Source organism: Geotrypetes seraphini, chromosome 5, assembly GCF_902459505.1.
Source record: "Geotrypetes seraphini chromosome 5, aGeoSer1.1, whole genome shotgun sequence".
Taxonomy (NCBI): Eukaryota; Metazoa; Chordata; class Amphibia; order Gymnophiona; family Dermophiidae; genus Geotrypetes; species Geotrypetes seraphini.
In genome coordinates this window covers 228692342-229622380 of record NC_047088.1, presented here as the reverse complement: position 1 = coordinate 229622380, position 930039 = coordinate 228692342, and the positions used below count along the sequence as shown (strand labels likewise).

General features: G+C 42.2%; 1 protein-coding gene across 1 annotated transcript; it reads left to right on the top strand.

The window, feature by feature from the left end:
- The first annotated feature begins 38039 nt into the window (after positions 1-38039).
- On the top strand, positions 38040-888761 carry ARHGAP15 (Rho GTPase activating protein 15). The gene is made up of 14 exons (XM_033947260.1): positions 38040-38198; positions 43142-43321; positions 131543-131611; positions 136804-136868; positions 152829-152916; positions 167038-167127; positions 430125-430223; positions 435967-436090; positions 507232-507357; positions 535535-535633; positions 601980-602057; positions 689638-689772; positions 827070-827175; positions 886502-888761. The coding sequence occupies exons 1-14, from the start codon at positions 38040-38042 to the stop codon at positions 886683-886685; spliced, it is 1602 nt and encodes a 533-aa protein (XP_033803151.1). The 3' UTR covers positions 886686-888761.
- Positions 888762-930039: the final 41278 nt, after the last annotated feature.

The following is a 930039-nucleotide window of genomic DNA, read 5'->3' as shown; positions in this document are numbered from 1 at the left end:
GGTGAACAGTTTTCTTTTTTTTTTTTTTTTAATCTTTATTAATTTTTCATTCAAAAAACAGTGCATTACAATATTCATATAATTAACTTCAAAAAAACACAGTCGATCAAAAAAAAAAATTACTACAAATCATTTCCCCCTCCTCCCTCCCACCCTAATTCAGGAGCAAAACAATTATATCATATAACAATTCATAAACAACATATTACATTCGGTCAATGAATATAACTATATATAATACCCCCTTTTCCCCCCACCTACCCTTCCTGGATGTGCAAATCAAATAGGAAATCAAGAGAATAATCTAGCTAATCATTATTACTAAAATTTGTAAATGAACCCCATGTTAACTTAAATATCTTATTATTACATAACATTTCTGCATTCATTTTCTCATATTTGTAACACATAAATATTCCCACCAAAAGGAAAAATTAAGTCTGTCCCAATTCTTCCAGTTTTTATTAACCATTTGCATCCCAGTCATTAAGATAAATAATCTGCTTTTATATCTATCTAATGGGGGTTTAAGTGACAGCAATGTACCACAAATTGCTACCTCATAAGACAACTGAATCGAAGACGCCAGAATCAAATTAATTTGTCCCCGTATTGATCTCCAAAAGTTGAGTATCAAAGGACAATAGAACAACATATGATCCAGTGTCCCTATTTCAAGATGACAGTGCCAGTATCTATTAGATTTTGAACTGTCTAACTTCTGTAAATGAACTGGGGGTCCAAAAATCTCTATGCAACAGAAAAAAACAAGTTTGTCTCATAGATGCTGATGCTGTACATCTCATCCTCCAAGTCCAAATCCAAGGCCATTGAGTGGCAGAAATCTGCTGCTTTATCTCAATGTTCCAAATGTCTTTTAGACAGGTGAATAGTTTTTTCATTCATTGGGGTAATTTCAATTAGAGAATGACACAGGGAAAAAATCTGTCCCCATCACTATCCCGTCACCGGACCACCGTCCCCTTCACCACCCTGTCCCCACCGTCCCCTTCACCGTCCCGTCCCCGAACTCGCCATCCCCTTCACCGCCCTGTCCCCCCCTCCGCCCCGTCCCTGCAGCATCCACCCTTCCCTCTCTCCACCTCACTGCCCTTCAGCGGCCTGAAAATCTCCCTCCCTCCCCCTTACCTTCACAGCGTAAAGAAAATTAATGGAGGGAAGGTGTACGGTCCCTTCCCTCCCTCCCTACCTCCAGCCAACTCTATCTCCCTCCCTCTTACCTTCGCGGCGCTTTAGAAAAGAAACTGATGCCGGCGACGCCTGCCTGTGCCGCCCTGCAGTTGCGTGTGTGTGGGCAGAAGCTTCTCCTCTGACAATTGTCATTTTATAAACACAAATAAAACAGAGCAAAGTTCAACAAAACCCATCTGCCCTCTCTTTCACAAATATCCCCTTCACTATTGTGAAAACTGAACAAACCAAATTACTACGGAATGCTACATAGAAGCATCAAGCTAACAGAATACTTTAGTCACACATGGCAAGAATAATGTTAGGGGAGTGTAACTAAGGCAACTGCCCCCTGGTCAGAGAGAGAGAGCCCTAAGCCAGCTGGAAGCTAAAGAAGCACAGCCTGGGCTTTGCAGACCCCAGTTATGTCTAATACCAGCTCTAGCAGGATACAATATTTCAAATCTGAAATATTCTAATCATCAACATAAGATAGTGAGCATTCTTCCTCCATCAAACTCACTGTCTTCAATGAACTCATAAAAATATTTATAAGATTCTGGGATATTGGTGACCGCTGGGGTACCTCACAAAATAGAAACATAGAAACATAGAATATGATGGCAGAAAAGGGCTATAGCCCATCAAGTCTGCCCACTCCAATGACCCACCCCCCTGACTTTACTCCCTTAGAGATCCCACGTGAATGTCCCATTTTCTCTTAAAATCTGACACGCTGCTGGCCTTAATCACCTGTAGAGGTAGACTGTTCCAATGATCGACCACCCTTTCTTTGAAGAAGTATTTCCTGGAATCACCTCGAAATTTCCCTCCTCTGATTTTCAGCGGATGCCCTCTGGTGGTCGAATGACCTATAGGACAGAAGATATCATCTTTCACCTCGATACGGCCCGTGACATATTTGAACATCTCAATCATGTCCCCCCTCTCTCTTCGTTCCTCTAGTGAGTACAGCTGCAATTTATTTAGCCTTTCTTCATACGTGAGATCCCTGAGCCCCGAGACCATCCTGGTGGCCATTCGCTGAACTGACTCAATTCGCCGCACATCTTTCCGGTAGTGTGGCCTCCAGAATTGAACACAATACTCCAAATGAGGTCTCACCATGGATCTGTACAGTGGCATTATCACTTCAGGTCTCCTGCTGACAAAACCCCTACGGATACAACCCATCATTTGCCTTTCCTTGGAGGAAGCCTTTTCCACTTGATTGGCAGCCTTCATGTCATCACTAATGATCACCCCTAAATCATGTTCCGCCGTGGTCCTAGCCAAGGTCTCACCATTTAGTGTGTAAGTTCTGCATGGATTTCCCTTACCCAGGTGCATTACTTTATTGGGGGGGAAGGGAGAACAACCACAACAGATGAACACCTCACTAGTTTGGGTTAAATCACAGGATGGTGGAAGCCTTCAGTATAATTCACTTCTAAATATGAGTGTAACCACTGTTGGCTCTCTTCATACCTCCTGGTGTATTGAGGAGTAGTGGCTCGTGGCCAGTGGGGGGTGATGTTTAAGGGACGGTAATGGAATGGATAGCAGAACATGATTGTGCAGTATTTTTTGTGGAGTTTTTCTACAAAAGTGCCTGTTTTTTGTATGATTCTGGGTAATTCTAGTTAGATACAAGCATATGTGTTAGTTAAGGCCACATCCAATGGAAGCGTACGAAAAAAGAGTGAATAAAAAATCTAAATATAAATGTAGATAAAGCCAGAAAAACACACTACAGATTAATATAAGGGAAAGAATAGTGTTCTTTTTATGTACTTTGCTGTTGGGCCAGATCATGAAGGAAACCAGAGGAATCCATTTTGGGATCTCTGTCTTTTCAGTCTTTTGGAATCCATTTTGTGTTTCCAAGTCTTTGTTCTCAGCAGCGTGGTGTTAATTAATACCAAATGTGCTTGCTTTAGACTAGTTAGTAACGTGTGTCCCAAACTAAGATATAACAGGAATTAAATATAGTTTTGAATGTATGGAAGCTTGGCCAAGCAAATATGACTGGAGTGTGTGTGTGGCTGTATATTGAACAAAAGAATAGGTTTTGAAAAGCATATTATATATATTTGCAACCTGAAGAAATCCTAAAGCAATATCTGGAAGTAATTAAGTCAGAGACTCCTGCTCTAACATAGGAAGCTCAGAGGGGGAGACCAGCCCCTACTCCTCCTCCTCCAGGCTAAGGTTTATGTGTGCAGATCCATAACCTGTCAGCTTTTTTCCTCTAAGGCTGAGAACTTTTCAGTATCTTTTGAACAAATAATTTCTCTTAATATACTTTTGTGAAAATTATGATTTATATTCAGAAACGACTATAAGCAAACAAATGTACTTTTCTGAAACTTTTGTCTTTGTCTAATTTTAAACACCTCCTTTGTGAATTGTTATTGGTTGTCAAACCTGATGATGTCACTGAGCCAAAAGTATATAATAAAGTGACCGGAGATATTAAGGTGAGTTCGTTATTAGAAGGCCAGCATTTGGCAACTATAACGATCTCCTATTAGCGCAACTGTTAAGCAATTATGCTTGATTCTTTTGATCTCATAATTGAAAAATAGAAACAATAACTCAATAAATCTTAATTAAATTTTTAAAACCTTGCGCTGGTGTCATTTTGCATGGTTTATTATTTTTCAAACCTAAGCTTTCAAGAGGCGTCGATGTCCCTTGCTCAGTATTTAAATACTGCTGCTTGACTTACTAACATTCTTTCAAAAATAAAGACTATACAACAGTAAAAGTTTCTATTTTACTTATCCTTTAATGCAGTGTCTCTAGCATACCCCGACGGGACCCGTTTCTCCCAAAAAGGGCTTTTTCAAGGGTTCATGTGCAATATTTTTGGTTCATCAAAGTGATTTTTAATTAAATATAATAGAAATAAAATGAAAGTTTAGAAGGGAAAGAATGAAACAATAGGAGGCCTGGGTTAGAAATACTAAACATAAAATTCATTAAAAAGTATTTCAACTGCAAATTTTAAATAAAAAAAAAGGGGGGTAGGAAATACACAAAGACATATAACATAATATTAAACAACTCCAGTAATTAAAGATCTAAAATAACTGTGGTAAAATTAGCCCCAAAATGCTTGCCCAAGGTAAAATGTTTTCAGGGCCATTATAAACTGCACAGGCGATATCTGTAGATCAGTGGTCTCAAACTCGTGGCCCAGGGGGCCACATGCAATTCACCAGGTACCATTTTGAGGCCCTCGGTATGTTTATCATAATCACAAAAGTAAAATAAAACTGTTTCTTGATCATATGTCTCTTTAGCTATAGATTGCAATACTATTTTTAAGACTTAGCCAAAAGGAAAGATTTATAAACTATAAAGAGTTTTATCTCATGCAAAACTGTCATTTCTTTAATAAGACATTAACTATTTTTTTGTCTGAGGCAGTGTTCCCTCTAAGCGGGCGGGTGTTGTGAGCAAACTTTTTTCACCGTGAGCCAAAAATATCGGGCGCCAGCAAGTTATGAGCCAACTCGCCCGATTCTCCTCTCGCCGCCCTGCCATCTGCCGTACGCCTCTTCCGATCGTGCGCTGTGACGAGAAACGTGTGCGCTGCGATGTAATATTTTGTGCGCCAGCACACGCCAGCGCAGCTTAGCGGGAACACTGGTGGTTTTATTTATTTCCCCAAATTTATTTTTGTTATACGCATTGAAAATATTTGATATTGCGTTTAAATCAAAATCTCAATAAACTTGAAACGAGTGCCCGTGAGATTGTGGGAGGGTTAAATACTCAAAACTTAGAAGTTTTTGCTACGCCAGCTTTCTGGTATCTTTACATACAGTGGCGTACCTAGCATATGTAACATCCGGGGCCCATCATTTTTTGGCACCCCCCCCCCATCTGTAAGAAAAACATGATTTTTAGTAACAAACCACACGTCACACATGAGTACCTAGGAAAAGGCAGCATCTTACATATTGCAGTGAGCAGTACATCAATACACCCATTGTAAAACTAAACAAGCCAGACCAGCACAGATCAATCCTACACCGTCAATCCTAACAGAAAACCATGTCTTTCGAACACACAGAACACAGAAAACACCTTCGCCTAGTAAGGAATATGTAATCACAAACTAACCCCTCCCTCTTTTACAAAACTGTAGTGTGGATTTTAGCTACGGAGGTAACAGCTCTGATGCTCATAAAATTCTGAGCATCAGAGCTGCTACCACCAAGGCTGGTGCTAAAAACGCTTCACAGTTTTGTAAAAGGGGGGATAAAATAAAAATACATAGACAAAGGTTAAATTGAACCAGCAAGAAGCTGGACTCTGCATACAATGCTTCACAGAAACAGTGACACATGTCGCCTAAAGCAATAAATAAATAGAAATTTTTTTCTACCTTTGTCTTCTGTGGTTTCTCCTTTCCTCATCTTCTTGTAACTCTCTTCCTTCCATTCACTGTCTGCCGTCTCTCTTCCCCTATATGGCATCTTCTCTCCTTCTATGCCCCTTCCAGAAACTGTATGCCTCCCCCTTCCATCTCTCCTTTCACCCCATTGGTCTGGCATCTCTCTCCTCGCCTTCCCTCTCCCACACCTCTCCTCATAGTCTGGTATCTCCCCTTCCCTGATTCTCTGGCATCTCTCTCCTTTCCTTTTCTTCCATCTTTCGTTCCCCCTCCATGCTCTCACATCTCCCCCTTCCTTTTCCCTTAGACTGGCATACCTTCCTCCTATGCTCCAAGCCCTGGCATCTCCTTTAATTCCCTCCCTCATCTTCCTTCTCCCTCCAGCTGGGTACCGCAACACTCTTCCCTGCAGCTCTGCACTTCCCCACAATTGCCATGCTTCGGTTCCTCTTCTTCCTTCCTTCCTCCCCCCCCCCCCCCGCGGGACCCTGCGGCACCATCAACTCTTACTCCCTCTAATGTCGGCCCTGCAGCTCCAGACTTCCTCGCACCTTCTCCCCTCCCCCTTTGGATCGCTATTATTTTAAATGTTATAGCCGCGGAGCTGTATCCATCAGTGGAGATGTCTAACCTCGGCCTGCCCCGGAACTCTTACTGCAGCAGCCGCCCGTCTAGGCAGGAACAGGAAGTCACTGTTGCAGTAAGAGTTCCGGGGCAGGCCGAGGTTAGACATCTCCACTGATGGATACAGCTCCGCGGCTATAACATTTAAAATAATAGCGATCCAAAGGGGGAGGGGAGAAGGTGCGAGGAAGTCTGGAGCTGCAGGGCCGACATTAGAGGGAGTAAGAGTTGATGGTGCCGCAGGGTCCCGCGGGGGGGGAGGAAGGAAGGAAGAAGAGGAACCGAAGCATGGCAATTGTGGGGAAGTGCAATCCCCCCAATGCGTCCCCTTACCTTACCTCCCCTTACCTTTGCGACGCGTGTGTGCGCTGTGAAGAGAAACTTTGCGCTGCGATGTAATATTTTGTGCGCGCGCGCAGGCCAGCGCACCTTAGCGGGAACACTGGTTCTGAGGCCCTCCAAGTACCTACAAATCCAAAATGAGGCCCTGCAAAGAATTTGGGTTTGAGACCACTGATTTAGATGAATATCTGAAGGAATATGATCCCAGTGCATTGGGGGGGTCATTACACTGAATCAAGAGTTTCTGGTGTGATCAAAATATCACTCAAGATGAGCGGGAATGACTAGGAGATGTTGTTGTGATTATCGTAATGTCCTAATAGGAGTGTAAGGTATGAGAATCATGAACAAAAGTGATGGTAATTTTGAATTAAAAAAACACCTGATGAACCATTATAAAATCTTGAAAGATAACTTCAGAGGAAAGAGTCTGGAATCCAACCATAGTTAAGCAGAATGTCAGCAAGGGCTCCACTGACCTTGAGTTACAGGACTCATCGTATGACACAAGCTATAGCATGAGTAGTTCAAACTGTTCTTGGTGTCTAGACAAATGATCTAAACAAGTATGACTCCTAGAACAATATTCACTAATGATCTCTGGCATCCTAAACAAGGTTATTCTGGTTCATTTATGTCCTTCATTGTTCTCCTTGCCCTAAGCAATCTTCTTTCTCAACAAACATACAACTGCCAAAATATTAAGTAGACCATCATTTGTTTGAATTACATGCATCTTAAATTCCTATTATATTCTATGTTTAAAAATTACATATAGGTTATGAGGAACAGAGCTATTCACCATTATTCTTAATCATTTTACAACAATGGCTAATACAAAAAGGTGCAGAAAACACCTCAAGATAAAAGAATCGCATTGATTTAGTTAGTGACACCTGTATTTTACGACTTATTAGCACACAAAGCAAGCAGTGAAAACTTACACCTTTTGCAAGTGTTATTACATTTTTACACTTTCAAAATGGCAAGTTTAAATTAACCGCATTGATTTGCAAGCACAAAAACATAGATGTGCCTACAGCACTGGCTAGGTGCCTATCTATAAAATATGTCCGTAGTGAGACCAAATGGTGGAAATCAAACTAAGTAACTCTAACACCCTATTCAAAGTTAAATGTACTATATATTGCCAGGTCTAGAAATGCCACACTTTCTAACCATTTGGCACGCCTTTGGGTAAAACAGCTTGTAACAAATTGTGTGATAATAAAAACAGATTTCCCAGCATTTTTAGGTAAATATATCTATCCACTCAACTTCAGAGAGAACTGTTATGAGGTTGTAACAGCTTCAGCAAATTCAGGAAACTGTATTACTTGACTTTGCTTTGATTTCTATAAATCTGATTTTAAATACTTAGTGGCTCCTTCATTCAAATGCAGGGTCCAATAGAATTTTTTGTTTCTAAGAAAAGTGCTCTGTTGATTCTATATCTACTGCTTGTATTATGATTGATAGATAGATAGATGAAGCACAGTTATGAAATAATAGCAAATTCTACCCATGAGGACTAATTATAAGTTCAAACTTGACAATGATAATGTACTGATAGATAGGACCCTGAAACAGTCGGTGCAATGCGCGGCGGCGGCAAAGAAAGCAAATAGAATGCTGGGCATGATAAAGAAGGGAATCACGAGTAGATTGGAGAAAGTTATAATGCCACTCTACAGAGCCATGGTCAGACCACACTTGGAATACTGCGTCCAGCATTGGTCTCCATACCTAAAGAAGGATATAAAACTGCTGGAGAGGGTGCAGAGACGAGCAACGAAGCTAGTGAAAGGTATAGAGAACCTGGATTACGAGGAACGACTTAGGAGACTGGGGTTGTTCACCCTTGGGAAGAGGAGACTGCGAGAAGATCTGATCGAGACTTTCAAAATACTGAAAGGAATCGACAAAATAGAGCAGGAAAAACAGTTTTTTACAATGTCCAATGTGACACAGACAAGAGGACACAGACTGAAGCTGAGGGGGAACAAGTCTAGGACAAATATCAGGAAGTTCTGCTTCACGCAGCGAGTGGTTGACACCTGGAATGCTCTCCTAGAGGAAGTAATTGAAGAATCCACTGTTCTAGGATTTAAGGGTAAACTAGATGCACATCTCCTTAAGAGTGGCATAGAGTGATACGGGTATGGGTAAGCTGAATGCACATCTCCCTAATGAGAAGCATATAGTGATATGGGAACCATGCCAGGCTACTCCTGGCAGGGCCTCCGCATGTGTGGATCTCCGGACTTGATGGACCTAAGGTCTGATCCGGAGATGGCAATTCTTATGTTCTTATGAATCTTTTTCAAGCAATACTTTAAAGCCAAGTTGTGTGTTTCTTTTTGTTGGGTAATAACCATACCATGAATTAACTTCACAATCAAAAAGTATGCATATAATCTACACAATGTATAGATACCTGCAGTGCCTTATATTACACAAAATAAACATACAGGTTTATACCATGAAATTCCCAACTATTTTTTCATGAAGTCCTTTTACTCATTATTAAACGTATTCATTAGGATTTATTTACCACCTTTTTGATGGAATTCATTCATGGCGATGTACAGCAATGACCTGACATTGTCTGAGATAGTACGTTCTTTGGGTTGAAAGCTGTGATTCTCAACCGGTGTGTTGGGACACATTTGTGTATCCCCCGAGAGTTGGGAGGTGTGTCACCAAAGATTTGGCGTATTGCTTTCCTTAGAAACAACTGTTCCTGCAAGCTGGCGAGACTAAGGCCCTCTTTTACTAAGGTACGCTAACCGATTGGCACGCGCTAAATGCTAACGCATGCATGTAAGTCTATGGACATGTTAGCATTTAGCGCGCGCTAATTCGATTAGCGCACCTTAGTAAAAGAGGGGGTAAGGATCTTGAAAGTCCTTCTGCTTTCCCACTACACTCAATTATAACTTCTGCTATAAGCCCCACCTAGAAATGGTGTATGTCTTCTGTCCGTTTCAGTTTGCTACATAATTTCTGAGTAGCATATTTGTGGGGTTTGCTGTTGCTTTACAGTGCCTGTCAGTGGAGGGATTCTGTGTTGTTGTTAATGAGGTGGCACAAGAGAGAGAGCGGGTTCAGGTTTGGACGTCGGATGTTGAGCTTGTATGAAGAGGGTTCACCTTTTCGGAGATGAAGAACAGGGAGCATCACATGTTCATCAAGAAGGAAAATTCTGCCCGACAATAGATGGGGGGGTGGAGGTGATTGCAAGAACAACACCTATAAGACTAGAGGGCAAGGGGTGGACTGAAAGGAACTGTGTCTGAAATCAGGGCACAGGACGAGTCATTGAACAGAGAGAGGGCAGCACTTCAGTGCCTGGAGGAGGAAAGTCAGATGCATGAGGTGACATGATGGCAACTCATTCTTTGGGGCACCCTAAGTCAGTCTGCTTTTCAAGATATCCATAATGAATATGCATGAAATATGTTTAAAAAAAGATTGGCGATAAGCATGATTCCTTAAAGGGAATGTATCCTTTATAGAATCGTGCTTAGTGCCAACTCCTGCACTTTAACTTTGGATACCAGGTTTGCACCTGCTGAAATCTGGTATAAATGCAACTTGTCCAATTGCCCCTAATATGCCCATGTCCCTCCCCCCCCCCCTTTTCAGCTGTGTTCTATGGAATTTGGGCATCAAACATTATAGAATAATATGCAGCTACTCTGTATATGCACCTGCAAATCCTAATTGCTGCCCATTAACATCAATAATTGGTTGTTAGTGACCAATTATTGGTTGTTAGCAAATTAGGTTGTGCCCGTATCTCAGGATCATGCCAAAATTTAGGTGCCCAAATCTAGGTACCGTATATAGAACCCGGGGATATGTAAGTTTAGTGCATATTTGCAGAACAGCACTTAGGTGTCATTTTGACAGTTACATGTTTATGTGCACACGTGGAGGGGCATAATCAAAACATACTTTTAAGTCCGATTTGGGATTTTAAAAAATACGTCTAGAATTATTTTTTTCCCCGAAAATCATCATCCAGACTATTGTTTGTCCAGACCGCCGCCTATTACACAGAAGGCCCCAGTGAGAAGGCCGTGAAGCAGCCTGTGAGTGCTGCTGGCCCGACGCTCTGCTGCTGGAAGGTATTTATGGTTGTGGTCGGCTGGTATCGGTTGGAAGGGAAGGATGGAGGGTCAGTGGGGGTTCGGCTGCGCGGCAGGGGCAGTGTGGGTGCTCAAGGGTTCTGCTGCCCGAGGGATGGGAGGGAGGGATGGAAGCTGGGCAAGGGTTCTGCTGCACAGGGGGCTGGGAGGGATGGAGGGGTAGAAAGATGCTGCAGAGGGAAGCCACAAGGGGTGAGAGGGGAGGAAAGATGTTGCACATGTGGGGGAAAGGAAAGAGGAAGAACTGGGAAGAAGGAGAGGAAGGGAAATAAGACTTAGGGGCTTTTTTGGGCCCCAAATGAATACAAGATACTGTCTTATTTTCGGGGAAGCACAGTATATAGCAGCAGAGTAGGGTTTTGGGTGGATTTGATAGGCGCACAATTCCAACATAAATGTAGTGGTTAAAGTGGCTTATGGGCCTGGGTCCTCCTCTCTATGGTTCACTAGCCCCCCCCCCCCCGGCTATTTAAGTCACCTATGTGCAGCTCTACTATGCTTTCCTATACCAGGTGTTGGAGATAGATATGTAATTTTTTATTCTAATCTTTGTGGAGGTGTGTGTGTGTGTGGGGGGGGGGTCAGTAAACACTGGGGGAATGTGTGTGTGTTTGTGTGGGGGGGTCTTTACTTTGTCTCTGCAGTGGTTATCTGGTCACTTTGGATGCCCTTTTGGCACTTATATCTGTTTTTACATCGTCTAACTCACAAAGTTTAAGTTTCGTCCAGTAAAACATGTCTAGTAAAACATTCCATTATCTCTGCAGGATGACTAATAATAACTTTATTCTTATATACCGCCAGCAATCTTGCGACTTCTAGGCGGTGTACAGCAAAGAATATTGCAATGTACATCTGATAGTAACAGCATTAATGATAATAACAACAGTTCTGTACTGTAGGGTCGTGAAGTACCTTGCGGTTTGCACAGGGTTGGAAGCTAGTGATTGGGGTTAACAGTTTACAAGAACAGATTTGGGGAGTGATTATGAGGGGGGTTATTGTCCTTGTTCGTTGCCTAGGTATTTTGTGAACAGGTATGTTTTCAGGTGTTTCCTGAATTCTCCATAGTTGTTTGTGTGTGTAATTAGTTTATCTAAGTCTTTGCCCCATAAGGCTGCTTGATAGGATAGAAGTTGTTGATGGTATCTCTTATATTTGCATCCTCTGGCTGGTGGGGAGACGAATTTCAGGTGTAATCTTCTCTCATGTCTGTTGGTTGGGTATGAGAAGAGGTCTGTTAAGTATTTAGGGGCTAGACCTGATAGTACTTTGAAGCATAGACATCCCAGCTTGAACTTCGTGCGTGCCTCCATTGGTAGCCAGTGCAGGAGTCGGTAGGAAGGGGTTATATGATCGGACTTCTTCAGCCCGAAAAACAGCCTGACTGCTGCATTTTGTATCAGTTGTAGTCTCTGCATTTGCTTCTGGGAAATTGCCAGGTGGGTAATGTTACAATAATCAAGGTGGCTTAATATTAGGGATTGTACCAGTATTCTGAATGCTGAAGCGTCGAAGTATGCTCTTATGGACCTAAGTTTCCAGAGAGTGAAGAACCCTTTTTTGACTAGGGAGTCCACATGGTCTTTCATAGTTAGACCTTGGTCTAGTATTACCCCCAGAACCTTCATTGTTGGTTGGATGGGGTAGTTAAGATTGTTTATGCGTAATGATTTTGTCGTGATATTTGAGAGTGGCGAGGCTATAAAGAATTTAGTTTTATCTGAATTGAGTTTCAGTTTAAATTCTGAGGTCCATTGTTCCATCAGGTTTAGTGCTTGTGTTGCTGTGGGGGTGATATCGGAGGGAGAAGTATTGAATGGGATAATGATTGTGAAGTCGTCCGCGTAGCTGAATACTTTTATACCCTGTTGGGCCAGCTGCATGCCTAGTGAGGATATATAGACGTTGAAGAGTAGTGGGGATAGAGGGGACCCCTGTGGAACGCCTGATGGGTTTCTCCATGTTTTAGAGAGGCTGCAGTTGAAGCGTACTTGATAGGTGCGGGATGTGAGGAATCCTCGGAACCAGTCAAGTACTTCACCTCCGATGCCGATTGCGTCTAGACATTGTAGCAATTTTATGTGATCCACCAGGTCAAAGGCCGAGCTTATGTCAAATTGCATGATTAAGGCATTATGTCCCTTGCTGAGTAAGTTGCGTGAGTATTCTAGGGTTGCTGCGATCACCGTCTCTGTGCTAAACAGAGGTCTGAAGCCAGACTGGGTTTCATGTAGTAGCGAGAACTGATCAAGGTAGTCCATCAATTGGGTGTGTACTAAACCTTCCATTATTTTTACGAATGGAATGGATGCTACCGGTCTATAGTTAGTTACTAATGATAGGGATTGTTTATGATTTTTTGGAATTGGGGTGATTATAATGTGACCGTTTTTCATTAGGAATTTTCCGTTTTTGAAGTTATTGGTCATATTATTCCACAGTGTTAGTTTGAAGTCTAATGGCGCTGCTTTCATAATATTGGGGGGACAGGGATCAAGGATGCAGTTTGATTTAGTATATTTGTTGTAAAGTTTTATGAAGTTGCTCCATTCTAGATCCTGAAAGGAGTTCCAGAACATATCCGCTGGTATTTCATTTGCATGTATGTTGGTTATTTGATTTCCATATGTGTTGTTTGTTGGGCAGTTGTTTCTTAGGTTCACAATTTTTGAGTTAAAGTGATGTGCTAGATCATCTGCTGTTGGAAGTTTTGTGTCGTGTTTGGATTGGATGTGGCGTGTGGTATCAAATAAATTTTTAACCAGGTTGAACAATTCGTGTGTGTTGATTCTTTTTGAGCTCGTGTCGGATGTATGTATTTTGGATGAGTAGAATGTTTTTCTTTTTTCTTTTATCAGTTGTTTGTAGTCCTTTATGTTTGATTTCCAATTATTCCGGTCTGATATTTCTCCTGTTTTATTCCAGATCCTTTCTAGTCTTCTTACCGACTGTTTCATTTTTAATAGGTCAGAGTCGAACCAGTTATTATATTTGTTTGAGTGGTTTGTTCTGTTTCGTTTAGGAGCTATTTTGTCTAGGATGGATGTGCTAGTTTTCGTCCATTGTTCCCAGAACTCATCCCCTTCGTTTATCTCCTAGCACGATTCGTAATGCGCCCAGTATTCCTCTGGGTTTATGTGTCCCCTTGTGAGATGTTCTTTTTTTATTATCTTTGGGTGAGTTTTTTCTTTTGGTTGGTTCCAGATTAGGTTGAAGTAGTAGGTGAAATGATCGGACCAGATGTCGTGGTGCCAGATACCGTCGGATATAGAAATAGTGGGATTTAGAATTTCTTTTGAGGACATGGCTACCAAGTCTAACTGATGGCCTTTTTCGTGAGTTTGTGTGGATGAAGGGAGATTGTAGTTGAGTGAGGATAGGAAGTTTTTGAAATCTTTTGTGTCAGGATTGTCCTCGTTCTCTAAGTGTAGGTTTGCGTCTCCTACTATAATATTGTAGGGCGGGGTGATTGAGTTATGTAGAATGAATTCGTAGAAGTCTTCTCTGGCCTTTGACCAACATTTTGGCGGGACATAAAATAGAATGCAGGTGAGGTATTCTTCTAGATCCTTGTTACTAATTTTGCATGCTAGTGTTTCTAATTGGTTGGTTGTATTGGAATCTACTAATTTAAGTTCAAGTTCTTCCTTGAGGATGACTGCCAATCCTCCCCCTCTTTTGTCTTCACGGTTTAACATGAGAATTTTATAGTTATTTGGTATTAGGTCGTTTAGTATTGGATCCTCTTCAGATAGTAGCCATGTTTCCGTTAGAAAGAGGCAGGCTAACTTCTTGTTGATGATCCAATCTTTGATTAGGAAAGCTTTGTTTCTTACTGATCTAGTGTTGAGGTAAGCGCATGGAACAGTGGTAGTTGGGATGGGTATGATGGGTGTAGTGATTTTGATGGGTTTTAATTCCCTTGTTCTTTTTTTGAAGGTACGGTGAGGTCTAGTGTTACTTGTGATTATTTTAATATGATTTACTCTTTCTTCCTGTAGGTTAGTTAGGAGTCTGATGGTTGTGTCCGGGTATTGAGTGGAGTGAAGTTTTGGGTGGAGTGATATAACGTTCCCAATGTTATTGCTTAATAAATATATCAGTAGGATCAGTAAAAGCTTCATGTTTGCTGGTTTTGTTGTCGCTGGGCCCTTTTCAATTGTCCTCCGGCTGGATCGGGGGGGGGGGCGGAGCAGGGCTCCCACGCCGGTCCCGATCTGTCTGGCTTGTGTCGGGTGAGGGCGCTGGGCCCTTTCAATTGTGTGTCCTCCGGCTGGATCGGGGGGGACGGAGCAGGGCTCCCACGCCGGTCCCGATCTGGCTGGCTTGTGTCGGGTGAGGGTTCTGGGCCCTTTTTTAATTGTGTGTCCTCCGGCTGGATCGGGGGGGGGGGGGGGGCGGAGCAGGGCTCCCACGCCGGTCCCGATCTGTCTGGCTTGTGTCAGGTGAGGGCGCTGGGCCCTTTTCAATTGAGTGTCCTCCGGCTGGATCGGGGGGGGGGGGGGGCGGAGCAGGGCTCCCACGCCGGTCCCGATCTGGCTGGCTTGTGTCGGGTGAGGGCGTTGGGCCCTTTCAATTGTGTGTCCTCCGGCTGGATCGGGGGGGACGGAGCAGGGCTCCCATGCCGGTCCCGATCTGGCTGGCTTGTGTCGGGTGAGGGCGCTGGGCCCTTTTTTAATTGTGTGTCCTCCAGCTGGATCGGGGGGGGGGGGCGGAGCGGGGCTCCCACGCCGGTCCCGATCTGGCTGGTTTGTGTCGGGTGAGGGCGCTGGGCCCTTTTCAATTGTGTTTCCTCCGGCTGGATCGGGGGGGGGCGGAGCAGGGCTCCCACGCCGGTCCCGATCTGGCTGGCTTGTGTCGGGTGAGGGCGTTGGGCCCTTTCAATTGTGTGTCCTCCGGCTGGATGTCTAAGTCTAGGTCGGCCCACATCCCGCTCTAACCACTCCTCCACATACGCCCCTTTCAGCTCTGGGTGCCCAGCGGCATTCAGAGGCATAAAAAGTCCCTCGACTCGTCCAGAAATTCGGTTTGATTATCAACACTTTTAGGTCATCCAAGTGCCAACTTGGGTGGATTTTTAGACATGTTTAAGTTCTGATTATGAGCCCCTTATGCTTTAAGGCTTTAAGTTGTAATTTTCCCTTAACATAACTTAAAGGGCCCTAATGCAGCTTGACTTATTTTACTGCAGTGCCATTTAAGTCACTGTAAGTTTCACAGTAATGTGATGCAAAACATGCAAATACATGTAAAGCACCTCATTACTATGTAACATTCCTATGCAAATTGCAGTGTGCACCAGGTGCATACTGAAGTCACATTATGGCCCATAAATTATTGTAAAATACAGCTGAGGTTATTTTACCGCCTAAGATCATCCATTTACAAAACCATTACCTCACGTTTCCATACCAGCAGAGCAACCCTCACCCCTCAAAGGCTTTAGACTACTCCATCTTAAGCCTCCACACCCTCAAAGGCTCCAATCCCCCTCCCCCCCATACTCTGGCTCATGTCACACCACCCCTCCGAAGGCTCCAGACTGCCCCCTGCCTGGGACCTAATCACTCACCTCCTGAAAGGCTTCAGAGCCCCCCAGAAGGTCTGACATTTAAATGATTAGTAGTCTAGGTGGTCTTCGGGGTAGAGCAATGTCCAGTCACTCCTGCATAATCTTGTGCCATCATCCAAATGGTGCCCCAAGCAGTAGTCCCCCTAAATGTTATTATTGTAAATTTTATTCATTAATTTGGCAAACTTGTGTATTCAGAGTTAAATCCAATATGTTATAGTCAATTTATCCCGAATCAAGTAATTAAGGACCTCGATGTTGCTGTCTAGCATATAACATGCACTTAGTCTTATTACGCCAAAATCGTCATTGCTTTCCTAAAATAATATTAAAATCTTATAAGCTGCATCTTTCAAATTTTAAATATAGATTTGCTCATACTTACCTTATTAAAGCTGTATAAGCATAAAGGCTAAAGGATTTCTATTCTAACATAGAGTCTACATTTACATATGTAAGTGGTATGCAAATGTGGCACCTCTCTTATAGAATTACCCCCTTAATATGCCACAGATGTTCATCTTTTATTTCCAATTTTGACTTTAAAGTTTTTGGATGCTCATAAGTAGGAAACTTCCCTGCAACAGGCTGCCAACTAGTGCTACCCGATTCACGATTCGAATCGGTTTACCGATGCACTTCGAGTGAATCGATTCAAATCGATTCAAAACAAAAAAAAATTGGCTTCCCGATTCTGCTGACCCTCCCACCTCGCCCCTTAAAGCAGGAGCAGCAGTGCTGCTCTTGCTGGCCGGCCGCTGCCGTACCTGCTTTAAAGGGCGAGGGAGGAGGGTCAGTCGGGAAGTGCTGCTGTCAGCTCCCCCCCCTGGTGTCCATTCCCCCCCCCCCGGCGTCCGGCTTCCCACCTGGCCTCCCTGCACCTTTTACCTTTGAGGAGCAGCCTGCAAACAAGATCGCGATGCTGGCAATCTTTGCACTCCTTCAAAGCTGTTTCCTCTGCTGCAATCCTACCTCTGATGTCAGAGGAGGGGTGGGGCCGCGGCAGAGGAAACATCTCCGAAGCAGTGCAAAGATCGCGAGCATCTTGTCTTGTTGCAGGCTGGTTCTTTAAGGTAAACGGTGCAGGGAAGCCAGGAGGAAGCCGAATACCAGTGAGAGGCCAGGGGGAACACACAGGCCTTCTGGGGGTGGGGGTGGGGGGGTGAACAGTCCTTCATGGTGGGGTGTGGAACAGGCCTTCAGGGGGACAGGCAGGCAGACTTTCAAGGGGGACAGGCAGGCAGGCCTTCAGGGGTGGGATGCAGGCTTTCAAGAGGGGGGGACAAGCCTTCAAGGGGGGAGACAGGCCTTCAAGGGGGGGGCAGGCCTTCAAGGGGAGGTGCAGGCCTTCAGGGGAACAGACCTTCAAAGGGGGGGACAGGCAGGCAGGCCTTCAGGGGTGGGATGCAGGCTTTCAAGAGGGGGGGACAAGCCTTCAAGGGGGGAGACAGGCCTTCAAGGGGGGGGCAGGCCTTCAAGGGGAGGTGCAGGCCTTCAGGGGAACAGACCTTCAAAGGGGGGGACAGGCAGTCAGGCAGGCCTTCAAGGGAAGGGACAGGCCATCAAGGGGGGACAGGCAAACCTTCAGGGGTGGGATGCAGACCTTTAAGGGGGGGGACAGACCTTTAAGGGGGGACAAGCCTTCAAGGGGGAAACAGGCCTTCATGGATGGTGGCACAGGCCTTTAGGGGTGGGGTGCAGGCCTTTAGGGGGGGACAGACCTTCAGGGGAGAGGGGCCCTGGTGTAGAAGTACACGGAGGGAGGGAGGGAAGGGGGGTTCAAAGAGACGTGCATATGCCGGACTTTGGGGGGAAAAATAATGGGTGTGAAAATAGAGGAGAGGGAGAGAGATGATGGACAATGGGATTTAGGGAGGGAAGGAACAGAAAGGGAGAGAAGTTGGACACAAGGGATGGTGTGGAGGGGGGATAGAGATACTGGATAGGAGGGTAGTTGGGAAAAGAAAGGGAGAGACGCTGGACCCTGGGGTGGTGGAGAAGGAGGGAGAGATGCTAGATGAAAGGGTAGTTAAGAAAAGGTGGATCTGTGGAGGGAGACAAAAAAAAGGAAAGATGCCAGACCTCCAGGGGAGGGAAGGGAAACGGAAGGGGAGAACAGAGATGGCAGATGGATGGTTAGCACGGAGAAAAAAGAAAGAAGGAGACCCTGGCAAGCAAGTTATCAGAAGACAACCAGAGCCTGGGACCAACAAGATTTGAATAATGACCAGACAACACAAGGTAGAAAAACTAATTTTATTTTCTGTTTTGTGATTACAATATGTCAGATTTGAAACGTGTATCCTCTCAGAGCTGGTGTTAGACTGCAAACATGAGCTAGGATTTAACAGAAAGAGGAAAAGCCTTTTTTATTTGTTTATTTTGTTTACATCACAGCGCCAGTGTGGTTAGGAGAAGGCAAAGGGGGTGAAGAGGCTCTAAAATAAACCCACCAGAATGTTTGAAAAAAACACCCAATTGGGCTGGAAAATCAAATTGAATTGAAAAACCAATTCAATAGGCTGAATCGAATCGAATCAAATTTTTTTTTTCCTGAATCGGGCAGCAATAGTGCCAACTGCAAAGATATTTGACGGGTCAGTGAAAACATCTCTCGGTTAAGGAAAGGCTTCCCATACCCCCAAATTAAATTCAAATGAAACAGAATATGTTTAGCAGTATAAACTTAAGCAGCATGAAGTCCTTGCTGAACTAGTTACAGTGTCTTTAAACACCTACGTAGATGGATTAAACTCATAAATTCTTGTGAGAGCAGCAGCATGGTCCATAAAGCTGAACCTCTGAAACATACAGACCTTTTGCATTTTGATTTTAGCACTTAACTATGAATATGTTTAAGAAAGAGGAAGTTGTTTCAGTATCTTTGTTCTTTCAGTTCTTTAGTTTCATCTCACCATCAGCTTTACTTCTGATGGAATTCTGCGCAACTGCACAGCGTAGAATTTGCGCAGAACTCCCCATTTGTGCAGAATTCTACATACACTGTGAAGAATTCTGCACAGACACCCAGACCTGCCATTTCCCATGTCATCTCCTGCACTCACGCTGGATGTGGGCCTTCTGCTCTCCTTCATGTTTCTGACCCTATGACCCCCTTCCCCACACAGGTTTGGCCTTTCCCACTCTCTCCAATCAACCTCCCCCCCCATGTGTAGATATTACATCTCCCTTATCCACGGGCCTCCCAAAGCAGCAGTGGAGAGAGATGCTGGATCCACGAAGGGAGGGGGGGGGCATCAGAGAGAGTGAGAAAGGCCAGATCTGTGTGGGGTGTGTGTGTGTGTGTGTGTGAGGTGGGAAAGGTCAGACCAGCAATGTGTTTGTGAGACAGAGAGAGAGGCAAGATCCATTGGGAGGGGGGGAGGGAACATGGATATTTGACCCGCAATTGGGAGTGGGGAGGGGTAGAGACAGAGTGAATCACTGACAGGATATAGAAGATGATGAAGCGAGGTAAACTGGAAACATCCACAATAGCAAAACACCTCACTTCCAAGGGTCCAGTGCAAAGAGGAGGGCCAAAAGGTCTTCAAACCCACATGCCTTGAAATGGTTGACACCCCCCTCATACAAAAAAAAAAAAAAAAGAATATAAATGATAATGAATATTTTCTCTGCATACGAGAAAAGTGTGCTTTGTGTTTGGTTTTTTTTAATGTTGTGATTACCATTATGTATTAATAAGATTATATTGTGTATAAATGAAAAATGTATGGAAGAAATTGCATTACAATTAGTACTATTATTATAGGGGAGGGGTCTTGGGCAGAGCCTGGGTAGGTATTGGGAGGAGCCTGGGTGGGTCTGGGGCAGAGCCTGGGTGGGTCTGGGGCAGAGCCTAGGTGGATCTGGGGCTTGGACAGGGGTACTTGGTTGATATTTGTTAGACTTAGGGGGTACTTGGCTTGAAGAAGTTGAGAACCACTGCGCATAGGCACCACTAAGCATGATTCTATAAGTGGCTGATTTACATCCACAGTCTCTGGTACTTTCACACCTGTAGAATTAACTTTCACTGATTGTGAGAAAGGTGTTGTTAGAGTGGCCCAGGCTGTGCTGAAATGAAGAGAACATTTACCTCTTACACCTATGATTATTCACACTACTGTCAATCTGTCAGCTTTCTATCCCACACAGATTGTCTAATTATGCGGCTTTTCTTCTTTCTGGTGGTATAGAATTTTGCCCCCACCAAAAAAAATAAAATAGGATAGTGTAACTCTTTCAACACTGCGCAGACCCCTTAGCGACCAAATTCCCCTCCGGCCCGATTCACTTACCTCTCTGCTGACCATCCTCCGATCCACGCATGCAAATGAGGGGAGGGACATTCAAAAGTTGGGAAGGCAGCGATTCACTACACAAAATTCTTGTTCCGACTGGGCTGGCTGATCAACTCTTAAAGCGACTGCTGGGGACCAGTCGCACACCTCTCTACCGACTAGTGCTGCCCAATTCACAATTCGAATCGGTTCACCGATTCAAATCAGGTGAATTAATTTGAATTGGTTTGTTTTTATTAAAAACCGGACTCACCGATTCAGCCGCAAGACGAGTTCGGGCTATTTCATGCCGCAGTCCGCCGGACTCTTCTCATCTAATGTAACTTCCGGTTTTGCGAAACCGGAAGTTATATCAGAAGAAACGAAAGGAGTGGGAGAGTCAAGCGGCGAGTGAGCGGACCTCATTTAGCAGACCTCGGCATTCGGCAGCAACAAATGCTAATTTTGGCTGGCTCTTTTCCCGCAATTTAATATCCAGTTCAGGCAGGGGGGCTGGTGAGTCTTGGGGGCTGGGGATGGAAGCTGAAATCAGCAGGGGGGCTGGTGAGTCTTGGGGGCTGGGGATGGAAGCTGAAATCGGCAGGGGGGCTGGTAAGTCTTGGGGACTGGGGATGGAAGCTGAAATCAGCAGAGGGCTGGTGAGTCTTGGGGGCTGGGGATGGAAGCTGAAATTGGCAGGGGGGCTGTGAGTCTTGGAGGCTGGGGATGGAAGCTGGGAATCGGCAGGGGGGCTGGTGAGTCTTGGGGGCTGGGGATGGAAACTGGGAATCGGCAGGGGGGCTGGTGAGTCTTGGGGACTGGAGATGGAAGCTGGGAATCGGCAGGGGGGCTGGTGAGTCTGGAGGGCTGGGGATGGAAGCCCAGAATCATTTCTGTAGGCTATCAGAAATGTGCTTAATTATCTACTCACACAGAAAAGCAGTAAAAGTCAATAGGTTCTCTGAGTGGGGACAACCTGTTTGATCTTGCACTCCTGTGATTGACCAATTGTATATCACTGTTTAATTTATCACATTGATTAATTTGAGCACACGTGAGGTGTCCTATGATGCAGGCAGAGGGTGATTAACCTGTGCCTTATAGTATAAAGCGCTGGAGAATTCTCTCCCCTCGCTTACCTCTCACGCTGAGGACACCCTGCTTCAGTATAATCATTTATATGATTTATCTTATAAACATTATTACGTGGTCTTTTCCTCAAGTGCTGAGACATCAGGTTGTTCCCACTCGGAGAACCTATTGACTTTTACTGCTTTTCTGTGTGGCTTTAACATTTTTGCTATTCATTATACCTAAACTATTATTCAATAGAAAAAATTTAGTTTGTTCAGTTAAATCCTGTCTGGACATTGAACTTCTATGAGTAAATGTTCTGCTTGATTGAACAAACTAAAGTTTTTCTACTGAATAATAGTCTAGGTACAATGAAAGTAAATAGCAAAAATGTTTTGAGTAGATAATTAAGAAAATCTTTTTCATATTGCTTGCTTATGGACTGGGAAAAAAAGACTGTTCAAGCAAATGTCTCCAAAACTGCTTTAATGGAAAAATGTAATTTTTTTTAAGTACTTTGTGAAATTTATTGTTGTACTTTGTTTAAACTTAAAAAGCTCTGTCATCAACAGTGAATTGAATCGAAAAATTGATTCAACAGGGTGAATCGAATCGAATTGAAATATTTTTCTCTGAATCGAGCAGCACTACTACCGACTCTTCTGCTCCATTGCCGCCTCTGCCCTGCTCTCTGCTGCCCCAATCTCGCTGCCTGTTTCAGGGGCTGCAGAAGCCCTGGGGCAGGGAGGAGAGCAGTGCCTGTTGGCTCCCTCACTTGCTGCATATATCTAGCAAATTAGGAGGACATTACTGCTGCCTTCCGTGCAGTGTAAGCCTGCGGGTTTAAATCGGGGCTGCACACCGCAGTGCAGCCCCGCTTTAAACCCGCGGGCTCGCACTGCATGGAAGGCGGCAGAGAGCAGGAGAGTCTTGGCGGCAAGATTGCCTCGAAGGGGGGAGCAGGAGAGCCAGCCCACGCGAAGGAAAAATAGTTTAAAAAAAAAAAGGTCGTGTCTCGAACAGGCATGCGCAGACCATTTACAGATGGTCTGCGCATGTGCGCGGATTGCACAACAGCGATCCATGCAGGCAGATGGGGGCGTTCCTCTGATTGCCCCCATCTGCATATTTTTCTTTCCTGAATTTGTCGGACCTGCCCGGATCAGGCCCGGATCGGGCCCGATCAGGCAGGTTAGTGAATCTGGGCCTTTGTTCCTTTCATCTAGTTGCCCCATAAGCCTGGAATAAACTACCTGAATCTGTCCATCACGCCCATTCCCTTACCTTGTTTAAAAGTAGACTGGAAACCCGCTTTTTTAATATAGCCTTCAGTTCATAAGCTTACTCCCCACTGCCCACTGTTCACCACCCTAGCCAGCAAATTAACTATCCCTTGCAAAATGTATCCCCCCCACTCTGGCATCCTGTTTGTATGTCTTGGTTGCTTAGATTGTAAGCTCTTTCGAGCAGGGACTGTCTCCTTCGTGATTGTACAGCGCTGTGTACATCTGGTAGCACTCTAGAAATAATTAATAGTAGTAGTAATTTTCAATTTTTTGTCTCAGAATTCCACCAGGAGTACAGCTTTTATTTTTTTTTTCCTTCTACAGTAACGTTAAAGGGAGTTAAAAAAAACAAAACACCATAGGTTTGGTTGCACAACTGCCTCCACATAACATAATATTTCTGTAAGATCAAATATGCAACTTTCTGTTTCTGTCTTTAATAAGATAAAGTGCAGTGTGTGTGGTTAACTCCCTATAAGCAGGAAGTGGTTGTATTTGCATGTCTATTTTTTTTTTTCTCCTTGCCGTTGTATGTGTACCACCAGTGTACGCTATTATACTTAAACTTAAGGGGCGGCTTGTTTTTTTGGCACAAGTAAGCCCACAGCATTCTTCTTTTCTGATGAAACACTGCATTTTGGCAGTGCTTTTAAACTGATGGTAGTGTGAAAGGATAAAGGAGACCTGTTGCTAGGTAAAACCTAGAAGCTGAGGCATGAGCTTTCAAAGTCATCAGTCTACTTCATCAGATGATAGGTAAGAGCTTACAACCAGTTTGCATATTTATGTAGCTCATTTTATGCTAATGTAGATATTGACTTTAAAAAAAAAAATAAACCTTTAATTAGGTCCAGAAACTTTTAGTACTCACTGCTTTACCTAAATCCACAGTAAAGCATGAATAGCATATGAGTAACACTGATGCTTAAACATCTGCCAAAGCAATGGGGTGTGAGAGGAATTTGATACAGCTTTCTTAAAATGCTCTACTGTACAAGCGACTTCATTTGATTACTAATTAGCCAGAACACATGCTTTAGGTTAAGCTATTCTTGATTTTAGACTTCAGATTAGAAAACGTGAAAATATAGCATGTGCTTTACAGCTTATCAGCTAAGTTTCTCTAGGGTTAAGAAGTCTACAGGGGAGTTAGTTCAATGGTGTAATTTCCCGTCAACTTCAGCCAAAAAATAAGAGGAACTACAATTTGATGGTTCAGTACAATAAGTCCAATTTCAAAATGTATTTTAGATAATTAGAAAGAAATCATATTTGAAAATAGTCTGCATTGTTGAATTAAAGTGTCTTTTTTTCCCCCTACTTTGAGTTTAGATGAAAAATGTGCGTCTGCCTATGGTGGCTTTCTCAATAGTAATTTTTCCTTAAGTACCATATGGTAACAATTCTCTAATTTATATTTTTTGAATGGCTGGAAAAAATTCCAGCATAAAATATATTTTAATAAGCACATGAAGACTTCCAATTTAATATATACAAGGAGGTACAGTATATTACAGTTATACAATAGAATGGAAAAGGGAAAAAACAGACTAATGAAAAGACAAAAAAAAGTGAAATACATTTATTGGTCATGATTGGTATATCTGTGTTAATATTCATGTATGTCACTGGGAGACCCTTTTACTAAAGTATTATATATTATGCAGTTATCACACATTTAATTCAAATATTAATGTATAGTAACTGCAAGCCTTCTATTATACGCAACTATAGATAGAGCAGAAACTACCAGTTTCTGCATGTAAGGTGATGCAGGGTTAGCTATGAATAAATATATAGTTCTAGCACACAACAGGCTTCTGGTTTTGCATCCCTTCCCTCAATACATCTTAGAGTTCCCCTCCCCCCCAATAGCACCTTATCCCTACTCCACACCACCAATGCAAAGACCAAGACCTTGTGCAATCTCAATCCAAAGGCCAGCATCCTGTGCCCCTGATGCAAAGAGCATACCTTCCTGCAATCCAATCCAAAAAAGTCATGCCCTCCAACAACTCAGCCCCAGAACATAAACCCCACCCCTTTCTAGAAAAGCCCGCCCCTATGCCAGACTTTATTCCCTGGTCTATCCTCCCCTCTACCTCTTCTTCTTCCTGGGATTTGGCTGGGGTCCTCAGGTGGCATCCATCACCCTTTATTGTTAGGGCTGGAATCTAAAATTGCACTAATGACACCTGGCTGTAGTCTCATGGTACTATCACTAGAGGTCCATATAGAAATGGGGGTATTCCTCTTTGTAACATGGGGTGTGGCATAAGGATTGGGTGCATTTGAAGGGGTTCTAAAGTGTGATAAGGGAGATCAGGGGGAGGAGAGTGCATCTGCAATTCTTGTTAGAAACAAACAACGCTATGGCCTGGTCAATGCCACAAGGATGGTCCAAACTCCCACAGCAATGGACCTTGGTACCAAGACAGTACAAATGTTTTCAGCAAAACACTGTACTGCTGGGCTGCTCTTAAGATGCCTCCTCTTAAGATGGCATTAGTGTGGCTGTGATAACAGCTAAAACATGGCACATGTTAGAGCAGTGGTCTCAAACTCATGGCCTGGGGGCCACATGCGGCCCGCCAGGTATTATTTTGAGGCCCTCGGTATGTTTATCATAATGACAAAAGTAAAACAGTTTCTTGATCATGTGTCTCTTTAGCTATAAATGACATTATTATTAAGACTTAGCCAAAAGGAAAGATTTAGAAACTATAAAGAATTTTACTTAATACAAAATTGTCATTTCTTTAATAAGATATTAACTATTTTTTCTGAGGCCCTCCAAGTACCTACAAATCCAAAATGCGGCCCTGCAAAGGGTTTGAGTTTGAGACCACTGTGTTAGAGCTTCAAATAATGATGTAGAAGTTTTTAGTATTCCAGAATATATATCTCTCATTAATAAGATGTCTGAATATACTATTAATTTGTTTCACGGCCTCAACCCCCACCACTCCACCGCCAATTAGAAACTTATAGCGGGAAGTATTACGTGGATCTTCATCATTGACCAATATTTGCTTCTTACTTTTTTTGCTGTACTAACTTAATTTAAATTTAATATAGAACTTCAAACTTTCGCTTTAAAGCTACTTATCTTTATAGCTGAAATGACCCGGGAAAGGATGACCTGACATGTTTTGCACACCCGTGCTTTTTCAAGGGTCTCCCTATAAATAGAGGAAAAGCATTCAAATATCTCATAGAACTTATCTTCCCCTCTATAATTCACATAACAAATCTTCTATATTAAAATCTTAAACTACAGCATTACCGCGGCCGCTTCTGTCGTCCGACTCCCTACTGATTTAAAGAGTACGATGGCGGCGGCATTTCTCTATACCCTTTATACAGACAAAAATTTATTTATTGGCCGATGATGAAGGCCAGCTTGAGATATCCAGGTTTTACTTCCATTGGTCAGTTATTATGTATTTGGCATCTGTGTGACTGAGGTATTCTGGAGGCCATCTAAGTGAACTCTCCAGCCTAACATGGAAGCATCTGTTTTCCAAATCTTTTGATGAGGTGGTTCTTGAAACAGGAGATCTCTGGAGAAATTGGTTGGAGACATCCACCACAGAAGTGAGTCTCTGAGTTGCGAGGTCACTGACAAACACTGGAATAGAAGACCAGATGCTTGATACCACTGGGAGGATAATGTCCACTGAGGATGCTTGAGATGAAGATGAGCAAATTGGACCACATATACTGTGGAGGCCATGTGGCCGAGGAGTCGTAACATGTGACGTGCTGTCAGGTGATGACGAGAAGAGACTTCCTGGCAGAGCTAAAGTAGTATGGTGAGTCTTTGCTAAGGGAAGAAAGCACGCTTCTGGTTTATGTCCAGAAGAGCTCCAGTAAACTCCAAAATCTGAGTGGGCTCTAGGAGGAATTTGGGATAATTGACTGCAAATCCAAGGAGTTCGAGAAGTTAATTGTTGCATTCAAAGCTTGCTGAGCCTGTTAGGGAGTAGAGGCTTTGACAAACCAGTCATACAAGTAAGGTAAAACATGAAAACTGTATGAATGAAGTATAGCTGCAACTACCACAAAGCACTTAGTAAACACTCTGGGTGCTGATGCCAGCCCAAATGGGAGCACCTTATATTGGAAGTAATGTATTCCCAAACAAAAGCAAAAAGATTTCCATACTTAATAGAAGTACATGTGTGGTGGTGGTGGGTTTCGGGGAAGCATTCAGTGGCAGGAAGGAATGGGCATCCCTCCTGCTTTTTTTTTTCTCAGGAGGAAGGGGAGAGGGGAGGGGATGATTTGGGGAGGGGTATCCCTTGGCAGGAGGGAGTGGGCAACTCTCCTGCCTTTGTTTTTCCAGAGGAAGGGAAAGGATAGGGGATGGTTCGGGGGAAGGCTCCATTGGTAGGAGGGAGTGGCCAATTTTCTCTCGGGGGAGGGGGGAATTCTCGGTGCCACATTCATTGAGGGACGTTGGGGAGGGCCATCATCGATGGTGATGGGACTTTTTCTTTTTTTTTTATGGAACATGCAAAATATTTGTGCCATTGAAAAGAAATGATGTATGAAATAGCATTCCATAAAGGGGCAATCCCTTTTAAAGTTCCTCTCTTCCCCATGCTTATAACATCTAGAAGGCCTCGGGTTGGTAGAGTAGGCCTGACCCCTAAGGGCTTTCCTTTTTCCTTCCCTTCTCCCCAAAGCGGGATATATCCAGGGGTCATGGGAGCCCTGTAAGTCCTTTCCTCTGGGGCCCTCCCCCTAGAAAGTGAATGAGGTAGGTGCCCTTTTCTCAATATTTTCCCAGGGTCTCATTTCCGTAGCTCTTTCTGCTTCCAAATAGCGTTCTGCTAGCTCAGTGGCCTCAGCTAGGGAAAAGGGACCTGCTTGGAGTCCCACATCCATGAAGGGGTTGGCAGCGGATTTAAGAATTGCTCCAGCACCACATGGTTGACCACCTCGAGAGTGGTTTGTTGCTCAGGTCTTAGCCACTGAGTGGCCCAGTCCAGCAAATTTTGAGCTACTGCTCTTAGCCGTTCTCTGCTTTGGAACCCTCAGTTTCTAAATTTCTTCGGATAACCCTCTGGAGATAGGCCTAGATGGTTTTGGATGGCTGCCTTCACTTCCTCATAGTCCAAGGTTTTGGTCTCATCCAGTGCTTTGTAGGCGACCTTCCTTCTCCTGTCGGGGTGCCAGTCAAGTGGCCCACTGGTCAATTGGCCACCAGGCTACTATCACTATTCATTCAAAACTATTCAAGTGAGCCTCAGGGTTGTCTTCTGATCTCACCCTTGTTAAGACTAATATCTTAGTCCAATTCCTTGAGTCAGATAGAATTGCTTTAAACTCTATGCTTACAGCATGACAGGGTAAAATACTGTATAAATTATAAAATACTTTACTTATGTTTATGAATTTAAAAATAACATTTCAGAAATAAAATAGAAGTGTTGTAGTTTGATAAGTGGATCATTTAAGTTTCAGTAGCTTATTGTTTGCTTGCTCCTTGAAGATCATGATGGAACTACTTTCTTTTGTGTTTGCAAAAGTCAGAAAAAATGTTTCAGGGTATTGTCACATGTAGAGTCATTTCCTGGGCATTTCCTTCTCAGTGTATTGTTGCAAATTTTGCTCTGTGCATTATACTTCCGTGTTACAGAAGCATTCAGCCATAGAACAGCGATTTTAAATGTTTTTATTTTATTTTCAGCACACTACCACTTCCTCAGAAAAATTAAGTGGCCTTTTTAGTGAGGTGTGGTAAAATCTGGACTTAGCAAATTCTAACGCAGGACTTTTCTTCATGCCCAATGTTAGGCATCTGCACTAGGGCCCAAATTCTGTAACCAGTGCCTAAAGTTAGGCACCTATTTCGGAGGTGCCAAACTAGATAGGTGCCTATCTAAATTGAATAAGCTCAATTAAGCTTTTTAATCAGCACTGATTGAAACATAGACGCCTATCAAGAAAGTGTGATTCTGTAACAAGGTGCCTCTAAAATTTTAGGCGGCCTTCAAAAAAATAGGCGCTATGCGTGTTAGGTGTGGGCGTGGCTACATGTTAGGCGCCATGTTGCAGAATCACTGCTCTTAAGCGTGCTTAAGCGCTCGTATAGGCGCCTAACTTTTAGCTGTGCCTAGAGCTGGCCTATTTAATGGGCGCCTCCAAAATAGGTGATGCTCAGCCTGATTCACTAAACAGCACCCAATTTTACTTGAATCGCACTGAACAATGCCTATATCGGCGCCTAATTTTTGGGCGCTTCTTGTAGAATTTGCCCTCCAGTGCTATTCTATAAAGGACATTCAGCTGGAGCATCCTTCATAGAATAACATCTAGGGCAGGCCTACACAACTTCGGCCCTTGCCAGGCCAGGTTTTCCCAAATGAATATGCATGAGATCAATATGCATACAATGGAAGCAGTGCAGGCAAATAGATCTTATGCAAATATACTGGGGAAATCCTGGAAGCCTAACTGGATTCGGCCCTCGAGGACCGGAGTTGTGCAGGCCTGATCTAAGGCCTGATTCTATAAAAGGTGCCTAGCAGCGTCTATATTATAGGCGCTGCTCGGCACAGTTGTCAATCAATCACTAAGCATCATTTATAAAATCCCACCTAGCAGTGCCTAGTGTGACAAACCCAAGTCTGTTTCAGGTTTTGTCTCTGACAAACCCAAGTCCGGTTTGGGTTTTGTCCCAGAGATAGGGAGAAAATACACTATACCCCTATGCAAGAGAGCTGACCAAGTAGAATCACAGATTACAGAACTAGCTGACTACTGCTGGGACAGAGAGTTGGCAACAGATGAGGTATGGCAGGGAAAAGACATGCATAAAAGCTGCACACAATTTAAACCTGTCCCTTACCCTGCCAGGAAATTATTACCTTTCCAGCAGCCTGTCCCTGTGAGAGCCAGGGCTGGAAAGGAACCTGCACTTAGCCAAATGGAACCAGTTAGTGTGTGGAAGGCCCTTCCCTCACATAGGCACAGGGGGAATGGCTCTCCACAGCTTACAACAGGGCTGTGCAGAACTGTAGGGAGGCAAGCAGAGTGGAGACCAGCAGCAGAAAACCAAGCTGGACTGTGAGAAACGGAAGCTGGCAAGAGCTTGAGAGAAAGGGAGATTTTTCTCTCTCCAGCCTAAGGAGGATAGGGAAACTGACTGCCATATGACAGATGCAGAGGAGCTAGTTTCTGCTTCTGAGAGTTGGGAGAAAAACCCAGGGGAAGCCATGGATACTCAGGAGAGTCTGGTAGGACTGGAAGTTTTTCCAATAGATATAGAAATGCAGTGAGAAATATGTGCTGTGTTTTGCCTGCAGTCTCTAAGAAGTCCTGAGAAGACAGATCTTTTCTTTTGAAGGAGATTTGTATTTCTCCCCTTTTATATTGAACTTTAAGGTTGTACCTGAGAGCTTTAATTTTGAGCCTAAAAAATGTTTGGAGATATTTCCCTGTTAGCAGCTAGGCTGAGAAAAGTACTTCTTCCCCCACAGCTGTGCATAATTGATCACAGTAAGGTCTCAGCGGGGAAACGTTCTGAGAGCCCTGTACATTCCCAGAGCCAAGGCTACCAAAGTAAAACTTCTCCACAGACTTGGCTGTGCTAAGTTTTCCTTATAAAACCTGGGCTTCTAAATGTTATGCCTACTTACAGAACAACAGTTTGTTTGGGGAAATGTTGAGCTGAAGGGAAACCATGTGGCATGCTTGCCTGCTTTTGTGCTCAGTTTTTGTTTGGAGTTTTTTTTCTTCTGTGCTTTACATGTCCATGAACTGGCAGAGTTGCTGGGGAATAAGCAGCTTATTAAATGTTCTAAACTTATATTCTTAAAACTACTTGCTCTGGTGAAGAGGACTGCGTTTCAGGATACTGAGAAAGTCCAGAAGCAGGGGAATGAATTATTATGCTTTACTTACAAAACCTGGACACTGAATTTAAGGGTTTTGTCTTTGGATGAGAAGCTTATGTTTGCCCAAAGATGAATGGTGGGTTTTGGTTTGTTTGTTTGTTTTTGAAACTGCTAAGCTGAAGCCTGCATTTTTACTTTGTGAAACCAGTAACCATAATAAAGCTAATATCTGATGCATTCTGACTTTGACTTTTCCCTTGCATGCCCTTATTAGGCTGATAATAAGCGCAGGTATGACACTAGGCATGCTTAGGCATTGCTAGGCATTCTGGAAGTAGGCGCTAGTATATTAGGCCAGGTTTTACAGAGCCTAATTTACCAATGCCTAACTCAGACGTCTAGCGATGCCTAAGCCAATATGTCAGATTTGAAATGTGTATCCTGCCAGAGCTGGTGTTAGACAGCAAATGTGAGCTAGGATTTAACAGAGAGAGAAAAGTCTTTTTTGTTTGTTTATTTTGTTTACACCACAGCACCAATGTGGTTAGGAGAAGGCATAGGGGGTGAAGAGGCTATAAAATAAACCCACCAGGATATTTGAAAAAAACACCCAATTGGGCAGGAAAATCGAATCGAAAAACCAATTCAATAGGCTGAATCAAATCGAATCAAAAATTTTTTTACTGAATCGGGCAGCACTAGAATCCACTGCCACTATTTGGATTTCTGCTAGGTACTTGTGATCTAGCTTGGCCACTGTTCGAAACAGGATACTGAGGTAGCTGGAACACCAATCTGACTCAGTATGGCACTGGCTAGTCTTATGTTTCAATTATGAACCAGATTTTAGTTTTATAAATCCTCATGACCTACGTTTGGCAGGGGAATTTCCTCTAAGTTCATATTCTATACATACATATCTCTGAGCACCATTTATTGAATAGCGTTTCATGCCAATTTTTTCAGCACCATTTACTGAATTTAGTTCTATCCATATGCATGGCAATATTATAACCATGTATGTTTTTGGTTTATAAATGTTAGCACCTCATTTATAGGCTTACCCCATAGTGTCTACTCTCCAGTTCTCGGGTCCAGAGAACAGATTGAAATGACAAGGCACACGTCACCAGAGGCCTTTCTGCAATGTTGTTTTTGAATTGCTTTTGAACTCATGTGAACAGACTCGGGTTCCAGTGATTTATTTTTTTTTTTTGTCAGTTTGTTCTAACATCAGGATTCACACTGATTTGTTTCAGTTTCTCTAAATCATTACCAGGGGTGGGCCGGAGGTGGGAGGCCTAGGAGCAGGAGGGACTGAGCAATCCTCCTGCTCCCAACTTTTTGGTGTCGGAGGTGGGCTGTGCCGTTTGGGGGGAGGGGGGGTGCCGTGCTGCTTGCAGCTTTTATTTATCCTGCTGATGGCAGGAGGGATTTTGCATCCCTCCTGCTTTTTCCTCCGGTGGGGGGGTCCGCGTTTGTGTGGGGAGAGGCACATTATTTTTGACAGGCCTGCCTGTCTTTTATGAATATTTTTTATGGGGAAGATATTTTGTGTGTGTAACACACGCAAAATATCTGTGCCATGGAAAAAGATGAATAAAAAAGACAGGCAGGCCTGTCAAAAAACCTGCAGACCTGACGGTAACTCAGTTACCGACAGGTCTGAGCAGTCGGGTTTGTCAGTAGTAAAACCTGACTCAAAATAGCCAAGCAATTGTTACTGAATCAATTGCTTGGCTATTTTGCATGGGGTTTTGCTAATTTGCATGGGAGGGTCGGGATTGGATCGCTACAGGATTTAGTGAATGGGGTTGGAGGGAAATTTGGTCGCAAAGGGCTCGCAAACTGATCGGTACTCGATCGGTTTGTTTAGTGAATTTGGGCCATAGAAAGATCTGGGCTGTGCATCTCCCTAACATCCTCTGCAGTGAAGTCCAAAATAAAGGATTTGTTTAGTTTACTTTCTCTGGCTGTGCCCTCCCTAAGTGACCCTTCTAGTCTTTGATCATCTAATGGCCTAATTGATTTCCCTGCTGATTTCTTGTGCTTAATGTACTTGAAAAGCTTCTAGCTTTTACCTCTTTAAAAAGTCTCTCCACAAATCCTCTCTTGACCTGCTTTATTAATGTTTTACATCTAATTTGCCAATGGTTATACATCATTCTGTGGTCTTCCTTAGGTCCTAGATTCACTTGACTTTAATAGCCTCTCTCATTGCACCATTTAGATGTTCTTCTTATGACCTGTTTTTTTAAACCAGTGGAAGTCATGTTTGGTATTTGGAGAGAGTTTTCCATACTTCATGTAGGGTTATAACCCTTTTAGCTGATCACTTTATTTCTGTGCAATGAGTGTATAGAGATGATAATATAGGACAGACAGATAAACAAAATAAATCCATGAAAGGTGCCCCCAATTCACCAGATTATTTTGTCCACTGTTCACTTAAGGAAGGATTAGAAAACACTGGTAGCTATCTGGTTTTCATATATTATATTACTATAAGTTCTTAAACTATTCACAGGAGAGATATTTATAATACTTTTATACACAAAAATATTTAAATAATGTAATGTGGCATGCTCAGCCCACCAACCAAAAAATGGCCCAAAAATTGGGATCTCGGCTTATATTTGGGTCAGCAGCACCCACCCGCCACCCCCTCCTGGATGTGCTGTAGACCTCTACCGGGCCTGACGTATGAACTGGTGGAACAGCAGTGGGCTGGGAGAGGAGGGATTCCTTCCATCTCTTGTCCCAGCCGACTCTATAAACTTTCACCTCCCTCCCACCTCCCCCCATGTACCTTTCAAATCCCTGGTGGTCCAGCCCTATCCAGAGCCGCCAGCTGAACGGCTGCCACTAGTTCTTGAGAGTCCCATGAGAACTCGCAGCAGTCATTCAGCTAGCGACTCTGGATGGGGCAGGAGGACAGGGATGGGGACAAACAATCTCTTGCTCACATTCTGTGAATATGGAAAAGATAGTCCTTTGACCCGGCTGAAGAACAAAATCCTCATATTGAAAGAATAAAAGTGGGAACAAGTGGGCTTAAAGAAGGACCAACCCACCAACCTCTCTACTCGAGTTTCGCATTCATGCTTCATCAGGAGGGGACATGATGAAAACATTCAAAATACTGAAGGGAATAGACTTAGTAGATAAAGACAGATTGTTCACCCTCTCCAAGGTAGGGAGAATGAGAGGACACTCTCTAAAGTTGAAAGGGGATAGATTCCGTATAAACGTAAGGAATTTCTTCTTCACCCAGAGAGTGGTAGAAAACTGGAACGCTCCTCCGGAGTCTGTTATAGGAGAAAACACTCTCCAGGGATTCAAGACAAAATTGGACAAGTTCCTGCTAAACTGGAATGTACGCAGGTGAGGTTGGACTCATTTGGAACACTGGTCTTTGACCTGGGGGCCGCCGCATGAGCGGACTGCTGGGCACGATGGACCACTGGTCTGACCCAGCAGCAGCAATTCTTATGTTCTTATGTAAAAGAATATAACAAGTGTATAAAATCACTATTCATTCATACTCACTTAAAACTCTGCCACCCACATGCTGTACACACTCTAACGCATTCAACCATAATTTTTGCTAAACTCATGTGATTTAAACAAATCTAACACCTTATTTCAGTTTAAGTTTCACAGGGACTACAAAAACACTGTCTGTTTCTTTCAGAATTACCCTCACTCTGAAGAACTTTAAACTTTCTCTACACTGGCATCACCACTCACACAGAGAGGCGATTGGACTAAATCAGGGACCCAAAGTCCCTCCTTGAGGGCCGCAATCCAGTTGAGTTTTCAGCATTTCCCCAATGAATATGCATTGAAAGAAGTGCATGCACATAGATCTCATGCATTGGGGAAATCCTGAAAACCCGACTGGATTGCGTCCCTCAAGAGGGACTTTGAGACCCCTGGACTAAATCCTTATCTGCCATGTTGCCCTCCTAGCACCACAAACACATTAAAGCTTGTCTGGGCTAGGGTTACTAGATTTCACTTTACTAGAGAATTTGCATGGAACTAGCTTAATGGAAAACAAACCAATGTGGCTAGAAGGGATGCATTTTCCAAGGAAAGGATGGTGGATGCTGGGAATGCTCTCCAGGAGGAGATGTGGGGATGAAAACAGTAATGGGGTAAATAGAAAGAGGTTATTATTCAAAATGTTTATCCTGTTAATTTGTGAAATTTCACAGCATCCAGTCAATTTAATTCTATCCATATAATATGGATTAAGTGCCATCAGTTATGCTTGGGGGCAGTCATATTCCCCCCCCCCAACATGCATTACTATTTCTTTATGTTTTAAATTTTCTTGTTTCTAACAGTGTTTTATGTTTTGAGGAAATATTTGCCTTCTTTGGAATTGTGAGAGTTATCTTTTGTATTTATATGTTATTTTTATGTAACTAATATACATTGTTAATAAGCCCCCACACTAAAGCAGACTGTGATGTTCTGTTGGGTGGACTCAAATTTATCTCCTGAGTCCTTCTAACATAGATCTTGGGACAAAGGTACACTAACCTGTATCACTCCTGATGAATTAAATACAGAATTATCATAAATTTGGAAAACATCTTCCATAGGGTTACCATATTTTCTGCCTCCAGTCCCACCTCGCTTTGCCCCAGTCCCGCCCTGTTCCACCCCTACAAAACCTCCTCTCTTCTTCTGGATGAGCTCCATCCGCGTATGGAGAGCCTGGAGCATGCGTGGATGTGTATGATGTCATCCGTGCATACTCGGAGGCCCTTCAGGTGTGACTGGACTCATTGGGACTTTCCAAAACCCAGAAAAATGGCAAGTTTTAGAAAGTCCATCTGGGATCCCGGACAGTCCTCTAAAAAGAGGACGTGTCTGGGTTTTCCCGGATACCTGGTAACCCTAATGTTCCATCACGAGGCTGTATCCATACAATTTTCACATGTTAGTGCCCATAAAGAGCAACCACCACAGGGGACTGCTGACCCACAAATTGTTGTAGATGGTGATTTTCAAGAGTGGAGAAGTAAGTCAGGTGGGTTGTCCTGGGGAACAGGGTTTAGTTTCCACTACAGCTCCTTATTGACCTGGGCAAGTCACTTTACCCTCCATTGCCCCAGGTACAAAAATAGATTGCAAGCCCAGTAGGGACGGAGAAAGCACCTGCAAAGAACATGAAAATGATTCTGGTTTTATCACAGAAGGTGGTATATCAAGTTCATGATCCTTTATGGCTAGTAGGAAAAGGGAGATATTGATGCCCCTGTATAAGACTTTGGTGAGACCTCATTTAGAATATTGTGTACAATTCTGGAGGCTGCACCTTCAAAAAGATATAAAAAGAATAGAGTTGGTCCAGAGGAAGGCTACTAAAATGGTATGTGGTCTTCATCATAAGGCGTATGGGGATAGACTTAAAGATCTCAATCTGTATACTTTGGAGGAAAGGCAGGAGAGGGGAGATATGATAGAGATGTGTAAATACCTACGTAATATAAATGTGCATGAGTCGAGTCTCTTTCATTTGAAAGGAAACTGCAATGAGAGGGCATAGGATGAAGTTAGGAGGCTCCGGAGTATTCTAAGGAAATACTTATTTTACAGAAAGGGTGGTAGAGACAGAGACTGTGTCTAAATTCAAAAGGGCCTGGGATCTCTCAGAGAGAGAAAGAGATAATGGTTACTGCGGATGGGCAGACTAGATGGGCCATTTGGCCTTTATCTGCCTTCATGTTTCTATGTTTCTTTATATACCTGTTTATTTTGTAAATTAGGACCACAGAAGTATGCTATAGCTGGTGGGTGATTAATGGAATGTACCTTCCAACACATTTCCACATTGGAAGGGGGAGGTCATAGGCGCCATGGCCTCCCTCAAAATTGGCGGTCAGATTCAGTCATGGATCTACTCCCTTCACCTGCCTCCTTCTGGCTGCTGTAATTTTAAATCTTCTGGCAGCCGCCGTGCTGCAAAATGAAGACTTCCGGGGCAGGCCTGCTCATTGACACTGCGCGGTGGCTGCCAGAAGATTTAAAATTACAGCGGCCAGGGAAGGTAGGGGGGAGTCAGGAGGTGTAGAGAGAGGTCATGCTGCAGGATCCTCCTGCGGCTAGGGAGGAGCCTTTGCCCCCCCCCCAAGAAAAAAACATTCTGCTGCCTGTGTGCAATAACTATTACAGCAACTGCATGGTAAGTAACAGTATCTGTATGCTACTTTGCATGGTAACTGCTTACCACAGTTTAACAAACAGGCTGGTGGGTTGTAGGCCTGAGGGGGTGGAAAAGGCTACTGTGGAGGCTCAGCGTGGTTCTGCTACAGGTGATGAGCAATGGAGTATGATATAACTTGCTTTCAGGATGATGTGGATTAGAGAATGACACGGTGACAAAATTCATCACCGTTCCCGTCCCCGCGGGAAACCATCTTCATGTCATTCTTTAAGGAGAGAGGGAAGAATCAGAGTATGAATGGCCACAACCACTGACCCTCAAGCTTTCCTTTGAAGAATGCTGGTGTAGAAGGACTGAGGTTGAAATAGACACTAGAAAATGACATGGGATTATTTCCCGCGGTTATCCGCGGGGACGGGGACGGTGATGAATTTTGTCACCGTGTCATTCTCTAATGTGGATGAAGATCTCATATGCCCTATTTGCATTGGGGTCCTGGAGGAGACTGTGTAGGCTCCTCGCTCTCTATCCTCCTGTTTTTACCTTATTTGTTCTTACCTCTTGATATTGTAAACCTTTCCTGCCCTTGGATTGTCATTTTGTGTCTAGTATTGTTAACTGTACAGTATATAACATTTTTCTGTTGTGTTTATGTTATTGTTTTTAAAATTATTTCCCTTTGATTTTTATCTATTGTTAACCGCTTTCATTTGACTTTTTTTTGTTAATAATAGTAGTATATCAAATAACTATAACTATAACTGTAACATCCTTTCTGTAATGCCTGCATCATGCAATGGTTCTCCCAGCAGTAGACCTGCCCTGTAGATTACAGTGTGGTGGCTGGTGCCCACTTCCGCTCGGTCCCACGTATTATGCGGAATATGCTTTCTAAGCTGCAAATCAAATGTAACAACACTGCAGTGATGCGACTGGATAATCTGATGTTTCATCTCAAGGCCCATATGTGTCTTAATGAAACAGGCTAAAAATAGGCATCTGTTTGACCTTCAAACCTAATTGACCTTTTTTTAAAAAAATTATCCTTTATATGTTGTTACTTTTTATAGTACCATGGAACCACCTAGTCCAATTGGCCTTCCAATCCAAATCCTGGATCAATGGGAAGTTTACATAGACTCTTCTACAGGACGGAAATTTTACGTCAGCTCCATTAACAGGGAAAGAACATGGAAACCACCACGATTTTTTCAGTCAACCAAAGATACAGTGGTAAGGAATTAATGTGTATCATGTTTTTTGAAGAAGTACTGCAAACTTCCTGTTCCTGCCTAACCGCAAATGCCATAGAGACAGAGAAGACTCAACTGGCCAGCCGGCTGATAGTGCTAGCGTATAAATCAAAGCACTGCTGGCAGGGTAGGTAGCAGTGCTGGAGGGGGAACCACAGGGGGGATGCCGAAAGGGTATGTAGGAGTGCTGGAAGGGGGCCACAGGGGGGAGGGAAGGAGAAGAGAGAGATCGGGCCATGGGGTGAAGGAAGGGGGGAGGGAGGAAGGAAGGAGAAAGATACTGAACCATGGTGGGGGGGGGAGACACACACACACACAAACATGGAGAGAGGGCAGGAGGGAGGGAGAGCCACCCCCAGCCATGGAAGAAGGTATGTTCAACCATGGAGGGACAGAAGGACAGAGAGAGAGAGAGAAATTCAATGAAAGAGAGAGACCCAACAAGAGAGGAAGAGAAGACAGAGATACCTCCAACAAGGAAAGCAGGGGTGCCCAATCAGGCAGGGACAGAAGGACAGAGAGAGAGAGAGAGAGAGAGAACCAATGAGAGAGAGAGAGAGAGAGACCCAACCAGAGAGGGAGAGGAGAGAGAGAGACCCATGGAGGGAGGGAGGTCTATCCAGAGAGGGAGGAATGGATAGAAAGAAAGAGATGTCCAACCAGGAAGGTAGAGGACAGACACCCCAAATAGGGAGGCAGTGAGGGAGGCTCAACCAGGAAGGGAGAGATTGATGGACAGAGAGAGAGAGAGAGAGAGAGAGAGACAGGCAGACACCAAACCAGGGGAGGTGAGACAGAGAGACCCATGAAGAGAAGGAGAGATACTCCAACCAGGGAGCGAGGTAGGCCCAACCAGGGATGGATGAATGGACAGAGAGAGATCCAACCAAGGAAGAGGAGGGGAAAGAGAGAAAGAGACTCATAGAGGAAGGGAGAGAGAGAGAGAAACATCCTAACCATGGAAGGAGGCTCAACCAAGAATGAACGGATGGGCAGACAGAAAGTGAGAGACACAAAGCAGCAAGGGAGAGGGAAACATCCAACCAGGAAGGGAGGGAGGACAGAGAGACCCAAGCATGGAAGGAGGGAGAGAGAGAAAGTGAGAGAGACCCCAACTATGTGGGAGGGAGTGGAGAACAGATGGACCTGACCATGAAGGGGGAGAGAGAGAGAAAGAAAGACCACACCATGGGAGGTAGAAAGAGGAGAGAGAGAGAGAGACCAGATTGTGGGGTGAGGGAAGGGAAGCAAGGAAGGAAGAAAGAAAGAAAGAAAGGAGAGAGATAGTGGGCAATGAGGAGGGAGGGGGAGGGAAGACAGATATCTGATTGTCGAGGGAGAGATCTAACCATAGAGAGAGACAAATAGACCTGACTGTAAAGGGAGGGAGAGAGAGAGAGAAACCCAAATGGAGATAGAGTGCGAGCAAGATAAGGGGGGGAGTAAGAGAGAGATCCAACTGTGAAGTGAGAGAGAGAGAGAGAGAGAGACAGAAGGGGGCAGATGCTGATGGAAGTGGGGTGAATGGAGAGAGACTGGGATAGGCACTGGATGGGGAGGAAAGAGGCAGACTGCTGGATGGGGATGAGAGAGAGAGAGGAGCAATTGCTGGACGTGGGGAGGAGAGGGCTCAGACATGGGATGGAAGGACAGAGGGGTAGAGAAAGAAGGCACATCCTGGATGAAATAAAGGGATAAAGAAAAAGAGCACATGCTGGATGGGGGAAGAGGATAGAGTTAGTGAGGTATTGGAGGAGGTGAGGGATAGAGGTTGCAAGCTGTAGATAGACACCATGAAAAGAGGGAAACTGAAGACTGGATAGTAAAATAGAATTTAATGTAGGTAGAACAAAATAAACTAAAGAAAGCTGAAGAAAAAGGAGGAAAGATAAGCAACATACATGAAATCCTGTCAAGATAGTTAAGAGAAAATGAAGAAAGCAGAAAACAGAGACCGGGACTACAATTTAAAAAAAACCAAAAACCATAGCAAAGGTAGAAAAAATAATTTTATTTTCCTTTTGAGATAAAAGTACCCCCTTGGCCTTTGAAAACTAATTGAAAATGTATTTAGTCCAATAAAATGGTATCATAATTTCCATTTCTGTATTATTTGTGTTTGTTTGTAATGTAGTGATTGGAATATATCAGTTTTTGATATTTACATCTGCTGTCTTTATATTTTGCAAAGTACAGGGATCTGGTCACTGTATCTGGTTGTTAATAAAAGATTATATTGTGTGTATATGAAGCATGAATGGAATAAATGATATTACAATTATTATTATTATTATTATTATGGGGGCAAAGTTTGAGGTGGAGCTTCTGCTTGCCCAGGAGCCCCAGAACCGTGGTATTGCATGTTGAACTGGCACAGAGGCACCATAACCAAAGAAGAGCCATCTCATCCCTTCTAAAGGGGAAGGAGAGTTTCCTACTAAGGCATTTACCCCAGAGTTCTTTAATCTGCTCTGGCAGGGCGTTCAGCCAAAATGTACAATTTATATCCTTGGCGCATACCTCTATGAATCCTCAGTGTGCTTCTTCTATGAGAGTGGATCTCCTCCCTGACTCTGCTTGTCAGTCGGACATGAATTCATGGGACAAAAGTTCAATCTTGATCCCCTTACTGTCTCAAAGCAAGACCTCACTGATGGGAGAGTCAGCCTCCTATGTTGAGGATTAGGATGGAGTACTGGTTGTGGACCCAGGTAGGGATCCTTCCATATGGCAGCTGTTCAAGACTTTGGTCTTAGCAGACATTATTATTGAGTCTCTTAATGAGCTCAAGATTGATCCACCTCAGCTCCAAACATTCAGTGTTCTCTTTTGAGTGAGGTCCAATCTCAGCCCACGTCCTTACCATGGCACCTACATGAAACTCCTGGTTAGAGAGTCCTGGGAGGTCCCAAAAAGCTTCCTCAAAGGGGTGAAAGCCATGACTAGACTGAATCCTCTGGATCACTAGTTCTTGCAAATGTTTGTTATGCCAAAGGTAGATGCCCTGGTGGCACAGGTGACTAAATGCACATCCATAACCAGTGAGAGAAGATATGGTCCTCAGGAGGCAGTATGAGACCCTGACCCTAGGAATTAAGGCGGCATTAGCTGCTTCTTTCATAGCAAGTATCTGTCATTCAAAGCAATGAACCCTGGACATGACATCAGCTAAACCATTACCTCAGCTCATGTTGGCAGACACACTTGGAGACCATGTTTATGACACACTTTATGATGTAATTAGAGTCATGGCGAGAGTCTCTACATATTCCATCTCCGCCCAATGCATGATATATATCAGACAATGGGCAGGCAATTCAGCCTCCAAAGCTTAGCAGTTTCCCTTTCAAGGGACAGATGCTTTTTGGCAAAAGCCTGGATGATCTTAGGGCCATTGTCCAAGATCATTGCCCCAAGTCCTTATCGGACAGCAGACCTCGAGCAGCTAAAAGCCAGAACTGGAACTCCTTTTGCCAGTATACCTCAGGAGGCTCGTCGCAGAGAACCTGTCAAGGTTCCAGAAAGAGATATTCTGGAAGCTGAAAAATCCAAAATACAGGTTCTCAGGCCACAACGGCAGCCAAGAAGCCACAATGATGCCAGGCCTCCAGCTGCCCTTCAGAAATTTGGAGGTCAGCTATTGGACTTTCTGGAGGCCTGAGAAAGCTTAATGACAGATCTTTGGGTCTTGGATATTGTCAGAGAAGGTTACAAGACAGAGTTTGCATACCCTCTGTCTGACTGGTTTGTGGATTCTCCAGCATGCCAACTTTAAACAGATTGATGGATATTCAAGCCATAGAACCAGTTCTGGAAGAACACTTTGGCTCGGGCAGATACTCAATATACTTTCTCACTACAGCCTGATCTGATTTGAAGATACTTTCTGCCAGATTGAATATTCCACTAGTGCAGTTGTTGAACACAATTAATAATGACTCACAAACACACTCATACAAATTTGAGTCATTTTCAAAATTTAGTTTTACTAAAAGCAAAGTGGATTGAATTGTAGAGCAATAAAGTTAGGATAAAACCAGTAAGAATAGCTGCAACTGAATTTGTACTTTTATTTAGTATTAAAAATACATTTATTTTCAGTTGTTCTTAAGTATTTTGAAAACCACTGCCTATTACTAACTGGGTAGTCTGTAAGGGGTGAATAGCACTGATGAATCTTAACTGTTACTACTCCTCAAGATTTCTTATACTTATTCTGTCTACTCTTTCATGGATGTACATTCTCTTCCATATCTTAGGCCCTCTTGTACTAAGGGCTCCTTTTACTAAGCTGTGATAGCGTTTTCAGCGCACGCAGAATTGCCACGCACGCTAAACCCGCGCTACGCGGTTAGAACTAACGCCAGCTCAATGCTGGCATTAGCGTCTAGCATGCGTGGCAATTTAGTGCGTGCTAAGCGTGCGCTTAAAACCACTATCGCAGCTTAGTAAAAGGAGCCCTAAGGTGCGCCAACCGATTAGCGCATACTAATCGATTTAGCGCGTGCTAAACGCTAACACGTGCATGTTAGTCTATGGACGCGTTAGAGTTTAGCGTACCTTAGTAAAAGAGGTAAACTTCCTTCTAACTCTTCTGTAGTATCACATGCAAAGTTATTGAGCTGTCCTAGTCCTAGGAATATTCAATGGGGTGTTCCACACTAATCATTTTTCTATCTAGAGTATATTACATTTGCTACTGCCTTCTGTTGTCTATCACTCAGCCTGTTTCTAATCTAGTCCACCACCAGGAGGACTATCACTAAAGCTGCCCAATTAATTTATAATGCTCTTATGCAAGACAGCATGTAGAAGACTTTGCTGAAATCAGTATAAACTATGTCTAATGCAAGACCATGGTCTATTTTAATTGCAAAGAAATTTCAGATATTGTTATTTACACTACTGATCTTTGTTTTTTAGGTTAATACGGTAAACCTGCAACCGTTATCAAAGCCCATATTATCTGTTGAGAAACAGCCTGTATCCCACCAGAGTACAGGAATAGTGCAAATGAGGATCAAGAATGCTAACTTGCAACATGACAGACGGAGTCAAAGTAAATCCATGATTCTCACCGATTCTGGGCAGGTCACTAAGCCAGTAAGTAAGATTAAAAATAGCACAAGTCATTTCTGTAATTCTAAGAAAAGATCTCAGTTTTTTATTTTTGTTACTGAAACTGAACCACGTTAGGTGAGAGTACGGGAACAAATGGATGTACTCCCTGAACCAGGACAATTATGGGCTCCTTTTGTTAAAGTGCGCTAGCGTTTTTAGTGTGCGCTGCATTGCCGCACGCGCTAACCCCATGCCACGCGCCAAGAACCAATGCCAGCTCAATGCTGGTGTTAGCTTCTAGCTAAAAACGCTAGCACACCTTAGTAAAAGGAGCTCTAAATCAGGTTACAGTTTACTGGGGAAATCGATCTAATCTGCATTATATCAAGCTCAAAAGGGGTAGATTTAAGGAGTAAGAGAAAATATTTTGTCACGGAAATGGTGCAGAATTCATGAAACAGCATTCTAGTGGAGGAGGTGGAAGCAAAAATATTTATGCAATGTTAGCAACTGTTTTGGACTCAACGCAGAGGAAAGGATATCTGGAGATAAAAACCCTAGCCCCTAGTCACCAATCACAATAATCTGACTTTTTTGTAATAGTTGAAAGACACAAATATGAAACTTGGAAAGGAGCATTTGGCAGTTACTTTATTCAATGCAATATTAATATTGTAATGTGAATCTTCAGTGTGAGGTCTTATGCAGATTGGCGAAAGCACCCAAAAGGGAGCAAGTCCTAGTGCAATAAGCCGCCCTGATTCTATCCAGGGGGTTGGCTACACACCATCATAGGAATTCACTATGTGTGTATAACATACGTGTATCAAACTGGAAACACACAGATTCTGAGGAGCATCGCTATTAACAACTTGGAGTCAGTTGATTCAAACAATTTGCTAAGGTTCCTGAGGAAGGGGCTGAGTGCTCTGAAACCAAGTCTGGTTGAACCGGATAAAAAAGTGTATTCCTTGAGAGAAGCGTCGCTATAGAACGTCGCTTTACTCAGGGCAGGATTAATTTGTCAAGGGCCCCTAGGCACACAAGTACACTGGACCCCCCTGACCCGCCCCATCCCACCATGCGCCCAGGCGGAAACAGGTAGCTGCGTCAGAGGGAAGCTTTGGGCAAGCAGCACCGCTTGCACAATTACAGTTCCCGTTGCCTTTCTTATCCGCGTTGCTTGCTTGTCTTACTTTCTGTCGATGGGGGGGGGGGGGGTGCATTGCCAATCGGAGTGGGGCCCGTGTTGCTGATCGATGCTGGAGGGGCCCTTCGCTGTTTGGAAAAAACAATGTTGATGCCCTCCTTCATCGGGCCCCCCTGACCATTTTGGGCCCTAGGCACGTGCCTACTTGGCCTATTGGTTAATCCTGCCCTGGCTTTACTGGATTAACGGCCAATGTTAACTCTCACAAAGCTAAGTTCTGCCTTCTTTTGAGTTTTCTAGTTTTTGGTAGATAAACTTTTCTTGGGGGGGAGGTTAGCACTTATTGAAAAGGACATCTTCAATTTGAATTTAAATTTAATTTTGAGTTTGATTCACCTCACATGTCTTTTTTTTTTTTAAATATATATATATATATATATATATATATATATATATATATATATATATATATATATATATACATGCATGTTATATATACTTGTGAATTCCTATGATGGTGTGTAGTCAACCCCCATGGAAAGGTTTCCTATATTGGATAGAATCGGGGCGACAGATCTTTTTCTATCATTACATGTTATGCTTATATCAAACATGTCTACAATACATCAGATAATGATTATAATCCAATGCAACTTAAAATTAAGAACATAACCAGTGCCTCCACTGGGTCAGACCTGAGGTCTATCATGCCCAGCAGTCCGCTCACACGGCGGCCCAACAGGTCCAGGACCTGTGCAGTAATCCTCTATCTATACCCCTCTATCCCCTTTTCCAGCACAAAATTGTCCAATCCTTTCTTGAACCCCAGTACCGTACTCTGCCCTATTACGCCCTCTGGAAGCGCATTCAGGTGTCCACCACACGCTGGGTAAAGAAAAATTTTCTAGCATTCGTTTTGAATCTGTCCCCTTTCAACTTTTCCGAATGCCCTCTTTCAACTTTTGGAAAATAAAATGTATACAAATTGAACAGCTTAGTGTTTGAGTTACTGGTGATTTAAGATGAGTTAAAAGACATCCAGAAGGAAGGATAGTATTCTGAATATTTTAGCAGCATGGGGCCTGAAGTCAGGCCATTTAAACTGTTTCCTCATAGAAAAGATATTAAAAATAGAGATTAACTATATGCCAGCCCTGCCCCTACCCCCATCTTTAGCCTGAGCCACTAAACCAACTGATTGATATGAGCTTCCCCCAGTTAATTTCCTTCCATAATGGTGATAATGCGCAGCTGAGGCAGCATGATGTCACAAAATTATTTATGCGACGTTAGCCACTGTTTTGGACTCCCCATCCAAAGCGGAGGAAATGGATAGCTGGGGATAGAAACCCAAGCCCCCAGTCACCCTTCACAATCATCTGAGCCACTAATTGGCTCTTCTGCAACAATATAGGGGAGATATAAAATATTCAGACTGCTAGCAGAGATATCAAACGGTCGCCCAAACTTGCTATTTGATGTGACTGACTCATTTTAATTCTGTGCTCCCACTGAAAATGCAACCTGTGTTAAGGATTTTTTTTAAAAAAAAATTTGGTTATTCAATGTTCTTTTAGTATCTTTGTTTTGTTTTTTTTCTGTTGACAAATAAGAACCTAGTATAATTGAGAGAGAGTTTGTTGTGGCATTGGATAATAGGCTCTGGAAATGCTTATTGATGAAGTACTAAATTCAGAATATTACGTCCTATATTAATAGCGCCATCTGCTCCAACCAAGTTGCGTGCGGTTTTTATCTTACTTGTATACATCAGAACTCTGGACTTGAAACTGTTTGTCGCGATTTCCTAGAAACAGCATTGGTTTATTAACAAGAAATGCACCTTTGGAAAGTTTAAAAGTTAAGTATATTTAATGATGCTTAGCATATTTTATTGGCTGCGTTTAACAAAAGGCACTAGGCTGCAGTTGTTTTTGACAAGCATGAAAACATCACAGCGTGAGACTGCAAAAGGAATTATGTAGAGAAATTACAAGTGATCCATCTCTCGATGAATTATCCACCTCAATAGCCTGCAGAACTCAGCTACCAATTAACACCTACTTTATTACATGTTGGGATGTACTTAATAACTTTCATGTGTTTATGCACTATTACCTTGACTGATGCCTCTTGTACAATTAGGCATAATTGGCATATCAATATGCAAAAGTTAAAAGGATTAACCCTCTTAAAACTAATGAGCATTTCTGTATCCAGCTGCTAAATGAGACAAAATTAGCATTTTTCACTTTTGGGCAGGATTTTATCATGCAGTTTCTCATTGTTTATATTACCGTGTTACATAACTTTAGCTTTGTGCAAATATTTTGGATGATACCATAGAAAGAGTTTTAAAAAGTTACACCGGAAACATATCATTAATATTGTGTTTGTTTTATGAGTTTGAAACTGGGAGCAGAGTGGTATCTATATCTATACAGTATTTATATATGTTTTTATTTCTGCTCTTAGGTAGGTTACTGGAAAATTGTCTTTGCATATCTTTTGATGAGTGACTATGGAGGTCAGACAGGAGAAAGAACAGGCAAACTAGGCAATGCCTAGAACACAGACATTTTAGAGGGAACGGACATGGCGGTTGTGCATAAATCAGACTTTGCCTAGGCCCTGTGCAGGAAACTCTCAGTGTTATGAGACATAGCTGCTGCATTAGCCCATATAGGGTGCGAGGTAGTATGGTCAGGTGCTCGGATCATCGCCAGCATGGGGCATTGGCAGCCCAAATCATTAGGCAGTCATTGAAAAATGGGTAGCATCATTAGCTGCTGCCATGCATTGCTTCTCTGGCCCCCACTGCCCCTCCCTGCAATGCCTTCAGGTCCCTGTTAACCTGCTAGAGCAAACTCACAGCATGAGAACATGTATGAAGCAGTATGCAGCCAACCAGATGTTGGGCCTTCAAGAACCTGGAGGCAGTGTTCACTCAGGTTTGGAGATAAGAACTTAAGAAAAGTTTCAAGGTCCATCAACCCCAGTATCTAGTCATAAGCAGCCCATGCTACCTGGCAGGATCCCAAATTATAGATCCAAATCCAATGTGTAGATCCATATTAATTAGATAAAAAGATTAATGTAATGGAGTTCACCTAACAGGACATTTATGGAGATTTAAAAATGCATTTCTATTATGATGGGGGAGGGGGGTTCTAATATGTTTGTGTGCTTAGGAACTACCAAAAGTCCTACATAAATAAATTAAAGGTTATTCCTAGCCTACTTTCCCATATGCAAAACCAGCAGATAAATACATGCTTATTTATGCATGTTACACATGCCTGCTACCTTGCTCTATAGGAAGTACATCCCCGAGCTCTGGCAGAGAATGTCATCAGCCTAGTGCTGTTTGAGCATCCCCACCTATAAAGGCATAATTGGGAGGGCAGCAGCAGCAGCTTGGGGGGATGGACACTGAGAGCAAATGTTTGGTCTTCCCATCTACTACTACTACTACTATTAATTATTTCTATAGCGCTAACAGACACACACAGCGCTGTACAGAGTCACAAAGAGTAAGAAAATATAGAAACATGATGGCAGATAAAGGCCAAGTGGCCCATTCAGTCTGCCCATCCACAGTAACCATTATCTCTTTCTGTCTCTGAGAGATCCCACGTGCCTATCCCAGTCAATCTATCCCCTAGACTGCCTCCAAAATCAGTTTCTAGCAAGACCCCTGAACCAACCACTTACGAGGTACTACCCAAAAGTTCGGGGAATGCAAACAGCGCACACAAACTGGATATAGTATGCCCTTCCGCCGCTAGAAGTGTCAAGCAATATACTGTATGAATCAGTGTGCCAACGAGTGTGCAGCTGAGTGGTCGCGTTGTTTTGTTCTGTGCAATTTTGTAAGGTTGTGTTTTAGTGACTCGACGGATTTCGATATGATGGATTTTACTGAGCAAAGAATCTGCATCAAATTTTGTTTCAAACTTTAAAAAAAACTGCTGCAGCAACCCATCATATGCTCCAGGAAGCCTTTGGAGGTAATGCCATGTGCCAAAGCAAAACCTTTGGTAGAAACACTTCAAGGACGGTTGAACATCTGTCCACGATGATGACCGTTCCAGACGACCATCAACAAACACAACATTGGAAACCATAGCAAAAGTTTATGAGACTATCCTTGCAGATTGTAGGCACACTATCCAAAGTTTGTGAGATAGTATGAAAGTCATATTGTGAGGTTTTGAAGCGGTTGAGCGAGAGCATTTGGCACAAACACCCAGACAAGTGGAAAAACAAAAGTTGGTTGCTCTACCATGACAATGCGCTCATTCACACATCACTCGTTGTTCAACAATTCCTGACTTCCATAAATGCATGGACTCATGGGACTCAAGGGGACTACTTTGAAGGAAACGATGGAAACTAGGAGTTTCGGTAAGCAATTTTTTTTTTTTTTTAACAATTGAATTACCTGAACTTTTGGGTAGCACCTTGTATCTCTGTTAACATCTCCATTTGACTAAAATAACTGTAATAAAACATACTGGGCCCGATATTCAGTGTTATTTAGCTGGCTCCTGGCCAGCTAAATAACATATAGCTGGCTATCCAGTGATATTCAGTGGGCGATAGGCAGCTATCTCCCTCTGAATATCTGGCTTAGCAGATTGGCCAGAGACTGGCAATGTCACATGACTTAGCAGGGCACTGCCAATATTCAGCTGTTCACTGGCCAGAGGAGAATATGGTGTCATGGTTAGAGCTACAGCCTCAGCACCCTGAGGTTGTGGGTTCAAACCCCGTGCTGTTCCTTGCGACCCTGGGCAAGTCACTTAATCCTCCACTGCCCCAGGTACGTTAGATATGAGGATAAATAAAAAATTAAAGGCAATTATTAATTTATGCGATAACCAGAACAGAGCTGGTGAAATGCAACATATGCACTCATACATTGTCTGTTGGATAGTTAGTCCACACACTCTGCAGTGATCGGCCTTTAGTTGTGTGGCAGAGACGAGGTCATAAATGTGGACACTCCATTTCAACATTGCACCATTAAAGAACAATGTGCAGTAGCGTGCTTTCTTTTGGCAGATGGAGTGAAACCTTAACTATTCTTTGAGTGAAAAAATATTTCCTCCTGTTTGTATTAAAAGTATTTCTGTGTGATTTCATTGTGTCTGCTAATCTTTGTACTTTTTGGAAGAGTGAAAAATCGATTCACTTTTACCCATTCAGCACTACTCAGAATGGAGAAGCAGTATAGTAGTCACAATAGGGTTACCAGGGTTACCCAGGCCCTCCCAGTTCCGCCCATCTCCCCCTGTTACACCCCAGTCCCGCCTCCAATCCCGCACCAATCCTGCCCCCTGTTGCCTGCTCTCGTCGGTTTCTAACATGGCTCGAAGCACTAAATGCTTTGACATTTGTAGAATTCCTATGAGCACTGGAGCATAAGTATAAGAATAGTCTTACTGGGTCAGACCAACGGTCCATCAAGCCCAGTAGCCCGTTGTCACGGTGGCCAATCCAGGTCACTAGTACCTGGCCAAAATCCAAGATGTAGCAATATTCCATGCTACCAATACTGGGCAAGCAGTGGCTTCCCCATGTCTTTCTAAATAACAGACTATGGACTTTCTTTTGGCAGTGGAAATTCACCATCAGATATTGACTCAGTATGGACATAGCGCCATGAATCGACAAAAGGTTTATGAGTGGGTAAAAGGTTTAAAGTGGGAAGAACAGGTGTAACTGACGAAGGTCATTCTGGTTGCCCATCAACATCACGCACACAAGAGCACATTGACAGGGCAGATACCTTGATTAGAGAAGAGCAAAGAATAACGGTGGCTGCAAGTTTGGATGTCAGCAATGGATCTGCATTTGCCATAATGCATGATGATTTGGGACACAGGAAAGTTTGTGTACAATGGATTCCCAAACAGCTTACTGATCTGCACAAGCAACAGCGTTTGGAGGTTGCGGCCCAGTTCCTGAGATGGTATGAAGAAGATCCAAGTATTCTGGAGAGAATTATCACCAGAGAGCAAAAGACAAATTGATGACGAAAAGGAAGTAGTACTTACCTGGCTTTGGAAGCTGCCAAAAAACTTCTCTGCAGGAATGCAGAAGCTGGTTGAACAATATAACAAATGTGTTTTCTTGAATGGGACTATGTGATATGTTTAATTGCTCACAGTCACTTCTATTAAAGCCGTTAAATATATTTTGCCTTTACTTTTTGATTTACCCTCATTGATTGTGGGCCTACCAGGAGAGAAAGAGGGGAAATGCTTGAAGTGCCCATATGTAAACAGCTTTGAGTATGGTTGTATAACTACAAAAAGGTCCCAATCCCATATGCTTTGAGGCCAGATAGAGCTGCCTAAAAGGATGATTAAAAGGATGATTTTGGCCATTAAAACTTAGCTGGCTATCTGTTGAATATTATCCTAGCTGGCTATGTCTCGGCCAGCCAAAATTCATTGATGGGACTAAATCGCGCGAGACAACGGCGCGCTGACAACTAAGCGCAGACAACTGAGCGCAAGGTTGACGGCGCGCCGAAGAAAAGCACTATTTTAAAGGGCTCCGACGGGGGGTGTGGGGGGGAAACCCCCCCCACTTTACTTAACAGACATTGCGCTGGCGTTGTGGGGGTTGTAACCCCCCACATTATACTTAAAACTTAACTTTTTCCCTAAAAAACAGGCAAAAAGTTTGGTTTCAAGTAAAATGAGGGGGGTTACAACCCCCCAAACCCCCCCCCAACGCCAGCGCGATGTCTGTTAAGTAAAATAGGGGGATTCCCCACCAACACCCCCCGTCGGAACCCTTTAAAATAGTGCTTTTCTTCGGTGCGCCGTCAACCTTGCGCTCAGTTGTCTGCGCACCGTTGTCTCACGCGATTTTGTCTATGAACCCAAAATTCAGTGCCAGTTGCCAGATACAGTGACAGCATTGAATTTCTGGTATTGCTGCAAACCATGGCTATCTCCTGCGGTATGAATATCAAGAGGGAGGGGGGCTGTTTCCACCCAGCACTAATGCAATGAGCTAACACTTGCCAAAAAAAACCCCCAACAACCTCATAAATCAGTAACCCTTCATCCTTCTATGAAAATTTAGTTAATTTGTGTCATAGGGCAATTCAACTAGTGATGCATTTCAGGTCAAAAGGCCTCACCTAAAAGCAGTTTAAAAATTAAAACATCTAATTTAGGAGGAATGATGGGATTTGGATTTAGGAAAAGGGATGTGGTAACCATCAAAGTGGTTTACATATCATATACAGGAACATATTTTATACTTGGGGGTGTGCAGGGTTAAATGACTTGCCCAGAGTCAAAAGGGGAATCAAACCCAGTTTTCCTGGTCCTCCTCTCCACAAATCTTAGTGTTTATTAAATTGCAAATATAATACTCTTCTTTGAGGGGGATGTTTTATGCAGGTTGTAGTCATTAGTGTGCAGTAACTGCTAGGGGCACTTAGGAAGATAGTCTGTAAATGGTGCCTATTACAGATATATTCAGTTTCAGTTTAGTGTGGTGGTTTCTCACTGCGATTTTACGCGCCACTCTGCTTGTCTTAAGCCATTTCAGGTTTTATACTCAAAGACACATACATTGTTTTGCTCATATTTTTATCATCATCCGTATCCCTGAAGAAGGCAGTCTCGCCGAAACACGGACCATGTAGTGTCCGTCATGACAATCGTACGTGTATTACTAATTTAGACTTTTATTTGTATTTTTACTGTGAAGAGCAAATAAAAATCATCTTTCAGAACATCCACATCCACAGTCTATTGTTTTCACTGTGGATCATTGGGTCTCCCTTTTTATTTTGTTTTTTTTTGTGTTACCTAACTAACCCCCTCCTTTACAATGTTATGCAAGAGTTTTTAGCACCGGCCATGGTAGTAAGAACTCTAAGGTTCACAGAAATCCTATGACCATCGGAGTTCTTACTGCTGCAGCCCGCTCTAAAAACGCCACCGTGGCTTTGTAAAGGAGGGCCTAAAACTACGATGACTGTGATAAAGGCCTATATTATAGGCGCTTAAATCCTTTAGAGAATCATGCCAAGCGATGCCTAACTTCTTCTCCCACCCTACTTTGGGGTTAGGCGCTATGTTTTGAAGAAGATAGATGGCTATCGCCCAATAATTTTTATTATATATTTTTCAATTATGAGCTTGTTGAAGCTTAAAATTGAAGCCAATTTACTAATTAACCCTATTTTACAAAACCGTGAAAGAGGTTTTTAGTGCCGGCTGGCACGCTGAATGCACTGCACTGATCCAATGCTCATAGGAACTCTATGACTGTCGGAGCAGCATAGTGCATGCAGTACACCAGCCAGTGCTAAAAATCTCTTGTGTGATTTTGTAAAAAGGGAGGGGGGGGAAGATAGGTGCCTAACTTTAGGGGCTCCTTTAACGAAGGCGTGTTAGGGCCTTAACACGCTCTTGAGCAGGTGGTAGTTTTTTTGCTAGCGCGTGCTAATCCAGCGCATGCACTAAAAACGCTAGCGCACCTTCGTAAAGGAGTCCTAGGTATCTTTTATTTAGGTGCTTATCTTTACCGCCTCTTATAGAATTTCCCCCTTAGTGACTTCTATAAAGGAGTTATTAAGTGATCTAGCATTAACTCAGCCGCTATCCTGTTAGCACGTATTACCAAGAATGTGCTAACTGGATAATGTTTCCACGTCATGCCATGCCATGCCATGCCCACGTCATGCTGTCATGCCATGCCATGCCCATGCTGCCCCTTCTCCCAGAAAAATACCTTAACTGCACACTAACATTTAATGCATCATTAGTTCTGCTTTGCGCTTCCCCTTTCTAGGCACAGTAGAACCATAAAGAGGCAGCAATCTGCACAAACTTAATCCAGAGACAAAGCAGAGCAGACCATGAAGAGAAAAGCGTTTGCTATTCAAGATGCCCAATGTATGCCATATTTTGCCTTCCAAAATACTACATCACGGGCTGAACTGTCAATTAGGATGTATAAATAAAATCATAAGCATATAAATCACTAGCAAGAAATAAAACAAATGAATAACTCATAATAAATAATATAAGAATAAGAATTTAATCTTAAAATTAATGCTAACGTATGCACAAAGGCTTACTTTTTAGGCATGAGCAATTAGGAGGCAGGGGAGGCCAAAGCTCATTGGCTGGATCCCAAGAATGACACAGGAATGGACATCAAATAATTTAAAGAAGTCATGGAAAACAGGGAAGCATGGTGAGGACTTGCCTACAGAGTATTCAAGTGTCGGACATGACCGAATGGATACTAGTAGTAGTAGTAGTTGTATTTACTACCCAGGAACAAAAATCGTGTTAGATCGTGTAATCTGGGTTAATGGGCTCTTTTCAATTGTCCACACTGTCTACTGGTAAAAGCATCTTTGGTTCTTTCTTTGAGGTTGTATGGTTGTCAGGACCTATTGTTTTCTTTTGACATTATCTGCTTTTGGAGCCCCTCAGAAGTTGCTTCTTTCAACGGTTGCCTACTGGATGGGCTGGTTTTCCCTTAAACTTTTTTGAATAATATATACTGATTGCTAAAAATTGTCAGAGTAACAATTATCTAGAATATACAGAACCACAAATTCATTAAATAAATATTCAACAATGTGTAATTGCATAATCTAAGGCCTATTTTTTCTTTGAATCAGATGCCATTAGAATGAATATATTTAAAGAAAGAATAAGTGATAAGTCCTTTTATCTGTCTTCAACGTTTTTATAGACCAAAGTTAGGTTTTCTTAGTAAAAGTGAAACATTTTGCTATCCCTTGCAACATACGGATATCACTTGTGTATGTTTCTCCAATTAATATGATAATCATTTACTATTTAATCTGTTGATATAACATACGTGTGCTTGTGTGAATGTTAGGGGCATAATCAAAATACTAAAATGTCCAAAAACCCACTTGTTGGCAATTGGACATCCTAATCACTGGGACGTCCAAGTACTGATAATCAAAACCATTTTCCTGGACATCTAGCGAGATGTATTGCCCACTATGCATCCAGATTTCAAGGGGGTATGTTATGGGCATGCATTGGGCGGGCTAGACTTGGATGTCTTCTGAGGATAATCAAGTCTTTTGCAAAATGTCCTGGATGGAAGTGGCAACTGACACCCCTCCCATCCCCATAAAATATCTGAATGAAAGAGTACATACCTGACTCTAGAACAGCAGCACCTAGTATGGGAAATCCTAATAGTGCATCACAAAGGTGTCTTAAGTAGCCAGGTGGGTGGGCTAGTGAACCACAGAGAGGAGGAGACAGACCCATAAGGCACTCTAACCACAAAATCTATGGTATTAAGTATGAGCCCACCTAAACCCTACCATACTGCCTTATAGGCGCTACCTGGAGCCATAAGGTCTATTGGGGTTGTAGACAGGTGGGTATAGTAGGTTTGGGGGGAGTTTTGGAGAACTCAGCATAAATTATAAGGGATATATGACGAGATGCATATTTGGCACTACTAAGGTGCACCACTGCTCTGTTGGCATGTCTATGTGGCCAGTCCATCACAATGCTGACCCCTCCCACATCAAAATGGTGCTGATTTCGATGTTTTTAACTTGGATGAGTTTGTGGTCAAAAATGGCGAATAACGTTAGATGTCCTGGCGGTCTAGACATTTTGGTGGCCAAGTCGTCCAAATAGGTGATTTTCAAAAAGAAAAATTATTTAAGAACTTAAGAACATAAGAATTGTCACTGTTGGGTCAGACCAGTGGTCCATCGTGCCCAGCAGTCCGCTCACGTGGCGGCCCTTGGTCAAAGACCAGCACCCTGAGACTAGCCCTACCTGCATACGTTCTGGTTCAGCAGGAACTTGTCTAACTTTGTCTTGAATCCCTGGAGGATGTTTTCCCCTACGACAGACTCCGGAAGAGCATTCAAGTTTTCTACCACTCTCTGAGTGAAGAAGAACTTCCTTACATTCATACGGAATCTATCCCCTTTCAATTTTAGGGAGTGCCCTCTCGTTTTCCCTACCTTGGAGAGGGTGTCCTTATCTACTAAGTCTATTCCCTTCAGTACCTTGAATGTTTCAATCATGTCCCCTCTCAATCTCCTCTGTTCGAGGGAGGAAAGCCCAGTTTCTCTAATCTTTCACTGTATGGAAACTCCTCCAGCCCCTTAACCATCTTAGTCACTCTTCTCTGGACCCTTTCGAGTAGTACCGTGTCCTTCTAAATGTATGGCGACCAGTGCTGGACGCATTACTCCAGGTGAGGGCGCACCATGGCCCGGTACAACGGCATGATAACCTTCTCCGATCTGTTCATGATCCCCTTCTTTATCATTCCTAGCATTCTGTTCACCCTTTTTGCCGCTGCCGCACATTGCGTGGACGACTTCATCGACTTGTCTATCATAATTCCCAAGTCTCTTTCTTTACAGCTTAGCATCTCTTTACTCACAGACATTCGCATAAGCAAACAAAATTGTAATGGAAGAAGAAAGCAAACCTCAAGCTCTGTGAATCATATAGATCCATCTCTTCTAAATGTATTACAGGTTTTTTAGCCCATTTGTCTCATCCTTTTCTCCAGATATTTTGATGGTATCATATAGTAAACTGCACACAGGATTGAAAAATCAGATCTTCTTGCAATTTTTTCCTACTAACTACTACTATTATACTGGCCAATACTCATTTTGGGGCCTCAAACCTGTTAGACCTGTTTCTGGGTATATTTGACTTACTGATTCCAAAAATGGCACCAGTTTTCTCCTAAAATTTTTTAAAATGCAAAGTCCATATTTGTCATAGGAGGACCCAACATGGGCCGTGTTTCAGCAAAACACGCTTTCCTCAGGGATCCGAGATATTAATTATGCAAACTTTGCAAATGTGGAGTAACATGAATAACTTGACCAGCCAAAATGAAAACTGCCAAAGAGGCATGAAATCTGAACGCCCTCTAATGGGCCCCTCCCCGGTGTATCTCACAATGCACTGGGAAGGGACAAGCCCGCCATTCAGATGAAGATGGGCCTGCCGGCCGGCCAGAGGCACAGCCCGTCCATCCGTCTATCAAAAAAGGTTGGAGAGGATCCGGGGGGATTTGTCCTGGTGGGGGTGGGGGGGTCCTGGGGATGGAGGGAGGTCTGGGGTGGGTGGGGTGGGCAGTCCGGCAAGGGGGGGTGTTTCCAGCAGAGAGAGAGAGAGAGAGGGAGAGACAGACGGAGACGTTCAGTATCTATTTCAATAGAGGGTATCCTATAGTAAGTATTTAGGAATATGTAATGGGGTTTCCTTAGAGAATACTATAAGTAAATATTGATAATTAGTTAACCTCCTTAAAAGATTTAGTGAAAATGTGGGCACTATTACATCTATCTATCTATCTTTATACACTGTATATGTGTGTGTATGTATATATATATATATATATATCAATAATAATAAAACGCTAGAGCGCGCATGCACTCTCGAAAATTCGTGAGTCCTGGCGCCGTGAGGTATGCTTCTGTGGCAACATTCTAACCTCACGGCGCATGCGGGGGCTGAAGGCGCGCGACTGTTCTCTCTCCCTGTCCTCGGCGCGTCACCGCCCGCCCTCACTCGCCGCTGCCTCTCACTGCGCCGTGAGGTGGCAACATTCTAATTGACACCTCACGGCACTTGCAGGGGCTGGAGACGCATGCCGCGACTGTGCTCTCTATATACCTCCCGGCTCCAGCGGACTAGGCAGCACCAGTGGCAGCAATGGTGGACAGCAGCCCCGCTCCGGCCGTTGACCCTCCACAAACCTCCCGGCTCCAGCGGCGTAGGCAGCACTATAAACACGCTGCTTCGCGCCCTTCTCTGCCGATTTCCTCTGCCGCGTCTCTGATGACATCGGAGACAGACGCGGCAGAGGAAATCGGCAGTAGAAGGCCACGAAGCAGCGTGTTTAAAATGCTGCCTATGCGGCTGGAGCCCCGAGGTTTGTCGGCGGTGGGAGGGTCAGGAGCAGGCCAGATCGAGCAGGACAATGGCAGTATAAGAATGGAGAGGGGCCGAACGGAGCAGGGAAGAGAAGATAAGAGAAGGGAAAGGAGGCTGGGGGAAAATGCTGCTACTGCTTCTGCACAGAAAAGGGGGGGGAGATAGGAGGGAAATGCTGTTGCTGCTGCATTGGGAAGTGGGATGGAAATGCTGCTGCACAGGGAAATGGGGAAAAATGACAGACAGAGACAGCGGAGGAGGGAGACAGAAAGAAAGAAAGACACAGGGGCAGGGAGAGGGACAGAAAGACAGACAAAGAAAGGGGGCCAGAGAGAGAGTCAGTGGGAGAGGGATAGGGGGCTGCTTTGGGGGGAGGGGTGTGCTTGGGGCAAACAGCTTTGCTCTGGGGGGAAGACAGAAGAGGGCCATGGAGAGACATTTGGGGGGGAGGTGGGTGCTGGAGGCAGACAGCTTTGCTCGGGGGGGAGGGGGAGACAGAAGGATACAGACAGCGGCCAAGGAGAGAGAGATAAAGAAACACAGACAGACAGACACATCTATTCTAGCACCCGTTAATGTAATGGGCTTAAAGACTAGTATATATATATATATATATATATATATATATATATATATATATATATAAGGTTCAGAGCCATCTATACATCCCTTATCATTTTTTATACTATAGTAGTTTAGCAGTGAGAGCTAAAATTGTGTTGCCAGACTCTCAGTCCCGAGTGTAGCTTTATGTATGCGTGTTTATTGAACACCAGGAATATGAAGTGTCCTGGGATCTTATTTGGATGAAAGGTGCTGTACATGTCCAAATTGTTGTTCTAGATATTATCATTACGATGCCTTTTCCATGGCTGCTGCATTAAGCATCTGGTTGCTGGCACAGAAGACTGAATGCTGTCTTTAATGAACTGTCCACAAAGGCCAATGCTCAGTTCTGTCCTTAGTCTAATCCAGTTCATTTTGGATACACAATTTAAATGTTATCCCTAGAGGGAGATGTTTGAATGTGTAATCATGGATGTATTTGGGATTTCCTTACATACTTTTAACACTGCCTAGTTTTGCTGTAGACTACATTATACAGTTCTTCTGCTGATTTTTTTTTTCCATAAATGTGTTTACAGCTAATAATTAAGTTGGCTTTAATTAAGATGGAGATGAGACCAGATGGCAGAAATCAGTTTATTGTATCACCAGTGTACCTGGTGCAGCTATATTTTAGTCAACAAACAGTTTTCTTCTTCATTGCACTTGCTGCAATATGGAATTTTCAGACTCAGGACAAAATGAAAGCTCTACTCTCAAATTTCTGTGTTGTTTATGGGTTTCCTGTGTTATTTGTGGAACAAATAATTGAATCTTTGAAACATATCTTCTCTATAGGTGATCAGAGGCGAGGAACCTAGAATTTTAACTTAATGTATGAGTGGCTTTCTTCAGTGCGTGGTGCAGTGGTTAGAGCCACAGCCTCAGCACCCTGAGGTTGTGGGTTCAAATCCCACACTGCTCCATGTGACCTTGAACAAGTCACTTAATTCCCATTGCCCCAAGTACATTAGATAGAGTGTGAGCCTGCCAGGATAGATAGGGAAAATGCTTGAGTACCTGAATGTACACCATTTAGGTCATAAGTAATATATAAATGCTAAAAATAAATAAATAGTTATAGCAGCCCTGAATATGGCAATGATCTGAATAAGAGCAGCTGTTGCTGATCATAACCTGATATTTATTAATGCAATCTAGATATTAGCCTGGGCTGAATATTAAGGTATATGTTTAAATGCCACAGCTTGATCTCCTGGTCCCAACTGTTCCCATCAGATATTTATATTTTCAGGAATATAATTGTCTTACAGTTCTGTCTAGACCAGGGGTGTCCAATGTCGGTCCTCGAGGGCCGCAATCCAGTCGGGTTTTCAGGATTTCCCCAATGAATATGCATTGAAAGCAGTGCATGCACATAGATCTCATGCATATTCATTGGGGAAATCCTGAAAACCCGACTGGATTGCGGCCCTCGAGGACCGACATTGGACACCCCTGGTCTAGACAGAAATATTTGGGCATGGGAGGGGTAGAGAAAGGGAGCAAGCCAATGCAATGTTTATGTACATCTTCCTCTAAATCTATATATAGCGCTCACCCAATTGTGTGTGCAATTTAATTACTTAATGAGCCAATTCGCATCAATAATTGGACTCTACCAATCAATTACTGGTGCTAATTGGCAATAATTGAGATTAGTGCAAGTATCTTTATAGTCGCTGTTCTATAAAGATGTGCAAGTACATTTATCTGTGCTGATCCAAAAGGGGGACATGGCAATGGGAGGGAGCGTGTTTTACTGTCATATGAACATACAAGTAATCCTTGATAATTTGATAATTTTGATCAGGGTAGATTTGATTTAAATCATGATTTAAATCACTAGTTAGAAAGACTTTGTTTATTGATTTTGTTTTCTATCCCGTTTTCCCCAGGGAGCTCAGAATGGTTACAGGTTAAACATACATAAAATACAGTTAACAGGTTACAATATGAAGCTGCAGAACAATTTTACGATACAAGGTTGTGTCCTAATTCTATACATACCTTTAATACCAATAAACATAAAATAGAGTTCAGGGAAGGGGGAAAGGGTGGGTGGGAGGTGGGTGGGATTGCATTATTATTTTACAGAAAGGAAGGTTACTGAATGTATATATGTATTCATGCTTTTATTGATTAATCAATGGGAGGGTGTATGTTGTAAGACAAATGTGCTTATCTTGTTTTGCTATATGTTCACATACTTGTTTATTGCACTGTTAAAATCAATAAAGTTTAATAAAAAAAAAATAGAATTCAGAGGTTAAAGTTTGCCATAGTTATCCTCAACAGTGTAAGTTTTTCAATACAAGTTTTTATCCTAACTAGACACACACTAGGGATCTAATACCAATATACATAATGTACAGTTACAGGTTAAGTTTGCCATAGTTACAGTGGAAGATGTTTCAATACCAGTTTTTTTTCTAACGTGATACATACTGGGATCTAGTACCAATATACATTTCTTTGTAATGCATTGGTCATGGGCAGGGGAATTAGGTGAAGAGGTATGTTTTTATTGCTTTCCTAAAGCTGAGGAGTCCTTCAAGGGATCTGATCTGCGGGGGCAGTCAGTTCCAGTGGTTCGGTATGAAGTGGGAGTAGGAATGTTGTTTGGCAGTTTGAAGTTGAAGAGCGTTTTAAGGCATATTTCATCCTGGGAGTGGAAGGACCTCTTTGGCACATACGGAGGAAGCTTTGCCATGTTGTGCAAAGATTTGAACGCTAGCATGAAGCCCTTGAAGACACAACGTTTAGCCATGGGCAGCCAGTGAGCCAATGATAGAGCCTTGGAGACAGGTTCATGGGCACGGAGGTTTTTTAGAAGTCTGATTGCAGTTCTTTATTTTTCGGAGTTGACGTATGTAGTAAAATGAGGAAGATACCACCTAAGGCAGACATGAACAACTCCGGTTCTCGAGGGATGGAAACCAATCGGGTTTTCAGGATTTCCCCAATGAATATGCATTGAAAGCAGTGCATGTAAATAGATCTCATGCATATTCATTGAGGAAATCCTGAAAACTCAATTGGATTCCGGCCCTCAAGGACCGGAGTTGCCCATGTCTGACCTAAGAGATATGGTTGGAAAGCGACAGGTTAGAGTCAAGGCTGCATGATTGGTCCTTTGCAGTTAAGGTAGTCGAGTCCCAACATAGTGGTTGCAGTGTTCTTTGTGGATCCAAAGAAGTTCCATTTTGGAGGCATTTAGTTGCAATTTGTTGCGGTCATCCAGTTTTTGATTTCCGAGAAGCATTATAGGAGTTTTGCGATCTGGGTGTCACGGTTTTCTCCTAGCAGTAGGTATAGTTGGATGTTGTCTGCAAAGGAATGAATCTGTATTTGATATTTGTGGGCTATGTCTAGGACTGGCCTAATGTAGAGATTGAATAATAGGGGGGATAGCCGAGCCCCCCTGCAGAACACCATATTTGATCAGTTTCGGTTTTGATAGCGCATCATTGAGCAGTATGCTTTGGGATCTCTTATTCAGAAAGGAGGTGAACCATCATAGCATAGTGTTTTGGATTCTGATTTCAGAGAGCCACGCAATGAGGAAACGATGGTCAATAGTGTTGAATGTTGCCTTCCTGTGTTACACTCGTTATTTGGTTTTCTTTTTATTGATTGTAGGGAGCTCAAGATAACGTGTATGTAATTTGTAAACCGTATAGCCAATATGCGGTAGAAAAATTTTGAATAAATACATTTTTCAAGTTTATTAATTATTTGAAATACCGCCTATCGAAATGTCCAGGCGGTTTACAACATAATAAAAACAGGGGAAAAAAATCAGACTGAAATACATAAACAGGAAAACATAGGGCCTCTTCTATCAAACTGCATGAGCAGTTTTTAGCGCAGAGAGCCGCTCTGAATGGCCCACGCTGTTCCTGATGCTCATAGGAACTCTAAGAGAGTCAGGAGCAGCGCGGGCCTTTCAGCGCGGCTCACCGTGCTTCAAACTGCTAGCGCAGTTTGATAAAAGAGGCCCTTAGTGATGGGAAACATAAGGGGAGATGAGGAAAAATACAATATTTAAATAAATAAATAAATAAAAAGGACCACATAAGAGGGAGAGGTAAAGATAGAGCTCTGCACTCCCTGTGGGAAAATAATTTCTTAGGATGTAAAGGCTTCTTTATACAGAAAGATTTTTAAATTTTACTTATATATTGGTAATTATGATTCTTGTCTGATTTGGTCTGGAAGCGCATTCCATAAGGTAGGAGGTACAACAGAGAAGATGGTTTTGCCTGTAGTATCATAAAATGAATTCACTAACTCAGGGTCCCGGTTTGAGTAACAACACCACCTGGGCCAGATTATCTGTGATAAAATTCCCATCTGCAACCACTGCATTACACATGGTGCAGAACGGATGAGCTACCAAATCTTGAAGGATCCTATAATATTTCGGACCTAGTCCATCAGGATCAGGCGCTTTTGTGAGGGAGTGATTTTATGGTGGTCAGTAATTCTGACGCCGTGATTGGGGTATTCAAGAAAGCTGACTAGCTAGCTTAGGTAGTTTGAGACCCCTGAAAAAGTGGATCAAATGTTCTCTGTTTAGAGGTCAGTTCCCATACAAAGTCTCAATATAGGACAAACTGTTCTGCTCTCTGGTGTTCTTGATCATATTTGTTCCCTTGCACATCTCTAAATGAAGCAATGGCTTGTCTCTTTTTAGGCGGATGCACTAGGTTAGGCAGAAGTTTTCCAGTTTGACCCCCCCCCCCCCCAGCGGTAAAGCTTATACCATTGGAAATACAAGAACCACTCTATTTGTTTATTAAGCAAGTCTTCAAGCTGACCTCTAATGGTCTTATACTCAAGCCTATCGGCTTCAAAGAATGTATGGAGGTGAGATTGCCAAATTGCATGGAGTTTTTGGGACAAGTGTAGCAATTCTCGTTCACGCTCCCTCTTTTTATCCGTAGTGTAAGCAATTATGTGGCCTCTTAGCACCACTTTCGATAAATACCAGAAAGTCACAGGCTCCACTTCAGGAGTATCCTTGGTGATCTGATAATCCATCCATTTTGCCTTTAGGAATACCCGGAAATCAGTATCATATAGATGATGGACCAACTTCCAAGAGAAACCCTGATGTTTAAGTGCAAGAGTCAAGGAAAGCCCCATGGGAGCATGATCAGAAACAGTAGCTTCGTAAATAGCAGAGTGGGCAGCTAGGGAGAATAATCGCTTATCAAGAAGTATAAAATCCAACCTGGCAATAGACATTGTGGGCATGAGAAATGTCGAACTCCTAACAATGAAACAATCAGTAAGATGATTAGAGAGAATCTGGAAAAAAACAGGAAAAATGTCAGCCGAAACATCTGGAGATCCAACATAAAACTCTACAAACAACAGATAAAAGAAAAACGTAAAACATTTTACTCGTCCAAAATCAACTCATCTAATACTGGCTCAAAAGGAGCCAATACAAAAAAACTGTTCAACATAGTTACAAATTTATTCGACACCACACGCCACACTCAACCCATGCATAATGCCAAATTACCCTCAGCAAACGAACTAGCACAATATTTTGAGTCAAAAATCAAAAACCTAAGAAACAACTACTCGACAATTCCTGCATACGAACATCAATCAATTGATATACCAAGAAATGAAATACCAGCGGATATGATCTGGAGTTCCTTCCACAACTCAGATTGGAATAACTACATCAAATTATATAACAAATACTCTAATTCATACTGTGTCTTGGACTCATATCCCCCAGCGATTATGAAAGCAGCTCCATTAGGCTTTAAATATCCCTATTTAATTATCTAACCAATAACCTATACAATGGAAATTTCCTCACCAACAATGGTCATATTATAATAACCCCAATCCCAAAAAATTGTAAAGAAACAGCAACATCAATAACCAACTATAGACCTGTAGCATCTATTCCATTTATGGTAAAAATCATGGAAGGACTGGTGTACACCCAACTAATGGAATACCTTGACCAATTCTCCCTCCTGCACGAAACTCAATCTGGTTTTAAGCCTCTATTTAGCACTGAAACAGTAATTGCGGCCATTCTGGACAATTTGCGCTACTTGTTCAGTAAGGGCCTCAATGCCCTAATCATGCAATTTGACATGAGTTTCACCTTTGACTTGGTGGACCATGGAAAACTGTTACAATGCCTAGACGCAATCGGAATCAGAGGAGAAGTACTGAACTGGTTTCGAGGTTTCCTTATATCACGCATATGCCAAGTCCGTTTTAATCAAGATCTCTCAGATACATGGAGCAATCAATCTGGCGTGCTACAAGGATCACCACTATCCCCTTTACTCTTCAATGTTTACATGTCCTCATTGGGTGCAAAACTATCTCAACTGGGGATAAAACTATTTAGCTACGCTGACGACTTCACGATAATCATCCCATTCACCAACTCTGTCTCAGAAGTCACCCCCAAAGCAACAGAAGTTTTAAATTGGATGGAGCAATGGATGACCGAATTCAGACTAAAACTAAACTCAGAGAAAACAAAATTTTTCATAGCAGCACCATACCCACTCGATACTAAAGCACCAATGTGCATCAAGAACCTTAGTTATCTAATTCAACCCACTATGAAGATATTGGGTGTAACACTGGACCAAAACCTGACCATGAAAGACCAGGTAGACTTCTTGATCAGAAAAATCTTTCACACCCTTTGGAAACTTCTGTCCATCAGAGCTTATTTCGATGCCTCATCATTTCGAATTCTAGTACAATCCCTTATTCTGAGTCAACTCTATTATTGTAACATCGCCTACTTGGCACTCCCCCAGAAGTACATGCGGCGATTGCAACTAGTTCAAAATACAGCGGTTAGACTACTTTGTGGACTAAAGAAATTTGATCATGTGACACCTTCCTATCGAATTTTACACTGGCTACCGATGGAGGCACATGTGAAATTCAAGTTTGTTTGTTTTTTGCTTCAAGGTACTCTATGACTTAGCCCCTAAATACATAACAGACCTTTTCTCTTTCTCAACCAACAGACACAAGCAAAGCTCACACCTGAACTTCGTTTCTCCATCAGTTAAAGGTTGTAAATTTAAAAGTCATCATCAATATCTTCTCGCACATCAAGCAGCATTATGGGGTAAAGACCTTGAACAATTGCTTGTGCCTACTACCTATGGAGAATTCAGGAAACGTCTGAAAACACATCTATTCCTGAAATACTTAGGAAACCAACCTATTCAATCTTAGTCCTTAACAACCGAGCGCAAGAACCACCTGTTGCTAAATCTGTACTTTGTTTATTCATTCAATCTGTAACTTTGCTTATTCACTCAACCTGAAACATTTCTAATCATTGTAAACCGCATAGAACTTCACGGTCCTGCGGTATATAAACTGTTATTATTATTATTATTATTAAGGTAAAGTTATTATCATAGGGGTGAAATGTGTACCAGATGTTCACCAACTCAAGGTGCTGAGATAAAAAGCCGACCCCTCTAGTATTATGCACTTTTGTTCTGACCCTAGGGGGCCCACAGCGGTGATATTAAAGTCACCTCCCAGTGTCAAGGAAGGGAAGTCAGAAGAGAAGAGAAAAATTTATGACAGTATACATTTGGGGCATAAATGTTACAGAGCATCAGTTTCAACCCCCATAACTCTCCCAAAACTATAATATACACCCTCCCTCCACCAGCACCACCACCACCACCGGTCTTGAAGCTATCTATGTAATTGGAATGATAACTTTTTGTGCATTAAAATTGCTACTCCCCGTTGTCCTCCACTAAATGTAGAGGAGAACACCTCCCCCACCCAGCTTTGTTTGAGTTTAGCATGCTCTATCTAGGAGAGATGAGTCTCCTGTAAATATGCAATATCTATGCCCCTTTTTATGGGAGATTTCATGCCATTCACATTCAAAGTAATTATTTTTAAATCAGCCATTCTCTAAGTGCAGCACAGAAAGGACACGACATTTACTGAATCCAAACAGCCATACCGCAGCCCCCCAGCTAGGCTCCTCAGCTGAGAGATGCATCACTATTATCCAGAGCAGAGATAATACACTATTCCTCCATACTCCAAAACTCAGCCATACACCTTCCACACAATCAAACTCACCACCCCACGCATACCTATAAAACCCTGGCCCTCCTTCCCCCACCCCTCCTCCCTCCTCTATCTCTTGTACCCCAGCCCCTGAAACCCTTACACAAAAACATCAGCCTGCCCCTAACAGAGCTCTCTCCCCTCCCCCACAGAACAATACCCTCAAAATACCCATCCAAAGTCGAAGTGCTCTAGAACAGCAGGGCCTCAATAGCTGAAATGGTCCTCTGCTAAGATGTTAGCAGGAACACAGGCCGACAGAGGTCACGAAAATATGGCCTGCTCAAAAATCTAAACAACCATTTATGCCCAAGGCTGATACCGGAAAAACAGGGCTCCCAAAAATTGTCTCAGTGTCAAGCATCAAGAGCCACGACCCTGTGCCACAAGGTGTCTTCTCTCTGAGTCTGAAAGAACACCGTGCTTAGTAAGTGATGCAGAAGAAAGATAAGTCCTCTGGCATATGCCAAGTCAGGAAAATCAGGCAGGCAATTTGTTCAAGAAAGCATACACTTCCTCTGTCGTGGATAATGTCACGGTTTTACCAGCATGCCAGACTCTCAGTTTGGCTCAGTACTTCTTCCATGTTCATTGAGATGTGTTTCAATCCTTTCACATTTCTGGTTCAGGCAGATCTCTTACATCTTCCGTAAAGACTAAAACAAATAATTCATTCATTCTATCTGCTATGGTCTCATCCTCTCTCATTGCCAGTTTTGCTCTTTGATAATCTGGCAGTTCCATAGATTCCCTCACAGGCTTTCTGCTTCTGATATACCTGAAAAAAAAGTTCTTACTAAGAGTTTTTGCCTCTGGCAACTTTCTCTTCATATTCTCTTTTAGCTTTTTTTTTGTTTTATCAGTGCTTTGCATCCAACTTGCCAATTCTTATGTTGCTTCTTATTTTCTTCATTCAGATCCATTTTGTATTCGGATGTTTTTTTTGGCTGTAATAGCCTCTATCACTTTACTTTTTAACCATACTGGCTGATGTTTCTTCTGCTTTCCACCTTTGTTAATACATAGAATATATCTGGTCTGGGCTTCCAAGATGGCGTTTTTAAACAACAGTTCAATACATGTCAAGTTATTTCTCCCAAGGTAGCAGGTTATCTGCAAAACAAGTGGCTCATGTCAAGTTTTTTGGTCTCTTCCTGACAGTTTGTGGATTTATAACATTGAGGCTGCATTTTCTTTCACATGATCAAGTTCTGAATAGATGCTGGGATGATAGTGCTGCAAGCTAAGTGTTATATGAATATTTTGAACTGTCTGGGTGGAATGTGATTTAACCTTGATATGAATTGATATAAACTTTAACAACTCATTTTGAGAATTTTTTTTGGTTTTGTTATAAATTTGAAATTGTGCCTAATTTAGGTTGTTTGCTGAGTGGAGCGTTTGGGTTCTTGATGCATAGTTTTTTTTCCCCTCTGTTTTATAGTTTTTTTCTGTTCTTATTTTTCCCAATTCTACAAAAATGTACTGATGAAAATAATTGTGTCTCATTTAGAGTGAGACAATATGAAGTCTGTTCCTTGAGCTTTGAGGCATGTATGTCATTTTAAAAAATTCAGCCCTGCTCCTTTTCATTTCATATCAAATTATGCAAATTTTTTAGTATTGTTTTTTAAACAATATCCATTCCTGATTTAAATTCCTAATCTTTTTACTGATCCTTTTAGCATCTTTTTAACAATTTTCTCCCTTTTATCATAGTTACCTTTTTAAAGATTATATGCTACTACAGTAGATTTCCTTTGTGACTTCACTCCAGATATTAGCTCAAATTTGATCATTTTATGATCACTGTTTTCCAACAGACCGAACATCATTACCTCTTGTACTATGCCCTGCAATCTGCTAAGGACTAGATCTAAAATAGCTCTCCCATTTGTTGGTTCCTGGACTTGTTGCTCCAAGAAGCAGTCAGTTATTACATCTAGGAATTTTATCTCCCTAGTACTACCTGATGTAACATTTTTCCAGTTTGTCCTTATTGCTTAAAATCTATTTTATTTTTTATTTTAGTAAACCTTTTGGGTCAGGATCACAATTCTAGCCTGGTTTTATTCATTGAATTCCAGCAGATAACAGAGTGTGGATTGGTTTGCCAATTGCACCCCCCCCCCCACCGTGATATTGACCCCCCCAAGCTGAAACCACCCAAAAATGAGTTTATCCAGAGAAACATAACCCTGCAAGGACTACTCTGGTCTGGCAGGAGTTAGATAGATTGTTATATTTTTAATGATGCCAGTATCCTTTGATAAGAGGCAATACTCAATAAAGAACCCTTTAAAACATTTATTTTTACACACAAGCTGGGACAGTGGTATAAACAGGACCCCAGGCATCTACAAAGCTATTTTCACAGCACAGAAATGAATGGTATGGGCATCCATACATAGTTAGGAACTCTATTAACACTCTTCTCTCCCAGATACTATATAGAACCAGAAAATTTCCAGCTTGAGGCTCATTTCTTATAATGATCATAAAACAGGAATGTCACTATGAGAACCACAAGCGCAGGCACATCAAAGATTGCAGTGTCTCAGTTGGACTGAACTAGTCGCATGTCAGGCTCCTCCTGAGCTCTAACATTTCCAGGGTTTTATTTCAATTCTTATCCTATCATCTACAGCAGCTGCACGACATGAACAAAGATATCTTGTATGTCTCTTGTAGTTACAGACAAGACCATTAAGCCATACCCATCTGAAAATTTCCATCACTACCTAATTTGTCAAAGAGACTCAGTTCAACAGTATTATGAACTAGAAAAAACAAGGAAGGCAACCAAGTCACATCAAGGTCTGCGTGGGGGAAGCTCACAGTGCCAAACTTGGCTCACAACTTATAAGCCAAATACAGTGTAACATGTCAAAAAGCATGTCACACTGTATAATGTTATAGGGCGCTCTCAGTGTGAACCCTCAGTGATAGGAGCACAGCTCCGACACTTCATTTCTGGGTCAAGGCGATAAGCCTCCACCCGCACACCATCATCGAGCGCCCTGTGTGTGCAAGAATCAAACCAATCAACAATCAAAGTGAGTAAATGAAACTCAACACAAACAACCTGAGCGACCCCCACACAAACCCTGCCAGCCAAACCCCCTCAAAAAGCACGCACAAAATCACAAACAAAATCAAAAACCATACCAAAAAGTGAAAAACATATCCAAAAATGAGCAATACTTATCCAAAACTGTCACACAAATGGAAAAACCGCGCCAGGAGGAACCAAGGGGGGTGGGTCATTAGAGTGGGCAGACTTGATGGGCTATGGTCCTTTTCTGCCGTCATCTTCTATGTTTCTATGTTACCTATGTTTTTTGATAGGTGCCATTAGGCACAATTCTATAAATGGCACCTTAGAGTGATTAACAATCGAAGAAAAAGCAAGTGAGATGCCTGAATCAACCAACGGTATGTTTTATTAGCGTAGAAAGTCTCTGTGTAGTTGTTTGTTTCATCAACAGAGTCTGAAAACTAAGGTCCCAACTAGGATCCCAGTTTCGGCAATATGGACAATTGCTCTCAAATCATAAACGTACAGCTCAAACAGAAAAGCAACAGTGAATCGTGTTGGTGTCTTTCAACTCCCTGTGCGCCAGAAAAAGGCAGGAAGGCAGTCTGTATTGTCAAAACTGGGATCATAGTTGGAGGCCTTAGTTTTCAGACTCTGTTGAAGAGATAAACAACTACACAGAGACTTTCTACACTAATAAAATACCGTTGGTTGATTCAGACATCTCACTTGCCTTTTTTTCGATTGTTTGTTACATTTTGAGGTAAGATCTCCTTCCCTTTCTTGTTTGGTACCTAAGCATGACTGACATGCGACTGGTAACTTTTTCTAGGTGCCTGTTGATTTAGGCACTGTATACAGAATCCAGCCCTTTAAGTTCTTGTTTTAGTCATCATATTTAAGCGCCCTGAACTATCGCCAGCAGGAGGAATGCCGGAACCCTCCTGCCGGAACCCTCCCGAAGATCACCGGCAGGAGGGATTCCCAATCCCTCCTGCCAGAACTCCCCTATAGATCGTAGCAGGCCTGCCTCATTCAGGCGGAGACCGTGATCTATTGGGGGGGGGGGGGGTGCGTTCTGGCAGGAGGGATTGGACATCCCTCCTGCCAGCGATCGTTCGGGGCGGGGGGGGGGGGGGGGCGCAGCCGCAGTGGCAGTCACTAAACTTATCTAGGCAGAGAGATTCCTTGGTGTGATAAGCTTAGCGGCCGCATCTACTTACAACCTGATTCTCTAACCAGCGTCTGTAATATGGGCGTCGGTTAGAGAATTGGGTTCACTTTAGGTGGGCTTAGGCATGATTCTGTATAGGACACCCGTCGGCTTCTGAGACCGGGCGTCCTATACAGAATCCAGGCCAAAGTGTACACGCCAGCTTCAACCCAGGCTTTCAGTCACTTTGGAAAGTTAACAGCCCTGAAAACACGGCCTAAGTAGGGTCTGGCTACTATTCATGCAGTGGATTTATATTCTATTATTTTGTCTTTTAAATTGTGATATTTTTGAATGGTTTTAGTATTAAATAAACTTTATAATTTTATACTCTTGAAAGTTCAGGCACTGGTTCCACATTTTGTTTTCAGTAGATAGATAATTTGAAATCTATTGGACAATTTAGCATATAATTTCTGCTAACAAGTTCTACTCTATCCACAAACCTAGCATTACTCACATAGCCAAATAATACATGAAAAGGCAATGGCAAACCACCCTGCTAATAGTCTGCCAAGAAACTGTCATGCAAATGATGGTCTCCATAAGTCATTTGCAACTCGGCACTGCCGTACAGGGACTAACTTTACAATTTATAAATATTCATTTTTTACCTTTTTCAAACAGCATACCTAGGAAGCGTGTATATACCCTTATTGACCAGAGATCCTAGATACCTGCTGTGAATTCTTCTGAACATTTCATTAGATGTGAAAAGTCAATATTTCAGCAGACCTTTTACTAAAGTGCATGAGCTAAATTTACTTACCCAGAGTTTTCATTATATGCAAATATATCTCATGAATATTTATGAATATCTTGAAAACCAAGCTGGGGTAGGTGTGGCTCGTGAATAGAATTGGAAACCAATAATCATGTCGGAATGTCAAATGCCACTGGGCATACTGTTAGAAATTTATTACATGAGAAATGTCAAAATGTATTCATCCATTTGATTGACTATTTACCCACTTAAATGGAGAGGTCAAAAATTTTTGGCTTTTTGTGGGTTCATTTGCCCTTTTTCCAATGTTGTTTTAGACATTGGTTTTAATAACTTTTAAAATCATTTAGGGCTCCTTTTACTAAGCTGGGATAGCGGTTTTAGTGTGCGCAGAATTGCTGCTTAGTAAAAGGAGCCCTTAGACCCTCTTTTGCTAAGCCACAGTGGAGGTTTCTACCGCGGCCCGGAGCGCTAAATGCGCCGACACTGCTCCAATGATCATAGGAATTCTATGAGCATCAGAGCAGCGTTGGAGCATTTAGCACTCCAGTCTGCAGTAGAAACCTCTACCACAGCTTAGTAAAAAGGAGAGGTTAATGTATGCAAATCAGTTGCAGGCAAATTAATTGCAGTTGAAGGTTAGGAGTTGCCTAGTGGAAGAGCTGCTGCCTCAACTTCTTGAGGTTGTGGGATCAAATCCCAGTGCTGCTCCATGTGACCCTAGGCAAGTCACTTAATTCTCTATTGCCCCAGGTACAAAATAAATACCTGTATACATATGTAAACCACTTTGAATGTGTAACCACAAAAAGGAAGTATACAAGCCCAATTCCCTTTCCCCTTAATTCATAGGTTAAATCTATTTTGCATACATTAAAATGTTTAAGGTGTGTTAACCATAGGTGTAGCTTGCCTTCTTACTTTGGGGAAAGAGTAAACAAGTGATATTGGTAGAGGGGTAAGGGATACTAATTGATCATTAACACTTCCAATAGGGTGCACTGCCCTCCCCAATGCCCTCCTCAAACTATGCCTATGGGTCGACTTCCCTATGAGGCTAAAGCAGCAAAGGATCTTCAGCTTGGAGAAGAGATGGCTCAGGGTTGATACGATAGAAGTCTATAAAATAATAAGTGGCGTGGAAAGGGTAGATATGAATTACTTTTCAGACTTTCCAAAAATACTAGGACTAGGGGACATGCAATGAAGTTACTAAGTAGTAGATTTAAAACAAAATGGAAAAAATATTTCTTCATACAATGTGTAATTAAACTCTGGAATTCATTGCCGGAGAATATGGTGAAATCAATTAGCTTAACGGGGTTTAAAAAAGGCTTGGATAATTTCCCAAAAGAGAAATCCGTAGGTCATTATTGAGATGGCTTGGGAAAATCACTGCTTGTTCTTAGGGTAAGCAGCATAAAATTTGTTTTGCTACTTGGGATCTAGCTAGGTACTTGGGACCTGGGTTGGCCACTGTTGGAAACAGGATATTGGGTTTGATGGACCTTCGGTCTGTCCCAGTATGACAATTCTTATGTTCTTATGTAACCAAGCCAAATGTCTACTAATTGACATCCATATTTTCTGGAAAACATAAGTGCCATGGTGGGGATCAGCAACATATATATATTTTTTTAGCAACAGGAACAGTATGTGGGATTAGAGAAGTGGTGAGGTTGGGGAAGGCAGCATGTGCCTAAATAGAGACAGAAAGAAAAGATGATTCAAGAAATTTATTACATATGCTCTAATTTCATCATATTACATTAAATCAATGAGAAAATACATTACACTAATATATGCAGTCAATACTGAGCCTGCAGCAGTCAGCAGTTTTAAATTGATTATCGCTGCAAGCTGAACTAAGCCTAGATGTTACATGTCAGGCCATATCTGGCTTCCGGGATTGAATATCAGAAGTTAACTGGTCACCAACTAATATTCAGACCGAGGGCCGGCACTGTAATAAGGCCAACTGAGGCAGAGGCCTCAGGTGGCACTTTGAAGAGATCGACATTACAAAGCGCTGAATTGATAAAAAAACTGAGCAGTGGAGGAAAGCAGGAGCAAGGTAACACATGCTGTATGCAATGCTTCTTCTATTCTCCAGCTGTAGTGCTCTCAGTTCACCTCCCCAGCTACCTCAGAGTACCAATCCCTTCCCCAGAGGCCTGACATCTTATCTCCCTCTCTCTCTCACAAACCCCCTCCCCAGGTTTACCTCCAATTGCTTTGCAGCAGTCACCAGGTGGCAGCAACAATTCACATTCATTGCCTGCCACCGGCCAATGTCTCCTCTCTACTGTGTTCTGCCCCTGAGGAAACAGGAAGCAATGTCAAATAAGGCAGGACGCAGTAAACAAAAGAAGTTGGCTGGCAGCAGGTGGTGAATGCTGCAAAGCAAGTGGAGGTAAATAAGGGAAAGGGATTTGAGAGAGAACGGGACAAGACGACGGACAACCTAGAGGCGAGTGGGATGGGGGGGGGAGTTTGAAAGAAAGATGCTTCCAGGGAGAGGAGGGAAAGGAAAAGTACCAGGCCATGGGAGAAAGGAGAGAGAGAGGGAAGCAAAAGCAAAGATGCTGGATCTCGGATACAGAGAAAGGAATGGGGGATGTGGAAGTTAGAATGGTGGGGGTAAAAGGAAAGAGTGGGAGACATTTTGTCCTAAGGGACAAAAGAGAGAGAAGAAAAGATGGTGGACAGCAGGAGAGGGAGAAATTCTGGACAACAGGAGGTAGGAAGGGAAATCAGAGGAGAGATGTTTGGGGCAGGGAGGCTGGATGAAAGCAAGGGAGAAATGCTAGATAGCATGAGGAAGAAAGAGAAACAAGATGGAGGGATCTATGAAGGGGGCTGGGGGAGAGAGAAGGATGGACAACAGGAGGCATGAAGATAAGCCAGATGGAAAGATGTTTGGGATAGAGAAGGTAGGCAGGGAGATTCTTGAATAACAAGAGGTAGGAAGGGAAACCAGAGGGAAGCACAAGGATGAGATGCTTAAATCATGGGATGGGGTAGGATGGAGGGAGAGATGCTATATAATGAGAGGGAAAGAGGTTGGAAATCCTGCATCTCTCCATCTCTCCCAACAGGAGGAAGAAAGGGAAGAGAGACAGACATCTTGGAAATGGGGAATATGCTGTACAATTGGAGAGAGAACAGAAAGGAGTGATATTGAACTCAAGGGAGGGAAGAGCGAGGGAAATATTGAACTATGGGGGAGGATGACAGGGAAGAGAAAGAGAGATGCTGGGCCATGGGATGTGACAGGATGAAAGAGAGATAGGACAGGTACATGTCAGGCTTTAAATGTATGAGACGGGAAGGAGACAGTAGAAATGCTGATTTATAAGAGTGGAGCAAGGAATAGGGAAATGAGATATTAAGAATGGTGGAAACCATGTAGGAAAAGCCAAAGGGGTTGTCAAAGAGATGAATGAGGGGAGAATAGTGAGTACAGAGGATAGAAATGTGGTCATGAGAAATAGGTAAAAGATAAATGGGAACAGGAGGCTGAGGAAGTGGCAAAATGGGAAATAGGAGAGCTAGGGGTGAGAGAAGGAAATGGGAGTTGTTAGGTGAAAAGTAGAAAGAAGTAGGGTGAAATTTGAGTGGACAGAGGCAAAAAAAAGGAAGGAAAGAGCTACAAAGAAAAATCAGAAACCGGATATATTGAGGGAGCAAGGCAAGCGGACAGAGGAGAATTGAAAAAGAGACAACAGCCACTGGAAACAGGTAACCATCCAGAAAACAAAGGAAGTGTTTTATTTGGAATTTATTAATTGAATTATGTTGGCTTTGGGAAGTATTCCTTGCAGATGTCTTTGATCGTATTTAGTACAAAATATAATGCCCCCTTTCAGGTTTTGTATTTCACAATGTGCCTGGTAGTGGAGAGCTTTGTGTTGCTATTGCTAATATCTCCTCTGCTCACCTCTGAGTCAGATCCAAGCATCACAGAATTCTGCCCCAAAGGATATAAACTTGAGTTAGTATGTCGAGAAAACAGAAGAGGAGGAGGTCTAGCAATCATAACAAAAAACAATCTCAACATCGACGTACTAACCAAGCACTCCACCCCTTATCTAGATCTGCTTGCCTGCCAAATATCTGACAAAACACTCAATCGAAACCTGAACTGTCTTATTTGCTACATTACACCAGGTAAATGGAACACCTCAAAACAAGAACTTGAAGAATTCATCTTCCAGAACTCACTCTCCTCCAAACACAACTTGATCCTTGGAGACTTAAATCTCCACTTAGAAGATCAATCATCCAAACAAACAACAGATATCCTCTCATACCTCAACACCCTATCCTACCAAATTCTCAACCCAGAACCCACACACGAAAAAGGTCATCAACTTGATATAGCAGCTTATTCATTTCCAAATCAAAACACACAAAACATTTACATCTCAAACGGGTCCTGGCACCCTACTCTCTGGTCAGACCATTTCAAATATTCATTCACCATCAATTGGGCTCAAAACAACAACAAACCCATCCCAAAGAAATCACACATCAAGATCAGACCGAAAATCGAACCTCTCACATTCTGGAACACAGTAGACCCCGAAATCGACCCCAACAACCCCAAAGAATTCATAAACAGTTGGCGGACCCTCAGTGAATCTACACTAAACGAACTAGCTCCAATAAAAAACAAAACCAAAATAGACAGACCATCTAACAAATGGTTCGACGACGAACTTCTACACCTAAAAAGAAAATGCAGACAAATAGAAAGGACATGGAAAAAACATAAACACAATCACACCAAAGATGAATGGAAAATCCTAATCAAACAATACAATACCAAACTGAAGGAAAAACGAAAAAACTACTACTCCAAACTCATCGGCACCAGAAAACCAGACACAAGAAAACTTTTTGACATCGTAAGAAATCTCACTGATACTAAACCTTTTCTCGCCACCCAAGGAAACCAAACTCCCACAGCCACCCAATTAGCGGATCATTTCAAACACAAAATCATCACAACCAGATCCACATTCAACAACTCAAAAATCAACATAGAAGAAATACGAATCAATCCCAAAACAGATGAAGCAATCCCAGCAAACAGGATATGGACAAACTTCCCAAAGATACAATGGTCAGACTTGGACAGGCTCTACAAAAAATACAGCAAATCCTCATGTGACTTGAACAACTGTCCCTCATACTTACTAGCAACAGCTTCCACCAAATTTAAAGCTAGCCTAACACTATGGCTTCAAACAACACTAAGTGAAGGTCATTTCCCACCGGAATTAGGAGAAATCATAATTACACCTATCATAAAAGATCCCAAAGGTCCTATAGACAATCCTGCAAACTATAGACCAATCGCTTCAATCCCACTATACATTAAAATAACAGAAGGTCTCGTCGCACAACACCTCTCCAACTACCTCGAAGACCATCACATACTACATCCATCACAATCTGGATTCAGATCCAACCATAGCACAGAAACTCTACTGGTATCTCTATTAGACATAGTCCAACAACACCTCAGCAAAGGAAACAAGCTGCTTCTCATTCAGCTCGATCTTTCCGCGGCATTCGACCTAGTTGACCATCACACACTACTCCAGATATTAGACGCAATAGGAATCTCAGGTAATGTTCACAAATGGTTCCAAAGCTTCCTCAAAACACGAACATACAAAGTCAAGTCAAAAGAGCACATATCCGACCCATGGTCAAACCCTTGTGGAGTACCACAAGGATCACCATTATCACCCATATTATTCAACCTCTTCATAGCATCCCTCGGCATAACCCTAGACGCCCTAAACACAGTATCATTCAGCTACGCGGATTATATAACTATCCTCCTCCCCTTTAACATTCAAGACCCCTTATCCACAAACCACTTGAAAATAACAATGGAAATGGTAGAAAAATGGATGTCAAGTCATAAACTAAAACTGAACTCGGAAAAAACTAAATTCCTACTACTAGAGAAGGAAAAAAAACCATCTCTCACAGAACTAGAACTAAATACAATCAAGTACCCAATGCAAAGTACACTCAAGATCCTGGGAATACAACTAGACAGAAACTGCACAATGCAGTCTCAAATCCACAAAATCATCCAAAGAGCATTCTTCACATTGCGTAACCTAAGAAAAATAAGAAAATTCTTCAACAAAGATCAATACAAGATATTAGTACAATCCCTAGTACTAAGTATTGTAGATTACTGCAACAGCCTCTACCTATCATACCCAAACTACATGATAAAACAATTACAGACTGTTCAGAACACGGCCCTCAGACTCATCTACTCCCTCGGCAAATATGACCACATCACCAACGCATACCTAGACTCACACTGGCTACCAATAAAAGCAAGATCCCAGTTCAAATTCTATTGTCTACTATACAAAGTAATACACGGAACAGCACCCAGCTATATAAACAACAGACTACACCGTAACCTCTCACACAGATTAAGGAGAACTCAGAGCCTATTCATTTACCCCCCTCTCAATGGAACACGACGAAAAAAACTATACAACAGCCTTTTATCGACACAGGCAGCAAAGATCGATACTACCATCTCCAATCTACTGATCAAATCAATAGACATTAAAGTATTCCGAAAAGAAATCAAAACTCATCTCTTCAAAAAACACTTCCCATCATAATAACTTCACAATAGTATTAGAAAATACTCTCACGACCACCACCACCACCACCACCACCATAGCAACACTTCTGAATCCTGACTGTATTATTTCTATTCATCAAAACAATCTATCACTATCTACTATTTGCTTTCAATTTCTCCTGGAAATGTCCAGACTAACAATTGTAACTTGACACACTCTTGATTCTTTGTATTGCAATGATACTGGAAATGTCCAGTCTTCTAATTTGTAATCCGCTTAGAACCGCAAGGCACAAACGGAATAGAAATCACTAATGTAATGTAATATAACATGAAAATCAGGATTTTCTTTTTGTATGGTGACTTCCATGGAGCAATGTTCCAGTTCTGATCTGCACGTTGTGGGGAGGTAGACTATAAGCTCCCATAGAACTAATTTTATTATGGTGTGTTAAACTGAGCTTTTCTTTGGCTCTTTCATTTTGCTCCTTGTTGTTTGAGCATTATGTATCTCCTTTGTGGTTTTTTTTGCAGAAAAGCAGGTTAAAGTATGTGTGGCAAGAAATAGAGAAACAAGTTTCTTTGAGCTTGGTGTGGCAAGATCTATTGTTTTGCTTTAAACATGGGCCTACATGGAGTGGTGTACAAGGCTCTGCCATCATTTACTGTGTTACTGCAAGTACTACCCATTAAAAAGCTGTTCTCATAGGCAGCTGGCTAGTCTTGCGTAATAATTGGAGCAGCCCTTGCCCCACCCCCATTGTGGATGCTCGGGAGGTAGGGAGGGGGCATCAGCCCTTCCCTCACCTCAGGCAACAGATTGCCGCCCATGTTCAGACCCTTCTCATTTAGTTCAGTGGATAATGCTAGTACTGTACAAACTTTTTACTATTCTAATTTTATCTGCTTATACAAATGTCACACTGGTTGCCCATACAATATAGATGCCTGCCGTTTTAAGATCTTATACCTGACTTTCAATTATGTCCAGTTAAAGCCAAGTATGAAATGTTAAGAGCCAATTATTAGGGCTGATTAAGCCTATTAATTAAGTTAGGCTCCTATATCAGCTCTTCATGCCAATGTATATAGACTGCAGTATATATAATTGGGCCCTCAATTTATAGAATATCAACTAGGGGTACTTATATGCATGGCTGCTAATTATTACTAATTAAAACAAATTAATACCAATTAAAGCTAATAAATGGTCACTAATGCTAATTAGCAGCTTGTGGCTTAAATTAAGTTACTCATGCAATTACCCTTATTCTGTAACTTCTGTAAAAAAAAATTTCATGGAGAGGGTGGTGGATGCCTGGAATGCCCTCCCGAGGGACGTGGTGGAAAAGAAAACGATGATGGAATTCAAAAAGGCTTGGGATAAGCACAGAGGATCTCTAATTAGAAAATAAATGGTATAAATTATATAACTAAGGCTGGTACTGGGCAGATTTGCACGATCTATGTGGTGTAGGATGGGCTGGGGAGGGCATCAATGGGAACTCCAATAACTTGGAACATGAGGACATTAGTGGCCAGACTTTACGGTAGATATCCTTCAAATAACGGGATGGTTGGATAGGCTGGATTGAGCTTGGACAGCAACTCCAGCAGTTGAAACCTAGGACAGTACGTGATGGACTGTACGGTTTATAGCTCAGAAATGTCAACGAAAAAAAATATACGTTAATATAATCATGAATTTATAAAGTGTATAACTAATGGGCAAACTGGATGGACCATTCAGGTCTTTATCTGCTGTCATTAACTATGCAATACCAATGATAGCTAATAAATGGTCACTAATGCCAATTAGTAGCTTGCAAGCTAATTACCTTACTCATGCAATTACCCATATTTTGTAACTATGAGTTCAATTTTGTACTCTGCTTGTAAAGTTGGGCATGCAACTTTCTAGAATTAGGGGGATAGAGTGTAGCTCAATGGGGCTTGAGCTGAAGTAATTTTCTGTGTTTCGTATGTTGTGTTTCCTCAGAATTTATTTATTTTTTATATCACAGCAATCTCACCATATGTGTTTGATGTCTCCTTTCTGCTTATAACCCTTTTAATAGAGATCTGGTAGTTATACTAAAATCTTGTTTAGTCTTGTTGGGTTCATATTTGTCTGGTATAAAAAGTATTGGTTGTCTAGATATATTGTGCATGTGGTTTTGAGTATACTTGCCCATATTTCTTTCCGTTGTTGGTGTCATGTGCCCATTTCCTTTCATACTCTTTTCTGTATTATTTTGCATAAGTTAGTTATCATCCCTAGAAAAGGACTTGGGGGTTTTGGTGGATAAAACAATGAAACCGGCAGCACAATGCGCAGCGGCCTCAAAAAAGGCGAACAGAATGTTGGGCATGATCAAAAAAGATATCACTACCAGAACCAAGGAAGTTATCCTCCCGCTGTACAGGGCAATGGTGCGACCGCATCTGGAGTACTGCGTCCAGTACTGGTCGCCGTACCTAAAGAAAGATATGGCGATACTCGAGAGGGTCCAGAGAAGAGCAACAAAAATGATAAAGGGCATGGAAAACCTCTCGTATGCTGAGAGGCTGGAGAAGCTGGGGCTCTTTTCCCTGGAAAAGCGGAGACTTAGAGGGGATATGATAGAAACTTATAAGATCATGAAGGGTATAGTGAAGGTAGAGAGAGACAGATTCTTCAGACTGGCGGGGGCAACAAAAACTAGAGGGCACTCAAAAAAATTGAAGGGAGATAGGTTCAGAACAAATGCTAGGAAGTTCTTCTTCACCCAGAGGGTGGTGGACACCTGGAATGCGCTTCCAGAGGGGGTGGTTGTGGAGAGTACGGTTTTGGGTTTCAAAAAGGGATTGGACGAGTTCCTGAAGGGTAAGGGAATCCAGGGGTACAATTAGAGGGTTACTATACAAGACAAAATGCTCTTGAGTAATAGATCACTACAGGTCATTGACCTGGGGGGCCGCCGCGGGAGCGGACTGCTGGGCATGATGGACCTATGGTCTGACTCGGCAGAGGCAATGCTTATGTGCTTATCCCTCTGTCTCCCTGAACATTTGAAAAGAATTACTCAAGTGTGCGTAGTGCTCTTAAATAATAATTCTTATTGCTATTTAAATGATGGTCTATCTGTGGGACAGATAATATGTGTGGGGTTTCCTTACATATTCTGCTTATCTGGTGTCTATTTATGGTGGATAAATGAGATTATTATCTCTCATCCAGCCAAATCTCTTGGGGGTCAATGTTTTCTGGACCAAAGCATTTATCTATTAATATAGATGATGGGAGAGGGGTTGGGATTTAATATACCGCCTTCTGTGGTTTACATATTATATATAAACTAGTCTTTAAGCCCATTACATTAATGGGTGCTAGAATAGATGTGCCTGTATTTCTTTCTGTCTCTCTCTCTCCTTGGGCCACTGTCTGTCTTTCTTTTGCTCTCTCTCTCCTTGGTCATTGTCTGTCTTTCTTTCTCTCTCTCTCTCCTTGGCCGCTGTCTGTCTTTCTATCTCCCTCTGTCGCTCTCTGTGTGTGTTTGTCTTTCTGTCTCTCTCTTTCTCTCCTTGGCTGCTGTCTTTGTGTCTGTGTGTCTTTCTGTCTCTTTCTTTCTCGTTGCTGCTGTCTGTCTGTCTCTCTGTCTCCTTGGCCGCTGTCTGTGTGTCTTTCTGTCTCTTTATTGTGTTAATTTACTAAAATTTAATTTCCTTTCTTGATTCCAACAATGGTGGACTAAATAGTAGATTATATATTAGTTACTTGGGGGGGGGCGGGGTCCAGTATTAGAACTTATGCCATTACAATTTACCTACATCCTTAGGATCAAGTGCTTCTGTGTGGAAACCAAGAACACCAACTAAGACACAGTACCTAAGCCCCGCCCACTCCTTCCCCATTTCATCCGTCCTGCCCACCTCAAACTGTCGTCCTCTGCCCCTCCAGCTGTTCGCTCATGGCCAGAATGACGCCTCCCCCTTAGCCTGTGGTGAGCGCCTAGCTGCCTCCTCCCAGACATGGGACGCAAGCATAACATGAGCGTCCGGAAGTAGACGCACAGCGTTGGTTGGCTCAGGGAAGGGAGAAGGCTGTGGCTGTTGTAGCGGCGGATTGTGCGTGAGTCCAGTGAGGGTCTTGGTCATTCTTGGTCTCTCCTTCTCTCTCCTCTTCCTCGATCCTTCTCATTTGCTTAGTATTAGAGATTGTCTGTGGTGTTTTTTGGTTTTTTTTTGGAGGGGGGGTCATGTTGGATGCGCCTCCTTTTCACCCCCAATCTTTAGCCTCAAGGAATTCTTGACCTTCCTCTATGTTATCACGTGTGCACGCGCCGCACGCACCACCGCCTTTAACATTCTGCCAGCCAAGGAGCTACGGATCATGGATCACGCAGGTAGGAGTGTGCATGCGCGCTTAGTGTTTTATTATTAGTGATACTTATTTTGTCACTGGCAATGGAGGGTTAAAATGACTTGCCCAGTCACAAGAAGCTGTAGTAAAAATTGAACCTTGTTCTCCTTGCTCACAGGGTACTACACTAATCATTAGGCTACTTGTCCTCTTGAAGAATTAGCAGGATTTATGTTACAGTGGTTTGCCATTTTATGCCATGGTGTGAGAATTGGTCCTATTAGGGGAGGGGGGAGTTAATCTCTGTGGGAGTTTGGTTTAAACATAATATTTACTTGGTTGAATGAATTTGGAAAACAGCCACGTGCCATGACCCCATTTAATATTCCCAGTAAAAGTGGGGAGATAAGAAATCTGAGGTTTTTTTGTAGCATTCTATTATATGGGAGATCCATAAGGGCCAATGGATTTGCCTGTCTGAAATGGGGTTGCACGTCTCCTCCTTCTTCCCAAGCTGCATTGCTAGCATCATTATCCATTGCCATGTGGTGAAGGGAAATTGACTATCTGCTGGTGCTGATGGAGGGGCTCATTCCTTGAGGGAACTGACTATCTCCTCAAAGAAAGACACCAAGCACCACATCATTTACCATTCCCAGAGAGGATATTCCAGATGGCTTGGAGCCAGAATGTGGATGACATAGGTGTCAATAGGACAAGAAGGAGGAATTGAAGATGGATTTGGTTCAATGCAGGACAAAACATCTGGATCTTTCCCTTGTGTTCAAACATCAGTATGCAAAACAAAGCTTGAAATGGATTCCAATATAATGGTGCACTAGACGCTCCATCCCTGAGAGGTTCCCAACAGCACAGCTAGCATGGTAAATGCTCCGATACCCATATGAATTGAATGGGCATTAGAGCATTTGGCATGGGGTACTAACCTTTAGGGAGCCAAAATAGTTACAAAAAGCATGGGATACTGTCTTATTTAAATAAATAAAATACAGTGCACTTCCTAATTAATCATTTTTCAGCACAGAAACAGAATATGCATTTATTATTGTGGGTGATTTTTTGATTAATTCGGGCTTACAGTGTATTCTCTGAGTTTGAACTATTACATTTTTCATCTAAATTTTTGCATAATTCTGAAGAATTCCAGGTAAGAAAAGGCTGTTAACTATTTCATGAAGGTGTAATTTTTGTATATTTTTTTTATAATCTGAATTCATTCTTTCTACAAATGTCATTCTGAGATGTGTAAATTTTTAGTAGTTGCCAAAAATGCAAAAATAAAATAATAATAAAAGTAATGTTAATTCTGCCTTGGAGAAGACATGCTGCCAGATTTATCTTTTAAAAAAAAAATTATTTCCACGCAAGCTTAAGATCAAATCTTGGGTTTTCTTTTTTAAAAGAGATAAAATAGCTCTGCAGTCGTTTCAGATAAAATAACAATAAAACCCATTAAGCTGTTACAAATTGTCATTTCAGACAAAGACAATTCCCTATATTGGTTCTGCAACCAAACCAGAGTTGCTTAGAAATTGAGCAACTAACAAATACGACCGCTCCTTTTGTAGATCAATATGTAAAAGCCATTGATCAGAAAAGTGTGCGTAGCAGTAACCCTTTGCTCATATGTGCAAGTTTTACATAATCATAAATCCAGCAGGGTTACAGATTACAATCTCTCCAAATGGGTTAACGAGCATTCATGCCATAGTATCCCTGCTGTGTACGTAGTAAATTACAATCTGTTGCTCTAAGTGCAAAGTCTACAGTATTTATGTGATCATTCTTAATCTCATAAGACAAGTAGTTGTCACTTAAGGTTTCTATTGGCTATATATGCATATTTGCTTTTGTGATAAATGGCAGTAAAGTGGCTGGTCTCTGCCGAATAAAATCTTGTCCAGATTTGTACTAATGATTAATAATACGTCTCTATGAAGCCAGATATTGAACTCAATTGAAATAAGAATCAATGGCAGAACCTACAATTAGGCGGCATATTTTCATGTTAGACATGATATAATACAGAACTACTTTGTAATTATCAGTTATTTAACTGCTCTTTCTCTTGAGCACTTAGAAGAGTGCATCATATTCAAGAAACCTTCTTTGTGATAGAGCAAAAGACAAAGCGCTCCTTTTACAATGCCCTGGGCCAGCGACGTAAATGCTCCGACACTCATAGGAATTCTATGAACGTCAGAGCATTTACCTCGCTGGCCAGCGGTAGAAACCTCTACCGCAGCATTGTAAAAGCCAGCGCAAGTTCTTTTGCTGGGTAAAATAACATTCGACTCACAGATAACATGGCTTTAATTGTTATCCCATAGTTCATCCATACAACAAAGTTGAGCTGAAGAATAAATAGAGGAATACATTGATTTAAAAGTATATATACACTTTTGATCTGGACACGAGGCAGTCTCTATAAAACCATCAATAATAGGAAGAAAAGAGTACATACAGATTCTGAATAATGGATTATTTCAACAAGAGGTTCCAGCGGTTTGGTACCACTGGGAGAGATCTGTTGGGAATATATAAAGATCACAGAGACTTTGTTGTATAAATGAAATATGTGGAACACAATGGCATAGTGAGGGGGGTGCAGTCTTCCTTGGGGTGCTGGCACCCCTCCTGCTCTCCGCCCCACCCCCTGCTGTGTATGCGCACCCCTTCCCTCGTACCTTTTTATCTTATTGAGAGCAGCCACGAAGTAGCTGCTCATGTCGGATTTGGCGCTCTATGACATCACTTCTGGGACCCGTGGCTAGGAAGTAATGCCAGAGAGCGCCGAAGCTGACGCAAGCAGCAACTTCATGGCTGCCCGCACCAAAGATAAAAAGGTACGGGGAAAAGGTGTACGCGCACATGACAGGGGGTTGGGAAGAGGGCATGAGAGGGGCGCCACCGCCCCGGACGCTCCTCACACTCAGTATGCCACTGGTGGCAGAGTGAAATTATTTTAAAAGGGTATTGTATGGATTATTTATATAAAATACTAGCTTTATGGCCTGTTACATTAACGGGTGCTAGAATATATGTGTATGTGCCTGCCTTTATTTCTTTCTCTCTCTGTCTCCTTAGCCGCTTTCTGTATTTCTGTCTTTCTTTCTTTTGGCTGTCCACCACCACCCCTTGCGTGCTCCCCCTGTCCATTCTCCCTTCCTTTTACCTCCCTTGTATCCACCACCACCCCTTCACTGCTCCCCTTATCCAGCAGCAGCAGCAGCCCTTTTCCCTCTGTTTTACCTCCCCCCTGTCCATCAGCACCTCTTCCTGCTCCCCCTGTCCAGCAGCAGGCCTCCCTTCCTTTTCCCCCCTGTCCATCAGCACCTCTTCCTGCTCCCCCTGTCCAGCAGTAGGCCTCCCTTCCTTCCCCCCCCCTGTCCATCAGCACCTCTTCCTGCTCCCCCTGTCCAGCAGTAGGCCTCCCTTCCTTCCCCCCCCCCCGGTCCATCAGCACCTCTTCCTGCTCCCCCTGTCTAGCAGTAGGCCTCCCTTCCTTCCCCCCTGTCCATCAGCACCTCTTCCTGCTCCCCCCATCCAGCAGTAGGCCTCCCTTCCTTTCCCCCTCCCTGTTCATCAGCACCTCTTCCTGCTCCCCCTGTCCAGCAGTAGGCCTCTTTTCCTTCCCCCCCACCAGATCAGAATCTCCCTATCCCCCCATCAGTCCAGTATCTCCCCTTTCTCTATACCCCCAACAGTCCAGCATCTCCCTTCTCTCTATCTCCCATCAATCCAGCATTTTCCCTCTGTCTCCTCCTGTCAGTTGCTGTTGTTTACCATCTCGTCGAGCCGCTGCCGACAGGCGAAGTCTAGCTCCGGCGCGTCGCTCGCGCACAGTAGCGGGAGCAGCGCCACCAGCAGCAGCGCCGCCATTGCCGCTTCCGGACACTGCAGGAGCCCCCGCGCATCAACCTGGCATGGGTAGGCGAGCGGCAGTTGATTGCAGAGCGCGCGAGGCCAGCTTTTCAGCCCTTCTCGAGGGGGTGGGACAGGCTGGTGAGGAGCTTCGGGGGCTGCTGCTGTTAGCCCCGGCAGAGACGGAGCAGCCGAGCTGAACTGGCGGCAGAGCCCTCGTGTGTGTCTCATCCCCTCCCCGGTGCCAGCACTGCTCTCCCTCTCAGCGGGTTGGGCTGGACCGCGGCTTCTTCACTCCGGAGCTCGGCAGTGGGGCGGTGAGCGGGTGTAGGGGGATCGGGGCCATGCTGCCAGCGGGACAGCCCCAGCCCTCTCCCTCCTCCCCTCGCGGAGCGTGCATGCGCACTCTCGCCTTGGCACATCCTGACAGAACAGGGATCAAGGAACGCGCGGTGCGAGTGCGCATACGTGCTTAGCGTTTTATTATTATAGATGTGGTTTGTTATAGAAACATAGAAAAAAGCGGCAGAAAAGGGCTATAGCCCACCAAGTCTGCCCATTCCAAGTATCCCCCCCCTGAATTCACTCCCTTAAAGATCCCACATGAGTATCCCATTTTCTCTTAAAATCCGTCACGCTGCTGGCCTTTATCACCTGGAGTGGGAGTCTGTTCCAATGATCCACTACTCTTTCGGTGAAGAAGTACTTCCTGGAGTCGCCATGAAACTTCCCTCCCCTGATTTTCAGAGGATGCCCTTTGGTGGTCGAGGGTCCCATGAGCCAGATGATATCATCTTCCGACTCGATACGTCCCGTGATGTACTTATACGTTTCAACCATGTCTCCCCGTTCTCTTCTTTCCTCAAGTGAGTACAGCCGCAATTTTTTTAGTCTTTCTTCATAAGTGAGATCCTTGAGCCCCAAGACCATCCTGGTGGCCGTTCGCTGAACCGACTCGATCCTCAGCACGTCCTTTCGGTAGTGTGGTCTCCAAAACTGAACACAGTACTCCAAGTGAGGCCTCACCATGGATCTGTATAACAGCATCATGACTTCAGGTCTCCTGCTGACGAAACCTCTGCGGATACATCCCTTCATTTGTCTTGCCCTGGAGGAAGCCTTGCCCTGGAGGAAAACTTAAAATGTAGAATAAGCCTTTCAAATTTTAGTACAATCTACTCTGGGTTTTACTAAAGGCAGTGGAAATTTCTACCATGAGCCATTTCTACCGTCAGCAATTTGTTTGACTTCTTTGAAGGAGTGAATAAACATGTGGATAAAGGAGAACTGGTTGATGTAGTTATCTAGATTTCAGAAAGCTTTTGACAAAGTTCCTCATGAGAGGCTCCTGAAAAATTAAAGAGTCATGGGATAGAAGGCAATGTTCAGTTGTGGATTAGGAATTGGCTATAGAAAGCACTGAGTAGGGTTAAATGCCATCTTTTTCAATTGAGGAGGGTAAATAGTGGAATACCACTATTTAACCTATTTATAAATGATTTGGAAATTGTAACAATGAGTATGGTGATTAAATTTGCAGATGGCACTAAACTGCTTAAAATTGTTAAAATGCATGCAGAATGTGAAAAATTGCAGGCAGACCTTAGGAGATTGGAAGACTGGGCGTTCACGTGGCAGATGAAATTTAATGTGAACAAATGCAAAGTGATGCACATTGGGAGAATAACCCCAAATCATAGTTGCCCCAGATGCCAAGGTTCACTTTGGGGGTCCGCACCCCAAAAAAAGATCAGGGTATCATTGTAGACAATATGCTGAAACCTTCTGTCTAATCTGTAGCAGCAGCCAAAAAAGCAAACAAGATGATAGAAATTATTTAAAAAAAAGGGATGGTAAACAAGACTATGAATGTTATAATGCTTCTGTATCGCTCCACTTTGAGTATTGCGTTCAAGTCTGGTCATCTAATCTAAAAAAATGATATAGCGGAACAAAAAAAGTTTCAAAAAAGAACAAAATGATACGGAATGGAATTCCTCGCATTTGAGGAAAGACCAAAGAGGTTGGGGCTCTTCAGCTTGGAAAATAATAATTATTATTATTATTATTTTATTTTTGTATACCGCCACACCACATAGTTCTAGGCGGTTCACATGTAAAATACAATTGACTTAAAAATACATTAAACACTAAAAAGAACAATTTAAAATATCAGTTTACGATTTACCAATCAAGACTGAAACGCATCAGTTTACAAATTTATCAAACAGATCAGTTTTGAGCAGCTTCCTAAAAGACATATAAGAATAAGCCTGGAATGTGAATAGTTAGTCAAAGAATCTCTTATATTGGCAATATTTTAGGGTTGGATACAAAAATAGATAGTGTTCTCGAGTGATCCTGTTAGGTTTATGTTGTTCAAAACATGAGGACTGGTAAATAGGAGCCAGACCAAACAAGGCCTTAAAACAAATACAACCGAACTTAAACAGTACTCTTGCCTCAAAAGGCAACCAATGCAACTGTTAATAATAGGGAGTAACATGGTCATGTTTTTTCAGGCCAAAAATCAAACGAACTGCTATATTCTGAATGAGTTTTAGCCTTTTTAGAAGATTTTTTTGAAATCCCAAATATATTATGTTGCAATAGTCTAAAACAGACAAAATGGAAGATTGTACCAATAGCCTAAAAAATACACTGTCAAAACAAAAGAGACAGATGAGGGGAGATATGACTTATTTATTTATTTAATTCATTCATTTTCTAGCCTGTTGTCCCCAAAGAGCTCAGGACGGGTTACAGGTTAAACATGCCTAATATACAGTTAACAGGTTACGATTTGCACTGGATTTTGCCATAATTTCAGTGCAAGTTTTCAATGCAAGTTTTTATCCTAATATTAACCTTTTCCTATCGTAATAAATTTTACGTTACGCTGGTTCCAATCGTAATTATTTTAGCAAAGTTTTGTGTTATTCACCGTTACCATTTACGGCTATTGTCAACACAATGGGCCAATAGATGGGACAAATGATAGGTAGAAGGTGTACTGTATGTCCCATGCCATGGGACGTATGATGGCAACGACATTTTTTGGAATGTCCGTCATCCGGGACACATGATAAGAAAAGGTTAATATACATAATAGTGCTGTTAAGTGAAAACTGAGCGAGTAATCTTTTCCCCATCCTATTGTTTCTTTACCTATGCCCTTTTATTTGTTTATTAATTGTATTTAATCCTTTTTTTTTTTTCCCTTTTGTGTTTGGTTGGTCAAAAGTTGTATTAACTGTCTGATCTGTTCAATGTGTTTTTCTTTTTTACCCCCATTTTATTGTTATTTGTAAATCGTATTGGATTATGATTTTGCGATCAAATCAAATTTTTAAATAAACTTGATAATACAATTTACCATAGTTATCCTTACAGTGCAAGTTTTCCAGTACAAGTTTTTTTATCCTAATTGACACATATAGACAATTTACAGCAGGGTTGTCCAACCTTTTGGCTTCACTGGGCCGCATTGGCCGAAAAAAATGTTTCTGGGGCCGCACAAACTTTCAAACGCTGCAGCAAGACACAGGAGGGAGCTGGCAAGATGGTAAACACCCGGGGGCAGCAGAGGAAAACACTGCATCGTCCTTGACCGGGGCCGCACAAAATACTTCATGGGGCCGCATGCGGCCCTCGGGCCACAGGTTGGACACCCCTGGTTTACAGATACGTTAGCTAGATTGTGAGCCCACCAGGACAGATAGGGAAAATACTTGAGTACCTGATTGTCAAACCGCTTAGATAATCTTGATAGGTGGTATATAAAAACCTAATAAACTTGAAACTTGATTACTGTATATCCCTATTTCATAAAGGGAATATATACAGTACGCATGCCTTAAATTATCACCCTTGGGATTTTTAGCTGCTCCTAGGTATGCATACATTTTTTTTTAATTGCTCATTTTTGGCAGCTTTTAGAGGAGAGATTTAAGGAGATCTTGTCCTTAATCTACCATTACTTCCCTCCCCCCTTAAATTGCATCCTCTTTATGTAATTAGGAGCATTTCATACACCTTTCCCTTTTATATTTTTATTTCCAAAATCATTTTTATTTGGCACAATGAACAAAGGAAACAGGAACTCACAACACATCCCCAAAACAAAAGAATAGATAAACAAAACAAAAGTCCTAATAGAAACATGCTTAAGCTACACAGCCAGCAATGAAAAAATAGAAGTGTGACAGTTTTGCAACAGAGTTCACAAAACAGCTAAGCATGGGCATAATCAAAAGATACGGCTAAGTCCGTTTAGGGACTTAACTAGTCACCCAAAGTCGATCATGGAAAAAGTCCATTTTTGAAAAATACGTCCTCAATTTTTTTTTTTTCAAAAAAATTGTCTTAACTGTACGTCCGGTCGTTTGATCATCCAGACCGTTAAGTCATCTATCTTTATACCCCATTTTTGTCCAAAAATTCATCCAAGTCAAAAACGCCTAGAAAAAACCTTTTGGACTCGGGAGGGGCCAGCAAAGGGAAGGAATGGACACCCAGACATGGCAACTGAGTAGTGGAGCATGCTACAGGTCACTGCTGCAAACTTCACAAAAAGGGCGCCACATAAACATCTCACCAGAACTCCCTTATAGATCATGATGAGCCCCCAATCCCCCCAAACCTACTATACCCACCTGTCTATAACCCCAATAGCCCTTATGGCTGTATGGAGCACCTATATGACAGTACAATAGGGTTTTGGGGGGTGCACATGTTACACCATGAATGCCAAGTGCTTATGTTCTGCAGACAGATATGCACGTTTTTATTCCAATTTTTACGGCATTGTGAGGGGGTCGGTGGTCACTGGGGCGGCAAGTGGGGGTCTGCATTTTGTCCCTGCAATGCTTATCTGGTCACTTTGGATACCTTCTGGGCACTTAGACCTGTTTTTGCATGGCCTAAGTCGCAACGTCCAAGTTCCATCTAGGCAATCTCATTAAACTTTTGATTATACTTGCAGTACGACTAAGTTTAGATCAGCCCAGGTCCTGCCCAAATCCCGCCCTCACTACTCCTCAGAAAATGCCCCTTTTAGCTCTGGGTCTACAGCAGCACTGAAATGGCCTAAGTTGTTTTTAGATACGTCTAAAACCCGTCTCGATTATCGGCACTTGGACGACTTGTCTTTTAGATCGTCCAAGTGCCGATTTAGGTGGGATAGTAGATGTATTTCCGTTTCAATTATGAGCCCCATAGAGTTCAGAACTTATTGACGTCTCAACCATAGCAATGCGTCTAAGACTCGATACAGGACCATGTTTTGCGATAAATAGCTTACATAAGAACATAAGAAGTTGCCTCCACTGGGTCAGACCAGAGGTCCATCGTGCCCAGCGGTCCGCTCCCGCGGCGGCCCATCAGGTCCACAACCTGTGAAGTGGTTTCTGACTATTCCTGTAACCTACCTCCGCTTCTATCTGTACCCCTCAATCCCCTTTTCGTTTAGGAACCTATCTAGACCCTCCTTGAACCCCTGTAGCGTGCTCTGGCCTATCACAGCCTCCGGGAGCGCGTTCCATGTGTCCACCACCCTCTGAGTGAAAAAGAACTTCCTAGCATTTGTTCTAAACCTGTCCTTTTTCAATTTCTCCGAGTGCCCCCTTGTACTTGTGGCTCCCCACAGCCTGAAGAATTTGTCCCTGTCTAACTTCTCTATGCCCTTCATGATTTTGAAGGTTTCTATCATGTCTCCTCTAAGTCTCCGCTTGCATCAGGGGTCATGCAATCTGTGCATACCAAGACAGCATTGGCTACATACAGTAACAGAATTTTTATGTAAAGCATAATAATCTCTCTCTCATCAAGAGAGAGAGAGAAGATGATCAAGGAAATGAAAATAAAGAAATCATTCACCATTTCTGACACCACCTCTTATTTTCTGTCTAGCTCCTGTTATTCTATCTAATATGCCTACACTCTATGCCATCTATTAAGATGTTTTAATGTGTATTGTGTTGACATTTTAAGTAGCATAGTATGCCATAATGAGTACTATTAATTGAATATTTTTACTGCTGTAATTGTCTATTGTCTAAGCCTATCTTGTTCTTGCTGTATACTTTATTGGGTGAATTTCTTCCAAAAGATGGTAAATAAATGCTAATAAATAAATAAAATTAAAACACATGCAGGAATTTAAAATGGCAGATCTGCACCTGTAAGAGTAAGGACTTGACACATTTAAGTCGCCACATTCTCTCCACTGATGTTTCAATTAAAAATGGATATTCCAACTGCGCACAGCTGCAACATAAATTTGCATTCCAACATGTAATGTAGAAAAGAATCTACAAAATCAGAGCCTTTTCTAAAATACGAATGGAACTGTATTCATTCCTGCTTAGACATGCCAAGTTGGACTTTTAACATACGTAGGGACATGCTGGAAAAGCGCCCCCCCCCCCCCCTTCCATCTGTTAGTGCATGGCTTTTGCTCTATACATAAGTTAATTTTGCAATTTCTTAACCATGATAACTAGGGTTTCTTTTTTAGTTCATCATATAATTTGGAATGTCCTTCCTTCTACAGTTAGAGTTCTCTCTCATTTACCCATTTTTCATAAAACATTGAAGACATACTTATTTCTGAAATTTATTAATGACTCTTCTTCCCCAAATAATCATTCATAAAAGATTTTTAAAAAATGGTATAAAAGTTATAGTTTGTGCTCTGCTTTTCAAAAAATGTATCCAGTTATCTTAACTCTCCCCTTGTCCTTCTCCCTCCCTTCATAAATTCCCCCTCAAATTGCTACTCTTCTTGCACTGTCTCCTCAAAGACCCAACTATGAAACCAGTCCCCCAAACTGTAATTTCCATGTAATGCCCAATTCTTTTCCGATTTCTTCTCTTCTTGTAATTTCTCCTATGTTCGCCACCCTTCTTGTAATTTTTCCTCTAAGACTTTTATGTAACCAGCCCCCTAGAGTGTAATTTTCCTGGAAATGTCCAGTTATCTTCTGATGTAATCCGCCTAGAACTGCAAGGTACAGGTGGAATAGAAGTCACTAATGTAATGTAATGTAATCTCTTGTATGTTTCATTAATATTTTGTTAACCGAGTCGAGCCCTCTTGTAGGGATGAATCGGTATATAAAATCAAAGATTAGATTAGATGTATTTATTTTAGATATTTATATACCAACTATCAGAGTTATCTATGTGGTTTACAATCAGGTACTCAAGCCTTTTCCCTATCTGTCCTGGTGGGTTGTCGCCTATTCACTAATATTATTGAAGCTACTTGTTGATATACTACAGTATCCTCATGTGAATCCATATATATGTCTTGACTTTGATACAGAAACCAGTGATACAGTGCCATTATATTCAAAGTCTAGAAAAAGGAAGGACATGTTTAGATTTCCTGAAGGCAGAATATTAGTAGAAATGAATGAATGATAATAAATTCTGCAGTTACAAGTGCTGTCTTGGGTTTTGTGTAACCCTTGTCTTTTTCTTTGCTTTATCATCTTTAGAAGGGCCAGAATTTTCTGATTCCAAATGTCTTTAGAAAGAACCATTGCTACCTGGGGCAATGGAGGATTGAATGATTTGCCCATGATCACAAGCAGCAGTGTGGGATTTGAATCCACAACCTCAGGGTGCTAAGGCTGTAGCTCTAACCACTAGGCTACTCACTAGGCTAACCACTAGGCTACTCCTTCCGTAAGGCGGAAGTCATTATGCCATTGTATAGATCCATGGTGAGGCCCCACCTGGAATACTGTGTGCAATTTTGGAAGCCACATTATCGCAAGGATGTGCTGAGACTGGAGTCGGTGCAGAGAATGGCCACCCGGATGGTCTCGGGACTCAAGGATCTTCCATATGAAGAACGGCTTGACAAATTACAGCTATACTCGCTCGAGGAGCGCAGAGAGAGGGGAGACATGATCGAGACGTTCAAGTATCTTACGGGCCGCATCGAGGCGGAGGAAGATATCTTCTTTTTCAAGGGTCCCACGACAACAAGAGGGCATCCGTGGAAAATCAGGGGCGGGAAACTGCGAGGTGACACCAGGAAATTCTTTTTCACTGAAAGAGTGGTTGATCGCTGGAATAGTCTTCCACTACAGATGATTGAGGCCAGCAGCGTGCCTGATTTTAAGGCCAAATGGGATCGGTACATGGGATCTATTCACAAGGCAAAGGTAGGGGAGGGACATTAGGGTGGGCAGACTAGATGGCCCGTGGCCCTTATCTGCCGTCTATTTCTATGTTTCTATGTTTCCTCCATTAATTTTTTTAATGAATTAAAGGATAGCTGGTTCATCCCATTTCTCATATCTTTTGCATCTACTGTGTATATAATTGGAGTCCAAAAATATTATTAAAGGGTTTGTGCCTATTAAAATTTGTTAATTACAAGGAGTGCTGGAAAGTTCAGCCCAATTAACCAACTTCTTAAATTCTGAGCGTTATTTTGTCACTGTAACTAAAAAGAGTGTTATCTTATTTCATTAAGTGCTAACGTACAGAAATGAAACTTTATGTTTTTGACATTGTTTCAGATCATTGATTGAACCATATTCATGTCATTCTCTTCTTGATGGGGCCGAGAAATTTTCAGCACCCCCTCATAATATTGAAATATGATTTAACATCTAAAGACTTTGATCTATATTGCAGTCAGAGCTAGAATAACCAATCCTAAATTTGCATGTTTTGGGGTTGTGAATTGATCCATCTGTTAAAGTCAGGCTTATACTCATATAGGGCCCCTTGTACAAAGCTGTAGTAGTGAATCTTAGCACAGAAAATGTGATGCAGTCCATAGGAACTGAATGAGCTGTGTCTCATTTGCCACATGGGAATGGCTGCCATGGCTTTTAACAGGGGCCTATAATGAAATAATGAATCAGACATTTTCTAGGTATAGAATTCATTCACACAACATAGGATTCTCAGGATTTATCAACTCACACTTGAAGATGGTACTCTACATTTCTTCTTGATTCAACTTAGAAAAGAAAGGCAATTTGAGAAAACTAAAACTGATCTAAAAATATCCAACTATGATCTTCAGAAAATCTGAAAGTGTACCCAATGAACTTAAACATGAATTTTTGGAAAATCTGAATGGGATTTTCAGATCCACTTAGAGTTTTATGAATCTGGTTCAATAGACAATTCGACAACTCTTCCAGCTTCTTTCAGGTTCTTTGAACTACTCAGCCTACTGTATATGACGGAAGAAGATGTTACATGTGCTTTCTTGCTTTTCTATTGATTATTTTTCACAAAATGATGAGGGACTCTAAAGAAGGATGAGAAGTGAAGATTGTTTTCTCTATATTACCAAAAGTGTCCCTTTCTGAGCACTCTACCAAAACCATTATTCAGAACCTTAATTCTGAGCTTGATGTACAGTAAATGGCAGTATTTAAGAATAAACTTAGAACTGAAGAGCAACTATATCCTGTTTCTATTCTAACTCTTGCAACCAGCCATTCTTTTGTCTCTTACCGCGGCTTCAGCGCGCGTGACTTTTCATCACGCGCTAACCCCCGCACTAGCCAAAAAACTACCACCTGCTCAAGAGGAGGTGGTGGCTGCTAGCGCGGCCGGCGGTTTAGCGCACACTATTATGTGCGTTAAACCACTCCCGCGGCTTCGTAAAAGGAGCCCTTAATAACAGCTTTCTCATGCACTGTGTTTCTTACAATTTAGATAAGTAAAACTTAATTTTAAAATTCACAAATAGTTCAATAAATATACAAGAAGATTCCAAGTTCCTTCAATTAGTGTGTGTGTATATATCTATATACACACACGTACACAGTATACGTGAATATATATGTATAGCGAGAGAGATATAAAGGCAAGCAAATACAATCAGCCCAACCAAGAAAAGAATGATATGGTTATGGTTCAATCAGTGATCTGAAACAATGTCAAAAACATAGAATTTTGTTTCTGCAAATTGGCACTTAAAATAAAATAACACTCCTTTCAGCTACAATGGCAAAATAACACTCAGAATTAGGACATTGGTTGTTGGTCTGAAAACTTTTCAGCTTCCTTCAGTGTGTGTGTGTGTGTATTCCTTAAATCAATATGGCTGTGTGGTAGTTCAGCTTAATTCACCTGATTTAGGGGACCACAGTGACATGCTTAAACTGGATTCTCGGGAAATTATGTATTTGTGCTAAATCTGAGACAAGTCTGTAAGCATTTCCTCCATGATATCTTAGTAAATTCCCCTCCCTAGAATGAGGAAAAAGCTAAAAATTGTGTCAAAACTTCAATTAAGCAGAAATCCACCTGGATTGAGGATTTGGATCTCAAAGTTTCTGCATAGCTGCATGGATCACTGTGAAATCTGCCATTTCAGAAACAGACACCTTTTGAAATATGAACTTACTTTGTAACATGCCAGAATCTCTCTTAAAAAAAAAATCACACATTTTCTTTTCAATTTACTGCTGATTGAATATTGCCTTATATCTAGATACAATAGAAATTTTTGTTTTTGTGGGATTTTTTTTTTTTCAAGTTAGTCCCTTTGATTACTAATTTGAAACCAAAACTCTAACCTTGTTAGCATCTGGACTTATTTCCATAATAACAACCCCTTCAGAACCTACAAAGTGATGAATAATTGACAACAAATGAAATGTTTTGATAGTTGTCGGCACAAAGCATGTTTAATGTTTTGTGTTGCTTCCTAGCTAATTATGTAGATGACACATTTGTCAGACCTTGACTGCCATTAGAAACGTGTTTCCAGAGGGGAGAAAAACAGGCTATTCATAGAGTAATTAACTAGAATGCTCAATGACCTGTGAGAGATTCAAATGGCTGCCAGTTCAGGCATTGTTTTGTTACAGAAGCAGAGGGGTAATTAAAATTCCGAATTACAGTGCTATGATGAAGCATTTATTTGTTGACAGAATACTCTTACCCTAGTTTGTTAATTCTTTTTTAAATTGCTTCTAATCCATTTCATAGCTCTAGGAGTTCTGTATTTGAATTTTTTAACAACTAATATTATGGTAAATTGTTCTTAAGTGAAGTGGTAAACACTTGGCAGTTTTAACAAGAGCACACGGTGGGTGAGACAGAAGAGTGGAAACTGTTTTCTCCCAGACCCCACAATCATGGATCCTCTTTCAAGCCTGGGGAGCTTAACATGTCTAGCGAGTCAAGGTGCTTTTAATTCTGTGCTAAGTAGGATATCTTACTAATTTTAACATCAACTAATGAAGAGAAAAAAGATAGTGCTGATAAGATCACAGTAAAATGGCAAGTGCACTTTATAAGCAAGAACAGAGAGCAAAGGCATTCCAAGATTTCAGTTGATTTGGAAACTGAGCGTGAGGGATACGACAGTCTCTTTTGATCCGCTGAAACCAAGTTTTGTATCGTTAAAGTTATAACCACTATATGTATGTGGACTAGTACAGGGGTAGGCCATTCCGGTCCTCGAGAGCCGGAGCCAGGTCAGGTTTTCAGGATATCCACAATGAATATGTATGAGATGGATTTGCATGCACTGCCTCCTTGAGATGCAAATCTATCTCATGCATATTTATTGTGGATATCCAGAAAACCTGACCTGGCTCCGGCTCTCAAGGACTGGAGTTACCTACCACTGCATTAGTACATTAATTCAATCCTGGGTTATAGAGAGATATAAAGGCAAGCAAATCCAATCATGCATTTTATAAACTTGTTATAGTCTTTGAATTGTTGACTTGCAGAAACTTCATGATCTAGTCTTTTTTAAAGTATATTTAAAGTCTGTTCTTTTAAAATTCAGCATTGAAATCACATTTCTTTTGAGAGAGAGAGAGACAGAGAGACTTTTGTACATAAACACTATTATTTTAATAGGGTTTTATAAATGGGTTCCACAGTATTTGCCAGGTTAAAATGCCTCAAATGTGTTACAAAAAAAAGTTGTATTCATAAGCAATAGTGGATAAAACAGGTACACGAAGGAGATCATTAATTCGATAAAGAGAAAGCTAAAATAAGATGTCACCCACCCCCTGTTATGAAGGCTCTAATGTAGATGCTCAAATTTTTATGTTCTTTCATTTATGAATGATGATTAACTGCATCATCTCAACTGATTCGCTCCAAGTCACTTTTCTTGTCAAGGGGATGAAATTTTTGCAACGTGTTTGAGTTCACTAGCCAACAGGTTAAATGAAAGCCTACATGAAACATTTATTTTGCCTCAAGAGAGAATACAGGGTTTTTGTTTTTAAAGCGATGACAGAATTAGCATCGAGTCTGATTCAGGGGAGGTGACAGTGGCATGGAGTGAGCTCCAATTATCCTGAAGATACTGTCAGCAGGGATTGATTTCCACTTTCTTCATTTAGGTAACTGTTACTGTAATACAACTGACCCCCCCCAAATCATGTGTACCTTGTCCTTTCTCGGCAGAGCTCAAGAGGAGATGAGCTGAAAATAGCTAGGCAATAACCTTGAACGTGCTAGAAAAGTGAGAAGTGACAATGATTTTGCAGTTCGTGTTTGAGAAAAGCCAAGCTGCAATTATGTTTAATTCCCTACAGTAGCACAAGAGGGCAGGACAGTACCATATAATACAGATGGAGTAGATATTTAGTTAGTGCTACAGAGATATAATAATATTAAACACCTCCTCTTATGGTAGTTACCCTAATGAAGAATTACTGTCAATATGATTCTCATTACTATACTTTTTTCATACTTTCAGCTGCATGACTGAGATTCCCCGTAGCATATTTGCTCACAGTGCTGCAGTTTGATGCATAGGATAGGAATATATTCCTTTTAAAAAGTTCTTTATAGCAAGTGTGAATGAATCCCTTGACAAACCTGTATGCTGTTGGGGGTTAGCAGATGGGCGCCATTATTGAGAAAAGTATTCTAGGATAGCCGGTGTCCAATAAGCGGATGAATGTATCGAGCACGTGTATGTATGTAAAAAGTGGAACGTGGCTAGGAAAAAAAATGTTTCCGATCTCCTGAAGAAGCCAGTGTGAAATGGGTCCCGTTGGGATCTGAAATTAGAAAAAATAGACAGGGACAGATTTTTCAAATTAAGGGGATCAATAAGTACAAGGGGGCACTCAGAGAAATTGAAAGGGGAGAAGTTTAGAACAAACGCTAGGAAGTTCTTTTTCACACAGAGGGTGGTGGATACATGGAATGCGCTACCGGAGGATGTGATAAACAGGAGCACGCTACAGGGGTTCAAAGAAGCTTTGGATAGGTACTTAGAAGACAAAGGGATTGAGGGGTACAGATAAGAGTAGAGGTAGATTATAGGGATGGGATTAGAGGTAAGTTACAAAATTAATCAGGGACCACTGTTCAGGCACTAGGCCTGATGGGCCGCCGCGGGAGCGGACCGCTGGGCAAGATGGATTTCTGGTCTGACTCAGTGGGGGCAACTTCTTATGTTCTTAGAGATTGAACCCGCTATCCACAGCTAAGTTTTCAGTTTCCTGTTTTTTTAAAAAAGTTAATGATTGGGGATAAAACCAGATGCACAAGCACATATTTGATATTTAATATTTATTTATGGAGGGGGTGGTTTGAACGATGATTATAATAAGTCTCATGGAGTAGATTGGCTCTATAATGAGCCTGGACTGAAAATTACGGCGGTCTCTCTACTCCTCACATACGAGTATTTGAATGATAACAACTAAATAGTTTTATGATACTGAATCAGTCAATGTATCTGCATATATTGAATGGATGAATGCATTTTTGAATTACAGTATTTCATATACCTGCTCCACATTTTTGTTTGTATTGTCTTTGTTGACTTTTTTGTGGAGTGTAATGTCTACATTGTCGTTTTTCCATTAGGAGAAACAGGTTGAGTGAGTCCTGGTTTTAAACTCTCATCTTAATAAACTAAAATTGAGATGGGGGAGAAAAATCAACACATCCTTACCTAATATGGGATGGACAGATCTAATAATGGCAAACAACACCATCAAATTAAACCTTTCATTGTATAGGTATATACATTATTGAATCAGGTTGGGTAGACTGGATGGACCATTCGGGTCTTTATCTGCCGTCATCTACTATGTTACTGGGCAAGGCATTCTCCCTGGAGTTACCTAGAAAAGTGGGGTGGGGGCAGCTGCCGCAGTCATAGATCTCTTCTCTCATTTTCTGGATAGGGATAGGCTGGAAACGGCCAACAGATAGGAAGAATGATGTGGGGGAAAGTGTCAGATATCGATTGGTGCATGAGACATGCCATGCACCAAGTTCTAGGGGTAAGGCTGGGACTTCGGCGGGTATTCGGTAAGAGAACCTGGGCTGAGGAAAGCTTTCTACCCACCTTCCTACCCTGACTAAGAAGAAGGGGAGGAATGCAGTGGCAAAAAGAAGAAAGGAGGCAAGTTGGGTTTGGACTCACAATGGTGTCTGAGTGGTTATCTCCTTAAGTTGGACTGATAGGGGTTTGGAAGAGTGAAAATTCAATGGGGGGAGGGGGAGAAGGAGACCCATTAGTGTCATGGGCCCCATGGGGAAAGGTGTTTTGTGCCACTTTGCTAGGATTGTATCATAGTCAATTAACTGGAAAACCTAATTTGGAGGTGGATAAAGGGGGAAGAATGTGGTGAGGTGGGGTTAAGATTGGTATTTGTTAATCTGAAGTGAGGCACCAAACTGCATGGTTGAGCCTTATTTGGAGGTTTGTGGGAAGGGTAGATTATGTGAATGTATATGCCTGTATGTATCTGTATGTATCTATGATGTATGAATATGAGAAGTGTCAATTACATATCCCATTTGCTATATGTTGTTAAGAAATGAAAATAAGCAGGAAAAACATGAAACTTCATGTTTTATTTTTTTCCAATAATAGTGCACATTTTTACACCTGAATCCTGGTGTAAATGCTGGGCTACATTGGGAGGGGCCTAAGATTCTGATTGGCCCAGATACCTAAGGCCCCTCTCATAGGAGGGGGCTTAGGCTCTTAGGCTAGTCAGGGCCTTAGGCCCCTCCCAGTTGATTGGTTCAGATGCCTAAGGCCTCTCCTATGAGAGGGGCCTTAGGTGCCTGGGCCAATCAGAGTTTTAGGCCCCTCTCATTGCATCCCAGGGTTTACCAGGAAAGGGATAGCCCACCATTTTGACAAGACAGACATGCCGGCAGGATGGAGTGGACATCCCTCTTGCCAATGTTCCATCAAAGGCAGTGGCATATCAGGAGTGAGTGGTGCCCGGAGTGGTGGTGCCTCTCTCCCGCCCTCTTCCTCATCCCCACTGCCATGCACATGCGCCCCTTCCGCATACCTTTTTAATCTTCGGTGCGAGCAGCCATGAACTTGCTGCTCACATCGGCTTTGGCGCTCTCTCTGACTTCACTTCCTAAGTGCGGGTCCTAGAAGTGACATCAGAGAGAGCGTCAAAGCCGACGTGAGCAGCAAGTTTGTGGCTGCTCGTGCTGAAGTAAGGCATGGGGAAAGGGAAGGGGTGGGTGCACAGCAGGGGAAGGAGTGAGAAGAGTGGGTGGAGAGCAGGAGGATGCCGGTGCCCCGAGGAAGACTGCACCAGGGGCAGACTGCACCCCCTTATTATGCCCCTGATCAAATGAACAAGGGGAGGTGTCTACTCGGAGGATAGGGATCAGTCGGTGGGTGGGTGGGGGGAGGGAAAGAGAGAGAAAAAAAATCTCCCTGCCAGTACAGCTAATAGTGACTGGGACATCCCCAGTCAGCTGATTGGCCCAGGCACCTGGCAGGATAGTTTCGGGGAGTCCCTCTGACTCAGCTGATTGGGGATTGCTCTGCCGCGATCAGCTGATGGCAGGCTGTTGACTATTATTGGGATCCCCCAGCAAAGCTAGGTGCCAGAAATGTAGGTCAGGGTTTTCTGGGCCTGCATTTCTGGTGCCCATCTTAGTGTGAATCGCGCCTACGTAGGCGCTTTATGCTACCCGACGCCACTTCTGGCATTGGCCATGACCACTTTGGAGTTCGGTGGCCTAAAGTACCTACAGAGGCGTGATTCCGGTGCCTTGCCCTGTTTTGCCATTTCTAACGGCATTCTTAATTAACTTAGGCGCCAGTTTTAAAATTTCCCCCGTTGTGCCCATTTGATGATAGATGCTGGGACAAAAAAAAAAAAAGGCGAAATGGAAATGAATGACATCATCATTCCCAGAGATGGCATGAAATCGACACGCTAAACATTTTTAAAATTTATTTATTTAATTTGTTTTCTATCCCGTTGTCCCCAAAGAGTACACAACGGGTTACAGGTTAAACATACATTAGATCAGTAACACAGTAGATGACAGCAGATAAAGACCCAAATGGTCCATCTAGTCTGCCCAACCTGATTCAATCTAAAAATTTGTTGTTGGTTTTTTTTTTCTTCTTCTTATCTATTTCTGGCCAAGAATCCAAAGCTCTGCCCGGTACTTTTCTTGGGTTCAAACTACTCCAGTCCATCTATACCCTCCCAGCCATTGAAGCCCTCCCCAGCCCATCCTCCACCAAATGCCATATACAGACACAGACCATGTAAGTCTGCGCAGTACTGGCCTTAGTTCTTCAATATTTACTATTATTCTCTGATTCTAGATCCTCTGTGTTCATCCCACAATTACAATGCAAATTTTCATCCTATTTGGCACATATTAGGTGGTTATTTTCTTGCTGTCCATCCCTATTTGCATACAGCACATAGAAATTAACTTCAAAAATATTTACAGTGCAAAGGACTACAGTAAAACCTTGGATTGCAAGTAACTTGGTTTGCAAGCAAAACATTTGATTAAATTTTAACTTGATGTACAAGCAATGTCTTGCAATACAAGTACATATAGTATACACACATCACAACTGAGCCGATGGTTCTTCTCTCTCTGACACTGCAAGAGTGTAGTGACTGTTGTATACGAGCAATACGAGTACATACAGTATACACACGTCACATCATCACAATTGAGCTGATGGTTCTTCTCTCTTGATGCTACGGGAGTTCTAATTGAGCGAGGTCTTGCAATACAAGTTCATGTAGTATTTTGTATTAAAGTTTTGGGGTTGTGGAACGAATCGTCTGAGTTTCCATTATTTCCTATGGGGAAATTCACTTTGATATAAGAGTGCTTTGGATTACAAGTATGCTTCTGGAACTAATTATGCTCGCACACCAAGGTTTTACTGTATATTCTTACAGTGACAAGATGTTAGAAGTGCTTACAATATTAAATCTATAAAATGAGTCATATAAAATGAATAGCTGTATTGCCTGCTTCAATGTGAACATCATAAAGGTTCATTGCAAACATCCAGGAACAAAGTTGCAAGTGTGCGGGCTCTTAAGCAGGATTTATTATATACTTTCATTTTATGGTAGGCTGACTGACTCGTCCAAGCTTCTTTGCTTTGCCACTCACATGGAGCCCACAGTGGGTACAGACTTTGATGTTGATTATCCCACAGCAGAATGTTTGTACAGTGAGACCTAATTCAAAGGCTGACTTGTACGCAGCTTGCTTCCCTTTCTGTTTTTCCCTTAAAAATACATAAACTCTTTGGTTAATAGACCTTGAAAGGTTGGGGGGGAAAACAGCTCCATGCAAGATGACTGGCTGAATTTCCCTCTTGATTCAGTAAACAATCCGTTAGCTGCATCGTCCATATATGCCTGATGAAAAGGCTACGACCACCTCCCCCTCCCCCCTTTTCTCCTACCAAACATCTAAATCCTCAAACATTGGTCTCAACAAACATGCTCTGGTCAAAACGCACATGCCTTCTGGCTCATAGCTCCTGAGGATTCACATGGATACACTCAGGCACACATTTTTGTACAGTTGTTTATAAGCTGAAGCGGCTAAGGGAGGTGTTTCTCAATCTACATCGACATTCTCCTTTAGGGAGTATTAGATTAGTATCTGCTCCTGAGGTATAAGCTGTTTTAAAGGTGCTTAGTTGCTGAAACCCTATGAAACCCTGTCAGAAAGGTACTTCCTTCCCTGATGTCATGAGATTCCATTCAATGTTACCATCTGTTTAATTTCTCTCCCAGGTCTGGGATGAAAGTATATTACGTGGCTTCTGAATCCCCATTTGCTTTAATGGACATGTGTGCAGTTAACAGAGAATTTCCAAAAGTAGAAACATGTTATTAAAAGGCTAATCAAACATAAAATTTGATTTTTTTTTTTTTTGTAATTATTGTTGGTTATAATAGGGCCCAAAGTATCTAGTTGCAGTGGCAGACAGCAATATCTGTGATGCATTCTTGTTTGTGGACATAAATATCTTGCGTTTCTTTTCTATAGCTCTTTGGACCCAATGCTATGTAGGCGCCTAAAAAAAATATATATATACGCCAACTAGCGAGGCGCTAAGCATGAATCTATAAACGTTAGGCTCACTGTATAGAATCATGCTTAGGACCGCTTAAGCGATGTTAGGCATTGCTAGGCAACCTAACTTTTAGACGCATCATATTTATGTCGAGGTTTTCTTGGCCTAAATGCCTGTACCTAAGTTATGCACATAATGGTGTCTAAGTCAAAAACAGGCACCTAACTTCAAAACATGCCCATGATCCGCAAGGTAGTCTATTTATTTTGTCTCGGGTGACAATCACATACCCGATAAAATTTCAGAAGCTGTCTATTTGTATGATCAACAAACCGTATAGATAATAAATCCCTGAATACAGCATAAATGGCTCTACAACTGGGTGACATACTGTAGAACTTTACAATTTATGTGCGAATTCATGTTCTTTTAAATATTATTTCCTCAAGACAACATAATTCCTACCTAAGCATGTTTTGGCAGCTTGAAATCCTAATGGCAGTACCATAAGACTACCACTGAATGGTGGGTAGAGGTGTGGGCCTTTACCCATCAGTTTGAACCCATGAAAGACCATAGTATGGTGGCGTGCACAAGTCTGGAACCACTTTTGAATTTTGTATTCTCTCAGCTTTCTGGCCTTTTATTTTAATTATTTTTTGTTGACCCAATAGATTTGTCTATATACCACATTATAAGGGATACATTTGGCTATTAGAATCAACTTTTTATTCTGCCCTGGCCTTAAATTTCTGAGTTTGTTTATGTTGTCATATTAATCATTTTCCTGCGTAGATCTCTGGCCCAAAAAGTACATACAAGTGTCATCTAGTCTTCATATTCATGTGGTTGGCCTTGAAAAAGGCCGTTTTTTTGTGTTAATGATGGTACAGTATTTGGTGAGGCACCCTCAGTTTGATGAGGTGATCATGGGTTCCAACATGATTCCAGGCTGCAAAGAGTGACTCAGTCAACTCATGTGTTGATGTTGGATGTCTCTTGAATATCTCCCAGGCCACATTGTGCCTCACAGGAGGCATTAGAGACCAAGTGCTATTGCGGATAAAAGATAATTCTACCTTAAAAGGTACCTTTATCTTCTAGGAATAACATAGAGGTCCTTTTACTAAGGTGCGCTAGCCGTTTTAGCGCACGCTAAATATTAGCGTGCACTAAACATTAACACATCCATTATAGTCTATTGACGTGCTAATATTTAGCGTGCGCTAAAACGGCTAGCACACCTTAGTTAAAGGACCCTACAGTTTGTTAGGTGAAACAAACTATTATTCATTTTCAGCCACATTTTAGACAAGTCGAAACAGGAATTTGGATATGCTTGTCAGTGTCTTCTTCTTTTTTCCATACTTCTTATGGTCTTACTCCTTTTTTGCAGTCCCCCACATCAAAATCTTTTTGTGAATAATAAAAATACTTGTACATCTCCATCATCCAACACTTCCCTAACATTTTCAAGCTCAGACTTTCTTGTTAGCAGATCGTTTTCCTCTGTTTCTGCGACTGCTGCAGCCACCCCACCTCTTGAGTTGATGGAAGCTCTGAGGATCGACTGCACCCTTCCCTCACCTAGAATTCCTCTCAGAACCACCCTGAGACCTATTCCATCTGGACAAAACATCCTTTTGCGTAACTTGCACCCCAGTTCCACTGTTCTTCTTCCCCCTCAGATAGTGCACCTCGAATGCTCCCTACCAGGTGACAACTCAACGGTCTCACCAAAATGGACTGGCTGATGCACCACCTGTTTCCCAACCACCCTAACACCCCCTCGCCCTTTTTGTAGCCTCCAAGCACCACAGAAAAGCACCTTCCTCAAGCCAAAGCACCTCAACTACAAAGACTCTGCTTATCAGGGTGATACCTCCACCGACTTCCACAACATCCAACTACACATAGTCGAGAGGCACCATGACTGCAGGGCTGTCTCACTACCCCTAAAAAGGGGGATTATTGCACACTTTCCCCATAAGGCAAGCTTTTCCCAGACACTTGATTGTAAACAAGAATAAAGGAACATCATTTAAACAAGTACATTAAAAAATTTTGTGTTTAAATCTCCAGATGGCGAAGAGCTCAAGAATGGGCTAATAAAGATTGAAAATGAAAACCATGTACTTACAAATCAAACAGCACTTCCACAAAGGAAACTGCAGCATCTGTTCTTTCAGACAAAGAGTTAAAATGGGGATGTTACCAATGCAACTCTTTTTAAAATTACTTCTGGGTCCAAGGGTTACATCTCAGTAAAAGTATGGAAGTCTCAAAAAACTTAAAAAAAAAAAAATCAGAATTATCACCAGACACTCTGCCTTGTCAGGTTCTAGTGGGATCCTTAAACACTGCAAACGTGCCTGATTCTATAAAGTGCACCAAAAATATAGGTGCTGACTAATGATTCTGTAATTTGTTGCAGAAGAGACTGAATTTGCTTCTAAAAATGTTGAATAGAAGGACATTCCCTTCAAAAATGTAAAAAAAAAGATCCAACTTCCACATTAGAGAGTGACACAGTGACAAAATTCAGCACCGTCCCTGTCCCTGTGGATAACCATGGGAAATAATCCTGTGTCATTCTTTAGTATCTAGGTCAACCTCAGTCCATCTACATCAGCATTCTTCAAGGCAAAGCTTGAGGGGCAGTGGTTGTGCCCATTCATACTCTGTTTCTTCCCTCTCTCCTTATAGAATGACATGGACATGGTTTCCCATGTTGATGGGGATGATGATGATGATGATGAATTTTATCACCATGTCATTCTCTATCCACATCTCTTGGAAACCATTCAACAATATTCTTTACACTCAGGATATAAACTCAATCAAACCAAAACTGAAATTATGCCCTTAAATTGTTCTGTTGTCAAAATGGAAATTGATCAATATAACTTTATATGGACATCAACTAAATTAAAATACCTTGGCATTCTCTTTGGTCCAACAATTGGTGAAACAATGTGGCTTAGTGAAACCAACCTTATCAAAATTGCCAAGAAGTTAAAATCCAAATTGACACCACTTTATCTATTATGATGGAGAAGACTAGATACCATAAAAATGATGATAATGCCAAAACTAAATTATACTCAGTATTTTTCCCTCCCTCTTTGATAATAATGTTTATCACAAAATTGAGAAAATATTTGCTTCATTTCTTTGGAGAAATAACCCAAAAAAGAAAATGAAGGTGTCAATTTTCCATGCTTTCACAACTATCACATTGCATACCTATCAAAAGATGGTTTCTGGAAAAAACGGGAATTTGAAAAATGAAATAAACATCTCAAATATCTGCCTTTTTCATAGCTTGGTAAAACAGAAAAAAACTGAAACCATTCTAAACAGTGTCATACAAGTCATCAACACAATAGAAAACTGGTTGACTGTCAAGTGGCTCCATACCACATCTGCTCCAATCTGGAATAACATCAATTTTAAGATCCAAACTAAAGTTATAAATTGGACAGTTTGGCAGACTAGGGGAATTTGGTCAATTCAACAACGTAGAGATAATGACTCTTGGATTCCCTTTGAAAGATTACAAATTAATTATACCTTTCCCCAAAGCCACCACTTCAAGTGGATGTAACTAATTCATTGTTTATCTTGTCACCGGCCAGGGTCCACGCTAACCTTACAGCGGCCCTCCACCAGGTGGCAGTAAAAGAAAACGAGGCACACTTCAGCAAGAAGGCTGAAATCCTACAGGATGTGTTAGTCTGAAACACTGAGCACTCCTTCTTTCAGACAACCCAGACACCATAAAAGCACAACCATATAAAAACACAAAATAGTTCAGTTTCAAAAATGAAAAGCAAAGGTTTATTGTACAAGTCTTTGCACTTAAAGTAATTGCACAGAATAAAACATTGAGAAAAAAACATAAACAATAACAGCAGTAATAACAGATGGTAATAGTTCACTCTTCAATGGAGAGAAGACTACTCAGTATCTGCCAGGATCCAAGATGGCCACCATGGTTCTGGCAGTTTGTAGCTGGGCCATGCCTAGTTTCCAGCTTGTGGTAACTTTCAGTTTTTTTTCCACAAATAAAACAAAGCAAAAATCAATAATTACTTCAGTGAATTGTTTCCACTTATTGCATAAGACTTTAGTCAATGTTCTTATCAAACCAGGTAAGTATTATAACCTTTGCAGTTTGAGAAAAATGTCTTAATTGATAGCTTTTCTTTAAAGCAACACACACAAAAAAAAAATTCAAGAAAAAAAGGCAAAACACAATATTCCAGTCCTGCTAGTGGCAGTTCTTCTGAAGCCACCACATCCAGCTTCTTAAGTCTTCCACCAGGGCAAAAGAGTTATTCCTGGCACAGCTACCAAAGAGGTGTCCAAGGTTAAAAAATGTCCCCCAAAAAGCACTCAGTTTCATAAGGGTGTTACAGCATTTAGCTTACTTATGCACAGCTTCCTATGAGGTTTCTATACAGCTTGGCTATTTTATAGAGAGAGAGAGCATGAGAGAGCAGCTTCAAGTCATAATGCACCCCATAGCAAAACTCTTCAATCCTAAACACAGACATTTAAGCCAATTCCATAACTTCTCCCAGACCTGCTTCATATGCAAGTGTGTCACCCACCTCCATAAACCCCTGATGTGTGGTCTGCTCTGGGTCAGGCAATTCTCCAGCTTCAGACACATCTACCATGTCCACATCAGGGCTTCTCTCAGGCTGGTGGCTGCTGGGAGGCAATACTCTGGGTTCTGCACTGCTCCTCCTGGGCAGTTACAAGGGTTCTGCTTCCTTTACTGCTCTGTTTGCTGCCCTCCCCTGTGTTGACTCAGGGTCAGGATTAAATAGGGGAGAGTCCTGCCTACACCTGTATGAGATATGCATGTTCTGAAACTCTCTCTGCCTCCCCCTGTGGCAAGATTGAATATTGCAGTCAGGAAAAAAACAACTTTTTTTCTGAGCAGGGGCAAAATGACCTTTCTGTTTGTTTCTGTGTGCTTTCCCTTGGCTGCACTGGACTTGCCAACGATCCAGGATATGGGAACTGAACCTAGGATAGATAGTCCTGCTTGACTGTTCATTGGGGAAACTATCCTGATGGGCTTTAAACCCCTTTAATCCTAGCTTGCCCTGATAATTCCCCTGTGGCAAGTCAGGAATGACACTAGAATTGCCATAGTCTACAACATTATGCAAAGATAAATTATCTACTTCTCCACAGTATCATTATCCTTATCAAACACCTATCTAAAATAAAAAGATCTGCATCCATATGGTACAAGATCCTTCAAACAGATAAAGTAAAAAGACCTAAAAGGACAAAGCAATAGGGAGTTTGATCTAACAATCATTTCATCTAATAAATTTTGGGAAAAAAATAGTCATCTGTGTTTAAAACTTCCAGATCATCTGCTCTGAAATAGACCCTGTATTTCGTTCTTCATAAAGCAATCTGGACACCAAACAAACTTGCTAATTTCAAAAAGAAAATGAACCAGGCTGGTCCTGTATGGAAGAAAAATAAACTTTTCTTCACTTACTGTTCCACTGCAACCAAATCCAACCTTTCTGGCAATCATTATGGAAAACTTTGAGCTCATTGTTAAAAAATAAATTAACCAATCACTTTAAACATAGCTTTGCTTGGTAGCAACAGTCTTTAGAATTCTTTAACTGAAGAATAAGACAAATTACTGAAGTCATATGTGGGATGATATTGCATCTTAAACCCCCATTGGACAGATATAAATGTTGGCTTTTCCTTATTATGACCAGGATAGCCATGTAAATGGTTACTCACAATTCGAAAAATTGGGATCGCCTTAGTTGTACTTTTTGGTGGGCAAATTTATGCTTATGTTATAAGTATGAGAAGATGAGCGCTGACATGATGGGGCATAATAAGTTATTTAAATTAGTTTGGGGTCCATTGACGACTTTTGTGGCTTTGTTATAGTTGTCTTTTATTTTTATTTTCTGTTGTTTTAGCACACACATTCAGGGGAGGGTGGGGTATCTCTTTGGTTTTATTCCCTGATTGAAAACGCTAGAGTGAGAGGGGGTTTTATCTTTTCTGTATTGTTACTGATTAATTATAATTGCTTATTATGATTATTAATTTATGTATGTATATTGTTTTGCACTTTTTGTTAGCTTTGAAAACGTAAAAAAGATTTTTTAAAAAAGAAAAGAACATATTAATTCAACTAGCAATACAAATATACTACAGCAATGGAAAGATACCTCAGTTGTCAACTATAACATGTGGTAGGGTACTGTACGTACCACAGCTAAATACAAGCCCCCCCAAAAACCTAGTAGCTATAAAGCATAAATCCATACCCACATTTGAAAAGACTTGGGGGTCCTTTTATTAAGCTGCGGTAGGGGTTTAACGCGTGTTAAACCGCCTGCCGCGCTAGCCACTAACACCTGCATTGAGCAGGCGTTAGTTGTTTAGCTGGCCACGGGGGTTAGCACGTGATGAAATGTCCGTGCTAACCCCGCTAGCATGGCATGATAAAAGGACCCCTTGGAAACCACTAATTGATGTCACTACAACACCCTTCTCATTATTCTATGAATGCATACTGCACCAAACCATAATTTTTATTATATTCATAGCACATCCATACTTTATATATGAATGCTACTTATGTATGATTATTAATGTTGCACATGTTTTTTTTCTTTTTCTTGTAATTTCTCATAATAAGCCTATAAAAATATTTTTAAAAGATCCAATACAGTATTACCCACAGTTCCTCCAGCGAAAGTCAGAATCTTCTTAGCCCTAACGATTAAGAGATTTAGGGCTAGATTCACTAACCTGCCCGATCGTGACCGATCTGGGCAGGGCCGATCGATTCTGCACACAAGAAAATTCTAATAGGGGCGATCAGAGGTACGTCCCCATCCACTGACACGGATTGCTAGGTAGCGATTCTGACGCATGTGCAGACCATCTTCTTTGCCTGTAGTCATAGTCTGCACATGTGTTTGCTGTTTTTTTGTTGTTTTTTTTACTGGCCTCGACTTACCTGCTCTCTGCTGCCCTTCCCTGCAGTGCGAGCTCATGGTTTTAACCTGCGGATTTAAAGCGGGTTAAAACCACAGGCTTGCACTGCGGGAAAGGGCAGGCGAGTCGGGGATGAGCAGGGCAAGAGAGTCAGGGCAGAGAAGAGAGAAGAGAGTAGAGAGCTGGGCGGCCAGAGCAGGAAAATTGGGGCAGAGAAGAGAGCAGGGTGGCCAGAGCTGGAGAATCAGGGCAGAGAGCAGGGTTTTAGCACAAGCGGCTGGTTCTCACCAGTTGCTAGTTTTATGATCGGCCAGCCAGTCAGTGTGCCAGAAGTTTTGTGAATCACGTCCTTCCTGCTTTGCATGCCGATTCCCCTCATTTGCAAACACGGATCGGGATCAGATCGATGCACAGATTAGTGAATCAGGTCAGAGGGAAATCGGGTCGCAAAGGGCTCACAAACCAATGGGTGCACAATCGGTTTGCTTAGTGAATCTAGCCCTCGATCAGTATAGCACTTACCCCCTCTTTTACAAAGATGCACTAAGCTTTTTAGCATGTGCTAAACATGTGTTAAATTCTAACATATGCATGTTATCCTATGGACACATTAGTGGTTAACGCACTCATTGATTTAGCGCATGCTAAATCCGTGCTAAAACGCTTAGCGCACCTTTGTAAAAGAGAGCCTTAGTGAGATTCTATAAAATGCTCCCACTATATATAGAATTGTGCATAGGTGCCAAATGCGGCATAACATTTAGACACACCCATTTAGGGCAAGGAAAATCAGACTTAAATGCCTGCACTTTAGTTGTACGTGGATCAGATTTATTCTATAATAGTGCACCTAAATTTTAGGAATGTAAACAGACAGCCTATGCTCCTCCCCTAGCCACACCCCTTTTTGAGATTTCTGCACTAGAATGTGCCTACCAAGTTGTGTGTACAATTTCTAATTATTGCCAATTAGCATCAATTCGGTGTTAATTGCCAATTACCATGCTAATTAGTCTTGTCAGTCAATTAAGTTGCATGTGTAAATACATTGTGTGAACTAATTTACGTGCACATCCTATGGCACCATATAAATGATTAGATTCACTAACCCGTTTTTCCTGGGCAATCCGTGGCCGATCCTCTCAGGCCCGACGAATTCACAACATGAAAACATTCAAATGAGGGCGCTCAGAGGAACGCCCTCATCTGCCCTACACGGATCGCTACCGTGCGATCCAGCGCATGCGCAGACCATCTGCTTTCTCTGCAGATGGTCTGTGCAAGCATTTTGTGTCTGGAGGTTTTTTTGTTTTTTTTTAATTGCTGTTTGCTTGGTTTTTTTGGATGTGCGCCAATTCTCCTGCTCTCCAGCCGACTTTCCAGCCAAGCCCTGCTCTTGCCACCCAGACTCTCCTGCTCTCTGCCGCCTTCCCTGCAGTGCAAGCCCGTGGGTTTAAAGTGGGGCTGCACTGCGGCATGCAGCCCCGGTTTAAACCCGCAGGCTCACACTGCAGGGAAGGCAGCAGAGCTAGAAGAGCTTAAAAAAAAACCCCAAGATTGAAGATCGGGGCAGAGGAGTGCAGGGCGGCAGTTGAAGATCGGGGCAGAGGAGTGCAGGGCGGCACAACTCTGAAGAGTTTATGGGCAGATCAGGGCAGCGGGAAGCAGGAGCAGACAGGAGAAGAGCATCGTGGTGGCAGGCAGGAGAGATTAGAGAGCAGGGCTTCAGAGAGTCAGAAAGACGTTTTCGACTGGTCCCCAGAAGTCGCTTCTTGGGATGATCGGCCAGCCCAGTTGGATTGAAAAATTTGGTTGATGAATTGCGTCCCTGTCTACTTTGCATGCGTTTCTCCTCATTTGCATGCACGGAATCGAAGCAGATCGCAGGAGAGGTTAGTGAATTGTGCCTGAGGGAAATCTGGTCACAAAGGGGTCGCAAAACGATCGATACACGATCAGTTTGCTTTGTGAATCTAGCCCAAAGAGTTTTGGGGTTAGGGGGTAATACAGTATAATCCCTACATAAAAGTTGTATCTGTGTAGTGGAGATTGACTATTTAAACAAAGACTCCCATAAAAGATTTCAAAAGGTTTCCCTGTCTGTTTTCCAAATACCATTTGGTCAGTTGCATATGACCATTTTTCATGGTAAGTAAATTACCTGCATGCACATTTCTGTAAATGGTAGGCTTTTTTTAAACATCATTTATGTCTGCGCCTTCCAGAAGTTTCTTACTTCAAGGCTAGAAAAAGAGCTCCAGTGTGTTTTGCATAAGATTCAATGCCTGTCAACTAAAACTTAGAAATGAAGACTGCAAAACTGTACTTAAAAGCAATGACAAATCGGTTTTATAAACCTATCAATCAATATGTCATGGAGTTTTGAAGCATCACTTTTAAACCATGGGTATGACTTCTCAGATTGTGTTTTTCCTTGGCAGAGAACTGCAGATAATCTTTGATAAGAACAAAGCCTTTATATTTATTAACCAATTGCTATATTGATTCAGTCAGCACCTCACAAGGGGTGCAAATCATAGGTTTTGCTGTGGACAAAGCAATTCTAAGAACAGCCCTGACTACATGTTAGAAGATGCAGATTATAGGTTTTAACAACTTAAAGGATCTCTTGTGTTCATCTCTCCTTCTTAAGGACTTTATTCATTTACTGCTCCTTTGTTGACTGCACCGTTATATAGTGAGAGAAAATAATGAAAAAAAATGACCAGTGATCAGGTATGGAAATGTAGGTGATGGACACAGTCCTAAAATTTCTGTAAAAGGTGCGTTAGGGCCTTAATGCGCGGAATAGCGCGCGCTAAATTGCCGTGCGCACTAGACCTTAATGCCAGCATTGATCTGGTGTTAGTTCTAGAAGCGTAGCGTGGGTTTAGCGCGCGCTAAACTGCTTCGTGCGCTGAAAACGCTAACGCACCTTAGTAAAATGAGCCCTAAGTGTAATCACCATTCATTCTAAAACTGTCTCCTTATGTGTCTTTTTTTTTTTTTTTGTAAATCTTTATTGATTTTCAAACTACAGCTGTGCCAAACAAATAATACATATACAGTGGAACCTTGGTTTACGAGCATAATTCGTTCAGAAGCATGCTCGTAAACCAAATTGCTCGTATATCAAAGCAACTTTCCCCATAGGAAGTAAGGGAAACTGCTTTGATTGTTTCCACCTCCTCTCCCCCCCCAACGAGGCTACCAGCGCTGCTCCATTCTCCCCCCCTTGAGGAATCCGACGCTGTTCCAACCCCTCCCCGCGATCCAGCTTCCCCCCCCGCGAACTGGCATCCCCTTCCCCCCGCTCGCATTGCCCCCCCTCCACCGCGATCCTACTTTCCCCCCTCCCGAGCAATCAATGACACCTTTTACCCGACTTGGCACCAGTGCCGTTGCCCGTAGATCCTCCCTCTTCTGGCGCGGCTGGGCGGTGCGTCGGAGATCCTCCTTCTTCTGGTCTGGGCTGGGCTGGACTGGCTTTGAGCATTTGCGCATGCTCAAAGCCTTCTAATCTCGCTCTCTCCGAGATTGAGAGCGAGATCAGAAGACTTTGAGCATGCGCAAATGCTCAAAGCCAGTCCAGCCCAGCCCAGAAGAAGGAGGATCTTCGACGCACTACCCAGCCCAGGCCGCGCCAGAAGAGGGAGGATCTTCGGGCACCGGCACTGGTGCCAAGTCGGGTAAAGGGTGTCATTGACTGCTCGGGGGGGTAAGTAGGATCGCGGTGGAGGGGGGCAACGCGAGCGGGGGGGATGCCGGATCGCTGGGGGGATGCCGGATCGCGGGGAGGGGGGCACTCGTACTGCGAGGCAAGCTCGGTTTACGAGGCACCAAGTTTGCGAATGTTTTGCTCGTCTTGCAAAACACTCGCAAACTGGTGCACTCGTAAACCGAGGTACCACTGTACATATAATATTACAAGAAAAGCACATTGAACTTACAGACATAAATGAGCAAGTATTTTACCCTACCCTTCCTTCCCACCTAATATTAAAGAAAAATAGATACATATATAGAATCTATTCAATAATTTCCCAATTCAAAAATTCAATGCAAAAATCCCTCCCTCCCATCCTGGATGTATATGTTTAAAGGTCTATAAAATAAAATCAGTTATCATTCCTTACAAAATTTAGTCAATGGTTCCCAAACATCCATAAATTTCTTATAATGTCCCTGTTGTATGACCATCATAAGTTCCATTTTAAAAGCATGACACAGAGATTCCCACCAGAAAGTGTAATTTAACCAATCCCAGTTCTTCCAATTCCTCAAAATAAGTTGAATGGCAACCCCTGTCATTATAAAAAGAAGTTTGCTGCTGCAGGAAGATATTTGATTTTTAGCCCTCATTAACATACCAAATAAGATGGTATCGTAAGTCAATGCCACTGGATTTTCCAATATATTATTCCTCATGTGTCTTATACTGTAGATTGACTGTAAAACAATGGATTCATACAAAGTTCTTTGAAAAATGTCATTTGGTGAACACATTCTGCAAACCTGTTGCTTTGAGACATTGGTTCTTAACCCAGTCTGCAGGACATACCCAAACAACTAGGTTTTCAGCATACCCCAAATGGTCTATAGGATCAGTTACTGGGGACCACCCAGGCTCGAAGGAAAAAACTCAGGGCAAGATTCTCAAAAGTTTAATGCTGTCGCTAAACTGTTTTCTGGTGATTTAGCCTGTTCGTAGTTTAGCGGCAGATTATCAAAAGGGATTATCTCCATCTTTAGTGAGGTTTCTAGCAGTCTCAGACACTGACATGCAAATGGGCTCTTCAATATTGAAATGAGCCCTCCGGTGGATTCTTAAAAAATGCCAAGTTATTTTCAAAAAGAGACTGGTCCAGGGGTGCCAGTCAGTGTCAGAGACTGCTAGAAAGCCCTGTGTTGTGATATAACAGGAGAGATGCCCATTCTCTCCGCTGCATCACAACACCTCTTCCCTAAAATACCGGCCACAACCCCTCCTCCCTCCGCAGCAGGATAGATGCCCACTCTCTCCTGCTGCACTAAACCCTGCTGCGACCCAACCTGACCACTCCCTTACTACGTAGTGACCCCCTCCCCTATCTCCACCGCCCCTTCCCCTTACCTCAACAGATGAGCCGGAGGGACATTGACACCCTCCTCCCAGCTACTGCTGCGTAATCTAAAGTGGGAATTCCCCTCCCCGGTGCATCTTGGGATGCACCGGGGAGGGGCCTGAAATTCTGATTGGTCCAGGTTGTTTAAGGCCTCTCCCATAGGGAAAGGTTTTAAGGCTTTGCTTGGCCCAGACACCTAAGGCCTGTAGGTAGATTTATGGGTATAACAAATTATTGCTACATAAACAAGTCACACGCATCTAGTTGCTAGGGCAATCCATAAACACCTCCACAGATTCTGTAATTTTTGCCTACTTATACGAATACAAAAACCAGAGTTTTATGAAAGACTTTTATTATTGATATAAAAATATAATTCATAAGCCAGCAGCAAATAATAACTAATTATTGTTCACAAAATATCTGAATACATATAAGAAACTCAGTACATAATTATCACACAATACTTGCTAAGTAAATGAGTAAATATAACTAATTCTTACACACTAGGTAATTCCGTATAAAAATAAGTTCTGATTATAGCAGCAATCTATTACAGTTTATCACCTAGAGTAATTAACATCTCCTCTCCTGAAACCAATAAGAGATCTATCTTGCCCCACTGAGAAGAAAATATAATTCCTTTCTCATCATCCTTCAGGCCAAGCCTACTTCAATCAGGTCAAGCCTCCTCCGATCAGGGAGATGGAATTTGTCAGTTTTCCTCGGCATAGCACGTTGTAGAATTTCTTCCGGTCAGCAAGAGTCCATTATTTACTGAAGTGAGCCGTAAAGTCTGTCAGTAACAGTTCCTTATGTGAAATAAACCAGATCTGTTTTAAAGCAGTTCTTTGTTTTCATTCTCATCCGAGAATTACGTCACAAGAGATACTTATCAGGTCTTAGTTATTAGAAGGTGCGCGCAGAGAAGCTATGCATGGGTCCGAGCTTCCTCACATCCAAGCTTAAACTAGTAATTAATTAGACACCTTCTCCTTAGTTTTTGTCTGATGACCTTCCAGGACCAATCCAGAAACAGAACTTCGATCAATAGCCTTTCTGTGTAAAGTCTCGTACCAGCCTTGCGGGAGAGGTGCCTTAGTAGATAAGAAAAGCATAGAAGCTCATACCTCCCTCCAGATTCACACGGCTGAGCATGTAGGCATAGTCAGATGTCCATGACTGGAGAAACACGTAGCTCTGGTGAACATACCTAGAATGCATCTGGCAGGCAGCAGGCAACAAAGATGAGTTCTTCTTTTTAAGAACATAAGAACATAAGAATTGCCGCTGCTGGGTCAGACCAGCGGTCCATCATGCCCAGCAGTCCGCTCACATAGCGGCCCTCTGGTCAAAGACCAGCACCCTAACCAAGACTAGCCCTACCAGCGCCTATTCTTGTTCAGCAGGAACTTGCCTAACTTTGGGCTCCTTTTATCAAGCTGCAGTAGGTGGTTAACACGCGGAATATCGTGCATTCAACCGCCTGCCGCACTAGTTGCTAATGCCTCCATTGACGAGGCGTTAGTTTTTTGGTGTGCCGTGGGAGTTAGCGCGTGATAAAATGTCCGACACGCTAACCCCTGTAGCACACCTTGATAAAAGGAGCCCCTTGTCTAACTTTGTCTTGAATCCCTGGAAGGTGTTTTCCCCTATAACAGCCTCCAGAAGAGTGTTCCAGTTTCTACCACTCTCTGGGTGAAGAAGAACTTCCTTACGTTTGTACAGAATCTATCCCCTTTTAACTTTAGAGAGTGCCCTCTCAATCTCCTCTGTTCGAGGGAGAAGAGGCCCAGTTTCTCTAATCTTTCAATGTATGGCAGCTCCTCCAACCCCTTAATTATTTTAGTCGCTCTTCTCTGGACCCTTTCGAGTAGTGCCGTGTCCTTCTTCATGTACGGCGACAAGTGCTGGACGCAGTACTCCAGGTGAGGGTGCACCATGGCCTGGTACAGCAGCATGATAACCTTCTCTTATCTGTTCGTGATCCCCCTTCTTTATCATTCCTAGCATTCTGTTTGCCCTTTTTGTCACCGCCGCATATTGCGTGGACGGCTTCATCGACTTGTCGATCAGAACTCCCATGTCCATTTCCTTGGAGGTCTCTCCAAGTACCGCCCCGTACATCCTGTATTCATGCATGAGAATTTTGTTACCGACATGCATCACTTTACACTTATCCACGTTGAACCTCATCTGCCATGTCGATACCCATTCCTCGAGCCTGATTATGTCACATTGCAGATCTTCGCAATTCCCCTGCATCTTCACTTCTCTGAATAACTTCATATCGTCCACAAATTTAATCACCTCGCTCATCGTACCTATGTCCAGATCGTTTATAAAGATGTTAAAGAGCACAGGTCAAAGCACCGAGCCCTGCGGCACCCCACTGGTGACGCTTTTCTTGCAGACCATGGTTCATGCTGGAAAGATTGTTCAGGCTTTATGACATCAGTGAGAGGCCTAACCTTCAGGTTTGAGGAAGGAACTACCTCTACAGGCCCCTCCTATGGGGTGTTTGGGCCAATCAGAGCCTTTGGACCCTTCCCGATGCATCCAGGGAGGGGCCTGAGGCTCTGATTGGCCCAGGTTGTTTAAGGCTCCTCACATAGGAATTCCCACTTTAGGCGATGCAGCAGCAGCTGGGAGGAGGGTGTCCACATCACTCCGACTCCTCTATTGAGATAAGGGGGAGAGGGTGGTGGAGACGGGGGAGGGGGGGTCACTACTAAGTGAGGGAGTGGTCGGGTCGGGTCACAGTAGGGTTTATTGCAGCAGGAGAGTGGGCATCTCTCCTGCTGCGAGGTGGCAGTTGGGTCACAGCGGGGAGTTTAATTAGTGCAGAAGGAGAGAGTGGGCATCTCTCCTACTACAGGAGGGATTGCGGCTCTCCTGCTGTTGTGGGTTATTTTATTTACACGTTTTTTCTCTGCATGTGCTCATTGCTATCACCAGTGATGGGCACATGCAAATTTAACGAATCTTCGCTGTTGTCCACCGACCTTATTTGCATGTGTGATTTTTTAAGAATGTCTCAGGTTTTTACATTTGGTATCAAAACGGCTGCATCCCACCCACACTCTGCTCCTGTCTATACTCCGTTGTAAATGCATGCATTGTACATGAAGTGGATATTGACAGAATAGCACATATATGCCATTACCGATTATGCACATATGTGTACAGATACATGTGAAAATGAGTATACTAATTGTTTACATGTGTAATATGCACATAAATGTGATCACATGGGTTATGAACATTATGCATAAACACACTCACTCTGAAGCAGATATACACAGTGGTGTAGTAAGGAGTGGCGGGGCGGCGGACCACTCCAGATGCCATCTTGGTGGGGGCACAGCACCTCTCTGCCCCTCCATGCCACTCTCATGCCGACCCTTTCCCACCCCATACCTCTTTAAAATATTCACCAGCATGAGCAACTATCCTAGCCTGCTGTAAAAGGACCACTATGTTTGCTATTTTTTAAAATTGATATTCTTTTTACATTCGATTGTAAACAACATATAAGCAACAAATTGGCAATCACCAGCTACCTACAGAGAGACAAAATACCAACGGAAGATTCAAAGGATTCCTCCCTTAATCCCATTATCTTATAACTCCTCGAGTCCTGACTCTATCAGACCCGCCCAAAGGCATAAACTATCCTTCCCCTCTCTACACGGTATTCGCTATGCAGGCAAACTGGGAAAATCCCTTCTCTTCAGAATCACAGGTCTTTGGAACGACCTTACTACCCCGCTGCGGAACCTGGGCTCCCTCCAATTATTCCGCAAGCAACTGAAAACCTGGCTTTTCACTAAAATATAATTCTATCCCCCCTTACTCTTCTCTTCTATATATAAGTTCATGTAAACCTTTTTTTCCTTCTCTTCCTATATTTTAAGTTCTTGTAAACCATGCCGAGCTCCACATCCGTGGAGATGATGCGGTATATAGACTTAAGGTTTAGTTTAGTTTAGGATTAAAAGAAAAGTTGCACAAACAAAGATGCCAATTTGCTAGAGTTGTAAGTTAGGAAGCAAGGTCCCATTTAGTATGAGAAAAGACATACTCTGATCAAATTGGCTGCAGAAGACGACACACATGCTACGTTAATTATTTTAGAAGTATACCCTTTGGCTGACAGGAAAATTAAAATTTACAGAAGCAGAATTTAACAAATCCGGACTGTCCCACTGATTTCTAAGTATTTACAAAATGGATTTTTAATGATTTCAATAATATTGCTGCTGACTAGAGATTGTTTGTCATTGAAGAAAGTACCCACAAGCTGCCTTTTGAAGAGGTTAGCTTACTCATCTTCAACTGCTGTGAATAGATGAAATATTTAGGGGTCCTTTTACTAAGGCGCGCTAACCGATTTAGCACGCGGTAAATGCTAAAGCGCCCATAGAATATAATCCACTACGAACATGCACATTTGTTCACATAAATGCATTGTCCTATAAATAACCCCCTCCTTTACAAAGCCGCGCTAGCGTTTTTAGCATTGGCCACAGCGGTAAGAACTCCAGCGCTCAAAGAATTCCTATGAGCGTCGGAGTTCTTACCACCACAGCCAGTGCTAAAAATGCTAGCGCGGCTTTATAAAGGAGGGGGTAAATCTTCATGAGTTTTTAAAAGTATCACAGAAATACTTACTGTATTTTTGTTCACATAAATACATTGACAAATAACTGTCCCCCTCTTTCACAAAGGTGCGCTATGCTTTTTAGATCACGCTAAATATTAGTGCACACGCTAAACATGCGCTAAACGCTAACATGTGCATTTTATCCTATGGACGCGTTATAACGGGAATAGCTGTTCAACTGATCACACATAATTGGAAGAACCATGACAGGATTAATTACACTTTTTTGGTGGGTAAATGTGTGTACCACATATAAGTATGAAAGAATGATGGCAGAACGTTTGGGGGACTAGTAAGTCCTTTAATGTATGGAGTCCATTGACTACTTTTGTTGCATTACAGTAAAGATCATGTTTCTTTCTTTTTCATTAGATTTCCTTACACATCCAGGGAGGGTGGGTGAGGGAGGGAAATGTACTTTGAAGAGTTAAATTATTAAATTATAATATTGCAATCACATCATATGTATTATTGTATTAATAATTAAGATGAGGATGGGAGAAAATGACTAATGTAATAATTGTATAGTTAATAGTGCACTTTATGCACTATTTATGATTTACCAATTGTTTGAACATCAATAAAGATTTAAATAAAACGCTTAGCACACCTTTTAAAAGAGGGCCTGTGTCTTCAAAAGTTTCTTAAATGTATCCCTGGGTTTACATAACCGTAACTGACCTGCCAATGAGTTCCAAATTTCCCCCCTACTATTGAAAACAGAGAATTTCCAACCCTGGTATGTATTACATGTCTCTCTTTAATCAATAACAATTTCATATCCTGAGCAGATATTAATTTCCTTCTTGGACAGTACAACTCCCAATAAATCTCAAAAACATTCAGGGGCTGTATGATATAAGACCTGAGGTACAATTGAGAGCACTTTATATTGTAATAGCTGTCACTCATTTTCTATGTAAAGTTATGAAAGTGCTGTCAATGGCGTAGTAAAGGGGGGAGGGGTTGATATGCCCTGGGTGTGGTCTTCCTCAGGGCGCTCACACTCCTCCTGCTGCACGCACGTGACCCTTCCCACCCCTTTTTATCTTTGGCCTGAGCAGCCACGAAGTAACTGCTCGCATTGGCTTCGGCGCTCTCTGATGTCACTTCCGGGACCCATGTCTAGGAAGTGACATCAGGGAGCATCGTGGCTACTTGCGCCAAAGATAAAAAAGTAATGGGGGGGAGGGAAGGGCATGCACGCGTGTGGCAGGAGGGCAGGGAAGAGGGAGGGAGAAGGGCGCCACTGACCCCGAGCGCCGGTCACCTTCCGCTACGCCACTGAGCGCTGTTATTTTCATCACAGTACATTCATAAAGATGTGCTGAATAACTAACAAATGAAATAATTTTGGGAACTTTCACCAATTCGGTGTTAGTGTTCATAGATGAATTGCTAGAGAAGAGATGTACTAAAGTCGCAAGCTGGAAATCAACATACAGTGGAGGAGGAGGAGTCTAATGGTCAGCTCACTGGGCTAAAAATCTGGAACACTGCATTTGGTTCTCGCTCTAATTTTATTTGACTCTGGGTAAGTCACTTAGGGCTCCTTTTATGAAGCTGCGTTAGCGGCTTTATCGCACGCACCTTTTTAGCACGCGCTAACCCCCGCGCTAGCCGAAAAACTACCGCCTGCTCAAGAGGAGGTGGTAGCGGCTAAGGCAAATTAGTGCGCGCTATTACACGCATTAAACCGCTAATGCAGCTTCGTAAAAGGAGCCCTTAGCCCTTCATCGCCCCAGGTATAAAAAACGTATTTTTACTGGTTCATACTTAAAACTGCGAGAGACAATCATGCGCAGGCAAAGCCAGGCCAACAATCGCGCGCAGGATATCAGCGCGCCAGATTTAAACTCAATCTGATAGCGCTCTGAGGGGGGTTGTGGGAGGGGAACCACCACACTTAACTCAGTAGTGTTGGCGCTGCTGTTGGGGGAAGGGGTGTTGTGGGGGGAGGGAACCCCCCATTATAGAGAAAACAGGCTTTTTCCCTATTTTTTAGGGAAAAAGTTCAGTTTCCTCTGTAATGTGTGTGTGTGTGTTGGGGTCCCCCACACACCCCCCCCAACTGCAGCACAACACTACTAAGTGGGGGGTTTCCCACATACACACCCTCAGAGCACCCTTGGAGCGCTTTCAAATTGAGTTTAAATCCAGCGCGCTGATGTCCTGAGCGCGATTGTGGGCCCGGCTTTGTCTGCGCACGATTGTCTCACGCAGTTTTGACGCGTCACCTTTTTTGGTTCATAGTTAAAAACGCGCAAGGCATGATTGTCTTATGCGGTTTTGACGCATCACCTTTTTACTAAGCTGCATTAAGCGTGAACGTGCACATAATACAATTTAAAATAGTTGTACCTTGGATCATAGGCGTTGGAACAGGGGAGGCCACAGGGCCATGGCCTTCCCAAAAATCGGCAGCCGACAGTTGATGCCTGCCCTACCACCCTTCCCGATGTTGTACTTTACATCTTCAGGGCAGCCGCCACACAGTGTCAACAAGCAGGCCTGCCCAAGAACCCTTCATTCTACTTCTGAGGGCAGGCCTGCTCATTTTATCTGCACTGTGGCTGCCCCAAAGATTTAAAGTTCAGTGCTGGGAGGAGGTAGGAAGTGTAGTTGGGAGCTGGCGATGGTCATGCACCAGGATTCTGCTGGGGCTAGGGCAGAACTCCTGGGTCCCCTTAAACCAAACAGAGTTCCGCTGCCCATTCCTTGGGACACGCTCACATATCTTGTGGTAACTGCCAGATTAGTACATGCTATTCTGGGTGCTAAAATCTTTTTGTCTTTTTTTTTTTTTTTGAGAGGGTATATTCGTGTTCAACACTAATCATATAGCCCATGTACATTTCTGCCCACTAGCTGGTTAATGCAGGATAACTGCATGAGTCCTTTTAGAGCATGATGTTATAAATGGTACCTAGCGATGCCTAGCATCTAGGTACTATTCAGCATGGGTGTCAATCAAACGCTAGATGTTGTTTATAGAATCACACCTAGTAATGTCTACCTCAACTTAGGCACCAGTTTTACTAAGGTGCACTAACCGATTAGCGCGCGCTAATCAAATTAGCGCACGCTAAACGCTAATGCATCCATAGACTAATATGCACGTGTTAGCGTTTAGCGCACGCTAATTCGATTAGCGCACCTTAGTACAACAGAGCTTAAGTGCCATAATATTAGGCCAGTATGTTAGGCCAGGATTTTCATGGCCTAATTTACCAGCACCTAACACAGACATCCTACCATCACCTAAGTCAGGGGTGGGGAACAAAGGCCGTAATCCAATCAGATTTTTAGGATTTTCCCAACGAATAAACATGAGATCTATTTGCATGCACTGCCTCCATTGTATGCAAATAGATCTCATGCATTTTCATTCGGGAAATCCTGAAAACCCGACTGGATTGCGGCCTTCATTCCCCCACCCCTGGCCTAAGTCATGCCACACTTATTCTCTACCCCAACCATGCTTACTTTGCAGGAAGGCACCTTGTTATAGGTGTCAGTAGGCACTGTGCTGAATATCACATGGAACTCATAATTGTTTTATTTTCATTTTATAAAATTAGCTTTTAATGGCATGGTCAATTACCACATCAATTAAGCTAATTAAACAAGTGTGAGTTCCACGTGGAACTTGGCTAGGTGTCCCTGATTTAGGTGCCAATTATAGAATTGGGGGCCTTACTGCTTACAAAATAAGTGTCAGAAAGTTCTCATGCAATAATTATTTTTAATGGCCACACACTACTAGCAACATTAATTCGAAAAAATAGAAAATTAAGCCGTTTTACTGTTGAAGTCAAAATGGTGATAGTGTGCAGAAAAAACCTGCACATGGTGCTAAATCCAGATTTTGCTGCAGCTTAATAAAAGAACCCTTTAGATTCAGAACCCAAAAGAGACAGAGAAAATACCTGTATATAATAATATAATAAATATAAGATACTTTGATTGTATGGCAGAAAGGCAGTCTATCAAATCCCTGACTCTTGTCAGTACTATTTTTTGTTTTAATGAAAAACATTAAAACATTTTATTTCTGATATTTGAAATAAATTATGTCTACCATTTAAAATTAAAATAAGAACATAAGAATAGCCTCACTGAGTCAGACCAGGAGCCCATTTTCACGGTGGCCAATCCAAGTCCCTAGAACCAGGCCATAACCCACGGAGTAGCAGCATTCCATGCAGAATCTCAAAGAATAGCAAGATTCTAGAATCCCAAATACTATCAACATTCCTTGCTACTGATCCAGGGCAAGCAGTGTCTTTTTCAATAACAGACTATGGACTTTTCCTCCAGGAAATTGTCCAAACCTTTCTCCGAACCAGCTACGCTATCCGCTCTTACCACAACCTCTGGCAATGCATTCCAGAGCATAACTATTCTTTGAGCGAAAAAAAAAATATTTCCTCCTATTGGTTTTCAAAGTGGCCGTGGCTATTTCTCCCTATGGTAGTTTGTGTGTCTACGTGCTTTGAAAATGAGCCCCTAAGTAATTTGTATAATAAAAGAAAGCTGACATTTCAAGAGGTTATCTCAAGCACAAGAGCAGATCATTCTTCTCACCCTGTATGCTAATAGAATAAAGGTATGATGCTCCTGAAAACAGCACTGCAAAATGCTGAAGATTTCACATGATGTTTGTTCACTCCCCAAAGGAGAAAATGTACTTACTGAAGCTTTCTCTGTTTGCAAAATGGTTAAAATAAGAATATTGAGAGAAAACACTGCAGGACACAATAGTGTCACCAGATGTTGCTTGACCTTATTGTAACTGTTTGCTGGTACTCTTTAAAGTGAACCAATCAGAACAATGAAGAAGATTGTAATCCTTCCTATATATTGTCGCTAGCCACTAACTACTTATTATAATCATTGCCCATGAAACTGGTCTATTGTTCTAGTGAATAATTTTTAAGGATGTGCACTTTCATTTTATTTAGTGTGTTCTGAAATGTACAGTATATACTTAAGAGGCAACTTTAGAAAGTATGGAGTGGAGAAATAGTCTGGTGGTTAGAGCAGCAGGTTCAAATCCTGCTGCTGACCTTGGGATCTTTGGCTCTCCAACGCCTCAGGCACAAAATTACGTTGCAAAACCCTCTGGGGATAGGATTGTGGATGGTGTGGATTATAAATTATTAAATAAATTAATATATCTGCAGTGTGCCATCTCAAGGGTGTCAGGTCAAAAGCGCGCCGGGACAAAGGTGCGCCCAGACAATTGAGCGCAGCGTGGGGGTGCACGCCGCACAAAATTACTGTTTTTAGGGCTCCGACAGGTGTGTGTGTGGGAGAACCCCCCCTACTTTACTTAATAGAGATCGCGCCGCGTTGTGGGGGCATTGTGGGGGGTTTGGGGGGTTGTAACCCCCCACATTTTACTGAAAACTTCACTTTTTCCCTCTTTTTAGGGAAAAAGTTAAGTTTACAGTAAAATGTGGACGGTTACAACCCCCCAAACCCCCCATAACGCCGGCGCGATCTCTATTAAGTAAACTGGGGGAGCTCCCCAACAAAAACCCCCGTCGGATCCCCTAAAAACTGTAATTTTCTTCGGAGCGCGCCTTTGTCTTTCAAGGGGTTGTCTATGAACCCATCTCGAGCTAGGCTGGGGGAACAGAAAACCAGATCCAAGAATCAAACTCAAGTCCTCCTCAGGGTTATGGATTTATAGGGGGCAGTGTCCCCAAATAGTTTTGAATACCTTCACTATACAACTGTTACTCCGCTATTAAAAAACAGTTCACTGGCTTCCAATCCAACACAGAATCTATATATATAAAATCGGAGGTATGTATGTGTGTGTGTATGTGCCGCGATCACGCAAAAACAGCTTGACCGATTTGAACGAAACTTGGTATGCAGATCCCTCACTACCTGGGATGATATGTTCTGGGGATCTCGCGGCCCACCTGCACACGTGGGCGGAGCTACAAACATAAAATCAGATTTCACCCATTCATGTCAATGGAAAAAATGTAAAAAGCTGCCATTCTCACAGTAATTCAAAAACGGCTTGACCGATTTGAACGAAACTTGGTATGTAGATCCCTCACTACCTGGGGTGATATGTTCTGGGGGTCTCACGGCCCACCTGCACACGTGGGCGGAGCTACAAACATAAAATCAGATTTCACCCATTCATGTCAATGGAAAAAAAATGTAAAAAGCTGCCATTCTCACAGTACTTCAAAAACGGCTTGACCGATTTGAACGAAACTTGGTATGCAGATCCCTCACTACCTGGGGTGATATGTTCTGGGGGTCTCGCGGCCCACAACTCTATGTTGCTTGCTCAAGGCTGGGTTCACCCAAGAATTTATATGTTCTTGCTCCAGGAGGTCAAACTAAAAATGTTGTTTATAATCACGTTTTGCATTAGTTGTATTGTATTCATTTTCTCAAATATTTCACATTATAATTTGAATATTGTACTTTTTATTAAGCTGTAAAAAAATAATTTCATTCACCACTATAAAGTATCTTTATTTGAATCCATTTACAGTGTTATTGCTATAATTAAATACCCGTGCAACGCCGGGGCATCAGCTAGTTTCCTATAAATTAGCTCTTTTAACATTCAAAATCAGACAATCAAAATGACCAGCTTTCCTGAATAGACTCCTTATTCCATATTCCACATCAAGAACCCTAAGATCAACAAATCAACATCTTCTCACAATCCCTTCTTTAAAGGTAATTAATACAAGGTGAAATTAAATATTTCCGGTCACAGCACCCCAGCAATGGAATCACTTACCTATTCAACTCTGGGAAGAAACAATATTGGAACAATTTCAAATGTCACTAAAAAGCTTCCTTTTCATTGATGATTTTGGGAATTACCCCCTCTTTTACAAAGGTGCGCTAAGCTTTTTAGTGCATGCTAAATATTAGCGCGCGCTAAGCATGTGCCAAAAGCTAACGCGTGCATAAGAACATAAGAATAGCCTTACTGGATCAGACCGATGGTCCATCAAGCCCAGTAACCCGTTCTCACAGTCCTATGGACACGTTAGCTAAATCCGCACTAAGCTTATCGCGCCTTTGTAAAAGAGGGCCTTAGCTTATTATGAAACCTCTAATTTCTTTTGCCCCACCATTAATGCTGTGATCTTGAAGAATAAGCATGGCTAGCCAACAGGGGCCTCCTCCCTTAGGGCTCCTTTTACTAAGGTGCGCTATGCTTTTTAGCGTGCGCTAAATCTACACATGTGCTAACCACGCGCTAAACGCTAATGCGTGCATCTTAGCCTATGGACACATTAGCGGTTAGTGCACGCGTAGATTTAGCGTGCGCTAAAAGCATGTTAAAATGCTTAGCGCACCTTAGTAAAACAGGGGGTAAATGTTTTTTCCTTAATTGTTCTTTTCTTTTTGAAATTGTAGTTCTTTAAAAAAAAAAAAAATCTTTATTGATTTGTAATCTAAAACAGTGTCATATAAATGAAAGAACAGTAGGTATTACATACATTACACTAATATCTGTACAGGTAACATATATATCATTCAAGATTTTCAGTTTCCCTACATATAATAGTAATAAAATATAACATAGTATAATATATAGTATAATTGAAGAATAAAGTTACCCAAATGTCTCCATCGATATTTATTCCTCCCACCCTCCAATCCCCCACCCCCATGGATGTGTAAAGGTAACTGAACAAAAGGAAAAATAGGATAAATATATTATTATAATTTCACAAATTTAGTCAATGGACTCCAAACTTTATTAAAAACACCGCTAAGTCCCCTACACTCTGCATTAATTCTTTCATATCTATACGTAGTGCATACGTTCACCCACCAAAAAGTGTAGCTTATTCTATCATAGTTCTACCCTTTTCCCCTCCCTTTCAAGTATGACGTCTTTACTTAGTCCATTGTATGTCTCTATGTGATTAATTTTAATGCACTGTACATTGCTTTGAATTTATTATAAAAGCGTTTTATCAAATTTTAATAAAACTTGAAATTTATGACAAAATATAGAGACTCTAGTGAATATCAAACACACAAACCTTTTCAATAGTTTTGAGCATATCATGACAGTAAGGCCCTCTTTTACTAAGGTGCGCTAAGCGTTTGCTAACCGCTAACACGTCCATAGGATAACACGCACACATTAGTGATTAGCGTATGATTAGCGTTTAGTGCGTGATTAGCACGCACTAATATTTATTGCGCGCTAAAAAGCATAGCGCACCTTAGTAAAAGAGGGGGGTAAGGGTCCTCACTTCTAGGTAAGGGTATGCGGAGTATGATCTCAGTCTCTCAAATGTACTGCTAATGCTCACCATAATATTTGCATGATGCCAAAGAGCGCTTCGTTCTGCAGTTCATAAGATGTAATATGTTTGGCAAGTCTAAAACTAATTCCAATATTTTTATTCCTCATTTTCTTAGAAGCCCAATATGGATTACATTAAAATAAATTGGTGATAACCAGGAAGGCCCAGTATAGTATTAAGCATTTAAACCAAATTAAGATATCTTAAATAGGTTTTCAGCACAGAGTGATTTTAACTAAAACTGTGGCTCCCAATATGATAGCAAATATTTCTGTCTCTTCCTGCCATATTTTCTTGGCTTTTGAGTGCAGCTCTTGATGGTTGACGGAGAAGCCTAATAGAGCAGCAGAGTGAGAATCAGGGAAGCCCAGTTCAAATCATACTATGGTGCTTTATGATCTCAAGCAAGTTAGCCATCCATTACCTCCTCAGATTGTAAGCCCTCTGAGGACAGCAAGATAGATACTGCACCTGAGTGTAACTCATCTTGGCCTATATCAGTGATCTCAAACTCCAACCCTTTGCAGGGCCACATTTAGGATTTGTAGGTACTTGGAGGGCCTCAGAAAAAAATAGTTAATGTCTTATTAAAGAAATGACTATTTTGCATGAGGTACAACTCTTTATAGTTCATAAATCTTTCTTTTTGGCTAATCCCCATTTTTACAAAGGTGCACTAAGCATTTTAGTGCACGCTAAACACGTGCTAATCTCTAATGCACGCATGTTATCCTATGTATGCATTAGCGGCTAGTGATTGGCCCAGGCACCTTAGGCCCCACCTGTGGGCGGGGCTTTGGGACGGCTGGGCCAATCCGGCCCCATTCTGGCGTCAGCTGGCTGCCGGACGGATGGGTTTGGCACCCGTCTGTCCGGCCAACTTTAAAAAAGGTACGAGGAAGGGGGGTGGGGGTGGGGGGGTCGGGGGGTCGGCCGGGGGGTCACGGGTCGGCTGGGGGGGACAATCGGGGGTTCTGGGGGGGTGGTCATTGGGGGAAGAGGGGTTGCATCGAGGGCAGGAGGGCCTGGGATCCCTCCTGCCCATATAGTAATGGGGGTGGGAGGTAGGGGGGTCGCTGGGGCCAGGGGGCTTGGGCTCCCTCCTGGACCAATCCAGTCGGGGGGTCGCCGGGGCCAGGAGAGCTTGGGCTCTCTCCTGGCCCACTCGAGTCGGGGGTCGCCGCGGGACAGGAGAGCCTGGGCTCTCTCCTGGCCCACTCGAGTCGTGGGTCGCCGCGGGCCAGGAGAGCTTGGGCTCTCTCCTGGCCCGATGTTAATTGCGAGAGGGGGTGATAGATCGCAGCAGGAGAGATTTCTCATCTTCCCTACCACGATGCCATCACTCCTCTACCGGAACTGCTGCGACCCGCGGCAAGAGAGATAGGGTAGAGGAGTGATGGCATCGCGGTAGGGGAGATGAGGCATCTCTCCTGCCGTGATGGTTGCGGTGGGTAGGTTGCCGGGCCGCTGAACTGATGGCGCCAGCAGCCATCAGTTCAGCGGCCCCTTTTTCGGCACTTAGACCTGGTTTGACTACATCTAAGTCAAAAAGGTCTAAGTGCCGACTAGGCAACCTGTAAATGTTTTGGTTATACCTGTTGTACGCCTAGGTGTAGGTCGGCCCACCTCCCACCCACTGCCCGCCCTTTCCCCTCCTCTAAACACACCTCTTTTCTCTCTGTGCGTCTAGAGGCAGGGGAAAGGCCTAAGCTGTTTTTAGATAGGTCTAGAAACCAGCTTTGGTTATGGGTACTTGGACAATCAGGCTTTTTGATCGTCCAAGTAGCCATTTAGGACACTTTTTAGACTTTTTTTTTTATTAACCCCTTAGTGTGTCTTTGTAAAAGAGGGCCTAAGTCTTAATAATAATATTGTAATTTATAGCTAAAGAGACGTATGATCAGGAAACCATTTTATTTTATTTTTGTGATTATGATAAACATACCGAGGGCCTCAAAATTGTACCTGGCAGGCTGCATGTGGCCCCCGGGCCGCGCATTTGAGACCACTGTGCCTACTCTTAAAGGAATTGTTTGTTTTCTTCTTTTGTTTTTTTGCATTCGTATTCCCATATTTCTGTACTGCATACATATATAAAATTTCTCAATAAATAAATAAATAAAAAAAAATTAACTTGCCTCATTTTAATACAGATTTTTTTATTGTTGTTTTATAGATTATATGTCACAGAAGGAATCATTCTCAACATGATAAGTCTGGCATTATTACCTCATTAGAGCATTTGGTAAGTATGACAATATATACAGAATGGGGGGAGGGGCAGTTTTACAACTGGACACTTCCATTTAATCACCCCAAGGATGCAAAGTGGGAGGTGATGCTATAATGGCATCCGAACACCCAAGTTCTGTTAGAGAATTCTAGCATAACCTAGTATTAATGCTTTTAACATTCACATGCTCGCTGTTACACCAGTTATAAAACGGTTGTACCTGTAGGTGCCTAAAGCCCTCTTTTACTAAGGTGCGCTAACCGATGAACGCGTTCATCGATTTAGCGTGCGCTAAATGCTAATGTGTGCATGTTAGTCTATGGACGCGTTAGCGTTTAGCGCGCACTAATCAAATTAGCGCAACTTAGTAAAAGAGGGGGGTAAATGTAGCAGTAAAGCATGTAACTTACAGTATTCTATAAGTTATGCACATAATTGGGAGCCCCGCCCATGTCCTGTGATGCTCCATCCATTTATATACCCTCTTGCATTTTATACACTATGGGGCTCATAATTGAAACTTAAAACCTACCCAAATTGGCACTTGGATGACCTAAAAAACAATTTTAATCGCTAATTTGATGTTAATGTTGTTTGTTTGTTTAGTGGTTCGTTTGTTTTTAGGGGGGGGTTCATACATATGACCTATGTTGAATTGTATTGTATTGTGATTACATATGTATGACTTTCCTTCAAATTCAATAAGAATTATTAAACATAAAAAGCAGGTCATCCAAGTGCAAATGAACCAAATTTCTGGACGTATCCAGGGATTTTTTAGGCCTCTGAATGCCACTGTGTGCCCAGAGCTAAAATGGGCATATCTGTAGGAGTGGTTAGGGTGGGATAGGGGCTAACCGATTAGCGTACGCTAATTGAATTAGTGCACGCTAATTGAATTAGCGCGCACTAAACACTAGCGCGTCCATAGACTAACATGCATATGTTAGCGTTTAGCGCGTGCTGATCGGTTAGCGCACCTTAGTAAAAGAGGGCCTTAGTCGTCCTTCAGAAATAATCGAATGTTATGACTCAGGTTTAAGTGCCAAAAAGATAGCCAAAGTGACCAGATAACCACTGCAGAGACACTCCCCCCCCCCCCCAGTGTTCACTGATCCCCTAACACCCCCACAAAGATCAAAATAAAACATACATACCTGTCTCTGGAACATCAGCAACTGCTATAGGAAAGACTAGTAGAGCTTCATACAGTTCATAGTCTAAAGCGCGCGAGGACAAAGGCGCGCCGACAACCGAGCGCGGACAACTGAGAGCAGGACTTCATCGCGCCAAAGAAAAACCCTTTAAAATACGGTTTTACGGTTTTAAAATACCCTTTAAAATAAATTTTTTCTTCGGCGCGACACCCCCCCCATCAGAGCCCTTTAAAATACAGTTTTTCTTCAGCGCGATTAAGCCCTGCGCTCAGTTCTCCGCGCTCGGTTGTCGGCACTCATTTGTCCTCGCGCGCTTTTGATCCGTCACCGCTTCATACAGGTGTCTTAAGTAACCTGAGGGTTGAGCTAGTGAACTAAAGAGAGGAAGACCCAGGCCCATAAGCCACTCTACCCACTAAATTCATGATGGAAAATGTGAGCCCACCAACCCCCCCCCACAACCGTACTCTACTGCCATATAGGTATCACCTGCAGCCATAATGACTATTGGGGTTGTATACAAGTTGGTATAGTGGGTTTGGGGGGCTCACCATAACCTATAAGGGGCTTCTGGTGAGATGTTTATGTGGCACCCCTTTTGTGAAGTTCACAACAGTGCCCTGGAAGGTGTCCAACTGCTTTGTTGCCATGTCTGGGTGGCCAGTCATCACAATACTGGCCCCTCCCATGTCCAAATTGTCTTTTTCTGGGCATTTGGGACTTAGATGAATTTTTAGTCAAAAATGTGGTATAAAGATAGACAGTCTGGATGATCAATGGTGTGGATGTCCAGTCGATTTTCGAAAAAGATTTATTTTAGACCTATTTTTCGAAAATAGACATTTTTCTACTCCCGCCTTTGGGCGTCCAGTGCCATACGACCGAATTGGACTTAGATGTTTCTTTTTATTATGCCCCGCCACCTAATTTAAGTGTGTTCTTAGACAACCCTCTTTTGAGACAATAGTGTTTAGCCATGCATAAGTTACATAAGGGTCTTTTTGCTAAGCTGCAGTAAGGATTTAACAAACACATGCCACAACTTAAAAGGGTTTACTGGGGGACGTGCTGAGGCATCCCATTGCAAAAATATTCAAATTGAAAAGTGATTGGGATACCGGAGTACACAGGTTATACTGCCTTGAGACAGCCCATAGGGGTGAAACCTGTATTCATGTCTGCTGACACAACTCCCCCCCCTCCCCCCCGCCGACATAATTTAAGATAAGTGTAACATTTTTTCAAAACAAATAGAAATAATTTTTTTTTTTTTTTTTGGGGGGGGGTGAATAAACAAGTTAAAGATTTATTGCTTTACAAAGGGGATATTTTAAGAAGTTTCAGGATGTGTGGAAACCATTAACAAAATATTGTAAGGATTAAGTAAAATTATTTCCCTTTTAATTATCAGTTCAGGATATAGGGAGGGGGGTATTTTTATTATTACATCTATATATATAAAATCGGAGGTATGTATGTGTGTATGTATGTATGTGTGTGTGTATGTGCCGCGATCACGCAAAAACGGCTTGACTGATTTGAACGAAACTTGGTATGCAGATCCCTCACTACCTGGGATGATATGTTCTGGGGGTCTCGCGGCCCACCTGCACACGTGGGCGGAGCTACAAACATAAAATCAGATTTCACCCATTCATGTCAATGGAAAAAATGTAAAAAGCTGCCATTCTCACAGTAATTCAAAAACGGCTTGACCGATTTGAACGAAACTTGGTATGCAGATCCCTCACTACCTGGGGTGATATGTTCTGGGGGTCTCGCGGCCCACCTGCACACGTGGGCGGAGCTACAAACATAAAATCAGATTTCACCCATTCATGTCAATGGAAAAAATGTAAAAAGCTGCCATTCTCACAGTAATTCAAAAACGGCTTGACCGATTTGAACGAAACTTGGTATGCAGATCCCTCACTACCTGGGGTGATATGTTCTGGGGGTCTCGCGGCCCACCTGCACACGTGGGCGGAGCTACAAACATAAAATCAAATTTCACCCATTCATGTCAATGGAAAAAATGTAAAAAGCTGCAATTCTCACAGTAATTCAAAAACGGCTTGACCGATTTGAACGAAACTTGGTATGCAGATCCCTCACTACCTGGGGTGATATGTTCTGGGGGTCTCGCGGCCCACCTGCACACGTGGGCGGAGCTACAAACAGAAAATCAGATTTCACCCATTCATGTCAATGGAAAAAATGTAAAAAACTGCCATTCTCACAGTACTTCAAAAACGGCTTGACCGATTTGAACGAAACTTGGTATGCAGATCCCTCACTACCTGGGGTGATATGTTCTGGGGGTCTCGCGGCCCACCTGCACACGTGGGCGGAGCTACAAACAGAAAATCAGATTTCACCCATTCATGTCAATGGAAAAAATGTAAAAAGCTGCCTTTCTCACTGTAATTCAAAAACGGCTTGACCAATTTGAACGAAACTTGGTATGCAGATCCCTCACTACCTGGGGTGATATGTTCTGGGGGTCTCGCGGCCCACCTGCACACGTGGGCGGAGCTACAAACAGAAAATCAGATTTCACCCATTCATGTCAATGGAAAAAATGTAAAAAGCTGCCATTCTCACAGTAATTCAAAAACGGCTTGACCGATTTGAACGAAACTTGGTATGCAGATCCCTCACTACCTGGGGTGATATGTTCTGGGGGTCTCGCGGCCCACCTGCACACGTGGGCGGAGCTACAAACAGAAAATCAGATTTCACCCATTCATGTCAATGGAAAAAATGTAAAAAGCTGCCATTCTCACAGTAATTCAAAAACGGCTTGACCGATTTGAACGAAACTTGGTATGCAGATCCCTCACTACCTGGGGTGATATGTTCTGGGGGGTCTCGTGGCCCACCTGCACACGTGGGCGGAGCAACAAACAGAAAATCAGATTTCACCCATTCATGTCAATGGAAAAAATGTAAAAAGCTGCCTTTCTCACTGTAATTCAAAAACGGCTTGACCGATTTGAACGAAACTTGGTATGCAGATCCCTCACTACCTGGGGTGATATGTTCTGGGGGGTCTCGCGGCCCACCTGCACACGTGGGCGGAGCTACAAACAGTAAATCAGATTTCACCCATTCATGTCAATGGAAAAAATGTAAAAAGCTGCCATTCTCACAGTAATTCAAAAACGGCTTGACCGATTTGAACGAAACTTGGTATGCAGATCCCTCACTACCTGGGGTGATATGTTCTGGGGGTCTCGCGGCCCACAACTCTATGTTGCTTGCTCAAGGCTGGGTTCTCCCAAGAATTTATATGTTCTTGCTCCAGGAGGTGAAACTAAAAATGTTGTTTATAATCACGTTTTGCGTTAGTTGTATTGTATTCATTTTGTCAAATATTTCACATTATAATTTGAATATTGTACTTTTTATTAAGCTGTAAAAAAATAATTTCATTCACCACTATAAAGTATCTTTATTTGAATCCATTTACAGTGTTGTTGCTATAATTAAATACCCGTGCAACGCCGGGGCATCAGCTAGTATATTATATAATAATGGAAGATATGGATGGGAAAGGGGAAGGGATAAAAATTTATATAATGTACCAATGATTGTTTATAAGTGATATATTTATTGTTACTGTGAATGAATATATTTTACAGTTAATGTAATTTTGAAAATGAATAAAGAATATTAAAAAAAGAAAAGAAAAATACTGAACTAATAAAGGAAAATGTTGCAGTCTATTCTCATTGATAGTGATTTGAGAATATCACCTCTGATTGTCCTGGAGCGAAAAAAAAATTAGAGCATAACCATTAATGGGGAAAATAGAAAAAAAATTGGCCCCGGTAGTAAAAGTAGCTTTACCATGCAGGAATGACCAACGTAAAAATGAGCTAAAGATACTTTTTACCTGAATTTGGAAAAGGGCCCTTTAAGTACTTCTTGGGAATGATGGAATGTTGAAATTATTCTAAAAATAAACTGAATTTACATCCTCTTGAACATTACTACAAGTTGAATGTTTGTGTTGTATTTCTTTTCATTGCATTTTCCTCACAGGTTGAAGAAAGGAAAGAAGGGTATCTAAATAAAACCAAAATAGCAGATGGAGGGAAAAAGATGAGGTAATGGTATATTTTATGTCGCCTGTTAACTCCATCTTGGTTAGTTTTAATATACCATGACAGGACTGAACCCTGTAAGGAGTCATTTTACTAAGCTCGGGGAGGGGTGGGGGGTGGGTTAATCATGCTTAATGCAGCTACAAATGGAGTACTGTAAGACATGCTCAAGTGTCCTATGGTAACTTCCAAATGTGCACACACTAACATAATGCAAAAACATATTTTTTGAGGGGTTTGTCATAGATGGAGAGTGGGCATTTCTGTGCTAAGAGTAAGTGCATTTTCATTAATATGCACTAACTGGTTCTTGTGGGATACGTCGCAAGCCCTTACAACTTACAAAATAGACGGTGGTAAGTGCTCATGTGGTAATTTTTTTAAATGGTTGCTTGCCAAAGGCAACATTAGTGCATAGCCATTAATATAAAAAAATATATATATTTACATACAGTCAAACCTTGGTTTGCGAGTAACGTGGTTTGCAAGTGTTTTGCAAGATAAGCAAAACACTCTAGCAAATCATGCCTTGCACACCGAGCGTTGACTCGATTTGTGAGCCCCCACCCCCGAGAACCGGCATCACCCGCCCAAATCCATACCGTGATCTGGCGCTGGCTTGCAGCACCAACCCACAGGACGTGCCGGTGCTGGAAGAGCCTGCAGCTGATCTCTGCTTGGATGTGGAACCAATCATCTGAGTTTCCCTTACTTCCTATGGAGAAACTTACTTTGATATACGAGCACTTTGGTTTAGGAGTATGCTTCTGGAATGAATTATGCTCGCAAACCAAGGTTCCACTTATAGAAAATAGGTGATTTTAAGGCTATGGTAATAATGGCTTTAATGGAAAGACCCGTGTAAGACTGCTAAGGCCTTTTTATGTCACAAATTAGTAAAATTACTCCTAAGTAGCCCCCTGCTTTACAAAGTCGTGCTAGCATTTTTACTGCCGGCCACTGTGGTAACAGCTCCAACACTCATAGAATTCCTATGAGCGTCTGAGCTGTTACCACCGTGGCTGGCACTAACAACACTAGGACGGCTTTGTAAAGGAAGGGGATAAGCAAAAATATGTTGGATATGATCTGGGGATGTGCATTTGTTGTCATGTGAAGGTAAACGCAGTAGAGCGCTATACCACGGGCCATCAAGGTAAATGCTCCAATGCTCAAAGGAATTGAATGAGAATTGGAGCATTTACCTCACTGGCCTGTAGTAAAAAGCTCTACCACACCTTATTTTTTTCAAGCACCTCTGCAATAGTGCTTATTGGGCTAGATACTTCAGAAACATTTAGAGAAGTGGAGAAGGCAGAGGCATAAGACATTTTCCCCAATCATGTTGAAGCTAATTGATAAGCTGTCACAGTAGCCTATCCCTGCCTTCCTTTTCCCAAATCCCTTGGCTGATGATGTCAGTAACTCAATAGGAAACTGAATTAAAACACCAGAAGAACATAACTTTATTCTCTCCATTCTGAAAAAAGTGACAGCAAATTACTGCTTCACAAATTTACTTTGCTGAATTACAAAAGTGATTAAAAAAAATAATAATAAAAAAATATATATATATATATATATATATATATTGGCCAGGATTTTCTGGGCCTACATTTCCAGCACCTATCTTTGTGTGAATCACCCTTACGTAGGTGCTTTAGGCCGCCTAAACCACTTCCAGCATTGGCCATGCCTACTTTGGCATTCTGTGGCCTAAAGCGTCTATGTAGGCACAATTCCAGCACAAATTTTCTTTGTGTCGGTGTGTGCCTCAAATCTCTGTTGAAAACACCGTTTGGATGGCATTTTTAATGGAGGTATGGGTGCCTATCAATGCAAAGAAAATCAGCACTGGTTAGAGAATCTGGGTCTTCCTGTCTTGGTATAGAAATGCTTTTAACAGTTTTCTGAATCTGAGATAGTGTCACAAGATCATAGTATAAGTGGTAGTTGATTCCTGTATTTTGCTAATTGATATTGGATAGATAAAGTAATTTGCCTGGTAGACTTTATATTATTGCATGCTGGGAATTATAAGTGGAAAAGATTTCTGGTGGAATATCTGTTGGAGGCCCGATGGAGTAGGTGGTCAACTCTGTTAGGTCGTCAGGGGCATTCCCTATCAGGATCTTAAAGGCAGTGATGCCTAATCTAAAGTTGTTCCATGTGATTATGGGCAGCCAATGTGATTTCATATAGGCCCTCTTTTACAAAGGTGTGCTAAGCGTTTTAGTGCGCGTTTAGCACATGCTAAATCAACATGTGCGCTAACCGCTAACGCACCCGTAGGATAACATGCATGCATTAGCGTTTAGTGTGTGATTAGCGTGCGCTAATATTTATCACGCGCTAAAAAGCCTAGCGCACCTTTGTAAAAGAGGGGGTGTCCCAATTTCCAAAGTCTGTTTATGTAGTTATTGATTTTTTTAAAGAAAATTTTCAGTTTGTATTAATTTAATTAATTTTTATTTGTGATATTTTAATTGTCATAGGATTTTATGAATTAAAACAAAAAAACCTTTTCATTTTTCTTTCCTTTTCTATTTTGGAATGGAGTTCTTTTTCTAATTGTTTTGAAATATATATTGTAAACTGCTTGGATCTTTTTTGGCTATTATGTGGTATATAAAGTTTTTAATAAACATAAACATGTGTTTTACTGCTGTACTTTGAACTAGTTGTAGTCGTGATAGCACCATTTTAGAACAAAGAACTAGTGTTACCTTACAGAATAATGCCATCATACCCAGAATTTTGTGCCGCTCTTAAAACATATTTATTTAGAGATGTTTTTTGTGTATCATTTTTTTTTTTTTCTTCGCTCCCTTTTTGTTTGTTTCCTTTTGAGTTTTGATCTGTTCTCAGTCTAGGGGCCCTAAACCCTGCTATTCAAAAAATTTATCTAGATATCAAAACTCATCCCCATGTCTATCCCCTCTCTTGTAAATATCCCTTCAAAGTCTCATTCACTCTTGTAATTTTCCTTTCAAAGTCTCAATCATATAAACCCTAAATTGTAATTTTCATGGAAATGTTCAGTTACCTTCTTTTGTAATCCGCCTGGAACTGCAAGGTACGAGAGGAATAGAAGTCACTAATGTAATGTAATACTTTCACTAGCAAGATCTTTTTTTTTTTTCTCACTGTCTGATGCTTTAAAACAGAGTTCTATCTTTTATTCTTTTTCTATTTAGTAATTTTAGATAGTTTTATTTTGAATGTAAACCACCTAGACAGCCTTGGCTCTAGGGCGATATATCAAATTTTAATAAAAAGTTGAAAAAAACTTGGAATTAGTTTAGTTGAGATAGGATTAGGGATTGCACTAAGATTCAGAAATCCTCTGTTTTCGAACTATTTTCTGATGGACCTGAGCTTTCTCATCACAATTTCTACTCCTATTATCTGTCCTCTACAGCAGTGTTTCTCACCCTGGTCCTCGAGTAACCCCTTGCCAGTCAGGTTTTCAGGATAGCCACAATGAATATGTATAAACTTGATTTGCATACATTGCCTCCATTGTATGAAAATTTCTTTCATGCATAGGGGTTACCAGATTTTACTTTTGTAAAATCCAGACCCTTGGCCCTGCCTCAGGCCTGCACAGTTCTGCCTATCTCTACCCCATTCTGCCCAAGTCATGCCCCAGCCATGCCCCCCCTCAACCTGTTCTCATGCTCAGAGCTGCGTCGGAATGGCATCTGCGCATGCGCAAGTGTGACACGATGATTTCACTGTGTTACATCCGCGCATGCGCAGATGCTCTCCCGACGTGGTCCCGAGCTAGAATCTTTTCAAAACCTGGTCAAAGTGCCGGGTTTTGAAAAGCTTTCCAGAAGCCTGGACATGTCCGAGTGAATCTAGACATCTGGTAACCCCCTGACAAGGGGATACTCTAGGACCGAGTTGAGAAACCCTGTTCTACAGTAGTGATTCCATAAGCAAGTTCACCCTCGTCTATAGTTGCCTCAATGGTGGTACTGAGAAATGATGGGTCACTCTGCATCCTCACTAATGCCATTCTTAGCCCTAGTGTTGAATTAATGGGTGAACACGTTTTTATGCTCATCACCATGCAATAAATTTGTAATATGAATTTTTTCTTTCCTTTCTATGTCTATAGTAGCTGTAACCTTGCTGAGATTTGGTCTAGGTGTCATATAACTAGATCATAAGGTGAAAGTGCTCAATAAGCCATGGTGGAAGCAATGCCTTAGAAACTGACCGCAGTTATTAATCACCAGCATTATTAAAGACTTCTCCATTCAGCAGTGTATATTAATCAACACTCACTATTCTAAGCTAAGCATGTGAAGCTGCAGCTGGAACTGTGAGGGCATTAGGGTGAGGCTGGCTGGCTGAGTTCAGTGGTCAGGTGCAAGGACTTTGCTGGCCAGCTAATGAATATTGGCTTAGTTGGCTATGACTCAGCCAGCCAAATGTAAACTGGAACTTCAATGCTGGTTGTCAGATATGGCATTGGCATTGAATTTCCAGTTTTGCCTCCTGAGGTCTAAATATTGGGCAGTTATTATATAGCTGTATATATCTACCTATTATCCTTTTAATGCATATTCTTCCACTTTAAAAAGCATTTAGTAATGTACATAAACAGTATATACTGTTTTCACCATTAAGCATTATCATATAGGTTGTTTTTCAGTTCTAAGAGATGACATAATTGTGATCAATAGTGATTTTATAGTGTGCTGCCATCTTCTGTGCATTGCATAGAATGCAGGCATCATTTCTGTGTACTGGGTAGATCACAGCATGCCTGCTTTCTAGTGGTTATTCTTTAGCATTTCAACAAGGAAAACACCCATACACTTTTCTATGTATTTTCTATCATTAATTGTATAGCATTCTATGATTTATAATGGAAATTTTCTATATAGGGAATGGAACTTAATACGCCATTTTTTTTTCTGTGTGGTTACAATCAAAACAGTTTAAATATTTTAACCCTCCCCTCCCCCTTTTACAAAGCCGAGCAGCAACTGCTTCAGTCCGACCACCGCAGGCTGCCTAGGTAATCGGCTTTTTAAAAGTGGGCCTTAGAAAGGTACTTATTCTCTACCTGAGGCAATGAAGTGTTAAGTGACTTGCCCAGAGTCACAAGGAGCTACAGTGGGAACTGAATAGTACCCCAGGGTGCTAAGGCAGCTGCTGTAACCACTTGGCCACTCCTTATTTTTCCTTTTCCTTATCTGTTTAGTTCAAATCCAATCCTTATGTTTATATACCGGGTCCTTTCCTAAGTTAGGGGCTCGACTCGGTTAACATAAAGAAGCGAGGAGATGGCAACCAAAGCTAATTTAAAGGATCTGTAATCGATATAGCAAGAGCACATTTCTAAATCCTCAGTACGGTTACTCAGGTATTGTTTGTTGAAAAAGTAATGTTTTTAAAGACTTTCTAAAAGTACAGTGGTGCCTCACACAACGAACTTAATTGGTTCCAGGAGCAAGTTTGTTATGCGAAAAGTTCGTTATGTGAAACACGTTTTCCCATAACAATACATGTTAAAAAAAATAATTCTTTCTTTAGCATAAAATATGCTAAGATGACATAAAAAAAGATAAATTTTTTGTTATTATTTTTATTTAGATACATCTAAAAACATAATTGTTTTTTAAAACACACATTTTTAAAATTTAAAGACAGACTAAGTAGAGTCTAATTTTACAGTGAGAGAGGGCAGAGTCTCAGCGGCAAAAACTGGGACTTAACTGTTCATTTTTTTTTCTAGCATCAGGGAAGCGGCGAGAGTAGCTCCGCCCCCCCAACGCATCAGCAGTAGGCGCTGGGCCCCTGCGAGCCGACGGTCCGCCACTGCACAGGGAGCCAGGCGGAGAGAGGGCAGTTAAGCGCAGTGCCTGCGCGGAAGGATGCAGCTCGGGCGACTTCGTTGTGTGAAACGAAGTTCGTTGTAGGAAGCAAGACATGAAGTTCGTTGTGCGCAGCGTTCGCTGTGCGAGGCGTTCGTTATGCGAGGCACCACTGTATATACAGTATAGAGAAAGTAGTTCTAATCTCAACAGAAAGTTCATTCCAAATTCATAAAGAATTGAAGGAGACTGAAACAAAAGGAAAAAAAAAAAAGCTCCATGAAAGATTTTGAATACTATGCTTGCACATTTAAATGGAATTCTAAAATAAACCGGAAGCCATGAAGTGCCTTCAGTAGAAGGGAGACATAGTCATATTTCCATTTTCTATGGATCAGTTTAGCTGCTGCATTAAAAAAAAAAAATTATTTATTTATACATTTATATATATACTAGTGTTTAAGCCCGTTACATTAACGGGTGCTAGTAAAGCCTCCATCCCTCACATGTCCCCTATTTTCAGCCCCAGCTCCAAACCCATTTCCTCCCCCCCCAGCCCCCTTCTCCCATCTTTTCCCTTTCAGCCCCAGCCCCCCATGAAGCAGGCGTCGTCCCCATAGCACATGCCGTCCGCGGAAGAGGAGCAGAGCGCGAGGAAGAGGGAGGGTGAGCCTTTAAGAGCCGGTTCCTGCGCATCTGCCGTGAGGTGAGCCAACCCACCGCCATCTTCCACTTCCGACGTCGTGTTCCCCCTACGCCCACGCTCCGTTACTATTCAGATGCGATCATCTCTCTGTCTCGCAGCGGGCTTGCCGGCTCTGGCCAGACAAAGTTCATTTTTTAGTTCAAAGCCGACGCTGCGTCTCCTCTCAATCTCCGGCAGAGTCGGAAGTCTTCTCCGACTCTGGTGAGGTTCGATAGAGGAGCCGCGGTGGGGGCTTTGAACAAAAAAATGAACTTTGTGTGGCCGGAGCCGGCAAGCCCGCTGCGAGACAGAGAGATGCGTGGTAAGCGCATGTGCACTCTGCCGGCCACGGAACCACAGATCAGGCAACACGGCATTAAGAGTGCGTATGCGTGCTTAGCGTTTTATTATTATAGATATATATAATCAAACACTACATTACATTGATGATTTTTATTCCGCCATTACCTTGCGGTTCAAGGAAGATTACAGAAGAGGATTTCTGGACATCTTCATAAGTGTTACAGAGTAGAGAGGGTTGCTTCAGAGGATTGAAATATTTCATACGGTGTTAGTTAGGGCTCCTTTTACAAAGCCGCACTAAGGCCTTAACGCGCAGAATAGCGCGCGCTAAATTGCCACGCGCGCTAGCAGCTACCGCCTCCTTTTGAGCAGGTGGTAGATTTTCGGCTAGCACACGCTATAGCGCGTGCTAATCCGGTGCGTGCGTTAAAAACGCTAGCGCACCTTTGTAAAAGTAGCCCTTAGTCTTCATGGATTTCTTGAATAGCACGGTTTTTATTTCTTTTCTGAAAGTTTTGTAGTCTAGGGTCACGATTAGTAGACTGAAGAGTTAGTGGTCTAGTTTTGCTGCCTGTGTGGCTAGAAGGCCATTGTACAGTTTTTTTCCGTTTGATGTCTCCGATTGGCGGGTATGTGAATGGTGTCTGAGTTCTCCTGTGTCTGGTTGTGGTAGTTTGGAATAGGCAGTTGTTCAAGTAGGCTGGGTTGTCACCATTTATGGATTATATATATAGTATAGAGCTATGCCACATTAATAATTGAAAGAAAATTTACAAGTTAGGTCAAATCAGACCAAAACCAAAACATAGGAGAGGGGACAATTCACATTAACAGAGAGAATATGTAATTCAAAGAATAAAAAAAAAAAAATACAAATCAAATACGCAGTGTTGGTTACCTCTTCAAACTATCATTAGGACCTTACTATCTGGGATCAATTGGTTTTACTTCACATTGAAGCACTAGGTATTGGTACTCCTTTTCCCTCAAGAATTTTGGTCCAATTGGATCAAACAATTACAGGGAAATCTTAACTGAAATTTTGCTCCCAGAGTTACCGCATATTGCTTTAATTCAAGAAACCTTTTCCTCCTTGTCTGAGTAGTTTTCAAAACATCTGGGAACATAGACATCTTACTTTCTAAGAAGACTACCTCTTTAAGCCTAAAAAATAGCCTCAAGAGTGCCTCCTTGTCTTGATTAAAGACAAACATCACCAGAAGAGTCGAACAACAATTTACTTCCTCTTCTGAGGTTATTAGGATTTTTGTAATATTCAACGGGCTGATCACCTCGGGTAGACCCAATGAAGAAGATTTCTTTTTTGATGTAGGCAGAAAATATATTTTTTGAAGGGGAGGCAGACCATTCTCAGGGTATTTTAATACTTCCTTCAAAAATTTATAGAATTAATCTTTCAGAGACATTGTCAGCAATTTAGGAAAGTTCAAAATCCAAAATCCAAAGGTTCAATGATTTAGTATAGTTTTCAAAATTTTCCACCTTTCTTGCAAACAATAATCTATCCTGAGTTAAGGAAGTCTGAGAGGATTGTAACCCCTGGACCCGCTGGTGTAGGTGATCAACTTTTTCCCCATGAGCCTTGATTTGCTCCTCCGTTTTATCCAATCTGTGAGCCTGAATAGTGACCTGGGGAAGGATTCCAGCACAAAGTTTATGCAAGGAGTCTAACACCAACCAAATTGATTCCAGTGTGAATTCAGCTGGTCTTACCAATGAAGGGACAGAGAAAGTCTGTCCAACACATGCTGAGAGTTTTGATGCCTTCTCTACATTAGATGGCCCAGCCGTGATTTGAAGTGAAGTCGGCATGCCCTCAAGCTCCAACGGCAACGTTGATTCCTGTACGGGTGTCCTATACAGAATTGGCCTACACCTGCCCAAAGTTAACCAGATTCTGTAACCGACGTCCATGTTTCAGACGCTGGTTACAGAATAGGGTTTAACATGCCCAACCCCCCTCCCCGGACCTCCCCCAACGGCCTCCCTGAAGATTGCCGGCAGGAGGGTGCCCATCTCTTTCTGCCGGCCCCCCTAAGATAGCCGGCAGGAAGGTGCTCAACCCTTCCTGCCGACAGAACCCGCAGGAGGGGCTTTAGGTGCCTGGACCAATCAGGCTCTAGGATTCTGTGGATTGGGCAGGGGAGGGGTGGGCCCGCCTTATTTGGATGGAGGGGTGGGCCCGCCTCATTTGGATGGAGGCGGGTCTGCTGGCCAGACGTGCAAGGAGCCGTCCGGTCCAACTTGCAGGTAAGCCCAAGGGGGGGTTCCGGGGTGAGGGGGTTCATTGGTGGTGTCTGGCAGGAGGGGTTGGGCACCCTCCTGCTGGCAATCTTAGGGGGGGCCGTTTGGAAGGGCCGGCAGGAGGGGTTGGATTCCCTACTGCCATTATCTTTGGGAGGGCCGTTGGGGGGTCCAGCTGGAGGGGTTGGGTACCCTCCTGCCGCAATCGTCGGTGGGAGGGTTCTGTCGGCAGGAAGGGTTGAGCACCTTCCTGCCAGCGATCATTGGGGGGGGTGGTTTCTGTCTGCATGAGAGGTTGGGCACCCACCTGGCGCGTTCGCTGGGAGGAGGGGAGACTTGCGGCCGAAGCCATGGCCACTATACTAATCATGGCAGGAAGATCCTTGCCGCGATTATGTATAGCAACCATGTCTACTTACCTTGTAGGCCAGCATTTTGCTAGCCTACATTTTAAGCGTCTCCCGTTCTGCTAGGGAAACGCTTAGGACCACCTAGGTTCGCATGAGGCTACCGCCTAGCCTTAGGAGGGCTTGCGGGCCTCTCTAGGCTCCCTGGAGGTGCTTTCAATATAGGTGGTCTGCCTGGGAAGCAATTTAAAAAAAAAATTTTTTAGTGCCTCCCGATTGGCTGATTAGACAGCTGTAGGACGCCTATAGCTGCCTACAATCGGAAGCACTTTGCAGAATCAGGGCCTTTGAGTCTAACTGGTCATTATCAGTGGTGCTAGTGCTGCTGAAGATAACTGGTTAGTGCTGAGCTCAAAGCCAGCTACTGAACACTTAACCAGCTAAGGAAACTGCATAGCTAGGACCACATCAAAGTCAGTTCTAGTTAAGTGCTGCATGTTACACTTTATTCTGTTATTCTAAGGATGATGATTTTTTTTTCAGTAAATAGATTATAAAATGTGGTATGATTTTATTTGTTTTTTTTCTAGTGCTTCTGAGCATTCTTCATAGTTAAGCTGAGATTGTAAGTTTTCAAGCTTTCCTACTTCCGGGTATGTAATTATAACACAAAGATGTTAATTTGGGGCAAGCAATACCTACTTATAACTTGGCTCTTTGTAATATTTAAGAACAGTAACATAGTAACATAGTAGATGACGGCAGATAAAGACCGAATGGTCCATCCAGTCTGCCCAACCTGATTCAATTTAATTTTTTTTTTTTTTTTTTTCTTCTTAGCTATTTCTGGGCAAGAATCCAAAGCTTTACCCGGTACTATGCTTGGGTTCCACCTGCCGAAATCTCTGTTAAGACTTACTCCAGCCCATCTACACCCTCCCAGCCATTGAAGCCCTCCCCTGCCCATCCTCCACCAAACGGCCATACACAGACACAGACCGTGCAAGTCTGCCCAGTAACTGGCCTAGTTCAATATTTAATATTATTTTCTGATTCTAAATCTTCTGTGTTCATCCCACGCTTCTTTGAACTCAGTCACAGTTTTACTCTCCACCACCTCTCTCGGGAGCGCATTCCAGGCATCCACCACCATCTCCGTAAAGTAGAATTTCCTAACATTGCCCCTGAATCTACCACCCCTCAACCTCAAATTATGTCCTCTGGTTTTACCATTTTCCTTTCTCTGGAAAATATTTTGTTCTACGTTAATACCCTTTAAGTATTTGAACGTCTGAATCATATCTCCCCTGTCTCTCCTTTCCTCTAGGGTATACATATTCAGGGCTTCCAGTCTCTCCTCATACGTCTTCTGGCGCAAGCCTCCTATCATTTTCGTCGCCCTCCTCTGGACCGCCTCAAGTCTTCTTACGTCTTTCGCCAGATACGGTCTCCAAAACTGAACACAATACTCCAAGTGGGGCCTCACCAATGACCTGTACAGGGGCATCAACACCTTCTTCCTTCTACTGACTACGCCTCTCTTTATACAGCCCAGAATCCTTCTGGCAGCAGCCACTGCCTTGTCACACTGTTTTTTCGCCTTTAGATCTTCGGACACTATCACCCCAAGGTCCCTCTCCCCGTCCGTGCATATCAGCTTCTCTCCTCCCAGCATATACGGTTCCTTCCTATTATTAATCCCCAAATGCATTACTCTGCATTTCTTTGCATTGAATTTTAGTTGCCAGGCATTAGACCATTCCTCTAACTTTTGCAGATCCTTTTTCATATTCTCCACTCCCTCTTCGGTGTCTACTCTGTTACAAATCTTGGTATCATCTGCAAAAAGGCACACTTTTCCTTCTAACCCTTCAGCAATGTCATTTACATACATATTGAACAGGATTGGCCCCAGCACCGAACCCTGAGGGACTCCACTAGTCACCTTTCCTTCCTTCGAGCGACTTCCATTAACCACCACCCTCTGGCATCTGTCCAACAGCCAGTTTCTGACCCAGTTCACCACTTTGGGTCCTAACTTCAGCCCTTCAAGTTTGTTCAACAGCCTCCTATGAGGAACTGTATCAAAGGCTTTGCTGAAATCCAAGTAAATTACATCTAGCATATGTCCTCGATCCAGCTCTCTGGTTACCCAATCAAAAAATTCAATCAGGTTCGTTTGGCACGATTTACCTTTTGTAAAGCCATGTTGCCTCGGATCCTGTAACCCATTTGATTCAAGGAAATACACTATCCTTTCTTTCAGCAACACTTCCATTATTTTTCCAACAACTGAAGTGAGGCTCACCGGCCTGTAGTTTCCTGCTTCATCCCTGTGACCACTTTTATGAATAGGGACCACATCCGCTCTCCTCCAATCCCCAGGAATCACTCCCGTCTCCAGAGATTTGTTGAACAAGTCTTTAATAGGACTCGCCAGAACCTCTCTGAGCTCCCTTAGTATCCTGGGATGGATCCCGTCTGGTCCCATCGCTTTGTCCACCTTCAGTTTTTCAAGTTGCTCATAAACACCCTCCTCCGTGAACGGCGCAGAATCTACTCCATTTTCTCGTGTAACTTTGCCAGACATTCTCGGTCCTTCTCCAGGATTTTCTTCTGTGAACACAGAACAGAAGTATTTGTTTAGCACATTTGCTTTCTCCTCATCACTCTCCACATATTTGTTCCCAGCATCTTTTAGCCTAGCAATTCCATTTTTTATCTTCCTCCTTTCACTAATATATCTGAAAAAATTTTATCTCCCTTTTTTACATTTTTAGCCATTTGTTCTTCCGCCTGTGCCTTCGCCAAACGTATCTCTCTCTTGGCTTCTTTCAGTTTCACCCTGTAGTCCTTTCTGCTCTCCTCTTCTTGGGTTTTTTTATATTTCATGAACGCCAACTCTTTCGCCTTTATTTTCTCAGCCACTAGGTTGGAGAACCATATCGGCTTCCTTTTTCTCTTGATTTTATTGATTTTCTTCACATAAAGGTCCGTAGCCATTTTTATCGCTCCTTTCAGCTTAGACCACTGTCTTTCCACTTCTCTTATGTCCTCCCATCCTAACAGCTCTTTCTTCAGGTACTTTCCCATTGCATTAAAGTCCGTACGTTTGAAATCTAGGACTTTAAGTATCGTGCGGCCGCTCTCCACTTTAGCCGTTATATCAAACCAAACCGTTTGATGATCGCTACTACCCAGGTGAGCACCCACTTGAACATTAGAGATACTCTCTCCATTTGTGAGGACCAGATCCAATATCGCTTTTTCCCTTGTGGGTTCCGTCACCATTTGTCTGAGCAGAGCCTCTTGAAAGGCATCCACAATCTCCCTACTTCTTTCCGATTCCGCAGACGGAACATTCCAGTCCGCATCCGGCAGGTTGAAATCTCCCAACAGCAGAACCTCCTCTTTCCTTCCAAACTTTTGGATATCCACAATCAGATCCTTATCAATTTGCTGCGATTGAGTCGGAGGTCTGTAGACTACACCCACGTAGATAAAAGTTCCATCTTCTCTTTTCAGAGCAATCCATATCGCTTCTTCCTCTCCCCAGGTCCCTTGCATTTCGGTCGCTTTGATATTGATCTTTACATAGAGAGCTACTCCTCCACCTTTATGACCATCTCTGTCCTTCCTAAAAAGATTATATCCCGGTATGTTTGCATCCCATCCATGTGATTCACTGAACCATGTCTCTGTGATAGCAACAATATCTAGATCTGCCTCTAATATCAGGGCTTGCAGATCATGAACTTTGTTGCTTAGACTGCGAGCATTTGTGGTCATCGCTTTCCAGCTATTTTTCAGCGATAATCTCCTTTTTTGTATGGATTTTTGTGTCGTTTCACTTTCCGTTGCAATACTAAGAAATGAGTTGCTGATATTGCTTATGTTGCAGCCTTTACTACTATCACATCTTTTCTTTTGCCTCTATAATTGATATGAGGTACTTAAAGCATTTAAGAATGAACTAGAATTTTATTGTTTACAGATAAATTTTATTTATAAGATTAAACAGGTAATGCAATAGTTTTTAGTTATAATTTAGGGATCTTTAAACAAAGGAAATGTGCCACAAGATAAAATATTGTTAGAGAAACAGAATAATTAATTTAAAATGGATTAAAAGTAACTCACTATGATAAAGGCCCCTGCTTTTAGTTGTAGATTAGCTGTGAGCACATGGCATCTTGGATGAAGAGGAAAGATTCCAACAGTGATCCAAAAAAGGAGAAGCTTAGGTGATGTAGGTAGTTTATGGGTATGACAAATGATTGCTATATAAACAATTCACTTATCTACAAGTTGCTAGGGAAACCATAAACTCCTTATCCCAGGATTCAGTAATTTTGCCAGTTTATACTATGAATAGAGACCAGGGCTATATGAAATATTTTATTTTAGAAATAGAAAAATATAATTCACAAGCCAGCAGTAAATAATAACTAATTATCTTTCACAATGTCTCTGTATATACATATTTCTCATTACATAATTATTACACAATAATCCCTAAGTAAATGAGCAAATACTAATTCTTACACACTAAGTAATTCCTTATAATAATAATTCCTGATTAGCAGCAATCTAATACAGTTTATTACCCAGAGTAAACAACTCCTTTCCTGAAAACCAATCAGAGATCTACCTTGCCCCACTGATAAGAAAATATAATTCCATGCTCACCATCCCTAAGGTAAAGCCTCCTCCGATCAAGGAGTTGGAAATTTTCCTTGGCGTAGCACGTGGTAGAATTTCTTCTGGTCAGAAAGAGTTCGTAATTTACTGCAGTGAGCTGTAAAGTCTGTCAGCAATAGTTCCTTAAGTGATATAAAAACCAGGTCTGGGTAAAAGTCCTATTCCTTCACTCCCTGGAAGAGAGCTAATCACAAGAGGTAACTTTTCAGGTCTTAATTATTATAGAAGGTGCAGAGAATCCAATGTTAAGATGCAATTTCCCTTACGCCTCAGCACAGAATAATAATTAATTAGGCACCTTCTCCTTTGTTCTCATCAGATGACCTCTCAGAACCAATCCATAAACGTCTCGTATGTAGTGTGTTATGAGTTCCTTGGGATGCACTATAGATAACTATTTTTAAATATCAATGAGTTGCTGCTAAAGATTAATGAAAAATGTGCACAAAAGATACACTGATTGAGTCTTTTGAATTTGGCATTAAGGACAAGTCTGTGTGGTGTTTATTATTTATTATGATTTTTAAAAATGATTTTGGTGGCATATTTATACTAATGTTATAAATGCAAGTATGGTATTATTTATTTGGTGATATTATTATTGTTAGTGCCATGTAATGAAAATATACATTTAAAAAATTGTTTTAGTATTATACCCCTGAAGCAGTCCTTCAGTAGGCAAAACATGGTTCATGTTTTAATAAAGGAATCTTGTTTTGGACCATTTCATTTGAGATCTGCTTTTTTCTGCATCATTTTGGTTCTGAACTGAGGAGCCTCTCTGCTGTTTGCTAAGCTCAAAGAATTTTACATATAACATTGCCAGCACATTACAACAGTTTTCACTTGATATATGCAGTTCTAGGGCTGTATTAACTTGAATAGTTTGCAAACTCTGTCGAACAGGGACCGTCTTATATGTATTTAGTGTACAGTGCTGTGTATGTCTATCTAGTAACTCTACCGAAATAAGAAGTAATAGTAGTAAAACTATTTGGGCAACTTCCTAGAGGAAAAGTCCATAGTCTGCTATTCTTGTCTGTTATTGAGGCATCTTGTATGACTTATGGAATTTTATATTTTGATGTATGTGTGGGTTTGGCCAGTTTTGGCATTAAATGATATTCATCGTTGATGCGACTTGTATGTTATATGTAATTTGCTTTGATATGTAAGTATATAATTTGTTATACTGTGTCTCTGAAGTGTTTTGTATAATAAATGTAAATTTTTATTTTATATGTTAATCTGTAACTCGCCCTGGATAAGGGCGGGTGAGAAATAAACAAACATGGGAGAAGCCACTGCTTGCCCTGGATCGGTAGCATGGAATGTTGCTACTGTTTGGGATTCTAGAATCTTGTTACTCTCTGGGATTCCGGAATCTTGCTATTCTTTGAGATTCTGTAAGGACTGCTGCTACTATTTGGCTTTTTACCAGGTACTAGCGACCTGGATTGGCCACCATAAAGATAGGATATTGGGCTAGATGGACCATTGGTCTGATCCAGTAAGGTTATTCTTATGCCTAAATTCCTAGTGGTAATTTTCAAAATGGAAGTATGTGCTTGCTTTCATTTTGAAAATGTGAAAATAAATAAATATCAAAACTTATAACCCTCATTATCTATAGTTCTAGGCAACTACACAACAACATACATGCATTCACTCAGTTATAAAATTACCCCGACATCCTCCTCTTGATTCAATTTGACATGATACAGTGTTCTGCCTCAAAATCATTAACCCACACTCATTTAATCTGTTTGAAAACTAATTCTGGTATATTATTCAAAGTTAATTCCATTATTTGATCTTCTCTTTTAAGGAAAAACTGGTCTAATGCCTGGATTATCCTTTCTGGTCAAAAGCTAGAATTCCATAAAGAATCCAAACAGCAAGCCCTGTCTAACTTGGTAAGCATTCAGATTTATTTTAATGTAATCTAAGAAAGGAGAGGTATTTGAGCACAAAGATTCTCTTCACCCCCCCTCCAAAAAAAAAAAAAAAAAAGGAAAATCACATTGAGTTATTTGCATTCTAGAACAGATGCAGGACAATTACTTGTTAAACCTTTAATCAGATACCGCAAAGGGGAATAATACTTCAACTTAACACGTCCTTCTTAAGAGGTGCATTTTAAGAATAATTACCAACAGAAGACAGAGTATTAATGTGAAAATATTGTAACTCTGTAAAGTGGTGTTTAATCTTTGTATAATGTGACTCCTACCATATCCAGCTAACCTCCTTGAATATTTCTTTTGATTCCATCTAATGCTGCTAATGCAATTTCTGTAGCCTGCAGTTACTACAAATTTCACTTTGTAGCTCTTTATTATGCCTTGAGGAGAAGTCGCTGGTCTTAGTCTTAAGAGAAGTGACAGTTGAGTTGCACAAATGGTAATGGCATTCATCCTCGCAGCACTAGTTACAGCGCAATTCAAGTCTAGACTTGAGAATGTCATCAGAGGGAACAAGTCAATGAGACAGTGGCACTATGGGCACCAAAGGGATGCATTTGACAGACCCCAACTGTAAAGGGTTTCCGAGGCCTGATCAAAGCTTCCATGCCTTACTGAAGTGATCAGTGGCCAGGAAAGTGCTCTCTTGAACGGGAGTCACAAATAATAATCTGTTTTTCATATGTCAGGCGATGAATTTCATTTTGATGCTCAGCATTTTGTTCACTCCTATTTTTCATCATAGAAGGTTTTTGTTTTTCTCAATGAAGAAAAATAAAAAGAAAAGAAACAACCTGTAGTTGAAATAACATTGACAAAAATGCATCCAGGAAAACAAAAAAATGGCATTTTCCCAGCTATATGAATTTATTTTGTTATACAATATTTGTGATACTGAGATTTCTAAGGGTCTCTTTTACAAAGCCACTGTAGTGTTTTTTTTCCACAGGAAATGCACAGAAGCCCATTCAGTTCCTATGGGCTTCAGCGCATTTGTCACAGGAGAATTGCTACAGCAACTTTGTAAAAGAGACCATAAGGGCCAAATTTTCCAAATGGCGTCCTCAAATTAGGCAGCAGTAGGCATCCTACTACTGTCTAAAACCAATTGGGATGCACATTTTCTTTAAAAAAAAATGCAGACAACATTCTATCTCAGACCTACGGAGGTGCATAGGGATGCCTATGCCTGGGGTGCCTAAGACTGGTATGGAACTGGCCTTAGGTATCCCTATGCACCTCCATAGAAGTGAGACCAGTGCTTTAAATGCTGTTGTTGTTAGGTCATCTTACAACAAGCTTCCGTTGTAATAAAACAATTAGCAAACACACTCAGCTACAGATTCAGTACGGCAACAGGAATTATATTGTTATCCACTAGAAGGTTAACAGAGGTCCTAAGGGGTATCAGACAGCCCTCCAAATAGCATAGTTTGGATGGGTAAATTCCTCATTTGCCCCGTGGTACCTCCCCCTCCTTACTTTTTTATAAATATTGTTTTAAGAATTTTTATTTGTATTTATATTATAACTTAGTTATTGAATTTATTCATATTAAGTGTACTTAGCTTTCAATTTAGCATTCAGCTGAAAACTGTTGGCATTCGGGGAAACAGTTTGCAGCTGAATGCTAAATTGAAAGCTAAGTACACTTAATATGAATAAATTCAATAACTAAGTTATAATATAAATACAAATAAAAATTCTTAAAACAATATTTATAAAAAAGTAAGGAGGGGGAGGTACCACGGGGCAAATGAGGAATTTACCCATCCAAACTATGCTGTTTGGAGGGCTGTCTGATACCCCTTAGGACCTCTGTTAACCTTCTAGTAGTGGATAACAATATAATTCCTGTTGCGGTACTGAATCTGTAGTTGAGTGTTGTTGTTAGGTACCATCAACTCGTGCTCGAGTCTTAGCGACTTGATGAATTGCGGATCGAAAAAGAAATTGGTTTTGTGCTGGTTTGGAAAGGTCCTCCAGCGTCATCTCCATGGTTGTTTTCAATGTGTCCAGCCATCTGATTGCTGGTCGCCCTCTTCGCCTGGTTCCTTCCATCTTCACAAACCTCTGGTGATCTCTCTCTTCTGATAGTGTAACCAAAATAAGACAGTCGTAACTTCATTATTCTGTCTTTATCTGTTTTTAAGTCCATTATTCTAATTTGTATTTTATCTGTAGCCTATGTATTAGCTCACCTTGTTGTGAACCGCCTATGATATGGCGGTATGTAAGAATAAAATTATTATTATTATAGTCGGTTTGATCTCTTCCAGAATCGATTTGTTAGTTCTCCTGGCAGTCCACGGCATGCCTAAAATCCTTCTCCAGTAACAAAGCTCAATTGAGACAATCTTCTTTCAGTTCTGTTTCCGTAGTGTCCAGCTTACGCATCCGTAACTGACCACTGAGATCATGAGTGTTTGGACAAGTCTGATCTTCGTTTGGAGTGTTACTAATCCAAGCCATGCTTATGATTCCTGGTCTACATTTCTGTTTAAGAAGGAGTGAGGAGATAGATATATCCACAGATATGTAGAAAACTGCCAGAAGTGCAAAGTGATTTAAAAAGAGTCAATAGAAAAGCTAAATATATACGTTTAAAAACAATCTATATACAGTGGTGCCTCGCATAACGGACGCCTCGCACAGCGAACGCTGCGCACAACGAACTTTATGTCTTGATCCGTACAACGAACTTTGTTTCACACAACGAAGTCGCCCGAGCTGCATCCTTCCGCGCAGGCACTGCGCTTAACTGCCCTCTCTCCGCCTGGTTCCCTCTTGCCCCCCCGACTCCCCGACACGATCGGGGCAAGAGGGAGCTCAAGCCCTCTTGCCCCCCCCGACTCCCCGACACGATCGGGGCAAGAGGGAGCTCAAGCCCTCTTGCCCCCCCGACTCCCCGACACGATCGGGGCAAGAGGGAGCTCAAGCCCTCTTGCCCCCCCGACTCCCCGACACGATCGGGGCAAAAGGGAGCTCAAGCCCTCTTGCCCCCCCGACTCCCCGACACGATCGGGGCAAAAGGGAGCCCAAGCCCTCTTGCCCCGCCGATTCCCCAACTCCCCGACAATATCGGGCCAGGAGGGAGCCCAAGTCCTCCTGGCCACGGCGACCCCCTAACCCCACCCTGCACTACATTACGGGCAGGAGGGATCCCAGGCCCTCCTGCCCTCGACGCAAACCCCCCCTCCCCCCAATGACCGCCCCCCCCAAGAACCTCCGACCGCCCCCCCAGCCGACCCGCGACCCCCCTGGCCGACCCCCACGACACCCCCAACCCCCTTCCCCGTACCTTTCTGTAGTTGGCCGGACAGACGGGAGCCAAACCCGCCTGTCCGGCAGGCAGCCATCGACGGAATGAGGCCGGATTGGCCCATCCGTCCCATAGCTCCGCCTACTGGTGGGGCCTAAGGTGCCTGGGCCAATCAGAATAGGCCCGGGAGCCTTAGGTCCCTCCTGGGGGCGGGGCCTGAGGCACATGGGCCCAACCCGACCATGTGCCTCAGGCCCTGCCCCCAGGAGGGACCTAAGGCTCCCGGGCCTATTCTGATTGGCCCAGGCGCCTTAGGCCCCACCAGTAGGCGGAGCTTTGGGACGGATGGGCCAATCCGGCCTCATTCCGTCGATGGCTGCCTGCCGGACAGGCTGGTTTGGCTCCCATCTGTCCGGCCAACTACAGAAAGGTACGGGGAAGGGGGTTGGGGGTGTCGTGGGGGTCGGCCAGGGGGGTCGCGGGTCGGCTGGGGGGGCGGTCGGAGGTTCTTGGGGGGGGGGGGCGGTCGTTGGGGGGGGGGGGGGTTTGCGTCGAGGGCAGGAGGGCCTGGGATCCCTCCTGCCCGTAATGTAGTGCAGGGTGGGGTTAGGGGGGTCGCCGTGGCCAGGAGGACTTGGGCTCCCTCCTGGCCCGATATTGTCGGGGAGTTGGGGAATCGGCGGGGCAAGAGGGCTTGGGCTCCCTTTTGCCCCGATCGTGTCGGGGAGTCGGGGGGGCAAGAGGGCTTGAGCTCCCTTTTGCCCCGATCGTGTCGGGGAGTCGGGGGGGCAAGAGGGCTTGAGCTCCCTCTTGCCCCGATCGTGTCGGGGAGTCGGGGGGGCAAGAGGGCTTGAGCTCCCTCTTGCCCCGATCGTGTCGGGGAGTCGGGGGGGGCAAGAGGGCTTGAGCTCCCTCTTGCCCCGATCGTGTCGGGGAGTCGGGGGGGCCAGAGGGCTTGAGCTCCCTCTTGCCCCGATCGTGTCGGGGGTGCCAGGGACCACACGGAGTCACCCACCGTACCACCCGATTCGGGTAAGCGCAGGTATCGGTGGGTGGCTTATTTGCGGGGGGGTGCCTTATTTTACATTTTTTTCTAAAAAGGGGGGGCTGTCTTATTTGATGGCCCTGCCTTATCATCGGGGAAACACGGTAGAAAAAAAAAAAAAAATGAACAGTTAAGTCCCAGTTTTTGCCGCTGAGACTCTGCCCTCTCACTGTAAAATTAGACTCTACTTAGTCTGTCTTTAAATTTAAAAAATGTGTGTTGTTTTAAAAAACAATTATGTTTTTAGATGTATCTAAATAAAAATAATAACCAAAAATTTATCTTTTTTTATGTCATCTTAGCATATTTTATGCTGCAGAACGAATTATTTTGTTTTACATGTATTCTTATGGGAAAACGCGTTTCACACAACGAACGTTTCACATAACAAACTTGCTCCTGGAACGGATTAAGTTCGTTGTGTGAGGCACCACTGTATATAAAATCGGAGGTATGTATGTGTGTATGTATGTGTGTGTGTGTATGTGCCGTGATCACGCAAAAACGGCTTGACCGATTTGAACGAAACTTGGTATGCAGATCCCTCACTACCTGGGGTGATATGTTTTGGGGGTCTCGCGGCCCACCTGCACACGTGGGTGGAGCTACAAACATAAAATCACATTTCAACCATTCATGTCAATGGAAAAAAAATGTAAAAAGCTGCCATTCTCACAGTAATTCAAAAACGGCTTGACCGATTTGAACGAAACTTGGTATGCAGATCCCTCTCTACCTGGGGTGATATGTTCTGGTGGTCTCGCGGCCCACCTGCACACGTGGGCGGAGCTACAAACAGAAAATCGGATTTCACCCATTCATGTCAATGGAAAAAATGTAAAACGCTGTGGGACCGATTTGAACGAAAATTGGTATGCAGATCTCTCACTACCGGGGGTGATATGTTCTGGGGGTCTCGCGGCCCACATGCACACGTGGGCGGAGCTACAAACAGAAAATCAGATTTCACCCATTCAAGTCAATGGAAAAAATGTAAAAAGCTGCCATTCTCACAGTACTTCAAAAACGGCTTGACCAATTTGAACGAAACTTGGTATGCAGATCCCTCACTACCTGGGGTGATATGTTCTAGGGGTCTCGCGGCCCACAACTCTATGTTGCTTGCTCAAGGCTGGGTTCACCCAAGAATTTATATGTTCTTGCTCCAGGAGGTGAAACTAAAAATGTTGTTTATAATCACGTTTTGCGTTAGTTGTATTGTATTCATTTTGTCAAATATTTCACATTATAATTTGAATATTGTACTTTTTATTAAGCTGTAAAAAAATAATTTCATTCACCACTATAAAGTATCTTTATTTGAATCCCTTTACAGTGTTATTGCTATAATTAAATACCCGTGCAACGCCGGGGCATCAGCTAGTCTATATATATAAAATCGGAGGTATGTATGTATGTATGTGTGTGTGTGTGTATGTGCCGCGATCACGCAAAAACGGCTTGACCGATTTGAACGAAACTTGGTTTGCAGATCCCTCACTACCTGGGGTGATATGTTCTGGGGGTCTCGCGGCCCACCTGAACACGAGGGTGGAGCTACAAACAGAAAATCAGATTTCACCCATTCATGTCAATGGAAAAAATGTAAAAAGCTGCCAATCTCACAGTAATTCAAAAACGGCTTGACCGATTTGAACGAAACTTGGTATGCAGATCCCTCACTACCTGGGGTGATATGTTCTGGGGGTCTTGCAGCCCACCTGCACACGTGGGCGGAGCTACAAACAGAAAATCACATTTCACCCATTCATGTCAATGGAAAAAATGTAAAAAGCTGCCATTCTCACTGTAATTCAAAAACGGCTTGACCGATTTGAACGAAACTTGGTATGCAGATCCCTCACTACCTGGGGTGATATGTTCTGGGGGTCTTGCAGCCCACCTGCACACGTGGGCGGAGCTACAAACATAAAATCACATTTCAACCATTCATGTCAATGGAAAAAAATGTAAAAAGCTGCCATTCTCACAGTAATTCAAAAACGGCTTGACCGATTTGAACGAAACTTGGTATGCAAATCCCTCACTACCTGGGGTGATATGTTCTGGGGGTCTCGCGGCACACCTGCACATGTGGGCGGAGCTACAAACAGAAAATCAGATTTCACCCATTCATGTCAATGGAAAAAATGTAAAAAGCTGCCATTCTCACAGTACTTCAAAAACGGCTTGACCGATTTGAACGAAACTTGGTATGCAGATCCCTCACTACCTGGGGTGATATGTTCTGGGGGTCTCGCGGCCCACCTGCACACGTGGGCGGTGCTACAAACAGAAAATCATATTTCACCCATTCATGTCAATGGAAAAAATGTAAAAAGCTGCCTTTCTCACAGTAATTCAAAAACGGCTTGACCGATGTGAACGAAACTTGGTATGCAGATCCCTCACTACCTAGGGTGATATGTTCTGGGGGTCTCGCGGCCCACAACTCTATGTTGCTTTCTCAAGGCTGGGTTCACCCAAGAATTTATATGTTTTTGCTCCAGGAGGTGAAACTAAAAATGTTGTTTATAATCACGTTTTGCGTTAGTTGTATTGTTTTCATTTTGTCAAATATTTCACATTATAATTTGAATATTGTACTTTTTATTAAGCTGTAAAAAAATAATTTCATTCACCACTATAAAGTATCTTTATTTGAATCCATTTACAGTGTTATTGCTATAATTAAATACCCGTGCAACGCCGGGGCATCAGCTAGTTAATTATAAAAGAAATTGAAATTTAAGATAAAGTGAAATTGGGGATATTACAAAGAATTTCAGGTACATATTATGGTAAATTTTCAATAGAGTCCAAACTGGGATCATATACATGCACTTTATAACCCACTCAAATCCTGCTAATTTTCAAACATAAAGCAGCTATGTAATAGTGAATATAAGAACATAAGCAATGCCTCTGCTGGGTCAGACCTGAGGTTCATCATGCCCAGTAGTCCGCTCACGCGGCAGCCCAACAGGTCCAGGACCTGTGCAGTAATCCTCTATCTATACCCCTCTATCCCCTTTTCTAGCAGGAAATTGTCCGATCCTTTCTTGAATCCCAGTACCGTACGCTGCCCTATAACGTCCTCTGGAAGCGCATTCCAGGTGTCCACCACACGTTGGGTAAAGAAAAACTTCCTAGCATTCATTTTGAATCTGTCCCCTTTCAACTTTTCCGAATGCCCTCTTGTTCTTTTATTTTTCAAAAGTTTGAAGAATCTGTCCCTCTTTACTCTCTCTATGCCCTTCATGATCTTGTAAGTCTCTATCATATCCCCTCTAAGTCTCCTCTTCTCCAGGGAAAAGAGTCCCAGTTTTCCCAATCTCTCAGCGTATGAAAGGTTTTCCAAATCTTTTATCCTCTGAACCCTCTCGAGTATCGCCATCCTTCTTAAGGTACGGCGACCAATATTGGACGCAGTACTCCAGATGCGGACGCACCATCGCCCGATACAATGGCAGGATAACTTCTTTCGTTCTGGTTGTAATACCCTTCTTGATTATGCCTAGCATTCTGTTTGCCTTCTTAGCGGCCGCTGTGCACTGTGCCGTCGGCTTCATTGTCATGTCCACCATTACCCCCAAGTCCCTTTCTTGGGTACTCTCATTCAATAACATCACTCCCATCGTATAGTTGTACCTCGGGTTTCTGTTTCCCACATGTAATACTTTACATTTCTCAACGTTGAACTTCATCTGCATCTTGATTTCTTGATAGATAGATAGATGGAGGGGCAAAACAAATATCTAAGACCGTTTGGGACTTAGGGCGCTAGTCGTCCAAAGTCGGCAGCATCCAAAGTCCATTCTCGAAAAATACATTCCAAAAAAAGTTTTTTTTGAAAATTGTCTACTTCTGCATCTAGCCTTTTGATTGTCCAGACCACTAGTACGTCTATCTTTTTTTTTTTTTTTATTTGCCTTTATTTAACATCAAAAGAAAAAATCTTTGATAAAGAAAAATAACAATAGCCAATTAGGAAATAATAACACTCATTTCATGTACAATACTATGACAGTAGACCACAATTAAGGAGAGAAAATCAAGCACTGTCAAGGGTAGTTGACTTTCAAGGAAAAAGGAAACATATCAGTATACTTACAAATACAGAGCAAATTGGTTGCATTATTACTATACAGTCTGGACGGTGATATCAATAGGCATCTGTGGGGTTACGGAAGCCGCTTTACCCATCCATGAAAAATTGTAGTTGATCAGGTTCATAAAAAACATATCTATTTGCTTGATAGGTAATACAACATTTACATGGAAAGGGCAGCTGAAAGGTAGCTCCTAAACCCAACGTAACATTAGAAATTTTTTACGACGCAATTACGCCCATTTGGAAACATTAGGAAATATAGCTATTTTTGAACCATAAAATTCAACATTCTCTGTCCTGAAGATAGTACATTTATCTTTATACCACATTTTCATCCCAAAATTTGTCTAAGTCCCAAATGCCTAGAACAAGACCTTTTGGAAGTGGGAGTGGCCAGCAAATTGATGGACTGGCCACCCAGACATGGCAACCGAGTAGTGAGACACCTTACAGGGTCTGCTGTGAACTTCACAAAAAGGGTGCCACATAAACATCTCACCACAACTCCCTTGCAGGTCATGGTGAGTCCCCCCCCCCAAAAACCTACTATACCCATCTGTCTACAACTCCAATAGCCCTTATGGCTGCAGGTTCTACCTTCAGTATATGGCAGTACAGTTGAGTTTTGGGTTTTTTTGGTGGCTCACATTTTCCATCACAAATTCTTTGGTTATAGTGGCTTATGGGCCTGGGTCCTCTTTTCTGTGACTACTCCCCAGACTACTTAAGCCACCTCTTTGCAGCACTACAAGGCTTTCCTATTCCAGGCGCTGATGTTCTGGAGACAGGTACTGTATTTACTTTTTATTCCACTTTTTATGACAGTGTGGGGCGGTCAGTGATTGCTGGGGAAGTGTGTGTGGGTCTGTACTTTGTATCTGCAGTGGTTATCTGATCACTTTGGATACCTTCCGGGCACTTAGACTTGTTTTTAGATCGCCTAAGTCACAACGTATATGTTCCATCCAGGCAGCATCGTAAAGCTTTCAATTATAGTACAAATAAGTCTAGGTCAGTCCACATCTTGCCCACTCCTTCAAAAATGCCCCTTTCAGCTCTGAGCACACAGCGGGATTCAGAAACCTAAAAAGTCTCTGGATACGTCTAAAAACCCAATTTGATTGTCGGCACTTGGATGACCTATCTTTTAGATCATCCAAGTGCCGATATGGGTGGGTTTTTAAATGTACAGTCATACCTCGGTTTGCGAGTAACGCGGTTTGCGAGTGTTTTGCAAGACGAGCAAAACATTCTCGCAAATCGTGACTCACAAACCGAATGGGATATCTATGGTGAATATTCATGAGACTTATTTGCATGCACAAACCGAGTGGAATATCTATGGTGAATATTCATGAGACTTATTTGCATGCACTGCTTCCACTGCATGCAAGATTTTCTCATACATATTCAATGTGGATATCCAGAAAACCTGATTGGCTGGGGTTCCCCCAGGACAGGTTTGGGAACTACTGCTGTATTTTCTGCATTACAAGATACTTGAAAATGATATATGCAAAAATCTCAGCAGGATAATAGGTATTTCAAGATGTTGAAGGAAGGTTAAAGACTTCCGGCCTCTTTAACAAAGCTGCGCGGCCACAGCCCCAAAGCCCTTTAAATCTCTATGGTCTTCAGGGCTGTTAGCGCAGCGCAGCCGCTAGCGCGGCTTTGTAAAAGAGGCCGTTTGTGTTAATTCTTACTTTGGGGTCCTTTTATTAAGGTGTGTTAACCGATTTAGTGCCTGCTAAATGCTAAGACATCCATTAAATTCCTACGGGCATCCTAGCATTTAGTGCCCACTAATCTTTAGTGCGTGCTAAATCGGTTAGCACACCTTAATAAAAGGACCCCAATATTTTTTATATCATACCTTTTTATCATACTCTGATGTTTTGGATTTTGTCCTCCGTTTTGCCTAGTGGTCTCAGAAGAATGATTATTTTTCCTTTTAAGGAGCTTTGGGCTCCTTTTATAAAGCCAAGGTAGCGAGGCTGCCACAGTGAATGCAGGAAAACCCATAGGGCTTCGGTGCATTTACCCTGGCTGCCTCGCTACCGTGGCTTTGTAAAGGGACCCTTTGCATATAAGAATGTTTCTGTTCATTTTACTTTAGTATGTAGACATTTGTGGTCGTATTTGTATAATGTCAATGAATATAAATTTTATAAAAATGATATTTCAGTGCATAATTTTTTCATACCCCCCAAACATGTGCCCCTGAATGCTTAATTTCTAAATGACTGCAAGTATGTGTTAATATTCTGCAGACAGAAATCTATTTATACAGATAAGAGTAATGTAGGTGCATTAGCCTCTATTTTATAGATGAATACGACACCTGTGCCTTTAAGAATTTATTACACAGTATGCGTTCCTGCTTGTACCTTGAAGTCTGAGAGTGTTCTAATGCAAAATGTTTCTGCCTAGCCTGCGTACTAAGTAACTAATATCTAATTGTACAGTTGAATCACAATAAGGTGCAGCTGTCTGGCATTGTATAAACAGCAGCAGCTGAAAAAAGTAAGGCTGAAACAGCTGGCAGCCAGTGAAAGAAAGAAAGAAAAAAAAAAAAAAAAAAAGACTGCCATCACCTTCAATGAAAATGGGGAATAAATAAAACATTTTTTTTTTAAAATGACATATCTTGACCCCTACGTGACAATGTCCTACTACTGCTACTTAACACTTCTATAATATTACTAGATGTACGCAGTACTGTACACAAGCATGTAAGAGACTCTCTGTGGTTGACAGAGCTTACGATCAATCCGAGGCAGTCAAACAGAAAACGAGACAGTGTCATTTAAAATGAGAATGATTAAAATAATATGGATATTGCACAGTAAAGTCCCCTTTTACTATGCAGCGGTAGAGGTTTCTAACGTGGCCCAGTGTGCTAAATACTTTGATGCTGTTCTGATGCTCATTTATTTATTCAATTTTCTATACCGTTCTCCCAGATGAGCTCAGAACGGTTTACACGAATTTATTCAGATACTCCAGCATTTTTCCCTGTCTGTCCCAGTGGGCTCACAATCTATCTAATGTACCTGGGGGGATTAAGTGACTTGCCCAGGGTCACAAGGAGCAGCTTGGGTTTGAACCCACGACCTCAGGGTGCCGAGGCTGTAGCGTTTAACCACTGCACCACACTCTCCCCTCGTAGGAATTCTATGTGTGTCTGAGCAGCATCGGAGCATTTAGGGCCAGATTCGGTATAGGAAGCCCAGCCTCAGCAGTTGCCTAAGCAGTTTTTGAGAATCGTGCACGAGCATCTTATTTAGAATTGCGTCTTTCCTGATGGACAGATGCTTAACCCCGCCTAACCCCACCCCTCTGATTCTCTGTCCAAGTCACAGGCGCCGGTTAGAGAATTTCCGCTGAGCTGATTGCCACAAACATGCCCCCACCTACCCTCCCTACATTCATTTTAATCCCCTCCCACCCACAAAAAAATGACACTTAGGCCTCTGGGGGTAAAATACAGCCATATGAAGGTCTGAGATGTGCCCACACCAACAACAACCTACAACCAATGAGACAAGAAAAATGAACTACGGTTGAACAGACAGCACATATATAAAATATGAGAGCAATTATATGCATAAATCCACCACATATCAGTATTCAAACAAGTGGTACAGAAGAGAGGCAAAACCGTATATGAATTTGATCAACGGAGTTAACTGGTCATCTCTTGAAGAGCTTCTTGTTCTTGCAAGAAGTGTTCTATAGCTTCCAGTTCAGTATACGTTTTTGTCCAGTTGTTATAAGTCACATGAAAGCGCGCCAGAGATAGCAGGCCATAGCACACATTCAGCTTCTTGTAGTCATGATCGAAGAGCCAGAAATTTATGTTGTTTCTCTGCTGTAGTTTGGGTGAAATTGGCCGTGATGGGGAGGGTGCAGACCCTTTATCTGTATGCCAGCTAATATTAAGTCAGGAGACAGATAGATGTCTTATGTGGGTCCCGGCTAAAAATTGGCTAGTATCTGGATATTTTCTGGTGACTAGCTCCTGGTTGGTCTTGCCCAGATATTCAATGTTAACTCCCTAGCAAGACATTGAACATCTTAGTCTTATTTAGACAGCGATAATCAGTGCTTAATAAAATGTTAACCCCTCTGGATGAATATTCGCCCTTCTTGACATTGAGCGTAAGAGGAGGGGGGATTAGCATCATGCAGAAGGGAGGGAGCCAGGGCAGGGTTAGCCAATAGGGCCCAAAATGGTCAGGGGGGCCCGATGAAGGAGGGCATCAACATTGTTTTTTCCAAACGGCAATGGACCCCTCCAGCATCGATCGGCAACACGGGCCCCCCCCCCCTGATCGGCAACGCAGCACCCCCCTCATCGACGGAAAGTAAGACAAGCAAGCAACGCGGGTAAGAAAGGCAACGGGAACTGTAATTGTGCAAGTGGTGCTGCATGTCCAAAGCTTCCCTCTGACGCAGCTTCCTGTTTCTGCCTGGGCGCATGGTGGGGTGGGGCGGGGCAGGGGGGCCTAGTGTACTTGTGTGCTTAGGGGCCATCGATGAATTAATCCTGCCCTGGAGGGAGCACCAGGAAGGCAGAGGCTGAACCTGGTGGTTAACCAAGCCCTGACCTATATTTAGACTGGTAGCCAGTTAGCTTCACAACTAAAGTTAGGACAGCCTTTTTAGCTGTCCCAACTTTAGCTGCTTAGTTAACTGGCTAGTGATCTGATAACCAGTTAAGTCCCAGTGCCTCCCAGGCTCCACCCAAGCACTGCCCCTGGACTTCCCCAGCACTAACTGGACAGTGCTGGGGCAGTCTGTGGCAATATTCATCAGCACTGTTGCAGTTACTTGGTTTCCTGGGGGTTCTGACAGGGGGAATTGGGCACTGCTCCTGCCGGGGGATGCTTGGGGGTGGGGGATGATTTGGGAGGGGTGGCAGGAGGGAGTGGGAATCCCTTCTAACGCCCAACTTCATGAGGAGGGGGTAAGTGCCCTTCCATAGCTGCTCAGCTGATTGCGGCAGTGAAATTTATTTGCCACGATCAGCGGCCGTGTCTATTTGAAATGTAGACCAGCTTTTTGTCGGCCTACAGTTCAGACGCCTATTGCAGCCCTAGAGAGTTAGGGCTGCCTAAGTTCACCCAAAGTCAATTCTGGGCAAAACCATACCCATGCCTAGCCTTGGGTGAGCTTAAGTGTCCCTACGCATCTCCCCCAACCGTGGCAGATGCCTATGGTGTAGGCGGCCTGCTTGGGTGTTGTTGTTGTTTTTTCTTTTAACATGAGTCCCGATTGGCTGGTTAGAGAGTGGTAGAATGCCTACCGCCTCCTACACTCGGAATGCCGTTTACAGAATATACCCCTTGGTTTCTAGATCTTGTACTTACTAAATCCTTTTTAACCTTGTAGACTAAATGACAGATATTCCAGTTTTTATCAAGAGATTATTTGTTCTAAGGTAAATATAACCTCTTACTAGTAACGCAGGTATAAATTTATTGAGCTTGCCAAGTGATTGCAATATTTCTGAAAGTATTTTATTGCTGTAAATTCTTACACCAGTTGCTCCCTGACCGTCACTGGTGATCTTGAGACTGTTTCTTTTTATCCAAGTGTTTGCATTTATCTACACATGAGCTGCACTTCACATTTAATTGTTATCTACAGAAATCAGGGAATAAACCAGAGTGGGTGGATTTGTGTGGAGCCAGTATTGAATGGACCAAAGAGAAATCCAGCAGAAAGAATGTCTTTCAGGTAGGGAAATATTAATTTTATATATTTATTTAACAGACTTGTATCCCACCTAAAACCTAAGAACCTAAGAATTACCACTGCTTGGTCAGACCAGTGGTCCATCATGCCCAGCAGTCCGCTCACGCGGCGGCCCCCAGGTCAAAGACCAATGCTCTAAATCAGGGGTGTCAAAGTCCCTCCTCGAGGGCCAGAATCCAGTCGGGTTTTCAGGATTTCCCCAATGAATATGCATTGAAAGCAGTGCATGCAAATAGATCTCATGCAGATTTATTGGGGAAATCCTGAAAACCCGACTGGATTCTGGCCCTCGAGGACCGACTTTCACACCTGTGCTCTAAATGAATCTAGCCTCACCTGCGTACGTTCCAGTTTAGCAGGAACTTGTCCAACTTTGTCTTGAATCCCTGGAGGGTGTTTTCCCCTATGACAGACTCCGGAAGAGCGTTCCAGTTTTCCACCACTCTCTGGGTGAAGAAGAACTTCCTTACGTTTGTACGGAATCTATCCCCTTTCAACTTTAGAGCGTGCCCTCTCGTTCTCCCTACCTTGGAGAGGGTGAACAATCTGTCTTTAACTACTAAAGGCTCCTTTTACTAAGGTGCGCTAGCATTTTTAGCACACGCAGGATTTTAGCACGTGCTAAACCTGCGCTATGCGGCTAGAACTAATGCCAGATCGATGCTGGTATTAAGGTCTAGCGTGCATGGCAATTTAGCGCACGCTATTCCGTGCGTTTAGTCCCTAACGCCCCTTTGTAAAAGGAGCCCAAAGTCTATTCCCTTCAGTATTTTGAATGTTTCGATCATGTTCCCTCTCAGTCTCCTCTTTTCAAGGGAGAAGAGGCCCAGTTTCTCCAATCTCACACTGTTACAAGATACATGCATAAAATATAATAACATATAATATTAGACAAGTCTATAATAAAGGAATATTCATCCTATATTCTTATTTCTCTAAAAACAGTTCTCTCTGTCCCTTTTTTTTTTAAGAAACTTCTACAAATGGTATTATTTTTTAAAGTTTCTTAAAGTGCTGAATATTGTTCATCTATCTCAATTGTCCAATTAAGGAAAACACTTCTACAAATAATGTTATTAAAAGTTTAAGTGCTGAATATTATTCATCACCCCAGCTACTAAAATGGCTCTTGTTCTTGTCTCAGTATCGAACACAGGAGAGAATCCCTCCTCACACCTGAGAAAGTTAAAATCACAGCGAAAGTGACCACTGGATTCTAAAAGGTTTTATTAATCTAATAAAGACTCGGCACGTCCGTGTTTCGGCCTAAACGGCCTGCATCAGGAGTCTTAACATTTATTAGGAACTTATAAGAAAGCATCTCTGTTATCTTGTGGTTTGACTAAACTCAATGTAGTGTTGCTTTTAGCAAATGTCACAAAACCAAACAAAACCAAAGAAAATGTAGATAGTTGTATCCACTGTGGAAACACTTCTAGATGCAGGTTCTGTAGGCCGAGACACGGACGTGTTAAGTCTTTATTGGATTAAAAAAAACTTATAGAATCCAGTGGTTGCCTTCGCTCTGCTTTTTACTTTCTTGTTCTTGTTTCAACATATTTCACCTGCTCAAAATTTTCCAAATACAAACATTTTTTAATGAAATTGATGAAATATTCATTGTGATATGGTGAGGATAGCATGTGTTATAAACTACAGTGGCTTTTAGAGATTCCTATTTAGTCCCATGTGAAAAAAAAAAAAAAATGATCATTTATATAAACCAATATAAATTATTGTTTTAAATGAGACATAGGCCTTTCCCAGCACCGATTTGTAATCTTTTACACCTGACCTTCCTATTCACTGCCAATTTTTGTGGCGCAGGAAGATAACCGTAGAGTTGAAGTGTCACATCCACCTGGGGTTATGGCGTAATCATTAGCCAACACCCTCCCCAAACCCTCAGTGAGAGATTCATACTAAAATCTTTAAGGGAAGGGTGAATTTCACATGCTGTAATCATAACCTGGGATGAATACCCAGGAATTTGCTCTAAAAGGAATCTTAAAGGATTTAACAAAAGCTATCAATATTTTATTACATAGCTGGCTTGGCTTTCAAATGCTCACAAAAATCATGCTTATAGCTGAATAACACGGTAATAAAGCATTGTTTCCCCCCCCCCCTTTCATTACCTACAGAATAATAAAGGAGTGCTGATTGAAACACAGCAATAATCAGTCCTGTTGATGTGTTATGTTATAAATGGAAGCAGAATTCCAAATCTGAATTAGCTGTGGCATTCAATCTGAGACCATGCATTATTGATTATGTATGGAAAATGACCATTGGAATGTTTGGGTAGAGAGGAATCTAAGAAACAGAATTGCAAAGCGCGAGCAATTCAGAATCTAAAATCCACTGTAAACCAGTAGAAGGATTATTAGTTGTATGACATATAATGATGCAGATTACATAAGCATTTGCATATTACTGCATTATGGGCAAACATTTCTGTTTTATTAATATGGTAATGTACTTTCTGACCTCGGGTTTTTTTTTATTTATTTATTTGTCTGCGGATATTAACTTCAGCTAACTGCAATTGTTGGAGAAAGCTGTGCATAAAATTTAAAGCACAAGAATTACAGTACTGGTGTCTGTGAGCGATACGCGGTGTATGTCTTCATCAGAGAAGTGCTGAATAAAATGAGATTTATGTTCACATCAGTAGCTTTAAACATTTCTGCTAAGTGCTGGTTTGCTTGTTGGTGTTTAGCCTGAAATTTAAAGCACCGAGGATTAAAAGGATTACAACATAATCTTAAATAATCCTAAGTGTCATTTACACAGAGATGATTGTAATAACTAAATAACCCCCATGTTAAAGGATGATAGAACTGTCAGCCGCTGGAATGGAAGTGACGGCTGTCATTCTGTCATATCTTTCTTCTTCAATATAGCTTAGGAGTAAACCTTCCTTACAGTCCCGGAATAGGTTATATACAATCCCTCATTCTCAGAACAATATAACTATGTCAAATCAAGTTCACAAAAATTTTTCATTTATTGCTCTCTTAATATCCACAAAGAATAATATTGTGTAGTGCAAAGAAAAGGGCTACAGTGTAGTGCTATTGTGCTTATTCCACACCCTACATCTCCACACCTGACCTCGCCCAACCCCTCTACGCATATGTCCTCTCCAGAATGGATTACTGTAACTCCCTATTTAATGGACTAACCAAAAATAATCTCAAACGCCTCCAACGTGTCCAAAATGCAGCTATCCGCCTCCTACACAACCTCAACTACCATGATCCCGTCTCCCCAGCACTCCGCGCTGAACACTGGCTCCCAATTAGCCAACGCTATGCTTTCAAGGCCCTAGCAGTAGCCCACAAGAGAGTTTATGCCACCACCCCCTCCTACATAAAATCCAAGCTTCCCATCTACACCCCCACTCGCACCCTCCGCTCAAAATCGGAAATACGCCTATGCATTCCCCCTGGAAGGTCCCTCCTCTCAGAAACTGCCCGCAAATGATCCTACAGCCACTTCATCCCACATCTCTGGAATAAACTCCCCCCCCAACTCAGGCAACAGAACTCTTTATTGACATTCCGTAAAATGGTAAAGACCCTCCTCTTCAACTAAAGATCTCCCTCAGTCTACACCCCCCTTAAACCCCACCTCTCTCTTCTCTCCCCTATTTAACTTCTCCCTAAATTTCTGTATAGTCCTCTCTTAGTCTGTACTCTGATAAATTGTCTGTACTCTGAAAAATTGTTTGTACTCTGATAAATACTGCACAATCTTGTATGTCCAAGCATCTAAACCTATTGTACATCTTATTTGTCTAATTACTTCTACTGTGTATGTTTACTTGTAGACTGTTCTGAGCTACTGGGAGAACGGGATATAAATCTAAATAAATAAATAAAAATTATTCCGTAGGGCTCCTTTTACTAAGATACATTAGCGTTTTTAGCACGCGCCAATCCCACGCTGCACAGCTAGAACTAACGCCAGCTCGATGCTGGCGTTAGCGTCTAGCATGCACGTTAATGCCCTAACGCGGCTTAGTAAAAGGAGCCCATAGCCTTACTATTCCATCCTTAAAGCATATTAACACAATGAGATCAAATATTTTTTTGCAGCGACTGCACCCTCCCTCTGGAATTTCATACCCAATTATCTACGCGAAGAATCATCTCAAAGTCATTTCAAATCAAAGTTAAAAACATTTGTATTCCATGATGCTTTCGAATCATAACTGCCCTTGTAAGGGCTAAATTACGCAGTTTTTCATAACATTAGCATTTGCATTCCCGTCACCTGCAACTGAAAGCTAATCACCATCAATCAATAATCACACAACTCAGTTTTATTGGAATAAATATTTGGCCGCAGCTTTATTATCTATCTGAATATTATCCTCACTTACAATACAATCTGTGTCCAAAAACCAACAAACCCCCATTGCATATTTCACACACCCCCAGGGAGCTATTCGGTGTTGAAACTAGCTCCCGTTAAGTCTTTAAATTTATAACATTCCCCCAAACATGGCCCACTGTGACGCAAGGCCATGCTTCCCCTCCCCCCAAACATGATCCACGGTGACACAAGGCCATGCTTCCCCTCGCAGCGGTATCGCATACGAGTGTTATATTTATTTATTTATTAACTGCTCATCTCCCAGATCCAACTGGGCCAAACCCCATTTTCCGCCCCACCCAAAGCTGCGACTACCTCCCCTCAACCCCATAAGCTCCACGAAACCCACCCAAGTCGACATATAACATGTACACCCCCCACCCCACCCCACAACACTGACACAAAACATAACCCCAGCACAAATGGGAGGGAGGGAGGGATAATCTTTTCCTGAACAGACTACTCTACTGTTCCCCTTTCCTCACAGAGTTCACTCCAGCCTGCCACAACATCCAACCAATCACGTGACTGCTCCACCCCATCCTCCCTAATCATTTTTCTTTCTTACAAGCTCTGTCTATTAACCCTTTCTTACCTCCTCTTATAAAATTGTCAATCCTTATTCTACAGACCCTTGATAACAACTCATATATTCCCCTCACCCTCTGTCCCCCCCCTCCCATTTTACCCACACCATCATTCAATAAATATTACCAGCTGGTGACATCAGCTCAGCTAATGTTATATCACACCAGATGAAATCTTTATACTTCCACCCCTCCCATTGTTTTCCCCTTACTTGTTCTCTTTTTTCAGAATATTATAGTTCTTACCTTTTTCCTTCTGTTTCCGTTTGTCCATGGTTTAAGTCTTTGCTTGTACTAACAATCCCCAATGATGTCATGTAATGTTAAGTTTTAACCTTGTTTTACAGTTGATGTATAGAAACATAGAAACATGATGGCAGATAAAGGCCAAATGGCCCATCCAGTCTGTCCATCCGCAGTATCCACTATCTCCTCCTCTCCCTATTGGCTAAGGCTTTTAACATTTGCATCTCCCCTTCCTATAGGCTAGGCTCTTTACACCTGCATTGTGAGGTCATAGAGATGCCCATCCACAGTAACCATTATCTCTTTCTCTCTCCGAGAGATCCCACGTGCCTATTCCAGGCCCTTTTGAATTCAGACATAGTCTCTGTCTCCACCACCTCTTCTGGGAGACTGTTCCTTGCATCTACCACCCTTAGATTACTCCGGAGTCCTTCACCTCTTAACTTCATCCTATGCCTTCTCATTGCAGTGTTTCCTTTCAAATGAAAGAGACTCAACTCATGCGCATTTATATCTCCCCCCCCCTCCCGCCTTTCCTCCAAAGTGTACAGATGGCATACATTTTTATTATTATTCTACGCCGCTTAGAAGTTTGATTTAGACGATATAAGAAATTTTAAATAAACTTGAAACAGCACCATTTCCAATCATCATACTAGTTCAAATCTCATCCATAGTAACAGAACAATGCCAAAGCATAAGAGAAGGGAAAAAAAGAGCAGTTATCTGTTTTGAGAGCACTTATGTGTTTCGAAGACCACACCAACACCCAGGTCAAAAAATGCTTTCATACCCTCTGGAAACTTCGCACCATCAAACATTACTTTGACTTCCCCTCCTTCAAACTGCTGGTTCAATCCCTAATCCTAAGCACACTGGATTACTGTAATATAATTTATATAGGCTCCTACAAGAAAACCATCCAGCGACTGAGACTTATCCAAAACACTGCAGTCCGCCTAATCTTTGGCCTCAAAAAGTCAGACCACATCACCCCTTATTATAGAAAACTACACTGGCTGCCAATAGAAGCGAGAGTCATCTTCAAATTCGCCTGTCTCTGCTTTAAAACCTTAACTGGCTTATCACCGATTTATCTGTCTCACCACTTCGTGTTCCCCGAAACCACAAGCACACGTAATACCAACCTGTTTACCTACCCTTCCCCAAAGGGATGCACCTACAAAAGATTCTTCAACAGAACTCTCTCATACCAAGCTGGCAGATGGACAAACTGCCTGACCACCCTTATTTCATCTGCCCCATGTTACTTATCCTTCAGGAAATCTCTCAAATCTTTCCTCTACGACAAATTTCTTGAACCTCCCCCATCACCAAATAACTAAAGACTACCTCTTTAGTTGGCCTCTCGCACTGCCTCACCACTACATACTTAACTCTGCTGTATATGTACTGTCCCCTGTATGATAAACCTACTCTGTTTCTTTACTGTATAAAATACCTATACTGAATATGTACAGTTCGCATTGTATCATCGCTGTAAATGTACAGTCTCTTACTCTGTAAACCGCTCTGAACTGTTTGTGGTACTGCGGTATATAAAAAAATAAAGTTATTATTATTATTATTAATATATGCAGATTTATGCCATGACGGATAATCTGGTAATCCTAATGTGGGGTAATTTTTAGCTGTTGCTCTGTGCTTATGCACTGAATTTGAGAGGGAACTCTCTGGTCCATGGACCGTGGATGAAGACCATTTCCATGAGGACAGGGGTACATAGAAGAAGGAACTATAGCAGACATTGTTCCCTTTCAAATATGAAGCAAAACAAGGAAACTGCGGAGCTGATGTTCATGATTTATTATGTCAGCACAAAGATGCAGATATATATGCAATTAACAGAATCCCACTTTAGCTTGGAAAGTGCAGACTCGACATGGGCCGTGTTTCAACTTAATCGTCTTCCTCAGGGGTCAGTCCTGCTGCAGTACTCCTTCAAACACTTCCTGAAAATTGTCTGAGGAAGATTTTTCAATACAAGTTTTTATCCTAATGTGACACGTACCGAAGATCCAGTAGTAATATATATTTCTTTGTAATTCATCGGTCGTGGGCATGGGAGTTAGTTGAAGAGGTATGTTTTAATTACTTTCCTAAAGTTCAGGAGTCCTTCAAGGGATCTGATCTGCAGGGGCAGTTGATTCCAGTGGCTTGTTATGAAGTGGGAGTAAGAATGTCGTTTGGTGGTTTGCAGTTTAAGGGCAAGACCGGGGGGGGGGGGCGTTTTAAGGCGTATTTCATCCTAGTAGTGAAGGGACTTGTTTGGTATGTACTGAGGAAGCTTGGTCATCATATAGCCTGGTGCCATGTTGTACAAGAATTTCAATGCTAGTATCAGGTCCTTGGAGTGTTTGGTACAGGCAGCCTATCAGTGGAAGTCGTCTAAGTGGTTTACATTCTGTACTCAAACATTTTTTCTCTAGCTGTCCTGGCAGGCTCACAATCTATCTAACATACCTGAGGCGATGGAGGATTGAGTGACTTGCCCAGGGTCACAAGGAGTAGCCAGCTCAAAGATAAGAGTTGGATGATTCAACAAAGATATCTCAGACATTTTTGTATGAAAGATGTGTAAAGCTCTCAAGTACCACAGCAAGTATTGAGTGAAAACTTGTGTTTCCTGGTGGATTGTCTAAAGCATACATATAAACTTTCGTGGCACGAGTTGCCAATTTAAGTGAAAAAGCATTTATGCTGGTTGAACTGTTGTTGAAATCTTTGAAGTTTTGAGCGCCAAAGGAGAGGTTTTTGTGCTGGTGACTGAGACAGGGAGTGTGGAGAATTTCTCTGTGTACCTCTCGTTAATATTCTGAGGCTTTTCCTTCCCTCTGGTTTGGCTCGTTTACTGTCCACATTTTGGCAATGATGTAGGATTGAGTTGAAGGGAAAGTGTCAGAAGTTGATTTGCCTAGTAGTTGCTGCTCTAGTGAGCAGTGTGTTTTGGTGTTTAGTAGGCCTTACTATCCCATTGTGGTGATTTTGCTTGCATTTACTACAGTAACACAAATTTTCATCAAACACATGCAAGTAAATTCTTTTGGCAGTGACATTCATACCCATATATGGGGCTAGATTCAGTAAATGATGGCCAAATTTAGAAACCCCACCAAAAAAACATACTCAGCACTATTCTATTAATGGTGATCCAAGTTGGGCACCATTTATTAAAACGGGCATAGTGCCAAGATCCATGCCCAAAATTACACCAGGTAAATTACACCAATTGAAACCTGGTATAAATTAGGTACAATCCCACATTGGGAAGAATAACCTGAATCACAGTTACCGGATGCTTGGGTCCATCTTGGGGATTAGCGCCCAAGAAAAGGATCTGGGTGTCATCGTAGTCAATACGATAAAATCTTCTGCCCAATGTGTGGCGATGGCCAAAAAAGCAAATAGAATGCTAGGAATTATTTAAAAAAGGGATAGTTAATAACATTAAGAATGTTATAATGCCCCTGTATCACTCCATGGTGCGACCTCATCTGGAGTATTGTGTTCAATTCTGGTCTCCTTATCTCAAGAAAGATATAGTGGTGCTATAAAAGGTTCAAAGAAACGCAACCAAGATGGTAAAGGAATTGGAACTCCTCTCATATGAGGAAAGACTAAAACAGTTAGGGCTCTTCAGCTTGGAAAAGAGATGGCTGAGGGGAGATATGATTGAAGTCTACAAAATCCTGAGTAGAGTAGAACGGGTACAAGTGGATCAATTTTTCACTCCGTCAAAAATTACAAAGACTAGGAGATACTCAATGAAGTTACAGGAAAATACTTTTAAAACCAATTGGAGGAAAATTTTTTTTCACTCAGAGAATAGTTAACCTCTGGAACGCGTTGCCAGAGGATGTGGTAAAAGCGGATAGCGTAGCTGGTTTTAAGAAAGGCTTGGACAAGTTCCTGGAGGAAAAGTCCATAGTCTGTTATTGAGGAAGACATGGGGGAAGCCACTGCTTGCCCTGTTATCGGTAGCATGGAATATTGCTACACCTTGGGTTTTCGCCAGGTACTAGTGACCTGGATTGGCTACCTTGAAAACGGGCTACTGGGCTTGATGGACCTTTGGTCTGACCCAGTATGGCTATTCTTATGTTCTTTAGTGAATGCCTCCGACCTTCCTGTGCCCCTCCAATGACCATACCCTCTTTTCAGTTGCACTCTAAAAAATTTGCATATGCACGTTCATAGATTAGTGTCTAGCAAGATGCACAGGCAAATCCAAATTGCTGCCAGTTACTAATTGATTGATAGCACTCAGTTATTGCTACTAAGGAGGGGAATTCATCATTGAACGCTACCACATCAGTGCGTGCTAAATGCTATATAATGTAGATAGTGCGCTATAATGCTCTATTTTATTATTTTAATTTTACTATTCCTTAAATAGTTTCAAACATCTACTAAAATCGTTTCTGAAGTATTTAAATGTGATGTGCTGAGTACACTTTCATCACGGCCATAGCCGAAGATAATAAGACCATGATTTAAAGGGAACCGTCATGGCACATACATGTTCCCTAATTAGCCATAAGATCTTTTAAAAATGCTTTAAGGGATCGAACGCATGTAGCCACCATGATTCCTGGACTTATCTGATTCAGCCAATGTCACTGTTAAGTCCCCAAACGATGTTCAAATCAGGTTCCGCATTCAGCATGGCCGAGTTCCAGTGGAAACCGTGCTCGTGCTATGTAATCCAGTAAAATAAAAATAATATAGGGCATTATAGTGAGTTATCTATGATATGAATGTCAGATATTGTGCTGTTTCCCATCAGTAGTAATAGGATTATAATGGTCATCTTTAGTACTTAGTGTACACGAACGCAGTTAGGACCATACAGTACTCCCCCGAAATGCGGTTTTTCAACTGTCAAAAGGCAGGGGAGGCAGGAGAGGGCAGCTGGGGAGGCAGAAGAGGGTAGCTGGAGCGCGGCAGGTGAAGAAAATCACCCACGGTCTGCTCTGCCCGCCTCTTCCTGTAGTAATGTCGGGCTATACCAATCAGGAGCTGCTTTGACACGCAGCTCCTGATTGGTGTAGCCCGATGTTACTACAGGAAGAGGTGGGCGGAGCAGACCGCGAATGAGCGAGTCTGTGATTCGCAAACCACGAATTTGCGAGGGAACACTGTATTCTATAAACAGCATTTTAACTTAGGTGCTAGTAGGTGTCCTACCAGTGCCTGTTAAGTGAAAAATGCCATTTAAAATATTTTTTAAAATGATTTTCCAGGCACCTACTAGTCCCTAAAATAATGTCACCAGAATCACACTTCCAGAGGCACTTACCAGCACCTAACGCTAGAAGTGGCATTAGTCGCCAGTAGGTACCTCCAGAGGCGTGATTCATGTCAAAGGTGGGCACTGGAAATGTAGACCTTGAAAACCCTGGCCAAAGGCGCGATTCTCTAAACCAGTGTCTCTCAAACTGTGTGCCATGGCATAGTGGTGTGCCCCAAAGAGATTCTGGGTGTGTCACGGCAGATTCCAGAATTTTATTTTATTTTTAAAAATTCCCTTCATAAGTATACACTACAATAGATAACATGTATGTCACTTATGCAAGAGTATGTCAGTGTTATAAGCATCTGTGTGTGTAAGGATACAACTGCCCAGGCAAACATCATACTTTGCCTGATGTGATTGTAATTCATTCATTCATTTTTTTTTATACTGTTCTCCCAAGGGAGCAAAGAACAGTTTAATTTATTCATGTTTTCCTGTCTGTCCTAGTGGGCTTACAATCTATATAATATACCTGGAACAATGGGAGGGGGGGGGGTTTAAGTGACTTGCCCAGGGTCATGAAGAACAGCATGGGTTTGAACCTATAATCTCAGAGTGCTGAGGCTGTAGAGGAACCACTGAACCACACTTGAACAATAAAACAATCAAGGTTTTGTTACCATTTGGATCTTCTTATCTTTGCAAACTTGGATTTTCAGCTCTGACAGAAATTAAATCGAAAAAAAAGAGAACAACTGCAGATGTATTTTCTTGTTGACTATCAAGCCGCGCTTTGAGTTAATTTGCACTCAAAAACAAGCACATCCATTGCATTGATAGCAATTCTATTCTGTACTTTAGTTTCACCGTTGTTACAATTACCCATACATAGCTTAAAGAACTTTACACTCTCAAATTTAATTTTTTGTTGGTTTGCAATTTTATAATTTCAATTATAGTGTGCCATGGAAAAACATTTGCTCCATTTAGTGTGCCGGAGCTAAAAAAGGTTGAGAGACACTGCTCTAAACAGTGCCATCCCGTGATTGGCACGCATTCGGCGGCCACTTTTAAGGCAACTACCGACAACAGCACTGTTTAGAGACCCTGGACTTTAGTGTCCGTTGATGAATTCCCCCCCTAATTGGCCTGTTACTTAAATTGCACACACAAATTATGTGTGTGCCCAAAACTGCATGCACAATTTTGAGCATCATTTATAGAATTTGGTGGTGTGTGTGTGTGTGTGGGGGGGGGGGGGGAATGGATGGAAAATATACTCCAAAAATGCTGTTAAAATTTATATTTGGAAAGATTTTGCACTGGCTAATAAGTTTTAGAAATGAAAATCTTTCTTCTTGCTGACCTTGTTGTGGTTAGGAAGTTGATGTTTTAACATGATACAATGAAACCTATGGATTAACCTAATGAAGCATATAGGATGACAATTATCCAGCATGCTCTCTTGATATGATCATATTCTTCTAGTGTGTATATATGCATATGTAATCATAAGATATACATAGCATATTCCTTTCAAGAAGTTACATAAAGAGCTTTGCTTTTCTCGGATGTTATTTTTCCTAAAGGAAACTCTTCAGCCACAGGCATTTTTTGTTGGTATAAAAATACAGCATAACCTCACGTTAATGCTTAATGTGCATGTAATTTTATCAAGGTGAACAGTAATGAAAAGTATAAGGGCTGAAATGAGAAAACGGTTACAGGAAAATAATGGTCAGGTATTGAGGATATAACAGAGTTGTATTATTTTTAACAGCAGCTTAATCAACTGTACTGCAAACACATTTTCTTTCTTCCATTTATTTTCAGAAAAATTCAGGCTATAGTTATTTATTATTCAAGTAAGAATTATTGCATAATATTGATATGAAATGTACATGTATTTTATTGAATTGCTACATGGCTCATAAAACACATTGCTGCCATCTGGTGGCAGCTCGTATTGTTTCAACATAGATTTTAAGCTTGACTGTATAGTAACAACATAATTACGTATTTTCAACAGAATTTAGTTTCCTGCTCATGTTGATGATCCACTGAAAAAAATGCCCCAAAGCATCAATTCAGTTTTAGATGGCTAGCTTTGGATTTGTTTTCATTTTATATATATATATATATATATATATATATACTGATCACATTCTGTACTGTGATGCCTTCTATTGAACCAGCATAAAAATAATCAAATTATGAAGCCAAATGTACTAAGTTTTTATAACACCTTTTGCACATAAATGCAGTATTTAGCACACTAACCACAGCTCATACTGGTGGCGTTCAAATGATGTGGATCGTAAAGTGTGTGAAATAACATTTTTGGGGTTAACATATCTGCAAAGTAGACTTTATGTTGCTCTTTTTCACTGTACTACTACTTCTTATCATTTCCATAGTGCTATTAGATGTGCACAGTACTGTTCACAAACAGGTAAAAGGCAGTTCCTGCTCAATAGAGCTTATGGTCTATTCAAAACAGGGTTTTTAGTTAAAACCAGCCTAAAAAAAGAACCAGAGATAGAGCATCATTTAATTTGCATTGTTTCACATCTAATTTTTATATGTTAACATCAAATAAGTACTCTGCATTTGCCAACAGCACTTTTAGAAGTATGTCAGTCCTCCCAGACTCTGAGCATGGTACTGACTGTTGATGCAGAGATTTTGCAGTTACTGTGCATCAGTTTTACTTATTAAATCATTTTTCTCAGGGACAATGTCTCCAAATATGCTTATATGGAGATGCCATGTTATGGAATTGCCCCTTAACTTACAAAGTCACGCCAGCGGCTGCCACATGGCAAAAGCCCTAAAGTCCTTTAAATCTCTATGGATTTTGGGCAGTTACCACAGCAGTAGCCGCTAGCGCAGCTTTGTAAAGGGAGGTGGGGTTAATACACTTAGGACCAAATTTTCTAAAGTAGGGATCTCAAAGTCCCTCCTTGAGGGCCGCAATCCAGTCGGGTTTTCAGGATTTCCCCAATGAATATGCATTGAAAGCAGTGCATGCACATAGATATCATGCATATTCATTGGGGAAATCCTGAAAACCCGACTGGATTGCGGCCCTCAAGGAGGGACTTTGAGACCCCCTGCCAAAGGGTGCCTAACTTAATAGCTTCAGTATCTAAAATAAGAAAAATTGGGCGATAGACGTAGGGTTACCAGATTTTACTTTTGGAAAATCCGGACCCCTGGACCCGCCCAATTCCACCCAATCCTGCCCCATTATGCCCCAGTCCCGCCCCCGACCCTGCCCCAGCCACGCCGCCGCTCTGCCTGCTCTCGTCATGCAGGAGAGCGGATGCCCTCCTGCCCAACGCAATTTTGAGGAAGTTTTTCAAAACCCGGACAAAGTGCTGGGTTTTGAAAAGCTGTCTGGACCCCCCAGACATGTCCTCGAAAAGGAGTACATGTCCGGGGAAATCCAGATGTCTGGTAACCCTAGTTAGGTGCCTACCTTTTTCGGTAAAAGGTAGGTGCCTATCGCATGCTGCTTAGTGGTGTCTAACATTTAAGTGAGCGTTTTTAGGGACGGAGTGCATCTTAGACGCTTCTAAGCATGATTCTCCAAAAACTTAGGAGCATGAAATGTAGGCCTTTAAAACCCTAGCCTAAATTTCTAGCGCTTAAATTTTTATATAGGCGCCAGTAGGCACGATTCTGTAAACAGTGCCTAAGCATAAAGCCAATTTTAAAAAAGTTGTGGGTGTATTCCAAAGTTAGGCATCGCTAGACATCCTTGATTAGGAAACCTATCATGCCCGGTCCGGGCGTCCTATACAGAATTGGGCCTACACCCGCCCAAAGTTAAACCGATTCTGTAACCGACGTCCATGTTGCAGACGCCAGTTACAGAATTGGGTTTAACATGCCCAGACCCCCTCCCCGGTTCCTATCCATTGGCCCCCCCGAACATCGCTGGCAGGAGGATGCCCAACTCCTCCTGCCGGACCCCCCAATGCCCCCCCTAACATCGCTGGAACAACCCTTCCTGCCAACAGAACCCGCCCCGACGATCGTGGCAGGAGGGTACCCAACCCCTCCTGCTGACTCCCCAACGTCCCTCCCGACAATCAAGGCAGGAGGGTACCCAATCCCTCCTGCTGACCCCCCCAACGACTCCCCCTAAGATCACCGGCAGAAGGGTGCCCAACCCCTCCTGCCGGACCCCCCCCCCAATGTACCTCCCCTATAGCAGGAGGGGCCTTAGGCGCCTGGACCAATCAAGCCCTAGGATCCTGTGGGTTGGGCAGGGGAGGGGAGGGGTGGGCCCGCTCCATTTGGATGGAGGTGGGCCTGGTGGCCAGACATGCAAGGAGCCATCCGGTCCAATTTGAAAAGTAAGACTAAGGGGGGTTCCGGGGTGGGGGGGTTCATTGGGGGAGGGTCTGGCAGGAGGGGTTGAGCACCCTCATGATCTTAGGGGGAGCCGTTGGAGGGTCTGGCAGGAGGGGTTGGGCACCCTCCTGCCAGCGATCTTAGGGGGGAAAGTTGGGGGGCCAGCAAGAGGGGTTGCGTAGACTCCTGCCGCGATTGTCGGGAAGGCCGTTGGGGGGGTCAGCAGGAGGGGTTGGGCACCCTCCTGCCGCGATCGCTGGGGGGAGGGGAGACTTGCAGCCGTAGCAACAGCCCCTATACTAATCACGGCAGGGAGATCCTTGCCGCGATTAGGTACAGCGGCCGCGTCTATTTACCATGCTAGCTTACATTGTAAGCGTCTCCCGTTTTGCTAGGGAGACGCATAGGGCCAACTAGGTTTGCTTAGGGCTACCGCCTAGCCTTAGGCAAGCTTAGGCAGGCTTGCGGGCGCCTTCAATATAGGCGGCCTGCCTGGGGAGCATTTTTTTTTTTTTTTTAGAAAAAGTGCCTCCCGATTGGCTGATTAGACAACTGTAGGATGCCTACACCTGCCTACAATCGGGAGCACTTTGCAGAATCAGGGCTTCAATGCCTACATTCCTTACTATATATATAAAATTACACTTTTGAAGGTGAAATGTAGTGTTGAATTTTTAAAAGAAGCATTTATTCCCTAAACAAGAAGCAAGTATCTTTGTATGCACCAAATTATTATGCTGATTCAACATGATACAGCCTTTGTTGATGACTTTACATTTCAATGAATCTAATCTGGTTCGTGAGGAGCAGTAAGTTTTATTTAGAATTTAATTACGCATTGTATATCATCTGAAATAATTTTATGGCCATATTACCTGCATGAGATTCTATTCTGGCTCATTTACTTCTTGCTTGTTTACCCAGTTCAACAAGAAAATCTTGTAAAAGGATACACAAAACAAAGCGGAGGCAATGAACAAAATCCAACACTGGCAGGGGAGATTTAGATCAGAGGTAGCAAGCATTCCTTTCATAGACACAAAATGTAGGCAACCCCTTATAACAGTTAGGGAAAGAGAATGGGGACTTGTATATTGCCTTTTTGTTGCTTTAGCACTTCAAAGCTGACATTCAAAGTGGTGGACGCTGGAGGATTAAGTTATTTGCCCAGGGTCACAGGAAGCAGCACTGGGATTTGATCTTCCAGTCTCTGGGTACATAGGCAGCAGCTCAACCAGTGAGCCACAGCCCTTGTGAACTTCTTCAAAATGAAGGTGCCAAAAATCTGTTGAAGGTTTGCTGAATACATTTTATTGATCTATTGAATATATTTCTAATCCGCTTAATAAACTAAGCGGCTCACGATATCACCTTCATAATATCGTTGGGCAAAACTCCATTTATCAGACTTTACAAAACCACACTTAAAATTCTAACCCTGCTACAAAGAAATTAGAATTCTACACTAACATTTCTTCTATATCAGGTTCCACCATCTCACTTCTAAGCATAGATTATTAATATCAATTAAATGCCTGAACAAAGAAGTATGTTTTAAGCAATTTCCTGAACTGTAAAACATTTTCACAGAATCATATGCCCACTCCCTCCTGCCATAAACCGTGAAACAATCCTCGGCAGGAAGGATGCCCACTCCCTCCTGCCGGCACCCCCCTCCCCAACATCCCCAGTAGGAGAGATGTGCAGTCCCTCCTGCCGGCACCTCTTGAAAACCTGACCCCCCAAAGCCCACCTGCACCCCCTAACTTTAAAAGCAAGGCCGGCCAGAGGGACGCCTACTCCCTCAGGCCAGGAGGCCTGCCTCTTTAGAATGGCGGACCTTCCCCTTCCTGGTGCATCATGGGATGCACAGGGGAGGAGCCTATGACCCTGATTAGACCAGGTGCCTATGGCCCCTCCCATAGGAGGGGCTTTAGGCACTTGGGCCAACCAGAGTCTTAGGCCTCCTTCCCAATGAATGCTGAGATTCACTGGGAGTGGCCTAAGACTTCGATTGGCCAGATCCCTAAGTGGGATGGGGGGTTCGGGGGAGTCATGAGTTTGGAGGGTGCCGGCAGGAGGGAGTAAGAATCCCTCCTGCAACTGACATTGTGTGGGGAAGTTCAGGGAGGGATTCCTTTGCTGCAGCAACACAATTCTCTAAACAGTATCTGTGACATGGACACCGGTTAGAGAATTGGGGTGGTTAGTCAGGATTAGGCATCTGTCCATTAGGACAGAAGTGATTCTATACAGGACTCCTGTGTGTGATTCTCAAAAGCCACTTAGGCAGCAGCTAAAACCGGGCATCCTACATAGAATCATGCCCTTGGTGCCTAGGATGGAGATGCCCAGCATAACCTTCAGTGGTGGTGGGTTTCTTATAAGCATTTTCCACCCTCCCCATACCTTTTCTAGTTGTTATTGGCAGCAAGCAGTGTGACCTCCTGACTGCTCATGCTGACCGAGACTGCCTTCAGACATCACTTCCTGGTCCCGCAAACAGGATGTAACATCAGAGTAATGGGAAGAAGATCCAGCTTGCTGCCGGTGACAACTGAAAGAAGTACAGGTGGTGAGACAGCCCACCCATGCTGAGGGGAGGAGAAATGCCGGCACCTTTAACAAAAGTGGTGCCGGAATGCTCTACCACCTCCCTTATTACGATATACAATTATCTTCTCTCATCCTCTTAGAAGCTTCTTACTATAGGTACTTGCATTGACTATATATACAGCTGGGAGGTGTTACCTCGTGCTCCCTACAGTCCAGACATGAGTCCACCAGATTTCGACCTTTTTCCAAAGTTGAAACAACCTATGCGTGGACATTGTTTTGCATCTCTGGAAGAGCTTTCTTCCACTGGTACCCGAGCCATTCGGCAATAGAACAAAAACAGTGTCTTGGATGGAATAATGAAGCTTCTCGGACATTGGGACTCAGTCATTGCAAAGCAGGTTTAGGAAAGGATGCAAAAAAAATCGAACAAAGAACCCGGTATGGATAACAAATGAAGTGAAGAAGGCGATAGGTGACAAGAAGAAATCTTTCCAAAAATGGAAAAAGGACCAAACCGAGGAAAACCGGAAGGAACATAAAACATACCAGAAAAACTGTCACCGAGTGATTAGGAAAGCAAAAAGAGAATACGAAGAGAGGCTGGCTGGGGAAGCAAAAAACTTCAAAACGTTCTTCAGATACGTTAAAGGGAGGCAACCGGCGAGGGAGGAAGTAGGACCGTTGGATGATGGAGACAGAAAGGGAGTGGTAAAGGAGGAAAAAGAGGTAGCTGACAGGTTGAACAAATTCTTCTCGTCGGTCTTCACAAGCGAGGACACATCCTATATACCAGAACCCGAAAAGACCATAAGTGGAGATCGAGAAGAAGAAAAACTGGCGCAAATAGAGATAAGCCATGAGGATGTCCTCCAGCAGATAGATAGACTGAAAAGCGACAAATCGCCGGGCCCGGATGGAATCCACCCAAGGGTTCTAAAAGAGCTAAGAAACGAAATAGCGGAAACACTCCGACAAATTTTTGACCTATCCTTGAAAACGGGGCAGATCCCAGAGGACTGGAAAATAGCTAACGTCACACCTATTTTTAAAAAGGGATCAAGGGGTGACCCCGGGAACTACAGGCCGGTGAGCTTGACTTCAGTTCCGGGCAAGATGATGGAAGCACTGATAAAGGACAGCATCTGTGAGCACATGGAAACAAACGGACAACTGAAAGAGAGCCAACATGGCTTCTGCAGGGGAAGGTCGTGCCAAACAAACTTACTGCACTTCTTTGAAGGTATAAACAGCGAGTTGGACAAAGGGGAACCCATAGACATCATTTACCTCGACTTCCAGAAAGCCTTTGACAAGGTGCCCCATGAGCGACTACTTAGGAAACTGCAAAACCACGGGGTGGAAGGAGATATATACAGATGGATTAAACACTGGTTGGCAGGCAGAAAACAAAGGGTTGGGGTGAAGGGACAATACTCAGGCTGGCGGAGTGTCACGAGCGGTGTTCCACAGGGGTCAGTGCTCGGACCGCTGCTGTTCAATGTGTTTATAAATGACCTGGAAACGGGGACGAAGTGTGAGGTTATAAAATTTGCAGATGACACCAAACTCTGCAGCAGGGTTAGGACCGCGGAGGAATGCGAAGACCTACAAAGAGACCTAAACAAACTGGAAGAGTGGGCAAACAAATGGCAAATGCGATTTAATACAGAGAAATGCAAGGTCATGCATATAGGGAAAAAGAACCCGATGTTCAGCTACAAAATGGGGGGATCGGTGCTAGGGGAAAGCAACCTTGAAAAGGACTTGGGTGTGCTAGTGGATACAACAATGAAATCAACGGCACAATGTGCAGCAGCCTCAAAGAAAGCAAATAGAATGTTGGGTATTATTAAGAAGGGTATCACAACCAGGACGAAGGAAGTCATCATGCCGCTGTATCGAGCGATGGTGCGCCCGCACGTGGAGTACTGTGTCCAATATTGGTCACCGTACCTCAAGAAGGACATGGCGATGCTTGAGAGGGTCCAGAGAAGAGCGACGAAAATGATAAAAGGCATGGAAAACCTTTCATATGCAGATAGGTTAGAAAGGCTGGGGCTCTTCTCCCTGGAAAAGCGGAGACTCAGAGGAGACATGATAGTGACTTTCAAGATCATGAGAGGTATCGAGAAGGTAGACAGAGAAAGATTCTTCAGACTAATGGGGCCCACAATTACAAGGGGGCACTCGGAGAAGCTGAAAGGGGACAGGTTTAGAACCAATGCTAGGAAGTTCTTTTTCACTCAGAGGGTAGTGGACACATGGAACACACTGCCGGAGGCTGTGATAGGACAGAGTACACTCCAGGGTTTTAAAGAAGGATTAGATAAATTCCTGAAAGATAGGGGGATTGAGGGATACAGATAGAGGTAGAGATGGGATATAGAGAGAGTTTAGATAGAGACCAAGGGGATTTAAGGGTTCCGACAATGATCATCGTACAGGTCATGGGCCTGATGGGCCACCGCGGGTGCGGACTGCTGGGCGCGATGGACCTCTGGTCTGACTCAGCAGAGGCAACTTCTTATGTTCTTATGTTCTTATGATTGTAAATAAATGCTTGAAAAAAAAATATGAATAGTAGCAAAACCCAAAATGGATGTGAGATGAAGAACTATGAAAAAAACAAAACTCCCAAACCCCAAGAAGTAGAACTGGACAAGGGGAAGAGACAAGTCAAAGAATGATTACACTGCTGTAATTAAGACAGCCCAATAATATGGTTTCAAGAGATTGGGAGAGCCCTCAGTCACACAGCCTTCTTCCGGGAGCTCCCAGAAGTGATGGCTGTCACTGGCTTACACCCAGAAGGGTGTTAACTGTTAAACATTCCCGGGCTCTCTCCGTGCAATTTTTGTGATAAATGTGCACACAAATAGTGCTGAAAGTGCAAAAAATAAATCAAAAACACACTCTATAATTCAATAAAATTGTCTCTATCTCTTATCCAGGGGGCCAAAGCACAAGGTTCAAATGTCCAGATCCAACTAAGCAAAAACCAACTGGAAGTACTTAGCTTCTCCGTGGATGATACAGCCAGCAAGTAACAAATTCATCCAACGGGACTCCGTTTCGGGGGTGAACACCCCCTTCTTCAGAAACAGCTGGGCTGCACTGTAACCCCCAGATCATCAGGCACAGCAATTTGGCAAAGCAGAAAATGGTGCTTGTCCGGAATGAATGCCTCCAATTTAAACTGCAGACACAAGAAACGTCACTCAGTTGACATATCACATGACTGTACGAACCACGGGGAAGAAAGAAACACACCTCCCCGCACAGGCTCCGAGTAAAGAATCTAGTCATTAGAACAACAACAGGGATGGGGACCCCTGCTGGTGGAAAAGAATAATGACAGTTAAAAAGTATGCTGCCATTCAATATATTCATTGTGTCCAGTAGGAACTAAAGCCTGGAGTTCAAAGATCCAGTATTGTTCCATCTGCTGCAACAATGATAACTTATCCCCCTGATAATCCTCATATATCTGTTCAATCAGAAACCAGCGTAAATCCTGAAAAGAGTGACCTAATTGGGTACAGTGAGGCACAAGAGGAGAACTCATAGATTGAGTGTTGATCTGAGAGCGATGCTCAATGAGGTGTGTTTTTATGGTTCCTTGGGTACGTCCCACGTATAACATATGATTTGCATGTCATGGCTGATTTGAAAGTATATGTTTTGTGGGTCGTTGAATGTTTCCACATTGTTCCCTCAATGGTGATTTTGCAAATGTCACAAGTGTCGCTGCATTTTAAATGTTGCCCTTCACGATTAGAATTCCTGCGGTCCGAGATATACCTAGAGTGAACTACATAATCTGCTATATTCTTGGCATGGGAATACGCGATGCAAGGAAAATCTTGAAAACTGGGATGAAGCTGGAGAATATGCCAATGCTTCCTGATGCTCTGGGCTACAGCAGCAGCATGATCTGAGAATGATAGCACACAGATGGTTTTAGCATCCTCTTGAGATGGAACATTGGAGAGCAAGAGAGTCCTGTTGGCATAAAGGCATTATATTAAAGGCATTATATTATATTATATATATATATATAAAGGCATTATATTATATTATAGGCATTGTGAAGAACCCGGTGTGGATAACCTCGCTCTTTAAACTGTGTATATAACTTCCGGGCTTGAGTACGGAACTCATTGAGATCCGTGCACAGTCTACGGACACGTAAGAACTGACTTATGGGCAATGATTGTTTAAGCTTGGTAGGATGACAGCTAGTGTAGCTTAAATAATTATTGACCTCAACAGATTTTCTGTAGACAGTGGTAGTTAAGATATGGTCTGATTTTTGAACCCACACATCCCAAAAAAATAAGCATGTAAATTAAAAAAAAAAGTGCATTATTTATGAAATGACCTTCAAATTAAAAGAGGGATGGTTAACAAGACTAAGAATGTCATAATGTCCCTGTATCGCTCCATGGTGCAACCTCATTTGGAGTATTGCGTTCAATTCTGATCTCCTTATCTCAAGAAAGATATAGTGGCGCTAGAAAAGGTTCAAAGAAGAGCGACCAAGATGGTAAAGGAGATGGAACTCCTCTCGTATGAGGAAAGACTAAAAATCTTAATAATCAATATAGTTTAGAGTTCTTATGTTTTCAGGCGGACTTCTTGGGACACCAGGCTGCACAGTGGTACAAATTAATATCTGGATTCATGAATAAAAAATCAAAGACAGGTCTTAGAGACATTTGGAGCATTGGGATTAAGCATCAAATTTCTTCTTCTCAATGGCCAAGTATTTGGTCTTGGAGGATTAGATGTACAATGTCTACATCTATGAGACAAACATGGTTCTTCCTGTTGCATAGAACATTCTGGACCCCTGTTCATTTAAAAAAACTAGATAGCTCTAAGTCTGATAGATGTTGGCATTGTCATCTTGAAGCAAGGACTTTAGATCATTTATTATTCTATTGTCCATTTATTATGGAATTTTGGAAATCAATTTGGAGTCAAATAAATTGTTTATTAGAAAATCATGTGGCATTATCCTATGATACAATATTATTTGGCATGGCAATGAGGGCTAAGAGTCAAATATCCTCTACAAATAATAAATTATTGCTAATTTTGACAGGAGTTGCCATACAACAAATAACACTTAATTGGAAAAGTTGGAATAGACTGAACTTTAGTTTTTGGTGGAATTCAGTATGCCATATTTATAAAATGGAAAGAACATTAGCCATTCAAAAAGGGAACTTTAATAAATTTCAGGATGTGTGGAGGCCATTATCAGACTATTGCAAAGAATGAATATATATTTTTCTTCCCTGATTAGTACAAATGAAAATTGGGTGGGGGGAGGGGGAGGGGGAATATATTATTGGAAAATAAAAAAGTTTTTATGAAATATAAAAGGATGGGAGGGTAGGGGATAAATTTAATTTGATAAGATTAATTGTAGAATTTCAAGTGATATATCTATGTCAAAATGTTAGTACCAATGTTGATGTACTTGATGTAAGTTATAAACTGAATAAAGAATTTAAAAAAAAAAAAAGATGTCTGCCATTTTTCAGGAACACCTTCCTCACTGATCAAACTTTCAGTCTGCTGAGACTTTAGTGCTGCCTCCTATGGTCCATAGTTCCTAGAGGGCAGATTCAAGCAGTGTTTGTGGCCTGCCCTCTCTCCTGAGGCATAGACTGGCTATGGAATTCAGCTTCTCCTGCTATTGTTATCGCACTCTGTCATCACTGGCAACTCATGGCTCTTATTTGTACATATGGCCGGGCTGTCACTACTGTCTAACTAGATCAGTGGTTCCCAACCCTGTCCTGGGAGACCCCCAGCCAGTCGTGTTTTCAAGATATCCCTAATGAATATGCATGACAGAGATTTGCATACCTGTCACTTCTATTATATGCAAATCTCTCTCATGCATATTCATTAGGGATATCTTGAAAACACGACTGGCTGGGAGTCCCCCAGGACAGGGTTGGAAACCACTGAACTAGATGTTCTGGTGCTAATGAAGCATGTTAATTGCAGAACACTAGTTATACAAGAGGAAGGGTGGAAGGGGTGGAATAAAAAGCAGAAAGTAACACTCTGCTGGTATTTTCTTGACCTCCCTTTACTGCCTCCAGTTTATGGCCTTTCACTCTTTCTATCTCTATATCTGTCTGTTCAAGAAAGCATGGGACAGGCATATGGGATTTCTTAGGGAAAGGAGGAGATAGTGGATGCTGTGGATGGGCAGACTGGATGGGCCATTTGGCCTTTATCTGCCATCATATATCTATGTTTCTATAAAGCTCTATGATCTCACAATACAAGTGTTAAGAGCCTTAGCTTATAACAATAATGCTCAATGACCTCATGATGCAGGTGTAAAGAGCCTTAGCCTATAGGGTGAGGAGGAGATAGCAGATGCTGTGGATGGGCAGACTGGATGGGCCATTTGGCCTTTATCTGCCATCATTTACCTATCTATCTACTTGAATATCAGCACAAAATTTACTGAAAAATTGAAAGGAAGTTTAGTTGCTCTCAGAATCAAAAAGGGCAATGAACTTTCTGTTTTATTTCTCCCCCCTAGTAATGTTCCTTCCTTTGGACGTCTGCAAGGTATTTCATCCTCCTCCCACTCCTGTTTTGTAACCTTCACCCTGTTCCAATACTCCCCTCCTACTCATTTTGTGACAGGCTGAATTACCCACATGTCTGTCATGGCCACCATTTTTAAAGCTCAAAGATAGTTTTGAATGTTTTTTTTTTATATATATATACTATTGAAAAGTCTGTATATTTTTCTCACTTCTCTGATTTTGATTTTTCACTTTTTTTTAGAAACTTAAATTATGATTGTGTGGGGGTTTTATTTCAGCTTTACTGTGCATGACAACACAGTCGTGATGGAAAGATAATAGTGCCCAAGGAGATTTCATTTTATGAATTTCTGCACAGCTACATTTTACATGTCCGAATGTATTCTTTGGATTTCTAGTCGCGGGTCATTTCGTTGCACTTCCTGGACTCCCTAAGAGATATTTTCTGTCATTAAAAAATTTAGGCTTAATAGATCATATAACGGCATAATAAACAAATCATTTTCTGTGCTTGCAGAAGAGAGCTTTCATACCTCGCATTTATTTTTGCCTACTTGATTGCATGCTTTCTCCCATAAAAAATGTAAATACAGTTAAATTTAATAAAACTTTCTTTACGATAAAAAATAATACCTATACCATCTTATTATTATATGCAGGAAAATGAAATTATTGAATGATATTTATGTTACCTGTATAGATAATAGTGGAATATGTGGAATATCTTTTGTTCTTTCATTTGTATGACAGTTTTTGATTAAAAATCAATAAAGAATTTTTAAAAAAGGAGGCCCGTTGCCGATCTTAAGTGTCATCGTGGGGGTGGGGGGAGGGGGGAGTAGCAGATCTTGTTGCCAAAATTGGAAAAATCTGAAAGGTGAGGAAGGGAGAAAGATGGGCCTGTGGTGGATGGAGAGATTGAGAGAAGGGGGCAGATGATGAAAGTGGGGAGAAAGGGGAGAGAAAAGAGGGCAGATGATGGAAGTAGGGAGAAGGGGCAGATGATGGAAGTGGGGAGAGAGAAGAGAGCAGATGATGGGGGGAAAAGGATTGAGTTAGGGAAATACTGGAAGGGGTGAGGGAAAGAGGTGGCGAGCTGTAGGTAGACAGTAAAAAAGGAACTTGATGAGAGGGTAGTAAGAATGTAATCTAGATGGATGCAGAAAATAAATTGAAAAGGAAAATGAGGGAAGAAAGGGATTGCAGAAGAGAGTTGTGGGAGAGTGTAGGAGAGGAGAGAGATGCCAGACCAATGGGGGTGAAAGGAGAGATGGAAGGGGGAGGTATACAGTTTCTGGAAAGGGCATAGAAGGAGAGAAGATGCCATATAGGGAGGGGCAGAGAGACAGTAGACAGTGGATGGAAGGAAGAGAGTAAAAAGAAGATAAGGAAAGCAGAAAAAGAGAAGACAAAGATAGAACAAATATTTTCTATTTATTTATTGCTTTAGGAGACGTGTGTCACTGTTTCTGTGGTGTTGCATTTTATGCAGAGTCCAGCTTCTTACTGGTTCAGTTTAACCTTTGTCTATGTATTTCTATTTTATCCCCCCTTTTACAAAACTGTGGAGCGTTTTTTAGCGCCAGCCGTGGATGCTCAGAATTTTATGAGCATCAGAGCTTTTACCACAGTGGCTAAAATCCACACTACAGTTTTGTAAAAGGGGGAGGGGTTAGTTTGTGATGACATATTCCATACTAGGCGAAGGTGTTTTCTGTGTTCTGTGTGTTTGAAAGACATGGTTTTCTGTTACGATTGACTGTGTAGGATTGATCTGTACTAATCTGGCTTGTTTAGTTTTACAATATGTAAGATGCTGCCTTTTCCTAGGTACTCATGTGTGACGTGTGGCTTGTTACTAAAAATCATGTTTTTCGTACAGATGGGGTGGGGGGGAGGTGGTCAAAAAATGATGGGCCCCGGGTGTCACATATGCTAGGTACGCCACTGCTGCTTTGTTTCCCCTCATTTCTCCTCATTTCCCCTCATTTGTATGCACGGATTGGAATCGGATCGGCCACGAGGTTAGTGAATCAGGTCAGGGTTGTAAAGGGGTCGCAAACCGATCGTTACACGATCGGTAAGCTTTGTGAATCTAGCCCTTAGTACATCTTTTTTTTTTTTTTTAGGTCTATTTACAATGAACATCTGAGCTCACACTTGTTTTTACATCTTTGTGTGTTCAATGCTGAAAATCAGGTAGAAATGTGGCCCTAGAGTCTCTCAAGAATAGTATAGTTGAAAACTTAAATTTCATATGAGGGATAAGGACTTGTATATGACCATATTCAAAGTGGTTTATATACAGGTACTTCAAGCATTTTCCCTGTCTGTCCCAGTGGGCTCACAGGCTATCTAATGTACCTGGAGCAGTGGAGGATTAAGTGGGTCACAGGGAGCAGTGAGGGATTTGAACCCACAACCTCAGGGTGCTGAGGCTGCAGCTCTAACCACTGTACCACACTCTATCTTGTTTGTCTTTTGAGACATTAAATAGTATTTTAATATGATTTGAAAATGCTAGTCCAATTCCAATTATTTTTTTTTAAAAGGTGTTATGTTTCTTACATTGTTGCACTCAAGAGTTAATAAGTACGTCAGTTCCATATAGAATCTATACAACCTCTTTAATGAATCAAAGTGCAAACATGTACTCATTTGGCATGAAGACCATAAATGAGTACTGTATTGCTCAGTAAGTAGTCAATGGCAACTTTCTTTCATAATAATAAGAAAAACCTTGCGTATTACCTATTAAATATTCTATTATAAAAGTTCCTATGAACTTCACATTAAAAACTATTTTACATTTACCCCCTAATTCTATAAAAATCACTAAAAACTGCACAGGCAATATTGGTCATGCACTGAAATTGCATGCACATTTTAATTGAACAAGCTAATTAGCACTTTAACAAGCAGTTATTGGTTTTAATTAGAATCAGTTAAGGGTTGCCTGCATACTGTAAATGTAGGTGCAAGTCAAAAAAGGGAGCACAGAAATGAGCCAAGGACTGGGTGGATCATGGGTGTTCCTTTAAATTATGTGTGTACGTACAGAATTAGGGTCTCTACCACTAAATTTAGACAAGGGCGTTTGCACCACGTTTTTGTTGGTGCAAATGGCCATATCTAATTTTTTTTGTGTTTCCTGAGTATTGGGGTTTTTTTTTGGACAAGTTATCATTCAACCCAAAGTGAATTGGTTCAACTACCATGCATGAAGCAAGATTATGAGAGCAAGAAGCAGGAAGTGAGTTAGCCCATGTTGGGCTTTTATGGCTGAGAGTACCTTGATAATGTTATCAGACTTGACTTATGTGAGAGTGGCATAAATATGCACATTCAAGGGACACTCATCTGAAATGACCAGGTCCCAATTTGTATTAGCCTCGTTCTGCTGTTCTCACTACAGATGCATCCAGGGACACCTCTTTAGAAAGAAATCACACACACACACAAACACACATGCAAATATGCCAAGGGATATCTCCTTTATTCAGAGTACTGTAACATATATATAGCATTTCACATGGGTCAGTTTTTTTAGCATATAACTTTAGGAAAGACCATATATGGTAACAGGATACATAAAAGCAACTAGAAAAAGGTAGCAAACATAAGGGGGGGAAGTACCGTATTTTCACGCATATAACGCGCGCGTTATACGCGTTTTTACCTACCGCGCATACCCCTCGCGCGTTATATGCGTGAGCGCGGTATACAAAAGTTTTAAAACATAGTTCCCACCCCGCCCGACGCCCGATTCACCCCCCCAGCAGGACCGCTCGCACCCCCACCCCGAACGACCGCTCGCACGCGCTCCCACCCGCACCCGCATCCACGATCGGAGCAAGAGGGAGCCCAAGCCCTCTTGCCCGGCCGACTCCCCGACGTCCGATACATCCCCCCCCCGGCAGGACCACTCGCACCCCCACCCCGAAGGACCGCCGACTTCCCGACAATATCGGGCCAGAAGGGAGCCCAAACCCTCCTGGCCACGGCGACCCCCTAACCCCCCCCAACGACCGCCCCCCCCAAGAACCTCCGACCGCCCCCCAGCCGACCCGCGATCCCCCTGGCGACCCCCACGACCTCCCCACCCCCTTCCCCGTACCTTTGGTAGTTGGCCGGACAGACGGGAGCCAAACCCGCCTGTCCGGCAGGCAGCCAACGAAGGAATGAGGCCGGATTGGCCCATCCATCCTAAAGCTCCGCCTACTGGTGGGGCCTAAGGCGTGTGGGCCAATCAGAATAGGCCCTGGAGCCTTAGGTCCCACCTGGGGGCGCGGCCTGAGGCACATGGGCCCAACCCGACCATGTGCCTCAGGCTGCGCCCCCAGGTGGGACCTAAGGCTCCAGGGCCTATTCTGATTGGCCCACGCGCCTTAGGCCCCACCAGTAGGCGGAGCTTTAGGATGGATGGGCCAATCCGGCCTCATTCCTTCGTTGGCTGCCTGCCGGACAGGCGGGTTTGGCTCCCGTCTGTCCGGCCAACTACCAAAGGTACGGGGAAGGGGGGTGGGGGGGTCGTGGGGGTCGCCAGGGGGGTCGCGGGTCGGCTGGGGGGGCGGTCGGAGGTTCTTGGGGGGGGGCGGTCGTTGGGGGGGAGGGGGGTTTGCGTCAAGGGCAGGAGGGCCTGGGATCCCTCCTGCCCGTAATGTAGTGCGGGGTGGGGTTAGGGGGTCGCCGTGGCCAGGAGGATTTGGGCTCCCTCCTGGCCCGATATTGTTGGGGAGTCGGCGGTCCTTCGGGGGGGAGGGATGTATCGGACGTCGGGGGGGGGCATCAGGCTTTCAGGATGGGGACAGACCTTCAAGGGGGGACAGTGCACGGAAGTCAGGGGGAGAGTCGGGACAGCGCACGGAAAGTCAGGGCGGGCGAAAGGAGCGTCGGGCAGCATGCGCGGTATACCCGTGAGCGCGGTATACCAAAGTTTTTGTACATATCATCGTGATTTCTGCGCGCTATACCCGTGTGCGCGTTTTATACGGGTGCGCGTTATTTGCGTGAAAATACGGTAACTATGGCATATAATACTGTCTTGTCTAAGGTCTAGCAATGTTTCTTTTTTAACAAATGTTTCTTATCAAAACAAGTCAACTACAGAACAAAATGGGGACACAGAGCTCAGAACACAAAAAGAAAAGACCCTGTGGTTTCTTGGCAAAATGATAACTGTTTCAGCAGTTCCTTTTACACAAGCAGGAATAGAAAAACTTACAAAGAATATATGTGCCCCTTCATCATCTTATACATATAAAACTGCCTTGCTGTGCACTACTGACTCAATTTATAAATAGCTGTGAGACATTAAACATTATAACACACAGTCACATGTGATGAGGTACTGAATGATTACAAAGAAATATTAGCCATGTTGAATGACACCACCGTTTTCACCAGCTTCACTGCGATGCAGCTATATCCCTTCCCTGACTCAGCACCCTATTACAAAACTATCTTCCAAGGATCCCCCTCATTCCCTTGTTACCCCTTTTATGCATTTCCATTGACAATCCTATGCCATCATTTTGCTTCAGCTGGGAGGAAAAGACAGCCTATTTATGCCACATCCGCCTCTTGACCTGCCAATTTCCCCAGAAGTTCAAAAAACCAAGAAGCAATTTTATTTGCAGTTTATGTTTTATTTATACTCTGCTTTTTTTGTGCTGGTACCGTTGCTGTAGAATTCGCTCCCATTAGAACTCCACTCTGAGGTATTTTGAGCACTTCTTAAAGCTCATCTGTTTTCACAGGCATTTGGCCTGGATGGCTGGGGTTCATGTCTCACGATCTGATGATGGAGTTTAAAATATTTTATTTATTTATTTTGAAAATTTCTATAAAATTTACAGCTAAACGATTAACAAAATGTACATACATAGTTTTAAAAACATAATAAAATAAACATATAAACAAGCCTTAAAATTCATAGCTAAAAAATACTAACATAACTTTGCATAAAAACAGAGCTTAAGAGACATGGGTAAAAATGAATAGCATATCATGGATACAGATTAATAGCGTATCTGTAGATCATAAACAGTTTATCACGTTTACCATAAAAAAAGATATGCCTAAAAGAAAGCATCAACAAATAACTGTGTTTTAAGTAATTTTCTAAACATACCCCTCTCACAACAGTTCCATATCTGCCCTACCAGGGAGTTCCAAATCTTAACTCCTGCAGAACATAAGGGCTTTTTACCTGTATTGACTAACCTTGGTTTCACAGTCGTCTTCAGTAAGGCCAAGTTCTCAGAATGCAAAGATCTTTTTGGAATATAACTAGATATGATGTATTTCCTTTCAGACTGCAAATTTTGTAAACCACTTTGCTGTACACTTGAAGGGCATTCTATAAGAAATGTAATAAACATAAACATGTACTCATATACTGTATTTTTTTAGCATTAAATTTTAGCTACCAAATTCTAGACCAGTGGTTCTTAACCCTGTCCTAGGGGACCCCCAGCCAGTCAGGGTTTCAAAATATCCCTAATGAATATGCATGAGAGAGATTTACATATAATATGCATATATGTCATGCATATTCATTAGGGATATCTTGAAAAGCCGACTGGCTGGGGGTCCCCTAGGACAGGGTTGAGAATCACTGTTCTAGACCATTCTTCAAGCTTCCTAGATCCTTCCTCATGTTATCTACACCATCAGGAAAGTATACCCTATTGCAGAACCTGATATCATTTGTAAAGAGGCAAAATTGGAAAGATCCTGAAAGGAGCGGAGACGGAAGAGACCACAGTAATTATCCATATACCAACATACCGGAACCTGAGCAATTCTTCAATGGAAATCAAGCAGAAAAATTAATATCCATAGAAGTGAGCCTTTAAGATGTACGCAGGCAGATAGAAAAACTAAAAACTGACAAATCCCCGGGTCCGGACGGAATCCATCCAAAGGTTCTGAAGGAATTAAAGGAGGAGATAGCGGAACTACTGCAGCAAATTTGCAATCTATCCCTGAAAACAGGCATGATCCCAGAGGACTGGAAGATAGCCAATGTTACGCCCATCTTTAAAAAGGGATCAAGAGGTGACCCGGGAAACTATAGACCGGTGAGTCTGACCTTGGTTCCGGGGAAAATGGCAGAAGCAGTGGCGTACCTAGGGTATGTGGCACCCGGGGCCCATCATTTTTTGACCCCCCCCCCATGTAAAAAAATATTTTTTGTAATGACCATGAAACGGAATAAATGGTCAGAATAGAAACAGGCAGTGAAAATTTTCTTATATTCCAAACATAACATAACATAAATTATGTCTGAATTGTCATGACATCAGAAGTACATATGGAGTAGTTGCAGGTGATGCTTGGGACAGTTCTGATTGTGTTAGTTCGGTTTTATGTGTTTTTTGAATAGAAGGGTTTTTATTTCTTTTTGAAGGTTTTGCAGTATGTGGTCGATGTCAATTGGTTGTAGGGTTGGGGGTCGAGTGTTGCAGCTCGAATGGCTAGGAGGTTGTCGAACAGTTTTTTTCTTTTGACGTTTTTGGTTGGAGGGTGTGTGAATGGTGCGTGAGTTCTCCTATGTCTGTTTGAAGTGGATTGAATTATTTAGCTGAAGAAATTAGTTACCCCCTCATCCCACACACATTAATTCTCTTCCATTTTTGTTCCCATTATAAAAAACACTGATAAGTTCCCAGAAAAAAAATACATTAAAATAAGAAGTGAAAACAAAGGCCCCTACAGATGAGAACATAACATAAGAATAGCCTAACTGGGTCGGACCAATGGTCCATCATGCCCAGTAGCCCATTCTCATGGTAGCCAATCCAGGACACTAATACCTGGTCAAAACCCAAAGAGTAGCAACATTCCATGCTACCGATCCAGGGCAAGCAGACACTTCCCCCATGTCTTAATAACAGATTATGGACTTTTCCTCCAGGAATTTGTCCAAATCTTTCTTAAAACCAGCTACACTTTCTGCTTTTACCATAACTTCTGGCCACTTCATTTTTAAGTTTAGATCTTTCCTTTCAAACAGAGACCTTGCTAGATGTTAAATACAGCACAAGGTAACTTCACATGGACTTAGCTGTGCAGGAAATGTGAATCTCCTCACACACCCACCATATAGTGCAAAAATGTGAAAAGATCTGTTTTTTTCTTTCGATCACTACATAGCCTAATGCCACACAAGCAGCGCTGTTACAAACATATTCTGTAGGTCAATGCTAAGGATAACAAAGTTTCCTTCCTTGGACCAGAAGGAGATAAACCACTGGAATAGATCCCAAAACAACACCCAAAGACCTACTCAGTGTGTGAACCAGTTGAGTGGAGTGGACTAACTGGGGGGTGGAAATGGGCCCGGAGTTTGCTCAGCAGAATTTCCCAGACCACCTCTTCCTCTCAACACATTGACACGCTGCCACCATCACCACTAGGAACACCTCACTGGGTAGGCCAGCTATGCTATAAACTTTATAAAACACATTATTATATTTTCTTATAAAGCACATATTTTAACTGAACTCTCTGACATCCTCAGCTTTCCATTCACAAAAATAGAAGGAAGAAAAGTTCCCATTTCCTGCTGTCTCATGTCCCCGGCCTATACAATATTTTTTTTCTGCAGACCCTTCAAAAGTCTGACCAAATCCTCGTTTCACTTGCATTATAAAGTACTGAGGATGCCATCTCTCCCCAATCCCAGGTCCTAAAGTCTAAGATAGTAGCGCAAACTAATGCTGCCAGATTCAGGAAAAAAAATTTCGATTCGATTCAGCCTATTGAATTGGTTTTTCAATTCGATTTTCCTGCCCAGTTGGGTGATTTTTTTCAAAACTCCTGGTGGGTTTTATAGCTTTTTCACCCCCTTTGGCTTCTCCTAACCACACTGGCGCTGTAGTGTAAATAAAATAAAGAAACAAAAAGGACTTTTCCTCTCTCTGTTAAATCCTAGCTCACGTTTGCAGTCCAACACCAGGATACACATTTCAAATCTGACATATTATAATCACAAAACAGAAAATAAAATTAATTTTTCTACCTTTTGTTGTCTGGTTATATTTCAAATCTTGTTGGTCCAAGGCTCTGGTTTTCTTCTGATAACTTGCTTGCCAGGGTCTCCTTCTTTCTGCATGCTAACCATCCATCTGCCAACTCTGTCCTCCCTTTCCATTTCCCTTCCCTTCCCAGGAAGTCTGGTATCTTTCCTTTTTTTCATCTCCCTCCACAGATCCACCTTTTCTTAACTACCCTTTCATTCAGCATCTCTCCCTCCTTCCCCACCACCCCAGAGTCCACATCTCTCCCTTTCTTTTCCTAATTACCCTCCTATCCAGTATCTCTATCCCTCCTCCACACCATCCCTTGTGTCCAATTTCTCTCCCTTTCTGTTCCTTCCCTCCCTAAATCCCATGGTCCATCATCTCTCTCCCTCTCCTCTATTTTCAGACCCAATATTTCTTCCCCCCCCCAAAGTTTGGCATATGCACTCTCTTTGAATACCCCCTTCCCTCCGTGTACTTCTAAACCATGGTCCCCCCCAAAGGCCTGTCCCCCCCTTGTAGGCCTGTCCCCCCCCTTGAAGGCCTGTCCCCCCCCTTGAAGGCCTGCACCCCCTTGAAGGTCTGCACCCCCCACCGAAGGCCTGCACCCCCCGAAGGCCTGTCCCCCCCTCGAAGGCCTGTCCCACCCCCTTGTAGGCCTGTCCCCCCCTTGTAGGCCTGTCCCCCCCTTGAAGGCCTGCCTGCCTTTCCCCCCTTGAAGGCCTGTCCCCTCCTTGAAGGCCTGAACCCCCTTAAAGGTCTGCACCCCCCCAAAGGCCTACACCCCCCCGAAGGCCTGTCCCACCCCCTTGTAGGCCTGTCCCACCCCCTTGTAGGCCTGTCCCCCCCTTGAAGGCCTGCCTGCCTCCCTTGAAGGCCTGCCTGCCCCCCCTTGAAGGCCTGTCCCTCCCCCTTGAAGGCTGCACCCCTTGAAGGTCTGCACCCCCCCGAAGGCCTGTACCCCCCCCTTGAAAGCCTGCCTGCCTGCCCGCCCGCCCCACCCTGAAGGCCTGATGCCCCGACCCACCCCGAAGGACCGCTCGCCCCCCTGGCCTCCCCGCACCTCCTATGAAGCAGCTGCAGCAGGATCGCGAAGTCAGCGATCCCTGCACTGCTTAGGCGCTGCTTCCTGCGCCGCGGTCCCACCCCTCCTCTGATGTCAGAGGAGGAGCGGGACCGTGGCGCAAGAAGCAGCGCCCAAGCAGCTCAGGGAACGCTGATGTCGCGATCCTGCTGCGGGCTGCTTCACAGGTGGAGCAGGAAGGTCAGTGGGGCGAGCTGTCCTTCGGGGGTGGGAGGGATTGAACGGCAAGGCCGGGAGCACCCCCTCAGGGCTGGCACCCAGGGCGCACTGCCCCCCACGCCCCCCCTTGGTACGCCACTGGGCAAAAGCACTCATAAAAGAAAACATCGATGAATATTTTGAAAGAAATGAACTTCTGATAACCAGCCAACATGATTTCTTCAAGGGGAGATCGTGCCTAAAGAACTTATTGCACTTCGAAGGAATTAACAAACGGATGGACAAAGGAGACCCCATAGACATCATATATCTAGATTTCCAAAAAGCCTTTGATAAGGTGCCCCATGAACGCCTTCTCTGGAAACTGAAGAAATATGAGGTGGAAGGAGACATACATAGATGGATCAGAAACTGGTTGGCGGGTAGGAAACAGAGGGAAGGAGTGAAGGGCCACTACTCGTACTGGAGGAGGGTCACGAGTGGGGTCCCGCAGGGCTCGGTGCTCAGGCCGTTGCTATTTAATATATTCATAAATGATCTAGAAACAGGGACAAAGTGTGAGATAATAAAATTTGCGGACGACACCAAACTATTTAGTGGAGCTCGGACTAAAGAGGACTGCAAAGAATTGCAAAGGGACTTGAACAAACTAGGGGAATTGGTGACGAGATGGCAGATGAAGTTCAACGTTGAGAAATGTAAAGTATTACATGTGGGAAACAGAAACCCGAGGTACAACTATACGATGGGAGTGATGTTATTAAATGAGAGTACCCAAGAAAGGGACTTGGGGGTAATGGTAGACATGACAATGAAGCCGACGGCACAGTGCGCAGCGGCTGCTAAGAAGGCAAACAGAATGCTAGGCATAATCAAGAAGGGTATTACAACCAGAACGAAAGAAGTTATCCTGCCATTGTATCGGGCGATGGTGCGTCCGCATCTGGAGTACTGCGTCCAGTATTGGTCGCCGTACCTTAAGAAGGACATGGCATTACTCGAGAGGGTTCAAAGGAGAGCAACACGTCTGATAAAGGGGATGGAAAACCTTTCAAACGCTGAAAGATTGGAGAAACTGGTTCTCTTTTCCCTGGAGAAGAGGAGACTTAGAGGGGATATGATAGAGACTTACAAGATCATGAAGGGCATAGAGAGAGTAGAGAGGGACAGATTCTTCAAACTTTTGAATAATAAAAGAACAAGAGGGCATTCAGAAAAGTTGAAAGGGGACAAATTCAAAACGAATGCTAGGAAGTTCTTCTTTACCCAAGGTGTGGTGGACACCTGGAATGAGATTCCAGAGGGCATAATAGGGCAGAGTACGGTACTGGGGTTCAAGAAAGAATTGGACAATTTCCTGCTGGAAAAGGGGATAGAGGGATATAGATAGAGGACTACTGCACAGGTCCTGGACCTGTTGGGCCGCCGCATGAGCGGACTGCTGGGCACGATGGACCTCAGGTCTGACCCAGCAGAGGCATTGCTTATGTTCTTATGTTTTACCAGACAGCACTGTTACCTCTAAGCCAGTGGTCCCAAACTTGCGGCCCGGGTGCCACATGCAGCCTGCCAGGTACTATTTTGAGGCCCTTGGTATGTTTATCATAATCACAAAAGGAAAATAAAAGTTTCTTGATCATATGTCTCTTTAGCTATAAATTACAATATTATTATTAAGACTTAGGGCTCCTTTTACGAAGTCGCATTAGCGGTTTTAGGGCATGCAGCTTTTTTGCGTGCGCTAAACCCATGCTACGCAGCTAGAACTAATGCCAGCTCAATGCTAGCGTTAGCATCTAGCGCGGTCGGCAGTTTAGCGCATGCTATTACACGCGTTAAACCGCTAATGTGGCTTCGTAAAAGGAGCCCTTAGCCAAAAGGAAAGATTTAAAAGCTATAAAGAGTTTTACCTCATGCAAAATTGTCATTTCTTTAATAAGACATTAACTATTTTTTTTATTTTTTTTTTTGCGGCTCTCCAAGTACCTACAAATCAAAATGTGGCCCTGCAAAGGGTTTGAGTTTGAGACCACTGATCTAAGCTAAATGGGTATCCTCCAACTGCATTGCAACCAGTAAAGGGAGGAGGGAGGGGGGGTGTGGGAATTTCAATCCCTATGGATAGGCAGATTCCTTGGGATCATTCAGAACTTGCCTGTCAATCACTATTGAAAATGTGATAGTGAAACAGCACCCCTCAGTGGCAGGACTGTAGATGAAGGACTCCTGCTCAGCTTGATTTTTACTTTACTTTATTTATTTATTCAGTTTTCTATACTGTTCTCCTAGGGGAGCTCAGAACAGTTTTATATGAATTTATTCAGATACTCAAGCATTTTTCCCTGCCTGTCCCAGTGGGTTCACAATCAATGGGGGGATTAAGTGACTTGCCTAGGGTCACAAGGAACAGTTTGGGTTTGAACCCACAACCTCAGGGTGTTGAGGCTATAGCTTTAACCACTGTGCCACACTCTACCCCTTGATGATCTGCAGTTGTGTGAGTGACTAGGAGAGTGAGCGACTGGGAGAGTCCTCATGGACAGTGGCTAAGGGACCGGAAGAGTGGAATGGAGAAGTCTGAGTATCTGGAGCAAGTCCTCAGAGCGTGCATCCGGAAAAAGATGACTGAGGGACTAGGAGAGGTCTCAGGGCTTGAGTCTGGAAAAAGATGACTAAGCGACTGAGTGGGTCTGGAAGAAGGAGTAGCCAGAGTGCCCCTTGCAATCCAGGGAGGGGGGTGGGGGCTCAAGCTTGACGACCAGCGGAGAGATCAGTGAAGAGTGTCCAGGATCCATGGGGACTCAAAAGGTCGGGGATCACAGGACCAGCGGTGGCCCCACAAGCAGCTAGAAGAGCTGGAGGAGTCTGATGTCTGAGGCTGTTGGTGACTGGTGGGTCACTATCAGAGGGACCGGCGGAACTGGTGGCGACCAGCAGAGAGACCGGTAAATAATATTGGAAGGTGCCAGAAGATCCAACAGTTAGCAGTCTGTAGACCCTGAGAACATTGGCCAAAGGTGACCGATGGAGGAACTGGCAGGGCCGGTGGCGACCGGCAGAGAGACTGGTAAATGCTTGAAGACCAGGACTTGCCCGAAGACCCGGAGGGCCAATGAGGGTTAGGGGTGACCTGAAGATGACCAGGAAGGGCCCGGAAGTTTCTGGTCACATGTATTAACAGAGTGTGTGAATGAAATGTGTATTGTGTTTGTTGTTTTAACCTTACCTGATGACAGAGAATGAAGAACAGAAGTGCCTAGGTATAGAGGAGTGACGGGTAATGACTGCTTTGTCCGATCACAGTGGCATTTTGTTGGCATACAGTATAAGCACAAAAATCCTTTCTAGAATAAAAAAAAAACCCCAACAACATTATATATACACTTCATTTAAATGTATGGAACATTGAAGACATAAAAAGGATCGGAGTTTACCAAGAGTTATTCATTGATGCAAGAGTAAATCTGAAAGATCGTCCCTCTTTTTGAGAACAAGAGTACTGAAAGAGTGAAATCACAAAAATGCCAAAAGACAAGTCAGAGTGTGCAAAGTTGTTTTCAAAGACTATCCCGTAGATTCTATTTATGGTGCCCAGAGTTGCACATCCAACTTTGGGCAAGCTTCTGAGATGTGCAAGCAAATAAATTGGCTAATGAGCTCTGAACCATCAATAATCGATGGTCAACCATTTGTTGATGTTAATCGGCACTCATTAAAATTTGCATGCACATCTGAATATGCGCTATTCTACATATGTCACGATGCCTCACTACCATGGTGCACATCTTAAAGGGGGTTATAGCTATGGGTACATAAGGGCATTCCAAAATGTTGCATGTGGAATAACAGAATACTACCTAATTGCCCATAACTTGTGCTCCAGCATTTAAACCATATTTCAGCAGGTGTAAATCTGGCACCCAATAAGTTAGGTGTGAAATTCATGCCAATCACCATTCTGTCTATGTCTCTCCCTGGCCCCTTGTCTGTCTTTCTTTCTTTCTCACTCCTTGGCTGCTGTCTGTCTGTCTCTCTGGCCCCCTATCTGTTTGTCATTCTTTCTGTCTGTCTCTCTCCCTGGCCCCCTGCCTATCTCTCTCTGGTCTCCCAAGCAAACCAAGATTGCTGCCTGCCCCCCAGCACACCCCTTTCCCCAAAGCAGCCCCTTTTCCCTCTCCCCCCTCCACTTTTTATTTCTGTCTCTCTGTCTCTCTCCCTGGCCCCCTGCCTATCTCTCTCTGGCCCCCTCCCAAGCAAACCAAGATTGCTGCCTGCCTCCCAGCACACCCCTCCCCCCAAAGCAGCCCTTTTACCTCTCCCCTCCACTTCCCTGTTAAGCAGTAGCAGCCGGACGCCTCGCAGCACCTCGAAGGACACCCTCCTGCCATTGCTCTCACCGCCGCAAGCCACTGCACGTGCCGTAAGCCACTGCGCGCCGCAAATGGAATACAGCACGGAAGCACAAATCACGGTGGCAGGGATCATGCCGTTTAAACTGCGCATGCGCGGGTAAGGGTTTTATTATAGAGGATAATTTGGAATTCATATTCCATAAATATATGACTGGGGAAAGGGTATTGGGTTAAAGACCATCGAGAAATGTTATGATTGGATAATATTCCGTATGTGACTGAGTTCAAAGAAGCGTGGGATCTAGAATCTGTGTCTGTGTCTGGTTGTTTGGTGGAGGATGGGCTGGGGAGGGCTTCAGTGGCTGGGAGGGTGTAGATGGGCTGGAGTAGGTTTTTTTTAATTTTATTAATTTGAAAATTATCACAAGTAATACACTTGTTAAAGAAATACAGATAGGTAATAACAACATAACAAACAAAATTATAAATGCGGCATTTGAATTATCATCCTTCTTAGACCTCAAAATCAAGAAAAAGGAGGAGGGATCCAATACATTCCATGGAGAGAAATAAAATAAAAAAAACTTTTATCAGAAAGCTGACCACGTTAAACAACCCCACTTATCATAAATCCAACAGATCATATACATTACTTATCTTTAGAGATCTTTTTAAGGTCTAGAAAGTCTCTCAATTGTGATGGTAAAAAGAAAGTGTACTTAATCCCCAAATATCGAATCAAACATTTACAAGGGTATGCCAAAAGAAAGGAAGCCCCCAAACTTTTAGACTCATCGCGCATAGAAAGGAATTCTTTTCTGCGGTCCTGTGTTATCTTAGATACATCAGGATAAATCCAAATTCTTTGTCCTGAAAATTCTTGATTTAAATTCCGAAAGTAAAGTTTCATTATAAGATTTAGGTCTTGTTCAAACACCAAGGAGATTAAAAGCGTTCCCCTTCCCTTAACATCTGAAAGAGATTCCTCCAACATTGCAGTCAAATTTTTCTCTTCCACCACCTAATTTCCTCCTTCATCAGCCTTAGTCATAGCAGTAGGAATATAATAAATTTTATTTATAGGAGGAATAGATTGTTGAGGAATTTTAAGAATTTCAATCATATATTTTTTAAAGTAGTCAAGAGGATTTAATGTCAGTGATTTTGGAAAATTTAGTATTCGTAAATTTAGTCTCCTATTAAAATTCTCAAATTGTTCCAATTTAGTATGCACATATGTCTTATCTTTAACCAACGTTGATGTTATTGCCTTTAAGTCTTTAACTTCAGATTTAACACAGGTTATTTGTTCAGCAGAGTCATGTTTAGTTTGTTGAATTATTTTAGATAAATTATCCACTTTCTCTGAGAGATTATGTACCTCTAATGTTGATCCTGAAAGCTTGCTGTCGAGGCTTTGCAAGGCCTGCCAAATGGATCCAAGATGGCTGCACGCTAGGTCTGGCATCTCTTACCTCTCCCGAGGGGCCGGTTAACTCCTTGATATTCTTCATATATCTGAATCCCTTACGGAGCCTTTGTGTCCTGATGCCGCATACTAAAAGGAAGGGGGTTCTGAGAACGGCTTCCTCCCAGCTCAGAACCTCTACGTCGGTACAACAACAAACCCTGGAGAGGTTTCTGAGCCAGCTTACAACCTCGGAACCGAGAGAAGAGGGCCCTGATGCAAGCTTGGACGATGGAGCATCCAGCTTCTTAGGGCATGGAATTTCACTGTCCCCTCCGGTATCCAGCACACCGCCGTGTCCAACGTCAACGCGGGTTGCCCCGACAGAGAGTCCAGGGGCGGAAGTCACGGATCTGGATTTGAGTTTGGAGGAAGGAGTGCCCGTGGGAAGGACAGCTTAGCAACTGACTTTGGTAGCCTCAGCGAGTTCATCGCTGCTTCAGACTCCCCCGGTGGTAACTCTAGAGACCATTGGGCTGGAGTAGGTTTAACGGAGATTTTGGCAGTTGGAACCCAAGCACAGTACCGGGTAGAGCTTTGGATTCTTGCCCAGAAATAGCTAAGAAAAAAAATTAAAAAATTTAAATTGAATCAGGTTGGGTAGACTGGATGGACCATTCGGGTCTTTATCTGCTGTCATCTACTATGTTACTATGTAATTAGTTATAAAGACCCATCTAAGTATAAAACCGAAGTGTGAACTGATCCCATCTTCCTATATATAACAAAATCCAAAACTGAACTACTGAGGATAACATCTCATTTTGTAATAAAAATACTTCACCCAAGAGTCAAAGATAGTTACACAAAATACACCACTACATTGAACTGAAAGTGCTACCATCACTATGAGAGACACAAATCAGCCGGCATTCTCCATCTGATGTCCTGACACTCCATATCACACGCTGCACCTTCTTTTTCTGTCCACTAACAAACCTAAATTAGGGCAACAGAAGCTAAATGAGTGTAATTATATTTTGGCACGCTCCACTGCTCCTAAAATGGCATTATCCAGATTTTCTAGGTGAGCCAAACAAAACAGTAAAATGGATTGCATTGAATTCATGTTACTGGAAGTTTGCTGTGGCTGCAGTGGAAGATAGACTTGGCAGACGACAGTGGTATAATCGCTCGCATTGCTGTAAATTGATTTTAATTTTTTTTTTTTTTTTTTGCAAGTATAATTCAACACATAAAATATACACCTTTTCTCTGCTTCCATTTTGTTATGGCCATTTGTAAGTACTTCAACAAAAACAGAAGGACATTTAAGATAATGCAATGCACTTTTGAACTGCATTAATGTTAACAAGTTCATGGCAAATGATCAGGTATATTATTTCTAAACGGTTCACATTTCATTTCAACAAGCAAGCAGTTTAAAAATTTAGTGTCTGGCTCATTAAGGTTTTGTTCCGTGTTTTTGTGTGTCTGACAACAAGCTCATTGAATTAGACCCTTAGGGGGAACTTCTATAAGAGGTGCCTAAAGATAGGTGTGAAATAAATAGGCACCTAAAGTTAGGTGCCTGTCATACCCCCTCCCCCCCCCCCCTTTTTTTTTTTTTTTTTTTACTAAATCATGGTAGAGGTTTTTACCATGAGCCAGAGAACTAAATGATCTGACACTCATAAGAATTCTATGAGCTTCAAAGCAGCATCGGAGCATTTAGGCCTAGATTCAGTAAGCTTACCGATCTCGTCCTGATCACTTTGCCACCCCGTCCCGATTCACTAACCTTCCTCCCCAATCCGATCCGCACCCGATCCGATCCGCGCATGCAAATGAGGGGAAATGGCATGCAAAAGTAGGAAGGCAGCGATTCACTGAACAAATTCAGGAACACCGACCGGGCTGGCCGATCAAAAAAGAAGTGACTGCCGAGGACCAGTCGCTCACGTCCTTTCCGACTATCCTGCTCTCTGCCGCCTTGAAATCCCAGCCCTGCAGCCCTGAAATAAAACATCTCCCTTGTGCAAAAAATCCTGTTTTCTGCTCTCTGCCGCCCTGCTCTCTGCCGCCCTTCGAGTGAGTGTGGTGCAGTGGTTAAAGCTACAGCCTCAGCGTTTATGCCAGCTTTTGGCAGAGGTAAGCGCTCATTCCCAAAGTTAGGTGTGAGATTCATGCTCAGCACTGCCCAAAAGACAGATATCACCGCCACTGTTGGCGACCTAACAGATTCTGAAGTGTCAAATCTTTAAAAAAACAGCTGAACCCCCTTAAGAAGCTGAACTCTGAGCTGGGAACCTATTTTGTTACAGGCTTCAGTCATATATACCCCTGAGAAAGGCTGTTCAAGCTGAAACACGGACTGTGTTGGGGTCCAGTACAAAAAGGATTAAAGGACTCTCTGTTAGACTTGCTATATATTTTTGTATATGTTATATATATTTTAGCCATTTATATATTTTCAATACATTGGTGTCCCTCTCCCACTCCTATTTTGTTTATATTACTATACATGTGGGGTGTTGTTGTTTTTTTCTTTTTGTTGTGGGATGCCAGTTTTGTTTGGGGTGCCAGTTACTGAATCTACCCCATATTGCAGGGGTAGGGAACTCCGGTCCTCGAGAGCCGTATTCCAGTCGGGTTTTCAGGATTTCCCCAACGAATATGCATGCGATCTATTTGCATGCACTGCTTTCAATTCATATTCATTGGGGAAATCCTGAAAACCCGACTGGAATACGGCTCTCGAGGACCGGAGTTCCCTACCCCTGCCATATTGCATACAGTGGCAATTTTAGTACGGAAACACACACCTGCCTAGAGATGTCAAAATCAGAGCATCCACACTCAGACCCTCTTCTAAAATGCTACATCGCTGCATGGACATCCCAACAGCGGTTTCCAAATTTATTGGATACTTGATATACTGTCTATCAGGGTTATCTAAACGGTTTACGATAAAATCACTAATAAAAACATAAAAATGAAACTCTATTAAAGATATAGGGATTTCACAGACTAACAGTTTCTAGCGCAGGGAGCCGCGTTGAATGGCCCGCGCAGCTCCCGATGCTCATAGAGTTCCTATGAGCAATCAGGAGCAGCATGAGCCATTCAGCAAACTGCTATTGCAGTTTCGTAGCAGGTTTAACTAACATGCGGTGTGGAACCTGCCTCTTCCTAGTGATTGAAAGCATAATATTGAAGTGCTCATCCCACTGGAGCAATGCAATTGGAGGACTCCCACTCAACTTAAAGGGAACAGTGCCCCACAGGTTTAAAGCCCTCACAAAAAGCCACGCTCCCTGTGGTGGAGAAGGTTCTAACTAACAAAGGATTTGGGCTGTGTACAGGTGGCCTGTCTATTGGCAGAGGGTTGGGCTCTGTGCAGGTGAGGGGGATTTGGGCAGTGTATGGTGTGCAGGGGCGTGGGGGTGGAGATGGGGTTGACTGGCAGGGAACAGGTGATGTCAGAGGGGATCTAATGTGTGGTGGAATGGATAGGGATAAGTCTGCAGGACGCCCATATGACAGAATTTAGTCATGCCTGGGAGCAAGTCTCAATTCTGATGTCCAAACACAAAAGAACTGTGGAAAATACAACGTTCTTGACTTTCCTTTTATTTCTTGCAAAGATCTTCAAACAATGTTAAAAACTTGTCCACTTTGATTACATTGAAATGCGACAAGGGCCGTGTTTTGGCAAACGAAGCCTTCCTCAAGGGTCCAAGAAGGAAGTGTTGATGAAATATGCAAATGTGGAACTAATGGTTCGAATCTTGAGATAACGATGCAAAGTTTAAAGCCAAAACACACTGATATACACAGTTAAGAACACTGTATTTTCCACTGTTCTTTTGTTCTTGAATTGCTCCTTTACCTGTGGAAAATTGGGTCTTCTTTGTTCTGTTTTCTCAATTTGGATGTCTAAATTTTCCGCTGCAGAAGTAGATTCCCTATATGAAATAGGGAATGCACATCTGTATTGTCATCCAGCTTAGACCACTATTTTTCTTCACCCTCCCTATACCACCTTGCCATCTGGATGTACTTGGCCTCCTAACGTCTGAATGACCCCCCAGTTTAAAATAGTTTTTAAATCTCTGGGTTTCTCCAGATGTTTAAATGCTGCCATTTAGACTTTGAGAAAGCTTCTAAAAGAAGAGCCATCCTTATTCTAAACATACTGGTTACTAAGTTTTCCAGACAGGCTAAAGGGCTTATAAAATCTTCATTTTCAACGTTGCAGACTTGGAGAGAGATTTATCTGTTATATGTAGCTGCTCCTTTAAAAATGTTTCCAGGCATACAAGGTCACATCTCTATGTATGTCTCAAAGGAACAGCTATCAACCATACCCATTGCATCTATCTCCAGTGTCACAAAAGGGCAAACTCTTTAAAGGCCCAACTCAAAACTGAAAAATAGTGGAAGTTATTAAAGTTGCCATTCCAGCAGAAAAAAAAAAAGAAAAAGAAAAGAAAGCCTGCTTCCTTTGTACTCAGGGGAATATCCATTTTGCCCAGTAGCAAGACTCCCAACCTCAGCTACATTCAAAGCTCTCTGAAATGTCTTTAAGCTAATTAGTTTGCTACATAAGTCTTAGGAAGGAGGGGGTGGCGGGCACATTCTATTGCAAATCGTTGAGACGTTTTTCCTCTACCTTGAACAAAATAGCTTTAAGCTTCTCACCACTGACAGTAAGGTTCAGTGATCTGTCAGCATTCACCCCTGATAAAGACAGTGAGAAAAAACTGTTGACTCTGGAGAGCTTGGTAAAGAACCAAGCAGTATGTTTGGAAAAGAACATTTTTATATGTTTTCTTGTGACAGCACTAGTTCAACAGAAAATAGTTGGAGCGTGATACAGGAGGAAAGAAAAAAAAAGAGACAGAAGTAGTAAGTTAGGCTAGCATGACATGATGGATCTGGTCTATGACAAACAGAATTGAAAAAGGTCTTCCTTGGGGACCAACTAAACCAGGTTTGCTGAAATGTATTTCTTGATTTCTTACCGTGCAACACTGCTTTTTGGTTTAGATTGACTAGGCTTGAGAATATTGTTAAAACTGTACAAATCAAAATCCATGTAGCTTAAAAATGAAAGATGTAAAAGGTTTAGCAGGCTGATACTTTGAAAGGCATTTTGTATTCCCTCATGTTAGGCTCAAATTTTATACTTTGTATGTTTCATACATTTCAAATCTTTTTGAAATGGAACATGCATCATGTGGTTTAGGAAGTTTAATATGCTGCCTTCAACAGTGGTATTGCATTATTTATCAGCAGTATGATATAATATGGGAACTGCTTTCTGCAGACTGGAGAGAACAGCATGAATGCTTTTGCTGAGAACCAAGCTGGCAATATAGTCAATAATGTGTCTTCCAGTTTTAAATGTAACAGAATTAAAATGTCTGACTTCAGTTTAATGGTTACAACACAGCAAAATAACGTAATTATTAAGCTCTTTGAGGGCTATTGCATTAACATGAAAAGACTAAATTGAGTTGGCAACAGATATTCAGCAACAACTGTGTTTGCCTTATAACGTGAACGAAGATAGCTCGACCTATGGACCAGGTGAGGCACTAGCCCAGGGCGCCGGTGATAATGGCGTCAAAATGCCCTTCGAATATCTCTTCCTCTCTGTTCTCTCCCCGCTGTGAGTGAGGAAGGAGAGATGCTGGAATGGAATTCGGGATTTTGCTGCCCTTTATCACCAGCAATGGAGAGAGGGAGACTAGAGATAGAGGGTGAGATTCTGGATCACTGGGTGGGGGAGGGGGGGAAATGCTGATGCAAAAGTTGGCTCAGGGTGTCACAATCCCCTCAGCCAGCCCTGAATGTGAAAGGCATCTTTTCATCGACCACTTTAAATAATAAACATTCAGGGGGAAGTAGCAATAAGGAGGAAATAATGGCCAAACCCTATTTGGAAAAGAGGAAAATTCACAAATGCAAAATACTGTATATGATAAATAAAACACCGACAATAGAAGTATAATGTATATACATAAATGAATATATGTTATGGTATAAATATGTAGAATAAATGTAGATATAGGGTAAATATAGTAATCTAAAAGACATATATAGGATAAAGATGTGTAAATACTGTACAAACTAGTGTATCTTAACACCACTATAAAAGCCCTTAAATGGTAGTTCATGTACTGTAACACCATTACTGAAGCTCATATATCGCAACTTCGTAACTGAAGCTAATGTAAACCACACTTATAGAAGCTTTCAATAATTATATCATATATCCATTAAGGGTAGTTGTATAAGCAACTTGATCATGCAAAAGAACATTTTACACACTGAGGTAGGTGCTTATAAACTTCATGGACCAAGCTAGTGGTCCTATACTTGGGACATTACATTACATTACATTACATTAGGGATTTCTATTCCACCTGTGCCTTGCGGTTCTAGGCGGATTACAAAATAGAAGATATCTGGGCATTTCCAGGAGAATTACAATACAGGAGAAGAGTAAGTTACAGGAATAGTAAAGAATTATGATACTTCAATACCACAGAAGATATTACATATCAACTGAATTAAGTTACATCGGGTGAAGAATAAAAGAATTACAATACATTCTAGATCACAGAAGGTATTACATTAACTGAATTGAGTTTCTTCAGATGGAGAGTAGCATCGTATAACTGTAAGAGAGGTGTATTTATAATGTTGATGAGTGTATGATGTTGGTTTCTTTATGTTAATGAAATGGACTGTAGAGTGTTTAGATTAGGTTGGACAAAGAGATTCTATATGAGGGTGTTCCCAGGAGTTGATTGAGAACTCATTAGATGGTGGTTAGAGTGATGGGAGATATTTTTTGAACAGTAGTGTTTTTATTTCTTTTCGGAACTCTTTTATGTCTGTTGTTTTGGTTAGTATTTTTGAGATGTCAGAGTCAATTTTAGCTGCCTGTGTCCCCAGAAGGTTGTCGTAAAGTTTCTTACGTCGAGTACCGTTGAGAGGTGGGTAGGTGAAAAGGTTTTGTGTTCTCCTTCTTCTGGGTGAGAGGTAGAAGTGAAAACGGTTGTTTAGGTAACTGGGTGCCGTGCCGTGGGTTACTTTGAATAGGAGACAGTAGAGTTTGAATTGTGTAAGTCAGGTTTTCAGGATGCCCACAATGAGTATGCATGAGATAAATTTGTATGCACTACCTGCATTGTATGCAAATCTATCTCATGCATATTCATTGTAGATATTCTGAAAACCTGAGTGGCTGAGTGTGACCGAAGGCTGGGTAGAGAACTCCTGACCTAAACAAAGGTATGGAAGGGGGGCCGGACCAGCAGTTATAATCTAAATTCCAAGGAGGAATTAGCTGCATAAAGTAGTAGCTACAATCCTACAGATCTTACTGGGTAAAATATGGACCATGCATAAAAGTGGGTGCTTAGAAAATATAGCCCCCCCCTCCTTTTATCAAGCCGTATTAGGGTTTTTTTTATTGCTGGCCACTGTGGTAAAAGATCCGATGCTCATAGGAATTCTATGAGCATTTGAACTTTTACCGCAGCGGCCAGCGATAAAAAACCCCATAACTCGGCTTGATAAAAGGAGGCCATAGCCTGCACATTTATAAGAAATACTCATAGGCATTCCTGGAGGTAGAGTATGGGTACAAAGGGAGCGGGACCAGCAATTATGCATGTATTCCATAATTACCTATATGTTAAGGCCCAAATTCTAGAAATGGTGCCTCTAATTAGGCACCATCGGATGCCCTAAAGGCACTGGTTTTAATTGTATTAATTACTTTTAGTTAATGTGATAATTGATGATGTTTAAAAGCAAAAAGATGTTATAAAAAGATTTCTTTAAATTGAGTATATTCAGTTCATTCATATATAGCACACAATACTCCAATATAGCATTATCCTATTTCTCAGATCTCATTGATGTGCCTCAATAGTGTTAAAACTTCCTTCCCATTAAAGAGTTTTACATCAAATCTGATTCACTTGTATTTTCATTGTATTTCTTGGGTATACCATCGATCATACTGAAAATTTCATCTTTAAATACTTTTTCACTAGAGTGCAAATAACTTAGGCCCTGTTTTACTAAGGTGCGCTAACTGATTAGCATGTGTTAATCACTATGCATGCATTAGCGCACAGTTCTTCAACCGCCGGTCCGCGGACTGGTGCCGGTCCGCAGAAAATTTCTGCCGGTCCGCGCAGGGCCAGCGAGATCAAGTCAGCAGTTAAATTTCCTGCCGACTGCGGTTCCTCCTGACTAATGTTCCTCCCAGCCTCAGGCGATTAAGACAGGCTGCCGGCGTTGGGGCCTTCCCTCTCTGAGTCTCGCTTGTTCGGAAACAGGAAGTTGAAACAAAATAGGCGACTCAGAGAGTGAAGGTCCCGATGTCGGCAGCCTGTCTTGATCGCCGCCCCTGCCGAGTTGCTGAAGAGGGCCGCGGAGAGAGCTGCAGATTCAGGTGCAGGTGGAGGGAGATGGTCAGCGTGTGCGAGCAAGATCCTGGGGAGCCTTCACAGTGGCTGTCTCCCCTCCCACCAGCTCTCCTATTTGCCAGGGCAGTGATTTACCGGAAACTTCCTGCAGGTAAGTACTGAGAGCTGCTGGAAGGGGAGACAGCCACTGTAGGAGGCAGGGATGCTGCTGGATAAAGGGAGAGCTGTTACTGGACTTGGAGAGAGTTAGAAGGAGAGATGCTGCTGGGAGGGGAGGAGGGATAGGGATGGGAAGAGAAGAGAGTTAATGGATAGAGGGAGGAGGGAAGGGAGAAGAAGGAGAGATGCTGCTGGATGGGGAGGAGGGAAAGGGATGGGAAGAGAGTTAATGTTGGATAGAGGGAAGAGGGAAGGGAGAAGAAGGACAGATGCTGCTGGGAGGGGAGGAGGGAAAGGGATGGGAAGAGAGTTAATGTTGGATAGAGGGAGGAGGGAAGGGAGAAGGAAAAAAAGGAAGGAGGGAAGTGAGAAAGAAAAAAGGAAGGAAACAGCTGGCAGGAAGATTACAGGAGGGGAAGGGGGTCAGGGTGGAATGGAGATATCAGATGAGGGAAAGGGGAGAGAGAGGAATGAGAAAGTAGAGAGACATTGATACTGGAAAGGGGGTCAGCAGAGAAATGATAGAGGGATAAAGATGCTAGATCTGGTGTAGGAGAGATAAAAATGAAGAAGGCAGTGAAGCTGGAATGAATGTTGTAAAAAGGAGAGGAGGAACAGGCTGGATGGACAGGGAAGAGGGGCATAGAAATAAGTCAGATACATATGGAAGGGGGAGAGGGCAGACATTGGATGGAATGGGCAGATGCTGGAAGGAAAAGAGTGAAAAGAAGATGAAAGCAGAAACCAGAGACAACAAAAGGTAGAAAAAAATAATTTTATTTCTATTTTGTTATTAGAATATATCAGATTTGAAATATATATCCTGCTAGAGACATAACTGGGGACTGCAGTATTCTGTTAGCATGATATTTCTATGTAGCATTCTATAATAACTTGGCTTGTTCAGTTTTTTTGATAGTAGAGGGGATATATGTGAAGGGGAGGGGAGACAGAATATTGTTTCTTTTTATACTTTAATAAAATACGTTCAATATAAAATCATAATTGCGGCTTGTACAGATGGGATCAGATAGTTTGCGGGGACCGAGCTCGCGGAGATGGGGCGTAAACGGGGTTTTAAAATTTTAGTCCTAGTAGTTTGCCGGTCCACAAAATAATTCTTTTATTTCTGCCGGTCCACGGGTGTAAAAAGGTTGAAGAACACTGCATTAGCGTTTAGCACACGCTAATTCGATTAGCGCGCGCTAATTGGTTACATAGAAACATAGAAACATAGAAAGATGATGGCAGAAAAGGGCTATAGCCCATCAAGTCTGCCCACTCTACTGACCCACCCCTAATGAGTCTAAATGCTAGTGACTCGACCTTCATAGGGATCACACGTAAATGTCCCACCTTAGTAAAACAGGGGGTTAGCTTTTGTGCTCCAAGTCAGTCAGAGGGTTCATTCTACCATGTCACATGTTTCGCTCCCGCTGTCATAAAACATAAGATTTGCCGCTGCTGGGTCAGACCAGTGGTCCATCGTGCCCAGTAGTCCGCTCAAGCGGCAGCCCTTTAGGTCAAAGACCAGTGCCCTACTAGAATCTAGCCTTACCTGCGAATGTTCTGGTCATCTAACCTTTTATTGAATCCCTGAAGGGTGCTTTCTCCTTTAACAGCCTCTGGAAGAGCGTTCCAGATTTCTGTCGCTCTCTGTACAGAATCTATCCCCATTTAACTTTAGAGAGTGTTGCTAAGTTAGTGTTATGCTTATTTTGAAAAATCCAGCAAATTGACAGGAAGGGTTTTTTTGCATTGTTCTACATCTATATTTGGCTTTACCTTTTAACATTCAACTTTCTTCCATTTTTCTGCTTCCTCCTCAAATCTATCTACATTTCCATGTCTTTCCTTTCCAGTTATCCATGTGCACTATCTCCTTCCTCTCTCTGCCCTTCCCCACCATCTGTGTGTGCCATCTCTTCATTCCTTCTCCCCTATTCCCATCTAGCCATAAACAGCATTTCTTCCATCATTCTTCCCTTCCCACCCCTCTCATCTCTGTGCACCATCTCCTCCCTCTCTCTCCTCCTCCACTCCATCCCCTTTTCCCCTCTTCTATGGTCTGACATCTTCCCCCTTTCCTCCTCCTATGGTCTGTGATCTTTATCTTCTCCTTCCATCTGTGTGGCCATCTCTTTCCCCTTTTTGGTCTGGCATCTTTCTGTCTTTCCCTTCCCCTCCCCCTGCCTTAGTCTAATCCCTCCTTCCTTCTTTCTTTCCATGTTCTGACATCTATCCCTTCTTCCTTCCTCTCTTCCCTTCTGACATCTCTCTCCTTGCCTTCCCCCCTTTCTTCCCCTGGAGATCTGGCATCTTTCCTTCCCTTTGTTCCCCATCCCCATGGTCCAGCATCTCTCTTATCCTTCCCTTCTTATCCTTCCCATACAATTCCCCTTCAGGATCCAGTGCTTGCTCACCTTCCCAGCATGCTTGCTGTAATTCTTCAGCCTGCCAGCAGCGCGAGTAAAGCAAACACGCTGCCCCCGGTGACCCAGCTTTCTCTCTGTCTCAAGGTAAGTTGCCCCCTGAAGTAAAAAAGACATTACTCAGCTATACATTCTTGAAAAATAACTATACCAAAGCTTCCATAAGTTTTTAGATACCTTATTCACAAGCCACAGCCATTCTTCAGCATAATTTCATTGTTTCAAGATGGCGGTGGCGATTCTCTAAAGGATTTTAAACCGACACTTCAAAAACAACTGAACTACTCTCAACCAATCACAAAGCTCATTTAGTCCAAACGGGACCACTGAATTAAATTTTAAAAAATCTAATTCTGCTCCTTATAATTAATCAGCTTTTTATAATTACCACCCTCCCACCCCTCTGTTACGTGGTCAATTATTCTGCATTTCAAATCCACAATGCTTGAATATATCGTCATTATTCTTGACCTATGCTCATTAAGTCTAAGACAAATTGGTTGACTACAACATCCTACATATACATCTTATTACATATATCACATTTATACTGCTCTATGAAGTATCCACTCTCACTGTGATCTCCTTCTTCATTTGAGGATCCATCCAGATTGGTTCTGTCTTGGTATTAGAGCACCACTGACAATTGCCATTTAAGATCTTGCATGGCACTCTTCCTCCTTTAATTCCTCTATCTTGGAATGCTGCGAGACTTGATATTACCAGATCTATCTAAAAGCTTAAACTATCTTTCCCCTCGTTAAACGGCGTTATCTATATTGGAAAATTAGGGACATCTCTTTACTTTAAAATTACTGAGCTTTGGAATAATTTTCCTGTCCAGCTGCGGAATTTGGGCTCTTTCCAATTATTTCAAAAACATCTGAAAACTTGGTTATTTTCAAAAATGTAAATTTTGCTCCTCTCTTTATAACCACTAATTCTAAAATTTCTTGTAAACCGTGCCGAGCTCTATCTTTATAGAAAAGATGCGGTATATATAACTTAAGGTTTAGTTTAATTTAGTTTAATTGCCATAAATAGTATGGGAGTAAGCTTGATCTGTCCCAATCTTTTTTTACATATCACTGAATAGCAAAATATCCCCCCATTGTTCAAAACATGGATACAGTTGTAAAATCTTCCAATGAGTTCTCATAATTTCTACTAGATGATAAGCCCAGTTCAAATATGGTAAAATGCAAACAAGCTCTGTTTCAGATTTTTGTTGTTCACTCAATAACAACTCCCTCTGTGCAGCTGCAGCTGCCCTAAGGACTGACTCCATCCTCCATATCTTTTTGATGATATGGTTTCTAGAATTATACACAATACTCTAAATCCGATGTCACTAGAGACATGCATAAGCACTATTGCCTCTTTTTCTCCACAGGCCATACTTGGCTATGGACCCAAACATCCTTTTTGCTTTTGCTGTCACCTTTCCTACTTGTTTGGCCATCTTAAGGTTATTTGATATGATATCTTCTAAGTCCTACTCTTTTTCATGTGCAGACTTACTTCACCCCATAACGTGCCTCTTCCTTGGGTTTTGCAGCCAAAATGTACTGTATAACCTTGCATTATTTTGAATTGTATCATAATGACCAAATTTCAGATGATTCTTCAAGGATGACGTTTCCAACTGCTGTGAGTTGTCAGCCGGTGTGCCCCAAGGGTATGCACTTTCAGCTGAACTCTTTAACTTACAATATACCTGCAGCCATTGTGTGAATTATTGCAGGGCCTTAAAGTCTCTTATTGACTTTATACTGATGATATCCAGCTTTTGCTCCCTGTTGAGGGTAATCTAGGAGAGGCAATGGGCCGGTTAAAGGTGGTAATGGCGGAAGTGAAAAATTGGATGGATCCACATCTGCCACTTCTGATTCTAAAGAAGCATTAAAAAAAGGTCAGAGAGCAGATATTTAAGAAGTTCCCTCTATTGCTTCAGCTGGTGTTGTTTCTCAAATATTTGGGAGTCGCACTTGATCAGCAATTGTCTCTTACAGTTAGAAGTTGCTTCTATTTCTTTCATCTCATTCTGTAGTTCACTTGATGACTTTTCATGTGTGACCTTACTTTGTTCTCCTCTTCTGTCTCATCTGGACTACTGCAATATAGTTTTCCCTGATCTTCCCAAGGTATCTTTGAAGTTCCTCCTAACAGTGCAAAATGTTGCCATACAGCTACTTGCAAAGGCAAACCGAATGGACCATGTTTCCCCTCTTTTGGCATACCATCACTGATTACTTCAGGGGTAGGCAATTCCGGTCCTCAAGAGCCAGAGCCATGTCAGGTTTTCAGGATATCCACAATAAATATGCATGAGATAGATTTGCATCTCAAGGAGACAGTGCATACAAATCCATCTCATACATATTCATTGTGGATATCCTGAAAACCTGACCTGGCTCCGGCTCTCGAGAACCGGAATTGCCTACCCCTGGGTTACCTGATTCTCTTCATGTCCAATTTAAACTCCTTACTCTAACACATAAGTTTCTTGCCACTGGTGACCCTTTCTGTCTTTCAGCTCTTATCTCTCCCTATGTTCCTTCCAGATCACTTTTTTGTTCTTTTTCTTTGTTGTTTCTGTTTTCTCTTCCTCCACATCATCCCTCTCACCTGGAAAAAAAAAAAAACACATCACTTAGCTTTCTTCTGGGCCATACCTGCCCCTTGGAATGCTCTCCCACTTGATATTTGTCTGAGAAATCTCACCTAAGGTTCCATACTTCACATAAAGTTTGCCTGTTTATGAAAGCTTTTCCATTCCTTCAGTCTGCTTGATTAGTTCCTGGGGTCTGCCCAACTGCCAGAATGAATGGTCTGTTGGGTTTTTTTTCTCTCTGTCCTTTACCATACCATACTATACTATACATTTTCTTATATACCACAAGTTTCAACAAGGATTCAATGTGGTTTACAATAAGATTTTAATCAGTGATCATGAACTATGATATGTAAAATATGGGTGAGTATCTGTGCCTTTGAATTATTGGTTCGGAGAGAAGAAATGGGTCTTCACATTTTCCTAAAATTGTAATACGCATTCAGTTGATGCAGGGACCTTGGAACATGAAAGTGGATTCAAGTAATTTCTTTCGAAGTGCATGCTGATGCAATGGGGAGGTCATTGTAAAGTATTGTGTCAAATCTCCAGTTTGTAACAATGATGTCTGAGACTAGGCCTTTGGAATTATCCCTGTAAATGGCTTTATGGACCAAGCACACAATTTTGTATTGATTCCTTTTCCTTATGGGCAGCCAGTGTATGTCTCTTAAGAGCGGGGTAGCTCTTTCAAATTTGTTCCTCCTGGCTGCTATATTTTGGAGCAGTTGTAATCTCCTGTATTCTTTGCTGGTGATACCAAAGTATAAGGAATTGCAGTAGTCTAAGTACAGGAGCAAGACCGCTTGCACAATTGTCCTGAAGTTGGCCTGACTCAGAACAGATCTGATCACTCTCAATTGCCTTACTCTGAAGAAGAATTTCCTAACCAGGGAATTCATCTGGTCAGCAAATGTACGATCTGAGTCTAAAATAATGCCTAACACCTTTGCTGCGTTTTTCTCCAGTTACCAGCACCATGAACTTTAGTTCTTTTTCTTTTTCTGTTTCTAAACTTTTTCTGTATTTATAAAGTATTTACCGCTCTGATTTGTTTTGAAGAGTGGTGTATCAAGCCTCAATAAACTAAACTAAACTAATTGGGTGATATCTAGATTGAATTTCTTCTAGGACAGCTGTTTTTGACACTGGAAAATATTTTTTTCAGCCACCTGTTTCTTTTCATTGTCTAAATGTCCAAACTTTTGAGCGCCACACCAAATGAAGCGATACGACAAAGCTGCTGTATGCTGTTCATAGGGATATACTTGCCTATGTATTTTCATATTTGCTAAAGTATTTCAACTACACAACCCTATGTGGATTGCATGAAGCAGCTGCTTAGTTCTGAACCTTGGATCCTCATAGTATTCCATCCTGTCCGTCTTAGTTGTCATAATACTTTTTTTTTTTTTGCATTGCAGGAAGAAAGGAGTTAAAATCAATCCTTCCTTCTCAAACAGCTGAACTTCCAAGGATATTTTAGAAAGAGTAAATCTGGCACAGCAAAATTTAGTTGTGGCCCCAGATCATAGATTCCTGACCACTCGAACATGCAAATCATTAAAGGCTGTGAGGTGCCCATCTCTTAGACTGGATCGAATGATTAAATTATGAACAATTTAGTAAATCTGAGAGGCTGGAATGACAGCAAAGCAATGTTTTAACGAGTGTGACTCCTGCAGTTCCACGTTTCTTTATAAATAATATGAAAGAGAACCAAAGAGTAAATATTGTGCAAAACAGGGAGACCAGTGACCACCCCATAAATGTTATGGCGCACAGTACTGCACATTTGCTACAGAAGACACTCAATGAACTATATTAAATGATGTGACACAGCCTGATGCTCCATTACTGTGACAGTGAAAATGAGTCCTTTTAAAAAGCATTGCAAAAAGATGTTAAATGGGAACGGCTTCCTTTGCAACACACAGTATATTTTGTTCATAATATTATTTGTCTCCTGTGACCTCTCCGGGGTGGAGGATATTGCAACCATTAAACTATCTTTAAACCACTGGGGACACTGCAACAAATCACAATGAATATTTTCAATGCGATTAGAATTATACACAAATATTTAAAGGGTGCCTGCAAATGAGCAAAGATTTATGCAGAATGTTTAGCTATAAAGAAGCGTGGACTATTTACATGAATTATCTTGAGCGGTGGTGATAAGCAGGGCTTCGACTATTATATTTATTGACAGAATTAGTGATATTAATATTGGGAAAGTTGATCAGTGCTGGGTGAAGATAAATCACATCGTAATACTGTCAGTATCATCTTGCAGAGACAAAATAATTGAAATTAGTTTTATGTACACTATTACAAAGTTGTTTTGGTAAGCAGCATTTTTTTTCTAAGAGCAAAATGCTACACAGTTATATTGCAAGAAACAATGCTTTATTAGTTTGTTTCAAGCATGGAAGCTTCCATTTTTGCAAGAAAGATGTTGTACTTTGAGAATCAGCTTTCCGTCAATGCAAAATAATTGTATTCTATTGGTGTGCTATCATGAAGATTAGAGATCATTTCCTCCAGAATCATGTTCTTGCTTTCTCAGCACTGTTTCAATTCAAAGGAATTTGAATGAAGTGCATCTCATTATGTACAGAAGTAGATGGAGCCTGAATAATTTTTATATTTATTTTCCGCAGATGACGATTACTTTTCCTATTGTGGCTAAATTTTCTAAACTAAATTGATTTAATCTTACTTTTTTAGAGACGAGCATAAAAATTTGTTTTTGTAAAAGCAATGCATCAGAATATATTGTAATATATACAATACCCTATTAACATTGCTATTTATGTAAATCGCGAAGCTGGCTTTTGTTTGATTTAATTTGCCTGCTTCATTTGCATTCTGACAAGTTCTTTTCTTGACTTTTTTTATTTATTTATTTACAAAAGTCAATTTAAACTTTAATGCATTGTATATTTTAAACCTACAAACAGTATTTTAGGCAGTTACTAGCCACTTTTTTGAAGCATGTACAGTCAAACCTCGGTTTGCGAGTGTTTTGCAAGATGAGCAAAACATTCTCGCAAAACTTGTCTTGCAAACCGAGTGTTGACTCGATTTGTGAGCACCCACCCCAAGAACTGGCATCGCTCCCCCCTCTCGCAAAGGCCCCCCCTCTCAAATCGGCACCCCCCCCTGTGAACTGGCACCCCCTGCCCGACCAACTTTAACTCACCCCCCGTCTGGCACCGGCACGCAGCCCACAGGTCGTGCCGGTGCCGCTTGAAGATCTCAGCAAGAGGGAGAATTAGAAGGGCTTGAGCATGCACAGATGCATGCTCAAAGCTGGCAGAGGCAGGAAGATCTTCAAGTGGCACCGGCTAGGGACAGAGTTTGACGTATTGATTCAGGCAGTCTGTTTCAGGCATATGGTACAGCAAGAGAGAAGGAACGTAGTCTGGAGTTGGCAGTAGAGGAGAAGGGTACAGATAAGAGAAACTTGCCTAATGAGCAGAGTTCCTGGGGAGATGTAAGTATAGGGAGGGATGAGAAGTGAGTTATTGAGGAGCTGCAGAGTGAATGCACTTGTATGTCAATAAAAGAAGTTTGAACTAGAGCTGTCCAATTCAGGGAAAAAAAATATATTTCATCCAATTTAATAGAATTTGATTTACTTTCTATGATATAGCTTTAAAATTAGTTGGCAGGCTTATTTTGCATCCTCTTCACTCACCCTTGCCCTCTCCAACTCCTTGCCGGCACTGCCCCCTCATACTATATGGCCAGCACCTCTATTCCCTTCTCTCCACCCCCCCACCCCCCCACATACACACCATGTGGTCAGCACCCTCTCTCTTTCTTCCCTTCCCACCAGCTCCAGCCTCAGGTAGTCAAATCACACCCCCCAGGGCCAATATCCTCTCTCCCTTCCCTCCAACTTCCAGTTCCTCCCCTCCCCCCCCGGGTCCATCGGTGGCAGCAGAGGAGAAAAGCAGTAACTTCTGTGGGTTCAATAGCCGCAGTGGTGAGGCAGTGTACCCTGTGGGTCTGACAGCAGTGACAGAGGAAGCAGCACAGTGCAGAACAGCACCCAATTCCACTTCCTTCTCAGCCTTCTTAGTCCTCACCACCTATCCTCACAGGCCTGCTCTTGGGCTTTCCCTCTGCCAGAGTCCTCCTTTTCATGAAACAGGAAGCTACATTAAAAGGAAGAACTCCAGCAGAGGGAAAGCTCACGAGCAGGTCTGAATCAGTGAGTCCAATTTTATTTTCGAAACAAATCAATTAAAATAGATTCAGCCAAACTGTATGTTGACATGGATAGAGAGCCAATGAAGTGTCTTTAGGAGAGGGGTGATGTGAGCATATCAACTCTGGTGGAATATAAGTCATGCAGCAGAATTTTGAACAGATGGGAGAGGGAGATGGTTACATGAAAGATCTGTGAGAAGCAACTTGCGGTAGTCTAGGCGAGAGGTGATAAGGGTGTGGATAAAGGTTTTGGTAGTGTGATTAGAGTAGAAGCAGGGCAGGATTAACCAATAGGCCCAGTAGCCACATGCCTAGGGTCCGAAATGGTCAAGGGGGTCCGATGAAGGAGGGCACCAACATTGTTTTTTCCAAACAGCGATGGCCCCTCCAGCATTGATCGGCAATGCAGCCCCCCCCTTCCGATCGGCAACACGGGACCATCCGATCGGCAACGCGGCCCCTCCCCCCCATCGATGGAAAGTAAGACAAGCAAACAACGCGGGTAAGAAAGGCAACGGGAACTGTAATTTTGCAAGTGGTGCTGCTTACCCAAAGCTTCCCTCTGATGCAGTTTCCTGTTTCCGCCAGGGCGCATGATGGGGTGGGGCGGGGCAGTGGGCCCAGTGTACTTGTGTGCCTAGGGGTCCTTGACAAATTAATCCTGCCCTGAGCAGAAGGGTCAGATTTTGGTGTTATTATAAAGAAAGAAATGACAGGCTGTTTTTTGGATTTGTGCCAAGAAAGAGAGAGAGTAATCAAAGATAACTCCAAGGTTGTGAGCTGATGAGACAGAGGATGAGAGTGCTCTCAACTAAGATAGAGAGTGGGAGTAAAGGAGAGGTAGGTTAGGCGGAAGAATATGTAGCTCATTCTTGGCCATGTTCATTTTTAAGCGTTGGTGGGACATCCCGGCAGCAATGTCAGACAGGCAGACTGAGACTCAGGTCCAGCTTCCTGTAGATATTTCTGGTGTAGAGAGGTAGATCTGGGAGTCGTCAGCATAAGGGTGGTATTGAAAACCATGAGAGGAGATGAGAGAACAAGAAGAGAATGAGTACAGATGGAGAAAAGAAGATAGCAGTGGAGGAGGATCTGGACTTGGACTGAAGAATCTCCTGAATCTGCTTGTGCTTTTTTTTTTTTTTTTTTGGGCTTTGATGTCAGTTCAAACCTACAGAAAAAACCCTTTCCATTGCAAATGCAAGCAGTGTCTCACTTCCGGTTCACCACACAATTGTTTCCCACGTACACACCTTTATAGGACCCCCAGGGACCCCTGTATCCCTAGTGGACTAGGTCCTTTAAGGCTCTTATGTGGATGATTTACTTTTATGTGGATGGAATTATTTTATGTGGATGATTTTAGTGTACCTTTGGAACTTTGATACTTTCAAATAAAGTCCATTTGGGAACATCGTCACTCCACAGAGTTTTTTTGGTTTTCTCTGGATTTTCTTCTTTGTGGATATTTTGGGGTCAATTCCTTTTGTATTTTGCTTGTTGCAGTTCAAACCTACAGCAAGAATGCAAAAAAATTATTGGCCCATGATTCAATTACTAATTTAAATAAAAGCATTTACAAGGGGAACAAACATAAAAAAACAACAAAAAACTAGAAATCATTCATTCCTGGTAGAAAAAAAATGGCATCATAACTATGAGAAAGTGAAATGAAATGCTGGGCAGAAATATGTACAAGCTGAAGAAATGAAATCACATCCTCCATGTAATCCCATATCATGCCCTTATTGACTTATCAGTGCCATGTATCAGTGAGGACAGACACCTTCAAAAGACATAAGTGGCTACTCTTTTAGACACTTTTTCACAATAAAAGTAATTGCAGCTTTTGTGGCCCTTATGCCTGTCTGTCCACCTGTAGTGATGTCTTTTGTGCACGATATATAACATGCCTATGGAGTTCCCACATCCTATAACCTAAGAAAAAGACCTGTGTCGGCACAGGCCACTCTGTCAGAAGAACAGGGGGAAGAAGATAGTGCAGGAGAAGTGATATAGTATAAGGAAGTGATATAGTGCAGCGGTGGCCAAAAAAGCAAACGGCATGTTAGGAATTATTTAAAAAGGGATGGTTAACAAGACTAAGAATGTTATAATGCCCCTGTATCGCTCCATAGTGCAACCTCATCTGGAGTATTGCGTTCAATTCTGGTCTCCTTATCTCAAGAAAGATATAGCGGCACTAGAAAAGGTTCAAAGAAGAGCAACCAAGATGATAAAGGGGATGGAACTCCTTTTGTATGAGGAAAGACTAAAAAGGTTAGGGCTCTTCAGCTTGGAAAAGAGACGGCTGAGGGGAGATATGACTGAAGTCTACAAAATCCTAAGTGGAGTAGAATGGGTACAAGTGGATCAATTTTTACTCTGACAAAAATTGCAAAGTCTAGGGGATGTGCAATGAAGTTACAAGAAAATACTTTTAAAACCAATAGGAGGAAAAAATATTCCACTCAGAGAATAGTTAAGCTCTGGAATGCATTGCCAGAGGTTGTGGTAAGAGCGGATAGCGTAGCTGGTTTTAAGAAAGATTTGGACAATTTCCTGGAGGAAAAATCCATAGTCTGTTATTGAGAAAGACATGGGGGAAGCCACTATGTGCCCTGGATCGGTAGCATCGAATGTTGCTATTCCTTGGGCTTTGACCAGGTACTGGGGACCTGGAATGGCCACTGTGGGAAAGGGCTACTGGGCTTGATGGACCATTAGTCTGACCCAGTAAGGCTATTTGTATGTTAACAAAAAAGAACAGAAAGGGAGGGCTGAGTTAGGGAAGGTGTCATAAAAATGACTTGGAGTAATTGAAGGCAGAGTATGAAAGCACATAATTTAGGAAGGAAAGAATACCTTAGATATCCTGCTCAGTCAACTATCCTTGAAACAGTGATAATAAAAACAAAACACCTAGAAATTTTAAAAAAATGTCCAACCTAGTCTATGTGCCTAAGGCCCCGCTCACAGGAGGCCCAATCAGGCCATAAGGCCCACAATTCTGTAGATGGCGGGCCTGCCGGACGGATGTGCTTGGGACCTGTCCGTCCTCCCAATGAAGTTGAGGTAAGAGGGGTGTCGGAGATGGGGGGGTCGCCAGGTGGTAGGGGGGGTCACGGGGTTCAGAGGGGCTGATCTTGGGTTCTGGGGGTGATCGTGGGGGGGTGGTGCATCAAGGGAGGGAGGGCCTAGGATCCCTCCTGCCCGTATCTTAGTGGGGGTTGGGTTAGAAGATTTCAGCGGGGCAGGAGGGGTTGGGCTCCCTCCTGCCCGCATCGGTTTGGTGTGTGTGTGTGTGTGTGTGGGGGGGGTGATGGATTGTGGCAGGGGAGATGACCCATCTCTCCTACCGGATTGTTCCTGGGGGGGGGGGGGGGATTTTGTAGCTGATGTTGTTTTTGACAGACACCGGTTACAGAATCCAGCTTTTAGGCGGAGGACTGGCTCCTCCTTCGCCTAAAAGGTCTGGTTTTGGGTGTTTGGGACTTAGGCTTTTTTGTGGTTTATTATATGTTGTTATTGTAGAAGCAGTGGTAGTCTGGGCGTTTAAACAGCTGAACATAGAGCAGGCCATTAAAAAAACCCCAAAAACTCCTTTTGGAGGTTTGTTTGTTTTTTTTTTGATAATGGACATTTTCCCTGCTTCTACTTTCAGCGTTTAGGCCAGGGGTGTCCAATGTCGGTCCTCGAGGGCCGCAATCCAGTCGGGTTTTCAGGATTTCCCCAATGAATATGCATTGAAAGCAGTGCATGCAAATAGATCTCATGCATATTCATTGGGGAAATCCTGAAAACCCGACTGGATTGCGGCCCTCGAGGACCGACATTGGACACCCCTGGTTTAGGCCAAAAAGGGACTTAGATGTTTATTTGTTTTTTTTATTATTTCCCTCCACGGTATTAGTTTATAGATATGATTTCTGATTATTGTTTGTGTGTCTGTTTTATTATGTTTTTACAAAATTATGTATGTAAAATATGTAAACCGTTTAATTTTAAAAGGTATAGAAAATTTATAAATAAATACTGTACTGTGGCTTATGTATGAAAGCAGAATAGTTTGAGCGATCCTCCTAAAGGTCAAACAGCATTTTACTATCTGTATAAGTCATGATCCTAATAAAAAAAAATTAGAAGGAACATTCTAGGGAAACATACTTATATTAAAGATGTACTGTAAAATGAGATAGGATGACATGATGGGAAATTTGGGGCTTTATATTTGAATTATATTTCTATTATTGTTTGTTGGTCATTGCTTAGGTTTGGAAAGGCAATTGATAAATGAAGCCACTGGAATGAATTTAGATATATATATTTAAATTCATTTCAGTGGCTTTGGGCCTTTTCTATCAAACTGTGCTAGCAGTTTATAGTGCGGTGATCTCTGCTGAATGGCCTGCGCTGCTCCCAACGCTCATATGAGCACCAGGAGCAGCGCAGGCCATTCAGCACTGCTCTCTGTGCTAAAAACTGCTAGCGCAGTTTGATAGAAGAGGCCCTACACGTCTTTTAAATAAATGTGAATGTTTTAGGCCCCCTTTTATCAAGCCGCATTAGGATTTTTTTTATCGGCCGCTGCGGTAAAAGCTCCGATGCTCATAGAAGTTATTTTGAGCAGCACTAACCAGTTAAATGGCGCTGAAAATTAGTGGTTAGCCCTGAGCAGATGATTTAACCTGCTGGGAAACATTTCTGGCCAGTTAAATCATTTTTTTTTTTTTTTTTTTAAATTCTTTATTTAACTTTTATATATATACACAATACCATTATATATTGAAACAAGACCTTGTCACTTTACAAACTTAAAGAAAACAGGAAATATTTGGATCAAATGATCCCATAAGGAAATTGAAATACTCAGTCTCAAATAATAAAGTCCATATAATGGAGAGACAATTCACATTATCAGAAAGATTGATTAATACAAAGAAAAGGGAAAAATTAATATCAGCAGGGTTACATCTTCAAAATTACTTCATGGGACCTTACTTCTCACCAGACACATTAGACATAGTTATTCCCTTTTTGCTTCAAGAAAAAATTACAATTGAGAGGGCTCAAAAAAGATATAGGAATTTTGATCCAATTGGATTTTACACTTACAAGGATATGTTAACTGAAATGTTGTCGCCAAAGAAATTACAAAATGTTTCATCTCAAGAAACCTTTTCCGCCTGGTTTGAGGTTTTTTTTTTGAGTTGTCTGGAAATATACTGATCTTACTATCCAGAAAGATCACCTCTTTCAGCTTAAAATAAAGCCTTAGAAGTGCCTCTTTGTCTTGCTGAAAGACAAATGTCACCACAAGAGTTGAACAACAAAGGACTTAATTTCTGAGGTTTCCAAGATTTCAGTTAAATTCAAAGGACTAAGTAGTTCAGGAGAAACCATTGGGACAGAAGCCTTCTGTTTAGGTATTGGCAAAAAGTATATCTTGTGACGAGGAGGAAGCCCAGTCTCTGGATATTTAAATATTTATTTCTAGAACTTATAAAATAAGTCTTTTGGAGCCATTGTCAGCACTCTAGGAAAATTGAGAATTCTAAGATTCATCATTTCAGCGTAATTTTCAAAGTTTTCCACTTTCTTAGCTAACAACAGTTTATTCTTTAAGATAACTGTTTGAGAAGATTGTATACCTTGAACTTGTTGATCTGACTGACCTTTTTCTCCATGAGCTTTCATTTCCTCCTGAAGTTTATTCAAATTTTGTGCTTGAATATTTACCAGAGGAAGGGCTCCTGCACATATTTTATATAAAGACTCTAGGGTAATTTCAGCCGGTCTTACCAAAGGAAGAACAGAAATCTTCTGAGCTTCACTTGCTGAAGGTTCCTCAGCCTGCTCTATGAACGCTGTCCCCATCGCGATGCTCGGGGGTTTTGGCAAGCCCACCAGCTCCGCTGGCGATGTTACTTCCCGTCCCTGCGGAGCCGCCACTATTCCCCCAGTCTCGCGGCTGTAGAGGAGGCACAGGTCCCGCGGGACTATGCGATGTTTCGCTCCCGAGTGCCGAGATCTCCCTCTGACTCGGCACTGCCGGTTTGCCCCGTGGTGAAGATGTCAGGAACCCTGTAATACCTTCCTGTCTCATCAAAGCAGAGCCAGGTTGCCGGGCTGACGCAGCCACTCCGCCTCATCTTTTTGGCATTGTCGTAGGTAAGTTAAAGCCCCCAAACAGGTAGGAAAATCTTATCGGCAAGGGAGAGTAATATCAGCATCCTCACTGCCCCAGTTCCATATTGTCCCCAGCTAAATCACTTTAAATATCAACTCCAGTTATTAGACAGAAAAAAAAGTATGTAGGTAAGCATGAGCACAGCCATGTAAAATAAGAAACATAAATTCAACATACTTAACATAAGAACATAAGAAAAGCCTTACTCGGTTAGACCAATGGTCAATCTAGCTCAGTACCCCATCTTCACAGTGGTCAATCCAGGTCACTAGTACCTGGCAAAAAAACAAATAGTAATTTAAAAAAACTGAACATAAAAGGAAAATGTCATAGCACAATCTAAGTAACACGAATCCAGATCTACTACACATATGAATTCTTTTACAAAGGTGCAAGAGAATGTGGCCGCAGCGTGTACTTGCACAGGGCTCTCCATTGTGTTATGGCCATTTGTTCACGCAGCTGGAAAATGGCTGATTTCTGGCCTTAATATATTCTAGAAGCAATCCAAATTCATATTTAACAATTGCCTCAAATGTAACTTTGTACAATAAAGTTTGAAATATAGAGGTAGAAAGTTGCCTTTAAGTACAGAAGTTATTTTTGCCGTAACGTATGTCACGATTTTTAAAAACACAAGGCCTTTAAACTTTTTTTTAATAGTTTATGTTCTTGCCAATCTCGGCACAGTTTTTCAAAGTAAAATATTTGGCAGTGAAGACATATTAACAGATGGAACAAGAAATTAACACGTTTTTGCTTTGCTAATTCACAGTTCTTTTAATACGCTAATTCTAAATCACCTGTTCCTGCTCTGACAGCTACGGACACCTGTTTGGGGTAATATTCCACAGCTAATTATTACATGAGAAATTCTCCCTGCAACAAAAGGATATCTGTTTAAAACTGTCAGAGTTAAAAAAAAATAGTAATGACATATATGTACTAAAATTAGCTTGCAGTTGTGTTTCAAATATATTTTAACCTTGCCTAAACAAATAGGGGCTCATAATCAAAACAAAAAAAAAGTCTAAAAAGTGGCCTAAATGGGTACTTGGACGATCAAAAATCCTGATCGTCCAAGTATCCATAACCAAAGCTGGTTTTAGATGTATCTAAAACCAGCTTAGGCCTTTCCCCTGCCTCTAAATGCATAGAGCTAAAAGAAGCATTTTTAGAGGTGGGGAAAGGACGGGAGGGGGCGGGAGGTGGGCCGACCTAGACATAGCTGTACAGCAGGTATAATCATAGATTTAGACAAGTTGCCTAGTCGGCACTTATACGTTTTGATTTAGACCAAGTCAAAACAGGTATAAGTGCCGAAAAAGGGACCGCTGAGCTGATAAGCGGTTGCCTCGATCAGCTCAGCGGCCCCAGCTCAGCGGCCCCCTTCCACAACAATCATGGCAGAAGAGATGGCTCATCTCTCCTGCCGTGATTGCGATCTACCACCTCCCCGAACCGCGCCACTTCGTCTAAACCGCTTAGAAGTCACAAGATTGTGGCGGCATACATTCTTTACTGCATATAGCACTGCATACACTGCATCCTTCACTGCATACAGCACTGCATACATCCTAGAGAATGATACGGGAACATAGTAACAGTATATGATGTCAGATAAAGTCCCGAATGGTCCATCCAGTCTGCCCAACCTGATTCAATTTAAATTTTTTTAAATTTTTTTTTCTTCTTAGCTATTTCTGAGCAAGAATCCAAAGCTCTACCCGGTACTGTGTTTGGGCTCCAACTGCCAAAATCTCTGTCAAAACCTACTCCAGCCCATCTACATCCTCCCAGCCATTGAAGCCCTCCCCAGCCCATCCTCCCCCAAACAGCCATATACAGACACAGACCGTGCAAGTCTGCCCAGTACTGGCCTTAGTTCAAAATGTAATATTATTTTCTGATTCTAGATCCTCTGTGTTCATCCCACGCTTCTTTGAACTCCGCCACTGTTTTCCTCTCCACCACCTCTCTCGGTAGCACATTCCAGGCATCCACTACCCTCTCCGTAAAGTAGAATTTCCTAACATTGCTCTTGAACCTACAACCCTTCAACCTCAAATTATGTCCTCTAGTTTTACCATTTTCCTTTCTATGGAAAAGATTTTGTTCTACGTTAATACCCTTCAAGTATTTGAATGTCTGAATCATATCTCACCTGTCCCTCCTTTCCTCTAGGGTATACATATTCAGGGCTTCCAGTCTCTCCTCATATGTCTTCTGGCTAAAGCCTCCTATCATTTTCATTGCCCTCCTCTAGACTGCTTCAAGTCTTCTTACGTTCTTCACGAGATATGGTCTCGAAAACTGAACACAATACTCCAAAAGGGGCCTCACCAATGACCTGTACAGGGGCATCAACACCTTCTTCCTTCTACTGGCTATGCCTCTTTTTATACAGCCCAGCATAATTTTCCCATCCCGTCCCTGCAAACTTTGTCCTCATCTGCATAAGCTTCAAACACTTTAAAAAAAAAATTATTTATTTAGTAAATTTCAAAAAGAAAATACAAAGGTATACACCTGATTTAGAAGGCAGTTACATCAATTAATTTCAAGAGGAAATAATCTTAAAGGCAATTATACTTTTCAATGTTTGCCTGAGACCAAAATAAGGGAGCAAGATGTTAGAAAAAATAAAAAGAAATCAGAAGAGATATTCTTTTCATAAAAAAGAAATACTAATAGGCAAAAGAAGGTATTGCTGATAATTCACTTATAGCAAGTAGTTATCAAACCATTATGAACTATCCTAAAGGAGAGAGCATAGCAATTGAAACTGGTGCAATTCCAGCTTCTACAAAATTTTTCAAATGTGATGGTTCTAGAAAAACATAGGTATGACTGATATTTAACGATACATTTGCATGGAAATTGTAGGAAATAAGTTGCTCCCAAAGATAATACTTGCTGACGAAGAACCAAAAAAGCCTTACTTCTGCTCTGTGTTACCTTGGATAAATCAGGAAAAACCAACACATTTAAACCACAGAACTTAACATCCTTATGCCAGAAATACAGTCTTAGGATCCAATTTCTATCGGGTTATAATGCAAAGGTCGCTCTCATTGTTAACCTAGCAGTTAAGATCACTGACAGAGGTTTGTTGTTTTTTTAAAAAAAATCTTTATTCATTTTTAAACTTATAATAAGTGTGATAACATATCCATACAAATAACCATAAATATATCACTTAATAATCAACAATGATACATATAATATTAACTTATCTCCCCACCCTTATCTATCATATAATCAATACTTATACAACATGTAACAATAAAAATACCCTCCCTCCCACCCCATAATTGAACTTGTAAATTTAAGGGAAACAAGATTTTTCTAATCATTACAATACTTTGTTAATGGCTCCCAAATATCAAGAAAACCCATCAGGTCTAAACTAGGTGTCTCGTTCTCCTTTTCAAACTTTTCTTTATCCGACCCACCAGAGGAGTCTGCAGAGTTTCCTCAAAACACTTTTTAACCATGTTAATTGGTGAAGAAAGAGGAGTTTTAGGAAAGTTCACTAATCTTAGATTTAATCTTCTGTTGAAGTTTTCAATTGTTTCCAATTTTTGATGTACCCACAGTTTATCTTTGACCAGTTCTTGTTGGCAATCTAAGATTTTTTCCTGATCTTTTTCTACTTTTTGAAGACTCCTGGAGTGATTATCCAGTTGCTCTTGATGTTTCCCAACCTGATTTTGGAGGAGAAGTAACCCCTCAGCAATTTTGTCCAAACGTTGATACACTGATTGATTGTTCCATTTTCCAAATAGCTTTACAGACCTCTCCCAGGAAGACAGTGTCGCTATCACACTTCTGCGATGCTTTGACTAAATTCTCTGACCTTATATCGGCTATTGTTTCCGTCCCAGACAAATGCCCAAAATCCATCCTCTCTTCTCCTCTCCTAGGGACACTTAGTGTACTCAGAGCACACAACGGCGATAGAAGCCCGCTAAAACCCAGAGCAACTTCCTGCATTCCGGCATCAGCGCTTCGTGGTGCCTCATTCAACGTTGCCGGATGTACTGGTCTCAGAGGGGTATCACGTTGTTCGTGGCTCAGCATGGTGTCCAAAAACGCCGGAGCGTCGTCTCCTCCTGCCGCTACAGAGTCACCTGAGTTTACTACCTCAGCTGCAGACACCAAGAAGTCCCATAAGGTTTGGGCAAAGGCTTTTCCCCGGATGGGTAAGTCTGCGCTTTTATCTGACCCTTATTTTGCCCATCTTCCACGAAGCGCAATTCGTTTCTGACCTCCTCGCCGCCATCTTGGCTTCAAACACTTTAAAATCATAAGTGTTTAAGGCTTGTGCAGTTAATGCAGAGCTTACAGGAATGGGGCAGGGACAGCAACAAAACTCACGGGGACGGGATGGGGAAAAATTTGCCCCTTGTGTCATACCTTCAGCGCTATAGAAGTGTTAACTCATGGTAGCGTCTCCAGCCCTGGCTTCCCTGAGAATGTAAGGTCTGAGCCAGTAAATGAAACCAGGCCCTAAGCAGACTGGTCATAATTGTTACTACTGAACTAGAAAGCTGGCAAAGATGTTCCGTTTCTAACATTAAATAGATTTGCTGTTTTGGATGGTATTTATTATTCAAAATAACTTGACAACATAAAATTGGTAAAAGGCTCTGTCATTATAGCAGAGAGATTCAGAAATTTTGCTCATCACTTTAATTTTGAGCAGTCCTGGGAAAACATTTGAACTGCTCAAATAAAAACTAGGTCACTTTCTGCTTTCAACATTTGTTGCTGAACATCACTCAGAGAGCACTTATAACTACTGAATATGTCAGCATGGTAAAGTGCCTTGACTAAACATATATTTCATGCTACGCAAGCTAGTGAAACAATGACTTCAATGGTGCCAGTTTTATGAGCCAAATTTATTTCTAAATATCTGTAGGTATTCAGCTTCTTCCCCCCCCCTCCCCATGATTTACTTTTATGTACAATTTTTTTTACACATCTTAGAATCTTTCAGAAACAAAGGCTGTATTTTCATTTTTTTCTGACTGAAAACTCATCAGGAATTTTTTTTTAAAAAAAACAACAACACTTAACATAAATAGTACCTAGAATCAAACCTTCTAAATGCAGACATTTTTAGGGGCTTTTTCAAAACACCCAAAACATACCCCCCCCCCCCTCCCCAAGAAAATGCATCTAAATTGGCACCTGGACGCTTTTCACTGCAAAACGTCCAAGTGTCGATTTTCAAAACAAAGATTTTAGACATTTTGCAAGACGTTTGCTCTTCAGGATGTCCAACTTAGAAAGGATCACGTTAGAAGCGTATTTTTGATGGGATGTGGGCTGACTTAAACTTGGATGTCTTGCGGCGATAATAATCAAACCTATGGCAAGATGTCCTGGACAGAAAGACGTTCTGAGCTGTTTTAGAAGATTCTAAGTGCCAAAAAGGTACCCAAATTGACCAGATGATCACTGGATGTATGAACGTATGATTCCCCCCAAAATTTCACCAATGATCACTGGCTCCCTCCCACCCCCAAAATATCTGAATGAAACAGTACATACCTACTACTACTACTACTATTAAATATTTCTATAGTGCTATCAGATGCATGCAACGCTGCACAGAGTCACAAAGAGTAAGACAACAGTCCCTGCTCAAAAGAGCTTACAATCTAAACAGGCAAAACAGACAAACAGGATGTCATGGATACAGTTATGGGGAACGGTTAATCAGCTGGCTGGGTTGGAGGACAGAGGAGTAGTGTTAAGGATTGAAAACTATATGAAAAAGGTGGGTTTTCAGTCTGCTTTTAAACAAGGGAAGAGGCTTTATGGACAAACTCAGGTAATTTATTCCAGGCATAGAGCGCAGCTAGATGAAAGGAACAAAGTCTGGAATTGGCAGAGGAGGAGAAGGGTAACGCTAAGAGTGAGAGAACTGGAATGCTCTTCCGGAATCTGTTAAAGGGGAAAACACTTTCCAGGGATTCAAGACAAAGTTGGACATGTTCCTGCACTGGTCTTTGACCTGGGGGCCACCGTGTGAGCAGACTGCTTGGCGCGAAGGACCACTAGTCTGACCCAGCAGCGGCAATTCTTATGTTCTTATTGAGGGGCAGCAGAATGAACACACTTGTAGGTCAGCAATAAGATTTTGAACTGGTATGCAATGGCAGATAATACTTGCTGAAGAGAAGAGATTTAAGGAGAGGGGTGACATGAGCGTAGTGAGGTTGTTAGAAGATGAGACGCGCAGCAGAGCTTAGCACAGACTGCAAGGGGGAGAGGCAACACTGCGGGATACCAGTTAGGAGTAGATTGCAGTAATCTAAACGTGAGGTTACCTGTGCCTAGAACAGCAGCACCTGGTATGGGAAAGCCTAATAGAACTCCACCCTGTTCAAATTCTCCTTAATGACCTACAAGTTTATTCGCTCAGCTGTTCAGTATCATTTCTTCCCTGGGCACTTCGCTCATTGAATAAGTCTCTCTTACCTGTACCCTTCTCCTCTACAGGCAAATCCATACTCCATGCCTTCTACTTTGCTGCGCCATAGGCCTGGAACAAACTGCCTGATTTGGTATATCAGGCTCTGTCTCTGTCAGTATTCAAATCCAGATTCAAAGCCCACTTTGAAGATGCTTTCGATTCCAAACTCCAACCCACCTGTTAAGAACCAATATCTGTCTTATCATTCTGTCTGTAATTCCCCCACTTGAGCACTGTGTACAGATGCACCTTCTTGTCCAGTTTGTCTGTCTTGACTAGATTGTAAGCCCTTTTGAGTAAGGACTGTCTCTTCTATGTTTTGATGTACAGTGCTGCCTATGTCTAGTAGCGATATAGAAATTATAAGTAGTAGTAGTAAGATGTTGTCCCCTGTACAGGAGACTGACCTCTAGCTTTGGTTGGTAGTGTGTTGTTATGCGTATTTTAAATATCAAAGCAGGACAAGCTAGGCTATAATTTATTAATCCTATTAGTGCAGGTTCTTAAAGTTAAAGGAAAATGGCCTTTCTACACATATAGGCCTAGATTCACTAACCCCACCGATCCTACCCGATCTGTGGCAGGCCGACTGATTTTCAACACATCCTCATGCAAATGGGGGCGATCAGAGGCACGCCGCCCCCCCCCCAACCACACGGATCGCTACAGAGCGATCCAGACACATGCACAGACCATCTTCTTTGCCTGTAGATGGTCTGCGCATGCTTACAGAGCTGGAAACATTTTATTTTTTTTTTACGGCGGAATAGAAATCACTAATGTAATGTAGTTTTACTTTGCGAGCCCGTGGTTTTAACCCTCTTTAAACTCATGGGTTAAAACCATAGGCTCGCACTGTGGGGAAGGGCGAGTAGGAGAGTCGGGCAGAGACCAGGGCAGCAGTGAGGAGGAGAGTCGGGGCAGAGATCAGGGCGGCAGAGAGCAGGGCAGTTGGAAAGGATGTGAGCGACTGGTCCCCATCAGTCGCTTCTTTGTTGATCAGCCAGCCCAGTCGGCATTCCTGATTTTGGTTAGTGAATCGCTGCATTCCTACTTTGCATGTCATTTCCCCTCATTTGCATGCGCAGATCGGATCAGAGGATGATCGGCACAGAGGTTAGTGAATCGGGTCGGTACATGATCACAAACATGATCGGTGGGCTTAGTGAATCTAGCCCATAGAAAGCAGAATCAAAGTCCACAAGAATAAAACACGGATATAGAAGGAAAATTGGTCCACGCCAAGAGTTCCAAAAGTAAGATGAGCTATAAAGCAGTTTGAAGACAATGCATGATAATTAACAGAAATGCTCACAGTAACAAATATCCAGTGTTGAAAGGCCTGATTCATTAAACTTCTATTCTCTATGGACAAAGAATGGCAGAGCATTCTCCCTCTATCACTATGCTCAACATTCCTCCCCCTTGCATCCCCTTCAATCTGCCCTTTCCACCGTCATATCCAACATTTCTCCCTCTCATCCTTCTATTTCCCATGCATCTCTACTTCACTCCTCTCTCTCTCTCTGCCTAATTTTTTCTTCCTTTCCCCATGTGCACCATCTCTCACTCACACACTAATGTCCATCAATTCTCCCTTTCTATTCCCTCCCTCCTATGTCCCAAGTTAGTGCCTCATGTGTCGAGTTTGTGTCCCCTCCCCCTCTCTTCTCCCAAAGCTGACCTGTCCACTGAAGCTGCTGACCTGTCCCCCGCTGAAGCCAAAGCCATCACCCCCCGCTGATGGGGATGCACCACCCCCCACCCTCGAAGCTGACCCTGCCACCAAGCTGGAACTGACACACTTTATCACCCCCCAACAGCAACTCCATGCAGGGACGGGCCATGATGGCATGTGCAACGACTCACATGCTGCACGCGGCTGACAAACAAGCCTTCCCCCCGACATCAATTCTGATGTCAGAGAGAAGGTTCCGGGCCAGCTAAGCCATGATTGGCTGGCCCAGAACCTTCCCTCTGACATCAAAATTGACATTGGAGGAAGGTATGTGGGCCGGCCACATGCAGCGTGTGAGTCACTGCACGTGCTGTGACCTGTCCCTGCGCGGAACTGCTGCTGGGGGGCGATGGAACATGTCAGCTCCAGCTTGGTGCCAGCTCCGGCCAGGCCGCATACTCCCAACAGGCTGTCCGCGTACCCCCAAGGGTACACTGCATAGGCCACTCTTCCACTCCAGTGCATTTCTTAGGTAAGTAATACTTATTATATTGTATTTTAAAAATGTGGAACATTAAATGATCCTGTTGAAACTGTGAATTTTAATAGTGTTTTCCTTTGAGCCATTTTTTTTAATGTACTTTTTGTCTAAGAATAAAATGTACATTCATATAATTAAAGCCATTCTATTATGATTTTCTGCTTATACAATTAATGCAAACAATTTGGGGTTATCTATTTTTCTATTTCTAATGTACACGTAGAGTATAAAACCTTTCCTGGTGTGCTGTTTTATAAACAGTTGAACATGTAAGTATCTGAACACTTAGGCTGTCCCCTTAAAACAAACTGTCACCCATTTTTCTTCACACATTTGAAATCCAACTTATCAACCCTAACAAGTGTAGTTATCAAAAGTATTCTGTTGCCTTTGTACTTTTCCTTTTGCAAGTAAATTACACTTTTAGGATTTATTAAGACAAGAAACAATTTTTGAATAGCAGGTCAAAACTCTCTATGGAAAAATTCTCATTACTTTCTAGCCCGAAGCAGTATTTAGCACGGCAACTTATCCATCTTTTTCCTTTATATATATATATTTCTATATTTCCAGAATCTCGTTTTTGTGCCTAATGCTATCTAACACTAGAGCAGTTTGTTCAAGCAACAATCTTGTACTTGCTCCTAGCTGGTGATATACAAACCCTGATCAATTATTGCTATGTAAGCCCCGAAGTAACACAGCCATTACTGCAGGAGGCAGATAAAAATGGATCGCTTTTCAGCCTCGCCATATTTAGTTTCGAGCTTCAGAAACCAAATCAAGAACTTTGTTATTTGCTGAATGCCCTACCATTCCCTGTGTTGTTTTAAATTTGAAATACAGAGACAACTCTATGGGCTGCTTTTACTAAGGAATAGAGTGCGCCACATTGCCGCGCGCGCTAGACCGTAACATCAGCATCGAGCTGGCATTAGTTCTAGAAGCGTAGCGCACGGTAATTTCCTGGGTGCGCTAAAAATGCTAGCACACCTTAGGAAAAGAAGCCCTATGTACAAGTGCTGTAGGTTGAGTTTCAAAGTTAGAACAATGTTTTTGTGAGACAGAAGTCTGTGTTAAATTAAAACTGATCTGGCTTCCTGTCGCACATCGCATAATGTACAAATTAAATGTGCTTACCTTTAAATCTCTGATATTTAAAACCCCAGCTGTCATTTACAAATCATTGATTCCTTATTCTTCATCCAGATTACTGAGGTCTAATGACCAACATTTATTAATCATCCCCTCCCTTAAATTATTAATACACGACGACATTTCATCTTTTCCGTTACAGCTCCTCAAACATGGAATTCTCTTCCAATTTACTTAAGAGAGGAAAAAAACTTGGAGAAATTTAAGAGCCAACTCAAAAGTTCTTTTTAAAGATGTATTTAATGACTAAAAGAATTGTCTAGGAGTTTCATTTTATCTTCATATCTTTTGAGATTCTTTGTTCTTTCCCTTCCTATTGTTTTTAACCTTAATTGTCTTTTTTTTTCTAATAATTTCTTTTCCCAATCTTTCCTCATGTTTTGTTATGTTTATAAAATTAGTCTTTATTATGTTTTGTAAGATTTAGTTTTTTGTTAGTTATGTTTGTCCCCCCAATTTTGTAATTTTATTGATTTATTCATCGCTTAGAATTTGGAATAAGCGATTAATCAAATTTTATAATAAACTTGAAACTTGATCTTTGTATAAGCCACAATTCACGTGTGTATGTTTTGAAGTTTAAGATGTCACCAATGAAAGGAGCATAATGCTCACTATGATATTATTAGGTGCAATTTCGCATAACACTATATATATATATATATATATATATATTTAATTAATTAAACAACAAAAAAATAACAAATTAGAAGCAAAGAACAATTTTGAATAAAAGGCATCAGCAAATCACACTTGAACCTTTTTCTGTCTCATCCCTTTATTCACAAAGGAATGAAAAAGATGATAATAATTTAAAAAAAAATCCTTTCTTGTTTAATTATATAGAGCATATCTGATACATTTGCCAATGTAAGATCACAAGTATTCATCTTCTAATGGTGCTGTTTCTGCACCTGCAGAGAAGATGTGGGGTTTGGGGGTTTAAATTTCTGTGCTGGGCTTTAAGGACTAAATGATAGTGAAGATGACTGGAATTTTTCCAGCTCTTCCCATACGTACTGTGCAGAGAAACCCAAAATTAATAGTTATACTACAGAACTAATAATGTTTGACATTTTTTATTTTTATTGTAGTGCATATGGTATAAATTGAACTGAGAAAGTATCTCATGAATCTTGGGAAAAACTTTACCAAAAAAAGAAGCACAACTGCTGGAAACTAGAGTCCAGGGATGGTGATTGAAAATTGCTGAATCAGTCATTTTCTCTCTAGTGTTTGAATATAGTAAGATACAATATTTTGAAGTGCCAATGAACACGCTTTAAAAAAAAAAAATGCCTCGATTACATAAGATCCTTAGGGGATTATTTGCTTGGAGGTTCAAGCAATAAAAGCTATTTAACTGCAGTGTACACAGGACCATGCTGAGCTGGAATTGCACCCTGTGCAACACTTCCTTCCCCTGGGCAACCCTTCTTCACTCGCTATGCTGTTGCCGAGGGGAGATAATGAACGGGAAGATATTTTGGCACCTTCGCCTTCCTTGTACCCTGTGCAGCTGCAAATGACATCAGATAAAGACCTGAACAATCCATCCAGTCTGCTCATTATACATTCATTGTTAAATTGCCTTTTTTTCTTTAATATTTCTGGGCAACGGGTCAGATAAGACCGCCCTATGCTGTCTTTAGGTTCCCACTGCTGGATTTGTCATTGAAGCCCACTCCAGCCTATCCTAACCATCCTGCCACTGGAGCTTCTATGAAAGCCCTCCGCAGCTCATCCCAAACCTAATCACCATATATGGGACTGTGCAGGATTGCCCAGAACCAGCCTTAGTCTGTTTTATCCCGTTCATTTTTTAATTAGAGATCCTGAGTGTTCATCCCACCACCTCCCTCAGGAGGGCATTCCAAGCATCCACCACCTTCCCCCATGACAAAAAAAATAATTTCCTAACATTATTCCTAAGTTTTCCACTCTGCAACCTTAATGCGCGCCCTTTAGTTTTACCATTTTCCTTTCTCTGGAAAAGATTTGTTTCTATATTAATATCTCTCAAGTATTTAAACGTCTGTATAATATCTCCCTTGTCCCTCCTCTCCTCTGGAGTATACATATTCAGGTCTCCCAAACTCATCTTGTATGTCTTTTGGCTAACGGGCTTCTTCATTGATAATGCATAGCATACATTAATACATACTACAGTAACCGCTTCGAATCCGCGGTTTCAGTACCCGTGGATTCGATAATTTGCGACTCACAGCAGCCATTTTGAATACAGCTCTACACGGGGCAGGAGCGTAGGACGATTGATCTTGGCCCATGTCGCAGCTAGACCACCATGTCTGGGGAAGGTCTGGGACACAGGAGGGAGGCAGGGGTGGGTCAGAGCCGGCCCTAAAAATTATCCACAATTTTTCAATATTTGCGGGCTGGCTCTGCCCCTAACCTCCGCAAATATTGAGGGTCTGCTATACTATATTCCTCACCATTAGTAAATATATCCTTTAATAATGTGGGCCTATTTGCTAACTTGGGTTAATGTGGTAATTTTATTTTACTACTGAGTATCTCCTATGGTACTACTAGACATATGCAGCTCTGTACATAAAAATATAGGGGACAGTCTCTACTCAAAGATCTTGGATCTATTCAAAATGGACTAGAGTGACAAAAAAAAAAAAAAAATCAACCAACAAAAAACATGCTAAATACATTAATGTGTGTGAATACTCTGAACTTGAGGTTTTTTAAAAATTCAAATTAGAAGCTGTAAGTATACAACTTAGCATGATAATACAAATATAATTGTGTTAATTAGATTAGTGGATTGTTAATAAATAGGTCACAATGTGATCTGCAATAATAACATCTATTAAAATATATTAACATTTTAACTCACATTAGTAAGTGAGAATTTAATGTGAGATTCTTTATATTAGACTTATGACGAACGCAGAGGAACAGCGCTTCTAATAGTTTATCTGCTAAGTTAATGTTGTGTTGCCTTGAAGAAGTAGCGTTTGTTGGCTACGAACTGATCAAGGACCATCCCTTACAAGAGGTAGACAACATTAAAATATTAGGCGTCATCTTTGACCATAAACTCTCTTTTCATGACCATGTCAGCAATGTCATTAAGTCATCTTTCTTTAGGCTTCGACAAATCCGTTCTGTTTCTCAATTCCTTAACAATAATTCTCTTAATATTCTTATCCACTCTCTCATTATCTCAAAGATTGATTACTGTAATGCACTTTTTAAAGGCATAGCTCAAAAAGAAATCAAACGTTTACAGATCATACAAAATACAGATCATACAAAATACTTTGATTAAGCTCATCTTTAAAGCCAAAAAATTCGATCATGTTACTCCTCTCCTTAAGGAAGCCCATTGGCTTCCTGTTGCCCACAGAATCATATATAAACTTAGTTTGCTCACTTTCAAATCTCTTTCTTTTAAAACTCCGGCTTTTATTTATAAATTATTAATCCCTTACACAACGAATAGAACACTAAGATCTACAGAACAACAATTATTAACAATCCCATCTCTTAAAATCATAAATACAAGACGCCAATTTATTTTTTCTGTTACTGCACCCCAAACCTGGAATTCTTTACCCTACCACTTGAGACAAGAAATCAATTTAGAAAAATTTAAAAGTAACCTAAAAACTTTTTTATTTAATGATGCCTTCATAAATCAACAATAATTTCATTATAAAATAATTCCAAGACTCTGACTTATCCCTCCCTCACGTACCTTCCCTAAATGTTTTCCCCATCTGTACATTATATTGTAACTTCTAGCCCTTCTCTTTCCTATGTGTGTCTAGTATTGTTAAATTTGTCATCAGTTTAGTCAACATTCTTTAATGTATTAATTTTTTATATTGTAATTTTATTATGTACATCGCTTTGAATTTAGATAAAGCGATTAATCAAACCTAAATAAACTTGAAACTTGAAACTTGATCGTATGCTTTCCACACATAGCAATATTGCACTCAAATTAAATGAGTTTTCACAATTTTCTATATATTAAACACACAATTAACTACTTTGCAGCGAAAGTTTTTTTTTTTGTGCCCATGATGTGTGGTTGTTGGAGTGTTTTTTTTTCCCCTCACCATTGTTACTGAGGCTTTTTCTTTCTCTTGTGAGCTGTGACTGTACTGAAATGTTCTTTGGTATTATTAATGGGAGCTAGTAAATTTGTGGACTGAGACTGAACAAAAACTATCCCCCTCTTTTACGAAACTGCGATAGCAGTTTTTAGTGCAGAGAGCCGCGCTGAATGGCCCGCGCTGCTCCCGACGCTCATTGAGTTCCTATGAGCGTCAGGAGCAGCGTGGGCCATTCAGCGTGGCTCCTCACGCTAGAAACTGCTATCGCAGTTTTGTAGAAGAGGGGGTATGACATATTTAGCAATGTTTGTAATATCTGCTGGTTTTAAACGAAAGACACAAATAAATAACTGTTGTGGTGTAGTTCTGTAAAGCTGGTCAAAAATAAATATGGGCCATTAGAAAGGCATCATTTATAGCTTGCTCGGTGACATCTATGAATTTAAAGCTGTCAGTAATAAATGTAATACGTGAGGGCAAATAAGACATAAGTAGAAATATTGGTAAATTAAAATGATTTTATATTTCCTGGGAAAAAATACATATCACGTGGGAGATGTGAGTGAGCTCTCAACGATCATGGAAGCTTGTTCCCGAGTCTCCTCAGTGTCAAAGATGAATTTATAATTTTTATTAGTGCGAACCTGTAAACAGTATGAGATGTTTGAATGACCCCCTCTATACTGGAAACTGAAAGCACATTTCTGAACCAATCTGTGAAAGGTATTTGGGCAACATGCACGTCAGAAAGATAGAGATCGAGCTGTGCCAGACAGAACAGTCATTCTGCAGCAGGTCGTTGGTGAAATAAGACAGCTAGGAATAGCATAGGGATTGATTCCGAAAATCACAGGGAGAAAATACGGAGGGTGTGGTGGCAAGATCATGACTGTGGTTCGGCAACTGTTTGGAGAGGCAAGCTGATGTGAGAGAGCAAGGTAAGAGTGGGTTCTGAAAAGAAAAAGCGTAACAGGATATAATTGCAAAGCCTGTTTGAGAAACCTGGTGTCACTGAAAGACGGCAGATGAAGGAGTGGGAACAAGAAACTCAGGCTCAATAGAATATGCAGGCAGGAATGTGGAGGAGTTACTCAAACAGAATTAATAGGAGTAATAAAAACTGTGGCTTGACCTTACCCCCCTACTATCACTTCCTCAGGTGAAATACTGCAGTCAGTATTGCCTGTAGGAATCGGGAAGGGTTTATGAAAATATTTGCTAGAGTTCTCTGAGAGTTCATATCTTTAACTTAGAAAGCATGAGATTTGATTGAAAAATCTGAAAACCAAATAGACTCATATGACATGCTCTCTATTCAAACACATTAAAGTTGGCAGGTAACCTACATTTCTTGTTGATGTTAAGGGGCAGTTACTAAGATGTGGTAAAAGTTGTTTAATTACACCTTAGTTTACTACAGGAGCCACCCTAGTACTCATACATGGAGGGAGGGAGCGCAGGCAAGAACCTTCGCACCCATGATGCAGTATCCCAAGCACTAGTGTCAGCCCACTGGCTACCCATAGCCAAACGCATCTTCAAAGGCTTAGTACTTGCGTTCAAGTCCTTACACAACATGGCGCCCTGCTACATATCTGCCAAACTTCCACCTTACATCCAGAACAGGCCACTCTGCTCCCAGGAGGAAATACATCTACAATTGCCCCCAGGTCGGAGCCTCCAACTAGAAAGTGCCAGACGAAGGACCTACTCTCATTTCTAACCAAAGTACTGGAATCAACCACCTCCAAATATCAAATCTCTCAAAGGGCTTTTGAGCTTTAGAAAAGCAATAAAAAACTACCTCTTCACCTAATTCTTCAGCCTAAGCAATCATACTGTCTGTAACTCCCAAACTAATGTATTCCTCACATATGTTGAACTCGGCGCTCTCTGTGCATGCTTCATGTGTCTGTTAATCCAGGAAAACTAAATTAGACGAATATCACTGTAGCCCATATTGCCTTAGACTTCTGTGTCTCGTTTGTTTAATTATCATGAATCATGTATATTACCTCGTAACCAATTCTGAGCTCCCTGGGGAGAATGGGATAGAAATTGAATTAAATAAATAAATACAAAAATATTGGGCTTCTGCCATAATCATGCCATATTGGCATATTACACCAAGAGGGACACAGGGCAATTTGCCCTGCCTTTCTTAGTAAGACTCAGGCCCTCAGTTTTCTTTGGCAGTTCTGCAAGGAATGAGGAATTCAATCAAAGGGAATTTATTTACTTATTTATGTACAATTTGATGTAACACTCATCTAAGAAACCTTCTCTCAGAAGCTTAAATCTGTGATGCAGTGTATAAGAAACTGCTGGTTCCCTTTAAGCACATTCCCTGAGAGATCAGCTTTAAGAGGCCTAGATCTAGAGGGTTCAACATGGAGGATATAGTTCACCCAATGAAGAGAAATCTCTAGAGGAAGGACAAGCTGGGGAGAGTGGGGTTGCAGAGCAGGAAAGAATGGATGGGCTGGGGAGGGCATCAATGGGAACTCTAGTAATCTGAAACATGAGGACGTTACTGGCCAGACTTTATGGTAGATAACCTGCAAACAAGATGGTTGGATAGGCTGGAGCGAGCATGGACGGCAACCTCAGCATTTGGAACCTAAGACAATACCAGGTGGACTTTACAGTCTATGACCCTGAAATATCAAAGAAGAGACAAGTTAATTTAATTATGTGTTTGTAATGGGTATAACTAATGGGCAGACTGTTCAGGTCTTTATCTCCCGCCATTTACTATGTTTATTTGATGTCTCCATAACCTGTATGCGTAAAGGAGCAGAAGGCTAGCCCAGATAGGAAAAGTTCTCATTTTTACATGGTGCAATTCTTGAGCTGTATGGCCTGGCAGGATTCAGGTCTTTCCTTCTTTGTTCAGTATTGAACTCTAAGTTGATACTCCTGTACACCCTGTGACTCTGTGGCCTAGCAGAAGCCAGGATCTTTTGATGGATAAAACAGTATTGAACAATGAATTATGCTTACGAGTTGTTCCATACTTTTTAGTTTCAATGATATGAAATGAAACAAAGGCCCCCTTTTATTTATTTATTTATTTTTAATTCTTTATTCATTTTCAAACTTACAATAAATATGATAATATATCCAAACAAATTAACCATAAATATATCACTTAATAATCAACAATGGTACATAGGATATTCTCTTATCTCCCACCCTACCCACCCTTACCTATCATATAATCAATACCTTATACAACATGTAACAATAAAAATACCCCCCCCTCACAATTGAACTTGTAGATTTAAGGGAAAAAATATTTTTAAATCAAATTATTACTTATAATGACTGGGGTTGCCATTCAACAAATTACATATAATTGGAAAAATTGGAGTAGATTAAATTATAATTTTTGGTGGAATTCCTTATGTCATATTTATAAAATGGAGAGACTTATTGCAATACAACGGGAATGTTTCAGGGAATTTCAAGATATTTGGGAGCCATTAACAAAGTATTGTACTGATTAGGCCCCCTTTTATTAAACCGCGATAGCGTTTTTTAGCGCTGGGAGCCGTGCTGAATGCCCCGCGCTGCTCCCAACACTCAGAGTTCATATGAGCAGCGCACAGCATTCAGCATGGCTCCCGGCACTAAAAAACTAGCAGAACACACAAACTTACTGGTACAAAAATGCTTTTTTATATTGTGGAAATTAAGAACCATAAAAAAAATATTTTGATCCTTTATCGTTCAGATTATTGGTGCAGGCATTAGTTTTATCTATTTTAGACTATTGTAACATCATCTATTTAGGAGCACCCAAAAAATTCTAAGGAAATTAAGGATAATTCAGAATACAGCTGTTAGATTGATTTTTGGTTTAAAAAAGAATGACCATATTAGTCCATATTATCGTTTACTTCATTGGCTGCCTTTGGAGGCAAGAGTATTATTCAAATTTTCCTGTATCTGCTTTAAACTGATATCGGGATTATCTCCAGCTTACCTTTTTCCTCATTTTGTGTTGCATAGACCATCAAGAGAAACTAGAAACTTCTACTTATTTGCTTATCCAAAATTTAGAAATCACTAATGTAATGTAATATAAGACCTTCTTAGATAGGACCCTAGCATTTCAAGCTGGTAGGCAACAATCTTGTTTAGGTAAATGTATTCAGCAAGCTATGTTATCCTATTGCAGTTTTTGGAAATTAATTAAGACCACTTTGTTCGATAAGTTTATTACTTAATGAGAGTTTCATTATTGAAATTCTATTTTACAAATATTTGTATTTTTTTACTGTATTATTGTATTTCACTGATTGTCCAGCTCTTTTTAGTGTAAACCACCTAGAATTTTTGGTTATGGTGGTATAAAATAATAAAGTTATTATTATTATTAAGTTATTATTATTATTTGCGCGGTTTAGTAAAAGGGGGCCAAAAAGTGTCACGAAAAGTGTGGAATAACTTGTAAGTTTCGTGGCTCCATATCATTTTCTTCTTGATTGGGCTGAGAACTTTTTAATGACCCCTCATACATTGGATCTCTAAGGGATGGATAGGCAGACTAGATAGGCCATATGGCCTTTTCTGCCTTTTTTCTATGTTTCTGTGACACAAAGCTGTTCTTCTTTATATAAGATTTGAGAACACAAATTAAACTTTTTGGGAGTAGATGATGGTAGGATACATAAGCAGAAGGTTAGCAAAGGTGGGGGCTGTGGTTAAAAAGTAAAGGTTGTTTTCAAGTATGTAGGTGGTGTATATCTGTGCAAATGTGTGCATGGATGAGTAGATAGGTAGGGTATACGTATATCTATGAGTGGGTATGTAACTGAACAGGTAATATGACTGGGTGGAGTGGGTGAGCCAGTGCCTTCATCTTTCCTTCTTTCCCATCGTATTCTTCCCTTTCTACTCTCTCTCATATCCCCTTTTCAGGAATTTTCTTCCTTTCTCTCTCACCTCATGACCTTTTAGGGAAAGGAACCCTTCTAGAACTTTAGAGTTGGTAGAACTGTGGAGAACATTGGGGCCATTCAGACTAACTCTTTCAGTCGTCAGGAAACCTGGAAAACTCAATGCCAGGCCCTATCTAATGACTGGCATTGAATTTCTGGTCTATTGTTAGCTAATAAAAATATAGCCAGTTAGCACCAACATCGGCTGGCCAGCTAAGTTATAGCAGCCAAAGATAGAACTGCTATTTATGTGGGTCTATCTGGCCGCTCAGGTCAGCCATTATTTGGGCTTGTTGATAAGCAATAATATTCAGCAGCTATCTCAAGCATAATATTAATGCTTAGCCGGCTGAGTGCTATTTAACTGGCCAAGAGCTGCTCCTGGCTGGTTAAATACCACTGAATATTGGATGAATTCTATCTATAGTATGTGTGTGTGCGTGGGGAGGGGAGGGGGAGTTATCAGCTTTGGCTTATTGTACCACAGGTCATGCTGTTTTATGCAATGAAACCCTTTGCTAAAACAGAAAGACTTGTGGTAAAATAACCCAACTTAATTGAAGCCCACATTGATAACTCCCCACTTCACAACTATTAGGCTATTCCTCTATTAAGCTTAGAATCTTTTTCTTTGTGAGTGAGGCAAGCATTGAGCATTCAAGTTAAATCTATATCACATCTTTTAATCTATGTTTATAGGTGAGGTAAGAGAGAGAGTAAATTGAGTTGGCCAAGGTCATAAGAAGCATTCATAGACTTTGAACGCTGGCTTTTCTGATATATAGCACACCTCTCTAACCACTGGTCCCCTAATTTTAATTCATTCACGTGAGGAAATTATGCAGATTATTCACATACATGTGAACCAATTATCTATTTATATAGGGTTTATATCCATGGTTAAAAATGGCTCCAGAAAAATGAGGATGGATTAAGACATCTGGTTTTACTTCCATTGCTTTCAGTGGAAGTGAAACCCAGATGTCTCAATCTGTCCTCCTCACTTCCATTCCTTGCAATGGAAGTAAAACCCAGATATCTTAATCCGTCCTCAAGATGTACCCTTGAGTGAGAGTTCACTCCTGGTGACAACACAGTGAGGGACTGTCCCACATTGTTTTCTTGGCATGATGCAGGAGAGGGTAAGTGTCTTGCCCAAGGACCTAAAGAGTTTGTACCTTGGTCTTCGGTTCTCAGCCTGCTGCTTCGAGTAAATATATTCTTCCCACTGCTTCCACCTGAATTCAACGGCAGGAAGAATGTGTGTTCTCTGGTCTAATATTAGGAAGAAGCGCTGTTTTGTTTCTACTGTTCCTTTCCCCCAGTTTCCCCTAAGCAAACCTTTCCAATGCAGAACTCCTTATGATCATACTAGATGAGCAGCTAATGCTTAAAGAAATATTTTTATTAAGGATAACGGAATTTTCTAACTGAATAAAAAGGTTTTTCTAATGTTCTGGTTTATCGTACTAGCTTTTAACTTAAAAGATACATCACAAACAAATTCTTATCAGATCCCAATATAGAAAAGGTGTTGAAATATGAAAGAAAAACTTAAATGACCTAGTTCTATCGTTAAACTTGAACAAGCATTCCAACGAGTAAAAAGAATGGATGAAGGAAGCAACAGAATTGGCAAAGGAAGATAAAAAAACTCTTCATAGAACTGGATCATCAGGAAAGAAACAAGTTACAAATGCATAAGTACAGCAGGAAATACGTGGAGGGGCATAATAAAAAAAAACCATCTAAGTCCCTTTTTGGCCTAAGGCCTTAAACATTGAAAGCAGAAGCAGGGAAAGTGTCCATAACCAAAACAAACGTCCTTGTTTTGATAATGGCCTGCCTCTACATTCAGCTGTTTAAACGCCCAGACCACCACTACATGCCTAAGGTTTTGGTTATATCTGCTGCACGCCTAGGTGTAGGTCGGCCCACCTCCCGCCCACCGCCCGCCCTTTCCCCTCCTCTAAACACGCCTCTTTTGTCTCTGTGCATTTAGTGGCAGGGGAAAGGCATAAGCTGGTTTTAGATACGTCTAAAAAACAGCTTTGGTTATGGGTACTTGGATGATCAGGCTTTTTCATCGTCCAAGTAGCCATTTAGGACACGTTTAAGACGTTTGTGTTTTTTTTAAATTATGAACCCCATAGTGTTACTCAAGGAGCCATTCATGGATCAAAATCAGACACATGCATGGTTAAGGAGAGGTAAATTGAAACCTAAGGATGAGCGATTGATTGTTGCAACCCAGGACAACTGATTACGAGCACAATGGTTTTACAGCAAGCACAGAAAATCTGGGCTCAAAAGACATCTGTAGATTCTGTATGAAAAGAGCTAGAAACAGTTACTCGTCTAGTGACTGGCTGCAAAGTGCTGATGGCAGAAAAATGTTATACCGGAAAGCACAACAAGGTAGCACGTCACATTCATTGGAAACTCTGTACTCAAAGCATTACAACATCAGTGTGCCGGAAAAGCACTGAGATCCCAGTTTTTCTGTAAGCTCCTTCTCAGAATGTGTTCTTCTGTTACCCGCTGTGATCAATGTTTATTTAATTTGTGCGACAAGTTCTAAAAACCAACAATTTTTGGTTCCAGTAGTAGCAAAGCATGTCTATGAATAGCAAAAAAAAAAAATCTTTCTATACATATTGTAATTGATTTCATTTAGTACAAGGGTAGGGAACGCCGGTCCTCAAGAGCCGTATTCCAGTTGGGTTTTTAGGATTTCCCCAATGAATATGCATGAGATCTATTTGCTTGCACTGCTTTCAATGCATATTCATTGGGGAAATCCTGAAAACCTGACTGGATTATGGCTCTCGAGGACCGGAGTTCCCTACCCCTGATTTAGTATAACCTCACTTTTACAAAACCGTAGAACATTTCTAAGCTCCTGCCGCAGTGGTAACAGCTCTGATGCTCATACGAATTCTAAGAGTGTCAGAGCTGTTACCGCCCTTATTAGTATCTAAAAACAGTGCTACGGTTTTGTAAAGGGGGGGAAGGAGAGGCCTCAATTTTTTATAGTTTACTTTTGTTTGAAAGTCAGGTCCAGTAAGTATTTTTTTGAGAGATCATGTACGTAACGACCATGTAAAATGTATGAGTGATTGCTCGCATGCTCCGCTTAGAGGGAATATAAGTTATGATCCCAATAACAGTGAGAAACTTTGCTGAGGCCATTTCCTATAAAGTTTAGGGGGTATTTTTATAAGACTTCCTAAATGTAAGGTTATGCATTTGGACAGCAAAAACCTGAGGGACGCGTGTTAGCATTTAGCGCGTTAGCATTTAGCGCACCCGAAATCGGCTAGCATGCCTTAGTAAAAGACCCCCATAGTAACATAATTTTGTAAATGAAGCCAAAATTTTGGCAAAGGTAAGCACCTAGATTGTGCCTGCAAGCGCCTAACAATTGCATTAATCGGCTTTAATTGCTGTGGTAATTGAACACATCATATAAAATTGATTAAAAATACATTTTTTAAAAAGTCCGTTTATATTTATATTTTGGAAGTCAATCTGGGGACAAATAAATCAAGTTTTGGATTCAAATGTTCCACTATCATATGAGGCTATAATTTGTGGAACAATTTTACATGTAAAACACACTCTAGATAAATATAAGAGTCGTCTATTTATGATCATGACAGGTGTAGCCATGCAATTGATCACGAGTAAATGGAAGAACCATGACAGAACAAGTTATACTTTTTGGTGGGTGAACGTGTGCACCACTTACAGATATGAAAGAATTAATGCAGAGTGTAGGGGACTTAGTGATGTATTTAATAAAGTTTGGAGCCCATTGACTAAATTTGTGAAATTATAATAATGTATTTATCTTTCCTTTTGTTCATGTACCTTTACACATCCATGGGGGGTGGGGGGTTGGAGGGAGGGGAATAAATATTGATGGGGACATTTGGGTAACTTTATTCTTTATTTATACTATATATTTTGTTATATTATGTTATTATTATATGTAGGATAACTAAAAATCTTGAATGATATATATGTTACCTGTACAGATATTAATGTAATTTATGTAATACCTACTGTTTGTTCATTTGTATGACACTGTTTTAGATTAAAAATCAATAAAGATTAAACAAAAAAAGTAGACATCAGAACCACGCCTACAGCATAGATCAAAATAGACGTGTTTAGTGGTGTACATGACCTTAGGCATCACTAGGCACCGCTAGGCACGATTATCCTATTATAGTAGTAATAGTATCCATAAAATTTAGGCACCAGAAACCCCTTTAAAACCCTGGCCTGTATTATCTGCATCTAAGTTTTTTCTTTGGCACCAGTAGCCACAATTTTGTAAATGGCGCTTAAGTGTGATTGACAGACGCCCAGTGCGTCTTTCTAGATGCCGGCTGATTTAGGCGCCGATTTACAGAATCCGGGCCTAAGGGTCTCTTTTACAAAGCCGTGCTAGCGGCTGCCCTCCACTAACGGCCCCGAAGCCGCGGCTTTGCAGAAGAGGCAGTAAATGTAATTTCTTAATTGTTCATGCCTAAAAAGTATAGCAAATGTCTGTTATTTCCATAAACCTTTGCTTTTGTGACCAGAGAGTCAAATTTTGCAATTTACCTATTTAAAATGTGAAAATGACAAATTTTAATCTTTTCATTTTTGTAAAGTCATAAAAAGCAACATACGAATCACAATTAACATTATTAAATATTAATATTGACGTTATATAAAGATGACGACAGAAGATTTAGAAGTGAGTAGTTTTTCGAGATTTGGGATCATATTCTAAGTCACTTCCATGAATCGACTCCCATCATATTCTCATTATATTGTTCATGGTAGCAGCATTTGAAGTCCAGTATATCCTGGTGGAAGTGCTCACCTTGCTCCTCTGAGTGCGCTCCCATGTTCTCCTTGAATGTCTCAAAATGAGCATCAACGACATGGAATTTGAGAGACACTTTACAGCCTATTTTACCGGATTTTCAGCTAACTTCATGTAGTTTTCTGATTTGTGATTGCCCAGGAAGTGGGAAAGGGACTTATAGACTGCCTTTTTGTAGTTATACAATCGCACTCAAAGCGGCTTTACATATAGGTACTTCCAAGCATTTTCCCTACCTGTCCTGGTGGACTCACAAATCTACTGTGACAAAGCTATTCCAACTGCTTTCTCTTTCCCAGCTAGTTTCTTGGCAAATTCCTTGCACTCTAGGATCTTCTTTATCTGTGGTCTGACGAAGACACCAGCTTTGACCTTTGCCTCAGAAAGATTAGGGACGATATCTTGCTGGTACATAAAGACTGCCGATTCCTTATCTAGAGCTCTGACAAATAGTTTCATTAGGCCCAATGTGATGTGTAATGGTGGCATCAGCACCTTCCAGGGGTCTACCAGTGGTTCCCATTTGACGTTGTTTCTCCCCATAGAGAACTCGGTTCACTGTGGCCAGTCTCATCTTTGGTAGTGCAGCTGTACCTGCAATTCACTCTCCGGATGCTAGGGGACCATATTTAAAAGCAAATGCCTGAGCGCGAGCTGAAAGTGAAAGCTGGGTTTTTAATAGACGGTCCAAGAACACAATGGGAAGTATTGGTAGCAATGGATGTAACCACGGATATGAAAAATAGCACATCAATAAACACATGAATAATGAGAATAGACTGTACCTCAGTTCTAAAAAATGTTGTAAGTTGCCTTGAGCATTATTTGGAAAGGCAGGTTAAAGTCCAATGGCCCAAAATTCAGCTGCACTGATGAGCATGTAAAATATTTTGACACAGCTGTCTGGAGAGGTGCAGGGCCTTAATTTATAAGCAAAAAGGGGAATTGGAATTGAGGAGTCAGAAGAGAGGGCAGGCAGGCCAGGGAAGGCACAACAGGAAAAAAAGGACTGAATTAGGGATTAGAGCAGGGGTCTCAAAGTCCCTCCTCGAGGGCCGCAATCCAGTTGGGTTTTCAGGATTTCCCCAATGAATATGCATGAGATCTATGTGCATGCACTGCTTCAATGCATATTCATTGGGGAAATCCTGAAAACCCGACTGGATTGCGGCCCTCAAGGAGGGACTTTGAGATCCCTGGATTAGAGTGACTGCTCCAAGCTCACTGCATCTCCTCCTTGCTCCCTACAGGCTCCTGCCTCTCTGGAGTCTGAAAAGAAGTGATGGAACTGTATTCCAGACTGTTCCTCCAGAAATCAAGTCCTGGATAGGTGACTGTATGTGGAGAGCACTCTTCGCTGCTGCCATACAAACTTTGAAGCACAATAGAAAATATTCAGCCCGTGGCGGTCAGCAGTTTTTGAGCCACTGGCTACCGCAGGCTGACTCTGACCTGGATATTCATGCCTTGCTGTGCTCAAGAACTAGCATTAAATATTCTGTGAATGCCAGCTAATTCAGTACCAGCACCTGCATAACTAACTGGACAAAGATCTGCCTTTTGTGTGGTTCTGTCTGGTTAGCTATGTGAATACCAACATTTCGCAAAACAAAATCTTTTTCAGAGAAAGGAACATGGTCAGACCAGAGGACATAATTTAAGGCTGAGGGGTGGGAGACTCAGGCTAACATACATAATACACAGTTTACAGGTTGCAGTTTTCCATGGTTACAGTACAAGGTTTTTCAATACAAGTTTTTGTCCTAACATGACACAAACTATGGATCTAAAACGAACATACATAATATACAGTTTACAGGTTAATTTTTCAGTTACAATGCAAGATTTTTCAATACAAGTTTTTATCCTAATCCACATACCAAGGATCTATAACCGATATACATTTCTTTGTAATTTATCAGTTGTGGGTGGTGGATTTAGGTGAAGAGGTATGTTTTTATTGCTTTCCTAAAGTTGAGTCCTTCAATGGATCTAATCTGTGAGAGGGGGAAGAAAGCATCATTGATGAAGAGAGGTCAGGGCAGCCGGTAATAAGCAGAACCGATGAAAACATTGCAAAAATGATGTCGAATTGTGCATCAAAATTGTCGGCTGACAGTGAGAAGTATAACAGATGTTTTTCTGAGGGGAGAGAAAACGTCATTGATGAAGAGAGGTCAGGGCAGCCAGTAATGAGCAGAACCGATGAAAACATTGCAAAAATGTTGTTGAATTGTGCGTCAAAATTGTCGGCTGATGGTGAGAAGTATAACAGATGTTTTTCTGAGGGGAGAGAAAGCGTCATTGATGAAGAGAGCTCAGGGCGGCCGGTAATGAGCAAAACCGATGAAAACATTGCAAAAATGTTGTTGAATTGTGCGTCAAAATTGTCGGCTGATGGTGAGAAGTTGCAGACCAAGTAAACATCGATAGAGAAACGGGAAAATCTTAACTGAAAATCTTGGCATGAGAAAGGTGTGTGCAAAAATGGTCCCTCTTGGCTCTTCCATCACGACAATGCACCAGCTCTCATAGTACTGTTTGTGAGGGAGTTTCTAGCCAGTCAACAAATAACTGTATTGGAACATCCTCCCTACTCATCTGATCTGGCCCACCAATTACTTTTTTCTTTACCCAAAGATAAAGGAAATATTGAAAGGAAGACATTTTGATGAGATTCAGGACATCAAGGGTAATACGACTACAGTTCTGATGGCCTGTCCAGAAAAAAAGAGTTCCAAAATTGATTTGAAGGGTGGACTAGGCGCTGGCATCAGTGCAGAGCTTCCCAAGGGGAGAACTTCAAAGGTGACCATAGTGATATTCAGCAATGAGATATGTAGCACTTTTTCTAGGATGAGTTCATGAACTTAATTGTCCGTCCTAGATGCATGGCAGCATTTACGCCGGTTTCAACGGGCATTATTGCTGCTTACAAAGTTAGCCTTGTGATCCATGCAGAATATTACTTTAGCATGGATCTTCCTGACGCTTAACTTACAGAATCGCTCCTATACATACATATAGCAATTAAATGTCAGCCCCAGCAGTTCGATTAATGCAGTTGCTGCCACCACTGAAACGTGGCCCAATGTTACTATCTATATGTAATGTCTGCATCTTTGCGATACCATAAGCCTCCCATATACTTGGTTCCCCAACCAATTTTGGTGGCTCACCCCACCAAAATGAGAATAGCCTTGTTTGCAATTTTTAGCTGTAACATTATGTTATATAATATTTTTATTGTTGCTGCTTTGAAAGGTCAGTCAGTACAGACTATAATTCTGAAGGCTATAGAAGATCAAAAAATGTTAATTGTGAAAATCTGCCTTAAAAGCTTGTGAATGTAGACGCTTCAATATTTGTACAAATCCAGTACAGACCTTACACATATTTTCTCAGTTCGTTTCAGATCTGGGGTATTCTGGAATTATATTCATGGTTTAATGCAACATTCAAATTCTGTCGTTCACAAAGAATCAAGCCAAAAGGATGAATTCATAGAAGGAGAAAAGTTTGAAATCAAAGAACAACTGAGCATATGAGAAATGGTGCATATTGTTTATATAGACCACAGGGAGAATATTACAGGCTTGCTGTGATCTCTACAATTTGCCTCCAGGCAAGCCAAGCTTTGAGACACTCAGTTAGCCTTTTTGGTGTGTTCATTGCAAAAAAAAAAAAACCAAAAAAACAAAAAACGATGCACCCAAATCAATGGGTTCTTTTGGACCTTTTATTGATGTTTTATCAAGAACGTACTCATCTCATGTCCTCACCTCCGGCGAAGTGCTCCAGAAGGGTTAAGTGACCAATAATCAATTATTATTGAGAAGCAATCAATTGCTAATCTCCATAATTGTGCACATCTAAACACTATGGAGAAGAAAGAGAAACAAAGCTGCACTCCAAGCATTGCCTTGTTAGCAGTAATTTGTTAACACAGGCTCTAAAAAAAGCAACCGCAGCTGGTACCACAAATGTGTTTCCAGTATTCAGGCCATCAACGTGATTCGCCGCTAAATGTATAGAATCAGCTTCTTGCTAAAAACTACAATTACAGGTGATATACAGATTGAAATCACAGGGCTGGTTTGTCGAGGAAAATTGTCCTAATGATGGGTTTTCGGATGGGGAATGCAGCTCTTTTCTTTCTGTGTGACGGGTAGTTTAGGCAGCTGCACCTGCCTCAGTGCTGTATTCTGCCGCACTTAATGATATCTGATGATATCATTAGGCAAAGTGTTCATAAACAGATGTTGAGCCAGTGCCTAAATGCTGTCAGATGAGCGGTTGCTGGCCTGAAACAGTATTATTTATATAGAACATTTACGTTTGTTATGTTAATAACCCCACTATTAGCTCTCTGGATGTTGCGATAGGAATGTAAATGCAGTTAATATGAATAACAGCCTCTTTGTGCTGCAGTTGAGTGTAACTTTTAGGCTTTTACGGAGAAACAAAGATTCCCCCCCCCCCCCCGCCAAATCCTTTTGACTTCCTGATTTTTTTTTTTTATTTTTTTTTTTGGGCATCATTCAAATTTTTTGATCAGCACATAAACTGTAATATTCTCTAGGACAGAAGTTTCAGGCAGAAGTTTCCCTTAACACATTCGCAACCGCTGACATTTTCTGTGTGCAACTTGACACTTCATCTCAGATTGTGTGAACCAGACATCGCTTTATCGCTGCTTGGAACTTTCAAGTGCTCCGCTGACAAATAGTTCCGTTGGCGGCCGCCGTGCCAGAGAAGATACGTCTCCCCGGGTGAGGTGCATTCTGATACTGGGAGAGATAAGTAGTCTTGTGTCTCAATGGATCTTGACACTTCGGGAGCCGAGGCTCAGAATATCACAAAGGTGACAGGATTTGTAGAGGCTAGATAAGGGAAACTAGATAACTCAATATCCTTTGAAGGCACTGTCTTCAGACTCGTCTCTCCCATTCCATTTTATTTTATTTATTCAATTTTCTATACCGTTCTCCCAGGGGAGCTCAGAACGGTTTACATGCATTTATTCAGGTATTCAAGCAGTTTTCCCTCTCTGTCCCGGCGGGCTCACAATCTATCTAACGTACCTGGGGCAATGGGGGGAATTGAGTGACTTGCCCAGGGTCACAAGGAGCAGCGTGGGTTTGAACCCACAACCTCAGGGTGCTGAGGTCGGAGCTTTAACCACTGCGCCACACTCTCTCCCTGCAGGGGAACGCCGCCGACCTGTCTATTGTCCCGACTGCGCGTCTAGGTTATGATATTTCACCTAACTTACAAAACCGTAGCGCAATTTTTTGTGCCGGCCATGGCGGTAACAGCTCCGACTCTCATAGAATTCCTATGAGCGATATCTAAATTGCTGAATATCATTTCTCCATAATTAATAAGTGCATTCATGCTGCTAAGTATGTGCTGGTTATTGCTATTGTTACTTACTGGTAGTTCTTATCAATACTGCCATCATTTCTGTACCTGATTACTGTTAACAAACTTTATTTACTGTGATTAGTGTTGTATGTAAATTTGTTTTGGTTTGTTTATACTCGTAAAGATGATAAAAAATTTACTGAACTTAAAAATAATTCCTATGAGCGTCAGAGCTGTTACCTTCGCGGACAGCGCTATGGTTTTGTAAAAAAAAAAAAAAAAAAGGGGGGGGGGAGGGGGTCAGTTAATCTGGGATTTATAGGTCTGTAATGTTTTTTTGCGAGGCTACGTAAGCCAACAGTTGCTTAGAACAGAATAATTTGCAAACGGTTAAACTGGATAGCTAAATATCACCTTTCACTAAAGTAACAAACGAATTGAGAATGTACTTGCTGAGATGAGAATTTTTTCAATCTATGTTGGGAAGTCTGAATCCCTTTTTCAGCATTTCTTGTGGAAAGGGCTTGTCAGTTTTAGTGAACTGACAAAGCAGCTGAGTAGGTATGGCAAAACTGGTCAAACAAGACAAAGGCCTAGATTCACTAAACTCACCGTTATTGGGCAATCTGTGGCCGAGTCTTGCCGAGTGATAGATTCACAACAGCTTCAGCATGCAAATGATGTGATCGGATGAACGCCCTACAGCGATTCCACGGATCACTGTAGAGCGATTGAGACGCATGCGCAGATCATCCTTCTTGGTTGTAGATGCGATTTGCACATGCGCTAGCTCTTAGCACAAGCGAGGTCAAAGGGGGAGCAGTGGATGCAGTTTAGCTGGCCCTACGAGTGGACATTAATAAGGAATCATTTAAATTTGGCCTAGGTGCAGCAACATTATATGGAACAGAACACGCTTGCAGCCAGATTGTGGAACAGAACACGCGTTAAAACCGCGGGTTAAAACCACGGGCTCACACTGCACTGTGCTTCTTGCAGAATAAATGGGGCAGAAAGCAGGAGAGTCGGCAGAGACAAACTGGGATTTCAGGGCGGCAGAGAGCAGGGGAGTCTGCAGGGACTGGGATTTCAGGGCGGCAGAGAGCAGGAGAGCCGGCATGGACAGTAAGCGACTGGTCCTCAGCAGTCGTTTCATTTTGGATCAGCAAGCCCAATCGGTGCTCCTTCTTCTGTTTAGTAAATCGCTGCCTTCCTACTTGTGCATGCCGTTTCCCCTCATATGCATGGGCGGATCGGATTGGGTGGGAGATTGAATGGCCATAAGGTTAATGAATCTGATCGGGGAACGCTCGCAAACTGGTCGGGACAAGATTGGTGAGCTTAGTGAATCTAGCCCAAAGTCACTTAGTAGTACTGACAGAGACAGCATAGGTTTCAGGAGTGCCCTGGGCCAAATTGTATCAATTTATTTATGTAGACCCAGAAATTAGGAACGGTCTCAATGTGTCAGGCTTAACGTCTTTGCAAACATCAAGGTGCTTGGATGCAGCCTGGAGTAAGTTATCCGTCATCTACTGGGAGCATTTTGTAAATTGATCAATAGAGCCACTACAGAGAGGAAGTTGTCTTGAAACAGTCCGTATAGGACGAAACATGAATTTGTGTCAGCACCCCCCTCCCCCCACCGATGCATCTTCTCCGATAAGTGCTCTAAAAATTATAAATAAGCTTTAAAAATTTTTAAAAATAATAATCATTATGAATCACTAAAAAATATTCACAAGTTAAGTTTTGAAATAACTTGGACTGATGAAGAATTGAAGTTCATGCACTAAGGCCCTCTTTTACTAAGGTGCGCTAACCGATTAGCGCGTGCTAATCGCTAATGTGTGCATGCTAGTCAATGGATGCATTAGCATTTAGCGCGCGTGCTAATTGGTTAGCGCACCTTAGTAAAAGAGGGGGTAAGTTGTGCTGAGCAGTATAATTTCAGTATACTTCTGACGGTCCAGAGCCAGAAAAGTTTGATTTAGATGGTAGTGATATGCACACGTGATTTAGCTGATCTTTTGGGAACAGCCATTATTCAGTTCCTCATGTTCTGTGGTACAGTGGTTAGAGAGAGAACTTCAGCACCCTGAGGTTGTGGGTTCAAATCCCATGCTGCTCCTTGTGACCCTGTGCAAGGCACAAAATCCTCCATTACCCCCAGGTACATTAGATAGACTGTGAGCCCAACGGGACAGACAAGGAAAATGCTTGAAGTATCTATATATAAACCACTTTGAGTGTAGCTGTAAAACTACAAAAAGACAGTATACAAGTCCTAATCCCCCAAAAGTCCCAATATCTAGATCTACAGCTTCAAGTTGTATTGGTAAGTTTTGATTAGTGATGTATGGCACTTGGGGCAGCTTGGCTATCAGACAGCTCTGGGCCCCCTCTTAGCTGCAGCAATATGAAGGGGGGGAGAGGTAAAAGAATGGAGTTTATTGAATGGAGTTTATTGAAGATCTCCAAACGGATCTAACGCAGCTGGAAAAGTGGGCCGAAAAATGGCAAATGAGCTTCAACATAGGGAAATGCAAGGTCATGCACATGGGGAAAAAGAACCCGATGTTCACATACAAAATGGGGGGAACACCACTAGGGGTCAGCAACCTGGAGAGAGACCTGGGAGTGATGGTAGACGCAACACTGAAGGCATCGGCGCAGTGCGCCACGGCCTCAAGGAAAGCATACAGAATGTTGGGTATCATTAAGAAGGGTATCACGACCAGGACGAGGGAAGTCATCATGCCGCTGTATCGTGCAATGGTGCGGCCGCATCTGGAGTACTGTGTCCAGTACTGGTCGCCGTACCTCAAGAAGGACATGGCAGTACTTGAGGGAGTACAGAGAAGAGCAACTAAACTGATAAAGGGAATGGAAAATCTCCCATATACCGACAGATTGAAGCAGTTGGGACTTTTCTCCCTGGAAAAGCGGAGACTTAGAGGAGACATGATAGAAACCTTCAAGATCCTGAAGGGCATAGAAAAAGTAGACAGGGACAGATTTCTCAAATTGTGGGGCACCACAAGTACAAGGGGGCACTCGGAGAAATTGAAAGGGGACAGGTTTAGAACAAACGCTAGGAAGTTCTTTTTCACTCAGAGGGTGGTGGATACATGGAACGCGCTTCCAGAGGCTGTTGTAGACAAGAAAACATTAAATGGTTTCAAAGAAGGTTTGGATAGATTCCTAGAAGAAAAAGGGATTGAAGGGTATAGATAGGTACAGACCACTACTCAGGCAATGGGCCTGATGGGCCGCCGCGGGAGCGGACCGCTGGGCAGGATGGACCTATGGTCTGCCTCAGCGGAGGCAACTTCTTATGTTCTTATGTTAGTAGCATGTTCCTTTCACAGGTGAGGAGAAATGAACATGCAAAAAGTCTCTGTTCTTAAGAGTTCTCCCTGTGGCCAGCTCCTGCAGGGCCACAAAATGCACTAGTCTGTCTCTCAAAAAGAGAGCATAAACAGCTTGTCTCTGCCTGCAGTCTGCGAGTTAAAATTCTGTCCTTCAATGTTTAAAATACTCAGTCTTAGCCCTAAAGCACAAAGTTATGTTTTCCTGCAGAATTCCAAGGTAAACGTGGCCTAACTTAGTGGAACTTCTGCAGCATCCGGGGAGGAGCCTAAGGTTCTGATTGGGCCACATACATAAGGCCCCACCCATAGGAGGGGCCTTAAACAACCTGGCTAATCAGAGCTTTAAGCCCCTCCCCAGTGTATCCCAGGATGCACCAGGGAGGGGAAGGCCTGTCATTTTAAAGAGGCGGGCCAGCTAGCCAGAGAAAGTAGGCATCCCTCCAGACAGCCATATGAAAATAAGGTAAGGAGGGGTCGTTGGAGGCATGGGAAGGGGGTTGTGTGGAAGCGGGAGAGCATGGGCAACTCTCCTACTGCCGAGAAGAGTTGGGGGTGTTGGTTGAGAAGGAGAGATTGGGCTTCTCTCCTGCTGAGTGGGGGTGGGGGTGGAGTGTCTTTTGGGCGGGAGAAATTGGTCATCTCTCCCACTGCTGAGGGGAGTTGGGAGGGGGGTGTTGGTTGGTGGCAGGAGACATTGGGCAGTTGCCGGGGGGGGGGGAGTCGGTTGGCAGTGGGAGAGACAGCATCTCTCCCACTGCTGGTAGTGTGTGTCAGTTGGCGGAAGGAGAGACAGTATCTCTCCCACTACCAAAGGGGGCTATAATCCACAGTCAAAACACACGTCATAAGATGCACTTTTACAGTGCTGTCACTATACCGGCACCCCCGGACCCGTCATTAATTTTTGTCTCCTAAAGCTGACATTGCTCTTGAAGAGTGTCTCGGCAATTTTTAAGAATCCACCGGAGTGCTCATTTCAGTGTTGAAGAAATGCGTATGAGACTGTGATAATCTAGAAAACTTGCTGAAGACTGAGATAATCCGTTTTGATAATCTGCTGCTAAAATGCATGTAGGCTAAGAAATAATTTTTTAAATAGCATTGAAAAATGAGAACCCAAAAAATTATCACTGTGGCCCATATTCTATAAAGAGTGCCGTTCTTTTAGGCGCCAGTAGGCGCCCTACTGGTGCCTAAGCTATGTGAAAAATGTAGTTTAAACAACATTTTAAACAGATTTTCAAGGCGCCTACTGGAGCCTAAAAATCAGCACCGGAATCGTGCCTCCAGAAAGGCCAATCAGTGCCTCATGCCACTGTAGTTATGGCTAATGTCGGACAGGGCGTTAGACACCAGTAAGCACCTCTGGAGGTACGCTTCACGTGAAAGGTAGGTGCTGAATATGTAGGTCTTGAAAACCCTAGCCTACATTTCTGGAGTCTACCTTTGCCAGAGGTGTGATTCTCTAAATGGCGCCATTGCATGATTGACAAACAATCGGTGACTGCTTTTAAGGTGACCGCCAAACATGGCGACCTTTAGTGAATCCAAGCCTGTGGGCCAGATTCTATATATAGAGCCCCAAAAATTGGCGCTGACTAGATGATTCTATAAAAAGCACACAAAGCTTATAGCATCAGTGTGTTTCATAAGTTTTAAGCACACCCATTTAGGCCAAGTAAAACCAGGTCTAAATACCTGCACCTAAGTTGTGTACAGATTGGATGTATGCTCTATCAGCACATTTAACTTTTAGGAATGCCCACGATCCACCCATGTCCCTCGTATGGCCACGTCCCCTTTTTAGATTCACACACAAGAACTTATCACTTTATAGAATGTGCCTACCAAGGGCTAGATTCACAAAGCAAACCAATCTTGTACCGATCGGTTTGCGACCCCTTTACGACCATATTTCCCTCCGGCCTGATTCACTAACCTCTCCTACGATCCGCTTCCAATCCGTGCATGCAAATTAGGGGAAACAGCATGCAAAGTATGCAGGGTCGCGATTCACTACACAGAAGAAGGAAGACCGATTGGGCTTGACGATCAGAAGTGAAGCGACTGCTGAGGACCAGCCGCTTCACTTCTTACCGGCTCTATTGCCCTTTAAATTTAAACAATTTGTATTGATGACATCATAGAAAACAGCAAAAGAACCACAGTCAACATAATACAAAACTCATCATCCATTTTTCCCCCATTCAACCCCCCACCCCCTTCCCAGAGAAAACGAAACAAAAGGCAATGGACCAAAGCAAACCAAGTCTCCGGCTATAACCAGGAAATACCCCAAAGACACCCTAAAAACAAACAAGAAAAAGTATTGTATAACATATTCCCGGTCAACTAGGTAGTAGCAGTGAAAACCGACACAATTGGGTTAGCTACTGCAGCTTAACCCTCGCCCCGCCCTCTCAACCAGAGGAAAATAAAAGGAAAATAGATTCCAAGACCCAGGGCATGGCCTAAGGCACACTTGTGTCGGAGGAGGCCTGGAGCAGGAGGGACTGAGCACCCCTCCTGCTCCCAATGATTTTAAAAGGTACGGGGAGGGAGGTAGGCAGGCTTCGGTCAGCCTAGCTTGAGGTACAGGGAGGGAGGTGGGCTGGGGGGTTTCAGATGGCAGGAGGGAGTTGGCATCCCTCCTGCCTTTTGTGGGGCATCGGTACGGGGGGGGGGGATACATTTTTTAGGGGTTTGGGGAGGGAGGACGCACTTTGGGTGGGGGGACTTTTTTTTTTTTTTAAACTGAGCAGTTATTTTGTGTGTGTAATACACGTAAAATATCTGCCCGATTAAAAAAAAAAAATTACAAGCCGGCAGAAGCCCTGACAGCAGTGACAGGAGGCTGCTTCTCCTGTCACTACTGTCAGGGTCTGCGCATGTGTCGGGATTGCTCTCTAGCGATCCATGCGATGAGTGGTGGTGGTGGGGGGGGGCATGTCAATGATCGATCCCATTTGCATGCTGGCCTTTTGTGAATTTGTCGGCCTGAATGCAATCGGGAACGAATCGGACATGGAACTGGGGGTTAGTGAATCTAGCCCCAAATGTTGTGCATATCTTTTTAGTAGAAGCAATTAGCATCAATTATGAGCTGTTAATTGCCAATTATCAGTGCTGATTGGCTTGTTAATTCAATTGTGCAAATTGGCTGTGCCAATTTACTTGCATAGCTATATATAGTATTTGGGGGTAAGTGCTATTCTGTAAAGGGCACACACCCGTTACAGAGTCATATACAGTGCCAGTTCCCACACTGATCTTTGGGCACTTGACTTATATCTGCTGAAACCTGGCATAAATACTGGTGCCCAAGTTAAGTGCACTGAGGCAGTATTCTATAACTATGTATACATCTTTTTGGAATGCCCCTGATATGCCCATGGCCACGTCTCTTTTGAATTATGTGCCAATAGGGTTAGGCATCTTGCCTTATAGAATAGCATGCAACCAGATGCACGTAGATATTTTAATGAGTTCCAATTACCATCCATAATTGGCATTAGCATCCAATTCTTGGTATTTAAGGGCTCGTTTTTCAATTAATATGTGCACAAATCTGGGCACCATACATAGAATCGGGGTGGGGGTGGGATGGTGGGGGAGAGCAAGGGTCTTTTCTAAGATCACAAAGAACATGGGCAGGATATTAATCCTGGCTTACCTTGTTATCAGCGCACTGCTCTAAACACTAGTATAGTCTTACACTCTAGTGCTGAAATTGATGCACTTTGAGATATAGATATAGGGCTCCTTCTACGAAGCTGCGTTAGCGGTTTAACGCACGTAATAGCGTGTGCTAATTTGTCAGCCTTGCTAGCCGCTAACATCTCTTCTTGAGCAGGCAGTAGTTTTTCAGCTAGCACAGGGGTTAGCACGCGCTAAAAAGGTACGTGCAATAAAGCCACTAACGCGGCTTCGTAAAAGGAGCCCATAGTTTTACATAAGAAAAATGAATTAAACTTTACTTTTCATTGTAAACCAGGAAGATGGTGTCTATTATTCTCCGGCATGTCTGTGTCTGTTTGGACACTTTCATCTTGCTAAAGTTACATTGAAGTACTTAACTTTTAGAATGTATAGATTATGACATACATTGGTTGCTGCTGACATCTGAAGATACTATGAAGGGATGAGATGCATGGTGGAGAAGAAAATTAAGAAGAGGATAAACACTATAAGAATGCTGGAGCAAGCTTGGTCTCTTTTTAAGAATACGGTCACCGAGGCGCAAAATCTATATATACCACGTATCAACAAGTGATCAAAGAGGAAAAATAATAAAGAACCAGCGTGGCTCACTGTAGAGGTTAAGGAAGCGATCAAGGACAAAAAAACTTCATTTAAGGAATGGAAAAGATCCAAAACGGATGAAAACTGGAATAAGCACAAACAACACCAATGCAGGTGCCATAAGGCAGTAAAAGTGGCAAAAAGAGACTATGAGGAAAAAATAGCCAAGGAGGCGAAAAACTTCAAGCCGTTCTTTCAATATATTAAAGGAAAACGACCTGCGAAGGAAGCGGTGAGACCAAAGATGACCAAGGAATAAAGGGAGCGCTAAAGGAGGACAAAGAAATCGCCGATAGACTGAACACATTTTTTGCATCTGTATTTACCAAAGAGGATATACACAGCATACCAGAACCATCAGGCTATATGCTGGAAGAGAAAAAGGGAAACTGACAGGGTTGACGGTCAGTCTAGAAGAGGTATGCAGGCAGATTGATAGGCTTAAGAGCGATAAATCCCCGAGACCGAATGGCATCCATCCGAGGGTCATCAAGGAACTGAAAGGGACCATAGCTGAACTACTTCAACTAATAGCCAATCTGTTGATCAAAACAGGAAAGATTCCGGAGGACTGGAAGGTGGCGAATGTTACACTGATCTTTAAAAAAGGTCCGAGGGGAGATCCGAGAAACTACAGATCAGTGAGTCTACGGTACCAGGAAAGATGATAGAGGCGCTGATAAAGAACTGCATTATTGATCACCTTGACGGACACGGTCTGATTAGAACCAGCCAGCACGGTTTCAGCAAAGGCAGATCTTGTTTGACAAACTTGCTGCACTTCTTCCAGGGAGTAAACAGGCAGATAGATAAGGGTGACCCAGTCGACACTGTATATCTGGACTTTCAGAAGGCATTCAACAAGGTTCCGCATGAACAACTTCTTTGGAAAATTGCGAGCCATGGAATCGAGGGAGAAATACTCACATGGATTAAAAACTGACTGGAGCATAGGAAACAGAGAGTGGGGGTAAATGGGCAATACTCGGACTGGAAGAGCATCACCAGTGGGGTGCTGCAGGGCTCTATGCTTGGACCAGTACTCTTCAACATCTTTATAAATGATCTGGACATAGATACGACGAGCGAGGTGATTAAATTTGCGGACGACACGAAGTTATTCAGAGTAGTGAAGACGCAGGGGGATTGCAAAGATCTACTACGTGACATAACCAGGCTCGAGGAATGGGCATCAACATGGCAGATGAGATTCAACGTGGATAAGTATAAAGTGATGCATGTCAGTAACAAAAATCTCAGGCAAGAGTACAGGATGTCTGGGGTGGTACTTGGAGAGACCTCCCAGGAAAGGGACTTGGGAGTTCTGATCGACAAGTCGATGAAGCCGTCTACGCAATGTGCAGCGGCGGCGAAAAGGGCAAACAGAATGCTAGGAATGATAAAGAAGGGGATCCCAAACAGATCAGAGAAGGTTATCATGCTGCTGTACTGGACCATGGTGCGCCCTCACCTGGAGTACTGCATACAGCATTGGTCGCTGTACATGAAGAAGGACACGGTACTACTCGAAAGGGTCCATAGAAGAGCGACTAAGATGGTAAAGGGATTGGAGGAGCTGCCGTACAGCAACAGATTAGAAAAACTGGGCCTCTTCTCCCTCAAATAGAGGAGATTGAGAGGGGACATGATCGAAACCTTCAAGATACTGAAGGGGATAGACTTAGTAGATAAGGACAGGTTGTTCACCCTCTCCAAGGTAGGGAGAACGAGAGGGCACTCTTTAAAGCTGAAAGGGGATAGATTCCGTACAAACATAAGGAAGTTCTTCTTCACTCAGAGAGTGGTGGAAAACTGGAACGTTCTTCCGGAGTCTGTCATAGGGAAAAACACCCTCCAGGGATTCAAGACAAAGTTAGACAAGTTCCTACTGAACAAGGACGTACGCTGGTAGGGCTAGTCTCAGTTAGGGCACTGGTCTTTGACCAAAAGGGCCGCCGCATGAGTCGACTGCTAGGCATGATGGACCACTGGTCTGACCCAGCAGCGGCATCTCTTATGATTGTATGGACAAAGACAACCAATTATAGCATTACTAGGTTTTTACGCAAGTCATGCCATTTCACACATACTTTATCCCCTGCAGTCACACACAGTCCAGAGTGGAACAGGCTTTGGACTCTCAAGCACACTTTAACATTTTTAAAAGCATGTAAGCACCTATCTAGAACAATGTGTGGAATCTAAAGAGCAGGTGTAGCTATGCGTATGTATTTTTGGTGAAATAACTTTCAAAGGAGAAATAGGTGTATGGTTTCCCTTTGAAAATTTGTGTACGTAATGCACATATTAGCTGAACAAGTTTGGTGGCCTGTTAAAAAAATAATTGCCCTCATCCAAAAGATAACCGTTTAAGATAAAGAGAAAAGCAATAGCAGACCTGGGAACTGATTCTAGTAATATTTCCTTTTCCGTTTTCATTATTTTCCTGGTACTTTGCATTATCTTTGGCAGCAAAGAGGTCACGCTTTATAGTAGATTTAATTTCCACGGGTGTTCCAGGGGCTTTGTTATGATAGCACTGTGTGAGCTGTGGACTGTAATAATATTTTCTAGCCAGTTGCATTTTGCACCTCATAATTAATTCATATAGACTAACGGTGGTAAATTGCATATATCATCAAAATGTGCTCTGTTTAAAAAAAAAAAAAAAATCTGCTCAGCTTATATCTGCGCTGCAAAAGTACTATTAGCAAACTTCTATAAATTTGTTTTAAAAATAAACTAAATTGTTACTATAGAACATTGGATAGCAAACCAATAATTCTTTATTCTAAGAATGGTTTAAACTTTTATATTCTGCCTCTATCTGAAGTGGATCACAATGAAGCATCCAAAGTAAAAAAAAAAATCATAAACACCCACAAAAGTATATCACAATTATATAACCTCCCCACCTTAACGAAGGACCCACCACCACCACAACACATACTCAACCTTTCAGTTTTGATTCTGGTTCAGGTGGATATGGTTTAAGATTTTTTTTCTGGGTTTACACATTGGAAAAAAGCAAGCAAACCAAACAACAACAAAAAAAACACAAGAAAGCTTCTCCATCCCAAATTCTGACCAGTCGATATTCAGTCTACAGCGGTCAGCAGTTTAAAAGCTGAAGAAGCTGTGGGCTGGATTAGGCTGGATGATACGCTAAATCGATTAACACGCCTTAATAAAAGGACCCCTATATGAGGTATTAGAAAGGTTAATACCACGTCACCATGAACAATGTGATGATGTCAAAATCACCCAAAAATAACCAACCTTAGCAATGCCAAAAATACAAAAAGAATGCAGTCAGCCAGGCTGTCCACAATACACCAGCCACCAAATCATGAAAATAAATAATGAAAAACCCAAAAACAATCCTCAAAAAATTATCTTTTCATTTATTTTCTTTTTATACTAGGGTGGGTTTTTTTTCTGAACAATTAATATTCACTCTAATTTGGATCTGCATGCAGATCTGTCTGTGTGCAATTCTACGAGTATAAAGATCCAGTCTCAACTTTGTCTGCATTTAACACAAAAGGGGGTGTAGATATGGGAAGGGCATGAGCAGATCATTCCCCCCAAATTACACATAGGCCCTCTTTTACAAAGGCGCGCTAAGCATTTTAGCGTGGATTTGGCGCATGCTAAATCAATGCGTGCGCTAACTGCTAACATGCACACGTTAGCGTATAGCGTGCACTAAAAAGCTTAGCGCACCTTTGTATAAGAGGGGGTTAGTGTTATACTATAGAATATGGTGTCTGTGTATCCATGTTGCAAATCAGGTTTAAGATCAGGCTTCAGTTGGTGTACATCCTCTTGCCCACAGCTGGGCCCTAGAACATATGCTAAACACTATACTATAAAGAACGCTCAGCTCAGAGCTCCCCATACTTCCTGAGTGGGAATACTTCCTGAGGCAAATGAGATGTCGGATATTCAGCCAAACAGTTACGTTATTGTACAAATCATAAGTCATATACTATGAGCAAAGTCAATATCCTAAAATCCATCTTAGATATAAAGTCTCATGAAGAGATGCAAAACCTGTGATGTACCTTATATACTCGAATATAAACCGAGATTGTTGGTCTCAGTTTATATTCGAGCCACCTCCTCACCACCGGCACAGCTGTCTTCCTTATATTCACCGCTAAGCTCCTGCATGCAGGCCAGCCCCACCCCCCACCCCGCTATCCTCAACACGCACAGCCAGCTGACATCTGTACACCTACTGGTGTTGCTACCATCGATACGCTGACCCTCAAGAACCACTCCTAATGCTGCCGCAGATATGATCACTGACCTTCATCCACAGGACTGGCCATCCCCCGGAGCTGCTAACCCATCTCGCCCCACCCCCTAGAACTGTTGACCTCCATGCTCCCCCCCGAGCCTCTCCCCCACTCCACCCCACCCACCAGAATCGCCGACCTCCATGTATGGAGCCACCGACCACCACGCACGCCACCCCCCCCCCAGAGCCGTCGACATCCACACACAGATCGCCAGCGATTCACTCCACCCTGAGCCAGTGTGGGGCCCCGAGCATCTGCTCATGCCTAAGGCCTGGCCGCTCGCACCCTCGCCGAGAATCTCAGAGGGGGGTGGGAGCTGGAAGACGCTGAACATGCAGAGACACTCAAGGCTCCCACTAGCCCAGCACAGAGCGGATCACCAACGGTCTGTGCATGGATGCCAACGGCTCCGGGGGGCGAGCACAGCGGTCAGTGGCTCCATGCATGGATGTCAGCGACTTCGGTGGGTGGGCAGGGTAAGCAGCTGTTCAGGGTCTACTGGCTCTGAGATTCTCGGAGAAGGTGGGAGCTGCCAGGCCTTAGGCATGTGCAGATGCTGGGCCCCGCACTCGATCAGCATACGGAGTTGTCATCTGCCCTGAAAGGTAAAGCTGTTAAGTTTATTAGGTGATGCTTTTTGAAATACCACCTATTTTAATTTCTAAGTGGTTTATTGCAATGCACTTACTGGTAACATAGGGGGAGTGTAATATCTTTGAATTATCAGTAATTACTGTATATTTTTATTTTGAGCATGATAAAATTTACAAGTCTTTAAGGTATGGTATTCTTCCTTCTTCTTTTCCCTGTGTGGTCACACTGTATATGCTAACTTTTGGGGGGTGTTCATGGGGTATTTTTGGTTCCTGATATGTGTTTGGTTTTGTTTTTAAGGGCGAGGGTCTATTGCCATAATTTTTATTGCAAAATGTTTACTGTAATGTGAGTATTAATCTTTTTTACAGGAATTTTGTATAGAAAAAAATATTTTGAAAAAATATGGTCACTTTTGTTGATGTGTCATGATAGGTCACCTAAAATTACTATCTATAGCAGGCTAATATTTCTTTGGACTTAGATTTTGTTTTACAGAAGCACCCATGAACGACGTGGTTATATGTTACTAGTTATTCCTGTTTTTGTTGTTCTTAAGTATATTAACCTTGTAAACACTCCTTTGTAACATATCTGTCATAATGGCCAATATCTTTTTATTTGTTTAAACTGATGTTATTGTGTCTAGTCTTGGTAGACCAGGATCACCCAAGTTTCTAATCTCGGTTTATATTCGAGTCAACCATTTTTTATTTTTTTTTCCCCTCCCTTTTGGGGGAAAAATGGGTTCTCGACTTATATTCGGATCAACTTATATTTGAGTATATATGGTAAGTGTAGGCTAAGTCTAGGAATGCCTAGAATGTCCCAACTATGATCCCAATTTTGACATCTGTAGATGCCTTCATCAGGGGATGAATGGACACTGCCATAGATGAAACTAGACACAACCCGGCAGGCAATGTGCATGAACGTTCTAAACGCGGAACAGCGTCTTTGGAGGTAAATGCGCGACAAAAAAACTAAAAATTACTTCTGTGCAATTTCTGAGGCAAAATTCTTCTTACTCCCTCCTGTTTGCATGGGAATATTTCCTGGCACCTATTTTTCTGTGCCGTCTACTGAATCTGGCTTATAGGGCCTGATTCTAGAAATGGTGTCTAACTTGAAGGTGCCAGTCTGCATGGTTATTAATCAACCTCTAGGCATCCTTTATTGAATCACACCTAGCAGTGCCTAGGTGGACTTAGGCATTGCCAGGTGTCACTGAGGTAGGTGCTGGTACATTAGGTCAGGTTTTATGTATTTATTTAAGAAAATTTTACATAAAAAATCATCAAAGTAAACTTTCAGTGGCTTACAGAACATTTATGTCTCAGCATTCATGTCCATATGCATGACATACGGAAGGGAGATCAATGAAGTCTTCACCCCGAATTCTGTAAATTACACCATTGTTGGCGGCTGCCTTAAAAATGGCCACCGATCATGTGTCAATCACGCAAAAATGCCATTTATATAATTGCGTTTTCAGGAAAAGGTAGGCACTGGAAATGTAGTCGTTAACTCCTGCAATTGCTGGAGAACAATTTGCCCAATATTCCTGCTTAACAATGAACAATTAAAAATTGGTTTGCATCTGACAGGATGAAAAATATCCTTCATACCATGTTTCACTAAAGGAAACCCAACTTTTTTCTTCAAACTACGAAGAATAGAACCCACTCAGAGAAGAAGCATTTGCAATCAAAAACTGGTCCCAATTTCTCTTTATAATGATTTTTTTTTTAAATCAAAATGACATGGATGGCTCCCATAGTGAACTTTTCTTAATTGCCAATGACATTCCCGCTATTTCTTTGAAATTATGCTACACACTTCACTATATTAAGTTTTGAAGTCTTTCTACTACTAGTATTGCATTGTGAAATACCTCTCTTATATGCCCCCCGTCATTACTTTTTGACTGAGCAAGGTACTATTCTCGCCACCCTCTCCAGGATTCCCTTCTGACTCTGTTGGAGTTGCCATGTGGGATTACCAAATTTTTCATTACTTGTATGCTATCTAACTACCCTATTTGTCTACTTATGTTATCGTACACTGGCAGCTACCATATCTGTTTTATATGTTATGCTCTATTTTACTATAAATCTCAATAAAAATATTTGAAATGGAAAAAGACATGGATCCAGAGCCTGGCATACATTAGTGATATAAGAAAAAGTGCCCCTAAAAATAGCTTTGAAGTAAAACACCATACAATTTTGCAGCAGCTAAAGGCCAGCCTTACTTTTATGTGTGGCAGCAAGAGCTCAGTATTATGGATCCATGTGCAACTCATCTTATTGACTATAAGAAATCTACCCTTGATGTGATAATCAGCACGTGATACAATTACTTCTCATTGACTGTATTGTAACTGAAATATGGCCATGTTAGGGCACACAACTTTTTATATAGTCCAGTTTGACCAAGCATTGAATTTAAATAAAGCACTTTTTGTGTGGCTCCTGTGGTTCCAGTATCCCTCTCTGACTCATCACTGCTCCTTTCTTCGTTTTTTCCATCATCAGTTGCCAGAACAGTTCTCCCTGTAGAGAATCCAGAATGTCCCAATCAGCATATGGCAAAATAAATCTACCTGTCAATAGCAATTTCTTATTCACATCAGTATTGCAAATGTCTTTAATTAAATGTCTATGAGATCAGTTTATTAAAATGTGCTAAGCAGTTAGGGCGGGTTTTAACTCTATGTGCTAAAACAGACACCCCTAATTCTAGAAAGTCATTGGCCCAAATTTCCAGCTGGCATGCAAGTTTGCACTCACAACTTAAACAATAAAATCAGTTGTACATGTAATTTAATAGCTTAATTAGATGCTAATTAGCTTTAACAATCAATTATTGGCTATAATTATTGGCACTAATTTGCAATTATATGTATGAGCTGCTCTTAGTTGGTAGTTTGTAAGTTACACACTCAAATTTCAGAATGCACAACTGCAAGACCTGACAGGGGCATGGAAGGATTGGAGGCATGCCAAACAGTGATGTGCACAGGATATGAAAAGCCAGCATTCATGCTTCTGCATTTACACCAGTCTTTGAGCTGACATAAATGTTCATACAGCACTGTGAATGTCTAGTAGCGCTATAGAAATGATTAGTAGTAATACTTAAAGGTAGGTGCATAAAAGTAGACTTATACTAGAACAGGCAGTCCCCGAGTTACAGACACCCAACTTAAGTACGACTCGTACTTAAGAACGCAGTTGTGGTTTCATTTGATTTCACTGAGCAGTGGCATAGTTTCCTACACTTCTCCTGTAGCAGATTCAGAAATGATGCTTGACCATATTAAGAACAGTGTGTGGTTGTGCATGCTGTACCTTAGAGGGAACACTATGTCCTTTTTGTCAGCTGGGAGCAGATGTAAGCAGCAAAAACTTAAAATCTGAATTACATACAAATCTGACTTAAGAACAGCTTTAAAAATGTAACTTGTTCTTAACCTGGGGACTGCCTGTATAGGAATAATCAAGCAATTGTGACATTACTGATGAAGTTGGCTCATAGGCATTGGCAGAATGAGGCATTATGACATCACGATATGAGTTCTGGAATGTTGCTTCTCTTTGGGCTTCTGCCAGGCACTTGTGACCTGGGTTAGTCACTGTTAGAAACAGGATACTGGGCTTGTCCCTAAGTCCCTAAGTTATAGACACCTGACTTAAGTACGACTCGCAGTTAGGAACGCAGTTGCAGCTGCATTTATTTCACTGAGCAGTATCTCCTGTAGCAGATTCAGGAATGATGCATGGCCACATTAAGAACAGTATGTGGTTGTGAGTGACCTTAGAGGGAATGCTTGTAGGGACAGTTGGACCTTTTGTCAGCTGGGAGGAGAGGTAAGCAGCAAGAATCTTAAAATCTAAGTTCTGAGTTGCATACAAATCCCACTTAGGAACAGCTTTAAAAACGTAACTCGTTGTTAACCCGGGGACTACCTGTATTTAATAATGGTAGTTGTACATGCAACTGCTATTATAGTATTCATGCTTAGCGTGCCTAACTTTAGATGATATGTTTTATGTTACAAAAATCTCATGCTAAGGGCTGGGGACTGTCCAGTGTACATACATAATGCAGGAATAATACCAAAACAAAAGATATAGCCCCCTCCCACTCCCACATCCCCTGGATATGTGGGTGAAAAATAACGGAAAATAAAGATAAAGATAAAGGACAACTATAGCAAATCTACAAAAGACATCAATGGACTCCAAACTAATTTGAATATCTTATTATGCCCCAGCATGTCAGCTTTCATTCTGACAAACAAAAAATGAAATGAAGGGAAAAAGGGTTAGGATACCGAGTCAAGCAGTTTGTTCCAGGCATATGGTGCAGCAAGGTAGAAAGGACAGAGTCTGGAGTTGGCCATAGAGGAGATTGGTACAGATAAGAGAGACTTACCTGATGAATGGAATTCCTGGGGAGGAGTAAAGGGAGAGAAGAGAGATACTGAGGAGCTGCAGAGTGAATAAAGTTGTAGGTCAGCAAGAGGAGTTTGAATTGTATGTAGAAATGGACAGGGAGCCAATGAAGTGACTTGAGGAGAGGGGTTGTATGGGTACAGTGGCATTGACAGAATATGAGGTGTGCAGCAGCGTTCTGGACAGACTGAAGGGGATAGACATGGTTTAGGGGAAGGCCCGTGAGAAGCAGGTTGCAGTAGTTTAGATGAGAGGTGATGAGGGTTTTAGCAGTATGATCAGAAAGGAAGGGTTGAATTTTGGCGATGTTATAGAGAAAGTAACGACAAGTTTTGGTTATCTGTTGGATTTGTGAAGAGAAGGAGACGGATGAGTCACAAATCACCCTGAGGTTGCAAGCCGACAGGACAAGGAGGATGAGGGCATTGTCTACAGAAATAGAGAATGGGGGAAGAGGAGAGGTGGGTTTAGGAGGAAAGAGAAAAAGCTTAGTTTAATTATATATGGCAGTGAGACATCCATGTAGCAATGTCAGATAGGCAGGCTGAGAATCAGGCCCGAATGTCTGAAGAGATTTCAGGTGTAGAGAGGCAGATATATTACCGTATTTTCACGTAGATAACGCGCACCCATGTAAAACGCGCACACAGGTATAGCACGCGAAAAACACAAATTTATGTACAGAAATTTTTATATACCGCGCTCACCCGTATACCGCGCATGCTGCCCTACTCTCCTTTCGCCCGCCCCGACTCTCCTTTGGAGACCCCGACTCTCTTTTCGCCCGCCCCGACTCTCCTTTCCCCCTTGAAGTCCTGTCCCTACCCTGAAAGCCTGATGCCCCCCCGACATCCGATTCACCCCCCCCGCAGGACCGCTCGCACCCCCACTCCGAAGGACCACTCGCACGCACCCGCACCCCCACCCTGAAGGACCGCTCGCACCCCCACCCCGAAGGATCGCTCGCACTCCCACCCCGAAGGATCGCTCGCACCCTCACAGCCTCCCCCCCACCCCCATGGAGAAGCTGTCTACCTTGTTTCCGGATGCCAGCGAGCCCAGCTGTTTCCTCTGCCGGCAGTCCCGTCCCTTCTCTGAGCCCTGCTGTGCTGCTTTTTTTCCGGCGGTCACGCCCTTTCTCTGACGTCAGAGAAAGGGCGGGACCACCTGAAGAGGAAGCAGCGCAGCACAGGGCTCTGAGAAGGAGTAGGACTGCCGGCAGAGGAAGCAGCTGGGCTGGCATCCGGAAACAAGGTAGACAGCTTCTCCATGGGGGAGGAGGGAGGCTGTGGGGTTGCGAGCGGTCCTTCGGGGTGGGAGTGCGAGCGCTCCTTCCGGGTGATTAATCGGGCGTCGGGGGGGGGAAACTATGTAAAAAAATTTTGTACAACGCGCTCACGTGTATAACGCGCAAGGGTATGCGCGGTTTATAAAAACCACGTATAACGCGCGCGTTATATGCGAGAAAATACGGTAGTTGTCATCATACAAGGATACTGAAAGCCATGGGAGGAGATTAGAGCACCAAGGGAAGAAGTATAGATGAAAAATAAAAGCAGTCACAGGACAGAGCCCTGAGGTACACCAACTGATAACAGAATGGTGTCTGAGGAGGATCTACCAGAGTATACACTAAAATACCCTTAAATACCATTTCCGGCACAGGGATCTCCCTTAAATCTTCCTTGGTTAAAATCAAAGCAACAAATTCATGTTGTTGTCTCTGCTATGGCCTTGGCTTCCCTGAGTGCTCCTTATACTCCTTGATGATCTAACAGTCCAATTGACTCTTTCACAGACCTTCTGCTTCTAATGTATCAGAAAAAGGTGATTGCTATGAGTTTTTGTTTCTACAGCAAGAACATTTTTTAGCCTTCTGTATCAATACCTTGAATCTAACTTGCCAGGGCATAAGCTACTTCCTGTTTCTCCAATAGTCAATGGGCATGATGAATCTTGACAAGCTCTTCATAATGTCTCAGATCTTGGTATCAGGCAGACAGCATACCTCCTTGGACAACATGCCTAATCAGCAGATGACTCCTTTCTGAAATGTACAGAGGTGTCAATCAACCGCCACTATCCTCTGCTTATTAATGATCATGCAGCTTTAGAGTTTTGAGCTCAAGTTATAACCACATATCATTCTCAGCATATCTGGCTTTCCTATATGATAGTAAGAGTGTCCTTAGCTCTCGATTGTATATTTCCTATATGATTGACATGGTGGTGACTTGACAACCAGCATTTAACTATGGGCGACTGGGGCCTGAACAGAGTGGCAGGGTGGCTCTTGCCACTTTGTTGGGCAGATTGGATGGATCATGAGGTATTTTTTGCCATTATTTGCTCTGTTACTGTATTACAGTTCATCATGTTCCTTGGACTTTTTTGCCTCGTCCACTTGCAGTGATGCATACCAGTTCTTTAGCTCAAAGGGAGATGATTTGGGGGTTTTACTTCCATAAGCTCTTGTGACCTGAATTCAGTTGTTGTTTTTGTAGACATTTTCATCTTCCCCCTCTACTGGTAATCATAGATACCTCAAGAACTATTTCATCAATATACTTTTTTGTAAAGGTTGCTGCTCAGCTTCATCACCTTCTTTTGTTCATTTCCTTCACTTTGTTCTTGAAAGATTCAACCTGCAGGTATCAATACCTTTCATGGTTCCCCTTTTCACCATTTACCTTATGTACACATCTTTGTAATTATTTAATTCCTCCACTATCACATGCACTTTCATTCATTGTTCTTTTATCATTTTGTCCTCCACTGATCCTTACACATTCACTCCATCACCACTTACCTACACCATATTTTTTGTACCCACATGGTATTATTTTAATGATCTAATATATATATATATTTTAACAGGACCTCTGAGGAAGACATGTTGATTGAAACATGGACTGTGTTGGGTCTCATATTTTGTAAAAAGTGGTTCATTTGTAAGCAACAATCTTTTTGTTCAAAGTAAACTTTGCCTGTATCCTGTACATCTAACACACTGAACCATTCTCTAGCTCTGGATCAGACTGGGCTTTTGGAGAGAGGCAGAAGTAGGAGGGTGACAGATATAACATGATATTTCCCAGCCATACTTCTGATGAGGAGATTTAATACATATTTAAAAAATTTTCCGAGTGAAAGACTTATCAAAGACCCTATCTTTTCATCATATGTCCTTTCATCATTTTATTGATTCCTTGTGTGTAGACATGCTTGTTTTGCTTATCTGTTTGTTTGTTTGTTTGTTTTGGGGGGTGTTAATCAGTTTCTTACCCCTTTAGACTATAACATACCTTACCAGAGGCAGCCAAAATGAATGCCTGGTTTGGTAAAATCATACCAGGAGCCTCATCCTATTACTTTTTAAGAAAATTATTAAAGATACAACTATTCAATAAATTTGTAACTTAAGCTTATGCTTTTTATTATTCTTTTATGTACTGTTTACATTTTCTATGAAACTTATGTATTTCTTATGAATTGTTTATTTGCTGAATGTTGAGCATTATTTGTTGTGAACCGCCTTGAACCATTCGTGGTCTGACGGTATATAAAAATAAATTATTATTATTATTGTTACTCTAATCTAATCTAATATAGGAATTTTTATTCCACTTAACCAAAATTAGGCTCAAGACAGATAGCAATGCAAAGAAAAATATGTTACAATCTCTTAGAAAACATAACAAATATTGAAAATATAAGGCCCCAATGAGCCCATTGTATCAATATATTAATAAATATTATTTGAACAAATAGGCTTTCAAAGATCATGTACAATCATACTAACAGTCAGTTCCTCTGAGAGTACATAGTAACCTGTTTCATAACTCAAGGCCTCTATCTAAAATCGATCATAATCTGTCACCTTTGTAAGAAAAGGTAGATTGGCTAAATATTTTTATTTAGAGCAATTAGATGGTTCTAAATTAGTACCTTTCAAAAGAGAAGTCAATAAAATTTGTCCCATTTGAGGTAGAAAATTATCTTCCATCAATAACTGATTTACTATATTAGTGTTCTAATTTAAAAAAAATAGATGTGGACAAGGATTCTAGCAGACAGGTAGCTCTGGACAAATTTCTAACCAATTTTAATATTGTTTTCTCTGTTAATTCAGTAAAGATATTCCAAATACAGCCTGCTGGAAACTCCTGCTCTCTTTAGAACACAAACCTGGTTGATTGCTTTTAACTCATTCAAGGTTTTAAATTCCTTAGATAAATTATTCTGAATTTGGTGATTTTATACTGACCATTAAGAGGCAAAGTCTTCTTGGGTGAGTTCTAAATTTAAAGATTGATGCTGGCTTTTACTAAACAGTGGTAGAGCTTCTTGCCACGTGCCAGCGAGATAAATGCTCCAACACTCATAGGTATTGAAAGAGCATTGGAACACTTACCTAACCAGCCCATGGTAAAAAGCTATACCGCAGTTTAGTAAAAGGAGCCCTGAGGTAATGGAGATGTCAGATTCTGAATAGTCTTAAATAATTATTTTGAGGAATTCCCACTTTTAGTGATTTTGGTAGAGAAAAATTTCCTTTTATGCCTAAATTGACTTTTTATAGAAATGAATCTGATGTAAAGAAACAAAAATGAGAATAAAATACAAAAAAAAATTTCCATATTTACATGCAAACACAAGGGTGATGAGATGGAGGAACTGAAAAAATACCTCAATGAACCTGGAAGATGTACTAAGTCAAGTTAAAGTGTGATAACCACCTGGAACAGATGGTATACATACTAGGGTACTGAAAGAACTAAAACATGAAATTGCTGATCTACTGTCACTCAAATCATCTACGAGATACCTGAAGAATGGAGCATGGGCAATGCTATGTCAATTTTTATAAAGAGTTCCAGGGGAGATCTGGGAAATTACAGACTGGTAAGTCTGACTTCAGTGTCGGGCAAAACAGCGGAAACAATTGGAAGACTGGGCGTGAAAATGTCAGATGAAATTTAATGTGGACAATTATAAAGTGATGCACATTGAGAAGGATAACCCAAATCATAGTTTCCATATGATAAAGTCCACTTTAGGGGTCAGCACCCAAGAAAAATATCTGGGTGTCATAAGAACATAAGAACATAAGCAGTGCCTCTGCCGGGTCAGACCACAGGTCCATCCCGCCCAGCAGTCCGCCCCCGCGGCGGCCCAACAGGTCATGAGTGCCACTGTTCCCTCTAAGCTGAGCAGGTGTCCTCCAGCTGCATTGCTACCACTAGGGGGTGGAATATTTTCAGTCGCTAAGGACAGGTATGTTCCCTGGAGTCCTGCAGAACTTGCCTGTCCCTCACAATTGAAAAATGTGACAGTGAAACAGCACCCTCTATTGGTGAGACTGTGGGTGGAGGACTCCTGCTCAGCTTAATCACTAGAAGGGGCCCCCTTTTGCCCCCTAGGTTTGTCATCGAAGTCCTATCTTCCCATCAAAGTCCTAACCCTCCGGCCTTGCACCTGCACAACCTGGTGAGCTGTCTATATTTATGCATCACCCCAGCACCTCCCTCAGTACCCCACGATCCCCTTTTCCCTCAGGAATCCGTCCAATCCCTGTTTGAATCCATGTACTGTACTCTGCTGGATCACTTCCTCCGGGAGTGCATTCCATGTGTCCACAACCCTTTGGGTGAAGAAAAACTTCCTTGCATTTGATTTGAACCTATCCCCCTTCAGTTTCTCTGAGTGCCCCCTCGTACCTGTCGTCCCTTTTAGTCTGAAGAACCTGTCCCTGTCCACCCTCTCTATGCCCCTAAGTATTTTGAAGGTCTCTATCATATCCCCCCTGAGCCTCCTCTTTTCCAGAGAGAAGAGCCCCAGTTTATCCAGCCTCTCGGCATATGGGCAGTTTTCCAGCCCTCTTACCAGTTTCGTTGCCCTCCTTTGGACTCTCTCAAGAATTGCCTTGTCCTTCTTGAGGTGCGGTGACCAATATTGAACGCAGTATTCCAGATGTGGGCGCACCATCGCTCGATACAGCGGCATGATGACTTCCCGCGTCCTGGTTGTTATGCCCCTCTTGATGATGCCCAGCATCCTGTTGGCTTTCTTCGAGGCTGTTGCACACTGTGCGGATGGTTTCATGGATGGATCCACTAGCACACCCAAGTCTCTCTCAAGTCCGGTGTCTCCCAGCAATCCCCCCCCCCATTTTATACTCGAACAACGGGTTCTTTTTCCCTATGTGCATGACCTTGCATTTATCTACGTTAAAGCGCATTTGCCATTTGTTTGCCCAGTCCTCCAGCTTATCAAGGTCCCTTTGCAGTTCCTCACACTCCTCCCTGGTCCTAACTCTGGCGCAGAGTTTGGTATCGTCTGCAAATTTTATAACCTCACACTTTGCCTCCGTTTCCAGGTCATTGTAGACAGTATGTTGAAACCTTCTGCCCAATATGTGGTGGTGGCCAAAAAGCAAACAAGATGCTAAGAATTAATAGAAAAGGGATGGTAAGCAAGGCTAAGAATGTTTTAATGCCTCTGTATCGCTCCATGATGTGACCTCACCTTAAGTATTGCATCAAATTCTAATTGCCTTATCTCAAAAAAGATATAGTGGAACTAGAAAAGAAGAGTGACCAGGATGATAAAGGGGAAAGACTAGAGGTTAGGGCTCTTCAGCTTGGAAAAGAGATGGCTGGAAGGAGATATGATTGAAGTCTACAAAATCCTTAGTGGTATAGAATGGGTACAAGTGGATCAATTTATTACTGAATCAAAAATTACAAAGACTAGGAAACATTCAATGAATTTACAGAGAAATACAATTAAAACCAATAGGAGGAAATATTTTTTTCACTCAGAGAATAGTTAAGATCTGGCCAAAGAATGTAGTAAGAGTGGTTAGCATAGCTGGGTTTAAAAAAAGGATTGGGCAAGAAAAAGGAGGAAAAACCCATGGTCTGCTATTGAGACAGACATGGGAGAAGCCACTACTTGCCTGGGATTGGTAGCATGGAATGTTACTACTATTTGGGTTTTTGCCAGGTACTTGTGACCTGGATTGGCCACCATGAAGATAGGAAGTGAGTGGTAGCAGGGGTGGGGAGGGAAGGAAATAATCCTCAACAATGCATACAAATCGCCATTCTACTGTGGTAACAGTTGACCTGGTTGTGTAGAAGTTGTTAAAACACTCTAATTTGTTTGCTAATTGCTCAGCACACTTCTGTATTTATTTATTTAATAGACATTTTATTTAAGCAGGTACAGTGGTACCTTGGATTACGAGCATAATCCGTTCCAGGAGTATGCTCGTAATCCAAAATGCTTGTTTATCAAAGCGAGTTTCCCCATAGGAAATAATGGAAACTCGCTTTGATGCGTTCCCCCCCCCCCGAGAACCGTCATTGCTCCCCTCGAAGCCCCCCCTGCCATCAGGCACCCCCCCTGCGATCCGGCACCCCCCCCTGCCTCGATCCGACACCCCCCCGCCACGATTGGGCACCCCCCCACCACGATACGACCCCCCCGCCACGATCCGACATCCCCTCCGACACAATTGGGCACCCCCCCGCCGCTTCTTACCCTCATCTGGGCACTCTTGAAAATCGGCTTCCTCCTCTGCTGGGCCTTGAGCATCTGAGCATGCTCAAGGCCTGCGAGTTCACGTGGTACAACTGGATCAATTTTTCACTCTGTCAAAGACTAGGGGACACTCAATGAAGTTACAGAGAAATATTTTTAAAACCAATAGGAAGAACTATTTTTTACTCAGAAAATAGTTAAGCTCTGGAACGCACTGCCGAGGTTGTGATAAGAGTGGATAGCGTAGCTGGTTTTAAGAAGGGTTTGGACAATTTCCTGGAGGAAAAGTCCATAGTCTGTTATTGAGAAAGACATGAGGCAAGTTATTGCTTGCCCTGGATCAGTAGCATAGAATGTTGCTACTCTTTGGATTTTGGCTAGGTACTAGTTACCTGGATTGGCCACCTTGAGAATGGGCTACTGGGCTTGATGGACCATTGGTCTGACCCAGTAAGGCTATTCTTATGTTATCAAAACTAGTACCTGAGAAGATAAAGAAAACGAGATTAGCTTTCATAAACTACAAAAGATCTAAGAAAGTGGAAGACAGATGAAAATATCTGGAAAAGTTAACAGAGGCTGGTCGAGTAGTCAGGAAAACAATTTTCAGAGAATTGTGTTTGTGAGGAACTAGTTTAACTAAAAGTGGGCAAAGTGATGGGGGCTGGAAAGTGTACATCCAAGAGTACTGAAAGAACTTAGGGAAGTTCTGGCGGTTCTACTGGCTAACCTTTTCAATGCTTCTCTAGAGACAGGAGTGTTATCAGAAGACTGGAGAAGGGCAGGTGTGGTTCCTCTCCACAAAAGTAGAAGTAAGGAATAAGTAGGGAACTACAGGCCGACTTTTAAAACAGAGAATAGTAATGTTTCTAGAATTCAGTGGATTATAGCACCCGAGGCAACATGGATTCACTAGAGGCAGGTCTTATTAGACAAATCTGATCAATTTCTTTGACTGGGTGACCAGTGAATTGGATAAAAGGAGTGTGCTAGATATGGTGTATTTAAATTTTAGATAAGCCTTTGACAGTGCTCCACACAGGCATCTAATAAATAAACTGAATGCTCTCGGTATGGGCCCCAAAGTGACGGACTGGGTCAGGAGCTGGTTGAATGGAAAGTGACAGAGGGTAATGGTCAATGGCGAACTCTCTGAAGAAAGAGATGTTACTACTGGTATGCCTCAAGATTCGATTCTTGGGCCTGTTCTTTATAATCATTTTTGTAAGCGATATTGCTGAAGGGCTGTCAGGTTAGATTTTCCTCTTTGCAAATGATACCATAATCTGCAAAAGAGTAGATACCCCTGATGGTATCATAGGCATCAGAACAGGGGATGACACAGGAGCTATAGCCTCCCCAAAAATTGGCAATCTAAAATATGGCTTTCCCAACACCGCCAACTACCACTTCCTCAACACTGTAATTTAAAATCTTCGGTCAGCCATAGCGCAACGAAGCAAGCCTCCCACTGTTGGCTTGCTCTGGAAGTGTTCTTTCTGCAGCATCCTGCCTATGTGGGAAGAGGAAGTGCTGCAGAAAGAACACTTCTGGGTCAGGTCAACAGTGGGAGGCTTGCTTCATTGTGCCGCCAACTGCCCAAAGATTTTAAATTATAGCAGCAAGGAGGTGGTAGGTAGGAGAGTCGGGGACTGGGGAGAGGTCATACCACAGGATCCATCTGAAAGGGGAGGGGAGCTGTGGTTGGCAATTAATAATAATAATAATAATAATAATAATAATAATTTTCTTTTTTTATATACCGCCATACCCGGCGAGTTCTAGGCGGTTTACATCAATTAAAAAAGGATCTACGTTTTCAAGCAGATTTACAAACAAATAAAACAATTCAGTAACAAGTAAAACCGAAATTGACAGAGGATGGAGGGAGGTTGTTGAAGACGGGGAAGAGAGGAGCTGTAAAGGGGGGGAGATCAGGGGGGGGAGAGGAAAATGTGAGCGGGTGGGGCCGCTAGGGGTCTTGTTTGCTGAAAAGGTAAGTTTTGAGAGATTTTCTGAAGTCGAAGTAGGAGGGGGCCTCGAGTATCATTTGGGCCAGCCATGTGTTGAGCTTGGCTGCTTGGTAGGTGAAGGTTTTTTCTATGAATCTTTTATAAGTACATAAGAACATAAGAAGTTGCCTCCACTGGGTCAGACCGAGGTCCATCTCGCCCAGCAGTCCGCTCCCGCGGCGGCCCATCAGGTCTGCGACCTGTGAAGTGGTTTCTGACCACTTCTATAACTTACCTCAAGTTCTATCTGTATCCCTCTATCCCCTTATCCTCCAGGAACCTATCCAAACCCTCCTTGAACCCCTGTACAGAGTTCTGGCCAATCACATTTTTCGGAAGCACGTTCCATGTGTCCACCACCCTCTGGGTAAAAAAGAACTTCCTAGCATTTGTTCTAAACCTGTCCCCTTTCAATTTCTCCGAGTGACCCCTAGTACTTGTGGCTCCCCACAGTTTGAAGAATCTGTCCTTATTCACTTTCTCTATGCCCTTAAGGATTTTGAAGGTTTCTATCATGTCCCCTCTAAGTCTTCTCTTCTCCAGGGAGAACAGTCCCAGCATTTTTAACCTGTCAGCGTATGAAAAATTTTCCATACCTTTTATCAGTTTAGTCGCCCTCCTCTGCACTCCCTCGAATATCGCCATGTCCTTCTTGAGGTACGGCGACCAGTATTGAACACAGTACTCCAGGTGCGGGCGCACCATTGCGCGATACAGCGGCATGATGACTTCCTTCGTCCGGGTTGTGATACCCTTTTTGATGATGCCCAGCATTCTGTTTGCTTTCTTTGAGGCTGTCGCACATTGCGCCGATGGTTTCAGTGATGTGTCGACCATCACCCCCAGGTCCCTTTCCAGGTTACTCACCCCTAGCAGTGTTCCCCCCATTTTGTAGCTGAACATTGGGTTCTTTTTCCCTACATGCATGACCTTGCATTTCTCTACGTTAAAACTCATTTGCCACTTTTTTGCCCAGTCTTCCAGTCTTGTTAGGTCCCTTTGCAGGTCTTCACAGTCTTCCGTGTTTCTAACCCTGCTGCAGAGTTTGGTGTCATCAGCAAATTTGATAACCTCACATTTTGTCCCTGCCTCCAGATCGTTAATAAATATGTTGAACAGTAGAGGTCCCAGCACTGACCCCTGTGGAACTCCGCTCGTGACCCATTACCAGTCTGAGTATTGGCCTTTTACTCCAACCCTCTGTTTCCTGCCTGCCAATCAGTGTTTGATCCATCGGTAGATATCCCCTTGCACTCCGTGGTTCCACAGCTTTTTAAGTAGCCGTTCGTGAGGTACCTTGTCGAAGGCTTTTTGGAAGTCAAGGTAAATGATGTCTATGGATTCCCCTTTATCCATCTGGCTGTTTATTCCCTCAAAGAAGTACAGCAAGTTCGTGAGGCACGACCTTCCCTTGCAGAAGCCATGCTGGCTCGCCTTCAGTTGTCCATTGTTTTCTATGTGTTCGCAGATTGTGTCCTTAACCATCACTTCCATCATCTTCCCTGGAACCGAGGTCAAGCTCACAGGCCTGGAGTTTCCCGGGTCTCCCCTTGATACCTTCTTAAAGATGGGCGTGACATTTGCTATTTTCCAGTCCTCTGGGATCTCCCCTGTTTTTAGGGAGAGGTTACATATTTGGCAAAGTGAGACTGCTATTTCGTTTCTCAGTTCTTTTAGTACCCTTGGGTGGATGCCGTCTGGGCCTGGTGATTTGTCGCTCTTTAGTCTGTCTATCTGTCTGAGGATATCCTCTTTGCTTACCTCTAGTTGTACCAGCCTTTCATCGTGTTCTCCGTTTATAATCACCTCGGGTTCCGGAATATTGGATGTATCCTCTCTGGTGAAGACTGACGAGAAGAATTTGTTTAACCTGTCAGCTATCTCTTTTTCCTCCTTTATCGCTCCCTTCTTGTCTCCGTCGTCCAGTGGTCCCACTTCCTCTCTGGCTGGTTGTTTCCCTTTCACATACCTGAAGAAGGGTTTGAAGTTTCTTGCTTCTCCTGCCAGTCTTTCCTCATATTCTCTCTTTGCTTTCCTAACCTCTCGATGACATTCTTTCTGGTGTCTTTTGTGCTCTTCCTGGTTTTCCTTTGTTGGTTCCTTTTTCCATTTCTTGAAGGATGATTTCTTGTCGCTTATCGCCTTTTTAACTGCAGTTGTTATCCATGCTGGGTTTTTAGTTCGATTATTTTTGCACCCTTTCCTAAACCTTGGGAAACCTTGGCACAGGTCTTGTGCCTCGAGCACTGTGCCTTTAAGCAGTGTCCAGGCTTCCTTTATGGTCTTCACCTTCCCTGAGCTGTTGCTGAGCTTTTTTCCCACCATTTTCCTCATGTCCTTGTAGTTTCCTTTTCTGAAGTTGAGTGCTGTCGTTGTGGTTCTTTTCACCTTTGATGTTCCCATGTTTAATTTGTACTGGATCATGTTGTGATCGCTGTTCCCTAATGGTGCTAGCACCACCACTTCCTTTGCGGGTCCCTCTAGCCCGTTGAGGATTAGGTCTAGAGTGGCATCCCCTCGCGTTGGTTCCGTGACCAGCTGCTCCATGAAACAGTCCCTTATCGCCTCTAGGAATTTAGTTTCTCTCATGCAATTTGAGTGTCCAATGTCCCAGTCTATTATAGTGATGGAGTTTTAGCGAGGGGAAGGCGAACAGTTGAGTTCTACGGGATTTCTTGTTTATGTGATAGAGGTTAAAGTGGGGGTTGATGTAGCTTGGAGTAGCACCATTAACCGATTTGTAGCAGAAGCATGCAAATTTGAAAAGGACTCTTGAATCGAATGGCAGCCAGTGTAGTTGGTGGTAGAAGGGGGTGACATGTTCCCATTTCTTTAGGCCGAAGATGAGACGCATGGCGGTGTTTTGGATTATTTTTAATCTCCTGGTGGTTTTCTTCGTGGCGTTTAGGTAAATGATGTTGCAGTAGTCAAGAGTGCTGAGGATGGAAGATTGAACCAGTAGGCGGAAAGTGGAGTCGTCAAAGTATTTTATTATTGTGCGTAGTTTCCATAGTACGGAGAAGCTTTTCTTGACCAAGTGTTCAGTGTGGTTTTATAAGGATAAATTTTTGTCCAGAGTGACTCCCAGAATTTTTAGGGTGGGTTCAAGAGGGAAAGTAATTCCTTTCAATTGAATAGTAGTGTTTTTGATTTTGTCATTGGGGGTGGCTAGGAAGAATTTTGTTTTGTCGGGATTAAGTTTCAGTCTGAACGAGAGCATCCAAAGTTCAATCTGGTTAAGAATATGTGTGATGTGGTTAAGTAGTTCTTGTGAGAAATTGGTTAGAGGGATGGCAATTGTGATATCATCTGCATATATAAAGAATTTGAGCTTGAGGTTGTGTAGGAGGTTACCTAGGGAGGCCAGGTAGATATTAAACAGGGTGGGTGACAGGGGGGAGCCCTAGGGACCCCACAGGTGTTGTCCCAGCTGTATGAGAAAGCATTGTTTTTGAAAAACTTGTAGGATCTATTTCTTAGGAACCCCTGGAACCAGTTGAAGACCTGATCAGAAATGCCAATGTGAGCCAGGCATTCTAGGAGAATGGTGTGATCGACCAGGTCAAAGGCACTACTGAGGTCCAGTTGTATTATCAGGGCACTTGAGCCTTGGCTGAAGAGTGTGTGGAGGTGGTCAAGAAGGGAGGCTATGATGGTTTCGGTGCTGTGATCTGCGCGGAAACCTGATTGACTGTCACTTAGGATGTTGAATTTTTCTAGATATGCTGCAAGTTCCGCCTTTACCAACCCTTCTGCTATTTTAGTAAATAAGGGAATGCTTGCGATCGGTCTGTAGTTGGATGGGGATTCCGGTGGTTCTTTCACATTTTTTATGATTGGGGTAATCATGATATGACCTTGCTCAGACGGGAAGTTTCCTGTGGATAGAAGGGAGGTAACCCATTAGGGAAGAACAGATGCTGCATGGGCTAGAATGAGGGATGGGAAAGCAAGAAGGACAGATATTGCATGGGCTTGGGTGTTGGGAATAAGGGAAGGATAGATGCAGCACAGGCTAGGTTTGGAGGGAAAGAGAGATGCATGAGTGGGGTGGTGGGGAGGGATGCAAAGAGATGCCGTTGGTGAGTGAGGGAAGAGAAATAGAGAATTGTTGGATATAGGTGTGTGGAGTGGGAGGGAAAGAGAGATGGTATACATGGAGAAAGGAAGAAAGAAGGAAAATTGTTGGACTTGATAGTGGTGGGAGGAGGGAGAACATAAGAACATAAGCCTTACTTGGTCAGACCAATAGTCCATCAAGCCCAGTAGCCCGTTCTCACGGTGGCCAATCCAGGTCACTAGTACCTGGCCCAAAACCAAGGTGTAGCAATATTCCATGCTACCAATACAGGGCAAGCAGTGGCTTCCCCCATGCCTTTCTTAATAACAGACCATGGACTTTTCCTCCAGGAACTTGTCCAAACCTTTCTTAAAACCAGCTACGCTATCCGCCCTTACCACATCTTCTGGCAATGCATTCCAGAGGATAACTTTTCTCTGAGTGAAAAAAAATGTCCTCCTATTGGTTTTAAGAGTATTTCCTTGTAACTTCATTGAGTGTCCCCTAGTCTTTGACGGAGTGAAAAATCGACCCGTGCTACTCCACTCAGGATTTTGTAGACTTCAATCATATCTTCCTTCAGCCGTCTCTTTTCCAAGCTGAAGAGCCCTAACTGTTTTAGTCTGTCCTCATACGAGAGGAGTTCCATCCCCTTTACCATCTTGGTCGCTCTTCTTTGAACCTTTTCTAGCGCTACTATATCTTTCTTGAAATAAAGAGACCAGAATTGAACGCAATACTCCAAATGAGGTCGCACCAAGGAGTGATACAGGGGCATTATGACATTCTCAGTCTTGTTAACCATCCCTTTTTTAATAATTCACAGCATCCTGTTTGCTTTTTTTGGCCGACGCCACCACACATTGGGTGGAAGGTTTCATTGTATTGTCTACAATGATACCCTGATCCTTTTCTTGGGTGCTAACCCCCAAGATGGACCCTAACATACAGTAATTGTGATTCAGGTTATTTTTCCCAATGTGCATCACTTTGCATTTGTCCACATTAAATTTCATCTGCCACTTGGACACCCAGTCTTCCAATTTCCTAAGGTCTGCCTTCAATTTTTCACAATCCACATTTGTTTTAACAACTTTGAACAGTTTAGTGTCATCTGCAAATTTTATCACTTCATTTGTCGTTACAATTTCCAGATCATTTATAAATACGTTAAATAGCACCAGTCCTAGTACAGACCCCCTGCGGCACTCCACTGTTTACTTTCCTCCATTGAGAAAAATGACCATTTAACTCTACCCTCAGTTTTATATCCGATAACCAATTCCTAATCCACAATGTTACACTGGGAGAGAGGAGAGATGACTCAAAGAAGAGAGAAATATCAGATTCTGGGGAAGGGGGAGATGTTAAATTACGGAGAAGGGTGATGGAAGGAGGGAAGAGAGAGATGTCTTACAACTGGAATGGGAATGAGAGAGAGATATTCCAGACCATGGAATGGAAGGGAAGAAGGGTAGAGAAATATGCCAGACTGCATGAAGGAGAGGAGAGAGATGCCAGACCTCAGAAATGAGAGGAGAGAATGGAAAAATGTTAGACCATGGGAAGAAGGAGGAAAAGAGAGAGAGATGCCAGACCATGGGAGAGGAGAGAAATTCCAGGCTATGGGAAGGAGAGGAGAAAGATGCCAGACCATAGGAGGGGGAAAGAGAGAAGACAAGAGATGTCTGACCATGGGAGAGAGAAGGATGGAGGGGAAGGGGAAAGAGAGGGAGGAGATGGTGCACGGCAATGGATATAGCAGGGAAGAGATAAGAAGAAATGCTTCTTATGGATAGATGGGAATAGGGAAGAAGAAAGAGGGAGGAGATGGTACACATGGATAGTTGGGAAGGGAAGACATGGATAAATACATAGATTTTGAGAAGAAAGCAAAAAATGGAAGAAAGTTGAATGCTAAAAGTTAATGCTAAAGATGGATGTAGGACAGAAAGTGAAGAGGGAAAGAAAAACTGCAAATGGATAAGAAGGCCCTGGATACACAGTGTTCTGCATGTGTGACCAAGGCCAGGTGTTCTGGAATGAATGTTGAGAAGCATACAGTGTGCTTTGTGTAGTTTAATTATGTGGTTAACCATTATGTGTTAATACGATTATATTGTGTGTATATATGAAAAATGAATGGAAAAATGGTATTACAATTAGTACTATTATGGGGGCGGGGTTCAGGGGCAGAGTTTTTACCCCCACTCCCACCCCAAACAAAAAAAATCATTCCACTGTCTATGGTGTAAATAAAATGAGGAAGGACCTAGCAAAACTTGAAGAATGGTCTAAAATTTGGCAGCTAAAATTTAATACTAAAAAATGCAAGGTCGTGCATTTGAACTGCAAAAACCCAAGGGAACAGTACAGTTTAGGGGGTGACGAACTTTGCTGCACAAAAGATGAGTGGGTTGAAAAGGCAACGGTGAAAGCTAGAAGAATGTTAGGGTGCATAGGAAGAGGTTTGTCCAGTAGGATAAAAGAGGCATTGATGCCCCTGTATAGAACTCTGGAGATCTCATTTAGAATATGTAGAAATCTAGAGACCGCACCTTCAGAAAGATATAAACAGGATGGAGTTGGTTCAGAGGAAGTCTACTAAAATGGTTGGTGGTCTTCATCATAAGGCGTATAAGGACAGACTTAATAATCTCAATATGTATACTTTGGAAGAAAGGCAAGAGTAATCTAAGGAAATTCTTTTTTACTGAAAGGGTGGTAGATGCATGGAATACTCACCCGGTAGAGGTGGTGGAGACAAAGGCTGTGTCTGAATTCAAGGCACATGGGATCTCTTAGGGCAGAGCCCATGGTGTAATAAAATTTGACCCACCAGACAATTTCAAATTTGCACTTAAACTGGTCCTCCGGTACAAGCACCGCATCAGCTTTAGGTTCACATGGCTTCCCGGTCTCACATTAAAACAGGTCAGTCATACCGATCCTAGCAGGCTGCCGTAGCCTCAACAGTATGTTCCCTCTGCAGTGGTCCCTTACGTCAGAGGAGGGGCGGGACCCATGGCAGAGGGAACGTGCTATAGAGACTGACGGCAGGGTGCTAGGATCGCTCCAGCTGTCCGGTGATCCTCTGCAGTTGCTTTAATGTGAGAGTGGGAATCCGGGATAGAGGGAGGTAAGGAAAAGAGGGCCAAATCTCAGGCCAAAAGGAAAGATGCCAGACCTTCGGGGGAGGGGAGGGAAGGGAAACAGAAGGGAAGAAGAAAGAAGGAGACCCTGGCAAGTGAGTTATCAGAAGACAACCAGAGCCTGGGACCACAACATGATTTGAATAATGACCAGACAACAAAATATAGAAAAAAATATATATTTTTTGTTTTGTGATTACAATATGTCAGATTTGATATGTGTATCCTGCCAGAGCTGGTGTTAGACAGCAGGCGTGAACTAGGACCTAAAAGAGAGAGGAAAATATTTTTTTATTTATTTTGTTTACATCACGGAGCCGGCATGGGGTTGGTGAGGTTTTCACTAAGATTAAGGGGTCCTTTTATTAAGGTGCACATTTAGCGCACGCTAAATCGGTTAGCGTACCTTAATAAAAGGACCCCTAAGTATCTTAATAAAAAAATTTGGCCTGTAACTTAGCCTATGTTTTAGATTTCAGCTCCTTATGTGATTGAGTTTGACACCCCTGTCTTAGGGACAGGAGGAGATAGTGGATTCTGCGGATAGGCAGACTGATAGGTCATTTGGACTTTTATCTGCCATCATGTTTCTATGTTTATTACAAAACAGAGTGTAGCCAGTGCCCAGTGGCTGTGAGTGAGACCAGGGTTACACAGACATATAACAAAAATGGTTCATAGACAACCCCGCGAAAGACAAAGGCGCGCGCCGACAACTGAGCGCAAGACGGAGGCGCGCGCCGCAGAAAATTACAGTTTTTAGGGGCTCCGATGGGGGGTTTTGTTGGGGAGCCCCCCCAGTTTACTTAATAGACATCGCGCCGGCGTTGTGGGGGGGTTTGGGGGGTTGTAACCCTCCACATTTTACTGTAAACTTAACTTTTTCCCTAAAAACAGGGAAAAAGTGAAGTTTTCAGTAAAATGTGGGAGGTTACAACCCTCCACACCCCCCACAACGCCCCCACAACGCGGCACAATCTCTATTAAGTAAAGTGGGGGGGTTCTCCCCCACGCCCCCCCGTCGTAGCCGTAAAAACTGTAATTTTCTGCTGCGTGCGGCTCTGTGCTGCGCTCAATTGTCTGCGCGCGCCTTTGTCCCAGCGCGTTTTTGACCTGACACCAACAAAAACATTATGTAGTGAATCCTTGCCCTTCAAAGAAATTTGTTTCTTAAATGTTTTCTTAAATTCAGCAACAATGAATGAAAAATGCAAAGTGCCTGGCAACTCGTTCCATATAAAGGCCCCTAGAAGAAAGGATGGGATTAATGGGGAAACTCCTCTAGAAGTGGAAAATATAGGTGTGGTGTTCCTAAAATGAAGACTTCTACTAATAAAAACAGCAGTGATTCCATCTAGGCCGTAACCTTGAGTGAGATTAAAAATTGGCCATATTGAAAAAAATGCTAACCTCTAAATTAAATAAAGACAACGCAGGAGAAAATTATATTTCATTATTTAACATAATCCATTGTATGAACTTTACAAATGAACAAGAAGCAGTTTACTGTTGAAGGAAGATGGTGAATGAGGGTTAAAAGTGAATATGACTTTGACGTGAATAGGATTTTGGGGGTAATTACATGCATCCTTTTGTTTAATGCTGCTTGATAAATTTTTTATTACAAAAAAATCTGCCAGATTTTCCTATGTCTACAGAAATGTAGAATTTCCTTCTGTCAGGCAATTACAAGTGAGTAACAGCTCCAAGACTTGATCATGTGTTTTGTAAAGAAATAAAAGGTTTGGAACCTGAGAATTTTGATACTAACCAATTATTTTTTTAATGCAAGATGTTAAAAGTAAAAGCACATAATTAATTTGACAAATATTTGACATGGTATTCCTCTGCACAGGTGTTTCTAGTATGAAATTAGTGATGTGGCTCCTTAATCCCAATTCTGAAAACATGACTGGGTTGGAGCCAAAGCATCAAGTATGTCTCCTTCCACCTGGGCAAAGCTTGCCTGTCTCATTGCCTGGCTGCTCTGCTCAGACAACACACAAGAGCCTTGATTTAACTTTCTCTGCTACATTTAAATAGTTTCCAAATTCATTTTTGAGATTAGGAAAACAGGTCACTTGTGCAGATTCTAATTATTTTTAAGTGAATTACATGGATACATGGTAAAATATTTCATTTTCACATACCAGACATAAATTAGAAATTTGATTTTTTTTATTTTTTTTTTTACTTGATGCACAAAGATGATAAGAAGTGCTACATTAGTTGAGACCCTGAGACTTTACAGCAGGGGTATTCAACCTGCGGCCCCGTGAAGTATTTTGTATGGCCCCAGTCGAGGGCGATGCAGTGTTTTCCTCTTCTGCCCCCAGGTGTTTACCGTCTTGCAGGCTCCCTCCTCTGTCTTGCTGCAGCGTTTGCGCGGCCCCAGAAACATTTTTTTCGGCCAATGCGGCCCAGGGAAGCCTAAAGGTTGGACACTCCTGCTTTACAGTATGTGCCCCAAATCCAAAATGCAGTTGTCTCCAGTGAGAAAACACCAAGGAAATAAATGCACTGACTCAATAGGAACACGTGCCTAGTTAGAACAATAAAGACAGTTATGGGACATATGAGAACAAGCATGAACTGCTTTCCTGATGCCAGGCAAAGCAAACAGTAAAATGTGCCTTCAGTGCTTTTTAGCAATCCTAAAATGTTACTGAAGGCACTAGTTTAATGAGATCTCCTTCGCTGCAAAATTAAAGATGGATTTCTTTTTCCTACTAAGCACAGTATTCAATAACAAAATATTAAATGATAAACACAGATTGGTAAAAATCAGATGGGCCATTTTAAGAAATGCATTTAGCTCATCATGGTATGTAGCACCTTATTTAAATTAGGAGGTGTTAATTCGTAGCTTGAATAATATATTAATATAATATGTAAAGTGAATGGCATTGTTAATCACAGTCGCGCCTGGAACGACTTTGCTTCTGTGCGCTGAATGTTAATTTTGCAAAACATTAATTTCAAAGATTTTGCAGCAGTGCTTTTGTAATTAAATATTAATGTCACATGTTATTGCAGTAGCATGTTTATGAAAGCCGGCAACACTTCAAGTCAACTCATTTGGTTTTATATTTATTCGTGTACATCTGCAATCCCTTCCATTTTTCAGCTTGAAAGTGAGGGCCATTTTAAATAGTCAGTATGTGAACATTTGTCATTCTAAGTGTTTTCTTTTCTTTCTTTCTTTCTTTTTTTCAAACATCCAACTTTAATATTAGGTCTTTAATGGCTAGATTTTTTTTTTTAAATAACTAGAACATTTTATTTTACTTCTCAAAGGTACAGAAATGATCTCCCTTAAGTTTTAAGCATTCTGGAAATTGAAAAGAATGAATGAAGGAACCATTCTAATACAAGAACAAGATAAGAATGTTTGAATCATCATTTTCATTATGCTTTTCAGTGACACTGTGAATTTATAGTTTCAAGGAGCAGTTTAACTGTAAAAAGTAATGTTTTGATAAACTTGGACATTAGTCTCTAGTTATGTCATATGCAACAGAGTACACATATACCAGTAGACCCAATTGCTATTTTGAGAATTAATTTATTTATACCACTTCTAAACCACTTAAACCTAAGTGGTTTACAAAAATACATACAATATACAGCAGGTTTAAACAGATCCTATACATTTATTACAATATTATTCCATAAATAAAAGCTTCTGTAAACAAAGTAGTTTTCAAAACCCTTTTAAATTTTAAAATATCAGAAAGTGATCTCAGTGGTCCAGTCAATTTGTTCCATAAAACTACCGTACTCCTGCTCCTGAAATCACAGTTGCTCTTATATTTTCATAATGCGTATGTACAATCTCATCCATTGACAGTCGCATCTTCCCTTCAGTCCTTAATGCTCTGGGGGTTGGTACAGCGACAACACTTGTGTCAAATACCAAGGGACCCTGCAATGGATAACCTTGAAAATCAACACAAGAACTTTGTAAATAACAGAAGATTTAAAAGATAACCAGTGAAGTTCCTTCAGCCATGGTGTTTCATGCTCAAATTTATCCCCCCACCTCCACCCCCCACACACATCCAGAATGCTGCAGCACGTGTGATATATGTATGTGTTGGGGGGGGGGATAAAATTGAGCATGAAATACCATGGCTGAAGGAACTTCACTGGTTATCTACTGGTTATCATATTATTTACAAAGTCTTGTGTTGATTTTCACAGCTATCCATTGTAGGGTATACATTGTTGATTTTCAAGGTTACCCACTTGCAACACTTTACAAAATGAAGCCAACATTTTAAAGTAGAGAGCATTGCAATAATCCGGTTTTTAATAATTACAGTCTGTACTGTACTACCAAACGAAAATCCCATAGTGACAACATTGGTTTAAATTTACTCAATGAGCGCATTTGAAAAAAATGCTGCCTTAATCACCACCATTACTCGATCTCTCATATTTAGGGCTCCTTTTACAAAAACGTGCTAGGGCCTTAACGCGCGGAATAGCGTGCACTAAAATGTTGCGCGCGCTAGCCGCTACCGCCTCCTTTTAAGCAGGCGGTAGATTTTTGGCTAATGCGTGCTATAGCGTGCGCTAATCCGGTGCGTGCGTTAAAACCTGTAGCGTACCTTTGTAAAAGGAGCCCTTAGTGTTGAATCTAACCAGCCTCCCAAAAATCTTCAACTGCCTACATATTACAAATTTCATGCCATTTGCAACAACACTGAGGCCATGAGGGGTCTTCTTTCCTGCCAACTAGCATCACATCTGTCTTAGTCAAATTCAAAACCAACCTGTGATCCACCATCTAATCATCCACCGCTTTGAGACTCTCAGATAGTTGGTTTTTTTTTTTTGAATGCAACAATTTTATTTTAAATAACCCAAACATTCTTAAGTGAAAGAAATTAAAAAAAAATGCAAAGTAGAGGTTTGTGCAAGACCGTTATAGCTATTATGAAAATGGTACAATGGTCCCATCACTACAAACATTGGATATTGTAGAAGTGTTGTTGGCAAGGCCATGTTGTTCTCCAATCTTCCTTTGGGAAAAAGAATTGAATATCATCAGCATAGACTCTATAACTGACATTCAATTTCTGAAAGATAGAATCTAACGATACCAAATAAAGGTTAAAAAGTAAAGCTTCAGTCATTCAAGATTGCAACTACTAGTCTTCTTATAGAAGTACTGCAGGACAAATCCAAACAAAAAAAAAACCAAAACAATTAACACCCCCCCAAAAAAACAAAGAAACAAAAAAACGCCCTGTTAGAAAGAAACAGTCCACACATCCATAGTTCAACCGCCAGCCAGAAGTTTTTAGGCGGTTCTAAATATTTTAGTCCCTATTCAGCAAGCTGCAAAGATCCCCTTTTATTAAGCCACATTAGGGATTTTAATTGCGGGTCACTGTGGTAAATGCTCCAACGCTCAAAGAATTCCAATGAGCATCAGGGCTTTTATCGCAGCGACCCATGATAAAAACCCTAATGCAGCTTGATAAAAGGGGGGCTTAATGCAGGAATCATTATGTGCTAATAAACTTTTTCAGTCGTAAAAGACCATAAACTTAGGTCATGCTGACTTGTTTTTATACAGTAGGAGTGCTCAGGTAGATGTTTACTTTGAGCATAGATGAACATTTTTATGGATTTGCTTTTCTTTTTTTTTTCTGAGTACATGATTTATGTACTAACATGTAGGCTTCCTCCTGAGTAGGCTTAAATGCTCATACCCAAAGTTTAGGCATTGTTCCTGCAGGATCTGTGCTAGTATTATGCAAGTCTGTGAAGGTGTAAATGGTATAGCGGCAGGTGTCCCTAAGAACACCTCCTCACTGATGCCAGTCAAGCCACCTTTTGGCAGGTTATGCTAGCCTGTCATATCGGATACTGAGTTGGCAGGATGGGGCTCAGGCTAGGAGGTGGTTAAATGCCCTGGAGCAGAATAGATCAGGGAGGCCTCAAGGAAAGAGGTCTCCAGGAGCAAGACCTAATAACAGTGGTTTTGGGAAGATGGATCAGGAGAGAATGAATCCTCCTGGCTGGACTGTAATATCATTGGGAAGCAAGGAGTGGCCTTATTTCCAAGGTTTGTACCTGGGGGTAAAGAAGAAATAGAGAAGAAATAGAAGACTGAAAAGATAAGGGTTCATTTCTTTATTTGTGAAGACTCAAATCTTGGTGTCCTAACTTGAGCCAGGCCCAGACTCGTATATGAGTGACTTAAACTAGAAGCCTGACAAGACAGAACTGCTGAAGAGAGGAGAAACAATTGTTAATGTGATTGTTGCCATATTAAGTCAAAGTCTTTGTCAGAAATAGACTGCCATTTGTTTTTTTCTGTTCAGCAATAAAGTTTCCTTTTGATTTACACTGTCCCTGACTGTTTCTGTGGGGCTTCCATTGTGTCCATTGGCTAAATTCCTGGGTCTCGAATAGGTAACACACGGACCCTCATCAAGAACCGGATGCATGGACAGAACATGCCAATGATGGAGGATACAGTTTGCCACTTGAGAGGCCTTATCGGAATAAGAAAGGACACGCACATGTTTTTCAAACGGGGGCGCTGTTGAGGGAGTAATAACAAGGCAGGATTAGCATAAAGCGCTCTACAATATGCTTGCTGTATAGTCCATTCAGGGTAAGATCTTGCCCTGAAACGTTGAATTAAATTTTTAGCTTGTTTCTTATATTCTTGATCAGTAGAGCAGATCCGTCTTATCCAGGCAACTGTCATATGCCAGGTAAGTATTTTTGTCCGTAGGTTTATGGAATACTGTGGTGATGAACTGTTGTTCCATTTTAGTAACTTTCACATCTAAAAATGTGACTTCCTTCAAACTGCATTTCACAGTACATTTCAAATTGTTATCCATACTGTTTAACCAAGTAAGGAAATTTACTAATTCAAGATGAGTGCCTGTCCAAACACAAAATACCCAGCTACTCACCTTTTTATACCAATCAGAACTATATAAGATGGTGAGGGTCCTTGTGTTACCTATTCGAGACCTAGGAATTTAGCCAACCATCTCACCTCAGTGAAGGCTTTGGGTGACATACGTGGGTTTCATGGTCCTGAGGTCCATAGAGCATGTGGGACCTGTGTGGCATGTGAGTTATCCCTTCAATGCAACATTTTCAGACACCCTCATACTGGGAAAATTTACAAACTTAAGGGCTGCACCGCATGTAAATCTATGGGGGTGGTGTATGTTATTCTTTGCCCTTGCCCTCTTATGTATGTGGGATGTACCATGCATCAGATACGCACTATACTGTCTGAACACAAGAATAGGCTTTCCCACGAGGTGATCATTGCCCCTATGGTCACTCACTGTATGGAGAAAGGCTCTGAGATGGATGGTACTTGAACAAATTCCTGAAACATATGTGGGTGACAGAAGATCTTACCTTCACTTACGTGAACAGTACTGGATTATAGAAATGGACACCGTTAGCCCTACTGAATTGAATGACACCATTGAATGGAGTGCGCTGTTGTAATTGCCTGTGATTGTGTATATGTTTTCGATAAAGTTTTTTGAAGATGACACGTTTTTCAGCTGTTTTAAATTGCTTTGCGTCTCTGCCATTCTTGTCTCACTGTCCTACAAACCTGCGGCAGGCCTCCTCAAGGAATGTTTCTTCTTGCCTAAGCTCCTGAAGAAGGAGTTTGACCTGAAACTGGACCAGTTGAGCTTCCAACTTGGCAGTTTGCCTTGTTTGAAAACTGCGATATTATTCTGAGAGTTTGAGAATGTCGGATATGAACTGTACTAGCAGCCATTGCAGATAAGTTTTTTTACTTCCACTGGTTAGCACTGCATTTGTATTAAGTCTATTGCTTTCTTATTTATTGCACTTGCACTTTAATATTCAATATAATTTGTGCACACGGTGGGGCCTGTGATGGTGCACAGCATGGCTTGAGAAAGAGCCCTGCTTTTAAGTGGTACGCCAGAAGCACTGGTATCGGTGCACCATAGCTTTTACTATAGCACTGAAGCCTCACCTTTACATATTTATATATTGATAGTTAGATCCTCCCTATATTGGGCTGGGACTTGTTCCTGTGCAGTGCTGCCTACCTTTCTCAGTTTATAACTGGGGATTTTTGTTTCTTTACTGTTTTGATATTCCCCTTTGGATTTTTGATATTATGGAGCATTCTTATGGTCATAGTAGCAAGCTATATTATTTCTTAAAAAATACAACCAGCACATGAAAATAGCCTTGTGAACCCCTGATGCCCCCCTCCCTCCCCCCCCCAAAAAAAAAGAGTTCCTCACCTCACAGAGCATTCCCCAGCAACTACCTTCCTTAAAATGCTTTGCCCCAGCATATAACCCACAGGAAGCTTATCGAGCCTGGGTAGACCCTCTCACTAAGGCCCACACCCTCCAGTAGGTCCTCCATAGACCTAGCCTAATAGTTCCCTGATGTCCACTATGTTAGGGGAAGAAGCACTTCCTTGTTGCTTCTGCATTTTACCAAAGCCAACCCTTTTTGCTAGTCTTATTCTACTACCACTAAGGGTTAAGCTGCCATATAAGGGCCTTTATATGGCATCTTGACCACTGGCAATAGTATTAAGAAGGGGATCATGAACAGTTTGGAGAAGGTTATCATTGCCGCTGTACTGGACCATGGTATACCCTCACCTGGAATACTTCATCCAGCAATGGTCACTGCACATGAAGAAAGGCATGGTACTACTCAAAAGGGTCCAGAGAAGAGTGACAAAAATGGTAAAGGGGCTGGAGGAGTTGCCGTACAGTGAGAGATTAGAGAAACTGGGCCTCTTCTCCCTTGAAAAGAGGAGACTGAGAGGGGACATGATAGAAACATTCAAGATACTGAAGGGAATAGACTTAGTAGATAAAGACAGGTTGTTCCCCCTCTCCAAGGTAGGGAGAATAAGGGGGCACTATCTAAAGTTAAAAGGGGACAGATTCTGTACAAACGTAAGGAAGTTCTTTTTCACCTAGAGAATGGTAGAAAACTGGAACGTTCTTCCGGAGGCTGTTATAGGGGAAAACACCCTCCAGGGATTCAAGACAAAGTTAGACAAGTTCCTGCTGAACCGGAACGTATGCAAGTAGGGCTTGTCTGAAGGCACTGGTCTTCGACCTGGGGGCCGACGCGTGAGTGGACTTCTGGGCATGATGGACCACTAGTCTGACCCAGCAGTGACAACTTCTTATGTTCTTAAACACTTATGACTTTAAAGTGTTTGAGGCTTGCGCAGATGAGAACAGAGCTTGAGGGAATGGGGCAGGGACAGGAAAAGAACTTGCTGAGAGGGGACGAGAAAATGAGTTACCGCAGGGATAGGGAAAAATTTGTCCCCGTGTCATGCTCTAATAGAGGGGACATGAGACTTCAGGTCAGTCTTTTGCATTCTTTCTATAATGATTCTACTTATTGGGCCATTGTTGTATTATAGAATCACCACAGTTACATTCATTCTGAGAGTCCAATGGAGTTTTCTCTTAAGTGAATTTGAGTTCCGAGAGAGAAACAAGATGGTGACAGGAGCGGACGCCTAGAAGGAGGCTCCTTCTTTTTCGGCCCGCTGGTGTTTGTTAACAGCATTTCTCTTACCTAAGCCATGGGTAAGAGGAAAGGAGCCCTTCGTGGTAACCCTCCGGCGGTGATAGCGGCACCGCATCAGGTGCAGACCACAATTGAGGAAGCATTTGCGCGATGGGGTGAATCGGCAGCGTCTATTTTAGGGGCAAGCCTGAATTCGTCGGGTGAACTCAGCCTACAGACTCGGGCATTGTTAAACCCAGAGCAAAGGCAGCCACCACCGCAACCCGGAAGCAGTTCAATGCTGGGAGTGTCTGAGGAATCGATGTCCTGGGAGGAGATTTCGAACCTCAGTGAAGGAGGGTCATTAGCTCCAATACCATCAGGAGCTGTAGAGGGTGGAGAACAACAGCTACCCCACACTGCAGCAGAGGTGAGAGGAGCTTCAGGTGGAACTAACATCATATTTGGGGTGCTGGAGAAGCCGGAAAAAAATAGATATGGAGACTTTATGGCAGGCCATTTCAGTTATGGACACAAACCTCAAATTGTCTTTTTAAAAACGGATTATGGGACTATACATTCTAAAGTGGAGCAACAAGGTATGGCCCTTAAAAATATGAGTGAAAAGATAGAAAAATAGGAGATAAAATTTGTGAAAAGAAAACTTTGGCTTGGAATTAATAAAGGAAAGAACATTTATTGCCAGGAAAATGGAAAGTTTTGAAAACCAATTAAGGAAAAACAATCTGAGACTCCTCAATTTTCCTAAATGTCCCTTAATTTCACCAACGGAGATGGCAAGGAAGTACTTTAAAGAAATTTTGCTTATTCCTACGGAAAGTTTTCCACCTATAGTCAGAGCTAATTATTTTCAAATAAAGAAACCTGTGGAAATGTCTACTCCAAATGAGATTCAAGAGCCAAAGAAAGAGGATGTTAATTACCAATTTTATGGAAAACTCTTTAGAGGTCATAACGGAAAGAAAAACCTTGTTAATAACTCTTGCTTTGGAAAGTGATAGAGAATATGTATTACATCTGTATTTTCATCATATAAATGATCAGTTTTTAGGTTCTAATGTGCAAATTTTTCCAGACATGTCCTTAAGATCTCAGAGGCGTAGGAAGGAGTTCTTGGCATTGAGGCCATAAGTCCTAGCCATGGGAGCTAATTTTTTTGTTGAAATTTCCTGTAAAATGCTTTGTTTCCCATCAGAATAAGAGTTATCTATTTTTTGAACCTAAACAACTGTTAGGATTTATAGAATCAAAAGAGCAGGTAGTGTCCGTAGCTGATAATGTATAACTGGCCTAATTCAATATTTAATCTTATTTTCTGATTCTAGATCCTTTGTGTTCATCCCACGCTTCTTTGAACTCAATCACAGTTTTACTCTCCACCACCTCTCTCGGGAGCGCATTCCAGGCATCTACTACCCTCTCCGTAAAGTAGAATTTCCTAACATTGCCCCTGAATCTACCACCCCTCAACCTCAAATTATGTCCTCTGGTTTTACCATTTTCCTTTCTCTGGAAAAGATTTTGTTCTACGTTAATACTCTTCAAGTATTTGAACGTCTGAATCACTCATAATCTCTCTCTATATATGGTAGACTAAATAGGTTGAATTAAAGGAATAACCTAAATCACTGAGTTAAGTGGAATTGAGTTTATAAATTTTCTGTTAATAATGTTTGTAAATCTGTATACAAGTATTTGAATTGCTTGTTTCAGTTGATAAACTGAATAAATAGAATTTGAGTTCCATCTAAAACAGGGGTCTCAAAGTCCCTCCTCGAGGGCCGCAATCCAGTCGGGTTTTCAGGATTTCCCCAATGAATATGCATCGAAAGCAATGCATGCACATAGATCTCATGCACATTCATTGGGGAAATCCTGAAAACCCGACTGGATTGCGGCCCTCGAGGAGGGACTTTGAGACCCCTGATCTAAAACATGAATGCGTGCAATACTCATTTGACGAGGAGTACTCTACTGATCTTCACTAAAAACTAAACTAAACCTTAGGTTTGTATACCGTGCCATCTCCGCAAGCATAGAGCTCGGCACGGTTTACAGAATTAGGATAGAAAGGAACTCCAGAGAAAGAAGGGTAACAGGAAAGGAATTAAGAGGGTAGAGAGGGGTCAAGGTACCAGAGAGCGGGAGGTGTTAGATTTTTGAAAAGAGCCGAGTTTTCAGGTGTTTGCGGAAGAGTTGGAGGGAGTTTGAATTTCTGAGCGGGGAGGTGAGGTTGTTCCAGAGTTCTGTGATTCTAAAGGGGAGAGATGTTCCTAGTATTCCTAGTATAAAAAGATATATCTACCTTGAAATTAGTAATCCTTAGTAAACTGAGTGCAAAGATTAAGATTCAGAAATGAAATGAAAGCCAGAAATGTATTTATTTGTAAAGAATCCTTGCACGACAAAATAGTTTAACAGTGAAAATTATGAATAATAAAGAAGTTATCTAGCACAGAAGCTCTTCTATTGTGTTTGCTTATGGCCAGAGTTAATGGTTAAAAATTATATCTGCACCTGATGTCGCATGTTAATGGCTAATACCATTTGACAGTGATAAAATTAAAGGATGAAGCAAAGATACAAACTATATTTTACAGGCATGATGGGTCTCCAACAATGCCATTTAAATATTATTTGTCACTATTTAAAATGAACCTTTCCCCTTTAAGCTATGCCATTATGCTCATTTGTACTGTCACCGGTGACAGGCTATATGACTCACACACAAAAATGGTCATTAGGTGCTACATCTTCATCTTATGTTAAAAAAAAAAAAAAAAAGAGAGAGAGAGAGATAATGCATTCCGATGCCTCTAAAAGCCTGTAATTATTTTCTTCCGAAGAGAAAGTGTTGCTTGGAAGGTAATTTAATAACCTTTTGCATGTACCTGGGGAATGCTTCTCAAGGGAACCAAGGTGCCGACATGCCATTCAGCCATCAAAACATGACCTTTAGCGATTGCTGGGAGAGAAGTTAGCACGGAATGTTGTACACAAAAGTAACACTCATTCTGCCTTCTAATATATGCAAATTTTAGGCAGTGAGGTTTAGATGATTCAGGAAACAAAAGATAGGTGACATTTTATTGCATAGCTCAAGCGAGTGTGCTATTATACTTCCCAAAATCCTTCATATGGGTCCGTGGCTGGTTGAACGCCTCTGTCTCGTGTCGTGATTCAAACAAAACATTGGGCTCCCTCCCGACATTGTTTATACGTATTCAGATTTCTCCTTTTATTTTTCTGCGAAACGTAAGTCACTGAAAAAAATCTCTGTTGGTCAAGTTTTACTTTGCATTTTTTTCATGTGAGCATATATTTATTTTAAAAATTGCTTACCCGCTTACACCTAAGTGTCTTACAAAGTACAATCGTAAAAATATCCCTCCTCACCCCCCGATTCTAGAAACAGCGCTCATAACTACACATCCAATTTGAACGTGCAATTTAATTGCATAATGAGGCCAATCAACACCAACAATTGTTTGCCCACCATTCGGATTTGCACGTGCATCTTGCTTACTCTATTCTATAAAACTTGCACACTAATTTCATAAGGTGTTGGAGAAAAGGGGCATGGGCGGGTCAGGGGCATTCGCTAAAGATGCATGCAGAATTATAGAATTTGGGGGGTCCCCTGCCTAATTTACCTACCAAGATTTACACTATGTAAATCCTCTTACCCAAACAGCGGTGTAGCAAGTGTAGGAGGTGCCCTTGGTGGTGGTTGCACCTCTCATGCTCTCCTCTCTGCCCCTACTCCTTCATTGCCCCCCATGAAACACTCACACCTTCCCCGCCATTCCTTTTTAAATCTTTGCCAGCATGAGCAGCTTCTCTGTCCCACTGCTCGTGCTGCTGTTGGCTTTCCCTCCAACATTACTTCTTGGCCCCATAACCAGGAAGTGATTTCAGACGGGAGCCAGGCCGGTGCGAGCAGCAGGCCGGAGGAAGTTGCTCATGCTAGCTAAGATTTACCTCCTCTTTACTACTACTACTACTAACTTTATTTTTATATACCGCCATACCACAAACAGTATTGCGGTATAGCGGCTAGCCATTTTAGCACTTGCTACTTATTAGCGCGCAGTAAATGCTAACGTGCCCATATCAAGTTTCAAGTTTATTAAGTATTTGATTAATCGCTTACTCAAATATCTAAGCGATGAACAAATCATTCAATTTACAGATAATACAGGGGTGATAAAAGACAGATGGACACTAAACAAAACATTAAATTAACGACTAACAGAATAAACAAAAAAGGAAAACAAAGGAAAAGGCAGGGTAATGAAATACAATAATAATGTTAGAAAGAAGGACGATTATGGTAAAAAACAATAAGAGGGAAATAAAAGAAGTAGCCTTATTAAAATAAGCAAAAATAGGCTGGAACTCCTAAATATCATAAGCGTCTTTGAAAAGAAAGCTCAAGTTTACTTTTAAATTTATCTAAGTTCTTTTCTTCTCTGAGATAAATAGGGAGGGAGTTGCTGTAACAGAGAAGATAAAGTGCTGCCATGTATTAATAACTTTAAGTGAGGGCGTAACTAATAAATGTTGGTCAATAGATCTCAGTGATCTGATTGGGGTATAAGGGATCAATAACTTGTAGATGAAAGCTGGGGTTTTATATAACAGGGATTTGAAAGTAAGTAGATTTAGTTTATATTGAATTCGATGCGCTACTGGAAGCCAGTGTGCTCTCTTAAGAAGAGGAGTGACGTGATCAAATTTCCTTGCTTTCATTATGAATTTAATTGAGGTATTTTGAATGATCTGCAAACGTCTAATTTCTTTTTGAGCTATTCCCATAAGTAAAGCGTTACAATAATCAATTTTCAAAATAACCAGGGAATGAATTAGTATATTAAGATACTTTGGGCAAAGAAATTTGGATAGTGAACGAATCTGGCGAAGTCTGTAAAAGGAAGATTTAACAATATTACTAATATGATTATGATAAGTCACCCAGAAATGCCACTCAGTCAATGCACCTACACCACTTAATCTCACCAGATGCTACTTGGTGCACATGTTTTATTGTCATGTCTATATTGTAAATTATTGTCATGTCTATATTGTAATTTATATAAATTATGTCATCTCTGTCCTGTCTCGATTATTATGGATGTGTTTTGTAACCCGCTCTGGGCTCCTTTGGGAGGAAGGGCTAAAAAATTAAATAAATAAATAAATTAGCATGTAGCGTACACTAACTTGTTTAGTGCGCCGTAGTAAAAGGACCCCTTAAAGAGGTATGGGTGGAAGGAAGGGCACAAGTGTGGCATGGGGGGATAGAGAGGTGCCACTGCCCCTACCAAGACAGTGCCCAGGGCAGCCTGCCACCCTTCTCCCTCACTCCGCCACTGTGCCCATTGTTGGGCGTGAATTGTGGGTGCTACATGTTATTCTATAAATGGCACCCAGCTCGGCATGCTATTTATAGAATAACGCTCGGCTCTAATTGTTTTTTTCGGCATCCAAATGTGAGCACCATTTCCTGAATCTAGTCCACTGTTACTGATCTTATCACCTTTCTCAAACTGTGGCATTTCAAGAAAGTTACTGGTGAAAACTGCCTAGTTACGATGTTAAAATATTGGTTGCCATATATCAGTATTGGCTTTTTATATGTCCAATATGTTAACATTTGCAGACTGCACACAATCAGGACCGTTGCATCTAATGCCAAGTTCCAGAAACCTCAGGTGCTGACACTAAAAGAGTATCTGATTCTACCTTGGTTAAAAACAGTACATTTTAAACTATACCCCTGACACGCCATCCATCAATTTATTAGTACACTGGTGCAGTAAGGCACAGAACAGGCTATATCAATTTGTTCATTTTTTTTTTCCTTTCTGTAAAACGTCTTTAATCCTCAGCTCCGTTCCCTCAACTGGTCTGTATTAAACATTTATGCAGTGCTTTTTTTCATCGCCACACCTGAAAATGGATTACTTAAAATGGCTGTAAATAATTCATATCTGCAAATAAGATTCCATTACAGAACAATGTTGTTCCTAAATAAACTGCATGCTATTGTAGAATGCACAATTTCACATGATTTTATTTTTCTGTACAGTATTTAGGCAGGCAACAGTTTAAGGTCCCCTTTTACAAAGCCACGTGGCCAAGTGCTGCGCGGCAATTGCGCTGATGCCCATTCAATCCTGTCAGCTTCCCTCTATGCTCATTCTTTTTACAAAGCCTAACAACCCTTGTAGAATTAAAAATAGAGAGAGTAACCACAAAGGGGCTGTTCATATAACGGAAAATAATAATTCTTTTATAGAATACTAGTATTAAAGCCCGTTACTTTAATGGGTTCTAGAATAGATCTGTCTGTCTGTCTTTCTTTCTGTCTCTCTCCTTGGCCGCTATCTGTCTGTCTATCTTTTTTTCTGTCTCTCTCTCTCTTTTTTCTGTCTCTCTCTCTCCTTGGCCGCTGTCTGTCTGTCTGTCTTTTTTTCTGTCTCTATCTCTCCTCGGCTGTTGTCTGTCTGTCTTTATTTCTGTCTCTCTCCTTGACCGCTATCTATCTGTCTGTCTTTTTTCTGTCTCTCTCTCTCCTTGGCTGCTGTCTTTCTGTCTTTCTTTATTTCTGTCTCTCTCCTTGGCCGCTATCTATCTGTCTGTCTTTTTTTCTGTCTCTCTCTCTCCTTGGCCGCTGTCTGTTTCTCCTGCCCCTTCTCCCACCTACCTGTCTTTCTGTGTGTGTGTCTTTATTTCTGTCTGTCTATCTCCTTGTCCCCTGCCTGTCTTTTTATCATGCCCCTTCTCCCACCTACTTGTCTTTCTGTGTGTGTGTCTTTATTTCTGTCAGTCTATCTCCGTGCCAGATACCTGTCTTTTTATCAGGGCCCTTCTCCCATGTATCTCTTTTTTTTGTTTAGAGTACAAAGGGCAACCGGCGCACAGAAACCGCTGCAGGCTCAGCTGTAGGAAGTATAGTAGGAAAGCGCTGAAAACTGCCACCCGCGCACACGCTGAAAACTGCCACCCGTGCACGCGCCGCTACTACCTCTCTGCCTACTCTGCCACGGAGCTATGGATCATGGAGGCAGTGATCACGAAGGTAGAAGTGAGCATGTGCGCGTAAGGTTTTATTATTATTGATTAGTGAAACAAGTCAATATCTGCACATATAAGTGATGATATTTTTGGCATGGTGATATTGGTAGATTTCTAATGTTAACTTGAACATGGGAATGGTTTATAAGGACACTTAAATTAAGGAAACGGACACTTAATGAGGTGTTTTTGGAGGTACATAGGATTGAATTGATAATTGATGGTCGTGACCTGTAATGGCTATGTGCCATTACCAGGTCTCCATACCTATTCAACTAGGTTCATAGACAAAATCGCGCGACACAACGGCGCGCAGACAACTGAGCGCAAGGTTGATGGTGCGCCGAAGAAAAGCACTAAGGCAGCTCTGATCTCCTTACTGGTTCAACTGATCACAGCGGGGGAATCCGCGATCAGCTGAGCCGGCATGACTCCCTGAAGCTGCAGTTTCGAGGAGTCCTGCCGGCTCAGCTGATCGGAGATTCCCCTGCTACGATCAGCTGAACCAGAAATCTGTGCACTATTTTCAGAATCTCCCAGCAAAGATAGGCGTCGGAAATGTAGGCCAGGGTTTTCCACCTATGAAGGTGCTTTAGGCTGCCTAACGCCATTTCCAGCATTGGCCACACCTACTTTGGCATTCGGCGGCCTAAAGCACCTATGTAGGTGCAATTCCAGTGCCTTTTATATAGACGCTGGTAGGTGCTTTATTTTTACCATTTTTTGCCATTTTAAATGGCATTTCTCAATTAACTTCACCTACCAGTGCCTAAGTTTCAGTGCCATTTGTCAAATTTCCCTCCAAATGATTTACATGTCAGTCTAATGTACTAAGTTTCTAAAGAAGGATATTAGTTAAAACCAGAAAATAACCGAAATGTTAAAGTAGAAACAATTTTAAGACCAACATGCACAAGTATTTATGATCTAGAGCAGTGTTCTTCAACCGCCGGTCCGTGGACTAGTGCCGGTCTGCAGGGCCGGCACCTCCATCGGGCCCAAGACAGTGTTCTGCAGCCACTGGTCCATGGTGCGATCAACGTGGCGTTTTCAGGCCGACTCCCTGAGTGCTGCAGTGCACAAGGCCATGGAAAAAGGCTCCTACGCGCGTCCTGCGCCTGAACCGGAAACCTTCTCTCTGACATCGCAACATCAGTAGGAAGGCTTCCAGATGAGGTGCGGGATGTGCGTGAGGAGCCGCTGCCCACAGCTTTGTGCAATGCAGCACTCAGGGAGCTGGCCCGAAGTCGCAGTGTTGATCGCACCGTAGACCGGCCAGACGATAACAACGGGGGACAAGCCAGAAGGCAAGGCACATGAAGGGAGAGAGACAACAACTGTAGTGGAAATGCTTTTATTTTTTTTATTTAGTGATTTTACATTTGCCCTAATTGTCTGTCCTAACTGTCTGTTCAGGAAGAAATGCATTTGTTTGTTTTTTTTCTAGGGTTGTACTGCTTGGAAAATCTTGCATCTTAGGGTTTGTTTGTAAATATTAGTACTTTTAGTTTTTGTTCCTGCATTCGCATGGGGTTATCTGTTTTCTGGTAGGAATGAATGTTTAAACGCATACAGTGTGCTTTGTGTATTTTAATTTTGTGGTTAACCATTATGTGTTGTTAATACGATTATATTGTGTGTGAGTGTATATATGAAAAATGGTGTTACAATTAGTACTATTATGGGGGCGTGGTCTGGGCGGAGATTGGGTAGAAATGGGCGGGGTCTGGCCCATGACTTAGCCCAGTGTTCTTCAACTGCCGGTCCGCAAAATAATTATTTTATTTCCGCCGGTCCACAAGTGTCAAAAGGTTGAAGAACACTGATCTAGAGAAGCATTTAAATTCTGTTAATGGCATCTAAAAAGATCAGCACCTATAATATTGCCATCTATCTCTTGTCAATCACACTAAGGCACTAAGTATGGAAATGCGCCTAGATTAAAACAAAGAAGCTTGTAATGTAGGCCAGGATTTTAAAGGCCTATATTTCAGGTGCTTAATTCATTTACCCCTCCCCTCTCCCTTTACAAAACTACTAAAGGGTTTTTTAGCGCCAGCTGGGGTGCTGAATGCTCTGCGCTGCTCCCGACACTCATAGAGTTCCTATGAGCATCTGGAGCAGCGCAGAGCATTCAGCGTGCCAGCCTGTGCTAAAAATAGCTTCCGCAGTTTTGCAAAAGGGGGTGGGGGGGTTAGGAATCGTGACTAGCTGTGCCTAAGTCCTTCTCCACCCCTAAACATACCTACTTTGGAGGTAGGCACTACTAGGCACCATGTGATAGGCACCTATATTTTGTAGAATCACACCTGATAGGTGCCTATCACCCAATTATTATTTTTTTCCAATTATGAGATTGTTAAAACTCAGAAGCCAATTTACTAATTAAGGGTTCCTTTTACAAAGCTGCGGTAGAGGGCCCCGGGCCAGTGAGGTAAATGCTCTGATGCTCATAGGAATTCTACGAGTGGCGGAGATTTATCTCGCCAGCTCGTGGTAGAAACCTCTACCTCAACTTTGTAAAAGCCAGATAACCTATTTATTTAGGTGCTTATCTTTAGACACCTGTTATAGAATTTCCCCCTTTTAGATTAAGTTGGATATAGTTCACGGTATTAATAATAGATTAATGCACAGAAACACGAGAAGACTCATAGGATAATGATTTTAAAAAGAATAATTTAAAAATATGAATTAAAAAAGCAGAATCAGAACAGAGCCAGCACAACCAGGGAAAAACATGCTGTGAAAAAAAAGTCTGTTAGATCTTGAAATAAGAGATCAGCTAAATAATGCATAGTTTTATTTCCTAGAATTTGCATAAACCTTTAAGAGAGTATTTATTTCTGTAAACTTAACTTGATGTATTAAGTGAGAGGCATGTGAAAATGGCATTCATTTTGTTTTCATTGTGGTGTTTAGGAAAAAAATATTCTGTTGCATATGGACTACTTAGACCTAATCATAGGACTCCATGTGATCTGCCTCTCGAGCCAGGTTGGAAAAGGTTGAATTGAGCCTAGTGTCCTGGTCTTGCTGCAGGCTACACAGGTTGGCCCAGACTCTGCTGGGGAGCAGATGGTGAGCCAATGCTTGTAGTCACACTTACCTTCCTTGCTAAATCCATAATCCCTCACTGGACACACAGCCAAGGCAGGCTTTGGAGGCAGAAAGGAGGTTACAATCTGGACTCGGGGACTGACTGCCAGAACTGAGAAAACAGCTCAGAAATTTCAGATGCTTAACAAGTTAGCTGTCTTGTCTCTGAGCCAAAGCAACATTTTTAAAAGTAATTAAGACATGATTGAAAATGTGCCTGGTATCTAAATAAAAAAAAAAAAACGTATTCAAAAATAATCACAACCAATAAGTAAAAGCTATATTTAATACACTGGTGTACCTAGATATCTATTTCACTTACATCTCTATGAGCTGTGATTTCAATACAATGTGAAAAAAATAAACAGTTCCCTTCCTTGAAGGTTAAAAAAGAAAATGACTTATGTCATAGAATATAAAAGAACTAATATATAATATGTTTGTCACAGTAAAAGTAATTACAATATGGTAATTGATATATGAGTGGAAACCCTGCATATTTTATGCTATAACTATAGCAGTGCATACAAATTCTGTTCATAATAAACCCAGCTACAAAAACACAATTTGGAAAAAACTACAGAGAAGGTACCTAAATCTTGATTAATAATACTGTAGCATACCATGCACAATAATGGTAGCTCAGACTGTTTATTTATTTATTACATAGTGTGGCTGAGATTTTTTAAAAAATAGAGATAATCAGCCTACAGAGATGTGCATTAACAAAGTTTATCACACAGTCCATATAGCTCATAAGCCATTAGAATCCTTCTGCCTTCTCACCCAGTAAAGGTATTGCATTCCTGGTAGCATATAATATATCAGTGTTATTATAGAATAGCATGCTTTTGTGTACCATGCTACATAGCCTTAGGCCCTGTTTTACTAAGGTGTACTAACCAATTAGCACACACTAATCAATTTAGCGCATGCTAAATGCTAAAGCGTGCATGTTAGTTTATAGACACGTTAGCGTTTAGCGTACGCTAATTCGATTAGCGTGCGCTAATCGGTTAGTTCACCTTAGTAAAACAGGGGGTTAGTGTGTGTTTCTTTAAATTCAGTAAGCCTCTTTTTTTTCCGTATAGTTCATGAGTGCATATAGTAGCTTTCATTGTTACTGCATCCATTCATCTGTTTCTACTACATTTCTTTGACGGGGTGAATAAACGTGGATAAAGGTGAGCCAGTCAAAATTGTATATTTGAATTTTCAAAGTTCCTTATGAAAGACTTCTGTGGAAATTAGAAAGTCATGGGATAGGAGGTAATGTCCTACTATGGGTTAAGAACTGGTTACAAGACAGAAAACAGAAAGTAAGATTAAAGGGTTAATATTCTCAGTGGAGAAGGGTAAATAGTGGGGTTCTCACAAATGTGAGCTGCAAACAATCTAGATGGATGAAATAGCAGCGTGTAACGTCTTGCCAAAATGGGGAAAAGCCTCAGAACCCCGTTAGGGAAAGACCCTTCTCTAACTAGAGACGGTAAATTACGCCATTGGCACAAAAACCTCCTTAACTGGTGTTACAGCTGCTATTCCCACTTAATTAGTTATAAGTCCTGTTAGTGCTGTTAGTTCTAATCACAGTAAAATAACTGATACTAGATATTAACTGTTAGCAAAAGTGTTAGAGCAGTTAGCTATTCACAGCAGGCAAATAGGCAGTCAATATTTTGAAAAGAACTTATCTTTGGTTGGGGGGGTGGACTCCTGGATATCCGCCCCAACCAATGGTGGCCAGAGCGTTTTGCCTCATGGCTGCTTCAGGGATAGGGGGGGGGGGTTTAAACCTGGAACAGAAACCTCCAGTCGGTCACTTGCACCACTTAACAGAAGCCCCAAAACATTGCCCCGAGTTCAAATGCTGAGATTTATCACTCACACCCCAATCGGCACAGACGTGCTCAACGGGACCACACAGAGGCGGCTGTCTGGTGCCTGACTTGTGCTTAATAGGACCCGCCCACTAATGACATCACAGATCCCATTCAGCATGAGAAACTGCAGTTACTCAGGGCAGTGTTTTGTGGGGTTTGTTTTGTGGTGCAAGTGGCCGTCTGGAAGTTTCCGTCCCAGGTTTAGCTACATTGGTATTACAGTCTAGAAAAAAGCTTTCTGGAGTACTCTCTTTTCTTTTACTGTTCCTTTTTGTTGTGTGAGTGTTTGTTCTCTTCTGTCCCTGCTGCTTGCTACTTCCTTATATTCTTGTTATATGTTTTTCCCTGTATCCACTCCTAATGTGCCGCGTTTGTCTAGTGTCGACTAGTGTTGTGGTGTCCTGTGTTGGTTGGTGTTCCTAAACTTAGGATAGCAGTTTGAGTGTGTCCTGCTGTTGTTACGTATATATATGCACTTGTTTGGTTATTTGTTGGCTTCCTTACCTTGATTGCCCCTCCTTGGTGTCCTTGGGTGTGGTGACTGCCCTTCTTGAGGCCCTTTGCAAAGGTGAGCGCCTTTGCCGCTCGCCTTCGCTGAACGCTGTTGGCTCCTTCCCTTTTAAGAGGGAGCTCGGATGATGACTCCTCTGATGCGGTGGGGGTGGGCGGAGCTTACTCTTGCTGCTGCCCCCTGGATCTCGCTCTGCTTCTCTCATTCTGTCTCTCTCTGCTCCTTTCTCCCTACTGCTGGCTCTCTTTCTCTCTCTCTATCTGCTCCCTGCTGTTTCTCTCTTGTGCTGGCTCCTGCCTTAGTCGGCCGTTGGCTCCTCCCCTTTTAAGGGTAGCTCGGATGATGACTCCTCCGATGTGGTGGGGGTGGGCGAAGCTTACTCTCGCCACTGCCCCCTAGATCTCTCTCTGCTTCTCCTCTCTGTCTGTCTCTCTCTGCTCCTTTCTCCCTACTGCTGGCTCTTTCTCTCTCTCTCTATCTGCTCCCTGCTGTTTCTCTCTTGTGCTGGCTCCCGATAAAGACAAGGTATCTGTGACCTATCCTGAACAAATTCCTTATCAGAGATTAATTTCAAATTAAACCAATTGGTTGTGCTTCCTAAATCTCAGAGGCTTACACATTTTTTTTATTCATCCAGTCTCTTCCAAGCTCCTCAGATTTGGGGGTGGGAAATTATCATTTTCAGTACAATGTGCTGTTTTTTGACCTGGATCATCTTCCAAAGTTTTTCACCAAGTGCCTGATAGTGGTGGCAGCAGCTCTGTGCAGCCATGATATCCAGGTATTCCCATACTTGGACGACTCGCTCATCAACAATTCACATCTCAGGAGGTTCTTGTAGCGACCCAACGTATTATTTGGTTTTGCGCACTTTTTCAACTTCAAGCAGTGAGTGATGTGCCAACAGTCAAGTTTCAATCAAGTGAGCGCAGAAGGAGAGAGGTGTTTTTTATTTTCTTTTTTTAATTGTTGTTTGTTGTTTTCGTTGTAACATGTGTAGTATGATAAGGCTACAATTTGTTATTTGTTATTATTTGGATGTTATATTGTACTCTGCATAGAATGGCAGGATATGTGGAATATACATTTTAAAAATAAATAAATAAATAAGCGGGAATAGCAGCTGTAACACCAGTTAAGGAGGGTTTTGTTCCAATGGCGTAATTTACCATCTCTAGTTAGAGAAGGGTCTTTCCCTAACGGGGTTCTGAGGCTTTTCCCCATTTTGGCAAGATGTTACACGTTGCTATTTCATCCATCTAGATTGTTTGCAGCTCACATTTGGTAGTATTAGAATTCTAGCTGCATTGGGTTTTTTTGTATAATTAAATAGTGCTGCTTTTTAACATATTTATCAATTCCCCCATGGACCACTATAAATGCCAACTTTTCCTTATTATGATCGGGATAGACATGCAAATGATTACTCACAATTGGAAGAATTGGGATCACCTTAGTTTTCCTTTTTGGTGGCCGAGCTTATGATAAATATGATATAAATATGAGAAAATGAATGCTGATATACTGGGGCATAATAAGATATTCAAATTAGTTTGGGGTTCATTGACATCTTTTGTAGATTTGCTATAGTTGTCCTTTATCTTTATCTTTATCTTTATTTTACGTTGTTTTTCACCCACACATCCAGGGGGGATGGGAGAGGGAGGGGGTATATTTTTTTGTTTTGGTATTATTTCTGATGGTAATGATGGATAGGGGAGGGAATTTTTATCTTTTATATAGATACTGATTGATTATAAGTGCTTGGTTGATTATCATTATTTGTATATAAATTATATTGCACTTTTTGTTGGCATTAAAAACTAATAAAGTTAAAAAAAAAACCCAAACATTTATCAATGATCTAAAAATGGGAATAATTAGTGAGATAATTAAATTGCTGATGACACAAAGTTGTTCAAACTTATTAAATCGTAAGAGGACTGTGAAAAATTGCAAGACCTTGTGAGATTGGGAGTCTGGGCATCAAAATGGCAGATGACATTTAGGCTGTCTTTTACTAAAGTGCGCTAACCGATTGGCGCGCACTAATCGATTTAGCGTGCGCTAAATGCTAATGCGTGCATGTTAGTCTATGGATATGTTAGCGTTTAGCGCATGCAAATCGATTAGCACACCTTAGTAAAAGAGGGGGTTAATGTGGCCACGTGCAAGTTGATGCATGTGGGAAAGAGAAACTATAGCTACGTGATGCAGGTTCTCCATAGGAGTTACTGCCCAGGAAAAGAATCTAGGTGTCATCGTTGAGGATACGTTGATACCTGCAGCTCAGTATCCAGTGGCAGCTAAGAAAGCAAATAGAATGTTAGGAATTATTAGGGAAGGAATGGAAAACAAAGATGAAAATGTTATAACGCCCTTGTATCACGCCATGGAGCAGTCACACCTCAAATACTGTGTGCAATTATGGTTACCACATCTCAAAAAAGATATATACTGAGAAGGGTGACAAAAATAATAAAAAGGCTGGGACAACTTCTCTATGACAAAAGGTTAAAATGACTAGGGTCCTTCAGCTAGGAGAAGAGACAGCTGAGGGAAGCTATGATAGAGGTCTATAAAATGCTGAGTGGAGTGGAAAGGGTAGATGTGAATCACTTGTTCACTCTTTCCAAAAACAGTAGGACTAGGGGGCATGCGTTGAAGCTACCAAGTAGTAGATGTAAAATAAACTGGAGAAAATATTTCTTTACTCGGCATGTGATCAAACTCTGAAATTTGTTGCCAGAGAATGTGGTGAAAGTAGTTAGCTTAAAAGGGTTTAAAATTTAAAAAAGGTTTGAATAATTTCCTAAAAGAAAAGTCCATAAGTCATTAAGATGGACTTGGGAAAATCCAATGCTGATTCCTAGGATAAGCGACATAAAATGTGTTTTGCTCTTTGGGATCTTGCCAGGTACTTGCGACCTGGGTTGGCCACTGTTGGAAACAGGATATTGGGCTTGATGGCCCTTCAGTCTGTACCAGTATAGCAACTCTTACATTATGTTATGCTCTTACGGCCTTCTTCATGGATTGATTTGACTGAAATTTGATAGACAAGTTTCTTTCTGGAGTGCTAATTCTCCTGCCAAATTACAATCTTCAGAGATGACAGTATAAAATTCAACATTAAAGCTGATGAATTGTTATGTACCTCAGAGGGAGGGAAAATAAATTACTCTTGCAGAGTCTTGTCAGACACTTTCATGTAGTAGCCTTGTTGGATAACATCTATACCAAATTTTAGTAACTGAATGAGAGGACTACAAAAAAGAATATGTTATGCTGAGTTATTTGTTGCACATTATAAAAAGGTGCTCCCCTTAGACTTAACATTCAAACTTATGTTGGTTTTAGTGATAGCACAAACACTTCAAAGATTATATTTTTGGTTCAGCTACAGTATAGGCCATGGATCTTTAACAGTAGGAAATAGATCAAAGAAGGTAGTGAAAATGTTTAAAATGACTAATTACTATTAGATACACCCTTGAAGATAAAGAGGAGGTAAGGTTTATACCCTGGGATAGGAGTAAATCTCATGCCTGTCATATGGGGTGCCTCAAGGTTCCGTTTTTGGGCCTATTCTTTTTAACATTTTTGTAAGCAATATTGCTGAAGGGCTGTCTGTAAGATTTTCCACTTTGCAGATGACACCAAAATCTGCAATAGAGTAGAGACACCTGATGGTGTAGATAATATGAAGAAGGAGCTAGTGAAGCTTGACAAATGGTCTGAAATTTAACAGTTAATATTTAATGCTATGAAATGCAAGGTCATACATTTGGGATGCAAAATCTTGAGGGAATGATACAGTTTAGGGGGTAAAGAACTTTTGTGTATGAAAGAGGAGCGAGACTTGGGGGTGATAGTATGTGATGATCTTAAGGTGGCCAAACAGGTTGAAAACAAAATGGTGAAAACTAGAGAGATGCTTGGGTGCATAGGGAAAGGAATGGTATTGAATAGGAAAAAGGAGGTATTGTTGCTCCTGTATAATACTGTAAAATTTTGGACACCACATTTTCAAAAGGATGGAGTTGATCCAGAGGAAAGCTACTAAAATGGGTGGTGGTCGGACAGGTTCAAAGATTTTAGCATTTATGCGTTGGAGGAAAGGTTGGGAAGGGGAAGATATGATAGATATGTTTAAATCAAAAAATTCCCAAAAAATGTCACTTGCCACCAGTGGGCTACCACTCTAAGATCCAGAGGATTACTTGGACTGAGCCCCGATGTCTAAGCTGACCTCAGGCCTATAGATTATCTAAGCCTATAGAAGAAGAGGAGACCCTTAGGGCAATTAAGTTACTACCACTAGGTAAAGAACCAGGCTTAGTTGGCTTCACAAATAAATTTTATAAATGCTTTAAGGGAGTGGTAGCAAAACCATTAATGGAGATGTTTAATATCATATGAGAAAGGGAAGAGCTGCCACACTCATGGCAAAGACCCCACAATGTAGCTCCTACTGCCCATTCACTTTTGGAGATGGATTATTAAATATTTACTGGGATATTAGCCCAACAATTGCAACAATATATGGATCAGTTGGTACAGGATGATCAAGCTGGGTTTATTCAAGGTAGGCAGACCTTTGATAACATAAGAAGGCTCTACACGTCATCTACTCAGCGAAAGCTCATAAAATTCCAGTATTAATCCTAGGGATTGAAGTGGAAAAGGCCTTTGACAGGGTTTTAAGGCCTTATCTCTTTAAAACATTGGAAAAATTGGGCAAAAGTCATATATACTAAATCTTTAGCAATCCTCCAAATGAATTGAGCTTACTGTGAGACCTTTTAACTGGCCCATGGGAACCCATCAGGGCTATACATTCTCCCCACTCTTTTTCACTTTGGATATGGAGCCATTCACTCGGGTTGTGTGGGGGAAAGCGGACATTCAGGGTATTCCTATAGATAGAATAACACAAAAAACAGTTCTGTTTTCTGATTATTTACTTTTCACAGTGGGCCAACCCTGGGACCCACTTATGGGGGGGGGGAGCATGGTGGCAGCTCTTACAGACTATGGTAAGGTATATGGATTTCAGGTTAATATGGCAAAATAAGAGATACTGAATCTTACAATACAGCAAAAGGAGAAAGAGTGGATAAAGGAGCATTACCCATTTTTGATGGACACCAAGAACTTTAAAGTATCTAGATATATAACTTACAATAGATATTATAGAAATAATTATGTACCCTTTTTTGCTAATGTGCTGTCACTTTCATACTTTTCTGAACCATCCTTTTTATTCCATTGGAAATGACTTTTTTTTTTTTTGCAATTTATGCAATGTATTTATTCATTTGAAATTTTTTTAATTACCTAATACATTTGTTGCAATAGAAGGCCTTCTATTGGAAAATGAAAAAAAAAAAATAAAGTGAGGTATCCTTGGTTAACATTTTAGTTATTTAAAAGAGCTTGTTGAAGATTATTTCTGTTTCACTAGGGCCTTTACATATAACAGAGATAAAGAGACTATATCTGACACCATCAGGCATATTATATTAAAATTTATGAACAACTTCATCAAAAACCACTTTCCCTCTTCTGCATAGAGACAGATTTGTTCTGACATAAACGTTACATGGCTGGTTGCAGCCTCAGATTAATGCGAGGACCCTGGCGATTCCTTTTAGACTTTATTTTATGAAATAATACCTGTCAGCTGCTGCCTGATCCCAGAAAAGGGGGCAGGTTTTCCAGGTCATCCTGCCATCTGTCAGCTAAAGCTCATCTGTCCCTCCATATTACCACCTGATCTGTGCTAACAGGCCTCACAGGGAGGCCTGCTTCATTGGCCCAGTGGGAGACAGCAAGAGAGACTGTGTAAGGACATCACCTGTGATTCTGAGATTTAATTATCACTGAAGTGATGAAGATGTGTACACAGACTGAAATGCTTTAGAATAAATTCATGACTGCAGATTCTTCTCTTTCTCCTCCCTTCCCACCCCCCACCCCTTTTTAATTCTGGCTACCTAAGGTTTTCAAATATCTACTTTTGTTTGCTTTTGCTAAAAAAAAGCAAAACATATTTAAACATAGAAGTTTATTGATTAATGCTGGTTTCTACTAAACTGCAGTAGTGGTTTCTACTGTGGGCCGGCATGGGAAATGCTCTGATGCTCATAGAATTCCTGTGAGCATCAGCGCATTTAAAACTACTGATATTTATTATTTTTATAGCGCTACCTTATCGGTCTGTGGTAGAGTTGAGTGAGACGTAGGCTAGCTTAGACCTAGTCGTACAGCATATATAACCGAAAGTTATACAGCCCAGGATCGACAGAACTTGGACGTTGTGACTTAGACCATGTAAAACATGGTCTAAGTCACAAAAACCCACCTAAACTCACCAGATAAGCACTGAAAACACATAACACAGAGCCCCACAAACTACCCCGGTAATCACCCCCCCCCCACTCCCATAAAATATTTATTCACAACTTTAAATTTCAGCCTCCAGACCATCATTACCTGGCCGCCTGGCATAGGAAAGCCTAGTCGTCCAGCACAGAGGCAGCTTAAGTCGTCTTGGGGGTGGGTTAGGGACCCATAGAGAGGAGGACCCATGCCCATAAGCCCCTGTAATCACTGCATTGATACTTAAACATGTGCACTCCCCTATACACCCCCAAAATCCTTTTTGACTGGCATATAAGTGGCTCCTGCAGCCATAAGGGCTATTGGGGTGGTCGATAAGTGGGTCTAGGGGATTCTGGAGGTGGTTTGGGGGGCTCACCGTCACCTATAAGGGAGCTGTAGTGAGGAGAAACCATGGCACCCTTTTTGTGAAGTTCACAGCAGTGCCCTTTAAGGTATCCCACTATTTAGGTGGCATGTCTGGGTGTGCAGTCCATAACTTTGCAGACCCCTCCCACATCCAACAGGGCTTGTTCTAGGCGTTTTGGACTTGGATGGAAAGTTGGATGGAAATGTGTTATAAAGATAGACGATTTAGCGGCTTGGACGATCAGATCAGCAGGACGTATAATTAGACGATTTTCAAAAGTAAAAAAAAATTGGACGTCTCTTTCGAAAATGTGTCTTAGGCTCTTTTTAACTTTGGACGACTTGCGAGATGGACGTAAACGGACTTAGACGTCCCTTTCGATTATGCCCCTACATGCATCCAGGATTATTTTACTCTTACTGAATCAATATATTGTTACAAGTGTTATTACAGGTCTAGGGCTAGGGCATCTTACTTCAAAGCTGCTTAGCAGTATGTGGTATTAATTCGCTCCTGTAGAAAAATGGAGCTGATAATCACTAAACTGAGGACAGAATTTAATACTAGAACTGCAGATTTCCGCATAGATTATCCACTAAAGCCTAGTTTCTTGGGACAAATCAGGATGATTAACTGTAGTGAAATATGTTAAGGTTGTTCATTCACGATTGTGTGATGATGTTATTAGGTGCAAAAATGAAGATGAAACATATAGGCTCCTATCCTGGAAAAGATCTTTTGTCCTGTGGCGACAAGCCACGTGACATTCTAGAAATAAAGAGCAGTATTTCTTATTTTAAGCAGCACGTCCTCAGTTTCCAAGTAAATGATTCAGCGATTAAAAAGTAACAGCGTACATAACAACTGACAAAAGATCTGTGGGTCAATATTTTAAATTCTGCTGTTAACATTTGAAATGCCAAATTATTCAGCAAACAAAAGAGTACTCCCACTGGTCTGCAGTAATAAGGTGCAACCAAAAGGAGAAGAAAAAACTGTGGAATTGATGTTCCCGATGCAGTAATTTATTGTAGCACACAAAGGGCTCCTTTTACAAAGCCGCGCTAGGGCCTTAACATGCGGAATAGCGTGCACTAAATTGCCGCGTGCGCTAGCCGCTACCGCCTCCTTTTGAGCAGGCGCTAGATTTTTGGCTAGCGCGCGCAATAGCTTGCACTAATCCAGTGCATGTGCTAAAACCGCTAGCGCGGCTTCGTAAAAGGAGCCCAAAGTTGCAGATGTTGATGCAATCAACAATATCCACATTAGCTTGGAAAATACAGGCCCGACAAGGGCCATGCTTCAACTTGATCGTCTTCCTCAGGGGTCCTAAGATTTAACATAAATCTTTGTTGAGTACCGTATTTTCACGCATATAACGCGCGCGTTATACATGGTTTTTACAAACCGCGCATAACCTTGCACGTTATACGTTTGAGCGCGTTGCACAAAATTTTTTTTACATAGTTTCCCCCCCCCCCGATGCCCGATTCATCACCCGGAAGGAGCGCTCGCACTCCCACCCCGAAGGACCGCTCGCACCCCCATCCGAAGGACCGCTCGCACCCCCACAGCCTCCCCCCCCCATGGAGAAGCTGTCTACCTTGTTTCCGGATGCCAGCCCAGCTGCTTCCTCTGCCGGCGGTCCTGCCTTTTCTCAGAGCCCTGTGCTGCGCTGCTTCCTCTTCCGGCGGTCCCACCCTTTCTCTGACGTCAGAGAAAGGGCGGGACCGCCAGAAGAGGAAGCAGTGCAGCAGGGCTCAGAGAAGGGGCGTGACTGCCGGCAGAGGAAACAGCTGGGCTCGCTGGCATCCGGAAACAAGGTAGACAGCTTTTCCATGGGGGAGGGGGGGAGGCTGTGGGGGTGTGAGCGGTCCTTCGGGTGGGGGTGCGAGCGATCCTTTGGGGTGAGAGTGTGAGCGCTCCTTCGGGGTGGGGGTGTGAGTGGTCCTTCAGGGTGGGGGTGCGGGTGTGTGCGAGCGGTCCTTCAGGGTGGGGGTGCGAGCGGTCCTGCGGGGGGGGGGGGTGAATCGGACGTCAGGGGGGCATCAGGCTTTCAGGGTAGGGACAGGACTTCAATGGGGAAAGGAGAGTCGGGGCGGGTGAAAAGAGAGTCGGGGTCTCCAGAGGAGAGTTGGGGCGGGCGAAAGGAGAGTCGGGCAGCATGCGCGATATACGGGTGTGCGCGGTATATACAAATTTTTGTACATAAATTTGTGTTTTCCGCGCGCTATACCCATGTGCGTGTTTTACACGGGTGCGCGTTATCTACGTGAAAATACGGTAAGTTTTTGTGAAAAGGAATGTTTTGAATAAGATGAGTGAATGTGGATGAGAGCCAATACAGTGAGTGTGACAAGTGATATGGAGAGGATTAACAGTGATGAATGCAAAATGTGCAAGGGAAAGCACGAGCATGTTAAAATCCAATGAGGTGGCCTGAATGTGTGTGAGCAGTGGGAAAGAACCAACCAAAAGGTGTGTTCTAGAACAGTGTTTTTCAACCTTTTTACACCTATGGACCGGCAGAAATAAAATAATTATTCTGTGGACCGGCATCGGTCCGTGGACCGGCGGTTGAAGAACACTGGGCTAAATCGTGGGCCAGACCCCGTCCATCTCCACCCAATCTCCACCCCAGACCCCGCCCCCATAATAGTACTAATTGCACCTTGCACGTCCCGTGCCTCATCTGGAAGCTTTCCCTCCGATGTTGCAACGTCAGAGAGAAGGCTTCCGGTTCAAGAGCAGAATGCCTGTAGGAGCCACTGCCCGTGGCTTTGTGCACTGAATCAGTTAGGAAGAGGGAGCTGGCTCAAAGATAACGCCGCATCGATTGCACCATGGACCGGTGGTTGAAGAACACTGTTCTAGAATGCAGACAAACAGGGCAGAAATGATATTAACCCCCACTTCTACAAAGCCGCGCTATTGGCTGCCGCCCGGTAACCGACCCGAAGCCCATACTGACTTAAAGGGCTTTGGGGCTGTTGCCGCACGGCAGCCGCTAGCATAGCTTTCTAGAAGAGGGGGTAAGCTCCAAGTGGAGAAAGTGAATAATATGGACGAATGCATACCTAAAGTTGGTGGTGAAATTGGAGCAAAAGTGGGTGTTAGTAGAATTGGAAATCGAACCTTGGAGGTAAAAATGGTGATTAGAAATGATGTTTGTAGAAAAATTGAATATCTTTACGTTTATTGATACTTGTAAATAACTTTAAATTATTCAAACATATTCAGTACCATTATCCAGGTAGAAAGCACCAATGAATATCCAAGTAGAATAAGATGTGCCTCAGCTATCTGGATGCCAGTGATATTCAATTCACAATTAACCCCCCTTTTTACAAAACCGCAAAAGTGGTTTATAGCACTGGCCGGCGCACTAAGGGCTCCTTTTACAAAGGCGCGTTAGAGTCTTAACGTGTGGAATAGTGCACGCTAAAATGCCACGTGCGCTAGCCACTACCGCCTCCTCTTGAGCAGGCAATAGTTTTTCGGATAGCACGCGCTAATCTGGTGCGTGCGCTAAAAACGCTAGCGCATCTTTGTAAAAGGAGCCCTGAATGTTCTGCGCTGCTCCTGATGCTCATAGGAGAAGGGAGTAAATTAGGACAGAATTTTTTTCTGTCCAGGCTATCCAGATTGTGGTCTATTACTGATTTCAAGTTTTAAGATTTATTAAAATTTTGATATACTGCTCAAGAGCCATAGCCATCTAAGCAGTTTACAATTAAAATCACTAACTCAAATTATATATTGGCATTTAAAAGGAAGAATTCCATTTCATAAGGACAGTGAAGAAATGAAATAATTATTTTATCTTTAAAAAAATGCTGTCTGTCAAATAGTGTTCCCGTGTCAAGGAAGAACTGAATTAAACATAGAAGGCATCTTTAAACAAGTAGGTTTTTAAAGCTATATGAAATTCTAAATTTGAATGCTTTGCTCTGATATCTAAAGGAAGCAAATTCCAAAGAGTAGGTCCTATAATACTGAAATTCTATAAAGGTATAGCACCTTAACAAACTTGGCGTAAAGAGGGAATGCACAGTATAATTGATCCAGTTCCAAAGAACTTAAGCATCTAATTTTAATTTTAATTTTTTTTTGTAATGGGATCAAATGGGAGAAGAGATAGGGAGGTAAATCAGAATGATGAGTTTTATAGACAATGGAGAAGAAGAGGTGCTACTACACAGAGGGGGGGGAGAGAGAAGAGATACTGCTGGAAATGAGGAAAGGAGAGGGAGACATGCTGCTGGATAGGGGAGGAGGGAGAACTGATGTATGGGGAGAAAGAATATTAATTATGAAGGGGTTGGGGAGGAAGGAAGGAAAATTGTTGCAGGAAGGATGAAAGTGGTGAGAGAGGGAGGAATGGACATGGGGGTAGAGGTGAGGTAGAAATGATGCATGGTGAGAAATCATGTTAGTTGTGAGTGGGGTTGAGGAGAGATGGACTGGGGTGGGTGGGAAGAAGGGATGTCACACTTAAGGGAAGGGGCATGGAGAGAGAGATAAAGCATGCAGGAGGCAGAAACTGTAGGACTCATAGAAAGATAAAATGAGATATGTTGGATGGGAAATACAGAAAGGAGAGAAGGAGAAATGTCACACTCAGAGGATAGAGTGAAAAGCTAGACTCATGGAGGAAGAGATAAATGTTGGTTGGGGGGGGGAGGGAATGAGGACCTGAGGAAAAGAAACATGCAGGAGGCAGAGAGAAAGAAATGTTGGATTAGTGGAGAGAAAGGAGGGAGTAGTGTTGCCAGAAAGGAGGAAGGGAGGTGAGATATTGGACTGTAGGGGGCAGAAGGGAGGAAGGGATAGAGAAATGTTATACTTGGGGGAGGGGAGATGAATCAAGGATGGGAGATATCTCATATCTGAAGAAGGGTGATGGAAGGAGGGAGAGAGAAATGTCAGACCTGGGGAAAGGGGAAGGAAGGAGAGAAAGATATCAGACCAGGGAATGGAAGGGAGGGAGGGGTGAGATATGCCAGACTGCAGGAAGGAGAGGATATAAATGCCAGACTTTGGGAAGGAAAGGAGAGAAATGCCAAATGGTGGGAAGGGGGAAAAGAAAGAGATAGATGTCAGACCACGTTGTGGGGGGGTGGGGGAGAGGGAAGGAGAGAGATATAAGACCATGGATAGGGGGAGGGAAGGAGAAAGAGATGCCAGAACATGGGAGAGGAGAGAGATAGAAAGGGAAGGTAGCCATGGACAAGTAGATTTTGAGAAGAAAGCAGAAAAATGGAAAAAAAAGTTTAATGTTTGAAGTTAATGCCAAAGATGAATGCAGGGCAGAAAGAGAAGATAAAAACAGGTAATGGTTAAGAAGGCTCTGGAAATATAGTTAAGAGCAACCAGAGACTGGGAAAGGATGATTAGAAAAATAAAAATCACCAGACAACAAAGGTAGGGAAAATGATTTTATTTTCAATGTAATGATCAAAATGTGTCAGTTTTGAGAATTTATATCTGCTCTCTATATTTTGCACTATATTTGTCTATTTTTCTGTAACAGTCATTTTAAAGTAATCTGCCTTGACGTCTTTGAAAAAAACCCAGAATATAAATGATAATTAAAATTTTCTCTGCATAGTGTGCTTTGTGTAGTTTAATTTTGTGGTTAACACTATGTATTAATAGGATTATATTATGTGTATATGAAAAATGAATGGAAGAAATTGCATTTAAATTAGTACTATTATGGGGCGGCATCTGGGGCAGAGCTTGGGTGGGGGGTACTCGTTTGATATTTGTTAGACTTGGGGGGTACTTGGCTTGAAGAAGTTGAAAAACACTGCTATAAACTAGCCAGCTGACATTCAGCCAGCAAGTCAGCTTACTTTTAAGGCTGACCATCACCGGCTAAATTAACCCTGCATATTCAGTGCTGGGCCATGGGCAGACAACAGCACTGAATATCCAGGACTACATTTTGTGGGTCCCAGCAGAAATTTGGCCAGGACCTGCATAAAATTAAAAATTGGCTTTCACTCAAATCTCCCCTTTCATTCCCTCAATCTCCATAAACCCCTTCCCATCTACTTATATTCTGCTACTTAGCACATCTCACAAGCATCCTACCCCCCAAAAAATCACCATTCCACTCCCATAGTTTCAAGTTTTATTTGATGAATTGCTTATACAAATTTTCTAAGCGATGAACAATTTAAAAAGCCACCAATTTGTGGTCTCACATACAATTGGATATAAAAAACAACATACAAATTAAATAAATCAACTAACATTTTTGCAGTCAGATTAAAGACAGACATGATTGAAGGGGGAAAAGTTACAAATTCATTTTATATTGGAAATTACAAAAAAAGGAAAAAGACGAGAGGGAGGGAAGAGGGTTAATGGGGTTAATATCTATAACAAAATATGAAGGGTCCAAAATAAAGCATATTAAACATCAAAAGCATCTTGAAACAAAAAAGTTTTCAATAATTTTTTAATAGAGGTAAGATCTTTTTCATTTCTAATATAATGTGGCAGTGAATTCCACAGTTTAGGAGCCATAACAGAAAACATATCACTTCTTCTTGTGCCAATGATTTTCAAAGAGGGAACTGTTAGTAAATTTAAAGAAGATGATTGAAGAGAACGCGGGGAATTGTGTGGAATAATCATTCTTGTCATAAATTGTGGTTCATTAAAGATTAGTACTTTGAATACTAAAAATAGTATCTTAAAGTTAATACGGGGGAAATAGGAAGCCAGTGTGATTTAATCATTAGTGGTGTAACATGATCATATTTTTTCGCTTTATGAATAAGTTTTATTGCCGTATTTTGAATTATCTGAAGCCGTCTTTTTTCTTTATGTGTTATATTGATTAGAAGAGAGTTACAATAATCGATTTTAGATATGATCATAGAATGGATTACCCATCCCACACCTATCAGTCAGGATAGGACCTCCTTTGAGGTCTAACTGACTTCCCTGGTGGTCCAGTGGGGCAACATCATGCCTCACACCCAAGAATGCTCATAAAGGGGATGATGTACATACTTGTTCCAAGTTTGTTCAATTTTGTAAGTGTTGACCTTAATCACCTCCAGTGGTCGATCATGTCAGATCTTGACAATTTTCTCCATGATTCTTACAAGACCAGTATTTAATTTGACAATCATTCCTTAACAGAAGATTTGTTTGTTCTTTTTTTTTAAACCCACATAGCCACCAAAAGTTATGAGACTGACCAATTTAGATTCCTAGGACTTCCTCAAGGCATTTAGTCATCGGGCCCCAAGTTTATTATTCAAAATGGGAAAAAGGCCAAGTTGAACTGAAGGTTTTTGCCTACTAAACAAAAATAGGCCAAGAATAGGAAACGATAAATGACTTGCACTGGATAAGGTTGACACTATCATAGGTTTAAATGTTTCTAAATGATGAATTCCATGATTAATTGCCTATAGGGCCTCAGGAGCCCTTTAAAAAACAGCCTTTTAATTTTTGCACATGATCAAATTGGAAACTTATCAATAATGTTCTTTAAGGAAGCAATGGAAGCTCCACGGCTGTAGCATTCCTAACCTGGAATTATTTTCCTCTTGAATTACAGAAAATCTAGGCGCCCTTTCACCAAAGCTCATTAGATTTAGCAGTTACTGCACCTTGATTTCAAATATTTTTATTGAGTTTACAGTAACAAAAGAGAATTCAGTAGAGAACAATAAAAAAAAAAACATCAGTTAACAAGTGAACAATAAGGTTCAACAGAACCATCCAGAACTCCAAAGGGATGACATACAAGATATCTCAAAGATACTCTTGGGGTAAAACCAGAGGGTCCAGGAGAACCAAGAAAAAACCTGAGGAGGAAGCAATAGAAGAAGAGAGAAGAAAAAGGAGAGAGAAAAGAGCAAAGAGACAGAGAAAGTAAGAGAAATAATCTAGAAAACAGAGGATATGGGACGGACATCCCACTCCAGAAGGGGGACCAGAAAAGGAAATAGGATAAAGACGGAGAGAGTAGAAAAATAGGGAAAGACAACGGTTAAGGGGAAAAATGTTGAATAGGATCCCATATTCTGGAGATATGTAAAAGTCTGTTAGAAAAGTCCGCCGCTTTTATTTCATATCTATGGATCATAAGAACAGTATTCCACCAGAAGACAATATTAAGTAATTCAGCAGACTTCCAATTGTGAAGAATCATTTGAATTGTTAAGGCGATCAATATATTGAGAAGAGATTGTTGGCTGGCGGAGAGGGGGTCTGGCACTGCTAAAGCTCTGAACAGTAGAACATTAAATGAGAAGTCCGAGGAGATAGGGATAATGCGCTTAATAAGGCGCCATACTTGCGTCCAAAACTCCTTGATGATAGGGCATGCAAAGATCATTTGGTGAAGGTCCCCCAGCTCCGAAGTGTAATGCCAACATAAATTGGAATCTCTAAGTCCTGCCATAAACATCTTGTTGGGTGTCCAGAAGACCTTCTAAGTAAGAAAGTATAAAGATTGAGACAGACTGGCAGAAGCCGATGGGCGAACAATTTTACCAAAGTAATGATCCCAATCAAGGTCCGATCCACGCCAAGAGGTATGGGATGACCAAACATCAGTAGATCTCTTAGATCTTGGATATAAATGGGATCGGAGCTCTTTGTAAAAGGCAGTTACTGCACCTTAACACAAAGATAATATATATGGTAGGTACAGATGTAATGTGGGAACTATTGGGTGCCTGCCCAGTATGTCCTTTCACTGTCCCTGCATTATAGTGTCTATTAGTGAACAGTACTCTGAATGTAATTAGCGCTGAGGCACTTATCACTTTCAGTTTGGGAGATGATAACTGAACCTACATCAACTGCAGAAATGCTAGTTAACGCATGGTATCTGCCAAGCACTATAAGCAGCTTGCTCTCCATGCTCATTCTTTACCCACCTAATATCAGGGCGGAAAAGTTTTTAGATAAATTTAAGGGTAATGTACTGCCTCTTCCGAGATGCATATGACTGCTGAATAGACTTGGAAACTGGTTGTTGACTGCTGAATAGACTTGGAAAGGGTTGTTTAATAATCTTTATTCCCTAGCTTCCCTATTGCTGTTTACCTTTGATGTTTTCTTTACTTTTAAATTGTAGTTCTCCCCACTTTAATGTTTGTGAAGTATTGTCTAGTCGGTACTTATTTGTTCATTGTTTCCCCTTTTTAATGCAAAGTGTAAAATGCTTAGAAGTCTTGAGATTTGCGTTTTATCAAAATTTTAATAAACTTGAAACTTGAACTAGTTCCCACCTCATAGCACAAAATGTTCTTAATGTATGAATTAGCACATGCTAAATAACTAAAAAACATAAGATTTGCTCAGTATCCTGTTTTCAACAGTGGCCAACCCAGGTCACAAGTACCTGGCAGAAACCCAAAGAGCAGCAACATTCCAGAGCTGAGATTGTGATGTCACAATGCCTAAGAGCCAAACTCATCAGCGATGTCACATTAGAAACATAGAAGATGACGGCAGATAAGGGCCATAGCCCATCAGGTCTGCCCACATTGGCTTGATTACCCTATACTTGGCTCACATAAGAACATAAGAGCTGTCATACTGGGACAAACAGAAGGTCCATCAAGCCCAGTATCCTGTTTCCAACAGTGGCCAACCCAGGTCACAAGTACCTGGCAAAAACCCAAAGAGCAGCAACATTCCAGAGCTGAGATTGTGGTGTCACAATGCCTCATTCCACCAATACCTAAGAGCCAAACTCATCAGCGATGTCACATTGGCTTGATTGCCCTATACTTGGCTCACATAAGAACATAAGAGCTGTCACACTGGGATAGACCGAAGGTCCATCAAGCCCAGTATCCTGCTTCCAACAGTGACCAATCCAGGTCACAAGTACCTGGCAAGATTCCAAAACAGTAAAACAGATTTTTATGCCCACCGAGCAGAGGGTTTCAACGTATCATCAACAGTGATACCTAGATACTTTTCTTGGATGTTGACTACTACTACTTATCATTTCTATAGAGAAACAGGTATCAAAGTCAGTCCTCGAGGGCCGGAATCCAGTCGGGTTTTCAGGATTTCCCCAAAGAATATGCATTGAAAGCAGTGCATGCAAATAGATCTCATGTATATTCATTGGGGAAATCCTGAAAACCCGACTGGATTGAGGCCCTTGAGGACCGACTTTGACACCCCTGCTAAAGAGCTACCAGATGCATGCAGCACTGGAAGAGACAGTCCCTGCTAGAAAGAGCTTACAATCTAATTGTGACAGACAAACAGAACACACAGGGTGAGTTTACGTATACCCACTGCTCAGGTAGGGAATTATGGAAGGAATGAGAAACTAGCTGGCTTCATCTCAAGCTTCTTCTTTCTGCAATTGCACTTCTGCTTTGAATACTCTCCTACCTTAGACCTTGCTTTTTTTAGAAATTGATCTTTGATAAATATATGCCAACTTCTCCATGCCCACACAGTGAACCCAGCCGTGCCCTCCATTCCATGCCCCGCTCTTTCCACGCCAACCCCCTTGCTCCTTCCGTGTGCCCCTATGCCACATTCGCCTCTCCCTTCCCACCCCTTTACCTTTTTAAATCTTTTCCAGCATGCTGCTACCTCTGGCTTTCCCTCCGATGTCACTTCCCAGCCCCGTGCCCCAGACGTGATTTCAGAGGGATCCAGGCCACGAGCAGCAGGCTACAGTAATTGCTCACGCTGGTGAAGATTTTAAAAAGGCACAGGGAGGGGGGTAGGGAGGACGTGAGCATGGCACGTGGGGTGGAGAGGTGCCAGCGCCCCCACCAAAATGGTGCCCAAGGCGGTCTGCTCCCCCCTACTAAGTCACTGAATCCAGATACATAATATTAACTAGTCCACCTTTGAAATAACACACTACCACTTGCCACATATGAGCTGTAGCAGATACCATGGGCTAATTTACACATTAAACGGGGAAATTTTATAAATGGCACTAAAAATTAGGCGCCAAAAACTGCAGAATAGCACGCCAAATCATTTATAGAATTCTATTATAAGTCTTCAGTTTTTTTGTCAAACTTTAGGCACGACCACATATACCATGTCTATGCCCGACATAAAGACTGTCCTTTACTCAAACTATGAAGTTGACAGAGAGGATACTAGAACCGTCAGGGATGCATGTAAATAGATTATATGTAGTTGAAATGGCCAACCTCCTTAGGAGGTGTGTAAAAATAATGTATAGAGTATTTAGCTGCAAATAGTCAACCTCGGCTCCTTTTACTAAGGTGCGCTAGAGGTTTTAGCGCACGCTTTGCGTGCACTACATTGCCGCTCGCGCTACATGCTAACGCCTCCATAGAGCTTGTGTTAGTATTTTTTGTGTAGCGTGGGGTTAGCACGTGCTAATCTTTAGCGCATGCTAAAAATGCTAGCGCACCTTAGTAAAAGTAGCCCCTAGTCTTAGATGTATATACTGTATACGTAAGACAATTGATTTGGTATAAACATGTGTATTTAAGTAGGATGATCAATGTGTCAGTAACATAAGTAGGATGATGGATTATGGCATAATCATGCTGGTATTAATAACTCTGTATTGCAACACCACCACAGAACTCCATGTATTTCAGTATAGAGCCCATGTATTATAACACCTCACAGAAGCTCTATGCAACTCTGTACGGTAACATCTCTACAGAAGCTCATGTATTGTAGCGCCTTTTCAGAGGCTCATGTAGACTGCTCTGAATTGACTTCCCAGTCATTAGTAGCGGTATAGAAGCTCTCAATAAACAAATGTTGATTCCTACAAAGCCAATAGAAGAAAACAGAACCAGCCTGGTCTTCAAACCCACTTTAATTGCAACCAATATTTCAGCACAAGAAAGCCAAACAATCATAAAAACATCTGGCAAGTCATGGACTCAACATGCAACGTGTTTCAGCTAAAACGCCTGCATCAGGAGTTCCTGATAATGACAACCCAAATATGAAAGACAATTTTGTGAGGCTAAGAGCTCCAGGGTTTATAAACTTGTTTATTAACAACACTATAGCACAGTCTCAATTGTGTTACGCCGGAAAAAAGAAAGAGAAGCCACATGCGTCTTAATGGCGATGCAATGATGTCACCAGTAGGTCTGTCAGATATGCTGGATGGCCAGATTAGTGAAGGTTGGACAATCAAGACTGTACTGTATTTTCTTTGTAGAGTGGAGGGCATTGATGTCGTGTCTACGGCTACTTCACCTCTCTGAAGCGTTCAGAAAATTTTTCCAGGCTGTGATAAATATTTGCAGCAGCTCATGAATTTTGCTGAATTGACACCAATATGATTTATGTGCGTTATTATTATGCATTTATCATTTTTTTTTTCTCTTGAGACAAATTTATAGATATATTTTTGAGTCAGAAACTGATTTATGCTTAAGCAAATACAAAGGTTTATTTGCTGTAACTTCTCTGTTACCGATGATCAATTACAAATTGTCATATAACAAATGAGGAAAACATTAGCATTCATGCAGATTTCATTCATTTAATTCTTCCAGGTTTTTTTTTTTTTTTTTTTGGCCTGGCTGGCCAGATAAAGTTAACATAGCTTTAAAATTAAAAAAGACTGGAACATGTGTGCGCTTGACTTTTATTAAACTCCTACTGAAAGAACAGATTAATTGGAGGCTGATTCACTGGTGAACAGGCGTTAAAGACAGAAGGACCTTCTCACATTTTGTTCTGTTACCCAGACTGATACCATCTCAGGTTGGCACAGAAATCTCAAGAAGAGTGTTTGAAAGAAAAAAAAAAATCTGAATAACAGGTGCAAAAAAAAAAAAAAAAATGTGGCCTATACATAAAAATCTTGCTTGTATTCTCTCTTATTTTTGTGCCAAATGGTACCACCTGACACTTTATTAATGCAGGTATTGCTCAGAAAGAATTTCCACTAATAATCTTAAAAGCTGGCTGAAAATGTGTAGCGGTGCTCATTTTCAAAGCACATATGTAACTTTGTAAGTCTATGTGCTTTGGAAATGAGCCTCAGTATCATTTTCAGGCCATTAAAAAAAAATAAAAAAAAATGATGCATTGAATTTAAGCTTAAAGCTCTCTGGGTTAAACTGAAAACATATTGGAAAATTCCCTTCTTAAAGCTCTTATTCACTGAGTTTTGATTCCATCTGTAAAATAAATCATTCCTTCTAGGCATATAGAACAGAATCCTACATTGCACCTAATAAACTGGCACCGTAAAATTAAAAAAAAAGGCTAAGTAGAATTCTATAAATAGAACCTAAAATTAGGCACCATTTATAAAATGTTGCTTATGCCCAGGATCTTTAGGCATGACCATTTTCACCAATGAAAATGTGGTACAAACTAGAGAATGACACGGGGAAAAAATCTGTCCCCGTCCCCGGCCCACCATCCTCTGCACCGCTCCGTCACCGCCATTCCATTCACCGCCCCGTCACCGTCACTGCCATCCCTTTCACCGCCCCGTCACCGCCACTGCCATCCCATTCACCACCCCGTCACCGTCCCCGCAGCATCCATATAAGCCTTAGTACTCTAATATTTAGCGTATTCCATTCTTATAAATCAAAGTTCCTGCTGCTGAACTAGAGAAAGAGATGTTCAGCTGGCAGGGCTTTGTTTATAAATTTTTATTAACACAACTAATATACCACCATAATGTTTCCGACAGAGGACAAGTGTGCAATAAATGCATTTTGCTGTTTCAATGCCAGTGCTCAGCAGAACAACAGACAGCAATATGGACATTCACCTTATGTAGTACTTTTTTAATATATAAAAATAGGCAAAATTAGTTGCTGTTTTATCATTATATTTTCTTGCCATTATAGTATTCTTCATTGATCATTTTTCTTTTTAAATTCAAAACAAATTCAACCTATCTTGTGTCCCAGCATGAATTCATGTTTCACTCAATTGGCTGTTTCAAGGGAATTAACCCTCCAACTTCCATTTGCAAAAATACCCAATGTTGTTCCTTCTATGAGCAATATTTAAATTATGAGGAACAACATTGGGTATTTTTGCTGAATTGTGTGACACCATTTGGGCTGAACATGAAGATTGAAAATGCCTGGTTAGCCCTGGACAGATGATTTGAACAGCCAGGAGCCTGTCCTGGCCATTTAAATCATTTTGAATATCTAGTCCAATGATAACAGAATTAGGGTGATTATAGAAACATAGAACTTTGTTGATCACTAAAAACAGTGGCGACTAAGGGTCTATCAAGCTCAGCATCCTGTCTTTGACACTGGCCAGTCTTGGTCTTTGGAACTGCCCATTGTGTCAGAAGCAATAGGGATTAAGTGACTTGCCCAGGGTCACAAGGAGTGTAGTGTAGCTCTAACCACTGGATTTAGAAGTTGGCTTCTTTTGGGATCTTTAACTCATCATCGCTAGGACTCGAATCTGAGTCCGTGGCACCTAACATAGAATGGAATTAGTATGGCAAAGTAATGAAGAATGGTCCAGCAGCCCCCACCCTCCACCTCACCTTATATTCGTTCCGAGTTTGCCGGCTTCCTTTTTCCCTAGCCGCACGCGTTCAAAAAGCCGTGCATTTAGCCAGCTCCCTCCCTCCACCTCACCTTAAATTTCGAGTTTTCCGGCTTCCTTTTTTCCGAGCCGCACGTGTTCAAAAATCCGTGCACGCGCGGCTGCGCGAGTCAATCAAACTTCTCCTCTCCTGCAACTTCCTGTTTTCGGTTGCGTCAGAGGAGAAGATTGATTGACTCGCGCAGCCGCGCGTGCACGTATTTTTGATCACGTGCGGCTCGGAAAAAAGGAAGCCGGAAAACTCGAAATTTAAGGTGAGGTGGAGGGAGGGAGCTGGCTAAATGCTACGGGCGGGCGGGCGGTGGCTGCGGGGACCGCGCGATCCTTGATACCTCACTGCGGAGACAAGACCATTCACCGCCCCGCGGGCGGTGAATGGCCTTGTCCCCGTCGCCGCAGCGACTGCTAGTTTTCTTCCCCGTTTTCGGCGGGTGACCCGCGGCTAAAATGCGGTGGCCGCGGGTAAACCGCCACCGTGTCATTCTCTAGTACAAACCTCACACCTAAAGTGAGGCATGGATGACCCTTATTAGGCTTCTAAAAAACCTCTGTGCCCGTGACCCTAGCTCCCAGGCTCTACTGTCGGTTCACTGGCTGCCTGTAGCCAAACGTTGTGTCTTCAAGGGCCTGATGCTAGCATTCAAATCCTTGCACCGGCTAACATGATGGCTAAGCTTCCTCCGTACGTACCAAAACTGGTCTCTCCGCTCCCAGGATGAAATACGCCTCAAAGTGCCCCCTGGTTGTGCCCTGCAACTGCAAACAGCCAAACGGCCTTCCTGCTCCCACTTCATACCGAGACACTGGAATCGACTGCCCCCGCAGATCAGATCCCTTGAAGGACTCCTCAACTTTAGGAAAGCAATGAAAACATACCTCTTCACCTAACCCCCCTGCCCTTAACTGATGGATTACAAGGAAATGTAAACTGGTACTAGAACCCGATATGGGTCACGTAAGGAAAATTTGTATTGTAAAATCTTGTACTGTAACTATGGCAAATCCAACCTGTAAACTGTCTATGTATTCAAATTGTGCACTCAGCACTTGTTGCTCTGAATCCCCCCCCGGTCCGTCGTGAGACAATGACGATACTCAGGTGTTTATCAACTAGTGTGGAATTTTATTTGACAGCAGCCATAAGGATCAAAAGGGGCGACCTCCCTTCCACTCACCTCTAGTCTATCTCATCACCCCCAACCCCCCTCCCCTTGCCCGCCTACCCTTTGTTGATTGGCCTTCTTCCTCGGCCCTCCTCTTTACTCTAACTTTTCTTGGCCCTCCCCTTTTTCGCAAAGGCTTCGGCCGATTTGGCCGCGCTCCTCCCTATCTGGAATCAGAGCTTGTTCTAATTAGGACAGTGTATCTCAAACTGTGTGCCATGGCACACTAGTGTGCCTCCTGAGATTTCAGGTGTGCCACGGCACACTGGGGAGGAGGAGAGGCACCAGCTGACTGACAACAGGACATGCCTTTTGCGGTGAGAGGCACGTCCTGTCGGCAATCAACCAGCGCCTCCCCTCCCCCTCTTCCCTGCTGGCACCCCCCACTGGTGTCTTGGGGCCCGTCTGAGGGGCCTTCACGCATGCTCGGACGTCGACATGATGATGTCAAGCATGCGCGTGACATCACGGCGACACCAGTGCACTTCCGTGTGCCTCGAGCTGGGGTCACTACCTTTAGTGTGCCGCAGCTCGAGAAAGTTTGCAGGACACTGAATTAGGATAAAACTTGTACTGTAAGGATAATTAGGGTAAATTGTAACTGGTAAACTGTACATGTCTAGTTAGGATAAAAACTTGTAAACTTATACCAAAATTATGGCAAATCCACTGTAAATTGTAACCTGTTAACTGTATGTTTAACCTGTAACCCGTTCTGAGCTTTTAGGGGACGACGGGATAGAAAAGAAATTAAATAAATAAAATTCTGTAATTGCACCCATAACTTTGAGGAATGCCCCCAAACTGACCATGGCCCCTCCCATTTCTGCATTTTGACGCCACATGTCAATTTAGGTGCAGATCCGCTGCCTCAATTTATCTGCATAAGTTAAAATTCATGCTAATAATTGCTTGTTAATATTATTGCCCTGCTTCTGAAGAGTCACAACCCCTTGTACCAGTTTTCAATAGTGGTGGCATCACTTGAAGCGAGAATATGCGGGAGCCAGTAAGGATGCCTCTCAGTACCAAGCAGCAGCGCCAAATCGAGCTCCTGCTTCTGCCGCTCAGTGGCTGAAGGAACTCGCGGCAGCCGTTTAGCAGCGGGGCAGGAACTTGGAAAGTTCGATCCTGCCCACTGCACCCAAATTACACACAAAAGCCTGGCAAGCTATACTGAGTTTTCAAGTTTCACCAATCAGGGAACCCTTTCTGAATGGCCTGCTTCAACTGCAACCACTTATATATTTGAGACTTTGCAGTACCAAATATTTGTTGCAGGGGTGAAAAGTCAAGCAGCTTTCCATCTGGTAACACATCATCTAAAGTACCTATACCTGCCTGTATCCAGAGCTTCCAGATGATCTTAAACTCACCAATTTGAATCTTGGACTTTAACCATAAGGACTGACACGTGGATTGATGAATCGGAATAGGTGTTAGGTTATTAATAAATTTTAATATTTGCCATGTGGAAACTAAAATTCAATTGTCCTTATAAAGCTTAGGTAACTTGATACTTAAAACATAACACAAACGCAATGGAGATAGGAGTTGCCATTCCAAGTAAAGCCAGCCCAGAAGATGCTGCATGGTCTCAGGGAGGATCCAATACATACCCTGACACATTATATAGGCCTGATGGTACCTATACAAATTGGGAAAATTTACCCCACCCGTCGCAATTGGTTTTTGTAAAGATACTAAAGCAATACGAGCAGTTTTACCCAGTCAAATAAATTTGGTGAGAAAACTATTTAATTTCTTGTAAAATGACCCCTGGAAAAACACTGGTAACATGCCCATTTGGTAGCAAACCACAGGCAAAATCATCATACTATGTTGGTTTCAAATTATAGGTCTATCTCTTTGATTAATGTAGATAGAAAACTTCTGGCTAAGTTATTGGCTTTACGCTTGGCCAAGGCTCTCCCTTATATTATCGGTATGCACCAAATGGGGTTCATTGCTCAAAGACATTCTTCAAACGACACTAGACTGGCTTTACATATGTTAAATTTAACAAAAGCCATAGAAGATCCAGCCTTCTCTGTATCTTTGGATGCAGAGAAGGCCTTTGATTGTGTGGAATGGACCTTCATGTATCAAGCAATGGATTGGTTTGGTATTGGTTCCAGATTTATACAAATGATTCAAACCTTGTATAGTTCCCCTTCTGCTAGATTATATAATAAATAAAGAAATACTGTAAGTTGTACACGTACTCGTATCTCCCAAGCCAAGCATTTACATCAGCTCTATGTCCAGTGTATGTGTTCATGCATAAAGTGAAAGGGAATGGGGGACTTATATATCACCTTTTTGTTGCTTTGGCATTTCAAAACTGACATTCAAAACAGTGGGCACTGGAGGATTAAGTGACTTGCCTAGGATCACAAGGAGAAGTACTGGGATTTGATCTCACAACCTCTTGGTGCAGAGACAGCAGCTGAACTAGTGAGCCAAAGCACTTCCACCTAAGCACATATGTGTATGCATAGGATCCAACTCTGTGGATGTTGTGGGTGCTTGAACACCCCCAACAGAAACATGACTGCAGATAAAGACCAAATGGCCCATCTAGTCTGCCCATCCACAGTAAGCATCTTTTTCTCTCTCTGAGAGATCCTACGTGCGTATCCCAGGCCCTCTTGAATTCAGACACAGTCTCTGTTTCCACCATCTCTTCCAGGAGACTGTTCCATGCATCTACCACCCTTTCCTTAAAAAAGTATTTCCTCAGATTACTCCGGAGCCTAACACCTCTTAACTTCATCCTATACCTTCATATTGCAGTTTCCTTTCAAATGAAAGAGACTCGACTCATGCACATTTATATTATGCAGGTATTTAAACGACTCTATCATATCTCCCCTCACCTGCCTTTCCTCCAAAGTATACAGCTTGAGATCTTTAAGTCTGTCCCCATATGCCTTATCACGAAGACCACACACCATTTTCGTAGCCTTCCTCTGGACCGACTCCATCCTTTTTATATCTTTTTGAAGGTGTGGAATCTAGAATTGTACACAATTTTCTAAATGAGGTCTCACCAGAGTCTTATATTTTAATACCTATTTTTTTCCTACTGGCCATACCTCTCCCTATGCAATCTAGCATCCTTCTAGCTTTCACTGTCACCTTTTCAACCTGTTTGGCCACCTTAAGATCATCACATACAATCACAACGAAGTCCTGATCTTCTTCCTCTGACATCACTTCCTGATCCCGAGACCAAATATAGGGGATAGTGTTTAAGTGCAGTTTTCTGTGTCACTGCAAGTTGGTGCCAATTACTGCTACCTCAGGGTCATTATTGGTACTTACAGCCAGTTAGCACCCACTTAAACAATTAATTTAGGCACTATTCTTATAACTTGTTTGCCCAGTTTTGTAGAATTAGGGGGACAGTGTCACAGATAATTCACAGATAAGAATGACTTCCATTTGATTTATGAGATACCTCTATGAAGCAGTTTAAATAAGACATATTTGTATACTAGAGACAGGCTGTCAGTTGAAATGTATCTTTTCTTTCCCCTACAACCTAGTGCTGATTTCAGTGTGTGCTACTGGAGAAGGGTCACAGCCATATGCAAATTACTGAACATACTGTTTGAAAAGGGCTCAGATGTGATCAAATTGTACATATGAAATGAGTATAACAACTAAAAGTAAATGATTAGAATATGTTTCAATAAAGGTACAAACTTTGGAAGCATAATTGGTGTGTTTTTGATAGGCCAATGCCTCACCCTGATACCAAGACAGGGCACATGAAGTGGCCCCAGGAGAGAGTTTGAGGTAAGATGATGAGGTGTGGAAGATAAAAAGAAAGAAAGTGGAGGGTGGATTGGATAGAATAGAATAAAAGATTTGATGAAGAGCTGTGATTCCAGAGTTTAGCCTCCATAGAGATGAAATTCTAAAAGAACTAAAAATAGGTAAAATTTCTCTTGTTTCTGGGGCCGATGCTCAATTTGAATGCTCAAGCTTGAATGCAGAAGGTGTTTTTTCACGCATTTATTAATTATTTTTTATTTGTGCTCGCATTTATTTCCCTTAATGTTTTTTCCCCCTGCTATCTTGTTTTTGTTTTTCTGATAGGATGTTTTACTCCCCCTCACTCTTGTACACTTTTGTAAAAAGTGTGTGTGTGTGTGGGGGGGGGGGTATAAATCTCTCTTTTAGAAAGCCATGCTAGTAGCTGCTTTGTGGCAAAAGTCACAAAGCCTTTTAAATCCCTATGGAATTTGGGGCACTTACCACAGCAGCAGCTGCTAGTGTGGCTTTGTAAAAGAGGGATTTAACCCCCCCCCCCCTTTTACAAAAGTATAGTGCAGTTTTTAGCGCCATCCACAGAGGTAACAGCTCCGACGCTCATAAGAATTCTATGAGCGTCTGAGGTGTTACCGCTGCAGCTGGCACTAATAACTTCCATACGCTTTTGTAAAGTGGTGAGGGGGTTAGTTTGTTATCATGTTGTGTATTAAGTCTTTGTAAATTTGTTTGCTGCCTACATGTATTTTGATTATATATACACACTTCTCCCTCCCTATTCACGGTTTCAACTATTTGCAGGTTTTGGCCCAGACCCCGGGCCCCCCCTAGTGAATCACTCGGAGACAGTTCACATCAACCAGAACCGGCCCCGGGACTTGGATCGGGGCGAGGAGGAGGCGATCGGAGGCGAGAACAGCCTTCAGCCGTGGACGCAGCTCTGGTGGCAACTTTGTGCACAGACCTTACCTGGTGATCTAGCGGTGACATGAGACAGGAGCGATCGTCCTACACTCCTGACCCATGCAGAGCCTTCATCAAAAATGGCTGCTGTGAGTTCCTGTTGTAGTCTCGTGAGGCCACGTGAACTCATGGCAGCCATTTTTTAAGACGGTTCTGCACGGAACAGGAGTGTAGGAAGATTGCTCCTGCCCCACATCACCACTAGACCACCAGGTAAGGTCCGGGGGTGGGTCACAGTTGCCCAAAAGTTATTCACAAATTTTCCTTATTTGCGTGCCGGCTCTGCGCCTAACTCCTGTGAATACAGAGGGAGGAGTGTATATCATTGTAATCCACACTAACAAACACTGGGAGGAGTAGAGGAAAAATATCCAATATGAGCAAGCAGAGGATGAGACCACTTCAAAGTTCATACTTGAAGGTTTAGTGGCCCTGAGGAAGTGGCATTACACTACAAAACAATCGTTGGCGCGGTTTTGTAAAGGAGGGGGGTTAATTACTAAATTGGCTTGTTTATGGGTGCAGAGTGACTTAGGTGCCACTATGCACAATTCTGTAAAGGAGTTAGGTGTATAAAATGTAGGTTTTTAAAACCCTGGTCTACATTACAGATGCCTAAGTTTTAAATTAGGTGTCACTAAGCATTAAACAGTTCCTACAACGTACTGGCTTCTTGTAAGGCACATGCTTTTGAACAGTTTCAGTGATGATCCCTTTGATCTCTGCCCACAGTTTGACTGGGCTCCCTCTTTCCTGCCTGAGCAGGTTGAACCTGCTACTCACTTCGATTGCATACTGCACAGGGATCTCACTGACAAACTTCCTCTGCATGCCGGGATGCTTGATCTTGCATAGTCTGACCCTGACGTTGGCTACAAGGAGTTGGTGATCAGATCCTGGTAGTGATTTTGCAGAGAAAATTTATCCCTTCCATTTTTGCTAGCAGATGATGTAGTCAATTTGGTTATGATGCTGCCTATGTCCAGGTGCAGAGACGTCGCTTCAGATGGGTGAAGAAGGTATTGGTGATAAGATTGTTCTCTTGGCAGAACTGCACAAGGCAGTCCCCCAACTTCATTCTTCTTCCCTAGGCTGACCACTCCTGAATCCTCTCCTTCTCCAACTTTGACACTTAAGTTGCCCATAATGTAGATGATGTCATTTCTTGGGGTTCTATCATGTGCACTTTGGACTCAATGGTGATTTCCAAAGAGCAGCCAGGAAAGGCTAGAACAACTTCCAGAATGCTTGATGCATGAACCTCGAAGAAGCCTGTAAGAAGGGCCACACCAGGGAATTATTTGCCATGGTGAAACAACTTCTCAGCATGCCAATCAACCATCAAAGACTGGGATGAAAATGAAATTAGCGACCAGCAGGACATCAAACAGATGGAAAGAATACACAGAGAAATTAAACATCATCACCGACTACTCTGAAGAACTTGGGCGTCAAGAGGAAGCAAATCCAGACCTATTGGACAGTGAAGTGTATTGGGCAGCTGAAAAACAACAAAACACCTGGCATTGATGGAATCCCTGCAGAGCTGCTTAAACCATTCCCAAGAGCCACACTGACTGCACTATGCCAGAAGATCTGGAGGACCTGCACATAGCCAAAGGACTGGAAAAGATCAGTTTTTTAATCACACTTCTGAAGAAAGCAGATGCCAGGGACTGTACCTGCTATAGAATAATTGCCCTGATTCCCCACACCAGCAAGGTGCTTCTAAAGAGTATCCAGAGGCACTTGGGCAACATCCTTGATCAAGAACTTCCTGATGTCCAAGATGGATTCTGTAAGGGCATAGGGACCCGTGATCACATTGCAAACTTGAGGTAGATCATAGAAAAGGTGAGGGAGTACCAGAAGAAGCTCTACCTGTTCTTTAATGATTATACCAAGACTTTTGACTGTTGAGCATGACAAGCTTTTGGAAAGCACTGAGTGGGGTAGGAGTGCCAGCACACCTGATCAAGTTAATCAGATCACTCTATTATAATCAAGAAGCTACAGTGTAAGCCAGATATGGAGATACAGAATGGTTCAAGATCACTCTCTCCTTTTCTTTTCAACCTCTATGAAGAAGTCATCATGAGGAAGCTGGATTTAGATGATTTGAGTGTTGGGGTGAACCATCAGCAATCTGAGATACACAGATAATGCTACCCTGCTGGCAGAGAGTGAGAAGGACCTCAAAAAGTTGATCCTGAAGCTGAAAGAAGAAAGCGAGAAGATGGGACTTTACCTGAACATCAGGAAGACCAAAATCATGGCTACCGCCAACAAGAATGTCCACATAAAGATCAACAATGAAGTAATAGAACTGGTTGACAGCTTCATTTTCTTTAGGCCCCTCATTGATCGCAGTGGTGGTTCAACAGCAGAGATCAAGCATTGATTAGCTGGAGCATGAGTGGACCAAATATTGAAGTTCAAGGAAATCTCAATTGCTATCAAACTGCCATTGCGTTCCCAATTGCAACATATGGCTGCGAGACATGGACATTCATGAAAACAGAAAAAAAATTGGCACCTTTGAGCTGTGGTACTAGAGAAGACATCTACAAATCCCATGGACAGCTAGGATCACGAACAAAGATGTTCTTGATCATATAAACCTAGAGTTTTCCCTGGAAGGCAAGATTATGAGACAGAAACTGACCTATTTTGGACATGTAATGAGGGTGAATTCACTAAAAAAGGAAGTGCTACTCAGAATAGTCAGTGGTAAAAGGAAGCAGGGGAGATCAAAGGCCCATTGGCTGGATACTATCAAGAATGTCACAGGAATGACCATCAAGCAATTGAAAGAAGCTGTGGAAAACAGGGAAGCATTGTGAAGACTGGCCTATAGAATATCCAAGGGTCAGACACAACTGAAAGATAGTAGTAATAGTCAGTAAGTGTGATTTTGTAATGAATGCCTATAAGTGATAGGCATTATATATATATATATATATATATATATATATATATATATATATACACACAACACCACCTAAACTCTCCCCCCTACCAGTTATAATCCTCCTTGAAAGTCCTCCCCTTTCCTTTTCCCTTCCCCCAACGCTTAATGCTGTACACCTCTCTTACGCACATTATATATATCTAGCTGTAAACAGCATTGATCTCTTGTAACTGTTCATATTGTATCATCCTATAACTTAGCATAACATCCTGTATCTTATTGTAAACATCCTGTAACTGTTCCCTTGTTAATATCTTGTACCTTATTGTAAACACCCCAGTACCTGCTCACTTTGTATTATCCTGTATCTTATTGTAAACATCCTGTAACTGTTCTCTTGTTAATATCTTGTACCTTATTGTAAACACCCCAGTACCTGCTCACTTTGTATTATCCTGTATCCTACTGTTAACACTGTACTCTCTCTAGACATGACTTTCACTGTAAACCGCTTTGAACTTAGGGTATAGCGGTATATAAGAAATAAAATTATTATTATTATATGTATATATATATATATATATATATATATATATATATAAAATTTTTATTTAACACTGGGGTCCTTTTACAAAGCTTTAAAAAAGGGCCATACAATAATCAAGCTGATTCTGCCTAAGGCATCTAAGAACAACTTGGAATATGAATGTGCAGTGAACATGGAGCCTTTTGTAAAATATATTTAAGGATGTGGGAAAATATATGAATGGTTTGACATCAGAATAATCATATTAGTAATAAATACAATCAGAAAAAGAGCTGTATTAATTGAGGTTTTGAAGCATGATATCAGCAAGAGCCAATTAAGAAGCTGAGCTCTATTCTCCAATCTTAAATTTGAAGATGGTTTTAAACAACAGAGGTAAGCACAATTGTGCCTTTAAACACTGGTGCAACCCCTAGGTTCAAACAAGCAGATGATTTTCATTTGTGCCTGCCATAGAACAGGTGTAAATGCTAATTCCCAGACTTACTATGCGATTTACCATTGTAAATTTGGTCATACATACATAAGAACTGCCATACTGGGACAGACTGAAGGTCCATCAAGCCCAGTATCCTGTTTTCAACAGTGGTCAACCCAGGTTCCAAGTACCTAGCTAGAACCCAATTAGTAAAACAGATTTTATGCTGCTTATCCTAGGAATAAGCAGTGGATTTCCCCAGGCCATCTACATGATGACATATGGACTTCTTTTAAGAAATTATCCAAACCTTTTTTTAAAACCTTGCTAAGCTAACTGATTTCACCACATTCTCCAGCAATGAATTTCAGAGTTTAATTGTACATTGTGTGAAGAAATATTTTCTCTGGACTGTTTTAAATCTACTACTTAGTAGCTTCATCACATGCCCCCCTAGTCCTAGTATTTTTGGAACGAGTAAACAAGTGATTCATATCTATCCTTTCCAATCCACTCAGTATTTTATATTCCTATATCATATCACTTCTGAACCATCTCTTCTTCAAGCTGAAAAGCCCTAGTTACTTTGATCTTTCCACATAGTGACGTCATCCCATCCCTTTTATCATTTTTGTCGCCCTTCTCTGTACATAGTTTTGGGGTTTTTTTTTACTTCTCAAACATGCCTATGACATACCCCCTTGGAGACTGCATTCTGTGGACCTGCACATGCAAATGGTGGTTTTCTAAATGATGCTCATTTATATGCATATATATGCTGGAATTTACAGTACACACATAAAAACAGTACAAGCCTTTTAAAATAATCTCTAATGTCATATATCCAGTGATGTTTGATCCTGGAACAAACATATTGTGCATGCTATGTACTTTGTCATTTTCACATACATATTACAGAAACAAAGCAAAGCTTGAATTTTGTAGTGTTTCTATAGCTAGAGCAATTATTATTAAAAGTGTACAGTTTCTGGTCAGACCAGATGGGTGTCATCTTTTCACTGCTCAGATGTCCTTAGATAGTTAGAAAATCTCTACTGAATAATTTCTAATTATCGTCTTTCTTCTACTTTGAGGCTCTTAACTAAGATGTAAAAACGCATTGCCGCCATTAATCTTCATTTCCCTCCATATCTGGCATCATCAATGCGCAAGTAGTCCTATTTTCAATAATTTGGCCTATGAGCTTAAAATCAAGGAAACTCTTTTGAAAGCAAAACACTGAATCCGTTTTGTGTCTATTATAAAAAAGAATTTGATGTTGTTGAATTATATTTATTTTTATGAGCTTTACAAATGAAAAATTAAATTTTGAATCCCTAGTCAATAATGTTGATCTTCAAAAATAAAACTGGAAAAATGCCTTTCTGGACAGAGCCCCAGTAATTAAGGAAAGCCATTATTATTATTATTTTGCCTTATAGCAATGTCTCCTGCTAGGTTTCATTGGTAAAATGTACAGCCAAAGTAAACTTTTTAGCTAAAGCTAAATAATATTTTGTTTGTCAGATTTGCTCATCATTAAATGTGAAACATGTAACATTTGTCTTTTTGAGTAATTGGCTTAAAAAAAAAAAACCCGATAAGGTGCTCTGAACACTTGTTATGTGGCTAGGTCTGATGTTGTATCCCAGGGATCCATATGCCACACAGACAGAACAGAAGAAAGATATTCACAAGCATGTCACAGATTGGACTAAAGCAAGCCAAAAACCAAAGTGCCATGGCATTAACAATAGCAGCAGATTTACTGTCACGACTGCAATCTGTGCTATATCACAGACAGAAGGAGAACTTTTGATAGGTAACACCTCAGTGTTTTTCAAATCTTTTTTTTTTTTTTGGCAAATTATCATTGATCGTTATATTTTTTTTTTCTGCCTGCCATTTAATATATAATACTAATAATAATTAAGATAAGTGGAGCAGAGCCCAGCAAGAAATATAATTGTGGGGTTATGCTGGGTAATCGATCTTAGAAAAAACAAAACAAAACACAAAACAAGCAAAAATTCCTCCTGTTATGTTAGATTATCATAAAAATAAATATGTAATGTAACTTCCTCCCCTTCCACCATTTTTACATTTTTATGATGGTCTATAGTTTGATGAATCTAGTTAAAAAACAGAAATATATACTAGAATGAACAATTTGTGGAAGTAGAAATCTGCTGTAGAATTAGAATTTTACAGCCATAATAGAGTTTTAAAAATCATTAACAAAGGTATATTCCAAATTACCTTGGAAGAGTGATTGAAGAACTCAGTATGTGATTCATACCATGTGCACTTTAATTGCTCTAAAAAGGGCATTTCTATTAGCATATGTACAGTAGGTTGGTGATGTAAAACAATGTGTACACTTGATATTTTCAGGAATACATAACATTACCTCCCATCATCACCTACCAAACACTCATATACCTGAGTAGGTTTAGAATTTAGATGTTTAATTTGTATTGTTTCCCTTAGAAAATTGACTGCCATCTAGCCATGTTAAAAGCACATTGCATATTGACATGGGCTATTCTAAGGCCAATGTGTTGACATTCATGTTTCCCGAGCTTTGAAATCCAAGAGGAAGCCATTTTTTTTTTCTTTTTGCTACTTTCAAGACATAGAAATAGCCTTAAGCAAGTTAAAGATTAGTAAAAAACTCATCTTGGGCTATACCAACTTCTGCAAAAGATTTTAAATGTTGAAAAAGATTGAGGTGTCATGTACGGAAATGTGCTCTAAGCCCACTTGAAAGAGTGCCCCGTCAAACGATGAGAAAATAAATGGTCAATTGTTTTTTCTTAATTATGAGCGACCTGAAAATATTGTCTTTTGTGTGGCTCTTTTAGAGTTAGGTGACCGGCTTCATTGTCCTCATCACACTTTCTTGCCAAACAACAGACAAATTACATTTGAGCTCCTTTTACGAAGGTGCGCTAGCGTTTTTAGCGCGCGCTAGCTGAAAAACTACCGCCTGCTCAAGAGGAGGTGGTAGCAGCTAGCGCGAGCGGCATTTTTTGCGCGCGCTATTCCGCGCGTTAAGGCCCTAACACACCTTCGTAAAAAGGAGCCTTAGTTTTAATCTGGGAGAGGAGAGCTATGAAATCTTATGATTTGTAGGTAGAATATAGAAACTATGAAATAGATGCAGATATAAGGGTGGTTTGTAAAGTTTGGTATAAAAGCAAGTTAAACAATATAATCTCCACCGAGGGCTATACACATTAGTCCAGCAAGTTTCCACTGTGTTCTTAAGCTATTTTTCCTATGACACAAAATTAAAAAAAAAAAAAACCACAACCCGGAAACTCACTGTACTAAGAGCTCCTTTTACAAAGGTGCGCTAGGGCCTTAACCCGCGGAATAGCACGCGCTAAATTGCCATGCGCGCTAGTCACTACCACCTCCTTTTGAGCAGGCGTCAGGTTTCTGGCTAGTGCGCGCTAATCTGGTGCGTGCGCTATAACCGCTAGCGCACCTTTGCAAAAGGAGCCCTAAATGTACGAGAGCCCTTGACGGAGTTTATATATTGTTTAACTTGTCTTTTAACACAATGCAGAAACAGGTTTCAAAATACAACCGAGACTAAACCTATTTAATTACCCCTCCTTGAAATCTTATCAATACAAAAAGTTTCTAGATAGAATGTTATCATTCCAGGCAGCTAGGCTGAACACATGGCTTGGAAAGCCCATACTTGAGGCCATTACATACGCAGACTTTAGAAAATCCCTGAAAACTTGACTGTTTAACAAATTCTAAATTCCCATACCCAACTCTTCCTCGCCCCCTAATTCCAAGGCCCGAAACTAATTATACTTTCCACCTTGAATCTCATGTACTGACATAATGTATCTTTATTGTAACCCACCTGCACCCCATGTACTGACAAAACGTATCTTTATTGTAACCCATGTACTGACTAAATGTATCTTTATGGTAACCCACCTGTATCCCTTACACTGACAAAATGCACCTTGATAGTAAACCACTTGTATTGTAACCCACTTGCATCCCATGTACTGACAAAATAAATCTTTAATGTAAACCACTTGCATCCCATGTACTGACTAAACGTATCTTTATTGTAAACCGTTTCTATCCCATGTACTGTCTAAATGTATCTTTATTGTAAACCGCTTCGAACTTCACGATATAGCGGTATATAAGAAATAAATTATTATTATTATTAAATTATAATCGAGAGGAAAAGACCTCTGATTCCTGTACCAACATAGAATATAAACATTTGAGGTTTCCATCCATCTTTAAATTTTGGTAGTGTTTCACTGTTAACTTGTCTTTTTACCAAACTTCAAGCCACCCTCGTATAATAAATTTATTTGTCATAGTTATTGGGCTTCTTTTCTATTTTATTAAATGATTTCATCTATGCCACAGATCTGTAGCTCATCAAAACTATTTTTAAAAAATGTGTACTATTACTGAAAGCCTCAGCCTAGCTCTTGAGCCATCAATGCCTAAGCAATCTGCAGGCCCGCTGCCGACACTACTAATTATGCTGCCAATCTCTACCACTTGTGCTTTCCTTTATGTATATATCTCTCCATCCGTATTGCAACTGAACCAAACTACCAATTTATTTCTCACAAGCATCCAAACTGTCTTTGGTTGGTGATTATAGGGTTAGTCACCTCCCACCTGAGTTAAATATGAACTAGTAGCCTATATGTGAAATTTTCGATGCCCTTGTACTGAATTCTTATTATATGAATTCTATGAATAGAACAATTGAACAGAATTATTTGTATGTTGATGCATCACATGTAATACTGTTTACAGGCAAAAGTTTTTTTTATATTGTGTACGTCAAATAAACCTACCTTGCAGGAAACCACCTCTCTCGCTTGCTTCTCCTGATCCTGCTAGTATAAGAATCTAAGGGCTCCTTTTACTAAGCTGCGGTAACGTTTTTAGTGCACGCTGCAGCGTTTTTAGCGAGCCAGCCCAATGGAGGCGTTAGCATCTAGCGGGCGCAGCATTGAAGCGCGCGCTAAAACCACTAGCACAGCTTAGTAAAAGGAGCCCTAAGCTGTGCAGTACAAAACATGCTTTATTTATGTAATTCATTTTGGAAAAATTTATATTCCGTCAATATGATCCCAAGGGCTATTTGTATGGAGCACCCAATTTTCAAACAAAATCAAACCGGGAAAAATGAAACAGTGGCGTGGTGAGTATGAGTGGCACCCTCGTCTACGCCCCCCCATAACACCACGCCCCCTTCCTTTCCCCCATACCTTTTTAGTTTTCTAGGTGCGAGCAACCTCAGGAACTTGCTGCCCGTGGCGTTTCAGCTATCTCTCTGATGTCACTTCCTAGGTGCAGGGCCAAAAAGAGGCGACACTGACATGGGCAGCAAGTTTGTAACGCTGCTCGCACAGGAAAAACTAAAGCGGTACGAGGGTAGGGAAGACGTGCATGTGTACAGCAGGGGGGGGGGGCAGAAAGAAGGATGGGTGCCAGCACCTCTACCAAGACTGTGCCCAGGGTGGACCGCCCCCCCCACCTTATGCCACTGAAATGAAGACAGATGCAGATCATCTAACACACCCAGTGTTCCTAAACATGCCATCTACCAACCCTCCTCTTCTTTAGAGATCCTGTGTACATGTCCCAAAGTTTCTTGAATTCAGATACGATTTCTCTCTACTTACTCCACCGGGAAGCCATTCCATGAATTCAATACCCTTCTGTGAAAAAGTATTTTTTTCAGGTTACTTCTCAGTCTGACCCTTTCACCTTCATCGAATGTCCCCTCATTCCAGAGGTTTTTTTCAATCGAAATAGACTAGCCTCTTATGCATTTATGTCCATCATATCTCCCCTCTCCTGCCTTTCTTCCAAAGTAAACATGTTGAGATCTTTGTCCGTCCCCCATATGCTTTATGACAAAGAACATGGACCATTTCAGTAGCCTTCCTTTGGACCAACTCTACCTTTGTTATATCTTTTTTGAAAGTGCAGTCCCCAGAATTCTTCACAATATTCTAAATGAGTTCTCAGAGTCTTACACAGGGGCATCATCACTTTTTTTTTCCTACTGGTCACTCCTCTCCCTATATACTCAAGCATCCTTCTAACTTTTTTTTAAACAATTCTATATTTTGATTATTCGTTACAATACAATAATAACAAATATTCATGAATATCCACAAAAGCTCTGTATATAAAATACATTGAAACATACATAAGGTAATTAATCAACCATGATCTAGTCCACATTATAATGGTCGCCAGCGTTTTAAATAGGAAATCAACTCTATCTATCTACCATCTACAAGGACAGGCAAGTGGCTACTTTATATATCATACATCATCCTCCAAAAATAAAAATCAATATTAGGAATTAAACTTTCAACAAAAGTTTCTCTTTAATAAAATCTTCTAACTGGACTGGATCATAAAACACATATTTATCACTTGTATAGATCCATGGTGAGGCCCCACCTGGAATACTGTGTGCAATTCTGGAGGCCACATTATCGCAAGGATGTGCTGAGACTGGAGTCGGTGCAAAGAATGGCCACCCGGATGGTCTCGGGACTCAAGGATCTACCATACGAAAAACGGCTTGACAAATTACAGCTATACTCGCTCGAGGAGCACAGAGAGAGGGGGGACAAGATTGAGACGTTCAAGTATCTTACGGGCCGCATCGAGGCGGAGGAAGATATCTTCTTTTTCAAGGGTCCCACGACAACAAGAGGGCATCCGTTGAAAATCAGGGGCGGGAAACTACGAGGTGACACCAGGAAATTCTTTTTCACTGAAAGAGTGGTTGATCGCTGGAATAGTCTTCCACTACAGGTGATTGAGGCCAGCAGCGTGCCTGATTTTAAGGCCAAATGGGATCGGCACATGGGATCTTTTCACAGGGCAAAGGTAGGGGAGGGACATTAAGGTGGGCAGACTAGATGGGCCGTGGGCCCTTATCTGCCGTCTATTTCTATGTTTCTATGTTTCTATGTTTCTATACGAGATAAGGCACTTGCATGGAAATTTCAAAAAGAAAGTAGCTCCAACTGCCAAAACCTTAGGATTTAGCTGGATGAATTGCTTCCTTTTAAACTGAGTATGTCTAGAGACATCCAGAAAAATTATCACCCGTTCCTTCTAACTTTTGTCATTGCCTTTTCTACCTATTTGGTCACCTCAAGATCATCAAATACGATCACACCCAAGTCTTGCTCTTCTTTTGTGCATAAAAAGTTATTTGCCCCTTAAAGTATATCATCCCCTTGTTTGTTTGTTTTTGCAGCTCCAATGCATAGCCCAGCATTTCTTAACATTACATCTCAGCTGTCAAATTCTGGACCATTCTTCAAGCTTTGCTAGGTCCTTCCTCATGTGGTCTCCGGCTGGAAAAGGGGCGACTTCTCTTCCGCTTCCCCTTCTTCTTCTAAACCCCCCCCCCCCCCCCGGCTTTCCCTCGCTGATTGGTTCCCTCTCCTCCTCCCTCCCCCCCCCCCCCCCCCTCCCCTCTTTTCGCTCCGGCTTCGGCCGATTTGGCCTCGCTCCTCCCTATATGGGATCGGAGCTTGTTCTTTCCTCATGTTATCCACACCATCAGGGCTGTCTGTCCTTATTGAAGATTTTGGTGTCATCTGCAAAGAGGAAAATCTTACAAGACATCCCTTCAGCAATATTGCTTTAAAAATATGTTTAAAAGATCTGGTCCAAGAACTTAACATAGTAACATAGTAGATGACGGCAGATAAAGACCCGAATGGTCCATCCAGTCTGCCCAACCTGATTCAATTTAAAATTTTTTTTTTTTTTTTTTTTTCTTCTTAGCTATTTCTGGGCGAGAATCCAAAGCTTTACCCGGTACTGTGCTTGGGTTCCAACTGCCGAAATCTCTGTTATCTCTGAATCTAATGGCACACCACTGGCAACATCCCCTTCCTCAGAGTGAACTGCATTTACTGCTACTCTCTGTTACCTTCCATTCAACTATTTCCTAGCTCAGCCATCAGTTTAGGGGCCATATTAATAAAAAGGGCTTGCAGATGCCAAAAAATTGATTTTTTTTGTGAAATATCATTATTTTTTTTAAAAAAAATCACACTTCTGGCTTATGGACAGTGTGGCAAGTGAATCTTCTCGTCAATCTGGCAACGACGCTAATGAATGAATGTCGGAACCAGTTTGTTTACATAAAGGCAGTATCCTATGGAATCCGTACATATCAAATTTAGAACTGTAGACTATCCCAATCAAAATTTATAGGATTTTAAAGTTATGGGACAAATATGTCCCTTGGTCCTGAAAGGGTTAAGGTTACTCACTTCATTTATTAGTTAGGAAGAAGTTTTTAACATGGGCTAATGTTCAGACAGGTTATTTTGCCATAAGTCATTCAATTTTAACACAATGAGACCCTATTGATAGCTTCCGCCTAACTTGTCAAAGTGTTGCTTTGACACGCAGCTCCTGATTGGTGAGGCCCGACTTTAGTTACAGGAAGAGGCGGCCGGAGCATACCGCGAGTGATTTCCTTTACTTGCCGGCGCTCCAGCTGCCCTCTCCTGCCCGGTCATTCGCGGTCAGAAAATACCGCAAATAACCGGGACTGCAAATTCACGGGGGAGCATTGCATACATTTTAAAACTTCCACAAATGAAACACTGCATGATTTTGATTGCAGGAAAAAAACTGACAAAGAAAGAAGTAACAGGTAAGAAGCTCTAGCCACCATTTCATCCTACCAGTTAGAGGACAAGGGATGGAGGTGAAGTGAATAGAGAAGCCTCTACAGGTAGCAGTGGATCTGGTCTTCCCCAATCCCCACCCCGAACATACATACTCTTCTGTCTGCATGCAACTAACTTACCAGTATCTTAGGAGCCATTAAACTAGTATATCCTAAGCATTTGGGCTCTAGGCATGTGCCTAGTTTACCTATGCTTTAATCCTTCTCTTAATATACAGAATACACAATTTTCAAACAAAGAGAGCAATTACCACTGAGCATGGATCAAAAACAAATTTTTAAGCTAATACTTTGATGAACTGGGAACCAATATAGGGCTAGATTCACAAACCTCCTTTCCGTGGCCGATCCGTGCAGGCCCGACCAATTTACAGAAGAAAAAATTAAAATGAGGGTGATTGGAGGAACGCCCCCCTCGGATCGCACGGATCGCTAGTGTGCGATCCCGACGCATGCACAGACCATCTGTAGAAGGTCTGCGCATGCGTCTGAGAACTGCAACTTTTTTTTAAAAAAAACTTTTACTAGTCCAGTGAGCCTGTGGTTTTAACTCGCTTGTTAACCCGCAGGTTATAACCATGAGCTTGCAGTGCAGGGAAGGGCAGGAGAATCGGGGCAGTAGGAGAGATTTGGACCGAGAGCAGGGCGGCCAGTCGGGGCGGCAGGCAGGAGAGATTCTGGGTGGCCAGAGCAGCAGATCGGGGCTTATTTTGGATCGGCCAGTCCAGTCGGTGTTGCTTTTTTTATTTTAGTGAATCACGTCCTTCCTGCTTTGCATGACAATTCCCCTCATTTGTATGCACGGATCCAGATTGGATCAGTACACAGGTTAGTTAATCAGAACGAAGGGAAATCGGGTCACAAAGGGCTCGCAAACCTATCAGTTTGCTTAGTGAATCTAGCCCATAGTACCTGAAGCCACAGCATGATCTACTCTGTGCATAAGCAATTCATCTCATCAGAAACTTGTTGCAAAATTTGAGTTAGTTGGCATGCATGGGCCTCTGAAAGAATCATGTTGCAATAACGAAGTATTCAAAACAAAACAAAATTCCAAACCAGAGGAATATGTCCTGGACCTAATAAGTGTTTATGCCTTCAAAGCAATCACAATTTGAAAAAGGCTTCACTAACCTCCTAATCAACCTTCTTCATTTCAAAATCTTGAACCACTGATGCAAATGTACGGTGACCACAAATTCCCCTGCAGCAGTTAGATATTCACATCTATGAGCAGGGAAGGGTAGACTCACAACATCTTTGCCTTGTTCTGATTCAAAACTAGCTTATTTAGAGAAAATTAACATAATATAAGAATAGCCTTACTGGATCAGACCAATGGTTCATCTAGCCAAGTATTCCGTCTTCACGGAGGCCAATCTAAGTCATAGGTACCTGGCAAAATCCCAAATAGTAGAAGCATTCCACGGCACTGATCCAGGGTAAGCAGTGGCTTCTCTAATGTCTGTCTCAACAGCAGACTATGGACTTTTCCTCCAGGAACTTGTCCAAACCTTTTTTAAAACCAGCTGCATTAACCGCTATTACCACACCCTCTGGCAATGCATTCCAGAGCTTAACTATTCTGAGAGGAAAAAATATTTCCTCGTATTGGTTTTAAAAGTATTTCCTTGTAACTTCATCGAGTGTCCCCCTAGTCTTTGTAAATCTTGATGCAGTAAAAAAATCGATCCACTTGTGCACCACTCAGGATTTCATAGACTTCAATCATATCTCCCCTCAGCTGGCTCTTTTCCAAGATGAAGAGCCTGTGTTTGCTTTTTTTTTTTCCACAGCTGCACACTAGACAGAAGATTTCAGCGTAATGTCTACAATGACACCCAGATCTTTTTCTTGGATGCCAACCCCTTAGGTAGACCCTAACATAAAAGGTATCTATGATTTGGATTATTCTTCCCGATGTGCATCACTTTGCATTTGTCCACAATAAATTTAATCTGCCATACCTTCATACATTTAGAGCTGCTGGCAATTTCAAAAACATGGATGTACCAAGCTTTTGTAAGGCAAATTTAAATGTCTTACTTACAATTTTTTTTCTTCAAATTTTTAAACTTTATTAAGCCAATGAAAACATGATACAAAAGCTGAAAAAGCAGAACACAGCTGAGCTCTGATCCTGCTTTTTTTTTTTTTTTTTTTTTTTGGGGGGGGGAAAATACTAGCTTCTTTTGACTTTGAATTATGTGTTTTCTAGAGCTTAGTATGTCTTACTTACAATTTAACAATCTCTGGGAGAAGCTGCATGGGAAGGTTTATACTGGCTCCAAAGCAGCAGTTCTTATCCCACGAGGGAAACCTCACGTCAGAGGAGGGGGGGGAGGGGAGGGGAGGGAGGGGAGGGGAGGGTAAGTGCTGAGACACCAGGGAAACCTCACCTCAGTGGAAGAGGGGAGGGGAAGTGCTGAGACACCAGGAAAACCTCACCTCAGAGGAGGGGGGGAGGGAGTGTAGTAGGGCAAAGGCTCAGGGCCATATTCCCTACAGGGTGCTTAAAGTTAGGTGCCTAACTTAATTGGCAAAATCCCCTTAATAGCTTTAAAAAAAAAATTGGGAAATAGCACCTACCTGATTCTGTAAAAGGTAGGTGCCTATCACCATGGTGCATAGTGGCGCCTAACGCCTAAGTGTGCGTTTTTATGGGCGGAGCGTGGCTTAGGTACCATTAAGCACGATTCTCCAAAAACTCAAGTGCCGGTTCTTGTAAATGGCGCCTAAGTATGATTGACACATGGCTGGCACCATGTTTTTAGGAACCGGCCAATTTAGGCGCCGTATACAGAATCTGGGCCTCAGTGCCTGCCCCAAAAATAAGGCATAGGTTGAGATATGCCTGGATGACGCAGGTCCTGTCCCCTTCCCCCCTTTCCTAGGGTTCAGCAAGTCGTTTCTATGATCCAGTCTGTTTCTCAGTTTGTTCATCGTTCTACCCATAGCCACTTGTACCATCTACAGCACTGGAAAAGTCCTGCGTACTTTGGAGGTTTCATCAATATCTATTTTAACTCCGGATGGCAGGAGCTGTTTGCAGGGGGAGGGCAGAACCAGAGGATTTTAGTTTTGGTTGTATATGAATGGGCACAGCAACTGACCTTCAAGCCTTACATTAAAGAATGCTGGTGTAGAAGGACTGAGGTTGAGATAGACACTAAAGAATGACTCAGGAACGGTGATGAATTCTGTCACCGTGTCTGTCATTCTCTAATTGCAGTTTCAGTAAGTTTCATCAGGAGAAGCTGGTGACTTACAGAATCAAATGCTGCAGAGATGTCTAATTGAAGAAGGCCAGCTTGTTGACCTGTGCTTAATATCTGCTTTTGTGGTAAGAGTTAGCAGGAGTTCAGTGCTGTGCTGTGGTCTGAATCCAAACTGAGAGGGTTGTAAGTTGGAGTATTGTCTCATGTAGGATGTGAACAAAAATGTTCAGCCCCCATGTTACATGGGCATTTGCTTATGTGCTTCTAGAAGCTTGGTAAGTATAGGGATTCCTGCTATGGATCTATAGTTTGAGAGGATGGATAGGTCAGCATTTTGTGATTTTGGTATGGGTGTGAGAGCTATTATACACATTTCAGCCAGATGTTGGCCTTAGTTTAGAAGGTCTTTTTAGGAACTTGGTGATCCAGGTGATGATTCCTTCAAACACAGCAAACAAATTTGACGATATAGCACTCATGGAATCAGCGTAACTAAGGGAAATATCTTGATAAAGCCCCCTGGGTGAAACATAGCCTATGTTGGAATGAAGAACCCCTGCTATGCTTCATGAAAGAGATGAGTATTAAAAACAAACAAATTTAGAGTTATAGATAAAATAATAAATTATTTGTAATAAAAGTATAAAAAATAGACCGATGAAGACCTTGGTGAAACTGTGAATGAAATCTATACGCAGGCTGCACCGCTGAGGTCTTAAAGCAGGATTGAACTGAAAATGCCTAAGGTTGCTCGTGTATAATAAATACAGCCGTGTATAATAAATACAGCCATGCAGCCTGCGACCTTAACCATTGCCCCTCATACCTACTGAAAACCTCAAGTACGTTATTCAGCTCCCTGCTTCTACAATATATACATTCTTTACTATTAGAGGGTCATTTCCCACAAGAACTCAGCAAAATCATCATAACTCCGATATTAAAAGACCCCAAAGGAGCATCGGACCAACCATCCAACTACAGACCCATAGCCTCAATCCCACTGTATGTCAAACTGATGGAAGGCCTCGTGGCCAAAACTTTAACCTCATACCTAGATAATCACAACTTACTCCACCCCACACAGTCTGGCTTCATAGCCAACTACAGCACGGAGACCCTACTAGGAACACTAATGGACACTGCCAGACAATACCTCTGTACAGGAAAGAAAACCCTGCTCATACAACTAGACCTCTCTGCAGCCTTCGACCTGATAGATCACGACATTCTTCTACAAACTCTAGACTCCATAGGAATCTCAGGCAAGGTACTTGCATGGTTCAAAGGCTTCCTACAATCCAGAACCTACAAGGTTATAACAATGCAAGAAAAATCAGAACCATGGTCCAACCCCTGCGGAGTTCCCCAAGGATCACCCCTATCACCCACACTATTCAATATATACATAGCCTCCCTCAGCTCCTACCTAGACAAACAAGGCATAACTTCATACAGCTATGCAGATGACATCACTATTCTCCTCCCCTTCGACCACCCAGAACCAACCATGACAAGTACAATACACAGAACACTCGAAACAGTAGCAACATGAATGACAGAGCACAAATTAAAACTTAACCCTGACAAAACAAACACTTCATCCTCCTAGAAAACAACAAAACTCCAACCTTAACTAATCTAGTAATAAACTCGATCTCATACCCCATTCAATCCACACTAAAACTTCTGGGAGTAATAATTGACAGAGGCTGTACCAAGCAACCACAAATCAACAAAGTAATAAAAGCATTTTTGTGACCATGAGAAATCTAAGACAAATCCAGTACTGGAGTTTAAGAAAGGATTGGACAATTTCCTGCTGGAAAAAGGGATAAAGGGGTATAGATAGAGGATTACTGCACAGGTCCTGGACCTGTTGGGCCACCGCGTGAGCGGACTGCTGGGCACGATGGACCTCAGGTCTGACCCAGCGGAGGCATTGCTTATGTTCTTATGTTCTTTTGAAAATTCTTTGACAGGAAACAATTTCTTGGACTAATAAATTACTTCAACATACTGTACCTCCCATGCCCAGCGACCATGATAAAACAATTACAAACAATACAAAATACAGCCCTAATACTCATCTACTCACTGAAAAAATATGACCATATCACAGAAACATACCATGACTCACACTGGATTCCAATACAAGCAAGAGTACACTTCAAATTCTACTGCCTACTTTTCAAGGCTATTAACGGAGAAAGCCCAACCTACTGGAATAACTGACTAACTCAATCCTCTTCAACCAGGCACAGTAGAACCCACTCACTATTCACACAACCATCATCCAAAAATGTCAAACAAAAAAACTATATGACAACTAATAACCTCCAAAGCAGCTAAACTGGACAGACAAATCACCATTCTGTTATCATTGACCATGGACTACAAAATCTTCAAGAAAGATATTAAAACCATACTCTACAAAAAATACATAAAACCCATCTAGCATGACCAGTCCCTACCCAAACCCCACCTACCCTCTCTATATCCTTAATACACTCTAATTTGCTTCTAACTACCCAACAAAGTCTAAAATGCTTCTAATTACCCAACATTTATCACCTTAAGATCTCGACAACTCTTTGGTAATTCTAATTACCCAACATTTACCACCTTAAGATCTCGACAACTCTTTGGTACTTCTTAAGTAACTATTATGACATCGCTAATGCTATTCCTGTAAACTTTTATATAATTATTGATAACTTTGATGTAATCCGCCTTGAACCGCAAGGCATTGGCGGAATAGAAATCACTAATGTAATGTAAAGTAGGCAGGGGCCCGATTCACAAACCAAAACCCTGCAACACCGACTGGGCTGGCGGATCACTCCCAAGCGACTGCTGAAGACCAGTCACTCAAGCCCTTTCTGGCTGCCCTGCATTCTGCTGACCTGGTTCTGCCCTGTTAGCCCCGATCTCCTGCTGCCCCGAACGCCTCCTGCGCTTGACTCTCCCGCAGCCCTGATCGCCTGCCTGCCCCGACTCTCCCACTCTTCCCCGCAGTGCAAGCCTGTGGTTTTAACCCGTGGGCTTAAGTGGGTTAAAACCACGGGCTCCAGTTAAAAAAGAAAATAAAAAATAAAAATCTATACTGGCCCAGAGATCCAATAAAAGTTTAAAAAAAAAAAGATTGCGGCTTCGACGGGCATGCACAGGCCATTTACAGATGGTCTGCGCATGCGTGGGGAATTGCAGAAAAGCGATCCGTGCCATCAGATGGGGGTGTTCTTCCGATCGCCCCCCATCTGCATATTTTACTTTGGTGAATTTGTCGGACCTGCCCGGATCAGGCCCAATCGGGCAGGTTGCTGAATCTGGCCCTAACTTGTTCCAAATCCACACTGATGAATACTAACTGAATGTAGGATTACCATTCAGCATTTGCACATAACAAACATTTTTTATTTACTTTGGAATAATGACATTAGTTACCAGTTTTCACCGAATATTGAACAATGCATAATAAATCATTAGGCTAACAAGTCTATTTTCAGCTGCAAATAACACAGTATATGTATTTTAACTTCTTTCCATGTGCATTTGCTCACAATTTAGGTTTAGATGGAAAATTAATATAAATTCTGTTCTTGCTTCTAAATATTCACCAAAAGGCTTATAATTTGGCACAATTAACAGGGGCCAGACATAAAACAAAAATAGACTTGTGGAAGTCATGGCCCATGAACTAGATTTTTTTTTTTTTTGACCACCCTAATGTGTAGCTTTCTAAATGGATGCTCCCCTGTATTTTCCATCAATTACACATGTACTTGAAGGCATCTTTATACATGCTTTACTTAATATTTTGCATTATAAAATACTTGGAGAACTGTGAATATCCTAATCTGGATGTTTTAATTCCTAATTGAATGCCCAATGCCAAATCAGGCTTCAGATTTGAATGTCTGTTTTTCTCTTGAGAAGAATAGATTTGAGGCCTGGGAAGATATATACTGTATATTGCAAGTTAACTTATTCAATTACACGTTCAGGGCAGCTCTGTTTCTTGGTTCTTTCCGAATCCTATTGAATGATGGAATATGTGGTTTCCAAAAACTGAGCATGCAGTAGATTTTAATCTGATTGAGTGTTCTATTAGAATGCTATTAATAGTCAACACGATATTCAGCCATTGCTTTGGAATCCCTGCCCTCTCTTTTCTACCTTCACCCATAGGGTGTACCAAAATGGCTAGTATTCTTGTAATAACTTAATACATACCTTTGAGTAGGGTAACCAGATGTCTGGTTTTTCCCGGACATGTCCTCCTTTTGAGGATATATCCGGGGATCTGGATGGTTTTTCAAAACCCGGCACTTTGTCCAGGTTTTGAAAAGCGTCCAGGTAGCAGCGACATTGGGACGGCATCTGCACATGTGCGGATGCAATGCGGTGATGTCATCGCATCACATCAGTGCATGCACAGATGCCCTCCCGCCAAGCGATCAGATTGAGAGGGTGGGGCTGGGGGGCAGAATGGGGAGGGCCTGGGGGTGGGGCCATGGGTTCAGTTTTTTGTTCCCGAAAATTTGGTAACCCTACCTTTGAGTCATGAAGGAATACCCTTCCAATATTTCCCAGTACATAAAGTAGTAGGAACATGCAAAGAGAATTCCTGTAAACTGAATGATTCAAATTGTGGTGTCAGGTCAAAAGCGCGCCGGGACAAAGGCGCGCCCAGACAATTGAGCGCAGCACGGAGGCACGCGCCGCTCAAAATTACTGTTTTTAGGGCTCCGACGGGGGTGTGTGTGAGGGGGAACCCCCCCACTTTACTTAATAAACATCGCGCCACGTTGTGGGGGCATTGTGGGGGGTTTGGGGGGTTGTAACCCCCACATTTTACTGAAAACTTCACTTTTTCCCTGTTTTTAGGGAAAAAGTTAAGTTTACAGTAAAATGTGGAGGATTACAACCCCCCAAACCCCCCATAACGCCGGCGCGATGTCTATTAAGTAAAGTGGGCGGGGTTCCTCAACAAAACCCCCCATCGGAGCCCCTAAAAACAGTAATTTTGAGCGGCGCGCGCCTCCGCGCTGCGCTCAATTGTCCAGGCGTGCCTTTGTCTTTCACGCCGTTGTCTATGAACCCAAATTGTAAAGCAGTAGTTTTCACTACTATACTGATCCCATTCAATACTGAAATGCATTTTGATTAAGAGGCAAATTAAGAAACAATTTGCAAACAATGGAAAAAGAAAGTATGACCATGATTCCCCTTTGTTGAGAAAGATTCACTGGCTCCCAGTTTGTTTCAAGATACAGTTTAAGCGTGCAAGATTTATTTTTAAGTTCTTCTATGGAATATTTGATTCTTTAGTGCCCTTATATTGGAATACCACTATAACTTGTTATTCGAGGATCACACAGTTATATAAATTATCATTTTCCTCTTCAGGAGGACTTAAATCTGTTGGGAAGCTTAGCAAATCTATGGCGTTCAGACTGGTAGAAATTTGGAATAAACTTCCTGACTCTGTAAGATTGATAGGTTAGCTACAACAATTTAGAAAAGACCTAAAAACTTGGTTGTTCACTCAATACGTTAGTGGTTCACCTACTGAAGTGTCGCATTAATAGCATATTTTATTCTTATATTCTAGTTTATATCTTGGTCTTAACTATTAGTGAATTTATGAAGTGATGCATTAATAACGTGACCATTTATTTTTTTCATCAAAAGGGGACATCTATTAATTGTCAGTCCTGCCCCCAATCCCGCCCTAGCCCCACCCCAATCCTGCCCTAGCCCCGTCCCCCAACTTCTTACATTCATTTTTCATGTATACATAATATCTTATTAATTCATTATGGTAACCATAAAATTTTAAAAAACTACAAAGCACACTATATGCAGAGAAAATGTTAATTATCATTTATATTTGGGGGGTTTCAAAGATGTCAAAGCAGATGACTTAATATGCAATGTCACCTCAGTAACTATAGAAAAATAGACAAATATAGTGCAAAATATAGACAGCAGATATAAATTCTCAAAACTGACACATTTTGATCACTAAATTGAAAATAAAATCATTTTTCTTACCTTTGCTGTCTAGTGATTTCATGAGTCTTTGGTTGCGTTTCCTTCTGACTGTGTATCCTTTCTTTCATTTCTTTCTTTCTGCACTCAGGCCCAACAATTGTCCCTTTCTATTCCCTCCCTCCTTCCTTCCTATGTCCTTGGTGCCCCCAGTACCTCCTTCCCATGTCCTTACTGCCCCTTCCTTAGTCCTTCCAGTGCCCCCTTCCTATGTCCTTAGTGCCCCTTCCTATGTCCTTAGTGCCCCCAGTGCCTTCATCTTATGTCCTTAATGCCCCCAGTGCCTCCTTTCTATGTCCCTCTCACTGCCTTCTAGATTTTGTCCCTTTCAGCTTGTTTTCAGCTGAGCCAGACTGATCATCTGAAACCTGAGTTCATAGAAATGTGCCTATAAGGGGAAAAGGAAGGATCTCATCCCCTTGAGGAGCTCACTGGAGCAGTTGGTTCAACAGTTTTTGGTGGGCTGACATATTGCAGTTATACAGCTCCTTGTGCTGCATCAGTGTAAGCTCTCCCCAACTTGCGTCACACTTGATTCCTGCTTTCTCATGCCTGATTCCGGCATCATTGTTGGTTCCTGACCTACCTGTGATTCCTGTTCTATACCTATTCCTGCTTCACGTGTTCCTGATCCTGCCTGGTGCATCTCTTCCCTGGGCCTAGCATCTCCATCTTTCATCTTGCCCAGTGTAGATCTAAATTTGTCATGCCACCCACTAACAGCTTAGGACAAAGTCTGGAAGCTTGTTTTTCTTTTTTCTAAAAAAATCACTAACAGCCAGGCAGTGATTGGCTGGCCCAGAACGTCCTCTCCAATGTTAGAATTGACGTCGGAAAAAAGACTTCTTGTTGGCGGATAGCAGCAGTAGCAGGGAAGTAAGACAGCAGTGGCAGCGGACCAGGGGAAAGGAAGGAGGGAGTCTTTTTTTTACTTTCCGCAGCAGGGAGGGCCAGGAAGCGATCGCCTGTCCCGTTGTCCCTGCGCACAGCTTTGGGACGCTGTCCCTGAAAACGGGTCATTTCGGCATCCCAAAGCTGTGTGTGGGGACAACAGGACAGGGGGTCTGAAAACGGGACAGTCCCGTTCAAAAAGGGATGTATGGTCACCTTATGCATTAATAGCATCTTTATTCTTTTAGGTTTATATTCTCTTATATATTCTGATCTTAATTACTTGTGAACCGAGTCAAGCTCCTTCTGGAGATGACCCGGTATATAAATCGAAGACTAGATTAGATTTTTATTATTTAAATAGCAACTTTTCCTTGATGTTTCTGGTTCACATCCACGCAGAGTTATATTTAGAAAGCATCTTGAACAGGAGACTTTGATGTACAACATCATACATTTAATTTCAATTCTAATGACAATAAGGAGGCTGCAATGCAAATATTTTCAGTTAGTAGAATGAAAATATTTGTTACCAAAAGTCTTTGAGCACCTTAATGAATGCATGAAATGTTCCAGTTTGAAATGATTTTCTGCCAGCTGTAACTTTTCCTAGTATGTCATGCACTGATGAGAATGGAAAGATTATGAGTAAAAGGCACAGATGTTATATGTAGCTTCAGAAATTCCCCCTCCCTCACAGAAGAAAAGTAAAGGTGATAACCATCACACAATTTTGACTGTTCCAGCTGGGAACTTGTAACAGCTGGCATAATAGATGTTCTTGTCCCGAAAAACAGCTTTGATATCTGACATTGTTATTAAATATAATCCTATGAGTCAAGCTGGTGTTATATGAAAACTATTATGCTAGCACACAGAAACCTAACAGATCTATAGTCATGCACCCAAGTTGCTGAAGAACAATGTTCAGAAATTAGCTATGGTGTTATACAATACCTGAATTTGTGTGCCCAACTGTCATTGGTTGGGTGTGATCATTAGTTTTGACTTTAGGAGGTAGGTGTTTTCTCCATCTCTGTATAAAGCTTCTTCATGCTTTATATTAGTAGATACCCACCACCCATCACTCCACAGGCCACGAGCAACCCTTCAAGTCCAGAGCAGGCAGTTTTCATTTGGGTTCAACATTTAATATAAAATAATGCAAGGTCTGCTGACAAATTTTTGAATGTTTCACCTCGTCTCTCTGTGAAATCCAAACTTCACTGATGTGCTTTGGATTTCTGTGGATCATTTCATACCCCAAGAATGATTCGTGAAATTGCAGTTATATTTGAGTAGAGGTGAACCAACAAATTGTTTGGCTAGGCCTTTTAACTAGATTAGTTATTTTTTTGTAGGTTGTTCAGGGTTGTTATATAGGGTTACCATATTTTTCCCTGGGAAACCCTGGACACATGAATCTGCCCCATTCCGCCTCCAGCCCCACCTCACTCTGCCCTTAGCCCCGCCCCTCCCCCCCTCTTCTTCTGGACGAGACTCAGCTGCATCTGGAGGGCCTGGAGCATGCACAAATGTGTATGACATCATCTGCGCATGCTTAGAAGCCCTCCAGATGTGGCCGGAGCTCGTTGGGGCTTTCCAAAACCCATACAAATGCCGGGTTTTGGAGATCCCATCTGGGAGCCAGGACAGTCCTCTAAAAAGCGGACATGTCCAGGTTTCCCCGGACGTCTGGTAACCATATTATTATATGACAACAGGTATAAGATGACTGAGCTCCAGGTTATGAGCCCATTGTTTTCTGTTTCTCACCTGTGAGATAGCACTTGACAGCAAGAGAGGGAGGGCTTGGAAACCTTGTGGCTCATGCTCATAATCTTTCCATGCTGGTAAGACTTGTTAAAGCAGTTTAACTGGCACGGAAGCTCTCCACCCTATGCTGAAAAGGGTTCCTAGCTTCTGTTACCAATCCTCATTGCAGCCACTGAGAACCCTATGCAAATGCATTACAAGGAGCTCATTAGTATTTTAATGGGCTCTCCTTGTGATACACGGAAGGGAATATCCCACCCTCCCTTTTATGGGGGAAATTTTCTGGCAACACTGGAGTTGCCGGTAGCTGTTGTGCAAGAAAAGAACACACGAACAACAGCTGCGCGTTCCACTTCTTCCCCAATAAACATAAACTTAGGGGGCATTTATCAAGTAGTGCTAAATGATTTAGCGCATGCTAACAATTAGTGTGTGTTAAATGCTAATATATTCATTATATTCCTATGGGCGTCTTAACATTTAGCAAGCTTCTCCTCCTGCCTGCAGCTGCTGTTCCTCCTCCTCTGCCCAGCTGATGGCGGCTCCAGAGCTGCAATCAGCTGATTGGGACTTCCCCTGCCTGCCCCAGAGCAGGAGCCATCAGGGGAAGCCACAAATCAGCTGAGCCAGCAGCCGCCTCTCTTCCCTCTGCTGGCTTTTAGCTGATTGCAGATCCGGAGCCTATTTCAGCTGGTCAGAGGAGGAGGAACAGCGGCTGCAGGCAGGAGGAGGAGCTTGCTAAATGCTAAGACGCCCATAGGAATATAATGAATATATTAGCATTTAACACAACTAATTGTTAGCATGCACTAAATCATTTTGCACTGCTTGATAAATGCCCCCCTAAGTTTATGTTTATTAGTATTTATATATTGTTATTTGCTACATCAGTGCAGTTTACAATAAAATCACAGTAGCTGAAAACTTGTAATGAAGTTTATTAAAAGAAGCTCATTTTTGTGTGAAGAATTGATTTAATGTCCATTAACCTATGAAGTAATATGCATACTGTTGAGATGCACACTTTAAAAGGCTCTAACACTCATTATTGTTTTTAAATGTGAATGTTCAAAATGAGTCCAAAACATCTGGGGCCCCTTTTACTAAACTACGATAAGCACCGATGCGTTTCTACTACAGGTTAGAAAGCATGCTTGGGGCATCCCACAGTAGTTTTGGGATCAGTGCACTTAGTTTTTAGTGCTGAAGGCATGTTTGGGAGCAGAGAGTAGACGTGTTCTCTCCTAATCAGTTAGCCCAGTTACATCACTGCATGTTAACTAATTAGCGCATGGTCAGTGGTATAGCGAGGGAGGATTGCATCTGGGGCAGTGATGGCCTGCATTGCTGTGCCACCCCCTACACTTTCCTGCTGCGCCCTCCCTCCCCCCCTTCTCCACCATGCTAAGCGCACCCTCTCTTCCTTGCTGCGCTGTGCACCCCCCCCTTCCATGTACCTCTTGAAATGTTTGCCGGTGCAAGCAATACTTTCCACCTATTGCTCGCACCGGCTTCAGCACCCTTCTTACATCAAGTCCTGGTCCTGCAACCAGGAAGTGACATCGGAAGGAGGCCGAGGCTGGCGTGAGCAGCAAGTGGACTATGCTGCTCACGCCAGCGAACTTTCAAAGAGGTGCACAGGAGAAGGAGAGGACGAGAGGCACTGGTGCCCCCTCAAAGATGGTACCTGAGGCGGTCCAACCCCCCTGACTATGGTTAGCACATGAGTCCTTACCTTCAAAATTAAATGTTTTAAGGGTTCACATTCTAATGATTGTGCTCTAATGGGGAAATTAGTGTGTAGCCATTAATGGAAAGAATGAAAAATGAGTCAATTTTACTGCTGTGCTCTTGAATTAGTGTGGGACACTTTTTAGAACAGCTTCATAAAAGGGACACCCCCCCCCTCGGTAATAAAAATGTAAAGGGGATGGTATTTGATGTACTTATACCACTTTTTTGGTAGTTGCGCCAACATTATGGAACGCCCTCCCCATAAATCGACAACAGGAAACTCATTTAAATGACTTTAAATCCAACCTTAAAACTTTTCTCTTTAAAGACCCTTACGAGATTTAGAAAACAAAACAAACAAAGAAAAAAGGTTTATTCCAGATAACCCCACTTCCCTGATGTTTTTTGCCTTTATTTTAATAGTGTTATCCTTATTCTTTCTCCTTTTGTTTCAATGTTTCGTTTATAAGTTGCTTTTAGTTTGTCCGTTCCCCTGACTTTTAATTCATTTTTATAATTCTGTAAAGATGTAAACCGCTTTGGTACATAAAGTGATTTATCAAGTCATAAACTTGAAACTTGAAAGCAGTTTACATATTTTAGGCCGTTACTTATTTGAACCTGGGGCAATGAAGTGTTAATCGACGTGCCTAGAGTCACAAGGAGCTGCACTGGGAATCAAATTTGCAATCTCAGGATGCGGAGGCAGCTGCTCTAATCACTAGGCCACTCCTCCGCAAAAAAAAAAATCAAAAACAAACAAAAAATATTTTGGCTGTATATTTTAAATTGTTTTATGGCAAAAGCTAAATAAACTGCTACAGTTCATTACAGAATATATTCTATTTTTCGATAGGGAGAGCTGTTTCTTGGAGTTGGGGGAGGGGCAATTAGACTATTAGGGTAGGATCAATTATTGGCACTGTACATCTGAGTTTAAAGTCAATGGAATCGTGTGTGGGCAGGGCAGCATATTTCTGCATCTTTATAAATTTAAGGAGAGTTACCACGAGTTCTTAAATATTCAGTTCACAATTTTGTTAAACTATGGCTTTTTAAATCTGACTGTTTTAAAAAGTGACATCCCGTATGCTGTAACCTGAATCTAACAAAAACAGATCTGTGTAGACCTGACGTTTTAGCAGGTGTTCTAATTAGTATAAGTAGACAAGGAACAATTCCTGAATGCATTATAAATACTCATAAGCATATAAAATAGTTTACGGTTAAACATGAAGACATACATGAAAACCTGTTTCCTTCTGTTCGTAGTGGAACATTCATTACGTTAAACTATCTATAACGCCCCATTGGTATTAATCAGTGTTTCTTGAGTCTCTTAACTGACCCGTTGTTGCTGAATTAATTTAAAGATATCATAAATAAAAAAAGAATGCAAAATACAATCTTTAAAATGTATAAGGCACAGTTCAATCATTTTCAGGCTGGAAAATCAACCGAAGCATATAGCTTTTAGAGATGTACAGTTGCTTAAAGTGGCATAAAATATGTAAATGATATATCAAATATCATTTACTACTAGTAATTATTTACAGCGTTCTACCAGATGTATACAATTTTGCACAGAGTCACAAAGGAGACAGTCCTTGCTCGAATTATCTAATCAATCAAGACAGACAAACAGGATTGATGAGGTAACATAGAAACATAGAAATAGATGGCAGATAAGGGCCATGGCCCATCTAGTCTGCCCACCCCAATGACCCTCCCCTACCTTTCTCTGTGAATAGATCCCATGTGTCTATCCCATTTGGCCTTAAAATCAGGCACGCTGCTGGCCTCAATAACCTGATGTGGAAGACTATTCCAGCGATCAACCACCCTTTCAGTGAAAAAGAATTTCCTGGTGTCCCCGTGCAGTTTCCCGCCCATGATTTTCCACGGATGCCCCCTTGTTGCAGCGGACCCTTGAAAAAGAAGATATCTTCTTCCACCTCAATGCGGCTCGTGAGATACTTGAATGTCTCGATCATGTCACCCCTCTCTCTGCGTTCCTCGAGTGAGTACAGCTGCAACTTATCCAGCCGTTCCTCGTACGGGAGATCCTTGAGTCCCGAGACCATCCGGGTGGCCATTCTCTGGACCGACTCCAGTCTCAGCACATCCTTAGGGGTAACAGTTAGTGAGGGACGGTGAGCAGAGGGCAGTGGGGAGTAGGGTTATGAGTTGAAGGCAATCTCAAAAAGATGGGTTTTCAGCCTACTTTTGAACAAGGGAAGGGGCGTGACGCACAGACTCAGGTAGTCTATTCCAGGCAAACGGGGCAGTGAGATTAAAGGAACAAATTCTGGAATTGGAAGTAGAGAAGGGTACAGATAAAGAGCAACATATCTGAGAAACGGAGTTCTCGGAGAGGCATCAAAGGAGAGGCAAGAGATACTGGGGGGGCTGCAGAATGAGCACGCGTGAAGTTTAGAAATAGTCTGAACTGTATGTGAAGGTGGTTAGGGAACCAGTGAAGTGATTTGAGGAGAGGGAGTAACGTGAGTGTAGCGAGGTTGGCAGAAGACAATCTGTGCGGCAGTTTTGCACAGATTGCAAGGGAGGAGAGGCGGTTCAGTGGGAGACCTGATAGAAGTAAATTACAGTAGTCTAAGGGCTCCGCGTTAGCGGCTTTATAGCACGCACCTTTTTAGTGCGCGCTAAACCCCACACTAGCCGAAAAACTACCGCCTGCTCAAGAGGAGGCGGTAGCGGATAGCACGGCCGGCAAATTAGCGCACGCTATTACACGCGTTAAACCGCTAACGCAGCTTCGTAAAAGGAGCCCTAAGTGTGAGTTTATAAGAGTGTGGACAAGAGTCTGGGTAGTGTTCTCAGAGAGGAAGGGGGCAAATTTTTGGCAATGCCATTTTCCAAAATAGAATCTCAGAAAATGAAAGCTAAAAAGGAAACATCAAGTTTTTTAAAACTTGAACTTTATTAAGATTTTTTTTTAAGTTTTATGCATTATAATTTGAAAATAATAGGAAATGACACACTAATCATAAAAAAATCAAAACACATCTTAAATCAAACCAATTAAAAAACAAGCAGAAATGGTATAAAAACCTAGAATAGAATGAAAATATTTCCAATGTGCACCCCTATTAGTTACTCTGGTAACTGTGTAATAAAAACTTGATAGTCAAAACTGCAATAAAGCAATTTACCTGACTAAACTGGACTTTATGAAAATTACTCTTGTAAACGGGATGGGACTTGTATACTGCCTTTTCTGTATGGTTTACACAATCAAAGTGGTTTACATACTTTAGAAAGGTATTTATTTTGTACCTGGGATAATGAAGTGTTAAGTAACTTGGAACACAACAAAAAAAAAATGGAGAGACCCGATAATCCACAGTGAAAACAATCCACCTATGAAAACAAAAACAAAAAACTGTGGATACAGATGTTCTGGAGATAATTTATTAAACACTGACATATAAAACCATGAAAATTCAATTAAAAAAGTACAATGATAAAAAATACAGTGATAAAAATCCAATCGGACCCTACACGGTCCGTGTTTCAGCTAAGCATTTTTTTGCTACTTCAGCTTGTCTGCGGTGTTCTTTGCTCACAGGTTTAAAGACAATAGACTGTTTTCAGTCCAATTCTTTATATGTGAGTTTGCAAACCATTGGACCCCTGAGGAAGGTGTGTTCACCGAAACACGGACTGTGTAGGGTCCAGTTGGATTTTTATCACTGTATTTTTTATCATTGTACTTTTTTAATTGAATTTTCATGGTTTTATATGTCAGTGTTTAATAAATTATCTCCAGAACATCTGTTTCCACAGTTTTTAGTTTTTGTTTTCATCGGTGGAGTGTTAAGTAACTTGACCAGAGTCACAAGGAGATGTAGTGGAAATCAATCTAACAACCTCAGGGTGTTGAGACAGCTGTTCTAATCACTAGCCCAAGGCTTGGTTTAAGTGCTGACCTTTGCAGCATGTCTGTTGTCAGCCACATTGAGAAGAGACATTTCCAAAGCAGGGTATAGGGAAATCACTGGACCACAAAGAAAAATGCTGGTAGGACCCTCGAGGATGGTGGGGGGTGGGGGTGGCTTTTTGTGGATGAGCGATGTGATTGGAGGGTGGGGAATCTGTTCAGGGGAATGGGATGTGGGATAATCAGGAGGAATATGATTGGGAGAATGGATGGATGTGTTTGGGAGGTGGAAGATGTGTTTTAGGGAGTAGGGGTTGTGATGGCGGTTGAGGAGTAATGATGGGGGGTTATTGCACTAGTCCAGTGGTAGGCAAACTCATTAGCCAAAAGAGCCAACATCAGCAGTACAATAATTAAGATTTCTTTTGAGAGCCATACCCCGCGCCTGCTTGCGCTACGACGGCTACATCAACCCGACTGACACCCCACTCACCCGCACGTAGTCGAAATCAATTTGTGGCAGAGTCTAGAGAATGCAGATTGTAAGTAGGGGTGGTATTCTAGACCTCCCTTAAATGCCTTGTATCAATAATTTGATTGTCGTTTTTCTTCACGGCCCTCAGAGATGCCACCAACCCTTGGTGGCATCTCTGAGGGCCGTGAAGAAAAACGACAATCAAATTATTGATATAAGGCATTTAAGGGAGGTCTAGAATACCACCCCTACTTACAATCTGCATTCTAACCTTGTACTAATCATTAGTTAAGCCTATTATCGAATTCAGAGAGTCTAGAGAATGACACGGGGAAAAAAATTTATCTCCGTCCCCGTGAGCTCGGTCCCCGTCCCCACAAACCATCTGATCCCATCCACACAAGCCTCGAATAGTTTTATAATAATAATAACTTTATTCTTTTATATCGCCATAACTAAAAGTTCTAGGTGGTTATACTGAACTTATTATATTAAAGTATAGAAAGAAACAATATTCTGTACAATTGTCAATTTATAAATCAGCGTCTTCTCCCCTCTTTAGTTGTGGTGGGCGGCGGTCAGCAGCGGCAGTGGACCGGAGGGAGGGGGGGTGTTTGAAGTGTCAGTAGACAGAAACAGCGGTGTCCGGTACGGGGGAGGTAGGCTTCGATGCTGGAGGGAGGGGAAGTGATCGCCTGTCCCGTTGTCCCCACGCACAGCTTGGGGACGCTGGGGATCTAAAAAGGGGAAGGGAAGCAGGTTGGGCACTCCTGCTCTAGCTAGCTGAGCTGCGAGCCTCACTCAAGTGGCTAAAGAGCCACATGTTGCTCGCGAACCGCAGTTTGTCGACCACTGCACTATCCCTTTATGATCAGGCCCAGGAGCACTAGGTTTGGGCTTTAAAGGCTAATGTTTCTAGCATGATAAAATAAGGCCAGCTTTGGCAAAGGGTTGTTTTATAGTCATTTCATGCCTATAATGCAACTTGTGATGTGCAAATAACACAATATAAGGCCCTAACGCAACTTGATGACTTCACCTCCTAAGATGACGAGGACACTTTGCCCTTTTCTAGTTCATCAAGACTCAGTTACCTCAGAGACCCTCTTAGCATCCTTTGCACTGTTACCTCAGTCTTATTGCCTTCCTGGACACTGTCCCATTCATAAAAGCATCTCTGTACCAGCAGTCTCTCCCTATCAGGGCTATCTTAAGTGACTGCTAATCCTGACCAGTTATCTAGGCTGCTGCCTTAAAGCACTCGGAATAATCGCATACCCAAGACTTTATAAGTTTAAGGAATAGATCTTTTGATCAGAATATCCATATCAAGGAAATATTACATAGATATTTTTATAAAAGATCAGGTAAAACCACTATACAGCACAAAAAGTGACGTTTCATTATAGTTAATAATTTTGGAGAACACTGGCTTACCCCCTCTTTTACAAAGGTGCACTATGCTTTTTAGCACATTCTAAATATTATCACGCGCTAAATGCTAACGCGTGCATGTTATCCTATGGATGCGTTAGCAGTTAGCGCACATGTTGATTCAGCGTGCGCTAAATCCACACTAAAACGCTTAGCGCGCCTTTGTAAAAGAGGGCCCTAGTTAGCTATTTATGCAGTCCAGTTTGCCCACTAAATTTAGTGGCCTGTGACAAATATTTGCAGCTAGCCATCTAAGTCACTCGACATAACTGGTTAGTGTCTAATATAACCAACTATCTCCTGCTGAATATTAATGGTTAGCCAGCTAAACAACCAGCAAGGAGCTTTCCTGACTGGTTAAATAGCGTTGAATATCGGGAGGAGGGGGGGAGACTCACTCTATTAAAATTATTGCAATAGAGAGTGTATGTTTGGGCAGACTGGATAGGCTACTAAAGCAGCTACCTAGCCATGATTCTAGTGGCTATTTCAGCTGCCTTTTATTTAGATGTCGGTAGGTACTTCAACCCTGCCGTTTCTGTCTACCGATGCCTAAATTTAGGCTTTGGTTAAAGAATTTCCCCCTAAATGCCTATTTCCTTCATTCAAAGTCTGTTGCTGTGAAAGGGGAAGAGAGGCTGATATGCATGGACCGGTAGAGGGACCTTAGGTTGATAGTGTCTGAGGATCTTGAGTTGATGAAACAATGTGGTGGTGGCCAAATCCAGAATGCTAGGCCACATAGAGAGAGGCATAACAAGCAGATGAAAAGAGGTATTCTCTACTTGGAGAATTGTGCTTAATTTTGGAGACCGTATCTCACTAAGGACATTAAAAAACTTGAAGCAGTTCAGAAGAAGGTGACTAAATTGATATGGGGTTTATGTCAAAAAACATACGAAACGAGATTTGAAGACCTGAATATTTGTACTGGACATGAAAGAGCTATTGAAACTCCAGTTTCATTTATTACAACATATAGAATTGGCATACAGAACCCAGTCGGGTGGAGTACTTTAAACACCCAGGTTTATTGATAATATAAAATCATATATATAAAACAGTAAAAACCAACAGAAGCAAATACAGCTGCCAATGGTGACCTAAGGATTACAAGTTGATTCTAGTCTATAAAATGAAGTAAATGTCAGTGAACAAATGAGTCCACTTTTGCATCTAAAATCATAGCCGACAATAAAATCCAAAGAAGTGCCCAAGCAGATGAGATAGTAACATAGTAACATAGTACCATAGTAACATAGTAGATGACGGCAGATAAAGACCCGAATGGTCCATCCAGTCTGCCCAACCTGATTCAATTTAAATTTTTTTTTTTTTTTTTGTAATTTTTCTTCTTAGCTATTTCTGGGCAAGAATCCAAAGCTTTACCCGGTACTGTGCTTGGGTTCCAACTGCCAAAATCTCTGTTAAGACTTACTCCAGCCCATCTACACTCTCCCAGCCATTGAAGCCCTTCCCTGCCCATCCTCCACCAATCGGCCATACACAGACACAGACCGTGCAAGTCTGCCCAGTAACTGGCCTAGTTCAATATTTAATATTATTTTCTGATTCTAAATCTTCTGTGTTCACCCCATGCTTCTTTGAACTCAGTCACAGTTTTACTCTCTACCACCTCTCTCGGGAGCGCATTCCAGGCATCCACTACTCTCTCCGTAAAGTAGAATTTCCTAACATTGCCCCTGAATCTACCACCCCTCAACCTCAAATTATGTCCTCTGGTTTTACCATTTTCCTTTCTCTGGAAAAGATTTTGTTCTACGTTAATACCCTTCAAGTATTTGAACGTCTGAATCATATCTCCCCTGTCTTTCCTTTCCTCTAGGGTATACATATTCAGGGCTTCCAGTCTCTCCTCATACGTCTTCTGGCGCAAGCCTCCTATCATTTTCGTCGCCCTCCTCTGGACCGCCTCAAGTCTTCTTACGTCTTTCGCCAGATACGGTCTCCAAAACTGAACACAATACTCCAAGTGGGGACTCACCAATGACCTATACAGGGGCATCAACACCTTCTTCCTTCTACTGACTACGCCTCTCTTTATCCCTTTCAGGACCAAGGGACATATTTGTCCCATAACTTTAAAATCCTATAAATTTTGATTGGGATAGTCTACAGTTCTAAATTTGATATGTACGGATTCCATATGATACTGCCTTTATGTAAACAAACTGGTTCTGACATTCATTCATTAGCGTCGTTGCTAGATTGACGAGAAGATTCACTTGCCACACTGTCCATAAGCCAGAAGTGTGATTTTTTAAAATAAAAATAATGATATTTCACAAAAAAAATCAATTTTTTGGCATCTGCAAGCCCTTTTTACCATAAAAATGTTGTCAAAACCACAAAAATTGGCCTACGATCCTTATGGTCCTGAAAGGGTTATACAGCCCAGCATCCTTCTGGCAGCAGCCACTGCCTTGTCACTCTGTTTTTTCGCCTTTAGATCTTCAGACACTATCACCCCAAGGTCCCTCTCCCCGTTCGTGCATATCAGCTTCTCTCCTCCCAGCATATACGGTTCCTTCCTATTATTAATCCCCAAATGCATTACTCTGCATTTCTTTGCATTGAATTTTAGTTGCCAGGCATTAGACCATTCCTCTAACTTTTGCAGATCCTTTTTCATATTTTCCACTCCCTCTTCAGTGTCTACTCTGTTACAAATCTTGGTATCATCTGCAAAAAGGCACACTTTTCCTTCTAACCCTTCAGCAATGTCACTCACATACATATTAAACAGGATTGGCCCCAGCACCGAGCCCTGAGGGACTCCACTAGTCACCTTTCCTTCCTTCGAGCGACTTCCATTAACCACCACCCTCTGGCGTCTGTCCGACAGCCAGTTTCTAACCCAGTTCACCACTTTGGGTCCTAACTTCAGCCCTTCAAGTTTGTTCAACAGCCTCCTATGAGGAACTGTATCAAAGGCTTTGCTGAAATCCAAGTAAATTACATCTAGCATATGTCCTTGATCCAGCTCTCTGGTCACCCAATCAAAAAATTCAATCAGGTTCGTTTGGCACGATTTACCTTTTGTAAAGCCATGTTGCCTCGGATCTTGTAACCCATTAGATTCAAGGAAGTACACTATCCTTTCTTTCAGCAACACTTCCATTATTTTTCCAACAACTGAAGTGAGGCTCACCGGCCTGTAGTTTCCTGCTTCATCCCTGTGACCACTTTTATGAATAGGGACCACATCCGCTCTCCTCCAATCCCCAGGAATCACTCCCGTCTCCAGAGATTTGTTGAACAAGTCTTTAATAGGACTCGCCAGAACCTCTCTGAGCTCCCTTAGTATCCTGGGATGGATCCCGTCTGGTCCCATCGTTTTGTCCACCTTCAGTTTTTCAAGTTGCTCATAAACACCCTCCTCCGTGAACGGCGCAGAATCTACTCCATTTTCTCGTGTAACTTTGCCAGACAATCTCGGTCCTTCTCCAGGATTTTCTTCTGTGAACACAGAACAGAAGTATTTGTTTAGCACATTTGCTTTCTCCTCATCACTCTCCACATATTTGTTCCCAGCATCTTTTAGCCTAGCAATTCCATTTTTTATCTTCCTCCTTTCACTAATATATCAGAAAAAATTTTTGTCTCCCTTTTTTACATTTTTAGCCATTTGTTCTTCCGCCTGTGCCTTCGCCAAACGTATCTCTCTCTTGGCTTCTTTCAGTTTCACTCTGATGGGTGATGAGATGGGTTCTATATAAGACTGGAATCAACTTGGAACCCTTAGGTTGCCATTGTCAGCTGTATTTGCTTCTATTGATTTTATTGCTTTTTTTTTTAACTGTTATATATATATATATATATATATATATACAGTATATGATTTTATGTTATCAATAAACCTGGATGTTTCCAGTACATCTACTCCACCTGACCAGTTTCTGTTTGCCAGTTCTTTGTCTTGTAGTTTCTCCAACTGTATAGTGGAATATTGAATTCCCCTGCTTGTCAGATAAATGTTTTGCCACAAGAAATTTTTTTTTTTTTTCTTTTTCCTTACTACAGTGCAAACAGTGATTACAAGTGAATTTGGAAATGTTATTTCAAGTATTTTGAACTATTATATTAAGTAAGTTAGGGCTGAGAATTAGTGAACTAAAATAGTTTTAAAGAATTAAAGGAACTACTCAATTCCAATTACAAAAGTATTGATTTGATTTGATTTTTCAAATTTGCCCTTAGACCTTAATGTTGTTGTTTTTTAATCTACTAGAGATCCTGATTCTCTATGGACCAAGCACTTGTAAACTCACCATTGAATAACAAATTGCTTTCATGAACCTATTATATTTGATATGATGATAGCACTGAATACATGCACATGTGACCTAGGGCGCCTTTTACTAATGTATGCTAGCGTTTTTAGTGCACGCCAAAGATTAGCTAACCACGCGCTAAATGAAAAATACTAACGCAAGCTCTATGGAAGCGTTAGCATTTAGCGCATGCGGTATTGTAGCGCATGCTAAAACCGCTAATGCACCTTAGTAAAAGGAGCCCTTAGTCAGAGGTCAGCTCAATAAAAACTGGTCCAATAAACATCTGGAACTTAATCTCTATGTACTGCTTAACAGGGAATATAGTCAAAGCTAATAGGTACCTCTAATGCAGGGGTGCCCAAAAGGTCGATTGCGATCGACCAGTAGATCGCGAAGGCAACGCGAGTCGATCGTGGAGCCCATCCCGGGCTCTGTGATAGACTCGCATTGCCTTCACGTTCTCCCTGCTTCCCAACGCCGTAAACAGGACAGCAGAAGCGCCAGGCCCACCAGCCTCCCCCCTCGCCCCGACATAAATTCTGACATCAGAGAGGAAGTTCTGGGCCAGCCAATCGCTGCCTGGCTGGCCTGAAACTTCATCTACGATGTCAGAATTGACATCAGGGGGAAGAATGACAGGCCCAGTGCTTCTGCTGTCCTGTTTATGGCATCGGGAAGCAGGGAGAGCTCAGAACTCGGCAGCGGTGGCTTGGAGGCCTGTTCCCCGATGGTGGCAGTGGCTTGGGGTGGCAGGGAGAAAGAAAGACAAAGAATGAAAGGAGGCAGGCAGGGAGACAGAAAGAAAGAAGGGAAACAGAAAGAAAGAAAGGGGGGACAAGGAGACAGAAAGAAAGGGGGCATGGAGAGAGAAAGACAGAAAGAAAGAAAGGAAGGGGGCAGGGAGAGAGGAAGAAAAAATTGGGGGAAGGAATGAGGTCTGGAGGAAAGGAAGCATACAGGAGGCTGAAAGAAGGGAAGAAACATTGGATGCACAGTTAGAAGAAGAAAGTGCAACCAGAGACTCATGAAATCACCAGACAACAAAGGTAGGAAAAATGATTTAATTTTCAATTTAGTGATCAAAATGTGTCCATTTTGAGAATTTATATCTGATGTCTATATTTTACACTATGGCCCCCTTTTACTAAACCGCAATAGCAGTTTTTAGTGCAGGGAGCCTATGAGTATCGAAAGCAGCGCGGGGCATTCAGCGCAGCTCCCTAAACTAAAAACCTCTATCGCTGTTTAGTAAAAAGGGAGGGGGTATATTTGTCTATTTTTGTATAGTTGTTCTTGAGATGACATTGCATAAAGTCATCTGCCTTGACCTCTTTGAAAAATCCCCGGAATATAAATGATAATTAACATTTTCTCTGCGTACAGTGTGCTTTGTGTTTTTTAAATTTTTATTGTTGGTAGATCATTTTGACTTGGTCATTTTAAAAGTAGCTCGCAAGTCCAAAAAGTGTGGGCATCCCTGCGCTATTGCATCAAAAAAATAGGGCAATTATAATGGTAAGTTCAATATCTTTAGGAATGTACAGCAGTTTCCATTCTTGAAACAAATATTCCCTAAGAAGATATATAATATTTTTGACTTGAAAAATATTTGCACTGTATAATAAAATTATTTCATACTCCCAAAAGCTGAGAATAATCTGAATGTAATGCCCTCCATGCATATTAGCTTGATCTCTCTGATCTACATGAAATATGTGTGCCAATTAAAACAAACAGAGATCTCTAGAGGCTTGGTCTTCACACAACTTCTGAAGACTGCTATCATTATTTGCGGGGTAACCCTGAGTAGGATTGCTTTCCAAAGCTAACATACTTCTCAAAACTTTCATGACAGATGGGGGTTACAAATTCTTTTAACAAGAGAGCTGCCAAAGCAGCATTTTTGGAGTCAATATATATTTATTTAACATGTAGAAACACTGGGAACAAAAGGCAGATACTTTCTCACAAAATATAATAGCAAGCAAAATTTTTAGAATAAGTGAGGACCTTTTTCTTACTATTGACCTTTCCCATTTACTTCTAAGTCAACTTTGCTCAACTATCAAAATGAATGTTAGTTTCCAATTACAGTTTAGGAACCTCTAACATTCCTTGTAATACTGTAATTTCTTTAGTTGTCATTAAAACTCTAGCGTATTAGTTAATTTCATTTTTTTAATATAATAACCATAGCAATCTCTTGCACTAATTCTATCACATTAAAGAATGTGGTGTCAATTGGAAAGAAGAGCTCATAATTTTTCATGGAAGCTAATCCTTTTTTTTTTACCGTGTCTACCTATAATGAAAAATTATATTTCATTGTCATTTCCTTTTCATAGAAAGCTATAGGGCTCATAATCGAAACGGAAATACGTCTAAAATCCTGCCTATATCGGCACTTGGACGATCAAAAAGACAAGATATCCAAGTGCCGATAATCAAAACGGGTTTTAGACATATCTAAAAACAGCTTAGGCCTTTTCAGTGCTGCTGTACGCCCAGAGCTGAAATGGGTGTTTTAGGAGGAGTGGTGAGGGCAGGTTTTGGGCGGGATGTGGGCTGACCTAGACTTAGTCGTACTGCAAGTATAACCAAAAGTTTAACAACACTGCCTAGATGGAACTTGCACGTTTTGACTTAGGCAATGTAAAAACAGGTCTAAGCACCCAGAAGGTATCTGAAGTGACCAGATAACCACTGCAATCACAAAGTACAGACCCCCCACACACTGCCCCAGTGATCACTGATCCCCCCCTCACAACACCATAAAAATCAGAATAAAAACGTACATACCTGCCTCCAGAACATCAACACCTGGCATAGGAAAGCCTAGTAGAGTAGTACAGAGGTGGCTTAAGTAGTCAAGGGAGTGGGCTAGTGAACCATATAGAGGATGACCCAAGCCCATAAGTCACTCTAACCACTGCATTCATGGTGAAACATGTGTACCCCCAAAACCTCCCCAAACACTATTGTATTGTCATATAGGTGCCACTTGTACCCATAGAGGGGCATAATAAAAAAAAAAACGTCTAAGTCCCCTTTTGGCCTAAAGCCTTAAACGTTGAAAGTAGAAGCAGGGAAAATGTCCATTATCAAAAAAAAACGTCCAAAAGGAGGATTTTTTTTTATAATGGCCTGCCTCTATGTTCAGCTGTTTAAACGCCCAGACCACCACTACATCTAAACTTATACCATATAATCAACCTTAAAAAAGCCTAAGCCCCAAACGTCCAAAACAAGGACTTTTAGGTGAAGGAGGAGCAGGTCCTTCGCCTAAAAGCTGGATTCTGTAACCGGTGTCTGTCAAAAACAACACCGGTTACAGAATCCACACTCCCCCCCCCCCCCCCGACGACATCGGGGCAAGAGGGAGCCCAAGCCCTCTTGCCGCGTGACATCTCCAACCTCCCCGACTATGATTGGGGCAAGAGGAAGCCCAAGCCCTCTTGCCCCGCGATCCCCAACCCCCCCCACCCCCGCCAAGTCCGATGGGGCCAGGAGGGAGCCCAAGCTCTCCTGGGCTTGTGATTTCCAACCCCCCTCCATGATCCGGCCAGAAGGGAGCCCAAGCCCTCCTGTCCACGTGACCCCCACCCCTTACAAGATCGGGCAGGAGGGAGCCCAACTCCTCCTGTCCAGGCGGACCCGTACCCCTCACCCCCACTAAAATATTGGCAGGAGGGATTCCAGGCCCTCCTGCCTTCGACTCAACCCCCCCAAACCCCTGATCGGCCCCCCCCCCGCTGACCCGCGACCCCCCCTCCCCCCGCCTTGCACGGATGCCCTCCTACATGAAGGAAAGGTTTTTTCAAAACCCGGACAAAGTGCCAGGTTTTGAAAAGCCATCTGGACATGTCCGTGGAAGTCATTTGGATGAATTGCAGTACAGAATGTTCAAATTCTACCTTAAATCACCATAAATCTACCATAAATCACAGTTTGGATGATTACGACAGATGACCTTTTGAGGCGGGGGAGGGGGGGCTGTTTTGAGATATCCATATTCTTTGAAAATGAACAAGGTAGACCGGGATCCCTTTGCCAGTTAATCTTTTAGGATAACAGAAACCACTGGGGGGGGGGGGGGGGGTTATTAAGGGTGCAACTTTCTGTTATCCCTTCTAAAATGGGGAATAAATCAATATCTTCTAGGCATGTCCTAGTCCCACTAAAACATGCTCAGACCACAAACACACACACCCTTGCCATTTACATGCACTTGTTTTTGACGTGCATTTTCCCACCTTTGTCAAACGGTAACCTAGACGTTCATGTGAGATAAACTTTTATGTTGCTGGGTGTCTCAAATGTGAATAACCCTTTTAAAATGATTGTCATAGCAACACATTAGATCATTTAAAGACAGATTTTAGATAGAATATAGATACTGAAATTGAAACGTGTGCTGTAGGTTGAGACATTTCAAATTCCACTAGCATTTTAGAAAAGAACCTGCCAATATTAAACATTTTCTAAAATGCATGTAGAAATGGACGTGTATGTGCTGGTGACGGGGCAAAAGCGCGCGAGACTTCGGCGCGCTGACATTGCAGTGCAGACAATTCGGCGCAAGACCCCAGCGCACCGTTGAAAAGTTACTTTTAAAGAGCTCTGACGGGGAGCGTGGAGGGGGGGAACTCTTCGTGCTGCCGTTGGAGGGAGGGTGTGGGGGTGCAACCCCCCACATTACAGAGAAAATAACTTTTTCCTAAAAAAATCAGGAAAAAGTTAAGTTTACTCTATAATGGAAGGTTCCAACCCCCCCCCCCCTAACCCCCACATGTCAGCGCAAAGAATATGAAGTGAACTGGGGGGGGTTCCCCACTCACACTCCATTATCGGAGCTCTTTAAAAGTAACTTTTTAGGCGGCATGCTGGAATCTTGTGCCAATCTGTCTGCGCTGAAATGTCGGCGTGCTGAAGTCCCGCACACGAATGACTATGAACTGTATGTGCCAGCTATTTGCAGCTGCAACACCCAGTTTGCAAATGTCAATGTCTACAATCGGTGGCATAGCGATGGTGAGAGGCACCTGGGACGGTGGCACTCCTCCCCCTCCATCTTCTCCACCCCCACCTGCTCCTTCTCCGCTCCCTCCTGCTATGCACACTCCACTTCCCTTATACCTCTGTAATGTTCCTGGCGCAAACAGCAACCCCCAAGCTGCTGTCATGCCAACATCGGCTCTTCCTCTGATGTCACTTCCTAGGTGCAGGTCCAGGAAGTGACATCAAAGGAAGAGCTGATGATGGCACGATAGTGGCTTTATTTATTTACCTTTCTAGTCTGTTTTCCCAAGGGAGCTCAGAACAGTTTACATGAATTTATTCTGGTACTCAAGCATTTTTCCCTCTTTGTCCTGGTGAAATCACAATCTATCTAATGTATCTGGGGCAATGGGGGGATTAAGGGGCAAATTCTATAAAATCGCCCAAAAGTTAGGCGCCACATTAAGCACCATTCAACCCGATTCAAGTAAAATTAGGTGCTGTTTAGTGAATCACGCAGAGCGGCACCTATTTTGGAGGCGCCCAATAAATAGGCCAGCTCTAGGCACAACTAAAACTTAGGCGCCCATGCGAGCGCTTATGCACGCTTAAGAGCAGAGATTCTGTAACAAGGCGCCTAACACGAAGCCACGCCATGCCTAACATGCATAGTGCCTATTTTTTTGAAGGCAGCCTAAATTTTTAGAGGCGCCTTGTTACAGAATCACTCTTTCTTAATAGGTGCCTAATTTCAATTAGTGCTGATTAAAAAGCTTAATTGGGCTTGTTATTCAATTTAGATAGGCGCCTATCTAGTTGGGCACCTTCAAACTAGGTGCCTAGCATTAGGCGCTGGTTACAGAATTTGGGCCTAAGTGACTTGCCCAGGGTCACAAGGAGCTGCGTGGGTTTGAACCCACAACCTCAGGGTACTGAGGCTGTAGCTTTAACCATTGCACCACCCACTCTCCTTGGGGGTTGCTGCTCATGCCAGGAACATTACAGAGGTATGGGGGAAGTAAAGCGGCATGTACACGTAGCAGTGGGGGAGGGCAGGGAAGGAGTAGGGGGGCAGAGAGAAGGACGGATACCTGCACCCTCACCGAGATGGTGCCTGGGGCGACCCCCCTCTTCCCCCCCCCGCACCTTCCCTTACTATGCCACTGTCTACAATATCAACAGAGGTAACTCGGCAACACACACACATCTATGCACTGAGATATTAAGGAGGTGACCTCCTCTAAGCCCTTTAGTGGATCGATGTATAAAACAAGCACCTTTAAATAACCTAGATGCTCCCTGGAAAAACTGAAAATTCTACTGGACATAAATGTGCAATTTCATCTAAAATGGAGAAATATGTACCGTGTTTCCCCGAAAATAAGACCCATCCTGAAAATAAGCCCTAGTCGTAGGCAGCCGCGCTTCCCCACCCCCGCCATGCAGCCGAACTGCCAAACCCCCACTGACCCTCCATCCTTCCCTCCCAACCGATCCCCACCAACCACAACCATAAATACCTTGCTGCAGTGGAACGTCGAGCCAGCAGCACTCACAGGTTGCTTTGCGGCCTTGTCGCTGGGGCCGTCTGTGTACTGATGAAGGCCATAGCTTGGAAAAACCCTTGCAGGATCCCTCAGGGTTCCACACTCTCCCCCACATTATTTAATGTGTGTATCTATCTTCTCTGGAGTTTCATTTGAACAAACTGGGATCTAGACTGTTTAGTTATGCCGATGACATTACGATCATCATTCCTTGTAATAAAGCTATATCTCATATTACCCAAATAATTAAGTCTATTCTGAAACCTATGGAATCATGGATGCAAGAATTTAAATTCAAATTAAATCATGATAAGCCCTAATTCTTTGTTGCGTCTCCACCTAGAATTTTACATGAACCATCAATGACTATAGACTCAACATTCTATAAGATCAATCCAACGATTAAAATATTGGGAGTTGTTATAGATCAATACTTGACCATGAAAAAAGCAAGTAGATGCTGTGGTGCAAAAGGGCTATTACACATTGTGGAAGCTGCGTACCATAAAATCATATTTTGAGTTTCCGGCCTTTAAACTTTTAGTTCAGTCGTTACTTCTAAGTCGTCTCAACTATTGTAACAGTGTCTATTTGACATGTACTAAGAAAGAGATGGCTAGTCTTAGACTGATTCAAAATACGGAGGTGAAATTTATTTATGGTCTAAAGAAATATGATCATATGACTCCTTTCTACTGTGAGTTGCATTGGCTTCCAGTGGAGGCGCGTGTTTTGTTTAAGCTGGGTTGTCTTTGTTACAAAGTTGCGTATGGTATTGCTCTAAACCACAGTTCTTCAACCGCCGGTCCGCGGACCGGTGTCGGTCCGCAGGAAATTTTTGCCGGTCCGCGCAGGGCCGGCAAGATTGACTCACTTCAACTTCCTGCCAGCCCGCGCAGGGCCGGCAAGATTAACATGTGAAGTGTGCGCTGGGCCGGAGAGATCTTGGGGAGCCTCCGACAGTGGCTTTCTCCCCTCTCTGCAGTTCTCCTTTACTTCCCAGCGCAGCGATTCACGAAGGCAGCCTCGGGGCTTTTGCTGAGTCGCGGCTGCCTCTGATGATGCAACTTCCTCTTTCCTCAGAGGCGGCGCGACCCAACAAAGGATCCGAGGCTGCCTTCGTGAATCGCTGCACTGGGAAGTAAGAAGAGCTGCTGGGAGGGGAGAAAACCACTATCAGAGTCTGTCAGTGTTCCCTCTAAGGTGAGCGCATGAGCGATCGCTCACTATTTTCAGTGGCGTCGCTCATGCTTCTTCTGGTGTAGCTCACTCGAGCGGAGGTGAGAGGAAGGGGCGGCGGTGGCGGTCTGCCCTGATCGCCTAAGATGCAGCAGCGGCGGCTCCTTTCATGATCCCCGCAATCAGTGGCGTATTAAGTGGGGGGGGGGCGGTCCGCCCCTTGTTCTCATTGGTGTAACGCCGGCCCTGCAGCTCCGGACTTCCCCACACCTGCCCCCCCCCTTCGGATCGCTATTATTTTAAATGTTATAGCGGCGGCGCTGTATCCATCAGTGGAGACGTCTAACCTCGGCCTGCCCCGGAACTCTTACTGCAACAGTGACTTCCTGTTCCTGCCTAGACGGGCGGCTGCTGCAGTAAGAGTTCCGGGGCAGGCCGAGGTTAGACGTCTCCACTGATGGATACAGCGCCGCCGCTATAACATTTAAAATAATAGCGATCCGGGGGGGGGGGAGTCTGGAGCTGCAGGGCCGGCGTTAGAGGGAGTAAGAGCTGATGGTGCCGCAGGGTCCCGCGGGGGGAGGGAGGAAGGAAAAAGAAGAACCGAAGCATGGCAATTTTGGGAGAGCAGGTATGGGGAAGTCCAGAGCTGCAGGGGAGAGTGTTGCGGTACCCAGCTGGAGGGAGAAGGAAGATGAGGGAGGGAATGAAAGGAGATACCAGGGCTTGGAGGGAAGGAGGGAGGTATGCCAGACTAAGGGAAAAGGAAGGGGGAAATGTGAGAGCATGGAGGGGGAGCGAAAGATGGAAGAAAAGGAAATGAGATAGATGCCAGAGAATCAGGGAAGGGAAGATACCAGACTATGGGGTGCAAAGGAAAGAAAGGAGAAGAGAGATATGCCAGAGCATAGGGGATGGGGTGGTGACAGAGAAAAAAATGGAGAGGTGGCAGAGCTGGCTGGCTTTGGGGGTGAGCAAAATCTGGAAGACAGTGGGGGGACATAAGAAGGAGGCACTGGGGGCACTATGGACATGGGAAGGAGGCACTGAGGGCACTAAGGACATGGGAAGGAAGGAGGGAGGGAATAGAATGGGACAATTGTTGGGCCTGAGTGCAGAAAGAAAGAAAGGATACACAGTCAATTAATAGATGTCCCCTTTTGATGAAAAAAATAAATGGTCACGTTACCACTGACTTACTTTCTCTTCAGCAGAGTCAGCATCTGCACTGAGGTGCAGGAAGGTCCCGCGATGACTCATCTGCTGGCTCTGCTCTGGAAGAAGTAAGTTACATCGGAGGGGATGGACCCGGCAGACGCAGTCATTGCGGGACATTGCCGCAACTCCCTGCGTCTGCCGGGTCCACCCCCTCCAATGTAACTTACTTCTTCCAGAGCAGAGCCAGCAGACAAGTCATCGCGGGCCCTTCCAGCAAGTACGTCGGAGTGGGGTGGATTGGCAGCAGGCAGCTACAATCATCGCGGGACCTTGCTGCATGAAGGGAGAGAAAGGAGCAGGACTGCTGGAATGGAAGAGTGGTGGAGGGAAAGAAAGGGGGCAGGGTGGTATGGAAGGGTGGTGCTGATGGAATTGATGTACAGAGAAAGGGGAGAGACATAAGGGGGAAGGATATTGGAGGGAAAGAAAGGGGGAAGATGCTGATTGAAGAGGGGTGGATGGAGGGAGAAAGGGCAGACATTGGATGGTAGTGGGGAGCCTATGCTGGATGGAAGTGCAGATGGGAGAGATAAGGGAGCAAATGCCAGAAGGAAATGGGAGGAGAGAAAGAGGGGAGCAGATGCTGGATGGAAGTGGACAGAGAGAGGAGAAGGTACTAGATGGAAGGGTTGGAGAAAGAGGGTACATGATGGAAGGAGGGGATAAATAAAAGGAGGGCACATGATGGGGAGAAAAGGATTGAGTTAGGGAAACACTGGGGTGAGGGAAAGAGGTGGCAAGCTTTAGGTAGACAGTAAAAAAGGACATTGATGAGAGGGTAGTAAGAACATAATCTAGACAGATGCAGAAAATAAATTGAAAAGGGAAATGAGGGAAAAAAGGGAAAGGGATTGCAGAGGAGAGGTGTGGGAGAGGGAAGGAGAGGAGAGAGATGCCAGACCAATGGGGGTGAAAGGAGAGATAAAAGGGGGAGGCATACAGTTTCTGGAAGGGGCATAGAAGGAGAGAAGATGCCATATAGGGGAAGAGAGATGGCAGACAGTGGATGGAAGGAAGAGAGTTACAAGAAGATGAGGAAAGCAGAAACCACAGAAGACAAAGGTAGAAAAAACATTTCTATTTATTTATTGCTTTAGGAGACATGTGTCACTGTTTCTGTGAAGCATTGTATGCAGAGTCCAGCTTCTTGCTGGTTCAATTTAACCTTTGTCTATGTATTTTTATTTTATCCCCCCTTTTACAAAACTGTGAAGCGTTTTTTAGCACCAGCCGTGGTGGTAGCAGCTCTGATGCTCAGAATTCTATGAGCATCAGAGCTGTTACCTCCGTAGCTAAAATCCACACTACAGTTTTGTAAAAGAGGGAGGGGTTAGTTTGTGATTACATATTCCATAATGTTCTGTGTTCTGTGTGTTCGAAAGACATAGTTTTCTGTTAGGATTGACGGTGTAGGATTGATCTGTGCTGGTCTGGCTTGTTTAGTTTTACAATGGGTGTATTGATGTACTGTTCACTGCAATATGTAAGATGCTGCCTTTTCTTAGATACTCATGTGTGACGTGTGGCTTGTTACTAAAAATCATGTTTTTCGGACAGATGGGGGGGTGCCAAAAAATGATGGGCCCCGGGTGTTACAGATGCTAGGTACGCCACTGCATTATGTAAAGATACCAGAAAGCTGGCGAAGCAAAAACTTTAAGTAAATTGTTATTCTTCTAAGTTTTGAGTATTTAACCCTCCCACAATCTCATGGGCACTCGTTTCAAGTTTCAAGTTTATTGAGATTTTGATTTAAATGCAATATCAAATATTTTCAATGTGTATAACAAAAATAAATTTTGGGAAATAAATAAAACCATTTGAACAATAAACATACAAACATATCCATAGATGATTAAAAATACATAAGGAGTACAAGGATAAACTACATTTGTTTAAAAATGCGTCCTCCGTGCCTGCTCATAAATTTGTGGAATATGTAACTTGTCGCTCATGCATATTTTTTTTTGCACACACCTCATCAATCCTTAGAGGGAACATTGGTCTGGGAAGCTGCTGGGCAGGGGGAAAAAGGGACAGCTGCTACTGGAGAGGGAGAAGGAGAGATGCTGCTGGGAGGAGAGGAGGGAAATGAATCTGGGAAGCTGCTGGGCAAGGAAAAAAAGGGACAGCTGCTACTGGAGAGGGAGAAGAAGAGATGCTGCTGGGAGGGAAAAGAATTACTGCTGGACAGGAGGAGGAGGGAAGGGAGAATGAAAAAAGGAAGGAAACAGCTGGCAGATAGATTAGAGGAGGGGAAGGGGAGACACAGGCATGAGAAAGTAGAGAGATTGATAATAGGAAGGGGTCAGCAGAAAAATAAGCAGAGAGGGACAACGATGATAGATCTGGTGTAGGAGAGATAAAAATGAAGAGAGCACTGTTAACTGGAATGAATCATGTAAAAAGGAGAGAGGGGGCACAAGCTGGATGGAAAGGGGAGAGGGGCATAGAAAGAAGACAGATACCATATGGAAGGGGGAGAGGACAGACAGTGGATGGAAGGGGCAGATGCTGGATTGAAGAGACAGAGAGGGCAGACGCTGGAAGGAAGAGAGTGAAAAGAAGATTGAAAGCAGAAACTAGAGACGACAAAAGGTAGAAAAAAATAATTTTATTTCTATTTTGTGATTAGAATATATCAGATTTGAAATATATATCCTGCTAGAGCTGGTGTTAGACATAACTGGGGACTGCAAAGCCCAGGCAGTGCTTCTTTAGCTTCCAGCTGGCTTAGGGCGCTCTCTGACCAGGGGGCAGTTGCCCTAGTTGCACTCCCCTAAAACTATTCCTGTCATGTGTGACTGCAGTATTCTGTTAGCATGATATTTCTGTGTAGCATTCTGTAATAATTTGGCTTGTTCAGTTTTCTTGATAGTAGAGGGGATATATGTGAAGGGGAGGGGAGACAGGGGTTTTGTTGATCCTGCTCTGAATTATTTGTATTTGTAAAATGACAATTGTACAGAATATTGTTTCTTTTTATACTTTAATAAAATACATTCAATATAAAATCATAACTGAGGCTTGTGTGGATGGGATCAGATGATTTGTGGGGACCGACTCGCGGAGATGGGGCGGAAACGGGGTTTTTAAATTTTAGTCCTAGTAGTTTGCCGGTCCACAAAATAATTCTTTTTTTTCTGCCGGTCCACGGGTGTAAAAAGGTTGAAGAACACTGCTCTAAACTATATGACCAATAGATTTCTCATAGCATTCCATAAACATAGGAGAGAATCACATGCATTGTTTAATTTTCCGTCTGCTCAAGGTTGTAAGAGCAAGAAATCCTTGGGACATACACTAGTATTTCAGGCTGCTTTCTATGACAGGGAATTTAGGCCACTGTTGCGTAGTGCTTGCTCTTACAAGCACTTTAGAACTCAATTAAAACTCATTTTTTTTTCAAAATATTTAGTGAACTAATTTAAATCATCCTTAGGTTATGTTATTTTTAATCTTTTGTTCACCGCATTGAACTTATAGTTATGTGGTTTATAAGTACGATGTTATGTTATGTTATGCTGCTGACCCGGCGCTCCTCTGCAGTAAAGTATTTAAGGTCGCGGTTGGCAGGGATTGGTTGGGAGGGAAGCATGAAGGGTCATCGGCGGTTAAGCTGAGCAATGGGTGCTCAAGGGTTCTGCTGCATGAGGGATGGGAGGGAGGAAAGGATGGAAGCTGGGCAAAGGTTTCTGCTGCACAGGGGGATGGGAGGGAGAGAAGGATGGAAGCTGGGCAAAGGGTTCTGCTGTACGAGGGATGGGAGAGAGGGAAGGATGGAAGGATAGAAGCTGGGCAAGGGTTCTGCTGCACAGGGGGATGTGAGGGATGGAGGGTTAGAAAGATGCTGCAGAGGGAAGGCACAAGGGAAAGGGTGAAAGGGGAGGAAAAATGTTGTACATGTGGGGAAAACAAAGAGGAAGAATTGGGTAAAAGAGAGGAAGGGAGAGATGATCATGTACATGAACAAAATAAGCCCTACCTGAAAATAAGACCTAGTGCCTATTTTGGGCCCCAAATTAATATAAGACACTGTCTTATTTTCAGGGAAACACGGTATATGTTTTAGCTCTACTCTATGCCCACCCAAAACACACCCAGAGCATGCCGCCTTGCCATATGCACGTATTTGTGATCTGAATGTATATACCTTGTATTTTTTTTTATATATAATTTGGGATTTTAATTGTGTGCAATATATACATCTAAATGCCACCTTATACCCACCCAGATTGTGAATAGCCTAGAATGCAAGAAAATCCCAGGTCCAGACATACCCAGCCATAGCACCATTGTGTGAGATTATTGAAACTGGGGTAGCAGCTGTGGGATCGCTGCAACCAACCACAGGCAGCCTGGCTGTTTACTGTGGCCAGCTGTAGCAGTTCAGCAGATAACATTCTGTTCCATAGGTACAAATTATGAATAAACTGCACTGTATACTTAACACTCATGCAATTTTTACAATCACAATTCTCTATTCATATGGTTACAAAAAATCACTTAAATACAATCCACTTGTTTTTCCCCCATGGTTATCCCCAGAATCTGTACTGTAATGCAAATACAGCAATCAGCAGCCTTCACAAAGAAAACACTTGGAACACTTTTAGACTTTGGCATTATACTGTGTTTCAAAATGGTCCTGGAAACAGATTCTATAGCCACTGGTAACTGTATACAAAAGCAATTTGATACCATTATTTGTTCAGTGATCTAGTTCCTAGCACCATAGGTGTTTGTATAAATGTCAGTTGAGCTGTACTAGAACTAACTGTGAGAGAATAAATGTTGGCCAACTTATCACGAGTAACCACTCTTCTTTTTTAAAAAGGTAATAAGGTCATTGACATCTTACTGAAAAATCATTGTAAGCAGGAAAACGATAGTTTGATTTAATATTTCATTAACCTTTTAGTTAGAAGTATAGACATCTTCAAAGCTAATTTTTATCAGTTGTGTTTTTATAAATATAAGATGTCAGCCCAACCAACCAATACATTATTGCAGGTAAATAATTATTACCAACTGAACTATTGGAACAAACATTCTATAAAATGTTGATTTGGTTGTTGCTGGAATGTCATACTTGACTTGCGGAGGGGGGGGAGGGGAATTTTCGATATGACATCTAAATCAGAGTTTAGACTTGTGGAACATGCATAAGAATCGAATATCAAACATGCCCATTTTCAAAACTGTAAAACATCTATCTTGTGTTTCCAAAAATGGATGTGTTTGTGTTCTGTGCATCTATCTTTTTGAACCATTTTCGACCTCCCCCCCCAAAAAAAAATAAAAGTCCAAATATAAAACGCACAGAACAAGCCATTTTGATGTAGGATAGAAACATAGAACATGACGGCAGAAAAGGGCCGATGGCCCAACAAGTCTGCCCACTCAAGAACCCTCCCTCCAACTAGTCTGCCTGCTCAAGGACCCTTCTTCCCTGGAGTATCTATCGACTGAGCATAACTCCGTAGTAGTGGGCCAGCATTAGTACTAGACTGGCCACACAGACATCCTAGTAGAGCAGTCGGGCACCATAGGGGACACTGTATGAACTTCACATAAAAGGTCCCAGATACACATCTCATCATAACCTCCTTATGATGTATGGTGAACCAAACGAAACCTACTGGACGCAACTGTACACCACACCAATAGCCTTTCTGCCTATAGATGTCACCTCACCTGCAGGATTTGGGTGGCATTTGGAAGGCTCACAGATTCTACCATAAGGGTGGTTGTTATAGTGAACTATGGGCCTGAGTCCCCATCTCTATGTCTGCCAGGCTACTCAAGGATTCTGCTTGTGTGCTCTATTGGGACTAACTATAACGTCTGAAGTTCTCATACTGTTTCATTTACATCTTTTGGGAGGTAGTAGGAGGTCACTGATTATTGGGGGAGTGTGAGGGAGTCATGCTTACATCCCTGGTCAGTTTGGGCATCTTTCTGGAACTTTTTTGTTATTAAAACAGATCTAGCCCCAGATGTCTGATTTGTACCCTGAACACATTCTTAAGGGGTCCTTATATTAAGGTGCGCTAATCAATTTATCGCATGCTAAAGATTAGCAAGCGCTAAATGCTAAAGCATCCATAGAATATAATGGATACGTTAGCATTTAGCATAAACTAATCTTTACCTCACGCTAAATCAGTTAGTGTTGTGTGCCTTAATAAAAGGACCTCTAAATGTTCAATTATGGCAAAAAAAAAAATATATCAGTCATAAGCCTGCTCTAATCTCGCTTAGACCCTTGAGATTTGGATGAACTACTGATGAAAAGAATAGATATCCGTCTAGAAAATAAATTTTGAAAATAGTGAATTAAAAGGTTTGGCAAGAAAAAACGTCCATCTGTCCCTTTATGCCACTTTTTGGACATTTTTCTCTTTTGAAAATGAGCCCCATAGTCACAATATTTTCATAAGATTTAATATTGTTTTTCTGAAACAAAAAGGTCTTCTACTAGAGGAATTAAGTTTTGGCTTAATGTGCTATAATGAGGGATATCAATTTGCAGCAACTCTAAAATCAATGCTGCATCAAGAAGGAGCAGTGGCCAAAAAAGTAAACAGGATGTTAGGAATTATTAAAAAAGGGACAGTTAACAAGACTAAGAATGTTATAATGCCCTTGTATCGCTCCATGGTGCTACCTCATCTAGAGTATTGCATTCAATTCTGGTCTCCTTATCACAAGAAAGATATAAGCCCTCTTTTACTAAAGCGCGTTAACCAATTAGCACGTGCTAATCAATTTAGTGTGCACTAAACGCTAATGCATGCATGTTAGTCTATGGCCGCTTTAGCGTTTAGTGCACGCTAATTCGATTATCGCATGCTAATTGGTTAGCACACCTTAGTAAAAGATGGGGTTAGTGGCACTAGAAAAGCTTCAAAGAAGAGCAACCAAGATGATAAAGGGGATGGAACTCCTCTCGTATGAGGAAAGCCTAAAATGGTTAGGGCTTTTCAGCTTGGAAAAGAGACAGCTGAGGGGAGATATGATTGAACTCTACAAAATCCTGAGTGGAGTAGAATGGGTACAAGTGGATCGATTTTTCACTCCGTTAAAAATTACAAAGATTAGGGGACACTCAATGACGTTACAGGGAAATACTTTTATAACCAATAGGAGGAAAAATATTTCACTCAGAGAATAGTTAAGCTCTGAAATGTATTGCCAGATGTTGTGGTAAGAGCAGATAGCGTAGCTGGTATTAAGAAAAGTTTGAACAATTTCCTGGAGGAAAAGTCCATAGTCTGTTATTGAGAAAGACATGGGGGAAGCCACTGCTTGTCCTGGGTTGGTAGCATGGAATTTTGCTACTCCTTAGGTTTTGGCCAGGTACTAGTGACCTGGATTGGTCACCGTGAGAACGGGCTACTAGGCTTAATGGACCATTGTTCTGACCCAGCAAGCCTATTCTTATGTTCTTATTGCAGGTGTTAACATTCGGATCAATGTGTAGCATCTGCTCCTAGTTATCCCTATTTAGAAGGCGATAAGAAATCTTATGTTAACTCTGTATTAAGCTTTTAGGACTAGATTCCATATTTGAGAGTAAATGCTATCACATATGTTGCCTGTAAAATTTGGTGCTGAAAAAACGCAGAATGCTATACTGTAAATGATGCTTAAAGTTAGGCACAATTTATCGAATAGTGCTTACACCCACAAACGATGCCTTGCCTTAATAATAATAATAATTTACTTTTGTGTATCGCCATACCTGAAAGTTCTAGGCGGTTTACAATTGAATGCAAATACATACAATGCAATATAAACAGTACAAATGCAAACATCAGATTTGAGGTTCTGAAGGTTCTACATGATAAAAGTTGACTGTGTTGAGAAATGAAAACAGTTTAAAAGGATAAAAATGAATTAAGAAACATTAAGATCCTGGCTTGCAAAATGGCCATATACACCAACTGAAACATGGTGTGTATAGTGTCAAAATGAGGTGCCGTTGCCCCTTATTCTGTATTACAGAGTAAATCCAAGGAATGTCCCCAATCTGCCCATGACCCTTCCATTTCTGTGCCCTCTCTTTTGGTTCTTGTGTAAAATTTCAATTAAAAATAATTAGTACCAATAATTGCTTATTAAGATCCAATTATTATCATTTTTAAATTAGATTGCATGTAGAATTTTGGCACACATATCGTTTTTTGTGCTTTTTATAGAATTCAGCTGTTAGCACTGTAAGTACAGCACTTTAACTCCTAAAGGTTAGATTCTAATATCTAAGGCTTCATCCAAGTTTCTAGCTGATCTGTACACATAGCTAGTAGACACGCTAAATGAAGGGAAGTTTCCCAAAGAAAGAGGCCATTTCATCATCATACCTATCCTGAAAGACATGAAGAAACCAACCGCTCAGATTGAGAACTACAGACCCATTGCCCTAACTCCCCTATTCATAAAATTAGTGGAAAGACTAGTCCATTCCCAACTAATGAACCACATAGAAAAGTTTCACCTACTCAATGATTCCCATTCAGGCTTTAGACCATCATTCAGTACAGAAACTGTAATTGCCTCCCTCTTGAATGACATGTATGACATACTGAGTAAAGGTCTAAATACACTAGTGATACAACTAGAGCTCAATAGTGCATTTCATCTCATGGACCACAACTTACTGCTGCTTTGCCTAGATTCCATTGGACTATCGGGAAATATCCTCCAATTGTTCCAAGGCTTATTAAAATGTTGCAGCTACCAAGTGCAGTCTGGAGAGACACTATCTGACAAATGGACCAGCAAATGTGGTGTTCCTCAAGGCTTTCCTCTGTCACCCCTTCTCTTCAATGTCTATCTATCCTCCCTGGGAGCTCATCTAAAAAGCTTAAATGTTACCTACTATAGTTATGCTGATGACATTACTATTGTCCTCCCTGTCACCTGCCTACCACCTGCAGAGATTCAAAGAATAGACTCGGTCTTATCCACTATAGAAGTTAAACACTTCAAGTTAAAAGTAAACACTGAAAAAACTAATTTTTTTCTAGACACCTCTACTAACTGCACTTTGGACACCCTAACTTTGAGAGAAAATACCTTTCCCATCACCCCTTCGATTAGAATCCTGGGAGTTCACCTTGATAGACAACTATCTATGACCACTCAGGTGGACCAAGTTGTATACAAAGACTTCATCACGCTTTGGAAACTAAGATCCATAAGAAAATTCTTTGTACTTGCACCTTTCCGATTACTAGTCCAATCACTAGTGTTAAGCCTCCTGGACTACTGCAACATTTCATATCTAGTAGGACAATGCAGGCATTTCCGGAAACTGAGTATCATCCAAAACATGGCAGTGAGACAAATCTTTAACCTGAAAAAATTTGACCACATAACTCCATTCTACCCAAAACTACATTGGCTTCCTATCGAGAGATGAGTTCTCTTCAAATTTGGATGCCTTGTCTACAAAGCCCTACATGGCCTATTGCCTATCTACCTAACTGCTCAATTCTTGCTCTCATCGCCAAGCCACTCCACACATTTCCCATAATTTTTTACCTACCCCTCAGTCAAAGGCTGTACTCAAGATAGATTCATTAACCAACTCTTATCATACCAAGCCGCTTCCAGGGATCCTGAACTGGGCCAAATGGTTAGAATATCAACATCATATATGCATTTTAGAAAGCTATTAGAAACCCATATGTTCTCAAAATTCTTGTAATCCCTTCAAAGCAGCATACTGATGTGAAACTATTGTTAACTCGACGCCAATATTCTATCTATTGTAGCTCACTGACAATGGTCAGCCCACCTTTTTTGTAAACCACATAGAACCGAAAGGTTGATGTTATGTTATGTTATTCTGTAATTGGTACCTAAAAAAGATAGGTGCCTAAAGTTACGCGCCTGTTGCATGTCAATCACACTTAGGCATCCATTTCAGAATCATGCTGAGCGGTGTCTAACTTAAAACTTAGGCCAAGGTTTTAAAGGCCTACATTATAGGTACCTGTCCTTTAGAGAATTGCGCCTAGCGGTGTCTAAGGGCTCCTTTTATTAAGGTGCGCTAACGTTTTTAGTGCACGCATGAAATTACCATGCACTACACCATGCGGTATGCATCTTGAATGCTGGCTAAGGTCTAGCATGTGTGGCAATTTAGCTCCTTAGTAAAAGGAGCCCTAAGTCTTTCTCCACCCTTGAACACAGCTACTTTGGTGTTAGACGCCAAAAGGTGCCATGTGATAGGCACCTATCTTTTGTAGAATAGCACCTATGATAAGTACCTATCTCCCAATTATTTTTTTTCATTTATGAGCATGTTAATGCACATTATTGAAGCCAATTTACTAATTAAGTTAGGCACCAAACTTTAGGAATCTATTTATTTATGTGCCTAACTTTAGGTGCCTTATATAAAATTTTCCCCTAAATGCCTTCCATGTCCAGTCTACACCCTTGCGCTTAACGTGAAGTTTAATGTGCAATAAAAGACAAACTACCACAAAACCCCTTAACATGGTCATGCGTTTCCCTAGCTCTATACATTTTCATTTTCTCTTGTAACTCTTTAATCTATGAAAAAAGTTTCATTTCATTCTTAGAGCTTTATACTTTTTTTTTTTTTGCCATCTATCATGGGATGTGAACTGGTATTCATTTCACTGGATCATATGGTTTGTCCAAATACTCTGTACAATGGATATTTCCATTGCAAGTTTGTAATGAAATAAATGACTGAAAATGGGTAAAGCTCTGCATCTGGAAATATATTTCCACAGAATGGTTGGCTGATGCATGGAGCATCCTTACTGTCTGGATATTGGAGAATGAAACAGTAGTGTACTTCAAGATAGCAATAAGCACAGACTTGAATACCAGAAATGGTATTCAGTTCTGATGAATCAGAAAATCTCAAACAAATCTCTCTAACAATGGAAGATAATGGGATAATTTAACAAATTGAACAGTAGCAAATTGCCTGGACTGGATGGTATACATGTGCTCATAGAATTGAAAAAATTAACTTGCAGATCTATTGTTAGTAATTTGTAATTTTTCTCTAAAGTCCAGCATAGTACCAGAAGACTGGAGGGTGGCCAATGTGACACCAATTTTTAATAAGGGTTCCAGAGGTGATCCAGGAAATTATAGACTGGTGAGTCTGACGTTGGCTGAGCTATTCAATCTCTCCCTAAGTAAGGGGAAAGTTCCCCTGGACTGGAAATTAGCTAATGTCGTTCCTCTGCATAAAAAGGGTTGCAGGGCAAAGGCTGCGAATTATAGACCGGTGAGGCTCACATCAATAGTGTGCAAACTCATGGAAACACTAATTAAAAGGAAATTGGACACGATCTTGAATGAAGGGAATCTTCGGGATCCCAGTCAGCATGGATTCACCAAGAGTAGGTCCTGCTAATCCAATCTCATCAGCTTCTTTGACTGGGTAACAAGAAAGTTGGACTTGGGAGAGTCTTTGGACGTCGTGTACCTGGACTTCAGTAAAGCTTTTGACAGTGTCCAACACCGCAGGCTGCTAAGCAAGATGGAATCGATGGGGTTAGGAGAGACACTAACTGCATGGGTCAATGATTGGCTGAGTGGCAGACTTCAGAGGGTGGTGGTTAAAGATACCCTCTCTAAAACATCGAAGGTGACCAGTGGAGTGCCGCAGGGCTCGGTCCTGAGTCCACTCCTTTTCAACATATTCATAGGGGATCTGACTCAAGGGCTTCAAGGTAAAATAACACTATTTGCCGATGACGCCAAACTATGTAATATAGTAAGTGAATGCAGTTTACAGAATTATATGGCGCAGGACCTGCTTACATTGGAAAGTTGGTCCTCAACCTGGCAGCTAGGCTTCAATGCTAAGAAATGTAAGGTCATGCACCTCGGAAGCGGAAATCCATGCAGGACGTACTTCTTGAACGGAGAAACTTTAACTAGGACTTCAGCAGAACGAGATTTAGGAGTAATCATCAGTGCAGACATGAAAACTTCCAATCAAGTGGAGAAGGCTTCATCTAATGCAAGGCAGATATTGGGTTGTATCAACAGAAGTTTTGTCAGCCGAAAGCCTGAAGTCATAATGCCGTTATACAGGGCCATGGTGAGACCTCATCTGGAGTACTGTGTGCAATTCTGGAGGCCACATTACAGTAAAGATGTGCGCAGAATTGAATTGGTTCAGCGGACGGCCACCAGGATGATCTCGGGGCTCAAGGGTCTCTCGTATGAAGAGAGACTGAACAAATTGCAGCTCTACACTCTCGAGGAACGTAGGGAGAGGAGAGACATGATCGAAACATTTAAGTACCTCGTAGGACGTGTCGAAGTGGAAGATGATATTTTCTTTCTCAAGGGACTCTTGGCCACAAGAGGGCACCCGCTCAAACTCAGGGGCGGAAAATTTCATGGCGACACCAGAAAGTATTTCTTCACAGAGAGAGTGGTTGATCATTGGAACAAGCTTCCAGTGCAGGTGATCGAGGCAGACAGCGTGCCAGACTTTAAGAATAAATGGGATACCCATGTGGGATCCCTACGAAGGTTAAGATAAGGAAATTGGGTCATTAGGGCATAGACAGGGGGTGGGTAAGCAGAGTGGGCAGACTTGATGGGCTGAAGCCCTTTTCTGCCGTCATCTTCTATGTTTCAGTGCTGGGCAAAATAGAGACTATTATAAAGAACAAAATGACAGAACATACATAGGCGTGTATTAATGAAAGAAAACTAATATGGATTTACGGGTCCTTTTACTAGGGTGTGGTAGCCGATTTAGCGCGCACTAAATCAATTAGCGTGCTTTTGTAAAAGAGGGGGTTAGCTAAGGGAAATCTTGCCTCACTAATCTACTGCATTTCTTTGAAGGGGTGAATGAACATGTGGATAAAGGTGAACCAGTTGATATCATGCATTTGGATTTTCAAAATGCATTTGACAAAGCACCTCATGAAAGACTTCTGAGAAAACTGGAAAGTCATGGGATAGGAGGTAATATCCTATTATGGATTAAGACCTGGTTGAAAGGCAGAAAGCAGAAAGTAGGTTTAAATGATCAATATTCTCAATGGAAAAGGGTAAATAGTGGGGTTCCTCAGGGCTTTGTGCTGGGACCACTGCATTTTAACATATTTATTAGTGATCTACAGATGGGAATAACTAGTGAGATAATTACATTTGCAGATGACACAAAGTTGTTTAAAATTGTTCAATCACGAGAGGATTGTGATTGCAAGAGGACCTTAAGAGACATGGTGCCAAAATGGCAGATGACATTTAATGTGAGCAAATGCAAAGTGATGTATTCATTTATTTATTTATTTATTTAGATTTTTATCCCGTCCTCCCAGTAGCTCAGAACGGTTTACAAGTAAACATTCACAATGGAGTGAATTGGACATACAAGATTATACAGTAGATTTAAATACTTGGACATACGAGACTGTGCAGCAGTTTAAATATAGGGAATATAGAGCAAATTAAGAACAGTAGTTTAAATATAAGTAGTTTAGTTTAGATACAAGTTATTTGAGTATAGGCTGAGAGTGGACTATACAGAAATTTAGGCAGAAGATTAGAATGGAGAAAGAGGAACCCAAACTATAGCTATGTGATGCTGGGTTGTGTGTTAGGAATCACTGCACAGGAAAAGGATTTAGGTATCATTATTGAGGATACGTTGAAACCCTCAGCAAAATGTGCGGTGGCAGCTAAGAAAGCAAACAGAATGTTAGGAATTATCAGGAAAGGAATAGAAAACAAAGATGAAAATATTATAATGCTGTGTATCACTCTATAGTATAGCAACAATTTGAATACTGTGTGCAGTTTTGGTCGCCATATTTTAAAAAATATATAGTGGAATTAGAAAAGGTACAGAGAAGGACAACAAATATGATAAAAGGGATGGGACGACTTTTCTATCAGGAAAAGCTAAAGTGGCAAGGGCTCTTCAGCTTGGAGAAGAGATGACTCAGGGGTGATATGATAGATGTCTATAAAATATTGAGTGGCGTGGAAAGGGTAGATGTGAATTGCTTGTTCAAATTTTTTTTTTTTGTAAGTCCTAATTGCAGGTATCTGACTTGAAGAGCCGGCCAGTGCCTTGAAACTGTATGTGAGTGGGACTAGGGTTACAATTATGTTTTATGGAGAAAAGCCAGAACAAAAATTCACAAAGGGTGAATATAATATCAATTCTCAATCATTGGTTAAACCTCCACTATTTCTCATTGTACAGTTTTGTTTTGCACTCAAAATCATTTTATTCTTTCAAAATAAATGCATTTTACTGCCAGTATTTAGCTTTTAAATAATAAACTACCTCCATGGTATTTCTCTTCTCAGTGTTGGCCAACATTGCACTGCAAACTGCATCAAGGGAATAAACTGAGTTCACAGCAGATTTTTCTTCACTTCCTTTCAAAGCACAAAAGAACATTAATACCTGCTTTTCAATAAAATATACTGTATACCCCAGAACAATCTGCTTACTTATCATCTTGTTCCAATTCTTCTCAAAAATAAATTAATGCAAAATGACAGCGTCTAAAAAGATGCTAAGTATGACTGGGAAAGGTATAAGAAATTGATAGAGAAGCAGAGAAAGGAAAGAATAGACATAGACACTAATAGGTTGTGAAAGGAAAGAAGAGAAAGGGATTGGGAGGGACTTGTATACCGACTCTTTGTTTTTGGGTTTTTTTTGTAGTTATACAACTACACGCAAAGTGGTTCACATACAGGTACTTCAAGCATTTTCCCTATTTGTCACAATCTATCTAATGTACCTGGGGCCATGTAGGATTAAATGACTTGCCCAGGGTCACAGGGAGCAGTGTGGGGCTTGAACTCACAACCTCAGGGTGCTGAGGCTGTAGCTGAAGAGAACTGGGGAGACCTGGGCTGTAATACTGAGGCATGGTCTGTGATGGACTGAAATGTGACTGTTGGGCAGACTTGACGGACCACACAGGTCTTTATCTGTCAGCACTAAGGGGTGAAGAAGAAAAGGATGGAAATGGCAAGAGGGGTGAGGCTAGGAAGAAAATAGTTTATTATTATTAGGATTTTATATACCGCCTATCAAGGTTATCTAAGCAGTTTTTACAATCAGGTACTCAAGCATTTTCCCTATCTGTCCCGGAGGGCTCACAATCTATCTAACGTACCTGGGGCTATGGAGGATTGAGTGACTTGCCCAGGGTCACAAGGAGCAGCGCGGGGTTTGAACACACAACCCCAGGGTGCTGAGGCTGTAGATCCAACCACTGCGCCACACACTCCTCATGAGCAACAAACAATAAAAATATATAGATATAGATTTTTGTACTAATGTTTCAAATCTATCAGCCACTGCTCATAACAGAGCTAGAGCAAGACTCACCAGGTGGAAGATATATTACTAATTGGGCTGGGTATGACCCTTTTCTTCCAACCCTTAAGTCACTGAGGTAAATAAGGTATTTCTTTAGAAGGATGAGAAAAAGGGAAGCAGTCATGGAAGCACAGAATTTCACGAATTGAAAATCTCTCTTTTAAAATGTACTTTCTCTTGGCAGCTCTGATAGCGAAACGGGCTATGGTCAGGGACTGAATTGATGGGGAATGGAGAATAGCATTGTTCCCATTCCTCACAAAAATCAAAAATATTATCCCCTATTACATCCCACAGGAGGTACCAATGGTGGGGGGCACTGGGCTATGTGAGCCTGAAGAAGTAGAAAGAGGTGGCAGCAGAAAGAGGTGGCAGGAGATCACTGCAGTGTTGAGGGTGGAGGGAGAAAGGACATGCTGTTTTACGAAATCAGTGTGCTTCCTGGCTTGGCTCCCTGGATTTCTTCTTGCATATTTGCTAAATCCGTACTTCCCACTTTGGGCTAGATTCACAAAGCAAACGGATCACGTACTAATTGGTTTGCAACCCCTTTGTGACCAGATTTCCCTCTGGCCCAATTCACTAACCTCTCCTGCCATCTGCTTCCAATCCGTGCATGCAAATGAGGGGAAATGCATGCAAATTAGACAGGGACGCGATTCACCAATGAAATTTTTAAAACCGACTGGGCTAGCTGATCAACCCAAGAAGTGACTGCTGGAGACCAGTCGCAAACGTCTTTCCAACTCTCCAGCTCCATTGAAGCCCTGCTCTCTGCACGCCTTGCTCTCTGCTGCCCCGAATCTCTCCTGCCTGCCACCCCGATGCTCTTCCTCGATCTCTCCTGTCTGCTCTGCCCCGAATCGCTGCCCAGGAGAGACAATATCAAGTTCTATAACACAGTATTAAAAAAAGCAAGGAAGAATTTCTTTGGTGATAAAATTTCCAGATCCAACAACCAAAGCAATACACTGTTTAACATCTGGTGCACCATAACTTCCAAAAATGATTCCACCATTCCCCCTTCCTCCCCATCAGCAGACGACCTAGCATAATTTTTCTACGAAAAGATCACCACCGTAAGGAGCTCCGTAAGGAGCTCCAGCAGTCTCTTACAATTCTCTGGCCTCCAACAACTCTAACCCTATCCTAGCAGACAGATCCTGGACTGCCTTTGAACTCATATCTTAACCCCAGACCTCTGTCTCAAACTGAAATCCTGCAAAAGTGCCCTGGATCCATTCCCTGCCTACCTATATGAGAATATTCCCGCACAGGCTATCTCATCCCTCAGCAGTCTTATCAACTCTGCTTTACTATCGGGTCTATTCTCTGCAGAAATGGGACATATTGCCTTGTCCCCATTACTGAAAAAAGCTGATCTCAACCCCTCCTTACCATCTAACTACCATCCCATAGCAAATATTCCTCTCGTGACTAAAACGCTTGAGGCCATCATATCTGCCTAGCTCTCTTCTTACCTAGAGAGATTCTCCATTCTCTTACCCTACCAATACGGCTTCAGACCCAACTTGAACACCGAATCCCTACTGGTCTCCTTAATTTCAAAGGTGCAACAATTACATTCTCGTAACAAGTTTGCTGTCCTATTACAATTCGATCTCTCTGCAGTCTTTGATGTTGTCCACCACGACATTCTTATCTATCAACTTTCCGAGATAGGCATTGACTCCACAGTTCTAGAGTGGTTCTCAAACTTCCTACGCTCCAGTTCCTATACCGTCAACACTAATGGCACCACATCCGCTCCTTGGAAACCGACTTGTGGAGTCCCGCAGGGATCACCCTTATCCCCTATTCTCTTCAACATCTACATGTCTTCCCTGAATCTCTTCCATCTATCTTCCCTCGAAACTATCTATACATACGCTGATGACATCCTTGTCCTTCTTGAGACAGACTCGAACTTCAACAACCTCTCTGAGAACATAACAGCTTGCATAACGAAACTCCAATCCTGGTCCCTCTCAGTTCAAATGAAACTGAACAAATCCAAAACGAAACTACTCTGGCTTGGCCCAAAATTAGAACAGCTGCCTACCTTCTTCTCACTGCCCTCTGGTGCCACACTGCAGCTTCAGTTCTCAAGCAAGGTCCTAGGCATCATTATCAATTCTTCCCTCTCCTTCAAAGACCACCTCAACTCCTTAGTTAAATCATGCTTTTTTAGCCTCCACATTTTGAGGAAAGTTATATCTTGCTTCTGCCGACAACATTTTGCCGTCCTTATTCAATCTATCAACCTCTCCAGACTAGACTACTGTAATGCTATCTATCTAAGTCTAACTAAAAAAGTCTTCAAAGACATCAGCTAATCCAGAACACTGCGGCCAAGTTGATCTTTGGAAAATGAAAATTTGATCATGTCCAGTAATTTCCATGGTTCACTTCAAAAGCACCTGCCTGGCTTTTAAGATCTTTCACGGCATCCTCCCTCCACTAATTCCATTATCCTGTGACTCCTCTAGTCCTGACACAGCCAGGTCCACCCAAAAACTTAAACTATCCTTCCCCTCACTACAAGGTATTCTCCATGCGGGAAAATTAGGAAAATCTTTCTTCTTCAGAATCACAAGACTTTGGAACAATCTTACTGTTCCACTACGGAACCTGGGCTATTTCCAACTATTCTCTAAGCACCTGAAAACTTGGCTTTTCACAAAATTGTAATGCTCTTTTCCCCCTGCACTCAACCTCCTACCCCATTATTCTATTCCTTCTTATTTTAAGCTCTTGTAAACCGTGCCGAGCTCTATAATTATGGAGAGGATGCGGTATATAAACTTAAGGTTTAGTTTAGTTTAGCTTCCAGAGCTCAGGGTGAGCATGTGGCAAAGAATCTGATGTATACTTTGTAGGTAGAAGGGCAGCCATTAGCCTGGAATCCGCGAGTGCCGAAAGTGCTGCAGTGCAAAAGGTGATGGGGAACCAATCCCAGAAAATGTGCCTGGAACCAGGGAGAGCAAAGCAAGGAAATGATCCAAGCCTAAGGTCAATAGGAAGACACACACTGAAGATGAGTTAAATCTACAAACAAAAGGGACTCTCACCTGTAGAGGAGAGTGAGAAGTGGGGAATCACTAAAGGGATGGGTGATCCAAACCTGTGTGGAACGGAAATTAGCTAGGGCAAACTGCATTGCAGCTTGCTGGGGAGTGGAGGGAAATAGAAGGCTGGGTGAAGGGAAAATGAGAAGCAGAACATGCTAAAAAGAGTGGAGCAGGCAAAGAGCTATTAAAATCCGTGCTCCAAAATATAAAACATTGAATTATGCCTATGCAGGAGGAGGAAGGAGAGAAGAGGACAAGGAAGGGTGAGGGGGGAAAAAAATTAGGGAGAATAGAGTGGTGTCAGTGGGCTGAGGGAAGAGAGGGACAAGTTAGAGAAAAGTATTACAAATAGCCTAAATGGAGGAAAGGAGGGAGAGAGTGAGAGTGAGAGAGATACAGACAAGCTGCCAGGGAGAGGAGAAAGTGACAGGGCCCTAGCTTTCGATTTGTCCACATTACCTACCCTGCTCATTCACTATCAAGTGCATTTTGTTTTTTCCTTTGCAGGATGAGGGAAAAATTGTTGTGAGTTATGAATTCAGCACTCCCAATCATTTTCAAAATGTGTTTCCTATATTGGAAGTAGAAATCCCAGGGAGCTGTAGGGATATAGACATTTCCTTTTATATATTGCTTATCCTAAACTTTGGAATTCTCTGCCCTCCAATTAAGTGTGCAGCTTTTCCCATCAATTTATGTTAACGTTTATGTTGATTATCCCCCTCTTTTACTACGGTGCGCTAACTGATTGGCGCACTTAAACTGATTTAGCGTGCGCTAATCGATTTAGCACACACTAAATGCTAACATGTCCATTATATTCTATAGACGCGTTAGCATTTAGCGCGCACTAAATTGTTTAGCACGGACTAAATCAGTTTGCGCACACTAATCGGTTAGCGCATCGTAGTAAAAAGACCTATATATGTTTGTTATGCCCTTTTTTCATTGGACATCATATAGATTAGAGGTCTGCATGGGAACGGGGATCGCGGGAATCCCGCGGGTCTCGCGGGGGTGCCGCGGGATTCCCCACCTAACCCACAGGACTCCCACGGGGACCCCCCTCTGGCCCACAGGACTCCCACGGGGAACCCCCTCTAGCCAATGGGATTCCCACGAGGATGGAAGGCTTTGAAAGCAGGGTTCATCCATATAATATAATGGACACATCAGCTTTAGTAAAAGAGGGGGTTTATAAGTTAATTACCTGAACAGAAAAACAAAAAAATGGTTCCACCAAAGATATTCTACAAGGAAAACAGCAGCGCAAACACAAAAGAAACTGTGGAATTGATGATCCTGTCAGAAGTAATTGCTGCTTTTTATGGGGATGGGCGGAGATGGAGTTATTCCTTGTGGGGATGGGTGGGGACGGAGAGGATCCTGGCGGGGATGGGTGGAATTTCTGTCCCCGCGCAACTCTCTAAAATAGATGCCTACTAAGCTTAAGAGTCAAGTGTAATAAATAAATCAATACAATTTAAACATAAACTATCCCCTCCTTTATACAAAACCACAAAAGTGGGTTTTAGCGCAGGTCGGTGCGCTGAATGCTCTGCGCTGCTCCCGATGCTCATAGAGTTCTAAAACCCACTTTTCCGGTTATGTAAAAGGTGGGCTATATTCAAGTAACGATGTTTAATCGTGCTGATTAGATATGCATTATCTGTACAAAATCTGATATTTTGAACAATAAAGAGCCCTAGATATACTCAATCAACATTGTAGTTTACTGACAATAATATTATTCTTTTCTATTTCAAGATTCTAGAGTGTAATAATATTATTATCAATCCTATTTGCTCTACTTTGATTGTCAAAGGGTTAACATACTGAAGCTGTTATTATAATAATAATGCTCTCTAGATATTGCAGCCTTTTCTTATTGCATTTGTACAGATAAATTGCAGTTGTCTCTGGGTCCTCCCACTGCTTTCTGCACTTTCATATTGTACCATTTGTGCATATTTGTTAGTTATCCATCATTTAGAGTTGTGATCATAAATTGTTCAGTCGGTGAGTTGAGTCAAAACCAGCATTCTTCAATGATGGCATTTCCACAGGGTGCTGAAAATTTGACTGTTCAAAGTGCAGATATGGTTTAGCAATCGCTTCCAAGAATCATTTATCAGAAAATCCTAAGGAGGCAATATATAAAAGTTGAAAAGGAAACTTGCACATTAAGTAGGATTTAGGAGCCAAAATCTTTAGAGCAGCTTTGCTGTGAGTGACTGGAACAGAGCCGCTGAAAGTCTACTGCTGTCTATAATTAAGAAATGAATGCATTTAAACTGTAGAGAGCAGTAGTAGTCTTTTCTCAAACTGTCTACTTACTCTGAAGATTAGCTTAAGCAAGAAAAAAAGAACTTAATTTTTTTTTTTTTCAGATAGCGTACTGAGAACTAGTGCTATACTTTTGAATTCAATGATCACTTTTTTGGATTTCTATCAGTTTCAATAGCAGAGGATTCCTGAAATAATAAATTCACACGCAGACAATTGAAATGTTGTTTTTTTTTTGCTATTAATATGTTAGCAAAGTCATATCTTAGCTGTACAAATGCTAGGATTTCACCATATTGTACAAATGTAAATCATTCAAACTTTACTATTTCTTTATTATCTTGGAGTCCAATAAATCAAATTTTACTTATAACATTTGTCATCCTCCCCCCGCCCCCCAGCCCCCCTCTTTACAGACCTGTGCTAGCGGCAGCCATGTGACAAAAGCCCCAGAACCCTTTAAATCTTGATGGGCTTTGGGGCAGTTACCGCATCGACAGCTGCTAACATGGCTTTGTAAAAGAGGTGGGGGGTGGGGATTGGATAGTTATTGCGTTTTATAATACAGGATTAATACTGGATTAATATTCAGACTAGTTTAAAAGGGCAGGATAAGCCGTGGCATTTAACACGGTGCTGCTGAAAATCTATCGGGACTGCCATGGCGCTATTCAGTTAATGCCAGGTTGGTCCAGGGATGGAGATAAGAAAGAGCTGGAAGATACTTGGGTTCGACAATATTCAGAACTAGTGCCCACATACCTAACCAGATAGACATAGAAACATAGAAACTGATGGCAGAAAAGAGCCACGGCCCATCCAGTCTGCCCACACCAATGAGCCACCCCTACCTTCCCCTATGTAGAGATCCCACGTACCAATCCCATTTTGTCTTAAAATCTGGTATGCTGCTGGCCTCGATTACCTGTAGTGGAAGATTATTCCAGCGATCAACCACCCTTTTGGTGAAGAAATATTTTCTGGTGTCACCATGAAATTTCCCACCCCTGAGTTTCAACGGATGCCCTCTTGTTGATGTGGGACCTTTGAGAAAGAAGATGTCCTCTTCCACCTCGATATGGCCCGTGAGATATTTGAACGTCTCGATCATGTCACCCCTCTCTCTGCGTTCCTCGAGTGAGTATAGCTGCAATTTATCCAGCCGTTTCTCATACGGGAGATCCCTGAGACCTGAGACCATCCGGGTGGCCATTCGCTGAACCAACTCAACTCTCAGCACATCTTTGCGGTAATGTGGCCTCCAGAATTGTACACAGTATTCCAGATGGGGTTTCACCATGGATCTGTACAATGGCATTATGATCTCAGGCTTAAGGCTGACGAAACCTCTGTGGATACAACCTGTGATTTGTCTAGCCAGGACTACATAAAAAGCAGTTTTATTTTTATAAAAGCAGTCTTATCTTTGTCCGATTAGGTATGTGGGTGCCAACACTAAGGGCTCCTTTTACTAAGATTAGCGTGCACTAACCCCCGCGCTACACGGAAAACTAACGCCAGCTCTATGGAGGCGTTAGCGTTTAGCGTGCGCGGCATTGTAGAGTGTGCTAAGCGGGCGCTAAAACCGCTAGCGCAGCTTAGTAAAAGGAGCCTAAATGTTGACCACCTCCTACTCAATTTCTGAGTCCACTGAAGACCTGGATATCCAGTGCTGGTATGTGAACAGTTCGCAGCTGTCAAAGGCTTTAAGCACACATCTTTTAAGTTGAATTATTGGCTTCAATTTGGTTATTCGCAATTTTTTTGCCCCTTGTTTTTTAATACAGAAATGCTGCCTGATATCCCCCAGACCTTACCTGGTGGTCTAGCAGTGACTACAACGGGAACTCACGGCAGCCATTTTGATGACAGCTCTGCACGGGGCAGGAGCGTAGGAAGATCACTCCTGCCCCGCGTCATCGTTAGACCACCAGTTAAGGTCGAGGACACAGGAAGGAGGCAGGAGGGAGGCGGGGTGGGTCAGAGCCGGCAAATAGAATTATTTGTGGGCCGACTCTGCTGCTAACCCCCGTGAATATTAAGGGTCTGCTGTAAATAGATTCAGTAAGTGGTACTTAAATTTAGATGCTTGGTACGGAAGGTCTAGGGAGGGGTTGGGTGCAGTGGCAGCAGTCTGCAGTGATTCAATCTCCGTCTAAGGTTCATGGGGGTGGTATCCTTCTCTGGAGGGAGGGCACAAAGGGCAGGTACAACTTTTCAGTTTTGACTTTGGTTCCAGCCAAAACCAATTTGGTTTCAGCCAGAACTAAAACCACAGGTTTCTGTCGGCCTCGAAACTACTTAGAGGGGCATAATCGAAAGGGACGTCTAAGTCCGTTTACATCCATTTCGCAAGTCGTCCAATGTCAAAAAGTGCCTAAGTCCCATTTTCGAAAGAGACGTCCAACTTCTTTTGACTTTCGAAAATCGTCCAAATTATACGTCCTGCAGATCTGATCTAAAACATCTATCTTTATGGTCCATTTTCGTCCAAATGTCTGTCCAAGTCAGAAATGTCTAGAACAAACCCTGTTGGAATTGGGAGGGGTCTGCAAAGTGATTGACAAAACACCCAGACAGGGTACCTAAATAGTGGGGTATCTTACAGGGCACTGCTGTGAACTTCACAAACAGGGTGCCATGGCTTCTCCTCACTACAGCTCCCTTATAGCATGTCGGTAACAAAAATCTTATACACGAATACAGGATGTCCGGGGCGGTACCTGGAGAGACCCTCCAGGAAAGAGACTTTGGAGTACTGGTCGACAAGTTGATGAAGCAGTCCGCGCAATATCCCCTAGACCCCCTCCATAATCCCCTAGACCCACTTATCTACCACCCCTATGGCCCTTATGGATGCAGGAGCCACTTATATGCCAGTACAAAAGGGTTTTGGGAGTGTATAAGGGAGTGCACATGTTTCAATATCAATACATTGATTACAGGGGTTTATGGGCATGGGTCCATCTCTCTATGGGTCCCAAACCCACCCCTAAGATGACTTAAGCTGCTTCTGGGCTGGACGACTAGACTTTCCTATGCTAGGCAGCCAGGTGATGATGGTCTAGAGGCTGAAATTTCAAGTTATGATTAAAATTTTTATTGGGGTTGGGGGGGGTGTTAGTGATCACTGAGGTAGTGGGTGGGGGGTCTGTGTTATATGTTTTCAGTGATTATCTGGTGAGTTTAGGTGGGTTTTAGTGACTTAGACCATGTTTTAGATGGTCTAAGTCAAAACGTCCAAGTTTCCTCTAGGCTCTGTTGTTTAACTTTCGGTTATACATGCTGTATGACTAAGTCTAAGCCGGCCCACGTCCCGCCCAACTCCCGCCCTCGACACGCTTCCCAAAACGCCTCATTTAGCTTTGGACGTTGAGCGGCACTATGAAGGCCTAAGTCGTTTAGAAATACGTCCTAAATAGTGGGGTATCTTACAGGGCACTGCTGTGAACTTCACAAACAGGGTGCCATGGCTTCTCCTCACTACAGCTCCCTTATAGCATGTCGGTAACAAAAATCTTATACACGAATACAGGATGTCCGGGGCGGTACCTGGAGAGACCCTCCAGGAAAGAGACTTTGGAGTACTGGCCGACAAGTTGATGAAGCAGTCCGCGTAATATCCCCTAGACCCCCTCCATAATCCCCTAGACCCACTTATCTACCACCCCTATAGCCCTTATGGATGCAGGAGCCACTTATATGCCAGTACAAAGGGTAGGAGTGAAGGTTCACTACTCCGACTGGAGGAGGGTCACGAGTGGTGTCCCGCAGGGCTCGGTGCTCGGGCCGCTGCTATTTAATATCTTCATAAATGATCTAGAAACAGGAACGAAGTGCAAGATAATAAAATTTGCGGATGACACCAAACTATTTAATGGAGCTCGGACTACAGAGGACTGCGAAAAGTTGAAAAGGGACTTGAACAAATTAGAAGAATGGGCGGCGAAATGGCAGATGAAGTTCAACATTGAAAAATGTAAAGTATTACATGTGGGGAGCAGAAACTCGAGGTACAACTATACAATGGGAGGGATGTTATTGAATAAGAGTACCCAGGAAAGGGACTTGGGGGTAATGGTGGACATGACAATGAAGCCGTCGGCACAGTGTGCAGCGGCCGCTAAGAGAGCGAATAGAATGCTTGGTATAATCAAAAAGGGTATTACAGCCAGAACGAAAGAAGTTATCCTGCCGTTGTATCGGGCGATGGTGCGCCCGCATTTGGAGTACTGCGTCCAATATTGGTCGCCGTATCTTAAGAAGGATATGGCGTTAGTCGAGAGGGTTCAAAGGAGAGCAACACGTCTGATAATAGGTATGGAAAACCTGTCATATTCTGAGAGATTGGAGAAGCTGGGTCTCTTTTCCCTGGAGAAGAGGAGACTTAGAGGGGATATGATAGAGACTTACAAGATCATGAAGGGCATAGAGAGAGTAGAGAGGGACAGATTCTTCGAACTTTCGAAAAATAAGAGAACAAGAGGGCATTCGGAAAAGTTGAAAGGGGACATATTCAAAACAAATGCTAGGAAGTTCTTCTTTACCCAACGTGTGGTGGACACCTGGAATGCGCTTCCAGAGGACGTTATAAGGCAGAGTACGGTACTGGGGTTCAAGAAAGGATTGGACAAATTCCTACTGGAAATGGGGATAGAGGGGTATAGATAGAAGATTACTGTACAGGTCCTGGACCTGTTGGGCCGCCGCGTGAGCGGACTGCTGGGCACGATGGACCTCAGGTCTGACCCAGCAGAGGCATTTCTTATGTTCTCATGTTCTTATGTACAAAAGGGTTTTGGGAGTGTATAAGGGAGTGCACATGTTTCAATATCAATACATTGATTACAGGGGCTTATGGGCATGGGTCCATCTCTCTATGGGTCCCAAACCCACCCCTAAGATGACTTAAGCTGCCTCTGGGCTGGACGAATAGACTTTCCTATGCTAGGCAGCCAGGTGATGATGGTCTAGAGGCTGAAATTTCAAGTTATGATTAAAATTTTTATTGGGGTTGGGGGGGTGTTAGTGATTACTGAGGTAGTGGGTGGGGGGTCTTTGTTATATGTTTTCAGTGATTATCTGGTGAGTTTAGGTGGGTTTTAGTGACTTACACCATGTTTTAGATGGTCTAAGTCAAAACGTCCAAGTTTCCTCTAGGCTCTGTTGTTTAACTTTCGGTTATACATGCTGTATGACTAAGTCTAAGCCGGCCCACGTCCCGCCCAACTCCCGCCCTCGACACGCCTCCCAAAACATCCATTTAGCTTTGGACGTTGAGCGGCACTATGAAGGCCTAAGTCGTTTAGAAATACGTCCAAAACCCAGTTTGATTATCGGCACTTGGACGTTTTAGAGAAATGTTCGTCCAAGTGCCGATTTAGGCCGGTTTTTGGACGTTTTTCTCTTTCGATTATGAGCCCCTTAATGTATTGTAAGAACATAAGAAATTGCGAATAACCAAATTCGTGAGTGGGGAAATTGTGAATCGGAAGAGGGAGCTGTATTTTAAACATAGTCCCCTGCTATCAGTTACCTTGCATTAAAATAAGAACATAAGACTTGCCATACTGGGCATATGCTCCAGTTCAACAGGAACTTGTCTAACTTTGTCTTAAATCCGTGGAGGGTGTTTTCCCCTATAACAGCCTCTGGAAGAGTGTTCCAGATTTCCACCACTTTCTGGATGAAGAAGAACTTCCTTACATTTGTACGGAATCTATCCCCTTTTAACTTTAGAGAGTGCCCTCTCATTCTCTCTACCTTGGAGAGGGTGAACAACCTGTCTCTATCTACTAAGTCTATTCCCTTCAGTATCATGAATGTTTCTGTCATGTCCCCTTTTAGTCTCCTCTTTTCAAGAGAGAAGAGGCCCAGTTTCTCTAATCTCTCACTGTACGGCAACTCCTCCAGCCTCTTTACCATTTTAGTCGCTCTTCTCTGGACCCTTTCGAGTAGTACCGTGTCCTTCTTCATCTATGGCGACCAGTGCTGGACGCAGTATTCCAGGTGAGGGCATACCATGGTCCTGTACAGCGGCATGATAACCTTCTACGATCTGTTTGTGATCCCCTTCTTAATCATTCCTAACATTCTGTTCACCCTTTTCGCCGCCGCCGAGCATTGCGCGGACTGCTTCATCAACTTGTCGACCAGTACTCCAAAGTCTCTTTCCTGGAGGGTCTCTCCAGGTACCGCCCCGGACATCCTGTATTCGTGCATAAGATTTTTGTTACCGACATGCATCACCTTACAGTTAGGAAGCACACAACAGGGGAAAAAACAAAACCACAAATGAAATACCAGAAACCAAAAAGGTGGAATTGTCCAGAGAAGAATGATGTGCACTAAAAAAGTGTCCACAAGCTAATCTGTAGATGTGGAAATCTTTATTCTTCCAATATCATCATGGTACAATCAATGATTCAGTGACTCGACACGTACATGTTTCGGCCAACAGGCCTGCCTCAGGAGTCTATGAATATATATACATAAACAGTGTAAATAACTTAATATACATATAAAAAGAACAATGGAAATCGAGACAGCAATGAATAAAAGGAAATGTATAAGTTAAAAACATAAATCATTCATAATCACAAACATGTTAAAATACATTCACAAACAATAAAATTGCAAAATGTATATAGAATTAATGCAATAATATTAATCAATTGATATAAATCTAATTCAATAATGTCAAAAAATAATATAAAACAACAATATTAATATAAACAATAAAATATGTTTAATTCAAAAAGAACATAAACCATACACTTTTTTTTATCATGCATGGTGGTATGTTTGACTCATAAATCTTATACATTTTTAGACATTTACTATTTTGGTGTGTGCAGTTACCTTTGTACATGTTTTTCATCGTGCTTATATTGTTTCTTTCACGTTTGATATTCTTGGTGGTATTTTGTTTTGTAGTTTGCTCCAGTGTCATGGTCTTCCATTCCTGTTCTTTATTCCGGTTTTTAGTGTAGATAGAATATACAATATGTGTAAAACCAAATGAAATAATATTAAAACTAAACTAACAAAATAATATCTTCACAATGGAATAATGATTTTCCTTCCCCCCCCCCTTTTTCTCTCCTTTTTTCTTTTCTTTCCCGTTTTTACCCCTATCCCTTTTCCCCTTCTTTTTTTCTTTCTCTGGGTGCAAAGGCAGCTGCTCTACCAGTGAATCACCCTGAAAAGACCCCAGTCAAAGTGTTGGTATCTTGTGAATAAAAGTTTTTATATACACTTTGGTACTTCATTTGTCAACTCCTACTTTTGGTCTCATAGATTGTCTATGGAAAGGTCTCTTTCCTTCCTGCTTTTTGGTTTGATTCCATCCTTTAGACCCCATGGGTACCCTAATACATGCAGTGGGGTCAGGAGGTGGAGAAAGATTACATTATAGTCATGGGGGATTCTAATTTGAAGGTATCTGGAATGCAAAATCTATATGAAGGGGCTGATATGAGGTGGGGAAAGATTTAGAGGGGGTTATCAAGGCTGTAATCATTACATACATTGGCAGACAGAATGGGTGATCTGTGTTATATGCCAACACATTTAAGGTAGGCCTATACAGTGTGGGGCAAATTCTATAAACAACGTCCTGATTGCAAGCCTAATGCCCTGATTGGTCCAGGTGCCTAAGGCCCTTCTCATTCTGGGCATTCCTCCTGCCACAGACAGTGTAGGGGGGTCGGGGGTGGCAGTGGGAGGGAGTGGGCATCCCTCTTGCTTGCCAATTTGCGGTGGAGGGGGTTTGGATTTTCCCTGCCACTCAGCTGATCGCAGCAGGGAGATTCCCTTGCCATGATCAGCTCAGCAGCAATGTGATTCGCTAAACGGCGATTGTAACACGGATGCTGATTAGAGAATAGGGGTGGTTAGAAGGAGTTAAATGGACAGACGCGATTCTGCATAGGACGCCCATGTATGATTCTCAAAAGCTGCTTAGGCGGCTGCTGAGATCAGGCGTCCTATACAGAATCAGGCCCTTACTGTATATTAGTTTTTGTCCTAACATATGGTTCATACTTTTTTTTTTAAATTGAAGAAGTTACATTATATTAAATGTTACTTGAAACCTACAGTGTTTTTAGATTACTGTGCAAGCATTAGCATTAAAATCTTTGGATTATTGTCTATCTGAGTCTGTCAGAAAAAAAGTAGAGGGGACTGCAAATTGTAGAACAAATTAAGAGGAGGAGGCCTTTGGTCATTACGTCTATCACTATGTTGTACTCCACCTAGAGCTTTTTTAATTTAGTGGATAATAAATGTCAAAATTAAATTACAGTGCAACAATATATTGCACTTTTGTAAATAGGCCCCTATCTTTGGATATTTTTCCTAACAATAAAAAATATATCACAAAATTAGATCTTGAGAAAAACAAAGATATGGTAGTTAGTAAATATGGCTCATAAACTGCTTGTTAGCTAATTAACCCCACCCCCTTTCTTTTTACAAAACTGTAGTGTGTTTTTCAGCGCTGGCCACAGCGGTAACAGCTCCGACGCTCATAAAATTCCTATGATCATCGGAGCTCTTACTATCACGGCCGGCGCTACAAACCATGCTACGGTTTTGTAAAAGGGGGGATAAGTTATGCATCGTGCCCAAATTTAAGAGCCCAAATCTGGACACCATACATAGAATCTAGCAGGTAATGCAGAAACACCCACACTCCGCCATGACGCATCTCTTCCAATAAAATATTTCTAATAAAAAATCACTAATGTACAGGTTACTGCACCCTAAATGGGAAAATGCAAAATGTTTGAATATGTTTCAGCGGTGTCAGGTCAAAAGCGTGCCGGGACAAAGGCGCGCCCAGACAATTGAGCGCAGCGCGGAGGAGCGCACCGCTCTAAATTACTGTTTTTAGGGCTCCGACGGGGGTGTGTGTGGGGGAGAACCCCCCCACTTTACTTAATAGACATCGCACCGCGTTGTGGGGGCATTGTGGGGGGTGTGGAGGGTTGTAACCCCCCAAATTTTACTGAAAACTTCACTTTTTCCCTGTTTTTAGGGAAAAAGTTAAGTTTACAGTAAAATATGGAGGGTTACAACCCCCCATAACGCCGGCGCGATGTCTATTAAGTAAAGTGGCGGGGTTCCCCCACAAACCCCCCCCCCGTCGGAGCCCTAAAAAAAGTAATTTAGAATGGCGCGCGCCTCCGCGCTGCGCAAAATTGTCCGGGTGCGCCTTTGTCTTTTGCGCCGTTGTCTATAAACCGTTTCAGCAATTTTCTGTTGGCACAATATCCTGTTGATGCACTAACCATGTGCTAAGGGCTTAACGCTCTGAATGGGTCTCTTAATTTGTAACATGATTCAAGTTTTTTGGTGAGGCACACCATTACGGTTTTATAAAGCGAATGGTTTACAGAGTTTATATTTCTATAAGAACAGAGGCCAGAATGAGACAGCTTCTTCCTTTTCCAGCCTGTGTCTGAGCTCACAGTGCTGAAGTGCTTTTGAGGGCTCTTGCGGTGAAAATGGATCTATAAATTTGTCATACTATAATCTGCTAAATTTTAAACATGAGAAAATGCACAATAACTCGAGTCTTGCATCAAATGATGGGAGTGAATTTATCATTTGGTTTAAATTCTAAAAGCCACACTAGAAATGGTTATGAGGAAAAGAGATTCCTTATGGTACAGTTTTTTGGCCTAATATGAAAATCATTCAAAGGTGATATATATCCCAAGACATCCAAGACCACATAGGTCGTGTCTGCAAATGTGTAAGGTTTAAGAAAAGCAGCCTGGAATGTTGCTTTGGTACTAGGGAATAAGCAGATTTATATATTGTGTTGTGAAACATAACATATATTTTGTTCCCTGTCCGTACTCAGATAATATAATGATATATATAATTTGTGTAACACTTTCAGCATATATTGTATACTTTGCATGAACTTTTCTTGCTATACCCATAGAGTAAGCGGGACATTTTCGATCTGATTTTCTAGTACCAAACATGGTCATTTTCGAACCAGAAAAAAGTCAATTTGTTTTGAAAATTGCTCTATTTTAGATGGTTTTGTGCTGAGTGTGCCTTTTTTTTTTATTAAGGGGTCATTTTCAAACTAAAAAATGTCCAAGGGAAAAACTCACAGAACAAACCACTGAGATATCTGGGGGCCAGTGGTCTTATTAGACTGACTACACAGATATACCAGCAGAGCAGTGGGGCAGCCTAGGGGGAACAGCAGTCGTTATATAGATTAAAATCTATGTTACCAGCATATGATTTCCATAGTATGGTGCAAGCATTAATACTAAGTAGAGTGGACTATTGTAATTCTCTTTATTTGGGAGTTACTAAAGTGAAGATGAGGGCACTGCAGATGTTAATTAACTCTGCCGCAAGATCGATTACTGGGGTTTCAACCCCAGTGTTGAAACAATTGCATTGGTTACCTATGCAGCAGAGAGCATAGTTTAAGATTATTTTAATCATACAGCAAATCTTATATCATGTTTCCCCAATGGCACTAAAGGAGCCTTTTGAAATCTAACAACCCAGAAAATGTTTGAGATCTGAAAATAGCACGAAGTTGAGTTTGGAGGGTAAGATGTTAGTCTCTCATGTTAAGATTGGGGCAACAATGCAGTCGGTAGCAGGCGCCAAGCTCTGGAATGCGCTGCCTGGTATTCTGCGATTCTGTGATGGGAGACTGAACTTTAAGAAAATGTTGAAAACGCAATTATTTGTCAATGCCTTCATGCGCGAATGCTATTTTCTGTTAATGCTTTCCTGTCCTGTAAATGCTTTTATGGGATTTGGGTCTCCTTTTACGAAGGTGCGCTAGCGTCGGATTAGCGAGTGCTATAGCGTGCGCTAGCCAAAAAACTACCGCCTGCTCAAGAGGAGGTGGTAGCGGTTAGCGCACGCGGCATTTTAGCACGCGCTATTCCGCGCGTTAAGGCCCTAACGCACCTTCGTAAAAGGAGCCCTTTGTCTTTCCATCTTGTAGGATGAATTTTAAAAAAGGGTTTTAATAATGATATTGTTAGTTAATGTTTTATTGTGTTTGTCTTGTTTAAACATGTTAAGCATTTTTAATTTGTATGCATGCAATTTTGTAAACCGCATAGTTTTTATGCGATGTATATACATTTTTAAATAAATAAATGATAAAAGGTCCTGGATACATATCACATCATAACCCAATTTTATTGTATGGTGAGCCTTCCAAGAATAGCAAACAACAAACAAACATACTGTACCCAGCTGTAGAGTTACAGTTTTTTTTATTTGATATACCATTCTATACTGACAAAAACAATGTCAAATCAAAGTGGTTTACATAATATAAAAACAATGGGGAATAATTAAAAATCAAAACAAACAAACAAGAGACAGGTTAACAAAGACATGACACAAATAGGCAACAAGGGGAGGAAAGTTTACAAAGTCTTAAGGTAAAAACAAATAGGAATGGAGCAAAAATTAAGGTTGGATATCAAGAGCTAAGTCAGATGACCATAAGGTAGAAAAGATTATCAGGATTCGGGATTGAATGCCATCTTGAAGCAGTCGGCTTTCATTTGAGACTAAAATGCCTGAAAGGATGTTTTAGAACGCAGATAAAGCGGAAGAGAGTTCCAGAGTGTAGATGCCATTACAGAAAAACTAGGATCTCTATTATGTTCAGAAACATCTGTCGGAAGGATGGAATAGACAATAAATGCTGGTAAGAAGAACGAAGATTCCTCTGAGAAGAATAAAGAGTCAAATGACTAGACAGAAATAAGGGAAGACCAAACATCAGAATCTGGAAAGTAAAAGTATTATATTTGAAAGGTATCCTAAATAGCCCTTATGTTTCAGGTGTCACCTGTAGGTGAGGTTCAGTAGGCATTTTGTGTTTTATGGGACAGAAGTGTAAAGTGGGATATGGACCTGGGTTCCCTTCTCTACAACCCACTCCATCAACCACTAGGCTATTCTGGGGATCTGTTTGCTGCTCTTAGAGAAGGGCCATTATATCTATGGCTGTCATAGACCCTGGTATGTACTATCATTTGGGAAAGGTAGGAAGAGGTCATTGACCACTGGGGGATTAAGGGGGATCATGTCTTTATCCATCCAGTGGTCATCTGGTCCATTTAGGCACCTTATTGAAACAGGTCTTGCCTAAAATGGACTATTTTTTGCCCTGGACATTTTTACAATGTTCTATTATTGGAGAAAAAAAAAAAGTCCAGATTGTAAGCCTACCATAGTCCCACCCAAAACATGCCTGCAACACATCCCCTTAGGATGCAGATGAACTGCAGAGAAAAATGTCTTAAAACTGAGTTTTGAAAATAGCAATTTGAATGTTTTTGCAAAAATAAAGTCTATCTTCAGCTTTGTGCCATTTTTGGGACGTTTTTCTGTTTTCAAAATGAGTCCCTATATCTGACAGATTTATAGCTTGCTGAAGATCACACATTATTATTATTATATGAGAATATAACACAAGCAAAGAGCTAGCTGGTATCAACAGAGTTAAAGCTTTAGCATGAAACTTGGCTATTTTCCAGGTGGCATTACAAAATATAGCTTGATTCCAAAATATAGGGGTCCTTTTATTAAGGTACACTAACCAATTTATCAAGCGCTAAAGATTAGTGCTCACTATATGTTAAGGCGCCCATAGAATATAATGGATGCTTTAGCATTTCGCCCACCCTAATCTTTAGTGCGTGCTAAATTGCTTAGCACGCCTTAATAAAAGGACCCCTAAGCTTTTATATGTCTACTGTTGTCAACAGAAATTCCAAGGTCTTGTAGAAATGTGTCTAGCCTTGGTGTAACACTGTCTAAGGCTCCAATAACAATTAGGATAACTTGACATGTCTTGTTCTCGAGTCCTACCAATTCTATTGTTAGGTTGTGGTACTTTATTATTATTTGTCAAGCACCACCAGGTATAACCAGTGCTGTATAGACACATATAGTAATAATAACAATAATAATTTTATTTCTTATATACCGCTATACCATAAGTTCGAAGCGGTTTACAAAGAAGGTCGTGCAGTGTTTACAGCAGGAGACATATGTTTACAACAAGATACATATGTTTGGAACAGGAAATAAGCTAGGAATTGGAACCAGGGATTTGAGATACATAGGCTAAGTGGAAGAGTGTGCATAATAAGTCGGAATTACAATGAATAATATACAGGGAATTACAATTTGGAAGCGATAATGGGGGAAGTTTACAGAGAGGAGAGGATATTGCAAAGAGAGCAGGAACAAGATACAGGAACAGGAGATGATTACAATGCGATACAGGTTAATACAAATTGAATAGGATATTACAAGGTGAACAGGAACAGGAGAAGTTTACAATACGATACAGGTTAATACAAAGTGAGCAGGTACCGGGGAGGTTTGCCATAGGATAAAGTGATTTACAGAGTGGACCGGTACAGGATTTTTACAGTAAGATACAGGATATTACAATTTGAACAGGATGCAAGAGTTAAACGCTGAATTACGGGAGGAAATAAACAATGTGAGTAAGAGAGGAACCCAGCCATAAGCGTTGGAGGGGGAAGGAAGGGTGGGGTGGGCATTTGGAGGGGATATAGCTGGGTGAGGGGGAGAAACTTAGGTGTTGTTGAAGAGAAGGGTCTTCAGAGACTTTCTGAAGTCAGTGTATGATGTGGCCTCGAGTATTGGTTTCGCTAGCCATGTGTTCAGTTTGGCTGCTTGGAATGAAAGCATTCTGTCTAGGTACTTCATGTAGTGGCATGATTTCAGGGATGGGTAAGTGAAGAGGTTAGTTCTGCGGGAGATCTTTTGTGGGCAGTTGGTGAGGATTTGGGAAGCTAGGTAAGTTGGAAGCATTCCGAAGATGGCTTTGAAACTGAGTAGAGTAGAGTAGACAATCCCTGTTTCTTGAATCTTACATTCTAATAGACAGACAGAGTTAAACACAGGAAAAACATGGGAGGGGGTTGGTAGCTGCAAGGAGTGAGGTCTCTTGAGAGTCTATATAGCGGAAGCAAGAATAAGGTAAAGGGATTGTGTGGAGGAAAAAATAGATTAATATTTTAGAAGTAGCCTCAAATAAATGAGTTGTTCTGTCCAAGGGGAGGAGATTGGACAGGGTGAAGTAGGAGAGAAGCAAAGACTGGTAGAGAGACAATGTCCTGTTGAATCAGAAATGTCCATTTATAGAGCATTAGGGATAGGAGGAGCATTTTCGATAGGACGTCTAAGTCTGAGTTTGGACATTTTAGGAAAAACATCCAGAAATCCAGTAGAGAAAAAGTTCATTCTCAAAACAGCAAGACGTCTATCTCTTTTTTTTCCTTCTTCTTCTTCTTTCTTTCTTTTCTTTTTTTTTTTTTTTTAGTAACCTATGTAGATGTTTTGGTCCTTGGTATGTCTGTCTTTTTTGGCCATTCTGAAAAACAAGTTTTTCAGACAAACAGCTAGCATTCTTAGCAAATTGTTTACAGACAGCTGAGCATCCTTGAGCACAGCAGAAGGGCACTCTAAGGATTACTGCAGAGAATGTCATATTAAAAGTACCAGGTACAGATGTCACTTTAATTTGCTTCTGTTGTATGGTGAACCCTCCAAAACTCACCCAAAGCTTCCAGTTCCCACAATAGCCTTTATGCCTTCAGGTATCATCTTGGGGCTCCTTTTACAAAGCTGCGTTAGGGCTTTAATGCGCAGAATAGTGCGCATGCTAGACCTTAATGCCAGCATTGAGCTGGCGTTAGTTCTAGCCGCTTAATGTGCGGTAATATCCTGCATTTGCTAAAAACGCTAGCGCACCTTAGTGAAAGGAGCCCTTAATGTAGGTACAGTAAGTTTTGGAGGGTTCACCATACAATAGAAGCAAGTTAAAGTGACATCTGTACCTGGAACTTTTAATGTGAAATTCACTGCAGTAACGTAACATAGAAACATAGAAATAGATGGCAGATAAGGGCCACGGCCCATCTAGTCTGCGCACCCCAATGACCATCCCCTACCTTTCTCTGTGAATAGATCCCACGTGTCTATCCCATTTGGCCTTAAAATCAGGCACGCTGCTGGCCTCAATAACCTGAAGTGGAAGACTATTCCAGCGATCAACCACCCTTTCAGTGAAAAATAATTTCCTGGTGTCCCCGTGCAGTTTCCTGCCCCTGATTTTCCACGGATGCCCCCTTGTTGCCGCGGGACCCTTGAAAAAGAAGATATCTTCTTCCACCTCGATGCGGCCCATGAGATATTTGAATGTCTCGATCATGTCACCCCTCTCTCTGCGTTCCTCGAGTGAGTACAGCTGCAACTTATCCAGCCGTTCCTCGTACGGGAGATCCTTGAGTCCCGAGACCATCCGGGTGGCCATTCTCTGGGCCGACTCCAGTCTCAGCACATCCTTATGATAATGCGGCCTCCAGAATTGCACACAGTATTCCAGGTGGAGCCTTACCATGGATCTATACAATGGCATAATGACTTCAGGCTTACGGCTGACGAAACTCCTGCGTATGCAACCTATGATTTGCCTTGCCTTGGATGAAGCTTGCTCCACTTGATTGGCAGTCTTCATGTTCTCACTGACGATCACCCCTAAGTCTCGTTCTGCTTCAGTTCTTGTTAGGATCTCGCCATTAAGGGTGTAAATCTTGCATGGATTTTGGCTGCCCAGGTGCATGACTTTGTATTTTTTGGCATTGAAGCTGAGTGCAGTGCCTCTCTGCTTTCTGGACTCAAATGTCTGTGTTAACATCTGAAGCTGCTTGGGCTGAGAACTTTTCAGCACCCCCTTGTAATGCAGGCTAAAACATACTTTTTTAATATATATCTTTGAGTGGTGGAAAGGGATCAGTGACCATGTGGGAGTAAAGGAGGTGGGGGTTATATCTTAATTCCTTTAGTGGTCATCTGGTCAGTTTGGGTACCTTTTAATCATTTAGATTCTTTTAAAACAGGTCTGGCTCCATACATCTAAAAAAAAAAAAAAAGTCCTGACCTTTTCTTAAAGGTTTGATTATGCCTGAGGAACATTAAAAACTAAACCCGCCCTAAGCCTACCCAAAACATGCCTCCTTAAGATTTGGACGCACTGGAGATAAAAACAACCAGAAAGACATCTAGAAAGTCTGTTTGGAGAATGCCCACTTGGATGTTTTCACTAGTAAGACATACATGTGCTGGTTTATGCTGTCCTATGGACATTTAACTTTTTTGAAAATAAGGCTGAAAGTGTGTTTATAATAAGAAAAAAAAAAGCAGATGAAGGGGCGTTCCCGAAGATAATATGTCTGATATTCTATAGCCACTGAATCTCCAGGCCAATGCAGATAGCAGTACTGCAGACAGCCACAGATATTACTAGCTTATATAATATTGTGACAATTTTTACACATTTGATGGAAAAGGTAGGATACTATGGTAAATAACATATTTAATTGTGTGTGTGAAGATACATAATCATACTGATTTTACATGAAGTTAAAATGATCTTTGCTATAAGGGAAATTATATTGCTATGGATATTCAAACCCACAGTACAACTTTCAAAATTATTTCATGTACTCTTCTTTAATCCTAATATAAGATTTATTGTCATAGGCATACAGCAATAAATTTAGTTTCCCTGTGATATTTCTGCTGTTTAAATAATACTACATTTCACATAAGCCTTCCAAAAAAAGTTCTCTTATGGGAGACAGTTGATTGTAGGTGAGTCTGAATATGATTTATGTGTATTTGTATTCTTAAATTTAAAAAAACTCTGCAGCCAATGTATTAAGTTGTGCTATACTATAATGCAGAAATTTACTCCGAAATTTTCCACATAAATTTGGGGGTTTTAAAAAAATTATGAATAGGCTGAATTTTATTGATTTTTTTTCATGTCCCTGGAAAAAATGACTCCCTCAATTTTATATAGGGTTCATTTTATGAAGACGCATTACCAGTTTAATGCACGTAATACCGTACGCTAATTTGCCAGCCATGCTAGCCGCTACCACCTCCTCTTGAGCAGGTGGTAGTTTTTTGTCTAGCGTGGGGGTTAGCGCACACTAAAAAGGTTTGTGCGATAAAGCCGCTAAAAGGAGCCCATAGTTTGCCCAAAGATGGGTGCCCAACTTCAGGTACACGTGCATACTAGTCAGTTGGATACCAAAAACCAATTACTAAGGTTAATTGGAGTTCTAGTTTCCAGCTATTTTTCAGCGATAATCTCCTTTTTCGTATGGATTTTTGTGTCGTCTCACTTTCCGTTGCAATACTAAGAAATGAGTTGCTGATATTGCTTATGTTGCAGCCTTTACTACTATCACATCTTTTCTTTTGCCGGGGGTGGTCTCTATAATTGTCCTTCGTACATACACCACCCCCACCTTCTAGTTTAAATGTCTAGAAAAATATTGTCTAAATTTCTCTGCAAGGTTTCTTTTTCCTGCTGTAGTAATATGTAGCCCATCAGTGCAATATAGCTTCTTGTCCTTCCATGTATTTCCCCATCCTCCTATGCACCTGAAGCCTTCTTGATGACACCAGGCTCTGAGCCATCTATTAAAGTCCTCTGTGTTTTTCACTCTTTGCTCTCCTTTTCCATATGCAGGCAGTATTTCAGAAAAAGCTAAAGTCTTTACAAAAGGTTTCACGCCCTCACCAAGCTCCCGAAAAGCTTTCTGTGCTGCAAGTGTGGAGTTGTTGGCCAGGTCATTTGTTCCCAGATGGATAACAACATCAGTGTTAAAATCCTTAGTTTCTTCCTTAATTATAGTCAGTATTTGCCTGGAACTCCTGGTAGCTGAGGATCCTGGAAGACATGTCACTATTTTGGTCTCCTCGCCCTGTGTTCCAAGGTTAATGCCTCTGATGATGGAATCCCCCAACAGTAATAGTTTTCTGTTTTGGGCTTTTTTATTTGTACTTAGGGTGCGCTTGTTCTCTTGAGTTACCTTCATTGGTTCCAGTAGGGTAGCATTGATAGAACCTGCATTTTTGTTTAAAATACTGTGTTTTAGGTGGTATAGAGCCTATATTTCTGTCTTACCAGTATTCAGCCATTGTTTTCTGCTGATTAGGTGGAGAAGGGAGGGGCTCTGTTTTACTTCTAAGGTTAATTGCATTATCTTTGGGACAGTGCTGAAACAAGGCTGCCCTGTGAACATCTAAAAGCTAAGTTACTCAGCATTTCATATTCTGCTCTTTTCACTGGTTTTCAGCATTATATCTGCTTAATTTCTCTTCTCCTCCCTGTTTCTTACTAAAAAAAAAAAATAAAAAAGCACAAAAAAATAAATCCTTCTCTTTCCTCTGTTAAATCTTATTTCCTCTTCCTGCATTTTTGTTTAAAATACTGTGTTTTAGGTGGTATAGAGCCTATATTTCTGGTGCCTGTGGCTCAGGGTGACTAAAGTAGGGAAAATCCTGTTATAAATCCTGTGTTTTAGGGTAGCACTGATAGAACCTGCAGTTTTGTTTAAAATACTGTGTTTTAGGTGGTATAGAGCCTATATTTCTGCCTTACTAGTAGTCTTACTTATAGTCCCACCAACCCCAGGGACCACTATTCATATATAGAGACCCATATAATCAGGACTACTCAAATCAAGTCACTTCACAACCAATCAAGATGACCTTTATTCTATGCAATCACTGTGGTGCTTTAATTCCAAGACATACTATTTGGAGGCTTAAGGCTTGCCCCATCTGTCTTCAACTTGCCAGTATTAAGGAGGAGCTCTGCAAACTTAAACAGGAATTGAATACAATTAAAGCAGCTTCCATCACTCCACAAAATCATACCAACTTACCACCTCTACCTCAAAGAATAAAACAGCCCAGGAATAAATGGGTCACAGTAGGCTCAGGAAGACTGCGACATGTAACACAGAAACATCCACCTTCACTAATATTACCTCTACAGAATTCCTTCGCTCCACTAGTGCACTGTGATACTCAGAAGTGTATTTCTAAAGTCAAAGAAACCACTGGCTTTATAATTATTTTTTAATTCCTCTGTTGGGTTCCCTGAAGCAGCTCGCGAAACAAGGTCCACGTCATGACACACGTCATGACACGTATGAGATAAGTGTCTTTCTAAATCAAATTACAAATTTACGACATATAAGGAATTTTTTACTGAATATGTTAAATGAGATCTGCAATATTTATAACACTTTATAAGTAGTATGCAGTGATTGGATGGTAAGACCTTATACGTGGGGATGTTCCCCCCAACTGGTCTTTGGGTTTCTAAGCATATATTTCTATAAATATATATTGTATGAGGATTTTTTTCAGTTTATATATCTTTGGGTTTCTTTTTGTGAGCCTAAATTTGAGTGCCAAATGATGAGTCTGGCCTGAATATTTACTCCAGCTCAAAACAGGAGTAAAAATTTAAATGAAGGAGTAAGAGGTCATTTGAGGGACAGCGATGCACTTCACCTCAGGTGGTACTTTCTGATAGCCCTCCTTAGTGATCCATTGGACTTTGATCTTAACCTACTAACTTGCCTCCCTACAAAGATTTTCCTGAATGCCCAGTGGACTTCATACCTACTCCCCCTCTCCGAGCCCCCACCCAACTTTGGGGTTGGGAAGCAAAGTGATGCCCACACATTCCTGTCTCCAATGCTGCCATCTTGGAAGTCTGTAGTATCTGACCCCTAGTGGTGCATTAGGATGGTCTGCTAGAGGACAGAATGGTAAAAAAAAAAGAAGTGTTCTTTTATTTGGCGGACTTATTTCTAACAGTGTAACCCCACGAACTGCTATGGGCCAGATGGTACCATAATAAAATGATGATACTAATTGTTCTTAATTTTCATGCTAAAGGTGGGTAGGGGAGATCTAGAGCCTACTGGACCTCTAGGGATGTGGTTTGCAAAGGGGTAGAAGTCACGGGAAACAGGGTCCACTGGAACATAGGGAGCATTTACAAAAGTATGGGCTGGAGGGTGGGAGTTGGAGGTCCAAGGGATCTGAGGCCCATTGGGTGACCGGGAAATATTTTCAGGATGGGCAGGAGGTGAAGAATAGGGATGTCCCAAACTTACTGGGCTCCCAGATTAATGCTTACAATGATGCAGGATTATTGGGCTCACTGAGTGAAGAATGATTTTTCTCTAAACTTTGGTTGTCTCCCTTCCTTGTCAGTGTATGAGTGAGATCCTACTCACACGCTGGCAAAAGGTACCTTATACCTGCTGAAGTAGACACTGACAGTAATTTGCATGCATCAGGAGTAAAATTAGTTTACAGCATTTGAGTTCACATACTGTGTGGTAAAGTTCAGTTCACTCTTCTAGCACATGGCTTATTACATTGGACCCGTGTTAGTATTTAATATAGTATACTTGGTTCAGCAGCTCCTTCATGCATTGACTTTCTCTCGACAAAGTTGCTGACACATAGGAAAGCAGTGAAAGGCAATAAAAGAACATGTTTTGTAGAAATAAATTATTTCTCTTGTGCAATTTGCTTATCTATCATTTCCTTCCCCTCAGATCACCACAGCATCAGGAAATGAGTTCCTTCTTCAGTCAGATATTGACTTAATAATATTGGACTGGTTTCACGCTATCAGAAAGGTGATTGAAAAAGTGGTACGTATTTCTTAATTTAAGCAATTTGAAATTATTAATCCAATTATAAACATTAGGCTTGATAGAATTTAACTGCAATCCTACAGAAAAAAAAAGGCAACAAAAAGAATGATTGATCTTATCTTAGCCTTTGCGTAGCTATCTAACCCAGGCTGCTTTATGAACAAATTACATAACAAAACAATGAGCCCGCCCCTATCCCTAAAGCTAACAGTGGTAATATCAAGTAAATCCATCCAAAATGACATATATGACTGCCAAAAATCAAGATCTAAACTGTGATCTCGTGATTACTGGGTCCTTAGTTAACAAATATGCCACCTGTTTTCTTCCAGGCAACCGACTAGATGGAAATTTCACACTTATGTGTTGCTTATAGACAGGAATTTCAGAAAAATCATATTGTTTTTTTGCTATGTTTCTTTTATTATTTTATAAGGTTATAATTTTATAACACTTTGAAAGAAGAAACATGTTCAGCTAGATATATATATCTATATAATTATATTCCCCCTCCTTTACTAAGGTGCGCTATGCTTTTTAGCGTGCAATAAATATTAGTGTGCACTAATCATGTGTTAAATGCTAATGCATGCACGTTATCCTATGGGCATGTTAGCGGTTAGCACACGAGCTAAACATGTGCTAAAACGCTTAGTGCACCTTAGTAAAAGAGAGCCGTGTATACTGTATATATAGTTGCTTTTCTTCCATATCTTTTTCCTCTCTATAGTATTAGTGATTTCATAGATATAATTCCCCTTTTATAAAACCGCGCTGGAGGTTTTTAACATGGTCGGCACGCTGAATGCTCTGTGCTGCTCTGATGCTCATAGAGTTCCTATGAGCGTTGAAATGGTGCAGAGCATTCAGCGTGCTGGCCGGCACTAAAAACCTCTTACATGGTTTTGTAAAGTGGGGGATAGTTTGCCTGCTCACTTTGAAGAAAATGGTGTAAAAGGTAAAGAAATTATATAGGCATTTTTCTTTTGGGGGTGGAGAGGGCACTGCCTCTTCATCTTTCCCTCAAGTTACTCCTGTGAGTGATTTGTCCTTCCTATCTTCCATTATTTATTTCATTGTGTTGTCCAAGACAAGCTCAGTGGGAGTAATTCTATAACAGGGCACCTGGTTGGAGTCAATTCTAGAAAGGAATGTAGTTGCCTATTTTCCTTAATAAGCTAACCGATATATTTTCTCCTAAATGCCATTTTCTAAACATTTACATTCCTCCAAATCTATAATTTCTTCTAACACCCCCCTCCTATAGTGCCACTTTAACTAGACCTCCCAACTTGCAGAGTCCCCCCTAATTGCCAACTCCATTACCTGGAATATTCTATTCTCTATGGCCAGATACCCCCCCCCCCCCAGGCCCTCCAAAAATCCCCCTAGGCCTACCTTAATCTAATCCCTAGTGATATGTCTTCATCCAAAATGCTGCTGATAACCCCTAGTGGTAGTCTCATAGTACTACTACTAAGGGTCATATGTACAAGTATATTTATGCCCATATACAAAAACATGTCATACCAGCCGTATGTATAAAAGGTACTATTTACACATGATGTTTTCAAAATAAGGACCAACATTTTATTATTGATTTAAAGCCACTATGCATGCATGAAAACATGTCTAAGGAACAATATTAGATATATAAATATGCATTCCCAGGGTGGAGCTGGGTGCAGTTTGAGGATTGCACGTGTGAAGGGTAATTCTTTAACTAGTTGCCAAATTTACATGCCATGGACTAAATTCAGTAAATGGTGCTCTAAATGTACACTGAATGCTACTCCAGAAACAGCACACCAAGTTGAGGGCCATTTATAGAATAGCACATAATACTGGGATCCAAATCCTGGTATAAATGCCTGTGCTTAAATTGGGCACAGATCCCCCAAATTTTATAATAGTGTGCCCCTTCCATGGTCACACCTCCTAAAGAATTTACACATGCTTTTTATAGAATAGTACTTGGCAAGATACACACATAAATCCATCTTGTTACCATTTAGCACCAATAATTGATTGCCACTGAAAACTGGCTACTTGGGAAGTCAGTCTGTCAACAGTCAACTGCTAGACTACCATGTGGACTGGGTGTTCTTTGACTGGTCAATTTTCATCTCTATGACTTTGCCAGAAAGCTATAAGTTGGTGTGTGAGTCAGCGATGGCAGTATGGGATCAAGCCATGATGCCAACACAATGCATAGACTCTTACATTAGGAAGTTGAAGAAACTACACAGAGTATTTGCCCCTAAAGAAATAAAGAACTCATTAACGAGAAGGTGATAGAATGAAGAAATCTTTAAAAGTGAACTCAAACAGTTTCAAAAAAAGATGTTATGACTGAACTTAAAAATGAAGAGCGAGAATTCCTATAGATGGAAAGGCAGAAAGTGTTTTCTTGCTGTATGAGTGGAGCTGACCTTCAAATAACTGCAAAAGAATGCAGAAAGAGGCAGTGTGAGGAAAAGAAAATCATGACAAAAGCGAGATATGAGGAAAGGCAAACAATGGTGCAAAACTTACAGCCTCTACCATTACCAAACATTCCATGACATCTCATGTGTGCAGATGAAATGGAACCTGTGACCTTTGAAAGTCTTGTAACACAGAGAACACAGTCATTTTTTGATCTCTTGATTGAAGGAGGATCAACAAAAGCAAAAATATTCCTGAAGAAACATCCCACAGTGTGGACTGACGATCCAGTTTTCAATGAACTTTGGAATCAGGCATCCAAACTTACTTTTAATGATGCAGCAGAATGAGAGATATGCTTCACTGAGAAATACAACAATACTTTGACAAAAGATGAAGAACAGAAGCAATTTGTTCTTCAGCCAGTGGCCAGCTACCAAAAGAAGTTTCATTCTGCATCAAAGGCGGCTCTTATGTCATGCAGGTTTCCAACTCTCCAATGTACCATGTAGTTTCTGTCAACAACAGTTCCAAATTGGTTAATTGGCCAGAAAGTTGTGCCAGATGTGGGTCCAAAGCTTGTACCACTGCTGAGGTAAGCACACTGATATGCTCCAGTTATATGGAGATAGTGGGTTCATCCAAAGCAGCTGCTATCTTAGGATCCGATCTCTGCTGCTTTTCTTTATCTTTCTCCTTACGATTATTCTTGTTGCTCATCCCCAGATCAGAAAACAATACAAATTTGTCCATAAATGAAAAAAAAATAGCTTAGAAATAGAGAATGACCCGGTGACAAAATTCATCACCGTTCCCGGCCCCGCGGATAACCGCGGAAAACCATCTTCATGTCATTCTTTAAGGAGAGAGGAAAGAATCAGAGTATAATTGGGCACAACCACTGACCCACAAGCTTTGCTTTGAAGAATGCTGGTGTAGAAGGACCGAGGTTGAAACAGACACTACAGAATGACAGTCTCTGGTATCCAGAGCAGATATTGTGATGTCATAATGCCTCATTCCACCAGTGCCTAAGAGCCAATCACATCAGTGATGTCACAATGGCTTCATTATCCTTGGCTGACATAAGAATCAGAGTATGAATGGCCACAACCACTGGCCCACAAGCTTTGCTTTGAAGAATGCTGGTGTAGAAGGACCGAGGTTGAAATAGACACTAGAAAATGACATGGGATTATTTCCCGCGGTTATCCGCGGGGATGGGAATGGTGATGAATTTTGTCACCATGTCATTCTCTACTTAGAAACTCTGCCCAAGATGTTTAAAGGTCAGATTGGGACAGATGAGGTCCAGGAGCTCGGCAGAAACACAACCTGTCTGACTCAACACATTATATGACTGTGTTAGGGTTCTTTATTGCCAGCTGCTGCAGTAAAAGTTCCAACGCTCATAGAATTTCTATGAGCATCGGAACTTTTAGCACAGTGGCTGGTGATAAAAAAAAAACCTAAAAGGGGGCCTATGGGCTCCTTTTACGAAGGCGCGTTAGCAGTTTAACGCTCGCAATAGCACGCACTAAACCGCCGGCCGCACTAGCCGCTACCGCCTCCTCTTGAGCAGGCGGTAGTTTTCTGGCTAGCGCGGGGGTTAGCACGTGATTAAAAGGCGCACGCGTTAAACCCGCTAACACACCTTCGTAAAAGGAGCCCTATATGTGTGTAACCCAGCACTATTTATAACTGATGTGGAACAGAAGTAAATATTTCTACTGTCTCTAGTTCCATTTATAAGTGTTGATTTTGAAGGGAAATTATGGATATAATTTTTTTAAACATTGTGGGGCTCATAATCAAAAGAGAAAAATGTCCAAAAATCTGCCTAAGTTGGCACTTAGATGAACCTTTCTCAAAAACGTCCAAGTGCCAATAATAAAAACAGGTTTTGGACGTATTTTTAAACAACCTAGGCATTCATAGTGCCGCTGAACGACCAAAGCTAAACGGGGCATTTCGAGAGGCGTGTTGAGGGCAGGAGTTGGGCGGGACATGGGCCGGCTTAGACTTAGTCGTACAGCCTGTATAACCGAAAGTTTTACAACAGAGCCTAGATAGAACTTGGACATTGTGACTTAGACCATGTAAAACATGGTCTAAGTCATAAAAACCCACCTAAACTCACCAGATAAGCACTGCAAACACATAAAACAGACCCCCACACACTACCCCAGTGATCACCAACCCTCTCCACCCCCATAAAAATTATTTATCATAACTTTAAAATTCAGCATCCAGACCATCATCACCTGGCCGCCTGGCATAGGAAAGCCTAGTCGTCCAACCCAGAGGCAGCTTAAGTCATCTTGGGGGTGGGTTAGGGACTCATGGAGAGGAGGACCCATGCCCATAAGCCCCTGTAATCACTGCATTGATACTTAAACATGTGCACTCCCTTATACACCCCCCAAACCCTTTTGTACTGACATATAAATGGCTCCTGTAGCCATAAGGGCTATTGTGGTGGTAGAAAAGTGGGTCTAGAGGATTCTGGAGGAGGTTTGGGGGCTCACCGTAACCTATAAGAGAGCTGTAGGGAGGAGAAGACATGGCACCCTTTTTGTGAAGTTCACAGCAGTGCCCTGTAAGGTACCCCACTATTTAGGTGGCATGTCTGGTTATTGCAGACCCCTCCCACGTCCAACAGGGCTTGTTCTAGACGTTTTTGACTTGGACGTAAAGTTAGACAAAAATGTGGTATAAAGATGGACGATTTAGCGGCTTGGATGATCAGTTTGGCAGGACGTATAATTAGACGATTTTTGAAACGGAAAAAAAAGTTGGACGCATTTTTCGAAAATGTGTCTTAAGCTGTTTTTTTACTTTGGACGACTTGCGAGATGGATGTAAACGGATTTAGACGTCCCTTTCGATTATGCACCTCTGTGTTTTTATGTATAGTTGTATTTCTACAAAGGGTTTTGTTTATAAATATACATAAAAAAATCAAAAATGTAGGAGTTTTAGCGAAGAGCAGGTGGAATCATGATGTACACATAAGGTTATAAAATGCTGTATATACCAGCATGTGTACTTCAACCTCAAACTGTTCTTAAACTGGTGTAAATGTATGCAGTAGCATTATAGCCTTGATTTTGACAAAGTTTGTGTCTGTATTTTATAAAGACATACCTGCAGCTGTGAGTCTTTATAAAATATTTTTAGAATAGACACCTACTTGGCCTCCTAACCTACAGTAGGTGATTTGGTTAAAAATTATTCTCAGGTGTACTTAAATAGCTGGTTATAAAATCACTTCCAATATGTTCAATATACTCTAAAATTTCATTATTTCTAGCCAAAAGAAAAAGGTTTTACCTCAAGAAATTTGGAGCTCAGAATTCAAAAATCTTCTAGTACAGAATTGCTGAACTTTGGGAATGAGTCCAAGGAACAAAAACCAGAAAACAGAAAATCTTTACGTAAGTATTCATTCTTCTTAATTTTCTATTTACTCTCATGTCTTGAATGAAGGAAACAAGGTTGAGGTGAAGACCAAAGGCCTTTTTTTATTATTAACTATGGAATTAACTTCCCATAAATGTCCTTTACAGATGTGGATACTATGGGCTCATTTTATCAAGGTGCGGTAGGGGTTTAACGTGCGGAATACCACGTGTTAAACCGCCTGCCGCACTAGCCGCTAATGCCTCCATTGACAAGGCGTTAGTTTTTTGGATTGCCGTGGGGGTTAGCGTGTGATGAAATGTCCGACGCGCTAACCCCCGTAGCGCGCCTTGATAAAAGAAGCCCTATGTTTTTGTTTTTAGTTCAAGAAAGTTAAATAGGAATACCATCTTCATAATAGCAAAAAGAAAATGCAAGTGCAATAAAACAGAAGAGAGTAAAGAGAGAAAAGAGAATGTAGAAGATTTTACTGCAGACTGGCGAGGTATGTGTTCTGACGCTCATAGGAATTCTGTGAGCATCAGAGCATTTACCGCACTGGTCCGCGCTAAAATCCTCTAGTGCAACTTGATAATAGGGGGAGGGGGCAAAGTAGCAAAGAAAGACTAGTTGCTGATGTCCACACATCATGAGACATTTCCATGTACCTCAGAGAACAAATTTTGGGGCCCTTTTACTAAAGTTTGGCATTCCCTAATGAACGTTAGTCTGTGCTATGTGCAATGTGGACCATAGGGAGAAAATAGGTTATGAAGCATTTAGGCCTGGATTCTCTAAATGGCACCGCTTTTTTAGGCACTGAAACTCAGCAAAAAAAACACCATTGAAACAATATTTTTAACTGAGTTTTAAGGCACCTAAAAAATCAGTGCCGGAATTTCATCTCCATAGGCGCTTTAGGCCGCCTAACGCCACTTTGGGTGTGGCTAATGCCAGAAGTGGCACTAGGCAGCCTCAAGTACCCAAGGAGGCGCGATTCACATCATAGGTAGGCACTGGAAATGTAGCCATGAAAACTCTGGCCTACATTTCTAGCACCTACCTTTGCCGGAGACACAGGGCTCCTTTTACTAAGCTGCGATAGCGGTTTTAGCGCACGCAGGATTTTAGCACGCGCTAAACCCACGCCATGCGGCTAGAACTAACGCCCACAGTTCTGCATCCGGCACCAATGTGTGACTGACTTGCAATCGATGGCCACTTTTAAGGCGGCCGCCGACAATGGTGCTAGTTAGAATCCGGGCCCTAGTGCACACTAAAGCCCTCTTTTACGAAGGTGCACTATGCGTTTTAGCACGCGATTAGTGCACGCTTAATGCGAACACATCCATAGGATAATATGCACGAGTTAGCGTTTAGCGTGCACTAAAAAGCATAGCACACCTTTGTAAAAGAGGGGGTAAGCTTTTGAAAATAAAACATACAGTATATGACAAGCATATATGACACAAACAAAAAGATTCTAGGCAAATGAATCACACTCAAAAAATTTTTTTCTCTGTTGTTATTAACCAGTCATTATTCTAAATATTTCAATAATTATAGTGCAAAGCTAATACCATAACACCAAACCATGAATGCATAATACGATTTCAGCAGCAACATGATAATATACAAAAAATAATATGACTAATTATTCCCCTCTTTTACTAAGCTGCACTAGCTGATTTAGTGCGCGCTAAACACTAATGCATCCATAGAATATAACAGGCATGCTAACGTTTAGCATGCACTAATATTTAGCACGTGCTAAATCGGCTAGCGCGCAGTAGTAAAAGGACCCCTATATTTGTCTAATTTTAAGAAAGCATAACTGCTGGTTGAATGACTCGAAATAGTTAATGGCTGGGGTATAACATCTATTGTATCTGAGGAAATAATATGGAGAAATGAACTAGAAAATCCTATCATTTTCTATGTTGCTAGAGGATTAAGTCTAAATTTTGTCACTTTTCTGTCTTTGGATTTTTGTTATCCTTAATGTTCACACCACTATCCTAGCCAGGAGTATAGGCAAACAGAGCCAAAATTCACTTGCAAGAAATTTGGCATGAACGGGAATATGACACATTGTTAGCAGTTAACAGGTGGCTTTTTCGATGTCCAGTTTATCAGCACAGAAGATAGAAGAAAGAATTAAAAAAATAAAGCTATGTGGTTTGAACAGCTTAACTGCAAATTGCTTAGCCAGTTTTAACGATGGTATGATTCCTAGCTTACAAACACAGGGGGTCCTTTTACTAAAGTATGGGAGCTGTTTTAGCGCGCGCTAAATGCTAACGCGTCCATAATGGATGTGTTAGGATTTAGCGTGCGCTAAAACGGCTAGCGCGCCTTAGTAAAAGGACCCCACAGTATTTCGGATGAATCCGATTTCCAAAATCAATTCGTACCACAGTTATCAAGGCTGATTTTTGATCATTCTAGATTGGGGACCCTTTCTGAAATGTACATTTACGGCCTCTTTTTCAAAGCCACGCTAACGGCCCCGAAGCCCATAGAGATTTAAAGGGCTTCGGGTCTGTTGTTGCGCGGCTTTGTAAAAGAGACCGTTAGTGGTGGGGGTGGGGGTAGAGAGAGGGAATCATTTGACGTGCACTACCATGTTCGCTCACACTAAACTCTAAAGACGACTATTATAGTCCTATGGGCATCTTTAGCATTTAGTGTACGCTAACTTGGTAGCATCCATCAATGAATTCCCACTGTAGTGTTTCCTTATTTCATAGGCTAATGCATACTAATGATGGAATTCTACAAACTGTCGCCATTAGATATATTCTACTTACATGTGTCAACAGCATCATTAATTGACAGTTAAGTATCTAAGTGTAAGCCCCTTGCTTGCCAGGCAGCTGGGAAGGGAGTCACACAAAGTAGTTGGTTCAGTTTAGGGCCATGGGCCTGCACCAGCTTCATGCTGGCAGGCCACAGCAAGTCTCTTAGTCGTCCAAAGAAATGCAGACCACATCAAAGGATGCAACTTCCGACTGAACTTTACTGTTCTGGGAAATAGAAGGGCTTTATTCTTGAACCAAAAATCAAACTCCAAATAACAATGAACAATGTCCAACTTTATACAACAAATCTCCAGGAGGTGTAGGAAACTTATCTGTGTTGGATAGACCCTGGACTATTTGGTAGGAGATAAACCCCAAAAGACAAGATTGTATCCTTTGTAGCGAGGTCATTTGTTAAGACCGCAATCCCAGGGATCTTCCAGTGCTGTGCTACCTGAAGCACCGAGCCCTTCCTTGGACAGGGAGCCTGGTCGTTTACAAGCTCTAGCAAGTCTGTAGGCACCTGCTTATCACCTTGGCAACCTCTCACTTCCAGGTGCAGATACATTCAAATCCCAACTGTATACCTTCTGCAGCCCTAGAACAAGGGACTGCATACAGCAGTAAATTTTTAAACCCATGGTTACCTTGTACCACAGGCATCCCTGAGCATATATACCAACTATTTCTTCAATCAGTACATAATAGTCACCCTGACTACATACATGTATTTTATAGAGTACTTTAAATTATGCACATCACTTGGCACACTAAGGTATACCAACTTATACCTACCATTGGCATGGCATAAGAGGGCATTCCTAAACATGTGAATGTTAATATCGACTAAATGCTAGTATTCTATAAAGGAATCTTGGTGTCAAATAATACCGCAAGTCTCAAACTCCACCTCTCACTAAAGCCAACTACCCCAAACAAATAACCTTACCCATTTCTCACTCTTTTTGAAAATGACCAATTTTTTTTTTTTTTTTGTAAGTTCTTGTTGTAATACATCTTGGATAATTCTTTTGTAATCCGCCTTGAACTGCAAGGTAATGGCGGAATAGAAATCCCTAATGTAATATAATTTTAGACCTGTTGTTAAACACATGGCATCGGGACACCTGGTCTATGGTGCCAATTTATAAATTTGTACCAATTCATTTTTTTTTAAAGTTTGCTAACAAATTGCAATTTATGAAGTCACTAGATTATTGGGAAAGGCACCTCCCAAAGTCTTACTCAAAAGACTGCGGACACACTGTAGCATATGAATATGGAATCTAAACTCAGATCTCTAATGGTGCAGCATATAGTGCTATGGCTTAATGAATTGAGTCAGTGAGGGCACATTGCAAAAAACACAGCTTGTTTTTTTTTTTTATAGGTTCTAAGTTTTAAAAACTCAGTATGTGACCAAACATAGAAAAGTAAAGCATGGTGGTTCACAGCAAAGCTGGCCAGGTCACACTTAAATGTGATCCACACACAGGGAAGACAGATGTGGCTGAAAGGAGAGCTAGGGATGCTGAAAGTCTGACCATCAGTCTCTCTTCTTTCTTCCATTTCAGCTCATCCCCAATCACACTCTTCTTCCACCTTCAACCCAGTGGCGTAACAAGGGGGGGAAGGGTGGGGTGGACCACCCTGGGTGCAAACATGAGGGGGGTGTTCCCGGCTTTGGGGGTCATGGTCCGGGAATTTCCAGGTGGGGGAGAACAGCAGGCAGCTTCATGGCTTTGCTGCGATCCAAGGGCAGGCAGGAAGTTTAATCACGGCTCTGCTGCGATCCCTCAGGGGCTCCTGCCAACGCTGAAGATGAGGCAGCAGTCTGGTTCCCCCAGTGGCATCAATCAGCTGATTGCTGGTTGCTGGGGAACGCTGGAGGATTGATGGCACATGTGCAGGAGCCAGGACTAGGCCAGAGGCATGAGAGCACGTCAAAGACTTTCAGAGGGCCGGGAAGAGCAGAAGAGGGTCCAGGGAAGGAGTTAGAAGGCAGCAGGAAGGTGAGTGGACTCCAACTAAGTAAATGCTGGGGTCCAGAAGAATTGTCGGGCCATGGCTGAGACCTGATAGGGTGGATTACATCATGTTTTTCATACAGATGGCCAAAAAATGATATGGAGGTGTATCAAAAAATTATGTGGGGTATGGGGGGGCGGGTCAAAAAATGATGGGCCCCGGGTGTCACATATGCTTAGTACACTACTGCTTCAACCCATCCATTCTAATCTAATCTATAATTTGTGAGTCGCTCTATGCCTAAATAGGTTCAAGGTGACATACAATTCAAGTGTTAGGCAAAAAGAGAGAAGAACTAAGAAGTAAGGAGAGGGAGAGGATGATGAGTCTTCTACAAGGAAGAATAGAGTTGACATTAGAAGTACAGTTTACATTGGATGAGGATGAAATCTTTGAGTTGGAAAAAGCTACTGATTGTCAATGGAGTATATTGTCTGAAAGAGAAGAGTCTTTAGTTTCTTTTGAAATCTGAGATAACAGGGTTCCATTTTGAAGGTTATTGGGAGGCTGTTCCAGGTCTTTGTGCTGATGTAGGTGATAATTTTGTTAAATATGCGCTTGTATTTAATTCCTTTAGGAGACGGGAGGATCAGAAGAAGCTTCTTGATGTTTCTGGTTGAATTGGACCAAGATTTGGTGAAAAGGTGTATGAGAGGCTCAGCTGAGCTTACATACAAAATGCAATATATTTTGCATGATATTTTGAATTTAATGTATGCAGAGATTGACAACCAGTGAAGTCTGTTTAAACAGGGTGATATGGAGCCAAATTTTTTTCAGTTTGAAGATTAGTCGTATTGCTGTGTTTTCAATTAGTTGTAGTTTGTAGATGAGGGTGGTGTTTATACTTGCATAAAGGGAGTTACAGTAGTTCAGTTGAGACTGTACTAGCATTTGGGTCACTATTGCATAGTGGTGACTGTGGAAGAAGGGGTTCGTAGGAGAGGGTTGAGTCCAATATGACCCTGAGTATTTTGGAGGTTTTGTTGATATCTAGTTTGTTCTGAGGGCAGGGTGATAGTTGTAGAGACTGTTTGTAGGGAATTGTGAAACCACAGTACAGTACTTTGTTTTTTGCTGTGTTCAGTTTGAGCTTTTTGTGCATGGCCCATGCTTGTATCTTGTCTATGTTGTTGGCAATTCTCTGAGAAGTGTCTTTGGAGTTGTGTTCAATTGGGATGAGAAGGAGTATGTTGTCTGTGTATGATAATAGGCTCTCGTTGTTATTGAAGGTAATGTTGCCCAGGGAACTCATAAATAGATTGCAAAATATAGGGGAGAGAGGGGATCCTTGGGAACACCGCAGAAGGCCTGCCAGCTCTGTGAGAATTCCTCATTTTTACAGACAAGGTAATTTCTGTTCTGTAGAAAGTCTTTGAACCAGTTGTATACTGTGCCCACTATGCCTATTTCATTGAGTATGGTTTGGAACAGTTGATGGTTGACAGAGTCAAATATTGCTAAAATGTTGAATTGAAAAAGGATAGCTTGATATCCTTTGCTTAGTGATTGCTTGACTTTGGTAATTAAGGTTAGTAGAAGCAGTTCAGTGCCATGTTGTAGGCGAAATCCAAACTGTGTATGAAGAAGGCAGGAGTGCTTTTTAATATAAGTTGAGAGCTCTGTGCTTACATGTGTGTCTAAAAGCTTGGTGAGTATTAGGATGCCAGCTTTAGGCCTGTAATTTGTAGGATTTGTTAGATCAAAGTTTGAGGCCTTGGGAATAGGGGTGAGTGCAATCTGACCCATGGATAGACTAGATGGGCCATTTGGCCTTTATCTGCTGTCATGTTTCTGTTTCTATTCTACACTATCCCTTCCATTCCAACTTGACCTATTCTTACTATCCACAATATCCCTTTTCCTAGCCAGTCCTCAACATATTTTCTTCCTTATCCAGTCCATCTATACCAAGATTTCTTTATCAAATAACCTTTTTGTAGTATCATCTTCCTCCTCTCCTCTTTTTATCCTACAGTATTTCCCCTTTCCTTTAACTCCGCGTGCATAGCTTGATTTATGTTTGCAGGAATGCTTTGTGGATGCCATAATGGAAAGAATCCAATATAGCTGCATTCTCTAGATGTTAGAACAAATCTTTCAACAATTTCATCTAGAACTGGTAAGGATAAATAGGTCGATAATTTGAAGGAATGCCTTGGCCTAGTGCACTATTTTTTCAACAGTGACTGAACCATTGTCAGCTTTAAGGATTCTGGAAATTTTCCAGATTGCAAGGAAATATTCACTACGGAAATTAGGACAGGTCTTACAGCAAGTTCCTACCAGCTGAAGGACGAGCAGGATATACTGATCCTGAGAGGACTATGTAGGTCTAAGTGTCATTCTCCCCTGCAATATCAAATGAACTCCACTCATGCTGAAAGTGAAACAAATGGTATCCAACAGGAGGCTGTTTCCCAAAAAGGTCTAAAGGATTTCTTATTTTTCTATGAAAAAAATTTTTTAAAAACACTAACCCCCTCTTTTACTAAGGGCTCCTTTTACTAAGGTACGCTTGTGTTTTTAGCGCACACAGAAGATTAGCGCACATTAACCCCATGCTACACAGCTAGAATGAACGCCAGCTTAATGCTGGTGTTAGTGTCTAGTGCGCACAGCATTGTAGTGCGCGCTATTCCATGCGTTAATGCTCTAACGCGGCTTAGTAAAAGGAGCCATAAGGTGCGCTACCCAATTAGCGCACGCTAAACACTCTCTTTGATAAATTTCTCTCTCTCCCTCCCGACCAAACTACTAAACTTGACCCCGTCTCCCTTCCTTCCCTTTCCTCTCCCTTCTCACCTATATACCTCATCTCCCCCGGTTTTTCCTATCCCCTTTCTGCACTCCCTTGTAATTGTTATTGGATTAATTTGTAATTGCTACTGGTTATATTATACACTTGTTAACTAACTCTCTGTATCTTTGCTGTATATGTACAGTCTCTTCTCCTGTAAACTGCTCTGAACTGTTTTGTGGTATTGCGGTATACAAAAATAAAGTTATTATTATTATTAATGATCAAATCTCCCCCCCTATAACAGCTGTAGTAACCCTTCCCTCTTGGGCAGAAGCCCCTGGAGACACATCCTCGGTGCAAGACGACATTGCATCCCCTGGTAGGATTGCCTCCTACTTCACCAGGTGATGCTCTCCTTTAAGAAGACTTCCCTCTTCCGAGGCAGCACAAAGGCTGCCAGACTGCGGGTGGGACTTTTCTAAAACGTCCCTGTAGGTCTCCTCTATGTACTTCTCTGTTTCCCTTAGCCTCCTCCAAGTCTGCTGCTCTAGCCTCAAGAGATCGGACCCATTGCCTGAGTGCCAGGAGCTCTTTACCCCAAGCACACTCAGAAGACCTTTCACCAACTGGAAGATAATCAAACATGTGACACTCAGTACAAAAGATTGGATGGCCCCCATTTTGCTGCTGGACTGCTGCCTGCATCTTAATATTAGTGATTTCTTTCTTAAGTTGCTACGGGGGTTGGAATATGTACTCTAACCCCCCTCTTTTACTAAAGTGCACTAATCAAACACGGTAAACGCTAACGCATCCATAGACTAACATGCACGCGTTAGCGTTTAGCTCATGCTAAATTGATTAGTAAAAGAGGGCCTATGTCCAAAAAGTGGCTTATAGGGGCAGATAGATGTTTTACTTGTCAAACCCTTAGGGCAGGATTCACTAAACCTCCAAACCGTGCACGATCCGTTTCCTATTGCATGCCGGCCGACTGATTCAGTAAAGACCTGCATGCAAATGGGGACGATTGTTAGCACGCCCCCTACATGCCCCCTATCCACGGCCAGAGCGATCCCCGCTCTTGCACGCACCCTGACAGTAGTGACAGGAGAAGCAGCCTCCTGTCACTGCTGTCAGGGCCCAGCCCAGATCTCTCTTGCCTGCTCCCGGACTCTCCTGCTCTCTGCCACCGTTCCCTGCAGTGCAAGCCCGTGGTTTTAAAGCGGGCCTGCACTGCAGAGAACGGCGGCAGAGAGCAGGAGAATCTGGGAGCAGGCAAGAGAGATCTGCCGGACCCCTAACCCCAGGCCCCGATCTCTCCTGCCTGCCCTGCTCTGACGTGCCCGCCCGTCTCCCCCCTCTGAGAAAAAAGCAGGAGGGATACCAACTCCCTCCTGCCATCCTGCCTCCCTAAGGAAGTCCCTGATTGGCTGAGGTGCCCCAAAGGGAGGAGCCTGAGGCGCCTCAACCAATCAGTGCCTTAGGCTTCTCCCCGCTATTGGGCGGCGGCGGCAGCAGAGTAGGAGCAGGAGGAGTTTCCTCCTGTTCGTGAAGATTTTGCAGGTGCGTACGAACAGAAGAAGAGTCCGGGCACCCCTCCTGCTCCCAAAGATGTTGGGGAGCCTTTCCCAAGGAGCAGGAGGGACCGGGCACCCCTTCTGCTCCAACAATTTTACAGGTACCGGGGTGGGTGGGCCGGGCTGGTCCAACCGCTTTAAACCCGCGGGCTTGCACTGCAGGGAGAGCGGCAGAGAGTAGGAGCTCAAGGCAGAAAGCAGGGCTGGAAGATCAGGGCGAGCAGGCAGGAGACACGGGGCAGGGCAGGGCTTCTATGGAGCTGGAGAGTCAGAAAGACTTTTTCGACTGGTCTCCAGCAGTCACTTCGTGGGTTGAGTGGCCAGCCCAGTCAGATCTGAAATTTTGTGTAGTGAATTGGGTCGCTGTCCAATTTGCATGCATTTCACTTCATTTGCATGCACGGATTCAAAGCGGATCGCAGGAGAGGTAAGTGAATCAGGCTGGATGGAAATTTGATAGTAAAGGGGTGCAAACCAATCGGTACACGATCGGTTTGCTTTGTGAATCTAGCCCTAAGTTCCCCTAAGATTGCTAATTATATGTTACGTTATGGTAATGCCACTCTTATCTTTTTTTTTTTTTTTTTTTTTAAGATGAGATAACCAGAATTGTACTCAATACTCCAGGTCACAAAATGGAGTGATACAAAGGCATTTTGTTTCATTCTCTGTTACTTTCCTAATGACTTTTAGCACTGTTTGTGTTTAGGCTGCCTCTACACACTGGGTCAGGACTCCTAATCTGTAACCTAGCATCATATACCCCCTCCATTACAAAGCCGTGTTAGCGTTTTTAGCACCAGCCATGGCGGTAACAGCTCAGACGCTCATAGGAATTCTATGAGCACCGGAACTATTACTGCGGTGGCCGGCGCTAAAAACGCTAGTGCGGATTTGTACAGGAAGGGGTTAGGTATAATTTGGGTAATTCTTTCCAATGTGCATTACTTAGCACTGTTCCACATTTAATTCCATTTGCCTTTTGGATGTCTGCGCTTCTAGTCTTGTAAAGGCCTCCTACAATTTCTCACAGCCGGCATGGAATTTAGCGACTTTGAATAATTTTCTGCCAACAGCAAATTTAATTACCTCATGGCGACTCCAGGAAGTACTTCTTCACCAAAAGAGTAGTGGATCATTGGAACAGACTCCCACTCCAGGTGATAAAGGCCAGCAGCGTGACGGATTTTAAGAGAAAATGGGATACTCACGTGGGATCTTTAAGGGAGTAAATTCAGGGGAGGGGATACTTGGAATGGGCAGACTTGGTGGGCTATAGCCCTTTTCTGCTGCTTTTTTCTATGTTTCTATTATATGTTATAAAGCAGCAGCCCCAGCATAGACCTCTGGGGAACCCCCACTATTTACAAAATCATACACAAAAAAACCCAAACGGTTAAAGTTTAAACATACCTCTCTCAAAAAAGCTGTGAAAATGCTAGTGAGAACAAGCAAGAAAGCTTAAACTTAGTCCAGGAGGAAAAACCCTTTAGGCAGGAAACCCTTCTCTAACTAGAAAGGGCAAATAACTTCAAAGGCACAAAAACCTCAGTTAATCACTGGAACTTGTTAAAGTAGATGGTCAGCAAAATATTTAAGGTGAGTTACTAAAACTTCTAAAGCAAGTCACTGAAATATCGCAAATGCTGAGATAGTTAAAATGAAACATATCTCAAAGTGTTTAAGGCAGTACAAGCTCACATCCCCACGAACGATGGCCAGGTCTTTCGCCTCATGGCTGCTTCAGGGAATAAGGACAGAAGCTACAAAAAAAGGGGTAATTAGGCTTGCTACATAGTTTAATAAATGTACCTTAACAAAACCGCCCAAAATCACTGACTTGTAATCAGCACTCGATCCGTGCTCAACAGTGCCCATGCAAAGGTGGCTATTGGGCATCTGATACTTATTGCAAGACCCTCCCATCTGGTGACATCACATAAACCATAAGCCAATCAGAGGCTCAAAACTTCAATTGCTAAACCATTCAGTCCTAAAACGTCAAAAGAATGGTTAAACAATGATGAATCAAAAGAAAACCAGAAAAAAAAGATCAAATCAGAAAACATGACACCATTCGATTTAGCGTTCATGCCAAACAGTTCCTCTGTCTTCAATTTGTGAATCCATTCCTGTTCTTGGCGTAATTACAGGTAACATGGGTTCCATTGCCAATACTAATAACCCTTGATGAAGCAATAACCCTTGATGAAGACCCCATGATCAAGAACACAACCTTCCCAAACAAGACCCCCACCCCTACCCCTACTCCAAACAAGACAACCTGATACCATACCCTTCCACAAGGATCCAAATAAGACCATCCCTCCATCCTTCCCCACCTGACTTGCCTGAAGCATTTCTGATCATCTAGTGCACAGTTCTTCAACCTCCGGTCCGCGGACTGGTGGCGGTCCGCAGAAAATTCCTGCTGGTCCACGCAGGGCTGGTGAGATCGACGCCATTAAATTTCCTGCCCCAGAAATCTTCTGTTCCTCCAAGCCTCGGGCGATCAAGACAGGCTGCTGACATCGGGCATTCCCTCTGTGAGTCTCACCTATGCGGAAACAGGAAGTTGGAACAAAATAGTTGGGACTCAGAGAGGGAAAGCCCGACTTCGGCAGCCTGTCTTGATTGCTGCCCCTGCTGAGTCACTGAAGAGGGCCGCGGGGAAGCTACAAGTAGAAGGGAGATGGTCAGCGTGCGCGGGGGGGTCAGCGTGTGGATTGGGGCCATCAGCAGCGTCTGTGCTGAGAGTCTGCCCACATGCAGGATGTGGCGGGTAGGGGCCTCTGGCTCATCTTGGGCGGCAGGGCCTGCGGTGCAAAGCTGTTGTTGCCGGCTTGGGGGAGTTGCAAATGTTCAGGGCACAGCAGGAGTAAGACAGTGGCTGTCTCCTCTCCTAGCAGCTCTGTACTTACCAGGGCAGTGATTCACTTTGGCAACTTCCCCTTTCCTCAGAGGCGGCAACGGACCCAAGGCTGCCTAAGGAAATCACTGCTGCAGGCAAGTACTGAGAGCTGCTGGAAGGAGAGGAAGCCACTGTTGGAGGCTGGGAAGCTGCTGGATAAAGGGAGAACTGCTACTGCACCTGGAGGGAGGTAGAAAGAGAGATGTTGCTGGGAGGGGAAGAGGAAAGGGAGAAGGAAAAAAGGAAGGAAACAGCCGGCAGGGAGATTAGAGGAGGGAAAGGGATCAGGGTGGAATGGAGAGATCAGATGAGGGAAAGGGGAGAGACAGGAATGAGAAAGTAGAGAGAGATTGATACTGGAAAGGGGGTCAGCAGAGAAATGAGAGAGAGATAAAGATGCTAGATCTGGTGTAGGAGAGATAAAAATGAAGAAAGCAGTGAAGTATGATGTAAAAAGGAGAGAGGAGGCACAGGCTGGATGGAAAGGGGAGAGGGGCATATAAAGAAGTCAGATACATATGGAAGGGGGAGAGGGCAGACAGTGGATGGAATGGGCAGACGATGGAAGGAAAAGAGTGAAAAGAAGATGAAAACAGAAACCACAAAAGGTAGAACAAAATCATTTTATTTCTATTTTGTCATTACAATATATCAGATTTGAAATATATATCCTGCTAGAGACATAACTGGGGACTGCAAAGCCTAACACTATTCCTGTCATGTGTGACTGCAGTATTCTGTTAGCATGATATTTCTGTGTAGCATTCTGAACTGCTTGTTCAGTTTTCTTGATAGTAGAGGGGATATATGTGAAGGGGAGGGGAGACAGGGGTTTTGTTGGTCCTTGCTCTGAATATTTATATTTATAAAATGACAATTGTACAGAATATTGGTTCTTTTTATACTTTAATAAAATACGTTCAATATAAAATCATAACTGAGGCTTGTGCAGATGGGATCAGATGGTTTGTGGGGACCGAGCTTGCGGAGACGGGGCGGAAATGTATTTTTTTTATTTCGGTCTTAGTAGTTTGTCGGTCCACAAAATAATTCTTTTATTTCTGCCGGTCCACGGGTGTAAAAAGGTTGAAAAACACTGATCTAGTGGATGGGCTGTAGCTGCCTTGGTTTAAAATGAAGGATATGACCCTTATCAGTAGTCCTGGTGTGTTACCACTAGAGGTCACTGTGCCAAATAAGGAGCAATCACCCTTATATGACCAGTAACAGTAGTGCTAGGAGTTATAACTACTGTTTTGAACTTGTGCAGCAGTGGGACAGGAACAGAAGAAGAATTGTCTTGTCTCATCCACTAGATTATCAGGGATAACCATGGTTATGCTCTGAGGGTGGGAGGAAGTCTGGAATTAGGGGCATTTCTTTTGAGGGGGAACTTGTTCAGTGGATTATTGTTTAAAGGTCTTTATCAAAGTGTCTTGGTCAAGGGGGTTATTGCTTAGGGGGTCTTCATTGGGGGTGCCATTTAAGGGATCATTCTTTTAGGGAATCAGGTGCAATTGCCTTACCGCCCTCATCTCCAACTCCCTGCCCTACCACCTGTTCAGGAAGTCACTAAAAACCTACCTCTTCGACAAATTCCGCTAACGCTGCCTTCCCTCCTTCCCTGCACCCACCTGACCTCGACATGCCTCCATTCCCTCTGACTACACCCCCCTCCCAAGCCACTATGGCCTCTCTTTCTCAATCTCTGTTTTATCTAATTGCCCTGCCTTTTCATTGCCTCACATTTAACATCACTGTAAATGTACCACCGCTATAACATGTAACATCGCTGTATACGTACAGTCTCTTCTTTAGTATATGCCTTTTTATTACTGCTATTTATGTAACATCTCTGTAAATGTAACAACACTGTAATATGTATCATCGCTGTAAATGTACAGTCTCTTCTATTGTTAACCGCATTGAACTTCCATGGTATTGCGGTATACAAGAATAAAGTTATTATTATTATCTAGTCTATCAACAACAGTCCCAGTATGCAGTAATGTAGCACTGTCAGTGCTGATCACACCCTGTCTCAGTCCATATTTTGCCTTGTTTCTACCTCAAACTGTGCTACACAGTGTATGATTTATACCGCACTGGCTGGTTTTAGCATGTGGTAAAGTTAGCACATGGCAGAGCTATAGGTTAGTGCACACTAACAACCCAGATAACTGATTGGCACAGATTAATAAAGATCCCTGTGTCTGCTTTGCTGCCTAAATCACCAGTTGGGTTAGGAGGGGACAGAAGGATAAAATCAAAAGTGTGTGTGGGAAGCGAGCAGAGAAAAAAAGCAATGATGTCAGTAGAAGAGGTTGACTGTTTAATTCTGAATATTTATTTTGGCCCAGAATAAAAAAAAATTATCCAAATCTTTAAGATGCATAACTTCTACTGACCTCCGAAAGCTGGCAGCGAAGAGCATTTGGGTTCCAGATTTCGCTGTCACACATTTCTGAATCCCATCAGTGCGCTGATACGTTCATTCCTCTGCATTATCCAAGTTCGTCTTCCGTCTTCAATACATTGTATACATTTGTCCTCCAAATACACATGCTCCTTCTGCATGTATTATTTCTGTCTCGTGGTCAAAGATTTCTTTGTCTCTTCTCACTGAAACAAATAAAAGACCAAGTAGCAAAGGCAATCCATAGCAATTTATAAAAATTCAAGGTAATCCAAAGTAATTTCTGCAAAGGAACAAACATGCTGCAGCAAAGGGAGGAATGCAAAAGACTGTCTTTGCACTGCTGATAAATATGGGTCTCAGTTAGTGCTATGGATTTTCGTTATCTGTCAGTTTCTATTGAAATAATCTTCATGTAATTATATGATCTGTTCTGCTCAAAAATGCTTCTGAGACTCTTCCACCTCTTCTTGCATATTTGCATTTTACTCTGTATAACAGAATCTTATCTGTAGGACTCCCTGGACAAATGTGATATGAGAAATGAACATAATAATAATACAGGCCTTCTGTTTGTCAGAACCTCTTCATATATTACAGTAATTTTAAAGTGCATTTTTAAGAACTACTATATAAGAAGTCTTTATCCCCCATTTGCCTCTAATATTGTATTTGGTAGAAACCTAACATTTTAAAACAGGTTATAGTCTCGGTGCAGTAATCCCGCCTCATAAATCATGTTCAAGAGCTGAAATAATTTGCACATCATTCATAGTGTCTTCCCTTTGAAACTGTCACCTCAATTCCTTTCACATATCCTTTTCCTCCAAAGATGTATAGCATTTGTTTTGTTCACTGAGCTATAAAAGACCTGGGTAAACTTCATTGCTGTTGTTTGAAGATGAATAAAATATAATGCATATTTATTCAACTGGGACTGAAGTAAGTCCTTGGTACGATGATCATATAGATATCTCTAGGGACGTTTTAATGGTTTGCATTAAATATCTCATTGGAATTGTTCAAAAACTGAATTGAAGAACCTGAGTTCAAGCAAATGTCCAGAAATGTGATTTCAATGAGCATTTAAGCTTTGTTGATCAAGACACCTTATTTTTACCAACGGTATTAGATCATGGTATATCTCAATTAAAGGTAATTAGGATACTGTACAAAATGAGGAATTATTGAATAGTCATGGTGCATTTACAATGAGCCCAAACTTGTGCTTCATTTGCCAGCATATTTCATTTAAATGAAAAGGCATTAATAAAAACTATATTGTTCAATAATGGTGGTGGTTGAAAGAGAGAGAAGAGGGGGGGGACATTTTCGATAGGACATCTAAATCTGAGTTTGGACGTTTTGGGAAAGACATCCAGAAATCCAGTAGCGAAAATATCTATGTTTGAAATGGCAAGATGTCTCTCTTTTTTAAATTTTTTTTATGATCTCTCTAGACGTTTTGGCCCTTAGTACATTTTTTTAATGGCCTTTTTCGAATACAGACGTCCAAATGAAAAACAGAAAAACAAGCTATTAGGACATCCAAGCAGCCAGCATTCTTAGCAAACTGGCCACAGATAGCTGAGCTCAAGAGCAGAGCAGAGGAGAACTCTAGGGAGTACTGCAGTGAGCATCACATAAGAAGTCCCAGGTACACATGTCACTATAACCTGCTTACAGTATGGTGAGCCCTCCAAAACCCACATAAAACTTACTGTACCCACCAATACACCACAACAATAGTCCTAATACCTGGAGGTGTCATCTTTACGTAGGTACAGTAGGTTTTGTGTGGGTTTTGGAGGCCTCATCATACAATATAAGCAGGTTATGCCAGATTTGGAAGTGAAGGAGAGCAAGATGATGAATGAAGGGGGAGGTACCTTAGAAATCCCATCCAATTAAAGTATGGGCTTTCCCAAAATAACAGGTGTGACTACACTATTGATACACATGTAGATTTTAGTCCTATCCAAATTGCACCACCTTCAAAATGCTACATAGTTTGGACTTCCACTTGTAAATACTGGTTTTCTGAAATTAGTTTTTTCAAGCATATATAGAATATATGTGTAAATGCTAATATTTCCACATGGAAATCATGAATAAGGCTTCTAAACTAACTCTCTAAGTGCACATATGCTTCCTCAACCTGCACAGAGTTGTACACTGGGGCTGGGTTCAGGAGATGTTAAAATGTACACAAATGCTTTATGAAATACAAAATTACGCAAGTAAATTAACCTGGAAATTGTGTGTAAGTCAAAGAGCTGGAATAAATATATGCACAAAAATGTCTCTGAGGTAATGTACAAAGCTAAAGTGTGTGCGTAATTTCATTTTGAAAATTTGCCAGTACCTACACAGGGAAAAAGTATGTCTATATTATTTAACTATGTGCTCAGTTAAAAAAATTATTCCCATTATCTACAGGTTTGTTTCTTTTTAGTCTGGGTTATAACTCATTTGTAAACATATAATAATAATAATAATAACAGTTTATATACCGCAGTACCGTTAAGTTCTATGCGGTTTACAAAAGAATAATGAAGTACAAGTTGAGAGAACTTAAGAGAGGGGGATAGGGCGAGAGAACCGTTATAGAGGGGAAAGAGAGGAACGGGTCAGCTGTCTAGATACTTCAGGAACAGGTGAGTTTTGAGGCACTTCCTGAATACCTCGTAGGTGGTGGGCAAGAGCAGTTGTTCTAGATCTTTACCCCATAAAGCTGCTTGATGTGAGAGAAGGTGTTCATGGTGTTTTTTTAGTTTGTAACCTCTAACCGGGGGAGAAACGAAGTGCAAGTGGGAGCTTCTCTTGTGTCTGTTGGCTGAGAAGGAGAAGAGGTCAATTATGTATTTAGGGGCTAGACCATAAAGAACTTTAAAGCAGAGGCAGGCAAACTTAAACTTTACACGAGCTTCCAACGGCAGCCAGTGTAGCTGTTTGTAGTATGGCGTCACGTGATCAAATTTCTTTAGACCGAAGATAATCTGACCGCAGCGTTTTGCATTAATTGTAAGCGTCGCATATTTTTGGGGGGAGATTGCTAAATAGGCAATAATATATAATAATATATGCAATATATATGCAATATATGCGATAATTTATATTTGAAAATACTTGACTTGTGAGCATTAGAAATAATAAAGCATAAAGCATTAGAAATAATAAAGATGATTTAAAAAAACAAAAAAAAAACAAATGCATTGTTTTCTGCTGTAATCTGCTAAAATCACTTTTTTTTTTTTTTACAACACAGTATGCACTGTACATACTAGTTGTATGTAGAAGGATGAATTAGTTTTGATTAGATGCCAATACATTCAGTTATATGTTTTTCATCTAGCAGAAAAATAAAGTGACTGTGACAATACAAATCTGAAGTTCACTGTCTAATAAAGGGGAGAGTGTGGTGCAGTGGTTAAAACTACAGCCTCAGCACCCTGAGGTTGTGGGTTCAAGCCCATGCTGCTCCTTGTGACCCTGGGCAAGTCACTTAATCCCCCCATTGCCCCAGGTATGTTAGATAGATTGTGAGCCCGCCGGGAAAACTGCTTGAGTACCTGAATAAATACATGTAAACCGTTCTGATCTCCCCTGGGAGAATGGTATAGAAAATTGAATAAATAAAATAAATTAGGGAGGAATTCAAAGGGTATACACACCTAAATTACATCCCAATGTCTACCCAGTACCACAGATATATATTCATCAAATAAAATGGAGAAAAGACCTCAGTGTCTAGTAGGGGTGCCAAACAATTGCTACCCATATAGACAGGCCACTCTCAAAATATCAGCTTTGAGACAAGCAGCCACATCACTGGTCAAAAACTCCATGATAAGTGGAAAAAAAATCTCAAACACTATCATAAGATGTTATGTTATATCCCCCCAAAAAATCATACTTATCTTTATAAATGTAGAATTCTCAATAATCTTCGTAGTGATACTGAATGTAGAAGCAGGACCAAACCCACACAGTGGAGCGTGAGCCAATCACACACCGGCTACAAACTCTTCACCGCTGGTTTATACCTCCACAGTTTCCAACAGGGTTCCCTGTTTTGCGACCAAGCTTCATCAGGGAATTGCTGCGGACAAAAAGAAAAAGACTTGCTTAAATTGTAAAGCATAAGTTCCAAACTATCAAAAAAAAAAATACAAAATTGGCCCAGCTCACAGCGTAAGTAAACCCGCTTCACCTCCTATTGCAAAATGGCCCCTCAGCGTTCACTGACTTTTAGCTTCAAGCAATCATCACGTGACACACGCAATGACATCACATGATTTCAAAAATACTTCCAATAGGTTAACATGTCAAAAAAGCATTATCAGTCACAAAAAAACCCACAAACTAAAAAAACACGCTCTCCATTCTATACAGCTGTTAAGTCCAGTGGGTATACAGGTTTGTAACACAAAAATCCAACGCTGTTCTCTACGTAGCAATAGTTGTTTAAAGTCTCCTCCTCGAACACGAATTCAAAGGGTGCCAAGTATGTTAGCACACGCTAATCATGTTAATGTGTGCTAAATGCTAAAGACACCCATTATATCCCTATAGGCGTCTTTAGCGTTTAATGTGCACTAATGCGTTTAGAGTCCTTTGATAAATTTCCCCCCCCCCCCCTCTTCGCCTACATTTTTTGTTGAGAGAAGAATGCTGATCTTTGAAGGAGTAAAATGATTCCACTAGTCTATGAAATAATTATTTCTCTGTCAGGCTCATGGGGCATTTTTATTATTTTTTTTTTAATTTGTCCATAGTTGTTCTAATGACTCAACTGAGATAGCAGACAATTCAGCAAAGTAACGTGAACCCTTCAGACTTAATAATATTACTTTAAGAGGCACACGGCTGACATCCCCATAATTACAACGAGGCATTTTATTTTAGATAATATGAGCATAAATATCTATAATTCATAGGACATCATTTGACAGAACTGCACGTGGCCCGTATTCTGTTAAAGGGAACCTTACCTCCTAAGTATTGTTCTTCACGATTTTCAGTGGGTTTAATGTTGTTATAAGTTAGAAAGGTAGGCATTTGCTAAAAATAAAATGTAATTATTACTGTGATTTGTGTGACAGTGCTTGCACGTAGTTCATTTTTGCTTGGAAAACATATGTTTAGCTGTTTCTCTGTGCTTTGTTTGTGGCTATGACACATACACAGTATGTGGTGATTGTTTTAATGGCTTTGGAGTTGCCTCTGAATCTATAGATTATAGGGTTGCGTAGTCAATTTGCTAGTTTAGTTCTCTCAAGTGTCATTTTCTCTTCTTACTCATTTGATTGCAAATAAATAGACACCTTTCTGTGACTGAAAACTCTACAGAAAGGCATGTTTAAATAGAAAATATAACTCATCAGCAGAATATTGGTCTTAAAACTGTTAAAAAGGTGATTAGGATGTTGTATTCAATTCATATCAACTTGCCCAAGTCTGTAAGAAGCAATTCTATAAATTGTCACCAATATTTAAACATCCCAGGATGCCATTATTGAATGCTATCAAAGGTCAGCATTGGCATGCCTAAAGGTAAGTGCCACCAGTATGCCAAGTAAGTGACAATTGTAACTGACACCTAATTGTGCCCTGAGTAATATAGAAGGGCATTTTTTGATAGGATGTCTAAGTTTGGACGATTTGGGAGACACATCAAAAATCCTGTAGAGACGATGACCGTTTTCGAAACACCAAAACAACTTATTTTCAAAAATGACCATTTCTAGACATTTTTGTGCCCAGCGCGTCTACCTTTTAGGACCATTTTCTAACAAAATACACCCAAAGGTATGACAGACACAAACAAGCCATTGAGATATACAAGTATCCAGCAGTTTAGCAGAGTGGCCACAGAGACATTTCAGCAGAGCAGAGGTACTGTAGTGAATGTCACGTTAAAAAGTCCAAGGTACACTTCTCAACATAACCAGCTTCAGATGGGCAAACAGCCACATCTGAGCAGAGCTCAAGGGCACTTTGGGGGAGAACTGCAGTGCCAGATTTTAAGGCCAGATGGTACAGACATGTGGGATCTATCCGCAAAGATAGATAGGGAGGGTCATTGGAGTGGGCAGACTTGATGGACCGTGTCCCTTATCTGCCGTCTATTTCTAACGTCACATTAAAAATTCCCAGGTACAAATCTCACTATAACCTGCCTATATAGTATGTTGAGCCCTCCAAAACCCACCCAAAACTTCTGTACCCATCTGTACACCTGAACAATAGCCCTTATATCTGCAGGTGTCACCTTTATGTAGGTACAGTATTTTTTAGGTGAGTTTTGGAGGGCTCGCCATACCATATAAGTAGGTTATAATGAGATTTGTACCTGGGACTTTTTAATGTGACGTTCCCCCCCCCCCCCCCCCCAGAGTGCCCTTCTGCTCTACTCAGATATCTGCCCATCTGAAGCTGTTAGAAACATAGAACATGACGGCAAAAAAGGGCCACGGTCCATCTAGTCTGCCCACACTAATTGCCCACCCCCTAACTACCTCCATGAAGAGATCCCACATGCCAATCCCATCTTTTCTTAAAATCTGGCACGCTGCTTGCCTCAATTACTTGTTGTGGAAGATTATTCTAGCGATCAACCACCCTTTTGGTGAAGAAATATTTTCTGGTGTCGCCATGAAATTTCCCACCCCTGATTTTCAACGGATGCCCTCTTGTTGCCGTTGGTCCTTTAAGGAAAAAGAGATCCTCTTCCACCTCGATATGGCCCGTGACATATATGAATGTATTGTTTCTTTTACATGTTTGGATGGTGGTAGAGGGCTATGACCACTGGGAAAGTAAGTGTGTTTGTGCGTGTGGGGGAGGGGAGGGGGGAGTCATGCCTTAATCCTTCAGATGGTCATCTGATCAGTTTGGGCACCTTTTAGTCCCTTGTTTTTAAAACAGGTCTAGCCCCAAACATCTACATTGTGAGCTGGACACTGTGATAAATGTTTGATTATCTCAGCAAAATGTCCAAGCCCTAAGCCTACCCTAAGATCGCCCAAACACGTCTTCAACACACCCCTTTGGAATTTAGACGAACAATGGATGACCAGCCTAGAAAAACATCTAAAATATGGGTTTTGAAAATAGTGATATGGACATTTTAGCAGGAAAAATGTCCAAATTCCTTTATGCCACTTTGGGGTTGTTTTCTCTTTTGAAAATGAGTCCCAAAGTATTCTACAAGTAATGAGTGTGTTCCAGAGACATGCCCATGACTCATCCATGCAACATTCACGATGGCCTCCTAGCCACTCAAGCCGCAAAAATGGATACCCGAATTTCCAAACTACTGATGACCACATCAGACTACAAGACATTCAGAAAAGAAATAAAAACAATACTTTTTAAGAAACTCCTAAATCAGCCCTAACTTCACCTAATTTTACCTCCATGTACACAATTTACTGTAAACTGTAATTATCCTTACCTCGAAATTACCTAACTACCACTCTAATGTATCTTCGATTCCTACATTGTAACCCCGTTTTATAAATCTTTTTGTAAGCCGCCTTGAACCGCAAGGTAATGGCGGAATAGAAATCCCTAATGTAATGTAATGTAATGTAATTCATGTTTACTTCTGCATACACTTATTCACTAGCATTGCTCTTTAAAGGTCATTCACATTTTTTTAACATGTGAATTGTGGGTCAACCCCTTTGTTTTTTTTTATTACATCGATCACCAGTAGGTTCTAGAATTCTTGTTATATTGTGTTTAGTTTTTTTAATATTGTGTGGAATTGGACCTCTTTACTTGGAGACCCATTAGAAAAATAGCACTTCTTCCAGAATGATACATTCTCAGAATAAGCAAAAAAAAAAAAGGGGGGAGGGGTTGTGTGGTAAATCTTAAGAACATAAGAATAGCCTTAATGGGTCAGACCAATGGTCCATCATGCCCAGTTGCATGTTCTCGTGGTGACCAATCCAGGTCACTAGTACCTGGCCAAAACCCAAGGAGTAGCAACATTCCATGTTACCAAACCAGAGCAAGCAGTGGCTTCCCCAGGTCTTTCTCAATAACAGACTATAGACTTTTCCTCCAGGAAATTGTCCAAACCTTTCTTAAAACTAGCTATGCTATCTGCTCTTACCATATCTTAATTTAGATCAGGGATGTCCAACCTGCAGCCCGAGGGCCGCATGCGGCCCTGTGAAGTATTTTGTGCGGCCCCAGTCGAGGGCGATGCAGTGTTTTCCTCTGCTGCCCCCGGGTGTTTACTGTCTTGCCGGTTCCATTCCTCTGTCTTGCTACAGCGTTTGCGTGTTTGTGCGGCCCCAGAAATATTTTTTTCGGCCAGTGCGGCCCAAGGAAGCCAAAATATTAGACACCCCTGATTTAGATCTTCCTACAATTACCCTCCCCCCCTTTAACAAAACCGCAAAAGCGTTTTTTTAGCACAGGTCGGCACGCTGAATGCTCTGGACTGCTTCCAACGCTCATAGAGTTCTATGAGCAGCTGGAGTAGTGCAGAGAGCATTCAGCGTGCTGGCCTGCACTAAAAACTGCATTTGCAGATTTGTAAATGGGGGGGGGGGGGGGTTAATGAATTTAGGAAGAAAGAACACAGGCTCAATGTATTACAGGTCTGTCCCCCAACTGGTATGGCTTACCCTTTGTTTAATATCGTTTATACTGCATTTTTCAATTTTATCTTTTATGACATTTCAGACTACATAGCTTATTGAGTTTATATATTCTGAGATGTTCTAAGTGGTACCTCAGATTTTTTAAAGACATTTTTGAACTTTGAGATTCCTTCCATGGTTGGAACATATCAGTGACATCCATGGAATGCACTGATGTCATTGGAACACACATTAATGAGATTGATATGTTCCATAGTATTTGGGGTGTATTTAAACTATTTTAACCATTTTGAGTTGGGTTTTATTAGCATTTTCACTAATTATGGATTTTTAAACATCTCAGGATAAATTTTAATGGATTTGCAATGCAATTCCACTATGGACTTTTTACATGCATTCTTCTTCATGGGAACTGCAACATGAGGCTTGTAAATGGTTTAAACCTATTTTTTTAAGTCTTTTAGTTATTTATTTTTCTTATTACATCTCTGAGTAATGGAGTTGTTGAAGTTATTTTTATTCTAAGTGGTTTTAAATATCTTACTTGCTTGTTCAACTTATTTATTAAGCATGAATGACATATATCCCACATAAAAGTTTGGTTACGTGCACAGGCTTGTTTGATTGTCAGTTTTAATGGAACCAGAATCTTACGAGTAGTTTTATTAGTTCAGTTCTTATTCTTTATAGTTTTATTTAGTTTTTTAGTGAATTACTGACAACTATTACGTCAATGTAGTTCTTGATGTCACATTTTATATTATCTTAGGCCCCCTTTATCAAGCTGCGGTGCAGGTTTTGATGCAGCCTGGCAAGATAAATGCTCTGACACTCATAGGAATTGAATGAACATCGGAGCATTTTTTTCACCAGCTTTCACTAAAATGCTCTAACACTTGATAAAAGGGTGGTAATGAATTGCACTGTTTTAGCTTCCCTTTTTTTTTTTTTTTACTCCATGTCTGCACAATTTACCTTCATATTATTGTAGCAGCAGCTTTGTTTTAAGATTGACTTTGGCCCAGATTCACTAAGGCCATGAATCGGATCGGATCCGTGGCCGGAGGGCTGATTCACAAATCATCCTCATGCACATGAGGGCAATCGGAATCACGCCCCCAACCGACCACCCGGATCACTCTACAGATGGTCTGTGCATGCGCTGGCCCTCCGTGCCCGGCAGAGTAGGAAACTTTTCTCTTTTTTGCTTTTTTTTTCTTAGCAAGCCCATGGTTTTAATCCGCGGGTTAAAATCATGCACTGCGGGGAAGGGCAGGAGAGTTGGGGCAGAGAGCAGGAGATTGGGACTGAGAGCAGATCGGGGCAAAGAGCAGAGAATTAGGATTGGGGCAGAGAGCAGAAAACAGGGCAGAGAGCAGGGCGGCAGAAGGCAGGGCAGTCAGAAAGGACCTGAGCGACTGGTCCACAGCAGTCACTTATTTTTGGATCGGTCAGCCCAGTTGGTTTCCCTCATTTTTTTTTTTTTTAGTGAATCGTTGCCTGCCTACATTTGAATGTCATTCCCCCTCATTTGCATGCATGGATCAGAGGATGATAGGGATAGAGGTTAGTGAATCGGGTCGGAGGGAAATTAGGTCGCAAAGGGGTTGCTAAGTGGTAGGAACTTAGTGAATCTAGCCCTTTGTTCTTTTCTTAAACTGCATGTGGTTTTGACTTTATTAGTATATCTCCTAATTAGAGACATTTTAACAGTTCTTTCTGCACTTGTGAAAGTTGTTATTTGTTACCTGCTGGGTAAGACATCTTTTATCTTCTTTTAATCTGTGATTATAAGCTCCTTTTTTTATCAACTGTGTTTTTATTTTTGTTTATTCATGTGTGTATTTATTGGGTTTGAGTTTTTATGCCCCTGATACAGTGAAGTCTGGCGAAACACGACCACAATGGGCACTACTTCCTGGGAGTATACCAATTAAAGCTATTATTCTTCATATGGTCCACTTCTTGTCTTCTTCCCAATACATAAAATCTACATAACTCAAGCAAAAATTGAGGATTTTCATTGCTTAAACATAGATACATAGAAACATGCTGGCAGATAAAGATCAAATGGGCCATCTAGTCTGCCCATCCGCAAGCAGCGAAACTTGATCTCTACATCTCCAACATTCTGACATCAACGTCAGACTGCAAATCATTTCGAACAGAAATCGAAACCTTATTATTCAAAAAATTTATCAAGAAATCCTAACACATCTCCATGACTATCCCCACTCTTTTAAATTTTCCAGCAAAGTCTCAACCATGTAAACAGCACCCTAATTTGTAATTTTCCTGGAAATGTCCAGTTATCTTCTTTTGTAATCCACCCAGAACTGCAAGATATTGGCGGAATAGAAGTCACCAATGTAATGTAACCATTCTCTTTCTCTCTCTAAGATATCCCATGTGCCTATCGCAGGCCCTCTTGAATGCAGACACAGTCTCTGTCTCCACCACCTCTTCCAGGAGACTGTTCCACGCATCTACCACCCTTTCTGTAAAAAAGTATTTCCTTAGATTACTCCGGAGCCTATCACCTCTTAACTTCAGCATATTATACTTTCTGAATTCTTTATACTATATTTAGTTCTGGCCTTACGAGCATAAAACATACTTTGAAAAGCAAAAGTGATAAACTAGATTTGTCCTAAATAAAAGTAGAAATTATGGAACGTATTTGCTTGGTTTGTAGTACTAATGTACTAGGGGCTTGTAGGTGTGTAATGTTTCACAACCATTATGGCAATAGCGAGCACTTAAGCAATTAGGTTGTCATATTACAGCAAAATTATTGGCACTATATTAGAATCATAGTTTCTTTCACTGTGCTCTATATCACATATTTCTTGATCTGTCTTCACTTAAGGTTTTACCTCAAAGAATTTCTCTCTTTTATAATGAGCACTGAATGGGAAAGAATCGGCTATAAATAACATCTTTGTTTCAACTTTTCCTTTAACTGGGCATATATTTATACAATATCATAAAGCTGAATTTGTTTTCCATTGTTCAAAATCATTTAATTGTGCTAATTTCTTTCATGGAATGGATGAAAAAAATGCGACTGAATATTCCTCGGTTACTTTAAGTGACATCCAGTTTGGGTTTTATATTATCCAGTGTGGCAAGAAAACACCCTGCTCGCAAAATCAGCAAAGTGCGTGATTATCACTGCTTCCACGTCATATACTCTAGCTTGTAAATGGATTCCCTACAAAGGCTATTTGAATTCTGCTGCCTGCATTTTTACATTCTGTGGCATGCATAAGAGTAAAAATTGTGTCCACATGTTTCTGTGTGTATAGAGAAAAATCACCACATACATATGGAAGATGTTTCTTTTAGTAATTAGATATGAAACATGCATTTCAGCTACTTTGCACTGTACAAGAAATAAAATGAAAACACATTGTGTTGGTGTATAGAGTTAGCCCTGTTTTTGTGGTGGTGCAAGAAAGTGTGTCACTTAGGCCTCCGTCTTCTAAAATGGTTTTGCCTATCCCTAGATAGCAGTTCTATGAGGACAATTGTTCAGGATGTGCATTCGTTAGCATGCGTTCAATTCATTATTTGCAACTTCAAATAGAAGATTCACCACACACTTCTAACTAGCAACTTTGTCAACTATAATTCAGCTCCCTGCACAGCTTAAACTAAAATACAACTTCACAGTCAGTTACCCTCATTTTCAAATTTCTCCATTATATATATTAGTGTGACAAAGGGTATGAACCCTTACCACTTCCCCTGCAGAACACTTTTCCTCAGACTAAACCTGTTTCCCAGAAAAACCCGACACTCCCTGGCCAAAGAAACAGGACAATTTAGAGAGAAAGACAATAGCAGAGAAGGGGGAGGGAAAGAAAGAACTGGGAAGTGGCTGCAAAGAGCTTAAAGGGAAGAGCCAGAATAAGAAGGAGGACTCCCGAAGTAGGCTTACCATATTTCTTCCTGCAAAAAAAGAACACATGTGGCCCCATCCCCAATCACACCCTATTCTATCCCAGACACGCTCCATTCAACCCCAGCCACATCCCATTCTGTTCCAGCCACACCTCTACACAGTTCAGGGCTGCATCTGGATGGCCTCTGAGCATGTGCGGACGTAACGTGATGATGTTACATGCATACGAAGACAGTCCCAAGCTCCTAAACCTCATTAAACTGCCAGTTTTTGGTAAACCGCCCAGACACCTGGACATGTCATCTCAAACGAGGACCTGTCCGCATAAATCCGAACATATGGTAACCCTACTCCCAGAGTGAAGGTAGGGCATGGGGAAGCTCAAAGAAAACTCAGTTGAGCCCCGGCCTGAGGTAAGGGACTGCTGTAATCAAACTTTGCCTTTGTTCCAGTGCCTGAAAAAAAGCTGTGCCCAAACAGTCTTTTAAGCTATCTCTGCTGGAGCAGCGCTACTGATTGTGGTGGGGGGAGGAAGCCATACCAAGCTGATGGACTGAGACTAGCTCTAAGCTGTGACTGTCTTTTGCAGTGGACTGAAGATAGAAGACCTTAAGGGAGACCTGTGAGGCAACAGGCTCCTTTTTGTTTGTTTAATTAAAGCTTTTGTTTTGACCACTCCACAAGCAGGCCGTATGTGTTTGTGCAGTCCCTTCCAGGCATACGTGAGCCTACGCTGCCACAATTAGCAACACAACAGGAAGTAACCGAATCTCCACGAGAAGAAGACAGAAAACAAAAAGTGAAAAAGATGAAAAGCAACCAAAGATATATTTCTTCCAGTAATTTTTTATTGACACAAGTCTGTGCGACCTAAATATATGCAACCTTTTTGTGGTTTGCAGCGGTGTTTCATCCGACAAGCTATGATCATGCAAGAAGTACTCTTTAAACAATTTGGTACATTGCCTAAAGCTTTTTTTGATGTCACAGACCCCACAGACATGTATTCATTGATCTGTGATGCAGGCTTGAGGAGCCGAAACATGGACCAGCTCTTTTTTTTAAATTGTGAGCTCTTCAGGAACAGAAAAATATATGCTGCACCACTGGCACACCTCCAAGCATTTTCAGGCAGCGCGGAAGTCGCAGGACAGTGTGAGGACTCATCTCACAGACTGACTGTGTTTTGACTCTTTGTTACTGCATTTTAAGGATCCCTGAGGAAGGCGAGATAAAGCCAAAACCTGGCCCATATAGGGTCTGGTCATCGCCTCTGCAGTATAATCATTATACTGTTGAAATGAGTTTGATTTTTAGTCTATTGTGACACATTTTATTTGCCTTATACACCAATAAACTTTACAATTTTAAACTCTTGGAAGTCCAGGATCTGGTTCCACATTTCTTTTATTCTGTACAACCCAGTTTTTTGTAGTACCAAGGTCCATTACTGTGGCCGATAGGATTGTCGTGGTGATGCAGACCTCTATATCTGGAGGCACCTAAATATATAACACACCTGCAAGCCTGAAGGCTAGTGAAGTGATGTACATTCAGATACAGTAGTTCTTTTTCATTTCCTGGAAGGCTCACAATAAAAAAAAAATAAATAAATAAGTACGGTTTGGACCTGGGTTTCCTAAGTTCTAAGCCATTATATTAACCATTAGGCTGTATCCAGCTCTAAAATATATGTGAAATGGACATCTATTTGGATGTTCTGACTAGGACGTCCATATTATGAGTTTGACGAGCTTTCTAAAGTGCCTCTCCACAGCTTCCAGCATTCCCATGAGCTATGATTCTTCTGGATCTATAACCTTAAACTACTGTGTCAACAGTGAGAAATCCCCCAGCTAAATCATTTCAATGCATATTAACCTAAAACTTAATATACATCAAAACATTCTAATATATTAAAGTTTTGTTATTCAAAACAAACCGTGAGTGGAATTGGCAACGCAACAAGTATGAATATGATTTACTTCAACTGAAATATGTGAAAAGGAACCGAGAGTGGTGACATCGAAGAATGTAGTTTATAAGTCCAAAAGTAGGTACAGGATTTTATTTTCAGTTCTTGTAAATCATTTCCATATGTGTTGCTTTGCTAATTCCACTTACATTTTATTTTGGATTTACTGTTATGGAACTATGAAGTACTGTATTCCCATATTTGGGTTTGTTTAAAGTTTAGTTATTAAAATAAATCTGTGAAATTAACCAATAATATCCGAAAACTGATGGAAAAGTCTGTCAATTATCTGAATATGCACCATTTAAAAACTTTATTTGTTCTTCTTCTGTGTCCATCTCTAAAGTTTCTGTGAAATACCACGTAGAAAATATGGGTCCAGTTCTCATCCTGATTTCTTCCCCCTGGACTGGGCTGATTTTGTGGAATTAGCAATTTAGGAATCAAGGAAATTCTTAAATCTTGGCATCCCAAGTCCTCTAAATTTTCTTCACACTTCTACCTCTAACCCTCTGTTGTAGTTCCTTCCTATTTCTCCTACTGTAAACCGCTCTACAAATGTGGAGATGATGCGGTATACAAACCTAAGGATTAGATTAGATTAGATTAGATTAGCATTTACAGCCCTCCTGTGAAGAGAAAGTACAGTAGGTGCAATTTTATACAGCCTGGAAAATGGCTGTTATAAAATGGAATATCCTAGTCATGTTTTCTGTGAAATGAGTGTGCTAAACTTTTTTTGCACAGACATTATTATGTATCAATGAGCTGTTTTGCATTATTTTGCATATAGAAAATTTATAAATCAGGATTTATACAATGTTTTGCGTAAAGCCAAGTTCACATGAAAATCAGCTACTGTGAAGTACAATTTGAACAAAAAAACAGCACAGATCACCAGAACTCTGGCAGTTTTCTATGAGGTTGAATCAAAAAGTAAAGGCAATTGTTAAATTATGCAATAACAGGAACAGAGTTACCAAAATGAAACATATATAGTTGTACATTGCCTGTTGGATAGTTCATCCACGCATAATGCAGCGCTCTGCCTTTAGTCATGTGGCAGCCACGAGGCCAGAAACATGAATGCTCCATTGCATGATTGCATCATTGATAAATAGCGTGCAGTAGTACCCCTTCTTTGGGCAGAGGGGGTGAAACCTGTGGAAATTCATCATTGGATATTGACTCAGTATGGACATAGCACCATGAATCAATGAAAGGTTTATGAGTGGGTCAAAAGGTTTAAATCTAATCTAGTCTTCGGTTTATTTACCGGGTCATCTCCTGACGGAGCTTGACCCGGTTCGCAAGTAATTGAGACCAGAGTATATAGTTGAATATAAACCCAAAAAGAATAAAAATATTATTGGTGCACCATTTCAGTAAGTTCACAAATAGTTAAGACCAGAATATATAGAATAAAAATGCTATTGGTGCGTCACTTCAGTAAGTAAGCCATTAAGGAATTGTGTGAACAGCCAAGTTTTTAGATCTTTTCGGAATTGTTGCAACTGACCTATCAATCTTACAGAATTAGGAAGTTTGTTCCAAATTTCTACCAATTTAAACGCCAAGGATTGGCTAAGCTTCCTGACAGATTTAAGTCCTCTAGAAGAGGGAAATGATAATTTATATATTTGTGTGATTCTTGAATAACAAGATCTAGTAGTGTTCCAATGTAAGGGAACTAAAGGGTCAAATATACCATAGAGAAGCTTACAAATAACACATGCACACTTAAATTCTATCCTGAAATGAACTGGGAGCCAATGAAGCTTTCTCAACAAAGGAGAGACATGATCATACTTTCTCTTTCCAAAAATAAGTTTGACTGCCGTATTTTGTATCAACTGAGGCCAATCTTGACTACCCTGTTTAATTCCCAAATAAACAGAATTACAGTAATCCAACTGAGCAAGCACAGTTGACCGGACCAACACTGAGTAATGTTCTTGATGAAATAATGATCTAACCTTCCTCAGCATACGTAGGCTAAAGAAACACTTTTTCGCCAAATAATTTATCTGATAGTAAAATGTAAGTGATAAGTCCAAAATAATAACCAGGATTCTAGAAGATCAGGAGTAACCGATGAAGGTCGTTCTGGTTGCCCATCAACATTGTGCACATAAGAGCATATTGACAGGGCAGATGTCTTGATTAGAGGAGACCAACGTAATATAACGGTGTCTCAATTGGCTGCAAATTTGGATATCAACTATGGATCTGCATTTGCCATAATTCATTATGACATGGGTTAAAGGAAAGTCTGCGCACGATGGGTTTCCAAACAGCTTACTGATCTGCAAAAGCAATAGCTTGTGGACCCAATTCCTGAGACAGTATGGAAAAGATCCAAGTATTCTGGAAAGAACTGTCACCAGCAGCAAGACATGGGTGCATCACTGTGACCCAGAGAGCAAAAAACAAAGCATGATGAAGTAAAGGAAGCAGTGCTCACCTGGCTTCGGGAGCAACCAAAAAAACCCCCAATTTATCTGCAGGAATGCAGAGGCTAGTTAAACAATACAACAAATGTGTCATCTTACATGGGGACTATATGGAAAAGTAATATGTTCAATTGCTCACAGTTACTTCTATTAAAGCTGTTAAATGTATTCTGCCTTTTCTTTTTCGTTTACTCTCATATATTTCTTGGAGTTTTTTGCTACTTTGAATACAAAATCATTTTTGCCAGATCGCTTCTATTGTGCACCATACACAGCAAAAATGGCCTAATGTGGGATGGGCTAAAACATCCTCCATTAGTTTTGGGTATTAGGTGTGCTAAGCGCATGGTACTTTCTAAAATCTTTTTGCATGGGCATGTCAGGAGTGAGGAATGGGTAGAGAGTGGGCATGGAATTGGTAACAAATTAGTATGCTTATTGGTTATCACAGGATTAAAGGAGGAACCCTTACCTCCTCCTAAAACATATGCACTCACCCTCCTTTTACTGAGCCGCAGTAGAGGTTTCTACTGCAGCCCGCAGTACTAAATGCTTTGGAGTTGTGGTAGAAACCTCTACTGTGGCTTAGTAAAAGAGGGCCAAAGTTTTTAAAATGGCCGCACATTAATGGTAGCATTAGTTCACAGCCATGAATAAAATAAATGCAAAGAAAGGCTTTTTCATGGCCAATAAATGGGCTTAGCAAGCAGGAAAGACCCACCTAAGGACGCACTAAGCCTATTTCTTGCCACAGCTTAGTAATAGAGTCCCTTAATTTGCCAGGTGGGAAAAGAAAGAAGAAGGTGCAATATGACTAGATCAAGTAATTTCAGTTGACAGAATGTTAGTTTTAAGAGTTGCAAGCTAAATTTGATATTAAAGAGAATCACTTTAACTGTTTGCAAATAAGGCACTTTCTGGGTCAAAGGACACTGAAAGATCTAAAAAATAAAAATAAAAAAATTGGGTTGGGGGACCTGAATAGAATTGTCATTGGTTAAGAGAACAATAATATCTATCTCAAGCCACTAGCTGAGCTGATTCAGTCGATGGACACTCAGTTCTACATATACAGGAATGACAAGTTTCAAGTTTATTGGCTTTTAATATACCGACCATCAGCTAGTATCTGGCCGGTTTACAATAAAAAATTTGAAGGAAAAATAAATAGATAGTTTAAAAATAATCGAGGTGTACACTGAGGACATTAACTAGACAAACTTGAAAGTGAGGGAAAAATGGAAAGGATGGGGGAAAGTTACATGTTAAAAGAAGAAAGGAGAAAGAGGGAAGAGGGTAAAACGAATAGGGTGGGGGTCGCTTTATAAAAGCGGTTGGTTAAATGTAAAAAGGAAGAAAAAAAAAAGATAAAGAATGGAGATAAGGAAAGAAGGAAGAAAAGAAACTATATGCATTTAAAGGAAGATCTAAATGCAGGAAAAAGCATCGCTAAATAAGAAGGTCTTCAAACTTATCTTAAATTTGTCGAGTTGATTTTCAGATCGGAGTAGTTGTGGCAGAGCATTCCACAAGGTGGGAGCTACTACTGCAAAGTTTATTTTCCTAGTGTAGAAAAAATCTTTTATAGTAGGAATTGACAAGAGTTTCTAATCTGTTGACCTTAGGAGACGTATTGAGCGGTGTGGGATGAGAAGCTTGTCTAGGTATGCGGGCAGGTGAGAAAGTCTGATTTTAAAAGAAAGCAGAATGGTTTTATAAGTGATACGGTGTGTAATGGGGAGTCAGTGTGCTTCCTTAAGAAGAGGGGTAACATGTTCAAATTTCCTGGCTTTATAGATGAGTTTTATTGCTGTGTTTTGAATTAGTTGTAAACGTCGAATTTCTTTTTGAGGAAGTCCGTTGTAGAGAGAGTTGCAGTAATCGAGGTGGGAGATAACTAGAGAATGAATTAGAATTTTGATCGCATCTGTCTCAAGGATTGAAGTTAAAGAGCGGATAAGATGAAGTTTGAAAAAGCAAATCTTAGCGACCGAGCTGATGTGATTGTGAAAAGTGAGATCTTTATCGATGATAACTCCTAGTAATTTTATTTTTGGTTCTATTTTTATAGGAATGGATTTGATGGAAATTTTTCCTGATAGAGTCTCACTGTTGTTAATTGGAAGTAGGAGACCACAGGATTTGTCAATATTGAGGGAGAGTTTATTTGTGTAAAGCCAGTCACTAATTGTATCAAGGTTATTGTTAATAATGTTTATTTCTGAGATGTTTGAGGTATTGATAGGATGAAGGAGTTGTATGTCATCCGCATATGTGAAAATCTTGAATCCGATAGACTGTGCTAGGGTTAAAAGAGGAGATAGAAAAATATTGAATAATAGAGGAGATAGAATAGAGCCTTGCGGGACACCATAGGTTTGTGAAATGGGGGTAGAAGTTTCATTCTTTACATGAACTTTAAAACAGCGTTCAGTAAAGTAAGAAGCAAACCATGAAAGTGCCTGGCCTGCAATACCGCAATCTTTGAGTCAGTTAAGGAGGAGAGAATGGTCAATGGTATCGAAGGCAGCTGATAAATCAAGAGAGACGAGAAGAACCGATTTTTGATGGTCATGATAGTAATGTTTAGTAGAGAGTAGACCTAGTAATGAAAGTTCCGTAGAATGTGAAGAGCGGAAACCAGTTTGACATGGATGTAGGGCATGAGTATTGTCAATGAATTCGGTAAGTTGATTATGAATGATTTTTTCGGTTAGTTTGGAAATCAATGGGAGGTTAGCGATAGGGCGAAAATTGGCTGGTAAAGAGGGATCTAGATTGTGATTTTTCAGTTTTGGAATGACAAGAGCTGTTTTCCATGCTGTAGGGACAAAGCTGTCTGAGAGAGACTTTGATACCATTTCCTGAATAAATGGGCCGAAGAAAGAAAAAAAAATTTTAAGAAGTGTCGGGGGTATATTTTCCATAAGATTATTGGGAGAATTTAGGGATTGTAAGATAGAAAGAAGATTTGCTAGGGAAGGCAGTTTAAAGTTTGAACAAGTACTAAATGGCAGGTGAGAAGAGTCATCAGGGATGGCTGGAGGAGAAACAGGAGGGGAAGGTCTGAGATGGGATCTGATGTCTTTAATTTTGGTGTCAAAAAAGAATGCCAACTCAGTGGCAGTCGGTTGAGTGGTTAAGGGTGAAGGTTTCTTTTTAGAATAAGAAGAGAGCGATTGAACTATGTTGAAAAGAGCAGAAGAATTACGGGTAGAAGAGATTAATTTGGAATAGTATTCTTTCTTAGTTTGTTGAATGATAGTTTTATAATGTGAGGCTTTTTCTTTGAAAAGAATAAGAAGATTCTTACAGCGTGATTTGCGCCATTTTTGTTCTACCGAACGAAGTTGACGTTGAAGCAGTGCAAGGTTATCATTATACCAAGGTTTATTATTTTTGTTTTTTGAGTCTGATTCATGGAGGATTTTTTCCCGTTGAGGGGCTAAAGAATCTATTAGAGATTTGGTGGAGGTTTCCCAAAGAGTGAATTGATCATCAATGGAGTGAAAGGAGAAATTTTCCAGATTTATGTTAAAAGAGTTTTCAATAGCAGAGAGGGTTATTTCCTTGGTGTTTCGGGACTTGTAAGTTTTATTTTGTGGAGCGTAACATGTATGCGTAGGGAGGTCTAGTTGCCAGTTAATAAGGATATGGTCAGACCAGGGGAGAGGGTGGGGTTGGAAATTTTGAAAGAGGTGACTAATAGAGTTAGAGCAGAATATCATGTCTATGGTATGACCTACAGCTACTCAAACCAATTGAATTAGACTTACCCAGAGCCCTGAATAAACTAATTCAGGAATTGGCTAAAACAACAAACGTTGCTTCAACTCAAGTTAGACTGAGATCCTGTGGGTCCCTAACACAAATAGGCCTATACCGGATTTATTTATTTTAAAATTTTCTATACCGTTTTAGACCAAAACGGTTTACAAAACTGTTACATACATAGAATGTTAAGACAAATGAAAACAGAAGGATTCATTTCTTGCAGCAAATCATCAAACAAGGGAAATCAATATTCAAAGGAATGCATTAACAAATAATCTCCAAAGGGACCTAACGACACTGGAAGAGTGGTCAAAAAGTGGCAAATGAGCTTTAACATAGGGAAATGCAAGGTCATGCATTTAGGGAAAAAAGAACCCGATGTTCACCTACAAAATGGGGGGATCACTGCTAGGGGTAAGTGACCTTGAAAGAGACCTGGGAGTGATGGTAGACACAACATTGAAGGCGTCGTCACAGTGCGCCACAGCCTCAAGGAAAGCAAACAAAATGTTGGGTATCATTAAGAAGGGTATCACGACCAGGATGAAGGAAGTCATCCTGCCACTGTATCATGCAATGGTGCGCCCACATCTGGAGTACTGTGTCCCGTACTGGTCGCCGTACCTCAAGAAGGACATGGCAGTACTTGAGGGAGTCCAGAGAAGAGCAACTAAACTGATAAAGGGTATGGAAAACCTCTCATATACTGACAGACTGAAAAAGCTGGGGCTGTTCTCCCTGGAAAAGCGAAGACTTAGAGGAGACATGATAGAAACCTTCAAGATCCTGAAGGGTATAGAAAAGGTAGACAGGGACAGATTTTTCAGATTATGGGGAACCACAAGTACAAGGGGGCACTCGGAGAAATTGAAAGGGGACAGGTTTAGAACAAACGCCAGGAAGTTCTCTTTCACCCAGAGGGTGGTGGATACATGGAACGCGCTTCCGGAGGATGTGATAGGCCGGAGCACGTTACAGGGCTTCAAAGAATGTTTGGATAGGTTCCTAGAGGATAAAGGAATTGAGGGGTACAGATAGGAGTAGAGGTAGGTCATAGGGATAGTCAGGGACCACTGCTCAGGCAATAGGCCTGATGGGCCGCCGCGGGAGCGGACCTCTGGGCGAGATGGACTTCTGGTCTGCCTCAGCGGAGGCAACTTCTTATGTTCTTATACAAGTTTCCCCTTAAATCACAAATCAGAAACTTTGGTATACAGCTAGACTGAATATTAAACTGATCTTCAAAAACCAATCAACGTTTAAGAGCTGTTTCTATCATTTGCAACAATTATGCTGCCTGTATCCATATTTTGAAAAGGCAAGTCTTGTCACAGTGGTTCACATCATGATAACATCGAGACAGGATGACTATAATGCACTTTATAATGGTCTGACTACAAAAGGTTAAAAGCAGGACAGAACAATTAGTGGAGGCCTGACACAAATGGGGGGGGGGGAGGAGCCTTCTGGTCTGAGGTTGGAGCAAGGGAAAAGCAGGACCAAATGGACCAATAGCGGAGGGTAAAGGGAGAGGAGCAGGGCAGGTGGCAGGCCTTTTTGAGGAGGAAATATCCCCCGGTGCAGCCATCTTTAATGGCGCACCAAGAGGGCACAACACCCACCCACCCACCCTCTATATAACGTGCAGGTGTAACTACCAGGCCAGTAGCCAGGCTAGTCACAGCAGATAGGGTTAACAAGTTGATTCCAGTGGCTTTGGGCGACTAGTGACTTAGGCCCAAAACGGACATAGATGTTTTTTTTAATTATTATTATTATGCTGCTCCACGTATATTGGACATGTATAGAGGACATGTCCGGGCATCCGGACAGATTTTCAAAACCTGGCACTTTGTCCAGGTTTTGAAAAGCTTCCTGCTTGGGACCACGTTGGGAGGGCATCGGCACATGCGCGGACACAACGCGGTGACGTCGCGTGCATGTGCGCATGAGTGTGACATCATCTCGTCACACCTGCGCATTCCCAACGCGGCTCGGAGCATGAGAACAGGTTGAGGGGAGTGGGGCTGGGGGACGAGGCTGGGGCAGAACAGGGTGGGACTGGGTGAGCCAGGATGGGCCTGGGGGCGGTGCCATGAGTCCGGATTTTACCATAGTAAAATCTGGTAACTCTATGTCAACCTATAACCTGTTCTGAGCTCTTTGGGGAGAGCAAATTAAATAAATAAAGTGATAAATAGTCCTTATCTGATCGATTTCTTAAACTTGTTCAGTGTCTCTAAACCAGGGGTGCCCACACTTTTTGGGCTTGCGAGCTACTTTTAAAATGACCAAGTCAAAATGATCTACCAACAATAAAAATGCTAAACATATATATATTTATTTATATATATATATATATATATATATATATATATATATATATATATACACACCAAGTGTACTTTGTATTTATGTTCAAATATTTTTTTATTATACAGCCCCCCTCCCCCGAAGGCCTGACCCCCCCTGAAGGTCTGCACATTCCCCCTCAAAGGTTGACTCCCCCCCTGAAGGCCTGCACTACCCCTTGAAGGACTGCACTCCCCCCCCCCCCCCAAGGCCTACCCTTCCCACATCCATTTACCTAATTCCAGCAGGGAGCAGTCTGCAGAGAGGATCGCTGGTACTTTAGCGATCCTTGCAGGTTGCCATAGGCCTCAGGAGCTGTCTTCCCTCTGCCCCAAGCCTGTCTCTGACTTAGAGGAGGGGCAGGACCACGGCAGAGGGAAGACAGCTCCTGAGGCCTATGGCAACCTGTAAGAATTGCTAAAGTACCACCTGCCACCGGCCGTCTCCCATTCGTCCCCTTTGGAGATCCCCACAGGAATAAGGAAGTTAAATTAATAGAATACTTAGGCACAGAAAAACAAAGAAATACTTCCAAGAACTGCCCCATAAGAACTGCCTGTCACAATGCTCATTAGTGGAACTGAATAAAAGACAAGTACAATGGATTTAGAAGGGGTCCGATCTGCCCGGGTGCACGGCTTGGAGGGGTGCACAGCCGGCCAGGTCCGGGTCATCCTGCCTTTCTTTTCCCCCGGTCCGCGCTCGGGGCTTGCGCCTGCCTGGTCCTGCGCCGACGCTCGAATGGTGCCGTCAACTCCCGCGAGACTCGCGATAACTAACAGCACCATTTGGCCGGCGGGTGCGAGCCCCGTGCGCAGACCGGTGGAAAGGAAGAGCAGGAGGACCCGGATGGCTGTGCATCCCTCCAAACCATGCACCCGGGGCGGGGGCAGACTGCCCCACCTCGGTACGCCACTGATTGGGAGGCCGATTTTGGGGTTTTTAAAATTGTACATCGGGCAGCATTAGGCCTCGCTCTTACCTCAATCATTACAGGCGCTTCTATTTCTTGTGATGCGCTGAGCTCCGTCTCCCACCGACCTTCACCCCGCCCTTCCAGCACTTTGATTGGCCAGCGTTCTTTAAGAGGCAGGCCAGTCAGGAGGGGAAAAAAAGAGAAGGGAAGAAGGGAACCTGCTGTGCGATCGACTGGGGTCGCCTGAGCGAACGACCTGTCGATCACGATCGACGCGTTGGGCACCCCTGCTCTAAACTGTGAGAAGAAATTTGCTTCCCACACTACGCTCTCCCTCTTGCAATTCTCATGCAAGTGAATGACTATAAACCACCAGTTGTGGCATCTTCTGTCTTAGGCCCTCTTATACAAAGGTGCGCTTTTTGGCGTGCGTTTAGTGCACGCTAAATCAATGCATGCGCTAACCACTAATTTGCCCATAGGATAGCGTGCATACATTAGCGTTTAGCGTGTGATTAGCATGCGCTAATATTTACCGTGTACTAAAAAGCATAGCACACCTTCGTAAAAGATGCGGGGTTAGTTTCACTTTGGGCTCCTTTTCCAAAGGCGCGCTGGTGGTTTAACGCGCGTAATACCGCACGCTAAACCGCCGGCTGTGCTAGCCGCTACCGCCCCTCTTGAGCAGGCGGTAGTTTGTAGGCCAGCGCTGGGGTTAACGCGTGATAAAAGGAACCCTTTGAGAAGCTGGAATTGACTGGTTAAAATAGTGTTTGCAAAGGGATGGGCCTTCTCCTTTCCCCATCCTCCACTGAATCTAGATAGTTTTCCTCATAGATTTTAATAATCCCTAGACTCGATAAGTAAATGAAACAAAACAATGTTATTTCACTTTTATTTTATCTTGTTTGTAAATTGAGCAAAAGTTGTTGGGTTTTTTTATGTTATGTTTTTCATTTCATTTTTAAGTGCTAAGCATTCTTTTACTTTTCATACGGTTGCCATTTATCCTTTTATTCACCATGAATCTTCTGAATGCATTATCTCATATTACTTTGGATGTTATAATAAACAGATAGGAAGACAGTTATAATGTATTTTAGTTAAGAAGAGGCACTTGAAAGAAATTGGTTTTGCTATACACATGATGTGAAACAATCAATAGTACTTTAGTCCGACAAGCACTGTCAATATCCGTTGTTACAGTCCAGAAAGTCGTTAATGGATAGTTCTTCAAAAAACATTGCTTTCAACACATGTTAAAAGTACTCAAATGTACCCTGGCAGAAATTAATTATAGGTAACCTCCTGGGATTATATACAAATGTTTTGTAAATTAAGAATAAAATAAAAGTCATTGAGAGGACTGTACATTGTCGTAGGCAATTGAATTGCACTGTTTTAAAAAGCTTGCATAATATGTAGTATTTTCAAGAGGATAATATACTCCTCTTTAATTAACGATGTGTTCCTTTGTAAAGCTATCCATTTATAAAAACATCCTTTCATCTAGTTCAGATCTATATTATATATGTTCAGGTCTATATTATATACCCTAGGCAGTGGTTCTCAAACTTGTCCTGGGGGACCAGCAACCACTTTGGTTTTCAGGACATCCCTAATGAATATGCACGAGAGAGATTTGTATATAATGGAGACGACGGGCATGCAAATCTGTTTCATGCATATTAATTAAGGATATTCTGAAAACCTGAGTAACTGCTGGTCTACCAGGACAGGTTTATGAACCTATGCCCCAGAGGACAGAGAGGATAAGAAGACAGAGAAATTCAGATGTCTCAAGAAACATATATTTTTAAAAAAATCAGAGAAGTACCCTAGAAGAGAGGTCACAGTGTGAGGCTCCAGAGTAATAGAAACAACATCAGAAAATATTCCATCACACAAAGGGTGATGGACACATGGAATGGTCTCCTAAGAAAAATAAACAGTAACCAAAGTTCAAAAAAGCATGGGAAAGCATAGAGGATTCTAGAAACAAAGCAGTGTATGTAAACCAGAGATCAGCTAAGGCCTAGGGGCTGTGCTCCAGAAGTGAAACTGGAATACTAGATCAGCTTTACAGTCTGTTTTACTTGTCATTATTCTCTTGCAATCTGACGTTGAAACAAGCTATGTTCACCAGGGGCTGGAGAATGGATAACTATGCTTTCTGTGCATTTATAAAAATTAAATCGATAGTATGAGGCTGAAAATCAGACGGAATGCTCCAATATTATCCATATAATAGATATGCATAAACCATCATTTATAGGTTTATATTGCAAAAAGTTCTAAATCCCAGTTTATTAATTCTTTATTCATTTTCAAAAATACATTAAGTGTTAAATATATTCATTCATATTAACAATAAATACATCACTTACAAACAATCATTGATATATTTCATAAATTCTTATCCCTTCCCCTTTCCCATCCCTCCCTCCCATATATTCCATTATCATATAAAACATATAATAATAAACTCCCCCCCCCTCCCTATACCTTAAGTTGATAAATATAAGGGAAACAAATTCAAATTAATCTTTACAATACTTTGTCAATGGTTTCCACACATCCTTAAACTTCTTAAAATATCCCCGTTGTAATGCAATAAACCTTTCCATTTTATAGATATGGCATAAAGAATTCCACCAGAAGTTGTAATTTAATCTCCAGTTTAGAAAGCTGAAGATGAGGCTTATTTTCAAAAAAGAAAAATGGCCAAAAAGTAACGTAAATGGGCAGAGGATGAAGTTAAGAGGTGATAGGCTCAGAAGTAATCTAAGGAAATACTTTTTTGACAGAAAGGGTGGTAGATGCGTGGAACAGTCTCCCGGAGGAGGTGATGGAAATGGAGACTGTGTCTGAATTCAAGAGGGCCTGGGACAGTCAGTGGGATGTCCCACAGAGAAAAAGAGATAATGGTTACTGCGGATTGTCAGACTAGATGGGCCATTTGGCCTTTATCTGCCATCATGTTTCTATGTGTCTATGATTGCATTATTATCAGTCTAATATCAACAAGTAAGAAACATTACATTACATTGCATTAGTGATTTCTATTCCGCCATGAAACATAATGCTTGTATTTGATTTTAAACCACATTTTAAGTTGCTTTTTTAACTGGAATAATTTTAAAATTGGCTTAATCCACGTGCCTTGTATTTTTCATGGCTACTATTTTTCCCATTTTTTTCTTGATTTATATTCTAACATTTTTTTATTGAAGGAAGAAAGTAAATATACATTTATATAATACAAATAGATGTTCATTACAGATGATTTCACACATTTTGAAAATTCCAATCTAATTAAGGCCACTTTTACAAAACTGCAGTACTGATTCCTATATAGCAAATGCGATTCAGCCCATTCAGTTCCTTTGGGCTGCTGGGCTGTGTCGCATTTGCCATGCCAGGACTTATTTTTATTTTATTAGGCATTTATATACTGCCTATCAAGGTTATCTAAGTGGTTTACAATCAGGTATTCAAGCATTTTCCCTATCTGTGCTGGTGGACTCACAATCTATCTACCGTGGCTTTGTAAAAGGGGTCCCTAAATCATTAATTTTAGTCTTTATATATATATTTGAAGAACATTGAAATTTGTGTTCTCTTAGCATTTCCAGAGAAATGAAGTATGTAACAGTAACATGGGAATGTCACAAGAATAATGCTTTTGGCAGGAAGCGAGAATATTTCACAACTGGATCCCTAGCAACTCGATTTCTGGCAGATGCTTGGTTCTGGTTTATATTATCTGACCATGTGATTTTTTTTTTTTAAGAGTTAGAGTTAGAGCTTTTTGGTTGTTCCTGAATGCCTTCTAGGGTACAATGTGAAATGTATTAAAACTATTTTTATGCTGTTCTCATTCATGTCACCAAGCATAACAGTATTACAATCCCGTTTTATTTTCTATGTAGGACAAAAGTTTAATCAACACAGTTCCTGAGATGTTGAAAGTGTAAGATATGTAGTGCATTATTACATTTGTTGTGTCAAATACCTTGAAATACCGATATTTTCATGACAGCAACAGTTGCTTACAGTGCCTTGTTTATTCAGTAGTCTCTGTGGACTTCCTACTATAATAGGAAGTATCCTTTACTTCAGTGGTTCCCAACCATATCCTGGGGGACCACCAGCCAGTCAGGTTTTCAGGATATTCCTAATGAATACGCATGAGGGAGATTTGCATACAAGTTCCTTCCATTATATGCAAATTGTTCTCATGCATATTCATTAGGGATATCTTGAAAACCTGACTTGCCGGTGGTCCCCAGGACAGGGTTGGGAACCACTGCATTACGTAGAGGAGCATTTTCAATATTTATTTATTTATTCAATTTTCTATACCGTTCTCCCAAGGGAGCTCAGAACGGTTTACATTAATTTATTCAGGTGCTCAAGCATTTTCCCTGTCTGTCCCAGAGGGCTAACAATCTATCTAATGTACCTGGGGCAATGGGGGGGGATTAAGTGACTTGCCAAGGGTCATAAGGAGCAGCGTGGGTTTGAACCCACAACCTGAGGGTGCAGCTTTAACCACTGCGCCACACTCTTCCCTAAGTCTGAATTTGGGCATTTCTTGCTAAACGTCCAAGTTCAGGAGTACAGAAACATCCATTTTCGAATGGGACATTCAAATGTGTGTGTGTATATATATATATATATAATTTTTTTTTTTTCAAAAATCGACTAAATGTTTTGGATACCAAAATATCTAGACCACCAGGATGTCTAAAGTTATTTGCAATTTTGAGCCACAAAATTGGGCAGGTTAGAAATAACCAAATCAGCACCTTTTAGATTTGGGAGGGGTCAGCATTCTAATGGATGGCCACATAGACATGCCAATAGAGCAGTGGGGCACCTTAGAGGGCTCTCCTGTGAACTTCACTTAAAGGGTGCCAGATGTACATCTCACCATAACCTCCTTATAATTTATGCTGAGAAAAACTCCCCCAAAACCTGCTATACCCACCTGTCTACCACCGTAATGCCCTTATGGCTGCAGATGGCACCTATATGGTAGTAGAGTAGGTTTTTAGTGGGCTCATAATTAGCACAATAAATGTAGCAATAAAAGTGGCTTATCGGCCTGGTTCACTAGTTCACCCACCTGGCTCTTAAGACACCAGTGTGATTGTTACTGGTGTTTGTTGTCCAGAGAAGTCATCAGGGTCCATTTGGATCTGCCCCAATCTTTGTAGTCTCCTCTGGTTTACTTCAAAGGCCTAGATTCATCCCCTCAAGGATTGCCTCTAAGAACCAGAACTCTAAGAGATAAGAATATAAGAATTGCCACTGCTGGGTCAGACCAGTGGTCCATTGGGCCCAGCAGACCGCTCGTGCAGCGGCCCTTAGGTCAAAGACCAGTGCCCTATTTGAGACTAGCCTTACCTGCGTATGTTCTGGTTCAGCAGGAACTTATCTAACCTTTTCTTGAATCCCTGGAGGGTGCTTTCCCCTATACCAGCCTCTGGAAGAGCGTTCCAGATTTCTACCACTCTCTGGGTGAAGAAGAAATTCCTTATGTTTGTATGGAGTCTCTGATTGTCACTAAACCAGTCAGGCTCAAAAATAAGGGCAAAAAAACCCAGTTAGGATTTGATTTGCGGGATATAAAAAAAAATAATAAACTTGAAACTTATCAGAGTGAGGAAATTCCCCTTAAACAAAAAGATACAGGTAGTCTCTTGGCTTCATTATCAGGTACCAAGGTCTACTTCAGAAGCTGTCTACCCTTCAAACCCCAAAAAACCCTAGTGGCACAAAAAAGGCCTTTTCAATAGCAGTTCTTCCAGTTGGAAAATATATGCAAATTAGTATTCAAATCAGTTCAATTCAGAATAATAGATTAAACAAAATGGAGTTTCTCAGTCTCTATGAAGTGGTGTAGGTTGGTATTGAAGGAATGTTTCCTCCCCACCCTCCTGCTACCTCCCATATAACCATCTCTAACTAGCTACCATTAATCACTGGTAGGACTCTATTGACCCACCCTGATATGAATAAAAGACTCCCAAGACCTAGCCTCAGAACCATGTGATCATCTGTCATGCTTTCCTCTAAGAGATTTCTTTCTGGGATGTCTGGATTCCTGTGACATACATCCTGTTGCAGTAATGCTCTACTAGGCATTCTCATACTAGATATTGCTGTTTTCTCAGAGAGGTATGTGTTCTTTCATTCAGATTTATGGGGGTAGGAGAAACCTTTGGAAGGGGGTCATATCTTCATGTATCCAGTGGTCAGTTTAGGTTCCTTTTTGGCAATTAGGCACTTCTAAAACAGGTCTAGACAGAAACATTTAAGTTCTGTCTAGGACATCCTGACAAAGCTTCAATTATCACTACAAAACATCCAAGTCTAACCCGCCCCAAAGCCCACCTAAAACACTCCTCTTGCATGCCCCTTTTAGACTTAGATGTTTTGGAGGATGAATAACCTGAAAGATGTCCAAATTTCTAATTTTGAAAACCAGAACTTGGATGTTTTGGTGAGAAAAATGTCCAAATGCCAACTTAGGGAGTTTTGTGGCCATTTTTGTGTTTTGATTATGGCCCTGATAGTAATATAGTAACGTGGAAGGGCATAATCTAAGTCCGATTTGGGCATATGGCTCTAGATGCCAAAAAGTCGGCAGTGGAAAAATGCCCATTTTTGAAAAAATACATCTAGAATTTTTTTTTTTCTAAAATCATATATCTAGATGTCCAGGCTATTGTTCATCCAGTCTGCCAGGACATCTATCTTTATACCACATTTTCGACTTAAATTTTGAAAATCTTGTAATGGACTGGCCGCCCAGACTTGGCAACAGGGAACCTTACAGGGCACTGCTGTGATCTTCACAAAAATAGGTTATGGTGAGCCCCCCAAAACCACTATACCCACCTGTGTACAACCCCAATAGCCCTTATGGCTGCAGGTGGCACCTATATGGCATTAGAGTAGGGTTGGAAGGTGAAGGGTGCACATGTTTTACCATAAATGTAGTGGTTAGAGTGGTTTATGGGCCTGGGTCCTCCTCTCTTTGGTTCACTAGCCTCCCCCCCCATGCTATTTAAGACACCTGTATGCAGCTCTGTTAGGCTTTCCTGTACCAGATGGTGATGTTCTGGAAACAGGTATGTACTTTTTTATTCTGCTCTTTGTGAGAATGTGTCCCCCTCTACTTTGTCTCTGCGGTGGTTATCCGGTCACTTTGGATACCTTTTAGGCACTTATACCTGTGTTTACATCGTCTAACTCACAACATTTAAGTTTGATCCAGGATGTAATGTAATGTAATGTAATTTATTTCTTATATACCGCTACATCCGTTAGGTTCTAAGCGGTTTACAGAAAGTCTACATTAAGATTAGGATGTCTAGTAAAACATTCGATTATCCCTGTAGGACAACTAAGTCTAGGTCAGCTCCCATTCCACCCTCCTACTGCCCTAACCACTCCTCCAGATATACCCCTTTCAGACATGGGTGCACAGTGGCATTCAGAGGCATGAAAAGTCCAGCAACATGTCCAGAAAGTCGGTTTGATTATCAGCACTTGGATGACCTGTCTTTTAGGTCGTTCAAGTGCCGACTTGGGCAGGTTTTTAAATGTGTTTTAAGTTTTGATTATGAGCCCCATAATAAATGAGAACAGATAAAGAGTTGAGTGCCCCATCCTGTCTTCCCAAAAGTCACACACATTATTAATTCATGATTAAATTCTCTTTCTTTGACATTTTTGAGACAGAGTCTATATAAGTCCCCTCGGTACTGTCTTTAGGTTCTAATTACTGGAGTTCCCATTGAAGCTCACTCCAGTCTATCCAAACCATCTTGTCATTTACGGGATACAGACCTATAAAGTGTGGCAAGCACTGTCTTCATGTTCTAAATTACTGCATTTCCTGTCCCATCCCATCCTAAACTGAATTTTTAATATATGGGACACAGACCATTCAAGTCTTCAATTTATACCGTTCATTTTCTTCATAAAAAAAAATTTATTGAAGTTTAACATATAACAAGTGATTTTAAAAAAATACAATGAGATTTTACAGAACAAATGATTTATACATGCAAATCATAGATGCAGAGAAGACTAAAAAGCGTCTATGTAGAATACTTTAAATATACATATGAAGGCATATGATTAGATAAAGCCAAGAGATTAGATTAGATTTGATTATAACTCAATTTAGTAAATTTAACAAAACTAGCAATAGGTAAAACATTAGGATAAGAAATTATATCCAAAGTTACCAGCTGAAATGTATCGATTACCTTTAAAAATAGAAGAGATTTTTGTTATTGGAGAACATATTTTGTTAGTTTTAAAACTCTTGTTAATAAGGGAATTGGCTTTGCATTCATATTTATGAATCATCACAACCGTAGCCCACCAAAAAGAGGTGTTTAATAATTGAGCTGATTTCCAGTGTGAAACAATCATTTGCAAAATAATGGCCATAAGAGTATCGAGTAGTTTAGAATGCCATTTGGCCAGTACATCAGGCAAAGCAAGAGATCGAAAGAGAACAATATCAAAAGATAATTGAGAGGAAATAGGAATAGTGCACATGGTTTTCCATCCTGATCTCCAAAATGGTTGAATATTTGGCCAATCATAAATCATGTGTTTAAGGTCACCTAATTTTCCATTACAATGCCAGTACTTATTTGAATTTGTTAGATGGGCCCTATATAGCTCGCTGGAAGTCCAATATGCTTTATTGAAAAAAAATATAATGATTGCATTAAACTGGTAGATAATGTAGGACGTCATGTGTTATTTAAAAAAATCTATCCATTGGTCATCCGATCCCAACCAAGTAGATTCAGTTGTTGAAATACGTTTAGTACATATACTAGCAGTTAAAGATGATGATATAAAAAATTTATAATAAAATGAAGTCTTATGACCCTGAGTAATTTCTACTTGACAGAGTTCCAGTAATTTGGATACCATTCATTTTCTAATTAGAGATCCTCTGTGTTCATCCCACACTTTTTTTGAATTCTGTCACCATTTTCATCTCCTCCCGCCCAAACACACCTCCCTCAGGAGGTCATTCCAATCATCAACTACTCTTTCTGTGAAAAAGAATTTCCTAACATTACTCTTAAGTCTACCACCCCACAATCTCAATTCATGATCTCTAGTTTTACCATTTTCCCTTCTCTGGAAAAATTTGTTTCTAAATTTATACATTTCAAGTATTTAAATGTCAATATCAAATCTCCCCTTTCCCTCCTCTCCTCTAGAGTATGCAAATTCAGGTCTTCCAGTCTCTTCTTATACATCTTTTGACACAAACCCCATACCATTTTCATCACCTTCCTCTGGACCACTTTGTCTTTTTACATACTTAGCCAGATACAGCCTCCAAAAATGAACACAATACTCCAAGTGGGACCTCACCAATGACTTGTAGAGGGATGTCAACACTTCCTTTCTTCTGCTGATTACTCCTCTTTATATACAGCCTAGCATCCTTCTGGCTATAGCCACCGCCTTGTCACACTGTTTTGTCACCTTAAAATCCAAAGTAAATCTCTAGGATGAAAGTGAAATATCAATAATCCTATTTTGCAGCATGACAGACTTTGTGCAGGAAGAATGACACATCATAGACCTTTGTTCTCAAAAATCATCCATCTACAAATATTCATTTATGTGCATAGCACCTCTGTGCACATCATTGCTTTAAAATTATTGCTGGGTCTTTGACAAACTGTAACCCTAATATCTCTCTGTAGAAAAGGAAATTCAGAAGTATAGAAGGGAAAATCTCATTCAAGATTTGTATTTATTTATTTATTTTGGGGGGAGGGGGAAGGGACCATTGGTACTATATACTCATATATCCAAGTAGTATTCAGTGTAAAGTAGATATGTTAATTACAGTTTTTATACTGATCTTAGATATAGATATAGATAGATGTACCTATGTATCAGTAAATAGATTTTTTTCAGTGTAGGTAATACAATATTTTTCAATTAAGAATTGAGAATTGATGCGTAATTTTTAATTCTGGGTTTCACAGTTCTAAGCTTCAATTATTGTGGAACCAAACCTACTAACAATTTGTTGGTATAGCTTTCAATAATAACGGACTATACACATCTGCCACAGAACCTGTTGGCTGACATACACCCAAACTGGGCTGAATCACCCTCTCATCCACTTCCTAAAAATGTTCCAACCATCACAAGTATAAGAAAAGGAAAATTGAAAGTCAACAACTCAAAAATTTAAATGTACGATACAAAATCCTATATCCCCCCCAAAACATTTTTCTTCCTGTATATAACCTCCTTATTTTAAAGCACTCAATCACTCACTTTTGAGTGTTATGCAAAGACCTTTTTAGACTTTTGACTTTTACCATCCAGTTTATAATCCCTGATGCAGGCATAGGGCTGAAACACAGCCAGTTTACAATATGGGTCAGTCATTAAAGTCTGTCATTTAGACCTGTGGTCATGTCTGCATGGGGTATAAAGATAGATGACTTAGCGGTCTGGATGATCAAATGGCTGGACGTCCAGGTAGACGATTCTCAAAAAATTTATATATTTTGGATGTAATTTTTGAGAATGGACTTTGGACATGTCCGACTTTGGGTGACTAGCGACTTAGGTCCAAAATGGACTTAGACATATTTTTTTATTATGCCCCTCTATATGTTGGCCTAACTTTATAGAATTGTCTCCTTGGTGACTAGAGTTCTTAAGACTGGCGTGTTCAGAATTTTATACTAATTACTGTGATTAAAATATCTAGGACATGTGAAACAATGTTGTAAGTAATGTTTCAGCTATACCATTCTTATCTAACTCAGTGGATTGTTCTGGCCTGCATTTCAGAGCAAAGTGTCATTTTCTCTGTATAATATGATTACAAGTTTGTGAAAGTATGTGTGGGGTCATTTCAGTGCTGTGGGAAAACAGAGTAATATGCCGTTATGATCAGTAGTGAAATCAGAAGCAAGTCATGCTCTGATTATCATAGGCATGTGTATATGTTTTTTATTCTCCCTTAATTGGTTATGTTGTGTTTACTTTAAATGAATAATTTGGCAGATTTAGCTCCCTTGACAATAGTAAGACACTGTTTTATAAGTTTGGCTGTTAAGACCAGATTTCCATGGCAGAGGATTTGGGGCAGGTTCTCATTGCTACTGAAGATTCTAAAGTCTTGTAGTTGCCCAAGACTTCAAGAAGTCATGCCACAGTCTGCAACATTAATATGTGTAAAAAGTGGATTTCTAAATGTAAACCAACATGTAAGAAGTGGTTTTAGAAAGGGTGTTTCTTATATAGGTAGAGGGGTATTTTCGATAGAACATCTAAGTCTGACTTTGGACGTTTCCACAAGGACCTCTGAAAGACAGGTTGGGAAATCGACCATTTTTGTAACCCCAAGATCTCTATTTTTTTTTTTCCAAAAAAGACTCGTCTAGACTAAAAAGCCCAAGAGCTAGTCTCGATGGGCGAACTTAACGCGGGGCTGGGTGGCCCGCCGGATCGCCCATCGGACTAGTTAGGCCGAAGGAGGGGTAGGGGTAGCGGGCCCAAAGGGGGTCGGTCGCTAAGAAGGGATCGCATTGGCTGTCGCGGCCGAAAGGAATTGTGGGGGAGGGAAGGGTTAAAAGGCAGGGCTCGCGGAGGACCCGAACAGTTTGGGTCCTCCGAAGCAGCTTTCCGTTCGCGAGCGCAGCCGACAGTTTCCCTGCAAGAGCGTCGGTCATCTGAAGCAGCTTGCCGGCCGGGAGGGCGCTCGCGGTCGCGGATTACTTTACCCGACCGAGTCCTGGTGCTGCGAAGAAGCTCGCCGGCCAGACGCGCGTTCGCGGTCACGGCCTACATTTTCTCCACGTGGCTGACCGGAGCGTGAGAGCATGGCGCACTCGTCGCAGGCGGACCCAGCTGAAATTTCGCTGCTAGCGGGCGACTCCCTCGAAGAAGAGGATCACTTCCCGGTGAGTGTGGCTGCAAGGGGGGGCAGGCAGTTACCTCCGAGGCGCTCCCGCGCATCGGCACGGGCAGCCATAGCGCTGGAGGTAGTGGGGGTGAGGCCAGAGGCAGGTAGAGGAGCGGGGTCCTCGCGCTGAGGCAGGAGCCGGAATCCGGCGGGAAGGGGGAGGAGTATCGCGGCGAGAGAGGGGGCGCAGTGTAAGGGTTGCACGTCGCGGTGCGGGGTCTACCCGCAGGGGCAGGAGCCGGAACCCTGCCGCGGGAAGGGGGAGGAGCGTCGTGGGGGCGCAGAACTCGGGTGCCTTGCTGGCCGGGAGGGTCACGGTCGTCGGGGACCCGGGGGCGGTGGCCCCGGGAGCTTGCCCATCATGAGCCCGCTCCCAGGGGGGGTGGAGGGCCGGGGAGAGAGCCGGCGGCGGCGCCCGAGTTCCCCATGAGATCGGGCTGGGGGGGAATGCGCCCGAGTCTGCCGCTGTTCCTGGCACCCCCTCGACATTAGGAATGGGGGGGAGGTGGGCCAACGGGCCCAGCGGGCTGGTGGGCTCCCTGGTCTACAGGTCCCTGGCGCGCGCCCTGGAGTGGAACCCCCTGGGTGTCAGTCCCTCCACCGTTTCCTCCTTATCCTTGGGGACCGGGTGCGCTTGGGGGTAGCGGGGGACCTCATGTTGGGGCTGGTTCTATAGGGCTTACTACCCTTCTGCTGTGCCGGTTGCTGGCCCCTGTTCGGATTTCTTCCCACAGGACATCGCTGCGGGACCTGTCGAGATGGCTGGGACTTCTGATACGGGAAAGTCTAGCGGAGGAACGGCTGCAACTCCACAGATCGGTGGCGGAGAGCATGCTCGAGACCAGCAGCGTCCAGCTACAGTGGCTGCTGCGGAAGGCGCCACTTCGGGAGCGGCTGGAGGCGGACACAGACCTGGAGACGACCGGATCACGGGTAACATGGCCCTAGGGGCTGGGGTTAGTGTTCGGGGAAACCGGGGGAAGTAAAAGGGTAAGGGTAAAAAGAGACGGGGGGGGGCAGAGATTCTTCTTTGTCTTCCTCTTCCTCCTCTGCAACCTCTTCTTCCTCTTCTTCGTCTTCCTCCTCTGGGTCACGTCGGCGGGGAGAGGGAGAGGATCAGGCGCGAGAGGGCACAGATCGGGGCCCCCCTGCGCTCGTAGCGTTGTAAGTGGACGGCGCTTGGTGTGTGCAGTGGGGCTCATGCTTGCTGCCCCTCTCCCGGCCACCTTAGCAAAGGATCCTGGAGCACTGGGGGCAGGAGTGGGGGTGCTCGTTGTGTGCTGCCTGTTTCTTCACAGGGTTGACGGGCTGCTGTTTTTGACTGCCTCATGGGCGGCTGCTAGGCCTTGTGGTGAGGCGGTGGGGCGGATATGGCCCCCTTTTTCCTCTGTACCAATATGTTATACTAAAATATAAATATAATAAAATTAAATTAAATAAAATAAAAATAACATAAAATGAAATAAAACCGAAACCAAACCTCATTGAATCAGGTTCCTCAGTCTGTGCCTGACTGGGGGGGAGCTTGGGGCGCGGTGGATACAGATTCTGCCTCGGCCCCTGCAGTGGGGGGGTTTCCTGCCCTGTGGCTCCTCTCAGTTGCTCTTGCGCGTGGGTGCTGCTCTTACGCGCTGGCTTCGTGTCCGTGCGGAGGGAGGCTGGGTCCTTCCGTTGGAGGGCGGGTGCCTTGGTGGCAGGTGGGGGAGTTCGCTCTGGTGGCTCCTTGCTCTAGGGCCTTGTTCCCTCTTCTTTATGGTCTTGCGGTCTCCTGGTGAGTCGGCTCCTTCTCCTCCTTTTCCTTCTTCCTGGGGCAGGGGTCCGGATGGGGGGGGGGCTTGGCCTGGAGGTGGGGATGTCAGTAGGGGCTGAGGCCACTGACGGGTGTTCTATCGGGTGTGGATGCTTTGGGGGTTTGCTGCTGCTCTTTTGGTTTTTGTTTCAGGTCTGGTGATGGCAGTCTCCGGGGATCGTCTCTTCTTCACTGGTGGTCCATGGACGGAATTTCGGATACGTTGGAGCCAGCGTGTGACGGGGTCCAAAGACTTGGTGGTAGCTTCGGATGGCGCCACTGCTACGGTGGCATGCCCTTTTGCCAGCTGTCTGCAGGACATGGAGTTGTTCTGTGGCAGCGAAATGTGGCTTGGTGGTGGCCTGGCTTCCCCTTGGGGGATTGGGCTGATCTGGTGCTGTGGACCCTCCGGGAGAACAGGACCGGGCGGTTCTGGGGTCTCTCTGGGGGGCAGTGCTAGGACGGTTCTGTGGACCCCCCGGGGGGGCAGGACCGAGGTGGTTCTGTGGACTCCCCGGGGGGGCAGGACCGGGGTGGTTCTGTGGACTCTCCGGGGGGGGAAAATCCAGGGTGGTTCTGTGGACTCCCCGGGGTGGCAGGACCAGGGGGTTCTGTGGACTCCCCGGGGGGGCAGGACTGGGGTGATTCTGTGGACTCCCCGGGGGTGGCAGGACTAGGGTGGTTCTGTGGCCTCCATGGGAGGGCAAGATCGGGGTGGTTCTGCGGCTCCTCGGGGGGAACACCCAGGGTGGTTCTGTGGACTCCCCAGGGAGGCAGGACCAGGGTGATTCTGTGGACTCCCCGGGGGGGGGCAGGACGGGGGTGATTCAGTGGACTCCACGGGGGTTGCTGGACTGAGGTGGTTCCGTGGCCTCCCTGGGGGTGACAGGTCCAGGGTGGGGTTCGGTGGCCTCCCTGAGGTGGGAGGACCGGGGTGGTTCTGTGGACTCCCCGGGGGGGGCAGAACGAAGGTAGTTCTGGGCCTCCCCTGGGGGCGGGGCCGGGGTGGTTCTGTTAACTCTTGGAGGGGAGGATCCGGGCAACGGTTCTGGGGACTCCCGGGATGGGCTAATGCTGGCTTGGTTTGGATGGTTTCCTTGGGGCTAGCTGGGGTAGGTTCATTGGTATCCAAGGAGGGGGCGAGCCTGAGGAGGTTCTGGTAATCTCCTTAGAGCACGATTGAGACTGGGTATGGTTTAGAGACCTCCTAGGGAGGACTAGGTCAGTCTGGGGGTTTTCCAGTGCGGGCTGGGTGGTGCTGGTTGCACGCTGCTGGTGGTGCATGGCGTCGGCCTGAGTTCCATGGGTTTGCAGTGCCCTCCCCTAGGGCGAGGGGTGGTGATGGATGGTTGGTGCTTGTCCCAGATGGAGCGGGTGCTCCTGGTTGAGGGGGGTGCTGCAGTGCGGGGCGCTGAGGGGCCCTGGTTCCAATGCTGAAGGACTTTATTCCCCTGCCCTGCAACGTGGGGCTGTTTCGGGGTGCCTCGGTGGCGGGTTGTGGTTGGACTAGGTGTTTGGTGGTTTCTTAGGGGCAGGGGACTAGGTGCTGCGTGGGCTCGTTGCTGGTTGGAGGGTGTTGCGGAGTTGCTATCATGGTTCCTCTGGTGATTGGCTCCTGCTTGGTTGTTTTCATATTTCGGTCGTGCGCTGACTTGCGGTTGGTCTGGTGGTGGCAGGATTGGGTGGTCCTGGTTCTTTGGGGCGCGGGCTGTATGGGGGCCGGTGTGATATAGGGTGCGGTCCAGGTGCCTCGGTCTGCGACCCTTTCTCACCCCTTCCTCCCTTGGCTGGCTTGCCGCTGTTCGTGGCGCTTGTCTTGGGTCGTTTTGGGTGGGCAGGGCTAGGGTGGTCCTGCAGTATCTCGCATTAGCTCTGGGAATATCTGTTCGTTATCTGGTGGTGGGTCCCGTCCTGAGTTTATGGCCATCCCCTTTTGGACCTGGGGGTTTTAATCGGTGGCCCCGTTGGGTTGGAGTAGAGTTGTGCGGTGCATGCTCGGGCGGGGCTGTGTCGGGGGGAGGCCCATTTTGGATTTGGTTAGTCTCAGTCGGTTCCTTCGGGGACTTCTTGGTCAAGACTAGTTTGCTGGATTTGGAGCCGGTTGCGGGCGTGTTATTCCTTGTCGCCCCTCTGGTGTATAGGTGCGAGTCGGGCTTGGGGTCTTAGTCCTGGTTCTTCGGGTTCTCCTGGCGCCTTGTTGGCGTGGTTGCAATCGGTCGGATCGGCTCTCTTTACGCTTGGTGCCGGTGGGGGTGTATCTGGGTGTGGGTCGGCTGCTTCCTGTGGGGGGATTGCCCTGCGGCTGTGTTATGTGGTGCCTTCCCTCCAGTTTTTCCAAGCTGCTATGCTGGCGGTTGGTGCCTTGGGTTACAGTCTGGAGATTCAGGGGCAGGGGGCTGTTCTGGTGATGTCCAGGGCTGTCGTCTTGATTTGTCTCGCTTGGGCTTGGTGGACTGTTCAGGGGGTTCCTCCATGGGGGAGGGGTGGGGCGAGCAGGGTCCTTGTCGTCCTGTTAATGGGGTGGTTTCGGCAGGGTTTGGGTCTCGTCCTTGGGGGTCCGATTCTGGGTTTCGTCCCGCCCTCTGGGTGGGTCCTGGGGGCTTTGGGGTTGAGCTTGGAGGTCAATTGGCCTGGGTTGTGTCTTGCTGGGCTTCTGCTTCGTTGAGCCTCATGATGGGCTAGCAGTTGTGATTTGCTGTTGGACGACTTCGCCTCCTGTTGCGAGCGAGTGTTGGTCTTCTAGCCGCAGCCCTGTTTTCCTTTTATTGGGGGGGGGCCTGTAACGCGTTACAGGCCTGTGGCGGTATCCCGAGCTACTGGCTAATGGGCTCATCAAGGGATGAGCGGTGGGCCGGCTGGGAGCTGTGCCTGGTGGGTCGGATGACCCTGGATAATGGGGCATGTGTGGGACATGCCACCCCTCGGACCCTTGCTTAGACGGCGGGGTCGGGGGCCAATTACATCTAATGGTAGCTCGGGATCAAGGTCACAATGGTGATACCATTGTTATGGGTTATTGTTAATGTGTTATTTATGGCTGTTAATTTATATATTGATTTATGTAAATGTTATCTGAATATGTTAATATTCAATAAACAGGGCTGCGGCCAGGTATTACCAACAAAGTGTATTGTCTCATTGAGATAGGTGAAAGGTATGTTGGGAAGGGGGTAATGTGTTATATAGAGGCGGGTCACTCCAGGTCCCGCTGTTATAAAAAGCCCAAGAGCTAGTCTCGATGGGCGAACTTAACGCGGGGCTGGGTGGCCCGCCGGATCACCCATCGGACTAGTTAGGCCGAAGGAGGGGTAGGGGTAGCGGGCCCAAAGGGGGTCGGTCGCTAAGAAGGGATCGCATTGGCTGTCGCGGCCGAAAGGAATTGTGGGGGAGGGAAGGGTTAAAAGGCAGGGCTCGCGGAGGACCCGAACAGTTTGGGTCCTCCGAAGCAGCTTTCCGTTCGCGAGCGCAGCCGACAGTTTCCCTGCAAGAGCGTCGGTCATCTGAAGCAGCTTGCCGGCCGGGAGGGCGCTCGCGGTCGCGGATTACTTTACCCGACCGAGTCCTGGTGCTGCGAAGAAGCTCGCCGGCCAGACGCGCGTTCGCGGTCACGGCCTACATTTTCTCCACGTGGCTGACCGGAGCGTGAGAGCATGGCGCACTCGTCGCAGGCGGACCCAGCTGAAATTTCGCTGCTAGCGGGCGACTCCCTCGAAGAAGAGGATCACTTCCCGGTGAGTGTGGCTGCAAGGGGGGGCATGCAGTTACCTCCGAGGCGCTCCCGCGCATCGGCACGGGCAGCCATAGCGCTGGAGGTAGTGGGGGTGAGGCCAGAGGCAGGTAGAGGAGCGGGGTCCTTGCGCTGAGGCAGGAGCCGGAATCCGGCGGGAAGGGGGAGGAGTATCGCGGCGAGAGAGGGGGCGCAGTGTAAGGGTTGCACGTCGCGGTGCGGGGTCTACCCGCAGGGGCAGGAGCCGGAACCCTGCCGCGGGAAGGGGGAGGAGCGTCGTGGGGGCGCAGAACTCGGGTGCCTTGCTGGCCGGGAGGGTCACGGTCGTCGGGGACCCGGGGGCGGTGGCCCCGGGAGCTTGCCCATCATGAGCCCGCTCCCAGGGGGGGTGGAGGGCCGGGGAGAGAGCCGGCGGCGGCGCCCGAGTTCCCCATGAGATCGGGCTGGGGGGGAATGCGCCCGAGTCTGCCGCTGTTCCTGGCACCCCCTCGACATCAGGAATGGGGGGGAGGTGGGCCAACGGGCCCAGCGGGCTGGTGGGCTCCCTGGTCTACAGGTCCCTGGCGCGCGCCCTGGAGTGGAACCCCCTGGGTGTCAGTCCCTCCACCGTTTCCTCCTTATCCTTGGGGACCGGGGGCGCTTGGGGGTAGCGGGGGACCTCATGTTGGGGCTGGTTCTATAGGGCTTACTACCCTTCTGCTGTGCCGGTTGCTGGCCCCTGTTCGGATTTCTTCCCACAGGACATCGCTGCGGGACCTATCGAGATGGCTGGGACTTCTGATACGGGAAAGTCTAGCGGAGGAACGGCTGCAACTCCACAGATCGGTGGCGGAGAGCATGCTCGAGACCAGCAGCATCCAGCTACAGTGGCTGCTGCGGAAGGCGCCACTTCGGGAGCGGCTGGAGGCGGACACAGACCTGGAGACGACCGGATCACGGGTAACATGGCCCTAGGGGCTGGGGTTAGTGTTCGGGGAAACCGGGGGAAGTAAAAGGGTAAGGGTAAAAAGAGACGGGGGGGGCAGAGATTCTTCTTTGTCTTCCTCTTCCTCCTCTGCAACCTCTTCTTCCTCTTCTTCGTCTTCCTCCTCTGGGTCACGTCGGCGGGGAGAGGGAGAGGATCAGGCGCGAGAGGGCACAGATCGGGGCCCCCCTGCGCTCGTAGCGTTGTAAGTGGACGGCGCTTGGTGTGTGCAGTGGGGCTCATGCTTGCTGCCCCTCTCCCGGCCACCTTAGCAAAGGATCCTGGAGCACTGGGGGCAGGAGTGGGGGTGCTCGTTGTGTGCTGCCTGTTTCTTCACAGGGTTGACGGGCTGCTGTTTTTGACTGCCTCATGGGCGGCTGCTAGGCCTTGTGGTGAGGCGGTGGGGCGGATATGGCCCCCTTTTTCCTCTGTACCAATATGTTATACTAAAATATAAATATAATAAAATTAAATTAAATAAAATAAAAATAACATAAAATGAAATAAAACCGAAACCAAACCTCATTGAATCAGGTTCCTCAGTCTGTGCCTGACTGGGGGGGAGCTTGGGGCGCGGTGGATACAGATTCTGCCTCGGCCCCTGCAGTGGGGGGGTTTCCTGCCCTGTGGCTCCTCTCAGTTGCTCTTGCGCGTGGGTGCTGCTCTTACGCGCTGGCTTCGTGTCCGTGCGGAGGGAGGCTGGGTCCTTCCGTTGGAGGGCGGGTGCCTTGGTGGCAGGTGGGGGAGTTCGCTCTGGTGGCTCCTTGCTCTAGGGCCTTGTTCCCTCTTCTTTATGGTCTTGCGGTCTCCTGGTGAGTCGGCTCCTTCTCCTCCTTTTCCTTCTTCCTGGGGCAGGGGTCCGGATGGGGGGGGGGCTTGGCCTGGAGGTGGGGATGTCAGTAGGGGCTGAGGCCACTGACGGGTGTTCTATCGGGTGTGGATGCTTTGGGGGTTTGCTGCTGCTCTTTTGGTTTTTGTTTCAGGTCTGGTGATGGCAGTCTCCGGGGATCGTCTCTTCTTCACTGGTGGTCCATGGACGGAATTTCGGATACGTTGGAGCCAGCGTGTGACGGGGTCCAAAGACTTGGTGGTAGCTTCGGATGGCGCCACTGCTACGGTGGCATGCCCTTTTGCCAGCTGTCTGCAGGACATGGAGTTGTTCTGTGGCAGCGAAATGTGGCTTGGTGGTGGCCTGGCTTCCCCTTGGGGGATTGGGCTGATCTGGTGCTGTGGACCCTCCGGGAGAACAGGACCGGGCGGTTCTGGGGTCTCTCTGGGGGGCAGTGCTAGGACGGTTCTGTGGACCCCCCGGGGGGGCAGGACCGAGGTGGTTCTGTGGACTCCCCGGGGGGGCAGGACCGGGGTGGTTCTGTGGACTCTCCGGGGGGGGAAAATCCAGGGTGGTTCTGTGGACTCCCCGGGGTGGCAGGACCAGGGGGTTCTGTGGACTCCCCGGGGGGGCAGGACTGGGGTGATTCTGTGGACTCCCCGGGGGTGGCAGGACTAGGGTGGTTCTGTGGCCTCCATGGGAGGGCAAGATCGGGGTGGTTCTGCGGCTCCTCGGGGGGAACACCCAGGGTGGTTCTGTGGACTCCCCAGGGAGACAGGACCAGGGTGATTCTGTGGACTCCCCGGGGGGGGGCAGGACGGGGGTGATTCAGTGGACTCCACGGGGGTTGCTGGACTGAGGTGGTTCCGTGGCCTCCCTGGGGGTGACAGGTCCAGGGTGGGGTTCGGTGGCCTCCCTGAGGTGGGAGGACCGGGGTGGTTCTGTGGACTCCCCGGGGGGGGCAGAACGAAGGTAGTTCTGGGCCTCCCCTGGGGGCGGGGCCGGGGTGGTTCTGTTAACTCTTGGAGGGGAGGATCCGGGCAACGGTTCTGGGGACTCCCGGGATGGGCTAATGCTGGCTTGGTTTGGATGGTTTCCTTGGGGCTAGCTGGGGTAGGTTCATTGGTATCCAAGGAGGGGGCGAGCCTGAGGAGGTTCTGGTAATCTCCTTAGAGCACGATTGAGACTGGGTATGGTTTAGAGACCTCCTAGGGAGGACTAGGTCAGTCTGGGGGTTTTCCAGTGCGGGCTGGGTGGTGCTGGTTGCACGCTGCTGGTGGTGCATGGCGTCGGCCTGAGTTCCATGGGTTTGCAGTGCCCTCCCCTAGGGCGAGGGGTGGTGATGGATGGTTGGTGCTTGTCCCAGATGGAGCGGGTGCTCCTGGTTGAGGGGGGTGCTGCAGTGCGGGGCGCTGAGGGGCCCTGGTTCCAATGCTGAAGGACTTTATTCCCCTGCCCTGCAACGTGGGGCTGTTTCGGGGTGCCTCGGTGGCGGGTTGTGGTTGGACTAGGTGTTTGGTGGTTTCTTAGGGGCAGGGGACTAGGTGCTGCGTGGGCTCGTTGCTGGTTGGAGGGTGTTGCGGAGTTGCTATCATGGTTCCTCTGGTGATTGGCTCCTGCTTGGTTGTTTTCATATTTCGGTCGTGCGCTGACTTGCGGTTGGTCTGGTGGTGGCAGGATTGGGTGGTCCTGGTTCTTTGGGGCGCGGGCTGTATGGGGGCCGGTGTGATATAGGGTGCGGTCCAGGTGCCTCGGTCTGCGACCCTTTCTCACCCCTTCCTCCCTTGGCTGGCTTGCCGCTGTTCGTGGCGCTTGTCTTGGGTCGTTTTGGGTGGGCAGGGCTAGGGTGGTCCTGCAGTATCTCGCATTAGCTCTGGGAATATCTGTTCGTTATCTGGTGGTGGGTCCCGTCCTGAGTTTATGGCCATCCCCTTTTGGACCTGGGGGTTTTAATCGGTGGCCCCGTTGGGTTGGAGTAGAGTTGTGCGGTGCATGCTCGGGCGGGGCTGTGTCGGGGGGAGGCCCATTTTGGATTTGGTTAGTCTCAGTCGGTTCCTTCGGGGACTTCTTGGTCAAGACTAGTTTGCTGGATTTGGAGCCGGTTGCGGGCGTGTTATTCCTTGTCGCCCCTCTGGTGTATAGGTGCGAGTCGGGCTTGGGGTCTTAGTCCTGGTTCTTCGGGTTCTCCTGGCGCCTTGTTGGCGTGGTTGCAATCGGTCGGATCGGCTCTCTTTACGCTTGGTGCCGGTGGGGGTGTATCTGGGTGTGGGTCGGCTGCTTCCTGTGGGGGGATTGCCCTGCGGCTGTGTTATGTGGTGCCTTCCCTCCAGTTTTTCCAAGCTGCTATGCTGGCGGTTGGTGCCTTGGGTTACAGTCTGGAGATTCAGGGGCAGGGGGCTGTTCTGGTGATGTCCAGGGCTGTCGTCTTGATTTGTCTCGCTTGGGCTTGGTGGACTGTTCAGGGGGTTCCTCCATGGGGGAGGGGTGGGGCGAGCAGGGTCCTTGTCGTCCTGTTAATGGGGTGGTTTCGGCAGGGTTTGGGTCTCGTCCTTGGGGGTCCGATTCTGGGTTTCGTCCCGCCCTCTGGGTGGGTCCTGGGGGCTTTGGGGTTGAGCTTGGAGGTCAATTGGCCTGGGTTGTGTCTTGCTGGGCTTCTGCTTCGTTGAGCCTCATGATGGGCTAGCAGTTGTGATTTGCTGTTGGACGACTTCGCCTCCTGTTGCGAGCGAGTGTTGGTCTTCTAGCCGCAGCCCTGTTTTCCTTTTATTGGGGGGGGGCCTGTAACGCGTTACAGGCCTGTGGCGGTATCCCGAGCTACTGGCTAATGGGCTCATCAAGGGATGAGCGGTGGGCCGGCTGGGAGCTGTGCCTGGTGGGTCGGATGACCCTGGATAATGGGGCATGTGTGGGACATGCCACCCCTCGGACCCTTGCTTAGACGGCGGGGTCGGGGGCCAATTACATCTAATGGTAGCTCGGGATCAAGGTCACAATGGTGATACCATTGTTATGGGTTATTGTTAATGTGTTATTTATGGCTGTTAATTTATATATTGATTTATGTAAATGTTATCTGAATATGTTAATATTCAATAAACAGGGCTGCGGCCAGGTATTACCAACAAAGTGTATTGTCTCATTGAGATAGGTGAAAGGTATGTTGGGAAGGGGGTAATGTGTTATATAGAGGCGGGTCACTCCAGGTCCCGCTGTTATAAAAAGCCCAAGAGCTAGTCTCGATGGGCGAACTTAACGCGGGGCTGGGTGGCCCGCCGGATCACCCATCGGACTAGTTAGGCCGAAGGAGGGGTAGGGGTAGCGGGCCCAAAGGGGGTCGGTCGCTAAGAAGGGATCGCATTGGCTGTCGCGGCCGAAAGGAATTGTGGGGGAGGGAAGGGTTAAAAGGCAGGGCTCGCGGAGGACCCGAACAGTTTGGGTCCTCCGAAGCAGCTTTCCGTTCGCGAGCGCAGCCGACAGTTTCCCTGCAAGAGCGTCGGTCATCTGAAGCAGCTTGCCGGCCGGGAGGGCGCTCGCGGTCGCGGATTACTTTACCCGACCGAGTCCTGGTGCTGCGAAGAAGCTCGCCGGCCAGACGCGCGTTCGCGGTCACGGCCTACATTTTCTCCACGTGGCTGACCGGAGCGTGAGAGCATGGCGCACTCGTCGCAGGCGGACCCAGCTGAAATTTCGCTGCTAGCGGGCGACTCCCTCGAAGAAGAGGATCACTTCCCGGTGAGTGTGGCTGCAAGGGGGGGCATGCAGTTACCTCCGAGGCGCTCCCGCGCATCGGCACGGGCAGCCATAGCGCTGGAGGTAGTGGGGGTGAGGCCAGAGGCAGGTAGAGGAGCGGGGTCCTTGCGCTGAGGCAGGAGCCGGAATCCGGCGGGAAGGGGGAGGAGTATCGCGGCGAGAGAGGGGGCGCAGTGTAAGGGTTGCACGTCGCGGTGCGGGGTCTACCCGCAGGGGCAGGAGCCGGAACCCTGCCGCGGGAAGGGGGAGGAGCGTCGTGGGGGCGCAGAACTCGGGTGCCTTGCTGGCCGGGAGGGTCACGGTCGTCGGGGACCCGGGGGCGGTGGCCCCGGGAGCTTGCCCATCATGAGCCCGCTCCCAGGGGGGGTGGAGGGCCGGGGAGAGAGCCGGCGGCGGCGCCCGAGTTCCCCATGAGATCGGGCTGGGGGGGAATGCGCCCGAGTCTGCCGCTGTTCCTGGCACCCCCTCGACATCAGGAATGGGGGGGAGGTGGGCCAACGGGCCCAGCGGGCTGGTGGGCTCCCTGGTCTACAGGTCCCTGGCGCGCGCCCTGGAGTGGAACCCCCTGGGTGTCAGTCCCTCCACCGTTTCCTCCTTATCCTTGGGGACCGGGGGCGCTTGGGGGTAGCGGGGGACCTCATGTTGGGGCTGGTTCTATAGGGCTTACTACCCTTCTGCTGTGCCGGTTGCTGGCCCCTGTTCGGATTTCTTCCCACAGGACATCGCTGCGGGACCTATCGAGATGGCTGGGACTTCTGATACGGGAAAGTCTAGCGGAGGAACGGCTGCAACTCCACAGATCGGTGGCGGAGAGCATGCTCGAGACCAGCAGCATCCAGCTACAGTGGCTGCTGCGGAAGGCGCCACTTCGGGAGCGGCTGGAGGCGGACACAGACCTGGAGACGACCGGATCACGGGTAACATGGCCCTAGGGGCTGGGGTTAGTGTTCGGGGAAACCGGGGGAAGTAAAAAGGGTAAGGGTAAAAAGAGACGGGGGGGGCAGAGATTCTTCTTTGTCTTCCTCTTCCTCCTTCTGCAACCTCTTCTTCCTCTTCTTCGTCTTCCTCCTCTGGGTCACGTCGGCGGGGAGAGGGAGAGGATCAGGCGCGAGAGGGCACAGATCGGGGCCCCCCTGCGCTCGTAGCGTTGTAAGTGGACGGCGCTTGGTGTGTGCAGTGGGGCTCATGCTTGCTGCCCCTCTCCCGGCCACCTTAGCAAAGGATCCTGGAGCACTGGGGGCAGGAGTGGGGGTGCTCGTTGTGTGCTGCCTGTTTCTTCACAGGGTTGACGGGCTGCTGTTTTTGACTGCCTCATGGGCGGCTGCTAGGCCTTGTGGTGAGGCGGTGGGGCGGATATGGCCCCCTTTTTCCTCTGTACCAATATGTTATACTAAAATATAAATATAATAAAATTAAATTAAATTAAATAAAAATAACATAAAATGAAATAAAACCGAAACCAAACCTCATTGAATCAGGTTCCTCAGTCTGTGCCTGACTGGGGGGGAGCTTGGGGCGCGGTGGATACAGATTCTGCCTCGGCCCCTGCAGTGGGGGGGTTTCCTGCCCTGTGGCTCCTCTCAGTTGCTCTTGCGCGTGGGTGCTGCTCTTACGCGCTGGCTTCGTGTCCGTGCGGAGGGAGGCTGGGTCCTTCCGTTGGAGGGCGGGTGCCTTGGTGGCAGGTGGGGGAGTTCGCTCTGGTGGCTCCTTGCTCTAGGGCCTTGTTCCCTCTTCTTTATGGTCTTGCGGTCTCCTGGTGAGTCGGCTCCTTCTCCTCCTTTTCCTTCTTCCTGGGGCAGGGGTCCGGATGGGGGGGGGCTTGGCCTGGAGGTGGGGATGTCAGTAGGGGCTGAGGCCACTGACGGGTGTTCTATCGGGTGTGGATGCTTTGGGGGTTTGCTGCTGCTCTTTTGGTTTTTGTTTCAGGTCTGGTGATGGCAGTCTCCGGGGATCGTCTCTTCTTCACTGGTGGTCCATGGACGGAATTTCGGATACGTTGGAGCCAGCGTGTGACGGGGTCCAAAGACTTGGTGGTAGCTTCGGATGGCGCCACTGCTACGGTGGCATGCCCTTTTGCCAGCTGTCTGCAGGACATGGAGTTGTTCTGTGGCAGCGAAATGTGGCTTGGTGGTGGCCTGGCTTCCCCTTGGGGGATTGGGCTGATCTGGTGCTGTGGACCCTCCGGGAGAACAGGACCGGGCGGTTCTGGGGTCTCTCTGGGGGGCAGTGCTAGGACGGTTCTGTGGACCCCCCGGGGGGGCAGGACCGAGGTGGTTCTGTGGACTCCCCGGGGGGGCAGGACCGGGGTGGTTCTGTGGACTCTCCGGGGGGGGAAAATCCAGGGTGGTTCTGTGGACTCCCCGGGGTGGCAGGACCAGGGGGTTCTGTGGACTCCCCGGGGGGGCAGGACTGGGGTGATTCTGTGGACTCCCCGGGGGTGGCAGGACTAGGGTGGTTCTGTGGCCTCCATGGGAGGGCAAGATCGGGGTGGTTCTGCGGCTCCTCGGGGGGAACACCCAGGGTGGTTCTGTGGACTCCCCGGGGAGACAGGACCAGGGTGATTCTGTGGACTCCCCGGGGGGGGGCAGGACGGGGGTGATTCAGTGGACTCCACGGGGGTTGCTGGACTGAGGTGGTTCCGTGGCCTCCCTGGGGGTGACAGGTCCAGGGTGGGGTTCGGTGGCCTCCCTGAGGTGGGAGGACCGGGGTGGTTCTGTGGACTCCCCGGGGGGGGCAGAACGAAGGTAGTTCTGGGCCTCCCCTGGGGGCGGGGCCGGGGTGGTTCTGTTAACTCTTGGAGGGGAGGATCCGGGCAACGGTTCTGGGGACTCCCGGGATGGGCTAATGCTGGCTTGGTTTGGATGGTTTCCTTGGGGCTAGCTGGGGTAGGTTCATTGGTATCCAAGGAGGGGGCGAGCCTGAGGAGGTTCTGGTAATCTCCTTAGAGCACGATTGAGACTGGGTATGGTTTAGAGACCTCCTAGGGAGGACTAGGTCAGTCTGGGGGTTTTCCAGTGCGGGCTGGGTGGTGCTGGTTGCACGCTGCTGGTGGTGCATGGCGTCGGCCTGAGTTCCATGGGTTTGCAGTGCCCTCCCCTAGGGCGAGGGGTGGTGATGGATGGTTGGTGCTTGTCCCAGATGGAGCGGGTGCTCCTGGTTGAGGGGGGTGCTGCAGTGCGGGGTGCTGAGGGGCCCTGGTTCCAATGCTGAAGGACTTTATTCCCCTGCCCTGCAACGTGGGGCTGTTTCGGGGTGCCTCGGTGGCGGGTTGTGGTTGGACTAGGTGTTTGGTGGTTTCTTAGGGGCAGGGGACTAGGTGCTGCGTGGGCTCGTTGCTGGTTGGAGGGTGTTGCGGAGTTGCTATCATGGTTCCTCTGGTGATTGGCTCCTGCTTGGTTGTTTTCATATTTCGGTCGTGCGCTGACTTGCGGTTGGTCTGGTGGTGGCAGGATTGGGTGGTCCTGGTTCTTTGGGGTGCGGGCTGTATGGGGGCCGGTGTGATATAGGGTGCGGTCCAGGTGCCTCGGTCTGCGACCCTTTCTCACCCATTCCTCCCTTGGCTGGCTTGCCGCTGTTCGTGGCGCTTGTCTTGGGTCGTTTTGGGTGGGCAGGGCTAGGGTGGTCCTGCAGTATCTCGCATTAGCTCTGGGAATATCTGTTCGTTATCTGGTGGTGGGTCCCGTCCTGAGTTTATGGCCATCCCCTTTTGGACCTGGGGGTTTTAATCGGTGGCCCCGTTGGGTTGGAGTAGAGTTGTGCGGTGCATGCTTGGGCGGGGCTGTGTCGGGGGGAGGCCCATTTTGGATTTGGTTAGTCTCAGTCGGTTCCTTCGGGGACTTCTTGGTCAAGACTAGTTTGCTGGATTTGGAGCCGGTTGCGGGCGTGTTATTCCTTGTCGCCCCTCTGGTGTATAGGTGCGAGTCGGGCTTGGGGTCTTAGTCCTGGTTCTTCGGGTTCTCCTGGCGCCTTGTTGGCGTGGTTGCAATCGGTCGGATCGGCTCTCTTTACGCTTGGTGCCGGTGGGGGTGTATCTGGGTGTGGGTCGGCTGCTTCCTGTGGGGGGATTGCCCTGCGGCTGTGTTATGTGGTGCCTTCCCTCCAGTTTTTCCAAGCTGCTATGCTGGCGGTTGGTGCCTTGGGTTACAGTCTGGAGATTCAGGGGCAGGGGGCTGTTCTGGTGATGTCCAGGGCTGTCGTCTTGATTTGTCTCGCTTGGGCTTGGTGGACTGTTCAGGGGGTTCCTCCATGGGGGAGGGGTGGGGCGAGCAGGGTCCTTGTCGTCCTGTTAATGGGGTGGTTTCGGCAGGGTTTGGGTCTCGTCCTTGGGGGTCCGATTCTGGGTTTCGTCCCGCCCTCTGGGTGGGTCCTGGGGGCTTTGGGGTTGAGCTTGGAGGTCAATTGGCCTGGGTTGTGTCTTGCTGGGCTTCTGCTTCGTTGAGCTTCATGATGGGCTAGCAGTTGTGATTTGCTGTTGGACGACTTCGCCTCCTGTTGCGAGCGAGTGTTGGTCTTCTAGCCGCAGCCCTGTTTTCCTTTTATTGGGGGGGGGCCTGTAACGCGTTACAGGCCTGTGGCGGTATCCCGAGCTACTGGCTAATGGGCTCATCAAGGGATGAGCGGTGGGCCGGCTGGGAGCTGTGCCTGGTGGGTCGGATGACCCTGGATAATGGGGCATGTGTGGGACATGCCACCCCTCGGACCCTTGCTTAGACGGCGGGGTCGGGGGCCAATTACATCTAATGGTAGCTCGGGATCAAGGTCACAATGGTGATACCATTGTTATGGGTTATTGTTAATGTGTTATTTATGGCTGTTAATTTATATATTGATTTATGTAAATGTTATCTGAATATGTTAATATTCAATAAACAGGGCTGCGGCCAGGTATTACCAACAAAGTGTATTGTCTCATTGAGATAGGTGAAAGGTATGTTGGGAAGGGGGTAATGTGTTATATAGAGGCGGGTCACTCCAGGTCCCGCTGTTATAAAAAGCCCAAGAGCTAGTCTCGATGGGCGAACTTAACGCGGGGCTGGGTGGCCCGCCGGATCACCCATCGGACTAGTTAGGCCGAAGGAGGGGTAGGGGTAGCGGGCCCAAAGGGGGTCGGTCGCTAAGAAGGGATCGCATTGGCTGTCGCGGCCGAAAGGAATTGTGGGGGAGGGAAGGGTTAAAAGGCAGGGCTCGCGGAGGACCCGAACAGTTTGGGTCCTCCGAAGCAGCTTTCCCGCCCGCCCGCCCTCTAGTTTTGGGGTGTGTAAGGTAGTCAGGGTGGCGGTATCCCGAGCTACTGGCTAATGGGCTCATCAAGGGATGAGCGGTGGGCCGGCTGGGAGCTGTGCCTGGTGGGTCGGATGACCCTGGATAATGGGGCATGTGTGGGACATGCCACCCCTCGGACCCTTGCTTAGACGGCGGGGTCGGGGGCCAATTACATCTAATGGTAGCTCGGGATCAAGGTCACAATGGTGATACCATTGTTATGGGTTATTGTTAATGTGTTATTTATGGCTGTTAATTTATATATTGATTTATGTAAATGTTATCTGAATATGTTAATATTCAATAAACAGGGCTGCGGCCAGGTATTACCAACAAAGTGTATTGTCTCATTGAGATAGGTGAAAGGTATGTTGGGAAGGGGGTAATGTGTTATATAGAGGCGGGTCACTCCAGGTCCCGCTGTTAATTTTAGTCCTTAGCACATCTATCTTTTTAGGCCAATTTCAAAAATCAAAATGTCCAAATGCAAAATATCCCAAACAAGCCCATTTGGATGGATGAGTGGCCAGCATTTTAATGGACTGGCCACACAGACATGCCAACAGAGCAGTGGGGCATCTTAGGGAGCACTGTTGTGAACTTCATATAAAGGGTGCCAGGTATACATTTCACCATAACCCTCTTAGTGTATGGTGTGCCCTCCCAAACTCCCTCAAAACTTATTATACCCACCTGTCTACCACCTCAATAGCCCTTATGGTTGCAGGTGTCACCTCTATGGGTGAGTTTTGGTGGCCTCATAATTTTCACCATAAATGTAGTGGGTAGGGTGGGATATGGGCCTGGATCCACCTCTCTATGGTTCACTACACTACCCACAAGGCTACTCCAGATACCTGCTTGCTGCTTTACTAGGATTTCCCAGCTCTCAGATGCTGGTATGTACTTTTTCTTTCATATCTTTGAGGGGGGGGTGAAGGGGAGTCAGTGAGGACTGGGGGAGTGTGGAGGAGTCATACCTTCTTGAATCCAGTGATCATCTGGTCAGTTTGGGTACCTTTTTGGCCCTTATGTGCTTTTAAAACAGGTCTAACTGCAAACGCCCTGGATGTCTTCAAAAAGGTTTCATTATCCTTGCAAGACATCCAATTCCTAAGATCTCTATAATCCTGCCAAAACACGTTTCTAACATGCTCTCATAAGATTTAGACATACTGGAGGGAAAATGACTTACAAGATGTCTGAAATGTCTGCATTATTTAATATTTTGTAATTTGTCTTTGAGAGGACGTGGCATGGATAGAGCATGGGCAGCAAAGACAAATTACAAAATATTAAATAATGCATGGTTTAGCACACAGAAACAGGAAAATCACCACAAAATACTTAAACATGTTTGTGCAATAGCTTGGTTTCATTTGCTAAGCAAGCATTAAAGATTTGATATCCTTTAGTAAGGTCTCTTAGGCCCATATTCACAAACAAGTTTCAAGTTAAAGGCTCTCTTTTACTAAGGTTCGCTAAGCGTTTTAGTGCACTTTTAGGGTACGCTAAATCAATGCGTGCGCTAACCGCTAACACGTCCATAGGATAACATACACGCGTTAGCATTTAGCACGTGTTTAGCGTGTGCTAATATTTACCGCGCACTAAATAGCATAACACACGTTAGTAAAAGAGGGGGTAAGTTTCAAGTTTATTAAAGTTTTGTTATCCCACCTTATCAAATTTCAAGGCAGCTTACATTCAAAGTACATTAGGTAAGGGTAAAAAACAAAGAAGTCTAAATAACAAATTAGCATCAAAAATTAAAAATAAAAATAATACCACAATAGAACTACAAAAACAAACAAAACCTAAACTTTTAGACAGACTTATAGCAAACAAAACTTTAAGACAGACTGGAACGAAAGGAAGGGGGAGAACTACAATGATTTGAAAGGAAAGGACAAATAAGGAAAGACCAGAAGTTTGGGAGGACACTGCATTTTCCTGAGCAGAAAGACTGATCAGAAAAGAAAGAAAGAAAAAAATTCTAATGTTTGATTAAAAGAAGATGACATCCTTAAAAGGATGGTTGCACTGCAAACGCTTCTTCAAAAAGCATGGCTTTTAAGCTGGATTTAAATTTGTCTAATGAATTAATCTCCCGAATGTACTGTATGATGGTGTTGAATTTTATAGTGTGGGAGTGATGACAGAACAAATACTAATTTTCATGGTGTTAATGAATCTTAAAGATGGAATCACGAGTAAGTTCTGGTAAGATGAACAGAGCGTACGTTGGAAGGAATAGGGTATAAGATGTCTTATGTTAGGCACCGTCAAGCACCTGGATCGCACCAACCAGTGCCTAACATTAGTGGTTTAAATGGGGCGATAATTGGGGTGATAATTAAATCCAAATTAAACCCTCATAACAAAAATATGGTGCCTAGGTCCCTGGTGACTAGTGGCGCATAGTGACACCGAAGTCCAGAAGTTGGCATGTTTAGGGGCAGCGCCAGACTTTGGCGTCATTGTGCGCCACTGGCCACATATCTGACAGGACCCTTGTCACCATAAATGCAGGCCTGTTAAACCCTGGCCTACATTTCCGGTTCCTAGGGTCCCTGCTCACCATGATTCTGGAAGCGGCACTTGTCCGTGATTAACATGCGGCTGGCACCACTTCCAGAATCAGCCCCTTAGTGTTTCTTTAGTAGAACTCCACATATTTTATGAAAAGCTCAATGCTTATTGAGCCTTTAATAAAATATTACCACAGTTTTAAATTGCAGCTATGGATGTCCATTTACATACCTACAAAACCTATAGGAAATTATCCTGCCTATGGTCCTCTATCTTTAATGTTATATAGTGTTAGATAGATCTCTTCATACTGTATATCTATCTCTAAGCCTGTTCCGTACGGTGTCAGGTCAAAGCGCGCTGGGACAAAGGCGCGCCCAGACAATTGAGCGCAGCGCGTGCTGCCGCGCCATTCTAAATTACTGTTTTTAGTGCTCCGACGGGGGGCGTTGGGGGGGGAACCCCCCACTTTACTTAATAGACATCGCGCCGCGTTGTGGGGGCATTGTGAAGGGTGTGGGGGGTAGTAACCCCCCACATTTTACTGAAAACTAAACTTTTTCCCTGTTTTTAGGGAAAAAGTTCAGTTTACTGTAAAATGTGGAGGGTTACAACCCCCCATAACGCCAGCGCAATGTCTATCAAGTAAACTGGGGGGGTTCCCCAACAAAACCCCCCGACGGAGCCCCTAAAAACTGTAATTTAGTGCGGTGCGGCAGCGCACGCTGCTCTCAATTGTCGGCGCACGCTTTTGTCTTTCGCGCCGTTGTCTATGAACCGTTCCGTACTTATTTGAAAATAATAAATCAAAGTAAAAATTGTAACAATGTATACTGTTTGTAAACCAAGGGCTTCTTTTACTAAGGTGCATTGCCACACACGCTAGACGCTAATGCCAGCATTGAGCTGGCGTTAGTTCTTGGCACGTAGCACGGGGTTAACGCACGTGGCAATTCTGCGCACGCTAAAACGCTAGCGTGCCTTAGTAAAAGGAGCCCCAAATGTAGAAAAATGGCATTACAATAGTAGTGAACATTATACAAAAAAGCCAGGGTTCGTGTTTTTTAATAGTTGGCTGATGCCATCTTCTAATTGTTAATCATGTTCAAGAAACATAAAAATATTTCTACATGGGTCTATTACCAAACCAGGTGGTTTGCATGCAGTTAGGGCTTACCCTTATTTTTTTTTTTGCTTAAAATACCGTATATACTTGAATATAAATCCATTTGAATATAAACCGAGGTAACCTTTTTTCCCCCAAAAAGGGGTAAAAAAGGTTGACTTGAATATAAACCAAACTCACAAGGCAGTCTCACAAGGTTAATGTGTGAACTCGCATCAGCCATTTTGAGTAGTGAGACTGTACAGGGCAGGAGCATAGGAGGATCGCTTGACCTGGCTCACTACAAGACCAGCAGGGCTTAAGGTAGGCCCAGGGAAAGGTCAGTGATGGGTTCATGTCTTTTTTTATCATTCCTTCTTTGAGAAATTCCCTAATCTTTATTTGTCCTGTTTGTCTCTTTTAATTCGATTGTAAGCTCTAATGAGCAGTGATTATTTCTTACATTTTAATGTTCAACATTATGTACATCTAGCAACATTATAGAAATGAGATGTAGTAGTAGTAGTGAGACTCAAATATAAACCGAGACCCTCATTTTTGGGTCATATTTTTTGGCCCAAAAATCTAGATTTATATTTGAGTATATACAGTAATAACTATAAAACAAAATAAATCACATCAACTGCTGTTTGTTAAATAATAAAACAGATATATATATATATATATAATTTTTTTTTTTTAATGCAAGTTGCCTCAAAGATGATTTTCATTGACTTTCTCCTCAGTTTTTAAGCTGAACTACAGTGCCTCTGATACCTCCTGTGACAGAAAACGAGTTAAGGGCAGACTGAAGAAATTCATTTCACGCAGACCATCACTGAATACTCTACAAGCAAAAGGACTCATTAAAGGTGGGCTCTTCTTTTCAATGTTTTTCTGGTTTGAACAACAAAATATGTCTATCTGCTGAATCACAGAAAAGAGAAAACAGAGTATGGTTAAATGACCAGTTCTCCAAACAGAGGAAAGCCCCTGTTTACTTCTGAACATAAGAAGTGCCATCCCCGGAACAGACCCTAGGTCCATCAAGTCCGGCGATCCGCACACACGGAGGCCCCGCCAGGTGTACCCTGGCATAGTTTTAATTCCCATATCACTCTGAGCTTCTCATAAGGAGAAGTACATCTAGATTACCCTTACCCATGTCACTTTATGCCTCTCATAAGGAGATGTACATCTAACTTATCCTTAAATCCTAGAACAGTGGATTCCACAATTATCTCTTCAGGAAGAGCATTCCAGGTGTCCACCACTCGTTGCGTGAAGCAGAACTTCCTAATATTTGTCCTGAACTTGTCCTCCCTTAGCTTCAGTCCATGTCCTCTTGTCCGTGTCACATTGGACATTGTAAATAATGTTTTTTCCTGCTCTATTTTGTCGATTCCTTTCAGTATTTTGAAAGTCTCAATCATATCCCCTCACAGTCTCCTCTTCTCAAGGGAGAACAATCCCAGTCTCTTAAGTCGTTCCTCATATTTCAAGTTCTCAATGCCCTTTATTAGCTTTGTTGCTCATCTCTGCGTCCTCTCGAGCATTTTTATATCCTTCTTTAGGTATGGAGACCAATGTTGGACGCAGTATTCCAAGTGTGGTATGACCATCGCCCTATAAAGCGGCATTATTACTTTCTCCGATCTACTCGTGATTCCCTTCTTTATCATGCCTAGCATTTTATTCGCATTCTGATTTAAATACAGTTCCAAATACTATTCTATTAGGTAATGATTGTTTCCTTCTCCTTAGGGCCTATCCTATCTGTGGGCTAATCTCATTTCCTGCCTCAATTAGGATTTTATTGAGCTCCTCCCAATCTTTCTCAATATGGGCACAGTTTCATGTGGTGAGTTTATTTCCCTGCCCTCGCACTTTGGTATACTCCTACCATTCAGCTTCCAATTATTCCAGAAATTTCCTTGCAGGCCATCCCCCCTTTCTGAACTCTGGAAATCTCTGCTTTAATATAGGCTCCCTGGGAGGTTCACTTAAAAAGAACCTATCATTTCCTTTAGGAAAAAACTAAAAGCCTTTTTTTTTTCCATCAGGCTTTTGATGATTATAATAATAATATAATATAATAATAAATATAATAATTATTAATGCCATTTTATAATGATATTATGTACTACGTTTGAATTCTGTAAAAGCTTCACCATGTTGATGCCATTGTGAATGTTTTGATGAAAACCACTAAGAATAGTAGATGAGCATAAATGAATTATGTTTAACTCTGACCAGTAATCAAAGAGCCAGAGCTCTCTCCTGTGGCAATTCCTTGACAGGGCACCATCTGTGCCAGTCCCACTATCTAAACTTTAACCGGGAGCCAGTGCTCCCCCCCCCCCCCCCGTGGTAACACTGTGATAGGGCACCACATAAGTGCTAATTCTAAACATTTGTGTGTATAATGGATGTGTAAATGTTAGTGCCTAGGTTAAAGAATTGCTTTTTTATATGTTACTGAATCATGGTTGGCTATAAATGGTATATTCTTAAAACATGTATCATTCATGGCATCCTCCCTCCTCTTATCCCATTGTCTTTCAACTCCTCCAGTCCTGACTCCTCCAGAACTGCCCAAAAGTATAAACTAGCCTTCCCCTCCCTACACGGCATCCACTTTGCAGGCAAACTGGGAAAATCCCTTTATCCTTCCTCCCCTTTTTTTCTCCCCCCTTCTTCACATAAGTTCATATAATCCATTTTCTTTTTCTCTACCTACTATTTTAAGTTCTTGTAAACCGTGACGAGCTCCATACTCATGGAGATGATGCGGTATATAAACTTAAGGTTTAGCTTAGATTAGATTAGATTAGATATATGTCCTGAACAATATCTGGCTAATATTCAGTGCTTTTCAATAGGCCAGGAACAGCTCCTGGCCAGTTAAATAACATATGGCCAGCTAGCCACTAATATTCAACTGGAGATAGCTGGCTATCTCTGCTGAAAATTTGTGGTTAGCGGCTAAAATTTAGCTGGCTATACCTCATGGTAAACCAATAGTAAGCACTGGCTGACCAAATTTAGAGGCCAAATCAGACCACATAAACAGCAAATCTATTTTTGGCCTCTATTAACTTAACCAACCAGTGCTAAATATTGACTTAGCTGGTTAACTCCAGCCAAAAAAAACCCCAAAACCCTGGATATTCAATGTCAGTCACCTGAAATGGGCTGTCAATGAATATCCGCAGTTAGTGCCGACCACAGAAATAAACCGGCCTACCTTCCATGGTCTGAATATTGGCCCTTAGCTTTTTTTTTCTTTCTTTTTTTTAGTCAAGTGTATATTGATAAATGAGGAAAAAGCCTTTGTATAGTGGAAAAAAACTGAGGTTGTGGTAAGAGTGGATAGCGTAGCTGGTTTTAAGAAAGATTTGGACAATTTCCTGGAGGAAAAGTCCATAGTCTGTTATGGAGAAAGACAAGGGGGAAGCCACTGCTTGCCCTGGATCAGTAGCTATTCATTGGGTTTTGGCCAGGTACTTGGGACCTGGATTGGCCACCGTGAGAACGGGCTACTGGGCTTGAAGGACCATTGGTCTGCCCAGAAAGGCTATTTTTAAGGTCTTAAGTTCTTAATATTGTAGACAATGAGCTGAATCTCAAAATATTATAAGAATAGCCAGTATCCTGTTTCCATCAGTGGCCATCAGTGGCCGAAACCCAAATAGTAGTAACATTCCATGATCCCAGGGCAAACAGTGGTTTCCCCCATTAATCTTTATTTTTAAATTCATTTCTATAGAGTTTACATGACCAAATCATTCTTGTGGTTTTCCACTATTTTTAAGTGTAAATCATTTTGAGCTTTATAGTTAAAACAGTATATAGATATGTTGATTATGTTATTAATAATAATAATAAAATAACCCCTTATATTTCACTGACATTTGTAATAGATCATTAAAACCTGATTTGTTTGGTCTTGATGACTAGCCTTAGAAAACCATTCCTACAGATTATATACAACAGCTTGTGCGGAGATGTCATCTTTTCTGTTTTGGGTAGGTTTGCTGCTCTCTATGGGCTTTCACTAACAGCGGGATCTGGATAGCTCCTACTACCCCCTCTGCCACCCCTACCCAACATTTCCCTCAAATAACTAATAAACCACACCATTGTTTGGTATAAATAGCCGCAGCTCAATTTATTAATAAACAGGAATAATTTGCATAAATTAACATTCACAAGCATTAACTTCCATATAACAAATCAGCAGCTCCTCCCGAGCTATCCGGTGTACCCATCAACACAGTTTCCCTCGACCCCGCCATGAACAGCAAGAGTCTGAGGGGTGGCATGACCTCATGCCCCATTAACTGATTCAGTAGACCCCCGGGCACGGCTCCCCGCCGGCCCACCGCTCATCGCCGGATGAGCCCCAGCACCCAGTAGCTCGGGAGACCCGCCAACCCGAGCTACAAAAATCACCACTAGAGGGTGGGTGGGCGGGAAAAAGCCGCCCTGGAGGACTCAGAAAAAGAAGTCCTCCAAGGTCCCGACTTTAAAAGTTTTCCGCAGCCACGCCCCCTAGCAACCACCAATCGCGCATCTAATTAAATGCAACCTGACTTCCTTATGACTCTGCCTTCCTATTTTCTCCCCATAAACTACCTTACCCATGGGCACCTAGGGCTCCCAGCCCCGTGTTAGTTTTCGCCATTCGAGACTAGCTCTCTGGCTACATTATTCTAATGCCTCTATTTCTACCCCCACCCCCTACCTTCTTGCCACTGCTTTGTCTCACTACTTAGCAATCTTGAGATCATCAGTCAGGACCATTTGGGGTTGATTTTTTTTAACAGTTATAGACACACCTGGCTTATTTCCCTGGTTATAAAAGACGAAATCCATTATATCCATTGTCTAAACTTTTCACATTTCAAATAAGCTAAAAAGCACCTTAAATTTGTTAATCTAAGTCCCATCAAATGTTGAAATGTGTAAGGTCATTTCCCTTGCTTCACAGTACAGCACTTATGTCCAGTGAGTCATCTAATTGACTGAACATCTAAGTAATTAGCAATAGAGGGCCATCTAGTTGTTTTAAGCTTTCTTCATGCAAGAAACTCATGCAGTCAAAGGGATATGATGATTTAGAAGAGTCAATGGAGAAAACTGTAAATGTAAAGTTTTGAACTCTAGAATTTTCACTTCAGTTATGTGTCAGACTCAATGTATTAATAAATTTGTTTTTAGAAATGTATTACATCTGATACAGTGCATGATTTGGGAGAATATTTGTCATTTTTTTAGATTAAGAAAAATATGTCTGAATTAAATCATATATACAACAGTATTGACCTCTAAGCGGAAAAATTATACTACCAATGGGTAAGTATTGTGAGGAGAATAATTTTATTCACACAGAGGCATAGAAAACAATGGCAGATAAAAAGACCATACCACCTATCTAATCTGCCAATCTATACCAAATAATAAGTACTATAATATTTTCCTCTGCTTAAGAGATTCTTTATTATTCTTGCCCTATGCTTTCTCAAATTGAAATACACTCTTGTGACAGATTAACGGGTTTCCATCACCGCCAGACATCAAGGAGCGCTAACTAGAGAGGGGCGAACTACAATTCCCAGAGGGCCCTGTACCTTAGAGCTCACCACTGAGTCAGAGGGTGAGACTCAGGAAGGGAGGAGTACTTCTGCCCCAGACCAGAATAAGACAGGGAGGTCCCTGAGAGAGAGAAAGAGGAACTCCCGAGTTCCCTATAGATAGGCTAAGGCAGAGCCTTGGAAATCAGAAGGGTGCCTATGAATAAAGCAGCTTGGCTGAGGTAAGCCAACACCTTTTGTGTTGTTGTGTGAGGCAAACATAATAAAAAGAAAGGTTTTTGTTCATGTGAAACTAGGGTTACCAGATTTCCTCTTTAAAAAAGAGGATACTTGGCCCCGTCCTGTTCTTTCCCAGCCATGCCCCGTTCTGCCCCTGACCCTACCCTGTTCTATCCCCAGCCCTACCCTGATCCGCCCCTGGTCACGCCTCCACACGAACCTCATGCTTTCTTCTCCGAGTTCCAAGCCATTTCTAGAGGCCCTTCACACAGGTGTGGATGTCAATGTGATGACATCACGTGCATGCACATCACGTCGACCTACGCACATACATAGAGGCCCTCCAGACACAGCCCCCTAGCTCAGGATCTTCCAAAACCCAGATGTCTCAATCCATCCTCCTTTTTCTGGAGCCATATGGTAACCCTAATGTTGCTGCCACTGTATGTGATATACAAGAATATTCATGTATCTTCTTCCTGATCAGCTCTATGATTTGTGCCTTCATATGGCTCTGGCCATGACCTAGATATGTTCCCCTACTGCCTACCTCACTTCACCTATCACCAGTGTGCCATCAAGGAAAGGTAGCTATGGGTAGCATTCTGGCTGATCCAGATGCTGTAAAATGAATGCTATTCCTCTTCTACCTTGACAGTTTCACAGAAGGACCATATCACCATCTTTGATGTTGCCTGCTTCTTGCTCAGGATTCTTGGATAATTCTGTGGCTCGGACTGAGGCTGGTAGAGGAAATAAAATGACTATGATCTACACTCAAAACAGTAGCTTCATGGATGACAGAGCACAAACTAAAACTTAACTCTGACAAAACAAACTTCATCCTCCTAGAAAACAGCAAAACTCCAACCTTAACTAACCTAGTAATAAACTCAATCTCATACCCCATTCAACCCACACTAAAACTTCTGGGAATACAGATTGACAGAGGCTGTACCATGCAACCACAAATCAACAAAGTAATAAAAGCATCATTGGTGACTATGAGAAACCTAAGACAAATCCAAAAATTGGACTAATAGACTACTGCAACATACTATACCTCCCATGCCTAGCGACCATGATAAAGCAATTACAAACAATACAAAATACAGCCCTAGACTCATCTATTCATTAAAAAAATATGACCACATCACAGAAGCATACCACGACTCACACTGGCTCTCAATACAAGCAAGAGTACACTTCAAATTCTACTGTCTACTATTCAAGGCTATTAATGGAGAAAGGCCAACCTACTGGAACAACCGACTAACTCAATCCACCTCAACCCGGCACAGGAGAACCCACTCACTATTCACACACCCGCCAACCAAAAACATCAAACGAAGAAAACTATATGACAACCTAATGGCCACCAAAGCAGCCAAACTAGACAGACAAATCATCAATTTGCTGTCTTCCAACACAGACTACAAAACCTTCAACAAAGAAACTAAAACCCTACTCTTCAAAAAATACATAAAACCTTCCCAAACTCCACCTACCCACTCTCTACCCATATCTAATCTAATATGTTTCTAATTACCCAACAGGTATCACCTTAAGTTCTCGACAATCTTATGTAATCCCTACGACAATTCCTATTTAATGTTACAATTCTTGTAACCTCCTGACAACTCTTATGTAATCCCCCTTGAACCGCAAGGTAATGGCGGAATAGAAATCACCAATGTAATGTAATTTTAAACAAAGACAGGCAAATTTGAATAGCACTCTTGCTTCCAGGGGCAGCCAGTGGAGTTTTTGGTAGTAGGGAGTTATGTGATCCCATTTTTTTAACCCAAAGATCAATCGGATTGCCGAATTTTAGATGATTCAGAGTCTTTGGATGGTTTTTTTGAAAGACCCCAGATAAATGATGTTACAGTAGTCGAGTAAGCTTAGAATGGAGTATTGCACCAGTAATTGGAATGAGGTTGCATTGAAGTACTTCCTGATGGTTATTAGTTTCCATAATGTTGAGAAGCCTTTTCTGACCAGTGAATCGGTGTGAGCTTCAAGGGTAAGGTAGCGGTCCAGAGTCACTCCCAGAATTTTTATGGAATCTGTAATGGGAAAGACTTGACCATTCAAGGAAATTGGTGAATCTTTGATTTTGTCATTCAGACTCGCCAGAAAGAATTTGGTTTTCTCTGAATTGAGTTTCAGTTTGAAATCGGTCATCCATATTTCGATTTGCTTTAAGATAGATGCTAGGTGATTTTTCGTCTCGGGGGTTAGATTTGTTAGTGGAAAGACTATGGTGATATCATCTGCATAGATGCAGAATTTGATTTTTAAACTTTGTAGTAGATTCCCCAGTGCGGCCAGGTTGATGTTGAACAGTGTGGGGGATATGGGGGAGCCCTGCGGGACTCCACATGAGTTTACCCAGCTGAAGGATTGAGTGTTGTCACTGTAAACTTGGTATGATCGTTTACTCAAAAAACCCTGGAACCATTTTAACACATTACCAGAGAGACCGATTAACTCCAGACAGTCCATAAGAACAGCATGATCTACTAAGTTGAAGGCATTACTTAAATCAAATTGCAGGACTAGAGTGCTTGTGCCCTGGCTAAATAGGCTATGTAGGGAATCTAGCAATGAGGCAATACCAGTTTCAGTGCTGTACCCGGAACAAAACCTGACTGGTTCTCATTTAGAATGCTGAATTTATCCAGATAGGTTACTAAATCCTGGTTGACCAGTCCTTCCATCAGCTTTGCAAAGAAGGGAATGTTCGCAATGGGTCTGTAATTTGAAGTTAGCTTGATAGATTCTTTGGGATTTTTTACAATTGGAGTGATCAGGATCTGGCCTAGGGCCTCAGGAAAAATACCTGACCATAGAAGGGAAGAGAGCCAAGTGTGTAACTTGGCTTTGAAGGTGACCGGGATTACTTTCATTACATTTGGTGGGCAACAGTCTAATTTGCAGTAGGAATCGGCATATTTTGAGTAAAGCTTGCAGAATTGTTGCCAGGTAGGGATGGTAAAATTGTTTCAGATCAAATCTGCCCTAGGTTCATCTTTGGGTAGTTCAGATGGTTGGTTGTAATGACCGATAGGGTGGATCTCAGATTGGAGATTTTGTTATTGAAAAACTCAGCCAGGGCATTGGCCGGTGGTGGAGAGTCTAAGGTAGGACGGGTTAATGTCTGAATGTCGTAAAAGTTGTTGACTATATTGAAAAGATTTTTGATGTCGGGGTTTGGGGAACCAATTTTTTGTGCGTAAAAGTAGTGCGTTTAGTTGTTATAAGTTTTTTGTACTCTTTTTATTTTGTTCTCCACTTGGCTCTCTCTTTACTGTATCCAGATTTCAGCCATTATCTTTCAAGTTTTCGTAATTCCAGTTTCACTGTTCCTAGTTCGGCATCAAACCAGCCATCCAATGAGTCGGGGTCTAGGTTGGAAGAGATGTCATAGTGTGACCAGAATTCCACTGGATTAACCAGGCCTCTAGTGGATGTAATTTTCTTAATCCTTTTTTCCATCTTGGGATTGGATGGGTGATGTCTTACTTTCCAGCTAAGTCTATTTCCTTCAGTATTTTGAATGTTTCGATCATGTCCCCTCTCAGTCTCTTTTCAAGGGAGAAGAGGCCCAGTTTCTCCAATCTCTCACTGTAGGGCAACTCCTCCATTCCCTTAACCGTTTTAGTCACTCTTCTCTGGACCCTTTTGAGTAGTACCGTGTCCTTCTTCATGTACGGCGACCAGTGCTGGATGCAGTATTCCAGGTGAGGGCACACCATGGCCCGGTACAACAGCATGATAACCTTCTCCGATCTGTTTGTGATCCTCTTCTTAATAATTCCTAGCATTCTGTTCGCCCTTTTTGCTGCTGCCGTGCATTGTACAGATGGCTTCATCGACTTGTCGATCAGAACTCCCAAGTCTCTTTCCTGGGAGGTCTCTCCAAGTACCGCTCCGGACATCCTGTATTTTTGCATGAAATTTTTGTTACTGACAAGCATCACTTTGCACTTATCCACATTGAACCTCAATTGCCATGTCGATGCCCATTTTTCGAGCTTGATTATGTCAAGTTGCAGATCTTTGCAGTCCCCCTGTGTCTTCACTACTCTGAATAACTTCATATCGTCTGCAAATTTAATCACCTCACTCGTCGTACCAATGTCCAGATCGTTTATTGTATAATAATTTTTATTGAAACAAGCAAAACAGACAGGTACAAAAATTTCATCCATATATCAATGTTCCAAATAACATTTTATCCAAAACTGACCCAATCCCATCCTCCCCCTTCCTCCCCCCCCCCCCCAGGACAAGTCAGAGTTCCCAAGAACACATTCAAATGATTAATAATGTTTGCGTATCAATAGAACACAGTCAACAATTCAAAACACGACTTCTTGCAGCATAAGTCATCGTATTCCAAAAACGTTCCCAAGTGAGTATAAAACGTTCTCCTTGAACAGTTGAAAAGTCAGATACATCTCGACGTTCCCAAGTAAGCAGTTGTATCATCTGAATACGCCACATATAAATTGTGGGAGCGTCATTTTCTAACTATTTTAAGAGAATACATTTAAGGGCACATAGAATAGACCATTTAAAAAAAGCTTGTAGTCCAGATGGCTTCGGATAGCAAGAGGGAGAGATGCCAAATAATAAAAGAGGAGATGGTCGTATTGTTACAGTCCAAAGAGTCTCTATGAAGGCAAAAATTTGCCTCCAGAAAGTTTTGATCGTTATACAGGACCATAACATATGTCCCAGCTCAGCAATCTGACACTCGCATCTATTACACTTTGATGATGATCGAAACTTAGCACAATAGGCTCTATAAGGAGATACATAAATCCTAAATAATAATTTAAATTGCATTTCCCAGAAATAAGTATATTTTTTAAGTGATGACAATCGGGCTACAGCCCTTTCTATAGTATCTTCCGGGAGTACCAAATTCAAATCCTGTGACACACAGTCTGGAAATGAATATAGTCTGGCAAGGGGGTTTCGTCTTTCAAATATCTCAAATGGAACTTAAGGGGAACTAACAATTGAGATCCAAGAGTATAAGCTGTGGATAATACTTCTTGACGGGCAGATTGCAGGTTTATCCTATTTAAGGTAGCAACGTAATGTGCAATCTGCATATAAGCAAATTTGTCCACGGCAGTTAAGCCATATGTACGAGTCAAAGATTGAAATGACAGCATAACATCATCATCAGATACTAAATGAGATAGAAAGATTAGTCCCCTTGCCGCCCAATGACTGAACCTGGAACGCCCCATACCCGGAAGAAAGTTGGGATTACCACACAATGGCAAAAGAGGGGACTCCTTTGCGCTAATACCATGAAATGTACAAACCCATTTCCACACTTTTCGTATTGGTAAACCAAACACCCGAAGTCTAATATCCAAGGGGTATGAAGAAGGAACAGAGTGGAGAAAGGCACTAAAATGTTCCTGTCTAAAGCACTCCAATTCTAACAGAGTATTAGAAAAAACAGAAGTGTCCCGAAAATAATCATTTATGTGACGCATGCCACAGCCAATCGTAAGATGTCGAAGGTTTAATAAGCCCAAGCCCCCTTTATACTGAGGTCGTACTACTTGTGAATATGATAAACGGGCTCGGCGACCCCGCCATATAAAGCGCCGAATAAGGCGAATATACTTATCTTCATCTCGACTAAGCAAATATAAAGGGAGTACTTGAAAAACGTAAAGCCAAGACGGAAGTATAATCATATTTAAGAGTGCCACCCGCCCTAGGAGAGATAAAGGATAATCATGCCACAATTGAAGTTTAACCATTAAAGCCTGCAGCAAAGGAGTTACATTAGACACATATAGGGTAGAAAGATCAACAGGAATACTCACACCCAAATATTTAATAGTGTTATCAGCCCATTGTAGCGGAAAATTTCCTTCCCAAGAATCTCGCAAAGAAAAGTGTGAAGGAAGAGCCACAGATTTATCTAGGCTAATAATCATACCAGAGTGAAACCCATATTCTGCTATAAGATCCAATGCGACCCCAAGAGATGTAGACAAATTAGTAAGGACAAGCATTAGATCGTCTGCAAAAGCCAAGGTCTTGATAATTTGTCCCGCAATGTTTAAACCACTCACTTCCTCAGAGCGTCGCAAAGTACATAATAATGGTTCCAATGTGAGAATAAAAATCAAGGGTGACAAGGGGCACCCCTGGCGGGTTCCACGATTGATGGAAAAAGTATCAGAAAGTCTGCCATTTACCATTAAAAAGGCTGTCGGGTCAACATAAAGAGACGTAAGCGCTGCTCGAAAAAATCCTGAGATCCCTATATAGTCTAAGGTGTGGAAAAGATAAGGCCATGAAACATTATCAAAGGCCTTTGCCGCATCTAAACTGACTAATAGGGTGGGTACATGAACATATTGTGCATGAGCAAGGGCCAGAAGAATTTTTCTGACATTCAATACCGAATGGCGCCCAGGAACAAATCCCACCTGGTCGTCATGGATCAAAGTAGGTATCAAAGGAAGAAGCCGATCCGCCAAAATGCGAGCAAACAATTTAAGATCTACATTGATAAGTGAGATGGGGCGGTATGATCCTACGAGATCAGATGGTTTCCCATGTTTCGGAATCAAAACAATTGATGCTTCATTGGCATATTTGGGAAAAGCTCCTACTTTTATAGATCCATTATAATAGGCCAACAAAGGAGTAATAAGATGTGATTCCAACATCTTATAAAATTCCCCAGGGAAACCATCTGGGCCCGGAGCCGTACCCATCTTACTGGCTCGAATAGCGCGTTGTAACTCTAGTGCATGTAATGGTCTATTTAAATGATCAATGTCTGCTTCCTCTAGGCGTGGCATGCCCGATGCATAAAGATAATCATTGATCATTTCTCCTGAAGAGCTAGAAAAAGAACTATACTGTTTAGAAAAATACTCATAGAAAACCCGAGCAATATCACCCGTTCGGGACACAACTGAACCCTCCGCTGTACGCAAAGCCAAAATTGGTTTACGTCCTACCTGAGTGTCTACCATCCTGGCCAACAGCTTACCAGATTTATTGCCAAAACGCTGAAATTTATATCGATGGTAAGTAGACCAGCGTTGGAGTCGAAAATGCAAAAGAGTATTTAGTGCCGCCTGTGTGGTCAAGTATTGTTCTCTAGTTAATGTAGAAGGATTAGTTATATGAGCCCTCTTGGCTGTACATAAGGAGTGTTCCAGAGTTATAATAGACTTGTTTAATTTACGCATACGAGAACAGGTATATGCTAAAATGTGTCCCCGAAGGACGACTTTAGCTGTTTCCCAGAATAAACATGGTTCTCCCTGATGTAATCCATTTGTAGCAATATAATCCTCCCATTTTTCTAACAAAAAATTTTTAAAATCATCATCTTGCCTCAAGTAGGCAGGAAATCGCCAACGATGGGCTCGAGCCGAGTTCACATCAAGCTGAATATCTATCCATACAGGTGCGTGATCAGAAATTTGTATCGAGCCCACTCGAGCCGCCATTACTCTCGAAAATAAAGAGGAGGAAACCAGAACGTAATCTAACCTAGACCATGTACCGTGGGCTCGAGACAAATGTGTGTAATCACGCACCTCTGGATGTAATAGCCTCCAAGAGTCTACCAGATCTAAAGTTGTACAGAAATTTTTAAGAACGAGGCCCTTAGTTCCCAAGGAGGTAACAGGTTTTGAAGATTTATCAATTTCAGGATCCATAACCAAGTTAACATCCCCAAGAACCAAAAGTTGATCAGAAGAATATTTCATACAAAGAGTAATCAATTTTTGAAAAAAAGGTAGTTCAAGAGAATTAGGGCCATAGACTGTTAATAAAAGATAGTGAAACGTGTCTATCTGTAATCGAGCCAACAGATATCTTCCAAACCTATCTTTTTCCAATACTTGAATATTAATAGGGGAAGATTTCCGTAGAAGCAAGGCTACCCCCCATGTCGTCCTGTGGGCGAAGCAAAATATATATCTCCCACCCAGGACTTTTCAACTTCAAATGTTCCTCATCTGTCAGCCTGGTTTCCTGGAGACAAACAAGATCAGCAGAAGTACGCTGTAACGAGGCTAAAATCTTTTGTCTTTTGATTGGGGAGGTAATACCCCCCACATTCCAGGAGACCAGCCTAAACAAGGAACCTAGCATGTCCTAAGATGAAAGAATATAATCTAGATCCTACGCAGTCAAACCCCAAGAGCCCAGCCTCTCCAGGGGAATATATATATCTTATCAAAATTTGACAAGATGTTAATATGTGTCCTATAGTATAAAATAAATTACATACATCATACGATTGCAAACCTTGTGACCTCTTCCGGAATTCTAAATCGTCCCTCCCCCCCTTCCCTACCCTTCCCAACCTCCCATTCCCAATCCTACCCCCAAAAAACCCCCAAACAACATTCCCCAAATACAGGATCCACATCAAGTGGTAATCCTGAAGAAACACCAAATGCAAGGGACCCCCACGCAATCACTCAAACCATCAAAGATAATCAAATAGTAATAAAAGAGAAGCCAGAACACCATCTGTAAACTTTTCTTCAGGATCAAAATTAAGTAATGGTGGACACAAATGATTGTGCAGCTTCCATAGAGTCAAAAGTTTTCCAAATGCCATTCACTTGAATTTTAAGAACCGCAGGGTATAAAAAGAGAAATCTTATCTGTTTTGCAGCCAATGTTGTACATAAAGGTTGAAATTTCTTCCTTTTAGCCTGCAGGTTTACAGAATAGTCCTGAAAGATGCGGATAAGCGCATCACCATATTTAAGAGTGTCCCTACGAAGACGATATTGCTTCAGTATTTCAACTTTATGAAGATAGTTATGTAGTTTGGCTACTACTACTCTAGGACGCTGTCTCTCTGTTTCCAGGCGGCCCACTCGATGAATACGTTCTAAGCAGAGAGAACCCATACCAGGAGGCAAAGGAAATTCAGCTACAAGCCAGTCCTTAAATGTAGTTGCCAATTGGCGGTCTAATAACGTTTCTGGGACACCAATAAAATGTAGATTATCCCTCCGTGAGCGATTTTCAAAGTCCTCCATTTTTCCTTCACTCACAGTTAGACGCTGTTCCAGACAGACGAGTTGGTCTTATAACTTCTGATTCAAATCTTCTGCCACTGCTACTCGTGTTTCCAGCTCCGTGGTACGAGATACAGTCTCCCCCAGCAGGTTTTCCACATTTAGCATTTGGCTGGAGAGTCGTTCCATTTGTGGAGCCATTGCCGATGCTACTGCGGTAGTAAGCTGATGTAATTGAACTGCAGTGAACTCTGTAGTCAAAGGAAGTCCCGCCTCCGCCATATTGTCTTCTGCCGGTTTCACTTTGTCCTTCGGTTTTGCAGCCGTTCAGCTCGACCGACTGCCCCCAGATTTGGACACAAACGGGTCCATATACTGACCCGCAGGAAAAGATTTTTCACGGAGCCACCGAGTGTCGCTAACGGTGAGTGATTCGCAAGTGTTTGCGTGGGGGTCCGGGAGCTACAAACGCTGGTCTGCTCTCCTCACTGCATCACGTGTCCGTCCAGATCGTTTATAAAGATGTTGAAGAGCACAGGTCCAAGCACCGAGCCCTGTGGCACCCCACTGGTGATGTTCTTCCAGTCTGAGTATTGTCCATTTACTCCCATTCTCTGTTTCCTATGCTCCAGTCAGTTTTTAATCCACGTGAGTATTTCACCCTCGATTCCATGGGTCGCAATTTTCTGAAGTAATCATTCATGTGGAATCTTGTCGAACACCTTCTGAAAATCCAGATATAGCATGTCGACCGGGTCGCCCATGCCTATCTGCCTGTTTACTCCCTCGAAGAAGTGCAGCAAGTTCGTCAAACAATATCTGCCTTTGCTGAAACCTTGCTGGCTGGTCCCCTTATTAATCATTCCTAACATTCTGTTTGCCCTTTTCGCCACCACCACGCATTGCACAGACAACTTCATCGATTTGTTTACCAGTACTCCCAAATCTTTTTCCTGGGTGGTCTCTCCGAGTACTGCACCAGACATCCTGTATTCGTGTAATAGATTTTTTTGTTACCAACATGCATCACCTTACACTTATCCTTGTTAAACCTCATTTGCCATGTCACGGCCCATTTCTCGAGCGTGTTATATGTCACATTGCAGGTCTTTGCAATCCTTCTGCATTTTCACTACTCTGAATATTTCGTATCATCTGCAAATTTAATCAGCTCGCTCGTCGTACCAATTTCCAGGTCATTTATCAACACATTAATAGGACAACTGATTTGGTATAAACATGTACATATAAGTAGGGTGATGGATTATTGGCATAACCATGCCTATATTAATAACTGTAACGCCACCACAGAGCTCTGTGTATTTCAGTATAAAGCCCATGCATTGTAACACCTCACAACTCCTTATGATAACATCTCTACAAAAGCTCATGTATTGTAGTGCCTTTGCAGAGGTTCATGTAGACCGCTCTGAATTGACTCCCCAGTCATTAGTAGCGGTATAGAAGCTCTCAATAATCACAATCATAATCATAAAACATGCTATCATCATTGCATACTAAGGCCCTGATTCTGTAAAGTACACCAACAGTTAGGCGCCTAGATCGGCGCACCCAGCCGATCTAGACACCTACATTTTTTTTAAAGAGGCTTACTTGGCACTAATAACTGAAAGCCCCATTAAAAAAAAAAAAATTAAAATGATTAAAAAAAATAATTTTCTGGTAGGCCTCTAGTTCGGTAGGTGCCTGCCACCTTGATGTAGGTGCCTACCACCAAATAGGCATGGTTAGGGATGGATTTGGGGTAGAGTTTGGGCATGGATTGAGTTAGGCATTGGTAGGCATCTACCTTAGGCTCCGGTATTTTAAGCCAAAAAAACCCTAGCTTAATGTACCGGCGCCTAAGGTGTACATGCCTACTGGTACCTGTCAATTTAGGCACTGCTTGTGTGATTCTACAAATAGAAACATAGAAACATAAAAAATAGAAATATGATGGCCCATCATATTGGAAAATTTAAAACTGAACTTAAAACCTTCCTTTTTAAAGATGCTTTTATATTATAATTTTAGTTCTAGTATTATGTTTTCAATATGAAACCTGTGTTAATTATTCCTTTTGTGTTTCCCATCAATGTTTCTTCTTTACTTTATGAATTGTAGTTCATCCCTTCTTTCCCATTTATCAATGTTAATAATCATGAGTTCTTACCCATTATTTAATAATTGTATGTACTGTATTGTTTGTTTTTGTTTTTTATATTTACTAATTGTTAAATTTAAAGTGTACATCGCTTAGAATATTTGATTAAGCGATTTATCAAGTCATCTAATAAACTTGAAACTTGAAACTTAAGTCTGTCCATTCGCAGTAACCATTCTCGCTTCTTCTTTCTAAGAGATCCCACGTGCCTATCTCACACTTTCTTGAATTCATACACAGTCTCTGTCTCCACCACTTTCTCCAGGAGACTGTTCCATGCATCTTCCACCCTTTCTGTCAAAAAAGGATTTCCTTAGATTACTCTGGAGCCTATCACCTCTTAACTTCCTCCTATGCCCTCTCATTTCAGAGCTTCCTTTCAAATGAAAGAGACTCGACTTATGTGCATTTATACCGCATAGGTATTTAAACGTCAAATCTCCCCTCTCCCGCCTGTCCTACAAAGTATATATATCGAGATCTTTAAGTCTTTCCCCATACACCTTATGACAAAGACCACCCATCCATTTTAGTAGATTTCCTCTGGACTGACTCTATCCTTTTTATATCCATTTGAAGGTGCAGCCTCCAGAATTGTACACAATATTCTAAATGAGGTCTCACCAGAGTCTTATACAGGGGCAACAATACCTCCTTTTTCCTACTGGCCATATCTCTCCCTATGCACCCTAGCATCCTTCTAGCTTTCGCTGTCACCCTTTTCAATCTGTTTGGCCACCTTAACATCATCACACACAATCACACCCTAGTCCTGCTCTTATGTCATGCACATAGGTTCTTCACCCCCTAAACTATACTGTTCCTTTGGGTTTTTGCAGCCCAAATGCATGACCTTGTATTTCTTAGCATTACATTTTAGCTGCCAAATTTCAGGCCTTTCTTCAAACTTTGCTAGGTCTTTCTTCATGTTATTCATACTATCTGGGGTATCTACTCCATTAAAGATTTTGGTATTATCCACAAAGAGGCAAATGGTACCTAACTTTGATTGACATGCAAAAGATGCTGCTTTTCTAGACGCCATTTACAGAATTTGGCTGTAACACGCAAATATATGTGTATTGACGATTTGCGAGCACAATTTAACAAGGTTAACAAGCTAATCAGCACTGATAATTGGAACTAATTAGAAGTTATGTAATGAAAATAAAATAAATTTTTAAAAGAGAAGTTATGAGCACAACTTTCTAAGTATATTCTATACAGTGGTGCGTGTAAATTCTAATATGTGAATCTCAAAAGAGGCAAGGCCAGGAGAGAAGCATGGGTGGGCTGTGAACATTCCAAAAAGTTAGGCGCACTATGAATAACCCAATCTGTACACACTTAGGGCTCCTTTTACTAAGCTGCGATAGCGTTTTTAGCGCACGCAGAATTTTAGCATGCGCTAAATCTGCGCTAGGCAGCTAGAACTAACGCCAGCTCAATGCTGGCACTATCGTCTAGCGTGCACAGCAATTTAGTGTGCTTAAGCGCGCGCTAAAACCGCTATCACAGCTTAGTAAATGGAGTCCTTAGTCAGGCTTGGTTTTCATAGGCCAAAATGGGTGCGTCTAAATGTTAGTCGTGTACAGGCACTAAGCTCCTTTTTCCTTTGGCTTTGCAATTTTGCTCGTACATTTTGGTGAGAACAAAATTACATGGACAAAATACAGACAGTGCTGGAGGTGTTTTAGGGATGGGCTACTATATTTAGCCAGATGGCATTATACTGAGCTTGATCCAGTTTAATTACTGTGGACAAGTCAGTGTATACAAATAAGAGGCCTAAAGCTATGCAGGAAAATTCACCCAAATGTTCTGTGGCATGCTTCTCTAGATAAATTCTACTGAATATCCAGATAAAGATAATTGGATAAAATTGTCCTGTTCTACTAGTTTCTTATAGAAGCTGAAGGTGTAATGCAAACTACAGGGCTAGATGTATAAATATACCGGCCTTCTTAAAATGCTTCTTGGATTTTCATACGCTAATTATGATTAAGGCCCGGATGCGCCGTTGTCAGCATCCACCTTAAAAGTGACCACCGATCGTGTGTCAGTCGCACGATGGTGCCATTTAGAGAATTGTGCCTTTGGGAAAGGTAGGCACCAGAAATGTAGACAAGGCTTTTCAAAGGCCTACCTTTGAAATTAATTATACCTACGGAAGCATTCTATGGTGCATAATGCCTACAGTGGCATTAAGCATCATAAAGGCCTACAACTACCTCGACTTTAGAAAATTACTCAAAACTCACCTATTCCGAGACCAAGACCCTTAATGCCCCTTTTCAATCCTCCCCCCGTTCTGATCTACTCCCCTCCCCCATCTCCCTCCTCTCCCCCCTACTTCTCTCCTTGCTGTTCGCAACTCTATGATCAATTCGATATGTAACCACTTGTAACTACTCTCGCCTTGCGGTTTGCAACTCTATGATCTATTCAATATGTAACCACTTGTAATCTCTGTCTAACTAATGTGAACCGCCTAGAACTCTTCGGGGTATGGCGGTATACAAAAATAAAGTTATTATTATTATTATTATTATTATAAAGCGCCTCCGTAGGTGTCATTCCAGCACCATTTTTTTAAGGCGCCGTGAAATTTATTTTAAAAACACTTTTAAACTGCATTTTCCCAATTGTAGCAGGTTTCCGGGTCTCACCGCGTCTGTGTAGAAAGAACCGAAATTTCAGCCATCATGCTGTGACTAAATCATCAGTTCTTTCTACACAGATGCGGCGAGACCCGAAAACCTGCTGCAATCATGATGCCAGCAGCGGAAGCCTAAGAGAACCTGCCTTTTCTTCGTGACTTAGGTGCCTATAGGGCAGGGGTCTCAAAGTCCCTCCTTGAGGGCCGCAATCCAGTCGGGTTTTCAGGATTTCCCCAATGAATATGCATGAGATCTATGCGCATGCACTGCTTTCAATGCATATTCATTGGGGAAATCCTGAAAACCCGATTGGATTGCGGCCCTCAAGGAGGGACTTTGAGATCCCTGCTATAGGGTGTCTCCTGGCGCCTAAGTTAAGGCACCATTTATAGAATAGGGGGGCCTAACTGTCCATACCTAATGTATCCTTTATTGACCTGATATGAACTTATGGTCAGAGCTTAACTTGTTAGTTCTGCTTTTGCAACCAATTCAAACTAACTACAGATGCCCTGAGATATTAGAACTGACTGTTCAAATGGACTCAGTGTGGGAGTTTCATTGGCTTTAAATTGATAACAGCTGAAGAAGTGAATGATTAAAGCTGTATATGGGTAAAGCATGCAGCTTCTTTGTGAAAACTGTTGTGAACGGAGCATTCTGCATGGGAAATGGGTTTTTTTGTTATGTTTTTTGTAACATAGATTTTTCTGAACAATCAACTTAAATGTTTAAATGATGAGCAGTCGTATTTCAGGAGCCTGTGAAGGAATAATTCCTGAGAAAGTGAAATGAACTTTGAAGAGATGAAGTGATTTTCTACTCACAGGGGAGCCTTTAAGGTTAGGTAGCATTCCATAAGATGGTAATTGTGTCTTATTTCCCAGGCATCAGAGTTAAACAAGCTGTATAAGGAAACAAACTGTCATAATATGAGATTTTGGAGCGATGTGTACATCTCTTACTTCAAGTCATAAAAAGTACAGTCCTGACATGCCCTATCTACAATAAATCAAAACAAAGGCACGTTCCCATTTTCCTTCTTTATGCTCCAGAAAACAGTTATTCTTTGTGTAATGCATAGAGATCTTTTACTTATTTATTTTTTTTAGCAAGTGACTGTGGTCCCTGCACTGTAAATTTCAACGTGTGCATTGGTATGCACAAAAAGATAGCATGCCCCGTGGTACAGACCTCGCATGCATGCTGAATTGTTCCACTGAAATTGAATAATGTATTATAATGAAACTTTAGAGCGTGCTATTTTGCATGTGCTAGCTAAGACCTAACTTTAGACCTGGGATTTAACTTTTTGATGCACTGTAAATATGCCATCTTGAAATATCAGTACCAACTAGCCAAAATGACACCTTTTGAGAACTACTCTAGCTATGAGTACTATTCTGAAAAAGGACACCTATATTTAGGCACCTAGAAGATGCTTATTTGGAACTTATGCTATAAAGAAAAGTAGGCACCTACTTTCCTTTATAAAATGTAATCCACTGAGTGAAAAAGGACCAATAATAGGGGAGTATGTGACATATTTATATCACAAGATAGAGAGCAATCAACTACATAATCTTGCAAAATTTCAGCCTCGGGTAGGGACTAATTACATCTTTATAAAATGAAAACTGTTTAGCATTAAAAAAAATAATAATTAACCCCAGAAATCACATACCCCACTTTAGATACTTGGGTGTGTGTGTAAGTAAATACTATATGATAGGGAAAGTGATCTATCAGAATCCCATTTTTGCTTCACTGGGCTTTCATATCTGCATAATGAAACTCAATAAGAGCTAGATGAGTGGGAGAGGGAGAAAAGGAATCCTCCATTGCCCCAGGTACGTTAGGTAAATTGTGAGACCACCAGGAAGATAGGGAAAATGTTTGAGTACCTGATTGAAAATCAACTTAGATAACCTTGAAAGGCAGTATATAAATACCTAATACCCCCCTCCTCCTTTTACTAACTTGCGGTGTAGGTTTCTACCATGGCTCGGTTTGTTAAATGCTTCGATGCTCATAGAATTCCTATGAGCATTTGAACACGTCAGAGCATTTAGCACTGAAGGCTGCAGTAGAAACTTCTACCGCAGCTTAGTAAAAGGAGGGGGGGGAGGGGATGCGGAAAAGATAAATAAATAAATTTGATCTTGGTCCCAATAAAGAGATTGATATTCAAAGTATTTAAGCCAGGAAGTAGATGTTTCTGTCTGGTTAAATTGTTTCTGTGGGGCTATTCGCAGATATTCAGTGGCAGTTAATTGGATAGTGCTACTGAATAATAGCACTAATCATCAAACATGAAGTCAGCAATTTTCTGGGTGGTTTGAAGACAGAGTCGGCACCTATGCAATTAAACGATGATAATCAGCCCTTAGCTTCCTAAGTTAATCAGACAAATAGGACCACATAAAACACAGTCCTAGTCCAGTTTAACTTAAATGGTTAAGTGCTGAATGCCTCACTCAAATGGATAAGGGATAGTTGGCCGCACAAATACAGAATCCAGATATTCAGTGCAGGTACCTGAACATGGCCTGTCATTGCATATCTAGGCATAATGCTAATGGTGGCCAACAGACACTGACTACTACTGGCTGAATATTTAACCCAGATATTATAATATCCAACTTTACTTTCCATATCCTGTATAGGTTGCCCATATGCATGCAAAGTAATTAATTAATGAGGCGTCAACATTAATTGATGTCAATTGTCACCAATTTGAAGTCATACATTGTAACATCTGCACCTAAATTTTATAGCATGGCTATGGGAGGGGTGCAAAAGGCCAGAGACCATCCTATAAGTTAGGTGTGTGTGACAGGGTGAACTTCCTATCACAAGCCAGCAGAAGGAGCCTGAGCACTGAAGTATGTGGAGCTAATTTGAATACGAGCCGTAAAGGTACCTGGGAGCTGTTCACTCACCCTGAGTGAAGTAGGGTGCTGAAAAGGACAGGTCCAGAGCAAAGAGCTAAGGAAAGTAGAAACTCTTTTGGAAGCCAGGCAATCCTTAAAAGGAGGAATGCTGGCCACTAGCCTAACTCTCAGTAAGTATGATAAACTAGTCTGCCTAGTAGAGCTTAGAGTGATTTGGAAAAAACTCCAGGCTTGATGACCAGCATGGGGTTGAGTAGATATGTGAGTGACTGGGAAAGCCCTTACAAGGAGAGTGGCTGAAGAATGGGAAGTAAGTTCTCAGACAGAGTCCTCAGAGAGAGAGACTGGCTGAGAAGGGCCTGGAAGAAGGAGTATCCGGAGGGTCTAGTAGAGCCTGGAGTCCAGGGAGGGTCTCAGGCTTGATGACCAATGGAAAGACTGGTGAAGAGCTATCCAGGACCCAAAGGTCCCAACAAGCCAGGGAGTACAGGGACTGGCGGTGGCCCCACAAGGATAGTCAGAAGAGTTAAGGTCCAAGGTTGATGGAGGACTGGTCTGTGACTGGCGGAGGGACCGGTGGTGATTGGCAGAGAGACCAGTAATGGCACCAGGAGCTGCCAGATGAGCCCAAGAGGAAGCAGCCTGACAGACCCTGAAGAACGTTGGCCGGTGGCGACTGGTGGAGAGACTGGTAAGTGGCACTGGAAGTGCCAGAAGACTCAGAGAACCAATGAAGGGTCGGGAGAGGACCTGGAAGCAGTTGGAATAACTATGGAGTCCAGGGAGGATCTAGTGATGACCAGGAGGAGCCTGGAGGGACCTTGTCAGGGATATTAATAGAGTGTGTTTGAATAACAGTGTTGTGTTTGTTTAACAGAGCCTGGTGAACAAGCAGGAAGACCAGAAGATGCCTGGGGAGTAGAGAGTGATGGGTAATGACTGCTCAGCCCAATCACATGATCACAGCCAACTTCTGCAAATTAGGTTCTGCAGAAATAAAGAACAGCGGGGACGATGGAGAAAAACCAAGCCAGCAGAGTTCCTTCAAAGGACTTTATGATACTTTCAACATAAAAAAACTTGGTTATAGAGCCTGCCTCAGGAGTCACATATACGATGTCTGAAAACTGATGTGCACTAAAAAGATATTCTCTCCTCCAAACATTTCTCTCCAAATCAATAACAGAAACTGCACTACAAGCAGTGTTGCCGAACTCCCTGTCTTACATCAACATTACCAGTGCAGCCTCATCTTAAACAATAAAGAATGCATGCAAAAGGGATGCATAAGAATTTTCGTGTGTTAAATATGATCAGGCATTGGAAACATCATTAGATATGTAGAGAAAAGGCACCAAGAACCATCCAGATGAGGGACAATCAAATCAACTCCACAGCTTCATTTTACATTACACATTTCACTTTTGGTGTTTAAGTGTTCATTTATGCCTATGTTTTTTTTATTGAATGGATCCCTTGAGGCAGGCATTTGTTCGCTGAAACACATCCCTCATCTGGATGGTCCTTGGTGCTTTATCTCTACCATACTATAATTTAATTTGACTCTGACCCTGTCATAATCCTATGTTATTTCTACTTGTATCCTGACCTCTCATATACGGTCTTCTACTTAATTCCTGTTAAACGCATCGAACCTCATTGTGTATTGCGGTATACAAATACAATTGTATGTTATGTTATGATGTTCTTTGGCCCTCTCCTACACTTTTCTGTGCAAACATCATTAGATGCCATTATTTACACCAGGTTTCAGCAGGCATAAATGCTGGTGTCCAAAGTTAGCTTGAAATCTATGCTAAGATGCTATTCAGCTAAGGGTTTTCTGTACCAAGTGCCTTTTGCTGAAAACTATCTTAGTGTGGATTTTTCCGGTGCCTAACATTGGATGTCATTTACCGATTTTCCACCCTACGATCATATCAATATGCAGCATTCTCTACATGGATAACATTTCAGGCAATATCACTAGGGTTTGATCCTAAGGGCTCCTTTTATGAAGGTGCGCTAGCGTTTTTAACGCACGCACCAGATTAGCGCACGCTAGCTGAAAAACTACCACCTGCTCAAGAGGAGGCGGTAGCGGCTAGCGCATGCAGCATTTTAGCGTGCGCTATTCCGTGCATTAAGACCCTAATGCGCCTTCGTAAAAGGAGCCCTAAGTAGTAACTGATTGTGTGCTACATTTTGCTAAATCCAATGCAGAAATGTACTATTAAACTGGCATAAAATCTGTATTTTTTTTTTATTTTTTTTTGCATCGCTAGTACTAAGGAAGTTTAATTCAAATCTTGCCTCCTGAACTTTAAATGGACTTTAATAGCAAAGTATGTGGAAAAAGTCACATTCTTTGAGCATGAACATACTGCTATTGAATTGTCTATCTCACATGCTTGATTCATTTTTATCCTGACATAGCTCCCATTACTGAATGCTCTCTTCATAATTTGTCAAAAATATATTGCCGAGATGATAGAAAAGAAGCTAATTTGTAATTTGTAGAAACCTAGCCTGGTTGCACTGATATGTTTCAACATGATCAACATAATTGGTCAAAAGTTTAAAAGCATAAAGATGAAAAAGCCAGATCTTCTGTTTCAAGTGTAATTCATTATGTATACAAGCTGACACAATGTACGAGTTCTTCAAACTGGAAGACTCATATATTCATCTCATTTCCAGGGGTAATTTTATAAATCATTTTCTCGCTGAAAATGATCTCTTATGTACCTGTGTATGCACATGTTCAACTATGCATACTGACAAGAACACAAAGCAAAAAGAGTAGAGAAGGGGCACCACAAATCAGCCACAGGAACAATCAATTTATTGCAAACATATAAATAATAAAAGCAAGTACAAATAAATGGCTAAAAAAAATAGAGCATGAGGCAAGCTTCATCAAGAGTTCTTAATTCCTTTTTTGTGCTGTTTCTATACGTAGGGTTGTGCTTTCTTTCTTCTGGTAGAGTACTGACAAGAACATACAGTACTTACTTTCTCTTCATAGTTAAGGGTCAGGTACTAGCATTCTATTGTACAATCCAAATCAGGGGTGGCTCAAAGCAATCTAATGCTTGAGGTGAAAGATCAAAACTAATTCCACTAAGCAAAAAGCTGCACATGATATAAAATAGAAACCACAAACAGCAGCAAAAAAAGGTCTGATGGACCTTCAAAGTAACTAACTTCTGTCTCGAGCACTGGACTACCAATCATATGCCATATAAATAATATAATTGAAAAAAGGAGGGAGTCTCAGTGTGAAGGACCAGCGAAAGGAAAAAAACATCTCCAGCACTCACATGCTAAGGTGAAGGTCTAATAACCTCCACCAGCACACCATCATCAAATCCCTCCTGTGTGCACCCACCAACCAAATCAAAAATAGGGTGAAATAAGGTGAAATTCAATAGTGATAATAATAAATCACATATTCACAGTGCTGAAACAGAGGAAAAATACTTTGAAGGTCCCCCCAGCTGACTCCCAGAATCAAAAAGGAAAACTTAGCTTGCAGGCGTGGTCCATAGATGAAAAACAAAGGCAAGGAGACACTGTAAACTGACAAGTCAGATGAAATTCAGGAGTAGGTTCAACCAGCCTGGTTTCGGGGACTCTAGGTCCCTTCCTCAGGAACCTGTAACTTTAGATGGACAGCATTTATTCAGCCATGAGTGGCAAATAAAGCAAACAAGCTAGCCTGGAGAGAGGGAGTGAGGTGAAAGATCAGCTGCTACAGCTCCACCTGCCGCCACCCACCAATTTCTCACCTCTTCTTCCCAATCCTGCAGGAACAATAAGCCAAATGATAAACACAGGACCTCTGAGACCCATGAGCACCTCCAAGACCCTACTGGTCAAGCCCCCCAGTAATGCGAAAGCGTGCGTCAGAGGGGGGCGTGACTATCAGAGACTTGGAGGCGTGTGTGGGTCTCAGAGGCCCAGTATTTATTTTTTGGCTTTTTAGCACAGTAGGAGTGGTGAGAGGTGGTGGGCAGCTAAAAAAAACCCCGGCCATTATGAAGTCATTGCTAGGTTGGCTGAGGACATTTCATACTGCTCCAAAAATTCTGCCACCAGAAGCAACTGCATTGCTTTCCCTAATGAAAGGCCTTCCCCTAATCAAAGTGGTTTACATTTTTATTCCCTGTCCCTAGTGATCTCATAATTCAAGCTTTTTCTCCTGGATAAATTGTGAGTTAGGTGATTTGCCCTGAGTCACAAGGAGGCAAAGTGGGAATTCAACCCAGTTTCCAAGATTCTTAGTCCACTCCAGTAATCACTACAGTAGGCTAAGCCTCTACTTCTCTGTTTTGGGGGCATATTTGGATGAAACTTGGCAGATTTGCAATATACAAGGGCGGTCTTATAAAGTGGCACCTGTTTGGAGCATCCACTTTCCTTGACAGACTACTAATATAACTGGATATTCAGGCATGTGCACTTACCAGCCATAGAACTGGTGTAAATATTCATGCATAGCATACAGTATAGTAGAGTATTCAGTTATACATGTGGGTGGGTGCTCCATGCAGACTCCACCAACCTGTAAAGTGCACACTTTCAGAGATATGGATGTGTGTGTATATATATGTATGTATATATGTATACTGTATCTACCTGTACACCACAACAATAGCCCTGATGCCTGCAGGTATCATCTTTATATAGGTATAGTAGGTTTTGGATGTGTTTTTGAGGGCTCACCATACAATATAAGTAGGTTATTGTGGCATATGGACCTGGGACTTTTTAATGTGATGTTTACTGCCTTACCCCTCAGAATTCCCCTCTGATCTGCTGAGCTGTATATGTGGCCATTTGAATCTGTAATAAAGACTGGAATGTACAGTTTTGTTTTGTTTTTTTCACATCTTTGAGTAGTGAGAGGGGGGTGATCAGTGGGGGAGTAAGGGGGTCATGCCTTAAACCCTCCAGTTTGGATACCTTTTTGACCCTTATTCTTTTTTAAAACAGGTATAGCCCTAAACATCTAAATCAGTGTCTCTCAAATTTTCTCGAGCCGGGGCACACTAAAGGTAGTAGCCATGGCTTGAGGCATCCAGAAGTGCGTGGACGTTGCCGTGATGACATTACGCATATGCGTGACATCACCACGTCGACGTTCACACATGTGCGGAGGCCCTCCAGATGGGCCCTAAGATGCCAGTAAAGGGTGCTAGCAGGGAAGAGGGCCGGAGAGAAGGAGAGGCATTGGTGCCAGCTGATTGCCTACAGCAGTGTTTCTCAACTACTTCAAGCTAAGTACCCCCTAAATCTAACAAATATCAACTGAGTACCCCAACCACAGATCTCTCTAGACCCATCCAAGCTCTGCCCCAGATTCCATCCCCTTTACTAATTGTAATGCAATTTTTTTCCATTCATTTTTCATATACACACAATATACATAGCAGATATAAATTCTCAAAACTGACACATTTCAATCACTATATTGAAAATAAAATCATTTTACCTACCGGCGATCCTCTGCAGACTGCTGCAATTAGCTTTAAAGGTGAGACCAGGAGGCCGGGGGAAGCTGTAGGATGCTAGAGAGAAGGCGAAAACATGCAGGCCTTTGGTGAATTGGGCAGCGTTATTGCTGTACCATATAGGGAAGTCAGCTGACAGGCACCTCTCTTCCTCCTCAGTGTGCCACGGCACACTTGGGATCTCAGGAGGCACACTAGTGTGCTTCGGCACACAGTTTGAGATGCACTAATCTAAATGATGCCCTGGACGTGTTGTTAAAAGTTTGATTATCAAGCAGAACATCCAAATCCGAAGCCCGTCCAAAACAAGCCTTTAACATGCCCCACTTATGATTTAGACACACCTGAGACAAAATGGCCAGAAATATGTATAGAAAGTCAGTTTAGTAAATAGCCACTTGGATGTTTTGACTAATAAGACGTCCAAGTGCTGTTTATGTCATCTTTTTGATGTCTATCTTTTTTGAAAATGAGCCCCAGAGGCATCAATGTTGGCCTTTGCAATATAAGCATATGTTTATTCTTGAGAATTATTAAAAGTGTCCTGTTAAAAAAATTACACATTTATATGGAAAATTATAACTAATTGATTTGCCCACCTACTCTAGACTAATGCAAATCACTAATTGAAATTACACCTTGAGTAGTGCCAGGAATCACAACTGTTATCACTGGAAATAGATTTATGGAACCTTAACAGCAAGACACAAATTCATCTTGAAAGTTATTGTGTGATTAAGGAAAATGAAGACTAAACTAAGAAATAGTAATAGGTCTATTAGTTAGTAGTAGTAAACAGAGATAGTAATAGGTCTAGTAGTTAGTAGACAGAGATAGAGAAAGAAAAATAACTAGTTTGGAAATGCCATATTCCTAGGTGAAATGGGGATTTTTCAAGTAACATTTCTGTGTTAATATCGATTTATTTTCTTGTTCCCTTCCATCACAGATCAAGTTTTTGGTTGCCACTTGCACATACTTTGTGAACGTGAAGGTACTACAGTGCCCCGGTTTGTGATACAGTGTATGGAAGCCGTTGAAAAACGAGGTAAGTACAGTAGGGCAACAGGTGTATTGAGGTAGAAGCTCTCAGGACTTCCAACCAGTAGTTATTTATTTATTTTTATTCTACAATTCTATGTGGATTATAAATTATTCAAGTACTCAAGCATTTTTTCCTAACTGTCCCACTCTATCTAACGTACCTGGGGCAATGGGGATTAAGTGACTTGCCCAAGGTCACAAGAAGAAGGGCAGGATTTGAACCCACAAGCCCAGGGTGCTGGGGCTGTAGCCCTAACCACTGTACCGCACACTCCCCAAGGGAAAAGCTTTACAAAGCCATTCTAGCGGCTGCTGCATGGCAACAGCCCCGAAGCCCTTTAAATCTCTATGGGCTTCGGGGCCGTTAGCGCAGCACAGCCGCTAGCGTGGCTTTGTAAAAGAGGCCGTTACTTACCACTTGTTTTGCTCAAATAATATTTTCTGTAGGGGGTATGCATCGTTTTTGATTTGAAAGGTTAAAACCAATTCAGCATAGTTGGTTAATTTTGCCACAGATTAACAATATGAGAGCCCATGGCATGACATGGACAACTGCAACAGTCGATCATATTGTAACTCTTTGAAAAGCAGTGAAATAAGCCTATCACTGTCTGAATTAACCAAATTCCTGAAGTCAAAGCTAAGCTGAAAGACATAGCCCTATTACAACCATTATTTCTCTGAGGCTTTGAGAGGGAGGGATTCAGCAACTGGGGCTCCAGGAATTCTGCCAAAAATTACAGGAAAGAAAAATCCTGCCACAGTGACAAGCCACATAGGCTTCTGTTTCAAGCAGAGAAAACTATGCTGTCTTTTCCAGGTTTGAGGGTACATACTCGTTCCTGATTTTGGAGGGAAAGAGTAGGAAATGGGGATTAGCAGAATCAGAAGCAGGGGATTAGAGAAGCGCAGGGGCTAGGCTAGAAAAAGCTGTATTTATTAGTCATATGGTGATGCTATTTTATGATATTTTCTTTCCAAGGACTACAATGCTTATTTATATGAGCAAAGTTTTTGATCATACAGTATACTAGAGCAGTGTTTTTCAACCTTTTTACACCTATGGACCGGCAGAAATAAAAGAATTATTCTGTGGACCGGCATCGGCTAAGTCATGGGCCATACCCCGCCCATTTATACCCAGTCTCCACCCCAGACCCTGCCCCCATAATAGTAATAATTGTAACACTATTTTCCCATTCATTTTTCACAGATACACAATATAATCTTTTTAACAACACATAATGCTTAACCACAAAATTAAACTACACAAAGCACACTGACAGCAGATGTAAATTCTCAAAATTCACATAATTCAATCACTAAATTAAAAAATAAAATCATTCTCCCCTACCTTTGTTGTCTCCCTCCCTCCATGCAATGCCTTACCTTCTGGCCTGCTCCCTCCTAGCCATTTTATGCCTTCCCTGGTATTATCTTCAGGCCGGCTCCCTCTTCCTCACTGATGCAGTGCATAAAGCTGTGGGCAGCGGCTCCTTGCGTGTCCCGTACCTCATCTGGAAGCCTTCCTTCTAATGTTGCAACGTCAGAGAGAAGGCTTCCGGTTCAGGCGCAGGACGCGTGTAGGAACCACTGCCCGTGGCTTTGTGCACTGAATCAGTGATGAAGAGGGAGCAGGCTTGAAGATAACACCGCATCGATCGCACCGTGGAGCGGCGGTTGAAGAACACTGTTTTGAGCCTGATGCATGTGCTGGCCCTGTGGACCGGCAGGAAATTTCTGTGGACCGGCACTGGTCCAAGGACCGGTGGCTGAAGAACACTGTACTAGAGTGAATGTAAAATAACTGATTAAAAATAAATCCAGAGAAACCGATATGCTTTGGATAGGTGGCTGTAATGTAGAAATAACTCAAATCAATCCAGTCTTGATCAGTGCTACCATATTATTTCTTTGCAGAGTGAGGTTAGGATCCAGGGAATGATCATGGATTCTAGATTAACTATGCAATCATATGTAGGCATAGTTGAGAAGAAATTTTTTTAGCAGTGTAAGGTTGAGGTGTCAGATTAAATCCTACTTGGAAGCTAAATACTTTCAAGTGATTTTAGAAGCAATGATTTTATCCCATGTAGATTACTGCAATATTATATTTTTGGGTATTCCTGAAAAGCAAATTTGTAAATTGCAGACTCTGTGAAATGTAGTGGCTAAGTTGGTTTTGGAGGGAGGATGGGCAGATCATGCTATGCCTTATTTAATTAAGTTGCAATGGCTCCTGTTGAGAACAAGAATTACATTTAAGCTATTGCTTTTTTTATGTCTGTATGGTTTGGTCCCAGAATACTTAAAAAAAAAATAAAAAAAGTATAATACAACCAAATATAAAAAAATATGAATAGCCACCTAAAGATATTCACTAAATAAATACTGTTATCAGAGACTAACTAAAGCAGGTTCCTACACGGAGAAAAGACCTCAATGTTTCCCAGGAGTCAACCCAGGAAACTACTATGACAAATACTAAGTTGTCATAGAAAACACATCCTTGGCCAAAGAAAAACTCTGTGAAACTTCAATCAGTATTATTGTATCATATAAGCTATTCAAAATAAATAATTCAAAAACTATTTAAGGCAAACATGTAAGGAGCCCGCACTTATTTTAAAAATGTCCTCTGATACGGGAAAGATCACCACAGCTCAGTTGTCAATTGAATACACTCTCCCGGTGCAGTGTTCAGTTCAGCATAGTCTAGAAAATCGTCTCGTAATTCCCAACAGACCCTGCATCAGGGGAATTTCCCCTGAATCACGCTGCATCAGGGGAATTTATTTGAAAAAGAGCTACTGCTTCAAAGTCTTCTTCGAGATAACGGTATTTATTTAGTGAATATCTTTAGGTGGCTACCCAGAATACTTAAACCATTTTGTGACTCTCTACATCCCATCAGCTGGGAAGCATTTGTAATGCAGAAGGTGAGATCACATGTCCTAGCTCAAATATGTTGTTGTGATTCTTTTACTTGTCATGACCTACAAACCTTGCTCTGTGCTGAAACCCCTGTTCCCTTTAAGCTGAATGGCAAGATTATGAAGGGCATAGAGAGAGTAGAGCGGGACAGATTCTTCAAACACTCAAAATATAAAAGAACAAGAGGGCATTCGGAAAAGTTGTAAGGGGACAGATTCAAAACAAATGCTAGGAAGTTTTTCTTTACCCAGCGTGTGGTGGACACCTGGAATGCGCTTCCAGAGGGCGTAATAGGGCAGAGTAAACTAAGGATTTTAACACTGATGTTGTTATCCATCTAGGAACAAATGACCTGGCCAACAACTCCACACTTGCAGCACAGAAAGCTTTTCGGGAGCTTGGTGAGGGCGTGAAACCTTTTGTAAAGACTTTAGCTTTTTCTGAAATACTGCCTGCATATGGAAAAGGAGAGCAAAGAGTGAAAAACACAGAGGACTTTAATAGATGGCTCAGAGCCTAGTGTCATCAAGAAGGCTTCAGGTACATAGGAGGATGGGGAAATGCATGGAAGGACAAGAAGCTATGTTGCACTGATGGGCTAAATACTACAGCAGGAAAAAGAAACCTTGCAGAGAAATTTAGACAATATTTTTCTAGACATTTAAACTAGAAGGTGGGGGTAGTGTATGTACGAAGGACAATTATAGAGACCACCCCCGGCAAAAGAAAAGATGTGATAGTAGTAAAGGCTGCAACATAAGCAATATCAGCAACTCATTTCTTAGTATTGCAACGGAAAGTGAAACGACACAAAAATCCATACGAAAAAGGAGATTATCGCTGAAAAATAGCTGGAAAGCGATGACCACAAATGCTCGCAGTCTAAGCAACAAAGTTCATGATCTGCAAGCCCTGATATTAGAGGCAGATCTAGATATTGTTGCTATCACAGAGACATGGTTCAGTGAATCACATGGATGGGATGCAAACATACCGGTATATAATCTTTTTAGGAAGGACAGAGATGGTCATAAAGGTGGAGGAGTAGCTCTCTATGTAAAGATCAATATCCAAGCAACCGAAATGCAAGGGACCTGGGGAGAGGAAGAAGCGATATGGATTGCTCTGAAAAGAGAAGATGGAACTTCTATCTACGTGGGTGTAGTCTACAGACCTCCGACTCAATCGCAGCAAATTGATAAGGATCTGATTGTGGATATCCAAAAGTTTGGAAGGAAATAGGATGTTCTGCTGTTGGGAGATTTCAACCTGCCGGATGCGGACTGGAATGTTCCGTCTGCGGAATTGGAAAGAAGTAGGGAGATTGTGGATGCCTTTCAAGAGGCTCTGCTCAGACAAATGGTGACAGAACCCACAAGGGAAAAAGCGATATTGGATCTGGTCCTCACAAATGGAGAGAGTATCTCTAATGTTCGAGTGGGTGCTCACCTGGGTAGTAGCGATCATCAAACGGTTTGGTTTGATATAATGGCTAAAGTGGAGAGCGGCCGCACGATACTTAAAGTCCTAGATTTCAAACGTACGGACTTTAATGCAATGGGAAAGTACCTGAAGAAAGAGCTGTTAGGATGGGAGGACATAAGAGAAGTGGAAAGACAGTGGTCTAAGCTGAAAGGAGCGATAAAAATGACTACGGACCTTTATGTGAAGAAAATCAATAAAAACAAGAGAAAAAGGAAGCCGATATGGTTCTCCAACCTAGTGGCTGAGAAAATAAAGGCGAAAGAGTTGGCGTTCATGAAATATAAAAAAACCCAAGAAGAGGAGAGCAGAAAGGACTACAGGGTAAAACTGAAAGAAGCCAAGAGAGAGATACGTTTGGCGAAGGCACAGGCGGAAGAACAAATGGCTAAAAATGTAAAAAAGGGAGATAAAAAGTTTTTCAGATATATTAGTGAAAGGAGGAAGATAAAAAATGGAATTGCTAGGCTAAAAGATGCTGGGAACAAATATGTGGAGAGTGATGAGGAGAAAGCAAATGTGCTAAACAAATACTTCTGTTCTGTGTTCACAGAAGAAAATCCTGGAGAAGGACCGAGAATGTCTGGCAAAGTTACACGAGAAAATGGAGTAGATTCTGCGCCGTTCACGGAGGAGGGTGTTTATGAGCAACTTGAAAAACTGAAGGTGGACAAAGCGATGGGACCAGACGGGATCCATCCCAGGATAATAAGGGAGCTCAGAGAGGTTCTGGCGAGTCCTATTAAAGACTTGTTCAACAAATCTCTGGAGACAGGAGTGATTCCTGGGGATTGGAGGAGAGCGGATGTGGTCCCTATTCATAAAAGTGGTCACAGGGATGAAGCAGGAAACTACAGGCCGGTGAGCCTCACTTCAGTTGTTGGAAAAATAATGGAAGTGTTGCTGAAAGAAAGGATAGTGTATTTCCTTGAATCTAATGGGTTACAGGATCCGAGGCAACATGGCTTTACAAAAGGTAAATCGTGCCAAATGAACCTGATTGAATTTTTTGATTGGGTGACCAGAGAGCTGGATCAAGGACATATGCTAGATGTAATTTACTTGGATTTCAGCAAAGCCTTCGATACAGTTCCTCATAGGAGGCTGTTGAACAAACTTGAAGGGCTGAAGTTAGGACCCAAAGTGGTGAACTGGGTCAGAAACTGGCTGTCAGACAGACGCCAGAGGGTGGTGGTTAATGGAAGTCGCTCGAAGGAAGGAAAGGTGACTAGTGGAGTCCCTCAGGGTTCGGTGCTGGGGGCAATCCTGTTCAATATGTATGTAAGTGACATTGCTGAAGGGTTAGAAGGAAAAGTGTGCCTTTTTGCAGATGATACCAAGATTTGTAACAGAGTAGACACCGAAGAGGGAGTGGAAAATATGAAAAATGATCTGCAAAAGTTAGAGGAATGGTCTAATGCCTGGCAACTAAAATTCAATGCAAAGAAATGCAGAGTAATGCATTTGGGGATTAATAATAGGAAGGAACCGTATATGCTGGGAGGAGAGAAGCTGATATGCACGGACGGGGAGAGGGATCTTGGGGTGATAGTGTCCGAAGATCTAAAGGCGAAAAAACAGTGTGACAAGGCAGTGGCGGCTGCCAGAAGGATGCTGGGCTGTATAAAGAGAGGCGTAGTCAGTAGAAGGAAGAAGGTGTTGATGCCCCTGTACAGGTCATTGGTGAGGCCCCACTTGGAGTATTGTGTTCAGTTTTGGAGACCGTATCTGGCGAAAGACGTAAGAAGACTTGAGGCGGTCCAGAGGAGGGCGACAAAAATGATAGGAGGCTTGCGCCAGAAGACGTATGAGGAGAGACTGGAAGCCCTGAATATGTATACCCTAGAGGAAAGGAGAGACAGGGGAGATATGATTCAGACGTTCAAATACTTAAAGGGTATTAACGTAGAACAAAATCTTTTCCAGAGAAAGGAAAATGGTAAAACCAGAGGACATAATTTGAGGTTGAGGGGTGGTAGATTCAGGGGCAATGTTAGGAAATTCTACTTTACGGAGAGGGTAGTGGATGCCTGGAATGCGCTCCCAAGAGAGGTGGTGGAGAGTAAAACTGTGACTGAGTTCAAAGAAGCGTGGGATGAACACAGAAGATTTAGAATCAGAAAATAATATTAAATATTGAACTAGGCCAGTTACTGGGCAGACTTGCACGGTCTGTGTCTTTGTATGGCCGTTTGATGGAGGATGGGCAGGGGAGGGCTTCAATGGCTGGGAGGGTGTAGATGGGCTGGAGTAAGTCTTAACAGAGATTTCGGCAGTTGGAACACAAGCATAGTACCGGGTAAAGCTTTGGATTCTTGCCCAGAAATAGCTAAGAAGAAAAAAAAAAAAAATTTAAATTGAATCAGGTTGGGCAGACTGGATGGACCATTCGGGTCTTTATCTGCCGTCATCTACTATGAGTACGGTACTGGGGTTCAAGAAAGGATTAGACAATTTCCTGCTGGAAAAAGGGATAGAGGGGTATAGATAAAGGATTACTGCACAGGTCCTGGACCTGTTGAGCCGCCGCGTGAGCAGACTGCTGGGCACGATGGACCTCAGGTCTGACCCAGTGGAGGCATTTCTTATGCCATATTATGCTTCAATATTGTTTTTCAATTGCTAGGGACAGGCAAGTTCCCTGCAGTCTTGCAGAGCTTGTTTGTCCCTCACTAGGGTTTCCGGACATATCCTCTTTTTAGAGGACTGTCTGAGCTTCCGGAGGGCTTTACAAATCTGCCATTTTGTCTGGGTTTTCAAAAGCGGTTGAGATCGAGGCCGAGTCTAGAGTGCATCTGCACGTGCGCAGATGCGACAGGGTGACATTACATGCACGTGCTCATGCATGGGACGTCATCACATCTGTGCATGTGCAAATGCACTCCAGATTTGGACCGAAGAGACAAGGTTTGCGTGGGTCTGGGCTTGGAGTGCGGAATGGAGTGGGACCGGGGGCAGAACGGGAGCAGAACAGGGCTGACCTGGAGGTGGAACGGGTTGGGGTAATGCATCCTCTTTTTCCAGATGGTAACCGTATCCCTCACTATAGAAAATGTGATAGTGAATCAGCACACTCCACTGACTGGAGTGGAAGTGGAAGACTACCACTCAACTTAAGAAAGAACAGTGGCTGAAACCATTGGAATCATAACTCCTCCCAGCCTCTCCATCCTCACCCTCTGAACTTACCAAAGAAACCATGCACAGACGTTTTAAATGCAGCCTTTTCATAGACACCTAGGTATTAGGGGGAGATTTCAACCCTTGGATGATTCTAAGGATTAGAATAGGAGCCCCCTTCCAGCCTGCAGGGCTGAATCTTCTTTAAAATTTCAAGATAAGGCAGGCCTGGGGTGATTTCTCGCAATATTATGTCAGTTTGTTGGCCTGAAGTTTCCCACTCCATGAGAAAAAGATAAAAACTTATGTAGATTATGTGAACTTGCCTACTCTGCCTTTTAGGAAATCCTATGGTTACCATTTGGTTCCAGAAAAAGGAGGATGGATTGAGCCATCCGGGTCTTAATTCCAATGGATGTCTCAATCTGTCCTCCTTTTTCTGGAGCCATATGGTAACTCGTCATTCGAAATCAACCACTGAATGAGATCAAAATTGTATGCTTGAGCTTGCCTGATTCCTATTTCCTGTTTTTGTTCCTCTCTGTTCCACACCCCCACCATCCCTAGAAATGTGCTCTCAATGCTATATCTGGCACTCTGCAGCTTTCAAAGGCCCTCTTTGGTTGAACTGAGGTTTATGGTGTTGATGTTTTTCTGGGATGGGGTTCGGACTAGTAAGCTCACTGTAAACTCACTAGTAAGCTCACTTGAACTTTAGTTTCAAATGATTTTGTTGTATGAATGTCCAATTGATTTTTCTTACCCACCAGTTTTGTTTCCTGTCTTATTTAATGGATTGCTGCACATACATCCTTTCCCTTCGTCTGTTCCCCTGTCAATTGGGCCCTATTGCTATGACAGGACTGATATATAGAAGGAGAAGTCACAATATGTTCCTACCAGAGAACCCTGGTTTCCTAGGTAAAGCCAGGCAAAATGTTCTCCCAGCATGGACTCTATTATGTATGGGAAGGGCTGAATGGATTCAAATCAAAACCATATATCTATAATAATAAAATGCTAAGCGTGCATGTGCACTTCTACCTGCATGATCTGTGATCCGTAGGTCCATGGCTGGCAGGAGTGCGTGCTTACAATGGCCCCACACTCGCGGACCCCAAGGCAATGTTATGTGATCTGGCTGGCTCCCTTACACTCCATGCCCGAAGTTTAGTTTTTTAATTTCAAAGCCACCGCCGCAGCTCCTCTCACGAGCCGCACCTGCGTCGGAGAAGGCTTCTGATGCAGGCAGAGATCGTGAGAGGAGCTGCCGCGGCACCTTTAAACTTAAAAATAACTCTGGCAAGGGACTAAGGGAGCCGGCCAGGCCACGGGAAGGGAAGGGAAGGGGAAAGGGGGAAATGCTGCTGCTGCTGCACAGGGATGTGGAGGGGGAGGGAAATGGCGCTGCTGCTGCTGCAAGTGGAGTGGGGGGAGGGAAATGCTGCTTCACAGGGAAATGGAGGGGGAGGGAATGCTGCTGTGGCTGCTGCACAGAGAAGTGGGGGGAGGGAAATGTTGCTGCATGGGGCAGGCAGAGAGACAGATAGAAAGAAAGATAGACAGCGTGAGGGAGGGAGGGAGGGAGAAATAAAGGAAGAAAGACACAGGGAGAGAGACAGAAAGACAGACAGACAAAGGGGACCAGAGAGAGAGACAGACAGAAAGAAAGACAGCAGGAGGGACAGAGACAGAAAGAGACAGGGGTAAGGAGAGAGACAGAAAGAAAGACAGACAGACATATATTCTAGCGTCCGTTAATGTAACGGGCTTAAAGACTAGTTAAAATGTATATTGAAGGAATGATAAATTTCATTTTATATTATAGTTTTATTAATTACTTCAATACAATGTGACTAGGAGGGAAAAAGGGAGGGGGGAAGGGAGGTGGAGGGTAGTAGGGGGGTTGATTTGGTTTATATGAAAATATATTTTAAAGGAATGATAGCAATTTGTATGTAAATATTATAATTGTGAATCTATTTGAAATGAAATCTATTTGTATTATATTAAAAAAAAAAAAAACATTTTTGCTTCACTGCTGGTGTACCTAGGGTTACCATATGGCTCCAGATAAAGGAAGACGGATTGAGAAATCCAGGTTTTACTTCCATTGCTTTCAATGGAAGTAAAACCCGGATGTCTCAATCCGTCCTCCATTCTCTGGAGCCATATGGTAACCCTAGACATTGTGTACCTCTTTCCATGCAGAACTGTGTCACTAAGAGTGCTACAGCATAAAAATTGAGAAACAAGTACAGCTCTGTACTCATTGTGACCAGGACATTTGGGCCACTGTGAGGGGATGATGGTAAAGCACAAGTGATGAAGAACCACCACTTGAGTACTGGTCTGGGGTAGTCGTGGGTCCAGGAACAAATGCCTATTAAGAATGGTCTGCTTTAGTATGACAGCTGCTCATTTATCAATGTCTGTTCAAGTTGCCTTTTTTAAGCTATTATGGTTTGTGCACTGGAATCTCAGCTTGATGCAGATGACATACTGAATAAATCTATTTAAAAATTGCATTCATGATGGCTGGTGGAATTTGTTTTATTAAATTATAATGATCTGGAACGAGGTACAAACACTTGCAAAGACTCAAAATAATTCAGTTGAACATCTGGTAGGAAAGGTGACCAGTACACAATGTTCTCGTGGCTTTTTTTCATGATATTGGTGTGGCAGTTCTGACAGGACTTTTTTGAGTGCCACAACAAAACTGTAAAATAATAATTTCAAAAAGGCAAATGATTGAATAAAATTATATTTTTCTAAGGAACTGAACTGTCCTTAACCTGTAAATCCTGGTATGGGTTTTATCTATACAGTACTTTTAATTTAATCCTTGACATAGCATAATTTACAAAGGATTTTTTTTTTCTCTTTTCTTAGAGGCCCCTTTTACATTGCCGCAGTAGTGATTTTCCTTCAGCAAATGCATCAAACCCCATAGAGCAATGATGGGGTTTCCCACTCCCAATGCCGAAGGTCCTGATTGCCTGAAAATTGCCATTTTGAGCCAATCAAGGCCTTCGGCCCCTTCCAATGCATTCCAAGATGCATTGGGAAGGGGAAGCCCTGTCATTGCAGCATGCGGCCCTTTAGGCAGGAGGGAGTGAACTTCCCTCCTGCTGTTTGTTCTTTAAAAGGTACTGGGGGGGGGGGTTTCAGGGATGTGGGAGGGGGACCAGGGAATGTTGGGAGGATGGAGGAGCAAAAATACCAGGGGAGGTGCAGGATATCAGGGGGATGTCAGGATGTGAGGGGGGATGTGGGGGATGTTGGAATGTGAGGAGGATGTTGGGGGATATCATGGGGATGTCAGGGGGAGGGGCGTAGAGCTCCATGGCTCAGCTGATCTTGGCAGAGGGAATCCCCATCAGCTGAGACACCAGGAATCCCCCAAAACCGTGCTATAGCGCACGCTAGCCGAAAATCTACCACGTGCTCAAAAGGAGGCGGTAGCAGCTAGTGCGCGCGGCAATTTAGCATGCGCTATTCCACGCGTTAAGGCCCTAGCGCAGTTTTATAAAAGGAGCCCATAGTAAAATAGTCATCTAATAAAAGTAAAATTACATACAATCCTCAAGAAAATACCATAGAGTGAATAGTAGGGCTCCTAGATAATTCATCAGTTTTAACGGAGATAATTAAAAAAAAGGCATCTATGAAAAACTGTGTCTTTAGTAATTTTCTAAACCTACCCTATTCACAGCAGTTTCGTATCTGACCCACTAAGGAGTTCCATAACTTAACTCCTGCACAACAGAAAGTCCTTTATTTGTAGCTTTCTAAGTATTGCATGATGGGAAGCCTGAGTATTTGAGAAAGAATTTGTCTTTTTCCATAGTCCAAACGCTTTGTTCTAATAAGGAGCTGAATGTATGTCAACTTGAACTGCTACTGAAAAGACATGAGCTAAACCCAAATCCCTTTCAAATTAGCTATCATATTTCTATACCGCAAAACCATGAGTTCAATGCGGTTTACACAAGATTATGCTATGAGTGGATACAGGGATAATGCAATACGCAAGAATTAGCTAGCTACAAATTTAGAAAAAAGAAAAGTTTTCTGTAGTGTTTATAGGATATTGATCTGGTCAGTAATGGGCGGAATTCTTTATCGAATTGAGCTGCTTGATAGGAAAGACAGTGCCCATGGTATTTCTTATTTTTATATCCCTTAACAGAAGGAAACATAAATAGGGCATGGGATTGTCTACTGTTCCCGTGAATCATAGTAACAAATCTATCAACAAGGTAAAGCGGAGCGGCACCAAAAGCAACTTTATGGTATAAACATCCCAACTTAAAGATCACCCCGGCCTCAACTGGGAGCCAGTGTAGCTCACGGTAATAGGGGGTTACGTGATCATACTTCCTCAGTCCGTAAATCATTCTAACTGCTGCATTTTGGACCAAGGTCAGCCTAGCCAAATTTTTCTTTGTACTTGTCAGATATATAATATCGCAGTAGTCCAGAATGCTAAGTAATAGCGTTAGAATTAAAAGTGTAAAGGGAGTAGCGTCAAAATGAGCTCTGATAGTGCGGAGTTTCCATAGAGTATAATAACTCTTCTGGACCACAGTATATATTTGATTTTTCATAGTTAGACTCTGATTAAACCACTCCCAAGATTTTAATTGTAGGGTTTACATACCTACAACAGCTGTTAACTCTTTTTTTTGTGACATATTTTTTTATTGAAGTTTTAACAAGCATAATTATAGCTATCATAGAGTGTCACTTAATAAACATTTGCAATAATAGTACAAATATAGTCAAGTTTCTGACAGAGACAAAATACCATCAATAAATGATGATAATAATAAAGGTAAATGGCAATGGAGAACATATATCCTTAGTAAGAAAACATACATGACCAATAGAGAATGCAAAATTAATTGGGTGTTAATGGGGGTATAACTGAATGTGAAAGATATCCGTCAAGTTGTTTCCATTTACGATGTGTTGTTTTCTAGTTACAGGTAAAAATTGAATGCAATATATTACTTATATAATAAAACAGCATTCCACCACACATACTCTCCTCCTCCCTTTTACAATGGTGCCGTAGTGACTGCCACATAAAAAAACACTCTGACACCCGTTGAATCCCTATGGGCATTAATTGCATTTGTAATAGTCGCCTTTTCATGATTTTAACAGGAATAGGGGTTCAAATGATCACATCTAATTGGAAACATCATGATAGGATTAATTTTAGTTTTTGGTGGGCAACTGTATGTGCAACATATAAATATGAAAAGATTATGGCAGAGTGTTTAAGGTTTAGCAAATCCTTTAATGGGGTATGGGGTCCATTAACTAATTTTGTTACATTATAATTAAAGTGTGACTCTTTTTTCTTTATGTTAGATTCCTTTGCACATCCAGGGTGGGTTGGAGGGTGGGGGTGGAATATTTATTTGGAAGAGTAAATTTATTTATTTTATTATAATATTGATAGTATAATATATAATATTACTGTTAATAATTAGGATAAGAAGGGGATAAAAATTGTTGAATGTAATAATTCCGATGATATAATGTATTTTCATACAGTTTTTCTGATTCTTCAATTGTATACATTATAAAATTTGAAATATCAATAAAGATTTATTAAAAAAAAAAAGGGGGGGCCATAGATTGAGAGTTGTGAGTTATCTTTCCAATGGTGAATTTTTAATTTTAATGCAACAGATTAGGAAGTCAAATAAAGCAGCTTCATCCTCTGGGAGATTTGACAAAAGAGATCCAGATTTCCATATAGCATTCCTGTAAGTGGTTCTGTTAAATGTAAATTTTAGACCAACATAAATATATATGATTTGCAAGACCAACATTAGTCATTATCACTCAAACCACTTCTGAAAGATTTGATAAGAATCAAAGTGTGATCTGTGCTGTAGATAAAGTAAGGTTTGAGTTAAAATAGAAGACAGTGTTCTCAGTTTACATCCGTGTTCTTTGGCGGGGGGGGGGGGGTCTTTATTTCCTTTTTGACTGCTTATAAACTCCAGTTACTGGACCCCCAGCTACCCAAATCCTTCCCTTTCTGAAAGCCTCTGTGAAAAAGGTGGTATGTGTTAGTTACTGTTCACCTCTGTATTCCTGCCCAGCTGTGACATCATTGCCATGGGATTTGCATAAGTAGGGCACTGGCCAAGCTTGTTTGGCTAAAGTGCCTTGTGCTTCTGGCTTACCCTCACTCATCCCCTTCTTCTTCCAAAGTGGCTCCAGCATGTCTGGCCATGTGCACCTATGATGAAAACAAATGAAACAATGATTCTTTGAAAACCAGAGTCTCATGCATTCAGTTAGTTTGCTGCAAAATTAACTGGGCATGCTGTTCGTCACACTTTACTGTTAGTTTAAAAACAAATTCACATCTCTATTGGGCATTAATCTGTAGGATTCTAAGCCACAAAGATACTGATAAAATCTCCCTACCATACCATACTGATTCTTGTATCCTGCAAATGTCGACTAGGATTGTGGCTTACATAATATTACATAATATTAGAATATTATGTAATATTAGAATTGATACAGAGGTATAGACCACATATTTGAATGCGTTATAACAGGTCAGTGCAGTGAAGAGAAAAGATGCGTTTTCAGTGCCTTCCTGAATTGAAAGTATGTAGTAAGTCGTCTTAAGTTGCTTGGGAGTTCGTTCCAGACTTTGGGTCCTTGGAATTCAAAGGTGGTCTTGAAGCTGAGACACCTTTCTGTCTCTTAACAATGTAAGAACAAAATGCTATTGGGGTGATGATGATGCTATTATGTTCCTGCAGCAGGATTTCTCCTGTGCCTATTCTATTCCATAATGCATTTCAGTCTCTAGTCTGTCCCATATCCGGTTCTCTTTCATGGCTCCAGTCACAGTACTTCATACAAGTGCCTAAAGAAAGGGTCTATCAATTCTCTGAAGCTGAGATCTCTAATGGAAATTTGACCACTCATAAATTATACCTCACACTTCTCCAGGACCTTATATCTGTTCCCATCTTCCTTTGTTCAGGACCCAAATGATGTGATGATCTTTCCCATGTCAGGCCTCATGATGTAAACAAATGTGTGAACTTGCACAAATTCATCTCTGCATGTAGTTGGTTGCCACATTGTAGCTTTCAAAGCAGGAATGCCACTCAGGCCAGAATGCTATGTCAGTAATGCAGAGGTCAAGTTTCACCATCTTGATATACCAAGGGTCTTACAACAGGCTGGGACATGACTTTGAGGCTATGAGATGCATTCAGGTTTCAGTTTGTAATGCCATATCACATTCTAGATGCAAACCTGCTAAGTCTCCTGCTTTCAGCAGGAGACTCCCACTTTTGCATTCCCACCGGGCAGCTGCTATCTTCCATTGAGTAGCCTTCCCATCCATTGGCAGCAGGAAGCACCTTCATAACACAGTAACATAGTAAATGATGGCAGATAAAGACCTGAATGGTCTATCCAGTCTGCCCAACCATACATGTTCTATAAATTAATTTAATTTAAATGGTTCTTTTTCTTTGATATTTCTGGGCCAGAAACGCAGAGCCCTGCCCAGTAGTGTGCTTAGGTTATATCTACTGGAGTCTCCATCAAAGCTCACTCCAGCCCATCTTAACCATCCCAGCCATCGAAGCCCTCCCCAGCCTATCCTCAACTGAATGTTCATATACAGGACACAGACCATGCAAGCCTGTCCAGTACTGGCCTTAGTTCCTTCAATGTATTCCCATTATTTTCTGATTAGAGATCTTCTGTCTTCTCTGCTGCTGCTAATCCCACAGGAGCAGGAGATAATATTTTATGAAGGTGTTTCCTGCTACCACAGGACGGGAAGGCTACTTTTTTTTTGCCTTTGGGATGGAGCTCTGGGTGGAGTAGGGCAAGCTAGGGGTGGTCCCTAAATCTCCTGCTGAGATAGTCAACCCTAGAATCTATAGATGGTTATGTTCAGATTATTTAGATATGGCTAGTGCTAGTCCTCATCCCAGAGACACTCGACTACATCATTTCTAACAGAAACACTGAACTTCTTTATAATTTGCTAGTGTTTTTTAGATCCTCATGGCCTTCATTAAAATTTAAATTAACACACCTTCACTTTACGCATGCTGAACTACCAACTTATATGAAGGCAACATTTTCAAAGGGAAATTATCAGAAGTTCTCACTTTTGTAATGGTTAGTCCTTTAAGTATAAGGTCCAGTCAGAGACTCACTGTTGCCCTATTATTGTAGTCTTTCCATAGTTATTACAACTCAATAAAGCTTTCTCAGGTCAGTCCTTGACCATACAGTGAGCAGTAATTTATAAACACCAGCCATGGTGTTAAAAGAAAAGAAAAACATGAATATTCAATCACTAACCAGATAGTCAATGGACCTGAATATACGTTCAGACTGCTGATTTGTAAGACAGACTCAGTACTGACTATAAATAGTAGCGATATTCAGCTGCTCTCCGTATAACTAAGTGGTTTAAATTTAGACAGCCATTTTGATGTCCTAAATCAAGCCAAGCAAAACAGAGGGAGAGCAACACAGAAGCAGCGCAGAAGGTTGCAGATGGAGCAACGAGGCGGAGTCAAATTCGCAAGGAAGCCACCATATGTCTTCTTTCAAACAAGCATGTGTGATGCAGGAAGCTGCACTCGGCGTGTGACACAAGATGCTACAATCAATAAGCCGATACTTGTTTTTCTGCAAGCCACATAGCTGTACAAATGCACTCTCATTTTATAATCTCGTGTGCACATTTTTGCATTTAGCAAGCAAAATTGCCTGTTCAGGTTATAGAATAGTAATTGCCAATAATTGGAGTTAATTACTACTAATTGGTATTCATTTTCAGTTACGTGGGTTCTGCATTTAGTTGCCAGTCTAGAAAGTTAGCGCACAAAAGCTATAGCTTGTAATTGCAAGGGTGCGTGTCCATGGGAGGGTCATGGGCAGTGGTGTAACGAGGGTAGAGAACGCCCGGGGTGGGGGCATCCTCTGGGTCCTCCTCTCCACCCCACCCTTGCTCTTTCTGCACACACACACCCCCGCCTTCCCCCCTCCACCTCTCCTTCCATGCCACCCATACCACAGTCACAACCTCCCTTCCTACCCATACCTTTTTAAATCTCTGTCAGCAAAAGCAGATTTTCTGGTCTGCTACTTACTCCAGCATTGGCTTTCCCTCTGACCTCACTTCCTTGCCCCCGTGACCCAGAAGTGATTTCAGAGGGAGCCAGTCCGGCTCGAGCAGCAGGCCAGAGTGCTCACGCTAGCGAAGATTTAAAGAGGTATAAGGGAAGGTGGAAAAGGAAGGGCACGAGTATGGCATGGAGGTGGGGTGGAGAGGGGCCAGCACCTCCACCAAGACAGCCCCTGAGGTGGTCTGCCCCTCCCCCCTTACTACACTGCTGCATGTCCAGTACTAAGATTCAAAGATGCTATCAGTTACATGCACAACTGCTACATTTACCCCCCCCCCTCTATTAGTAAGGTGCGCTATGCTTTTTATCACGCTCTAAATATTAGCGCGTGCTAAACACACGCTAAACACTAAGATGTGCATGTTATCCTATGGATGTGCACATGTTGATTTAGTGCATGATAAACATGCGATAAAATGCTTAGCGCACCTTAGTAAAAGAGGGACTTAGTCACTGTCATGTACGCCCCCCTTACATGTTATGCAAGATAGTCACATATTTACAGAATAATGCTTGGGGAACATACTATACACTAACCTGGCATTCACTGGGAATCAATAACATACTAGCATATACTGTATATATCCATTAGTGTACACCCATGAGCATATAAGCTAATATTCTTTTCTTTTCTTTTTTATTTATCAACTTTTCTAATATACAATTCACGCAGGATTCATACAAAACATCGAACAAAAAATAGGAAAATAAAACATTACCCTTTATAAGGTATTTTCTTTCTAGCCCACAAAATGAGAGAAGATACTTATACATTATCATAAATCCAAAAGAAATATTAAATGGACAAATTATCTGTCCATTACATTACTAGGCCATTTCCTAATGTACTCCTCAAAAGTCAACAATAATTGTTGTCTCATGTGAATTCAGAAATTGCTGCATTTGAATGGGATCCAAAATATATAGTCAGTGGTTTGCAACTTTATACGGCACTTACAATGGGAGCATAAATATGAATGCCTGCTTTATGGAGGTGCCCAAAAGAAAGGGAGGTAGGAAAAAGCTGTGCACAAAATCAATAGATAAAGAGCGAGCAGAGGTGACACAAGTCTTACAGCAAAATTCAAATGAAGCCAACACTGGCCGTGTTTCAGCTACTGCCTGTGTCAGGAGTTCACAATCTCCTAAACTGTATTATTGTGTATAATTCATTAAATAGGAATGCATAGTGCCAGCACATCACAATCCTCTCATTGCCAAGTAATGGTGAAAGGTGATGTGGTGGCTCGGTACATTTATTAGTATACCTTCCTATTAAATGGATTATGCACACTAGCACAGCTTAAAGAGATTGTGAACCCTGTGTCTGGCTCATTTGAATTTTGCTGCAAAGCTTGTGTTACCCATTAAAGCATTGCCAGCTCGGATACCTTGGTCATTTCTGCTCGTCCTTTATTTATACAGTTGCTCTTCACATGGATAAGTCTTTTTTAATATCTGGCCATCTGTTTTTATTTGGAATGTAAATAAAAATAATCCCTACCATACCTTGCATGAAACAAATTCTCATGTTTTGTTTCTTTTATGAATCTGTTCCTGTGATGCATTTTTTTTTTTTTTTTTTTATAATATATTATCATTTTGTTGGGTCATATTGTTCATTTCTGTCTTTTCTATTTACTTTAAGTTTTGTTGTTGCTAAGGTCTGGCATAAACTATCACAGGACAGCTGTAATTTATGTGAAGTTAAGTCCTATGTTTATGTAAGCTTCTGATGACATTTTGTGTTGGGGTTGGTATTAGAAAGAAGCATGTGGAAGTGCCAAAAATCTTTTAGCCTGGCTGGGCCACAGCAGATCTGAAACCTTCCTCCTAATAGCCAGTTTTGCCTCCAGCTAGGACAATCAACTGAAGATTCGTGGGAAATACTTATATAAGAAATACGTAAAAGGTGTATTTAATCAAAACTGTATGCTTGCTTTCATAGTTGTAGACAATGCCTGAATTCTCAGTACTGCTGGTACATTGTTGTGAAAATGTTCATAGTTTTTCTTACTTAAGAATTTTAGGAGGTCTTTTACTAAAGATTAGTACAAGTTATTTCCGGCAAAGCCCATGGGAATAACATTTGCTAACCTTTAATAACCGAAGAAAATTGGAAAGAGCACAGGAAGCATCAAAAAGAAGGTCACCGAGTGGTCAGAAAAACCAAGAAAGAATACGAAGAGAGACTAGCCAAGGAAGCACAAAATTTTAAACCATTCTTCCGATATGTGAAAGGAAAGCAGCCGGCGAGGGAGGAGGTGGGACCTCTGGATGAGGGGGACAGGAAGGGAGTGGTGAAGGAGGAAAAAGAGGTGGCTGATAGACTAAACATGTTCTTCTCGTCGGTCTTTACAAAAGAAGACACATCCAACGTGCCGGAACCGGAAAGAATCTTCAAGCGGGGTCAAGAGGGAAAATTATCATGCATGGAGGTAAGCCTCGAAGACGTACTCAGGCAGATAGATAGATTAAAAACTGACAAATCTCCGGGCCCATACGGAATCCACCCGAGAATACTGAAAGAGCTCAGAGACCAAACAGCGGAGTTACTGCGGCATATTTGCAACCTATCCTTGAGAACAGGGGTAATTCCGGAGGACTGGAGGATAGCGAATGTTACACCTATCTTCAAAAAAGGAGCGAGAGGCGACCTGGGGAACTACAGTCCAGTGAGCTTGACCTCAGTTCCGGAGAAGATGGCCAAATCACTGATCAAGGAAAGTATCAATTAGCATATAGAAAAAAATAACCTGATGAGAACAAGCCAGCATGGTTTCTGTAAAGGAAGATCATGCCTAACAAACCTACTGCACTTCTTTGAGGGGATAAGTGAACAATTGGACAAAGGTGACCCCATAGACATCATATATCTGGATTTCAAGAAAGCCTTCGACAAGGTATCCCATGAGCGCCTACTGAAGAAACTTTGGAGCCACGGGGTTGAAGGGGACGTGAACAGATGGATCAAAAATTGGCTGGCGGACAGGAAGCAGAGGGTAGGAGTAAAGAGACACTACTCAGATTGGAAAGGGGTCACAAGTGGTGTCCTACAGAGGTCAGTGCTGGGACCACTGCTGTTCAATATATTCATCAATGACCTGGAAACGGGGACGAAGTGCGAAGTTATCAAATTCGTGGACGACACAAAACTCTCCAGCTGGGTCAGAACTGTTGAGGAATGCAAAGAACTGCAGAGAGAGCTGAACAAACTGAATGAGTGGGCAAATAGATGGCAGATGAGCTTCAATGTGGAGAAATGTAAGGTGTTGCACATAGGGAAAGGGAACCCCATGTATAGCTGTATGATGGGAGGAAGGGTACTGGGGGAAGGCAACCTAGAAAAAAACCTAGGGGTATGGGTGGATAAAACAATGAAGCCGGCGGCACAATGTGCAGCAGCCTCAAAGAAAGCGAACAGAATGTTGGGCATTATCAAAAAGGGTATCACTACCAGAATGAAGGAAGTTATCCTGTCGCTGTATCGAGTGATGGTGCGCCTGCACCTGGAGTACTGCATCCAATACTGGTCGCCGTACCTTAAGAAGGATATGGCAATACTCGAGAGGGTCCAGAGGAGAGCAACAAGGATGATAAAGGGCATGGAGAACCTTTCATATGCCAAAAGGTTGGACAAGCTGGGGCTTTTTACCCTGGAAAAGCGTAGACTTAGAGGGGATATGATAGAGACTTATGAAATCACTAGTCTTTAAGCCCGTTACATTAACGGGTGCTAGAATAGATGTGTCTGTCTGTCTGTGTTTCTTTATCTCTCTCTCCTTGGCCGCCGTCTGTATCCCCCTCCCCCCCCCGAGCAAAGCTGTCTGTCCCCAGCACACCTCTCCTCCAAAGCAGCCCCCTTTCCCTCTCCCTGTCTCTCCATGGCCCCTTCTGTCTTCCCCCCCAGAGCAAAGCTGTCTATCCCCAGCACACCTACCCCCCAAAGCAGCCACCTTTTCCTCTCCCCATCCATGGCCCCTTCTGTCTCCCCCCAGCATACCCCTCCCCCCAAAGCAGCCCCCTTTCCCTTTCCCTCTCCCCCTGGCTCCTGGTATTGATCCCCTTCTTACCCTCCCTCCATCCTGGCATCTTCTGGCCTGCTCCTCTTCAAAGCAGCCTGCGATCGTGGTGGCTGGCTTTAGCGAACCTAGCAGGCTGCTCTTCAACTCGGTAGCACGTTCCCTCTGACGCGATCCCGTGCATCAGAGGGAGCATGCTTCTGAAGTTGGAGAGCAGCCTGCCAGGTTCTTTAAAGCTGGCCACGATCGCAGGCTGCTCTGAAGAGGAGGATCAGGGGCGAGGGAGGGCGGGAGGTGTGTTCCCTTCCGAGGACGCGGGCAGGGAGAGAGCACAGTCGCGCGCATTCAGCCACCACACGCACCTCCAGCCCCTGCAAGTGCCATGAGGTATCAAATAGAATACTGCCACAGAAGCCACACCTCACGGCGCCAGGAATCACAAATTTTCAAGAGCGCATGCGCGCTCTAGGGTTTTATTATTATAGATGAAAGGCATAGAGAAGGTGGAGAGGGACAGATTCTTCAGACTAGTGGGGCCAACAAAAACAAGAAGTCATCCAGAAAAATTGAGAGGAGACAGATTCAAAACGAATGCTAGGAAGTTCTTCTTCACTCAGAGGGTGGTAGACATCTGGAATGCACTTCCAGGAGAGGTGATAGGACAGAGTGCATTATTGGCATTCAAAAAGGGACCGGATGACTTCCTGAAAGAGAAGGGGATAGCAGGGTACAGATAGAGGGTTACTTACAGGATATTAAATAAATAGGGTATAAACATCTTAGGTAAGGAGCACTTACAGGTCATGGACCTGGGGGGCCGCTGCGGGAGTGGACTGCTGGGCGCGATGGACCCCTGGTCTGACCCAGCAGGGGCAATGCTTATGTTCTTATGTTCTTATATTCAGTTGCCTTTAAACAAAGACTGATCACTGCCATTGTGTTCCCAATCGTGACATTTGGCTGTGAGACATGGACACTCACAAAAGCAGATAGAAGAAAATTTAACGCCTTCATGCTGTAGTGCTTGATAAGACTTCTACGAATCCCATGGACAGCTAGGATCACCAACAAAGATGTCCTTGATCCTATAAACCCAGAGTTATCCCTGGAAGGCAAGATTACCATACAGTAGCGGATCTGTTTTGGACATGTGATGAGTGTGAATTCCCTAGAAAAGGAGGTGCTACTCGGAATGGTCAGTGGTAAAAGGAAGCAGGGGAGACCAAAGACCCATTGGCTGGATACCATCAAGAATGACTCAGGAATGAACATTAAGTAATTTGATGAAGCCGTAAAAAAACAGGGAAGCATGGCGAGGACTGGCCTATTCAAGGGTCAGACACGACTGAATGGATAGTAGTAGTAACCTTTAGTAAAAGATCCCCAGAATTATCTATATATTACCACAGTTCTGCAAAGTACTTTCTAGTACACTTTATTTTAAGAGCATTCTGTTAAAAAGGCAGATCTGATTAGAAGCTGATTGTCTGCTTATGTTCTGATGATAAGGTGCAAAATCTTTTAACATCCTGTTGTCTATTTCATAGCCGGTGCACAGGCATTAGACTGCAACTTGTCTTCTAAAGCTACAAACGAACACTGCTTAAGACAGTGTTTTTCAACCTTTTTTGGGCAAAGGCACACTTGTTTCATGAAAAAAATCACGAGGCACACCACCATTAGAAAATGTTAAAAAATTTAACTCTGTGCCTATATTGACTATATATAAAGTAATTATCTTGAATAGGAATCAAATAAACACAAAGAAAGTATTTTATAATTACTTTATTATGAAATATTAAGTAAACAGAATAGTGAAAAATTATAAAATACTTTATTCAGTGCGAAACCTGGGCCTGTTTGGCTGAACACAAAGCTGATATTCTGGCTGGAATCGAAGAAAGACACACACGTAGCTCTTCGTCAACAGCTCTCAGTCTCTCTCTGTATTTGGTTTTTATAGCATACAAAAATAGACAAATATACCCTCCATCCTTTTTATTAAACCACAATAGCAGTTTTTAGCGCAGGGAGCTGCGCTGAATGCCCAGCGCTGCTCTTGACGCTCATAGGCTCCCTGCGCTAAAAAACACTATTGCGGTTTAGTAAAAGGTGACCATATTGTAAAATATAGACAGCAGATATAAATTCAGAACTGTGCATAGTAAGTGAAGGGAAGTTTTCATCTCTGGGAATTTACCCAGTTAACTATTAAGTTATTTGGGCAAATTCCTTTGAAAACTGTGGTAATACTGCCTCCACTTTGCTAAATTTAAAATAAAATCATTTTTCCTACCTTGTCTGGTGATTTCTGGTTGCACTTTCTTCTTCTGACTGTGCATCCAATCTTTCTTCCCTTCTATCAGCCTGTATGCTTTCTCTCCTCCACACCTCATTCCCTCCCCCAACTTTTTCTTCCTCTCTCCCTGACCTTTCTTTCTTTTTTCTGTTTCTCTTCTTTCCTTCTGTTTCCCTGCCTGCCCCCTTTCTTTCTTTCTCCCTGCCATTCCCCAAGCCACTGCCACTGCCGCTGCCATCAGGGAACAGGACCCACCAATGGATAACAGGCCCCAAAGCCGACGCCGACGCATGCTCTCCCTGACGTCAATTCTGCAATCGGAGAGGAAGTTCCGCCCAGCCAGGCAGCGATTGGCTGGCCCGAACTTCCTCTCCAACTGCAGAATTGACGTCGGGGAGAAGAAGACTTATCGGCTCGATAGATTAGATCGCCAAGACAAAGTGAGTCCTAGGTGATCGACTCACTTTGCCTTGGCGAGCTACTGGCGCCCCTGCCTCGGGCCCCCTGTCAGCTCCGGGCCCCTGAATGCAGGACTGGTAGTACTGCCCTGATGGCGGCCCTGCGGCACACCAGGTAACATCTCGCGGCACACTAGTGTGCCGCGGAACAGCGGTTGAAAAACACTGGCTTAAGATAAGTGAATTGCAAAATCTTTATGAGACCTTTTGACTATCTGCAACTATGTTGCCTTTCATTTCTCTAACCTTAAGAAATTGCAACGTTTATATCTAGTTAGAGTATGGTTATGTTAACAAAGTAACTGCAAAAGTCTAAGTAAGGCTATGCTAACAGAATATATACCTTAAGGTCTATCAAAAACATTATTTAACTGAATACTTTTAATAAGGACTTTTAGGGTTTAACTTATGAAAAAGAAAAAAGTTTATAAAAAAATTAACATTTAGTAAAAAAATCGTTATAGATTCCAGGTTTTTTGGCCTATGACTGGAGCGTGGAGTGGTTTACTACGCTGACAGTTCAGTCCATGATAGGACTACGCGTAGATTCCAATTCTGAGGCTTTTTCCTGGATTAGGATTTAAGTTTGTGTTGCACTTTCCATATTTAGTGGGTTATATTCTTTATATGATTGTCTATTTCATTTTTGTCATAAGATTCCAATCCATGATATATATATATATATATATTATTTTTTCATCTGGCTTTATTCATATACTATTTATTATTCCATTATTGCTAGAAAGGCTTTTTTCATTGAAAATTTAGCTTCCCAAACTTCTCTTTGTGAATAAAATAATAGCCCCAAATTTCAGCCTATTCAAAATCTATGGAATATGCAGAGCAGTCAGTTTACCAGACTGCAATAAAGAGACACATTTACATGATAGGTTACTGCATTAAAAAAAACAATTACTATAGGATTTACTTACCTAAAACTTACTAGATCAGCTAGAAATTTACCTTGCACTACTGCAATCAGAAAGAGTGCACGCTCCTGCTTAAAGTAGCACAGAATAATGGGCACCCATGCCAGACCAATAATGTGTTAAAAAGACTATGGCCCTCTTTTACTAAGGTGCGCTAATTGATTAGTGTGGAGTAGAACGGGTACAAGTGGATCGATTTTTCGCTCCGTCAAAAATTACAAAGACTAGGGGACCCTCGATGAAGTTACACGGAAATACTTTTAAAACCAGTAGGAGGAGATTTTTTTTCACTCAGAGAATAGTTAAGCTCTGGAACGCATTGCCAGATGTTGGGGTAAGAGCAGATAGCATAACTGGTTTTAAGAAAAGTTTGGACAAGTTCCTGGAGGAAAAGTCCATAGTCTGTTATTCAGAAAGACATGGGGGAAACCACTGCTTGCCTGGATCGGTAGCATGGAATGTTGCTACTGTTTGGGTTTTGGCCAGGTATTAGTGACCTGGATTGGCGACCGTGAGAACGGGCTACTGAGCTTGATGGACTTGATCCATCAAGTAAGGCTATTCTTATGTTCTTAATCGATTTAGTGTACACTAAATGCTAATGCGTGCATGTTATTCTATGGATGCGTTAGCATTTAGCGTGCTAATCAGTTAGCGCACCTTAGTAAAAGAGGGGGTATGATTTTTTTTTTTTTTAAAGAATACCCTTGTGAAAATTAAATTCCATTATGGTACAAATCATTGATTGCTCATCTCTATTATCCAGTCTTTTTGCTTTTATTCAGAGTACAATCCAGTTGGTCCCTTGTAATTGACTTGTCATTCCTTTAATCCTACATATATTTTTTTTTTTATAGCTACCTTTCAGACTTGGCAAATAGCTTGATTTAAAAATGAGAACAAGGAATTGTAATCTAAGATCACTTTATCATTTGTATAAAGAAATGGCTTGTTTAATTACATTACATTACATTACATTACATTAGGGATTTCTATTCCGCCATTACCTTGCGGTTCAAGGCGGATTACAAAAGGTTAGTTTAAGGACAGAATTACAATGAATAAAGAATTACAGAGTTACAGAATAACAGAATTATATGAATTGTAGATAATAGCTAGAGAGGTAATATGAAGATCTTGAGGGCTTTTAGTGGTCGTGTTGTTATTTCTGTCTTAGGAATTTCTTGAAAAGTGTGGTTTTTATTTCTTTTCTGAACGTCTTATAGTCTGGGGTGGTCATCAGAAGGTTGGAGATTTGGTTATCTAGTCTTGCAGCTTGTGTGGCTAGGAGGCCGTCATGTAGTTTTGTTCTTTTCACTTCTTTGGATGGGGGGGGTATGAATGGGGAGTGCGTTTTTCTGTGTCTGGTGCTGGTTGCTTGGATGAGGCGATTGTTCAGGTATGATGGACTGTCTCCGTGTAGTGTTTTAAATAATATGCAGTAGAATTTGAATTGGATTCTTTCTTGGATTGGGAGCCAGTGTGAGTTGATGTAGGCTTCGGTGATGTGGTCGTGTTTTTTCAATGAATAGACGAGTCTTAAGGCTGTATTTTGGATTGTTTGGAGTTGTCTTATCGTAGTTGCTGGACATGGGAGGAAGAGAATGTTACAGTAGTCCAGTATTCCTAGTATTAGGGATTGTACTATAAGTAGGAATTGTGTGCTTTCAAAGAATTTTCGGACTTGTCTCAGGTTTCTCATGATTGCGAATGATTTTTGAGTTGTTTTGTTTATTTGTGGCTGCATTGTGCAGCATCTGTCTATGGTCATGCCTAGTAGTTTTATGGTTGTTTGGATGGGATATTTGGTTGCGTTTATGTCTAGGATGGTTGTGGTTTGGATCCTGTCGTTTTCTAGGAGGATGAATTTGGTTTTGTCTTGGTTGAGTTTAAGTTTGTGATTTTCCATCCAGGTTGTGACTGCTTCCAGTGTTTGGTGAAGTTCCTCTGTCATGGTAGGTTTGGAGTGATCGTATGGGATGAGGATGGTGATGTCATCCGCATAGCTGTAGGATGTTATGCCTAGATTATCCAGATGGGTTCCTAGAGAGGCAGTGTATAGATTGAAGAGGGTGGGGGATAGTGGGGATCCTTGTGGTACGCCGCATGGGTTTGACCAGGATTCTGATTTTTCTTTGTTTGATTTTACACTGTAGGTTCTGAGTTTTAGGAATCCTTTGAACCAGGAGTATACTTTGTCTGAGATGCCTATTGCATCTAGTATCTGTAGAAGGATGTTGTGGTCTACCAGGTCGAATGCTGCCGATAATAAAATATTAGCCTGAATGTAGCCAGAACAACCATTACCAACATTGGCAAAGAGATCACACATTTTTCCTTGGGACTGCCTAACTGCCAAAATTCAGCAGCATTTAATATTGGCTCTGACCAGCTTCCGAAAAATAGGGCAGGTTAGTGGTGGTACAGGGGGCAGCGTTGGTGAGTAGCGTAGTTATGTTTTTGTATTAATCCAAATTTCACATATTAAGCAGGCACTTATCTTTCTATCCCAACAGGGACCCATTTCACAAGTTACTTCAGGGGATCCATGCGCTGCGTCTACAATATAACCCCCCCCCCCCACCCCAAACACACAAACACACATATTTCACAAGCTGAAACTGCTGATACAGGTTTTTTTAAATATGCTGTATATATTGTAGATGCAGCACTTGGATCCCCTGACGAAGCAACTTGTGAAACAGGTCCCCGTTGGTATATAAGATAAGTGTCTGCTTAATATGTGAAATTTGGATTAGTTCACAAATTGTTCCTAATTATTAGAAAGTTTATTTCATGTAGGAGTTTAAAATGATAGGATTTTTTTTTTTACTGATGAAAGATATTCAGTCTAATTAAGAGGTGATTATATATATTGCTTTTTGGCATCTTTGAACGTCTGAGACTTTTCCTCCATTTATCATGTGGTAGACAGAGATCTAAAAATGCAATGAAGCAAATTCCTGCTGGAGGTATGGTATGAGCAGGAAATGTGGCCCATATTCTGTAACCAGCGCTTAAAGTTAGGCACTTATTTTGGAGGCGCCCAACTAGATAGGCCACTATTTAATTCAATAACAAGCTCAGTTAAGCTTTTGAATCACCACTGATTGAAACCTAGGCGCCTATCAAGAAAGCGCGATTCTGTAACAAGGCGCCTCTAAAAATTTAGGCGGCCTTCAAAAAATAGGCGCTATGTATGTTAAGCATGGGCGTGGCTACATGTTAGGCGCTTTCTTACAGAATCACTGCTCTTAAGCGTGCTTAAGCGCTCGCATGGGCTCCTAACTTTTAGCTGTGCCTAGAGCTGGCCTATTTAAAGGGTGCCTCCAAAATAGGTGCCGCTTAGCTTGATTCACTAAACAGCACCCAATTTTACTTGAATTGCGCTTAACAGTGCCTATATCGGCACCTAACTTTTGAGCGCTTCCTATAGAATTTGCCCTTGTATCTTCAAGTTAAAAAAGAATGTGATACCACATACTGCTAGTATGGCAGATGGCACAATGCAGGCAGCAATCCTTCCAGAGCAATGGTTCTCTACCCAGTCCTTGGCACTCACCAATCCATTTGGGTTCTCAGGATACCTATAATTAATATGCATACAATTATTTATTTAAAAACTTATATACTGCTTTAAACTAAAGCAGTGTACAATCAACATACAAAATATAAAACATACATCAAGCAAGCAACTCTTCCAGAACCTAATGCTGACAGATGCACATATGTCTTCAACATTTTTTAAAAAGCATCCCTGGGCTTACACAAACACATTGGCCCACTCAAACCATTCCAAAGCTTGACACCCATGGCAGAGAACATTGACAATCCTAGACACACATGTGATGATAGTGTTTACTCTGTCAATGGTCAATCTCATTGCATTTTCTGATCTTAACTCTCTGGTCGGACAGGACTGTTTCAACATGTCCCAAAACCACTCTGGGGCCCTATGATATAAGGTCTGATGCACCATAGACAGAACCTTGAATTGCACCCTTTGTTGCATGGGAAGCCAATGCAGCTGCTTCAAGATTGGTGTAATGTGGGTCCTTCGAGACACACCTACAATTGATAGTGCTGTAGAGTTCATGAGCACTTGTAGCACCTTGCACTTTATCTTTGATATTCCAAGATAGAGTGCATTGCAATAATCTAATTTGCCCAAAATGAGCATCTGTACCACAGTGCGAAAATCATATGGTAGGAGCATTGGCTCACCCTAAATGAACGACCAAGTAGGTAAGACTCAAACCAATCATATACCTCATTGCATATCCCTATGCTCCTCAGTTTTATTCAGCAATGATTCCAAATTAATGGAATCGAAGGCACTGGAAACATCCAGGGATACAACACAGAATCTCATATTTTTGTCAATCCCTTCCCTCAACATATCAATCACAGACACTAATAATAGCTCCACATTGTGTGCCTCTCTAAATCTGAATTGGAATTTGTCTAAACAACAAACCTCTTGTTTCAGGACCACGCATTCAATAACTTTTCCCCAAAAAGGGACTACAGATTTCAGACGGAAATTGGACGTTGTTTCTATATCCAACCCTTGATTCTTTAGGGATGGAGTTACAGTTGATTGTTTACAACCCTCTGGAACAGTTCCATGCTGATAAATTATGCCAACAATCGCAACTAATGTGCCTTATTGTTTGCTATTAACATGCGTTAAGTGTAAAACCTTAGTGCAGATTAGTAAATAGACTCCTTAATAAATAGTGAGTACAAGACTGAAACCAGACTGCTTCAGTTTTACAGTTTTGGGTTGTTGGGTTTTTATTTTTGTCTACATGGACCATACAATGGACATGTAGATGTTTCTAATCAAAGTTAACTCATTACTAAGTGCTGTGACAAGAATGATTCCCAAAACTACATATTTGTCTCGGTGCCTGAAAGCCACCCTGGGATCCGTAATCTTGCTCTGAAGATTTAAGGCTTTCCTTCCTCTTCTAAGAAGGGTCTTTGTGCAGAAAACTTTATCTCTCAACTCCACTTCTTAGCAGCTGTTATATTTTTTTTTCTGCTGTCGTTTGTTTGACAGGACCCAGTTATAGGTTCCGATGTCTGTTTAAAGAAGCAAAGGGGTTGTTGGCTTTTAAATCCCCTCACTGCTTGTGTGATCAGCATTTTCCCAGGCTTTTCTACATCGTTTGCCAAGCTGAGGGACTGACCTTTTGTAGCAAACACTTTTTCATTTCAAAATGCTCACTTTGATTTTTGTCCCATTTTACGCTCATTCCAAACTGTTTACAACCCACTAAAAATGACTGTGAATTATATGTTTGTGTAATGGATTCCTTTTGTGGTTTTAGTGGAATGTTTACTTTGAACAATTAGTTATCTTTGGGTAGATTACAGTGACCTGAAAAAGAATGGCTAAAATTATTACCTTAACTATTTCCTTGTATTATCTGGGATGCCATCATGTTTACATTGCTTCGATGTGAACTGCTTGGAGCAATTCATGTTAAAAGTGTCTCGTGAATGACTGAGGCTCATTTTTCTTAGCACAGGGACACATATTTCTTCAGACTCTATATGCAGTTTTTAGACCACGTCATTACTTATTGCAAGTTATGGTGGTATAATAGTGCTGGAGACATAAACAGTCACAGTTGAAAAAGCCATTTCTAAGCACCAAAAAAAACAAACAAACAAGAAAACTCTTACAATATATAATGCTTATCATGACAATTGGGGTTTTTTTTCCTCAGAGGTTTATAAGTATGCAGGTATACAAGGTTCATCTTCTGCTACAGCTCTGAGGCACCATTTTGCACAGGGTATCAAGGGAGGAACTGGGACATCTAGGTTAGAATATTTATGCTCCCAGTTTCATTTGGGGGCACATAACACTGGCTGAGCCAGTAAGCTGATAGGGTAGGAAGGGTAAGAGTTAATTTAATTCAGTGAGGAAGGGTGGTGGAATCGGGAAGGGAAGGAGAAATTGTCTGGGATTGGAATGAAGTGGTGGGCTTAGTAGGATTGGTGGGTTAGTGAGGAGGTAGGTGGGCTTTGTGTGTGGTAAAGCGAGAGAGGATTGATGGAGTTTTTTATGAGGATTGGGGATATAGGGTTGATTATGGCGGGATCGTGGTATTTTTGGTTTGGGAGGGAGGTTGGAAGGGTGAGGATTTGAGGGGAAAGTTGTTTCCCGCCCCTCCCCTCCCCTTCGCTTTTGGGGTTGGGTATTTTGGGGGATTTGGTTTTGGAGGGTGGTCAGGGTAGTCGCAGTTCTCTTGGTGGAAATATGATGTTTTGGGGGCAAGTTTTGGATCAGTGTAGCTATGGAAAGAAGGGGGGCACCGCCATGTGAGACCACCATGGGTGGCGGCAGGGCTCTGTGGCACCACGAGCCTTGCTGGGATGGGGAATTGGAATTGTGGGACATTTTTGTGAAGGGAGCTATTTCGTCACCGAATAGCTCCAGGGGTTGTGATTGTTATGCTACACTGTTTTTTCATGTTTGTTATCACCGATGGATTTATGGAAGTGTCGAGAAAAGATGAATAAAGCTGTGGCCCAATTTTTGCCACTAAGTGATTGGTGTCATTATTGTGGGATGGGAATTATGATAAAATAGTGCGAATGACAGTGTTATCACAGTTTGCCAAGTATTTTATAAAAAACCTTTGCTAAACATGCATATATAAGTGTAGCCACCCAGGCTTCAGCAGCCGGATTTTGATATTTTGAGCGGTAAATCATTTGGCTTGTGTGGTACTGAATCCTCTGAGGCAGATCTGGGGACCAAAACACCAGAAGGGGCAGCAGATGTGCTGTACCCTTGGCATCGGGAGTGATAGTCCAACAGCACTGAAGCCTAATGGACAGCTAAGTACTGCCTCACACGTTGGCAGCTTTTTGTGAGAAGTTTTACTATTATAACAAGTCGTAGTATTTAAATAGTATTTAAGAGTCCAATATTCTTTAACATTGGGACTCATACATCAGCCATTCTGAACTACATCACCATTTCCAATAATAACTCTTACAATGTTCTATTGGGCAAATATTGGCCGCAGCTTTATTTCATATTATTTAAACATTAATTTTCAAACTTTTGAAAATATACCAAACTTAACTCTTAACAATTTATGATTTCCTTCCAAGAGCTATTCGGTATCGACACTAGCTCTCTTATCCAAACTTTCCCTAATCTCTCGGTGACTTACGGTGTCGTCAAGTCACCTCACCTCGTGGCGGTGTCGCACACGAGGACATATTTACTATTCATAGTACTTCAAATTTTATCTGCCTATCATAAGGCTCAGGTCATAGGCCTACCAACATATTAGCTGCGACCTCCCCACCCCCCCACCCCCAATTCCCTACCTTCATCCCCATCATTCACCCTTCACTCTCTTAATACACCCAAAGCGGTGGGAGGGAGGGAAACTAAAAACCCTTTCCTCTCCTCCCTAGCTCTTTCCTCCGTGTTTCCAATTTAGCCCGCCAATTTCTTTCCTACTCTCCTCATCCCCAGCTACACCCTTTTTCCTTTTTCCTCCAATCCCCTGCTTTTATCACCCACCAATCAAAATTATCTTCCTTGTTGCTAACCCTTTGCTCTTCATTCCAACCCCTAATCCACCCTTTTCTTTAACTATTTAGGCCTTTGATATCGCCCACTGTTATTGGCCACCCAGATTAACTGTGTGGCCTTTTTTATATGAGCATTAAGAGAAAAAAAGAAAATGCTGGAGAGCTTGGGGGAGAAAAACAAATTTATTTAATTTCTTTATTGTTTTCCCAGGGGAACTCAGAATGCGCTTCCAGCGGGCGTAATAGGGCAGAGTAATAATAATAATAATAATTTATTTATTTATATATCGCCAAAGCCATGAAAAGTTTGAGGCGGTTTACAACAAGAAGCGCTGGACAATCAGCGAAGAGGTCAACAATTCAAAGAGATCTATACAATTTTATATAATGGAAGAAGTAGAAAGCTAAAAAGTTCTTAAGGTTAATGGTTGAATTTGCAGTGCTATAGAATTCTTATTTTGCAAATCGATTGAACAAGCGAAGAGGTCAACAAATCAAAAGAGATCTATACAATCTTATGTAAAGGAAGAAGTAGAAAGATAAAAAGTTCTTTAGGTTAGTGGTTGAAATTTGCAGTGCTATAGAATTCTTAGTTTACAAATCGATTGAACAAACTCATTTTTATCAATTTTCTAAAACTGAGGTAGGTTGAGCAGTGTAAGATAAAGTTACTCAGCCAATCATTCCATTTGCCTGCCTGGAAGGCGAGGGTTCTGTACAGTACAGGGGTTCAAGAAAGGATTGGACAATTTCCTGCTGGAAAAGGGGATAGAGGGGTATAGATAGAGGATTACTGCACAGGTCCTGGACCTGTTGGGCCGCCGCGTGAGCGGACTGCTGGGCATGATGGACCTCAGGTCTGACCCAGCGGAGGCATTGCTTCTGTTCTTCTGTTTTTACATGAATTTATTCAAGTACCCAAAGCATTTTTCCCTGTCTGTCCCAGTGGGCTCAGAATTTATCTAATGTACCTGGGGCAATGATTAACTTCTTGGAGTTATTCTGGATGACAAACTTTCAAACCACCAGCAAATAAGCTGGCTCATAGGAGGGGCCTTAGGTGCCTGGGTCAATCAGGACTTAGGCTTCTCAGGGATGGGCCGAATAAGGGCAGGCCCACCTCATTTCAACAGAGGCGGGCCTGCCGGCCAGTAGAAAAACCCATCTGTCCATCCAACCTTTAAGGTTAGTAGGGGTGGGGAGGTCCAGAGGGGTGTGTATTAGTGTGGGGGGTCTTACTTTGGGGGGTCATCTTCCAGTAGGAGGGGTTGGACACCCTCCTGCCGGAAATTGGGGGGGTGAGGAGTCATCTTCTGGCAGTAGATGTTGGGCACCCTCCTGCTGGCAATCGGTGGATGGTGGGTCATCTTCCGGCAGGAGGGGTTGAGCACCCTCCTGCCGTTGAACTTCAGGGGGGGTTCCGGAAGGAGAGGTTGAGCACCTTCCTGCCAGTGAACTTTGAGGGGGGCCTTCTGGCAGGAGGCATTGAGCACCCTCCTGCCGGCAAACTTCTGGGGGAATTCTGGGCAGGAGGGATTAGGTATCCCTCCTGCTTTATTCATTCAGGGTAGGAAACAGGCAGACGCTATACCTATCATGGCAGGGAGATCCCTTGCGGTGTAGCGGTTCTGTACCGGCATCTGTAACATGGACGTCGGTTACAGAATCGGGTTTATTTTAGGTGGGTGTAGGCCCAGTTCTGTTTAGGATGCCCGTCCTGGGTGTTCTATACAGAATCCAGGCCTAAATGCTAACGTGTCCATTATATTCTGTGGACGCGTAAGCATTTAGCGCGCTAAATCAGCTAGCGCACCTTAGTAAAAGATCCCCATCTTGCCTTAGGCCCCCTTTTATCAAGCCACGTTACGGTTTTTTATCACCAGCCACTACGTTAAAAGCTCTAATGCTCTTAGAATTCCTGTGAGTGTCAGAGCTTTTACCACTGCGACTATTGATAAAAAAAAACAACCCCAACGCGGCATGATAAAAGGGTTTAAAAAAATTGAATCGGGAACATTAAATATAAACCATTCTAGATCTATCAACTGAAAACCAAATCAAAAAACGGATCTAATAAATGAAAAGTGCTCAGTTAAATGATAATCACCATCCTTTTTTATTTTTGTTTTTAATATCTTTATTCATTTTAAAACCAAAAATAAGTGCAATATATTATACATACATTTTATACTTCAACAGCACTTAAATTCTATCAAATTATATTTTATGACAAATACGTATATCATCCCCCCCTTTCTACATATCCAACAATTGCACTCAAATTTAAAGCATCTACCCACCCACCCAGGACATGTATAATCCAAAGGCAATATCAACAATCACTCCTTACAGAATTGTCAATGGTTCCCAAACATCCATAAATTTCCTATAATGTCCCTGTTGTATGGCCATCATACGTTCCATTTTAAAAGTATGACATAGAGATTACATTACATTACATTAAGGATATCTAGTCCGCCATTACCTTGCGGTTCAAGGCGCAAAGGATTCCCACCAAAAGGTATAATTTAACCAATCCCAGTTTTTCCAATTCCTCAAAATAAATTGTATGGCAACCTCTGTCATAATAAATCAATTTTAAAGCTGAAAATCGCCAAAAGAGTGCCTAGGGATGGGAGCTTCACAGCTATACAGCCATTTCTGCTGCCTCCATGTTCCGGAAACCGATAATCACCATCCTAACTGGTAATGGTTCAATCTACCACATCACAGCACCACCAGCCTACCAAGCCCAATGCCAGTCCAAAGGCTGATCGTATTGAAGAAAATAAAATAAAAAGAGAAACACTTATCTCATAATGTCATTCGGATGCATTCTTCTGTCAGGGTGCAGCAGATAGTGGTGGACATCCCCAAATAGTTTCCAATTAAAAAAAAAAACAGTACAAACACCAAACAACACTCAAAACAGAGTTGTGATTAATAACTCTTCATCAACACAAAATCATGTTTCACATGCGCTTCTTCAGGAGGAAGAACTAACTCCTGAGAGGAAAAGAAGAAAAAAAAAAACAGATTAAAAACGTATAAGTCAAATAAAGCAAAAAAATATATAAAGCAAAAAAAATATATAAAGTCCAGTACATTTCAACAAGCTGCAAAACCATCAGGAAAACCACAGCTGACCTTTTCCACTTGCAATACCAAACTCAGTGTTGCTGCTGGATCGGCATCACGTACTGAAGTAATATATAGCAGGCCCCGAGACAGTTACGTCACAGAACAGGCCAATCGATCTCTTTGTTTAAAACCTCAGGCTACACAGGGCTCCTTTTACTAAGCTGCAATAGTGTTTTTAGCACACACAGGATTTTAGTGCGCGCTAAACCCGCGCTCAATGCTGGCGGTAAGGTCTAGCGCGTGCTAAAACCACTATCGCAGCTTAGTAAAAGGCGCCCACAGTATGCCAGTAATAAATGAATTTCTGTTCAAGATAAATCAGCTGGCGAGAGACGTCACCACCTCTAGGAAAACAGATTTGGCTAATCAGAAAAAAATTTAAATCAGGCAGCTGGTGATTTAGCTCCCGCCAGTTAGCTGTCAATGGTGCCTCCAATTTACCAGTGTGTATACAGCTCAGATGCTCTGCTATGCGCAGTTTAACTGCACGTTTGGTCTGCCCTATAAATAATTTATGACAGGGACAAAAATTCCCATAGATAACATGAGATGAATTACAGTTTGTGCTTCCCTGAAAATAAAAAAGGTTTTTTTTAGTGGAATGTCTAACAAACTGATCAATTTCTAGAGCATATAAGCAGTAAACACAGGTCCCACAGGAAAAATGTCCACGGGCCGGTTGGGAACCACATGACTCATAGGAACGTCGGGAGCAGCGCGGAGCATTCAGTGTGCTAGCCTGCGCTAAAAACCGCTATCGCAGTTTTGTAAAAGGGGGAATAATATAACATTATCCTAATTTTTTTTCTAGTAGTTTTATAATCGAGGTCCTGAAAATGCATGTCATGTGGTTCCTAGTTCTGCTCATTTTAAACTGTTCATTCGGTTCCACTTTGGATTAATGTGCTGCGGTTCAGCCCAGGTGCACAATAGACACTAATACATCTGTGAAAAATGTGTGATTTTTTTTTGGTTGTTTAGATTTGAGTAAATTCTTGAAGTCCATTATGATTCTATGTTTTTCCGTGAGGCTTTTGCTTCTAAGTTTTATTAGCACTGAATAAACTTTAGAAAAAACATATATATAAAATAACACAAACAAAACAAGGTGATAAAAATATTACAAGATAAAACAACATTTCAAGAGTTATTTCCAGAGAGAAGTTATACCAAGAAATATACAGATGAGAATAAAAAAATGTGTGTTTTTTTTTAAGTGACTTTCGGGGCACTGAGCCCTGTATACTTTGAAAGAGATATTTATACTACATGTCAGCATACAGACGTGTATACTACAAGAAGACATCCGACTGAAGTGCACAGACCACAGTTTAAACATGTTTGCAGCACTTATTTTGCTTTGACTATGTAGAAATAGAGTCCAACAGAAAGCTCTACGACTCAGGGGTGTCCAACCTTTCGGCTTCCCTGGGCCACATTGGCTCAAAATTTTTTTTTCTGGAGCTGCGCAAACGCTGCAGCAAGACAGAGGAGGGAGCTGGCAAGACAGTAAACACCTGGGGGGCAGCAGAGGAAAACACCGCATCGCCCTCGACCGGGGCCGCACAAAATACTTCACAGGGGCTGCAGGTTGGACACCCCTGCTCTACGTTATGACAGTCACACTCCCTGAAAGTAATAGGGTCAAATCTGAGCCAAAATTAAAATCAGAGGAACTTAGGGCTCCTTTTACTAAGGTGCGCTAGCGTTTTTAGCGCACGCAGGAAATTACCGCACGCTACACCGCGCGCTATGCTTCTAGAACTAACGCCAGCTCAATGCTGGCATTAAGGTTTAGCACGCGGAGCAATGTAGCGTGCGCTATTCCACACGTTAAAGCCCTAGCGCACCTTAGTAAAAGGAGCCCTTGGTAAGAGTTCCCTTATTCTTTTTATTGAAATCTGTTTTTTTATTAAGAAACAAACCATACAGCAACAAATTCAAACAGCAGACAAGAATTGGACTCTGATATCCTCTCAGGTTACAAAGAGCCTCTAACCCCCAACCCCCCCAAAAACAGACCCCCCCCCACAGGACACCACACCCTCTAACCCCCCCCCCAACCCCCCTCCCCCCAGATCAGACAGGCGGAATGGAATACAACTGCAGTCTGTTCAAGATACTACTACGAAGCCGGGGAGACAAACTGTCCAAATAGGGACAATAAATCCTGCTTCTATAAACTTCGTTTGATAAGATCCATTTCTTCTTACCTAGAACCAAAATCGGTTAATATCCTTGTTCATTCCATGATTATTACCAAAATAGATTACTGTAATTCTTTGCTCTATAATATACCGCAAAAAGAAAAGAAAAGACTACAAATAATCCAAAACACTGCCATAAAACTTATATACAAAGCAAAAAAATACGATCACGTAACACCATTACTCATTAAGTCACACTGGTTACCTATTAATCACCGAATAACACTGCACAACAAAGTTTTTGCTTCCTGAACACTGCTGGGTGTTTCTTATAGAATTTTGGGTGCTGATCATGAATATTACATCAAAAATTACCCATCACGTACCATTTCAGAGAAATCTTCAATTTTGTCGTGATTTTTTCTTATATTTGGATGCAAACAATTTTTTCTCCCATAAGTGTCTTATCAACAACGGTTTGTGCCGCCTGGGTATGTCCATGCATAAAATCTAGCCAGGTTGGAAGCTGTTTTATGGAAGATGACATCCTGGGCATGTCTGGGCAGGTCTGAACGAGCTTGCGCTGTCTCACCATGCTATAATGGTGGCTTCCATACACCGATCCTGCTCATTTGGTTAATATAGATAGTCCGTGTGTGTATATAGTATCAGTATAGTAAAGTATAGTAGTATAGTAGCTGTAGCAATATAACAGTAAGTAAGCTTGATGCTATAGATGTTTTGGTGTCGGGCAATATGTCTCGTCGGTGTCGTAACAGCCGCGACACATTCTGCTATATCTGTGGGGAATATACACTTACGCCTCAGAGACGTTCGATGACTGCCCTTGTAAAGAAAGCCTATCATCTGTATTTTGGCTGCAAAATAGGTGATCAAGACAAGCAATGGGCGCCTCACATTTGCTGTGCGACATGTGCTGTTAGTCTGAGAGCCTGGCTCAGAGGTACTCGAAAGACGATGCCATTTGCTGTTCCGATGATATGGCGAGAACAGAAAGACCATGTGACGGACTGTTATTTCTGTTTGACTAATGTGTCTGGTTTCTCTGCCAAAAACAAGAAGTCAATTGAATATCCTAATCTGCCTTCAGCAATGAGACCCATGCCACATGATGACAGTCTTCCAGTTCCGAAACCACCAGAGGATTGGACCTTAGACGAACCAGATGAAGAAACTGCAGTGCAGGGTTCTAACAGTGACATTGACCCGGATTTTGAACCATCCTCATCAGGCGATCCACATCTGATAACACAGTCCGAATTGAACGATTTGGTCAGAGATTTGGGTCTGTCAAAAGCAAAAGCTGAGCTGCTAGGTTCGAGACTGCAGGAATGGTGTTTGCTATCACCAGGTACGAAAATTTCTGTGTTTCGAGACCGGCATCATGATATAACCAAATTTTTTGCACAAGTCGACAGTCTCTGTTTCTGTTGTGACATTGAAGGATTGTTCTCGGTCTTTGGTTGTGATCACAACCCGGAAGAGTGGCGTCTTTTCATTGATTCGTCAATGTTAAGCCTGAAAGCTGTTCTGTTGCACAATGGCAACGTTTATCCTTCAGTACCTGTTGGCTATGCAGCACATATGAAAGAAACATATGAGAATATGGAAATGTTACTAAAGTATGTCCAGTATACCAGGTATAACTGGAATATCTGTGGAGACCTCAAAGTCGTTGCTCTGTTACTAGGACTGCAGCTTGGCTATACAAAGTACTGCTGTTTCATCTGCGAATGGGACAGCCGAGACAGAGAGTCGCACTATTCTAGAAAGAACTGGCCACTCCGTAAAAAGTTAGTTCCAGGACAGAAAAATGTAGCACATGAATCGCTTGTTGACCCGACAAAGATATTTTTGCCTCCTCTTCACATTAAACTGGGACTCATGAAGAATTTTGTGAAAGCAATGAACAAGGAAGGGGAAGGTTTTCGTTATTTAAGACAGATGTTCCCAAGAATAACTGATGCCAAGATCAAAGAGGGTATTTTTGTTGGCCCCCAGATCAGACATGTTATGAGTGACAAGCGATTTGAAGATCTGTTAGTTGGGCCGGAAAAAATTGGCTGGAAAGCCTTGAAAGACGTTGTTGACAATTTTCTGGGCAATTACAGAGCCCCAAACTACATTCAGCTGGTAGACAAACTTCTCAAAGCATACAAGAGAATGAAGTGCAATATGTCACTCAAGATTCATTTCCTCCATTCACACTTGGACTTCTTCCCCGCAAATCTCGGTGCTGTGAGTGACGAGCACGGTGAAAGGTTTCATCAAGACATAGCTACGATGGAGAAACGATACCAGGGCAATTGGAATCCGTCAATGCTTGCCGACTATTGTTGGATGCTACAACGTGATGCACCAGACACTGAATATAAAAGAAACTCGGGAGCAAAACACTTTTAATTCTGTTTCATTTAGTCGCTTGTGCGAAACGTAAACTTGACTATATATTTTATTGTCAGTAAACATAAAAATGTCTATTTCTCATAGTTCTTACGTGATGCAGTAAAACCAAAACCATATTTGAGCATACCAAGTTGGTACCTGTCATAATCACCAAAAACTTTTCAGGAATCAAGACTTAACCAAAAAATTGTTGTGCAGTGTAACCTTCAAAATAGCTCTTTTAGTCTTCAAGGTACTGTTATTTAACACGCCCCAATTCATATCAAGAATGATTACTCCATATCACTCAACTCGACCCATTCGATCTTCACAACAAGATTTATTATCGATCCCCTCTCTAAAAATAGTGGGAACTAGGAGAAACGATATGTTCTCTGTTTTAGCCCCCCAACTCTGGAACACTCTGCCTCTATTTATTAGAAAGGACAAAGATCTTATCTCTTTTAAAAAACAATTAAAGACTTTTTTATTCAACGACGCATTTACCGACTAATTAGTTAGTCTCTTGATTTTTCTTTCTTCTTATCCCCATCCTTTTGTTTTTTCCATTACATGTTTTTCACTTCTATTTGAGCAAAATTTGTAACTTTTCCCTCCTTTCCTCTCAGTCATGTTTGTCATAAAACTAAATGTACAGTGTTTTCCTTAAATTGCAGGCTATTATTGTTTTATTTGCTTTTAATGAGATATATGTTTTTTATTTAAACTTGTTTCTTTTTATATAAGCTGTTAACAATTTTGTTATACGCTTTTTAACTTTTTAATAATTAGACAGTTAGTCTTCCCTTAATTTGTTTTAACTGTACATCGCTTAGAATTTCTTATATAGGCGATTAATCAAATAAACATGAACTTGAACTTGAACTTGAACCAGCTATGAACAAAGTCTCTGCTCCGTCGACGAGAGGAAGAAGCCAGGTTGGCCTCCCAGCCTAGAAGGTCATGCAATTTATTCCTCCAGTACCAGAAGGAGGGAGGAGTATTAGCCAACCAGAAATTCAGAATGCACTTTTTCCCCAGTTCCCTTATTCTTGATGCCTAAGAGACACTGTTCTTTTCCCACTTGCCTGCTATAGAATGAATCCCGTGGGATGTTGCAGCAGCAATACCTAGATCTGCAAAGTTGAATGTTGCCAGAACAAGAGCAATCCTTAGGGCTCATTTTTACTAAGGTGTGCTAGTGGTTTTAGCGAGCGCTACAATGCCGCTTGCTCTAAACGCTGATGCCTCTATTTAGCTGGCGCTAGTATTTTTCACTTAGCTCGTGGTTTGCACGGGCTAATCTTTTGCGCGCGCTAAAAACACTAGCGCACCTTAGTAAAAGGAGCCTTTAATATTGCCAGCCCTTTCTAAATTCAAGACTCTACTATAATCCCATTTTCTCCGCATAGCCTTTCACTTGGAAGCAACTTGATATACTTTCTATTACAATTCCTGGGATATACTTTCTATTACAATTCCTGGGTTGCCTGGGCACAGGTGTTGGAAGAATTGTTTTTATTTTAGTCTGGCATAAGAACATAAAAATAGCCATATTGGGTCAGACCAATCTTACTTTTCTGCTCTCTGACCAATAATCAATTCCTAATCCACAACTGAACATTGCCTCCTATCCCATGACTCTAATTTTCTCAGGAGCCTCCCACTAGGAACTTTGTCAAAAGCTTTCTGAAAATCCAGATAACTACATCAACCAGCTCGCCTTTATCCACATGTTTATTCACACCTTCAAATAAGTCAATCGAACCCATGCAGACTCTATCCCATTAAATTATATTTGTCTATGTGTTCCACAATTTTATTCTTTATAATTGTTTCTATTATTTTGCCCAGCACTGAAGTCATGTTTGCTGGTCTGTAAATCAGCTTAACGTTGGCCACCCTCCAATCTTCAGGTACTACAAACAATTTTTGCACTTGGTTACAGATCACTAACAGCAGATCAGCAATTTCATGTTTGAGAGCTAGATGCAATAAACAGGATTGGTAAGACTGCGTGGATCCACTCCTATCTGATTTTTGGATAATTCTAAAAGAGCTATTGATGCACTAAAAATGTTGCATGCAAATGATTCACGCAGAGGTTCATCATAATCCCCGTCTCTCCTGTCTAATTGATCATTGTGAGAGTGGCTCACACATGCACAGAGCTGGCAGGGGAAGCCTGAACAGCAGAGAGGCAAAGGAAGCCTCCTGCCACTCAGCTGTTTGGGGCTGGAAACCTTTTTTTTTTTAATAGACAGATGTTATGGGTTTGTTATACACGCATAATATCTGTCTCATAAAAAAAGAAAAAAGGCCCCATCCCTGCTGATGATGGCCCTCCCATGGCAGCAAAAATGACAGAAGGGATGCCCACTCCCTCCTGCCAGGTGCCCCCAAACCATTCCCTAACTTCTCCCCAAAAGGCAGGAAGGATGCCCACTTCCTCCTGCCACCGGATGCTCCCATGAAATCCCCCCCCCCCCATCCCCAGTACCTTTGGCTGAAGAGAGCAGGAGGGAGGCTCATTCCCTGCAGCTCTGAGGCACATTGATCCAAAATGGCAGGCCTTCCCCTCCTCGGTGCCACATCCTCTCTCAGTTAATATACTCTTTCATGAGGGATTCAAGATGAAGGCAGCTTACACATAGAACCACTCCCTCTGCTTGGATAACATTTTCTGTCTGCACAGAGACAGAAGCTGTAACCTAAGCAACAGCTCATTCAAGCCAATCAGGGCCTTAGGCTCCTTCCTCTGTATCCTGGGATACAGAATGAGGAGCCTAAGACCCTGATTGGTTTATATACCTAAGGCCCCTCCCCTTGAGAAGGTCCTTAGGTGTCTGAGCCAATCAGGGCCTTAGGCCCCTCCCCATCCATCACATGATGCACCGAGGAGGGGAATGCCCACCATTTTGGATTGGCGGGCCTTGGAACTGGATGGACCAAGCCTCCCTCATCTCTTCAGACAAAGGTACTGGGGGGGGGGGTCAGGAAGATTCAGAGGAGCATCCAGTTGCTGGAGGGAGTGGACATCCTTCCTGCTTTTTTTGGGGGGGAGAAGGGGAGGATAGGGGATAGTTCAGGGGGTGATGCCTGGCACAGGGAGATCTCCATTGGCAGGATGCAGTTGGCAATACTCATGCCAATTTTTTCTCACGTGGGGGGGGGTCAGCATGGCAGAGGAGAGTGGGCATCCCTTCTGCCATTTTTGTTGCTGCGGGGGGGGGGGTGTAAATCATTGGTGCTGGTCTATCAGGGGATATTGGGGAGGGACGTCAACTGTGTGGAGGACTTTTTCTTTTTTTTAAATGTGTGTGTAACGTACACACTGCATCTGTGCCCATTAAAACAAAAAGGTTGGCATGTTATAAATATTTTTGTATCGGTGGAACAGGCAAGTGACTGGTCTTGATCAGTCGCTTTTTCGGATTGCTAAAAGAGATCACCTTTTTTTTTGTGCATCAGAAAGCCATGTTAGAGCATCAATCGCTCTGCTAACTTATTTGCATGGTCAGATTGGAGAATGAGTGATCATGCATAAAACCACACATTGAGCCATTTTCTGCATCAGATCGGCAAATGTGATTGTTGCTAAACCAGTCAAAACTAGTTTAGCAACGATTGTAAGATGATCACTGATCTAGTTTTGAGTTCTTTCAGTACCTTGGGATGTATATCATACAGTCCAGGTGATTTATCACTCTTAAACTTCTCAATTTGGCTTAATACATCTTCCAAGTTCAATGAGATTTCTTTCTGTTTCTCAGCATCATCACTGAAAACCATTTTTTGTTCAGGTAGATCTCATATTTTATTCCATAAAGACTGAAGCAAATAATTTGTTCAGTCTCTCCACTATGGCCTTATCCTCCCTGAGCATCCCTTTTGTTCCTTGATCATCCAACAGTCTCATGGATTCCCTCACAGGTTTTCAGCTACAGATGTGCCTACAAAAAACTTGTTATATCAGTTTTTTGTCTCTGGCAAGTTCCCCTTCATATTCTTTCTTTAGCTTTCTTTGTCAATGCTTTGCATCTAACTTATAAGTGCTTATGTCTCTTCTCAGATTAGAGAGATTGGGGCTATTTTCGCTGGAGAAGCGGAGACTTAGAGGGGATATGGTAGAGACTTACAAGATCACGAAGGGCATAGAGAAATTGGAGAGGGACAGATTCTTCAAACTTTCGACAACTACAAGAACGAGAGGGCATTCGGAAAAATTAAAAGGGGACAGATTTAGAACCAATGCTAGCAAGTTCTTCTTCACCCAACGGGTGGTGGACACCTGGAATGCGATTCCAGCGGGCGTGATAGGACAGGGTACGGTATTGGAGTTCAAGAAGAGATTGGACAATTTTCTGAAGGAAAAGGGTATAGAAGGGTATAGATAGAGGGTTACTATACAGGTCCTGGACCTGATGGGCAGCCACGTGAGCGGACTGCTGAGCATGATGGACATCTGGTCTGACCCAGCAGAGGCATGGCTTATGTTCTTATGTTCTTTTTTCCAATCTTTAAAGGATGCCTTTTTGGCTCTAATATTCTCTTTCCAACTCTCCTATCTTTTTTTTTTTTTTTTTTTTAATTTTAGCATATGCATACAGATATTTCAAAATGTGTTTTTTTTTTCACTGTATCTACAGGCTGCTGAGAAGATGACATGAATAATTTTAGTCTTTTATTCTGCCTTCCTCTATAAGAATAGCCTTACTTGGTCAGACCAATGGTCCATCAAGCCCAGTAGCCCATTCTCACAGTGGCCAATCTAGGTCACTAGTACCTGGCCAAAACCCAAATAGTAGCAACATTCCATGCTACCAATCCAGGGCAAGCAGAGACTTCTCCCATGTCTTAATAACAGACTGTGGACTTTTCCTCCAGGAATTTGTCCAAACCTTTCTTAAAACCATTTACGCTATCTGCTTTTGCCACAACCTCTGACATTCCTTTCTTTTATTTTAATTTTATAGATTGCATTGGCCCGTTCTTGGAAAAGGCAGTATATCAAGCCTCAATAAACATAAACATAAATATTATTCTCCTCCCACCCCTCCTTTTATCAAGCCACCATACTAGGACAAAATGAAGGTTCGTTGAGCCCAGTAACCTATTTCTAACAGTGGTCAACCTAGTCACAAGTACCTGGCAAGAGTAAAACAGATTTTATGCTCCTTATCCTAGGAATAAGCAGTGGATTTACCCACGTCATCTCAATAATGGCTTATGGACTTTGTTTTAGGAAATTATCCAAACCTTTTTTTAAACCCTGCTAACCTAACTACTTTCACCACATTCTGCTGTTGTTATGTTTTAGTTTTTTGTGTGTGCTTATTCTGCACATGTGCCCTTCGCGCTATCACCAACGTTGGGCACATATTATTAGGGTTTTTTTTTTTTTATATACCACCTATCAAGTTTATCTAAGCGATTTTTACAATCGGGTACTCAAGCATTTTCCCTATCTGTCCTGGTGAGCTCACAATCTATCTAACGTACCTGGAGCTATGGAGGACTGAGTGACTTGCCCAGGGTCACAAGGAGCAGCAAGGGGTTTGAACCCACAACCCCAGGGTGCTGAGGCTGAAGCTCCAACCACTGCGCCACACACTAGTCTTCGCTACTCTCTACCAACCTCATTTGCATGAGCGTTTTTTGGAGAATGACTCGCTTTAAAAATATCGCTACCAGAATGACTTTGATAGCAGCCTGTCGTTTTGTAATGCAGGTTTTTGAGAATCTAGGCCTTAGAGACTTACCTGCCATTTTACAAAGCCTCACTAGCAGCTGCCACCGCGGTAACTGCCCGGAAGCCCTTAGATATTTAAATGACTTTGGGGCTTTTGCTGCACGGCTTTGTAAAAAGGGTGGTGGGAGTTCATTTTGGAACTATGCTAAACCCTCTTGTAGAAAAAAAAAAAAATGAAACAAGCAGATGAAAAAAAAAAAGAAGTTTTCAAGTAATTTTAGTTAACCACTAAATATAAAAATACTAATGGCAGGCAATCAAAATCAAAACTCACCTTAGTTTCATAAGCTGTGCATTTCTGTCCCTTTTGGCCAGAGGAAAGGTGTTGAAAATCTGCTGATAATGGATGACAAAGTGCCATCGTAGGTTTTTTTCCTATGTGTAATGAAGTAAGAAAATTACTTCCTTTCGCAGTTTTGTCATGGAATTTTAATTGGGCTAACTGAATAACATTTGCAAGAAATGACATAAATGTAATATACAGACGGCAACCTGAATGCAACCTTATGTATATTACAGATTTATTTGTCTACAGTGTTAATTATTCTCTCTGCAGTAGTAAATCTGAGCCAAGTAATTTGAGACACATCTAGATTTCTATCAAGATACATGTAAGATGAAACAGTTTTTTTTAGTGGCATGCATTCAATTATGTGTTAACTCTTGTATTGTGTAGTCTGCATTGCCTACACTAAGTACATGTTGTGTAGCATTTAGAAATTTGTAAATAAATGTTTCCATGACCTAATTCACTATAAAACAATATACTAAACATGTACTATGGAGCTCATAAAAAAAAAAAAGTCTAAAAAGTGGACTAAATGGGTCCTTGGACAGTCAAAAAGCCTGATCGTCCAAGTACCTATAATCAAATCTGGTTTTAGACGTATCTAAAACCAGCTTAGGCCTCTCCCCTGCCTCTAAACACACATACAGAAAAGAGGCGTTTTTAGAGGAGGGGAAAGGGCGGGTGGTGGGCCGACCTACACCTAGGCGTACAACACGTATAACCAAAGATTTTGACAGGTTGCCTAGTCGGCACTTATACGTTTTGACTTAGACCAAGTCAAAACAGGTATAAGTGCTGAAAAAGAGGCCGCTGAGCTGATCGCTACAGCTCATCAGCCCCAGCAACCTGCCTATCGCTGCAGGAGAGATGGCCCACAGGAGGGGCCTAAGACAACTGGGCCGATTCTAGTTGGCCCAGGGGCCTCAAGCCCCACTTGTGGGCGGGGTATGAGCCACCTGGGCCAATCAGGCCCTAAGGCCAGCCATTCTGGAGATGGCTGGCCTGTCGGATGGACGGGCTTGGCACCCGTCCGTTCAACCAACTATTTTTAAGGTTCGGGGAGGGGGGTTGTGGGTTCAGTGGGGGGGGGGGGGCGCAGGTTGGCGGGGGGTCGATTGGGGGTTCAGGTGGGCGGTCGTGGAGGGTTGTGTCGAGGGCAGGAGGGCCTGGAATCCCTCCTGCCCGTATTTTAGTGGGGGGGGAGTGGGGGTTAGGGGGTGTCACCGGGCCAGGAGGGCTTGGGATCCCTCCTGGCCCCATTGGACTCGGCAGGGGGGGGGGTGGGGATCGTGGGGCAAGAGGGCTTGGGCTCCCTCCTGTCCGGATCGTTGTAGGGGGGGATTCTGTAACCGGTATTGTTTTTCACAGATACCGGTTAAAGAATCCAGCTTTTAGGCGAAGGACTGGCTCCTCCTTTGCCTAAAAGCCCTTGTTTTGGGCGTTTGGGACTTAGGCTTTTTGTAGGTTGATTATATGGTGTAAGTTTAGACGTAGTGGTGGTCTGGGCATTTAAACAGCTGAACGTAGAGGCAGGCCATTATAAAAAAAAACCCTCCTTTTGGATGTTTTTTTTTTATAATGGACATTTTCACTGCTTCTGCTTTCAACGTTTAAGACCTTAGGCCAAAAGGGGACTTAGACTTTTTTTTGATTATGCCCCTCCACATCTTTATTAGAGAATGACAAGGGGACAAATTTTTCCCTGTCCCCATAGGAACTCATTTTCCTGTCCGCTCCCGATGAGTTCTATCCCTGTCCCTACCCCTGCAAGCTCTGTCCTCATCTGCACAAGCCTCAAACCCTTAAAAATCATAAGTAGCAACATTCTAGAACTCAGATTGTGATGTCATAATGCCTCATTCCACCAATGCCTAAGCTCCGTCCTCATCTGCACAAGCCTCAAACCCTTAAAAATCATAAGTAGCAACATTCTAGAACTCAGATTGTGATGTCATAATGCCTCATTCCACCAATGCCTAAGCTCTGTCATTATCTGCACAAGCCTCGAACACCTTAAAATCATAAGTGTTTGAGGCTTGTGCGTTTAAGGCAGAGCTTCCAGGAATGGGGCAGAGAGAGGGAGAGCGACAAAACGCGTGGGGACAGGATGGAGAAATTGAATTCCTGAGGGGACAGGGAAAAATTTGTCCCCGTGTCATTCTCTATACTTTCCTATAATGCAAGTCAACTAAAATCTGTATTTTTCATCTACTTTGGCATATTATCTTTTAATTTAATATTTTTCTCAAGGCAGTATCACTGTTGATTAATGACTCTCAATCCATTCTTCAGGATAAACCCACCCAGTCAGTTTTTCACGATATGTACAATAAATATGGGTTCATAGACAATGGCACGAAAGACAAAAGCGCGCGCCGACAATTGAGCGCAGTGTGGAGGCACGCGCCACACAAAATTACAGTTTTTAGGGGCTCCGACGGGAGGTTTTGTTGGGGAACCCCCCCAGTTTACTTAATAGACATCGCGCTGGCATTAGGGGAGGTTTGGGAGGTTGTAACCCTTCACATTTTACTGTAAACTGAACTTTTTCCCTAAAAACAGGGAAAAAGTTAAGTTTTCAGTAAAATGTGGGGGGTTACAACCCCCCACACCCCCCACAATGCCCCCACAACACGGCGCAATGTCTATTAAGTAAAGTGGGGGGGGGTTCCCCCCCACACACCCCCGTCGGAGCCCTAATAACAGTAATTTAGAGCGGCGCACGCCTCCGCGCTATGCTCAATTGTCTGGGTGCGCCTTTGTCGCGGCGCGCTTTTGACCTGACACAATAAATATGCATGGCAATCATTTTCTTGCACTGCCTTCTTTGCACATAAACCTATCTCATGCATATTCATTGTGAATACCCTGAAAACTTAAGTGACTAGATGCATTCCAAGAAATAGGTTGAGATCACGCTTTAGATTCTGAATCCAGTCTTTTCTGAGTATGATTAGTGTATTGTCAGAGAAGGATGCATATTACTTTTGATAACAGCAGATATAACGGTTTGTCAAGGCATTCTTTATAATCCACACACGAGGTGATATTATGAAGAATTTTCTGTATAAAAGGTTTCTCATATGGAAAATGGCACTTGTAAAATGACAAAGGAACCACCATATATATGGGAAGATGACTCTCTAGCGATAGCATCAAGAGGCTACTACAGGGGGTTTCTGGTGCCATTTTGGATTCCAGTGCTGCTGAGGGCAGGAGGAACCGGGAATCACTCCTGCCTATCAACTAAACCCGAGAACATTTTATAGATTGGAGGGGGTAGGGGCCTTCAGGAGCATTATTGGCTTCTTGGAGTGACCTTTTTATCTCACTTTGACGAGTTCCTCTCATCCACATAGAAACATAGAATATGACGGCAGAAAAGGGCCACTGGCCCAACAAGTCTGCCCACTCTAAGGACCCTCCCCCCAAGCACTTCCACGAAGTGAACCCAAATGCTTATCCCATTTTTTTCTTAAAATCAAGCATGTTGCTTGCCTTAATTACCTGAAGTGGAAGATCATTCCAATGATCAACCATCCTTTCAGTGAAGAAATACTTCCTAGTGTTGCTATGAACTCTCCCACCCCTGAGTTTCAACGGATGCCCTCAATCAATAAAATTGACAGCAATGTATTTTACTGGTAAGAGAACATAGACAAGGGACAAGTCAATAGCTATGTAAATCTAGAAATAACAGGGGAAGTATGGAACAGCAATAATAACCAAAGAAACAAGATACGTGGAGGGGCATAATCGAAAGACACGTCCAAAGTCAGCAGCCTCAAAAGGTCCATTCTCAAAAAATACATCCAAACTTTTTTGTTTGTTTTTTTATAATTGTCTCTCTGTATGTCTAAGCGGGTTAATCATCTAGACCACCAGTATGTCTATCTTTATGCCACATTCTCATTAAAATATTTGTCCAAGACTGAAACGCACAGAACAAGAACTTTTGGACATGGGAGGGGCCAGCATTATGATGTATAAGTGTCGAGAAGGTATCAAAAGTGACCAGATAACCACTGCAGGGACAAAGTAGAGACCCCCACACACTCCCCCATGTTCACTGACCTCCTCACACTGCCACAAAAATTAAAATAAAAACGTACATGCTTATGGATTAGCGCATGATGAAATGTCCGATGCGCTAATCCCGCTAGCACGGCTTGATAAAAAGACCCCTAAGTCTAGGTCTGGCGCCTATCTTTCACAGAGACACGATTCTCTATAGAGCACAATTGATATGCGATCGGCAACTGCTTTTTAGGTGGCTGCTGATATCGGTACCCTATAGAGAATCTGGGCTTAACCCCCTCTTTTACAAAGGTGCGCTAAGTGAGTTATGTATGTTGTTATGTGTTTAGTTTTTTTTGCCATTAGAGCTCACTGCAGTTTTGTAAAACATTAGAAATAGGGATATGAAAAATAATTCAGTTTAAACATAATTGAAGTAGACTCCATTTAGCTATATTCATTTTTGTTTCTAAGATCTACAAGAAAATACTGCCAGGTTTTATATTGTGCATTTTGGAGAACATCCACAGAAAATTCACAGCGCATACAAACGACTGACAACCCACACAAATCCACAGTAGATTTCTGCCAACTGACTGAAGATTTTGCCTATATGGCCCCATTTCTTCAAAAAAGTTTCAAAACCCAATCTGATAAACCCATTGGATTGGAATTCATCATCGGCCTCTCACACAGTGCTGCCAAGGATAATAATATACATAAGAACATTTTGAAGGTAATGCTAGAACATTCCTCCTATGTGCTATATTTACTCCTTTTTATAAAGACAACACAAACTTCCGTACCATATTAGAATTACAACCCCACCACCATCACACACACACCTAAAAGTTAATCAATAAAATTAGTACTGCTCTGAGGCATGTATAAATGTTCTTTTATTTTATTACATTATATGTGCTGGTACAAACTTTGACTCTTTCTTTAGATCAGAGGAATTTATAAATCTACATGTGTGTAGACCATTTTTCACACAGAAAAGTTTATAAAATAACCATCTTAGAAGGTCATTTGATAATGGATGTTTTTCACATATATTCATTTTTCATATACACACAATATAATCTTATTAACAACACATAATGGTAACCACAAAATTAAACTACACAAAGCATGTTCTTTTCCCTCTCTCCACCCTTGCACAGCATTTCTTCCTCTCTCCTCCACCCTCATATATAATGTCTCCCCCTCTCTCTCACTGTCCACCATCTCGCTGTCGCTCATTCTCTCTCGATGCAAAGGGAGTGGGGGAAAAAGAGAGAAAGAAAGGGATCCAAGGTGCATCTCTTCAACACCCTCTACTGCCACATCCAACATTTCTCTCTCTCTCTCTCTTATCCCCCAGACTCTGTGCCACCACTAACAGGGTTTCCCCTCTAGAGGGTTGGCTACCATATCTGCAAGAACCTTCAGGGATGGCTCAACATGAAACAGGGTACTATCCTATAATGGACACAGCATATAGATATAACTGTATTTTGAAAACTTTTCCCTTAGCTGGGGGTTACTGTGAAACCCTAATCATTTCTCTCTGTCTTGAACTCAGGGAGAGCAAATTTACACTTTCCTCATTCTAATCTTTATTTTATAACTCCACATCCATTTAGACCCACAAATTTTATTTCCTTCCATGAATTAATTCTCTAACAGGTATAAAATTCCTCCCAACTGCCTGTGTGTCTGTCTCATAGAGAATAATTTGCATAAGGTGCAGCCCAGCACTTTCTGTAAACACTCAACCATGTGACCTTTATTAACTTGTTGCATGTTCTACTTCTATTGACTGTGAGAAACCCCTCTCATTTTCTGACTTAGGGCTAGGTTCATTAACCCCTCCCCCCACTACCTTTCCGATCCGTGGCCGGGTGACAGATTCACAATGAGTCTTCATGGAAATTGATGCAGTCGGAGGCATGCCCCACACCGACCACACGGATCGCTGAAGAGCGATCCCAACACATGCGTAGACCACACAAGCGAGGCCTAAACAAAGGGAGGGGTGTTAACAGCAAAGGCCCTGCTGCTCCAAGAAAAAAACCCAAAACATGCTGCTGTTCCTGGACTGTTTCTTTTTTGTATGGAAACCTGTCTTGAATTATTCTGGATTTTTAGAATATTTGCTTAAGACTAACAGAGCATGGTTGCTTTAACTAAAGCTGTACAACCCACAAACCGCAGGATCGAGACACATGTATTCGGACAAAACATCAGCGGAGTGGACTTGCGAGCCCGTGGTTTTACCCGCGGGTTTAAAATGGGGCTGCACTATGGCGTGTTCTGGAACAGAACATACTGTAGTACAGCCCCGCTTTAAACACATGGGTTAAAACCACGGGCTCGCAGGGCAGCAAAGAGCAGGTTTGCTTCTATTTCAGAGCACCTATTGCCCAGTTCCCCCTATGTGTGCACCCAGCAGGATCAGTATAAATATATTTTTTCTATCGCTTTTCTGCTATGGCGGGTGGGTGGGTATAATCATGCGCTGTCAGTCCAGAGAGGCAGAGAGGCAGGGCAGCACAGACATGAGCAACTGGTCCTCAGCAGTCGCTTCTTTTTTGATCGGCCAGCCCAGTCGGTGTTCCTGATTTTGTTTAGTGAATCCCTGCCTTCCTTCTTTTGCATGCTGTTTCCTCTCATTTGCATGTGCAGATCGGATCGGGAGGAAGGTTACTGAATCGGGTTGGGGTCGCAAACTGGTTGGGACACAATCGATGGGCCTAGTGAATCTAGCCCTTAGTACAGACAGATGAATTCTGGTTTTAAACCCACTGTAAACAAAGATTTCTTATCACCCCAAGTTCTTGTCAGAAACTCACCTATAGGGAGGGTTTTACTTATAATAATAATAATTTTATTCTTATATACCGCCATACCCAGCGAGTTCTAGGCGGTTTACATTAATTAGATTAGGATCCGCATAGACATGTAGATTTACAACAAATTTATCGGATTTACAACAAATTTAGCCAAACTTGGCCGATGAAGAAGGAAGAGGGTAGAAGAAGGGGAAGATAGAAGCTATCATGAAGGAGGAGATGAGCCGAGCAAGGGGCCCGGAGATTACCGGAAGGGTCGGTTAAGGGTCTTGTTTGCTGAATAGGTAAGTTTTGAGTAATTTTCTGAAGCCGAGGTAGGTGGGGGCCTCGAGTATCATTTGGGCTAGCCATGGGTTCAGCTTGGCTGCTTGGAAGGCGAGGGTTTTATCTAGGAATCTTTTGAGATGACAAAGCTTTAGCGAAGGGAAGGCGAACAGCTGAATTCTTCGGGATTTCTTGTTGGTGCAGTAAAGGTTAAAGTGGGGAGTGATGTATCTTGGTGAAAAGCAATTTACCGATTTGTAGCAGAAGCATGCGAACTTGAAAAGAACTCTGGATTCGAATTGCAGCCAGTGAAGTTGGTGGTAGAACGGGATGATGTGTTCCCATTTCTTCAGGCCATAGATCTAATCTAATCTAATCTAAACCTTAAGTTTATATACCGCATCATCTCCATGAGAATGGAGCTCGACACGGTTTACAAGAACTTAAAATAGTGGGTAGAGAAGAAGAAAAAGGATTACATGAACTTATGTGTAGAAGGGGGGAGAGAAAGGGGGGAAGGATAGAGCTACAATTTGCTGAAAAGTCAGGTTTTCAATTGTTTGCGGAATAACTGAAGGGAGCTCAGGTTCCGCAGCGGAGTGGTGAGGTCATTCCAAAGACCTGTGATTTTGAAGAGAAGGGATTTTCCCAGTTTGCCTGAATAGTGGATGCCGCGTGGAGAGGGGAAGGCTAGTTTAAGCCTTTGGGCAGTTCTGGAGGAGTCGGGACTGGAGGAGTTGAAAGACAGTGGGATAAGAGGAGGCAGGATTCCATGAATGATCTTGAAAGCCAGGCAGGAACATTTGAAATGGATTCTGGAGATTATTGGGAGCCAGTGAAGTTTGGCAAGGAGTGGGGAGGCATGGTCAGACTTGCGTTTTGAGAAGATCAGTTTGGCTGCAGTATTTTGGATTAGCTGGAGTCTTAGAATACTTTTTTTTGATAGATTTAAGTAGATGGCGTTGCAGTAATCTAGTTTGGAGAGGATGATGGATTGGACAAGGATGGCAAAGTGTTGTTGGCTGAAGTAGGATCTAGCTTTCCTCAGCATGTGAAGGCTGAAAAAGCATGATTTTGCCAAGGAGTTGAGGTGGTCATTGAGGGAGAGAGAGGAATCGATAGTGATACCAAGGACCTTGCATGAGAACTCGAGCTGTAGTGTATCGCCTGTGGGTAGTGCGAAAAGTGTGGGCAGGTGTTCGAATTTTGGGCCGAGCCAGAGTAGTTTTGTTTTAGATTCATTTAGTTTCATCTGGCACGGAGTCTCATTATGCAAGGTGTAATGTTTTCGTGGAGGTTGGTGAGGTTCTGGTCAGTCTCAAGGAGGACAAGGATGTCATCTGCATAAGTGTAGATTGTTTCCAGGGGGGATAGTTGAAAGAGTTTCAGGGAGGACATGTATATGTTAAAGAGAATAGGGGAAAGGGGTGATCCTTGAGGGACACCGCAAGATGGAGTCCAAGGAGTGGACATGGTGCCATTTGTGTTGACGGTGTAGGAACGGGAGCGTAAGAAGTTTGAGAACCACATTAGGATGGTGGAGTCGATTCCAATCTCGGAAAGTTGGTAAAGTAGATGAGATGAATGGCGGTGTTTTGGATCATTTTTAGTCTCCTGGTAGTTTTCTTTGTGGAGCTCAGGTAGATAATATTGCAGTAGTCCAGAATGCTGAGAATGAAAGATTGTACTAGTAGGCGGAAGGGGGTGTCATTGAAGTATTTTTTTATGGTACGGAGTTTCCAAAGTACCGCGAAGCATTTCCTGACGATGAAGTCGGTGTGATTTTCTAGGGATAAGTTTTTGTCTAGGGTGACTCCCAGTATTTTTAAGGTGTGTTCTAGGGGGAAAGTCATTCCTTTCAGATGAATTGTGGTGTTCTTGATTTTGTCCTTGGGGGTGGCTAGAAAAAATTTTGTTTTGTCAGGGTTTAGTTTCAGCCTGAACGATAGCATCCAACGTTCAATCTGATTGAGAATATTTGTAATATAGTTGAGTAGTTCTGGTGCGTAGCTGGTTAAAGGGATGGCTATTGTGATGTCATCTGCGTAGATGAAAAAATTTGAGCTTGAGGGTGTGTAGGAGGTTACCTAAGGAGGCCAGGTAGATATTGAACAGAGTGGGGGATAGGGGGGAGCCCTGCGGGACACCACAGGTGTTGTCCCAGCTATATGAGAAAGAGTTGTACTTGAGTACCTTGTAGGATCTTGTAGGATAGCATTATACACTGTATACTTAAACCCCATCCTAGTTAGCATGTAGAGCACCGCCTTATGTTCCAGGGAGGGCCCTCAGATCAACTATAGCACATAGACTGACAGTGCTTCCTCTTTCTAAAGACTTTGGTTAAAAACTCATTATTTTATGCCTGCATGTAGGCTAGAAGGGTAAAACTATTGTTACGTTTGCATGTTTTGCTCCTCAAAACAGCAGATATGTCTTCTAGGAAGTATTTGAGAAAATTGGGAAGTCTTTCCTTTATATTACTGGAATTCTTTACAAAAAAATATTATTGTTTTTATTATTACTATAAATCATTTTGATATATCCTAATTTAGTGGTACAATAAACCCTCGCAAATTTGCGGTTCCGAATTCGCGGACTCAGTAATTTGCGGGTTTTCCCTCACTTAGCAACCAACTTCTTCTTTTTTTTTTCAAATTATCTTTATTAACAACTGCAAAGGAACATACAACCATTTAAACGAATGAACAGGATTGAGCGCCTGTTCCCCCCAAATCTTCACTCCCCTGTGGATTTGAAGTTTTGAGTGTGACTAAATCCCTACTTTTCCCCTCTCTTTTTTTTTTCCTTTAAAACCCTCCTCCCTGCGCCTGTCTATCTGATGCTCATCCCCAGCTGCTCCTTCTTCCATGACGCAGGTGCCTTGCCGCCTCCCCTAACTTTGAAGTCAAACTCTTCGGACAGTGAGGTTTTGAGCCTTCGGGGGCTTGCGCGGTTCTAACAGCGTTTCACTATACTGAGCAGGTGTGAATGAAGAGGCTATTGCTGCTGTGACATGAAGGAGCCGTTGGGTCTGTGTTCTGTCTGGTGCTGGTGAGAGGACGGGGACAGAGCAAGAGAGGATGAGGAAGGGGAGTGCCAATTACAGTACTCATCCAATATTCACAGTCACTTTGATAACCACCACGAATTTCAGGGGAGTATTATATAGCAATTTTTGAATAAATCATAAGTAAATGTAGAAGATTAGTCAGGCCCTTGTTATTGGCATATCCTATGTTCCTATGAAAAGACTGTAGTCTTTGGCTATCAAAATCATGAAATAATCTCCCCTCCCCCCACCCCACCCCCATTTTACAAAACCGCAGAGGTAGTTTTTAGTGCAGGCCAGTGCGCAGAATGGTCTGCACTGCTCCTGACGTTCATAGGAACTCTGAGTGTCGGGAGCAGCGCAGAACATTCTGCGTGCCAGCTGCGCTAAAAACCGCTTTTGCAGTTTTGTACAAAGGAGGGTTTGAGAGCATTCCTATGGCTAGAGTGGAAGTGTTAAAAATTACAAAGACTAGGGAGACGCTCGATGAAACTGCAGGGAAATACTTTTAAAACCAATAGGGGGAAATATTTTTTCGCTCAGAGAATAGTTAAGCTCTGGAATGCGTTGCCAGAGGTTGTGGTAAAAGTGGATAGCGTAGCTGGTTTTAAGAAAGGTTTGGACAAATTCCTGGAGGAACAGTCCATAGTCTGCCATTAAAACATGGGGAAGTCTCTGCTTGCCCTGGATCGGTAGCAAGGAATATTGCTAATCCTTGGGTTTTGGACAAGTACTAGTGACCTGGATTGGCCACCGTGAGAACAGGCTACTGCGCTTGATAACTTTATTCTTGTATACCGCCCACCCACACAGATCCAGGTGGTTCACAAAAAAAGAACTGGACAATCAGTGAAATATACATATTAGACATAATAAAATTGAAATTAAGAACAATTATGTAATAAATTTATCAAACAGATGTTTTTAAAATCCTTCTAAAAGCAGTATATGAAAACATTTGTGGTTTTTTTTAAATTCTTTATACATTTTAAATCTTACAACAAGTGTACAGGAATATATCAATAGTAACTTCAATATAACACTTGAAATTCTTTCTCATATAATCATAAAAAAAATAAAAATTATAACACTACCCACCCACCCTTCCTCAATTATTACAATCAAACATATCATAAACATATTATAATCATGTTATTTAGTAAAATATCCAAACATTCCCCCTCCCCCTCAATGGGTACATATATTTATCCAAGGAAAATGAAAACATTTGAAAGATCAAAGGAGTCAACCAGGAATTCCGTTTTCCTAGTTGAAAAGCAAATGTCTTATTTAAAAATCTCTTGAATTGACAGAACTTGATAGAGGGGTACATAAACATAAGATCATTACGGGTATTTTTTACTGATCTATAACAGGTAAATTGGGAGGCTAAGTAACCTGGAATCAGACCGAAAACAGCTTTAAAACAAAGACAATTAAACTTAAAAAGAATACGTGCTTCAAAAGGCAACCAATGCAGCTGCTGATAAAAAGGACTGATATGATCATACTTCTTCAGACCAAAACTTAAACGCGCTGCTGAATTTTGTATTAAACAAATACGTTTTAGATTTTTCTTATAAGATGCCAAATAGATAATATTACAATAGTCAAGAATTGATAAAATTAAAAATTGTACCAAAAGTCTAAAAGAAGCAAAATCAAAATATCTTTTAATAGTTTGTAATTTTCAAAGGGTCTGAAAACATTTCTTTATCATGAAGTCTGTATGCTCTTCAAATGCTAGTTGACTGTCTAGTATAACCCCCCAAATCCTGATAGAGGGAACAATATCAAAAATTTGATTATTAATTAACACTTGTTTGATGGACCATTGGTCTGATCCAGTAAGGCTATTCTTATGTTCTATTCTTATGTTCTAATCTAGTTAAACATCAATAATAGTACATTATACAGGTCTATCTGAAGGAAATGGTTCTGTAATCACTCAGACTTTTGTTTTGCAGGTACTGAATAGTTTCTGTCAGTTTGGTTAGATCTCTTATCTGCTCAACTGTATGGCACAATCCCAATCATTTTCCCTCCAATATATATAAGTTGGTTTACTCTCATTACATTAGTACTTTGACATCACATAGGAGTCCTTTTATCAAGCATGCGCTAACCCCCGCGGCTGGCTAAAAAAACTAATGGTTGCTCAATGCAGGCATTAGCGGTTAGCGCAGTAGGCGGTTTAAAGCACGGTATTACACGCGTTAAACCCCTACCGCAGCTTGATAAGAGGACCCCCATAAGTGAAAAGTAAGAGATGTACACTTCTTAGCATTTGGACAACTGGCATAGAAAAACCAGCGTTCAAAAGGGATTTAAGAAGATTTATTAGCTATAATATGAAATTTATCTACCTGCTTAACCAGTATCCTCTGTCTTTATCCTTATTACTCACACTCCACTAAGGCACTCCAAAAAAAGCTTGAAACCACTTAGATAATCACTTCATTAACTACTTTTATATCATGCCTCCTTTTAGCTTAACTTAAACACATGTGGGGAATCTCAGAACGCCACCTGTCTGATACAGCACAGTGTGGCAGTACTCGTCACTGGCTCACCCAATCGTGCATATACTAACTAAATTTATATTTTCAAGGTCTTTTTTTTACTTTTTTTTCTTTTTACCTAAGGGCTCCTTTTATCAAGCCGTGCTAGCGGGGTTAGCGCGTCGGACATTTAAACCCCCCCGCGGCCGGCTAAAAAACTAACGTCTTCTCAATGCAGACGTTAGCGGCTAGCACGGCAGGTGGTTTAACGCGCGGTATTAAGCGCGTTAAACCCTCTACTGCAGCTTGATAAAAGGACCCCTAAGTTTTTGTGTATTTGTTTTATATACTTATTAATTTTTTAACTATATCTATCCATAGCATTTCATGTACTTAACCACTCTAGTGAATAAATAAATAATTGGGCAATTAATCTAAAAATTTATCTTCATAGGTTTGAGTTCATCACATATCTTCTATTCCTTCTAATTCATTTGCAATTCATTTGTCGTTCATTTTAAAGTAATTTCATTGCTTTTTCATTCCCCGATAAGTCTTAAATAACTTAGCTTGTTCAAGGTCGCTGTTACACTAAACTCCACCACAACAGCGAGGAGGCATGATATAATAGTAGTTAATGAAGTGATTATCTAAGTGGTTTATCCTTATTAAGCATCTTTCTGTCTGTAACTTAGAACAACTTTAGGTAAGGCTGAGGACATGTTGCTAGGACACATTGCTTTGGTATATCTTTAGTCTGTTTTTCTCTACCGTTGTACTGTCAAGAAGAATGAGGTCATTCCCTTCCATATGTCATATCAGCACTTCCTAGCTCAGTCTAGAAATTGCAGAGCTGGGCACATATTAATAATTTCAATATTTTAGAATAATAATTAATGTTTCATAGACATACAGAAAACGATGGCAGATAAAGAACATGCAGCCTATCCAGTCTGCCCATCAGTACAACTAATACGCTCTGTAAACCTTTCCTCTCCCTCAGAGATCCTCTGTGGTTTTTCCTATGCTTTCTTGAATTCGGATACAGTCCTCGTCTCCACCACCTCTGCCTCCATGCATCCTCCGCCCTTTCCATAAAGAAATATTTCCTTAGATTATTCCCGAGTCTATCCCTTTCGGTTACAATTGCAGTTTGCAGTTTATTCCCATTTGATATACCAGTGTTTGGAGAAAACCGGCATGGCGGTTAACAGTGGTCATAGGTAATCAATTTGATAGATTGAGATAACGATATAGAAGGAGGAACATATGGAAATGTACAATTCTCCATTAAAGCATAATAAACGTGAAACATTAGTCATGCGATATGTTCCAAGTCTTTGACTGATTCTGTCACTCTGACTCTTCTCTTGCTACAAATTATTTGCAAAAAAAAAAAAAATGCTTTAAGACCTTTTCTAAAATCTTGATAGGATGTTTCCGTCCTTAAAAATTGTGGCAAGGCATTCCCAAAGAGGAAAAACTTACCCTCTCTTTTACTAATGTATGCTAACCGATTAGCGCACACTAAACGCTAACGCGTCCATAAACTAACATGCACACGTTAGCGTTTAGCGCACGCTAAATCGATTAGCGTGCGCTAATTGGTCAGCACACCTTAGTAAAAGAGGGCCTTAAAACACTGAAGGAGTTATAGATGAAATCATAACATATGTGGCAAAATGATGTGGAACTGCCAATAGATTCTGCTGATAAAAGTGTACTACCCATGATAAAGAGTATAAAATAAGGACCCCTCATTCCAGAGCTTCCTTTCAGTCAAAAGAGGTCTACCTCCTATATATGTATGCCACAGATGTATTTATCGTATTTGCCCCCTCAAAATACGCTTAAAATATGGGGAGCGTCTTATGTGCCGGTAATCAAAATTATGAGTTGAAATTTTAGTCAGTCTAAAACTTCTGGTTTATATTAATATACCATCACGTTTCTGCTCTCTCTCTCTCTCTGATGCTGCAAGGTCTCATAAGTAAGCACTGTACATGTGCATAACGTTGTTTCTGGGTTTTGAGGATGAAGATTAAAAGGTACCTAACTACATGTGTTCCCTGATTACATTTTTTGTAGACATAAATAACTATAACACTGGAATTCGCATCTCGCTCAGATTGATCATAAAATACACAACACATATAAAGTGGCAAAAAATGGGCCGCAGCTTTATTGTCATAAAATCAGACTTTAACAAAAACTTAGAACTTTCCAATACAGTGTAGCTTATTCTCAAAAATTCTGGAGCTACTCGGTGGCGAACTAGCTCCTCTTCCAAAATTCACCCCCATTCCCCACTTCCCTTTCGGCAAGACACGCGGTGGCGCAGAGTCCAGCCGCCACCCATGGCGGTATCGCACATGAGCAGTTAACAAAATTTAATCACCCAATCTGTTGCATAGCTACACTGATCCAAAATTGTTTCCCCAACATAGAAATTTTCCGCCAACAAAACTGCGACAAACCAACCCTCCCCTCCCCACCCGCCAAAAAACACCAAACCACCCAGAGAGGACCCATAAAGAGGGAAGGGAAGGGCGGGACAAATTTCCCTCACAACTCTAACCTTCCTACACTCCCTCCCACTTTAATTCTCCCTTGCCCGCCAATTCTCCTCACAAAAAACCCTCCAATCCCCAAAGCCCCTTCCTCAGCCAATCCACACTTTCTCTCTCTACCCTATCCTTGCATCTCTTACTTCCATACTCCTCCCTTTTTCTAACTTGCCTAACAACCCACTACCTATTCTCCTAACTTCCTGCTAATATTAATTAACCCTTTTTTCCCCCCAACCCAATCTTCGCTAGCTCATCCAGCGTTATAAGCCCGCAGATTAATCTGCAAGCCACTTAAAATTAGTACAGTAAATCATAGAAATTCATGAAAAATGTAGAAAATTAATTTTTTTGTTAAAAAATATGTATAAAAAAAGGGGGTGCATCATACAGACCACTGCGTCCTATACGCTGGCAAATACGGTAAATGTCTCTATCATCTCTCTCCTCTCCCATCTTTCTTCCAAAGTATATGTACTGAGACCTGTAAGTTTGTCTCCAAATGCTTTATGATAAAGACCACTGACATTTTCAAAGATTTATACAGAGGCACTATCACCTCCTTTTTCCTGGGGCCATATCTCTCTACATACACTCAAGCATCCTGCTTGGCTACCTAAATATCATCAGATAGGTACTCTGCCACCCCCGATACTCTGCCACTCCCTCAGGTATCTGCATGACCCTTTTTTTAGCATTAAATATTAGCTGTCAAACTCATCAGATTTCACTAGATCCCTCTTCATGCCTTCCAGAGTGTCTACCTACTGCAGATTTTGTTATAACTCACAAAGAGATGAAACATCCCCCCAAAAAAAAAATATTAAAAAAACCTTTCTGCAATACTCTTATATTGTTAAAAAGAACCACAACATATCTTGGCAAAGCCCTTTTCCTTTACCTTCACCCTTTGTTATCTTAACAAGTTTCTATCCCAGTGAGTCATTATAGGGTCTCTGAATACTGACCTGTTTGGTTTTTTTTTTTTTTTCATTTTGCCATTTACATTTGTCATTTCAGCTTGTGTTACCAGTGGACAGAAACCACCAGGAGAAACCTACAATCAGTTTAGTTTTGGGATAGCTGTTTATGATACCTCTGCCAGGCATTTAAAGTTAAAATAAATATAGGAATTTAAAGGTTGCCATGTCTGTTGTAGACAGAAAAACTGTGTTTTTGTACATGTCATTATCTTCCTTGACAAAGGTGCTCTTTAAAGTTGTTTTCTTTGAAAAATGTTCACAGAATCACAGCCCAAGAACCTTAAAGATATATCTCATTTCTAAATTATACTTGGTCTAATTGTGTTCCCAAAATAGTATGGTTGCTACCCATCTATGATACTGTGGTTATGAAAAGGATGTCCAAATCCACCACTTTGCTTTGGTTTGGTTTGGCTAAAATTTCAAAGTTCTTGGAGCAGAAAATTGATAGAACTTGAAGACTGTAATTGGCATAATATATTCTACTTCAATTCTTTTTGTCAGACTGTATATTGTTCAGGCAAACTGTTAATCAGATCATAAAATGAACCTAAGTAAATTCATAACATATACTTTAGCTGAATGATCCAGACTGCATGATCCGGACTTGCACTGTGAAATGCGATAATATGGACTATGGTAATATGGAATATGGACTATGTAATATGGTCTATGTCATGTTAAATTCACACAGATATCACTAATATTCATAAAAGACTGGTAGCTATATTTACTGCTGTAGCAATCCAAACCATTTTGAAAACGTGGAAAAATATATCCTTCTTGTCTTTCCAATTTTGGTGGAATTCAGTGTGTTTAGTTGGGAAATATGAGATGGTCACAATGGAGAAGACAGGGAAAGGGGCCAAATTTAGACCATTATGGGCACCCATACAAGAGTTTGCAGAAAGTAATTGAATTATAGTGAAAGAATGGAGATGTATGCATGTAGATGTGGATGGATGTTGTTTTTTTATCCTCTGCAAATGGGATGGGTGGGGTGGAAGGAAGGAGTTTCATTTCAAGGATTTCATCTTTTAATATCCTAAGCTTTGTGTTAATAGCGTTATAAGCAATTTATTTAATATGTTTCTCCTGCTTTGTGTTACTATGTAAAATTTCAATAAAAATTTTGGAACTGAAAAAAAAAATTTCACACAGATAATTTAATGCAACGAGCTATGAGAAGACAGCTAAAGACAAAAATGGTTAATCTGTTATACCAAATAATTGGATGATGTTGTAACTGCTGCTCCAGCTTCGTAAAACACTCTCCTAGTTATGTTTTTTTTTTTGGTTTTTTTTTTTCATGTATTTATTTTTTATTGGCACATAAATTTGTTCAAGGTTATAACATTTGCTATATGAATTCTGATGTAATAATTACGAGGTTGAAATTCAAAGTGATTTAACCAGTCAGAAATGGTTCCTGGCCAGTTAAATTGCCTGTTTTGGGCTAACCACTAATTTTCAGCAGTACTTAATTTTCAGCAGTTACAGCCGGGTTCTGTTTATGGCCCTGCAATTGGCAGCCACCTAAAAAGCAGCCACTGATCACGTGTCAGTCACACACCATATACAGTATTGCGCCTCTAGGCAAGATGGAAATGTAGGGCTCTTTTTACAAAGGCGCATTAGGGCCTTAACGCGTGGAATAGCGTGCTCTAGCTGCTACCACCTGCTAGGCATGATAAAGAAGGGAATCACGAGTAGATCGGAGAAAGTTATAATGCCGCTTTATAGAGCGATGGTCAGACCACACTTGGAATACTGCGTCCAACATTGGTCTCCATACCTAAAGAAGGATATAAAACTGCTAGAGAGGGTGCAGAGACGAGCAACAAAGCTGGTGAAAGGTATGGAGAACCTGGATTATGAGGAAAGATTTAAGAGACTGGGGTTGTTCTCCCTTGAGAAAAGAAGACTGCGAGGAGATATGATCAAGACTTTCAAAATACTAAAAGGAATCGACAAAATAGAGCAGGAAAAAACATTATTTACAATGTCCAATGTGGCACGGACAAGAGGACATGGGCTGAAGCTAAGGGGGGACAAGTTCAGGACAAATATCAGGAAGTTTTGCTTCATGCAACGAGTGGTGGACACCTGGAATGCTCTCCCAGAAGAAGTAATTACGGAATCCACCGTTCTGAGATTTAAGGGTGAGTTAGATGTACATCTCTTTTTGAGTGGCATGAAGTGACATGGGTAAGGGTAAGCTAGATGCACTTCTCTTTACGAGAAGCTTAGAGCGATATGGGGACCAAAACTATGCCAGGGTATGCCTGGCGGGGCCTCCGTGTGTGTGGATCGCCAGACTTGATGGACCTAGGGTCTGTTCCGGAGATGGCGCTTCTTATGTTCTTAAGTTCTTATGTTCTCTTGAGCAGGCGGTAGTTTTTCGGCTAGTGTGCGCTAATCTGGTGGGTGCACTAAAAACGCTAGCGCACCTTCGTAAAAGGAGCCCATAAGCCAGGTTTTTCTGGGCCTACATTTCTGGCATCTATCTATGCAGTGAATTGCACCTAAGTAGACACTTTTCAGCTCCTAACTCTACTTCCAGCATTAGCCATGCCCATAGTGGGGTTATAAGCTGGAAGACACCTAAGTAGGTGTCGTTTATTTAGGTGCCGGTAGGTGCTTTAACATTGTTGGTTTTCACCATTTCTAATGACATTTGTCAATTAACTTAAAAAAAAGAATTTAGGTATTTATATACCGCCTATCACGTTATCTAAGCAGTTCACAATAAGGTATTTAAGTATTTTCCCTATCTGTCCTGATGGGCTCACAATTTATCGAACGTACCTGGGGCAATGGAGGATTGAGTGACTTGCCTAGAGTCACAAGGAGCAGCGCAGGATTTGAACCCACAAACTCAGGGTGTTGAGGCAGTATCTCTAACCACTAGGCCACTCCTTCCTTAGGTGCCAATAGGGTGACTTCCGGCACATAAGTTTTGACACCAGTTATAGAATTTCCCCTTTAGTGCCACTGAAAATAACTGGATAATGCTGAACTAAAACCATCTATTTTGGGGGTGTTCTAAGTATAAAGTTGACCCTTGGCCTGTTAAGTACCAATATATAGCACTTAACTGCCAAGTTTAATCACTTACATTGGATCACATAAAAGTCAGTCCTATCGATAGTACCTGTATATGTGGTAATCCATAGCCAGTTAAGTGCCTAATATCACACTTACCCCACCACCTTTTACAAAGCTGCGGTAGTGACTGTCGTCCAGAAAATGCTCTGAAACCCATTAAATCCCTACGGACATTAGAGTGATTACTGCGGCTTTGTAAAAAGAGCCCTTAACTGGATGTGTTAGTCAGCTCCAGAAACTTGGAATTTCAATGCCAATGCCCGAATATGACCAGGCATTGACAGGTTTAACACCAGTTATGATCGCTGGTCAGTCCCTAGTAGACCACGCTCCCCTACAGGAATTTAATCAGGAAATAGCTGGTTACCACACTACCACAGGGACTGGCAAGGTAACTTAAAATGTTCATTGCCAACCAACAGAAAGGCAACTTTAAAAATCCCTGATGACATCAGCAAAATTTCAACAGAACTGGATTCTTTCTCTATGAGAAGCAAAAGGAAAAAAAGAGTCTGAAGCATCAGGGGTAGATGAAAAAGTATGAACCAGATTGATTATGTGGAACAAACTTACAAGCATTTGGTTGCATGTACAAAATTATAACTTTGATGCCACAAAAAATTTGAGAACTGAATAATAGATTAGGCCTGCCTTAATCAGTCACTGCCTCTTTCTTGATGCAACAAATGGTTTAGCTCACAACTCCCTGCATAGTTTTCTTCTGTTTTATGATGCCATTAAAGGCCAGTGACCGAAAGGACTTCATTAAAAAAATGTTACTGGTCATTCTCTGTTGGAAAAGCATTTCAGAATGGAATGTGTAGTAGCGAAGCACTTTAGATAATACTAAACTATAATATTCAACATGTCATAATGGAAGAGTATTCTTTTTAGTGTTATATACTGAATTAAGAGGAGACCTATCTTCTTCAGTCTCTCTTGATTAAACTTAGGAAGCAATTAGGTAACCGTCATTTCTCTATTCTAATTCTCCATTTCACATATTAAGACAGCCTTTGATATGTGACCTAAGTTTAAATGATTATAAGGGAGTGGGGGGGGTACATGACTGAGTTTCCTTAGGATCATTCCCCCAACAAAGTTGAAGTAAAGCCATCTTACAACAGATGGCACTAATCTTCTGAGTCAGAGAGGCATGGCTCAGACAGGGAAGAGGTTAAATTTTATATGTACGCTGGTATTTTGCTTTCTGAAGCCTCGAGTGAGATAGCCTAAAACATTCTTTTATTATCATTCTTAGGGTTAGATGCTGATGGAATATACCGGGTGAGTGGAAATTTGGCAACAATACAGAAGCTACGATATATTGTTAACCAAGGTAAGTTGTCGCTACAAATTATTTCTATAACATACATATTTTCACTTTTGTTATTAGTTTAAATGAAATGCATTTTGTCAAAATTAAATCCAATACCAACATTTTCATCTAATGCATTGTTGATTTCAAAATGAAAAGAACAACCACATCTTTATCATAAACATATTTCAAAAATAATGAAATATAAGAAATCATAGTCCACATCAATGTGAGATGACTGAACAATATCAAAAGAAAAGCAGTAAGAAATTATGTAGAACCAGTGTATAACACTGGAACCATCACATCTTCACCTTGTGATAACTCAAATATCCACTTCACCCTTCAACAGAACCTTTTTTTTTTAATCAATAAGTTATCTTTCTAACTGACTCGGATCATATAAATAGAATCATTATCAAGCATTTATTGTAGAAAAAAACCATAACTTCTAATGCAGTCGCTCTTATTTTTCAATGTAAGAAATTCCTTTTGGCAGCTGAATGAATCAAGCCACACCCGGAATGTCTTTCTTCCGAAAATAACATCTTAAGAATTTTTTTTTTTTTTTTGTTCAGTTGGTAGAGCTACCAAGTGGGTAGCCCTAGTTGAAATATCCTCTTGAGAAGTTTCCAAAAACATAGTCAAATCTAATGGATCTAAATTAACCTCTTGCACTCCACTGTGCCAGCAAGAGGTTCAGAAACATAATGACATTCACAAATAGGAACAACCACGGCTGAAATTAGCCAAGCAATAATGGTCAAGGAGGAGAGCATTTCCTGATAGTTAATAATGACTGTCTGGAAAGTTCTGACCCCTTAACTTCTCCCAGCTGATCATTAAAGAACAGGAAATGTCCAGCCCTGAAGTCATTATTACTATTGTCAACTACTTGTTGCTAAACAAGAGAAAATACTTACAACGCAGATGTTACTATCTTATATGACAGCCAATAATAAATCAAGATGTCTATCTTTAACTGACCATTACTATATGTCCAAATTGCTAACCTGAGAATAATTGTCACACCATTTAAATCAGAAAAGTATTATAAAAACATGATAAAGTACAGCCAAAAGTGTGTTAATTGAATAAAGACCTATGTGATATATTAGTCATTGATAAAACATTACTCCCTGGAAAATTATTATTTGTGGATGTCATTCATAAATGGAAAAATAATTAAGGCCCTCTTGTACTAAGCCATGATAGAGATTTTTACCACGGCCCAGGGCACTAAATGCTCCAATGCTGCTCCAATGCTCATAGGAATTCTATAAGTGTCAGGGCATTTAGCGCTCCAGGCCACTGTAGAAATCTCTATCGCGGCTTAGTAACAGGGGTATGGGGTAAATAATGAAATATATATGATTGCTTTCCATAACTCAAAGGTACTTTCCTGCATCATATAGATTATTTTATGGTGTAACAGACTAGGCTAATATAAATAGAATATGCAGACCTAGACATAGAAGTCAACTTTTCAAAATGATTGTGGGTGCCAAACGCAATGGCAAAAAAAACAAAAAACAAAAACCTCTCAATACTTGGTGTCAAGCACCCCCAGCATGCACAAAGATGAATTCTGTGGACCTATAGACCAGTTTGGTAGTGATCAAAAGTCACTAGTGCCTCTAAGCCATTTTGGGCTAAATTCTATAAATGGCGACTAAAGTTAGGTGCCTTTTAGACACCTAACTTACCCCCCCCCCTTTTACGAAGCTGTGTTAGCCTTTTTTATTGCTGGCCATGGTGGTATTAGCTCCAATGCTTCAATATCTCCGCCCTCCCCCATCTCCCCAACATTCCTGGGCCTCCCTACCAAATCCCTGCTCCCCCCCCTCCCCCGTACCTTTGGAAGAGCAAATAGCAGGAGAGAAGCTCACTCTCTTCCGCCTACAGGGCTGAGTGCTGCAATGACCGGGGTTCCCATTTTGAGCCAATTAGGGCTGCACATCCAGAAAGCTGGTTTTGATTATCGGCACTTAGACGTTCCTGCTATTATAACGTCCAAGTGCCAACATAGGCTGGTTTTTGGACATTTTAAACTTTTGATTATGAGCCCCATATCATCTGTGTGCACCAATTTCTGTGCACAACTTATGGTGCCATATAAAGAATTTGGGGGTTAAAGCGGGAATCAGCATGTATGAACTGCCTGCGTACATCCACATTAATGTAGGAGCTTGGTGCAGTGGTTAAAGTTCCAACCTCGGCATCCTGAGGTTGTGGGTTCAAGCCCTCGCTGCTCCTTGTGATCCTGAGCAAGTCACATAATGCTCCCATTGCCCCAGATACATTAGATAGATTGTGATCTCACCAGGACAGACAGGGGAAAATGCTTGAGTACCTGAATAAATTCATGTAAACCATTTTTGGGAGAACAGTATAGAAAATTGAATAAATAAATAAAAATGATGCTCTAAATTGTGAGTTAACCCACAAATATGGAATGAAGTGAGGAAAAAGATGAGACATGAGCTAGAATTGTGCCTTAAGACTTGAGAGGTTTGGCACTTCTGGTTAGTTCAGTAGAAAACACAGAGCAGTTTATTCCACCTCAACGGATAGAACTTATCTCATAATACAATTCATTCTCTGTGTTAACTGTTTTGGATGAGGCTGGGAACACCTCCAGTAGTGAATGCAAAAAACTTAGCAGTTACCATAGATTAATTTTGGCTCTTAACATTTGGTAACTGCAAAAATTGAACACACTTGAGCAAAGGAGGCATAAAAGTTGAATTTATTATTTATTCCATGCTTACTGTACTGCTTTTCTGTTGGACAATCAAAGCAGTTTACAATCAATTTACAAAAATTTAATTAGCACAGAGAAACAGGATAGTGGAACAAGGTAAGAAGAGATGTGAGCACTGAATAATAAGAGCAGAATGTTTTCCTGTATCGAAGCTCACCATATCTCTGTTTTAAGCACTCTGATTAAAAATCCTTGAATGAATTAAGAAAAAAAGCAGGATTTTAATATTTTAGTTTTTTTTTTTTAAAAGTCTGTAGTTGAATTCCAACATAAGATGCAGGGAAAATGACAGAGGGGACATAAAAGATCATCTTTCCTCTTAGTAAGTGAGAAAATAATGGTAATTCACTATATGTCTGCCTTCAGCCCCACTTGTCAAAATGAAATACAAGTTTCATAGCACTAATAATCTGATATAAGTATTTTTCCAATTGTTGATGTTTTGTATGCCTAGATATTACTTGCAGAATTTCCAATGATTTTTTTCAGTATTCTTTTCTTACTGCTTTACCCCCCTTTTAGTGCCATAGAATTCCTATGAGCATGGGAGCTGTTACCGCCATGGCCAGCGCTAAAACACGAGCTATAGTTTTGTAAAAGTGTGTGTGTGTGTGGTGGTGGGGGGGGGGTTAATGATTTTTATTTCTATCTTTAAAACCAACTAATCTTTTTTTTTAATGGGAAAACTGAAGAGATTCAGAAGTCAGCTGCAATCCATTATCCAGTTTAGAATCCTGGAAGCTCCAGAATTTTTAGATAAGTTGACTTTGGAACACTGTAACGACGACAATGGAATCTAACGTTTGTGAAAAGCCGCAGAACAATCTCAACAGAATTTTCATTTCTTTAATCCGTTTCAGCTTTGCTTGTATGTTAACTGCTGCACTAATACCAAAACAACCCCCTAACAAGATAGAGTATTCATCCCTAAAGCTATTCATTAAACGTTGCCTTGTTCGGTGGTGGTTGGTACTGGATGTTAATGCAAGCTACAACAACTGCTACTGTCAAACACTTATAAAGTCAAACAACAAAAGCCCAAATGTTCCATAGTGATAAAGGGAATATTAAAAAAAGGCAGAAACTATGGAGTCCAATGTTCTTAATTTATTAAGATAAATTAAACAAAACTATCCGCTTTAAAGAGCAGCTCACCCACAGCAGACACGCACACACTTTCTTTCGGGTCTCCTTCATAAGAACATAAGAAGTTGCCTCCGCTGGGTCAGACCAGAGGCCCATCGCACCCAACAGTCCGTACCCGCGGCGGCCCATCAGGCCCATGACCTGTAAGGTGATCCTTTTCTAAGCCCTTGAATCCCTCTTATCGTTCTATCTATACTCTTTCTATAACCTATCTCTACCTCTATCTGTATCCCTCAATCCCCCTATCCTTCAGGAATTTATCCAATCCTTCTTTGAACCCCCATAGTGTACTCTGTCCTATCACAACCTCCGGAAGCGCATTCCAGGTGTCCATCACCCTCTGAGTAAAAAAGAACTTCCTAGCATTGGTTCTAAAATTGTCCCCTTTCAGTTTCTCTGAGTGCCCCCTTGTGCTTGTGGTTCCCAATAGTCTGAAGAAACTGTCCCTTTCTACCTTCTCTGTGCCTTTCATGATCTTGAAAGTCTCTATCATGTCTCCTCTGAGTCTCCGCTTTTCAAGGGAGAAGAGCCCCAGACTTTCCAAGCTGTCTGCGTATGAAAGGTTTTCCATACCTTTTATCATTTTCCTCACTCTTCTCTGGACCCTTTCAAGAAAGGTTATACCCATATTCATATCCACCTCTTGTTGTTTGAGTATATACTGACCTGGACTCCTGAGGAAGGCTTTTGTTAGCCGAAACACGGACCATGTTGGATTCGCCACAACCCCTTTTTGGGTCAGCTGCTCTTTACAGTGGATATGTTTCTTTAATTTATCTTAATAAACATCACATCGAACAATGGATTCCACAGTTTATGCCTTTTGGGGGGGGGGGGAAACACTTATAAAGTGCACTAGGAATGTACTCCTTTTACTAAGCCGCATTAGGGCTTTAAAGTGTGGAATAGCACGCGCTAAATTGCCGCCTGCCCTAGACCTTAACGCCAGAATTGAGCTCGTGTTAGGTCTAGCCACGTAGCTAAAATGCTGCATGCGCTAAAAATGCTAACACAGCTTAGCAAAAGGAGCCCTTAGTGAAAAACAGACCAGTCAATGTGTTTAGGACAGCTAGGATAAAATTAGAAGTCGGAAAACAATTAGAAGTCGTAAATTTAATTAGAAGTAGGATCCACTGTACCTAATTGGTTAAATCAGAAGTTAAATCTGTGCCCCCCAAAAAAAACAATCTATGCAAGCAGGAAATGAGGTGGGTTGAGAAGGAAATAGATGGTACAGAACTGGTCAGGACAAATTATTTTTTTTCAAAGGCTGTCTCAGATCGCCGTTGTAACTCTGATAGATAGCAAAAAGACACCTGAAATCAGAATTTTGGTTTAAAATCAAAACATCACATTTTAAAAGACAGATAAACCTTTTCTTTATTATCTGAAAAGCAAGAAGCTCCTGTTTTGAAAATTGGGATCAGATCTGGTTTTGTTTTTTTGCTTTAGTCAAGTGTTGTGTATAGAAGGCCTTTTGCAGAAGCCTCTTATCTTTGATTGCCTCTACAAGGAAACAGGCTCTTCCAGATGCAACATGTGGTCCCATCACAGTGTTTTGAATTTGGTTGCCATGGAGATGTATCCAAAAATTTCATGGTGTTCTGTCCTCTGACCTACAATATATAATTGTGTGACATTTTATACACACGCAACAAAAACTATTTTTTTCTCCATGTTTGCTCATAAACATTATTGCTAAGAAATGCAATAAAAACAAAAAGGAATAGATGAAGCCATAAAAATCAGACATACACAAAACAGAATATAATTTGAGTTTGGTGTTATGCTTACAAATTCTGAGTGTACCAAGATATTTTAAAAAGTTAGATGTGTCAATTTTCAAAGGCACTTATCTGGGTAGGATTGGATCCTATGCACCTTCCCACCCCATCTTCATAAGCTCCATCAAAGAATTATTCAGTAGTATTAAGTGGATCATGTCGCTGAATATTTCCTCTGGCCACCTCAGCACTATACGGATAGATCTGGATTCTATATATAGTTGCTCATCAAAATATCACAGGGTATTTAAATCTTATATTTTAGAATGCTTCATTTGGTGTCAGGCCAAAAGCGCGCCGGGACAAAGGCGCACCCAGACAATTGAGCGCAGCGAGGAGGCGCGCGCCGCTCAAAATTACTGTTTTTAGGGCTCTGACGGGGGGTGTGGGGGGAACCCCCCCACTTTACTTAATAGACATCGCGCCGCGTTGTGGGGGCGTTGTGGGGGGTGTGGGGGATTGTAACCCCCCACATTTTACTGAAAACTTAACTTTTTCCGTTTTTAGGGAAAAAGTTAAGTTTACAGTAAAATGTGTAGGGTTACAACCCCCCCAAACCCCCAATAACACCGGCGCGATGTCTATTAAGTAAAGTGGGGGGGTTCCCCAACAAAAACCCCTGTCGGAGCCCCTAAAAACTGTAATTTTCTTCAGCGCGTGCCTCCGTCTTGCGCTCAGTTGTCGGCGTGCGCCTTTGTCTTTCGCGCCGTTGTCTTTGAACCGCTTCATTTACCCCTCTTCTACGAAACTGCACCATCAGTTTGTAGCGTGGGGAGCCACGCTGAATGTCCTGCGCTGCTCCTGACGCTTACTCTCCACTCTTCCACCCACCCACCCCATCCACTCCTTTCCCATCCCCTCCTGCTGTGCGCCAACACCCTTTCCCTTCCCCCCTACCTCTTTAACATTTCCAGCGCGAGGAACAACCCCAACCTGCTACTGCTTGCACCAGCATTGGCTCTTCCTCTGACATCACTTATTAGGCGTGAGTCCAGGAAGTAAAGTCAGAGGAAGAGCCAACGCTGGAGCGAGCAGCAGGTTGAGGTTGCTGCCCACGTCGGGAATGTTAAAGAGGTTTGTGGGAAGGGAAGGAGTGTGCACACGGTAGTGAGGGACAGGGAAGGAGCAGGGGGGAGGAGAGGGGGAAAGAGGCTCACGCCCCCACCAAGAACAAAATAATCCTAGATTTATCAGATTTATAACTGACTAGGGAAATGAAAGAACCAGAGTATTCTATAAGGGGATTTTAACTTCCAATAACTTTTTTTTTTTTTTTTAACAATACCCCTCCATATCTTGAGCTCATTAAGTTTGCTGCAACCTGAATATATTTCCCTTTTTATTTTTTTTTTTTAGCAAGGTATTTCCTTTTTCTGGCTTTTCTTTTGCCGTCCAACAAGAACCACAACAAAACAAGCCATATTATTCTCTTTCTTCTATTCCGCAGGGCATTTTTGTGCAAGAAGAAACACTGATACAGAATCATCTTAGCTTCCATGTGATAAGATTATCTTTCAGCAATGATTTATTTTGCCCATTAAAAGTAGAAAAGATCAGTTGATCATAAGTGGGTCAGTTGAATTATAACATCTCTTAGTTCTTTGGAAACTTTTTTTTTTTTTCCTGAGTTCTCTTGCCTCAAAGCACCGGGCAGATATCACACTTTTAAGTTAAGAGGGGTTTTATCCTTCCTGCTCTTAATCAACAGAACTTCAAACAGGATATTGATGATGAGATAATGATGTTCACTTAGAGCTTGATTTATATAAAATTGAGAGAAAGATATTCAGCGAGCTGCTAATATTTTTAAAAAGTGTAAGGTGATAGAGCAGTGTCTCTCAAACTTTTTTTTTTAGCTCTGGCACATTAAACAGTGCGTTTTTTGAGGCACACTAAACGGAGCAAATGGTTTTCATGGCACATTATAATTGAAATTATAAAATTGCAAAACCAACAAAAAATTAAATTTGAGAATTATTTATTTAAAGTTCTTTAAGCTATGTATAGGTAATTGTAACAACGGTGAAACTAACCCCCTCCGTTACAAAGCTGTGCTAGCATTTTAACGCCAGCCGGGGCGATAACAGCTTGGATGCTCATAGGAATTCTATGAGCCTTGGAACTGTTACCGCTGTGGCCTTCACTAAAAACGCTAGCGTGGCTTTGTAAAGGAGGGGGTTAGTTTCACCGTTGTTACAATTACCTATAGGAGTAGGGGTAGGTAATAGTTAGAGGATTAGAGACAGTTACAAAATTAGTCAGGGACACTGTTCAGGCAATAAGGCCTGATGGGCCGCCACGGGAGCGGACCGCTGGGCAGGATGGACCTCTGGTCTGCCTCAGCGGAGGCAACTTCTTATGTTCTTAGGGGGTAAAGTACTGTAGCTAGAACAGAATTGCTAATCAATGTGATGGAAGTGCTTGTTTTTGAGTGCAAATTAACTCAAAATATGTCTCAATAGTCGATGAGCAAGCATTCATTTCATCATCCACCATCTCCAGTCATTCTTTTTTTTTTTTATTTAATTTCTGTCAGAGCTGAAAATCCAAGTTCACAAAGATAAAAAGATCCAAATGATAACAAAGCCTTGATTGCTTTGTTGCTCAAGTTAAGATAACTACTGCATAAAAAAATAAAATTACTTGTCGTTAGTTTACTCTTGTGGAACTTTTCAGGTAGACTTGCTTGGTGTTTTCTCGTTTTGGTTAGTTTTCAAAGACCAATCAAGTCAAAGAATGATGTTTGGCGGTTCTATCCTTATGCACACAGATGCACATAACATTGACAGACACTTGCTTACATAGAAACATAGAAACATGACGGCAGATAAAGGCCAAATGGCCCATCTAGTCTGCCCATCTGCAGTAACCACTATGTACATGTCATCTATTCTAGTGTATACCTATGAAGGAAATTAGAAGCAAATAAAGTAAAATTTTGGAATCTCTTATGGCACACCCAGAATCTCTTCGGGGCACACCACTGTGCCATGGCACACAGTTTGTGAGACACTGTGATAGAGAAAAGCAAAATTAAGTGCTGCCGCTAGCTTTCCTATTTTTCCCCCAAATGTAAAATTTACATTTACATGTTGAAAGCCTTAAGGAAGATCTATAAACCTAAACAGGAGGAGGAAACTGCCAGGTACAAAAGGTTTTCAATACATAGGAGGTCATTTTAGAAGGGTTAGATTGTATTAAATGGACATAACATGTGTAAGCACGTGTACCTCAGCATACATACCACACAACCAATAAATCATTAGATTCTGCAGTACAGTACTTGTGATACAACCAATCACAGGTTTATTAATTAACATGTTAAACTCACTTCCAATCTTTTCATAGTCAGATGGTAATGAACTGATCATAACATACCAAAAATGTAACTATTACAGTTTCCCTGGCATGGCCCATGATACTATGTAATACCCCACAGACCTATGGTGGTACAGCATATCAAAATATATATCAAGCCCAATAAGATTTCAGAGGGGGTCAAAACACAAAATACAAATATAAACTGCATATAAACCTTCCCACTCCATCTTCACCACCCATACTGAACTTCAGGATCACCCAACCCATGGCAAGGAAATTCCACCCAAAACTTCTTAAACACTACCCTCCCTCAACACTGCCCTCCTGAAACCCCACGCAAACTGTGTGCCACGGCACACTAATGTGCCTGCTCAAATTTTAGGTGTGCCATGGTACACTGGGGAGGAGAAGAGGCGCTGGTGCCGGCGCTGGCTGACTACCTTCAGGACACGATTCTTGTGGCAAGAGGTACATCCTGTAGGCAATCGGCCGGTGCCAGCTCTTCACCGACCCTCTTCCCTGCTGGCACCCGTCCGGGGGGCCTTCATGCAATCACGGACATCGACGTGATGATGTCATGCATGCACATGATGGGTGACTTCCGCGCACTTCCAGATGCCTCAAGCCGCGACCACCACGTTTAGTGTGCCGCGGCTTGAGAAAAATTGTGGGATACTGCCCTACATTTCATAGCGTGCAGTTCAAAAAAGGGCATGACTGTGGGTGGGATAGGGGGTAGGGGCAGAGCAGCATCATTCCCTGAAATTAGGCACAGTGTTATAAAATGCTTGGATTTATAGGCCCAACTGCCATCAGCTGACATGAGGATTTACACCGGCTTTCATCAAGCATAAGTTCTCGCAAACACCACTCTATAAAGGTTGCTTAGAGCTAATTGACCTTTATAAACTGGCACTTAGCGCAGATCTTAATGGCACCTAACTTTGGCTAACTATCACAACAACAAACAGAGCAAACTGATATAATACATTCTAATTATTTAGACCTCATACACCCTGGACGTTACTCGAATTACTTTCATGCCCATTGTTGGGGTGGTGCATTCATCATTGGTCTGCAATGCATTGACAACAGATGTGCATTCAAAAAGATGTAAATATGAAGAAGAACTTAATTTTAGCCCTGCTTAGTTTTCTCAGGGGCCGCGGTCTCTTTGTGGTTGTGATAGTTATGAATTTTTTTTTTGAGTAAGCGTGAAATTTTCACTTTGAGTTTGTTGGATTAGCCTAAATTTGGCTGCCACTTATAGAATGACCCTAAGGGCCATACTCTATAAACATCACCGTAATTTAGGTGGCGGTTGGCGCCCTACCGCTGCGAAACTTAATTGCTTTAATTGGCAAGCTAATTGACTGTGTTGTTTAAAATTGATTAAAAACTCATTAAAAAAAGGTCGGCGCCAGGAGGCTGTAGAAAGATTTATGGTATACTAATCAGTTACATAAACAAATACGTGCCTGTTAGTTTTCTAGGGAAGACCATAATATCTCATCCAGTTTCAGCTAGCTTTGCCTACTTACATGACAGAGACCCAGGCTATGAGAAATACTTTATTAGAAATATAAAAATATAATTCATAAGCCAGCAGCAATAACTAATTATTGTTCACAAAATATCCGAATGCATGTATGAAACTCAGTACATAATTATCACACCATACTTGTTAGATAAATAAGTAAAACTAATTCTTACACTCTAAATAATTCCTTATAATAATAATTCCTGATTAGCAGCAATCTATTACAGTTTATCACCAAGAGTAGCTTTACAAATCCTTATCCTATACAACAAATGGAATATTTTATCTAACCCCAGCTGATAAGATAGATATGTTCCTTATTCTCACCATCCAATTAGGCCTTAGCCCGGGAGACGGAATTATTCTTTTCAGCACGAAAGATATGAATTCCCTTGGTAAAGGAACAAGAGCTCATCAGCCACTGGTCCAGCTGTAAATTAGGTTGGCAGCAAAGGTTTCCTTTATGTGATGGAATCCAGATCTGTTTAAAGTCCGGTTCTCTCTCTCTCAGACAGAGAGTGACAAGAGGTAACTTTCCAGGTCTTAATTATTATAAAAAATGTGCAGAGAAAACCTATGAGAAGATGCGAGCTTCCTCACATCCCAACACAGACTAAATTATAATTAGCACATTTCACTTGGATCTCGTCAGATGACCTCTCCGGACCAATCCAGAAACATAACTTAGATGAATAGCCTTTCTGTATAGAGTCTCGCACAAGCCGTGAAACAGAGGCGTCTTCGTTAGATAAGAAGCACAGGAGCAATGCCTCCCCCAAGATACACACAGGCTGAGCATGTAGGCACAGCTGGATGTCCTTGACTAGAATACAGTTCTGGTACATACCCAGAATGCATCAGGCATAAACAGCAAAGATGTATTCTTCTTTCTCTTCTTGCTAGGTTTAGGCTGGAATGATTTCTTGCAAACAATGGTTCAGGCTTGATGATGTCAGAGAAGCCTAACCTTCAGATGTAAATATGGAAACACCCCTACAAGGTGTCTAGAGTGTAGACTGCTGTTAACATGTCTACAGCAGGATGCCTAACGGTGCCTTATGTCTAAGTGGGCATGGTTTAGGCGCGGAGTGGGACTTAGGTGACATTGGGTGCAATTCACTAAAAAACTTAGGCATCTGCAATGTAGGCCAGTGAAACCCTGGTCTACATTGCAGACACCTAAATTTTCTGGTAGGTTGCTGTTAGTCGTGATTCTTGAAACGGCACTTAAGTGCAATTAACAGCCATTTTTGTAGGCAGCTGCCTATTTAGGTGCTGTTTATAGAATCTGGCCCTAAATGTGTATCATGCAGTATGTCTTTACACTTAGGCCCTCTTGTACTAAAGTGCACTAAGCGATTAGCGCACGCTAAATGCTAACGCGTGCATGTTAGTCTATGGATGCATTAGCGTTTAGCGCACACTAATTCAATTAGTGCATGCTAATCGGTTAGCGCACCTTAGTAAAAGGGGGGGTTAGAGTATTTCACAAAAGGCTCTCCATACAGTGATCCTTTTGAGTAATACCTAGGAAATTTGGACATTCCAGCTTGGATGTCCCTTTGCTAACCTAAATGTTCTATGCAAAATCTGCCTTTAGGTTTAGAAACCACATATGCCTCCTTTCACATGTCTTTTTGTGTGTGTGTTAACAGTGCAGCACAACAGACAAATATTACTGAATATAGAGATCACAGTAATAGGTCCATTAACAGCTGTGGAACCTCAATGTGGATTTTAAACAGCAATTTTTTTGCTTATTTATTTCAACTCACTTTCCCTGTTCTCCCATTTGCTTTGTTTCCTGCCCCTGTCAGCATGTCAGAGGGTAAACAGAGAGCCACACATTAAGCACATTAATCTCCTTTTTTTCCAAAACAAAGCAGTCCTATATTTATAAATGTTTGAATTATAAATTAGCAGGCATAAGCCAAGTGGTATGGAGACTCAAATATAAAATTAAGACCTTCCCACATTTTTACTACTTAATAAAAATGACTGGCCCAATCCAAATGGGTTTATATGTTCAGAGGCAGGTGTAAAACATTTAAATCCCATTTTTCAATTTTCAGTTCATGTGAAAAATAATTCCTTAGTAAGGTGCCTGAAATTAGGCACCCAGAGGGAACCTGGTGGAAGCTTAGAGAGGCATAATCAAAAAAAGTTGGCAGCAGGGAAATGTTCATTCTCAAAAAAACCCCCAAAACATCCAAATTGAGGGGGGGGGGGTGTTTTGACAATGGCCTACCTGCACGTTCAGCAATCTACTCACCTAGACTGCCATTACGTCTATCCCTACACTACATTCCCGACCAAAAAAATCGCCCAAGTCCCAAACACCCAAAACCAGACCTTTTAGGCAAAGGAGGGGCCAGTCCTTCGCCTAAAAGCAGGATTCTGTAGCCGACATCTGTCAAAAAACAACGCCGGTTGCAGAATCCTATAACTGCCCTCCCCCCCCCCCCCCCCCGTAATAGTTGTGGCAGGAGATAATTCTATATATGTTGCAGTGGTGGACCTAGAGTATGTGACACATGTGACACATGATCATTTTTAACTCCTCTCCCCCAATATATAAAAAAAATATTTTTAGTAATTTTAGTTATTTATTTATTTTTATATTCCATCTTCCCCAGAGAGCTCAGAACGGGTTACAGTTTAACATTCACAGTGTTACATTACATAGGGTTAAAATCCTCTACAATCCCATGCCGGCGCTGTGGTGCAATCAAAATAAGCAAAAAAGACTTTTCTCTCTCTTTTAGGTCCTTGCTCATGCTTGCTGTCTAACACCCGCCCTGGAAGGATACACATTTCAAATCTGTATTGTAATCACAAAATAGAAGATAAAATTATTTTCTACCTTTTATTGTCTGGTCATTTTATTATTCAAATCATATTGGTCCCAGGCTCTGGTTTCTGTTTGTCTTCTGTTAACCCGCTCACCAGGGTCTCCTGCGCATTTGACATTTTCTTCTTTCTCCATGCTCGCCATCCATCTTCCATCTCTGTACCTTCCCTTCCACTGCCATATCCAACATTTCTGTTTCTTTCCTACTGTCTCCCATCTCCATCTCTCTCCCAATCTTGTGCCCTAGGTCAAACCTCTATATTCCCCTCCATGCAGCATCTCTCCCTTCCTCCCTTCCATTATTATGTACAGTATTTTTTCTCTTTCCCCATGCACCATCTCTCCCAGCCCTTTACCCTATATCCAACATTTTTCCCTCTTTCTTCTCCATGCCTGTCTCCCTCCCCTTCATCATATGCAGGATTTCTCACTCTCACCCCTTTCTACCTCTTTTTTGCATCTCCCTTCCTCTTCTCCAGCCCATGTCAAATAATTTTAACTTTCTCCTCTCTCCTTTCTCCTATCCCCCTATGCAACAGCTTTTCATCCTTCCATCCCATCCCCTCCAGACCCGACTGACTCCCCCACTCCATCCCACCATGAGATTTTTTGTGGTCTGCTCCATCAGAGCTTCTCTCTGCCGTGTCATCAGTGACATCATCAGTGACGTGGCAGAGGGAACGACCCGGCAGGCTATAAGAAGCCTGTTTAGAGTGTTATCTCAATGTCGGCAACCTTAACTCACTGCACCGTTAGCGTTGGGCCTTTCTCCGCCTTCCATGAAGGCAGGTCCCGGCAGAGAGGAAGGCCTGACACTGGCAGAGCAGTGAAGTCCCTGAACCATGACTCCGACTCCAGGAGCGCCCCCTTATGATCTGCACCTTGGGCAAACTGTTCCCCCCTGTCCCCCCCTTGGTACACCACTGATATATTGTCTAAAAAAATTGGTGCTCAAAAAAATTAGCGTGTAGCACAATTCTATAAATCGCCTCCACAATTAGACACACATAATAGAATCACACTTAGTGCCCATCCGCTTGACTAATATTTAGGTACAGGCCTTGTGAAACTATAAATTATGCATGGATCAGTTGTATTCTAAAATAGTGTGACTAACTTTTAGGAATGCCCACAACCCGCCAGTGCTGCTCCTCTGGTCACGCTCCCTTTTGAGATCATGTACTAGAATTTATGTGCATCACTTTATAAAATAGGCTTAGGAAGTTGTGTATGTAAATTCTAATTAGTGCCAATAATTGCTTATTAATTGGCAATTATCAGCACTGACTGGTTTGTTAACCAATTAAATCGTGCATGCAGATCTGTAGTGTGCACAGATTTGTGTGCACACCTTTAGGCAGAGTATATAGGATTCGGGGGAGGGGGGTTGCATGTGTACCTGAGTATATGCATCCATGCCTAATGTTTAAGTATGAGCACTTATGCCAGAAATAGAGCTGGAGTAAGTGTTAATGCCTACGTGCTGCTGGTACCCTCCTAACTTACTATCCTCTAAAGTTGCATGTACAGGTTTGTGCCCTGATCACGCTGCACCAGTGTGTACACCATGTTGCAATTACATGGTATGTAAGTGATGTGGGGATTTACATGATAGTGCTGAGATAGATTTTTGGCAATTACATTTTAATGTGTATACATACATGACTAAATGCTTTTATTATTAACATTTTATGAATGTAAAGGGCATATAAATGCTTTAGAGTTGTGCACTGGTATAGTGAGGGTGAGAGACGCCTGGGAGGGTGGCACCCCCTCCCTTGTCCTCTTCTCCACCCCCATGCATTCCTTCCCTGCCTCCTCCTGCTGCGCCTGTGCCGGCCCGCCCCTGTCCTTTCCCTGTACCTCTTTAACGTTCCCGGCACGAGCAGCAGTGCCAGTGTCGGCTCTTCCTCTGACGCCACTTGCTAAGCGTGATTCCAGGAAGTGATGAAGTTCTTGGAGGAAAAATCCATAGTCCGTTATTGACAAAGACAGGGTGGAAGCCACAGCTAGCCCTGGATTGGTATCATGGAATGTTGCTACTCTTTGGGTTTTGGCCAGGTACTAGTGACCTGGATTGGCCACCTTGAGAACGTGCTACTGGGCTCGATGGACCATTGGCCTGACCCAGTAAGGCTATTCTTATGTTCTTATGGTTCACATACAGCCAATTCAAATATGTACATCATGATCTGGTGTGTCCGTGGCTTAATTAGCCTTTCAAAAATGTAGTTCTCTCGATTTTGTTCAAAAAAGTATTTTCTTCTTGCTGTGCCAGTGGAAGCCAACTTTAAAGAATAAGGCTCCTGAACATTGTTTGCTTTGATAGCATATGCCACTTATAATTTGCATGCATGACTGAAATAACATTGACTGCATTGATAGAGTAGCCTAATAGTGTAGTGGGCTGAGAACCAAAGAAAACCAGGTTCAGTTCCCACTGCTTCTCCCTCTGACCCTGGGCAAGTCACTAAATCCTGCATTACTTACGAAACAAAAGCATGGGTCTTGGAAAATTCATCAGGGCTGTTTCATCTCGATGAAATGGCCATGATGAATCTGATTTAGCATGGGGGGTGATACCCACACCCCCAAAAAAATTATACTGCGATCCCCCCTACAACGCTCTGTATTACTATTTAAAAGGGTTTATCAAAGACCTTCGGTCACTGTCCTCACTGGGAAGAATACCAGGAGTTCAAAATAGTATACAAATTAAGTTTTATTACATAAATATAGCATTTCTAGCCATAATCATTAATTAAGTACAGAGTTTGAATCAATACGTTACCGGTTATTGCATCATCACTCCGTCGGGGGACCACGATCAGGAGGCTTATTCAATATGTCATCACACAGCTCGTCAGCAGTGGAAAAGTACTTTTTACCCATCCCCTCATTGTGGATTAGATAATCGGACGCGTGCTACTTGCATGCCGAACTGATGGAAAGCACCATTTATATTGTACTTTTTACCCATCCCATCATTGTGGATTGGATAATCGGACGCGTGCTACTTGCATGCCGAACTGATGTTTACCAATCAGTATGTGTTAAAAACACCTAGCTTTGCTCGTGAGCTGAGTACCCATCCCCTCATTGTGGATTGGATAATCGGACGCGTGCTACTTGCATGCCGAACTGATGTTTACCAATCAGTATGTGTTAAAAACACCTAGCCTGGTTCGTGCTAATCTCATGCTTAGCTGATGTGCTTCTGTGATCACCAATCAGTATGTGTTTACGACTTGTTTTCATAGTACTTGTGTTTTCCCTGTAACAACTGCCACGTATCCAAGGCAATCTCACTCAATATCAATATTCCTCACATTCCATTCGTTTCTCATTTGTATCACATTCGGTCCTTATTGAGTGATATTGCCATAGGATATCATCGTAGGCCGGGTTAGTTTACAGCATAGTCCATAAACCACATAACAATTCCACAAGGACAGAACAAGTACTACTATGGTCAGAATAAGTAAAGGGTGAATTAACCAATTCAAAGTGGTAGTGGCTGATGGTGAATATCCCAGAAACACATCCCACCAGTGATGCGATGTCGCATCCGCAATTGTGGATCCAATATTAATAATTTGTTCTGCTACAATGGTGGTACTAATCTGGTGCTCTATTATACTTTTGTTCAAATTTCTTATGGACTGATTTATCATACGGGACCTTTGTATTATTGCTTTTAACTTTTCCAACTTCAAATCCCAATTTGGAACGGAAAAGTTGTTTTCCCAGAGTAGATTTGTTCTAAGTCCTATATCAGGTGTTAAAACATAAGTTTGATTCTGCCAAAGAAGTGTTGACATATTGTGTAAGCATCCTGCAAAGGGTACTATCATTTTTGGTATTATTGGCTCATTAGTCACCACACATATTACGCGTGGTGCTATTTCAATCATATACTGATAAGTTATCGGTAATATAGTCCATTCACATACATTTACAGTATTTTGTAGTAAACATGGTTCATATACTATTGATTGTAATTTACAAATTCGCCCTTGCAAAGTGGAGTCACAAAATGTTAAGTCATGAGTTTTGTTATTCACATCAATCATTTGTCCATTAAATTTAGGTGCCCAGAAAAATTGCTTCTGAGGTTCCCCTAGTATGAGGGGTAACACTACATATTTACACATAATCATTTTTTTTGTAACATTATACATTTTAAACATTCCTATGCAGCGAGTATCGTAACAAAATACCTCTGGGCCGAACTGTTCCATGTCATAAAATCTTCTGTTTGACAACACAGGACTATCACTTCTGCAGTTATATTCAAGGTAGTATTTAGTCCCTCATATAATACGTATTGGGCGATTGGTCTGATTTGTTCATTGCTTTTAATTTCTGTAATCCATGTATGGTCTCTTATTGTCACATTTGCAATGATACATCTGGAATTAGCACTGCAAGTGAAGTTATCTTGCTTTCTATTCATTGAAGAATGCTTCCATCTCCATGACGTAATGACCCCTTCTTTAACTGTAATATGTCACCCTGGGGCAGCGCCTCTTACCCCATACCATATTCCAAGGATTCCAAGGCACACGTATATCTGCAAGTTTCAGAAAACATTATTACTCTCTCAAATAACATTTCTCCTGAGGGACATATTCCCATTTTTCCACTCCCGGTTTCATTACAAGGAGAGCCTTATCTTTCCCGATTGCAATCACCTCCGCTGGTTCCGGAGGTCCTCTGGGATTACTAATCCAGATTTTGGCTCCTACGTTTACGGTATTTGTAGCTCCAAACCCCCCTTCCCCTCTTATAGTCAGCTGAGAAGGAGGGGTTATTTCTCTAATTGGCACGATATAAATTGGTATCAATAACAATTGAGCTACTCGTTCCCCCTTCGCAATTATTACATCATTTTCTCCTAAATTTATCAATATGACTTTAACCTCCCCTTGATAATCAGCATCAATTACTCCCCCTAAAGTGATAATTCCTCTTATAGCAAAACTGGAACGGGTAGCTAATTGCCCATAATGCCCTGTGGGAATTTTCACTCCTACTCCGGTAGGAATAACTTTTACCGATTGGGGATTTATAACCAATGTATCCATACTGTACATATCTAATCCCGCAGCCAATGGCGTGGCCCGGTAAGGAATATTGGCTTCAGGGTGTATTTTCCAATATTCCATGGCAGCTATGGACAGTTTCCCAATTGTCAAATTGGGGGTTAACATTCTCATTAACGGGGTGGTTGATTCCGTTAAAGGCCTATTGTTCAATTTTTGTAATGCTGTAGATACATTATCCCTCCATTGCCCATATTTGCCATCTGTAGTTAATTTTTTAAGGGCCTCCTTCAAAAGTCCATTCATCCGTTCAATTAATCCCGCTGCTTGGGGATAATAGGGCATGTGATATACCCATTCAATATTATTTTCCTTAGCATATTCTTTTATCTGCCCTCCCGTAAAATTTGATCCATTATCAGTTTGTATTTGTAAGGGCATACCATAATACTGAATTATCATGTCTAAAGTTCTTAGAGTGCTCCATTGTGACGCAGAAGCACAAGGGAATGCTAGTAATAGTCCTGAGTATGTATCTACAGCAGTACACATATATTTACATTTGCGACTTTCGGGTAATGGTCCTATGAAATCCATTTGCCAAATCTGGGCTGGCAACCGCCCCCTGCCTATGTGCCCCATTACCGTATGTGGTACTTCCCGTTTCTTGATATGTTGACACACCGGACATTTTCCGATCACATGTTTGATCACATCTATCGTCAAAGGAATCCCTCGTTCCTGAGCCCACCTGTAAGTAACTTTTTCTCCAAGATGTCCACTTTTCTGATGTGCCCAAATGGCTGTACCTTCCAACCATTCTTCCACCTTAGGAATTTCATTAGTAGTTGTTACAGAAATGGCAGTTGCAGCATCTGCTTGGGAATTAAACAATCGTTCCATTGAATCAACAGGCATATGTGCATCTACATGAAATACTGACACTGTTGTCTCCTGTACAATTTATTCTATGTCTTGCCACAATTCTTTACCCCACAGTTCCTTACCATGAATTAACCAATTATGGGACTTCCACCCCATTAACCATGTAGCAAGACCATTAGCGACCGACCAGGAGTCAGTAAAAAGATGACATTCCCCTCCTCTTTCTTTCCTTAAAGCAGTGACTACCGCCATCAATTCAGCGTATTGACTGCTCATTCCTTTTCCCTCCATCACCAGGGTAGTATCAGTTTTAGGGTTATAGGCCACACTTTTCCATTTCCGTTCTCCCCCCACATATTTGGCAGACCCATCTGTGAACCAAGCATGTTTTTGTTGTTCTGACGTGAGATTATCAAATCCTACTCCCCATTTAACTGGGGATTCATGAGCATATACTGGCTTCCTGATTTCCAGCTCTCCGTTAGGAATATTAGCTATCTTTTCATGCAAAGTAGCTACCCCATGCTCACCTATTTTAGCTCTTTGGGAAATATACCATTTCCATTTAATAATACTTTGTTCCTGAGCATGTCCTACTCTATTTGTCTTGGGATCAGACATTACCCATTGCATAATTGGAATTTGTGGTCTCAATAGTACTGTATGATCTAATGTAATCTGTTCGGTCTCAGCCAACGCCCAATAACATGTTAAAAGTTGTTTTTCGAAGGGAATATATTTTTCACCTGCTTCCGGGAATTTCCTGTTCCAGAATCCTAATGGTTCCCGTTTTCCACTTTGTTTTTGCCATAATGACCAATTAGCATGCATTTGATTAATAGATACATGTAATTCCACTTCCCCTTCTCTCATGGGCCACAAATCTACAGCTGTCTGTATGGCTTGTTTAGCATTTTCAAAAGCAACCTGTTGTTCTTCTCCTCACATAAACTCATATTTTTTACGAGTTACCTTGTATAATGGGCTTAGTAGTTGACTTAAATGTGGAATATGTTGTCTCCAAAATCCAAATAAACCAATGTATGATTGCATCTCCTGCTTATTCTTTGGAGTAGGAAAATCTAATATTTTTCTTTTTGCTTTCTCTGTGATTTCCCTATGTCCTCTATTCCACTGAATTCCTAAAAATTTTACTGATGTTGCCGGTCCTTGTATTTTTGTTGGATTTATTTCCCATCCCTTCTTTTTCATATGGTCAATTAATAAATCCAACTGCCCTTTCTTCCTTATGTATCTGTTAGTTTGTATGTCAATATGTCAAAACTCATGTAATTTACTATAAATAAGTATATGTGTACACCTTTTGTTTTTATTTGTAAATCGCTTAGCAAATTATAAACTTGAAACTTGAATCTCACAAATTTCCATATTTTTCTTGCTCTATCTGTAAAACTGATTCTGGCCCCTGTATTAATTAACATTGGGGCGGCCGTAAGTGCCCAAAATCAAAGGTGCTACATACCTCAAGCTGAATTCAGAGTCTGACTTCTTTCCCTTATCCTGCGTCTCCAAAATTGAGTCCACAGGAAAGTGATAGGAGTCCGGCAGGGCTGTGAAGGTTTGAGTGACCTTGGTATTTAGATACAGAAAGTCAGGACATCCCTATGCACTAACACTGTTTTTTTTTTTTTATATTGATCCTTCTCTCCTTCTTTTTCATTATAATTTGTTTGTTTTTTTTTTTTAAATATATGCCTTTCTGACTGTCTGTTTTAATAATTACACAAATGTATTTCTACCCTTTTTCATTTTGTTTCGGTAAGTTCCCCAAACAAACCGGAAACCTTATTTCAGACAATTTGTCTGTGTATCAAACAAGCTGCTGAAAAGTTCTCAGCCGGCCTACAAACAATGCTGAAAACTAGTTAGCCTGCTTGTCACTACAACAAAAGAGAAGGAGGGGCTGCCCTCCTTTGATGTAACTTCTCTTCCCGCCAAAGACTGCCACAGAATCAGAATCAGATCTCCGACTCCAACTCAACCACTTCACCCATTTCATATCTCCTTCCCCACTTCTTTGCCTAAATCTTCCCAATATATCCACCTCAGCCTGAGTGAAATCCTCTAAACTTTCTCTTGCTTGCACATGGGGCACCAATTCAGTCTCATACATCACCTGATCCCCCTCCGCTGCGGGTGTCCCATCCACATTTAATATTACACCATCCCTATTCCGTACCGGGATTCTTTGTCCATCCCCTCCTCTTTTATCCTGCCTATCTGGTCCATAAGTGGTCTGATGTTTTCGTCTAGTTACTGGTTTTACCGATGGGTTACTTACACCAACGGGGGGACCTATTTCTGGATCAGGACACCGAGGTCCTCCTGGACAATCGTCCCAATCCCATCCATCATCCGAGTCAGTACTATCCCAAACATCCCCATCTCACTTACTAGGGTCCCAATTTACTGTAGCGGCCGCAATATGTTTCTGCACCTTTATCCTATTTACTTGACCGCGCCTTTTCTTATATTTTGTGGCAGCAATATAAACTGCAGATTCCTCAGCTATCTTTTGATAGTAATCTAACTTATCTCTTAAAAGCTTACCACTACATTCTGCAACCGCATGTGCACTATACGGTATGCAGAAGTTAACACCCAGCTCCTTCGAGCCAGAGCAACTACATCACCCGATTTATCGGGGCATTTTTCTAAAGCTTGTACAAGATCAAGTGGTTCTGCCCTTCCCAGAACCCAGAGCAACTACATCACCCGATTTATCGGGGCATTTTTCTAAAGCTTGTACAAGATCAAGTGGTTCTGCCCTTCCCAGAACCCAGAGCAACTACATCACCCGATTTATCGGGGCATTTTTCTAAAGCTTGTACAAGATCAAGTGGTTCTGCCCTTCCCAGAACCTTTTCCCATGACTCTGCTAATCCATGATTATTGGCTAGTTCTTGTGCTATCAAATTATACGGTGCCTAGGTCCAGCCGGGCACCTCTCTAGGTTCTTTTGAGGATTTCTCTTTTTTCTTGAACATTCCTGTATCACAAGAGCGTTCAAGTTTTCTTTCGAGAAATCCTGCCGACTACGCCAATTAATGTATTACTATTTAAAAGGGTTTATCAAAGACCTTAGGTCACTGTCCTCACTGGGAAGAATACCAGGAGTTCAAAATAGTATACAAATTAAGTTTTATTACATAAATATAGTATTTCTAGCCATAATCATTAATTAAGTACAGAGTTTGAATCAATACGTTACCGGTTATTGCATCATCACTCCGTCGGGGGACCACGATCAGGAGGCTTATTCAATATGTCATCACACAGCTCGTCAGCAGTGGAAAAGTCCCTACCTTTTTTCAGGGAAAGCACCATTTATATTGTACTTTTTACCCATCCCCTCATTGTGGATTGGATAATCGGACGCGTGCTACTTGCATGCCGAACTGATGTTTACCAATCAGTATGTGTTAAAAACACCTAGCTTTGCTCGTGAGCTGAGTACCCATCCCCTCATTGTGGATTGGATAATCGGACGCGTGCTACTTGCATGCCGAACTGATGTTTACCAATCAGTATGTGTTAAAAACACCTAGCCTGGTTCGTGCTAATCGCATGCTTAGCTGATGTGCTTCTGTGATCACCAATCAGTATGTGTTTACGACTTGTTTTCATAGTACTTGTGTTTTCCCTGTAACAACTGCCACGTATCCAAGGCAATCTCACTCAATATCAATATTCCTCACATTCCATTCGTTTCTCATTTGTATCACATGCTCCCAGAATTAGCAGCAGGCCCTGGAGTAGCAAGCTGCAGTGCAAGGGGGGAAGCAGGCAGCGGTCAACAGCAGGCCGCATTATGAGGCTTGGAAGTCAGTGGATGGCGGTGGCTGGCGGGGAGCATGGGCCCTTAGCCGGAGCTGCTCTTTAGCTGCGTCGCAGATAGGGCCTCTGGGGGGAGAAGCTGCCACCAGAGCTGCTCTTCACAACAAGCATTCGACGGTGGCTGGCAGGAAGGCCCGGCCGGAGCTTTAAGCTAGAGAATGACACGGGGATAAATTTTTCCCCATCCCTGCAGGAACTCAATTTCTATGTCCCGTCCCCACGAGTTTTGTCTCTGTTCCTGTCCCTGCCCCATTCCCGTAAACTCCGCCTTAACTGCACAAGCCTTAAACACATGATTTTAAAACATTTGAGGCTTGTGCAGATGAGGACGGAGCTTGCAGGATTGGAGCAGGGATAGGAAAAGAACTAGTTGGGACGGAAAAATGAGTTCCCGTGGGGACGGGGAAAAATTTGTCCCCCGTGTCATTCTCTACTTTAAGCTGCTCATTTCAGAAGCCCAGCATCCCGGTAACAAGTTGATTCATCGCATCCTTAATGAAACGCTCCGTGATGAAACGGCTGCAATGAATCGTCCCATTTCGCAAAAACATAGCAAGCCCATCAAGGACACAGAAAGTACGTGTATACAGTATAATAAGTAAACTATTATTGATTGCACCGCCAAAAGGTGGTAAATTGAATGCATTGCCCAAACCGTTGATAGAATCTTTTGAACAAATTTTCTATCATTTTGCCAAGACATTTAACGTAGAAACAAAATCTTTTCTTGCCATCTTTGGCCCTTCAAAAACATTTAAAGGTAGTAATTTTTAGTACAAAAAGTTTAAAAAAGCCATGAAAAAGCAGATATGTTAGACAACTGAGAATATTTATTAACTAAATAATAATAAAGAAAATGCCTGCTTGATTAATTGTTACAGGCTAAAAATTACAATAAAACTGTCCTGATCACTGCTTTGCAGACACACCATTACTGTCTGTGCAGTTGTTTAACAAGGATTTAATTGGAAAGATAAGTGAATGCACATTTAAAAGTATTGTTAATTTGCTTTATAATCACCTCATCCTTCACAGTATTGACAGCAGCAGACACAAACCCTTTTCTGTTCTACAAGTATTATTTTCCATATGTGCACAATAAATTCCGATGCGTTAATTGCAAATTTTATGGATTCCAACACACCTAGCACATTGAATTTAATAAGTTTAGGAGTCCTCTAATTTAGCAGTCATTGGTTATACCTACACATTTTTCTGTCCTCAGCTGCTATAAAGATGATCAAACCTCGTTATTTTTTATTTTTTTTATCTTGTGCTTTTGCAAAATAAAATCCAAATTCTATTCATTCTGAGGCTTTTTTTTTTTTTAACATATCTATCAGAAATAGCTGAAGAAAACTGCAGGCTGTATTATTTCCTATAGGCCTGGTAGAGTCTCATTTGCATGTGATGCTTCCACATTTACACGAGGGCAAGCATTAATTGCATTGCTTACACATTAGTATGTTTGGAAGTTAGGGATGAATAAATGCTGGTCTTACATCTGATCAGGAATGTGAAACTGTCATTGCCAGTATTCAAGGCATACTCCAAGGAAATTCAGAAGCTCTTCTTATTCAACTATTCTCAATGGCATGGTCTGCCTCTTGAAGAACCCTGAACAGGATACAACTAAATCTTCCAACCACAAAAAAATCTCAAGTACAGACGTATATTTCACTCCATGATAACCTGGGATGGGAGTGAAAACTTGGAATGACCTGGCAGAAACAATCAGAACAGAGCCTAACTACACCTTGTTCCGGAAGAAACTGAAAACCCTTCTTTTTGAAACCTGAACTTTAAATGAATCTTTATCTATACCCTTCCTGCTAGTTAGTCGCCTTCCCTTACCTCTCCCCTTCCCCTCTTTCCTATTCCTGTTCTGCCCTCTTTCTGTAAGTCACCTTGAGCCTGCCTAGGTATGCACGATGCAAGATTAGATTAGACTTAGATATCCTTAAGGAAGTGAAAGCATTGCTTATCTTTAACCAGCTCATTTCATTGATAAAGTGGTACAACTTTGTTACTTTGTTGCAGTTAATGCTGTAGGATTTCATCCAATTTGCTGAAGGGCCTTCCACCCTTTATCAGATGTAAAGATATTGTTAAATTTTGCTCATTTGAAATTGAGAGGTTTACACTAGTGACTTCCTTTAGTTTAGTTTTAGATAGAGTTACTGTTTTAAAATACTTCCTAAGGGAGCATCTGACTCATTTTCATGGCCCTGGGATTTATGTATATCCTGATGTTCTTGCCAGGATGTGAGGTGTCAAGATGGAATTTCTACAAACGTATGCCATATCCCTATCTCTTGGCATGACTTCTATCATGAAATGTCAAAGGAAATGCTTGGTTATTAGAGAGCAACATGAGAACCATTACCATGGTAATAGGGAGAGCTGAATAAAACTCCCTTGGAATGCCATGGGAACGGTGGACCATTCCGCAGTAGTGCCATGGGAGATGGATCACCACAGCCACCGCCATTGCTGCTGTCCTAAAACAAAAGAAAACTAGAGTCGCTTTGTACTTACCTGTGGCTTCCAGCCCCACTCCCTTGGTGGCACTTCTTTTTCTGGGGCAGAACCAGCAGGTGCAGATAAGTACAATGTGGCCATATGGTTTTCTTTTGTTTTGCCACTGCTGGTTTGAGAAAAGAAGTGGGGAAGAGAGAGAAGCACATGCAGTGTGGACATGGGGAGGTGAGAGGTGCACATGCAGGATGGATATGAAAAGAAGTTGGGGTACATGCTGGATGAAGATGGGGAGGAGAGAGGGTATATGCAGGATGGACAGGGGGAGTAAAGAGGGGCACATATAGGATGGACATGGGGAGGAAGGGGCACATGCTGTATGGACTTGAGGAGGAGAGAGAGGCAAATGCTGAATGGAAGTGGGAAGGACATAAGGGCACATGCTGGATAGAAGTGGGGAGGAAAGAGAGAGTACATGCTAAATATAAGTGGGGAAGAGAGAGGGCAAATAGAAGCAGGGAGGAGAGGGGGCAGACACTGGATGGAAGTGGGGAGAGCAGGGGCAGATGTTGGATGGAAGAGGAAAAAGAGGGAAGATGCTGAATGAGGAGAAGGGGACATAGTTAGTGAGAATAAAAGGAAGCAAAATAGGAGAGCCAGGGTGAGTGAAAGAAGAGGCACGCTACAGGTAGAGGGAAATTGAGGATTGAATATGAGGAAGAATCAGGAGTAAGACTTTCATGAAAATGAAGGTGAAGATCCCTATGAGACCACAAAAGTTATATTTTTAAGAGAGACATTGTGCTATTGAATTCTAGTTTCTGGACAATCATATCTATCCCTGTCAGCAAGAGACAATATGCTTATGTAACTGGCAAATATCTTCTGACGGTAGATGCATTTCAGGACTTCTATCAGAAATGCTGACAGAACAACAATCAAGCTCAGGAAGGGAGGGGGCCTACTCTCAGAAATTATTGACCATAGTATTAAGAATGCATTGTCAGGGAAAATAGAGATGGGTGTCAGATTTGACAGTAGGTGATATCATGCTTCAATATGGTTCCGAGACAAGTATGCAAACTATACAACCAATAGATATGACAGATGTGTCAACCCAATAGAAAATGAGTATGTAATCTGTAACTAGGTGTTACTTTAGGTTACTGAACTAAAGTATATAAGTAGCAGACCGGCTGCCTTAAACTTTAGGATGGATTCATGACAGGAGATGGCCACACTGTGTATATTATCCATTGGCTCAATGTGCTATACTTTGTTGTTTTATGTAAACTGACTCTTGTCTATTGCTAATAAACCTATATGTTATATACAGCAATTGGGTTGTTGCGAGGTCAATTTATGAAAAGGTTAGCAGCCACCTTCTCATTTGGTGACCCCCGACCTTTGTCTGCCCTGATCTGACTGGTGTGACATCAGCGGAGGGCCTAACCTGATCTGACTGGTGTGACTCCAGCAGAGGTTTGTACTGTTGGCTCCCGGGAGCAGGCTGTTAGGACTCCAGCCTGCAGCTGACTGGTGGGACTCCATCAGTACCTGTAGGAATCTATTTTGATTTTTGCTTCTCTGTATTGTAGGACCATACTTCTAGGGATCATAGTGTGCATTTGTTTCTGTGCTAGCTTTGTCTGATAAGTTTGCTGTTTTGGTCCTTGAGGCTTTTCTATCTTGGAATTTGTGCCCATGAATTCTTTAGTGTTTTGATGCTGTTATCACTCAGTTCAGGGGCACTGAGCTTGTCTCCTGTTCTCAGATAATAAGAAAAAATTAAATCTGGACAAAGTCAGAAAATAAATTGAAGAAAGTTGAAAGGAATGGGAGGAGAAAAAATTGTCAGATGGACAGGAAGTCATGGCAAGATGAATAAAGCAGAAACTTGAGACTGGTGCCAACACAACTGAAAAAAAGTAAATAGGACAACAAAGGTAGAAAAAATAATTTTATTTTTAGTTTAAGATAAAATTGTATGGTAGTTGTGTTAATAAGCAAAAATAGAATATGGAAATAAAGGAGTTTATTGGATTAATTTTAATACCTTTTTAATTAACTTTAGAGATCAAGACCTCTTTCCTTAGGTCAGGACATGATGCCATATCAGCAGTATACTGTCCTGACATGAAGAAGGAAGTTTTGGCCTCTGAAAGCTAATTGAAAATTTTATTTAGTTCAATAACATGGTATCATTTTCCATTTTTTTCTTTTCTTTGCTTTTGTTAATTTGTATGTACTGTAGTAGATGGAATATGTCAGTTTGGGAAATTTAAAGTCTGCTACCTTTATATTTTGCTTAGTACAGGTGGACACGCATTACCTTCTCTTTCTCTGGTGTTGCACTGTATGAACAGCCTGGCTTCTTGAGTGTTCAGTTTAATTTTTATTTTGTGCTTACTTGTTCTGTACTGGGTGAAGATCTGTGTTCTGCATGTGTGAAAGAGATATGGTTTTCAGTTAGCACTAACTGCACAATTGATGTGTTCTAATTTGGTTTGTTTAGTTTTCCAATAGGTTTAGTGATGTTCTAGTGCTCATTGCAGTGTTTTGGTACCGTGTTATCCTAGGTAGATGCTTGTTGTGTGACTTGTGGAAGTTACTGCTATTATGGTATGTTGGAATTGCTCTGTAGATTCTGAGTGACATTTGTAGTGTTTTGTATTACTTCACATTCTGCCACCTAGTAGAGGATTTTGAATTTGGATTTAGATCACACTTTTCTTAGAAAGGTCTCAAGGCAAGTTACGTTCAAGTACAGTAGGTAATTTTCATGTTCCTGGAGGGCTTACAATGGAGGATTCAAGTTTCAAGTTTATTAAAAAAAATTTTAAACCACTTAATCAAATTTCTAAGTGGTGTACAATATAAAATTTACATAAAAACATATTAAAAGTCAGAGATACTAGATAAAACCAAAACAATTTAATAAAACACATAGTATGACAGATGGACTTACTTCAAACAATAGGAAAAAAAGGGAAGAACTACAGTTGTAAAAGAGAAGGGTTAAGTGATTCATCCAAGATCTCAAGCAACATCAGTGGAAATTGAACCCTGGATTGCCTCATTCTCAGCCTGCTGCTCTAACCATATTTGGTCACTCATCATCAAACTAAAGGCTAGAGAAGCTGAAGCCTGGTGACCGTTAGGCAACCTACCAGGAACACTGCTGGGTAAATTATTTTATGGTTGTGCTCAATTTCCTTTAGAAAACTACTGAACATTACTATTCATATGGCCAACAGGAAGACATTGGACTGGGGAGCTAGGGCCGTCAGAGGGCCAGGAGTTAAAGTACCCACATATATTACCAGAATACTGCAAATATTATTCCGTTCAATATGTTTTATTGTTTTTCTGATACAAAAATTCAAAAATATCACTCCAAAACAAAAGCACCACTCAAGCCAAGAAAGCTAGCTTATTACTTAAGCGAAAGAAAAGCCTCAGTCAAACGGAGAGGTGTACCTTAAGAACATAAGAATTGCCGCTGCTGGGTCAGACCAGTGGTCCATGATGCCCAGCAGTCCGCTCACATGGCTGCCCTTAGGTCAAAGACCAGTGCCCTAACTGAGACTAACCGTACCTGCTTATGTTCTGGTTCAGCAGGAACTTGTCTAACTTTGTCTTGAATCCCTGGAGGGTATTTTCCCCTATAACAGCCTCCAGAAGAGCATTCCAGTTTTCTAAAACTTTCTGGGTGAAGAAGAACTTCCTTACATTTATACGGAATCTATCCCCTTTTAACTTTAGAGAGTGCCTTCTCATTCTCTCTACCTTGGAGAGGGTGAACAACCTGTATTTATCTATTAAGTCTATTCCCTTCATTATCTTGCATGTTTCACTCATGTCCCCTCTCAGTCTCCTCTTTTCAAGGGAGAAGAGGCCCAGTTTCTCTAATCTCTCACTGTACAGCAACTCCTCCAGCCCCTTAACCATTTCAGATGCTCTTTTCTGGACCCTTTCAAGTAGAATGTTGCTACTTATGATTTTAAAGTGTTTGAGGCTTGTGCAGATGAGGATGGAGCTTGCAGGAATGGGGCAGGGACAGGGAAAGAACTCATGGGGATGTGACGGGAAAATGAGTCCCCGTGGGGATGGGGAAAAATTTGTCCCCATGTCATTCTCTATGTAGGAACCTTCAGAGCAATTGACAGATTAGAAAACTTAAGAGGCAGTTCTATAACTGGGCACCACAATTTAGACAACTCTGTGCTATGAGTTATGGTCTATAAAATACTGAGTAGAGTGGAAAGAGTAGATGTGAATTGCTTATTTACTCTCTCTAAAAAATACTAGGACTAGAGGACATGTGATAAAGCTACTAAGTAGTAGATTTAAAACAAAACAATGAAAATATTTACCATATTTCCTCATTTATAGGCCGCAGCTTATACATTGATTTTATTAACATGAGTACTGGGTGTGGCTTCCTTATATGGTGTGGCCTATCTAAATACATCCCCCCTGTAAATCATCTCCTCCCGTACCTTTTTAAATCATCCCCCCTTAAATACCTCCCTCGCTGGACAGCTGCTGGCTGCCTTATCTAATGTCGCGGCCAGTAGTGCAGGGCATGAGCGATCTATTCGGCATCCAGCCTGGCCCTGCGCCACTTCCTGAATGGCTGCCATCAGTTTTCGCAAGCCAGCGAGTCTCACGGGTCCCGCAAGAAATGTCAGCAGCTGTTCAGGAAGCGGCGCAGGGTCAGGCTGGATGCCAAAAGGATCGCTTCTGCCCTGCACCGCTGGCTGCAACACTGGAGGAGGCAGCCGGTAGCCATCTAGCAAGAGAGTTATTTAAGGGGAATTAAGAAAGGTACGGTGGGGGGGGATGGGGACGACTCCAGTATCGCCACAGCTTATCTAATGGGGCAGCTTATCTAAGAGTTTTGAAATGTAAATCGGCACTTTCTGCAGCCTATACAATGGGGTGGCCTATACATGGGGAAATATGGTAATCACTCAGTATGTACAGGGCAGGATTAATTCTTCGGTGGGCCTCCTAGCCCCATCCTTCTATGGCCCTTCCCCTTCCCGCCACCTCCCTGATCCCTGGCCCCGCCCCTGCCCACATCTCCATTTATTTATTTACCTACTTCCTTACTTATTTACTTCTTTGTTTGTTTCCACTTGATTTCCTTTTTTTCTCTTTATTTTAGAACATGTGATTCAGCCCCATGCAGAGGGAGAATCTCCTGCTGCAGGGGCTCAGAGAGGATGAGTCTCCTTTTCTCAGCCCCAAGCAGCGTGTCCAGGAGAACTTCTTGCTGCCTGGGGCTGAGAGACCTCCCTCTTAACCCCATGCAGCATGAAATTCTCCCCAGGCCCTGTGTGGGGCCAGTGTCTGAATTTGAAAGGCGGAGAATTATACTTACTTTTGTTGGCTTCTGCAACTGTCTTCAATCCAGTAGTTCCGCCTCCCTCCAACTGCTGCCATGCATGGTGCATGTATACCTCCTGGCTGGCTTAGCTTGATCTGGAAATGATTCCAAGACCAATGAAGCAAAGAGGGAGGGAGAACAGCAACCAAGCAAGAGTTTATGAAGAGGTGCTGCAAGCCTGCATCAGGAGGCGGGGCTAGAGGCCATGCTTGTCAATTGCCAGACACCATATGCACATGCCTGATAATTGGTGAGTGCAACCTGCCACTCCTGCCCCCTAATCAGTGAGTCGGGAGACTGAATGGCACAGGCACAAGGAGGGAGGGAATTCTGGTGCATCAAGAAGGTAGACCGGAATTACCGCAGGAACCTCAGATATTAATTTGAGCAGCACATCAGGCCCTTCTGAACTCTTCGAGCCCGAGGTATGTGTGTATTTGACCTACCCTGTAATCCTGCTCTGACCGTATAATTAAACTCTGGAATTTGTTGCCAGAGAATGTAGTAAAAACAGTTACTGTAACTTAGCAGGGTTTAAAAAAGGTTTGGATAATTTCCTAAAACAAAAGTCCATAAGCCATTATTAAGATGGACTTGGGAAAATCCACTGCTTACTTCCAGGATAAGCATCATAAAATCTATTTTACTCTTGTGTGATCTTGTTAGATACTTGTGACCTGGATTGGCTACTGTTAAAAACAGAACATAAGAATATAAGAATTGCTGCTGCTGGGTCAGACCGGTGGTCCACCGTGCCCAGCAGTCCGCTCATGCGGCAGCCCTCTGGTCAAAGACCAGCGACCTAACTGAGACTAGCCCTACCTGCGTACGTTCCGGTTCAACAGAAACTGGAACACTGGGTTTGATGGATCTTTGGCCTGTCTTATGAGTTCTACTTCTTTAAAGGAACCTAGCATTTATCGTATATACTCAAATATAAACCGATCCGAATATAAACTGAGGTATCCTTTTTTCCCTCTAAAAAAGGGAAAAACCAAGGTTAGAAATTTGGGTCATCATGGTGGGCCCATAAGCAGCGGAATGCTTTTTTGTTTGAGGGGACCCAAAAGCTCCACCCTAGATCCTGCCCCAGACCTGCCCAGACCTCACCCCCCATAATAATTGTAAACACCATTTCTTCCATTCATTTTTCATATACATGTAACCACAAAATTAAACTACACAAAGTGCACTCTTTTTCCCCTCCCCACCATTGCACAGCATTTCTTCCTCTCTCCTCCACCCCAATGTGCAACGATATTCTCGCTCTCACTGTCCACCATCTCTCTCTCTCTCTCTTTCCCCACTCCCCTCACTGCAAAGGGAGTGGGGAAAGAGCGAGAGTGATCCAGGATGCCTCTCTCCCACCCCTTCTACTGCCACATCCAATATTTCTCCCTCTTTTAGACCCCAGACTGTGTGCAGCATTTTTCTCCCCTGCCCACCAGCCCCATGTCCAACATTTCTGCTTCTATCACCCCTCTCCAGCTCCATGCCACATCTCTTCTTCCATTCCTTCCATCACCATGTCCAACATTCCTCACTCTTGCATCCATTTCCATCTGTCCCACGTTTCCTCTCCACCACCACATCCAACATTTCTCCCTCTTATCTCTCTCTAACTCACTCCTCTCCCATCACCATGTCCAATAATTCTCCTCTTTCTTCCTATACGCATTACACCATCTCTTTCCCTCTCACTCACACCCATGCTTAACAATTCTCCCTTTCTATTCCCTTCCCCATCTCAGCATCTCTTTTCCCCATCCTTCCATCCTATGTCCCAAGATTATGCCCCCTCCCTCCCTTCTGTGTCTCAAGTTAGTGCTGCCTCCCTCCTTTCCAGCCTGTCCCAAGTTTGTGCCCCCTCTCACTTCTGTGTCCTAACACGTCCCCTCTCTACATTCTGTGTCCCAAATTAATGTCTCCTCCTTCATTTGTCCCAAGTTCACGCTCCCTTCCTTCCTTGTCTCAATGTGCCTCTCCTTCCTGTGTCCCAGCATGCCCCTCTCCCTAGTAACATAGTAAATGATAGTAGATAAAATGTGCCTCTCTTCCTCCCTCCCTTCTGTGTCCTAAGTTCATGCCCCCTCCCAAGAATATGTACCTGTGTTCTGACTGGCTCTAAAACATTCAAATAGGTCTTCTCCTCCTTCTTTTTAGCTGTACTTCTTTCTTCACAAAGCCACAGGCAGTAGCAGCAGAGTATGGCCAGAGGTCCTGGTGTGCTCCCAAGTATGATATCTTTCACCTCTTCCGGTTCTCGGTCCATATCCCCTCTGCCTTTCCCTTGCCATGTCTTCTCTTCCTTCTCTTCTTTCCCTGTGTTGTCCATCTCTCCCTCCCCCTTCTATCCCCTCTCCTGAATTTCTTTCCATTTCCCCATCTTGCCCCCTCCACAAAATCTCTCTCTCCCTCTTCCCATTTTTTCCCATCCACATCCATTTCTCCCTCCCCCCTTCCTTCATGTCCATCTCTCCTTCTCTTATAACTTCTGTCCTTCTCCAAATCCATCTCTTATTGTCCCTCTTCTGCCCCTTCCCTGTCCTCCTTATACCCCCTCTGCCATCCCCAAATCCATCTCTCCCTTACTCTGACACATCTGACATCATTCCCTCCCTTATATCTCTCCCTTCTTCCCTCATCTGAGTCCAATATCTCTCCCTTCCTCCGGTCTCATATGTCCTCTCTACACCTAGCTAACGGCCAATGTGCCTGCTGGCCGGCACTCTCTAATGTGCCCCATCGCCTGCATCTACTCCTTCCCTCTTCCTCCCGCCCCCCACGTTTAACTTCTTAGTAAAGCGCTGCGCTGCCCTGCTGCTGGCCCCGGCATCTTCTCTTTGCAGCGGCCCGCCCTCTTTGACAACTTCCTATTTCCGCTAGGGCTGGCCGCAGTGGAGAGAAGATGCCCCTTCATTAGAGAGTTGCACGGGGACAGAAATCCCACCCATCCCCGTCTGTCCCTGCCAAAATCCCGCGCATCCCCACCCGTCCCCACGAGGAATCCCTCCGTCCCCACGAGGAATCCCCTCCATCCCCGCCCGTCCCTAGAAACTTCAGAAATAGTTATTTCATTTAATTATGCTACTGAATTAAAGGCTCTGGTAGAAAGATACTTTATTAATTTGGAAATATTAATTGGGAAGAATACATACTTTGTAAACGAATTTCTACCAGAGTCTCTAATGTAAATATAAAATATAAATACTCAGCTGATGAGAACCCCAAGCTGTCAGCTGAGGACTTCCTTTGCAGTTGGCCAGGGGTCCCTTTTGCCAAGCTTGGCAGGCAGTAGTAGCATCCCTGAATCACAGATGCTGGCACCTCAGTGGCTCATGGTTGTTGCCAGCGACTGCTGTGCTTGGTGGAGGGGAGTTCTGGCTGTCTCTAGAGGAGGTCCTCTGTTGGCGGTGCTTAGGGATCCCCACCAGTCACAGCAAGGGTCAGCAAGTACTTCAACACTCTAGAAATAAAACCAGAAATGCATTTCCTTTTCTTTTGAACACAAAACAAACACATATGCTATATACATTTCCCAAAGCTAACATATTTTAGTCAATAAATTCTGTTTTTTACCTTTGTTGTCTGGAGACTTATTTTTCCATAAAGTTGGTCCCATTTTCTTTTTTTCTGCTTTCCCATCTTCTGTAAATTCTTCTGTTGCTGTCCATTGGTTCCTCATACCATGGTCCCATTCTCATCTTTCGCCCCTGCCCCACCAGCCCCATGCCCAACATTTCTCCTTCTATCACCCCTCTCCAGCACCATGCCACATCTCTCCCTCCATTCCCTTCACCACTATGTCCAACATTCCTCCCTCTTGCATCCATTTCAATCTGTCCCACTGTTCCCTTTCCACCACAATATTTCTCCCTCTCATCTGTTCCTCATTCCCTCCCTATGACCAAAAATTCAACTTTCTTCCATTCCCCATGTACACAACCATCTCTTTCCTTCTCACTGACACACCCACGCCCAATTCTCCCTTTCTATTTCCTCCCCCACCTCAGCATCTCTTTCCCTCCCTTCCTCCATTTTCTCTCCCAAGTTCATGCCTTGTGTCCAAAAATGCACTCCCTCCCCCCTTTTGTGTTCTGCGTTTGCCTCCCATGTTCGACCTCCTTCTGTCCCTCATTTGCCTCCCAAGTTCGTCCCTTTCTGTGTCCTGCATTTGCCTCCTACGTTCGTATCCAGCCCTCATCTGCCAGCAACTTTCTCATCCAAATGGAGCTCTGGGAGGTAGCTGGAGCCGCGAGGGAGGGAGGGCTTTTCTTAAGCCCTCCCTCCAACGTCAGCGCTGACATCGGGGAAGACTTCCGGTCGGCTATGTGTGCTGCTGCAGGGCAGGTAGGAAAAAAAGACGAGCTTCGCGGCTCGAGTTGCATCGAACCCCGCGGGATCCCTGAGACCATGAGGGGCATTCCCACAGGATCCCCGTGACCCAAGGGGGCGTCCCCACGGGATCCCTGTGACCCAAAGGGGGAACCCGCGGGATCCCCGTGGGATTCCCATCATCCCCGTTCCTATGCAGCTCTCTACCCTACATAGGAAAATGGAACTACAAGCAACCACAAACTTAAATTAATGTAGACAAAAATCAAACTTAAACCTCAAGATTGGTAAGATATGCAGTTCAATACTAGAGAAAGAGAAACAGCACTCTACACTTTGGAATATAAAAAGAAAGCAGTGCAAATTTACAGTACAATTGCATTTTCTGTTCGTGAAATTAAAAATAAAATTATTTTTTTCGACCTTCATTGTCTGGCCATTTTATTCATGTTTATCCCAGTTTCTATTTTCTTCTGTCTTTTCTTAATTTTCTTTCCGGGGTTAGCAGTCTATCTGCCTCTTCACTTCATCTCCTGCATTCATCTCTGACCTTTTCTTTTCAGTTTTCCTCCATTTATTTTTCTGCATCTCCATCTGTTTCTATTTCTCTAGTTTGTTTGTTTTTTGCTAACTCTTTCCTCTCTCTCTCCCCCTTTCCAGCATTTTCTCTTTCACTCTCTTTCCCCCTTTATTTTCACTCTTCTAACAAGTGTCTACTGTCTTGCCCCCTCCATCCAGCATATCTACTCTTCTCTTTCCTCCAACATCTCATCTCTCTCTCATTCCACCTACATCCAAGATCTCTCCCCATCACTTTTTACCCTTTGCTTCTTCTAACAGAGTTGTGGGGAAGGGGGCAGGCCCAACATGTGAGGCAGTCAGCTGATTCCTCCCGGCAGTGGCCACAGCAGTCCTCCATGCTGTTTGCCGGCCACCAAAAGAAGGGGGAATGAGGAGTGAACAGCATATCCAGATTGTGAGCAGCCCTGCCTTTGGTCCTGTCCTGGTTCCGCTAAACCAGCTGGCAGTAAGAAAGCCAGACACCTCAGGGGGCCTTCTCTCTTGCTAAATCTCTATAGGCTTTGCCGGTCTCAATCCTACCCCTAAAAATAAGGAAGTAATTTCAGAGGGGGCAGAGCCTTTAGCGATTTGGCAAGAGGGAAGGCCCCCGTGGCGTCTGGTTTTGTTATTGCCAGCTGGTTGACCGGGACCAGGACATGACCGAAGGCAGGGCTGCTCACAATCCAGATGCACCGCTGACTCCTCACTCCCCCTTTCTCCCGGCAACCAGCAAACAGCATGGTGGACTGCTGCGGCCACCGCCAGGAGGAGTCAGCTGCCTGCCCCTGACCTGCAACTTCATTCCCCTCAGCCCAGTAGGCTTAAATTTAGATATTTTTTTTAAACACAGTAGTAGACTCAAATATAAACCGAGACCCCATTTTTGGGCCATTCTTTTGGCCCAAAAATCTCAGTTTATATTTGAATATATAGGGTAGGTATGCTCACTAATGCTATATTAATAGCAGGCATAAGTGTGTGTGTGTGTATACATGAGGCAATTAGGCCAGTAGCTTACAGAATTATCTAAGTTATGCATAAATGCTGGTCATGCTCCCTCCCTGTGAATATCCCTTTACATTTTTGTGCTAAGCACTTTGCATGCATCATTTATAGAATAGTACAGAGTGCTCAGCTAGCACTTATGTGCCTAAGTGTACATGAATCTATGTAAGCGCTAATATTCCATAAATTACATGCACAATTGACGCATAAATTTAGGCACCATGTTATGTAGAATGAGATGGAGAATGACTGGTGAAGTGAGTCATGGAGAAAACAAGTACAGTGGGCTTGATATTTATAGAGTCTTACAGTCAGGAAGAGAAAATGTCATGGTGCTATGTGAAATAGAGAAGGAAAAAAATATTCTGACCATAGATGATACTATGCAAGCACCTCCTAACAAACTGGTGAAAAATCTGTTGTATGGGAAAAATTCAAGCCTGGCTAGGATGTGGTATTCTCAAGTCCACTAAATGGTGCTTTTGGAATGTATATGCAGATGAAATGAAACTTCTCCAGTGCCAAACTGGATGCTGATAAACTAAACTAAACTAAACCTTAAGTTTATATACCGCATCCTCTCCACGGAAGTGGAGCTTAGCACGGTTTACAAGAACTTAAAATATAAGAAGAGAAAGGAAAAGGTTTACATGAGCTTATATATAGAATGGAAGAGTAAGGGGGAAAATAAAATTACATGTTAGAGAAGAGCCAAGTTTTCAGTAACTTGCGGAATAGTTGGAGAGAGCCCAGGTTCCGCAACGGGATAGTAAGGTCATTCCAGAGACCTGTGATTTTGAAGAGAAGAGATTTTCCCAGTTTACCTGCATAGAGAATACCGCGTAGAGAGGGGAAGGATAGTTTATATCTTTGGGCGGGTCTGGTGGAGTCAGGAATCGAGGAGTTAAAGGATAGTGGGATTAGGGGAGGAAGGATGCCGTGAATGATCTTAAAAGCCAGGCAGGAGCATTTGAAATGGATTCTGGAAATCACTGGGAGCCAGTGAAGATTGGACAGGAGTGGGGAAACATGGTCAGATTTGCGTTTTGCAAAGATCAACTTGGCTACAGTGTTCTGGATAAGCTGGAGTCTTTGAAGACTTTTTTTTGTTAGACATAAGTGAATGGCATTGCAGTAGTCAAGTTTGGAGAGGATGATGGATTGGACGAGGACGGCGAAATGTTTTTGGCAAAAGTAGGATCTTACTTTCCTCAGCATGTGGAGGCTGAAAAAGCATGATTTTGCCAAGGAGTTGAGGTGGTCATTGAGGGAGAGAGAAGAATCAATAGTGATGCCAAGGACCTTGCTTGAGAACTCAAAGTGCAGAGCAGCGCCTGTGAGTAGTGCGAAGATGGTGGAGAATGGCACATCTCATGTCAGGATAAGTAACTATGACCTCTACAATTAACAACCAAAGCAGCTGCGAGAAGTATGCAGATAAACTGCATCCTCCAGTCTGTGAGGAAGGGGAACAGGCGGTCACTGAATTCTGTGTCTACGGATGTCCACGTGCTCAAAAAGTCCAACTCCCTGTTTTGCAAAGGCAGTAAAAGGGTGTCCAATTCTTCAATGCATCCAAATAGCAAGGGGGCATGTTTTGGGTGGGAATAGGGAGCGCCCAAAATCAGGACCTTCATCCGCAGTAACTGAATGGGAAAAAAACATCTAAGATTAACTGAGTAATGTAGTGGGCAAATGCACAACAGACGAAGATTCAGTGCCCGACAACATGATGCACGACCTACTCCTACTGGAGCGATGGTCTAGGACATGGCAACTCAACTTCAATGCCAAAAAATGCAAAGTTATGCACCTGGGCAGCCAGAATCCATGCAAGTCTTATACCCTTAATGGCGAGATCCTAGCAAAAACGGTAGCAGAACGAGACTTGGGGGTAATCGTCAGTGAGGACATGAAGTCTGCCAATCAAGTGGAGCAGGCTTCATCCAAGGCAAGACAAATCATGGGCTGCATACGAAGGGGTTTCGTCAGTCGTAAGGCGGAAGTCATTATGCCATTGTATAGATCCATGGTGAGGCCCCACCTGGAATACTGTGTGCAATTCTGGAGGCCGCATTATCGCAAGGATGTGCTGAGACTGGAGTCGGTGCAAAGAATGGCCACCCGGATGGTCTCGGGACTCAAGGATCTACCATACGAAAAACGGCTTGACAAATTACAGCTATACTCACTCGAGGAGCGCAGAGAGAGGGGGGGACATGATCGAGACGTTCAAGTATCTTATGGGCCGCATCGAGGCGGAGGAAGATATCTTCTTTTTCAAGGGTCCCATGACAACAAGAGGGCATCCGTTGAAAATCAGGGGCGGGAAACTACGAGGTGACACCAGGAAATTCTTTTTCACTGAAAGAGTGGTTGATCGCTGGAATAGTCTTCCACTACAGGTGATTGAGGCCAGCAGCGTGCCTGATTTTAAGGCCAAATGGGATTGGCACATGGGATCTATTCACAGGGCAAAGGGGCCGTGGGCCCTTATCTGCCGTCTATTTCTATGTTTCTATGTTTCTATGTTTCTAAGAAGGACATCCTTAGTTAGACCAGTTTCAGGCCCTGATGCACAAAAGCTTGCTGTGGCAGTAAGGCTCATTAAAGCAGTCTTACTGTGCAGAAAGTCCTCTTCCCCATGCATAAAAGGGTTCTCCGTAGCTGCTAGCGATCCTCATAGCAGCCCCTGAGAACCCTATGCAAACGCATCACAAGTATTTAAATGAGGTCTGCTTGTGATGCACAAAAGTACATAGGGAGAGTGTGGTGTTGTGGTTAAAGCTACAGCTTCAGCACCCTGAGGTTGTGGGTTCAAACCTACGCTGCTCCTTGTGACCCTGGGCAAGTCACTTAAGTCCTCCATGTGCTCCAGGTATATTAGATAGATTGTGAACCCACTGGGACAGACAGGGGGAAATGCTTGAGTACCTGAATAAATTTATGTAAACCGTTCTGAGCTCTCATGGGAGAACAGTAAAGAAAATTGAATAAATAAACAAAAGGTAATACCCAACTTTTTGGGGGCAAAATTTTCCTGTCCTGCGTGTGTTGTGTGAGGTACACAACACACGCACAACAGCAGTGTCCATAGAAAAATTTGTTTGGGCCGGTTGGCTCAGCTCCGACTGGCTTTAAAAAAAAAATAAGAAGGGGATAAATTGTTTAATGTAATAATTATGATGATTGCAATGTATTTTCATACAGTTTTTTCTGATTATTCAATTGTATACATTGTAAAGTTTGAAATGTCAATAAAGATTTACAAAAAAAAAAAAAAAATTTGTCACACCTGTTTTGTGTGTGTAATGCGCGTACACAACACACACTCAACAGCTTTGCCCTTCTTTTTTAAAAAAAGCTGATCACAGTTCTGGAGCCAGCAGGGAATGCAATAAATCCCTGAGTTTATGGAGGAAGATTTTATATATTATGAGGAAACTAACCCCCTCTTTCACTAAAGTGCGCTAATCGATTAGTGCATGCTAAAAGCTAACGTGTCCATAGACTAACATGCACGCATTAGCATTTAGCATGTGCTAAATTGATTAGCTCACCTTAGTGAAAGAGGGTCTTAGGCTTGTGACATCATGCTTTTTGAACATCATTTTGCACTGTTGGTTCAGATGTTAGTGTTACCTCATGTTGATTACTGTAATTCTTTATATTTGAATAAATAATACACATTCCCTATTATGCCAAAGTGTGTATTATTTATTGGGATTTTCCTATTTGAAGAAGATTGTATATTAGGCAATATTCTTTATATTTAAACATAACATCAAAACTGATTTTTTTTTTTTTTTAAATTGCAGTTTCTCCAGAATACTGTGGTTAGATTAATTTTTGGCCTAAAAAGATATGAAAGTGTTGCATTAGCATATAAGAATCTTCATTGGTTTTCAGTTGAGAGGCAAATTAAGTTTAAATCAGCTTGCATAGTTGATCGTATTATTCTCCCACCTTCCACATTTTCCTTTGCTTATGCTGCCATTATAATTTGTAATAATCTACCTGTTTACATTAGGACTGATATCAAATACTTAAGGTTTCATAAAAATTTGAACATTTTTTTTATATGGCTTGTAATATTTATGCTAAGATGATATTTTAATTAATGATTGTTTTTGTATTTTCCCGTAGATTTTATGGCCCTTTTGAATATAAATCACCTTGAACCTATTTGGTATAGTGCGAGTAATAAGTTGTGTATTAGATTAGGTTAGGTAGGGGACTAAAGGCCTCTGACTTCTCTGGAGGTGCGGGAGATGAAAACAGTATCTGAATTTAAAAAAGCTTATGACAAGTACATAGGGAGAGCAGATGGCATGGATGAGCAGACTGGATAGGCCATATGATCTTTATCTGACTATACCATTTTGGCCAGATTCTGTTTGGCATGGTAAATGACTGTGCCATTTTTCAGCTAATTGAAAAAGTTGAAGGGTTCCTTTTCAAAGGTGCGTTAGGGCGCTATAATGCCAGGCACTCTAGCCGCTACCTCCTCCTCTTGAGCAGGCAGTAGTTTTTCAGGTAGCACGCGCTATAGCGTGCGCTAATCCGGTGCGTGCGCTAAAAACGCTAGCACACCTTTGTAAAAGGATCCCTAAATCATCAATTAAGAGTTTGGTGCTGAAATCTTAGGATGTCTAGTGATGCCTAAGTCAAGGTGACTTCTGATGCCTAACGATACCTACCTGAAAAGTAGGTGTGGTTAGGGGGAGGAGAATAGGCGTGGTTGGCGTGGGCATTGCTGAGCACCCGAGTTAGTTGCCAGTAAATTAGAACAAGTAAAACCTGGCCTAATATGCCTGTGCCTATCTCTAAGATGCTTAGTGATACCTAGGCAGGATTCTATAACTGTTGCCTAGTGGTTGATTGAAAATCACGCTTATCTAAGATAATAATACCCTTAGCGCATATGCACACTTCAATTTTTGTGGCTCCTTGCATCCGTCACTCTGTGGTCAGCAGAGAAATGTTGCAGAGTGTGGTGTGTGTGCGGCGCGTGCGCACATTGGGAGCCGACATCGGAGAGAGAAGGAGGCGGCGACGGCGACCGAGCTACGGAGCTAGGGGAGGGAATGCCACAACTACTGCCGCTCTGTGGTCACACAGCCTTCTCCTCTGCTTCCACCCTCCCCTCTGGGTGAATTTCCGGGTCGAGGATAAGGATTTGTTGGAGGCTGGTGGCGCTGCCGCAGAGGGGGTGGGATGGGCTGGGGGGGGCGGTCAAAGGAAGGGGAGCGGGGCGCAGGCAGGGAACGGGAGAGAGGGAAGGAAAGAGACACATGACAGCGGCCAAGGAGAGAGAGAGAGAGAAAGAGATAGAAAGACAGACAGCGGCCAAAGAGAGAGAGAGAGAGACAGAAAGACACACAGGCATCGGCCAAGGAAAGAGAGAGAGAGAAAGAGACAGAAAGGCACATAAACAGCGGCCAAGAAAAGAGAGAGAGAAAAAGACAGAAACATACACAGACATCAGCTAAGGAGAGAAAGAGATAGAAAGACAGACAGACACACAGACAGCGGCCAAGGAGATAGAGAGACAGACAGCGGCAAATGAGAGAAAAAGAGACAGAAAGACAGACAGACACACAGCAGCCAATGAGAGAGAGAGAAAGAGACAGAAAGGCACATAAACAGTGGCAAAGGAGAAAGAGAGAGAAAGAGACAGAAACATACACAGACAGCGGCCAAGGAGAGAGAGAGAGAGAGAAAGAAAGAGACAGAAAGACAGACACACAGCGGCCAATGAGAGAGAGAAAGAGACAGAAAGGCACATAAACAGCGGCCAAGGAGAAAGAGAGAGAAAAAGACAGAAACATACACAGACAGCAGCCAAGGAGAGAAAGAGATAGAAAGACAGACAGACATACAGACAGTGGCCAAGGAGATAGAGAGACAGACAGCAGCCAATGAGAGAGAGAGAAAGAGACAGAAAGGCACATAAACAGTGGCCAAGGAGAAAGAGTGAGAAAGAGGCAGAAACATACACAGTCAGCGGCCAAGGAGAGAGAGAGAGAAAGAGACAGAAAGACAGACACACAGCGGTCAATGAGAGAGAGAAAGAGACAGAAAGGCACATAAACAGCAGCCAAGGAGAAAGAGAGAGAAAGAGACAGAAACATACACAGAGGGCGGCCAAGAAGAGAGAGAGAGAGAAAGAAAGAGACAGAAAGACAGACAGACACATAGCTGCCAACGAGAAAGAGAGAAAGAGACAGAAAGACACACAGACAGCGCCAAGGAGAGAGACAGACAGACAGCGACCAAGGAGAGAGAGATAGAAAGACAGACAGACACACAGAAAGACAGACAGCGGCCAAGGAGAGAAGGAGAGACAGAAAGACAGGCAGACAGAAGCCAAGGAGAGAGAGAGAGAGAAAGAGACAGAAAGACAGACACACACAGAGAGCAACAGAGGGAGACACACAGAAAGACAGCGGCCAAGGAGAGAGGGAGAGACAGAAAGACACAGAGACAGTGGTCAAGGAGAGACACAGAAAGAAAGAAAGACAGACAGACAGTGGCCAAAGAGAGAGAGAGAGAAACAGAAAAAAAGACAGCGGCCAATGAGAGAGACAAAGAAAAACAGACAGACACATCTATTCTAGCACCTGTTAATGTAACGGGCTTAAAGACTAATCCACAATAATAATCATAATCATAATACAAGGAAGAAATCAGGTCAGGTTTCAATATATTGCACCTAGTCTTAGTACATTTTTAAAAAAGGTTTTTTGCTACATAATGCATAATTTTACTAGAAAAGATCAACAACGTTTCAGTCAAAAATAAGACTAATGAAACTTTAGGGGAAATTATCAACACGGACTTCTGTTAAGTCGGGTTATTTTAGCACTGGGTCTCATTGCATAAAATGGGACCTTGTGCTGAAATAACCTAGCTTAACAGTAGCTCATGTTGATAACTTCCTTCCTATCCATTACACTGTTTATTAAGGATCCCTTTTCTCAAGCTGCGGTAAAAGAGTGGTCCCCAAAAATTAATTAGCACATTTACCCCCTCTTTTACTAAGGTGCGCTATGCTTTTTAGCGCACGGTAAATAGTAACACGTGCTAAACATGCGCTAAATGCTAACGCGTGGATGTTATCCTATGGATGCATTAGCAGTTAGCGCACGTGTTGATTTAGCGTGCGCTATATGCAAGCTAAAACGCTTAGCGCACCTTAGCAAAAGAGGGCCTTAATTTGTCCACAAGGCTAATTGTATATAAAAATGAAAATCTCACAAAATGTTACTTAAAACAAAGTTTAAGGATTGCCCCATCTCGCTGTTTTTTTAAAAACTACCGTTAAGCTTAAGAGCATATTGCAATTCTTCTCCACTAGACAAACAACCAACGGTCTATTATATAAGAGCCACCTTTGATGCAGAAAGAAACTTATTTCAGTGGCTGGCCACTAGCCAAAGAACAAATTGCTTATGTTCTTCATCTTTGGTCAAAGTATCATTGTATTTTTCAATGAGACTTATCCCTCGTTCTGCTGCATCATTAACAACAGTCAGTTTGGATGCCCGATTCCAAAATTCCTTGAAAACTGGATCATCAATCCACTCTGGGAGGGTGTAGATGGGCTGGAGTAAGTCTTAACAGAGATTTCGGCAGTTGGAACCCAAGCACAGTACCGGGTAAAGCTTTGGATTCTCGCCCAGAAATAGCTAAGAATAAAAAAAAAAAAATTTAAATTGAATCAGGTTGGGCAGACTGGATGGACCATTCGGGTCTTTATCTGCCGTCATCTACTATGTTACTATGTTACTATGTTACTCTGTGGGATGTTTCTGCAGGAATATTTTTGCTGATCCTCCTTCAGTCAAGAGATCAAAAAATGACTGTGCTCTCTGTGTTACAAGACTTTCATAGGTTCCGTTTCATCTGTACGCATGAGACATCATGGAAAGTCTGGCAACGATGGACGCTGTAACTTTTACACAAGTTTCAAGTTTAATAATTTTTTTGATTAATCGCTTAATCATACTTCTAAGCGATGTACAGTTTAAAATTACATTTGATGGGTAACAATACAATTTAAAAAAAACAATAAAGAATTACAATCAGTTTAACATACTCATAACATTAGGTAAGGGGGAATGAAATACAAATCTATAAAGTAAAGAGGAAACATTAAGGGAAAAATACAGAAGGTAAACAAAATAACAAAAATATAATAAGATAAAATTTAGTAGGGTTTAGTAGTTTTCAAAGGCATCCTTGAAAAGAAATGTTTTTAAATTACTTTTAAATTTTCCGAATTCCTGTTCTTCCCTTAAAAATATTGAAGCTTTGTTTCTGGTGCAATTCTTTCATCAAAAAAGGCAAGTGCTGCCAGGTGCTCAGACAGAACACATAGACGTCTGGAAATGGCTGTGAGCGCCTTGTTTGCTAGTTTTTTTCGGATATGTTTTGAGAGTAGACAGCAATTCAACGTCATTGTATAAAGCCCTAATTCCCATTGGCTCGATCTCATATCACCATCGCTGACTCAAACAGAAACTTACAGTTTTCCGGTGAAGGTTTTCCTTCTTCCTAGTGATGAAAATTGACCGGTCAAAGAACATCCAGTCCACGTGTCTAACAGTTGACAGCTAACAGACTGACTTTCCAAGTAGCCAGTTTTGGGGTGCAGATCGCAAACTAGACGAAGCCATACAAACTAAATATGTGCAATCACCTAAATATACAACACACAAGCAAATAGAGCATGCTGGTTGGACCTCTAAACATTGTCTAATCAAGCTGAAATTTGACACATGGGTAAGACATACCAAGTAAACAAAACTAAGCCTTGTGGAGACAAGATTTGACAAGGTTGATTTTTTTTGCATACACCCTACTGCGGTAGGCACTAATGTGCTTACTGTAGCTCATAATGGTGTACCATGGGGCATATTAAGATGTCCCGTGGTACTTTGAAGATATGTGTATGCTACTGACATGCTAAAAAATAACAATTATTTTTTGCCACAGAGATGTCTCTGAGGTGGAGAGTGGGCGTGTCCACACTAATTAACGCAGCTACATTAACATTCACTAATTGATTAACACAGGATTAGCACCTGAGCCTTTACTGACTACAAAATAGTGGCAGTAAGAGCTCAGCCACTAATTTTTGGTAATGGCTGCAACTAATGGCAACATTAGGGTGTTCCATAGAACAAAAAGGTTTCAACAGATATAAATTCAAAAATTATTAAATAAAAGGCGGGCTAACAGCGTGAGAAACCAAAAACAAAAAAATATATACTGCAAAGCTCATAAACAAGATGGAGAAAAAAGCCTCAAAAAAATCAGCAGTAATAAACATAAGTGCTATAAATATGAGGTGGTGTTGAAATGTTCTCAGCCCAGCCAAGAAGAGAATGATGTAGATATGATTCAATCAAAGTTCAGAAACAATGTCAAAACATAGAATTTCGTATCTGTAAATTGGAACTTAATAAAATAAGATAAAGTGGCAAAATAATGCTCAGAATTTAGGAAGTTGGTTGGTTGGGCTGAGAACTTTTCAGCACCCCCTCATATGTACTAAAAGTGAGCCAAGTATAGGACAATCGAGCCATTGTGACATCATTGATGAGGTTGGTTCTTATTGGTGGAATGAGGCATTATGACATCACATTCTCAGCTCTGGTTACCTGACACTGAAACTCTTCACACTATGAGTAGGTGTTGAAAAGTTCTCAGCCCAACCGAGAAGAGAATGATGTGGATGGATATGGTTCAATCAATGATCTAAAACAATGTCAAAACATAGAAATTTGTTTCCGCAAATTGGCACTTAAAAAAATAAGATAACACTCTTTTTAGCTACAGTGGCAAAATAACACTCAGAATTTAGGAAGTTGCTTGAGCTGAGAACTTTTCAGCAGCCCTTCATACTGCTACATTGGCATAAAAAATCTCCAACTTCAGCGTGCAAAACGCAGACCATATTGCAGTGAATAAGGTCAACTTACACACTGTAGCATACATGCACAGCAAACTATCCATGTATCGAACAACACAGCTGTTTAAATCATTCAGTGCTGCTTCATTTCAAACCGATGCCCTAATGTTCAAAAATTAATATTAAATCAGAAAATGGAAAAGTGACCACTTTCCAGGTGTTGCAAAAAGTGGCCTTGGTGTATGAAAAAGGCCCATGTAAGGTTACACTAATGCTACTTTTGTGTCTTTTTTAAATAATTCTTTATTAATTTTTGAAACTTCAACAGTGCAATACAACAAATGCAACATATAATGATACCATAAAGCACATTCAATTTTCACATGTTCATAATCAACCATTTCCCCCACCCACCCATCAAATAATCATTGAATAAACACAAAAACATATATTGCCATAAAAACCTTATCCTATTCTGAATATTGATATCTTCCAACCCATCCCAAGTGTGAATATTCAAAAATCAATTTAAGACATAAATAACCCCCTCCCACCCTTCCCTGGATATGTACCAAAGTAAACAAAAAACTGACTCACAGTCAACAAACAATTATAATGAAGTGACATATGATGCCAATGGGTCCCATATCAATTTAGATATATTACCTTGCCCCAAATTCTCAGTATTTATTCTTTCAAAATCTATAACTAGAGCAAAGACTTGCCCACCAGAACGAAAAATTTAAACGAATGCCACTTTTTGCTGCAGCTTAGTAAAAGAACTCCTTATTGTAACCCATTTTCATGAAGCTGTGTTAGGGATTTTTTTTAATCACCGGCTGCAGCGATAAAAGCTCCATCCCTTATAGAATTCCCATAAGCATCGGAGCTTTTACACCATGGCCTGCGATAAAAAAAACCCTAACGCAGCTTCATAAAAGGGTGTGTGTGTGTAAGCTTCCTTTATTCTAGTTTTGAATTTTAGACATCCAAGATATTCCGTATGAAATTTATACTGTGTGCATTCCTACATGTATTTTCTTAAAATATAATCTCAGTATTGTAGCTGAATGCCTGCTTGCAATTCTTGTGACATCATAATGTGAATAAACCAGTATCATATTCCATTTAATAAATACTGAAACAATTTTATGTGCATTCAAAAAGATATACTAGAATAGTTAGGTAGAAATACAATTTGATTCCTAATAACAATTTATGGTTATCAGTTTCAATGGCAAAAAAATCATAAATGAAAAAAAAAAGAAATCAACAAAAATACTTTCCTGGTATTCACAGAGACATTCTGCTGGTTGGTTTGGGAATTTCATCAAATACTAAAACAGTTGTTTTCAATCCAGTGCATAACTCTGAACAATTAATATCCTTTCCTTTGAAATATGCAAGCTTACACAGTGGCATATTGTGTGGCTACTAGGGTAAATTAAAAAATATACTGTATCTGTAAATACATTAACTTCATTATTTAAAAAAAAACAACAAAAAAAAACCTTTAAAGTTTCCATTATCCATTATGTCAGGTAGCAAATATCTTCTCAGTGTAACTCCAGACATTAAATCTGTCAAGAGGCATGCCGTAAAATAAATGTCTGGGATACCTTCATAAACAAAAATCTTATTTCCATAATTCATACAGCTGGCTGGCATTTATTGGCACGTCAGGTGCAATGGGGACATTTCAGGAACATTAACATGTACAGCATCATTTGTCAACAAAGCAACAATGTAAGCAAATCGTTCAGAACTCATACAGATTTACAGCTTTCTCTGCCAGCTGCTAATTACGGTGTGCACTGCCTATTTGGTATGGCCTTTTTATTGGAAAATGACAAAGGGGTTATGGTATTCCGGTTTGGAATATAGATGTGGCTTTCAGTAATAACAGGAGTGGTAATGTGACCGTGCAGCTCAGAGTCTTGATCTAGTTTCACTGGCCTTCCGACTGATTGGTTTTAATTGATGAAGGACAAGAGGAAATTTGCGCTGGCCCTTTGTTACTTATGCATGAGAATCTCCATAAGCAAAAGAATAGTGGCAGAAACAAAACAGATGATAAAACTTGTGTGAGTGTGTGTGTGTGTGGGGGGGGGGGGGTGGTTAATAGTTAATAAAAATCAGCCTTGTATTAAAAAAAAGATAAACAGTGCAATGTTCATAACTTTATATTTGGAGCCCTGCAAATCTATTTTCAAAGGGAAACTCCGACTGAGTATTACATTGGCTAAGCACAAAGGGTTGTTTTCCGACTATCTCCCTAGACCAGTGGTCTCAAACTCGCGGCCCGGGGGCCACATGTGGCCCGCCAGGTACTATTTTGAGGCCCTCGGTATGTTTATCATAATCACAAAAGTAAAATAAAACAGTTTCTTGATCATATCTCTTTAGCTATAAATTAAAATATTATTATTAAAACTTAGCCAAAAGGAAAGAATTATAAAGTATAAAGAGTTTTACCTCATGCAAAATTGTCATTTCTTTAATAAGACATTAACTATTTTTTCTGCGGCCCTCCAAGTACCGCCAAATCCAAAATGTGGCTCTGCAAAGGGTTTGAGTTTGAGACCACTGCCCTAGACTATAATGCTGTTTACTACAAAGGCCCCCCTTTTATCAAGCTGCGGTACAGCATTTTAGCACTGGCTGGTGAGGTAAATGCTCTGACACTCATAGGAACTGAATACATTCCTTTAAATGAACTGAATGACCCAAAAACCCATTTTGGCTCCCTTTTATCAAGTCGCAGTAGAGTGTTTTATCGCTGGCCAACGAGGTAAATGCTCGATGCAATGAATTCCAAAGTTTAATTACACAATTTGTGAAGAAATATTTTCTATGGTTTCTTTTAAATCTACTAATGAGTAACTTCATCGCATGCCCCCTAGTCCTAGTATTTTGGGAAACAGTAAACAAGCGAATCACATCTACGATCTCCAACTCCATGCAGTATTTTATAGAGCTCTATCATATTACCCCTGAGTCGCCCTTCTCTGTACCATTTCTAATTACGCTATATCTTTTTTGAGATATGGCGATCAGAATTGCACATAGTATTCAAGGTGTGGCCGTACAATAGAGCGATGCAAGGGCATTATAACATTTTCATCTTTGTTTTCCATTCTGTTCCTGTTAATTCCTAACATTCTATGTGCTTTCTTAGCCACCACCATACTTTGAGCTGAGGATTTCAACATATCCTCAATGATGACACCCAGATTCTTTTTCTGGGCATTATCGCAAGGATGTGCTGAGACTGAAGTCGGTCCAGAGAATGGCCACCCGGATGGTCTCGGGACTCAAGGATCTCCCGTACGAGGAACGGCTAGATAAATTACAGTTATACTCACTCGAGGAACGCAGAGAGAGGGGAGACATGATCGAGACGTTCAAGTATCTCAGAGGCCGCATTGAGGCGGAAGAAGATATCTTCTTTTTCAAGGGTCCCACGGCAACAAGAGGGCATCCGTGGAAAATCAGGGGCGGGAAACTGCACGGTGACACCAGGAAATTATTTTTCACTGAAAGGGTGGTTGATCGCTGGAATAGTCTTCCACTTCAGGTGATTGAGGCCAGCAGTGTGCCTGATTTTAAGGCCAAATGGGATCGACACGTGGGATCTATTCACAGAGAAAGGTAGGGGAGGGTCATTAGGGTGGGCAGACTAGATGGGCCGTGGCGCTTATCTGCCGTCTATTTCTATGTTTCTATGTTTAACTCCAAACATAGAACCCAGCACCACGAAGCTATAGTTCAGGTTCCTCTTTTCCACATGCAACGCTTTGCACTTGCTCATATTAAACGTCATCTGCCATTTTGATGCCCAGTCTTCCAGTCTCACAAGGTGCTCTTGCAATTTTTCACAATCCTCTTGCAATTTAACAACTTTGAACAACTTTGTGTCATCAGCAAACTTAATTATTGGCTGGCCCGAACTTCCTCTCCGACGGCAGAATTGACGTCGGGGAGAGGAAGATTGATCGGCCCGATAGATCGCCAAGGCAAAGTGAGTCCTGGATGATCGACTCACTTTGCCTTGGCGAGCTACCGGTCGATCGCGATCGACCTATTGGGCACCCCTGGTCTAGATAGTTTGCCAACTAGAAAATGCATTGGTTCATCAAAGCCCCTGATGCAGGCCTGTTGGCCAAAACACATATGTGTTGGGTCTTTTTTGAGTCAATAAAGATTGTGGCACCCATGGTCATCTTCATTGTGTTTTTCTGAATGCTTCATCTTCCGAAGGTGTTCTCTCTTGTTAGTTGGTTTATCTTCATAAAGTGCAACATGAAAATGCACAGTAATTTGTTATTCTAACAAGTTCACTGTGGATGGATAAAGAAATTTAGAGGTCCATACATTAGGTATTACCCTATTAATTTGCTGTTTCTAAATCATCCCTTTATTTCCACAATAAAAGAATATAAAGTCAGTCCCTAGCATGCAACATGACATGCATCTTATACCATTATTAGGTTTTTTAAGATTTATCTGAAGCATTTAATACTGAGTGGCTGAGGCAAATTGTCATGGTTGATCCTTCTTTGAGGCGGTCATGGTTGATCATTTTTGAAGGGTTGCTTTCAAAGCATTAAACCAGTTCTTGAAAATTAAAATATGAGATTACTCAAGGATAATATTTCTCCATTTTACCCAAAGTTTCTGTTGAGCTACTGGCAAAACTAATTAGAAATCTTGGAAGCTATGTTCATTTTTTTGTAAAGAATATGCAGCTATTCTTTGGTTATTGGCCAAGAATCACAATAAGAGGATGTCTCAAGCTAATTTTTACCTCATTAGTCCTGGAATAGCTTCCTTAAACAGTCATTGGATTAGGTTACTCTTATGAAGATCAATATAGAACTTAAGGCGTATAACAGAGCAGTCTAGTTTACTGTTGATTTTTAGAACTAGAAGGCAGTCAGGAGGGCAAAACATGCCTAACAGCATTCTCTCAGGAAATATCTAAACTTAGTATAATTTGTCAATAAAATATATTTTATATCAAGGATGCACCGGGGAGAGGCCTAAGATTCTAGATGGGCCTTAGGCATCTGGGACAATCAGGGCCTTAGGCCCCTCCCTGGTGTATCCCACGATGCACCAGGAAGGGAAAGGCCTGTCATTCTGTGGAGGCGGGCCTGCCAGCTGGAGGAAGTAAACTTTTTCTAGCCAGCCCAAATGACAAAATAATTAAACCATCACTTTGCTTAAATGACTATGGGCTCCTTTTACGAAGCCCCGTTAATGGTTTTACGCGTGTAATAGCGTGCGCTAATTTGCCAGCCGTGCTAGCCACTACCGCCTCCTCTTGAGCAGACAGTAGTTTTTCGGCTAGCGCAGGGGTTAGTGCGCGCTAAAAAGTTGTGTGCGATAAAACTGCTAACGCGGCTTCGTAAAAGGAGCCCTATGATTACCCGATTTCAAAATCTATAAAAATATTGGGAGTCACATTAGACTATCATCTAACCATGATAGAACATACTGATTCAGTGATTTTAAAAAATGCTTTTTTGCTCTATGGAAACTAAAGACTATAAAAAATACTTTGATCTTCTATCTTTTAGATTATTGGTGCAAGCATTAGTCCTATCCATACTGGATTATTGTAATATTGTCCATTTGGGAGCCCCAAAGAAAATACTGAGAAAATTGAGAACAGTGCAGAATACTGCTGTCCGACTGATGGTCCTTACTATTGATTGCTGCACTGGCTACCGGTGGAGGCGCGAGTACTATTCATATTTTCTTGTATCTGTTTTAAGTTGATTTGGGGATTGGCCCCAACTTATCTTTTGTCTCATTTCGTGTTGTAAAGCCCAATGAGGAAAACTAGGAGTTTACATGTATTCACATATCCAAAAATTACTGATTGCAGATACAAGACTTTTTTGGATAAGACTCTTGCATTTCAAGCGGGAAAACAGCAGTCCTGGTTGGGTAAATGCATTGGTGGAGCTATGTTGTCTTATGGTGCATTTTGAAAAGAAATTAAGTCAGCGCTGTTTGACAAATTTATTTCCTAAATGTGGGTACTATTTTTAGCAAAACTCTACACTGAGTATATTTAAGAAACTTGTATTTTTAACTATTTGTATTTTGCTGATTGTCCAGCCTTCTTCTGTATAAACCGCCTGGAAATCGTTTGGTTATGGCGCTATAGAAGAATAAATTTATATTATGTTATCCCTCTGGCCAGCCAATGAAAAATAGGTACTGGTGGGGTCCGGATGGGCTTGCGGGGGTCAGGAGGGGGTATGCCTTCAGGAGGGGTTCCAGTAGGCGGGACTGTTCATCCCTCCTGCTGATGATCTTAGGGGAATTTTCAGCAGGAGGCATTGGGCATCCCTCCTGCCAGGGGATTTCTTTGGAGCCCCCCTCCAGCAGGAGGGAGGGAGTGGGCATCTCTCCTGCCGGTGGTGTCTCAGTGGGATTTTGGCAGGAGGGAGTGGGCATCCCTCCTGTCGGGGGATGTATCGGGGTGGTGGCAGCAGGAGGAATTCAGCACTCCTCCTGCCATGGACATTCGGGGGTTCTGGCAGGAGAGAGTGGGCATTTCTCCTGCCAATCATCTTTGCGGGGGGAGGGGGAAGAAGGATGGATTCCCTGCTGCAGTTGCCAAACTGATTGTGGCAGGGAGATTCCCTTGCCATGATCAGCTCAGCGGCAATGCAATTTTCTAACTGGCGCTTGTAATGAGGTGGTTAGGCGGCTGCTGAGACCGGGCGTCCTATACAGAATCCGGCCCAAAATGATCAGAAAGATGTCTAAAAAGTCAGTTTTGAAAAACTCACTTCGACGTCTTGACTAGTTGGACGTCCAACTGCCGTTTATGCCATCTTTAGGGTGTCTTTCTTTCTTTTTTTTTTTTTTAAATGAGCCTATATTAAATTACATGAGTTGTAAATTAATGTTTTGGTCACTATTTTCACAAAAGTGTTTCTATTCTGTATACACTGCAAAACTCATTTCTAAAAAAAATTCCAAGGGCTCCTTTTATCAAGCCGCGCTAGTGGGGTTAGCGCGTGCGACTTTTAATCACACGCTAACCCCCGCGCTGGCCAAAAATCTACCGCCTGCTCAAGGCAGGCGTTAACGGCTAGCACAGCCGGCGGTTTAACACGCGCTATTATGCTTGATAAAAGGAGCCCCAAATATATGTGTATTTAGCATCTTTTAATATACCTATAGATAGATATACACCACATACACAAGTCATGAATGTTTAGAGTAGCCTTTTGTTGAGTATCAGTTTAAAATCAAAAGGCATTTGAATGTGCTGCTAGTACAGGGACATGCATCATTATGATATATCCTTTAATAATGTCTCTTAGACTTAAAAAAATACAGATGAAAGTTTGATGATGAGAGAGAGAGAGAGAACTGAAAACATCTGGTAGTCATAACAGAGAATGATTTTAGGTTGAAGATTAGCATGTGTTTGCAGTAAAAACAGAAGAATACAACACTTTTGATTTAACTTGAAAAGTCTAAATTATTAAAGAAATAATGAAAAATTAGCTACTCCAGTGGTGTGGAATAACATATTGCAGCAACCACAAATTGACAAAAGTGCAAGAGTGTCGACGAGACCCTCAGTTTTTGCATCACTGGAGGTAGAAATCCTCACAAGAATAAAACACTCGGGGCCCAGATGTAGGAAGGAGGTTCTCTTATTTTCTCTTATTACCAATCACTGCACGCATTAAATTCAAAATATCACGCACAACGTATCACATCTTGTATGCAAGCTCAGCCGCATCTCTCATAAACCTTTTCACCAGTTTTTTATCCAACTCAACCAGAAACATCAAGAAACTCCTTCTTATCCTTCCATCTCCTAAAGGAATGCACTACAAGTGTACATTTAACACACTTATCACCTACATCGGCACAAAGACCAGCTATCAAAACCGAACCCTGCTATCTCACTTTTTAAGAAAAAAATGAAGGCTCTTCTCTTTGAGGCAATCAGTAGCTTGTTCTGACTCAGAGATTTTAATTCCTTCCAATGTAAATTGTACTGTGTATTCTCCTTATTACCACCCAATTAGACGATTTTCGCACCCCCCCTACTTTCCTTCTTCTTTCCCACTCCTCTCTTTCTTTCTTCTGGTCTGACCCAGCAGCGGAAATTCTTATGTTTTTATGTACCTTCACTCGAATTGTACGTCACCTTGAACCCACTTAGGCTCAGCGGCCCCTTTTTCGGCACTTAGACCTGGTTTTATTTCGTCTAAGTCAAAAAAGTCTAAGTGCCGACTAGGCAACCTTTAACTGTTTTGGTTATACCTGTTGTACGCCTGGGTATAGGTCAGCCCACCTCCCGCCCACTGCCCGCCCTTTCCCCTCCTTTAAACACACCTCTTTTCTCTCTGTGCGTTTAGTGGCAGGGGAAAGGCCTAAGCTGTTTTTAGATACGTCTAAAAACCAGCTTTGGTTGTGGGTACTTGGATGCTCAGGCTTTTTGATCGTCCAAGTAGCCACTTAGGACACTTTTTAGACATTTTTTTTTTTATTATTAATACCCCCTTAGCATGCCTTTGTAAAAGAAGGCCTTAGTACATCTGGCCCTTGGAGTGCTGGCAACAGCTGTAATGCACATATTATGATTCCAGCATGAAAATATAAAGGAGAAAGATTATACACTTCTCCCTCCATATCCACGGTTTCCATATCTGCGGATTTGCTTATTCGCAATTTTTCGGCTGCTGACTCCGCCCCCCCAAATTATGTCATCATTAAAGTTATTTTTCCTTTTACTGTACCAATAAAGTTTATCGCTTACTATTCACTCTGAAAATCGCTGCTTCCATGCTTTCTCCCACAAAATCGATGCTTCCCTGCTTCCCAGTGTGCACTGAGAAAAACGCTGTTTCCCAGCATCTATAGAGAGAAAGGCTTCTTCCCAGCATGCATGGAGAAAATCGCTGGGAATCGCTGCTTGCCTGCTCCAATCCCTGAAATCGCTGCTTGCCTGCTCCAAGCCCTGAAATCAATAGTAGTAATAGTGGCTTATTTCAAAAACCATGAATAGCAGTAGAAAAGTTATTCACGGTTTCAATAATAAAAATGACGGTGTTTTATAAAAACCGCAAATAACATATAAAAAGTTATTCACGATTTTTCCATATTCACGCTTATGATCCACCCGCATCCCCGTGAATATGGAGGGAGAAATGTATAAATAAAGGGAAAGCATATTTCCTTACCATTCAAATAGTTTAGGAAAATATATTTAAAAATTTGGTTAATTCATGCTTTGTGATTATTGTCAAGTTCTTGTTAACAAAGGGCCTGATTTTATAACAGGATGCCAATGTGAGACGTCCAGAAGTGCACCTATTTGAAGTTTATTTTATAGGCGCCCTTGTGATTTTATAAATTGTACTTTTAGATTCAGCCCAAAACTGCACAAATGCCAATAATCAATGGCATTTAGTTGGGTAGTGCCACTGAATATTGTCTGTGACTGCATTGGCACTATCTGGTTAGTACTTAGGCTGTCTTGGGGTGGAGTCAAAGAAAATTTGGAATGGAAATGATAACTAACCAAGCAGTTATCTGTCATTGATTATTGGCATTTGTGCGGCAGAAGGTTTCCCTAGCTGTACCTGGTTTAATAATCAAATAGCAGCTTGAATCATGTTCATCATGTTCCCAAACCCTCCTTTCCGAAGAACTTCTCCCCTACTCTCCTCCCTCCTAACCTCTCCCTTCATAATGAGTGGCCATATCCAGGACAACCATCCACTGCTTTGTAGGCCCCATGCCTACGTTAAAGTGATTGGTGGTCTAATGGCGGCTAAGAAAGCAAATAGAATGTTAGGAATTATCAGGAAAGGAATGGAAAACAAAGGTGAAAATGTTATAATGCCTTTATATTGTTCTATGGTACGGCCGCACCTCGAATACTGTGTGCAATTCTGGTCGCCATATCTCAAAAAAGATATAGCAGAATTAGAAAAGGTACAAAGAAGGGCGACAAAAATGATAAAAGGAATGGGACAACTTCCCTATGAGGAAAGGCTATAGTGGCTAGGACTCTTTAGCTTAGAGGAGAGATGACTCAGGGGTGATATGACAGAGGTCTATAAAATACTGAGTGGAAAGGGTTGATGTATATTGCTTGTTCACTCTTTCCAAAAATACTAGGACTAGAGGGCATGCGACAGATTTAAAACAAACTGGAAAAAAAATTTTCTTTACACAACATTCAATTAAATTCTGGAATTTATTGTCAGAAAATGTGGTGAAATCAATTAGATTAGCAAGGTTTTAAAAAAGGTTTGGATAATTTTATAAATGAGAAGTCCATAGGCCATTATTGAGATGGCTTGTGAAAATCCACTGCTTATTCCTAGGATAAGCAGCATAAAATCTGTTTTACTAGTTGAGATCTAGCTAGGTACTTTGGACCTGGGTTGGCCACTGTTGTAAACTTGATCCTGGGCTTGATGAACCTTCGGTCTGTCCCAATATGGTAACTCTTATGTTCTTATGAGGAGTAGGATTTTGGGCAAGAGTAACGTGACCATTTATTTTTTTCATCAAAACGGGACATCTATTAATATTCAGTCCTGCCCCCAATCCCGCCCTAGCCCCACCCCCAATTTCTTCCATTCATTTTTCATGTATACACAATATCTTATTATTTCATAATGGTAACCTTAAAAGTAAAAAAACCCCACAAAGCTCCCTATACGTAGAAAAAATGTTAATTATCATTTATATTTGGGGGGGGGTTAAAGATGTCACCTCAGTAACTATAGAAAAATAGAGAAATATAGTGCAAAATATAGACAGCAGATATAAATTCTCAAAACTAACATTTTGATCACTAAATTGAAAATAAAATCATTTTTCCTACCTTTGCTGTCTGGTGATTTCATGAGTCTCTGGTTGCGTTTTCTTCTGACTGTGCATTCTTTCTTTCATTTCTCTCTGCACTCAGGCCCAACAATTGTCCCTTTCTATTCCCTCCCTCCTTCCTTCCTTCCTATGTCCTTAGTGTCCCCAGTCCCTCCTTCCTATGTCCTTAGTGTCCCCGTTACCTCGTTCCTATGTCCTTTGTGCCCCAGTGCCTCCTTCCTATATCCTTAGTGTCCCCAGTGCCTCCTTCCTATGTCTTTATGCACCAAGATCCAGTGTCAGTTCTCCTTTGTACCTTTGTTCCAGGTCTCCCTCTCTCTCCCTCTTCTGTTATGATCTTGCCTCTCTCTGCTCTTCCTCAGGGTCTCTCCCCCTCTGTCTGCACCTCCCAAAGTCCTACTTTGCCTCCTGTCTTTCCCCTTTGGTCCAGGCCTTTATCTCTCTAGTCTTTCTTCTACTTATAATCCCCCCCCTTTCTCTGCCTTTTTCTCTCCTTCCTTCCTCCCTCCTTCCTATGTCCCCCTCACTGCCTTCCAGCCTTAATCCCACCCTCTCCCAAAAAGCCTGCCTGCCTACCTCCTCCAAAGCCAGCCTGCCTGCCTGCCTCCCCCAGAGCCAGCCTGCCTGCCTCCCCCAAAGCCAGCCTGCCTGCCTGCCTACCTCCCCCAAAACCAGCCTGCCTGCCGGCCTACCTCCCCCAGAGCAAGCCTGCCGGCCTACCTCCCCCAGAGTCAGCCTGCAAGCCTACCTCCCCCAAAGCCAGCCTGTCTGCCTGCCTACCTCCCCCAGAGCCAGCCTACCAGCCTACCTCCCCCAGAGCCAGCCTGCCGACCTGCCTCCCCCAAAGCCAGCCAGCCAGTCAGCCTGCCTGCCTGCCTACCTACCTACCTCTCTGCCACGCCAAAGCCAGCCAGCTTGCCTGCCTACCTCCTTTCCTCCCTACCGCGGAAAAAAAAGCCTCCCTCCAGGCTCAATTTAAACCTCCCACGAGTCCGCTGCCGCTGCTCCTCTGCTTACCTCTCTGCCGCTAATCGCGCCCAGAAGCCTTCTTCCGGATGTCAATTCTGACATCCGAGATGACGTTCCGGGCCAGCCAATCACTGCCTGGCTGGCCTGGAACGTCCTCTACGATGTCAGAATTGATGTCGGGAAGAAGGCTTCAGGGTGCAATTAGCGGCAGGGAGGTAATCAGAGGAGCAGCGGCAGCAGACCTGGAGGGAGGCTTTTTTTTTTTTTTTGGTGTGGCAGGGAGGGACAGGAAGCTTTGGGATGCTGTCACTGAAAACGGGACATTTTGGCATCCTGAAGCTGTGTGTGGGGACAATGGGACAAGGGATCTAAAAACGGGACTGTCCCGTTCAAAATGGGACGTATGGTCACCTTAGGCAAGAGGGGTTTTCCTTTCCTCCTGACCATGAAGATCTCAGACCATTTGGAAAGGTAAGTGATTTCTCTATGTGTTTCACAGGCATACAGAACAGAAGAATCACCTCCATAAGTCAATCAGACGAACAAACAGTGGAGATATCCAAAGAAAACAGGTAAACTGGTGTGTCTCATGACTCTGCTTTATTCTCTCAATGGACATGTACATGTACATGTTTCGGCCCAACCAGCCTGCATCAGGAGTCTTATGCAAAGTAGAAACTCCAATTTGGGGGACAGCATCCTGTCCCTTATGTTATTGCAGAGTAGTGACTCACCAGCTTACCAGCGGTTTCTTTCTGAGTTAGTAGTGTGTATGCCGATTAGTGCACTAAGGGCTGCAGTGACTTGTTCATGGCCAGATCTAAGGGCCTTTACTCTATCCTCATCCTTCTTGACCTGTCTTCTACCTTTGATACTGTTAATCACAGCTTACTCCTTGATATGCTGTCCTCATTTGGATTCCATGAATCTGTCCTCTCCTGGTTTGCCTCCTACCTTTCCCAATGCACCTTTAGTGTATGTGTTGGTGGGTCCTCTTCTGTCACTACCTCGCTAGCAGTTGATGTACCCCAGGGTTCTGTCTTAGGACCTCTTCTCTTCTCTCTCTACACCTCTTCCCTCGGTGCCCTGATCTCCCATGGCTCCCAGTATCACCTATTTGCTGATGACTCCCAGATCTACCTCTCTACACTTGAAATTTCAACTAAAGTCCAAGAAAAAGTCTCTGCTTGTTTGGCTGACATTGCTGCTTGGATGTCCTGCCATCATCTGAAACTAAATATGTCCAAGACTGAGCTGTTCCTCTTTCCTCCTAAACCCTCTACTCCTCCTCCTCCTTTCTCCAATTCGGTAAATAATATTGTAATTGTTCCAGTCTCCTCTGCTCGCAACCTTGTAGTGGCCTTTGATTCCGACTTCTCAATTTCTATGGACATCCAACAAGCTGCTAAGACCTGTTGCTTCTATCTCATCATTATCACCAAAATGTGCCCTTTCTTCTCTGAGCACACTACCCGGACCCTTGTCCAAGCTCTTGTAACTTCACACTTAGATTACTGCAATCTACTTCTAACAATCTGTACAAAACTCTTCTGCATGACTCATCTTCTACCAACCTTGCTACACAAATGTCATCCCTCTCCTTAAGTCACTTCACTGGCTCCCTATGTGCCATTGCATACAGTTCAAAATCTTATTGCTGACCTACAAATGTGTTCATTCTGCTGCCCCTCAATATCTCTTCTTGCTTCTCTCTCCTTATACACCTCCCAGAGAACTCTGTCCCTCAGATAAGTCGCTCTTAGCTTTACCCTTCTCCTCCACTGCCATTTCCAGACTGCCCCTATGCCTGGAATAAATTACCTGAGTTTGGCCGTCAAGCCCCTTCCCTTGTTTAAAAGCAGACTGAAAACCCACCTTTTTGATATATCCTTCAATTCTTAACCCTTCTCCTCTGTCCTCCAACCTAGCCAGCTGATTAACCGTTCCCCTTAACTGTATCCATGACATTCTATTTGCCTGTCTTGGCTGTTTAGATTGTAAGCTCTTTCGAGCAGGGACTGTTTCTTCTTCTTTGTGACTCTTTGCAGCGCTGTGTGCATCTGGTAGCGCTATAGAAATAATTAATAATAGTAGTAGTGTAAAGCATCTGTCGCGGCCCATCAACTTCCAACAGTGCTGTATAAGCTTTTCACATGCTTGTCACATAGAGTGGGCCAAATGCATAATTGGTGTTTCTACTTTGCATAAGACTCCTAAATTAGGCCGGTTGGACCGAAACATGTACATGAGTCATTGTGTGAATTGAGCGATTGAGAGAATAAAGCAGAGTCGTGAGACACACCAGTTTACCTGTTTTCTTTGGACATCACTGTTTGTTCGCCTCTTCTCTATATGTTTGCCAGAGAGATTCAGAATACTGAGGAGGCCTTAGATTTACATGGAGTTGGATAAGGTGTGTGTGTGGGGGGGAGGGGCTGGAGGGGGATACCCCATGAAGGTAGATATGGAGGTTGGTCTTGTTGAAAGCACTCTGACTATGAGGAAATACAGATACTTTTATAAGAAATATAAGTTAAATCTACTACCTTTTTTCTCATACACATCACAACTGGTAGAAGAAATCTTTCAGCTTCTCTAGTGGTAGCAAAGTAAAATCCAATGCAGAGGATACCTCGAGGATTAGAGCTAAGGAAGGGTGACCAGATACTTAAGCCACCATCTCATCTTATGATGTCACTTTCTCCAGATGAAGGTTATTCATATTGGTGGGTGAAGTGGTGCCAGATCCATACCTAGGTACTGAAGGGAAGGGATAGAAGTAATGGACCCATGGGAAGGGGGCTAGGTGCAGGACCTGCAGTGAGGAAGAAAGAAGAAAAGATATGAAGAAAGAGATTGAGACATATTGGTGTAAGAGAGGAGAGAAACTGGACACAGGATGATATACAAAGAGGGAAGATGGTGGGCATGGATGGGAGCATAGGAACAGGGTGGCGGACACCTGGAATGCGCTTCCAGAGGATGTGATAGGACAGAGTACGGTATTGGGGTTCAAGAAGGGTTTAGATAATTTCCTGAAGGAAAAGGGGATAGAAAGGGATAGACAGAGGATTACTATACAGGTCTTGGACCTGATGGGCTGCCACGTGAGCAGACTGCTGGTTATGATGGACCTCTGGTCTGACCCAGCAGAGCCACTGCTTATGTTCTTATGGTAAAAAGAGAGATTTTTTTTCTATAATGGGAAGAAGAGGGAGGAAAGTCCCCAGCTCTTCTAAGTAGCCTATTAACTTCACTTGACATGGGGAATTTTAAATGGTAGCAGCATGCTTAATAGCTTTTATGAGGCCACTATGACTTTGTAACATGCCTGTTAAATTTTTTTTCTCCAAACCCCTGAAATTGCCTTACATTTTTCTCTATATGGAAAATCAGAGTAAAGTAAGTTATGGCTGCCAAATCATTGTTTAAAACAGTGGTTCCCAAACCTGTCCTGGGGGACCCCCAGCCAGTCAGGTTTTCAAGATATCCCTAATGAATATGCATGAAAGAGATTTGCATACCTGTCGCTTCCATTATATGCAAATCTCTCTCATGCATATTCATTAGGGATATCTTGAAAACCTGACTGGCTGGGGGTCCCCCAGGACAGGTTTGGGAACCACTGGTTTAAAATATTAAACCTGTTCCATAGTTTATTACGGTGCAAATGGTATAAAATACATAGGGCTCCTTTTACTAAGGTGTGCTAAGGCTTCAACACGCGGAATAGCGTGCGCTACATTGCCACATGCGCTAGACCTTAACGCCAGCATTGAGCTGGCGTTAGTTCTAGCCACGTAGCGCGCGGTGTAGCGTGCGGTAATATCCTGCGTGCGCTAAAAACGCTAGCGCACCTTAGTAAAAGGAGCCCATAGTAATTAAAGAAAAAGAATTCTAAACACTAAAGCCACAGTTATATAAACACTAGAGAAATACGTACCAGAAATGTTATCGGCATTAGCTCAGCTAATTGATCATATTATATGTCAGTGGTGCCCTCGGACAAAAGATGTGAACATATATTTCTTGCAATGAACCTTGTGAAAAGGATGAATTGTCTAAACCTACAGTAAACCTATATTTTCTTTATTCAAATGCCCAAGAGAGGAGGAACAGTTTTCAGAGGGAATCCCATAGAAAGGTCAGAGGAAATTTATATGCAGTGAAAAGCCCAATTTATATGTCTAACACGTTAGAATGAAACAAGCTCTATGTCTTTCCTTTGAAAGGCAGCTGACTAACCAGTACTATCATTACACTTTGTGCTCCAGTTATCCTGAGACCTATCAGTTCCAGGGGACAATTCTGCTGTGGATTATCTACTAAATCAGATAGGTGATAAGTCAACTAAAAATCAATATAATTCATTGGGATGTCGATTGTAAATAGGATATTGTCTATTGATTTTGTCTTGTCTCCTTCTTAAATCAATAGACTACATGCTTACATAAATAGACTGAAATCAGCTGCAAGTTGGCACTGGACCTCGGTTTGTCATGAGAAATAGGCCTTTGACAAGAATGCTACTGTCTTCTGTCTGGTACAGGGAATTACTGCAGGCTATGCTAGCAAAATGCCTTTTGTCTTATTTTTAGACCTCAATAAGTGCACAGCACTAAATGTGTTCTTTTGAGTACAGACACTACTTTGTGCAGTGCTTGTGTGTAGGCAGTGGGATAACCTGTTTGGATGCAGCTGCAGACCACCTGTAGAGCAAGTCAAATTAGTGAGAGACCCCACTGTTCTTAGCATTATTGCTTCATATATTGTTGCTAGACCTTGCCCCCCTTTCTATGTTCCTCTTTTCATCTAAGGAGATAGGGGACACTTTTTTAAGGCCTTCTGTTCCTTTAAGGCATCTAGTGATTGAAAGAGCTCCTGGACGTGAAAGGCTGTAAAAGCTCCCCAGTTACCAATGAATGATGTGACATGAAGCATCTTCAAGAGAAAAGAAAAGCGGTAGAAATTCATCACTGTTTTGGTTTGGCTTTCCTGCTTAGAGTATGAACTTTGAAATTCTATTATTGATGGACCACCAAAGTTTGAATTGCTCTGTATTTAAAAGTTTATTTGGGAGAGGGGAAGAATAAGGACAAATATGCTTGTGAAGGAAAAAAGATTTACCTGAATAGAAATAATTCTTTTAAAACTATACAGCTTTTTGAACCAAATGCAAATAGTCTGTGTTTAGTGCAGTAAAATCTTTATTCCAGATATTTACTGGGATGAGAAGACAGCCTACTGATTAGAGCAGGGGTCCCCAAAGTCCCTCCTTGAGGGCCGAATCCAGTCGGGTTTTCAGGATTTCCCCAATGAATATGCATTGAAAGCAGTGCATGCACATAGATCTCATGCATATTCATTGGGGAAATCCTGAAAACCCGACTGAATTCGGCCCTCAAGGAGGGACTTTGGGGATCCCTGGATTAGAGTAATGGGCTAGGAGCAGGAACTAACCCCCTCCTTTACAAAGCTGAGCTAGCGTTTTTAGCACCGGCCGTGTCAGTAACAGCTCGGACGTTCATAGGAATTCTATGAGTATCGCTGTTACTGCGGCAGCCGGTACTAATACTGAGTGGTGGAAAACTGGAACGCTCTTCTGGAGGTTGTTATAGGGGAAAAGGTTGGACAAGTACGCAGGTAGGGTTGATCTCAGTTAGGACTCTGGTCTTTGACCTGGGGGCCGCCGCGGGAGTGGACTGCTGAGCACGATGGACCACTGGTCTGACCTAGCAGTGGCAATTCTTATGTAAAAATGCTAGCACAGTTTTGTAAAGGAAGGAGTAAGAGCTCCATGCCTTCTTTCCCAATGGCCTTTGATGTGGCCTGTGAGTAGGATGTCACTTTTCCTACATTGGCATCAAGTTTCCCCTTGGGGGAGGGGGTCAATTTATGCCTATCATGTTTGCCTCCAGGAGGCAAGTGGCAACAGCTTAGCAAAACATCTGCTGTTAGAAAAAAAAAAAAAAAAAAAGCATACTGTATCTGGCCATGCATTTCTGTTTACCCCCAAAATGGCTCAGTTCTCAGTGTTGTGCCCTGTCTGCACATTTGCATATCAGTTGGGTAAACAAACTGAGAAACTTCCCTTGTATAAATCAACTACCATTATAGGTAAGATTACTTTGAGGCAATATTTGGAAGCCCGTTGCCATATAAAGATAAGCATATTGATGAATTTTTGTTTGATGTTTGAAAACTGGACCTCGATTTACCACCTCAAACTAAATAAAACAAACCAAATTCCTTTGGCTAGGACCCTTGACTGACCCACGCTCTGCTCCGAGGATCATAGTAGATAACTATGACTTTCCATTAGAACTACAATCCCGAATCTTAAGAGCAGAAATTGATAACCACCTATCCATGAAGAGCCACGTACAATCAATAACAATTCAATCTTTCTTGGCAATGAAATACTTCAAAACTGAGGCTTTTCAAATTATAGTGCAATCCCTAATCCTATCTTGACTGGATTACGGCAATGTAACACTAACTCTTTGCTCTAAAATGTTGATATCACGTCTACAACTAGTTCAAAATGCAGCAGTAAGACTCATATATAGAATATGGAATATGGAAATCAGAACACCTGCAACCCTACTAATTGAAACTACATTGGATGCCAATAACTGCAAGAATCAGGTTTAACTTAGGCATCACTGCCTTTAGAATCCTAAGAAGGAATGCCCCCAGCTACCTAAAAGAGTTGGCCGTCCTACTCCAGGTTGCCTCTAACAGATATTCTACCAGAAAACTTTCCCAGCATGCAATAATGCACAGTCTACCAGGCAAATCACCTTTTCTGGCCAATATCAATTAGCAAAATGCTTGAATCAACTTACACTTACACTATGATCTTGTGACCACTATCTTAGGTTCAAAAAACTTCTAAAAGTATTTCTGTAGCAAGACAGGGAGCCAAGCCTGAAATAACTGAAATGTTAGTTGTAAAAACTAATCTCTAAACTGCCTAATGTAACTCCTGGGACAAAACATTGAACCAGCAATGACCTGCTTGTACTTGTAACTATATATTTGTAACTATGACCTAACTGTATTAATAGTTGTACCGATCTACCTGTAGTAGCAACCCTATTGAATGTCTGTGTCAATATGTCCATTGTGACTTCCTGGATAACTGACCCAACCTCTTATAATGTAATCCAACTTTGAACTGAATAGGTAAAGGCAGAATAACATAACATATTCAGCAGAAATTTGTGTTTAGGCATGGCCACTAAATAATATTCCTGTAGGCTAGAGAATTGCTGTATGTGTGAACTAGAGAGCTGAAAAGTGAATATTGTCCCTATCCGGATAATCTCTGGCCCCACCTCTAGAATGCAGTTGGCCCTTCCTCTTCGATAAATTTTGTCCAACCAGATTTTTTGAAATAAAGGATTTCTGTGGTTAACACTTGATGCTGATGCATAAGTTCTTTTGAACACTGAGGATCAGATACTCTAAAAATCGCCATTAAAATCCTATGGGTTGCCATGGTGGCAGTGAATTGTTTGATTTCAAAATGGTGGCCAATGCTCCTAAAACCTCACTTGCAAATGAGGGTCATGGAGGTTTGCAGAAATCACATAGTCACAAAACCAGCAGGAGAAGCTGACACATGCCTGGAACTGGCAGGGGAGGCCCTGAAGCAGCCTCCTGCTGCTCAGCTGTTCAAGGCAGGAAGAATAGGGGGGGGGTTGTTTTTTTAATGTGTACAGATGTTGTGTGTGTGTGTGTGTGTTACATTGCACAACATCTTTGTCCATTAAAAAAAAAAAAAGTTGAGCCAGGACACCCCTGACGATGGCCCCCTCCCCCACTCCACATCCTCTTAACTTAAAAAGAAAGAAAATTGGCCAGAGGGATGCCCACTCCCTCCTTCTTCAGCCTCCAGGACCCCCCACACTCCCTGACCTGCCCCCATACCTAATTCATATGACCAGCAGGAGGGATGCCTTCCCCTTCTCGGTGCATCCTGGGATGCACCGGTCAGGGCCTTAAGAGTCTTAAGATCCTCCATTGCATCCCAGGATGCCCTGGGAAGTGGAAGGTCCACCATTTTGAAGAGGCAGGCCTGGACAATGTGTCAGTGATGCCAATTTGATGAAATCTTTAGATCACGAGGAAGTGGTCAATTGTGTCAAATACAGCAGCGAGATCTAAAGAAAGGAGAAGTACTGACTTTGTGCTGATCTAAATGACAGAGGACAAAAGTTACTGATTGTGGTTAAAGTCTAAGCCCTGAAGAAGCCCACAATGGAGGGTGAAATGGGTCCTGTTGAATTAATAAAGATATGTGCATATTCGGTTATTTGAGATACAAGGTTTTTTAATAGAAAAGGAAATGTCGAGATTATAATATAAAAATAAACCATTTAAAAAAAAATTCTTTATTGATTTTTCAAACTACAAATGTAACATTGAGCACATAGATTATAGAACTGCTCTTATACAAGCTCTGAGATAGTCATTCTCTCGTCCTCAACTGTGATCCCTTTCAATAAATATTGGAAGATAAGGGTCTCCTGGTTGCTGGGCAAAGCTTTCCCCTTTCGGACAAATACTTCACAGTCTCGCCATTTAAGAATCCTATTCCACACAGACTCTTACAACAAAGAATTATTTTCCCGCGATAACTTCTCCAGTAGTTGAGCTCCTGGTTAGCGTTTGTCTCTCTCTTTTCTCCCTTCAGCTTGTATGAAGCAAACAGGCCATATCCTCATCCCTGCCTCATTAGAACTCTCATCTCTCCTGTCTAGTCAAGAGAAAAAAAATGGCATTTTCCCTGCTGTTTGAGAGAGATGTTTATATTGACACCCTCCTTTCCCTCACCATCGCCCAGTGAAAATGATTTCTTACAGTAAAAAAAAAAAAAAAAAAAAAATAGGACCCTGGATGGTGGTTAGAACAGTGAAATATTATAAATGATTATATTAGCTGGTCATCCCTGTAAAGATCCTGGTTCAAAGTGGAATGAGTTTGATAGTTGTGTTCTAGTCCCTTGTGGGTATTTGTACATATATCAAAACTATCCCACAATGTGGTACAACTCATTATGACTAATAGTGTGTGATTAGTCCCAAACATAGAACAGCAGGGATATTCCAGGTCAAGAATAAAACACATTGGCAGTGTTCTGCAATGAAGATTCCACAGTGCTTCCCTATTTTATACATAAGACTATTTATTATTTCCATGAACAGTAAAAATCCCATTTATCTACCAGCAGACAAAAAAATAAAAAAGCAAGGCAATGTGACCATAGAGAAGTTTGACATAACTCTGTTAATAGATACTTTCCTCCTCCCCCACCTATAATTTTGATTAATAGAGGTTTTTGGCCAGTAAATCTTCATTCCATGTCGCATCTCGGGTTGTTTCTGGGAATGCTCATTTGGGGTTTTTTTTTCCTTATGACATCAAGGGAACAATAATATTACTACTACTAACAGATGCAAGCAGCACTGTGCATTAAACACACGCGATACGGTCCCTGCTCGAAAGAGCTTACAATCTAATTTTTTTATATTAAATTATTTCTCTTCTGCATATCCTACAATTCTATGCAGATTATAAATTATTCTTGTACGCAAGCATTTTTCCCTAACTGTCCCCCCGGTGGGCACCCACTCTATCTAATGTGCCTGGGGCAATAGGAATTAAGTGACTTGCCCAGGGTTACAAGGAGCAATGCGGGATTCAAACCCACAGCCTCGGGGTGCTGAGGCTGTAGCTCTAACCACTACACCACACACTCCCTAATTATGACAGACAAACATAACAAAAAGGGTGAATCCAGGAGCGGCTCAGAACAATCTGTTGCCTGAGGCAAGGGATGAGCTGTGCCTCTCACTTCCCCCCCCCCAATCCCGAGCATCCAAAATGGGGGTGGGTCAAAGGCTGCCCCAACTAGTAGGCTTTCCTCGTTCACCCTTCTCCCCTCAATCAGCATTTTTCCCATCCCACCCACACACCCGCATCTACCTTCAATTTGTCATAAAAGTTGCCAGGTAGTGATAGGCCAGTTGTCAAAGAGGGCGGCCTGACCTCCCTCACAACTTCCTGTTTCCACTGGAGTGGGCCGCAGTGGAGAGAAGACACCGGGTCCAGCAGCAGAGTAGCCCTGTGAACTGCTGCCACCGCCCAGCAACTTTTATGACAAATTGAAGGTAGACGTGGGGAATGGGTTGGGGGTTGGAATGGGAAAAATGCCAATTGGGGAGGGGGGCAGAAGGGTGAAAGCATTAGATGTCGGGAAGGGAAGCAGGAGAGAGGTCCAACCAGCAGGTAGGCTGGCTGGCAGTGCCGCCCGAGGCCGCCACCTCAGTTGGCCTCATTGTAGGCCCGACCCCCAGGTGTATCTATACACGCTGCTCAGGGGAGAATTCTAAAAATGGGTGCCAAGCTAGTATTCTATAAGATCAGAGTTGCACACCAAATCTGTAAGTCCACAGATACGTGCCAAAATCTAGGTGCGACCACTTATGCAAAGTCTACGGTAGGTCTATGACACCTAAAAAATCAACAGCTGAGCTGGTAAACACAATTATTCTAAAAAGTGCTTGTAGAAATCATCAGAATGCCCCTGATATGCCCATGCCCCTCCCTTGTTAACGCTCCCTTTGCAGTTGTGCATGGGAGAACTTAGGTGCTCAGTTTACAGGATAGAGGCGTAAGTCAGTTACACGCACAACTCCTAATTGGTGCCGATTGGTGCTTGTCAATGCCAATTATTAGTACTTATCACCTTTTGCATGCCCATTTACGAGAGTGACAGTTAACCAGGGGCTCCTTTTACAAAGATGCACTAGGGCCTTAACACGCAGAATAGGGCGTGCTAAAATGCCGCGCGCGTGCTAGCCGCTACCGCCTTCTTTTGAGCAGGCAGTAGTTTTTCGGGTAGCGCGCGCTATAGTGCGTGCTAATTCAGTGCGTGCGTTAAAAATGCTAGCGCACCTTTGTAAAAGGAGCCATAAGTCTGTATCTATAACCATAACTAAGTGTGTAATTGGGTACCATTTATAGAATCTGGGGGTAAGGGTGCATTCTTCTGAAAGAGTGCAATCTATTTACAAAGAGTGTGGGCTCTATTATTTCCCGATAGCCATGCGTGCATAATGGTTTGCGCATGTGCACATATAGGGAAAGAGTGTGCACTCTTTGAAAATAGTGTATACTCTTTGAAAAGGGTGCACACTCATTTATAAGAATGTACACTATTAAGAGCAAACAAAAAATAATTGTGCATTTTCTGCACATTTTCATTTGTCAACTGCATGAAATGGCATAGAATATATCATAATGACAAAAATAAATATAAACAAGCCAAATATCCCAAAAATTATATGTATCCACCAATAGATATTCTTATAATAAACCCAAATCCCAGAGACTTCTGCAAGGTAAGTTTCCAGATTAATACAGAGAAAAGACCTCAGTGTTTTCCAAGAGTACACCCGGGAAACTTCTATGACAAGTATACAGTTGCCATAGAGAAACACATCCTTGCTCATAGAAAAACTCCATTTTAAAGTTAAATAAGTAACAGTTCAGAAAAATTTTTGTTTCAAGTTCTCTTATATAGATAGGAAACCAACACTTACCTTATTGCTAACAATATGTCCTCTGGTGTTGAAAAAATCTTCGTGGTTGAAAGTATGCTCCCGGGACTGGTTTATTTCATAGCTCATGGGAGACAAACTTAGAATTCCCGTCAGGCCCTGTTTCGCAATAACGCTGCATTAGGGAAATTTATTAAAGAGAGAGCTACCACTTCCAAGATCCTCTTCCAACAGTTTTCAACAGTGGCCAACCCAGGTCACAGGTACCTGCGAAGATCCCAAAGAGTAAACCAGATTTTATGCTGCTTATCCTAGGAATAAGCAGTGGATTTCCCCAAACCATCTCAATAATAGCCAATTATCCGAGTCTTCTTTAAACCCCGCTAAGCTAACTGATTTCACCACATTCTCCAGCAATGAATTCCAGAGTTTAATTATAGAGACTTGTATGAGTTTCTCTGATTCATCAGAATTGAATACCATTTCTGGCATCAGTAACTTTCCCATATCGTCCTCAGTGAAGACTTAAGCAAAGAATTTCAAGTTTATTAAGTATTTGATTAATCACTTATTCCACATTCTAAGCGATGTACAAAATATTAAAATATTAAAATACAATAATTAAAGGGAAACAGACAATGTAAATATATGCTCACAAGACAAAATCATTTAATCTCTCAACTATGGCCTCTTCTTCCCTGAGAGCCCATTTTATTTCTTGGTCATCTAGCGGTCTAACCAATTCTCTTCCTGGCTTCATGCTTTTAATATACCTAAAAAAAGTTTTTACTGTGTGATTTTGTTTCCAGTGCAATTTGTCGGATCCTTCATCCAGTTTCTGAAGGATTCTCTTTTAGCTCAAATAGCTTCCTTTACCTCACTTATTAACCATGCTGACTGCTGTTTGGTCTTCCTTCCTCTTTTTTTAATATGTGGAATATATCTAGTCTGGGCTTCCAGGATGTAATTTTTAAATAAAATCCATGCCTGATATATATTTTTTACCTTTGCAGCTGCATCTCTAAGTTTTTTTTTTTAATTATTTTTTTACCATTCTCATGTTATTATAGTCTCCTTTTTTAAAAATTAATTGCTGCTGTATTAGATTTCCTGTGTAAACATATTCCAGGGATTATGTCAAATCTAATCATGCTATGATCACTGTTATTAAGCGGCCCCAGCATCATTACCTCCCTCACCAATTCATGTGCTCCACTAAGAAATAGATCTAGAATTGCTTTTTTTTTTTTTTTTGGGTGGGGGGAGTCTTGTGGATAAGGAGATGGATGTAGTTGGAGGAGTGTAGAGAAAGAAAGGGGAGATGATGGCCAAGCAAGGGAGGTAATGGATGGGGTACAATTTTGTCACCCCTGCTTCCCTTGTACCCTTTGCTGTTGTACTGATCTTATATACTTCACTATTGCCCTTTGTTGCTGACATTTCCTATGTTGTTTCTAATAACTTCTCATCCCTATTGATTAGTACTGATTAAAAATTTGTAAATAGGCCAAGACCATATTCAGGATACCCGAAGCAATTACAAGTACTTTTTCCTACAAGCTTTAGAAGAGCATGATATTAGACATGCTGCAAGAGGCAGTGCTATTCATGACCAAGATTTATGACTTCATTCATTTCAAATTCCTTCTGATCTCCTTCGAATCCACTCTCTCACTTGCCAAACAAGATTCCTACACCCGCCTGACTGACTCTCTCAGCTCTAACTCTAACTGCCTTTTTGCCACACTGAACTCCTTATTTAAGGTCTCCCCCATTTCCAACTCCTCTGTTACTCTCTGCTCAGGCTATGGCTGAGCACTTCTACAACAAAATTCACAAAATTAACCTTGAGTTCTCATTCGAACCACATCCTCCAGCCCGCTCTATCTACCTCCCCCCATCCATTGTCACCTTATCTCTCTTTCCTGAAATTACTGAGGAGGAAACTGCATATTTTCTTTACTCCTCTAAACACTTGTTCCTCTGATTCCATCCCCATCCATCTCTCCTATTGCCATCCTCTCTATCTGCTATAGCCTCAACCTATCACTCTCCACTGTAACTGTGTCCAATGCTTTCAAACATGTCATTGTTACACCACTCCTCAAAAAACCCTCGCTGGACCCTCCCTGCCCTTCCAATTATTATCCTGTCTCCCTCCTCCCCTTCTTATCCAAGTGACTTGAACATGCTGTTCACTGCCAGTGTCTTGACTTTCTTTCATCTCAAGCTACTCTTCACCCGCTTCAATCGGGTTTTTGCTCTCTTCATTCTACAAAAACTGCCCGTACAAAAGTCTCCAATGACCTGCTCCTGGCCAGATCCAAAGGCCTCTACTCCATCCTCATCCCTCTTGATCTATCCGCAGCTTTAACATGGTAAATCACCGCCTACTCAGCAATATGCTATCCTCGCTTGGATTTCAGGGCTCTGTCATCACATGGGTTTTTTTCCTGTCTTTCCCATCTCTGCCATATAAAATTAAATATGGCCAAGACAGAGCACCTTATCTTTCCACTTAAACACGACTCTCTTCTTCCCTATTCTCTATTTCTGTGAACAACACCTTCATCCTCCCTATCTCATCGGCTCGCAACCTTGAGGTAATCTTTGGCTCATCTCTCTCCTTTTCTTCATATATCCAACAGACTGCAAAAATCTGTCATTTCTTTCTCTACAATATTGCTAATATCAGAGCCTTCCTTTCTGAGTTCACTGCCCTCATCCATACCTTCATCACCTCTCATCTAGACTACTTCAACCTGCTTCTCACTGGCATTCCGCTAAACCATTTCTCTCCCCTTCAATCTGTTCAGAATTCTGTTGCACGCCACCTATTCTGCCAGTGTCACTAGGCCCACATTACCCCCTCCTCAAGTCACTTCATTGACTCCTTATCTGTTTCCACATACAGTTCAAACTCCCCTTACAGACCTACAAGTGTATTCACTCCACAGCTCCTCAATATCTCTCATCTCTCCCCACACTCCCCCCCCCCCCCACCCCAGGCACTCCACTCATCGGATAAGTCTCTCTTATCTGTACCCTTCTCCTCTATGGCCAACACCAAACTCTGTCCCTTCTACTTTGCTGCACCATGAGCCTAGAACAAACCGCCTGACTCAGTATGTCAAGCTTTATCTCTGGCAGTATTCAAATTAACCTCAACATAGGCACCTACTTAGCTCATAACCTAGGCAAGCTGTTACATTTTCACCATTGTATATATATATTATAAAACAACAAAAAAGAGATCACATTAATTTCATAAGAAGGAAAATGAAACGTATGCAGTTTCTGAATGTGCAAAGCATTCTGTGCATACAGTTCAATATGTATTCCTTAACAAAATTCCTTCTTTGCCATCTATACAGTATTGCAAAATCAAAGAAGCACAATGAAGTTATGCACAAATATAGTTGTTTGTGCAGATGATCACATTTTCACTTTAATTATCTCATTTCCTCCTCAGATCTTAACATTTTTATTGTAGGCAAGGCATGCTATAATAAAAAGAGACTTGTGTCGGCTGACAGTCTTCAGAAGGCCTAATTTGGCCAATGTGTTCTGCTGAAAAATCTTGGAATGCTGTCCTGCAGTTTCAAAACTGATCTTATTTGGTTTCCCAGAAACTATTATGCCTCAAGGATGCTGTGAGAACAAGGGCTGCCTTGTTAACAACTAGAAACATCTTTAAAAGAAGAGAAAAAAAAAAGACAGACTCCTGATATAAATCATAATTTGGATGCACCAAATTATGTTCACAATCACACTGAAGTCATTCATTTACATCCCAAAAGCTTATTACTTATCTATAGCAGAGTTACAGAGTTCAGGAATGCAGCTGCCTTGTGACTTCTGGGGTTATGGAAGAATGACATCACCAAATTTAAGCGCATTACCATGATGACATAGTGGCACCTTGTTTTCTCTTCCATGGATAGAGCTTGGATTGTGTTATACCCCCCTGTTTTTTTTCCCAAAGAATACCTTGTTTCATTCCAGCAGCTGCTATACGAAGGGTTGAAAATGCCACTTCAGCTAATGATGAATGATGCTTGACCTCTAGACCTGTTACTCTGAATTATATGCAATGCTAAATTAATATAAAAGACCTCAACTGAACCACTTCTATTATGTATGCAGCAAGAAATGGAATCGCATTACGCAATCTAATTTTTTTTTTGCCTCCGTTATAACCAAGGTAAAATTAATCTGACTATGCTTTAGATTTCAAAAAATAAAAACAATGCAACACTGACATCTTCGCACCTTTCAGAAAGAGAAATACATTTTCAGTAAATAGTTTGCTGAGCGTTCTGAATGAGTGACTGCCCAAAAAGTCTTCTTTGCTTCAGTTTGAATATGATTAATTATGGAATGCAACAGTTAGTGGGAGATTAACAATTAGTAGTATCTGTCAAGTAGTCACAGCGAAATGCTAACTAATTGAACAACTGGTTTTCTGTTATGTCAGGAAGCAATGTTGAGTGTTTTATCTTTTCATATCTTTACCTTGTTGTCACAGATTTCTTTCTGATTTAAAAAAAAAAAAAGTATGCTTTCTAATTTGCTAATAAGTAAATAATGCAGGCTTTAATTTCCACATGAAGAATAAATCTTTGGAAGGAGAGAGCTCAATTTTCAGTATGTGCAGCATTACAAATAGTTCACACAAAAAAAGCAACAAAAAAGACAAACCAATTGCATCTATGACAATTTCAAAGCTTTGGTTTCCCATCTGTAGCTTATATTTTAGTTTCTTACGGTTCCTGTGAGTTAATTATGTTAACTTGGGAAATATTGTTCAAATTTAGAGTGAAAAACTTCAGCTTGGAAAGATAGAAAAGCAGATGCTATCTTTTTGGTCAGCTTTGTTGTAGGTGACACATCAATGCTTCACAAATAATTCTACCATCAAGGTGTAAATATTATACGCACAGCAGTCTGTGCATATATCTGGAAAGGGGGGGGGGGGTGTCATATTGCTTTGTGTTGTGGATATACACAGCTATAGGCAGGGCAAGATTAACCAATAGGACAAGTAGGCACGTGCCTAGGGCCCAAAATAGTCGGGGGGCCCGATGAAGGAGGGCATCAACATTGTTTTTTCCAAATGGCGATGGGCCCCTCCAGCATCGATCGGCAATGCGGCCTCCCCCCCCATCAGCAACGCGGCCTCCCCCCAACCCCCATCGACGGAAAGTAAGACAAGCAAGCAACGCGGGTAAGAAAGGCAACGGGAACTGTAATTTTGCAAACGGTGCTGCTTGCCCAAAGCTTCCCTCTGATGCAGCTTCCTGTTTCCCACCTAGGCGTATGATGGGGTGGGGCGGGGCAGGGGGCCCAGTGTACTTGTGTGCCTAGGGGCCCTCGACGAATTAATCCTGCCCTGGCTATAGGAGTAGATTTAAGTGCTCAGTCAGGGGTATGCTGTGATGAGGAGCGCCTTATCTTTGACTCTCTTCTGCTTGGATAGGAAGTGAAATTAAATTATCATGAGGGTAACGGTACTGTAAGGCTCTGGTTATTATCTTTTTTTTCCCTTATTTTCCAACACCCACCACCATAACTAATAAACCATGAAAAAATTTTTATCATAAAATTTACAACAAGATGGATGCAACAGTAATCGAAACTGTGATAAAAGGAAACGATTCATTATTGCCAGGAAGTTGACTCTGAATCCTCAGATAGCCAAAGTGATTCACAGCACATTCTATGAGCTATCGTTGTCTTTAAATTATGCATAATATTTGGAACTCACACCATGCATTTGAACAACTCATAAACTGAACACCCCCAAATTAAACCACTTACAACTGTTGGCAGAAATTTGGCCGCAGCTTGATTAATTCAAATAATCACATAACAATGCAATTCAAGTTTTATCCCTCTCTTCCTAGGCGGCCTTCCAGCTTCCTAGCTGCTCTGCCCCAACATCCCAGGATATAATATTCCGTTCCAAGTATCCCATTTGCAAGACCTGCGGTGTCGCACCAGGCTCACATCTGTCTGTGGCGGTGCTGCATACAGTATACATTATAATATATCTTACTTATTTCCCCACAATCAATGGCCGCCTGGAAGGATCCTCTCCCCATTTCCACACAGCTGCGACCACCAACTCCCCCCCCCCCCTTACCCAACCCACTAAAGGAACACATATGTATCCCATCCAGAGAACAACACTCCCAATGAACCAATTGCAAACACACTAATAGCCCTAACCCCTCACTCAAATATGAACCTGAAAAAGAGGGAGGAAAGGGCGGGCAAAATTTTAACCATAGTAAACTACCCTCTAAATATCCAATTTCTCCCCGTCTCCTCTTCATGCCTACTCTCCTAACACCCAAACCTCCCTCACACCATCTCCACACAAATTCTCCTGCCCAAATCCACCAATCTCAGCCCCTATCACCCCATTCAATCACTTTCCATTTAATCTTCATCTCCAACCTGACAGCATTCTTTCCACCAATCACATCTTTTCACCTTCTCACACTCCAACTTCTACCACCCCTTCCAATAATCCTAATTCTCCCCTCAAAACACACTTTTCCTTCTGCTATGTGCTCTTCGCCTTTTCTTAAAATTTAACTCCTATATTTGCAATTTATAACTAATAGGTTGCAGCTCTCAAGGTCTCAAGTTGCCTACTCTTGCCCTAAACCAACTCACTTGGGAGTCATTTTACTAAGTTGTGGTAAAAAAAAAAAAAGGTCTTAGTTTACCCTTGCACATCTTTCTCATCTCATCATCTTTACCACAGCCATAAATACCCCTATTTTCTGTTTATTCCATTGATGGCCCTGAACTAATGATGCCATTAGAGCATAGGTCAATTTTACAAATTATGGGCTAGATTCACTAAGGACACTGATCGTGTCCCGACCACTTTGCAAACCGATTATTTCCTGACCCGATTCACTAACCTTGGTGCCGATTAACCTCAGATCCAATCCGATCTGCGCATGCAAATGAGGGGGAACGGCATGCAAATATAGGCAGGCAGCGATTCACAAAAAAAAATGAGGGACACCGATTGGACTAGCTGATCAAAAAATAAGCGAATGCTGAAGACCAGTCACTCAGGTCCTTTCTGACTGTCCTGCCTTCTGCCCTCTGCTCTTGCCCCCTGCTTTCTGCCCCAATTCGCTGCCCTGCTCTCTGCCCTGACTCCCTCTCTCCCTCCGCAGATGAGCCCCGCCTGTGATCGCGTCTCCTGTGGCCTTGCCCTGCTCGTGTTCACCCTCTGCACTGCGCAAAAGCCCTGGCCACAATCTCTGAAGCCGAAGCCTGTGCGGCTCTTCACCGATGACGAGTTGGCGCACTATAACGGGCAGGAGGTGAGTGGAGTGCTGGGGGGGGGCCAGCGGCAGAGTCTCTTGCTCTGTGGATCCCTCTTGGCCGGTGCACGCTGGCTCTTCTCTGCTCTCCCCGCAACTGAAGTACTACCGCCCTGCTCTCTGCCCCGACTTCTTGCCGCCCTGCTCTCTGCCCAACTCGCCGCTCTCTTCTCTGCCCCTACTCTCCTGCCCTTCCCCGCAGTGCAAGCCCGTGGGTTTAAAGGCAGCGAAATAAAAAGTAAAGTTTTAAAAAAAAGTAAAGTTTCCAGCAACATGCGCAGACCATCTACAGGCAGAAAAGATGGTCTGCGCATACGTGGGGATTGCTAAAGAGAGATCCGTGTGGTCGGTTGAGGACATGATTCCGATCATCCTCATTTGCATGAGGACGCGTCATGAATCAGCTCCCCCGGACCTGGATCGGATCGGTAGGTCCATTTAGTGAATCTGGCCCTAACACAGGAGCACTTATCTCCACCTACTTTGTAGGTGGTACAGGCTCCTGCATTATCCATGCACTAACCAGTGAGCCTGTAGTAATGTAGATGCAGTAACTGGTTAGCACAGGAATGCCCATTCTCTTCCCCTGACATGTCCCCTTAATAAGTGTACACCAAAATAATTACCATATAAATGTACACCAAAATAATTACCACGTGTTTAATGTGCAAAAGCTAATGCGTGACCTTTTAGCACTTCCTTTGTTAGGCCAATTTTGCTGCATTAGTTGTATATTAGTACCTAACGCTAGAGAAATGACATGGGGACCAATTTTTCACCGTCCCAGCACGAACTCAATTTCCCCCGTACCATCCCCACGAGTTTTGTCGCTTTCCCTGCCCCATTCCTGTAAGCTCTGCCTTAACCGCACAAGCCTCGGCCATTTAAAAATTTTAAAGTGTTTGAGGCTTGTGCAGTTGAGGACAGAGCTTGCAGGAATGGGGCAGAGACAGGCAAAGAACTCGATGGGACGGGAAAATGAGTTCCCGCGGGGAGGGGGACATATTTGTCCAAATTTGTCCCCCTGTCATTCTCTAGTCTAGCGCATCTTGGTAAAAGGACTCCTTGGTTTCATAAATAATCAGGGAGAGCAATTAAATTGGTTGGTTTGTTTTTTTAAAGGCACTTGAGAAATTGTTCTTGTGGCCTGGTTTTCTCAGAGACCAACCAATAGTCAGTCACAAATGTATTTCTTCTTTTTTTTCTTATAAAAAAAAGAGCATCATACAAGACATACAAATTAATTAATTGTACAAATCAGAGACTAGACATTTTTAATTTCACCCTCTCTGCCCATTCAGGATATAAAAGTGTTTCAAATCATTTTACATTTCACAACTTTGTGAATAAAACCCTTTTCCTGATAATATATGAAGAAATGCAATCCCCAGCATTGCTGTCTGCCTTGTGTAAGACAACATACTTTGCATTCAAGGACTAATCTGATCTGGGGGGGTTTAACACAAACCTATGTGGCCCAACAGTGCCTCTTTTTCTTGATTTTTCACTTCAGGTTTTGTGCCAGAGCTACTTACACATTTGCTAAATGTGTTTTGAGCAATAGGTTGTACAGAATTTTTAGAACATGTGTTAAGCTATTTCTGTAAGAATGAAGCTCTTAACAAAACATAAGCACTCTGCATGAGATCCTAGCAGCAAAGTGCTTAAAAGATAAAGTAAAAATTGGTACCATGGGAAGAACACCAGCTGTAGAGCACACAGGTCCATTATGAGAAGTATGGTAGTGGGTAGGGAGAAAATGATTTAATCAGGAGTAAAACCAATTTTATTATAAGGACAAGCAGGGGGTGTGGCACCATAGTGAGAGGGACATTTCAAAATATCTGACAGATTTCAACAATGTGAAAAGCCGCCTTTAAAGTGACAGCAAACCCCATCCGTTCTCTTTTTCGCTGCTATTGTAAACAGTTGACTGTTTAAAGCTGGCCCACTAGGGCGTAGTCAATCTACCTCAATGGCGAGTGGCAAAATAAAAGGCTAATTGTTGAAATATGATCAATCAAAACGATCACAAACTATGAAGATGGTCGCCCAGGCCAATTTATTTGTGCATTAGAGAATTCCTTTCAGATCCAGGTGCACGCAAACAGCCTGAAAAATCACACCGAACTGATCATGCTTCTTCTGTTTCTGTTTTACTCCAGGTCAGTGATTCTTTTGATCTGCTGTGTGCGAGCAGGATTGAAATTTAATAGCTTCATATTACAGCTGCATAATCTACACTATTTTTCCTAGCCCGTGAAAATATTTACTGAAAATCTGTTCACAAATTTAAATGAGCTGAGATCTTTGAAGCAAACTCTCAACCAAAATTTTTTGTTTTTTTGTTTTGCAGAAGTTTTAAACAGCTGAAGCGATGAACGATTTAAATCTGTAGTTTTCTGGGTTTCATTCTATGAGGAATTTTCATTGCCCGCTAGTGGTAATAAGCATAGGTATTTTGTAGCCTTGTAACTTACAGTGGATTTTCAAAGAGAGCTAGAGCTGGTCATTTCTTTTCTCCCTTTGGAAATTTGCTAAGGCTTACATGGGTACAAATTGACCAAGGTATTTGTCCCTTTTATCTCCAGACAGAGTGAGATGATGGAACGAGTCACTCATATTTAAAATTCAGCATGGAGAGACCTCATATTTAAAATTCAGTACTTGGAGAGACCTCCGAGGAAAGAGATTTGGGAGTTCTGATCGACAAGTCGATGAAGCCGTCCACGCAATGTGCGGCGGCGGCAAAAATAGCAAACAGAATGTTAGGAATGATAAAGAAGGGAATCACGAACAGATCAAAGAAGGTTATCATGCCACTGTACCAGGCCATGGTGCGCCCTCACTTGGAGTACTGCGTCCAGCACTGGTCGCCATACATGAAGAAGGACATGGTACTACTCGAAAGGGTCCAGAGAAGAGTGACTAAGATGGTTAAGGGGTTGGAGGAGCTGCCGTACAGCGAAAGATTAGAGAAAATGGGCCTCTTCTCCCTTGAACAGAGGAGATTGAGAGGGGACATGATCGAAACATTCAAGGTACTGAAGGAGATAGACTTAGTAGATAAGGGCAGGTTGTTCACTCTCTCCAAGGTAGGGAGAACGAGAGGGCACTCTCTAAAGTTGAAAGGGGATAGATTCCGTACAAACGTAAGGAAGTTCTTCTTCACCCGGAGAGTGGTAGAAAACTGGAACACTTTTCCGGAGGCTGTTATAGGGGAAATCACCCTCCAGGGATTCAAGACAAAGTTAGACAAGTTCCTGCTGAACAAGAACGGGCGCTGGTAGGGCTAGTCTCGGTTAGGGTGCTGGTCTTTGACCAGGGAGCCACTACGTGAGCGGACTGCTGGGCAGGATGGACCACTGGTCTGACCTAGCAGCGGCAATTCTTATGTTCTTATGTATTTTTTCTCCAACTAAATTGCACACTCAGGAACATTTATATTTAGAGCAGCTAAAATTTAGTTCACCTAATAAAAGTACTGATTACTCTGTACATATACAATATAATGTAATCCTGCAGGATCTAGTTGGTTAACTCTTCGGTTAGGGCTCCTGCGCTAGATGAAAATGTACTGCCTGCTCAAAAGGAGGCGGTAGCAGCTATCACGCGCTATTCCATGCGTTAAGGCCCTAGCGCGGCTTTGTAAAAGGAGCCCTTAGTTATCTTTTAAAAAATCCCTTGCCAATTTGTCCTGGGGAAAGCAATAATGAAAGCTAGGTGTGCAGATAAGGTTGGATTTCACCCACAGCTATGGGGGGGGGGGGCATTTCTACTTAACGTCTCTGTTTTTCTTGTTGAACAACATGCATGCTTATACCTGCAGACTGAAGAAGGGGCTCCAGGGACAGCGAGAGAGGGTGGAGAGTGGCTGAATGCATATAGAGGTCCTTTGACTAAAGCGTGATAATCGATTTAGTCTGCGCTAACGATTAGCACGCGCTAATTCCTAGCACATCCATAAAACATAATGGGCACGTTAGCATTTAGCGTGAGCATTGGCTAGCGCGCCTTAGGAAAAGAGGGTGGGGGTTGGGTCCATGTGCTTAAGGCCCGCACACAGGAGGGGCCTAAGGCTCCTGGGCCTATTCTGATTGGCCCAGGCGCCTCAGGCCCCACCTGTGGGCAGGGTTTCTGCCGCCTGGGCCAATCCGGCCCCATTCTGGACCCGGCTGGCCTGCCGGACGGGCGGGCTTGGCACCCGTCCATCTGGCCAACTTACAGAGGGTGGGGATGGGGGGGTCGGGAGGTCGGCCAGGGGATCGCAGGTCAGCGGGGGGTCCGATCGGGGGTTCTGTGGGGTGGTCGTTGGGGGGAGGGGGGTTGTGTCGAGGGCAGGAGGGCCTGAGATCCCTCCTGCCCATATTGTAGTGGGAAGTGGGGGTAGGGGGTCGCCGGGGCCAGGGGGGCTTGGGCTCCCTCCTGTCCCAATCGAGTCGGGGGGGTCGCCGGGGCCAGGAGGGCTTGGGCTCTCTCCTGGCCCGTTCCTTTCGGAGGGGTTCGCCGGTACTCGGCGTGGGGGGGGGAATAAGATCACCGGGGCAAGAGGGCTTGAGCTCCCTCTTGCCCCGATGTTGTTGGGGGGAGAGGGGGTTCGCGGCTCGACATGGCAGGAGAGCTTGGGCACCCTCCTGCCTGGATCATTGTGGGGGGGGGGGGATGCTGTAACCGGTGTTGTTTTTGACAGACACCGGTTACAGAATCCAGCTTTTAGGCGAAGGACTGGCTCCTCCTTCGCCTAAAAACCCTTCTGTTGGACGTTTGGGGCTTAAACGTTTTTTTGGTTCATTATGGCCAAAAAGTGTAGACGTCGTGGGGGTGTACTTGTAGATGTAGTGGTGATCTGGGCGTTTAGTAGAGGCAGGCCATAATCAAAACAAGGACGTTTGTTTTGGTTATGGACACTTTCCCTGCTTCTGCTTTGAACGTTTAAGGACTTAGGCCAAAAGGGGACTTAGACGTTTTGTTTTGTTTTATTATGCCCCTCCACGGCTATTTTTTTTACACTTTGGTAAAAGGACCCCTGACACTCAATATATTTATTTATTTTTTATATTTATTTAGTTTTCTATACCCTTCTCCCAAGGGAGCTCAGAACGGTTTACATTAATTTATTCAGGTACTCAAGCATTTTCCCCTGTCTGTCCCAGTGGGCTCACAATCTACCTAATGTACCTAGGGCAGTGGAGGGATTAAGTGACTTGCCCAGGGTCACAAGGAGCAGCGTGGGTTTGAACCCACAACCCCAGGGTGCTGAGGCTGTAGCTTTTAACCACTGCAACACACACAACCTTATTGTATAAAACAAAACATCGTACATATGTATAATGATTAGTAAAACACTGACATTCATGTTGGATAATGGGTGCTGCAGATGGCAGTGAAAGAGTTACGGGCAGGGTAGCTAGGAGGAAAAACATACTCTGTGGCGCCTTCCTTTCCTTGGTGCCCTAAGCATGGGCTTATTTTATTTCGTGGTTAATCCTGGCTGGTAGCAACAATAGAAGCAAGCACTATTCTATATGTGACATAGCACATTAATGCAAGGAATAGATGGAATATGGGCGGGGCTGCCACATGCATTTGCAACTTACAGAATATTGTCATGTACACATGCTCTCGCTGTATTTAGGCACCTACACCTGGTACAAGTATGGCTAGTGTAGCTGGGGGTGTCCACATTTTAGGCATGACAGTGCTGGTTTACACTACTCTTTTATAATGGAATCTGAGGGACCAGGGCAGTTCTAAAAGATGCTATCACTGTGCGGCATCAGGAAACTTAAAAGGAGGTAAAGGGGCCAAATTTAGATCATTAAGGGTGCCCATACAAGAGTCTGCAGATAGTAACTGAATTATAGTGAAAGAATGGAGATGTATGCATGCAGATGTGGATGGATGTTGGTTTTTTACCCTCTGCAAATGGGATGATTGGGGGGGGGAGGGAATTTTATTTCAAGGATTTCGCCTTTTAATATCCTAAGTTTTGCCAATTATTATCCTTTAATGTGTCTTCTCCCTTTTATATCCACGTTATTACTGATAACTGATGTATTAACATATACTTGCTGTTTCGTATCTTTGTTTATTACCTATAACCCAATCTCTACTCATGTGCAATGTGATTTACTTGATGGTGTCCTTTCTTTCGATTACTTCCATAGTTTTTTCGGAAGCTTCTCTCATATTTCTGTAACTCTTTTGTTTATAAAACCAACAAAATTATTGGAACTGAAAAAAAAAAAAAATAGTGTTATGACCTTTTTGAGCAGGAGTCCTCCACCCACAGTCTCACCAATAGAGGGTGCTGTTTTACTGTCACATTTTTCAATTGTGAGGGACAGGCAAGTTCTGCAGGACTCCAGGGAACATACCTGTCCTTAGCGACTGAAAATATTCCACCCCCTAGTGGTAGCAATGCAGCTGGAGGACACCTGCTCAGCTTAGAGGGAACACTTATGAGCAATTTGTTTAATATGTTTCTCCTGATTTATTGTATGTTGCTACATAAAATTTCAATAAAATTTTGGAAATGAAAGAAAAAAAAGGAGGTACCCACTTACAGTATAGAACCGCCTCAATAGTTTAGTTTAATCAAAATCACATGCATTGCTTTACTTAGAAAAAAAAGATACCTATATCAGGGCACCTATAGATTTAGGCCCCAATTTAATTATTTTTAATTGGCTTAATTGGCTCTGATAATTAAAAGCACCATTAAATACTAATTTAAAAGCAATTTTAAAAAAATTATTTAGCCAGTAGGCACCTAACCCAGTAGGTGCCTACAACTTCAATGTAGACATCTACACCGAGGCTTCCACTGGCAAGTACGTAGGCATGTTTAGGAGCCAATTTGGGGTGGAGTTTGGGTATGGATTCAGTTAGGTGCTGGTATATTAGGTCAAGCAAACCCCAGCTTAATATACCAGCGCCTAAGTTGGTCATCCCTACTGGCACCTAAGTCGATTTAGGAGCTGCTAGGCATGATTCTACAAATGGCAGTTAAGTTTGATTGACATGCGGTAGGTGCTGTTTTCCTAGGCACCTAACAAGTTAGGTGCCATTTATAGAATCTGGCCCAAAATTCCTGATTCAGTGTAGTGCAACCAAAGGTGCAAGGGAAAATCTGTGTGCATTGTCGATTTGTGGGTGTCGATTGGCACATCAGTGCCAATAATTAGCAATTAACAAGCAATAATTAACACTAATTAGAATTTATATGCACAACTTTCTAAGTGTATTCTATAAAGTGGTACATGCAAATTCTAGTGCACAAATCTTAAAATGGGGGCATGGCCTGGGGAGAAACATAGGCGGGGTAATGGGCATTCTTAAAACTTAGGCTCATTGCTATAGAATACACCTGATCCTCATATAACTTAGGCTCTGTTATTTAGGCCTGGTTTTCATTGGCCTAAAAGGGTGCGCCTAAATATTAGCCATGCGTTTTGGTGCTAAGCGTGATTCTATAAACTGCACATAACTTCTGGGGCATGTTATAGAATCACACTGAGCATTGATCTTTTAGGGACTGGATTTTTAGGAGTCATATTTTGAATATGGTCTATACACTTTAGTACCATTTTCACACCATTATAGGCAGTGCTGTACCGATGCATGTAAGGTGCAGTTTCTACTCCAAGGGATTTACAGTCTAGTCAAGGCATTGTAATAAATTTCAAATCTATTTTGGCGGTACAATAATTTAAAGCGGTACACAATACTAAGAAATTATACATTTTTTTTTTTTTTAATTTCTTTATTGATATTTTGAACTTGACAATGTATACATTTGAAAAATAAAAAAACTATATGAAAATACACTATTAACATCAGAATTATTACAATAAAGATTTTAAATCCCTTCTTAACCTATAACAGTAATGATATTATATTATACTCTCAATATTATAAAATATTATGAAATTTATACCTCTAAATAAATAATACACCCCCCCACCCCCCCACCCCCACCCACCCTGGATGTGCAAAGGAATCTAACATAAAGAAAAAGGAATCACTTTAATTATAATGTGACAAAATTAGTTAATGGACCCCAAATCCCCTTAAAGGATTTAACAAACCCTAAACGTTCTGCCATAATCTTTTCATATTTATATAAAATCCTGTAGACAGTTTGGGTCTGATTCTATAAACAGCACCTAAAGCGGTAGGCACCTAGGAAAACGGCACCTTCTGGAAATCAGAGATAGGCGCCGATTATAGAATTGTGCCTAACGGCGCCTAAATCGAGGTAGGCGCTGCCAGGCATCTGCAATTTAGGTATTGGTATATTAGGCCAGGGTTTTCTTGACCTAAAATACCAACGCCCAAGGTTGCCTAAGCGACACCTAACACATTTTGACCCTGATTCTATAACGAGCACATTCATCACGCCTAATGTTGAGCGTGACTTAGGCGTCCAAACTGAGGGCTCCTTTTTACTAAGCTGCGCTAGCGGTTTTAGCGCACGCTGTGTGCACGCTGCAGTGCCGTGCGCGTTAGACGCTAATGCCCCCCTTGAGCTGGCGTTAGTTTTTGATGCGTGGCGTGGGGTTAGCGTGCGCGGCAATGTAGCGCGCACTAAAAATGCTAGTAAAAGGAGCCCTAAGTGGTTAATAAGCCATTTAAGAGCCTTAACGAAAGAAAATAGGTACTTAGGCGTCCAAACTTTAGATGCTTAACTTTGGACGCGCTGTGCAGAATCACACGCGCTGTGTGATTTGTGTAACTTTGGACGCGCTGTGCCTTTATGCCCAAACTCCGCCCCTAACCTTTTCTAGAAGGCGCTTAAGTGTAGCTGAGTTTAGGTGCCTAACCCAAAATTATTTTTTTTTAAATTGGTTTTTAATGACGTTGTTCAATTAACAGTAAAATTAAAGAAATTAAGATTTGGTACTTAGGTTGTCTAGGCAGGCCGATCTAGGCACCTAACTGTAAACATCTTTTATAGAGTCAAGCTCTTTGGGCCTGTGCAAAGTTTTTTAAATGAAGGATGCTATTAGAGTATTTTGCACAATCATATCACACTATAAATTCTGTACTATTGGAAATCTGAATGAGCATTATTTTCTAGTTGTTGCATTTGCTAATTTTGTTAACAATTATGCATATTTTAGCATTCAGTTTCTTTTGTAATGAAGCTTCTAAGCCCGAGTCAAGCTTGAAAAGAAAACAGTTTGTAGTTACCAGGAATAGTTTGTAATCACTTGTGGCTTCCTATCCGTTTGTTATCATTTTTTGGCAGCTTTGCATAACCTAGGTAGGCCAACAGGGGTCTGTCTAATATTGTTGCTGGGCAGACTTTTCTCTCAGGGATGAAAAACAAACAAAACATTTTCAAAAACAGTAAGAAAGAATTAACATTCTCTTTCTCACTGCAAAAATATTCCTAGCTGACATTACATTCAGGCAAAAAAAAAAAAAAAGGGGGGGGGAGGAAAGTGTTACCTATTATTTCCTGGTATATAGCATAGGTGAACACATGTAAAGCAACAGCTCTTTTTCAATTGCAATGTTTAGCATATGTCTCCTGTTGCCTCAGCAAGGCCTTTAGGCCAGTCCCTTGAGCTGGCCATCACTTGCGACTTTCAGCCCCTCTGACTCAAAACCAAATAGCTTGGTTGAGCTGTGATGCTAATTTTCCGACCGATGCATTATGGGAATAAATGTATCCAACACACCATGTAAATGACACAGTCTCTTTGTGTCTCTTGCTTTTTGTTAGCTGCATTCCTACAGATGGTATTCCATTCAAAATGTTCCCTTCCTAGGAAAAAAAAAAAAAATAACATGCACAGCACCAAACCTCTAGGTGCAGAAGGCTGTTAACGGTTGCTGATGATAGTAGGCAAACATTAACATAATAATTAGTGTCTTGTAATTGTTTCATTAAAACCAGTTGTTCCATTTTTCCTCGTGTTTTCCCAGAAGAGAAGCTGAATTTGGACGACAGCCAGTGGGAGGACATCCACGTTGTCACCGGAGCACTCAAGATGTTTTTCAGAGAGCTGCCTGAACCGCTGTTCCCACACTGCTTCTTCGAGCAGTTTTTAGAAGCAATAAGTAAGTACGCAACGCATATAAGCGCCGAGCAAAAACCTCAAATGCAAAAGAAAGAAAAGGAAGCAAATGTACGAGCCCAATATATAATTTACTTATTTTTCAACACTTAAGCCGTTTGAATGTTGCTAACAATTGTTTTGTAACATTTCAATGCTGAAAGGGAAGAGTAGGTTCTTTGCAATTGTGAAAATTCATGTTCTTATAATTGTTTGAAATTACACTGAATTTTAGAACGCATTTGGAAATACTTGTGAAAATGTAGGTGAGAGGATCACTCCAGAGCATGTGGAAAGCCTGAAGTTAAAATGGTTTCTTAAAGCATGGCATGGAGTTCAGCATACATGAATTAATTTTCATCCTGTATTGGGTCAGTCCTCTTACGACTCAAAACAGTTGCTTTTTATAACATTCAAAATAAGTGTGTGTATAGTCAATTAGAATGCAAAAGTTTCAATGTGCATGTGTTTCGGTTAATAAAAAATTATAACTAGTGCCTGTACCCGGGGACTGGATTTGCTTATGTCAGCTTGTTTTCATTAAAACCATGAGGTATTACTGCCTGAAATGCTGCTGTAGAATATAGAAATCAGAAAAACCCGAAAAAATTGGAAGGTGAATAGACAAATCCAACAACAAAAAACCTCCCAAACCCCAAGAATAGAAACTAGACAAGGGAGGGAGACAAAAGCAGAAACGGCTCAACTACATTCACCAACCTATCAATGATGTTTAAGATGTAAGTAGATTAAACGGGAGAGCCCTCAGTAACACAGCCACCCACTAGAGAACCAGTGGAAAAGGCTGTCACATAACTTACACCCAAACCAGTGTTAACTGTGAAACATCCCCGGGCTCTACTCCGTATTTTTTACAATAAAGTGCACCCAACAGTGCTAAGTGTGAAAAAAGATATACATAAATAAAAAAAAAACACACTTTACCATCCACTACGATTGTCTCTGCCCCTTGTCCAGGGGGCCAGAAAACATCCAAGTCCAGCCAAGCAAAAAACAACAGGAAGTACTTAGCTTCTCCGTGAAGACAAACAGCCAGCAAAGATATTCTTCGTCCAACGGGACTCCGTTTCAGGGGTGCACACCCCCTTCTTCAGGAACAGCTGGACTGCGCTGTGACCATCCAAATCATCCGGCACAGCAAGGATTGACAAAGCAGGAAATGGCACTGAACCGAACAGAACGCCTCCAATTTAAACAGCAGACCCAAAAGGTAATTGGACAAGAAAAAAGAAAGAAAAAGCACCTGACTCCAGAGAACTTCAAAGAGACCAGAAAAACACGGCCCGGAGTCAGCTGAAAAAATGAACTGCAAAAGAATTCAATAAAAAATAAAGCAAAACTAACTTTCAAAAAACAATAAATTAAAAGGTATGTTGCCATTCAATATAGTCATTATGTCCCAAAGGAGCTAACGCTTGGAGTTCAAAAATCCAATATTGCTCCCTCCGTTGTAACCACAGTACTTTATCTCCCTGATGACTCTCATAAACCTGTTCAATAATAGACCAACGTAAATCCTGAAAGGTATGTCCCAACTGGATACAATGAGGCACCAGCGGGGAATTCATTGACCGGGTATTGATACGTGAGCGGTGCTCAATCAAGCGTGTTTTGATTTTCCTTTGAGTACAGCCCACGTATACCATACGACAAGTAGTGGATGGTAAAGTGTGTTTTTTTTATTTATGTATATCTTTTTTCACACTTAGCACTGTTGGGTGCACTTTATTGTAAAAAATACGGAGTAGAGCCCGGGGATGTTTCACAGTTAACACTGGTTTGGGTGTAAGCCATGTGACAGCCTTTTCCACTGGTTCTCTAGTGGGTGGCTGTGTTACTGAGGGCTCTCCCGTTTAATCTACTTACATCTTAAACATCATTGATAGGTTGGTGAATGTAGTTGAGCCGTCTCTGCTTTTGTCTCTCTCCCTTGTCTAGTTTCTATTCTTGGGGTTTGGAAGGTTTTTTGTTGTTGGAGCTGTAGAATATAGGCCATCTGAGTAACCACCGGATGACTCCATTGTAGTTTCCAGGAATAGTTTGTAATCAATTGTAGGACTACCTGCATTTTCAGAAGTGTGAAGTGGATGAGACCGTATGTTGTAACAGCTCAAGTGGAGGTTGGGGGGTCTGTGCGCACACAGCCAGTTGCATTCATAGAAAGTAAAACAAAAGCTCTTTATTAACTCCAAACCTCATGTCCTGTTACTTCACAGCGCCGACCATTCGAGAAAATAGTCTCTTTATTCCATAAGCAAAGAGTCCTGAGATGGGCCTGTGGATGACAGGACCCAAGACACAACCCATGGCCTGTGATGGCCATACCCCAAGCACAGTCTTGCAAAAGTCTTTCTCAGTCAGGTAACCAGGTCTGTCCCCAGAACAAGGCTCACAAATATTCCGCAAAAAGTAGTTGGTTTACCTCAGCCAAGCAGACTATCTAGCGCAGTGATTCTTAACCTTTTTTGAGCAATAGACCCCCTTTAGAGGAAGGCGACGAAAATGATAGGAGGTTTGCGCCAAAAGACGTATGAGGAGAAACTGGAAGACCTGAATATGTATACCTTAGAGGAAAGGAGAGTCAGGTGGGATATGATTCAGATGTTCAAATACTTGAAAGGTAGTAACGTAGAACAAAATATTTTCCAGAGAAAGGAAAATGGTGAAACCAGAGGGCATAATTTGAGGTTGAGGGGTGGTAGACTCAAGAGCAATGTAAGGAAATTCTTCTTTACGGAGAGGGTGGTGGAAGCATGGAAGGCGCTCCCGAGAGAGGTAGTAGAGAGGAAAACAGTGACGGAGTTCAAAGAAATGTGGGATGAACACAGAGGATCTAGAATCAGAAAATAATAGTAAATATTGAAAAACTAAGGCCAGTACTGGGCAGACTTGCACGGTCTGTGTCTGTATATGGCTGGGGAAGGCTTAAGTGGCTAGGAAGGTGTAGATGGACTGGAGTGAGCTTTGACAGAGACTTCAGTAGTTGGAACCTAAGAACAGTACCGGGCAGAGCTTTGGATTCTTGCCCTGAAATAGCTAAGAAGAAGAAGAACAAAACCAACAAATTTTTAGATTGAATCAGGTTGGGCAGACTAGATGGACCATTTGGGTCTTTATCTGCCATCATCTACTATGTTACTATGTATGTTTTTTTAAGAATCTGATGAAAGCTATGGACCCCCTTCCCCAGAAATATTCACATAAACACAACTTTGCATGCAATGAATATTCCCTCTCCTTTACAAAGCCACGCTAGTGTTTTTGGCACCAGACGCGGCAGTAACCAGCTCTGATGCTCATTGGAATTCTGTGAGCACGAGAGGTGTTACCGTGGTGGCTGTCACTAAAAATGCCAACGTGGCTTTGTAAAGGAGTAGGATAATGTACTTTATTTATTGAGATTCGATTGTCTCATACATATATGACATACACAATGCATTATTAAACTTTAAAGTAAACAATCTAAAAAAGCACTCCTTTTTATGCAAAAAGTAATAGCCACTCATTACAATTATGAAATACAATTCTTTTGTGCAAATTACAACAGATTTACTACTGCTACGTTTTCTACTACTATTACATCTACTCTCTCATCTGTGAGAAAAATCAAAAGTACCAGGCTGTATAATGAATATAAAAGTTAATTTTTATTTGACCCTTATGGACTCTCTGAAATCCATCCATGGACCCCAGGTTAAGAACCCCTGATCTAGTGGTTGCAATCAAGGCGTATTTTGAGGAACAAAGTTTCCTTCCACTCCCTGGGCCTTCTTAACCCAGCTCCGGCCATGCCCCTTTTACTTCCTGGCAGCTGCTTTCCTGGCTCCATCCCTCCCATGTCACTTTCCCCTAGGGAGGAGCCAAACAGGTTGAGGTGTCTCTGACACTGTGAGGGAATATCCAGCAGGGGAAGAGGTAGCATCCTGTAGACTCCCTCACATGTATAATGTCACATATAATACAATACAGTTTTTATTTGTATACTACCAGTGCCTCTTCGAAGTTTGTCTTTTTGCTCTGTAATAGGGTAGATACCCTGGAGGATGTGGATAACATGAGGAAGGATCTGGAGTTTGCTTGAAGAATGGTCAAGCAACTGGCAACTAAGATTTAATGCTAAAAAATGCTGGGTCATGCACTTGGGCTGCAAAAATCCAGGAGAACAGTATAAGAGGCAAGGAACTTATGTGCGTGGAAGAAGAACAGGACTTGGGGTGATTGTATCTCATGATCTCAAGGTGGCAAAACAGGTAGAAAAAGCCTGGTCAAAACCAGGAAGGTGCTTGGGTGCATAAGGAGAGGAATGACCAGTAGAAAAATAATTCCATTGGTGATGCCCGATTTGGTATACTGTGTTCAATTTTGAAGACCACATCTTCAAAAGGATATAAATAGAATGGAGTCGGTCCAGACGGCTGCTACAAAATTGGTTAGTGGCCTTTGTCATAAATCGTATGAGGACAGATTTAGAGGACTTAATATGTAGTGTATACTCTGGAGGAAAGATGTGAGAGAGGGGATAAGAAGGTGAATGATTCTTTAAACAAATATTTTGAGAGAATGAAATTTATGAATAAGCACTCCATGGACCAATGATGAAGTGGTTGAAACTCAATAAGTGAATAGTTGAGTCAAAATCTGGTATATACTGTGGGCTCCTTTTACTAAGCTGCGATAGCGTTTTTTAGTGCACGCTAAACCCATGTTACGAGGCTAGAACTAATGCCAGCTCAATGCTGGCGTTAGCGATTAGCGTGCGCGGCAATTCTGCGTGCGCTTAGCACACAATAAAACCTCTATCACAGCCTAGTAAAAGGAGCCCTGTATATATCCTCTGAAGGTCCAAGATTAGGATCTTGTATATACTCTGTACCACTTGAATGTATTGATCCATCACATATAGCACTACTCCTCTACAAATTTGATCCACCCTCTGCTGTTGGAAAGTACGGTACCTGCTGAAAGAAATATAACAAATTATTACTTATAATGACTGGGGTTGCCATTCAACAAATTACATATAATTGGAAAAATTGGAATAGATTAAATTATAATTTTTGGTGGAACTCCTTATGTCATATTTATAAAATGAAGAGACTTATTGCAATACAACGGGGATGTTTCAGGGAATTTCAAGATATTTGGGAGCCATTAACAAAGTATTGGACTGATTAGAAAAATCTTGTTTCCCTTAAATTTACAAGTTCAATTATGGGGTGGGAGGGAGGGTATTTTTATTGTTACATGTTGTATAAGTATTGATTATATGATAGATAAGGGTGGGGAGGGGGGGAGAGATACGAGAATATTATATGTATCATTGTTGATTAGTAAGTGATATATTTATGGTTATTTGTATGGATATGTTATCACACTTATAAGTTTAAAAATGAATAAAGATTAAAAATAAAAAAAGAGCTACCAAAATCCTCTACCTTTTCCCCAATTGTACTACAAGTATAATCAAGTAGCCTCTTTTCAGCACAAACTAACCTTTCATATTCTGATTCCCTTTGTTATCCCGTTTGATTGCCCACCTGATTTTTGGGATATGGAATAGTTTATCTTATCCCCTCAGACTATAATAGTGTTCACTTAACTATGAGGTGTTTAATTTAGTGTAATTGATTATGTGGAATTACTTCAATAATTTGATAAGATATTACTAATCAAGGTTCCCTGAAATTTGTGTTTTTTCTCCCCCCCCCCACCAAAAAAAATACCCCAGACCTAATTACTTCATTACAAACAACTTTGTCTGGCTTTAGGGCTAAGGTCAGATAAATATATAAACAAAAGAAATTGACCCCAAAATATCCACAAAGAAGAAAATCCAGAGAAAACCAAAAAACTCTGTGGAGTGACGATGTTCCCAAATGGACTTTATTTGAAAGTATCAAAGTTCCAAAGGTACACTAAAATCATCCACATAAAATAATTCCATCCACATAAAAGTAAATCATCCACATAAGAGCCTTAAAGGACCTAGTCCGCTAGGGATACAGGATCCAACACGGTCATTATTTATAGGACCCCTGAAGAAGACTTTTTGTCGAAACGCGGACCGTGTTGGGTCCTGTATCCCTAGCGGACTAGGTCCTTTAAGGCTCTTATGTGGATGATTTACTTTTATGTGGATGGAATTATTTTATGTGGATGATTTTAGTGTACCTTTGGAACTTTGATACTTTCAAATAAAGTCCGGCTTATCTAAGAGTTTTAAAATCTACATTGGCCTATACATCCCCCCCTTAAATACCTCCCTCGCCGCCCTCACTGCCGGTAAATACCTCCTGGACGGCTGCCTCCTCCAACCATGCTGTGCATGGCAGGAGCGATGTTTGCGATCTCAAGCATTGCCCTGCCCCGTTTCCTGATTTGCTGCCATCAGTTTTTGTGATGGCAGCCAATCAGGAAATGGGGACAGGGTGAGGCTTCAGATCGCAAACATCGCTCCTTCCCTGCACAGCATGATTGGAGGAGGCAGCGCCTGACAGTGGAGATGTCTTTGGCGCACACAGAGAGGTTTGAACCTAAGCTTCACAGCTGGCACCAACCTGATTCCACTGTTTGCTCAGGTATTTAAGGGGGAAGTTCAGTTACGGTACTCCTCTAATGGGGCGGCTTATCTAACAGTGAGTTTTAGTGTCTTTAGATAAGACGTCCCATTTAAGCAAGCCGCACCCACTGCACAGATTTGTAAAACCCATATTTAGGCCACAGCCTATATATGGGGAAATACGGTATAATACAGTATTTGAAAGGTTATACAAACTAGCGGCCTCTTTTACAAAGCTGCACTAATGGCCCCGAAGCCCATAGAGATTTAAAGGGCTTCGGGGCTGTTGCCGTGTGGCTTTGTAAAAGAGGCCATAGCAAGTTGCATGGTGATTTAATTTCTCTAGGCAAATATACCGACGGATTCTCACGAACAACCTTTTCTATGATGTTTTTCTTTATCGAGATTCATTTCATTTCATTTCTGGATTTCATATCTTTTCGTGCATGTTATTTTTTTTCCCCCTACTTTCTTGGTTTTTTTTTTCATGTGTCACTTCTCTAAGCTGTTCTGATTTCAATTCTTTGGTAGAATTTATTTTAAGGAATAGTTGTGGTCTTTATTCACAAGCCTGTTACCATCTCAGATTTGAAAAATAAATAAAATTGCAAGTTGGCGACTAATGCAGTCCCTGTCTGTCTATTTTCTTCTCTTGTTTTCCTTAGTGGTTTTGTGTTTTGTTTTTTTTTTTCCCAGTACCTACATCAGAGAGTGCTAGGCTCTATGACAGAATGAAGTTTAGTTTATGCTTCGGCAAACTTGCTGATGTAAGCGAATGGAATGCTTCAAAAACAAATAACATATTTTAAAATGGAGAATGACTAGAGTATGATTTCCTTTCTCTGTCTTCTTGACATTTTGTTTTCTTTAGTTCTGAATTGTTTACACTACACAGTTTGCTGGGCTGCCTGTAGACTTCCAGTGGGTGTGCCAGCTCCGAAACGCCCATGTAATCTACACCTATGATCAAAACATTGCAAGTGCAGTAGAGGTTTGGCGGCATCAAAATTGGCTTTGAGGCTTCCCTCGCAAGACCTTTCTAAATCCATGCAACTGCAATTTCCATGTGCTGATATAGGTCAGTCTAGTGTGTATTAACCACTGGTAGCAATTACTTGCTTTCTGCAAAACCTAGGTTGTTTATATCGTGAACAAACATAAACTCCCGAATTATGTTTTACTTATTCCTTTGGAAAGGGGAGGGAAGTTTAACTGGCAACTACAAGCTGTGGAGCTTTATTTATTTTACTAAGCTGTGCTGTAAAGTGGCCTACACTATTTGTAGTGCGTGGATTTCCTGCACACTAGGGACACTTTTAGCTCAGCTATAAAGCAGCCACATTTTCCATTTTAGGAATTAATGGCTACATGCTCATTTTCAAATTAGTGTATAGCTATTAGCTTGTGAGCCTGTTTACTAGGCAGTAAGGGCCAGATTCTGTAAACGGCGGTGTTATCAGCGGCCGCCTAAAAAAATGACCCCCAATCACATATCAATCATGCAACAGTGCAGTTTACAGAATTTGGGCTTTCGTCAAAGATAGGCCAGGGTTTTAAAAGCCTACATTTCCAGTGCCTAACTTTGAATGAGAATTGCATCTGTGGAGGTGCCTTAGAACACCTAAGGTCGTTTCCGGCATTAGCCATGCCTATTTGACCTTAGGCATTCTAAGGCGCCTCCATAGATTCAGTGAAGGCACCAGTTTCCTAGACACCGGTAGGCACCAACTTTTTTTTAAAAAAACAATTTTTATTTTTTATAGTCCTGTCTGAAAAATGAGACAAGGACCTCCAAAAATTTAGGAAGACCTGACTCCCTATCCGGTGCCTAACTTAAGGTGCTTAGATGTACAGCAGTGGTCTCAAACTCACGGCCCGGGGGTCACATGCAGCCCGCCAGGTACTATTTTGAGGCCCTCGGTATGTTTATCATAATCACAAAAGTAAAATAAATCAATTTCTTGATCATATGTCTCTTTAGCTATAGATGGCAATATTATTATTAAGACTTAGCCAAAAGGAAAGATCTATAATCTATAAAGGGTTTTACCTCATGCAAAATTGTCATTTCTTTAATAAGACATTATTATTATTTTTTTTTTTTTGAGGCCCTCCAAGTACTTACAAATCCGAAATGTGGCCCTGCAAAGGGTTTGAGTTTGAGACCACTGATGCAGAGGGGCATAATTGAAAGGGACATCTAAGTCCGTTTACATCCATCTCGCAAGTCGTCCAAAGTTAAAAAGAGCCTAAGACACATTTTCAAAAGATACTTCCAACTTTTTTTCGTTTTAAAAATCATCTAATTATACATCCTGCCGATCTGATCGTTCAAGCCACTAAATTGTCCATCTTTATACCACATTTTCGTCCAACTTTCCATCCAAGTCCAAAATGCCTAGAACAAGTCCTGTTGGACATGGGAGGGGTCTGTAAAGTGATGGACTGCACACCCAGACATGCCACCTAAACAGTAGGGTACCTTACAGGGCACTGCTGTGAACTTCACAAAAAGGGTGCCATGGCTTTTCCTCCCTACAGCTCCCTTATAGGTTACGGTGAGCCCCCCAAACCACCTCCAGAATCCCCTAGACCCACTTATCTACCACCCCAATAGCCCTTATAGCTGCAGGAGCCACTTATATGCCAGTACAAAAGGGTTTTGGGGGTATAGGGGAGTGTACATATTTCATTATCAATGCAGTGATTACAGGGGCTTATGGGCATGGGTCCTCCTATCTATGGGTCCCTAACCCACCCCCAAAACAACTTAAGCCACCTTTGTGCTGGACGACTAGGCTTTCCTATGCCAGGCGGCCAGGTGATGATGGTCTGGAGGCAGAATTTTAAAGTTATGATAAAAATTTTTATGAGGGTAGTGGAGTTGGCGATAACTGGGGTAGTGTGTGGGGGGGGGGGTCTGTTTTATGTGTTTTCAGTGCTTATCTGGTGACTTTAGGTGGGTTTTTGTGACTTAGATCATGTTTTACATGGTTTAAGTCACCGCGTCCAAGTTCCGTCTAGGCTCTGTTGTAAAACTTTCGGTTATATATGCTGGACGACTAAGTCTAAGCCGGCCCACGTCCCGCCCAACTCCTGCCCTCGACACACCTCCCGAAACGCCCCATTTAGCTTTGGTCGTCCAGCAGCACTATGAAGGCCTAGGTCGTTTAGAAATACGTCCAAAACCCATTTTTATTATCAGCACTTGGACGTTTTTGAGAAATGTTCGTCCAAGTGCCGACTTAGGCCTGTTTTTGGACGTTTTTCTCTTTCGATTATGAGCCCCCATAGCCTTTCTACCGAACAATCATTTTGTTTCTCCTGTGGCCCTGAAGCAGTGGCAGTTGTCACAAAATGGTCGTCGGCCAGTTGCTTTGTTTGTTCGGAGTGACTACTTAGAATCAGAGTTTTCAGTTATTTTTTGGCTATTTTTCCACAAGATTTTTCACCTCGATCTTTGTACACTAGCGAAAGTTTTTGTGCCTGTGATGTGTGGGTGGTAGAGTGTGGGCTCACCTCTCCAATTATCGGAGGCTGTTTCTTTCGCTTGTGAGACTGCTTTGGTGCATAGCTGCTTTGGTGTAGCTTTAATGGAGTGATTTGTTTTTTGTTTTGTGCCTAACTCAAGGTGCCATTTATAGAATATGAGCCTAAGGGCTCCTGCATTAACCATGAGCTAATTGGTTAGGGCACAGTGATGTAGCTGCATTAACAAAATGAATGAAGAGCATGTCTGTTCTCTACAATCTATTTTTTAGTACATGCCGATCCCCAAAACCTAAGCAAGTCCTGAGGTAATACTTTTTTTTTTTCATTTCAATAATATTTATTAACTTTTTAAAATCACAAATAACAGAACATCCCCACATCCACCAAGGCACCAACAAGAGCCAGGTTAATACATCAATGAGAACCCAACAAACTCCCATACTTAAAAAAAAAAATATGGTAAACACTTCTGTTTTACTGCATCCACTTCATACTTTCGCACCAAACAAACGGCATTCCAGCACGCACAATCTGAAAGTTCAGAACTATTCTCCCAACAAGTTAAAATCTGCTGAATCGTTAAACCCATTAATCCGTCAAATAACTTAGCCTCTGCTTTAGTTAACACTGCAGCCAAGGCCGCAGACTGCAGAGCGGAACCTGAAATTTAAAAACAGCTACAACTCTTTCCCATACTGATTTCCAAAATTAGTGCTTACCATAGCTTGGTAAAAAGGACCCCTTTATTTCTGTAATAGAAATCTTTATGGGTTGTCGAGCTTCTGAATCAAGGAGTAATTTATCTATTTATTCCATTTTTTAGCCTGTCCTCCCGTAAGAGCGCAGATCGGGTTACAAATTTACACACATAATATAGGTCAGGACAATATGATTGAACAATGAGAACAAATTTCTTACAGCAATAGGACAATTTACGTACATAACAGGATAGCTCATCAAATTTGCCTGGACTTACTACAGCAGTGAGGCAGAGTTATAACAGACAGGCGATCAGAGTTGGCTCTCTGGTCGGCTCGGATAGGGAGTCAAGTCAATATTGGTTTGGGTAGGAGTTATTTTTGTGATTGGTGTTGAGTAAAAAGATGGGTTTTCATGGTTGAGGCAGATCTGTAAACTCAAGATGGATGCTGGTCTTTTTATCATTTTCAGTAATCTTTCATCAGATGAGTTAGCCATTAAACCACAGAATGGGTTGCAGCTTACCCCCACCCCCCTATACAAAACTGCGAAAGCGTTTTTTAGCCCAGGCCGGCACATTGAATGCTCTGCATTGCTCCCAATGCTCATAGAGTTCCTATGAGCGTCGGGAGCAGCGCAGAGCATTCAGTTCACTAGCCTGTGCCTAAAAACGCTGTCATAGTTTTGTAAAAGGGGGGGATTATTTATTTAAAATAGGGACTTAATGAACACTAAGGGGTCCATTAACAGGAATCCTATGAGTATTGAAGCATTTGGCACTCCGGGCTGCGGTAGAAATCTCTACCCCCACTTAGTAAGGGGGGGGGGGGTGAGTTAGGACAGCTGTTTAATTGTCCTAACTGTATGCAGTTACTTGGCTGGTGAGTGGACTGAAAATCACCACTATAAACGGTGGCAGCCTAAAAATGGCCGCTGGTCATGTGCCAATCATGCATCGGCACCATTTATAGAATTGCGGATGTTTTTAAAACAGGCACCTTAAATATAAGCCAGCATTTTACAAGACTTTCAGGCACTTTTGTGGGTAAGTGTACCCTTACCTGCCAGAGTGCCAGTATTCTGTACATTTATGTGCACAAGAGGCAGGTAAATTGCAGCTGTCTATTTACATAATCAGGGGATTAGTGTCAATATTCAGTCTGCTAACTGGGTAACTATCTAGGTAAGGTTAGAAGAAGAGAAAGGCTGTCTTATCTTTATCATGGGAGTTTTATGCAGATACCTCTGGTACCTAGATATGTAAGTGCTGGCACGTTATACCTGTATATTGAGCACCTGTATCTGGGTACAGCCTGGCAATGAGCATCAGGGTATAAAAAGCTGATGGTGGTTAGCATCTAAAAAAATGCTGACAAAGGCTAGATGTTAACCCACAGGTGTTCAATTTCTCTTGGAATAGTCTATAATTTTGCTCCAACCTTGGCTCCTCCAGAACTTGATTCCACAAATCAGGATCAACTGCCAAAATGATCCAAGATCCAGTGGCGTAGTAAGGAGGAGGCACTCCTCCTCCTCTCTGCTCTGCCTCTTCCCACTCCTCTCCTTCCCCCATACCTCTAGTTGTTCACCGCCGTGAGCAATAATATTAACGTGCTGCTCGCCACCGCATCGTCTCTCCTGCTGATGTCACTTCTGGGTGCCCTACATAAGAAGTGATGTCAGTGGGAGAGATGACGGGGTTGTGAGGAGCACTTTGAAGTTCTTGTTGCTCACGGCAGTGAGCAACTAGAGGGATGGGGGAGGGAAGGGGGCACGCCTGTGGCGGGGGGGATCTGGGAGGGAGTAGGGGGAGGGCAGAGACAAGGGTGGAGGAGGGGATCCACCACCCTGGCTGCCTCTCACCCTTGATACACTACTGCCAAGATCTAATCCATATCCTTCCCATCTCTTTCACCATAGGGACCTCTAAACACACTGCCAAACCAGTCATTATGCCATTGTATAGATCCATGGTGAGGCCTCATCTGAAATACTGCGTACAATTCTGGAGGCCTCATTACCATAAGGATGTACTGAGGCTTGAGTCAGTCCAGCGAATGGCCACCCGGATGGTCTCGGGACTCAAGGATCTCCCGTACGAGGAACGGCTGGATAAATTACGGCTATACTCACTCGAGGAACGCAGAGAGAGGGGAGACATGATCGAGACATTCAAATACCTCACGGGCCGTATCGAGGTAGAAGAAGATATCTTCTTTTTCAAAGGTCCGACGGCGACAAGAGGACATCCATGGAAAATCAGGGGCGGGAAATTGCACGGCGACACCAGGAAATACTTTTTCACCGAAAGAGTGGTTGATTGCTGGAATAGACTTCCACTTCAGGTGATCGAGGCAAGCAGCGTGCCTGATTTTAAGAAGAAATGGGATAGTCACGTGGGATCTCTGCACAGAGATAAATAGGGGAGGGTCATTGGGGTGGGCAGACTAGATGGGCCGCGGCCCTTATCTGCCGTCTTTTTCTATGTTTCTATGGTATGTAATTATCCTAGCCTATTGACCCTCTACACCTTACAAGATAAGTCCAGCTACTTAAAATAGGACCTGACCTTCACAGACAACCAGTGCAACACCTTCAACAAATATGATGCTGGCATACATTTTGGAAGCCTCATTATCCAGTATGTTATATACATTTCATATTTTGACAAAATCACACAGAAATAAAGGTTCCAGCAATGATTAACTTCATGTTGTTTTATGTGCAAAGAAACTCCAATAGCCTTTTTTCCTTCTGTAAGAAATGGTACTATTTTACTTCTAAGAATGTCTAATTGACTAACGCCTGGATTCTCCAACCGGCGCCCACGTCGATGGCTGCCTTAAAAGCGGCCACCAATCGTGTGCCAATCATATGACAATGCCGGTTAGAGAATCTTGCCTAATTGCGGAGCAACCCCGCTAAAAGAGGGAGGAATGGTGGCTAGAGCCTGCTTAGAAAAGCAGTCACTAGGCACAGCTCCTCCTCTCATTCCTCCTGTCAATATTTTAAAAGTTTTCTTCTGCCTTCCGCTGCTGCTCTCACTGCTGGCTTAGCTATTGTGATGGGAGTATCCCCAATCAGCTGAGCCAGCAGGACTCCCCAATGCCTAAGTTTAGGCACTGGTTTTAGAATTTCCTCCTAAAAGTAGATGTTTGACATAAAAGATTAATTTTTATTGATCCTTGGGTGCAATATACTATACCACCAACAGCAAAACATTATGAGGCTCATAATCGAAATGGAACTACGTCTAAAAACTGGCCTAAATCAGCAATTAGACGATCAGTGAGCCAAGTCATCCAAGTGCTGATAAACGAACCGGGTTTTAGATGTATCTAAATATGACTTAGGCCTTCACAGTGCTGCAGTACGCCCAGAGCTAAAAGGAGAGTTTTAGGAGGAGTGGCGAGGGCGGGATGTGGGCCGTCCTAGATTTAGTCGTACTGCATGTATAACCGAAAGTTTTACAACACTGCCTAGGCGGAACTTGGATGTTGTTACTTAGGCCATCTAAAACCAGGTCTAAGTCACAAGAAGGTATCCAAAGTGACCAGATAACCACTGTAGGGACAAAGTACAGACCCCTACACACTCCCCCAGTGATCACTAACCCCCTCCCCCCACTGCCATAAAAATTGTAATAACAGCTTTGCATATCTGCCTCCAGGACATCAGCACCTAGCAGCCTGGCATAGGAAAGCCTAGTAGAGCTGCTCAGAGGTGGCTTAAGTGGTTTGGGGGTAGGCTAGTGAACCATGGAGAGGAGAACCCAGGCCCATAAGCCACTCTAACCACTGCATGCATGGTGAAACATGTGACCCCCCCCCCCAAACCCTTATGTCCTCTTTAAATGTGCCTGTTTAGCTTTCAAGATCCTACATGGCATCCTCCCTCCCGTTATCCCACTCTTCTGGAACTCCTCTAACCCTAATTCCACTAGATCCTCCCCAAAACAGAAACTATCATTCCCCTCTTCAAAAGGTATATCCCGCGTAGGAAAACTAGGAATATCCCTCCCCTTTAGAATCACAGAACTCTGGAACAACCTCACATCCCTGCTCAGAATTTCAAGCTCCCTCCAATCCTTCCGCAAACACCTGAAAACTTGGCTCTTTTCAAAAATCTAACACCTCCCGCTCTTTGGTACCCTGTCCCTCTTTATCTTCCTAGCTCCTTTCCTATAACCCTTCATTGTAGCTCCTTTTCAACTTAACCCTGTAAACCGTGCCGAGCTCTACACTTGTGGAGATGGTGCGGTATTAGTTTAGTTTAGCACTGCCATATAAGTGGCACCTGCAGCCATAAAGGCTATTTGGGTGGTAGACATGTAGAGGTGTTTTGGGGGACTCACCATGGTTTTAGGGAGTGTTTTGGGGGGCTCATCATGACCAATAAGGTTGTTGAGAGATGTGTATGTGGCACCCTTTTTGTGAAGTTCACAACAGTGCCCTGTAAGATATCCCACTACTCTGGTGCAATGTTTGGGTGTCCAGTCCATCACTTTGCTGACCCCGCCCACATCCAAAAGGTAGTATGAAATGCTGTCATAATAGACTAAAACAGAAAAATATAGAGATTTTCCCAGGGTCAATACATGTAATGTGGGGTATCTGATTTATTAGTATAGTTCTCAGTGGATGTATTTGTGAGTTATTAAACTTCTGCCTACTATAAGACTGATATATTAAGCAAGGGTAATGGGATGAAAATATTAATTTAAGCACAAGTGCACAATATAAGGGGGGAAAGGGGGTCAGGAAAACATATTGAAAAACAATAGTCTGAAGAGAATTATGGCAGAGGGCAGGAAGATCCTTAAATTTAAATCCTAAGTAACGCTTTCAACAACAGGAGACAGAGGAGGAGCAGGGTTAAGGGTCTCTCATTGTACAAGAGAACTCAGATGCTCCCAGTACTTTCCTCCCTAACCAAACCTACAGATTTGCAGCTGTAATAGTTCTTTTTTTTTTTTTTTTAATTATTTATTTATAAGTTTTTAAAAAATATAAAGCAAGCATCAACACTTGTTTAGGCAAAACGAAGAGAAACAAAATACAAGGTAATATAATATTAATGAAACAAAACATTCATAACTTCTTCTTAGACCCCAACTTGAAATGCAGTGTGGTGGCCCAAAGCAAATAAGGACTTATAAACTCCAACAAACAATCATTATAGCAAAACAGGCATTAACAGTTATTCTCCTCTACAGACTTATTGACCAAATCTAACCCCATGTTGATCTTCTTTAAGTCCAGAAACGACCGTAAATGGTCTGGAACAAAGAAAGTGTACTTCACTCCAAGGTATTTAATGAGGCATTTACATGGATATGCCAGTTGGAAAATTGCTCCCAAATCCTTTACTTCTTGTCTCATATTTAGGAAAAGTTTCCTCCTGTCTTGGGTTTCCTTGTTGACATCCGGGTAAATCCAAACCCGTTGACCCATGAAAGGATTCTGTGCATTCCTGAAGTACAATTTCATTGTCGCATTTAAGTCTTGTTGAAACACAAACGAGACAAGCAGAGTTGCCCTCTCCTCAATATGCACCAACGGTGATTCCAAAATTTCTGAAATATTGCCTAAGTCCATTTGAGCCTGATTATGAGGCTCCGTTACTTTTTCTTCAACACCTTTTTTTTTAGAAGAAGTTGGTAAGTAGTAAATCTTATTTAATGGCGGAAACATTTCAGGTGTGAAGTTTAAATTCTGTGTAAGAAAATTTCTAAACATTTCAACCGGTGATATATCCAGTGTTTTGGGGAAATTCAGTAATCTTAAATTTAATCTCCTGTTATATTTTTCCAGTTGTTCTATCTTTTTATGTATCATTAATTTGTCTTTTATTAAAGTTTCATTAAAAGCTTTTAAAGATGTAATATCCTCATTAACTTGGAGAAACTTCTGATCCATATCTTTTTTAATATCATCTACTGTTTTAACTAGAGAGTTAACTGTGCCTACCAAGTTAGTAGTTTCTTCTGTAGACTTCCGAATTGTCCCATCCATTTTCTGGAGCAGTCTCCAGACATCCACAAGGGAGACCTCCGAGGGAGTTGAAGCAAAAACTTCAACTCCTAGTTGTTTGTTTTCCACTGCGGTACCGAGTCCGGCTGCACTTCCCTCATGAAGAAGAACTCCTGCAACCTCCAGGGTATCAGGGGTTCCTTCAAGCCCAGACGTCTTTGTCGCAGGACACAGAGGAGTAGAGAGGTCGGGAGGGGAGAGAGAAACTTCCGGCTCCGGCGTGCCAACCAAGTCCCGAGAAGGCGACACCACGGCCCTCCACACTCCGATTTCAGAAGGAGATGTAGCTGGGAAGTCGAGGAGCGTCTGGCGCATCGGCATAGATGTGCCCGAAGGTAAGGGACCCGTTCGAACCGTGCCTTTGTGCTTAATATGCGGCATATTTTCAAAGAAATTCAGAGATCTCAGAACTCGACCTCAACCAGCATAGCACACCGCCGCCATCTTGGGTCCGCCCACTCGGCCCTATTCCGCTGTAATAGTTCTTAAAAAACACCATTAATGTTTCCAAAGATCCAAGCCATCTCGTCCCTCTTTAATTTGTAATATATATTATAAAACCGCTTTGAATTTTGATATAGCAGTATATCAGATTTTAATAAACCTGAAACTTTTGCCCTTTGCATGCAGAATATACTAACGAGAGATTAATAACATGCAATTTTAAGGGTACCATCCTTGATTTAAATGCAGGATGTATATGCTGCTGATCATAACCCCCTGCCCCAAGTCACTACATAATCACTGTACTGGAAGCTGCCCCTATTCATGATGAGTGCATATTTTACTGGTCACTCCAAAGTCCAGAAAACTTCAAGCTTGAATACTTCAGCGAATTGGAAATGGTTGAATAAAGAAAAATTTAGATCAAAAATTGTGTCCTTCCACTGGTCTCAAGTCATTCTGAATAGGGCAAGGAAATAATCCAGCAATATCAGGTATTCATGGTTCTTTAATGGTTTTCTTTTTATCTAATCAGCTACTCTTTTTTCATCTTCTGTGGGTTCTTTGGCTTCAAAGACCTTGTGTTTTTTTCTCTCCTGTGGTGTGCCACAGGGATCAGCGCACTGCTCTGTCCTATCCTCTCAAACCTGTTTATTGCTCCTCTAGTCGCTCTTATCTAGCATTGTTTCTTTTATGATAACATTCAAATCTTACCTGTTTTGGATCCAAACATTTCAGATCTTTCTCATCTTAATCAAAGCTTTGTTGCTGTTGGTGACTGTCTGTCGAGAGTTGGCCTTAAACCGAACCCCTTCCAGTCTGAGACCCTGCGGATAAGGGGAGAAATCTTGACTTCCTTTACTGCTCCATCTGTAAAGGGAGTTTGGATTCCTCTGCAGGATTACATTACCATACTGAGCTCTATTTTATTTATTCACTAGTCTTTAAGCCCATTACATTAACGGGTGCTAGAATATGTGTGTGTCTGTCTTTCTTTCTTTTTCTCTCCTTGGCCACTTTCTGTCTCTCTCTTTCCTCGGCTGTCCACCACCACCCCTTGCTTGCTCCCCCTGTCCAGCAGTAGCCCTTCTCCCTTCTTTTTACCTCCCCCCTGTCCTGCAGCACCCCTTCCTTGCTCCCCCTGTGCAGCAGGAGCCCTTCTCCCTTCTTTTTAAGTCTCCCCCTGTCCAGCAGCACTCATTCATTCTCCCCCTGTACAGCAGTAGGTCTTCTCCCTTCCTTTTACCTCCCCCCCATCTAGCAGCACCTCTTCCCTGCTTCCCCTATCCAGCAGTAGGCCTCCCTTCTTGTTATCTCCTCCCCCCATGTAACAGCACCTCTTCCATGCTCCCCCTGTCCAGCAGTAGGCCTCCCTTCCTGTTACCTCTCCCCCTATACAGCACCACCTCTTCCCTGCTCCTCCTGTACTGCAGCACCCTTTACCTGCTCCCCCTGTCCAGTCCAGCGATCTCCAGCCATCCGGCCGGCTCCTGCAGGGAGTCTCGTTCCTGCCCTGTCCCTGCTGGGCGTGCGAGCCTGCTCTGCCCCCTCCCGACCTGCCGGGAGTATTTGAATTCGACCCGACACTTCCTGTTGAGGGAACCACTCCTCACCGGACTCAGCGGCGAACTCCAGCCAACTTGCCGGCTCCTGCAGGGAGTCTCATTCCTGCCCTGTCCCCGCCGGGTGTGCGAGCCTGCTCCGCCCCCTCCCGACCTGCCTGGAGCATTTGAATTCAACCCGACACTTCCTGTTGAGGGAACCTCTCATTGCCGGACTCAGCGGTGGGAGGGTTGGATGGGAGGGTCAACAGGGGTTCAGGTGCGCTGGAGAGGGGTGCACTGGGGGAGGGAAGCGATTACGACAAACTCTGTCTTACAGTAAGTGAGGGGGGATTCCGCATTTTAACATTTCTCTGCTGCGCATGGGGCCTTAGTAAGCGCACATGCACACTCTTGCCGGCCACGGACCTACAGATCATGGAAGTACGCCGATAAGAGTGCGCATGCGCCGCTTAGGGTTTTATTATAAGATATATAAAATTATTTGTTTTCAAGTTTATTAAAATTTTGATAAAACGCTAAACGTCCAAAAACCAGCCTAAGTCGGCATATAGACAATCATCAGTCAAAAACGTCCAAGTGCCGATAATAAAACCGAGTTTTGGACGTATTTAAAAATGACCTAGGCCTTCACAGTGCCGCTGAACGACCATAGCTAAACGGGGCATTTCAGTAGGAGTGTCAAGGGTGGGATTTGGGCGGGACGTGGGCAGGCTTAGACTTAGTCATAGTGCATGTATAACCGAAAGTTATACAGCACAGAATCAACGGAATTTGGACGTTGTGACTTAGACCAAACATGGTATAAGTCACAAAAACCCACCTAAAGTCACCAGATAAGCATTGCAAACAAATAATACATACCCACACACACTATCCCAGTGATCACCGACCCCCTCCCCCATAAAAATATTAATCACATCTTGAAAATTGTTCCTCCAAAATATAATCACTTGGAAGCCTGGCATAAGAAAGTCTAGTCGTGCTGCAGAGGCATCTTAAGCCATCTTAGGGGTGGGTTAGGGACCCATGGAGAGGAGGACCCATGCCCATAAGCCCCTGTAATCACTGCATTGATAATGAAACATGTGCACTCCCCTATACACCCCCAAAACCCTTTTGTACTGGCATATAAATGGCTCTTACAGCCATAAGGGCTATTGGGGTGGTAGATAAGTGGGTCTAGGGGATTCTGGAGGTGGTTGGGGGGGCTCACCATGGCCTATAAAGGAGCTGTAGTGAGATGATGACATGGCACCCTTTTTGTGAAGTTCACAGCAATGCCCTGTAAGGTACTCCACTGTTTAGGTGCCATGTCTGGGTGTTCAGTCCATCACTTTGCAGACCCCTCCCACGTACAACAGGGCTTGTCCTATGCATTTTTGACTTGGACGAAAATGTGGTATAAAGATGGACAATTTAGTGACTTGGATGATCAGATCGGCAGGACGTATAATTAGATGATTTTCGAAACGAAAAAAAGTTGGATGTATTTTTCGAAAATGTGACCTAGGCTGTTTTTTACTTTGGACGACTTGCGAGATGGACGTAAACGGACTTAGACGTCCCTTTCATTTATGCCCCTCCATGCATACACTGCATCCCAAATATAACTTTTATTGATTTGGACGAAAAGCTGGACGAAAATGTGGTATAAAGATGGACAATTTAGTGACTTGGATGATCAGATCGGCAGGACGTATTCTTAGACGATTTTCGAAACGAAAAAAAATTTGGACATATTTTTTGAAAATGTGTCCTAAGCTGTTTTTTTACTTTGGATGACTTGTGACTTAGATGAAAATGGACTTAGACCAGGGATCTCAAAGTCCCTCCTTGAGGGCTGCAATCCAGTCGGGTTTTCAGGATTTCTCCAATGAATATGCATTGAAAGCAGTGCATGCAAGTAGTATAATGGGTACACCTCATGTCAAACTGATTGACAGGTGAGATAAGATAAGGATCGACCAATCAGCGTTCACTTCCGGGTTAAGCTCCGCCCATTGTCCCGCCTTAGTCTCCGCCCATGGCCCCGCCCCCACCCATGGCCACGCCCTAGTCTCCGCCCATGGCCCCGCCCCTCCCATAGGAATGAATGGTGGTAGCCCCGCCCATGGCCACACCCCCACCCATGGCCCCACCCCACCCCTTCACCTAAGCCCCGCCCCTCCCATAGGAATGAATGGTGGTAGCCCCGCCCATGGCCACACCCCCGCCCATGGCCCCACCCCTCGAGCCCCGCCCCCGCCCCTGTCCCCGCCCCTCAAGCCACGCCCCCACCCATGACCCCGCCCCCTCATGCCCCGCCCCCGGAAATGCACTTTTGATGACATCACCGGAAATGGGGGCGTGTTTAACCCCGAAAATACGCTTTCTGATGACATCACCGGAAATGGGAGTGCCTGCCCCCTACCGGAAATGCGCTTTTCTGATGACATAGGCGGAAATTGGGTAAATGACGCGGCGGAAATGCGCTTTTCTGAACACGTAGGCGGAAGTAGGGTAAATGACGCGGCGGAAATGCGCTTTTCTGAACACGTAGGCGGAAGTAGGGAAACAGACTCGGTCAAAACACCCACCCAGAAAAGAAGCGTCTTTATTTTAACAGTTTTTAGTTAAAAGACAGGGTTTAAGAGCTCACAGATAGAGCAGAGCACAAAACAAAAGGCATTCACAAAATCTTTCCTGCTTTTTAAAACAGAGTAGGGGCAGAAACAAACGAGAAAAAAAAAAAAAAAAGTTGCATTTGCTTTTAACACCCTTTTCAGTAGGAATTCTGAGCTAATGGTTAATGGGTCAGCTCCCCTATTGTCATGGTAACAGCTGATAAGACCCTTGCAACACCCCTCCCCCTGATAAAACCAAGGGGAGAGATGCGGAAGTGTGTTTAAACATGTCTGAACTTGTCCCGGCCCCCCTACTGTTGTCTTAACAATCTGAAAAAAAAAAAAACACAAGGCAAAAGTCTTTATTGAAGCAAATTTATTATGATCCACACGCGGCAGGAAGCTATGGAGGCATTAACCCTCTACTTCAAGCGGCTAAAAAGAGTGATATAACAGTTCGGAGAAAAGATGTGGTGGATTGGGTCACCGGTCAAAACGCATACAATTTACACAGACCGGCTAGAATCCATTTTAAAAGAAATAAAACAACAGACAGTGGCAAAGTGACTTAGTCGACATGTCAGCCTTTTCCCCCTTATAACAACGGTTACAAATACATCTTAACGGTAATAGATAACCTGTCAAAATATGCACGGGTCGTTTCTTTAAAAACAAAAACCGGTCGTGAAGTTACCGAAGCCTTTGAAACAATATTTAATTTAGGGCGTACATCTGAAAAACTTCAAACAGACAAGGGTAAAGAATTTTGTGACCCATAATGATGTTAAAGCAGCTGTAGTGGAAAGATTTAACAGGACTTTAAAATCCATAATACCTTTACTTACCAAGACGTCCTACAGGCTATGGTGTACATCCGTATGGGCACGCGTTTCCGGTTGCCGCGCGGCGGCACACGTACGGCACAAAGGAAACATAAGTTTAACCCCCACCCTGACAGGTAACACCCCCGGAAATACGCTTTCTGGTGACATCACAGGAAAAGGGAGTGCCTGCCCCGACAGGAAATGCGCTTTTCTGATGACATAGGCGGAAATTGGGTAAATGGAGCGACGGATATGCGCTTTTCTGAACACGTAGGCGGAAACAGACTTAGTCAAAACCCCCCCACCCGGAAATGAAGTGGGGTTTAAGAGCTCACAGATAGAGCAGAGCAGAAAACAAAAGGCATTCACAAAATATTTCCTGCTTTTTAAAACAGAGTAGGGGCAGAAACAAACGAGAAAAGTTGCATTAGCTTTTAACATCCTTTTCAGTAGGAATTCAATGTCTGTCACGAAGGCTCGTAGATTGAGTTACTTTCTTAAAGATCGTGATGTAGAAAAAGAGGGTTACCCAAAGACCGAAAAACTGTACGAATCAGACAAAGAAAATATGGATCCCTTTAACACGCAGGTAACTGAAAAAAGGCCTACCAAGAGGCCTCGTAACTTTCTTAAAGACTGTAATGCGGAGAAAGAGGGTTACTCACCGTCTGAAAAACCGATTGACTTGACGGCAGATACCGGGGAGCATACGCACGAATTAACAGATTCTGAAATACAAGAGTTTCCAGATGCTCAAAAGCTATATGATTCAGACATAGAAAATGAAGATGTAGGCTATGAACTACCAGAGGATAATGCTTCAGATATTGAATTTTATGAAGCCGCTGCTGAAGCCGAAGCAACAGACATGTTGGAAAAGCCAGGATCTTTCACGGTAAGAGAGAGAGAGAGAGACACACACGCACTTTTTATTACCAGTGGTCGTTGAAGGGGTTTATGAAGCTGTATGTGTTCATGTGTTTTAAAAAGGAAAATTTATTTCTGTATGTTTGTTTTTTTTTGTAGGGAAGTGGCGGATCTTCACGATCACAGAAACCTGTGGACAAGGTGTACAAGCCGATGATAAATCTATCATGTTTGTGTTTTTTCTGCTCGTTTCAAAGAGAACCGGCGGTGAATGTGCGTAAACCTGAAGATTCTTGTGATTATGGACTGTGGACAGGCATAGGCCTTTCCAAAACACCAACAGAACTTAAATCATTTATAAAGGTCGTTGTATACTGCGTTCTAAATAAATGTCTGCAAGGCGTGAAGGATGAAGATTGTGGAGCCTGCTTAATACGTACTGGGGGGCAAAAACACCACGATTGCTTGATATGGGGACATAAGGAAATACAGCAGAAACTCAAAAAAACTTGTGACATGCTATGCCTAGGACGTGTGGTAAATGTAGTCACATTTGTAGGCTATAAAATGAAAATATTGATGCTTTGTAATGAAAGCATTAATATAATCATTGATTTAATCAGAGATATTAAAACCTCTATAAATGGGCCACGGCTACTCAACAGAATGGTCAATGTCATGAGAGATGGTACATATGTAGAGATTGTAAATGATTTAATCCGTGACACCGATTATAAATCATTCTTCAAAAGAAATGCTTTTTAAAACATGTTTTGTTTTTTATTCTCGGGATTGTGGGAAATACAATGTGTAATGGTATGTTTGTTTGTATAAAAGTTTAAACATTTTATTGTTGTAAAATAAAGATTTTCTTAAAAAAAAATAAAAAAATATAAAATGTGTGGTGTGTTTTAGAAATGTATTATCAACCCAAACTAAAACAATAGAAGGTGTGACAGGTTATAAGGAACTAGGTTCTAGACACGTAGGGGTCATTTTGGTGTCTAAATTGACTAACCAAGACAAACAAGTTCTATCAGAGGTCTTAGACATACAATAAAGCCTTTGTGAACGGATAACCTCTATAGAGGGGATTGTAAGTGTATAAAATAAACTATGAGAAGACCAGCAAGCATTCTGGTTTTTGTGGGTGCTACGCCGGGCCCCCGGATACATCAACTGCTAACATGGTGTGTAGAAAAGGGGCTTTTATTTTTGGTTTTAGGGATATCGTTTTTTCTTTCTCTGAATCTATCATTGCATTTAAAAACAGGAACGGGGATCTGATGGTAGAAATAAACTATCTCTTACCAGAAAAAGACAACGGATATTAAACAGTAAGTGACAAAAGTATTATATGGCACATATGTTGGTTTTTAAAAACAGCATGTACAAAACATTCTTTTTTCGTTATGATTAGACCAAGAAACGGCTGGAGAGCCCACATCTTCTACATCGACATGTTCTAACCAACAACCGGCTCCTTACCGGAAGCCAAAAGATAAACGAAATAGTAGGTATCCTGGTTTTGTAAGGAGACTAGGGTTAAAAGAAAATGTCATTACTTTTATAATGGTTGATGGGGAAAAAGTATTAACGGTTATGCTATGTTATAAATTGTAGATCGGGAAAATGTTAGAAAGTCACAAACAGACACCGTGAAGCCGACAGAAAAAGTTTAACAGCACAGAAGCACAGCCGGACAGCACAGAAGAAGGAGAATGTTATGAAGTTGATAATTATTCTGATAGCAGCAAAAAGTGTCAGAGGATGGTTCAAATAAGGGTGCATTAGGTCCTTCTGAAGATTCAGAACCAATCAACTATGTCCAATTTGTGAAAAGATGGGATCGTAAACTGGACAAGTTTCATGGTGTGCTTTATTCAGAAGAATTTCGTTTCATTAATTTAGACAGGATAACATCATTAAGTGATGCTCAAAATGCTATACGCCAAGGCACCCAACATATCCTGGACGATGTTAACAGCAGAGTATCGCCCGGTGACTACGTACAAGTGCACCTACATTCGTCACTTTTTCACAACTCCTTGTTTTCTGGTAAATTAAATCCCGAATCGCTAGATGCTGATGATTTCTTAGACCAGGTTGCTAAAATCCTTCAAAGTCACAGAGAAACACAGGTCTGTGATTTATACCGTGTTGTTGTACTTGTAATAAGAAACAAGGGTGGTGGGGGGTCGTAGGGTGTTAAAATCTATACTGTTTAGCCAGATTTTGCAGAAAAAAGGATGTATTTAATAGATTTGAATAACACAGGTAATAACCTGTGTTTTGCCGGTAGCCTTACAACCCTTATATCCCCCCCCCCCCCCCCCCCCGTAAAACTCACAGATGCTGAACTGTTAATAGGTGCTGAAAAGCTACATAATGATTTGGGGTGGTCGGTACATAAAAAAGTCATGCTCGATGATGTAGCAACCATAGAACAACATTTAAAGATAAATATAAGAGTTGTGTTTTATACAAACTCTTGGTGTTGCTTTAAAACATCAGACCAGCCCATTTATCCAAAAAACGGTTTTCTTATCGCTACATGACGATCATTTCTACGGCATAACCGATGTCAAAAAATTCTATGGTGAGCGTAATTTCTGTACTTTTTGCCAGAAGCCCTATAGTCACGACCACTCCTGTACATTATGGTGCCGTCTTTGTTCGACACAGACATGTTTGAACAATGACGGTATACAGCAGAGGTGTCCTAACTGCAAGATGTGTTGTCGCTCTAAAGACTGTTTAGATAGACATACGCAGCTGGCGCAGAAAAAAGAAGTGGAGTGTTTATCTAAAACACTGTGTCTGAAATGTGAGTCCTATGTGAACGAAAAAACATAAATGTAAGGGTAGGATGTGTAAGCTATGCCGTGAACCCTTAAGCGGTGATGACATACACTTATGTTTTATGACACCCATCGATAAACTCAAAACATCTGAAAAGTATATTATTTACGATTGCGAGTGTATGCAGGAAACAGGCTGGCACATTCCTAATTACATATATGCCGAGGACTTGTACGATACAAGAAAATTTAAAGACTATACCTTCATAGCCCATAATGCCAAAGGCTATGACGGGTGTTTTGTTCTTAGCCAACTGTTAAAGGAAAAGATGGACACAGATCTGTTGGTTCAAGGTGGTAAGCTTTTACAAATCACAGTAAAACCTTTAGCTATAATAGTTAAAGGTTTTACTGTGATTTGTAAAAGCTTACCACCTTGAACCAACAGATCTGTGTCCATCTTTTCCTTTAACAGTTGGCTAAGAACAAAACACCCGTCATAGCCTTTGGCATTATGGGCTATGAAGGTATAGTCTTTAAATTTTCTTGTATCGTACAAGTCCTCGGCATAATAGTTAAAGGTTTTACTGTGATTTGTAAAAGCTTACCACCTTGAACCAACAGATCTGTGTCCATCTTTTCCTTTAACAGTTGGCTAAGAACAAAACACCCGTCATAGCCTTTGGCATTATGGGCTATGAAGGTATAGTCTTTAAATTTTCTTGTATCGTACAAGTCCTCGGCATATATGTAATTAGGAATGTGCCAGCCTGTTTCCTGCATACACTCGCAATCGTAAATAATATACTTTTCAGATGTTTTGAGTTTATCGATGGGTGTCATAAAACATAAGTGTATGTCATCACCGCTTAAGGGTTCACGGCATAGCTTACACATCCTACCCTTACATTTATGTTTTTTCGTTCACATAGGACTCACATTTCAGACACAGTGTTTTAGATAAACACTCCACTTCTTTTTTCTGCGCCAGCTGCGTATGTCTATCTAAACAGTCTTTAGAGCGACAACACATCTTGCAGTTAGGACACCTCTGCTGTATACCGTCATTGTTCAAACATGTCTGTGTCGAACAAAGACGGCACCATAATGTACAGGAGTGGTCGTGACTATAGGGCTTCTGGCAAAAAGTACAGAAATTACGCTCACCATAGAATTTTTTGACATCGGTTATGCCGTAGAAATGATCGTCATGTAGCGATAAGAAAACCGTTTTTTGGATAAATGGGCTGGTCTGATGTTTTAAAGCAACACCAAGAGTTTGTATAAAACACAACTCTTATATTTATCTTTAAATGTTGTTCTATGGTTGCTACATCATCGAGCATGACTTTTTTATGTACCGACCACCCCAAATCATTATGTAGCTTTTCAGCACCTATTAACAGTTCAGCATCTGTGAGTTTTACGGGGGGGGGGGGGATATAAGGGTTGTAAGGCTACCGGCAAAACACAGGTTATTACCTGTGTTATTCAAATCTATTAAATACATCCTTTTTTCTGCAAAATCTGGCTAAACAGTATAGATTTTAACACCCTACGACCCCCCACCACCCTTGTTTCTTATTACAAGTACAACAACACGGTATAAATCACAGACCTGTGTTTCTCTGTGACTTTGAAGGATTTTAGCAACCTGGTCTAAGAAATCATCAGCATCTAGCGATTCGGGATTTAATTTACCAGAAAACAAGGAGTTGTGAAAAAGTGACGAATGTAGGTGCACTTGTACGTAGTCACCGGGCGATACTCTGCTGTTAACATCGTCCAGGATATGTTGGGTGCCTTGGCGTATAGCATTTTGAGCATCACTTAATGATGTTATCCTGTCTAAATTAATGAAACGAAATTCTTCTGAATAAAGCACACCATGAAACTTGTCCAGTTTACGATCCCATCTTTTCACAAATTGGACATAGTTGATTGGTTCTGAATCTTCAGAAGGACCTAATGCACCCTTATTTGAACCATCCTCTGACACTTTTTGCTGCTATCAGAATAATTATCAACTTCATAACATTCTCCTTCTTCTGTGCTGTCCGGCTGTGCTTCTGTGCTGTTAAACTTTTTCTGTCGGCTTCACGGTGTCTGTTTGTGACTTTCTAACATTTTCCCGATCTACAATTTATAACATAGCATAACCGTTAATACTTTTTCCCCATCAACCATTATAAAAGTAATGACATTTTCTTTTAACCCTAGTCTCCTTACAAAACCAGGATACCTACTATTTCGTTTATCTTTTGGCTTCCGGTAAGGAGCCGGTTGTTGGTTAGAACATGTCGATGTAGAAGATGTGGGCTCTCCAGCCGTTTCTTGGTCTAATCATAACGAAAAAAGAATGTTTTGTACATGCTGTTTTTAAAAACCAACATATGTGCCATATAATACTTTTGTCACTTACTGTTTAATATCCGTTGTCTTTTTCTGGTAAGAGATAGTTTATTTCTACCATCAGATCCCCGTTCCTGTTTTTAAATGCAATGATAGATTCAGAGAGAGAAAAAACGATATCCCTAAAACCAAAAATAAAAGCCCCTTTTCTACACACCATGTTAGCAGTTGATGTATCCGGGGGCCCGGCGTAGCACCCACAAAAACCAGAATGCTTGCTGGTCTTCTCATAGTTTATTTTATACACTTACAATCCCCTCTATAGAGGTTATCCGTTCACAAAGGCTTTATTGTATGTCTAAGACCTCTGATAGAACTTGTTTGTCTTGGTTAGTCAATTTAGACACCAAAATGACCCCTACGTGTCTAGAACCTAGTTCCTTATAACCTGTCACACCTTCTATTGTTTTAGTTTGGGTTGATAATACATTTCTAAAACACACCACACATTTTATATTTTTTTATTTTTTTTTAAGAAAATCTTTATTTTACAACAATAAAATGTTTAAACTTTTATACAAACAAACATACCATTACACATTGTATTTCCCACAATCCCGAGAATAAAAAACAAAACATGTTTTAAAAAGCATTTCTTTTGAAGAATGATTTATAATCGGTGTCACGGATTAAATCATTTACAATCTCTACATATGTACCATCTCTCATGACATTGACCATTCTGTTGAGTAGCCGTGGCCCATTTATAGAGGTTTTAATATCTCTGATTAAATCAATGATTATATTAATGCTTTCATTACAAAGCATCAATATTTTCATTTTATAGCCTACAAATGTGACTACATTTACCACACGTCCTAGGCATAGCATGTCACAAGTTTTTTTGAGTTTCTGCTGTATTTCCTTATGTCCCCATATCAAGCAATCGTGGTGTTTTTGCCCCCCAGTACGTATTAAGCAGGCTCCACAATCTTCATCCTTCACGCCTTGCAGACATTTATTTAGAACGCAGTATACAACGACCTTTATAAATGATTTAAGTTCTGTTGGTGTTTTGGAAAGGCCTATGCCTGTCCACAGTCCATAATCACAAGAATCTTCAGGTTTACGCACATTCACCGCCGGTTCTCTTTGAAACGAGCAGAAAAAACACAAACATGATAGATTTATCATCGGCTTGTACACCTTGTCCACAGGTTTCTGTGATCGTGAAGATCCGCCACTTCCCTACAAAAAAAAACAAACATACAGAAATAAATTTTCCTTTTTAAAACACATGAACACATACAGCTTCATAAACCCCTTCAACGACCACTGGTAATAAAAAGTGCGTGTGTGTCTCTCTCTCTCTCTCTTACCGTGAAAGATCCTGGCTTTTCCAACATGTCTGTTGCTTCGGCTTCAGCAGCGGCTTCATAAAATTCAATATCTGAAGCATTATCCTCTGGTAGTTCATAGCCTACATCTTCATTTTCTATGTCTGAATCATATAGCTTTTGAGCATCTGGAAACTCTTGTATTTCAGAATCTGTTAATTCGTGCGTATGCTCCCCGGTATCTGCCGTCAAGTCAATCGGTTTTTCAGACGGTGAGTAACCCTCTTTCTCCGCATTACAGTCTTTAAGAAAGTTACGAGGCCTCTTGGTAGGCCTTTTTTCAGTTACCTGCGTGTTAAAGGGATCCATATTTTCTTTGTCTGATTCGTACAGTTTTTCGGTCTTTGGGTAACCCTCTTTTTCTACATCACGATCTTTAAGAAAGTAACTCAATCTACGAGCCTTCGTGACAGACATTGAATTCCTACTGAAAAGGATGTTAAAAGCTAATGCAACTTTTCTCGTTTGTTTCTGCCCCTACTCTGTTTTAAAAAGCAGGAAATATTTTGTGAATGCCTTTTGTTTTCTGCTCTGCTCTATCTGTGAGCTCTTAAACCCCACTTCATTTCCGGGTGGGGGGGTTTTGACTAAGTCTGTTTCCGCCTACGTGTTCAGAAAAGCGCATATCCGTCGCTCCATTTACCCAATTTCCGCCTATGTCATCAGAAAAGCGCATTTCCTGTCGGGGCAGGCACTCCCTTTTCCTGTGATGTCACCAGAAAGCGTATTTCCGGGGGTGTTACCTGTCAGGGTGGGGGTTAAACTTATGTTTCCTTTGTGCCGTACGTGTGCCGCCGCGCGGCAACCGGAAACGCGTGCCCATACGGATGTACACCATAGCCTGTAGGACGTCTTGGTAAGTAAAGGTATTATGGATTTTAAAGTCCTGTTAAATCTTTCCACTACAGCTGCTTTAACATCATTATGGGTCACAAAATTCTTTACCCTTGTCTGTTTGAAGTTTTTCAGATGTACGCCCTAAATTAAATATTGTTTCAAAGGCTTCGGTAACTTCACGACCGGTTTTTGTTTTTAAAGAAACGACCCGTGCATATTTTGACAGGTTATCTATTACCGTTAAGATGTATTTGTAACCGTTGTTATAAGGGGGAAAAGGCTGACATGTCGACTAAGTCACTTTGCCACTGTCTGTTGTTTTATTTCTTTTAAAATGGATTCTAGCCGGTCTGTGTAAATTGTATGCGTTTTGACCGGTGACCCAATCCACCACATCTTTTCTCCGAACTGTTATATCACTCTTTTTAGCCGCTTGAAGTAGAGGGTTAATGCCTCCATAGCTTCCTGCCGCGTGTGGATCATAATAAATTTGCTTCAATAAAGACTTTTGCCTTGTGTTTTTTTTTTTTTCAGATTGTTAAGACAACAGTAGGGGGGCCGGGACAAGTTCAGACATGTTTAAACACACTTCCGCATCTCTCCCCTTGGTTTTATCAGGGGGAGGGGTGTTGCAAGGGTCTTATCAGCTGTTACCATGACAATAGGGGAGCTGACCCATTAACCATTAGCTCAGAATTCCTACTGAAAAGGGTGTTAAAAGCAAATGCAACTTTTTTTTTTTTTTTCTCGTTTGTTTCTGCCCCTACTCTGTTTTAAAAAGCAGGAAAGATTTTGTGAATGCCTTTTGTTTTGTGCTCTGCTCTATCTGTGAGCTCTTAAACCCTGTCTTTTAACTAAAAACTGTTAAAATAAAGACGCTTCTTTTCTGGGTGGGTGTTTTGACCGAGTCTGTTTCCCTACTTCCGCCTACGTGTTCAGAAAAGCGCATTTCCGCCGCGTCATTTACCCTACTTCCGCCTACGTGTTCAGAAAAGCGCATTTCCGCCGCGTCATTTACCCAATTTCCGCCTATGTCATCAGAAAAGCGCATTTCCGGTAGGGGGCAGGCACTCCCATTTCCGGTGATGTCATCAGAAAGCGTATTTTCGGGGTTAAACATGCCCCCATTTCCGGTGATGTCATCAAAAGTGCATTTCCGGGGGCGGGGCATGAGGGGGCGGGGTCATGGGTGGGGGCGTGGCTTGAGGGGCGGGGACAGGGGCGGGGGCGGGGCTTGAGGGGTGGGGCCATGGGCGGGGGTGTGGCCATGGGCGGGGCTACCACCATTCATTCCTATGGGAGGGGCGGGGCTTAGGTGAAGGGGTGGGGTGGGGCCATGGGCGGGGGTGTGGCCATGGGCGGGGCTACCACCATTCATTCCTATGGGAGGGGCGGGGCCATGGGCGGAGACTAGGGCGGGGCCATGGGTGGGGGCGGGGCCATGGGCGGAGACTAAGGCGGGACAATGGGCGGGGCTTAACCCGGAAGTGAACGCTGATTGGTCGATCCTTATCTTATCTCACCTGTCAATCAGTTTGACATGAGGTGTACCCATTATACTACTCATGCACATAGATCTCATGCAGATTCATTGGGGAAATCCTGAAAACCCGACTGGATTGCCGTCCTCAAGGAGGGACTTTGAGACCCCTGACTTAGACATTCTTTTCGATTATGCATCTCCACGCGTTTTACAATTTAAAAAAAGGGAGAGACAATGAACAGATACGTACTGACTAGACAATACTTGACAGACATAGGAAAGTGGAGCGAGCTACTATTTTAAAAGTAAAGAAAACCTAACATTTCTTCCTCCCTCACTACCCTCCTTCCATCCCCGGGTCCAATTTTTCTCCCTTTCTCTTCCAAACTGCTCTCCCAGCCCATATCTCTCCTTGCCTTCCCGAAGTCCACCATCTCTCCCTTTCTCTTTCGAACTATCCTATCCTCCTATTCTATATCACTCCCTCCCTCTATACCACCAAGTATCTCTTTCCCCTTTCCTTTACAGCACCCGATGTCCAACTTCTCTCCCTTTCTCTTCTCTCCCCCAAGCCCACTGCCCACAATCTCTCTAATACCTTCTGTTTCTAGCCCTATAAGTTCTTCCCCTTCACCCCACTCCATCCCCAGTCTGGCACTTCTTTGAAATTCCTCCCCCATTCTACTAAAACAACAACAACAATAAACAATCAAAAAACTGTTGGTCCAGGGGGTTTCTTGGCTCAGCATGTCCTCCCCCTTCTAAGCATGCCAGTCTAACGTCACCTTCACCTTCATTCAACTTCTCATCCATTTTATTTGCAGGGAACTGGCAGCTGTGGCAGCTACTCTGAAACACAACCTACAGCCTCTCTCTGTGCTTTCCTTTTGCCATGGTCCACCCTGGCGTAAAAAGGAAGTTGCATCATTGGGGGTGGACCATGGCAGAAGGAAAGCAGGAAGGGAGGCTGCAGGCTGCATTTCAGAGGAAGCTGCCCTGTCCCCCCATCCCCCCTTCCCAGTGCCGGCCCTGACCTCAAGGTCTTCCTTCTTTTCTATATAGTTTTCTGGTTCCATACTTACCACAATAAACTTTATGAACTTCACAACAACAGTTATTAGTAGTTCCCTCATTCTGCCAACTCTTCCTTGACTTTCATAGGAATTCTTCATTTCTGTTATGGCTCCCACTCTATGGAATTCTCTGCCTTTTTATCTTCGTTTAGAGAAATCATTTGCAAATTTTGAGACACAATTAAACATAGTAACATAGTAACATAGTAGATGACGGCAGATAAAGACCCAAATGGTCCATCCAGTCTGCCCAACCTGATTCAATTTAATTTTTTTTTTTTCTTTTAATTTTTTCTTCTTAGCTATTTCTGGGCAAGAATCCAAAGCTCTACCCGGTACTGTGCTTGGGTTCCTACTGCCGAAATCTCCATTAACACCTACTCCAGCCCATCTACACCCTCCCAGCCATTGAAGCCCTCCCCAGCCCATCCTCCACCAAACGGCCATATACAGACACAGACCGTGCAAGTCTGCCCAGTACTGGCCTTAGTTCAATATTTAATCTTATTTTCTGATTCTAGATCCTTTGTGTTCATCCCACGCTTCTTTGAACTCAGTCACAGTTTTACTCTCCACCACCTCTCTCGGGAGCGCATTCCAGGCATCCACTACCCTCTCCGTAAAGTAGAATTTCCTAACATTGCCCCTGAATCTACCACCCCTCAACCTCAAATTATGTCCTCTGGTTTTACCATTTTCCTTTCTCTGAAAAAGATTTTGTTCTACGTTAATACCCTACAAGTATTTGAACGTCTGAATCATATCTCCCCTGTCTCTCCTTTCCTTTAGGGTATACATATTCAGGGCTTCCAGTCTCTCCTCATACGTCTTCTGGTGCAAGCCTCCTATCATTTTTGTCGCCCTCCTCTGGACTGCCTCAAGTCTTCTTACATCTTTCGCCAGATACGGTCTACTACTTCTCTTTGGCTTTCTGTTCTTAATCTTCTTGGTAACCTTTCTCTAAAGTTCCATCTTTGGCTTTATCTCAACTAATGTGGGCAGAACAAACTTAGTTTTTTCCCCTCACCATATTGTTCATTCCTTCCCTTTCCCCAACTATTTTTTTTGTTTATTGTAACCTACCGACTCCATTCTTTCTTAAATTGTTTAATTGTATTTTATGTTCCCTGCCCTTTTAATTTTTATATTGACTTATTTTAAACTTTTTTTTTTTTTTTCAATTATCTTTATTAACAATTGCAAAGGGACCATACAACCAGGAGCAGAATAAGCATAAAAACAGCACCTGCTCTTGGGAGATCAACGTGCTTTAAACTTTTATTGTAAACCGCTTAGATTTACCCTTGGTTTTATGTTTGCATTATGTTAAATAAATTGAACTTGAACTTGAAGGATCTCGGTGAGAGTTAAGAGGTAGATACAGGGCAGGATTACAAGTACACTGGGCCCCCTGCCCCGCCCCACCCCACCATGTGCGCAGGCGGAAACAGGAAGCTGCGTCAGAGGGAATCTTTGGGCAAGCAGCACCGTTTGCACAATTACAGTTCCCGTTGACTTTTTTACCCGCGTTGCTTGCTTGTCTTACTTTCCGTCGATGGGGAGGGGCGCGTTGCCAATTGGGGGGGGTGGGGCGCGTTGCCAATTGTGGGGAGGCCCGCGTTGCTGATCGATGCTGGAGGGGCCTATCGCTGTTTGGAAAAAACAATGTTGATGCCCTCCTTCATCGGGCTCCTCTGACCATTTCGGGCCCTAGGCACGTGCCTACTTGGCCTATTGGTTAATCCTGCCCTGGGTAGATACAGAACTCCACAAAGAATCAGAAGGGGAACAACTGAGTGGGAAGGAGGCCAAGGATCTGATCCAAACCTAGAAAAATAGTCTATAAGGTTATATATGTATCCCTTACTATCCCTGTTTGTGTCTCCCTCTCCACTCCAAATTCTCTAATGTTCTTCTGTCATCTCTTACTGCTTATACTTTGGCGCTCCTTCTTTGGGCTCACTTTAACATCCTGTAAGAAATAATGAGGAACTGATCATTTTCCCCTTAGAGTTTCTGATGTTGCTGGTGATTGAACTGTACCAGAAATATTTTTGTTGCAGTATGGCTTGGTGCCTCAGTGAAAAATATTGTTTGAAGATGTTATAGAGCAGTGCTCTCAAACTCGCAGCCCGGGGGCCACATGCGGTCCACCAGCTACTATTAAGAGGCCCTCAGTATGTTTATCATAATCAGAAAAGTAAAATTAAAAAACAATTTCTTGATCATATGTCTCTTTAGCTATAAATGACACCATTATTATTAAGACTTAGCCAAAAGGAAAGATTTATAAACTATAAAGAGTTTTACCTCATGCAAAATTGTCATTTCTTTAAGAAGACATTAACTATTTTTTTCTGAGGCCCTCCAAAATGTGGCCCTGCAAAGGGTTTGAGTTTGCGACCACTGCTCTAGAGGCAACATTCATAACCTCTAAGGTGGGAAGCAAACAATAGTAAACTATCCCCCTCTTTTACAAAAGTGTGTTTTGATTTTTAGCGCATGATAAATATTGCATGCTAAACACGTGCTAAACGCTAATACGTCCATGTTATCCTATGGACACATTAGCGGTTAGTGCACACGTTGATTTAGCGCATGCTAAAATGCTTAGTATACCTTTGTAAAAGAGGGCCTATGCTTTTAAAAACTAGGTGACATTTAATATATAAAAAGTAGATTTCCCTATGTAGTAGGAATATATATGTGGCACAAGGGGGATTTTAAAATGCAAGAAAACTATTCTGAATAAATCTTCTAGTACATTCTGTGTTGTAGAACCACTGTACATATTTACCTGGGAAGTTATATCCATAGGCCTTTCTACCTGCTCAGTCTCATGCATAATCTTGTCAAAGTTTGTTTTTCAGTCCTGGATTTTGGAGGAGGGCTTGATGATGGTGATTAATGCACATCTGACAGGAAATCTATCAACCACAGGGCAAAGAATGACATACTAACCAGCTCTTTTGCATGCATGTTTAAAAACATCACCACTCATACATATAAGTAGGACTACACAGATGTATATATCACAGTTGCTTATAAAATTAAGGCATATGTGTGTTTGTAGTACCGCTAGGCACGATTCTCTAAAGGACTTAGGTGCCTATAATGTAGGCCTTAAAAGCCCTGGCCTACATTATAGGTGCTGCTAAGTGTGATTTTGTAATGGCCGCCTAAGTGGGATTGACATGGAATAGGCACCTAACTTTAGGCATCTGTCTTTTTAGGCATCAATTACAGAATCTGGTCTTTACCTTCAGTAGCAAATTCAGTGATGCAATAAGGGAGGGGGGTATCCGTCCTGAGCGCCGGCACCCTTCCTCCTCTCTCCCTCCCCTACCCCCGCCTCTTCCCATTCCTCTCCTCCATAGGCATTCCCCCCTTTCCTTTCCCCCATACCTCTAGTTGAAGTTGTTGTTCATGGCGGTCAGCAATGTGCTCTTGTGACCCTGTCAGCTCTCCCGTTGACATCGCTTTCGGGTGCCACACATAGGAAGTGACGTCGGAGGGAGAGCTGATGGGGTCGCGAAGAGAACATTGTTGACGGCCATGAGCAACAATGTCAACTAGAGGCACGAAGGAAGGGAGGGGGGGCGCATGCAGCAGGTAGGATTGGGGGAAGGAGTGGGGGAGCATAGACGAGGGCGGGGGAGGGGTGCCACTGCCCTGGGCCCTCATCCTCGCAACGCCACTGCTCTTAACCTCTTTTTACATTAGTTCCTGGAAGGAAATCTGTACACTTCAAATCTTAAAGTCAGCACAGACCTAAAGAGCACGGAAATAATTTATGCTAGCACTTCTGCAGAGGAGCAAACAGGCACCAAGAACATTAGGGCAAATTCAGTAGCAGATGTCAAGGTCTGCAGGAAGCGTCCAGCAAGCTATATTTTGCACATGTCCGCGAACAACCAAAATGAATATTGTTTGTATTATAATTTACAAGCAAATCAGTATCAATAAATCAGAATCATGTAAGCAGTCATATTTATTATATTCCTGTTGCTTAATATTCATGATAGTAATTTATTTTTATAGCACAGTTTCACTGTTATCTCTACCACTGTTGTAACTTTGAGTCAAGCAAGCTGTCCAAATAGCAGATCAGGTAACCTTTTCCAGAGTGCAAAAGTGAATTTCCTTAGTGAAATGCACCAAATCAAGGGTGTTTGTAAATTCTTTAAAAAAAACATAGCTATCAAATGCTGTTTTGTTTTTTTTAACATACTAATTCAGTAGTAATAACTGAAAAGTAGCAGGAATAAAGTCAGCTTTTGAGTTATATCTATAACCAAAGGTTCTTATGAACAGCAGAAAGTTCAGTTGGCGAAGGAATCATTTGAGGATGCAGAATTACAGTCACTGCTTTTATTTTCTTTGTAAATGTTAGCCTTTAAATGATCCTCCTTTATCACAGAAATATGCTGGATGCTGTAGGTTTGGAAAATGATGTACTATTTAAAAAAAATGTTGTTTTGCCACATACAAATGTTGAGATTTGGTCAATTACAAAAAAAAAAAATCATGTGTCTAAAAGAGACATCAGCACTTTGAGCCCTGGAGAAGAAGGAACAGAAGGTTGGTGACCCTTGGATTGACTGAGCCCATGTACCCCCCTGAAGAGGTTCCAGAGAGTTCAGGGAAATCTTGTGAGATAATCCAATGAATGATTGTCCCCTGGGGTTATATCAAAATATGCCATATGGTCCCTTGAAAATTGATATATATTAAATACGTATTGTAGAATATAGTTACTAGCAGGGGCTCATTCAGGCCACATACACAAAAGTAGTTGACATAACATAAACTGTGTGCAAAATGATAATAATAGTGTTGAATCGGAGAAAAATAAACCTCAATTGTGAGAGGTTGGGACTACACAAGTACCCAGCCCTCAACACATCATCACGGGTTTATAAAAAAACTCCGCATACATAGAAATAAGTAGGGTTTCCATTCATACCAAGTCACATTTTTTTCAGAACTTTTTTGTGTGATAACAACCCTCAACACCCAATTCCATATATTATATACGTGTCAACAATTAGTGACCAGAACCCCAAGCTTGACTATATTAATAGTGAAGGCTACAGCTCAATTTCAATTATGTAAGTCGTTTCGGAGGCATGGAGCACAAAAATCACAATTACGGAAGAAATACACTCATCTGAAAGTGAAATTTCAACAGAGGCTTTCAACTCCTCGTCCCGACAGAAAAGACTTTCTGTTTCGCCAAAAAACAGGCTACATCAGGGGATATATGCCATCTTCGAATGTCTCCTTGCTTCTTACAATCCGATGGAAATGAAGCTGGCTCCTCTCAAAATGGATTGTATCCCAGAAACTTGTCAGTTCCCTTGAAAATTGAAACAGGTTATAACCTGCGGGAGAGAAATACCAGCTGTTTGACCCATGGATAAGGAACAAAAGGGTTTTAAGCCTAATTGGCCAATCTCACTTATCATTGAGCTTATGGAAGCATGAGAGGCAATTCATCAGGTAGCGTCCACCCCAGACACAAGGTGCTCCCATGAAAAGCAAAAGAAGTTATGTCTCATAGCTGCAGATATATGACCAAAGGTGGTTAGCCCCTCTGGAGCCTATTCAGAGTCTATGAGAAATCTAGGAAGAGGTACATAAGAATTGACATACTGGGACAGACCAAAGGACCATAAAGCCCAGCATCCTATTACCAACAGCGGCCAATCCAGGTCCCAAGTACCTAGCTAGATCCCAAGTAGCAAAACAGATTCTATGCTGCTTATCCTAAGAATAAGCAGTGAATTTCCCCAAGCCATCTCAACAATGGCCTATGGACTCTAAAGGCTACACTATTGCCTAAACTGACTTTGCTGAAAAACCAGAATACTGAGCTAAAAATGAGAAGGACAATGAAATAACCTCCCAAGTGTTACCTTCTCCCAAGTTTGAATGCTAGCAGGTAAGGTATTCCAATGGAGTTTTTCTTCCCCTTAGCAGACTGTCTCAGCTGCTACTCAAGACTTTGTGATTCTGAATTAAAGCTGACTGTGGTTACCTTTATCACTGCGGGACTAGATGCTTGTGATGGGTAAATTAAAAGCTAAGATTACAATCAACATGAAAGCAAGTGTTCAAGTCTCTAATGGACCTAAGGACACTTTTATGATGGAGGGGAGGGAGAAATGAGCACAGAGCATAAATGTTTGTAATGCTATTCTGGGGAAGAGTGATTTTCTCCAGATATTGGATCTTGAGACTGCTGAGCCCATTAACCCAGTTGCCAACCCCATTGTTAGAATATAATCAAGTCTTATCCTCCCCTATTGTTCTTGCTAGCTTTGGAAGTAGGTGAGGGAGTAGAGGGATCATGCCAGGGAAGGTACAATATAGGTATGAATTTTTTATGTCTGATGTTACAGTGACCAAAGGACTGAAATGTCTTAAGACCTCCTTGGTGGAAGGGTCATATAGGTGGAACATGAAGATCATGTTCCTTTCTCACATCTAGATTTTAATGAAAGAGATTTAGCTGGTTTGCTTTCTCGGGAGGTATTTGGAAGAGGAATCATCCCTTGTTTTTCACAAAAGAAGCTTTCTAACCTGTAGTTAAGAGGTTGATTTTTAGAGTAGAAGCAACTCTGGCTATTTTATCCAATTGTGTAAGTTTTCGAGGCATGCAGGCCCTGATTATATAAAAGGTGTCTAACTATTAGTCACTGTTCGGTGCGATTGTCAATCATCTGCTAAGCGCCATTTATAGAATCACACCTAGCGGTGCCTATGCATTCTTAGGCATCAGCAGGAGTGGAATCTTTAGGTATACTGCCATTTAAGCTAGGGTTTTCTTGGCCTAAATGAGTGTGCCTAAAGTAGGCACCTACTGGTGCCTAGGTCAATCCATGCCCAAACTCTGTTCCTAACCATGCCTACTTTGCCGGTAGATGCCTCAGTGTAGACACCTAACTAGAAGTGATAGGCGCCAACAAGGGCATTGTAGGAGGAATGGGGAAGAGGGTAATGTTTACTGTGGGAGCCTTGTTGTCTACAAGGTAGGATTTTTTCTTTTTTGATTTAACTGATACCTTTCTCCCCTTTGGGAGACTTGTAGAGATGTACATGCCATCAATTTTTTTTTTTACCTGTGATTGGGCCCTTTACTCACCGTTAGCGCATGCCAACAAGCTACTGCAGTACACAACTAAATGTTTTGCAGAAATTTGCCTGTTTGTATCCTCTACTCAGTACATTATCTACTTTTTTATAGAAATTTTTTCAGGGGGCGTTTCATGGGTAGAGAGTGGGCATTTCACCAGAAAGAATCACAAGGCAGAGTGGAAAAATATCAGAAATATACACTAAGAATTTGCTCCCTTCTATGGAGGGAACATCACAGCAACCATAATATATAAGTGGGGAAAAAAAAAGAGACCTCACATTTAGTCAAGGAACCATGCATTCAGCGCATAGCTGTCACCAAGCGTGCTCATTATCGGTCTCAAAGAAAAAAAAAACAACTCCACTTACTCACAGACTGGGAGGATGCTACCGTCCATTCCATGATACATCCAAAACTCTCCAAAATACATCCAAAGGAGCAAGTACCAACAAGTACTTATCTTCTAAATCCTGCTCACTCAATGTCTAATGTCCATCATGACTATGGAGAGTGGGCATTCCCATGTTATTTATTTATTCATTCAAGTTTCTATACCAGTGGTGTCAAAGGCCCTCCTTGAGGGCCACAATCCAGTCGGGTTTTCAGGATTTCCCCAATGAATATGCATGAGATCTATTAGCATACAATGAAAGCTGTGCATGCAAATAGATCTCATGCATATTCATTGTGGAAATGGACTTTGACACCCCTGTTCTATACCATTCTCCCAGGGACATCAGAATGGTTTTACATGAATTTATTCAGGTACTCAAGCATTTTCCCCTGTCTGTCCTGGTGAGCTCACAATCTATCTAATGTACCTAGGGCAATGGGGAGATTAAGTGACTTGCTCAGGGTCATAAGGAGCAGTGTGGGTTTAAACCCACAACCTCAGGGTGCTGAGGCTGTACCAGTCTAGAAGCCATGATGAAGTAAAAGTAAGCCAAGTATAGGACAATCAAATCATTGTGACATCACCGATGAGGTTGGCTGTCAGGCATTGGTGGAATTAGTCATTATGATATCACAATACCAGCTCTCTGGTTACCAGAGATAGAAACTTTTCACACTATTTATTTATTCATTCAATTTTCTATACTGTTTTCCCAAGGGAGTTCAGTTTACATGAATTTATTCAGGGACTCAAGCATTTTTCCCTGTCTGTCCTGGTGGGCTCATAATCTATCTAATATACCTTGGGCAATGGGGGAATTAAGTAACTTGTCCATGGTCACAAGGAGCAGTATGGATTTAAACCCACAGCCTCAGGGTGCTGAGGCTGTAGCTTTAACCACTGTGCCACACTCTTCCCCCTGCAGGTAGCATGGTCTGAGTAGTGTGACCTATCTGGATTAGGGTATCCATATGGCTCCAGCCATCTGGGTTTTACTTCCATTCCTTTTAATGGACATAAAATCTTGGATGTCTCAATCTGTTCCCTTTACAAATCCTTTCTGGATAGGACTCTTATGTACCAAGCAAGTAAACAGCAATCTTGGTTAAGTAACTACATTAATAGAGCTAGCCTGACCTAGGGCGCCTTTAGGAAAGAAATCAAAACTGCATTGTTTAATAGATTTATCTCCTAAACAGAAGTTTCACTAAATATAATATTGCTATTATGTCCACTCTTGTGTAAAATGTTGTATTGTAATAACCTGCATATTGTAATTCGCTGATTGTCCAGCTCTCTTCAGTATGAACTGCCTAGAAGTCGTCTGATTATGGCGGTATAGAAGAATGAAGTTGTTATTATTATTATTACTTCCATTGCTTTCAATGGAAGTAAAACCTGGATGTCTCAATCCATCCTACTTTTTCTGGAGCCATATGGTAACCCTAATCTGAATAACACAGAGTTAATGTAGGAGCACCTAGTTCCTCCTAAGTAGGAGGCAGAAAATGCTTCTGCATTAACTCAGTGCAAATGCTAATGACAAACAATCTGCATTCAAATATTTTTTTAAAAAATCACCCTATAAATACCATATTAAAACTCAGCTTACCACACAGGAAAGTTCTGAATTGAAGTGCATTAATCCCAGATTTTACCGCACGTGAATAAAAGGGCTTCTTAGGCCCTCTTTTACTAAGATGCGCTAACCAATTAGCGCACGCTACTTGATTTAGCACGCGCTAAATGCTAACGTGTGCATGCTAGTCTGCAGAGGCATTAGCATTTAGCGCGTGTTAATGGGTTAGCGCACTTTGATAAAAGAGGGGGTTAGTTTCCTATATTCACCATGTTTTCCTATGTACCGTGTTCATAATACTTGGAAATTCATTAAAAAAATATTTCCGATGGTAATATTAAAATGTTTATATATCTGAATATATACAATAACAAATATGCAATTAAAAACAATCTTCAAATACAAAAAAAAAATAAAAAAAAAAGCAAATGATGAAATGTAGATCAGTGGTTCCCAACCCTGTCCCGGGGGACCCCCAGCCATTCAGGTTTTCAAGATATCCCTAATGAATATGCATGAAAAAGATTTGCATATACGGCTCCTTTTACAAAGGTGCGCTAGCATTTTTAGCACATGTACCGGATTAGCACGCTGTAGCTGAAAAATTACCACCTGCTTAAAAGGAGGCGGTATGGGCAATTTAGCAAGCGCTATTTTGCGCGTTAAGGCCCTAACGCACCTTTGTAAAAGGAGCCCATAATGGAAGTGACAAGTATGCAAATCTCTCTCATGAATATTCATTAGGGAAATCCTGAAAACCCGACTGGCTGAGGGTCCCCCAGGACAGGATTGGGAACCACTGATGTAGATGATCAGGTGACACAAAAGAGAACCTAAAGCAAATCAAGAAACTAGCCCCCTCTTTCACTAAGGTGCGCTATGCTTTTTAGTGCGCAGTAAATACTAGCGTGTGCTAATCACACGATAAACGTTAACGCATGCATGTTATCCTATGGACGTGTTAGCGGTTAGCGCACATGTTACATAAGAACATAAGCAATGCCTCTGCTGGGTCAGACCTGAGGTCCATCGTGCCCAGCAGTCCGCTCACGCGGCGGCCCAACAGGTCCAGGGACCTGTGCAGTAATCCTCTATCTATACCCTTCTATCCCCTTTTCCAGCAGGAAATTGTCCAATCCCTTCTTGAACCCCAGTACCGTACTCTACCCTATTACGCCCTCTGGAAGCGTATTCCAGGTGTCCACCACACATTCGGTAAAGAAGAACTTCCTAGCATTCATTTTGAATCTGAGCCCTTTCAACTTTTCCGAATGCCCTCTTGTTCTTTTATGTTTTGAAAGTTTGAAGAATGTGTCCCTTTCTACTCTATCTATGCCCTTCATGATCTTGAAAGTCTCTATCATATCCCCTCTAAGTCTCCTCTTCTCCAGGGAAAAGAGACCCAGTTTCTCCAATCTCTCAGCGTATGAAATGTTTTCCATCCCCTTTATCAGACGCGTCGTTTAGCACACCTTTGTAAAAGAGGGCCTAGAGCTCAAGACTTCATTTTGGCTTTTCATGTATAGCTACCTGATTTGTCAAACATGCTTACTATTCTTTGTATAATGATAGAAAAGTTTCAGAAAGGCTGAAAGAGGTAAGGAGGGAGAAAACTAGCCTGTTTTGTTCTTCATTCATGCTATCACTCACTTTTATGGGCCTTTAAGAAGATAAACAGTTCTCTATAAATTGTTTAACTGTACCAGTTTTATAGCCATAGCCTTTATTTACATAGATAGCAAAGACTGTCTTGGGTTTATCACCATCTATCAGAATAGAAGTGCATGTAAATAGTGCCTAGTAAAGGTAAACTTTGGAGAGGAATCTACCATGCAAACTGATTATGGAAAAGAAAGCAACATGATTACATATCTCATAAATAATTCTTCCAATATTAGGAATGCTTTGATTGGAGATTAACCCCCTTTTATTAAGGTGCGTTAACCGATTAACGTGCGTTAATCAAATTAGTGTGCGTTAAACGATAGCGCATCCATAGACTAACATGCACGCATTAGCGTTTAGCACGCGCTAATTGGTTAGCGTACTGTAGTAAAAGAGGGCCTAAAAGTCTGAGTCACTAACCCCCTCTTTTATTAAGATGCGCTAACCGATTAGCGTGCGTTAATCGAATTAGTGTGCGCTAAACGATAACGCGTCCATAGACTAACATGCACGCATTAGCGTTTGGCACGCGCTAATTGGTTAGTGTATCATAGCAAAAGAGGGCCTAAAAGTCTAATTCACTAACCCCCTCTTTTACTAAGATGCGCTAACCGATTAGCGCGCGCTAATCAGTTAGCGCACCTTAGTAAAAGAGGGCCTAAGGTAGCAATTCTATAAGTGGGTGGCTCCTTTCAGGTGCCCTGATGCTGTGTACTGAAAGCTTATTCTGAACTGACAACCGGGCATCCAAATTTCATTATATAATAATTGTGTAACCCAGTAAAGGTGTGCCTTATATTTAAGCACCAGTAGTTACACTAGCAATAGAGCTGGGCCCTCTTTTACAAAGGTACGCTAAGCGTTTTAGCACACGTTTAGCGCACACTAAACGCTAACATGTCCATAGGATAACATGCACGTGTTAGTGTTTAGCGTGTGTTTAGCGCGTGCTAAAAAGCATAGCGCACCTTTGAAAAAGAGGGGGCGGGTGTAACTATGAGCAGGAAATTCTAAATCCGGCACCTAAGTTAATTGAAAAATGTCATTAGAAATAGGAAAAAAACCGGTGAGGTTGAAGTGCCACTGCCTACCGATGCCTAAATAAAAGGCATCAGAATCGTGACTATGTAGGTGCTTTAGGCTGTCGAACGCAAGATGGCCAGAAGTGGTGTTAGGCAGCCTAAAGCGCTTAGGTAGGCATAATGCACGCAAAGATAGGTGCCAGAAATGTAGGCCCACCCTGGCCTACATTTCTGGAGCCTATCTTTCTCATAGGTGTGATCAGTGGCGTAACGAGGGTGAGTGGCACACGGGGTGGTGGCGTCACCCCCCCCGCCCTCTTCTTTGCCCCTTCCTACTCCTTCCTGACCTCCCCTGCCATGCGCACCTCACTCTTCCCTTACCCTGTACCTCTTTAATTTTACCGGCACAAGCAGCATCACGAACTTGCTGCCGTGCTGTGCCTGCTCTCTCTCTGACATCACTTCCTGTGTGCGAGACCTGGAAGTGACATCAGAGAGAGCCGACACTGATGTAGGCAGCAAGTTCATGATGCTGCTTGCAGTGGAAAATTAAAGAGGTATGAGCGAAGGGTAGGGGTGAACGCGTGCGGTATATAATGTACAGTATTCTGTAAGTTATGGGTGACACTGCCCATATCTTGCCCATGTTTCATCCATGAGCATAAACTATTTATATATTTTTGTATGTACAGTTCACCCCCGCAAATTCACGGTCCGCGATTAACGGACTCAGTAATTTGCGGGTTTTTCCGTGCTTGAGTTACCGCTCTCCCCTCCCTATGGTCCACCATTGCTTCCTGGTCTCCTTCCCGGACCGCCAGAAGCAAACCGCCAGCTCTCCTTCAGACATCCTCTTCCTTCACCGCCCATCTCATGTCCTGCCTTGCAGGAAACAGGAAGCAACCTCGGAAGAGGACGGAACCCCAGAGAAGGGAATGATGTGGGTGATCTCGGGATGAGAAAGTACTGTACAGGGTAATTTACAGTATTTGCATTTTTTTGAAATTCGTGTGGGCTCCAGGAACGTAACCCCCATGAATTTTGGGGGAATACTGTATACAGTATATATACAGTATATATATATATATATATATATATATATACTAGTCATTAAGCCCGTTACATTAATGGGTGCTAGAATATATGTCTGTCTGTCTTTGTGTCTCTCTCCCTCCCACTGTCTCTCTCTCTCCCTGGCCCCCTTTTTGTCTTTCTGACCCTCTCCCTTCCCCTCCAGGTCCCTGTGCAGCAGTAACAGCATTTTCACCCACCCCCCTTCCCTACTCTTACCAGATGTGGCCTGCTCCTTTTGGCCCCTCTCCCTTCCCTCCTGCGGTCTAGCCTGCTCAAAGGGCCCCCCCCCCTTCCCTTATCGAGTTTCCCATAGGCAAGCCAAGCTTCTTACCTTTTTTTTTTAGTCTGTTTCCCTCCCTCACATGACTCGCGGCTGGAGTCTCTTTGGCACGTCCCTGCCCGGCCCGCAGTCTGGCCTAATCCGGGCAAGTATCGGTGTGGCTCCTCACGATCCCCACCAGCGTCGGAAGCCTTCTCCGATGCTGGTGCGGCTCATGAGAGGAGCCGACACTGCTGGTGCGGCTCATGAGGGAGTCCAACGCTGGCGGCCATTCCTTTGTACGTAAAGTATCGCTGTGGCTCCTCACGATCCCCACCAGCGTCGGAAGCCTTCTCCGATGCTGGTGCGGCTTATGAGAGGAGCCGACACCGCTGGTGCGGCTCATGAGGGAGTCCAACGCTGGCGGCCATTCCTTTGTACGTAAAGTATCGCTGTGGCTCCTCACGATCCCCACCAGCGTCGGAAGCCTTCTCCGATGCTGGTGCGGCTTATGAGAGGAGCCGACACCACTGGTGCGGCTCATGAGGGAGTCCAACGCTGGCGGCCATTCCTTTCTAGGTAAGTGCTGGGGACCCGCGCATGCGCACTCCTGTGGCCACGGAACTACATCTCACAGATCAGAGATGATGGAAGCACGCAGTATGAGCGCGCATGCGCAGCTAGATTTTTATTATATAGGATATATATATATATATATATTTCTAGTTATATTGTGTGGTTATATTGTGTTAGAAACAATTTAAAAAAAAAAAAAGAATTGGTAGACAGTGCAGCTAATTAAAGCAAACACTATAAAGAAAGGTTCAGATAGTGAATGAAATGAAATTATAGTATGAATTATTCATATACAAAATAATCCTGTACACAAAAAATACTGTACAGGATTAGATGCACTTTTTTTCATTGACAGCTCTAGCAGCCAGAGTTTCTCACACCTCAGAGAACCTCAAGGCATTCAGGTTTTCAGGATACTCACAATGAATATGCATGAGATACATTTGCATGCAATAAAAACAGAGAAAAATGAAGGCAGATAAAGACTGTATGGTCTAGCTCAGGGGTCTGCAACCTTTAAGACATAAAGAGCCACTTGGACCCGTTTTCGAAAAGAAAAAAAAACTTGGAGCCGCAAAACCATTATAAAACAAATCTAACACTGCATATATTGTTTCTTATCTTAATGCTATATACAGGATCACTAAATTGAAAATAAAATCATTTTTCCTACCTTTGCTATTTGGTGATTTCATGAGTCTCTGGTTGCACTTTCTTCTTCTGACTGTGCATCCAATCTTTCTTCCTTTCTTTCAGCCTCCTGTATGTTTCCTCTCCTCCAGACCTCATTCTCTCCCCCAACTTTTTCTTTCTGTCTCCCTGTTCCCCCTTCTTTCTGTCTCCGTGCCCTCCCCCAAGCCACTCGGTTTGCTGCCACCGCAATCGGGGAACAGCCCCCAAGCCACCGCCGTCCCAAGCTTTCCCTGCAGAAGTGTTGCGCTGACCAGCATTCCGCTCCCTGACGTCAATTCTGACGTAGGAGAGGAAGTTCCGGGCCAACAAGGCATTTCTCCTCATTCCATCCAGCCTGAGCCCCATCTCTCCTTGATCCAGCATTTCCCTTCTGTGTCTGTCAGAATTACCATTCCACCTATTTTCCAGCATCACCTTTCTTTGTGTCCATCTCACCTATATCCCTATCTCACCACTTTTTCAGAATCTTCATTTGTCTCTGTCCTTATCTTTACGCCATGTTCACCATTTGCCCTTTCAATGTCTTTATCTCCCCCCACACACTTTTTCAGCATTACTTCTATGTCTCTATTTCACCTCCTCTTCATGTCCCCTCTGTATCTCTATCCTTATTCAGTAGGTCCTGCTTACCCTTTCTCTTCTTTGTGTCACTATCTCCATTTTCAGCTTTCCCCCCCTTTTCCTTTGTTACTGCACCCTGTAGCTAGAATCTTTCCACCCTCCCTCCACTCCGGCCCAGCCCAGTATGAAATATTTCCTTTTGTTTCCCTCCCCTCTCTCTTTCTCTCTCTCTTCTCCTCCCTCACCCACGAGTCCTGCATCTGGCCCTCTCCCTTCTACCTGCACCTGGCAACACCCCCCTGCTCCGCGGCTCTCTTCAGCAACTCGTCAGCAGCAGTGATCAAGACAAGCTGCCGACATCGAGGCCTTCCCTCTACGAGTCCCGCCTTTGTGGAAAAAGGAAGTTGAAACAAGCGGGACTCGCAGAGGGTAGGCCCCGACGTCAGAAGCTTGTGTCGATCGCTGCTGCTGAGTTGCCGAAGAGAGCCGCGGAGCAGGGGATGTGGCCGGAAGCAGGTAGAAGGGAGAGGGAGATAGGAAGGCTGTAGATCTCCGGAGCATGACACCGACCCCGGCCAGGATGATTTCTTTTTCAGGCACCTTACAAGTCCAGCGTCGCGGCGGGAAATAGCCATGCTGAGCAGTGAGCTCAGCACTACACAGATGAAAGCCTTGCTTGCTGATTGGTCCGGTGGCACGGCGGGGCGGGGCCGCCGGACCAATCAGCAAGCAAGGCTTTCATCTGTGTATGTGCTGAGCTCACTGCTCAGCATGGCTATTTCCCGCCGCGACGCTGGACTTGTAAGGTGCATGCCTGCGTGACACACTACCGGAGCCGCAGCAAAGGTGGAAAAGAGCCGCATGCGGCTCTGGAGCCGCAGGTTGCCAACCCCCGGTCTAGCTAGTCTATCTATCTATGCTATCTACTGTCCCTTTCTCTTCCTTAGTGATCCAATGCACTTGTCCCCAACTTTCTGGAAATCAAATACAGTTTTGTCTCCACTGGAAGGCTGTTCCATACAGTCACCATCATTTCCATGAAAAACTATAATCTGAGGTTACTTCTTCCCCCCCCACACACACACCAAATATATTTATTAAAATTTCAAAAATACCTAATATACATAATATATACAAACAAATGATCAAAGATAATACAATATAAATTAAACATTGGTCGTAAGATGCTGTGATAAAATCATTTTAACAATCTGAACATACCCCCTCTTTTGCGAATGCATAGCGTGGGTTTTAGCGCTGGCACCGGCGGTAACTACTCCGGTACTCATAGCGTTCATAAAAGAGGGGTATAGTTAATTACAATAGGTAAGCAAAGATTCCCATATTTTATTATATCTCCTTAAGTTCCCACACTTAAATGCAAGTATTTTTTTTTCATATTTTGCATACAAACACACCAAATTCCACCAATCTGGCTTAGAAGAGTCTTTCCAATGAAAAATAATCAATTTAATTGTTTTAATCAATTTAATCAATAATCAATTTAATAGTCAATCTGAGGTTATTCTGAGTCTATCCCCTTTCACCTTCATCCTATGTCTTCTTATTCCTTTCAGTTGAAAGAGATTCGCCTCATGTGCATTTACAAAATGCCATATAGGTGTTTAAATGTCTCTTCACTCTCCTGCCTTTCCTCCAAAGTATACTTATAGAAATCTTGAAGTCTGACCCCTATACGCTTTATGATAATAATAATAATAACTTTATTCTTCTATACTGCCACAATCGTGCGACTTCTAGGCGGTTTACATTCAAGAGAGCTGGACATTCAGCGATTTACAATATGCAGATAGGCAGATGGAAGTACAGAGTACAGAGACTTTAAGAAAACGAAATTACAAAATATACTGTTTGCTAAGAATTTCAGAGAGGACCTGTTAAAGAAAGGTCGTGAATTTCAAAAACAGCAAAAATTACAATATACCGTTTGTTTAGAATTTCAGAGGGGACATATTAGAAGAAAGGTCCCGAAATTACAAATACTGTTCGATTATGATTTCAGAGGGCATATTGGGAAAGTGAAATGAACAGAGTGTTCGGTGAAATTCTGTAATATATCTGTCGAATAAGGTAGTTTTTATGAGTTTTCTAAAAGCGTTGTAGGTCAGTTCAGCTTTATTAATGTAGTTGTCTAGCCAATGTTGTTGTTTGTTTGCTTGGTACATGAAAGTTCTGTCCAGAAAGGTTTTGTATTTACAATTGGTAATGCTTGGGTATGCAAAAAGATAGCTGTTTCTGGTTTGTCTTATAGGGCTGTAGAATACGAAGAGTGATAGCAAGTATGTAGGAGCTAGTCCCCATATGCAGGAGCTTGAAACATATGCAGGAGAACTTGAATGTTATTCGTGCCTCGACTGGCAGCCAGTGCAGTAGTTTGTAGTAGGGGGTGACATGGTCATTCTTTTTTAATCCATATATCAAGCGGACCGCTGTGTTCTGAATAATTCTAAGTTTCCTCACTGTTTTTTTGGGTATACCCATATAAACGATAAAGACCACTGACCATTTTAGTAGTAATCATTGTGGATATCTTGAAAACCAGAATGGCTTTGAGTTCTCTAAGGACCAGTTTGAGAGAACCTACTCTACAGGGAACAGAGACCTTACCTTTTCTATAAGAAAATAACTTTCAAGTGTTCCAAGTCAGTGCTAAACAAAATTAGGTCCTTTTACTGAACCATGCTAAGTACTAACATGCCCTTAATGCGGGGGAAAAAGGCTTACCACAAAACCCATTAAAGTGTTTTCTGGTAATTTGCCTGTCAGCATTCACAAATTGTGAAATATTTCTTTTTGGGTTATATTTTGAGAGGGGGCATGTCATGGGTGAGGAATAGGTATGAAGGTGCTATCCATTTGCATTAACGTGTACTAACTGGATAATGCAGGCAATGCAGGAGTACTTAGCACCCCCTAAATCAGAGGTGGTAAGTGCCCCCACATCAATATTTTTGAGACTTTTGTATGTTAATGCAAATATTAGCATATGTCCTAAAAAACAAAAAAGTCCTGTTTTGAGGCTGCATTAAAAATGAGCTTAGCCCAAAGGAAAGTTCCACTCTGAAATACATTTCAGTAAAAGGCCCCTTATTTCCTAGATTTTTATCCCTCCCACTCCCCCGTTTTACAAAGGCGTTTTTATCACCGGTTGCATTGGTATTAGCTCCAACGCTCATAGAATTCTTAGGAATGTCAGAGCTTGTACCGCAGTGGCCGGTGATTAAAAACACCCTAACACAGCTTGATAAAAAGGGGTCTTTAAATAGAAATAAAAATTAAACTGAACCCCCTAAGAAGCCAGACTCTGCATACACTGCAACACTAGAGAAAGAGAAACTCTAATGAAAGTCCTCTGTAATTTGCAAGATTTACAGAGATAACAGATATAAATTCCAAAAATGTACATATTACACTCACTATGGGCTCCTTTTACAAAGGTGTGCTAAGCGTTTTAGCGCACGCTAGCCAAAAATCTACCGCCTGCTCAAAAGGAGGAGGTAGCGGCTAGCGCGCATGGAAATTTAGTGCGCATGGAAATAATAACTTATTTCCATTTTTTCTTTTTGTTTATTAACACAGCTACCACACTACTTTTATCTTAAATGAAATTTTTTTTTATATGAGTACCAATGCTTTTTTTTCTAAATGTGGTCCCAGCCTCTGTTTTCTGCTTTCCTCGTTTTCTCTTAAATCTTGCCAAGATTTCCTGTCTGTTTGTTATTTTTCTCTTCTCCTTTTCCTTTCAGCTTTCTTCAATTTATTTTCTGCCTATGTCTGAATTAAATTCTCTTTCTTACTATCTAGTCCTCAATTTTCCTCTTTTCACTGTGTCTATCTACAGGTTGCCACCTCTTTCCCTCATGCCCCCAGTATCTCACAAACTCTAGCCTTTTCCTCCCATCCAACATGTGCCCCTTTTCTTTATCCCCTCCATCCATCCAGTATGCACCTTCTTTCTCTATCCCCTTATATCCAGTGTCTGCCCCTCTTCTGCCTACTTCCATGCAATATCTTCTCCTCTCTACTGTATCCCCTACTCATTACAATCCAGCCTCTGTTCCCTTCTCTCTGGTTCCCACTTCCATCTAGCATCTCATCCACTCTCTTTGTCCTCCCCACTTTCATCCAGCATCTGCCCCCTCTCTCTCCTTCTTATTTCCATCCAGAATTTGCTCCTTCTCTCTCTCCATCCACCTCACTTCCATCCAGTGTCTGCTCCCTCCCTCCTTCCATCAGCAGCAGCAGCAGCAAACTGAAATCCAGCCATTGTGAGACCTTCCTGCACCTACCGGCTGCTGCCATCTCTTCCCCAGAACAAGAAAGTGATGTTAGAGTGGAGTTGAACCAGCAACTGCCAGCAAATGCAGGAAGGTTAAGGATTGGCTGGATTTCAATTTTCTGCCGTCACTGTTGCAAGTTATGAAAGCAGTAGCAGTAGAGTACAGCCAGGGTCCTGGTGTGTTGGCTGTGTGGCCTGCTAGTGCATGGCTGTGCAGATTAGAGGGAACATTACTTTATTTATTTTCGTTTTTTATCTAATCAACTTTCTATCTCTTTCTTTCATCTCCTAGCTTCTACATTTCACATCTTCTTATTCCCTTTTATTTGCTTCTCATTACCACATTTCTACCCTCTGTACTCATTAGTCTGCTCTCACTCATCTTCTTGACAACTCTCCCACATAGATCTACCATTTTTAGCATCTCCCTTCCTTGTCTCTTACTCCACTCATGTAACCCAGCATTTCCTTCCTCTCTTTCTTTCTCTCTTCCTACCAGAAGTCCAACATCTCTCCTTCCTGCCCTTCCACTCTCGCCTCCTTTCCCCCTTTCAGCCCTGAGTCCATCTCCCCTTCAACTTTCCCTGTCCATTTCTCCTCTTCCTCTTCTGCTCTCCCTAATTCATCCCTCTCCCTCCCCCTTCTGCCTCTCCCCTGAATCTCTTTCCCTTCCACATTTTGCCCTCTCCATCAAATACATCTCTCCCTTTCCCCATTTTTCTCCCTCCACATCTATCTCTCCATTTCTCTCCTCTACCATCTCTCCCTATCTCCCTTTCACCCCTTCCACTATCTCTCTCTGACCCCCCTCTGTCCGCCCCATGTCCATCTCTCCCTCTATCATCCTCCAAACACATCTCTCCCTGTCCTCCTTCTACCCCCTCTGCCACCTCTCCCTGTCCTTCTACCATCTCTGCCCTCCCCCAAATCCATATCTCCCTCTCCCTCACAAATCTGACATCTCTCCCTCCCGCCCTCCCTTACTACATCCCTGAATCTCACATCTCTCTCTCCTTCCCTCATTTGAGTCCAACATCTCTGCCTTCCCCCACTCTATCCCCAAAGTCTAATATCACTCCCTCTCTGCCTTCTACCTCTCCCCCAAATCTGAAATGTCTTGGGGGGAGGGGGAGGGGCTCAGGGTATTTGCTACGTTTTGATTTTCAGGGAAGACTGAGTGATGGGTGGATGGTTCACTTCTGGGGGGTGGTTGGGTTGGGATGGGCAGGGGTGGGGGGAGTGAATCGGGTGGAGTATGATTGGAATAGTAAGCATGGAGTCTCGAGAGCATAGGCTTCTTGATTAATGATGCTGACAGGCAGTTTTCATTTAAAGTATCTCAATATATATATCTTCTTATGCCTTTTTAAAAATTTATTTATGCAATTTTTCAATTATATATTAAAAAATATAATTTGTTTTTTGACACGCAGTCAATTCTAAAGTACCAACATAAAAATGCACATAAAAGGGAAGCAAAAAAGTAAAGAAATCCTACCAATATGACTTAATAAGCCCACAAAAGGGGGAAATCAAGATCCAAGGAAGAGTACATAAGAAGAGAAACACATCATCTGTCCCAATGAACACCAGCACCATAATCTTCTCATCTCCAAGATGACCTATGCTTTTGTCCTCTATGTATGCCTGTTTCCCCCCTCCCCCCCCCAGCTAGTATCGTGCTTACCTGTTCAGTGCTGAAGAGCAGCTGCAGCCACCAGTTCTGTATGCTGATCCGGTGCCGGACCTTGAGCATCTGCACATGCTCAAGGCCTGCCGGCTCCCACCTTCTCTAAGAACGTCAGAGGAGGCGGGAGCCAGTAGGCCTTGAGCATGTGCACATGCTCAAGGCCCACACTGGATCAGCACACAGCATTGGCAGCAGCGGCTTTTTTTCAACACCAAATGGGTAAGTGCGATGCCGGCAGAGAAGGGGGAATGTGTACAGAGGGCAACAGCATGGGTCATTTTGGGGTTGGGAGGAGAGCGGTGCCGGCGCTCATCGGAGGGGGGGGGGCGTGGTTTGTGTGACTACAGTGCTGGTGGTCATCAGGGGTTAAAGGGAGGACAGCAGCCCCAGTAATCAGGTGGTGGCTCAAATATAAACTGTGAACCTAATTTTTGGCCCATTTTTGGGCACAAAATTCTCAGTTTATATTTGAGTATTTACAACCTTTCTGGACTCTCTCTCTCTCTCTCTCCCTCCTTACAAGAATGGAAGACTGGGCATCCAAATGACAGATTACATTTCACGTGAGCATGTGCCAAGTGGTGCAGGTAGTGAAGTGAAATCTAAACTGTAGCTACATGATGCAAGGTTCCACATTAGGAGTTGCTACCTAGGAAAATAATTTTGGTGACACTTTCTGCTCAGTGACAGCTGCAGTGGCTAAGAAAGCAAATAGAATGTTAGGAATTTTTGGGAAAATAATAGAGAACAAAAGTGAGAATATTATAACGTCTCTGTATTGCTCCATGGTTCAAATGCACCTTGAATATTGTGTGCAAGCATGGTCACCACATTTCAAAAAATATAGAGCAGAACTGGAAAAGGTACAAAGAAAGATTAAAGAGACTAGGGGCTCCTTTTACTAAGATGCACTAGCGTTTTTAGCGCCCGCACAAAGATTAGCGCATGCTAACCCCACGCTACGCGGCTAGAACTAACACCTGCTCAATGCTGGCGTTAGCGTCTAGCACACGCGGCATTGTAGCGCGCGCTATTCCGCACATTAAAGCCCTACGCAGCTTAGTAAAAGGAGCTCTAGGAATCTTCAGCTTGGAGATAGCTGAGTGGAGATATGATAGAGGTCTATAAAATACTGAGTGGAGAGAAATAGGTAGATGTAAATTACTTGTTTACGCTTTCCAAAAATACAAGGACTAGGGGCATCCAAAAAAGCTACTAAGTAGTAAATGTCAAACAAACTAGAAACAACATTTCTTCACTCAAGATGTAATTACGGAAAATTCTGGAATTCATTGTGGTAAACAAAATAGAGTTCTAAAAGGTTTGGACAAATTCCTAAAAAGAAAAGTCTATAAACCATTATTAAGATGTTCTTGGGAAAATCCACTTCTTCTGCCTTAGATGAGCAACATTCCAGGATGGCGATACTTATGTTCTTTTATTCTTAATTGAGCTGGTGCACAGAATTTCAGCCTTAATCAAAACAGCTTCTTTTTCTACAAGTACTAGCAATCGGTGGAAACATTGGGCAATGTGGAGGTCAAGAAAACCTGAAAGCATGACCTTAACACCATCCAGGTTATTGGAGTTAGCATTTTAAATGTGTCAGTGTGATCTTTTAAAATTCCATATGGGATTTTTTTCTCTTATCATTCCTATTTTTTTTTTCAAATCTTGTTTACCATTTAAATCCAGAAATACCCAGAAATATAAACTTGCTTTTCTTTCCGTAAAGAATACCAAAACTACAGCCAATTTTTATAGTTCATTTATATTTTTATTTGCAAAAATCTGGAATGAGCTTCCATCTGAGATCAGACTCCTTTCTCCATTATCAATTTTCCGGAAAAAGCTAAAAGCTCACTTATTTCAGAAGTCTCTAACAAATTCATCTGTATCTAATTATTGATTTTCCATCTATCAACTTTTATCCCTTCTCTGTTTTGATTTTTAATATTTGTAAACTGAGTCGAGCACTCTTTGAAGGATGAATCAGTATATAAAGGATTGAATTGGACCTATACAGATTGTAAGTGAGGAGAGTTTTGTGCTTATGCAGTTAGAGTCTCATGATCATCTGTTATGCAATCTATGTTTTAAGATCTAAGGCAGGGTTGTCCAACGTCGGTCCTCAAGTGTCAAAATCCAGTCGGGTTTTCAGGATTTCCCCAATGAATTTGCATGAGATCTATTTGCAGGCACTGTTTCTACTGCATGCAAATAGATCTCATGCATATTAATTTGTGAAATCCTGAAACTCTGACCTGGCGAGTGCCAAAGTTGGACACCCCTGCTCTAAGGACACCAGTACAAGTTGCAAAAATGTCACCACATTGGTCTAATATGTGTTCAACTTGTTTACATTGAAGGGCACCTTATCATACATGTTATTTTGCTATTCCAGTATTCAGATGTTTTGGATGGATGCATAAACTTAGATTTGTATGATCTATAAAATTAGAGAACCACTTACAAAGCTATCATATTCAGATCCTTAGTGCTCACTATAACCTTGGCAAAAGCAGAAGCTGCTATGCTTGATATGCAGTAAAGCTGATAGTTAATAGTTGGCAAGAAGATATATGTGTGTGCTTGCTGCAAAGAGGTCCTAGCTCTAGAGAATGAGTATGTTCCCTTGAAGCTAGAGTAGTAGACTTGGAGGAGTTGAGGGACACAGAGAAGTACATAGAGGAGACCTACAGGGATGTTGTAGAGAAGTCCCACCTCCAGTCTGGTAGCCCCTGTGCTGCCTTGGAAGAGAGAGGTCTCTTAGAAGGAGAACATTACCCTGGTGAAGTAGGAAATAATCCTGTAGCCTGGACCTGCCCACCAGGGGATGCAATATCCTCTTGCACCGAGGATGTATCGCCAGGGGCTTCTGCTCAGGAGGAAAGTGTTAAGACAGCTGTTATGGTTGGTGATTCGATCATCAGGCATATAGATAGCTGGGTGGCAGGTGGGCATGAGGATTGCATGGTTACTTGCCTGCCTAGTGTGAAGGTGGCGGACCTCACATATTCACTTAGATGGGATTTTAGAGAGTGCTGGGGAGGACCCAGCTGTCTTGGTACATGTAGGTACCAATGACAAAGGAACACGTGGGAGGGAGGTTCTGGAAGCCAAATTTAGGCTCTTATGTGGAAAGGTGAAATCCAGATCCTCTAAGGTAGCATTTTTAGAAATGCTCCCAGTTCCACATGCAGGACCCAAGAGACAGGCAGAGCTCTGACATCTCAATGCAGGTGCAGGGATGAGGGATTTAGATTTGTTAGGAACTGGACAGCCTTCTGGGAAAGGGGGAGCGTGTTTCAAAAGGATGGACTCCACTTTAACCAGGATAGAACGCGGCCGTTGGCACTAATGTTTAAAAAGGAGATAGAGCCGCTTTTAAACTGAGATGTGGGAGAAAGCTGACAGTCACTCAGGAACAGATGGTTCAGTGTGATGTATCCTTGAAGGATAATATTGAAACAGGATATTTAGGGAGTCCTAGTAGAGAGGTTCCAATAATGGTGAAAGAAAGCCAGGAGGGTTTAAGAAGGCAGAGTAAAAGACTCAAATTTTCCCAGTCTTTTCCGCAGACTGTAGTTACAAGGAAAAAACACAATTGGAAGTGTCTGTTTGCAAATGCTAGAAGCCTAAAAAAATAAAATAGGAGAGTTAGAGTATATAGCACTGAATGATGAGGTAGATATAATAGGCATGTCAGAGACCTGGTAGAAGGAGGACAATCAATGGGACACTATTACCTGGGTACAAATTATATCTCAAGGATAGAGTAGATCAAATTGGAGGAGGGGTTTCATTATATGTTAAAGAAGGAATTGAATCAAATAAAATAAACATTATGCATGACATATTTAGCAGTGTGGAATCCATATGGATAGAAATTTCATGTGTGAACATAAGAATTACCGCTGCTTGGTCAGACCAGTGGTCCATCGTGCCCAGCAGTCCTTTCCCGCAGCAGCCCCTAGGTTAAAGACCAGTGCCCTAACTGAGACCAGCCCTACCTGCATACGTTTCAGTTCAGCAGGAACTTGTCTAACTTTGTCTTGAATCCCTGGAGACTGTTTTCCCCTATAACAGCCTCTGGAAGAGTGTTCCAGTTTTCCCCCAACTCTCTGGGTGAAGAAGAACTTCCTTACGTTTGTACATAATCTATCCTCTTTTAACTTTAGAGAATGCCCTCTCGTTCTCCCTACCTTGGAGAGGGTGGACAACCTGTCTTTATCTACTAAGTCTATTCCTTTCAGTATCTTGAATGTTTCAATAATGTCCCCTCTCAGTCTTCTCTTTTCAAGGGAGAAGAAGCCCAGTTTCTCTAATCTCTCGCTGTACGGCAACTCCTCCAGCCACTTAACCATTTTAGTTGCTCTTCTCTGGACCCTTTTGAGTAGTACCGTATCCTTCTTCATGTACAGAGACCAGTGCTAGACACAGTATTCCAGGTGAGGGTGTACCATGGCCCAGTACAGCAGCATGATAACCTTCTCCGATCTGTTCGTGATCCCTTTCTTAATCATTCCTAGCATTCTGTTTGCCCTTTTCGATGCCGCCGCACATTGTGCGGTCGGCTTCGTTGACTTGTTGACCAGTACTCCCAAGTCTCTTTCCTGGGGGGTAAGGAATATAAAGATAGGGTTATACTACCGTCCCTGGGTCAAAATGAGCAGACAGAAGAAGAAATGTTTTCAGAGATTAGGAAAGCTGGCAAACTGGGCAACAGTATAATCATGGGTGATTTCAACTACCACACTTTATTCTGAATAAGTCAGTTTACAATACCATTTATCCATTTCTAACTCATATATAGACTACCTTTTATAGCTTTATCCCCTAGTCCAGTGGCACCACTGTCTCTTTAAACTGTCAGTCATAAGCACACACCTACATACAGAACCAGCAATAATAGTATTGGGAGAAAAAGGCCTCAGATCAGCTTCATGGGCCAAAAAGCTTCCAATAGTTTGTTTCAAAACTTTTCTGATTCTGCCTAGGCACCAAAGCCTAAGGGTCATTTAAAGCGGTGATGTTCTCAAAGTTAAAAAAATATATACAATAGCACTGCACCACCAAGCTACAGTAGCGGATATTAAAGTTCAGTAGCTGCGGTAATGATGAATCATGCTTTGTCGGTTTCCGGATCAGCTATGTGCAGCGTGTGAAATGCCGCCTGCGTGTCCCTGCAACGAGAGATGCTGAAGGCAGAAGGAGGTAACTGGGAACCCCCCTCCCTGCTGACCCGGAAGGCTTTCCTCTGACGTCAGCTTTGACATTGGAGGGAAGACCTCTGGGTTGGCTTCAGTGGAGGGGGGGAGGTAGGAAGGAGAGATCCCCAGCAGCGGCTTTGACAGGATAGGGGAGAGCAGGAAGGAGGGATCCCTGGCGGCGGCTTTGGCAGTAGGCAGACAAGATCCTCGGTGGCGGCCAGTGCCACGTACCCCAACAAGCGGCTCATGTACCCCTAAGGGTATGCATACTACGTGTTGAGAAACACTGCCATAACCAACAGCAGAAATGGAATAGCTTCAATCAGTACAACAATGGATGCATAAAGGGATTTTGAAGTGTATGTAATTCAGATATTATAGTGTTTTGTATGTTTCTAGTTTTGCTTGTTTGTTTGTTTTCTTGTGTATTGCAAATGTCAAATACAGAAAATTTAATCTTTAAAAAAAGTATGAGGTATGGCCATAAGTAATAATGCCATCTTTTTTCCCCTCAAAAAATGTCAGTACTACCTTTCAGGGAAAATAAAAAGTAGGAATAAAATTATTTTAAAAAAAGAAAACAATCTCAAAGCAGAGAAAAAATTATGTGAACATTAAAAATATCTTTCTGCGTTATCTGAGGTACCAATGATGAAACAATAAGTTAACGTACACTTTCTGGAGCCATCAGCTTTAATAAAATCTAGCCTTTTTTGTGTTTATTTAACACACTTTTTCACACAGAAGGTAAAAAAAAAAAAAAGCTAAATCAGTTACAAAAGAATTGAAGAGATCTGTGACATATGCATTAGAAGTGTTCCTTCAGATATAGTTAAATTAATAACTTGCTCATCTATTCCTTGAATAAATTTTTAGACCATGAACCGAGACCACCCAGATCATTTCAGAGACTGAGCTCGATATAGTATTAATCATCAGAATGAATGTTCACAACTTATGTTAAGTATTCAGCATACGATTGTTATTTAAGAAAGCTAGAAGAGAAAAGAGAAGAGCGAGCAATTTTGATTCCAGGCCTAGACTATCATTAAATGTATTTAAATTATACTGTATAATTATTATGATTGTAGCAATTAATCAATCAGCTGATTAACATCTCGGATCAACAGGCCTCAGCGATCTTATCTTGAGGCTTGAATTAATTAATTATCCTCTTCCCAACATTATTATTTTCTATTAGTGCTTCACTGTGAACTAGTCGTCCTCATTGATATGATGTATTATAGTCTCTCCATTTATCACAGTGACGCCATGAATCTAACAGTAATATTCCCCACCGAAATTAAATGGATTGAAAGCTTTCAACTACCCCTTCTGATAACTGATTTGCATGTGCGGTGTTAATCAGAGACTCCGCCAGTTGAGGTTCCTTGGTGAAATTTGAGTATTGCAGCCATTTAACACACTCACCCACAAATAATTTAAAAAAATATATTCATTCCAGCTGCAAAATGCATGAGAAATGCTCAAACTCAAGAATGCAGCCTGAGTACAGATCAGGGTTCAAGCGGTAAAGGGATATCGTAACTGCGTTAGTCTCCTTAAGTGATTGTAGCTTGCTCCAAACGCAGTAATCACAGGGTGTCGCCTTGTTTGCCGAGCACACCCAAAGTTACATTCCTTACACATTTATTCTAAAATAAGCTGTTATTAGTGGAATGTAGTCATTTTGCTGGGCAAGTCATTTTTTCCCATATGTTGAACTTCAGCTTTCAGAGATCTTCCTTGCCCTAGTTGTTTGATGCTATTTGCTGAAGAACAGCAAAAGATATAATAAAAGAAGCTCAACAAATCTAAAAGTTGATATGCATCACACCATTGCTTTTGCAGTTATTCTGCATTATTGAACTATCCTTATTTAGTCATAAGTGAGACAAAGGTTTGTCTATACCAAAATTCTATTTAAATCAGCAGTCCTTTGTGTTCAATATCGAGTTAATTACATAAAAAGCTGTTTTTTAAATTATATGTATATCTATGTGTAACCCTGGTCTTGCTCACGCTCAATCTTGGGGCACCAGCTAGCTCTTCAGGTCAGGCACCTGTGGCCAAGGCTAGCAAAAAGAAAGTCAAAGTTCAAACTGGATGAAGGCCAGGGACAGGACAAGTCCTGGTAGGCCAGAAGACAGCATCCTCTGGGTTCAATCACACCCACCAGTCTGTCACTCAAATGAAATAATTCCAGCTGAAACTGTGGTGCAATTGATATAAACTTTACTTGATTCTCAGTTTGTAGTTCCAACTGATAACTATTTACATATTGAGGTCAAAATATAGAAATTGGTACAAGCTGTTAAAATACAGCCAAATCTTTCATGCCTTCATCATGCTTTCCACCCTCTTCATGCCAATCTTTTAATTCCCATGGTAAGCCACTCTGGTGTCCACCCTTTCCCCTCAGCCTGGGACCACGCTATCTTCCCGCCAGGCTGTAACAATCCATGGAGACTCCATGTTTAGTGAAGCCACTTGCTCTTTGTTTACCCCATGGCGGTAAGTATCTGCCCTAACAGTGACATCAACCCCTAGGGGAAGGGTCACTCTGTATTACTGCTCAGTGAGTCATGCCAAGTCTCACCCTTTTTCCTCAGTCCAGAGCCACCCTTTATTCCCCATCAAGTTGAAACAGTCTTCTGTATGCTCTGTTAGCAAACCACATCTGGACTCTCACCCCATAGGCTGACAACACTTCCAGGAGTACTGTGGGCTCTGGCAGGTGATTAGGATAAGCATAAGCCCTGCTTTTTCTTCTCACCTCCCTTTCATTTGCTCTTCCCCCTCCCAGACAGGCCAGGATCCTCCTCCCACACATGCCCAAATCCACATCCCCACTCTTCCTACATCCACATGCCCACTTCTCGAAGAATCTCCCACCTCTTGCTCTGCAACAGAGGCATTCTTTGGGAGGGGGGGGGTCACATATGTGGTAGTTCACCATACTTTTTCTCATCCTAAGGACACAGTGATTAAAGTATCATAGAGGATATAACCCTGACATATCTAGCTTGCAATGGTTTCTGCAGTGTTTCACAAATAAATGTTGTAACAGGGAAAATCCTGAAACCAGGGAAATCCTTAGATGTCATCAGGGGATTAAAGAATCCAGCCCTGTCTCTAGAAAGGGACCTAGGCTCATAGTCAGTAAATTAAAGCTCCAGAGTACAGGAAAAAAAAGGTATTTCTGATACACAGCCTAATTTATCCTCTCATGAGGAGTCTGTTAGAGTGAAACAACACACACAGCATATACCTTCTGCTCTAGTTAAGCAAATTAAAGGGTTAGGATGAAAGAAACGTCTCAGAGCAGGATGCAGCAGAATGTTATGAGGCAAGCAGGTAAAGCCATGGAGCTTCAGCCAATCAGAGCTCCTATTTCACCTGTGAGATAGATTAAGCAGGTAGAGAAGCCAAGAGCAGGGAGTTGCATTGCATGCTGGAAACCAGGAGGAGAGGGCAGCTGGGAAAAGCCTTCAGCTAAAGCCAGTCAGGGGAGAAAGACTGGAGAAAGAAAGGCTGCAGAAACACCACTGGGGCTTGAGAAAGCTAAAGTCCTGACCCAGGTTAGAAACCCCATTGAGATATTCCAGGATGAAGAAATAATGGTCTCGGGGTCAGAGCAAGGGGAAGCTGAGCCAATGGTAGACGAATGTACAGAGTTAGACACAGAAATGTTTTGGGAGCTAGAGGAAAGCACATGAAAGCTGATTTAGCCGACTCCGTGTGAATAATATATTTATTCACCAACTGTGGTTAAGAATTGTGTAAAAAGTGTGATTGTCCAGTGTTAAATACTGGGAAAGATTAAGAAAGTCCAGCTAGAAGCTGAGCTAGCTTGAATTTGAAGCAATAGAAGCTAATAGACTTGATAAGCATTATCTGTTGTTTGCTATGAGTAGTTGCAGTGTGGGGGAGGGGGTTACAAACTCTCCTTTCTTTCTGCTGTAGATATAAGAGCAGTCAAGAAAACTTGCACCTCATTTGGGGGACCTTTGGTAGGGAAAACACTATCTATTGGGAGGATAGAGGCCAAGATGCACTAAGAGGATCAGTAAGATTGTGTGGGTCTGCACCGATCCGATTTTTTGCTGATTCAGAAAGAGCTATCGATGCACTAGAAAGTCTGCATGCAAAATGATTCACGCAGATGTTTGTCATAATTCACGACTATGCCGTCTGATGATTGCTGTGAGAGCGACTCTCACACATGCACAGAGCCAGCATGGGAATCCCCAAAAAGCAACCACCTTTCACTCAACTGTTCGGGGCAGGAAGCTTTTTTTTTTTAATGGGCACAGATGCTGTGCGTGTAACACACACACAATATCTGTCCCATTATAAATTTAAAAAGCACCCCCCACCGATTACAGCTCTCCCCGACACCATAAACCAGCACCACGAACCGCCCCCTCCCCCCCCCATGCCAGTGAAAATGGCAGGAGGAATGCCAACTTCCTCCTGTAACCCGTTCTGAGCTCTTTGGGGAACACGGGATGGAAAACGAATTAAATTAAAAATAAATAAAAAACGAAACATACTTTGGAAAAACTGATAGGAGAGAAGATATAAAGACATTTAAAAGCTTTCATTCTATAGGTACCCAACAGGCAAGCTTCTATCAATTGAAAGGAAGCTTTAAAGTGAGGGATTATATAAAATGGATGAAAGAGGATAGAGTCAGGAGTGATCTAAGAAAATATTTATTTTAAGAAATCAGACAAATGTACAGTATAGCATAGCCTCTTAGTGGACCTGGTAGAGAGCAGGACAATGTTTGAATTCAAGAAAGCACATACTACAGGATCTCTGAGAGAGGAAGGGATTGTAGAGTTTAGAAGTGGGTCTGAATAGGCAGGCTGGATAGGTTGTATTCTCTTTATGTGTTGTCATTTTCTATATTTCTATGATTCTCTGTTTTGCTTTTACAGTTATGTGAAAAAATGAGGACACCCCATGGAATATTTTGTTCTTTCTTAAGAAATGTTCACATATCGATGTCAAATCTTTTTTTTTATTTATCTCTGGAAAAGAAGTTATGTCATTGCAAGTAAACAACAAAATTTGTCCTTGATTTACTCATGAAACAAAAGATATCCACAAAAATGTGTATTCTAACTGAGGAATAAATTAGGACACCCTACATCCTGATAGCTAATGTTACCCCCTTTGGCTGAAATAACTGCAGTGAGACGCTTCTTGTAGCCATCTACCAGTCTCTGACATTGGCCCAATCCTCAATGCAGAATTCTTTCAGCTGTGAGATGTTTGAGGGATTTCTTGCCCATTTCAAATTAGAGAATGACACGGTGACAAAATTCATCACCGTTCCCATCCCCGCAGATAACCGCAGGAAATAATCCCATGTCATTTTCTAGTGTCTATTTCAACCTCGGTCCTTCTACACCAGCATTCTTCAAAGCAAAGCTTGCGGGTCAGTGGTTGTGGCCATTCATACTCTGATTCTTCCCTTTCTCCTTAAAGAATGACATGAAGATTGTTTACCGCGGTTATCCGCGGGGACGGGAGCGGTGATGAATTTTGTCATCGTGTCATTCTCTATTTCAAATCACCCCACAGCATCTCGATGGGATTAAGATTGGGGCTCTGACTTGTAAACTATTTTACGGACGTGGAATGGCTAATGTCAAATTCTTTCGAGATCTTTTTAAATCCCCTACCAGCCTTATAAGCTGCTACAATCTTCTTTCTGAAGGCCTCAGACAGTTCTTTTGATCGCACCATGGTGTTCACTCTCACCGCAGCAGTCATGAGCACACCAAACTAAGGGGTCCTTTTACTAAAGCGTGTTAGCTGTTTCAGTGCGTGCTAAATATTAGCACGTGCTAAACGCTAAAGCGTCCATAGACTAGCGCGTCTTAGTAAAAGGACCCCTAAATGTCTGAGATTTACGTAGGGCAAATCTCCTTCAAAATGCTGAGTAACAATGTTCTAATCACGTGCACCTGATGTGATACACCCATGTGTGATTTGAGCCACTTTAAATGGGAGGATATGTGTGTGTGGGGGGGGGGGGGAGGGTGTCCTAATTTATTCCTCACTTGCAAATACACATTTTTGTGGATATCTTTTGTTTCATGATTAAATCGAAGAAAATTTTTGTTGTTTACCTGCAATTATATCACTTTCTTTTCCAAAGATTTTTTTTTAAAGATTTGACATCGATATGTGAACATTTCTTTTTTTTTTTTGTAAATCTTTATTCATTTTTATATGTACAATAAGTGTGATAATACATAAACCCATTTGCACATTGAGAATATCACTTAATATTAAGCAATAATATCAATCATAAAATATTATCTCCCTCCCTTCCCACCCCTTCATAATAAATAATTAAATTACTTTATATAAGATGTTATACTTAAAATTCTCCCCCCCTCCCTGAAAAATGAACTTTAACAATTAAGGGAAAAGTAACAATTAACTATTACATCATGAAATTTCCTAATTTATCCTCGCTGTGTTGCTATTACTCTATCCATTTTATCCATATGACATAATGAATTCCACCAAAAATTATAATTTAGTCTACTCCAGTTCTTCCAGTTATAAGTAATTTGTTGAACATTTATATGTGAACATTTCTTAAGAAAGAACTGAATATTTCATGGTGTGTCCTAATTTTTTTTCACATGATTACAGAGTATATGCTATTATTACAGATTTTAATGGAGATCTTCTCATATTTTAAAGTAAATCTGTTCAGATTTTCAGTGCAAACTAGCCTGGATTTGTTGCTCTGCCACACAAGGAAAGTAGTGGTATGAGGAGGAAGATTTCAGATAATATTAGTTTTTCTTCTGTGGCACTAATATCACAGTAGTGACAGTGAATATCCGCCTCATTTACCCTTTTCCCGCCTAGTGAGCAAGCTCAGTAATGAAAATGGTATTGGGATCAGCTCTGATTTGGGTGAACTGTGTCAGCCCAATTCCAATATGAGCCGCGGGTTATATGATATCATTGAGACCCTCTTTTGCTAAGGTGCGCTAACCGATTAGCGCGGGCTAATCGATTTAGTGTGTGCTAAATGCTAACGTGTGCATGTTAGTCTATGGACGCGTTAGCGTGTGCTAATTTGATTAGCGCGCGCTAATCGGTTAGCACGCCATAGAAAAAGAGGGGGGTGAGTGTGACTTAGAAAACACAAGTTTGAAGACAACTTCAAATTACTGCTAAACCAGTTCACTCATCCTCGCTACTGAACAACTACCATTGTGTAAAGATTATAAACTTATGCCAAGTTAACCAATTTTTCAGAAAGAAATGTGCATCTATAATTTTCTTCTGATGCACTGAATATTTACACATGAGTGGTCACCTGAAAGAGTAGCTACTTTGAAATCTATCATTAGCAATAAAGCTTTTTGACATATAAGTCCTTTGCAATCCATCATTCCTTATTTAAAAGATAATTTTGTTCTTTAACAACAGTGAAGAATTATTATCATTAGAGTGAAGAACTTTATCTTTATGAACCTTTAAATGAGGCTACATTAAAGGAGGTCCTTGGGACACGTTTTTGGTTGATTAAGTAAACAATACATTTACAAGTCACTAATTGAAGAAGAAGTGCCAAAAAGTTCTGTAGCCTTTCATAATGATGTACAGCTCTGCTATCAATCTTAATGCATAAAACCCCAAAATGAAGTGTTATTTTAGGCCTGCAGACTCGGCTTTGATTTGTCACACCTCATACCCCCTCCCCTTTTTACTAAACTGCAATAGCGGTTTTTAGTGCAGGGAGCCGTGCTGAATGCTCTGCGCTGCTCCCGACGCTCATAGAGTTTCTGTGAGCGTCAGGAGCAGCGTGCAGCATTCAGCGCAGCTCGATGATCACTAGGCTACTCTTGGACATTGAAGAACATAAGAATTGCCATTTTGGGACAGACTAAAGTACCTGGCAGAAATCCAAAGAGTAGCAACATTCCAGAGCTGAGATTGTGATGTCATAATGCATCATTCCACCAATGTCTAAGAGCCAAATTCATCAGTGATATCACAATGGCTTGATTATCCCACATTTGGCTCACATAAAACATACAAACATAAGAACTGTCATACTGGGACAGACCAAAGGCCCATCAAGCCCAGTGTCCTGTTTCCAACAGAGGCCAACCCGGGTCCCAAGTACCTGGCAGAAATCCAAAGAGTAGCAACATTCCAGAGCTGAGATTGTGATGTCATAATGCATCATTCCACCAATGTCTAAGAGCCAAACTCATCAGTGATATCACAATGGCTTGATTATCCCACATTTGGCTCCCATAAAACATACAAACATAAGAATTGTCATACTGGGACAGACCAAAGGTCCATCAAGCCCAGCATCCTGTTTCTAACAGTGGCCAACCCAGGTCCGAAGTACCCAGCTAGATGCCAAGTAATAGAACAGATTTTATGCTGCTTATCTAGAGAGTGTGGTGCAGTGGTTAAAGTTGCAGCCTCAGCACCCTGAGGTTATGGGTTCAAACACACACTGTTCTTTGTGAATCTGGATAAGTCACGTAATTGCCCCAGGTGCATTAGGTAGATTGTGAGCCTGCTTGTACAGACAGGGGAAAATAGACATGAGTCTCTGAATAAATTCATGTCAACTGTTCTGAGTTCCCTTGGAAGAATGGTGTAGAAAATTAAATAAATAATAAGCAGTGGATTTCCCCAAGCTATCTCAGTAATGGCCTATGGACTTCTCTTTTAGGAATTTATCCAAACTTTTTTTAAGCTACACTAACTGATTTCATCACATTCTCAGGCAACGAGTTTAATTACACGTTGTGTGAAGAAACATATAAGAACATAAGAAGGCAGAGGAGATTCGTAGACTTGGCTCATTTTTCCTGTTCACCATGCGATAGGGACCACCAAATCTTAACTCAGCTAAAAAGAAATCTCAATCTGAAACAGATTTCAGAAACTTCACATGGAATTACTATTTTCATTTCCGCAGTGTTTCTCAACCCTTTCCATGAAACACACCCACCTAATCAGTTGGGTTTTCTGGATTGTGACAATGAATATGCTTGAAATAAAGTTGCTTGCATGCATTTGAGACCCAGCATGTGCAAATCTCTGTTAGCATATTTATTGTGGTAATCCTGAAAACTCAACTGATTAGAGAGACATTAAAACCATACTCTTCAAAAAAACACATAAAACCAATCCAGCACAACCAATCCCAACCCAATATCCAAAACTCTATTTACCCTTAGATCTCTCTAATACTCTTTTATCTACCAAACGTTATCTAAAACCCATAATTTCACCCTATTCTTATCTCCTAATGACCTCCACTTCCCTCTGGTAACTCTTTACCCAATATATATTACCTTCAAAATTCTATGTTATCGCTTATTCTATTCCTTCAAATTTTGAATGTAATTTTGTTTTAGTTTGGATGTAATCCGCTTTGAACCGCAAGGTAATGCCGGAATAGAAATCACTAATGTAATGTAATGTAATTAGGTGTGCCTTCAGGAAAGGCTTGAGAAGCACTGCATTAAGGAGTATTTTTATATAATGCATCATTCCACCAATGTCTAAGAGCCAAACTCATCAGTGATATCACAATGGCTTGATTATCCCACATTTGGCTCACATAAAACATACAAACATAAGAATGCCATACAATCAGATGCCTTCATAATAAGGATATACCGGTATATTAGTGTGCAATGAGTTTCCTAGAGTGTCTTACAAAATTTAGCATGTGCTTTATCAGATTCTATATAGGTATTCCAAAGATGGGTGAGGGCAGGTGTGTGTGTCTGAGCAAATTAATGAATTAACGAGGTATCAACAATCAAGTATTGATGTTAATTGGGACTGATTTTAATTTGCATGTCTAAATGCTGTACAAGTAATGTGGGCATCCAGTTATAGAACTGCTTTTTAAATGTATACCCAAACTAAAAGGGATCATCTTGTTCTTAATAATTCTGAACCCCCTTCAATTTAAAGAAGAGGGTATAAGATTGGAAACATTCATATTTTTGTTAAACTTCACATACTAAGCACAAACTCTCATTTTTTTTTTTTTTTAAATTTACTATAAAACAAATCTCCCTGAGTCTAAATGGCTTGTTTTCATATTTTTCATGATAATTTGGGGGCATTTATAAAAGTTTGTTTAGTACATTTCTTTTAATAAAATATAAACGCTTATTAGTACTTCATAATGTGTACACATTGATTATGCATGCATTAATTTCTAGGTTAAATTAAATTCGTTTTGTTTGCAATATTCAAAGTGATTTAAGAGGGCAGGAAAGTCTTCTGCCCGCTTAATCAGGCAGTGCCACTGAATATTGGCACTGGCCAACCACCCTAAGCCGGACAGGAAAGGAACAATCCGGAGCAGAGTCGAGGAGCAGCTGTGAGTTATTCAGATGTTGGCTGTCCTACAGTAACTTTGCCTGGTTAGCAATGCTGGTGTTCCTCCAGATCCTCCCAAATTTTTAAACTATCCTTCCCTTCCATAAAAGGTATTTCCCATGTAGGCAAACTTGGGTCATCCCTCCCCTTTAGAATCACTGAGATTTGGAATAACCTCACCTCCCCTCTCCGAACCTCAAGCTCCCTCCAACTCTTCCGCAAACACCTAAAAACCTAGCTATTCTCAAAACTGTAACACTTCCCCCCTCTTAGGCCTCTCACCTTCCCCCTTTACACCTAACTCTTTAATCTCTCCACTGTAGTTCCTCTCTCATCTTTCTTCCTGTAAACCGTGCCGAGCTCCGCATTCGTGGAGATGGTGCGGTATATAATTTAATGCTGACACCCTTATGACTACTGGGGAGTGGCCTAAAGCTGATCTCCCACCTCTCAACAACAGTCCAGTCCCCCCCAATTCCATCAGTCACCATGGCCTACCTTAACAGGCATGGTAGTCTAATGGTCATTGGGATAGAAGTGAACCCCACTCCAGTCATTCGTGGTTCCTGATTGAAAATTGCCACCATGGCCTCTGGTTGTATATGAGGTTATCAACGGAAGCGCTAAGTGAGTCTCGTTATTAAAAAAAATCCCAAACAACAGCAATTTCTGTTGTGGGTCCACATTTATGGAACGCATTTCCAGGGTCTTTGGGATTGTGCAAAGAGAAAGGCCTTCTTTTACTAAGGTGCGCTAAGCGTTTTAGCGCACGTTTAGCGCACGCTAAATCAATGTGTGTGCTAACGCGTCCATAGGATAACATGCACGCATTAGCACCTTAATAAAAGAGGGGGAAAGTGTCTCTTAGAAAGCAGCTGAAAACTTATTTATTCGTTAAAACTTTTTATTAGTTTTGGTGATGAATGTATTTTATAGTTTGTATTGGGCAAACTTTTTATTAGCATTATGCTAGTTTTTATGGATATTTTGGAAGAACAGGACAGGATGTAATATGTCTGAGTGTATTTTGATTGTGTAGGTTTTTATTGTAACCCGCTGAGGCATTAAGCGAGGAAGAAATTTTAAAAATAAATAAATAATATTTGCAGTACTGCTGTTAGAGACTAACCCCTAGCGATAGAACTGGGAGACTACCAGAAGAGGTTATCACAACATTTTCAAACAGGAAAAGTGAGGGGCAGGGATGAGTGATTATCGCCTGACCCTACAACCTCCAGATCACCAGGACTGTTAATGCAGACGCGGAGGATCCTGCTGTGACTGGGGGCATGAGATGGAGGACTAGTATGCTATCAAGGGACTGGAAAGGGAGATTGGACTTTGTTGAGAGGAGAACAATGAGGGAGGGATCAGACTTTGTTAGGGTATCTGGAAATAGGATTAACTTTTATCTAGGGAGGAAAGGAGGGGGATTGGACTGTTGCCGGAGAGCAGGGTGGAGGGAGGAACAGACTGTGTCAAATGATGGATTCCTCTTATGAAAGAAATGGCCAATATTCATTCAGATTCTGCATAACTACCCACATCCAGCACATGTCAAATGATAGCCATATATTCAGTGCAGGTGCCCAGACATAGGCCAGTATTGAATATCCAGGGCTGATTTAGCCAGTGATAATCAACGTTTAAAAAAAAATGCTGACTACCACTTGCTGAATATTGCTAAATGAGCTTTAAAGAGCATAAGAATAGACTTACTGAGCCAGACCAATTGTCCAACCTGTCTTCACGATGGCCATTCCAGGTCATAAGTACTTGGCCAAACCCCAAAATAGTGGCAACATTCCATGCTACCAATCCAGGGCAATCAGTGGCTTCCCCCATGTCTGTCTCAATAGAAGACTGGATTTTTCTTCCAGAAGCTTGTCCAAACCTTTTTATGAAACTAGCTATGTTAATCAAACCTGGAAAAGAAAAAAAAATGACCATAGCATCTCGTAGTTATAATAATAAAATATAGCCTAAAATTTAAGTCCTCAGAGTCACAGAGAACAAGACTGATAAAAACACAGTTAAGAAAACAGAAATATTGCTAATATTCCAGCATGAATGGACCAAACAATGATAAATCAAACCAAACATGCAATCATTTCTTATTTTAATGCAAAACTCAAAACAGCTGATATTCATCTGGCAGCGGTCAGTGTTTTTTATACACATGCTGACGTATCTATGGCCCAGCACTGAATATGCAGGTCTAATTTGACTGGCTGCCAAGATTTAGGGGTCCTTTTACTAAAGCGCGCTGATTTAGTGTGCGCTAACAATTAGTGTACGTTAAATGCTAACGCGTCCATAGAATATAATGGGTGCGTTAGCATTTAGTGCTCATTAATCATTAGCATGCACTAAATCGGCTAGCAAAAGATGGGGTTAATAAGGTCCTGGCCAATATTCAGGAGGGGTCCAGCAAAGACAGATGTTGATCCTGTCTGAATATCGGCCAGGACCTGCATAATACCTTTCTTATTTTTAAGCTCCTCCCCCCCAATCTCTCTCCCAACACCATAAAAATCTCCCTAGTTCTCTCCCACTCCCCAGCTCACTGCTATGTAGAACCCCCTACCCCCTCCTCAAATATCCCCAACCCCCAATTCCTCCCTCCCCACTGACTAGGTAGATCCCCCTCCCAAGTCTACCTGGTGGGTCATGGGAGGCAGGAGTGAAGGCCCTTGCATTTTGATTATCGGGCTCATAGTTCTTAAAAGATAACCGATCACATAGGATCAGAGCTAAGCAGTGGTTCCAACTGAGTTGGAACCCAGAAGAGAAGAAGACTATCAAGTCATGAATTCAATCTACAACTTTCCACTGAAGAAACATTTTGGCAATTGGCCATTTAGCAAAGTGAGAATGAAGCAGTTGTTGGAAATGTTTTGTTCCAGCCTGAATAGTCCTAATCATGTTTAGGGGTCCTTTTACTAAGGTGTTTTACTTTGGGGTCCTTTTACTAAGGCGCGCTAGCCGTTTTAGCATGCGCTAAATATTAGCGTGCACTGAATGCTAACACGTCCATTATGGTCTATGGACGTGTTAGCGTTTAGCGCATGCTAATATTTAGCGAGCGCTAAAATGGCTAGCAAGTCTTAGTAAAAGGACCCCAAAGTAACTTCAAAGCCACTTCCTTCTAGAACTAAAAGATCTCAGTTTCTAGAACACTGACATGCATATAGTTGTATTTCATACTAATGCATTGATCCAAAACTAAGACCCTCTTTTACTAAGGTGCGTTAAGCATTTTAGCACGCGTTTAGCGCACGCTAAATCAACACGTGCTCTAACCGCTAATGCATCCATAGGATAACATCCACACGTTAGTGTTTAGTGTGTGTTTAGTGCACGCTAATATTTATCATGCGCTAAAAAGCTTAGCGCACCTTAGTAAAAGAGAAGGTAAATTTAATAAATAATTGTTTTTAAAAATAATTCTTTATTAATTCTAAAAACAAACACAAAGTGCATTACGATATACAAACATTTGGTACAATGAAACAGCACTTACCGTATTTTCACGCATATAACGCGCGCGTTATACACGATTTTACAAACCGTGCATAACCTTGCACGTTATACGCGTGAGCGCGTTGTACAAAATTTTTTTTACATAGTTCCCCCCCCCGACGTCCGATTCACACCCCCCCCCCCCGCAGGACCGCTCGCACCCCCACCCTGAAGGACCACTCGCACGCACCCGCACACACGCACGCACCCGCACCCGCACCCCCACCCCGAAGGACCGATGGGGCAAGAGGGAGCTCAAGCCCTCTTGCCCCCCCCCCCCGACTCCCCGACACGATCGGGGCAAAAGGGAGCCCAAGCCCTCTGGCCCGCCAACTCCCCAACTCCCCGACAATATCGGGCCAGGAGGGAGCCCAAGCCCTCCTGGCTCTGGCGACCCCCCTCCCCTGCTAGTTGTTCGGGCCAGGAGGGAGCCCAAGTCCTCCTGGCCCTGGCGACCCCCTCCCGCTAGTTGTTCGGGCCAGGAGGGAGCCCAAACCCTCCTGGCCACGGCGACCCCCTACCCCCACCCCGTACTACATTACGGACAGGAGGGATCCCAGGCTCTCCTGCCCTCAAAGCAAACCCCCCTCCCCCCAATGACCGCCCCCCCCAAGAACCTCCGACCGCCCCCCCAGCTGACCCGCGACCCCCCTGGCCGACCCCCATGACACCCTCACCCCCCTTCCCCGTACCTTTGTGAAGTTGGCCAGACAGACGGGAGCCAAACCCACCTGTCCGGCAGGCAGCCAACAATGGAATGAGGCCGGATTGGCCCATCCATCCCAAAGCTCCGCCTACTGGTGGGGCCTAAGGCGCCTGGGCAAATTAGAATAGGCCCGGGAGCCTTAGGTCCCTCCTGGGGGCGGGGCCTTGGGCACATGGTCGGGTTGGGCCCATGTGCCTCAGGCCCCGCCCCCAGGAGGGGCCTAAGGCTCGCGGGCCTATTCTGATTGGCCCAGGCGCCTTAGGCCCCACCAGTAGGCGGAGCTTTGGGACGGATGGGCCGATCCGGCCTCATTCCGTCGTTGGCTGCCTGCCGGACAGGCGGGTTTGGCTCCTGTCTGTCCAGCCAACAACACAAAGGTACGGGGAAGGGGGGTGGGGGTGTCATGGGGGTCGGCCAGGGGGGTCGCGGGTCGGCTGGAGGGGCGGTCGGAGGTTCTTGGGGGGGCGGTTGTTGGGGGGAGGGGGGTTTGCTTCGAGGGCAGGAGGGCCTGGGATCCCTCCTGCCCGTAATGTAGTGCGGGGTGGGGGTAGGGGGTCGCCGTGGCCAGGAGGGTTTGGGCTCCCTCCTGGCCCGAACAACTAGCGGAGGGGGGGGGGGGTCGCCAGAGCCAGGAGGGCTTGGGCTCCCTCCTGGCCCGATATTATTGGGGAGTTGGGGAGTCGGCGGGGTAAGAGGGCTTGGGCTCCCTTTTGCCCCGATCATGTCGGGGAGTCGGGGGGGCAAGAGGGCTTGAGCTCCCTCTTGCCCCGACCGTGTCGGGGGTGCCGCGGTTGGCTGGGGCAAGAAGGCTTGAGCTCCCTCTTGCCCCGATCGTGTCGGAGAGTCGAGTACGTGCGAGCGGTCCTTCAGGGTGGGGGTGCGAGCGGTCTTTCGGGGTGGGGGTGCACACTAATCGGTTAGCGCACCTTAGTAAAAGAGGGCCATAGGGTATAAGAACAGAAAAATAGCCTTACTGGATCAGACCAATGGTCCATCTAGCCCAGTAGCCGTCTTCACGGTGGCCAATCCAGGTCACTATACCTAGCAACATTAAGGCCCTCTTTTACTAAGGTGCGCTAACCAATTAAGCGCGCGCTAAACGCTAATGCATGCATGTTAGTCTATGGACGCGTTAGTGTTTAGTGTGTGCTAATTCGATTAGTGCGCGCTAATTGGCTAGCTCACCTTAGTAAAAGAGGGGGTAAATACTACTGATCCAGGACATTTTAGATCATGGCATGATAAGACAATATATAAGGGAGCATGATAGTAGTCAAAATGCATGACAATACTTAAAAGGATATGACAAGTCAAGACCTCATACAGCATGGGATGGTGGTGTTATGAGTTTCTTATGACACTGCGGTAACTAATAGACCTTTTGTTGTGACCTAAAGATAAGATAATAATTTTACTGTTATTTCTTTGTACGTATTGATGTTTCTCCATACCCTTCTGCTATATTAATGTCAAACTCACTCCTTACATGAAAGTGATTCTTATGTTTCATGATACCATTTATTTTTTTGCAGCATTGTGTATTGAAATAGAATGTATTATCTGTCTGTTTTAAGAATTCAGGTTGTTCATATCTGGAAGCTTCTTCAAATGGAGTCCCTGTTTGCAGACAGATTTTATGTCTATCAGATCTTTTGTTTTCATTTGCAGCAGAATGTGACATTGCGTGATTAAATCTGGGACTTCCAATATAAAGCTGTTGCAGTTTCAATTCAGTTACTAAACTGACTACAGCTGCTTGCAATATAAATATGTTAGACTTAACTTTACTGAAACCTTTTGATACTCTCGTGGATAGAATGATTGAATTTTGCAAAATGCCACATAGTACTTAAGCTTCATCATAAGAGCTAGAGGAGAACTTTTAAGAGAGAGGTCTTCGCCAAAAATGCTTTTGTTAAACTTATGCTATGATAGTAGTAAATTTTTAATATTTGAAACCAAAGCTGCTAAACATAGATACTCCTACCTTGGCCTCTCTGAGCCAATTTCCAATTCCTGGTGACTGACCCAAACTCAGAAAAAAAAAAAGTGAAAATCAAAAGCTGCTGCTTTATTTGCATATAAAGCTTCATTTTACATGGGCATTGGAAAGGGGAGGCACAGTTCCATGGCCTCCCCAAAAATTGGCAGTCAGAAGAGTCAGTTATGGCTCTCCCGATTCTCCCACCTACCGCCTCCCCAGCCGCCAAAATTTTAAATCTTCGGGCAGCCGGCAGCGGCAATGAAGTGAACCTGCCACCATGTAGTCAGGACACTGCGTAATGATGACTTCTGGGGCAGGTCGACAGCGGCAGGCTCACTTCGTTGCAGCTGCCAGCTGCCCAAAGATTTTAAATTACAGTGGCCAGGGAGGCAATAGGTGGGGAGTTGGGAAATGGGGAGGTTATGCCACAGGATCCCACTGATGAGGGACAGTGCTGAGGTTGGGGTTGGGAATGGAGGGAAGAACATATGCTAGGCTGGGAGTGGGATGGGAAGGCAGGGAAGGACAGATGCTCATGGGCTGGGTGGGGTTTGGGAAGACAAGAAGGACAGATGATGCACAGGCTGGGGGGGAGGTTGGGAAGGCAGAGAAGAACAGATGCTCATGGGCTGGAGGGTTTGGAAAAGAGGAAAAGACTGCTGCTGCATAGGCTCAAGGGGTTGGGAAGGTGGGGGAAGGACAGATGCTGCATGGGCTGAAGACGGAAGGATAGATGAGGCATGGGCTGGGGGGGGGGTTAGAAAGGGAGGGAAAGAAAGATGCTGCCGGTGGGGGAGGGAAGAGAAAAAGAGAATTGTTGGACATAGGTGCATGGAGTGGGAGGGAAAGAGAGATAGTATACATGGGGAAAGGAAGATAGAGGGAGAATTATTGGACATGATAGTGGTGGAGAGGGCAGAGGGAGAAATGTTACACTGAGAGGGAGGAGAGATGACTCAAAGAAGGTAAAGATGTCAGATTCCGGAGAAAGGTGAAGGAAAGGAGGGGAAAGAGATATGCCAGACTGTGGGAAGGAGAGAGATACAAAACCGCAGGAAGGGGGGAAGAGAAGGAGAGTGATGTTAGACCACAGAAAGAGGGAGGGAAGGAAAGAGAGAGATGCCATACCATGGAAGAGGGGAGAGATGCCAGTCTGTGAGAAAAAGAGGAGAAATATGGTAGGCTGTAGGAGGGGGGAAGGGGGATGACAGAGATGTCAGACCATAGGAATAGGAGAAATAGGGAAGCGATGGTGCACAGGGATAGAGGGAAAGGGAGGAGATGGTGCACAACAATGGGTGTGACAAGGAAGAGAGACAGAAGAATGCTTCTTATGGATAGATAGGAATAGGGGAGAAGAAAGAGAGAGGAGATGGCACACATGGATAGATGGGAAGGAAAGGGAAGACATAGAAAAGGATTTTAAGAAGAAAACAGAAAATGGAAGAAAGTTTAATGTTAAAAGTCAATGCCAAAGAGAAAAAGGAGAGAAAACCAGTAAATGGATAAAAAGGCCTTGGATACACAGTTAAGAGCCCAGATAGAAGGAAGTGCAACCAGAGACTGGGATAAGATGATCAAAAAAAATAAAATCACCAGCCAAGAAAGGTAGGCAATATAATTTTATTTTCAATTTACTGACTGAAATGTGTCAGTTCTGATAATTTATATCTGCTGTCTATATTTTGCACTATTCAGGAATAAATTGATTTCTTTCTATTTCTCTGGTGTTATACTGCATTTAAAGTCTGCCATCTTAGGGTTTTATTTGAGTACAGTATATTAGTACTTTTAGTTTGTGGTCCTGTATTTGCAAAGGGGTTATCTGTGGTCTGCATGTGTGACCAAGGCCAGGTGTTCTGGTAGGATCTCATCTGCAGGGTAAGGAAGAGGCACTGTGGACCAATTTGGAAAGAGGGAATGGTAAATATGTTTACATTGGTGTGATATACAGGCCTGCTTTACAGACGGAAGAAGTGGACAGAGATTTAATAGTAGACATTCAGGCCCAGATTCTCTAAAAGTGCGTCCCGATTTTAGGCAGCTGTAGGCGTCCTACAGCTGTCTAATCAGCCAATCGGGATGCACGTTTTTTTTTAAAAAAATGCTCCCCAGGCAGGCCGCCTATATTGAAGGCGATAGGCCCTGATTCTGTATAGGACGCCCGGGAGAGGCGTCCTATTCAGAATCGGCCTAAACTAAACCCCGATTCTGTAACCGGCGTCCATGTTACAGACGCGGGTTAGAGAATCGGGTTAGATTAGACACGGCCCGCTACACTTATCGCGGCAAGGGATCTCTCTGCCGCTATAAGTATAGCGGGCCGCGGCCTGTCCGATCGGATGCCCCCCCCCCCCCTCGACAATACCGACCGCCCCCCCCCCGACACTACCAACCGCCCCCCCCCGACATTACCGATCTCCCTCCCACCCCGACACTACCGATGCTGGCAGGAGAGTGCCCAATCCCTCCTGCCCGAAGACAGCGCACCCCCCTCCTGCCCGAAGACGGCGCACCCCTCCTGCCCGAAGACGGCGCACCCCTCCTGCCCGAAGACTGCACACCACCCCCCCGGCGCTAACAACCCCCAAACTAACCTGTTCTTCGGGCCAGACGGTTCTTTCCCGTCTAGCCGGTAAGCCCGCCTCGTCGAAATGAGGCGGGCTCGCCCCTTCCCGGCCCATCCCACCGAAGCCTAAGGCCTGATTGGCCCAGGCTCTAGAAGCCTGAACCAATCAGGCCTTAGGCATAGCGGGTCCGCCCATCCCCACTAAGTCTAAGGTCTGATTGGCCAAGTGGGGATGGGCGGACCCGCTATGCCTAAGGCCTGATTGGTCCAGGCTTCTAGAGCCTGGGCCAATCAGGCCTTAGGCTTCGGCGGGATGGGCCGGGAAGGGGCGAGCCCGCCTCATTTCGACGAGGCGGGCTTACCGGCTAGACGGGAAAGAACCGTCTGGCCCGAAGAACAGGTTACTTTGGGGGTTGTTAGCGCCGGGGGGGTGGTGTGCAGTCTTCGGGCAGGAGGGGTGCGCCGTCTTCGGGCAGGAGGGGTGCGCCGTCTTCGGGCAGGAGGGGGGTGCGCTGTCTTCGGGCAGGAGGGATTGGGCACTCTCCTGCCAGCATCGGTAGTGTTGGGGTGGGAGGGAGATCGGTAATGTCGGGGGGGGGGCATCCGATCGGACAGGCCGCGGCCCGCTATACTTATAGCGGCAGAGAGATCCCTTGCCGCGATAAGTATAGCAGCTGCGTCTACTTACAATGTAGACCAGCATTTTGCTGGCCTACATTTTTAAGGTTTCTTCCTCTACTAGGGAGACGCGTAGGGCCACCTAGGTTCGCCTAAGGCCCTTAGGCGAGCTTAGGCGTCTTGCGGGTCTCCCTAGGCTCCCGGAGGTGCCTTCAGGCCTGCCTGGGGAGCATTTTTTTTTTTTAAAACGTGCATCCTGATTGGCTGATTAGACAGCTGTAAGACGCCTACAGCTGCCTAAAATCGGGACGCACTTTTTGAGAATCAGGGCCTCAGAATATATCTAAAAAAGGGGAAGTTTTACTAATAGGTGATTTTAACATGCTGGATGTTGATTTGGGTATCCCTATTGTGGAGTCTTCTAGAAGTAGGGAGATCCTGGATTCTCTACAAGGAAAACTGTTCCAGCAGTTGGTAATGGAACCCACACGGGATGGGGTCATACTGGGCTTAGTGCTTAGAAATGGGGAAAGTGTTTCTGATGTTACAGTGGGTGATCATCTGGCATCCAGTGATCGCTTTATGTTACGGTTTAATATTGAGATGGGTATTCAGAGGGCTCATTCAAAAGTAAAGGTTCTAGACTTTAAAAACAAACAAACTGTTCGGATGGGGGATTACGTCAAGGAATTGTTATCTGGATAGGAACATCTGGAAGAAGTAGAAATGCAGTGGGCCTTAGGGATCTGGACATAGGGAGTGGCCTGAGGGATCTGGCCAATTGGAGCCTTAAGCCACTCCCAGTGCATCCCAGAATGATTGATGATTAACTTATTCCTACTTTTTCTCCATTGTAAGTTTTATAGAATACTGTAATTTACATATATTTTTTATCTAGTTTCCAACATTTACACCAGCTCTATGGCTGGTTAACCGCCCCATTCCCTCATTATTTAAAGCTGCATTAGGCTTTTTTATTGCCAGCCGTGGCGGTATTAGCTCCAAAACTCATAGAATTCCTACGAGTGTCAGAGTTAATATCGTCATGGCCGGTGATAAAAAAAAGTCAAATATGGCTTTTTAAAAGGGAGGGGGTGGGGTTAAATGATTGAGCCTAAAATATAGGCAAATATTTGCTCCATTATGCTAGTAGTCTGTTGTAACATAGGAGGGAGCACTATGATAAATTATCTTCACTGTCTGCAAAACCTTTACAATACTGCCGCTAGATTTCGTTGTAAAGCTAAGCAATTTGACTATGTCATTCCATTACTCATGCAATTACATTGGTTACCTGTCCAATACAGACACTGGTTTAAAGTTCTATGTCTTACCCATAAGGCTCTTCACCTTGGCTTGCCTTCATATTTATTTTCCCTCATCATCCCCTATACTTCATCACGCCCATTGCGTTATTAGATTCTCATTGTTTGGTCCTTCTTCACCTAAACATGCCCATTATGAATCTACCCGATCCAATGCTCTTTTTTTTTTTTTTTTTCTTTTCTATCCCCTTTCCTTTGGGATAATCTACCACCCCAACTTTGATCTGAACTAAATTCAAGGCTCTGTTAAAAGCCCAGTTTTTTAAAAAAATTGGCATTTGGTGTGACTTATTTCTTTCCATATAATGGATGAGCTTGTGCGGTTTCAGTGGCTGGTGTGAGGACATGTAATGGTTGGTCTCTTCTACTGTATGGCTGGTCTTTTTTCTTCCCTATATTTTACTTAATATTCATTTTCCATATATTTGGGTTTGTTGTTTTTTTTTTAAATCAAATGGCCTTAATAAATATAAACACATAAAGAAAAAATAGCAAATACTTTCTTTATAGAATAGCTTCTAAATAAATGCCTTATTGGCACCTAAAAAAGCCACACTGTTATAAGATTACTCCTAGTATATTATAAGCCACACTGTTATGTTATAAACTACACTGTTATAAGATTACTCCCAGTATATTATAAGCCACACTGTTATGTTATAAGCCACACTGTTATAAGATTGCACCCAGTATATTATAAGCCACACTGTTATGTTATAAGCCACACTGTTATAAGATTACTCCCTGTATATTATGTCACACTGTTATGTTATAAGCCACACTGTTATAAGATTACTCCTAGTATATTATAAGCCACACTGTTATGTTATAAACCACACTGTTATAAGATTACTCCCAGTGTATTATAAGCCACACTGTTATGTTATAAGCCACACTGTTATAAGATTACTCCCAGTGTATTATAAGCCACACTGTTATGTTATAAGCCACACTGTTATAAGATTACTCCCAGTGTATTATAAGCCACACTGTTATGTTATAAGCCACACTGTTATAAGATTACTCCCAGTGTATTATAAGCCACACTGTTATGTTATAAGCCACACTGTTATAAGATTGCACCCAGTATATTATAAGCCACACTGTTATGTTATAAGCCACACTGTTATAAGATTACTCCCTGTATATTATGTCACACTGTTATGTTATAAGCCACACTGTTATAAGATTACTCCCTGTATATTATAAGTCACACTGTTATGTTATAAGCCACACTGTTATAAGATTACTCCTAGTATATTATAAGCCACACTGTTATGTTATAAACCACACTGTTATAAGATTACTCCCAGTGTATTATAAACCACACTGTTATGTTATAAGCCACACTGTTATAAGATTACTCCCAGTGTATTATAAGCCACACTGTTATGTTATAAGCCACACTGTTATAAGATTGCACCCAGTATATTATAAGCCACACTGTTATGTTATAAGCCACACTGTTATAAGATTACTCCCTGTATATTATGTCACACTGTTATGTTATAAGCCACACTGTTATAAGATTACACCCAGTATATTATAAGCCACAATGTTATTTTATAAGCCACACTGTTACAAGATTACTCCCAGTATGCTGTCACTGCAGAAAATACATGAGTGAATATTCAGCCAGCGGCACTAAGTATTTCTTTAAGCATTGACTGCCACTGGCTAATTTAGACCCAGTTATCCAACCTCTCCTTTCTGACCACACTTCTGAAACCCTTATCCACACTCTCATCACCTCTCTCTTAGGTTACTGCAACTTGCTTCTCTCAGGTCTTCCGCTCACCCGTCTCTCTCCTCTTCAATCGGTGCAAAATTCTGCTCCACGACTTATATTCGGCAAGAGCTGACGTACTCGCATTACCCCTCTCCTCCAGTCACTTCACTGGCTCCCCATCCACTTCCAAATACAATTCAAACTCCTCTTACTGACCTACAAGTGCATGCCCTCTGCAGCCCCTCAATATGTATCCTCACTTTTCTCCCCCCAGTGAACTTCATTCATTAGGCAAATCCCTCCTATCGTACCCTTCTTTCCTACCGCCAACTCCAGACTCTGTCCCTTCTGTCTTGCTGCGCCATATGCATGGAGCAGAATGCCTGAGTCATTATATCAGGCTCTGTCTTTAGCAGTATTCAAGTCCAAGCTAAAAGCCCACGTTTTCAAGGCTGCTTCCAACTCCTAACCCCCACTCACCGTAAAATTACCTCTGTCCATTCTTTCATTCTCTCTGCAAGGAGCTCCCAACCCCTATATATCCTGTCTGTCCAAATTAGATTGTAAACTCATATGAGCAGGGATCGTATATTACATGATAAATGTACAGCGCTGTAGATTTAATTGGTGCTAATTAGCAGCTACCCTTAGAGCTCCTTTTACTAAGGTGCGCTAGCGTTTTTAGCGCACACGTTAAACCACGTGGTACGCTTCTAGAATAATGCCAGCTCAATGCTGGCATTAAGGTCTAGTGCGCGTGACAATTTAGAGTGTGCTATTCCGCGCGTTAAGGCCCTAACGCACCTTAGTAAAAGGAGCCTTTAGTCACTAATCTAGAAGTTGCACATACCGATTCCATAACATGCAACATTTGGGGGCGGGCATGCCTAGAAATTACGTTTGCAGGTTATTGAATAATAAGAGTTATGTGCTTAACTGCCAATAGTTCAGCGAGAGCACTTATATCAGCCTTTGACGTGGTGTAAATGTTCACGCGTAAAGCTAGGAGCAAAAGTGCAGACTTACACTAGTGCTCTATAATAACAGTTGACACAGAACTGCCATTAAATAATTCACGTTTATCATGCATCATCCCACTGCCTACATTTTGGCACTCATTCCTGAATCTACCTCTATGTATAAATAAATCTCACTAACATTCATTTTGAACATCAGACTTGTTGGCAAATCTTAAGGAAGAAAGTTTGACAGTCGGGTTTTGCAAAAATACATTGAACTTCTTTAGACTTAAACATTCTCTTTTTCTCTTTCCCTATTAATATTTCCCTATCTTATTTCTGAACATAAATGATAGACTTTTATCCATTCAATAGATATGCATCTTGCATTCCTGTCAGTAAAATACTTCATTCTAGATTTTATAGGAATCAGACACTATATATAAATATTCCTTTCTTGCAAATGGCTTGTTGCATTAATTCTAACATTATTTTGGTATATTTTGGAAAACAGGGAAGAATTCACTGAATGCCAGCCTTCATAGGTTTAAATCTTTTTTTTTTGTGCTTGAGTGCGGGGTGGATGGGGGAGGACAGAGTGTGTGTGTGCGCACGTGGATGCGGGTGTGGGTGTGTATAGCCAGGCTTAGTCCTCAGGTGGAACTCTAGTTCCTATGCTTTCGCTCTCTAAGCTGTTATTCTGGAAGGGAATGGAGGCAGCTGTGTTTACAGCTCAAGCCTTGGCATACATTTACCAGAATCTATTATTCATATCATTCAGTATCAGGGAGAGATCTCAGGCCACCTGTCTATCTGACAAATTCACCCTTTTGTGAGCTTTCTGTTCATAGCAAATTATGTTCACATTGATGAATTGGGTTTTTATGAGCATTGCTAACTAACATTCTCACAGAAGGCCAGGGGCAATAGACTGCAAGTGTTTCTGGTCTACAAGTAAATGTTAAAAGGGTGGGGGGAAAAGCATTGGTATTTAAAGACAATTTGCCATGGAGGGATAGTTAAAACATTTGGCTGTGGCTTAATATTCATAATTTCAAGACTTTCCATAAATTATTGCAAATAGTATGCTTATAACAAACACACAGGAAAAAAAAACCAAAACAACCTTGCTATTTTTCTCTGTGGTGGAGAAGTACTCGTCTGCAACAAGCATATTATCAGATAGCCAGTGACCAATCAAAGGCACAGAATAAGAAAAACGTGCCAATCACTGATATATCAAATAGTGCCTTGAGCAAGTCTGCTAGAATTCAGATTCCACAGCTTCATTTTTCAACAAATACTATATATAATGGTATATTCAAAGAAAACGGCTTAAAAATTCAACTTTGAAAAAACAGGGACAGTCAACTGGTTCGAAAATGGTAAAATCTTTTTTTCTCTCAGTGAAGGCAACGGAGGCAAAAACAATAACACAATCGCGGAAAGCGTGGAATAAGCACCAGAGGCTCCTCAGTTGTGTAAAAGGTTTTGTGCTATTACAACAGAAAAGATCTCAGTAGAGATAGATTTTACGTCCTGTATGAGCTGTCATAATCTCTGTTTCTATCTTCAAATACATTTATTCATTCAATTTTCTTTACCTTTCTCCCAGGGGAGCTCAGAATGGTTTACGTGAATTTATTCAGTTACTCAAGCATTTTTCCCCTATCTGTCCTTGTGGGATCTCAATCTATCCAATGCGCCCAGGACAATGGGGGATTAGGTGGCCCACCAAGGACACAAGGAGCAATGTGGGTCTGCACCCACAACCTCAGGATGCTGTCACATATTTACAAATAAAGTTAGAATTGTTTCTAAGGTATTTGGCTGTTTGTCTTTCAATGAAGTGTTCATAATGTTTGGAAAGCACTTCTTTTTTGTTTTTTCATAAGACCTCAGAACCACCACTCCTCCGTCCCACCAAAGTGTATATACAGGGAGTTACAAATGGTGAAATCCTCACCGGTCTCTTCAAAGTTTTAAATAACATGCATTTCTTAGTGTATTATTACTTAACTTAGTAATGGTGAAATCTTGTTTTTCAGTCCTACGTATGTGCATTTATGTGCCTATCAGTGCATAAATGTTAGCACACTGTCCTTTTATCTATTACAATTAACTTGAAGGAGCCTATTTACTGCACTGCATTAGCTGTTATCGCAGCAGTTAACACAAGTTCATGCTTAAAATGAGCACCTTCGAAGCAACTGAGCTTGCACTTTAGAAGCTCACTAAATAATTGGTGAGCTAATAATTATGGCCGAACCGCTGTTATGAGCTTGGAAGGATTATTGTGCAGATGGAATTGGGGAGGGGGGTTGGGGTTGGAGAAAGTCACCAATGGGTTACGTTAAGGAGACGGATAGATAAGATGGTGCACTATTGGTAATGGTTGTGGAGTAGTTGGGGGTTGGAGAGCTGGGGATTGGTAGGTGTACTTAAGGATTTGATTGCTGGGGAGTTAGATGGGAAGCTGGTTTTAAGGTAGAATGATTTTGTCTGGGGCAAGTTAGATGGTGGAAGGGTGTGAGTGATTGGTGTGGAGGGTTTGGGTGCTCTCCTGGGCTTAATATTGAGGTAGGATAGTGATTTTGATTTCCCCACCCAAGCCCACCCCTCCATTTTTGTTGTGGTGGTTTAATTTAATTCTGGGCAATGAAGGGTGGAGGAGGGTTCGGGATGGGGCTGGTGTGTTTAGGGTTGGAGGGGAGTCACAGGTGCAGAAAAATGGGGTGCTTCCTGATAGCCATGGTAGTTGAATAAAAGTGCTTAAAGCAATTATGGGTGTGGAATATTTGTGTGTGATACCGCTACAGGTTGATGAGGCTGGGTGCCCCCGCAGGTCTCAAGGGGGAGGGGGGGGATATTTGTGTGGTCTGAACATTGAATGGATTTATGACTTTGGCAGTGCAGCTACCGACTAGCTAGCAGTAAACATTTTTTGTAAGGCCGGACTGGAAGCAGGGTTAAGTTGTGCAGGTTTATTACATTGTATTTAAGAATTGTTAAATGAAGCTGCGGTCAAGCAATTTTGCTCCAATAATGTGTACTTACCCACCCACCCCTGCAATCAAGGTTTTTAGCGCAGGCCAGCGCACTGAATGCTCCACGCTGCTCCCAGGAGCGTTGGTAGCAGTTCAGAGCATATAGCGCGCCTGTCTACACTATAAAACACTATTGCGGTTTTGTAAAAGGGGGGGGGCGTGAATTATTATTCAGTTCATAAGATGGAGAGGTGATTGCTGTTGCAAATGAAGTGGTGTGAGTGCCATCGGTTATGCAGATAACACGCAAGATGAAGAACAGGAACAGGAAGCGAGAGCACCTCACTGTTTACATGAAGGTAGTTTCTGTGCATTCCATGGCCTAATTTCCCAACACCTACTTCAAATGCCTAACAACACCTAAGTCTATTACGCCTATTATCCGCCCCTAACCACACCTACTTTTCAGGTAGGCAGCGTTAGATGTCAAAGGATGCCTTGACATAGGCGTCACTGGTGCTGCACGGATATCCAGGCGTAATCTTAATTGATATACTTTTTTTTAATTAATTTTAAATGGGATTTTAATATTGAAACAGTTTTTATTGATGATTGCAGAACAAAAGAACAGCAGTAACAAATTGTGTCAACAAGATGCAAGCAAGTCCAAGCAAAAACGAAATATGTACATTCAAGTCATCAAAATTTTTAAAGTGTAAGAACCCCCCCCCTCTTCTCTCCAACCCCGCCCCCCCTCCAATCACAGGAACAATCCAATGTAGGAATGACCAAAAGCAGGAAAATCATGCTGATATACAAAGAACACCATAATAGACCGGTATTGATCGAACAAGAATGAACAATAAAAGTCATCAGATTCCATCCCTACACACACCCCACCCCAACCCAATCCAAGCCAAGTTTCAAGTTTATTTTTAAATTTGATAAAACACTTATAAAAATAATTTCTAAGTAAAGTACATAGAAATAAGAATACCAAACAATTAAGAATAAAACAGACTTAATGAACAGTGGACATTTTACAAACAGAAACAAGGCGGAAAGGGGGGAGGGGTAGAACTATAATGTTTATAGGAGAGATAACACTAATGGAAAGAGGAATAGGATCGGGGACACAACAGAATCAAAAAATCTTTTAGAGGATGTAATGTAGGGCCATGAGTATGCATTATTCTGTTTGAATAGGATTAGATTAATGATTTTAACTTTCAAACGCATCCTTAAATAAGAGAGTTTTCAAGGAACATTTGAATCTGTCTAAAGAAGTTTCTTCTCTAAGGTAGGTTGGAAGCAAGTTCCATAATCGGGAAGCAGTGATTGACAAGATTTCATTGCGTCTAGTGTTAATGATTTATAATGAGGGAACTGCAAGTAAATTTTGCTTGCTTGTTATTGAGAAAGATATGGGGGAAGTCACTGCTTGCCCTGTATCGGTAGCATGAAATATTGCTACCCCTTGGGTTTTGGCCAGGTACTAGTGACCTGGATTGGCCACCATGAGAACGAGCTACTGGGCTTGATGGACCATTGGTCTGACATAGTAAGGCTATTCTGATGTTATTATGAATGTACTGTTCTTGAAGGGCAATGGGGTATTAAGGGCTCCTTTTACTAAGATGCGCTAAGCGTTTTAGCGCACGCTAACCACGCGCTAAATGCTAGTTTATGGGCGCATTAGCGGTTAGCCTGTGCGTATATTTAGCACGCGTTAAAATGCATAGCGCACCTTAGTAAAACAATGTTTAGCAATGTCTGTCTAGGAAAGTAGGGCAGTGTGATTGTTGAATTTTGAGTGATAAAATGGCTATTTTATAGGAAATGCGATGTGATTTTACTGGTGTGGTCAAATACTCCTACTAATACTCCAACCTATCTCCATGCCATTTAAGCCATTAACAAACAACTTAAGTTACGCTGTGATTTAAGTTAGGCATTGCTCAGCGTGATTCTATAAGACAGCTCTGAAGTTATGGGCAGTTTAAGGAATCGTGCTTAGAGCCCATATGGGTGACTAACATTTAGGCGCACCCATTTAGGTCAGTGACTATCAGGCTTAACCTTTTCCTATCGTATGTCCCGGATGATGGGACATTCCAAAAAATGTCATTGCCATCATATGTCCCATGGCATGGGACATACAGTACACCTTCTACCTATCATGTGTCCCATCTATTGGGCCATTGTGTTGACAATAGCCGTAAATGATAACGATGAATAATACAAAACTTTGCTAAAATAATTACGATTGGAACCAGCATAACGTAAAATTTATTTCGATAGGAAAAGGTTAAGTACCTATGGCTATGTTGCGTGCAGATTGGGTGTATTCTATAGCAGTGCACCTGTTAGGAATGCCCATGATCCGCCCGTGCCCACTTTTGATATCCGCGCACTAGAATTTATGCCCAGCACTTACAGAATACGTTTAGAAAGTTGTGCATGTAGCTTCTAATTAGTGCCAATTAGTTTCAATTATTAGGTGTTAATTGCCAGTTACTGACACTGATTAGCTTGTTAAACAATTAAGTTGTGTGTGCAAATCCACGCTGCACGTGGATTTCCGCATGCAGTTTTGGTCGTACTATACAGACTCTGATCCATATAGCTTAGGCACTCATACGCACTCTCGCCCACTCACATCCTTAACCACATTTATGCTCAATACAAAATTATGGTGGCAAGAAAATGGTCGCTGCGTTATTAACATTCAACATGTTAATACATAAAATTAACTTCAATTAATATATTGCAAACAATATAATATCTCTTTGCCATTCCCAGTAAGATGGTGTCATACTAGCTGTTCTGTTCCTCTCCTCCCCCACAGAGCCCGCAAACCAAATTGCTCGAGGCGATGTCGCCCTCAAGCCAACATTATGCTGATCAACCACAAAACTCTTCCCATTTCTGCCCAAAGGTGTGACGCCATAAAGCACAGCCTCTCAACCCCCACCCAATAGCCCCACTAATATAGCGAGGGATGGGCGGGACCTTTTCTCCTGCTACCCCTTCTCACAACAAGCCTTCCTCCCTCAAACCTTCCCTCACACAGAAACCCCGCCAATATTCTGATTCCCCACACCCACACCACACTCCTCCCATCCTCACCTCCCCACCATTCAGATCTTCCCTAAGTCCTACAATCCTTACTAACACCCTTGTGGTTAACCCCTTCTTTCTCCTCCTATCCCTGCTGAATCTCACGTGTGCTCGTCCAAGTTAATACGCCCATGGCTGAGCCCATGAGCATTTCTTTTCACAATTTCCAATATGCAATAACTGTTCATCTTTACTGTTTTTCCATATACACACACACCCCTTGATGACAATAAATTGATAGATGGTGGTGAGCTGCAAGAAACTACCATTTTGGTCTCATGGGTCTCAGTTTCAATTCAGAATCCATTAAAAAAAAAAAACCAATAACATAAATTGTAAAATAGTGCCCTTTTTTTTTGCCCCATATCGTCAACTGCATCAAATAAGTGTAGTACTGGTGATTAGTTGGCCAAAAGTATAAGATATGCATTATTAATTAAAGAAGGTAGGTTTGACTAATTGTCATTTCTATATGCTAGCTCTGCGCTAAGATACATTATAACAATCTATACATAATTGATCATTTTCTTTCATCTTTAGTTTGCATAAGACTAATAACTTGGTAAATATTATTCAGTACAAAAAATTCTAATGCTTCTAGGAAAATTAAGCTAGCATTGCAGCCTTAACAATTTATATTTTAAGCTTAAAAATTATTTAGAACTACAGCCCTTCCTTGAAATGACAGGACTCCGAATAAGAGTCGTAAATAATGTGACAGAAAAAAAATCACAGGAATCCAAACAAATGTAGTATTTTAATAAATAGATTTGACTTATAATGCAAGTGAGAAGCTGGAAGTATTCTGCATTCATCTGGTTCAGCCTGCCCATCGGAATGATTGGAGATGTTGTTCAGCTTCAAACGAGCAAAGGCTAAGGTATAAAGAAAGGCAGCTGTAAGAGAGACCTTCAGTGGGAACTGGTGGTAGTTTGAATACCTATCAAATAGCAGCATGCACAATTCCATAAATCAGATTAGCTGAAGACTCCAAATTCTTCCTAAATGAGTTGTTTGGTATAGTTTCTCGCTGTTTTATTAATATGATTACCTTGCCGGTTACTTGACATGAAGGATTTGCTAGAGTAAAACTGCAGTGGAGTTGGCTTTTTCTCTCCCCCCCCCCCTCCAAGTCTGTTATTTTAACAAACCTACGATCTGTCAGTCTCCTGTGTCATTGCACTGAGGCTTACTCTCTAATTTTCACTGCAACTGAATACATTCCCAGAGTTATTGATGGTACTATAATTCAACATTTATTTGGTTTGGAATGTGTTCTGTAAAGGAAAAAGAAGGCTTCAAAAAGACATGAGTTAAATACCATCTATATTTTGATATGTCTGTTGCTTTACACTACTCAGATACATATAGACCTTTCATTAGATATTTTTTTTTTAAACTGACCTTTTTTTCTCATTTTAACCCTACTGATATGTCACCCATGGCAACCTTAAACCGATTTTAATAGAGTCTTTCCTATTATTCATTTAAATTGAGGTGCAAGAGCACTTAGACCAAGAAAATTTGCATTCAGCAAATGGGGATTTGATGAGCAAAAATGATAAGATATATGTTGTATAACATGCCCTATTTTGCCGGCAAATAAACAGCTCTTGAAATTGATAAACTTCAGAATATTTTATCCTCAAATGTTTATACATAAATGATTAAAATGCATTAGCAATTCAGCTTCTAGGGGGGAAAAAGCATATTGGAAAAACAGCATACTCGTGTTGCTTAAATTTGTAATTAACAAATTTATTACTAATTCTGTTCACTCCTTAATATGCTGAATTCCTGAAGAAGAACATTAATACAGAATGGCAGAAAGAAGCTAATTTTAAGACTTTGGAGAAATGAATGCCTTTTAATGCTGTGTGTTTCTCTTATCTCCGTGGCACATTATTATAATAAGTACATTCAGGAATAATTTCTTTTCAAATATTTTTACAAAATCTTGGCCTTATTTGCATGCAAGTAAGTTGTCAGCTTAAATCTTTGAAATGCAAACTATATCTCATTTCTATATTTCATCAAGGAGCCTTTCATGTTTAATAAATTACAACTTAGATCCTCCAAGACTTTGTTTTTCATTAACTAAGAGCAAAAGGATACATTTAAAATCTTAATCACAACCTGCAGGGGTATTTGCATGTTGCTCGTGGATGTCGTTGACAGGATTTTTAATGGTGGCAAACTGAAAAGGATTGCAAGGATATACCAATAATTTCTGCAAACAAAAGAAAAAGTTTTTGGCCTTGGCTATTTAATATAATAGAATATGGAAGTGATAAAACTTCAAATCTCCTAATGCTATAATTTTATATAATGCAGAGCAAATTCAACTGCTAAACAAAATGGATACAGGAAACACATTCTAAGAAAATATTATAATCTGAGTAGAGACTGTTGAAATTATTAGCATTTCATATGCATGAAAATTATTTGCTTTCATCCTTCCTTCCCTGATTTGGATCATCAAATAAACTTTGTATCCAATAAGAACCCAAGTATCCATCTCATGTGTTATTCCACTCTCTGTCTTCCCTGGAATTTTTATATACTGCCCCAATTCATTTTGCGGAGAAGTTCACCATTGCCCTTTCTGGTAAGGGGCAAGTCATCTGATCTTATAGACAGACAGATCCATGACAGCTGGCACTGTTTTCTGATCCTAGTTGTCCCTTTGGGGCACCGCAGTAGCATGGCATGAAAGGAAAAAGGCCAACATTCCCTGAGCTTGCTGCTTGCTGAACATCCCTCAAATGGTCTTAGTTTCTGGGTAAATTGAAGATTTAAAAAATAAAAAATAAAAAAAAACCCAGAACTCAGGCTATGCCATCAATGGCAAGCATTAAACTGAGATAGAAGGTATCTTGTTTTCCAAACTAACAGGTGAAATATGACTATGCCTTAAGATTCTCATCAAATTTCATTTTTACTGAGAAATCTCTGATAGCCAAAGAGGTGGTGGTGGTGGGGGGGGGGGAGGTAAAAAGAAATAAATCATTGTAGACTCAGGAACAGTAATCCTTGTTGAGGATTTTGGCTGATTGATATAAATAACATCGTCCCCGCCATCTGTCCGAAGAGGGACCTTTCCAGTTAGTGTTAAGCTGCAACGGCAGAATAATTAATGAATGGTGTCCTTTGTGCTGGTAATAAAGACAAGACAAATTATGTTATAATCCAACTGCTGCTCATTTGTCACAGCCAAATAAAATGTCAAATAGAAGTGAGGGGGGCAGTGTGTTTGTTTAATGGACTGCAAGCTACCTGTTCTAATTCTTGATGGACAATTTCAAGAAGGGTAAGTTTTTTGAACACTAATGGGGAAGAAATGCCATGGATTTAATTCAGAGCCATTGTCTGCGAGAGAAAATTAGCACACTAGCATAAATGTTTAGTTTCATAGACATATATGCTCTACAGTATATTGCAGGCTTTTATCGGATTCTAGGCCGTTTTTAATGTGCAGCTGCCGAAAGAAATTGAAGATGAAGAAATGGAACTGTTGCCTCGCTGTATGAATCTGATCTCATCTTGTGGTTTTAGGATGCACACATGCAATCAGTTGCTAGGAAAACAGAGGAGTGAAAACATATCTGGGATTTAGCAAGTTCCAGGGAGAATTACCTATGATAGAGGGCAGGGCTGTACTTCCTCAGAACATGCTCCTGCTGTAAAAATTCACAAACCTGGCATTCATACAGGCATCTGTCGCTTGCTCTAATGCCAGTTCATAGTATACATACAAACATCTGCTTCCATGCACAAAGGGATACAGAACGCTTGACAGGTCTGTGTTAGCAGGAATCCTAATGCCAGTTCTTTATGCAAAAAAACCCTAATGCTTCCCGTCAAGCCATTAGAAGTGATACAATCAGCCCAGGCCCCATTAAGCCATCAGTGTCCACCTGTGATAAAGATGGCCATTTGTTTTCTTAAAGCCCACTTAATGTCTGCTTAACTCAATTTGTCAGGAAATGTAGAACAATTTCCTCACAGCCTGAAATTTGGTCGTAGTTCAAAGTCAAAAGGCCAGGTTTAGTCTTATTTAGATAACAACATAAACAGTCTTCAAATCTAACTCTCTCTAACATATGTGCTGGCTGTTTGTTTGATAGTTACCTGGAAATGAGTAAATCCTTCCTCACTATACTGATTGCGATAAACCTGCCAGAAAAGGCCCCTGGCCGGTTAAATTGCTCATGTGGAGTTATCCACCGATATTCAGGGCACATAAGCCGTAGCCAGTTATTTTCCAAATGGTTGAGGACAGAGTCAGCGCTTACGCGGTTAAGTACAGATATTCAGCTTAAACTAAGTCCTATCTTTGTTTAATTTCATTTAAACAATTACATGTTGAATACCGCACATAAGTACATAACGAATAGCTGGCCACACAAACATGGATGTTCAGTGTTGAAGTCTTGACATAACCTGGCATTGGATTTCCAGGCATACTACCAGTGGTGCCAAAAAAAAAAATACCTGCTGACCACCACCAGCTGATGTTTTACCCTAGTGTTTTTATAGGGATGAGTACTAACTCACCTGAAGAAAAATGTTCTAGAGTCAAGCTTTAGGTTAATTTAGTAGATGTGAGAAGTAACATACCATTTTTCATATCCTAAATTCTTTCTCACATACACTGAAAGAGGCTACTCAATTCTTGTCCTCGAGGTCAACAGTCAGGCCAGGTTTTCAGGATATCCACAAAGAATATGTATGAGAAAGATTTGCATACACTGCCTCCTTAATATACAAATCTCTCTCTTGCATATTCATTGTGACTATCCTAAAAACCTAGCCTACGTTCCCTTGAGGTTAGTGTAGCAGACTTGGAGTAGATGAGGGAGAAAGAGAAGTACATCGAGGAGACCTACAGGGATGTTATAGAGAAGTCTCACCTCCAGTCTGGTAGCCCCTGTGGTGCCTTGGAGGAGAGAGGTCTCTTAGAAGGAGAGCATCATTCTGATGAAGTAGGAAATAATCCTGTAGCTAGAACCTGCCCATCAGGGGATGAAATATCCTCTTGCACCAAGGATGTGTCTCCAGGGGCTTCTGCGCTGGAGGGAAGGGTTAGAACAGCTGTTGTAGTTGGTGATTCAATCAAAAGACATGTAGATAGCCGGATGGCTGTTGAGCATGAAGATTGCCTGGTCACTTGCCTGCCAGGTGCAAAGGTGGCGGACCTCACACGATACATAGGATTTTAGATAGTGCTGGAGAGGAGCCAGCTGTCATGGTACATGTAGGTACCAATGACATAGGAAAATGTGGGATGGAGGTTCTGGAAGCCAAATTTAGGCTTTTAGGTAGAAAGCTTAAATCCAGATCCTCCAGGGTAGCATTTTCAGAAATGGTCCCAGTTCCACATGTGGGACCCAAGAGGCAGACAGAGCTCTGAAGTCTCAATTCGTGGTTGAAACAATGCTGCAGGGGTGAGGGATTTAGATTTGTTAGGAACTGGGCAACCTTCTGGGAAAGGGGGAGTTTGTTCTGAAAGGATGGATACTACCTTAACTGGGATGGAACCAGGCTGCTGGTGCTAATGTTTTAAAAGGAAATAGAGCAGCTTTTAAACTGAGATGTGGGGGAAAGCCGACATTCACCCAGGAGTGGATGGTTCGGTGTGAGGTATCCTTGAAGGATAATATTGAAACAGGATATTTAGGGAGTCCCAGTAGAGAGATTCCAATAATGGTGAAAGAAAGCCAGAAGTGTTTAAGAGGAAGGCAGAATAAAAGACTCAAATTTTCCCTGTCTTCTCAGCAGCCTGTAGTTACAAGGAAAAAACACAATTTGAGGGGTCTGTATGCAAATGCTATAAGCCTAAAAAATAAAATAGGAGAGTTAGAGTATAAAGCACTGAATGATGAGGTAAATATAATAGGCATCTCAGAGACCTGGTGGAAGGAGGACAATCAATGGGACACTATTACCTGGGTACAAATTATATCTCAAGGATAGAGTAGATCAAATTGGAGGAGGGGTTGCAGTGCCCTGAACTGGAGTTTGTTTTGGAGGATGACCTGAAGGCTTCAGGAATGCACAATTTACAAGCTAAGTTCATTGTTCTCTCAACCATACAGGATTTTGGACTTGCATTTTTTGACTGCATTTGTTTTTGTTAGAGGGAGGTCCCTTCCTCAACAGAACTCTACCAAGAGAGACTGTATTTTCCATGACATTGGAGTGTGTGAACAATGGGTTTGCTGTATCACACTAAGGGCTCCTTTTACTAAGCTGCGGTAGCGTTTTTAACGCGCACTATCCCCCCACGCTATGCGGAAAAACTAACGCCAGCTTTATGGAGGCGTTACAGTCTAGCGCACATGGCATTTAGCAAAGCTTAGTAAAGGGAGCCCTAAGTGGGGGTTTTTACCAATGGAGCAGAACTGAATTTTTTCCCCACTTTTTCACTTGTGTGTGAGTGTGTGTGTGTGTGTGTGTACATGACTGAGGATGGGTGTGAAGGTAGTGGTTGTATGAGTAGAGGGGCTCCTCTGTTTTTGCTTATTGGAGTATGCTCAGTTTATGTGGTAACTTCAATTGCCCCAACATTGACTGGTTAAATGTTACATTGGGCAGTGATAGGGAGGTAAAATTCCTAGATGTCATAAATGACTGCTTCTTGGAGCAACTGGTCTGGGAACTGACAAGAGAGGGAGCTATTTTAGATTTGGTCCTTAGTCGAATGCAAGGCATAGTACAGGAGTTAACTATGTTGTGTCCTCTGGGAAACAGTGATCACAACGTGATCAAATTTGAGCTGATACCGGGAGTGACATCGCAAAAAAAATCTACTGTAGAAGTGTTTAATTTTCAAAAGGATGACTATGATAAAATGAGGAAAATGGTTAAAAAAAAGCTAAAAAGATCAATTGCAAAGGTTAGGACTGTAAACCAGATGTGGATGTTATTTAAAATACCATCATGGAAGCCCAGACCAGATATATTCCACGTATCAGCAAAGGTGGAAAGAAGAGGATATGAGAGCCGGCATGGTTAAAAAGTAAAGTGAAAGAGGCTTTTAGAGCCAAAAAAATATCCTTTAAAAAATGGAAAAAGGATCTGAATGAAGAAAATAGAAGAGACACAAGCACTGGCAAGTTAGATGCAAAGCATTGATAAAGAAAGTTAAGAAAGAATATGAAGAGAAACTTGCAAAAGAGGCAAAAACTCATAACAATTTTTTTAGGTACATGAGAAGCAGAAAATCTGTGAGGGAATCCTTGGGACCGTTGGATGATCAAGGAGCAAAAGAGGTGCTCAGGGAGGATAAGGCCATAGCAGAGAGACTGAATGGATTCTTTGCTTTGGTCTTTACAGAAGAAGATGTAAGAGATCTATCTGTACCGGAAATGGTTTTCAAGGGTGATGATGTGGAGGAACTGAAAGAAATCTCAGTGAATCTGGAAGAGGTACTTAGACAAATCAACAAGTTAAAAGGTAATAAATCACCTGGACCGGATGGTATACATCCCAGGGTACTAAAAGAACTAAAACATGAAATTGCTGATCTGCTGTTAGTAATTTGTAACCTTTCGCTAAAATTATCAGGAGTACCTGAAGATTGGAGTGTGGGCAATGTTACACCGATTTTTTAAAAGGGTTCCAGGGGAGGTCCAGGAAATTATAGACCGGTAAGCCTCACTTCAGTGCCGGGCAAAATATTGGAAACAATTATAAAAAATAAAACTGTGGAACACGAAGACAAACATGATTTAATGAGACAGAGTCAGCATGGGTTCAGCCGAGGGAGATCTTGCCTTACCAATTTGCTTGACTTCTTGGATAAAGGTGAGCTGGTTGATGTAGTGTATCTAGATTTTCAGAAAGCTTTTGATAAAGTTCCTCATGAGAGGCTCCTGAGAAAATTAAAGAGTCATGGGATAGGTGGCAAAGTTGTGGATTAGGAATTGGTTATCAGATAGAAAATAGAGGGTAGGGTTAAATGATCATTTTTCTCAAAGGAGGAGAATAAACAGTGGAGTGCCACAGGGATATGTACTGGGACCGGTGCTATTTAACTTATTTATATATTGTCTGGATATTGAAACGAGTGAGGTGATTAAATTTGCAGATGACACTAAACTGTTCAAAGTTGTTAAAACCATGGGGACAGTGAAAAATTGAAGGCAGACCATAGGAAATTGGAAGACTGGGTGTCTAAGTGACAGATGAAATTTAATGTGGACAAATGCAAAGTGATGCACATTGGGAAGAATAACCCCAATCACAGTTACCGGATGCTAAGATCCACCTTGGGGGTTAGCGCCCAAGAAAATGATCTCACCCCCTCTTTTACAAAGGTGCGCTAAGCTTTTTAGCATGCGCTAAACATATGCTAAATGCTAACGCATGCATGTTATCCTATGGACACATTAACGGTTAGCGCACATGTTGATTTAGCGTGCGTTAAATCCATGCTAAAACGCTTAGCGCGCCTTTGTAAAAGAGGGTCTCAGTGTCATCATAGACAATGTGATGAAACCTTCTGCCCAATGTGCAGCAACTGCCAAAAACGCAAACATAATGCTAGGAATTATTTTAAAAGGGATGGCTAACAAGACTAAAAATAGTAGCCCATTCTCACAGAGGCCAATCCAGGTCCCTAGTACTTGGCCAAAACCCAAGGAGTAGCAACATTTCATGCTACCAATCCAGGGCAAACAATAGCTTCTCCCATGTCTTTCTCAATTACAGATTATGGACTTTTCCTCCAGGAAATTGTCCAAACCTTTCTTAGAACCAGCTATGCTATCTGCTCATACCACAACCTCTGGCAACGTGTTCCAGAGCTTAACTATTCTCTGAGCAAAAAAATATTTCCTCCTATTGGTTTTAAGAGTAATTCCCTGTAACTTCATCGAGTGGCCCCTAGTCTTTGTTATTTTTGACGGAGTGAAAAATCAATCCACTTGTACCCATTCTACTCCACTCAGGATTTTGTAGACTTCAATCAACTCCCCTCAGCCGTCTCTTTTCCAAGCTTTTTAGTCTTTCCTCATATGACAGGAGTTCAGTCCCCTTTATCATCTTGATCGCTCTTCTGTGAACTTTTTCTACTGCCGCTATATCTTTCTTGAGATAAAGAGACCAGAATTGAACGTAATATTCCAGATGAGGTCGCACCATGGAGCGATACAGGGGCATTATAACATTCTTAGTCTTGTTAACCATCCCTTTTTTAATAATTCCTAGCATCCTGTTTGCTTTTTTTTGGGCGCTGCTGCCGCCACCACACATTGGGCGGAAAGTTTCATCGTATTGTCTATGATGACACCCAGATCCTTTTCTTGGACACTAACCCCCAAGGTAGACCCTAGCATCTCTTGTCCAATTAATTCTCACACCATTTTTTTTATTATACAAATAACCCATAGAAACCACAAATAACTCGCAACACCATTCACACATTGCACCATCCACGCCACTCAAACAGAACACATATTCCCCCAATCCTCTCCCTCCCTCCCCCCACCTTCCCCCCATCCCTGGGGCACCAAAGCATGAGATAGAGAAGAATTAATGGAGCTTATCAGGGGTTTCGCCGGAAGAACACAAAAGAAAAACTAAACAGGCGCCAGTCCCCCGACCCGTTCCTGTGATGGCACCAAGTCCCTCAGTCTCTCCCACAGGCCAACGTAATGCTGCTTAAGCACACTCGGAGACCTAGCATACAACTGAATTTCAAACTGAGCCACTTCCCGAAGTCTACTCCTCCAGTGGGGTATCGGAGGCGACTCCACCGACATCCAATAAGTCAAAATCAATTTTTTTACTACGAGTATAACATTATAGAAGAATCTACATTGGGGGATAGTGAAACCTTGATCCTGGAGGGAGGTCTGCAGACCCAGAAGAAGAAACCCATAGTCCCATTCAACAGTACGTTGCACAGCGCGCTCCAGCAGGGTGAGAGCCTCCTGCCAGATACTCAATTGGGGGCATTCCAGGAAAGAGTGAAGGTACGTACCTACTCGGTTTTTGCTTTTAACACAGCAATCACTATCCCAAAGCCCCAGGCACGCCCCTCGCTGAGCAGTGAAATAGGCCCGGTAGAGAATCTTATACTGGAGTTCTTGGAAGTCAGCGGACTTAGTGTAAGAGTATAAAGTGCTGAAACAAGCTAAAAATTGAGGTTCGGAAATAACCTGTCCCAGATCCCGTTCCCAGGAGTAGCGCACAGGGGTAAGCACCGATAGGGGAAGAGACGATTTAAGGACTCGGTACCAGTGAGCAAGGGAGTTAGCTATGGGCGGGGTAGCCGAGAAAAGAGTATCCAAATGACCCTTAACCCAAACCCCATCACCTTCTCTACGTTCAACATCCCAATAGTGATGCACTTGAAAGTAAGAAAATAAATAACAAGATGGAAGGCCCCACGCGTCCCGTGTTTGCTGGAAGGATGGGAATCCGGCGGGAGATAAATCAAGTAAGTCCTCCATCGTCACACAGCCCCGAACCGCCCATTGCTGAAATACTGAGTTACCCCAACCCGGCTGAAACCTGGAGTTGCCTACCAGACATACAAAAGGAGACACCTCCGTCGACAGCTGCTGTCTGCGCCGCCAGCATCGCCACGCCAGTCTAAACGGTCGTTAAAAGCGAAAGCAAACTAGATATCGCCTCCCGGGATCGTCCTGACGATGTAATGTAATGTAATTTATTTCTTATATATCGCTACATCCGTTAGGTTCTAAGCGGTTTACAGAAAATATACATTAAGATTAGAAATAAGAAAGGTACTTGAAAAATTCCCTTACTGTCCCGAAGGCTCACAATCTAACTAAAGTACCTGGAGGGTAATAGAGAAGTGAAAAGTAGAGTTAGAGGAAAAATAAAAATAAAATAAACATTTTAACAAGACAGCATTGATCTAAATACTTTGGAAGGTAGAAGAGAGGAGAGAAAGGAATAGAAGCAGAAGGGTATGTAATGTATTCATAAAGTGAAAAGGGGAGCTCCAGCTAGCTAGCCAGCCCCGGGGAGAATAATGATAGCACCCTGTATAATCCTCATGGATCCAGCGAATGAGAGACGCTACATTATAAAGCCGAATATCCGGGACATTAAGTCCCCCCAGGCATTTATCCAAGGTAAGTTTGGACATCGCTATCCGAGGGGTTCGGGACCTCCAAATGAAACGAGAAATAGTAGATTTAAAAGCAAGTTCGTCCTGCCTGCTAAGCCAGAGAGGCATGGTCTGCAAGGGATACAGAAGTTTCGGAACCAAAGCCATCTTTACCAATGCTACCCGTCCCAAGATACCCAATCGTAGCTCCTGCCAGGCCTGGCACAACTTTCCAATAGCTTCAAGTTGTCGTCGAATATTGGCATTGTAAAGAGTAGGCAGATCAGTACTAAGGTATATTCCCAAATAGCGCATTGGTTTAGTCGTGGGTGCAATGGGCAACACCGCATGCCAAAGCTGCACCGGGCCCCCTTACAGCAGTAGGAGTTCCGATTTGCTACAGTTAACTTGTAAACCAGACAAGGCTCCAAAGGCTCGAATCACCGCCAAGGCTCTGGGCAGGTGCAGGGGAACCTGGTCCATATAAAGTAGGATGTCGTCAGCAAACAAGCTGATTTTGCATTCCTGCCCCCTCACCACAATGCCCTGGATGGTCTCGTCCTGCCGGACCTTAGCTGCTAGGGGTTCGATAGCCAAAAGAAAAAGAAGGGGAGAGAGAGGGCAGCCCTGTCTCATACCCCTCTACAGACCAAAATCCCCAGTTAGACCCCCGTTAATCAGTAAGCGCGCCCTGGGATTATGATATAAAGCCGTCACCCAGGCCATAAACTCACCCTGAAAACCACCCCTGCGCAAGACCCAAAAAAGATAATCCCAGGAGATGCTGTTGAACGCTTTTTCCATATCCAGTCCTGCCACTGCCTCTTGGCCACCCCGACCCACCCTGTCATGAATCGCCCCCAAGACCTTCAGCAAATTCATAGAGGCTTAGCGGCCTGGTACAAACCCAACCTGGTCTGGGTGGATGAGGTCAGGGAGGAAGCGATTCAAATGCCGCGCCAAAGTCACGGCCAGAAGTTTGATGTCCTGATCTAGAAGGGAAATGGGACGAAATGACCCCACCAGATCCGAGTCCTTGCCCGGCTTCGGAAGCAGAACTATGTGGGCCATATTATCCGGAAAGGAGCCTCCCGTCTCCACTACCGCATTATACATTGCACTCAGGGGTTGCACCACCAGGTCCTCAAGAATCCGATAATATTCAGGTCCAAACCCATCCGGACCTGGCGCTTTCGCCAATTTGAGAGACCGAATGGAGACGCGGAGTTCAGCCTCGGTTATAGGTAGGCTCAGCGACGCAGCCTGATCCTCCTCCAGGTGTGGTAGAGATAGGCCCTGGAAAAAGTCCGCGAGAGCAGTCTCATCCAACGGGCGTTTACCATACAGTGTCTCATAGTACCTGACAAATTGCTCTGCAATTTGGCTCTCCCCCTCATGCCGAGTTCCCGTAGTATCGCAGATTGCAGTGATGAGTTGGCGTTTTTTATACGGTCGCACTAGGTTTGCCAGAAGTTTCCCCATCTTGCCCCCCCATCTATGCATATTATACCGTTGAAATGCAAGTGTCTGTTCCGCCCGTTGATGGAGTAAAGTCTCAATGCGTTCTCGAATTTTCTTATAGTCCAGTCTATCAGAGTCCGACAGAGAGGAGATATGGGCCCTACGGAATTGGTGTAGCTGACGCGTGAGCGCTAGAAGCTCTGCTCCCCAAGCCCGGTGTTTGGCAGCCGTATATGCAATCACGTGTCCCCTCAGGACTGCCTTGGAAGTGTACCAGAAAGATACCGGCCCTATCTCAGGAGTATCATTAGTGGCCTGGTAATCTACCCAACGCGCCCGTAGGTAGGTCCAGAATTCCTGATCATGGTACAAATGCAGCGCCATTTTCCAAGAGGAAGCCTTGTTGCCCGCTGCAAGAGTCAAAGTAAGATCCACGGTGGCGTGGTCAGAAACCGTGGATTCCACAATCTCCGATCTAGTGGCCCTGGAGAACAGCCGTTGGTCAAGTAAGATGTAATCCAGTCAGGCGTACACTTTGTGGACATGGGAGTAAAAGGTAAAGTCCGAATCATACGGGTGTAGTGCCCACCAGACGTCCACCAGGCCTAAGTGCTGTGCCAGAAATCCCACCCCCTTGTTGTCATGGTCCCTCAAGCTGCCCCTAGGAGGTTTGCAATCTACCCCTGAGTCTGCAGTGATATTCATATCTCCCCCCAAGATCACCTGGTAATCTGGGTAAGCCGATACCATAGAAAGAACTGTAGAGAAAAATTTATGACAGTAGGAGTTTGGGGCATATAAGTTACAGAACAGCAGCTTTAGACCCCAGATCTCCCCCAGGACAATAACATATCTCCCCTCCCAGTCCGTTAATTGTTTATGCAGGACAAAGGGTAACCGCTTATGTAGCAGAATTGCCACCCCCCGCTGTCGACCCCCAGAAGTGGAGGAGTAAACATCCCCGACCCAATTTCTCCGCAATTTGGAATGTTCAATCTGAGTTAGGTGGGTCTCCTGCAGAAAAGCCACATCCGCTTTCAAATTACGCAAGCTCGTGAGTATGCGAGATCTTTTAACTGGGGACCTGATGCCATCAACATTAAAGGTAACAACCCTTAAATCAGCCATAGCAGAAAGAGGAAAACAATATACTTCGCAAAAACCCAGAGGGAGACAACCCTCCAAGAACATAGAGATTCATCCATTCTCCACCAGCCATACAGGAACTGCACATGTGCAAGAACAATAGATAGGCGCAGACGAAGCCTCCCAGCTAAGCTTCGCCGCCCTTGTTAACCCGGTGCCCCAGAACCCAGCAAACCATACCCCTACACAACCCCCCCACACACACATCCCTGACTCAGCCACAAACCCCCACTCACACCCCACCCCACATCCCCCCAGCACCCCATCTCCCCCCTCCCCAACCCCCCATGCTGAACCCTCCCAGCCAGCATACATACCCATATGTACCCCCCCAGCCTATCTGGAGACCTCCCCCCACCCCCAGTAAACTCCCCTTCTGCATCCCGTAGGACCGCACATCCCAAAAAATGAAGTAAGAGCCAAATTCGCAAGGCTTTAAGCAACATCATAATAAGTCAGTAACAGATCCCTATCATATGCTGAACAAGGTCTATAAGTACAGCCAGGGGGCTGCTACAATGGCCAGAAATTCCACCACCGACTCCGTCTCAAGGGATCCACAAGGTGGGACATGGTGCAGAGGTGGTATAAGAATCCCGGCGGACACTGGAAACAAAGGCCCGGCACCCTCCTCCCAAGCAAGTCCTCCGAGGCAGGGTTTAGGCAGGAAAAAAGGTGGTTCCTCCTCTGCAACCGCGATCTATCATCCCCGAACCATGTATGTGAAAGTAAGTAGGTAAATGTCAGCCCTACGGTCCGGGCTTCAAGTGCTCACAGCTCACAGCTCAGTCTAATAGTAAACGCAGAAAATAGATGGTAAAGGTACTCTCGCCTAGTACGTCAAGCAGGCAGTTTGGCTAGAAATGCCTTGGCTTCCTCTCCGGTGGATATGTTGAGGGTTGTGCCTTCATGCCAGATCCGAATCTTTGCTGGGTAAACCAGGGCGAACTTCAAGTTTCAAGTTTTATTAACATTTGATGAATCGCTTATACAAATTTTCTAAGCGATGAACAATTTAAAAGCCACTAGATAGTGGTCTCACGTACAATTCACAACACAGACTACATGGATCAATTAAAATTTAAATAATCAAAATAGAGACGAACATGAATGAGGAGGAAAGGGGGGAGAAGTTACAATTTCATTTTTCTGTTTGAATTTACATAAAGGGGAAAATACAATAGGGAGGGGAGGGGATTAATGAGTTTGAAAATCATAACAAAATATAACAAAAAGTAAAGGGTCTAAGATATGCCGTATTATACATCAAAAGCATCTTGAAACAAAAAGGTTTTTAAAATTTTTTTTAAAGATAAAAGATCTTTTTCATTTCTAATATAACTTGGCAGAGAGTTCCATAATTTAGGGGCCAAAACGGAAAATATATCATTTCTTCTTGTACCAATGATTTTTAAGGAGGGAATTGTTAATAGGTTTGAGGAAGATGATCGTAGAGAGCGTGGAGTATTATATGGGATGATCATTCTTGACATAAATTGTGGTTCGTTGAAGATTAGTGTTTTGTGTACTAGAAATAGAATTTTAAAGTTAATTCGGTGGGAGATGGGAAGCCAATGTGATTTAATCATTAGTGGTGTGACATGATCATATTTTTTCGCTTTGTGGATTAATTTTATTGCAGTGTTTTGAATTATTTGAAGTCGTCTTTTTTCTTTCTGAGTTATATTAATTAAAAGAGAATTACAATAATCAATTTTGGATATGATCAAAGAATGGATTAATATATTGACAGATTTTGGATCTAAAAATGTAGAAATTGAGCGGATAAGACGTAATCTATGGAAACAAGATTTAACTATTTCACTGATATGATTGTGAAATGATAGGTCGACGTCAACCACTACTCCGAGAATTTTCAACTTAGGTACAGATTCTAGAGGGGTACTATCAAGAATGAACGGTGATATTGGTGTTAAGTTTCCTTTCCAGGTAAAAAACATGGTTTTAGTTTTTTGAATGTTCAGTGCCAATTTGTTACAGTTTAGCCAGTCTTTTATTAATTCCAGTTTTGTATTGATGGCTTTTATTTCTTCATTATTTTCTGGGTTGAAAGGATGTAGTAGTTGAATATCATCAGCATAGGAAAAAGATGTAAAGCCCAGTGATTGCGAGATAGTGAGTAGAGGAGATAGAAAAATATTAAATAAGAGAGGTGACAGAATAGACCCTTGTGGAACCCCGTAGGTTGAGGTATAATTTGAGGAATAGTTATCATTGAATCTAATTCTAGAAGAACGGTCTGATAGAAAAGAGGTTAACCATTTCAGGACTTGACCACCTATACTAAGGATTTCAATCGATTTAGTAAAAGTTCGTGGTCAATGGTATCGAATGCGGCAGACAAATCTAATGAAAAAAGGGCAACGGATTTATGATGATCTAAGTGGTAATGGATATTTGTTATAAGACCGATCATCGAATATTCTGTGCTGTGATGTTTTCGAAAACCTGTTTGGTTAGGGTGGAGGGCGTTCGAGGATTCGATAAAGTCTGAGAGTTGTTCGAAAACTAGTTTTTCAGTTAGTTTCATTAGAAAAGGTAAGTTGGAAATTGGGCGGTAATTAGAAGTATCGTCCTGACTTTCTTTAAAATTTTTTAGTATTGGTGTGACAATTGAAGTTTTCCAAGAAAGGGGAACGGTTGCAGAGAGAAGACTATTTTGGATAAGAGAAAGAATAAAAGGGCCAAAACAATCAAAATTTTTTTTTAGATAAAATGGGGGGATGGTTTCTAGTCGAGAACCCTTTAGATTAATTGATTTAAGGTAACCTTCTATGTCCCCTAAAGATGGTGTTTTGAAGTTAATGCATTTAGCTGTGGGTATATAGTTAATTGTATCCTCGGCTGCAGGTTTAATTATCTTATTACCAGTGAAGATTCCCTTATTGTGGAGGTCCGTGCAGAAGGGCGCCATTGCCCTGCGCTGGGCCGCCACCCGCACAGAGTAGTCATTGAAGAGGAGAATCCGAGAGCCCTTGTAATCCAGGGCCCCCGTCCTGCGAAATGCCCGGAGAATCATCTCCTTTTCCCTCCAGCAGGCGTAGCGGGCTATAGCAGTCCGTGCCCTTCCCCCCTCCGCAGGCTTGGCTCCGATGCGGTGGGCTCTCTCACAGGCGAAGCCCTCGGCACCCCCTGCCAGGTCCAGGTGCTCAGGTAGCCACTTACTAAAGACGGTGTACAGATCCTGATCGCTTACCGTCTCCGGGAGCCCGACCATCCGCAAGTTGTTCCGGCGGCTTCTGTTCTCCTGTTCCTCCAGGGAGACCAGCAACTCCTGGGAAGTTTTTTTCAGTTCAGCCACCTGGGCTGTTAGGCCCGCACACGTGTCTTCTTGGTCGGACACTCGCTGTTCCACCTCGGTGAGCCGTCGGCTGTGGGAATCAAATTTCTCGTTCATCTCATCCACAGCCGACTGAATCTTATTGAGCCTGTCCGCCAGCGCCGTGGAGACTGACCGCGTGATGTCAGCGATCCAGTCTCCGGCGGGTATAGTGAAGTTAGCCGGTTCCGCCGCCATCTTGGAGGGGGTGAGAGAGGGCTTATCCCGGGCGCCTTTTGCCGCTTTTACTGGCATACCCCTCCGATTCGTCTGCTTAAAAGGACCGCCGGAGAGCAGGAAAGAATCCCCGATGGAAAAGTCGTGCAGTCCCCGTCCGGGTGCAGGAGAAGCTGATTTTAGCGCGGTTTATATGTCCGTGGGGCAGGAGCTCTCCGATCGCACGTCTGCTCAGACAGGCTGCGTCACGTGACCCCCCTATCCAATTAATTCTTTTTGAGTTTTGACCCCTTATTTCTTTTTCTGGTCAATATTCAGCCAGTGGTGGTAAGCAATTTCCTAAGCACAGACTGCCAAAAGCTTAAATAGACCTGGATATTCAATATTGGGCCATGTCAAGCAAAAGACACTGAATTTTCAGGTCTGCAGCAATATTTGGAAGTTACATGGGTATGGACAATATTTAGTTCATTCATGGAAACCTAACTGGGCAAAGTTAGGACTGCCTTTTTTGCAGTTCTTTTTTTTTTTTTTAATTTATACATTTTCAATTGCAATCAAGTTGTACAGAAAGATAAAGTTAAGCTGCAAACAAAATGCAATATTAATTATATCCTCCTAACCTTCTAATTCAAGATATCTTAATATGGCTTAACTTTAACTCAAGTCCTCAATTAGAACCAAGTTGTAGTAATGAGCGAGATAGTAACAAAGAAATAAAAGTAAAGATATGGTTATTGGCTGAGACAGGAAATCAAGTATCCACTCCTTTTTTCAGGCGAGCAGCTGATAAGAAGGTTGTCAGTTGACTAGGATCAAAGAAAACATATTTTTGCAATTGATACACTATCACACATTTACATGGGTGATGAAGAAAATAGGTCGCCCCAAGAGCAATATCTCCCGGCTTTAACAACAAAAATTTACGTGAACGTTTTTGTGTATCTCGTGACAGATCTGGATACATTTGTATTTTATACCCTAGAAAGTCTTTAAATTTATTCTTAAAGAAAAGTCTTAATAGCCAGTTCTTGTCTGGTGTCAAAGCTACTGTAAGAAGAAGTGTTGCCGGTTTTGCAAGTTCGTTGTCTGAAAGTTCCAACATTGTAGATATATTAAATACTCGTTGCTCATCTTCTTTTTGCAGCTCATTTTGCCCAATTAAGTATATTAGCATCACTCGTATCATCAGTGCCTGCATAACTCCTGGCTCTAGCTTGACTTTACTTCAGACTGCCCCAGCACCAAGGCCCTGATCCTATAAACTGTGCCTACCTGCTAGGCGTAGCTGAGCGGAATTATCAATTATCCACTAGACACCATTTATAGAATCATGTCTAGCGATGCCTTAACAGTCCTTAGGCACACTGACATTCAGGTCAGGGCACCCAAAATCCACCAGCTAATTAATTTTTAAAATTGGTTTTTCATGGCATTTTCAATTAACAATGCTGATTAAGCCAATTAAGAAAATTAAGTTAGGCACCTAGATCAGCTAAGTGCACTGATCTAGACGCCGCCTAACTTCAAGTGCTGTTTATAGAATCTGGGCCTAACTAGATTATGCCTGCGAGGTCAGAACTAGTATTCATTGCTGAATTTGGCAACCAGCCAGCTCAGTGTGGATTAACTGGGTAGGAGGCTCTCAGGCCTACTTAAACCATGCTGAATATCAACTCCTTTATTTTCTGAGTGTATGAGTTAATAATTGAATCTATCTTACAAAATGCATTTCTAAACATAGGAACATAAGACATTTAGGCCCTGATTCTCTAAAGTGCATCCTGATTTTAGGCGTCCTACAGCTGTCTAATCAGCTGTCTATAGGCTCTCATCTGACACCTCTCATCCTCACGGCAACCTTCCTCCTCTCCCCACACCTTTCCTCTGTCAGTAACCCTTACCGGCATAGAAATAGGCTCAGGGCCGCAGCTGGAGGGCCTCTGTGCATGCACAGACATCGACGTGATGATGTCATTGATATGCATGATGTCATCGCATCGATGTCCACGCACTTCCGGATGCTCTCCAACAGTGACATCGAGTTTAATGTGCTGCAGCGTCAAAAAGTTTGCGGGACACTGCTTTAACCTATGACTTTGGATTTCCAACAACTGTTTTTTTTCTGCCAAAGTTGGATTTGCTCCTAGCGCAAGTCCAAAACAAACCTCTTTGTCTAGTGAAGGAGCTGTGATGTTAAAGGATACTCGGGGCCATAAAATGGTAGTCCTCAAAAGACAATTTGAAGCTTTGACTCTAGGGATTTGTAGCACATGATTTCCAAGCCTGACTGGCTCGAGTCCTGACCTCGGAGGACTCCTATCTGGGGTGTATTATATAACAGGTGCTCTGTATGATATCATCAGAGTCATGAGGTGGTGGTGAAGGCTATATTTGAATTAAAGAGTGTGGCATAGTGGTTAAAGCTATAGTATTAGCACCCTGAGGTTGTGGGCTCAAACCTATGCTGCTCCTTGTGACTCTGGGCAAGTCACTTAATCCCCCCATTGTCCCAGGAATGTTAGGTAGATTGTGAGCTCAATGGGACAGACAGGGAAAATGCTTAAGTACCTGAATAAATTCATATAAACCATTATGAGCTCCCTTGGGAGAATGGTATAGAAAATTGAATGAATGAATAAATAAATAAATATAACATGGGACAGGCATCACTTAGGGAGAGGAGAAGATAGGGGATATTGTGGATGGACAGACTAGATGGCACATTCAGCCTTTATATGGTTTCATATTCTGGAGTGTTCCCCTTGGGCCTAGCGACAGCACCCCGTACCTTTATTAAGGTCATAGTGATAGTAGCAACATACCTCCCCAAGGTAGGAATCCAAGTTTATTCATTCAGGGAGGAAGGATCTTGGAAGGATAGTCAACTTTAAGAGGAGTCAACTGGAGCCGACCTAGTGCCTGGATTACCCAGGAGTTTTGTTCAATATGGTCTTTGGCCAGGTTTTTATTCCACAGTTACACAGACTGAAGCTCCAGAAGCAGATTTTGGACCAGAGTCCGATTCTCAGGGCATGGCATTAGATGTAGGTCCTAGGGTCTATGGTCTCACTGGTCTCCTCAGATGCACTTGCATCAGCAACCACTTCCATGGTTACCGAAACCGAGGAACATCCTGTGGTGGTGGCTGCAAACAGCTTCCCTCTCAAAAGGGCAAGCCTGTCTGCATTTCCTCCTGTGAGATACTAATGACTGATGCCAGACTTTACAGTTGGAGAGGTAATTGCAACAGATCAGGGTCATTGGTCACTGACAGAGCAAAAGTGGTCCATAAATTGCCTATAACCCAGAGCCATTCAGCTAGCGCTGCAGGCACTTGAGAAGTCTCTGAAAGGCAAGGCGCTCAGCTTCTTCTCTGATAATGCAACAGCAGTGGCATATGTCAACAGGAGGCACCAGAAGCGCCCCGTTATGCCTTGAAGCTCAACTCTTCTTTCAAGGGATGGAAGCTTATTTGCAGGCTATCTTAGCCATGCATGTAGCGGGACTAGAAAATATATAGGCAGACTTTCTCAGTCGGCAGACTCTCAACCTGAGGAAATGGTCTATGTCTCCCCAGGCATGCAGCTCCATTGTTCCACGGTGGTGATGTCCACAAATGAATCTGATGGCCTCAGCTGTAAACACAAAGGCGACTCACTTTTAAAATCGAAGATCCAAGCCCGGAGGCATGGGTTGGATGTGTTAGCCCAACTATGGCCAGAGAAGAGGCTCTTGTATATATTTCCCCCACGGTCCATGCTAGGTCAGGTCATTCTCAGGATTGCGAGTCATCCAGGGTTGGTAGTCCTAGTGACACCCATTCTCCCAAAGGAGCCCAGAACGGGTTACAAGAGTACATTCATAATATGGTTAAGCAAACTTTAGTGAGAAATACAGACTTTACAGCATTTACAGTATTGACAAAGAGGTTTAGATTACAGTATAGACATAACATGCAGACTTAAAATACCTATATGGTATTAGTCCGCCTACAGAGGGACAAAGGCCTCAGACTGACATCCAAGTGGATCTTCTGACTCAGGGACTGGTCCTTATAGAGAATCTGAAACTCTTTAGGCTTACGGTACAGCTCTTGAGTGGGCTGCCCTGATGAGTAAGGGTTACTCAAAATGGTCATTGCCACTATGCTTAGAGCTAAGAAACCATCGATGGTGGCAGCCTATTATAAGGCCTGGAAGTCCTTTCAACACTGGTATGTTGTGGATAATGTAGAGCTCTTACGAGTTCCAATTTCGGTAGTCCTAGCCTTTTTGCAAGAGGGACTTCAGAAGGGTCTGTCAATTGGATTAATGAAAGTACAGATAGCAGGCCTTTCCTGTTTCTGATCTTGAGAGGAAAGAGGTTGTCTGGCCTCTCAATAGATGTAGCCTGGTTCATTAAAGTACTCTTTGGTTTTACCCTCCGGTACATCTTTCATTCCCTTCCTGGAATCTTAACACCATATTGCAAGGTGTCAGTAGAGCTCAATATGAGCCCTTTCAGGAGGTTTCCCTTCTAGATCTTACAGTCAATATGGTATTTCTGGTGATGATTACCTCGGTGAGATGAGTCTCCCAGTTACAAGCTCTGTCCTGTAGGAAGGCTATTCTTTAAGATTATAGAAACAGGGCTCATCATGTGCATGGTTCCATCCTTTTTACCAAAAATAGACTCTGCTTTCCTCATCAATTGGGAAGTCCATTTACCTACTTTTTACCCTACAGGGTCTAAGAGAAAGGATAAAGTATTGCATTTGCTGGATGTCAAGCAAGTGCTTCTCTGGTTCCTTGAGGTTACCAATCTCTGGTACTTTGAGGTTACCAATGAGTTTTGCCAATTAACCTTTTTGTTTCCAATAAGGTTACCAATTAACCTTTTTGTTCTGACCAGTCAGACTAAGAAAGGAAGTCCAGCGTCTAAGTTCTCAGTTTCCAGATGGATTAAAATGGCCATTACCTCCACATATGTGGGCTGTGGTAAATAGCCGCCAATCACATTGAAACTTCACCAGAGGAGTTGCTACCTCATGGGCAAAGACTCGGGCAGTTTCGCCTGAGGAAATCTATAGAGCAGCTATATGGTCTACCCTTCAAACCTTTACCAGGTTCTATAGTAGCAGCCAGGTAAGATGCCATTTTCGGGTCCTCCATTTTGAAGGCAGACTCAGTGGGCCCTTCCTAGCCTCAGGGGACTGCTTTGGTGCGTCCCTACGATTCAGGACTACTAGATAGGGTTATCATATGGCTCCAGAAAAAGGAGGACAGATTGAGACATCCTGGTTTCTATAGCAGTAAAGCCCAGATGTCTTTATCTGTCCTCCTTACTTCCATTGCTTTCAGTAGAAGTAAAACCCAGATGTCTCAATCCATCCTCCTTTATTTGGAGCCATATGGTAACCCTACTACTAGATATATTGCACTAGGAAGAAGATTAGGTTCTTACCTTAATAATCTTCTTTCTTGTACATGTGTCTAGTAGTTCTGAAGCCCTGCCCTTTAAGTGGGCTTTGCCTGCTTTCTGCCTTGGGATCAGTCTGGCTTTAGAGACTTCTCTGTCTCTCAGATAAGCTGAAAACAACAACAACAACAACAAACCAACACACAAGAAAGTGAAACACGCAAGAAAGTAAAATCTTGTCTAAATCTCTGCTTGATAGCAAGACATGCAAGTAGCTTCGTACTCTATATAATATAGTTTTGGCATCTGTTTTGATCAGTTTCTTGAATGTTATAATGTTCATTGATATGTTTGTTACAGAACAGGCCAGAATTGTAGTGTCAGGGATTTTCCCCCATTTTCCTCCTTCCAGTTATGTCTGTCATTACAATGCTCCTTGATTGCTTTTGTATACACTGAGGGGCAGGAGCAGCTGCCTGGGAAAGAGGCAGAGTTCAAAGATGTTTGACAGCATAACCCTATGCTTCAGGACTACTAGACATGTCTACAAGAAAGATTATCGAGGTATGAACCTAATCTTTCTTTAGGTGGAATTTTGCACTTTTATGGGCATTTATGCCATTAGTCAAATTATTTATACGAGCGATCACCTGCGGATTCTATATATGGCACTAAAAACTGTGTGTGCATATTTGGGTGTGCATCCAATTTGCACATGCAATTTAATTGAATAATGAGCCAATTAGCACCAATGGCGCTAACAATTATTGGCATTAGCTGGCAACACTTGGATTTGCACATGAATCTTACTAAGTGACATTCTATAAAGATGCATGAATAAATCTTTTAGCGTACAACTCAAAAGGGGGTATGGCTGTGGGAGAAGCATGGGGGTGTCAGGTTCACCCATTAAAGATGCACAGAATTGGGGATCCACATTTAATTTAAGAAGAGGATTTACAACAGGTATCACTTGGTGTAAATCCTCACACCAAAAGTTGGCCATGGATCTTTGTGCTATTCTATAAATGGTGCTCAAATCAGAACCTGGTTTATAGGATAGCACTTAAGGCACCAGAAGGCACAGTTGTCAATCAACCACTAGGTGCCGACTATAGAATCACTCCTAGCAGTGCCTAGGCATGCTTAGGTGTCGCTAGGTGTCCTAGAGGTAGGCAACAGTATATTTTACCGGTGCCTAACTCAGATGCCTAGTGACGCCTAAATCAACCATGCTTATTCTCGGTCCCCCCAAACCACGCCCATTTTCCAGGTAGGCTGTGTTAGGTTTCGGAGAGCACATGTATTTAGGTATTGCTAGACACCACTCTGAGATCCATGCAGAATTCAGGTTATCTTTTTTTAAAAAAAAAAATTCAATTAACTTCAATGGTGTGGTCAATTACCACGTCAATAAAGATAATTAAAGCAATGTGGGTTGCGTGGGGATTTTAGTTAAGTGTCTCTTAAGTGTCCGCGATTGGGGCACCTAGTGCGCCTATCGCAGGTACCATTTATAGAATCTGGCCCTTAGTGCTCTTTTTTTTTTCCCCCGGCATCTAAATTTGGGTGCCATTTACAGAATCTAGTTCTCGGTATGCAAATAGGAACTCCCACTCTACAGAATGACCACCTAGATGTCAAAAGCAATATTGGCGCTGTGCCCAAAATCGGACTGCCATCTCTGTTCTCTTACTCTGCATGCCCTCCCGCAGCTGTGCTGATTGGTGCTTTTTGCTGGTAGTGGAATAGAGTCGGAGCCAACCAGCCTGCAGCACAGAATTTCTGTCCACAAGGTAAGGGAAAGGGAACAGATGTTTCTAATATAATGCTTGTCGAAAATTGAATTGATTCCATGGCAGAAAATTGTGGGGGTGACAAGCTAATTAGGCAGCCCCTTCCAAGGCCATAGAATTTACACAATACACCATAGCACTGTTTGAAACTGATCTGTTGGCATGTCCCATGAGAGTAAATCAGTGTATTTATGAATTATACATTCTTATGATCGTAACAGGACTAGTTTTAGACTTACATACCTAAAAATTTGTGATAAACATGTTTGTTTGAAGACTTATAAAGAGGAAATGACAGAACTGGAAATAAACCCCTAAACACTGGATTTGTCTTGAATTCTGGAAACTCCACTACTCTGATACCGATCTGGCCATTGTGTTTCCAGTTATCATTATGAGCGTGCTTTACTGAGATGAACAGGAGGTTATAATCTACTGTAGGTTCCCTTATGGATCTGTTCAAAATACCTCACATACAGTACAGTAGCATCACAGTGTTTTGTTATATACAGCACATTGCTTTCTCAGGGTAGGATTCAGGGTTACATAGGGCATGTAACGTATGGCAACGTTAAGGTAAAAAAAAAAAAATTGGAGTCAAAGTGGCTGGAAAGTTAGGACTGATCTGCGGCAGTGTAAGATTGTTGACATCTGCCGAGGTTGGAGAGCTCAGTAAGCAGGAAATGGGGTGTCACTCTGAGTGCTAGTTTACCATTATCCTGGCATCCTAATGAAGTGTCTGCAGTGCACAGAGCTTCTGGATGGCATCTTAACGCACGGCTAAGCAAAGCACTTCTCTCCTTGTCACTGTCATCCATCTGCCTGCACCCTACTGCAGCCAATGGGATGGAACCATGTTACAATGTGCTATAAGCCATTTAGAGTTGCACATTGCATAATCAGTCCCATCAAATATGTTAAAAATGGCTATTATTGGCTATTTCCCTGAAACCCTGGCACCTGGAGTTTGATACATTAAAGTTAAACTTTTCTAAGTGCTGTTTTCCCCATTAATTCTACATACAGTATTGTTAAATGTGATTGAGGAGCAGTCTTTGTCTTAAGTCTTACTAATGGATTGCTGGAATTTTATGAATATTCATCGGATACTTCACTGCATCTCACACTTAGTGAATTTGTCAATTTACAACATAAAAATGTTTAATGCACTGGTCATTTTCTTAGGCAATATCAGGTTTTGAGACATGAATAAATACCAGATCAATTCAAAGCTACAAATTGTTTATTCTCTCCAAAGCCAACATTATTCAGTCTTCAGGGATGGTTATATATTTCACATATGGATTTTTCTACTATGGAAAGGAAGTATTTCACAATAAGCCTTACTGAGATTCATGTTGGCAGTTCTAGATGATTAAGGTTGAGATTTTTATGCTTACACCAATGAAATTAACATTTCCTAGACGTGTACGCCACCCGACATTAACTAGCATACAGATTATAGGATATATTTTAGCCTGTATTTGCCATTCTTCTCAATATCTTTGCAGAATGAAATACTACCTGAAGACAATTTTCATGTGAGCAGTGTCTGGTTGAAATTCTTTGTTTGCAGAAGTTAAGAATATGAAACAGAAGGGAAAGCATTTTGCCATGGGTGGCTGGTGCCAGTCCTCAATATCGATAATGCGAAACTTTATTTAAAAAGGCCAAAATGCACAGCACAATTTTATGGCAGCAGGGTTTCTTCAGACACCCAAATGTATATAAACGTCATAATTGAATAGTTTTGTTTCCAGTGACCTTAGTTTGCCACTGCATGTATTGTTTCATTTGCAATCTTTGATTTTTTTTTTATTTTTAAACCTTTATCAAAAAGGGTGAAGAGTGCAATAAAAACAGACAGGAAGGACAGGATGGAGACATCTTGTCCTTGTTCATGCAGAAGCCTTTAACAGCTTAATAGGTGTGTACATTTATTAAATATGCAGTCTCATTTTAGAGTTTTATTCTTTTCTTTAATAATTGAGGTTAAATAACAAGGAAGGAAAAAATTAATTATACATGTGAACAATATTAGAAAGTTACAGATGCCAATTTAAAAGTAACATGAAACGCAAAAATTGTCTAAAATTCCTAGTAAGAGGAAGTAAGCAGTTAACTAAACAGGCATGAATGGCATGAGTAATACAGCAGGTCTAAGGCAGGCCAAAGGTCAGATACCGTTACCTTGCAAAATAATGAATGCATGTCAGGTTTCAGACGTATACCACTTCCTCCAAACTTGTGTTGTTTGAGATAAACCTTAGACTTCCTGTTGTAAAACAAAGCATTTTGTTGTAAACATCTTTGTCTGAGATGATTAAAGCCGTTTCTTTGGAATTTGGGCATGTAATCTTTCTGAACACACCATAGAAGGCTTGCAGGTTACCTTCCTCTCATCTGTACACTGTTAAATTTACATTCAGCGCTGTGCTATCTTACCAGGCTGTAATCAGTGTTCACAAAGAAACTAGGAAGATGATTTAAAAAAAAAACCACGTAGATGCCACTAGTAAAGGCACAGAGTATTAGCTCAAAATATGTTTATTCTATCAAATTTAGCTGGCACAGCTAAAAAAAAAAGCTCACAATTTGTTTGTCTCAACATAAATATCAGTGAAAGTCTAAACAACAGAAAATTTCATGAATATTTTCATTGAGATGCCTCGCGTGACACCACTTTTGGTTTGTTGTGAAACTGGTTAAGGGGGTTCCAGCTTACCGATCAAGCTTCTCCTGTGGAGAGAAAAGGATTTTTAGATCATGAGAACTATCTTCTTTTTTCCTCTTCTTGAAAACAATTGTGAAAGCATGTGTAAGAAATTTATTTTGGATGTATTCTGGTAATCTTAACAGATTTCATGTTTGTTTCTTTGAGTTGGGGATGAGCTGGCAGTTTTGTGGGCTCTGGCTGTATCTGGTGCCAGTGTCTACGTAGCTAAGAGGCTAAACACTGGACCACACAAAAGGCTATCCTACCTTTGGCCACATAGAAATATGGGTGCCAGTATTGAATATTTGCTGGCACCTTCATGATTTTCGGGTTGCGCCAAGCATTTTTTTTTTTTTTTTTGCTTTCTCCTTCTGATAACCTAAGAGCAGCCTCCCTCCAAGATCAATCCACCTCCTAAACCATCCCCAGGATTTTATCCTTTTCCTGAGCACACCCCACAAGAATCTATTCCCAAGAGCAGCCCCCCACTCCCAGATCTCCTGTGAGTATCCTTATGGGTGTCCCAGGTCTCCTGTGGGTATCTATTTTACATCTAAGGCTGGCATGAGCAAAAATGACTGGGATTCAGTCTAGACCACCAGGAACCATAAGATAGCCCCAAGAGAGTGCTATATATGAGTGGGAGGCTCTTGAAGGGGGGAACTTGTGGGGGTTCTGAGAGTGTAGGCTGTTCTTGTGATGGTGTTAAAAGGGGGCATAAACTCTGGGGGAGGGAGTGTTAGAAAGAATGCTCTATTGGAGAGGTTCTTGGGGAAAGTTCAAGAAGCTGGCTGATCTTTGGGAGGCTGTTCTTGGGAATGGTGGGTTGGAGAAGGGATAAGCTCTTGTGGGAGGTTCAATAGGGATGGAATGTTCTTGAGCTTTGGGAGGAGCATCACATAAGAAGAAAACCTGATATTCAGCCCACGATCCTGATCCTTTAGCCTGACTCGAAGTTGTATAGTGCTAATGCCTTTTCAGAGCCCTGAAGCAGCAATTGGACCTGTTGAATGCACTGAATCTGTGGTGACAGCGAGCAAAGACACAATTCGGTAGGATATTATTCAGATAAGCATTTATCTATATTTAACCTGCTTGCCAGCACGTTTAAAATTTACGTTTTTGTTTTTTTAAATTCTTTATTGATTTTTAATCAAAAACAGTGTCATACAAATGTAAGAACAAAAGATAATCCACATATTACACTATTATCTATACAGGTAACATAAATATCATTCAATAATTTCATTTTCCTGCATATAATAATATCCTAATATATCCTAATATACAATACAAATAAAGAATAAAGTTACCCAAATATCACTCCATTATTCCCCTCCCTCCATCCCTCCACCCCCTTGGATGTGTAAAGATAAATAAACCAAAGAAAAGAAGAGATGTGATGAAAATACATTATGTTTTTACAAATTTAGTCAATGGGCTCCAAATTTTATTAAATACCTCACTAAAACCCCTACATTCTGCGTTAATTCGTTCGTATCTGTATGTAGTACACACATTCATCCACCAAAATGTATAATTAATTCTATCATAGTTTTTTCAATTACTTGTAATCAATTGAATGGCTATTCCTGTTAGGATCATAAATAGACGGCTCTTTCATTTATATTTATCTAGAGTGGGTTTCATATGTAAAATTGTTCCACAAATTATAGCCTCATATGACATTGGAACATTTGAATCTAGTACTAAATTTATTTGTCCCCAAATTGACTTCCAATATATTAATATAAACGGACAAAAATACAAAATTTACGTTTAAGAAAAAGGAGGGTTGTTTTAATGGTCAATGAAAGAGGCATGGGAGCCAGTTCGTATGCACTGCTCTTCCCTTCATAGCTGAGGTGCAGCATTGCTCTCCGCAGTCCCTGAGGCCTTTTTCCGCCTTTTGGCGGCATGTATCTGCTTGCTATTACTGATGCTTTTCTTGCTCCTCCTGTACTGTTTATGTTATTTTGTTGATGTATTTGCTTGTTTGGGCTGTTTACCATTATCAATAAAGATATGTTTGAAAAAATTTCTAGAAAAATGCTTGATATCAGACAGGGAGTAATAAGGCAATATACTGAGCATAAATAGCTGGAGGTTAGTTTGTATGTATGTACGTTATTGTGTACTAGAGAGTTGCACGGGGACAAAAAACCCACCCGTCTCCGCCAGGATCCTCTCCGTCCCCACCCATCCCCGCAAGGAATTACCTCCATCCCCGCCCGTCCCCATAAAAAGCAGCAATTACTTCTGACAGGATCATCAATTCCACAGTTTCTTTTGTGTTTGCGCTGCTGTTTTCCTTGTGGAATCTCTTTGGTGGAACCTTTTTTTTTGTTTTCTGTTCAGGTAATTAACATATAAACTCCCTCTTTTACTAAGGCTGACGTGTCCATTATATTATATGCATGAACCCTTCTTCCAAAGCCTTCCATCCCCGTGGGAGTCCCGTTGGCCAGAGGGGGGTCCTTGTGGGAGTCCCGTGGGTTAGGGGGGATTCCCGTGAGACCCCTGCGGGACCCGCGGGATTCCCATGATCCCCGTTCCCATGCAGACCTCTATTGTGTACTCCAGTTCCTCCATTAGTTTTGAGATTTGTTATAGAACAGGCATTCACTGCAAGGCATTTGGGCTCCTAACCGGGGTGGGAGGGGAGGCAAGTTAAAGAATAGTCCTATATAAATATAGCGGATTTGTACATATAGCACAATGATGGAAATTGCACCTTTTGGAATAGCCTTAGAACCAGGGGAACAGGGTTTGATTCCCACTGCAGTTCCTTGTGACCCTGAGCAAGTCATTTAACTCTCAATTGTCTCAGGTATGAAAAATGTACCTGTATATAACATGTAAACCACTTATGCTGGTTTTTACAAAAGTTTCTACTGCGAGCTGGCAAGGTAAATGTTCTGACTCTCATAGAATTTCTAATGAGCGTCTACCTCACTGACCCGCAGTAGAAACCTCTACCGCGGCTTTGTAAAAGGAGCCCTTTGATTGTAATCATGGAAGAGCTGTAAATTAAGTCCCATCCCATTTCCCTGAGCTCTTATGCCAGCCATAGAGCTAGTGTAAGCACCCAGGCCGAACTGCTGGAGATATATGTGTAATTGATAGTATTCCATGTTATTGTGACTCATTGAGAGCCCCCCCTCCCCCATGCCCCACCCCCACATGTACATTTAGCTGTCAAATGTGTGCTATGTAAGAAAAGATATGGTTACAGAATAAGCAGATTTTAGCCATTTTGAATATTTGTGTATAATTTTTAGCACTATTTTATAGAATTATCTTAAATGATTAACTACCTGTAACTAGTTACTTAAACAATGACTAGCACCTGCTGTACATATTATAGCAGAATTTGCTTATCCGCTCCTGAGCTGAAATCATTTTCATGCCCCTTTGCTGATTCCGTGCCCAGTTTTTTCTTACGTTAATCACCCTTATTTACTAGGTAAATCTTGCTGTTCTATCATGTATGTGTATATATATATATATATATATTCCTCTTCTGTTTACATCCTATGTTGTCTATTAAGATGTTTATATATACGGATATTGTGCTGATTTTGTAAGTTGCATATTATGCCATAATACTCATATATATTTTGCTCATTAGGGTGACGCTCTTCTGCTCGATCAGCATCCTAAGGAGAGCTGGAAAGTACAAAATGATCAGAGATCCATCAATTAGAGCAGACCAAAGGTTAACTAGGAAGTCAGGTGGGATGGTTTTGAAGCACAACTAAACAGTCCTTGGCTCAGCTGTACTACTTAACTGTACTTTTCTGATACTGGGAACACTATAATTTCTCAGTTTATTTAATTTAAAATATATATATGCTGTTAACCTAGGAATTCTTACCAGGATGCAGCACAGCATTCCGCTCACGCGGCAGCCCCCAGGTCAAAGACCAGTGCTCTAAATGAGTCCAGCCTCACCTGCGTACGTTCTAGTTTAGCAGGAACTTATCCAGCTTTGTCTTCAATCCCAGGAGGGTGTTTTCCCCTATAACAGACTCCGGAAGAGCGTTCTACCACTCTCTGGGTGAAGAAGAACTTCCTTATTTACATATTTAAGTATTTATATATGTGTTCAGTTTTTAATTGAGTTTACATTAATAAACTTGTAGATTCCAAGGTTGATGCACACAGTCTTATTCCCCACTTGGTTTTCTTTTTCTGTAACATTGGCACCTACACATTTCTTACTCAGCATTGACAGAGAGGGCAGTTCTTTAAGCATGTATCTATATATAGGCATCCAGGAGTTCCTAATTGGTACATGGTTTAAAAAGGAATGTATGCACCTACTTCCCTTCATAGAATACTAGTGTACGCAATAATATGCACCTATAAATTAGGTATAGGACTTACATCAGCCATAGAGTTGGTGTGTGTGTACCTTGTGAGACCCACCCATATCCTTACCATGTGTATGCCTTCCTGTAAAATATCTGCCACGTATGATATGTGCATATTTAGGGATCCTTTTAATCTGTGTTCCAAAGGCGGGGCAGTGGGAGTGGGTACAGAGAGTTGGTGGGGTGCATGGAACGGTGATGGGGCTGTGGTCTACATGTACGCGGCTGTCAACTCCACTGCCTTCTACCCCCTATTCCTACTGACATCATCTTCTTGTTCCAGGACAGAGGACTGGCAGAGCCAATGGCCACGCTCACGCGGACCGCGGACTCACAATCACCCCATGCACTCCCTACTGCCCAGAGGAGGAGGTGCTCCACCCCAAGTGACCACCAACCCAGATACACCACTGTCCTTTTGTTAAAGTGTAGTGTGCACTAACAGAATTAGCATGCGCTAAATTCTAATAAGCCCATAGGTGCATTATGAGCTTCTGAACACATGCTAATGTCCATTAGCATGTGCTAAGCTTTAATAAAAGGGCCTCTTAGTAAGGGTGGGAATCTCAAAACTTGTCATGTCTTATCACTTAGGCAATTTTTTGGCATTTTTTTCATTACAAGAGCAGTGTCGTTAAGAATGTGCAATGTTTGCAAAAAGAATTAATTCTCTCAGAGTGTGTCTTTTTCCCAGTGGTGTACACAAGTGACTACTATTTCAGCACGTGAAATGGTTTGCACATGTGCACACCACTGAAAAAGAGTGTATTCTCCATCTGAAAGGCTATGCCCTCTTTATTTAGGTAATCAGGCATTTATTTAGGTAATCAGGCATTTTTCTCTGTCTGTCCCACTTTGGTGGGCTCACCATCTATCTAATGCAGTGGTTCCCAACCCTGTCCTGGAGGAATACCAGGCCAATTGGGTTTTCAGGCTAGCCCTAATGAATATGCATGAAGCAAATTTGCATGCCTATCACTTCCATCATATGCAAATCTCTCTCATGCATATTCATTAGGGCTAGCCTGAAAACCCGATTGGCCTGGTGTTCCTCCAGGACAGGGTTGGGAATCACTGATCTAATGTACCTAGGGCAATAGGGGATTAAGTGACTTACCAAGGGTCACAAGGAGTAGTGAAGGTTTGAATCCATGACCTCAGGGTACTGAGGCTGTAACTTTAACCACTGCACCACTCTATAAATCATAATGCAATAAAAGTGAGCCAAGTATAGGATAATCAAGCCATTGTGACATCACTGATGAGCTTAGCTCTCAGGCACTGGTGGAATGAGGCATTATGACATCACAATGCCAGCTCTGATTACCAGAGACAGAAACTTTTCACACTATTTATTTATTCAATTTTCTATACCGTTCTCCCAGGGGAGCTCAGAACAGTTTACATGAATTTGTTCAGGTAATCAGGCATTTTTCCCTGTCTGTCCCGGTGGGCTCACATTCTATCTAATGTACCTAAGACAATGGGGGACCAAGTGACTTGCCCAGGGTCACAAGGAGCAGCGTGGGTTTGAACCCACAACCTCAGGGTGCTGAGGCTGTAGCGTTAACCACTGCACCACTCTTTACAAATGATAGATACATGAAAAGGGTCTACTCTTTGCAAAAGTGTGCACTTTCTGAAAGAGTGTAATGTCATAAGGAATTTTATTGACCCTTCCCATGCCATTTCAGTAAATACATCCCTAGTATTTAGGGAATAGTGCTTAGGCAGACTTTTGGCATGTGTATGTGATCACATACATGCATATATACCATTATTTTAATGACATATAGACACACAATTGACATATAAATAGTTGTGTATAGAATTGCCCTGCCCCATGTGATGCCATCCTTTTTTAGGATGTAGTTTTCTGAAGTTTGGGGGGGACAGTAGTATTTGAGTGGACCCTAGCATATGCCCATGTTATATCATCTTTAATTTACTTGCAGTCAGTCTTCAGGAGGTTAGCACCCTAAGATATATAGCATTGTAAATATACCAAATGATAGCAGATAAAACAAATGGCTTATTCAGTCTGCCCAGAGTTTCTGATCTAGAGATATACGGTATCCCAGTTGCCAGTCATAGAAGCCTAACTTCTTGATTGTCTATTATCCTGGGTAGATGATTATACAACTCCTTAACTAAACTTTCCTTGTATTTACTATTCTTTTACCATGCAGTTTTGCAATACTTGAAATAGTAGCAAAAACCAGTTAAACTTGTTGCCCTACAAATTGTCCATCTATGCCTCTGGATTTTCTGGACTCTTTTAATCTGTGTTCCATAGGTGGGGCAGTGGGCGTGATGTGCCTTGGGTGCAGAGAGTTGGCGGGGTGCATGGAACGGTCACGGGACTGTGGTCTACATGCACGCAGCTGTCAGCTCCACTGGATGGTACTTGGTCTCCTCCAACTGCCATTATCAACCCGGTTGATATAAGAAGTTGCAACCTACTGGTTCATACCTGGCTCTTCATGTTTCACTAGTCCATGCTGTTTTCTGTTTATCACGTCTTTTGCATCTGTTCTTAAATGAGTGAAAGGTGTCTTTTTGTGTATGAGGGTGAGAGTGGGGTTTCAATTTTGCAATGTTCTACTCTTGTCTTCTATATCTGTTCCAATCATATTTGATTTGTTTCTGTTTTGGTTGTTATTTTTACCAAAAGGCTATTCCAGGCATCTGCCATCTTCTCACAAAAAAAGGTATTTTTCCACGTGTCATTTGCAATATCCTCAAAACAACACTTGTTCAAGAATAACTTAGTTCTGATCCACAATTTACATTAAACCACACAGCACAGTGATCACTGGTTTCTAAGTTGTCCCTGCTATAACCTTAATGACACTGTATACAGTATACATAAAATATATCTTATCATGACTTACATAAACAGTATGGGGTTCATAATCAAAAAAAAGAAAAAGTCTAAAAAGTGTCCTAAATGGCTACTTGGACGATCAAAAAACCTGATCGTCCAAGTACCCATAACCAAAGCTGGTTTTTAGCCATATCTAAAAACAGCTTAGGCCTTTCCCCTGCCTCTAGACGCACAGAGAGAAAAGAGGCGTGTTTAGAGGAGGGGAAAGGGCGGGAGGTGGGCTGACCTAAAGCTAGGTGTACAACAGGTATAACCAAAACATTTTACAGATTGCCTAGTCGGCACTTAGACCTTTTTGACTTAGACGAAGTCAAACCAGGTCTAAGTGCCGAAGAAGGGGCCGCTGAGCTGATTATGGCTGCTGCGATCAGCTCAGCAGCTCAAACAAACTGCCTACCCCTCCACCACAAGCATTGCGGCAGGAGAGATGCCTCCCTCCTGGCCCAATCCAGTCGGGGGGGGGGGGGTCGCCGGGGCCAGGAGAGCTTGGGCTCTCTCCTGGCCCGTTGTGTCGGAGGGGGGTCACCGGGGCCAGGAGGGCTTGGGCTCCCTCCTGGCCTGCTCGTACTCAGCATGGGGGGGGGGCACGATCGCCGTGGCAGGTGGGCTTGAGCTCCCTCTTGCCCCGATGCTGTCGGGGAGTCGGAGTGTCGGCGGGGCAAGAGGGCTTGGGCTCCCTCTTGCCCCGAACATAATCGGGCAGTCGGGGTGCCGCGGGGCAAGAGGGTTGGGCTCCCTCTTGCCCCGATGTTGTCGGGGGGTTGTGGTTCGACATGGCAGGAGGGCTTGGGCACCCTCCTGCCTGGATCGTTGTGGGTGGGGGGATTCTGTAACCGGTGTTGTTTTTGACAGACACCGGTTACAGAATCCAGCTTTTAGGCGAAGGACTGGCTCCTCCTTCTCCTAAAAGCCCTTGTGTTGGACGTTTGGGGCTTAGGCGTTTTTTTGGTTCATTATGGGCAAAAAGTGTAGACGTCGTGGGGGTGTACTTGTAGACGTAGTGGTGATCTGGGCGTTTAGTAGAGGCTGGCAATAATGAAAACAACGACGTTTGTTTTGGTTATGGACACTTTCCTTGCTTCTACTTTAAATGTTTAAGGACTTAGGCCAAAAAGGGACTTAGACGGTTTTTTTGATTATGTCCCTATATACTATTTCCTGAATCTTGTTCTTTTGAAGCTAATGATGTGTATTATCATAGAGGACTAACAATGTACTTTGTACTATATCAGGAAATAGCACAAACTAATATATGCCCAAATAGTTTATATTTTCAAAATTAAAGTCATTCTTCCAAGTTTGTATTGTCTAAATAAAGGGACATTTCCAATGCATAAATCTCCCCCTGCACAGGTAACGTACCCGAGGAAAAATTTAAAGGCTTTTACATGAGTCTTCTTACCAGATCTTGTGGCAATTTGGTGTGAAAAAAATCCTCTTTCTATTGAAGTAACATAGTAACATTGACAGCAGATAAAGACCCGAATGGTCCATCTAGTCTGTCCAACCTGATTCAATCTAAAAATTTGTTGTTGTTTTTTTTTTTTCTTCTTCTTCTTCTTAGCTATTTCAGGGCAAGAATCCAAAGCTCTGCCCGGTACTGTTCTTAGGTTCCAACTACTAAAGTCTCAGTCAAAGCTCACTCCAGTTCATCTACACCCTCCCAGCCATTGAAGCCCTCCCCAGCCCATCCTCCGCCAAACGGCCATATACAGACACAGACCGTGCAAGTCTGCCCAGTACTGGCCTTAGTTCTTCAATATTTACTATTATTTTCTGATTCTAGATCCTCTGTGTATATCCCATGCTCTTTTGAACTCCACCATTTTCCTCTCCACCACCTCTCTCGAGAGCGCCTTCTAGGCATCTACCACCCTCTCTGTAAAGAAGAATTTCCTTACATTTCTCTCAACCTCAAATTATATCCTCTGGTTTTGCCATTTTCCTTTCTCTGGAAAAGATTTTGTTCTATGTTAATACCTTTCAAGTATTTGAACGTCTGAATCATATTCCCCCGTCCCTCCTTTCCTCTAAGGTATACATATTCAGGGCTTCCAGTCTCTCCTCGTACGTCTTGTGTCGCAAACCTCCTATCATTTTCGTCGCCCTCCTCTGGACCGCTGCAGGCCTTTTTGTGTCCTTCGCCAGATATGTTACAGAGTTCTGGTTCCCAGTAAAATGATTAAACTGTCTTTTCCTGGGCTGTGCTACAGGTCTCTTTCAAAAAGGCAGAATACCAAAACTTTGAAGGTCAATTTTGAGTGGGTTAGGGTGGCTAAGTAGTGGACTTAAAACAAACCGGAGAAAATATTTCTTTATTCAATGTGTCATTAAACTCTGGAATTTGTTGCCGGAGAATGTGGTGAAATCATTCATAGAGTTGCAGCTTTGGAACAGGTAGAGGCCGGAAATTTAGGGCCAGGGTTTTTCAGGCCTACAATTCCAGCACCTACCTTTTACATGAATTGCTTTATGACGCCTAATGACACTTCTGGTGTTAGCCACACCTACAATGGCTATAGACGTCATTGAAGCACCTCCATGAGTAAGGGGCTCTTTGGGCATTTCCAGCCAGGCATTAAAAATTATAGTTAAACTACTGGCAAATATCCTTCTCACGAGGTCAAGAACAGCTATAGCAGGCCCCGGAAAAGTATTGTCAGTTTATCAATTTCAATTTATAGAGCAATAGAACAATTTCTGCATGCACAATGCTTTTCTATAAGAAAAAAAAAATCGCAAGTGTGAAGCAGTTTAGTATAACAGTAAGGACCTACAGTCATATTTTTTTTTTCTGGGAACTTGAAAAAAATTGGACTGTGGTGAAACTCTAAGCTCAGCAGCTCTGTGTGGGGGTATAGTGAAATGTAACTGTGATTTATAATGAGAAAAGGTATCTACAACACACAATTTTCTACCTAGCTGAAAATAATAATTCATAGTGATGTCCCTTCCAGATAAAAGACCTTTGCTGTGTAGGACCTATGTGGTAAAATGATCATGATAAATGCCAGACTAGTGCAGGTAACGGCTTTACAAACCATTAAGATTAGCTGGCTCGTTTTTTCGATGATAACAGTAACCGTGCTGTGACTCTATGTGGTAATAATATCTCAGTACTGATAAATGCCAGAGCCGGGGAGAGGTGTTTATCATTCCCAGTTTAGAAATGCTGACTCGTTACCATGTGCTAGCTTTTTGGGGTTTGGTTTTGTTTTTTACAATAACTTTAACAATTATAATGAATATATTTTTTTTTAAAGTAAATCAAGAAATATAAGATTTTTGTACTTTAGTTATTCGTAATAATCCTGGTAAAATAGCCGATGCTTAATTTATAAAGCAGTGTTTCTCAAATTTGTATCTAGTGTGGCTCTATTTCAACACTTAAAAATTCATATGACCTCAGATGATGAAATAAAATAACAGCTCTTTGTTTTATCTCCTTTTTGCATCCTCCCTTCTCCCCCCCTCCCCACACCTTTTACAAAGCATGAAAGCAACAGTCAGCAAACAGTGTCAGTATGGACTCGTAGATCACAAGTTTGCATGGTTTTCCAGTCTCCATGTACACAGGAGGAGGGAGCAGAGTCTTAGAATGTACACTGGCTCACAGAGTCTATGCTGACTGTCATTCTGGATACTGTCTACTGATGTGACCCCGTTTAGGGACCTGGGCCAACGTCTGGAAGCCACTATTCTTTTTTTCAGTTCAATATATTTTATTAATAATTTCAAATATAAACAACCCAGCCCATGTGCCAAAGGAAGGCCCACAGGAAGGGCCTAAGGCAACTGGGCCAATTCCTGTGGCCCAGGCGCCTTAGGCCCCGCCCACAGGTGGGGCCTTAGGTGTCTAGTCCTAAGGCCCGCCATTCTGAGGATGGCGTGCCTGCTGGATGGATGGGCTTGGGACCCGTCCGTCTGGATAACTTTGTTAAGATACAGGGGGGTGTCGGGGGTGAGGATTGTCAGATGGAGAGATTGCGGGGTTTGGTAGAATGATCAGGGGAGAGGTACCCAAATCTTAGTGGGGATGTGGGTAGGGGGTTTCAGCAGGGCAAGAGGAGTTGGGCTCCCTCCTGCCCTGATCTTGTCACGGGTGTGGGTGGGTGTTTCGGTGGGGCAGGCGGGATTGGGCTCCCGCCTGCCCCGATCTTGGTCAAAAGTGCAGTAGGGGTATCGGCGGGGCAGGATGGGTTGTGCTCCCTCCTGCCCCGATCTTATCGCGGGTGGGGGTTTTGGCGTGGCAGGAAGAGTTGGGCTCCCTCCTGCCCCGATCATGTCGGGGGGGGTTTTGGGTCGCCGGGGCAGGAAGGAGCCCATCAGCCAATCTCTCCATCCAATCGCGGGGGGGGGGGGGGTAGATCGTGGCAGGAGAGATTGGCTATCTCTCCTGCTGCGATCGTTGCTGGGGGGGAGGGCTTGTAGATTCTGTAACCGGTGTTTTTTTTTACAGACACCAGTTACAGAATCCAGCTTTTAGGTGAAGGACTGGCTCCTCCTTCGCCTAAAAGCTCTTGTGTTGGGCGTTTGGGACTTAGGCTTTTTTTTTGGTTGATTATATGTTGTTAGTGTAGACATAGTGGTTTTCTGAGTGTTTAAACATCTGAACGTAGAGGTAGGCCATTATCAAAAAAACCTCCTTTTTGGACGTTTTTTTTGAGAATGGACATTTTCCCTGCTTCTACTTTCAGCGTTTACGGCCTAGGCCAAAAGGGGACTTAGACATTTTTTTATTATTGTTATGCCCCTGCACAGCTCTCATGTACATACTAGTGGGGTAAACAGGACAGATTTTTTTCTCTGGATCCCCAAAGTTATCATGAGTGGCACCTAGGCATACGGGTTTGAGTGCAAACCTGACACCAGTACTGTTTCCTTTTCCCTTCCCCTCCTTGACCCCAGTACTCTTCCTCCTTGTAGGTGCACTGCCAATTGGATGGCCATGAGTCTATTGTAAACAAAGCATGAATTTCCCAGGCCAAGCCATGGCTATGCACCTGTGAGTTGTGCATTAGAGTTCCAATGTGCATATTAAAATGATCCAAAAAGACACTTGAATGCACTTGCTTAAATTAGCATGTCAGTGAATTTTGATGAAGGAACATCCTATGCAAATGAGCAAGCTAAATAGGATTGCAACCTTACCAATTCTAAAAGAGAGGTTATAGAGGCTCAGCATTAAAGATAATTTTCACAGCAACCTGTGAACTGCATATTTAGTTGCATATATTTGCTTGAGAGAGCTGTTAAATAAAAGGATTCTGTGGATCTGTGTGGGACCTTTCTGAGACTTTGGAGAGTAGTAAGTGGGAGAGAGGCCTAGAAAACTCTTAAAGTCAGGCTAAGTGCGCTATATTTCATGGGGGTGTGAATCATTTCACCCTAACTGAAAAGGACTCCTTGAGGAGAGAGCTCTGGCTGGTTTCAGCCTCTTAATTTGAGACTGAACTCTGAGGATTTTCTTAGAGATCAGACTCCACAGGTAACTGTTGAGGTTAACTCACATCTAACCACCCACCCCAAGGCATAGCTTTTTTGGCTCTTCAGCCAACCAGGAACACAGCATTGCTTTGGTATGATTTTTCAGTTCTTTCTTATTTCTTCCAGGTATAAGTACTTCTGCAACCACAGTATAGCTGGGAAACATTGTGTCACCAAAGCTGCTGCTCAGGTTACAGCTTCTTCCTCTGTGCAGACAGAAAATGTTACCCAGACAGTAGTTCCATGTGCAAGCTGTCTTCACCTTGAATCCCTCATTAAAGAAGTAAAGGAACTGAGAGAGGAGGTGGCAAGACTGAGAAGCATCCATGAGAATGAGATGTACATCAATGAAATGGTTCATAAGGCATCAAACATTTCCAGTAGTGGGGAAGATGAGGCTGTACTGAGGGAATACAGCTGGATTCAGATTACGGAACCATACAAGATTGGTACTGTGACTCCACTTGCCCTTGAACTGAAGAACTGGTATGCTGCCCTGAAAGTGGAGAAGATGAGAGCATCCCAGGAAGAGGAAGGACCAAAGTTTGAAATACCTAAAATTGTTGTACCCGTGTCACTAGGATTCGTAATGTAGTGGTGGATGGTGATTTCCTTCTGAGGGGTACAGAAACGTCCATCTGCAGACCAGACATGATGTCCCGGGAGTTATGCTGTCTGCCAAAATCCAAAATGTTACAGAGAGATTGCCAAGGCTAATCAAGCCTGCTGACTATTATCTGAAGCTGTTCATCCACATTAGCAGAAAAGATACTGCCAGATACTCCTGCAAACATATCAAAAGTGACTTTGTGGCTCTGGGAGAGAAGGTAAAGCTGTCAAGTGCATAAGAGGTATTCTCATCCATCCTCTCTGTCGAGGGTAAAAGCCAGGTCTGAGAAGCAAGCATACTGGAGATGAATGCGTGGCTATATGGATGGTGTCGAGAGCGTTATGGCTTCCTGGACCATGGGATGATTTTCCAAAGGCTGCTGAGCAGGGATGGTATACATCTATCAAAGAAGGGAAGAAGTGTCTTCACCAGCAGGCTGGCTAATCTACTGAAGAGAGCTTTAAACTAGAAGTGATGGGGCAGGGTGATCAATAAGCCAGGGTGAGTATAAGCCCTCAGGTAAGTAAATAACTAAATACATCTGCATAGATGGGAAAAGAGGACAATGTTTGGAAAGCAGTATATACAAAGGCTCGAAATATGGGAAACAAGATTCTGGATCTATAAGCTGTGATGGAAGAAGATGTTGGATATAGTGGTAATCACAAAGACGTGGTTCGTGGAGAACCCCGGGCTATAACCTGTTCAGGAAAGAGATGGTAGGAAAAAGGGGGAAATAGCGTTATATGTTAAAGATCATATTAAAGCCACACATTTGCAGGATCTGCAGGGCAGGGAGAAGGTACTGTGGATCAATTTGGAAAGAGGGAATGGTAAATATATTTATATTGGTTTGATATACAGGCCTCCTTTACAGACAGAAGAAGTGAACTGAGATTTAACAGTAGACATTCAGAATATATCTAAAAAAAGGGGAAGTTTTACTAATAGGTGATTTTAACATGCCAAATGTCGATTGGGGAATCCCTATTGTTGGGTCTTCTAGAAGTAGGGAGATCATGGATTTTCTACAAGAAGAACTGTTCCAGCAGTTGGCAATGTAACCTACACAGGGTGGGGTCATACTGGACTTAGTGCTTACAAACGGGGAAAATGTTTCTGATGTTACAGTGGGTGATCATCTGGCATCCAGTGATCACTGCATGGTATGGTTTAATATTAAGACGGATATAGAGAAGGCTTATTCAAAAGTAAAGGTTCTAAACTTTAAAAAAACAACAACTTTGAACTGATGGGGGATTATATCAAGGAATTGTCTGGATGGGAACATCTGGAAGGAGTAGAAATGCAGTGGGCAAAACTGAAATAAGTTATTGTAAGAGCGACAAACCTTTTTGTGAGGAAAGTAAGAGGAAAAGAAGGACACTTTGGTTCTCAAAAGTAGTAGCTGAGAAGATAAGGAATAAGAGGTTAGCTTTCATAAACTACAAAACATTGCAAAAAAAGGAAGACAGGTAAAAATATCTAGAAAAGTTAAGAGAGGCTGGTCAAGTAGTCAGGAAAGCAAAGATACAAATGGAAGAAAAAATAGCTCACACAGTAAAAGGGGAAGACAAGACCTTTTTTTAAGATATATCAGTGATAGGAAGAAGTGTAAAAGTGGCATTGTGAGATTCAAAAGTGAAGGGGAGGAATATGTGGAAGCTGATAAAGAAAAGGCTGAATTGCTTAACAAATATTTCTGTTCTATGTTCATGGCTGAAGATCTGGGAGCAGGACTGCAGAAGACAAATGCAGAATATGATGGTAGAGTAGTAGACCCTGATCGGTTTTCAGAGGGTTGTGTTCGTGAGGAGTTAGCTAAATTAAAGGTAGACAAAGCGATGGGGCCGGATGGGGTACATTTGAGGGTGCTGAAAGAACTTAGAGAAGTTTTGGTGGTATGGAGGGTGTATACTGGATAGGAGGGAAGTTGGGAAGAGAAAGGGAGAGATGGTGAACCCTGGGATGGTGGGGAAGAAGGGAGGTAGATTCTGGATAAAAGGGTAGTTGAGAAGAGATGGTGGATCTGGGGATAGTAGGATCCATCGCTGCAGCTGCTCTCTTACTCTTAGGGCCACCGGCAGTGTGAATGAAATAAACACACTGCCTTCTGTGCCTGGAAGCTTTCTCTCTGCTACAGCTTCCTGTCCTTGCTTAGGCGCAAAGCAGTAGCAGAGGGAAAGCTTTGAGGCCGCCAAAGATAGCATTCTTAATTCACTCAACGCTGCTGGTGGCCCAAAGTATGCAAAAGTATCTGCCTAATTGGATCCCGTGGAGGATAGGGTTGCTGGGGGATTGTTGGGGGGAATTGGTCATTAGAGAAATGCTGGGCTGTGGGAATGGAGAAGAAAAGAAAGAAAGAGATGTCGTATCTCAAGGGGAAGGGGTGGACAGAGATGCCAGACCATGGTAGGAAGGAGGAGGAGGGAAGAAGAGGAGATACTAGAACACACGACGGGAGAAATGTTGGACTGTTGGAGGGAGAGGGAAGGAGAGAGAGATGCCAGACTAGGGAAGGGAAATAAGAGAAAGAAAGAGAGGTAGGTGAGAGGGGAAAGAGAAGGATAGGGAGATGCAAGACCACAGAGGGAGAGGAGGGGACGGAAGGATGGGAGAGAGATGCCATACTCTGGGAAGGAGAGGGGAAAGATGTCAGACCACCAGAGGAGGAGAGAAAGGGAAAATATGTTCCACCAGGATGGAGAAGAAGGAGAGAGAGAGGGAGGAGATGCTGTACAAGAATGGCAAGGGAAGAAAGATGCCACATGCCTTCTCAAACAAACGTGTGTTCAGTTATTTCTAAAATTAAGTACCAAAAACTCTCAAACAGAAATGTTAAGTTTGTTTGCAGAATTGTAGCATCATTAATACAAGTGCAAAGGAAGTGTGTTCCATATCGCTGGTTCCTGCAATATAGAAAATTGATAAGCTGTACATTTCTAGCCATACTTGGTATGTTTAGCCAAAGATCATCTGCCGATTACAAACGTCTAAGCCTAAGGGGTCTTTATACTTAGGATGCAGGGCTTTAATAGGATGTGCTGAGGTGTCCAGTAGTAATTTTGCACTCTGTGTGCACTCACCACATACTAAAAAAATATTTTTTTTTCATGGGAGGAGTTTGTGTTTGGGGTGAAGAGTGGGCATTTATACACTAACCAGCACATCAGTATTATTGACACGCTAACTGATTAGCATGTGTGCCCTTATCACCTACAAAGAAGGTGACAGTAAAGGCTCACTTGCTAGTCCTTTTTTTTTAATAGCCACATGCTAATGGGAACATTAGTGTATGACCATTAATGCTGGAAATCAGCCATTTTCTGGCTGCAGGAAGAAATGGCCATCGTGTGCAGGAATGACCCACCTACTGGCATGCTAAGGCCACTTTTCCCCAACACTTTTGTGAAAGGACCCTTAAGGGAGGTAGCCAATGACAAACAAGCATCATTATTCAATTCTTTGTAAATTAAAGAAATTGCTTCAAATTGCAATGCCAGCAGATTGAAAGTCAGTGGAGCCCTCATAACATTGGTCATATCTTCTATATCAGCTCATCACCTCACCTTGCCTTGCCACACTACTCTGGAGAGCAAGCTGTCCTATACCCATTAGGTGACTAGGGCATTTCCAGGTGTTAACAACTGATCAGTCCTCTTAGATTCACTAACTAATATTACCCTACATTTCCCCATTAGCATTTTGTATATAATGGAACCACCCCACCCCCAATCCTACCTATGGTTGGTATTGTATTTTATTGTTTATGTTTCTTCCAATTATTATTTAATTTAGAAAAAATATTTGCCATGTAACTAGTTCATTAATATTCTGTTAAAATAATAATCACACAAGTCACTTCAGATTTGCTAATGAATGAATATCTGTTTGTTTTCTAGTAAAAATTGTATCATGAGTAACAATATCTGTGTACAGTTGTAGGTCTCTATTGTGACTGATGGATCATATTGAGTGCTTGAACATTCAATAAACAACATAAGATACATAATGAATCCAATGCATCCATTTGGAACAATATCACTATTTTATTCATATGTTGAAAACAATGAGTCGTCAAATAAAGGGCTATGCTAGAAGCACAGCTACGAACTATGTTAATGTATAAGGAGAGCTGTCAAACTCTTCAATACACAGATTTTTTTGAATGCTGTTTATTTTTATTTTACACGATTTTCTTGGAAATGATCATGACTGTATTTTGAGCTGTTTTGCATTAATACATTAACATCAGATAAAATGGAATTATGAGTAGAAAGATGCAAGTCTGCTAAACAAGAAAGCCTGGGAGAGTTTTGCAACAATATCTAAGCAACAATGGGTTGATATTCAAAATGATTTATGTGACTAAGGGCTCTTTTTACGATGGGTGCGCTAGCTTTTTTAGTGCACGCACCGGATTAGCGCTAGCCAAAAAACTACCGCCTGCTCAAGAGGAGGCGGTAGCGGCTAGCGCACGTGGCATTTTAGCGCGTGCTATTCCGCGCGTTAAGGCCCTAACGCGCCTTCGTAAAAGTATCCCTAAATCAACGGTTTTAAAATCTCAGATTGCTCACTGTACAATATTTGGTCAGACGTCTTGATAGCCAGTGAAAAACTTATCTGGAGAAAAAAATGAGAACTGAGGTTGATGTATCATGGCAGTCAGCTGCAATAAACTACTCCAGTAAGTTCCTTTTCTTGTGATCCTGAATTATTGGCATTAATAATAATAATAATAACTTTATTCTTGTATACCGCATTACCATGGAAGTTCTATGCGGTTAACAGATGAAGAGACTGTACATTTACAGCGAAGTTACAATTTCGTTAATGTTACATTTACATTTTAGACGATACATATTCGGTCAAGTTACCTATACAATCTAGACAATAAGTATACGGTGAAGTTAATTTTGGCAGCTAGATTATATGTTCAGAGTAGTTACATTTGTTATAAGTTCGGTACAGCAGCGTTACAAATGGCGGTGTTACGTGAGGCGGTAAGTGTCTGGGGGGGAGAGGTCAGAAGAGAAGGGAGGAGGAGGGACGATAAATCAGAGGAATTTGTCAAAAAGGTAGGTTTTAGTTAACTTCCTGAAAGTTTGATAGGGGGGGGGAAATTGGAGATGAGAGTGGAGAGGCATTTGTTCCATTTGCCCGCTTGGAATGCTAGGGATCGGTCAAGGAATTTTTTGTAGAGGCAGCCCTTCAGGGAGGGAAAGGAGAACAGGTAGGTATTTCGAGTACAAGAGGGGCCAGTAAAAGATGTGTAAATACAAAACTCATTTTTTTTCCCTCCTGACTTACCTGCTTATAGCTTTCTGAGCCTATGTAATTCAGAGTGCAGCTCTTGGATTTTCAGATAGGAAACGAGAATCAAGTTTCCTTGGCTTGAAGTATACTGAGCCCCGAGGATGATTTTCCTTGTCAAAGGAAGTAGAGGACACAAATTGAGTGGGAGCTCATTGGCCCTTGGGAGACGTCTGTCTCCTGGATCAGTAGAGTTGAAACCAGAAAGCTTAGCTGGAGATTTAGTGAGAGGATTTGATGGACCGCTCTGTAATTTCTTCTGCTAGTTCTCAGAATTAATTGAGTTCATAGCCACTACCTCCAAAATATGAAAAAGCTCTAGTAAATATGTTTGTACTAAAGGCAATGAAGAGCACAGTGACTTGCCCGAAGTAGGTTTGGAACCCTGACTTCCCCAGCTTTCAGGCCATAGCTCTAACCAATGGTATACTTTCACAATGTTATAGATAAACAGGGTCATTTTCTCAGTGACAACAACTTTGCATAGCCTTGTGAGAGATTCAAGATTATACTCTTCCCTTCTTATTCGCAGGGGTTAAGTGCAAAGCTGGCCCACAAATAAGGAAAAATCGCAAATAACTTTAGGGCTGACTCTGATCCACCCCACCTCCCTCCTGCCTTCCAGACCTCTCCACTTATTTGTTAAATCCTGGTGATCCAGCAGTGGAGCAGGGCAGGAGCAATCTTCCTACGCTCCTTTCCCATGCAGAGCCACAAACAAAAATGGCTGCCTTGAGTTCACATGGTCTCGCAGGACTATAGCGGGAACTTACGGCAGCCACTTTTGTTTGCGGCTCTCCACAGGGCAGGAACGTAGATCACTCCTGCCCTGCTTCACCTCTAGACCACCAAGCTTTAAAAAGTAACTTGTGGAGAGGTCCAAGAGGTGGGGTGAGTCAGTGAGATAAAAACCGCAAATAATGAAAGTTGTGAGTGCCAAACCAATGAATATGGAGGGGAACCAGCAATTCCTTGCTCACTTTCTTTTCCTTATACATGCTGTGGCTGGGAATAATTTGAAGGCAGTAGACACAGATCCCTGGAGGAAGGAAGTTCCAGTCATCACTCCACATTAACAACTACTACCCACTGTTGTTTGAGTGGCTGGATGATAGACGAATGACTTTATAGTGGGTTGAAGCTAAGTAAGAATAATGATTTATAGAGAATGATGAAAACAGTATCTTTGCATTAAAAGAAGCTTTATACATTTTGCTAACATATTTTAACCATAGTGGGCCAAAATCAGTAAAAGGTGCCATTATGACCTGGGCTAAGATAATATTCTGTAAAGAGGGATCTGCACAGAACACGCTTTACAGAATGCTAGCTCCCTATGCCTTAAGCATCTTCCCCCAAATTCCGTATATGGCGCTATAAATTACGTGTGCAAATCGGTGTGCACAGCCAATTTGGGTGTGCAACTTAATTGCTTAACAAGACCAATCAGTACCAATAATGCTAATTGGCACTAATTAGAAGTTCCACGCACAACTTGATAGGCGCATTCGATAAAGTGGTAGACGTCACCTATAGTGCGCGGATCTCAAGAAAGGGCAGGGGAGGATCATGGGTTTTCCTAAAAGTGAGGTGCACAAATATAGGTGCGGTTATTTAGCCCTGGCTTTCCTTAGCCTAAATGAGTGCACCTAAATATTATGCCATATATAGCTGCTAAGTTTGATTCTATATATAGTAGGAGCCTTTTATAAAACCGCACTAAGGGCTCCTTTTACTAAAGTGTGCTAGCGGTTTTAGTGCACGCTATAATGCCACGCGCGCTAGACGCTAACGCCTCCATAGAGCTTGCGTTAGTATTTTTCATTTAGCATGTGGTTTGCGTGCACTAATCTTCAGCGCATGCTAAAAACGTTAGCGCACCTTAGTAAAAGGAGCCCTAAGTGCCATACTGATCAGTGATTTTTTTGGGGTGCCATATATAGAATGTGGCCCCTTGTACATAACCATGTGCTCATCACCTTACCTGGACGTATTGAAAAAAAAAGGTTTGATTATTCTTGCAAGACATCTAAGTGTTAAGCCTACCCAAATCCTACCCAAAACACTCTTCTTACATGCCCCCTTAACATATAGATGTCCTGGAGGGTGAATGTCCTGCAAGACATCTAAAAACATTGTTTTGAAAATCGGCACATGGATGTTTTGGCGATATAAACCATCCAGGTGCTGGTTTATATTGTTTTTGGACATCTGCATTTTTGAAAACGAGCCCCATTGCCTGTATTACATGGGGAGCAATGGAACCGCTCTGTTATTGCCTATGCAAGGGCGGTATATTAAATAAAGTTTAAACCATAAACTAAAATCTGAAGCTGTGCCACTTTCTTTGTTTCTCAGAAAAGCAAGACTATGATGTTCGCATTGAGGCCATAAAATGTCTTATAAAGAAGCTGCCAAAATCAAACCATGACACACTGAAAATCTTATTTGTGCATCTAAAAAAGTAAGTCATATGACTTTTCAGATTTTTTTTGTTTATTGGTTTGCAAAATAAAAAGAATCAAAGTATAACAGTTATAGTTTGGTTTTGTCTAAGATGATATACCTTTTCTTGAAGATGAAATAAGGAACTTGATTTATAGTTTTTTGATGCGAGGCGCTGGTAGCCCCTTTGTAATTTTAGGAGGCCTTACATTATCACTATTATGTTTTATTCATGTTCGATTTGTTATACTGTACGTGATTCTGTTTGTGTATGTCCTGTATTGTGCCCCGCCTTGGGAAAGGCGGGGTATAAATAAATAAATACAAATAATATGTAGAATACTTAATTGTGTGAAATGTGACTGAATGGTAATAGTGAAAAGTGAAGGGGGGCATAGTGAGAGAGAATAAGAAACTTACATAAAAAATGTCATGTGAAAAACGAATTATCTTTTCCATGGCGATTTTCAGACAGCTGTTTGATGTGCGCTGCACAAAACATTATCAGTTCCTTCCTTTCTCAGTGAGTATCCTCTTTTTTTTTTCTTTATTCATTTTTAAAACTTCAATTGTGCACAAGAGATGATGCATTTACATATAATATTAACATTACAGCACAATAAACTTAATATAATACAGACAAGAATTATTTTCCCCCACCCATTTCCAATTAACCAACACCTCATAAAAATACCTGTAAACAACCTCTTAACGAGTGCCAAAACATACCCCTCTCCCCCCTCCCCAGATGTGTATGTATTCCTCATGTATATAAATAAATCAATCCTTACAATATTTAGTTAATGGTTCCCAAACTTCCATAAATTTTTTATAATATCCCTTCTGAATTGGCATAAACTTTTCCATTTTGAAGACATAACATAGGTATTCCCACCAGAATAAATAATGTAATCTATCCCAATTTTTCCATTCTTTAAGATAAGCTGCATGGCAACCCCCATCATTATAAACAAAAGTTTGATTTTTTTACGGAAATTTGACTTTTTGCCCTCATAGATGTTCCAAATAAAATGGTATCATATGATAGTGCCACTGGATTCTCTAATAAATTTTTAACTTGATCCCAAATAGATCTCCAGAATTTTAGTATCAAGGGACAATAGTATAGTAAATGATCCAACGTCCCAACTTCCAGATGACAGTGCCAGCATCTATTAGACTTGGAACTATCTACTCTATATAAACAAATTGGGGTCCAAAATGCTCTATGTAATAAGAAAAACCATGTTTGTCTCATAGATGCAGACATTGTACATCTCATCCTCCAAGTGTGTTATATGTACTGCATCACATGGATTTATTTTTACCTGTGAAGTATTCCTGCAATTAAAAAATTTTGCCTCAAGAACTTTGTTTCAACAGTACTGTTTTGGTTTTAGTTTTCCCTTGGTGTTCTGTGGAACTTGTTGATGTTTCTTTTTCTTTTGGTCAATATATGTATATCATGCTGTTCAGTAATGAAAAGCATTTCAAAAATGTTCCTGGGTGAAACGGTGTGGTGGCCATGTTAGTCTACTTTCCAAGGTAATATATAGGGAGAAAAAAAAGGAAATAAGGTAATACCTTTTTTATTGGACTAACTCAATGCATTTTATGATGACCTTTTGAAGGGAATCCTTCTTCTTCAGATCAGAAATAAGGAAATGTTGACAAACGTCAGTATATAAAAGGAAAACATGAAAGCATTTCAGGAATAGTTTCACAGAAAGAGAGAGGGGTGGGTGGGTGAGCAGGAGACAGAGAGATAACAAAGCAGTTTTAAATGTCATTGTAGCGAGAAAGGAAGCCCGGATAGAAACATGGAAACATGATGGCAGACAAAGGTCAAATGGCCCATCTAGACTTTCAGAAGGCGTTCGACAAGGTCCCGCATGAACGACTGCTTTGAAAAATTGCGAGCCATGGAATTGAGGGTGAAATACTCACGTGGATTAAAAACTGGCTAGCAGATAGGAAACAGAGAGTGGGGGTAAATGGACAATACTCAGACTGGAAAAGCATCACGAGTGGAGTGCCACAGGGTTCAGTGCTTGGACCCGTTCTCTTCAACATATTTATAAATGACCTGGAAATTGGAACGACGAGCGAGGTGATTAAATTTACAGATGATACAAAATTATTCAGAGTAGTGAAGACACAGAACGATTGCAAAGACCTGCAACGTGACATAAACAAGCTTGAGAAATGGACTGCGACATGGCAAATTAGGTTTAATGTGGATAAGTGTAAGGTGATGCATGTCGGTAACAAGAATCTTATATACAAATACAGGATGTGCGGTGCAGTACTCGGAGAGACCCTCCAGGAAAGAGACTTCGGAGTACTGGTCAACAATTTGATGAAGCCGTCCACGCAATGTGCGGTGGCAGCGAAAAGGGCAAACAGAATGCTAGGAATGATTAATAAGGGGATCATGAACTGATTGGAAAACCTTATCATGCCGCTGTACCAGGCCATGATATGCCCCCCACTTGGAATACTGCGTCCAACACTGGTCACCGTACCTAAAAAAGGACACGGTACTACTCGAAAGGGTCCAGAAAAGAATGACTAAAATGGTGAAGGGGCTGGAGGAGTTGCCGTACAGTGAGAGATTAGAGAAACAGGGCCTCTTCTCCCTTGAAAAGAGGAGACTGAGAGGGTACATGATTGAAACGTTCAAGATAATGAAGGGAATAGACTTAGTAGACAGGTTGTTCACCCTCTCTAAGGTAGGGAGAATGAGAGGACACTCTCTAAAGTTGAAAGGGGATAGATTCAGTACAAACGTAAGGAAGTTCTTCTTCACTCAGAGTGGTGGAAAACTGGAATGCTCTTCTGGAGGCTATCTTAGGGGAACACACCCTCAAGGGATTCAAGACAAAGTTAGACAAGTTTCTGCTGAACCGGAACGTACGCAGGTAGGGCTAGTCTCAGTTAGGGTGCTGTTTTTTGACCAGAGGGTCACCGCCACCTGAAGAAGCCGCTTGATCGCGGCGAAACGGGTTCCCGTTGGACATGATACACGGGATACTACGGCAAATTTTATCTGCCGTTGCATGTTACATCAACTCTAAAAGATAAGTGCCAATATTAGGCTTTCTCTGATGTTACATTTTGCTTTTTGCACAGCCTGTTTGCACAAGTAGGCTAGGCTTGTACCAGCCACTTTAAAAAAATGCTACTGGCATAGTTTTGAGTGAGGCTTCTTTGCACAGTTCTAGAAAATTAAAAAATACAAAAATAATTTATTTCTATTTTAAATATAAATCTGCTATCTTTGGAGTGGTAGCATCCAATAAATATATGATTAGTGACGAATTAAGTCAAATATATATATAAAAAATAATGAAGGTTTTTTGATCAATGAAAGGTACCACATGCCACAATTCCCTTTTGGACAATATCACTATTATCCTGGGAGTGGTAACTCTGAGATCTTTTCCTTCATTTTGAATTACTACCATTGAATTAGATAGTTTTTTGTTTCAGTAGAGTAACCTTTTGCGGATCTAGTTTACAGCGGTTAATCTTTTCTCCTGTTTTTGTACTATAATTACTAAGGCACCCATAAGAATATAATGGGTGTCTTAGTATTTAGTGTACACTAAGGCCCTGATTCTCCAAAAGTGCGTCCCGATTTTAGGCAGCTGTAGGCGTTCTACAGCTGTCTAATCAGCCAATCAGGATGCACGTTTTTTTAAAAAAAATGCTCCCCAGGCAGGCCTGAAGGCGCCTCTGGGAGCCTAGGGAGACCCGCAAGACGCCTAAGCTCACCTAAGGGCCTTAGGCGGGCCTTAGGCGAACCTAGGTGGCCCTAAGCGTCTCCCTAGTAGAGGAAGAAACCTTAAAATGTAGGCCAGCAAAATGCTGGTCTACATTGTAAGTAGACGCAGCCGCTATACTTATCGCGGCAAGGGATCTCTCTGCCGCTATAAGTATAGCAGGCCGCGGCCTGTCCGATCGGATGCCCCCCCCTCCGACACTACCGACCGCCCCCCTGACACTACCAACCGCCCCACCCCCCGACATTACCGATCTCCCTCCCACCCCGACACTACCGATTGCTGGCAGGAGGGTATCCAATCCCTCTTGCCTGAAGACGCCCCCCCGCCCCCCCCCGGCGCTAACAACCTCCAAACTAACCTGTTCTTTAGGCCAGACGGTTCTTGCCCGTCCAGCCTGTAGCCCGCCTGGTCGAAATGAGGTGGGCTCGCCCCTTCCCGGCCCATCCCGCCGAAGCCTAAGGCCTGATTGGCCCAGGCTCTAGAAGCCTGGACCAATCAGGCCTTAGGTATAGCGGGTCCGCCCATCCCCACTAAGTCTAAGGTCTGATTGGCCAATCAGGCCTTAGATTAAGTGGGGATGGGCGGACCCGCTATGCCTAAGGCCTGATTGGTCCAGGCTTCTAGAGCCTGGGCCAATCAGGCCTTAAGCTTCGGCGGGATGGGCCGGGAAGGGGCGAGCCCGCCTCATTTCGACCAGGCGGGCTACATGCTGGACGGGCAAGAACCGTCTGGCCTGAAGAACAGGTTAGTTTGGAGGTTGTTAGCACCGGGGGGGGCGGGGGGGTGCATCTTCGGGCAGGAGGGATTGGACACCCTCCTGCCAGCAATCGGTAGTGTCGGGGTGGGAGGGAGATCGGTAATGTCGGGGGGGCGGTAGTGTCGGAGGGGGGGGCATCCGATCGGACAGGCCGCGGCCCGCTAGTGTAGGCCGATTCTGAATAGGACGCCTCTCCTGGGCGTCCTATACAGAATCAGGGCCTCGGTGTCTTGCGGGCCTCGCCTTCAATATAGGCGGCCTGCCTGGGGAGCATTTTTTTAAAAAAAAACGTGCATCCCGATTGGCTGATTAGACAGCTGTTGGACGCCTACAGCTGCCTAAACTCAGGACGCACTTTTGGAGAATCAGGGCCTAATTGTTAGCATGTGCTAATGCAAATAGTGCCCCTTGATGAATTCCCTCCTTAGGCTAGATTCACTAACCTGCCTCTCCGTGCCTGATCCGTGCCCGATCCGCGGCAGGCCGACCAATTCACCAAGGCTCAGCATGCAAATGGGGGTGATCGGAGTAATGTCCCCCACCGACCACATGGATCACTAGTGAGCAATCCTGACGCATTCGCAGATCATCTGCTTTTCTGTAGATGGTCTGTGCATGCTCTCTGGAGTAGCCCTGGGGGAGTGGGGGAAGCGAGTGCAATGAAGCTAGGACTGCATTTAGCCATGCTAGCATTGAGCAAAGGGGTTGCCATCACTCATTCAAAGTGCTTCTGATGCTTTAAATGGCAGAAAAGGAGAAAGGAACTCACAACAGACCTTGCACGGGCACTTAAGAAACTTGCAGGGATGCTGGGTTTTGCCACCCTGAATCTCCTGCTGTCTGCCGCCATTCCCTGCAGTGCAGCCCCACTTTTAACCAGCGGGTTAAAAGCACGGGCTCGCACTACGGGGAAGGGCGGCAGAGAGCAGGGTGGCCAGAGCAGGAGATTGGGGCAGGGAGCAGGATGGCCAGAGCAGTAGATCGGAGATCGGTGCAGAGAGCAGGGTGGCCAGAGCAGGAGATCAGAAATCGGGGCAGAGAGCAGGGTGGCCAGAGCAGGAGAATCAGGGCAGAGAGCAGGGATTTAGCACAAGCACTGGTTCTCACCAGTCGCTTGTTTTTTGATCAGCCAGCCAGTCGGTGTGTCAGAGGAAAGTTTAGTGAATTGCGTCCTTCCTGCTTTGCATGCTGTTTCCCCTCATTTGCATGCACGGATCGGGATCAGATCGGTACACAGGTTAGTGAATCGGGTCGGAGGGAAATCGGGTCGCAAAAGGCTTGCAAACCGATCGGTACACGATCCCTAAGTTCATTTACTAACACAGGTTAGTAATAGGGCCCCTAACTGCTTAATGTACTTTAACAAAATGTCCCCTGAATCTTTCCAGTCTAATGAAATAGTTTTAACATTAATTTAAAAAAAAAAATCTCATATACAAATGGTGAAGAGGCAATCTTTTTAAAATATATTTTGGTGTCATGGTTAATTGTTTTCTTCACTTCCAGAAAATAAATCTCTGAAGTTATCATAGACCATTAATAAACTCTTACATTTCCTTTTCTGTAAGAGAGGTTTTCAATATATGTCATGAAAATAATCTTGAGCACTTGTATCATGACCAAACTACATATTTTTTTTTTTTAGCGGCCCAATGCAAAATTGCTGTTGTGACAAGATATTGGCCATGTCTTCTGAAAATCTGTATCTCTTTACAAAGAAATACCAGTTGGAAAACTTAATGACAAAATTGTGAACTGGAATGCCTCCTTCTTCATCTGGAACACAAACCTGGCAATCAGATACAAAGAGCTAAATCATAGCAGGATGACCTATTTAAAGTCCTTTGCCAAAAGACAGTGTTTTTTTAACATTTCTTTTGGAGTTGTGTCTTTATGTCCGTGCCATCTGCAGATGTATTATTGTGTCACAATATGCTATAAAACTTTGCCTGAGTGATAGTGAGTTGTTTCTAAAAGAAAAAGCTTCAGTATTATGGGTGCCACACCCACACCTACTGATGTGGTCCAAGTTCTGTGTTTTTTTTTCCTATGGAGGCACCTAATTAAGAAGCCCTGACTCATTTACATGGATGCGTTTGATCTAAATTGCTTTTCAAACCGCGGCAAATTAGGAGCATCTGTGAATGTGAAATGTTTGTTCCTTGTCTAGTAGAACAGGGCCAGCTCTGGGCAGCACATGTTCAAGTGACAAAAATTAGTTTTTATAGAACATACTTCTGAGGCTCACTTTTCCACTAATAATTCATAGTGAGTTGAACCAGTATCTGTACCTTCACAATTATTTCAGGCTGTGCAAAATTATAGCACTCTTTTAGTTAAAAAAGAAAAAAAAAAGGGGGGGGGGGAGTCAGAAGACCACCTACTTGGTTTGCTGTCATTGATATAAAAGGCCCCAAAAGCTGCCACTGGTAAATATGCAAATCTGGAGGGCCCAGCAAGAACTGTCTTATGTGCAGTATCTCTGCAAAGCACTCAAAAATTCAGGAGCTACAGAAGTAAGGAAAGCATGTTATGGATGGCTTCATCTCTGCCAGGTTAAAGCCATTTTAACATGACGCATTTCTCTCAGTCTGCTTGTTAACTATCAATTCAGCATCATTTAAATCTATGAAGGGACCAACTTCTATGAAGGGGGCTGTCAACTTTATGACAATTTATCATATAAACTGCGTAGCCATTTCTGATACATATCAAAGTATTCCAAAAAGCATAGGTTAAAAGAAGTTATCACTACATTTCAGATAAGCACTGACAGTTGAGGAAATTGTGTGGAAAAATAGCTTTTATCCTTGTTGGGAGGGGGGTTTCCCCCCTCTCGCATAGCCTGTCCGTAATGAGTAAGGCGCACGTGTGTGGCAAAATACTGAGTGAAAGCAGTAGTGCAGTATCTTGCTGCATACGTTTTTTATTTCCACATTATAAATGGTTGTACTTCAGATTTATAATAGAAAATATTTTAATGGAAAAAATTAGGAAGCCTTAGTTTTCAGAGCTGAAAATTTACTATAATCTGCTAGAGACAGAAGTATTCAAAACACAATTGCATATAGCTTGTGGCCTTTAAAAACAGAGTTTTTAAATATTTAGAGGTACCCTGTTATACAATTATTTTCCACATGAGTAGTTAGGGGGTGGTGATAGATTCAAAATTAATTCTAGAGTAGCCTGATTGCAAGTCCTCCAGGAACATAGAACTACCTATTACATTACATTAGTGATTTTTATTCCGCCATTATCTTGCGGTTCAAAGCGGATTACAGAAGAGGATTTCAGAATTACATAAGAGAATTTCTGGACATGTCCAGAGGTGTTACAGAGTAGAGCGGGTTGCTTCAGAGGATTGAAATGTACCCGGATGTAACTCAACTTGCTGTTCTCGTACAACTGAAAAAGACAGACATGAAAGGTATTAATATAGAACCAAATATTTTCCAGAGAAAAGAAAATGGTAAAACTAGAGGGCATAATTTGAGGTTGGGGGGAGGAAGACTCAGGAGCAATGTTAGGAAATTCATTTTCACAGAGAGGATGGTAGATGCCTGGAATGCCCTTCCGAGGGAACTGGTGGTGAGGAAAACGGTGATGGACTTCAAAAAAGCATGGGATAATCATAGAGGATCTCTAACTAGAAAACAAAGAATGTAAATTAAAGAGCTAAGGATGGTACTGGACAGACTTGCATGGTCTGTTTCCCATATGTGATGATTTAGTGTAGGATTGGGCTGGGGAAGGCATCAATGGGAACTCCATTAATTTGAAACATGAGGATGTTACCGGCCAGACTTTATGGATGCAAAACCGGATGGTTGGATGCAAAACAGGATGGTTGGATAGGCTGGAGTGAGTTTGGATGGCAACTTCAGCATTTGGAACCTAGGACAATAGCAGGTGGACTTTACAGTCTATGACCCAGAAATATCAAAGAAGAGACAAGTTAATTTAATCATGTATTTTTTTTAAACTTTATTTAGTTTTCAAATCCAACAAAAAGTGCAATATAATATACATACAAAACACAATAATCAAATAAGCACTTATAATCAATCAGTATTAATGCAAAAATAAAATTATGTATTTTAATGGGTATAAGTAATGGGCAGGCTGGATGGACTGTTCAGGTCTTTATCTGCCGTCATTTACTATGTTACTAAATACAAGTTCTCTGCATGATAAAGAGTGGAAGTTATCAATATAGTCTACTATTAAGATATATTATTACACGGTTAATCTGGGTTATTAGTAATTAGGTCTCATTGCATAAAATAGAACCTGTGGAAAAATAACCCATCTTAACAATAGCTCACCATGATAATGTCCCCATTAAATCTCTACAGTGGTTAGGACTAAATTTTATAAATTAATGCTAAGCACCATTCAGTAAATAGCACTCAACATTGGACACCATTTATAGAATAGCGTTTAGCACAGGGATCCACGCCCAATTTTAAGTGCAAGGATTTAAACTAACTGAGCCCTGGTGTAAATCCCTTTGCCTACATTAGGCATGGATCAAGTTTCAAGTTTATTTTAAATTTGATGTCTGCTTATCAAATACCTAAGCAGTGTACAAAAGGTAAAATTGCAAATAAATATAGGGTAGCAAGTACGAGACTCACAGACGGATGTAAATTATCATACATTTGGTTGAGGAGGAAATACAGTAATTGATAGGATAGAAAACCAAAAAGTGTAAATACAATAGGGAGGAAATGATTTTTTTTTTTTGTAAATCTTTATTAGTTTTCAATTATTAACAGTGCAATACAGTGAATTTAAACATAAACGAATCAAACAAAAGCACTTTAAATATACAAATATTTCAACAATAAACATTTTCACACACACCCTCCTCCCCGTAACTAATGAAAATAAAACCACATGTATAATTTCAATAAAACAGATATAATGAATAATAATTATAATGTTTTCCCACCTCCCTCCCTCCCACCCTGGATGTGTAAGGAGGACAGATAAAAAGGGAATGGTTTCTTCATCTGCGGTGAAAATTGTCTTTAAATAAAAAAGTTTTCAGGTTAGATTTAAATCTATCTAAAAAGGATTGTTCATGAAGGAACGATAACAGTGAGTTCCATGATGAAGGGGCAGTTACAGAGAGGATTGATTTGCGCGTGGTATCATAAACAATTCGAAGGAGTGAAGGTATGGCTAAGAGATTTTGGTTACTTGATCACAATGATCTAGGTAAATTATAGGGAATGATTAATCTATCAATGAATCCTGAGAAGTGGAAGATTCTTGATTTAAAGGTTAGAAGCAATATTTTGTAGGTTATTCTGTATCCCCCAAATTCTGTAACACTGTGGACAAATACTAAAAATACGGATGCAATAGCTGTAGATTATGGAAACAAGACAGAAAGAAGATTGACTCATTCGAGCTTTGGTTATGGAGAAGGATTTTATGCATGCCGTGGATTGCCAGAAGAACTAACGAATTGATTCTGGAAGAGATCAAACCGTCTATGTCACTCGAAGCCCAAATGATGGAGTTACCACTGTCTTATTTTAGTCACTGTCAGAAGGGGAAGATCATTGGAGAAGTTAGCGCAAAACTGATCTCTCTTTAGATTAGATTACATTACATTACTGATTTCTATTCCGCCTCAACATGAAAGGCTGCTTAGGAAGCTGTGGAACCACGGGGTGGGAGGGGATGTGCACAGATGGATCAAGCACTGGTTGTCGGGTAGACTGCAGAGGGTCGGAGTAAAGGGACAATATTCTGACTGGCGGGGAGTCACGAGCGGTGTGCCACAGGGATCGGTGCTGGGGCCGTTACTCTTCAACATATTTATCAATGACCTGGAAAAGGAGGCAAAGTGCGAGGTTATAAAATTTGCTGACGATACCAAACTGTGCGGCAGAGTTAGATCCAGGGAGGAGTGTGAGGACCTGCAAAGGGACCTGGACAAGCTGGAAGACTGGGCAAACAAATGGCAAATGCGCTTTAACGTGGAAAAATGCAAGGTCATGCATATAGGGAAAAAGAACCCGTTGTTCAACTACAAATTGGGGGGGGGCATTGCTGGGAGACAGCAGTCTAGAGAGAGACTTGGGTGTGCTGGTGGATGCATCACTGAAGCCATCTGCGCAGTGCGCAGCAGCCTTGAAAAAAGGCAACAGGATGCTGGGCATCATAAAGAGGGGCATAACAACCAGGACACAGGAAGTCATCATGCCATTGTATCGAGTGATGGTGCGTCCACATCTGGAATACTGCGTTCAATATTGGTCGCCGTACCTCAAGAAGGACATGGCGGTACTTGAGAGAGTCCAAACGAGAGCAACGAAACTGGTAAGAGGGCTGGAACACTGCCCATACGCCGAGAGGTTGGATAGGCTGGGGCTCTTCTCTCTGGAAAAAAGGAGGCTCAGGGGAGATATGATAGAGACCTTCAGGATCATGAGGGGCATAGAGAGGGTGGATAGGGACAGATTCTTCAGGCTGAAGGGGACAACAGGTACGAGGGGGCATTCGGAGAAACTGAAGGGAGATAGGTTCAAAACAAATGCAAGGAAGTTTTTTTTCACCCAAAGGGTCGTGGACACCTGGAATGCGCTACCGGAGGAAGTGATCAGGCAGAGTACGGTACAGGGATTCAAACAGGGATTGGACGGATTCCTGAGGGATAAAGGGATCGTGGGATACTGAGAGAGGTGCTGGGATGTAACACAGGTATAGAAAGCTAACCAGGTAATAAGTATAGAAACCCAACCAGGTCGTGCATGTGCAAGACCAGAGGGTTAGGACTTTGATGGGAAGATAAGACTCAATGGGAAACCAAGGTGGCAAAGGGGCCCCTTCTGGTGATTCAGACAGGTCGTGACCTGTTTGGGCCGTCGCGGGAGCGGACTGCTGGGCAGGATGGACCTATGGTCTGACCCGGCGGAGGCACTGCTTATGTTCTTATGTTCTTGCAGTTCTGGGCGGATTACAAAAGAGACATCTGGACATTAATCAAGTCGCTAGGACTCGAGCACGAATCTATGGCACCTAACACACACACAAGAATTGGATTCATAGTTCTATATATAGCGGGTCTGTATGAGGCATTTTTAAGGGACTGACATAATTCAAATGTATTCCACACCTGTGCTCAGTGAGACCTGGATGTAGGTGTTGCAAACAAAGCATTAATGCAGTGCTTTATCCACATTGCGCTGGCAATAAGTAGAACCATAAAAGAAGATCTTTTCTTGAGTATTCTTTTTTTATGGCCATATTCTATGATGGTATGGAGCCAGTATTCTTTCTATTTTCTATGCAGCCTGGATTCAATAAACAGTTTCGTTTGCACATTTTGAAATGTGGCCAAGGAAACAGATTTTTTTTTTTTTTATTATACCTTAATGTCTGAATATAAGAAGATCTGGAGCTTATTTTCCTTGCCCTCATTCAAAATGTTAATAAAACCATAATTTGATACAGAAATCATATATTTGACAATTCTGAACCTATATGCTATGTGAAACAGCAACTAGATCTGACTGAAAGTGAAATTACTTATATATATTGTTCATTCTTTGATGCCAATGCCACATTTACATATAAGTCACATAATTAGTGTCAAATGTAACACTAGAGGAACATCTCAAGAGTATTCTAGAAAAAAGATGTTAACCATGTACAGGAAGGTACACACATTACAGAAAGGTTTGGAAAGGTGGGTAATTACATAGAAACATAGAAATGTGACAGCAGATAAAGACCAAATGGCCCTCTAGTCTGCCCATCCGCAGTAACCATTATCTCTTTCTCTCTCTGAGAGATTCCACGTGCCTTTCCCAGTCTCTGTTTCCACCACCTCCTCCGGGAGACTGTTCCACACATCTACCACCCTTTCTGTAAAAAAGTATTTCCTCAGATTACTCCGGAGCCTATCACCTCTTAACTTTATCCTATGTCTCTCATTACAGAGTTTCCTTTCAAATGAAAGAGACTCGATTCATGCACATTTATATTATGTAGGTATTTAAATGACTCTATCATATCTCCCCTCTCCCACCTTTCCTCCAAAGTATACAGATTGATATCTTTATGTCTGTCCCCATATGCCTTATCACGAAGACTACACACCATTTTAGTAGCCTTCCTCTGGACCAACACCATCAATACATCCTTTTTCCTACTAGCCATACCTCTCCCTATGCAACCTAGCATCCTTCTAGCTTTCGCCGTCAACCTTTCTACCTGTTGGCCATCTTAAGATCATCACATACAATCACACCTAAGTCCTGCTCTTCCGTCATGCACATAAGTTCTTCACCCCCTAAACTGTACCGTTTCTCTCTGGTTTTTGCAGCCCAAATGCATGACCTTCCATTTCTTAGCATTAAATTTTAGCTGCCAAATTTCAGACCATTCTTCAAGCTTCGCCACGTCTTTCTTCATGTTATTCATACCATGTGTCTACTCTATTGCAGATGTTGGTATCACAACAAACAGGCAAATCTTACCTGACAGCTCTTCAGGAATATCATTTATAAAAATATTAAAAAGAACAGACCCAAGAACAGAACCTTGAGAACACCACTGGTAACATCCCTTTCCTCAGAGCGATCTCCATTGATCACTACCCTCTGTCACCTTCCACTCAACCAGTTCCTGACCCAGCCCGTCACTTTTGGGACCCATCCCAAGGGCACTCAGGTTATTTATTAAATGTCTGTGTGGAACACTGTCAAAGGTTTTGCTAAAATCTAAATATACCACTTCTAGCACACATCCTCTATCCAATTCTCTGGTCACCCATTCAAAGAAATTGATCAGTTTATAAATAGAGCTGCCCTTTTAATAAAATGTACTAAATATTTGCAGCTACTAGCAGATAACCTATGCAATTAACCCAGTGATGATACACTTAGAGGCATAATGTCCTTATACTAATGCACGCTAATGATTAGCATGTGCTAAATGCCATGCTGCCCATAGGAATACAATGGGCTTTATAGCATTTAGTGCATGCTAAATCTGCTAGCACACCTTAAAAAAAGGACCTCTATTTACCACTAACTCATGCTATATTAGATAGGGTTTCACTTTAAACAATGAGACACAGTTACTAATAACTCGGGTTAACAGTAAAGTAACATGATTTAACAGTAGCCTATATCGATAACTTCCCCACTTCACACTTCCCCTGTTGTGCTTACAGTTAACAAATGGTAGGTTACCATGTGTTGAACATAAGGTGCAGTCTACACCCCATTCCCTGAGCCATTCTGCAGTTAATTCAGGAATTAGCACATGCTAAGTGTCAAGCTTCGGTGTTAATTGTTAAGAATTGGCCATTAGGCCAATATCACATTAATTGCTTAGCATCCTTTAATAATATTTTCACTGATTGGCTTTTTGACTGGATACCCAGCATTGCTTGGCTTACAGTCTAAGAGGCCCTGTTACTAAATTGTGTTAGACCAATTTTCTCCAGCCTATGGTCTGCAGTCCAAAAACCCGTCCCACCAAATGCTTTTATTCTGGCCCTCTGTAAGTTGGCAAATCTTATGGTGTTTACAGGAGGAAATATTTTTTTCACTCAGAAAATAGTTAAGCTCTGGAACGCATTGCCAGAGGTTGTGGTAAAAGCAGATAGCGTAGCTGGTTTTAAGAAAAGTTTGGACAATTTTCTGGAGGAAAAGTCCATAGTCTGCTATTGAGAAAGACATGGAGGAAGCCGCTACTTGCCCTGGATCAGTAGCTTGGAATGTTGCTATTCTTTGGTGTTCTAGAATCTTGTTACTCTCAGGGATTCCGGTCTTGCTTTGAGATTCTGTTGCTACTCCTTGGGGTTTGGCCAGGTACTAGGGACCTGTTTTGGCCACCATGAGAATGGGGGCTATAGGGCTTGATGGACTATTGGTCTGACCTAGTAAGGCTATTCTTATGTTCTTAAGTTTGGGGCTCCATTTATTGAATCTGAGAAAATGGACGTCAAAGTCCCCTTTTTCTTCATGCTAATTGTGTATTAATTATTTGTGAAAAACTATTTTTGGAGGGGGCAAAGAATGGGTAGAGAATGGCATAGAAGTGTTAACCATATAGCAAAAGAAACTCGGATATGTGAAATATCAATAATATACTATGCCACACTTTCACAAAAGATGATGATGTCACAAATAAGTGAAGGCAGTGCTGCTTTAGTTTAAAGAGGTGTATATTTCAAAAAACGGAGGAAAAAGCCTCAGACAAATGCCCTCCCACCACCACAATGGTGGATAAAGGTGGTTGGGTGGTAACCTCATTGGCAGAAAACCTCCATTGCACTCCCTATTGTGTAAACTATAAGCAGGGCTGTCTATGTGATTGATAGATGAAAAAAAAACTTTCAACTTATCTATGATTGGTACACCGACGATGGCCAGCGTTTCACCAACTTGCTGCCTCAGGGTGTAACAGAATCCGATCAAACTAGAGCCAGAAAAGAAAATTATATCAAAACTGGACTTATGCACAACTTCAAACAAGTTTAAAGAAGCCACTCTGACATACCTTTTAAACGGGACGTGAAGAACGCCTCCTCTGATCAAAAAAAGATGGCCACATCATAACTGTACGGGGTTAAAAGCTCCTGGGAGATGACGTCAAAACCCGGAAGTGGTTATTCAGTAAAAATGCTGATCAAGCTGCTAACACGTAGTAGATCGATATTACTACGTTGCTAATCGGAATAGAAAGCAGCCAAAGTTCTAAAAAGACTATAATGGCTGTCAAGAAATGTATTGTCTTACAAAAGTAGCATTTCATTAATTTGGTTGCATGCATTCTATTGTATGTCCATGTCTAATTCTAAATGTGTTTTATTTAAGATTTATAATACTTAATTTCTAATTTTTAATTTTGATTTTTGATTTTTTGTCTTTCTCCTAGTTTTTGAGATGTTTCTTATTTTTCAAATATATTAATAAAAACTATTCCAAAAATGCATAAATAAGTGCTCGTTCTTGCTACTATTGGTGCTCAAAAGTCACGTGGAAATCACGGCACTTGGAACTATAATCCCAAAATGAGGACTTGTAAACTTACAAAAAAGAGGAAGGTGAAAAAGTCTGAATAATGCAAGTTAAAGAAATATGCTCCACTCGAGTCTTGAATTCAACCCATTTGGTTCTTCACTGCTCAGTCTATGGATCCATATTTGTTCTGCCCTTAGGAGTCGCTGTTGTCGATCCGTAAAGCTTGCATCTATATGGTCAATTACACAACACTGTAGGTCCGTAAATAAATGGTTATGCTCTAAACAGTGGGTGACCATAGGAGCCTGAAGTCTATTATTTCGGATGCAGCTTTTATGTTCAATAGCCCGTGTTTTAAAAGGGCGAGTCGTTTGACCCATGTAGATCATGGGGCAAGGGCAAATGAAAATATAGACCACAAAAGTGCATGTGGTACTATGTTTTAGCTTGAACATCTGACCTGTGCTTGGATGAATAAAAAAGTCATTAAGTTCCCGTGTGACGGTGCAAATAGAACAATTTCCACATTTAAAGTGACCTGCTAACTGAGCAATGGTTGAGTGTGAATCCAAGATGTCGGATGGGCTTAGCAGTTCTTAAAAGTTCTTTTGACGAGAGTAAGCCATCCTTAAATGAGTGTCACTAAAAGTTGGATGCAATTCCATTATTTCCCTATGACGTCTAAGGATCCTTGTAATGCCATTGATATTAGGGGAATATTCAAGCACACATATGACAATATTATCAATTGTTTCATTGTCTTTTTCTTGTTCTCTGGGTAAAAATAGAAGGTCTCTGTTTAGAAACTTAGCCCTTTTGTAAGCTTTCTTAAGTACTGCTGAAGGGTACCCTCTGTTTTTCAGACGAGTATATAATTGTTTACTCTTCAATTTGTAGTCTACAGTATCCGAACATAAACGTCGGTACCGAAAAAACTGAGATGTAGATAGGCTACGTTTCAAGGCGGTAGGGTGATTGCTGGAAAAGCTGAGAAAAGTGTTCCTGTCGGTATTCTTTCTGTGGACTGTGGTCTTAATAGAGTTATTTTCTCTAGAGACACTGACATCCAGAAAAGATATATGATCAGGATGACATGCCATGCTGAATTCTACGTTCTGATGCCTCGAATTCAGCCAGGTGTGAAAATGGTCAAGTTCTTCTTTAGAGCCTATCCAAATGACAAAAACGTCATCGATGAAACGTAGCCTCCGTTTTTTGAAATATACACCCCTTTAAACTAAAGCAGCACTGCCTTCACTTATTTATGACATCATCATCTTTTGTGAAAATGTGGCATAGTACAGAAGTGTTAACCAGCCAGCACATTCAAATTATCGCACCCTAACTAGTTAATGCAGGAGCACTTAGGGCCAAATTCTGTTAATGATGCCTATATTTGTAGGCATCTAGATGTGTCAATCATGCATTAGGTGTCTCTAATAGAATCACATCTACATTGTAAATGCTTACATTGTAGGCATCTCCAATGTAGGCGAGGTTTTTACCATGCCTACAATGGAGGCCCAATTTTATTAGCGATGCCTACTAACACCTAACAAACAAACAAAAAAAAAATGCCCCCAATTTGCTCCTAACCACATCTACATGGTGGTAGGTGCCTGGGTGTAGGCACCTACCACCCAATCAACCTTATTAATGAGATGATTAACTCTAATTTTAAAATTGATTTTTATTGATGTAGGTGCCAATTCTATAAATGGCACCTATACTTTAGGTGCCATTTATAGAATTTTCCCGTCTTCGTCTCCTAATTAAGAGGCAGTAAGAGGAAAATTCTATAAATAGCGCCTAACTTAGGTGCCTAAGTTAAGAGGGAAATGCTGTTTCAAACTTTCAAGGTGCCTAAACAAATGGCACCAGAATCGTGCCTCTGGAGGCACCTACTGGCAGATAATACCACTGTAGGCGTGGTTAATGCCGGAAGTGGCGTTAGGCACTATAGGCACCTCCAGAAGCATGACTCATGTCAAAGGTAGGCGCCGGAAATGTAGGCCTTGAAAACCTTGGCCTATATTTCTGACGCCTACATTTGCCGGAGGCACGATTCTCTAAACAGCGCCTTCGCACGATTGACACACGATCGGTGTCGGCTTTCAAGGTGGCCGCCAACAATGGTTTAGAGAATCTGGGCCTATGATAAGTTTTTCCAGGTCCTGCAAGCTAATGTGAAAATTAGCAACTGATATGGAAATTACAAAATAGAAAATACCCTAAAAAAATGCCAAGGTAAATCTGGGTTTAGCACAAGGGAAAATCCCACTTCAACACACAGTAAAACCCAGATTTCAGTGCAGTTTAGCAGAAGGGCCCTTAAGTTAGTAGCTAAGGCATTAGATGACAACATAACTTGCCCAGGACCACAAGGCAGTTTTGAACATTAGTGTATTGCCTCTCAGCTTAACTCTAACCCGTAGGCCACTTTTCTACTCTGAAACAATTGTTACTTATTTTAATGATTTGTAGTAAGGAAAGACTAATGGAGTCTCAAAATGGAGGGGAAAGTTAATTAGGTGACTTCACTGAGATGCTGTTATCAGAAAATGAATATTCCAGGTAAATAATTCATTTTCTTTATAGCTGAGCAGTCATGATGGGAGTAACACTCATAGCTTTAATTAGCCAAGTGCAGTTTTTGAATAAAAAGGCAGCAGTAATGATTAAGAGTATATAAGCATGGTTTTTTTTCCCACTTTATGCAATTTCACACATAATGGTTGTATCACAAGACTATCCCTAGGGGTCACTAGTGCTATTCTGAACCCATGAGCTTGATGAAGCAGAGCTGGGGATTGCTCCTGACTAGAGCCTAAGAAAAACCCTGGTAAAAGCTGGAGGATTACAGGGGTGAGGGTTGTTATGTGAAAATGTTGGAAGGTGTCAGGGGTGGTATGCAGAAATGCCATAGATAAGGGTGGGAGAGTTGAAATTTAAAGGCATTGCATCAGTCATTCAGTTCATTCATTAAACATTTTTGAATGAAAATAAAATGTTGAATTTTGATGCTTATCAGTGCATCTTTCAGCTGACCACTGCAAACATTCACAGGACCAATTATTACAATTTAGAGCTCATTTCAAAGCAAGTTCAATTAGCACTGCAGTCTGTCTCATTTAGATGACCTCTCTTGTATAATTCAGTACATCACAGTTTTTACATATGGAAGTGGGATTGGATTTTGTCTTTGTAGTCCTTTTAAAATAGGCAGGTTTTTAGGAAAAGAGGGAAGAAAATTAAAATTATATATATTAGATATTTTCCTAGATCAGTGGCTATAATAATTTTTTTTCACATGACTTCTTACTTACCAATTCTATTGTTGGAGAATGGGTAAGATTCTTATGCATTTAGGTAACAAGATATTTGTAACTATTTTTTCAGCCTTCAAAATAGTTGACTCAAACAAAATAATCATCAATGATTTCCTTCTACTGCATTCATGTCATCCCTGTGTTGTACCTGGTAACTAGTTCTTCACATAGCCATAGAATAGTTTTAGTGAAATATAAAATATATTTCATGGAACAAACCACTTAGGCTATAAGTGATGTATAAATAAATAAATAGACAACTTAAATACTTGACAATGACTCACATGACATTGATTAATATAATATGATATTCTATAGACTAGATTCAAAATAGTATCTACGTTTTGTAACACTATGAAACTCACGTTGAAGCCTGCCATATTATTCTGAAAGCTAATAAATGCATAAGTGAAGCAAGTTGTTAATGTGGTTAGTGAATATACCATGCAAGTTCAAATTCCACCTCAATTAAGACACACAAGTGATAGCTTGTGATAGTCAGAGGCCGTATCAATGTGTTCCCCCAAGTTAGATACTGACCTTGCACACAAAACTCATAAGAATAACCCGGAAAAGATGAAGCCTGAGGGGGAATGGTACTGAACATCAATTCCAACATCCTGCTCTGTGGTTTAAATTAAGATACTAATTAACTACCACTGGCATCTTTGGCCTTTCCTGTCAAACTGAATTTAGGAACGCCCTTTACAGTTAACACGGTTGTAGTTCCTTAGCTGTAACTCCAAGTGCCTATATGATAGGCACTTGGAGTTCTATATGATGTATATATAATGTCTAATGTACACAGATGCTCAAAAGGTTTTACCAATGTATCAGCTCTATGACCGTTCCAAATAGCCATCCAATAAAGGAACCAGAAATTGTCAATTCTGATTAATACACTTTCATTAAAAAGCATCCTGTTATTCCACTTCCACCTGCAATTTCTAATGTTGCCTGGAATCAATTAACTTGTGTAATATGATTTGTCTTACAAAGACATTTGCAGATAGCATGTGTGGGTGATAAAGGCTCTGTACTTGCAGAGTTCTGTGGTCCAATTATTACCTTCCTGGGTTTTTGTTGTTGTGTTTTTTTTTAAGCATTGTTATTAGCAAATATGACCTTAGGTATTTTTGAATTAAAGTTAACTATAATTACTGGCTGCATTCTGTTTTAACAGATCAGACATTTTGATTTATCTGTTGGTCATCAAACTGTTTTCTTCATATCATTTTTGTTGTTGTAGTAATTATTTGAGATCTCACATCTTGAAGTCAAAATATAATACTAATAGATTGTTCACATCTTTCTATTTATGTATATTTGTCATGGCAAAATTATATTCAATGTATGCCTAGAATTCTCATGGAGGTAGCATTTGAAAAACAGACTTCAGGATTGGGCTGATGCATGCTGCACAGCAAGTTAGATTGGGTGATCTGGCTTTTTGTCATATATGTCTCTTTCTTGTGTGTGTGGAAAATGCATGCCTGTCATGCAAATTAAAATTGACTCCCATTATATTCAAATGCTCAGTACATTTTTTTTTCCTAGCAATGAACTGTGTAAGATGAGGAGTGGCCTAGTGGTAGAGTTGCTGCCTCTGCACCCCAGAGGCTGGGAGTTCAAATTCCAGTGTTGCTCCTTGTGACCCTGGGCAAGTCACTTACCCCTTCCCCCTTTTACAAAACCGTAGCGCCGGCCGCTGCAGTAACAGCTTATAGAATTCCTATGAGAGTCAGAGCTGTTACCGCCACGGCCGACACTCAAAAACGCACTATGGTTTTGTAAAAGGGGATGAGGGGGTTAATCCTCCATTGCCTCAGATACAAAATAAGTACCTATATATATGTAAACCACTTTGAGTGCATAACCACAAAAAAAGTAATATACAAGTCTCCTCCCTGATTTCCTTTTAGATAGAAGAAACTCAGGACACAAGAAAAAGGGGGTAAATTAGTAGGGGCAGCTTTATAAGGGTTTAATTTAGTTAGAATGTAGCTTTTGTAAAGTATAATGAAAGAGGTCTGTTAAATTATTATTAAGTATTATTATTATTATTTAAGTTACAGACAGTCCCCGGGTTAAGAACGAGTTAGGTTTTTAAAGCTGTTCTTAAGCTAGATTTGTATGTAACTCAGAACTTGTAGATTTTAAGCTTCTTCCTGCATACCTCTGATCCCAGCTGACAAAAGGACCAACTGTCCATACTAGTGTTCCCTCTAAGGTACAGCATGCACAACCACACACTGTTCCCTATTTTTTTCAACATCTATATGTCTACTTTGAAATTTTTCCAATTATCTCCCTTTGAAACATTATACACATATGCAGATTACATCCTTGTTCTTCTTGAGATAGATTCAAATCATACTAACCTCACTGAGAATATAATAGCATGTATAACGAAACTTCAATCCTGGGCCCTCACTGTACAAATGAAGCTGAATGAGTCCAAAACCAAACTACTTTGGCTTGGCCCTAAATTAGATCAGCTAGCCTCGCTCATTTCATTACCTTCTGGACCCACACTGCAGATTGAATTCTCAAGCAAAGTTTTGGGTGTCATTATTGACTCCACACTTTCATTTAATGACCATCTCAACTCTCTGGTAAAAAAAAAAAAAAAAATGTTTTTTTAGTCTGCACATGTTGAGAAAAGTGAGATCCTGCTTCCACCAACAACATTTTGCTGTCCTTGTACAATCAATCATTCTTTTGAGGCTGGACTATTGTAACTCCATCTATCTAAGTCTAACCAAGAAAAGTCTTCAAAGACTTCAGCAGATCCAGAATACTGCGCTAGGTTGATCTTCGCAAAAAGTACATTTGATCATGTTTCCCCGCTTCAATAAATATGATATACAAAAAATTAAAAAAAAAAAGTTTACTGACTAATTTTGTAACTGCCTCTAATCCTCTCCCTATTACCTACCTGTACCCCTCAATCCCTTTGTCCTCCAGGTACCTGTCCAGACCCTCTTTGAAGCCCTGTAACGTGCTCCTGCTTATCACATCCTCCGGTAGCGCGTTCCATGTATCCACCACCCTCTGAGTGAAAAAGAACTTCCTGGCGTTTGTTCTAAACCTTTCCCCTTTCAAATTCTCTGAGTGCCCCCTTGTACATGTGGTTCCCCGTAATTTGAAAAATCTGTCCCTGTCTACTCTTTCTATGCCCTTCATGATCTTGAAGGTTTCTATCATGTCTCCTCTAAGTCTCCGCTATTCTCAAAACTGTAAATCTCGCTACCTTCTTTATAATCACTAATTCTTATTATGTTTTCCCTTCCTTATATTAAAGTTCCTGTAAACCGTGCTGAGCTCTATCTTTATAGAGAGGATGTAGTATATAAACTTAAGGCTTAGGTTAGTTTTAGTTTAGTTTCTTAATGTAGCCGTGTATCATTCCTGAATCTGCTACAGGAGAAGTGTAGGAGTCTATACCACTGGAAATACTGCTCAGTGAAATCAAATGACTCTGCAACCGCGTTCTTAAGTATGAGTTGTGCTTAAGTGGGGTGTCTGAACAGAATATGGGTTATCAAGAAAGCATGTGAGTTAACCGTGATACACTGCTGCATGGGAAACACTGCTGAGTAGGGTTGAATGGGAATTTGATAAGGCGTCTTGGCATGTTTTGGGAACATATGTGACTAGTATGGCAAATGTTATCTGCTTAGATGATGGAATGCTAAAAGAAGTTATGTTATTGAAGCTGCTGCCTGGTGATAAGCAACGGATAGGGCAATGGGATTGAAATATCCAATATGGCTAGGACGTGGTTCCAAACCTGGTTCTAATAGTCCTTTAACAAGGGGCATTCAAAAATCATGTGTTTTGATGAACTTTTGTTATTCCATGTTTATAGTCATTGGCCGTAGCTACAGTGTATGTCATGTATCTGAATTTATATTTGGTCAATGATTTACTGGTTGTTATAAAATGGAAATGCCAATAAAGATGACTGAACTCAAAAAAAGCTGCTGCCATGTTTTTGCAGTTACACCTCATTCTGAATACTAGTTTCAAGTTTCAAGTTTATTAGGTGACTTGATTAATCGCTTAATAGGATTTCTAAGCGATGTACACTTTAAAATTCACATTTGTTTAGGGGACAAAACAAAACGTACAAATACTTAAATATTAAATTAACATTACTAAACAATGGGTAAGGAGGGAAGAAATACAATTCTTAAAGTAAAGAAAAGACATTAAGGGAAAATACAAAGGGGTAATAATTAACAAAAGTATAGCAAAGTTAAATAAGACAATAAAATAGTAAAATTAGGTTGCGAAGGCATCTTTGAAAAAGAAGGTTTTTAACTCATTTTTAAATTTCCCAAACTCCTTCTCCTCCCGTAAAAAAATAGGGAGGGCGTTCCAAGTCTGCGGTGCAGTACAAGAAAAGATAAATTGTCGTCTCGTATTAATAATTTTTAGTGATGGAATAGATAATAAATTTTGTTCACTAGATCGTAAAGTTCTCTTTGCAGTATATGGAATTAGAAACCTAAATAAAAATGCAGGGGTCTTGTTATATAGGGTTTTAAAAATAATTATACATAGTTTATAAGTAATTCTGTGAATGACTGGTAGCCAATGAGCATTTTTGAGAAGTGGTGTTACATGATCAACTTTTTTAGACTTGGTTTTTAATTTAATTGATGCATTTTGTATAATTTGTAATTGTTTTATTTCGTGTAACGCAATTCCTTTAAATTCCTTTAAACTAGTTAATTTATTTATGGGAATTCACATTGGTTGAAATGTGGGAATGATACAAGAGCCTACGATAATGGATTTCATTTTAGAAAGATGGGTTTTTAGGGATTTTTTTTTTTTATTGAACATCAGGACTTTTAATGACCAACCTTATAGCGTGCAATAGCACAATTAAACTGCACTTTCCGTAGTAAATCAGAGCTTCTATTGCTATTACTTGATTTCAAATCCTTTATAAAAGGTTCAATTTGTTAACCGTGCTTCAAAAGCTAGAATTTGTCCTTTTAAAAAAGAAGAATAAAAATGACTAACTTAAAACAAAGTTCTTCCTGATGAGCAGTTAGATATGCTATTAAAAAAAAAAGTCTGCATGGAAGTATCACACATACTAATCTGTTTTACAGTTTTTGCATAAATGTCTCCCCCCCCCCTGCCAAAATATGCTTCTAGGCTTCTTTTGTGATTCCCAGAGCTGTCTCTTTTGCTATGTTCCCTAATGCCAGTGGCACACAAGCTTGGTGGTCATGGGAGGGACAAGAGCAGTACAATCGCATGTTTGTGAAGTAATCTCATTTGCTTGATGGATCGCACACGCCTTTGGTCCCCCCCAAAAAAAAAAAAAGTCCAGAAATGCATCGATGTCATGGAAAAATGTGGAAAAGGGCAAATGATCAAGGCAATGAGACACTTCGTTTCAGAATCAGCTCCGATCCCATAGGGAGGAGCGAAGGCAAATCGGCCGAAAGCAACCGGGGGGGGGAGGGGGGTAGATAAGCGAGGAGTGGGAGGGAGGTCGCCCTTTTCGTTTCCCACACTTGGCTTCTAAGATAAAAGGGATACAGTAGATTTAAATAGTTACGAGCAGCGAAACATCACCTCTCATTGAGTTTTCTGAGATACAATTAGACAGATAATATAGCTAGATATAGATGCAATAGAAGTGATTTGTACACAGTATGAAATGAATAATATAGACAATATGAAATAAGTGAAAAAACGCCCTCTGTGCTTGAAATTCAAAGTTACTTATCCATGTAGCAGGTGCTACTGCCTGGATAAGTAACATTAACAGGGCCAGTCGGTCATTTTCAGCATCATTAACTGCTCTAAATTAATTCAAACTGCACCAGCACTACCTGGAAAACTAGCCAGACCTGTGGATTATCCAGGGACTGGAAATATTCAACACTGGTTTCTAAATAATCAGGTAATTTAGGAGAAGCAAAAGTACTTGAGTACCTGAATAAATGCATGTAAACCGTTCTGTGCTCCCCTGGGAGAAATGTATAGAAAATTGAATAAATAAATATTGACCATCTACCAAATTCTGTTTATGGTGCCTTAATTTGTGAGTGCAAATCGGTGCCAGAGGATGTGGTAAGAGCAGTTAATGTAGCTGGTTTTTAAAAAAAAGTTTGTACAAGTTCCTGGAGGAAATGTCCTTAGACATGGGTTGGTAGCATGAAATGCTGCTACTGTTTGGGTTTTTTTGCCGGGTACTTGTGACTTGGATTGGCCTCTGCGACAACAGGATACTGGTCTAGATGAACCATTGGTCTGACCCAGTAAGGCTATTCTTATGTTCTTAACTTATTTAACAAGCCTATTTGGGACCAATAATTAGCAATTAACATTCCATAGTTGATGATAATTTGCGCTAATTAGAAGTTACGTACTCAGCTTGGTAGGCGCATGCTATAAAGTGCTGCATAAGAACATAAGCATTGCCTCTGCTGGGTCAGACCCGAGGTCCATCGTCCCCAGTAGTCCGCTCACGCGGCGGCCCGATAGGTCCAGGACCTGCACAGTACTATTCTATCTATACCCTTCTATCCCCTTTTCTAGTAGGAAAATGTCCAATCCTTTCTTGAACCCCAATACCGTACTCTGCCCTATTATGTCCTTTGGAAGCGCATTCCAGGTGTCTACCACACGTTGAGTAAAGAAAAACTTCCTAGCATTCATTTTGAATCTGCCCCTTTCAACTTCTCCGAGTGCCCTCTTGTTCTTTTATTATTCAAAAGTTTGAAGAATCTGTCCCTCTCTACTCTCTCTATGCCCTTCATGATCTTGTAAGTCTCTATCATATCCCCTCTAAGTCTCCTCTTCTCCAGGGAAAAGAGACCCAGTTTCTCCAATCTCTCAGCGTATGAAAGATTTTCCATCCCTTTTATCAGACGTGTCGCTCTCCTCTGAACCCTCTCTAGTAACGCCATGTCTTTCTTAAGGTACGGCGACCAATATTGGATGCAGTACTCCAGATGCGGGCGCACCATCGCCCGATACAACGGCAGGAGAACTTCTTTCGTTCTGGTAGTAATACCCTTCTTGATTATACCTAGCATTCTATTCGCTCTCTTAGCGGCCACTGCGCACTGTGCCATCGGCTTCATTGTCATGTCCACCATTACCCCCAAGTCCCTTTCTTGGGTACTCTCAGTCAATAACATCCCTCCCATCGTACCTCGGATTTCTGCTTCCCACATATAATACTTTACATTTCTCATGTCAGTTCTACTGTGCAAATCTGAAAAGGGGGTATGCTTCTGATTAAATTTAACATACCCCCACCCCCGCCTTTTTTTTTTTTTTTACTAAATTTCCATAGCGGTTTTTCGCCCAGACCAGCGCGCTGAATACTCTGCACTGTTCCCGACACTCAAAGCGATCTTATGAGTGTTGGGAACAATGCAGAGCATTCAGCGCACCAGCCTAAGCTAAAAACCACTATCGCAGTTTTGTAAAAAGGGGGCACTGTATTCTTACCATTTCTTGTAATGGCCATCAACAAAGTCTGGACCAGAAAGGAGATGTCTCACCAGATATCTCAAATCTAACGGGGTGCTTGGGCAGAGATAATAATCTTTCCAGTTTAACAGCTAATTACAGATGCCATGGCCTATTAAGAAAAAAAACAGTAGTCAATTAGGGCCAGATTCTATAAATTGCCGGCGCCAAAAAAAAATAGGCACCAGCCGCATGTCAATCACACTTAGGCGCTGTTTACAGAATTGCGGAGAGTAGCACCTTTGTAAAAACTTAGGCGTCTGAAATGTAGGCAAGGGTTTTCTCGAGTGGACGATGTGACAAACCGGAAGTTGGACCGGAAACTGACAGTTTGTTCCTTTTTAAACTTTGATGTGCCTCTTGCGCCGTTAGTGCACGGTATTGTATGGAGAGCTTCAGTCGTGTGAATCCCTGAAGCAGCTAGTCAACGGCGATGCAAGGCTCATGGAGGAGGAAGTCAGCTGGACACGGACTATGACAGCTAACGGCAGGGGGAGGTGTTTGCTGCCGCTTCTGGTTTAGAACAACTGGTGGTGAAGACGGGCTCCATGTTTTTCAGCTAAGTGGAAGCTTTTCTTTTTCACACTGGTGGGTTTATGCCCGGCGAGAGACTATCATTAAAGAGTGTATGGAGGTTTTTTTTTTATGCCAAAGACAGGTCTGAGTGAAGCTTTATTGATTGCTGCCAAATTGTTATATTTGAGGCCTTAGGATTAGTGGGGATGGGCGGACCTGCTATGCCTAAGGCCTGATTGGTTCAGGCATCTAGAGCCTGGGCCAATCAGGCCTTAGACTTAGCGGAGATGGGCCGGGAAGGGGCGGGCCCGTCTCATTTCCACAAGGCGGGCCTGTCGGCTGGACGGCAGCAAGACCCGTCCAGCCAACCAACATTTAAAGGTTAATTGGGGGAGGGAGGTTAGTTGGGAGGGGAGGTCGTTAGCATGGGGGTCCGGAGGGGGTCCAGCTTTCCGGCAGGAGGAGTTGGGCATCCTCCTGCCAGCGATTACGAGTTGGGGGGTTCCGGGGTTCCAGCAGGAGGAGTTGGGCACCCTCCTGCCGTCGATCGGAGAGGCGGCCGCTATACATATCCCTTGCCGCGATAAGTGTAGCGGCCGTGTCTAATCTAACCCGATTCTCTAACCGGCGTCTTTAACATGGACGCCGGTTACAGAATCGGGGTTTAGTGTAGGCACCTCTCTCGGGCATCCTATACAGAATCAGGGCCTTAGTGCTTTAGCAGTCGAATCATTTCCCTATGCTTTCAAAAACTGTTATATAGATGATAAGAACTGACTGCCGCTTTGATAAGCATTCTATATGCATATGTGATCCTAGAAAAATGTTGACATTATGCTGGTTAATGTGTTGATAAGATTTATGATAGAGTTGTTTATAGAACAGTGAACTTAGTTAGGATTCTTTGCATATCATACTGTTGGTGGAGATTTATCAGCCTTTTGATTGAAGGTGAGCCTTCCTGTTTTGCATTCCCTTTTGGGTCAACAGGGTTGGGCCTTTTTTTATCTGATGCTTTTCCTCCACCTTTTCATTGAATGCATTAATAGTGACTGATTCTGGTATGATTTTCATAGTGTGAGTGATTTCAACTACATCAATATTGACTGAATAAATATTACATCGGGAAATGCTAGGGAGGTAAAATTCCTAGACATCATAAATGACTGCTTCTTGAAGCAACTGATCCAGGAACTGGCAAGAGAGAGAGCTATTTTAGATTTTGTGCATAGTTGTATGTGGTACATAAATTTTTTTATAAATAAAATAGTACAGGAGGTAACTGTGTTGGTTCTACTGGGAAACAGTGATCATAACATGATCAAATTTGAGCTGATGATTGGAGTGACATCGCTAAAGAAACATGCTGTAGCGGCATTTAATTTTTGCAAGGGTGACCAATAAGATGAGGAGAATAGTTAATAAAAAGTTTAAAGGCATGGATGTTATTTTACAATACCATTGTAGAAGCCCAGACCAAATGTATTCCACATATTAACAAAGATGGAAAGAAGAGAAAATGAGAGCCAGCATAGTTAAAAGGAGGCTATTACAGCCAAGAAAACGTCCTTTAGAGAATGGAAAAAGGATACCAATGAAGAAAATGAGAAGAGACATAAGCACTGGCAAGTTAGATGCAAAGCATTGATAAAGAAAGCTAAACAAGAATATGAAGAACAACTTGCCATAGTAACATTTTTTTTTTTCGATACATCATAATCATAAAACCTGTGGGAGAATCTGTGGGACTGTTGGATGATCAAGGAGTAAAAGGTATGCTCAGGAAGGATAAGGTCATAGCGGAGAGACTGAATTAATTCTTTGTTTTGGTCTTTACGGAAGAAGTTGTAAGAAATCTTCCTGAACTGGAAATGGTTTTCAAGGGTGATGAGGAGGAGGAATTGAAATAAATCTTGGTGAACCTGCAAGACATCCTAAGCCAAATTGACAAGTTAAAGAGTAATAAATCACCTGGACCGAGTGGTATACATCCCAGGGTACTGAAAGAACTCAAACATGAAATTGCTGATCTGATGTTAGTGATCTGTCGTTAAAATCATCTGTAGTACCTTAAGATTGGAGGGTGGCCAATGTTATGCCGATTTTTAAAAAGGGTTCCAGTGGAGATTCAGGAATTACAGACTGGTAAGCCTGACCTTGGTGCTGGGCAAAATAGTGGAAACAATTATAAAAAATAAAATTGTGGAACATGTAGACAAACATGATTTAATGAGACAGAGTCAGCATGGGTTCATCTGAGGAAGGTGTTGCCTCATCAATTTGCTTGACTTCTTTGAAGATGTGAATAAACATGTAGATAAGGTGAGCCAGTTGAAGGGGTATATCTAGATTTCCAGAAAACTTTTGACAAAGTTCCTCATGAGAGGCTCCAGAGAACATTAAAGAGTCATGGGATAGGAGACAATGTTCAATTGCGGATTAAGAACTGATTATTGGACAGAAAACAAAGGGAATGGTTAAATGGCCATCTTTTTCAGTGGAAGAAGATGAATAATGGTGTGCCACAGGGATCTGTACTGTGACTGGGGCTATTTAACTTATTTATAAATGATCTGGAAATTGGAATTACGATTGAGGTGATTAAATTTTCAGATAACACTAAATTGTTCAAAGTTGTTAAAATGTATATGGATTGTGAAAAACTGCAGGAAGATCTTAGGAAATTGGAAGACTGGGCATCCAAATGGCAGATGAAATTTAATATGGACATATGCAAAGTGATGCACTTTGGGAAGACTAATCCAAATCATAGTTACTGGATGCTAGGGTCCACCTTGGGGGTCAGCACTCAAGAAAAAGATCTGGTTGTCATCATTGACAATATGCTGAAACCTTCCACCCAATGTGTGACAGCCGCCAAGAAACCAAACAAGATGCTAGGAATTATTAGAAAAGGGATAGTAAACAAGACTAAGAATTTTATAAAACCTCTGTATCAGTCAGTGGTGTGACCTCACCTTGAGTACTGCATTCAGTTCTGGTCTCCTCATCTCAAAAAAGATATAACGGCAAAAAAAATGTTCAAAGAAGAGCAACCAAGATGACAAAGGGGATGGAACTCCTCATATGAGGAAAGACTAAAGCGATTAGGGCTCTTCAGCTTGGAAGAGACAGCTAAGGGTAGATATGAATGAAGTCTACCAAATCCTGACTGGTGTAGAACGGGTACAAGTGGATCGATTTTTTACTGCATTAAGATTTACAAAGACTATGAGGCACTTGATAAAGTTACAGTTAAAACCAACAGGAGGAAATATTTTTTCAGTGTATTGCTAGAAGATGTAATAAGAATGGTTAATGTAGCTAGTTTTAAAAAAGGTTTGGATAAGTTCCTGGAGGAAAAGTCCATAGTCTGCTGTTGAGGCAGACATGGAATAAGCCACTGCTTGCCCTGGATCTATGGCATGGACTGCTGCTACTATTTGGGTTTCTGCCAGGTACTTGTTACTTGACTTGGCCTCCATGAAGTCAGAATACTGGGCTAGATGGACCCTTGGTCTGACCCAGTAAAGCTATTCTTATGTTCTTATGGTACCACTGCGAAAATATAAATGACCTTCTTATGTCAATAAAAAAATAATAATAATGGTCATCCCCTTTATATTTTAGCTGGTGTGGTAGACTTGAAACTATTAAAATGACATTAGTTGCTAGAGTGAATTATATGTAATATATGTTACAAATATGTTTTCCTGGAAATTTGTATAAACAAGTGGACAAATTATTGTTCAATTTTCTCTTCTCTCTAAATTGCTTCTCAGATTTTAAATTTCCTAAAGAAATGGGAGAAATAAATTTCCCAAATTTTTCCAACTATCGTTACTCCTTTATTCCTAGTCAAGGGAGGAAATAGTTTCATTTTAAAGGCTCTGGTTCACACTTTCTGACCCCTTCATGCTTTCTTCTTAGTGTTATATGCTGTTATTGAAGACTGTAATTGCTTTAAAACTAAACTGCCCTGTGATTCTTCCCTCATATATGATAATAAACCAGTGAACTGGCATTCTTGGCACTCAAATAATGACATATGGTGCCTCTCCTGTCTTATTTTTAATAATAAGTTGATACCTTTTTCTCAAATTTAAGCAGACTTCCAAATTCATAATTCTCAATTTTTTTAATTGAAATTTTATTGAAATTTTACAAATACAAAAGTATAAGAATGAAACAAAACAATAAGCTGCAGATACCAAAATATACATAATAATATGCAAAATATAGTATAGTTAATATACAAAGTAAAGTTAATTAGGATTTATATGAGTCCTTACATATTCATCAAGAGGGGTCCAAATTTTTGTGAATCTGGCTATGTTATTTTGTTTGAATGTTATTATTTCCTCATACTTTCTGATGACACAAAGGTTATTCCACCATTTATAAAAATGAAGCCTAGAATTGTCTTTCCAATTGGAAACAATATGTTGGATAGCTAAGGCAATCATGAAATCAAATATTTTTTTATATAATGGTGGTATTGATATATCTGGATTAGAGGAACACAATATGATTGATTTATATGACATGGGCAACTCATTAATATTCATGTTAAAAATTGAGCATATTTTGGACCAAATGTCTGACCAGTAAACTTGTAAGTTAGGGCATTCATATAAGAGGTGTATTAGAGTCCAAGGTTGCTGTTGGCATGACCAATAGAGCTCTGAAGTTACATGTAACACTTTAGACATTTCAGAAGGGGTCCAGGAAGCTTTTTGTAAACTTGATTTGAATACACTGCCTCCATTATATGCAAATTTCTTTCATGCATATTCATTGTGGATATCTTGAAAACCTGACTAGCAAGGGGGGGTACTCCAGGACCGAGTTGAGAAACACTGCACTATGCAACTGAAGCAGGGCAGGATTAATTCGTCACGGGCCCCTAGGCACACAAGTACACTGGGCCCCCTGCCCCGCCCCACCCCACCATGCACCCAGGCGGAAACAGGAAGCTGCGTCAGAGGGAAGCTTTGGACAAGCAACACCGCTTGCACAATTACAGTTCCCATTGCCTTTCTTACCCACGTTGCTTACTTGTCTTACTTTCCATCAGTGGGGGGGGGCTGCGTTGCCGATCGATGCTGGAGGGGCCCATCGCCATTTGGAAAAAAACAATGTTGATGCCTTCCTTCATCGGGCCCCCCCCCCCTGACCATTTCAGGCCCTAGGCATGTGCCTACTTGGCCTATTGGTTATTCCTGCCCTGAACTGAGGGATGAAAGGGGTGCTCAGGGAAGACAAGACCATAGCAAATAAATTAAATGAATTCTTTGCTTTACTCTTCACCAAGGAAGATGTGGGAGAGACACCAGTGCCAGAAATAGTATTCCATGTTGATGAGCAAGAGAAACTGAAACAAATATCTGTAACATTGGAAGAAGTAATGGGGCAATATGAGAAATTAAACAGTAGCAAATCTCCTTGACCTGATGGTACACATCCCAGAGTACTGATAGAATTGGAAAATGAATGTGCAGAGCTATTGTTAGTGGTTTGTAATTTATTTTTAAAATCCAGCTCCACTATAGCTGCCAGCTCCCCCCTGACCCTGCCCTCATAATGCTCCTCTCTAGACCACATTGTAAATGGGTGGTTAGTGCTTATATTGAGCATCACTACCTGTTTATGTGCTGCTGAGTATAGGCAGCTGGACCACAGAGAATTATTTAGATTTGCAGGATTTATCCAGCCCACTTAAATTGCTATGAATATTGGTCAGGATAACTTTTTTTTTTTAATCTTTATTGATTTTCCAAACTACAACTATGCAAAATAAATGAATACATATAATAGTACAAGAAAAGCACATTGACCTTAAAAATATAATGATCAATTATTTCAACCCTCCCACCTACCTAATATTTAAAAAAATAAAAAAAACAAATACATAGAATAAAATCTATCCATAAATTCTCCAATTTAAGATTACAATGCCAATCCCCCCCCCCCACCCTGGATATGTATGTTAAAAGGTCCATGAAATAAGATCAGTTATCAGTCCTTGCAAAATTTTGTCAACGGTTCCCAAACAACCAGAAATTTCCTATAATGCCCTTGTTGTATAGCCATCAGACATTCCATTTTAAAAATACAACATAGAGATTCCCACCAGAAAGTGTAATTTAACCGATCCCAGTTTTTCCAATTCCTCAAAATAAGTTGTATGGCAACCCCTGTCATTATTAAGAGAAGTTTGTTATTGCAAGAAGATATTTGGCTTTTAGCTCTCATTAACGTACCAAATAGGGTGGTATCGTACGTCAATGCCACTGGATTTTCCAATAGTTTGTTAACTTGATCCCAAATAGATCTCCAAAATTTAAGTATCAAGGAACAATAGTAGAATAAATTATCCAATGTCCCAACTTCGAGGTGACAGTGCCAGCATCTATTAGACTTGGAACTATCTAATTTCTGTAAACGAACAGGGGTCCAAAATGCTCTATGCAACAAGAAAAACCATGTTTGTCTCATAGATGCAGATGCTGTACATCTCATCCTCCAAGTCCAAATTTGTGGTCAGGATAACTTGGCAGGAAATCTTCCATAGTGTATTTCTGTGGATTTTAGGTTTTATTTCTTTATATATTTATTTTAAGAGGTTTGCATTCAGATGCTCAAAACATTTTTTCCTATCTGTCCCAGTGGGCTCACACTCTACTTAATGTACCTGGGGCAATGGGGAATTAAAGTGACTTACCCAGGGTCACAAGGAGCAGTATGGGATATGAACCCACAACCTCAGGGCGCTGAGGATGTAACTCTAACCACTGGGACACACACTCCTTCATCTTTATGCTTCAGGTGCAATAAAAAATGTTGTAAAGGGCATTTTTTGTACAGCTGAGGCTCTCTTTTCAAATGAATGTTTTTTTTTTAATTCTTTATTCATTTTTATAACTTACATCAAGTGTATCAAAAAGTAACATCATTTTAACTTAAATACATCACTTGAAATTCTATAATTCTTCATATTAAATATAATTTATCCCTTTCCCTCCCAACTCTTCAATATCTCATAACACATATACCATATAATAAAGATTTTCCTTTCATTCAAAGCAAATAATGAAAATTCAAATAATTACCCCCTCCCCATTATTTCATTTGTACTAATCAGGGAAACGATACTTATTCATTGCAATAATTTGTTAATAGCCCCCACACATCTTGAAATTTATTAAAATTTCCTTTCTGAATAGCTAAAGATCTTTCCATTTTATAAATATGAATGTTTTAATACAGTAGAAACGCCTTTGGAAATAAGCTCTATAGAGTATAGAGTGGTTAGGTAAAATTCCTTCTTCTTATATTTAAAAATGTTCTGCATTCAATTAACTTTGTTCCATTGATTTTCTTCTCTCTCTCTCTCTCTCCTCTGTCCTTTTGGTTTCCATCACTTTCCATTCCAGTTTTAGTTATTTTAGTCCTTCTGGCTTCACCAGCCTTGTTTTATTTAGCATCCTATACACATATCATTTCACTATGGAATTGTTCTAGTTCATTTTGAGAATAATTGCATAAGTCAGCCTTGGATTCATGCATATTGTTCATTTTTGGCTCCACTTGCACTTGTTCACACAAGCACAGTAAGCACTTTCAACAATATGACTGCATCTGGCTTTTTCTATTCATGTGTAATTTGAGGTGGAAATTATCTCAATATTACCCTTCCATGGATTTCAAATGTTACATATTTGGGGGTTTTTTTTGTTTTGTTTTTCCTTTGAATTTTGATGAACAGATCTCTTTAAGCTAGTAGGGAGTCAATACCATATACTAAGAAACTGTTCTCTCTTTTTATGGCATCCTAAGGGGAACATAAATTACTCAGCTACATTTTTAAGTAGTTGTTCCAATGGTAGTGATTGATGTTACTCAACATGTATTTTAAGCTTCACGTTGCATTTGTACTCAGAAAATGCCAAGTTTAGAGTGTTTACGAACCGAATATACTGAGCAGTTTAACTATTTGTCTATAACTACATAACATAACATCGTACTTATAAACCGCATAATCGTAAGTTTAATGCAGTGAACAAGAAAACATAACCTAAGGATGATTTAAATTAGTTTGCTAAATATTTGGAAAAAAGATGAGTCTCAACTATGTGATTTATATAGTTTCATGCTAAAAAATATTTTTAAGAGCGGTAAACATATATACGGTGGGCAGCTTCTGATCTGGTCATGGAGCAGTGAGGCTTTGGGTTTGCTGTTCACAAATCTTCCTCAGTATTTGGCACTTTATCACTGTGATTGAGCCAAGCTTTATTCTCTATCCAAAGAAACACTTCATCAAGCACCATTTTCTGAGTTGTTGGCTCTTCCTTCCTGGGTGATGGCTTCTAAATTAACTAAGAAGGAGAAGTAGAAGGACCATGTTCCTGATACTGAAATGGTGATCAAGAGTACAACCCCTCCCCTACTCCTAGCTCTAATGTACAGCGGAAATCACCGTGGAGGTGAAGTCTGTTAAGGAGCATACAAAGTCTATTAAAAAATGTTCCAGGACTGATTTTATAAAAAAAATTATTAAACAATCTTACAATTTATTCCATTGGGTTCCCTTCAAAGTACTCCCCTTCTATACGTATACACTTTTACCAACATAATTTCCACTTCTGGAAACAGTCCTTAAACGTACCTTCAGGAATTGCCAAAAGTTGCTGCGTCAAATTTTGCTTTATGTCTTCAGCGTGGCTTTAAGTTTAGGAAACAAGAAGTCAGCAGGGGTCAAGTCAGGCGAGTAAGATGGCTGGGGAAGAACTGTCATCTCTTTTTTGGACAAAATTCATGAATTTTGATGCATTCAAAACACCTTTCACGACTCATGACCTTTTCCCCATAAGCCACTTTCAACATTTCAAAAGTTTCTGTAGCAGTCTTACCCAATTTAAAACAGAACTTCACACTGTAGTGCTGCTCACTGAGATTGTACATGATAAAAAAAATAGGCAATCACAAAAACACACTTTCACAAAAATTGCTGTAGCTTGGAGATGAAAAAGATATCAACAAACGGAAAAAAGGAAGTTACTCATGAGGTTTCAACACCGCCTAGCGTATCTCAAAAGAACTTCTCATTGGCACTCAATTCAAACTGTCCTGGAACTTTTTGAATAGACCTTGTACAGTGGACAGACAATTGTAACTTATCCTGGACATATTAGACACCATGGAACAACACTTCACATCACTCACTACTGAACTCCACACAATTCAGCAATGTGTTGGAGCTGTCGAAGATCATTTGCAAACAGTTCTTAATGAACAGCCATCAACGTGGGGGAGGATTAAGAAGTTTGTTCCTCTTGGAACAGTTTTCAAGATCTTCCACTTTAGATTCAATCTACACTTGGTGGGCTTTCTGAGGCGATCCTGGAGTGGGACCTGAAAACTTGTCTCATCAATCCAGCTCACAAAGAGTTCAGGGCAATTTTGCATTGAATGAGCACATTGCCTGGAGCAAAGATGAAACCAGTTGGACTACCTGAGCATGGAAGTATTTAAAGTGTTCAACTTCAGCCATTATATGGACATACTGCAAGCTTTGAGAAGCAGCAAAACATTGGAGCGTGATAATAAGACCAGCCTAAGCTTCCAACATTATTCTAATATATTTTCAATAGCTCATTCATTTTGATGGAACATTCACATCTTTGTGTTCACGTATGGTAAAAGCACAAATCCATTTTAGCTTATTGTATCTGGCGTGACTCAAGATCATATATGGTGGCAGCACAAGATTTTCCAATACCATCCCAGAGGCTACCAAATATGCAGCCTAGAATCTTCAAAGGAAGGATCTGATTCCTGAACAACCAAGTGTTATATGTACTGTATGTACTTTTGATGTTGAACCCCAAGAAGGCTGAGCTCTTTTTGACATTAACCTCTACTTACCCCCTCTTTTACAAAAACATAGCATAGGTTTTATTGCCAGCAGTGGTGGTAACTGCTCCGATGCTCATAGGAATTCTTTGAGTTTTAGAGCAGTCACCTCCGCTGCCGGCACTAAAACCCACGCTATGCGGTTCGTAAAAGAAGGGGTTAGTCAGGTAAACTGTTGTCCTTTTGGAGGATACAAACAGAGCAATCTTTGGAATTTAATCCAGTTTGACTAGTGAGTTGCTGGACTTAGCCTTTTCTTTTTTTTTTTTTTAAATCATGCAGATTATATTTCATCAGCCAGAGATTGCTCCATTCAGCCCACTTCTTGCAAACTGAAAAATATTAAACTAAACTAAAGTAAAGCTTAACTTTATATACCGGGTCATCAACCTAAGAAAGCTCAACTTGGATTATAACAATTAAATAAAAACTAAAGAAATTTTACAACGATTAAATAAAAACTAAAGAAAGTAAAAACAGACCACAGATGGTCAGCCTTTGATTCTATGTAATATTTATGCCCCAGTATACAGTATTTGAGAAGGAGTTTTACAAACAAGTTTTGAATATTCACAGCTTAGGTGATATTCCTATTATGCTGGGTGGATGAGGTGGTGGATCTTGAAATTGACAGATCACTCCCAATGGGATGGGAGATGATTAGAACTCAGAGAGGGGTCTCTTTGCTGTGTTCTGCCCTGGATTTGGTGGATGTATGACGGATCTTACACCCAACAGATCATGACTATGCATATATGTCTAAGGAGCACGTCACCTTGTCCAGGATGTCTGTTTGCCTCTCTGATATGACCTCTACAGGATTAGGTCCACTAGAGATATCAGACCATGCTTCTGTGGAAATGCTTATTAGTTTTTATGCTATATCACCAATTAAGCCTCACTTGCACTTTCCTACTTATTTATAAAGAAATAGTCTTCTTTTTAGTTTCTAAATGGACCTCTTATGTTGATACCAACAAAGATAATCAGTTGGATCCTATCCTTTTCTGGGAAACTGCTAAGACAGTCCTGAGGGAAGTAAATCATTGCTTATTCTAACTTCCTGAAAAAGGCCAGACACAGGGAAGGGCTACATTTAGAGAAGCAAGTCACATACTTGTAACACTATTACAGAAGCTCATGTAAACTGCTCTGAATTGACTTGCATCAGCTATAGTACTGTATATAGTACACACCATGTCCATACTACGCTACTTATCATTCCTATAGTGCTGCCAGATTCTCCTCTTTTATAAAATAGCTCGCTTGGGAGTTCATAATAGCTCGCTTGGGAGTCCAAGGTTGATATGAAAAATTGTTTCTGGCAAATCATATATTCTGGGAGGGAAATGCATAATGAATCACTGGTTACAGCCTTCTCTCCCAATCTCTTGGTACTGGAGGAATAAGCTTTGTGCTATAATGTTGTGGGAATTCTAATGGGCTAGAAATGTATTAAAGAGCCAATGATATTTCTTATCTATTTGGAATACATACATATCCCCCCAAGCTCGAAGTCATGTCTTGAATAGACTGCAGAGGCTGCCTTCTGCTCCTGGTGGTATAATATGAGCTTATTTGGGGGGTGGGAGTGGAGAGGATTGGTTTTGTGAATTCTTGTTATTGGAAGGGACCCAAGAAAAGTAGGTAAAGACACCCCATGCAAGCAAAGCCAACCAAAAAAAGTGGGGAGTGGGACAGTATACATCAACCTGAAGGACAACCAAATTTATTTTATTTTATAAAATAGCAAATCAACACATAAATATAAACTGCAAATCAATATATAAATATAAAGTTCTTAGTCTTTGTGACCCGACATAATCTGTGTTTCAGCCTCCAGATGGAGGCCTGCCTCAGGGGCATAGTGGTAAGTCCACAAGATGGCACTGTCATATTTGAACTTGTATGTGGATACATAAAGTATGCTGTCCTATTGTGAAAAGCATTTCTGTTTTTCCCACCTATCTCATGTTTAACACCAGTCCTGCTTTAATTATATGTTGGTTGGGGGGGGAGGGGAAGAAGCAAAGGGTAAATATCATATTGACAGTGGAGAAAAGAAGACCAGTCTGGCATTAGTACCTGTAGCATTTAAGGAGATGCCACCCATCTCCCCTTGCCCATTCCAAATAATGCCTATGGCTTTTACATTGCTCAAAGTATATTTTAAATTTCTTTTACTGTATGCTCTGCTTTTCTTAATATTCTTCAAACTAACAGTGATGGGTTTACCTATTTTATTATCATGGGTTTCACTGTCAACTCATAGAATTTAATATTTTTAAAGTCAGCAGTTTCTACATTGTTTTTCCAACACTTTCAAAACATTGGACAATGGATAACAAGTTTAGATCAACAAATCACTGTTCTTTCACTATGAGCTTCACAAAATGAATCTCTGGCACTAGCTTCCCCGTCCCCCCTCCCCCCCCATTTTTATTTGCAACTCTGTATTGCAATTTGTGGTCATGTTGAAATTAATTCTTATATGTCAGCAAAGTATGGCGCTTACTATGTTTGTCCAGTTGCAAATGTAGACATAAGGGTCAACAAGCGAGTTGGAGGTTATGCATTCCTACTGAACTAATGTTGGACAGTTATCTTCCCTGAAAAAGGTCAGAGAAGAAAAGTGTAAACAGTGCTGTTTCCTCAGTAACCTAAAGGGAGGATAATTTTCAGAAGCTAGCAACATAAGTATTAAGTTTGTCCAATAAAAAGGTATCACCTGCAACTTGTTTGTTGGCCCTTATTTATTAAGCCACAAGTTTCCATGAAGAAATTAACATAATGACTCTCAACTCTATTACACATAACATCAGCATTCGGACTTCCTCTCAGCCACTCACACTAATTAACCCAATATAAAACCCACTGAAGCAAATGTAATGGCAAAGCATTGTTGCAGTTGTATTAACTCCGAACAGCCTTGACGTTAACTTGAAACTTGATGATTACAATACATCAGCACTCCTAGACTGGCTTGTGACATTCGATTAGATGCTGCCATCCTAGTCTTATGGATATTTCACTCATCACTCAACTACACCCCTACCTAATCTCAGCTGAAAATGTACTGTATATGCACAAATCCAACAGGCATTTATTCAAAAACCCTCCCCAGCCACACACAGCAATAAAAAAGGCCACACAGTTAATCTGGGTGGCCAATAACAGTGGGCGATATCAAAGGCCTAAACAGTTAAAGAAAAGGGTGGATTAGGGGTTGGAATGAAGAGCAAAGGGTTAGCAACAAGGAAGATAATTTTGATTGGTGGGTGATAAAAGCAGGGGATTGGAGGAAAAAGGGTGTAGCTGGGGATGAGGAGAGTAGGAAAGAAATTGGCGGGCTAAATTGGAAACACGGAGGAAAGAGCTAGGGAGGAGAGGAAAGGGTTTTTAGTTTCGTGGTATTTGTAATTCGGAATTTTTGAGTGGTCAGAGTGTATTGGCTTGCTCTGGTACTTACTAGATTGGTGGTGGTATAAAGGAAGGATTCGAGTCGTCGTGAAGAGGCCGGAGCTCGAGTGTGTGGAGGTTTCACTCCCCCCCTCCCTTCTGTGCCGCCGGGGTAAGTTCAATCTGCTTGCCTTCTTTGATTTACGCCCGTGCTGGCTGTTTTTTCTGTGTGCAGGGAAGGGTGTCGTAGTCGGGCCGCCAGCACTTTCTTGTGCGGGGTCGGGTGACCGATTTAGTGGGTGGAGTTTCCGGCCGGCGGCGCATCTCTGACACGGAGGGGGAGCTTTGTAGTGCCGACGGGGGAATCTGGACAGTGGCTTTCAGGTGTTTTACAGCGGTTATCAGGCAGGTTGAGGTTTGGTCGGGTCCGGTTGGGGGGTTGTTTGCAGTCGGGGGATACATTTGTTAGAGTTTTTGTGTGTGCAGTGTTTTCTCTAGGGTCAAAGTGGGAAAGGGGCTTTTTTGTGTGATCTGAGGTTTGGGAGGCAGTGTTGCTGATACCAGGTAGGGTGTTCTCAGTTCAGAGCACAGTAGTCTGTGTGACAGTGGCTTGTGTGGGTACAGGGTTGTGATTCTTAGTGTTCGTAGTGTGAGTGCCAGTGGGTGGGTGAGTGGATTCAGGGATATAACTTTGCTTTACACGGGTGGGTTTAATTCATTTGGTTATTGGAGGAGCAGGATGGGTGGGGTGAAGAAAACAGGTGCTAGTAGTCAGAAGAGAGTGACAGGGGGAAAGCAGGGTAAGTCTGGGCTTGGGAAAAGGGTTCCCTTGACTACAGGTAAACAGCAGCCTAAAGGACACAAGGATGCTGCTGGATGGGCTCGACCGGCCAGGCAAGTTGTCAGGAAGGCTGTTCCGGTGACTGCAGAGCCTAGGGGCACAGCGGAGGAATCTCGGACCTGTGATGTGGAGCCAGTTCCAGTCCCGGGCACCGTCAGGGCTGCGAGTGATGAAGTTGCTGTGGCCAGTACCAGTGTTGCAGCGATACCGCGGACATCTGGTGAGTTGGTTCATTCTTTGCTCTCTGCGTTAGGAGAGGTGCGGGGGGTTGATTTAGGGGAGTCCTCACGAGAGGGACAATCGCTTGGGTTACAGCATGCTGTTAAAAAGGCATTGCGTAAAAGTTTACGGGATAAAAAGTTTTTGAAGCGCCTGCACCATGTAGTAAAGGGCATGGATCGTGAGAAGCGTCAGCGGCGTATGGTTGGGTCGGATCCTTTGTCAGTATGGGAGTCCTCAGACTCATCCGGGTCCTCGCAGTCTTCTTCATCTTCTTCATCGGAAGAGGAAGTGAGGATTAGTTCTGTCCGGACGGCTGTTGGGGGGTTTCGCCCTAGTGACGGTGGTGCGCCGGGTTTATCTAGAAAGGGGCATACATTATGTGATATTGCTCTGTTGGATTGTCATATTTCTCCTAAGTGGAAAAGGAAGATTTTGAGGGGCAAGTTTATTGATTTTTTCACTCTTTTAGCGCGGGAAAATACGGGGACTCAGACTAAGGATAGTAAAGATGCTAAAAAAAAAAGGTGGTCGGATAGCAAAGAATATATTTAATTGGTTATTAGGATTTAATGTATTTGCTAGTGTGCTAGGTGAGGCTCGTCCTGATTTATATCCTGGGTTGTTACATTAAGCGGTGACTGCCCTAGGCTATGATCCTCGGGAATTTGGAACCCATTCTTTTAGAATTGGGGCAGCCACTTCTGCAGCAGCTGCTGGTGCACCTCCGGCGCTGATTCAGAGAGTGGGACGTTGGCGTTCCAATCAATATAAGGGTTATGTGAGAGAGTTGGCATGATTGAGTTGGGTGATACTGATGTTTGTTAGTTTATTTTTCAGGTCCTCGACCAATGCTCTCTTTGTCTCCAGATATCTGCGTCTGGCTCTGTGGACACTCTCACATCTTTTGGGCCCATAAGCATGCCAGAGAATCCTGCTGGGGTCACAATTTGGGCCTGGCTGAGGCTGGTGTCCGGATTTGCTGGCTTGGAATTCGAGGAATGATTTGGGAGCAGTTGTTGCCTACTTTGCATCAAGCTCATCGTTTCTCCTCTCCACTGCTTATATTAGTGCATTTGGGGGGCAATGATTTATGCTCTGTCACAGGGGTTGAATTAATTCGCCAAATAAAGCAAGATGTATTGTCCATTGCCTGCTCCTTCCCTGCAGCGCGCCTGGTATGGTCTCACATTCTTCCTCGCCGTTGCTGGAAGGGTGCACATAAGCCTGCCGCTATTGAGCGGCTTCGCAGGCGAGTGAATGCTGAAGTGTCAAAATTTATAGCTATGATGGGAGGTCTGGTCTTGGTCCATGACCTCATTTCAGTGGACTGTCCGGGTTTATTTCGCCCGGATGGTGTCCATTTATCTTTAATTGGGGTAAATATTTTTCTTAGTTCCATTCAGGATTTGTTACAGACTTGTTTATTGGGCTAGTTGGCTGCAGTAGTGGGGGGAGCAGTGACAAGAAATTCTGTCACTGCTTTTGGCCTATGACCTGAGCCTTATGATAGGCAGATAAAATTTGAAGTACTATGAATAGTAAATATGTCCTCGTGTGCGATACCGCCACGAGGTGAGGTGACTTGACGACACCGTAAGTCACCGAGAGATTAGGGAAAGTTTGGATAAGAGAGCTAGTGTCGATACCGAATAGCTCTTGGAAGGAAATCATAAATTGTTAAGAGTTAAGTTTGGTATATTTTCAAAAGTTTGAAAATTAATGTTTAAATAATATGAAATAAAGCTGCGGCCAATATTTGCCCAATAGAACATTGTAAGAGTTATTATTGGAAATGGTGATGTAGTTCAGAATGGCTGATGTATGAGTCCCAATGTTAAAAAGGCCACACAGTTAATCTGGGTGGCCAATAACAGTGGGCGATATCAAAGGCCTAAACAGTTAAAGAAAAGGGTGGATTAGGGGTTGGAATGAAGAGCAAAGGGTTAGCAACAAGGAAGATAATTTTGATTGGTGGGTGATAAAAGCAGGGGATTGGAGGAAAAAGGAAAAAGGGTGTAGCTGGGGATGAGGAGAGTAGGAAAGAAATTGGCGGGCTAAATTGGAAACACGGAGGAAAGAGCTAGGGAGGAGAGGAAAGGGTTTTTAGTTTCCCTCCCTCCCACCGCTTTGGGTGTATTAAGAGAGTGAAGGGTGAATGATGGGGATGAAGGTAGGGAATTGGGTGGGGGGTGGGGAGGTCGCAGCTAATATGTTGGTAGGCCTATGACCTGAGCCTTATGATAGGCAGATAAAATTTGAAGTACTATGAATAGTAAATATGTCCTCGTGTGCGACACCGCCACGAGGTGAGGTGACTTGACGACACCGTAAGTCACCGAGAGATTAGGGAAAGTTTGGATAAGAGAGCTAGTGTCGATACCGAATAGCTCTTGGAAGGAAATCATAAATTGTTAAGAGTTAAGTTTGGTATATTTTCAAAAGTTTGAAAATTAATGTTTAAATAATATGAAATAAAGCTGCGGCCAATATTTGCCCAATAGAACATTGTAAGAGTTATTATTGGAAATGGTGATGTAGTTCAGAATGGCTGTTGTATGAGTCCCAATGTTATACCTTGTAATGGATTAGACTCCTCTCGATCTCTCCTCAGCGAGCTAATCTGGGAGCCAGAAGTAGAGGGGATATCATTTTTTCCTTCAAATTTTGACAGAAGAAGGGACTCCTAATAACAAGCCACTGTCCCCCAACCCCTGAACTGTTGCTCCAAAGGTTTTGCTACATCTTTCTAACAAATAGTACTCAAAAATGTATCCTACCCAGTATTGGACAAAGATACACTCTCAGTGCGATATAATCCTGAGGAATCAGCAAAAAACAACAGATGCAATAACTACAGATTTTGGGATTTCAGCATGTATGGACTTCTACGGCCTTTCTGCACATTCAGAGTTAATGCCATTCATGCCATACACTCCTGGAGATCTGAGACTATAGAAGGGTTGCAGAAGGAAAATAAATTGTTAAGAAGAAGTCTCTTTAAATATGATGATCGGCTTGATTCCCTTTAACACACAAATATCATTCCTGCCCAAATGAACAAATATATATTGAGAAGAAGCAGAACAGTGACCTTCCAAAAGTAAAGGCAAAAGCTGGCACTAATGCATGACATGAATGTCAAGCCACTGTAATTGTGTTCCCCATGAATTGAGACTCAAGTGGTATTCTCACTTTGGAACCAACTGCTCTCTTTTATCCCCCCCCCCCAAAAAAAAAAAATGCGCACATATCACTATGAGAAACTCCTGAACTGTACGACCTGACAAAGAAAGTGAAAACAATAAAAGAAGATTAGCACTAAAATATGACTACACTTCACCCTCCCCATTCGCGGTTTCGGCAATTGCTATTTCACATATTCGTGATTTTTGGGGAGGGGGAAAAAAAAGAAAAAAAAACCCCACAGTTTAGCCTTCCCCCCGGCGTCCCGGCCTTACCTGGTGGTCTAGCGGGCTTTCGGGGCAGGAGCGATCTTCCTACACTCCTGCCCCACGTAGATCGCCAATAGGAAATGGCTGTGAGGAGTTCTCATCATAGTCTCGAGAGACTACGGGAACTCACAGCAGCTATTTCTTCATGCTTACATGCCCAATTCCTCATGCTTACATGCCCTCCGCCCAATTCCCTCATGGATGTGGGAGTTAAAACCAAATCCTCCCTTCATTATTGTAGCAGGTTGGGTATTTTTCATACATACAGTACAACTTAGAGCATATGTCATTAATATTTGTGTATGTGAGGTGTTCAGCCATATTTCTGAGTCCATATTTCTCTGAAAGAGCTGCTACTAAAAATATATCTATGAAATGATGATTCAAGTTTTGCTCTTGAGCTTCTAAACAGCTAAGATCAGATGTAGTCAAGGGTTTTCCTCACATTGTAGTTGTGGGAAAAATGCTTAGCATATCTGGTCTTCAACAGTTTCTGGCTGAATTTCTGTTGGCATACAGTAAATAAACTAAAACCCTGTAGCTGGACTATTCAAGTAAATAGAAATGACTCTCCTAAAATAGTTTTAAACACTGAAATTATAGAGCACATGTGGGTTCAATCAGAAAGCAGCTCAGTCTATTAACCTCCAAAACCCTGTTCTAAGTACTGAACACAAGGAAGCATAGGTAAGGCAAGTTTTTCTTGATTGTTTGTAACTCAAAGTTTTGTTTTGGGTTTTGTTTTGTTTTATTCACTAATGCTGATAGTTACAATCCAAAATTACTGGATTGCAATAAAATACTACACTTTTATTTCTGAAATATTAATGAGCAGTTTATAGATTCAAAGATATTTGCCCTGATCTCTCTCAAGAAACTTCAAAGAGGTGCCAGGCATTCTTGGCCTTGCCGTCAAGAGTGTTAGCATTAGATGCCAATTTTGTTTTGAAATTTCCCTGTGTATATGTGCTAATTTTTGAGGGTACAGCTTAAAATTTCTTTGTCTTGAAACAACTCTTTTTTTTTTTTTTAATAAATCTTTATTGATTTTCAAGTAGTAACAGTACATTATATATGAAGCTGAACATATAACAAATCAAGAAAAGCACTTTGAACTTACATATAATTGAAAGTAATATTTTCTCCCATCCCTTTATTTAATCAATAATAAAAAATGCAATTCTTCTTCCAATAACTCATTCTTATTTAAAATAATACCCCATTCCCACCCTGGATGTGTAAGGAAATCAGACAAAGGGCGAAAGGGCGGGACCGCCGGAAGACGAAGCAGCGCAGACGCAGGGCTCACAGAATGGCCGGGACTGTCAATAGGAAGCAGCAGGACACCGGTAGGAGCTTCTACATGATGAGGGGGGGGGGGGTCGGGAGGCTGTGGAGGTGCGAGCGGTCCTTCAGGGAGGGGGTGCGGGTGCGGGTGGGAGTGCGTGCGAGCGGTCCTTCGGGGTGGGAGTGTGGGTGCGTGTGAGCTGTCCTTCAGGGTGGGGGTGCGAGCGGTCCTGCGGGGGGGGGGTGAATCAGACGTCAGGGGGGAACTATGTAAAAAAAAATTTGTAAAGCGCGCTCACGCGTATAACGCGCAAGGTTATGCATGGTTTGTAAAAATCGTGTATAATGCGCGCGTTATATGCGTAAAAATACGGTATATAGAAGCAATAAAAGATACCAATGGGCCCTACACCAAGTTAAATATATTACTATGCCCCAAAATTTCAGCATTCATTTTTTTCATATTTGTAGCTGGAGCATAAGTTCGCCCACCAGAAAGGAAAGTTAAGTCAATCATAGTTCTTCCAACTACGTGTTATCATCTGTATGGCTATTCCTGTCATAATTAAAGAAAAGCTGGCATTTATAACGGTCTATAGGGGGTTTAACATGTAGTAGTGTTCCACATATTATGACTTCATAAGTCAATAGGATTGATGACTCAAGTTTTATTTCAACATGAGGAGCTTAAAATATCTGTATAAGTGTCTCAGAATGTTGATATTCACTGTTAGCAAGGGAGGTTGAGATGGGCGTATGGAATTAATGGTTCATAATAGTTCCTTTTTCTTTTCTCATGGCTTGGATCTAATTATTCCTTGTACTAATTTATGGTCTAATATGATATTATCTCCCCCCCCCCTCTTTAATTCATTGTGGATGTCTACTGCATATGTGTTCCTTAATCATGGATTGTTGAAGTGATTTGAATTGGTCAATCTATTTAAAATGAATGCTGGGTTTTACTAAACCATGGAAGAACTTCTTACTGTGGGCTGGTGAGGTAAATGTTCTGACATTCATTGAATGATCGTCAGAGTATTTACCTTGCCGGCCCATGATAAGAAGCTCTTCTGCGGTTTAGTAAAAGGAACTTAGGCCCTCTTTTACTAAGATGCGCTAATCGTTAATGCATGCATGTTAGTCTATGGACGCATTAGCATTTAGCGCGCGCAAATTTGATTAGCACGCGCTAATTGGTTAGCACACCTTAGTAAATTTTAAAAATTTACAATTTGCACTAAAAGGTAATTACATTACATTAGTGATTTCTATTCCACCAATACCTTGCGGTTCAAGGCGGATTATATAAAAGTTTTCAGAAATTACATAAAAGTTTATAGGAATAGTATAAGAGATGTCGTAAGAGTTACATATGAATTACCAAAGAGTTGTTGAGATCTAAGGTGGTAAGTGTTGGGTAAATAGAGGCATTTAGCATTAGTTGGGTAGTTGGGGGCACATTAGAGTATATTAAGGGTATAGAGTGTGTAGGTGGGGTTTGGGTAGGAACTGGTCGTGTTAGATAGGTTTTATGTATTTTTTGAAGAGTAGGGTTTTAGTTACAATATGCACTAAAAGACATGACATTTTTTCAGTGGTCGCCCCTTAACTTTGGAAAACTCTTCCAGCCCCCAGTAACAGAGGAGAATAGTCTAAACCGATTCAAAGGCCTACTTAAGAGCCATTTATTTAAGGATGCTTTTTAATATTTAAGCCCTTTGTAATTCCCCCCCCTCCCCCCCCCCGGTTAATCTCAAAAGAAGCAAGTTTCAGCGCTTCCCTTCCCCCACGTTCCTTCCTTAACTGTTTCCTATCCTATACCAATTGTATTTCTTCCCCACTTTCCTTTTGTCTCGTGTAAGTCTTGTACCTGATGTTCTTAACTTATCACGTCATTTGATTATTGCTGTTCTTGCTCCTTTTTAACTGTGTTATTGGCATTTAAAAAAAAAATTATATGTTTCCCCATTATATTTTAATCTGTTCTCACTTAGAAGTTGGATAAACGAGAGTATCAAATTTTAATAAAAACTTGAAACTTGAAAGTTACACTATGTTGAAAAGAGCAGGCTGACCGTTGAAGCTGGCTGGGATCAGTAGGAAAAACAGATATTGTGCATTCTAAATCTCTCAGTGTACTGCTGGAGAGGAGGGGGCAGCCTGATATGCCATTGATCCTCCTATGCACCTCCCATGTCCACACCCCCTTAAAGTTGCATCTTCTGGAATTTGAGTGCATAACATATAGAATAGTTCCAAAGGGCGGTTACATGCATAACTACTAATTGGTGCTAATTAGTAGCAATTAAGGCCAGTCATAGCCTCTTATTGCTCATTCACATCAATTATCAGATCATTAATAAATTACATATACTATTCTCAAATTTGGATGTGCAACAGTCTAGAATTAGGAGGTATGAGTAAAGTGACCATTTATTTTTTTCCTCAAAACAGGACAGGACCCCCGAATCCCCCCTCAGCCCCCGCAGATGTATATTTGAGAAAAGAGAAATAAATCACTTTACAAATAAAAATAAAACAAACAATGGAAAATAAGATAATACCATTTTATTGGACTAATGCATTTTTCAATTGGCTTTCAGAGGTCAAAACCTCTTTCCTCAGATCAGTAAAGGTCAAAACCTCTTTCCTCAGATCAGTAAAGTATACTGCTTTCACAGAATCCTGTCTTAACCTGAACAAGGGAGATTTGGGGCTCCTTTTACTAAGGTGTGCTATGCATTTTAGCGCGCGTGTAAAATATACACGCGTGCTAAATGCTGGCATGCTCATTATAAGTCTATGGACACGTTAGAATATAGCACACACTAATATTTAGTGTGTGCTAAAATGGCTAACGCACCTTTGTAAAAGAGGGGGTTGGTCTCTGAAAGTTAGTAAAAAATGCATTAAAATTAGTCCAATAAAAGGATCGCCTTATTTTCATTTTCTATTTATAAGTATTTATCAACACAGCTACAATAGTACTTTATCTTAAAGAAAAAAAAAAATTCTACCTTTTGTCGTTTGGTTTCTGATTTACTCATCTTCTCATCATTCTCTTCCCCTTCTATCCACTGTCTGCTCTCTCTCTGCCTCTTCCATATGGCATCTTCTCTCTTTCTATGTCCCTCTTCCCATTGGGCTGACATCCATCTTCTTTGTTCCCCCTATAGTTTGGCATTTCTGTCTCCTTCCCTCCCATCTCAACTTCCCTCCCCCACCCCCTACTGGTCTTGCATCCATCTTCTTCCCTCCACACCTCCTATGCTCTAGTGTCTATCTCCTTCGCTCCCTCCCCCCCCCCCCATGGTTTTTAGCATCTTTTCCTCCCCCTAGATCTGGTATCTCTCTCCTCTCTCTTCCCTGGTCTTCCTTTTCAATTTAGTTTCTGCCTCATCTAGATTAAATTATTTCTTACTATCCAGTCCTCAATTTCCGTCTTTTCACTGTGTATACCTACAGCATCTGCTCCCCCCTCCCCTCCCCACTGACCTCCAATGTCTGCCTTTTTTTTCTCTCCCTTTACTCCACTTTTACCATCTGCCCCCTTTCTCTTCTTCCACCTCAATTGCATCAAGTTTCTGCCCCACTCTCTCTCCCTCTATCCCAATTCCATCGAGTATCCTGCCCCACTCTCTCTCCCTCCACCCCAATTCCATTCTGTAGTCTGCTGCTCCCCCCTCCCCACCGCTGCTGCTGCTTTTCCACACCCTCCTGATGTCACATAATAAAGCTCACGTACCACGCAATCTCTTCCCCTTGTTGGCTCATCTTATACATACACACACACACACACCCCTCTCCTTCCCCTCACCTTCGCGGTTGCCTTTCCCAATCACAGTTTTCTTTTTAGCGGGGCCCCAGCACAGCAGCAGTTTTCATAAGTTGCAGGTAGCTGCCCAACCCGAAGCTTTTCCTCTGACACGATCCGCCCAGGCAGAAACAGGAAGTTGCATTGGAGGGAAAGCTTCGGACCGGGCAGCTGCCTGCAACTTATGAAAACGGCTGCCGCATTGGGGCCCCGCTGAAAAAGAAAACTGATTTGAAAAGGTGACTGCAAAGGTGAGGGGAGGAGGGGGGAGATGGGCCAACAAGGAGAACAGATGCCTGGAACTCAGGGCCCCCTGGAGCTGCCCTGTTTGCCCTCCCCTAACGCCGGCCCTGGGTTCAAGAAATAGATAAGGCCCATCCTCTTCACAGACTACTTTAATAATGCAACATAGAGGAGATAACTGGGTAGTCCCCACTAGGAACATGATAGGGTGAAAACAGTAGAGATACCCAGAATTGCTGAGGATAATGATAAAGTACAGATAGCTAGAATTATCATGATGTAAGTAAATCTAAGATAAACATAGAGCATGATACAGGTGTTTATGTGTGCAAATAAGTAGGATTTAGTGTGAACATTAGTACATGATACTAATATTATATGTGTATATTCGTAGGATGATTAATTATGGTATAAATGTGTCTGTATTGAAAACCATCTCATAAAATGCCAACTCTGTATTGTAACACCTTTGCAGAAGCTCATGTAAACCGCTCTCAATTGACTCCCCAGTCATTAGCAGCGGTTTAGAAGCTTTCAATAAACAATAAACAAACCCCCTTATTCTGTAACTATGCACATAAATTGTAGGAATGCCTTTGTTCTGCCCAAGACCCTCTCATTGCCATGCCCCTTTTTTTGAACCAATTTACCAAGGCACTTGAATCTTCAATAAGTCTAACTTTCTGAGAAACTAACAACTCAACAAATAATAAGCCACTGTTTATAAATCAAAACAGTGTCCATTATGTCTCTCAATACCAATCACTAACAGTCCTCAGCGATACCACCAGGGACTCAATTGCTTCATAGGCCGTGGCTTTAAGTGTCATTTCTTCATCGGACCCTTTTAAACTTTGCTTTTTACTTTTTACTTTTATTTAATTTAATTGTTCAACTATAAATAAGATATAGAAGTACTTAGCTTAGTGGTTGGAGTGCAGGGATATTAAGTCAACATGTTTCACCTATTATGGATTTCTCAAGGCAGTAATCCCTAAAATATAAAATATAACTTTAGCATCCTCTTAGACCATTGAAAAGTACTATCAAAACTTCATCAACCTACAGTTAATCTAGAAAATTTAGAAAATTTAAGAACCATGCATAAAATTTAGACACGGATCTCGCACCTAAATTTTAATAAAAATCCAATTAGCACCAATCATTGTTAATATCCTGATTATTGGTGCTAATTGCCTTGTTATTCAGTTAAATTGCATGCCCACCACATTTGCATGTTGAATTGTAGCCCTTTTTTTAAAGAATTATGCTTAACTGCAGTCAGCTCCAACAAGCTGCAATCTTGAACCTGAATGTTAAGAATTATCATGAAATGAATGGAAAACAAAGATGAAAATGTAATAATGCCCTTTGATTGCTTTGTGGTACAGCCGCACCTCGAATACTGTATGCAGTTCTGGTCGCCATATCTCAAAAAAGATATAACAGAATTAGAAAAGGTACAGACAAGGGTGACAAAAATGATAAAAAGGATAGGATGACTTCCCTACAAGGAAAGGCTAAAGTGGCTAGATCTTTTCAGCTTGGAGAAGAGACGGCTTAGGGGGGATATGACAGAGGTCTATAAAATACTGAGTGAAGTGGAAAGGGTAGATGTGAATCGCTTGTTCACTCTTTCCAAAAATACTAGGACTAGGGGGCATATGATGAAACTACTAAGTATTAGATTTAAAACAAACCGGAGAAAATATTTCTTTACACAATGTGTAATTAAAGTCTGGAATTCATTGTCGGAGAATGTGATGAAATCAGTTAGCTCAGCAGGGTTTAGAAAAAGGTTTGGATAATTTCTTTAGGGGTCCTTTTACTAAGGCGCGCTAGCCGATTTAGAGCACGTTAACTGATGTAGCATGCACTAATTGATTTAGCGTGCACTAACGATTAGCATGGGGTAACGATTGGCATGCGCTAAATCGATTAGTTTGCACTAAATCAATTATCACGCGCTAAAATGGCTAGTGAGCCTTAGTAAAAGAAGGGGTTAAAGAGAAGTCTGTAGGCCATTATTGAGATAGTTTAGGGAAATCCACTGCTTATTCCTAGAATAAGCAGCATAAAAGCTGTTTTACTACGTGGGATCTCGCTAGGTACTTGGGACCTGGGTTGGCTACTGTTGACAACAGGATTCTAGGCTTGATGGACCTTTGGTCTGTCCCAGTATGACAATTCTTATGTTTTTATGTGATCAAAGTATAAGATAATCAAGCCATTGTGACATCACTGAGGAGTTTAGCTCTTAGGCATTGGTGGAATGAGGCATTATGACATCACAAGATGAGCTCTGGAATGTTGCTCCTCTTTGATCTCTGTCAAATACTTGGGACCTGGGTTGGCCACTGTTGGAAACAGGATGCTAGGCTTGATGGACCTTCAGTCTGTCCTAGTATGGTAATTTTTATGTCCTTAAGCCTTATACAAAATCCTTTATCCTTATTCATGCTCAGTTTGGGTTTCATATGCACCTTTATTCCCTCTCCATGTCATGCACACACTTGGTTGGCTTATATGAGCAAAGTAATTTAATATGCTCATTAATATTTTCATCCCTCTTACAATTAATATAAAACATGTGTATTTTCCAATAGTGTGGGAAGCATCACTTTATAATTCTTATAAGTATAAAGCCATGAGTTCTCAGATAATCCAAAGCATAGGAGGATTGACATGATAAAACTGCACCATATTACACTCTTTTACATATTACCCTGTTTCCCCGATGGTAAGACACTGTCTTATTTTTTTTTGGAAGGCCAAAATATGCTCTAGGGCTTATTTTCGGGGGGATGCCTTATTTACCCATGAAGAAGACTACAGTACACAGTTATTGTTGAAAAAAACCCAGAATTTTATTACCTGTATTGGATGTTCTGGCCGTGAACAAACTCCTGCAGTCTCCGTTAGGGAGGGATGAGGGAAGCTGCCTGTGTTTCCTTGCGCGGAGTCACGTGCGCGCGCTGCAGTCCTGTCACTTCCTCCTCTTCACTTCATGACGAGGCGCGGCACGCAGCCATGGAGGCAAATACGGTAGACGGAGGGACCACACGGAGTCACCCACCGTACCACCCGATTCGGGTAAGCGCAGGTATCGGTGGGTGGCTTATTTGCGGGGGGGGGTGCCTTATTTTACATTTTTTTCTAAAAAGGGGGGGCTGTCTTATTTGATGGCCCTGCCTTATCATCGGGGAAACACGGTATATGGCTTCTTAATCGAGCAGTAGATATAGTAGGCATATTGTTTAAAACTGCATTGTGAACTGACAGGTTGTCTAGACTTGTGGACAAATTATTCTTAGTAAAATATTTTTTGTAGTTTTTCCACCAAACTAACAGCTGGACTCTCTCATATTTGTTTGCACGAGAAGTACAATATTTGTCTTATAAACACTTTGTAAGAATGTTATTGTTTCAAACTTGGGTGTTTATTTTCCATTTTTGTGTGTTTAAAACATTTTTGTTGGGTACCAGACTGCAGTTTCAATTCTTTTCTGTAAAAAAAAAAAGGAGAATTTTAAAAGGCCACAAATATTTGTGATATAAAACATACAATGTTTTCCCTAAGCTGTCAATTTTTATTAAACTATTCATTGCTGCTTCTTCTGCTGTGCCAGGTTTTGTAAAGTGGCTTTCAGCAAATACTATGGACAAGAAAAACCAAAGAAAGGAGAAAAACCACTATGTAGCAAAACCAAAGAACACAGAAGTAGGGGTGGACCAAGAACTTTCCTTCTTGGCCTAACATAAGTCTCTTCACATGAAGAAAAAGCATTCAAATCACACACCAACTTCTCATGCATTAAGTATAATATATATAAAAAAAAAATCCTTTATTAACAAAGTACCAACAGATTAAAAGACCCAACATAGGGCAGTGTTTCAGCAGATAAACTGCCTGCTTCAGTGTCACCAATATTCTATCAGATGTATAATTATGTCAAAATTCAGTTGAATTTTGATGACCACTTTATGTCCTAATTACTATCATGGTTTAAGCTGTGTAACCCTGGCAACCCTGCAAGGTAGACTGTGTTTGAATCTGAGCTTTGGATGATTTTTAATTCTACAGGGCTTTAATATAAGCACCAAGTTTAAATCATTTGCTCTGCTCTGTAATGTGAAAATGTTTGAGCTATACCTTTCAACTGGGTTTTACACTTTCCTGAAACAACAGTCAGTTGTTTCCATAATGTTTCAAGCTGTGATTTTGACTCACTGGGCAGCTTAAGGATTGCTTCTGATTGTTGAGGCTACTTCTTCTAGTAACCACGTATTTTTAGCTTGAGCAAAATGTGGGGAATAAATCATTTTGGCTGGTTATTTTTAGTTTGAACTATATAGATATATATATACTGTATTTTTTGCTCTAAAAGACACACCTTTTCCCCCCAAAAGTAGGTGGAAATGTCTGTGCGTCTAATGGAGCAAATATTGCAATGTCCTCCCAAGCATCTTTTAGCTGGGCAAAGTGCCCAACTAATTTAGTTGAGCGCCCGGCTATCTGTCAGGGAAACTTACCATATATACCTTTTTCACCTTTTTAAATCCTGGTGGTCCAGCAGTGTATTGGCAGGAGCAAGCTTTCCGTGCTCCTGCCCTGCTGGATGGCTGCCTCAGATCTCGTGGCCAGCAGTGCACAAGGCAGGAGCAAGTTTTTTGCGCTCCAGCCTTTGCCCGCGCCGCTCCCTGAATGGTTACCGTCAGTTCTCGCGAGTCCCATGAGAACTGAAGGCAGCCATTCAGGGAGCGGCGCAGGCCCAGGTTGGAATGCAAAAAGCTTGCTCCTGCTTTGTGCGCTGCTGACCATGAGATCTCAGGCAGCCATCCAGAAGGGCAGGAGCGCGGAAAACTTGCTACTGCAGATACACCGCTGAACCACCAGGATTTAAAAAGGTACGTACGTGTGTGTGGGGGTGTAAAAATATTGTTAGTTGGCTGGGATGGATTGCTCCTATCCTGACCTACTACTAAACCACTAGAGGGGGGACAGGGTACAAGGCAGGGAGGTGGGACAGATTGCAGAGCCTGACAGAGAGGTAGGACATGGTGCAGAGCCTGGCAGGGAGTGAAGAGGGCTGGGTACAGAGCCTGGCAGGGATGGGGGCTGAGTGCAGAGCCTGGCAGTGGAGGGATTGAGGAAGGGGACACTGGGTGCAGATCCTGGCAGGGCATGGCACTCAATATTAAGCCCCTGTCTTATATTTGAATCAACCATTTTTCCTCCTTGAACCTTAAAGTCTCTCCTCATTTGTTAATGACAGTGATGATGGTTCTTAATATTGCTGTTGACTTTACATGGCTGAAATATTATTCAGCTATATTTCATTAAATATATTAGTACACCATTTGGTTCAAAATATTTTTTTCTTGTTTTCTCCTCTATGTGCGTCTTATGGTCAGGTGTGTCTTATAGTGTGAAAAATACAGTATATATATATATATATATAGCATATACTGCTTATGGTTGTTACTATAACTCATTTGGCAGCTTTAGGACTGATTCTGATACCCTGAAGTTTGGAAATTACATTTTGCTCATTAGCTGGTAAGATTCTGACAGTTGACGTGGATCATCTCTCACATTTACTCACTCATATTTTTCATATCATTTATTAACATATGTTGCATTAAGTTCTAATTCTCTACAGCTAACCACTTAAGTATTTCACCTTCACATTGTTCACATCTGATAAATTATGTCCATTAATGTTATGATTTTATTCATTTTTGATTGTATTACTTTTCATGCGTTCTCTAAGCATCATTTGTTTCAAGCATTGTACGCTGAAACGCAGCTCGTGTTGGGTCAATAAAACAAGTCCCTAATCATTGAGTTCCTTTTTGCTTTTTTCTGTAAAAGATGTCAAAGAGCAGAGTATATATCCAATAAAGCATACATCTCTTTTTTTTATTTATTAATTTTTAAATATGGCTTTTCCTGTTGTTCATGCGTTTTTGGTGGCACTATAGGTATTTTATGAAAGCTTCTGTGTTTGTTGAGCCTTTTTATATATTTATTTTATTTAGAAACTTTATATCCTGCCAAGTCACAAAGTTCATAGCCAGATAATCATAATCGAATAAAACAAACGTCATAATATATAATCAAATAAAACAGGCATCATAGCAGAACAACAGTTTCAAGGAGCTCCATGAAAAGCTTGCATAAACAAGATTTCAGCTGCCGTTGAAACAACAACAGAGCCTCAATCAGGCAGTGAATTTCACAATGCAGAAACACTATCCCAGACACGCATCCTCAGTCTCTTTCCACCCCGCCAGGTGGACGAGCCTAAATGTTCATTTTTCTATTTAGCAACGCATGCAAAATTGAAAGGCACAGAAAAGCGATATTTATGTGTGTTTGAGTGTACTAGTTATTGTTCTGTAAAGGTGTATATTAAGTGCTGTGGAGCATAACTGCAAGGGGTTGTATACATAGGCTGAGGACTGGAGAGTCTAGGCAGGCTTCTGTTTGCATTGGCAACTTACAGAATGCTATAAGTATGCTTGTTGTTTACCACACTTAACTGCATATATTCATGCCTGGCACTGACCTGGCTTAAATGTTTGGGCATAATATTGGTTTACAAAAATATTCCATAATGGAATCTGGGTGGCCAGATACTGTTATAGAATATAGTAGATGCTTAAAAATGGACCCCCAGTTATAGAATTGCTCCCTTAGGGCCAAATTCTATATATGGTGTCAAACAAATCAACTCCAATCAGCACAATGCTTAGCACGATTCTATAAAAGGCTCCCGCTACATATAGAATTTGCGCTTAGTGCCGTACGCAGCATGATATTTAGGGGTCCCCATGTAGGCCAAGGAAAACCAGATCTAAATGCCTGTGCCTAAGCTGTGTTCAGATCGGGTGTATTGTGTAGCAGGGCACCTAACTTTTAGGAATACCCATGATCCTCCCTTGCTCCTCCCTTGGCCATGCCCCCTTTTGAGATTTGCACACTAGAAATGATGCACAGCACTTCACAGAATACTCCTAGTTATACACGTTGTACATGTAAGTTTTAGTGTATGTTAGTGTACACAATAATCATAACTACAAATTGCAAATGTACAATTAGTGTACATTAGTGTTAATTAGTGTACATGTTAACAAGTTGTGCATGTAAATTTTAGTGCCAATTAACATCAGTTATTAGGTGTTAATCACCATCAGCACTGATTATCTTGTTAAACAATAAGTTGTGTTCATAACATATGGTAATGAAAATAAAAGGAATTGGCTAAATCACCTGATCCCTGGAGAAAAGAGGTCTAGAAAGATAGGACAAATCTTTAAATTAGTAAATTTAAACAATGGACATCAGTATGAGCCCTACATGCGTAAGCGGACCTGAATCTTTGGCTCAGGCAACATCTCAAAAGGTGACTAGCACCAGACAACAGTCTAATTGAGAATTGCCTCATACATCATATAGTCCATAAATGTTTAACAGTGAAAACTATGATATGCCACCTCCCAAATCTGAAAAGACCTCTTCTCACCAGGGAAAAGGGGAATGTATTGTGGGCAACATATACAAGCAATGCCTAAATACACACCTTGTGAACACGCTAATTAATGTAATAGACAGGATATGTGTGGTATACCAAAATCTATGTGTGAAGTACGCATGAAAACACACAGATTGTGTGGCTGGAATCCAACCTAAAGTGCAAATGCAACATGTCCCCAAAACGGAACATAAAGTGCTAGTGCCTCAAGCACCATAGTGAAAAATACCTACTTAAATCGTATCACAACAATATATAAAAATACATAAAAAGTGCCATAAAATGCATGAACAATGAAATGTAAAGTGCAAATGCAAACACTTCTGTATATAAGAATACTCTAAACACTTAAATAAATATAAATATAAAGTGCAAATGCAAATCCTAACAATTAAAATGTGAATACAATTTCTCACTGGTTGCCAATAAAAGGCTCCAGACATACACACTCATACGTACCTAACTAAACAATACCCAATACCCAATATTGAATATTCACACATACACCACACAATTTCAAAAAATCCCAGTCAAACATTGAAAAAATCATTCATGAGATATCAACAGTATATCACCACTCATCACCACTCGACAGAGCCCCGTTTCACTACTTCGTCAGGAGCAGAGACGGATTAGAATGAAAGTAAATATATAAGCAACCGACATAAACTGTTAGAATGTCGGAAGGAAAAAATCCTGCGGATCCCTCGCTTATAACAGTCAAAAAACAAAGGGACCCACAATACATTCCCCTTTTCCCTGGTGAGAAGAGGTCTTTTCAGATTTGGGAGGTGGCATATCATAGTTTTCACTGTTAAACATTTATGGACTATATGATGTATGAGGCAATTCTCAATTAGACTGTTGTCTGGTGCTAGTCACCTTTTGAGATGTTGCCTGAGCCAAAGATTCAGGTCCGCTTACGCATGTAGGGCTCATACTGATGTCCATTGTTTAAATTTACTAATTTAAAGATTTGTCCTATCTTTCTAGACCTCTTTTCTCCAGGGATCAGGTGATTTAGCCAATTCCTTTTATTTTCATTTTTTTGATTTTATTGGCTTTGATCCAATTTAGGGTTTTCTACTATTGCATAACATATGGTGCCATGTACAGAATTTGGAGATTAGCCTTTAAATCAGCTGTTTCCAAAAACATGATATAATAATAATTAAAAAAAACAAAAAAAAATCCACAGGAATTACTAATCCATCCACTCAATAACAGCAAAGGGAAAAGTGTTTCTCGAAGAACTGTGTCCAGTATTTTGACCATGACCTTCCTCATGTTTCCAAATAAACCAAAATGTGGTCATGTGCTTGTGTCTTTCTGTACTGAATGGCTAAATGCACAGTGTGCGCAACGTATGCGAGAGAGAGAACACATTTTTTGCAGTCATAATATGTGATCCATGTTCATAAATTTTCATTATCTAAAAGATCACCATTTGAGATTGGATTAGCTTAATTCTCAAAAATAAAACCCAGATGCAGATGTTCCGTGTAGAAGCACAATCCAAATACATCATGCTTTCAAAAACACCCTAAATAGAGTAATTCTGTTGGATTTAGAAACACGATCTTGGACCACACACACACACACACAAAAACATTCCACTTCCCAAATGAAGATATTCTCTACTGCTATTTGTCGATGTTGCCTCAGTTTTGAGCCTAAGACATGCAACATAGAAGTAATGAAGATTTTGTCATATGTTTCTTCTTGTTTACAGGATTGTTGCCAAAGCATCGGTGAATCTCATGTCAACACAAAGCTTGGGAATTGTATTTGGACCAACCCTTCTCAGATCAGAAAAAGAGTCTGGAAACATGGCAGTACACATGATTTACCAAAACCAGATAGTTGAACTGATACTAATGGAATATGATGAGATCTTCAGCTCACAAGAAGATTGATGGATGGTCTTTACAGTCTAAGCGGCAATCTCAATGATTCAAGAATTTTAAATTGTTGTAGTTACAGTTTGAATGATGAGGGAGGAGTAGCCTAATGGCTAGTGCAATGGGCTGAGAACTTGGGAAATTGGGTTCAATTCCCACTGTGACCCCTTGTGATTCTCTCTATAAGTCATTTATCCCTCAATTGATCCAGGTACAAAAAAACTTAGAGATCCATTTATTAAGCTGTGGTAAGCACCAACACAGTGACATGCCGTGAGGGCTTTCAGGGAATTCAGTGAATCCCCAGTAGAAAATGACACGGTGACAAAATTCATCACCGTTTCCGTCCCCGCGGATAACTGCGGGAAATCATCTTCATGGCTGGGGATTCTCCGAACGCCCCTGAAAACCTTGACAGTGCTGATCTGAATTTGACTGGCTGAGCTGCATCTGCCTGTTGCCTGCTCAACCAATAAAATTTAGAGCAGTGCTCTCAGGGCCTTTAGGGGGTAGGGTGAATCCCTTGAAAGCTCTGACCGCTTGTCACTGCACCAACGTAAACTTACCCAGATTAAAAAGGGCCTACCATAGGATAAACTCAAATATCCTTTAGTAGTTTTGGGATTGGCACACACTTCCTACATGCTACAAAATAGATTTTATTAACACAGGGGTGTGTTTGGGGGTGAAGAGTAGGTTACAAGGAGCCTTTCAGTCTACAATATAGGTAGCAGTAAGGATTGATGCACTAATGGCCACATACTGACTTTGAAATTAGTGTATAGTCATTAATAGGAAAAAGGAAATTGTAGCCATTTTAGAGCTGCACTTAAAAATGGCCACAGCACGTGGAAAACCTACATACGAATAAACAGTATAGGCCACTTTTTAGTGAAACTTAGTAAAAGGGCTCCTTCGATCGTGAGCTCACTATGGACAGATAAAGTACCTGCATATAATAAATGTAAACCTCTTTGGTTGTACTACAGAAAGGTGGTATGTCAGATCCATGACCTTTAACCTTTACCCCAAATTCTTTTGTAACCCTTGTGCTTTTCTTTTTAAACACAGAATTTTTATTGAAGCAAATTTAACAACTGTATTGTTTCAATAAGTCGTTGGGCCCAGAGGTAAAATTGCATTTTAAAATCTGCAAGTCAAGATTTACTTATCTAAGTATGTATTTTATGAAAATCAAAATCATGATAACATCTCAAATATTTTTTTTGTAAAAACCAGTAACAGTTTTAGGAAATCACATTTGACTTTTTGATTTTTTTTTTTTTTGAGGTTATGTACATATCCCATGCATGTGAAATGCTAATGAATCAAAGTTCAATGGACTATTAAGTTGACCCTCTTTCCTAACTGTTGCCTGTAAATCCTGGTAATGAATATACTGCTCAACTGCCTCAGATTGCAATTTGTAGCTATGATTATTGTGGTTCTACAAATTGCACCAATTAAAACTGTGACGTTGTTAAACCATAGAAGTTTGGGTTAGGTGAAATACGCTGTTATACTTCTGCACAAAGTTTTAAAAATGTGAAAAGGTTTTATTTGTGGCAACATGATTTTTCAAATTTCTAGCTTTAATATTTCAGAATAAGTGTACAGCTTTCATACTCTGCTTGCATGATAACTGAACTTACTCGTACTTCAAATGTGTTCTATTCAGAGCTTTGTTAAAATCAGAAAAGACATACGAGGTATCTCTATAGGCTTTGCAATCCCCCTTAACATCCTTCCCCCCACATAAGCAAGATATAGATCTATATTGTAGGAAATCAAGACCACAGTTTTTTTCAACAATAAAGATAGAATTTCTAATAAAGTCAATCAGAACAACACATTTATCATCATCCATCCCCCATCTAGTGCCCCTTCATCCAAGATATTATGAAGCCACCCTTAATTCTGGGTACTAGTCTGTCATTCACCCCAGGTGACTAGCCCAGCCTGAGAATCCACTGTTACATGCTGAGGAAAGTAAGATCATACTTTCGCCAAAAACATTTCGCCGTCCTTGTCCAATCCATCATTCTCTCCAAACTCGACTACTTATGCCTAACAAAAAAAAGTCTTCGTAGACTCCAGCTTATCCAGAATACTGCAGCCAAGCTGATCTTTGCAAAACGCAAATTTGACCATGTCTCCCCACTCCTAACCAATCTTCACTGGCTCCCAGTGCTTCTCAGAATTCATTTCAAATGCTCCTGCCTGGCTTTCAAGATCATTCACGGCATCCTTCCTCCCCTAATCCCGCTATCCTTTAACACCTCGAGGCCTGCTTCCACCAGATCCGCCCACAGACATAAACTATCCTTCCCCTCTCTACACGGTATTCTCTATGCAGGTAAACTGGGAAAATCCCTTCTCTTCAAAATCACGGGTCTTTGGAACAACCTCACTATTCCACTGTGGAACCTGGGCTCCCTCCAATTATTCCGCAAACAACTGAAAACCTGGCTTTTCTCTAACATATAATACTATTTCCCCCCTTTTCTCTTCCCTCTATATATATACTCATGTAAATCTTTCCCATCTCTCTTCTTATATTTTTAAGCTTTGTAAACCGTGCCGAGCTCCACTTCCTTGGAGATGATGCGGTATATAAACTTAAGGCTTAGTTTAGTTTAGTTTAGTCTACCCAGCAGATTACCTGACCCCTAACCACAGGATGCAGTGACATTAGGTTGTGAAATGCAAACTATCCAGACTACAAGAGCAATCACCTTGTAATTTCACAAGTACAAGCTAGAGACATTTATGGCTTATAGAGTACTATAGCAAACTCTGCCCAGTTATCTCCTTCAAAACGGTGAGCTGGCCTGGCCAATTAGCTGCTAATCTATGATGGTCCATCCCAAGCTCCCTGAGCTTCCCCTAAACCTGCTATGAGTTTGCCATCTCCCTCTATCTTTTCCACTCTTCTCAACCCCTCACTAAAACCCTTCAGAAAACAAAGAGAGGACAAGAAGCCAAGCCTTCCAACAAGTCCAGGAGCCACCTAGGCAAATGAGGAGCCATGGTTCTTCAACTCTGCCCAACCAGGAAGTCCCATATTACATTCACATTGTGCTATAATAAAATTATCAGACTCAAAATATTTGCAGAATAGGGTACCAAGGGGACAATATTCAGCAAACCATGGGCATGGATTCTGGATTGTACATCTGAATGGTGCTGTGGTGTTTTCATCTACAATCTGGCCAGACATTTTCTACCAGTACAGCACGGCATTCAAACTTTTTTTGCTTTTCCTGTGAACAGTGATGGGTATATTCCCTTTTGATAATTACATTTCCGTGGTGGTGGAGTTTTTTGCCAGTGATAGTACATACTCAGTCAAATGAACAAAAATAGGGCAAGCTGAAGATAAGTTTTTTGCTGTTTCAGACCAATTATTTAGTGATTGTTATTTTTACAAACTTAGTAGCTTGGCGCACTGAAGGCAATCGTGTACAACAGTTAAAAATTTCACAGCTGGTGTTTTGAATTATGCGATGATTGGGCAGTGAGGTGGTAGTGTTGGGATATCCCTGTTATCACCTCCATTTCTCTGAGCATATCAATTCATTATCAGTTGTATATCATTGCAAGTACCTAATGATTTAGAATTTGAGTGATTATTTTTCATTTTAGTGATAGTACATAAGCAGCTTTGACTTTAAACAGTATTGAAGTTGTTTACTGCTGCATTGAAATTTTTGAGACTTTTTCTCCACTGGTTTGTGAAATGGTTATCGGGGGAGTGTAACCCATCTCTGGTGAGTAATATTTTGTAGTTAAATTTTGGGATTTTTTTCTATTACTCTTTGTTTTTTTCTTGAGAGATATTTAAATACCTACGTGGCATAAATGTGCAAGAGGTGAGTCTCTTTCATTTGAATGGAAGCTCTGGAATATGAGGGCATAGGATGAAGTTAAGAGCTGATAGGCTCAGGAGTAATCTAAGGAAATACTTTTTTGACAAGTGTATTGCCTTATTCAGTGTCTTCTACTGATATTGCTAACTTAAGAAGAGCCACGTACGTGTTGAGTCTTGATTACAATAAAGAAATTGAGCATCTTGTATCTTTCTTGTGTCTCTACAGTGTGAAGGTAAGATTTCCTGTTTTGGTATAACTTAAGAAGAACACACTGGCATGTACTTTACAGGATGACTTCTAGCTGCAGCACTGCCCTAGCCTCCTCCAATCTAACAGCTAACCTCTCAATCAACCCCCCCCCCCCCCCCCGCTGATCAGACCCCAACCCCCCAATCCAAGAACCAACCCTTGATCCTAGAGCCAACCATCAATTAAAAAAACAACCCCCAATCTACTAATCCTGCCCCTTTACTACTCCACCACATAAAGCCCACCTCCATAGCCTCATCTATATACAATTGATTGAGCATACCGAGTGTTGTGTACTTGTCAAATAGTACACTCAATCATTGACTGCAGTGAACAGTCAGCGATTGATTGAGAATTCTATTTGACGCAATCCCACAGCATTTTGTTTCAAATAAGAGCCTTTGTGCACTTCTCAACTTCTGTGGTTACAGTTATCATACCCCTGACGCAGGCTACTTGCCAAAACAAGGTCTGTGTTGAGTCATTTGAATAAAGATCTTCTTGGTCCTTGTTCTTCAGGCCGTTTGTGGGGCGGAGTTTTTTTTTGGGGGGGTCGCAAATTTGGGTACCAAAATCTGCACTCAGTGCTATGATATAATGGGAGCCCCTAGGCCCCGATTCTTTAAATTGCACCCATATAAAGAGACGCCAAGGAATGTGGTGCATAACGCATATCAATCATGAGTTAGGCACCGTTTATAGAATCATACCTAGCAGCAACTAAACTGGACAAAAATTTAGGTGTCCCTTATTTGTGCCAGGGTTTTCTTGGCCTAAATACTGGCGCCTAAGTCCAATTTAGGTACCTGCAGGCAAAAATGCCTTAAACATGCCCATCTTCTGGTAGGCACCTTGGACTAGACACCTACCTGAAAGTAGTAGGTGCCTGAGTTAGGTGCCTACCACCCAATTAGTTTTTTATTTGAGCCAATTAAGCTTATTATCAGTGCTGATTCAGCTAATTAGGTGTCTAGATTAGCTAGGTGAGCTGATCTAGGTGCCTGACTTTAGACTTCTTTTATAGAATCTGGGCCCTAGTGTGCAGCACCAAGCAGTGAGCTAGCGGTCACAGCCAATCACACCTCTACCTGCCCGTGTCACGCCTAGATCCCACCCACTCCTGCAATAAGCAGCTAAAGCAGGATTTTTACTGATGAGTGCCTTTATAATGTTGGATCTCTAATATTGAGATTTAAAATGTTGGAGATTTAAAAAGAGTACAGAGAATAGTTAGTGATTTAGAGAGAAGTGAATAAGGACTACACTAACAATTGGTTAAGATTTATCACGTATTTATAATGTTGGAGACATTAACTTAACATAGCTTCTTAAAGGGCTTAATAAGTACCCTTCTTATCTTATTAACCTAGGTGTCCTGCTTTAAAATTACATATTTTCTTATTTTGTTTGGTTCAAAATTCTTGTTAATAACATTTTTGAACATATGTTAAAACATTTTAAAACCAATAAATTGCCAGTAGACAAAACAATGCAAAACAAAGAAAAGTCAATCTCAAATAAACGCACATATATGAAAAAGCTCCAAAGTATAAAATTGGTTGGAGAGACTTCAGTAACAGAGACCGTTTAACCCAAGACAGTATCTCAAACGTGACACTGATGAAACGTGCCTAAATGAGTCTACTCTGTCTCTTGAGACTTAATGAACAGATGACGTTCATTGAGCGGACACCATTGTCGACTTCACTACAAACACCAATGCTGTTTTCATGAAATTTGTGAAGCAGCCTTCATTGTGAACTTTTTTTGGAAAGTGTTATTCATAGACACCATTTTTGTACACATGAAGGGCTTAATATCAACCTGGAGTCCTCTATGCACCAAAAATAAAAGCTCCGTTCATCTATAAACGGACGCCTATGGTATGCCTAACTGATGCCTAAGTCATGTCTACCTAACTCGTGTCTACCTAGTGCTCAGCTTACACTCAAAAGTAGACCTGTTTTATAATGCCTATATTTTAGAAGTTAGATAGACATGTTCAGGCACTGAGTGGCATGCGATTCTCTAAATAGACATCCACATCGAAGCCACTCCCATGCCATGCCTACGCCTATTTTTTAAGTGCTGATTTTTCCAATGGACATCCATGAAATTGTGGACGTCTATTTGTGGAATCGCGACCAGCGTTTAGATGTCTAAGTTCCAATTAATGCTTGTTAAAATCATTAATTGAACTTATTATCCATTTTATTTGGACATTTAAGTTGATGGATGTCCATATTATGAACTCCTAAAGTTAGACATCTTTTACAGAATCTAGCCCGAAAAGTGTGAATCCATTTCTGCCCTTGAAGTAGGATCGAAATGGAGCTCTGTCAGGCAGATAAGTATTGCTTTTTATTGTTTGTTTTTCATTGATTGATTTTTTGAAAAGTTGTAGTCACCTTATATGATTTTTCAAGCAGGGTTGGTGCATGGACTGTTTGTATATTATTGATTGAGTGAATCTATCTCAAAAGGAGCACTTAATACAAATTTGGATACATTCACTGGGATTTTGATATTTGATTTGCATTAAATCTCGAGACATTTTGATGTACAGAATGGACTCATTTAGGCTTAAGCTTTATCAGTGTCACATTTGAGATACTGTCTTGGGTTAAACTGCCTCTGTTACTGTACTGTACTGAACTGTACTGTACTGAACTGTACTGTACTGAAGTCTCCAAACAATTTTATACCTTGGACCTTTTTCATGCATGTGCCTTTATTTGAGATTGGCCCACGGGGATCATTTCCTTAAGTATATTCGCAAATATATATTTTTTGCCTGTTTTTGTTTTGCATTAAAACATTTTAAAACATGCAAATCAATTTTACATGCATTAATTCACATCAACATAAATTCAACTAATTTCACATGCACAGTTTTTAAGGTGCACTCCCATCCCCATTATGCATAAATGGAAATAATTTCTGTGATTCAAATATCTCTATAAATCCCATGGTCCATGGCTATTAAGGTACATGAAAGGGAAAATGCACAATTTCTGCCAAATAACACTTGTTAAATGGAAAAATTATGGGGTCCTTTTATCAAGCTGTGGTAGGGGTTTAACGCGCGTTAAACCGCCTGCCACGCTAGCCGCTAACACCTGCATTGTGCAGGCATTAGTTTTTTAGCCGGCCGTGGGGGTTAGCACGTGATGAAATATTCACGCTAACCCCACTAGCGCGGCTTGATAAAAGGACCCCTATGTGTTATCTAATGTTAACATATGTGTATTTTAATGCAGTACAGATTAGGCAATAATGAAATGCGGAACATGCAAATGTATGGAAAGTAGCTTTTCGAATAACACAGTTTGTGCTTGACTCCATAAGCTCTACTATCCATGTAAAAATAACACTAGTTTTGAGCTGGCGTTATCTTTCCTCCTAGGCGTAATATTCCTGGAGAGCATCTTAAAAGGACAATCAAAAACTGTATTAAGTTAATTCAATAAAAAGGTATCATCTTATTTATTTTTCATGTTTTGTTTTATTTCTATATATTACCTTTAAAGGATATGTAAAGAATGATTTATACGCAGAAAATGGAAAATCTAAAATTAGAAACATAGAAAATGATGGCAGAAAAGGGCCACGGCCCATCAAGTCTACCCACTCTAATGATCCACCTCCCTAAATTCTTCCCCCAAGAGATCCCACATGCCTATTCCACCCTATCTTAAAATCTGGCATGCTGCTGGCCTCAATTACCTGCAGTGGAAGATCATTCCAAAGATCAACCACCCTTTCGGTGAAGAAATACTTCCTGGTGTCGCCATGAAATTTCCCGCCCCTGATTTTCAGCGGATGCCCTCTTATGGCCGTGGGTCCTTTAAGAAAAAAGATATCATCTTCCACCTCGATAAGGCTTGTGATGTATTTGAACGTCTCAATCATGTCTCCCCTCTCTCTACGTTCCTCGAGCCTTTTCTCATATGGGAGATCCTTGAGTCCTGAGACCATCCTGGTGGCCATTCACTGAACCAATTCAGCTCTCAGCACATCTTTTTGGTAATGTGGCCTCCAGAATTGTACACAATATTCCAGATGAGGTCTCACCATGGATCTGTACAACGGCATTATGACTTCGGGCTTCCGGCTGACGAAACTTCTACGGATACAACCCATCATTTGTCTAGCCTTGGATGAAGCTTTCTCCGCTTGATTGGCAGTTTTCATGTCTTCACTAATAATCACTCCTAAGTCTCATTCTGCTGTAGTCCTAGCTAAGGTCTCACCATTTAGGGTGTAAGTTCTGCATGGATTTCTGCTGCCTAGTGCATGACCTTACACTTTTTGACATTGAAGCTTAGTTGCCAAGTCGAGGACCAATGTTCCAGTAAGAGCAGGTCCCGCGTCATACTATCGGGCAATGTGCTTTTGCCTACTATGTTGCATAATTTGGCGTCATCGACGAATAATGTTATTTTACCTTGAAGCCCCTGAGCCAGGTCCCTTAAGAGAATGTTAAATAGGATCGGGCCCAAGACTGAGCCCTGCGGCACTCCACTGACCACCTCCGACGTTTCAGAGAGGGTACCTTTAACCACCACCCTCTAAAGACTACCGCCTAGACAGTCTTTGACCCATGCAGTTAATGTTTCACCTAATCCCATCAAATTCATCTTGCTCAATAACCTGCGGTGTGGGACGCTATCAAAAGCTTTACTGAAGTCCAAGTACACAACGTCCAGGGACTCCCCCATATCCAGCTTTCTTGTTACCCAGTCAAAGAAGCTGATTAGATTGAATTGGCAGGACCTTCCCTTTGTAAATCCATATTGATGGGGATCACGTAGATTCTCCTCGTTCAGAATCGTATCTAATTTATGTTTAATTAGTGTTTCCATAAGTTTACTCACTAAGATCACCTGTTCATTCCCATACACCTCATGCAAGCATTCCTGGGGCCTTAGGTTGGCTAGAGTTGGACTGTAGTTGTGATTTGTGCATATTTAATAAAATATCTTCTCATATATCCATAAATTACACCCATTCAAACTCTTCAAATCTCATTCAGAATCCTTTAATCACCCTGAACTTCAGCAGTGTTGCTCACAGGGCTCCCTTGTGCAATCTCATTACATAAATTAGAAACACAAATGGGTAAATGCAATGGTGTAAAACTAGGATTAGATCAACTTCTCCTCACAACTGAGCCAATTAAACACTCTGGCCTATTTATATATAGCAAGCCTTCATTTACTAAGTCAGATAGTTTTGTTTAAGCAGTCATTTTGGGGGGAAAATGGATTTCTGATTTGTTTACACTTGTGATGATGAACTAGGAATGAATCTTCTATAAGGCAATATCAAACTGAATAGAATTTTTTTGCTAAGCTCGTTTCAACAAAACTCGCAATGTTTTAAAACTGCATTGGTTCACTGAGTTGCAGCAGTTTTGCAAAATTTTCCTAACACATTGTCATTTTAAGGAGGAATTGTGTCAACTGGCAAGCTAATTTAAATGGGGTGTTTGGGGAGCCTGGATTGGCACAGGTACAGAGAGTCTTTTGCTTCTAGGTCATCAATTCACATTCAGCTCAAGTCAGTAGTGAGTAATGACGGCAAGTCATTATCATCTGAAAGCTATTTTGTGGTCTATTTCAAATGAATCGATGGTCTCAGTTCAGTTTTTAACCCACATCACTAAAATTAAGCACCAACGTAATTTGCCATTAATGGGCTGCTTTGTTGGCACTCTCAGTAGTGAGGCCAAAAACAGAAGAGGCATGAATAAAAAATTATCTGCCTACCAATAGACACAGTCCCTCCAGAATAGAGTTTAGGCACATTGGCAGAACAATCTGGGAAATCATGCAAGTTCACTTATAGTGTATCTATTCTCTATTTTACAGCCCTTACTAAGGACTGGAATAGTTCAAAGGATGGTGACTAGGTGTTACGACAATAACATTCTTGCTTAACTCTGGTTAAAATGGTGAAAGATTTCACTTTTAAACCCTTACAAAGAACTAGTGGCATTCGGTCAGGGCCTTCAGGGGATTCGCCCCACCCCCCTAAAGGTCCTGAGAGCACTGCTCTGAATTTGATTGGTTGAGCAGGCAACAGGCAGATGCCGCTCAGCCAGTCAAATTCAGATTAATTCTGTCAGAGCCTTCGGGGGGTTGGAGAATCCCCAGCCCAAGAACCCTGCTTTTTTTTTGTTTGTTGCAGTTTGGTTGAGCAGGCTGTCTACTCAACAAATCAAACTGCATCAAGCAAAAATTAAAGAAACAAAAAAAGCAGGGCTGTAGAGCTAGGGATTCACTGAATCGCCTGAAATCTCTCACCACACGCCACTGCAGTCATGGTCATCTGCTCAGAGATCAAAGTATTCACAAATGGGATCGGCACATGGGATCTATTCACAGGGCAAAGGTAGGGGAGGGACATTAAGGTGGGCAGACTAGATGGGCCGTGGGCCCTTATCTGCCGTCTATTTCTATGTTTCTATAACCGCCATCTTTGCACACATTAATCACAATCTCCTGATACAGTATCTCTGAATATCCAAAGTCCAAAATATTTTAGTATGTTATGTTAGATTACACATACAATTTAATAAAACAAATCTGTAAAGCTCATGGGAATTTGTTTTAGGATCTTCAGAAAGCTGTTACAGTATATTACTCACAAGCACAGCTCAACTCTTCATTGATCCAAAATTAGTGATTTCTAGTGATTTAAGAACATAAGAATAGCCTTACTGGGTCAGACCAATGGTCCATCAAGCCCAGTATCCTGTTCTCACGGTGGCCAATCCAGGTCACTAGTACCTGGCCAAAACCCAAGGAGTAGCAACATTCCATGCTACCAATCCAGGGCAAGCAGTGGCTTCCTCCATGTCTTTCTCAATAACAGACTATGGACTTTTTCTCCAGGAAATTGTCCAAACCTTTCTTAAAATCCACTACGCTATCCACTCTTACCACAATCTCTGACAATGCGTTCCAGATCTTAACTATTCTCTGAGTGATAAAAATTTCCTCCTATTGGTTTTAAAATTATTTCCCTGTAACGTCATCGAGTGTCCCCTAGTCTTTGTAATTTTTGATGAAGTGAAAAATCAATCCACTTGTACCCGTTCTACTCCACTTAGAATTTTGTAGACTTCATCTAATATTTTTTCAATAGTTACTATAAAGTTATATTCTTCAATGTACCATTTCAGTTTTCACAATTTATAACATCTTTTGTGTATCTTGTTCTCAATTATACCTCTCTCAGAAGGGGTTGAGATTACACATCCATCACAATCCTCTACAACAGGGGTGCCCACACTTTTTTGGCTTGCGAGCTACTTTTAAAATGACCAAGTCAAAATGATCTACCAACAATAAAATTTTTAAAAACACAAAGCACACTGTACACAGAGAAAATGTTAATTGTCATTTGTATTCGGGGTTTTTATCAGAGGTCAAGGCAGATGACTTTATGCAATGTCACCTCAGTACCAACTATACAAAAATAGACAAATATACCCCCCTCCCTTTTTACTAAAATGCAATAGCGATTTTTAGCGCAGGGAACTGCGCTGAATGCCCCGCACTGCTCTCGACGCTCATAGGCTCCCTGTGCTAAAAAATGTGGTTTAGTAAAAGGGGGCCATAGTGGAAAATATAGACAGCAGATATAAATTCTCAAAACAGACACATTTTGATCACTAGATTGAAAAAAAATCATTTTTCATACCTTTTTGTCTGGCAGCAATTGGCTGGCCCAGAACTTCCTCTCCGACGTCAGAATTGACGTCGGAGGTGAAGTTTTGTAAGTCCGGCACTTGTACACGCCAGGCCTGGCTTGGGGAAGCTGCAGGGAGAAAAAGATCGCAAAGGCAACGCGATCAACTCGCGTTGCCTTTGTGATCTACTGGTCGATCGCGATCGACCATTTGGGCACCCCTGCTCTACAAATTACCATCAATGAGAAGTTCATCAAAGTAGATGAGAACTTCCTTTATCTTGGAAATTATATCCCAAGAGTGCACACATCCAATGTACTGTATAATAAGTGCATATATTTCATGAAACTGTTCTGGTACATTCATATTCAATAACTAAACACATTACAAAGACATGATACAGGTCTACAATACAATCAGCATCCATGTAGATGGGAAATCTGGCTGTCATATGAGGATGACTCCCAATCAGCTGGCACCCCGCATGATATAATAAACAGCGGTTTGCAGAGAAGTTCCTCTTTTTCAGCCATTTTATTAAGGGTTTAAAATTCACCAGACTTTATATTTTTCAGGAGCTTTTTTACCAATGTCATTTAAAAGCACTGTTGAATTGTTTTATTTATTTCAATCCTATTTAAATTTAATTCTCCACACTATGTAGACACCAGGGTTTTTGGGCGATTGATAACAATTTTTGCATTCATTTATAGTCTAAAGAGAAAAAGAAAAAATAAGTTAAAAAAAAACTTTTGCACTAAGATTTTTAGATTAGCCCACAGAGTGTTTTAAAATGATGTGAGTGGGTAATGTCTGCCAAGCATGTTGGTGCATTTGGCGGTGTTGAACCCTGGTGAACTCGGACAAAACCTTCCCCATGAGTTCCCACTTACTGATGTAACACTCTGTTTATAATTTCCAACCAAACATTTGGTATAAGGGGCTCAGTTAGCCCGAAACCCTTCAGGTGTCTGGAGAATAGAGAGCAGGTCTGGTTTTTGGAGTTTCAAGTCATTTTGACCCCTCTCATTAGAGTAAGGCTCTTATTTCTAATACTAGTGTTTTAGCCCATTACATTCATTACAATAATGGGTGCTAGAATAGCCCCACCTATACCCTGACCCTGACTCTGACCCCACCCATGCTCCACCTCTATCATGCCCGGACCCTGCCTCCCACTGATCCCAGTCCCACCACCTCACCTTTCACCATTTCCTTTGTACCCTTATGGGCCTCCTGACAGGGTCTTTACTTACCCGAAGCGGCAGCAGCACTCCTGACGTACCAACCTTTCCTCCCTCAGTGCCCCAAAGCAGCATGGTCCTACCATTTCCATCTCTCCCTTTCCCCCTTTCACACCCTCTATCATCTCTCTCTGACCCTGTTTCACCTCTTTTGCCATCTTTCCCTTTTCTGTCCCCCTCTGTACTTCCCCAAGACCATCTCTCTCTCCTGCCCCCTCCACACTCGCTGAAGTCTATTTCTCCCTATCCCCTACCATCTCTCCTGGTCCCCCTAGTAGCCTCTCTGTCCTTCTCATCCATCTGTCTCTGTCTGTCTCTCCTCACCTCCTGCCTCTGCGGAGCTCTCGCAGCTCCTCCTCATCCTCCTCCAGCCAGGCTTCAGCCATCTTCCACCGTGGCCTGCAGCCGCCGACAGCCACAGCGGCCTGCAGCTGCCAACAGCCGCCGCAGCCTTCAGCCGCCGACAGCCGCTGACAGCCGCCGCGGCCGACATCTGCCTTGAGGGATTCTCGCGCATGCGCACTCCTACCTGCGGTGCCCTATAGCACATGGAAAACGGGAGCACGCAGGTGGGAGTGCGCATGCGTGCTTAGGGCTTTATTATATTAGATGAGGATGGCTTACATGCCTGGAAAATTATTACCAATTATTCCTTCAAGATCTTCAGCAATGAATGAGAAGAAGACAGAACAAACATCATTGTTCTTAATGATCATGAAACATCAATTCCATTGGGTTCTAGATTGTGTCTAGATTGTGTTCTAGATTGTGGCCCCCCAGACTTGGAACTCTTTGCCACAATACATAAGAGATGAAAAGGAACTCAGTCTCTTTAAAAATAAATTAAAAACTTTCCTTTTTAAAGATGCTTTTAATCTTTAACACAAATACTTTTAATTACTGTAGTTAAGTCATCCCTCCTTATGTTTTTTCCTTGAATGTTCCCTTTCTTCTTTTCAAAACATTTATTATGTAACTTTTTCCCTTTTATCATTATGTGTTCTTGTTTTCGTCTGTTTATGAGTCTGTTTTTTATCTTTTACTTAATATTATTTGTATGTTTTTTAAAATGCTTATGTATCTTATTGTAAATCGCTTAGTAAATTATGGATAGGCGATTCATCAAATTAATAAAATAAACATAAACATAAACATGCTGACACTATAAGCAACTTCTCTTAGGTCAAAATTCATCAACAGCTAGAAATAAAAAATCAACCAGAGGAAACTTAGCAAATACTTGAGGCAAATCAATCATCATGCACTGACTAAGATCTGTGATGCAGCAACCTTCTTCAAAATGCAGTATTGTTTGTGGGGAACAGAAGAAATAATTGAGGAAGGTAAAAGAAAGGACCTATGGTCTTCAGAAACTCCCCCCACCCCAAGAATGATTTTCAGCTTTGATCTACAAACCAAGGATTAGATTTTTAAGTCACCTAAAGACCAATCCATTGACTGCAATGAAGATCACCCTTGATACTACCTGTTTTCTAACAAAAATAACTGCCTTCTTTTTCTACCCCCATCAATCCAGCACTTTTTATAAGCAAGACAGCGAGAAAAGACCTGAAGTTTTCTTATGGAGTATTTTTTGTGCAGTTTGGCTGGAGCAAATATTGCAGGTGCAATAAAAGTTAATGCAAAAATAAATTGTGGTTGACGTTTGTATAATAATTTAAAGGAACTGTTAAAAAACCACAAAAAAGAGTGATATGAAAGGATGTGGAGGGGCATAATAAAAATATACGTCTAAGTCTGATTTGAACATAGGGTGCTAGTCACCCAAAGTCGGCAGTGGAATATATCCATTCTTGAAAAGTATGTCCAAAATATAGTTTTTTCATATAAAAATTGTCTATCTGGATGTCCAGGCCACCACTATGTCTATCTTTATACCACATTCTCATCCAAAAATTCATCCAAATCTGAAACGTCCAGAACAAGACCTTTTGGCCATGTGAGGGGCCAGCATTGTGATGGACTGGCCACCCAGACATGGCAACAGAGTAGTGGTGCTGTGAACTTCACAAAAAGGGTGCCACATAAACATCTCACCAGAACTCCCTTATAGATTATGGTGAGCTCACCAAAACATCCCCAAAACCCACTATGCCCACCTGTCTACAACCTCAATAGCCCTTATGGCTGCAGGTGGCACCTATATGGCAGTACAGTAGGGTTTGGGATGGGTTTGGTGGGCTCACATATTCCACCACGAATGAAGTAGTTAGAGTGGCTTTTGGGCCTAGGTCCTCCTCTCTATGGTCCACTAGCCTACCCTCCAGGCTACTTAAGACACCTGTATGCAGCTCTACTAGGCTTTCCTATAGCAGGCTCTGATGCTCAGGAGACGGGTATGTACATTTTTATTCTGAATTTGTGAGGGTGCAACGGGATCAGTCAACATGTGTGTGTGGGGGGGGGTGGGAGGGTCTTTACTTTGTTCCTAAAGTGGTCATCTGTAGCTTTTGGGCATTTTTACGTGTCTTTACATCAGCTAACACATAGAGGGGCATAATAAAAAAAAACATCTAAGTCCTTTTTGGCCTAAGGCCTTAAACGTTGAAAGTAGAAGCAGGGAAAATGTCCATAATAAAAAAAACATCCAAAAGGAGGTTTTTATTTATAATGGCCTGCCTCTACATTCAGCTGTTTAAACGCCCAGACCACCACTATGTCTACACTTATCCCCCCATGACGTCTACACTTATATCCCATAATGAACCAAAAAAACGCCTAAGCCCCAAACGTCCAACACAAGGGCTTTTAGGCGAAGGAGGAGCCAGTCCTTCACCTAAAAGCTGGATTCTGTAGCCGGTGTCTGTTAAAAACAACACCGGTCACAGAATCCACCCAATCCCACCCCTCCACGACATCGGGGCAACAGGGAGTCCAAGCCCTCTGGCCTCGCGGCACCCCCGACCTCCCCCACGACATCGGGGAAAGAAGGAGTCCAAGCCCTCTTGCCCCACGGCACCCCCGACTTCCCCGACCCCAGTCCCGACTGCCCCGACATCGGGGCAGGAGGGAACCCAAGCCCTCTTGCCCCGTGGCACCGACCCCCCCCCCCGATTACATTCGGGGCAAGAGGGAGCACAGGCCCTCTTGCCCTGCGGCACCAACCCCCCCCAATTACGTTCGTGGCAAGAGGGAAACTAAGCCCTCTTGCCCCGCAGCACCGACCCCCCCATCCCGATTACGTTCAGGGCAAGAGGAAGCCAAGTCCTTTTGTCCCGGGCACCCGAGGCACCCCCCGATTACGATCAGGCCAGGAGGGAGCCCAAGCCCTCCTGGCCTCTCGTCCCCCACCTCCCTACACGATTGAGCAGTTGGGAGCCCAACCCCTCCTGCCCAGGCGAACCCCCTATCCCTCACTACAATACGGGCAGGAGGGATCCCAGACCCTCCTGTCCTCGACACCCCCCCAACGACCCGCCCCCCCCGAACCCCTGATAGACCCCCCCCGCTGACCCGCGACCCCCCGCCGACCTCACGACCCCCCCACCACCAATCTCACCCCCCATACCTGTAAAATGTTGGACGGACGGATGGGTGCCAAACCTGCCCGTCCGGCAGACCAGCCGGCTGCAGAATGGGGCCGGATTGGCCCAGGTGTCTGAAACCCCGCCCACAGGTAGGGCCTAAGGCTCCTGGGCCAACCAGAATAGGCCCGGGAGTCTTAGGCCCCTCCTGTCGGCTGGGCCTTAGGCACATGGGCCCAATCCGGCCCGGGATGCCGGGGGGGGGGGAGAGGGAGGGAAGGTGGGAGGGAGCAGGGGTGGGTCAGAGCCGGCAAAAAAAGTGATTCGCGAATTTTCAACATTTGCGGGCCGGCTTTGCCCCTAACCCCTGCGATTATTGAGGGACAAGTGTACAATATTGTAAAAGGGGGGATAGGAAATGCATTACCGATCCCCAAAGTACCACAGAATGCTTGAGTGCATCCCATGGTAGTGCCTTTTTAGCCAGCAGTAAACATGCATTAGTGCTTACTGCAGCTTAGTAAAAGTACCCCAAAGTTTGTTTATACAGTATTTGGTTTTGTATGAGGGGGGGGGGGTTAAAATTCATTTTTATGTGTTTTAATTGTACTCCACCTAGATTTGTGTATAGAACATGCAATAAATGTTTTAGATAAATAAATAAAAAAATGCCAGGGTACTGTATATACAGTGTGTGCCCCCCCAAATCCCTGTGATGGAGAATTTTTAAATCAAAATGCACAACCTGGAGAAAGAAGCGGTACTGGTTTACTATTTTTATAGCTATCAGTCTTTAGGTCACAGTTAATAGAACTGGAAACTTCAAAAAGGCAAATGCTAACTGAATTTCACACCGCATTTCATTTTAGTTGGCATTATAGAAAGAATGCAGGTATTAAAACTGACTGTTTCCTGCATACAATAAAGCTAATTAGCAGCTCAGGATGGAAATCAGTGTAGACATAACTCCTTTGGACAGGTATCAAAAATAATCCCCAGATCCTTACAAACCCCAGCTGCACTGAAAGAGTAGCAACATAAAAGGTTCTCTAAAAGCAGAATTTTCAAACATTCTCCAGGTGTCCCAGACACATTAAAACTGGCCTGTGGCCCCGTGTGTACTCCTACACTTTCTACACCACGGTTTCCCTTCTCCCACTTAAATGAGCAGAACACTTGCCTAGAAATTCAAGCTCCAACATAAAAGCTTTTGATGAAGAAAAAAAAAAAAGGCTAGGATTGAAAACTGAGAGACATGAGAACAAAAAAAAAAAGAATATATTGTGACTGAATGGGGCTTCCCTAAGCTCCTTATCAATAAGGTTAATAAGGGTCTATGCAATTTGCCGATCATGGTGATGCAACAACTACATTAGTTCTATCAAAGCCATTAAATAGTCACTGGCTTTTTTGGTCATCCACATTATAGTAGCTTAACCTTCCCTTAAGAGAATAAACTTTAGCTCTTATGATTGACCTCTTTTGCAGTTTTACCTTCCCTGCTTAAGCAAATCAACGGCTATATCCTTGAATTTGATCCAAGCACCCATTTGCAATTCAAGTAGCAAGATTTAGATATGTTTAAATTATTTATAAAAGTACATTCCTTTATTCTTCTGTTTAACTTTGGTATCCTCAATCATATTTTTTCATACAGGGGTTTTAAACTTACATATACATATATAAAGGCACATAAAAAAGGTAACAAGAAGGGGAAAAGTAATTAGTGAGTTCACAGAGTTCAGTGGAAAAGTTAAAATGGACTAACACGTTACTTTTTTGCACTAAAGATTTCACAAGACCAATCTTGCTTCTGTTTTAATTGCATGTGACCCTGACAGTCCCACTCTGAAATGAAGTGCTGTAAAATTAAAGATGACAGACGAAAATAAGTCTTGTGATCTTGATTAAACTATAAAGACCACACTTTCTTTCTGCTGCAATTCAGATACGATGGGCTGTTTTATTTGGGGAATTACTTCATTAATGCTTTCTTTGACTAGACATGTTTATTATAAAAATACTCAGAACGGTGATATATTGGGTAGCTAAATAGAGAATAAAAAGGCACCTTACATATGATGAGCCTTAAATTCACCCGCAGGCCTGCTATAATGTCTCCTTTGTAAATCTGTCTGAATTTTCACATTATGCAGACCTTCTAACACATGCCACCTTTAACAAATGCCCGTGATATCAAAAACAATTTCGGCCCATACTGTCAGTCCTCCTTTTAGAACATAAGAACATAAGAAGTTGCCTCCGCTGAGTCAGACCAGAGGTCCATCTCGCCCAGCGGTCCGCTCCCGCGGCGGCCCATCAGGCCCACTGCCTGAACAGTGGTCTCTGACCAATTTTACAAATTACCTCTAATCCTATCCCTATAACCTTACCTCTACTCTTATCTGTACCCCTCAATCCCTTTGTCCTCCAGGTATCTGTCCAGACCTTCTTTGAAGCCCTGTAGCGTGCTTCTGCTTATCACATCCTCCGGTAGCGCGTTCCATGTATCCACCACCCTCTGGGTGAAAAAGAACTTCCTGGCATTTGTTCTAAACCTTTCCCCTCTCAATTTCTCCGAGTGCCCCCTTGTACTTGTGGTTCCCCGTAGTTTGAAAAATCTGTCCCTGTCCACTTTTTCTATGCCCTTCATGACCTTGAAGGTTTCTATCATGTCTCCTCTAAGTCGTCGCTTTTCCTGTATAAAATATGCTACCATGATTGTTACGTGGGTTAAAAAACGTCGATTTAAAGGTCAAGCAAGCTGCAGGTAATAATTTTTATTTTTATTTATTTATAGTTCAATAATATTTGTTACATTTTTTAAAAAATCACAAATAACAGAACATCTCCACATCCACCAAGGCACCAACAAGAGCCAGGTTTTGTACATTTATACATCAGTCTGACAATTACATTACATTACATTACATTACATTAGGGATTTCTATTCCGCCATTACCTTGCGGTTCAAGGCGGATTACAAAAGGTTAATTTAGAAATACAGAGTTACATTGATTGTAGATTTTATAAACATAAACGGGTTGTTGAGGGTGAGGTGGTTTGTAAGAGAATTAATAGTTGGTCATAGTGGAGGTTCTTTTGTTGTTGTTAGTGCAGTAATGGGTAGATCAGATGTCGGTTTTAGAGTTACTAAGAGGTCGTGATGTTAATGCTGTTTCAGGAATTTCTTGAAAAGTGTGGTTTTTATTTCTTTTCTGAACGTCCTATAGTCTGGAGTGGTCATCAGAAGGTTGGAGATCTGGTTATCCAGCCTTGCAGCTTGGGTGGCTAGGAGTCCGTCGTGTAGTTTTTTTCTTTTTACTTCTTTGATTAGGGGGGGTATGAATGGGGAGTGTGTTTTTCTGTGTCTGGTAGTGGGTGCTTGGATGAGGCGATTATTCAAGTATGATGGGCTGTCTCCGTGTAGGGTTTTAAATAGTATGCAGTAGAATTTGAATTGGATTCTTTCTTGGATTGGAAGCCAATGTGAGTTGATGAAGGCTTCAGTGATGTGGTCGTGTTTTCTCAATGAGTAGATGAGTCTCAAAGCTGTATTTTGGATTGTTTGGAGTTGTTTAATCGTGGTTACAGGGCAAGGAAGGAAGAGGATGTTGCAGTAGTCCAATATACCTAGTATTAGTGATTGTACTATAAGTTGGAATTGTGTTCTTTCAAAGAATTTTCGGACTTGTCTCAGATTTCTCATGACAGCGAATGATTTCTGAATTGTTTTATTTATTTGCGGTTGCATAGTGCAGCATCTGTCTATGGTCATGCCAAGTAGTTTAATGGTGGTTTGGATTGGGTATTTGATTGCGTTTATTTCTAAGTTGGTTGTGGTTTGGACCTTGTCATTTTCGAGAAGGATGAATTTGGTTTTGTCTTGGTTGAGTTTAAGTTTGTGTTTTTTCATCCAGGTTGTGACTGTTTCAAGTGTTTGGTGAAGTTTGTCTGTCATGGTCGGTTTAGAGTGGTCAAATTGGATGAGGATGGTGATGTCATCAGCATAACTATAGGTGGTTATGCCCAGATTGTCCAGATGCGTTCCTAGAGAAGCGGTGTAGAGATTGAAGAGGGTAGGGGATAGTGGAGATCCTTGTGGTACGCCGCAGGGGTTTGACCAGGATTCTGACTTTTCTTTGTTTGATTTTACTCTGTAAGTTCTGAGTTTTAGGAATCCTTCAAACCATGAGTATACTTTATCTGAGATGCCTATTGCGTCTACGATCTGTAGAAGGATGTTGTGATCCACTAAGTCGAATGCTGCAGTTAGGTCCAGTTGTATGAGAAGCATTTTTTTCCCTGTACTAAGGTGTTGTCTGACGGTATCCATAAGGGAGCCTAGTAGTGTCTCTGTACTGAAGTTTGTTCTGAAGCCAGATTGCGTGGGGTGGAGTAGGTTGTGGTCATCTATGTAATTGGAGAGGAGTTTGGCTACTAGGCCTTCTATAATTTTGACATATAGCGGAATTGAGGCTATAGGTCTAAAGTTAGATGGGTGGTTTTGTGGTGCTTTTGGGTCTTTTTGGATTGGGGTGATGACGATTTCGCTGAGGTCAGCAGGGAATGTGCCTTCTGTGAGCGTGAATTGAATCCATTGTAGAATTATGGTGCGGAATTTTACACTAGAGGTGGTAAGGAGATATGAGGGGCAATGGTTGAGGTCACAGGAGGCATGGCTGTATTTTTTGTAGAATTTGTTGAATTCTGACCATTGTATGTTGGGGAATTGAGTCCAAATTCTGTCTGCTGCGGTTGCCTCTTTTCCTGTAGAGTGGATTGTGATTGAGTTTTGATGGGATGGGTTGAGGATGAGAGTGGCTCTGGTGTTGATAATTTTGTTCTTGAAGTGTTCTGCTAAGAGGGTGGGTGATGGTGGAGGGGTGTTCGTGGTGGTAGTATATGGTTTGGTGTCTGTTAATTCTTTCAGGATTTGGAATATTTTTTTGGAGTCTTGGGTTTCCGTGCCTATGAGATTAGTATAGTAGCTTTTCCTCTTATCCCTTAGTAGATTTTTGTATTGTTTGTTGATTTTTTTCCAGTCGGTTTTTGTTTGATCTTGGTTCTTTTTCCTCCATTTTCTTTCTAATCTTCTACATTGTCTTTTGAGTTGGAGTAGTTCATTATCGAACCATTGGTCTGATTTCCTGCTGGTTCTGGTTTTGGTTTGTAGGGGGGCCAGATCATCAAGGATGTTAGTGGATATCTTTTTCCAGTGGGAGATGAAGTTTTTTGGGTCGCAGTTTTGGATGGTTTCATCTACATTTGACCAAAAAATGGTTGGATCGATATGTTTGCGTGTGGTATATGTGGTTTTTATTGATTGAGGTGTGTGTTCGGTCTTAGACCAACTGATGTTGAAGTTGTATGTGTAGTGGTCTGACCATAGGGATGGGGACCATGTTCCGTTAGTAGTTTGGATTGCTGGATTAGATGGTTGGAGAGACATGAATGCAGCAATGTCCAGTTGATGACCTTTTTCATGGGTGGTTTGTGGGTTTAGGATCTGGAAGGATAAGGCTTTGAGGAAGGATAGGCAGTTATTTGTTGGTGTGGAGGTTGTGTCTTCTAGGTGTAGGTTTAGGTCTCCTAGGATGAGGTTATATTCTGCTGTTAATGAGTTTTGGTAGATGAAGTTTTCAAATTCAGGTCTCACTGTGGTCCAGTTTCCTGGTGTTATGTAGCAGAGTAAGCAGTTTAGTGAGTTTTGTAGTGTTGGGTTTGTGAGTTGACACGCTAGGAAATCCATTTGCGGAGTGGATGTTTTTTCAAGTACGTTTAGAGTTAGGGAGTTCTTGATTATTATTGCTAGTCCTCCTCCTCTTTTTTTTTCTCTGCAGGTTACTGTTATTTTGTATCCTGGCGGACATACTTCTTTTATTCTAGGGTCTGTGTCTGAGGTTAACCAGGTTTCAGTGAGGAATAGGCAGTCAAGATTTTCTGTTTTTATCCAATTTTTTATGTTTTCTGTTTTGGGTCCTAGTGCTCTGATGTTAACATAGGCACATGTAAGGGAGGTTGTGTCGGTCTGGGGAATGTAAGTTGTTTCCGGGTATATGAGTGTTGAGGGAGTTGGATGGGATTTTGTTTTCGGGAGAGTTGATCTTCTTCTCCAGGTAACAGTGATGGATTGTTGAGTGCTGGTGTGGTGGTTCGAGTTTCTTGATGTGATTATTCTTCTGTTGGGAAGTTGGAAGTTGGTTGTACTGGAGGATGTGGTTGTGGTGGGTAAGTTGTTTGCTGCTGCTTTCCAACTAGAAATGAGGAGGATTATCAAAAGGGTGGCTAGTGTGTGTGTATGCAGGGAGAGCTTCATTTTTGATGTCTGGTTCGGAGTGTTTGAATTAGTAGAGGTGTCGCTGTGGTTTCGGGGGGCGGAGCAGGGCTCCCACGCGGCCCGAGGTCGCCTGTGTTGCTGAAGCAGCTCCCGGTGGCAGAGGAGCTGCTTTTGAATTAGAAGAGGTGTCGCTGTGGTTTCGGGGGGCGGAGCAGGGCTCCCACGCGGCCCGAGGTCGTCTGTGTGTCTGAAGCAGCTCCCGGTGGCAGAGGAGCTGCTTTTGAATTAGAAGAGGTGTCGCTGTGGTTTCGGGGGGCGGAGCAGGGCTCCCACGCGGCCCGAGGTCGTCTGTGTGTCTGAAGCAGCTCCCGGTGGCAGAGGAGCTGCTTTTGAATTAGAAGAGGTGTCGCTGTGGTTTCGGGGGGCGGAGCAGGGCTCCCACGCGGCCCGAGGTCGCCTGTGTTGCTGAAGCAGCTCCCGGTGGCAGAGGAGCTGCTTTTGAATTAGAAGAGGTGTCGCTGTGGTTTCGGGGGGCGGAGCAGGGCTCCCACGCGGCCCGAGGTCGCCTGTGTTGCTGAAGCAGCTCCCGGTGGCAGAGGAGCTGCTTTTGAATTAGAAGAGGTGTCGCTGTGGTTTCGGGGGGCGGAGCAGGGCTCCCACGCGGCCCGAGGTCGCCTGTGTTGCTGAAGCAGCTCCCGGTGGCAGAGGAGCTGCTTTTGAATTAGAAGAGGTGTCGCTGTGGTTTCGGGGGGCGGAGCAGGGCTCCCACGCGGCCCGAGGTCGCCTGTGTTGCTGAAGCAGCTCCCGGTGGCAGAGGAGCTGCTTTTGAATTAGAAGAGGTGTCGCTGTGGTTTCGGGGGGCGGAGCAGGGCTCCCACGCGGCCCGAGGTCGCCTGTGTTGCTGAAGCAGCTCCCGGTGGCAGAGGAGCTGCTTTTGAATTAGAAGAGGTGTCGCTGTGGTTTCGGGGGGCGGAGCAGGGCTCCCACGCGGCCCGAGGTCGCCTGTGTTGCTGAAGCAGCTCCCGGTGGCAGAGTAGCTGCTTTTGAATTAGAAGAGGTGTCGCTGTGGTTTCGGGGGGCGGAGCAGGGCTCCCACGCGGCCCGAGGTCGTCTGTGTGTCTGAAGCAGCTCCCGGTGGCAGAGGAGCTGTTTTTGAATTAGAAGAGGTGTCGCTGTGGTTTCGGGGGGCGGAGCAGGGCTCCCACGCGGCCCGAGGTCGTCTGTGTGTCTGAAGCAGCTCCCGGTGGCAGAGGAGCTGCTTTTGAATTAGAAGAGGTGTCGCTGTGGTTTCGGGGGGCGGAGCAGGGCTCCCACGCGGCCCGAGGTCGCCTGTGTTGCTGAAGCAGCTCCCGGTGGCAGAGGAGCTGCTTTTGAATTAGAAGAGGTGTCGCTGTGGTTTCGGGGGGCGGAGCAGGGCTCCCACGCGGCCCGAGGTCGCCTGTGTTGCTGAAGCAGCTCCCGGTGGCAGAGGAGCTGCTTTTGAATTAGAAGAGGTGTCGCTGTGGTTTCGGGGGGCGGAGCAACAAACTCCCATAGTTTAAAAAAAAAAATATGGCAAACACTTCTGTTTTACTGCAGTCACTTCATACTTTCGCACCAAGCAAACAGCATTCCAGCACGCACAATCTGAAAGTTCAGAACTATTCTCCCAACAAGATAAAATTTGCTGAATCTTTAAACCCATTAATATATCAAATAATTTAGCCTCTGCTTTATTTAACACTGGAGCCAAGGCCGCAGACCGCAGAACAACCTGTCTGTAAGTTAGTGGAATCTGAAATTTTAGAATAGCTACAACTCTTTCCCTATACTGATTTCCAAAACAACTGTACACAAGAAGAGGCAAACAACATATGGTGAAAGGTCCCCACCTCCAGGCAAGAGGACCAACAAACACCTGAACCCCCTTTGACAACCGTGACACTTTATAGGGTGTCCAAAGGGCCCGATGAGCCACATATAAAAGAACAAGAGGGCATTCAGAAAAGTTGAAAGGGGACAGATTCAAAACGAATGCTAGGAAGTTTTTCTTTACCCAACGTGTGGTGGACACCTGGAATGCGCTTCCAGAGAGTGTAATAGGGCAGAGTACGGTACTGGGGTTCAAGAAAGGATTGGACAATTTCCTGCTGGAAAAGGGGATAGAGGGGTATAGATAGAGGATTACTGCACAGGTCCTGGACCTGTTGGGCCACCGCGTGAGCGGACTGCTGGGCACAATGGACCTCAGGTCTGACCCGGCGGAGGCATTGCTTATGTTCTTATAAAAGAGGGACTGTGTCACTGAAGCCTGAGAGGGTAGGCCTACAAACCCTTGTTCAAAAAGTCACCTAGACATCCTCCCAATTGTTTCCCCAAAATCATACTCTCAAACGTGCATCAAAGCCACATATCGATTAACCACCTTACACTTAGAGGGGCATAATCGAAAGGGGCGTCTAAGTCTATTTGCGTCTAAGCCGCAAGTCGTCCAAAGTAAAAAACAGCCTAGGACACATTTTCGAAAAATATGTCCAAAATTTTTTTTGTTTCGAAAATCGTCTAATTATACGTCCTGCCGATCTGATCGTCCAAGCAGCTAAATTGTCCATCTTTATACCACATTTTCATCCAACTTTTCATCCAAGTCAAAAACGCCTAGAACAAGCCCTGTTGGACGTGGGAGGGGTCTGCAAAGTGATGGACTGAATAACCAGACATGCCACCTAAATAGTGGGGTACCTTACTGCTGTGAACTTCACAAAAAGGGTGTTATGGCTTCACCTCACTAAAGCCCCCTTATAGGTCACGGTGAGCCCCCCAAACCACCTCCAGAATCCCCTAGACCCACTTATCTACCACCCCAATAGCCCTTATGGCTGCAGGAGCCACTTATATGTCAGTAAAAAAGGGTTGTGGGGGTGTATAGGGGAGTGCACATGTTTCAATATCAATGCAGTGATTACAGGGGCTTATGGGCATGGGGCCTCCTCTCTATGGGTCCCTAACCCACCCCCTAGATGACTTAAGCTGCCTCTGTGCTGGACGACTAGGCTTTCCTATGCCAGGCAGCCAAGTGATGATGGTCTGGAGACTGAATTTTAAAGGTGTGAATAAAATTTTTATGGGGGTGGGGGGGTTGATGATCACTGGGGTAGGAGTACCCTGCCGGATTTAGCTGGCAGGGTCATAACATTAGCTGAACTGAGGAAGAGAAGGAAAGGGTATGGTTAGGGGGGAGGGGGTGGAGGGGGGAGGGTGAACTAATAGGAAAGATAGGCGAGGTGTGGGATGGGTGGAAATAGTTGTTAGGAAAGGGAAACAGTGGAATGAAGCATAGGGATTGGTTAACAGGGGTAGAGATTGGAATCTTGAGGTAAAAGGTTTTTGGCGGTTTAATTCATTTTCAGGTTTTGGTAGGAGAGGGTATATGTGAGGGAGGAGGGGTGGAAGGAGTGTTTCCTGCCCTCCCTCCCTGTGATGGTCTGGGTTAGCTGCTGATTTTGGATAGGGTAAAGGGGTGGAGAGGGAGTGATGTGGTGGAGGGTGGGGCAGTCGCAGCTGAAAAAAGGGAAATGTGCATAAAACATGAGGAATATTGTTTGATGTGGCTGAAAGGGGAATTGAATACATGTGATGGGGGAAATAAAGGAATTACTCATGGGCGTCACTACCATGAGTTGGGGTGTGTTTGACCTGACGAAACCGTGGGTCATGCTATGGGGTAAAGTGGCAAGGAGTTGCCTGAGGGGATGAGCTAGTTTCGTCACCGAATGGCTCATGGGGGGGGAGGGGAAAGAGGGGTTTCTGGTACAGCCGAGTTTACTGTTGTGAAATGTTACCAATATAAGAATTAATTGTTGAAATGTTAAAGTCGGGGGTTCTAATAAAAGCTGCGGCCAAACATTTTCCAGTAAAACAGTGTCTGTGATTTATTAGAGTAAATGTCTTAAGGGTTGACTGAAGATGACGAAATGTGAATGCTAATGTTATGTGTGGGGGTCTGTTTTATGTGTTTGCAGTGCTTATCTGGTGACTTTAGGTGGTTTTTTTGTGACTTAGTCCATGTTTTACATGGTCTAAGTTACAACGTCCAAGTTCCGTTGATCGTGGGCTGTATAACTTTCGGTTATACATGCTGTATGATTAAGTCTAAGCCAGCCCACGTCCCGCCCAACTCCCGCCCTCGACACTCCTCCTGAAACACCCCGTTTAGCTTTGGTCATACAGCGGCACTATGAAGGCCTAGGTCGTTTAGAAATACATCCAAAACCCGTTTTTATTATCGGTATTTGGGAAATGTTCATCCAAGTGCCGACTTAGGCCGGTTTTAGGACGTTTTTCTCTTTTGGTACACGGTTGAAGCTTGTGATTTTTACTATTCACAGTGACTCTCGGCGTTACATAACATCAGTTTGGCTTTATTATATACATTTGTTGTGACATATGTTTTTTTTCCTTTTTCTATCATGGACCCCTGATGAAGGTTGTCCGAAACACGGACCGTGTTGGGTCCCCTGTTTGGTAAAAAGGTTTTAATATATAGTTTGGTTGTCACAATAAATTTTGCCTACATCGCTGTACATATCTGCAGTTTTGGCTTGTTTTTTCCTGGTTGTTTTTTTCACTGCAGACAAGGTTGGACTCCCCTCTTTTTGTTTCTGTTGCTTTTTTATTCCTCCCATCAAATTCAATAAAATTTACAAAATCAAAGACAAAAGAGGGTAAATTCTATATATTGCACCTAAAATATCAGCACCATATATAACAGTATTCTTTAAACCAACTAGGCATATGTGACATTCTATAAACCTTGCCTAACTTTAAGTGTGGAGCGGCATAATAAAAAAAAGCCTAAGTCACAGTCGTCCAAAGTCGGCAGCATCTAAAGTCCATTCTCGAAAAATATGTCCCAATTTTTTTTTTAAATTATCTACTTGATCGCCCAGACCGCTAAGTCGTCTATTTTTATACCCCATTCTCAGACAAAAAAAAATCATCCATGCCTAATACACTTCGAAAAAGACCTTTTGGATGTGGAAGGGACCAGCAAAGTGATGGACTGGACACCCAGACATGGCAACAGAGTAGTGGGGCAACTTATAGGGCACTGCTGTGAATGTCACAAAAAGGTGCTACATAAACATCTCATCACAACTCACTTATAAATCATGGTGAGACACCCCCCCAAAACACCCCTAAAACCTACTATACCTACCTGTCTACCACCCCAATAGCCCTTATGGCTGCAGTTGCCACCTATATGGTAGTACAGTAGGTTTTTGGGGATGCACATTTTTTACCATGAATGCAGTGGTTAGAGTGGCTTATGGGCCTGGGTCCTCCTCTCTATGGTTCATTAGCCCACCCCCCAAACTACATACGACACCTCTGTGCAGCTCTACTAGGCTTTCCTATGCCAGGTGCTGATGTTCTGAAGGCAGGTATGTACTTTTTTATTCAGATTTTTATGGTGGTGGGGGGTGGTCAGTTATCACTGAGAGAGTATGTGGGGGTCTGTACTTTTTCCCTACAGTGGTTATCTGGTCACAACATAAGTTCCGTCTAGGAAGTCTCATTGAATTTTTGATTATCACTGCAGGATGACTAACCCCTTCTTTTATAAAGGTACGGTGGTCGATTTATTATGTGGTAACTGATTTAGTGTGCGCTAATTGATTTAGCCCACATTATAACCTATGGACGTGTTAGCGTTTAGAGCGTGCTAAATCAATTAGCGCGCACTAAATCAGTTAGTGCGCGCTGAATCAGTGCGCCTTTGTATAAGAGGGGATAAGTCTAGGTTGGCCCACATCCCGCCTACCTCCTATCCTAACCACTCCTTCAAAAATGCTCCTTTTCGCTCTGGGCGTTCAGCAGCACTGAAAAGGCCTAAGTTGTTTTTAGATACGTCTAAAACCCATTTCGATTATCGACAGCTACACTTAGATGTTTGTTTGTTTTTTCCAAAAATGCCCCTCCACCAATTTAGGCAGGTTTTTAGATGTATTTCTGTTTCGATTATGAACCTCATAGCCATTTGGACTAACAAAAAGTTGCAGTCTGAAACAAGTATGAAATTAAATTCCAATAGGAATAGGTCAATTACACACTCTAAGATTGGGGATGCTATTTTGTCAGTAAGGAATGTGAAACTTTGGAACACTTTGACCGGAGCCTTGTGGTTATGTGTATCCAGATCAGGTTTTAAGAAATTACTGAAGACCTATTTATTTATGATAACATTTATGTAATGTGATAAATTTGAGGTCATGATGTGAAGCTTTGTGACAATTTAATGATTTGGATTTGTACAGTCCAATGTTCTTATAATGTTATGTAGAATTAGGTTTTATATAATTATGCTATTTAAATCTTTAAACAGAGACATCCCAATCTACCTAAACAACCGCCTCTACCAAACTACGTCACCCAGACATAGAAAAACACACACCCTCCAATCAAAGAAGTCAAACGGAAAAAACTGTATGACGGCCTCCTAGCAACACAAGCAGCAAAACTAGATAGCCAAATCTCCAACCTACTGATAACCACCCCCGAATACAAGATATTCAGAAAAGAAATAAAAACGATACTCTTCAAGAAATCATTGAAACACTCAACATCTCAATTACCTTCCATTCTCCCGCCTTCACCCCGCCCTACAGATAGTACCTGTCCTTCACGGCATCCTCCCTCCCTTTATCCCACTTTCTTGGAACTCCTCAAATTCTAAAACCACCAGACCCACCCATAAACTAAAACTATCCTTTCCTGCATTAAAAGGCATTTCCCGTGCAGGAAAACCAGGGACCTCCCTCCCCTTCAGATTCACTGAGCTCTGGAACAACCTCACCTCCCCCTTCGGATCCTGAGTTCTCTCCAACTCTTCCGCAAACATCTGAAAACCTGGCTATTCCCAAAAATGTAATACATACTCCTTCTCTGGCATCCTAAGCCCTCAAAATATTCTTCTCACTACACTTCCCCCTCCCCATTCGCGGTTTCTGCACTCGCGATTTCACATAATCGCGATTTTTTTCTGGGGAGGGGGAAAATTAAAAAAACATTTTTTTTACCTCAAGAGACTAAGGGAACTCACAAAAGCCATTTCCTCATGGCGATCTGCACGGGGCAGGAGCATAGGAAGATTGCTCCTGCCCCGAAAGCCCTCTAGACCACCAGGTAAGGCCAGGAAGGCAGCAGGGAGGTGGGGGTGGGTCAGAGTCGGATAATCGTGGTTTTTCGCCATTCGCAGTCCGGCTCTGCCCGTATCCCCCGTGAATAACGAGGGAGAAGTGTATATCCTTTAACCTTCATTGGAGTTCCTTTCTCTCCCAACTCTTGTAAACCGTGCCGAGCTCTACGATTATGGAGAAGATGCAGTATACAAACCTAAGCTTTATTTTAGTTTAGTTTAGTTTTCTTCTCCTCAACTTCTCTTGAATTCACCAATGATCTTCTATTGTAATCCACCTTTTATAACTCTTTTGTAATCCGCCTTGAACCGCAAGGTAATGGCGGAATAGAAATCTCTAATGTAATGTATTGTCAAGCTTTTATGTATGTTTCTATGTAAACCACGTAGGTTGTATGCGGTATATAAATTTTTTATATAAATAATAAATTTTTTATATAAATAATTAAATATGTGGCACAAATGGACTTGCTTACATTCTATAACTATGGGGTCCTTTTACTAAGGCATGCTAGCCATTTTAGTATGCGCTAAACGCTAACATGTCCACTCCTAATCTGCCCATGACCCGCCCATTTCTGTGCCCCCTTTTATCACTCATATGTAAAATTAAGGTGTGGATTCATGCCTAAATTCACATGCATAAATTGTAATTGATTTTAATTAGCACCAGTAATTGCTTGTTAGAGTGCCAATTATTAGTGTCAATTAGCTTATTATTCAATCAAATTACACACGCAAATCGGGTACATGCCCAACTTTGAGTACACATTTTTCAGCACTTTTTATAGAACTAGCTGGAATATCATCTGCAACTTCCTTGGAAGAAACGAACCAGCAATTTGAGACATACAATCATTTACACATGAAAGGAAATTCTGTGTCGGATGTGTTGCGCTGTGCTCTAAGGTGCCCATTTACTAACATGAAACATGCTCAGATGCTCTGTGGTAAGTGCCCAATGCATACATGCTAACTGTGCACTAAGGGCTCCTTTTACGAAGGTGCGCTACAGGTTTTACCGCATGCACTGGATTAGCGCGGGCTAGCAAAAAAAATCTACCGCTTGCTCAAAAGGAGGCGGTAGCGGCTAGCGCACGTGGCATTTTAGCGCACGCTATTCCGCGCGTTAAGACCCTAGCACGCCTTTGTAAAAGGAGCCCTAAAAATATTTTAAAATTTTTGAGAGGGGATATCCGGAGGGTGGCGAATTGGTGTTCCCACATAAATCAGTGAGTACAGCTACATATATTATATGCACTAACTGGTTAGCAGCTGGACATTGCGTGAGCCCTTAGGCCCAGATTCTATAAACAGAGCCTAAAGTTAGGAATTCTATGAGTGTCAGAGTATTTAGTGCGCCAGGCCACTGTTGAAATCTCTACCGTGGCTTAGTAAAGGAGGGGGGTAATTATTCAATTAGGCTTACCCCCTCTTTTACTAATTAGTGCACGCTAAACACTAATGCGTCCATAGACTAACATGCACGCGTTAGCATTTAGCGCGTGCTAAATTGATTAGCGCACACTAATTGGTCAGCACACCTTAGTAAAAGAGGGCCTTAATTGAAAATGATCATTAATTGAAAAGCACCATTAAAAAGCAATTTAAAAACAATTAGTTGGTAGGTGCCTGAATTAGTAGGCGCGTTCCACTTCAAGATGGATGTCTATTCCAAGGTGCCTACCAGAGAGTAGGTTAAGGGCAGATTCTGTGCGGATTTGGGGGCGTGGTTTGACTTAGGTGCCCTCATTTAGGCCAAGAATACCCTGGTATAAAAGGAGTGTGCCTAAGGTTTTAATGCCTATTTGCACCTAAGACCCGCTAGGTGTGTTTCTATAAATAGTGCTTAGCAGATTATTCACAATTGTGTTCCTTGGCACCTAGAAGTTAGGTGTTGTTTATTGAATCAGGGCCTTTCTGCCTACAAAATGGGTGGCAGTAATTACTCACATGCTATTTTTATTTTTAAAGGCTGCACATTAGCAGCAATATTAGTGCATGGTCATTAATATAGAAAAAGTAGAAAAGGTCATTTTTATAGCTGAAGTAAAAATGGTCTTAGCACAGGGGAAAAAACCGTGCAAGGGCGTGGTTAGACCAATTTTTACTGCAGCTTAGTAAAACAATCCCTAAAATAGCACATAAGTGTTGTAGCACATAACTGCAAGAGGGTGCACACATGAGCAGAACAGGGGGGGGGGGCATGGATCTGTCTCCAAATTACTTGCACAACTTAGAGGAGCCTTTTACAAAACTGCAGTAAGTAATAATGTGTGTTTACTGCAGCAAAAAATGACCTTCTGTGGTGTGTGCTGAGGTTTCCCACAGCAATTTGGGGATGTGTATGCACTACCTAGGTGCTAAAAAAAATAAAATGCATGCGCTATGCTAATCAGTTAGCGCACGGGCATTGTTGTGTGCTAACTGATTAGTGCAGGTTTACCAGGTGAGTCCATAGCACCTACAAAACAGGTGGAGGTAGGGGGATCATGCACTAATGGCCAAGTGTTAATAAGAAAATTAGCGCATGACCATCCAAATTTTTTTTTTTTTTTTTGTAAAATCGGCCATTTTATTCCAGCAGTAAAAATGGTTTTGGCAAAATCAGTGGAGCAAGAAAAAAAACCTGGAGATTCTAGGAGCACAAAATCAGATCCTTATTAAAGACAATGGGAGTAACAACGTTAAAATGGAACTGCTGGAAAATTTATCACGGAGACAAAATTTGAGATTGATTAATTTTCCTAAATGAATTACTATCTCAGCATTGGATATGTTTAAGCGATATCTCTCGGAGGTTCTGAAAGTGCCACAAAATTCTATTCCTCCTATCTCAAAAATTTACTATATTTCCTTGGGAAAGAAGAAACCTCCGGAGGATCACCAGGAATTATCAATAGATGTGTTAGACTTGACGAATATACTAGAGAAGTCAGAATCAGATATACTTTTTGTTCAACTAGCCTTATATTCAGACAGAGAGTGGCTTTTAAAGTTGTTTTTCAAATATAAAAATGTTATTTTTCTGAATCATAAAATAAGAATGTGCCCAGATGTCTCCAGAGTAACACAAAAAAAGAGGAAACAATTTTTACTTTTGAGACCTCAGGTGTTAAAAATGGGTGCTACCGGGGAATGTATTATTGCTTGCTATACTTAATTAAAAATTAAATATGTACTTCTTCTTTTATTAATTATGGGGATGAGGGGGATGTGTGAAAATGATTGGTTTTTTAATTATTTGTGTATTTAAAGTGTGTTCTTTGTAGTGTTTATATTTAAATTTATTGTATGGCACTGTTAACATTTGAAAATTAATAAAGATTATAAAAAAAAAAAAAAGATTCCCATTTAAGTGTTTGGTGAATTTCAAGGGAGCTAGATATATATTTTTTGATTCCACACAGTTATCGAGATTTATTTTAGAAAAGGAGGTGACTACTGCAAGTACCCCTATCAATAGCCAGGAATAATGCTCGTAGTTAATAACTTGGGTCCACTTCAGGTTACCTGACTTTTTCCTTTAAAAAGCAGATGGAGTAAAACAATCTTCGATTTTATTGATACTCCTCCCCCAATGATTGTGGACTAATTAACAGTTGTTTAATTTCCTTGTTATATTATTTCTTATATGTACTTGAATATATGTTGGGAACTGTTTAATTTCATTATGATTGTTATTATCATAAAAAATTGAAATTCAATAAAGATTAAATTACAAACAAAAAAAAAAAGGTCTTAGTATGCAGAATGACCCATATAAGGACACACTAAGGCCTTTTTTACCACTGTTTGGTAAAAGGGCCCCATGGAATACATGGATTTGAATAGCAAATTGAAATGTGTTTATTTATGCCACTGTGGAGTGACGATGTTCCCAAATGGACTTTATTTGAAAGTATCAAAGTTCCAAAGGTACTCTAAAATCATCCACATAAAATAATTCCATCCACATAAAAGTAAATCATCCACATAAGAGCCATAAAGGACCTAGTCCGCTAGGGATACAGGACCCAACACGGTCCACGTTTCGACAAAAAGTATTCTTCAGGGGTCCCTGGGGGTCCTATAAAGGTGAGTACGTGGGAAACAATTGTGTGGTGAACCGGAAGTGCAAGCAGTGTCTCACTGTCGAAACATGGACCGTGTTGGGTCCTGTATCCCTAGCGGACTAGGTCCTTTAAGGCTCTTATGTGGATGATTTACTTTTATGTGGATATAATTATTTTATGTGGATGATTTTAGTGTACCTTTGGAACTTTGATACTTTCAAATAAAGTCCATTTGGGAACATCGTCACTCCACAGAGTTTTTTTGGTTTTCTCTGGATTTTCTTCTTTGTGGATATTTTTGGGTCAATTTCTTTTGTTTTTTTGTTTATTTATGCCTGCCATTGACTTGGCATAAATGATTGGGCCTAAGTTTTGCATGTTATTATAGATTTATGATGGTATTCTATCATGGAAGTGGGTGCCCGGATACCATTATAGAAAAAGCATTTAATTCCAATACAGTATTGGGCAGTTAAATGGAGGTGCTCTGCTTTAGAATTGTTCCCAATCTATTGATATGGTAATACGAATATATTCGTTTGGGGGGGGGGGTTTGTACCTTAAACAGCTGATTTGAAAATACAGACATTAAAATATACAGGAATGATAAATATTAATAATGTAATAGCCTAAGTATCATGCTGGACTGTGATGTCACCATATTTGAGCACTGACACTGGACAACGGAAGGTACTGATAACTGGCCTATTTGATCTTCTGCAGTGCTCTGTCATTCGAACAGCAATAATCAAGCTCCAGGATGAAAAGACTGATTTTTCAGGGAATTAACATGATAAGCAAGAACACAAAATCAATCCCTATCTTTGCAAGGCTGCCTCTGATTGCTTTGAACTGTCAAAAAAATGGCAGAATCAAATCGAAAGTGCTTGAGGTTACGGGAGTGATTTGTTCAAGAAGAGATCGCTAGAGCAATTGACACAGCTCTTGAGACAATAATTGGGTTATCAAAGAGAAAACAGTTGAAGTACCACAGGGGTGAAGACTTATTTGCATTGGATTTTCATACATTCAGGCACACCTCAGTTTGAAAGCTTCCATTTTTAAAGTCTTGAAAATTAAAAGGACATAAAATTATATCATGATCACTTTGAAGTTTTGGCTTTTATCATATTAGTCTTTATTAAATCAATAGAACTTTTGGGCCAATTTCTTTTTAATAAAATTCATCTAAAATTTGTCATATTAACTTTAATGTATGATCTATCTGCATTTCTATTTTTGTTATACTAACACTCATAAAGCAAAGTGGGCAACCTTTTTCTATTACCTTGCCTTTAAGTCGTGAATGCACTGAAAATCGTTTTGTCCCATGGAGGCAGAATAGCAGGAGATAGGAGGTGTGTAAAAATAAAACAAATGTTATAAAAAAAAAAAAAAGAAATACCAATAAGCCAGCACAGAAGAAAAGATGGATGTCACAGTCTTGAAAAAATATTTGAGGCGCACAAGAAAAAAGAGTCACTACAAGCGCTCTGTTAATGGTCTCTGCTAGGCATGTGCACAGGGCAGAAATTACCACATAGGCCTGGATTCTGTAAGCAGTGCCTAAATCATCCGGCACCTAAAAAAACAGCTCTGGACGCTTGTCAATCATGCTTAGGTGCCGTTAATAGAATCGCAGCTACCAGCGCCTAGGAAATATTTAGGTGCCAGTAATGTAGGCGGGGGTTTTAAAGAACTATATTACTGGCACCTATGTTTTTGAAAAAAAATCATGCCTAGTGGTGCCTAAGGTCATCTCTGCCCCTAACTACGCCTACTTTGACCTTAGATGATGCTAGCCACAATTCCAGCACCTACCCTGGCAGGCTCCTAGCAGTGCCTGTTTTTCTAAATGAGTTTTTACTTGATTTTAAACAACGTGGTCAATTATGATACCAATTAAAGAAATTAAGTTAGGCACCGATAGGCACAATCTAGGCGCTATTTGCAGAATATGGCCCATAAGACACATTTAGTTTTTGTGTGTATGGGGGAGATGTTCCTGTGGTAGAACGTGTATTCATGTACACCCCTTTGGATTTCCTGAAGTATAAATGCTGAGGGGAAGATTCTGTCATGGCTGCTATTGTAATGATTTCAAAAAATGTGAGTCATTCTTTTAAAAACTGTGCATGCAAATGAGGTTCACAGAGAGTCTCAGAGGGTCGCTAAATTTGCATGTGCCAATTGCTGGTGAGGGCGATTGACACATGCGAAGAATACACCCACAAATTTTTTAAAAAGATCCCAAATTGAAGATCAGGAGGAGGGATGCCCACTACCTCCCACACCGCCATAAAGCAACCCACCAGACTCACACACCCCGGCAGCGGATGCCCACTCCCTCTCATCACCACCCGATACATACACTCCCAACAGTGGGAGGAATACCCACTTCCTCCCACCAACATCGTCAAGCAACCCCTCCGATACCCTCACCCTCGGCAGCAAGATGGATGCCCCCTCTCTCCCTCTGTTGCCATCATGCATCTGACAACACCCCCATGCAGTGGCGTACCTAGGGTATGTGGCACCCGGGGCCCATCATTTTTTGACACCCCCCCCCATGTAAAAAAATATTTTTTGTAATGACCATGAAACGGAATAAATGGTCAGAATAGAAACAGGCAGTGAAAATTTTCTTATATTCCAAACATAACATAACATAAATTATGTCTGAATTGTCATGACATCAGAAGTACATATGGAGTAGTTGCAGGTGATGCTTGGGACAGTTCTGATTGTGTTAGTTCGGTTTTATGTGTTTTTTGAATAGAAGGGTTTTTATTTCTTTTTCAAGGTTTTGCAGTATGTGGTCGATGTCAATTGGTTGTAGGGTTGGGGGTCGAGTGTTGCAGCTCGAATGGCTAGGAGGTTGTCGAACAGTTTTTTTTCTTTTGACGTTTTTGGTTGGAGGGTGTGTGAATGGTGCGTGAGTTCTCCTATGTCTGTTTGAAGTGGATTGAATTATTTAGCTGAAGAAATTAGTTACCCCCTCATCCCACACACATTAATTCTCTTCCATTTTTGTTCCCATTATAAAAAACACTGATAAGTTCCCAGAAAAAAAATACATTAAAATAAGAAGTGAAAACAAAGGCCCCTACAGATGAGAACATAACATAAGAATAGCCTAACTGGGTCGGACCAATGGTCCATCATGCCCAGTAGCCCATTCTCATGGTAGCCAATCCAGGACACTAATACCTGGTCAAAACCCAAAGAGTAGCAACATTCCATGCTACCATGGTGTGTCTTTTTGAAAATATCTAACTCTCGGTTGGCGGGGTCCCCTGAAGCAGACGCCGAAACGGGGCCGTGTCGGGACCCTGAGAAGTTGTATTTTTGCACACAAGCTAAGTACATTCTTACACTTCCAGTACAACCTGAATGCAATTACTTTTTGTGCACTTTTTTTTTGCATTCTTCAAAAGTTTTGAAAGCAGTATCGTTTTAAGTGTTGAATACAGTTACTAATTAATTTTTACCTTCAAGAGCTGGACCCGTTTTTACTAAATATCATGCTATGATTGGATGAAAAACTCTTAACCCAAGAGGGGGTAACCTCCCCCTCTTCAGAGTTACAAGTCTCTGAGCTACGTTACAGTACAACGGGTCCTTCTCATATGTTGGTTTAATTGACTTGAGTCAGTCTCTTAATTATAGCTCAGCCATTTTTCTGACTCCTTTTGTTACATTGTCCCTGTCTATTGGAAACACCAATCCAGGGCAAGCAGACACTTTCCCCATGTCTTAATAACAGATTATGGACTTTTCCTCCAGGAATTTGTCCAAATCTTTCTTAAAACCAGCTACACTATCTGCTTTTACCATAACTTCTGGCCACTTCATTTTTAAGTTTAGATCTTTTCTTTCAAACAGAGACCTTGCTAGATGTCAAATACAGCACAAGGTAACTTCACATGGACTTAGCTGTGCAGGAAATGTGAATCTCCTCATACACCCACCATATAGTGCAAAAATGTGCAAAGGTCTGTTTTTTTCTTTCGATCACTACATAGCCTAATGCCACACAAGCAGCGCTGTTACAAACATATTCTGTAGGTCAATGCTAAGGATAACAAAGATTCCTTCCTTGGACCAGAAGGAGATACTGATAAACCACTGGAAGAGATCCCAAAACAACACCCAAAGACCCACTCAGTGTGTGAACCAGTTGAGTGGAGTGGACTAACTGGGGGCTGAAATGGGCCTGGAGTTTGCTCAGCAGAATTTCCCAGACCACCTCGTCCTCTCAACACATTGACACGCTGCCACCACCAACACTAGGAACACCTCACTGGGTAGGCCAGCTATGCTATAAACTTTATAAAACACGTTATTATATTTTCTTATAAAGCACATATTTTAACTGAACTCTCTGACATCCTCAGCCTTTCCATTCACAAAAATAGAAGGAAGAAAAGTTCCCATTTCCTGCTGTCTCATGTCCCCGGCCTATACAATATTTTTTTTCTGCAGACCCTTCAAAAGTCTGACCAAATCCTCGTTTCACTTGCATTATAAAGTACTGAGGATGCAATCTCTACCCAATCCCAGGTCCTAAAGTCTAAGACAGTAGCGCAAACTAATGCTGCCAGATTCAGGAAAAAAAATTTTGATTCGATTCAGCCTATTGAATTGGTTTTTCAATTCGATTTTCCTGCCCAGTTGGGTGATTTTTTTTCAAAACTCCTGGTAGGTTTTATAGCTTTTTCACACCCTTTGGCTTCTCCTAACCACACTGGCGCTGTGGTGTAAATAAAATAAAGAAACAAAAAGGACTTTTCCTCTCCCTGTTAAATCCTAGCTCACGTTTGCAGTCCAACAACAGCTCTGGCAGGATACACATTTCAAATCTGACATATTATAATCACAAAACAGAAAATAAAATTAATTTTTCTACCTTTTGTTGTCTGGTTATATTTCAAATCTTGTTGGTCCAAGGCTCTGGTTTTCTTCTGATAACTTGCTTGCCAGGGTCTCCTTCTTTCTTCTTTCTGCATGCTAACCATCCATCTGCCAACTCTGTCCTCCCTTTCCATTTCCCTTCCCTCCCCAGGAAGTCTGGTATCTTTCCTTTTTTTGTCTCCCTCCACAGATCCACCTTTTCTTAACTACCCTTTCATCCGGCATCTCTCCCTCCTTCTCCACCACCCCAGAGTCCACCATCTCTCCCTTTCTTTTCCCAATTACCCTCCTATCCAGTATCTCTATCAATCCTCCACACCATCCCTTGTGTCCAATTTCCCTCCCTTTCTGTTCCTTCCCTCCCTAAATCCCATGGTCCATCATCTCTCTCCCTCTCCTCTATTTTCAGACCCATTATTACTTCCTCCCCCCCCCAAAGTTTGGCATATGCACGTCTCTTTGAACACCCCCTTCCCTCCGTGTACTTCTAAACCAGGGTCCCCCACAAAGGTCTGTCCCCCCTTAAAGGCCTGCACCCCCCCTTGAAGGCCAGTCTCACCCCCTTGTAGGCCTGTCCCACCCCCTTGTAGGCCTGTCCCCCCCCTTGGAGGCCTGCTTGCCTGTCTCCCCCTTGTAGGCCTGTCCCCCCTTGTAGGCCTGCCTGCCTGTCCCCCCCTTGAAGGCCTGTCCCCCCCCTTGAAGGTCTGCACCCCCCCAAAGGCCTGCACCCCCCTGAAGGCCTGTCCCCCCCTTGAAGGCCTGTCCCCCCTTAAAGGCCTGCACCCCCTTGAAGGCCTGCACCCCCCGAAGTCCTGCACCCCCCCTAATGCCTGCTCCCCCCCTGAAGGCCTGCCCCCCCCCGAAGGCCTGTCCCCCCCTTGAAGACCTGTCCCACCCCCTTGTAGGCCTGTCCCACCCCCTTGTAGACCTGTCCCCCCCTTGAAGGCCTGTCCCTCCCCCTTGAAGGCCTGCACCCCCCCCCCCGAAGGCCTGTCCCCCCCTTGAAGGCCTGTCCACCCCCTTGTAGGCCTGTCCCACCCCCTTGTAGACCTGTCCCCCCCCTTGAAGGCCTGCCTGCCTGTCCCCCCCTTGAAGGCCTGTCCCCCCCCTTGAAGGCCTGTCCCCCCTTGAAGGCCTGCAACCCCCTTGAAGGCCTGCACCCCCCTGAAGTCCTGCACCCCCCCCAAGGCCTGCACCCCCCTGAAGGCCTGCACCCCCGAAGGCCTGTCCCCCCCTTGAAGGCCTGTCCCACCCCCTTGTAGGCCTGTCCCACCCCCTTGTAGATCTGTCCCCCCCTTGAAGGCCTGTCCCTCCCCCTTGAAGGTCTGCACCCCCCCCCCGAAGGCCTGTCCTCCCCCTTGAAGGCCTGCCTGTCCCCCCTTGAAGGCCTGCCTGCCTGCCTGTCACCCCCCTCCCCCTTGAAAGCCTGCCTGCCTGCCCGCCCGCCCCACCCTGAAGGACCGCTCGCCCCCCTGTCCTCCCCGCACCACCTATGAAGCAGCACTACCTATGCTCCTGGCCTTGCTGTTCAGTCCCCCACCACCACCCCCAAAGGACCGTTCGCCCCACTGACCTTCCTGCACCACCTATGAAGCAGCCGCAGCAGGATCGCAACGCGATCCCTGCGCTGCTTCGGCGCTGCTTCCTGCGCCGCGATCCCGCCCCTCCTCTGATGTCAGAGGAGGGGCGGGACCGTGGCGCAGGAAGCAGCGCCCAAGCAGTTCAGGGATCGCTGACGCTGCGGGCTGCTTCACAGGTGGTGCAGGAAGGTCAGTGGGGCGAGCTGTCCTTCGGGGGTTGGGGGGGACTGAACGGCAAGGCCGGGAGCACCCCCTCAGGGCTGGCACCCAGGGCGGACCGCCCCTCCCGCCCCCCCTTGGTACGCCACTGCCCCCATGCCTCTGATGACCCCCCAATCCCCCCTATCTTGTTCACAAAGGCCAGTTGGAGAGATGCCTCCACACTCTGGCCAGCAAGCCTGCCTCTTCAAACTGGCAGGCCTTCCCCTCCCCAGCACATCATGGGATGCACCGGGAAGGGGCCTAAGGCTCTGATTGGCCCAGGTTGCATAAGGCTCCTCTTAGAGCGTACCTTTGCTTATCAAGGTGTACCTATTTGGAATTGAGTTACAAATTAGACAAATTGATTCTCACTCTTTGTTTAGGAAGGCTCTGACAATTCATTTATTTGAAACTGTTGGTTGTTGATTTTGTCCTATTGCATGTTGTTGTTGTTTTTTTTTAATTCTCTTCTGATTAGAAGACATCTTCACAAACTTCTCTTTATCATGACAGGAGTTCCCATTGTGACCAGCCAGGAATTCTTCCAGCGCAGGTCCCAGTCAAGATAAAGGGAAAAGAGGTGAAACCAAAATCCCAGGTAGGAATTGGTAAAGAACAGGTTGGATCTGAATTAAATAACTTCATAGACCACTGGGGGAGCCCAAGAGGCCCTTGGAATATTGCCAGGGCTGATACAGCAGGGCGTTTCCCCAGAGTATATAAGCCTGCCCCTGACAACAGGGAAAGAAGCCGGTTAGGGAGGAAATTTAGGCTTTGCCTCCCTAGGGACCCTGACGAGCCAAACAGGGACAGAGAGCCCCAACCTATGGAGCTGGATGAGGTTGAACAACCAGAGGGTTTGACTCATTCTGAGGAACTTATGGACTTCCAAGAGTCTTGTGCTGGTGAGGATGCTAACCTACCTGAACCAATGCAGGTGAACTGGACTCTGAGCCACAAACAGTGAGTGGGTTTAAGAAACTGTTTGTGTGCTGTTCTTTTGTTTTTGAATGCTGATTTTTGGTATGAAAGCTTAGAGAGAGTATTGGGGGGAGAGGTTTTGCTTCCACCTGGGAGGGAATGTGAAAGTCTGTTTGAAAGACTGTTTTTTTTGCAAAACCTACTACTCTCTCCTCTTCCTGGCAACCTTAATTAGTAATTGCCAGAGGCTTTCTTATTTTCTGTTATGGACTGGAATCTAAGTAAAACTTGAAAGCTGGACTGTATCTGTTTTGGAGTAAAGAAAAGGACTGCTTGGTAGCAGGCAGAGTGAGCTCTCTACTGCGCCCAGGTCTCAACAATAGGAGAGACTTAAGAAGCAGTGAGAAAAGGAAAGTTGGAGTTAATTAGCCCTGTTTCAATTACTCTGCCATTTTTGACAGTGTTGTGTTTTTCTTCTCTTTACTGGACTTCTGTCTGGAATTCTGAATCGATGAAAGTATTACTTACCTGATTGGAAGGATTAAGTAAAGAGATCTATTTATATAAACTGTCCCTGTGTTGGAACTTGATTTGTGATGTTTTCCACTTTTGAAAATCCGATCCTGCAGGGTGACTCCAGGCCGGGTCACACGCTTAGGTGCTGTTTAGTGTAGCCATCAGAATTGCAACAAAGCCCTGTTCGGGGTTATGCTGGTGGCCACACCATACAACTTAATTTGAAGAACTGGAAAAACTGGCACCGGTTAAATTATAATTTCTTTGAGAAAATAATGAAATAGAGGAACCAAAATAAATGTAAGGTTTTATAGAAAAGGTTCCACAAATAGTAGGTGCAGATTTGTACTATTACTTTTTCCTTTCAAAATTGATCTTTATGATCTGTGGGTAAAAATTGCCATATAATTTATCAGGGTAGAACCAGGTGATTACCATAACCCACTTTAAACTCTTCACCTATTCCAAAATTTGAATGCAAAGTAACAAAAAAAAAGTGCTGCTAACCTGTCCCCGTGGTGACTGCAGGTACGATTTCCTGAAGTTTAAATCACAAAAAGCTTGTTCAGATCCAGACAGAATAAAACTTGTCAGGCTATAATATATTCCTAAAGTTATTCAATGTATTAAAAGTTAAGAGTGAAAACAAGATAGTTCAAGGGAGGGGACTTTGAATTTTTGGAGCAGCATTTAAAAAAATCTCCCTCTCTTTATTACCATACTGCCAACTAGCAGTCAATGGTTATAGATATGCAGTGAGTGTAACTCAAGTGTCAGTGATGTCTGTGCTGTACTAAGGGAGTAATTAGGTATCCATATTAGCAGTGTGCTCACCCTAAAGCAAATTTCAGAATATTTCATTGGCATAAAAAAGTGCTAACAATAGCTGAATTAAAGGTTACATTAAACCTTACTGCTAGCTTTCAAACAATTACTTCAACAAAGCATGACATTAAAAAGAGGCAGCACTTATATGGAAAAAAAAAAAAGTGGATCTACAAGATTCTGGTTTTATAATCCTTATATTTAGTTAGTTGTTAGTTAACCCCCCTCCCCCCCCCACACACACCTTTTATAAAACCTTTAGCGCAGGCTGGTTCACTGAATACTCTGCGCTGCTCCCGACACTCGTAGAGTTCCTATGAGCATCGGGAGCAGCGTAGAGCATTCAGGGTG

Excerpts from the sequence above, each read along its gene's own strand:
- ARHGAP15 (XM_033947260.1), top strand. The coding sequence starts at position 38,040 with ATGGAACCACCTAGTCCAATTGGCCTTCCAATCCAAATCCTGGATCAA. Across the intron at positions 136,869-152,828 it reads GATGGAGGGAAAAAGATGAG|GAAAAACTGGTCTAATGCCT; the intron begins GTAATGGTATAT and ends TTCTCTTTTAAG. Across the intron at positions 602,058-689,637 it reads ACGATATATTGTTAACCAAG|AAGAGAAGCTGAATTTGGAC; the intron begins GTAAGTTGTCGC and ends GTGTTTTCCCAG.